The sequence below is a fragment of the Phalacrocorax carbo genome, chromosome 1, assembly GCF_963921805.1.
Source record: "Phalacrocorax carbo chromosome 1, bPhaCar2.1, whole genome shotgun sequence".
NCBI classification, from domain to species: Eukaryota; Metazoa; Chordata; class Aves; order Suliformes; family Phalacrocoracidae; genus Phalacrocorax; species Phalacrocorax carbo.
In genome coordinates, this window is record NC_087513.1 from 68150431 (window position 1) to 69213931 (window position 1063501).

The 1063501-nt window shown below is 42.7% G+C and overlaps 12 protein-coding genes, 3 long non-coding RNA genes and 1 pseudogene across 33 annotated transcripts in view; 10 read left to right on the plus strand and 6 right to left on the minus strand.

Annotated features, from left to right (window-relative positions):
* Positions 1–127942, plus strand: part of ERC1 (ELKS/RAB6-interacting/CAST family member 1) — a 304598-nt gene extending 176656 nt beyond the window's left edge. For 4 of the 7 annotated variants that reach the window (XM_064458288.1, XM_064458316.1, XM_064458298.1 and 1 more), the window contains 6 exons: positions 3197–3328; positions 20982–21142; positions 68783–68927; positions 92381–92482; positions 108958–109146; positions 121132–127942. In XM_064458288.1, coding sequence (XP_064314358.1) covers positions 3197–3328; positions 20982–21142; positions 68783–68927; positions 92381–92482; positions 108958–109146; positions 121132–121269 — 867 coding nt within the window. In that variant the 3' untranslated portion in view covers positions 121270–127942. Of the gene's footprint in view, positions 1–3196; positions 3329–20981; positions 21143–68782; positions 68928–92380; positions 92483–108957; positions 109147–110131; positions 110195–121131 lie in introns of those variants that run through there. The other 3 variants (XM_064458330.1, XM_064458338.1, XM_064458321.1) reach the window with 2 other exon arrangements.
* Positions 127943–139035: 11093 nt separating this feature from the next.
* LOC135314660 (uncharacterized) lies at positions 139036–139930 on the plus strand. The gene is made up of 2 exons (XR_010374160.1): positions 139036–139141; positions 139259–139930. It is a non-coding gene; the product is annotated as an uncharacterized LOC135314660 (long non-coding RNA).
* A 4282-nt stretch (positions 139931–144212) lies between these two features.
* WNT5B (Wnt family member 5B) lies at positions 144213–217167 on the plus strand. 3 transcript variants are annotated; one of them, XM_064458364.1, is made up of 5 exons: positions 144213–144443; positions 200868–201013; positions 201739–201986; positions 208287–208579; positions 216597–217167. In XM_064458364.1, exons 2-5 carry the CDS (start codon positions 200934–200936, stop codon positions 217053–217055), a joined length of 1080 nt encoding a protein of 359 aa, XP_064314434.1. In that variant the 5' UTR covers positions 144213–144443; positions 200868–200933; the 3' UTR covers positions 217056–217167. The 3 variants fall into 3 exon arrangements, with proteins under 3 accessions (XP_064314434.1, XP_064314427.1, XP_064314419.1); XM_064458357.1 differs by having other exon boundaries at positions 144320–144576; XM_064458349.1 differs by lacking the exon at positions 144213–144443 and adding an exon at positions 200106–200597.
* FBXL14 (F-box and leucine rich repeat protein 14) lies at positions 176394–179827 on the minus strand. The gene has a single exon (XM_064458227.1). The coding sequence runs from the start codon at positions 179693–179695 to the stop codon at positions 178493–178495; it is 1203 nt and encodes a 400-aa protein (XP_064314297.1). The 5' UTR covers positions 179696–179827; the 3' UTR covers positions 176394–178492.
* A 7940-nt stretch (positions 217168–225107) lies between the features above and the next one.
* Positions 225108–270395, plus strand: ADIPOR2 (adiponectin receptor 2). Of its 3 annotated transcripts, XM_064458453.1 has the most exons (9): positions 225120–225234; positions 234695–234758; positions 248186–248421; positions 260449–260568; positions 262423–262594; positions 263267–263453; positions 264524–264711; positions 265935–266128; positions 267647–270395. In XM_064458453.1, exons 3-9 carry the CDS (start codon positions 248254–248256, stop codon positions 267776–267778), a joined length of 1161 nt encoding a protein of 386 aa, XP_064314523.1. In that variant the 5' UTR covers positions 225120–225234; positions 234695–234758; positions 248186–248253; the 3' UTR covers positions 267779–270395. The 3 variants fall into 3 exon arrangements, with proteins under 3 accessions (XP_064314531.1, XP_064314539.1, XP_064314523.1); XM_064458461.1 differs by lacking the exon at positions 234695–234758 and having other exon boundaries at positions 225108–225234; XM_064458469.1 differs by lacking the exon at positions 265935–266128 and having other exon boundaries at positions 225119–225234.
* Positions 270396–278565: 8170 nt separating this feature from the next.
* On the minus strand, positions 278566–411492 carry CACNA2D4 (calcium voltage-gated channel auxiliary subunit alpha2delta 4). The gene is made up of 40 exons (XM_064458482.1): positions 411386–411492; positions 406004–406085; positions 398995–399111; positions 397462–397521; positions 395881–396043; positions 393514–393645; positions 392404–392464; positions 391644–391794; positions 389964–390038; positions 388387–388476; positions 380219–380332; positions 379034–379112; positions 377264–377397; positions 374113–374190; positions 372712–372792; positions 370179–370253; positions 368674–368760; positions 365169–365240; positions 361035–361096; positions 360277–360344; positions 360104–360149; positions 358542–358639; positions 356458–356551; positions 355025–355120; positions 352799–352926; positions 349530–349610; positions 305693–305754; positions 304511–304525; positions 302531–302575; positions 301505–301567; positions 301206–301241; positions 295523–295593; positions 294608–294683; positions 292730–292782; positions 291700–291755; positions 290476–290496; positions 285145–285262; positions 281235–281347; positions 280504–280586; positions 278566–279742 (listed from the first exon to the last, which is right to left on the minus strand). The coding sequence occupies exons 1-40, from the start codon at positions 411490–411492 to the stop codon at positions 279656–279658; spliced, it is 3330 nt and encodes a 1109-aa protein (XP_064314552.1). The 3' UTR covers positions 278566–279655.
* Positions 286577–290053, plus strand: LOC135311640 (uncharacterized; annotated as a pseudogene).
* LRTM2 (leucine rich repeats and transmembrane domains 2) lies at positions 310027–332713 on the plus strand. 2 transcript variants are annotated; one of them, XM_064458495.1, is made up of 4 exons: positions 310027–310627; positions 324278–324439; positions 328155–328745; positions 330590–332713. In XM_064458495.1, exons 2-4 carry the CDS (start codon positions 324373–324375, stop codon positions 331042–331044), a joined length of 1113 nt encoding a protein of 370 aa, XP_064314565.1. In that variant the 5' UTR covers positions 310027–310627; positions 324278–324372; the 3' UTR covers positions 331045–332713. The 2 variants fall into 2 exon arrangements, with proteins under 2 accessions (XP_064314565.1, XP_009505777.1); XM_009507482.2 differs by lacking the exon at positions 310027–310627 and adding an exon at positions 322478–322813.
* Positions 382128–392689, plus strand: LOC135314666 (uncharacterized). The gene is made up of 2 exons (XR_010374163.1): positions 382128–382443; positions 392291–392689. It is a non-coding gene; the product is annotated as an uncharacterized LOC135314666 (long non-coding RNA).
* Positions 411493–429389: 17897 nt separating the features above from the next.
* Positions 429390–476434, minus strand: DCP1B (decapping mRNA 1B). Its single transcript, XM_064458521.1, has 9 exons — positions 476189–476434; positions 475179–475219; positions 472515–472642; positions 451217–451283; positions 448895–449030; positions 440427–440555; positions 438855–439694; positions 432160–432408; positions 429390–430343 (listed from the first exon to the last, which is right to left on the minus strand). Exons 1-9 carry the CDS (start codon positions 476339–476341, stop codon positions 430263–430265), a joined length of 1824 nt encoding a protein of 607 aa, XP_064314591.1. The 5' UTR covers positions 476342–476434; the 3' UTR covers positions 429390–430262.
* On the plus strand, positions 462630–951081 carry CACNA1C (calcium voltage-gated channel subunit alpha1 C). Its single transcript, XM_064458535.1, has 50 exons — positions 462630–463009; positions 538771–539094; positions 542761–542864; positions 747131–747270; positions 754952–755091; positions 775252–775413; positions 777273–777469; positions 799273–799376; positions 806969–807141; positions 831159–831249; positions 840410–840436; positions 842566–842726; positions 843527–843752; positions 849701–849908; positions 850743–850863; positions 852803–852917; positions 854026–854146; positions 854274–854343; positions 860764–860896; positions 862650–862779; positions 866411–866470; positions 866607–866666; positions 870190–870296; positions 871805–871892; positions 873044–873151; positions 873847–873899; positions 874007–874153; positions 875062–875263; positions 875719–875877; positions 878758–878868; positions 897323–897406; positions 898036–898119; positions 918275–918307; positions 921340–921468; positions 925132–925197; positions 928387–928478; positions 929297–929462; positions 930360–930487; positions 932074–932170; positions 933944–934046; positions 936184–936285; positions 937724–937851; positions 938988–939122; positions 940111–940463; positions 941347–941373; positions 942770–942898; positions 943382–943491; positions 945483–945586; positions 948288–948611; positions 948879–951081. Exons 1-50 carry the CDS (start codon positions 462880–462882, stop codon positions 949173–949175), a joined length of 6663 nt encoding a protein of 2220 aa, XP_064314605.1. The 5' UTR covers positions 462630–462879; the 3' UTR covers positions 949176–951081.
* Positions 951082–957874: 6793 nt separating this feature from the next.
* Positions 957875–982673, plus strand: IL17RA (interleukin 17 receptor A). Of its 3 annotated transcripts, XM_064458555.1 has the most exons (13): positions 957875–958061; positions 966925–966949; positions 969834–969980; positions 970857–970981; positions 972033–972159; positions 974108–974155; positions 974249–974406; positions 975625–975702; positions 976136–976211; positions 976300–976314; positions 977850–977951; positions 979003–979044; positions 979670–982673. In XM_064458555.1, exons 1-13 carry the CDS (start codon positions 957939–957941, stop codon positions 981181–981183), a joined length of 2580 nt encoding a protein of 859 aa, XP_064314625.1. In that variant the 5' UTR covers positions 957875–957938; the 3' UTR covers positions 981184–982673. The 3 variants fall into 3 exon arrangements, with proteins under 3 accessions (XP_064314625.1, XP_064314617.1, XP_064314634.1); XM_064458547.1 differs by lacking the exon at positions 976300–976314 and having other exon boundaries at positions 976136–976221; positions 977845–977951; XM_064458564.1 differs by lacking the exon at positions 976300–976314.
* An 813-nt stretch (positions 982674–983486) lies between these two features.
* TMEM121B (transmembrane protein 121B) lies at positions 983487–988309 on the minus strand. Its single transcript, XM_064464228.1, has one exon. It carries the CDS (start codon positions 988307–988309, stop codon positions 986792–986794), a length of 1518 nt encoding a protein of 505 aa, XP_064320298.1. The 3' UTR covers positions 983487–986791.
* A 1428-nt stretch (positions 988310–989737) lies between these two features.
* Positions 989738–1004036, minus strand: HDHD5 (haloacid dehalogenase like hydrolase domain containing 5). 5 transcript variants are annotated; one of them, XR_010374166.1, is made up of 9 exons: positions 1003886–1004036; positions 1003517–1003717; positions 1003102–1003214; positions 1001891–1001984; positions 1001371–1001404; positions 1000797–1000971; positions 1000290–1000478; positions 994591–995125; positions 989738–991044 (listed from the first exon to the last, which is right to left on the minus strand). XR_010374166.1 is itself a non-coding variant. In XM_064458584.1 (8 exons), the coding sequence occupies exons 1-8, from the start codon at positions 1003985–1003987 to the stop codon at positions 994996–994998; spliced, it is 1038 nt and encodes a 345-aa protein (XP_064314654.1). In that variant the 5' UTR covers positions 1003988–1004036; the 3' UTR covers positions 991966–994995. The 5 variants fall into 5 exon arrangements, 2 of the variants coding, with proteins under 2 accessions (XP_064314654.1, XP_064314648.1); XR_010374169.1 differs by having other exon boundaries at positions 989745–991044; positions 994910–995125; XR_010374168.1 differs by lacking the exon at positions 989738–991044 and having other exon boundaries at positions 991966–994729; positions 994910–995125.
* On the plus strand, positions 1003892–1005154 carry LOC135314674 (uncharacterized). The gene is made up of 2 exons (XR_010374170.1): positions 1003892–1004258; positions 1004767–1005154. It is a non-coding gene; the product is annotated as an uncharacterized LOC135314674 (long non-coding RNA).
* Positions 1005155–1011709: 6555 nt separating this feature from the next.
* Positions 1011710–1034840, minus strand: ADA2 (adenosine deaminase 2). 2 transcript variants are annotated; one of them, XM_064458623.1, is made up of 10 exons: positions 1034641–1034840; positions 1033272–1033597; positions 1027133–1027358; positions 1020026–1020236; positions 1016791–1016918; positions 1015591–1015681; positions 1015177–1015285; positions 1014064–1014221; positions 1013006–1013208; positions 1011710–1012088 (listed from the first exon to the last, which is right to left on the minus strand). In XM_064458623.1, the coding sequence occupies exons 2-10, from the start codon at positions 1033582–1033584 to the stop codon at positions 1011980–1011982; spliced, it is 1548 nt and encodes a 515-aa protein (XP_064314693.1). In that variant the 5' UTR covers positions 1033585–1033597; positions 1034641–1034840; the 3' UTR covers positions 1011710–1011979. The 2 variants fall into 2 exon arrangements, with proteins under 2 accessions (XP_064314693.1, XP_009510944.1); XM_009512649.2 differs by having other exon boundaries at positions 1034645–1034818.
* Between the last annotated feature and the right edge of the window lie 28661 nt (positions 1034841–1063501).

Consider the following 1063501-nt stretch of genomic DNA (forward strand, 5'->3'; position numbering starts at 1 on the left):
GCTGCCACCGGTGAGCATAAAGGCAGAGCTATCTCCTCTATCCCAGTTTAATTCCATCTCTGCTGTGGAATCTTGTGCATATGGGACTCAGGAGGAGAGGGAGGGGAGGTCACGGAGGTATTTGGGTAGGTAATACATCTTGAAGAATCCAGTTACTTTACAGGTAAGTAATGTCTTTTTTTTTTAATTTCTGAATAGTCATATGTATAAGCTTCATGAAAAGAGACTGCCACTGTATATCATCGTGCAACTTCACCAAAATACAGGAAGATAAATTTTCCCTTGGTGTCATATTCTAATGTATATATGAAGCAACTCAAGTTGCACTCTAGTCCGCTGCTTCAGAGAATCAGTCACTGCAGGAAAGAAGTCATAGCTGTAGTTATAATTAACAGAAGTTTTTCTCTCAGAGTTTAATGCTTATCACAATAAAGATAGAATACTTCATGTAACTAAACAGAGGAAAGCGGCAGCAGCACAGGTTAAGGTCAGCATAAGCCTGTCATATTTCAGAGTTTAGAGCCAAACAAGTGGAAAAACATGCTGCTAAGTTAAAAGGCAAATGCTGGTTCACTTTTATTTACTTTTTCTCTATTAGTATGTTTTGCTTGAAACAGCAGCTTACATTTTAAAAAATAATAATTCAAATGCTGAGCAATTAGTCATGAATCAAAGAGCTAGAAACAAAAGAAAAGTGTCTTAAGAGTATTCTGCACGAGTGGAGGTGCTCTCTGGCTAAGTCTGCTGCCCTCACCGGGCATCGGTGTGGTTCTGTAAGGTGGTTACACATTTTGTGACACTGTTACAAGAGTAAACTTGCATGGCTTTTAACTGGGTTCATCTGGGACAGAAAGTGAAAACTTGTAACTAAGCTGTCCTTACTGGATGAGTATTAGACTGAAGTTAAAAGATAATCGTTTCTAGGCAGTTCTTTGTAAGTCAACGCTGGACGTTTTTAAACTTGCAACCTTTTAGGATATATATAAAAGTTTGTGTATTATTTTAGGGAAAACAATTACATATGACTGCAGACTTTTCAAGTGCAGGTAGTGTGGCACTGTCTTGATCAGTTTTGGTACCATCAATTGCTCTTCTTCCTGTCCCTCAAGAGTTCACCTGTCTGAATAGAGCACTATGTGGTGTCAAGGTTAACAGAGTGTCGAATTCACCGCTTAAACATTTGCCTGGGATGAAGAGTGGGCATACCTTACGTGTTAGAATGTTTTATTCTGCATTCTTGTTTTAAGGCAGTTTCCATTTTACATGCAGCTGTTGAAATGAACTATTCCCATTTCTGTTGTTTGAAAGGGAGAGCTACACTTCCACACTTCCTTGGGTATTCATGAATAACATATCAAGAAGTAGGGTTGATATTTATTGTGGAATACAGATAGACAAATAAATATTTTTAATGTCTGGCACAGTTAATATTCTGTGCTGAGTTTTTTGTAAACTTGTTATTCATCTTTTTGATGAGTCTTTGGTTAGGCTAATCATAACCATAGAGTAGTTTTGGAAGATTATTACCAGTGTTTCAGAAAGATTCAAAAAGTATGAAAACATGTTTTGCAACTCCTATTTTTGAAATTAGGATCTCTCCATTTGTTTCTTTAAAAATCAGCAATTACTTGCTCTATGAATCCACTTTGGAAAGCAACCATCAGCAGAAAGCTCCTCTGCAAAGCCTAACAAATGGTGTTGCCTGTACTAGTGGCTGGATACCAGCCTTTCTCTACACAAGGGCAGTGATGCCAGAGGTCTCACACTGGTCTGATACAAAGCTTTGCATCTCTGCTGGAACGCTCTATTGAAAGTGGCAGTTTTGAGACTGCCAGAAATGGTCTTCATACAAGAAGTATCCTTGGTGATGTATCCCAAGTCCTAGAAAGCAGGAATTCAGGAATAAGTCAGGTTCATTCTTTAAACGTCAATGACTAATTTTTGCATTATGAAGGTTGCAAGGTCAAATTTTTTCCAAGTCAGTCATCTTTTTCCTTATTCTTTATATGGTATGAAACACTTTCAGAGAAACAGTGGAAAATTTCAGTCCTAAATACAAAAGGACAGAAGACAAAGGGGTAAATCTGACAAAAAGCAAAATGCGAAAAAACAAAGGGAAACATTTTTGATTCTTCCACTGCTGCTGAGATGGCTAAAAAGTTCATGTGGTAACTTGAATATATATATTAATATCTCATCTGAACTCTATGATCTAAACCAATCTGCAAGACAAGCGATGCAGAAATCTTCCATCAAGCTGCTCATTTCTGATGGATTTGTTAAGCAGCCATGGTCCAAGACATTCACAGATACCTGTGAGGACAGCCTGCTTTGCAATCTTTTGTCCAAGCTACTACAGCAGAAGCAGGAGATGTACATTTATTTTCCTAGCAATATTAAAGTAAGGAGGGTCTCCTTTACAAATAACAATACCGTTAATTTTTTATATAATTTTTTGAAGTTATAGTGTTTGTATAAACCAATAAACCAGTATATTTTCTGAGGAGCAATACCGTTTTCTTCAATGGTCTTTGAGTATATGTGGGACTTCAGAACTTGCAACTGTGAGGACGCTCTTAATCAGCGAATGAATTTTAAGGGAATCTTGATACTTGAATGTCTGGGATTCAGACAGCCCAGATGAACCCTTCATAATTCTTAGACAGTTTTTGATGAAAACTTCCTTAAAGACTTAATCTGAACAATGGAAAACTCTGTTGGGTTAATGTTTGCTTTTCTCTCCCTTAACCTGGAAATGGCAAGTTTGAAACTGCAGCGCTGTTTCCCTTCTTGCCACACCTGCTGGTGAATGTGTGAGCAAATGGGCAATGCTAAATGCCTGCTACCTTCCCACCAATTCTGCTTCTGTGCTTCTTTGGAACTGCTTACTAATCTTTATTTACCAACAACCCTTGCTTATCTATGCTGTATAATCTGACAAGACTGTGGTATATCCAACACAGAGGGCAAGCACTCTTGCTTTGAGGTCCTGCTTTACTAGCATTCTTCTTCTCTTTACTGTAGTCTTCCTCCTACTCTTGCATCACATCATCCTTCTTTCCTTTGTGTGAAGATGATTTGCCTGCAGTTGCGCCTTGGGAGGGAGAACCACATTTTATTTGGCGTAAAACTTGGTTGGTTAAAAGGATGTAGTTCCAAACAAGTCGTCTTCACCTAGTCTTCCATCATTTTCCAGGACAATCTACGTAAAAAGGATGATCGGATTGAAGAATTGGAAGAGGCACTCAGAGAAAGTGTTCAGATAACTGCAGAGCGGGAAATGGTGCTAGCACAAGAGGAGTCAGCCAGGATCAATGCTGAGAAACAGGTCTGCAATCTTATAAAGTCACTGGTAGTCCTCTTAGGAAAGTAACCAGACAGTAAAGTACTGTTTTCCGTGCTTTACTGTGAGACACAGCTGGTTTTGTTTGATGATCCTGTATCTCTGTTCTAACATAAGTAACAGAACTCAAAGTCTGCAAAGCCTTCATGATAAGTTGTATTTCATAGGTAAGATTTTCATGAAATTAAAGGAAATATAAGGTATCCTGAGCTTTAAAATATTATTTTAAGTAGTAATTCTTCTGATCTGTCTTGCCTGTCAGAGCTATCTTCCTATGTGTAAGCATACTTACGTTCACTATGTTGTTCATTGAATGTATTTTAAAACAATTTTTATTAGCATACTTGTGGTTATAGACCACAGTCTTGTTGTACTTGCAAAACAACTGGATAAAGAGACAAATCCCTTGGCTTGAGCCAAGCATACACACAGAAAATACGCGTATGTGTGTTGAAGCCACAAGTGTGCACTTTTATGCATGAATTGATTCTGTGCCCCTGCTGAGGTACTCTGAAGAATCGTGTATGTGCCTGATTTTAACTCATGTTAAGTAATCATCAAGAAAACATGCCATAAGTAGTGAATAAAATTCCATGAAATTTTGATAGAGCTCTTATTGTGCTTTTTGTGAGCCTCTTCAGTGTTTTTCACTGTGCCTTACTTGACCATAATAAGCAAACAGGAGCGTTTGGTCAGTTGCACTGTAATGTCATGATGTCTTTGTTGTTTATGTAAAAAAATTCTCACTAACTGCACTTCAAAATGTTTTGAGAGGTTTTTTCCAACGTGTATTCTTATATCACATACTTTAACTAAAAAGAAGATATAAATACCTTAGTAATAATCCAAGTTTTCAGGAAGAAAGCAACTGTTTCTCTTTAGGCTAAAGTCAAGCTCAGCTGTTTGATGATAGACATATTGAGGATAATTCTGGTTGCTGTACCATAAAATCCTGGACAATGTTAGAGTGTTCACTTTCAGGAACGCCTTCTTTCCAAACTTCTTGTAGGCTTTAAAAAAATTGGATGAAATAGAAATAGTAACTAGGTAGTGAATACCACATCAAAGATTAGATGCCCTTGAAAAGAAAATCTGTATCTTACAGTGGAGTAGGTTCTATGCTGAGATGCAAAAGTAAACAAAATAGTAGGTGTTTTGATGCCTAGAATGTCACAATGTTTTAATTTTTGTTACAAGATAAAGTGACCATTTTTATATTCTTTGAGCATCTAGAAGCTCGTAGAACTCACCCTTTTGTGATGTCTGTGCTTGAAATGCAGAACAAGCACAGAATGAATTTTTTGAGGGAAGGTTTTGAAGAAGGTAGAGTGTGTTCATTTTGTAGGGGTTAGAAGTACTGAATTAGAGAAGTAAGCACAAAGATGAACACTTACAGATTTCGTGCACGCATAATGTAGGCATGTATTAGAGGATGATCGTAGGTCATTTCGGTATTGAAAGTGAAAGATGGGTAGAGTACAGTTTGCAAAGGATGAGTAGCTTACATTTGATTCACTAGCAAAGGGGCATGCTAGTAGCATTAACATCATCAAAGCTACTGACAAGATTACTGCATAAATGGGCACAACCTGCACAAGAAAGATTTTGCATAGATCCAGACACAGGATAAATCCTACCCATGGACTTTACTTATATAGATGCCGTCAGAAAAGTCTTGTATTAGAGATATTCCATGAAAGAAATTCTGCAAGTTTTTAAAAATAACCTTTTAAAGGAGGTTTGAGTCAAAGATACTATCAAGATTAATAAAAATACAAAAGTTCTGTTTTAGATTAAAAGAAGTGAAGTAGTGAGGAGGTTTTCAGTCACGGGAGGGTTAAGAGGACTCCTTTTAATCCTGTTGAACGTGAGCTCCTCATAAATGTCTGTCCACTGTGAGCTGTTAGCAGCTGGTTTATTATGGAGTCTGGGTATGGAGATGAGTCCAGGTTAGTGAAAGAGGGAACTGTTGTCGTAGAAGTGAAGTTTTATTTATACATGAGGCATCCTAAAACAAGAATACGGAAAGAGAATAGTGCTTTGGGAATATGCACAAATTTCAGGTTTGGCAGTAAGGAGGCTTTTCAGAAGAATTCACCAGGAAAGCCTGGCACAGAGTGAGATCAGATGGTCAGAGCTTGGTGAAAAGGGGGAAATAGCTGGTGTATAATGTGAAAGATGAGGCAAGGCAGGGAAATATGCAGTCTGATGGCCATAAGGATAAGTGAGAGAGAATGAGAGGAGAGGAAGAGAGCCAAGAGAAGTAATATTTGTGGGACAAGATTGGTGGAATATGGTGGGCAACAGCATCGTGAAAAGAAATTAATTTGGATGTAGTAGCATATACAGAAGTGAGGAGGAAAAAGGACGGATTGGAAGCAGCGGGGATCGGAAGAGGGAAGAGTCAACATCTATGCTATCACTGATGGACCGCAGTGTCTTAGTCCAACAGAAGAACTAAACTGCCAGCTGTGACCAATTATAGTTTTTAAAATTTGATCAACAAGATGGCATGAATGAAAAGCAACTGGAGTATCCAGTTCCAGAGAGCTGCTGTGCCCCATTTCGTCCAATAGGATTTTATTTTGGTATCAATTAAATACAGCCAAGTAATAGACTGATGGCAAGTCAATGTTTTTCCGAGGTGAGGAGGAGACTTTCTTTCAAATGTTTTTCACTTCATAATCCTTCAGTTACTTTAAAAGAATGCCTTTTTTGTTTTATTATGTTCTGTGGAGGTTCTTTGTTGAATTGTGAAAGACACCCTTAGATAGCTTTAGAGTTTTAAAATGCAAGGCTCTTTTTTCTATACAATATTAATGGTAAATCCTTAGGTTTTTACAACCTATAATAGGCTAGGATCATTCTTAGACCAAGTATGAATGATAGATGTGGTTTTAAAATGTTACAGTTATCCAAACTGATTATAATTTGTTTTTAATTGCATGCTTTTTCTTTCCTCTTTTCTGTTTATATTGTTTTCTACCCTTCTGCCACTTCACTGCCTGTCTGAAGCTGTTTAATGAGTCAGTGCATGAGGTCAACCATTTTGGCTTTAAGTGGTTCAAGGTATGAGGACATCTCATTTGTGTGTACCTCTGCCCCAATATTTAATGTTGTTTTTGTAGCCCTGTGTTGTGTAATCCTACCCTCCATCATCTCATGATGTATGGTTTCCTGCTATTTTACAGGCTTCAGATTTGAATTACAGTGTCCATGAAGCTACTTGGGATTTCACGGTTCTCAGATAACTCTTTCAGATTAAAATCTTGCTCTCTTTAATCCAGTGTTTGAAAATATCCTGGCAGTGTGTATTAACTGAGGCAGTGGGTTAACTGTGTTAATACACAGTTTATATAAGTCAAGATGTCTCCAGCTGACTAAAGCTTTCTGTTTATTTCAGGTTCTTAGGCCTGTTCTTTCTTTCATCTATCACAAAAATAAAATCAGGCTTTTCCTGCTGGGAACAGTGCACCCATTGGATTTGACATAGTTTGATTAACCTTCTGTGTAACAGAAACCCTGCCATACAGAAAGCAGATGAGGGAGTCTTACGTAGATGGGAAGACTTCAGAGTTCTTCAAGTTCTTTCTTTCTAATTTATTCACCTGGGGTTTTTTTGGTGCACCTGCTGAATCCTCTATGTAAATATTACTGTAAACTCCTTACAGCTGGGGGTTATGTGCTGCTGTGGCTGATCCCACTAATTCAGCACTTTAGCTTGAAGGTCAGAAGGTATATGGAGACTTCTTTTTAGGTACTCTCCATAAGGCTGAAGGTAGGATTTCTCAGATAAATACTTCTGTCAAAAAGTTCTTTCTATTAGAGATGGCAAAACCAAATGTAGATCCAGGCACTTTTTCTGAATTAACCAAATCTGAGTTTACTTTAGTAAAGCTATCATTATGTTCCTCAGGGGAAAAAAAAAAAAAAAAATCCCAGCTCAAAAATACAGTGGTAGTTTTATGTCCCTAGGAAAATCTGATGGAAGTCATCTTTGACAAAAGGGCCTGCCTTGCTCACAAACTTTCTTTCATTGACCTGGTGCATCTTACCATGCCTTCCCCTGCAGTGGGAGGAAAGAGGTTATCAGCTTAGTCATAATCAGCACCATTCCCAGAAAAATGCTGAAAACGTGTTTTGATCTTCACAAAGAATAAGGCCCTTTGTGTGGAACAAAGGTTCAGGTTCTGTGATTCAGCGTCAATCAATAAAACGTAGCGCCAGGTCCTTGGCTCAAGGAGCACAATATAGAATTACTTGCATTTTGAGCCTTGATTATTGGGAGGGCATAGTTCACAAATGTGTACTGACCGAAGATGCTTATGCCTTCCCTCTCTTTGCTCACATTCATCCCCTTACTTCACTGCACATGCCTTCAGTTTTCCCAGCCTGGGTCTTTCTGGGGCCATGCTGTGAAATGGAGCAGTGACCTAATTCATGATAAGAATTATCTTATTTTTTGAAGTTTTTTTTTCATGTGAACCAATTTGCTGATCTTGTTCGTGGATCCCCACACAGCACTTGAGGCAAATCTGAGGAATTATTAAACTGTGGGGACAGGACTGAGAAATGGAGCCAGGAATTGCTTAGTATTATTACTGAAAATATTTTTACCAGAAGCTGTTATTGTGGCGTGTACAGTAGGCTGCTGTTTCTATGCATGAGATGGTACACTGCCTGACCTCAACATATGTTTCTCTATCTTATTTTATTTCCTTCAAATTTGAAAAGCAGTAGGTTTTAGAATTTTAGATGGTATTTCTGCTGATAGTAGTGTGGCTCTGTTCTTTCAAGAATATCAACTACTGCTTAAATGCACTCTCTGTATAGTACCAGCTAACATCTAACTCCTTACCCTAAAATGTTGTGGCAAATAAACGCATCAAATACGGGCCGTTACCTGTTCTTTCCTTCCTCCCTTAAGTAGTTACCTAAACTGAAATTTTGGAGTTGGCAGTCTGATCTTGACACCTTCCATCAACTTTTTTGAATACAGTTCTCAGTATTGAAGATACAGTTCTCAGTGGGAAATTTTAAATAAGGTTAAGTGCATAGACCTATAAATAGGTTTATCTGTGCTCAAACACTGTGTATTTTTATCCTACACAGGGCAGGTTTCTCTGCTTTGCCTTTTGAGAAAAAATAAAATATTTAATATTGTAATAGGAATGTATTGTTTAAATGTATTTTCTTATGCTAATTCTCCTCTCCCATTATCTGTATAAGTTATTTCAGCAGGACTTAATATTCTTTGAGGCACATATTACATGTAAAATATGTTGATAACAAGGCTTCTGAAACTCTCCATCACATATGCCTACCTCAAAATTCATATCTGTTTATTAAGGAAAAATAAACATGGAATAGGTGAATAACTGAGCCAGAACCTCCTTCACAGTTTTCTCCTTTTTCCCCGTTCCCTGTTCACCAGGATTTTCCCGTTGTAAGTACGAGGTCTGCAGAAGTTCAAATATAGAGTGCAGCCTCCAAGAGCTTTTTCTCTCTTACCTATCAGTTACTGTAGAGAAATTCTAGCCAAGTTTTGTATGATACCTCTCATTTGCACTTCCGTCAGACCACCATTCCAGTCCTGTTTTAACCTTCTAGCATATATTACTTAGACTACCTTTTATTACAAGAATAGAAACTACATTTACAAGAGGATTATTATGTATTGGACCCTATGCTATCACATGTCTTCTAAAAATGCAAAATAAATTAACACACATACCCTTCTGGCTGAGTATTCTGTTACTGAAATAGATCTGAAATATTTTCTCAAATATGTTGAGTGTTGGAATTGTTTCACAGCACAAATTCTGACGCATTAAATTACTTCCTACAGGTCACTGTAAATGGAAAATATAAAGTGGAATTTCTCATTAACCACTTGCCTATAGGTGCTTTCTGAGCACCACAGAAACGTCAGAATTCTGACTGCTCTGTAACAGTTGCTGAACAGTTTGCTTTTAATGAATGTTTTTGTCTCTTCTTCTGTCTCTCCTAATGAGAAGTTTGATAAACCAAGTGATTTGAGATCAAGGCATCCAAGGCATGCTTTGGGGGTGAAGGTGCTGGAGCCTCAGTGCTTCCCACTGATTTCTCTAAGCAGTTTACATTCTCTTTGGCTGAACTCCTCTTGAATATTTTCTGCAAAGCTCCTTTCTATAAAAGTCTGCCAAACTCATTTTGGTTTTTGAGTGTATGTATATACATACATTTGTGTATTTAATTCATATTAAGTGTATGTAATTCATATTTGTTTATATATATCATTTATGTATTTAATTCATATTAAGTTAAAAAATCTATGCTAAAACCTTATAGTTTGATTTCTTTTACTGGTATAAGTTGTTTAAAGAGCTTTTCAACTCCATTGTCAACCTGAAGTATAGTCTTGCCATTGTTCTTCATTCTTTTGTCTGATTTTTTTCCTTTTGTTAGAGGAAGCACTTTGGCTAGGTAAAGTTGACTGTGCTCTGTGTCCTTGTCAATGAGTATGTTTGCAGTCTTTTTTCAGAAGCAGTGCTTCTCCCTGAAGTTACTACTTCTCCCCAGGATTTTAAACGGATTGCATAGCCTCTTCCTTTAAAAATACCCAGGTTTTTATTGAGTCACACTCCTTACGTGGGAAGGGTGATTCAGTATGTAATTCCTTCTTATTCAGTAACGTACCTTTTAGGAGGCGTAAGAGACTGAAATTTTTATTCTTTTCTGTCTTAGATGTGTTCAGCTATGCCTAGCTAGGGGTTGGTGGATTTTTTTTTTTCTCCAGTAGGGAAGAATGAATAAGAAAAAAACATTAATACGTAGAAAATCGTGCCCAAAGACTTTGGGACAGAGTTATTTTTCTAACACTGTAGGGGGAAAAAAGGTCTAAATCTTTTGGTTATGTTTAATTTCTTGCACTCATTTAAGGTTACAATGTGGGCAAAGTTTAATGGCTTTTAGGAGACCTGGGGACACTGAAAGGATAATTAACCTCTGTTCAAAATACACATTGAGTGTTGCCCCATATGAGTCACCTTTTTATTTAATGAAATGAGAAATACTGATGGAAACTGTTTGGAAACTGATGGAAATTTGGTGCAAATGCTAATTTTAAGACAATTTGTCTGGATTTTTATGCCTTTTATTGTTTTACATATAAATACTGATTTGACTTTATGCATTTTATCGTAGTCAAGTATTCTAGACAAAGCTTTATCTTGACCTGTTACATGGTTTTCTCATGTACTACCTCTAGGTAGTATTTTATTTCTTGTGGCTCAAGAGAGGATCAAAGTACCTTCAAGTCTGGTTTGACGGAGAAAGTCATGCAGGTTTGATTACATTAATGCTTGCTTGGAATTGTGAGGACCCACGCAAATACTTGTGTTAATATTTGTTTCAAGCTAGTCTTGTGCTTTTTCCATTTGGAATTTCTTTTCCACTTTCCAGTTGTGTTCTTTAACTGTGATCTTAGATGCAAGTGTGATACAATAATATTAGAGCAATATAAAAGTTCATTAGACTTGCACATTAGATTCATAAATATCTTCATATTTTCATCTGTCATATTTTTTGACATAATTGATTTTTCCCCAAAATCCATGAAGTGCAAGAAAAGAAATTGTATTCATTTCCAGATCATTCTCTTATATAGAAAAGCACAGAAGAGTGACAGACCTGAGGTTCATTAAATTGAGGATGTCTCCTCTATTTCAAACATTTCCTACTCACACAAAAGCTTCCAAACTTTGTTATACTGCTCTTTTACCATCAGATTCCTTCGAACCCTTCACTGAATTTCAGCCCAAGTTCAGCTGGCTCAGTATGGGGGGATTACTTTTTAGCTGATGTGTCTAGGTTCTGCTATTTGTTTTCTGTTAACTACAATGCTAAAGATTTGCTTGCACAAGTTAGCAGAAGTGGAAGTTTTCCTGAGCTTGCCAATGAGACTGTACTTCTTCAATTAGCCACGTGTTCAACCTTCATGTGGCAATGCATGTGCTTTCACATAATAACTGATTTTGTGTGTTTATGTTCATGATCCTTAATGTCTTTTGGGAGAAGGGTGTTAAAGTTGTAGGTGGAATTAGCATACCATTTTTTCAATACTTGTAGTGAATTAATACATTATCCCAGAATTTTTCTTTTTGGAGAAGCGACCAATGCTGTATAAAGTAACAATCTATGCTATGTTATGTAGCACAGCATTAAATATTTACTTTGAATATTATTCAGTTATGTCTAAACTGTCTGCCATGGTGACATATCCTAGCTAACCTGAAACTGTCTAAAATGCAGCAAAATGGAAATCAGCATGATCTACAGAAAGCTTGTGAAAAACTGCTGAAATCCTTGGGCAATTAATCTGAGCTGAAAGGCTTCCTTTGGCCCAAATACTACTGCTACCTTAGCAGCAATCACAGAGATGTACTCTAAGAAAGGTCAAGTTATTTTGAAGATGTCCATGTTTGGCGTTGTGGCTGGAGTATCATGAATTAGCCGTATTTCTAGAGATTTTGTTTGGATGTAGGAAATTGTGCCAAATGGGTGTGTGCAAAACTGTGCGGGATGTGCTAAATGTGCTAAATTCTAGTTTCTCTGCCTCTGTAGAGATTTTTAAATGGTGATCAAAATCCAGGTTTTTTGCAAGATTGTTATCCCTTGAATTGTTATCCTTGAAATAGTGATTGCTGTTCTGTTCCCAAGGGGCTGTAGAGATTCATTGCTAGCCACAGAAGGTAAACACAAGACAGTTTCCTAAGACTGTAGAGCCATGTAAAATAAAACAGGATAGCTTCCTTTAGTATGGTTGCAAGGATTAAATGAGAATACTTCATCGGGTAATGGTTCCAGCTGAGGGAAATGCAGAAATAAAATTGTAACTTGTTATAGTTTTGAGATACCAGAGACTACAACAGATTTCTGTCCTCAATAGAAATCAGAATTCAGTCTTCGACTTACTTTTTCCAGGCCTAACTCAAATATTTTGTATGTGTTAAGCAGAGACAATTATTGCTTCCTTCTGAAGAGCTCTTGTCCCAGCAGTAGGCTGTTGCTTATTTATATGGCTTATGGCCCTCATTTAGGAGATACAACTGTCAGAGCTACCTCCAAGCATCCTAACAGGACACAGCTGTGACTTATTCAGGCCTGAAGTCTGGCAGCTCAGAAGTTTTCTCTTTTCCAAACATCTGTGAATTTTGATTCCTCCTTCTTCATACAAGAGCTCAGTGGTCTCAGAATATAAGTAAAAAGCACTCTTGATTGATACTTAAGTAACGTACTCCTTGACAAAGACTCGTCTATTTCTATTTCTGTGGGTTCTGCAGGAGTAACATTGTACTGTCAGATATCGTCTGCTCAGTCTAGTATTAGTGCTCTTCATTGCCTAGAGCCATCAGTGGAGACAGTAAGGAGCAACGCAGAGATTAATTCCATTATCAGATGCTTTTTTTGTAACTAATGTTTTTGTTGAGAGACCAACTCATGGAAACAGGAGACATCAGCTGTCTAAGTGTCTCACTTTCACAGTGATAAGAAAATTTGCATTCAACTACAGTATGCTGAAGCTTTTCAGACTATAGTCTTTTGTCTTCTCTCTTTATCTTTCTTCTCTCCTTTTTCCCAGTTAATAAAGCAGGAATGGGACAGTGGCACCAGTTCTGTTAAGCCACTAACACACTGTATTTTATCAGGGATGCTAAATGAACAAAATCCTAACAAACTAAAAATCAAAGGTACAAAGACTTAAGAAAGTCACACACTAATGTAAAGAAACACAAAGTTCATCTCTAAAATTACTGTTGCATATTACACGTGATCAGAAGATTCTGCCTTGTCTCTGGAGAACTGATAATCCACCAGCAATTTTCACAGCTTTGACACTAACTCCCTTCTTCATCGAGACTAAAACAGGACTCCTCTTCCCCATGTGCAGTCTGCCACAGCCCTCTAATGGTATACACAGTTGACCTTGACAAAAGGGGCGCTGTAAATCTGGCATCCTCTTTGAAATCGAAGCTAATGTGATGTATAGAAACATCTTAATTGTTGCACAATGTTCTGCTGTGTTTATTTCTGAATGGCTTTAGATAGGATCTTCAACTAAGGAATTTCAACTATTGGGGGGGGGAAGAAAAAATTCATTTGTCTGTATAGGATCTTATGGCAATGTTCATTAACAGTGACCACACTTAACTGAAGAAGTTATACAGGGTGATAAGCATAGTGTAGAGAAGAATGCTTTCTTTAGGTGAACATTGGTTCAACTTAGGCTATTTTTATGGTGCCTACAGTTACAGAATAAAAATGAAGGTAAAGGATCTTAGCCCCTTATGTATCTGCTTCAAAAGGATTAGTGGTCTCACACTGTCGTAGTGGAGAAGCCGGTAGCCATGATGCATTCCTCTGTCCACCTACAGGCATATGCATACTCATGCACTGGTGGTGAATAAGAGGGCCTTGATGTGGAGCCAGAGCTCCAGCCTGTGTGGTAGGGCAGAGCCATTCTGTTTTATACCCTCCTGCTATTCTTCTAGTTGAGGGCTGTCCTTACCTTACAAACCAGAAATTACGTCTGAATTTTATCAGGGTGGGGGGAGAGATTTTTCTTGTTATTTCTTACTTATTTCTCTCATTTCCCTCTGATATTTTTAGCTCTCAAAAATCTAAACCTAAGAGCTTTCCCAGTATCTATTAGAATTTGAAAGTTGTTCCCTTAATTCAGAATATCCAAGAATTTAGTTAAGTGTCTTGGATATAGTCTTTAAGAGTACCCAAAGCCACCCTACTGCTTTCACAAAAATGGGGCTCTGATGAAACCATAATTCATTTCCCTCTTATTTTGTGTAAAGGTTTATTAGCTTGTGATTTAAGCAAACCATCTGGTCCTGCTGGCAACCCAAGTTATGTCAGACTTAATGCTTTCTCCCTGTAATATGTTACTTGAGGCAGTTAAATTACATACTTAAGTCCCAAGTCTGGCCTGTGCTTTTTCCATGTCTTAACATCTGTTCTGGGAAATTTTTCTGGGATCCAAACAAGTTTGCAGGGAGCGAGAACTCTTGTCTTTGTCTTTCTTTTCAAGTCTATTTCTTTCCCTTCTCTCTGTCCTGCACTCTAATCAGCTGAACTAAGTAAAAGATAATGCAGAAATTTGCAGTCCCTTTGTCATTTCAGTAATGTACACAGTGAAATGAAAAATAGTTTAAAAACTCGAGCTGTAGAAAAGTAGGAGACTGTCCTCTGAGAGAGTGAGTGACACTTTGAGAAATGTTAATTTTTTTTTTCAGTCCTTGTAGTGTTCTTACTACTGGCTTGCAATTGCAAGACTTTTTGTTTTGCTGGCCTAATTTATTTTGGGCAAAAGTACAGATTTCCAGTACATTTTGTCTTGTAATGCAAATTTCTTGTTTTTACAAGAAAGGTCTATGTTCAGAAAGCCAATAATTTTAAATATACAAGTTAGCCTGCTGAGGTGGTTTTGAAAATAAGATCTCTAGCAATTGATTTATACAATGCTCATGGAAAATTAATTGTTCATGCTGGTATTTGTATCTGTAGTCTCTAAAATTTCATCAGTTTGTATTCTGCCTGGAACTTTTGAGGCACAACAATTAATATAAACAGCTATTTCATAGCCCACTGTGTCTGTCTGTACACTGAAAGAAATATAATTTCTTTCATTCAATCAGAAACATAAAAATGTGTCTGTTTTTAGCTATGTAATTAAACATTAAACTATAAGTTTCCCATCTGTTGCTGCACATAAAGTGCTGTATCTCCAGTATAGGAGTAGGGTTCTTCATGTAATAGTCAAGTCCCTTTCTCATGCCCTTTGAGACTTTTAATTATGGACTGATATGCAGTCTTTTTTGCTGGATCAAAAGAAAAAAAAGGACGAGGAAGGAACAGTAACAGACTGACAGATACCTTGGACCATCTGGATGGTTGAAACTTTAGCTGTATCAGTGAAATACCTCATGAGGTTCAACAAGGCACTAGTGATAGGATGAGAGGAAATGGCCTCAAGCTGGCTCAGGGGAGGTTTAGATTGGATATTAGGAAAAATTTCTTTACTGAAAGAGTGGTCAGACATTGGAACAGGCTGCCCAGAGAGGTGGTGGAGTCACCATCCCTGGAGGTGTTATAAAAATGTGTAGATGTGAAACTTCAGGGCATGTTTTAGGAGGCATGGTGGTGTTGGGTTGACAGTTGGTTTTGATGATGATCTTAGAGGTCTTTTCCAACCATAATGATTATATGATTCTAAGGCTAAGTGCAAGGTCCTGCACCTGGATTGGGGCAATCCCCAATGTCAATACATATGGGGGGATAAAGTGATTGAGAGCAGCCTGTGGAGAAGGACTTGTGGGTCCTGGTGGACGAAAAGCTGGACATGAGGTGGCAATGTGCACTTGAAGCCCAGAAGGGCAACCATATCCTGGGCCGCATCAAAAGAAACATGGCCAGCATGTCAAGGGAAGTCATTCTGCCCCTCTGCTCTGCTCTGGTGAGACTCCCCCTGCTGGAGTACTGCATCCAGCTCAAGAGTCCTCAGCACAGGAAAGACATGGACTTGTTGGAGCAGGTCCAGAGGAGGACTACAAAAATGATCAGAGGGTTGGAGCACTTATCCTGTGAAGAAACGCTGAGAGAGTTGGGGTTGACCAGGCTGGAGAAGAAAAGGCTCCAGAAGACCTTATCGTGCCCTTTCAATGTATAAAGGGGGATTATAAGAAAAACGGAGAGAGATTTTTTTACCAAGCTGTACAGTGGCAGGTCAAGGAGCAGTGTTTTTAAACTCTAAGAGGTTAGATTTAGACTGCACGTAAGGAAATTTTTTATTATGAGGGTGGTGAGACACTGGGACTGAGAAGTTGTGGATATCCCATCATCAGAAGTCTTCAAGGTCAGGTTGGACAGGGATTTGAACAACCTGACTGAGTGGAAGATGTCCCTGCCCACGGCAGTAAGGTTGGACTAGATGATCTTTAAAGGTCCCTTCCAACCCAAGCCATTCCTTGGTTCTATGAAAAAATTAATAACAGAGAGAAATACAGTCTCTTCTGCAAAGAGACAATTGTTAATATATGGGCAGGGAAGAGCCTTGTCTAACATTACATATAGTTTTATTTAAGTTTTATATAAGTTTTATTTAAGCCAATTATATACATTTGAACTATGGATGCATTCATGTCCTGTCCCTTAAGACTGGAAAATTTTCCTTTGGAGTGTCTGTGGAGGGCATTCTTTAACTTTTTCCTCTCTCTTTATATGCACATAGCATATAGAAGTGGATTGCATGGGTCACCATTTCAGAATAGATCCTCTGCCACTGCAGATATTTTTCAAGTGCATAGAATTTTACTCCTTTCTTTGCCATATTGATGACTTTGTCCATTGCCTTTTTATGTTTGCAAAGTATCGCTGTAGTGAATTACATCATGTTACTAGCATTCATGATGCATTTGTTGCTTGGATGCTGGCCCAGAATTGCTCTGCTTCTCTGACAAGGTGTAAGCAGAAAATGAAGCTCCAGAGCTATCTTCCTGAGAGGGCTATAGAGGCCTTTTTCAATTTTCTGTGCAGTAGAAAAGTTCACTTCAGGTGATCCTTTATCACTTAGGACAAAGTTCACAAGGGGAAGAAAAAGTTAGCTGCCTCTGCATTGCAATTTAAACATGCTGAAGGATTTGGGGCCCCTGAGGCTGCTTTAGTTAGCCTGTGTGTCTGGACTGACCTTAGGTATTGGAGCCTTTGGGCTCTGATTTTAAGAGGCAACCAACACCAACCATATCAATTGATGTAGCCTTCTTCCCGGCCTGAAATATCTACTGTGTCTCAAAAATTTTCAGTCATGAATTAGTTCTCCTCATATAACAGGTGGGAATTTGAGCTTGCCTGTCTTGATCATTAGTATTCTTCCCAGGAGCTAGTATGGAGGTTGGTAGGATCCCCAGCCTCATTAATATTTTGTATATCCAGTCCCCTTCTCAAATTTACTGTCTTTTTACTGGTTTTTCAGAACTTGACCAAGCACTTTGGAAGCACGTGGCTTCACATTACCCAATGGCCAAAAAGCTTACCAGAAAACACCTCATATTTGGAGATAATGTGCTAACTGTATGTCTGTGCAACAGCCTGTTTTCTGATTGACAGTTGCATCAGAGGAACCTGAAATTATAGTCTGTAGGAGTAGGGAGGTTAAGATGGTAGGCAGTCTCCTGAAAAGGGCTTGATTTTTTTTTAGTATTACATCATTTCTTCTATTTCTTTACGGGCTGACACTGACATGGTAGATAAACTACTTCTGTTGTACTGCCTTTCTCTCCACCTCGGTTTCATGTTTCTAAGGAGATGTAATACTATGTAAAATATTTGTGCTGTGTTGACATTTCCCTTTTCTGTTACTGTGAATCCCATATTGATCAAATTTACATAGTTTGTCCTCTTTCACATAGTTTGTTCAGTCTCTCAGGAACTCTCTCCTCTAATGGAAACTTCATATTCAGCTTCATGTTCTTCCTTAAATATAAGATGTCAGCTGGTCAGGTCACTTAGGGCCTAAAAGCAATAAAAAAAAAATAGTCTCCATTTAAGTTCTCTGCAGATCCATCCTGCTCAAAATACATGAAGACCTTTCAGGCCTGTCTACAGAAAATTGAATCAGGGGTAAGTCATAGATATTCAAAGATATGCTCTGTTTTACATACTATCATTTGCGCAGAGGGCAAAAAGGAGCAAGTGTGCACTCTTTAACACCTTCTGAAGTGGAAACTTTCTAGTTCTAACTGACAGGGCACAAGCTTACCTACGGTTAAATTGAAAATGTCAACAGCATGTGTCTGAAAATGCCTCAGTGTGCCAAGAACTCTGGTTCTGGGCAAATATTTTTTCTTTATTATATAATTAGCTTCTCTCAGGGAAAGAAAAAACTCAAGGGTAGATTTGAAGTTTTTTGTATAGGCTAAATTAGATGTGCTTTGCAAGCAGTTTGCTTCCAGTGACTATTCCTGTATCATTTCTCACAGGACTGCTTACTGGGACATACAGAGTCAGGTCTGCACTAAGATTCATAAGCTGCCAAATAAAATGTTTCATTTTGTGGAAGTATAATTGAAATGCTTCCATGGAATACCTATAACTTGGTGAATCTGAACAATGAAGTCTTTATTGTGAATACAGTCATCACTATTTTGGTGAATTTTGTCTTTAGTAAATTGCATGACAAATGGTACTTGCTGGAGAGGATGAAAGGTAATGGCAGTTCCGTGAACTAAGTTGTTGGCACAGTTTAAAAGCCGCTTGCATTCCAGCCATTCCTAATACATGATTAGATCAATTTTCTGTTAACCTGCAAAACCAGAATATAACCTTAGAATTAAAAGAATTACCAAATGGAGCAATAAGAAAAAGATTAAGTACCTGCAATAACCATTAGCGCAAAGTACTCCTGCAGAGTTAGATCTTGCCATTGAGCACTAGGAGCCTTGGCCTAGTTATCGACCTCTAGCCTCCTTGTGTCTTCTTACAGCATGGAGTTGTTATGCCAGAGATCTGCATCAAGCAAACCAGCCCTTCAGTGTTAGCATCACTAATCTTGGTGACTGGGAATGGAATGAAGGATGTCAGAAATCTTTCAGTCCTAATTATGGAAAAGATGTTGCTTCAGAGATTGTTTTATCTTGGCAACTGACAGATTGACGTAAGCCGTTTTGATTGTTGCAGTTGGCTGGGGGCTTGTTTATTTGAGGTTGTTTTCTGTTATAAGCAGAGGGTTTTGTACTCAGTGTGCCTCTTTTCTTCTCAGTTTAAAGGAAAATGTTTGTGTAGGTGATTCTGATCCACCCAAAGGAAGTAGAAGCTGATGCACTAGAAGCTGATATACTAGTACACCCTCACTTTCCCAGCATGTTACTATTTTTCTCTTTCTAGGCATCAGTTTCTATCCTAGTAGTACTCTTGCTCTTCATTGTTTCTGCAGTTTTTCTTTGGATTCTTTTCTGATATATTTCTCTTTTTCATTTTATGGGGTTTTCTCTTTGTTTTAAAAATTGACAGTTTCTGATCTTGTTTTGCACTCTGAACACTAATAAGACAGGAAAAGTTGGGCTGTTATATGCATGCTAGCCAGTTTGGACTATGTGCCACTGAAATTATCCTTCAGTCTGTTGATTACTGGATGAATTATTGGCTGTACATCTCAAATAGTTTTTGATAATTACATATTTTAAATTTTTCTTAATTTGCTGGGCAAAAGAAGAATGATTGTTGTCAGCTGCATTTGAGTGGAAGTAGATAGGCTTCCTGCAGCAAGCACTGCACAGTGTCAATGCCAGATTTTTAGAAATCTGCTAATCCTGAATTTCAATGTTTCTTGCTCGACCACTGATTGAGGATGAAGAACAGTCTTGTTAGCCGTGTTTGTCCTGAGGCATTAGCTCTGCCCCTAGGAGTACAGGATTTATTAAAGCAAGGGGTGGTATGTTCCACACCTTCCATCCTCCAGCACCTGTATAGCGTGTGATAAGCCCAACTCTCTTTGTAAAAACATGTAAGTAGAAATTGAGCTTGATGTAATTTCAGTAATTCACTTCCAGGATGGAGCACAAGTTGATTGTTATGCAGGGATATAAATGCAATGCAGTGCTGTATCATCATACTAAATTTATACAAATGTTTCATTATGTGCAACAGTAGCGGCTGAGTTTCCCATTTGAAGCACATTATAAAATCGTTTATGAACACTTGGTTGTGATAGAAAATCGATATGGAAGAAGTCAGTGAAAGTAATGTGTGCCGTCAAGCATTATTATAAAATTATTAAAAGAATATCCAGAGATTTTTGTATGTTACATGTAGCTGTACTTGAGTATTTATTGTGGGTTTGCATATTAATTAGTGATAAATTCTAGCTGAGGCAGAACCTGCTCCAAGTGCAAAATAAAATATGTCTGTGTTCATTTGGTTTAATATCTGTGCTAGATTTTACAATCGTGTTAATTCTGAACCTTTCCCGTTTGCCAAAGTTATGAGCATTGCTCTGCTGTACCTGTCTGCTATCAGCAACTCTTTGAATGTCTTTTATGTTGCTAAATCACAAAACGTGCCTATAAGCATTGAACAACAGGTATTTTGAGGGAAGTAGCCTTACATCTTCATGGAACCCAGTCCTCTCCCTGTTTCAGAAACATTACCTTCGTTCTTGAAGTGGATATGTAGTTTTTCGTTCAGCATCATTTACAGAGAAAGTTTTTTTATACTCTTGGTGTAGTATCAATGTATTCTATTTCACACCTAGCATTTCTGTGGGCTAATTTTAATCTATATCAGATATCCTTTTATCATTGTGGTACGTTTTCTAAAATAGAAATACTGAAGAGTTAAAGATTTGTAATTTGATACTGTAATGGTAACATTCCAGTGACCAGACTGTGTTCATTCACAGACTGTAATGTTGCTTCGGTCAAGTGCAGACATCCTGTCCACAGCACTGGATGATGCATCCAGTCTACAGAAGTGTTATGCAGTGTACATGCACTGGTAACCTTTGTGCTCCAATTTAGTTGTGACGTTTAGTAAGTTCCAGCTGGTCACATTACACTATTTTTCTCTCCTCTTGTCTTCCCAAAAAATGTTTTAGGTAGAAGAGCTGATGATGGCCATGGAGAAGGTTAAGCAGGAGCTGGAGTCAATGAAAGCAAAACTGTCCTCTACACAACAGTCTTTGGCTGAGAAGGAAACCCACTTGACCAACCTACGAGCTGAAAGAAGGAAACATTTGGAGGAGGTCCTGGAGATGAAGTGAGTGTTTCTTTCCATTATTTGTAAGCATGTTTTATTGGTATCTCTGAATTCTCCTCTGATCCCTGGTGTTCTAAAGGCAACCACTGTATGAATATGTCTCTATAGATAGTAGCTATCTGTGTAATCCGTTGAACCTTCAGAAGTGACTTCTGACCAGGGATTACCTACACTACTTTCACACTTTCTTTACAGCTCAAAAATGTTTCTTCCTTCTGATCATTTGCAGTAGACTACTACTATTTGCACAGTAGCATTTTCAAAGGTCCTAAACAATTATTGGAACTCAATTATTTGTGTGTCTTACAAATGTGCCATCTTGCTTTGGATAGCCTAGAATCTACTTTAAGGTAAGACACAAGTCAGTGTGGCAAATGACAAAAAGGACAGAGGGAAGAGATAAACATAGTATCAGGTAGTTGTAATGCTAAAATCAGACTGCAGATGTCTGGTCTGCTGAAGTATTTTTCAGACTCACGCAGATGATTCATTAGCACTGGAACAGAGTTTGAAATTCTCTATCAACCAGACTTCTCTTGTCATCTTTACATAAGGAGGCCTGAATAAAACCAAGCTTGAGGAGGTGGGGAGAAGTGAGGAATTAGACTTCTAAGGCTTAAATACTTCCTAATTTCTGACCGTGCATTATAGATAAATAGCTATCCTTAGTTTAGGGAGACATGAATCCATTTAGTGCAATGATGGATAGTGCTGCCAGCAGTTCATTAGAAACACTTTCAGTTGTTTAGCCAGCCCTGAAGAGAAGGAACATTTTTATTGGCAGGACCAGCAGTGGTTCCTCCACTGTGGTTTTGTGAGCCATTATTTATTTATTTAACTTTTCTACACTAGCCTCTTTCCTTTTTTTTTTTTTTTTAATGAAAGGATAGAAAAACAGCTGTTACAAAATGGAAAGAGAGGTGGCTTAGATCTTGAAACTCTAACATAAGAGCGCTATATAAAGTGGGCCAAGCCTCCCCAGCTTCATATTCAGCTACGACAGTCTGATCGAGACCTGGCATAAGGACATTGGAAGACTGCAGTACTTAAAGCCTCACTTTTTATTTTTAATAAAAAATTTTATTGAGCTATAAATTTGACTGCCTTGAGAGTCAGTGTACTGGGGGATGGGAAGAATAGCTCTTAAGGTGATGTGGGAATCCAGAGCAACTGGAGATGTATCCCATATCCAATCACTTGGCAATACTTCCTTCTGCCAAACTGCTCTGCCAAACCTTCTCATTAAAATATACACAGTGTGCAGTATATCCTGAAATGTATTTGGAATTGTGTAGCTCTAGAGCCTTCAATATAACTACTCCCTTCTTTTAAATGATGACCTCTCTTAGCTGAGTAAGTTATTGTTGGAAAGTTGTTGTACTAAAATGTAGCATCAGGAACTGCATAAACTGGTAGATCCATTGTACCTCAGAAGGAAGAAGAACACTGGAGAGAATGGTAATGCTGTCAGCGCATGGAGAGAAAGATGGAAAAAACATTACGTTTGTATAGTTAACTAGCTGAGCATGTTTTAGTCATAACTGGTCTGTCTTAAAGTTCTATAAAGCTGCCAAAGCTGCTCCAAACTTCAAAAACTTACCCTCACACGAGGCTCTGTTGCAAACAAGTCTCTACTGAGGACTCCCAGTCAATTAAATATCTTATATTTTATATACAGAAACTCCAGTATATTCTTTGTTGCCCTACTTTCCTAGCATATGCCTTTTACGAAAAGCACTATTCTCATCTGGTTTCTAGTTTTGCAAACAGTTTCTAATATTGTTAAAATGTTTCCTATTTCAACTCAAAAATTGAACAAGTCGTCAATTTTGTGAAGCCGTTAGCTGGTTTTGGTATCCTTAATGAAAAACAATAGCTGTTGTGCAGATACCGATCAACAATAGAGTAAAGCAATATTGCTTCCCAAGTTTTAGGACATACTTCAGTGGGGAAATTTGAGGTGCTCGAAAGCAGCACTGATTAAATTTAAGATTTGATAGAGGTGTAAGTAGCAGCCTGGGCCCTGCAGTCAGCTAATGGGGCACGGAAGCAAACATGAAAAATAGCTTAGGAAATGCTGCTTTAGGGGATTCTAGACATGGACTGAAAGAAAGTGTTAAAGCAACAAGAGGACTCCAGAAAGTCACCTCTGGGTTTTAATAGGAAGTTGTTAGATATTATGTTAATGAAAATATATATTTAAAATACTGTTTCTTAGAGTAGAACTTGTGTTTACTACTGACTCTGTAACCCTGAGAAGATCATTTCCACTCCTTAGGGAATACTGCAGCACTAGAATAGCACAAGTGTGAATTATTCCAAGGAAGAAATTTCACTTCTTAAAGAAATACTATGTCTTTTGAAGCCCTCTTCCTTTAAGTCTAATATTTTCATTTTCTTTAAAAAGAACTTTGTTGTAAGTAATTATGAGAGAGGTAGATAACAGTCTCTCTATTTATATCACCAAACATGATCTACTGTAAAAAAATACTAGTGAACTGCTAGGATTTTTGTTTTGTTATGTTTTCTTTAAGAAGTTCTAGTGTTTCCATCATTCACAGCAAATCTTTTAAATTAGGCAGGAATAAAGTGCTGTCTACAGAGAAATCTCTGTTCTTTGTCCCATAAAAACCTGCTTAGGCTGAGCTGAGTTATAAACTGTTGAAAATCACCAGTTTTCTTTTCCCTTTTTTTCTCCTGGTGTTGTCAGCAAATTTTGGCAGTGTGTGAAAATAACCGAGCACAAACAGTCTAATCTGGGGCCGAGCTCATGCAATTGCCAAAACTGTAGCAGCGGACACTGCACTTATAGGAAAGGGGAACAGACACTGTGTCTGCATGTAGGGACGAGGGTTTTTATATTATTTTTTTTTTAAGAGGCAGGCCTTTTGTTATGGTCAGAAGGACCAGAAGATCCTGCGTAGTCATCTGCTTCGGGTTGAAAAGTCCCAGTTGGAGCATTTCTCAATCTGTTCTTTCAGACCTGGAAAACTGTCCAACAGCCCCTTCCCGAATTATGCCTTCTCTTGCTAATTGCAATCCTGCTAGCCCTGTAATTCAAGGGATGGAGACTTAGATAATGTAGTTGGTGCTTCGGAGTTGAATCCTTCATCCTGGTGGCAGGTAACAGGAAGATTATTATCTGTCCAAGAATAATTTACTATTGTCTTTTTTTCTTTAAAAATAATCAAGGATATTACAGACAAATGAGTTGTTAAAATAGACCATAATTTATATTTAAAAATCAAGCTGTCAAAAATGTCTTTTGATTTCTTATGTGACTTTACATGAATGGCCTTTTGCATATTTATCACAGTAGTCTCTAATTACATGAATACATCCCACAGATAGTTTTGTTTGATACAGAGTGTAGGTGGTGATCAGAGATGAACCAGGCCTGTGTAGCTTTATGAAGCCGTTTATTGTATTCCTTCTTTATTTCATCTCAGAGTTGGAAGGCCTGCTGAGAGCTACATGAGGGCTACTATTAAAAATAAGATGCCAACCTAGGCAGTGCTGTGCAGGAAGACTGTTCATCCTTATCTCTGCTACAGTTTTCCTGCATGATATGCGAGTCACTTAAAAATATTTGGTAGATGGTTGATAAGTCTGCGTGTTCATTTTCTGGCTATCAGATAAGAAAAATACACACGCTCACAAACAGATCTGAAAATGAAGTCAGTGGAAGCTGAGGTTGTTTATCTTCTGAAAAGTTCATCCTCTCAGCAATAAAGCAGTATTGTCTGGAGGTATGAGGTTGAAATTGAAAGTAGTCCAAAAGAAACAGATTAATTGGCACATATTGCCAGAAAAGTAATTTCAGTTGATCTGAAATGAGGTGTGAAGTAATTTCAAATGCAACAAACAGTTTAACCAAACAAAAATATTTCAGGTTATGTGCACAAAACCAGAAAAAAAAAAATGTCCATCGTGTGATAACTTGTCAGCTCATCAGAAATTGTCTTCTTGAAAATTAAATATTTTTTTTTTTTTGTCATTAGAGAAATTATGGTTTGTGCTAAGGTTTAACAACAGTTCTTCAGAGGAGAAATGATCCCTAGCTGCAGAAGTACATGTATGTCGTACGTGTATTAACAGTTGTGTCTGTAGTTTGAAGTCACTTCACATCTGTTGTCAGTGCTACAAAGCAGGATTAAGTTAGCCTTGCATCTGCAAGTTATGGCTTTCTAGGCCCAGTGAAAACTCTTCATCTATTGAACTGGACTTATAAGGTCTACGGGCCACTTTGGTGTATCAGGCCATCACGTGATTGCAGCAATGGTACCAAAGCACCTCCTATAATTACTTTGTGTAAAATTAAATAAGGTAAAATCCCACAGGGGGCACTCCATGTCTGTAGGATTTACTGTCTGGGGCAAAGCTGAACAAGTGCATCTGCATCAGTCCCTTTTTTCTTCTACAAGCTTAGATATATTTTTTTTTAAACGCCTTTCTCAGGCCACACAGTGAAAATGAAAGCAACAATATCCTATTACCATTGGTTTGTCCTTTTTAATTTTCAAGCATAAAATATGTAATTATACATGTTTATTTTAATTATATATGGTCACCCAGTTAGATTTTGACATTGAAGTTATAAAAAGTTCAGTTGCAGTAGTCTGAAATGTGAAAAATTATCCATTTCTAATTACTGGAAAATAGAGACGTTACGTTTAAATAATTTGAAATAAACTGACCTTGGAACTGCTGTTAATCTCCAAGTGAATCACACAGAATCCAATATGAAAGCTGAAATACAGCCTGTAGATATATCATGTGTCTTTTAAGGCTAAAGTTTATTGAAAGGACAGAAATTTATTTTTTTTTTTAGCGCCACAGTTCTCCTCACTCTAGTGAAACATTAGGCTTTTCATAAATGTAATTGTAGATCTTGGTTACCTTCAGATTTAGTGGCTTCTGCCATTATTTTTTAATTCAGTTGAACGCTTGAGAGAAAACATGATCTCTTTTGCACTTGTTTGTTTCTTGGTAATCGAGGTATGAATCCTGTTATCCTTTCTGTCCTCCTGTGTTGTCAATGGGCCTTCAAGTGCTCTGAGATGCTCAGTGTCGTGGCAGCATGAGGGACAGCCTGCTGCTTCAGCTTCAGTGCAACTGATACTAGGTGTCCTGAATCATGGAAATAAGCAGAAAAGCTTAACCTGTTTATGGGCAGCAACACAAAACTGGCCAGTCAAATGATTCACCTAAGTGACAGAGCTATTAAACTCGAGTCTCAATGTTTTACAGTAAGAATAAACTGCAAAGCAAAGAAGCGGGACCTTTAGCGAAGCCTTTGTAACTAAGGTGCCCCATATGAGCACGCACAGAATTAGATTGTTGTGGTATGCTGTTTCTTTAAGTATAGGGAAGTTATGTTTATCTTTTGTGTAACTGGTTTGTTTTACTTTTCATCTTCCTGGAAAAACTTTTTCTTCTGTTGCTTTCTCAGATACTACAGTCTTGGCACGATGTGTCACAGTCCTTTACTGTCTTGTGATAGAGCCCCCATATCTCATTTTATCTTGAATTCTGTGGTCCCTGAGAACACTCTTGTAGAGAGAAAGTACTGTACTATCCTAATGAGCCATGACAGGCCTGGAAGCAAGACCAACTGCTGAAAAGTACACCAGGTGGTGTTAAAGGGGTTTGTTCCACTCAGTAATTGCTAAGACTATTAATGTTATAGGGAGGAGTTGGGAAAAGGACGTCCAGTCATTAACTTCTTGAGAATTTAGCTACACTGTGCTCTTGTTTCCATGCCTTTCCATGGGAGATTTTTTTTTTTTTCCTTCTGGATATGTTTTCTGGGGACTGAGTTTAGTGTAAGCGATACCTTCGGTAGTTCTTAGAACATAGTTTTCTAGATGGTGAAAGAAAATTAGATCTCTTTCAAGTGAGAATTGAAAAACATAGCACATAGCCTTAGCATTAAGAAAGCACAGGTTTTATGTTTTGCTTTTCTGTTAATAGATTACAACATTCTTACAGAAATTGCCCTGAAAGATGTCATCAGTAGAGATCTTGGCATACATACACAGAATACTGAAATATATAAATTTTTTTTTAGGCTTACACAATCCTAGCACTAGTAATGAATGTCCTTCTTGTCTTTTCTCAGTTTGCTAGTTCATCACTGCAAACACACTTAGAGAGCAGGTGCTGCACAAGATCATTTCTTGGAAGTCATCAGTGCCCCACTTTCTTCACTGCCCAAAGGGCGTTCCTTTGGGAGAAGTTTGTTTTTATCATAACCTGCATGCAGATCATCTTATCTAAAAGAATAACAAGAACTGTGCTTTATTTCTAAAAATCATTACTCAGCTAACCCAATGTTAAACCGGTAGAGGAATGGAGAGAGTGATGGTTTTGTTTTGAGTAACATATAAAACAGATTGGTTGTAAGATAGCTCTAAGAGCACCCAATATACTGCCTTCTGCTAGCTAATTCAGTATGGTTTTTCCAGTACGAAGCACTGTTCTACTATATTCTAACATGCTGTGTGTAATTAAATATATTCAGAAGTTCTTCAGAAGTAAAGGTTTATCTGTTCAAGACAATCTGTGTAATTTTCCCTTGGGTGCATGAATCCTCCACTCCTCTTATTTCTAGAACAACACTGACAAAAATAGATTTCCAGGTCTTCAGCATGCCTTTTTTTATTGTTTCTGCACACTTAGATACACAACAAACATAAATATGACTGTGATTTTTGTTTTAAGATATGCAGCAATGTTTTGACTCAGGATTGGTAGCAACACTACGTTTCCTGTGCTAGCTGTTTCAGCTGCATCAGTGATTCCTGTCGCCATCCCTAATCCAGCTATAAGATTCTGGGGCTTCCAGGGGTGTTACTGAGCTAAACCAAATCAGGCACTTTTTACTTTCTGTTAAAGTCAAAAGAACCGTGAGTTCCTTAGGGTGCTTTTTCCTCTTTTATAAACGTGCACTGTAAATAGTGATGCATATAAATCAACTCTCTGAGCACTACATATTTCATTAAATACAGTCAAGTTGTGGGTTAATAGAAGTTCCAAGTGAAAATATTATGGTATCTCATTGCATATATTGTAGATTTAATGTAGTGTGAACAATAGTAGCTTTGAGCCATTGTAAATCCCATCCGGACATCGTCAACATAGTTCAAAATACAAGGAGGGAAATCTCAAAGGTTAGATGTGCGCATGTGGCCACTGTGCATACACGAGTCGTTCTTTTGTTGTTTTTAAAATAACAAGGTAGCTTTGCGGGGTGTAGGTAAGGCAGTCTAACTTCAGACTGTAGTCTGGAGTTGAATAGAAATTCCTTTTTTGAAAGTCAGGTCCATTTGCTTTAATTACAGAAATAACCTCTGAAGCAAGTAATTGCTTCCCTACAATTCTGGAGGGCAACAAGTGGGAGTTTTGTAACAAGAGTTGGAGAAATGAGTGAAGTCATTGGCAGTCCCTACAATCTTTGTCTTTATACTGTATCGGAATATTCAGTATATCTTTCTGTTTTTCTCCCTTCCCAAACAATACTTTTGAGTTCTTTTAGACAAAATAAAAAACCCCATCTGCAAGGCAATGGAATTTCTGACTCCATAATGAGAGGATTTGGGAGTTGTTCATCTGGCTGGTGGTATCTTCTGTGCAGTGCAAGTGACTACATATAACAGGACCTAAAAACATGAAAATTGACCAGAAGTGTTAATTTAGAAGTCCTAAAAGATGACACTGAGCACCCTAGAAGTGTCTTTCTTTAAGGTATAATCCTGTCATTGATATTGAGTCACTTCTCGCCAGTGCAGCGTCTAGTGTTATAGTTTGTGCAGGTTACAGGATAGAGAGAACTATCTTTCCTGGTACTAGGAGCTACTATGTATAGGATTATAGGGAAAACTGAAAAATTATTTGACACAATGTCATATTTGGAGTTCCCTACATCCCCTTTTATAGCCCTTCCTCAAGCACTAAGTAGATATGGCTGTAGCTTTCTGTAAACCTATAGTTCTTTTTCAGTCTACTAGCATTTTACAGCTTTAAAATTCATGTCAAGAAAACATTGAAAGCTAAAGGATCACACTAGTTTATTTCCACTATAGAATCTAGGAATCGAGCTTTGCATATGAGGTTAGGTTGCATGGTGTAATTGGTATTTGCTATACAATCTAGGAATCAACTAGTTTGATCTTTTAGTTTAATTTCATTAATAAAGATTTAAGGCCACTGATATTGTTGTGGAAAGATGACTATTGCAAGTAGCTTTGAGCAGCCAAGGATTTCAGCAGCCTACCTTCAGTTCTTAGAAAGTTATTGGAGTAAATGATAAAAGCTATTATTTGTAAATGCTTAGAAAATAATAAAGTGTTAAGTAACAGATAACCTAAATTTGTTGAGACTAAATCATGACAAATCAACCAGCTCTCCCCCTATGCCAAGTTGTAGTTTTGGTAGTAGAGTAGATGTGATATGTTTTGATTTCAGGAGGATTTCTGTCATTGTCTCACAGAACTGTTTCATCAGCAAAGTAGGGGTCATAGTTCTCATTAAACTACTATAAAGTGAATGAGCAGGTAGCTGGAAAATAATTAACAGTTCACTGTCAGAATGGAAACCTGTATCATATTAGAGGTCTCTCCCAAGCCTGCTACTGTTCAAAATGTCCATTGATGAGCAGCTGACCAGCCAAAAGGTATGTATTGCCAAAATGCCACAGTGGGGGTTCAGGGATTTTAGAGGACAAGATGAGAATTCAAAATGATCTTGATGTGAAGTGGGGTTCTAGGGAGGCTGTAGAATACTGTTCCCTGGAGGTTTTAATAGGCAAGTTACATCAACATATCACAAATAGCTTAAATATAGTTGAACGTGCTTTGGGGGTAGTTTAGATTAAATTGAGGATGAAGAGGGTGTTATCTTGCAGGTTTTGTGATTTTTCAGCACAGATCATATACTTCTCTTAATGAATGTCTGTAAGAATCAAATATGTATCTTGTAAAAAGATATGTATTATATGCTATGTGGGCTCATTTCTCTCTTTTAATACTGACTTTGGCTTGCAGATTCAATTCCTAAAGGGAAATTTTGCTCTTGTAGGTAATCTGTTTTGAGTATTTTTCATGCAAAGGAAACCTTTTTTTACTGAAAGAAGTAAACATCATTCAATTTGTTGGTTCAAGGTAACTGCAAAATTCTTGCTGCCTTTCAAGCCCTCAGGAGGCAGGAAGTCTGAAAGGGTTAGGTCTGGTTAGGTTATAAAGAATGCCAAGGATATGTCTGATATTTGGAGAAAGCCTTTATGACCTCAGCTGGGCACATTTTCTTCAAAAATATTAAGAATACAACTATTTTTAATAGTACTTTGCAGTTTAGTTCTTTTCATCTAAGGTTCTTACATGTCAAAGTCTTCCTTTTTATAGAAATGGAGGAATACTATTGCTCTTCCTCAAAGCAGTAAACTCAAAACAAGAACATTAAGTGATTCGTTCACCCATGGCCACAGAACTTCAGTGATGTCAGGAATTAAAATCTGAAGATACTAGGTTTCTAGGTTTTTAAATATCTTTAAAGTTTGAGACACAAATGTTTAATAGGCAATATGTTTGTAAGATGCATACTTCTTCATTTATTTCTCTCATACAGATCCTTTCTACAACCTCATTTTTTCTTTATTATATGTCTACAAATAAAATTGAGTATGCTTACCTTACCACTTTAGTGCTGTAATTGGAGAGAAGCATTCTGTTGTCTTTTGCTAAGCTGACCTTTGGATTTGTCTTCCTTGCTCAATTCCTATTGTTAGTGAGGGCTTCGTTTTGGAGTTTGAAACACTAGATTAGTTTAGCCAGGAGATGTTAATTTAAAACAAAAATGAATACATTTTTGCCTTGCCTTGAAAAATATGAAGCTGGCTTTGGACTACTATTTCATAGGTTTTGTGACAAATGAGGCATGAAACAAATTGGCAAACGCACAATGTCCAAAGTACAGTGGTACAGTGTGCTCTCTAATTCTCAGCCCTAAAGATCTCAGCAAAGGTCGCAAATTAAACAAAGTCAAAATTAATCAACTCTACAATCAAAATACAATCATTAAGGCTTTCGTTTACTACAAAGAAGCCGTTGTGAAAGAGGCACTGGAGCAAGTTCTTTTGTGCAGTAAGGGAAAACCAACAGCAAGGTGTCGAACAGAAAAAATGAAACCCTGCAGGTGAAGCTGTCTTTGGAGCCAAAAGAAACCAGCACTTATGCAGAAATGCAAGTAGACTGTTGGAGAACGGAAAAGGTGTTTGGTGCTGAGCTGCAGAGGGTGTCAGCGTTGCATTCGGCCCAAACAGAAGTAGTCTGTGGACTGGAGCCACGCACTGTAGTCATGCACAAAACCCTTCAAGCAGCCTCTCACCGAGGCTTCACTCCAGTGGTCTCACTGCTGTAGTTTTTGCCTCTTCTACAACAAGGAGCGTGGATGTAGCGCTTCCTTTGTGTGGGAAGTTGAAAAGTACAGTCAGGGATGCCTAGAGACACCATAATTGATAACACCTTTCTTTATACATTTTGTGCCTTTATTCTGGGGAGACTTTGTAATGTGTATGGATACATCTCCGTTGTCTCAAGTACATTATTTATACAAATGCTGAATTTCTTGTCCCATTTTGTAGAGGGATACACTCTCAATGCAACTTAAATACACCTAAGTGTAAGAAGTTCTCCTTTTGTTACCTGTTTTTTGAAACAGAACTTGTATATCTTTCATGGAAGTAGTTTTAGAGAGACAGAAATTACACTGGGCAACTATCTGTTTTTCATCTCAGTGATACGAGTTATGTAAAAGCTTTATTCCCATACATAGGAGATACATTATCTTTTAATAGATCTCTGTTCTGGTTTCAGTTTCTGTTTTAACAACTGATAAAACAACCATGTGGAATGAATATGTAAATTGTGTAGCCAGTTATGCTTTATTCACACCCGAGAATCCTAATAATGAAATACATGCTTTTTAGTGTACACCTACCTTAGCCCAATTGCTGTTATACTTCCTCCTGCTGCAGAAACTCACGTGTGCAATGTGCATGCATCATTTGTGTTTTGTTTGACCTGCCTAGAGTATGGGTCATTTTTATTTTATAAATAAGTATAGTTAATTTTCTCTGGATTCTGATAAGATCTCAAAGTTTCTTAGCAGATGAGTGATTTAATGATAATTTAATGTATTAGCAAGCCAGGGATACTTGTTTAAGAACTTGTCAGGTTATAGTATGAGGCATGGAATAAACCCCTCAATTCTTCTTTCAGAGTTGCACTACTCCTTGTTCCCACTGCCAAGTCATTTTTGAAGCAGTTGTACATAGATGAGCAGACCATCATCAGGAAATGCCTGCTTGGAAAAGATGGAAAATCTGACTCCTCATGACCAACAGTCACAGATTTCAGTTAAACTTTCATCGCCATTCTATATACTGATATGGCAGGTCAGGAGCATGCATTGTGAAGGACAAAATCTACCTTTTTCAGTTGCTCTATTCCCAAGGAAATCCTACAAGTCTTAGAAAAAGTCTTTTAAAAATATTAACTGAAGGAACACACAAAAAATACCCCACATTCCTCTTTGCAATTCATGCACTGCATTTGCACATTTTTCTAGTTTATGTCTTAACTATGTGTTTTGACTTGAGGTAAGAGTTAGGATAGTCTAGTGGAAGTATTTCATTACCTAACTTCTCAGCTCTTCCAGCTGAACTTGGTGGCAGTCTGCTGGGCTTTGGAAATACACACCTATACCTTTAATGAACAAGAGGAGTTTGCTGATCAAAATGGGATACAATAACTTGTCTCCACATGACCTTAAAATACTTCTAGGAATATATTACTTTTTTAATTATGCAGCCTTCTATAATTTCAGTTTATGCTGTGGCATTTAGTTCTCATGATACTTCACATTATCTAGCACTTTCCATCTGTGGATGTTACAAATGCCATGTTAATTCTCAAAATACTCCTCTGAAAAAAAAATATTTATCTTATTTAGGGATAAGAAAAACTCAGCACATAAAAGTTTAAATGGAATGAAAAATCATCTGTGTTGCTTGTAGCAGAGTCATCTCCAGACCACACTGAAGTCATTTAACTGTATCTTGCACCCCAATATAAGATTTCATTTGCTAGGAAATTAGATATTTTTTTTTTTTGCCATAAATACAGTTTATATGCCATTGCAAATGAATAAAGGACAGTTATTAAAGTATTGTTTAAAGGGCAATATTAAAATTAGTTTTCTTGTTCATGGTAGAAAACTGCTTTGAATAGGACAGAGACCAAGAGATACACAGCTAGGTTCTTTCCCATCTTCTGTGTTCCTCAGGTCTTCACTTTCTTGTCTTTATTTATTGTGTGTGACCATTATTCTGAAGTCACCATCTCTGATTTACATTTGAATTCAAGAAACATTTTTCAAGACTTCCACCATTCTACACGCAAGATATACATTTGATAAGAAAGGAGCTCATTTCTAGCTCTGAGACACCTGCTGATCACTTAATTGTTGGTTCTAAGGAGAACAGCACTGCATTGTCTGAACCTAAGAGTCTATTGCCATTACAGGTGCACTAGATTACCCCACTGGACCTCCAAGTGCCTGCTCAGAAAGGCATGGATATTCCATATATTCGGTGTCACATTGCTGGCCTCTTGTCTCTTCTATTGTGGGACAGCTAATGTGGTCTTAGATACCATTATTTGGGCAATGGAATCCCAGAGCAGGCACCAAGAACAACTGAATCATCACAGTTCCCATCAAGACGGCAGTCTGGTCAGACAGCTTCTCAGCACTGACAGGGGTCCTCTTGAAGTGATGCCAAATGTATTAATATCCCCAAATTTGACATCATAAACGTATTCTATGCTGCAAGACCTCATACTTTCAGTTGAACTTCTGACATCTCTTTTGGCCCCTAGAAAGAGTCATGTCCTCTGTCAAGGTCCTCTACCTCTTATTCAGGAACGCAGTGCTTCCCAGGCTCATTGGGATTAGGAGTCATTGTCCTCATTACATTTCAGATCACATACTTTCCTAAAAGCTTTGGAATGATTAGTTCCAAAACACTTGCAGTCAAGCCACCTCCGCGCCATAGGTTAGCCATCATCAGTGAGGCTGACAGTGTCTTTTAATGGAGTTGCTTCTTTTTCATATTGTGGAAGAATAATTTATTCCTAAAATATTGCTAGTAGCTGACTCCTAACTTTCACCTTCTACTTTGAGGATGCTACAGTGTATTTGATAGCTCATTCCATGACTGAACTTTAAACATTACTTTTTAAAAAAATACACATATTTTGTTCTTATGTAATTTAAGTACATTATTCTTTATCAGAGAACAGTAGATTCTCAGTGTCATTCTAACACTCTTTCTGTTTTTGCTAGATGGTTTTGCTGTTCTTGATTGTCTTTTCAATGAAAATTCATAGAATTATAACAGGCACGTGCACAAATATTTTCCCACTGTATTTCACAGTTACAATAAACTCATCTATGTTTTTTGTCTTTTTGACTGGTACTGTAGTCATACTTATGAAAAAGCTAGCTTTGAATGAGTTTTTCTGTCATTACTAAGCTTTGTAGTTGTCCTTAAAGGTGTTTGGGAGTGAGTTCTGGTTTCAATGGCCAATTGCCAAGGCAGTCCTTCTCCTGCTCACAGAAGGTTCACTGTTCCATTATTCCAGAGCCACCTTCTAATTCTGCAAATATTGGTCAGTGTTAGCTAAGGAACAAAATGATGAATTTTAACGAATTATATGTGGAAAGCCAGTTTTGTGAATGAAGAAGTGCACTAAATGCACTGCATTAGTGAATAAATGGGCTGTTATGATATATGTTCCTCACTTATAACTTTTAAAGTTGTAGATTGTAAAAGTAAATGCAAAATCTTACAGAGATTTGGCTTAAAATTGGAGTGCATGGCTTATAATTGAAAAATTAAAATGCTAAAAGAAGGGCACAATTTTCTTCTCAAAGATGCAGGGGCAGGATGGTCTTTATACTGTTTAATCAATAATATTTCTAGAAGTGGTAAAATTTTATGAAGGGGTTTTTTTTAAAAGCTTTGTTTCCTGGGTTCAGGAAACTGGTTTCAGTTAGACCCTCAGGTAAACAGGAGGTAGTGTTTACATGATACAAGGCAAGATCTGACTCTTCAGTCTCTCTTCATCTTGCTCCTCACAACAGGATTTCATATATATGTAGAAAAGGTACAAAAGAGAGAAACTGGGATCACACAAGTGAGGCTTCGGAGATTAAAAAGCAGCCTGACTGAGAAAAGGACAATTAAACTGTGTTGATGCTCCTAATAATTCACACCATGTGCTACTCTGTAGTCAGAGCCACCAGGTAGAGCTGACTTAGCATTTCTCTGTGCTGTGCACCTGTGGGCTGTAAGGGTATGGCCTGGTCCACGGCCAAACTTACTCTGGAATTTTGCCCAGGCTTAGACTTCGGTTTTACAAATGGACTACCATTTTGTTACTGCTCTTTGAATTTGTTCCTGTTTGTCTTTTCTTTTCTTTTGTAAATAAGATGCTCCAGAATGGCAAGACTGAAATGTAGTTGTTCTAAATGGCATTCATAAATTTTTGTAGGTATGCAATTTGACCTCAGCCAAGTCACCTTATAAAGTTTCTGAGCTCTGAAATGAATATACAACTACTTTTTCTCATATATTTTCCTCATAAGTCAGTGAAGGTTTTCTTTAAGCCTTTAAGTATGTAAAACTATTCGAGATGCCAGAGCACTATAATACTGTTTCTTTTTTCATTTCTTCTGCAACAGGTTAAGGAAAGCAAAATCAGAGAATCTTGAAAAAAAAAAATTCTTTCTCTCTGAGTTTCAGTGATTCAGTCTATCTTCATCTTGTAATTAGCCATTTTCTTCACACAGTTGTTTGGGCCTTGTTGAAATATATGAATACGAAAATAAACAGAAGAGTTCCTTCCTGACGTTATGGTCCAGTAAAATCCCCTTTAAGAGGCTTTTTGAACTTCACATACAATTTCTGATGCTACCTTATTGTATGAATGAAGCTGTGCTCTGCAGCGTACAGGCAAAGACTGAAAATACATTCTCAGGAACATGAGACGTTGTGTTCTGACTGCACAGCAGCCTGAGGTACTGACCCATCTGGTCCCGTTCCCCCCTCCCAGTTTTTACTTTACACTGTATCTGGCACTCATGAAACACCACTGAACTAACTGAGGAGGCTAACCTAGCAAAAATATGTTCACATTTTTCTGAAGTTAGTTTTCTGCTGGCTTAGTGCACTGAAAGAGCAATCCATGGCTAGATAAATCTCAGACAACACAAGGCAAGGTTGGAAACTTATGTCTTGTGTCCCAGGAGAGAAAAGAGTGTGACAGCAAGCTGTTAGATTGGCTTGAACTGCAACTACAGTTGCAAAACCAAAAGCTGCCTTTGCACAGAGTAAAAGCCTTCTGGTCTTCATTCATAGCTTGTGTAATGTGATGAGATCTTAAAGTTTAATGATCTTCTCCTGCTTCATAATCCCTTCCTCTACTGCTTTCTCCTCTTCACTGAAAGGTCTGTCCTACTCTTGACCCTAAAGGCCTGCTGCCTTTGTCCAGCTGCCTCCCTTATCAGCAGAGTATTGGAGACGGAGTGGTGTTTTCTGTTAGGATCTGAGCTACAACTGTTTGGTCCCTCTGTCATTCTGCATCTGTCAGTCATTCCTTGTTCTGAGTTGAGTGGGTTGATTAGCCTGATTAAAGTAGGTGTCTGGCTTGAGAGGGTTAAAGAGCATCCATCTGTTCTGGATTTACTGCTGCTTCAGTGGAGGCAGGAAGGCCAGGAATTAGTGAGTGGCTTAGTCCTTTCTCACTGCTGGCAGCTGACAGGAGCACTGATGAGGTGATAATGAACTAAAAAGTCTGCCCTGTTGGCTGGGTGGGAAAGGGACCCAGACAGTGGGCAAGTCTCACCCCCATTCTTGCCAAGATTTTCACGTTTTAATAGAATCCATCTAAAGCAAAATTAACAGGTATATTTCCTGGATGAATTTCAGTAATGTGACTTATCAGCGGCAGATACGAAAGAAATATATATCGTGTTACTTGCAGCATGGCAGCCCTGTAGGGTTCAGGCACCAGACAGCCCAATCAAATAGGAGCAATGGCAGAAACAGGAATCTTTATCAAATGCAAAATAAAATGTAACTCCTTTTGAAATACTACCTGAAGTTCTGCAGAAGGTAGCTCTTCCATTTTAGTTCTGACTTTTGGTGGCACTTACTAACATTTCTTGACCCTAACAACTAATCCTTAAAGTATTCAAATCAAGATTTGCAGATACTTCCTAAAGGTGTTGCTTTGTGTTTTGACTCATTGCTTTAGGTGCTGCAAAGCATTATTTTTGCTTACTTCTTCTTTAAACCTCTGTCTTTCATCAGAATATATTTCAGATTCGCTGTAACCTCAGAATATTTTACTTCTGACGCAAGTCCAGCTGATGCCAAGCTTGAGTGTTCATTATGTGTATATGCTAACAGTGTGAATATACTAGCATATCAAGGTGCGAGAAGCACTTTAAGCCCGTTGGATAGCTGAGGAATACAATGTAGGCACTCAATGGGCCTCTTAAATTAACATATCGTATTCTTCTCAACTTACTTGTTGCTGACAGACTTAATAAAGGTTCAAGATTTTACAGGCCTTTAATTTGTAAAGAGTCTACAGAGAGTATGAATATGAAATCTCATAGTAAGAGTTTGTCTTTCTTAAAAAACTATGCTAAGACTTTTGCAAGCTGGGTTAGAAACTGTTCTGTAGTCAAACTGTTTGGAAGGCAACTTCATTCATAGAAGGTGAACCCCTCTGACCTTTATGCAGAACATGCAGGGGGTTGCGTACAGGGAAGATCATGACCCCAGAGTCTCCGGTGGCTGTTGATTGAAACCTTGTGTTTCAAGAAATAAATGTTTAAAAACACTTCCTTATAAGACCTGGACTGCATATACAGACTTTTTTTACAGCGTTTTAACTATTTTGGTAAAAGGTGTTTCTTCCCCTACCCCCCTTCTGGTCCTAACAGAAAGGGCTAACTCAGCACAATCGTTAGTACAACCCTTACACTGAATGCAATTTTGTCATTATAAATATGGCTTAAATTGATATAGATTCTTTTCCTAAGCCCATAGGCCCAAACCGTCTCTGCATAAGTATGTCTATATGACTATAACAATGTCTGCATTCATGGGATTGCATATGTCAATTGCAGTGATATGTTTTGTAGGTACAAACCAGTCCAAAAAGGAAAAATTAGCACATTCAACCTTGAGAAAAGACAACAATTCTAATGGGCGGGATTGGATGTGAGGGATGTTGGGAAATGTGTAAAGACCTTATAGAAACTTCATTTGCTTGTTTAATTATTAGCAGTCAGACAGATTGAAGCAAATATTTTCGTAGAATTTATTTGATGTCTCTATATGCCCCTCCGTTCACAGGAGGAAATTCAGGAATTTCAGAAATTCTTACTTTATCAGCCTTGTTCACACAGACCTTTAGCAATGTTAGGAAAACATGGAAATGCAAATAGTCCTGCTTATACAGTCGAGCAGCTAACCACTTTCAGGTTAGGTCTGTCCTTTCTTAATTGGTGAACTATTCTGCTTTGTTAGCTGTACCAGTGCACATCATATGGTATACAGACAGGGCTCTAACAACTTTCGTCACTACCAAAGGAATGCCTCTTTTCACGATGCCTCATTTGTAACACAAATGTTGCAATTCAGAAGAGAAAGGAATTGTTTTTAACCTGATATATTTGGAAGAGGTAGCAAGGATTTAGCATCATGGACTGTTATTTATGACTAGCAAAAACAAAAAACCTCAGTAAAAAACTAAAAAGTTTAAAAGCTACACCATTTAGGATAAAATAAGGTTTGGTTGGTGACTGCCCACTAATGAATCTCAAAAAGTAGTCTGTCCGCTTGCAACCCTTTCTCAAGAGTCTCCCTCAAGTACAGCCAGCAGTGGTGTTGAGTGGAATTGCTAATAATCTTCTGGCCATACTATCTATAAATGTTCCTTTTCTTCTGATACAGTGGATGGAAGGTTACCGGATGGCATTCTTGAATCTGTCACAAGAAAGAGTTTTGGTTTTTTGATCAGATTGGTTTTGTCAAAACTTCTCCCAAAATAATTTAGAGCAACACGTTCAAACTTGCTTGTCTGAACAGAAATAAAATTTTTTCATCTGTTCTGTAATTTCGTGGTAAGGGCATGTTACTGCTGTTTTATTTTGTATTATGACTATTCACTCATTTGTGATATGTGTCTATTATTCATGTCTAAAATATAAACCATTTTGATATAGAGAACACAAAAGAAATTTTTGCCATAGAAAAGTAGCTATTCATGGACACTCCAGAATGATACTGATGTCCTCTTGATCACGTTATCTTTGAGAGTCTTGTCTTCTCCTTCCCCTGTCTTTGTGGGGAAGCAGACTCTGGAAACTGGAGTCACTGCATAACAAGTCAAAATTCAGATTTCTTCTATGCAAGACTTGGTCATAAAGGAAATCAGCTTTGTCTTCTATCTAATGTCTCTGTTTTCAGTATTTTGTGTGTTTATAACCTCCAGGTAAGGTCTTCTAACTCTCAGGAGAATTAGTAGAAATTAAGTAGAAAAACAGACGTATCTTGATTAAAAGTATTTCTTAGCTCTCTAGGTAGCAACTTATATTGATGAATATCACTGAACTTTCACAGCCCATTCATATTTAGCTTCCCATATTTTTTCTCTCAAGGAAACCAGAGCACAGTTTTTAAACTTGATTATGGGTTAGAAAATGCCAAGTAATTATCTGCCCAGAAATCATTTGTCATTCACTCCTTTTTGTTGTTGTTGTTGTTGTTGTTGTTGACTATACTCATGAGTCAGGGTGTGACAGAGTTGCTGATCCTGCCCAGTAACCATTCTAATCTGCCCTAGTTTCTTACTGCTGTTTAATGAATGTTTCTGTCCTTCTGGAAGACCGTCCTCAGAAACCAAGGTGGCTGCTTGTCCACAAGAAGTATTTGAATAGTGTGAGGGCATGTTTCATGGCATTGTGTATAGCTAAAGACAAGCACTTTAGCCTAGGAAACATTTCCTTTTGAATAAGGCTGTATAGAAACTTCTTTGGTTTCTTCCAGCACCTTGTTGACATTGCCACCATTGTGATTAAGTTTCTTGGTGTCGCTGATTATAGTGATGGCATAGAGCCAAAATCACTGTTGTTTCTGGCTGAGTAGGAAAAAAGCCAGCAAAAAAAATGTTTTTGGGAAAATGAAAAAAAGAAAATAAAAGGAGTGCTTGTTAAGACTGAGAAGTTGATTGTTGCATCTTTTCTATCATATTAGAGAAGAAGCTAATTTTTTACCACCATAATTTTTAGTATATATCATGGCAGAGGTGCTGGGTGAGGCAGCAGTTAAAGAATAACATTTCCTTGCTGAATACGTAGAGTGGGTAAAAAGTAAACTGACTGAGTGCACTTCCCTGCTGTGGTTCATCACTTCTTGAGAGTTTCATTTTGGAGAGCAGGTGCCCTCATTCTTTCCTACTGGGTCAGCTGCATCTTGCTTGATCCAGCACAGTTTTTCATTTGTGCCAGGGTGTATGGTGGCCGTTCTTTCATTTCTTCACATTCCATGACACCCATGACTGCAACCACCTCTTTTTATAAAAACTGATCTTTTTCTCCTCCAACCTGAAAAGTTAAGCATGTCCACCTCTAAGCCCTGGTTCATAGCTAGAACTTTACAGCTTTAAAAGCCACCTCTAGAAACTGAATGTGCAGGCTTACTTCCAATAAGACTTTTCCTTCTCATGTTAAAAATATGTTTCTAAGCTAGTGTTTGAACATAAAAATGTGTCTGTGGTTGGTTAACTTTGGCTAAGGGCCAAACTCCCACCCAGCCACTTGCTCACTGCCCCTCCTCAACACAACAGGGGGAGAAGGCAGGATGAGAAGGCTTGAGTGTCATGATAAAGGCAGGGAGATTGCTTACTGGTTACTGTCATGGGCAAAACAAACTCAACTTAGGGAAGATTAATTTATTGCTAATTAAAATAGATTTGGGTAGTAAGAAAGACAAATAATAAAACAACACGTTTTCTCCCCCATTTCCCATGCGCAACTTCAATCCATCACTCCAGACTCCTTTATCCACCTCTCTGAGTGGTGCAGGGAGGGATGGGATGGAAATGGTCAGTACATACTTTCTCTCTGATGCTCCTTCCCTCTCACACTTTTCCCCTACTCCAGCATAGGATCTCATCATGGGGCTGCCATCCTTCAGGAGAAAATCTACTGCATGGGCTCTGTGAGGACTTCAGTCGATATCTACTCAAGCATGGGCTGTCCACAGGCTGCAGCCAATACATGCTTCGGCACTTGGAGCACCTCTTCCCCCTTCTCTTTCTCTGACCTTGGTGTTGCACTGCTGTTTCCCACTCTCTCCCCCACCACTACTCCCTTCCGCTGCCTCTGTGGCGAGTTTTGCCCTTTCTAAAACATGTTTTCCCAGAGGTGCCACCAGCTTGGATGAGGGGCTCTGCTGTGCCCTGCAGTGGGTCCACTGGAGCAGCCAGGAACCAGCTGAGTCCAGCCCAGAGCAGCCCCAGTCTCTTCTCACAGAGGCTTCTGCGATCCCCCACCGCCAACACCTTGCCATGGACACCCAATAGACTGTCAAATGATTTTTAAAATCGTATTTAAAGGGGAAGTTATGACAGTATAACAATGCTTACTAATGCAGTGATGTGCCACTTGCTGAGTGAAGAAGAATGTTTTCTTCATGGGAAGAGGGAATTTATTTATCACGTTGGGCTTTAGCTTTTGCACGGGTGTAGACAAGGCTGCTTGTACAGGAGGACAGGGCAACCATGGGGACGCTGTAATCTGCTAAATGGAGGACTGAGGTGAAGGTGAGCATTGTCTGTTCTCCACTCAGATGATCTTTCTCATGGGCTGACACTGCATTTCATTGTAATAGAATTGGGCTTTACTCAGTGAAACAAGAGATCGGGTTTAAAACATGTAAAAGCACTTCGTGACGCAGCAGGTAGTGAGGCTTTGTGGACACAGAGTGCTGTAGAGACAGTGTCAGCAGGATCAGACGTGGCTTAGACAGATTCATAGACAATAGGTCCATAAGTGGATATTAGAATGAGATTAGACAGCGTTGTGCTCTGTAATATCCTTAATACTATAATTCTCAGTGTTGGCAGAATATAGGGTGAATAGACCAACAGACTACGTTATAGATTATATTAGAACTGAAAAAGTGTAACCAAGGAAAAGCATGACAGTGAGGTCTGAAAGGTTGCAATTACAAAAAGTATTCTGGAGAACACTGAGGGATTTTAAAAGACTGTAAAAAAAAAAATCATCATTTCTCTTTTTGGTACCTAGATTAACTAAAGCCAATATAAAGAATGCCAAAAAGGTCTAAAGAGGAATATAGGAAATGGGAAGAGACCCAGAGACAGAGGCAATGAGGGAAGATTAGTCTGTTTAAGGAGCAGGAGCTGAATATTAGTCAGAACAATATTTTTAGACTGTGAAAGAAAAGTTCGTGTTATGTAATATGAAGTTAACAAATAGAAAGAGACCAAATTCATGGGAAAGCTGGAGTAGATCCCTGTAGGCGCTGAAATTAAGGAGACAACACTGAGCCCAAATGACTTTGAAATCAATGTCATGGTTCAAGGAAGATGCTGAGGAAATCATGGGGGTTTGTATGAAAAGACAAGCGGCAGAATGCTGTTTCTCCCGTAGGTGGGTGCGGTATAACACTAAAAATCTGCAGATCTTTTTGTCACATGGCTTTAATCCTGTTTCTCTTAAGAATTCCTCTTTCTACAGTGCTTCTGTGTATTATCAAGTGTCGAAGTGGATCAGATCTAAGTGGTTAGTTGGAGTAGAGATTGCTTCAATTACCCTGATCATTAGTAAAAACAGCAAGACTTGATTGGAGGAAGCAGATTTGGAGTTTGTTTAGAAGTGTCTACAAATAGTTTTTAAGGAGTTTGATCACACAGTGATTATTTTTAACCTACAAATTATGTTTGCTTTAGGTTTCCCTATAATGGAAATATCTATACGATGCCCTTTTGCTACAATTGCAATCACTGTTTTCATTCCTTCTTATTGTAACTTTATCTTGCTTTACCTTGGATTTTTCCATTAATTTCAGGAAATAAGAGCCTGACATGGTAATGCTTGTGAGTGAAGCCTGGTCCTTGGCATCCTGATGTTTGAACTTTATGGATTAGAATTGTTTTCTCACAGCAATCAGGTTCACTTTTGTTGTGTCTGACAGAGAACAGAGGGGACTAAGCCAAAACCAGAGCCCCCAGAGTAAGGGCATTAGACCTGTCTTTTCCAAAGTGAATGGTTTCCCTTCTAAACAGACTCTGGAAAGAAGCTTAGTAATTCCCTAGGGAGGCAAGTTATAAAACCTGAGATGCAGATATTTAAATCCTGTGAGCCAGCCAGCAGTAGTGGAATTGGCCGTCAGAACTTGTAAAAAACTCAACCAGTCTCTTTTATTGTCTTGTGGCTGCAGCAATGAGGCATCTCAGGTTTTGCAGGGTGAACTTTCCCCACCGTATCCCGTTTGCTACTGTTTGTGTGTATGCAAAAAGCAATGTGAGTTGTATCTAAAAAAAGCATCTTTAGGGTGGAAAAGGTTATCACAGAGGTCCTTTCATCCGCTGAAGTGTAAGGACATAACGATGTATATCCATGATAGAGGAGGGGCTACAGAATTGACTGGAGCCCAATCCTGGATTTCTTCGATTTTAGTACTTAAAATTAGCAGTGCTGCAGGCAGTATTTCAGATTCTTGTATGTCTTATTTTGAGCTGTGTAATTTTCACTGGAAGTTGTCAAACATACAGAGGAATTGCCATTTGCATTCCAGTTAAGAGTACTGGAGCGTTTGGGAAGTATTACCTCTCTGCTGGCATATGAATCTAGATTATTCAGGAAACTTCATAAGAAAAATTTTTCCTACCTGCTGTTCCCCTTGTTATATATGATGCTACCACAACCTGCAGTATACATTACTCTACCTAGAAATATCCTTCCTAATCATAAACTGAAACTCGGAGAGAGTAGTTCTGAATGGTACACTCCTCATCTTGTGCATCAAGCCACAGAAAATCTTTCCCATTCAAGCTATGGGCCCCAGTCTGGTTCTAGTTAGAATTCTGTTGTCTTAGACAGTAGACCAATGTCATTTCTGGAGGTCTTCTGATAGCCATCGTGGGTTGAAGAGGAAATTGTACTGCACTTAAAAGTGATTATATGGTATGGTTGTCTGTGATGGCAAGGGATTTAACTTGGTGAACTTACTAAAATAGGAATAGACAGAAAAATCGATGTGGGTGGCAGCCATTTAGATGATAAGACATTAATTCGGTCATTCATGTGGTCTTCCTTTTTATGCACTAACCTGTGATTTAGACAAAGGATATCCAAAGAGAGCCACATGAAGTGTCTGTTATTTATTTCTTTTGAGATATACAAAAATCATGAATACTGTAGCTTCTTAGCATGTAATACTAACATTTTGTCTGTATCACATAAATGTGTTTGATGCTGGAACATTGCTATGTTAAAGCTGTAGTCCTCGGGTCCTGTGCCAGTTCAGGAATCAGTTGTAGACTTTCAGTTTCAGACATATTGATATTATAATTGATTATGCAACTGCAAATTATGCTGCCCTGGTAACTGTGGTTGATTTTGGAACTATATATAAAAGGAGACAGAATGATAAATGTTCATTGGTGTGGTTGCCCCTTGATTCAAAAAGAGAAATGTTTGCATGCAAGTTAGCTGGAAGAAAAACAAATTTGAGAATGGAAATCAGCATGTTAGACTATTGATTGTCAAAACTTGCTAGAATCTATCTGTATTTATAACTGGATTCATTTTTTTTACTGAGTTGCATTTGCAGTACAGAATCTCCTATCCTGTTGCAAAAATGTTCTTTGGCATTTATAAAGTCCACTACATTGCTGTTAACTTAACAGCTCTTCAGGTCTTCTGTTTTTTAGTGGCATTGGCTCCAACTTTTGTCAGTGCTTGGTTTGCCATATGGCAGCAGACCAGACTCACCTATGTGATATTTCAAAAGCCATTCATGATCCTTCCAGAGCGGGTGGAACAGCTCTTGTTATGCAATTGTGGTCACTATGGTTTGAACCAAAGTGGGGAAGTTGAAGGCTTCATCCTGAAGAATTAGTCAATAAAACACTGTTTAATCTAGAAAATAACCCTGAGGAACAAAATATTTCCAGTGGCAGTTCCTTAGATCGGATGCATTTGTTTTCAGAGTGCAGAGGACTAACTTTCAAACTCCACCTTTGGTTGGATGTGCAAAAGAGTCTTTGCAGAGTTCACCTGTGCCTTTACCATTCTGAAATGCAAAACTGTCTTCTACACTTTCTTGAAGAGGACATTCTGTTCACCTGGTATAAGCTTGTTTAACAACATAAAAATCGTAAGTGCAACACCAAAAGAATAAAAAAATGGAATACCATTTAAAGTAGCTTAATGGGAAGTGAGGAACTTTGTTGAGTATTGCCAGTGAAGATCCCCAGTTTTGTATTTCCTTCTGCATAGGAAATGAAAAAATCATCCTAGAATACATTATATAGCCTGGTTACCCCAGTAGCTGTCCTACAGTGTGGGTTTGAACTTTCTGAGACTGAAAAGTTCACAGTTCCTGGCAGTGTTATAAAAAACAGATTGCTGTAGATAAGGTGGTCACTACCGTGTCCTTCCTCTGTCATCATTCAGTTCTCTGCTTACATGCTGTTAAAGAAGTTGATGCAGTCACTTGTATGCAAATGCCTGTTTTAGACGTGTATCCTCAGGAGCACTTGTGGCCTGTGGATCCCACTTTTACACATAGATCCTCTCATGGCAATAGTTTTAATTCCCAAAACTAGGAATGAAACAACTTCTATCTCTCTCTCCTGCTGATTAAAGTGTTCCTTTCTTTCATTGCTCGACATTAATTCCACTATGAGGCGTGTGACTTTCCTCATTAGCTGTGAAGGGAACCTATGCATGTAATTCTGGGTGGTGAATTCAACTTGTGGAGCAAGTGCCTGGTTTGAGGCAATGCTGAGAGTGATAACATAAATAAATGCCATTTTAAGTGAGCCAGAGAGCTTGCTGAAGGCCTTTGGCACGATGTCTGCTTCACAGGTGCACTCCCAGAGTGCTGTATAATGACCATTAGCTTGAGAAAAAATCTAGTAATAATATTAGCTTAGTATTTCTCACAGTGTTGTTAAAAATCATTAAATTAGTTAATTAGTATTAAATCTCAGAAATTGTTACATCAGTCCATTGCATTATTAGAATTTTTATTAATATTACTGCAGTGCCTAAGCACCGTTACCTATTCAATATTTTTTCTAAATAATCATAAAATGTTATTACTTTTTGCTGTAAAATGTTATTATTTATTGCATGTACTATTTGAGCTACCCTTGTAATTACCCATTGTCATACCCTCTGTAGTGTTTAGGTGTATCAACTATTGCTAAAATAAGGAGGTGCCCTCTAGTAGGAACATATGCTGCACTGAATTTAACAAGGTGTTTGGTTTTAATTAAAACTTTTAATGTATATTTTCAGACTTCACAGTTAACCTTTGTCAAATATAATAATAGTAATAACTGAAGGCATTTCTAGTTTGAGAAAAAAAAAGATCTTAAATGCTTGCAGGGTTGTTTTTTTAAAATCCTGATATGAAACTGCCTGGGAAATAAGGAAGAGGCAGAGCCCCACTTTGCCATGTTTTAGCCTGGAGTGAATTTTGATGGCAGAATTCCAAACCCCTATAACCCTGGGACTTTAAGTAAGCGTTGACATTGATGTAACCTGAGCAATACAAATGAAGTTGCTTTAATACTGTGGATGTTCAGGAGCAATGATTACTGATGGAAAATACAGAAGTGCAGATAATGTACAGGAAGAGCCATTATGAATTTGCCTCACCAAGTCCTTCCTAAACAGGTTTGTAAGGGGCTGCTATGGTTGGCAGTGACTTACATCTGCGTTGCCTTTCTTCACCACGCTATAGAGATAGGAAGTTGTAAGTTACAGCCTAAATGCTCAGCTAATGTTTTCTGCCACTTTAAGGGTCTGTGAGAGTTTCTTTAATTGCAAAAGATGGCTGGAGCCTCGCTCTGTTGTATGCTCCTAATTTCCTTCCCTTTTCCTTCTTGCCAAGTCCGCCTGCTATCCCCCTCTCCCAGCCCTGACATTTCTGTGTGCGGCTTCATGCAAGAAGTGTTTTTTATAGAGTTCACATACTCAGGTGTCTGGGACCTGCACAGGCTCAGCCTGTGTACAAATCTGGTAGATGATCTCATGATGTGGTTTGAATAGGCTCTGTGTGGTCAGCGCTGCTGCCAGCACCTGAGGGAACTGGGTCTCTCTTTCCACATTTCCAACACAGAGCAGGCTGGATTTGAAATAGGCTTGCTGTGAAGATGGAGGTTCTCAAAGCTCTTGTGCACTGGAGAAGCCTCAGAAACTCATCGAGAGGGAGACCTCTCGGCACTGGGTGCAGGATATACTGAAAGAGAGTCGTCTCTGTGACATGGGAATAGTTGCGCTGTATGAATAACTATACTCAAGGGGCAGCTGAGCCAGTTTCTGTACTGATGACACCTCTCTGATTCTTGAACTGATTCATGTTTCTTATAGTAGGAATTGGACATTACTGGTAATAACTCCTTCCTACTCCCCGCTTCCCTTCCTTTCCAAGGACAGGAATTCTCTTTTAACTGAGAAATTAAACGCTCTCTGGAGTGTTTTAATGAAATCAAAGTTTTGTTGCCAAGTCATCATTTTTACTCCGTCTCTCAGCCATCATCCTTATACGCACCCCCAGAAAACCCCAGACTAATCAACTTAGCATTGGGCATTCTGAAATGTTTGCTGAGAAAACAGCTCTGTTTTGACAGACAGCAATTATAGCACCTGGGCTATAGGCAGACTTTACAGCTCTTCTGGGGATCTCTTATGAATAGTCACCATGAAGCCAGCACAGCCCTGTGCAAACAAGCTTTGTAACCAAACTGCACTGATAAACCCCCTTCATCTCTGCACACACCCTCCTGTCCCAAAACTACTGAGTAGCATAGATGTTCCTCCGTTACCTGTTCTGGATCTGAAAACGTTCTCAGACTTTGTAAGGAAATGCTGCTTAGAATTAGGGAGAGTTATTGTCTTATTCAGATGTGCTTGTTTGAAGTCCCATATATGTGTGGGAGGGTGTCATACACACTCATTTTACATTGTTGGATTTGAATTTGTTTTTTCACGATTGTGAGAACTCTGCAGAATGTATGAAGGCTTGGAGTGATTCAACTGCATGGAAAATCAAGGAAGGGATGTCAATTAATGTAAACACAGCTTTCGTCTCTGTCCTTTGAGGAGACAAATTGTCCCATCTTGTTTCTCATGGTTAAATTGCTCATTGGTCATAAACTGCTTTTTTTTTTTTTTTTGAGAAGAAGCAATGCACTGTCTGAGGTCACAGTGTCCTCTGCTACCCATTCGAGTTTGTCTTGGAGAATCTGGGACCTCTTCTCAGCTGCCATTTTTTTCTTCCACTGCTTTGGTTTATGCCTACGTCACTCCTTGATCTGAAAGGGTTTAATAGAAACTAAAAATTCTCCTGTAGGTAGCATTCTTTCACTCTTTTCAGTAGTCTCTACTAGAGGAAAAGGAAAGGAAAATGTCTACAATTAGGTAGCTAACACAAGACATCAAAAAATGGTAAAATGCTTATTTAAACAAAATAATAGTAACTAGCCATATTAATGAAAAACTGCCATTAACTTTAATGTTGTAAAGCTGTTACAGTGTGATAGCCTTCTTGTTCTAAAACATTCTTTTTCCCAGAGTCTTTTGGGCCATTACTCTCAGCAGTATTTTCTATAAGCTGGAATAGGTTATATTTAGTGTGTGTACTTTATTTCTGCTTTGAGAGCAGACTCCCTGCTCTATTTTTAAATGAACTACTTCAAAATCCTTTGCAGTGAGGTGTATAAGACCAAAAACGTAAATGACTGACTTTTCTCTGAAGAAGGTGTCTGTTCCAGTCAGGCTGTTATTGCTTTCCTTCCCTCAGAGTGACCTCTGCTGTGAGCATTCACTGGCCTCTGTCAGCGTCTTGACGGGGCAGAGGGGCTTTCATACATCTCTGAGCACACTGTTCCCTTTGCAGCCAGACGAAAAGGCGCTGATCTCTCTGAGGAGTGCAGCAATGGCTCTGGAGCCACATGAAAGTCAGCGGTGTTAATCCCCTCGCTATGGCTTGTGGTAGACTTTGGTCACCACGCTATGGCATGGGTAACACTTTCATAGGACACACTGGTCTAGAGGGAAGGAAAAAAAGTTCCCTTGGTATTTGCTATAGCCTCAAAAATCACCTGGAAGAGCTAGAGTTTGGCACGTTACTGAGCTTTTCAGCATGTTTCCTACTGTTGCACAAATGAGCTCTCACATCTAAAAACTAATAATTGATGTCTTGATTGACACAGATGTGATTTCATTATATTTGAATTAAAGATTATATAGAGTACCGCCATCAAGTGGAGAGGACAGTGGAGATTGTTCTGATTTTTAACATTTATTCTACTTAGTTACCAGTAACTTCCCTTTGTCCCTATCACACCAATAAGTAAAAAAGCAAGATGTGTGAGGGGGGAAAGATAAAGCTTATGTTTCCTGTAGCTTCTTGACTTTGTTTTGCATTGAAATCGTGTTAATAATAAAACATATATCTGTCAGAGTTTTTGACAAGAGGATTGGGGATTACACATTCTAGATAAAACCTAAAAATTAAAACTTGGTTTTTCACTCCACCCTTAAAGCCATTCTGTATGCCACAGTTAAGCACTTTGCTGCAAATGATTAGCTGGAAAATTCTTATGGATCTACTGGTGCTAATTTCTACTTTATCTGAAGATGATTTTGCTAAGCAATTTAAGGTACGTTCCCGCCATAGTCCCTCAATATACCACTATCATGGGCAAATAAACTTTGCAAGATTAAAGGACATATAAGTTCTTTGGTCAAACCTGTATATGTTCATTTAATAAAAGACTAAAACAGCATCAGTCAACCCCACAAGTAGATAGTCTTATGATTACATTTCTCAATCTCTGCAAATTTCACTTTGCAACCTTAAAATGTTTCTTTATTCAGTATGATTTTATGTGTATTTTTAAATAGATGGAATGCTGAAAGTTTTTCAGGAATATTTAATGACTGTTTAAAGCCATTTAGAAGGCAGAGGGAATCCAGTCCCTTAATACAGCTTTTACTATATGAAGTCAATGGGAATTTTGTCTTTGGTTTCAGAGAGAACACCATTCATATTTGCTGTGGTGATGAAATGACCACATTTTTGTCTTAATGCCAGCATTCAAATTATGAAAAATCTGATCAATTATAAAAATTTGCTGGTTTCTGTTGGTAGTAAAATAGGCAGCATAATTAGAATTACTGGAAAAACAAAGTCAGATTTCATTTTTTTTTTTTCTTCAGTTCATTAAGCCATTTAAGTTATTTGCAGTATGTCTAAAATATTATTTTACTGGTTTGTGACATCCTTTATTATTAATTTGGATCGCATGGGAATTGAACAGAAATGGTTTTGCCTCTCGTCTTAGAAAGGCACTGTGGCATTCCATATCTCTTTCTTTTCAATATAAGAAACTGCTGAAGATGTTATGCATGTGTTGGGGGTGGCACGCCAAGATTTCTGGTATCTTAAGAACACTAAGAGAAGTTGGCTGAAGGGAATTTTGGCTCCCTGAAAGTTTAATAAATATTGGAATTCTGGTGAAATTCTAGAAGTTATGGAAATGCTAAAGTTCTGGAAGTGTTGCAGAATAGCAGGCAGGATGACTAACTTGCTGTGAATTGATTAACTGTTACAATTTGTGACCAAAGTAATGAATAAGCTGATAAAAGTTTCTGATATGGTAAAGAATTAAAGAATAGGCTTTTAATTAGTACCAGTCAACTTGATTTGTACAAGATGTGTAATGTTAAAAAAAAGTTATGTGATTCCTTGATTGTCTCCAGTTTAACTTAAATTTAAACTTTTTTTAAAAATTAACTGACTAGAAATAACTTTTTGCATTGAATATAATTATACTTCTGTAAAGGACGAATTCCCAACATTATGTACTAATGCTGTATAGGCAATATGCTTAAAGTAAGCATCCTCTGTCAGCATTTACCAATTATAGTTAAAACTGAACAGTGATATTTATATTTGAGCTTCATAGATTTTAGTACTAGACTTGATGCTAATAATAATTATATCAGTGAGCTGGAAGTAAGTATAAAATGACAGTTAGTGGAACCTGCAGGTGATAAAGAAAATGGCATAGTGTTACCTAATGGTGAAAACAGACATGTAGGGCAATTTAAATAGCTTCTTAATGTGAACTCATTTACACAAAGTGCATCTCAACATTAGGCATATAAATTAGAACAGTATGGGGACTATTGTACACTACTTTGAAAGGAATGACTTGGAAAAGTTGTAGCAGTGTTATGGAAAAAAGCAGTGTGACATTGGTGGCAGAAGGACTTTGGCTACATAAAGTAGCATTGATGAGTACAAATAGAGTGGGGATTTTACTTCTGTTTTATAGAGTAGTTGATACAGTTGTCACAATACTCTCTATAGTTCTAATATCTATAAAATGGAATAATATTAATATTAAAACACTGTTTATTCCAGTAAAGACAGTCTATACAAGGATTGTTATCTAGAAACTGAGGAGAGAAAAACTTGGATCAGAAAGACATATGACTTTCTGACAGCAAAAATTATTAACCACTGAGACAAACTCACAAAAGGATAGCAGCCAGCTCCTCATGGCTATCAGTCACGAGTAGATGTCCTTTTCCTACCCCCCCAGAATAAGTTATTGGCTTCAATGGGAGCAACTGGATATGATGTAAGTATTTTTTCTGTACAGGAGATCAGACTGGATAAAATCAATTAATAAGCCTTGATTCTGCCTGCTGTAAGCGCTGAAACAATCCACAAAAGTGAAGGAGATCCTTTAAGTAGGATAAAACAAAATAAAATAAGCAGGTGGAAGAAGTAGTTTTCCACACAACTGTTATCGCTTGTAGGAAAAGTAATCATGAAACAAATACCTTCAGGAGGGTTCAGTCTTGGACAATTCTGATGGGTTTAGCGTTACTTACATCTGGATTATCAAATCCTTCTCTTTTCCTCTTTCCTTATCCAGATTTTTTTTCTACTTTGACCAGTTAGCCTTCTTAACGTTCAGTGTTTGATGAATTCACCCCTAGATTTCCCCCAAAATTCCCCTCCTCTGTCATCTTCTCATATGTTCTTGTCCTTTGAAAGTCGTTCAGGTGTGTCTCAGTATATGTAAGATGCTTATTCCTAGCTATGTTTTCCATGAAGCAGCTTCCCAGGGACATGTTACTTTGTTATGTCTATAGTTTTAAGATTTGAAAGAACTTTGAAGAGTGAAAATAATCAGGATCTCTTCCGCTATAAGCTTCCTTCCCTTTTCTTATTCATGGTCCTTATTGTTGAATGATGGATACTGAAAAAACGTACCTGAGTGAAACTCTCATTCCGGTGATCCGTTACGGATCTGAAGGAGGCAAAGCAAGTTTTCCTTCTGTCCCACTTCGTGTCAACATGGAAAGCCTCCATTTGAAAAGCATCCTCTTGCTTCCAAGGAGAACAGCAGAAGTGCAGTCAGCACATTCCTCACCTTTATCTGAGAGACAACCAGAATATAAGGCAGTCACAGCAGGTTGCTCCTCTACAGCCCAGAAGGCCTATGTGATTTAAGTGCTTAGAGGTAAGGCTCCCTGCAATATTTAAGGCAGAAGTTACCCACTGCTTTGTTTCATGGCTTAAAATGAGTTTTCTGTTATTGTCTTTCCTCAAAATGTAACCTGTGGCCTAAGAGCAAGATTACTCTTAGCTGAGAATGAGTGTTCAAGAGTCCAACAATACCATCACCTCTGTCACCACCTCAGTTTCTTTTCAGGTGCCAAACCCAAAACTCAGATCACAGTCCTTGATCCCAGTGAGAACATCCATATTACAACCTGAAATGCATGGCGGGTTCTTCAGCTTGCAAAAAAAAAAAAGCCCCTCTCAGTGAAGGGTCTGCTTGCTAGCAGAGTTACCTCTCAATTCCTTTGTTGCCTTAACATTTTGGGTCAAATTCTTACAGTGCAGAAGAGACCTAAAAGCTAAAATGGAAAGAAAAGCAACAGATGGAGAATATCTATTTCTTGGGTGGGGAGCTGTGGCTGAAGAATAGGATTATATCAGTACGTTGACTCCACGGTCTTGTCACCACAGTAATCTGTTGCAGAAGGAGGTCGTTTCTAAAGGTGGTGTTTAGCGTTAAATGCAGCAGGCCTCGGGCAAGCTCGGGCCAGCAAGGAGAGGCAGCGGTGGGGCTGAGACCTATTGTTTCTGTAAGTGGTTGCAGGGCTGTCCAGGTGTCCTGATTTAAAGGCTGCTCCTTGAGACAGGAAATTGTATCTTGTTCTGAGGTTTACTGTAATAAAGTACATAGTCCTGGGGGAATGTGCTGCTGGGCCCATGAATCACTTTATGGGCTGGCTGTTCTGACCTCAGCCCTGTGATTTATTCACACCATACCGCAGCAGGAATGGCAAAAATGTAACCGGCGCATGGTCTTCCCAGCCTCCCCCTGCTCCAACCCAGATGGGCCTGTAACTGGGAGGCTGCCATAAATCCATAAACGCAGGTTTGCTCCGAGCTGGCAGTTTCACTTGTCTTGCCCAAGAGCTTTCTGCTGTGTGTCTGCTCAGGATTTGGTGGTAGAGGAATCCTCTTGCTTCTCAGGTGCTTCCTTCATAGTTTTGTGGCCTTGTAGCTCCTCGAGTTTCTTGTGTGAAGAAGTGAAAGCCTTGGTGCAATCATGGCACTCTTAGGAAAAATAAGGCAGCCTGAAGTGTGCAAGATTTTGGTAATCCTTTTTTTCCTTAAAGATAATAAATAAAAAAAGAGACCTGACTCTTTTCAGCTCAGGATGTCACTGTTTTACAGACATTACCAGATGTACAATTCTTATCTTAAGCAAATAGTAGTATTTGCATTTACAGAGGTAGCTAAATGATGCACTCGCATTCAAACCAGAAGTGACAGGCATGAAGAACAGATCCTGACTCAGTCTCACTAAGCCATGTTTCTATTTCAGTTGATTGTGTCTGTTTACGTTTGCAGTTGGCAGTTGTTAGTTTTCAAAATCTTTGTTGGGGCTGTTTCCATCCCAGTTTTTAAAAGATTTATTCTGTGCAAAGTGTCCTTATATTTTCCTGTAAATTAATTGATTCATACACTTCAGAAAATGTTCCAAATTTTTCCTGATCTTGTGCAAAATACCTGTTTCTTAAGGATCGTTTCAGGATTGAAAAGCTGTCCAGTTCACTCATGTCCACGCTGCCTCTGTTATTTTCTGCCCTGTCCTCTGAGAATCTCCATATAACTAAGTGTAAATCTCTATGGTATATTCTTGCCATGAATTTGTCTGTTATGATCTAATCATTTTAAATAGTTTAGACATTATAGGAAACTGACAGAAAGCCATTTTTCCTCTAATAGTTTGTAAGTAATACTGTAGGATGAAGAAGCAGTAACCTGTAAAGCAGTCCTCTTCCTTGCAACATGCTCAAATGTCTGCCTTAATCTTCTCATCCTGAAATCAACCTTGGAAAATATGCATGATTTTTCTATAAAGTAGGTAAAATTTAAACATCTTGAAATTTAGCAAGAAATTTTGTTTCAGGAAATTAGCCGAATCGCAAGTCTCAGTATGTAAGTAGATGCCAAATCATACTTAGCAATGGTGCAACCAATTAAAGGACAACTATATCAAAACAAGCAAGAGGTTCCTTACAAGAAGGTGTGGGAACTTCCATTTATCTATAGTGTAGAAAGGTTTTCATGAAAGCCAGTCTACCTGTGTGATACAAGCTGGATTAAATTTGTATCTTCTATTTCATATCCTTGAAATCGGCATTTTTTTACTTTTTCTAAGATACTGGCGTTACTTCTGTATATTTGCATGTGATAATCTTTCCTCAACAAGGCAGTTTTCATGGGAGTTTCATTTAAACTACAGGATAAACACAGCTTCAGATTTTTCACTCTAAAAGGTGTTGGTAGCTGGAATGTGCTAAAATGAGGTTTTTCCAGTTCTCTCACATGTGAATTACTTGCTCTCTCACTTTAAACATGGTGCTTAAGTTTCATCTACTTGTGTCTTTTTACAAAACATAGACAATAACAGCTCACTTTGAGATTATTGAGCCTCATTAGTTTGATAATAAAAACTCTTTAAATTTGTACATGAAAAAAGGCTTTGTATAACAGAATTGTATCATTATGTTTAGCAGGGTTCTGATAAAAAAGGGTTGTCAAGGGTATGTTTCCGCGGTTTAGATTAGGCTTAACAGTGCTTGTTCTGGAGCAGAGTACGCATGCTCAGTCTCCTAGACTGTTTTTACAGCATGCAGCTCCAGTTTCTTCTCATTCTTCCCATGAAGAACAGGGACCGGGTAGAGGTAAAAACAGAAGACAGTAGAAACCTTCCTACTTACTATAGAATGCCAGTTGCTTTAAGTGTCTGGAAAGTTGTTTATCTTCAGAGCTCATCAGAATATACTGTAGTGCCAATTCAAACAAATCTTCTGCACTAAAAGACAGCAAGTAGCTACACCTAATTTCAGACATGGATCTGAAAAAGGAAATGAAATGAAACCTCTTGGGCCCCTTCTGCTGCAATTATGGAACTAAATATATCCAAATTTTATCCATAGCCCCTGACACCTGCTCCATTCCTGTCCTCAATCCTTTCAGCAACTTCTGTTTGTTTAGAAACACTTTTTTGGCACTACTTAAGCAGTGGTCATTGAAGCTACCAGGAGCAGGAGGCAGTGATGCCTCGATGCTGAATGGAACTGCTTCTATCCTCTTTTTCCCCTGCTGCTGCTATTCCTGGTCTTATCCAGACACTTGGCATTTCATGTGCTCCCTTTTCAACCCATCTCCTGGGCAGCAGCAGCAGCAACCAGAAAAGACTGAAATCCATTAAAAACATTAAGATTAGGGTGGAACAGATGCCAGCATTAGTGCTGCTGTTGCCACTCCTGCCAAATGGTAAGACATCCTTTGCAGAGTTAATGTAAACAGTCCCATATACTGTGTCTTATCTTACAGGTAACATGTCTTTTTAGAAATCAGAGAAGGTGGTTCTGGAAGAGAGACTTGGACTGTCATAGAGAAGAACCCTCAGAGAAGAGGGAGGAGGAAGTTAGGTGAGACACGTCTAGGTTGGTAGTTAGGCAGACAATAACTGATGAAAGCAATGTGTAACTCTAGCAAGAAAACTTGATGAAATGCAGAGGAAAATTGAGATGTTTGTAAAAAAACAACAAAATGAAGTAGCTGTAAACATCTGGTATGTAACATGAAACCACACGTCACAGGGATAATGGCCATTAATGGGACATAGAATAATATTCACAGCTGCAATGTGGGTACAAGTTGTTCAGGAAAGCTAGAAATCAAGTACAGGTGGCATATATTAATGATATTGGACAATCTGAGGAAATCGAAGAGTGATAGCATGACTGAAGTAACATTACTCTGAGTCAAAATAATGTAAGGACCATAAAAGAAGGTATACAAAGAGAGTGGATGGTAGCCTGCTATGGATTTTGGGTGTAGAGTTGTGGTATATGTAAATAACAATGGAGGAATTTTTTTTTTTTATGGGAGACGTCTATTTATTGGATACAGCAGAGAAACTGCTGGACTTATTAACTCAATATTTACTAGATCCCTAAGAAGTAATGGTTTAAGAGTTCAGGACTGTAATAAATGTTGATCATACTAGAGAAGAAATCATTGTCAAAACCAACTTCAGCTGTAGCTTTTGATATTTTGAACTGATTACATGAATTTAAATAAAAAGCTATGCTAAACAAGTAAAGTTTTCAATTTCAAAGTACTAAACTGAAAAATCAAGAGTATCAGGTAGCAAGTAAATTGGACATAAGGACTCACATTCGAGTGTAGAGGAAGCAGGGAATTTATTTAAATCAAAAATTAAAACTATGAGGTCTTTGCATCCCAAATAAAGGGGGAAAAGTGTAAGGAAGAGTTACAAGCCTTACTGGCTGTGTATCTGCATCCAGAAGGAAATTAGCACAGCCTTAAAAATTGATCAAGACAGAGAGGTATTTCTAGGAGGCAGAAATGACAGGGATAAAGTGAGAGTTGTGAAAACTCATGCTGAATTAGACCTTCCAAAGGAAATCAAAACAAATAGTAAAACATTCTATAGCCAGAGATATAAAAAGATCAGGAAAAGAAGTGGAACCACAATGCACTAAGGACAGGGCTAGGATTAGCGATAGTATGCATGTGGTCCCAGAATTAAATGAATGCCTTTGCCTTGGTTTCCAATGAGCAGACAGATGAAATACAAAGACAAGAAGGTATGGTGACCTGTCAGAATGAGCATGTCAAGCATGGAAACAAGACAGATGCAGAAAGAAGTGAGATGAATTATACTAACCAGAAATAACAGCCATGGTAGTCATTTAATGAGGAGGTGTATTCTTTATCAGTTTGTGTCTTTGATTTGAGTCTAAAGGTTGGATAGTTCTCTTAAAACAACCATGTTATAAATCATGACTTGCCTTTTTCACATGATCAGAAACCACGCTAAGACTGCAGTATTGCTGTCATCGTTTGACTGATACAGCTGAAATGTCTTTCTACTGTCTTTCACCTGGGGTCTGATTCATGAAGACGTAATTGAAGAGCAGTTGATTTCACTCTAGTAATTCTGGTTGTTTGATATGTTATAATCAATGTGAATTCCATTATTCACTCTCCATTCTTACATTTTGGCAGTGCTGGCTTTGGCAACTAAGGGTTTGACCCTGTCACAGAATCTTGAAGAACTGCAGTTCTTCCAGGGATAAGGAACCTGTGATCAGATTTGGGTTCCTCCTGTTTATTCAGGGCTAGTTTTTAACTGGATCTCCAGGCCACAGGGAAAATCAGTGGCGCTTACACCAGGGAGGGAGCGGGAACCTGAAAATGGGAGGGCAGAACCATCTGTCTCAGCAAGAGCCCTGTCTTGTGTCAGCTTAAGCCGATTGTGAAACCACACGCTAAGCTGAAGCTCAACCTGTACTTGACCATGTCATAGGAAAAGAAACAAGAGCTGCTTTTCTTAAACGGTCATTTTTCAAAATCTGGTGGATGTATTCTGGTGGCCTGTATTGCCTGGATGAAAATTACATCTTAAGTTTGTGCTCTGTTTGCACTGCTGCTAAACTGCAAATAAAGAAAGACAAGGCAAGTTTCAGGACTTCCTTCTCTGAAAAGCCAGCTCTGAGGAACTTGGGCACCTTGTGAGTACTTCTGTGCCTCATACAACTTCTGCACCGAAGGCTGGTAAAACAAAGAAAGTTGTGTTAAAAAAAAAAAGCAACCAAACCCTACCCTTTATAGGGACCAATCTCCCATAACATCAGGATTGAAGGTTCCTTCTAAAATGTGCCACCTTTGAGAACTCCCGCTCTTCACAGGCAAGTAGGTGTGGCTCATATACTATCAGTTTAGCAGCTGTGATATACAGCAGCCTCTTCCTCACTGGAGGAATTAATCAATAAAAATAATTCAGGAAATTAGTAGTGGGTTGGAAAGTCCCTCTGAGAAAGCTCTAGATTTTTTTCTGGACATGCTGGCAGACACAGTCTAGAGCTGTACTGCAATTCTGAGTGCTCAGAGCTCAGACACACGCAGGACTAGGAATTGCAAGTCTTTGCCTCAGGTGCCAAAATGGTAAAATTAAGATGGAAAGCTTAAGTAAAAGAAGGGCTAAAACATTGATGGGAAAGGTAATACAAAATATTTATAGCATTACTTGGGACTATATGAAATATTTTGAGAGAAAGAACTTTGAAAAGCATTGCTTATCAATCTAGACGTTTAGGATGTTAGAGAAAATGTATATAGGAAGTCTAAATATGTTATCAGTATCTATTTCTTTTTTTTTTTTTTAAAGAAGGACAGCACAAATGGTAATGCTTCCTGTGTCTAAAATTAAGATTGATTATTATTACACTATTCACACAATGGAAAATTAAAGAGGCATCTCTTTTGTGACTGCACAAGTGTATTCACAAAGAATTTATGATTTTCTCTCTTGTTTTCCAGTTGTGGTCACTTGTATGTAATGACATTGAAAAGAACAGTAAAAAGGTGTAAATTCAAGGCTTCAATTTGCTGATGACTTTTTATGTTCTTCTCACTTGATTTGCTTAAATTTGGAATTCCTTTTCTGATAACTGTGAAAGTGTAGATCGGGGGTGAGAAAGACTGCTGAGGTGCCATCCAGACAAGGCAAAGGTAGGTTGCTGATTCAGGAAACAAGTACAGGAATGGAAGGAGTCGTATTATCCCTTTTTACTGAGGGTGTAAGGCTGTGTTTGGGAAATTGATTTGCAGCTGTTATTAAAAGAGCAGGTAGTACCTATTGCCAAGTTTCAGGTCTTTTCCCCTCCTTCTTGCAGCAAGAGGTTGCTACTGTTTCTTTTGGATAAATGTTTTGCTCAGTTTGGGATACGTTGTGCTTAAATACTGCCTAAACTGTGGCTGATGCAGAATTTGGCAACTTGTGTATTAGGGTACTGGTCTATTAGCATCTTGAAACTATGTTCTCTGGTATGACTGCCAGTATTTTTCAAGATTACTTTTAAGAACCAAATCCGATACCCAGAGCTCTGCAAAGACTGCCTCCTCCCTGTGAGGTACTGCAGGTTCAGTAACCACGCTGACAGGATGGTGGCTGTTATTGCCAGCATTTCAGGGTGTTAGAAACTGGAATTTGCTCTCTGCATGATTCAGAGCAGTTGGAGTTTTGTAATTTTCTGAAGATGTTCTATAACCAGCAAAAAAAAGTAGAAAAAAATGTTGATTTTGGAACTACCAGTGTAGAGGTGTTGACAGAGTTTATGATGAAAAGGGGGACGTGAGCTCCAGGAGAACTGTCCCATTGCATCAGCTGTTTGGTGTGTTGTATTACTAATTACTTTTTAAGAGTTTATCAGGTGTGACCCACCCAAACAGTATCATTCTACCAGACTCATGAAGTTACTACGTACGGTGTCCTAACACCTTTATTTCTAAGCTGACGCCTAAATGTCTGTCTAGCTCTCATGATACTGCAATACTTTATCCAAATCTCTTTGCCTGCTAGTTCTTTATGTAGTTGTCACTTCATGGGAGGTTTTTTAAAATTCATATGCAAATAATACAGTTCTTATTGTAATGATGATTTGCCATGGTAAGTCTTACAGATGCCTGTGATAGAAAAGCATTTTATGTAGGCTTTGAGCAAGTGCAGCAGACAAAAATCAGGCAACTGAAGCGAGTGCTGTACAAGTATCAGCTTTTTCCTTCTGTGACAGCTGATGCCCTTACCGCTGGAGTGAGTAAACAGTTTATGAAAAAGCAGAACCTTTCCAGTTTGAAGCCTTGTGTATTAAAGGCATAACAGCCATAATTGCAATTTATCTTAATATGCCAGGTTGAAAACTCTAGCAGGTCAGCCATTCCTCATGGAAGAGCAACAGCCTCTGTTGAAGGAACTGACTGGATTGCTATGAGCTTGTAGCTACCTGAGCTCTCTGAATTTGTGTCAGGCCCTTAAATATTGTAGTTCAGTGCCAGTTGGAAGGAAAACAGGTTTGATCCCTATAATGAAACTTGGCCTGATGGAATCATCCCAGTTCCTCAGTGACATTAAAATCAAAGCTGCTGATCTTAATATTGCTTTTATATTATCTCATCCACACTTCAAAAATACTCCACATAGGAGGAAATCTCATACTTTGAAACAAAATTATACAGAACAATGTATAACATTTCTGTATGGAATTTGTGTTCTCTCTGACATATGTAAACATATTATTCAAGAACATGTATAGGTTTTGTTTTGAAGCATCATTAATTCAGCACTGTTTGCAGGCTGGTATTCTTTCTAATTATACAGCTGATAAATATTGCAGCATTATGACCCTAAGTACTGTGCTGCATTGTACAAAACTGCTTTTTAAAATTCACTTTCTGTTATATTTAACAAAAAAGATTCATATACTTTACTAGGAAGGAGCTGTGAAGGAATTACATAGTCTCCTGATACCAAGTGCTGTAGAGAACCATTTAAAGACATCTTGATTGTGTTATTATCTGTAAGCCAGAGGACAAACTTGGCTACCCTGGTAGTTAAAGCATTTTTAGTGTTGTGGATGAACCTTTTTATTACTACTTATTGGTCTTACCCTGCTACAGCTTATTATCCAGGAATACAGCATATTAGTCCTGCAGTGCTGAGAGTTACTGAGTAGTTAGAAAGTCTCATCTCCCCATTTGCAAAAATATGCTGTGGTTCACCAAAGAGGAATGAAGCAGACTGGTGTCTGCAGGGAGATGTGTTACAGTTTTGACTACACTGCACACTAAGGTGTTTTGGTGCTAATGGGATTTGGTAACCAAATCTGTACGAGCTGTAGTTCCTTATTTTCTAGGTTAATTCAAGTACTTGGTCACACAAACTACAAAGTCATTTATTTATCCTCACCCAAGCCGATACAAGAACTCTCATCCGTGCTGTGTATGTCTTTTTCTAGGGCCTCTGTAAGCATGTCTATGAGATGCTAGTACCTGCCGTTTTTACTAAAGTCACTGCAGCTGAAGTATTCTCTAAAAAAAATATCGTTCAACATCTGAGGTTAAATGCTGTATAATTCTTTAAGCCCTTTCTTCTCTGTTACAGAAAGATTTAGAACATACTGCTTTGCTGGGTGCCTCTATTCCTACAGTTTCTAGTGTCAGTAATTTGTAGTAGTTTAATAGTACATTGTTCTGATTTTTAAGTTTTCATTCAAAAAGAAGACTGTTTCTGTGGTTGAGGGTCATTCTTAAAGGTTTGCCTTGACTCAAGGCCTGTACAGAAAACTAAGTTGCAATTTAAACTGATGTCACCTTGCTGAGTTATCCTCCCAAAACCAGACATTTCCATTCAAGGTCTGAAGGTGTGCCTTTGCACACTATTTTTTTGTTGTGTGTTGACAAAAGTATTAGGATGGCCAGTAAATGCAACAGGGCAACCTTGTCAGGAATGCTTCAAAGGCTCACAATATTTACCATCAGAAGAATTTAGTCATGGCAATTTCCAGTGGCTTCTCAGTTCTGCAGTCATGACTGCCTTCCATAAGACATTTTGGTCCTATGGATCCATCAGTATCTCAGAGTTGGAATCATTCATTATTGCAATGTCCTTGGCATCAGCTATAAGAACTCTCAGTCCCAGCTGAACTGCAGACAGAGTGGAGACTGTGGATGAATCGGAAGTACTCCAGAGGTAGCTCTATTGCCATATAACTATTCTGTAGCCATCTATTTTAAAAAAGGCAAATCTTTCTTTGCCTTATTTTTTTAAAGACTGCAGAGCAAATAATGTTGATGTTGATCTTCAGATTATATCCACCATTATCTGTTAAGAATTGAACCTACTGGTCTTGGTACCACTCCAGTCTGTGATGATCATGATCCACATTCAGTGAAAGGCTTCAGCATAAATAGAAGAAAAAAAATCCCTCTCTTTTTGTTGAATTCAGAGTTAATCCTAAACCTCTTTTCACTAGATTTTCTACATTACTGCCATTTCTGGTTTCCCTTGGTAATATTCAGTCTGTTTTAAAGTGTGCTTACCTCTTGTGAGCTGCTATACAGCTCAGTTCAGGCTACAGAACCTGCCGGAATGGAGAGGTAAATAGGCATTTTCCCCCTGCTGAGTTGCTGTTGCCACAGCTACGCTACTCCCGCTATCTGAAATACCTGAACTAACTTAAGTGAGCCATGTGTATGTAGTGACTCTGGCATTAGCTAGCATTTTAAAAGACCAGCCATCTTGGGTTATGGCTGCAAGTACATGCTTTGCCTGCCTCTTAGAACATTTCAGGATCTCCAGTGTTGTGAACTGAAGACACACAGTTTGCCAAAGAAGCTAAGCCTGTACCACTGACTGTTACCTAAACTGAAGCTGAGCCTCTATGACTGACTGCAGCACTCCTGACAGAAAGGTCACATTGGTGTGGTACCATTCACAAAGCAGCCCATTTTCTCCTCCTTGCTACCTGACCTGTCTTACAGCATGTTCTTCTGGTCTCCCTGAGGATAACAGCTCTCAAGAAGGGAAACAAGTCAGTTTCATAGCACTTTTCAATCACAAACCTTGTCTTTTGCGTGGCGAGATCTGCTTTTTGTGGTCGTTTAGAATCATTTTAGAAATTCCAAGCTCTGTTGAGAACAGTAGTACACCATTACAGGCATCTCTCCTTTCAGCAGAGCTGGCAGTGACACCTGCACTTCTCCCATACGAAACAGCGTACGTTTAGATTGCAGAATTCAAAAATGTGGCTACAATGCACATATCACATCACAGGATATTTTTCTTACTTTGGTTCAAACTTCATCTTGTTTCAGTTCCAGAAAACAGTCAGAAAGCCACAATGCCTTTCACCCGACTTCTTGACGAGCACCCCTGTCTCACACATGATACAGCACTGAAGTTTTGGCCAGTAGGATGTTTTTTTCTAAGGCATGGTGGCGAAGACTATGTAGCAAAAAATAAGTAATGGACTGTATCTGTATCTCACTGTCGTGGGCCTGGAGTTTTCACTTAAGAAGTAGAGATGGGCAACAAAGGATTTGATTGCAGAAGGTATGCTTTACGTGCTGTTTGAGGCACCTCCAATTTCCATACCAGAGTAATGGCTGTATAGATACTGTTACAGAGATATTCTTGGCTCTGGTCCTGAATCATCAGCGAGGATTGTGGGTTTGCTATTAAAAGAATAAGTGTTTCTTTAGAATCAAAACAGATTACTCTAAAGAAAGTGAAAATTACCAGAGCTCCAAGCCAGTCTGTCTTTCCCAGGATACCAATAGCTAGAAAAAAGCAGAGGTCATGGATCATGTTCTGTCACTTCACTCTATTGATATTTTTCATGTTTCAGGCAGACACCCAAAATTGGATAGTTTTGCATAAAGCAAAAGCAACAGAAACAAAGTGGCAATAATAATGCACACATTAGCAGTCGTTCCCACACCCACAATCTTGACGCTACAACTGGGAATCTGATGTGCACCTTTTTCCTTTCTTTGTCTCCATTAAGCCATCAGAGTGTTTGCATTTCTTCGTAGAATAAATGTATTTACAGTATTTTTCAGTTATCCTAAAGTGTCTAAAAAACCTGCCTCACTTTGTGGTATTATGTCTTGAAAGACAAGAAATAATTTAAGGTGCTAGTTCTTCTAGATATGATCTAGGCAGGATCCACGTACTCTCTAAACTGGATCTGTTAGATTTTTTTATATGCTGGTAGTCCACTTAAAACAAGCTTACTCTCTTAGCGTGTACAAGAAACCCCTGTATAAATCCAGAGCTAAATTCCACCCACAGAAAGTCCATTTTCTAAGTCCATTCTGCTGTCAGATGGTGAACAATTTTGCCTGTTGAAACACACCTTTTCCTCTTGAAATATGTTGGGTTTTCACACTTTTTGATACAGGGTGTATGACTTCAGTTGAGAACATGATATCAGCAGATTTCCATGTAGAGCTTCAGCAAAACTCTAGCAATCATTGGAGTGACTGAGGGGATGAACAGAGATCACTTCTTAGCAGTGGTTTTTTTATGCTGTAGTTTCTTCTGCCGTGCAGTGATAGAGGTCTTAAGCTTTCACTGGCATAAATACTTCTAAGAGCTCAATCACTGACTGGGATCAGAAAGAATCCAGGTCATACATCAGTCACCGTCTTCTCACCTAAACCTGTAATGTGTAAGAAGTTGTTTTTCCATCCCAGCTTTCTGAAAGCACTCAGGAACTTTGTCATCGTTTAGTCAGTTTTCACCCATTGTCTTAGCCACACTTCCCACCTTTCAAGGGAGAGCAGTATATATTTTTTTCCACCTGTAAAAAATAACAAGAGCTTTTTAAATGTGGTGTCTCATCCATACAACTCTCAAAGATAAACAACCTCGGAACCTGGTGGTTTCTGCTATGGAGACAGCGTGCCTTTCACACTACTCTGTGGGCAAAAGTGTGGTGCTGGCTATTGCCAAGCTGCGTTAAAATGTTGTAGCCCTGAGCTGCTTCTCCAAGTCTACCATCTTCTCAGATCTGTCAGCAGGACTGTACCTGTAGTCGCTTCCTGGTCCCATTCAGGGTTTTTTTTAGGAGGCAAAACAGTATTTTTCAGACTTTTTAGAACAAGGTGAAGCAGCAAATATATATGCAATTATTCTTACAGATTGGAGAAGGGATTACTAAGTAAGTATCCAGGACAATAAGTTCTTTGTCCCACTGAGCTGCAACCAATGCAAGCTCTCTGTCTACATTTTACGTACTTAGGTATGCATCTCCCCACGCCCTTGATCTAAGCACTGAAGTACCTGGTGAAGCTATTTCACTGTCCATCTTCAGAAATAATACAATATTAAGTACATCTTTTCATGTTCACCAAGGTCATAAAATTTATAAAGTTTTCAGCATTTTAAACAGGTAAAAATTTCTGTACTCCAGTAGTACCAGCCCTTTCCCTTTTCAAGCCTTCAGTTTAAAAGTCCAGGGTGTTAGATGCATATGTTCAAAACATCAATATTAAATAAACTCATTGTCCCTTTGTCCTGATCTCCTCTAATTTTCTCAGTCATGTATTCGTTCACATGGAGCTCAGTGAATACTTTCTGGAGCAAGTATTTTTGTTTTAGCCACAATTACAAATTCCTAATGAAGATTAAGTTGTTTAGAAAGAAGATACAGAAAAAAAAAGAGAAAGCTGTTTTACTACAAATAATTCTACTCAAGGAGTGGTAACAAGTGAATGAGAAAAAGCAGATTCAGTGTCACTGCTACCATTAACAGTTTGCCAGTGTTATCCTAAGTCGCCAGATTTTGATGGGTCTTTATTAAAGCAGATCTTGACAACAAACAGAAAGGTATCATTGGTATAATTAAAAGCAATCTTAATAGTTTACATTAAGCTTCTATAACTTTTCTTACTTCTTTAATAAAAGACTAAGTATTACAGCAATGTTATTATCATAATAATTGCTATTGACATGATTAGCAGAATAGAGTCATAGAACCGTTAAGGTTGGAAAAGACCCTTAAGATCATTGAGTCCAACCGCTAACCTATCACTGCCAAGTCCACCACTCAACCATATCCTCAAGCACCACGTCTACCCTTCTTTTAAATACCTCCAGGGATGGAGACTCAACCACCTCCCTGGGCAGCCTGTTCCAATGCTTGACAACCCTTTTGGTGAAGAAGTTTTTTCTGATGTCCAACCTAAACTTCCCCTGGCGCAGCTTGGGGCCATTTCCTCTTGTCCTGTCACTTGTTACTAGGGAGAAGAGACCGACCCCCGCCTCGCTACAGCCTCCTTTCAGGTAGTTGTAGAGAGCAATACGGTCTCCCCTCAGCCTCCTCTTCTCCAGACTAAACAACCCCAATTCCCCCGACCGCTCCTCATAAGACTTGTTCTCTAGACCCTTCACCAACTTTGTTGCCCTTCTCTGGACACACTCCAGCACCTCGATGTCCTTCTTGTAGTGAGGGACCCAAAACTGCACACAGTACTCGAGGTGCGGCCTCACCAGTGCCGAGTACAGGGGCACGATCACTGCCCTGCTCCTGCTGGCCACACTATTCCTGATACAAGCCAGGATGCTGTTGGCCTTCTTGGCCACCTGAGCACACTGCCGGCTCATGTTCAGCCGGCTGTCAACCAACACCCCCAGGTCCTTTTCCTCCAGGCAGCTCTCCAGCCACTCCTCCCCAAGCCTGTAGCGTTGCATGGGGTGGTTGTGACCCAAGTGCAGGACCCAGCACTTGGCCTTGTTGAATCTCATACCGTTGGCTCCAACCCAACGATCCAGCCTGTCCAGGTGCCTCTGTAGGGCCTTCCTGCCCTCCAGCAGATGGACACTTCCACCCAGCTTGGTGTCATCTGCAAACTTACTGAGGGTGCACTCAATCCCCTCATCCAGATCATCAATGAAGATATTGAACAGGACAGGCCCCAACACTGAGCCCTGGGGAATAGTTTTAGCACATTATTTTTAAAAAGTCATTCTCTGATATTAGCAATATTAATTATTTTGTTTATAAACTAGAGCCGGTAAAAATTTTGATTGTTTCGGAATCTGGAATTTTTACTACTTTAACCACATTTAGAACTAAATTTTTAGATAAAACGTAGTTAACAAAATTTGTAGTATTCAGAGCTTGTTTTTCATCATCACTCCTGCACAATGCCATCTTTCACACCATCTCAAATGGTTAGGACCTCATTTTATTCCCTCTTTGCAAGGTGATGAGAGGTGGGACAAGCCACCCCTATTGGGCAGTAAGGCCAAAGTTTTATTTTATGACCTGTTGCACATCCTGATTTGGCCACACCAGCTACAGGTGAGAATTAAGTTCAAACGACAGAAAGTTGTTTTCCCTAACATAGAGCAATCTTTTGAGATTATTTGAGAACTGCTGTTTTACAATAAGGGCTTTTGTCTTTGTCTCCTCTCTTCCTAGTATCTATAAATGTTTCTGAACTCTTACAAATAGAGTATTTTGTTATTGGGAAAGAGTATGTCACGGTTGTGTTTCTATATCTAGTTATTATAGTGCTTGACCCTCAAGATCTTGCTACAGAACGTTCTCATTTACACCATTTCTGTGAGTCTACAAAAGGTTTGTGATGAGGGCAGGGCTATCTTTGTCTTAACTACTCAGGACATCCATCCAACAAGCTTATTATATTGGTTACTCACATGAAAAGTCAAAGAATAGCTCAAATATCCTTGAAGGCATCTATTTCAACATCTGTCATGTAGCACAAAAGTATCTGTGTCATCATTTCCTTCTGGGAATACACTGTATTGTTCAAGTGTTTTCAACAAACTTGTCACATGCCACATTCTTCTAAAACAGCTGCATGAATAGGCAGTATAACCTAATATAATTTAACACAGAAGTCTTACGATTAGTCCAGTATTTGTGCACATATTCTCAAAATCTGTTCTGGAAATGTTTAGAAAATTATAAAGAATGAAAATGTTCAGCCAAAGTAATAATAAATGGTAGTTATTAAAAACTGAGAAGCTGAGTGCAGAATAATAACATATTATTATATGTTTTTTCTTATCCTATAAGCAATAATTTGGTATCAGCATAGTCATTTAGGGGGAAGCGGGTGGGTCTTGACTTCCTGCTCCACCAATGGATATATAACCATGACAAACATATTTATTACTGCTCTTCAGAGTTGCACGCTGCTATAGCCTTTATGGGGTATGTTCAACTCTTTGTAGAGAATTCCTCTAAGTTTGCAGGGTAATAATGTATTTATATGTTTTTTTCCAGACAAGAAGCCCTTCTTGCTGCCATTAGTGAAAAAGATGCCAATATTGCTCTGCTAGAACTTTCATCCTCTAAGAAGAAGACCCAAGATGAAGTAGCTGCACTGAAACGAGAGAAAGACCGTCTTGTGCAACAGCTCAAGCAGCAGGTGGGTAGAGAGGGCTAGGAAGGAACACAGTTAATAATCTGGTGTGAGGTTATTATCTTGATTTATTGAACTAATGTATAATCCTGTCGTATGTTGGAATAGAAAGTGCATAAATAACAGTTTCAAACTAGCTACCGGTCATGAAGTCTATAAAACATGGTGGGGAAAGAAGTCTCAGTGCTGAGGGACCTTGTGTCACTGCCCAAGTAGTAAATGTGGTAGAATGTATGGGAAACTGTGAATAAAAAGGACATTGGTTATTATCTTCTACAGGCACAAATAATCACAGATTCAGGGAAATGTAGTGATACTTCTTTTGCTGGTCTATATTTGTTTGGGATTTTGTTTGGAATTTGTCCTTGCTGTAAAGCTCAGATATGAATGTGTTATACCACACAGTCTCTACCATGATTTCTAATCTGTGACAGAAGCACTATATGGGAATGCCAGCTACTAGGGTGGTATTCGGGAGGTCTCATGCTTGTGAGGAGATTGGTCCTTTCCTATTTCTGGCCTTTCCCATTTCTAAGATCTTTTTGTGTTGGCATAATAATCAGAAAAAGTGTGTTTCTATTCAAACCTTTAATATTGTGTTTCAGTATCCAATGCAATGTGAAAAATACATTGGCAGTAAAACACAGGGGAAGCAAAAGGCATCCCTGGCAATAAGAGATTTAGGATCTGACAAATCTGTGTAGATTTTTCACTTCAGCACTTCTGGTGGGTTTTTCTGAGTTATTCCCTTGCCACATTCCCTGTAATAGGACATATGCTGCTGCCAATCCAGTGTCAACTTCTTCAGTGCCACCGATTCCATTTTCATAAACTTTTATATGCAACATTTCATCTGTCAAACAGATGATTTCTATTGCTGTCAAAGACAGCAAGACAAAACCAGGCCTGCTTTCTGATAAGGGATTTCTCTGCTTCTTCCTTAGGAAACACAAGTAGGTTACTGGCACTGTATTTTTAAAATAAAAATGATTGAAGTTTTAATTTAAGAACAGTAATTTCGATGCTTATACCAGCTTCAAAATGAGCAAGAAGTGTAGTTTACAGTCTTGTATTATTTACTTTCAAGCAACAGTCATAATTACTTTTACTTGTCAGCCGGATGACCTCGTACTAGAACAGGATTCAGAAGTGGTCACAGTGATGTAAAGTACTCATTTTCTTTGTGTAATTGTCCGTAGGTGTAGCACCCTTAATATGCATTACCACTCATTCCAAGAGAAATTGGAACTTCATCAGTTCTTGTTGTCCTAAGTTTAAATTCTACCACTTTCACACCCCTTGCCCTTCCCAGTTTCCTCCTGATTATCCTTTGTGGGTAGATGGAACAATCTTTAGTGTTCTCTGGTGGGTTTTTTTCTACTGAATGTTTGTGTATATTTATGTATTAAGGTTATGATTATGTGTAATGACTTAGGTTTCAGTTAGGTGGGTTTTTTTAATGTTGTAGTTCATATCATTAGTTTTCAGTGCTGATAAGTCTTACAATGTCATATGCTGTTCCTAAAAAGACTGGCCATTTCCTTCAACAGTGCTCATTCTAGGTGCTTTTCTGTATAGGTGTGGGATACTTAATTTCCCAGATAAACTAAAACTGCAAAGGAGGTTAATTTGAAATTGTTCTTGCTATGAAGTGAGACCAATTCTGAGCTCATGTTGGAGCAATAGTCCTTTTACAAAACATTCTCTGCAATATCCAGATGCCTTTGAGGTTTCTGGTTCCAAAACTTCCATGAGCTACAAAGACTCATCATTGCTTAAGATTGTATAAGATTGTCATCTTAAAAAAAAAAGAAGCAGAAAATAATATCCTCAACACATCTGTACTATGAGTAGTATAAGTATAAACATAAAATCATAGCTAGTGGGGCTGCAAGGTATTCTCCAGTGCATCCCCAATCCCCAAGGCAGAATATATGTTTATATAAAAACAATCTAAACTATATTTAAACCATGCCTGAGAAATATTTATGTGACCTAATAGAGATATGACACATCCTTCCCAAAATCTATCCTATATCTTAAAGAGGTATCATCTTTTATCCTTTTTTGTGTGCAGCCTTCAATGCACTGAAAGAAAAGCTTCTCAAAGTTGCTTATCATAGTAACAGTATCACAGTAATACCACCTTTATAAGGTGCAGGGGATCTGACATCGCTTTTTTTTTTTTTTTCAGTACCAATAGTTTTGGTATGTACTTTTTCTGCATCAATTCAATTCATACCAACTTTGACAGCTCCACAAATAGGAGATGGGTCAGAAGAGAAGGCTATGAGATTTTACAGGATCCTCATTACTGATATAGTCAAAGCAAATCCAATTTTTCCACGTTTTGCAAATAATCTGTGTACTTGGCCCTTGTGGTCCTCTTCAGTTTTTACAGGTCACCAGCCTCATATTTTCCAACAAAACAACTATGCTGCTTCCTCAATTTAAGCTTTCTCTACATGGACCCTTTTCCACATCTTCAGAACAAAGGTCCATCTGTGTTTGCCAGCTCCACAGGACTATATAGTATTTCAGGAACTTCCTAAAAGTTTAGCTCTAATTTCTAAATTTACAGTAGAAATTGTGAATGAAGAAGATTTCAGACTTGCAAATGTATTAAACACAGCTGTTCAAGAATAGCAAGTGAATCCAGTTAATCAAGATCTCCTAGAAGGCTTTGAAATGCAATTCTGGAGCCTAAAAAGTTTATTCAACCCTTTAGATTCAGAACTGGGATCCTAACCTCAGTAATTCTTTCCTTCTGCCTTTAAGATTGTTTCAGAGCTGTTCAGCTCCCTGATAAGTATTTGGTATTTCAGTCCCATTTCTAAGAAATGCTTAGACTTTGTGGTGGGAAAGCAGCTCTTTCAGTTGGCTGGCAGGCACAGCTGACTAAAAGATTCCCATTTCCACGTACATAGGATGCAAATAGAAATGCTGAGCAATATCAGAAGGGGGTGGTTTGTGTGAAGAGTTATGCATGCTGTGGTAGGTACCACAAGCCTGATTTCTGAATCTCACTGCAAACTGGAAAGAGCCTCTGAGAGAGATAACGCTTTAGGAAAGCAGTTTTCTGCTACACTGCAATAGTGAGTGTGAATGGATCCAAGTGTGTATGATAAGATTCAGATTATGCCTTTTCATTGCCTGTGCTGGTTATCATTGAGTTGCTACGATGGCTACCACTGTTAGCACACTGGCTTACTGTTAATTGACCTTTCTTAGAGTGTAGAAAGATACAACTGTCTCCCAGAACAAAAACTCATTCTACTGATAAGCCTCAATTTACTTCTTGGAAAAAAAAAAAGTTCCAACTTCTTCAACCCCACAATTTCAGGTGATGTTAGTTAATTTAAAAATAGTGGTGAAGGCACATAGATTCATCAAGGAAACGTTGTGCAGATTCTGGAGGGCTCTGCAGATATTTCTTGCATTAAGTCTCCTTTGTCCCTTCCCAACACTGTGTCACGTTCCTAGTCACTCGCAAGGGAAGGGTATTAGTGCAAAAGAGAGGGAAGGAGTCCTGCCAAAGACATTTTGGTTCTTTAATTTCTTTAAGTATGTGTATTAAAGTTTGGATGAAGAGAGGCATTTCGGAAAGAGGATATGGCATCAATGTTGTTTTAATTTAGAGTTTCTAGGCTCTGAATTGCAGGAATGTGCCTCAATATAGAGACCATTTCCTAATGAGGCACTCGGCATTGACCAGGCTTTCCAGTAAATGGAGCTGCCTGTTTCATATTGGTTGTCAGTTTGTATGAGGGATTTCCTCGATCATCGGAAAGGCAGGCCAATTGCAGGGCGAGGGTCACCTGCTAATGTGGTCCCAATTTACTTCCTCCCAGAGTACTTAGTCTCCGTGAGCAGTTCATGGAGAAGCAGTGGTTGGGAGGCTGCTTCACCAGAGGGGGCCAGGGCTGTTGCAAGAAAACAGAGCTGAAAGTTGTCTAACAGAATCCAGATGTAGCGTGGCGAGCGCCAGCCAGCGTGCTCGGATTATGTGCCATACAGAAGCCCCTACGACGTGTGTCATGCTGGAATTGATGGAGACCCAAGGAGCTTTGGCCTGCTTTGTGGCAGCACATCCACCACTCATCTGTTAGAAAGTAGCCTGTTTGCCATTTATTCCTTTCTTTATCAATCAAAGTTTTAACAATCAGGGTATATTTTTTTGTAATGGGATGAAACGCTACTCTGCAGCTCTGAGTTGTAAAGGGAAGGCATATCTGAATGGGCTGAGGTTTTCCTGTCTGTGGGCTTTGAGTCTTAAACACTTGGGGTTTTCTGCTAGGAGCTCTTTGGAACAAAGACTGTCATTTTCTGTGTTTGTACAATGTCTAGCACAGTGGGGGTCCGACTTGACCAGCGTCTCTAGGCACTACTATGCCATAAATGTTAAGTGATAGTGGGGAAATTTTTAGGAGGCTCTGAACTGTATCAGTGTCTCTTCTGAGAGATTGGAATATTATTCAGTTGAATTGTTTGTAAATCACTGTATTCACTTGTATTATTATGTAATGTTTCATAATTATTCCCAATTCTTTTATAATATACTGTAGCAGAAGTTACCAGGAACTAGCTTGATTCAGTGTTATTGATGATGGGATCTCAAAATTTTCATTTTAAGTGGTACGACTCCAGATTAGGTTAATACTGGGTACATTTTTATTAAGCTGCCTTTTTCTAAATAAAAATCATTTTCAGATCAGTTCCTCGGTTTTTTAAGAACATGTTGAGTTTCGATCCTACACTTTCACATGCCCACAGAATCACCCAGCTAAGCTTTCTCCACATATTTCATAAACATATATTTTCTGCTCTCACAGAAGATCACAGATCATTAATGAAAAATACTGAATAGTACTGGGCTCGGGACAGCCAGCTCTGCGTAACCTGCTTAATTTATTCAGTTATACCTGTAATCTGTTCTTAAATACTATTAGTGATGGAGACCTTCAGTCTTGGGAAGTCTTTTCTATGGCTCATCTGTCTTTATCATTATAATGTCATCGTGCATCTGTAATGTCCCTTCATTTACTGCAATCCATTACTACTTTTTCTATCTGTTATGGGCATAGAAAAAACGACTATTTCTTTGCATTTTTTAGCAGCCCTTTTGGTTTACACAGAGATATCTCCTCTGTGTTATTCTCTAAACCAGGCAGTCTCATTTCTTCCAGTTTTCATGTGTCTTGTTTTCTAGATATCTGATCATTCCAGTTGTTCTTTCTTAGATTTTATTTGATGTCTTTTTTCTTTCTCCAAGTGTGGTATCCAAAACTAGACAAAGCTCAAAAGGGGGCCTTTCCTTAGCTGAACTTGTTCATAAGCATGTCATGTGAGACAGTGTCAGAAACCTTAATGGAGTCTTCCAAAACCTCAGCAGTTCCCACAGGTTCTCAAAAGTAACCATTAATAGCTTTCGTTATAGTAGATAAACTCTTTCCTAATATAGTATAGTCAGAACTAGAAAAATTTGAAGGTATCTGATTTTTTTTTTAGTATCATTTGGTTTTTTCCTTTTCTGACCTAAAATGATATTCTCTGAGTACTGAAATGAATTTTGTTAGTCACCTGAGTACAGTATTTAGTGAAGACTGACACAGAAAAGCCATAAGCACTTTGAGCTCCTTGGGTTTCTTTTTTGATGGCTTTCGGTTTTGATTAATTAGAAAATCAACCTTTGTCTTAAGTTTCCTTTTCCTTCTAATGTACATCTCTAAAGTCCACTTTTTCTCCCTTAGTACTTCCCTTGCCTTACCTATCCTTGTTACATACACTGTTGCTGTTCTCTTAACTTAGTGAAAAGAGCTCCCATCTGTTCTAGTGAAGGGAGATAAGAAACCATGTTATTGAAAGTAGGGGTTATGTAGTCAGCTTGCCTGCCATTCAGAGGAATCTTTGATACCTTTTGTTCCCTTCTACTTCTATCTCCTCATCATGAGCTTTCCTTCCTCTGTGGGCCAGCACGAATTGAGGGGCTGTTATTTACCATTCCCATAAATTGAGAGGAATTACTTGGTGATGACTAGTAGTACTAATAGTTAGCATTTATGCAATATTTAATATATATTTCATCTACCCATGCAAGTCCCAAAGCTGTTTTCTCTGTGTTACTTTGTACTTCTTCCCTGCAAAGATTTTGGCTGACTTTCTTTGTGAGGCCAAGGTACTGCACAGATTTGTTTCTCATGTAAATGTGGTTCATGGGATCATGAGGAAAAGGAAAGAATTTTAGATTCCAGGATAGCTTCTCCCTCAGAAAAATGCTAGTTTTCCACTGTTACTTGTTTCTCTGGAAACCCTGCACACTGACACCTGACACTCCGCTGCTGCGAACTTTTCCGAAGTGAAGTTCCACTGGTTGGAGTCATTTCTCTTTGTAACAAGAGAATGTAAAACAGGTCAAAGGAGACTGACAGGCAGGCATTTTCCTCTTACCGCCATGGAGCTGTAGCAGCATGACCACGCTTCTGGCAGTTTTTATTACCACCCTGCCTGATGAAATAATACAGATCCTGCGAGACATGCAGTTAGTCTTTGCATTGCCTCAGCTGCCCTGATTTGAAACCGTGTCTGATGAGAGCGATTACCTTATTAGCAAACAAATTTATTCTTCAGGTGACATGGATACTATCACTGCAGGTAATTGCCAAATGTAGTGTTGTTTCTGTGACAGAACTACCGTTTTTCTCCAAGAGCATCTGAGAGGTCCCGGTGGTGCAATGGTGCCGGTGCAATGGAAGTTTAATGAGTGGCGGTACCTCTCAAACCATCATCAGAAGGGGATTTAGGAAGTCTAGGAAGATGGATTTAAGTTGTCTGAGTGTGGTGGCATTGGCTTCTTTATAGCTGAGAAAACAAACTAAAATTTAATGTTTCAAACAAGTGATGAGATTCAGGGCACTTGGATCCATCTTTCTTTATTGATCTCTTCACCACAGTACCCACATACTTGCACTAGCAAGAGTGGAAATAGATGCAAAAGTGGGGAGAGAAAACCTACGTGATAAAAAAGTTAAGAACAGACAGACAAGTTTGAAGGGGACTTGTATGTCAGAGGGCCCTGCATGTATTGCACAGAACAGAAGGTACTCTGTGAATTCTGGTATTCTCTGAATGCCGGGTTAACCTATTCGAAACAGCAACAGACAGATTAATGTACTTTGCCAGGAAATTTTCAAGGAACAGTGAAGCATTTTGAGAACTACTGTCACTTGTAGTGAACTTGGTACCTATTAGTGCAGTCACAGCCTCTTTTACACACTGCATAGTACATAGAGTTGGTGTAAAGTCGTATTTTCACGTTCTTTTACCAACTCTTATCTGTAGGGCCAAATGCAGCTTTACAGAATTTGCATCTACTGGCTTTAATATACAAGGATGCCAAAATATATAGTTTTTATAGTATATTCTTAGCTGTACTGACAATGTAGCTGGCATACATGTGAGCAGGCAGAAGTGGGGGAAGCACTCTGTACGCTTCCTATTCGGGAAGCTATTGGGCTAGAAACAGAAGAAACTTCTGGCAGAAGTGAATATATAACCACTAATTGGCTTTCATCAAGCATTGCCGGCTGTCAAATTTAAGCATCATGGCTTTTGTCGAAGGCCTATAATCCACCCAAATTATCAATCATAGCACTGCTTGCTTTGCTCCTCAGTAATTGTTTCTGTCAAGGGGGGATCTCTGCCAGGAGCAGACCCCAGCACCCTAACAGCAGCCGAGCAGGCACAGAAAGTAAGGCTTTGTCTTGCCCTTGAACACTGCTTCCTGAAGCACAGTGCAAGAAGCCCTTGCAGATTAAAAGAAAGCACCTTCTCTTTGCCATGTTCTCCAGACTTTTTTCCCATCATTTTTAATCATCGGTTACCACAGCAACAGCACTCAGTGTAGCGTCAGCAGTCTTTTCTGGGTAGCATTTCATCTTCCCGTGGTATTACTTATATTCTCGTTCCCCTCTCCCTCCTCCTTTTACCTTTATCCTCTGCCTCTTGTATTACTAAAGAATAATGTATGTTCAAGTGTGCTCCTTGCTGTCACTGGCCTCACGGTGCTGGAGGAGGGAACTGCCTGTTGGCCCTGCAGTAAACAGCCACGTCTGCTTTCTGTTTGTGCCTTCACTCATGTCTCAGCCGGTAGTTTTTAGGGCATGGCAATGGTGACCACCTAGGTTTGCTCAAAGGGGAAGGTTCTTTGCCTCACTGAGTGATTGAGCTCAAAGATTTATAAGAGTACTTTAAAACTCAGGTGACAATACAGTACTTGCTACCCTTTCTTTCTAGACATTCCTAACATTTAAAAAAATACTGTGGACTAATATTTCCCACGTTTGATATCAGTTTTCAAAAACCTGTTTCATTCTCTTAGAAATATTTCTCCATGTATTGATTATATTGAGTTTCATGTTATGATTTTACAGCTTTTTAATTCACCAAAACTTTGCACAAATAAATGTAAATTAATTGGATAGTTGCTGACAGCATCTACAGACACATTTACAGTATCTGTCATTCAAGGATTATGAATGCCTATACTAAGTTATTTAAGCAACAGTGTCCCTGACTAGAAAATCAGGATTGCTGGACAGGTCTAAGTTAGCAGTTGAGAGACCCTGTATTCCATTTCTGTAAGTGACAACCAGTCAGCTGGTGTTTGATATCAGTTAAAATTGTTAAGCCTCACTGGCTCACCAATAATCACTGTCATTTCATGTCGCAGTTGTACCGTATGGTGGTTTTGTGTAGTTATTGTGGCACAAACCACCTATCTGATAGCCACTGGTTTTCAATTAAATAAAGAGAATATATTAGAACAGGTCTTTTTAATGCAGACATCCAACAGAGCATTTATGTGTTTATTCCTATGAGACTCCTGTGCTCCAAATTTTCTGTTGAGAATAGTTACCCTCCCTGACAGTCTGTGTTAGCTGATGAGTTAATGAGATAGCTGCAAAAGCTCAGAAAGAGCGGTTTAGACTAACTCAAGATTGCGAAATAGTTGTTCATTCAAGAAATAAAATTATGGGTGCATCTTCTTTTGCTTAACTTCTACGATATGTGGGGTAGTTGGGAAGGACCCGTACACGACTACTCCCTGTTTGTTGTCCAGCGGCAGGATGTGCCTCAGGGGTAAAAAATTTGAGCTCTCCGACAATCGGTTCTTGTGGCTGGGTTGGTTTGGCATCACTCTCTTGGTATTTGAATTGACGATGTTTGAAGGCTGACCAGAAAATACAGTAGGTTTATGATTACATTTAAATCTTGTCATTTAGACGCATTGTTTAGGGAACTCTGAAGTTTTGGTGACAAAGAGGCTTCCACTTAAATATGTAAATAATCTTCATGAGATAAACCTGTGAAAGTATTTTTTGTGAAGAAACAGGAATTTCATACTGAAATTTCAGATATAGGAAGATTTTTAATTACTTGCTTGAAATCAGTAAAATTACTGTGATTTTCCAAGATGAGTGTGTAACCATCTTTACTGATATTTCATTGCTTGGATGCAGCTTTTTCTATACTAAATTATTCCTGTTCATTTGGGCTGTTTTACCTGGCATTGGCAATTGTCTAGAAGACACATGTGTCCCTTTACCTCATCTCCATTTAAAACATGCTAACTTGGTACATTATGCTTATCTATTCTTACATTTATTGGCACTATTCCCCAAGGAACACACAACACACTGAAAAGTTTCACACTGAGGCTATAAAGTAAGACTCTATTTGTGGTTACTTCTCTTTGGATGAAAAGCCTAATGAACCTGTGAGTTTAACAACTATCTTCTATAAAAAGCAATTCACGTATTGATAGTCAGTAGAAAGGTAGTGGCAGAAAGCTGAAAAGCATTTTACCAGCTTTAGTACTGATTTTAATTTGTGTAAGATCTGTAGCTGATGAGGTGATAGATGATGCAAGGTGTGTTCTAAAAACATGTAAGGAGAAGGTGAAATCAGAGATATGAGGTGACTGATTGGTTTCATAAACTAAATATGTAGAAGGTTTCAAGTGGATTACACATTAACAGTCGTATGACTTAATATGTCAATGATGTGTTCTTCACTTGAAGGAGGAATGATGGAAAGAATTGTGCATCTCGTAATATGTAATGAAAATTAATGATCTATAAGATAGAATATATTGCATGTTTGGGATTTTATTGCCTTATTTTTGGAGTAACATAATAAATCAGTGCTTTTTTGCCTGAGAAGAGAAAAATACATAGTCTGCAATGGAGAATTTTAATCCCCACCATCTTAAAAATTGATAATGGAAAAATTAAGTCTTAACTGTACAGAATGAACTTCAGCTTTAGTAAATAGCGAGCTGTTGATGAACAGTGGTCTCAGGTATTTTTGAGCTTATGCACTGAAATACCTCTCAGTCTACCGATTCTTTTTTCTCATCCACTGTATTAAGCTCCTTAGAATTTTGAAAATAATTTCCCTTTTTGAAACAATCTGATTGAGCCTAGTCCAGTGCACAATATTCAGGCTAATGAATAGGTAATGCAGGGGAAAATAGAAGTTTCATGTTGCAGTTGGAAATCTAATATAAATGCTGTTGATTAGGACTAGTTTCTTGATACTAACCCTTCACTAATTTACATACCAAGTTGTAGAAATTGTTGGGGTAGTATATCAGGTTTATCAGAAGGAGACATAGATTTATGAAATTAGGCATCAGTTACTTATGCTAGCCTCTGCAAATGGACAGATGCTGATGGCTGCAGATTCCCCTCAGTTCTGTTAAATTCCTGGTGTTATGTTCTGAAGAATCCAAGTCTTAAAAAAATTACTGTTCATGTTTTGGTGCTGAATAAATTATGTGTTTTACTCCTTAATAAGCACATGCTGTTTTCTGCACCCCTTTTCTAAGATGAAAAAATATTCATGACTGAAGAAAAAGTGTGTAGTTTTTCCCTAGAGGTAATGTTTTTGCCATTTGACATTTGTGAATGTGTGTGGGGAGGGGATGGAGGTTTTTCTGCTGGCTGCTTGGGAAGCTGTGAGGATTCTGGTAACAGCTACCAACTCCAAAAGATAAAGATGAGCAAGTTGATGTTGATGGAGATCCTGCTTGCAGTCCCTCCCTTGAATGAGGGTCTGCAGACAATGCTGTCAAATATGAGGTAGTGATTTTGGCAGATCATCTTTGGGGCAGTTGTGTTCTGCTGTCTTTAAGTGGACTTGTACTGAACATAAAAGAAAGGTTTCTGTCTGCCCTTCTTTGCCTTAAATGTGGTACCAAAGGTTTGAACCCTTTCAGAACCAAGAAATGCTTTTATGGATTTGTCCAAGATTGTGCATAAAGACAAAATAAGTCTCAAGCTCAGTTATCAAAAGATTGCTATTGGATTTTACTTGGCATAATCAAACATTTATCATGTGGCTAGAAGATCGATTTGCTGGTCCAGCACCCTTGATTTCAAATATGAGTAAATTTACCTTCGCAATAACATGTTGCACAATTTTTGGTTTTCAGTAGTATAGGTAAATATTAGTCTCTCAACCTCCATAAAGCTCTAGTCTCCAAATATATATTAAACTCTGATTACAGTACTGATGCCTGGGGGAAGTAATGGTCTTTTATCCTGAATACAGCACTGGTTTAAGGGGTAGCCATTTTATTAGGGGTTTTGTTCTCTTTGAGCACAACTTTACAGTCACAGAACTTAGTCTTTTGTTCTCTTTCTTTCTGTTTACCACCAGTTCCTGTCTGTCTTAGTGTGAATACAAATATTTCCTGTAGTTGAGTAAACAAAAAAAAATGGAGCTCTCAGAGCTGATTCCAGCCAAGTTCTTCTTAGGATCTGAACAACCTAGATGTCTCTTGTTTTTTCAGTGGATTTTTATTTGGAAGGGGGAACTTAACTTTTTTAAACATTCAATTTTACTGTTGTACCACACTTAATCCTTTTAATAGTTTAAGAAATTACTCTTCTCACTTTTTTCGCATTAACCTGAAACCTAACTGTAATTTCTGATACCAAGCCAGTGTGCATCTCCAAAACACTAGTAGATATAACCTTGGCTTCGCCTCCTTCATTACAGCTAGCAGCCCAAACTTCTGCCAACTGCTGACATTAATGGTGCTGAAAAAATAGTAAAAGCAATATAGTGATCCTTAAGAACACACACATACATAAGTTGTTTAAAACTTGGAAGACTGCATGGGTTTATTTGCTCTGTGGAAGTAATAAGTACTGTACCTTCTAATTCTAGGGTTTTTTCTACTTTTTTTTTTTACTGGGAAATATGTTTATACATACAGATCTTCATTTTGTGTGAATTTCAAGTCTCTTCCAGATCTCATAGAGAGACAGGCAAGATATCAGTATGTTTCTCTGGACTGGAGGAAGAAGGATTCACAGATCTAGTGGGAAGGATCCACAGATTGGAAAGTGCAGACTAAGACTAATGCCTTAATGTCCTATCACTATCCTTTTCGTCACTCTCAGATGATGAAAAGATTTCTTAGTGTCTCTTCCTCATCTTTCCCCCCTTTCCTGATTTCCAAAACTAGCTAGGCCTTCTCCATTGTCAGCCAGAAATCTGTTCCATGATATAAAGAGGGCTTAAAAAATATGAAGGCTTCCATGTTTCCTCCTAGGTCTTCTAGTTGCAAATAAATCAGTTGTGGTTGCCCCTGTCCTTCTATTCATTCTTCTCTACTTCTTCCCCTGCTGTGTCAGGGCTCTTTAAGATATGGCATCAGCTATCTAAGTTTAATGACTTTGTAGTAAAAGGATTGTTAAGGGAAAAACACAGGAGGTATGACTGGCTGTTTTCACATCTTGTTCCACAAACCTTTTTCTTTTGGTGGTTCTATAGCAGAGATGGAATTTTCTAAGATATTTTTTTTTAAGCTTTACAGTGTGCTCTATGGTGCCCATTGGGTGGGCCTCTACTCATAGGTAATGGCATAATATAATGTAAATCACAGAAAGACAACAGATTAGGAGTAGAGCAAACAATGACGGGAATACTGTCTGAAATGCAGGTACCTTAGAGAAATTCATCTGACCAAACTGGCACATCTCTACACATTGTGTGCTATGAATGTTGTCGAAAGAAAAAGAACTTATTTCCTTGGAAAGGATAATTTTGGCACAAATACAGTAGAAAACTTGAACGTTTCTTCAGTCTTTTCAGCTAGTACTGTTACCTAAGCTTTGATGCAGACTTAATAGGAAAAATCAACCTCTGCAGGAAGAAAAAGACGAAAAAAAGTGTTGGTTTATTGTGATCTTCCTTGCTTGCATACTGCATGCAAGAGCGGGTCAAATGGACAGGAATCATCTGTCCAGCTCTGTACTGCACATGTGCTGCAGTGTGCTCAGGCAGGAATCCTGCCTCTGTGGACCAAACACAGGGACAGCGTGGATGGACAGGAATCCTGTGTCTGCAGACCACACGCACAGATGGTGTGGACAGACAGGAATGTAATGTCTCTGTGTTTCTATGGATTTTAGGAGGCAGGGCTCTTCTACATGGATGTCAACCCTAATAATTGGCCATACAGAGAAAATTCTTAGCTTTAATTTAGTTTGGGGTAGCAAAGCTCTGTTGGTTGTCAAAGGAAATGCCCTTTCAACTCTTCCCTCCAGAAGTTACCATGGAGGATTTTGCCTAGATTCAAAGATGAAAGTAAGGCAGAAAAAGAATAATATTGGTTTTCTTTTTCTTTTATACACAACAGCTTTTAAAATTAATTTCAGAACAAGCATAAATAGTCTTGAGATTTCGTAGTGTGGTTTTTTTTTTAAAGTTACTATCAACACTGTTTATATCATGTAGACACAGACACATTCGTGTATACACCCAGAGCCGGGTTCTGGGCAGTTACAGACAGTCTGTGTTGAGATGATACTGAGCAGCTCACATCGCTTTAGCATCTAGGAATTTGTATCTGTACATAACTAATTCTTTTGCCAAGAACAGCATGTATAGAGGGGGGCTGCTATTCACAACTCTTTGAAGCTGCAGGCAAATTCAATTGAAGTGGTGAATCATATAACAATAAAAATATGTAAGGCTAAAAGAGCTGTGGTAAAAACACTGGTTTATACCTTCCAAAAATAAAAATACCTGAATAAAGGAATGCTTTTACTATATTTATTGTAAAAACATGGTCACAGTAGACAAAGATTTGAATACTTCCAAATTACATTAACTAGGAAAGGGGCATGTAGATATACATGAGCAGGTGGCCTACAAATTATTTTGTCGAAGCAGGGTATCATGACTAGGTTTTAAGATTTTACAGTAGGATTCATTTTGTGTATAAATTCCTAGATGAGATTTTGCCAATCCATTTCACTGGACTGAAAAACTTTCTGATTTCAAACCAGGAGAAGGACTAAGAGACAAAAGCAGAGTGACTAAGGCAGTCGTGTTAGACAGGCAGCTTTGTGAAGTTGAGCATTTGCAAGTCCATTTATTTTGGAAAGGAGAACCAACTAGAAAAACAAAGGAAAGTGGGACAGAGTAAGGTAGACGAGAGTAAGATGAGCAGGGTGTGGAGTGAAGCTGAAGTGAAAAGGGAAGGAGAAATTTCAAGTAAATAGTCATAACAAAACAGAAGGAGTACAGTCAACTGTGTCAAACAAAGCTTGTTCTATTTTGGATAGAAATACTTGCCTGTTCTATGGGATACAATGTAGGTAATTTAGGAGTTTTGCCTTCAGATATTTATAGATTTTGTAAGACTAAACTTATCTCTGGCGTTTAATGTGGTACTTAAATTGCACAAGTTTAAAGTAATCAGAGGATCATTATAATGTTGGAATGCATTTCCAACCTTAGCATAACCTGAGATATCTTTTACATTTTGCTTTGTAAAACACATGTATCACCAACCTATCAAAGCTTTTAGGGAGTGTTTATGCTCCAAAGTACATTTTGGTTTGTTTTTCCTGCTGCTTTTTTGTCTTTGTTTCTCTCTCATTTGATAAAATATAAGATGAAATTTTTAGCTTGGACACACAAACACAGTGTGAGAGGGGAAAAATGAGCAAGGGGAGAAACACAATGAGGAGTATTCAACAGTTTGAGTAATGAGGACCATGGCAAAGGCTGGTATTTCCTTTCATGTTGTTCTAGAAGTAGCATTTCACTTTTTTGTTCAATTGAGTTGTCCTTGGTGGTAGGTATCAAAGTAGGTTAAAGAGACCGAATAAACTGTGTATGTTAAACGTGCAGCAGACACATCAACTAAACATGAGAGGCTTGCTGCTGTTCACTTGAGAATTTGTAGCAGTTCAGCCTCCCAGAATCTTAAAAGACAAACATGGAGCGCAGTAGAAAACTCCACTTCTATGCAACATTTAATGCAAGGTGATATTGAAAGACTACATCCAAACTCTTACAACTTGAGCAGAACATGGTAGTTTGGACCAGCTTTTATCCTAAAGTCCTCCAAAGAAGAGTTTAAATGACAGTACTGTCCATCTCCTTAGCTGAGCTGTAGTTCTCACCAAGTAACTTTTCAATTTATTGACCATTTTCAACCAAATTTGGCAGAGGGAAAGAAATCTCAAAGATTGTGTAACTTACAGGAACTTAATTAACATCCACAGCTGGGTAGAGGTGAAAAAAGCCCGTAGTAGTGCTCCCACACAGGGAAAGGCAAGAAGAACTGAGCCATGATATATTTTGTTTGGCTGTAGCATACACATATGGCTGGCCATTCAGAACATACATACTTTCACACTGGTCCCAGCTGACTCTTGCCTGGAGACACCATGGGGGAGGCAGGCTAGAGAAAGAGATTATTATAGGGTTGAAGGCCATGCTTAGAAGATGTAGAATACAAATCCAAAGCACGCAGATTTCATTAGCCAGCATAAAATGGGTAATAAAGTGGACTCCTATGCTCTTCAAGGGTAGCCATGCTGTCTGCAAAAGAAATCAGTTCTTAACTGATGAAAGAAGCAATGAAGACGGCACAATAGATGGAGAGTGGATGTAGCAGCGTGATTTAGCAAAAAAGAGTTGCTGTTAAGCTAATTTAAATAAATTAGTCTTTTCTGCTTTCAGGGCATGTGGCAGCAAAGGATACTGAGCTTATATTCTCTGGCAGGAAATTCTGCAGTAAGACCCTTCTTCTCTGCCGTGGCATGGAACTGAGATCAGACTTGCCCTAACAAACTGCACCATAGGGCAGGCTCATAACACAAAAACTACTTAACTGCTTACTTTAAAACTGGATCATAGAGGTTTTATATGCTTACTGCTGGAAGGTGAATATAACCAGTTTTCTTATTTCTTCTTAAGAATTAAAACAGCAGCTCATTTCGCTTGCTGTTGATGTCTTCAGATCGGTTTCGGTAAATAATTTTTTTGGTTTTGTGTAGTGTGAGGTATGCAGGATTCTTTGAGGCTGTTGTCACAGGATACCATTTGGCCTTTTGATCCTGCCTGAAAGGTTTTTTTAATGCATAGGCCACCCAGTCAGTATAAATTAGGTTTACAATATGATGGTAAATGTTTTCAGAGTCCAGCCCTTGTTCAGACATCTTTGAGATACAAGAAGACACACCTTACCGAGCTTTCTGCTGAAGACCCTTACATGCGGTGGGAAAGATGCCAAAGAACTAACATACTTGGTTTGCTTCTGAGTAGTTAGCCATGAGAGAAGGAAGGATTTTTTAGTTGGGTTTTTTTTTCCACTTTTAAATCTGGGACTGGGCAAGTTCTAGCTCTTGTGAAAGAAATAAGAGAAAGGCAGTTCTATTACCACTGATCAGTCAGTCTTAAACACAGTTTGACGTATCTCTAAAGAGAGTACAAGAGAGCTAAAGGAATGCATACTATAATATTCATGTGGTATAACACAATAAGGAATCCCAAAGACAAGATCTGATCTGGGTTGTCTTTTGTGTTGCTAGTTTTCTCTATACAGGATTCAGAGCAATAGATTTCAATAAACTTTGTCATCAGGCAATCCCATAGTTAGTTATTTGTTCATGTCCTCGGGAGCTAATAAAGCTCCAAGAGACACATTCCTGTACAGGGAAAATTTCAGTTCAAAGTTAGGTTTTTTAAATCCGTCCACATATATCTACATATGTCAAGCCTCAGGAAATTCCATATCTAAATCATCTGCCTCCTTTAGTTTAGTTCAAAGGTTTTTGAATATGAATTCTCCAGAATGAAGATTTCATTTTTCTGTTCATCTCCCCACATGTGATCATTTGTGGGGAGATGAACAGAAAAATGAAATCATTAAACACAGAAATTAAATGGGCTGATAAAGTCTTTCGCTTTATAATGTAACATTGTTGTAACATTGCCAACAGTTGATGCAGAAGCTGGTATCTCAGGTAGAATCTGTGTTACATCCTGCAGGCTTTGACAAACCCCAGCAGCTGCATGCTGCATGTGTTCTTTGTTGGGTTCACAAAAACACAGGCTCCAGGATGTACAGAACTGTAGTAATGGGAATGGATTTTATATGTAGGCAGCGGAACATTGTGTTTGTTTGCTGCTAATAGAGGAATCTCAGTTGCTAATCGTAAACATAGCCAAAAGGAAAGCCAAACCTAACTAATGATGTGTCTTTTAAACCTACAAACAAAAATAACAACTCAGCATGTACCATCTCTTTACAATTTTGAAAAATGCCTCCGGAATCATTAAATATCATGAATGGGAAGGGGGCGTAGAGTAAAATACTTGAAACAATCTTTCAGAGACCCCATGCTCAAGGTAGACATACACTCAAGGTAGGTGTATATTCAACGTAGGTATAGATACACTCAAGGTAGTTACGCAGGGCATCACAGCCTAATCACAGGCGAGGAGGGATTATTCTCTCCATGTTTCTGACAGCTAAATTCCAGCAGGGAGCTGGTTGGGTATTTACAGAGAGTATGGCTCACTGCATGTTTTCAGCAAATAGAAAAGGACTATCTGAAAGTCTTTACAGGAACATAATTTTCAAAGATACTGAATTTAGCTCATGACTTGAAAAAAAAATCTGCTAAGTTTCTCCATTATATTTCTATTTTATTAGTGGTGAAAAGGTTTCTAAACTGTTCCATTTGCATGTGTGTGCTTCCAGTGAAACATTCAACTCAGATTGAAATGGGATGACTCCTTTAACTCACTGACACACTGACTCTACCACATATCCATTTGTCATGAGTACAGTCATTACATTAATGTTTACTTAATGTGGGGCTTTTTAAACTCTACATTAAAGGATTAATAAAGCATGTTTAGACTGGTTAGCAAAGCCAGAAATTATCCTACTCAAATATTTTACAAAAAATGAGAAAGTAGTCACTGATGTCATGGTTTCCGCTGCGTTTTGCATGGTGGAGAAACAGACTTGATGTGAACTCTTTCAGTAAGTTACTGCAGTGTGAGTATGAAGCAGACTAGATTAATATAATGAACACACAGCTTATGAGCTAGTATCTGCCGTTGATTAGAGGTCATGTCTAGAGATACAGAAATGTGCTATTCTTACAAATGAAATTTGGTTTAAAAAACTTGCCAGGGTAATGGTTACGAGAAGACTAGCTATCCTGCAAAAATACTTAAGAAAGTATGTATTCTTATTATAATGCACAAATTAGTGCAAGCTTTCAAATAAAAACATTCTCTAAAATATATTATAAACAATGTCTGTAGTTAAATCTGTGGGTTTCAAATTTATATGTGGAATTCCACTATAAAGAGCTTGTCAGACCTGGGCAGGACTCCTCTAGCTTTTACCAGCTATGTTCCGGAATATGTCTCTGACTTTCCCCTACACTTTGTGGATCAGCATCAGTTCTATTTTTTCTCACGTAATAATTTAACTATGATAAAATCTATTAGCTTGGTCTTTCAGGTGGGTTGCACAAACAAGCTACCAGCGTAGTCTGCTGTGAACATAAAATAACTTACTCTTAGGAACCTCCAGGTGAGAGTATGCTTTGAAGCAGTACATGCATGAAGGAGGACCTCAGTGATTCTCAAACAAAATTCACCATGGCTACAGTTTTGGCAGCTAAAATATTATACAAGTGCTGTTTGGAATGAAAGTTTTCAGGTGTTGGCTGTGTTAGAAATAGTCTACTCCATGGTAATTTCCTTGTTTAGCCAAATATTTAGTGAGTATAGAATACAGGCAGAAGTAAACTGTACGATAACCAGAAAAGGCATGGTGAAAATATAGTGAAATCCCTGCAGCACCACAAAACAACAAAAGAAAAGAGAGTATGTTTAAAAGAAGTGCTGATGCTGACCGTTCACATTTATGATTAAAACAAGTTTATCTCATATTTTCTGCTGGTGCTTTTTTATTTTAATATAACTGCCTGCTGTACCAAGGGATAGGGTAGAAGCGAGGGTTAAATAATGATGAGAAGCAAGAAAGGCATTAAGAATAAATGTATCAGAGAGGCAGAAGGACAATTGCCGAAGTTCGGGGCGAGGCAGGGGGAAGGGAGGGTGGGCAAGATCTGATAGTACTAGAGTATAGTCTAATATACAACCAGAGGAAGTTGGGGGTCTTTTAGATCTAGTACCCTTTAAAATGTTATGCTTTTGACCTGCAGTTCACAGACTCTGGTCTGCAGACCTCTTGTGGTAAGTTCTCCACAGTCATTCCTGGCTTTCAGTTAGGAGCTTGACAGTGTGCAATGGCTCTTCAGTAAATTTGAGGATTGATACTAGTCTAAAGGGCTTGGGACTGTTCGTTTGCCTGGTGATTATTGGGAGACTAAAGAGCGTTGGTAAGGGCTTTGACAAGGTGTGGGGTTTTTGGGGTGTGTGTGATTGGAGGACAAGGAATAAGGTTATGAAATCTGTTCTGTCAAAAGGAAAAAACAAGAAACGTTCTGGAAGAAAAGCAAGAAACCTACTGAGTTGCAGAGTTTTGCCTGTTTTTTTCATTCTAGCATTTTACCTGCACATCCATGAAGGAGGTACCTGTAATGGCACATGGTATTTTTAAGCAAAATTTGGATCTGACATCCGGTTCTTATCATCACTAGTTCTGCTTACAAGCTCTGGAGGCTTTAGACAAAAGCACTCCTGGCACAAGCAACTTGTCTGCACTGCTCATTTATTTTCTCACAGGACACAGCGGTTAAACCACTTTGTTGTTCATACTTTTTACAGTGATGTAGAAATGTTTGCTCTGCGATCTGAGCCATAACCTCATAAGGTGGGAGCAGATTGTATAAGAGCACCGTGACAAAGCAGTTCAGGACTGCAGGATGTTGGAGTGGTTTCCCACAGCAAAGTAAACAGTTTGTTTTTAAATCATTGCAACAGCCATATGCTCTAGAAATTTCCAGCCTTTTGAATATTCTTTCTGGAGAGGAGCAATAGCAGAGAAACTGAGTTCATGTATTTCCAGTTGTTCTAAAGAATTGCAATTAGAAGTTCATCAGTTAGTATTCCAGTCCTAAGCAAAAGCTTTTTATTTCCGTGTTTGACACAGAGAATTAGAAAAATATTATTTTATATATTTGCAACACTGCTTGGAATTTTAATGTTGTAAAATAATTTTTAGTGGTGTCCATCAGGAAATAAACTGCTTTACTTCCTTCTCTTCATTTTTGCCCAATTCCAATGATATATGTGTAAATTAGTTCCTGTAGTGAAATCACAATACTGATTTTGGTGTTTTCTTGCCAAGAGTTTTATATCACAAGCATGCACTCTTAAATTAAGAGCAGAAGGAGTGGAAGGTCAGGTTGGATTAAAAGGGGACAACAGAAAATGTCTTTCTAGATTAACTGATCCTGTATGATTGTCATCATCGTGATCCTGCAGAGATTGTTCTGGGTTAAAATGTAGAAAGTGCTGTAATGAAGCTAAGCAGCTAAATCATATTTAGCAGCTAGGAGGAATTTTGGACCTTAGCTCCCTCTTCTTTTGAAAACTCCAGCCTTGGTAGCTATAAAATTATCTGAAAATGAAAAGCCCAAATAATAATTGCAGCATATTTTAGATTGGAGTGGACTTCTGTTCCAACAGCCTGCAGAGAGCATCTCTAACTAGAGCAGGTTACTTAAGGCCTTGTCCAGTCGTATTTTCAGTATCTGCAAGGACGAAGATACCGCAGCCTCTTGGCAGCCTGTTCTGGTGTTTGATCAGCCTTGTGATGAAATGAATTTTCCTGATCTCCAACAAGAATTTTCTGTGTTCCAATTTACATCCGTGATCTCTTGTCCTGTCCCTTCCGGGAAGAATGTGGCTTCATCTTCTCTCTTTCCTCTTGTCCAATAATTAAAGAAGCCTTGTCCTTTTCAGGCTAAACCAGCCCACTTCTCTCAGCCTTTTCTCATACCTCCTGCCAAGTATTAGTAGTAGGTTACTCTACCTGAAGTGACAGAAGTTTGCAACCTCTTCAATTCCACTTCAGAATTTTCTGTGAGGGATGCTTAGCTTTAAATGTTTAGATCTTTATATTCTTCTCTTCCTGTGTTAGCGCTAACATAGTTTTTTTTCATGCAGTATCATAAAACACTCTGCCTCTCTCTGGGGAGAGTTACTTTTTCTCTCAGAAATGTTAATGTGCTGTGCTAACATTCTGCTAAACTTCTGCTTTTTAATAGGTTTTTTCCCACATCCATGCTGAAAGTCCTGTAAGAAGTTATTTATTATCAAAACCAAAAATTTCCAAAGACATGTAGAATCATTTAAAATCAGTAGCTCTCATTGCGAAGAAGAAATTGTTAAAGAGCCAACCTTAAATATAATAAAGTAATAAATATGGAGAAAGTGCCTTTACAATAAACTGGTTGTTTAAGTATTAATGTAGTATGTTTCAAGTAGTGATTTATGAATGATGAGTCAGACTTGGAATTCAAGACTTGTTTGACAAAACAGAGCAAACAATATAAAGATTTTTGTATGATTAAATTGCTTATTGCTTAAGCTCAATTTACGATTAGCTTTTGTTAAATTAATCCAAAATAAAATCAAATCCAGATTCAAGCCCTGGACCTTCTCTATAATGATCGGCATACAGTCAAGTAGAATCTGCATTCTCTAGCCTCGAGATGCTCATTAAAATTAGAGTTTTCAGTGAGAAACCATGCAGTCATGAAGGGACTGAATCAATAGCTGGCATTTTTATAGTGAGCTTTGAGCGTTCATTTAAGACATTTAATTTTAGTGCATCTCTGATGATTTAATATGTCTAGCTGTACATAATTTACTGTGTATCATATCTAAAATAGGTCTGGCTAGCTTTTAAATTTTTTTTTTTAATACAAGGATTCCACAAAGCTCAAAATGGGCCTTTGTCTACCTTGTGAGCTGGGAGGAGAAATGCTGTCACTCCAGTTTGGGTCTGCACCAGGTATGAGTGCCCAATGACAGTGGCACCCAGATAACTTGAAGTGAAGCAGCTGACATAGGGATGGCAGTTCACTTTGCAAGACCCTCAATGCAGTTCTTTCTAAGTCCCCTCTAGGCTCTTCCTAGAGTGTCAATGCTGCCTGGACGGTCTTTGTTAGCCCTGAGGTGGAGGTGGGACATTTTGCCCAAATCGATTTCTTTCCTGGTTTGTGTGTGTGTGTTTGTAGGTCCTTTCAGGACAGCATCCTAGAAGGGCTTTATCTCACTAATGCTGTCCTTTGCAGACACAGTCACGTAGTATATTTTAATGTCCATTACAATTGCTTACCTAGAATGGTTGTGTTAAGGTAAAGTATTCCATTTATTCTTACACGATCTATTCTATATTTTGTGTTTTTAAATATTATGTATCCTCTGGAATTTGAAATTTCCTGAGAAGCTGAAGAAAAGCTAAGAAAGTTGTTTCATATTTTGTTAAACCTTTGCTTGACTGTATGCAGTTTTTAATTTTATAAATCTTTAATATGTTACCTTTTCTTCCCAAAGACTTATTTATTAACTTTTTAATTTCCTCACAGAAAGACTTTTCTATAATACACATTTTTTCTGACCAGTCTCAGAATTTTCCTGCTCTTTGGAATATCAACTGGAAACTGATTTGCATATTGAAACTGGATGGACTTCTTAAGTAATAACTTATTTTCAGCTTGATTACTCTTTTTTTTTTTTTTTAACTGACTTATTTTTTGGGTTTTTGGTTTTTTTGACTGACTTAGAGACATCCAACTGATGTTTTCATTGAATTGTTCTCCAAATTGGTGTTTGAACCTTAATCCCAAGGGTTTATAATAAGAAATTAGTTCCTTTGCACACATATGTACAGCACACGTTTTAGTAAGTACAAGTCAGATGAGCCACTTAATTGTAAAACTAATTTAGCCTCTGAAGTGGTTGGAATAGGTCTCCCAGTTTTTACCAATTTTCTACAGTAATACCTACTAATGTTTTATGCATGTGTCTTATTTTTTTCCATGTATGGATTTTGGATATACAGGATAACATAAATACCCTATTTCCTTTAGTCCCTATGATCACATTAGAAGGTAGACTGAGATTCGTCTTCTTTTTTCTTTCAATAGACTCAGAACCGTATGAAGCTGATGGCTGACAACTATGAGGACGACCACCTCAAATCCTCATCCCATTCCAACCAAACCAACCACAAGCCCTCCCCTGACCAGGTAATGTGTCTCTTTTTTCGCTTTTAAAGTAATTTTTACTACGGGGCCTGATTATTTTGAGTCATATGTAATTTTCCCTGACATGCTTGCAGTACCTTGGAACAAAAATAGCATTCCAGAGTGCAGTTATAAACCAGAAATGGATGTTGCTCTTGTGTCGGCTTCATTTAAAACTCCTGAAATGTGAACAAACAGTTCCCAGTACCAAGCTGTTATTAAGTGGGTGGAGAAGAGGGGGTAGACAATGAAAGGGAAGACGTTACTCCCTTAAAATGCAAGACTGGAGTCCTGTCTGGTATATTCAGATTTTAGTAACTCGGGTTTACTGCTTGAGTGTGTGGAGTGTCCAGGACTGTTTCTTGTCTTCAGTAGCAGGAAATCATGCTCCAGGATCAGCTTTCTGATCTATGGATTGCATACGAGCAGTTTCCTTCATTTCCCAAGAGGAAATCCTGGCCTCTGTGCCAAATGAGCACAGGCTGCTCCCTCACAAACTCAATGGGCCGTGAACTGAAGGAAAATCAATTTACCATCTCCAAGGCAGTGAGGAGCCTCCTGTGTCATTTACAAAGCACAGCCGTGTGCTTGATAACTATCAGAGAGATTACCTATCCCTTGGGTAGCACAGAAAATGCCAACATAATTGCATATCCCATGTTGTAATCTCATCCATTCCAGTTTAATTAAAATATTAGTGATCATTAATCACTGCCTTGACAAAATGAAGGAATGTTTGGCAATCCTCTTTGCCCTCTGGCTCATCCAGAAATTGTTGAGATTTGAAGGAAGGCATCTCAATCTACACCTTTAAGCATCAACCTAGTGATATGCAGAAATTATGAGTAAGGTACAAGACGAAAATGTCGAAAAAAAATTTACATATTGATCTTGCAAAAATAATCTTTAAAAATCTCTTTTCATGTCTGTATCAGAAGAAAATAAGGGGTATATGCAAAGCAGAAAACTTTTATTTTCAGAGCAACTTCCTTTTGCATCTTGTTTTAATACCCTCCTCCAGATGATAAATAAAGAACTGTAAAGGGAGTAGCTTGAATTTTGTGCAATGTTTTTAGAAAACATTGGTCTTACCTTCTTTGGGAGAGTGCAATTGTTAATGCTGCAAATTAAATGGCTTTCCTAATCATAATTTGGAGGAAACGTTAGAATATCTGTTGCTTCTACGCTTCATGTTTATAGTGAAATGAAGCCATTTCCAGAATGTAACTGTAGTGCATACGTGCAAATGAGTGCAGTGTAGCGTTCACGGATGAAAAGACAAAATGTAAAGAAAAGTTTACAAAAATTAAACATTTAAGGAAGTTCTTGCAAAGACCTTACAGGGAAGGGCAGTAGGGAGGAGAGGGCAGGAGAAGGGTCTGATTGCACTTTCCCTTTGCGTAGGGGCATTTTAAAAGCTGACAAAGCCTGCAAGAGAGCAAAGCAAGCTGTGCCTCAAAGTGGCTCAGAATGTTACATGAGGAATTAAACACTTTTTACTACTATTTGTACTTGCATATGTGCTTTAAATACTAACCATCTCTTTATTTCATTCCCATGCTGCTCTTGGGGCTTTTCTCCCATTGCCACCTCTGCACCGCTAGGATGAGGAGGAGGGTATTTGGGCATAACCAGTCAGATGCTCTTAGTTCAGCCATTTTGTTCAGAACGGTGAGAATCAACTTTTCTTGCCAATAGAAAAGTTTCTGACAGTCACTCTCACATCTCGCTCCTGTGTGCTTTGTGAAACCTGGGTGTGCTCCTTCCCCCATGCTTGCATAGTCTCTGCATGAGGGTGTTTCTCGTGTGTTTATGTTTAGTTTCTGATTTTCTTCTTCTAATCATCGTGTCATTGTTTCATGATGTTGTGGGGAGAACTTTCCAGGGCATGTAATTGAGTTTCTATGCAAAGCAAACTCTTAACGCGAACGAGAGAACAGGAAATGTCTCTCATATCATTTATCATTGACTTCATGGAGGAAATGTTTTCAGTCGGATTCTTTTTCAAAGCAGTTTGCACTGTAGCCAAATCTATGCATGCTTTTTCAATTCTGGTTAGTAAAGAATTTGCTCAGAGATAATGTTCCTCCTGAAGATAATGTTCCTCCTGAAGGTTTTAAGCATGTTGAGATCTGCTGCTGAGATTGCTGCCATGCATGCTGACCTAACTAGTCACAGATATTTATCAGCTCAGAATAGATGATTCTCAATATGGACTAGGAATATAAATTTTCTGTAAATTGGAAGGCAAAAAGGAACATCCCCTTAACCTTCACCTCTCCCTTCCATCTCCCTCATTCTCTCAAAACAATGGGGGAGAAATCGGTAGCTATTTGTCTTTTAAAGTACATTTTGTTTCTCTATGCCTGCGTCCACAATTTTCTCTTTTCTGCCTTCAAATTGTCTGCCCAACCACCCCCATTTCCAGAAGAGAAGGCAGTACACAGGGCAGAGACCTTCTCACGCCTGTTCTCTAGCAAAGAAGAAAACATCCTTTACTGGCCAGGAGCCTTGATACAGAGCTACAAAGGTCAAATATTGATTCTTTAGCTACAGTACATAGGATTAACTTATGCCTCGTAGTATCAGTTTTAAAGCAGAATAAATTTATTTGAAGTAATTAAAGTACTGAGATGCAATGACATTTCTTCACTCTCTTCACTTATCCTTTTAAGAAAAATTATTGCACATTAGTTTCGTCACAGTTTTTCTCAGCATTTGATTTTTCAATATCAATTATTTGAAAGAAAACTGAAAATTCTGTGGAAATTTTGGACCCTTGCATTTCTGAAAAATATTACTTTATATTACATTTGTAAAACATTCATGAAGAATAAGCTCCTGTCTCACCTTTTCACACTTGCTCAATTAACTGCAGACTTACAGGTCTGTCTGACTGTGTAGACCAGACCCCTCTTTTCAAGTCAACCATCTGAAAAATTTAATCCAACCGTGGCAGTATCAAACTTGAATTCCATGCCTTGGGGTTTGAACTGAGAAAGTCTCTTTAGTGGAAAAATTGATAAAGTGCTTCATTAATTTACACTCACTGTTGATTTCACATTCTTTTTGAATCACGGCTTTTGCAATGGTTGTGCGTTAGTATATGAAGTTTTAGAGACAATGCTTGTAAAGATCTGCTGATGCATGGCAATTAAACAGGAAAGACCAGGTAAGTAAGTGATGAAAAGGAAGACGACACTCACTATGAAGGTAGGAATAATTCTGATTTTCATTCTAGAGCAAACATGGAGGTTGTGTGGAACACACTGTAGAAACATCTTTCTCTTTTCCTCTCCCATCTGCTGATATATTTATGAATGCAACTGTGCTAAGAGTATGGTTTCTCCTAGTTTACCGATTAATGGGTGGTTCACATTAAATACAGCATGTCTCCACTTTGCACTTGAGGCATTTTCCTTAGGAAAGCATGTTACAGAATATCCTAGTCAAAATAATGAGGCAGCCAGCATCCTTGCCTTACATGCGTCTCATCTGAGAAACATGTCAGCCTCAAGATTGTCTTGCATACATTAACAGGGAAAGTATAAAGGTGATTGATGCCTCCCAAGCCAGTTATTCCCAACAAAGTACATGTTTTTGCCATGATATTCCATATGCATGCAAAAATAAAAGTCTTTATTCTCTTTGTAAAAGCAAATATATTGTAAGTCACAGAGTCCCTAACCCACATGTGTTAAATTAAATGTATGTATTATAATGATAAAAAAGTGTCTTGGTGATAACTTCGCTTTTTAAAGTTCCTTTATGTCTGAGGATATGATCACCTCTGGTCAATATTGAAGATAAAATGGAGACCATCAAAATATGTACAATAGCAAACTACATTATTTTTATGTTTTGAGGATTAAGGCTTTTCCTCTCCAGCATTCTGGAATTGACTGAATATTTAATTATGCCAGTTCTGTACATGACAGCATTATCAGATATAGCTCCCCTGAAATGGAGCACTGTTTCTAAACATATGCACCCTTCCTGTAGTTTCAGAGAATGGTAGTTTACATTTCGGTTTACAGGTCAATGTATATACCATCTTCATCCTGAAATAATCTTTCCTAGCCTTTTTCTCTAGGCTTGTTTCCTTGCTGTCTGAATTTCTTATGACTCCTTTTATTCCCCAGATGGAGCTCTATCCTCCTCTATATCCAAGCGTATTCTAGTGAGCTTTCTCATGAAGATGACTCTTTCTCTTTCTCAAATGCTAAAATGGTCTGGTCAATGGCTTAATTAGTTTTTATTCGTTTTTATAAAAAATAATATGAATTTACACTTTATGATGTCTAAACCATATGAAAGGATGTGTGTGTGTGTGTGTGTGTGTGTGTCTCGTAAATATGTACCATGTACGTGCTATATGGGGGAAAGAAGAAGCAAAGCTTCCATACATACATTTTCCAAGCTGCTCAATTAATCTAGTTTTCTTGCAAAGCACAGCCATGCTACCTACAATGTGAGGAAGTGTGGGTGTTGTTCAGAAATCTGCTTGTGTCATCTCTGCCAACCAGAAATGAGGAGGACTGCTCTTGTTGAATGGGTGTAGTGGACAAGGGATCGCAAAAAACTGTTGGAAGAGTGAAAGACAATCAAAGGACACAGGGAAAAGCAGGGACAGAATAAAAGTGCTGAGAGCAAGAACAGAGGCAGAGCAAAACTGAAACTCTGAGAGCTGAGATATTTATTCTGGTATGTAATTTATCCATACTGTATGTGCGTTTTTAAGTATGCATGCTGTGGTAGAGCATTTTTCTTCCCATCTTCCACGGGTCTGGCTTGCAGTAGGAGTTGGAGCCTAGCAGATGCTGTCACTAGACAAGCTTTTTGAACTCATTCTGTGGAAGCATTTTCTATTAACAGCTGCCAGTAAATCCCGAAGTCAGGGATATGCCTGCTAAGGAGCAAAGCATTTGGTTTTGCTGTGCTGGAATTCCAGGGACAAAATCTGAAAATTAATTTTATGCTTATTAGAGTAACAGTGGAATGGTCAAAGAGCTAGAGTTGAACTGGCGTGCATAAAAATGGGGATTTTTCAAGATGATGAAAATATCGACAAGTTCCTGTTACCGTAAAAATATTGAAGGCAAAAAGCCTCTTATTGGTGACAGTTTTCTTTAATACTTGTGTTTGACAAATTTTAACACAGCAGTATTAAGTATTGCAAGTTGACTGATGAAGACACTGTAGCACGATTTAACACATCTCTTAAGATTCCAGAGGTGATGTCTGTGGGGCTAAGTTGTAACGGGAGAATATTTGAATCATTTTTAAGAACTGAAAAACAATCAATTCCAGTAAATTTCATAGACTCCTTGTTAAAACCAGTATAAATTATAATTTACAGCATCACCAGGTTACACATATGCCTTGTGTACCGAAAGGCTACATTTTTAACGTTGTAATTCGACTTTGCCGAGTTTTTCTGTAGACAAGAGTCATCTAAACATAAGAACTGAAACAGGGAAAGTCATCAATATTAAGAATAATTAATTCAGTCTGAAATTTTTAACTATAGTTTTTAATCTAGAGTTCATAATATTCTAAAGGATATCTTTAATGAATATATTGTTTATGAAAGCAGACTCATTCTAAACAGATATTTGTGATTATTAAAGGGTAACGGAGCTTGAATGACATTGCTGTATTCTATTTTTTAGGACAAAGGTTTTAAAAGGATTGAAGTAAGAATGGTAGAAACAGCTAAATCTCACAGAGTAGATACTGTAGTAGACGCGTGCAAAAGCCAGCTCAATGCTCAGGGTTGTAAGCCATGTGTTTCTAACTTGTGTCTGCAGAGCAATTTTGTCTCACCCCTAGGAATGCCCACAATGAGCACTTACAATTTCCTTTTCTCTTGTTTTGGAGGATGCATTTATTCATTTCCATCTTACAGCTAAAAGGAAATGCATGAGTGGACACCTAGAGGAAAGTGGCAGAAGTAAGTGACGGGCAACAGGTCGTAGCCTGAAGAACTGTGACTACTATGATGATAGAGCAAGAGGGTTAGAAATAACGACATTGAGGGAGATAGGGCAGGACATCTTGGGACTTAATTTAACCTTTGCCACAGCTGTCAAACCCCATGAACTTTTCATTGAGATCACTACAGAACTAAAAGTGTCTATACTTTAGGAAGTTTGAGAAGAATATTGATACTTTTTCTACATTATTTGGTGCTTGGATTAATATACTGATCTCTTTTATCAAAGTAAATATCTTATTCATGATGTATTCCATTTTCAGATGATTACACAGGCATTCATTCACTGCATAAATGTGATCTTTCTCTCCATGAGACACATTTTATGCTTCCAGCATGTCAAGAGCTGCTCGTCCTACTGTCACACTTCTTTTAGGTTCTCAGTATTGTCACTTACTACACTGTGGCCTCATAACCCTTTTAAATAAATTTATTTTCAATATGGTCTTTTTAATTGTTAGATCATGCAGAATAGTCAAAAACACCAAGCTTTTGTGCCTGGCTCATATTACAATGTAATTTACTGGACACAGCACTAGACCACAATTCAGAAGATAAATTCTTTCCTGGCATCGTCTCCAACCACTCACTTGTTCTCTTTCTCCCTGTCTCAAATTCTGTAATTGTAAAATGAGCTGAAGGTTTTGTAAAGTGGAAGTTCTGCTTTGGAAAAGTGCTATATAAGTGCTAGGTAATATTATTACACAATATTCTAACTTAGTATTGTTACAGTGAGATGATGGCCATTCTAATACCTCATTTTGAATTTGTTCCCAAAATTATGTTAGATTTGTATTTGACTCCATTTATTAATACTTCTTATTTTTCCTTCCAAAATCCTATTCCGTCCCAAAAAAGGGAAAATAACCCAATGTTAAACATTTCAAGAAGCTGCAGTTCCAGCATGCTGAGCAAAGCTCTTTAGACTGCTGCCTCTTCTTCACTGTCATCTTTTGTCCTCTGAAGGGTCATTTCTTCCCCTCTCTAAAAATCTACAATCTAATTGTGTAGTGTGTAATAATCTGTTACAATATGTCCATTACAGTTCTTCATTCCTATGTGTAAAAACACTGTGAAAGAATGTGTCTTATGCTTGCCTTAGAGATGTACCCTGTGTAAAATTTGAAGGCAGCTACATGGAATAATCCTACTTCACTTAAATATTATCACTTGGCCTGACTGAGAGATAAGGTGCCAGGTTTGTTTTGTCATACTGGTGACAGCCAGGGCTCCTCACTCCCACTTTCCATATGGGCAACTCTTTAGTAAGAACCCCGATGTGATGCACTCAAATAAGATGATGTAACTAATTAATCGTTACGAGGGCAGCACTTTGAATACAGTTGTCCTGGTTAATCACAGGACCTGCCTTCCATCCCTGCTTTTCTGGAGCCGTGCTTATGTGGGTGTTATTAATTATGAAACTGAAAGACTCCTGTGCCGTCAAGCTCAAGCAAGGAGACACAAAGAGTTCATGGACTGACAGTTACTGCTCTGAGAACGTACGATTCAAAATCCTGATTTAGCTATCATACAGGTATCTATTCTTTTCAAGCCTTTTCAAGCTTTATCTTTATTCAGAGATTAACCTTTTCTCCTTTGGCTGTCATAAATCTGAATAATGGAAAGCCTTTTGTAGTGACCTTCTCACTTTAGTGTAAGTAACAATCCTGCTATGGTGAACAACTTCAGTAATGCTGATATCAAACTTAATGTTTTGTTTTATGATTAATCTTCTACCATTCCAATTTGGAAACCATGTCTTTCCACCTTCAGTCTTATTCTATACCCATACTGGCTTGTAATATTTTACCCAGTAAGTAAAGAGTACTGTTAGACTGGGATGGGCCAACCTAGAGAAAAACGCTGTCCTTAAAATGATGGTAACCTCTGCTCCTGGTCCTTTCCCTGTTTCTGGGAAAATTTCTGTTGCTATCTTGTTTTTTTAAAAAAAAAAAAACAACACTCTACTATTTTGCTATTTTAATAACTGTTTTACGTTTGAAGCATATATTCACTGTCCAAGAATGTTATACCTACCCGCACAAAAGAACTGATCTTGATACACTGTTCATCTTCTTTCTGATCCCAGAGTGATAAGACTAAGATTTCCAGATGGAATTTTGTAATCTGCAGCTCTGGGATGAATTAAGCACTCACAACGGAGGTGTAACTGGGTTGTATCACTGTCTTCCTATTATTCTTAAAGATCAAAGAAGTACACAAGTAGATACTTACATTCTAAAACATTCAAAACAGATGGCTGGTTTCTTTTTGTAGAGACTTGTGCTTTTCAGCAAAACAATTGCAAAAAGGCCATCATTCATTTCTACCAAATGAGATTATCCCAGGTCTGTGTCTTATTTTCTTTTTTGACTTGCCGCTGAATATGATCTTCTACTAGTGGCTTGGTCTTTGCAGCAAGTAGCAATTCTGTACTGAAACATTTTTGTTTCTGGCCACTTCCAGGAGAGTTGTCGCTTGTATGATAGTCTGTACTATCTCCCAGTTACTCTGCCATTTGGATTTCCTATAGCACTCAACCACACCCCAGAATACAACAATGCAAGGCCAGCAGCTTCTGCAAACTATGACTATACTGTTGGTGACCTAAAGGAGAGTGGAGCTGAGCTCTGGCACTCAGAGGCAGGATAGAGAGAGAAGCGGAATAGCTGGAGCCAGGCTGGGGGTGTCGCTGCCAGCACCTTTTAGCTGTAAGTTAGGAGGAAAGAAACTGGGGGCAGGGGAATGAACAATATTAGAGCAGAGAAGGAATCAAGCCCAAACCTGCTTTTCAGAATATTAACTATGAAAATAAGCTTGAGAGAAATATGACTACAAAACTGATAAGGGCATGTAGCCAATCTAGACGCTATATTTTCCTGGCTGGTAAAGCTCATAATTACTGATGGAGATGTCAGGATTTACAGTTCCAACTCGTAGTAGGCTCACCATGGGCAATTCAACTACAGCTGTTTGTTTAGTGCAACATATAGATAAGAATTACTCTCTATATATGTATAAATATATATTCTTTTTTAATGGGATTTTGCATTTGAATGTAGGGCAAACAACTCTAAAAAGAATTCCTAAAGACGGATAAACCAGGTGTTTGGTGGCTTTGCTTTGAAAGTGTCGTGTAGCATGTAGAGACTTAGAAGAGCAGAATGGAGCCCCAGTGTTAGCGAGGGACGAGACGAAGATTCCTATCACCCACGGACAGGGAGGTTATAGTTCATCTGAACAGGAAAAGCACTGATTGTGTTCTCTGGTAGACTACTTAAGAAATACCTTCTGTTTTCCATTAGTAATGTAACAGACAGCAGGGAGGCAGAAGAATGCAGTCACTGATACGTAAGCATTCCCATGGACTCTCCAGTGTATGTGCTACAATGTTCTGCTCTCAAACAAAAGCTTATTGCCACTGTTTCCTTTTATCCCTTCTAATAGGAAGAAGCGATAGGCAAAATACAGTACACAAAGGAACGTGTGTGCTTTCTTGTTCACTGTTACATAGATAACAAGTGCTAGAAAGCTCGAATGGATTAAAAATTGTTCTTACGTATTCTCAAGCTGCTATGTTCTTGTAGAGAAGCAATCAGCATGAAATCTAATGGATTCTGTGAAATCAAAACTTGCTTAATTACACCTACAAAAATTTGATCAGGAGGATGCTATTTAAATCCATAGTGTCATGTACAAGCTGCAAACAGTTGCTAAAGTATTCACTTGCTGTGGGAATACTTTTTTTTCTTTATTATATTCTAATTGTCAATATTATTAGTCTGACTACTCAGTTTCACAGCTTTCTATGATTTAATTTATTATTCAAAACTTTAAACTGATAACTAACACAGCTTAGAGGAATGAAATTCTTGAATTAAGGAAATTTTAATATATTAAAGTGGGAGAGCTTAGGTTCTCTGTAGGTCTCACCCTACTTTGCCCATCCTGTTCTGCTCCAGAACTAAGCTGCTGGGTTGCTGGACTCCCAAGAAATCTTGAAGACAAAAGAAAATGTAGACAAATAAAAATAACATTTGAATTTGTATGTTCTGATCTCACCTTGCAATTAAGCCGCAAATTTCTGTCCTCTGCCTCAGCTAGGAAAGAAGCATACAGGCCGTTACAGAAGAAAGAGGTGCGATGCGTGCACAATGCAATTAATTACATTTAGGGGTGAGGGTTTGGGCGAATACTCTTGCTTTTGAAAGTAAGGGATTGTCAAAACAGATAAAATTCAAGCTGAAGGGGTAGACACCCCCTTCAGCTGTGTTGAGGTACCTCATTCCTGAAGGTTCATATTCCCCAGAGGTCGAGTTACAAGCTTCTCACAGTCCTGCCAGCATATTTCAGCTCTGATCTACAGTAGTCCCTGCTATTCCACACATGGTTCCCCACAAGCTTTTGCTCCACAGCCCATGTAAGCAAAAGTTGCCAGTGTCATGAAAAAGTACTTCTGGATTTATGTAGAAAAATATTTTTTAACTACTTGCTCATTTTCAGTGCTTTAGGAATCCTACCAACCCACTGCAATTCTTTGCTTCACCTACATTATGGGGATAAGATTTTATTTAAACAGAGGGAACTAATGGCAAAACTACTTTCCCCATTTTGTTTTTTCTCTGCTCTTTTCTTCTGGTCTGGATTTTTCCCAAGGTGAAGAGGCTGAACTCTGGAAATCATTAATCCGTGGGATTTGTTCATGGTGTATAAAAATTTCGAAAAGAATTTGCTATATAAAAATGATTTCCTAATTGATTCTGTCAGAAATGAACTGACTAAGACAGCTCTGTCAAAATAGCCAGAATCTCTTTCAGCTCCTCACGCATGTTGTTCTGTTTTGGTTTATGAGGAGAAAATGATGAAGGTTAGATTCAAATCCATTTCTTTGTCTTTATAACAAATCTAAAGAAAACTGAGCCTGTCCCTGAGCTTTTGTGTTGTGGTCTTCTGAAGAAAACACGTATCTCTGTGCAGCAGTGAACTGAGCTGAACTGAACTGAGGTCAGGCTGTGTCTCTTTGAGAACTTTCTTCTGTTTCATTTATAATAATGAGGGGAAGACATCAGTGATAAATCGTTCTGAATTTGGGAAGGCTTTGCACTTTTTGAGCCAAATGCATGCCTAATAAAACTCCATTGCATTCAATGGTTATAAGATGATTGTAGTTGAACCCTTGCATTTGTTGCCAAGCTCACAACACAAATGGTCTGAGCCAGAAGGCGTAATTCAATTTGCCATGCAAATACTTCCAGACTATATCATTCGGTATCTTAGTTTATTTCCATATCTCCCAATATAAGATACTTCGCTACACAGGCAAAATTTTCTTGTCTGTTAATATCTATAATAAAACCTAGATAAAGGGAGTCATCTAAGGACCCGCTATGGTCCACTCCATCTTTTGTTGGAGTTGTCAGGTCCTCCTTGAAATAATTTCTTTTTAACAAACATATATATTTACCCAGACTCTGAGCCCATCTTCTCCTGTGTAATGGTAGTTTGGGAAGTAAGTTTTGTCAGGAAGCATAGTTGCATCTGTACGTAACACAGTTTGAAAATAATTTCCCATGCTTACATGAAAAATGTGATTGATAGGAGTTAAAGTGCTACCTCCATTTAACTTGTTTTCCAAGCATATTTGTTATGTTCAGTCTGAAGTTTTGAGGGGGTCTTTGGTGGTATTTTGGGTGGTTTGTTTGGTTTTTGTTTTTCCCCAGAGTTCCTTATTTTTTTGTGCCTTTGCAGGATCTACAAAGGACAGTCAAGGTCCATAGACCAAGCTAGCAAGCTAGAGCGTTTCTCAAATTAGTTAATTCCTTGGAAACTTTCAGATCCATTCCATCTACATTTCGTTGTAACACTTTTGATACAAAAACAGTGAAATTTTGACCTCATGTGATGTACTTTGACCCCAAGATTACTTGTCAATTCTATTTTATTTTCATCTTGATATAGCTGTTCTTCCAGGGATTTTTCTCAAATATTTAAAGGTTTACGGGTAGGCTGAGAAAAAATCTACTTAATTATTTGATTGCAAAATGAAGACCACTTATCTGCATTACTCTGCCTTTTAGCATTCTATGGTGAATGTATACATGCAGCATATGTGCAAGTAGGCTAGTCAAGCTAACAGTGTAGTATGACACCAGTCATGCCAGTGCCAAGTGTATTGGCATGACTGTGTCAAGATGATGCTATTTTCTCCTTCTTTTTCCTTGCTTAGAGACATCATAGGCATCTATCTGTAAGAAAAAGATTACAGCTATTGATCCATGATCAACATGCATGGTGATGCATGATTCTTATGAGTAAGGCAAGCTGTGTAAGGGGATAACTTTTACAAGAACAACTGATGTAGCTGGAAAAACAGACAAGCTTTTAGGGGTGCATTTAAGACTTTCCTCAAAACGGGAGCTGCAGATTTATTGCTAAGTAGAAATTTAGAAGGTATTCTTTGAAATTAACTGAGTAAGGTTAAATTACTTGGTTCTGCAAAAGAAAAGTGGTTACTTGCTTCAGAGAAGAAGGGAATGTTAGCAGGGAGAAAGGTGACCGGGTCATTAGCCCTTCTGGCTGGAGAACCCATTATTTAAAGCTAGTGGTTGTGGTGAATAAGCCATATTACATATTAATTAAAACCATACTTTATTGTACAGACATCTATGGATAGTCAATATCACATTTGTCTCAGGTCATAGAATCATAGAATCCTTTAGCTTGGAAAAGACCTTTAAGATCATCAAGTTAACCCAGCACTGCCAAGTCCACCACTAAACCATGTCCCTAAGCACCACATCTATGTGTCTTTTAAATACCTCCAGGGATGGTGACTCACCCACTTCCCCGGGCAGCCTGTTCCAATGCTTGACAACCCTTTGGGTGAAGAAATTTTTCCTAACATCCAATCTAAACCTCCCCTGGTGCAACTTGAGGCCATTTCCTCTTGCCCTATCACTTGTTTCTTGGGAAACAAGAAACTCTCTTGGGGTCTCTTGGGAGAAGAGACCAACACCCACCTCACTACAACCTCCTTTCAGGTAGATGTAGAGGATGATAAGGGCTCCCTTCAGGCTCCTCTTCTCCATGCTAAACAATCCCAAAAACTGACACTGCTGCACTTATACCACCCACCCACTGGGTTTCTTTTTCTTATTACCACCTATATGGTTTTGTGTATTTACATTAGATGCTGCTCAGACAAACTTTTAGACACCATAGTCTCTGTATGGGAGGTGTATTCAACTTTGACAGTAAAAGCAACTGAACATTGAGATAGGTTTCTCTAACCACATTCAGTTGCAAGTACCTTTTCTTATTTATGCAGCATATATATACGTATTTAAATGCAGACTCTTATCGTAAAAATCTTTTAAATGCAGTTACTCATATTTCATCTGACCATTGTATAGCAACAGCAGGACTACCACTGAAGAAGCAGTATTAACTTCATTCTAAAGCATTTTTTGCCTCAATGACTTGCAAAACTACAATTAGATTCACATTTGGCATGCTCAAAGATAGTAAAAACCAACCTGTGAAATCTAAAAAAAAAAAAACTGAACATGTTGTTTCCAAGTTGAATTTGTTCTAAAATATGTTCCCAAATGTCTTTATGAGCTGGTAGTGATGGTTGGGGTTTGCATCAGATATTTGTCAGGCATTTCATGTTTCTACTTCAACGTTGTAGTGATTGCCTTTTTTAGTGAAACGCATTGTCAAACTTAGCTGGCCATTAACAATACTCTGAACTTGAGGGTACATTAAGCAGACTTCATTCCATGCATTGATGAGGATGACTTAAACCTATCAGGGCAATTAGTGAAGATTGGCTGCTTTAGAAGATATTCAAGGGTTTGGCCTGTTTACCCGTTTTTTTCCTAGAAAGCTCTACAGCTCTGGGCTGATCATGAGAACACGATGAGGTTTATGAATCCAGCACTGCCCTGCCTTTCCACTTAGCAAATGCTCTTACACCCTCTTGAGATAAGGCAGTGGCAGCTCTGCCGTGTGGGAAGCACAGTGCCTCTTGCTATGTGGCTAGTTCAAAATAGATATATCAGGAACGCAGATATAAGGGCATTTCCGAGTTGACTGGCAGGATTTAATGGATCCCAAGTGAGAGGAATGATTGCTCTGCGAACAGCTTTGGGAGGGCCGCTAGTTAAGAATTTTCACACGCCTCATTTGGCCTGTTTCCAGCTCGAGGTAAGGGGGGAAGGGTACAGGAGGAAAGTGCTTCTAGAGGAAACTTGTCCCCAAGCAACCAAATTCAACTGTTGAATGAAAATCTTCCATCGTTACTTGCTAGGTAGTTCTGCTTTCTCTTTGTCGGATAGCGTTTCTGTTCAGAAAGAACGGCGGGGAATGTTGGCAAGTCGTATTCATTTCAAACTGAAATCTGCACATCTGATGGATATTCAGTAGACTGCGGTATCTAAAAAAGAACACAAGGCAGCTACTACATTGTCTGGACAGCTAATTATTAGACATTGACTACTTGATTTTTACATTTTTATAAAACAGTATATTTTTTTAAGGTGTGATATTCCATCACTCCACCCTCTGTGGGAAAACCAAATAATAAGAAAGATAAGAAACACAACAGTGAAATTAGGAGCATCACTTTATTTTTTACCTGCCCAGGCAGTATACTTTCAGATAATAATCTAGGTAAACCAGATTATAAGAAATTGGGCTTAATAGCGCACATTCAGCAAACAACCAAATCTGATGGATATAATTAGCTAAATACAGTTGTGCTTGGTGATGGGAGTGAAATGTAACTGTGTTGATGCTACTAAAATATCTCTTCCTTATTGCCCTGTATACAGGAGAGCAGAGTATTCTGCCCTGCTGCAGTTTGCAGCCTTGACACATCAAACCATTATTTTTATATGTGTGTTTATATCAGCAAAGAGATGTTGCCCCAAGGCTGCAGATAGCAGTAGGGTTTTTAATAAAGCATGTGAGCTCACTCTCTCTGCAGGTTTCTTGTCTGTCTCCTCTACCATGGCTGCCATGTTGCTGTGGCTTTTCATAGCTGCTGCCACCCTGATGTTCTGGTGTAGGCTGCTGAGTGCAGCTACGCCCTGCGGGACAAGGAGCCTGACATTAGTTAGCTGCTTAGCCATGGCTCTCAGATCCTCTCACTCTACAGAAATTAATCCATGTAGAACAGTGTTAGAAGCAAAACAAGTAAGCCCTGACAGCCTTATTAAAAGGGGTCGAAGCCAGAGTCTTTGTTGAAAGTAGTGCCAGCACCCTGTTCCTGTTGACTCAGAGATTATCTCACTCCTTATTCATTAGCAGGGTCAGAGGTGTCCTATTGAAAAGATATCCCCAGCCCGCTAACAAACAGCAGGTGCAGCCCCTGCCTGGGAACACAAAGACAAATTGCCAGTATCGTAGCAAGGATTTCCAGCTCTCCTAGCTGGTGCACATCAGTGCCTGTAGCTTCAGCACCTCATTTTGTGGTGTGGAGGTACAGAGGCCGATTCCTCCTTGATTTTTCATCATCTGTAAACCGTAGAGTTTTGTATTACTGCGGTTTTGAATACATGCCCACAACACCTAGAACAATATGAAATAGTATCCTTATAGGAGGGCATAGTGAGGGATTCCCGGTATGTATTTATGTACTTGAGCTCTATATTTTTGTAAAACAAATGAAAAATGGCTCTTCGCATACTTTTTATGGGAACTGGATGACTCCAGGTTGGATTGCAATAAGAAACAAGGATTAGATTCAGATTGGGTAATTGTATGTTTTTTTATAATGAAATAAAATAGATAATAGTATAAAATAGTACTTACTAAAGTCCTTTGATTTTATTTTTTTAGTCTATTGTATTTGGGGGCTTGCATAATAAATGAAAGTCAGTGCCTTTTCAAAACTACAGAAAGCTATACCTTAACTTTCTGTTTAAGATATGTCTCTATCCAGTTTCTACGGTAGAGAGATACGTTCATTTTGGAAACAAACATCTCGGCATCATTTAAAATTATTCTCTTTAGAACTTGTTTATTGCATACTCAAGTTTCAATAAAACGTTTGTTGGCAAAATGAGTTAAAATCTACATTGCTATTGCCCTAGTTGTGGACAGACACCTTTTATCAGAAAAGTTAGTTTTCCTTAAAGCAGGGAGTTGAAATAGTTGACTAAAGCACTGCTAGATAATCAGTACAGTTAATGCATTCAATTTAATACTGTTTCATTTTTCACCCATATCATCATTATTTCCTGTATTAATCAGACAGCTATCACCACTGCATCCCCTTCTGCTAGTGTACTTGGCTTCCTTCTGCTTCAGCTGGATAGTTGCAGGGTTATGGGATAGGAGTACTGGCGGGGAGGGAGGGTGTTCAGGTTTCTTCCACTATGAAGCTGAACAAGATTGTAACTTAGAGGCTGATCTTTGCCTTCACCACTGCTTCGGTCTCAGGCCATTCCTCACTGTCTCTGTTCTCTTATTTCAGATAATTCAGCCCCTCTTAGAACTTGATCAGAATCGCAGCAAGTTGAAGTTGTACATTGGACATCTGACAGCCCTCTGCCATGACCGTGACCCCCTGATTCTGCGTGGACTCACCCCACCTGCTTCCTACCACCTGGATGATGACCGGGCAGCTTGGGAGAAAGAGCTGCAGAAGATGACCCAGGAGCAGGTGAGTTTGTGATCTGAAGCTCTGAACAAGGGCCTGAACTGTGGATGTAGGTCTTACTGATGTGCCACACCGAAATGTTGGGAAACCATTCTGTAAGTGGTGAAACCAGGTAGCAAAGATCCACTCTTCAGCTGACAGGAGGAGTCAATAATTTTTTGAATCCTTGCCATTTAATACTTATTATGGAATTTCATCTGTTCTTTTATCTGTACTTGAGGCCATGCATCTACACACTCATGGGAGATCAAACTGCAAGATACCACTTTTGCCATGTTCACAAATTTAGGTGCTTTTTATAACTTAATGTAGTCATAGGGATCTTAAATCTTGTTTTAATGACATTAACCATTTATATTTTAATGGGCACATTTTTATGAGTCACTTTATGTAAATGAATACAATATCCTTATCCTCTGTTGCAGTGTGTTCTGCCAGTAATTTTTTCTGCTTACCACCTTACCTGGATACCTAAGTCAAGATTGGGACCCATTGTGCTAGGTGCAATACACCCATGCTTCTGCGCACACAAACACAGTGATTTCAGAAGTCCAACAGTGTATTTCCAGGAGTTTTGGAATACAGAACTGAAAGGGTTTAGTAACAGCTTGTCTGATGAAGTCTCTACAGAGACTGTCAATCTAGCTATAATTCAGCTACTGAAATTATCTTCCTTTCTCACAGCTCTGGGGATGTCTTGCCTTTCTTAATCCCTTCACTGGCAGTTTTTATCTCTTGTTTTCGTACTATAATTCATCATTCCTCACAACCGTTTTTTCTCATTTCTTCCTAGTTCTCTTTTCAACTTTTTAATTTTACTCCTATATTACAGAATGGTTGTGGTTTTTTGTTGTTAGTAAAACTAATATAAGGAACTTGTAGAAATAAATGTGACTAATTTTGTCTTTTTGACCCTGACTTTGGATTATAAGGTCAATTCTTTCACTAAATTACTCACTTTCATATGTCTGTATGAAACTCTGTCCAGGACTGTATAGTTAAAAGTGGATTTGCGGGTCAGCGAACACTATCTTGAGCCTACCCTGAACACTTCAGCTCTGGTTTTCTTCTTTTGTGATGTTTAAGCTCATTTCCTTGCGCTTTCAACTCAAGGCTGAATTTTGATCCAAAAATTGGCAAGAGCAGCTGAGCAGCCAAATTACAGGAAGCCAACAGAAGCACGTCTAAGAATTCAGAAAGAAGAGCAGACCTCTGGAGATAAATATGCCTGTAACAGGACCTAGGTGGTACAGGACAGTTGATCTCTGTCTTTCTACCTGTCTTCATACATTTATTTGATTCAGTGTGTGCTGTGTGCCTTGCTCAATATCTACATTTGCCTCTATAGGCCTGACACATTCCTTTTCCCTGCAGAGCCTGCTAGCCCCTACGCACCCAGAGTCAGCATTTTTTTTACCTCTTGGGTTCTGTAATCGCTGATTCAGGATTAGAAGTTTTTCAGTATAATGCATGCCATACTCATATATTAAGGAGGTATGGCTCCTACGTTATAGATCAAAACACAAGCCATACCATTTTGAACCACCTTGTCTGTCAGATGGGGATGAAGAATTGGATGACAAAACCTGTAGCACGTATGGGAGGCATCTCTGAAAACAAAAGTAAAGGCTGGATGTGGGCAAAGTTTGGATATCTGTGAAATAAATTGACTTGTCTGTTATAGCTATGAAGGTCTTTGAATATAATCAGGATCTGTGGGGATAGGTGGTATCTTCTATTTGATCAAGAGAATGTAGGTAAAGAAAATAGAAAAAGGCTTTCTTTGGCAAGTTCTTCTGAATAGACAGTCAGCCCAAAACAGTTCTTCTTCCAGTTCTGTATACTGGTTTAATAAAAGATAATATTTCTCATTCAAACTCTGCTAGTCAATTAGCAACATTTATGGGTTACACAGTAAAGAAAGCATTTAAGTATAAATTGTGAGAAAAAGAATTACCTAAGTTGTCCCGGAGAAGAGAAAAAAATGTATTTTTCTATCCTCTCACATTATTGTCTTAATTCTGCATTGCTATCATCACAGTTGTTTAAAGTTACTACTCCATTTGTGATTCCCGTGAGTAACTAACATCTGCTAAAATAAAATGTAGCAGTCTCTTTCGCTTTCCCATACTCACTTAGATTGTATTTAACAAGCTTCAGTTGAAAAATACAAACTAATGATATATTTCAATTTACAAAGCACATTTTTCATTTAAGTCATGGAGCTTCTCTGTTTCTAACTGCAGAATTTCCTTTGTGTTCAAAGTATTCCCATGAGGGGTGGGAATCAGTTCTCCAGATTCGCAGAAGCCCATCACAGAATACCCATTTTGCATCTTTGGAATTTTAATGAGTTTTGTAAATTACTTCAAATCCAGTGCATTAAATTCACTCCTGTCCCTTCTAATATGATCTTCTGTAGATAATGCTTCACAAGCCTCAGTGGGAAAAAATTAATCCTCTTGAATGTTAAGAAGTGCTGACATGATTAGGGAGGATACGTTTAACTGAACACCAATAATATTTAAGAATAATGCCAATGTATCCACTTATCACCAATGAGATTATTTAGTTTGTTTGGGTTTTTTTGTAATAAATAGTTGAGAATTCTTTTTCATACTGCTGCTTTTGGAGCTGTGATTTCCCACTGCAGCAGCTCTTATTGGCGAAGGTCGGTCCTGCTGTGTTTCACCATAGCCAATATACCCTGTAGGTCTCTCATACCTGCTGGGGAGGCTTGGGTACAAATAGTGGGAGTTTTCTGTTGCTGCTTCTGGTAGGTAAAACTAGTATATGAAGTAGATGTAAGCTTTTCACTCTTCCAGCACATCCACAGTGACCCACAGAAACTAATGTACAAGTTGTTGTTGGAAGAGCATCTGCCAGCGTCAACACCATGGTTCTAACGGGAATTTGTTGCCACATAAATGATTTTGTGGACTCTGAAAGTTTGATTGATAATTGGTACCTCTCATGTATAATAGTTTCTTTATGCTACCATTAGGTTCAGCTATACTCCTTAGTCACTTCAGTTGATTTTAAACAAAGTATGGAGCCAAGATTCTGTATCATTCTTTGTTGGCATTTTATCAAAGGCATTTTGTAAAGCTGACTTACTGTAGTAAAATTTTGATCCATTTGTAATGAAGGCCTGAAGCCAGTACTTTATGAGTATATGGTATCTCAAAACCTAATCTAAACTAGTACACTAGACTGAGTTGTGGACAATAAAGAATCTACAGTGCTTGGAACCATGTAATTAAGTTATTCATGTGGTGGAAAATATTTCTTTGAGTCAGTTCTGACCCAATGTCCCCAAAGAAGTTAACCAGCACTGTTTCTGCAACTGTCCTCCTTCGACCCGTGCGTGTCCTGTTCAACTTTTCATATTAAAAAATTGAAGTTACCAGAAGGAAAGAAGGATGTTCCAAGTCTTGACACTGAGAAATAAAAATTCCATTCATTCATTATAAATAATTGCATTATCCTAGCAATTTCTATTAAATACAATATTTTCTTTCACTGTGTCCTAAACGTATCATTATGTTAACATTCTTGAGATCTGTAGAACTACTGCTGTTTCACATTTCAGATGGTTGCCTTTAAGTGAGGGATTTATTCCTATATGAAAGGAAATTACATTAAGAACATAATTATGTGGTCCACATTTTTTATTTATAGTTCTGGTTTTGTTTTTCTCTTATCTTTACAAAAGGAAAGAATGGAGTAGAAACAGGAACTTGCTGAAAATCATCATTTAAATATGTTGCTCGTGGCATGCTGCACTCTGGTTGGAAGGCAGCAGTGTGAAAAAGTTTAAAAAAAAAGACAACCAAAGAAAGCAACCAGATATTAGTTAGTAGGCAACAGTGTTTGTTCCATTAGTAGCTTAAGCAGTATTGTAAATGTTTCTTACCTATTCAAATCCAGCTCTAAAACATGCAGGACCTCATATTATGGAGAGTTTCTTATTTTCAATAGGTCCTGCTGTCATTCTGAAAAAATATTTCTTCCAACAGGAGAGGACCTATCCAATCAAAATAATTTGCTTAACCCTAGGAGTAAGAGGAGCACCTTGCCATCAGTGGCTCTTTCCAGCCATGCCTGACGTGCACTGGCTTCATCCAGGCTGCTGGGGGTCCTGCCTATTTTTGCTGGCCCCCAGGCACCATTTTTTTCCCACTAAATCAACCTGTTCCTCTTTCCCCAGAGGTATTTGGCAGCATTTGCGTTGTGAGCTGGGCATAAGCAGCAGCCTGTTGGACCTGGACAGATGTATTTCCATGAGACACTCTCTCAGGACACCTGCTATGGGAGCATGTCTCACCCCGCTACTAACATGGTGTTGCACCTATGACTGCTTCAGCTGTGAGTTACAGGGAGAGGTGCTTTTGAAAAATCTTTATGGTCCTAGAAGAGCCTTTGTAGTGAAGAAAGGTTGTCTTCCCTCTCCCTGTGTACCAGCTTCAGCCAAAGCACAGACCGTCTAGGGATTCCTACTTACTAATCCTCTCCCAGGAAATCGGGAATGTCTTTTCTGCTCAGCTGCTCTAAGCAGAGGAAGGAAAAAAGTGATAATGTTGCTTCACTGTATCAGTCCCAACCTGCTGTATCCACTAAATAGTCATGGCTTGATTCCAAGGAACATAATTTACATGGCGCATAATTTACATTGCACATAATTCACATTTTGCTCTCAGCAAAGTTAACGTCAAGCTTTTTGTAGGAAAGGACACCAGACTGCATGTACGTAGCTTTCAAGTTCCATTTTAAAGTTGCATATATGCTTGCTGAATTTTGAAAGTATTAAACACACATTTTGATTTGTTATACAAACAATATTGTAAGTGGGATAAACTTGACTCTAAATTGCAAATAGCTATTTTATAAACATCCTGTGTACTTCTTTGTTCAAATTCCACTTGTGTTCTTACTTCTGTATCATCTATGAGAAATTACTCAACTTATTTAGTTTCTGCAAAGAAATTACTCTGCCACGTTTTGCATTTAGTCATTCTAAATTGCTCTGTAACTTCAGAGCTTACCCTGTCTTTCTTCTCTGACTGCTCTTCCATTAGCTTGTTATCTTCCCCACCTGATTTATGTCATTTATTTTTAATTTGTAATCTTATGGGAATGTATAATGTGTTTTAAAGTTAAACAGCCCACTTCTGGTCTCTGTTAGAAATTAGAAGTAATAATTGCAACAATTTATATCCTTCTTCATGTGCAAATGTATTTCCTGAGTTTAACTGAGAAAGTAATGGATATAGGAACTCTCTAAAATTATTACATTTTATAGGATTTTAAAGTTTTATATCAAATTAATATTTTGGGTAAGGATGAGAACTTGGGATCAGTGTCATAGTTCTTAAATACTGGTTGAAGTCACAAACATTATTCATAAGTTGACTATATCCATAATGCCATAACACCATCCGTTTTTATTTGTGCATGGAATTGCTAATTTTAATTAAAATATCTACTAGCAATCAGTAACATTAACTATTCCTAACTTGAAAAGAGATATAAAGGATAAAACATTGCTTTCAGGACATGGTCAAGTGTTTCATGTGTGTGTGGTATGTCTAAAATTTACTGTGGTCACATTTCAAGTAGTTCCTATAGGAGATGGTGTACCAGCCTGAGCTATTACCTTATTTTTTTTGAGGGCAGCTCACCTCTCTGTACGTTTTGTTATTAGTAACAAGTCCTGTTACTCTGTGCCTCGCTCAAACACTGTGGTCCTGCGGAAGCTTTTTGCAACATCTCCTGGTATGAGCTACTGCTATGGATTCTGCTTGGCTGTGCAGGGGTCACTGGGGCGGCCTCTGTGAGCACCCTTCCTGGATAAAATGAACCACATGCAGGAGCAGCTGGGTCCTCTGTTGGCTTGTTGAGCTCGCTGGATTGTATGGTCCAAAATATTCCATGGAAATTTTATTCCTGGAATATCTGTCAGAAATTTCAGAGCTAACAGGATTCTTCATGACTTGATCATAAACAAAATTAACTTCCTCTTAAAGAGGAATAAGTAATGTGGAAAGAGTAGGAAGGGCTCCAGCTCTGATCTGGATGCATATAACTTCATCATTTCATTCAAATACTTCCTGCTGTGTCGTTTCTCCTCTGTTTTGCACAGTGTAGGTACAAAACCGTAACTGCTTGCAAACTGTTCTGTCCTAACAGTAACAAGTTCTTCCAAACCTCATTAGCTAGGACATATGAGAGAGGTTTTTAAGGTTTGCCTTGTAGACAGGGGAATTTTCACTGGGTTTATGACTACCAGGTATGCTAAACAGCCAGAGTCCCTGTGGGGACGTAGAGGCCTAATTCATCAGCAGAGAAAGAAAGGGGCAAGGTACAAGCCCAGCATGAAGGGCGCATCGCAGAGCTAGACACAGGCAGTGTCTAGCAACCCGGCTTCAAAAAAGTAAACTGACACCTAAGGTAAGGCATTGCAACTGAAACTAGAAGAAGTAGCAGCCTAACTCTTTTTCACAGTCCCTTTAATGTGCAGAATTGTGAGCTGTTAGGGGTTAGGGTTGGGGGGTTTGGCTGCATTATGCATGCTTAGGTCAGCGGGGCCTGGCCCTAGCAGATAGCCCTGTGGTATGGGCAATAGTTATTATTTGTTCTGTTTAGACAAAGAATAACAAATTTTTGTACACTATAGCAGCATTACTGTTAGTGTATAATGTACACCAGAATTTACATGAACAGAAAATTGTCTGCTGACTGTGAAATGATCGCTGCTCTTGCTGGAGGATAGACAAATTACCTGCAAGTGCAGGATTTGCAGGAAATCTTCTCCAGTCAAATGCAAAATATAACTTATAGGCATTTATTTTATTTCTTCTTCCTGTTTATATAATTTTAAAATTCATTCATTACCAAGGAAATAATAATATTTATGCTATTCACAAAGCTTAGAGATGCTCAGGAATCAGGATAAATACAATGTGCAAAGTTATTTCAAATATATGGTACAAGAGCCCTCAACAAATCTTTTCAGGCTTTCTTGTCAAAAATTGGTTGTAAAATCTCTTGAAATGCATTTAAATGTATTTAAAACATTTTTATAGTTTACATGATTTTAAAAGACAGAATGATTATTTTGAAATCTGACTTCAATTCTTAAAGGCATGTGTTTTAAATATTTTGAAAAAGCTAACATAAAAACAACATTTCCAGATAGAATGAAAATATTTAAGGATCTAAATGAAAAAAATCTTTTTTTCTTTTCCTGTTTTTGTTTTTAAGTTTGACAGACTGTGACTTCCATATTCATAACCCTTTCTTTTGGCCCTTTTATAGGTCTATAGTTGAGAAATAAAGGTTTGTATGTAATTGGCTCTCATTACTTCAAACATACGTATTTACACTGGTTGGTCTGGGAAGAGGCAGAAGCTCTTGACCGTTTGCCTGAGATACAGCGTAGTTTACCTTTTTTTGAGACAAAACAAAGGTTAAGATTAAATCAGTTAAATTTCTTTTTGATGCTTATTTCTGTTACTTTAAGCTTAAACGTATTTTTCAGACTAACCATAGCCTGATCCAGAAACACCTAAACTTCGGAGAAACATAATTCCAGATCCCGGCATTGTAGCCTTATAGAAGCCCTACAGTGAACTTTCTTTGTGCTGCTCTACAAGCACTTCATACTCTGTATTCAGTTTTACTGTCCATAGCCTGAGATGAGATACTACTTTATTTTTCTTTGCCTTTTTTCGTTAGTGATTTTGTGGAATCGTTAACGAGAGGAAAATAACTTTGAGGAGTATGCCTCTTCCATATAAATAGATTTTAAAGGATCTTAGCTTAATGTTGCCTTGTTTACATTATGGGATAAGCAAAGACCACAAAGGTTCTGCGGAGCAGCACCACAGTTCACCTAGTGTGCATATAAAACCATAGCATCCTATTTCTTCATTATGAGGTTGTCTTCCCTCTGAATGTCAATTAATCTTTAAATAAGTTCTGGAATATCTTGGACCAGAGAAGCACAATGCAAGCTAAATTCATGGTGAATTGTTTGGGATTTTTTCACTGATGGAGTTTAACTATAAATGGAAAAGTATTCCTATCATGACTTGCACTAAACCCAGGAAGGAAGGCAGCAGTGGTGGAAAGCATCTGAATCTATTGCAGATTATCTGCAAGCTTGCATTCCCCTGAGGTGCTGAGGGTCCTTTCTGTTCTTCTGTCCAAAGATAAAGAATAAATACTATGAAGCACTTCTGGGGTCCTTGCTACCCTTTTCTTTCTGAGCTGTCTATTTTTACTTGTCATCAACTAGGCAAACGTATCTGGCCTTGCCTTCTCTTTTTTGGTCATTTCTATGAGGCAAGTGTATGAATCTCCTTATATCCTCAGCTGAAAATGCCAACAAAAAAGGACCATTAACACTCCTTTATTTTCACAGAAAAATGGCATGGGGAAGATAACACCATTTCCATTTGTATTCACAAGAAGAAAATCTAGGAAACCGGGAGCAGAACTGGTAGTAATACTTTTAGAGAAACCTCCCTAAAATTGGACTGCCGAACACCTAGGCGAATCAAGTTATACCATGGAGAACTGGATGTTCCCATTAAGGAGCTTGTCTGAATGAGGAGTGACGTATGGTGCTCACAGCTGTTTCTGAAAGGAATGATGTAAATGGAGATGACATACATGATATAGAAATGCTGCAGCAGCCACATAGTCAATTAAGATGTCTTTGTTTAAGTAGAAATCACATTATTAAACCTAGATGTTCTGAAGCTAGCGAACTCAACGCAAGGCTATCATTGCTAGTTTTTTCAAAGATGTTTCATCACAGACATCTGCCAGACAGCTGTGTAGACTTTCTGTCTGCGCTAATTTGCAAAGTATTATTGCTGGCCTTCAGCATTTAGAGCCATCTCCTTTTGGGCTGTCGATGGTCAAAAACTTACTTCTTGGAAATACTTTCTTCTTCTGGATAAGTTAGTTACTTTTGATTGCATTTGCTTTATTTTAGCTTTGGCATGGGCTTATTTTGTTGGGCTTACCTTGATTTTGTAAGGAATCTTATAAGTACATAAATGCTGACTAGGACAGCAAGAAACTTAAGACATCACTGACTTTGCAGTACTGCCCCGCTGAAGACAACATCCTGCAGGATTCTCCCTTGTCCACCAACCTCCTTTCAGTTTTGAAGGTTAATCTCTTTGAGGAGCTTTTATTTTTTATTATTTCATTGCTTTGTCCTTTCCTGGAGGTTAACCTGGAGGATTTGGCTGAAGTGCCTGGAGGAGGGATGCTGGCTGGGCAGGTGGTGCAGGACCCGCAGGGAGCTGGCCCCTGCTTTCCCTGCTAACACTGCCCTCTCCTGGCTCTCCTCCTGTGGACCGAGAGCCGAGGCCCTTTGCAGGAGCCAGATGAAGAAAAGGAGAATTACATTGTTGGCCGCTTCTCCCTTTACTTGCTGTCTCTCCCAACCTCCATGACCTCCCACCCTTCTGATGAATGGCACTGTGAAATCTTTGTCCTGGCCCGAGAAGCCAAGGCACCCCTGTCTCAGAGTTCAACGTCCAAACCAGTCCCATGAATTTACCAGTGGTTGGGTGGTTTGCAGGCTGCTGTAACTGGGGCCGCCTGAATCGCTGGGGTTTCACAAAGCTGAGCAACCTGAGACTCAGAGGTAGTCCCTGAAACTCAGTCTCCTGGCGTTTAATATCCAGCACTGCTCCCAGCTGGCCGTGCTGACTCTTTCAATCCTGCTTGCTGACTGGACCTCTCCTAGGCTTATCCATCCATTGCAAGTTTCTGACTAATAACTCTGCCAGGCTGTTGGAAGCAGGCTAATCGCCTATCCACAGTATGCCGTTTCTGAGCCATTATGGGTTACTGTTGAATTTCCCCCTCCTCCCCTTCTCCCCTGAGAGCCCTTACAGAGCCCGGAGTGCTCCCCTCCCTCTCATTTTCCCCACTTTCCCGGCTCATGTCACTCCGCGGAGCAGGATCAGGTTGCTTTTGCATTGTGATTCTTGGCATGAGCCCCTCTCGGATTCATATAGCTGTTCTGTGAGTACGGCAGCCAGTAGGAACAAAGCACATACGAACACATTAAACTAACATTCAGCACGCAAAGCCCAAATAATTTACTATATGCTACCCTGCCTAGTAAAGGGAATAGTGTAGCGGGCTTACCCTTTTAATTTCCTTTCTCTCAGTTTTGTCTATAGAAGTCTATACCTTAACTTCCTTAAAATGCGTTTGTATTTACTCTGTAATCATTCTTAGTCCATTTGTTTTTATGCTGTATTTCTTGCAATAACAATCTCCTGTCCTTTGCTTGATATCATCACTAAACAGAGATGTACTGTTGTATCTGATTAGAATTTTAATCGTAGAAGTATAACCTTTCCCACTGCATTGTGCTTTTATGGTGGTAAAATGATCCCTGTTGTCCTGCTGCCTACAATGAGCAGTGTTACACAAATACAAATATATAGATCAAGAAATGTGCATACTGATGGCCAGTTATCCCTTCATGCATGAAAAATTCCAATTTGTCATCCTTTCCATGTCACATATGAACACAGGAGAGTTCCAATAACTTAGGAATAAGAAATGTTATGGGACTGCCAGGTAAGATGAGAAAAAAAACCCCAAATTTGAAAGAAGGTTCAAAAATAGATGCTCAAAAAGCTGCTCAAAATGACAAATTTGGATGCAGAAGCTTGCAATAAACTTAAGAATCCATCTAAGTCTATGTACCAAATTTTTGTAACAAATATTTGTAACAAATATGCCTGTGTTATATTAATAGGGAATATAGTTTATTAGAAGAAATCATGTCACTCTAAAAAAACAGATGAATTTTTTGGATATATGCTATGTGAAAAAACTATGTGCTTGAAAGCTTATCCAGTCTATCTATATCATCTGGTCTAGTAAGAGATGCTGTTTCTCCTTGTTCTGTTAGATCCTTAGACCATAGTGAAAACAGTAATCCCTAAGATGCTTGTACAAATTACAGCCTTACTTGGGATCCTGCACAGTTCACAGGCTAGCATGGATTTTATCAGTTGCTGGTCAGACAAACAGATTGCTGAAGGTAGATGTTTTCTGCTCTGCATTAAGACTCTCTGGGCCCCTAATTCTGGCAATGGCATTAGACTTGGAGGCAAAAACTATGTTCACATATACTCCAAGATGCTGTGTGGCATGGTTTGTAACACTGCTTGTTGGAAAAACAGTTTACAGACTGTAGACAGAGTGAATAAGATAAAGTTTTGAAGCTCCATGTCATTCTGAGCCAATTTCAATCTGGACAAAGAATGACCCAACAGGAAATGCAGCGTTTGTAAACAAAAACCCATCTATGCTCCACCACAGTTGTGTATAGACAACTTATGACTCAGTTAGGAAGCATAGTCTCTGAAAATGATTAACCCTGCTGAAAACTTAGAATTCTGGTTAACTCAGAGTGTATTTTGTGTAATTATGTAACATTTCTATTGATTTATTATAGGAGGTAATTCTGAAGTAGTGTCATATGAAACATCCTTTTATTTTATTTTATTATTTATTATGAATAAAAGTCAAACTATTTAAAATAATGTACTAGCATAATGCCATACTGGTTCTGGAACACAGTTGCTTTCAGAAAAACATCATATGGCAGAAGCTTTTCTAATACATGTTGTAAAACAATTTATTCGGGAACAGTTAAGCCAGTTAGTTTTCCCACGTTGACGTGGCCTTAACTGGGAAGGTCACAAGCCTGGTCCTGTGCTTAAAAAGTGAAATAAAGAGAGGGGAGAGCACCCAGGTTCTGGCAAGGGAGTCACCAAGGGAAGATGTCAATCCTGGAAGTGCCCAGCCTATTACGCCTCTGCTAGCTGCCTCTCTAAAAGTGGTGTTTTAGCTGAGAGCTGAGCATGCTGGGCAGGCCTCATTATACAGGGAACACCTTTATCAGCAGAGAATGACCGTGCCTCTGTGTGTTTCTTGCAGCTTCATGACGAGTTAGAAAAGGGCGAGAAGGAAAGCGCAGAGCTGCAGGAGTTTGCCAATGCCATCTTACAGCAGATAGCGGATCACTGCCCTGACATCCTGGAGCAAGTCGTCAATGCACTTGAGGAGTCGTCATGACCTCGGCCACTAGCCCCACCGGAGCAACACACCAGTGGCCAAGCCCAGTCAGTCCAAGGAGCCATGAGAGTGGATAGGACTGTGAAAGACAGAAAATGGAATAGAAACTTCTGGTGCACCTTTTACAAAGAAAACAAAAGCAAAAAAAAAAACGCTAAAAACTACGTGCTCTCTAGGTTCTTCCAGTCTATGATTAATCAGTCATGTTTGCATTCATCTTCTCACTGCCTTTCTACTTTAGAATCCAATTCCTCATTGACTTTGTTGATGGTGACTTTTGGATACAGCTAACCAGAGCTCTTCCAAGTCTACTGAGCAAAGAAGAGGGGAACCACTGAATACAAGCATCCCTAGTTCTCCGTGAGGTTGCAGAAGGATAGCCCTTGCCTTTCAGTCATTTATTGCTTCTTCTTTTTTTTTTTTTTTTTTTTCTTCATAAAAGCTGAAAGCCTGAATTTCATAGTGCTAAAACCAAACCAGAGCGTGCTCTGATTATGGCTCATGACTGGCCAGCATCAGCTAGCTAGCTCAGGTCTCACTGCCTGTCTCAATGTCTCTTAAATAACAGAGAGAGGAAAGGAAGGTTTCCCATTTTGTTTCTTAGTCACTGCATCTATCGGCTGGGAAACAAGGTAGGCATACTGGTACTTTATGTTTACTTAACTTTGATTTTTATTGTTCACTGATCTGACTCTGAAGTGCCGAGTAGGGCATTTTTTCAGGGAACTGTTTTCATCTGTTGATTTCTTGAGTTTTTTAGCTGAGGTTTCTCATCATAGGTCTGTGTCTCCTGAGTTCTTATTTTACAGAGAGCTCTCTCCCTTCAAGCAGGTGTGGTCAACAGGTCAGCTCCCAGCTTTAACTTGTATAGTTTGTCCATTGCCAATTTTTCAGGCCATACATAGCTTTGTGAACGCTAGCTGTCATCAGAATAGCCTTAGGCATTTTGTAAATGAGAAAATTGTGTCATTTTGCTTGAAAGTATAATTTTAAAGCTAAGTTAGGTAAATCGGTAACATAGTTCTTACCATAATTATAATTTAATTTATTTTGGTTTAGCTTAGGTTGACAAGGAATGAGTTTGAGTTCAGAGCAATAACCCAGTCTTATAAAGAGGAGCATCTCTGCTGGAGTTGGCACCCGGCTGAGTAGATAGGTATAAAATCACAGCTTTAGTTAAACCAGTGCAATTCTTATATGTATGTGAGAGGCCTTAGTCTTGCTCCCATCCATCTTTGACACTCACTGAAGCCCCTGCTGATAGGTAATATGACCTGAAAAAGCAGGTCGGTTTGTCATTGTGGTGGCAAGTCAGAATCCTATTTTATGAGTAGGACTTGGGTGTTCATTCTTGGACTATGCATTAATGGGGAGACACGTTTTTTCCTGGCTACCAGTGGTTATGTGTGTCTGGGGGCATCTGCAGGACAGAACCCTTTAACACATCCCCATGTGCTCCTTAAAGGAGTTGTTCCCCTTTAGCTTTCTCATATTACTTAAGAGAATGAGGGGAGGAGGAAAGGAGACCAAATATCAACACAGCAGTGGAAGAAATCTTGGTTTTCTAGTCACTAGCTAATTGTGAATCCTCGCAGTAAACCTCCCATTCAGAGCCTGCAGTTTAATTCCATATGACTCACTATATTCTGAGCTTAATCGCTGAACTGTTGTGCTAAGGAAAACATTCCAAGCCCTTTCAGGAAAACTGCATTTCTTATGTCTTTCAGATACACAGCACAGCTCCCCCGTAGGTCTTTCACACCTTATTTTTATCTTTAGAAGTGACCAATTGCTTCCAATAGAAAGGAGATCAGCAAAAGTTTGAGTAAGGGAAGATGTACCCTGTCTTTTTTTCAAACAAGCACTGAAAATTGGGCAAGACTGAATCCTTATATACCTGTAGAGTCTATTGAAAACTGACTGATTTAAAATAAATCACATCCCAATTCATTCTACTGTAATGATTCGGCAGAAGGAACTGGATCCATAACCATGGTGTCCACTAGGAAGAAATATGTAAGTCTCCGAAGAAGAGGTGATTCGCACCTTTTCCATGTTTTGAACTGCCAGTGCTTTACAAACCAGGAAATGCAGCTTTAGTTCACGCTGTAGTGGCAGCCTGTGTCTGAAGCTTTTTTGTCGTGGATGAGGAGAGTAATGGGAACCTGAATGCGTGCAAGGGGGGAACACCGGAAGGTATGTAGACAGTGACTGTACATACCACTGAGCCGTGCCTCATCCCAGAACCACCCCTTTGGTCCCATTATTTGAGTCAGCACGTTTCGATAGGAGCTGTTGTTTTGAAATCTTTCCTCTTGCTTTTTCTTCATCACCCCTAATTACTCACTCAAGGAATTTAATGCCGCCTGTAAAAGCATCAGAGCCATCAGCCTAACATCATCGCACCACCACCATCACTCCTGACTATCTCATTAACTTATATGGTCAAATCTCCAGCTGCCCTGGTTCCCTGCTGTAAAACAATCCCTCCTCTGTGAGAAGCTGTGGAATTTCCCTTATCGATGGTTCAAATGACTCCTGCTTGTAAACCTCTTACTGAGATGTTCCTTGATAGCGTTTCTGCTGCAGGCAGGAGCAGGGGGAGGGGACGGTGACGAGGGGTGGTCACTTCGGGCTGTTATTTCAATTCCCTTGGTTTACTGCGTTGCCCCTTTGTTGCAGGAAAGCTGCAAGTTTCGGTGCTAGTTCCTCTGCATCTTTAACACAGCTGCCAGCCTGTGGCTGTGTTTCTAGAGTTGAAAGTGCCCCAGCCGAAGGCGCATTGCTGTCATGACAGCGTGTGCAGGATCTCTGCGTTGGCAGCCAGGTGAATCTCCGTGTTTACACATCTCCCAGCCTCTTCCCTGAAAGGATTTGTCAAGCCTGGCTAGTTTTCGCGCTGGCCATTTGGTCTTTTATCTGCCAGCCCCACACCTGCTGTTCCCCCCATCTGGATTGTCAGGCCTTTGCAAATTTTCTCGTTAACGGCTGTTATCTTCAAGGTCTTCTAGGCTTCCCATCTTAAACATTGATCTTAGTCCTCAGAAAAGTGCTTTCAGGGAGAGAGCAGATCTCATTTGGGAACAGACTTGATCCGATTTGATCTCCATTGAACTATTTCAGGTAATCTCTCTGATCCTGTGTCGACAGAGATCTTGTCATGGCGTATAGCTTGAGGAACTATGTGATTCGGGAGGTGCTGCTGGCCACTGTTTAATGCTGAACATGACCAGTGAAAGCTTTTTCTTTTCACCCGCATGGAGTGCCGCACCATTGGCCTTAGGGCAACAAAGGGATTTTGTTATAGTAATCCGTCACAAAATTGCGTATCAGGCACATGGCAGAAGGGCCATATGTGCACATACTGCGATGCTCATCCAGTTGCCTGACCCAGCAATGCTCTTCCAAAATCTTATGCCCAAGAGTCAGCAGCCAGGCAGATGCATACAGTTTCCTAGCACAGCAGTCCTGCAACGCAGCAGCTCTGGGAAATTACGGGGCGCTTCCCAGGGAGCCTGGGGAAACTTGCCTTTTCTTCTCCTTTTGAATGAAGTTCCATTTGCTACTGGAGCTGTGAAAGTTTTAATTGCTCTTCTTTTTTTTTTTTTCTTTCAAGCTGTCATTTGTAGAGAAACTGAGAGATGTAAGGACTTGAGGAGCTGTCTATAGAAAATTGAATAGGTCATTTTAGCTGGGTTTGGGCTAAAAAATAACTTAACTCAAGCTTGAAGCCCACATGCAGTATAAAAGCTGACACCCCAACCACTCTTGTTCATGATATCCACAAGTCCAAGGACATGTTTTCCTCTCAACCCAGCCTCATGTAAAACACTAAAAGGACATTACAACACTAGAATTACAGGGTGAGGACATGAGCAGTTTGCGATTGGAAGAATTGTCTGGCGTGCTCCCAAACGAAGCTCTACGCTTCTAGTATTCTCTCTCGTTTTGACTGCCTTTAACCAGCTTTCCCTCTAGAAAATGCCAAACCTTCTTTGGAGTATCCGATTTTTGCCAAGTCTGGGGGACTGAAGGTGAAGGTCTGATGTGATGCACGAAACTCTGTGTGCCGTTTCTGGTTGCACAGCTGGATTATCCCTTCTCTAGCAAATTTTCTGGTACTTTGGGGCTCTTAGTATTTTGCACAAGGGAGCGTTAATGTCATAAATCTCATAGGCATCACCCTGTTTTTTGAACCAAAGGGGCACCTCTTTTTGTTTGCCCTGTAATTCCCACCCATTGTGCTGCTAACACTCAGTTTGTTGGGAAATTTCTACAACTGGTAGATGGTTGCCAGGGTTGAGTCCCTATGCCTGTACTAATTGCCAATCATTGCCACTGAAGGGGTCTTTGCAAAGGCCATAGAGTCTTGCGCCGATACCATTTTAAAGCAAAAATTTCACTACGTAAGTAATGCACATATTCCTCAAATGACTCCGATGAAATGCAAAAGGGAAATAGTACAATCAAGGCATCTGATATTAAAGGAAGCCTCTACTCAGCTCGGTGCCCACCCTGAAAGAGGGAACAGGAGAGGATGCAGAAGGCTGTGGATAACTAACACTGCCCCAGCGAAGCCGGCGGGGTGGGAGGGTCGGGCGCGGGGCATCATGCCTGGCGAGGCCAGCTCTGCCAACCCATCTTGTCAGCGTGGCGAGGAAAAGGAGTGCGTGGGGGGGGGGTAAAAAAAAATAATGTTTTTAATTGTTTTTTCCACATAAATGGAAGGAACCTTACGCAACAGCAAATCCTTCTGAACAAAATGGCTGTGTCCGCTGACTGTTTTTAAAAAAAAAAAAAAAAAAGAAAAACTGTTTCAAAAATTTTTAGTGTCAAAAGCATAAACACAGAAATCCTGACTTTTTCCAGTGTGTGTGGTGAGTGCTGTAACCCTGTCATCAGTATCTCTCCTGACTTTTTCAGGGGTGTTTTTTCCTGTTTTGTTTTCTGCTTGTCGATATTGTCTGTGTGGTCCTAAGGCTGGGGCAGTTACCAACAATGTGTGTCTGTTGTCGGATTAAAAAAAGATAGTAGTAGAACTGAAAAAGATGTGTTTTAAAAAATATATAAAAATAAATTTCATCAAAAGGAATTCAAGTACAGAAGCAACAAAGCCGTGACTCCTCCTCTTGGGATTGTACAGAAAAGGATTTGTGGGCTTATAATTATAACCAGTTGCCTTTCACGGGCTTTTGAGGTCCAAGGCAGCTTGGCCTCTTAGGAAATGTTACAAACCCTGTATAAATTCCTGCTTTCCCAGGTTTATGCTGTACACGTGTAGTACAGAAATGGGCAGAATGAAACAGTATTTTGGATATCAATCTTTTCTGGTAACGGTTATCAACACCAGGTGTCCCTTAAGATAGGAACCGCTGATATAAATGGGCCAAATGCTTTGGCCAAGTTTTCCCTGTCTTCTCAAGTCGCACCCGTCGGTACCAGGGACACGCGCAAGCGCAGATCGGCTGGTGCAGGCAGTCGCGTGTAGGTCCATCATCAAAGTCGTATTTCTTTGCATCCGGTATTGGCCACGTAGCCACAGGGGGTTATGGTACAGGAAAGGACTAGCAGCCGCCTTCTGCTGCGGTTGCATCAAGGACTTGCACTGCTTGAAAGGAACAACGTGAGGCTAAACCGGCACGTAACGTAAACAAAAAAACCCACGCAAATCGCTTTACCTATGAGGCTGGGTAAAGAATTTCATTAAATGAATGTATTTTTTAATATCAAACTTATCGTATGCTGTTTGGCCCCGTTTTGCACTTCCAGTTAAGATCCTGAAAATCACGTCAATCAGTTTTGGTTTTAGATAGACGTTTCCACTTTAGGTTCTCAGTGCTTTGGTGGGGCTTTCTGTTCAAAACATTGTTTCTCCATTTGGGAACTGGCAAAAAAATTGGTCTATCAGTCACATGTACTCTTCCTTGTTACAAAATGCGGTTATCTAAAAGCCAAGTTTGAAGCCAAATTTTATGACTAGACATCGTTCCTTTAATCTACCCCATCTTCCCAGCTCTCCATGGGCATGGCCGAGTCTCTGTCCTCCCTGCCTGCCCAGGGGCAGCTGCGTTTGGCCCTTGCTCGCACCCTCGTTACAGTGTATGTGGGAAGGCTTTAATGGCAAATGCCTGTATCTGTTCAGATGCTGAAGAAGGATGAATCAAATGGGACCACGAACGGGGGAATAATTTCTTGCTAGCCTAACATGCTGCTCCAAGCCCACTAAAACAGTATATCACTGTTTCCCTCCAAGTCAGTAAATGAGGAGCGCTGCACTCCAGGTTCACAAATCATTTGTGGGGTTAAAAAAACCTCTGTGGGATGCTCCATCCAATCCACAGACACGGATCCCTCATTTGCTTTGGAAGAGACATGTTGCACTTTAGCGGAGGGGGAGACAGGCTTTGGGGATGGGATCTAGTGTACTTGAATTCCTTTTTGAAATAACAGCAGCGGGAGACATAGATGTCTGTGATGCAAGTGCGCACGCTGCCTTCAACTTGTATGTGTTTTATTGCTGGAGTCATGTTACTGACAGGATAATGAAAATTGCAAAGAAAACATGTTATATTCAACTTTGCCTTGATAATATAAACACTTTGTTCATTTTTTTTCTTCTTTTTTTATTCACAGACTAAGTTCATCAGGAAATTATAAAATTATTTAAAAATTCTGTGCCATGTCTTCATTTTGGTGAATTTTGGTGTGTCTTGCTCAGTGCCCCCTCCTGCGTGCCCGGGATTGGAGGGCAGGTAGGAGGGCTGAGTGGCTGTGTGGCTGTTCCCTGAGACCAGGCTTGAGGTCCCATTTGTTGCCACTGGAACAACCCTACAGGGGTCTCGGCTGCACCACGTGCCTGGCAACCATTGTGGGCATAGCTGGGGCTGCCTGCAAGGTGAAGGTGAGGGGCTGTCAGTCACAGGAGTGTCCTGGTTACCCCAGGACCTCACAGGTCAGGTAAGTGGAGATGGAACAACTGCGTTTACAGCCAGCTGTTTCCTTTGTCTCTCTCGTGCCTCTTTTCCAAGTAAATGTGACTTAAACGTTGCTAACGAGTGACTGAATCCCAGATGTGCTTCCAGCGTTGAGTCAATGTCAGGATCACATCTTACAGAGTAATGCGCCTGGAAAGCCTTGCCGTGCAAGGGCTGGTACGGCTGTCCTACAGAGCCTGTTCCTGGTGAGCCCCTGGTGGGTCCTGTCCCCACGAGAGCAGAGAGTCACCGCTTCATGGCATAAGACAAGCCATGCCCCCTGCAACGCTGGAGGAAACGGGCTCTACCCAGCATCCAGTCTCCAGCTGCTTTTTGAGGATCTGGGAAGTTGCCTCAGTAACGTCACTATAAAATCTCATTTTTTCTGGCGTTTTTAACTGTTCTGAAGAGAATAGCATTGCAACACTGGGTCCCACTGGTAGAACAATGTCCATGTTAAACACACTCCACCAGATTCTCCGCAGCTATCCTGAAGCCCTGGCAGAGCAGACCTCCCCAAGTCGGGACACTTTCTAACCAACTTCTCCCTCAAAGCCTCTCCATTTCTCTCTCCTTTTGTCTATCGGTGCAGCCGATTTTTCTCTGGGCTTTCTTGCTGGCCTTGTCCATTCTGCTTTCTGGAGATTTATCATTTCAAGGGACTCTTAAGATCTGGGCTCACTGTTTCCATATGAGTGACTTCATGTGTGACAGAACAGGCATCCTGATCTCAGTGCCTGGATGTTCCCCTCCTGCTAATTGGGTTTCAATCACTTGGGCTTCAATCAGGCATGTAAAGCAGCGTGTGGAAAAAGGATACGTGGGGATTAAGGGTCTCGGGAGCTTTGAAAGGAAGAGTCTATCGGCCTTTTGGTTCCCAGTCTGTTTTATGTTCGCTTGAGCGTCTTTGGCTGAGAAGGGGATTCGTGATTCCCGTCAGGCCAGGGTGTGCCTGGCTTTTGCAGCGCAGTCCAGATCAGCTGAATGAAACCACATGCCACGTAAATTTAACCAATTACTGTACAACGCGGTATCCGCCGGTCTGAAAGTGGTACAAATGCCATTTCTGAATGGCTCGTCCTTCTCAAAGAGGAGGACAAGTGAAAGGCGAGAGTCGCTGCCAGCGGGGGAGCACATCTGCAGGGAGAGCAGCACATCTGCAGGCAGAGCTGAGCCGAGCTGCTGCAGCCCACTCCGGCTCTGGCTGCTTGGTGTGTTGCACCGCCGTATCCCCACAGGCTGACTCATATTTTGGATGGCCCATAACAATAACACTGTTCGCACTACAAAGCGAAGATGCCAAATCCCTTTTGTGCGTTATCAGGTTACATTTTATGCATCGTGCAGTAAAACACAACAAGGCATCGGAATAAAACTGTCCGTGCTGGCTGCTGTTACTGTGACACAAAACAGGCAGGGCAGCAGTGGAAACGGTGAACGGTCAGCCCTGGGATCGAACACGTGCGCGTTTCAAACGTTTTGCTTTGCACATATTGCAAAGGTAGGTTCATTGGGGTGTGCAGAGCCCCTGTGTTACCCAGGCTCCTGATTAAACACAGGCCTTCTGCAGCCTTCTGGCCAGGATGGCTTCGTAAGACCTGCTTTTCTAAATTACACCAGTCAGGGAAACTCTGCTGAAACCACATCAGCAATCCACTGGGAAGAGCAAAGTATTTAGGATCTCCTGTTTCTGACAGGATCTGCCGCACTTCTGCTGCACAGATGCCTTCTTATGTGGACTGGTGCTACAGGGCTGCATCAGCTGTACCACGCAGGATTACCCAAAACAGTAATTACAAACTAATTGCCTGCCCTAATGAAGTGATCTGCATATGGCTAGTGACCTTTAGACGGGGTCTTTGAGATATCAAGTAGCCACTCTTCTCGCTGGGCTTCAGGATGTTCAGAAAGCTTGGGCAAATGGCCAAAGTCCTCTTTTTTTACTGCCTTCAAAAACCCTCAGGAAAAGGCATATGCCTTGGGAAACTAAATGTATTGTAGCTATATATAATAAAATTAATTGCAAACAATTTTTTGCTTGTCAAGAAAACAGAGCCATACGTCTTGTGTTGGTAAACTTTATTTCTGAGTATACTGATGATGTATTATAAAACATAAGTGGAACCGCTGGGACCAGCTTGGGTGTAGCCGTGGGGTTACAGCAAGTGATTTTCTGGGTGTGGGCTTTAAATCCGGCTGGTTTTAAGTATGTGATCAGTAGCTTTTCCCAACAGTTGCAATTGCGAATGTTAAAACTGTTCTAGATGAATGACTAAGAAGTTAAATACTTAGGCCCAAGTTCTGCAGCGCATTTGTGTGAAGGTGTCATTCACATCAACGGAAAGTCAGCTCCAGGAGCGTCTATGGACGCAAACCTTGTGACAAGGCAAGTTGAAAAACATTTGGTTCCTTTATGTATTGGGAAGAAGGATGGGTTGCTGCTGTAGCTCAAAACCCCTCCTAGGAGGATTTTTGTCCAGCTCGAGTAAACCCTTCATTTTCTGTAAGGGCGCACCATCCTGGGGAACCACAAGTCCTGGAATGTATATGAATGCTCTTAACTCTCTTATATAACACATAGAAACTGTTTTTAGCTTTAAACAGTATATCATCTTGTAGCCCCATGTATTGAAGTGCACGTGTGCGTACATCTCTATGTGTCTGTGCCCATCCGTGTGATAATATAGACATACATACAGCTGCACACTGAAAACCATGTTTCAAGAATACTAAGCTTGCAGTGCCAAAAGTCTGGAAATTAGAAAAATCTACATGACTTCATGCCTAATAGATCCATGATGCAATTTTCGGTGATGTACTTATGTAACTATTTTTTTGCCGGACCTTTCCTTCATGAAGTGTGCAGGATGAACTGATTTCATCAAATCAGTAATTGCATAAACCCTGGCATTGTTGCCATCCACACTTCTTCCAAGATGGCCAGTCTCTGTTGCAAGCCTCTCGTTACTTTGATTCTGTAAATTGTCCCTCACGTTAGTGACTACTTAGACATCAAGACGTCTGCTCCTATAAAGAAGGAATTGCCTCAAAGTCCTTCCATATCCTTCAAGAAGCGTGAGCTCATATCTGCTCTAACGTGACTCTAAAATGAACCAAATCCTGACATTTGGGAAGACCCAGACTTCAGATTCCACAAGTGCCCGGAGCAGGGCATTTGGCCTAGCACAGCATCCACATCCAGACCTAAATTGGGGTTCATCTCTTCTATCTGTACATGTGTTCCTTTGTTTAGGTCAACAGGAAAAATTCTTGTTATTCCAGGGATATGTGCATCAAACACCTCTTTGGGTACTTGGCTCAGTTTAGTTTTGCAAGTGTAAAAATGCAGCCTAGTTCCCTTTAACCATACACCTGCATTTGCCCAAACCTTCAGTTTGTTTCTGTGCTCGTCCCTCTCTCTTGACAGAGGTACCTGACCCTTCTTTTACGAAACATCTGCCAAGGGTGCTTAAGGCAGCACCTGCCATTCAATGCTGCTTGTGAGCAGACCTCCGCCTCTATCTCTGCTTCACACCTGTGCCAAACACAGACTGGCACCACAACGACAGCAGCTTGCGCTGTTGCTCCCTGGGCATGCCGGCACTTCCCCATGCGACGCACCTTTGAACTTTAATTGCCCCCACTTATTTCTAATGGGTTTGATCATTGGAATCTTCTTCTAGCAAAGATGATGCCTGTTTCTTCAGACACACAGCTGGACATTAACTGTGATCGGACACCATGCCCAGCAAAGATTGCCTGGGTCTTGCTGGGGAGTCAAAGACTTAGAGGGAGATCTGGTTTGACATTAAAATGGAGGTAGCAATGTGCTTCCTCTGTTCTTCCTTGTAGTCCGCAAAACACATTGCTTTTCTCAGCCAGGTCATTCCTGGCAGCAGCACAAGCGTTCCACAAAGTCCTGTATAAAATATCTGAGACTCTACCTGGCAGCTAGGGTCAGAAGGGGCATGGGTTTGCAGATGCTTGTAGACTGCAGTTGCTAGGAACTTCAAGATGCTTTGGCAGATACGTAATGACTTGCACGTGGGATTTAAAGGCTGAATGAAAAGTGCAGAAGGAGGTAAGCTTGATTTCAGCAAATTGGTTTTTGGTCCCCGAGTGACTTCAATCAACAGTTCATGCTATTCATGTATGAATTAATTAATTTAGCATTAATAATTACTGTAAGTATTTTGGCGGTGGTAGTCATTAAAGTTTGAGAAAGCAAAGGGTGCAATTATTAAGGATATGTTGAACTATTGCCACTTTTGCCGATACCCTTCATCGCTGTAAAGTAGCATATCTTGGCTTCAGCTGTGTTTTCCCAATCCAAGTGGTAACTGTAAGGTTGTTTTCAGAGGGAGCCAGGGCTCAGCAGCAGCCAGGGCAGGAGCAGCCAGGGAGCTCTGCAGGCCCGTGGCATCCGCCAAAGCCAAGGATGGTCAGCTGTTTGCAGGGAAGGCACTTTATGCATCGCTTGCTGGGGAGAAGTTCAGATGCAAGTACCATAAAACTGTCACTTCACCTGGTCCAGGCAGCCTACAACCTAAGTGTTATCAGCAGTTGCTTGATATTAATTGTTAAACCCTCTCAGAGACACTTTGAGCCGAAGCAGAAAACATCATGATTTTTACCAGAGACTGTAAAAACTGCCCTTATTTCTCCTCCTAGGAAATGTGGCTTTGTGTTAGGTTACTGTGGGTGGGATCAATGTGAAGTTCTGGCCAAAGACAGCAGTTGGTGGCTGCCTTTGCCTGCTCTGTACAGAGCATACCCAGTGCAGGCTGGGCTTGTTAAAGGCCAGTGTTCAGTAGAAGATGGGAGTTAGATGGCTTGATTCCCCTGCAGTACCAGAAATGGGTGTCTTCGTTGCTGCTTTCTCACCTGGTCTGATGCAGAGGGAAAAAAAACAGCAGTACTGAGTGGCTTTTTCTGTATTTTTTTTTCTGTATTTTCTGTATTTTTTTCTGTATTTTCTGTTTTTTGACTCTGCTGAGGAGTTTTTCTGGGGGACTAAACTCATATGCGTAAATCCAGGAATGCAGCCAAAGTGGTAACAAAGATATTAACAGGTTCACCTGGAGCTTGGTGCTGTTCGCAAGATGTCCGCTTTACTATGCCTGGTGTGACTGGTGAATACTCACGTTTTTACAGACTCTTGGGGCTCCAGAGACGTAAAATGAACAAGGATAAGTGGGAATTCATGCTGTTACCTTGATTCTCTGCGTAAGAGGAGGGCCTGCAACAGGGGGTTGTATGGAAAAACAAGAATCTCCACTGAGGATGATATATGACCATGGCAAGGTCTTTCTGCTGCTCGGCAAGGAAGGAGAGGACAGTGGTAGCTGGCAGCTACTGCTTCAGCTGACATACATGACTTAGATTTGCATTGGGCTAAGAGCATGCACGCTGCCAATTGCCAAAGCTCAGCTAACTTGCAGCAATTTGTTAAGCAGTAATAACTCAGTGGTTGCATTGTCTCTTCAGATAACAAGCTAGCAAAATGCTTTAAGGCGGTAGTGCCTTATTTTTGAGTACGGTCAGCTTTCCGTCTCAGAAAGCAGCACCCATTTTTGTTATCTTTATTTTTTTAACTCAAAACTGTTAAACACGAGGGGCTTTCTGGTTACTTTGAATGGCCTGCAAAGTTTTACGACAGGCATGACAAATGCAGGAACCGCTGCCCCAGAGCACGTGGTGCTGCTGGTCCTTCAAGAGGAGACAGTAGGAACTAAGTTGCTCAGTCCACTCTGGCTTCTGCAAACTCCATTGGGACCATTTCAATTCACACAGTACTGTAAGGTCTCTATTCTTCCTGCCCCAATAGCATGAGAAATGCAAAACACTCTTTTGAGCATATATAACAGAAACTCTTTTCCCTTAGTATCTTTAGGCCAGGATTCAAAATCCTCCATCACCATGGTGACATTGCACGTCACAAATTGTGCTTCCTACTGTGCCGTCTGAAGGGTCCTCTCATGGCAGCAACATGGCACCTTGAATCCAGCACAGATCCTTTGCCAGACCCAGGGCAGGAGAGGTACAACAGCCTGGAGGAAACCTGAGGAAACGACAGGATCAGGATTTGTCAGCAAAATGTAACGCAAGTTTGCAGCTTCCATTGGGAACCCATGTCCACGGCCACCCTGGGGTGGCAGGGAGGGATTAACGTCTTTGACCACCCGTTCACTGTTTGTAACCCATGGTTCTTCATGGACCTGAGGAGGGGTTTGCCTGCTCACCCAGCCCGTGAGCGTGGTGTGCCAGGGTGAGGCAGCAGCTGCTGGCTTCGCACCGAGCTGCAGGAACGAGCACTTTGCCAAATAGTAGATGTCGGACACGTAGTGCACCTAACGCAACATCAGTCCTTACAATCTCCCAACTTACCCAAGTCAGGCATGATGACTTTAAGGTGACAGTGAAAGGCTGCTCCTCGCCCTTATGGTTGGAGGCTTTAATTTGATCCCTTTGTTAATGAAGTGATGACTCTTGAAAATGAGAGGTAACACAATTATTTATGCTCACCTGTCAGAAGAGTAGATCAAAGCTATCTATAGAGTTGCAGACAAATATCACCACAGATGACCCAGAGGCTTCCTTTGTGAAGTGACAGGCTGGAGCATGACTTCATTGGGAAACCAGTCTTAGATCCATACAGCAAAGTTACCCAGCCTAACGCTGACCCAGAGCTTTTTTCCACATTTGCTTACAGCTGAGTAGCGACAGGGGTTAGAGATGATGACGCCAACTTTCCCTGTTTTTGTTTTTCTGGTAAGAGACCTTATTCAGCACAACAGTATCACTTATGCTCATCATTACATGTGCAATCTTAAGATGGTATCTCGGCAAGTTCAGACGTGACGGAGGCCTTTAGGTTGTGTCTCTGCGGGGTGTGTTGCAGCCTGGCCCTGTGCAGTGAGGGTGTCATGGATCACTTGGGAACCTCTGTGGACGTGTGAGGAGTCAGTGGCATAGCAATCACTTCGAGCCAGGCCTGGCCGGCTCCCTGCCATCCAGGTGTCTCAAAACACATCCTCACCATAGGGCTGACACCATTAACTACTACTGTCTTCTTAATAAGGAGGAGCCAAGGAAGGTTTCCATAACTCACTGACAAAGACTGATCTGGTCACCCCTAAAGCCCAACTGTATATACTCATTAAGTATCAAGAGAGGCAGACCTGGGCCCCCCGCACCACACAGAAGCTCATTTGCTCTCCATAGATCTCTAAGCACAACATTATTCATGCTACTATGAAAGGGATTATATACAAGCCATATCCTGAAGGGTGTTGAAAACAGTGTTACAACCTTCCATGACACTTGGTTCTTCCAAACATGGGCCCTGAAACCCTGCGATGGAAAGAGCATCCCCACCTGCATTTCCAAAAAAAAAAAAAACAGAGAATCCCAGCTCCCATTGGTGGAGGGAAATGAAGGAAAATGTAGCTCCAGTGAACACTAAAGTCTCAAAAACAAGAATCAAACCCACCAAAAAAAAGTCTCCCTGAGTAAAAAACAAGATCTTATACATGCGAGCAAATACATTTTGGGGCGTGAATCATGGTGTCTTCAGGTTTTTTGAGGTTTTTATTTTAATTTGGGTTGGGTGGGGGGTGGGGGTTGGTTTTTGCAAGTGTGTATAATTACAGTCCCAGGATGTGTTGAAGCATTTAGTGATTTGGCTTAACTTCAGATGCCACAAGCAGCGTTAGCAGGTAGGTGTTCTGCGCATCCTGGAAAATCAGAGGCTTAGGCTGAAAATTCAGAGCCATGACTTACTTAAGGTTGTCAACCACAGAAAATATGGAACACATAAACAATTACACTTAAATTTTATGGAGGAACTCTATGTCTTTAATTTTACCTTTGTAAGAGTGCATGGTAGCAATCTGAACTAGGACTCATTGGTTTATACGTCTTTAGTTTCTTGCATGCGTAAAAACACACGCACTTTTTTTTGTGAACAAGCTCTTGAAATGTGCCACCGACTGCTTGTGCCGTGGGAGCATCAGTATCTGCGTGCATCCCCTTGTCTGGTGGCCGAGCGCTGAGCCCATATTCGTCACAGCAGCCGAGTGCCTTAGAAGAAAACCATCTATTGCTATGTGGTTTCTTCCCTCTTCGTATCTTGTGGCTGCACTGGTGCTTCTGTTATTATAGTTTCCTTCCCTGACTACTTTGCGTGCTTTAATGCTGATGTTTGTGTAAGCCTGTATATTACCCATGCTATATATATTTGTTTAGAAGCCACAGTGCTTAAGAAACCTATTTATGTTCCCTTCAGCTTGCACTGTGAAGGTGAGTCTATTAAGCAAAGGCATTTGTCATCAAAGGACACTTTGGAGCCTAGGAAACATGGTGGTTTTCATCCAAAGGCTTTATTGTCGTCAGGTTGGTTTGCAGAATGATTTGTGAGTGGTAAAACCAGGAGCTACAGACCCCATCCTAAGCCTCACTTACATTCTTCAGTTCATCCCTGGGCTTTGTGGGACCCAGAAATAAAAGCAGGAAATGCGCTGTGGTTTCACTAGCTGTAAATAGCGACCGTCCCCAGGCTGTGTGAGATCCATCCCAGGGCAGTGTCTGCCTTCGGGCAGCAGCACTAGCAATCACATGCCTGGCAGACATACATTATATCCCTCCCCACGCACTGCCCTAAGCCTCCCTTTTGCAGCCCTGCAGTCCCGGCAGCTCCGTCCCACCCTCCTGTTCTGCGTGGTGACATTCCTGACCCCATCCAGATTCTGCCCACTGTCCCAACTCACTGGTGGCAAGGTGGCACTGGTTGCACCCTCCTGGCTTGGCATCTCAGCACATTTCAGTCCCTTCCCTCACCACCTGCCAGGCCGCGGAGCGTGTGCCACCCACCCCAGAAGCCAGCTTGCATCACCCGCGTGGCCCTGGGGCAGCCCGAGCAGGGCGTCAGGCCTGGCCCCAGAGCCGGGAGTGCCCAAGCCAGCGGTGACGCGGAGAGGCACGGAGCAAGCCCAGGGAGCAACTCTCACGTCAGGTTTGGGGGGTTGTGTCCCCCATGCCCACCCACAGCGGTGCCTGCGGGGCCAGACAGGGGAGAGGGGGCTCGACCCTGTTAGCCCATCCTTTGTGTCTCCCCATCAGTGTGAGCCCACCTGTCTGCATGGTCCATGGGAAAGCTGGATGTAACATGTGAATTGTGTTTGTTTCTTCTTTTAGCTGAAGTTGCTCTGCGGTATTAATCTTAGTGATTATCAGGAGAATAATCCCCTTTCACCTCATCAGTGCCAGATCCAGCCAGAGGCCTGTCTTGCTTTCGAAGAAAGACATTGCAGAAGAACATTTAAGCAAGTGAAGAAAGAAATTACGAAGGGAGATCAGAAAGAAGGAGAGAAGAATACAGAAAAATAAAAGGAGAAAAAAAGAATGAAAGAGATTAAATAGAGAAATTGGGGAGCATGTAGTGGAGTGAGGTAAACCATTAGCATCGACTGGGATTCCCCTGGTGCCGTTCAGGGGAAGGGCCTCTGCTGCTGCAGTAAAAAGCAGCTCAGCGTGGAGGGGCAAGCATCCCCTCCCACCCAGCTGCACCCCCTGAGCAGCAGCAAGCTGCAAGAGAGGGGGATGCCAGGGCTCATCTGTCTCTGACAGATCCCAGCTAGAGCCTCGCGTGCACTTTCCCAAACAGCACCAGCTGATGCTCAGCTGTTCAGGGACATCTTCTTGCCAGATTTGCAGGACTTCAGCATCACTCCGCTAATCCAGAGGGAGGGGGAGCTGGTGGAGCAATCGCTCCCTTCTGACGGTGCAGGGCAGGAATTTGGGTTTCATCGTTCCCTGACAGTCAGGCGATGGGGGGAGCCCTCTGTCACAGCACCTGGGGTGAACAGCCCCAGCGCTGTGTCCTCAGTGCCCCCATGCCCCAGCCCAGCTGCGCCCTGGGGTTGCTCCTGTCATCACAGGGTGATGCTTGCCCTGCCTGCAAGTGGTCAGGGGTTTGCTGTCACGTCCCGTGCACCCCAGCCTGCACACAGGTGTGTACACAGAGGCACATGCATGCACACCCATGGGCTGCTGCCGCTGGTGAAGCCCATCACATGGTTGCTATCACAGACCGCGTTTAGTTATGCTGTGGAGCTCGTTACCACAGGAAGCAGCTGAGGCCAAGAATTAAGTAAGACTTTAGAATGGGATCGGCCATTCGAACAGACAATAAGAATATCCAGAGTTGTCATAATTCATGCCGATAAAAATTTTGGAAAGGATGTACAACTCTTCGCCTCAGGGTTTAAGCCAAGTAGAAGAGACCGAGAGACTTGGTCTGAGAGGAGGGGCGTCGGGGGGCAGATTACCTCACCGTCTGACTATGGCCGTGGCCCCACACCTCCCCAACCTCGTAGCCCTGGTCCTTACCAGTGGCAGGGCATGGGACTCAGTGCCCTGGGCTGGCCCCGGGGGCATCACCTGTCCGCCTTGCCCAGCAGTGCCATGGGGCCAGGTGATGCCTATCCACCCATGGGAGAGAGGGGTGGGGAAGCTCTCCCAGCTCCATGGGACAAAACCTAACATGGACCTGGTCCACCCCCATGGCCACCATGGGGACCTGGGGCAGCTTCCCCCACACCAGCCCACGGTTGGGGCCAACTCCACATTGCTGCCCAAGCTGGCAGTGAGGGCTGGTAGGACTTGGGTGGGAGGCTGGTCCTGCCCTGGTCACGCCAGCCGGGTCTCCTCACTAGGGGCCGCTGAGGGGGGCAGTTACAGTTTAACTCGCTCAGCCCACAGAGCCTGCTGTTGGGAGCGCCTGTCTAATGATTAAAGCGCTAAACAAGGAGGCATGAACTCTGCATGCTCTCCCCAGCCTTGCTACTGAGTTACATTGAGCCAGGCAAGCCAGGACTTCACCCCACCACAGCCTCCAGGTCTGTCTGGTTACTGCCACATCCTTTAAATCCTTGTGTCTTCTCAAGGGTTTCTCGTTATTTGATTTCTTGGTATTTAAAACCTAGCAAATGGCTTGGTTAACCCCTTTTTTCAAGGATCAGGGAGGAAGAGAAAGGCGTTTCAAGGAGGATGGCTGCAGCCATAGGAGATCTGCTGTAGGAGAGCTGTACCCTGCTCTGCCCTCCACCCTGTGGAGCTCGACATTCAGAAATGCAGCTCCAGACACTGAATCCCTGATGGGCTTCCCAGAACTGCACGTCAGAGGACCAGGAGGGTAGGGGCAAACCGGACAGAGGAAAACATCTGCAGCCACTGAACCTGAAGAGGTAGCCTGCCACCTTGCAAGGCGGCACACATCAGCCTGCAGAGCTGGCTGTCTCTACCTGACCTCTGGAGCAAACCCCCCAACCAGCAGCAAGGCCCAGGGACCCTACTAGTGCATCAACGAGGTGAGGAAAGGCAAACACACATCATACAGTTGCTGCGCTGCCCTTTGTGCCCTCTGCCAGCAGAGGGGAAGAACATGGTGGAGATGTCCACCTCCAAAGGCAGCAGCTTCTGCCTGTCCCGTGGAGACCCTGTCTGGCTCCTGTCTCTTCTCAGCGGGGTGTCCCTGAGTCCAGGACGGATTTTACTTGGTGATGTCAGGCCAGATTAATCTTGGTTTAATTGACCGTGGGTGAAATCGTGCTTTGATGGTTAATGTTATACTTGGGGCTGGGAAAACTACTGCAAGATCATAGCAATTAGAGCTGGAAATGATTCAAGTCATCTAATTTATTTCCTGTCTCCCCCCTCATTGTCTCTCCTGGGGACGGGGGCAATGAGGTTCCCAACAATACGTCTCTCTGTGCGTTGTCTGGTCCTGTCTCCCTGACTCAAGGAGTGGAGCATCCACGTGTCCCTGGGGAGACAATTCCACCGCTTGAAAGACGTCAACATTAGGAAATGTTTCAGAAGTTTAGCCTATATTTCCTTTTGTGGAGTGCCACAAATTCTCAGGTCGTGAGCTTTACGCCTCAAGGAAACTGGCTGCTTCCCACGAGGGCAGCGGCTGGGAATAAGGTGGTGGTTTTCTCCAGTGTTTGCAGGGGCAGGTAGAGACCGTGGGGGTGGGTCAATGAAGGTTTTCACACCTGCGAGGCAGGTCACATCAGGTAAGTCACCTGGAACAAGCCCTCCTTTGGCAGGAGCTCAAAACTATTTTTTTTTCCCATTTCCAGATTTTTATTCCATAAATTCCACCTTGACTCATAAAAATCTCACTGCTGGAAGCTTGTCCAGTTCCTCACAACAAATTCGCTCCCTTTGACTTGCTCCTACTACTGCTACTAATCCCACCACAGGAATGTGGGGTGAGTGGTAATGAAAGGACAAAAAAAAAAAGGTCCAACCTAATGAAAGAAGCGTAGTGAGGAGTAGCAGGTACTCCCTGAAAGCAGTTGCAGAATAGGCATCATCTTGGCCTCGGCTCTGCACTGCATGCAGAGAGGACGCAGGACCAGCTGACTAGGGGGAAGCTTATTGTGCAGATGCAACAGGGATGGAAGAAAATTCCCGAGAGATCAGAGCTTAGGAGCACCACAGAAACGCTACACTGGGCCTACATCTGTGTTAAGAAAAGTTGGAGCCACATGGTTCACTTTCTAGTGATAAGGTCTCCTGCTGTGGAATATATTCTGCAGGGTCATGCCATTAACTGAGAGGGACTCATTTGCCTTATACATTTTAAATCACTCTTCCCTGCTACATGAGCTGAGTATTTCCACATCTCAAACAACTTGAGCACTTCCCCACCCTTCTCCTGCTCACCAGGAGAGGCCAGCCAGGTGAGACACAGGTCATCCATTACTGTAGCAGATGAGAAAGAGGAGTGTGAGAGTGATTGTAGCCATAGGAATGTTTCAGCGAGGTGAAGAGAGGTAAAATGGCTTGTGGTGTCCAGGGGCCTGCATGGGTTAAGCTACTTTTCACAACTTATCAGATGTAACATCTTCTCTGGGTGTGCTGTGACAGTATCTCTCACCCATATTAGTCATGTCTGAGATTCTGGTCATGGAGTTAAGTTCGGTTCCAGCTGTGGATACTGCTCATTATTAAATCAATGAGGCTTAATCATATCGGGACATCTTCTAAAGAACTTCTGGATGACATCTTTGGCGGCTGAGACTAGGCAGGAGGCCCTCCTGCTGGCAGCTGGTGCCCCTGGTACCTAGTGTGTCTCACCCCTGGCCAAGTACATGTGCCCTTTCCTTGTCTGTCATCCTCTGTGGATGGAGGAATAGCTTCAGTGGGCAAAAACTATCATATGATATTCATGGGTCAGTGTTTTGGTGGAGGATAAAGCAAATTTGCAGGGGACACTAGAAGAAAAGTAGTCAACTGAATTTTCTCCTTCCAGGAGAAAAACGTCAAAGGCATTTCAGCAGAAAGGACAAACTGAGGTAAAGCAATAGGTGGTCTCCTGTCCTCACCCACCCATGCCAGCACCATGACCCACTCGTTCTGTGGGTTGGTTTTTTTTTTTGTCCTCAGCGCTGGCGCAAGTGCCAAGTCTTCCCCCTTGTGAGACATACACACACTGCTCTCCAGATGGGCCACACGCCTCGTTACTGCTGCCTCTTGCCTCTCCTCCAGGTCTTCAAGCAGCTAGCCAGGTGCCCACTCCCACCCAACTTTCGAGGTGTGCATCCCCAGCTGCCCCTCCTGCCCTTCCTGGCATCCAGCACCTCCACAGGACTGACACACGCCTACGTGCCTCCCAACAGCTCTTTCTGTCCCACCAAAGCAGGAGTGGAGACAGCAAGGAAGGATTAAAGCTGCATGAAGTCCCATCTTCCTCATGGGCTATGCTGAAGCCAGTGTGATCTTTCAATAAGCTGGGATCTTTTTTGATCCTGCTCATAGCTGCAGGTTTTAAGGAACACGTGCATCCAGTCCTGCCCGTCCGTCTCTGCTGTTGGTCTTACAGTGGCACTGCCTTCCTCTTCTGCCACCTCTCACCCTGACGTAAGACACTGTCTTGGGGTGTGAAGCAGTGCCAGCACTGGGAAGATTCCCGTGAGGACCTCTGGGGATCTCGCCCGCTGTGGGCAGCTCTCCCTTGTAACGCCAAAGTGGAAAAGCGTGTTGCTCGACAGGCCAAGCAATTTCTTACCAAGCCTCAGGTCTGTGATGCTCCCCTTCACACCTCCAGATCCCAGGAGGATCCCTGGCATTTGCCAGGTCCCCAAGGGAGCACCTTGCCCCTGCCCTCCATATCCTGAACATGCAAGTTAGACATTCGACAGACAAGCAGGGAACAGCCCATATGGTAAACCAGCTTTATCTCGGAGCAAGAAAGCTGGCACCTAAAATTTCCTGCAGCCAGCTGCAATTTCAAGACTGCCTTTGGCCTCTAATTAGTTGGTATTTGCTGTACCAACTATTATCTTTCTAGTTACATAGTGCTGAGGACAATGGCTCCTTATTTCCTACCACAAACACTGGGTTACTATTTACCTCCAGCTGTATCTCCTCTATCTCCTATTCCCATTAAAAGAAAGCATCATTAATGACTACGGTGATGGGAAGCACTGGAATAGAGGGTCATAAATTAAGATACTCAGAGCCTTCAATTAGTTGTACCATGGAGCCTGTATTCAAACATTTACCTGATCCTCTAAAAATGCCCACGTGCATATTTCCACCCTGAACCTGAACGGATGCTCAGAGCTGTTTGAAACCGGGCACTCGTGTAGGGGTGCATGCCTCAAACTGCACGAAGTTCCAACCTGGTACAAATCTGAGTAATTCCAGGGGGCCGAATACCTCCCTGATGTACCTCACTTCGAATCCTCATCTGCGTGCAGCTGTGCGGGCGCAGGAGCCGCAAGGCGCTCCTTGCACTGCATGCGGGGGCTCTGCCGCTCCCGCCGCACCGAGGCTTTGGATGCCTGATGCCGTGGGGCCCGGAGATGGGGATCCCGACACAAGTGTAAATCCTGGCTTCGTTGGCTGCTGCAGAGCTGCCACCAAGCTCGGAGGCCCGGCACGTAAATCCCTGCCACCAAGCTCTGAGATGCCCAACGATCCCGAGGGTGAGGCAGCGCTCTCAGTTACTCCGTACAACATAAATTTGCAGCGATCCTGCTAATGCCTGTGCAGCTACTCCCTACTTCTGCCAGGAAAAGTGAGAACAGGATCTGGCCGTGAATCTGTGAAGTTTTATGGGAGGAGAGGCGGGGGAGAGCCCCCGGTGTGATTCCTGGTGTTGCAGGCAAGGGGTGGATGTGCCTGTTGAGGGCCAGCCCCATCAAGAGCTTCACGAAGGCTGCGCGCTGCCTCCTCTGCCAGACTTTGCCAGCTTTTTTAAACAGCGTTCCCCAACTGGGCTTTGCCTCATTCGCACCTTCCCTGCAACCCGCCCCTGCCCGCACTGGGGGACAGATGCCAAAAATCCCCGCTCGGATGAAGCAGCAGGTCACCAGGTCGAAAACACCTCCTTTGGCCAGAGCCAGAAACCCCATCGCCCACGCCGGCGGGGCTTTGGCTTGCAGCACGTTGGCCCCCGGGCGGGGGGCCACAAGGGCACGGTGCCCGTGAGGACCCACGGCGGGAAAGGCACGGCATGCTGTGTCTGCTGCACAAGGCGGTGGCGAGCTGGGAGCGACCCACGAGGGACTGAGAGCCCCCGCGGGGGCTGCCACAGGGCGGGGGGCGGCAGGGACGGGAGGGAGGCAGGGAGGGAGGCAGGGAGGGACGGAGCCCGCCCGGTCCCCGCGGCCACCCCGCAGCGGCACGGCGCTGCCCGCCGGTCCCCTCCGGTCCCCCCCGCCGCACGGGGCCGCGGCGTTTCCCTCCCCGCCCGCCGGCACCGAGCCCCCCCCCCCGACGGCAGCGGGCCCCACCTCTGCCCCCGGCCGGCCCCCGGCCGCCCCACCCCGGGGCCGGCCCGGCGGGGGAGGCCGCCGCGCCCCCTCGACCGAGCCCCATCCCGCCGGCGGCGACGGCGGCGGTGCCCGCGGCGGGGCGGGCGCAGGGCGCGGGGGGCGGGAGCGGGGCGGGGGGAGGCGGGGCGGAGGCGGCCGGAGCCCCCGGGATCCGCCGGCACCTCCCGGGCCCGGCACTCGCCGCCGTCTCCAACTTCGGCCGGGAGTCGTCCTCGGTGCCGCCGTTCCCGGAGCCCAGCGCCGCCGCGGCGACGGGAAGGGCAGCGCCGGCAGCCTCCTCCCGCTCCCCTCTCGCTGCCGGCGGGGGGCTCGGCCCGGCGCGGCGACGGGGCCGCGGCCCCCGGGGCAGGTGCGTCCCCTCGCGGTCTCCGGCCGCCGCGACGCCGCGGAGAGGGGCGCGGAGCTCCGTGACCGCCGCGGCCGCCCGCTCACCTGCCGCTGCCGCCGCCGCCGCCCGGGGACGCGGCGCCCGGGAGATGCAGGTAGGAGGCGGCCCCGGCCCGCGGCGGCGGGAGGGCGGCGGCGGCGGGAGGAGGAGGAGGAGGAGGAGGCGGCGGTGGGGCGGGAGGCGTTTCGCCGTGCCGGGGGCGCGGGTCCCCCGGCCCGTCCCGGGGCCGGACGCCTCCCCGGGCGGCTCCCGAAGGGGCGGGCGGCGGCGCGGGCAGCGCCGGGGGGTCGCTGCTTGCTTTCTGCCGGCCCGGGAGCCACGGCCGCCTTTCGCCGCCCACCCCCGGCAGCGCGGCCCGGGGGCGCCCCCGGCCCGTTGCGGTCGCCGGTCGGGGCAGGGCAGGGGCTGCGGGGGGCCGCGGGGAAGGGGCGGTCCGGGCTGCGCGGAGACCCCGTGGCGGGCGGCTCCGGGCGGGGCAAGGAGCCGTCGGGGGACCGCGGCCGTCGGGGGCCGAGCCGCGGCCGCTGCCGGGGAGCAGCCCCAGAGAGCGTCCCCCCAACACGGGGCAGCGGAGGGGCGAGAGGGGCACGGGGCTAGGGCCGTTTGCGGGGGGCCTTGGCGGTGTTACTGCGGTGGAAGAGATCTGCTCTGGCAGGCGAGGTGCTGTCCGGTCGTGAGGGGGCTGTACTGTGGCGCGAGGGCTGTTGCTGGGGTGCGAGGGATGCTCCTCTGGGGTGGTGGGTGTTGATCTGCTAAAACAGATTTTCCTCGGACGTGACAGACACGAGTTTGGCAAAACAGAAGTTACTCTGGTAAGATGGATGTTACTCTGAGCGGAGGGATGTTACTCCTGGATGAGAGTCCTTTCCCTGAGCGTGAGCACAGCGGCTTTCCAAGAGCACCCGACCCCCTGCCCACGTTGTCCTTCTCAGCCACATGCTTGCGGTGCAGCAGCACGCGCCGTCACCGGCCGTGGCACGTGGCACGGGAGAAGGTGCTCGTGCACATGGAAACGCAGATGAGTAGCAATGGCGTGCCTGGTTTCACGGTACCAGGGTATGAGCATCCCAGTTATGTCTGTAACAAACACGCTGTTTGATGAAATTTGTTTTTTTTCTGGGAATTATGGCGCAATACTTCCCTTAGCGGTATGCATTAAATTACTTCCCCAAACATATTTTCGTGTGCTGTGATGCACTTTGTTGTCCCACGCTTTTCATACTTTTTCTGTGCCACCAGAGCAGCATCCCTGTCAGACTCTCTATCCAACTTTTACCTGCCTCTTGATGCTTTCCTGCCTGCACTCTCCAGCGGGTGTTCATCGTCACCCTTGCTCTGCTGCCTGCACCCACGTACTCGCCTGCTCATCTTTGGGGTTGGTTTTTTGTGAGAGTGGTGCTGTTTCTCACACATGTACCAACATTTATGTTCTCACTTTGTTTTCTTCATAGCCAAAAGCTTGGGTGCATGCACATCATGTTCCTCATGTGCACCTGCACGTTTTGGATATAATCTGCTGTATGACGCTTCACCCGCACGTGCAGATTGGCTTTTCCACTGATGCCTCCTTGTCTGCCTACGCATTGAGGGCTCTTTCCTATTGTCCTTTATTTGGGCTTTTGTGTCTGCACAGACCTTGGGCACACACTTATTAATGGGCACACAAGGCACCTCCTTCCTTTACACTCACCTTTGCCCATCTGTCCCTTCAGAGCCCTTTACCTGCCTGGTAGATGCGTATCTCTAAGGTCTTCCCCACAGGTGGGAGGTTTGCAGTGGGTCACCAACACGTTGCCCTTCCTTCCCACATGCACCGCTGGGTATTGACACACTGCCAAAGCAACTGCTTTTAATGGTGGTGACAGGTCTAACCTGTGGGTGCTTGTCTTCTGTCACACGTGCAGGCGCTGTTTTAAAAGCTGAACCAAGTTTGGTACAGCTCTTCTTCCCAAAAGAGAAAGAAGTGGGCTTTCTCAACGTTGGCAGGAGAGACAGACTCCTCTTAAACCAGTGTCCTGTGCATGGACACCTGGGTTTATCCAAGGTGAAAGTTGGGCACTGCAGGAATTCAGGTGGCATTTTTTTAGCCCAAATGTCCAACCTATGGGATAAGTTACCATGTGTGGCAGCGAGCCTAGCCCAAGTACTCTTTTTTCCTCCTTCTTCAAAGAAATTAGCCAAATATATGAAAGGAAGAGCAAGAGGTTGAACTGCCAGTGCAGGGCAGGAGGCAGAGCTGGAGAGGCGAGTTGGCCCTATTCCAGCTGTGGGTTTCCTCTGCTCTCAGGCTCCATTGCTTGCTCACATTTCAGCGCCCAGGAGTGTCCACGAGAGATTCCTCCCTTTCAGAAAGGAGTCCCTCCCTCCCTCCTTCTGTGCCTTCAGTATTAGCATAGCTCTCCTCTCGGTAGCTGTAAGCAGCCCCTGTGTCCTTTCCCCTGTCTCTAGTGCATGTACAATAAAAATGTCCTTCCATGTGTGACTAACCTCTGCTTAGGGAAAGCTGAAGCTGAAGTCATGGCTGCAAGTTCCCAGCCCTGAGACGTCTTCTCTCTCAGTCTCTTCCCTCCCAATCTGCCAGAAATCATGACATCAGTTGGAAAAAAATGGAAGTTCAGAAAGAGCTGAGTCTAAAAAGTTGGGCATTCTGACTTTTTTTCAGGTAGTAAAGGTATGTCCCAATTGTATTTTCCAGACTTCTTCTGCAAAGAGCAGAAACACACCTTTTTAAAGAGAATTTCACATTCTTTGATAGTGAAGTCTCCAGGAGCTTGGACTTTTAGGAAGAGATCAAATATTGTGAAATAAAAAAAAAAATTAATAAGTCAGTGCAGTCACGTTTAATGCTATTTTTAACTTTCTCTAGCCCAGTGGGCCTCCCTGTTTCTGGTCTGCTTCGGATCTTGAGTCATTTGTCCTGAAGTTGTTGGGTTTGGGTTTCAAGGCGCGCAGGGAAACCAGCTTTCTGAAAACTGCATGATAGCTCGTTTAAATGAATATAAATTGTTTCTATTCATAAGATCTTTTTTCTAATGGCTGATCAAAGTTCAAGTGAAAAACATTTCATCATTTCCAAATTAATTGGACACACACACAATAAGCATTTCAGAGAGACTTTTAAACACAGTACTTTTAAAATCAGGAAGCGGGTAGCCAAGGCATGTTGTCATGTTAGACAGGGCTGTCCATGATTTGCTTCTATTTTTTGCAGAGAAAGGGACCTTCACTTGCTTGGAAAAGGCATACAGACTTCATTAAAACCAAAGGCAGCACAGAGAAGAGCCATGGGAATTTTTCCTGGACTGGAAAAAATCCTTTTCAAATGGGAGATTTAAGGCATGTGGACCTAGGTAGTGTTTCAGAAAGAAAGTTAAGGGGTAGCGTGGTGTGATACCTGAGAGCTTTCAGCAGCACTGAGAGTAGCTGGTACTTGGAGAGCTTTCTAATCCAAGAGGAGAACCTAAAGCGTGTGGCTGGGTGTTTATGCTCTACGCATTCATGTTAGAAGCAGGCAACATTTTTAACAGCAGGGTGATTAACCATTGGAACAAACAACCAAAGGCAACGTTAGCTTCTCCAGCTCTTAAAATCTTCAAATAACGACCGAATGTCTTTGTGGACAGGGTGCTTTACTGGAGCACAAGTTCTTGGACTCACTGCAGAGATAACTGGTTGAGACCGTATGGACAGAATTACAGGCGAGACCAGACCCTGTGATGCGCTGCCCCCTTCCAAACTTTGGCTTAGGCCTTGATAAAGCTTACGCAAGCCTTCCCCTGCTCTGCGTGAGGTAGAGCAATGGGGTCGCTGAAAGCAGATTGTCGCTTTTCAGCACAGCTGTTCCCACAAAGTAGGGATGCTCTTGTACCTTGTAATTGCATGGCCGCTCTCTGCGAAAGCGCTTTGCAGGGGGAGCCCGTTGTGGATGGCAGGCTGTCTGTATGTGGGCATCCTTCAGCTGTCCTTGGGAGCTGTGAAATGGGCAGTGAGGTCTGAGGGCTTGCAGCGGGGCTGCAGGCAGTGTGGGGAAGGGAGTGCTGTGTGTCCCCTGCAGTCCTCGGGCCTGGATGACTCAAGCTAGAGCTTGGCTGAGTTTGCGAAACATTAACTCCTTCTTTCGTTAAGTGTCACAAGCAATTGCCAAGCGTCTTCTTTTACCCCTTTTCCCCTCAGAAAGGGAGCTCCACAGGGCTCCAGCAACTGAATGGCTACTCTGACACTGTGGTCCCTGTGTTTCTGGTTGGGTTTTCCCTGCTACCTTTCCTTTGCACGGTCCCCGTGCACCATGTGCACCTGGCTCGTGGGACTGCGGCTCTCCTTGGGCTGCAGTCTCCTGCACGCTCCTCTCAACAGCTTTCCCACTTCCCAGGGACGCTGCCTGGCAGGAAGGTGCTTCGAGCAAACGATGGGGAAAAAATGTCCATGCGGTTGGGCGCTCCTTGAGCTGCTTGCCCCTGATGGCCCTATTCTGAGATGCCCCAACTCAGGCACAGCTACAACCCCCCAGCAGTTTTCTTGGGGTGTCCTCCCCACGGCCTGGCAGTGGTGGACGATGAGGGCTGTGTGAGCCCTGTCTCTTGCCCTTGGTATGTTTACCTGTCTAAATTTAACTCCCCAGCAGGCTTCATCCATCCTAAGCCGACCTGTTCTCTTGTGGCTGAGCTGTGGGTCTGGCTCCTGCTGCAGCGTTTCCTGGCTGCCTCGGGCTGGTGGTTTGCTGCTTGCTCCCTCTCTCCAGCAGATGCTCTTTCGAGGTCCTGGGCAAGCCAGTTCTCCCCACTTGTAGGTTTTATTTTTAAATCTGGTTGCGCAGAAAGGGACCAGACAGCCTTCAGGACTGGAGGGTCCCTTGTTCTCTCATCCCTGGTTGCTCTGAGTATTTACTCTGCAGTGGGCTTCAGGAAGTCTCCCCTCATCCCACTACAGCCCACAGCTGTTTTTCTTCTGGCTGTGATGGCTCCCAAACGGAGACTAGGCACGCAGAGGAGCACCTCTGACTAAAGGGCTGGTGCCTCTTTCAGCCCCTGTCAGGACACCAGCAGTGGGGTTGGTAGGTGTTTCCCCACTTCTTTTCACTTTGTCCAGAGCTGGGCTTCCCTGAGCTGACTTTTGTCCCAGTTTGTTTGGGAACCAAGTGATGTGCCCCTCAGCTTCAGAGGAGCTAGAGGGAGGGAGAAGCAGGGGAGGGGGAGTGCTCCTGTTTCTGTCAGGCTGGACAGAATTCCCTTTCTTTAGAGTTTCGGAGATTGGGACAGTAAATATGGCCCAACCTGGCAGCCTTCTTCATCTAAATAAAACCGTCAGGATCAAACCGTTCATGTCCTGCATAACCCTGCAGGAGACCCCTAATTGATCTCTGCTTTTCCGGGCATGCCTGCTTGTCCTGTAGCTAATGCTGTGGTCTACCACATGAGAGAGATGGTTTGAATCCTGGCCTCCTCTGTCACTCTTTGAGCTAACCCGGTGGCCTTGTGTTTAATACTCTCATATTCAGAGGAAAGGTAATGAAGGCCAAGGTTTTCAGCAATGACTAGTGATTTGGTGTATCCGACTTGAAACGCTGTCAAAGGTCCCAATTTTTTTCCGAGGTTCAGCTATTTCTGACACTTGGGCGGGCTTTAGTAGTCTGGACTTCATTACTCAAAATGACTAGCCCGTTTTGCAAATCTTCACCTTGGGATCTGGAGCAGCATTAGGCAAAACAAAATGAGATCAAATAATGCACAATGTAGGTCTCTAGCAGGGTTACTCCAATGGAGTGGATCTTCCTAGAGCGGGAGTCGGTTCGTGGCCGGAGAGCTCATGGCACTGTTGCCTGCAGGGGTTTGAAAAAGAGTTCTTGGTTTACCTTAATGTGTGTTTTTTCAATAGCTGATGAGAAAGGCTTGAAGAGTTTGTTAGTTTTATTTTAGAGAAAGAAAAGGAGAGCAACACTGTATCTCTATATGTATCTACATCTCTGTGTGTGTGTATATATACACACACATGAAGTTTAAGTGCTATTTTATTTGAAAAATTTGGGGAAAATATAAGATGATTTCTGTAAACTCTCCCATCTCAGTTGGAGATGGAGACTGAAGTGGTTGGGTGGAGCATGTTTTGTGTTGTTTTTGCCGTCATTAAGGGCAGAGGGTTAACAAAAGTCATACCAATACTAGTATTTCATCAGTCTCCCTAAATTTATCTTCCTTTTCCAGTTGTTCTCTGTTCAGCTTCTTGGCTGGTTTGGTATCATTGTTTCACTGAGTCCTGAAGCATTGTAGCACCTCTATTATGGACGAGTTGGAGTTCTAAAGCAAATTAAATGAGAATCTCCCTTGCTTAGCTGTGAAAATGTTTCTGAGCTTTGTTACACATCAAAGAATGGCGAAGAGAAACATATGAGCCCAAATATGTCTTCGTTAATGGAACATTTTTCAGAAAAAATCATTTTGTGACTCTCGGGTTCATTACTCTCTGAGGTGTTCCTAAGTGCTCCAAAGTTGTCTCTAATCATAAAAAATTGATACTGTACAAAAGAAAATTAAGTTCCCTTTTTTCCCTCCTCTTTTTGCAGATAGAGCAATTCTAGAAATTTCCTTCTTATATTTCATGGCCCAGATTTGTTAATAATTACTGTAAATATTGATCCTGGCAGAATGTCAGCATTTTGTTTAGTAAATATTTTGTCGTTATCATTTCTGTGTCACAGCTGGGAAGGTTCGGAGTATCCTGTGGCTGTCATCACTGTCGATTCTGCCCAGCTTTGCATCTCTGAAAACTAACTGCAGCTTTTCAATCTTGTATCGAGATGCTGCAGATATTGATGGGGTAGCTGTAGTGGAGGCTTCTGGTTTTGGACCAAAATGTCATCTCTTACTCCAGTGCGTGGTGCGTACAAACCAGCTTTCTCACCGACATCTGCAGCTGTTATCCCACCTGTGGAGATTTTGCAGCCTGCCATACAGGTAGGGTGGAGTTAGTGCTCCTGTGAATTACAACCAATTACCTGTCCCAATTTCTTTTCTGTTTTTAGAACTATTCCCCATTTCCACCTAGTCTTAGAAAGCTAATTGGGAATTTTGCCAAAATGAACTTCTATTAATTTTTTATTAATGGCAAGAAAGTTTTCAGCTGGGTAAGCTTGGTAGGCAAAGCACTGTTTATGTTCAGCTTTTACTGTAGTGCTGCACAGGCTCTTTCAGCACCTCTGCCATTTTCCAAGGGCCCCGCGCAATCCTGAAAGGCTTGAGAGCTGGTTGTCTTCTCCGTAGCATCCCGAGATGATCTAAGAGTGGGTCTGTATTTCTGCACAACGGTTGCACTCCAGTTGCATAAAAACCCCACTGCATGTAACAACCAAACTTTTTGACCACTAGACATGTAAAACTTCTGTATCTTCTATGAAAATGGTGATGTTTAGGTCAGACTCACACACCAGGAACAATCCAGTCTGATCAATCTCTGTCTGAATTTGGCTGCTTGTGTTAGGTTGTGTCTATGCCAGAGCAGTGCCGGCATGGCTGGGCAGTGCCAGGCTTTTCTGCCCATGTAACTGTGACACCTTTCCAAAGACCATGAATGAAGGCAACAGTATCTCCTTCTGTGGGCACAGCTGCAGCCACGCAAGCATCTTTGTCAGCACAAGAGCGTTCCCTGTGGTGTTGGGAGGCATGTGGTTTTATTATTTTTTTTTTCACTCCATGAACTAACAAAGTTTTATGGAGTAAACTTGATAGTCTGGACCAGGCCCTACTTACAGATGCCAGGTAACACTTTCAAGTCAAGCATAAAACCAAGCTACAAGCAATAGGAAAAGTGGTTATGTTTAGACAGAGTTAGTTTGTGTTAGCTCAGCCTGACTTTAGCTTATGGACAAGGCTGAACTAGGAAATGTATTTAAAATACTTTAGGGATACGGCTCTGTCAGTTTGTTGCCACGTTTGGTAAACCTGTGTGAGATGTGAGTTGGTGAGCCTTGTGCCTCGTAAAGTCGATCCTGAGCTGAGCAGATGAGCAGATGGAAGGTGACTGTCACAGCGTGCCTCTGAGCCGGCAGGGACAGCTTTGCCTGTGACCTGTACCAATTCCTGCACCTCCCTGAGGCAACTGGGAAGATTGTTCTTGCATTTCCCAACTGGTGCCATAACTCATTCTTCCTCCTGGTAAAAGAGGTGGTGATCTTCACAGAGCCTCAAACCTTTGTCCATAGCCAGGGAAGGATTATCCTGCAGACTCGTGTACAAGAGGACATGTGTAGGCTGGCCTGTAGGGTATGCTGGAGATGGACCAGGGATGGGGGAGGATATGGCCCTGTGGCTCATTCGCATCTTGGGACAGGCATCAGAGGCTGCCATGGGGTAAGCACAGCTTTTTAAACTCAGCCTGGGATTGAAAGATCTCAAGAGCAAGACCCATTCCCAAGTTATGGATTGTCATCCAGAAGGTCCATCAATCTAGCAGGTGCTGGTCTGATGTTGAAAGCCATGGAGTCGCTTGAACATGATCCATCCCGTTTGGGTCTCAGGCAGATGTTGCTGCTCTGCTCAGTCACGGTTGCGACTCCACCTAAATGCATTCTACTTTTCCCTTCGGCTCCTCTGCCTGAAAGTGCAGGAGCCTTTGGCTTTTAATATCGACATCATCACATCAAATTCATCACTTGATCCTGTCACTTTTTCCTTGGTAGGGCTTTCTCTCAGAGTACCTCAGCATGGTGCTGGGTGGATCTTCCAGACCGCCTTGATGACTTGTAATCTGAGGTCCTGCATCTGCGACTACTTGCTGTAATCTGACTTGCTGGGCAGTTTTTGTGCTGCGCAGACTTGCATGTTCATAGCCATGCCCTGTCTGAAGCACCAGACGTTAGTGATGTAGTTGCCTTTTCGGTCAAACTTTACAGCCCTGTATTTGGAATATACTGCTTCCTCTCCTTGTCCCCTCTTCCACAGAAAACTCTGGGTGGTTATTTCTGTACAGGACAGAGCTTGCTGGTAGCCGCACATCTGCCTAAAGATGTCTTCAGAAATTTTGTGGATTCCTGCAGTTGGAGTTAGGCTTTTGTTTGTGTTTTTCTGCAAAGAATTAATATTAAGTAAGTAACAAGTGATTAGAGGTAGTTTTATGTTTCCAGAGGCCCATTTGCCTTTTCCTTTCCAAGGTTTTGCAAAGCAGATGTTTGGAGAGAGGTCTGTAATCTTGTATGCTGATGAATCATAGAATCATTAAGGTTGGAAAAGATAAAGAGATGCTGCTTTGGAGGGCATGTGGGAGTATCCTCAGACCCCACTCCTCATCTGTGTGCAAAGTGGGTTTCTGTTTGTCTAGTACTCATCTGACACCGTGGACCCTTTCCCCTAAATTAAAATCTCTGGTTGCTGTGTAATATTTCAGGTTCCTAAACCTGACTTCCTAAGTCTGGGTGCAGGTATGACAAATTCCTGGACTTGTATAAGGAATCTCTGGTGTGTCCCTGGTGTGGATATGCCCATTGTGGACATCCCTATGTTTGGAGCAAGTGCCCAATCCTCAAGTATCAGAACAAACAACCATGGAGCTGGTAAAATAAAAAGGCTTTCATAAAAAAACATGGTTTGGTCTAAACTGAAATTTTCAGAAGAAAAACATATTTTTCCATAGTGATGTTTCAAAACCTAATGATTTCTGTTTCCAATTGACATTCAGACTTAAATGTCATTTTAAGTTGAAACCTGAAACAAAAGTTTAAATTTCAGGTCAACATCCCAAAATCTCTTGTTTTGGATCAACATTTCATTTTCAATGTTTTGTTTCTATCGTTAATATCTTGGGTTTTTTCCCCCGGCACTTTCAAATCAAAAGCATTTGGAATTGTTCATGGCATGAAATAGTATAATATTTTGACCTTTCATCCTTACTTGGGACTCAGGCAAATGTTGAAATCCCAGCCCTTCTTGGGGAACAGAGATTCCATTCTCCAACCAGATCCACAAAAGTATATTTCCACTGGTTTTGCTGGCCGGCTACTTCAATACTTTGTGTGCGATGTCTTGTAATTCACTGCAGATTGAATCTGTGGCGTGTCCACATGGCTGGTCTGGAGAGGCTGAGGGCAGTTAATCTTTTGTGCTCTGTGTGGTGCTTTCAAATTAATATCCAGATTTCTTTCCCAAGATAAATTTTCCTTCCCAACCAGTGTATGGTAGTGCACTGCGCAGCTGCCTGATACGTATTCCGTGCACGGATGAGGACTCTGGTGCTCTCTCAGTCTACCTACGAGCTCTTATATGAAATCAGGATGTTTCAGAAGTTGAGACAGCTTCTTGGTCGTCTATTGTTTGCAGTCTCGCAGGCTGACATATCTTCCTGCTCAGAAGTTACTTTTTCCCCTTCCCACCATTGCCGGGAACTTTTTCCTGCCGGGCTCTGTGCAGCGTGTCTCTGAAGCAATTTTATGGTGTTCCCCAGAAGCACGCTTTTGTGTAGCTGCCTCAAAGCATAATCCAGAGAAAAGTCTCTAAAGCAAGAAATGTCTTTTTCTGTTTGGCTTTGAGGTGTTATCTCTCCTCTTCCAAAATGCAATTGGCTCCATCTACATCCCTAAGCTGTTTTGTTTGGAGTGAGGAGAGCTCAGAAAATCAAGGGAGGCCACACACATAAACAACTGTGTGTGAAATCAATTAATCTAAATGAGCAGGACACATATTCTTAAAGGAGAAAAGACTGGTTCTCACAGAAACCTCCCTTGTGTACGGCATTGGCGGGACTGTTACAAACATTACATCACTGGAACAGTGATGAGCTAGGTGAGTATTTTAAACTTTTTCAGCTAGTGTTGGCCAATATTTAGACGAAGAGTGGTGTTCGATTGTGTCTGAAGAGCCTTCCACGTTCTTTGTGTTTTAACAAGTGATTTTCATAATGGAAATGCTCACAGGTACAGTGTTAGCATGCTAAAGCAAACACTGTTGAAGGGACCTAAATTCTGGCCTCTTAACTTCAAATATTTGCATCATAAATTTGATTCTAGGAGTTGCACTCATCCAGCCAGGTATAAGGAGCCATGCCTGTCATTCTTGTGTGTTCATGTAGCCGATATTGTCAGCAATGCTACACAAACAACCTATGGGACAGGAATTCTTTGCAGGAGTTTTAATAAACAATTTTTAATCTCAAATTAGAGAAAAAGCTTGTATTGCTTTTTAAAAAAATCTGATAAGAAAAAGAGGTTTCCTCAAGCGGTATGTTACAAAGTATTATTTGTCTCTGCAGTTGCAGGACTGTGAAAGAGGACACTGATGTGTGGGGTTTTCTAAACCTGGTTAGCTCTTGGATCGTGGTCACACACAGCGGCAGTGCCCAACTTTCCCCGCAGGAGGAGGGTAATTCATGTCTCAGCACATTGTGGTCCTGTGCTTTAGGGTACCCAAAGGTCAGTGATTATGATCATAGCCCAGCTTCTCTCTGCACCTCCTAAATAAAAGTCTCCTCTCTTAGCTGGCTGGCCTGGGGCAGCAATAACACACGCTGGGAGCAAAAAGCTGTGCTTGGCCTTTCCTGGCCGAGGGAAGGCCATGGAAGGGAGCCCTTGACAGAGCACTCTTTAGGGGAAAGGAATGAAAGATTGGGAAATCTTGGAGACAGCTACTCCACTCAACCCCCTAAAGTGTCACAGGAGAGGATGAAGCAATGCAACTCTGAGAAATCAGAAGTCTTCGGGCTTGCAGTGTGACTCAGACACTAAAATCTTTTCACGGCCATGAACCTTCCTTGGCCCTACCCTACCTCCCGTTGAGGATGAGGAAAATAATAATAAAAGAAATCGCTTTCTGTTTTGCACTGATGTCTCCCTAATGAATCATACTCTGCTTAGTCCAGCCCTGAACTGAGAGTTCGTCCCATGGAGTGAACGGTTCCCAAAGGCTTGAACTAAAACCAGCCATGGTAGGGAAAGCTGCAGGATAGGGGTCTTGATAGGATACTCTTGTCCGTGCAACCTCATTGTTAGGTTTTGCCCTGATTTCTTGCTTCATTCCAGTACATAATGGATTATTTTCCTGATCGGAGAAGAAAACAAAGACCTTTACAACTAAGACTTTGGTGTGTAATTTTTTTAGTTGAGGCTAGGAGATTGTCCAGCATGGAAGCCAAGGAGATGCCCTCTGTTCCTGTGCTGCAGCTGTGAGCCCTTCTGGAGAAGGCAGAGAGCCCTCCCTGTAGCTTTCTGGGTGGAAGGGAATCACCACCTACCTCCTGCCGGTGCCAAAACCCAACAGGTTGGCAGATGCTTCTGAGCAGCCGATGTCTTTTATCATTCTGATCACCATCATTTGTTTTATTTGCTATCTGATTTGATGGAGTCTGAGAAGGAGATCACTTCCCAGGCACCTCAGGGCAAAATCTGGGCTTCCTAGAGCTATGCTCTCTCTGACCCTCCCACAGCCCTGGGGTGACCCCCAGAGGCATCTCTGCAGGGAGGTGTCTGCTGAAACGCACCAAGTCATTTGCAAGTTAGCTGGCTATACACCACTGAAATTCATCCCTCTCAGGCACTTTTATAGATCCTGAAAGTAACCTAAATCTTCTTCAGCACCTAAATATTGCTGTTAAAGTGGCTTATTGTCCCCTAGTTTCACATCTATGAAAGAGGAGTCACAGTGTGTTCATACTTCCATGATGCTCATGTGGTGCTTACACCATTTTCTCTTGCAATTAGCCTGAGGAGGAAGGGCAGATGCCGTTCTCGTCACCTACATCCCCGTCTGGTCCTTAGATGGAAATGCAAAGAACATTCAACAACACAAATAAATAAACTGTTAATTTCTAGGACTTAATTACATCTCTTGGGTTTGTTGCCGGACCTGAAAATAAAACTCCTCTTGCAAAGTTTCCTTGGTTTTTGTTTGTTTGTTTTGTTTTAAACAAAGCAAGTAAACAAGAGCCACGCTACTGAATAGGAGAGGATGGTTCGCCTGGTTCATTTTCCTGTGTTCCTCCCTGGGTTTTGCTCAGACAGTTGTGCCCCATGCTGCGCTTTGGGAGGGGCGTACTGGGCTAAATATATCTGCACTGCTTGTGAAATGCAGTATGGGGTGCTGCGTCATTTGGTGGAGTTTACTTGGAAACTAAGGTGGGAAGCCAGCTTTTATTTTCAGCCTTGGGTCAGATGCATTGGTCAGTTGTCTCACCCAGAATTTTAGTCTTGATCAGGAGCTTGTCCTTGAAACACAGACATAAAACCTACTCTAAATAAAAAGCCAAGCTAATAGCAGCAACAAAACAACATCGGGGCAACCAAATTTTTCTTGTTCAGCAACCCGATTTACAATCCGAGAGCTTCTTCAGATAGGTCACCTTAAAAAAAGGCAAAAAAACCATACCTCAAATATCATGGCTTATTGAGTAGAGGAGTTGGTGTGATGCTGCGTGATCTAAATATATCAGAAAGAACTCCAGTGCTGGCAGCACGCTGATAACTGGAGTCTTTGGGCTTTCGCTTATGTTGGGACAGAAATGTATACCTCCAAGAAATGTGTGAGGAACAGATGCAACTTGGTGACTAAAAAGGATTTAGATTTTGCAGTGTCTAGTCCTCTTTTTTGGTTTGTCTTCATCTGCTGTTTCTGCTAGTGCAGTGGGAGTGATTTCACTGGAAGGGAACGTATTCCCATAGTGTGGAAATGCTGCAGGGTGGATGCAGCCCGAGGAGGTACACCTGAGCTCGCTTTAGTCTCTGCCTCAGGCAAGTAACAGCAGCAGGGCAAGCGTAGCCACGCTGGTGACACAAACCTGCTGGGGACTCTTGGGGACTCACCCAGGCAAACGGGTGAGTGGAGACCCTTGCTCTTTCTCCATGAGCTCGCCGGGAGCTCCTGCCTGCGTGTGTAACGTGCTGCAGTCACTTCTCTGGCTGCTGAATATGTTTTTCCCTCTTCTTCCTTATGTCACTGCAAGAGGAATGCCAGTGTTGCTATATGGCTGTCTTACTAAAAAAGGAGATGAGAAAACTCTTCAGTATAAGGTTTTATATTTATCTAGGGGGATAATGATGATGCAAAGTAACTTCTGCCTTGCGCTTTATAGCGCCTAGCACATTGGGGCCTCCGAATATTACTGCAGCACAAGCCACACGCTGCGGACCAAAGCTGTACAGCTTTGCTGGATAAAGCTCCTGGCACACTGGGGTCCTGGTCTACACTGAGGTATCCTAGAGCTCCGGGATGTGCGCTTCATGCTAACAACAATAAAATCTTCCAGATTTCTCTCAGAGGATTCAGTTGTGAAGGTGAGGACTGGGTACTGGGATTTCTGCTCTGTGACTTCTGGTAAGCCTGAGTGCCTCCTTTCCTTCATGGACTTCACCTGGACAATGATGGCTCTGAGCAGCAGAGAGTGCAGAGGATTACCATTGCCATTTGAACCTGCCCAGGTGTAGTTTATCCTCTCTGTGACACAGGAGTATTGAGAGAACAGATGGGAATTACTTTTCTTCAGCTTCTGTTGTGGGCTCTGTGTCTGGTCCTGCTTTTTTGACTGTCCATCGGTCCCTAGGAAGGTGGTAGGTAAGTGAATGATTCTGGCAAATACTGTTGTAGAAGTTTGATAGCTTTGTATCTCCTTGTCTTTCCTGTACTTTGTTCCTTGATGCTTTACATCTGTGAAGTGAACTGTTCCCTCCCTCTTCTCATCCATCGGTACTCCAGCCTCAGCCCTGAGGACTCAGAACATCTTCTATTGCTGGGTTTACCTGGTTTCAGTGGTGGGATGGCAGGGCTTGGGGAAGGGGATTTTCCTGGCAGGGGTAGGCAAAATTCACATAGCTGTCCCACAGCAGTTTGCTCCAGCTGCTGTACCATATGCTGTGGCCTATAGTTAACATCAGTGGTTTTTATTCAACCATTACATGGAAAGTAAAGGCTGTCTACACGATATGCCAGAAAGATACTGCTATTACGCAAGGAGGTGCTGGATGGAAGCGTGTGTCTCTCTGTAGTTCAACTCAGATTCTTAATTAAACCATGATAACATGTAATTAACCATTCAAAAATAAGTGTTCCTCCTCTGTGGAGCTTGCCCCCTTCCCTCTTTCCGCCTCAAGCCCTTTTCCCTACCCCTATTATCACGATGGATCGTCTCCTCGCTGGGCACTTCATCCATCTAGTAGCAGCGGGCAGGTTGAAGCCTGATTGTCTGCTTTTTGAAGGGCATCAGAGGCTTTGCCCTGAATCCAGCTGCAGGAGGTGAAATTGCCTGAATCCATTTATGTGCCTGCATGGAGGGCAGGGTGTGTGAAATTGCTGAGTGAAAATGCTGTGCTCTGAGGACAGCACGTGGTTTTGCCTGTTAGTAACACCGCTGATGCTCAAGCTGGAGTTCCTCAGAGTGACTCCAGGAGTGCTGAAGGATTTTGCTCAGTGTTTCAGTGCGTTCATGTTCCCAGTTCCTGTATCCTGGAACTGCAGGTTCCCAGTCCCCTCTGCAAAGGGGTGTGAGGTAGTGCCAGAGGATGCAGTGGGCAGGAAAACCGCGCGCCTCTCCAGCAGTTCTGCTCCCTGTTGCAAGTGTGCACATAAAGCAGTGGCTAGATCTTGGCAGCCCCTGCTCTCCCTTCGGCTTCTGCATGGGCCTCTCATTTTGGTGCCTTTGAGAGAACAGCTGATGGGTTCAGGGCTGCAGTTTTGGGGAGCGGCCTGGCTTTACAGCAGCAATTCGAGCACATGAGAAAGAGGGTGCATGTTTGATCATCCACCTCCCAGTATAGACACTGCACTGGTGTGCTGTGCTGGGGTCACCAGCACAAAATCTCACGCAACCGATGGGCAGTGGCATGTGTGGAAGGAGATGGGGAAGGAGGGGATGTGGTAGCACAGATGATTAACTCCACTGCTGTGAGCTTTCCTCTGTTGGCATCTATGTCCTGTTCTGTATTTTCTCACTGTTGCTTACCTGAGGGCTGTCCTCTCCCAGATAAAACCTGTGTGTTGCTCACATTCTGTGTGGGAAGGCTGCAAAGAAACCCCATAGCTGCAGAAAACAAAGTAGGAGATAACTTTTTTTTTTTTTAAATTCCTCAGTCATTACTGAGGCAATGTTCCAGGAAAAAAGAAAAAAAATCAAGTGTCAAGTCTCGTGGGATATAAAATTTTGTTTCTGACCAGTGAAGGTCTCCTGGAGACCTCTCCCAGGTTTTACTGCGCAGTACGTCATATAAAACACGTGATAATTCCTTATGTAGGTTCAGTAGAAATTTTTCATTTCCTAAACAAGTGTGCTGTGTTCCTATGTCCTATTAAGCCACTGCTGTGTGCCGCTCCAGCAGCCCTACCTTAACAGCTCGTCTGGTTTGCTGGGTGGTTTGGAGCCTTTTGATGGAAGGCGCTATTTAATTATCAGCGGTGTAATGTTCCCGGAGCTCGCTACATGAAAGCGAAATACTGGCAGCCTGTAATTAATCTAAGCTAATGTGCCACTGTTTACACTCCATCTCCCAAACCAGACAGATGTAAGAAGACACCCAGCCTTCATCTGGGATCCTCCCAGGTTATTTCTGAGCTATCTTTGGAGACCTGCAGTGAGCGTATCTACCCACCCCGCAAGTTCCTCAGAAATGAGTACCTTTAACTTTTTGAAGGAATGAGTGGGAGACTTTGTTTCCTAGCAGGGAGCGGGGTTAATGCCTTTTCGTTTGCATTACCGCAGCCGACACTAGCTGGCATGGTACAGGAGCACATAACTCCTCCAGTAGTCATGAATTTTGCAGTGTGAAAGGGTCTGATGTAGTAAGCCTTGCTTCCTCCGTTGCTTCCCTCGCTTTGGATGAGCAGGAGGCGGCTGGCAGTGGGGATGTGCTGGATCTCTCTGGTGGAAAGATGGAGCGATTTTCTGGGACCCCAGTCTTAAAAGTAAAATATCATACACTCATTTCTGATCGCTCTGCTACAAATATTTAGCAGGCAAAGGTGATGAAAATGCTTAGAGCTGTGGAGAGACCAAAAAGATAATGCATCCTTAGAGTGAAGAGTAATAAAAAGCAACATGACAGAAGTATATAAACTTTGAAGTACAGAGAAGTAAACCAGGCATTCCTGTGTATACTTTTACATAATACAAGGTTTTCAACGAAATTGAAATAAGACCTCTGACATAGGTGAAACTTATTTTTCCCTTACAGCATGTAAATAATTGAGACCAAGAACATAGTAGAATGCAGAAAGGATTAGACATTTATAAGGATAAAAATCTTACGCACAGCTTATGAATTTTTCTAGCTGTTTTAGAAGGTATCAAGCCTCTCGCTCCTGGACAGTTAATCAGCTGCAGTGGGTTAAATGCTCTTCCTGGCCTGGTAAACCTCTAATACCTTCCTTTGAAACATCTGACAGTGGCACTGGCTTAGAGGAGTCATTGCCTGAGCCTCGCATTCCTGAACATCTCTGCATTGAATGATTACTATAAATCTGGCTGGGATCAGAGGTGACCACCACTTTCTAATCACCTGCAGGCTGAGATGTAGAATATGAGGATGTTGTTGTCGTCCTCCTGGACTATAGATTCAATTACGGATGGATGACAAAGATGGATGACAATTATCCATCTTGTCAAACCACCAACTCGGTTGTCTCGGTTACCCCTTCGCTAGTCATCCACCCAAGCGTTGCAGTGGATAGGTGACCTCTGCAGGTCTGAGCTGCAGTAGAAAACGTTACAACATCAGAGCTTATATGGTTCCCATCCTCTTGGGAATGATGCATTTTGGGTGTTGCATTGGCATCTTTTTTTCAGCAATATGTTTTCTTCAGACTGAAGTGAGTTGTAAGCAGCTTAGCCATGTGTCAAAGGCTTTTGTTGGGTTTGACTTTGGGCTCTGTTTTCAGTGAACACTGGTTTGTCCTGCTGCAGGTGTGCCAATGCAGAGTAGTCCCTCCACCTAGCGCACTGGGCACGCATGTACGCTGGGCCATCCTAGGGGTACCCGGGACAGGCTCCCTGCTTCCACACCCCAGCATTTTGCTGGTTTAGCAGAGGTAGTCTGCTAGCATCGAGGGCCCGGAGGGAAGAAAAATTTGTAATATCCAGCAGAGGGTGCTCATAAACAGATATCCCAAGTAATTGGGTGCCACTGGTACCTCTGCACTCCAGGTCTCTGGTGGCCGAGCCCCAGTTTTTGGTGGCCGTGGCGGCAGGCAGAGTGGGCCAGGAGGAGAGGGCCTGGAGGGCGAATCAGCTGGTGCTGAAAACCTTGTGTCCGTGCAATAGCACGGTGGGGTGGGGGCTGTTATTTTGGAGTAGCTCCTGTCTGGTCCCATGGATGTGGAGGAGATGTGTGAGGTCTCCTCAAGCACAGTTCCCTGTGCAGTGTCATCTGGAGGGAATCCAGTCTGCAAGCTCTAAGGCTGCTCCAAGTTGCAAACCACTGCACGGGTAGTGGGATTGAGGGGGGATTTGTTTCAGAAGTGAATCCCTATTTGAACTACAATAGTAGCATGCTCATGCCTGTTTTGGTGTTGGTAGCGGTCAGGTCTGCTGTTGAGTCCCTGTCACCTGTGTCAACCCCATCCTTTTTGCAGTGCAGGTGGCTGCAGGTACTTCAGCCGCTTTCTATTCAAGGCAGTTTCCAGCTTCTGAGTTTTGATCTGAGTTTATTCCTGATCTTAACTCAAACTCTCCAAGTGCATCTTGATCAAAGCTTCCAAGTTTGATCAGATTATTTTTTGTCCAAGCCACAAGGTACAACGGAAATCTTGGTCCCAGCTGTGATCAGAAGGGTCACAAACCTTCTGGTGAACCTGGGCTGAGTCTGTGCTAAATCCCAGAACCAGGTGTGTTTTTCATGTGTATTTAGGACTGTGTTATAAATGTCACACGGCTCTGAAATGGAGTCCCCAGTGCAAACGTAGCATGTGATCAGAGCACTGGGATTAGGGAAGAAGAGGAGGAATTTTTCTTCAGATAATTATAGCCAGCTATAGTGGCCTGTGGAACAAAAATCCTGCTAACGCTCAGCACCTTTAGAGTACTTACTGTAGAGCAGGCATCACCTCTGCATCAAAGGGGGAAATACCTGTCTGGTCTGTAATCCAAGGCACTCTTGGATTAAAGAAAGATCATAGGGCACAATTATATCAAATGCAGAAGACTTCACTGCTGTCTTTACAAATGTCTCTTCTTCTCCCTAATGCCTTTCTACTGAAAAAAGGTCCCAAAATGTTTAATCAGCGTACCTAATTAATAGCACCGTCTCACATCACTTGTCTTTATAGTGCTCCCTTGTGTGGAGCTTTCCACCGGTAGCTCTCAAGGCATTTTACAGAAGAGGTTCTTCTCATGAGCCGCCTCTTGCACAGGGGGAATCAAGGGAGAGTGGATGGTAGAAGAGACATTCTTAGGTTATGCGACCAACCAAAGGTGGGGTTAGTGATAAGATTCCAGGTTCTTAATTTTGGGCTCTGCTGGAGCTGCTCCTCCAACCATCGACATGCATTTAGGGCTGGATGAAACACAGCAGCTATTGAAACAATTCAGGACAGAAAGTGGAGGAAGGCAGAAATGTAATTACGCACATAGGGAGTGGTCACGTAGCAAAATGCCAATGTTTGTGTAAAGCGACATGTTGTCTTTAATAACCACAAGTGTGGTCAGGCACCCATTTATTTACACTGAAAGACAACAAGCCGAGCAGGTCAGCGCCCTCCGGCATGATGCTCAAACACTGGGTCAGTGTTGACTCAGAGGAAGGAGCTCTGTGGCCTGAGTCACCCACATCATTTCCCGAGGGACCCTGGTTTCCCTGGGAGTATCAGCAAGACCCAGCGCTGCCATCCTGCTGAGATCAGATGAGATCATGACCTGAAGTGGTCTGGCTGCAGTTAAATATAAAAGATACTGAAAAAAATCACATCTTACTCTAAGGGCTAGAAGGTTGGTTTTTTTGTTTGAATGATTTTGTCTTCAATTACAGATCTCTCCCCCCCCCCAAAAAAAAAAAAAAGACAAAAAAAAAAAAGCCTTCTTTAACTAACTTGGTAATAATAATATGGTTTTAAAAGTACTTGTTTAGCCAATGCTGACTATATGCTTACACAGCTACCTCTGGCCTGGGAAAGATCGAAACCACAATGGCTAAGTATAGAGGCCTCTAAAATATCTTCGTATATACAGTGCCTGAATACACAAACAGAACTGGTCTCTCTTCTGTCTACAGGAGCAATATTTTCCATAGGATTTGTATTGACAGAGGTTTTCCCCTGGAGTTATGCATATTTATTAAAATAAAAATCCTCCAGATCTGCATCCATGTGCTGAACCCCATTCCATGACTACCTTCAACCTGACATATAAAGAAATATGATCTCTTTCTGAAGGAAAGTAAGCACTTTTTCATTCTGTAGTGTAGCAGGCTCCTGACTAGAGGTTGGTTTTTTGGTTTTTCTTTGTTGTTTTGGGTGGTTTTTTTTCTTTGTTTTCAAAGGTGGGGGGGACACGTGACCTGTTGTCAGGATTTCAGCCTTGGCTCTTGTGCACTAGCTGTTCTCGAAGGAGAGTTGCTCCCATCCTTGAAGTGTGGGAGGATCCATGGACTAAGTGACCAGAGCCACACTAGATGCTGGGCATACTGAGATGCCTTTGCCTCTGTAAAGAAAGAACATCTGTATGCAGTGTGAAGCTTGCTGCCGGGATAAACTCCTGTTTGCATGTAGTGCTTTGTAGCCTGTTTTCTGGAGTGCAAATCTCTGTCTCTTTCGGAGCTTGACCTCGAGTTCTCTGTGTGCCTCCCTTTAAGCCTTTAACTTAAGCTGCTGCAGTTGCTTTTGGGCAGTTGTGGGCAAAGCAGTTTTCTGTTTCTCCTCTGTGAGTGCGATACCTCAAATATGTTCCTGCTGATTCCCAGCTGTGGGCTAGTTTTGTACTGACACAGCATATTCTTGGGTAAATGACAGATTTCTCTGAACTGGGGTTGGCGCTACTCGCTTTGCACGTAGCTGTAGGCAGTGCGTGACATTGTTCTGGTGGGAGCCAGGAGGTGGTAGGAGTGGCACGCTGAACGCGTGCCCAAATTATGTGCTCCAGGGAGCAACACCTGGTTTAAGAGACCTGTGCAGATGTTGCGTAGGTGGTCCTCAGGCACTTGTAGATTTTCCTATCGTTTCTACTGTGATTATCTATCCTGGCTCCAGATCGTTTGCTGGCACACCAGCAACCCTGGAAAATCCCCAGCTTTCATAGTAATAAGAACTCGTCCTTCCTTTTTTGGACAAAGCAGCTTCTTTAAATGTTTGTAACAATATGCAGTTGAACACATAGCTCTTTCAACACCAAGCCCCGTCTGACACAATATGTCTGCAGTTACTGCACTCAAGCTGCGTTTTGAAACCCTTCTTTCTACAAGGCCCATTCTTTGGGGAAATGGTATGGAAGGGGGCAGAAATGAACTTGTGCTAAGACCTCCTCTGGCGCTGGGAGCTCTGACAGCTTTGCTGTACTGTGCCCTCAGCACAGGAATATCAATGATTATGTTCAAGACTTCTCTGATGACTTCCATGCAGAGGTCTCGAGTCTTTTTTTTTTGAACTTCCAAAAATAAGCTTTTCTATTCTCATAGGTATGTACTACTCCCAGTTTAAGCATGAAGCAGCTGAGGTGCAGAGGGGTGGCAGGACCTGCCTGCAGTTGTGTGGTTAGCCTGGTACAGAAGCCACTCTGTTTTTCCTGAGAGGTACAAGTCACCAGAAGCTCCTGTGGCACTCTGGGATGCCTGAGAGCCTAGGCTTTTAAAAACCCAAGCCGTAAGCCTCTTCACTTGCCTCACTCTGCCGCTGATGCCCATTGCATTGCATAGCTACACACAAGGACAGTACGCTGTGTAAGACACAAGAGTTGTAACTTCCTGGATGAGCAATGTGACTTCTGTACTGTATGGTAGCTCGGCACTTCTGCTCGGTGATGAGTTTGAAATTCCGTCTCGGAAATAGTAGCGATGGTGCAAGCAGGAAGCAAGTACCTCCCTGTGCACCATACCCTTTCTGAGTACAGTGAGTCAGCACGACTGCTCTGCTGAGAGCCGGAAAGGGATTTTTTCCACTCTGTTTATGATTGTGGGACATCCTATACCGGTGACGGAATTGACAAGAGCCCATGAAGTTCAAAGGTGTGTAATACTCGTGCAAGGACAGTTTTGGTGCAGTGTACATCTCAAACAGGAGTGGTTCCAGTTGTCGTGGCCTGTCAGTCCCCTCTTCTCACTTGCGTCGTAAAGCTACGCTAGAAAAGTAAGATACTTCTACTTTGTGCAGCTGCATGTGAAATGCTGGTTAGCTTTAGCCTTAGTGAACTGAGAACATCCCTCGTGTCTCCATCTGTGGCCCCCGGGTGGGGGGCAGAAATACAGTCCCTCTTGACTCCTGTGGGGAATGCTGCTGTTAGGTCAAGGGGTATGAGAGAATAAAGGAGCAGGGCTGGCAAGTGTCTGTAAAATTAAGTAGTGGAAGTGCTTGGACAGAGGGTAGATAATGAGTTATCGACATGTCTTAGGAAGCTTTAACAATGTACAAGTGGCAAGACGTATCTTTATAATATCTTTATGGTATATATGACAATAATATAAAATCTTTATAACATCCCTGTGAGCCAATCACTTCACATGGGGATTCTGGATTCAAGCCCTGCAGGCCACAGACATTTGGGAGGATCATAATAATAGTTTCTAGATGTGTTTATCTTACATCTAGAAATCCACCTGTATAATGCAGCATGATAATTGGGCTCTTCACAAGGCAAACCCTGCAGAGGTGGAGCTGAAGCATGTTGCATTTGAGGTGCATCTGCAAGGAGCTGAGGGTGAGGACTAAGGGAAAGGAGTTGTGGTCCAGGCCGTAAGAGGTTGCCCTAAACAGAGCAGCATCAACTCTTTTCTGTTGTCAGTTGTGGAGAGCATTAAAAATGCAGCTTAATCTGCAGGAAAAATAGCATATTTAAGGTGGATATGGAGAAAAATTATTCCAGGAGTATATACGCAGAAAAATATATCCAGAAGTAAACTGGAAGTTGTTGGGTAGAGGGGCTGCAGGCTATGCCTTTAGGGAGAGTTTTAGGCATATGTAAGATAAATCCGTGTCAGGAATGATCCAAGTGTACTTGATCCTGCCTCCGTGCAGAATTTGGATGGTGATCTCTGGAAGTCCCCAGTGTTTCAGTGATACTCTAAGTAGGGCTTTTCAAGGTTATCCATGGACAGCAGGCTGTGTATAAATAGAAAGACTCGGGACTCCAAGAGTGAGGCTCTCCTGTGGCGTTGTGCCTGGCACTCAATTTATTAGGGTGAGAAGATGGAGCTGACTCTTTACCTGACCTTACATTTCTAGTGCCGCTAGCGAATCACACAGGTCGCATCCTACACTACTAGTTACTGGTGAGTCTGGGTCCATTATCTTTGGATAGTGAAGTTCTCAAGCTATCTTGGAGAGCAGACTCATCCATCTTCCAGAAGTTAGACATGTACAGAGTATCTTAAAGCACATCAGCCTTAATGAGCAATTATGAACAGGCTAGGCTGTTTGTCTTTTTATCTGGCTGTCTTAAAACTCTGCAGAAACAGTGTCTGTGTAGATGGAGAGAATGAGGCAGAGAGGGACGAAATACCTGATCCAAGAAAAAAAAAAAAAAAAACAAACCACACAAATGACATTTAGGCAGTATTCAAAATTGCAAAATCAAAATCCCCAGCTCAGGCACCACCTAGCTCCTGGAGGCATTTAAATTCCACAGGTGCCTCATTTGCCTTTCTCTCTATTTCTTTGGGGTTTTAAAAACATTTTTATTTTAACACCCTGTGGGTGCTGAGCATTGTACTTATGTGGCTGCCCCAAACTGCTTGAGTCCGGTCACAATCCAAAAAGAAAGCATCCTGGCCCCTCAGCTTCCCCGGGTGTTTTCAGAGCACACCTAGCACGCATGCAACAGTGAGATTGAAAACCCAGTGGCAGCTGCCACTTTCTTTTGAAAGATCTGATATAACAGTTGAAGGGTTGGAAGGCTCAGGGATTAAAACATCCTTCTGCATTTTATCCAACAGCTGCTTTATGCAACACGCCAAGAGGTTTTGGAAGGAGACAGGCCCCCAGAGTAAACACCCGTGGTCTATAGCCATTGCTTCCTTCATCTACTCTGTTTCTTGCACCAAACCTAGAATAATCATCCACACCGTGGTGCAGCTTATAAGGGGATAGAGAAGAGTGGCCCTTTCTCCTGGTCTTTGCTTGAGGACTGATGATTAGTGCCTTTTCTAAGAGGGATAGGTTTGAAGTGCCATAAAGGGATGTAGGAATTAAAGCAGGTCTCCCACTTCCTTAGGCTGTTTAAAGTAGGGCATGCCACTCCTTCCTCCGGGTATGGCTCTCTTGCTTGCATGCGAGCAGGAGTGTGGCAATTTGATGGTAGAGGAGAAGCACCTCATTTTGGTGTGAGCATAGGCAGTTCCCAGTAGCTCTGAGCAAGGAACGGAGCTCCTCAGGCAGGAAAGCCAGCGGCATTTCTCTCCTGGCCAGCCTGTGCTAAGCACGCTGACAGTAAGTGGCTCCGTGCCCAGCAAGAAGTTGTTTTGGAGCCTCAGAGGTGTCTGACTGTTTTCAGAGGCCACAAAAGCACCGAGGACCCTAACCCCAGGATCCACCCTTGGAGCAAGGCCCTTAAAAGCTGGGTGTTGCAGCGTGCACGCGTCTTCGGTGCCAAGACTGTTTTGGAGCTTGTTGCATGTGACTTTTGCAAGACCTCCTGTCCGGTGGACCATATCCCTGCCTGCTCCTTGGTTTGGGTTTTTTTTTTTATCCTTTCAGTTCGGCAAGGCTCGCAGGACTGGAATCGGTTGCTTTTTCTCAAGCTGTTATTAAAAAAAAAAAAAAGCAACCAAACTTCTGGTGTTGCTTCTATGGAAAAGCATTTCTTTGCATGTTCGTTGGATGGTGCTGGAGTAGGACTCATCTAACCTGGAGCCTGGGGTCCATGCAGAACAGAGAGGAGGCGTGCTACCCAGATGAGCCCTGGTCTTGCTGGATCCAGCTGCGGTGGTTTAGGTTTCTGGCTGAGTCTTTCTGAAAGCGGCACAGAGCAAAACACAAAGAGAGGGAGGGTCGTAAGTACCCCCATTCTCTCCTGATAATCCCTTAAAAAATAATTGCAGGCCTAAACCTCTGGCCTCCAGCAAATTTTCCACTCGATTAGAGGCTTTTGTGAAGCCGGGGAAAGGGACACGCAGACTTGCACATTGTGCCGCTGCCCGAAACTTCCAGCTGGGATTTTTTCCATCAAAAGGGGATTTTAGTAAAACCATTATAAGGGGCTTAGTCACAGAAAAGCAGTTGAGCTGAGACAGGGGTAGATTAGCTTTAACATGCTTGTTTTTGGCACTAGGGACAGGGTGGAAGTTACACCCAGCCGCTCACATGCAGCCTTCTCCTGTCTGGCTGAGTCCCTGGCAGGTGTGTGTGGGAGATGTCCCCCCCCCATGTCCTCCCTCTGATGTCCTCAGGGCACGCTGTGTCTGAAACCAGCAGAGGTGAGGGGAAAGGAGCGGGCAGCCCAGGCGCAAGTCCTCACGCCGTGTGGTCTGGCTCTGAAACCAAAAGTCTCTACCGCCAGATCGGTCTTTGGTGTGGTCTGGGTGAGTTTTTGCTGATGGACAGGTGCGTCTTGGGAAGGAAAACCATGAGGGCGATAGCATTTGCAGCCTTAAGGACCGTGTCCTGCCCGCGCCTTTGATCTGCTGGGGTGGTCCCCGAGCATCGCTGCAGGGACAGTCTGGGTGAAGATGTAGATAGAGCAGCTGGAAGAGCTGCAATCTGAGCCATACCTGTTGTAATGGGAGGTCGGCTGTCAGGGCTGTCAAGGCAGCGCTTTTTGTCAGCTCTGCATTTGTTTGAGACTCACTGTTGCCTGAAATAAATGCCATGACGGCTGAAGAGTCTGAACAGAGAGGGATGGCTTGTTGGAGTGGTTCCTGCTGCTGGGAGCTTTTCCAAGCCCACACTTGTACACCAGCATGTCTGGGGCTCTGGGTGGCAGAGCCTGGTGTGGGAAGAGTAGATGATGTCCTCTGCACTTAGTGTTCCTTTGTCCTGATCCTCCCTCTCCAGAGCTATCTTAGGCTGGAAAACTCATTTCAGGTTTTGCTGCTCCAAGTGGCAGAAGCCAGCAGAACTGGAGGTGGGAGAGGTGGACACCAGGTGCTGTTTGGCCAAAGAATAACAATAAAATGAACAAAATTTTCTTAGTGCCAAGCTATAGATGTCAAGAGATGCAGGCTTCTGGCAGAAGTACTAAATCTAGGATTGGTGTTTTCTAGAAGGCAGCCGGTTCAGGCCAGGGCATGCGGGTCTCGCACCATGCTGGGGTCCGTTGACCAGGTCCAGCTGTGCCAGCTGTGGCTTCCCATTTTGGTTCACGGTGCAAACCCTCAGGGTCCTTCACCACCATCAAGTACTGATGGTGATGAGTAGCAGAGTTCGCCATCCCTTTGCAGCTTTGACCTCGGCCATCCCTCACCAGTTTGTGCCCGTGCAGATGTGGTCAGGGGTTGCTGAATGAGCCCTCTTGCTCGTCTGATTTCTCACCCGGTGACCCCTGAGCATTGCATGGGACAGCAAGCCGGTGAGAATTAATTAATTTTAATTAATGTGTGGAGTTTTGAATTAATTCAATGTGTGCAGTGGGGAGCCTTGGCTCGGGATGAGTCGACCAGCATCACACACACCACCACCCCCCCCACACACACACGGTAAGGCGGGGCTCCGCTGGGGCCCGGCTTACCGGGGGGGGGGGGGAGGAGGGGTGGCGGCCGGTTGACCCGGTACCGGGCGGGCGGCAGCACTCGGCGGGCAATGCTGCCGCCTGGCGGAACGGCACCGCGCCTGCAGGACTTTTCTTAAGAGGTCTTTTCCAACCTTACTGATTCTATGCACGTAGGGGATGCAGATAGGGAACGGGGGATGCGGATAAGGATGCTTCACCCAACCCACGCCAAGCAGAAACCCCACCAGTATCACAGGCAGAGTTCACTTTTCTGTCTTACTGTGTTGTCCCCATCTGGTTTTACTGAGTGTTTGGCAGACAAGCGGCCCGAGGGATCTCGTTGTCCCCAGCACCTCTGGCCAACCCACACAGGGATGGGTGGCACTTTGGCCAAGCAGCTGGAGATTTGCCAGAGGCAGGCGTTGCATCCCCGGCGGCTCCACAAGCCTGGAGGAGCAGAGGAAACCAGCTCGCCTGTGGTACGAGCAGCTTCCCAGGACACCTCCCCAACATGTGGCAGGAGGGGTTTATAGCGCCGAAGGATACGCGTGCTTCACGCTGAAGCTGGGGCGCCGGGTGCGCGACTGTCAAGAAAGGAGATAATGGTAGGGTTTTATTGCTGCCAGCTGCTTGGCGTTTTAGCTCACTGAATGAGGAGAGAGGCGGCTGGCCGCAGAGCTGCCATCGGTGCGCCCGTGGGGTGCTGTCTGTACACCTTTGGTGCCAACCTGCCAAGCCCCTTAAGTTGCCCAGGGATTGTAAGGTTTGGACACTGGGGAAGAAAAAGGGGAAGGAGGAGGAGGGAAAAGGATGAGGATGGACCTCAGATATAAATGGTTTTCGTTGTTTGTTTGGTGGAGTTTTTGTTTTGGTTTTTTTGTTTGTTTTTGTTTTTAAAGCTAGGAGGGGAAATTGCTTCATCTTGAAATCACTAAACTGTGCCCAGAGACACAAGACTCAAAGGAAGGAAAATAACTGGGAGGAGTTGCCCATTTCTAGATCTGAGTTAGTTTCTGTAGCAGAAGAGGAGTTTGGTTTATGTCTCAGTAACCCTCTCATGTGGAAATACTTGCTCAGGGCATGTGTCCAGGCCCTGGTATTAAACTTTTGATACCCTTTCCAAAACACACCCCAGAATTTAGGAAATCTTTTAGGAAAATTCCATTTCTGTTCATCTTTCTGTTGCAAGGACAGATCAGATTCGGATCTTTCGAAATCTCCATGATGCTATTTCAGTTTGGGCTGCCATTGAGCTAATGCATTTGGTAGCTTTAATTAAAGAAGGGGGAGAAGCACTAGCATCCCTGCCAAATGTGGCCGGAGTCTAAGTTCTGGCACAAGAGCCCGACGAACCCTCTCCAGCTCTTTCTTCCGTGCAGCTTGGGGCTGGGGAATTGAGCAGGATGGACTCGCTGGCTGGCCGCAGCAGGGAGCGTCAGGCAACCCAGCCAGCAGCTCTGGCGTGGGGCCTCGTCGATGTCCTGAGGGGTCCTCACATCCAGCCCGCACCACCCAGCTGAGTTTATCAATTACCTTTTTCCTCCACAAAAGGCACTATTAAAGAGCTGCTGGCTAAAAGAGTGGGATTTAAGGTAGAGGAAGGAGAGAGAGAGAGAAAACAAAAAAGGGTCCACTTTGTACATACGCAGGACGCTTCTAACATAGCGAGGCTGCCAGCTCCAAGGGACACCAACCCTTGAGCTGTTGATGGCAGCCTGTGCTAACTTCTAGATTTGGTTCCAAAAACTTTGGGTGTCTTGGCCACCCGGCTCTTGTTTTAACTCTTCCCTGACTGCCAAAGGGCAGGTTCAATCATAAGCTCTGTAGTATCTAGCACAGAGACCACCTCTTGTCTTAGCACAGGCCCCAGGTGGTTTGCGTGACAGCTGCCCCGTGACCCCGTTATTTATTAACAGGGAAACAAAGGACCCCAGAATCACCATGACAGACTGATTCAGCCAAACCCACAGTTGGGTGGGAAGGTATAAAATGTCTGAATCTGTCATGCACAGACCTCCTGTATGCTAGTCCAAGGGCAGTAGGACCCAGGTGGAGCCTCCTTTTTCTCCCCGTCTCCTGGGGAGAGGAGCCAGCCACAGCTCTGTCTGGGGGAGCAGTTGCTCCAGCAGACCAGGGACCCCCACGCACGCAGGGACTTTGCTGCAGCTTACAAACCAGTAACCCCCACCACTGCCCCTTGGTCCTTAGCCACCTCCTCTCCTGCTCAGTCCCTTCATCCCCCCCCCCCCTTTGCATTGCTTCTGCTCTGCTTTCTGCCACCATTTCTCAAGTGTGGCCCCTCTGCTCCCCAAAGCCACCAGTCCACAAAGCATGTCCCTGGTTCATCCTCCGTGCCCTGGCTTGTGCGGCTGTAGGCAAGGGACCCTCCTGCCCCAACTGGCACGGCTGGGTGGGTTGGGAGCGCTTTTAGTCGGTGCAGTGGCAAAGGCTGGCACCAAAGCCACTGCTGGGGCACTGCGGGCTTGCTGACACAGATGGGAGACTTCCAGCTCACTTCCAGATAGTGGGAATTTTTTTTTATGGTTTTCTACCCCAATTGCCAACTGAGTCATCTTCAGAAATTCAAGAGTGGCTGGAGAGCAAAAACTTAAGTTTCCTTGTTACCCTGAGGAGTCATATGGTAATTGGTCTATGGTTGCTGGCAATGGCTTATTTATTTTAAGAAGCCCTTCTCTTCACTAGTAAACACATGTGTTCCCCTAGCCCTGGCCTCGTGGGACAGGGAGGACTGCCTCTGTGCCAGAGGAGGTGCTGTCATGCTGGGGCATGAGGAAGCCATCAGGAACGCTTGCTCCATCTACGGGAACAGCCCAGTGTCTAAATGCTGGGCTTTGGGGAGGCTTTGGTTTCGGCAGCTTCCTTAGGGTTGTGTTCCCCTGAAGTAGCATTGTGGGCCATGTGGGCAATATTTTGGCTTGTGTTTTTTTTTTTTTAAGAGGGGAGAGGAAGTTTGGGGTTTTTTTTAGGGGAAAAAGAATCCTGTCCTAGTTTTGATTACAGAACTTATGAGCACACACGTTATATTTAGACATAGGTGCCCCACTGTTATCCATGTGAACACAGGGCTTAATAGGAAGAGCTGCCATTTTCGCTCAAATCCAGCAGAAACAAACCTACCTTATGAGAGACGTATCATTCCCCATCCCTGCTTGGAATGGCTGTCTACCCCGAAACTTATAGTAACAGCAGTAATGGGAACCTGATTTGGAATTCCTGTTGTTTATAATGTTCGTACATACATCCTCTTTTTTCAGTCAAGAAGTTACTGTAACCTTTTTTTCCTTAACGCAGGAAAGGCAGACCTCACACCTCCCTCCAAGGGAAGGAAGATGGATATAGTGTCAGGCTCAATTAGATCCAATTGTGGTGGCTTTCCCTAAGGCGAACAATGCAGCTTTTGTGAGGGACTCCCAGCAGAAAGCTTGGAAGTCTTGGGAAGAGGGGAGGAAAAACCAACGCACACCCCAAAGTCCAAACCTTGAGACAGTCCAGGTCTTTAGGATGCAGAGGAAATAGTGTTTCTTTTTAAGAGCTCCAGAGTCAGGCACTATTTTCCCCTTTGAAATGCGGCACTGACGGAAAAAGGGTGAGGTGGTTAGAGCTGGCAACAAAGAAGTATGCCCAGTCCCGCCTCAACCAAAAGTACCTGTGGAGGCAGAGACTAAGCACCTGGGGCCAGCCGGCCCCGGACGTGGCAGGGACCTCCTTTGGCAGGGCATCCGACCCACCTGGAGCAGCACCCCAGCAAGGGCTGCTGGAGTGGGGGGAACAAAGTGGCCTGCTCAGCCCTGGAAGAGCTTAAAATGCAAATGTACAGGAACTTCAGACCATCCCCCTCCCTCCTCCTCGGCGTGGAGGAAAGCAGCTTAAATACAGCCAGGCCTGGAGAGGAATGTTAAAAAGAGGGGAAGAATCGCCCTCCTCCTTTCCATAGGGACCCGGGCCCGGCCAGATTGAGTATGCATGACTGAGCAAGCAAGCAAGGACAGCTCCTCTTTTAACTTTCCTGAACAATGGCTCCGGCTTCTTCCACCATTTCGTATTCCCCCTCCTTCAAGGCAGGAAGGGGGCATTGGGGCGAGTGAGTCCCGCTGCCGGACTGGGGGGAGACAGGCTTTGTCCCTGCCCTATAAACACTGCTTAAGCTCCAGCTCCAACAACAATAAAAAACCCACATCATGGAAGGCTAAAAAGGGACCCAGTCAGGTTAAAAGTCATACGTTAAGGAGAAAGATTATGGTATAGGACAAAGGACACCTTAGATTAGTCAAACTTTGGTTTTTTTCTTTTACATTCCCACTTTACTTCCTCTTTAATCTTGGAAATCAACCAAGACATTTCAGATTTCCCAGGTCCTCATGTGCTGGCAAGGGCACGGTTTTGGGTGGTTGTCACTGCTGGGAAATGTTTTTATTTGATGGGTCTTCCATCCAGGGTGGGCCTCAATTTAAGTAAATCACAAAAATACCTCTGCCATCTACCTGGAGCTTTTAAAAAATTAAGAGATGCAGCCCTTCTGTCCCCCCTCCCAACTGTCTTCCTCTACCACTGAATACTCAATTCATTTGCTAGCCAGCTTTAGCACTTTCGGTCTGTCTGACCTCAAATTATGCTGACACCTCACACCAATAGGCAGCTGAATTTAGTTTCTCCCCCCAGACACTGCGAGACAAGGCTGGTCCTACCAAACCCCTTCCCTGCAAACTCTTCATGATGATGTTAGTCGACAACCTGCACAGGAGGCACCAGGCTCTCTTCTTTCCTTCTCCGCCTCTGTCACTTGCTGGAACAAGAGCGAGCAGCCCCAAACCCCAGTACACACGGCGTACTTACCAAACCCAATGCACAGATAGATAAATACCTGTCTTTAAAAAGCACAGACAACACAGATACGGCTTTGCTTTTTTTTTTTCTCAAAAACATACTTCATATTTCCTCTTTTATTATATAAATATGTTTAACCTTTTACTGTAAGAATATAAAATGTTTTAAGAGGATCTTTGTTATTTTTTTATACAAATTCACAAACAGTACAATTAATCCATAGGGGTCTCTGGGTTTGCGTTAACTCCGTGGTCTGGCCTGTTACTGTGGAGGATTTGAGATTTTAAACAGTTGAGCACAAAAAAAGCCAAGATATTTTTCTTTTAAAAAAAAAAAATAACAAAACAAAACACAAAAACCCAAACTTCCTCTTTAAAATAATAATAATAAAAAAATCTAAAGACCCAGCTCTATTTTATTGACAGAACAGAGATAAGACAGATGAACTTCAGTCTCCTCCCCCTCACATTGCAGCCTCAGGGCCTGCAGGCCAGCTCTGCTCCTCTCCACCTACAAACAGGAAGCCTCGCACAGTGAGTGACCTTTTGTAGGTGATTTGGGAGGGGAAAGCATTTGCATATATCTTTTTTTTTTTTTTAAAACGAACTTGCATTTTACACATTTCTGTTAACAGTAGCCCAATCCTCAGCGTGGATTCTCACATGTTACACATTTGTGCTAGAAGAGTAAAAATGCAGAAGCACAGTTCAGGTCCCCAGTCCCCAGTGAAGAGGGAGGGAGAGGCACAACTAGAATGTGAAGGTGGGACACAATAGGGTAAGCTTAAAAAACAAAACAAAAATGAGAAGAAAAAAAAAAAGGCGGGGGGGCGGGGCAGGGAGAAAAAGAAGAACAAATCCAAGGGGCGTTATTCCAGTCTAGGCACAAAAATGTTTCAGTCTCAAAATCTCTTTCCTGTAAGAATTCCAGGGCTTTTGAGGAGGGGAGGAAAAAAAAAAAAAGTAACAAATTAAAACGAGGTAGCCAGACATCATATATATATTTATATATATAGAATATATTCAGCAGAAAAAAAATGTACTTAAAAATCCACAAGAACAGCAACTTCAAATGTCTTTAAAAATAAAACCATGTAAGAAAATGAATACTGTAAAGAGGAGAGTGAGTGAGGAAAACTGGGATCAGTTACAGGACGTAAGCAAGGGATAGGTGGGAGAGTAAGAGGCTGTTTTTGTAGCAGTAATTTTTTTTATGCATTTCAAAATAAAAACAGGTCACAGTATCTCAAATGAAGCAGAAATGAAGCTGGAGATTCTTCCTCGAGTCCCCTGGGTAGAAGGGAGCTAGCCACCCCTTCTACCCGCTCACCCCCGACCCAAAGAGGAATGGATATGTAGCTGGATATGTCTATCCCTGTTGCCAAGAAGAAGGAGGGGAGAAAAAGAGAGAATTATGAAAGGGAAGACAAGTCTTGACAGCTCTCGGTGTCCCCCAGCACACAGGAAGGCTTAAGAGACTGGGGTCCCTGTCCAGTCCCCACAGAGACAGAAGGAAGAAATGGTATCTTCATCTGCGCTAGAGAGATGGGGAGAGAGAATGGAGTGCCTAGGCTTTTCCGTTAATCATAGTGCAGGATGACACGGAAACATACTGACAAAAGGAGAGGTTGTAGCTATCCCTAGTCTCAGTGCAGTGGAGAACTGGAATAGTGGGAGGCTGTATCCTCCCACAGCAGAAAATAACATGGAACTGGAGGCTGAAAACAGATTTTTAAAAAAGAAAAATCAATGTACCTAGGGAGCAGTATTTCTGTCACAATTCTCAGTTGACAGGGGAGGGGCAAGCGCAGAGGTGGAATAGGTATTTTACCAAAAGCTGTGTCTGTGCCCAGTGCAGGATGACTGGGCGGCTGGGCATGCAGGCATAGTTAGGTAGCCTTTTTTTTTTTTTTTCCTGTTATTTTTTGTTCCCATCTACATTCCCACTCTCCTTTACAGAAACCAAAAATAATCTATTCTGAGTACATGGCAGAACAGGGTCTTTCTTTATCCATCCTTAGTGCACAAGGGGATGGAATCAGGGAGTGGGGATAAAGAGGGGTGTCTCTAGCCCCAGTGCATAAGAGTGTGGGCTTCTACCTCTTCTGCAGGGAAGGATGCTCTGGGGGAAGGGGGAGCTCTGTCTCCCCAGCATGGAGCTGGAGGCATGACCTGGAAAAAGGATAGGTGCTTTCTCTCTCTCCTGCCCCCCCTTCCTCCTCCTCCTCCTCCTGAGCAAGGGTAGGTAGGCAGCACAGGAGGGTTGAGGATATACTCTCTTTCTCTACGTTCCTCCCTCCGGTGCCAGGGTGCGTGGGTAGCGTGGCTCTGTGCGTGCCCCTCTCTCTCTTTCTCTCCTCCATTGCAGCAGTCAGTCAGTGAGTGAGTCCCTCCAGAGGAGATGGAGGTCTCGGGGCGCCCCCCCTCCTCTCACCTGACTTTCTCACTCTCAGTCATTTCCCAAAGTCCCAGGTTGAGCACCTTCAGGCAGGGCAGCTGGGTGATGCGCTCCAAGCCCCGCTTGGTAATGCGGGTGCAGCCGTAGAGATCGATGCCCGTGAGCTGGCTGAGGTGTTCGGCGATGAGCTCCAGGCCCTTGTCAGTGATGCGGACGCACTGGCCGATGTTGAGGGTGCGGAGCCCGTGCATCTGCCGCACCATGCGGTTGATGCCCTCGTCGCTAATGTGGCAGGAGCACAGGGAGAGGGAGCGCAGCCCGTCCAGGCCCTGCGCGATATAGGCTAGGCTCTGGTCCCCCACCTTGTCGCAGAAGGAGACATCGAGGCCGGACAGCCGCAGGCTGCCCATGGCCAGATGCATGATGCCCGTGTCGCTGATGTTGTCGCAGGAGCGCAGGTTGAGGCTGCGCAGGCTGCTCATGTGCGACAGGTGCAGCAGCCCTGCGTCCGAGATGCCCCCGCAGAAGCTGAGGTTGAGCTGGCGGAGGCGGCCCAGCCCGCGGGCCAGGTGCTTGAGCGAGAGGTCGCTGAGCTTCTGGCAGTCCTGCAGCGTGAGCTGCTCCAGGCCCAGGCAGCCCTCGGCGGCGCTGCGCGTCATGCCCGCCAGGTGCCCGATGCCCACGTCGGAGAGGTGCCGGCAGGAGCGCAGGTTGAGGCTCTTGAGGCGCTGCAGGCCCCAGGCGATGAGGAGGAGGCCGGTGTTGGTGATGTTGCTGCAGCCCCCCAGCTCGAGCACCTCCAGCCCCTTGAGGTACTGGGCGATGCGGCCCAGGCTGCTGTCCGTGATCTGCTTGCAGAGGCTCAGGTTGAGCGAGCGCAGGGAGCTGATCTCCGCCACGAAGGCGTGGCCCAGCCCGTTGTCGGTGAGGTTGTAGCAGCCGCTGAGGTTGAGGCTCTCGATGTCCGCCATGCCCTGGATCACGTAGCTCAGGCTGCGCCGCAGCGACAGGATCTGCACCCGCCGGATGCCCCGCGCCGCCAGGCTGGGGAAGAGCGAGGGGTTGGCGCGGCGCAGGTGCAGCTTGGCCTCCACGCCCCGCCACACCGAGCGGTGGTAGGCGGCGTCCCGCCAGGCCGTGCACACCTGCGCCGCCCGGCCCTTGTCCCGCACCTCCAGGTACCCGAAGATCATGGCCAGCAGCTCGGGGAACAGACACGAGATGTGCGTTTCCATCGCACGCCCGCGCCCGGCCGCCCCCGCCGGCGCCGCGCTCCTCCTCGCCGCCGGGCCCGGCCCGCTTCCGCTCGGGGCCCGCCCGCCTTCCGCTCCGCGCCGCGCCGCGCTCCTCCTCGTCGCCGCCGCCGCCGCCCCTCACATCGCCGCCCCGGGCGGCGCGGCGCGGCCCGGCCCGGCCCGCGGGAGACGCTGCTGCGCGACCGCCGGCCCGGCCCCGCGCCCCTGCGGCCGCCGCCGCCTCCTCTACCGCCGCGCCGGGCGGGCCGCCCCGCTGCTGCCGCCGCGCTGCTGCCGCCGCGCCGCCCCGTGCCGCATCGTGCCGCCTCCCGGCGGGCGGGCGGGTGCGCCCCGGCGGCGGCGGCGGCCCCCGCGCTCCGTCCCTGGTGCCGGGCCGCCGAGCCCCGACGCCTCCCTTTGTCTCCGCGCTGCCGCCGCTCACAGCCCGCGGCCCCGGGCCGCCCGCATCCCCCGGCGGCGGCGGCGAGAAGGCAGCGAGGGCAGGGGGTCGCGCCGGCCCGGCCCGGCCCGCCCCGCCGCCGGTACCGACTCCGCCGCTCCGGGCCCGGCCGCCGCCGGCCGCCTGCTCCGCTCCGCCGCGCGCCGCTCGCTGCTGGGCCCCGGCGCCGCGCTCCGGCCGGGCGGGAGGAGGGAGGGAGGGAGGAGGAGGAGGCGGCGCGGCCAGGCGAGGCGCGGCGCAGGGGGGGGAGGAGGCGGCGCTGGGCCGGGCCTGGCGGCGGCGGCCCCTCGCCTTCCCCCCACCCTCCTTCACTTCTCCCCTTCCCCCCCCCCGCGCCGCTTGCGCAATGGTACGATCCGGAACACTCCGAGCCGTCGCCCTGGAAACAGCGCGGCCCATTCGCTGCGCACCGGCGTTAACCCTTTGTGTGCCGCCGTGGCGCCCCGCTGCCCGCCGGCCCCGCTCCGCCGCCGCCGGGGCCGCTCCTCCGGGACCGCGCAGGCCCCCGCGCCCTGCCCGCCCGGGGCGCCCCGGGCACCCCACGAGCGCCCCCGGCGGCCGTCGCCCCCTGCACCCGCCCTGTCAGCGAGGAGAAGCGGCGGCCCGGCGCTGCGTTGTCACCCTTGGGTCCCCGCCGTGAGGAGGGTTGAACGGCCGGGCGGCACCCCCATTTCCACGCAGCCCCGCACCGCTCCGCGGCCCAGCCAGCCCCCTCGCCCCAGGCCTCCCGGCTCCCCCGGGAGCCCCCGGCCCCGCCACCGGCCCACCTCGGCCTCAGGGTCTGCCGAGGGCCCCGTCGGGCCGGCTGGTGAACAAACCCTCCCCGGGGAGCCCCGGGACCCCGTGGGGACGGACGGGGGGCTCACGCTGCTGCTGCTGCGTGGGGTGGCGAGGGGGAAGCGGGCCAGCGCCTCGCCCTTGCCTGTCGGAGCGCAGGCCACTGCCGCCTGCGGTTTGGCATCAAGGCTGCGTGATGACCTTGAGGACCAAAATTTGGGAACTCTCTGTCTAGACATCCCTGTGGGAGCGATAGGAGCATGGCTGTAAATAGCTCGGAGATCTGGGTAACTGTCAAGGTTGCTACGCTTTGGGAGGACTGTTTTCACAGCCTCTGTGATAGGAAATGGGAAAACTTCTGAAAATGGCTATCAGCTAATGGTCTCCTTGAACCAGCTCTGAAAAACAGTCGAAGTACTCGCATAAACAGCGATTTCCAGTGATTTCCAGCAATGTCAAGAAAGTGTGTTTGAAATCCATGCTTCCTCCGTGTCTGTAGCCTTGTGTAATGGTAACTGAGCATGTTTCAACACCAGGCACTATTGCAGTAGTGCTAAAAATGGGTTAAGTTCTACCAGAGATCAGGTAAGGCCTTTCAAAACAGTTTCAAAAGAGCAGGACTGCCCTTCTGTGCCAAAGGGCTATAAAGAAAAATATAAAGTTCACATTTGTTCAAAAAGACAGGGTGCATTTTTAATACTGCTTGGATTACTCAAATACTACTAAAATCAGCCTAGTTGTTGACGCGTTTGCTGTACCGAGACTTTTCACTAACCTGAAGGAATAGGCTTTATTTTAACCATAATCGAAATTTATCTGCTACAGAAATGCCCATGGCTCCTTCTTCACCTACAGATTCCATATGAGTAGACTCTGTTGACTACTTAAAGCTTAAGTGTTTAGATTTAATTCTGCTTTTTTTCTTTCCTTTGTGCTTTGAGTTGGAGGCAGTGCGAGTTGAAGGACTCTTAGACCCCGATCCTGCCATGAGATCCCCGTGCATATTAGCATCACTATCAATGTAAGGCTGTGGTTTGGCAACGCAGAAAATCCAGCGGTGCAGCTCCTATTATTGGCTCAGAGACAGGGTGGCCACATGATGTGAAGCACTGACCTGGTATTCATTCACTCTGCCTGCTCGAGTTAATTCAAGATGTTTTTGACAGGTTAACTTTTTACCAGCAGACTTTATGCTGGATCAGGTATCGCTGTACACAACTCCAGCCAGATCAGGTATCGTCTGCACCCCTGCGGCTGGCATACAGCCGGCATAAAATTGGCGTTGGCTCCGTATTGTGCGCTCTGGCTCATTCAGCAGCAGTGTGATCATGTGCCTTGGCCCAATCTGGATCAAATTTGTCCTCCTGGGTGATCCAGCAATGTGTAGACCTGGTTTTAATGATCATGGAGCTGCAGTCCCCATACAGCCACTGTACCGGAGTGTCACCCATTACAGATTATCTTTGTAGCATTATTATTTTGCAGTGTCGGGCGGGGAGGGGTGGGGGTGGTTAACCATCGGGTTAATAAGAAAAAGATTCGGGCCGATAGATTTTGCTGAGCAGCCGCACTGCAAATTTACTGTGCTCAGACCAGTTGTAGGGCATCGCAACCCACAAGGAGCATTTCCATGAAGTGAGGAGCAGGTGAAAGGTGCAGTGCCTTGCGGGGCCTGCCTTGGCGAGCATTGCTCAGCCAAAGGCAGGGGGATCACTGACAAGGAGGCTGAGTCCGGCAGGCATCAGAAGGCAACGCATGAAAGAAATGTGGTACAAAGGTGGTGTCGGAGTATCTTGGTGATTGTTGCATTACTCATAACTGGCAAAGCTACAAGCAAGTTATACAAGTAATTCTGAAAGAGTGCTAATGAAGTCTTTTACTGTATTATCCCGAACCCGACTGCAGAATCTTACCATGGAAATAATGCGGTATTTCCTCTCTCTAAGCCTTCACCTTCACATTTGAGGGGGAGCAGGGAAAGGCGTGCTCTTTAGGGCATGAAAGCTTACCTGAAATACTTTTTTCTTTTTATCTTGGCACATTGTGTCTTTAACACCTCTTGTGCGTAACCAGCAAAGGTTAGAAATGGTGCATTTTCTGGAGATCCTGAAGTTCCCTTTCTCACATGTTATATATTTCGAGTGTCTGTGCTTCCATGTGAATGATTAAGATTAAATGTTAAATGGAACAGCCCTGGAATTTGGATTTATAATCCTAATCTACTATGGGGTTGGTTTTTTTTGGGGGGGGGCGGAGGAGCAGGGAAAGTATCTTTCTAGTAGATTTTTATTGCTGCCTTTATCTAAGTGACAGATGTTTGGAAAGGGAGGTTTAGAAAGACAAAGTAAAAGTGCATGAAATGGGCCAATTTATCACATGGTTGTTCAGTTGATTTTGTGTTTCCAGGAGTAATGAAATATGTGCCGTGTTTTTTATGATCTCACATGGTATAAATAGGAGGTGGTAATCACCGTGCGATAAACTGCATTTTATTAAAAATCCCTGCCTGCCTCGTCCACGCTCTGACGGCTGATCCGTGCCCCTGGAACCATCTCCAGCATTCCAGCCCCTTGAGCAGCTCCCAACAGCCACTTTCTCTTTTTTGAAAGCACTTGCCGGATAAATGCTTCATTTTTTTTTCTCTCCAATGACACCGGTGTTCAGCAGAGGCTGGACAGTTTTGCCTGTCAGGGGTCAGGAGGATCCATGTAACTCACCTGGGGCTTCTGAGACTGGAAGTAATTTGTGCTGATCAAGCTGCACCACTGTCTGTCCTGTATCTTTTATTGCATGACCGGGCATAACGTCCACCGGGTCTTCCTGCAGCTCCCATCTCAGTCTGTCCCTATTTGTTGTTTTTACTTCTTAATTTGCAGGCAAACTTTTAGCTCAAATTAATAATTTAAGAGACAACAAATACAGAGTCCTTCCCTACTCTTCTTCCTTTACTTCTGCCATTGTACTCCATGTGCTTTCTACATTTTCATGCCTTCAGCCATGGAATGAAAAACTCATGAATTTACCTACGGGAACCTTCTTGGCCTTTGGCTTTTTCTTACCTTTGGGCGGCGGCCGCTGAGACTGCAAGAGAGAAATGACACAAACTCGCTTGAACAATAAAGCCCATGGTCTGCTAACCCTTCTCCCTCTTTTGATCCATTTAACCTTAAATTAATTCCTAAGGTAATACATTTCCCCGCCTTGCCTAGCTAACCGTGCTCCTTCCCAGGAACCGGCTCCTTGAGGGACTGTGTTCCCCCTTGCCTTCTCTTGTGCCCTGCAGTTGCTAATCCCTCCTGTCGCCCCACCTGACTGCGCTGTCCCACATCCCAGCGCCTGAGAGACGAGAGGCAGCTTCGTTCGAGGGAGCAGAGAAGACTGCAGCGAAGGGGAATACAGGCAGCTCAGATTCATGTGCTCCACTCAGTACAGCTCTGATGATCAAAGGGCTGTTGGGGCGGTAGGAGCCCAGTGGGGTCCTCATTCACACAGACAGCTCTAGAGAGCTAGGCTTTCATTTAAAATGCTGGTGCTTTACTTGAAAAAAAACAAGGCGTGGATGGCCTGAGCCTCCCTCATCTGTTGCAGAGGCTGCAGGCTGGTGCCGTTTGGGGAGTAGCCTGATACAATCTGTTAGCTAATTTCCTGTGACTGGCTGATGTTGAGTTTTTAGTCCTTTTGTCCAGCCCACCACTACATTGCTTCTCAGTTTAAAGCATTTTGCTGCACTCTAAGCTACAGTGGGGGAATTTCTCCTCTCCAAAAAATGCAACTGGCTTAACGAGTAGTTCAGCTGACTCTGGTTTGGGACTGGCTCAAGTTCCAATGTCAGCCATGCTCCAGGGGGGCTACAGTTGTCCTTCACAAACTGGCTTCCAGACCTCCTGCGTCAGATCTAAAGCATGTCCACAAAAATCAACTAAGCCTGATACAGCCAGTGGTCTTAAACTGGGTTATAGGTTGATTTAGTGGAACCTTTTAAAAGTCAGTTTGGGGAATGGTTTTTGTGTACAGGTGAGACCAAAACACTCCTTTTGCACTGTTGATGCCTGAGCCACTGTATTCTGACGTGGCTCAGCAAAACAATGGTGCCAGCTTCTCGTGGAGAGAACGTGGTGCTCATCAGCGTTTCACGCTGAGTGGACTGAGTGGACTCCTGGCTACTACAGTAGAGCTTTTCTGCTCTTAGCAAGGTGTCAGAGAAGCTGCGGTGAGGTGTTTCAGAGGTGCCTTTTCTTTCCTGAACATAAAGATGATCCCCTAGAACTATTCTGTGAATGCAACCAGTAATTACATGACAAAGATCTCTATTAAGATCTGTGCATTTAAGCGTAGGTAGAAGAGATGTGTAATGTGCATATTTTAGATACATAAGCATATATACTTAACTACGAACATGCATACACACATATGTAAATCAGGACAGGGCTGTTAAGTGAATGGATTGCCTTTGGAATTCATGCTGGTCATGATCTTACTTTTGACAGAGATTATAAGGAAAATGTAACTAATCGGTGGGTTATTTGGAAATTTTAACATTAGGATCCTCTTGCACTGCAGAGCTTTGTTGTGAAGCTTGGGTCATTATGAAGCTTTCCTTAAAAATAAAAAAGTGGTGGTTTTTCTGTACTTTGCAGGTAACATGCCTCCAACAGGTGCTACATGAGACTGTGTTTTAGGATTACATCGTTCCTCCTGCATAAAGTAATTCTGATCTGCCATGTATTTCCTGCTGTCACGGGTGGTTTATTCCAGATACAGCGTACTGTGAATATGTGATATGAGGCTGGGGCAAAATTCAGGGCTGATGTCTCAGTGCAGACTCCCGGCTTTAAATCTAAGCTTTTGGGATTTGGATATTTTCTTCAGGTTTTGATTTTACTTGCCAGTCAATAGCTGACAAGAATATCACTATGCTGATATGAGGAGGAATGGTCAGAGGTTGTAAAGCGCGGGAGGTCTGGATTATATTCCCAGTTTTGCCATTAATTGGGCCAGCGACTGTTGCTGTTCTAACAGATTGAACATAAAGAAAAGGATCCCTTGAGGAACCAAAGTAATATCCCATGGTCCAAGTAGGCTGCACTTGAATGGCACGTACCTATTGTGCATGTCTCGTCTGCTCTTGTGGGACAGGACTGTCCGGTGGTTAGAGCAAGCGACCTGGGCCCTTGGCCACAGGCGGTTCTCTGACTCCACCATGCGTGTCACACCCTTCGTGGCTTATATGAAGCTCAGTACTCAATGGCTAAAATCATCAAAGGGAAAGTGTTTCGGGAGGGCAGGATGTAAAATCTCAAACCTCAGCGCTTGCAGTTCGTTGTGTTGGGTGCTATTTTAAGTGTTGGGCTTTGTCATTTCTTTATTAGCAATACCAAAGAACATCGAGGTGGCAGAAAATATCTGATGTAATCATTATTATTAAAAGCAGTGGCACAAAAACAAAGAAGCCTTTCAGGTAGTAATTGCTTTCATAAGCCATTCCTGGGGATTGAACTCTGAGACCTCTACAACTCGATCTAAAAGGGCAGCCCCTGCAGTCACAGCAGAAACGTGTGTCCGACATGCTGCGTGGTACCTGTTACAGCAGCAGGCTTGTGAAATCTTCCTCTGTAACAGCTGTTTAGTCCAAAACCCAGCAGAGATGGCCAGACACTGTCTGTGTGTAACGGCACTGCCAACCAGCACGTCTGCCTGGGATGGAGGAGATCTTCTGGCCTTTGGCTGAGGTTGGAGAAGAGCAGGTACAACCACCCCCGTGCTAAAGGTTTCCATGCCGTCAGGGCAGATGTAGCGATATGGGCCAGCTCGCGAGTAAGGGTTATTTGGCTATCAGGGAAGCTTCTTACTCGCCTCTCTGTCTCTGTCAGAAGCTCCAAGGAAAAAAAGGCATCAGTACCTGGGCTTGTCCCTCTCCAGTCAAGCCTTGCATTGGGCCCCAGGAATGAGGCCCAGGGAGAGGTAATTCATTTACTCTTGCAATAGCGAGAGTTAGAGGTCATCTTGCAAGAAGGTAGGCTTGGCCTAGGGAGGGTATGGATGTAGCTGCGTGGTTCTTAAAACACAGGATTTTTGTACCCATGGATTATTGCAGCGTTACTTTTAACTGTTAACTCCTCCCTCCCTGGGCGGTGGCCACCAGCACATTTTCAGGTAGTAAATAGCATTCTAAAATTGGCAGTTCACTAGAATTGGACAACGTTATGTCACCTGCCCCATCGAGCAATATTAAGTTCTTAGAGTAACATTGAAAAATAGGGCAGTACTGTTTTGGAAGCATGCTGTGAAAATCAGAGTCACAGTTAGAGCCCAGCACAAAGGGCAGGTGAGAACTACAAAATACAGTTTTATAGGGGAGGCAGGGTAAAGATACAAAATACAATTTTATACTTAATGGAGGATTTGCATTAGTTCTGGCCAAAGGAAGGTTACTTTAACATCTTGTTCCTAAAAGTAATAGCACAGAAAGTGTTGGTGCTAAATTCCCCTGATTTTCTGAAAGTTTTCTGCTGCAACTCCGATGGATGCACAGAGAAGTAGTGGCAAAAGGAGGTGCCTTTCAGAAACTGCATTTGTTCTTGCTTCTGTTCTTGGGTACATGTGGATGTTCTAAAACCCCATTCAAAGTGCTAAATTCACCAGCGCATGTTATCTACCTGGGCACAACACAAATCCTCTCTGAAAATGTGGGGGTAAAAATAAGGGCAGGCACAAACAGGGTGGGAAGAAAGCATAGAGTTCACCATGTTGGAGGTGGAAATATAAATGGGTAAAACAGGATCTGTGTTTTAAACAGTTCTTTCAACTTGTTTCTACACCATTCAGAAAAAAACACAATAATCCTTTGCCTACGGTATAATGTAAATTAATCTTCTATGTGACCAGACCTTTTCATGTACAATGAGAACACAACTTTCTTTAATCCAGATGGATCCCAATTTAAAAAAAAAAAATGTGTGTGCACAGGAAAACATAAGCTAGAAACACTGCTTTTACTCCTTTTTTTTTTTCTCCCCCAGCATACATGCTGACTAAATTATGTGGAAAAGCCGCTTTCGTTCCACTATTTCACCCCTGAGATGTACTATTTTCCTAGTCTTGTCGGTGGCGGTGTTCCACACTTTTTGCCAGCAATCGTGGTCTGTATTCTTTATGTTCCTTTTGGAACAGTGATTCCTTTCGTAAGAAGATCATTCCTTGATGCCCTCAAGCAGGAAACATAAACAGAAATCTTCAGAGGTATTGAAAACCTGTGAAAATATTTATAGAATGGCAATGGTTGCCAGGACAGGAGAAACAACAGGGGACTAAATAATACTCCTTTATAGATCCGTAGCACCTCTCCTTCGGCAAAATGAGAGGTCTGTGTAACCATGTAATACCTTCAGCTTCGTTGCATTTTGGGTTGCTCTGCAGGTTTTTGCCCCGTTGCGTCTGTGATGAAACTGAGCCCCAAAACCTACCTTCTTCATGGATGGGAAGTTAGTACCTGCGGCTTAACTCCGTTTGAAATGCAGGGCGTTTGGGCTCACGCTATCTCACGCTTGGTGCCCAGAAGTGTAGGCATGAAATCAGTTTTTTGAAACTTAGGGGTGAATGACTTTCCAGCGTCACATGCTGGGTTTGTTGCCGGGCCAGGAATACAGCCCAGCTCTCCTGGCTCCCGACCCACTGCCTGAATGGCAAGGCCAGTCCTCAGCTCCGTTTCAAGGGATCCTAGAGAGCGCTGGCATTTTAGCAAGTCAGCTGGCAACTTCACTATGTTTTGTTTAGAATGGTTCACATTCTTCCATCTAATTCCCACACTGAAAATTTCCAGCTTCCTATTTTCCCCAAGCTGTCCCAGCAAGATGTATTGAATATGCAGATGTGATGGCACACATTCACACACGTGCTTTTCCTGAAGCAACCCCTCAAAGTTTGTTCTGGATGTTTGTTTTACTCCAGTTCCTCTAATCCCCAAAGTGACATTAAACAGATTTTTTTGTTTAACCTTTGTATGAAACACTCTCCCTTTATTTGTAAGGATATGCGGTTTTAGTTACATTTCGTTATATTCCCTTGTGCGTGGAGGAGACACTGTGTAAATGAAAACATATTATAATTATTACACACCACGCACAAATGTCTTCTCAGACATCTTCCATACGTGCCTTCTCTAGAACATATTTTTCAGCGTGCACGTCACTCTATTTTCAAACCCATTCATGCAATAAATAACTGTTTTCTCTCTCTGTTTAGCAATATAAGGGCTGTCCAGCCAAAATACATTGGAAATACATTCCAAAGGCAACTGAAAGGAGGTAGGAGGCTTGGTACCCTGGTTCTTACTGATGAATCTCTCAGTACAAAACCAGCACTGGGCTTGACCGAAGAACTGCACATTGTCAGCACGAGTGAAGTAAAGACAATGAAAAATCTGGCTTCTGCTTCGGGTGAGGAAGTTATTTTGCTGGAACAGCATAAATCCTTAATAGGATTTCTTGCTTTCCCTGAAATACAGAGACTCAGGCAATTCCTCCTCTCCTCCTACACCCTGCCCACTGCAGGGATGGGCACATATATCCTCATACACCAGCTGTCTGTGGTCCATACCTGCAGACACATGTGCAGGCGTAACCCTTCTGTGCAATGCAGCATGCTTTCCTCACCTGCAAGACACGCAATCCTTACCTTCTCTACAAATACACTATTTTTCTGCAGGACAAACACTTTTTTCAATGCAAGAACTTTGTATTTCTCCAAAAAAGCCAAGATTGCATTCTAGATGCACAGCTGTTCCACCTACAGAAATTCCCTAGTCCTGTCTAGTCAACATATTCAGTAACATATTGCCCAGAGACAATAAATATGTACAAGATAATAGGAAAAAAACCGCCAGGTACTGTAAATGTCCTTTAGCATAGAACAGATCATTATAATTGTCTTTGTTTGAGTGGCAATCGGAAGAACTTAACCCCCTGGATTTCTCCCACTGGGTACATGTTTTCCCTTTAGCTTCAACAGAAGAATAAACACACCTCTTTCTTTGAAAAAAAGGTGTCTCCTATAGACTGTTCTCTTGTGTTTGGTAAGTTCTGCCTGAGGTATTACTATGAATATGGAGTTAATAACTGTATTTACGTGGTTTCACTAAAGGATCTTTAAATGCATTGGAGCCTGTAACATGGCACAGTATCCACAAGCAAGATGACAATACCGGTCCTGAAATAAATTTACCTCCCCTTGGCTGATGGCGAAACTGAATTTCAGAGTCACAGTTAGAACCAAAATGAGATGGCTAAGCAAATCAGCAGCAGTGCTGAGAAGACAAGGTCCCGACCCGGCCCCTTGCTCTAGTCACCAGACGCGGGGTCAGATCCCCACCTTGCCTAGATCAGCAGAGGTCCAGATGAAGTCACCTCAGCGAGGACTGTTCGTGCCAAATCGGCGGCTTTGTACGTGCTCCTCGCTGGGAATGCCAGTGCAGTGCAATTTAAGTGCCACGCATTATATGGCCAGAGAGTACTATTAGCATAAAGGTGCGATGCAGCCTCAGCATGACCGGGGAGGGGAGGCGGGCTGTCCCTGCGGGGGACCTGACCTGATGTCCACCCTGTGCCCAGGGTAAAGTTTGCCCACAGGCGAGGATTTTAGCCTCCGTCTTCCAAGCTCTGGTTGCTTCTGAGGAAAACACCCTTCCCTCTGATAAATTAGCACGATCGCATACATACCTGAATTTTCCCCAGGAATGTGAATTACCCCGTAGTTACTTGTTTCCTTCTTCAAGTGTGATTCCGAGACCTGGTGACAACCTCACGCAATCTGCCGCTGTAGGTGTATGGTCATTCAAAGATGACATCAACCCACATTGCGTCAAAACAAGCAGTCCTGCCCTCCCCCAGCTCCTGAGAGCAAACTGGATTGAAAAACTGGGTGGCGTTAGAAGTCAAAATATCCCAGTGCCTTTCTGAAGTTTGCAGGATCCTAACGATCTGAATCGGGTACCCTTATCCAGCCCAGCTGCACCTGCTGCAGGAACGGTGACTTTTAAATCTGTATTTGAAGAGCTACAAACTGTGAGTACGACTGACTGGACTCTCAGAACGGCTTAGGGCCAAATTCTCCCATGTCCATCATCCACAAGCTTGAACAGCACTTTCTGAGTAGATGAGGTGTTAGATAAGCACCTACATTTTCCAGATAATTTAACCCCTTGGAGTTTTGCTTCTGGTGGTTACAACATTTTTCATGTCAAAAGCAGGAAAAGGAAAGCTCAGTTTTCCACAGGCACTCCTGAAATCTGACGCCTTGTTTTGAAGCGTAGGTGTGGGCTGAGCTCTTAAGAGGATAAAGTCCCCACCGGTAAAGTGCAGGACGGGCTCAGAAACCCTCACGATGGGTGGAAAGCCGGCCTAATGACAACTTGCACCGGCTGTGTTGATGTAAAGCAAGTTTTGACTTTTCATTAGCCCTTCTGGGCCAGCAGAGCTGTAGGAGGAGAAGATGCGTGCTATTCCAGTGTCTGTACCACCAGTAAAAATGTCACATTACAGTTCATGTTGAGGAGGGAAGCAGGAAAAAAGCCTAGCTTTTTTTGGAAAGCTTTTGGATAGCTTTGGCAGTCACAATATCTATATAATATGCTTTGAAAACTGAGACAAATTCAAAGCCATTGAAAAGGAATAAATTTTAGTAAAGCGCGCTAGCAATTTTAGTTACTTTTCCAGTTCTTTTTTCTTTCTGCTCAGGGAAGGATTTAGAAAGCAGCAAATACTAGTTGCTACACTGGAAATCTCATCTGTTCCAAAGCAGGTAATTATACACAAAGGCATCTTTCAAATTAATGCTTTCTTACTAATTTTTTAAGACTTTGATTTAAATTTTTTTTTTTTTACTGCCATGTTCTTGCTCTTCAGGCCTTGCCCCAGTAAGACAGGGGCTTTGGTAGCAATATGGGTTTAAGTAGTTCCTTACCAAGAAGCTGATGTTCACCCTCTGTGCAGTTGTGCCCTCAGCCTGGGGCAGTGTGCTGTGAAATCGGTCAGGGAATGCATTCACAATCCAAAAACCTCCCAGGTATATAACTTTTCGTGAAGTGCTGGTGCGGCTCCGTGCAAATTTAACTCAGGTGAAGGTGGTACTGCTGTGGCTCAGTCCGCTCCAGCCACACGCTCCTGCCCCTCTACCTTGCTTCTGATTCCCACATGAACCAGTCCAGGCTGGTAAATAAGTAAAACCTGGTCTTTTCTTTCTGTAAGGTTAATTTTGACACTTTTTAACTCCTTATATCATCTTTTTAGCTGCTTATATCATCAAAGGGGTGCACCTTGAAAGAACAGTGTCCTGCGGCACAGGGCTGGGATAAGCCCCTGGGGTGGGGGAGAGGGGTCTTTATTACCCTGGTAGTGCTGCCAGCAGAACCACGTTGTCAGGCCTTGGGCTCCGTTTTGGCATCCTGAGCTTTAAGGGACAAGCTAGCACAAGAACAAATGGGCGTGAGCTGACCATGAATAAATTTAGGCTGGAAACTGGAGAAAGAGTCGCAGCTTTTTGCATGGTGAGATGCCAATCAGAGAAGGGCTTTCAGGATGCTCACTGAGTTTATATATGGGATCCTATGATGTGTCACTGAAAAGAGGCACAACCCCTTGTTCCTAATATTAGACTTCATCTACTTAAAAAGAAAAAAAAATGCAATGGTTTAACTGAACGGTCTAGTTACATCAGTACAGATCTTAATTTTGACGGTTTTGCTTTTGGTTTAAAGGGTAACTAACCTACACAACACTCATATACTGATATAAGTCTTCCAGATTAGGTCTGCGTGAAGGCGAATTTTGCTGAAAATTTGTACCTGGAAACTCTTTATTTAAGCAGGTAATAATGTTACAATAGCATTTTACAAACAAGGTCTTAAATAGGATACTTTATTTTCTGCAGTTAGAATTGCGCATATGTGACTGGTGCTAGAATAAAGGTGGTGAGATATAAAATTATCTTCTTTTTGGTACAAATGTATATGCAGTCTATTCCCAAGACAGTCTGAACAGGTTTAGCTTAAATCTGTTGCATCCAGAATTAACAGGAAATTCCTACACTGACATTTCTGAAATTGGTTAAATCAGTGTAATCTTCTGATATAGATAGGGCTTTATTTATAGTGTTTCAACCTTTTTTATATATATATATTTAATACCAAAATATAATAAGTATGCTTGGAAAATGTTCTTTCTTTGGTATGGAAACTGTTTATGATAGCTATGTAGATGATACAGCTGATACACTAGGGCATTATTCCCAAAACGTTTTGTTTAATACTTGCCCTTTGAATGCACTGTATTTGAGCAGGAACAACGTTTAATTGATGGCAGAAGTATTTGGTGGTTGAAAGAATGGAAAAAGAAAGCAGATTTTAATTGTGATGCTGATTCAGCAAAAATGAGTAGGCATATGCTTACTTTCAAGCACCTGGTTTAATGCTTTGCTGAATGGAGGTAAATCTGCACCACGGATTTACTGTTTTGAACCTGTTACTCAGCCCTTCCTGCACCTCTCTTTCCCTTTCTGTAAGGTAAGAGAAAAATAGTGGCTGTTAGAGTTGTGGCGTCTAATGTACGGTGTGTGTGTGCTTGCTTTGCAATTCTAGAGTGGAGGAGGAGCTGATCGTTATTTTCATTAGACTGGACTTCATAAGAACATCTTTGAAGACTCTAACAGGAAGGAGAGAAATTAAATTCAATTTGAATTTTTTCCATGGCTTACTGTTTCCTTTGGAAATGTCTGTATCAAGCTTTGCTGGCAATGATTTAACTGACAGGAGGGTATTGATCCGAGTCAGTCTGACACTGGTCCCTGTGACCTACACCAAGGTGCTGAATGGCCAAGACAGAGCAGTAACCATATATCTCCATAACTGCCCTGGTCATTCACTCCTGGGGAGCTAAGAACCACTGCAGCAGCAGCTTAACTGTATTTTAAATATTTCACTGTCTTTGCCAGTTAATGTAATTATTACAGAGTATGGAACAAACTAAAAGAAATATAGACTCAGAGCAAAAATGCGGCCAGGCCTGTGAGATGCAGAGGCATAAATCTTCTCGATTTGGGATGATGCCAGAGGGACTAGGGGAGCTAGACACCCCTTTCAGTACGATGAAGGGTGCTCTGTGCTCTGCAAGATCATAGTACGGAAGAAAACACTTAGTCATGCAGCTGTTTCCATCCCCTGGCCTGTTCTGAAATCTCTGCAGAGACGTGGCTTTGACTTGGATCGCCTTTCGCTGCCTCCTTGCTCACGCTGTCAGAGAACTTTGTCCTATTATCCTTCCTAATCTTCAAGGAGGGCTGACGTACATGCTCGTAACCACCATAATCTAAGTCCAGAGTTCTTATGCAAATCCTGCAGCCAGCATTAGCTCTCTAGCAGGACGAGGACTGCCCTCCTAGCACTGCTTGAGGGGTCCGTGCTGCAGTCAGTTACGGCAGGTAACAAATCAGCTCCCAGGGCTGGCCCCTTGAAAACAAATAAAGGAGGGATGCGCTTTCTTCTTTTCACTTTCTTCATGCCTTATTCCCCTCTAGGATGGTTAATCCTCCATGTAAACTTAACACTTGGGGAAGGTGTTGGCTAGATGGCCTTAAGGATTGGAGCCTTTCATTCCTAGAAACCTGCGATGTTGATGTTGGGAAGCAGCAGCGTGGGCTTCCTAACCCTGCCTGGGCTTGTGTTTCAACCTGACCTCCCGTGGCTCCTTTGAGGGGGTCTGGGGAACAATTTCTGAGGAAGAAATTGTTAGTGCAAATTAAGAAAATGGGGTGCCTGTTTGGCAAGTAAGCTGTGACACCACGGGCATGTTAAATAAGCCACTGAACAGTCATCAGAGGATAATGCTTGGTACCTTTTTCCAAACACAGGCATTTAGTGATTTATTAGATTATGACTACACATGGTGGAGCTGGTCTAATTTCCTACAGGGCTTGCCCACATAAATAAAGGATGTTAAGAAGGTTTCAGTTTGTGATTAAGGACAATTTGCTGCAGACCCAGAAACCCTGGTATTCTAGTAGTTGTGGGAACAAGAAGTGGAAGATTTGGGCCAGACAAATGTCCTGGTTCGGGTCTCTGGCTCTGGACTGAGGTCACCAACATGCAAAGAGAGTTCCTGTGGAAAAGGGAACTGGATGGCCTGGATCTGGCCCTGGGGATATTGGAAATACGGAAGGTTTCCAGGCAGCCATGCACCTGCAGGGATGGTTCTATGTTGCTTCCTTCCTGATTTCAGAAAATCGAAATTGATTTTGTTTCAGCACACACAGCTTCCGCAGGTGCCCCACAGCTTGCAGCTGAGTTTCTTGCACTTTTCTTTGGGACATCTGGTCTCAGTGGACCAGGCTGGCTCAACACTGGGATTTAATCTGCTGTAAGAGTACAAGTACCATTGAATCACCTGGAGAGGCAGGAGGGTCATGTCCAGGTTTACCCTTAGAGTTTGCTCCTTTCTTTGTAGCGGGTGAGATGGTCTTGCTCCAGATGAGCTCATTGCCTGTCATGTGAAATATTGGGTCATAAATGACACTGTTCATAAGGATTTACATATATTCTGTGTCATTCGCTAATGAGAAGCTGTTTTATTCATAGAATCACTATCCTTCTTACCTATTCTGATTTTAAACGGTGACACTATTTCGTGTCTGGCCTCTTTTGTTGTCTAATACTTCTGCTTCACTGGCAACCTTCCTCCATTCTTGCTCTCCTTGGTGAGGCACTTCAGGGACAGCTGTCACTGGGTCTGCTGAGACTGGCAGGTATATCTTGGCATCTGCTGCACTACATGCCCTGGTGACAGTGAGACTGGATGTCATTGGCCAGGGGAGTCATGGAAAAATGAAAGAGCAAGGTAGTGGTGAAAGGAAATCGGGATCTGTCAGCAGGGGTGACAAGTGATGAGATGCAGAAAAAGGTAGCACATGAGCACATCAGGAGATAAAACTGAGTGTGTAAGTACCAAAAGAAAGAAGCAGGACATAGGCAGGAATAATCTGCCCTTCCAGTGGAGACAGACAGTGTGTAACAATTCAACAAGGCAAGGCAATGTCACGACAAAAGAGGCGGACACGAAGGGCTGATGTGCGGGGATGCTCTGAGAAGGTTTTATTACACCTCCTGTAACACCCCGGCTGGATCTGGACCTACGGAGCTCACTTTAGTTGCTGTTTAAGTAATAAACACTACACAAATAAAATCACGCATTTAGATCTGGGAAGGTTGACACCAGTACAGCAGCATGGTGGTGCAGTGCTGAGAGAGGGACAGGTCGGCAGCAGGGGAGCAGCACAGCACCAAATGTGCAGGGGGTGGGGGATAAAAGATTATTTAGGTTTCTGTGTGATGGCTGCAATTTAGCTTCAGTGGACTTTTTTGTTTGGGTTTATTTTTTAATCTACACTCCCTCTGAAACTGGTTCAGCTGAATGGGCAGGTATGCGACTTTAATGAGATTCCTAAAGACTTAGTAAGAACTGTGGTTAAGACCAAGCCTGGCTGCCAGAAGCAGAGGTATAGCAGGATGTTACGGTGCCTCTCTTGGTGCCGTTAACCAGCAGGTCCATGGCACAGAAACAGAGGGCAGGGATTCCCTTTCAAGCAATACGGGTAAACCCTCCTTCCCAGGAAATGCATCTCTACTGGCTCCTTAAGTGGAAGAGACTCTACTTCAGTGAATATTTTTCCCATCTTGAGTAAGCGTCTTATGTCAGAGAGCACAATATATGTTTCTGGATGCACTGGACATTGCAAACCATTAAAAACAAGCATTGAACCACAGTCAGGTTGCAAGAATAAACAGGAACTTGAAAGAGGCTCTTGGTCAAGAATGTTTTCTGGTCCTCCCCAGTCTGGGAGAAACGGACAAGATGCAGAAATGAGCATCACTGAAGTCACGTGGAAAGAGATTTACATTTTCTTTCAGCACTCCTTACAGCACTTGATAAAGATCTGTGTCACACTTGGGGACATCCCAAATTTTTGGCAAACAGTAAGGGTAGGACAAGGAGTTTGCATGAGTAACTCCTTTTCTAATTTATCAGGGCTGTCTTCCAGCCAGGGTTCAACTTTCTTCATGGTCTGCCAAATCTTTGCGAATGATTTCATGGACATGACCTCCCCTTCTTTCTTGGAGTCTTGCAGCTTCCCTCCAGCAAACGCGGCAGGGGCGGTATTGGGAAAGCAGTCACAGCTCTCCAGCCGCTCTGCTGTGACTTTGGAAACTCAATGTGTAAATTTGTGCTTCGTGCACAGTTGTCACCTCTGAATATCAAACAAAGGCAAACACAGGTACTAATTTTAGGCAGCCAGGCAACACAGCAGACAGTTGCCTAGGGCAGCAGACTGTTGAATGCAGCAGAATGCCAAGGCTTTATGAAGACACAGGCTTGCTGCTGCTGCTTTTCCCTATAAGAAGGGAGCAGCTAGACCTAAGAACGGAGCATTAGACCTTTAATCTTGAGATTCATGTCCCGTTTTCAGGCGACAGCTCCCTTCTTGGCCCAGGTGATCTTCAGTGGTCTGTGTGAAGGCATCAGCAGCACTCAGGGCACAGCATGGGTTCGTCACCACCATTTGAGTGAGCCAGGCCCACTCAAAGGGGTGGGACAGGGCCTCTTCCAGTAGAAGCAAGAACAACCCTGAGTTTTGGAGTTCTTTCTACTGCCCCTTCCTGTAGCAGGAGCGATGTGAGTTGGTGCGAGTGGGCTGCTGCAGGGGAGGGATGGTTTGGGATGAAAGTGGGAGTCACTTGGGTGATGGTGGACAGAGGTGATGGTCAGGAGGGGTGGTCTGCCTGGGGTGAGGTTGGGCTCTGCTGGATTTGAGACAGGGGTTAGCCAGGGAACAGAAGAGTGGATGAGACCAGCTTTCTCCAGGGCCTCCCTGATGCCTGTTAGTGTAGTGACCCCTTCATGTCACTCGTGTGAAGCTATCCCAAAGTCCTGCTCATTCCTTGCCTCCTTGCTCCGAGCCACCCAAATCCTGATGACTCTCCCAGCATCCCAGTTGGTCATTCGGGATTACCTGCCAGCAGCTCCTTGCTCCCCTCTCTCATGTGATGCCTTGCCAGCTCCATTCATCCCAGCCCTGCAGCAGCCCCACTTCACCCCACCTCTCGTCCTCACAACATTTCACTGACTTCTCCCACCCAGCCCTGCTTTGGCAAACAACCTTGCCAAAGCAGCCTGGGCTTAAAAGAATAACCCAAGCTTTTTATTTACAAAATCAAAAGCTCGTTGTCAAGATTTTGGTGGCAAGTAGAAACAGGCACAAGGAAGAAGGGTAGACAGTATTCTTTGGACCACTGGCCAAATGCTTTGCAGCTTTTGCTCTGGAAGTTGCTGGCTGAGGCTAAATCCCTCCAACAACACCTCACCTGCTATTACCACTTTATCTGAAGTCATAAACACAGCCAGTGAAGAAATTATTTCCAGCACCTTAAAAAGGACACACTTCCATAATTCACATGGCAGTCGCTGTTTCCAGCAGCAGATTTTGGGTAGAATGCAGAGTTTCAGACCTTTCCTGCTGAAGCATCTCCTTCAGTTGCCGCCTTTGTCAGGATATTAGGTTGGCTGCATAAGCAATCTTATCTTGTACGGTAATTTTTGTCTCGTGTTTCAAAATAAGATCATTTCCTTGCTGGTGCTTTATGGAGGTTGAGTTACTGCTAGCAGTATTCACAACACTTTGCTCTTGTTAATCATCGCCTGCCTTTGATTATTAGTACTTAAAATGAGATAATTAATGCTGCATGTTTCTGGACCATGTTTTGCATGAGCATCTCCCAGACTTTACCAGCTGGAAAGGTTTTCGTTTCTACCATGACACGCTGCCAGGGATGGACCACCGGTCCAGTGCTGCGTGGTGGTACATCCTGGTTGCCCCGTGCAGCGCTGCGGCTGCGCACACGCGCCCAGAGCTCACACAAACATGGACATTGACATCACCCGTATTTGTAGAAGTGCCTCATTGGCTGGTGCTGTCTCACATTCCTGGCAGGGAGAGGCACTGGGGCGGCTCGCCACGGTTTACTCCTTTCTCAGAATTCGTGAGGAGACTTGGTGAGGGCGAAGCTTGGAGGTACACCTCTCTAATCGTGTCATCTATTTACAATGCACATGCCTTGTGTGCCTGTGTGAGACAGCCAGGGCTTTTTTTTTCCCCCGTCCTAGTTCTTCCTTCTGGCTGTGGTGAGATGGAAAGGTGGGATGCTCTCATCTCTGCCAGTGAGAAGGTTTTCTGTATCTGAGGCTGGCTTGGAAATTCTTTAGGTGACATCACACCATTTCTGTGCAGACTCATTGTTTGTCATGGAAAAGCCATTCATCCATACACAACTTCCTTCCTCACCAGACTCCCAGAGATAAACTTTCCATTCTGTCTATTCCCTATAGAAACAGACCCAAAACATGTATGCGTGGCTACACACACATACACCTCGCCATCCCTCCGTCATGCTCGGGGCTGTGGGAGGAGGAAAAGGGAGGATACAGAAGATGTGAATAAAGTCACCCTGTTTTCTTCAGACATGGATCCTGCTGTGCCCAAGCAGTAAAACTTCCCTCCCGACAAGGTTCTCGGTCAAACAAGGCTTTTTTGTCCTGAGGCTAATTCTGGCACTTGAAGCCCCACATCTGCCTGCCAGGTGAGATGGCCCACCAGCTGCAGGTACAGCACATCTGGATGGGGGAGGAAGCGAAGCGTGCTGCAAACAAACACAGCAAGTCCACCGTGGCGGGCGCAAGGAATTCGATAAAAAATATACTTCAGCGGTCTGAGATGCTGAGTCTGGTGATTCATGTCTCGGGCACTGCTCGTGAGGCAAAGTGAAAGGCTGGGTCTTGGACCACATACGCCGCAGCCGCAACCTGGGAGTTGCTGGAGGGGACCCACGTGTTCAGCCTTGCGTTTGGGGACCCCCCGCCGCAGGGTTGGGGGGATGCTGGGCCCGGCGAGGAGGCTGCGTGGGAGAGAAGGGGGGGCATTTGTTGGTGGCGGAGAGGTGGGGACCATGTGGCACGGGCTAGGTGGGACGCCGTGCAGAGTTGGAGGCAGCAACAGCGGTGCCGATGGTGCAGTTAGGTGGCTGTTTCCCCGCGGCTTGAGGGAGGCAGGGTGCGAGGAGGAGCGTTTGTTGGCAAGTACCCACTCGGGCCCGGGATGCCTGCGTTTGCTTTCTGCTGGTGTCTGGGGGGGAGAGGGCCGTGGAGCCGCCAGATTGCCCCTGTCTTTGAGGTTCCCCGTAGGTCGAAGCGGGAAGGGAGAGGGATGTTTGGACAAGAGGAGCCTTTGAAGCTTCTCTCCTGTCCTCCTCCCCTGCCCATAAAGCCATTAGGCTCTGGTGCCAGCCCTATCTGCGCTCGTCGCCGGCAGCCGAGCCGTGCCTCGCAGACCCCCCGCCCGGGGCGCGGGTCCGTGGCGTGGGGCCCTTCTGGAGGCCGTTTTGGGGAGGGGGCAGCTCATTTCCGAGCCGATCCTGCATTACAAAGGCAGCGGGGCCAGCGCTGCGCTTTGATGTGTCCCGCCGACTCCCCGCACACCTGCGCCCGCCACGCCACGCCACGGCCCCGCGGGGCACCGGCGCCTCCCGACGCCCCTCAGGGCCGGGCCAGCCCCACACGTCTGCTCACCGGGAGGGTCTGTCGGTGGCAGCGGAGCCCCGGCAGCGCGGCCCCTGCCCCGGGGCCGAGGGCGGGAGGGAAGGAGGGCGGGAGGCAGGGAGGCAGGGCCGCCGCCGTAGCCCCCGGGAGGCGGCGGCCGGGGGAGGGTCCTGCGGGGGGCGGCGGGGGGCGGCGGGGCGGGCTGGGAGGGGGCGGCGGCCGCCGCTGCCGCCGCCGGGCTGTGCTGGCCGCGCCCCCACCGCACGCAGGCCCCGCTCCAGGGCTTCACCTCCGCGCTTCTCCGCAGGGCGCCCCGTCCCGGCGGCCGGCTCTGCGGGGGCTGCCCCACCGCCGCCACCGCCCGCAGCCCACCATGACCGGGCCGAGGCTGGCCCTCGCCGCCGCGCTCCTCTGCAGCTGCACCTCGCCGGTGGCCGACGCCAACTCCTGGTGGTGAGTGAGGGCGCGGGGGAGGCGGCGGAGCCTTTGTCCGCCGCTGCCGCCGCCGGGGACCGGGGACCGGCCGGGGGCGGAGCGGTACCGGGAGCGGGAGCCCTGCGCTCCCCGCGGGAACTTCCCTGCCGCCCGGGCTCCTTTGGCAGCAGCTCGCTTCTTTCCAGGCTCCCCCCTCCCGCTGTCCCTGCCCAGTTTCTTGGGACGTGGGACGCGGGACGCAGCCCCTCTCCTCCAGGCGTTTCTGGGCTCCTTTTGTACGGGCTCGCTGAAATCCCGTCCGGGCACTAGGATGCGGGGAAGGCGTAAAGAGAGGATGGGTAGGGTTTCCTACCCACTGCCAAAAGTCCTGGGAGCAGCCGCGGAGCCCCCTTTCCCCTAAAGAGCGGAAAATAGCCTGGCTTGAAGGCAGGCATCGCTGGCTGGCGGGCTGTAAAAAAGCAACTCACTTTCTTCTTTTGCAGAGAAAGTGCTGAGCTTTCCCTCTGCCCCCTCCCCATCCCGGGTGTTCTCTGTGTTTAAACTCAGGTTACAAACGAGCTGTGTTTCTCCCGCTAGAGCCCTGGAAAAGCCTCGCATCTGGCAGAGCCGTAGAGGGAGGCAGCTGACATGAGAAATGCGCCCAGGCTTTGGGAGCGGGGCTGGGCTGGCGGGGAAAGGTGCCGGACATTTCGGGAAGGGGGCCTCTCCCTCCAAACTCCCTTTGGATGTTTTTCTCATCGTAGGTCTTTGGCCATGAACCCCATCCAGAGACCTGAGATGTACATCATCGGCGCTCAGCCGGTGTGCAGCCAGCTGCCGGGGCTCTCCCCTGGGCAGCGCAAGCTCTGCCAGCTCTACCAGGAGCACATGGTGTTCATCGGGGAAGGGGCCCGCAGTGCCATCAAGGAGTGCCAGTACCAGTTTCGGCAGCGGCGGTGGAACTGCAGCACGGTGGACAACACCTCCGTCTTTGGGCGGGTCATGAAAATAGGTAAGGGCACCCGGTACGGGGCAGGTGCTGGGCACAGGCCGGCTGTCCCTGTGCAGCTTTCTCCCTTTCTTCAAATGCATGTGCGGGATGATGAGCCCCATTAGCAGTGCTCCTAAAGCTGCCTTTAACGAGCGTTTCCATCCCTTGGTGTGCTGGTGCTGCCTGGGCCTAAGCGGGTGGCAACAGTGCACCTGAGCCGCAGCAGGAGCTAGCTGGGGCAGCAGGGGGTCGGGCCGGGGCTGGGGGGGGACACACGACTTTCATTTTGGGGCACGGGAAGGTCAGGAAGAAGGGGGCTGCTTTTGTTTTGTGTGCACGTTTAAAGGTAGGGGGGGAAGAAGCTGGAGCCAGGAACAATGGACCCCCGTTATCATTCCCAGCATCTGGAGTGCCCTCAGACAGGGAATGCAGCCCTGAGATGTGGGAAATATGGACTCCCCTGGCATGGGATCTCCCCCCGCCTCCCTCTTCTGCCACTTTCTGCGTAAACCTAAGAGATTTTTATAATTCCTGCCCTGCTGGCTGTAAGGGGCACATTGGCAGGCCATTGCTGCACTTGAATTGAGGTGTGACCGAGCTACATTGTCCCAGCTCCTTTTGAAATGCAATCATTTGATGGCAAGAAACTGAGAAATCCGGGCTTGGTTTGATGTGTCCGACAGCAGGACAATAAAGAAAAGGTGTTAAAACAGCCGCTTACACGCACAGGCACACACGCTCTCTCTTGCCAACCCCTGGTTTTGTTTCTTACCCACAAAGCGCATCGTTTATACTGAAGAATCCAGAACCAGCACTATTTCTCAGTTGTAAGGTCAGGGAAAACACTTTAGCAAGGGATGGAAAAAGACCTCCAGCTCCTGCACCCCCAGCTGCCCCCAGAATTGTTTGCACCTTTTTGGCTGCACTCTCAAAAAAAACCACATAGGCAGCAGGACACCAAGAGATGCATCTTTAATACCTCTGGGGCGTCAAGGCGATAGGGCACCAGGGTAGCCATGTCCTGTGATCCTTTCCATTTGATCCTGAAATTCTTATGTGTCATCCTGGAGAATTATAGGGACTTCATGCGTTACTCAACCTTTCAGAATCCCTAATTCAGCCCACCGGAGCCATTCTAATCCCTCCCTTTCTGCCCTGCTCATACTCCAACAAACTCCTGCTTCCCTGGGGTACTCCCCTGGGAAATGCTGTTTCCTGAAACATACTTTCAGCTCCTGACACACATCCAAGGCATACGCGCATCCTTTATCTCTTGCTTTCTGATAGCGAGGGTGGTGGCCCGATGAGGCTGCATGAAATTGCAGATTGTTAAAACTTGTGCTTCAGGGTATGAAAAAATGAAACTTCAGCCACTAAAGGGAAAGGACAGAAAATAACACCTCCAGCTCTCCCTTCTGGTGTCCCTCCCTCACATGTAACTTATCCCAAAGAACAAGGTAAATTTCAGATGCCCAAGAGATCCTAGTGACTCCACAAGGACACAAGAAAATAGGAATTTGCCCTTCTGGAGCAAACTTCTTCCTGTTTAGTACCTTCCTGCAGCCCCAGGTTGGGCCAGTGGGTGAGTCCACACATGGAGAAAAGGAAGAAGGGTGAACTAAGAGAAAGCAAAGATCAGAGGTGAAGGATGAAAAGCAGTCAGGAAGGATCAGAGGGTGTACGGGATGAAGGGACTAGAGTGGGTAGTAGAAGAGGGAAGGCTTGTCCTCTCTAAAATGAATTTGTTCCTGTTAGTTTAGTTTGGGAGTAGATTTGGGTTTTGATGAGGAATGAGATGGTGTGGGTATGTGATGGGTATGTCCAGTAGTCCCACTGCTGCTGTTTGGTTAGGACTACTGTTGTACCTCCAGTAGGAATCTGCTGATGGTTGTGTCTGCGAGGTGACTGCCTGCAGCTGCCCGCTGTTTAAAACACTATCCTAACAAACAGTTTTGAACCTGGCTTCTTTAGATTCTCTGGTCAGTTAGAGCATGTTCAGATGTTTGAACTCCAGCACAAGACAGCACAGAAGAGGAACAAGAAAAATGTCACCAAAGATGGTTACAGGGTCTGTGATGATTCATCACTGTTGCCTTTGTCATCACTGATAAGCTGCTCTGGAGGGGGACGCTGCCTCTTTTTTCTCTTAGGTCCACCTTCTGCTTTTACTTTTTCTTACTTTGTAATGAGGCATTGCTCATAATTTCAGCAAATCTATTTCCCACGCTGGGGAAGAAAACAAAGTCTTGCAATCTCTCAGGTTGCGTCGACTACAAAGTCATTCTTCCCTGGATTCATGCTGTGTGCCTGTCTCCTGTTTTCAACCTCTGAGCCCCAATTCTGGACCACAGCCCTTTTTCTGTACTCTGTGCCAATGGCACAAGAAAGGTCTGGAGACCAGAGTATCTGCAAGAAAGAGTGCAGAGGCGTGCCAGAATGTTGCGGGGGGGTGGGAGATAAGAGGGACTCAGAAGGTGTATAGTGTGCCAACAACCCTCGGCTGCTGACCCACTGATGCAGGCATGGCATATATTATATGATTTCTTGAGCTGCTCTAGATTCTGAGAGGGGAGGAGAACCAGCCCTGGCCAAGTCCAAAGCGTGGGAGATCCTTGGGAGAGTGTTCACTCAGAAACCTGGAAGATTTGTTTCCTTTCCCCCTCACAGAACTTGGCTGAGCTTGAAAATGGGAGACCTGCTCAGCCTGTGTTTAATCATTACACCTTCATTTTGTGCATTTTGTAGAGGCGAGGTAGTCCAATGATACAAAGCTTTTGTAGAGGCATCCATAGCACTGAAGCAGTCAGCTTTTTAGAGTTTTTTTTTCCTAGTGTTTGTGTTGTCATGAAGATTGCTCTTACCTTTTAAATGTGGTTTATTCAATAATGAAATCTGGTAGCGTACCAAATTACCCTTCTGAAGTTGCTTCTTGTCCTGTTAATACAGATTTTAAACTTCACGTGTGTGTGTGTGTATATAGCTCTGTTTGTTATATACAGACACATTCCTTACTTTTACATTTATGAGGGAGAGGATAGAGCACCCAGAAAGGTCATATTAGAATTTCCTCAGGGGAGGAGAGAATATATCTCCTTCAGTGCAATCTTAAAGACAAGGCTGGGGTTTCCAGGTTAGTCCAGTCTGTTTCTGGAGCCAAAGATCTTATCTCTTCTGCCTTTTCAAATGCAAAAAAGGAGAAAAAAAAAAGACATAGAAGAAAGGGAACGAAGAGAATTATTTTCCCTCGTTTTTATTTGAGATTGGCAAACTTTAGGGACATGTTTTTTAAAAAAATCAGTTGAAACAATCTTTTTCATCAAAAAAGTTGGAGTCACACATTTTTATCATCTTTGTGTCAGTCTCCACACTGGGGTCTGTTCTTCTCTCATTCCCTTCTCGAGCAGCTCCAGGAAAGCACGCCGTGGGGACCCGCACCTCGCCTGGGTACCTTTGCCGGCGCCCCCGAAAGCCGCCGCAGCCCGGGGCTCCCGGTCCCGGTGGCCGGCGGGCACAGGAGGGCAGCAGAGCTCCGCGGAGCTCCACGCTGGCGGGCAGAGCCTCCGGGGGACCGCGGCCCCGGGCACTGTCCCCCGGGCCTGGCCAGGGCACGGCAGCCCGGGGTGACACCGGCCCCCTGCTCGGGAGAGCTGGGCGGAGGGGGGATTACAGCCCGACCATCCCTGTTACCTCTGTTCACGTTTGCACAAAACTGGGGAGTAACACCCCGGTCCGTTTAGATGGTGGTGTGGAACCAGAGTGAATTTTGAGGCGATGAGCAAAACCCCAAATACCTCTCCAAGGCTGGAAGGCGTGGTAGGAGAGCAGAGAAAACTAGAACGTATAAGCCCACAATTGCCAGCCCACAGATTTGCGTTGTGTTAGCGCAGGGTTTCACAGACACATGCGATCCCGCCTCCGAAACCGGGCCGCAGGCTTCTAAACCTGCATCTAGCAAGCACCGTGGTTTGTTCTGCTTTGTGGGCAGCGAGGGAAAAAAACCCACCCACCGTGACTGGCTTCAGCCTCTCCCACCACCATCCTCGGCAGCCTAAAGAACTCATGCAGATCAGGGGGCCGCACACTGACTTGTCGTGCTGCTACATTTGAAACTTGGCAGTGGTTAAAACACGGTCGGTAAAAAGGCAAATCTGGTCTGTGCTTCCAGTACAGGGATCTCCATCAAGCTGTAAGGATGCTAAGCACCTGGAGCCATGCAGGCTCTGTTGCACAAGCTGAAACAGTGGGGGGTCCTTTCCTTGTATGTTTTTTAATCTCGATAGATGCAGGGAGTGCTCCACTTAACAGGACGATGGGTGTGCGTCTGCAGGGCTGTCACCATACAGCCACAGACTCATAGGGGCAAAACTGCGCATTGGACTGTTACCTTAAAATACCCATAACATGCAAAAAAAAGTAAATGAGTAAAAGCTTGTTTTTTGGTTGCTGAGAAGTGACCATAAGACTGTTATGGGCTGGTCTCAGCTGAATTACTTTAACTAGAGGGTTAATTAATTAATTATATATATATAGTTCTATAATATCTAATTAATAACCTTCATTAGAGAGTCATTCCTCTTTACCTCTTGGATCAGGGAGGTTTGGGGGGTATAGTCCTCTCCTTATGACCTGCTAGTAAGGCCCTCCCTTCTGTATTGCGTGTCCTACAGCATTTAATCAGCCTTGTGCTGTACTCCAGAGCAGAAGCCCTTCGTATACAACTCTCATTTAGGGAGAGGGAAAAAAAAAAAAATCACAAGTTGTTCTGCAAGGTGGATGCCATTCACAGCCTTGCCTTTGTCTTGGGTCATTACCGCTAAGCTGGTGATAAGCTGCTATTAATTACAGATTGTCAGCACATGCAAATTGGAACAAGAGCATACCAAAAGCATCAGCTCAGTCCCACCGAGAGAGCTGGCACAGAGAGCTCCCGTGGGTTGGTGGCAAACTCTTCTTGCAGGATCTGCCCTCTGAAGTCATTCAAATTTGCTTGAGAGCATTAGAGGGTCACCTCTTGCTGGGGTTCGGCGTAAGTAGCTCTTCACTCTCAGATTGCTTATTCCAGTGAAGCTTTGGCAGTTGTTCTCTTTATCACCTGAAAGTTTGGCGATCACCAAATGACTCTGAAGGTGTTTAGCTATTTATTACACCGTGTGGTGAGAGTGCAGGTGTGGATTGCCTCCTTCTCCTCATCCCCCTCTCCTCCCCTCCTTCAGACCCACAGCACTCCCTGGTGCAGCGTGCTTGGCCTCATGCAGTGTTCTGGCTGCGTTGGTGCCCCGGTCAAATTGGAGCTGAATCATTGCCAGGAATACATAGCTGGAGACCCGCTCCAGCTGCTTGGCTCAGACTCTGAGCTGTATGGAGCATACACTCCAAGCAGGGCAGTCTCTAGTAAACCGGCTAATGGAAAGTCTTTTCATTTATTACTGTCTACATGGGAAAGTTTTACTTGTTCCAGCACTGCAGTTCTGTAGGCGTTGGGAGAGCCTCTGCCTTGATGCTTTAGTGAAAAAATGGGTTTCCTTCAGTTTGTCTCAAAACAATTCTCAGCTGACCTTATGTAAACCAAAATAAGGTTGATGAACTGAGTGCTTGTCCCAATTAAATGAAAACCATTCCAGACTGATATCTGGCTTAACCAGAATGCTCCTTTTGCACAGACACAACCTTGTTAGTTGTTCTCAATAATTATTGGCAAATTCTGTGTCTGAGGCAGCAGTTTTATTTTCAGCAAGTGAATAACTCTCTTGCTGCTTGAGAGTTTCCTCTGGGTTAAAATGAGAGGATACTGAAGGGTTGATCTGAGAGGAAGGAGGCTGAGCACTCCCTGCCTATGGTGTTGCTGGTTTTTTTGGGCAAGGCCTGGAGTTTCCAGGCCTCTTAAAGGGTCAAACATAAGTATAATAAAAGTAATAACCCTTGAGGAGCAACATGTACAAATTCATGAATAACATGCTCTTTCCAAGAATATTGCTCCAGGCGACACCAGGAACCTCAGTCCCTTCCCTGGTGTGTGTCAGAAAATCTGATTTGGGTTTGATCCTGGTCACACAGAAGCTGCCAGCTCTGGACAGTCAATTGACTGGAGCTGTTACTGTGAACTGAAAACAAAACCAGGATGCGAGCATGTATTATGACAGTTTTGGGGTGGTGGCCTTGTGCTTCACCACCCCATTCATTTGTTCCAGTTAGTTCTGTGCACCTTCTCCAAGCATACCATGTCCTACTGTCCAGAGCCTGTTTGCTTGCTCTTTGCTGTGCATGGCATTTGTTAAATGAGATCTGTCTCTCATTAATTTGCTTCTCGTGTCTCTCTTGCAGGGAGCCGAGAGACTGCTTTCACCTACGCCGTCAGTGCTGCCGGGGTGGTGAACGCGATCAGCCGGGCTTGCCGTGAAGGAGAGCTCTCCAGCTGCGGCTGCAGCCGGACCGCCCGGCCCAAGGACTTGCCCCGAGACTGGCTGTGGGGTGGCTGCGGGGATAACGTGGAGTATGGATATCGTTTTGCCAAGGAGTTTGTGGATGCCAAGGAGAGGGAGAAGAACTACGTGAGAGGTTCAGAGGAGCAGGCTCGAATGCTGATGAACTTGCAGAACAACGAGGCTGGTCGCAGGGTAAGATGAACGCTGACCCTTTCTTCTTTGTCAGAGGCAGATTCAGAAGGCTTGAGATAGCTAGATACCAAACTTGGAGGTTTGATAAGGGGTAGTCCAATGATGCCCCAGTAATGGTGTATGGTCATGTTTTCTTCATTTTTTGTGAATATTACAGATGATATTAACAATATTATATACCAGTTTTAATGGCAGGCTTCCATTGCCAGCGAAAGCCAGTGAGTTTTGGGTCTGTTGAGATACCGTATGGCACACGTGTGCAGACTTGTAGGCCCTTTCCAAATAAACTAGCTGCTGTCATGGCCCACTTTCAAGATTTATGTCTCAGACCCTGGCTCCCCAGAGCTGCCAAATTGACAGGCTGATGGTGAAAAGAAGAATCTGTTGGCATGTGGAGTTCTCTTCTACTGCCATCATTCAAATTTTGGGGAATATAAGGCCAGAAGCAAACACTAAATCAGGCCACCTGGCTATCTCTGAAACTTATGCCTTGCTTAGTTACCTTGGTATTGGGCAAAATAACTTGCATGCTGGTGACAGACATTTTCTGAGAAGATACACAGTTTTAATCTGGAGATCCCTAGGGATGGAGAATCAATCGCTTCCCTTTGTAGTATGCTGCCATCATTAATCACCCTGTTTCAACACTCCACCTCATTATCATTTTAATTTATCTGGCATCAGCTTCCAATCAGTTCTTTTTCTGACTTTTACAGCTAGATCCAAAAGCCTCTTAGTAATCAGAATTTGAATTTCCTCTGCGTAGAAGTATTTATCTGCTGTAATTTATTCACTACTCTTTCTTGACAAACTAGATTGAGCACTGAAGACTCTCTCACTTTCAGATGTTCTCATCAGCCATCAGATAATTTTCATGTCACTTTAGCATACCCTTTCCAGTTTTCCCATATTCTTTAAGAAACTGGATACCAAAATGACATGCTGGGTTCTGGTATTGGTCTCATTGATGCTGTAAACCTAGATGAAGTTTCCCCCTTTGCATGTGTTCAGTGTATGCACATTTGCTTTTTACACAATTTCTCTGCCTGGAAGACGTAGCATCTTTCATATGCGGTACAACTGTGTAATCCTGCCTCTTTCCAAATGTAGAACAGGAATACTTACATGAATATTTGTGACTTTTCCACAAGGTGTTTAAAATTGTTATCATTCTTCCCTAGTAGTGAGCTTTTCTAAGGTCAATTTTATTTCTAATGCATATTTAAAAAATCCTATTAAGTGTACTTAGCCTTGCTCTTTTGCACATTCTTAACCAATATCCTTAGTTTCTTTATCAATTTTCTGCCCTTTCTTCTAATTGTTACTGAATTAATCTTTCCCGTTCCCATTTATGCCTGTCTTTTCTGCATGTAAGTTCAGTTTCATTTTGCCAGCAAAGATGATTTGCTTTTTTTTTTTTGATTGTGAAATCAATGCGTCAGGTTGAAGTGTTCCAAATGCTTCTTTTGCAAAATCAAATTGGGGTAAATTTGCAGTAGGTGGACTTCAAAGCTGTAGAACTGAGTGGGTTTTAGTTTGCGAGTGGGTTTTGGTCTGGGGTTAGGGTTTTTTTGGCTTAGAAGAACAGAGGGTCTGCATTTGCTTAGAAATGGGGGGGGGCATTCCTCCCCAGAGTAGTAGTCTGACAGTGACATTCTTCCCTGCATTATTTGCTTTGAACATCTTACATGTCTGGAGTCATGAACTTGGATTACTACAAATAAATACCATGCCTAAAAATAAGGAGTGAATATGTTATGAGACTTTTTAACAGGCAGTCCTATTGCCTTGAGGGATCCAGAGACAGAATATGGCCAATACTTTGAGGCGCCAGTTGAACTGTAGTAACATCTGTATTAGAAGATCAAGTGAGAAGATACTTGCTCTACAGAATGGGTAAAACACTGCCCTGTCTTGTTATTCTTGTTATATGGGCAAGAATCTCACCGAGCTATGATTTCAGATGATGATGTGGTTTTAGATGGAAGAAAGCTTTGTCTTGCTTTAAGGTCAGAGCTAAGGACAGAGCTAAGAACAGTTACGTCCTGCCTTTACTACAGGCAAGAAGGTTGTTTAAATTGTGCTTGGAATGCTGCAGTTCCCATGCCTCTTTGAGATCCATAGACGAATTCTCAAGGCGATTGCTGTGTCTCCAGTTAACACAAGGACGTGGGCAAAAGCTTTCCAAAGGGACCAGCAATAGACAGTGTTATTTGAAGCTTGTTTTTTGTAGACCCAGTAGAACAGATGGCCATAGAAAATAACCTTAGTTTAAACAAACGCAAGTCATTTTAGATTAAATTAAATGGAAGTATAAACCAGTGTGTAATTAACCTTGTGTATTTCAAAGAACAAACTGATAAACTAAGGGAGCAGGTTAGTAAACTCAGCCGAGGAACTTGATGTGGAGGAGGTCTGGAACTTTTTCAAGTCAAAGATGCTAAAGCCATTACAATTCTGCAGGCCAAGCAAGAGGAAAAAGCTTGTAGGAAAAATATCCAGACTTCACTGAATAACTACCGCAGAGAAGCTGTTAGGAATAGACCGAGAGCCTACTAAGAATGGAAAAAAGAACTGATAGTAAATAAATAACGAAAAGGTCTGTCTTAGAGGTCAAGAAGTGTAAAGATGAAGTGAGAAGAGTAAAAATCACGCTGAGTCAGACCTTGCAAAGGGTAGTAAAATAAGCAGCGGAAGTTTTTTTAACTTTGCAGATTCGAGGAGGTTGGAAGAAAGGAGATTGCTAGTCGATGAGGATGGGGCAGAGTCTAAATACAAAGTCATTTTCATCCCCATAGTAAGCGAGTGCTTTACCTGGGGCTTCAAGTGGAATGGGGGGCAGTGCTCATGTGGAGGGGTGCTGTGTGTCTGCTGCACTATGGAGATGTCTTTTTCTGCCCTCAGCATTCTGCCTAGGGGAATAAGTGCTCATAGTGTAAATTTTTAAAACCCTCTGGGAGTGTGCTTTTTGGGGGAAGCCAGGCAGGGTGCCCTGGGGCAAGCAGGGTCTATCACAGTAGGCAATGGCTGATGGTGCTGGCATCCTGGAAGGCATGAGGAGGCAGCTGTTGTGTTCAGACAGGTAGAGGAAGAGGAGCTGAGCAGCAAGCACTGAAGTTCAGGGCCAGCAGACCTGAGGTGGGTGGGATGGTGCAGAGGGCTGCTGATGGAGGGTAGTTCAGGATTGGATTGCATGACTCAGATGGGAGTCAAGTGGCAGCAAAGGGCTGGAAGAACAGAGGGTTCCCGAGTAAATGAGAGTGAGGCTTTTGGGGTGGATTGAATGGATGAGGATTTGGGGGTAGTGAGGAATGGAGGTGCTGGGATTGGGAAAGGGGATTAATATGCAAGTATCTGGATGGAGATGAGACCTGGGGTGGCTCTGAGATGGCATTGCTACAGATTCCAGGGTTGTCTGGTCAGGATGGTATTTGGCCAGTACAGGGCAGCCTTTCCTCTTGGGTTTTAGAAATATATTAGCATGGGAGCAAAGGGGAAAGGCTGCAAATGGAGATTATCACAACCAAGGTGGAAGCGTAAGCTCTGAAATCAGAAGGAGTGCCCGCTTTCTTTCTTCGCATTCTGAAGGAGCTGGCACCTGGTAGCACCAGCAGTGTGACCTTGGCAGTGTTTACAGGAGGACCTGGGGGAAAAGATATCTCAGAAAAAGAGACAAAATGGGAAATAATTTGAGAAGAATTTCTCAAAGATTGACCACACAATCATTTAGAACACCACTGATTTCCTAAAAAGCGAAATAGATCTGATAGGTCTCATTTATCTGAACTTCTGTGAGACTTTTAATGTATTTCCAACATGGGAAACACTTGGTTAAATTGGGAAAGATAAGGAAAAACGCAGCATCTATGAGGTGAACAAGAAAGTAGTTCAAGGAAAGATGTCAGTTGTGTGAAAGGATGTATGTTGATCTTGACAGAGCTTTATCAGCAGAGTTCTTCAAGGACCTGCCTCAACACAAGAATTAGGAATGGGCTGGAGAAATTTGCTGATGATACAAAGGTGGCAGTTATTAGGAATACAGAGGAGAATCTGAGTTTTGTACAGCAGCTAATGACATCCAATAAAACTACATTAAGACCATTATTTGAGGTCTTGTATGAAAAACCTTTTAGCCATTACGAAACGAGTAGAAAAGAATTGGGTGCAGCAGTCAGCTGCAGATGACTGCAGATGTAATGTGGCTCGGAAGGTGGTAAATGTCCTATAATGTACCAGGGAAAGTCTTTTCATAAAACGTAAGGGAATACTAATGCCATTGTATTAAGCTCTCTTGAGGCCCCAGAATAGTGAATGTTCTCATATTCCCAAGCAAAATGACCTCAGACTAGAAAAGGCTTGTTACAGTTGACCCAAGGGATAGGAATCTTTTCTTTAAAAAGGCAGCTTGGATAGCTTGCCATGTTTAGCCTAGCAAAGTGAAAGTTGAGAGAGGATATGACTGATGTCTGTGTTGGTGGGAGAAATAATAGGGGAGGAAAAGTACTTTTTACGCAAAAAGCCAATTTGGCACAATAGCAAATGGGCATAAAGTGAATACATTTAGGCTGGAAATTAGAAAAAGATACTTTATCATTGGAAGAGTGATCAGAATAATGGTGGCTGAAAACCTAATTGGTTTTAAAAGGGCACTCTATACATTTAAGGAAAATATTATTTGAAGCGGTGCCTACAACAGCAAGAGATCATACTTAATAACTGAGGAGGTCCCGTCTAGTCCTGCATTCCTAAATGTTAAGTTTTCGCTTTTGAGATTCTGGTTTTGGAAGTAGGAAGGTGCATGTGTAACTCCATACTCCCAAAAGTTGGTGCTGAAAGAAAGGAGACATGGCAGTAAGTATTGCTAAGTGGCCACCAGGTGCCATGCCCCATACAGCCTTGTCCTGCTGTCCCAGCCAGTGTTTCAGTTGATGCCTTCTGATTTCTAGGCAGACTTTTGGCATGTCCCCTCACTCAGTTTCCTGTAAGTGAGAAAGTTCTCCTTGAACCCTGAGGAGCTCTGGTAGCAGGAGAGAAGATCGTCTCCACGTTCTCCATGGTTCCCAGAGGGAGCTGAGAGGGATGGGGGGGGACCAGAGGTTTTTTATCTTTCAGGCAGTCCTGACCCCATCACCCCTTCACTCCACATCAGAGTCCTTGTGATGGTGGCTCCTGGCTTTATTGCCCTTGTTTGTTTGTCTTTGGCTGTTATCTCAATATGTCCTTTCCTTCCATCTGTCTTTTTCTTCCAATTGGTCTCCATTATCCTCTCTTATTTCCCCCACCCTGTTCCTTATCTGTTGCCCTGTCTGGCAGACTGTGGCAGTCAGTCCTTCTGCCCTGTTTACCCAGTCAGCATATGGCAGGCCTCAGTCATCAGTCACTCAAGCCACTGCCAGAAGAGCCTGGAAGGGGGTCTGGCTAATTGACCACATAGGAATTCCCCATTAATTCTCTTCCTGTTCCCATTCTTGCAAAAAAAGAATTGGAAGAGAACTTGGGCTTATGGGAAGGGGCTTTAAAACATTAGAGGTGTTTTCAACCTGTTTAAGTGTCATGGCCATCGATCAGACCCTGCCCTCAGAACTGCATGTGGGGTCTGTTATTCTTTACCTTGACCTGAGCCCGGTCAGAGAGGAATTCTCCGATTTCCTCTGCTTTCTCCCACATCTGGGCAGCAAAGGGGGAGAGTGGGAGGGCCATTTAGGAGCTGAATCTATGGTTACCTCCATGGGATGTTGATAGTGGGAGCTGCGGGGGGCTGAGTGGTGCCATGCTTACCTGCGATAACTGGTAGCGTTCACATTCCCCAGCACAGCTACTACCCACATGGGCCAGATGTTTTGAGCATCAGTTGCTTAAAGCCAAGTCGGAGTGAACTCAGTCCCATGACATTAACTGAGAGGGATCGAGTTGCAGTGTTTTTCTAAAGGAACAAAGCCCAGGATTAGGAAGAATCATAATACTTTATAAAAACACATGCAAGGGCAAGGGAGGCACGAGTGGCCTGGGATTTGACAGAACCATAACCAGAAAGTGCTAACACAAGCTTATAACAAGCAGGCTGGCAATGCAGTGAGGATATAGTAAGTGTCTGGGGCTCGGGAAATTCAGCTGTAGCTCTGTCTGGTTATACTACAGCAGGAATCCTTAAGTAACAGTGTGGTTGGTCCGCTGCAGTTGTAGTTCGATCCAAGACAAGTGCTTAACTCGCAGCCTGTAGCTGTTACATTGTGCCGTGAGGGATTGCCTCAGTAAATTGAGCTCTGAGGAGCAGAACTAAAGCTTCTCTGTTTTAAGGACTCACTCCATTGACTTTCTTGGGAGCTGGATTGGCCTCCATGTGATTTAGTCATTAAGCCAAATTGAATCTTCACTAGCTGTCAAAAGCACTGGACGTTAGTTAGACGAGGAGCAACCAGTTGTTGTAAGAGAACTCTGACCTCTTGCTGCTGGTCCAGAATGTAGTCGTAGGCAGAAGGTTTTGCTTGCACTATGCTCAATTGCCTTAATCACCTACTCCTTGGCAAGTGAATGCAGAGAGCTGGGAAGCTTTCTTCTGTGTCAGTGAGTGAGGCAGAAAAGAAAGCTCAGTGTTTGGCTGCTTTCTTCAGCAGAAAACCTGGCTAGAAGACATATTGCCGTCTCCTTCAGAACATCCTAGTTTTTTCTCACATTCTTTGATCTCCCCCACCAGATATGGCTGGCAATGATTTTGCAGCTGGTGCCAAAAAGCTCAGCTTGGCATGTGGGATCTGGCAGAGGCACTGCCCTGCGAACGTGCGGGGTGCAGGATGGTCATGGGAGAGCAGATGTGAGCCTGATGGCGACAGCGTGAAAAGCAAGGGCTGGGGGGGTAAGCTGCTGTAACACACAGTAGCTCTGATGGCGTGGGGATGCCAGCTCTTCCACTTCACAAACTCTTGTCAGTCCCTGTACAAATTTGCAGTTTTGTACCTGTCTCTCAAATGAATGGAAAGAACAAACGCAACCTGCATTTCAGTTTATTTTCCTAGGTTTTGATCTTTGTTATTGTGGAATATTTTTCAGTATTTCGCCTCACAGCTAGTGCAGGGAGGAGGAGGGTAACCACCGTTTTCCTTTACGCCCCATACTTGCTCTGCTGAGGGCTTAACACTCACTGGCCTGAATTTTCAAGACTATTTGCTAATTTTGATGCCGGATCTTCCGGGGTATGATGCATCTGCACCCCCGCAGACTCCTGAAAACGTAGCTGAAAGTATCTCGGAAAAGAGCACTGAAAGCTTGCGTTTGCTGTTTAAAAACCAGGCCCTTCTGCGTGGCGACGGTCCTGTCAGTGCAGGGAAATGTGTGGACGCAAGATGGCGCAGGTTTGCAGTTAGGGCTCGCAAGTCGGCCCTGCTCTTCGAGGGGGCCGCCTGGTTAACACCTCGGGCAGAGGTGGGCTGCTCTGCTCCAGGGTGGAGGTGTTCATCTTTCTCACCACTGCCGCCACCCCTTGCTTGCTCCTCTCTGGAAAGCAACGCCTCCTCTGGAAGCTGCCCCTGAACAAGCTTCTCTCAGCAGAGGGAAAGGGTGTGGGTCTGTGGATTTATTTCAACAGGATGCAGATGGTTCCTGGTGCAGGTGGTAGGAAATGGGCAGGTTCCCAGGTGTTCCCTTTTCACAGCTCTGAAGGGAAAAACATGCAATGCCATGGTGGTCCGTGAGACTCGGGGAATTTCCAGAGCCCATGTGGGTGGGACTCTTTCTCTTCTTTCCTGCTCTTGGTCCTGTTGTCAAGTCAGAGATCTGCCAGGGGAAAAGAAGCTGGGGTAGTCATGTTTCGAGGCAATGTGACCAGAAATAGAAATATTTAGGGAACAGGAACGCAGCAGTTGCAACGGGAGACTTTTGTCTCTTCTGAAGGGCGAAACAATAGAAATCGGGGGATAATCGAAGCAGTTCTGAAAATGTGATGGATTCATTGTCATTAAGCCAGCTGCCAGTGCAGCAGGAATAAATGCAGCTTTGCCTGATTGCACTCCTTTTCCCGCAGGCTGTGTACAAGCTAGCGGACGTGGCCTGCAAGTGCCACGGTGTGTCGGGCTCCTGCAGCCTCAAGACCTGCTGGCTGCAGCTGGCTGACTTCCGCAAGGTGGGCGACCTGCTGAAGGAGAAGTACGACAGCGCCGCTGCCATGAGGATCAGCCGCAAGGGCAAGCTGGAGCTGGTGAACAACCGTTTCAACATGCCGACGCAAGAGGACCTGGTCTACGTTGACCCCAGCCCGGACTATTGCCTGCGCAATGAGACCACTGGCTCGCTGGGCACTCAGGGCCGACTGTGCAACAAGACCTCAGAGGGCATGGATGGGTGTGAGCTGATGTGCTGCGGACGGGGTTATGACCAGTTCAAGAGTGTCCAGGTGGAGCGTTGCCACTGCAAGTTCCATTGGTGCTGTTATGTCAAGTGTAAAAAGTGCACAGAGATCGTCGACCAGTACGTCTGTAAATGAAAAGAGCCACCAAAGCAACAAATCTATATTATATAAATCTATATAAATATATTTTATATTTGTATAAATAAACAGATGATGATAATAATTAAAGAAGCTTATTTAAGAGACATTTTCGTTTTGAAATTTCCCCCATCAGGCCGGCTGGTTTGCCATTCCTGCAGTTCTGCTGGGGAATTTGTCTTTGGGTGCATTTCCCTGTGGATGCGTCAGGGTGAAGAGGCTGAGGAGGTGTTGACAAAGTGAACTCCCCCCTGCACACAAGCACACACTCTTCCATTACAGAAACAAAGCCATTGAGAAGGAGAAGGGTGGCTTCTTTCTGCTCTGATCTGTAAATCTCAGCATTTTGCATAGTTATTGGACATCTGAAATTACAGCCAAACATGGGTGAGTCCTAGTTACCTGCGTTTCAAACCCTGCCACCCCACTAAACCCACTGGTGAATTTAGAACCAATTCTTGGCCCCTCTTAAAGGGCTTTGTCACATTGGAGGGAAGGTTAGCCAAGGATTCTTCTACAAGAATATGGCTTAAAATCCAGAGTCCTGTAAAGCACTCCTGGATGCTGCACAGCCCACAGTGTGGTGGAGGAAGGTTTACAACCTGCTGTTGTAAGGAAGGAAGGTGTGACCTGAGGCTGACCAGGGCACAGCCTGGGAGTTGCCCTGAAGCACCTAGTTCTTCTGCACCGCCTGGGCAAAGGGAAAATCTGTCCCACCCAGACTACGTGGCTCTGTGCATGAGGGAGATTTTGGATTTTTTTTCCTTTTAATCCCATGCTGAAACTTCATTTGTCAATATAGAGGAGAAGCTGCCAGTGCCCAGGGATGTTTGCAAAGGCAATGTACTCCATATTTTGTTAGTAGAAAGAAGCATTGCATACACACATGTGCACATGACTGCATAAGCACTCCTAATACCGCTGCCGGTTTTCCTCTTTGAAGTGGATGCAGGTGGTCACCTTGTTCAGCTCTTAAATCCTCCTCACCACCATCCCAGATGTATAGTTTCTCTTTAACATTAAACACCCCTCAATGACATTTCTTCCCCTGAGCTGCTTGTGTACATGTGTGGTTTTGTTTTATTCTTTTGGTGGGGTGTCTTTTATTTTGCTGCTCTGTATTTCAGAGTGCAGGAGTCATGCTATTCCCCTGTGTAAACTAACCACAGCTACGTTTGCTCTCAGAATGTGGGCAGATTCACCGATGGAAGTCTTTTCTGTGTTTTTCCTTGGTAATAAAAGAGTGTAATAAAATTGTACTAGGGCAGAAGGCATTACCAAAGTCTGCTAATCAGTCTTACCGTGTTGGAATTTTAGTAGAATCTAATTCATAAGGCAGCGAACAAATGCTGTTTCTAGCACAAGACATTTCCTGTGCCTCTCAGCATCTGCAGAGTTCATTTGCAGTCAGAACAATCGAGAGGATCCAGTCCTCAAAATATAAGGGTTTGCTAATATACATCTCCTTTGTTACTGACATTCCATGGGTGTGGGTTTTTTTAACTGTAAATTTTAAAATGCGCAAAATATGCCAATAAGCAAAGAGCCAGTCATGAAGATTATTATTTTTATATTAAACCTCTGTTTCTTATAAGGCATTGCAGTTTTACAGATTCCACCATTTCAACCACCAGAGAAGAATTTATATGTACCTTTCATACTTCAAATATTTGAGGACTCCAGAAAAGCACTAGGAAGAAAAATTATGTTTAATAATTAGGAGCTGTTGTTTTTTTAAACCAATGTGTCCAGTTTTTATTTTATTTTTTTTAATCCAACAGGCAATATATTTGCTGGCATCCCAGAATACAGTTTCTTGGAATATAAACAGTGGCCTAGATTTATTTTATTATATAAAATCCAAAGCCAGTGGTATTGTAATTCAAAGTAACGGAAATAGTTTTCCATGCATGGAAAAAATGTGAGTGCAGTGGCCTGATCCAACTCCCATTAAACTTCAGTGGGAGCTGGACTGAGCCCAAGATCAGATCAAATGTGTGAGCTATTCACTCCCGGGATACTATACGTTTTTAGCCCAGTAATAAAACTTACTCTACCTTGGATACATCTAAAAAAGACCTTTCCTCCCACCACCCTCACCTCATGTTCTTGTCCATCCTTATTGCGTCAGTACTTAAAGGTGTCAGCTATTTGTGTATGACACCCTCAGGCATCGTTAATGTGTCTAATAATTCAAAATCATTTCATCTGGCCCTTCTGATAAAGACCACACATTCAAGGGAGTCACAGCTCTCCTTGCAGTTTGGGACAGCAATTAATTTTATGGGCATAAACAACTTCGGGAGCGGAAAAACTGGCATTGTCAGGGCTACTATTCATCTGGGTATCCCTGGATATGTCCTTCTTTTTCCACCTAAAATGTTGTCTGGGTGGAAAAAAGATTATTTTTGGCCTTTTGTCGCAACAGTCCGGACCTCTGGCAGCCTGGTTGGAGCCAGCAGTTCCTATTGGACTGGGACTATGTAGCGATAGAAGTTACCATTGGATTTCTCCCCCTGCCCTCCCCCCCCAGCCCCTTTTTTAAAATTTTTTTTACAAGTCCTAGGTTTTAGTATTCTTGACTTTCTGGGAGTTTTGTATCCCAAACATTTGATCCCACTAAACTCTAGCTTAAAACTTAATTTCTATGGCACCCCCACAAAAAAGAACCTCCTTAGGGTGGTAGTAAGTATAAATAAGAGCACAGCTGGTTTGGTTTGATGCAAAGCCAGAGAAAGTCAAACAGAAAGCTGTAGCAGAACTGCTTCTTTACCGTGAAAGTTAAAAAAGTGGTGGATTTTAAGTTGTGCCTTGTTAGATGCACAAAGCAGCAGAGGGGTGTGGGGGTGGGGAGCTAAGCTTGACTCTGAGTTCTGCTGATTATCTGCTTTGTAATCATCAACAAGTTACTTAATTTCTTTGCATTTTAATCTCCAGCCTCCTCCTGTATAAAACGAGGAGCGGAATACCTCCTTTTTCTGTGAAGCATTTTGATAAATATGGCTGAAAAAAGGGTAATTGAAGGCCTACCCTCCATGGTCATTAACTCTGGCAGGCAGACAGCCGTACGCCCATTGTGCAGGGACATGCTCGATTCGGGACAAAGAGGCTCAGCGGCACCTCGGCGGGTCAGATGCTTGGAGGTGGTTGCTGGGGCGCTCAGCAGGAGCTTTGGAGAGTCTGTTGCAGCAAAGCCCTCCTCCGGCACAGCACTGGAGGGAAGGCCCTTCTACAGAATAGAGGTGAACTCAGGGCTTGTTTATTTATGGATACTGAATATCTGGTAGCAAGAGCAAGGCTTAGGGAAGTTAGACTGGTTTCTGAATCTAATACCTGCCTGCTCAAATTCTGTTTGCAATTTCATATGGATAAGTTATTCACACAATACTCTATTATATATTGTGTGCTGGTAGCCAGAGCCACATTCCAACCCTGAAGCTGCTGCACTTCAAGGCTGATAGTAATGACCACCCATAAGTCATGTAAAACTAAAATATTTTGGAGTTAAAGGCACTACGCAAATATACAGTTATTACAAGTCAGTGAACATCAGCTCCTAAACGGAGCACAACAGGATGCAAATCTGTCATCATTTTCCAACTGGCTAGTAATATGTAAGTTCTAATGTGAATGAATGAGGCCTTGGTATGTTCTGCTGCAAGGTAAGCTAAGCAATAGCTGATCCCAGAACAAACGGAAACTTCCATTTGATATTGATTATGGTAAAAAGATAGTGGCAGTGTTGTGAGAGAATTTAAATGAACCCTTTACCACCGCTGGACTCTAGGCCATTTGCATGGGTTGGAGATTCCCATTCCTTGTCACCAGGAAGTCTGTGCCTACCCAGAGCTCGTTGTAACGGAGAGCCTGCTGCCTTTTGCAATTCAGGAGGTAGCCAAGTTGAACCCAGACATGCAGCTTGAGTGTAACTGACACTTTCTATATGAAGCCAATTTTTGTAGCCCTGACAAAGCACAAATGAAGCAGATCTTGTTCAGTCATATAAAATGAAACATGCAAGTGGGGGTGTCTCTCTCTCTGCTCACTTGACCCTGTCCAGGGAGAAGCTTAGGTTTAAATTACGCTGTGGGAGACATTCCTAATCACCTGTGGCTACAGAAATATAGACAGTATTTTCATCAGCTGATGAAAATAGAGAACATCCCAAGGAGACCTTGGGAAATACCTTCCAGTGACTAAAGGGCATTTCTCAAGTGTCTGTCGCAAGGTTTTCTAGAACCTACTGCTTATATGGTCATTCACGTTCATTTGGCTTTTGTTTAGCTACAATTCAGGTTAAATAGATTCTAGAAGATACTCTGTGAAATCAAGTTCACTGAATGGCAGGCTCTGAAGGAACTGTCGCATGACAGACAGTGAGCAGATAGGAACATAATACCGGATCCCCTTCTCCTCAAAGGGAGACTCTGGCTATGTCTAACCCTTGGGACGCAGAGATGCGTCCCATCTCCTCGGTCTAGATGTGTATCCTGGCCACACCCTTACTCCCCGCCAGGCTCCAGTACTGGTGTAGGCACCAGTACCCGGTGTGTGAAGGCTGATGGACGCAGAGACCGTCGAGCAGGTGGCCTGTCCCAGCTCCAGCTCCAGTGTAGGTAGCTGGTGGCTTTGGGACTGGGCCACGTTGTTAGCATGCCAGTTCTGAAGTCTAAATATAACCAGCCTTAAAGATAAGCAAAACAGATTCCTGTGGCCAACAGGTCATGTAACAGAAAGGACAAAAAGAATCATGATCAGCCATTGTAGATCCCCAAATAACAATAGTAAAACCCCCAGCATAATACAATGATCACGACATGCTTATGCCTTTCCCCTGTTGTCAATCTTCTGCAGGGCCTGAAGCTGTTACTATACTGTCTTCTTGCTTAGCGCTGTTTAAATGACAGTTGAAATCTTTTTTTTTTTTTGCATTAGGATACAAAAAGGCATGACTTGCAGCATTTCCTCAAAGAGAGACAGAGGGAAAGGGGAACAAACAGTAGGGTCAGGAGTTCTCCGTCCTCTGTGAGCAGGGATAAAATGCAGCAGCCATAAAATGGGAGTACTAAATATTGCCTTGTGACGCTCAGGTTGGACACCTGCCCAGAGTGTCACGGCTACCTCTCCATGCTGCCCGCCCAAAGCAAGCTGGGTCTGACCGCCCTGTGTTTAGTGGCGACAGCTCCGGCTCTTTGGAACATGGTGGCTGCAGCGAGCACCAGCCTTCAGTAACGTGATGGGTCAGGCCTCCGTGCTTTGAGAGAGGAAGACGAGTTTGATAAGGAAGGAAATGCAAAGAGAATGAGTAGGTGCTGCTTTACTGGGAGGCAGGGAGATTATGATACCTCCCCCAGGCCCCTTCCCCATTAGTGCTGCCGCATGGTGCTGTCACATGGTGGCTGCCATCCCGGGGAATTCAGAAGGGAGCCACTCAAGTATGTTTGCCAATAGAGATGAAACAGTTTAAAGGCTTGCAGCAATACGGCATATCCTGAAAAAAAAAAAAAAAAAAAAAAGAAAAGAAAAGAGGTCCAGGCTCTTCCTTCCCCTAGGGCAGTTTTATTCTGAATCATAATTTGTCTTCTGGCTCTTCCTAGAGTGCCACAGAGTTGTGTCAGTCCTTCGCATGACTGCAAGAGCGTGTTGATCACGTGGGATGGGCAGGATGCGGCATTGCTGTGCAAGGACACATTACAGTCCTGCCTTCTGGGGCCGGGGCCGGGGCCGGGGAAGAAAATGATGTGGGATAGAGTCAGTGTCATTTAATGACTGTCACAGTCACTGCACTGGCGCTAACTGCAGCCCTGCCTCATGCGCAGCCCCAAGGAGCTGCACAAGTGCTTAGCCATGACCTTTCTCAGGCTCAGAAAACATCTAGACCAGGTTTTTAGAGAGGCAGCCTTCTGTAATTCACCATGATGAGTCTGGCCAGCCTCCCTTTCATCCACCACAGGCAAATTCATTCTCTCTTGCTCGGGAACAACAACAGAGTTAACTAATGACCTGCCAACTTTCACAAAGTGCAGGGCCGTGTATTTAGGGCAATCAGAGAAGGGAATTGAGGCAATGAACGTTTTCATAGAATTCATAGAATTCTATGAAATCATAGCATTCATAGAATGCTACGATTTCTAGGAATACCTACAAATGCCCAGGAAGTACATAACTCAGTTTTTTAAAATGTGTCTGTCTGAATGGTTTGCCCTGTATGGCAGAGCACAGCTTTCCCTTTTGATTTCCAGGCTCTTGAACCAGAATAAACCACCCTAATTAATTTTATTTAATATTTAATGAAAGTATTCCTATCTCAATTTCCCTCTTAACTGGCTGAGCACATGTTATGGTGGCAGATGAAAGTCAAATGACAGACGAAAATGACATGCAGTTTTTATATATATTTTTTGTCACTAGAGCTCCAAATATTTTTAGATTATTAGTGCCATTTTACAGATGAAATACTGAAAGACAGGGCAGGAAATACTTCATCTGACCAGCATGGGGTGGAGATGGCGTGGGCGTGGCAGCTGCTACCTTCCGTGCTGCTGCCTGATGGCCATCAAAATACATTTTGATTGATGAGAGAAACTGTAAATACATGTAATAGTGCAACTGTGATGTTCAGTAACTACCTTGCTCCCTTCGCAAAAATAAAGATTTTAGCGAATGCATGAGATGGAACATATTTTAAAGGAGAGTACAGGGAATCATAGTTTTATAAACAGAATTTTAAGGAATGGCCAGTATGTCTTCAGTGTTGGTGGGTATTAGGGATCAAAATGTTTCAAATATTGATTTATAGGGAAAATTTTGCTTGCATTAACTATATTGTTACTATCAGCCACCGGTTTGAGCTAAAATTTCGGGGTGTGGGTACCAGTGTATTGGAGTGTGGCTCAGCAAAGCACTGGTGTGCATAGAGCCACACAAACTACACAAGTCCGCCCAGATCAGCCGGTCGTTCTTGGCACTTCAAGATTGTCCTCTATAAGGATAGTGTTTCCATAGTGTTTGACTAGTCTCACTCTACAACATTCAGGCTTAGGATTTCCACCATTTTCCCCAAGGACATGATTTCAGAAGCCAAGATCTCCATGTCACACAGGTTTTCCTGCTGTTCTGCCTATGCTTCCCATTACTCAACAGAGGAACTTTTTTTTCCCTTCAGTGTTGCTTCTCTGTGCCTCTACATCAGACATTGGTTTTTGGGCCCTCTCACAAGAGCCAGGCTTCCCAGATGCCTCCAGCACCACCAGGCTGGGAACACCATCCAGTTTTCATCACTTTTCTGGCGTTGCACTGGCTGTGGCCTGCCTGCTCCATGCCATGCCCTGGAGCGCACAGGTCAGTCCCGATCATTAAACCCTGGTCCAGCGGGACCCCTTCCCCGCTCAGCAGGACCTGTGCCGGCCCCTGGGACACCTCACATCTCCCCTCCCCGGTGAGTTTCACAGTGCCTCTCTCAGCCCGGTCGGCTTTGTGTGGTTCCCACGGGTGACCCCTCTCGGGCCTCTTTCCGCCACGCCCGCGGGAAGAGCCGCGCGCCTTGGGGTTTCCTGTGACACCGCTTTCTGTGGGCAAGGGTGACACTCCGCCGCCAGCGCAGGGCCCAGAGGAACCGGTGTCACCGGAGAACCCCCCGTCACCCTGCTCCCGGTCGCTCGCCGCCCCGCGGGGAGCCAGGGGAGATGCGCCGAGGGGCCCGGCTCTTCCGGAGAGGCTGCCGGGCGCCCCAACCACCACGAACCGCCACCTGCCAACCGCCCCAGACACGCGCCGGCCCACGCCAGCGGCGAATAGAAGTCCGCGCGCCCGTCACTCTTTTCCCTCAGCCAATCAGAGCCGGCTGCTGCCGGCGGGCGCGGCGCGGCGCAGCGCGGGGGTCCGCGCGGCCAGGGGGCGGGGCCTGGCGGTGGCGCCCGCTCCCTGACTACCTCCCCCGAGATGCAGCCGGCCCCGTTCTCCGCCCTTCCTTCCGGCGCGTCTCGCGCAGGCGCGGCGAGGTGTCCCGCATTGGTGGCAGCGGCCTCGTGCGATGATGACGCTTTAGGGCAAGGAGGAGGCGACAGGGCCGGGGCGGCGGCGGCGGCGGGGGTTGCCGCAGGAGGGGGGCGGCGCGGCGGGGCGCGGGGCGGCGGGCAGCACCTCGCAGCACCTCGCGAGCGCCGGCCGTTGCCAGGTGAGTGCCCGCGGGGTCCGCGCGCGCCTCGCCCCTCACCGGAAGGGCTGCGCGGCGCGGCCTGGCCGGGGGTCCCCGGTCGGGGGTCCGCCCGCCCGCTCGGCAGGGGGGAGCCCCGGTGGGTGGTAGGAATTTCTCCCTCCCTCCCACCGCTGCCCCTGGAGGACGGCGGGGCGGGGGTCGAGGCCGCGGCCGCCCCCGGGGCGTTGAGGAAAGGCCGGCGGTGGGCGCTGCCCTCGGCCCCGGCCGGGTTTTGTCGGCGCGGCGGGGAGCGGGCCCTGCGGGCGGGCGGCTCGGGGCTGAAGTGAGCCGGGCTTGTGGTCAGGTTGTTTGCTCAGGGGCACGGAGGAGCGCTTGGAAACGCTCGGCTGGAGGAGGCTTTAGGGCGGTGAAGCACTTTAAGTGGGTCAAGAGCGCTGTAAGTGGGTCTTGTTTGTAGCCTTCTGTACGCTTGTTGCTTGTCAGGACAGGGAGGTCTGCTGCTGCTCCTGAAATCCTTTTACGGAGGCGATAAAAATAATAACTCTTGAGCTTGCACAACACGGGAACGTTGCCTTGCTTGCAGAGTAGGGTGCGTGTTTGGGGGGGTGTGTGTTTGGGGGTGGGGGTTTGTGTGTATCTATAAACACTGGAGTTATCAACAGTAGATAACGTAAATATTTGACACTAGTGTACCTACAATTTGGATAGTCACAAGTGGCAGTTAATAAACTTCCAAAAAAGTTGTGGCTTTTTTTTTTTCCTGAGAGAATCAGGTATTCCTTTCTCATTTAGTTAGGATGAGCAACAAAGACTTTGAAACATATGGTAATTGACTAGAAGACAAAGAAGATAGGACAGCTGTTCTTACTGAGCTTTTCAAGCAGCAGTTGGTTTCTTTTTGTGTCTTAACCTTACAAATCAGTTGATTTAGTGGCTTTCGTGTATGTGTGTGGTGGCATATGTTTAAGAAAACTGTTAACATTAAATTATAACTTATTTGACATATAGGCTTTGTCACTTCATCTGTGTAAACTATTGTATGCACCTGTCATGCAGCAGAAAAGCTTTTCGATACTATTCCTTATTTAAAGATATATTTTGTTCCTAGTGCAGCATTGAAGGTCTATTCTTTTAAAATAGACCAGGTGTTATACAGTTGGCCAGGTCCTCTGGGCAAACCCTTCTGGGCATAATCTAGTTTTCAAGAGTTGAGGTCTTAATGTGTTATTTAAACTCTTGTTTTCACTCCCTTGCTGTAGTCAGTGTCAGGGAGTATTAAATTTCTGGTTGCATCCTGGCTGTGGTCTTTGCAGATCTGGAAGTCAGTGAAGAGCTGTGTACTGCACAGTCCTCTCTGAGTTATATTTTAAGAGCCCCTCAGCTTTCAGAGGCCTTTTTGTAGCATTTAAGTAGTGAGGTGCTTTCTTAATGAAACTACTTCACATTTGGTGGTAGCTGCTGTAACGGAGGAAAATACATTTATGATTGACAGAACTAGATTTTCGTCATGGAATTATGGGTGCAGCATAGTCATAAACCACAGTCTGCTTTCCTTGTTATCTTCAGTTATGAGCTAATATCGTTTATAGAAAAAAGGAAGTGATCATGTAGCGGTATTAGGCAGTCCCAGTTATGAAGATTTTATGCTGTGGCTCTTATGTTATTCAGGTAACTTATGTGCGAACTTCAGCTGTACTATGATACTTGTGAAGTCTGTGAGTTTGTGTTAGTAGGCAACTTGAAAGAAGTTTGTTGTTGTCTTGAAAGTGTAAGCTGAGTTGATTAACACATGGAAATGACTCCCTTGTCTGACCTGATAACCAAATATGGTTCAGTAAGCCTTTGGATGAGGTTTTTGGCAGCTTTGTGGTGAAGAGCATGGAGAATAGTTGCTAACGCGGAAAACTGAATTGGAATTAGTGATGGAGGAGTTAAAAGCTGCATCCCAACTCGGTCCACGTTTTCAAAATGATGCTTTCTGGGTATAAATCAGATATGAAAAAAATAATCTGGTATGAAGGAAGAGTGTATTCTTGGCATACTTCCTGAGCAAAATGTTTCATGGTGAAAATTCCTTCAACAGATTCGTATCTATTATATGTATGTTCTCAAACAGAAATATAAAATGTGATGTGTGTAGGAGCTTAAGTTATATCAGGTCTTCAAGAGAGCCAGACACACGCAAAGGACTCCCCCTTACCCCTGCGAACATGCCCACAGTCTTTACATCGATGGAGTTGCATTGGTGCTATTGAACTGGTGGCATTACTGCGAGTTTGCTCAAGTGACTAGTGAGCAGTGGTTTGGGCAGTTGTGGGTGAGGTTCAGACTTGAAGCCTGACTCCTGGGTACAGCTTAAAAAGGCTGGAATTTGAAAAGCCTGTGCTTGCTCTAGGCAGGAGTTTCCATTGATTTGTCATGAAGGAAAATTAATGGGGATTGGCAGGGCATGTGATGCCAGTGGTTTTAATGTTTGGATCTCTGCTGTTGTCTTATGTCTTCAGTTGCATGTTCAAGTAACTATGTCAAGTGTTCATGTACAAAGACACTCAATATTAGACACTAAAAATTTTGCAAGTTTTGCAGGTTTCCGGTTGTGTAACCGTATTGTCCGAGACACTGCAAAGAAACAAGGCTTGCTTTTGTCAGTGGAGATGCTGTCTGTGCACAAGGAAGATCTTGATAAGGAAACTTCAGGAGATCGTTGGATTACTATGCCATCAGCAATTCAGTTGCTTAAGTAGAAGTAGTTCTGAAATGGAAATAGTGGTTTTGAGTACTTACAATTTGGTAGTGTCTCTGTCTGAGTCATTCAGTGAATTTTCTGGCAGACGATGTTGGTAGATTTGAAAAGATGTTACACAAGATAATGGTAGTGATCATGAAAAAGTATTTGGGACAGTGTTTAAAGGGAAGACTTTAGACTGCATCGTTCTTGAAAAAGCTTGTTTTAAATGCCTGATCCTTTCTATAAGATGTTGTATTTCAGTTGGTTGTACTTAATGTGGTGACTGCCTTTGCTTTTTAAAACTATGCTTGTCAAGACAAGTTCAATAAAGAAATAAAGATTAAGAGTATTGAGACAATCAAGGTACTTTTTCGGCTTCTTCAGAAAACAGATTTCTGAAAACGTTCTTAACTTTCACTTGTTTATTTGAATATGCTCCTACTACCAGAACATATTACTTTTGAAGTAGGCTGCTGAAGATCGGTATGTAAACTAATAAGAAGCAGGAGGTGAGTTGTTTCCACATAGTTCCTGTTCCAGTGCTTTGAAAAGAATGATCTCCTGCCTTCTCTGTGGCAATAGCTTGGAGTGAGAGATTCAGACTTTTATCATCAGGTAACTGTAAAACTGAGCTGGAGTTTAACGTGCCCAGTGATTACATACGTTTTCTGGAAAGTTTGTCTCAATAGTTTGACGTAAAAATAAATTTTTTATCTTAGTCCACGTCGAAGATGAACCTCAAGGTTTCCTTTCAGGGCACAGTGACAATCTTTTTATATACAGAAGACTGCTCACCACATTGCGACATGGCCACTGGTGTGATAAGCAGACAGCCTCTATCAGGAAAGGAGGTGCCACACCTTATGCTGCTGCTGCTTGATAGGAAAAGTAGCAAAGGAGGTGTTAGCAACATTAAGGTGCTCAGAATTTTGAAGAGGAAATATTCTATGTTTAATACCAATTTTCTCTCTGATTTAACATGATTTTCCCTTGTAACTTCTTTTGAATTTTCAGAATCTTATGGAAATATCTGTCCTTCACTGTTTTTTATTAAGTGGCATCTGTTTGCGTTAGGATATGGCCAGGGTAGGAAGAAAACTACTGTCTTGGTATTGGTGTTTGGTTTTTTTTTTAAATTTGTAGCTTAATGGTTTCTGTAGCAGATGAAATATGTTGTAGGGTTGATGGGTATAAAATAAAATTAGATTGCAGTTGTATTTGTTGTTGCATGTAGCCATGATTACTCTTGTATTCTAGAGTTACAGATCTCTGCTGCTGTGTTAGTGGAGGAGAGAGTCTCTTTTTCTGGGCATGCAGGATTCTTTGGCCCCTGTGAACTGTACATGTGTCAGCAAATGTTTCAGGACTTCTTGTGGCTGCCTTATGGTTAAATTGCTTGCAGAAAGTTGTCTTCAAATGTATAGGTAGATATAAGGTTCACAGGCCATGTATTTCTCAGCATAGAAAAATTTGCAGCATGCTTCAGATGGATTTCAGTAGCTATGAAAATGCGATAGAGTCTGTTGGGATGTGCCAGCTGCTGTAGCTCTCTGTGAACAGGACTAATTAAGCCCTTGTGAGAACAGAAAATAGGCACTATTTAGAGGAAGAAAGTGTTGGAACAGGCAGAGCTATAATCGTTGGCTCTAAGGTACCTTTAGGCAGCAGTAAGCAAGAGAGTAGACAATTTACTTGCAGAATGGGCTGAAAGTCAACCCTGAATACTTGAAGTATGGCAGTGTTCTGCCAGCAGATCTACCTACATTGCAAACTTCTGTTGGGGCCTGCTGCAGGAAAGGCTGCTTCCTTTTTTTTGCCCTGTCTTAGTCTTTTCTTTCTGGCAGTATTTTATCTCAAAACGTTTAGCATTCATGTTTCTTCATCTAATGCTGAAAACCAAACTTATACTAGATGTAGGTGTCATAATGTTACAATGTCGCCTGTGTTTGAATAGGTCATGTAAAAGTCTAGCTGTCTTTGCCAATGTGAGTTGTCGTTTTTTCAAATGTAGCTATGTTTATCTGCATATATTCAAAGGTAAGGTGTGGCTAGGCTGATGTATCAGAAGTACACCAAAGCCCTTTTTCATATCTGTGCATCAAATTTTCCACCTTCCCTTCTTAACCAAATTAAACGCTCTTTTCCCCAACCTGTTTCGTTCCATCTACTTAGAGGATTGCAGAGACTGCCATTCCTTGTTTGAAGCCAAGGTCAATTGTGCTGCTCTGTTTAGGTCTAGAGAATGGTAATGTATATGTTACAGATTTCGTTAGGAGACCACTGGGTGTGTTAAGCAGTTCTCCTACAGGTTTTAGGTAAGGGTTGTTTTGTTGGTTGGAACCTTTAGTAAGCTTCACTCTGTTGTAATGACAGCATTCTGGTGAGGTTCCTGTTTTAGCTACTTACTGATGGACATGTTTATTGCTTGACTAGTATGTTTTTTCTCAAAATGTTGTCATGTGTTTTAGCAAATTGGATGTTATGGATATTTGAATAAACAGGCTGTTCTTCTGGAGGGAACATGCCATGGACCTTCTTGCTGTATGAAACATTTTCTTCACATAATTCTGCAGACTTTATTAAAAGGCACTGATTTGTGCTCTTTTGACTTCTTGTGCAAACTACTTGGTGGGTGATACTAGGTTTTGGGACCTGTTACCGTGATAAGGATTTCAAGCAAACATGTGTCTGTACATGGTTTCTGACTAGAACTTCTGGTGAAAATAGAATAGTTGAATTGAGGCTGTAAAAGCTGCCTTTTCAGAACAGATACCACCTCTGGCTTCTTAGGTTAAATCTGAATGGTAAAATTCCTTTAGGTAGTGGTAAAATACCTTTAGCTAATCTTTAACTCCTGCTTGTAGTAGAAATACTTGTACCTCTGTCTGCCATTCTGCAGTGGGAGATCTTTTAAAAAGCCATGCAATGCAAAAATAAGTATAGATGAGATTGGCTATACTCTCAGAACTGAGAGTACTGGCAACCCTTTTACCTTAAGGGAAAGGGATTTTAATATTTTGGACAAGGAAGTGGGTGGTTAGTAGGACTTGAGACAGAGCCACTGCACATGCATTTCAGCCTCTCTCAGCTGACAGTATAGGTATGCTTTTGTTATGAAGAATACTGCCCTGCATTTCTAGTGGGCTGCTTCTGGAATTTAGTGGTTGCCATTCCGTGATATAAGCTGAAGGGTGTACTTTTTCTGTTTTTCCTAATGCTTTAATTTATGTCTTGGTCTCCTCAGCTGGTGAACTTTGTGGGTCTGTATTACTTAAACAAATACTAGTACTGTGGAGAGAAGTTGTTGTTGGTGGAATCTGGTGTTTTCTGACATTGTGGGATGATATAACCAATTTGCTTGTGAAGAACAGTGTGCTTTGCAGATCGCTTTAGTTTAAGCGATTATTTGTGTATTTATGTATTCCCTAGAATGTCTTATAGCCTTGCAAGGCTGATAACAGCAATATTCCACTGTTATCAATATTAATCTTAGACAAATTGGGATGGTGGGTTTTTTTAATGGAACATGACTGTAGAAATAAAAGGAAGAGCCTATTCATAATTCTTATTAAAGTAGCTATGTGACAAAGTGCCAACTATTGGCTTTCTGCCTGCTGTACCTTCAGCAGAAAACAAAATGGATTATTTTCTGAGGTGGGTGGCCTGAGAGTTGAGAAAAGTCAACAGAAGCTTTACTTAGTGGTTTTCTGACCTTTATATTGTCCAAGGTAAGACGAGAATGATGGAAAAAGGCTTGTGTCCTGATGAACTTAATGTTCATGGTTAAGTGCAAGTGCTCTTTGACTTCCAGCTCTGCAACCTTTTAATAATTGGCAACCGTATGAATTCTGCAGCGTTACAGAAATAGTTCAGTAATGGATGTGTTATGAAAATATTCCTTTTTGTGAGCTTCACTAATGCAGTGAAGGAAGTTGCTAGGTATCTTAGACTTGATTGGTAAGGTATTTCTTAAGGGGCAATCTTCAAATACGTTTTCGGTATAGAAGAGGAATACTAAATTTCTCTGACTACCTGATAATTATGAGTTGTTAATTTCACTCCAAGGAAAGACATAAAGGAATAGTTTTTGATGGTGTGTTTGTTTTGTTCTCTTTTTAGGTCATCCTCCAGAAACAGAGAGTGTAATTTGCCAAAGACTTCTTTTCATTTTACTAGGATTTTTCATAAGTGTTCTGGCATTCTTATATCAACTAGGACTGTAGAGAAGGAAGATCAGTAATAAAACATTACAACTTTCTGGGTTACAAAAATCCAATGTGTGACTCAGTAGGAGGTGACTTGTTGCTAAAATAGTTGAGAAGATGTGTATTGGGTTTAGCTACTGTATCTGTAAATCTCTTAATTTGGCCTCGATCCTATACTCTGCTGTTTCGACATAGGATATTTCCTGTCTGCTGCTACGAAGGCAAACTCAGAATTTCAGGTTAAGCTGGTCCTTGATAAGAGAGTAAGAGAGGCTGACCAAATTTCACAGCACTTGCATAAATGTTTCTGTCCAAAACATCAAACTAGCGCGTGATGCTGTTGAAAATGCCAGTTATGTCAACTGATTTGGAAGGACTCCAGTACATGGGTCAGTGTAGGGAAAGGGAGATGATACACAAGACTGTCCGAGAAGGTACTGAAAAATCTCAAATACTCATATAAGGTCAGGGTCGATGTAACAGTACAACTCTGCATGACTGTGGGTAACCTAGGTTTGCTCTGGGTTTTGAGCAGCAGAGTCCTAAAATGCTATTGGAAAAGTGCTACAAGATGTTCTCAGAAGGACATTGGTTTTTCATTCTTATAAGCCCTTTCCAGCTGACTTTTTCTGTATTAGTTAACCGATTCAAATACCCCCTTGTTACACAGCACAGTAAAGTCATTGTGAAAAACAAAGCATGATTGCAGAACCCATGACTGTTTTCCTCAGAAAACTCATGTCTTGGCTCTGTTTCAGTAGCTCATTATTGTTTAAGTGCCTGAGGGCTTATCTGCCTGCAAGACTCACATGAATGTTTTGTGCAGTCTAAGGTCATCCTTGAAAAGGTACAATTCCACATTCCTGTTCTTTTAGCAGTAAGTATGATGTGTCCAGTAGTCCTTGTAGTACCACCTGAAATCTTATGACCTTTTAAGAGGCTTTATCCTATGTAGAGATTAAAACTCCGGTAAAACTCAGTGCCCCCTCCTTGGAGATCCTGTTTTGAGATAACAGAATATTTGAACACTTTCTCATTTCAGGCTGAAGGGACTCCTCAGCTGGGTGGCAATCCGAGTGTCATTGTAATAAATGTACAGTTCATGAGCATATTATTTGTTACAACATTCAAAGTCACAGGTGACAGTGGTGGTATTTGGGGTTGGCCAGAGCATAATGGCATAATTCCTACCGTAGAACGATGTTTAGTCATACTAATGATGGAGTAATTGAGAATTACTGGCACTTAAAATTAATTACTAGGTGGACATAAAAAGGGAAGGTGTAGAATGTATGCATTACTGCTGCTTGCATTGGAGACTGCCTCCTCAGGGGATGTGACAGGTAATGGACCTCTATCAGTATATTGTGCTGATGGTGATCCGGTCGCTAAGCAAACATGCAGGATGTGTATGCTAAACCTGCTGCTCTTCAGTGATTGTCCATCTGTCTTTATTCATCTTTGAACTTTTGATTTGATTGTGCTGAAAATCTTGGATCATCTGGTGAGTGGCCTAGAGAATTGGCTGTACTAGGGGGCAAGTGGTCTGTTAGTGAAAACCAGTTCTGCTTTCTGCTGGAAATATGGGGTAAGGAAGCCATATAACCTGAAGGCTTTAAACTATTGGGTGTAAGACTTTGTATAGAAATATTGCCAGTTGTTATTGAACATGTTGTAGTAGGTGTAGTGTTTGAGCCAGCTTTTCTGTCTTGTGTACTACTTGCAGTATGGATGTAGTAGGTTGTATAACTTACAGACCTTTCCTCCTCCACTGGAGTTCAGTGAATGTCAGTTTGAAGCTGGCATGTGAGTGTGGTATGCTTTACAACTCCAGTGACACAAGGTCCTAAGATAAACTCAGCCTTCATTTAGTGAGATTTTTATGCTCTAACAACATGCCGTGAAGTGAAGCAGAGAAAATGGAAATGTATTACAGGAAGTCTTCTGCATTCCTTGCTGTTTTCGTGCTCTAATATTTGTCATAGAGGATCTCTACCAAGCTCTGCTTTCAAACTCCCATGTGGACCAAAAGCAACATTGCATATGGCTTGACAAAAGTCCTTTCTGACTGACTTTAAGTGACCTGAGACAGATTAACATGCAGATTAATGTATTTGACAGTAATAAATCAGTTTTAACAAGTACTGAGGCAGAGATTTGTTTGGAGAGAGTTTGAATAAAATAAGGTATCTGGAGTTACATTGAACATTTTATTGAGAATTATGTAGCTGAGATTGTTAAAAAATTTCTTGCTTTCCTTGGTTTTGTGCTGATGCATCTTTATAGAATTTAGCCGTAACAATGTGAAGTTTTATTTAAGTCAAAGTTATCTTTGTGAGTAAGCCTACAAAAATCAAAGGATTCTAATTTAAATGGAATGCATGCATTTTGTCATCCACTGTAAATGTTTAATAGCTGCTGTATAGCATGCATACTTTAAGGATTCTGTTGTCCCCACCCCCCCGTCCCCCCAAATGTATATTTATCTAGTTTTAAGCTAGCTTGGAGAAACAGCCTTCGAATTAATTTTACATCCTTCTTGTAGGAATCTTGGACTGTAACCTTCCCAAGCTTGAATACAAACTTCAAGAACCAGTGACAAGATTGAGGTGAGAGAAACTGATCTATGCTTCCTCATAGACATCACAGCTATTTGTCAGAGAGCAGTAATAAATTAGAGGTGAGGAGTACTGGGTGTTTTGGGTAAATGTGTTTTAGTGGTTAAGGTAACTGCTGTGCGTTACTCCAAAGGGAAGGTACAAGATCTGTTTGTTTCATTGTTTCAAGTTGTATTTCTCAGGACTGATGCTTACAAGAAATTTGTAGTTTCTGAAACAAGATGACACTTAGTGTTACAAGCTTGGCTTCCAAATTGGAGTTGATGGTTGAGGTGAGTGCTAGGTACGTGCATGAGAGTATAAACCAGTCAGAGGCAGGACTTGAACTAGTCATTCTTTTTCCCCTTCAGGAGGGAAGCTGTAGCAGTGTGTCAGGTATTTGGCAGGGTGTTTTTTTGGGGTGGGTTGGTTTGGCTTTTTGGGGTCTTTTTAAATTTTTTTCCAGGTTTTTTCATTTGTGGGGATCAGTTGATGGGTAGTGCAGGTTTTGCTATGGGTGTGTTCATCGTATGGGTCGCTTGATGTGTCCTCCTGCTACAGGATGAAATCCTGACATGCGTATGCCAAATGTGCCAGGTTGCAGCATCGCTTACTGAGGTTTTGTGCTTTGTCCCTAACCTTTCTATTTATACCCTTTGAGTCTGAAGCCCAGCCAAGTTGCAGGACTGCTTACTGGTCCCAGGCAAGCTGGCCATTCAGGAGAGAAGGAACAAACTTGGCAAATGAGATTCTGGCCGCTATAGGGTTTTTCTGTTCCCTTGTTGTTGCTGGCCAGAGCATCTCAGGGTAGTGCCTACTGGCTTCTTGGATGTCTTTGGGGAGTTACTGGCATTGTTAGGGTGCTTTGTCTGGCATCCCTGAGAAATCTTCTATTTTGACCCTTATCCTTTCTTCTTTGTGGTTTTCATTTTCTGTCTCATTATCATTTGTCATCTTACCTGTTCTGTTTTATTTTTATTCATTAGGCCCCTTGCTGTCCTTCCTCAGAGGGGACTCTTAGGTTTTAGTGAGAATGCCAATCACCTAAGGAATAAAATAGCTTCTAAGCATGAATATGCAAGCAATGTACTATAGACATGCACTGGTATTTAAGGGCTTCTAGAGCTAGAGGTGGCTTCATGTGCTTAACATCCTTTGATGCATTTGTCTTCTGCATTTGTCCAGTGTCCCTGTGAATACTCATCCTAGTAGCAAGGAGTTCCAAGGTTTAGCTATTTGCTCTGCCAAGAACAACTTCTTTCTGTGTTTGAGGTTGCCATCAGCTAACTTTGATCTTACCTTGGCTGACAGGCAGTGCTTGACATTTCTACTTGTTGTTTTGGATGGTAGTGCTGTTGGAGTAGACATGAAGATTGGGAAACCTTGTTCTATGTTGAAGTCCTATTGCAATTTTGAGTGGTCAGCTCTGGTTTTAAATAAAACTCTTTGCTATTGCAAAGCAAATCCTTTCTCAAATAATTTAGTAAATGTGTAAAATGTGATGTAAAACATCTGAGCTATTACTGATTAAGTAGCCCATGATAAAAATAGACGCCAGATTTTGTATTTCGTAAATGCAAGGCTGGTGTCACTTCATACTTTTGTTTCCTTAGCTACAGCTGCTTGCTTGTCTACATAGGACGGGCTTGCCTGGTTATCTGGGCAGGTCAGTTGCCCTCCAAGATTTTACTTCTGTTCCCTTCTAAACACTAAATTCACAACAGTGACTACTGACTTTTCTTAGGACTTACAAATCTATCAGTGCCTACGTTTTTTCCCAAAAGCATGCATGCCGCTACTGAGCTGTCAATACTGGAAGAACCTTTGCTGCTTTTCATGACAGTATACCTGGGGATTTTGGAAATGGACAACGCAGTGTTTATGCTCTGTTTACACCTGACCCCTGAGTAGAGTTCTTGGCTAGGTTTCCAAGTACATCTTTGGCATACAGATTAGTGGTTGGCTCCTACGTGTAGCACTCCAGTCTCTACTGAGAAGCTTGGCCTGCACTTTCTCAGTATTGATGATAGCTGTCTGTCTGTGCACATTGGATGAGTCTGAAGAGCTGTGTTGCGTCTGTCACAGCCACAGATGTTGTAGCTGGTCTTTGCATCAAAATGACACTAGATAGCTTATCCTCTTACAGAAAGAGAACAAACTTTTACTCGAATGAGATGCCTTATTTGCTAACTCCATTGACAGTAGGTGTTGTGTCAGCATAAGGTATTTTTTTCTTCTTTCCAAAATAGTTTGTCTGAATAGTTCTACATGTATTAACACCCCTTACAGATGCAGTTGGGTTAGAGTAAGAGTACCTTCAGTGGGTATTTGAAAACTAGGACAAATAACTAGTCAGTAGTTTGCTGACCCAGTTCTTGCTTTCTGCTTGTGTTCCTCCTGTCTGGGCCCTCATCCAGGAAATCAACCCAAATTCCTACCCTTCTTACTCTTAAGAGCATGGATGCTTATCAACTTGGCCCTGCTTCCTTCCTCTTCTTAGGGCTTCTTAAAGAAATCAAGTGCCTCCTCTGATGTTTAGAACTTCTTTCTGCAAACAAAGTGCAGACAGTGACTGCTTAGCTCGCTGTTTTTGTGCTGTTGTAGGACTGTGTATATATATGTATGAAAGGCCCTCTGGTACAAAACAACACTGCCTGGGTCACCCTGGCACAAAGGGCTCCCTCTGGGGAAAGAACGCGTTACAAGTTCAGATGGCTCATTTGGTTGCTTTTCCTGGGGCTGTTTCAGGCTTTGTTATTATATTGTAATTTTCCTGTAATACTTTAAAGACTAACAATGCTCTTCAGGCGTGCAAAATGGGAGAAGGAATGGAGGACTCCATCCATATGTTGTAACATTCTTGTTTATGGGCAAGGAGGAAGCACCCCTTGTGTGTGTGTCTGTATGTATATAAAAATAATGTGTGTCTAAGTAAAGCCAATAATTTATCATTGGTATAATGGAATTCTTAATGATCTGACTCAAGAATCATTACTCTAGATTTAATTCTTAAAGAAAAATTAAGAATATTGCAGTTAGAGTACTTACATATGGGAAAGTGTTGCCAAATGCAGCTAAAATTGTAACACAGGCATTTTTTGGTTTCAGTCACTTTTCCTTGAGTGGCTTTCACTCTTCCACTGCTGCTCTGGGTCTTCAAGTCAGCTTTGGACTGCTGAAAGGGATAACAAGGTTGTCAACCTTGGGAGTCATTTGTTGGGATTATGATGTTGATGTTGCCTGTTTCTTTTTCCTCATTCTAGTATCCACTTGGGATTTTTTTTTTCATGTGTTTGCTAACATGCTTTTACACCTCTTCTCATTGGCCTGCAGCTCCAGGTTATGTCTGAATATACTATATATGGTATGCTTTATGTATCTTAGTAACTTTCTTTGTTATCACTAAAGCCAGATTTGTCCTGCTCCAGGTCTGTGTTTTTTTGACTGACCATCAGTGAGTTGTTTATAGCCATGGGGTCTCTGGTGGCAAGACTATGCCTTGTCTCTTATCTTACACCTGTACTCCTCTGCACCATGTCCTGTGTCTCCACTTCTCAGGGCCTTTGTTGTCATATTAGGCCAATATTTCTTGACATCATTGCAAATACTTCTTTCTATGGAGGATAACTGGAGGTTACATCAAAGGTAAACAAAAGTAGAATAAATTAGCCATAGACATCTAGTCAATTAGAGAAGCTGCTGTCACAGCTAAACCGAGTAAAAAGCAGGTCAACAAAAGTTCAGACAGAGCAAGCCTGACAAGCCTCAGTCTTAAGGCCTTGTGGCTCAATAGGGAGCTTATGGCCTGCTGCTAGCACTGTTAGTGCTGGATTACAGGGCTGATGGTTATGATTTCCTGTTCAAAGTCTGCAAATTGCTGCCTGTCACTCATGAGGCCAGGAAGGGTATTGCAAGCAATCCTTTGACTTCATGCTCCTGAGCAGGACTGAGCAAAGGATCCTGGAGGCATCCTCTCTTTTCTATCTTCTCTTGCCTTGTGGTGACCTGTGCAGGTTTGAGGGTAGCCAGTAATGCTTGTTGCATAATCTAGCCGTCATTACTTAACGTAAGTGCTTCACATAAATCTTGTATTTTCTTTTATGAATTTTATAATTACAGTAAATGCTGTATTCTGTGTATGATAAAGGTAACCTGGATGTCTAACTCCAACCTTTCTGTTTTCTGTGAAATTATGGTTTTATTTCTGTTCTGTAACAAGGTATTTTTGTACGTGTTGTTATTGTGTCTATTTCTTTTGAGGATTTTTTGCTTAAACTCCTGTTGTCACTGTCTTCTGTTGTGAGTTATCTACTGCAAATAGTTTGAAGTAATAAAATAATCTTTGCTTTCCTTTCATGGTGCTGATGGTCATCCACCCAATGTTACAGCCAGTCCTCATTTTACTAAACAAGCAGTGTAGCTCTGTTATCAAAGGGTGGATTGCAATTACATGCCTCAAAGTAGGGATAGTATATTTTTCACTGAAAGATGTAGAAGTGAAGTGCTCCTCATTGCCAGAGCTTGCTCACAGCATTTTTTTAGGCAGTTCCAACATGTGTTTGGCAGGCTTTTTTGGTTTGGTTTTTTTTTTTTGAGTTGGAAGAGACATGGATCACTTCCCTGCCCCCGGCTGTCTGAATGCATCAGTAAGTGATATTAAGTCATGCAACATATTATATATATTTTTGGGAAGTATATTCCCAAAATGCTTCCTGGTGATTTGAAAATTAGCACGTTTATGGTCTTAAACTGCTTCAAACTTAAAATTTACACTAGCATAACCGTGCTGATTAGACTGCAGTCTGCAGCTATACTAGCAAAAACTTCTGCAGGGAACACTGTTACACTAGCAAAATTTGTGATGTCAATATGGTAAAATAAACCACAGCAAGATGAATTTTGTGAAAGTGTCTTGGTCTGGGTCCTGTAGTTGTGTTTTGAGTTTAAGCTACATCCGTACTTAAAAGGCTTGCATGTACCCAGAAAATAATTTTGGTTCCTAGAATTCTAGCAATAATTTCAGAGTATCATAAATAGACTGTGGGTGTTTTGCCATCTCTCCTTAGTTATAGGACAGTAGAAAGTAAAAGATTAATGTAACGTTTCTGCTTTTGAATTACATCAGTGATGTGTTGTGATATTGGTGTCCTTGGTCTTGTCTTAGAATTCGAGATGATTTCCAACAATGTTACCAGGAAAGAAATGTGTATCTCAGAGTGGCACTAAATGGTAGAGGAGACTACAAGTTCACTTCAGCTTATTTCTTAACTCTCAACAACGATTGTCTTTTTATAGGCCAAATTATTCTTTGGCTATTACATTAAGGAAGTTAGATATGTAATTAATAAGTAACCCTTACTTAACCTGGTCTAGGTCTGGTCTAGAACTTCACCCATTTGACTAAATCTGCTTCTGACTGACATAAATTAGGTGTAGTCTAGTTACAGTAGATCTTTCTCTTTTACTTGAATTTTAGATGTTAGGAAAGTATCTGAAAAAGATGGTGCACCACTTGTTTGATTTTAGACTGATACAATGCTGTGGGTGTGGATATTGGCTATTCCTACAATGTTCTTGCAACATTTTTGCTACAGAAAAGCACCAGATTTTGAGTTGTCTGACTTGTGGCAAAACAACACTATGGGTTTTGAGGAGAGGAATATATGCTGTTTTCACCTGAAGAAATGCCATTGTTGAACATAAGTAAATGGAGTAAGTTTTCTTTGTTCTTATTTTTTTACAAATGTGAGAATGCAAGCATATTTTGTAGACCAAGCCTGTCAGCCACAAAATAAAACACTGATGAGCAAGCTCACAACCTCCTGAATAAAGCTTATCAAGATTATCAGCAAACTAGAGAGTAGGTGCTTCCAAAAACTGGGAAGAGTGTGATGGTCAGCTTTTTGCAACCAACCTTCCGAGATCCTCACCGCTGTATTAAAATCAGTAATCTTGGTAAGTTGTCTGGTTTGCCATGCCAGGTGTGGTCTGCAGCTGGTCAGCAGGTCATAATAAAGGCTGTGGTATGTACATGTATGACAATTAAAGGCTTGGGCCGAGAGATAACTGTCAGTCCATAACTGGTTAGGAACACACTGCCTATAAAATACATAAAGAATTAAAATCTTTGGTGTGTGGTCCTACCCTTTCTGCCACGTTGTCCATGTGGCTTCTCTGACAGTGCATTGAGCCAATTCAGTTTGCTAGTTTGCTAGAAAACAATTATCTGATTCTGCTCCCTGGCTTAACATCTTTCCAGACTGCCACCTGGAATGGGTTGTGGCAAACATCAGAGTGCCTTTGGTGGGGGTAACAGTGATGAGAAGCAGAGCTGTTTGCCCACCCAGGGAAGAGTGGGGATGCCCCCTCTTGGCACCAGCTAGCCCTTAAACCTGCACAGTGATGACCTCTAAGTAAAGAGGTGTCCAAGCAACCCAGTAAGAAGCACTGAAGGCAACTGTCTTAAATGCTTTTCTGCTTGAAGTTTGAAGCCTAAAGTGTGTGTATTCTTCTTTGGTTTTAAAAGCAAGGTGGTAACGTTTGTTTTTGTACAGACACTCCAGGTGCTGAAGCATTTTCTTGAGTTGCAAAAGGTCTCACGTCTGTTTCTAGAGAAATTCAAACCCACGCTTCCTAGGAGGAGAGTGTTGTATGTACCAGGCTAAAGGAATGTTTGCTCTCTGGATTGATGCTGTTGATCTTGGTGCCATTTACGTTCTCGTGCAAAGATCCTCTGTGTAGAGGAGTTAAATTAATGTAGTTTCAGTTTAGTAGTCTACCTCTGGATTTTAGTGCCTGCTCCAAAGACTTTGGTTTCTTCGTCTTCACCCAACAGTTCTGTGACTCAGATGTCCTTGAGGCAGTAGTTAAAAGGATGTATTCTAAATTTTCACTTAAGAGGAAAGTAATGTCTAATTTCAGTCTTTCACTTTCAGACAGCCTGTGATCCAAAGTGTTACTAACAAAACCCAACTGCATCTTTTCGTTGTTGGCAACTGTGAAGTAAGTTGATGTGAGTTAGCAGCATGCCATAGAAATAAAATCCTAAAAGGGCATAGAGATGGAATGTTTCTCACTTGGAGAGGCTGAGCCATTTAATGCAAAAAATGAACCAAAAGCAAGTTTCTTAGGTCTGTGTTGTAGATTTTTGTGGAATGTGATGTAAAAAGAACTTGAACTTCGGTTCCTTGTTTTGTACAGCTTTTGTGGGAATTCTCTTGGTTTTGGTTTATTGAAGAGTAAAACTAATTTACAGCAGTCATCCAGTCTGTAACAACCGGACATTGTGTGCTGGGCGTGGGCCAACCTCTGACATAACGCTTAACCCAGTTACAAAACCAGGGTCCAATTTGCAGTACAAATTGGACAAATGTTGTAACAATGTAATGGGATCCTCTGAAATGGAAGCATTTCGTTAATGTAGGCAGGCTGCTGGCTTGTTCCCTTTCTTTGGATCCAAATGCATCAGAATGTGCCTGATTGTTTGCCTCTGCAGCCTGCTGTGAAATAGCTTAGGCTGAAGTGTCCAGTGACAGTTTACAAGTTACAAAGGCAGCTTTTTTGCCACTGACCCTCTGCAGGAGTCTAATCTTTGTTTTGTAGATGTCTCTTTATCTAGGGAAATTACATCTAAGAGAAGAGGTGCTGGATTGCTTCCTCATTGTTCCTCATTGTTAAAGATGACCTCCAAAGAATTTTTACAGCTTGATTCATGCTTTTCTTTTAGGGTGCATTGAGAAAACAAGGTTTTCTGTGATTTTTTTCTTTTTTCTTCTTTCCCTGTGCATACATACCCTCGTTTACTTCGGTTTTGTCTGTAGTTTTGGAAAGTATTTGAAATGTTGCTGTGAATGTTTAACTCTTTAATTGAAAAAGTCAGCTCAAACATTGAAAGACTCTAAAAAAAGAAAAAAAAACAAAAACAACCCCAAACATAAAATCCCTTCAAGTTATACTCTTTTATCTTTCAATATTAATTTTCATTAACTTTTTAGGTGTGGCTTTTTAGGTGTAACTTAGGGGCAATTCACAAATCTACTTAAAATATATGGGCTGCTTATCTCTTCTGCTTTCCTTTTACATAATGAAAAAAGCAGCCAACCAGTGGATACCCCATATAGTTAATAAGTGCCCCAGCATGGGTTAGCTAGACCGCGTGTATGTGTGACACTCAGTACCAGTCTTCACTCGTGTGACAAAGCACTTGCTGTCTGACTTCCTTTTCCACTTTCTTTTACCCAAACTGTATACACCTGCCTTCCTTTGGCACTGGTGCTTGCCTAATTTCCCAAGTAAATGGACCAGGATGTTTGTAGGCAGAAAGTCAAAGATGACTGCTTCCCTGCCAAAAAAAAACCCCAAAGCACAAAACCTAACACCTTGCCAAACAGCTCACTGTTGATGAACTCAATTGAGCATCAGTACTGGTGCTAGGGAGGAAGGGAAACAGATGGGTGATAAGATGCCAGTGTCACCTGAGAATAATTTCAGCTTTTTCATGATGTTACTGAATACTGCTTGTGCTACTATACCATTTGGGAGGGGCTACTTGTGACAGAACCTCCCTACCAGAAGATAGTAGTAGATATACAATATGCCAAGAAAGCTACGTTTTGTTTGGTATACCTTATTTCAGGCAAGGTAGCTAGAATCAACTGTTTAAAGGCAAAAAAAATTGCCTCCATCACCCCACATAAGCTGTATTCTTATCACGAACAATCTGCCCATGGATTGTACAGGAAGTGCTTTGCCATTTGTACCTGTACTAACAGTTTTGGAAATGAAGTTTGGCCTGTTTTGTTACTAGTCCCAGTCTAAACAACTTCGGATTTGGTAAAGTTATTCAACCCAAAGGTGGCTTACTGTTCAATTAGCTTTGCTGTTCTACCGGCATGGATGTAGCTAGCCAACTAGTGATGCTGTTGTAGCTGTGATAGTACCTGCACACAGGCAAGGCAAAGTTTGTAGACTGAGCTAGTATCTCTTAAAAGACTTTCCAGGCACTCAAGACCTTCATTAAACATTAGTGAATGTTCTGAGAAATAATGTAGCCTGAAATTTTCATGATGACCTTCTGTTATTCTTAGAACTAAGCTCTGTTACGGAGAATGAGCTAATCTTATGAAGATCTGACCAGTGTGTATACATTGCTTATGCTAGTTTAATGGATGCTTTGTGGAGGATTAGCAAAGAGCGAGCATATAGTAGATGCTATTGCCCTCCGGAACAGGAAGGTTCCTGTCAGAAAGGCTCTTGGATCAATGAGAGGGGAATGGAGGGGTATGTAATTTTCATTCTTCTTCCAAATACCCAGCTACAGACAGAGTGAGATACCTTTGAAGGGATCATTCTTGTGCTGCTTATAGGAGGAACATACTGAGAAGAGTTGAATGCTGGCGAGATTGCTTTGCTTAGGGGTAGTGAGAGGTAGTCTGACCATCTGGGACTGTGGTTTATCCTAAAAACGGAGTGACAGATCTCTTAAATTCAACTACAGACAGTATCCTTAGCGTGCTGTCTTTGTTTTGCTACTGTGTGGCGTTGTTTAGCTTAGGTAGAAAACCAGTCCTTGTGCCAGGTGAATTCTGGGAGGTTAGAAGGGCTGCATCATTTATCCCTGGGAATATCCTGGAAGATTGCACAGCAAATAGTAACATCATCTTGTGGCACTTAAGTTTGTGCAACTCCTCTTTCCTTGTCATATTGAGGAGTGAAGCAATGTCCTAAATATGCTGTAATTGTCGATGTTGACTCCTCTGACATTGCACAATTGCAGTGAACTGCTGAAATAGTATTGCCATCTGATTCTGTTTTCAGAAAGATGATGAGTGTCTGTCAACATCCTGAAACTGGCACTGACTTTGCTTGTTGCAGGGTAAACTTCTGAACTGGGGTAGAGTGAGCAGCTGCGAGTGGTGACCACTTAGGCTATTGTCGGTTGTGTGGTGGCAGCAGCATATTAAGTCAGCTAATGGAGTGCTACATTTTGTCTTTATGGGCTGCATTTGGACTATGATAGTATTGAACTGGTAAGTCCTTTCTAAAAGCTGACTTAGCATTTAGAATTTTTCTATATTAAAAAAAACTAAGCAAACCAATCAGCTCTTCTTGGCTGATTGTAAACACAGCAGGAACTCACTGATTGATCTAGATGCTGATGATATGCCTATTATACATGCAATCATTAAGTAGATTTTAAGTTGTACATGGCAACCTCCTCTCTAAATGGAAGCTAATTTTAATGAAAGCGTTTAGTTTGTTGCATGCTACAAAAAAGTTAAAGGACTTTATATAAGATTTATAATCTCAGTGAAACACAAAACAAACTCTTCAAAACCTCAAGTGTTCTACAGCTTTCCATTTTCTAGTTTTTGTTTTCATGAACTGCCTAGTCTTAGAGAGAGAATGGGGCAATAAATCTCTTCATAATGTTTCAACCATCGTCTTCTGGCTAGATCCTACCGACCATACTCAGACTTCCTATCTTCTTAGGAAAAGGTCATCCTAGTCATTCAAACCCTTCACTGAGCTGTGGAGTCATAGAAACTTTACAATAGAAGTTAAAGACCATCTATGCCTTTTCTGTTCATAGTCTCAGACTGCTTTCTTTCGCTTGTGAACAAACAGTTCTGGCTATTAGCACTTCTCTGTTGGCAACTCCATTTTGCATTCAGGCATGTGTTTTGGCTTTTGTAGTACATTTTTAAAAAGAACTAAAACCCAGTAGCAATGCTTTTGGACTATCTTTTGGCTTACATACTGCTGCGTGCTCAGTAAGGGCAAACTTATTTTACCACTTAAAGGATCCTGCATGAAGGACAACATGGAAGCATCTTAGTTCATTGAGCAATTCCACTGTAATTTCAAGAAACGACGACTTCTATTTATGCAGAGCTCTAAAGTTCAACTCCATTGCTGAATGCAAATCTCACTTGCTGAAGATGAAATGCATCTTTTATTTTTAACCTTAGTGATTGCTTGGCAGCAAGTGCTAGTGAAGTGAATCTTCAAGGCCTGATTTAAGATGTCTCTTGGCATTCTTCTGTCTTACTGTATTAGAAGAACCTTTTGCAAGTGTCTTGGCCAAATGTGGTTAAGCCTGTTGTTTTGGTTGTTACTGTGTCTCTGAGCGCTCTGCTCCTACAGTGTCATAGAGATGATATAAGGACATGCTGTTAGGCAATATAGCAGGTAATGCAGCACACAATGGCAATTATATTGCTTAAAGCTGGTAGAAAGAAGAACTAGTAAAACTTGCTGGTTCAGTGTCCAATGCAAATTGAACAATCTGTGAAACTAACTATGGCTGTTTCAACTAACTTGTTTGAAATGTGTGGAGTATCAGGTAGGGGTGTGTGTGTGTGTAACTGTTATTTACAAACAGCTGCTTTACTTGCATTATTTTGGTTCTAGCTACAGCTTCAAACTGGTACAGCGTACTGTACTGAAATTTATCTCTTAAGTTGCCTTTTAATTAAGATAGCCAATAAGTTTCACTTAAAACTGTAGTTCTTGCTGCATACTCTTTTCTTTCTTCCCAAGATAAGTTTTGCCAAATGGCCATGTGATGTCTTCATGTTTCTTGCATAAAAATAGAAATCTGAATTGGCTGCATGAAATATGACAAAACCAGACAAGATTTCAGTTGTTCTGTGGCTTTCTAAATACTTGTTCTTGGTCTGAAAATCCACTTGCTCAACTTCTTTATTGGGCTTCCTGTGTAATGTTGTTAAACCTTGGCTTAAGTCTCATGGGGTGATAGTCCTGTGGCTCTTCTGTTTACCAAGTAAACAGCTGTGGCCATTTTAAATGTTACTTCTCAGATGGAGGTTGTAGACCCTGTAGTGGAGTTAGCAGGAAGGTGGGCATACCATCTGCTCTGCTGCCATATTGTAAACTTGCCATCTTGGGTGATTAAAGCAGTGTACCATACTGAACTCGGACAGCTGAGGTATCATTTAGTTCTGCAAAGTCTGTTACCTGCTTATTAGTGGCTCTCTCCTCTGGGGATTGCCAGGCAGCTGAGGGGATATATTATTACAAACTGCTGCGGCAAAATTAACTCTAGCACATTTGTCAGAGCTGAGAATTATCTGCAGTGATCGTATGTAAATGAGATTAGTCCCTGAAAAGGAGTACACTATTTATTGGCTTTTTGGAGGTGACATTTTATTACAAGGCTGCCAATATCAATCCCCATCTTATATTTTTAATTTGCCCTCCTACATTGTGACAAAGTTCAGCATCTTTTATTGGGCACTAAAATTCCAGTCTAATTATGCACCCTGGCAAGTTAAAACTTGTTAGATGGTTTATCTTAATGTTATGTGTTAGTCACATCTAAGTACTTAGATGCTATGATAGAATGACATCAAGCGATTAGTACAAAACAAATAAATTCTCATTCAAAGTGATTCTGAAGCCTCAGCTGAGCACTAATTCATTCTGAGGGCTTCTGGCATTCAGATTTCAAAGTGCTCTGGCTTTTGTGCCTCCCAAGGCAACCAGTGTCAAACAGGTATCTCTCATCTGGCTATTGAAGTGACCACCACACAGTGATGACAAGATAAACAGATAACCAGCAATACTCCTGGATGAGGACTCAGATTAACAGGTTGTCATTAGGTAATTTTCTGCAAATTTAATTATTTTTAGCATCTTGAGTTAAATTTACCCCAAATCCTTTTTGCAGTGTTATAAGTGGTAAGAAAAAAAAAAAAAGCTATTTTTGGGTAGGAAGTGTGGGTTATAGTTTTCTGGGGGAGTTATCTATTTCTGATTGCTGGGATGGAATGAATGGTGTTTAAATCTGTCTGGTCTAATTCCTTATACAAGCAAAGGTGCAGACCTATTGCTAGCATAATTGTGAAAATGTTAATTTAAGCAAGGGAAATAATTACTGTGTGTACTACTACCCTCCTTGCAGGCTGTTTAAAGCTAGTTACTGCTTGAGCTCTGCTTGCTTGCTACTACCCGAACAGCTGAACTAGTAATTAGTGTCCTAGTTTTGGTGAAACCTAGTCCAGGTGATTTGAAATGAGCTTCACACGCACAAAAAGCTGATAATACAGAGTGCCTGTGAGAAGTAGTTTATTTGTAAATAGTATTAACAGCCCAGTGTTTCCAACTTTGTAGAAATAAAGATAATACTTTATAAAAACACCACTGTGCTTTTGTGAATTTACTGTTTCATGGAGCTCACTTTCTATCATCTTTCAAAGTTGTGTTCAACTTGTGTTAGGATATGAAAGTATTAGTGGTCACAAGATGAAAATCCATTGTCCAACAATGTAGAAGTCTATATAACTGATCCTTTGGGATCATTGGGCACATTTAAAAGCAGTAGTCATAGTTGTTTAGTAGGTTTTAAGCATGCTCTTCTTCCAGTGAACTCTTATACTTTTCCTTCAGTTTAGTTATACAAACTCTTTGTCTTTCAGAGCCAACACATCATCAGCGACACCAAACCCAGAGGAAGCAGAATATTTGAGAAGGCTCCCAGCATCTCATGAATGAACTAACGGAACTCGATAATGCTGGTTCTCCAGAGCCAGGTCTACGGCTCAGAAAAGGACACATGTCTGACACCACAACACCACAGGCAACCTTTGAAGAGGACAGCTCTGAGCAGAGGCTTCTTCTAGTGGAGCCACCTCTATCTTCTGACCAGGAAAATGTAAGTTATATGATTATCTGTTAGGTTTGCTTATGCCTGCTAAATAATTGTTATAAAACCAGGAAGATGCCATAAATATTCAGTTGAATGTATGAGAACTTGGGTGACAAGACAGGGCATAAGTGTAAGCTTACCAGCTTTGTATTTTTTATTCCCTCCTCAAAGAAATGGGACCTTATACTGGTGGTTCTCTGCTGAGATGCTGCTCATATCAAAATACTTTTGTTCTGTAACTTCCAATTAATTTTAAGTGAAAGGAGAAGATATATTGACTCTGGCTGAATGTAATCTGAACCTTGGCTAATTGCTATCATATTAGAGATTAGGACAGAAATATCTGTTTGCAGGCATTCTCTTTGGAAGAATGGCCATACTGGATCAGACCAGACATTCACAGTACGCAATATCCTATCTCAGACAGTAGCCAATAACAGACTCATGAGGAGGAGTACAAGGATGGGGAAGCATGTTGCATTACTTTCCTAGGACACTCTCCCAGCCTTCAGTAATTGGTGGCTCACAGATTTCCTGTGCCAGTGGCAATGTTTTTGAATTTTTGGTGTATGAGCCTTTGTAAATTTTAGGAGCTACAACATCCTGCGGAAAGGCGTTCCACAGTTTAATGAGGTGTTGTGTGCAGGTAATGTCTCCAAGCATTGGAAGAAAGTACCTTCTGGTTAGAGAGTTTCAGAACTGTAATTAATGCTTTTTCCCAGGATATATATAGATGGATATCAGCACAGTTAAGTGGAAGAGGCATTCAGCTTAGGCTCACTATTAATTTTATCACGGCTTAATGGGTTTACTGTATCAGCTCAGTTACAGCAACTGTGTGGTTTTAGCCAGCAGCAAAAACAAGCTGATGCTACTTAATGTAGCCTTCAATGCAGAAGAGTTGCACTGTTGCTATAATTGCATTTGCCACAGGTTCTGGGCATGCGCATGGACCACTATCATGGTTCAGCTGGCATGAGAACATGTATTAGGCTATTGTAACTTGATTAGTTTGAGCTCTTACTGAATTTAGTTTCAAGCGTCTTTGTAATGAGAAGTCAGAACAGGTATTCATGGCTAATAAGCAAAGCCAATGCACTTTAAGTTGTACACTGCTAAAACTTCTATAGGATATTCTCAGTGTCATGATAACAGGAAATACCCAGAGTCGTCATCTTTTCATTACGTGGAAGGTCATAAAGTGGGTGTATAAGGTGCAAAGTGCTAGCTGATGGCTGAATTTGCTAAGGTTAGAAAAAGGAAACTTTATTGTAGTAGCAGGTATGTTGAATACACATATGTTTATCTGACAGTGTGTTCTGTCTTGAACTGCATCACTTTATCTGCCTTATATGGCTGCCTGCTTTTTTGACTTTTTTTCAGCCTAAACTCTTATTCCTGTCTTCTGTGATTTCTTGTTTTTAATACTGTGATATCTTTCAATTTTTTCTTAAAAGGTTAAACAATTAATGCTTCAGATAGAGCATCCCAAAACACTGTGCTGTCAAAAGTACCAATATTAGCTTGCCAAATGGCCTTTATTATGTGACATACTGCAGTGTTCTAAATAATCTGGAAAACACATTATGCTTTATATCTTCCTCTGTCTTGTATAAGCCTCAGCACAGCTGTTACTCAAACGCCAGCTCGGATTCACTTTTTTGCTCTAATGTACAGTCTGGCTACATGTAGCTGCCTTGGTAGAGACAACTTCCTACTTCAAAAGCATGATTGCCCACTGGTTCTGAAAAGGATCCTGTTTAGATAACAGTAATATAAGGTTATCACTCTTCTGTAGATGGCAATAGTACTCAGGCTCACAAGCTAAATGTAGCATTATGAAAACACTCAAGTGGTGCCCGTTATATTAGTATTATAGCGGCTAAATGCAACCACGTTGAAGCTGACAGTAACAATCAAGGAATTCCTATGTTGGAGAAGGAAAGTGGATGAGGACTACATAGTGTCTTGATGGTAGAGCAACCATGTTTATTTAATACACTTTTAAATGCTTCTACTTATGACAAGCTATTTGTATTGACTTTTAAAATTATTATAATATAGATGTATTCTAATAGATACGGTACTTCCTCAAAAGTTACTGGGTCTAAGACTTGAGGTGTTAGTGTAAAAATATGTGTATCTTTATCCTGTGTTAACATTGCATTGTTTACTTTTCCTGTTGCCTCCTATTATTCTATTTATATCATTGCAGCTCCTTTATTTATATAAAAACTGCCCCAAACTTTCCTATACAAGATTCCTTTCCCTCTGCTTATCTGTACATCCACTTTCTGCTCTACTCACAGGAGGAAGCAGTCTGAGCTCTTAAGAGGTAGTAGTTGCTTTTGATGAATTATTTTAATAGGCTTTTCTAAGGAGGGGTGTGGAACCATACCATTGTATCGTTTGGAATTATTTTCCATCTCCAACACAGCTTGCATTGTTACACTGTTTCTAATGTTGATGGGCCAAAATACTGGTCGTCTTTAGAAATAAAGCATCTTTGTGGGAAAAAAATGGAGGTGGTATTAAGAAATCAAATTTAGTCCTAAAAGTTTTTTCTGAGGCCTTTGTCCCTGGCACCAGTAACCGATCTGGGTGGTTGCATGACTGTGAACTAAAAATTACATTAAAGATCCTACTTTCTGTTAATTGTGGTATGCACAGAATACATATAGCAAAGATTTAATAGCTGTATTGAGCATGCTTATCCATAATAATAATAAAATAGCTGCATCCTTCTGCCAGTGCTGTTAATCTGCCAGTTTTATGATGCTTATAAGAAGATATGGATCATATAAAGTCAATATCCTTTTACACCTGAACCTCTTCATCTGGATTTTATCCCATAACTCTGTGCTGTCTCCTAGAGCGCATACATGTTCATAGATTAGACCGTCTTCCAAGTACCTGTTCCAAAGAATAGATACACACCTTGCTATCTTGTTGAAACATGCAGTTAGTTTAGTGGTAAGTGAGTGGTGTCCCTTCTGTGACTTCGAGGAATAGTGACCATTTATCTCAATGTTAAGGATTTGGTGGCGAGAAAAGGATCGACCAAGCTGCATAATTATTCTCTTTCAGCAGTTTAAACTTTTTTCCTTTCTAGTTTACATGTGCTGTGTATGTGCTGACAAGGCATTTTTTCAGCAGGTGCTTCCCTCCTGTAGCATGCTGGATTGCTTAGCCTTTGGGACATAATGTTTTCTCCTGTCCTATTGTTCCTGTGTGTCAACTGCCTTTGTAAATCCAGCATTGACAGTTCCTGAGGAAATCTCCCTTACGTTGGCTTTGTTGAGCTGACACAATCAAATGCATGGAATTCTTATAACCTGATGAATGGGCTCTTTATGGAGCCTTAAGAACTTGTGCTTGACTCTTCCCTTTTATACCTTAACCTGTTGGTGACAGAAAGCAAACAAAAGAACCATTTTCTTCGCCTTTATTCCAGTCATGAGGCATTTGTGTTCTGGAATGATGATTCCTTTCCTGCAGTTGAGCAGTGTTGTGCTGTTGTCCTGTGTGGCACCAAAATGCCCCCATGAAGTGGAGACCTGTTACTCTGAAGTGTTTGATAACCTATAATTAAGGGGTTGGGAGGAGGTATGCGTGTAACTCTCAAGTCATCTGAATGGACAGAAGAAATGTGGGCAAATACTCATGTGGATTGCTTCTCGGGAAGCCTGTGTTTTGACTTCAAGTGGAACTTACTTGACATCTGACAAATTTCATAGTACCTGCATGTAGCTACAAGAGTCTTTCTAGAGCGTAAATACCAAAGTAACTTGAAGGAGGGAGACAGTAGGATGTAACATATTTTCAGGTAAAAAAAGAAAAGTTTTAGGACAATTGGAAGCCGAGCAAATGACTTGAGGCTTTTAACTTGAATCATAGAACTTACTCAAAGCCTTTTCTGTTACAGAAGTATGTATTATCTACAAAAATAGACTACAAAAATAGTTATGGTATTTACAGAAGGGTGCATGTAAATTCATGGAATTGTCAACTTGTCTTTATGGTGCATGCTATCTGAGTGAGAAAGATTTAGGTGAAGTCTTGGAGGCCAAAAGTAGACATTTGAGTCTTAAGAATAGTCTTTCTGGAGCTGATAATCATAAATTCTCATGGCCTTAAATATTTTCTTTTATAGATCTGCTTGCAAGTTTCTCACTCAGTTTGAAACCATTTGGCTTTCAATCTCGCATTTTACTATTGGTACTTGGAGTTATGATTAAAAATTTGGGCACCTGCTTCTGTGTTTGACTTCTTCCTGCACTGCATTGTAGGTTTTGTTGGTAGTCTTCTGAGTGTGTATGGCAAAGGCCTAGCATAATAGCACTTAAGGTCCCACCAAAACATGTTTGCTTTTTCTTTAAAGCAGATTATGTTCAAAATTTGTTCTGTAGATGACTTTATCACCTTTTCTTCCATTTTTGCAGCCCTTGAGACAGAACATTATTTCTTTGAAAGCATGTGAATTGGCATTTCACTTCAGGTCGAAAGATCTTAGCATCTGAATTTCTCCTTCACTTGCTGTTCTAAGCAGTGGAAGTAATGCATATTTTACTCAGACTGCTGGTCACTGAAGTAAGTGCTTGAATCTAGTATCTTGCCCTACAAATATGCTGGTTTTTGTACAGCAAAGCATTTTTGGATGCACAGAGGATAATAACTCCAAGTATTCCCACTTAAACTGTACAAAGACATGCAATATGTCTATGGAGATAGTTTCCAGGCTCCATAGGCTTGAGTTGGTCAGATGTTGATCCATCCTTCACTGACAGTTGATGTGCCATGTTTGTTAACAGGCTTTTAGAGCTTGAATGTCTGCAGGAAAGACAAAGTGGTGACCCAGTTAACCATGAATAGACAGTATTCTCCCCAGAATGCTGGTAACGTGGGAAATGGCCATGTCGGGGTGTTTGCCCTGTCTCCCAAAAAACTCTCATGTGAATTAACAAGAAAATTGTAATAGGTTATGGCTTCTTGAGTTGCAGCTGGGTTCAACTGTCTCCTATTAGTCTGGAGAGTCTTGGCTCTTTGAGAGGGGAAATGTTGGTACTCTGCTGAGTTTGCTGCCTGCCAGCTGGTTTTGTAACTGTTGCTTGCTGTGCTGGGTGTTGTAACTAGGAGAGGGAGGGAGTGGTTTTGTTTATAATTCACTGGCACAACTGTTTCCCTGGTCAAGGGTTAGATTCCACAGTGTTTGCCTTTGTTCTCCTGGAGATTGTATCTGCCTCATTTGGGCAGCAATGGGGACATGATGGCCTTTCACAGTGATATAAGAGGAAAACAGTGTTGTACATCTTCCTCCAACTGTTTTAGACTGCTGACTGCTCTTATGTTAAGTTCAGCAGTACATTTTCAATCTCTATTTTTTTAACAGAGCATTTTTTTTCCCAATAGGCCCAGCATGCTTGTTTTCTTTTTCTGCTGTCAGGATTAACAATGACAGAGGTGCAGAAAATGGCACATGAGAATCTTCTGCAGTAGAAGCAATTTCTACCAGCTTTTCCCCAAAGTGTACTGATGAGCACATGTGGGCATAGAGGTATTTGGTCCTTGTCAAGTACTGGACATTGACAGAAAATCGGTAATTGCTACTGCTTAGAGATTTGACAAATGCTTTTCAATTGAAGATACTTGATGAGGGAGCTAGTTCTAATTAAGGTGTATTAGCAAGGCTGCTGAGGCCAAAATGTGACTTTGTCTTAGGACTATTTGCTAAACGAGTGTCAAATGTTAGTGCTTGTTTTTAATGAGTGCCAGCAAGCAGTCACCCATGACCAGTTGTATAAAACCGTTTCCAAGTGCTATTTTAAATGGAGTGTAGCTTTTAAAGAAGGTGACCTACAAAGGAAAAATACTAAAGTCCAGGAACCTTCAAGTACTTAACATTTTGACCAGGAGGCTGAAAGGGTCTTTGGCACAGCACTAATGAAAGTCTTTTTTTGGTCCCGTGGCAGCAAAACCAGCTTTGTGCACCCTGCTTAGAGGGTGAATGTAGTTAGCCTTTTGGAAACTGTGGTGTGTCTACATTTACAAGCCTGTCACATTAAGAGAGAACGTAAATGCTAAATGACAAAGCTGTATTTTAAAAAATAACTTGGTATGTGCAGAAGGTAGGGGAAGTCAGGGGAAGTTTTAAGATGTTGTGTTTTTCTTGTTAATTACTTACAGTTCAAAGAACATAAGCTGACAAAATTCTGAAAAAAAATGTGCAACAAGCTTTTAGGAGAAGTGACGTGGCATGGCACCACCTATTGCTGCTTTCCTCTTATGAAAGACTGGTCGATAAAAGGTCAGTTGACAGAATGGGCACAGAGGAGTTGCTGAAAAACAGTCTGGCTAGCTGAAAAGGATGTTATGGGAATGCGATTAGAAAAAACATTTTTATATTATAGCCTTGAAAGTATCTTGGCCGTTATGCTGGATGCTCTCGAGTTACTGAATCTGGAATGCTGCCCCAAGAAACATTAAATGACTTGAATGTCACGTTAGACACTGTTAATCATTCATCTGATGAGATCAAGATAAACAGGAGCAAGAACTCCAAGTTTGTGTCTAGACTTTGTGACTTCAGTTTAATATGGAGGATAAGAGTGGTATTGTAAATGCAGCAACATATGTTTTCTAACTTGCATTTTAAGAGAATTGTATATAAGTACTGAGTCATATAATATCCCACGACTTGGTGTTAATCAAGACGTTTGCTTTTTCTGAACGGTCTTGCCTGTGTTACGATGATGTGTGTGTATCGAGGCAGAGTTCTATCAGGACACAGATCAAGAAGAGTAGGGGGAGCATCTGTCAGCAGCTGGAGGAAGGAACAAGAATATTACGTGTCATGCTTTGGAAATTCCTGTGATGGTAGCTTTAGGGCATTGGTGACATCTTGATGGTGAATCGACATCGCAAACAGTTGAGCTTTGAAGCATGAGGCTTCATTAACTCCAGAGCTTAATACCGTGTAGGTATGCGCACAGTCATCTAGGCCCTCAAGTAACTGAGTGATACCTCTGTCCAAAAAGGAACCCTAACACAGAAGAGTTCTGCCTTTTCCGTGGTTTAGGAGACTTGTATTGCAGCTACTAGCACTACTGGTTTGTGTGTGCACTTCTCATTCTGCATTGAATACCATACATGCAACCAATGAAAACCGTCAAATTTCTGAAAGTGCAGTCTTGAAAGCTTCTGGAATTTTTGAGAATACAGCAGCCTATTGAAATGATCATAAGTTTAACTTTCCTTAATCCATGCCTAGCTAGGTTCTTAAGTTTCTTTCTAACTGATAAACACTACAAAAAGGGGGACTGGAGATCATTTGGCATCCAGCTGATATGTGTCAAAAAGAAACTTGTCCTTGAACATGATCCACACAAAGCATTCTGTAGCGGATCCCAGTAAAGTGGGACCTGATGCTCCCTTGGTTTATGTTGTACTAGCCTGAGCTCCTTAAATCCCTCGGTCATCTGAACCAACTGTATTACCTAATAGGAAGCTCACCTAGCAAAAACGTGAGCAATTTCTGCCAGATTAGTATCGGATCAGCTAATCAACCTAGGGATCAGAGGGGTGCCAGAAGCAGTGTAAAGGAAGATGGGGGTGAGGGAGAAGAGGACTACTTTTGAGAGAGTAAGCTTCTTAGGTGGCTTCATTCAAGTCTGACTTATGTTTCAGTTTGCACACTCTAATGAGCACAGATGGATGACATTTTCTAGCAAAATCACAGTCTGAAGTGATGAACAGAGCTTGCTTGTCACCTGTGCAAGTAGCAGTCATGTGCAAACTCTCAAACTTCCTAGAAATCTTTAAACTGACATCAAGGAACTACACTTACCGCTTGAAGTCCAGAGAACACAACTTTCTCCAAAGTGGTAAGAGGGTTTCCGCAATCTTTTTTCTACCACTGCGACTTGAGTTCTGACAGGCTTTTCCATAGTTAGGGCATTAATAAACAGTGTGTCTGTTAACAGATTCGAGAGCGATAGGATAAAACCTGTTAATCTATGTGAGAAGGATAAGCTGTTGCAGTAGACAAGAGAAGTATATTGCATTTACTAGAGAGTGTTTCACTGCAGTTTTGTCTGTAATAGAGCCTTTGGCTATGCGATCTGACTTTTTTGGACTGTATTCAGGCAACAAATTATTGTACGAAATGTAAACTTTTTCAAACTTCTGTGCCATTGCTATAAAAGTGGGAGATTTTAATGTTAAAATAAACTTACTTAATGATGGGCACTGTGCAATTGGACTCTTAGGTTTCTTACTCTTGTTTGTTCTGGTGCTATGTGTCTTGGTTTTGGCATTAAACCTTTTCTATCCCTACCAAAGCAAACTCTGAAATTCTTGTTTAGAAGAACGATTTCTACCTCTCTCTTCCTTCTTGTCTATTGCTGTTATCACAAAATCTGGAAAACTTCCCAAAATAAACTGCATATGGATAAGCAGTAAAACTATCCTTTCGGCCATTGTCACTAGTCCTTCAGGTTTAAGTTTATTCTCTGGTACCAGTATTCAACTCTGGATTGGTTTATACTTCTGTTGTATAATTTCCATTTCATTAGGTATCTGTACGATATTTGTGGTAGCTGTAACACTGTATGAATTTGCAAAGGGGGTAGGATTAAAATTGGAAGGGTTGTTTGGCATTCACATAGAATTAAGTGTCCAGACACTTTAGAGTATAAGTATACAGAAGCTATGATTTCTGATTTGTATGAAAGACTGGTCCTAAGCATTGCTGCATATGCACAGCAGAATAATGATGGCCGATGATTGCAACAAGCTTGCTTGTTACAAGTGAATGAGGATTTTTATTTCAAGATGCTCTTAAATGCTCTAAAGACTTCACAGAATTATTTAACCAAAATTTGAGACTGCTTTTAAAAGAAAAAGAGTAAATTAGATGACATAGAAGAACACATGAAACGTTAGTTGAGTGAAAAACCTTTTGGCCAATGATCTAGAAAGTAGAAAGGCAAAAATTATTCTGGAAGCACTTGCTTCAGGATATATCGTACTGCATGAAAAGTGGGAGTATCAGAGTGTGGTCCTGGGCTCTCATTTCTTGCATGGTCTTAAGCAAGTAAGATTATTTACCCGTGTTCCCCATTTTAAAATGTAATTCTCTGGGCAGAACTTAGAAACAATCAAAAACAGGTCCTGAAGTGTATGCTTGCTTATGTTGTTACATTCTAGAAGTATTCTTGGCTTTCTGATCCAGTCCGCCAATTAAGAGAGAATATGGGAATCCTAAGATATGAAGCAACTTGGCCCAGTGGAAATTTTAAAACAATATGCCTTCTGAACAGAAAAGTGGTATTTTTCCCTTCAGTCACTGACTGAAGAACTGAGGTCAATAGACTTCAGATTTCCAAATGAAAGCTGGCATTGGTGTTGAGCTGCAACTATAGATTTCCAGCTTCCAATAAGTGCAGTTTACTGTTCTTTCTAATGGGACGTTGCAGGAAGGAGTCAAGAGAAGACGGACGTTCCAGAACAGACCTCATTTTGCCTCCTTAGCAAGAAAAGGACTAAGAAGCTGAGCTTTAGGTTTTTTCCTTGAATGCTAATTTTGCAGTTTAATGGCAGGAAGGAGATAGTAAAATCAGTTCAATTTTCTGGCAGTAATCTGGACTGTGTATATGATATGAATTCTTTTTATCACTAGAAGCAGCTCAGTAATGATTTGTTTGTAGGCACATTGCCAAAATGCAAAGATTTTGGACTAGTTCATAAATAGCTCTGCTCTTTGCGCTTTACAGTCTGTTCAAATTTAAACCTTCCCAGCATTCTAGAAACGGAGGGAGCGTGTGGAGAGGGGGAAATGGAGGTTTTTTCACTTTGAGTCGCTGGGCAGACTGCAGTGAATACAGGCTTTGATTCTGTAAGGGACCTTTTCCCCTCAGTCCACCCAGTTTTGTAAATTGAGGATTACTAACTTGTTCACCCCATTCCAGCTGGTCATTGTGTGGTGCTAGGGGAGGGAATTCTAGGGTAGCTAAAAGGCATAGCAGTGCTTCTTGTATCAAGTACATTGGAACTTTTACACTAGCCTTACTTTTCTGTAAGGCGTGTTCTTGAAAGTTGAGGATTTCTTTGATTTTGTAAGATTTTGTAGACTATCATGAACATTTTATCTGGATTCCTGTGGCAGGGGGCTTGGACTAGATTATCTTTAAAGGTATTTTCCAGCCTAAACCATTCTATGACCTTGAGTTATTTAGAATATTGAAAACTGAGAATCCTAACCAGAGTGATCCATTAGTAGAAAAACCCAGTAAAATTGACAGTGTGGGAAATGACAGACAGTGAATGTTGTTGAGTCAGAATTAAATAAAATTTTTTTTAAATGTTCTTTCTGGTCCAACAGGACATGTGCCTATTTTACAAGGATTTTAAACCTATTTACATCTCTGTGTTGCCTGATGCCTTTCTCAGTAGAATTAATGGGATAATCTAGGCAGTGAGAGTGTATTTAATACTGTCTTATATTGCTGTAGGATCTGCCTAGCGCTGATCAATATTTATATCAATCATCTCCTATAAAATGTGAAATCATTGCCCAGATGTCCACAGAGGGGATGTTGACTGGAATGATAAATGAAGGCGAGTAGGCAGCACAAGGGACATGGATTATGTGCAAAGATGCATTTAGTTAATCAAGTTGTCCTGGTGTGGACAAATGTGAGGACATACATAAAACACAAAGGATGCATACTGTGTACTACATAGCAGAGATCTGCATTCTGGTTAAGCAAAATTGGGTCAAGAACTATGTGGTGGTGGTGGTGACCTCTTCAAAAAATGAGGCTTCAGTGGCTACTTCATTACTGATGATAATTCCCAGACAAAATATGTGAGGTGATATACTAGACTCTCCCTGAGTTTGGATGGCCTTAGTGAAAAGTAATCTCGATTTTAAAGTTGTTAACCTTGAATTGGGAATAGGAGGGAGAAAAAGTATTGTGGCTTGTAATATGGAGGGAGCCAGTCTGCATACAGGCTGTGGGGCTTTCTTGGCGTGGTCATGAGGTGGGTGGTGTCAGGCCTGAAGGGCACAAAAGAGTCATTCTCTCTTTTCTAGCTTTCTCAGACTTGTTTACTTTGGAAGCTGAAGCATTCAATGGAGTCTTTGATGGGCCAAGAGCATTGTATTAACCAAGAAGGAATGTAGAACTTTTGTGGCCCCTCTGCTTTTTTCCGAAATGGAAAGCTAGAACATGCCATAATATGTAGATGATGTGATACGTCAGCACAGGGTAGAAAGCTACCAAACCTCGTTCCTGTAGAGTTATTAGTGATGTGCACCTGCTGAATATCCAGGCTCAGTGGTTTTTTTTTTGTTTTTGTTTGTTTATTTTCAAAATTCTCCTGGTACACCTTGGGGATATATTTATCTTTATTTGAATTTTGCTTAAAACTCTGTCTGTTACTGCTTTTCTTTGATAGCTTGCCTTTGTCTAACTAGCAAAAATTTCATATTGGTTTCTCAAATACCTTGAAAGTCAAACAAAAGAGTAAATGTCCATTACTGGATTATGAGCTGAACAGAAGCATCAGCTAAACAGAATAGATCTTCACCTATAACAAGGTAAATAGATTCGTCTCCTTGGCTTGCCTTCTATTATCCTAAAATGCCAGATATGTTATAGAGGTATTAAGGCAGGCATAGTGACATTGAAACATAAAATAGGAAGTAATTCTTCCCTAGAGGTGGGTAGGCTGCAAGCCTCAGACTCCATATCTAGTCTTTAATGAAGCGTAACTTACAGGAGAACACTGCTTTCTTCTAAACTTGGTGAAAACATGTGCAAAATGGATTAGATGTGAGTTGTTCTCAGATACCTAAGAATGTAATAGTTTTTTTGCTGGTTCTTTTGAATTCTTTCCTCAGTGCGTACAAGAAAAGACGATTTCTTTATTTGCCAAGACCTCAAATCATAGTTTTGTACGGAAAACAATGTCACCTTTCTCTGTTCATCTTTCTACAAAGCATTTTCTGTACTTTTTCTGCCTCCCCCCCAGTGTTCTGAGGAGTCTAAAGACAACGATGAGTCACCTCAAGAAGATGAAGGGTTTATGGGTATGTCACCTCTTCTACAAGCCCACCATGCTATGGAGAGAATGGAAGAATTTGTGTGTAAGGTAAGGGGATGTGGAAACTGCTGAAGTAGCTTCCTTTTTTAGGAAGCTCCAGTGGGGAACAGACTGTACCTGCAGCAACTGCACAACTAATGTGAGGGAGAGCAGGAACACACCATACCTTAACTAGTAACACTACAGCATCTCAGGATCTCATTCTGTCATAAATTAATAAACTGAAAAGCACAGAACAGTAGGGATTACAAATGAGACTTGAGCTGAGCACGGAGCTGAGGAGTCTCTCTTGAGAAACACCTGTGAGTGCAAAGCAGAATAAAAGCCTTCTGTTTCAAGGCACTTTCATTTGCAAGGTCATTTTTTCTTAGGTTTCTTCAGACTTGCAAATATTTTTTTCTCCAGCACAATTTCCATCCATTGTAGAATAAGCTTTATCCCTTACTTGAAAAGAAAACAAGGCTGTATTAAAACTGTATCTGAGTAAATCCATTGTGGATTTTAATTACTGACCTTGGCTCAATTTTTGCTACTTTTTAGAGCCATGGGGCTGTACCAGTCTCCGGCCCTCCTTTTTTGATGAAAGGAGTGCTGCCACTTTATACGCTGGTTCCTGCTGGTTTTAGGAACTCTTCTTTGATGTTTTTGGAGAGGGACCCTAGTTACTTGGTCCTCTTTTGTGTGGGGGTTGTTTTGTTGTTTGGGTTTTGGTTTGGTTTTGGGTTTTTTTTTTGGTTGTTTTTTTACTATGCATCATTTCCCTTTTCAGATGTTCTGTAGGGTGTATTGTGTAAACTGAATTCCCTCCTGCTGATCCTACCTCAATTCAAAATTTTGGTTCATGAAGTAAACTAGTTATTTTCTTGTTTAATGTATTTAAGGATCCAGTCTAACTGGGTTGGTTATTCTGATTAGTTTTGTTTTGCTTCCATGAAGGAGTATGGAGAATTGATTTTAAAAGTCTGGGCTCTTGTTGTTGAAACTGAAATAAGAATGTAGCTTTTTAAACTTAGTGTTTCAGGATTCTTCGGGCTCGCTGCTGTATTACTAGCCAGACGACAAATCCAAGGAACACTACAGAAACAACCCCGGTACATAAAGCAGTGCCCTGATACCCCTCTGCTTGGCAGCGCTGCTTCTGAAGCCAAACTGAAGACTCCATGTATCTTATGTTACTGAAGCAGTGCTGAGAACACCTGTGCACGCATTTTTTTTTTTTTCCTTTGGAACCAGCTGCAATAATAGATGTGCACTTATGCTCTCTCTCCCTTTAAAGAAGAAATCTGATGGAATTGAGAGTCATGGACCTGTTGCCTTAACTGATCTGTCACCATTTGTTTTGAGAGTGTTGGGGCATTATTCTCCAACCTGGATAAGGGATTAGACACTTCTCACAGGACTCTTGCCATTTCATGTTTTCTTGCCCATATTAGTCTGAGTAGCTCTTTGCTAGACTGCCCCAAACGCTGGCAGATATAGTCAGATTGGCTTGTGGTTGGAAGAAGCGGCTTTTACTTACTTCTTGGAGAGAACTAGGTGTAGGTTTCTTCAATTTAATGGAAAGGATGATCCATGAAAATGACAGAACATGGAAATTAATTAAATGCTTTCCCTTCATTAGCAGTAAGAAAAGCCCAATAGCTTATCTGTTCAATGAACTGCTGAAGTGTTTCTCTCTGGTGGTGCAGCTCAACTTTATAGTGATACAATTTTGAATAGGGAGCAGTGACTTAAGCATAGCATTTCAAGTGTAAAGTCTTTTCCCTAAAGATGTCCCATTAACCCTTTTTTGTTTACTGTACTCATAGATTAACACTTTTACCAATACAGGTTTTCAGACTTTTGCCATACATCAGTGGAATACAATTCCTTGCATTTTAACTAAAATCTTCTAACTTCTAGGTATGGGAGGGCAGATGGAGAGTCATTCCCCATGATGTTCTGCCTGACTGGCTAAAGGACAATGACTACCTGTTGCATGGACACAGACCACCCATGCCTTCCTTCCGGGCTTGTTTCAAGAGTATCTTCAGAATACATACAGAGACTGGTAACATCTGGACACATCTTCTAGGTATTTTCAGTTTGCTCTAATGCTAATAGGTTTCATTGCTCTCCTTTGACCTCAAGATAGAAAGGGGTGTAGGGCAGCCAGCATTATGGTTCTATTAGTAACCTGTTAAACTAACAGGTTGGTATCCCTCTCCCAATTTTATCCCACCAGGGTTGGATGGGTCTTCCGTAATTATGGCATTCAATACAAGGGAATGAATTAAAATTTTCCCCATCATTAAGAAATTACTGGTAGATATTCTTTATTCCCAAGTGCGTAGGTGTTAATTGAGATCACATTTCTTGCCACAGGAGCACATTTAAGTTGTACCTTGTATGAGTGGTTTTCAGCTTGCAAGGAGCCTTGAAAGGAAAAGGGTTTCTTTGAGCTGTGCCCTTCTCTTTTTACATTTTGCAACAAACATTCTAGAACAATTTAAAAAATCTGATGTTGTCAGGCATTCTGCAAAACAATTAAAAATACAGAGTCCATACAAGTCTGTATTGCATCAGTCTGAGGCAGAAATTAGGTTAGAATGCGTAACTGAAGTAGGGCAGTACTTTATTCTGCATGTGTGCTCCTGATTGTCATGCAGCACCTGTTTAGTGCTCCTGTACCTTAAAGTCATGCTTTTAGAAAGAAAAGTTTTCAGTATGCGTGAACTTGACACCTTTCTGTCTTACTGTTTTTCAGGATGCGTATTCTTCCTTTGTCTGGGAATCTTCTACATGTTTCGGCCAAACATGTCCTTTGTAGCACCTGTGCAGGAGAAAGTGGTGGTTGGATTGTTCTTCTTGGGAGCCATACTCTGCCTTTCCTTCTCATGGCTCTTCCACACAGTTTATTGCCACTCAGAAGGTGTTTCCCGGCTCTTCTCCAAGTAAGTGCCTAGAGGACAGGGAAGGCCAAATAGGAAACAGGTGGGAAAACAGGGCTGGGATTTATGCCTGGAGCCCCAATGTAGTTGTTGTTCATTGCATGACTGCACGTACTTTGGAACAGAGTTGAGCAGAGATTCAGTGCAGCTTCTTGTAATTACTGTTTGTTTCAGCATGAGTTTTTGTGCTCTTTTAGTCTTAAAACTCCTTTGTTTTCTGCTGCTTGGCAGGCATGTGCATGCATTTTGCTGCTGGAAGTAATATACCTAGAGCTTAGTTGCAGGACTTTGACTTTTTAATGCAGCTGTCACTTCTTGTAATTTCAACTGTTCTGAGTAACTTTGAATCTTAAACTTATGTCAGACAGCTCCACAGTATGTATCACGATGTCTTGGTCTTTTGGTTTTACAAAGTATTCTGGCTGATTAAATATCTCATACTTCCTAAGATCACTCAACCTAGGATCGTGTAATCTGCACGACCACCTCTGAAGTAACCCAGCAATTAAAATCCCCTGCTGAAAAATGAACTCAGTCATATTTTGTAGGAGGATTTTGTCAGGGTGTGGTAAAAAGCAATGGCTGTAGGAACTCCTTTTCTTCGCTGGTGTACAGGAAGACAGTGTGGTTGAAAAATTGCAACATTATTCCCCAGTGGTCGCTTAAGCTGATGCTGAACTAACTCATGCTTGTCAGTCACTAAAGTGTTGGTGTTGGCTGTGCTCTCACAACATACTATGTGCCCTTTTTTGTGTTCAGAGGACGCTTGTGCTGCTTTTTTCCTCATCTGAAGTTTAAATCCGAGTTTCCTTCAAAAAGCTTTAGTCTAAAGGCTGCTGTATGGATAGCTGATGACTGTCCAAAAACTGCCTTACTAGCTGTTTATCAAGGCAATCCGTTACTGTAGGAGGGCACTGGTGGAGGAATTGCCATCAGGAAGTAAGTTTCAATAGTGAGAATAACTTCATTTTGCAGTGAGTAGTCGTCAGTTGGTCTACTGAAGAAGGAAGTGTTGCTATGAGGACTTCCCAAGGTTCGCATTTCTTATCAAACTGATTTTTGTTTCCTTCTAGGCTGGATTATTCTGGCATTGCACTTCTCATAATGGGCAGCTTTGTACCGTGGCTGTACTACTCCTTCTACTGCAACCCTCAGCCTTGCTTCATCTACTTGATTGTGATTTGTGTCCTGGGCATTGCAGCCATAATTGTCTCACAATGGGACATGTTTGCAACCCCTGAATACCGGGGTGTGAGGGCAGGTAAGATCCGAACTTAATTGTTTTGCTTCTTGACTGCCTTTCCTCCTTCCTATTTGCCACTTGGAAAAACTGTCTTGGGAAGACTTAATTGGGAAGAGAACTTAATTTTATAGAGAGCTAATATTCTTGGATTGGGAACTTGATGGGGTTTGTTTCAGCATTGATTATAGCCAACTGGATGCACAGATGAGGGCTGGTGCAAGTCCTGGAAGTGCATTCCTGAAATGGACAGTAACACATGCAGTAAGAAAGGTAGTGCAAAATATTTCATAGCTATAACTAGCGACTTTACGCTCTCAAAAAATGACTGACTGCTTGGTGTGTGTATGTGTACGTTTGTTCTACTGTTTGTTTTTGTAATACTAGGCTCAGACACTAGCAAATCATTGAATGATTTAATTAATCTGAATGATTTGCCTAGGTAAAATACATATTTAAGACAAAGAGCCTAGTTTTCTCTTCATATGATCAAAAGAACAAAAACAGATATGGTTTCACATTCTGAGGTAGGAAGAAATAGAAACCTTTAGGGGGCAGCTATGGAATCTGGACACAGCTGGGCTAAATAGTAATATTTCTTGTTACTTAACCTGCACATGCAGTCTACAGTAAATCTAGATTTCCTGGACAAGCTATGGGTGTACCTTCAGGGAGTTCAGCCTTCCAAACTTAAAAATCTGTGGATGGAAAGTGATTATTCCCCCCACGCATGCTTTTTTTTTTTACAAGGTTTCTGTACTTGCTGCTAAAATCTAAACAATATATGGCAGATCAGATGAGCCTCAGATGCTACTTTTCTGTGTCCTAGGACTACTTGTACAGTATATGATAAATAATCTTTGTTGTGTCTCCTTGTTGTCCTGCTCTTGAGAAGTTATGGTAAAGTGAGATGTAGTTCATGTAGTCTCAGTGCCCTCTACAGTCCAAGATCTGTAACTGGCTCAAGGTACATTAAAGATGGCAGATGCAGTTATTAAATGAAGTATTTCAGTATCTGCTGGAACATATAGCTAAGTAGATTCTGGTATATGAAGGAAGCCTGTACATTCTTTAACTTCCTCTCCAACAAAGCTCTTCTGGGGCCCTCCAGCTTCAAGAGTTGTCACCTCTCTGCTGCTTTGGCAAATACCGAGTTTTCCCTCCATAGCTTTTGTGTTTTCATTGTCTCCCTTTACCACCAGTGTGTCCAAATCTGACTCTCCCACATTTTCTTTACCTCCCAGGAGTATTTCTAGGTCTGGGTCTTAGTGGGGTTATTCCCACCCTGCACTTTGTCATCTCTGAGGGGCTCCTGAAAGCAGCCACAATGGGGCAGATAGGCTGGCTGGCACTCATGGCATGCCTGTACATCACTGGTGCTGCACTATATGCTGCCCGCATCCCGGAGAGATTCTTCCCTGGCAAGTGTGACATCTGGGTGAGTCTACAGAATGACTGGGTGAGGAGAGCAACGTGAAAGCTGGTTCCCCTTGAGGCTGGAGGATGTTGTGTCAGTGTTTTCTTATTGCAAGTATCAAACTGCTGCACCAGAAGCATAGAGTCTTAAGGGGCCAAACAACTGCAGGCTCTCTGAGCCTGGCTTACCTGGTGCCTCTCTTTCTGATTTACTGCAAGCTGGCTGGTCCGAGGTAACTGCTGGCGTGCCAATTCACCCCAACACATCTACCAGATAGCTTTAATAGATGGGTAAGCAGTTTTGCAAACCTTTTTGTGCATTGAGGATCCTGCAGACACACATCTTACCTTCCTTCTGTGCAGAGTAGTGCATGGTTACTTCTCTCATGTTCAGTGCGTTCTCTGGGATCTTCCCCATGTCTGGCTCCTCATCTTATGTAGCCAGTGAAAACGCTGGATAGAGATGGTAGACTTTGGAGGGATCTCTGGCCCAGAGTAGGGGAAGGTAGGGTGAGCGGGTGGGTGGGGGAAACTTGGGATGAGGGAAAGGATCATGAAGACTGTAGAGGGCAAATATGTGGGGAAGACGTAAAGAAAGAAATTGGCTGGAGTAAGAGTAGAGATGAGAGGGAGGCAGCCCTTTGGAAGGCCGCTGTACTTCTGCTAGGATAGTTTAAAGCCCCTAAAGAAGGTAAGACGTGAGGATGAGGCCTGGGTGGTTTGAGTAGCTTTTGCACAGGAGCGGTGTGCTGGACTTGTTTAAATGGCCAAAACAAAGCCTTGTTACGATAATGAGCTAGGCTCCAAAAGCACTGGCGTGCCACCACCCTTTTCCAAGCTTCCCACGGAGCCTGCAAATGCACATTTGTAGAAACTTTTCAAGAGTGTTATCCATATTGGTATGGCTTCCCTCAAACAAGGGCATGTTTTGTCATGTAGCTCCCTCATGGTTTTCATTCTGCTGTACTATAATCAATAGCGTCCTGGGCATTCATTCAGAACATCTGGTTGTTTCTAGGTTTTAATATAATACTTTTTTCTGTTCTGTTTCTCTGTGGCAGAGAAATAAAATAAGTGTTCTGAAAATCCACCTGGTAAAACTTATGCCTGTGACCAGAGCAAAGTTTGTACCTGTTAGCTGTATGAGAATAGCTCTTTTTATTAATGACCCACCAGTGTGTGTTGTGGAGGAACTAATTTTAAGTGTCCTGCATAAGCCTTTTGCCCAAAGCTCTGAAATGATCCTTGTCCCTTCACAAAAATGCCGTATAGCATTTATGTAGCGTATTTGTTGATTGACCAGCTGGTTAAGGTGACTGAAGGAAAGGGTGGGGGGTGTGTGTGTGGAAATTGATTATTCTGCTAATGATAGAAGAGGGATGGGCTTCTAATACACAACCTGGAGAACTTTGCAGCTTGTGGTTTGAGGTACTGCTACGTGTTACTGTGTACTTCAGCTGAATGTGTGGCTTTTTTGGAGACAGGATAGCACTAGAACCCAAAGTACCCCGGCTGAACAGAAGTGTTTTCTCTTCCGCAGTTCCACTCCCATCAGCTGTTTCACGTCTTTGTAGTGGCTGGCGCTTTCGTGCACTTCCACGGGGTTTCGAACCTCCAGGAGTTCCGTTTCACGGTCGGAGGAGGCTGCACAGAGGAAGATGGGATGCAGTAAAACCGGCCTTCAGCCCAAGATAGTAACCAAAACAGTGCCGCAAGTGCGGTTGAAGCATACAGGCTAGCAGAATGAATACCTAAGAAGAATCCAGGTTTCAGCTGGTGGGGCATGGAGCTTCATGGGGATTCTGACTAACCAAGATAAATTCTATACCTCAAGCAATGGAATGAATCAATTTGAAGACCAGGAAATTCTGAAACCCTAATTTATTCTTGGGATCTACAGATTGAGCTACAGAGGACCCTTCCAAATCGGCTTCTGTTCAATGCCATATTTATTTGTAGAAGTGGGGAGGGATAGCTTAGCAGTTTCCTTTTTTTTTTTAAAAAAAAAGACAAAAAAATCAAGGTTAAATTTATATCCTCTTGGAGGGTTTGGGAGTTGATTTTAAATGCTCTTTTGGGAGAAAAACAAATTGTAAATAAGATTTCTAACTTTCTGTTTAAATAAAATTTATATAAATGTTTTAAGAAATGGGTGGGGGGAAAGGGGTTTTTGTAAAGAATGCAACATGCAAGTACCACACACTGTTTCAATTTTGCACAAAATAAATGATTGCAGGAGGACCAGGTAAAATTCCCAGGAGTGAAGCATGTTGGCCCTGCAGATCTTCCTTGCGGCCAGCATGCCCTGGGCAATGTGGGGTCCTTGCCAGCACTTGGAGTAGGTTCAGTACATGTACACGAGGGTTGTGAAGGCTGGATTAATCATGTTGTCATCCAGGTCACAGTGTTAGCAAGTTTATTGACTCGGGTAACTCGAAAGATACACCTGTGCCCTGGCTAAGCGTGTGGGACGGCTGCCTTCCAAGCTTTGCGCGGTCTGTATAGTTTTGGGTAGTGGATCTTACAGTAAGTTGTTTTGGTTCTCATGGTATGAATTGGAGCATGATGGGATAACTGCTCATGAAATGGCAAACAGTCCGAATCCATCAGTGCCTGCCTATACCCAAAGGCCCCCATTGAGTAGGCGGCTGCCATTTGCCGGCCTGCCCTGTTTTGTCTGAATAAGTGATGGTAATGCACTTGTCAAAAGATGGTTGAGCATGTGAGGGGAAACAGAGGTGGGGTTCAGATGGACTGGAAAGGGGAAGCTGTGCTCTCCAGGACTTGGAGTTAACAGTTACTGCAGACCTCAGGCACGTTACCGTCTCATGTGTCAGGCTCCGTATGCCAAGGGAGTTTGCAGTTTTTTCTTTTGAAGAGGAAAAATCCACAATCAGTCCAATGTGGTTCCTTCTTCTTTTCTTCTTAGGTCTGCTTCCCATCTGTGCTTTAGCAATGGGACTGCTGGTATTTCTTAAACCTAAAACTAAGAGTTCAGTTGGATTGCTGTGGAGCAGACACACCTCCTATATAAAGGGAGCTATATACCCTTCTCTTGTGTAATTGATGCAGCTTGATCATTGGAGCCCAGTCAGAAGCTAGGCTGAAGGAGGATCTTAGGAGTCGTAAGACGAAACTTGAACTTTCTGTTTGTTATGGCACAGGTATTGCTTGGAGCGTTCAGTTGGAAATTCAGAGCAATTACCTCTCTCACAGATGAGTTAAACAGCTCATAAAATGCTGTATTTCACAAGGAAGGTAGGTAAAGGGTGGATTTTTTTTTTGTTGTGTTTTTTTTTTTAAGGACTCCTGCAAGTTTGAATTTTCATCCTTCCAAGAGAGAACTGTGGATTGCAAAGATCTTCCCCTCCCCTGGATATCATGGAGTGTGTTTTGGGGAGTTCCTTTGCCTAATGGAGTCAAGTAGAAACAGAATGCCTTCTGAAAGTTGACTGGATATTAAGGCTTCATCCTTCGAATGGAGTCTTTGTAAAGCCTCTGGCTGTGAGGTCAGCTGCAGGAAGAGGTGCCGCAGCAGTCTGCGAGCTTAGAGGGACGTGTTCTCTGTAGGATAACTATGCTGGATGCCTGTAGGGCCAGAAGCTTATCACAGGTCTGTGCGGTACTAAAACAAAGAGCAGTATTAACTTGGATGTAAGGGCTAATAGCACTGGCATCCCTGACAAAGATGTAGAGTTGCCTGGCAGGAAGGATACTGGTGTCTGAGAAAAGCGTGGTGCATATCAGAATCAGAGCTGTCTGTAAGGCGCTTTGGGATACCTCTGTAACAGTACCAGCAGAAGTGGCAGTCTCCATCCTGGATCATCCCACGTTCACTCCTCGAAGGGTGATTGTAACCTGGTCCTATGCAGCACAGAACTATTACAAAAACACAGTACTCCACCTGCTATTCTTAATCCCGTCAGTCTCTCTGTTAGAGAAGTTTGTGTGTTCCAATAAAAACAACCTAGCTGTGCACTTTTCTGTAGCTCTTGCTGAGAACTCTTCCCAGGTTGGCACCTGAATGCCTTACTCTCAGCAGTCAGAGGCTTGCTTGCTCTGTGTGCAGGTTATTGCCATAGAATAGTTAGGACCTACGGCTTCTTTCCTTCCCCATTAAATAGTGGCCTTGTTCAGTATATTTCTTTTTAAAAATTGCTTACTGTTGAAAGCAATGAAGCACATTCTGGGGTTTTGATGGTTGGGGACTCTGGTGATGGTTCCATGTAAGATGGGATCTTACTACTTGCTGTATTCTTAACTTCTGCTAATAAAAGAACCAAATGGAATATTGTCTAGTTTGGGTCTTTCCATGCTGCGTGTGAAGCTTGAAAGAGTCACTCTCCCTTTCTTCCTTCGCCAAGGCTTACAGGCAACGCTTCATAGGTGAAAGACTTCTGCTGGTGCAGAAGCCAAACTGATGCCTTGAGGGTTGTTTATGTACAGTTGGACCGATGCTGGCTGTATGCCTCCTCGAGCAAAAGCCAGGGGGTGGGAGTTCACACGACTGAAACATTAGTTCTGCCTATGTGGCATCCTCTTGATGTCTGTAATTCACGTCAAGTTTGTGCCTGGTCTTGCCGTAAGATTTCAAACCTGTTTAACGTATAGAAGCATCGCAGCAGACAAAGGCGTCCACGGACTGTGCTGCCTCTAAGTTAGTGCTAATCTTGAGGGAAATTTGTGTTTTCCAAAGTCTAGAGTTTCATTTGATGCCCACTGGAGTTGCCAGTTGTACGTGGCAGATGGTGGTGTAGGGTAAGGCGGTGGTGGTAGGTGTGTCTGGTGCCCCCACTTCATGAAGCTGCTTGCCATAAGATTTCCCCTGACATACAATTATTCTGAACTTGGAGAGAATGAAGAGCCTGGGGCAACATTTATCCTGTCCCGGGTCAGCTTGATTTTGACCTCTGCCATATTTTAAACCTAACGAGGACGAAGTGGGACTGGTGTTCCTGCTAAGTTTCATCTTTTGTTTTGGACAGCTGAGGTGAACCCACACTGTACAGTGAGAGCATAAAGCTGTAGGGTAGTCTTGGGGCTGGCGAGTCTTTGTCAGGTCTCTCTCTCCATCCGCACCTAGGCTAGCTGTGATTTCAAAGTTTATCTATTTTTGCATGTTTAGAGATGCTAACTTTCAGGGGCGCAGTCTTCCGGTTCCTGGCCTTGCAGATTTTAGAGCAGAATGCATGTGTACTCTCCCCTTCCTTACTCCAAGGTTTCAAAAGGCTTCTTCTTACCCCTCCTGCTTGGGTGCCGGGGGGTGACAGGCCGACAAGGGAAAGGAACAAACTGGCCAAAAAGTCAGACTGGGGGTAGTGTGGTGGAAGGAGCGGAAGCGGTGATTTGCAGACAGCGTTGGAAAGCCAAAGGTGAGGGACTGGGGGTTGAGAGCTTGTGAGGAGGGAAATGGGCAGGAGGGACCGAAGATGTGAAGAACAAGAGCTGGAGTGGAATGAGGGCAGGTGCTGGAGGCCTTGGTTGTGGGGGCAAATTTTTAGGTGAGTTGAAATTGAAAAGAGATGTTCAGGAGGCCTGGACTGAAGTTCCTGGTGTAGAAGAAATGCCTCCCAGCCTGTGCCCGAGTAAGGGACTGATCATCTTCTGGTATGCAGGCTCAGGGGCTGGCGGGGCCAGGAAGGAGTCAGGTTTGGCTGGGGAGGGAGTGGGGCTGGCGCTGACCAGATCAGCCCTGTGCCTGGAGTGGGGCCTTCTGCTCCTTCGTCGCCGTTCCTCGGCTGTCAGCAAACATCTGCGACCCCCCTGGGCAAGATATGCCTAATCCTCCTCTCAGGTTGGCTCACACTGAGTCTGGGCATCTACAGCGGTGCTGTTTATCAGTACTTGACTCAAGATACGTATTTTGCAGTGCCTTGTAAGAGAGCCAGCTCCAGTAAATGACCTGTGACAGCTTGAGGTCTTGGGATGGATTTTTCTTTTTTCCTTTTTAAAAACACAAAGCAAATCCAAGGAGCATGGGGAACTTCGGTATCAGACAACACACAAATTACCCTAAAAGAAGCTGCCACATTTGAATATGAATTGGGTTTATTTTGTTTTGAGGAAGCGCAGTGATACTTAAAAGTAGCCTGGGCAGGCTAAAGTAGCATGTCCCCCTTCTGCCTTGTGTAGCTGTGGGCACGCTCCACCCTCTCCCAAGGATCGCTTGCTTCGCTCATTGCAAAGGGTGAACCTACCCTGAGAATGGATGGCCTAAAGCGCTGCAGTCAAGGTGAATGTGTAAGGCCATGGCCTAACTTCTTAAGGAGCTGGAAATAAATTAAGTATATGACTAGGATGGAGGAGCTGAGTTTGGTTTAGTTGAAGCTATTAGAGGCTTCCCTGCAAAACTGAGTTCTTTTTCCCGTCTTTTTTTTCCCCTGCCTCCTGTGTGGCATCAAGCAATTTGTTTGAACCAAACTCTGCTGCTGGTCAGTGCTTCTATATTTGCCTGGAGTGCTCAAGCTGAAATTCTCCAGGCTGATTTCCGGAGTGCTGAGCACTGATGTGGTTTGAATGGAGTTTCCAAAAAAAATCAGCTCCTTGGAGAGGACACGTGTTAATTCCTATGTCCCTATTGCTCTTTATGCAGAAGGAATACTGCCCTCAAGCTCATGGCAATGTGGAGTGTGTCACACTGGGTGATCTTCAAGTACTTTAACAATGAGCAATGTAGGAGAAGCGCATGAGGAAACCCCCTGCCCAGCATCACCTGGGCAGTGCTGCGGTTTGGCCGCTGCGGGAGGCCCACACTGTAACTGGTCCCTTATTCACCCCTGGGAAGGGCAGGCTCCCTGGGGAGGGAAGGCGGAACGCGAGCCCGGCACTCCTGCGTGTGTGCAAGGGGCGGTTTGCCTGCTCGGTCTTAATTCTGGCAATTCTGGGAGCTTCACCTTTGGCTCCTCTAATAAAATTCATGTTTGAACATCAAAGCTATTGCTGTTTCTGACATAGGAGGTGTTTGTGCTGAAGCTTCAAGATGACCTTGATTTTTAGCAGCTTCATCTCTGGTAGTGGCACGACTGGGCACAGAGGCTCTTCACAGTTGACATAAAAACGAAACTGGTCTAGTTGTAAACGAGATGGGAAAATCACGGGCCTGGCTGGGTTCCCAGAGCAACGATGTGTTTCCCTAACAGAGGCAAATGATACCCAAACCTGTTCCAGTAGCTGTCTTTTGTTTTTGTCTCTAAACATGCTGAACCTGTGCGGATGGTTTGGGGTCTGCCCTAGCGCTGGCTGGAGCCCAGCTCCCCTAAACCGCAGCAGTTGTTCTCTGCAGCTGATGCCAGGCTGCGGGGCCGGCTGCTGCGGCAGAGGCAGGCTGGGGGCAGCTTCCCCCCTGCTTGCAACAGGAGCAGCCGGGGCTGTGGGGTGGCAGCTGCTGCTGGGAAGGAGAAATGGGAATCCATCCCTCCCGGGAGGGAGCAGCTGCTGCCACCACCTCCCTGCCTGCTCCTGGCTGTGGCAACCAGCCCGGGGCTCTGCCCTGGCTCTGGCCCAGCCCCACTGCTGGCACGGGCGGCCGGGCTGGGTTCGCTGCTTTTGCCAGGGAGCCTCCTGCCAGGTTTGAAAGCGATGCTGTGTCCCTCAGAGCCGAGCAGGAGGGGGTGACAGCAGGCTCCAGCCCCTTCTGCTGGCAGGGCCGGCTGCATGGGCCTGAAGAAAGCCACTGCTGGCTGAAATTTAGACAAGCAAGCACAGCTTGGGTTTTTGGATAGCGTGTAACATACAGCACCAGGGTACTTGCTCTTGCCAGGGTGGGGGCTTCCCTGGCAGCACCTTGTCCCCTTCCCTGCTGCCTGTGACGGACCAGCCCATGGTGTGATGGCTGGGGGGGGGGCGGCAGGGCCTCAGGGAAGGCTGGCAGCCTCCTGCCACCATCCCCACAGCCTTTCCTTGAGGAGGGCAAGGAAGCACCTATGCACACCCCTGCGCAATGCATGCACTGCTCCTTGTAACACTGGTGGGAAAGGTGATGGTGGCTGCCTGGCCCTGGTGGAGCCGAACAGGGGCGTACTGCAAGGGCTGCGTGCACAGCCCTCTGTTGCCACTGGCAGGGGCCTGCTTGGGGAAGGGCGGGGTGCCAGGGCACCCAAAAGGTGAGGCAGCAGCAGGAAGCAAATCAGGAAGAGCTGATGACATCTGTGCCACCCGCAAGGTATTTACTGAAGAAACGTGCTTGGTGGCGTTCAAGCGCGGTTATTACAGTTTGCGTCATGCGCAGATGATGAGCCGCGTTGCTGCGGCTGATGTCATGGGAGGTAATGACAGCAGCGTTTGCTGGCTGAACGGCAGAAGGTGCAAAGGCTCCTTTCAAGTGCAGGCAGGGGTGGCATAAGGGGCCCTGCAGCTGGGGCAGGGCAGGGCAGGGCAGAGGCACGGGGAACAGCCGGTGCTGAGGGATGGGGGAGCTTCCCAGCATCCAGGGGGGACAGGAGCAACAACCCCTTCCAGTAACCGTCCAGCCGGTGACGGAGTCACTCAGTGTGCAGGAGTTTGATGTTCCTTCCCCACATTGGGATTTTGCTTTCAAAAAATTGCTTTGTGCAAAAGTAAGTGCCACATCTGCCTGCCCTCAGCCCCCCTGCTTCCCGGCAAGCAGAGGCCGCTGAGAGCACAGGGTTTCTGTGCAGAAAGTACCAATGGGTTTGTCAGCAGAAAAAGCATCCTGGAAAATACTCTGAGGAGCTTGAGCTTGAGGGGTGTGCATAGAACCAAGCAAGACTGTGGCAGAGAAGGCCACCCCCTGCCTTAATCCACGTGGAGCATGTGGCTCCTTCCTGCGACTGCTGCCATCCCCAGCCCAGGATGTGCCAGACTCTTCATAAGCCGACTTAGGCCAGGCTGCTGAAAAGCTTTTGTGCCCGCTCCCAATTACAAACAGCTGCTGTAAATCCAGGGGTGATTTTCCTACTATTTTGTAGGATGAAGTCATCCCCATCTGGTCATACTCAAAGGTGTAGTCATCGATCTGCTCTGTCCCAAGGTGTGAGTCAAGGGAGGGCATGTGTACGTGATGCTGTGTGAGGTGTGTGTCCCTGCCCACAGCTTGGATGCCCTCAGTGCCCACCACAGCGATTGAGAGGGGACAGGGTTACCTCAGCCTGTAGCGGGGTGTTTCTGAAGCCTGTAAGGAGTGTAACAGAGAGATTTCGGGTCCCTTCCCAGCTGCGTCTCTACCTGCCTGGGAGGAAACTGGCTGCAGGTTTAGGGCTTTTGAAGCTCCGATGTGTGCAGCAGCCAGACATGGCTGGGTGGCTCTGACGGACACCCCTCACTGCAGAGCACCGCGTGTGACTTTTCTCCCATTGAGTCTTGCTTTAATAAGAATAAACCCTGATGCCTGTAGTTTGTGAGCTTACAGGCGTGGATGGCATCTTGCTGGAGGCATAGCTGTGATTTATAGTGCTGTATCAGGATGGCAGCGGGATGCTGCTTGGCTGGAAGTGAGAGATGGCTTCTCTCACAGCTGCTCTGCTGCTGGTTGGATCATCTGGCCTCAGATCTCTGCTTTTTTCTGACCTATTTTCTGTGCCCAGCACATGGCTGAAGTTGGGAGGTGGAGCAGCTGCTCCTCCTGGGGATTTTTAACTCACTGCAAGGCCATGAGTCGCCAGGCGAGCAGAGCAGGGAGTGGAATTTGCTTAACCCCATGTCAGATACAGGAACCAGGTAGGCATGCTTGGGGCCTGCTTTGCTGGAAAAAAAAAGGCAAGCCATACCTGGGCACAGCTTATCCCATCATGGATCAGCAGCACCACGGGAAGAAAAGGGCTGCGTTTGCCTGCTAATAGATGGCAAAGACAAACCTGACGTACAGAAGCAGGAGCTTCTCTCAAAGCTGCACGCCGAGCGTGTGTGCTGCCTCCCCGGGGAACACTGGCACAGGCCCCCTGGGAGCTGCTGGGGTTTCAAGGGCGGCTGTGGCGGGGGGCCCAGGGAGACTCAGCTCCTCCTCACCCCTGCAGCAAGCCCAGCTGCCCCAGCTCCAGCAGCGGGTCTATAAATGATGCCTCTTCCCCAGGCAGCAGGGAGTCCCCTGCAGTGGGGTACCCAGCACCGCCCAAACAGTGCTGCTGGAGCTTCCCAGGGACCCTGGGGTCTCCTCCATCCCCTGTGCAGGACACGGGTAAGGGGGGATGCCTATGGCATCCCCATCAAGCAATGAGTGTAAGTGCGGGGGCACTCTCTGAAGCACAGCAGGAGCAGGTGAAGCTCAGTGAGCAGCACAAGGAGACGTCTCCTCACAGGGCCCTGCAGCCAGAGGTTGGGGAGCTCTGCCGCAGGAGTGGGGCACCCCCAGGGCAGCCCTGGCTTAGGTGGTGGGGGGCTGTGGGGTCATGCCTTACCCTCGCCCCCTCACAGGGGCCACTCTCCTCTGGGAACACACCACACCATCTCCCACCTATTAGCTGCTGCCAGGTTTCACCCCCAATCCCCAGCTCAAGCCCTGCAGCAAGGGTGGGAGGGGAGCTGTTTGCTGCGGGGCGCGGAGGGCACTTGGGGAGCAGCTGGTGAGCGCTGGAGGAGGCGGCATGGGCTGGCGGTTTGGGACGCGATCTGTGGAACTGAGGCCGCACAGGCCGAGGCAAGTGCTTGGCATCCACTGCCAGCCCCGACAGGGCCCAGCTGAAGCGGCCGGCTGCGCCCACAGCCCAGCTCCTGCTGCCTGGCAGGTGCCTGGGGAGGCCCTGGCACGGAGGCACCAGCAGCTCCTGGAGTGGCTCCTTTTGCTTTAGCCGGGTGCGCCCCAGCGCTGGCTGCACGGAGGGAGGCGCCTGTACTGCTGCTCACTGCAGCAGCTCGATGCTGCGGCGTGCAAACGGCGTGAGTGGCTCCGCAGCCTGGCTCTCAGCCTGTGCTCGGGTTTGAAGTCAGAGCAAACCTTCACTCTTATTTTTTTTGGTTTAAGGAATAAGCCAGCTTTTGCCCGTCCTATTGCTTCCAGTTACAACCTATGCACAAACTTGCTGAAGCAACTAAGCTGGGTAGAAGTCACATCTTCGCTCTTTCAGTGCAGATCCCTACAAGACCATGTTTATTGTGGATTAACGCACCTGCCATTGAACATGATTCGTTTGTGGCAGGGCAATGTGTATTTATATATCTTTTGTAAGCTGAGTGGAGATGGGACTGCTAATCCTTTCTGACAGGGAGGTCACCCTTGAGAGCGGTGCCCCAGGAGGGCAGGCACTGAGGGCAGGCGCACGGAGCTGGGGGAGCTGTGCCAGCCGGCGGGGAATGCCCTGAGCCGGTGACTCCTCCATCTGTGAGTGCCTCCCGAGCTCCTTGGCCTTGACAGAGCCCCTCATCCCTCCACACTGCCTTCATCTTCCTTGGCTGCTGCTGGCTCTGATAAGGTCACTGCGTCTGAAGCCTCGAAACCATCTCCACCTCCAGATTCACTGCCAGTACCACAGTTGTTCCTCTCCTCTTTGCCGTTAACTCTGACGAGGCAAAACCTGACACAGCAGGAGCTGTACCCTCCCGAAAGGTCCCCATCAGGACCTGGTTGTGACCAGTACTGTCCCCTTAGTGTCAGATGGCACTGGCGGCAGGAGGGGCAGCATCCATACTGACCCTGGCACACCTGGGGTGCATTTGCAGGCTCATGCGGCGAAGGGGGCAGCCCTTTCCCATAAAGCTGCCCTTTGCAGGCGCTGCACGTGGGTCTGACCCCGGTGGTGGTGGCTGCGGAGCGGGTGGCTTGGTGAGCTGGGTGAGGAGCCCCACAGCTCCACACAGCCAGCACACGAGAGAGCATTGCAGGCAGCACTGCTCGTCGGGCAGCCAGCGAGGAGGGTGCAGCTGCTTGCCCTGTGGGAGGCGGCAGCTCGGTATGAGGAGCCACACAGCTCTCAGCGGGCCTGGAAGGGTGCAGGGGGCTCCTGAACTGGCCCAACTGGCAGAGGAGGCCAGGGCAAGGCACTGCCTTGCTGGCCTGCCAGGCTGCTCCCTTGGTGCCATCGCAGTGTACCCACGGGTGCTGGGGTGGCTACAGACAGGGATGGTGCAGAGCTCAAGGTGAGACCGTTTCCTTCCATAGCCATTGGCTGTGGCATCACGTGCCCCCGCTCAAGCAGCGGGGTTGGACGAGATGATCTCCGGAGGTCCTTTCCAACCCCTACCATTCCATGATTCTGTGATCCCTACCCCAGCATGTACCCCACCGATGCTGGGACCCCTGACCCTGCCTCAGAAGTGACCAGAGAGCCGTGGGCTGTGTGGTGCAGCCAGCGGGTTCACAGTGCTCGATACATGGCCAGAGGCACATCTTCCTGTAGCTGTGGTAGAAACAACGGTGCAGCGACCAGGTGCGCTTCTTGGCATCCCTGTGTGTTGCCAGCACATCTCTGACGGCCTGGCCACCGCAGCTCTGTTTGCAGTCTGTCCACCTGCACCCTGTCCCTGTGGGGTCGGCGGTGCGAGGGGTTTCTGGGATGTAGTGTAGGGCTGTATTTAGCGCCAAACATGACATGCTGAAGCTTAAGTATCTATTTAAAATATGCCATATATTTGTTTTTAATGAGATGGTATGGAGCAGTTCATTTAAAAAAAAAGAAAAAAAAAGGTGCTCCTCACCTGTTGTCCATAAAGATCTGAGAAATGGCCCATGCCCACCAGCCAGGAATGCCAGGCTCAGGACAGGGGACTGCTTGCCCTGGGACAGCCAAGGGCAGCTTCAATGAGCAGGGCAGTGCTGCCCTGAGGGGGAAAGTGACCATTTCTTAGCTGCTTCTGCAGTGAAACTAGCAGGCAGTGGGGAACATACCCCCTCTTTTGGTGCATCATATATAACCCCTTCCCAGAGGTAAGTCCACATGTAGACAAGAATCTGGATGCTGTGCTAGCGGCGTTAGGAGGGGGTGTCCTCGGCAGAGCTGGTGTAGCTGCAGCTAACTAGTCAAGCTGTGCTACTTGCCATCATCTGGTTGTGTGTTACACTAGTGCAGTTCAGGTTAGGTGCTATGTCCTGCCTCTGGGGTCCTGGTCAAGGACCACCCCCAAGACCAGGAGGGGCTGCCTCCCTGCTGGGAACCACTAAGGGCCCTGTTCTGGCAGGGCTGGGCCTGGGCTGCTCAGAATCCCACCAGCTCCTACCAAGGGACAGGCAGACAGCATCCCCTGCCCCTCCTGCTCTCCTAAGGCCAGGTCTGCCCCACCAAGCCCTCTGGTTCCTGGTGCCAACTACCCCAAAGTGGCTCCAAGGGAGGCAGGGTGATGGTGAAATCCAAGCTATGCCAATGACCTCGGCTGTCCCGGCTGGGAGCTGCTGGCTGAGGCCTGGCCCTGCCGGTCCTTGCACAGGCCTTTTGCCACCAGCTTTCGAGGAGGGAGCAGCTTCCACCGTTGGCACCACACTGGACATTGTGGTGAAGGATGTGGGATGTGCTGTGCCGTGTCGTTAACGCCTCATCTCCCCAGGGAGTCACAGCGGGCATCCCAGAACGGCCTGCACCCCCATCTCCTCCCCTCCTGCTGCTCCGGCCACCGGCAGCCCCCGTCCTCCTAGGTCTCTGCCATGTAAGGCGCGTTGTGGGCAGCATCACCGCAGGAGCAGTGCCAGGGGCAGAAGGAGCAGCATTGGTGAGATGGAGATGTCAGCAGCACCACCACAGTCCTGGGCATTTTCCTGGGAGATGGGAGAGAAGGCATCAGCTTGCTTATCGCCAGGGTGGCAGCTGGTAGAGGGATGGGAGCTCACCCCTCGCCTCTGGAAGGGGTAGCAATGCCTGTGGCCGAAAGGAAGGATCAGTGGGGGCAAAGAAGGGGCTGGTCTGATGCCTGTGGGCTGTGGTGGCCACCTGTGAGCTAGGAAGCCATTCACCTCCTCGGTTTTCACCATGCTCTGCCCACACCCATCCCTCAGCCTCGGAGTCTGCAGCAGGAGTGGCTCCTGCCTGCACATCCCTCCTGCAGCTCCTTTCACAGTCCCCGGCCTGCGAGCAGGTCACCATGCCTGCTTCTGGCCCCATGGGGCACGGACAGGCAGCTGGGCTGCTTCGCACCCTGTGCGAAGGTGCCCGGACCAAACTCCTGCCAGCCCTGCAAGTGGGAGAGCTGCCTGCTGCTGCACAAAGCCCAGGTCACAAGGACTGGTTACAAGAATCAGGGCTCTTCCAGCATGTGAGCCCTCCTGAGGAAACCCAGGAACCCTGTGATGGCTGAGCTCAAGCCCTTCCCAGTGTCACTAAGCGTGACCATCTGTCCTCCTGCTGGGAAACCCCCTGGGGAGTCACACGCTGTGTCTGGGTCCAGCCCGTGGGATGGGCACGCGATACATGCAGCGCAGGTGTGCAAGAGGAGACGTGCACATGGGCACAGGCATGCCCATGGTGAGACCCAGCTGTGTGCTCTCCCTCCCTCCCTCCCTCCCGCCCTGCCCCAGGGTACCTCGGGGTGAAATGCGTGGCACGTGTCTGGCCGCCGCCTCAGCTTCTGGGACCGCATCCGTTCACACTTCACTGAAGCATTATGTGGGAGGCAGTTAAGGACCCTGGCGGTGGCAGGCAAGGAAAAGGGAGGTGAGCACCACACAGACCCATGGGGTCCTGATGCAAGTCATCTGGGTGTAACTGCACAGCCTGGGAGACAGAGTGGGGAGGACAAGGGAAGGGCAGGTCACCCTGCATGGGCTGGAGACATCTCCAAGTGCTAGAAGGTGGCAAGGAATGACAGGCAGCTAAAAGTAGCCAAAATGCATGGAGAGGGCTCAGCTTCACAATGACAAGCTGTACCGCATCACCGCCCTTATGAGGAATGATGACCCAGCAGGGCTGGGTTACTGAAGCACCTGGGAGCAGTGTTGGGGAGCCAGCTCAGCTGAGCCCATCCCACCACTGATGCTTTCTCCTGGCCTGTCCCACCCTCATATAGAGCATCTGAGAGCCTAGCTGGTGGAGGCTGGCTTCCTCTTGTGGGGGGCTGGAGGGCAGGACTATTACCTCCTCTCCACCACAACACAACTCTGCCCACTCTGTGTCTCCCTCCCTGACTGTCCCACAGGTCAGGCCATGCTCTCCACCCCCATGGCAGTTGTCCTGGGAGCAGGTTTTCTATCCTAGCAAACATGGTGATAAAAGGCCCTGTGGAGCTGTGTGTCCCTGCTGCATGTGGAAGGATATATTTGACCTCTTTCGCATCCAGCAGGACAGGTGGGAAGATGCTGCAGTCACAGGTGGCATCGGTGACGAGGAGCAGGAGGTTACTGCTGGTGATCTGCTGCGCCACAAACATCCTGTGAAGAAAAGCATGGGTGGGAGAAAACACATCCCTCCTGCTGCAAAGCCAGAGCAGCTGCCCCAGCACCACCTGTCCCACAGCAAAGAAATCCAAAGAAAACAGAGATCATTGGAAATGGGATGTCAGCAGGAAGCGGGAGAGACACAGCGAGCAGCCACACCTTTTTGGCCTCAGGAAGGTCTGAACTGGCTCAGATTTACAACTCCACACTAAGCACAAAAGCCAAAATCAAACCCAAAACCCAACCCAACCAACAAACGAAACCCAACACAAGCCCCACCCCGCCCCTCAAGGGGCAGCATGTGACAGCAGAAGGCCTGTTTTCATCCAGAGATGTGCCGATGTCATTCAACATATATTTATGCGAGTGCTTATACAACACAAGGCTGTGTGTACTATGCAGTCTTGCAAGGGACAGAGTTTTGCTAAATTTCATGTTACTGGAGTGAGACATGGAGGATCCCAGTAGCATCACACATTACGCTGGTGTGATGGGACTGACCAGCTGGTGCTTGGACTTGCATACTGCCACAAAAGAAACCGTGCAGCTTCACTTTGCAGCCACAAGTTTGCCTCTCTCCCCCCCTCCCTGGCAGGCAAGCAGTCTACAGGAAGGCCCGGTGATGAGCACACACGCACACGCCGGTAAGCATGTGTCTAGATGTAAGTGGTTGCCCGAGGACATGCACATGAGGGCTCGCGGAAGCCCCGCTGCCTGGTTGTGCAGGTGGCGGAGGGCTTGCGTGGGCAGAGCAGGATGAGGGCAAGCACGTGTCTCAGTTGTGTGCAGGGGTTTGTGTATGAGTGTGTGCGCACACGCACGTGCGTGGGCAGCTGAGACGCGGCGCTGTGCTCACGAGGCTGCATGCGCCTGTGACGGTGGCGTTGCACACCAGCACGTGCATGTCTGCGGCGCCTCTGGGCGAGTACGGGTGTGGCATGGGGTGCGTGTCCAAGCGTATGCATGCCGGTGTCACCACAAGGCACTGTATGTGTCTGGGCTTCTCACCAGCCTCTGCCACCCCACCCGCCCGATGCCCTGCAGGCATTGCCTGCCTTCTGCCAGCGCAGAGGCTGCAGCCAGCTGAAGCAAGGCTGAGCTGTCCACGCTGCTGCCCTCCACTGCCTGCCTGCAGGCTGCGCTGCCGCCGGGCACCAGGCGGCTGTACAGCCCTGGCAAGGAGCCTGCAGGCTGGGTTGGAGCCACTGGGCACAGGGAAGGCCAGGGACAGTGGGCCTGGCATGCCTGTACTGGTAGCAGGGCTGCAACGCTGCAGCCACTACATGGCTCTGTGCTCTCCCAGTCCTGCTAACCACCTCCCGGCCAAGGCAGAGGGCTTCTGAATTAGAAATACAGGTTTGTGAGGATGTGCCCACTGCACCGACCAACCTGACTGCACCGGAGGACTGCCCTGTCTCCCTGGTTATTTACCACCTAGTCTCACTGCCTTCTAGCCTCCAGGGCTTTCTGTATTCGCTTTTGGAGGTGTTGAATGTCACACACTGCAGCGAGCAAACATTTCATTAGTATTCCTGGCTGATGACTGCTTTGGGAGCTTCAACAAGCAGATTTTAAACCCACGCACAACTTCAGTTACCAGGATAGAGGTCCCCCATACCCTGGTCCACAAGCCAACTTTTTGCCTAGGATGGAGCACCCAGCCTGTCCTTGCTCGTGGGATACAACCCAGGGCTTGTGAAATGTGACGGGGAGAGGCTGCATGCCTCAGCGGGCCACTGGCTAATGCCCCACAGAGCCTGTTTTGGGGTGCTTGTCTCTCCTGAACATAAAAGATATATGAGAGGTGCTCCGGACCCAGAGGCTGCAACTATGAAGGAGCTGAGCAGGACTCAGTGGCTGCTGCTGACAGCGCTGGAGAGGTGCTGCTTCAACCCTTGCACCATAAGGCAGTCAATCAAGCAGGATGGGCAGTAGGAGACATGGGGTTTATCATAGAATAGAATCACCAAATCATTTTAGTTGGAAAAGATGCTTAAGATCATTGAGTCTAACTGTAAACCTAACACTGCCAAGTCTACCACTAGACTATGTCCTCAAGTGCCATGCCTACACATCTTTTAAATACCTCCAGTGATGGTGACTTCACTTCACTGGGCAGCCTATTCCAGTGCTTGATAACCCTTTCAGTAAAGAAACTTTTCAGTAAAGAACTTTTTCCTCATATCCAATCTAAACCTCCCCCAAGTGCAAGTCAAGGCCATTTCCTCTTGTCCTATCACTCATTACCTGGGAGAAGAGACCACCACCCACCTCACTACAACCTCCTTTCAGGTAGTTGTAGAGAGCGACAAGGTCTCCCCTCAGCCTCCTCGTCTCTAGATTAAACCACCCCAGTTCCATCAGATGCTCCTCATAAGACCTGCTCTCTAGACCCTTCACCAGCTTTGTTGCTCTTCCCTGGACACGCTCCAGCACCTCAATGTCTGTCTTGTAGCAAGGGGCCCAAAACTGAACACAGTATTCAATATGAGACCTCACCAGTGCTGAGTACAGGGGTATGAGCACTTCCCTAGTCCTGCTGGCCACGCTGTTTCTGATACAAAGAAAAAAGGCTCATCACCCTGAGATTATTCAGCCCATCCCTGCTCCTACTACTTAGGGGGTTGCTGTAACCACCACAGTACAAAATACCCAGACTGGAAACCTCTGCCAGCTTTCCTGGGGAGGCCAGATGGGTGCCAGGCTCCAGCGAGGAGAAGGCACTGCAGCAAGGAGGGGTCAGTCCCAGGCTGCATCGGTGGCAGACATCTCTGCAGCAACAGTTTAACTCACAAACAAGTCAGTTTGGGGCACTCAGCTCCTCTGGAGCCACCCAGAGCTTACTGCACCTACACAATACCTCGTTATCACCAAATCTGCAATCTCTTCTTCTAAAACAGTGTTTGGCGAGTCTTGGGTCTTCGTTTTCCTAAAGTCACAGTGACTAGTGCAGGCTGTTTCCCTAACCTTTAAGTCTTTCCTGCAGTTGGTCCAAGACTGAAGTCAGCCTAGGTAGGATTGGTTGTGTGGTTTGTTTTTTTTTTTTCAGAGGGATTCCATTCAGATCTGTTTGGATGCCTCATGTGAGGAAAAGCTGAACCAGTGGAAAATCATCCTTCTGTCACCTTTCCACACGTGATTGCTGATGGTGCTATGCAACCACTGAAAATGGCCTCCTTTCACAATGATTTTTTTTGTTGACTGGTCATTGTCTTAAAATGAAAATGGAAAATAAAAAAGTGGACCTGTGTTTTATCTTCTTTCAGTTTAACACTACTGCTTTTTGTTTTTTCCTGCTTTTTGTTTTTTCCTCTGTAGAAAAACAGAATAGATGGAAAATAAAAAAAGGAAAAAGAAAGCCGGAAGCATTGCAAAAAGGAACACTTTCTAAGGAGAAAACTTTTACCAGAAATGTGAAAAAACAGAAAAAGTTCCTTTCTGAAATCTATGGAACGGAAAGATAGATACAGATATAGATATATAAAAAATGCTCCTTCCCTCATTCTACAGCCACCTCTGCTTATTAACGGATGTTTATAATTTTTTTTCTCCTTTATCGATAAGTTGTAACTCGGTCATTTCACCTCCTCATTGTCCAGAGCAGCTGTTCAGCTCTGCTCTGGGGGTGGAAAGCTGAGGATGTGGCGTTGGCTACATGATGGGCACAGCAGCAGGCGTCTTTTCTCAAGTTACTGCCACCGCCGGCAGGCTCTGTGACCAGGCTCGCATGCTGTGACGACCTGGGGGTAGGTGTGCAAGCCCCCAAATGAAAGGGTAGCTGCAATTCTTACTTTTGGCAATCTCCACACTCGATCAGCCCGTTGGTCTCCTTGATGGCTGGCTCGTACACAAAAACTGGGTACTCAGTGTCACAGGGCTGCAGGGTGTCCTGCTTCTTGTGCTTGTGAGCTGCAATGGTAAGGAGACAAGGTGAGAAATGAAGGGCAGAAGGGCATATAGGAGCTGTCTGCACTGAGATGGAAGCATTTAAGACTGGCAGTGTAAGTTGGAGCAGCAACCCGACAGTGGCCAAGAGCAGGTGCCTAACAGAGAAGGGGAAGGAGATGCTGCAGAAAACAGCCAGGCAGTGATCCCTGGTCCCACTAGGTGGTGTGGGAAAACCAGCCTATGTGAGAAATATGCCCAATATTCCTACTCGCCTCCCAGAAGCAAGCCTGGATCCTGCCCTGCTGAAGCCACAGCCATGGGGCTGGAGCAGCCACAGCACACCAGGGACCCCCATGGCCAGTTACACAGGGGCATTTGGGCACCGGTACCCCTGTGTTCAAAAGAGGGGGAGCCTACTGTACCAGCAGCATCAATAAAGTCCTTCCTGCCTAACCTAGCCCTGGTTCATGCACTTTTTTAAACATTCAAAGCTGTGACTGGGCTGGTCCTCAGTCCCTGTGCTGAGGGATCTGCCCCTGAGGGGACCCTGTGTGTCTGTGGTGGGGTTCTCCATCAACTGCTGATCATTCCTGAGCCCTCTGACATTTCAGAGCAAGCCCATGGCAGACAATCTGAGGGGTTGAATACCTGTCACATAAAAAAGAAAACACTGCCAGCAAATAGATCTGGCCTGAGACCACAAGGAAGCAGATGAGGGCTCTCAAGGACCAGCAGAGACCCCGCTAACATGTGGCACTGGCTCCTGGGGGGCACTCATCCACTGCAGTGGCAGGGAGCAGCTACTCCATCACTCATCAGTCACACTCTGTAGGATTCCCAAACTAATTTGGGGATGAGAGGGAGCTGAACGGCCTTACTGACCCTCCCTTGAGATGCAAGGGCATACTTTCTAGGAGTTCAGCAGTCTGCCTTGCCTGAAACTACTGCCTTGGGCCCTTCTGGCAATTATTTTCTGCAGTTGGAGGTAGCAAAGCCAGCTCCTGCCTCTGTGAGACACAGGGGAATGTCACCGATGGAAATGTGAGGCTTTGTTGCTAGGGGAGAGGTGGTTGTGCCTCAGCCAACAACACGTATGAGAAATGGTTTCTACATCAGCTTTCGTTCTGAGCACAAAAGATTCGCTCCACAACCCTCCATGCACACAGCGGCTGCAGAGAGCCCTGCTGGGGGGGACGGACAGCGAAGAGAGTCCTTCTGATGTGGAGGATGACCAGCTTATCCCTTGCAGCAGTGGCACTGAAGATTTAGGGAAAAATGCTGCAACGTGGGTTTTAATCAGTAAATGTATGGTAAGAAGGCACCAAGTGGGCATCCATGATCCTGGTGGGTAATTTGCATCACTGTAAACCCCTCACTGAGAGCTATGGTCTCCTCTCCCCTGACACTGCTGGAGCAGAAAGAGGCAGGCACCACCCCGTGGAGCTTGCTCTCTAAACAATGTGGATTACGTGAGAGAGAAAAGCCGGATGATTTTTCTCTCTTTTTCTCTCTACCACGGCGCTCCGGTGACATAAGACATCCATTTAAGAGCCAGGAGCTGCAACCCAATCTCCCCTTTAATGCCTTCCCCAGGTGAATATGATGGGTACTTAGACACCTCCCTTAAGTCCAGGGTCCCCTGTGCCTTGTGCTTTTCTTCTGAAGTCTCTAAAAATGTCACTCACAAGGTAGCCTTCTCCTTAAACCCTCCCAGATGGTGGGACCCACCTTTTAGTATCATGGTTAGGTTAATTTTGCACAGATCCAAAAGCACGCAAGGCTTGATTTGAGCATGATGCCTTGTCCTGTATTCACCCTGGATTCACACTAAATTAATAAACTAAACTTAACGTTTCAGGGTCCAGCAGCAACTCTGCTGCTAGCCAGGAGCTGCCTGCCTGTGCTCTGTCACCATTCGCCATCCCTCTGTGCAAACCCCACGCTGCAGAAGCATGAAAAAGCCTCTTCCATTTTTGCTAATGGAGAATGCCTCTGACTAGTACCTGTCATGGGGACAACCAGTCCTGAGGATATTTGGGATGAGCAGTAGAAGACCCTGTTACTGAGGTGAATTTAAAACGCTTAGACATTTCTAGTGAAACATGCAGAATGTCCCATTTGTGCTGAATTGACAGAAACTGCAAACGCTTTCCAGCTCAGACCAGCTCCAGGGCTGGTAACCATATTCTGGCTGGTGAAGTCCCTGGTGGACTAAAGGAGTGTGAGGAACAGAGTGGGAGCCCTTCCTTCAGCCTTAATTTGCCGTACTGGTGGCTGGGAAAACAGCTCCAAACTCTGAAACAGGTGGACAGACTATCATAGTCTGGGCCAGGGACAGAACTTCTTAGGGACATGCTTGTGGCAAGTCCATGCATTGGTCCCTCAGCTGTGAACCATCAAGGTCCCGTTGTGATACCCCTGGATTTGAAGCACTGAGTGACCAGGGCTGCCACCACAGCATAACTGTTGGCGATGGACTGTGCTGGTTCTTGCTCAGAAGAACAGCTGTGGTGGCCACAAGGTGACCTGATAGAGTCGGGGCACAACTGCTTGCAAGAATTTAGTGTATTGCTCATGTCAGGAGTGGCAAAGGGTCCTGACATAGCAGAGACTTCATCCATGTCCTCATTTTTCCCCCATCCCTGGCAAAGAATGACATTCTTCACTAGCTCCACCTTCCTGATGTAGTGTCATCAAAGAGGATGGAGTTAAAGCATATAAAAAGCAGTGGTGTGAAGGACAGGGTGCAGGGAGGGGGTGAATCAGAACATTGGCTTGGAAAATATGGGATGGAAGGAGGTTTGAGGCCTCCCAGCTAGTGTTGAATCAGGGCCATTGTGCTGGACTCGGGCTTGTAGAACTGGGCCTCAAGGGGAAAGGCAGCTAAAGAGACTGCATGACCCACACCCAGGATAAACCTACTTCCTCTGCCAGTGCTGACTGGCACTGCTTGCTGGCCTGAACTGCACACTTAAGCAGTAATCCTGGGCCAAACTGCGCCGCGGTGGCACTCACACGAGCAGCCTGTGCATCGGGAGGTAAGCGGTGGGAAATGCACCAGGTTTAGTCACTTCAGAGCCACTTTTGCAGTGCAGTATGGGCTAAGTCACTAACAGAAGCTGAGTTTCTGCTTGCATTCTTTCATGAACATCTGCAATTTGACTTGCTCTGAGTTAACCTCATCACGTGCACCGAGCTGTATTTTTAAACTGTGCTAAATTGGCACAAGTCCCCTGCACAGACCATCTTAAATCAGTTTCTTGGCACAGGCTAAATGAAAAGAAGCCACTTTAAAATCTCCTAACTTCTGCATAGAGACAAGACCTATGACAGAGATTATGCTTAAGCCTACTGCCACTTAATTTGCTTGGAAGCAATGAGGCTGCAGCAGTATTGAGAAGTTCAGAGGAGCCCAGTAGCATGTACATCATCAGCAAACCGCTTGGGTTGAGTCTCTGCATGCACATGCTGGACATCAAAATGTTATCGGCGCTCTGAGAGTCTGGTGGTCAGGGATTAGTAAACAGTCAGAGGAGCTGATAACAAATTGCAAACTTTATAGCAAAGAGTGAGTTAATTCCAGGCTGTCGTTGCTACCATCTGCACTTCCAGAAAGACTTTGTCAGACATTTGGCAAACAGTCCTTCTGAGTAGCAAAGGCAGCCGCCGTGCCTTGTTATGAACTATGCAGCGATTTTGAACCCTTTCCCACCAGCAGAAATCATGGATAACTGCACCCAAGTCAGCGGATTTACTATGGGACACAAGACAAAACCTGCCACTTAGTTACAAATACAAAACACAGAATTTAATCAATTATCCTGTAAAATATCCTCTGTGTACATTACCATGCAGTCAAGAAGAAACTTTTCTGAGCTACAGAATTCTAGAAATGGTCCTTCTAGGCTGCATGCCTTGGCTGGAACTATTTCTGGCTTAGTTAAAGGCTATTAAACCTGTGGTGATGTCCATAAAAGCAGAAGCCTTTACAAACACAGAGAGGAACGAGATGCTGAAAGCAGTGAAAATCTGTGGAAGCAAACGTGTCTTCTCACCACCTCTGAAAAGCAGATTTGCATGATGAGTGCAGTCTGAATACATCGTGCCTATATTCCAACAGCAAGTCTCACCTTCCCAGAAAGCAGGAGAACTTGGGAAGCAGAAACAGGCTCAGTACCGCAGAGCCAGAGGTGCAGAGTCAGGCATTAGATCCCCAACCATTAATTCCTCTGCACATATCCCTGAATACATTTGTGCTCAATTGCTCTCTCACAAAATGTCTCCTTCTCTCCATACTTTTTGCATACACCAGCCTTGGCAAACAGTCAAGAAAACGTTAACATCTCTGGCAAAAATCTACAGCCCCTTCTTAACATGTGCAATCCATTTCTTCCAGCCCCAATAGTATTCTTCCACCCAACTACTCCCAGCCCCCCGCCCCCGGACACTCATTTTTTTCATCCGTAGTCACTCTCTCTTTCTCTTCCTCTTCTTCATACAGTAAGACACATTCCAACTGTCTCTACTTCTCTATCTCTGTCTCACACATACGTCTTGCTGGGCAGAGAGCAAACTGGTGAATACAAGCTAGATATGGAAGCTGGGAGATACAAACACAGCCACAGTCTGGAGTCTGTCTGGAGGGATTTCTAACTAGCCTGTAGGAGCGGATTTATGAGCCAGAGCATATACTTATCAGCTGAGCTGCTTGAAAGTAATTCTGCGTTATCCTGGAGCTGGGCTGGGATTCATCAGAAGGAGCTAAGCCACAGGGTGTGGAAAAGACAACTCAAGTTGCCTTTTAATAGCTAAAGTCTACAAGACCTGTACAGTTTTTCCTGCAAGAAGGCATGGGTTGGTCTTTGGTTTTGGTGAAAAGAACGGGGCAGCTGGGAACCAAAATGCTTTACGATCATGCCATGGTACACAGACTACAGGCCCATCTATACCACAGTAACAAGTTTTCTCTGTGCCTGCAGTCACTGAGGTGGCTGGTGTGTTCCTTCTTTTACTGACTTCTCAGTGACAGACCTTCAAACACCAGCTCAGTCAGCTAAAACAAGTAGCAGCATCACTGGCTTCTTTGCAGAGCAGGGAGGTAGAGCCACGCACTGGCTTGCCCCTGTCACACCTTTCTGCACATTCACCATTGTCCAAAAGGTGGAAAAAATCTTTCCTAGCCTGGGATTTCTAGCTAAATCCTCCTGTTTTTGCTGCTAAGTGGTTCTACTTACAGTGATGGAAGACAGCCTTGGCTGGAAAAGTTGCATGACACACAGTGAAGATGGAGCCATGTGACAGTTTCACATGATGGCAGCAGTGTGAAGAGATGAATTTGCACACAGCAGTCATGGAGGTGATGGAGGACAGAGATGAAGAAAGCACAAAAGGAAATGGTGATGAGTAGGGCAGCACTGAGAACCTTCCTCCCTTTTTCTCACATCTCCTTAAGCAAAGGCTAAATCAAACTGCAGCCATTTAGCATCCACAGCAGGTGCCTGCAGGAACACCAGGTCTGCCTGTCCTCCAGAAAGAGCAGTCCCTCCTGCACCGCCACAAATAATGCTCTTGCGCGTCTGACTTTTCCCCACCGATTTCTGCATGGGGCAACAACTGTTATCTTGATGCGTGCTAAGCAGCAGCCAGGGCCACACAGAGGATACCTGCAACTTCTCTGGTGATCTTTTTTAGAGGAGGTGAGCAGGACCTAAACAATACCCAGACACTGGGCTGGTTCCCTGACTAGAAGGAAATTTTGCTTTCTAAAAATGACCGTTTCCCCATCACACCAGGAAAGTTCAGTGCAGAAGCCTCCACCCCACTGTTACCAGGGAAGGTAACTACTGCCTCCACCAAAAGCACCAGTAGTGCTGAATAATTAGTGAGGATGTAATAACGGCACCTACCTGGCTGTGCAGAGCGCTCCTCACCTTTCCCTTCGGGTCACCTCAGGGCTGTTAACATCCCCCCTGCCTGTGGACTCCCAGGATATTTTTAGCAGGCAGCACTGCAGCTGCTGAGCAGGTCACTGGATTTCAACCCAGACATACCCCTCTGCTGCACTGACCTGCTGTGCAACCATCTGCCATCATCTTCTGTCTTCCAGAGGCGGTCCAGTGGACCAGTGAAGACCCTCCATGTGTTATTGAACCTCACAGGTTTCTGGCTAGCTTCCTGGGACCCCTGCTAGGCTCCAAAGAGCAAGCAGTGTGCTCTGAGCCGCACACACCTCGCCCTGACTGCTCTGGTGCTGTGGCAGCCTGAAACGGGTGTGGGAGTGGGAGGAGATGGGGTGCTGGTGGGACTGGGAAGCTGGATTCCAGGGTGCATGGAGGGAGAGGTGGCGGGGCAGATGGTGGGCTCCTCGCAGGAGGACAGGCTTCCCTGTACAGCTTCTTCTGCCACCAGCGACTGTCACACTCACATGCTATGGGGCGGCTGGACTTTTGTGTACTCACCATCTGCCAAGTTGTCTGAGTGCCAGAAGCTACTCATGTTAAACTCCAAAAGGAAGCTGTCAAAAGAGCAAGAACAGAGGATGCTTTTCCAGCAGCCTGGAAGGATGCAGGTGTCAGGGAGATGGCCCCGTCATGCGGCGAGTATCAGTTCTAAAATGTTTACTATGAATTTGCTGGCAGTGGAAATCTGAGGGTTTTTTTTTTTAATTTTATTTTTTTTTCCTTTCCACATGATAAGAGTGTAGCTCTGTATCATGGGATCTGTACTGTGGAATAACTGAATGGGCTTTTACCTGAAGTGTGCGGGGGGCATTGCCACTGAAGGAAGGACTGAGTATGGCAGCCCCGAGGCTCTCAGGGGATTCAGTCACCATAAGACCCACCTGAGGAGCAGGCACGGACGGCCATCAGGGAGCTCGTACACTGGCTACATGGAGGTAACTGCACATCGCATTGAATTATTCTGAATTACGCTCAAGCCCAAGGAGCTGGATCTTTTCCACACCTTGCCTTCTGCACACCCAGCAAGCTGAGCAGCAACACTTACATCCTAATTTGAACTTGAACTCCAGTTCCCCCCAGCAGTTTGAGGTGAGCCCAAATCCGGAGCTTATTTCATGGTCTCCCCTCTCTGCTCCCTTGCCTGTCACTTAGACCTGAGCTCCTTGGCTTCCTTCAGCCTTTGCCTCCTGTGAAGCGAAGATGTGCATTTGCTCATCACAGGCAAAGGAGACAGGCAAGAGGACTTCACATCAAGGATTTGCATGTGGCCCCGGGAGACCCGAGTCCTATTTCTGACTCTGCCACTTTGTACTGAGTGACTTCAGGTAAATCCCAGACCCGCTCTGGGCCTCTGCCTCTCAAAATGGGAATAGTAATAGCTTTCTGTCTCCCAGGAGCAAGGCGCTGAGCTGAATGTCAGGAGAAGGCTGAGAGCAATGCCCTACGCGGGGGCCTCCGCTTGCAGCTTTCTCAGCTCTTGTCCCCATTGGTCTGAGCCTCCCAAACACCCCCATCTTTTGGTACTCACATGAAGAAATCACTTATCAGCCATTTCACTGCAGCTAGAAAGGCATAAATTGGCTGGAGAACAAAAGAAGAAATTAGAAATACCATAAGGACCTGGTTAGAGAGTTTATAATTGTCATGCAGGACCCCACGTTTCAGACCAATTCCTTCCACTGATCAGAGCTCTTGAAGACAGGCTGGAAACTCAAGGTCTGAGCATCAGTGGAAAATGTTCAAAATACATCAAAAGCCAGTGGAGCTGCCATGCTACTAATAATATCTTCTCAGCCCTCCCATCAGGGTCAGGGAGTTTATCACAAACATATGAAGGACTTTGAAGATGTAATTGCTTGATGATTTCTCTCCAGTATGGATGACCTTGAGAGCTCAGAGCAGAAGAGAAACACAGCTAAATGGGACACCACCAGTTTAGGATGCTTTTATATTCTGAGAGCAAGTGGTGTTTCTGGGACAAGCAACAGCATTGCCCAGGATTTAGTATTATCTGCCATTGATTGCTTATGTTTAACTGTGCTTTCATCCAGCTTTTCCTCAAGATGGCATGACTTCTATCATCTTCCTGCTTTTCAGCTACAAATTGGAAATCCAGCATTGTCCCAGGGACAATTCATCTGCAGAGGATCCTGCTGCTTCTTTTCTTCATGGTAACCATATCTAATTTTCAGCTCTCCCTCTCATAATCATGCCCATATCCTCAAACCCCAAACAGATGCAGCAGCCACAGAACACAAGATAATCTTCCATTACTGCTAACTCACTTTTCTTCAACCAAAATAAGTCAGCAAATAATAAAATGTATAGATGGTTGGGAATTTGACTGATTTTTCCTTTGAATGATGCACACAAAAAATGGACTTTTCTTGATGTCTTTCTTTTCAAGGGTTTTGCTAAGAGGGGAAAGGGAGAGATGAAAGGTGAATGCTCCCCCTGTTATTCTCTTCCCAATTCACATGGTTTTTGGCAGCTCATATTTTGTGATATTTCTTTCAGTAATCAAAACTCTTGAGGATATGATCAAGCAGACATTTTCACTGCAATCACCGTAGTTTATCTATCCAAATGTTGCCCAAACTGATATATTGTTAAAAATGTGACACATTATTAAAAAGTAATATTTTGTGGAAAATTCTTTCACTGGAAAAAAATGACCATGTCATGCTGTAGGATGTACTTCCAGCACACGTATTTTAAAGCATCAGAAAAAAATGATCATAACAGCAATAAACACATCCCCATTTACGGTTGCTTCGACTAGTTGATATGACCTGAGTGTTGTGTAATTACTTAGTTCTGCCTGTTCAAGGCCAGGTTAGGAAGGTAGAGTGGGATTAGATTATTTGTATCAGACTAAAGACAGGTTGCATTTGGGTATTGGCAGAACTATTCACTCTGATAGCTTATTCCCTGGGTTATCAGCATTTCTCGGCAGCTTTAACCCCTCTCTCTGTTGCTCCAAGCCCACTCCCTGAGAGGCCGACAGCTTTCTCCCAGATGCTCTGTTCCCTGACAGTGCAACTCTCCTTTTTGAGCTGCTGAGTAAAACCATGCTCTGTAAAAGCATTTCTCTTCATTTCAGCTGCAAGCTGGTTCTTCAGCTTTCAGGCGAAGCCTGGCATAGTCTTGTTCCTGTCCTCTCCCTGGTCCTTCCGATTTTCAGTGAGATTCTATATGCCAATAGAGAGCCAAATTGAAAACCACTGTCAGTGGCCGTCACTGCCTCAGAAATTTGCCTTAGATGCGTTTGGACATTCCCATCACTTGAAAGCAAGCAGCTACTAAGCTTTTTTGGGGACTGTGCTACATCAAGGTGTTGGAGGCATCCTAGGAGAAAGCCTCTGTAGCCAAACCCAGACAGAGCTGCGTGCTAACAGATACATACGCTGAGCAGAGGCCGGGCACCGCTGTGGTGGTGGTAGGGTACTTTGCACATTGCTTGATAATCATACATGGTCACCCTGCAATCAACACAAAACAAAGCAAACAGTCAAAAGCAAGCAATGCAACTGCCTACGGGACGCACACGTCAGCGTGCGCTACTTTTTCTATAAAAGTTTCTGTATGGAAGAACTAAAGCAGTGGCCTGCTTACACGTCTTTGCTGTTTGGTCAGTGCTGGATTTTGCAAAGTGAGAAATACGGGCCCGGGATTAATGTAACTGGGTCAGTGCAGGAGGAAATATGTCCCTAGTTTCAGATGGTGAAGGAAAGCAGGCTGTGAAGCAGGATAATTATAATTGTAGCTACCTCAGGTCCCCCTAGTTCCTGTTTTCAAGACACTGAAACTGTCAAGTCTCTTTTGACATGGGCTGGGGGAGCAGAGTGAGACAAACAGAGGTATTTTTAGGAGAGAGAGAAATGTGCTCAGCCAACTGCAACGCCACATCTGGGGGGCTCTCAGACAGCTGCTCATAGAAAGGCTTTCCAAGGGGCAAGAGGAACTGAAGCACTTTACCCAAAATGCCAAGAAGTGTTTCCCATAGCATCTTGTCCTGGAAAAGACAGAGGAGCAGCCGTTTTCTGGCAAAATGGAGGTCAGGAGTTACTGTCTCTCTCAGTACTTTGCATCAGGTGGAAGAGCAGGAGATGAGGAGAAACAGGGTGTGTGGTGATGATGGCTGAGAGAGTCAGGGGAGGGAGCAGGTAGCTAAAGGAGCTCTTGTAGCCAAATAAGAGAGCCACATGCACCAGCACATGCATTTTTCCCTGCTCAGTGGTGTTGTTTATGGGGACCAATATGCTCTGACCCACACACCAGCTGAAGAAAGAGAAGTACAGTGCGGAGATACCCCACTTACCGCCTGAACATGCCCATGTTTAGCAGCTGGGTCATTACTGAGCCATCCACTGCACCAAAAAATTTTCCAGTCTGCAAGCACAAGAAAGGAAAAAACCAGAATAAACTGTCAATGGTAAAATTTCCAAATGCTCGATGGCTCCAGCCCATCCAGTCTGTCTGGAGGCCTACTACACATAATGAGTGTTTTATAAGGAGGTAACGCTGAGCTTTGTCCTTTGGCTGGCTGGAAAGCTTGAGGGAGGACTTCCCCCATCACCAGCTGGGCATCCTGCACCATTCCTACCACGCTTGGAAATGATTTAGCCCACGTAAATCCCTGCAGCTTGCGACAGAAAAAGGCAGACTCTCAAGCTGCAGAGACCCAGGCACATTAATTCACTGTGAGCCTGGGCTCTCCTGTGGGTTTTTGTGAATTCACGTTCTCTGGATCTGAACGCCTAAGTCTCTTCTGCTTGAGGCTCTCTGCTAGCCCATGGCCGCAGTGGCTTCAGAAACATTTGCTCCCCTGCTGCCTTAGACAAACTGACTCACCACATGTAAGTGAACCATACACATTTATCTAGGTAGCAAACACAATTTTACCACTCACTGCTGTGCAAGTTCTGAGCAGGCAGTAACTCAAACAACACAACACACACTGACCCATCCCATTAGCTTACACACTATGCACTGACATGGCCACAGCTGTGCTAGCACAGACTCCACACTAGCAAAAGTGGCATTTGGGGGGGCAACAACCCCCAAATCCCACTTGCATGCCTGGACTAAAAGCGGAGGTCGTGGCCCTCTGGTCCCATTTATGTTTTAGAGTCAATAACCTCAAATACAGTCCCAATCCCAAATCTGGGAACTGCTGCTCAAAAGACTCCTTCAAACAAATAACAGTTTTGGCTTTCCTGATTACTACACCATGACAATTCTGTTGCAAAAATACTTCAAATCTGCCAAGTCCACTGCTTTGTTTGCAAGCAAGTAAATAAAACACTCATAAATAATAACAACGCAGATACGAGCTGTCCTCCATCTATTTTCCTGGCTCATGGGTCTTGACACAGTAAATAGCTCCCATATGTTATGGAAACATTCACGCAGTTGGGGGGGGGCATTTTACTTTTCCACTGATAAGGCTAGCGGTCGTTTAGCATGTATTAGCAGATGACAGATGAATTCATTTATTTGAGTGGGGCATTTCCACTAAAAAACCCCCCTTAGGCAGATTTACCTAAGATCGCATGCTAACAATCTAACAGTAGTGTTACATGGTTATGAGCCTCTTCCCAACAGGCTTTAGAAGGCGTTTCACTGTATAAATCGATACATAACATCAACTCCCTTCGAGCATTTAGGCTGTAATCGTCTCAGACATAGTCAAATGAGTCTGAGCGAGTGCTAACTTTTTTTCACCTCCCTTGCTCTTTCAATCTGATTAGGGCGGTGAGGAGGCCAGCTGCTTCCATTTAATACCAGTCTGCAGCCACAGCAGGAGCCAGAGCAGTGGGATTTAATGCAGTGCAAGCTCAGCCAGTGTGGCAAGGGCAGAGGGCCACTGCAGGTCTGTAAATGGGGCCCACCCTGTCCAGAGATGCTGATGTCTGACCGAATTTCTCCAGGTAGGATGTCATTCCTATAGGTACAAGTATGAGGAGCTACTAGCGTAATCAAGAGTAAGGCCCAGGGAATGTGTTCAGAAAAGCATCAGCAAACTGGCCTTTAACACTGAATCAGGCTTTCAAAGCTTGGTGCTCTTTTAGGTATCCTGTGCAGGTAGTAACACAGGAAAGCATCACTTGGCAGAAAACAAAGCAGTCCTGTACCAAAGCGACATTTTGCAAAGCAGCTCTCATTACAGCTTGCTTCCTCCAGTGACTGGCTGCTGCTCTCCCAGACATCCCTCTACTTTGTTTCTCCTAATTCCCAGCTCTGGGCAGGTTTCCACAGCCCTTGCAATTTCAGAGTTTCACAGTACAAAGCATTGCCTCTGACATCCTGCGTGACACATGCTGTACCACATCCCCCTGCAGCTGAGAGTGTACAAGTACATATGCAGGCTATGCACAGGGAAGAGATGCATCTTGGAGCACACATATGGCTTGCAAGATACATCACTGCTCACAGACGTGTACGTGTCCATGCTTTGCTGGATCCCTGAGCAATCTGTACTTTTGGCACACACAAAAGCTGTAGAGAAATAGGATCTACCACATTGGCTGGGCTTCCCTGCATGGCTCAAACAAAGCCAAACCTTACTTCTCCACATCTGCCCATCCTGATGGGATCTTGGCCTTTCAGCTGCCACCCTGCATCTTGTTCTTGCAGTCCCACTTGGGCAGAACTTGAAAATATACCCTGCAAGATGCCTCAGGGGGAAGGCAGCAGTCCTAGAGAAAGAGGTTTAGTGAGCGAGGGAACATCTGCATGCAGTAGGTGGAGTGAGCTCCACACCTGTGATCCACAGCTGTGCCCCCGGCTGGCAACAAAAGGCAGCTAAAAACCCAGAGGTGGTCATGGGGCCGTGGCTTCAAACAGCAGCAGAATGCTTGGAGAAGCCCTTGCTGCATCGTAGCCTGGGCCTGCCACTTGCTTTCCCCTCCTCCCCTGCCCTAGATCGCCTGGTCCTCTCCCTCACCCTCTCCTTCCCCTAGCTCTGGCTATTAACTCTTTGCTCCCTCCATGTTGAGTCTGGATGGGGGATTAGCCTGAATTAAGAGATTACCCATTCTTCCCCAAGTAATCCTTCAGGGAGCTTCCAACACGTCACTCATTAAAATCCTGAGTCCCTCTTTCTTCTGTGGTGGCTTCTGGCTGCCAGTAAGCTTCCTGCTGCCTTCAGGCAGAGGTTATTAGAGCCAATCCCCCATCCTGATCCCCCACGCCAAGGGCAGAGAGGAGCAAAGCCTGAGTCAGGCTGTCCTCAACCCATTCGTGTGTGAAGCTGCTCTGGTGTGCTCACCTAGGGAAGGAGGTGAGGGCATTAGGCAGCCCTGGGCAGGCAGCAGGCTGAGTGCACTGTAAAGCATGGCAGCCCCAAAGGAGCAAGCAGAGAGACAGAGCAAAACATCTCGGAGCCCCAGGAGCAGGTCTCCAGTGCCAGGTGCTTGTCTGGGGTCTATAAGGACATAGGCACTTTGGCACCTCTCCACTATTCTTATCTTGCACTTTGCCCTGGGAAACAGGCATTTTGGATGTGAACGCTCCTCGGGTGCCTTCATCAGGGAAGAAGGATGCACATGGGCCCTGGTTGTGCTGGAGCCGCCACAGCCTACACTTGCCTGTGCACCCTCACTCCTTTGGCATCCGATAAGCTCTCTCTCGTCCCAACCAGTGGGTCAGAACAGCCAGCATGTGGGTGGGCTGCCTTTCTCCCTGCTGCTGGGCTGAAACGCTCACCTGGGCAGCTGAGCTACTCTTTCTGGTCCTGGTGTCAGGTATGAGGTGGGGAGGGAGGGCAGCAAACTAAGTGACTTCCCAGGAAAGCAAAACCCCCACAAAACTCCAGGTACAGGACATTTTTTTTGCATTACGTTAAATAATGCACTGAGGGAAGAGTATGGGATTCGAGAGGGAAGGCCACATAGCAGGAAGTGATCCATGCAGCAACATCCAGGTGGCAAGGCTATGAAACCGAGTACTGCTGCTGCTGCTGTCTTGAATTCCCTGTAAGGTTTAACGGAGTGGACATTCGTGGTGCCACTGGCAAATAAAAGCAGCAACTGGAACAAAATAAAGAAATCAGAAGAAAGGTAGTGATGAATTCTATGAGATCAGGGGAGGTAACAGCTGCAGGAGACGACAGCTCTGGTGCCTGCCAAAATGCCTGATCTTGGAGGCATGTGGATAATGTTTGTAATTCACCCAAAACCAGAATAATGCCATGTTTCTGCTAGTCAGATCTTTCAGAGAAAAGCTTTTTGAAAAACGAATTTTCCGTAAGATGCAGAAAAAATATGGAACCCAGGAGGGCGGTGCTGAGGATGAACAGTAGACATGGTACCTAAAGGGTGTAGCTGCCTTTATCTATGGACACATGCCACAGGACTCAGTAAAGCAGCTTTGAAAATGCCATGGGGGTTAGAGGAGGAAACAGTGACTCCTAAGACTACCAGCCCATCCTGAACACGCAGCAGGACCTGGCCTATTGGAGTAGGGAGCCAATACAACTTTACAGCATTTCCCTCCCTTATTTTTCAAGTTTTCTTTGTCTTTTTTTTTTTTCTTTTTTTTTTTTGACACACCATATCATTGAAGGGGCACTTTTACTGGAATATTCAGTGTGCCAGGTAGGCCACTTTCCCGACAGAAAAGAGGCTGATTATTCCTTGCAATATGCCCCTCTTGATATCTATCTGTATCACCCCCTGGTGCCACTGTGTTGCTGATTCATTTTGCTTTGTGAGTCCCAGCAGTTCTCATCTTGGCCTCTCTGAACTTACCGTGTAGTGCCTGCAAAATTCATGATCTCACCTTTTTCTTTTGCCAGCCTATTCTGAATATGCTAACCAACACAAGTCCAGATGGGAAACCATAGGACTCATATAGCTGACGCTTTCCATCTAAATATCCGTCTAAAAATTCCTCTTCCTTCTTTTCTGTCCCAGCTACTTTAAGATCAATGCCACTACTTCACGCTTCACTCTTTAACCAGAAATTCTCTATAATCCTCTTGTAAGGGACTCTATTCAAGGCTTTTAGAAAAACTGAAATGCAGTAGGTCATCCATTCTCCCTTATCTCCTGATTTACTCACACTTTCAAAGAACTATAGCTGATAAGATAGGTTTTCTTCCTTTATAGAAGCTGTGCTGCTTCTCCCAATCACATCCATAGGGTGTTCTGTTACTTTATTTTTAATTTCGATTTCAACCTGTTTGTCACATCTTGAAGAAAGTGATTTCTGGGATTGGATCTACTGCCTTTTGGAAAGACACATACAGTATTTGTTAACTCCAGTTAGCAATTTTAATGAAACTCTGCACTTCTGTCAGTAACAAAACTCCTTCAATTCTCATTTCTTCTGTAAGCCCACTCTTCCCATTGACTTATTGCTTTGTAGTTTATGAGACTGTTCCAACACATCACTTTCTGACACCCAAATCTATGGCCTTTTATTATTTTGAAACAAATAGCTCTGTGGTAAATATACCAGAGAGCAGAAAAGTATAGCTAAACCATGCAGTAGCTGGTACTGTTGAATTTACCCAGACTTCATGGATGTCACATCACAAACTGTGCCCCTTCAGCTCCCTAGAAATGGTTGTGGAGGGGCTGGCAGCAGGAGGAAAGGAAGCAACTTTTGTTGCTTATATTTTTATTACTATTTTGAGTCTTTTTCCTTACTCCTTTCACCTCTGTGAGTCCAGTAAATCTTCCAGTTCTTCAGGTGTGCTCCTGTTTCCAATTTGCTTAAATGATTTCATCTTCATTTTTGCCTTTGGCGTTTTGCTCTTACCATCCCCTCAGTTTGCTTTCCTGAAGAATGCCTGCTTTGGCTTCAGAGGTGCTCAAAAGCGCTACTTCCCTCCCCTTCCCCTTCCCCTTCCCCTTCCCCTTCCCCTTCCCCTTCCCCTTCCCCTTCCCCTTCCCCTTCCCCTTCCCCTTCCCCTTCCCCTTCCCCTTCCCCTTCCCCTTCCCCTTCCCCTTCCCCTTCCCCTTCCCCTTCCCCTTCCTGCATCAGGGCACACCTGCCTTCTGGGACCGTCTGAGATCATCTCTCAGTAGCATCTGTGCCAAGGGAAAGGAGACTAATTTCCTCACTTCTGATAAAAAGATATTTTGACTAGTTCCTTCCTTATCACTGCAAACTCCTTCCTTACCTAGGATGTACTGTCACTCTGCCGGGAGGCTTCCCCCTCACTGCACAGCTGAATTTAAATATACCTCAGCCACCTTATTACACAATTGAAGTTCATTTGTTTTAACCAGCTCTGGTGGGTTATTTAGGAACAAGCCAAGCACACTCTTCTCCTTCTTTTATGCTCTCTTACCTCTGCAGGTCTTTTGGAAACGAGTATAAAGCCATTATTATCAATGAGGAAGCAATTCAGAATCTGCAGAGATGAAAGAGAAGCAACATTAAAGACAGCTTTTTCCATGGTTGTCTGGTAGGTACCGCTGTGTGCAAGACGGAGTGGTGTGGGCTTGTGCTTACAGCAACAGCCTCGGCATTTCCATGCCTAGCCCCACGGCTCAGCTACCATGGGTTTTACACAATTGACTTTTCCCTCTCTGCCTCCATTTTGAGGTATTTACTTTGTGAGCTGACTGTGACGGAGATTGTCTCTTGCCAGGGCTGTGTGCAGGCCTAGCAGGCTCTGAGCCACATTCAAGAAGACAAGGCATCCTGCAGGAAGCGACAGGATATTTGGAGAGAACTCCTCTTCAATAAAATGGTATCAAATGCCTTCCATCTTCAGATTTCAGAGTTTTATAACCACTCATGAAATAACCCTCTCCTCACCACTGAGTGTCATCAGTACTGGCCTTATTTTTATTTTGCAGAGCAGGAAATGGAACCACATTAGATTAAAATGTTTAGGTCTCACAGCAAAAATTAGGATGCAGAGGAAATCCTGCATGAACATAGAAGGAAAATTCTCTGGTGATCTTCCTCTCCAGGGCAGAGGAACTCCTGTCCCAAATATGCCTGAGACCAAGGTTGAAGCAGTGGTGTAAATGCAAAGGGGGGTGTCCGGCACTAATGCCATGCTGACAGCCACTCTTTTTGGCAGTCCTGGGATGCCACTGAGACAGCTTTAGAGGAGAGGGACTCTCCTTAGAGTCACTGGCTGGAATCCCCATGCCCCTGCCCAGGCTCAGCTGACATCTCACAGCTGAAGGGAATACCTAAACTGCAGGTTTGTCTCAACAGCATGAGGTCCTGCCCCAGCTGTGCAACCTCCTGTGAGGAAATGACAGGCAATACATTTTTTTGGGGGGAGACAGAAATCTCCACAGAGTATGTAGTCAATCATACCCATCACAGGTATAGAGAAGAAATCTGGGCAACTTACATCATCCTGACAGCTTAGCGGACAGGCACCATCCAAGGCACTGCACTGGAAAGGAAAAGCAGGGAATTAACTATGGCATAATCTCATCTTAGCGTCTCCCCGTTGAGACCGCTGAGCTAAAGGTCTCCATACCAGCGTCCCACAGAGCTCTGCAATTTAGCTGGCGTTCCCACCAAGACAAGCTCTACAGCGTGCACAGGTACCATGCCTGAAGTTGGCCACTCAGTGGCTCTACCTACTCCCCACCTCTCTGAGCAACAACCCCTTTGCTGAGGGCTCTGATCCTGCATGTGCCTCCCAGACACGCTTCCAGCAGTACCTACACACTTTGAGCAGAGGTGGCACTTGTAAAGAAAGGGGGCAGCGTCAACGTCCCTGGCTGCGAAAGCAAAGGTTATTGTGCACCAGTGAGAAACCAGCACGCATTTCAGCATCTGCTAGTATCTGGACTAAACACATGGCATGGTATTTTAGATCAGGATTCTTCTCAGGCAGGGATTTTTTTGTTGTTGTTGCTATTGGTTTCTTTATTCTCCAGACAGTTAATGATAAATAGGATGTGAATGGTGCTTGTGTAGCCCAAGGCACCATCCATTTTGTTTCATTTAGGATTTCTGTGTACTGGACTTGACATGTGTTTCACAACACTGAAGTGGGTGGGGACTCGATGGGTTAAGTGGTGAGTAACAAAGCCCTTCAGGTGCTTATTGATTTCATAATTGTTCCAAGTTTGCCATGGCTGCATGTGTCTGTCTCTTTGTGTTATTTTTTAATGCTATTTTCTCTAGCAGCAGAGGAAAGAAAGATGACATGGTGTTGCCATTTCTGTACACGGGGTCCCCTTCCTGCCAGAGGTTTTCTGGGGTCAGGGAAGGACACTGATGTGTTGCGTAGCCTGTCTGCTCTCAGCCAGCTGCCCTTTATTTCTGCAAAACCCTTATACATAAACCCTAGCCCCCTTTCTGGATGATTCTCAGGAACAAGAGGTGAATTTGCCATTTCAAACCACAACAAGACCATGACTTTCAGTTCAAATTTGTTTCTTCTCTTGAGTTTTGCAGAACAAACCCAATATTTTCAGGTTTCCATCCCTCTGCTCAGCTTCAGGGGAGGCTTGGAGATGCCTGATTTTGTTTCAAGCCCTGTGGCTTTGCAATACCGCGTGCTCATGCTCCAACCCTGACTGGCTTTTTGAGGCTCTAGGGATGACAGTTTAAAAACATGCCTTTACCCACAGTTGCAAGCATTGTCTCAGCCTTGCCTCACCACAAAACAGCATCGGGTTGTTTTGCCACCTTGGATGTATGCACAGAGGTGGCCCTATACTTCACCCCTGGTGGGTTCCTTCCTTTGGTCAGCAGAGAAATACAGTCATGACGAACCACTATTATGGCCTTGGGGGATAAAAATACATAGCCCAGAGCTCGGAAATCAGAACAGAACCCAGGTGAACCAGAGTGGTTTCCCACAAGAAGGGCCTGTGTCTTCCTCAGCAGCATTAGGACTGAGTCTTGCTGCTGCTGCTCTTCCAGACCTGGAGAAGGTCCAGCAGTGCCCGGTGCTGGGCTGGACATGCAGCAGTGGGACTGTGGTGAGGAGACTGATGCGAAAGCACCAGCAGCTTGCAGGGAGCCCCTGGGGGTGGGGCAGAGCTGAACCTGAGCTCCCTGGTTGTTCTGAGACCACATCTACTGCCTTATGGGCACAGCTCCCTCCTCAGAGACCAGCCTACCTCATAGCATTGTCCTGCTGTTGGTGAGGTCTCTGGAATGCTGTGACCCAGAGCACTTTCAGCTTTGCCAAAGACACTTAATTACTGTGAAGACAAACACAGCCTATGACAGACTTGGACGGTCTCCAGTGACTACAGACAAGGGACAGTGCCTATAATATGCTGGCACACAAACGACACAATTACAAAGCTGAGCTGTGGTGAGGCACGCCGGGATGCCTCCCCATCCCCAGCTTTTGTCTACTTACATCACTGTCATTGGGCTGGGAGGCGGGAGGCACAGCGTGGACATCCAAAGCAGCACAGCATGCAGTGAAGCAGGAGAGAGAGAGAAAACAAAATCTGTTAGTCATTCCTCTGTCAAACAGTGGTCATGTCCTGGGAAACCATATGCAGGTTTTTTTCATACCAGCACCTACCAGGGTGGTGGCATGCAGGCACTTGGCACACAGGCCTCCTTTCAGCTTCTTTAATAAGCCTTCCCAGTTTCACTTAACACCGATGAGGGCTTATTTGTGTAAGAACTGGCTGGGTATGGCTCTCAGGAGATTTTTAAAAATGAAGCTCTCTGCTGATGCTTCAGGATGTGCTCACATGCTCTGCATAAGTCTTTTTAGCTCAGGTTAGGTTTATGTGATCTCCCACATGGGAGGATGCTCCTGCCACTGCAGCCAACTCTGGGCTTTTCTGTTCCCCACGTGTGCTTGCTCCCAGTGAGCAGCCTCCTGCCCTCCTCCTATCTTCTCTGTCATCCCCCTCTGATGACAGTTCCCTCTCCTGACAGTGGAGCCACTTCTGCTGTGTGCTGCTTCAGTCCCATCAGTCTCATCCCTCCAGTATACCTCCCTGAAAGCAAAGCCTGGGGGGAAAGACCCTGGGTGGTAAGTGAAAGGTGTTTCTCTTTTCCTGCCTCTCAGACCGGGGGGATGTTCTAATTATTCCACTTCTCTCAGTCCAGCAAGAGTGCCCAAAATTAGGACAACACTAAAAGCTTATCCCTGGAGCAAATTATTTTTATTTTGGCAAGCTGGTAGCATTTTATTACCATTATCAAGATGATAGGAGAGGGCAGTAGATTTTTTTTCCATGTGCCCAAAATCGTAGATTTCCACAAGGTTTCTGAAAGGCTGAATGAGCACAAAACATATTTCCACAATTAAATGTGTCATATGCAGCAGAGCTAATGCCAGGCCAGGATGCTGACACTGTCAACACATCATTTGCGGAACAGACTCACGGCTCACACAGCATTAGTGCCGTCAAAGGATTACAGAAATGTGTGACTTCAAACTAATCTACTTCCTAAATCTTTTAATATGAATTTCACAAAAGCCCTCACCAAAATGCCATCGTACGCGATGCAGCATAGCATCGACCTAGCTGACAAAGAGCATTGAATTGTCTCTCTGCACGACTGCTGATGCTCCTACCTGTTGCATGGCCATCCAAAACTTGCGTTGGAGCAACTCCAGCTTAATTTGCACACCCACCGCTATGGGAAACAAAAAGGGGGGAGGATGAAAAGAGGAACGTGCGAGAGAGAGAAAGACAAACACAAGTTAGGAAAAGAGGGGTAAATATTTGCCTGAAGTGATGGGATGGAAATTGCAATTGCAACCTGCTTCCAAGCGTGAATGATAAGCACAGGGGGATCAGCGCTGAGTCAGACTGCCAAGTGAAAGTCAGAGGTTTAACAAGGTAGAGGAAAAGGGGACACTGACTGCTGTACCGAGGTACTGACACCTCCCTCCCACTAAACACTATGGAGCTACAGATGAATTAACAACAACAAAATCCCACCAAAAAAAAACCCCAAAAAACCAAAACAAAAAACAACCAGGAGAGTGAGCATGTGAGCTTTCATCTTTGTCTTTTCTAGAATTGCCTGGCCAGAGCGGATATTTCTGATCACCCCAGCCTCATATGCACCACACAGCATCAATCAGAAATAATGTAGGTCAGTGTGAGGAAGGGTTTCATTTGAAAACCCACCTGTCTCAAGGAGAGACCACAGTGATTTAGATTGGTCCTAAGCTACTACGAAAGCAGAAAAATACGAATGGCACTTGATGGAAAAGTGTCGATTAGAAGTAATGCTTTGTTACCTGGTCCCAGCCTAGTGCATGCTCTGCTAAGCAAAAGTGTGTGTGTTTCTTAATGAAGTGCGTCCTAATTTCTTGGCTTAATTTCTCTTCTATTCCCAGCATCATGTTCCTGAAGTAAGGCATAGCTCCACAGGAGAAGAAACGGTGCAGGGTCTCCCCGACAGAATAACCTATCTGTCCCTGGGTAGGTTGCCTACAAGCACACATAATAACCAGCGCAGTCGTGTGCAGCCTGGCACGGTGACGGAGAACAATGGGGCTGTGTGTCAACTAGTTGAATCTAAGAGCTCTGCAGGAATTACAGCCTCAAGCAGGACCTTGAAATAGAATATAAAGTGCAAGTGAGGGAGAAAAAGAAGTACAGAGAGGGAGATTTGAGCCTTTTTTCGCAACCACCAATATCGGGTGGATGAAGTGTTGCTTTTTCTACAGATTTCCTCTGAATTAGCAGGAGCTTCAAAGAGGGAAACAGATCCTTTAAATCTGAATCATGCCGTGTGGGTGCTTTTAAGTTAACAGTATGATCTGATGCTCTAATTCAGATGGGTATGAATTAAAAGTGGAGTATGCAATGGTATATCTTCTTGCAGCACATACAGAGACCCTGGCACCTGGCATCGGCTCTGCCTTTTATACCAGTGTCCTCATCACATTCCCACTGCTGCTACATCTTACAAAATCCCATTCACAGGCCCCTTTCTTATCCAGCTCTCCCTGCTGTAGACTGAATCTGACTGCCTGTACATGGGGGAAAGGAATGATTATGTAGAGCTGCCTTGCCCTAAGCCTAGCAGAGCACAAACCAGACAAGACAAAGAATGCAGACAGAGGAGGAAGGATGGGGCTGAGTCCAGCCTGGGTGAAGATTCATCAGCTTCAGCGGGGCTACTGCAGGCATGGTTTGGCTTGGTGCCCCTGCTGGGAAATCAGCAGTCCATGACAGAAGGCAAACAGTGCTGTTGCTGCTGAGTCCGACGAGGCCCACGCATCCGATTTGGTATGTAGTTTTAAATAAATTCATCGTTATCCTTTAAAATCATCTCAGGAAAGAGTTATTCCCCTTATCACAGCAGATCACATCAACAGGACTGAGCATTACCCAGGACATACAGTTTTTATGAGACTTGAAGAGGAGTCGATACCTACAGAACTAACCTTGCAATGCAGAGACTTATTCAGTGGCTTGTGTTTTTGCAAGCAGGAACACCTAGCCTCAAATTGTTCTTCAAAGGGAGCTTAGCCACTGGTTGTGAATTCTTGCCTCTGCCCTGAAGGCATGAGTAACATGTACTAAACTCAGACAGAGTAGCCTGCAACATGAGGAAGGAGAGTACCTGGGGGCTCGCACTGGTGGCTGGCAGCAGGGACAGAAAGCAGAGTCTCCCAAATTTCTTCTTCCTCTTTCCACATCACTCACAGCCATGTCTAATCCGTCTGTGCCATCTGTCAGCAAGCCTTGTCTTTTGGATGCAATCTTTGCAGCCCTAACATCTCTGTAGGGCTTGCACTTACTCATCTTCTCTGCACCAGCCCTTTCATTCCTTCCCAGTGGTCCAGCACCCATTTCTAGCTATTCCCCATGAAGCTGTGGTGAGCACCACTCTCCTCCTCACATCGTGCCACAGTCTGAAGAGTTAGTTCACTGAAAGCAAAGCTAGGGACTATTCTGCCTTGCAGCTAAATTTGTCTGTCTGGATGGTCCCCATCACAGGGAACCATACTAGAAGAATTGCTCCATACTCCTGCCGGGCAGCACCACTCCTCACCAGTCGGTGTGGATTGGCAGCTCCCAGCAAGAACTGTGAGAAACTTCCATGCATTCAGGTGACCTGAGGAAGACATGGGAGATGAGGAGAAACAGGCCACAACCACCTTCACAGTGCTAGTAACAAATAGTCAGCCAGGTGCCTTCAGGCTGCTGGTGAGGCTGGGGAGAAAGGAGGAAAGCAGTGGTTCAGTCTGAGGTAGGGATGATGCTACAGCTCAGGTGAGAGGGAGAAAACTGGAATTAACCCCTCTCTGCTTGTTCCAAAGTATAACTGATCATTAATGACTCTTTTTACTCTGGTGGCAAAGAGTATGCTGCAGGAGCGGGAAGATCTGAGGTCCGTGAAATGATGAGTGGCCCTGGTGTGCAGCACAGCAACAACCATGGAGACCTCGGAGACACTGCGGCTAATAGTTTTATTCCCACTAACATGCAAGCGGCCTGTGCAACTGTAGCATCCCAGCAGTGAAATAAAACACAAGGACAAGCAATGCTGCACACCTTGCATGGCTGCAGCTGGCTTTCTCCAGAGTCGTGTGCTGCTATTCACCGTGGAGATAAGAGCCTTCCCCTACACCTGTTCTTTCCTCCATTGAGCATGTCTGCCTCATTAGCTCATCCTCTGCTTGTCTCTCATTCTCTCTGCCTTCCCTGGCTTCTCTCTTTGATTTTCCATATGCTGTTCTCATAAGGAGCTTTCCCCAACATTTAATTCTCAGGCCTGCTGCATAACAAGAAGGTGTAACAAAGAGTCACAAGACTGCAACCTGTAGACTGCTTATCAAGATGTACGTTGCCATTCACAACCTGTTTTCATGGCAGCCAGTCCAACGGTTAAATAAAACCCATGATTCCAATGACAGAAGGTGCCAGAGCAGCAGGGCAGCCGTGTCCATATTGTCCATTTGCACTCCTTATTTCTGAAATATTCTCATTTTCCCTCTCGAGCCAGCAGTGGAGCTGCCCCACTCAAAATTTTACTTGAAGTCCACTAAAAATTTGACTTAAAAAATAACTTCCAGACAAGTTTAAAAGAACAAAAAGCCCAAACCAAGGGCAGCCTGCCTATGCTACTGGACCAGACAAGAGGCAGTTCAAGTGAATCAGCACAACAGGAGTTCTTGCAAGCAGGGCTACTGAGGTCCTCAGCAAACTGGAAGAAGGCAGGCGAAGGGTCTGATTTTGGTGGGGTACATGCTGCAAGAGCCCGCAGGAGAGCACATAGGGAAGCCTGACAGAGGCAGTGGGTTGGGTTCAGGTGCTTGCCGCACCCCTGGACCAGCAGGCTGTGTCAGGGAGCGCAGGGGATGCTTCTGCATGGTGTGGGTGTAATGGCACCTGACACTTGTGCTGGACGTACGGGCTGAGCACTCTTTCCCTGCTGCACACCAAATCCAGGGGAGAAAACTATATCTGTGAATGCTCCTTTCTTTCACCCATTTCCCTCGTCCTCACTACCCCTACCAGTACTCAAGTTTTGCCCTAATCCCCAAGGAAGCAGACACCTTGTTGTGCTGCATCCAAGCAGGGAATCATTACAGCAGCCCGTGTACTCAGCCTCTGGGGATGCCCGCTGTGGCTGGGCAGGATGCGGCCAGCCTGATGCAGGCACCTCTAGGTTAAGTCTCTCTGTTGGAAGCACTGCCTCCCCCCAGCACCTCTGGAGCACCAGCAGGAAGGGGGTGCCTTGCTCCCAAGCCCTCTGGTTTCTCCCCTGCTGCATCCTCTTTGCTGCAGCCTTTTGCCTCACCCCTATACAAAACCCAGGGCTCATCCCTTCTCTTTCTCATGCCTTTCTCTCTGGGTTTATTGTCATCAGCCATACCAGGCGGGGAGGGATGGAGGGAGGGGAGGAGGCGTTCGGCTCGGTGCCTCCTCTCATAACCTGTGCCTGACCAGTCTGCCTCCCGAGGGGCTGCGGGGAGCTCCCCCTGCTCTGGCATCTCCTCACCCCTCCTCAAGCCCTTCAGCTCCCAGCACCCGGAGACGGATGGTGGCAAGGGGGGGAGGAGGGAGAGAGAGGGACTGACAGCAACAGCCCTTTCTCCGGGATGGGTTGAGAGAAATGAAAACCTCCCGACCTCCTTCCTCTGGGTGTTTCGGAGCAGATCCTGCCTGCCTGGCGGGGTGACTCCTCTGCACTGTCTGTGCGCGCTCCTGTGCGTGTGCTGCTGCCATCGCAGATGTACCCCCAGCTGTCACTTTGCCGCGTGCAGTCGCTCCCTCTCCCGCTTCTCTCTGTCTTTCCCTCTCCCCCTATTTATCATTTACGGAGAATTACAGTCCCTTTCCCACGCTGCCATCTCGCTGTGTGGCTCCTCTGCCCTCTGTGCAGGGCGAGTGGCTGGCTAGGAGGGGGTCCTGCCGACTAGGGTCCACTGAAAGCCCGGCCGAGAACAGAGGGACTTTATGCTGGATTTGCTTTGGGATTGTACCAGCTTCACTGGAAGAGCTGCCGTTCTCACAGGAGGGTCCATCCCAGCCTGAGAGAGGTAAGTGAAGACATCTCTCTTTTGCATTTCCCTCTCCCCTATGCGAGATCAGTGGGGCTGCCCCCCAGGAACCAGCTTCCCTGGGGAGGAGAGTGGTGGTTGGGGGCAGCGCTGTCTGCCAGACAGCACGGCGGAGAAGTCCCGGTTGTGTGAGGCTGACGGGCAGCGATCTTCCCGATAGGGCAGAACGACAACCCTGCCGCAGAGGCTGCTGGTACTGGTTCCAGTCCAGTTTCAGTGCAGGCAGCTGGGAGCAACTTGTCCCAGCTGTGAATGGCATCAGCATCTTTCGCTGCAGCACGGGCAGCTCAGGTGCAGCTTTGAGGCTGAGCACTTGGTGCTGTGTTCACTGGGTACCAGGCAGCTCCTGGTGAGCCCTGGCTTTTGCCCCTCCTCAGGGCTGCGGAGAGGGGCCAGCATGCAAGCTGCCATGCACCTGACCCGTGGTGGCTTTGCTGGCTATCATTTTGGTCTCAGCTGTCTTTGTAAGAACAATCTAAAATGGAGAAGCGATGACCAAAACCAGACAGGTCCAGCATTCGGTAAGCAGGCTTTAGGGTGAAGGGTGTGTATATGTATGTGTGTATGTATTTGTGTACAGTTCTACACACAAAGCTCACAGACCACAGGGCATGAAGTGAAGGATGCCACGTCACAAGTAGAGCCAAAAATATGTCCCAGGTTGCTGCCAGCATCCCTGCCAGCTGAGCCTGTGATTTCTGAACTTTTCGGCAGAAGGCACAGCACTGAGGGTGGGGGTGAAACACAGCAAAGAGAAACTTCACAGCCTATTCCAGCCCTGCCAGGGAGGAAAGGGAGAGAATAAGGTCCTGAATGAGCTGATGTGAAGCTGCCTATAGATGGGGGTATATATGTGAGCGTTAGTGTGTGTGTATGTGTGTATGCATATATACACATGCACAGACACGTGCACAACATACATCCCACTCAGGGTATTCTGCCCCCCTTCTCCCGCTGCCTGCCCAGTTTATTACTGCCACTGCATCTCATGCTAATTAAGAGAGACAAGTAAAATTGGAACTCTCCCTGTTTGGGGAGAGAGAATGTTTGGAGATGTTGCGCCAGCCAAGTCATGACCAAGCCAGGCCCCAGGCCTGCCATGTGGACCATCAGGTAGCTTGAATGTGCCACGTCCAGCACATCCCTGATGGCAACGGTAGTGAGCAGGGAACAGCACTGCTCTGCTGCTGGTGCCTGATCTGCCACCCAAGGATGAAGGGAGAAATGAAGATCTAATTTGGGGAAGGACTGGAGCAGCTGCTACTGCAAGGTTTAAAGAAGGAAACCCTTAAAAGACAGGGGGACACAGGGACTTGTCACAAAGCATGAGACATTTCTAGCAGTGAGGAGGAGAGGGTGCCTTTCCAGAATTGCAGTCCATTTTTTTTCTGAGCTTTGTTGCCTGGGTCTGTTGGGGGTGGGTCTTCCTCTAACTGCTGTGGGCAAACAACATTTGCAAGGGAATTATTCCACATGAGCAAAAGGCTTGCGGGAGTTGTCTCTCTGTCAGACATCAGTGTATTCTCTGTTAGTGTGTCTTTCCTACTTGGAGGAATTATGGTAAATCCTGAGCAAAGGGGCTGTTTGCAATGAGAAAGGGGGGAAGCCCTCTTATGTAATTTTTATACCAGATCATAGCTTTACCCTTGCCTCCAGCAAAGTGAATGCCACATGCTAGCAAGGTGCACTCCCAGCTCAGATATCTTCATGACCTACTCCAGCTTTCTGCCCTTCCTCTGGCTTTTCTAAGCCTGATGCAGAAAGGATTTTCTAGGGTCTTCAGCCCCACAGAAGCCTGATGAAGGCAGAGCAGCAGCTCAGTGTGGCAGGGAGGGCCAGCAGCAGCATAGGGTCGTCGAGGATACCTGGATTGGAGGATGCAGGGAGTGGCAGAGGTTGGAGCTGTGCATGGAACAGGACAGGGACAGGCTCAAGCCTGTGGAAGAGCATTTCTGGGCAGTTCTTTGGTGACTCTTCAGCACTTGCCTGTTGCTGATTCGAAACAGAGACCAAGCAGTTTCTGTCACTTGCCATGTTTGGTTACATGCAGCTGCTTACACTGCCTGACATCTGTCTCAGCCCTGGGTGACTCAAGCCATAATTCAAATGACCATACTGGGACACTCCTGCCAGCTGGGTAATGCCCCAGAGTGCTACACCATGACACACACTCCAGTTCTCAGTGGGAAGGAGCTGGAGTTGGAGTCCTTGGCTGTTTCTGTCCCTACTGCATGGAAATACCTTGTGACACATACCTTATTCCTGCTGTGGCTTTACCAAAGTGCTGGCTCACAAAAATGCTTTGCGTGGCTGAGGGCATCCTAATAGCAAGAAGAAATTTTTTTTTCTATAAACCAGTTCAATTCCAGGCTGGAGAGATGGAAGAAAAAGTTGCTTCACCTGTGAGTGGTGGGATTACATGAAATACGTTTTTATTCAGAATTGCAAAAACAAGCGGTTGAAAGTTAGGAAATGTCGGCATTCGGGGCACCGTGCCATCTGCACTGCGTTGCAGTCCTGACTGGTAGGATCACACACTGCCTTTTCATAAGCTGCCTCATTCAGAGCACCAGCTACATGGTGCTCAGGGAGTGAAGCAGGGGGCTGTTATTTTTTTTTGGTACTGCAAAGTGTGTGCCTTTTTTATTTATTTACTGCCTGCCATCCAAGCCCTGCAGGCAATACATCATTATTCATTGTCTTGTGGTGTTCTGAAGATGTTCACTGCTACAGTTGCCTTGTAGCTGATGACAGAGAATTTATGCTCCTGATGAGGCAAGAGAGAGTGGTTATTTTCCTTGCTTTTGAAGGGAAAAGAGAGTTCCCCTTTAGCCACACAGGGAAGGAGCAGCAGGTGCAGGACTGGAGCCTGGGGCCTCTTGGCTCTCAGTGCCACTGAGTCCTCAAGACTGTACCAGTTTACTGGCTAAGCTGCCAGCATTTTGGAAAACAGCTGTGAGCGCTCAGCAGTTCTGCAAAATGGCCCCTAGGGTCTCGTGTTGGGTACCCGCAAAATTAGGAACGTACAGACTGTGGCCGCCTGCCAAACCTGTGGTTTAATATTTAATGCTGACCATATAAAAATAGCCTTATTTATTACAACATCCTTATTGTTAGCTTGAGTATCGTGTGTCCTTTGCACTGAGTATGGGATAGGGTCCTGTGTAAAAAAGAAATAGTACTTCCTTGGATAAGCAAAGGTTTTGTTGTAATGCATGTATGCAAGTGGCTGAATTAAGGTTGTGAGGGTACTAACTCACATTTAAGTGCTTGGCTTTGCAAGCCAAATGGCATATTTTATCATATGTCAATTTTTTAAAAAGATGAAAATGACACTTTATTGATTCTTTTTTTTATGAATGGGAAAACAAAAGACTTGCTATTATTTATACACTGCAACGCCTCACACCTATCACAGGAAGGATTGAGACCTAAATTTACAACAGGGCCATACAAGTCTGAACTTCATGACTGACTGCAAGCAAAGGCTGTTACTTTGAAGACAGGCCCTGCTACCATGGTCCTCCTCACTCCCAAGGAGGCTGGGAACCTGGGAAGCTTCCTTCCCCGTGGACCATGCCCTCACACGAGGAATAAAAAAGTAGGCCCACATTCAGAGTCTGGAGAGGAGCTATTAGTGGCAACTTGCCTTAGCACTCATCACTTGGGCTCTCCTTCCACTCCTGGTGAGGCTCACTGCTCCTGGTGCTCCCCATAGCGGGGCATGCTGCTGCTGCGATTCTGCTCTGAGATACCTGTGTGGGGGCAGAGGGCCTGAAGGTGGGCCCTGCTCTCCATATCACTTGCATCTAGTCATTTTGATGGGATGTGAATGTTGCCACGCACGTATCTTTTCTGCGGCTGAAAACCCTCCAGAAAAGTAAAGTCACAGCAAATTTTAAGGCCTTCCCCAGCTTCAGCAAGCTCTGCAGCATGGGGCTGTGACGCGTGTGCTAGCCCAGATGCATCCAAGGATCCTGTCTGGAGCTCTGGGTTGTGAGAGCTGTCACATCTTGTTGAGCAATGGGCAATGTTCTCAGTTTGTAAATACTTGTTTAAGTGTGTCCCAGAGATCCTCAGGCACCCCTGGAGCTGCAGGCAGCAGCCTGAACCCCATGCAGTTTGTGTGGACTTTGTGGGGTCACCCCTCTTGGATGCTCTGGGAAGGTGATGTGGCCATGGGGAAGGGGAAGAAGAGCTCTCTCTAACAGGCAGCACCGCCAACCTCATGCCACAGTGGCAACTAAGTGAAACAGATCTATACAACTCACTAAGGCAGAAAAAGGTCTCCTTCAGAGTTCAGTATAAATGCATCGTGTGAGAACAATGAGAGCCAGCCTTTCCTTGGGAGGTTTGCCAGGAGCTGTGTGCGTGCTGGGTCACTGATCCCCTTATGATAAGAGCAGAGAGGATTTTTACTGCTGGCTTCTTGTGCTCTGCCCCACTGCTGCACATGCATGGATGATCCCTGCCCCTGTGACCACATCTGGGGCACAGGCTTGTGAAGTGATATGGTAGTGAAGTTCTTTCCTCATCCCACTGTGTTTTGTACCTCCTCTCCCTCTTCCTGCTCCTACTGCCGAAGTGGCAAGCCACTACCCTTGCAGCCGGTGGTCTGATTCTGAGAGGCTGGCAGCCAGGGAAGGGAAGCCAGGGTGCTTGGTGAGGAAGAGGGGGAGGGACTCTTTCACTCAGCAGCTTAGATGGTAGCAGTTCTCCATCATGTTGCCTTCTCCACCAGAAGCAAAGGTAACAAGACTCAAGCAGTAGGAAGACTAGTGATCCTGGGGTCCTGGTGTATTTCAGAATACAGACTATAAAAAAAAAAGCAAAACCAGTCTAGGCTAATGCAGAAATGAATGGTGGCAAATAAGCAGGTGTGGGGCACTTCGTGTGCACAGGATCACCCAGGCTTGCAGAAGCTCACCTGATTCTAGGAATGAGGAAGCACAAGGAGAAAGCCTTATGGCTGAAATGCCTTGACCCCCATAAGATATAACAGGGGTTTCTTGGTATTGATCTGGAAGCCCCTTGCTTTGTCAGTCTGGTTCGACAGACATCTGGCCTAGCACTCCAGGGACAGAACTGTGAACCAAGAGCTTATATTGATAAAAACCCTTATATTTTCCTACCTTGTTGCTAAATTGATGCACCTCCATCTACTACTCTGTGGATGTAAATGTATCTCTCATCTCAGACAGGTTGGCACCTTCCCTGTTATGGATCTGCTGCATCCTTTGCCTCTAATAAGAGACCCAGGGAAGGTACTGGGTCATCTCAAGAATTCTGAGCCCTCAGACAATCCTTCACAAATGTGGGCCCATAGATACCTTTCTTGAACACCACCCAAATAAAAACAAGAAAGAGATTACTTTGGGATCTGGAGCACCACCCAGCTAAGAAGTGCAGAAAATACCTGCGTGGGGTGGGGAAGAGGATGAGGACCACAGGACCAGATCCTCCCATCAAGCTGCTTTCTCTGCCTGGACCCTCTCCCTCGGGTGTGCCACCCATACAACCTCCCTGGGGTAGGCTTGGCAGGAAGTTGGGGAGCAGCACTTTAAATGCCAGCAAGGTGGAAGATGCTCGCAGGGTGCAGAGGAGGAGCTGGGAGCAGAAGGGTCCCTCCCTCAGACCTGCTGGGTTGGGAGCAGCTGCAGTCCTTCTGTCAAGGGGCTGAGTGCAAGCACACTGCACCAGTACAGGTTGGGGGTTGACCTACTGGAAAGCAGCTCTGCTGAGAAGGACCTGGGAGTGCTGGTGGACAGCAAGCTGACCATGAGCCAGCAATGTGCCCTTGTGGCCTAGAAGGCCAACAGTGTCCTGGGCTGCATTAAAGAGAGTGTGGCCAGCAGATTGAGAAAGGTTATCCTCCCGCTCTACTGCACCCTAATGAGGCCACATTTGGAGTGCTGCGTCCAGTTCTGGGCTCCCCAGTTTGAGAAAGACAGGGAACTGCTGGAGATAGTCCAGCGGAGAGCTATGAAGATGATAAGGAGACTGGAGCATCTCTCTTATGAGCAAAGGCTGAGAGACCTGGGTTTGTTCAGCCTGGAGAGAAGACCAAGGGGGGGGGGGATCTTATCAATCCTTTTAAGTATCTAAAGGGTGGGTGCCAAAAGGATGGGGCCAGACTCTTTTCAGCGGTGCCCAATGACAGGACAAGGGGCAACGGGTATGAGCTGGAACACAGGACGTTCCACCTGAATATGAGGAAAAGCTTCTTTACTGTGAGGGTGACAGAGCAGTGGAACAGGGTGCCCAGAAATGTGGAGTCTCCTTCCCTGGAGACATTCAAAACCCTCCTGGATGCAGTCCTGTGCACACTGCTCTAAGGGTACCTGCTCAAGCAGGGGGGTTGGATGAGATGATCTCCAGAGGTCCCTTCCAACCCCTGCCATTCTGTGATTCTGTGTGATTCTGCGATTAAGGGCTAGAGCTGCTACTGACCACGGGATTAACCCCTGCAGGAAATTAAAGTTGTAGAGAAGGCTCTTCATTCCACAGCGGAGAGAAACAGAAAAACTGGGATCTGGATTAGAATTGGCAGGGCTGGTGACAAGCCGCCACCCACAGCCAACTGTTCCCGGCTGGATCAGAAAATGTTATCTCAGTCTTCATGTAGAGGCCCCCTCCACATCTCACTCGGTTACCAATTTTTGCCAACAGTGTGAGAAGAGCAAAAACATCACTCAGTGGCAAGAAAAAGAGGAGGAAACTGGGTAGCCAGCTCACGTGTCCCTCCTCTGAGCCCCACTCCCACTCCCTAACCCACTTCCCTTCTCAGCTGCCTCCGTTTTGCACGGAGGAAACTTGCACGTGGTCTGTCGCGTTCAATAATACTCGGAGAAGATACTGGCACACACACGGCTGGATTTCTTCCTGTCAACTGCCCCCTCAGCTCTCCTTCTGCTGCTGCTCTGGGCCTCCTCCATATGCCACACTCTCGCTGTGCTGGGACTTTCCTGTCACTCCCATGTTGGATATCCCAGTCTCCCCACCTGCTTCCACAGCCTCCCAAGGAATCCCACTTCACAGACATCTGGGTCTTTCCCATCAGTGCTACCCACCCTGGCTCCCCTTTGGATGCTCTGTGCTTTCTCAGAGGGTTCAAGAAGGCCTGATGCCCTTGGCATTTCCAGCCCCTCCAGCATCTCCTGGTCCTGTTTTTGTGCATTGGTCAGGGAGACCTGGGATGCAGACAATGTGTTCTGGTTAAGGTACAGGATGAGGAATCAAGTAAACTAACTTCTCTCCTGATATTGCCACAGACCCATCAGGAAACCTTGGGAAAGCCCAGCCAAAACTCTTTTATTCTGTGTAACTGATAAGCCCTACAAATCATCTCTGCAGGACAGGACAGCATTTACAAGCCCAAGTGATCCAGTGCAAGCACAGCACTTGGCAGCTTTGAAAATCTTGAATGGGGAACTGATGTGGGCTCATGGTGAGGTAGCAAGAGCTGGGCAGCTGAAATTTCAGCCAACCAAACTCAGCAGCCATTTTTACCTCTCATATTTTACCTCTCCATAAAAAGTGGATAAAGTCGATCCTTCTTGGAGGAACTTGGGGAGAAAACATTTTTTAACACCAATCACATTTGCATTTCAGAGGTGTCTAGCATTGTCCTTGCAAAGACCAGAAGCTTTTTGAACACTTCACATCCCAAAGAATAGGGCGAGGACTTTTTTTCACACCAAGTCAGGAATGTGGCAGAGTCCCTTACAATACTGAGTGAGTTCTGCACGCTTTCTACTTGCTTTACTACTTTCTGTGTGAGGTGTTTTACTTATCTGTGATTGATCACTGCAAGTCAGATGACACCATTTCTTCTGCACCTGGGATTCTAGTGTGAATTTAAAATGTGCTTTCCATTGATTGCGACAGCACAACACTAATGAACCTTGAACACGTGTTAATAAATCAGAAAATGCTGGCAATGAAGCCCCCAGATATTTAGCTTTGAAGCTCACCAGGGCAGTGACACACCCCGTATGTTTCTACAGTGCTGCTGAGCCTGGCTGCCACCTCTGGGTGCTTTTGTCCAGACAAGAAACGAGGAGCTGCTGCAGAGACAAGGTGACCTCTTGTGGTCAATAATTTGCTCGACTAACCTAGGTCTGTTGGGGGACAAAGAATAGGCACCGTCTCCATGCTATCTAAACCCACTTGTGGTACTGTCAGGAGCACGATTCCCCACTAGAAGTCATCAGCCACTTCATGGGCTTCCAGTTGCTGTAATCATAGAATAGTTTGGGTTGGAAGGGACCTTTAGAGGTTATCTAGACCAACACCCCTGCAGTGAGCAGGGACATCTTCGACTAGATCAGGTTGCTCAGAGCCCCGTCCAACCTCACCTTGAACGTTTCTGGGGATGGGGCATCTACCACCTCTCTGGGCAACCTGTACCAGTGTTTCACCACCCCCATTGTAAAAAATTTCTTCCTTATACCCAGTCTAAATGTACCCTCCTTTAGTTTAAAACCATCACCCCTTGTCCTGTCACATCAGGCCTTGCTAAAGAGGTTGCCCCCATCCTTTTTATAGTCCCCCTTTAAGTACTGGAAGGCTACAATGAGGTCTCCCTGCAGCCTTCTCTTCTCCAGGCTGAACAACCCCAGCTCACTCAGCCTGTCTTCATGGGAGAGGTGTTCCAGCCCTTGGATCATTTTTGTGGCCCTCCTCTGGACCCGCTCCAACAGGTCCATGTCCTTGCTGTGTTGGGGGCTCCAGAGCTGGACACAGTACTCCAGGTGGGGTCTCATCAGAGTGGAGTTAGAGGGGCAGAATCACCTCCCTCGAACTGCTGGCCATGCTGCTTTTGATGCAGCCCAGGTTATGGTTGGCCTTCTGGGTTGCGAGCGCATATTGTTGGCTTATGCACAGCTTTTCATTCACCAGTATCCCCAAGCCCTTCTCTGCAGGGCTGCTCTCAATCTCTTCATCCTCCAGCCTGTACTGTTATTGGGTAATCAGAGCCCATGGCTGCCATGTTCCCCTGCCCAATGTGTACCAACCCTTCTCCCCCAAGGGATGATGAAGGGACAAACATAGAACAACGTGCTTTAATCACTGAACCCTGGGGTACCACTGTCCCCCTACATTATGGGTGATGGGAGTCCTAAAAGCAACAAGGAAAGGGGAGGAGAAAAAGATAATCTCCTTAAGGTGTCCTCCACGCCCTCCCTCACCCTGTTGCTTTTCTGATAAAGGCTAAAGCAATTCAGCATTGGAAAGGGGAAAGGAACGTTGCCATCACTTGTCAAGGAGAGTGTGGGGGAAGGATGAATGTCAGTGAGTACTTCCTGGTAATTTATCGCTGGCATCTGTTGCAGCCTCTGTTACCTACCCTTTGTAATATAGGTCACCCACATGCCCTGCCAGTGCTCGTAAGCCAGGCTGTTAACGGAGTCTGATCCCTGAGCCATGATCCATGGGTTAGTGCAAAGGACTATGAAAGACAATCAGAGGTTGCTGGGCTCTGTTTCTGACTGCAACTCATCCTAGTGACACAGTCACCTGTCCCTCCGGCCTCAGTGTCCCTGTCTGGAAAATGGGATAACTTCATCCACCTACCTAGAGCAGAGGCACTACTGGCTACAACCTCAGCCTTACTTCTAGGGGTCATGAAATACAAATAACAACACCTACAACCATGGTAAGAGCCATTCATAAAGCAGATGGAAAGCTTTGGATAGAAGGTGTCACAGAATTGTGAAGTGTTACTAAAACAGTATGTGGATGCTGAAACCCCCCTCACCCTCACAGTATGCTCCTTGGGACCTGACTTATGAAAGCTAAGGGTTTAGAGTGATACTGCAAACGTTACTGGTGTCTGTGCAGGGAGAAGGGAAGCACAAGACAGTGATAGTGCCTGCTGTAACTTTTATGCCCTGGCAAGTGCTGCAGAGCCATTACAATCTCTTCAGCATCCTCCCCCAGCAGTAAAGTTCCCTGTTCAAGCTAATTAGGGGAATCCTCATTAGAGAGTCCTCTAGAGTCTGACAGCAGGCCAAATGTCCAAGTGGCACTTCAGCTCAGTGTATTTTTGGCCACTGGAGCCCATGGGCCAGAAATGGATGATTTCATTCTGTTGCTTTGAGCTGAAGCTAAAAAAGTTGTCTTTCTGTCCTATATCAAACGGCAAGAAGAAAAGGCCATCACCAGCCCCACAGGCTACTCTGTTCATTTCTCCAGAATCTGGAAAAGAGACTCAACTCCAAGCATGTGGAAGAAAGTTCTGGACACCATGTCCCATGGATCACAGGGCATTCAGCTGACATGTTGCTCCAGGGAGAAGGAGCCATCTAGTAAGCCTGGAAGAAAGACTAATTCCTGGTTTGTAGAGCCCTTGGGTGATTTCAGAGCATTCAGAGCTCCAGCAATGCTGATCAGCCTTGAGCCCCCAAACCCAGGCAATGCCACACTAGTTCAGAACAGAGGGCCCAGTGCCTCTCCTCTTGGGCTGGGGGTGTATGGGGGGCACTTGTAGGTCTGGCAGAGTCCTAGCTGCTGGAAAAGTCCCTGGCTGTCAGGCTGAAAGCAGCCAGACAGATTCTCTGGTGCTCTGGAGAGCCTTGAGGTATGGGCAGGTGCCAGTTGCCCCAAGACTGTGGGATTCCCAGTGCTGTGTTGGCAGTGAGTGCAGCTGGCCTGGTGCTCTGCAGAGCAGAAGGCATCTCTTGCACCGCAGTAAAACAAGCTAATTAAGTCAGAATTCAAGACAAATCAGAGAAAACCTTTATAAAAGAAACTCTCAAAAATCCTCTCTGCCTCCTTGCTCTCTCCTGGATGCAGAATATTAATCACTAAGGATCTAACATGCTTATGGGCAATAAATGTGTGGGAGAAACTGCTTCTTTCCAGATCCTTGAAATTAAAATTTCTCCATAAACATAGTACTTCAAGGTATAAATGCAGAAGCTCATTGGCCATTTCACTTCAGCAGTCAGGAACCTCTACCTATTCCACATCTACGGCTCTGCCACCTGAGCATATGTTACGCTTGGAGAAGCAGGCAGTTTTGTGCAAGACATGGATGATGATAAATATGGGTCACAGAAGAGTCCCCAGTATGTGTGCAAGCCCAACTCTGCACACATTTGTAAATGTAAGCCAGATTGGCAACTATCTCTGCATAAGTGCATGCAGATAGCTGCTTTTAAGTCTTAGAAATGTGTATGAGTGCACAAAGGGTGGCTGCTACCTATGGGGTGGGGAGTGCTGTGTTTATGTGACATGCTTTTAATAATCTTGGGTTTATCAAGGCACCTCCATCTTTGTGCGTGTTGCAGTGCAGGAGACAGCATTAAAGCCTGAACAGGTGTTAATCACTATGCACTGTAATAAATTCTAAACATAGGGAAAGGGCTTATTTATACACGGCTGCTCCTCCTACCCTGCACTCTGTGCTTAAGCCTTGGTGCTGCCTGAGAGGAAGAGGCGCCCGTGAGGTACCAGAAACCAGTGCAAGAGCTGGATTTGCCCTGGCAGATCAGAAGGACCTGGGGGTAGAAACCCTGACCCTGTAACTGTCCACACACCTGGGTATGCTAGTCCTGCTCCAGCGCCCCGCTGTCACCTGGGGATGGTGTGGCTGAATTGCACTGAGCAGCAAGCGGGGTGGGGGATACACTAGCCCACAGCCTGAGCTGGGGGCCTGGGCTGAGGGGAGACCACAGAGGGAAGCCGTGTCACGAAGCACCCAAGGAAGCTGGTTTGTTGGTTTCTTTTTTTTTTTAAAGCTTAGCCCCCCTGATTGGAGCCGAGCCAGCTGATACAGATGGGGTGTTACAAAACAGAGCCAAAAGGCAAGAGCGCAAGGAACAGAGCTATCTATAACCCTGACAAAGTTAGATGGAGTGAAGGTGGGGAAGAGGGAAAGACAGAGCATGGCAGGCAGCCCCTGATGCTGAGAGCAAGGATGCAATCGTTCGGCAATGGGATTTGGAGCTGATTGACTCCCGCTATCCAGCAGGCAGATAAGGCTCCGTGGCTGTCAGCTTAACTCTGCCATTTATTCCTGTGCTGTAGGGAGTTAAATAGAGCACACCGAAAGCCTGCTGCCGGGGAGTGAAAGTCAAGGAGGGAGAGGGAAGGAAGAGACTGTAATTGGGCAGTGCCAAGGGAGTCGGGTAGAAGTGGCTGTGGGCAGAGCCCCTCCAGGTAAGTGCTTGCGTCTTTTCATCCTCCTTGTCCACTCTGACAGCTGAGGACAGGAGACTTCAGGGGTGGCATTTAGGACAGAAACATTGATATGGTGGAGGCTGAAAGTCTCCTTCTCAGCCAGGGCAAGCGCAAGCACTGAATGGGGACAGCTATTTGTTGCAGCTTCTCCTTTGGCGGGGACTGCAGGGAAGGGGCTCCAGCTCGGTTTGGGGAGTGGGGGGGGCTGCACCAGGTGAAGGTTGGATTGGTTTCAGTGCTGTGAGAGTTATTAATCTACTTGGTGTATTGGCATTTGGGTAAATGGTCTAAATAGCCTAGCAAAATGTACTAGTCCAGGCATCGAACCTGCTTGTCTTTCTCACCAAGATGCTAATTTAAATATTTCCTGGTGGTTTACACTGCTGTATAAAATCAATCAGTCATGGGAGCCTGGGGGAGGGGGAGCAGCTGGCATGTGTGTGGGGAGAGTGTCCCAGTGGGAGTGCAGCGCCCAGCTAAAATAAGGGCTGTGGATGTTGTCAGAGCCCCTCAGAGAGGAGGGAGCATGGTTTATTTCTGTACCCTGGTTGAAATGTGTCCATCTAACTGCTGCTGTGCCTGTGGGCGGCACATCAGAGAGCAAGCAGGGGGACACAGGAGGGTCCATGGTGTTTCCTCTTTTCGTGCTTGCCTGTATCCAAAAGGGAAGCAGGAAGGAAGGAAGAACCTGTTGTCAGTCACTTATTGTCAGGGGAGAGTTTATGTTCTTTGGGTTTCTAATTAGACTGAGCATTTTTCCTTCTTCTAATTAAGATGTAATTCCTCTCTCTTCAACACTCCCACTCAGTCTCCCCCGCCCCAGGTCCTCCCTTCTCCTCCGAGGCTTGCTCGCTCTTCAGCTCCTGCAGTTGCTGCAGTGTGAAATCCCCAAGCTGAAGCTGTGCTCTCCTCAGCCCCACTCTAGGCACCACATCCATTTTACCTTAAAACAGAAAGGAAGCACTAGTGGGGAATATGGGGAGGAGGAGAGAAGCGGCTTGGCAGCCGCTGGTGTCCAGATCTCAGTGAGCCTCAGCGTGCATCAGGGAGAGGATGCACAGGTGGTAGCAGCCTGTGTGGCAGTGAAAGGGAATGAGCTGGAGTCTGCTGCCCTGGCAGGGTCACCTCAGCAATTCATCAGGTTAACCTTGAGCATGAGGCTAATGTAGCTACCGTAGCAGGCTCTTCAAGCATGGGCTTGTCTCTTTGGCACTTAGGTGAATCAGGCCTTATTTCTGCACTGCAAGGTTCAAAGTGAATTAATGTTGCACCTTCATCATGCTATGCTTTCTAAAATATCCTCCATCTCTCCTCAAAAACAGAGCTGATGCCTCAAAGGCAAAACTCTAGTTGGGGAGGGGAAAGGATGACACCGAGCACAGCCCCATGCCCTGTGCCCAGGGAACTGAATCCCACCCACTCTGCTCTGCTCTTCCCCTCCAGGGCCTGGCAGGCAAGCTACAAGGTCACTCCTCCTCCTTTTGGGGCTGTGTGCCAGGCTGGCTGGTGGATGTGAAGACACGCTGGAGAAGACAACAATGCTGCCTACAACTGCTGGCCACCGGTGGAGGAGCAGGTTCCTCATGAGGTGGCAAGAGGCTTGTCGTAAGTAATGCCTACTCAGGTACTGAGTATGATGATCCTGTCTGTCAAGGGAGTGGAAAGAAAATAGGTCACATCAGGGTTAAGAATAGGGGAGAGGGACAGCTAAGAATGGAGATGTTTGAACTAATTCCTGATTCCTTTAGAGGCCAGGCTAGCTGGGAGGGAGAGCGAGACTCTAAAGCTGAAGATGGGCTTAAAGTGGGACAGTGAGTGATGATTGCTTCTGAATTCCAGTGGGCCTGGCAGGTGAGAAACAGCGAGATAGATACCACCGCACAAAGATCCACTCTGAACATTTCTCAGATAAGCATGCTGTAAGATGCAGACTCCTCTCTGTGGTAGGGGTTTATACGTAGGCTGCTAAGCAAGGCTCCTAGCTCTTCATGGCAGAAGTCATGACAGATTTTAGAAGGGAATGCAGGATGCAAATACAGAATTATCCTACTGGGCACTGCCACACAGTGAAAATCAAGGAGTAAATAAAGATGATCTCTTTTAAATTAAATTGTAAAAGTTCAGCCTGTGCACCTTCCCAGTGGACCAGGGCATCTGCTACAGTATCCCTGAGTGCAGAGCAGACACTGCTAGGGTGATGTGGGGCTTCAGGGTATGTACCTGCACTTCAGAGAAACATCTGAGGACTGCAGCAGAGAAAAGGGAACACCTGGAGAGTGTCCATCACTACTGAATGCCCAGGGAGCCAACTGGGTCTGTGGTTTCCCTTGTTCTTGTCCTCCTGATCAAATGTAGGGGTACCACCGTAAGAAGCTGGGGGAATGATTTCCTTTTCCAGAAAACAGGCATCTTTGTAATCCATCCTCACAGACTAGACTGCTGTATAAATTATTTACAATGAATGCTACTGAGTCTTGACTTAATCGGATATTCCTGGATCAGCTTTCTGCCACCTACTAGAGTCACCAAACACCCCACAAAGTAACTTCATCTTCCCCTAACACAAAACCACATACTACTCATCCTTCTGTAGGGCTGGAAGACAGCTTACAGTTTCTTCTGTTGCCTCTCTACCTCTATTCCCTGTAAAGCTGCATCCTAATCAGTGTGACGAATTCCTTGGTCTCATCTCACATCATAGTGGGTACATCTCTTGTAAGGACTGAAAATGAAATCAGGTCTTCTCCTCTCTATGATTTTAGTAAAATATTTCCAAGAGCACAAAGCAATATATGGGTAACAACAAGACATTTTTGGCACATCCTACATGGCTGCAGAAACTTGGCATAAATCCAGTTCCTGAACATAACCACAGCCAGCTGCCTGAGGCTTTGTTCTTACCAGCCACCGCCAGCATACATACTGGTGGAACCCCACAGCTGCCCAGTTGGGGCTGGTGGCAGGTAGGTATTTTGAGAGATAAGCCCTGAACAGAATGCCACCTGTATAGCATTACACACAGTCTGCGCTTGCCTTTCTTGGTGTACAAAGCAGCTAAGTGTTATCTCATTATCACAGCTGTCAATCTATTATTAATACTGTACTTTTGTTAAGCATCCAGGAAAAGACGGGGTCACTTGAGTGACTCACAGCTCTTTCCCTTCCCCACTCTAGCTCCCATTCTTTTAATTTTCTCCCTACAACAAGAGCACTATGTATTCTGAATGGAATTAAATATCAGCCAGCCAGGCAGTATCTGCACTGCGCCAGTCTATGATCCGCTTTCATGGCAATCTCTGCTGGTGACCCCAACCTTTGCATGATAAGAAAGCACAGACATATTCAGGGTAAAGATCTCTCCTGTATTTCACCATAAGGATCCATAATTATAATTAAAGGAGGGCGCAGATTTGCATGGCCTGGACTGGTGTGCACCTGTGATCTCAACTGTATGACAGAAAAAAAATTCTTGAAGGAATTGTGAAAGATGGATGAAATAAAAAAGAGCAGAGACACTTTCTCTGAACACTTATTCCTTGGTCCTTAATAAAGTCATATAGCTTAGGATCCAAGCTGTGGAGTCTCCTTAGGCTGCCAGTCCAGAAATCTACCCATTTTCACAAGGATTGCTGGGAACACAAAAAGACCTGACACAGGATGACAGGGTTTGAGTATGAAGGCAGCACCACTGACATAAACCAAGTCAATATGAAAAAAATGGGCTATGGGGCAGACTAAACTCTAGAGAGAGTGCTGCCAGGGAAGAGAGGAAGAGCATGGCTGACTGCAGAGCTGTTCCAGGTGGAGCTTCTCCATAAGCATGGGCCTCCACAAGCTCCCTCTCCAATGCTGTCTTCACAATTTCCTTGGGGTTAAGAAACAAAACACGTGCTTGTTGGTTCTTCAGAAGAAAACAGGACAGAAGATTCTGGTTTCAAGTCCAGGAAAGAAAAGCAACACAATAAAGGCATCCACCCCTAAAAAGACTCTACCAACTCCAAGTGACTGCCTTCTCTGAAGAAATGTGAGAAATGGAGAGGACAGGGCATGACACAGAGACAAACCTGCTTCGGTTTTAGTCAAATGCTCAAACTTGTCACCTTACAAAACAGCGAGGGAGCTGAATTTGCTTCCCACATTGAAGAAATTATTCTCAGTTCCACAAAAGGAATTAAGATGAAGGATGCAAATGTTTTACATAGTCTGCTTAAACATAACTCCCACTCCTTTAATGACAGGAGGCACAAAGCTTACTTTCCTTTTGCTGATGCTTCTTTGCCATAGAAATGAGATTTTAAAAAGTCACTGGCTCCCAGGGAGGGTTGGCAACTAGTGCCTTGACACCACTCACAGGATCTGGACCCATGTCTGTAATGGTGATCCATGACAGCCCTAAAAATGCTCATTTGTGGATTGTCCAACCTTATCTTTGAGACACTGCAGGAGAAAGGGGGGTATGGGCTAATCTCTTTCCTAACACCCCTTTCTTCAACTACCTATCTGCAATTTTCTTCCTGATCTCCACTGCAATTTTGGTCAGAGGAGATGCTTGTGGGGGTATTGCTGTAGGATTCAGAAACTATTTTGGGAGCAATGGCCACTAGCAGGTGCCCAGTGGTTTAGGGTCTCCTTGCTGTTTTTTAATAGCTTTCTTGGTCATCCTTTTGTAATGTAATCTAATTCATAAAAAAGTCTCTTGCCACAAGGCCTACACAACACACTGTGGATATGGAGAGCAAATGATACCCTGATTCAGAGCCTAATTTAGACCTGAGTCTGATCTATCACAAAGATTAGGATTCAAACTGCAGGAGCACGGCTGAGATGTAGGTTGTTTTGTTTTAATTTTTCTTACAAGGTTTTCAATAACATGTCTATTTCTGAAAAAACAGAGCTGCTTAAATATATACCATTCCCTTCTCTCTCAACCCTGACTGTTTAGAAAGAGCTGTCCTTTATCAGAGGTGACACGTCCCACCGCTCTCTGCTCCATTCTCCTCTGACAGGTTCCAGTGCTCTAGTATCTGGCAGCAAAGTCCTCTGGGATGCACTGTTCTTACTTCTCTGTGAAACTGGAAGGATATTTACTTGCTTGCTCATGAGAAAAAGGCTAAGGGGAAAATCGTGCTGCCAGGGAGCAGGCCAGCAGCAAAGGGATGCATCTGTGAGGAAGCTCATTATACTGCAGGGTGTTGCAGAGAAGAATCCTGCTGTGAGGGTCATATTGTAGCTGTGGTTGTGCTCAAGGTGGCAGTGGGTGAGGATGGGAAAGCACTGCTCTAATACATGCACTCTCTCTCCCCTGCTTTTCACCTACCAGTGCTTGGCTGTTGGCTGTCGCTATGTGCTGCCGAGTCCTTCTTTGCTTGCCCTTCCTCCTGCAAGTGTAACAGTGGCAAACTGGAAGTGGACTGCAGTGGCTTGGGCCTCTCTTCCATCCCCTCAGACATCCCTACAAACACCAGGACCTTCCTCTTTCTCAACAACAAACTCAGCATCCTGCCAGGAGCAGTGTTTTCCAACCTCTCTGCCCTACAGAGGCTGGATCTATCCAACAACTTCTTAGACCAGCTCCCTCAGAACATCTTCAGCGACCTGGGGAACCTCACGGAGCTCCAGCTGAGGAACAACAGCATCCGGGCCTTGGACAAGGACCTGCTACAACACACGGCCCTCCTGCGCCAGCTGGATCTCTCCATCAATGGCCTGGCCCAGATACCCTCAGGCATCTTTGACGACCTGCCTGCTCTCCGATCCCTCTCTCTCAGGTCCAATCGCCTACAGAGCCTGGACAGGGTGACCTTCGAACCGCTAACCAGCCTGCAGCAACTCCAAGTTGGGGATAACCCCTGGGAATGCGACTGCAACCTCCGAGACTTCAAGCACTGGATGGAGTGGTTCTCCTACAGAGGTAGGTGCTCGTGCAGCAGGAGCCAAGGGCAAAAGCACTGGTTTTCCATGGAAAGGCAGACAAAGACAGGCATGGAAGAAGCATGGGCAGATACATCTGTCAGGTCAGGCTGACTCAAATGCCAGATCTTAGCCAAGGAGCATGAGGACCATGCTACAATGCTAAGAGAGTTTAGTGCCACTGCATCTTCATATAGCAACACTGCTAGGCTGAGAAGTCCCCAGATCTATTTCCTTATTTTGTTTCCAACCTGAAAGATCACTTTTTTTGAGAGAGAGGAAAGAACTTTCTTCAAATAACATAAAAATTTTAGGATTATGAATTCCCCTCTTTCTGCCTAAAGAAGAGAAATGCTTTTCATGCTTGAAAATAACCATCCCATTCTCTTCCTTAAGCCAGCAGAAGCAAAAGCCAGATTTGTCTGTAAACCATCAGGTTTGCTTTCAAAAAAAGAACCATAGGAAACAGTGCCACTTAGGAAAATACTGCAACTAATATTGGCAAACCCAAACTAAGCCCAAATTAACAAGCCAGGCCCCAAGTCAGACTGGGTATAAAATCATAATTTCAAAACAAGCAGTTTTTGACAAGTTTGTATTTCCAGCTTTTCCTTGAAATATAGAAGGCTGGAAAGGTACGTATCACTTAGCATGAATGCTGATGGGGTGACATACTTTGAGGAGCTGCGACTCAAAGAAAGATGGCACATTTTAGAGGAACAACGATTGAAGGCCTGACCTTCTGTTGTTGGAGCCGATGACTTGGAAAGGGTTTCAAATCATGCAGATACCAACAGTCAGCTGTCACATCCCTGCTGATCACAGCCATGCTACAGAGAGATTATCTACGCCTATGGCTAAACTGCAGTCTGAAATATGCATTTGTGTGAGCGGAATCAAACAAGCATATGAGTGCCACTTTTCTCTTTTTTTTTGTTTTGCTTTGTTTTCTTTCTTGACTCTCATATCACAGAGTCGATGGAAAGCACACAGAGTTAATTTTGTGTTTTTTCCCCTTCCAAAGAAATTGCCCAAACTCGCTCAGCATTTGTTTCAACATCTGTCACTATTTTCACAGAGGGGGGATGGATTAGTTGTTAGAAGATGGGACTGTGTGTCTGTTGTTATTTTGAGAAGACACAGCCTGGTCCTAGCTTTTTGCTTTAATTTCTCCTTTTCTAAAATGGTTCTACTAACACTTACATACTCACTAAACAGTATGAGGCTGACTTAATAGAGAGCTTCAGAGGGCTTTCATGTCTTGGCCTGAAAGGTATCTGTGCAGATATCATGCACCATGACTCTACTGTCATATCCAACCTAGGCAGAAGCAACCCAGCCATTTGCCATGGTTGAAGATGTTCCAGCTGTGGAGGGCTAAGGCATGCAAAATGTCTCCAAGTTATACAAAACAATAATTTTAAAGGATATTGTGTGTGCTTCTGCCTGGGGATGTGTACTCCCTCCCTCCACCTTTGACATGCACTGTGGATCTGGCAGGATATGGCGGTCTGCAGTACCTCCTGACTTCAGTGTCATCCTTAAGCTCCAGAAACATCTTGCACTAGATCATGGCTGCCTTTTGGGGATGGGAGAAGGTCTCTGAGTACCCTCTCTAGTCAGCAATGCATTCACACATGAGGGACTGGATTTTATAGCCCGACTGCTATAATAAAGCAGTTCCCCGCTTGGTAACCGCAATGCTGTTATGCCTGACTTCTGTAGGGTAAATCCTTTGAAGGTGTGAACGGAGTCATAGGAACTTACCCCACCTGAGGATCTAGCTCTGCTGTCACTGTACTGGGATGAAGCTGTGGTTCACTCCTATTATCTCTATTGGGACAGGTGGGAAAATCGACCAACTGGCATGTACCCTGCCCAAGGAGCTGAAAGGGAAGGATATGCGAATGGTGCCCATGGAGATGTTTAACTACTGCTCCCAGCTGGATGATGAGAACAGCTCTACAGTGCTGGACAATACCGGTCCACCCTGCACTAAAGGAAACCCAACTCCTTCCAAATCTAAATCAGGCCCAGAAACAGAAGTGGAACCCAGTGTGGGATGCCCTCAAAAACAGCGATATAGGCCTGTGAGTGTGCGCCGGGCTATTGGTACTGTGATCATCGCAGGGGTGGTTTGCGGCATTGTTTGCATCATGATGGTGGTGGCAGCTGCTTATGGTTGCATCTATGCCTCCCTTATGGCCAAGTACCACCGGGAGCTGAAGAAGAGGCAGCCACTCATGGGTGACACAGAAGGTGAACATGAAGAGCAAAAACAAATCTCTTCTGTGGCATGAAACTCTTCTAGGAAGGAAGGGACAGCAATGAACAAAGGTACCTGAGAGCAGTCAAGCATGGGGTCCTCCCAAAATGCATCTTCCCAGACAGACAGACTGTGCTATTGCTCCACTCACCCAAGTAGTGCAACATGCTTTTGGGGGGGGTCAGGGCACCTGGCTTGATTTCTGTTCCTCTGCCCGAGGCCCATTTTATGCCCTTTCACCCTTGGGCCCTCCCAGACAAATAAAGTAGAGTCAGACCTCGAGTGCTTGCTGTGCCTCATGCCCTTGCACAGAGCTTCCCTCACATGCCTGCTGTGGAGGCAGCCGGCACCTTTTGGGAACCTGTGTCATCCTCTCAGCTTCAGTCCTGAGTTGTCCTGTATCCTGTCAAGAGCTCTCTGCAAACAGAGAGAGCAGCTCTGTGAAAGCTGGTGTGAGGAACGGGCCACCAGAAGTGGCCATGCCTCACTGTTAGGGTCACTGCTGTTGTGTGACAGTAAGTTGCTGCCCACCCTACAAGTCAGTGCTGCCGAGAGCACATCACGAAGGGAGGGAACGTCCCTAGGCGATGACAACAGTCAGGGGCAGATTTCTCTTCTCACTTTTAAAGATGGAAAGATACCTGTATTATTCTAACATGCTGCCAGAGACCATAGCGTTCCTCTTTTTGCTCCTGGCCAAGTCCAAATCTGTGAGCTGACACACATACGTCATTCATTATAGGTGCACAGATATAGAGCCATCCTCCTGTACACACACATGCTTACTGACGCATTCTGATCCAAACACACACACACAGTCAGCCCCAACTCCAGACGTCCAGGCACCCCACCTGTGCATGCAGAGACACATATGCCCATGCTGATCTGCCCTCTGCATGCAGCCATGAATACATTCAGCCACTTCACCTTACTCTCATCATAACAGTGCATAGCACCTTCTGCTTCAGACAAAATACATGCACCCTGTCACTGAGGAGCTAACAACATCATCTCGGCCATAGTGCAGAGCCAGTAGAAACAGGCAGGATTGAATAGAGAGAGGCAAAGTTATTAACTTTACAGCATGAGTCTGTGGAAATGAGTACACAGCGCACACACACACAAAAAAAGGTGTGTTCTTGTTATCTGTTTTATGCTTTCTATGATAAATGGAAAGGGTAAGGATATGAAGCCTCCATTTAGAAATGTTTGATTGGCAGACCAGAAATGGGTCATCAGGAAAGACCAGAGGAGGAGGTGGCTTACCAGCCTCAGCAGTGTAAACCATGCTGAGGAGTAGCATGAGCCAAAGGGAAGGTGGCGGGAGAAGATGATGCACAACCCATGAGCTGGCATGGCTGGCAGAGGGGCACGCACAGTGTATGGAGTAGGGTTTTGCAGCAAGGGCAACTGAAGAGAGGGGGCACAATTCTGGAGGGTCTTGAGGTGAAGGCTGAAACCTGAACCATAGCGTGGCACAGGTGGAAGAGCCCAGGAAGGGGCCAACACCGTACACAGCACAGCCCACATATGCCCCCCTCACCATCACTGCTGTGTTCACTGCCATCCACAGCTACACAGGAGTGTGCCCACCCACACAACTCTGCACACTGCCACTGTCACGTAGGGTGACATCCCCCAACCAGATTTTAAAGCCCTCAGACTGCAGTGCCTCCTATTAGTCTTAGCTCTTTCTGACCTTACGGGGGGGGGGGGGGGGGGAGGGGGGGAGGGAAGTGAGAGGTAAAAGAAAGAAAGGAACTCAACATAAGGACTCATTTTGTATCACTGGAAGTGGGATAAAATGCTGTCTCCAGGGGAGAGTGCACATTGCCATGGTAACCTGCTCTAACCCGTCACAGTGGGTATTCCTGGGTGAGGAAGATGACATCGAAGGTCGTGCATCCGCAGTGCCTGTGGATGGTGTGATCCCTGCCATCAGGAAACAAGCTGGCAGCCAGCCCAGCTTTGCAGGGTGTTTCACTAGCAACTTGTGTTCAGAGCCCAGCATGCACTGCAGGTGGACCCTGCCAGGGCACGTTACCTCTTCACCTTGCTCCAGCTGGATCCCAATGCCTTCGGACATCTCACAACCCTCCCGCTCGCTGCTGCTGGATCCCTGTGGAAGCGATGCACGCTCTGGTCCCAGACAGGTGGTTGTACTGACCCACAGGAACACAATGACAAGTCTTTAACCAAAGCCTGGAGTGGCAAAATCCCTTCTGGCCTACCCAGGGCCACCAGAGGCAAAGAGACAAGATGCTTTGGGCTGTTTTATTATGACTTCCCTTTGACACAGGGATGCATGGGGCAGAGGAGAATGTTCTTCAGGAAGCAGAAGACCAGGCTGCCCTGAAAGAAGGACTGGGAGAAGCAGTCCACTCACAGCTGTGTGCACACATTGTACCCCCACTCCAAGCACACTGCTTGTAGTGAAGAGGAGGAGGAGGAGGAGGAGGGGGGCTGGCAAGATGTGAAGAGGAAGGACTCTTCCCCCATGCACTGTATAGCCACTCTAACCATCCCATCTGCTGCAACCATAGCCCACTCTGAAAGGCAGAACTGGTGCACTGCAGACTCCTTATGCGTGTTATTCCTGTTCCACATTCCCAGCAAGCCAGGACTAGACTCTGCCTGCTGGATCCAAACCTCTCCCCAACCTCCCTCTCAGGGGAACTTCTCCCTTTACCATCCTGGACTCCGCAATCATACTTGAAATAGGACTTGAGTCAGAGTGGTATATTTATAGATCTATATTTTACTTGCATCAAATAATGGTGAAAATATTGCACAAAACAAATGGGATCTATATATGTGTGTGTGTGTATGTGTGTGCGTGTGTGTGAGTGAGCAAGAGAGTGAGAGAGAGATTGTTTTTAAGGGGATAGGCTAGAGGAGAAATGAATGGGAGGGAGGTGGAGGACAATGCAGGGGTTGGGGGGTGAAATCCTCCTTTCCCTGCACCTTCCCTGTGACCTCCTCCTGCCCTGACCAATTTTTCTTTGTTGCTAATAATATTTTCTATATCTTGTGTTGTGGGGCTGATGATGACCTTGCCCATCCTTTCCTTTTTGTTTTCATTTATAAGGCAGAAAGTCTGGATTCATCTCAACCCTAGACAAGGGACAGCTATGTTTAGAAACCCACCCAGGAAAGAAGACAAGAAAGGGGAGAAAAGAGAGTTGCTGAGACACATGGAAGCTGGCTGCTATGGGGAGTCCTACTGGAAAGCAAATACTGTGCTTGGAAGGACAAAGACCTGTCCTCTTCCATGCAGAGCAGAATATCAGGGTTCACTGGGAAATACCCTCTTTATACCACATTTTTTTTGGCAAAATTGCCTTGTTTGCAAACAGGCTCTCACTCTGTTCCCTAGCACACCTGGAACACAGGCTGCCCCAGTGTGACCGAGCTGCTGCACTGTCCACAGGCACTCTAGGGAATATGGTACCCAGCATGGTCAGAAATGAAGCTCTCCTGTGGGATGCTGGATACAGAACAAGACCTACTACTCCTTGTGTGCCCAGGCAATGGGTTTCTCTGGTGTGTGGGGACAGGGGCTCTGCAGGCATGGCTAGGCATGGGGGGAATCCCCCTGAACACACCCTTTGCTGCAGGCAGGTGTACCAATGCCACACGCAGGTGCCTGCCCTCAGGAAATGGTCTTCCAGGGCAGGCGGTTCCAACACGTGCCAGGGTGAGGTAGGGGCTGGCAGGGCCGCCAGAAACACCCCTTCTGCTCCCCCCACTCCCCCTCCCCACACACCCACCTGTGGTACAGGCAGGCGCATTTCTTGCAGGGAACAGATGGCACTTGTAATTTCTTTTCTTTTTGTTACTGTTTGAGGGAGAGCAACGAGATTTTCTAAAATGATTGAATGGAGGTTTCTTTGGCATGAGACAGAAAATTTTTAAAGGTATATTATATTTCTGGCTTGTTGTTACAGAAGAATAATAAAGAATGTATTTTCCTATGCTCCTTCTTGTTGAAATGAGGTCTCTGATAGTAACCTTCTCTCTCTCCCCTACTCCCTGCAAAAGCAAATGCTGCAGGGATACAGCCAGCCAAACAAAAAAGCCCCTGAATTTCCACATACGTGTACGCTTGTCTGTACAGAGTGTCTGAACTTGAAATGAACATGCACATATATATACACACACACTATAACAGTGTAATTCCTAGGCAAGCATGTACCTGTAGTCGGGGTAAGGCTGTAGGACTAAATACACCATCAGTCAAGGTGAAACCCTAGATCTGGAAACACACACACACACAGTGCTCCAGGGACACAGCCAGACAAGGGCGATTGTGTAACAAGGATAAGATACTGTGGCAATCAGCTCATTACATAAAAGTGGAAAGGGCCAAATTAATCCCTAGCGTAAGAACACAGAAGCCAATGGAGTAATATTCAGGTCAAATTTGATTCTAAAAGCCTTTTTTTTTTTTTTTAAATTAGAGCATAATGTTCAATAAAACCTACAGTAACAGATAGTGAGCTATGGGTTCCCACACCTCCAGATTCCTGACCCTCCTGAGCAAGGTTATTTTGAAATGAATGGAAATTGCTATCTAATCCTATTGCACCCCCAAGTACATAAACTGTCACCCCTAGAGCTAAAAGAGTCTCTCCACCAGCTGTTCACTGGCTAGGCCTATCACACACAGCTAAGAAGTTTAAATTCCCCACTTCTCCACTTCCAGTGCTAAGCATACACAATTCATCACATACTCTTGCTGTGAGAAAAATCTCATCCTGACGCGTGTGGAACCACGAAAGATGTTAAACCCCGCCACAAGCAAACCCTTATGCCACCATACTTGCACTGTTATACTCGGCCACCCTGTTATATTCAGTCTGGTCTTCAGAGAGAAACTAGGAGCAGAACCCAGATATTCTTAATTCAATAACAGCTGAGGCATCTGTTCTGCTGAAACGGTATGTGCTGCAAGAGAATCACCATTATTGTTTAACAGTATGGTGTCTATGACACATAGTTTAATCTAATTTTGCCATGTAGGTAGAGGAGCACACACAGATACTACTAAGCAGTTCATATATTACCAGAAATGTAGAGCAGAAACAACACCAAAGCCAACACACTCATCTGATGACTCTACGCTTTTTCAGTTCATGAATTACCTGGAAGCAGGTTGTGATTTTCTGCAATTTGATTATCTTTTGCTTAGCAAATGTATTTGCCCTGCATACGTATCTACTCACACACACCTAACACCATACATATAAACATGTAATTATGTATATGTATATATAATACACATAAAATATATAAAATAGAATTCCTCCTCAGTATCTTATCCATCAGCAGCTTGCTGTGCTGGCTGGAACAGTGTTTGCTAGCACTGATTGGAAGCACAGGTCAGAGGGTCAGCTTCTATCCTCTGATTAGATAAGTGCAAGCCCTTGCATGGGATTTCTGAGGACCAAAAAGCCTTCCCTCTGAGAATACTGTGCAATACAGACAAAAGAATAAGCATTCCCTGATGAGTACGGTTACAGAATGGAGTGCAAGTAAATAAAGATTTCCTGTGTCATTTTGGGGAGTTCTCCACATCAATAGCAGCCCTGAAAATCTGGGGACAAGGCAGCATCCTCACAGCTCTTCTCCCTTTAGAGGGTGGGGGAGAAGCAACCGAGAGGGGCTAGACCTCTTCTTCCCACAGGGGCACTGTGCTGCGGCCAGGCAGAGGCCATATGCAGGGCACCTGGAGCCAAGGAGAAAGCAAAGCATGATGCTAAGAATAACTCTGCCTTGTCTAGAGCTTCTGGGCCAGGACAACAACGTGCCTCTCTTTGCTTGGGGCTCCAAGTTGAGATTTGGCCTTTCACATTTGCTTTTTCTCTGTCCTAACTTGGAAATAAACTTGTTTGTTAGAACAGCTGCAGAAAATCAACCCATAAAGGGCACCAAACAAGCGACAAATGCAGGTATTTCATTTGAGGAAATATGCACAGACGATACACTAAGATATTCAACCAACTCTGCATAAAGCTCAAGGGAAATATCCAGAGTAACAATGCTTTGCATTTCTATAGTGCTTGCCTTTGGCAGCTCTCTGGGAGCTTGCAAACATTAATGAATTCACAGAGGCAGAGATTCAGAGAGTATAAAGGCCAGAAGGGACTTTAGATCATCCAGTCTGACCTTCTGTGTATCACACGCTACTTGGAAAGTGTGTGGAAAAGAACCAGAAACTTTATTTGAGGGTGGCAGAAAATGCCTTGCTGTGAAAGCCTTAAAGAGCTCAATCTGTTTAGCTTATGAAACAGAAAACAGAGAAGTTATCCTGTAGAAAGTCCAACAGTGAGTGTTTACATGCAGCTAAGGCAAACCTTCCAGAAAGGCATCTACCTTTGATTTAAAAAACAGTCAAGAGATGAAAAAACCTCTTTTCCCTTGGTACGTTAATACAATAACTATTCATGCTTACTGTTAGCATTCATGCTTAATATCTCATTTGAATCTGTTTGGTTTCCTGTCACAGGTTTTTGTTATGCTTTTCTCCCCTAGATTAAAAAAACAAATGTTTAGTAACCAGCATCTCTCCCTATGAAGGTACTTCAATCAAATAATCTCTCAGTCTTCTTTTTGGTGAGGTAAGCAGATTGAATCCGTTAAGCTTTTTGCTGTAAAGCATTTCCTCACCTCTGGAACAACACCGTAGCCTTTTGTCCCTTTCTTTACAATTTTTCCTCATCCTCTTAGAAGTATGCTCCTCATCCATCAAAATCTGTGCTCTGTATTGTAGATACTACCTGATGATTTCCATACAATATCACCTTTTCCTACTCCTCCCCACCAAACAATGTCTCACAGCACACTCACTAGGCTGCATTGTTCCTCCTTTAAAGATGGAGGAATATGGAAATGCTAGGGCAAAACCCTAACAAGTCATTTTGAGGGAGCCAGATTATGGGAAACTGGTTCTGATCCCACCCATAATCACATTTATAGTAGTATCAATTCACTGGATTTTAAACAATAGACTCCAGATTTATGCAATTCTTGGCAAGAGAAAAATCTAGCCCTTTCTTTAAACTGACGGTCCCCTTCTAGCAGTCTCCACTTTCTCATTCACTCATGGTCTCATATGGTTATCTTTCCTATTTCTCCCACTGGACTTAAATGTCTGATTCCCCAGTTATTCTTTCTTTCTCTCTCCCCCTTATTTTCATCCTCTTGTGACTGATCATCCCCTTTTCAGCGACTGCCTCTGACCAGCTGCTTTTCAGATTCTCCCTTCTCTGATCTCCTCAACTGTCACTTCTCAGCTGCCACAAAACACTCCAGCCCCCACATCCCCATCTGCTTTTTAAAGGCTTGTTATCATAAGCAGGGGCTTCTCCGCTCACTCTTCTTTACTTCACAAAACCCAAATCAATCAAGACAAACCACCATGCTGTCAGAGAGGGGCCCTAACTTCTGGCCTTCCAGGTGCTCTGCTGGAGCTTTCAGCTGCATTAACAAGCATATTTTTATTCAGTCACGACTAAAATGATGGAGTGTGTGAATTATATGGTAAAAAGGCCCAGGCTTGTACCCAAAGGGAATGCTGTGGTGAACGGAGAGTGCCCTGAGTGACTGCCCCATGGCTCGCTTGCTTGCTGGTAGTTGTATTATGGCACAGTGAGACAAGGGACTTCAGCTGTTCCCTGCTGATGGAGAAGGGACCGCAGGCTAGCAGAGTCTCATCTCTTTGATTCAAGGCACCACCACCTTCTTACAGAGTTTTCAAGCTCCAGCTTAAATGTATTTGTCTTTTTACCTCAGATTCTGGCTAAAGCTGCATTACCCTAACAGCTAGAAACCCTCTATTAGTTTTCCACCCTAAATACTTTCATGGCCTATCTATACTACCCCGTCCTCATACAAGCCGTGTACTTCAGTTTAAATGTTTCCTCCAAGATCATTTATTACAGCAATCCTATCTGCTTCAGCCTTGGCTGCATGTGGTTAAACAAGCTGGGTTCTCCCAGGCTCCTCTCATGAAGTCAGGCTTCCCTTTCCTCTCATCATCTTTCTGTCCTGTCTGTACCTGTCTCAGCCTGTATTCCTTTGGCCAAAACTGTAACACAAACTAGAGGAGAGGTCTCACAGGGCTTTGGGTAGGAGCACCAATGCACCCCCATCCCCACTGGGAACACCTCGCCAGGTATGTTCTAGGACAACGTTTGCTTTGTCCACAACTGCATCACCCTACCACTTGCTGTCATCCTACCATCACCTAATACTGAAGTTCTCAGTGTTTTTCTCCTGAGCTTTCTCAGGATATGTTTACCGGAGTCTACCCAGCTGCTTTTTGGCAAGGATCTCAGGATGGAACTTGGCAGACAACAAAGGATACCTGAATTTTATGTGGGCATCAGGGGCCAATACAGCTTACACTGAGGATCCTTACTGAGACTTGGCAAAATGGGCCCAGGAGTTCCCAGATGACACGGGCTGCCTCTAGTCCTGCTTGCTGTGCTCTCTGCCAGATCTCACAGAGTTCCCAGCTTACAGAAGATTTCTAATATTAGTTCTCAAGCATATGACCTTGTCTGTCGTATTACTGAAATTCATTCTGTTTCTGGTACTCCTGCCAAGGTCAAATAAGGCTTTCTCTACAATATCCTGGTCCTTCCCTGTACTATCAATGCCTTCTAGTGTTGAATCATCAGGACGCTTCCTCACTAACTATTGCTGTCTGAGTCAGGGTCTCAGGTTAATGTCAGCAAGGACTAATCCCATGTCTGACCATGGGGGAGTGCTACAAGTAACATTTTGCTAGACTTTGATAGGTGATCTTTCTGCTGCCATCTTCCCAGACTGGCTTCTACCTCCCCACCCCTTACAACTCCTCTGCTTTTCCTGATCTCCTCCAGTTTAACTAATTGTTTTTTATGTGGCACTGTATCAAGTGCTTTACTGAAATACAAAGATGAGACCTTTGAAATGTCTTTTGCCTTCTAGGAAAACAATAATCTTAAAGAAAGATATTGTGTTAGTCTGGTACGATCTAGCATTGATAAACTCATATTACCTGACTCCCTTTCCCCCTAACAGCTTGGTAATAATCATACTTCCCTTCAAGATCTCCTCTAAAGTGCTACAAACATTACAGAGGTCACATTTACAGGTCTGACACTGACAAACTTATTTCTCCCCCTTCCTTAACCCTAACTGCTGAATTTTCACTTTTCCAGCCTGCATGGAGTCACCACTGTGGGTAGAGTTGAAAAAAAATCCTTGCTATAAGCCTGCGTTTCCACATGCCAGCTCTCCCAGGGCTGGAGAGCACCCAGGCCCAGCACTGTGGGTGCTCTAAGCAGCTTGAGCTGCTTATTCCAGTAGTCAGCTTGTTTCTTTCCCCAAGGACAATACTGCTGTCCTCACCAATAACTTGGGCACAGAGTCATCTTTGGTTTTGGCTCAGACTATCGTCTCCTTGATCTTGACTTCACTCTTAATGCCCAGTAGTGGCCTCCCTTCTTATACTCTTTTTTTTTTTCAAATAGCTAAAGAATCTTTTGCTGTTTGTTTTAATATCCTTTAAAAGGTCTAACTCAGCTTGATTTGTAAGCAATCCTCACTTTATCCCTACATTTCCTGACCTCTAAGACACAGCTTTCTTTGCTGCCTGTTCATTTTCCATTCCGCGTAGGCTCTCTGCAGAACCAGCTTAAGGAGCCTAAGCAGTTGCCTGTGGCGGCAGACAGATGGAGGGCAACAGAATCAGGCACTGCCATTTACTGAGTCCTCCCAGAAAAGTGAGTTGCACAGCGTCCCTGAAAGCTGAACTGCTCCCTCCCCACACTCCAGACTTTGCACTGACACCTGTGAAACTAATGCCAAGAGCCAGCAGCAGACACCCCTCCACACACCCGGGGCAAGCAGTGTTGTCCACATCTTGCCTACCTCCTGTACACACAACAACTCTCCCCTGCCTTCCCACTGCCTTGGGAAAGCCCGGCCCTTCCCAGGGCTTCCAGGCAAGGGCTCCGAGCCAAGCTCTCCCGCAGGCAGAAGCAGGACGGCCACCTTCCAACTCTCCTTTCCTCTCACACCCTCCATGCCTCACCATCCAACAGTGGGCCCATGCCCACTGCAAACTACCCTGCACCCAGCACCTCCGCATGAAGATTGGCTGACAGTCCTTGTACAGGCCAAGGGTAGGGAGACAAAAAGAGAATGGCTATCAGTACAACCTCTGCATGGTACAGACGGTGAGCGCACAGCATATGAACATCAGGGAGGAAAAAGGAATATTTCTGGGAATATTATTGCAATAAAGCTCTACGCAAACTGGTCTGATCTCATAGTTGACCCTGTGTTGAATAGAAGGTTGTCTGGAGACCTCCTGAGGCTTCTTCCAACCTGAGTTATCCTGTGGTCCTATGAATGGACTTCTGTATCCCACTGAGGAAAAGAAGGAGAATCAAGATGTCTTACGAGGGAAAAGGGCTGGTAGTAGGAGTCCCATTACATAGCCTTATGATAAGGATATTTGTGCCTTAAGTGGATAGGTAGGGCAGGAGAAGAGGAATTCGGGAAGGCTGAGTTTGGTGGTAAAGGGAATGTGTCTTAGGAGCTGTCCTCAGACCTCCTAAGTTTCTGTGGTTCTCACCCTGCTAAACTCAACTGCTTGTGCCTTGGCTGAATTTAAGCCAAACCATCTCACAAGACATTTCCTATAACTCCTGCTGTAGTATTTATCCCCTTCATCCCTACATCTACAGACTGCTTCTGTGATCCCTTGCAGCATCTTCTCACATGACTTGTGGAGTCTCCTTCCCTGGAGACATTCAAACCCGGCCTGGACGTGGCCCTGTGCCCCCTGCTCTAGGTGCACCTGCTCAAGCAGAGGGGTTGGGCGAGAAGATCTCCAGAGGTCCCTTTCAACCCCTACCACTCTGTACCACTCTGTGATTCTGTGACTTTGCTCCTCTGCTGAACACAGGTCATGACATCAGTTATACCTGTCCTAAGGCTATGGTCCTTGCATGGACAATCCTACTTTCCTCCATGTACTTTAGATGCATAGAATCATAGAACTGTTTAGGTTGGAGAAGACCTTTAAGATCAAGTCCAACTGTTAAATAGATGTGGGCTGTTGTGGGGGGACACATGTGAGTGAGGCAATGCACTGGCCTTGCAATCACACAAGATTTAGGTTTGCACCCTACTTGGTCAGAGGTGTTAACGCCACTTGCTTGGCAGTGTGTAGATCTTCACACACTTACAAATGGAAGGTCCTGGTTCATTCATGACCCTCACAGTTTGTCAGTCCCCCTGAATACTCAGTGCATACTGACAGATTCCACACACTGGGTACGCTTCCATGTCCACACAGATTACTCACGTACATACCTGTGGGCATACACGGTGAACGCGTGCAAGTATGTAGGACCACCAGAGGCAGAAATAAGGGCAAACTTCTCTGTGAGTAGATGCATCTGTGCACACCTGTAGTTACACACACAGATAGGTACCACAGCCACACGATGCACCGCAGAGAAACCATGTATGCAAATACACGCACGCACAAATCCCCTCACACATTGTGCATCTACATGTACTCTACATGCAATGTGCTCCCATGGGCCCACATGGCCCTGGGCAGAGATACAGGTCCCTGCTGATGCTGGCTAGGTAGGAGTTAATGCAAGAGAGGCTGGAAAGGAAATTAAAAGCAAAAAAAAGTTGAAAGCCCAGCACATGATTCTTCTCCTATCACATCTGTGAATCCTGGAGCGCGAGAGTAATTGTCTGCAATGAGTCAGACCAAAAGGCACAAGGAAATGGTTGCCATGACAACTCGCGCACTGCTCTAATTCGGCTCAGAATTAAAATGATTTCAAATAATTTGCAAGCAAAGGGAACATGGCAAAGGCGCCGGGTGCCAATCTAAAAAATCCAGCTATATGCAAGCCTCTCCTGATCTAGTGTCAAGGGCTCTTCTCCCTTCAAGCGTGACAGCCATGGCAATCAGAGGAGCTATAGAAGCGGCAGTGATGGATAACCTTAGGCTAGAAGATTTCTTCTATGCACAGGCAAGAACAGGCTCCTGGGCTGGAGCTCCAGCCTGGAACAGGCTCCGGGACTAGGGATGTCCCAGAGAAATGCCTCACCAGACCCCACAAGAGAAATCACATTGCTCACAGGTTTTTATGGTGTCCTATTGAGAAAATACCTTGAAACAGCTGGTGAGGGCAGGGTCTGGGCACAGGCACGCACCCACAGGGGGGCATTTGCTCTGTACTAGGCAAAGTGCTGCTTGCATGGGCTGAGGAAAAGGGAGTTAGTTCACTTAATTTTTTTTTTTTCCTGGCAAGTGGTGTAGTGTGCAAACTCCAGCACTCAGCTGAAGCTACAAGGAAATATTTGAATTTCTACAGAATTGGCTATTTTCTTTGCTTTTCCCCCAGCCAAGGGCTCATACCCAAGGCAATAGGCAATGTCCACAGGCACAGGGAGGAGGCACAATCCCTGTGCTGAAGATCTTAGAGCCTATGCAGACAGCATAGGCTGTCTTTTCCTTGGAAGAAAAGGAAATTGCTGATGTCCAGCCAGAGTGGGCAGAATGCTATGGAAGATGTCTCACCTATTTTTAGCATTCTTTTGAGGATAAAATAAACTCGTTTGACCCCATTGTCACCAGTTACCATCTATGCATGGAGACATCTATATGGAGTTTTGCAGGCAGATGTTTTCTCTTCCTGCCTGTTCACTGACCTGGCTGGAGGATAACCAGCTCTGAACAGGGAACCATGTGGCCCCAGCACCGATACCAAACCTTGGCGAAAGGCAGAGTTTGTAAGATCAGAGCCAGTACAAAATAAGGCAACTACCTCACTTTTGTCGGGCTCATAAAACAGACTGCATCTGCCCCACAAACACCTCAAAAAACAGCCTTTATGCTTACAGGTCTCTCCCCCAGGACTCAGTATGTAAAGTAGAATGCAATGGATAGCAGGCAGGCAGGCAGGCAGATGGATGAAGGATGCAAGAGACACTGGTTTTGGCACACCAGTGACACCATGTAACGTTGATACCCTGGCCCATGAAGTATTGCCTCAACCCTCAGGCCAGCCAAACGTGTACCGGCTGATAATGGCCTCCAGACAGACGTCCTGAGAGGTGGAGAAGGCATGGCTGCTGTTAGTACTAAAATCATCAGCATTTCTGCCTTACTGAGTGCCCCTAATACATACTATGACTGAGCACCAAGGCACAGCCCCTTTGGATGTCTCTCATTTTGTCAGATCAAAGGGATGCCTAAGAAACTGCTTGGGCTTTGGGGATTGCCAGGAGGTAATGCATGAGGCAGAAACCACGTGGCAGATGATGGGCTGAAAATTGAGTTGAGGCTTTCTTATTTTTACCCATGCTACCACTGGATGCAGGGGAGACCATGATTTCTATAAAGGTACCCGGGTGATGCCTTGGGAGCTCACAGAAGTCCCTGCACTGGGACAATATTGGCACAACCTCCGGCATTAAAAGAGGGACAGCATTCCTTCTGAATATCTCAGCACACATTCAAGAGATCAGCTGCTCTCAGGTTTTGTATGGGTAATGTTATGCTGGTTTCCAAGCCAGCCTAGTAAAATAATTTTAATTCTCCAGCTTGGATGCAGCTATTCCCACGTAAAAGGTGTTTATGCTATTGTAGCTTATTCCCATGCATTTCAACAGCTTCTACAGGTGCAAAAGTCACTTTCTAGAGAGAAGGTTGAAATGTTTTATCCACCCAAGCAACAAAACTGTAGGAATACAGAATTGTGTGTAGATTAGTTTGAAAAGATGCCACAGCAACAGAACTGCTGAAAGAGCCACCTGCACCTCCTCTCTGCACGGTGGTAACAGACAGCAGGTAGCCAAAACTGGGGACAAAGGAAGAAGATGGAGAGGCATCAAGCTGGCCAGTAATCACTTTTCAAATGAAGAGCTTTCATTGGACTGATAGAGACTGGATTTTAACCAGTGGTATAACAGCAAAATTACTTCCCATTATCTATTTTTCAGACTGAATTGATTTCAAATACTTTTGAAAAAAAATCTAAGCTTTTTTGAAAATTTGGTCCTGCTGTGGATACCGATGTTTTTTGAAAATACTGGCCTATAATAACTCAGTGTCCCACAACTCTCTATAGAATAAAGACAATATTTCTCTTCTCTCACCCTTGTTTGAGCTTGCCTAGGTCTCTCCCCAGTTACATCTGTATACACTGTTGGTGTCACGGGATAATGATTGCACTGTAGTCCAATCACTGCAGACAAGAACTAACAGTAACTTTCAATATAAACAGAGGAGAGAGCTATCGTATAAAATAAACCTGCATCTCCCAAGTGCCTGTTTGGATTTTTTTAAACAGGCAGCATGGAGCCTCTGCATGCCCTGCGGTTTGCTGGTATCAGCTGTTTCCCATCCCTGAGACACGACAATCTTGGCAAGGAACCTAATGGAAAGAAACCCCTACCTGCCCCTGTTGGGACTGGCAGCCAACCGACAGCCATGTAAGTCGAACGGCTAGAAGGTCAGGCAATGAAAGAGACGTCATACACAGCCCAAAGTGACAGTTAAACTCCTCCACAGATTCCAGCAGCTTCACTGGGGCTTTAAATCACTAAAAGCTTCTGTCAGCAGCTACATGTGATTTCTGCCGTGCAGCCCCTGAGGACCAGAAGGCCCCAGGCTACTGACTCACGGGAGGGAGCAGATGATGGTGCTATCTAGGGCAGGACTTGGCTTGGGGAGAGTGCCATCACAATGCCTTATTTTTCATTTCCAACAAAGTTAGTGTGCATGAGATGTACTGGACTGACATCCCAGGAGAATAGCTGCCTTTAATTAATTATAATTAATCATCCAGGCTTTACTTAATGTTTGCATAGTGCTTTGAAGTGCCAAAGCACCATATAGCAGGTAGATGTTATTAATTCAAAGAAACAGGTATAGCCAAGACAGGGGTAGGTTCGCCTGTGTGGCTTCCCACCAAAGAGACCACATCAACTCAGCTTGCACAGGCGAACCCTGCCTTCACTCCACCATGTCCTCTGAGACCTGCAGGTACCTTGAACCCTTTGTCTGTCCCCCTTGTGCCCCAGGTACAGGCGCTTGGCCCACAGGGGAAGAAGAGGGATGGGTGAAAAGGGCAAAGGGTAGGCTAGGGCAGAGGATACTGCTTTTTCCTCCTGAATTTAGCCACCTCCCCACCTGTCCTTGCATGGACTAGCCACTCTAACAGCGAGAAGAGCATCTCGGTCTCCCCCCAAACCTATTCTGGGGTTCCCTACCGAGTCAAGCCAGACCTCAGCCCTTCACCCTGCTCTCTAATCACAGCTGACTGCTCCCTCACACCCTGACAGTGTCCAGGCCTGTGTCATCTTCCTGGACATTTGATTTTACCAGTTTGCCTTTCTCCGCCTTGGCTGGAGACTGACATTCAGCTGCCAGAAGAAAAGGGGCCCAATGCTCCCTGTCACTGGCATCTTCCCCATGGGGGTACTGGGGGTGCTCCCCCCGCCCCTGGCACGGCTGTAAATCCTAGAGCTTAATTTTTCATTGCATGCGTAGTGAACATTTCAGAGTGCTTACAAATCCCCCCAAGCACCATCAAGTCAAACAAGTGACAGTAACAATCAGTGGCAGAATGACAGGCCAGTTCATACCACTTGCACTTTTATAGGGGCACATAAAAAGCATCTGTTGTTCCCCTTTTACAGAATTGTAACAGCATCTACCCACAAACTACAAGCCTACCCAGATATTTGGCTTTCCGGGAAACAATGCTGGGTACCAAACTGACTTCTGGTAGTATCCTAACTCTAAATGAACACAGTATCAAACCCACTGAGAGCTTATGCCATCAGAATAATAACAACAACAATCTGCATCCCATTCTGCTCTGATTGCCTCTTGCTGTGTCTCCACTCACTCCCCTCCCTTCATCTCTCTCCTGTACCCAGGATGGTATTACAGCACTGCCCAGCATAATTTGTGCTGCAGCCTCTGCTGTGGGGTGAAGCCCCCTAGAATCAGGTCCTAGCCACTCAGGATGATTATATTAGTGTGAGGGGAAATGAAGAGAATCCTACATCCTATTCACAAAGCTGCTATCCTCAAGATCAAACAGTAGTGCAAGAGGTAGTGTAACCAGAATTCTTTTTTTATTTTTCCCCACCCCTACTGGCATTATGAGAGATTCAGACAATGAAACTAGTCACTACTGGAAACAAAGATGGTAATATAGTACCTTTTTGCTCCCTGAAACCCACCAAATGTATTGTAAACCTGTGTCCAAGCCAGCATATGGGACAGACATGCACTCCCACTGAAGTAAATGGGGGCTACAGCTGGGGACCTGAAGGATTTTGGACCCTTTGAGAGACATTATTTCCCTTGGTGCTGCCCTGCAGCCCATATTTTGGATGAAATATGGGTAGTTTTCCTCAAGGCATAAGAAACAGGGAATAAAGAACACCTAGCAGAATGTACCATGCGTGGAAGTAAGAAGAAGATGCTTGTGGTCAGGTGACCCAACGTGCTTGCAAGCAACAGGGACCATGGTACCTCTAAGGAAGGAAAGCAACTGAGGATTAATTGCTATCTTTCAACTTCTGTGGTTATCAGTGAGGAAACTAGTTTGTTCTGTATCATTTCCACAATGACAGAAATTTTACCTTATTGTTACTGTTTAAACATGATTTCTTTCCCTATCCTCTGTTGCTTCCTGTACCCTCCTCTTCCTTCTGCAGAGGATCCTGCCCCTTCACAGCATGTCCACACCGTTGATTCAGCACTCAGCATAACTGAGGGGGTGGAAACTCCACAGGGGTTGTGAAAAACACTGCTGGCAGAAGAGAAATGGCTCTGTCAGGGACAGATCCTCCTGCCACTTGTTCTTGCTCCAGTTCTTCCACCCAGAAGTTTCCTCCCTTGTGTTTATGCCGAGTGCCATATGAACTGCTTGTGTGCCACTGCTCCAACTTACAGGTGAGGAAAGGGAAGGAAAAGAATCAAGCAAAACAATCTTTTTCTTTTTAATGTTTTTTATCCTCCCAAATTCATGCTTAGAAAAATGCTCCAGTGCTGCATAGAGACCCTTGGTATAGTTTCAATGCTATTTCATCCTCTGCTGGGTATATACTCATAACAATGCCAGCTAGTATCAGTTTTGAGAACAGCTTCTATGACCCAAGCATGTACTTTACATGAACTTTACTGAAACAACCTCTATTTCACAGGGGTCTTGGGACAAACTTCATGATAATTTTCTGTCTTTGGGCTAGAAATGGTGGCATATCAGTGAAAAATGCTATTTCGTAACACCCCTCCTTCCTCAGTTGAGTACTCCTTACTCATTGAGTACTTCCTCAATGCTCAGGTGATACTTAGAGAGTACCATTCTCAAATAGAACTTACTGAAAGCCTGGAAATGAAGGAATGCTTCATCAGATGATGGTGTTAAACTGTCATAGTTTTACTGATTAGTAGTATTAGAGACCATTCATTGTATCGTACCCCAGCCTAGGCAAATGCAATGGCTTACTCTCAATCTGAAGGCATCTGCTACATGGCCTTCTCTCAGCTGGATACTCCTACAACAAAGTCATTTGGTCTGATCTACTCAGTCTTTCCTTCCACCATACAGGACTCCATTAACACTAACCATTCTTTCACAAGCAGCTTTGCATCTTGGCATGTTTCTGGTGATAATTATTCCATTACCTGTTCCAGCAACCTCTTCCTGAGTCAATGCTTCCAGGTCTCAAAAAAATTCCACTAACCTACATCTTCTCTTACCCCAATAGTCCTACACAGAGCATCTAAGTTGGATATGATGCCAGCATTACTCATTAATGTTGCTTTGTTTCATTAAATGGCTGCTCTGTTTCACTTCTGAATTTACTGTACTTCTGTAAAGGCTGAAGCATTTGCTGCAGAAAATGGTAAAGCTTCAAAAGCTTTGGGGTTCTGTTGAAATAACATGCTTTATGAATTTCCCAAAAGTAGACACACAGTCTAGTGGAAGGTCTGACAAAAGGGGTTTAAAGATCAGATACAAAGGTAAGTTTGGCAATCTATATGTCTGAGTTGGAAATCTAACAACAAGCCCATTCCACCAGCAAAAGTTATTTTTCAGCTGAGATAATGATGGAGATGCATGAACATGCTGTTTTTCCAAAACCAAAATTGTCTCCAGCAAAGAGTTCAAAACATGCACCGACTTCTCAGCCTACTTATGTTCCAGAGAAATAGGCTCAATCCACGAATTCACCAGCATTGATGATGGGAAGCTTCCATTCAAACAGCCAGTTTCCCTTTCAAAAGGCTATCAATCATTTAGTACCTGTTCTAATATTCTCTGTTTAGCCTCGTTTTCAACATCACAAGCTATTGCAGCGCCCATCATCTCCCTTGAATGACAAGCTAACAGCTCTCAGCTCCCACTCTCAATATAAGATGCAACCATTTCATTCAAGATAAAAAGAAAAACCAGAATGTCCTACCTGCAGCAATACCCTTCTTCCCATCCACAGCCACAGCTACAGCTGTGCTCACTGTCACCACTTTTGGCAGGTCACCTCCCTCTGTCAAGACACAAATACAGCAGGGTTGGTTAGCTTACCACCAGAGTAGTAAAATGCAGCAGGAGCAGCTTGCTCACGCTGTTTCACATCCAGGCCGTTGCGTACATATGCCTCAACCCTGAAACATCGAAGAGTTTGGAGGACTGCATCTTTCAAGACATATAAGCAACCTAAAGGGCTATGAGTAGATTTTTTTTTTTCTTCTAGATAATGACCCATGATAAAAGTAGCATCCTCAGCATAAAATGTAAAGGACTGACCTCCTCAGTTTTGGGCATATAGAGCTTCTCTTAGGACAGAAAGCTGCTTTGCTTTATGCACCAGCTAAACTCTGTAGACAGAGGAGAAGCAGGACAGGTAGCTCTGACCTCAACTCTTGCACAGCAAAAGGCCGGGCTTATGCCTAGCTCTGTTACCCAAGCCAGGCCAGCACTACAAACTAGAGAGACAGACACAGCACCTCCATTTTAGAAACAAAGTGTTTTGGGACTTCGCTGCCTAAACTCTTTTATGCCCCAGGGTCTTCTGATTATCCTTTATCTGCTGCTTTAAGCGCCCTGTAGGTCCTGAGACACATCCACCAGCCCCGTGAAGATTTCTTAGCTCCCACAGGGCAGGATAGGTTTAAGCAACTGAAACCCACCTCCCCTCTCTTTGTTCAGCCTGTAATTGTCTATGCAACAGATTCCATTTCTGCATTTTCTTAAAGCGATTAGATTAACTTCAGATGGGGCACCTCTTTTGGAACTGCCAGGGAACATCTCGAAGGTCAGCACGATCGATTTATGCTGCAACTGATTCCCTTCTCACATGCTGTATGGAAATCTCTTGCTCAGACAGACGCATCAAGGATTCTTTCATTCCCAAAAGCTCCAGCATTTGTTACTGCTTTCATCATTCTTGTTGGTACCCAGTGTGTCCTGAGCACGATTCTGTGTCTACCACAGTTTAGCCTGAAATATCTCACTTATGTTTTTTTTGGACTGAAACCAGATTAACTTGCTCAAGTATGTCAGAAATAGTAAAGCCCTGGTGAAACTAATATCCAGCCAACTTATGCTCACATCCCTTGAGCCTAATCCTGCCTTTATGGTGAACCCCAAATTTCTTGCTCTCCCTAAGATGGGACAAATAAGCAAAATACACTAAGCAGAAAAGGTACCTAGAAAAAAGTGACAGACAAAAAACACCCCAAACACCCAACACATGGGAGATCTGGGCTGTAAGAACAGTTCTACTTGACCTGGAGAGCCTTCCCTGCTGTTGTCTGCTCTCTGGGACACTGGAAGGAGCAGCCTGGATAAATTATTCTGATGACCTGCAGCCATTCCTGTGAGCTTCCTCCCCAACAGGGAGGTCTCCAGGCTCTTCTCTCTTATGTGATGAGAAGTATATCTGACATGAAAACCCCTTGCCACAGGGTGGCATGTACCGAGTCATGTGGAAACCATGAAAGGGATACTTCAGCATCTAATCATCAAGAATTTCAAAATAAAGTGGGTGCTTTGCTCTGGCCAAAAGGTGGGGCACCCCCGCTTCACTGGATGTCAAGGAAGGGCCCAGACTCTGCTCTAACAGTGAAGCACTGTGGCTCAGAAGCACTAGGTATTATTTCCTAGCTCTTCACAGGCACCTTGTGTGATCTCATGGATCACAGTCTCTCTAAGCCCAGCTGCTCGTCTCTAAAGAGACTGATAACCTCCCTTACAGTTTTCAGCATAAGGTCTTCAGGGCCAGGTACTACTTCTTACAATGTGCCTGCAGGGTTTCCCGGTGAATGGGATCCTGGACTTCGTTGAAACTTCTGGCCAATAGAGATGTAATACAAAAAAATAGTGGCAGCTGCTTGTCCTCTCTCTTTATCCACACAAAACTACCTATGACTACTAAGAAAGCCACATCAAGTCACAACCCCAGTGTTTAGCCAGCAGTGACTACTGTGGCCAGGGTCATGGCTGCCCTAGGAAGCCCCACAGGGTGTCACTACCTGGTTTTCTAACCCATCCACTATTCCAAAGAGCAAATGCCGTGGCATGCAGAGAAGTAAAAGGTTCCTCCTGCCATGCCTCCCCCTCACTCCGCGCTTGCTTTTTAAGTGAGATCTAAGGGGGCTGGGCAGAAGGAGGCTTTCGTGGAAGGTTTCAAGCATTTTCTCTTTCCATTCCTCTTCCTTTACATCCTGGTTCATCTCTTGCCTCCCAGTCTGGTTTTCTCCTCTTTGCTACTTGCTTTCCCACCCACCAGCCTCCCACCACTGCGCCACAAAAAGCTTTAACAGCTAAAGTGCTGAGCTCCGTGACAGAGATGGAGAGCTAAGGGCCAGGGAGGAGCACAGAGGGGATTTCTGCCTTCTGTGTAGGAGTCTCACATAAGTACTTTGTTTTGAGTGTTTGTTTCTAGGCTCTTCTGCTCTCTTCCAGCCTTTGAGGAGGTCCTGGCCAGCCCCACAAACTCACAGGAGCCAACACCCTATGCAAGAGACACTGAAAAGCCACCCCTTGTTTTCTTCTCTTGTTTGAGCTCCTTAGCTGGGCAAGAGGTGCCATAGTCTAGTACTAAGATGGGAAGGGCACAGGGTACCAATGAGACACCCTCATCAACAGGGAACTATGGAAAAGCCTTCTCCCCTTTTCCTCCACCATCTTCTATAACAAACTCACTCTTTCCTGTCATGGAAAGTGGCGATGGAAAAAATTACACCCTCTAAACTTACACTTCCTGACTGAGAGCTTGCTGATCCCTCATCAGTCCCAGCTCTTACTGCTGCCCAATATGCCTGATGATGCCTCCTCCCAGGCCTGGTCATACCTATGTGTCTAATTCCTTCTGCAATACCTTTACCTTCCACTTTCCCTTGCCACAGTTCACGTGTCCTTTAGCCCCACGAGGTCCTCCACCCCGCCACATCCCTAAATCCTTTGGTCTACCTAGGCCCTGCGTTTCCACGTGTCCTTCATCTCCTCTGCTACTTGATGTTACGCAGCCTTCCCTACTGCTCGTAGCTGTCTTTCCACTGTGTGCAGTCCCCATATCTTGGCCATGACCCGTCTGCCCCTACGCCGAGAGGCTGGGTCTCAGCACTTCCCACTCTGCAGGAGGCGTCAATAAAGAGACAGGCATGGCATGGGACACAAGATGTGAAAAGCTTTCTCTTTGCTTCTCTGCTCTGGTGTTCAGGCTGGGATTACCTGCATCGTCTTCTGAAACAATGCTGTAGATGAAGCTCCCGGGGGGATGCTCGGCCGCCCTGCGGTACCACAGAGGGAAGTGGTCCATGGTGAAGATACTTTCCTTGTCCTTCCCTGTCAGGAATTTCCTGCCGGGAGAAAACCCAGGGCAGCCTTTTGTACATGGCGCAGAGGAGCGGCAGCCCTCCTCGGGGTGACGCCGTGGGACCCCAGGGCTGGGCACATCACCCGCCTTTCATCACCTGGGGCTTCTCCTGCGGCGGCGGGAGCCCGGGGACCCCCGGCTGACCCGGCCGCGCCAGAGCAAGGCTGCCCGGGGAGCACCCCTCGCCTCGGGGACTCCGGGGCGGTTTGTGCGGGCTCCCTCCCTACCGAAACGCGGGTACCCTGCCGCCCTGTGCCTCGCACCCCCCCCGGCGGGTGCTGCTCAGCGACCGACCCCCGGGACGGGCTCAGCGTAACCGCCGCCATTTTCTCTCAGTGCCCGGGGGCCCGGCGGCGGCGGCGGCGGCTCCCCCACCCCGCTCCGAGCCGCTCCCCGCCGCACCGGGGCCGGCGCCGCCGCCGCGCCTCTGCCGGCCGCCCGCCAGGTGCCGCTGTTGCCCCGGCCGAGGCCGCCGGCGCCGCCGCCACCGGCCCCGAGGGCGGGCCGCAGGCTCCCGCCGGCGGCAGGGCGGTGGCTGCCTCCGGGGCCCGGCGGGTGGCTGGGGAGGGCGGGAGGGAAGATGTGGCCCTTCCCCGCGGGAGGCCTGGCCGGTTCCGCCGTGAGGAGCGAGGGGCGCGGCGGGGGTGAGTAGGCAGGAGAATGGGGAGCGGATGAGAAAAGGAAATTAGGCAGTCTCCTAAAAGGAAAAAGAAAACAAAACCAAACCCCAGAAAACCAAACAAACAAAAAAAAACCCAAACAAAAAAAACCCAAAACCACAAACAAAAAAATCCTCCCAAACCCCACCCAAAAAACTGAAGGTCATGACGCTGTGGCTAAATACTGAATGAACTCCCAGAGATGTCTGGACTGAAGTACTTGAGGCACTGGGTGCTCCTGAAAGCAAGAGGGTGGGTCCTGAGGGCATGGCAGCGGGTGCGCAGGAGACACCTCATGAAAAATCAGGTCATTGGCTTCCCTGGAGGTCCCTATGTCTTGCCTGACAAATCCCCTTTGTTTTCAGGCTCTCATTTTGCTGTATATTTTGATGTGATGATAATTACTCATTTATACGGTTCCCTCCTTTCAGGGGATTCCAGAAGCGCCTCTCGTGTGATGTGCAGGGGTCTGTCACTGCAGTGTGGTGACTGCGGCTGTTTAAAAGCACGGAACGACACTCCTGATGAGCAGCGGGGAATAGGGAATCATTGCATTAACCTCCTGCAGCACATGTTGTTTTTGCCCTTGTTGCCAGAGCCTGACTATCTGGAGGCTTATCCAGACTGCCTCAAAAACATGAAGAGCGTCACCTATAAGGCACAGCAGAGCTCTCTGCCGTGAACTTGCGACTTGTGTTTTGGGGGAACTCAGAGGCAGTGAACAGCTGCCAAGAAGCTAAGGACCACGACCGACACTGTCCCCTTCTGTTCTATCTGCTGTTCTGCCTCTGTGACCTGTCCTTTCTTACAGCAGCGTGCACTAGCCTGCGTATTCAAATGCAACAGAAATGCAAACTATACCCTTTCCATGTCAAAACCCTCCACTGAATGCACACTCCTGCCTTGAGGGAGAGGACAAGAGAATGAATCGTATATGACAGATGTCAGTCATATCACTTAATGCCTCACTGGAAGGCACTGTGTTACTACTGCGACGTGGGGAATGCAAGAGGCAGAGCAGAACAAACCTGGAAGAGGAATTGAGACAGAAAGATCAAACCTAGCCAAGCTGCAATGTCACCGGGCCAGTGGAGTGCAGAACCTCTGCACTGCAAAATGGTCCTGGGGATATATAGTAGCTGCAGACATTTCCTATTAGCTGACTGAAGTCAGGGAATGATTGAAGTTTTTCACTGAAATAAATGCACTTTGGGACAGTGTTTTAAGAAAAGCCCAAAAGGACCAGAGGAAGACAAAGGACCCCTACCCTGACTCTCTAAATCAGCACCAATGCCCATCAAGGTGATGCTCCTTTCCTTTCTGTTTCTTTCTCCCCCTGTACATTTCTAAGGCTGGTGGTGACTTCATGCTGCTCCTTCAGAGACATAGAGAGAAACCCTTTAATGCAGTTCAGGGACTCACCTGTTGGAAATTTTCTCGGAACCCACGTACAGGGCACTCCTCATGAGTCCAGCCCGAGTGCCCAGAAATGCCATCTCAACACCTGCCTCAGTGTCCCTGTGGAATAGAAACACATAAGCAGAAGCAAACAGTTCTCAGAAGAACATCCATCTCCCTGCCCCAGGGTGAGGGCCTTCCAAACTAGAAGCCACACCTGGAGACGTGGTCCCAGGTTCATTTGCAATATAACCCGTTTACACCAGGAGTGACACTGGCTCCTCCCTGTTAATGGCAAGAGGTTGCTACTGGTTAACAATTGGCAGGCCTATGCCAGACCTGTGCCTAGATTCACACCTTTGAAATTTGCTCATCTGGTTTTCTTCTAAGCAGACCATAAGCTCCTTTTGCCCTGCTCCAGACTGCCTGCATGAGGTTGAAGTGAGGGAGAGGGACGGCAGAGAGAGAACAGCTGTCTCAGGCACACACAGGATGGGCCGGGTAGCAGACTGGCTCTGAAGCAGTAGACTGATTTGGAGGTATCAAGGGCACAGATGGAACAGCTACATGGTGGAGAGCCTGCTGCAGCGTGGTGGCCTCAAAATGAGGAGTGTGTGTGGTATAGCCATTTAAAGGTGTGCTGATAATTGGGTGTCCTATCATGATTGCTGCTGGCACAAGCTCTGTTAGTGGTAGGGGTACTGGTAACTGAAACAGGGGCAGGAGTCCCATGGCCACACATCTGTGTAAGTAGCATGTTTTCTGCTGAGCATCTGTGTGACATGATGCTAGATACTACAAGCAACAGGTGCCTCACTGCAAATAGTAAAGTAGAAAGTTGTTTACTGAAGGCAGCCTGTCCACTCCCTTCCTGAGGCTCAGTCTGAAGCCATCACCAGCAGTGATCAAACTCCCTTTCCTTCACTGCAGGAAAGGGAGCACATTTCTTGCCACCTGGGATGGAACTTCTGCTACAGCCATATGGGAAGTTGAGCCAAACCATGCTGCTGCTGTTCAAAGGGATAACTGAAGCATGGGGAAATAACTTATAACAACTTTAAACTGAAGTGGTCTCAGGTGCCCTGAGATATCAAACTCTTACCAGCTGAAGAGGCAAATGCAGTGCGTCTGAGCTAGGTGCCACAAAGAACTTGTGCTGAATAGCTCTGGCAGTGATGCATCTGAATCACTGCTGTCCTCCAGTGATATTCAGACAAACTCACCAAACTGAAGGCTCCCCTGAGAAGGCCTAACTTGCTGGAGTCCGCTCCCAAGAGACACTTTTTGAGTTATTTCTAAAGCTATTGAGCTATTTCTATCACCTTTTTGAGCTATTTCTAAAATTTGTTATATGCTGTGCAAGGATCTGTGGCTGTTTCAGGCACTGCATAAGCCCATAGCATCTAGAGATGCATCTTCAATGGTGTTTTATTCATATTTATTTCTCATACACTTACAAGGACATATTGAGTGCTAGTGTTGTCCAGTAGGCCTCCATGGGTGCAGTGACCACTGCATCAAACAGCACTTCCTGGACCAACTCCTCATCGCCTAAGAAGAAGAGAGAACAAGAATGAGGAGAGAAAGACATGTCCATCCCTAGATGTCTAGAGAGTTCCTTATTATGGAGCATCCGCCTGGCCCAGGGCAGCGAAACAACATGGCACAAAAAGAAGCCTCCCCTTGCAGGGCTAAGAACAGGACCTACCACCCTGGATGGCGGACAGCACAAGAATGGATGTTACACAAAGATCATCAGACTGATTCCCCTGCAAACTCAGTGGAAGGGTTTGGGTTTGAAAGTGTGGGCAAGCGAGAGGTTTTCAAATGAAGTTATTTGTCAGGCCTTCACTCCAACCTTCTCCTTGATCACACAGGCTGTCCACAGCCATTGCCTCAAATCCTTGCTTTGACCTTTCCTCTAGGTGCCCTTTGGAAGGACACCAGACACCCCATTTCACTTAGGAAGCTTCTTCAAAGCCCCTAGTGACTTCTTCATGGCTTCTACCCTGACCTTGGGTTCATTGGCTTCTGTGTTACACCTCTGTCCTTCCTGTAAATCTCACAAAATTCTGTCCTGTCCTGGTTTCCCCCAGATGCTCGAGCCAGTCTAGTTTACCAGTCTAGTCCAGCTTGGATTGGGACCGCGAGGTGTTTAGGTAGGTTCAAATATGCCGTGTGCTAAATGGCATACTCTAAGATCTCATTTATTTGACCTGCCTCATTTGTGTATTGCCCTGCCTGCATTCATTTTGTGCTGTGAGAATGCGATGGCTATCGTATTGCAGATATGCCCCTTTCAGTGCTGTTCTAGATGGAGCCATGCCCCGCTATTTCAGTGCTTCTGCCTCCACTTACTGGGTTGAGGTCCAAGGTCTCCCCTAATATTTTCTCCCAAGTTCTTCCAACTTTTTGTCCTTTATTTGTCACAGTTGTCAGAATCAATTTCTCTATCCTTGCTGTCATTCAGACCTCAAAACCAGAGCTCACCAGCAGATCTTTCCCATCCCAGGCCCTACATATCTAGGTTGTGTCCAAATCATATTTGGTTTTCCTCCACAGCACTTCCAAGTCTGCGTGTTTCTCATAGTGACCTCTCCTGAAACTTTCCTCCTCCTTTTCCCTAGCCTTTTCAACTCCTACATCTCCTCTTTTCGGCTTCCTCCAAAGACAGCCGGAAGGGCTCTGCTCACACTGTGCAAGAGAGGATTACATTTGTTTTTAGTTTTAAGAAATTCCTATCCTCATGCCAAGGGTTTGTGTCTTTCAGGTGGTGCATTACATGTAAAAGCTTGTACTTGGCACAATTAAGGGGGCTGAAGCTGTGAAAGTGGCTGAAGGACACCCTAAAGCTAAATTGCTCTAGGGACTTCCGATGCACAGCTGCCCACCTCTGCCCCCTGACAGAGATGGCACTTTGTAGTGGTGCTGCATCAGCTGCTTGTACGGCTACACCTTGCCTGGAGAATGGGACCTGGTGCAAGCGATGAGCAGCAGGGGGAGCAGGAAAGATAATAATTCTGTGACAACTTTTCCCCCAAATCAGTTACCCAAGTCAGTTTTGAAAGCAAAATTAATAAACCTTGTTCTGAAAGAACCCATCTGTCTAGATGGCACCATGCAGCCCTCAGAGGATGCTGGCTGGTGCCCTGGGGAGCAGAGTAGTCACAGCAGCTTTCCTGGCTCCTGCTGCCATTACCCTCTCTGGCCCAACTGGTCAGTCTGTCTTAAGCATGGTGTGCAGCCCCCACCAAGCTCCACTCAAGCCTTTCACTTTTCAGTATTTCCTGTGCTGAGACCGTCAATAAGGCTGAGTAATGTGACAGCTTTGAATTGGAAAAAAGGTCCTCTGATGGAGACAAGGAAGTGGATCCTAAGCTCATTTCCACGTGTGAATTAAGCTGGGCTTGAGTTCAGTCCTGCCAGTGTGAGCAGGTGCCGCAGGAGATCGGTCTGACACCAATCAGTTTGTTACAGTCCCCTCTCCCCCGTGATGAGTACAGGAAAATCCCAGCAGAGCCCTTTGGTGCCTGAGACTCACATTCCAGGTCAGGTTCCTCTCCAGTGAGGAAGCGAATCACAGCCTCCAGCTGGCTGAGCTTCCGGTGGTCTGGATCTATGTCGGTGATGCAGTAAATCCTGGTAGGGAGGGGAGAAGAAGCCCACAAGGGCAAAAAGAAACCACAGTCAAGCAAATGCTCCTGGAAAATAATAACTGCAAACAAAAATTTAATGAGAAAGCTTGGGCTGCAAAGATTTTGCTGCTGCTGCTTGCTGTGCCCACTCAAAATCTAACAACGTGTTTGTAAGTCAAACCCTACCAATAAACAGAACACCAATAAATCTGACTGCTGTGCTTAGTAGAGCTGCTGTTATGTTCTCCAGCATAAACTCACAATGCAACATAGCAGTCCCAAATACTTCCAGCAGTTATCTGTATTATATGTTAAGATGTTCATATAGACACAGGTGCACAATAACGATGTGATGGAGAGACATGAAAAGCAGAGGGTCACGTGCAATGTGAGTAAAACTGGTTTGGGAGCAGATAAACCAAGAGACATAGAAACAAAATATGAGATGAGGAATGAACTCGCAGTATGATATGGTGGCAAAAAAAGCTGTCCCAAAGAGACACAGCTGCAGGATCCTCTGGACACAGTTTGGGGAGAAGTGGGAGAACATACTACAAATGTACTATGAAAAAAACCCAGTCTTCTAATCCTGCTTCCAATTTTGACTGCTTCATTGTCAGGACAACGGAGAGGAAGGGGTTATAAGAGAGTTACAACTCATAAAGGGGCTGAAAGGAGTTATTTATGAGAAGAGTCTGAGAGAAATGAATATGTAAAGTGTGGTAAACTGACACCCCAAGTTAGGAGTAGAAGAAGAAGAAGTCACTGCTTGTGTCTCAAATGCACTGCCTGTGAAACTTGACAGTGTAAGGAGAAGTGTGAAGGGCTGCAGGGTTTCTTGAATATAGTTATTTTGGCTTTGAAACAGGCTGGGTTCATGTGCCTGGGTGTAACTGAATGTTGGGTTCATGAAAATCCCAAACCTCACAGCAATAAATGGAAAGTGCCATGCTTCCACCCTGTTTCATATCCAAACAAAGCAAAACCATAAATTATGCCTGCTATTGAAACAGGGGTCATAAATCAGCTCCACGTTCACTAGAAATTAGGTCTAGGCTCAGTTCGGAAGAATGCCAACCAAAAATAAGCTAGGATTTAAAAAAGCACTTCAATCTCTTGCCAAGCTTGCAACAAAATTTCCTGACAGGTCTGACATACTGTAGGTTTTGTAGCACAATTCTGAGCAACACAAGGAGGAACAAAATAAGTCTGAGCACAGAAATCTGAGCATAAGTCTCAGGAGATGTTTCCTAGCAAAGGGGTGTGCGAGGCCTCGGTGGGATCTCCCAAAGGAAGAGGTGGAACTGAATTGCCTGGAGACAATCAGGTCTTTGCAGGTACAGCCCATGAACAACACTGCTTTTTTCCCTAGGCCACAGAGGGCGGTGAACTCAAGCCAAATTGCCAGGAACTTTGCCAAAATGTCACGACAAAGTCCTGTGTCATTAACAGGATTTCCTCCACTTACCATTCGTTCGCTAAAGACAAGTCTGGCTGGAGCAGGTCATGCAAACCTGAAACCAGATAATACATAGTGTATTTGGTTAGGTTGTGAATCCAGGCTGTGAAAAAGTGAAGCAGTGAAGTTCAGAGTAGCTACCTTGTCCCTTAGGACAGCATGGCTGTTCCAGACTAACCTACCTTCTTCCACTGAAGTGTTCCCCAGAAGAATGTACTCCCCATGTCCCCTGGACAGCACAACACCCAGGCTGCAGGCAGGAAGGAAAACAGAGGGCCTGTCAGCAAGGAGAGGTGTAATCCCCAAACATGACACTATGTTCCCTGCAATTACAACCCTTAAAGACATTAACTAACTCCCACAGCTATTAAAGAAAAGAGCATCATCAAAAGAGGATTAAATGAGATCTGGTTCCAGCACAAGAGGCCAAGGAATCTGTCTGTACAGCCATGAGGCATTTTTGGTGACAGTCTTTTTGGCCAACATTGTAGGTTCAGGTCAGCAATAACATTTCTCAAATTTGTGCCAATTTCAAACCATTTCAGCTGGGAAAAAAAAGACCACAAAAAATTTTTTGCTTGATTTCTTATGTGATGTTTTATAATTTTTAGTTTATAACAATGTTTTGTTTAGAGCCATATACCAGAATATAAAACATATTCAGTGGAACTGAAAATTGAAGATGTCTCATTTCTCTGAAATGAAACAACATGCTTCACCTAATGTATAGCTTTTGAACTCTGAACTTCAGATAAATCTTAATATTCCTGTTGAGTTGACCCCAAAAATAGTTTAATGGCTATAGGAACAAAGTAGTCAGTTATTCACACTGTTCTACTCATGAGTCATAACCAGTTTTGTGAAGAAAAGGAACTGATTTACTGTCGCTGGTGGCAGACTTCTGATACACCGTATTGGTGTCATGTGAGTCCTTGCTCACCTGAAGGGTGTGCCACTGATGTCCGTGAAGAAATAATCATTGGTGAGGAAGAGAACTCGTTTCTGGAATAAGAGCATGAAAATAAAGTGAGAGACCATCTGACACACCACGGCATAGTGATGATGAGGTCCTGGGATACATGTCCCCAAGGCTAAGCAAAAGCAGTTGATCGTTACTAACACTTCACACCCTGCTAGGGCTGGCTGGAGGCAGGGATGAATGTGCAGTATTCAGCAACTTGAGACTTTCAGGATCCAGGCAGCCACTCTGTCTTTCCATCTAGGGCTTCAGTTAAACCTTTCTTTGCTGTAGGGCTCCTGCACAGGCTGCAGGAAGGGGTAGGGGGAAAGCTGCCCTCTCTCTCACACCCTCCGAGCCAGCGCACTGGGGCCCTGCTGCTCTTCTGCTATACAGAGCAAGCTTGATGGCTTTGCACATCATCATCATCTCAAGCAGGAGGGGGGACTCCGTGGGGCAGGTAGGAAGGAGAGGTGGGGTTGGAGGAAAGGCAGGATGGCAAACCTACCACTGTGTGGGTGGGCAGCCAGGGCCAAGTCTCCCCACTCCTGTGGGAAATGCTGAGATTCCTGACATTTGCTTTCATGCCAAACTGGGACAAAACATTAACATATTCCAATTTCGTTAAAAAACATTAGTAAAAAAATATATATTTTCAAACTGAAAAAAAGTGCTGATTCAAATCCAAGCCATTTTGATTCACACGAAAATATTTTTTTCAGACTGACATTTCAACTGAAGACATTTCAGATTATTGAAAGCTGCTTCAGAACTTCAGCTGTTTGCCAGACTGGCCTTTTCCTGTAGGAAAGTGTTGATTTCAGTGGAACTATTTCCAAAGGAGAAAAGTTTTTGGAAAGTTTCTATCCAACCCTTATGCCAGTATATGAACCCTAATATGTTTAAAATCCCAGCCCCAGTCTGAAAACGAGGTGAGAGGATGTGTGTGGGAGACAGGGAGTGAACACAGAAAACTCTGTGTTCCCCAGGGAAAGAAAGTCGCGCCTGCTCTAACCTGCTCAAGCCGTGCAGCAGTGGAAGTGGAGTGAGGCAGCGCCAGCTCCACAGCCTGCCCTGAGTCTGTGCACACAGTGGATGGGCTGATAGAGATGGGGGTTATTGTTAGGTGAGGAAGTGGCAGACGGCTCAATCCCTTTCCTCCCCTCTCTTTCTGTGCATGGCAATTGTGCACTGCTGAGCAACAGCGTCCCAGTCTTTTGCTGAGCCGAGATGTTCCAAAAGTGCTGTGATAACCCCAAGGAACATGGGATGGTGGTGTTTTGGTGACTGTGGAGATGGTACAAGAGGTATTAAGCCTCCCTTTCCTTACCAGTCTGATCTGATGGTGGAGCGAGGTAAGTGTGGGGAAGAAGGAGATCTGGGGCTGTAGGCCTGCCGCTGGGGGAAAGGATGCAGTAGAAAATGGCCTTTCCTTCAGCAGGGCTTGGTCTGCTCATTCTTTGTTCCCCGACGTGCCTCTCTTCTGCACATGCAGCCACTCGGCACTTGCGCCTTGTGGGAGGGAGGGCAAACCTCTGTTGGGGCAGGGGATGGGTGGCCAGCTCTCCCCAAGACAGCTGGAGGTATCACCACTTATCCATGGGAAGGAAGAGAAGCAGAGGCACCCTTGAGCCAAGTGGGGCTGAGGATGGTCAGGCAGGACTTTGCTCCATAGCGCAGAGCAAAGACGACAAGGACGTGGGCATGTTGGCATGGTGGCACAGGTGCGTACCAGCACCTGTGGTCTGGGAACACATGCATTTCCAGTTTTGATATTGCCACTATACTAGGCAGTCAGTCCCGGCTAATGCCATCATAAGTGGTTTGTTACAGCTCCTACCTAGGTCCTCACTCTTTTGCTTTCAGTCACAACCCTTTTGTACCCTAACTGCAAGCAAAGGCATTTTTTGCCACTAGATCTCTCTAATAACCGTCCCTTGTCTTCCGTCCTTATTTTCACTCTTTATCTCACTCCACTCTCAATACCTTCCTGAGATCAACCTGGGGAATCAATGTTTACTTGGCTGACAGAATAATTTCTATCCCTTTCACTCAGCCCTTCTCTCTGCCATCTCTTTGTTTCAAGGCTTTGTCAGCACTTTGTTTCAATGCTTTGCTTCATCAGCTAGCAGAGTACAACTGGGAATTGCTAAGTTTCATTTCTGGTTCTCTCTCCATGCATATTCTGATAATAGTAAAACTGTCACATACTCAGCTTCAGTCTCCTACTATGCTTCGTAACGCTTGCAGAGTTGCAGAATAAGGCAGGTAATATCTCTTACGAAAGCTACCTTTTGTTACCTTTTTTCCATGAGTAGGGGAGCCGAAAGATGTCCCTAAAACATTGATCTCAAAAGGTATCTTTGGATGACTCAGAAGAAAAGTTATTGAGGGTGCACAGAGACAGAGAAAGAGGTTAAGCTGGCAAAATAAGCAATCTAGACTTATAAAGAATAGATCTTGCTGGAAAACTCTGATTGCTTTCCTGACAGAATAACAAAGGTAATGGATGAAGGGAATAAAGGACATGCAATGTATCTGCATTTATATAAAACACTTGAAACAGCTTATCATGAAATTTTATTTTAAAGAATCAGTTCAAGTGGGCTTAAGTAAGATTTGGAGTGAGAACCAGATGCAGTACTGTAAACAAAAAGAAACAGTAAACAACAGGGCATTGAGGGAAAAAGATGCAATGAGAGGAGCAGACAGACTCTGTCTTAGGAGCCCTTATGTACAGTGATCTGTAAGACAAAATAAAACGTTTCTCCTCATACTGAGAAAAAGTCCCAATGGCCCTAAAAATTAGAAAGACTGGACAAGAAGGAGTGGCAACTGGAACAAATGGAAACCAAGGCAGCTTTTCCAGCGCAGCTGTGGGAGGGAGAAAAATATGAAGGGACAGCAGAAAGGAGATTTGGGGCTCCCTGTTCAGGAATATCCTATTGCAGAGAATAGATGCTCTCTACAGAGCAACAGGGAAACAGTGCTGAAATAATTCAGTGAAGCCCTGGTACCTGTGTACCAGAAATGATACAGGAGACAAAGGGAACAAAAATAATTGCTGAACTGCTTCGACTGAAAACTGTGCAAGTATTTCAAATGCAGATGTTGGCAGTGCCCAAGAGAAGAAGGGAAAAGCCATTGACAGGTACCTGATAGTTGCAAACACCAAGAATAGAGAAGGACAATTTAGTTACAAAATCTAGTAGTAGAACCATTGAGAGGAAACGGAGGGGGTGTCTTCATTAGGAAATGGCATCATTTCAGCAGTGGCTGTCAGCAGGCGGTTTATTAGAATTGCTGCTGACTGTGGCTTAGCATGGGAGCAGTTCAACCAGCCTCATCGCTGGAAAAAATGCTCTCTATAAAAGATGGAAAATTTTCCTGAAATATGGAAGACTTCTGGGCAGTGTAACTTGCAGGACTCTGGAATACTTCCTAACAGCAGATGATGAAAGCCAAAATCTTTAGGAGAGTTAAATAAACCTGAATGAAAAAGTATCAGTGAACATAAATGTACAAGACAATTTTACACTGGTTCCAAAGTAAGATGTATAACCCTACATTAGAGCTGGTAGGGAACATTCAAAAGTCTCCATTTCATTATGACTTTTCATAAAACGTCTGTAAATATTTGCATAGAAATTTAATCTTGGACCTGGATAAAGGAAATCTCATTCCGACAGGGTGACAGACAAAGTTTTCATGAGTGTTTTTGGGTAGGGAAAAGGAGTTGCAAAAATAATCTCCAAACCTCTTTCTGTCTAGGTCAGCTCAGCAAAGCCTTTCCCTATTCTAAACTCTTGAAGATCTCCAATTCATGTCACAGCCCTGTAAACAACAATCAACATGGGTTTTGGCTTCGCCTGGACAAAGTAGGGATCTGTGAGGCATTTCCAAGGCCTTTGTAAGAGCAGAATGTCGGTAGGTATAAAGAGCACTTCTAATGATGCTCTATTTTATGTCTTTAGCACATGTGTTATATATGTAGTGAAACAATAAAATCCTCACACTCAGAAAGGCTGAGCATTAAAACCACAACCTCCATGGTCCTTTAGCATCCATTTCGCATCCCCTCTCTCATGTGACCTGAAAAGAAGGATAACTTCTTACCCCTTTATCCACAGGGACCTTCACATCCATAGAGAGGTAGCCTGTTTCCCCATTTATCATGGCAGTTCTCAGCTGCAGAGGTGAACAAGATTAGTATTAGCGTCTCCAGGCAGGGCAGGCAGGAATTAATAGAGCCACTTATCATTAATGAACAGGGGCTGGCAGAAAAGAGTGACTGTTTCCCCCACACACACCCCCCAAATCTCACTCTTGCTTCTTTTAAACTGAGAACCTGTTCTCAGTGGTCACGTTCCTTGTGTAGTCAAGCTGGTAAGTGACACAGAATAATAACGGCTTATGCTGAAAGCTTGTTGATGTGCCTTTTTAGCGAAAGGAAAGGATCTGGAAGCTATGTAATTGCCAGTCCAAGTTTCAGACTTCACCATTTGGCAGCCAGAAAGCCATTGGCACGGTGCTTTGAGAGCCTGGAAGAGGAGACTCCTGAGAAACCCACTAACTCCCCCAGACTGATTCCAAAGATCTTGAGCATTTTTTAAACTGATTTATAAATTATAGGCTGCATTCAGCACCACTTCTGAGGTGCAGCAAAGCAGCTGTTTAACACAGCAAAGCAAGACTGTATGACAGCAGGGTAGGCAGTAAGAAGACTGCTCTATTCAATCCAAGCTCCAAAGGCAAAATGTAATTTTCACAGTGACTCTCAGCCTCTTGCAAGAAAGAGCCAGGGAATTTTTCCACAAGTGCAGCGGCTTTAACTTTATATCCAGCCTGCCAGAGCATATCAGCTTATTGCTTCAACCTGGACAGAAAAAAAGGTGGGAAGTAACTTATTCATTCACACAAATTGCTTCCTTACTTCCAGAGACAGGCCTCCATTCAGGTGCTGGCCAGTCTCAACTGCGTTTGCTTTACAAGGCCACAGTTCTGTTCATTATGGCTGTTTGATGTGGATTATTTACAGACCTAGAATATAAAGCTTGTGTTTCCCAAGGCCCATGTCTTGGAAATCAAAACACTGACTGGTACTGTTACTCCTTTTTGGCTAAAAGCATTTGACCTCCTGCCACAGCCACAGCATGGTCTCGTTCTATTCTGACAGCCTGCAGCATTTTCTATGGGATCTGGGTTTAGTTCAGATATTGCTGCTTTATCCATATCTCCTTGAATGTCAGGCATCTCTCATTGCCCCACAAGGCAACTGCCAATAAGGCAGTGGAGAAGTAAATCAGTGGATATGTGAGATCTCCTTGGATGTCCTCAGCTCCAGTTAGTCTGCACGCAGGCTACTTGTCTTGTGCCCGGCCCCCCAGGTGACAGCAGCTGTAGGTTGGTGCCACACTCCTGCCTTGCTGCATTTTCCTCAGTAGCTTTTCCTGCACTGAAAATTCAGTTACAGTCCTGGTCTCAGGGAGCCCCCATAATGCTCAGCACTTTTTAGGCAGGACAATTCTGGCAACAGCTGGCCTCCACTTTGAAAAATGTGTTGGACATGAGTCTATGTACCTCTTCTCTCTTATAGAAGAAAGTCTACCAAGAAAAAGTGAGTTGGACAGAGGGATGGTCTGGCACATGCTGAAGCACTGGTTCCTGACACCCCAAACAGCAAACTCTGCTGCTCCAGGGCAATGAGTCTGTGCCATCCCCATCACTGGCAGTGAGTGCTGTCGATCCCTTTTCCCTGTCCTCTTGTGTAGTTTCAAACCAACGCGGACATACTGTTTACCTGAGGAGTCTCACAACATCTAGGTGTTTGCCTCTCAGTTTCAACATCCTTGCAGGCTAATCTCTTCCTGAGTGGTTCTGTCAAGGCTGAAGAAAATATTTGGGTGACAGCTGCTGGAGAGGATCCCTCAAGTGAGAATCCCTTTCCCTTCACACTGAGAAGATCCCTGTGTTGCTTTACAAACAAGCCCAAACTTCCTTGCTGCCCAGCTGCAGATAGTACTATTGTGCATCACTTGGTATTTCCCAGACAGTGCCACCTTCCCTCCCCTAGATTTCTTTTTAGCAGCTGGCTGTATTACACATCATTAGCACTTGGGCATATTTTTCCAGTCTGAATTTGCTGCTTATCAGTGTTGCTGAGATTATACTGCAACTGATGTTGAGTCTGTCATTGATCTAATACCATAGCTGCAAATCTGAGTGTTGAAATGTTGGCAGCTTTCTGCTGCAGTGGGTGTATCTTGAGAGTCTCTAGACTTGCTGAAGTCACACTGCAGATATCGTCCGCGTCACTGAATGTCTCCGTACCCTCATTGACTGCAACCTACCTTTCTTCTGCAGTACAGGAACACAAAGTGGCTTTATTTTTCATGCCTCTTTTGACATTTTTTTTCTGATGGATAGATTTACTCTGATTGCCTATGGACAGAAACCTTACACTTTGCATCATATTTGCATTCAGGTATCAATGCTATTTGGTCAGACAGAAAGCTGCTATCCAAATAAATATGACAGTAAAACGAAGTCCTCTCATTTCCTTGATTTTTTTTTTAAATAGCAAAGTGGGTAAAGAGGACCACCTCTAAAAGTGGATCCAGTGAGAGAGAAAACTACAGTGGGAGCAGAGCCCTTTGTACTTGGCCTGCACTAGCGACAGTAGCTACTTTGACCCTCTTGCTGGGCAGTTTGGTTGTCCCACCTGTTTAAGTGGATATCTATAGCATCAGATCAGTTTATCTCAGCAGTCTCCCCTGTAATCCAGAAGCATGTGTCCCACAGCTAATTCTATCTTACTCCAATTCAGTTCTTATCTTAGTAACTTAAGTATCTGTTCTCTCCTAATTCTTCTGAGTAAAAGAAAACCAGTGACAGAGGAACCTCTCTACCTTCTCATGTTATCTGGGTTCCTAGTTGTGCAATGTGGCAATGTGCAGCTGTTAAGGTGCATGCTGTTTCTTGTTTATAACTTTTTAATAATTTTGTTCAAAAGACAGTAGAAAAGGTATTTTCTAATCTTTTCCCTCTTGTTAGCTATTGTTTTTTCAGTGCCTCCACACCGGTGCAATAAAGTAGTTTCTGGAAACTTGTTTTTCTCAAGTGTCTAAGTCTCTTACCCTTTTAGTCTATTATTAATAGTGTCTGTAAGCTTTAGTCTCTTTTTGAATGCACTTTCTTCCTTATTGCAGGTCTCATTAGTTGAGTGGCTTCAGCCAGATCTCACATGCTACGTGTATGGGTAACATCATGGGACACCACCATACTCCTAAGCTGTCTTGGCTTGGTATTAAGGCAGCATTTGGGTCTGTGTACACACAGACTGGCTCCTTGGAGAACCCTCCAAAGGGCTTCCTTCCACCTGCCAGCGCTTTCCATCCCTGTTCCATGAGAAGGAACACTCATACTGGGAAGGAAGGCAGTCACTTTGCAGGAGAGCATCATTCTTGTCCTCTTGTAGACCACCAGCCTCTCTTAGTCAGGACCAGTCCAGCACAGAAAAAACCAGGAGTGCCTGCCGCTCCCCCACCCCTTCCATACAGACACACAAAGTCATAGAAAGAAGAAGGTACGAAAAAGGCTAAATTCACTTTCTGATACTCACTATTTCATCCTGGTCTTCCCATTCCACTTCTGAGAGATCTACACTGTTGTAGTTTGGCTTAGGCTTCAGTTTCTTTCCTTCTTTATACTGGTGTTTATTTGAAAAAAAATCAAAAAAAGGAAAAATACCCAAGTAAGTGCTAGATAACTTCCTAAACTAACCCTTTAAGAACTGATATCTAATTTGAAAAGATAGGGTTGTCTTATTTATTCTCTGACTGGGAAGGCAGCATTTGGGTGCAAGTGCCTTCTCAGTCCCATGCCATGTATTTCTTTATGCAGGCAGTGGGGGCTAGGGCAGTTCAAGTGGGAGAGGCTGCTCCAGGAGCAAGGACCAAGCAGGAACATAGGTCAACTTGCAGGTAAAGGCTATAGCCTCTTTTGTGAAAATATTCTTCTAAATAGATCAGTACAATGCACTTGCCTCCAGGAAATCAGTATTTTCCCACAGCTGAGAGTGTAATCCCATTAACACTAGAATACCAGCAAGAATCTTTTCTGATGGGAATTAGACTTTGGCTCCACTGACAGCAAGGTAGGCTTTCCACCTAGGGCTAACTGATGCAAAAGAGCTATTTCCCTGTAATCTTCTGGGTGAAGGAAAGGGTGTGGAGCAGACTAAGAGAGGCCAATTTCAGGTGGAGGATAAAGCAGTGCCCTTGCCTAGCTTTGCCTTGCCCCATCCTGGAATCACGATGTGTTTCTTCACCTAGTGAAGTAACTACCTATGCCTGTGGTCTCCCTGAGCAAAGCTGTCTTTTTGAAGACAGCTGCTGTGAAGCCTTGTGGTGGCACTTGCCGGTAACCTCGCTAATGCTAATAGCTGTGCACAGGTGGATTTGTGCCAACAGGCATGTGTATGAAATGTAAAATCATTGTGTGCCTGGGTATCTGAGTAACAAGGCCAACTGTGTTTTTGCAGACAGATGTGCAGTCTGGATCTCCAGGTGGCACTGTGAGGGAGGAACATGTCCTTGTGTCTACTCCCTCAAGTCTCAGAAGGTCCTTGCAGCCTACTGGTCTCTAAATTGTCTCTGACTTACCACGTTACTAAGATTTGTGGTACTAGAACCTGCTAGCCTCAGATTCTGAAAATGTCCAACACTACAGCTGCTGGGTAGCTATTACTGGGGTGCTACTCATGCTGAATCTTCTTGTAGGAAATATGCCTGAGCGAGGGGAATTGTTTCTTCAGCCTGGCGGTGAAACCTTGTGTGGACACAGATACACATGTACCCACAGTACAGCAAGTGCACACAAATACAGCCCTCACGTGCACTGTTATAGAGAACAGACAGGCAGTGTACCTTACACTTCATACACATGTGTGTGCGTATATACCTCTGTGCAAGTGGAATTGATTTCTCTGGCCCTCATGCTCCTGGGTGCCTATATATCACAGCCTGGTAGCCTTCACAACTCAATAAAATATGAGAAATCAGGAGCATCCCTGAAAGCCACTGTTTCCAAGTAAGCAAAGGTTCCCATATTCACAGCTATACATACCAAAGGACGGAGGTCTGGATGTGAAAGGATGTAGCCGTTGTTGGTGTTCAGAAAGGCGTATCCATGGACACCCAGCTGGAGAAAAAGGGATTAAAATAATTAGTGCTTTAGGTAGAGACACTGCTGTGCAATGGGTGCCACTGATACCTTGGCACCGCTAATATTCAGAAATATTTTCCTTTTATAGGTATTGACCAGTAGAAATGGGGTCCGTCCCAAACCATTTATCTCCAGATCATTGGCCACTCTGTCCGAGCAGGCTGACTATGCTCGGATGCGCAAGAGGATGGGCAGGTAGTCTATTTGTGTACACATTCAGAAAAAGATGCCCTCCTAGAGTCAGATTGTCCTCATGGATAATTACCACCTAGAGGCAGAATAAGCTCTCCACAACAGGCACCAGCAGTGCTTCACATAAAATGGGCAACAATGGGGAATGTTGTAAACAGTACAGAAACCGTGGTGACAGTTCTGTATGGCCATCACTACATATGCACAGCAGTGAATGAACAAGTGAGTATGAATCACACAGATGGCTTCCCTGGAAACCCGGTCAGTCTTCAGAGGAGTTCTGCATTATGTTTCAGTGTTGGCAAGACCAGACCTAGTCTAAGCCAGTTGTACAAGCCTGTAGTCTTAAAATGCTTTTTAAGAAATAACATAATCTAAAAAGAGCAGACACTGGCTGACCTGATCTGCAAGAGATTTCCGAGAGAGTAATTACTCAGATCAAGCCCATATATAATACAAATTCCAGCTAAACCCTGAGTTGCTAAAAACCAACTGATAACCTGCGCTTGCCAAACCAAGAGGTTTCTCAAGAAAAACAAGAATAGCTAAGGTTTCTATCTTCAAAAAAAAATGTTGCAACTCTATATTCCTGTAGAGACAATCCTGGAGGGATAACAATACGGAAGTGGGGAGGTAAGTAATTTACAATCCATCTGTGCTTTTTTCGGAGAGAATGAATTCTGTATTTCACACATCCCAGATCAAAACTCTGGACTCTTTCTACCTGAAACAGTTTTTTGCAAAGCACACTGAGCTCAGCTCAGCGTGGCAAGAATGAATCCAAGACATTGGATCAGGACTACAGCGAACTTCCTTGTTGGCCTATTAAAGCTGAAATTTCCCAGCCCAGTAAGTGCGATCATAAATGTATGAGCTCTCAGGGGCTGTAACTCTGGAACTGGTCCTTTGTAACCCATATGCCAGGGGATTCAAGTCGAAGATCCTAGGTTTCCAAACTGGTCTGTAGTTGGAAGAGGTTCTGGGAAGTCATGTCCTGCCTCTGATGTAAAGAAATCTTTCAGATAATTTTCTCTCCTTTCCTGGCACTGCTTGGAGGAAAGACTGGTGGCCCTCCTTGGCCCAGAAGAAAGATTATTGTGACACGTGGCATTTGAGTCACATGGAGGGGGGAAGATGAAAAGGTATTAGTCTTATAGAGAAAATAAACATGTACAAAAGATTGAAGCTCCTAGACAAGGTTCCCCCAGACCCAAATCAGCTAGCTTTTGCATGTGGCGTACATGCACCCTGACACTTATAGTTCCTGGGTTGTCATTTCCTACAGCTGCATGCAAATGCTCTGCTCTGCATCCATGTCTGAAAGTGCCACACAAATTCATAGCTTCTGACAGCACTTTCTGTCCTTTGAGGCTGCAGCAATCAGATTTTGGACAACTGCCTAATTGCTAGTAGTTGTCTGATAGTTATTTAAGAGAAACTGAAAACTCGAAATGATGACTCAAGTTGCTTGATTTCGTGGTGATTCTCAGATGTGCTTGCTGCCTGCTGGTGTGCAGACTCGTTGAACAAAAGGTCATTGCACAGAATTTACAGCAGAAACCAAACTAAACAGTGCATTTGGATTTGGGGGGGATATGATGTTCCTATGGGTGAGCACATTTTTTTAGATATACTGAACATAGAGCTAATGAAAAGTATGAAAAGTTGTTGGACTAACAATTCTGGAGGGCAAACAGTCTATCTAGGTACAGAACAAGCAAGTAAGAGCCAACTCCCTGTACACTGTCCTGCCAAGAAGTCTTCATGCTGATCTGGAGAAAGGAACCTCTAGGCAAGAAAGAAAAGTTGGCTCTCCATACTCCATTCAGTCCTCAGTTTTTCTGCTAAGAATATTGACAGTGAAACTGGTTTCTTTTTGCCAGCTGGCGTGGCAGCTTTTGTCCACTGGAAACTGGATATAAAACTTCAATTCTTCTGAGATAGGCTGTCAGATCTGTGTCATCTCTGAGGGATCTAGATTGGGGACCATCAAGATGCAAAGACTCCATGACCTGTTGCCAGTCTACTGGATCACCCAGTCCTTGTGTTTCTGAAACAGCCTAAGAGCTTCTAGTATTTCCCATGTACTATAGAGGAACCACACATCACCACATCCAGCATCTCTTGCTTTATGCTCATAGTTCTTCCTACAGGCAGAGGAATGATTTTTCAGTCATGCCCATGGCAGAACGACTAGTGACTTTGCTGTGCAAAATAACAAATTGCATTTTCTCAGTCTTACCTTATACCGTGGAGCAAGTTTTAACAACTCCCTCAGTGGTACATCAGAGCCCACTACACCCAGGAGAATGCCATGAGATCGCTTAAAAACAAAGGAGAATCCATTTTCAGAAGAAAAGCTTTGGTAGCTCTCTACCCGAATACACATTATTGCCTTCCTACTAGTGTCTCATATGTTCTCTCTGGGCTTGTATGAATATATTAATTCAAAACCTACTGATATATTTCAAAAAGTCTCGAGTTGCTGCAGTGTTTATGGAGAGGAGCATTTCTACCCAATACTAGGCAGCATTTCTGACTATGATTCAGAAGTAACGTAAAATTGTGACAACAAGTTTTGAGGACAAACCCTTGCATTCAGTAGGTGTAAATAAGTAAGGGCAAAGCAATCATGCAGAACAGCATACATCAGTTGATAACTTGGGCCGACTAAACCAAATGTCAAATAAAAGTGTTAACCTAGGAAGAAGAAATGCAGGAAATCCCCACGCAATGGGGAACTGGCTGTTTAATAAGCACCTGGGGAGCACGATGGAAAAATGACCCACAGACTCCCACTGCAGCACTATGCTAATACAGGTTAGGGCCAGCCTCAGGTGGAGAAGGCAGACGATTCTTTGTAGGACCTGGATAAAGAGTTTATCCCTTGTGCAGCAATGGTAAGGTACAGTCCACTGTTTTAAAAGGATGTTGAGACACTAGAAATGGTATGGAAAATAGCATTTAAAGGTGTCAAAACCCAGAGGAAGTACTTTTATCAAAGAAACCTAAATTGTTCAACCTTTTTATCTTATCAAAACATGGGCAGATTTGACTTCACGGCAGTGTAGAAGATGCTTCCCCAGAGGAGATACCAAAGGGCACAGGCTTTTTAATCTAGCAGGGAAGGCCATTATGACAGGAAGGTGAGGCCAAACAAATTGAAAGCGGAATTTATACAGCAGTTTTTAACAGAGAGTGGGAAACCACAATGGAGACCTCAGGGCTGGATGCCTTTCTTCAATGACACTTTTGCCAAACACAGGTTATTGGGCTCATGAAGGACCATCTACATGAAATGTAAAGGTCTGCAATAAAATGCACAGACCAGACAAGGTAATGATCTCTTCCAGCCTGAAACTTTATGGGTCTGTGAATTAGGCTAGGTTTGAAAATGGAAGGGATAAACCAAGGAGAAGTGTCATATTTAAGGGGTGTTTTGAAGAAATAGCATTCAGAGGAAATGACAGACTATCATTTTGTCAGATAATTTATCAGCCACACATCCTGCCAGAGGTCTACCGCAGTCCTTAATGGCCAGCTCTTCTTTCAGAGACCCATTGGCTTTAAAACCCCGCAAAGGTCCACTGCATCCTTTCACCTCTGCTGGCTGGAAGGAGAGCGAAGCCCGCATTGCACTCACCGTCTCGTTCTTTTTGCTGAAGACTGGCATAGCCACTGTTGTCATGAGCAACAGACTTTGAGCCTGAGATGCAAAGAGCTGCCACAGAACAACGAGCTGCGTGTTAGCAAATGTAATACTGCAGATATTGCCGAATGAAGCCTAACGAAAGGCACTGGAATTCCCAAGGACCCCAGATGTTGATTACAATTAACCACCTCCTTGCCTCCCACGCCCCTCTAAAAACAGATGGCAGCACTTTTCAATACTCTGTATCCAAGAGGATCGTGGGATGGATGCTGGCTCGTGTTGGGTGATGAGGATGGGATGAAAGCCAGTGAAATGTGTTGAAGCAGGAGAAATTAAAGAGCTGTTTTAATGAAGAGACAGGAACCTGTAGAAGTGGTGGCGCAATATATACCCACCACGCATTGGGAATGTAGACATGAGCACTTATGCAACAAGTGTAAAAACCATCAACAGAAGGAGCACAGAATAGAGGAAAGCAACACAAATATGAGCAAAATCACAAACAAGATATCATCTATATCACAAACACATGAGTACCATGAATGAGAAACACCACAGACAATATTTAAAAGGCACAAATACACACAGAGCCTGCTTATATATACTTGCTACTCAAGCGTCTAAGCTTAGGGAAAACAGAGGCAAAATCATGATCCAAGCAGATACAATGTGATGAGCTATCTCTACAGGGGACACAGGACATGTACGTGTAATGGGGTAACAGATGCTCCCAGTACTGCAGAAGACATATGCTCTAAAACACACACACACAAGAGGAGGTAAAACAGGCAAGACACATGTAAAGGAGTCTCCCAAACATGACTAGCTATCCAAAGAACCCAATCCCTCGATGCCAGTATCATCCCCCTTCCATCTCTCATTTGGTCAAGTAAGTAGCAAGGCAAGAAATGATGTCATGTCTCCATTACTGTACATGTTAGGAGCCATAAAGGATCCAGTCAATAATCTATGCAGTTGCCTGATGGAGATTTCAGTCTGGTATCTTGAGTTACTGGCCTGGGTGATTCTGTGTGGAAACTTCCCATTCACACAGCAACACTCACACCAACACACAGCAAGTAAACTTCTCTGGCGCTTACTGGACATATGGAAAAAGAGATCCGGTGAACTAAGCTACAGCACAACACAGACACCCCTACCTACTCTGAACCAACAGCACAGCACAGCTTTCCAGTACATCCAGCATTTTCTCGTTTCTTGCCAGTGTAAGAGGGCTCCTTCAGTGCTGCAGCCCCCACCCGTCTACAGATGTACAGGCCAGCTGTGGCTGTGAGTGCTGGCACTGACACACCAACTGGCACAAGGGAAACCGCACGCTCACAAAACACAGGGGTGCATTTACCTCCTCAGACTGTGGCAGCTAGTGAGAGACATGGATGAACAGATGAATGAATACACGAATGGAAGAATAAATAAAAGATGGGAGAGGTTGGGGCAGAGGACGTGAATGGCAAGCCACGCCAAGAGGAAAGAAGAGAGATGCAGCAAAAAAAGTGCAGCAAACAAATCCCTGTGGCTGCCTTGGGAAGCACGACACCATACACCAGTGCCAGGGGTGGCATGCCTGCTATTTGAATAAACTTGTTGGGTAGCTAGTAGCATTTCTGGAGGTTTTGCTTGGCATACTCAAGTACCATGGCCCCAGCTTTCACTTGGCACAGCTCCTGCAACAGAAGACATTCCCATGTCACCATCACAGAGCTTATGTGCCACAGCTGCAGCCTCAATGGTCAGCCACAGCACAGAGGTGAGGGGCAGTCTCTTTCCATGAGAGCATAGCACCTATGCACAGCACATATGCACCACGATGGTGCAAGCCTGGCTGCCTTGGAAGCATTTCTTGGGGTTTGTATGGTCTTGACTCTGAACACAGCATCAAGCACGTCCATGTGTGACCTGGACTTCCATGTTTCCTGCTACAAAGTTAAGGACAGTACCCGTAGTTTTACTCCAACTCAGAGAGTTCAGGTTTCTCACCATGGATATTAAACCCTAAAACTGTGGGTTCTCCCCAGGGCTGTGACAGACACCCTAATGCTGCTGCTGGCCGTGCCTGGGCTAATAACTTCAGTCCCACAGTGGGACTGTGTATGAGAACATTCTCAGTTTTCAGAAGGTTTTTCCCCTCAGATGGTATAAACAGTCCTGAGAACCCAGGTTTGTTTCTGGAAGACGGGAATCTGACTACTGGTCAGCTCTAACTGTCATGCTTATGCAGACACTTCTCTGGGATGAAAAGTCCAGTGTAGGAAAAAGCTTTATCTTCCTGAAAGCACAGAGAGCCCCAGAAGAACTGCTATTTTCTGCAATGTAGAAAAGGATGGAGAGCAAGGTTGAGGAACATCTGTTTGTGGAAGTGCAGGGGAAGGCTCCTTCAGTGGCGATCTACTCCTTTGTCCTTCCCTTCACTCCTTTGAATTTCAAAGCTTCTTCAGCAATACAACACCATAATAGCACCTGCTCGTGGTCCAAATGTCTTAAGTCTTCCTGTAGGGCAGGCCTGAGACAAAGTAAGGGGCATTGGGAGTGCTGACTGGTCCTTTGCGATATGTCCTTTAGACCTCAGGGCTAAGCACAGGGCCACTGTCATGACGTTAGGTCTTGCTAACCCAAGGAACGAAAGAGTGAGCCTGCTTTCCAAACTGAGATCTGTATATCTGAGTGGCAAGCAGTATGCAGTTAGCTACTGGGCTGGAGGAAATAAATCTCTGCGACCCGTATCCTGAGCTGTAAATAATCTTTCCTGTGAATAATCCTTTAGAAGGTAACCTGCTTTCACAGAAGCACTACTTCAGTCATGCTGTGCCTGTGTTCCTGGGCTCCTGGGCCACTGCAGATTCAGACCTGAGTCTACACACACATCTCAACTCCAGGAGTGAGCAGAAAAGAAATATTGTCTGTCTCAGCAGAGGCAGAGACTGGTAATTTCTATTAATCAACCAACTCCTGGTTTAACATAAGTTTCAGGACTTTATTTGGTTCTGATACACATCAGATATTTAGACGGGAAGCTGGGACAAGTTGTACACCTAACATACTAGCTGGGTGTCTAACACGTTTGCCAGTTTGGCCCATAGGCCCAGCTGTTTGCTGACTAAAGACTTGTGCTGTAGATCCTTACCGCACTGTCCATGTAGGCTTCAGTCCAAATAATATCATGGTCGTGGTTGATGACCATGGGGCGGCTGAGCACGTGCAAGTACTCCATCACATTCTCCTGGACATCCGCCAGCGTGGAGATCTGAGTGTAGTAGCCTTTGAGGAGAAACAGAGGTATGAGTCACTCTGCTAACCACCTTCCATATTTTTAAATAAGTGTCTGTGCAAAGCTGGAAAACTGGATGTCAAAGACTGTATCTAAGTTACCTGTTTCCAGAGCTTTCTCCCTGCAGATGGACCCATAACATTCTAACACTACAACACGGAGTACAGGGGAAGAATGTCCTCAGGATATCAAAAGATCCTCTAAACTAGCAGCTTAACTGGTGAGAAATGCTAACACAGTGTCATGTCACGAGGACTCTTGTCCTGCTTCTCACCACATGGAACTGATTGGTTGTACATGGTACAGGACGGAGTATGTCAGATAGATCAAAAACTATTGTTATCACTGAGAAAATACTGCCATGTAAAAGGGTTCATGATCTGATAAACTTTCTGGTGTGGAAACATATTTAATGTTCTTGAAAACAAGGACTACAAGAGCTATACAATGTGTTGAAACAGAAGAACCAAAATCAGTGAGCCTTCCACAAAGCTCAAGCCTGCTAAGTGAGAATTCAAGTGCAAAGAGCATATTTTTGTTCTCTGTTTGGTTATGCAGGAGAATCCTTCTCACATTTTATGATGAACCAACAACACCATGAATTCCCTGTCACTAACCTTACGGCTGAATATGCAATCTGAAATCCAGGTTTTCCTTTCATTTAACAGAAACTAAAAATGTTTTGTGTGATTCATAGTGCTAATAAATGAATGTTTGAGCCTTGAACATCCCCAGCTCACATTCTGCAGGCCAACAACTCTTGTCTGTCAATTATTTTGAGTAGCAAATGCACCCACGCGTTTCATAGTCTGCTGGAGCCACTGCTCAGACAGGAAAAGACTCACTATATGTAGCTAGTCAGCCCCCAACTTCAGTCTTCCCTTCCTTTCCCTGTTTATGAAGGATACTGCTGTAGCAAGCATTGCTGATTGCCTCCGGACACACTGAGGCCAAGTCATGCCCAAACAGGGAAGGCTTCTTTTTTTTCCCCTCTCTTCCTTTACCCTTGCAGACTCTTATAGGGCTAACTGGACTTTTTAACTGGCCCCAAATGCACGGGGGTGACACACCTACTCTGAATGGATTTTCCCATTCATGCCATTTCATGACAGCTAGAGAGAATATTGGGTTTGTGGTGGGATTAACAAGGTATTCTGGTACCTCAGTGAAACCACTGGCACACAAAGAATTTGGCCAGGATATAGGGCCACAGATCTTGTGAAAACTGCTGTAAAATCTTTAAAGCAGAGATGTTCATTTTACATCTCAGCCAAAAGATGTCAGACTTTCTGACAGAGTTTTGGACAGATTGTCAAAGCCAGCAACTGGGACACGATAAGCACAGGAACTTAGGGGGACTACAGCCAGCATGAATCTTGGTCATAGTGTCCCTTGGTATCGTGACAGAAAAATGAAGTGGCTCAGCACAGAGGACTTGCATTAGTGGGACACAGTCACGCTTCATGTGGAGTAGCAGGGTCTGCTTTTTCCTTAGGTGGTTGTCCAGCCGAGGGCTCATGGGCCCCAGCTGTAGTGGGGAAGCCTTAGAGGGGTCCAGGCCCCCGTGGCTGTAAGCCCACATGTGATGTGTGTGACTGGGGATGGGGAACCATTCCCATACAGCACCTTTGTTGTTGCAGGCGATCCATTTCACATTGGGGGCAAAAGTGACCTCCCGTCCAATGAGGTAAGTGAAAACCCGGACCTGGGAACAAGAACGGACACATAGAAGAATTAGGCTGTAATGTGCTACCAAATCTAAATGGCTGAGGTTTTGCATCCTGCTGTACACTGGTGTGAATGCCTGTTTATGGTGCATAGTAATAGCTCTGCCTTCACACAGAGACAGGAGCCTCTCGCTCCATTTGTTTTGTATTTTGTGGGATGGAACTTCAATTACAATAAGCCCAGAAAGCCGAGTAGCACCCGGGATCATCTGAATAACAAGGCAGAAGTGCAAATTCTATTTGATTTTATGATAGCAGCTCTGCCAGGCACTCAGCAACCACATGCAGAGAGGTTTATAGCTCACAGGAATCCTTTACCCAGGGGAACAGCTGGCCGCATGAATCATTTAGAGAAAGCTTCACCATTTCTCTTGTGTTTGACCAACAACAAAAGAGCCAGTCCTGAAATAAACTGCTTTAACAGCCCCATGCTCTGGTCTCTCAGTAGCCTGTTTCTCTCCCTTTGTGCATTGCTGCTAGCTGGGATGAGGAAAACAAATAAATCAGGAGGGTTTAGGATGAGCCGTGGTCTATTCCACTTTCACAGTCTGCTCTGTTAGTACAAGCCTCAAAGTAAATAGGGCTGGAAGGCACCTAGGGAGGTAGTCTGGGCCATTCCCCTGTGCACCGTAAGAACTGGTAATAGCCAAACCTTTCCCAAACAGGACCAATTATAAACAGTCCTGGATGGGATTAAAATTCTTTGCAAAAGTTTTTTTGTTTTGGTTTGTTGTGGGTTCTTTTTTTTTTTTTTTTTTTTTTTAAATTTTAAAAAACTCAGCTCAGTCTTTATCTTCTTACCAGGGGAATGTTTTGACTGCCCATACCTTTAGAAAACAAAGTGTATGAAAAAAAAAATCTTCACTGACCTACAGTTATCCATTTGTGATCCTACCACCTCTAAAATCACCACAGCAGGCTCCTGCCCGGCTGCTTTGTTTTGTGTTTATAGCCGGATGCACGTGGGTATTGGAGGATGTGAATTCTCTCCTCTGCCTGTTGTCCTGGCTCATGCTTTTCTATTCCCACCGTAGCAGGATAGCACGTTTCCTCCCCCTTTCTATTTATCACTTCCCAGACAAACCTTCCGATCTGGCCAGTTGTATTTTTCAAACACAGCTTCATAATCCTCCACTGCTCCATCTGTGATCAGCATGATAGCTTGGTTACACAAGCCTCCTTGACCAGCATCTCTGAACTACAAACAGAGAGGAAGAGCATTGGTTATCTCAGCACAAGCCATTTCTGTGTAATTGCAGCGTATTTATTCATGATGGGCCAGATCCTGACTTCTTGCAAATATCACGCTATGCTTAGAAAGAGCTCTGCTTAAATAAGGACTGTGTTTGTATAATGCATTTAATTTTTTTATTTATACAGCCCTTCCTAGCACATGTGGTCACAGGAGGCTTTGCAGAAGTGAAATAATACGGAGAAAATAAGCACTGTGGAGGAAGGGTGTGGTTCACTGCTGCCTCATATATTGCACAGTTGCATTTATTTATGCAAAATGACTATAGACTGACCATAAACACTGCAATTCTGATTTGACAGCAATAACTGTCACTTTTTATGGCAGAAATTGTGAGAGGAAAGGGAAACCAGGCTCATTATTTCAGGGTAAATCCATCAATCTGCCAAAAAAGAGCAGAGAAAGGCAGGAGCACATGAAAAGAGAAGGCTACCGCCATCAGAGCTGAAATAGGTTATGAATGTGCCAGAAAGAAAGGCCATACACTGTAATGACAGGTGATCTGTTAAGTGATATTTAAAGTAGAGTGGAAGTATGCTGGGACTCCGGTGTTGAACAGGCGCGCTCTTACAGGCAAGCCAGACCCTGCCTGTTCAGCCAGGAAGCCCAGCCTTCAAATGCTGCTTAACTAGTGCCCGTGCGTGCAGGGCCATTTGCCTCTCGTGCCCTCAGCTACACCGGCTCTAGAGAACCAAGTGCCTTATGCGGCACCAGCACAGCTGTTGAATTAGCAGTCACCAGAGGAGGTAGCAGAGGACATCAAGGCACAAAAATGAGCAGCTACTTTGCTGCGGCTCCTAGCTCAGTGTCAGTATGCACTCTTTGCATAGCGTCTCACCGCGTCTGTGCTCTGAGCAAGGAAAGTTCTAATCCACGAAGGAGGATGCAGAAACTGATGCAAAGTTAAAAAATATGGGAAGAGGAAGATGTGACAACTCTGCACAAGAGATTAATGAGAGGCAATGCCATGAAATGGAGAGCGTACAGGAGACTAACTGAAGGATGACTAAAGTTATATCAACCACAGCAGCAATTTTAAACTGGAGAGGGTAGTTGTAAATGAGGAAAAGGGTAACCAAATGGCAAGACCAATTGCATAAAATAAAAGCAAGCACTGGGTGGGAGAACAAGAGCACAGGGTGTGAGCTGGGGCTTTTTAGAAGTTTTAGGGTTCAATTCATAAGTCCCTTCTGGTTGGTAATGCTATGTTAGGACAGAAGGCAAATGTCTTTACCAACACGGATGGTACTGTGGTTCCACTGCAGATTAACATCATGACTGTTGATACCTGGAAGCCAGCTCCAAGTCCAGATTTCCCCAGTCGTTTCACCACTCCTACAATTACCTCTGTGATTGCCTCTGTGATTCCCCTGAAATTACCAGGTTCAGTGCTAATATCACAATATCACCATTTATGTTATCAGTCCTGCCTCCTTCACCATTACTCTTAATATAACTGAAGTACCTGTTACTCGACTGCAGTAAGCATGGATTCGACAGCTTCTGAATGACTACATGTATGAACTCATCTCTCCCTGTTTCATGATAATCCCATTACTTGCATCACTGACCAGAATCAGTACAGATGATCATGAGAGGGAAAGGTGGTGTACTATGGTCATTTCTAACTCTCTGTTCTCAGGCAAAACATCTGTGTGAATTACTGAGTCAGGATGAGGTGGTTGAGCATGCTCCTCCTTTTTCGTATCAGCAGAGCAGCCCATTCAGAGGGGAGACAGACTGCACCTCTGCTGCTGTGGTCATGCTAACTCAGCAGTGGGTATCTCCTGTGTCTTTCTCTACAGGGTCCCCCAAGGTCTGACATTTCCAGTGGTCCAAAAAACTTCTCCACCTTGTGCATTGGAAAAAACCCAACAGTGCCAGCTACAGAGTAATTGCAGCTCCAGGAGAGGTCACAGCACACATGCACCCTGCTCAGAAAGGAGACCCAGGACAAAGGCTGAGGAACAACAGGAACAAGCGCAGGATGCTCTTAGGTGCAAACGGAAAGGCAAAAGCAGTTGACAGCCGCATGGGATTCTGCTGCAGACCATCAGGTAGGAAAAAGACAAGGAGTCTCGAGTGAACTATTCCTAGGGCAGAGAGAAACTGCGTGCAGATCAGCAGAGAGAAAGGCTACTGTGAGCACCCATTAGGGAGGCATAGGGTTATGACGGTGCGGGAGATGCTGTCAGAATGAGGTTCAGATCATGGATATACGAACCTTGTAGTTACAAATCCCATTTATTCCAGACTGTTGCCATCTACAACGTTTTGTTTAGATGATTATTAAATTAACACTTAATTAAGGTCACCCACCATTTCATCAAACTACTTAAGATATCTCTTATGTAGCTTACTTCAGACCTCATAATACTGAGATACTGAGAAATTAGATGCTGTACCAGAACCAGCAATCTCCTAATTACAGGAGTAGATGATATTTTCAACAGGGAAAATGAGATCATCAGTGTCATAGAAATAGAGATTAAAAAGACAGATTTAGAAAACAAATGAACAAGAGGTAATCCCTGATTTTTAGGTCCTTTTGTGCCTGGCTGCAGCTGTAGCAAATGATCTGACAGCATTCACATCAAGCTCTGAGCATAATTCCCTGCTCTGACTGAAGTCTCAGGAGCATGAAAGAAGGGGAGATGAGGAACAAGATGTCCACAGAACAGATGTCTGAAGACATGTGGGCTAGAGCTGCAGTCAGTGATTGAGGCGTGGAGCTATGCACTCCTGTATAACTTTGGTCATGTTGCCAGGAGTAACAGGCATGATCTAATTAATTCAGGGTCATAGTCCGTTGTACTCCCTTGTTTGCTCATTGCCATTTACTTTGCAGTTATAGCCTGGCACAGAGTTACTAGTGAAGCAATAGGAACATCAGCATAGCTCAGTGATGCGCAGGCATACATGCTGATTATATACACATCTGGCCAGATGACTGAGCATCTCCTCTCCGTCCCCTCCTACCCTGTTCTTATGCAGACCTCCTTCCAGATTGGCCTCCAGAATTACTGAAAATTCAAACTTAGTGGAAAGTGTCTCATGGGTAGAAAATTAGCAGTAGAGAAGGAAACAGAAAGCCAGTGAAGAAGAAATTAAAGGTCTGGCATTAAGCAAAATGACATAAACTGGTAAACAGGAAATCCTGATCTTTGCATATCCTGAAAAATATGCTGCAGAATCCAGGTCCATAAAAATGCTAGTGGAATCAGGAAAAGATTTATAAATGTTCAGAGAAGCAGCAAGAAAGGGAGTAAAAAGCTATACTGCAGATGATAAAAAGGGAAATGGTCAGAGGTGCTTTGCAGCCTCCATACTTAATCAAAAGGACAATATTCTAATGGCTGGGTACATGCTGAAGTGATAAGAAACAAAAGAAAAGTATTAATGGATTACAGGCAGTGTCACAAAGTGGTAGGGCTGAGGAAAAAGTTAATTGAAAGCATTAGAGTAATCTGTGCTCAGCAGGAAGGGAAAGAATTGCAGAAGGTGTTGCTGAACTACTTGCCTCGTGGGCTGAGACCTGACTGGGAATGCATAAGATCCCAAAGGGTGAAGAGGGAATCAACAGAAAATGTGTTACAAGAAGGGAGGAAACTAGATGGGTAAATTGTCCTTAAACATCTAGCACATTGCTAGAAAAATTAGTAACACGGTCCTCTTGTCAGTGCACAAATGAAATACTTCCCCACACAGGTGGGCCTAAGAGGCCACAAACTCCTTCAATTACTCACACCAGCAGATGGGTTAATTCTTTTTATGACACCAGCTTGCTCAAGTTACACAGAATTTTACATCTCACTGAAATCAGTTTGTTACAAGTTTCACCATTTTTTCCACTCATAGCCATTTTGGAGTGACCTACTCATAATTAACCTCAAAATTTATGTAATTTCTGAGTTCAGCAGCGAGTCAAGGCTCCATTAAACCAGCTGGGTGTTAAAAGGAGACATCATTCTAAGGTGGCCTCAGAGAGCAGAAATTGGAGCTTCTTTTCCTCCACAGGGTCAGAAAAACAGCTTTCAAAATACCTGCTTACTCTGAGCAGATCCTGAGAAATGAGGACCCATACAAGTCACAGATTTTGTACTAATCCTAAAAGATTCATCTATAACAAATATATGAACATATGTATGACTCAGGATTGGGGGGGATGTTTGCATATGTATGGACACACATATATTTGGCATGTCTATTAAAATGTATAAATATGTAAATATCTCTACAATTAATGTACATTGGATAGTCAGAGGCTCAAATACCGGACAGGAGGCTGAATACTGGCTGGAGAGGAAAACCGCAGAGGCTGATCAGCTGGATAGGAATTAACAATGTGACAGTGTCTGAAGAAACATAGCTGTTGTCTTAGGTTGTGTTAAGAGGACTATGGTGTGTAAAACAAGGAAGGTAATTATTCTGCTCTGCTTAGCACTTGATAGCTCTCAGCTGCAGCACTTACATACTGTTGGGAGGATGGTGTTTCAGGGAGGGCAGGCAGCTTGGAAACAGCCGTGAGCAGAGCAGCAGCCGGAACAAAGGGGTATAAATCCTACAGGAAAAGGGCGAGAGGACAAGACGTGCCAAGCTTGTTGAAACAAAGAAGAGAAGATAGCAGTGAGATAGACTAAAATTTGATAAATGAGAAAGGAGCTTAAAAGTCAACACTTGACGCCTGAGAATTTTGAAGCACTTTATAAATGTGTGCTTAAGACCATGGTTTCCCTGGGATGCGTATGTTATTGAAACCATTTGGTGTGTGGCTAAATTGAGAGTTTAAGTGGTTTATTGAGCATGGCAGAGAGGGGCAGGGGAGGCTCTGGCTAGCTGTTCTTCTGAAGCTGTTCTGCAAATTGCGTCATGGATTAAAATATGCCCTGTTTACCCCAGAACATAATGGAGGAAAACAAAGATGGTGAGAGATCGTGCTCTTCTTCAACCTCTCTCTGCTACTCATACCTCATTGAATAAGTCTCTACTGGGCTATTAATTCTATGAGCAATTGGACTGAGGAAAATTACCAGGGAAATTTTGCAGTCACTTTCATTACAGATATTATTACTGGTTGTCTATTGTAATCAGCAAAGCCTGTTTCATCAGTGTGATGTAGCAATTTTCATTTTCATTGTCTTGCGTATGCTCCCGTGAACAATAACAGGACAGTCTGTGAGAAATGGCTACAATTACAAGCCGAGAATATGAATTTTGTCTGATGGGAAGGGGCTAGCCAATTCCATCAAAGTTCCCCCTTCTACCGCCTGCATGACTGCAGCAGCATAGATTTGTTTCAGGGCACACAGATGGAAACCCTTTTCCTCCCCTATCACTGATACAGATCTATGAAGTTCAAAGAGAAGATTTCAGAGAGTCCTTAAAGCATACGAGCACTTGGCAGGTGGTACCCTTTTGCCTTAAGCTGTGATACTTGCAGAGCCTGGCATCCTTCAGCTGGTGATATCAAGGCACTCTCTACATGAGCCCTTACCAGGGAAGCTACAGTTTGGGGAAGGCTGCTTGCAGGGGTGCTTCTACACTTGCACACCTACATGTGTGCAGCCTCTGATGCTGCCACGTGTGCACTCAGACACAATCTCTGTCTCTTCCGAACGTCACCAGGCAGACAGAAATCCTGGGATGAAGCTGCAAAGTGGCTTGCAGGAGGTCCTGCAGGCCTCCTGCTGCTTGTACAGCTGTCCCACAGCTGGCTGTGAACAAGGCTCCCAGCTGATGATTCAGCAACTTTGGACTGAGGTCCCATTTTGCTAAAGAGGAGGCAGTCATGGTCCATGCTACAGGGAATGATGCTATGAGAAAGCTGCGACCAGTGTCACTGGGAAATGAAAGGTGGGTGGAAGAGATATGTAGCCGTTTCACATCTTTCTTTGACAACAAAGTTTCCAAGATGCAAAGAAGTGTAACACCAGCATCACTGAGACAGCAGCCACCTTTCCTCATCTGCAGACGCTCAAATGCCTGAGTCAGTTGCCCTCTCCCCAGACCTGAGGTGATAACGAAAGGCTTGAGGGAAACAGCACCTCACCTTGTGAATGAGTAATATCAGAAGGTTTTATCAGCACTGGATGCTGTGCTGTCTAAGAGCAGTCTCAGAGCTGTTTTAAGCTCATTAGCCAAGGGAGAATCAACAAGGATCAAGATAAATGATGACTACTTAAATTGTTGAGTGCATTTTTGATGCCAAATAAAGAGGAAAAATATTTTCTCTACCTGCCAAAGAGTTTCTTCTCTATTACTGCAGTGGAGTTAGATTAGTCCACTGGGCTGCATGGACATCGTTCTCTCTCTGGAGGTATTTTTGGCCCAGCTATGTTAGTGGAGGCCATTTTTTTTCTGTCTCAGCTGTTACACCGTGTACCTTTTATTTCCTGTAGGCATGTGTGGCTCAAAGTATGCAGGGCTTTATAAAAGGTCCTGCCCCATGGAGGCTTGAGGATTGACTAGTCTAGTGGGTGAGCCAGGCCTGCCAGAATGAAGGTGCGAGGTCTCCTCCTTAGTGGAACCAGACCAGTTTTGGTCTGTGTCTGGCATGACTGGCTGCTATTTCAGCTGGGGCAAGCAGCCTTTCTTTCGGGTTATGCTCTGTTATTCTCCATTGAGACCTTCAAAGTTGTGCTGGTTGAGAGAGTCTGCCGTTGCACTGCACTGGGCTTCTTTAATCTGTTGTCACTGTACATAGCCAGTGCTACATTAGGTATTAAGAAATTATTTGTCCTCTGGTGGAAAAATTATTTAAATATTCTGATTTATGCAACACAGGCCTATATAGGTTCTGGATCTCTGGTTTTACAGAAAAAGTTATTCTTGTCATAAAGTGCAAGGATAAATCTAGCAGGCATCTAGTCCATGTAATTGTTCTATGTTTGTATCATTACTGCTTCCCTGGTCATCTCAGTAACTATCTTCCTCAAAGGTGTTGACCCATTACCACTGGGAGTGCTGCCAGACTATTACCGCAATACCAAGGCTGCACCACAGTCTTCTCTGGTTGCCTTTAAAACCATTATGCTTCTATTACCACTGACAAGTCAGCTCAGCTACCACCATCCCTGGGTTCAACTCTGATCATGCTTGCACTGGCATAAATTAGGAACAGCATCACCATAGCCAACAAACTCAAACTTCCAGTTTGTAAGATAAGTAAGAGTGGAGAATCCTTTCCAGGGTGTCAATACCTCTAGCACACTACCTTTAACATCAACACCATCATTATGGCCACTTGCATTGTACCGCATACACATTTTTGTCAGCACCAAAGGCATTGGTGTCTTTAGGCCAACCCCACTATAGACAGTGCCATGAGGAGGTGGGAGTGTTCAGCAGGTTCTTGGTCCTTTTTGTGTTAACTCTGTTTCTTAAGGAATGTTAAGTCATATGTTTACCTCCAGGCTACTGAAGTCACAATTGTTCACATAAGGCAATAAATCTTTTATGATTCTTAACGGAGAACATGCTCAGACTGATTGATTAATTCTCCTGTACCTGTGATTTCTTCCCCAAGCACTGATACTCAGCAAAGTGACACTGAAATAAATCTGATGCCTGAGAATAATCTTTCACTTCATCATCATCATCATCATCATCTGTATACCAAGGCTCACTAATAACATTGTTTATGACCACAATTGTTGCCCTCAACTTATCAGTTATATTTTATTGCCACCATCTATACCAAGGTGCCTGGGCAATGCCCAGCTGTGGGGCTCAAAAAGGAAACACTCATGATGCCACATCCTTGCCAGCTCCTCATCCCTCCTGGGGAGGGATCGGCAGCCCCAGGGCATCACACACAAACCGTCACCTCCCCAAAGCTGGATCACCCCTGCACACTGCTTGTTGCACATTTGAGATCAGCTCATACCACCTCCCCACTGCAGCACTGTGAGGGATGTGCCAAGTCATTAGATGTAGAGGGAAAAGTAGAGGTGGGCAGGGACACTTCTGCTGGACACAAGTATCAGCACAGACTCTCTTACCTCCCTCAGGATTTTGAAGGATTCTGTCAAAGCCTTGTTCACAGTCCCCACTCCTTTTGCCTGTAGTTCATCCACCAGCTGCTTGAAGTGCTGGCAACAAGAAAGGGGAAAAAGGCAGCAATGAGTTGCAGGCAGGGTGCTCCCTTTGATCGGGGTGGGGAAAGGGTAGCCTGAAAAATCTGTGCTGTTGGGCTCCTGATCCTTCACCATTGCTGGCAGGGCAGTGCAGCACCGTTATCGATGGAGGTGGGCAAGACAAGTAGCCGCTCCATTGGCAGTACTATCATGTTGCACCTTTGCCCACACAGCCACAGCAGGAGTGCATTTCATAGAATCATAGAATCGTTAAGGTTGGAAAAAGACCGTTAAGATCATTGAGTCCAACCGCTAACTTGTTACTGCCAAGTCCACCACTATCCATATCCCCAAGCACCATGTCTACCCTTCTTTTAAATACCTCCAGGGATGGAGACTCAACCACTTTCCTGGGCAGCCTGTTCCAGTGCCTGACAACCCTTTCAGTGAAGAAGTTTTTTCTAATGTCCAACCTAAACTTCCCCTGGGGCAGCTTGAGGCCATTTCCTCTTGTCCTCAGCCTGTGGGCTGTGATCCATTGGCAGTCCATGAAACATCATGCAAGGGACAAAACTATTAGAAATCAGACTTTCCTTTATCTACCCCTTCAGGGTGGATAAAGTTCCTGTGCGTGAAAGAGCAACAGGATTAAGAAAAAGAAAAAAATCTGAATGCTTGTCTACTACTTAAGAGGCATTGATCTGATTGTAAATGAAAGCCTCAGAGAGTGCTCTCTGCATGATAGCGTCCAAAAGGTTTGGGGATCCTTTGGGAAACACTGCAGGAGACATCACCCTCTGGAGTCATATTCTGTGACCCAGGGCTAAGCTGGGAAAGAAATTTGGAGAGAAACCTGGCTGTTGAAGACATGGAGGGATGTGCTACCTCTGTGGTATTAATACAGAGAGAAGAAGGAAGAAAAAAAAAAAACAGTAAGAAGAGTTACAATACAAGTCAGCCCAGAGGGTGGTGGAGCAGCTAGACGCAGGCTGAGCACCTCAGAGCTGCTGAGTCCTCCTGGATCAGAGAAGCAGAATCCCTCATCAGAGAAAGCTTGCTGGCAGCCCACCTTGGCAAAGGATCAGGCCAGGCTGAGAACACATTCACTAGGAAAGGGATGGCTTTTCTCCTTTCTGAGGGCTGAAGACGTGGGGTTTCAGAAACGGAGGACCTTTGCCTTCTGCACGGTGTTTTTCCACAGCAGTCTGGGCCAGGTCCACTCATGCTCTGGCAGCGGTGGTGCCGAGTCTGCTGTGACACAGGGAAGCTGTTTGCTGGGGTTTAGCTAGCCAGCTGACCCCATGTTAGAGCGGCTTCGTGTAAGCAAATGTGAACCATGGAGCCAGCACACACCACTGAACTGGCGCTTGTTTCTGAAATGCAAACCCACGTGCTTCTGGGAGATGGCTGTTTCTTGTCCCTGAGTTTCATGTCACAGTGTCTTAACCCTTCTTACATTAAGCAAACTACCTGAATAACATCAGTAGGAGTCTGGTACTCACCTCTCTGTTATCTCTGTCTGCTTGGACCAGGATACCCTTAAAACAGGGTTCGATAAAATGAACATAATCATTGTACTGCAAAGAGAACATGAAAAGAAAGGGGTTGTAATGGGAAAAAATTCACACAGTGGGTTCATTTCCTAGGTGGATGTTCAAAAAATGGTATGGAGCATTATGCCATTTTACATGTATTTCCCTTAAGTATTGTTTGTAGTGATCATGGCAAATTGTAATTTTGATAGATTTTATATTTGTTCAAATAATGTGTTAATTATGGTGTTTTGCTGAGTTCTATCTGGACATATCTATGCATACAAAGTTGCTTTTTTTTCGTCTTCACTCACACTGTAGAGATTTTCTTCACACTCTATTAGCTGGTGCCCCTGGCCTTGCTTCTAGCACTATTTGCACATATTTTTGACTTCTGGAGACTTTGTGAGTCCCCAGTCACACCTTGCAAGTGATTTTGTAGCCTAATGTCTGATGCCTCTGGCACACGACTGAACAGTAACATATCAAGTTACCACACATCCACCAAACTGTGATAATTAGTGGGGTGTGTGCTTCTAGCCTGATACATGCATGAGGTAAAACATGCCAGTGTAAACCTTTTCCTGCAAGGTTCCGAGGAGCATAATTCATGACAGCATGGCTAAGGGGCCACTGATGCTCAGCTGATCCATAAAAGCTTAGGTCAGGCTATAATGTATCTGAGCCAGTAGGTTCTTGGTGTGAGTACAGTAAAGGAATATATATTATATGCTCTTTCTGGGATTGTTTTTGAAGAACAGATGATATTTCAAACTCCTTAATGACCTCCCTCCATTTTTCTGCCAACACTGTTCACTTTTCCATCTATCCAGCCATATAAAGACAGAGCTGTCACCACTGGAGTTTCTGACTATCTTACACAATAAGAAGCTATCAACAAAAAATAGACTTCAAATCATGGTGATCGTGCCCTGGCAAACTTTTAGAGAAAGGAGCCTGGGGAAAGAGATCGTGCTTGAATTAGCTTTGAAAATTAGAGGGTGAGCAGCCATTTGCCTTTATCCCGGTACCAAATCCCCCAGTCTTGGTGTGGATCATGGAAAAGTTTTACTTTCTGTGGTCAGTGGTGCTGCCTCTGTTTGGGTAAGCGGCCCATCCTCATGCTGGCCAGGGCTTAAAAAGGGAGAGTAACACCAAGACACCCTGGCCAAACTCCATGCAGGCCTGTGGAGATTGACTCTGAACTGGATTGCAGCCTTGCAGAATGCTGGTGCACAAAAAGGCGTATGGTAGTAATTTTCTAGCCTGGAAACATTACCCCGAGGATTCTAATGCTACTGGACCCAAAGACAGTATTATGCTATTCTACGCTAGGTAAATTTATTAGCTCAGGTCCCTGTTAGCTCAGGTGTCTCTCTACGGCACTTTGTTATCTGTTGCAGTCACATCCCTAAGTAAGCAAAAAGATGCAGCTGACGCCCACCATAGGGGGGTGAGATGACTTAGCAGCCATCCTGCTGACCGCACGAAGCTGACATCCCAGAGGTAATCGGTTTTAGTCCCCCATCCAACAAAGGTACTAAATGTTGTCGTTACATCACTGTAATGCCTGTAGTTTGCTAAGGGGACTGAAGGGTTGATATGAGGCACAAAGAAGACAACTCAGCACTGGAAATGGGACATACTTACTGCAATGATGTTGACAAAGTCATTTTCTCCCAGAGTATCTAAAATGGTGACGATGGTGTGTTTGGCAATGGTCATCCGCAGGCCCTTCATGCTCCCGCTGACATCCACAATGATGACAATGTCCTTGGGAGACGTGGCTGCTTGGATGTACCTTTATAAAAAGAAGAGTACAAGGAAGGAGGGTGAGTGCACAGGGAGGAGGAATGCCGTGCGTGCTGCCGTCACGTGAGGCGAGAGGCAGCATCACATGCACCACGAGCACAGCTATCCAGCAGGGTCAGGCTGGGCATCCGATGGGTCCCTTCCTACCAACCTGCCTTTCTTGCTGTCCTCAGCATCTCACTTCCCACACTGGCAAGTGCTGGGCCTGCTGCAAACGTATGTCCAGATTCAGCTGAGAGTGGCAATTGCTAAAGCCTCCTTTAGCCATGCTGAGTAAACTGAGTAAAAGCCCTGCATTTCTGGAGTCTGAACAGCCCTGTCACTCCAGTCACAGAATTATAATGAGGATGGAACAGAGGAAGGATACACTGGTGGTGATTTCCATGTGGCACATGTTAGATGCCATATGGAAAGCTGGTGTTGGCAGGTAGCAGGGCTTCCTAACCTGCTGTTACCTTTGTTTATGTACCCCTCATCTCTTCCAGGAGCAGCATGGGACAGTAACTGCTAATCTGCAAATCACCACGGTGTCGCCTTGGAAAAGAGGGAGAAAGGAAGAATGAAAGGTGCTTTGGCCAATTCTCTCCAAAACTCTTACCAGCCACGGTTCCTGCAGTCAAAGGAGATGACTCCATTCTCATCTGGTAACCACTTTATTCCTGAAGGGAGCAGCAAAAGGCGCAATCAACACACAGACAGGCAGGCATCTGTTCCCCGCTCCCCAGGCACCCGCACTTCTGCTGTTCACTGCTGAGACCCAGCTACACCACAGGGGCATGCAAATCTGGGCAGCAATAGCAGCGGCCATTCTGCAGAAATACAAGCAGACCTGCATGGTCTTTGGCAGTTCTCAGTAAATTGTTTATTAAATTTCTATTAAAAAATGTACCTAGGTGTAGTCTGTTCAAATTTGGGGAGCAATTGCATTTATGTTGAACTTTCTACCACTTTGATGTAGTTCTCGACAACATCTTTTTCTCCCCAAGGGTGGCTGAGAGTATGAAAAAACAGCAGCAGCGACAGGGACGCGTCCCAGATTCCCTGCTAAAGGCTCTGTTCACAGTCATCTCTGCCTTCCCCTTCCACAACACGTGACAGGTCACAGAACAAGGGCATGCAGCCATCTGACGAAGGGGCCACCAGGCCAAACTACAGCTGCGGAGGATCTCGTGGGTTCCTCTGAGCACGGGGCCTCCCTCTTGTGCTGTGACCTTATGTGCTGCTCACAGCTGGTGAGTAGATAACAAGTCAGGCTGACCAGCTGCATCTGCCATGTGTGGCCTCAGAGATGGAGAGAGGCTGTGGCCGCCACTAAAAACCACAGGGGAGCATGAGGCAGGGAGCCCTCCTGTAGCCTCTGCACCCTGCCTGCAAGATTTGCAGGTCCTGCCATGGTGTTTTGTGAGCTTTCTGAAGGGCAGGCTGCCTGAGGCACACCCCTGCAAGCAGACTCTCTGGGGTTGCAAGGACAACATGTGTGGGGGGCTGGTCCACATGGGAAAAAGGGGTTTATGCCTGCCATGGACATTATTCCTTCAGCCTAAGCAGCAGCAGCCCATACAATGAGTATTTTGCTCATTTCACCCTGCCCGTCATGGAGCCACGCTGACCCCAGCCTTCTCAGATTGGGCTCTTCCATGGCATGGACCCTGTCCTGCAAGACTATTGCATTGTGATCAAAAAGTCAAGCCGATCTCTGCTTTTTTACCAGGGTAGAGCCTGAAGAAGCCAGTGGAGCTACCAAAGTACTGCCAGGTCAGCGTGGGATCCCTTTCGAAGTTGTCCACAAAAATAGGATTCAAGGCTTCTGACATGTAAACACCATTCAGGATGTCAGGGTCTGTAGGGAAAAAATAGAAAAATGGAGAAAAAAGTGTGCAAAAGAGGGGAGAATATCCACTACCCCTGATGGAGGAGGGGGATGGGAACAAAGGTAACCCCAGGAGGAATGCAGCCTTGTCCAAAGCTTTGACGTTGGGCAGGGAATTGGATACATCATTCAAGTAAATCCTGAAGGTCAGGTCACCACTGGCCACTACAGGTGATCTCAGCTTGGTCATATGCTATTACCCCCATTTCTCTTCCCAGCCTTGTCTGCCCTTGGGTGTTAATTTGGTTGGAAGAGGGCTCTGAGAGATCAAGGAAAACCAGCACTGTGCTGGACACAGCTGGCACACCACACAGGCAGGACTCTGCTGCTACCTAAGCGGGGATGTGTGGCTGTTGTAAGGCAACTGCCTAATGTACCACTAAGTGGAACAGCCTTTCTACAAAGAGTGTTTAAATTTATGCTGCATGTAATTACCTAAGACAGAAGAGCTCCAGGACTTACATGCCGTTTCTCTCTCTCTCTCTTTTTTTTTGCACAACAATTCTTTTGTTCTTTGCCTGCCCTTTCTTTCACAAAGCCTGAGCTGTCCTCCCTTGCCCCTGATCTCATCAGAATCAATAGGAAGTTGCAGACTTGCAAGAACTCGTAAAAGGCAGCGTATATTTGGTGTCTGTGTTGACTCATTGCCTCAGGAGACCAAACAGAGCAGCAGCAATAGAAACAGGGAATTATAAGAAACTGGTCATTGTAGGATTAACTGCATTAATGTTGAAAGGGATGGAGCTTTGACCTACCACTTCCTGTTTAGTCACTTTACTAAAGGCTGTTTTGGTCAAAATAGGGGAAATATTCAACTGTGACTCTCCAGTGATGAGGCCGAAGTAACTCATGCAGGAAGGGAGCCAGAAGAGCTGTGGAGAGCCAGACTTGCTGTTGTTTGCAAGAGAGGGAAAGAGTACTGCCAGGCACTGCTCCCAGGCGGAGCCCTGGGCATGGAAGCAGCCTTCCTCCTTCTCCTTCTCCATCTCCTGCTTGTCCTCCAGACATAGCCAGAGCAGCTGGATGATTTATGTCAAGCTGTACAGGCAAGAAATCAGCTAGCTGGGCAGTGCCTCTCTGCTGTTTCTGACAGCGGCCATTTGGCTACTTCTTTCTGTATGCTGCTGTAGGCAGCAGCCTACTCTGTGTAGCTCTGCTGTAGTTACCCACAGCCAACTCTGCTGGTGGCTCTATTGTGAGCAAGATTTTAGTGTCTGGGGCTGTCAGACCAGATGGAATTAATTTAAAACCATGGGAGAAATAGAACTCCCTCTATTGTCCCTCTAAATAACACAGCAGTTGGGAGCACAGTCACCAGCGCCTGCCCCGTCTGGTCCTGAAGATTGTAAATGAGCTCCTTCTATGAGACAAGTAATGGCACTTTTTTTTTCTTGCCAAAACATATGCAAGGGAAAGAGCTGATGGGGAAGCAGGGAAGAAGCCAGTTCAGGCAGCTTTGAATGTTGGCCAAAAAGAGCAGTAAACCTAGGACAATCACAACTGGTGTCTCAGCCTGCAGATTTGGTAGTGTGCTGACCAACCTGGAGGCTGACCAATTTCTGGTGTGTAGCTGGAGTGGTGTGAATGTGCAGGGGGAGAGGACATAGTCTGGGCACAGATAAGGCCATATGAGCCTCGGTAGCTCCCTGGGCTCCTGCAGCTGCCAAAGTGCAAAGGCTTGCTGAGTATGGAAAATAGCCCAGAACAGTCATGTCCTAATAGCAGTTGTGAATTACCACCAGTCCGCTACAGATATGGTCACTGGGAGTTAAGGGTGTCCCCTCATAACACAAAGGTACTTGGGGTCTAAATTCTCAGCTGAAATCAAAGAGATCCTTGACACCTAAAAACCTTGATATATCTGGCCCTTTGTAGAGAGTAACAATTGCCAATAAAGTCACATCACACTTTGTTTCACAGCATCTTTGGTTGGGTAGATGAACCCTGGGAGACTATACTGCCTGCCTAAGATGGAGGACTGTCCATCATTAGAGCTCTTCCAAGCATAGATTATACCTAAGCCCTGTCACAGTGACAGACTACAGCACAGACATGATCATGCCTTGGGACAGTGCCTTTCCAGCCCTGTTTTCTTTTCTGTCAGTTGTTTCTTTCTATTCCCATCCTTTCTTTCAGTATTACTACTGGTATTTTTCACAGCAGCCTACTAGTAGCGAGAAAGTAGAGGCCAGCAGAGGCCATTACCTTTATTGTAGACATTGGTGGGCAGCTGGATATCACTGTATGTTGTGTTCACCAGCAGGTTATTGAAATGCTCATTTGGCTCCAAAATGAATTCGTCTCCAAGCTCCACATAATTGTCATTTTCATCCTTCTCATTAATCAGGACAGAGTTGTAGTAATCAAACTGTTGATGAAGAAAATGGGAAAGAGAAAGGCAACAAGAGAGAATAAGAAAAGTACCAGTACTGCCTGAAAAAAATACTCTTTAAAAGATAAAAAGGGACATCTGGAGAATTGGGCTTCAAATAGGATCAAGATGAACAGCAAACAAGAGCCTTTACCAACTGAAATGTGCCAAGCTGCTCCAATAATGCTTTCTGCCCAGTTTCTTATCGTCAGGTGCCCGCGTGACTTAAAGCATGGTCATAACCAGCAGCAGAAGAGCCACCTGAGAGCAAAGGGACGTAGTAGCAGACTCCTGTAGTCCCTCAGAGGTATTTAAGTGACTAGTGGGAGAGGTGGAGAGTCTCACTGGGTCTGGCTGCCAGGTTTGCTACAGGGCATGCCAATGCTGACCTTACTTGCCCTGTCTCTACAGCTGTCATTTACTAGAGTTAACTCCTGATGTACATCCAGCCAGGATTATCCCCTCACTCTGTCGCTCCATGCAGCAGGCACTCGTCAAGAGCAAAGGATGGAGTAGAAGGTGCTCAAAGACAACACTGTCTTTCCCCTGTGAAGGCCACTGGGGATTTAGCATCTATAGTCACTTTAGTATCTTCAGGACATTCTTCACACTTGGACAACAAATGTTTTTAAGATGTTTTTGATTATCTGAGGGCAGAGATTATTTAAAATTTTTTGTTCAAGCACTAACAATACCCAGGGGATACGAATTGTGTGTGCAAATACAGAGTCATGTACCTCAACTTGCCCATGACCCTTACTGTGAATGCAGCTGACACAAATACCGTGTTCAGTTTTGGGGCCCTCATTACAAGACAGACATTGAGGCATTCACTTCACCAGAAGTAATCCCATAGCTTGGCTACAACCAGCAGTTATTAACAGAAGGACAATTAATCAAATTGCTTGAACAGCACCCAACTTTCACCTAATGGGAAGTCCTGACAAGTGGGCGTCTGCAGGGTAGAGAAAAGACAATGGGAGCTGTTGAGAAAGATGGTGAGAAACTCAGCTCAGCTGTGGGTATTTGTAACAGCATCCTCCTCATTGCTCATACACACTCAATTTTTAGCTCATTTTCCAGTCAAGTAACCCACAAAGCACCAGCTAATTTACACTAACACATCACATAATGACAACGTTTATGTGCAGTAAATGTAATACCATAACACCACACATCTTCCCAAATCCTTCCCCTCCCAGAGCCAAAGGGACTAATCTCCTTGGTGTTACTAGGTTTGGGATCTGCCAAAGGAGTCTCTTACACTATTTTCTAGACAAGCTGCATGTCATGAAGACAAGGAAAATCCTAGCCTGTCCAGGAACCTGAGGTAGCTGGGTGCTGCTAAGTCTGCCTTTTGGCTAGTCTCTCTGAGGATGCGTGTCATATTTTGTCACTGACCAGGACAAACTTACCTCCAGGGAGGAGTTGTACTCATGGTTCAGATCTGCGTCTTCTGCTGCTTCCACCAATCTCTAATAGAAGCACACAGAAAGAAAGATGAGGGTGTGCTGTGTAAAGCCCTCCAGAAGCTCTTCCAGCTGTATCAACCATTCACACAGTTTGTGAAAAGACACACAACTGCCTCCTTCACCACAACACCGTCTTTCCCTCCTTTTCTGCTGACCTGTCATTCTGTGCTGCAACTTTACAGCTTGGAAGGTATATTCACAACTATTTATTTCCAAGTATATTCACTCCTACTTACTCCAGAGTCCCTGCTAAACCCCTGAGCAATCTTAGATATCACAGGACATATACAAAGAGAAACATGTCCATTTAGAGAAACAACAGCCAGAGATTTCATTTCATTTTCCATGAACCCTTCCAAAAAGCCATGGGAAAGGCATTTCAGACCCAGCTTGATGTCAGTATCTCGTCAAAGGAAAAGATGTTGTGGGAGTCTCATCTGGTATTGTTACTGAGACAAAAACCATGACTCGATTTCGTAAAGGGCTCAGCAGTGCTGTGGCCATTTATAAGCTCTTACCATTTATGGAAAGCAATATAATCAACTAGTATTCTCCAATATGATGCTTCAGGGCACTAATTCTCAATTGGTAAAGACTGGGGAGGAATACAGCTGAACATGAACATGTTTTCAGAGACAATCTCAGCAAAACTACTTTTTGGTCCTTCACAAAGGATAAGGCAATCCAAACACTGGAAAGATCTGGCTATGAATCTAATGTTATAGGCCAAAGCTCTGGGTCTAAATATGCCCACATTTCACTTTGAGATTCAAATGATGTGTTTCTGGATGACTTTTCCACATTAGGTGCCTTAAACAGTCAAGGCTCTGTGACTACAGAAATGCGCTTTTCATAGTGAGTAAATGTAAGGGAATATGACAGATCCTTAGATGCAAGAAGTAAGAGGGGCCATAAGGATTACCTGCTCTGATTTCCAACACAGCAACAGCTAAAGACCTCTTGCCACCCTCTCCATGCTTTCCCATGTACACAGCTTGAAATCCAAGCACCTTCCCATCAGCTCATGTTCAGGGGCTGCAGGAACTTCCCTTGAGCCACACACACAGCTGAAACAAGCTACCAGTCTTCAATGGCCCAGAGGTCATTATGCAAGGATGAACTTTATTTTCACTTGCGGAAGGTTTTTTTCTCTTTAAACAGCTATAGAATCAAACCTCTTTTCTCCTAAAACGGTGTTCATTCCCTCATATTTATTCCTAGACTTTGTTTTTATCTTATTTCCTACTTCGGGCTGAAGGAGAAGCCAGCATTCCCTTGTCTGAACGCCCACATCCTCCCACCAGTGTCTACTTAAAGCTCAGAGCAAGCCAGCTGCATCAGCAGGCATTTGGTTGGGCAAGGAAGTCCTCATGCAACCTCTGCGCCCACACACTCCTGGTACAGGCGGGAGGCCTGAGTCTACTGCTCTGGGGCTGATGGGAGAGGACTTTCTTCCCATAGCCCCTGTGGTCATACCTCAACGGCTTCAACCTTCCTGCGGAGCATGCTTTCCATCTGCTCCGAGAACTTCTTCACCAGCTCCAAGCCGTCCACCTCTTCGATCTTCAGAGTTGGCTCCACATCTTTGTACTTCTACCCAAGGGAAAGCAGGAAATCCTGCTGAGCAGGAGGCTCATAGGGAGAGGGACGAATCTATTATTTATAGCTGGGTATTGTCTTTGGTGGAGAAAGGTTTGTTGAAGGCATTGGTCTAATTTACCACCTTCTCCCATCTTTGCCTTTCTTCCCTTTCACCCCATAATTTGGGCACGTGCAGATCACTGGCCATAACACAAACCATTTTGACTAAGTAAAAGCAACTTATATAATTGTGAGCTTGTGGCTGTTGAAAACAGCAACGTACCTGAAGCTGTTGGTGCTTGAAAATAAGGGAGAGAAGAAGGCCGACTTCTGAAAACCTAAAATACACATTGTGCTTATATCCATAATAGCATATGAGAAAAAACTTCTTTACTGTGAGGGTGACAGAGCAGTGGCACAGGGAGGCTGTGGAGTCTCCTTCCCTGGAGACATTCAAAACCCGCCTGGATGCGTTTCTGTGCCCCCTGCTCTGGGTGTCCCTGCTCAAGCAGGGGGGTTGGACAAGATGATCTCCAGAGATCTCTTCCAACCCTACCATTCTGTGATTCTGTGCATCACATACCTGAAATTTACTTAAGACACAGGGATGGGCAGGGCAACGGAGCTGTATGCTGTCATTACGTTGCCTCCTATGCCATATGTGCTCTGGGGCACTAGTGGGAGAGATGTCATTCTAGTGCATGTCCTGTCCTCCCACAGCACCATCATATCTGTAGGGTAACTTGTCAGGTCTGCAGGGAGAAGGGTCTGCTCAGTGCTTAGGCGGGAGACTGCCAAGGAAAGGTCAGCAAGACATTTATGATGCTACTTATTCAGCACGCACGAGCAGCCTTTGGGCCAAGAGCTGCACAGAGGCAATTCCCAGAAACTAGGAATTACGAGCATGGCTACTTAGTGCTGCCTCCACTGGGAGAGATGCTGTAATGAGGAGGATCTGGGTCTGACAGCTTTAGAGATAACCAGTTTCTTCTGTCCATGTTTCATACAATCTAGGCATTAAAAACCCGAGAGTACTCTCAAACTGGGTAATTGTAATCTGTCTCCCTAAATCTGCCCTTTCAAGACTGGATACAATGGCCTTTATTTCTCCTTTTCAAAAAAATCCCAAAGCTAACAGAGATAGGCAGAAAGAAAGAGTTAAAAAAAAAAAACTTGTAAAAGGACAAAATATGAGTAACCTATTTCAGAAAAAACAGAGCCTTATCTCCACAGCAGTGAGAGTGTTTTGTGGAAGTGCGAAGGCAACAGATTGAATTTTCTTTGTCCCTCATCATAATTTCTCTCTGCAGTGTACTCACATCCCCTCCATCTTCACATTGCATTAGCACCAGAGCAGCATTCTCAGCCAGGGCTGGACTTCTTGCACTGGTACGAAATGATGTGGTGAAAATGGTAAGGGGATGGCAGGAGCTTTAAGTGACACTTTTGATTTAGAAGAAAGTATAGGCAGGAGGACTTCACATGTGTTTAGGGTGAGCAAGTAGAGCTCCTTTTGTTCAAGAAGTCATTGACCATCCGGGAGAGTGGCTGAGCACAGGCAGAGTAAGAAATGCCTTGAGGATGGGGCAGGCTGAGGAGGTCAGACAGAAATAGCAGCAGCATCCAGCCTGCAGCAGGCATGGCGGGGAAGCTGCTTGCTCTGCCTGACGTGATTAACAGCAAGGGTTTTACTGGATTAAAAATGCCAGGCCTCGCATCCCCTCTGCTGCGGTTGGGTAGCAGGGACGGGTGGGGGAGGCGGAGGACGGGTTGAGCACGAAGGTTAGTGTAACCATGCTGCCAAAAGAGGGATGTGCAACAACAACCCCCTGACTGAGATCCTTGGCTGCTGACGAGACCGCAGCACACATCCCAGCTGGTGCCTCTCCCATTTAGCTCCATGTCATGGTTTCATCAGGAGGGAAGTGATCTCTGCCAGGCTAGGCTTTAATCAGGCCCTCCTCGGGGGGAGGAGGGTAATCTCTCCTGGGAAAGCTAGCAAAGGGGGGGACCACACCAGCACAGGCAAGCACGCGCTTTGGAAAGTGACCTGCCGTCGGTTACCTTGGGTCATATCTTGAATTAAAAAGAATAGGGCTCTTTATCTCTCAATTATTTTTTAATGTGCTTTTGACACATTGACAAGTAGATGTCATTAGGGTAAAAGAAATCTTGAGCAGTCAAGAGAAGTCTGCTAACACCATACATACACATATCTCAGTCCTGGGAACTAGCCAGAGCTTGGAAGACAAAGAAAAAAAACCAAAAATCTTTCTGCAAAGATTCAGTTGGCTGTGAGGAATACACCAGGTTTGAGCTCAGATCCCCTTTGAGCTTTTTTTCTACAGATGATCCAGCAAACCATTTTGCATCTGTAATTCCTGTTACTAAAATCTCCTGCTATTAATGTATATTCACTGCAAGAATTCCCAAAGGTGGGCAACAGAGCAGTACCTATGATTTCAATACTGTTACCAGATACCATGGCTGAAAGTACGCAGCGGATGTCAACACAGGTGCTTGTAGCTGACCCATATAAACCTGCACAACCCGAGTTTAGGGTTCAAGTTATCAGATCATTATAATTTATGGAACAGGAATCAGCTACAGGCTTGGGAGAACGGGCTGAAAGGATCTGACATTGAAAAAGGGCCAAAAAGTTAACTCTGATCTAACAGAAAATCTTTCCATATTCATCTAGTACTTAGTATTCCCTTAAAGCAGCAGGAGCAATTCATTAAGATTCTCCTTCTGCAGCGATGGGGGTGGTGATTTAGAAGTGGAAAATCTAGGATTCAGTATCCCAAGCTTTATCTGTGAACAGAGAGATGTCACCAAATATACTTTCTTGTTCCCACCTCCATGAAATTTAGCCCACTGAAGTACACAGCATTGCGTTACTCACTGCTAGTGAAACTATACTAAAATGCCTTGACTGAACTTCTTTAATTTGTCTGTTCTTTGCCATGTAGGTATTTGTAGTGCTTTCTAGTAATCACGTAGCTGGAGCCAAGCCCTGCTGTCCTTTCTCAGTTCTATCCACCAGGAAGCAGAAGGTAATTCTCAGAAATGCTTATAATACATCATTAACATAGTAGAAGAAAAATTAGGTTTTGGGTCTGCTGAAGCTGATGGTGTTTCTGTCACTCAGAGGCAAGCCCCGAGAAGGCCAGAACCACCATGGTGTGCTCCTGGGGTGGCTGCAGTCAGTGACCCCAGGCCACTGGTCACTGCCTGGCCAACTACAGCAGCAGCGCTGGGGCAAGCAGACCTAATGAGCCACGGGTTCAAGCTTTCTGTTCCTTAGCTCTGGGAGATGGTACTGCCCCCCTCCTCCTAAGCCTTTCACTTTGCCTCTTTGCTCTGGCTGTATCAACCTCAGCTGTCCTAGAGCCTGACCAGCATTTTAATAGATCCATCATCCCTGAGCGAGGCTGATATGCCAGACAAATGCACAAGCTTATCTTAACCTCCACTGCATAACGGTCAAGAGAATCAATGAATGCTTCAGCCATCAAACCAAAGCCACTTTTCAGCTTTTGCTACCTCTGTAAGGTTTAATTTGATGATATCTCGATTGCTGGGGGCAGAGAGTGACCTAGGAGCTTTCTCAGAGCTCCCTGATCCAGGGTAAAATCCTGCCTTTCTGGATTCACAAGATGTCACTGGTTCACCAGGTCTCTGGGAAGAGTAAAGCCTGGTAAGAAATTGACCATTTGGGTCAACAACGTGATATTAGGGTTCTTATGAGGGAAACAAACAAGCAAACAAAAAACCCCAAATAAATCCAAACTCAAAGCCACAAAAGGAAGTTTATGCTAAATATTAAAGAGAATGTTTACACGCAAAACATTCCGTAACTGAAAAGTTAAGGCTCTCAAAGCAACAGTAAGCTAGTTACTTCAAGCCTATTTGGCACAAGGGAGACATGAAGTCAAATTTTAAAGGTGCTGTTATCTCTCAGTTTGTATCTCCTCAAAGGTAAAACGCCCATCGACTTAAACAAGCACTAAGGAAAGAATTGCCTGGGCCTCTACACTGTGCTCCCACCCTTCTGCTGGTTTGTGTATACTTACGCACACAGAGAAATATTTCAAGTGAAAAAGAGCCAATGGCCCAAAAAAAGAAAGGTGCCTGGGGAGCACATGTGTTTGGATTTCCAGACTTGGTATATTTGGCTCCCCAGGCCTGACTTGCCCACGGTCTGGACCTGTGCGGTGATCTACATGAAGCCATTCAGGGTCTGCCAAGGTGCATCTCACGGGGCATGAAAATGTTGCCTAGCAGTAAAAGATTTGTCTGCATCTGCCTGAAGCTGTCCTCCTGCAGTGCTGTGTCAGCGATGCAGAGGGAGACCTCCAGGATGCTCCCTGCGTTGAAATGCTGATTTGTGAGAAGGTGTTTGAACCAGTGCTTGCTAAAGAAATGAAGGCTGAAAGAAGGACTGAAGAAGTGGGTGCTGGCCGGTAATGAAGGAGCTCAAGGAGTGAGACTTGAGGGGTGAAAGGTAAGCCTGAGCTGTTTAAACTGCTTAAGTAAAATTAGGGTAGGGCAGGGCAGGACATGCATTTAGGAGATGACTCTGCTGAAGTGTTAACCAGAGCAAGGCTGGATCAAGCTCATCTGTACCCGCTGCTGGAAGCAGTGGCAGTGACTCACCGAAGGATGTTTTCCTTCTGACTCATGGGTGACAGTGAGTCCTGCTCAGGGGTGTCCAGAGACTCTGCAAGGCACAATCTGTCTGTGCTGCATCCAGGCCCCAATATATGCAAGAGCAAACCAGACACCTTCCTCTCTCAAAGAACAAAACCATGTGGATGTGGACTGGGGCAGGCATGTAAGATCATTTTATAAGGTGGTCTGAGAGAACACAAGGGAAATATAGCTCTGCCTTGACTTCCCTTGACATGAATGCTAGGTTGGATTTGGTTACATTCATGCTTCTTTGTCATCAGAAATTAGTTTTCTTTGCTTCCAGTGAATTACACCAAAACCTCATAGAGTTGTGAATTTTTGTTCACAGTCTGGTTGCCATGACTATAATTTTCAGTGCCGCTATAGTAGCATCTAGAGGTCTCATATAACCCCTACCTGAAAAAGATAAAGATCCCAAGAGTCAAAACATATAGTGTGGACAGAGGGAGGTGAAATGACCTGGTGCAACATCTCCAGAGAGCCAACACAGCACAGCTGTCTTGATACCCACCTGAGTGCTGCATCTGCCATCCTTGGCCTCCACTATTAGCTTTTGTGACACTGCTCTTTTCAAGCTAAACCCTGTTCTGCTTAGCCCTACCAATTTTTGGACCTTAAGGAGTGTGAATCCCCTTGATCTGTTAGCAGAAATAGCCACAGGAGCGGCACACATTGGCTGTGTTGAAGCAGTAAGAAGACAAAACTGCTGCAGTATTTCTTCAGACAATAAGGTGACACCCTTAGCATCTTACAGAAAAAGCTGGTAGCTGCAGATTTCCTGTTGGACAGCAGACACCTATACAGCATTGGACACATACCTGACTATCAAATAACCCCAATCTGTATCTCCTGACCACTGGAGCCCCAGCAGCCACCAGAGATGCTCTAGCATGTCACTTTACCTCTGGCATTACCATCTGGGGACCCCATAGAAGAACAGGCAATGCAGAAGCATCATCAAAACTGCTAAAAGCCTGCATTAATATCACGCCACAGCTGCCTCATGATTAGGGCATGAGGTACCTATACCAGTGCTGACACTTCATTGCATGGGGGCACATTCCTCCTAAGAACAGCTGATGGTCAGTATAGACTTTGTCATGGACGCTAAAGGCCTTTCTTGGCCAAGCCTAGCAAAGGTGATGCTGCAGGAGATGCTCTTTCCAGACAGAAAGCAGCACTATGGGGACAGAGGAACCGAAGGCAAGTCAAATGATATCCAGATCCCTTTTTGCGCTGGGATGTGGGTGTTATTACTAGTCAGAAGACAGAGATTAGACACCTAAGAGGCAATGTACGGCTTGCGTTGAAGATGAGAATCAGAGAAAGAGTAAAGAAAAGGAACTGGACAGCCACATGAGGTGGAGATGGGACTGCACCCCCCTTAGCAGCCACCAGGAGCCCTGAGCAGCACTTGGGAGGTGCTGACCCATACAGCCCTGCTGCTGCTGCAATGCAGAGTTCACCAAGCCTGAAAGAGGAGCAGCCTTTCACCCCTGACTTCAGGAATCAAAGGTAACATGGCAACTTCTCTACAGCTGGGAACATTTATTTAAAGCCCCTGGAGCTACACCTTTTAATGCTGCAGGGTTTAGTGCAGCTGTGCCTGTTGTTCGGTGACTGAGCCAGGCATGCGGCAGAGCTCTGTACCCCTGGAAGATCATGGCTTCCAGGGCACCTGCCTCAGAGACCCTGTCCAAAGCAGAGTTTTAAAGGCACAATTCAAAGAATTGATAAATGACTAGAGGAAGACAGATGAGGAAGCAGAAATAAACAAGAGTGCCAGCTGGAGAGCTGCAGGAGGGGACGATGGGGTGATGATGAGCAGGTGATTGATGAACAGGAGGAGAGGAATTGATATGCATTTAGGAAGGGAGGAGTGAAGTGCTGCTATAGAAGGTCATGAAATGACCATCAGAAGGAAAACATGAGGAATACTGTTAAAAAGTGTTTTTAAAAAATGGGGCAATTTAGGTGGTGTTTGGCCATGGCTAATGAAAGCAGGAAAGGTATTAGTTGGATTCCCCTCTCTGGTTCATGGAGAACAGCCACAGGGCATCGCTCTGTTCATATGGATATGAACCTGCATGGTTTTGAAAGTTAGCTGGAGACCTCTCTGTTTTGCTTTCTTCCATGTCGGGGGAAAACCTTGGAGGGCTACATGAGGAGTTAATGTGAAGCCAAGTAAAGATTTACAGCTTTTGCTTACCTTCTGCAACAGGAGGGAGCCTGAATACTTAGTTGCAATGGAGTACAGCTCCCCACCAAAGGCATCTGCCCAAGACTTCACCCTAAAAAGAAGAAAAAGGGAAAATCAGTGTTACTAATTCAAAGTCAGTAGAACTGCTTACTTCTTCAAACAAGGAAAACTCCATCTTTGTGAGTACAAGAACCCCACCCCCCCGCCCCCATATTTCTCTAAGCCCCTATAGTGACAATGACAATGCTTTCTCCCCAGAGCACTAGCCAGACAAGCAGTGAGGCAGGAGACAAGCACTGCTTTTGGACATTATACCCAGGACATCACTCAGAAAGGAGAAACGCTGAATTCTGCTGGCCTTGGTCACTACGTTTTGACTGAGAGTGGAACTTGTCTTGCCTAATTTTAGAGGTATGAAAGTTGTACATTTGGTCTTATGTGTTATCTGGTTTCCTCTGTTGTTAGTAAAGTGAAATAAAGAGCTCTGCAGACACCTATTTGTCTTCACTGATTGCAGACGGAGCCTGGGGTGAAGGGCTAGACACCTAATGTCAAGACTGCTGAAGAGAAATAAGTGTCAGACCTGAAAGAAGCTGTCAAGATTCACCCCTTGGATTCAGTTCCTAGAGCTGCGTGGGGGCAGAGACTAGCAAGCCAGATGAATTCACCACTCTCAGTGGAGATAGTACGGCTTGATAATGCCAGAGTAGATTATGCACCTCATCATTGTAAAACAGTACTCGCATTTGTGCCATCCTGTAAATAACTGACGATAGCAATACCACATGGAGAACATAAGGATGTTGAAGAGCAGCCTGCACGCCGAGCCATCCAAATCAAAATAGATAGCTCTTGTAATTGACAGAGCACTTCATCAGAAATCTGTTACATGAATCACATTAGGCAGTTCCACCTACATGCAGTTCCTTCAACAAGGATTCACTTAGGAGAGATTTATTTAATGGAATAAATGGCTTTCTCCACTTACCAGAATACACTACTTATTTATGGGTTATAGAGTGTTATCTATGGCATCCAGTAAATTTCTTCTAGTCCTAAGCTGACTTTAACCTCAGGGCCTGATTTCCTTGTGCATTGCACCACTTCCATGGCAGAATAATATGCCAACATAGTGATGAGCTCTGGAGTAAAGCCAATGCAGCAATGGTAGAATAATCATAAGAGCTAACTTTAGCCTAGGAAAGCCTGTTTAGGCTTCCCTCTTCCAAATAGAGGCAGATAGGCAGCTATAAGGGATGGTAGGGAGCATACATAAGGCTCCTGCTCTGAACTACACCTCTCTCCACTGCCTATAAAAGGAATATAATGAGAGAGTGGGTGCCTTTTTTAATCACTCCTTAATTGGCAATGAAGTGTTCCTTTCTAATCACTATGATCTAGCACCAGCTGAAGTCAATAAGAACAAGACTTCTTTTTTTCCCTTTTTTTTTTTTTGACATTTTGCTCTGCATCTTATTTTGACAGCCAGAGCTTTTATCTCTTCCTTTCATTCTTAGAGAAAAAAGAATATGAGTATTTCCTAGGAGACCTGGATTTATTGCCCCATATCAGAGTTATTCTAGCAAGCCTAGAATAAAAGAGGAAACCAGAAACAGGGACCCCTTGCATGCATTCCTGTCTGTTGTAGTGACTAACACATTGCCTGAGGTATGAGGATCTCTGAATCAACATTTAAGTCGACGCCCATCTGCTGCTGCTGGTTTTTTAACTTTTATGTATGAGATGTTTTGTGCTGATATTAACCAATATTCTCCAGTCTCCTTATCTTTTACTGTGGAAAGAGAGAACCTAAACATGAAGTTTGGGATGATAGTAATTTTAACAGGGAGGTTTATTTTCACCCTGTTTCCTCCCTAAAAAATGAGGTGCATGTCACCCTAGTCTTTGTTTTGTGTTGTGTCTGTGGCCACGCGTCTGCCCCTGTTCCTTCCAGCCCTCATCATTTTTCAACCCAGCAGGGTGGAAGAGTCTGGGATTTTAACTTCTGACTAGTGGCTGTGGTTGGGCAGCTTCAGCAAAAAGATAATATTATTGAGGTAAAAGTTCTGCAGTATGAGCTTAGCAATGGTCAGCCACAGACACAATTTCACAGCAGACCAGGCCTGTTGCTCATGGATCTGCTTGTTTGTGAAGCCCTGAAGACCATCGTGACTTGGGATTCTCCGCTTTCATAAAAACAGGAAAAGGGAAGGTCAGTTTTCAGCCATTGAGGATGTGGCAAAAGAAGCCTTCCAGTAACAGCAGAACTCGAGGTTAAAAAGGTCAGGATTTGTGTAATTTCATTATTTCTATGTAGGTGCCCTAAGTGTCAGATGCTTAGCCGGGGAGGGTTCTCCCAGCCTGCCCGAGACAGCAGCCCCACAGCCACTTCTGAGCTCCAATTTGGGGACTCCTATTTCTGCTGATCTCAAAGTAGCTCCCCAAGGCACCACGCTGCAAAACCTACTTGCCCTGGGAGAGGTAAAGGGCAGCAGGAGAAGAGGAAGGAGGCACAAAGGCAGGGGCGAGCAGAGAAAGGGCCAGAGACCAGCAGCTTTGGAGGGCTGGTTGGAAGATTAGGAGGCACAGAGGAATAAGAGAGCATAGAGGTCCCAAATCCCTGTGTGACAGGGCTGAAGAGTGGGTAATTAAAAATATATGGTGGCATTTCATGGAAGTTGAAAAGGAGGCAAGTGAAGAGGCAGAAATACACTGGCATTTACGTATTTAAAAGACAATTATTTGTCAGGGAAGGGAGTGACCTTGGAGTACTAAGAAATTAAGAGCAGCCTGCTGAATTTAAATAGGTTTCTTTATTTTTTTCATAAATAAGTGAGAGAAAAGGTCACTCTAAAATTCATCAGGTTGCAGAGAAATCTAAGGCTGCTGGCTCTGTGAACTCGGTAGCAGATATACAGAGGTGGTAGAGGCAGCCTAAAGAGGCCATAACAGGTTGATCTTCACCTCTGCCACCAGCATTTCCTGATGTTTCTGTCACCCCAAGAAGCAAAGGCTGAGTAGCCATCCCCAAATCCTCACCATCCTCACAGCTACAAGCACTCCTGATGAGCAGAGTGGTGGCCAGGAGGAAAGAGGACACGGTTTCCATGCTGAGCTGCACCCCAGACACATTGCTAGCAACTGACGGAGCAGATCTTTTGCACCGCTGGAGTTAAAGCTGAGTGAGCTTTACAAAGATGTGACTAAGCTGGCAATGAACCGAGCACGGTGCCAGAAAGCCAGGCATGTCTTGGGGAGCAGCACAGGCTGACTTAGCCTTGTAATTGAAGCCAGCTGGTGTTTAAAAGCCCCTGGTTTTGTGTCCCCAAAATGTCCCTGTGTAATCTATGGAGCAGGTCCATTTTCTGCTGATTTACTCCCTTTGGTCCTCTGGCCAATTTTTCTTCCACTAAAATTCCATTTGAAAAGGGCAACTTTTTTGTTTTAGCTGAATTCCTGAGTGGATTTGAAACAACAGGGATTAATTCAGCTGTTGTTCTGGTTTCAGTACCAGAGAAGAAACGCTCCTTTTCTATTGTTTATTCTTTATTCTTGTAGATAAATAAGTTCCAAATTGTGCAAAGTGATGTAACTCTTTTCTCAATAGTAAAGGGCTATCACATTATAACCAAACACATCAGAAAAGGATTTGATCAGAGATTGTCTGCCTGTAATCCCTGCACTTGTATTCTGTGGAGAAAACAGCAGAAAGGGTGGGCTGGCTTCTTAATGCCACAGATTTCAAGGCCAAAAAGTATTTCTATGCAGCATTTACCCTGGGCATGGAAAATCGATTTTTATTTTGAACAGTTTGAAATTACCAGAAGTTGGATTTTATTCTGTGTAACCTCTGCATCCTTTTTGTGAAACCCAAGTCAGAAGCACTTTACTGAGGAAGGGCTTGATAGTGCAGCTGAGAATAAAGCTGGTGACAAAGTTTCCTGAGACTCCCTCAGATAAATTTGGTGCAAGTCTTGGGAATCACATGGGCTGTATTGAGCACACCTGTGACCATCTTATTGGCAATTTTTGAATACAAAAAAATTTCTCAATCTCAGGAAAGGGCTTGAGCTGACTTCGGTCAGTTTATTGGACATATCTCCTCCTGAAACCGGATGGCAGTGTTGTCTTCTCTCCAGACTAGTCCACTGTCCTGCACAGACAGATCCACCCCAGCTCCAGAGAAGCTGCCTCACAACAACTTTTACCAACCGCGGTGCCGACATTTTCAATCCTTGAAGGATTTAACTTGCCTAAATCAGCTTAACAAGGTGAAATTTTTATAAACTGGGTTTGCTGAGAGCTGTTAGCCTCCTGGTGGGCTGCTGGGGCAGGCTGCACTGCTGGCGAGGAGCCTTCCAGCGGCGACTGTGCCAGTGTTACCTCTTGGGCCCACCAACAAGCACGTGGGTGTGGGTGCTCTGCAAACCCACATCCAAAAAGGCACATCAAGATTCCCTGCATGTGCACTAGCACCCAGACCCAACAGGAAGCATGGCTGTTTATGCTTTGTATTGCAGCTCAGCTTTTCATTCCTATGCTCCAGAGCTCTGGGAAGGGCTATTATGCCCTTTGTGGTAAGGTGGAGCAGGAACAAGCAAGAAAAGGTGCTGTGGCTTATTTAGCCTCCCCCCCACTGACACCCTCTGACATCCACACACATAAACAAACATGCATGTGTGTATTACCCAGGCTGCATATGTGTGCATGAAGGCTTTCTTCATCCATCAGTGTACCAGACCAGCACAAGGAATCAGAGCTTTGGAGCTGCAAACCTTGCATTGCGCGATCTGGATCTCGTGTGTGTTGAAGACACGCATCTTTGCTCAAACACCCCATGCGTATGCCTCCCACGCCAGATCCTGACCAGTGGTATGCATCCCCAGGGTGTTCCCAGTGGGGTACAAACCAGCAGCGTCTGCTGGAACCGCTTTGCTAAACTGGGGAGCTGCTAAACTGGGGTCACTGATGTCTGCCTCCATGACTGAATCTCCACAAGCTGCAAAAATGGTGGGATTTTATGAATGTGTCTTTAAACTGGTCTTGCCTTCTGCTGCCCAGTGCATTAAGCAGAGCATTAATAAATGTCAAAATGCTTAACTAAAGCAGATGAGTGTCATTGCTCTGATTGGCAAACAGGGAAAATGAGGCATTGCGTCCGCACTAGATCTGGGAGCTCAATTTATGGCTCCCATGCCCATGCCCTCTCCCAGAAGCCATCACCACCATCAAAAGGAAACGGCACCCCCCTGCAGTGGTGTGCCCTGCCAGAGGAACCCGCGCTCACAGTGCCGGCCACCGTGGGGAGGCACTCCCACCCGCTGCCTGTGCCCATGGCATTGTCCACTCCATGCCAGAAACGCCCCACGCCAGAAAAAGGGAAACACTTACGTCTCCAGCGGGATCTTTGTCTGGGCCCTGGCGGGGGGCAGGAGGCAGAAGAGCCAGAGCGTCATCCACGGGATGGCCCAGGGCCCCATCCTCCACACGCCAACCATCAGCAAGGGGACTGGCTGGCGGGATGCAGGGGTTCCCCGCCCTTCCTGCTGCCCCGAGGGGGGTCCCACACGGCCCCCGCCATGCTGCCAGGCTGGGTGCCCTGCTGCTGCGGGGCCGAGCCCCGGGGTGACCCTGGCTGCCTCCTCCTGGGGGACGTTGCTCCTGCTGCCGGGTGCTGTTAGGGATCTCTGGTGCCAGGTGGGTGGCCAAAAACCCACTGGGGACCCTCGTTGGCAGGCACCCGTGGGTACGATGTATCTCCGTGCCCTGGGGTGCAGCCGCGCCGGGAGGGAGCTCCACACCAGGAGCCGCAGTAGCTACGTAATCCCCTGCCAGCCCCTTAATCCCCTCGCTGAGCAGCAGCAGCCACAGATTTAGGGAAGTGGAGTGGCATAAAATCACGCAGGATTACTCTGATTCCTGAAGACGGGTCTCGGCTTCTCCAGCTGGAGGTCAGGCTGTGCCTGCTTTAAAGGGGTCACACCCACACCTCCCCAGAAAACCCTGACCTTTGATCTCTGTCCCTCAGGCCTCCCTGTTGCACTGCAGGATGCTGGCAGGTCACCCTGGCATCATCTCTTCCCCCCAGGGTTGGGACTGGGAGCATGAGGCACGTGGCAGGTTCCTGCAGGCACCAGTGGGTTCATGCCGTGCCACCACCTGGGGCTGAGGTTTGCAGAGGTCTAATGAGGCCGGGCAGAGATGGCACCTTGGCAGCATCCAGTGCAGGTTCTGCTGAGGTCCTCCTCCTCCAAGCCATGTCCGATGCCCTCACACAGGCGAGGGGAGAGAAAATGGGCAGTGGGAAGCTAAAATGGCATGAAAAAAAGGACTCTGCTGGCTAACTGATCACCTCCTAATGTGAGAGATTATTTATTAATAGTCAAACCCCTCTGTTGGGGCAACATTCAATTGAGATTGCCATCCCCTCATCTGTGTCTGGAGACTGATGAATCCAAGGAACCCAATGGCTGAACTTGATGAATAGCAGCAAGCAGCAAACTGCATGCTCAGATGAGGGGCATGCTATATAAGCTCATTATTGTTATGAGAAGTATGAATTATAAATAACTATAGATAATGGCAGCAGAACGATTATAAATGACTGGAGTGACCTGTTGAACAGCTTGACTCTATGGCTATGGATTAACCCGTTTATTAGAGTACCTTCCAATGATCCTTTGTACCTTTACAAATGGCTTATTTAATATAAACTACAAAGCCACGCTAGATCGTTAGGTTACTTGTAAGGATGTGGAGGGGGGAAACTGGCTGTCAGAGCACTGAAGTAAAACTAAGGCATGTATTACAGATGTGCTACTGGGCGCAGCACTGGTGCAGCACATTAAATGGGATAATAGAAACGGCAGAGGAAATATAGAGAAGGGAATAAAACCGTGAAACGTGGGATAGAGGTTAAATTGTATGATGAAGAGGCTGAAAGTCCAGTGTGAGCAATTAAGTAATTACAGAAATAACTCACCTCAGGAAAGGATGGTTTCATCATTTATTATAATCCTTACTCCACACTGAGCATCTTTTTTAAAGTTACCATCTTCTTCAAGCAGAGTTTGTGGGCCTGGAGGGCAGAAATTCCCAGATGGTATTTTTAAGTCTGTGCAAAGGGTTACATGGGAAGGTTGAAGTGGTTCTTTCTGATCTTAAAATCTACAAAAAATCAATTTACGCACACACAAACACTCTAGAGACAGTGCCTTCAAGGTACCACGGCTGTATAACGAATGCCATAGTCAGCTTATGAAAACATCAGGCAGAGCAGATCTGGATCTTAGTAATGTGTTTTTCAAGAGGTCAAAATGTGGTGTGGGGGCTCTTGCCCTGAAAAGGGGTATGTACAGACCTGGATGGCCCCAGGGGGAATCTGGAGGTGAGGACAGTAGAGAGAAATGTCTTCCTCCCAGAAATGCTCACTGCAGGCAGAGGGTGCAGCGTGTTGCCCATGAGAACAGAAGGAGCTGATTGTCCTTCCCCTGCCTCTGGCCTCATGCTGCTGGGACTGGGGACCACGGGGCTGGGCTTCTGCTGCCTCCTCCTTCCTTCACAGCATGAAAAGAGCAGACGAGTGCTCTTAGAGAGGCTAGGGAGGCTGACCATCAAGGTCTTATTTCTCAGTGTTTACCAGGATTAAAAATGAATGGTAGCTTCCAGGGTGGCAGGCTTCCCTGTCTGGATATTTCATCAAAGAGTCGATAAAAATTCATGTTCCAAAAAAAATCCGAAATGAGATCTGAAGGCAGGATAATCAACATTTTAGATATAATTTTCTTTCCTCTTTGCAAGAGGCCATAAGCAAACAGTTATTGTGAGTGATTTTCGCAGGATCTTTTCACTACCCCTTCCAGTCACTGTGTGCTATTTGCAGCTGGGACCCAGTTTAATCCAGACGGGTTCTGGCAAGAGCCCTTGTCTGGGTGTGTTTGGAAAACCATGAAGCACTGATAGAAAGTGCAATGAGACACAGCAACATGCTGAACTGGGAGATCCAAATCCCTTTATTTGGATTTATCTCATTTACTGGATATATCTCACTTAACCCCTTAATGATCTAAAGTTGCAAGGAAGTGGGATTTGAAGACGAAATGAAAATAGCACGGAAAACTGAAAAACCCCAGGTGACTGGACAGCCCTAATGGGATTAGCATGCATCCAGTTACTTCTGCAGAGCTGAGCCACCACAGTGTGTGAGCGCAGTTGGAGCATGGGAAGGAGAAAAATGACGGCAGGGTCTAATTGGGGAAAAAGAAACTGAATCCTATAAGAATGAAAGCAAACACATAACAAGGAGTGAGAATTTAAAGCTGCAAGAGATACGGGGTGAGTAAGTACAGCAAATTAGAGCTAAATTTGCAAAACCATGGGGCAATAAAAAAATGCCAATGTGATTTTGTACTGTATTCACCGGCAGGGGAATATTTACTAGCTCTATCCATTTCTGGTTTGACTAGAATCTGAGTTCCGTTGGGATTATCTTGTTTTGAGAAGATATGGGCAAATGTCAAGACCAGCCAAAGAACAAATACCGTCAAAACACTAGTGTAAGCAGTGTACGAGGAGAGTTTATGAAAGACAGCAGAAATCCTCATTTGTTTAATGCATTCATGTGGTAACCCTGACCTGGAAATGCCTGAGCAGCCTAACATGTAGTCTTACAGTGGGATAAACATAAGGAGAATGGGGCAAAATGAAGAAAGGGGAACTCTATGCTTAGCATCAGAGAAAGCGAATTCGAAAGGTGTGCTGGGCATGGCACAACCTCTTCAGGCAGCCTGTCTCGACGCAGTACTGGTCAATAAGGCCCATTTTGTAGCAGCCAAGTGGCTGTTAGAAAGTCGGCTGGAACAGGGACTGTAGGAACAACCATGAACGCAGCAAAAAGAAGAGTATGCAGCTTTGTGAAGAGGAGCAGCTGGGACAGTGTCCCAGCCTCCTTAGGCATCAAGCTCATTGTGATGCTACTCCTGTTGCCAGGAGGTTTATCGGGCTGTAGCTGGTCACCAGAGACACTTCTTCCCCATGGCATCTGTGGTACTGATCTCCCAGTTGGCCCATGCAGTGAGGTAGGGGGGCTCCCTCCTATTTTCTGGGTGCTCTGGAGCAGTGTCTCAGCACCCACATGGAGCAAGCATCAGGGCACTTTTAGCACCGTAGATACCAGGACTGGGGAAGAGGTTGTAAAAGATCAGCACCGACTTATTTTTCACTATGGAGACACTGGCATCTTGCTGTGTGCCTGCCACCACTCCCTACCTCAAAGCAAGTCTTTACTCCATCATGATCCTGAACTTGAAACATCTGGGACATAATCACTTAATAAGAGTAATTTGCTTTGATTTTGAATAACTTAAAACAAGGCATGATGGGAATAAACTATGCGATCTTGTTCACAGCAGATGCACTTATCTGAGATCATAATCTTGTGCCTCTCATTATGTCTTGGCAGGACTCCTTAGGTAAGTATCTGGGTACAAAAGCTCCTTTTTACCCCGGTCAAACATTCTGCTTGTGAAACTTGCCTCTCAACAGTGTTTGAGCTTGTGTCCCATTCGGGGGATATGAGGAAGACGTCTCTGGCCCGCCTGAGTAGGTTTAGCTGTTCCTCGCGGTGGTTTGGAAAGCAGTTGTGCAGTGTTTTGCCAGTACTAGAGAATCCGATCTCCCTGTCCCAGCAGCTGCCAGGAGGAGGGGGCCCTTGCCAGAAACAGTGATGGAAAAGCACTTTTAGACATGGTTTTACTGGCTGGTCATGCAAATCTCTTCTGATCAGGTTTCAGTGCTGTGGAGAGTTAGCACTCGCAAACTGAGTTTGCAGAGGTGTGGATTTAATAGCTGAGCAGGGCTGGGGAAGAGAGCTGCAGACTCACTTCTGCATGAGTGCTGATGCTGCTGGCAGGCCTCGGGGCTGGGGGCTGGGGAGGTGTCCCTGCAGCTGAGCACTGCCCTCCCTCTTGGCACGGTTGCATCAGGGCCTCTACATTCTCAGCTGAGCTCTGGGAAGCTGCAATGCAATGGGGAGATGCTCTTTGCTCTAGGACTGGGTCAGCTGCGTGACTGGGACCTGGGAAGTTTGGGTTGGTGAGACCTGAAAGATGTGCAGTGCTGGGTGAGCACAGACTCTCTGAGTACCCCTTTCTCCCTGCAGCCTTTGTGGGAAAATGATAAATGATACCTCCCTCACTCCCAGGTGTGTTTTGGTTTAAATGAATTGCTTTTAACACCACCTGGGTGCAGGGGCAATGCTTTATCCAGTCTGAAGCTGTGCATGGAAGGGTTCCTCTGCCATTGGAGACCAGGCTGATGAGTGCTGATGGTCACAAGGAGACCATGATATGGCTCCTTAGAGCAGGTACACAAAAGCCTGTTTACTATAGGAATGCAGCTAACACCTGGATACCTGCTACCTCAATAGGATCTCTGCAGAGCAGGGCAGATTCACCCCTAGTGTAACACAGGGAGGATATACAGGCAGTTGTACCCCAACTCACAGGTAGGCAGGTATCATACCACTGACTTTCTTCACTTCAGGTTGCCTCAGGAGCAGTGAATAATGGATGACTGTCTGGCTTGCAGAGCATTATTGGACATCAGCAGGATGATTCGGACCAAATGTGTCCTTTTAGACCCCACATTCCACCCGGGTGCCCTGTAAATATCTGCCTGCAGACTCATTCATCTGCAAGCCACACGCTCTCCCCACTGTTTATAGAAACAACCACATAGGTGTCATATTAATTAATGCCTTCGGCTGGTTACTTTGCCTTTTTTCCTTTTCATTTTTTTTTTCCACAGGTCTGATCTAAATTTAGACTTGTTTAAATACTCCAAGATGAAATGAGCCTTTTTTTTTTTTTTTTTTTGCTAACAGCATTTTCAACTCTCATCAGGCACAGTGTTCTGAGCAGCAGGAAATTTAGGGCATAAAGGGAGACACCAAGGGAGTGCAGAATGCACAGGAAACAAAGAGCACTGAAGCGTCTTCCCACCATCTCTGAAGGCAAGTAAAAAAACAAAGAATAAAGAAAAAGGAAAAGTAAATGAAAGCAGATGCTCGGTCTGGGGAGAGCTGTGAGCAGAGAGCAGCTTTCCTGGGTGCTGTCACAAAGGCACCCAGAGTGAAAATCAAGTTTATCCTTATCTCTCTACTACCAAAGGGTTAAACTTAATCGTTTCCATTTCAAGTCCACATGACCTGAAGGAACTTGATTAGGAGGAAGGGAAACCCCATTTTAAAAGAGATTAAAGCCTTTTGTGATAAAGTGGCTGCAGTAGAACAGCTTTTATGAGGGAGGAGGCTTTGCTTTGTGGGGAGCCCCAGGAACTGCAGTGCCTCAAGTGACTAAATAAATGATGCCACTGATTCTGCTAATCTCCACGGCTGCAAAGACACTTGACTCAGTGCGTGTCTAGCAACATCGTTTATATTGCCAAATCCTTCGTATTAAATGCATGATGCAATGACCCTGTTCAGAGGACGTGCTACAGCTACCTCCTGCTTCCTACTCGGTGTGTTAATAAGGATACAGGATTTTGCAAAGTTGTCAGGATAGCGGTATTTGGGCCAAATTTTAGGGTTGCTTCAGCCTGCCTGAGCTAGAAGGAAGGAGGGTCCCTCCTCCCATGTGTTCCCCTGTCAGGGTCAGCAGGTGTGAAGGATGCAGAGATGAGTTACGTGCCTTCATAGTCTGATGTTATGTCCTCACCCATTTCCTGTGGTCCCAATGAGGATTTGTTAGGGAAAGGCTGTAGGGTGCTTTGGAAATACAGGGTGCTCTCTAATTGCAAAGGGAGACAGCGTAACCACCAGGGCCGGGGACTGTCGTCTTGTTTGACAAGTGATCTATAGGGGCAAAGCAGCAAATCACTCCACTTCCCTCCCCTCCCCTGATTTATTTGGATCACATTGTCAGTGGTCCAGGGGTTGGACTGAGCCCATAGGGCGGTTTTGTCTGTTCCCTGGCAATGGAGGTGGGCCGGGGAGCCAGCGGAGCTGGGCTGCAGCACTCCACAGACCTCTCTGTAGTGATCAGGGCATTAAACATCTGCCTGTCAGGAAAAATGGCATCAATACAGATGAGCTGACTATCCCTAGTGTAGCGTCTGTGGGCCATGGGCTCTGCAGCTGTGGGTTTGCACAATATACACAGCAGCCATGCCTGATCCCTGGGGAAGCTACTGCATGTGACCATAGAATAAATAAAGGGCAATATCTAGGCAGAAAGCCTTTTTCAGTCTTTTTTTTTCTCTTGTTTATTTTTTTTCTGCTGATACCAAGTGTCCAGGCAAGAGCTACTGTAGAAATGCATGTCAGCATTGCTAGAATATTAAGAACTCATTAAAAATCTTAAAAGTTTGACTTTTTTTCCCCTTCCTTTTGATTTCACGGAAGGGAGCAGCTTTGCCAAAATTCTAGGTCACAAATGATAACATTTCATGCTTTCATCCTTTGAAAACAAGGGTATTTTTTTCCCCACAAAAATCAGAGGCGATCAGTTTCAGTGTGATTAAAGATAAAAGCTGGGCTTTGGATACATTTTACCACATATTGATGTAGGTGTAGATAAAAACAGTCCATTCTTTCATGAATATTAATGAAAACATGTTTTGTGATTTTAGGCAACCATCAATTGTTATTAAAAATACCCTGACAGTTTTGAAGAAGAGAAAAGGGTGGGGGAAGGGGCTGCAACGCTTCCCACATCCGATTAACGGCATTTTGCAGCAGCTTGTGTTTTGCTCTGCGATTACGCTCTAGCGAGTGTGAAAGGTGTTTCCCTGACCTTCGGCTGCTCACCAGGCTGACGGGGAATGGTCTTCAGCCCATCCGAGCACGGCAGCACCAACACTGTCTCCTTTTAAACTCTTTTAACCTCTGGTTACAATTCAAGTCACTTCCCGTCACCCTAAATTGCCTCCGAGTCTGTAATTAGCTCAGTCACCTGCCAACTTTCATAACACACGCTCACTCTTCCTCCCTTCAACATCTGACAGCATCTCGCTCAGTGAGCGGCTTTCAAAGAGGTTTCCCCTCCACCCCAGGGGTTTTCGTGCTGTGAGCCTGCCCCCAAAGGATGAAGATACAAATCACGTTGTGCCCGGAAGGATCATTAAATGCCTTCTTTGATTTCCTTCAAGGAGCACAAATTAGCTGAGGAAGCAAACCAGTGCATTTCTTGCTAGCAGTTTTTGTTCGTGTTTTTAACCCCCATCAGCATGGGATGATAGAGCCGCGAGCCCCCCACCGTGGGTGAGGTCTCTCCAGGTTGCAGCCATCTCCTCCCGACATGGGTGCCAGCCAAGGAGAACGTCAATCCCCCAGGAAAGAGTGGCTCATGAGGATTTAGCCTGGTCTAGGCACATATGCTCTGAGAGCAAATAATCTCTCTCACTGCTGGAAGATGTAACAGCATGCAAAGTATCTGTCTGAAAAAATCAGTTTCTAGCAGCCTCACTTATTCTGCTTCCTCCTGCTATTGTCAGCATCTGGGCACCATGTGGGGCAGTCAGCAGAGAGATAGGGACAGCCTGGCAAACCATTTGCTTGGGTTGGGGACAGAGCAGTCTGCAGCACGCTTGAATTAAAACTAAGAACAGCATTCACTGTCCGTGACAAATAGTGGAATTTAGGATTACCAGAGCTATAGATAAATAAATAATGCATGGATGTGTTGAAAAAAAAAAAAAAAAGAAAATTCGAATTTCAGGTTGTGATGTCTGTCTAAAATCATCTGCTGTTTGCTAAAGAAGCACTCCAACTGCCTGCCTTCTGGTTAGCGCAGCATTGAGGTTGAAGTTAACATCTTTCTGAGCCAGAGGCTCCTGAAGTTTCAGACAGAAGCCAAACAGTTGTGCCCCGAGGGATTCCTCTGCAGGAAATCTGATGTTCATAAAGTAGGCAGAGCGGCACTGAAATCTCATTAGCAATGGTTGCTTGCTGCAGCTCTGATGTTAGCTTAATTCGTTCAAGTGATGCTGGAGTTAATTGGCATTCTGAGTTTGGAGTGATTCCCTTTTCTAGCTGCAGTTTATACATGGATCTACTCTCCTCACCAGGCCTATAAATCCCCTAGAAAGAAAAAGCATTACCTGGCTCTTCTTGTACTCTAATGTACAGTCTCACACTCTGACAGCCACTAAGCTACTTTATGTCTGTGTAGGGGCCAAAATTTCATAGCAGGCAGGGGTGAAATGGGTGTTGCAGCTTGCATGCTGGTAATTCTGGTAAAGTACTTCTGCTCTGAACACTTAAAACAGCCATTAGACCGTGATGTCTTTGTCCGTTCCAATGCACCACGTTGCAAGAAACGAAGACCTCATCTGAGACCGTGATGGGTAGAGTCGGCAAAGCTGCTCCAGCAGTGCCAACCCAGGAGCACTGGCAAAGGGTGGTTTGAGGGGGCAGGTCCCTGTGGTGGATCTTGCAGGGTGTGTGAGAGCTGCACCTAGCTGGGATGGAGAGGGACGGCAGCCTCTGCAGCATGGGGGACCCATCACACCCTTGGTGTTGAATCTCAGGAGAGCTCTGGGCAGGGATAGGTGATGTTTCCATTGCAGACCAGTACAGAAGCGCTCTCAGCTGAGCAGCTGTGGCTGTGTGGAGGTGGCTGCAACCTGGCAGCAGCGGCACGCCGTGCTGCACAGCGATCTGCCTTTTCAGCATTAGTGGTGTATGTAGTGTAAATTTTTATATCAGGTTCTTCACATTCAAGTTTGTCCCTGCACTTCCCAGCTATATAAGACCCTAGCAACTGCTGAGTGTCACCTACCCATGTGGAGCCCAGTGCTGGAGGGAAACCATGACCAAACACACAGCTGGGTTTTACAGCATACGCTGTTATGCAGCCTTATGGTTATCTGCTCTCTGTTGCCGAGGCGCAGGGCCAGCCACCTCTGCCAGGTCACTCGACTTGCTCTCCTCTTCCAGCAAACTCCCCTTACTCAACTTGCACCTCCACTCTGCAAACTCCAGCTCATTTAGGAGGTGAATTCCTGAGACTGGTTGCAGCAGGATGGTACGCAAGGCCAGAGACTGAACACTCCTCATCACACCCTGGAGATGCAAACAGCGCCTGGGACTTCACAAGTCCTTTGCTGGGGCACCTCCAAACTGTGCTGTGTCTATTGCCACAGTCCTCAATTTCTCATCAGCTTTGTAACATCTTTAAAGTGTCACAAGCTCCCCCTTGTCTTCTCTGCTGATTTTTCTTCCCTGTGTGCTGATGTCTGGCTTCACATCTACCAAAAGCTACTTCCTCCTCATCTACACAGGCAGAAACAGAAAATGCAAAGGTTATTCAGTTCCAAAGCCTTCCCTCCAAGAATGGTCTCCAGCAGCAAAGGGCAAGCTGTTCTTTCGCATCTCACTGACAGGAACATCTGCTGAAGGTGATCAGGAAAGTAAGGGGCTCACTGCTTTCACATTCCTCCCACAGTGCTGGGGGGAGGCCAGCGTGCTTTTAAATACTACACACTGCTGGCCAGACCTAGGCTAAAATAATAAAAAAACCCCAAACCTAACACATCTAATATGGAATAAGACGGAAACAGAGGAGGTTGGTGTAACTAAAAATTCCTTAGAACTGATTACTTAGGAGGGCTAGGGAAGCTGACAGGCTAGAATAGACATGGAGCCCTTTTCCTGCTTTTTGGCAGAGAGGACACCGATTAGCTGGATTTAGTATGGTGCTACGCGTGTTAACCAAGTAGAAAATTGTTATTAGCACTAGAAAATTCCAAGTTGCGTGTATGGCAGTTCAGGGCCAGTAAAGTGTAGAAACAAATGCAGGTAGTGTGCTTGAAAGCACACAGCGAGCTCAATCTCTGTACAGGGGCTCTATGTAGGTGAAGTGAAAAGTCGCTGCGTTCAGGAGTCAGGAAGATGTTTTATCATCCACAGTGGTTTTACGGCATTGCTGAAATGATGATGGGCCGTGGGCTTTCTCTGGAGCATGAAGGCTGGGGTGCCAAAGGGCAGGGGTGGAAACAGATCTCGATAGCTCAATAGTCCAACATCTTCTGGCAAACTCATGTTTTGGGGAAGTCGCTAATACGAGAGGTTTTTCCTTTTCCTCTCACACTGAAAATGGACTTCTTGTTAATTCTACTCTTTTCTGAAATTCCAGTAGCAATCACCCGCCTCTGGACAGCCCATCAAAAAACCTTCAAGACTCCCATTAAGCTGATGTAGTCATCTGGCAGAAGAAAAACATTTCAAAGGAGGAAGCACAACAGCAGCTTTGTCAGCACCATGTCGCAAATCACATCAGAGACTCTGAGCAAAGAACCGAGGGAAGAGCAGACGCTAATGGGACAGGAAGGATGACGGGAAACCTGCACCGGCTGGCCTCTTCAGCGTGGTCTCTATTACACAGCTGGAGAGGGTACCTTTTGGAGCAACAGTAATTTATTTTTTGATCAATACAGGAATTGCATATGAAAAGACTGTTGTTGTTCCATTCATTCCTGCTGGCTTTGTTCACTCGCGTGGCCTAAGACAGGCACAGGGCACACTGGGCTGTCACATGCCAGCCTGCAGGGTGCTGCACAGGAAAGGCGAGGGGAAGGGACTCCTGCTGGGTCATATAGCACCTGCAAAGGGCAAAAATATAACATCATAAATCCTGCATTTGTCAGGACTCATTTTTGGTCACTACGCTGCTGCTGTTGCCTCTATCCATTCATTGCTTTTTCCAGTTCCCCCACCTACGCAACATGCCGATCTCTTATGAAGTGCTGCATCTGGGAAACAGAGCAGTTTGGGCTGGACTGTGGGATTCTTCTGTTTGCCGCAAACAAAAATGAAGTGACGGAGAAACGAGCGAAGCCCCAGTGAGGCGCAGCTGAGCATCAGTCTCTGCCTTTGCCTCTTGACTTCTGTGACCTCCATAAATCTATTACTGAACCACTCTTCATGTCCATTTTAAATGGAGATTATATTTCTTTCTCTCTCCTTTGCAAGGGTAGTTCGTATAAAAAGCACTTCTAGATACTTTGTATCTGTCTAGCTATTTGTGTAAAAGCACTTTTAGCGTAATGCTGAAGATATAGAAAATATATGTAAGAAATAGAAATCCTTTAAAATCGTAGAAGACTTCTCATTCAAAGATGTTTAAGTGCATTATGAAATCAACACCTTTGTCATCCTTCCAAAAAAAGAGCAGACCACTTTGGGTTAAATATTGACCACATTATTTGCGTCCCTCCATTCTGTACGTGAACCTGCCCATCCCATCATCTGTATGTTCAGACCTGCCCCCTCAGCACCAGTGTAATTAAACATGTCGTTATGGTGAGACAAGAAAAGCCCCCAACTTTTCTCTATCACTTCCTAAGCTGGTATTTTATCTCTGAAATCTTCCCATTTAATGAACTGATTTCTTTTGGGTATGCACAGTAGCACTTGCAGAGTGCTCTGCTTTCCAAAGCTGGCTCTGGTTTGACTGCCTGCCGATGGCTCAGAAATGAGTGCTTACGGTCTACATCTTTGGTCAGCTGGCTGGTTCAATGCACTTGACACTGAAGAGCGCTTGCCTGCTGGATATAGCAGCCCCACACAGTCGGGGATTAGTTTAGTGTTTCTTCTGAACTTTAATGCTCTCTCAATTTCTGCTTTTATACAAGGAAGTGAAAGTTTTCCTGAACAAAATTGTGGTTTATTTGTGCTTTTTCATCTTCCTGCTTCCTCTTCCAATTGCCACACCTTCACTTCTGTCCCTACAAGTCAGCTGAAAACTCCCAGCTTTCAATTTTGTTTATAATTATTCACTATCCTTTCTTTTCTTGTAGACCTAGCCAGGGTTTCTTCATACCTCCCAGTCAAAGGAGTTAGCTGGATGTTCTTCATCTTCTTTATGTTTCTACTCATCCCTTCTACCATTCCCTTGACAAAGCGTGTGTTGTACGACTCCTGCAGGGACTTTTCTCAAGATAACAAAGCTTTTATTTGTTTTACGAGTCATCATCATCATCATCTTTGGTGTTGTTGCAATCGTCCAGACATTCCTAAGTTGCAGCACGCATTTTTGGTGGGATGCGGTCCACTTGAAAGTAGTGACAGCTTGTGTGTGCATGGCAGGCATAGGCAAACATCTCCCTGGGAGCAGCTGCTTTGGAGGAACTGGAGGTGGGGATTATAGGAATTGAGGCAGTGGGAGGAAAGAGGACACAGATTATCTGGAAGCACTAGGTCTGGGCCTTCAGGTATAGTAACAGGGGAAGGAAAAGGCGTATCGCAAGACGGTGAGACAGCAGGGACAAACGGTTGATCCTGCTTGCAAGCATAGCTCTTAAAGAGATGGGAATTATACCTCTCTTGCCAAACAGCAAGATCCCTGAATTATGTTATGATACTACAGCCTGACGGATCCTCTAATTCAAACTCTTAGCCACAGCTTGCTGCATCCATGGGAGAAGCCAGGTGAGGCAGGACTTCCCTGATAAGAACCCGAGAAGGGAGCCTCAGGCATAAAACTCCCTTTTCTTAGATGGATGAGAAATGAAGGCACTTTTGCTAAGTGGTAGGTCTGGGGCTACTGCTCTGAGTGGAAAGAAGGCGGCTGTTAGTGAGCCAGGCTGCTAAGCCCCACTGAAAATGAAGGAAAACAGAGCTTTTGTTCCCAGCCTGAGTAGCCCTGCTCTGGGAGTGCTGCCAAAAGCCTGCATGCTCCTCTCCTCTCTCCCTCAAAACGTTTATTTATACACAAGTGCTGAAGAAAAACACACAGGTGGGTAGGTTTTTGAAGTAGCATAATAATAATCTATTTTAGTACATTTCAGAAGTAGATTTCAGGTGTTAGGTGAAGAACCACAGTACCAGTGGCTGTACCCCGAGCTACGTGGTGTAACAGAGATGTGCAGCGGCTCTGCATTCAGCGCATGGGCCGATGTAGCAGGCTGCCAGCGCTTGGGCAAGAAAAGCATTGGTATTTATGTCTGATATAACCATGGGATTAGCATCCCTCTGTGTACGTGGTAGCAGCTGTAGGACGTTTTGCCATCATTTCCCATCGTTCCCTCATGGCTTGGAAAGCATGCTCCAGCTGAAATAGTGTATGCTATTCTATTCTCTTGCTGATAGTAAGATGTCATCCTTTGTATTTCTTGACTTTCGTTTAGTCACCACATGCCAGAGGGTTTCTTCTGCCTTTATTGGCTGGTGGTGTTCATGCAGACACATTGTTCTGAACTCAGAGTTCACTTTGCTTTTTGTGGAATTTGTGTCCAAATATAGTAAAAAAGGCTTTTAATTAATACGCCCCAAATGGTTTAAAAAAATGTTGGGTTTTTATTACATGTAAGACTGAAGCCGTTACTCTTAAAAAATGTGTGGTGACTTCCTATTGTGGACACCAGATGTTTATTCTAAACTCATTCCTTGGAAGCTTTTACAAAGTTGCTTACCTTTTAAAAGGAAGAAGCACGGAAATTACTTGCAACTATTCCTTTCCATAACAGCTCTCTTTTTTCTTTCTGTAACAGCTATGAAATAAAGGTGTTCATATACTGGTTACACTTTCTCCAAAAGCTGTTCTTCAAAATGACCTAAAAAATATCTTCCCCCCCCCACCCCCCCTTAATCTTTCCGGTGCTTATTTCCTGCTTGTTTCAGTATTTTTCTCAGCTACACATAAAAAAGCAATCTGGTTCCTGCATTCCACGTTCACTTCCATGCTGGGCAGATTTATATCTGAACAGTCTGTTCAGGTTTGATGGTACAGCCTCCATTAAATTAAAAAAAAAAAATTGGAAGGGGAAATTCACTCAAACATCTGCTGTATTGTGAGGAAAGGTCGGGGCTGGTGCTGATGTCAGTACTGGTTCAGTACAAGATGGTGGTGGCGGGGAAGGTGTCTGCAAAGACTAACTTTAGCCCAGTCAATCTAATCTCCCAGGCTAAATTAGGTTTGTACTGAGACTTGCCCCCAAGAGGATCCTCCTGTCTTTCCACTGGCTCTGCTGAGAGCCTGGAGAGATTAGGCTCATGAACATTAGTTACCCTTTGTGGAGGTATCTGCAAACACTTTCACGGACTTGCACACAGAGCCAAGGTAGGGGATACCAACGAAGTCACATTTTCATCTTTGTGGCATCTTCCGAGTCTTAATGTCAGCGAGGAGGCAAGGGCCTTTAGATCAGAGTTTCACAAAAGCTGCAAGTCAGGATACGGCAGTGCTGCAGCTCAAGTCTCCTGCCTCGCTTTCCTCTCCCCACATCCCCCCCATGGACCCCCGTGGCTGCCCGCCCCTGTCCATACACTTAGAGGTACCTGAGCTGCTGCCCACCGAACTCCTCTAGGTTAAAACCAGCCTTGGCATGGAGGGAGTCTTAACCTGGACTATTTCTGCTGCAATACATTTTACCATGTAGCCATCTTAACCAAAATAAAAAAAGGAGAAAAACCAAGGAAAAAGGAAGGAAAGACTGGTGTGGGAGCAGGGATGAGCAGCTAGGAGTGGGTGGCTGGGATGGGCTGCCTCTTCAGCAGCACAGCCAGCTTAAAGTGTTTATAAAGCTACAGCCTTTGTTTCCTCAGTGTCTCGCAGAACCACATTTTCCTCCTCCTGTTCGTTTATGCCAAGCTCCTTCCTCCGAAATTCCCAACTCCACCGCGCACAGATTTACATCTAGAGGCCAGATGTAGAGATACCTGTAGCAGTTTGGAAAAGGCAAGGACTTGCAAGACTCTCTTAGAAGTCCTTAAGATTAGCAGTAAAGTTTAATGTAGGTTAACTGTGGATTAATTTTTTAGTGAATTATTCATCTCCAGGTCTAGAATTTTGCCTTTTTCTAGGTTTCTGGAATACCTCTGGGTAAAGCTGCCATCTCATAATGTTTTCTTCAGTACAGCCTCAACTGCTTACTGAAAAATGTCTTTTAATTTTGCCTTTTCCTCAGCATAGATCTCCAAGTTTGCCAAAATACATACGATGATTTTAATATCCTAAAGGGACTAAGATATCTCAAATACTGACCGCTTTTATGGCTGAAATTAAAAGCTCAAGATGTTCTAAATAGGCTGTCAGCGGAGAAAAAGCATCCTGCGTATTCATCTCCATCCTGCCCCTGGAAAATTATATTTTTCTGTACAATTTTAATTTTCCCCATTGCAGCTACAACAAGGAGGGGTAAATAGAGGACCAACAGAGAGCTAATGAACAAAAACCAAATTAAGGATTTGAATTTTCTGTGAGAAGGGCCTGAATTATAGATTTCCATGATTAACACTGACAGAGACTATGCTTCAGTATTTCACGGACTTTCTACTCCTCGTCTTCTCACTCTAATAGGTGTGGAATTTTGTAAGGAAGTGGGCAGAGGTTAAGCGGAAACACACTAAAAACTAATATCAATTCAATGCTGAGACTGGGACTAATGCATAAAGCATTGCTGCAACTTCTGGAATTCTTGCTTAGTCCCAGTTTACAAGGTATTTATTAAACTGAAATAAAAAAAAAAACCACCAACCCAAACTGAGCAGCATATTAAGGAATACACAGACAATTAAAAAATATGCATACTGTAAAAGCATCTAAAGCAGAGTTAATGTGATCCTTACATATCTTCTAATTTTATACTTGCTACCTTTTTTCCTTTTTCAGATAAAAAAAACCCGAAGCTCAAAGAAATGCCATCCTAACTGCTGTGGCCTTTTCCTCTCCAAGGCCTTGCTAGATTAAGGGTTCCCTAGATCTAACAGTGTCTTAAAAAAAATAATAATAGAAGAACCTGAGTGTTCAGAACCACTCTAGTTCAGAGGTGATCTATCAAACCTGAAATAAATGTTTTGGTATCATGCAAAGACAGTCCCAGCTGATAAACAGGCTATTAAACAAAAACACAACACCAAAAGGCAGAGATGCAGTTTTCACTATTACACGAGGATCCTCCAGCTTTTCCATGGCACTGGAAGTCTCCAACTATACTTCTGGAAAAAGTGTTTTTCTGAGACAGATACTTCAGTTTGCAGAAGAAAGGGGCACTGCAGTTTTACAGACCAGAATGACTCTGAAGAAGTGGGTCCTGCCATCTCAAATGGAAACCTAGACAAGAAGTTTGGTTTCATTTCTCAGTAGAATTCTCTCACTTCTCCTCTTCTGTTTGTTTCTTTCTGAGTCTGTTTCTTTTATCCCGAATCAGCTCTGTCCGTGTCTATCTTAAAGACAAGCCTCAGCTTGTCAAGCGTAGTGCCAATACTACTGTTGCCGTAAACATCAGAGGTTAACAACAGGTTTTAAAAATATGCCTTTAATTTTTGTGAACGATACGTTGCTCTGAAAAGCAATAAATAAGGATTAAAAAAAAATTTATACTTGCCTTTTTTGTAAATAAAAATGTTTCCCCCCATGACTGAAAAACCTATCAGAAGCACAGCTTGAGGTGCTTAAGGATTATTTTTACTCACCAATTACAGAAGTTCTATATGTCAAATGAGGTCTTAACTATGTGTCCCCATCATCTTTCAACTGCACTCTCAGATAATCCAGCATCACAGACACCAATTGCACATGTATTTAGTCTTATACAAACTCCTTTGTGCAGGTTCCAATTTCTTCCACACCAGTTCATTCAGAAATAATACCAATTAACTCAGTAGAATCCCATAAATTATAATGGCTACATGAATTATTATGGCTACAGGATTAGAATTAGGACTTGCTATCTTTGAAATTTGCGCTTCCTGGTATCTGCTCAACATGTTCTTTTCACTGAATCTGCAAGAACCGTAAGCAATTTGGTAACAAAATGGAAGCAGAATACAACTTGCTCTCTACGAGCTACTTAGTGTAGGAAAAGTCTAGCAGCTCCGTAGGTGTGAGCCTCTTGGGGTTATTCACTTGTGTATAAAGAAAGTAGCTCTTGACTTTTTTCTTTTAATATTGATTTAGAGCCTTTCCCAAGGAATGTGAGCAAATCCCCCCACCCCTTGCCCCTACAAATCACACTCTTACAGTAGAGAAAGGCCAGATGTACGGGGGTGGGGGCAACTGTTCGAATCATTACAACCATACGAATTGAAACCTGTATCCTAATTTACACTGAAGGACCATCACAGATGAGGCTCCTGAGTTGTGCCTGCATCCATGCACATAGTAAAGAAGAGTATATACTCATTTATGGATTACGGATCGGGTTCTCTGCGCCCTCAACAGACATGCCTCCTCAGCAACAACTTTGGTCTCCTAAACTGTAGTAAACTGGCACTTCAGCAGCAGATGCTAATAAAAATATACATAAAATTTCTTCCAGTCATTTATTGTAATTGATTTAAAACCTCATGTGTCTTCTGCCAAATGCGAAAACATTTTGAAGTCATACAAACACAAGTGACCCAACAATTCTAAATACATAGTCCATGGTGCAATAAAATGAAATCCGCACATAGTAGGGATCATCCATTTTATTTTCTTTAGAAATGGATCAATGAAATCATTCTGCTCCAGGAATGCACTAAAAAAATTTAATAGGACTTGTACACCAGGTAGCCTCCCCCTTAACAAAGTTGTACATTGCTTAGAATAATGCAGTTTGGATCTGAATAATGGAAACATGAATCCAGTGCCACCCCAGAGCTACACTGATAGCAAACATTCACAAACAAACCCTCCCCCGCGATTCTTCAAAACACCTGCAAAGTCCCATTCCTACAGCTAGCTAAAAATATTCTTGTTAAAATAGAAAAAGCTTTCTCTACAAAAATTTTGGGGAAAGTCGTGACATTTCATCTAAATTGCTTTGCAGTCAACGATGTACGATGATAGATCAGTCTTCCCAAGACCTTTACCTTCCAAGATTTCACCCGCATTTTCACGTTCCTAAAAATAGTCCAACATTGCCACCATGTGGTCAGAGATGGGCATGTTCACCGTGACAGTTGCATATGACACGTCTCCGAGAAAATCCATGACAAATACCTAGTCAATGGATGACCACGCTGCGAGTGAAAAAGGAAACTGAATTTTGAGAACTGAGTCCGTATGCAGGGAAACCAATGCTAAGTATGGACCAATATAAGAAAAATAATTTAAGATATTTTGTGATTAAATCTTCAGTATTGTGACACTCCCCTCCCTAAAGGCACAATCCTTTTCCTCTCACTTCTTTCTCAGTACAGCATGTACTTACCAACAAGCAAAATCTATGTGTATGCAAAATGCCTAAGACCATTTGTTTCTTTAAACATAAATGTACTTGCAAAAATTGAAACCTTTTTCCTGGAGTTCAGGAAGCAATAGAAATTGAATTTTAAAATAATCTTTCACATGGACTTTTTCATTGCCGCCTTTCTCACACTGAAGAGATATGCTTCATAAATAATATTTAAGAAGTTGTCATCATTCTGAAAAACAAAACAGGTAATTGTTAGTGGACGATAGGTGTTCTTGAGTAAAGAGATTAGAAGTTTCTTCCATTTCATGGATGAAATACTTTTCAATCTTATTCTATTTTAAAAAGGGAGCAATAGGAAGGCTATTTCCTTTACCAAATACATGCATTATTTCCAAGCCTTGCTAACAGCCTTAGAAGAACTGGATGTGAATATAAACCGTACTGCAACAGACATGACTGTATCTCTAGAAGATGTAACGAGTACACAGAAAGAAGATTTTCCAAACTCACAGTGGATTTACCTTGAGTCCACTATTCTTGAATGATATCACAGTGACGACACAATTGTGTAATTTCTTCCCTCTGCCCTCATTTACCTAGGGATTTCCTTAAGTAGTCTTCTCCACTAGGTCAGTGATAATTCTAAGCATGTCTGACGGGAGAGTGAAACACCGTGGGTTTTGATCCTACACTAAATCCTACCTGGGCAAATCCTTGTACCTTGTTTAGCTCTTTGGGCTTAATGCTCCTAAACTGGTGCTGCTCCTTTTGCTCTGATGCTTGTTTAACTTTTTCATTCTGAAGATCGTTTTGCAAGAATGGGTCAACACGCGTTAAGGAACAATGTCCTAAGTAGGTCACATAAATTCATGAAGATAATTAAGATACTATTTGAGGAAAATCAGGAGTATAAAATGGTAGTTTTATATATTGTACAGTAACAGGTAAGAAACTGGCAGTAATTTCCAGGTAACTGTTAATCCTAACTACCACCAATGACAGCAGGGTCAAATATACAAGTACAATTTCAGAGGGTAAAATGCAACTTTCCTTGAGTAGTTTCCTTTTTAACTTCATATATGCTTTTCCTACTACGCAGATACTCAAAGTGTGTAAAGATAGGATAATGTGATACTTTTATTTTTTAACCCCAAACTAAAAATACAGGGAAAAATGAGAATTTGTTAAAGATAGTACTTTCTTTCTGGGTCTCTAATTTCAATAATGTTTTAAGTGAGTAACTTCAAAATTCCAATAATTACTTTTATTTTTATTCCAAAGCCATACAGGCACATAGTTTTGGCCTACAAATTGGACCCTTAAACCTGTGTCTCTTTTCCTTATGCTTTATAGCCAGGTCTTTAGTTATAAACCTCTCCTCAACCTCTACTCTTCAGATATTCATCACAAGACAAGTTAAGGAAAAAAATAATTCATAATCACTCACATCATCCCAGAGCAGTAAACAATCATCTCATACATAATGTTGCTAATGCTTTGTCTCATTTAAACCTGATTAACTGCAGCAAGAGGGATTTTAGCATTTGAACCACAGTATTACATTGAATAGAGTGAACTAGCATATTTTTAGGCTATCTAACCCGTATTTTGAAGTTGTTTACACCCATCCTGCAATTTTAATTGCCCATCTGCATTCCTCTTACTGCTAACATGCATCTCTGAAATATATGACAGCTAGGACAATCACCTATTCTTCATCCTTAGCTAAAAATATAATAGATATCTCTCTGGCTCATAGGCCAACCTTATGAAGCCTTCGGTCATATTTGTTCCTCTCCATCAAATTTATCTTTCCTGAATCCAAAACCAGATGCATTATTCAAAATGCAGTTAAGCCAGCAGTGTGTGAGGCAGGGCCATGCCATAGTGCTCTGTTAACATTCAACTATAAGTAGCACAACTTCCATCATGTATTCTAACTACTCATTTAGCCTCTAGACCGATGGATGCAACTGATTATAGGCTGTTTATATCAAAATGGGAATCAGATTTTAAACAAAGTAGGAGAATCCTTGGTGCTTTACCTGGATCAGGTGTAGAAGTGTTTCCTGCAGCTGCATCTTTGTCATTGAGCTGCTGTTGACCGCAGGTGGCTCTGGGGTTTGCAATGGCAGGAGAAGGCTAGCTGAGCTAGCAGCAGGTTCTTGGCTTGCTGCTGTTAACCGCCCACTTTCGCTTGCTTTTGGTGGAGCAGGTGTGGACTGAGTGAACACCATTGGGGACATCAACAAAGTAGGAGTCACAGTGGCAGGAATACGTTGAGGTGAGATTACCTGTCCATATAAAAATAAAGTCATCAATTAAACCTATCTACTGATTTCTATGGGAATAAAGATGGTGAAGACTGCAGGCTGATTGGCAACAGGTACAGAGAGTACTGGAAATTGATACAGTTATGTGAAACTTCAGTTCAGGACCACCTATATGATCTATTTCCAGATTAAAAGGTCTTCCATGCAATTTGATATTGCACCAATGGATTCAAGTGAGATTAAGTCTATCTGATCAGCAAATGATCTTAGGACAAGAGCATTTTACTACAGAAATCAGACTACTATTAAATATCACCATTCAGAGAATGCAGCTGTAAAGCCTTCTTCACAGAGACAGTAAGTCATCTCTGACAATATACTTATATGCAAATATCACTATTAAAGACTACTGTATCTAATTGAAGAATATTCTACCTAACACTAGAAAGTATTTTCCAGTTATAACTTTCTAATTGCTTTATAAATATATATATGTACATATTTTTCTCATTTTACTTAAGGAGAAGGGAAAGAAAACAGATTAAGTGATTTATCTAAAGAGCCACAGTGAGCTGGTGGCACTGTCAGAAACACAGCTGACTCCTAACCAACACCCAGCTGACAAAACCAAAAAGGCCCTCAAAGAGGAGGAAAACCTTGTTGCTGCAGTAGTTCTGCAAGTTCCCTCAGTATCATATCCATGCCAACCTGCAAAGACAGGTGTCAAAGAATTTTTACGGTTAAATTTCACAACGCATCTTGGAACCGTAGAACATGCAGGACTAGCAAATAATATCAAATATAATATACAACATAATGGAAAGTTTATTTACTCAGTTTGCAGATATTAGCACTCTCTCCAGGTAATTCTAGTAATAAAACTGAATCCTAATCAGCCATTTCCTCGCTATTCAAGTATCTGATCTTTTTTTTGAAGAACAGAACATACAAAGGAATTTATATGAGCTCACCAAAGCTCCTCTCTTTCGGAATGGAGTGTGATTTATTGCTCCTGTACAAAGGTGAAAAGCTACCGAATCACTTCACTCTGTGTCCTGGGTTACACTTCAGTTTTGAAGAAAGATTAAAATTAAGAAAATAAAACTGAAGTTTATCTCCTAGGTATGCAAAATAATGGAGTTTAATATTAAAGAACATTTATGTTTTTGTAGCTTGTCTTACTCCTAGATTTGATTGTTCTGCCCAAGAGATTTCTGAACAATGTTAGATAGGCTACAATACAAAGAGAGGTAGAAAGAAATGAGGAGGACTGATATCTCATGCTATTTTACACAAAACGTAAGGAAGCAGGAAGACTAGGGCTCAGGAGAGACTCATGGACATGAAAAAGCATGAAATAAGCACCCAATGCAAAAATCTCCCAGTTCACATTTTAGGTAAATACTGTTTGTGTTTCTCAGATGTAGAGTACTACTTAAAAATGAAACTCTTGACCTACAGCTTCTTTCCTGCCCCATGACACGTAATCATAGCAACAATCATTAAGGTCTGTGTTACAAGCTCCTGAATGAGTTAAAGTATTCCCATCTCATTGTAGGTTTGCTTCAAACAATAAGGGAGTGCATATGTTTGTGCACCTATGCTTGAAGAACAATCTTAATTTCTGAAGAAAACCAATGTAATTCCAGAGTTACATCCTTATGTGGAGTGAGACCTTCAGACTGTGCACAGATGTTCTCCTGTGAGAAGATTGTTCTCCTGCCTGTGGAAGATTTACTACCTCCAAACGCTTATCACAACGCTTCTCCTCTACTCATCCATGCAGCTGAAGTGACTTCTCTTTAATTTACCTCAAGCAAAATTGGCGGGGTTTGCTTAAACCAGATGATTGTTCCTAATGTGGTTTACACAACACATACACAAACTGCTTTCCAAGGGCCGGAACCTCCAGCAAAGGGATGGCAGTGAGCAGCTGGAGGAGATAAAACTGTCCCACTAATATAGCTGAATCTACGACAGACCATGTCAAAGACCTAGTTGACACATCCTTCAAAATCAAAAGACATTTCTCTCTAGAGTCCAAGGCAAATAAAAAAACCTGAGACAAACTGTGCTCTTAATAATATAGAGTTACTACTGTCAAACATGTATAATGTTGTGGTTCAAAAGACATATGAAAAATTATTTGTTTTCCCTGGATGGAAACGGCTTTTTGGTAGGACTTGCCAGGCATATGGAAGCTATACGGAATAAGCAATATTGCCATCTACTGGTGACACAGCTAATATCTACAGGTTACTGCAAAACTTAAAACATTTTTGTCAGAAGAAGAGAAAATACAAGTATAATTTTTTTCAGTGTGTAGCATTTGTTTCTGTATGCAAACATTAAAATGTATTTTTGCTAACAGTGCATGCTCAAAGACTCTGCCATTTAACAAAGTTTTACATAAACAATGGGGTTTTTTAAAAACATAAAGGCAAACTTCCATTTTAGATTTAGTTCAGATCACCTTCAGTGTTTGGGACAACTGACACCCATCAGAAAATGGGAAGCCTGATCTTGGCATTACTAGTGCAATTCCTAAAGCACCAAACCTTTGCTGAAAGCACTGAAAATGCTCTGTAGGCACATAACAGCCTTTGGGCCAATCTTTTAGCTTTGAGTAATTTCTCAGAAGACATAACAGTCCTTCCAAAATGCTCTTGATCAACTTCTTTCCCACAGAATCTAACCTGAGTTGCTTGTTCATCCACCCTCTACTGAATTATCTCCACCTTTATCAGGTCAACGCTTACATCTCTGAGTCACTAATTGTGGAGTAGGAGCCTACTGTCAGTTGTGCAACAATGAAAAATGTGCAAAATAATTATTGCAGCATATAGTGTTCCTTCTCTGAAGCACAAACGCTAAGATATCTGTTTGATATTTTGCATGGCTGCTGGCAGCTAGATGACATGATAGCTGGCAAATTCACATAACGCCATAAACTACGGAATGAATTGGATCTCCTCTAATGCAAACTGGCACCCTCTGTTGCTTCCTACGCGTGCAGAATCCCACGTGCATCAAGTGCTCCTCCGGAGCATCAGCACCCAGTGGGTGCTGTGGGCCTCTAACTGTTTTTAGTGGCATTACTTAAAATTGAGACTATTTGATCTAAGAATGGTTCAGGAACTTTAAAGACAGTTACTACTAAAATAAAGCTGGCTACAATGCTAACACTGCTTTGTCTTTCAAGTTTAATTAATAATTTTTTAGTTGATGTTTAACTACAGAATCTTAAATTACTTTTCAAAACAAGTTTAATGTACCTACTGCATTCCTCCTGTGCATGTTTACAATCTCATGCTGAAACTGCAGTCAGGACAATTGAGAGGTAACAGTGTGATGCTCACACCAAAGATACTAGGTACCATGCACACATTCAGAAGATGGAACACTACGTACAAAATACATTCTTGATGAAAATGCTCCAAGAAATGAGAAAAATGGGCTGCAAGATAAGTGGCCTTCTGAAGAAAATATAGATTTGTGTCAAGGTTTTATAAGCACTTTTAAAACCGTAATTCTGATTAACATAAACACTTAAGCATGCATGTATCTATGATGAGGATAACTCATGCCTAACACTAAGCATATGCTTAAAAGCCCACTGCAGATTAATGCTTTTTTATTGCATCTTAAGCACACGTTACTCACTGTCTGCATAAGGAATACTTCACAGAATAGGGCTGGCACCAGACCAGACTGAATGCTTCCGAGTATTATTCTTCAGCTTTTGCCTTTTTTTTTTTTTTTTTGGTAACCGGTCTCTTCCTTTCCATGTGGGAGATCACAGTTCTTACACCATATGGAGATGCAGCAGAAGCCAATTTAAACTTGGACTTGTAATGTGTCAATTGTGGAAAAGACTATTGCTTTCATTTTCTCAGTGCTGCTGATAGATCTAGTGTGCTCCTTTAATACGATTTTTCCAACAACAGACACTGTCCAGATACCTTTCTATTCCTGTCAGACTTCTTAGAATTAGCTTTTTTTTGTATACTGAATTGTTGTAAGAGGCAATACCAAAAGATAAATAATTACAGAGAACAAACATTTTGCTGCATTTGTTGTCAGAGTCTGCTTTGATCAATTTTGCATGAGCATGTGCAGATATATTTGTGCCAATTCAATTTCACTCAAATGCCTGTCTGCAGGCATGGCAGCACTTAAAGCCTTTGGTCTACAGCAAGGATGATATTATAAAAAGATTAATGTTGGTTTAAAAGTTGTTTCAAATTTTTATCTTACAATTTTTTTTTCAAGTAGGACTACTTCATGGGGCTAATTCATGGCATTCTGCAGGAATACAGACTTGTGCCTTCATTTTTAGCCCCCACTCCCTTTTGGTTTGGTTTTTTTTTTTTTTTTTTGGCAATCTGCCGCATGTAAAGGAGGCCATTCCTTCCAGATTGCAGAGCTTTAGGTGTCCTAAACAATAATCAGTCTTATTTCATCACCAGTTTTATTCTCTATATTAAGTATCATAACAATACTAAATGTGTCAGAAGAACTGCAACTAATACTGTTTTGATAGCAGCTGTGGCTGTGTCAGTCCGTAAAGCCACTTCTAGGCAGTCTCAAGCTACCCGGTCTGCTCACAGCAATGCAAAGTGAGACTGAGAGTCTCCTTAGTTGCTTTTTTTTTTTAAAGGCAAACCTGCAGCAATAATCACAGTGAATGGCACTTGTTCCAGTGAAGATCCTTCTCTTCTCTCAAGCTATTGTTCTATTTGTACTCAAGCATAAAATTACTGAAATTGCATTATGTCAGACCTCAGTAATTCCCTTTCCATATTGCAACTAATGCTGGCATAATTTTCTTTTTCAAATATGCACAAAGTCACTAGCCATATCAGCATCAATATGGATTGTTCTTTCGAAAATGTATCAGCCTATTTGCCATTTTTTATTTATGCATACTGGCTTATAATGTATAGCCTGGCACTTGCCTCATTTCACTTTTACCTTTTAAGGAGGAATGTCTTATGTCTCATGCTATCAGTACATTTACCAGTGAATCAGGCAATTTCTTTCATTTATAGCAGGCAAGTTCCATTCCCAGTGAAAACAGGAGTAAGTTTTTGTGACTCTGGGCCCTCTTTTTATTCATTAGTACTCCACTGGAACGTCAGATTACGTTCTTACATCAGTAAGCAACTGATCCTGAATAATTTCAATGACTAATCCCCCCAAAACTCTTTCACACACATTCAAAGTCATGCTGCTTTAATTAAAAGAATACAAATAATGATGACTATTTGCTATATCAAATTTATCTTCCTCTGACCTCTCTCACAGAATTAGAAATCTTGACCTGTCACAGTGTTAGTGACAGATGTAGCCCTTAATTGTGAAATGACTGTTTCAGCCTCATCATAAGTAGGATAACTTTCCTTGGAGCATGCTGCAGTATTCTGTAGTCTTTCATTCAGCTTTTTAAGAAGTTGCAACAGAAAACCAGCTTTTGAACTTTCCACTGAAAAGGTAAACACTTTATCATTTGGATAAGTAACTTCTAGACTCCAATACAATACAAGTCAGACTCTGCAAGTCTTGTGGACACTGTCCACAACAAAGGAAGTTAAATGGAGCTTAGATGCTTGCTTATCCCCAAACGGGACATTTAAAGACATTCAAGTGGAGAAGAACCTACAGAGAACGAAGCTGTCAACAAACACAGTAGTTGTCCAGGATTAGAGATTTTGTAATTTCACACGATGTTTTTCTGAAGAACAGAAAAATGCACTCGTGACAGGCACACAGTCTCCTGACATCTCTTGAATTTTTTAAGACACCACTCAGACTTTTAGGGTCGCAATCACCAGAATTAAGGGTTTTGGGTTTTTTGAAGGCATTCAGGCACACCACTTCTTTTTCAAAATAATACAGAGCAAATAAAAAAATAACTAATGAATAGCTAGAAGTAGCAGTTATGGTACAAGATAAGTAATTCAGCAATACAGAAATACTTTAAAAAATTGCTGTTAGAAAATAAGTGACCTTTTAAGCACCTTTAACACTTTTAGCAACTGGGATACAAAGGAATGCACTCCTGCACAGAGAAAGCTATGACTATTTTAGTATGAAAAAATAATTTAACCCAAAATAGTACACTCAATAACCAGTAATTACAACAGCCTGAGACTAAGTATGTCAACTGAAAACTCGGTGACTTTTCAAAGTGCCTCTGGAAAAACCCAAGACTGCAATATTTTTGGTCATTATTGATGTGCAAGAGATGCAGCCTTCAGTATTTACATTATCACAGCTTGATAAATCATAACTTACTTATGTTGTTAAATTATCACCTGCAAAATGAATGATGTGCAACATGTAATAAGACAGGAACAAGAATATACTGGCCAAAACAAAAAAAAGACTAACCTTACAAAACTCCAAGTTCAAGAGATTGCTCTATTTTTATTTATTTATTTTAAATTCTGAAGTTGCCCATTTACCTGAAAGAGAGAGCTCTGTTTTTCTGTACCCGGTGCCTTTTCCATCCAGGAATCCAGTGGTTTCAGTGTATTGGTATTCTGAGTAACAACAGGAAACTTAGCTGCCAAAGTTGGTCTGCTGGATACATGTAACTGTTGTTCTTGTTGCACTATCTGGAGCTTTTTCAGTAACTCTTGAGGTGAAATCACCCCAGAATTGGCTGCTTGATTGCCAGAGAGAGAAAGCGGCTGTCTAGGAAGTTTGGATTGTTCTTTACCAAGTGTCTGAGACTCTAAAGTCTGGCCTGGTAGGGAGCCATTGAAATATACCAAAGGTGGCTGGCTCATACTGTTTACTGGTGCTGCTGGTGCTCCAACAGCAGCAGGAGTCCTGCCAAACACAGAAGCTGTTGAGTGCACAGATCCTGTTGCACTGGGGTCCATTTTCGTCACTGACCCTGACTGACCCTGTAATTTCTGTAATAAGCTCTGAGTGCTGGCAGTATCCTGAACTACACGAGATGTTGCAATACCATGAGAAGTCACAGGTTGGAAGAGTCCTGTGAAAGTCTCCCCCACAGGGTGGATATTGCCATTTTCACAGAGTCGGTTCTCAGGAAACTCAGCAAGCGGGTGAAGGTCTGTCCCACGCACCATCAGCTTCTGAATGGCAGGGCAAAGCTGCTTCTCTGCAGAGGGCGAATGCCTGCTAGGTTCTTCGTAGGACAGGGAACGTACCACACCCTGCCTAACAGGAAGATTTTCTTGATGCTGTTTATTAAGTGGTTCTGAGACATCTGGCTTTTCTTGTTTTCCAAACAGTGCTGTCAAAGACAAGTGCTGTGGTTCAGGATCCACGTTCTGTGAGGGGACAAAGGAAAAAAGTAAACATAGTTCCCTCATGCATAAGTTACATTAAGCGGTGACAATATTTAGCCAGCAGTATTCAAGGAAAAGCCGAGAAAACTGCTATGCTCTTTTCTCCCCAGAGAATTTTTAATAGTTTTGTCACATAGGAAGGGCAAGACGACAGTTGTCAAGCTGCTAATGTGAGAGAAACCGGTGAATCTGAGATAGCAGTGGCTGCACTTTAAATACCGTGAAAGAGCATCTTCCCTTTCAGCCATCAGTACAATATTAGTAAGAGGCAGAAATCTCCCCTTGTGTGAGCAGGGCCACTTCTTGTGCATCTCCCTGTCTCAGCTGAATTCACAGTTTTTAGGATTTTGCAGTGTGATTTAGCTTGAAGATATATCAAGAGGCTTTTCTTTATTTAGATTAACTGAATTCACCTAAAGAAAAAGGACATAAAAAATGTGGTTCAGCAATTGACTAGATCAGCTTGCAATCAAAGCAGCATCTGAAAACTGAAAGACTAGTATTTCTTCGTTGCATCAGGATAGTATGCCTGTGACTTACATACTTCCACATCATATGGTGGGGGTTGGGGGCTTTTAATAAAACAGATTAGTTTTCATTAAAATAATTCCTTACTGTGGTTCCACCTCAAATTCTTGCGCTGACCTTCTGACTCAAATATTCCTACATGGCTACTCAAATACCACTATGCAGAAAACACACGAAACATTTTACCTTGCTTTGCTGAGACATTCGTTGATGCTGATTTTCACTAGGCTTCACTGGAATTGGTTTGATTAGGTTGGGGTTGTTATAGATTGCAGAGGAACTGGTTATTTGTTTTGGCTCTGAGCAGGTCTTACACTGCAACAGAAAAGAAGTATATTAAGTAAGTGGGACAGTATCTTTCCCCATAGTTCTCCACTATAGTAAAATCCAGACATGGCCAAGTACTCAATAACCAAAAATATTAGTCGCAGCACTGATGGTGAAATGTTATGCTACTGAAAGAACTATAACAACTGCAATTTAGTTTTCTAAAACCACAAAGCATATGTAAAAATAAACACTCGATTCCAAGATTCCCTGTGTATGAGGCTTCCCTCTAATTTAAATCTCAATTCTCATTCTTACCTTCTTTTTTTCCCAGCACTGAAAAAAAGAAAATTGAAAAAAAAAAGCACCTTAGAAACCTAGGAATAGGCATCCTTTTCCTGCATCAGTAGGCAGCTAAAAGTAGTTTAGATACATGAAGGATTAATGTGCCCATAAAGAACATTTAAAATCCTTTTTGTTAAAAACTGGAATTGTAACTCAAACTCCTTTACATAAATATTCCACATTGTGGGAACTTGGAGGATGCATACACCCACAGAGGAAAATAATTAAAGATTTAATCAATTTGTAGAATCAGTATGTTTTCTTATTAAATATGACGGGATTAAGAACAATATTTATTAAAAAATGGGCAGAAACATGACAAAGTGATCAGGGACACGGAATGACTGACATATGAAGAAAGAAGGGCATGATTTAACTGAGAAAAAAAACTCACAGAAAACACTGCATGAAAGAGAAATAATAAATGGAATAGGAAAAGGTGAACAAGACGGTCTTATTTACATTGTACCAAAAATAAATATATAGTAAATGAAACTACAAAAGCATTGGGTATACAAGGAATGCTGTTGTCAGTAGAAAAGAAAACGGTGTACTGGAAGTCACTGTCGCTTGATACAATTGAAACCAAGAAATTGGACTTTTAAAAGAATTATCTAACAAAAAGTTAATCCTATCTAAAAGGAATATTCATAGTTAATTACCTGAATTTGATGGGCTCTAAATTTTATGCCACAGGACTAATGGTTGGGTAAGGAATGATCAGATTCGGTTTCTCATTATTTCCTCCAAAGAGCCCAGCCTTGTGCATCACTCGGGACATAGCTCTAGACTGGACAGACTGCCATAGGGACACACAGTGCTGTGTGATTATGAAAATATAAGTGTCCTTTCCAGAACTTTCCTAGATGAACTCCTTATGATGTAAATGTGTTAGGTGAGAAAATAACCCCCTCTCTCAAATACACAAAACTCATCATTTAATCCATTTCTGACACCTACCGCTACAGTAATTGGTTCCAGACCTGCTCAGTAAAACAGAACTTCAATTTTCAAGCGGACTCAAGGGGCTCTAAGGGGTACTCAGTGCCTTCTTTGCAACATTTGTCCTCAGGAACCCCAGCCCCCTGAGGCTGGTGGGAAAGTCTGGAGCGATGAACACTTACCCTCAGTAGGGGAGGATCAGGTTAGATAGCGTGTAAGCCAAACAGGCACACACAAGTCCATGGGACCAGATGGGGTGCACTCCTAAGAGCGCTCCTCATTGTGAAACCACTTTTTATTTTTGAAAGGTAAAGGCAACTGGGGGAGGTTCCCAAGGACCGGCAAAAATCAAATATCAATACTGTCATCAAGAAGGGCAAGAAGGAGAATTTGGGGAACTTCAGGCTGATTTGCCTCACCTTGATCCCTGGGAAGGTGATGAAACACATGGCTTCCAATTGGAAACAATTTCTAAACATATTAAGGACAAGGAAGTGATTGGGAGTAGCCAGCATGGATTTACGAAGGGGAGATCATGCTTCTTCAACCCTTTTACAGTGAGATGACTGGCTCAGTGAATTATGAGAAAGCAGTGTATATATTTTACCTTGACTCCTGCAAAGCTTTTGACACTGTCTCCCACAACATCCTCAAAGACAAACTGGTAAGTGGACAGTGAGGTGGACAGAAAACTGTCTGACCTGCTGGACTCAAAATGCTGTTGGCATGAAGTCCAGCTGGAGGCCAGTCACTAGTGGGGCACCCTGGGGTTTGACATTGCAGTCAATACTGTTTAACATCTTCATTAATGACCTGAATGATGGGGCAGAGCAGGCTTGCAGACAATATAAAACAGATATGTGTAGTTAATTGACCAGATGGTTGTCCTGCCATTGAGAGGAATCTTGATGGGCTGGAGAAATGGGCTGATGGGAATATGAAGTTCAACAACGAGAAACTGAGGAAGAATAATCCCATGCAGTACAGGTTGGTGCTGACCAACTGAAAAACAGCTTTGCAGAAATGGACCTGGGTGGACAAGAAGTCGAATACAAATTGGCAACACGCCCTTGTGGCAAGAGAAGGCCAACAGCGCCCTAGATTGCATTAGGCAGAGCATTCCCAGTCGATCAAGAGAGGTTCACCTTTACTGAGTACTGGTGAGACCACTGGTTAGACCCCTCTATTAAGCACTGCAGTGCTACATCCAGTTCTGGGCTTCCCAGGACAAGGAAGATGCAGATACATGAAGCCTATGAAGTTGATTTAAGCACCTGTCAAGCAAGGAGAGGCTTAGTTTCTAGAAGAGAAGGCTCAGGATATAGTATCAATGTGTGTAAATACCTGATGAGAGGAAGTAAAGACGACCAACCTAGACTCTTCTCAGCTGTGCCCAGTGAAGACAAGAGGCAAAAGGCAAAATAACAGAATATACAAAATCTGGTTTAAACTTAAGAAGAAAACATTTTTTACTTTAAGGATACTGGAACAGGTAGCCCAGAGAGGTTGTGGAGACTCCATCCATAGAGACATTTAAAACCTGACTTAACATGGCCCTGAGCAATCCACTTTAGCTGATACTGCTGTAAAAAAGAAGGTTGGACTAGACTATCTCCAGAGGTCCCTTCCAATCTCAATTATTTTGAGAGCCTCTGCTGAAAAACCATCTTGTGGCTGTTTGGACACTTAAGGACTTCTGCAATGAATTCCTGAAGATGTGATCTTGCAAAGTAGAAATGTGGTTTCACCTGTGCACCTGGCTTTCTTCTATTGTATGACAATTTTTGGTTCAAACGTTACTCTTAGAAGTATCTTTAAACATGCACAGAGAATCATGCCATAGGGTGGTTAACTATTCGGTCTGGAGACAGAACAAGCACCTGCCTCTTCTTTCCTGCTATACCCATGCTGCATAAAGTGAGACACTTCCTCAAGCACTAGATTGGAAAAAACATGAAGAATGAAGTACTGACTTTGGCAATAACGCAGAGCTTCACAGCAAAATTGAATTTCAGTTAAATATAAAACCACATAGTAGGTGCCTCATGGCTAATCTGAGCAGGCCACATTCAACAAGTAAACATATTTAAACTCAGCTACATTTTTTTGCCTTCTCTGGGTAAAAAAAACCCCACACAAACAAACAAAAAAAATCAAAGAAATAATTTTACTAGAATGTGGTATCTCATTCACCCAGAGCCCTTCTACCCATCTCACCGTGCAGTGCAAGTCTGATGACTAAAGATGTCCCAAAATTCAAATACAGAGCTAAGTCCAAAGACTATTCATGGTAAGCAAATCAGTCAAATCAGTTTTCTTTTAAAGCTAGTCCATGCTTACCTCCCTTCTCTATGATTCAAAGCTGGATTAATGGAAGCATTTGACAGAAATCTACACTTAACTGAAGTTTCAGTTTTGCTTTGAAATTTGTATTTAAAATAGTTGTGAATGGATTGCTATGAAAAATCATAACAGAAAGAAGCCATGAAAAAAGGTGTAAAAGCCAAGCCTACAGCACTAACATAACTATTAAAGTCAAGCCTACAAGGCTAACGTAACTATTAAAGCTTTTATACTAAGGAAAAGTTTCCTTTCCATTTAGTAGCTCTGATTTAAATTTACCAATGCACTGCTCAAACAAATTGCTTTCTTAGGGTCTTCTGAGCTTATATGTCATTATTATTTAATCTGAGTAACTTTATTTTTATTTATTATATTTATTTATTGTTATACTTTCCAGAGTGTTCATATGGACCTGCAACAACGTCCTAGGACACAGCCTTCTGCAACCTCATCAACTTTTTTAAAATTTTAAATATACTGGGAGAAATGGCTGAATTATTCTTAAATCACTTTCCCCACTCAGTCTCTGACTGGTGACTTACATTATCTCTCATTCACTTAATGACTATTAGGCATCTTACCTAGTTAATTCTCAGATGAAAGATTTTTTCATAGTCCAAATAAGTGCTTCCTGTAGCCCCAATTTGATCTATACTAAAACAAGTGAAGATAATTTTCTTTTTTAGATTGGACAGATCCTAACCTGTTATGATACTATATAGACCCAAACTGCACTCCAGTAGGATTAAATAGCTTTTTTTTTCTCCCAAACTGTTCTCTTTCTACAGGATGCTGCCTTTTCTTCAGTATTTCTCCTTTTTTTCCCCCTGCTATTTTTCAGCATATCTTTTGGGGCAAAAAAACATAAAAGCATGTCTTTAAACTTTAACACGATGGATAACATACTCTTGCATATTTCACAATGAGTTCTGCTGAATTTAAATAAAACCATTTGGTCCTTATTTTTCCAGGATATTTTAATAGGCTGACTTCTTCAGAAACCGTGGGTACCTTAGATTCCACTGCCATACTCTGCATGATCACAGAACTAAGCATATACAAATGAGGTGAGAAGCAGTAGAGTTTAACAGAGTTATCACTGAGCATTTTTCAGACCAAATTCCTCAGTAAAATGAAGAGCAGTATACACAAAGGCCTATAGAGAACGACATTGACCTGAGTTGGTATCATTCCCATGATTTGGAAACATGGCAACTAGGCTGATGTGAAACACAGGGAAGTATGCTGAAGAAAATAAAAAGCCTGTGATGATTTCAAAGGAATCTGTAACTACTGGAGCTCAAAACGTAAAGTCATTTTGGCAAATGGGTAGCATGGCCTTCCTGATGAGTAAATGAGGAGCACCAGCATGACATTTTAGGCAACCGTCAGGTGGACAGGTAAAGAAGATATCAGATGCCATCATCATTAAACAGCAAAAAGGAGCATGAAAGAAATGTCACCATGCTCTTTAGTGGTAGAGCCAGAACAGTACTCATCAGCTACGACATCTGACGATTACTACATCTTGCTTCACAGGTCTGTCCTTTAGTCACGTGTCTTGTTCAAAGCTATGCTCCACCAAATGACACGTAAGAAATCAAAAGGTTCTAAGATCAAGTCAAAGAAATGCTAAGCAACATTGGAAAAAACCCAGACGTATGTGGTGATCATCAATCAAAAAGAACAACACCACCACTTAGAATGTTTTAGGCAAGTTTGGTGTAGTCAGAGAAATCTGAGGCAAACAGCTGCTCTTTGTTTTGAGATTTCATAGTCTACCTGTACAAGATATAGCTCAAGCTGAACAGAACATTGTCAAAGGAAACCAACAATGGACAAGCATGGTACCTCAGTATTGCAGTTCTCCTGAAGCAAACACCATGTCACATCTCAGTCTCATGCTCTGCAGCAAAAACCTGATTTTGAGACATGAGCTGCAAAGACCTACCAAGTACAAGAAGGAGATGCTAGAAGATCTGATACAAGGAGAGAAGGCCAGCCAAGACGTGATGGAACTTAGAAGAGCTTTGTAGATAGATGGCTATGCTGAAAGCAACAAATTTTTGAAGCTGTCAGAGCTCGAATGCAGAGCCAAAAAGCCCTGGAAACTGGGAATTTCTGCTTAGCTGATGTAAAACAGCCACAAGACGACATTAATGAGCAGTCACGTGACGTTGTACAAGGTGCTCTGCAGAAAAGACGGGCTAAGGAGGACAAGAACTGCCTCAAAGAAGAGAAGTTGCAGAAACGATTTCCATTCAGAGCCCTGCTTAAATGAGACATACAGAACCAATTCAGACTATGTAAGAACATTAGCACTGACCCTGCATCATCCACGCTGAGTAAGGCAGGTGCCCTCAGGAAAGCTAGACTTTCTGGGTCCTACTGTCAAGTCTTTCATGCAGTTAACAGATCAAAAACTGAAGCACCTGAAAACTTAGAAACTATATTCCTGTTTGGGCAGGGCAATACCATTGGAATATTTTGCTGAGACAGTGAAGCAGCAGTCAAAGAACCGAAATAGAAGCCAAGAGGCCACCCTTGCTCACTACCAGGAATGACATTCTTATCAAATGGTTATGTGTAATGAATAAGGAAGATTCAGTTCTTTGCAGCACATCAGGCAGACAAAGGATGTCTACCTAATCTGAACTTTAATAGATCAAAGATGGTGTAGTAAATGGGTGGATGCTGTAGAAGAACAGTGCAGCACTTGTAGTACAAGACAAGGCACAGTGGTTAAAGAGAAAAACATTTTGTCATGCTTTGTTCTGTACCCTAGCGACTCTTCAACTGTTTATCTCCCTAGCTATCATTATGAGACCTGCTAATAGCACTTCTTACCAGAGATCAAGAAAAGGCAAGCGTGCATTAGAATTATATTTTTCAAAAAATACTTCAGTGGTTTAGCAACTTAAAGCTCCATTAACAAAAAAAGGAGGGGAGAGACTATGTATTTTATTTTTCATGTAACCTCTAAATGTGTAACTTAATTTGGGAATAAGATATACCTTTCTAAGTTAGTTACACTCTTAAAAAAAATAATCATCATAGGACTTAAAAATTGAGCAAAATTCCTTAGATGCTTTGAAAAGTGATGTTCTTATTCTACAGCTCCCAACACTTTAAAACACCCTCTTCTCTAAACACACGCAGAATTAAAAAAAGAGAACAGCATATTTCATAACTGATTTCAGCACATCAGCATTGTAAGTCACAAGACATACACTGACAAGGATGTAGATGTCATAAAGCAGCCAAAAAAGCATGACTGCTGTGAAATATACTGACATTAAATGCAAAAAATGGTTGCCATTGCCTTTATTTATCACACCCTTCCTAATTTAATATTACCAACAAAACAAGAAAAAACCCAAATATCAAGAGGTCAGATACTCCTAGTACTCATGTCCCAGATGAAGAGGAAATTTTCATGTTATTTCCTTAGCAATCACTTAAATGATGCAGATCTTATCTGCAGGAAAAAAAATTCAAAAACCTATTATTTAAACAACAGATCTTCTAGAATTTTCTCCTTGATCTTGATTTTCTGTGTGCTCATGTCAAAATGGAAGGTAATTTTAAAAAGATTTATTACCGCCTTCTCACAGAATCTGAAGACAGCCTAATATTTTTCCAGTTTTCCATTTACAGTATTTTTAAGGTTATTTATTGAAAACTGCTTAAACATTTCAGAATATCTCAAATCATACTCATGTCAAGACCAGATTCTGATTCAGTATTAAAAAGCATAGAAAAGATACCAGGTTTTGGGGTGTTTGTCCACTATAATACATTAAATCCCTATTACAGAAAATATGAAGGTCCCGAGCTTCAAAAGAAGCTATACCACAACAAAAAGGGCTACATTTCACCATAACTCAAATAGTTGGTTATTATCTTCCTGAGTATCTTATTGTAGCCACATTTCAGAAAAAGAACTTTTTTAATTGCTTGTGCCTAAGATATATATTTCTAGACTCTGAATACTTACAAGCTTTATTATTGTATGACAACACATATGAAATACAGGGAACAGCAGTAGGAACCTGCTGGCTTTGTAACAATTTGCAGCATATATATAAATAGTTAAAATTATTAGATTTTTATTCCCCAAAGTAAAACGTTTTTGATTGCTCAATAATGCAGGACATTATTAGTCCATTAGTTATTTCTTTATTTAGAAATCTCAGAAGACCAAAGCAGCACATGGGCTGAAATCATACTACACTTCACCCTCTTCATTTCCTTCCATTAGTGTCTGAAAGTAGCTAACAACTACAATTAAAAGCAGTAACTTCACTGTTAATGGTTTTCTCTGAAGGAAGTTATTTGTACAAACCACAGAAACTATTAGCACGTTCGAATACTCCACCTAGAAAGAGGGCACAACTTCGAGGCACTACTCAATAAGCACAAGACCTCTAAGGGTCAAAATGAAAGCCAATTTATACTTGTTCTTACCTCCTACCATTCAACAAATAATCAGTCATATATGTTCTCCTTTCAGAAGTTTTTACTGATGGCATTCATTTCTTTTGAATTTTTAGCAAATTTCGATGAAACTTTTCTACCAGCCACTTCTACACAAAATGAGAGAGCACACTGTCCAACATCCGTTTCACTTTGAGTGAAACTATTTAAAAACAAAATAAAACCAAACCTTTTATATTTTAAAATGTAAAGTGTGAGCAAGTTGGCATCATAGTGTCACCAAAAAGAAGTGTCCTCTTTTTATAGACAGCAAGTCTCACCTTGGTATACTCATCTTTGGCCTTGGTAAGCATCCGTAAGATATCCACTTCTTTGTTATTAGCAGAATTCATGATCATTGGGGACACTCCTGTTCCTGTGCCCTGCTGTGCTTTGAATTGTTCCTGCTGAGTTAGGCTGAAAGTTGAAGGTGAGAGGAGAATATACAAGACAAAAAACAGATAAAATATAAAAAGTTTAACTACTTTACAATAATCAAAACTAAAATATTTTCATTATCCCCATCTACATTAAAACATGTGTAAAAAATCTCTATTAAAATATCTACATTAAAGCATAATTTGACCAGGCATGAGATTCATTTTCTCCAGTCTTGAATATGCTAGGCTATAGAATAATATTTCCGGAACTCAGTCACAATTTCTATACCCAGAAGGAGCAGGGAATTTATAGTGTTATTCAGTTCTGCTCATGGTGAAGAATGGCAAACACAACAAATCAGTCATTAACTACTAGCAAATGACCAATTTCCTGCCCCAGCTGTTTTATTATTATTGTAGAATGCTGAGAATTAAAACACGCAGCCAATTGGCTGAGCGACAGGGTATTTTTTATCTATATGCAACACTGCTATTATACACCACTACACGTGGTTTACAATTGCATGAATCCTCCGAAAACTAGTTTTTATTGTAGTAAATTACCAGTTTGAGAGTACCTAATCACCACCAACTGAAACTTGAGCTAGTTAACTAAAATTAGCTGTCAAAAACCTGGTTTCCTAGGGTTTATTGCTTATTTCTGTAAATTCATCCCCATCAATTATTTCTTGGGTCACAACCGACTCATTTTAGAGCTGTAGGATATACAGCAAAACCAACAAAAACCCCTAAACAAACCCCCACCATTGTCACAGTCTGTGTTTCACAACGTTTTGTCACTGCAAAATGAAAAGCAGCAGGTATTACTTTAAAAAGAGATATAGAGAAAACATGACTACCTTCCTATCCAGAGTTTTATAACAAATACTATCTGGAACATAGTGGTAGAAGAATTAAAGCACTTTGCTATGGATTGAGATGTGCGAGGATGAGCCTTGTTTGGACTTGTACTGCAGGGCACATAAAAGGGCTTTTGGGCACTTGGTAGCTTTGGCAATCAAAATTGATGTCACCTCCTCAGCATGCTTCTGGCTACAGAAGCTGTTAAGACTGGGACAGATGACCTGAAAAGGAGAGATTCACAGGTCTGACAGCGCCTTTGCATCGCGCTGTTAGTACCCAATGCTGTCAGCCTGACTGTAACCGCCTCCCATGGCTTTTCTTGGGATGACAAAGACCTGGCTCTACATCATCTCTCCACCTGTTCCTTAAAAGAATTGTGACACAATGATATGCCCAACCCTATATACCACAGGCAACCGGTATATCCAATCTCTGTCCGTTCCTATGGGGCCCCTTTACTATATCCTCCCCTTTATACCTCTAAAAAATGTAGATCGTATATGTTGATAAAAATCTATAAGACTTCAGCTCCTTCCTCCTCCAAAGAAACATGAAAAAACCCACAGAATATAGTGATAAGAACGGGATCATTGCAAACAAGCCCCTCACTAGGCCTACCAGAGGGTAGAGCAGAAGAATAAGCCCTGTCCACCCTGGACATGCGAAGAGACCAGTGACAGTGAAAAAACCATCCATGATACTGTTAGATTAAAATACAGCTGAGAATACAGTTCTGTGTGAAATTTTAATCTCCAACTTGACTGCAAAATTAAAGATGGTATAACATATATAAAATAATATTATGTATATAAAAGTACTAAATTCAAAACTAATTAAAATCTTGCTTTATATTCCTAAAACAAAGTGAATTTTGTACATATTGTTAAGAAATGAGGAAGCAGAAATTCAACCGTGATGTAGAAACAGGATAAAAACCACACAAATTTTATTATTACAGTATACCTTCATGATAGCCCACATTTACACTGATAGGGGGAAAAAAAGAGGTAACAGCAACATTAAAAATGAAAATCTCCCCAAACTGAAAAATATATTAAAACCCCAAAGAATACAATTCTTGAAAACAGATCTCTGAGTCATCAGGAAATAAATCAGATGAACTGTTACACTCTGATGTATCTGGAATGCTGCGCAGTAAATTATGAAACAGTATTGCAATACAGGGACTTATTTCTGATTATTCAAAATGCAGGTGTGTGACAATTTTACTCGACACAAAGTCTATAAAAATAGGTGTAAAGTAGAAAGGTATGACCATCCTAGTAATATAATGTGCATGTATGTACAGAAATACATACATAAAAAAAGCACAAAAAGTCTTGTTTACCCATCACTTACTTTTTCATGAGCTCTGCAATTCTTTGGCATTCTTCCTTATCATAAAACCAAATCCCATATATGGACACTGTAAATGCACATCAAACACAAACTATGAGCATCTTCTCAAACAGCAATTCTACCTGGTAGATATTTAAAAGTGACCTGTAAAGGAATTTTTCAATTTATTTGTTTTATGTTTTCCCCATCTATAGACACAAAAATGACACCTCAGATCCTCCAAAATCAAAAAAGATCAAAGTCATATATCTAAGGATGTAAATTACAAGCTGCTGAACTGTCAATAAAGGCAGAGGTATTTGATCGTTTTCTCCAGAACACTAAACCAGAGTTGGTTTTTTTCTTTGAAATCTTTTCCTCTGTCAATTTTTGCAGTTTTCTTATCATATCCATTAGGCTCGAGTGGCTAGTGTACTGTAGGTAGTATTGCATACATACATAAGCAAGAGAGATTTGTGTAGTTTTCAACAACCTTCAGGCCTACCTTATATATCCTCAAAATTGTTACAGTAGTACTAACATACCTCCACCTTCCTGCAGATTTCCTGTAATTATTTTCACCACCAAAGAAGTAATTATCTGTAGCCAACCCCAGGATTAGAAAATCTATATCTTAAGTTCAGACCTCCACTAACGAAAGTTCCTGCAGCTTTGCACAGCAAAAACAGATTTAAATTTACTAGTAGTTGAAGATTCTCAAACACACACCCCCTGCTAATGAAACCATCACGATGGCAATAGCCATAAGGGAACTGTAGTTAATGCAGCTTCCCCCATAACAAACAGGGAGCTTTTTCCACTCGCGACCATGTTATATAGCTCTTGTAAGATAGCCCAGGAATAAATCTACAATACTGTCTCCAAACAACCTGTTCACATTTGCCAGGGTAACTGTCCTAGTTTTAACCTCAGGCACAAATTTGCTGTGAGAAGAGGAAGGGAGAACCACTTTAGGGGTTAACATGGATCTTCCCCCTCTATCACCACAATCTTGTGTAACATCCGTGTTCCCGTTACATGATACAGTAGCAAATAGGCAACCACTGTGTTTCTTCTCCCGTCCCCTTCCTACCATAATGGAGGCAAGAGTTTTCCCTTAATCTTACTAAGAAATGGCAATTCCTAACGTGTTTTCAAACTTAATAGGGGCTAGATTTTATTTGAGAGGGGCATAAATGGATTGAGTACCTGCTTAAAAACAGCTGCAACATTGACCCTGATAATGTGATATTTCCTTATATCGGCAGAATCCAAAAGCAATCACTTCTTCAATTCCATAGAACCAAAACCATGGCATATGAAGTGTAAGCTGGCTTTGTTAATGTTTGGAAAGAAAACGAATGTGCAGCTGTTTGTAAGACACAAGTGCAATACTCATCTCCATTCCCCCTCAGATTTTCAGCCATGTGTTGTCTTTTATATAGCTAAAAATGGTTCAACTGTTTAATACAGCACACTGGTGAAAAGATTAAAAACCCCCACAAACCAACAGCCGTCCTGTAGACACACAATAAATAACTTTTAAAAGATGTACAGTCTTTTTCACTATTGACTTTTGAAAAGTGTGATGATTTCTATTATTCACCTAAAAAAAGGCAAGTAACATAATATGCACCAGTGGTTCTACAAATGTGTAGCGTAAGAGCTGATATGAACTGCACAAATAATCTCCTTTTTGTAACATAGATGTTAATGTTAAAATATGCATTTTAAACAGACAGTAATATTCTAACACATACCAGTAAGCATCCAACAATAAACTGCAACCTGTAGAAAACTGTGAAGGATTCGCAAGGTTCCAAAATACTGACCTATTATGCAAAACCACACATCCTTCTGACAAAACATAACTGAAAACTTCTTGTCCGTATTACAACAGAGCAAGCAGACTGAAAACTCCAGACAAGTCAAATTTGTTTTAATCAAGATTCTTCTTTGTTATAAAAGAATCTCCAATGCAGATGAGTATTGATGAAACTTTGGCCATCTGCTCCATCCTCTCAATTTTGTTTTTATGTCTGCCACAGCTGGTGGCATCAACAATATGCAAGACAGTTTGAACAGCTTTACCTCTTTGGCCCATTGATCAAATATGTCATAGGCTATTTATAAATATCTGAAAAAATTTGAAAGCTGACAGTCCCATGGAAATACTGCAGTGCTTCTGGCCATTAAAAGTTAAAAGACTGGAACAACAGCAGAACCAAGCTAGTTTACCTCAACTCAAAGACAAACACAAGTAAGCTGTCTGATTACCATTATAAAAGACCAATTCAGATTTTACAGAACTACAACTAAGATTTTGAAATACAATGCAAACAAATGCACACTCATTTCAGGTCACAGAATAAGGACACTCATTGTCTGTCCCACCAAACCACCACCCCAACAATATGACATCTTAACTGAAGCTTTATGTCATGATATCGCAGATCTAGATACCTTTAGCCTAGATGTTAGCCAAGCTTCAAACCCACACCCCCATACTTACTTTCTTACCTCAGTCATATGATACTTTCAACCCAGACTAGGAAGCACAGCTGAAAGCAAGCTAAACCCAAAACCCAAGATCCTCTGAGCTTACAGCTCACCCATTCAGTAGTGAAATCTTTCAGAAGTGGACAGTCCTTCCCTTCTTTCTTCCACACTTTCCGTCTCTACTCTGTTCATCTGAAGATGAACACTTCAGAAATACATGGAGAAATAATCACACAGCCGCTCCATTTGTTGTGGCACAACGTACTCCAAGCTCTTTCATGCGTGGGAGAACGATGTACCAGTGAGAAGGCAATAACTTGGTGGAAATCTGAGATACCGGGTATCCAAAGTACACTAATGCATGTTTCCGTATTAGGTGCTCATCACCTGGAGTAGCCATGGTGTAAATTCATACTACAGTAGTATATTCTGCTCTAATCTACATTTAAGGAAGCAAAAGTATAAACAATAGTACTAAAAATGTGCATTAACAGCCATCCTCTTGATTAACAATAAGCACAAAATGGGAAAGGAAATTTTTTTGTGTACGACAACACATAAAAACCCAAAACCAGCAAAAGAACCTAAGATGATTAGAAACTGTAACTGCCAAGCTAGGAACCTAGCATGCTCTCTGCTAATAAAAACTAAATACACATATAATACAAATTTCACTACAGGCTTTCTACCAGCATGAAAACACTGCGTGTCTTATCGGGATTAAATCTAAACAGATTACTTTTATCCGCCCTCCATCTCTATCAGACTGTTCGACAAAAAGGAAATCCTGACCTAAGTGTCATCTGTAAAGTGGTAATTTCACTAAAATGTTCACGTTAAAAATGAATCATTAAACAGCGGAGGCACAACTGAATCACTAAACAGCAGATGCACAAAGCAAATTCTTCTACTGCAGCACAAAAGAGGAAATATTAAGTCACTTTTAGGCCCAGCTTCAGCTATAAAGTTATCCAAGAGAGATTATTGTAAAAAACAAATCAAAGTCAAGTATCTTCTGCTAACCAAGTGAGCCAGTTAAATGAGAAGTAGCTAACAAAATCTCAATAAGCAGAGCTAGTTTATACTGACAAGATGATACACATCTATTCATCCACTTTCAACAGTTCCAGTCATTTAACAAAAGAAATAAGATTTAGTAATGAATTGACCACATTAAAGAAGAAAAAAAAAGGCACCAAAGTTATGATGTTGTTAACAAGATTACACAAAACTATAAGGATATAATGCAGCTATTGAATCAAGATGCAATTAATATTGAACAGGAATAAGCTAAATAAACTACTTAAAGCATCTAATTGAAGTAATTAACTATTAAGAGGTATCAGTCTTTAGAATTTTTAGAATTTGAAAAAGATAGGTTACTCATAAAACTGAAAAATTGTAACAAAATCTGTGAAGCTCATTTAATATAGCTCAGTGATTGAATTTCAGCAAGTATATTAGTTAATTTTTAGATCACAACTTCAGAGCCAATTCTACGGCTTCTGCCTTACAGTTTTCATTTTTTGGCTACGGATTTCTCCTGTCCTCACAAACACTAGAGCACTAGATACTATTTATAAGCAGAAGCTGACAGCTGCTATCTACCAGAATTATAGATGACAATTTCTAACCTCTCAAAATCTGAAACATTTTTTAATCTATTATGATGAAGAATTTCTTATCAATTTTCATAATTCATGCTAAGTATCCTATTAAAAAGGAAGGCATTCTCTCTAGGATTATTTATTTTCCTCTTTATTTGTCTAGCTTCAATTTTCAGCTATTAGATTTTTGTCTTCTGCATAGATATTTCCATTATCAAAGTTTTGGTTTCAGTGTACCTGCAACACATTATTTTTAAGCTATTGGTCCTCAGACTGGATACAGTATTTAAGTTTGGCAAAAATAAATATAGAAATATCATAGTACCTAGAAACTGGTTTACACTTGCTGGTATTAAAAATAAATAAATAATTCTTCAACCTTCATGTTTTGCTCCTGGTATCATGCTTCTTAAGGTACTTTATTCCCTATATATGGCCCAGACTCTTGCTCCTGAATATGTAAATCCATACTTGGCTACATAAAAATGCAGTTTCTCTACGCACATCTTACAAGTCAGCCAGGCTCCTTTATGCTGGTCATCTTTTCTCTTTGCTATCTACCATTCATGTAATATTTGACTATTCAGCAAACTATCAATGCTTGCATTTCTTTTTCTAGTACCTTTTAGAATATGGCAACCTCCATTTTGCAGGACATACTGAAAAAAGAACTGAAGTAGGTTATATCCACAATGATAATTTTTAACCTCCGAGTTCTTAACTTAAAACATGAATTAAAGCATGCTGTGTTCATTTGTGCTCTTCTACTCCAATACAAATGTGATCCCTTTGTCCACGATAACGTCTTTACAGTTACGATACAAGCACATGATGTTCCTTCCACTTTGCTCAGGCTCAAGTAGTGAAGGATACTTGCCCGTTGAAGCTCTACATCCTGCTCTGCAGCATAAAGCAAGAGAGCACTGCAACAAAGGAAAGAAGATATAAAAAACCTGCAGCTAAGGCAGCTGCATGCTATCTTGGAAAGCTGAATTCCATCTCCGACGCTGCCCCGGAGATATTATGCAATGATACGCAAGTTGGGAAATGTCACCTTAAGTGGCTGACGCTGACTGTGTGTGTTTCATTCCCCAGTGTTTGACTGGAGGTCCTAGGCCTGGGTGTAAGATTTGCATGCATGACCTGCAAAAGCATCAGCTACTCAAAATCGCAATAGAAGTCTGTAAGAAGTGGTTTTGAACATATGAATGATAAATATATTTGAAAAATTACTCTAATATATTTGAGTAATTTGAAGTCAGACGCCCTGAGTTTAATTGATCTCTGTAAATGTAACTACTCTGCCCTAGGATGCCAATTTGTAAAATAGGGAAGAATAATACTTTTGATCTGAGCAACGTACAACGGTTCAGCTTATTTACGAGTTATCCACTATTATACTGATTAGTATCACAGAAAACATCAACAAGAAAAGCTATTAACAGTCCTGTCCCTAGTGCGGAACATCAACAGTATGTAACAGTCAAAGCAAGGGCCCACATACCAGTAGTAAGGAAAAACCACAATACTGAGTAACTGCTTTTTACATGAACTACATTCAGACTATTTGACAAAGGAAGCAAAGTCCTTTTTGCAAAAGAAAACAATCACATAATTTAAAATTCCATACAAAAAAAAAAGAGAGATTGCAGAAGCAACTTTAATTTTGGTATTTGTAAGTTTAGGAGCCTTAAAGTTCTTTCAAATGCAACACTTCGCTTAGCTATTTAGGTTTTAAAAACAAAACACTACAGAAAATTTAATTTTCATCCTGTTATACCATATTGATAGTGATGTGGCTCATCAACAGGACTGGAAGTTTTAGGTCTCTTGCTTCTCTACATTGTGTAAAGCAGCACAATACAAAATAGATATAGAACAAAAGTATTTGTTTCTAAATAATGGAAATTCAGCTTAGATATGTTATTTCTGGATGTTCTTAGAGAGGAACCCCTCTAAGATGTGATGTCTCAGGCACAAAAAAGCCAAGAAAATGAAGTAAGGTAAGAGTTTTTTAAACAACAAACCCCTGTATTTTGATATGAGTTTAACTTAAATTCCTAAAAAGCTGCTGAAAAAAACCCAAAACTGTGAAATCATCAGACGCTTGTTCTTTAATTTAAAGGTTGATAAAGCTCCTGATCCACTTACCTGGGGAACTTTTATTAGAGACAGGGAAAAACATGCATTAGTAATTCCATTATTTCAAATGTTTAAAACATGATATATGAAAAAAAGCCAGTTATTAAAAGGAAAAGAATACTGCTCAGAGACATCTTAATGCAAACTGATGATCACATGCTGAGAGCAAAAAAGCTGTTTTTCAGCTTGACCAGTCAAATTCAAGTGAGGGAACTGTTCAAACAACCTTCTTAAAAAAACACCCACCCCAAAGTAACATGAACAAATACAACAACAAAAACCCAAACAAAATGCAAAAGCCCCTCAAAACCCTTTTCCCTAAAAGCAGGTGGCTTGAGAGTGGGCAATGACTGGCAACACTACCGAAGTCAAGAATAAGTTCCTTGACACCATCTGTTTAATTGTGCCTGGAACTATGCCTTAAAAATCAACACAAGAAACAATTTTTTAATATGATGGACCCTGAAATACCCCTGCCATCTTCTACCAGTCATGAAAGTTGGGTGACCAGTTTGCAGACTTCCAGACAGAGCCAGCAAATGCTTCTGATTTCATGAGGCAGAAAAGGGACAACTCTGAGATGGTGAATTGTTTATTAAATCATGTCTGGGACTCTGCTGTGATAGCCTGACTTCAGACAGATTTTTAATCAAAATTTATCAGAAATTCTTTATGAAAAAAACCATCAACTCTGTAGCAGACAAGAAGATTGGCTCACTAGAATTCCCTTTAAATAGTGTTGTAAGTAAAGTTATGTTAGTATCATAGGAAACTTTAAAGCCCATTGATCCATTTATTTCCATAAAGCTCAGTGGATACAAGAGTCCATCAGCACGTTCTTTACTTTTTGGAAAAGAGCCCAAATGCAAACTGAATTTGCAAGCTTGCCCTTAAAATCGCATTCTGTTGATGCTACAAGAGATTTTTAGTCACGACACAGGAATAGCATCTACGTTACGATCCATCTGGCTTAGTGCATTTATTTTTTTTCCCCCACCACTGGTCTTCCACTCACATCCCCTGTCATTGCATCATCAGTTCCAAGTAATTTTTAAATCATGATGACGCGTGATACTGAAATTAAGGCAGGAAGCCTGTAGATGCCAGACTATCAATTTCTTAAAGAACAAGTTGTTCTTAATAAACCCTTTATTGTTCTTATTTATAAGTTGTTCTGAAATTACAAGTGGTTCTCATTACTATTTCACAACAGACTTCTGAAATGTCCACACCAGACTGGAGCTCCACTGCCTTTTGTAATGGAAATGACTAAACAGTCTCACTCAAGGAGTGTAAAAGCTAAGTATAGAGGTATTAAGATAAACAAATGGTGGGTGAAAGCACGGTTCCACTTTTGATACAGAAAAATGATAGACACTGACTTTAGAAAGGTAAGTGAAAAAGTTTGCAGCAAGGCTAAAAAGTAAATCCAAATATCTTGAGTCAACAAAAGCATCCTTCCTGTGAAAAAAATTCCAACAGAGAATGGCTCAGTGGAAAAGAAACGTAACCCCTTAACATCTGCAACTATAACCTGTATTAGCTTACCAGTGCTCTACATTCTCTGCTAACTTTCAACAGCAAGCCATAAAAAACTCTTCAATGCACTGAAACGACGCTAGGCCCTGATCTACAAGAATTATCTGAACATAACACAAAAATGCCATTACCCAAATCTAGGCTAACTATATACCCGTAGCTTCTATTAGCAGAAAAGCTTACACTTACCTAAGTGGAAGAGGTTAAACTAGAAATGTTTCTTGATTCTGTGCACATCACATCATATCTGGTAGGTAAAAGCAATGAGAACTCTTCTCGATCAAGGAGAAGGGGACAACACTGCCTCTGCCAACCCGGAGGCAAAAAACTGTTTGCTTTTATTTTAAAGAATAGGCAGGAGAGCTGCCTTCACCGTCTCAATTTCCAGTCTTTTTATTTCCATCCTGCCTTCCACTAGGTTAAGAAAGCAGCAGCTTCTGTTATGTTTCTTGGGGAGCATCTGGGCTTCTAGTCCTGTGTGGATAGTGTGTGCTCTACTGTATGTGACATACATGGTTGGTAGAGGATTCATCAGGATTCAAACATCACGGTTTTAATTTATAATTTAGTCAAATCTAAGACTATGCTCCCAATGATTTTGAAAGTGCATCTCTGAGGTACCTGCCAAAGGTCAAAGTACATCTCTAATTCCAAAGCTACAGTCAAGTTCAAGGTCAAGTTCTTTTCCAAACTCTGCTGATGCCATTTTTTCAGTAAAACAGAAAAAAAAGGAAAAAAAGAAGGAAGAACATTTTAACCTCAAATAGGTGTCCAATAGCACGTTATTTTACTTTTTCCTGAAACCCGAATTTTTACTATGATCAGTCTGATGAGCTGTCACTCCAAACGGTTTAACTCCCACAAAATTATGAACAACTTCAAAAAGGGCTTCATGAGAAAAATAGATGATGTTTCTAATTCTGACTCCTGTGATCTCATCTCTTACTTCTTCATTGCATACCTTCAGATCCTAAGTAATGGAAAGACATTCGCACAGCTGCAGACTAAGTTCCTTACCTGCAACAACGAGTCTAAGTTGCTTGTATATATATACATGCTTGCTCTTGTAACTAGTAACACTCCAGAAAAAATAGAAGATTAACAGAATTTAAAAAAAACAAACCACCACAGCTTTGTGTTTTTCCATTTGTATACTCTGCACACACCATCATTTTGGAGGCAGGCAATTTCTTCATTTTTCCTACACCATCTCTATTTCTGAAATGGTTAGAAAAAGAATTTTAAAAATCTACATGGAAATAGACAAAGGTAATGTCCACTACTCTTCCTGAAATTTCAAACATTTCGTTCATATTTAAAGCATATCTTATGCAATTGCTTTTATTGATTTGCCACAGCCTGTTACCAGGTTATATTCAACACATTAAGAAGTTCTTCTCTACTCCTCTGTAGCCATTCCTTCTCCTACAGTTACAATGACTTCAGTAACATCTGCTTATCTGTACAGTTGCCACTGGAAATTTTTAAGTATGTACGATTTTTAGTGACATGATACAATTTCACAGGCACAGAAAGGACTTTCACTGTTCTCACATCATGACAGGCAAACAGTAACAGGTTTACTCCAGTTGTGGGTAGCTTCACGCTGTGCTCACAAGCTGAATTTCAGTAGATAGCTGCACCTTGGACCCTTCATCATGCACATATGGCCACTGCATTTTTACATGCTTGAAATCTTTTACAAATTTATTTTAACTATTGAAGTTAATGTTCAGATTACTATGAACATTAGCAGTTTACTGACATTTCTACCTTCTTGCACACAAGACATTCTGTGTGGGTATATGCACAGAGGGAGAAATAGAATGAACCCCTGAGGTCAAGTTTGTCACCAAGAAAATGCCAGTTAAGCAGTAAGCATTTCCTTGTTTTAAACCTGTAATCCAACAGAAAACCCCACATTTATCAAATTAATTTTATATTAGCAGCTAGACTTCTCACAGTAGGAGTACTGGGAGGTACCTTGCAATTTTGAATCCCTGAATACAGAAGAGAGATACATTTAAATTCAAATAAAAATTTGGAATTCTGCATTGGCTGATTTTCATTACAGCATCTGTATTATTTTCACACAGAAAGTAAAAGTGCATATTTCATTTTGCTTCAGAAGTCAGCAGTATTTTACTAGCTCATGCATAATCCTTTAGGAATAAACCATATCAGTAATCATCATCTGCTTCCTCAGCCTCCTTCAGCTTTTAACTCAGTGCAAATTTGAACCTCTACTTTGTTTTCTGTTTGAGAGATGTACAAAATATTCATGTGAGAGAAACCAGAGTAAAAACAGAAGAGGGATGATAACAACAAAAAGAAGCAAAGCACTGCATCATGGCATATGATACCTTACATAAAAATCCAATGCTATTTCTCTCCTTTTCTAATTATGAAATTTCATTAACCTCTTCATTGAGAGATGCTACGCATTCCTGTGTAGAGGATTTAACACTGTATGTTGTTAAGCAAGTAATACTGAAATTTTACAGAAAGACTGTTTGACAGAGACAGAAGAATTGGTGGAGCTCATCAAACTGAAAGACCATACCCTGTCTAAGACAATGCCCAGCACCAGGTGATTCACAGGTAGAATCTTCCTAGTCCCTCTTTTGTTGACTTCTGACCTGAAACACGTGTCTTACATCACATACATTTTTTTTTCCCGTGGCCACAGGATCTCTGGTTGTTTTTATTCATATAAATAATATCTCTGCTATGCAAAAGGATTACTGAAAGAGGCTCCAAAAGACCTTGGAGCGTGTATGTTCAAAATAATGAAGCCAGCAGGTAAAACCCACATATTTTTTTAAAGATTGATTTTTAAGCAAGACATTATGATATGAAAACTTCATCTTTTATTACATGTTATTAAAGCAAGCTCTGCATTGCAAAACCAACAACTGGGCTGCAGCTGCAACCACTGAAGCACAGCAGATAGCAAATAAGCAGCCCAATGCTGTTACCAGTTTGTACACCAGTTGAGACAAAAAAGCAACACTGCACTTGCAGCCTTAGTGTAATTCCACTGGAACAGTTGCACCGTGTTTCTGTATAGAACACATTCCTTGTCCTTTAAAGGGTATGCTATCTTATACTTGAGAAGGGTTTCTTTCTTTTTTCCTCCTGTAATTGAAAAGTATTGTTTACTGCCGATTTAAGGCTTGTTTTGACAAACAGAGAGCTGATGAGGCACTCAAGAGCTTGTATTAAATCAATAGTAGACAGAAGCGAGCAGCTTGTGTATGTGCAGTGGGATATACTTGCTCACATATTTATCTTCCATGTTTTGAGAGAAGGTTACAAATATTTTTTTTATATATACACACACATATAAAAGAGTGCGAGTGAGCAAGCTCGCATTCCAAGAGAACTTTTCTGGCTATGTCAGGAGTGAAGTCCACCCACTATTAGACAAACCTATTCTTTTTTTCAAACACAAGAGGATATTATCAGAGAAGTCCGTGCTGATATACAGAAACCAGAGATCGTCATGGCTTGGTGAGGTGATGAGCTGACGGGTGGATGGCGCCCGTTATCTTCACTTCTCAATCCAAGTTTTCCTGAAAAATCACAGGGGGAGGAGAAGGCTCCAACCGAGCATAAGGCACAGAGGACAAGAAAAGGATTAGGAGTGAAGAGCAAGGAAAGGAAGGATAATGCAAAAGATATTGCAGAGGATTCAAAGAGCTGGAAAATAGTTTCTAGATTAAAACACCAAGTTGTCAGTAGTTTAAAGCAACATTTCAGGTTTTAGCTTCTATACAAGGCTATTACATAAAATAACTCTGAAGTAAGAAAAAATTGACCAAAAGGAATTTACCTTTACTACATACAGAAAATATACTCAGGTTCAGCTGTTTCAACACTCCTTGGAATTTAAAAATGTTTCAAGCCTTTGTTCGGCAAGCGTATCACCCGCTACCCAGCCACCAGCCAGGGGAACCTGAAATGAAGTATAAGGGGAAGCTGGTGCATGAAACTCAGCTTAACTGCTTCTACATCAAACCTGGAGGTAAGACAAAATTACCCAGTTGTGGGCACACAAACTGTACTGTTATCTACCTACTGGGATAAGTATTCCCTTTCTATTTAAACAAAACAGTCTGGATAATGTATGAAACTACACTAACAACTTATAGTAACAGTTGGGGATAACGTACTCTGAAGTCCTGTATGTGTGAGCACACTACCACAGTATTTGGATAATTCTGTAATTCTCAAATCTATGCGTTAAGTAGATGGATGGCTTCTCTTGGTAATATATTGTCTTTTGAGCGTCTAATGAACATCGCTTTCCCACTTCCACTTTGACACGAGAGGGAAAAAAAGGCATGTAAGTATAAGGAACAAGAAAGAAAAGGGTTTTTTTGTAGACAAAGAGGCTAAGACGTTTAAAGCACACAAAAGCTTGAAATATTAAATGCATATGTGTGCGTGTGAAGGGACTAATCTGAAAATGGGGTTATGCAAGAGATTTCTAAAAAGCAGCTAGCTCTGTAATATTTTCATTTGCAGAAGAAATATGTAGGTATTGATGTACATATTTACACTGATCTGGAAACATCTACCGTTTTATGCTATACAAGGAGGTGTGTCTATGAAGTAGAGGGTATGCAGGTAGTCACATGAAAATAACCTCTTAAAAAAAATTTATCTGTTCCTACTTGAACTCTTGAGATTTACTGCATCATATGCCTATCTTATCTTGAAAAGATGTCCGGAATGCCCAGCGCTGGCAGTACGCTCTCAGCAGTAAACGCCCATACAAGCTAATATGTTGCTTATATGCTGACATCCATAAATGGGAAACAAAGACTGTGTCTAGCAGATATGTGCAGTATTATACTCCTTCCATTCCATAGAGAAACTCATCCACAACTGCAGGGTGCTTGATACATATTTCTAATTCTATTCCATATACTCTTCCTACCAATTTGTTTTCTCAGGCAGGGATACAGTTCCACCACACACAAAATAATTCCCAGCTACCAAAAAACTACATAGCTTTGTTATCTCAGCTCCTTAGCCTGTTTCTTCTCACACGACATATAGATTCTCTGACTTTCAGATTGGACTCCATCATCCCACATAACTGAAAACCTGTGTTACGATTACTGCACTTTGCCTTATACTTCTTTTTTTTTTTACCACCTTCATCACACAACAGAAACACATCATTAGAGCAAATATGACTGCAGCTGTCATCTTACAGTTGCAAAAAGCCACTTTACAAATGCAAAGCATTCTAAATTGTTTGCTTTGCTCAAAGACTTCCACAACTGGTACCAAATCCTCAGGGTTGGAAGGGTGAGGAAGAAACAATAAAAATATCCTTTTAGGAAAGTCTGAGTAGAAATATCTGTCCTGAATAGAGCAGGGTGACAAGGGACATGGTTTTACGCATGAAAACTTACATCTTAATCTTAAGGCCTTAACAACTAGCATGTACAATTTCCACTGAAAAACATATATTGTATTTAGTGTAAAGGAAAATATGAATAATAAGGCAGCCCTAGAAAAAAATAAATTTAGAAATACTTACTCGTACAATCAACAGACAAAAAAGGGGTATTACAGGTCCTCCTCTGGGTTTTTGTGTGTTTTTTTTTAAATTTTTTTTATTTGAATCCTAAAAACCTAAATCACAGAACTACATTTACCCTCCACAGTAAGCAGAAAAAAGTCCCAAACATCCTAAAGTAGATTTTACCAATACCTGCTAATCCTAGAATCACATTAGTAATTTAGTTTGGATGGGGCCTCTGCACGTCATTTAGTCCAGCCTTCTACTTAAAACAGGGCTAGCTTCAGTAAGACAGAGTATTAGGAAAAGAAGAAATTATGATCAACTACAAGTTACCACAGAGGAAGTATATTCTATGGCATTTTTCAGACAATTTATTTTTTTAAAGTAATTTGCATATATGCATACTACTTTACAACAAATTATCCTGCCCCCTTCACTACAGTAAAAATCCACTTCTGCTTCCACAGACTCAGGCAGAGCTTAGTTACAGATTTCAAAAACAGGCGTAGCAGGTTGTATATGCTAGAACAGGCAGGCCAAACTAACCACTGGACAGCAAGGTCATGATTCTTGATCTTAAAAATCACCTGCCTTGAGCCAGCACTGCTGCATGTCCATCCACACCTGATTGCAAAATAGTGTTTAGTTATGCCATTGAGTTACAATAATATTTTTATATCTCAACAGGTGAGCATTAAAGAATTTTAGGCGTCCTTGAAAATTAAAATGTGAGACAGAAAGCACAAAAATCCAATATATAAATGTACATCTTCTATGTTTTTCTTTATAAAAATTTAAATCAATATCTACCCCAATTCCAAGGGGCAATTTATTATTTTTCTTGATATTCCGAAGCAACTTTTATCATCTTCTAATCACATTAAAATCATTAGTAGATTGAAGTATAGACCACAAAGGGAGGAACTAGATGGGAAATGTAGTAGGAAATTGGTAATGCTTTTATAAACTGGTCTGAGAACAGATAATTTCTGGGACTAAGTACAAGGAAGTCAGTAAACTGAGTGCTAGAGATCATCTCACACAAGAAAAAAAATGACTGTCACTACGCAACTGATAAGCAAGTTTCTTCCTGCTCTCATTTATTTGCTTCTGTCAAGAAAACTTGCATGACAAGCTATAAAATAGTTAAGGTGGACATAAACTATCAAATAGGTTTTTTAAAAAAGTTGCATGCAACATGACAAAGCTCATGCTGCAACTTTAATTTTCTGGGTTTATAACCAACTCTTACTGCAACATTAATGTACTTTCAGTATGTGTATTTTCTTTTAAATTTAAAATGGAGAAATATATCTATGCTTAACAGTGTTAGCATTCCAACACTCTCAGCAAAACTGAGGTTTCACTTTAAGGTCAAATGCATCCAGGGAAGATAACAGTGACCTCTGATGCTGTTCTGTCTTGCTGGATGCATGATGAATTTTTATAATGCTGATCAAAGGAGAGAAAGTGGAATGGGAAGAAGGAGGACTATTTTGTTTATTTCTCTGAGACAAAAATGTCTCCAAGGACAGAACCTCAGGTAAACCACAAGCATTTGTATTCTGAACAAATGGCAGTAGTCAGTCCAGGCAGGCTTTTAGAAACAAGAAGGAATGCTTCAGCCAAATCTGTTTAGCAAACAACAGGCTGAGAACATACCTCTAATGAGGGCAAGGCCCTTCTGCCAAAATCACTTTGAATTTCTATAGTTTGAACTTTCACTTTTCAAACACTTCTGTTCCAAACTGACAAACATCTTTCAGAGACTTTTAAACTACAGAAGTATCTTCTTCAGCAAAACATGCCGGTTCTAGCAGGCCAGAAAAATAATTTTGCAATCAAACTTAACCTGAAAAAAAAATGTTTTTCAGTTATTCAGCTGTGACAAAAACATTGCATTTTGCTTAATGATGCAGCAACTGAAAGCTGTGTAGTATTTCTAAATCAGCAGACCACTGAATTTAGAGAAAATATTACAAATTGAATGAAGTTAAAAACATTTAAAGGTATTTGTTTCAAAATTCAAAAAGACCAATGAGCATTTGGGGAATAATCAATTGAATACACATTGCAATTTACTGTGTTCATCCTGTTGGGTTTTTTTGTTATTGGACCACATACTGGTTGTTGGCAAGTAGGAGGCTCATAAATAAGGCTCTCCATTTTAAAGTGACATTTTTACCAAAACCAAAAACCAAACAGAATCTCTATTACATCATAGAAACAAAGCCTGGAATATCTATTTTTATAGATATATGTCTCAATGGAAACAATTGAGCAAGTAATTGTTTATTGGTCAATATGCAGAAGGCGGAATCTAAATATAAACACAAGTAAATTTAACCACAAAATGCTGGTTTCATTCTCAAAGAAAAACACATTTCAGAAGAAAGAAGAGATTTAAAATATCAAATTACAGAATATATAATGTAGTATAGACTAAGAACGTATTTCAGGGTAAAAAAAAAAAAAAAAGACGCGAGACTACCCGAACGAAGGTTGTTTTTCATGACACATTCATTTTTACATATCAATCATTCTATTACTATTGTCTCTTGCTTTCTCTTTCGAAGCAAATTTCTAATAATCTTCAAACTAAGATGTTCCTTACAAAAGAAATGCTACTTGCAGGGTCAATGGGTCTTCCGAAATGCCTACAGAAGTGGGACACTTGTTATCCATTTAGTATTTTTTACCAGGATGTATTACGTAGAAGGATGAATGGAAATGAGCCACAATCAGTCTCCAAGATGATGTGGTTCTATCTGAGACAGCTTTAGGATGTAAGATAAAATTTAGGAATGAAAAACAAGAGTTTGATAAAAGTATACACCACTATCTTTTCCTAAACATTTTTCAATCACTTGTCCCCAAGTATTTATTTGGAAAAATTTTCATGCAAAAACAATTATGACCTACAGGCGAAAAAAAGCCCCACAAAAAACCCCCAAAAATCTATGTTACTACTTTGCACAAACTTTCCTCTCCCTCCCATCCCATCTTATCTACTGGATGTCTTTGCAGTGTGGGAATCCGGGAAAATAATACTAAATTTTCAGAGTTCTGGTAGACACATGGTGACAGGTTAAACTAGATGACTGAAAGTAGTTGAGGTTATGTACGTATCATGTGTGTCTAGACAGTTTTACCAAATCAGGCATGTCTGGTTTGCTTTTGTAGCACTTCCTGAAGAACCTCAGTAAAAGCTCACATTCAGTAGACCATGCCACAACTGACTAGGAAGCTACATTCAGTTTCAATCCTATGATATGACACAATCAAAGGCCTTGCTACAAACGTGACACAGAAATGAAAAGTAACTTCTGTGCCCAAACAGGTATAGAATCTAGTCAGATACAGAATATTTATTCATCTGTCACACAATTTCTTTCTCCAGTTGCTATAGCACAAAAGCACACAATTAACCTGTATCAGATCACTTTCATAATTAGCATACTAACAATTATAAGGTAGGATCTTTCATTTTTTTGTCAGCTGAAATGCTGAAGGTGAAGCTAGCTCTAAGATATAAAACTTAATATTCACCAAATTCTCTGAGCCCTGTAAACATGAGAAACAGTATTCAGTAATGAAATGATAAATTGGTCAACTCAAGAAATAATTCAGTTACCCAGCATACACCCATATACATCTGGTACAATGTACAGTTGGGGCTATTTGTGAGTAAATTATTATATAGCTGATCAGTGCTAAAAGGAGAAGATGAAGTTATTTTAATTAATAATTTACAGTTATGCATTCCTTCTGAATTATCTCATATTAATCAGCATCAAGTCTTAAGCAACAGGCTCTAAACATTGGTTTTCACAATAAATGTCACCAAAGATTAAGGGAAAAAAAGTAGTAATTATGTAGTTAAGATTACCCAAATATAGAACCCAAGAACTTTTTAAACACCCTTAAAATCGTTGGAGGATCTAAACAAAACCAGGACTACTGTCTTGCTCTCAGAAAGAAAGCGTATAAAATTGCAGTTAACCACGCAAGTTTAAAAGTCACATTGAAAATACCTATTTGATCCATAAACCTTCTGTTTCTTGGTGGACAAGGACTTCTTCTAGCATTAAAAACTGTAATTTGAGCTTCCTGGCTTAGAAATGAATAACCCTAGCTCTAACCCAACAGAGTTCCCAAACTAAACTTTTCTGTGAAATAGTGCATCAGTGCAAACATTAACTGGCATGGATCCCAAATCCAGCCTGAAAAGTCCTGGGATTAGACTGTAGGTGTCTGCAACACAGTGTTTAGACAGTATTTCAACTTTAGATGACCAAGATCGTATGGAACAATAGAAGAAATACAAAAACCAATGAAGTAGAAAGTAAGATCAAAATATTCCTTTTCTTAAGTATTCATAAAACTATATTTATTGAATATAATTTTGGAAAGCTGCTTCTATTGTAATCATACATTGCATGCAAAGCAATCATTACAAAATGATAGCTATACCATGACAAAACCTTGGCAGACTTGTCCAGTACACAAGTACCACGTTTTGCTGCCAAGGGCATTTTTTTTAGACTCTGAGATACAACCAGCCATAGATATTCAGCTGTACTGAAATGAAGTTGGGTTCAACAAACATTCAGAATTTTGGAAGAAACAAAACACTGGTCAGGACTTCTTTACTCATCCAAATGCTTGCTTTTGTATTTTTCTGAAATTTACATTGTCACAAAACCCCAATTTAAGTCCTGTTATATAGGAAGGCAACTATACTAATTAGAAAAACAGAGGAAACTCAGCTAGTTTTGTTAGATCTAATAAGAAGATATGTATGAAAAATAAAATAAGAAGTAACCAAGTCAAACAGGAGGTTAGAAAAAGATAACTTGTTTCCAGATCCTGTTAGGTATTACAGCCAAACCGTCCACTGTTCTGCCAAGTAAACAGCTATTACAGAGTACTCCTTGTCAGTATCTGGAAGCAGGATATAAAATATTATTACAACATTAGGTCCTAAAACCCCCAGTTTTGGATTAAATTTCCATTTAATAAGGAAGAAGCCTGAAGCCTTGGCTTTGGAAAAATTATAAAGCTAAGTTGTATAATAAAGCAAAACACAAGGAAAATATTCATATAGAAAACTCAAGAAGGATATTCAGAATCATGTTTGGATGAAATCCTAGTGAAAAGAGATACATAAGGTTGAGGAGGTTCCTCTATTTTATGTAGCAAAGGCTTTGAAATACACAGTAAAGAAGGAAGGGCTAGAATTATCTGCATCTTATGAGAGAAATCATCATGTGAACAACCTGTAGGGACCTAAAGAAAACCTGGAAAAGTCAAATGAGTTGGTAAATAACTTTTCTTCTATGGGTCTGTGATGCCAGTTTGCTCTGGAAACAGATGTTTCCATGAAAATCTGAAAAAACCCAAAAGTTCTTCCTCCAAAGTACCAAGACCTTCAGTTTTCTTGAAGAACTAATGATTGAGCCTTTGTAAGAGTATTTCAGAAAGATAAATAACTAGGGGTAACATATCCCTGTGCCTGGAACACATCTGATACTAACTGAAATCCTAAACTAGTGGATTTTTCTTAGTAAGGCAGACATGAATCTTCTCTCAGACAACAAAATCCTCAAATTAAATAACAGATATAGATCAAACAGCTAACTAGTAAAAATCAGACCTGCAGACCCAGGCTGAAGATGACTTTATAAAACCAGGAGCACGCTGGCTAGGGAACTTGTTATTTCTTTTTTTCATAGTTGCACTCAAGGGAATGATACAGTAATAAGTGCCACAAGGTCAAGAAACTATTAGATCTTGTGGCTAAGAGATCCTAAACTGAAAGAAACACATTGTTATTTTCATGTTGCCACTGCCAAATTGACAGTGGAGGTGTTGTGGGTTCACCCCAGCTGGCAGCTCAGCCCCGCACAGCCGCTCGCTTCCTTCCCTCAGTGGGATGGGGAGAGAATCAGAAGGGCAACAGAAAGAAAACTCATGGGTTGAGAATAAAGACAGTTTAATAGGTAAAGCAAAGCTGTGAGGGCAATCAAAGCAAATAAGGAATTAATTAGCTGCTTTTCATCATCAGGCAGATATTTTAGCCATTGCCAGGAAAGCAGGGCTTCATCATGTATAACGGTTACTTGGGAAGACAAATGTTGTAAGTCCAAACATTGCTCCTTCCTCCTTCTTCCCCCAGCTTTTATTGCTGACAACACCATGTAGTCTGGGATATCCCTTTGGTCAGTTGGGGTCAGCTGTCCCACCTGCATCCTCTCCCAAATTCTTGTGCACCCCCAGCCCACTTGCTGGCAGGGCTACATGAGAAACAGAGAAGGCCTTGATGCTGTGCAAACACAGCTCAGCAGTAACTAAAAGAACCATTGCTCTGACAGAAGGACCCAGAAAAGGAGCCTTCTGCTTTTTGCTGTTGCACAATTAGCCAAAAAGCCCTGGGGACAAGTTACTTGAACATAGGCCCACTGCTCAGAAGCATAGGTTGGTACTTATATTTGAGACCCTGCAAATCTGAAATTCTGACATGTCTTAGTGAACAAATAGCTTACACCCCCCCAAACCCCCCAATTTTTCTCCTAATAGAAAACCACATGAATCACACTTTCCATGTAGTAGTCAGACTAAAGACTTTCTTCATGTCAGCAGTTATGACAACTTCTAATTACTTTTTACACCAATTGTCTCAAAAAAAGAGAAATATTAATACATTATATTTCAAAAGGTAGATGTTAGTACATACATACAGAAACTCCTAATTGAATTTCAAAATGAGATTAAAAAAGATTACATATACATAGGAAAGACTTCAAAATCAGACGGTATAAATAGGTCTCATGGTACTAATGTTTGGTCTAGTCTAGGTTAGCCTAGAGATGTCTACATTTCTTTTCAGTTTCTTTGGGAATTTCAATTCTTTGTCAGCCTGTCAAATACTCTCAAAAATAGAAGTTTCATTTAGGTTATTAAAAATGTTACTTCTCTATTGCTTCTACCACACAGTGCGTGTGAACAACAGGATTCCCTCTTATACTTCCCAACTCCAAATGAAGTTTATGAAGCAAAAACGTCTAGCAGATTGTCAAATGGGGCTGCTTTGCATACCACAAATTTCCTCTGCTTTTACTTCATCCAGAGGGGAAACTTCTGCATCACAGTTTACATAAAACATTTTTGCAATCTGTTTTTATGCATTAAGCACAAAGTATATATCATACTATGGCTCTGCTTCCAAGTACAGATATAAACTGTATATTTATAACTGCTCATTCTCATATAATTGCACATTATAACAGTCTGTATATCTGCATGCAAAAGCACAGCTTTCTCATGTCTTCCACTTATTTCTGAGTTTGCCTGACACTTGCTAATTCTTGTACAAAGATAATAATGCAAGATAAACACAGAGCCCAAAGTAATAACTTTGTCTTCCATCAGAGTTTAAATTAGGCTGAACACTATGTTGTCAAGAGTTACCCCTAACAGTTTAGAAGTAGCCTCCCTTCCAGCTTGCTGTAAGGACCGTATTTTGGAGCGGGAGCAGAAGACGGGGTTTCAATTGGATTCATTTGTCTATTCTCATGCAGAAAACCAAGACTACAAATATTACTCCAACCCTCAGCAGATCTGCTTTATGGCGAGACTTCCCAGCACTGACTGGGGCATATTCAGAACACACACAGTATCTCTGTGAGTCTCTATGCCCATCACATGCACATGAACATGAAAATCTACCATTTGTCAGTTAAATGAAGATACTACTGTTAAGCACATCCTAATATTTTCTTTAGAAGAGTGGCATGTTCAGAAGCACTGAGCGACTCTTCGCTTTCAGCACACCAAAAAGCAAAACGTATTCCTTTCAGTGGTAAGTGTTAACCAGCTAGTAGGAGCCCTTGAAAGCTGCAGTCTAATCATTTGGACTGCCTTAACCAAGAACAGACTCTGAAAAGGAGGTCACTTCTTCAGTATTTACCCCAACATATCACATACTTACATCTGGCATTTCTGTACAGTAGAAAAGGGTCCTGCAGCTGGAAATCAAGGTCTTTAGTAATAGGTTCTGTTCGATTTTCCATGCTCAGTCTGTTCATAATTGTGAAGCCATGCCTTGGAGAAGCTGATCTGAAAATTATAAATTAGAAATCACATCAAGTCAAGGAAAAACCAAAATTACTAGAATTTCTTTGTTGTATGTTTCTCCAAAATTGTTCTTTTATTTCTAAGAGATACTACAAAAGTCTAATTTTGTTGCCAAAGAAATAACAATTGACTCTTGCAGTGTTTCACACCATCCTTTTAATTAGGTCAAAACCCTACATTATGTATGAGAAATACCAGAAGCACCATTGGTCTCACAGTAGCTACAGAGAGTATGCCACATTTGTGATACTACCACGTGAGGTCCAACAATTTAGTCACAGCACAATCCTATCTGCATGTCCACTTTTCACTTCAAGTTATAAGGCCTACAACTTCTGAACGGGCAAGATGTTACGAAACACCAGTTCGACCCAGACCGCTAGCATCACGTTATCCAACCACCACTCTCTACCCTACAGCTTCTTGCTGGAGTAGGAAACAGCAATTAGAATGATTCAGTCATGGGCCAGAGCAAGCATATTTTTTAACACTCAGGTTAACAACTGCAGTAACAGTCATCCTAGATAGGATTTTCCATACCATCTAAAGCATAAGAACAAAAGTGGGGGTGATGGGACACTGGAACAGGTTGCCCAGAGAGGCTGTGGATGCACCATCATTAGAAGTGTTCAAGCTTAGGCTGGACAGGGCTTTGAGCAACCTGATGTAGTGAAAGATGTCCTTGCCCGTGGCAGGGGGGGTTGGACTAAGTGATCTTTAAAGGTCCCTTCCAACCCAAACCATTCTAGGACTATAAATCATTATGCTCATTCATGGGGGTTACACTTCAAGTCAGATAATTTTTATTAATGTGAGCCGTTAAGCCTATCACAATCCTGGCAGGAGATAGTACTTCCAAGCCAAGTATGACAATAAAGGAAAAGATGATGGCTAAACGTTTGGGAAAAGTGCCATCTCTGGTAATTGCTGGTGGGTGGACTTCTCTATGCAGTCCAAAGCACAGGAACCTGCAGTACAGGATTGGAGTCAACAGAAAATTAAACCAAAGTGGAACCCTTAACAAGAATCTTTGTTTACAACAGTCAGTACTCCACTTAAAAAAAAAAAAACCCCACACACACAAAAACCCAGAAAACAGTCTACTTCCACTGGTGTTAACCCAGTTGGAAGTCTGACTTTTTCAAAGTTCCTTAGAATTTGCAAAATGAGATAGGCGATACGTAAGTCAGCTCAAGTAAAATGGTCATGTTACTTTACATTGTCACAACAGCAATTTGAAGCAGCAGAAACACCACCAGCAGTCTCCAACCTTCAGTCTGTTGGCAATGTTTTTTCCACAAGATTTTATGACTTTGCTCAAAGCCACAGGGAATTAAAGTTAAAACTGATGGGGAGGGCAATGTATGATGTTACAGCTCACAACCTGTTCTATACTGTTGCATACAGGGCAGCAAGGGCAGCAATCTCTGTTGTAAATACAAACTTCCCTAGTCAACAGAAAGAACAGTGAAATATCACAGATGTTGGAAGTGCCAGGTTACATGTGGTCAGTTTTGGAGTTTTCAAACATACCCGAGAAATACTACTTCTGTTTTGCATTACACAGCTAGCCACCTCCACCTACTGCTAGCACAACTAAGGGCCAGTTCTTTCCTCTTGTGGTGGTAATCATAACAGCATCTTTTCTCCACTTACCTGAAAGCAGCTTAGAAAAATTGCTGCTGCTGATTTCTATTGCTGCTACAAAAGAGCTCAAAAGATTAAAACCAGCATTCCCACTTCACACACAGCTCACAGTCTCTTGGGCCTCCCCGTCACTTCACACATACATCTCTCGCCTTCTCAAAACAATCTTTTGCTTTCTCAGTTCTCCTACCAGATCCTCATCAACATAATGTTGAAGGAGAAAGGTTCTGCTTTGGTGTCCCATCCAGCAGCTACTGCAAGATCTGCTTACTGTATTATTTTCTTATTTTAACAATAGTCACAGGGAAATGCTGGGGCACTAACCCAAACGTAGAGCCGGCTTCACAACAGATCTAAGGTACATGCTAGAATAAATGATGTAACCAGTGCTCTGAAAAGGCACAATCTGAACTGCTGCTAAAACAAAGTATTAAAAACATCCAAAATGTTGGATGAAATATGCATGAACACAGACACAAGTAGCATGAAAGTTCCCTAAGTAGGAAACATGATACTTCATAAGTTCTACCATTCCTTTACTTTAAGGAATATAATTATTTATTTCAATATTTGTTTTTTTTTGTTTAGATACCTTTTAAACTGCAAATACTACATCCTATTTAAAACAACATAAACAGATCTCTACGGTTTACCCATATTGAGATTTAAATCACGTTTGGAAGTCTTATCCAAATACAAGGTGATGTGTCCTTCCCAGTGTTTTCTTCCCTGCGTTTGCCTCTGCCAATTTCAGTTTCTTTTCAGCCTTCTGAAGGAAGAGCATTTTACTTCTTTCAGCCGTGCTCCATCCCAGCTAGCTTTTCCATATCCACAGGTTTCACCTGCAGATATTAAAAAGTTACATCCTCACCTCGTGTAAACAAACAGGGTTCCCTCCACGTCAGTCTTCTCCTGAGGAAAAGGAAAATTAAGAAAGTTGAAATCAGGGCAGCGTTTTGCTAGCTGTCAGTGAGCCCCCTCTTTATCTCTGTTTCACCATTACCATAAATTACACACCTCTCACCTAAACCATGAAAAAATAACTAAACCCAACTTCATTGGCTGGTGGAAAGGGGCTAGAGCCAGCACAGGTCACCGTGCAGCTGACCCAAGTTTTACGACATGATACGAAAAGGCTAAAGGCTGGACGCCATGGAACTAAACACTGCTACACCTGAGGGCCATACGCAGGGCAGACGCAGGGAGAGGATTTTCCAAACGGCGCCTGCCCTCAGGAGCAATGCCCAGGACGGGTAAGGGGTAAATCACACAAAAGGCAGACTGTGCAGGTTCTTCAAACACAGGCCCTGAGGCCCACCATTATAGCAAACCAAGAATCACCCACAAACAGCCAGAACATTAAATTACCAAAAGATTCACCAAGGTAATGACTTTTTAAAATACTAAATAGCCTTTTTAGTATTTGTAACCCCAATACACTTTTGTACACACTTTGTTTCCCTGACAGGTGTTCAGATAGGAGAGGAGCGCCTGAGGCTGAGGCCCAGGCCCAGGTTTAAGCCCCCATCTCCTGCAGCCCCACCCTACAGAATAAAACTTTTGCAGCCTTTCAAAACTCGCTTCCCCGGCACCATGGGGCTTCTCAGGCTGCCCGGAGGGGCTGAGCCAGGCACAACCTCTCACCCTGCCCAGCAAGGGCAGGGAGCCTCAAGGACCAAGGGAGCCCCTCTGCACAGCCCTCACAGGCACCCTCACACCTCAGCCATGGAGGTGCACACCCCTTCCTCCGCCTTCCCGCCACACGGGGAGGGGCGGGGCGTCGGGGAGGCCCCGCCCCCCGCGCCCGGGGTGGGCGTGACCGGATCTGGCCCCTCCCCGCCCGTCCCGGCGGAGGGGGCGGGGAGGGGCGGCCTGACGTACCCACTCGTTGGCGCGGTGCCCGAAGGTGTAGAGCGCCACCTGGCTGGCCACGTCCACGATGCTGCTGATGTAGGGGTCGTGCTGCTGCAGCGCCGCCAGGCTGATGTCCAGCCCCTTGCCCAGCAGGGCGGCCCCGGCCACCGCCGCCGCCATTTTGCCTCCGACAACAACACAGGGTTCCTAGTAGGCGCAACTAATCCAACGCCGAGAGGAAGGGTGGTGACTCCCGCCCCAGTCGGAGCGAGAGCGGGCGGGAGAGTCGGAGCCCAGCCCGCCGCAATCGAGCGCCGAGTGCCGCCGGCTCAGGATTGTTGCCGTTGGCAACGGGACAAGCCGCGGGGAGGGACGGCTGGCGTCGCAGCGCCTCCCCCGGTAGCCGCCCGCCTCGGCTGGCCGGTTTTCCCTCGGTGCTGGCACCCTACGCTTTCAGGCCACTCCCTGCCGCTGCGGTGGCCGCTGACTGCCTTCCTTTCCGGGGTGGCAGCTGCGCGCCCGAGGAACAACATGGCTCCCGCCGAGCTGGGCGGGAATCGCTGGCAGGGCTCCCTGCGCGCCCACCGTGCGCCCGTTAGCCTACGCGGGAGGAGGTGTGGTGCGCGCCACGCCGTGCAGAGCCTCAGGAGGGCGGGCAGCCGCGCGCCAAGTGGAGCTGCAGCCACGTGGGCTCGGCCTCGCATATGCGTGGCGGCATTTTGGGCTCACCGGTGCGCCTGCGGCGAGGCTGTACATGTGAGACGGCGTGAGGCTGGCTCGTGTATCCGTAAGGCTGTGTGTGCTTGCTGTGTGCCCACACGTGCACCAAGGCGATGCACGCGCGGCACTGGAACAGGAAGAGAAGTTGGTTCAGATTGACGAATATACACGGTATTTGCTAGCGTACACTCACAGACTTCTGCATAGAACTTAAGGGGAAAAAAACATGAGTGCAAACTAAGCCATCAAACATCCGTCTCATATATATATACACACACATACATATGACAAGCAGCTGAAACATAAACAGCATACTATGATATGGAGATACGCAAACAGCAGAGGAACAGATGGACAAGACCATGAATTTAGCTGCCATATTTTCCTGTCAGACACGCATATTTATTATTAATCTATTGATACCAACAGTTTACAGCAAATACATGAGCTAAAGCTCATCTGTGGCATGCAGATCAACTCAATACATACTTATATTTAAAAGATTTGCTTAACCATCCAGCCTGAACCCCCTGTTGATATCCAAAGAAAATGGAATTTTTTGCTAAGCCGTAACAATGAACTATGCGAGCTTGGCAAAACAGAATTTGACAGCCAGAGAAGGCAACTGAGAGACAGGGAAGCACTTATTTTATGACTATATCCTTGAAGAGAGCTGAGAGACTGATAAAAGCAAACATCCCGCCTCAGAAGACGCTGAGGACGTGGTGATAAAGTGTAGAGTCAAGGAGAACAGCTAACTGGGATGTTGATAAGAACTAAAACAAAATGTCCTTTAGGTGAACTATCCTCATTATAATACTAAAAATCATGACCATAGGCCAGGAACTCTCCCCTCAAATAAGCAGCCCCTTACTCTCTGAGCATGCATGGTAAATTTAAAGGGAGTTGTACCTTAAAGTTGAACCAAGAAAGAAATTAACCAATTATTGGCTGAGGGGTGTGATTATTAGCTGTGACTGACACATTTAACTATAAATACCTTGCAGTTTCTTGGGGTGGTGTGCTAGCTTTGTGGAGTTATCACCTAGTACCCATCTTTGTGCAAAAATGAAATTAATAAAATACCTCTGCTCTGTGTGTAGTTTGGTGTTTTGCACACACTGGGCGAACGAACCTGCTTTTTGGGATAACACTGTGAGAGGAAATTGTTTTGACTTCATCACCTCAGACTGACATAGCGATTTTGGAAGGAGTTACCACCTTCTGTATATAGAAGCAGTAGGGCAATATATTTCCTTCCAGAGAATGGGATACCCTGGAAGAACTAAAGGCAAAGGTAATGAATGCTATTTTGTTGGTTTGCAATATCCCCGACAAAACAGTTTTTAAAAGGGCAGTAGCTGGACGTAGGGAACGAAGACTGCCGTTTTGTTTTCTTCCCTCCTTTTCACTCCAGGACAGATGGAGCCTGTGGGATAGAGTGGGCAGTAGCATCTGCTCCAAGGACAAATGGGCAAGCCCAGATGAAAAAGCTTCCATACTGAGAAGTGGGGGTAGGAGACAACTGAGAGACAACAAGCTGGGAATTCATAGTATTAAATGTAGGGACAGTGGGTCTCTTGAGTGGAGTAAGGAATGGGCCTGCTCTCACAAACAACAGAAAGAGAGACTGATCTTTGGGACTCAGGAGAGAATATGCCGGTTTTGTTGTAGCCCAGAAGGCCACTAAAAATTGCATTACTAAAAAGAAAGACCTACAGCTTGCTCTGCAAGTGTATAGTGAAAGAGGAAATCTTTATATGTACCCTTTTATTATAATCTGTCTCACTCTTTGTTTCTCTTTTTCTAAAGCCGCCTTGTTTCAGTTGGAGCTGTAATGAAACACAGCTTTAGAATTTAAAAGGTTTTTAAGTTCTTGATATACTCATGGTAGGAAAATGGCTCTAAGGAGTTCCATTCCAAAGCTCCGTCTGACTTACAGATCCTGTAACAGCAAGGAAGGTATACGGGCTCATGATGGACAAGGGAAACTGCTGTCCTCGATCTGGAAGTGACCAGAGTAGAATGGTAAAAAACCCAAAAAGTAGTAACAGGGAAAGAGAATTCATGTTGCTCAAATAGTGAACAGATGCACAATAATTTCTTTTTGCTGATTAGATAGTCCTCAATTCCCAGTTTCCAGGCACACCTAACCACATTCTTCCTCATGTGCTGGAGTTTCTCATTACCATCTCATCTCCAATTCTTTGCCAATTCTCCTGCTTACAAAAAGTCCCAACTTGTCACCAAGGCATAGAAGTGTCAAACTCTTGGATTCCCACTCCTGGAGTTTCCCTTTCCAGATGCCTTTGCGCCCTCCAACGATAAGGCTTACAAAAAAGGTGCCCTGCTTTTTTTTTTTTTTTTTTGGGTGGTGGTGGGGAGGGGAATGAGGGAATAAGTCCCATAAGGAATAATGGGTTATAGAAACTGTATTTCAAAAGCTATTAATTTGAACTGAAAATAGTTAGTCATAACTGTCATTGGGTAGGAGAAAGCAGTGTACAGAATTTTGAAGATATATTGCAGCCCTGTTCCAACTGAAAAAAAAATGTTTGAAGCAGAAATAAGGTGTCGTTCAACTTTTACAACTTACCTTGTTTCTGTTATTGCCCCTTTTGTCAGGCCAAGTAGTACCTGAAGCTTTGCACATTTGTTATGTTAGAGAGACAGACTGACTGCTCAAGTGTGTCTCCTGTGCCCTTCTGTTGACATACAAAGATTGTAGAGTGTCCTGTTTCCTTGAGCTCCATGGAAGAAAACCCAACTGTGATGTTAAATATCTTGAAGTAGGCCTGTCAAAAACTTTGCCTGTCTGTTTTTGGTGCCCTGTTTGTGGATGCTTCTTTAGAACTACCTCCCTCCTGAATTACTGCGTCCCTTTCTATCACAGGGGGACAGACAGTTCCTTAGCCCTGTGTTTTGAGTCAGCGAACCTGCCAAGCTTCTGATCAGGCCCTTTTATATTTTCTGTTGCACTGTGAGGTAGCTTCTGCTGGTTCCAGCTGTTTTGCTACGTAAGTGGGATGTAATTGCTCCTTCCATTTAGCCTGAAGTAAAGGTACTTAATAAAGCCATTAGTTCTGCCCTGCTTTATGGAATCACTTGATAGTAGACTAAAAATTTTCCAGTGAAACAAGATCTTGATAAGAAGAGAAACACTGTGAATTCTCACTGCATCTTAGAAGTTAAGGACGTTTTAGCAAAAATGTGACAGCTTAAAAAGGTTGATTCCTTAAACTGCAGTTATTTGCTTACAGTCAGTAATCCAGTAGTCCATAATAACTATCAAATCGAGTTAGAATGATTTTGCTATAATTTGTTTATGAAACAAAGTAATTTTCTAGCTTTCAAAATGTCATAATTTCATGAAGTATACAATTAGAATGTCACATTTTTGTCTTTCACCCACTTGGATATTATTCTGTTAAAAACCCCCACACCTATGCTTTTGACACGGTATGAAAGGCATTTTGTGTAGGTAATATCCAGACTGATTTTAGGCAAAATCCACACAGCATGATGTTCTTAAGGTCTCCATTAATAATAACCATTAAGAAGGCCAAACCTTTTCACAAGGATTATTCAAACAGTTATTAAGTCTTTGCTTCATATTCAAGAATCTATGGCATTTGTAAAGACTAAGCTGTGCCTCCTAGAGCAAATTATCGACACCAAGGATATGATTTTATGTGGATATATTTGGTGGCACTGCTGGGCGTATGTAACCCCCATCCCAGGTCCCAGACGTGCAGTCCTGCCGTTCTGGCACCTTCGTACTCTACTGGCACAAGTGCATGTGTGGCCACAGTGTGAGCCAGTCAGACTGGGGAAATGAACTGATTGAAAAACAAGTGTTCATACTGCTGCTGAGATCACAGCCTTGGCTGGCTGCTTTTCTGCCTGTTCACATTCAGTCCTTTCTCTAAGCAGTAGTTTTTTAATAAGCAGCAGGAATCCCTTGATAAAATGTAGTGTTGAGCACCTCATTTTCTTCACTTCCTCATCTCCAGCCCCTTTGGAGTTTTTATTACACTGTAGTTGCCTTTTCCTTTTATTCCTTCTCCAAGGCTGCCAGAATTTTCTGCTCACTCTGACCGGTGGCACAACTGCTCTCCCTGCTAGTGGAAAGGGTGCTGAGGCACGATTAATAAGCTTCTCTTACCCGATCCAGGGCCACTTGAATATCTTTGCGTGGTGCTTTCCAGCATGCCAGCTTCCTGGGGAACAGTGGGTTGCTCTTGTGGAGCCAGGATGATCCCACAAGGCTTGGTTACCCATGCTCCACATATTTCTGGGGATGTGCTCACAACTCTGTAGCATGGTATCTCTCACCACTTGGGAACCAGTGCCCCTGTGGTTTGTGCTGGAGGCTAGCTGCATCCCTTCCCAGACACTGTTGAAATGGACAGCCTTTTCAGACCACATTTATTACAGGCTCTCAGTAGCTAGCTTTAGAGTGCTTTCCTCATGCTCAAAAGTTGAAACAGTTTGTTGTACTGTTGAGCCACTTCTTAACTCCAGTCCTAATGGTTAAAGCGATTTTAGTCTTTTGGTTAGTAATGTGTTACCTGCTGAATGTTCCTTACGAACCATAGGGTCAGACTGCATGGTTTCATCGGGTGCAGCTATTAAAAAAATATATCTCTGCACTAAAATTAAATCTGGTTACTTTAACTCCAGTTCAGAACAACCCTTCCCCCCACCCCCAAATAAACTGCAGCCCATTAAGTTATTAGCATGCATGTTTGTGTCTGTAACATTGCTCCCTGGCGAAGTTTATGAGACCGTTTTGAGATTTTCTGCAAACGTTAGTCCACACAAGAATGGAATAGTATTCTTTGGCATTGTTGGTTTTGAAATTCTTGTATTATACGTACTGTGTATGAAATAATTAACTATAATTTACTCTGATTTTCAGTTGAAGGTTGGGTTTTTTTTCTGTGTGTAAGAGCCTGGGTTTTTACCAAAAGACTGTTTCTTTCATTGACTTATATTTTGCTAAGTGATTCTGGTAGTAAGTAACTCTACACCTTTTCTTTTGCTATACCTTTATTTGCAAGGTACTGAGCTTTACCTTTTTTCAAAGGCCCAGCTTCTGCCAATGGCCTAGCTGGAGGAGAGCTAAAGGAACGTTCCCTACTGTCATTAATTGAACAACAGTTTCTTTCTTTCTAACTTCCTAGGTAGACATTCTTCTTCTGGAGTGAAGAATTCTTTTTGATTTAGCTTTAATCACTTTTCTGAGGGCATAATCTGAGCTGAAAAAAAATTTTAATACCAGGAAAAGACTATTTCAGGAGGAAGAAGGGGGAATTATAGTGAATTTGCATTGAATTGTAGTGTAATACAGAAAAAAAATCTTTCTTGTGTACACTTAATCAGTAAAAATTCTGATTTTTATCAGTGTTAGATTTTCAATGTTTTAAGTGACTATATGATTTCAGGGTCTTATCTTTCAGTAGAGCAGAAATTAGAAAATGATAAACCTAAAACAATTTTTGTGTATGGATTTTTTTTCCCCAGTTGTACTAGTTGATAAAATAAAAGGTGTTAACTTTATCCATTAACTTTGCCTGACTGCTGTAACTATACAAGTGTGAATATGATTCTGTCAGATCTCTCCTTAATGCTGACAGTATTCTAAGCATAGATTGTTGATTTTCCTGTTAGAACAAAGGAAAAATACTGTCAAAACTTGTTGGTTTTTTTTCACCTTGTTTATTTAATGTAGCAGAAATTGCTTACTTTCTTCAGTAATATTTCTCATAGGGTTTAACTTTACAAGTTCCTTTACACTCACCCCCATACTACTTTAATTACAGCGAAAAAAACAATGGACACTGCATTGTATTATGAGAAGGCAACCATTTTGGGCCAGTATTTGAGTTCTTCAGTAATTTTGTTACCACAACTGTATGTGCTTAGAATCAATAACACATTGTTGATAGCCACCAGCTTATTTCTATCCTGATAAACTGCCATAGACTGTTTTAATCCATCAGCTTTATTCTTTACACAGATGATTGGCTTGACAAGCCACCAAAATGCTGATGAGGGTAGGGCATTCCTTCTATTTCCCATAGGTTAATACGATATAATAGCAATTACATCTTACCTAAGATAATACCTTTCCAACCACGTTTTTCTGGTAATCACCATTTAATTTGGCTGAGTCAAACACCTGTAGCTCTAAAAGAGCTATTTTCCAACTAGTTACAGAGAAGATGGCCTCATTTAATTAATTCCTAATATGAAAAGTTCCATTAGGTAATTACACTAAGTCAGGACCTCATTTTTACACCTCACCTGGCATAGGGGCTCTTGCCATATTAAGGAAATGGAGTCATCCCAAAGATGTGCTACTGTTGCTGCTGTAAAGAAGCTGGTAGCAAGGCTGGGAGAGTGCTTGAGGTGTCTGGTTAGGGGCTAGGATAGGGAGTTCTGCCTGTGGTGGTAAAGTATATTTTTATGAAAATGAGTTCTGTACATTCAAATCAGCTTTGTTGTTGTTAATTGATGAAGTAAGGAGAAGCTCTGAATAACTGTTATACCTGCAACTGTTACAGTGTTACTTTATGAAAAACATTTGCATTATGGCCTTCTCAACTGACAGAAGTATCTTCCTGAGTTTTTGGCTATTTTTTGTTTGTTTGGTCTTTTTAATGAAGAATGTTGGTGTTTAATAAAGAGTGATAAAGGAGTTCATAGCTTTAGATATAGCATAAGTGAATGAAGTTAGAGCGTTGTAACAATACTGAATTCTAGAAAGCTACAACAGATAAATGATAATATAAGGAAGGGTTCTTAAAGTTGAAATAACCGAGTAAGTCAAGTGGAGTTTCTGCCTCAAATATTCCTCCAATCTTTTATATTTTTGAAAGCTGCTTTTGAGAATTGCTATGGGGAAATTCTTGTGATGCTAATGGATATTTCATATCTGCTCCTGCAGGTGGTAAGAGCTTGTGAATGTTCTCACAAATGTATGTATCTTCTGTAGTTACAATAGCTTTTAAGCCTAACTTTACATGTCTTTTAATGTGAGATCACCTAACTTATAATAGCATGATCTTTACATTTTGGTATAATGCTTTGGGTGATCATTTTCATTTGTTACTGGATTTATTTGGCTAGCAAACATCAATGAGATATTTGGTTTAAAGCAAACTTCCTTTCAAACTGAAAACTGAATTTTTTTTTCTTTTGTTATGCAGCATGTTGCAATAAGGATCCACAATTACCTCTATGCTTTAAATGCAATTACTTGCTTCTTCCTGAAACTTAAGAATGCTTCATTTTGATTTTATTTCTTCATTTTGATTATTACTTGTGTTGCTCTAGGGTTTGTGGATATGGGAAGAAAGGCCTGAGTAGAAAAAGGAGCTCAGATTTGTGTAACTGTACTAGAAGATAAAACTTGGTAACATTTGAAGAGTTGCCCTTGGAAACAATGAATGCAATCTATCCCTGCTTTTTACGAGGGATGGATTTGGGCAAAGGCACCTTCCAGCAGGCAGCCAATAGAAGATTTAAGCACTTTGAATGGGATTTTGAAGTGGAAACTAAAGGTATTAGCACCAGTAACCTCCAGTGGGTATCTGAGTCTGGGTTTATTATGGTTGTGTGAATTTGTTTCCCCGGGTGAATTCTGAGAGCTGTGGAGGCGTTTGGCAGTCCCTCTCCTACAATCTGATTTTGTCATTTTTCTGGGATGCTCTGCTATGCCTTGTGCCAGATTAAATTTACAGATGTATTACCTTGTTTGACAGAAACATGAGCTACATGGAATTTTCAAAGAAAAACTTCTATGAGCAGTAACAGGCCAAGGTTTCTTTCTTCCTCTTATTTTTCCTGCTGGCTTGCCCAAATCTGTTAATTTTATTGTAATCCTACGTTAATCTTATAAATATAATTTTCAGCTGAAATCGCTTTGTGATTTACAATGAAATTGCTGTGTCATTTAAGCACTAGTAAACCTAACAAGACCGTGTGAAACTAAAACAGGTTCAGGACATTTTTGTTAAGTGCTTCTGCTGTTTACTCCTGACTTACTACTCAACTTTAAGGAAAGATCTTTCTGAAACATCTTTACCTGGCTTCTGAGGGAGTTCAGTTATTAACAGATCAGATAATACAATGTATTTCATGGTACACTCAGAATCACAGAATGGTTGAGGTTGGAAGGGACCTCTGGAGGTCATGTTGTTGTCCAACCCCCTCAAGCAAGGCCACTTAGAGCCCAAGGAGGTTGCAGTATCTCCCTCATTGGAGTATTGGAGGTCCTGGGCAACCTGTGCCTGTGCTTGGTCACCCTCACAGTAAAAAAAAAAAATGTAAAAAGTGTCTCCTGATGTTCAGTGGGAACTTCCTGTGTTTCAGTTCAGTTTCCTGTGCCTATTGCTCTTCTCCTGTCATGGAACACCACAGAAAAGGGCTGGCTCTGCCTTCTTTGCACCTTCCCTTCAGGTATTTATATATATATATATATATATATATATATATATTGATCTTCATGAACCTTTTCTTCCCTAGGCTGAACAGTCCCAGATCTCTTAGCTTTCCCTCATGGGAGAGATGCTTCAGACCCTTAATCATCTCTGTGGCCCTTTGCTGGACTCTCTCCAGTACGTCCATGTTTCCTTTGTGATGAGGAGTCCAGAACTGGACATAGTACTCCAGGTTTGGCCTCACCAGTTCTGACTAGAGGGGAAGGATCACCTACCTTGACCTGCTGGCAATACTTTGCCTAATGCAGCCCAGGATACCATTTGCCTTCTTTGCAGTGAAGGCACAGGGCTGTCTCATGCTCAATTTGGTGTCCCCCAGGACTCCCACATCTGTTTTTGAAAAGCTGCTTTCCAGCTGGGTGGCCCCCAGCATATGTTGGTGAACGGGGTTGTTCCTCCCCAGGTGCAGGACTTTGCCCTTCCCCTTGTTGAACTTCATGAGGTTCCTGTTGGATCACTCCAGCCTGTTGAGGTTGCTCTGGATGGCAGCATGACTCTGGTGTATCAGCCACTCCTCCCAGTTTGTGTCATTTGCAAACTTGCTGAGGATGCACTCTGTTAAACAGGAGTTTGACATCTTAAAGAACTCCTTTAGTCCTTATTTTAATCACATGTGTTTTGGTTTTTTTTTCCCCCCTTTCTGATGCAAGAGCTGGTATGTTAGGTTTCATCTCTGAATCAAAAAGAAAATGGGGGGTGTGTGTGAAAAATGCATGCAACAACTTGGTAGATTGGATTGTAAAGGAGAGAGAATGATTGGAAAAGAACTAGTGGTAGTACAGTGGTATTGATGATAAAATACATGAGCATACAGACTGGAGAAGCAGGAAGCATTTAGCGTCAGAGCTGATGAGATGAGCAGACAGAGGAACATGGAAGAGTAGGGTAGAGTACAGGAGACAGAGCTGAAACAAGACTTGCCATGGTGAAGGCGAAAGCAGGATTAGCATGGGGGCAAAACTGAAGGAGGCTTGTAGCCAGAATGAGACACCGGCCAGGAAAAAAGTGAAATGGAAAGGACAGAGTTGCGTAGATCTTGGGGCAGAAAAATTCAGGTAGATTTTATAACTGGAAGTAGAGTAAGAAGAGTGTTTTGAGGTTTTGATGGAATGAAATGCTGAGCACAAGGACTGGTAAACCATGTGCTGTCATTACTGGAAACTGCTCTTCTGCCGTGACTATTTTTTAGGTCATTTTAATTACTGCTTGTGACATGACCTAGTTGGAAGTGGTTGCTGTAATGAAACACAACGTATGGAGAGTCTCTCCTCATGCAGCACTGAGCAATTAGGAAGCAAATACAGCATCATGTGCATTTTCCATCTCTTTGTCTCTGAATGGTTTCTGAGGGATACAGAACAACAGACGTTTTCTCTGCCTGCTTGAGGAAGAAGGGGATGTAGACTTAAGGGACATAGGAGAAGCTGGTTGACTATCAAGAGAAATGTTGTAATGACTGAGGAAGCATTTATGAAAGGATAAAGCCTGCTAGAAAGCATCTCTGTTTTCCTTACTACGTGGCAACAGTTGCCACAAGATGTAAAAGCCCCTGTACAGTTCCAAGAGAGATGATACAGTCTAACATTTTCAAATGTCTGAGTATCATTAATTCTAACTGATAAATAGCAGTTACATTTTATCCTAAAAGTAACTCTATGTCAATAGAGACCGCTATTTGAAATGCGGTTTCGCTATAGAGGGAGGAAAAGGCGTGGGGTACTATTTTTAATGTTCTATCTTGGGTATTCCTGTTTGCAAAAATTATATAAACCAAGCTGTTTAGCCTGAGTGTTAGGTAGTGTATGTATGTGTGTTTGTATTAAAAAACAAACAAACAACCCCAGGCCTAAAAGAGGAGAGGGCCTCATTTTATTTGTCACTAAAAATTTCAAGCAATTAAATGATGTAAAGCTTTTCTGAAGTTTGAATTCCTAGCATTTGGTTATCTGCATTAACTCCATCAATGATGACTCCATTTCATTCAGTGTAAGGGAATAAAATGGCTTGGCTTGTGGGTTTTTCTTTCACATGGCAAATCCATCTTGCTATGCTACAAGAGAACTATAACCATGTAATTTCATTGATTCTCAGGTGTCCTAAGGTACTGAGGAATATGATCTTTGATCTGTGAATGAGAATACTGTACTTAAACTGTGACAGTAACAGAAAAAAGATCCCAAATTTGCCTTTTCCATAAAAGTGACTCTGAACAGATCTTCGATTTAAACCAAAAGTAGTAGCAACAGGAATGGAAATTCCACAGTGTTTCTGGGCAACTTGTTCCAGTGTTTTACCACTCTCATAATGAAAATATTTTCCTTATGCCTAATTGGAATTTCCTCCTTTGACTTGCCTGCTGCCTCTCATCCTTTCGTTATGTACCTCAGACGAGATGCTGCCACCAACTTCTCTACATCCTCTCCTTGAATTGCTAAAGATATCAACAAGGTCTACCTTAGTCATCTCCTTCATGCTTAACAAGCCCAGTTCTCTCAGCCTGTCCTCATATGCCATGTACTTCTAATTTTCTTAGAGGCTCTGGACTTCCTCCAGTATGCCATTTTTTTTATACTGGGTAGGTCAAAACTAGATGAGATACTCCAGTTATCGTATCACAGAATGACTTCTGTGAGACCTGCTAGCCACATTCTTGCTAGTTAGGTCCAGGATGTGGTGGGCCGCCTTCACAGCCAGGGCATGCTACTTGCTCGTGTTCAGCTTATTGTCTACCAGGACACTGGGTCCTTTTCTGCAAAGCTGCTTTCCAGCCTCTACTGGTGCATGGGATTATTCCACCCCAGGTGCAGGATTTTTCATGTACAACTGTGGAGCTTCATGTGATTCCTGTCAGTCCATTTCTCCAGCCTGCTGAGGTCCCTCTGGATGGCAGCTCTGCCTTCCAGCCTATTGACTTCTCCCCCAATTTGGTATCATCCACAAGTTAGCTGAGAGTGCACTCCCTCTGATAATCATGACTGTTAATAAAGTTGTTACACTGTGTTGCCCCAATTTCAATACCTGAGGGACATATGCCACTAGTAGTTGACCGCCAGTAGGACTTTACACTGCTGATCACAGCCCTTTGAACATGGCAGACTGGGGAAATCTTAATCCTTCCCAGGAATTGAAGTTAGGTTGACTGCCCTACAGTTGCCTCCGTTCTCCTTCTTGGAGATGGATGTGCTATTTGTCTTTCCACTCATCAAAAACTTCCCTGATAGTTATGACCTTCAAAAATGGGAGTGTGACCTTGCAGTGACATTGGCCACCTCTTTCCACACCTTCAGATACAGCTCATGTCATTCCAAGGAACTGCATGTATCCAACTGGCCTAAGTGTTCTACTCCCACAGGTTGCAAGTGGGCTTGGAGACATGCAAGGCCTAAAGACACACCTTACTAGGAAGAAACAAAAATCAAACAAAAATGTAAGGCAAAACTGAGTACCTGAGACTTGTCCATCTCTTTTGTCACCAGTTTCCCTGCTGGACTGAGCTGTGGGTCCACATTCTTCTCAGCCTTCTGCTTGCTGCTGCTGTGCTTACAGAAGCCCTTCTTGCCTTTCATCTCTCTCACTATTTCCAACTCTCTCTGAGGTTTGGCTTTCCTGACTCCATTCCTGTGTTCTTTGGCCTTGTCTGCATATTCCTCGTGGGTACTCTGTTGCTGATTCCACCCTCTGCTTATTTTCTTTTTCACATTTGAGCTCAGATGGGAGTTCCCTCTTCATCCATGCTCAATTTTTGCCACACTGGCTTCACTCCTGCCTATCAGAATGGCCTGTTCCTGTGCACTGAAAAGGGGGTCCATGAGGACCAACCACCTGTCCTGGGCCACTTTGCCCTGCAGGGCAGTCTTCTGTGGGATCCCACACAGCACATTCCAAAACAAGCTGAAATATATCCTGAGTTCCAGAGCTGTGATTCCAATATTTTCCTAGCTCACTTCTTTCAGGATGTTGAACTGCAGAATATCATGTTTGCTGTGGCCTAGGCTGCCCTTGACTTTCAGATTGCCCAACTCTTCATCCTTTTTCATGAGTAACAGGTTGAATGCCTCTCCTAGTCATCTCATTGATAATCTGCATCAAGAGATTGTCATCAACATCTTAACATGATTATTCATGAGAAAGATTTCATTTTATGAAATGTCTAGTTCAAAATTACAGATTGAAGAAGTTTGAATAAGTTTCCAAAACTATGGGTAATTATCCAGACAGAACCATTTAAAGCTCTCCTACTCCTTATATTAGTAGGAGCCACAGTATTCCCATGCTGACTATGAGGGGAAAAATCAATATCAGCAAACGTACATCCATATTGATTTATCTTCCCTTTTGGTTTTCTAATTTAGTAAAGGCTACTAATGCAACATTACATAAAGATTCTCAGGAGAGTAAAAAAGGCTAATAAGATCAGGTATCACTGTTTATTCTGTGGAAGTGAATTGACTTTAGTGTACATAGTCAACCGTTGAGCTGCCCAGTACAGGAAGGCCAGTGTATACTTTTGAGCCATGTATCAGAGGGCATTATTCCAGGGAAGAGGCCTAAAAGGAGCCACCAAGATGACTTTTTGGAGCGTAGGTCCAACATGCTATTAGGATACGCATGTTAGAGCGGAGAAGTCCAAGGAACCAAATACTAAGATTTTTTTTTTCCCCCCACATAGTATTCCAAGACTCATTGTATGTGTATTTGAATATCATACATGTGTTCAGAGCAGTTAATAACCTTTGTCAAAGTAGGTTAGAATAGGGTTTTCCAATGATGTGCAAGTTCTTATGCAAATATTTGATTTTTAAGATATTTCATGTGTTGTATGGGGGGAAAGCATTATGAAAATGATCAGTTTGCTTCACTTACTCATTCTAAACAAAGTGAATGGAAGCAAATGGGGGAGGGGGAAATGTTTTTATGATTCAAAAACTGAAGTTTATGACTGTCCAGAACACCAGACACTTGTCTTCTGGGAAATAAATCAACCATATACATACACGTTATATACTTAAAGATAAAATTAGGACATGATAGAGTACAAGCTATTGTGTGTTTGAAAGGATATAAAGCTTCAGAAATAACACCTGTTAATTTCACAAACAGTGTACACACAATACAGCCATATCGATCCTGTAACACTATTTCTTTCAGTATCAAGAGCATTTTGGTATTTTGCTGTTTTATTATTTTTTTCTCTTCTATTTTTAAATTATACTTCAGATAAAGGTGAGTTACTGAACTCTACAACTACCTGAAAAGGAGGTTGTAGCGAGGTGAGGGTTGGTCTCTTCTCCCAAGTAATGAGTGATATGACAAGACAAAATGGCCTCAAGTTGCACCAAAGCAGGTTTAGATTGGATATTTGTCAAGCATTGGAACAGGCTGCCCAGGGAAGTGGTTGAGTCACCATCCCTGAAGGTATTAAAAGACATGTAGATGTGGTGCTTAGGGACATGGTTTAGTGGTGGACTTGGCAGTGCTAGGTTAATGGTTGGACTTGATGATCATAAGGGTCTTTTCCAACTTAAATGATTCTATGATTCTTGCACTGAATATTAAATCTCAAGATATTCAACCTTATAATGAAAATACATGCTCCTTGTTATGTTGCAAACATGAAAGTGCAACAAGTTATAAAATAGGAACAGCATTATCTGTATTCTTACTGTACATCTTCTATATGGACACATCCACTGTTGGAAGTATTTCCTGCATTCCACATAGTCGGGTGTCGTCGTCCCGCCTTACCCCCACCCCTGTTTTTGAGGATAGGACATTCATGAGGGCACTGTCAAAAAGTAGGACATTTCCTTATCCTACAAAAGGACAGGGAAAACAGCAGACGACGGAAAAATAAGGCTGAATAATTAGGTAATTGAAGGCCCAGGCTCATAGAGGTATTTAGCATCCCAGAAGAACTGATAATCTGCAGCTGAAAAATCACATTTTCAATATGATTGTAAAAGTTGAGATCTGTCTCCCAAGCCCCAAATCCCTAATTTTTTTCAACTTTTAATGAATTTGGCCATCAAAGCTTTCTACTAGAGATGTAAATGCAAGAACAGTCTTTATCTCACTATAATTGATGGAAAAATAATTTTCATTAATCATTTCATTGGACCATCAACAAGTTTTTGCTTATGAAGAAGGATTACGTCTTGATTTGGAGTACCAAATCATAAAGTGGTTATGTCCAAATGGCCATGACATCATAGCTTAAAAACAACTGTGTTCAGACTGCTCTTTCCCAGTTGTCCCTCAGCAAAGACTGTGACTCTAGCATGGACCTACAGTAAAACTAGTTTGGTTCAGTAGAGAGATATGCATTTTTACTAGGGGCAGAGATTTTACTGTAAATATGACCTCTTTATTCAGTCCTTTGGTTCCAAAGGTAGAGAAGATAAATCAATATCACAGAAGGTATTCCAGTCAGACAGTAGTACTTGAACATAACTTAAATATTATAAGACATAACTCTATGGAAACAGAATTACAACGTTACTCAGCCAGGATTAATTCTTGTTTCTTTCACATAGTCTTTTGGATATAATTTTCTTGTTGTGCATCTCCTGAAACACACTTTCACCCACCCCCAAATTTAAATATATAGCATGTTATTACTGCAGTTTATTAAAACAGCGGAAACAATTCTATTCATAGCCCTTATTTTGCCATTTGGAAAACAGGAGTAACTGATAACAAGAGTAGGTGACCATACTCTTATGTCAGCCCTGGAGAGAAAATGGGGGCTATACCTGCAGAAGATGTGGAAGCTACTCTTTCTGAGCAGAGAGTGCTAGAGATCCAGGCATGGAGTTCTAGTCTAGTGTCTGAGGTCAGTGACTCTTGTGGTCTGAGATATTTCCTTGTGGTCTGGGATGTTTCCGGCCCTATAGCTTGATCTTTTTCCATACTGAGCACACGGAAGCCACAATTCTTTTATGCAACTCTAATCTGACAAGGTTCAAGTCACGTACATGACAGAAGGCCTTGAAATCTGGGCAATTTTGCTTGTCAGATTGCAAGTCCTAGTTCTGAAGCATTTATTACCTGTTTTCATTGGGAATTTCTAGTATATGAATTTTTGAATATTGTCAGAAAAAGCACTTCTTACCCTTCTCTTAGAAATGACTGGTGGTTTTTTTTTCCCAGAAACTTGCAGAATAAATTCAACCTGCAACCTGAGAAAATTAAATCCAAACATCTAAAGCTTTGCTACCAAAAACTGAAAAGAATGTCTTGTAGTAATGTTGCCCTGTACTTATGTTGTGTAAAAGAGGGTTATTTTAAAATGAAAATCAAATTACAGTGTACCATTTAGTAACACCATAGTTCATGTGTACTAATATGGATTTTTAGTTCTTTCATTACAAGATCCTAAATAACTTCACAAATATTATCTCAGTGAGATGCAGAAATACTATATTCATCTTATTTTTAAGTAAAAATAGGGGGGAAGGGCTGCAGTTGGTCAGTATGAGTGAAGAAGCAAGATACATTTGAGGCTGCTTTGAAATGGCACCCCTTCCTTCTGAAAGGATCTTTTGGAAAAAACTTAGTAGTTCCATCTTTGTTTAGGATGGCTGCATTATTCACTGAAGTCACTGTGACTCTTTGACTTCACTAGGTTTTGAATTAGGTCTCTTATGGTTGCTTCTACAGTCACAAAATCTTGCTTAGTGATAAGAATCTTTCTTTATTTTTTTAACCTGCCATGTCCCTTTGTAAGTAATGCTCTGCATGTCCTGCCTAGGTGCCTGGTCAGTGAACCAACAAGTATTTTAGATATTTACTTCCATCATTCTGGCCTGATTAGTGCAAAACCATGTACACCTGTGACATCTTGTTGTGTAGAAAAATGCTTGTCAACACACAGAATAACTTGGAAATAATTCTGGATAGCTCTTAATAGCAGACCCTCTTGGTGCCCTTTCCTTAAATAAAATCTATTGACTGTAAGTTAAATGGAGACTATCAAGCAAAAATTTGTTTGGGGAAAATTTTTAGTGTATTTTAGCCATAGGCCTGCATCTTTTAGAAATAATTTTAAAAGGTCAACACTGATACTGTTTATCTTTGGCTTTTCATTCTTATTATAACGATCAGTGACATTCTTAATTTGTAATCACTTCCACCTTTTATTTCTAGTCACTAGTTCCTCATCTCATGCAGATTGGTGAAGTTATTAACCTCTTTACAACCAAGGATTTGCCCATATTAATGAAATACTTCTGAAGATACCTAATACATCATCTGTCTGGACAGTTTTCTGCTGGTAATAAAATAATGAGAAAAGTTTTCAAAAATATTTCCAGTATTCAGAAAGTTTGCCAGTAGAAATATTGTCAGTATTGCACGTAAATGATGCAGTTTACCTCACTGAGATGTCAGTGAATTATTAGGGTCTGCAGGGACACTATTTTTCCCCAAGTCATCCTCAGGCTTCTTCAGAGGTTTTTAGGATGTATGTTACTTTCCTGAAAAACCTATTTTCTGATCATAAGTTTCATAATCAGAGGAAGGGAGGCCTACTTGTATGTAGCTTTCCCCTGCCACTGTTTATTCAAATGCCTGGGTGATATTAGCAATATATATGAAACAGACAAGTCAAAATTCAGTCTCAGAGTGTAAGATGATTTGATGGATGGATGGGAAAAGTAATACAAAGAAATCACGACGCACACTGCATCCTGTCATGAGGAAATCTGCCTGAAGATTAAAAGTGTTTACAGCCTTGCATTTTCCTAGATCTTTCATTACTTCCAAAAATCGATAAAACTTTTACTGCAAACCAAATCTTTTCCACCTGAGGTTAGCAGGAAGACTGCATGTCCTCATGTGAAACTTAGGCTTAGTCATAGAAAGCCACGTGCATGCCGTGATCAGGTTTCATTCTTGTAACAGTGTCTTCCTGGTGTTATCCTTCCCTGTGAAATGTGGAGACCAGAGTCTTTGGGGAGAAGAACACAGCACAGAGGAGAGAGAAAGATCGATTTGATTTGTAATGTTACAAGAGGCTAAAAATCTTGGGGGTATACTTAGGCAGAGATACAACTAGACGTTAGCAAGGAGATGTCAAGTGTTTCTTTCCATTTCTGCAAGTTTCAATAATAAATTACCCTGCACTTACAAATCTGCTCCTCCCACCCCCAGCTGGGAACACACTAGCTTCCACAGTGCCTCACAGATGGAGGGGAAAGACGGGAAGATGTCAGTACAAACATCCTTACTAACTGTATGTGGTGGCTGGGAAGTAAAGGGTGGAGGACATGACAGTTTGGCTAAGTCAAGATATGTCTTGAAGCCAGTATTAAGAAAGAAATTGTCTTTCTCCCTTTACGGTACTTTAAATGTGATCTGAATCCAGAAAGGAAAGTGTAGGTAAGAATGAAAAACTAAGAAGAAAGTATGCAGAAGATGCAATGCGTTACGATACCTCAAATAGCGCCAACTACTGAAGAAAAGAAAATAAAATACGTTGCACATTCTTTTTTCCTTTTTTTTTTTTTGTGGGGGGGCAGGTGGGGGAAGGAGGGACAGCTGGTACATCTCTTTTATTCAAATACACTATATTTTAAGATATAGTCTGGCTTATCCTTTGGAACTTGAACAATTTTCCTGTGTTTAGTAAGCTACTGAATAAGAGGAAGTATCTGTAAGAGCAAAGTTCTTGAGTAATTCAGAGGTCATTGATCTTTCTCTGGTTATTCAGCAGTCATTGTCATCTGAGTATTAAGGATGACAACACTTTCTTCCTCAATGCGTTGTTATTATGAGAGTAAATGGTTCAGGAGCACCTTTATGTACCACTTGTAGTAACTTCTGTGTGATGGCCCTCCATAGGCTGACATTCTGCTCAGTGAGTTCATGATTACCCAGTATTTTTCCCCCCATCTTATAACTCATGGCTCAGTTCACTTAGTGGGTGTTTTTTCCTTTCAGAGCTGAAGTTAGAGAGGGGAGTGCAGAGTGCTTTTTGCTTTGTCAGGTAGCTGCAGGTAAGTGGTCCACTAGCATAAAGATCACATTTTACATTCCAAAGAAGAAATAAGGTGGTAGCAAACATCTTTGTTCCCACCCTGCTGCATGCATGTTTTCTGGTGGGAGATGATAATTCAATTGGTGACGCATTCATGATGTGTGTTCTAGTTTTTCAGGTCCAGCTCTGCCAGATGTGCAGACCATAACAGGCCAAAGGCAGGCTTTTACTTTTGTCTACAAAGAGCTGAATTTGGCTCTGGCATTAGTTCTAATTATTTAAAGTTACAAAACAACTTCTTTTTTCCTTTCTTTTAACCCTATACAAAGGAGAGGGCTGCTAGTGTTGCAAAATAATTGAGTTGGAGCCTGTTGCAATCAAAAGATGATTAGTTTCTTGTGTTTATGTGTGTTCTGATGTGAACCAATCTATTATGTCTGTTTTGTGTTCCTAGGGATGCACTATTTTTATGTGGAACTTGTAAAAGCAGACAAAGTTCACTGATGTTTATTAGTGACCTTGTCTTATCCTCTGAATTATGGACAGTCTGCTTTGAACATAGGGAAATGCTACTAGCAGTCATTATGTAGATGTTCAGGTCTTTTGTAGTTGTTTAACCTCTCCAAGGCCCTGCTGCAGTTCTAGATATAAAAAAGAGAAACTGAATTATGGGTGTTTAAAGCTGAAATATTTATAGAAGCAGTTTTTTATTTAAAAATAGCATTTGTGCCTGAGAAGATCAGATGTACCACTTCAGTATGAAAAACAAAACCAGATTTTAGTTGATATTATTAATAGAAATTGCATGAAATTTGATAATGTAATTTAGCTGAAAATATTTTCTTCCAGTCTAGGTTTTGGAGTGTTTTTGTGTTACTAAATGTTATAAAAAGAAAAACCTTTTTTTTTTCATTATGTATGTTGTATAGTTAAAGGTTATAAAGACAAATAGTTGAATTACTGTTTATTAAAGAGGAGTATATACCAAGTATCAGAACATACGCCATAGAAACTAGATCTTTTGAATTAAAAGAGGCAAGCAATATTAGAAAAAATAATTTTGCTTACTATGGGAAGATGAGATTCCTATCTATCACCAACAAAGTGCTATAAATTAACATGAAAATGTGTTCTAGAAATAGATTAAAGTTAAAGACTGGATTATTTAGGATCAAAAGTTTCTTCAATTGCCTGTGAGGGAAGCTTACATGGACTTTCAAAATCCATCCTTATTAAAAATGAAAAGCAACAATACATGGAATCCTGAAGTCATCATTGATTTGAAGTTACTATTTAGGTTGATTAACATGTTACCTGAACGAATGTCAAGTACTGCAGGATGTGGCACAATTGATTTTTAAGGTGGTGGCAATCATAGCTGCTCCAGTATCAAAAATGCATCCAAATTTGGGTCATTTGGAAATGTTTCCTGATTTGAGAAATCATATACTGATAGGATTGAAAGAGTAAAAATGTATCCTGTGCTTCTCTTTTAAGGCTCAGGCAAAGAATGTAACATGCTGTGGTGTTTTTCAGCTCAGTGAAAGAAACTCTTCCCTGTTCTTTGCAAACTACTGAATTGTGATAGGGAGTAAAATAAATGACTGTTGTGAGTTACTGTTTTGACTTTTCAAACACTATCTTAAAGCACACTTTTGGGGTAAGAGAATTGCCCTTGGAGCAGTGATTCACAAGACCAAATCAAAAATGTCAATCTGAATGCATTTTGAAGAGGGGTTTTGCTCCATTTTCTTCAATATTTGAAAATATTCCCGGAACTGTTAGAAGTCTCTTAAATAAAAATTTGAAGAAAAAAGTCTGCCTAAAACTTTGGGTACCAACTATAGCAACCAAAGCCTGTCCAAACAAAGAGAAATTCCTTATTCATGTTTCCACAGAATAACAGACCTCCTTGGCTTTGCAGCCTTCTCCCCGAAACCAGCGTGTAGCAGCACTCTTGATTAGACAAGAGAAGGCAGCATGCAACCATTAATAATAACTGTATCACATCACACCATCTGGCTCCACCAGCTTGAAAATGATGGGCTGTATTCTTTAGTCACAGCTGACAGGAAACAGCAAATTAATTGGAAGTACAATTGTGATTTACCTTCTACCCCTTACTCTTGACTCCCCATGGTCTAGCATTCATTTTGCAATTGAAAGACCTAATACTTCTAACTGTATTGGTTGATCTATTAAGAAGACAACATTTATTGTATACTAGACCACTAAGTATATGAAGAAAAACAGAAATAAGTGGAAGCTGGTGTAGAACTTGAGTTTTCTTTTAAAAAACACATAAACCTCCTTTTTTTAACTACAGAGCTGAAGGAGTATACTCTTCTGTGAGGGTCCATTTAATGTTATTCTCAGAGGTATTTATGGACAGAGAGAGGAACATTAGGATGTAAGAATATTGCTACGCAGCCACCTACTCAACTTTTTATTTCCTAACACATAATTGACCTGTTACCCTTACTTTATTTGAAAATATATTTGATCTTACTGCCATAAGTATGGTTTTGCTACAAAGTTTCCAAGATCCCTGCAATTTAGTCTGGTTGAATCTGAGCGTAAAGAACAAGATCTTATTCGCTGTCTTCATACACGCTCTAAAAATTAATTAGCCCATGCTTTGCAATGCTTTAAAGAGTTAAAAATGCTATGTAAGCATTAAAATCTGATTCTTCACTCTAGTGTAGTCCAGCTTTTAATTGCTCTGCTTGCCATATTACTGGGAATTGAACTCTTGCAAAATAAGCAAAATCAGTCATAGTTATTAATCGAATAAGACTTCAAGCAGAATTTAGGGTGACACCAGATGCAGTAAAGCTAGTGAGCAGATTGCATTCTTCTAGAATAAGTACTGAGCCAACAAAACTATATGCTATGGGTTTCACTGTGCTGCCTAATATGCTACCTTTAGCTCAAAAATTTCTGGCCATTATAGATCTCACTGAACCTTTTCGTAAATTTTAGAGGACCAAGCTAATTTCCTGTTCTTATAATTATATTCTGACCAGATTCTTACAATAGCTAAATAATTTCACGTGGCATTTTTCAATTTCAGTTTCAAAGTATGGTGTGGTGTTAATTCAAAATGAAGCTTTAATTCAAATGTCAATTCTATCTTTGTGACTAGTAAAATTATTTTTAAACCATTTTTGTGTGCTCTGAAGGTTTTTGGATGCAAGGTGCTCTGAATATCATCAGTGACTGTATTTGATGCTGCTGCAGACTATGGGAGCTTCATCTCAAGGACTGAGAAACTTAGAACATGGGGAGTCACGAGTATGTCCTTAACTAGTGCCAGAACATCAGCTCAAGCTGATTGCTCCTTTGTGTCACTCTTAGGGCAAGAGTGTGATTCATCACTTCCATTTAGCTGAATACTGAAGTGCAGATGCATCTTTATGGGTTAGATTTTACTTCCATTGAAGACTAAATGGCATCCTGATCCCATTTGTTATAATATAAGTTGGGAGTAATTTGGTAAAACTGATTGACCCACATCTGTATCATTCTTGTGTGAGATACTGTCAGCTCCAACGGCTTCACTGGAAATAGGTTTGGTCTTAGTAAATACATATATTTAGTTCCCTTGAAAAGCATGTGGATTTCCCATGCACTGGGGAGCATGTCTGGATTCTGATTGTTATTCACCAGTAGAATATTTGTAAAATAAATTCACCAAAGAACATGTTTGAGCCATGTGCTCTTCCTGTGTGAAAGTTCAGGCATGATGTAGCTTTCAATGAATGATTAGACTTGACCACCAGCCCACTTCCATTTTGACAATAATACCATCTGCCATTCTTTCATAGTGTGCTTGTTCCTCTGTCTTTCTAACTCTCTCGATGACTACATTGTTTTGATATGCTAGGCCAGTTAATCTGCAAGAATCTAGTTTAAAAATAGCTGTATCATTTAAAAATGATTTTTAAAAACTGGAGGAGCATAGAAGAAAAAATTGTTTATATACGGTTATAGATCTATTTCTGTAGTTCTATTTCTAGTAAACTGAAGCTATCTGGTATGCTAGAGTACCACGAAAAGGAAGGTTTATGTAAGTATAGATATGGAGTCATTTCAGGCTGTGGTCAGGATGTTCTTACTGGCATGTCTTTGGGTCACTGGGCCAAGCAGGGTTTGTTTTAGGGTTTTCTTTGTTTGTTTTTCTCTGTAGCATTCTTCTTCTATCAACTGATTTTATTTTGAGAATAGAATGTCCTTTCTAGTTTCTTCCTTCTTCAATTAATTGATGTCTTTCACTTCTAGACATCAGTCAGGCTGCAAAACAGCAGTGTAGTAATGTACAGCTAAATACAGATGTTCAAAAGGTGAAAACTGTCAGTCCATCCCTGGGCACAAGTCTTCGCCTATTCATGTTAGAACAACAGTCACATGTCTTATTAAATGAGGTACTTCTTGTGCAGTCTATGTACTATGGATTCACTTTGTTATATACTGCATAAACGCCACTGTTGGTCTTGTGCTGACAAGTCCCTTCCTCAGGCTGCAGTGAAAATCAACAGCCCCTGTTGTATGTGGTAGCAGTTGCCATAAACACTACAGACTTGAATGGAAGAGAAATGGAATCAGAAGGATGTAATAGTCCCATATTATTTAAACATTCATTTTCTACATTCTCAAACTCTACCAACCTGGAACTTGCAGGCCACACTTTTCCTTTGGGATTGACAGGCAGCACAGACCTGTCAATAGAAGGCTCAGAATATTGATACCTCCATTTTCCTGATTACCTCCAAAGTTCAAGCTGTGTTTCTGCAGGAGATGGCAGCAGATGACACAGTAATTGTAAAAGTCAAAGATTCTCCTACAAGATTGAAAAGGGGAAAAAGAAATCCTTATTTCTGCCCAACAGTTACTCAGTTAAATAACAGAATGATCAATCCTTTTGCGTTAGGATGATACAGATAGAATTGAGTAAGATTTTGAGTCTTTTGTCTTCCTTTGATGCAAGAGAAGTACTCTTCAGACTAAAGGAAGATGGTAAAGTACAGTTGAAAGTGAATGAATAATTGTTTCCCATGGTCTTGTTTCATAAATGCAGTGTATCAATAGACATTTTATGCTGATTACAATACAAGAAACACCAGTGAAATTTCATAAAAGTTTTAGCACTTTTACCTCTTTCAGTCTTAGAAACAGAACAATTCATGTTGGAAGGGACCTTGGGAGGTCACCTGCTCCAACCTCCATGCTGCTTGAAGCAGGGACAGCTTGCTTGGGCTTTTGTCCAGCTGACTTTGAAAACCCCCAAGAGATACCACAGTCCTCATGAGAAACCTGGTCCAGTGCCTGACTGCTTTCAGGGTGAAAAAAGTTTTCTTTATGTCAAGTTGGACCATCCTGTGTTTTAGTTTATGACCATTGCCACTTGTATCTGTTGTAAAGAGCCTGGTTCTGTCTTGCTTTGGAAGTCTGGAAGAAGAAACTAAGGAACTAGAGAGGGAGACTTCTTCAGGGATATAGTTGTTAAGGAGCTAGGTCTGAAATATCCATATTCCTTTCACTTACCCAATCTTCTGAAGTCAGAAGACTCAAACTGTCTCATGGAAACACATGTAAATGAGATATAAATGACACCTCCTGAAAAGACAATTGGAGAACAAAGTGTGACCTCTTATGTTCTCTTTATGTCTTGTTGCTGTGCAACATTGAGTCAGACATATATTGGTTTTTTTTCTTTTTCCCCCAATTTGTAAGACTACTTATGATAAGTATTATTATATTTCAACAATTTATTGGTTTAGAGTCCAAAATTCTGGATCAGGATCAAGGCCTGAGTTCTTTACAAAGAATATTATATGCAACTCCTTTTTTTTGCAGTTTAAGAAAACATTGTAGAAAGGTGAGGCAGACAGGACAGGAAGAAGGTATAAAAGCAAGAAATGAGGTGATGCAATTGTATATGCTTGCTCTATATGTAATTGGCTTGAGCTTTCCATTCTCTTTTGATTTCTTTTTCTTATTTAAAAATTATTAGTTTTTCTTCCCATAGTGTAAAACGGGAAATTAAATAAGGAGTGCAAAATTCCATGGTGCTCTGAAAAAGGGTGAGTTATGAGTAACAGCTCAAGCAGCTTTAGCTGGTGCTGTAACCTATTCTGAAACCTACCCGTTTCGTTACTTTGCAGAATAGTGCAGTCTTGATTAGCAGGTGAGAAGGCAACAAGTTTTCCCCTCAGTGTAAATCTCTGTTATTAAGTTCCAGCCAAAGGTGGTGTTCCTCTAGTTCTCACTTACTCTCACCTTAAATCAAAGAGAATATTAAACCTGATCTGGAAAGCTTACTTCCTGTGATGCATTCTTGTAGATAAATCTGCTTCTTGTTGGTTTTGTTTTGTTTTTGTTTGTGTGTGTTTGTGTATGTTAGGAGCTTAGCTTGGTCATTCTCGGTCTCATGGAGTTCTTGAGAGGCAACTCTTATAAACTAGTGTACACATCAATGGCATTATAGAATAACTGAACTCTTAACTATTTATGTTAAGGAAATATAACTATTTCCTTCAGAACATGTGGAACTAATGAGTAAAGATTTTAGAGTTATTTGTTTAATTTTTCTTGTCTGCATATTTAAGCAAAGATGGGAAGAAATTAAAGGGGAGACATAAATTGTTCTGATTGCATGCTGGAGGGGTAGTTTGAATAACAGTGTAACATTCTTCTCAGCTTCTAAAGTTACAGAATTTTTTGAGAAACTGCAAAGATAATGACCATCTCTTACACTATGTTGATTCAAAACCTCCCTTACTGTATTATCCCTCAAATCAAATAATGCTGTCAGCTTTGCTGCCTGTCACTTCACTTATTTTACCACACTGTCCTGAGTTGGAAGGGACCCACAAGGATCATTGAGTCCAGCTCCTGTCCCTGCACAGGGCAACCCCAAAATTCACACCATGTGTCTGAGGGCGATGTCCAAGTGCTTCTTGAATAGTGTCAGGCTTGGTGCTGTGACTGCCTCCCTGGGGAGCCTGTTCCAGTGCTCCACCACCCTCTGGGTGAAGAAACTTTTCCTAATATCCAACCTAAACCTCCCCTGGCACGTCTTCCTGCCATCCCCTTGGGTCCTATCACTGGTTACCAGAGAGAAGAGATCGGTGCCTGCCCCTCCTACTCCCCTTGTGAGGAAGCTGCAGACTGCAATGAGGTCTCCCCTCAGTTTCCTCTTCTCCAGCCTGAACAAACCAAGTGACTTTCGCTGCTCCTCATACAGCTTCCCCTCTAAACCCTTCACCAACTTTGTGGCCCTCCTCTGGACACTCTCTAGTAGCTTTGTATCATTAATGTACTGTGGCACTCAAAACTGCACATAGTACTCAAGGTGAGGACACACCAACACAGAGTAGAGCGGGACAATCACCTCCCTCGACTGGCTAGCAATGCAGTGCTTGATGCACCCCAGGACACGGTTGGCCCAGAATATTGGGAGTATTCTGCAGCAGTTGTGGAGTTTACAAACAGTGACAGCCACACAACATTTTTAAATTAAAGCTATTTGAATAACTGTTGTGTGCAAGCCCAAATCCATGCAGTTGGAGCAGACTGAAATTATACAGTATTCAGGAACCTTTCCAGGATGCTTTTAATATCTCTCCAGCAAAATAGACTTTGAAACACTTTGTTTCACACTTCCAGAGCTTCTGTAATACTTAAATAAAGTCCCACTAAATGAGCTTTTGGATGTCCTAGGAGAACAATTAGTCAAGATGGAACCATAATGAAAGGTACAGTTGTAAAGTTGATGTTTTAACCAATTCAGTTAGGGTCTGTGTAGCATTTGCTTGTGCTGCTTTGATGATGATTTTTATGGACATAAAGGGAGCTATTTTGAGCAATCTATTGGAACTAATTTTGTTTTAAAGGACAGTTTGCAAAGAAGGGCTTTAGATCACTTGAATGCAAGGTTTAGGTGGTACTGAGATAACCCTGGACTGACTGTAGTCTGTAACCATACAATTCTGGGAACTGGGGTTGAAATCAAACATTGCTACATGTCACAGTTGTCTTTAATTTAGCACCCATTTGAATGGACCACAAATCATTATTCGGCTAAACACAACTGCCAGTCATTTTAACAGAAGGCAGTGGGAGAAATGCAAGTTGTAAAGTAGATTTTAAGATTACATGAATTAAAGGTGCTGCAGTGGAAACAGAGGCTGATTGTGGGTGGATTTTGAATTTCTCCATTTTGGAAAAAAAAAAAATCATGAAAAAAGCCAGGAGAACACTACAAAGATTACATTATAACCAGATATACTTACTAAGCAAATTCAGTCCTTCAGTATAGAAAGACCCATTGTGCAAAATGGAACTCTTGACATTGTATGTAAGGCCAATATCACAGTAGCTGACTATACAAATTAATCTAATCATCTTCCTTGTGGCTGATACATAGGACCATGTATTTTTAGACCATTTTATCTCATTAGTGATTATTGTAGATCCCCCAAAATCTGTCAGAATTCCAAATTGTTGGCTTTCTTGAGTTTGTCAATAATTTTCTGTGTTGACAAAGCAGATTTAGAAATTCTGAGACTTTAGATGCCAAAAGAGAATGAAGGAACTTGGTCTCGTAGCCCACCCCTACATTTAATTTGGTTTTCTTTTTTGAGCTCGGTTTATGACTTTTATACTTGAAATTCGTTGTACTGGCTAAATATATTTTTTTACATTGCCTTCTTATTTTGACTTTATGTAGTTTTCATTGTTTAATAATTAGATCCACTGATGTTTCCAAATGCCAACATCCTATAATCCTTCTAGTCACTATAAAGTCTTCCTCAACAGCTTGCAAAAACTTAATCTTTGAAAAATCTATCCCTTCCAAAAAAAGGTCCTTCTTCATACTTGCCCTAAATCTCAATTTACTCATGGTACTTACTCATGCACAAGATACAAACTACATATTCCTAAGTATTTTGTAGAACTATATTAGAAGATTAAAATGGTAATAGTTTGTTCATTTTTGTTGTGTAAGCAGTGGCAAGCATCTGAGGCACCCTCAACAGTTTGCATGATGATTTTTTTTTTTTTCTTTGCCAAACCGTAGGCTGATTGGATTAGACGTTAGTTTTTCATTGTAGAACTCCTTGGTGACATTATTAGGTCATGTCTTTTGTTCAACTGATGATTTTAGACTGTTATTAACAGTAATTATTTTGCTTTTTTCTGTTTTTTTTTTTTTAATTGGCAGTAACTAATGATGATCTGCTGAGTTTAAATCTCTTTGTATCAGTCCATATCCTGATCTAGATATGCCCAATTCTTTCTTATCTAAAATAGAAACAATGCAACACTTCTTAAGTTAAAGTCTTTCCCTTAAGCTTTTGTGGCAGAGTCAACAATTGACTTCTTCGCTTTTTGAGGAACAGAGACTAGTTCTGTTTTCAAATTCTGTAAAGGTGTTAGACCTTCCTCACTGCACTAATTAGCACTGCGGCCAGGTGGCCATGATGGCAATGACATAGTGAAAACTGCCACAAGTTCTCTTCAAGTCTGATAAGCATACCTGCATTTATATTTTACTTGGGATAGATTGTGTTGTTTCAGTGTGTTCAAGTATTTGCTGCTACACTTCAAATTTGCGTACCAATTTATACAATGCTATATAGTAATCATTAAACACTAATCACCTATTTACAAGGATAAATGGTGAGCTCTTTCATTTCGGCAGTTTGAATTAAAAAATCGCCACTGCCACCACCCATTGAAATCACAGGTCAGAGCTGAAAGCTAAGATAGCTAGCAAGATTTGAATAAAATAACATTTTCAGATATCCAGCCTACTTTCTGGAAGCTTCTGCAGTCTAGAAAATCAAACCTACTTAACGGCTATGAATTTCATCTGCTTACTTCTCTGTCTAATCCCAGTTTATTCTAATTACTAGCTGCTGTCCTACCCAGATGCCAATTATTTCATTCATTCCTTTTTCCCCTTGATTCTACTATTTTCTATTGTTTACCAATACCAGGCCTTAATATGCTTTAGTAGACCATACAAATATCCTGATATATCTTATAACTTTCTTTCTAACTTTTTGTAGTTGCTTGTTGGCATTTGAATGCAGATGTAAAACCTAATGACTGAAATTTCAAAACAAAGTAACCTCTCCTATTAATTTCAGTGTGAAAAATATGGCCAAATTTTCCAAGTTGACTTTGAAAATCAATCTTCCTGACTGTATAAAATTTCAAAAGTTCCTGTGCCTCTGGCGCTGTTCCAGATTTTAAGAAATGAAATCAGCTAGAAATCTTTATCATCAAACTTCCTTTTCTCTTCCAGCCCAGATTTCTTTTTTCTTGAGAAAGTCTCCTGTGTTCTAGCTAGTTGATAGTTTTGAAAGGTCTGCAGTTTCCTGACCACACTTTGAACAGCTTTAGATAGGACTATCAATTGCTTTCATCCCAATTAAAATTAAGCAACCAAAACCAAAATGTCAAATAAAGAACATTTTCAGAAATCCATGCTCATAAATGTGAACAGCTTTTTTTTTTCAGGAACAGCTGAGAAGTTCAAATGGAGAGGATGATACATTTTCAGACGATATGTAGTTCAGAAGAATCAAAAATAACTTTGAGAACAATTCTAAACAGAGCAGTCCTGAAATATGAGAAAAAATTGCTATCATCAATATTTGATTTAAAAACCCCACATTGTAGTGATGCAACACCAGCAAATACCCAACGTTTCTGTTATACTGTATATGGACCAACAACGCAGTATTGTCAGAAATTACAGAAGTTGTTAAGAGTATTATGTTATTCGTGCACGATAATTCTTTTAGTGTACCCAGGACTAATCAGGCTTTCGCTTTAGGTTTGAATGCTCTGAAGGAAACAGACACTAGACAGAAACCAGAATTATTGACATGCTAACCTTTGAAAAAAGGAAGGTCAAAGTCTTCATGCAAAGATTGCACTGTGTTTAGATCCCACTTATTTAAACCAGTGACAAAAAAAAAAAATCTCATAGTTTTCGGTGCGACAAAGTGCTGATTCTTACAAGAAGCCTTCTCTGTTTGTTGGCGGAGGTGCAAAACCTTAAATCTGTGGGGAAAAAAATACCTTTCAGCAAAGTAATAAAGAGCTCTGGCACTGTTTCTCTGAGCTGGCCTTGGAAAGAATCACATTTGTATTGTGAGCCTTAATACTATTTATAGGGAAAAATAAATTTCTTTTCTACTTTTGAATAATTTACCTTCTTATTTTATAGTAAAAGGTATTACTGATGAAAAAGCGTGAACATAATCTACTGCAATTAGATAGCTAGATAACTTACGCAGTAGGCCCAATGGAAACCCTAGATCATTTAAAAAGTACTGAGATTGCTTAAAAGGGCCTTTCAAACAATTTTATAAGTTATAAAAGTACTTCAGTGTAGAGTTATTGTATGCTCTTGTCTGTTTCCATCCCATTGCTTTCTAGCTCCATCTTTAAATACAGCACGACAGTAACTCTTCCTGGTTGAATCAAGGCAACATTCTCCTGCACAACCTATTTGGGTGATTTCTGTTCTGAAGATAGATGTGGGTTCTGATACTGGATTTTGAAGAAGCTCTTGTGCCCAGTGCACTCTATATATGGCTGGGTAAGAGGAAAGGAGCACTACATTGTACACAGAACAAAAAAATTCCTGACATGCAGAATGGACTGTTGCATGTTCATATTATGCACCCTACAAATCATCTTTGGCACTTTGTAACTTTAAATAGCTGTTTCTCAGAAATCTCTGTCTTGGTGCTTTATATGGCCCTCATAACTATTGTTCTCAGAGCAATTGCAGAACATTTTTCTCTCTTTGGAGCATTTCTGTGGGGTAGAAAACTAGTATCTCCACTTTAGAGCTGGCCTAAGGCGGAACATACATTGGATCATTTGTCCAATCTGTAGTCATCTGCTTAGAGGAAGTCTACAAGCACGGATTCAGCCTGGTGCGAGATACCCTTGTGTCTGATCATTACACTGTCCATCTCACCTCTAAATCTGCTGGCTGTCAAATCAGGCAGGGGCTAAGAATTTTCTAATTGTTTTTGTATTGAAAGAATGATTCTTTCATAAGTCTTTTAAGATCTTTCACTTGTTTATTTATCTTTGGGCTGCATGCGTGGGGATCAAACTCTGAAGAAGGCTGAGTGTGCTCCCCCTTCAGAAGGCCTTAAAGCTTTTCAGGGCATTGGTCGTTCAAAAATAATAGAAAGCCTTCTAATTCACTTAGGCTGTATGCTTCGCCTTCAGAGTCCTGGTCCAGAACGTACCTGATCGGAAAGCTCAGGATTCAGAGGCTGTGCAGGGAAGTCTGCGAGCTCCTGCTCTGGAATCCCTAATAAAATCCCTTCTGCACCACTTCTATGAAAAACTGAAAGAAAGTGTAAAGAATGGAAAGAAACAAATTTCAGGCCAACTGAATTTTCCTGGTCTCTGTGGAGGGTAACACTTTGGGTTCTTTCCTGTGAGAATTATTATTAAATGTGAATTTCCATAATCACATTATTAAGAAAACGTCTTACAAGCACCTTTATTTCAAATGCCGCCTCTTTGCCAGACCTGTTTTCATGGGCTACATCTTCTTAGTGCACTTTGACAGAACAAATGCTTTAGGGGAAGGCATGATGTTCTCTCTTATGTCCCCTGAATCTCCTCCATTAGCGGGATCCTTTCGTCTTACCCCTACAACCAGTTTCTTTCCACTTCCCTGTATAGAAAATTATTTGCATCAGAATTGCTGAGTAAGGAATATCAAGTTACAGTAGAATTTTATTTATGCTGAAGAAATTAATGCCAGCTAGCATTCTTGTTCCTTGTTATATTTTTCTCTTTATTTGATTTTTGGTAATTGGCCCAGCTTGTGTCCCACTGTGGGAGCTTGGCAGAGAGAGAGGGATAAAGAACAGAGAAGAAGATTTGTAGGTGGCAGAGACAGCTTGTGTGTGTGGCTGCATTCGTATGCGAGCTGGCATAAAGCAAGGCTATGTGGATGTTAACCGTTTAGCTAATACCGTATCTAAATCCTTATCTAGCTGCGAATGTGACCCAAGAAGGGCAAAAGAAATATTTACAGGTGCCCCGCTGGTGTTTGATTTCTGCACAAGAGTGATCAGCGTGCACTTAATTACTTCCCCAGAGATTATGTCCATGCAAGGGTGAATCATGCAACTCTTGGTTGACTCACGGCTGGAAAAAATGGAGTTAGCACCATCCAAAATGGCAAGGATTTGTGGTCACAAGGAGAAAAATAATAGGTGTGTTTACACAACAAATGTAGGCAGTGAAGGATTTGCTGTTCAGTCCTTCTTCTAATGGTGAAGGGAGGACATTTTTTTTTAAAGAAAAAGGCAACTCAGATTGAAAATGAAAGCTAATATATTGCCATTCCACCGCTAGCTGTGATCTTGCTTGATCTGGTAAGTTAAACGGGGTAAGTGCATGTGACATAATTAGAGAAAAACTAGGCAATAGAGGACAGAGCATTTTAATTGCTCAGAGGAACTCTTCCTCTTGAGTCAGAAATAAAGCTGCGTCTCTACATGCTGTCAATGGCAATATGTTGTTGGTGAATTACCCTTTGAATAGCATCTAACGCAGAAGTTGTAATGATCAGTGGTTATTAGGAACCAAAATGACCCTTTTTTAGGACAAGTGCTTTGGCTGCATCCAGTCTTCGGTAAGTGCTTTACATCTATTCCAGTTTTTCATGTAGTTCCAAGTGGATGTGTTGTATTCTTGCTTCTTTGCCTAATCTATTAAGTGGTGGTGTTTTCTACTGTATTTGGAGTTCCATCCGAGACACAGCTAGTTTAAAGCGTGTGTGTGTGTGTGTGTGGGAAAGCCTCAAATGAGACATACTTGATACATCCCTCTGAAATCCATTTGTAGGGAAGGCGCTAAGTTTGTTGGAAAGTAATTCCTTTATAGGGGTACTACCGACTTTAAAATACTCTTTTTCTAGTTGAAATGGAAAACCGCTTGACAAGAGACAACTGACTGCTGTGTTTTAAGTTCCACAAAGAGCATTGCATACATGTGGTGTTAAACGGATACCCTGTTATCATGAGGATTTACAGCCACGGGTTTTGCGCGTAGGACGCAGTATTCTGGGCATTCACCTCCACGCAAGGCAGAGCGGTGTAGTTGCTCAGGTTGTGGCAGTTTCTGCAGGGGTTCCCGAGGGGCGTTTTTGAACTCTGCGTCTCTTGTTTAACATGGCAGCTCGGAGAGTCCAGATACATTCAACGCGTACTGCATTCAGTTCACATTTCGTTTTAAAGAAGTCATTTTTGCTCTCTGCGGACGCTTCAATTATAGAGGGCCAAATGACAGGCGTAATTACGGCAAGTGGTGGGATACCAGCGGAGCGCTTTGGTTTTTCCACCGAGGCTTTTGCAAATCCTAGCTTGATTAATCTGTTTAAACATCTGTGCATCCTCTCGCCTGTGCAACTTATCCCTGGGTAGCTCGCTCTCTTCCGCTGCCTGCCTGCCTGCGGGAACGGATCAAACGCAACCGCAGCGCGGTCTGCCCTTTCGTTAAACGCTTGCACGCGATGCCGCCTGTCACGCCTCAGCAAAGCGACACTGTCCTCCTCGAAATGCAAGCTCACGGTCGCATTCCGTAGCGGAACCGCAGGGCAGAGCCCACAGTATTGAGAAACCGGATCGAAGCGGGGCCGGAGGAGGACGGCGGCGCCGGCTCTGCCGCGGGGTGCTGGGCGCTGGCGGGCGGCGAGCGCGGCGCCGTGCTGCTCTGCCGCCGTGCCGCCCCCCGGCCCGGCCCGGCCCGGCCCCGCCGCCGCTCCCCTCGCCTGTCCCCCCACTTCTCCCGGCAGCCGGCTCCAGCTCGCCTCCTTGACGTCATGTCTGTAGCAAGGCTTCGGCAGGCGCAGTGAAGGCGGGCGGGCGGGCAGCGCGTTAAACTTTCAGATCAAGTCCGGCGGCTCCCTCACGCCGTGCGCGGGGGGCTGCGTGCAGCCGCCGCAGCTGGAACATCTGGAAGCGTTCAGTGTGTCTGTCTGTCGGCGAGAGGGAGAGAGCGGGGAGCGAGCGCGCTGAGGGAGGGGAGGGAGTAAGGGGCTGGGACTGTGCTCTCTTCCTCTGCAGAAACAGCTCCCTGCCAACACAACGCGCTCAGAATGGCTTTGAAGAGGAGGAGCAGCGGCGTTTGAACATCTCTCTCTTTCCACCACCCCCCCTCCATTCTTACTGTTGTAGTTGGTGGATTTTAAAAAGACATTTAACCCTCAGAGGTTTGTCCTGGATGCTTTTGCTTCCCCCCCCCCCCTTTTTTTTTTCTCTCCCCCCTCTCTCTCGTTTCCCCCCTTCCTGTTCTTTTTTATGGTTTAACAGCCAGAGGTGCTGTGCTAAATTCTTGGAAGGGGCCCGGATGTACTGAGGATGCATTGCAATTTCACTAAAGGAGGCAGTAGTGGAAAGGATCAGTTTTTGGTGTTTGATGCAATAATGGGAATCAGGTAATAATAAAAGGAGAAAATCTGCAGCTCCATTCTTCCTTGAATTTTACCAAGCCGATTTTCGGAGGGATTAATCTGGACTCGTTTTAAATGGTCAATGAAAACAAGAGGATGTACATTCCAGAAGAAAACCATCAAGGTAAGCCTGAGATTCACCTCCGAGGATCTAGCGACCATTCTCCCCCCTAGCCTTTGTCCGTAATCCCCCGGCTCCGTTCAGCCGCCGCCGCCGCCGGAGCCAGCGGCAGCCGGAGGGGCCGGGGCAGAGGGACAGCCTTTGACACCGGTTTCCATTGGGAGCACACAGCTCCCCTCAGCCGGGTGTGCTGCAGGGAGACCCTCGCAGCCCCTCGGGGAACGGGTGTTTCATAGGAAAGCCCGGGGCAAAGAAAAGTTGCTTTAAGTCGCCGTCGTCGCCTCCTGAAGCGGAGGGGCGCCGGGGTGCGCGCCGCGGCCGGGGGCGAGGCGAAGGCGCGGGGCAGCCGCTCGCCCCTGTCAGGGGGAGATTAACTCGCCGTGCGGCCGGGATTAGGGGACCTCTCCCAAATAACGTCGTCCCGCTCCCCCTAACCCCCATCTGGGTACGGCTTCCGAAGACACCGGGAGAGGAGCCCTTCCCTTACACTATTCCTAGCCTCTCACACGATATGGGAGGGGAAGGGGGAATTATCTATTTACACACGCACATAGTGAGAGCATGAGGGACACCGGGGAGTGCCTGTATTAAAATTAAAGTTGGGTTTTACTTGGGCCAATGATTTCTCGCCGAGCTCATCTCAGGCTCGCCCGCATCATGGATACCAACCCGTGCTGCTGCTCCTCGGCATTAGCAAACGTCGCCAGCTATTCCCTGTAGTAAAACTTTGTTTGTCCAAACTCCAGCAGCTTCCCCCCCCGCCCCACCCCGATCTGCCGTTCCTGAAGTTATTTTTATCCCGTTACCTGCATGTTGTCACCCCCTCCGTCCCCTCCCCTCCCCACCAGCCCCGGCCGCACACACACGTCGGTATTGCAGAGCAGGCAGAGCCATTTCCTCCCCTCGGCGAGAGAGGAGCCGCGCTCCAGCGGGAGCGGGCGGCCGGGCTGCCTCTCCCTTCCCAGCAGAAACCCCCCAGCCCCGGCCAACTTCTGCCTTGTCCTCGCCCCCCCCCCCCCAGCATCCCACCCCTCCGGTGGCCCGCGGCCGGGGCCAACTTGCCTGCCGGCCAACGTGCCCCGCCCGCTGGGATTGAGCGCCTGGTCTGGGTGCAATGGTACCCGGGTGGGGGCGGAAGGGGGTGGAGGCCCTCGTCGGCCCCCGGCGAGCTCCCCAGGTGCCCCCTACCCCGGAGCCCCTCGCAGCGGCGGCCAAGGTTGTACTGGGGAGGTGTATTAGCACTGTGGCAGCTCTTAATGATGGAGGGGCAGTGGCTTTCACAGATAACATCGCCCTGCTTCCAATTAAATACAGATTAAAAAGGAAAAAAATCCCCAAACCTAGCACCCCTAGCCACTCCATCGACATGAGGTGGGAGGGGAAAGGAAGCAGCCCCTGATCCAGAGTGCTCCTTCCAAGTGTGAGCAAGTCCACAGCACATGCATTCAGCAGGCATAATTGGGCTGGTCTTCCTGGACCAGAGCTGACAAAGTGGACGAAGAGCTCAGCCTCCATAGCAATATGCCAACACTATGGCAACCTAAATCCAGCTCCCTCCTTATCAGCTGCAGTGATTATATAATTGGAGGAACAGTTTTGCATCTGTCTCTTGATGCGGATTGTCATTACTCCCAGGTGAAAGAGCAACTTCTAAAGCAAACAGAAAAGCACCCAGGTGGAAGAAAGTTCTGTTCCCTGGTAGTGCTCGGTCTGTCATTTATTTACAATCTATTTTTATTTTTCTGCAAACAGTGCCTGAAAGGTTAAATTGATCAGTAGTCGAGAAAACCTGGTGGCAAGGAGATGGGAGCAAACTAATCACAATGTGGAATGAGGTAGTTAAAGCAACCACAGATTCCCAGTTGCAAGGTAGAGCTCAAAAAGATAAGTAGTTAGGCCTGTGATCCTAGTCTGTTCCTTGTTTGTTAGAGGGAAGACCAATCTGGATAAGTCCTTGCTCTTGCACCCTTCTCAGTTGCTGGCAGCAAGGTGAACATTCCAGGTACTACCAATGCAAGACAAATTTTTATGTCTGTTCTTGGAATGTGACTGACACGACTAGGCCTCTGCCAGCAGTTGCCATCTGGAGGTCTGTTTGCAGTTAGCCCCTTATCAGCCTACCTGAACAGCCTTACGCTCAGGAGCCTGGGCAGCAGGGGAGCTGGCGTAATAGCGGCTCACTTAAATAAATAAAGTATGCTGGAGGCTATTAGTTAGATTGTGAGGACTGTGGGGAAGAGGAATTGTGTTTGAAAGTGCTTTGTTGACTTCTTAACTGCTAATTTGGGTAGGCTTGTAATATACTACTTTTATACTCATGAATGTGACTTGTACACTGAAAATCTTTTACCCTAAAGTAAGAATTTCCTCTTTTTTTTTTTAATGTAAAAATGTAAGTCTACTATGTTTTCATTGCAGTCTCCTATTGCATAAAGAAAGGAAAGCTGATAGGTTTATTTGTTGATGCTGAGACAGTCTTCAATGTGTATTTTGCTACACAATGGAATATATTTTTATAACAATTAATTATTCATTATTACCACCAAGCATGTGTTTATCTAGAAAATTTTAAAACCTCACCCGACAAGCACCAGAAAAAGCTTTTAAAACTAACTACATCACATTTAAAGCACATGCGGGACTGGGTGGACTCCTAGATGGGCATCTTTAATGCATTCTCTCATAATATTTTGAAAACTTGCTCTCATAACATAAAATGGAAAATCAGTTTGCAAACCCATGTTTTACAGCCCTCTCAAGGGAGGGACCAGAATGAGTCAACCTGGCCTCTGGTGTTGCACGTTTTCATCTCAAGCGCAGTTTAACCATCTAGTTAAGTTTTGCTGCTTGCGATGCTGGTGTTCGGCAGGACCTTTCTTGGTGAGATCTGGTGACCGGCCAAGAAACGAAACAAAACCAGTAGTTTTGCTGTGTTTTTCAGTTGCAGGGATTAGGTGGGGAGGTGGAGGTGGGAGGGAGAGAGAGCGGGTCGGGGTCCCGGGTACTGCCTCTCCCAGGAGGTGGCACTACAGGGCTGCGGAGCCAGGAGTCCTGGCGGCACTCCAGAAGGGTTTGGCAGAAGATGCTTCTAGGTCTGCTTCATCCATTCCCTGCTTTTCAGGAGGAAAGGCCAGATGTAGCACTGATAGATACCTATCTATCCCGGAATAAAATTCATTAGGATTGAAAAGCCCCTGGTAGGTCACTTATTCCATATAGTAATGATCCTCTGAGTGAAAAGCCATTTCTGATACCATGTCTGAACTACCCTTCCTTCAATTTCAGATAATGCCTTTGGGCTTTGTCCTTATTGCATATTTTGAACAGATTTCTACCTGCTGCCTGTAAAAAAGAACCCCCTCAGGTATTTGTCAACCATAATTAGGTCTTCTTGCAACCTCCTTTCCTAACCTGCACGTATTCTGTTCTTGAAGTTTTTCCCTCTAAGACACTCTTTTCATAGTCCTTGTATCTTTTGTATCTGTTAAATTAGGAACTAATTAGTATTCCCTTTATTTCTCAGAAATCTATTGATAGTGAGAGGGTCAAGTCACAAGCGTAGTCCCTAATGCATTTTCTGACCTGAAGAGAGGGTCAAACCCACAAATATTCCCCATAACTTTGCAGGTATTAATACACAGATGTTTGTGCATACTTCACAGCTGATTTCAGCTGAAGGGTTGAAATCTGTCTCATGCTGTGCTACAAGACAAAACGGTTGGAGATACCGACTAGAATTTATTAGAGCTGTTTGCTTTAGTTTTCTGCTCTACTTCCAGAATGCCAATTTTATTTCCTGTAATTTCGGGGGGCAACACTCCTACATGTAGGAGAAACTGTGCTCTTTCCAGGGTGAGAAAGTGATCAGAACAGCAAACTGACTCTTCATTTTTGAGTATCTGTTTTTGTGTTCTCATTTTTTGGGGGAAGAGTCTGAATCACTGTTTTAAAATGGAGAATTCTAACCCCCACTGATTTAACAATAATTGCATGTATTTATAAAGTACAGTCTCCTACCTCAAAGTACTTGGAATGTTCAGTAAGTGTTAAGTTTTTAATTCAACATCATATGAAATAGCTGTGTAATAAAAAAATATTTTAAATAATGTTAAATAACAGTACTTAAACATTTTGCATAATACAGTGCACTGCATGCACTTGTGAGAGTTGCCAGGAGAGTCTTCAGGAAAGTATTTAAGTGCTTTCAACCATTTCCTGTCCTTAAAAGGAGTATTTAAGTATCCTGCTGAAGGCATGGAATTTAAAGTATATACTTTTGAAAGATTAGCTTTTGAATCATCTTCAGTCATAGAGACCAGTTTGGGTTAGGTCACCGTCAGTATTACTGCTGACTGGCTCTTCGTGAAGTTTGTGAGTTTCTGCCATCACAAGCGGTTTTGAAGACCTAGCTGGTGCGCCCTCTGCAACCAGGACACCCTTATGAACCCCCTCTTGGCTGCATCTCTGCTCTGCAATCAGATACGTTTTTGGGGTTACATCTTGTAATTCACTGCAGTGGATGTGACACACCCTTGCTGCGTGGAATTAATTTATCCTACTGTTTACTTTGAATTATTTGTCCTCATCTTTTTGTTTTGTTTCCTCAAAACACTTTACTTTAGCGAACATGTCATATAACTGCAATATTACCACGTACGCTTAGGTTTGGCTTACTCTCAGTTTTGTGGAAAATGGGTCTGTATCCATACTTAAAATAGGATTCATCTGAATGGCAGTCACCCTTAAATTTACTTTTTGTGGGGGTGTGTGTGTGCGAATTGTCATTGTGGCCGTTTGACTTGTTAGGAACTGTCTTGTTTAACCCTTTCTGGGAATTAATTCAAGGTACAGACTCACTGAAGTTCAGGAACAGCAAATATGAGGTCTCTTCTGAGCAAATATGCTCTCTAAATTTATTGTCTATCAACCAACATAACAGATGTGACTATGTGCAGTAAAAGTCCCCCTTAAATTATTGAAAACAACAAATCAGATCAACACTGAAGAAAGCTTTTACCAATGGCAGATATATGCTTTACAAAACATAATGTTATGAAATGGTTCAATTGCCTATTTTTTTAAGACTGGAGGCAAGCCCCATATATTTTTTGAGTCAATCATTTATCTGAAACACTATTTTTTATTTAGATAGTGTGGATGAGATGAATTAGAGAGAAAATTTATTAAAACATTTATTACTGGATTTCAGCATTAATTTTAAGAAAAGACACCAATATTAAGTGTTCAGACATATTGGTTAACACTGAATACGTTTTCTTTTGACATAGTTTATCTGTCACGTAACATAAAATTGGCTTTTTTTTCTGATAACTTTTACCAATGAAAGTTTTTTAAAAAATTAATATTTACCACTATTAGATAACTTATACTTCAGAGTAAAAAAATTATTGTTCGTTTAAACTACTTGAGGAATTTTTTTTTTCCCCTCACCCTTCCCTTTCTTTTCTTATGAGAGAGGAGGTCATGGTCAGTCTTCTGTGCAGAGAAAAGGGGGCACAGCAATGGGCTTACGGTACTTCTCCCAGAGAGCCAGTGCAGTTATAGGTGGTAGGGTGGTCCTGCTGGGAGCTCTGAAATACAGTGATGAAGTTATATGATCAGAAGGGAACCTGTTGCTATCGCAAGGTTGTAGTGGAATAAATCTGGGTGTAGTTGATAGCGTATGTATAAATCTTTGTCTGAAACAGACTTTGAAATGGTTTTTGTCAGTTTCCATGGATGGGGTATAATGATGAAAGTAATATAAACTTCATTAAGAAATTGAGAGGGATTGAGGGTGGCTCCCTTTCAGCTGGAAGAATCATAGGTGTCTCTGTACAGAGATTTCAGGAATGGAAGGCCTTGCTGAATTTCTCACAGAAACCTAAATGTAACATTAATAGATTGTATGGTTTGGATTGTTGAATTTGACAGTCTGGGGGGTGGGGGGTGGGGTGGGAGAAGGAAGGAGAAAAGGTTAATATATGTATTTGTAGAAGGTGATGTAAGATTTGATGGAATCACATTTTGTCTTTATTTTGTTATATGGCAGTTGTCCTGAGATCAAGGTGAATTATTGTGATCTACAGCTGAGAAATTATTAGCACAGTTCATCTCAAGAGAAGCTTAGGTTGAGGGGAACCCACTGATAATGGCTGTGAGGCTGGTCTGCTCTGTACATCATCTTCCCAGGCATCTTCCTCAGAAAGGGTAGTTCTGAGACACTGCTCTCACTGGTACACGTTTCACTGAAAAGAAATTGCATTTCCAAGGAGCGAGGATTAAATAAAATCATAATGTAGGATCGAAGGGACCTGCAGACGCCAGGTAGTTCAACACCCTGCTCAAAACAGGTCTAATTAGATGAGGTTGCTCAGGGCCACATCCAGTCAAATCTTGAATGTCTCTGAGGACAGAGCTTCCACAAACTCACTGGGCAGCCCGTTGCAAGATTTAACTCCACTCGAGGTAAAAACCAACCAAACAAAAGAACTAACATACTTTTCCTAGTATATACTCTGTATATTTTAAGATGGAGAGGTGATTTACATATGTCAGGCAATAGCTAAAGTGCAACAACATTTCTGTGTTTAATCAGTCGTAGTGGCTGTTTGTTGAAACTTTGAGATGGAGGGACTTTTGCCTCAATGCCTCACAGCAATTTGAGTAGTTTGCTTGTTTTTCTGGAACTCTTATCATAGTTTATAGGTGAGATGAGACAACCCTGGAGTCTCAATTGCTCTGATAGACACACTGAGTTTGTGAGTGAGTTGTTTTCCTGCACTGGGCTAAAACAGCTTTCATGCAGAATTGTGGCTAGAGAGAGACACCGGCGCATATAATGATGAGGTAGTAGAAATTTCTGAGTGGTTCACTTTAATGTTGCAATACATGTTAACGTATCAGGTCAATAGATGAATCCTGCTACAATTTATGAACATGGATCTAATTACTTACTGTTGGGATATATATACCCACACATAAAATCACCATGGAAGTGATGACTATAGTGCTTGAATCCAAACAGGACTGGGGGCCTAACTTCCATTTAGATTCCTTTTTCCCTACTGACTAAAGAAATTTGAGATAACTGTTAATGGATGTTTTATGGGATGTTTGAAACTTATAGGGGAATACTAAGACTATATGTTTGTAGAGGATTTCTGCAATTTTCCGTTTTATTCTGTGCGTGTCTGGATTTTTAGTCCCAGATATTAAATTCTAAATCTCAGTGGCTGTCTCAGCAGGCAAAACATTGAGAATCCATGAAAAGAGATCAGCAAGTTGAATCTCCTTCAACAGCTGGGAGTAGTTATCAGAGTACCAGTTAAAGCCTTGTTGGGGAGGGGAGCGTGTGTGTGTGTGTTGTTTAACCAAGTTATTTAACCTGGCACCTGTAAGGAAATAGAAGAATTCCATGAGATTCATCAGTCTCCTGAGCTAGGCACCAACAAACTTAGCACAGATAAGAGGGAGGGAAAATTTGCTTCTTTTATAAAAGCAGAAGGTTAAAATAAAGTAATTTTTAAGGGCGACTGGAGGCTTAGTGGTTTTCAAACCAGACCCAGAAATGAGACCAAAAGATCTGACTAATCCCATGGGAACTCTCTTTGCATCTTGTACACAAATCTTGAGTTAATTGTCCTAAGGAAAATATTGTCTGAGAGCCATCTAACCTTAAAGGATGCTTTGTCATCTGTTTAAAATATGATTCTCTAAATGGTATTGTTATTTATCTTAAATTTTTCAGGTTTTCAGCCCATGATGTGGACGGTTGCCTTTTGGGTGTTTTGGAAAAAACAGTTAAATATGACTGAACATGGCATTATAATTACAAAGTAAATATGCTCTAATTGAGTAATTAACTCAACATTTCTTCCTAAAGGCATTGTAGGAACTAGTTCATGTTACTGATCAGATTTCAGATTCTTTATTCCAAAGGAGAAAAAACTACTTCTATTCTTCATTATGGCTGTAAGACTTCTTAAGCTTCCTCAGTTTTTAAAATTTAATATGTTTTTGATACACAGATGTTCCTCTAACACTTTTTGTCAGTTGAAATAATCTTTAAAATGTACAAAAAGTATCTGTGTCTCTGCTTGCAAGTCAGTCCAGCTCTGTTATGTACTAGCTATATTCTGCTTCATACATTATTGACAAAAATAATAACTCAGAAATTGAAACTTGTATGATTTAGCTGTTAGCAGTAGAGTTCATGAATTTTAGATACAGAAATGCTACAATGGACTGTGTGAGAAGCAATGGAATCCAGATGAATTCAGGAATTAAAATTGATGTTTGTTGAAGATAGTGGAAAAATGAATTATTGCACTTAAATACACTGCATAGTGTATTTATGTTGAATCTATGTTTAAGTCTGATATGGATTGACAAATAGGAAGCTGAAAGTTAAGACTGATACACAATGCCAAATTTTGCTGTGCTTTCGGATAGGTCACAAAAGAACATTTTCAATGCAGACCCTATATATAAATATATATAAATATTAGAAATTTGGATTTGGTTAAGTATCAAGGAGTCTGATTTCCTTGGGATGAATTTAACCTATTGACAGCAAAGTTAGCAAATTAAGTCGGATAAGCCCAAGTGCCATTAAGAAAACAGGAAATCCACAGTATTCATTACTTTCTTGAGTTGTAAACAAATAGACTTATGTGTAGGGAGGAAAGCCTCACCTGTGTGCTGAAATTCCCACATGATACTTAAGTCACCTATTATTGCTGATTTATAAATTGTATAGATGCACAGAGTGTTTTCAGGTGTAATTTAAATTTGAATTGTTGTCTTTAGAGAGAAGTAAAATGCATTTATAGAGTGAAAACTGAAAGTGATCAGGTTTAATTGTGGTTTGAACGGAACTTTTGCATGACTGTGTTCAAGAACAACAGGTAGGATTGGATTATATGAAATTCTTACATCACTTTTGTCTAAATGAAAACTTTAAGTGAAAAACCTGAGATTTGCAGACATAAGTTAGATTTGGTGCAGGCAGTGTCAAAGATGCATTCTTAAATAAGTGAATGGCTTGAGTGAAATAACTAGTATCTTTTGTCTGCCAGATTCTCACCGGCTTTGGCTCAAGTGTAAAAATCCTGTGTGTGTTTGTTCGGCAGGTGTTTGGGATGTTGTAGTCCTGTACACAGCAGTAGACTCTCTGCTGAGCTCTGAAACACATTTCTCTACAGTTTTCTTTGAAGGGGGTTGTTTGTTATTTGCTAAATGTAATGAAGTTTATTGCTTAAGTCAGAAATAGAGGAATCCCAAATTGCTGGGAAGTTTGTGAGGGACTACATGGAAGCATAACTCTTAATTTTTTAAAAATTTTTTTTTAATTTACTTTATGACCAAAAGAGTTATAGTTTAATTTTAATTTTGGATATGAAAGCAAATGCAATGGCATATTGGTGATTGGAATAAAGAGAGTATCTCTTGTCAGTTTGGCCATTATATCAAAAGTCAGAAATAAAAGCAGAATGTGAAAGATTAAGATAAACATGGCTTGAAGGCTTTTATCTGCTTTAAGGCAAAGGGTGTCAAGAAAGATCCTAACAGATGAAAACTTGTGTCCTAATTTGCATGCAGTGATAAAAGCTGTTATGCATGCCAGGAAGTCAGTCAAAAAATAACTAGAGGTACTTGCTCTGGCAGTTCCTAAAAACAACTACTTAAGTGTTTTAAAATAAAATAAAAAAGTCAGATATCACGCTTCAGAAAATTTGAGCATGGAGCTATACAGGTGCTTGGCAGAATCTCCAGGAAAGTTTCTTAGCACATGCTCAAACCTGAATTGCTTTAAAAAGGATCACATCTTAAAACACAGAGAGTTCAATGAAACATTGCAAAAAGTTTTTCACACCAACAAGGTAACTTCTGTTACTTCCTATAAAACATTAAGCTTAGACATCTTAAGTGCTTTTAATTTGCAATGTGAGTTACACAACTTAGACTATTTCTGTTAATAGATATGTATTTGACTAGAACATACATTCTGCTGTCTTAATGCAAAGCTTGTATTGGAATAAGTTTTTGTTCGAATTTTACGGTTCATATGGGTCGGTTCTCTATCTGTTTTTCATGTACTTGGCATTCTTGTTAAGAACTTTGTCGTTATTTTGCTTTGCCTTGATTTTGCTCTTATTTCACTAGGACACTTCTACTTTTATTTTGGGGTATGCATTTTGAGATTCTGTCTGTTGTGCTTTAAGGTGGTTTCTCATGGATGATATTAGTGCATAGAGTACTGAGCTAGGTTTGACTGAGTGTTGCTAAGGATCTTGGTATGCGTGCTGTAGAGCCAGAGGATGCATTATTTATGAGAAATATAGATGGGGAAACCCTCTGTGGAGTCAATTCTACAAATATCAGAGGGCAGGAAATTTATTCTTATAGCACTTATCATTGGTGTTTTGGTATTTCAAAAGGAATGTGATGCAAGCTCATCCAGATGGCTTAATATATTGGTGAATTTTATTACTTGTCTCCCTATGTCAGTGTTGAAATATGATTTTAAAATACTATTTAAAGATAGAATTACTGTAGAAGATGGAAAACCCCACTTCTCATCTTAGAATTTAAATCTCCAGTTCATGTAGCTAGTTGTTTTAATAACAGCAATAGAAAGTATATAAACCTGATGCTACAGCTACAAAACACTGAACAGAGAGATTTGACAGATTGTCAGGTGCTATTTGGGAGATTAATATAAAGACTAGAAAGCAGACATTTAGAGGATCAGACTGTATTTTAATTTATTTCTGTGTTACGATATGGACTTCCAGAAAGCCTGTCATGCCTCCGCAAAGGCTGCGTTTCTTTCCTTTTGGAAGGTTGGCAAAGAAGTGTTTTCTCTGAAGTTTTCTACCTATGTTCTTATATATTTACATGGTCATGATGCCTGTAGTATGAACATCCCCCAGTGTTAAACACTCTACTGCTCTTCCCAACATGCCAGGTCAATACGCTTGGAAAATTGATTTTATTTTTCTTCATTAACTATGTTGGGTGTGCTTCTGTTAAGATATTACTCTGGGAGGTGCAGGCAAATAAATCAATATGGCATTTAATTTTAATGAGTGTTATTAAAAGGTGTGTAGTTACTGATGTCATCAAGCCTGCAACAGACACAGACATGGCAATACTGGGATGCTTGATCCACCTGTCTGCGTGCAAGCCAGGGACAGCAACCCTTGCCCTGGTCCTCCTGACTGCACAAGCAAGTTTGAATCTTATGGTATGGTTGGAACAACAGGTTGGTTTGTAGTACTGGTCTAGCTGTGGTGATCAAGTGCAGGTCTCCCAATGTGTACCCCCATAAAACTGTTGTCCCATGGTTCACTTTGTCCCTTTTCAGATCTGCTGACTCTCCTTTTCTCTGCCTTTGGACCTCCCTTCTCTGTTTAGTCTTCTCCAGAATAAACAACCCACCCTTAGTTACTTTTTTCCCCAACTAGTCCCAGCTTTTCTACGTCTATATGCAAATTTGGCCTTTCTGATATCGGTACTTAGTATTCCTGGCCTTATTTGGCATTACTGACACAGTTACCTGTGCACTGTTGGCCTTGCAATACTCCCCAACAGGACTCCGCTGCTTCCCTTCAACTAACTGTGAAGTTTGTCTGTCTCTGACTCAACTCCATCTTAACCACGTGTGAAATCTGGTCATTCCTCACAATGCTCCCTGTAACTGTTGTCAGCTTCTCACTCGGTTGTCACGTCCGGTAATTTCTCACGTCATACTGGTAATTTTCCGTGCCCTGTTCGGTTACCTAGGCCAGGGCTCAGTCATCTGCCTGCAGCCCTAATACCAAGTATTCTGAGTAGTCTTACCTTTGGCAAATGAGTGCTGCATATTAACAATTAAAGAGGATTTTCTTCTTTGTACTTAAAATCTTTCCCTGGTGATCAGCAGTTTTATAGTTAGGAGATGAGTAATGGTCATGGAAGGAGACTGGTATCTTAGGTAACTGGGAAGAAGTGATCAGGCAGGTTTGGTCAGAGATCAGGGGTCAGTGTAGAGATCTTGGTATGAATTCTGAACCAGATACTTTACCATCAGAGTGTGTGTGGTTTCACTCTTGGATGTAAGTTGCAGAGATAAAGTGTGCTTCTCCTGAATGTAGGTATTACCATGATCAAATGTGAATCTGATAGAAGAGGGGACTGCTGTCTGGTCTCTCTCTGGGAACTGCACGTAGTAGTAAATGGTGTGCACACATTGTACTCGATGCTAATGGATGAGAGGAATTACACCTCTCTCTTCCTCCCAGCTCTACACATACTTATCAGCAGGTACCACCAGGGCTTGAATAGCAACCCAGATATACAGGCATTTCTGGTTTTATCTGCCATCTTTCCAGTGTGTGTATTATGGGGAATTTTTATTTTGGTTTTCAAATAGTTGGAAAAAAAATTATCTACATTCTGGAACCATTAGAATCTCTCAGATGTCTGCAGTTGCACTCTGCCTACACAGTTGTGTATATATATAGGCAGAAGTATAATTTGCTTAGTGGTCCAGAATGAATAAGTGGATGTGATTGGAAGGATCTAGCTGTGTTATGAAAGATTTTGAAAGAAATAGAATAGTATGAAATGAGAGAAATGGTCTAAATTTTCAAATTGTCATTCTTAGTATAGTGAAATCTACGCCAAACGCATAGTTTCATTTTACCCCACTGCAGTTTTTAAAATTGTCTAGTTGGAGCTAATAATCTAAAGTCCATGTGTAGTCAGTGGAGATGAAGTCAGCTGTGGCCACAAAACATTATAGATGTCTAAAATAGGTGGGGTGGACTGCTTTTTTGGAGGTACTTAACTGTGCCTTGACTGTATGGATAAAACTTCAATGACTAAGTTAGGCTAAATACGAGATTTTAGATTGCTAGAACTAGTGAAATGAATTCCACCTTCTGCATTTGTATTGGTTTCTAATTTTGGTTGTCAACAACAAAAGTGTAGTGTGAAGAAAGGAGTTATGTACCTATAACAGGTATTAATGTCACCTGTCTTTCAGGTGACCTGTGTGAATGCAGACAGACCAAATGTATACTTCCTGCCTGAATACATGCCAATAAATAAAAGGGATTGTTAAAGAAAAGCATGACAAGAAAAATAATAACTCAGGAAAAATCCGTGTGGGAAATTCAGGGAAGCTGCTTCTTGAGGAATATCCCTGCCTCCATCTGGGGTGAGAACAATTAATTTTTCCCAAGAGTATGTTTAGGAGTAGAGAACATTGTGAATGCAAAATAGGTAGCTTTCAGGAAGGAGAGGGGGCTTTCCAGGCAGTGTCAGCAAGGGATGGCAAGCATGCCAGAAGACACAACACCAGAGAAACCATGCAGTAATCAGTTTAATCCACTTCTAGCTAGCGAGTGTGGTTAGCTGGGCTTGCTGGAATGTACAAAATTTGCAGGGAAGTTTAATATTTAGGTAACTCTTTGGTTTGTGTGTGTTATGCTTTCGGGTGAACAAATACAGCATGCTTAATTTTGAAAGTGCCATTTTTTGAATCATTGCAAACTTATACAGTAACAGGGTCCCAAAAAGAAGATAAACTGAGGTGCAAAATTAATTTGGTCTTGTTAACTTGGCAACTTTGTCCAACTTTGGACGTGCTGGCAGACAGGCTTCTGCATGCCAGAGCCTGGAGTACCAGGTGGAGTGTATGGGGTCTGTGATTTCAATGAGAGGGAGAGCCCTTGTCCCTCCCGGATGCAGCCAGAGGAGGAATAGAAAGGTATTTCATTCTGGTGACATCAGGAGAAAAGGTTAACCCATCTTGGCAGGGCAGGTTTTTATCGTTGTAAATAAAGGGTGGCACGCGTACTTTCTTTACATCTTTATAATACTGTATTATCTCAAAGAACATATATCTTTTCGAAATTTCTTCCTCTCACTGCCACAAGCAGGGATATGAAATCTTTATGTATCATCCTATTATCTCTTCAGAGCCTCTTTTCCCAGAATTTATAGCCTTGACTCTATCATGCTGCCCTTTGCATAAGCTATATAGTGACCCAACACCTGCCGTGCCCTGGAAGAAAGGCTGTGCTGTGGCAGCTACGATATGTGAAGCAACAATTATATCTTCCTGAAGAGCATCAACAGGAAATTCTGCTCAGAGAAATTGTCGTCTGCGATGGGGTAGACCTGTTCAAAGTGATACTTGGCCTTCTTGAAATAAACTCTTTCTTGTGAGGTGCTTATAAAATAACGGAACTTTTTGGATTCAAATTTGAAAACTGAATTTTGAAAATAGGAAGTAAGGGGGATTTTTGATGAATAATAACAATTTTAAAAATGTCATCTCTCCCATCAGTGGCTTTCACTTTAAATTTTCTGTAGAAAACACAAACATATGCTATGCCTCTATGGGTAGCTATTCTATAATTTTGCATAGGGTTGTCTATGATGCTTTCTGTCAGCATGTCAGCATTTCACCATTTGCTTTTGCATGTGCTTTTACTGCCTGTGCCTGGTAATGATACAATGACTCAAAACTTGAGACAAGAGAATGTTTCAGGAAATGTATAGATTTAAGTGGGAGTAATTTACTTAAAACTACATAACTGTTTTTGTAACACTACTTTCCTGATTAAGCCATTGTGCTGCAAATAACTTGAAATAAGGACAACAATGGGGTTCCCCAGTCTATGTGTGAAAATGTTGCATTTATCCCACTACAGGCCTCAATATGTTATAAAAGATACCATTTTACGGAGAAATTTCCAATTGATGTGTTTTAAATATCATCGTAATAACTTTGTGTTTCCTACTGTCCTTGGGCTGTCTGTGGGTAACAGATTTTTAAGGACATCTGCCAAGCTGAATAATCTCACCCAGCAGTTTCTGAATCCTTCTGTTTGTGCACCTACAGGGACTTCAGAAAAATACCCAGGCCTGACCGGGGGAGGCAAAGTGGAAGTGACCCCTGACATTTCACAGTTAGGTTTTCCACTGGTTAGGCCTCCTCATTAGTAATGTATACATTATGAGTCATCCGAGTTTGTTTAGTTACTGTTCCCAAATATTTAATCTCAAAGGCTTTTTCCAGTTAGTTGAAAGGGTCATGTGGTGTCAAAAATCTTTGGCATGCTCATGCTGATAAATTCTGATCAATTTTTTTTGAACTGTCTCTTATATAAGACTAAATGGTTCAGGTGTCTTTAGTCTCTCATTGTAAGATATTATAGCATTCTACATTTTCTTGTACCTCTTTTTCTCAGTTCTTTAAACTATTGTATTCTTTTTGAGGTATGGATTCTAGGACAGGGGCTTGCAATGTTGTGTTCTATAGTAATGCCCTGTACAGCCACATTACCTGGGCTTTTAGGCTCGCACACAGGTTGAAACTCATTGAGGTCCACGTTGGCTGTGTGTTGGTTCACTCTAACCATTAGTTAGCATCAGTCAACTGGCTCTCAGGACAAAGCAGCTCAGTCATGAAAGAGGAGCTAACTTGCATGCATGCTCTGTCTCCAGACAGGACACAATACAGATGCCAAACTCCAGAGGAAGAAACATGCCTGCTTTTTCTAAATAGGGTAGATTTTTTTTTGTTGTTGTGGTTTTTTTTTGTTGTTGTTGTTTTGCTAATGAGCAGTAGAAATGTTGAAACTCTTGACCAGTGTTCAGATGCTATTAAATGGTTTGTGGGAAATGTCTTGCCTCTTCTGTGATGCTGATCCTACAAAGTGCAAAGTGCCCCAAGAAAAGAAACGCAAAAGCCTCAGCTTTCACCACCTTCGGTGTGATCTGAAAACTACCAGGAAGCTGGAGCTAGAGAAGTGGCTGGAGCATTAACTCAATGGCAGTGCATAAGTATTGCCCACTGGCTTGTAAGCAAGTGCTCTACAAACCTAGTATGCATCTGCTCTTGCCACCTTTGCTCTGGTATGTGTAAATTCAGTAATGATCAATGAATCTGCTTTTATATAAGCAGGGGTCTTTTATTTTTAGAAAGAATCTATAAAGACTGTCTCAAACATTTGTCTGCGTCTAATGCAGAAAAGGTCACAGAGAAGCTGGTTAACAATGTTTGTATAGACAACGGGTGACATAAGAACTATTTCAGGGTTACATGTCACAGTGTTCAATCTAAGATGTAAGCCAGATGCTGTTTTTTCTCATACAGGTGCTTAAACAAATTGTCTCTTGCTAATTTTTCCCACCTCTTATAATACCCCCCTCACCCCCCTGCCTCTTTTGTGACAGTTGCAATCTTCTGATTTAGTACCTTATTTAGTTTGGAAATGCTCTTCAGTAGCAGAGCAAGTTAAGACTGCTTGTTTCTGCATCTGGATATTACACATGCTTAACATTCAGACTTGGAACATTCTCCAAGAGGATACCAGTAAATAAAAAATGTTAGAGAAAAGTCTGCATGTTAGAGGTAGATCATACTACTTTAGATACCAAACAACTCAGTAAAATTATTTTCTTCTGTGTAAAGTGACTATAAAAACATGATTCTAAATCTGTTAATGCTGCAATGCCTCTAGATCACAAAGGACTAGTTTGAATAAAGCATTATTTGTTTGGTTTTTTTTTTTTTCTTTTTCAAATTGCCTTTTAATACCACCCTGAAATCGAAACAAGCCCATTTTCCTTCATTGTATAGCATGATTTATATTCTTGGGGTTAGTAATTTTTGGTGGGTTTGTTTTAATGGAGGTTTGCAAGTGCAAGGACTTCCTTTTCTTGCTTTGCAGAGCATGTTGCTTATGGAACATCCTCTTAAGATTCTGTACATGAGAGGATACAGAAGGATAGGACTGAGGCAGCATATTTTTTTTTTCTTCCCTCAGTTAAAATTTAGCCATTTTGCATGATCTCTTTCTAGGACCTTAACAGTGCCAAGTTAAAGCGAGCCCTCCTGTTTTAATATACTTATTTTGTCTAAAATAGTTAAAAAATAAGATAATATTAATTAGATGACTGAAATTAGAAGAAACCCAAAACTTATCTATTTTTACTTGCTTAATTCTTAGGATTTGGTAGAACTTTTTGTATAGTCTGTTTCAAAACTTTCCTCTACAGTTGCTTTTTCTGATGTTTGCTGATCTTACTCCAAACAGCAGGGGAAAAAAAATTACATTTTAAAAATAGAAGAATGTGGTTTTTAGAACACTAAGATTAATAGCTGAAATCAAAGTCAGTTTTGACACTTGAAACATCTTTTAATGCCTTTTCCTTTGAAACTGCTTGCATTTCAAGGAGGGAGTGAATCTTTAATTTATTAGATATTGTATGCATAATATAAAATTATGTAAATGCAGTTTAAAATAAATCCTAAGCTTTGACTTTCTGAAAAGCAACAAATAGTTTTTAGGTGACTCTGTTTTGTGTGGGTGCTAATATAATTTACAGATGTCTGGTTTTCACAAAGTTATAATGTAGTAAGTACCTCTCAAAATTAGGTATATACCATTCTCTTAAGTTGTGCGCCCAATACCTGAATGAACCTTTTATTTGGGTACCTGCTGTGATCAGTCCTTGCAGCCCTACCCATAGACTCAGAGACAGTAGTAGTGGTGGTGCCAGCTATGGTGCCAGCTAGCCAAAAGGGTTGATCAAATTTGACCGCTTTGAATGAGGGGGCTAAAAGGGAGGTGGTGTGTGGACCAGATGGCTTCAGAGGTCCCTTTTAACCTAAGTTATTGTATGATAATGTAGATTAATGGCTTCCTGATCATCACTGGGAGGGAGGGTTGGCAGGGAGTATTTATGGCTTGTATAGGAAGGCTAGATATACACTCTCCTTTTATACACTTGCTAAACTCTTCCCAGAAAACTCTGCCTGATGTCTGGATTTGTGCAGCTGAACACTGACCACATAAACAGCAAGAGGAAGCAAAAATCCTCAGCCTGTAAGAATTTGCACTGTGTATTGTTTATCAGGGCTGATCTCCGTCTAGATCTGGATGCTAAAGGGTTTTTTGTTTGTTTTTCTTTTTTTTTTTGGTTTGTTGGTTTGCATGTGTGTGTTTGTCTTTATTGAAATTCATATTGTCTGTAACTCAGATACAGACCTATATAGAGATCTCTGTGTGCTTTTTAGTCATCATCTACCTGATGTAATTGGGAGCAGGCTGCTATTTCTGGACTGAGAATACTATGAGTTGTGAAACAATTGTGATTGATTTTTCTAGGTTGAAGAATCATTGAAACTACAGGCTTTGAATTATTTAGATATCATACATTTGTACATATTTTCTAAATTTTGTCACAAGGTTTGGGCCAAAAGCAGCTACAGAATTTCTCTGTACCTTGTGCACAAACACACGTGCGTGCATGTATTCCCTACACACAAGCAGGAGTCACTTCATCTCATTTAATGCACTTAAATTTGATGTGCAATTGAACTTATGTTTTAGATTACTTGTGTACAATCTGAAGATAGATTGGCACTTCCAGCAGCTGTTTTCACTTGTATTTCATGCATCTGTCTTAAGAATGGAAGAGATGGTTCTCTGCACGGACTATAGAGGGAGCTCAGACAAGTTGTCTTTTTTTTTTTTAAATTATTTGGGTAGGGTGAGGCAAATTACATTAACAGGTTGTGTATTGATTTCTATCCCACCTTGCATTCTCAGAAGACCATCTAAGGCAATAAAGATTATTTTAAACCTGTAAGAGCTTCTTGTCTGTAAAGAAGTTATATTTTGATTGCTCACTAAGTGAAGAGTAATCATTCATCAACAAGAAAATGATGAGCAGTAAGTTGACAAGTTTGTCAGAAGAATCCAATCTATTGAGTTTCAGTTAATCTCCACAGGAATTTACTGAAGTCAAGTCAAAGTTATGCTCAATCCCAGTATCCTTAATGGTGGTAACATTAATTTAGATGAATGGTGCAAAAATATACATTTAAGCAAGAAAGCTCTCTTTTGGTGTCTCCATTTGAGGATCTGTGCCTGGAGTTTGTCCAAGTAGCATGTTGTTATTCCAATACACTCACCACCATATGTATGCACGTTACTGCAAAGAATTTGTACTGATAGGTACCCTAAAATACTTTAAAAATATGTAACAATGCACTATACCACGAGGTGTGCATAAAGTGAGGAACCTTGGTTTTTAATTTATATACTGTTTGGCACCAGAAATGCCTTTGTGCTCTGCGTTTTGGGGGAGATTGCATTATTACAGCAGAACTACGGTTTTACGTAAAAGTCCTTGCTAGCCATTCCTTCAAATACGTGGCTAATTGGGTTCTCTCAGGCTTATTTGAGATGAATACAAATTCTGTTATTAGTAAAAAGGATCTCTGCATCACTAGTCCTCTGCTGCTATTTTTGAGTGTTATGAATGTTTCAGTGGGCTATGTTTGAAGGAAAGGAAGGTGTTCCCTGGCTCAATTTTTGAGAGGTTAATCTGGGTGCCACAAGAAAAATGTCTCAAGAAACTAAAAAGGATTCTTTGTGTTTCTTTGTGTTTTCTTGTAGCTTGAAAGCAACAAGAAAATGCAAATGCTTCAAAGGAAATTGGCCTCTTAACACCCCTCTACCACCCAGCCTAATAAATTTGTCTCCTGACAGAACCTGTAGTCTGGCTAAGTTGTATTACAGACTTCTCTGGCTCTCCTGATATCTACATAAATTATCAAACTTTTCATATTGGACACTTGCCTTGGGGCTTAACATTTAGTAGGCTCCACGATTTTTTCCCCCTCTTCTTCCTCTCTAAAAAAGAGACCTTACCTCCCAGTCTAGTTCTTTTGAATCCATAGTTACAGAAGAGAAAATCAGAAGCTAGATGGATTTTTGTGACTGCTGAAGATTTTCAAACTTGTGGCTTTCTAGATTCATCTGGGCAAGATTTGACAAGATGTGTCTTTGGTGAAGGAGGCACAACAGACTTGCTGTACTATGTTTTGTTTCAGAATGGAAAGACAGAACTAGAGAAGTAAAAGAAGGAACACTCAAGTGATGAAATCTTAGATGAAAACTTGTTATCACCTGCTGATTAGAAGGGGGGAGGGATTCTATAATTTGTGTTATTGGAGACCAAGAGGTAAAACCCCCAATTTGTCGGTAAATAAGAATATAATTTGCTTTTACTAAAAGTAGAGGATCACGTTGTCCCAATGCAACTTAATGCCTTCCCCTGAATGCCTACTCAGAACACCTGAATTGTGGTCATTGAAAACCATAACATTTTCAAACAGAAAACTATGGGAAATGTGACAAAATTTGTATCTTGGTGCCTAGATCTTTTGCATGTCTAAGATAGCATGTGTAGATGAAAGGTCTTATCAGGAAGCAATGGGTTTTAAACACACTCTGAAACAAGGTATTTTTGCATGGAGAGGATGGAGAGAACTATATAAGTGGTGATAAGGGAAGAGTTGTCCCATAATTTATTCCAATGTTGATAGGGAATTATTATTGCTTGTGCTCTTGATGTGCCTTATTCAACGAGCCAGGAATCTGTTGTGCTGGATGTTCTACCAATATAGAATAAAGATCTGTCCCTTTCTCAAAATTCAAAATCTAAATAGTGTTGGCAAAGTTACAATAACTTACCATGCAGTGTCTGTAGTTAATTTTCAAACATAAATATTTAACTTGGAGGAATTCAATACTTGGAAGTGAGAGGAGCTTGTGCACTTACACTCTTCCTTGAAATGGACTTGTTTTTTCACATTGCTAGTAGCATATTGCATCTTCTTATGTTAATGGCATGCAGAAAAAACCCCCTCTGTTTGGAGGGGGGAGGTAAAGGAAAACAAAGATCTAGTTGCAAATGAAGCATGGTTCTTGAATAAGATTTTTTTGTTTAGGTTTTAAAAAATGTTTAGTCTCAACTATGGCAAGTGAACTGTCTTAAATCATGTATCTTTTATGTGTGTGTTCTGAAGCCCCAAAACAATTTACAGGAAAAATTCTTTAACTCTCTTATCTGGGCTAACAACTACACACTGAGTTTTAGTCTGACATGATGTTTAAAAGTGTATGTGTATATTATAAATTTTGTTATAGAAAAAAAGCCATAGTTCAGGTTGCAATCCAGCTTTCATTATAACTCCTATCTCTGCTTACAAATTACCTCCAAAAAAACCTTCTTTTTGGAAAAAACTAGTGTCACTTTAGCAGTTAGCTCTCAGAATTAACGTCATCAAATTTTTTTTTTTTTTTTTTAAAAAGGACAGATAAGGGAAAACATCCAAATCATGCTTTCAAGAAAGTGAGTTTTATGTGTGTGCAGCCCTGCATTCACTAGGGGAAATTTCCAGGGATGACAACTGAAAATTTAATCAAGATTTCCAGAAAATACTATTTTCTCATACAAGTGAGTGGGTTATTTCATGTCAAGGTTTTAAACTTTGTGTATAGCTAGCTGTTATTGTCCTGAGATACTGAAAGACTTTTAGAAAAATAATTTGCAAAGTGAGGTTTTAAAACCAAAGTAATAGGGTTCTGAGTCAATCAGACTGAGGACTCTCACCTTTCCCACTGCAGAGTGACGAGCATGCATGTAGAAGTCTTAAAATGTGCTGATGTAGCTGTGATGATCTAAAGGTTTGAGTGAAGCAGGGTTTATTCAGAGGGTTCTTTTTTGATTAACTGATGGAAGAAATACATAATATTTCTGTGCAAAGAACTTCCTTTGGGTCAAATTTTCTTTAGACTAATGAAAGAAACTACCTCTCGCTGTAAGTGTTGCCTCATGTATGTGATTCCAGAGAAACGTTTTTCTTACCTGGTCTAAAAGACCTAGGGTGTGGGAGGTACTGCCACCAGTCCAGGAAGTCAATAGGTGTGCTTCATGGTCACTACATTTAGAAAGTGTTTTTTTTCCAAGGTAAATCCTGGATTGTTCTTATGGCAAAAGCCATCGCTTCTGCTTATTCACTGTGAGCATTGTGATCAATATTCCCTTTCTGTTCTTTGAAATAATATACACACATGTATATCTATAAATATATATTAAAAATATATATGTGTATATGTAAATATATAGATACACACGCTTAAATACTATTATCGTACCCTCCTCCCCCTCACATCCTCAGGAGCAGCAGTCCAAGTTCTGGAACTCCCATTTTTGTCACTTTGCCCCATAGCTCATGTTCTCTAGGCCTTTGGTTGGTCTCCTTGTTCTCTTCTGGGCAGCCTGAACTGAACCATATCTTTCCTGGAGTGTGGAACCTGAAACTGCCCACTGTATTTCAGTTGAAGCCTTGCCAATGCTGAGCTGAGGAGAAGTATTACTTGCAGTGTTGCATAGGTTTTATCCCTGTTTATATGCTACGTTGTGATGATTGCATTTGGTGGGAAGAAGGCAGTGTGACAATATCAACTTCTGTTTTGTTGGGGATCCAATATAATCCCTAAGGCTTTTCTGAAAATAGTTTGGGCAGATGATTCATTTTGCTTAAATACTTTGCATTTGTCCCTGCTGAACTCCATTCTATTTTTAAGACTTTTTCTCCAATTCATAAAGTTCATTTTGAATTCAAGTCCTGTCCTATAGTGCATTTGCTTTACCTCTCAGCTTCATAGTTACCTGCTCATTTAATAACACCATTCACCATTTCATCATCCAGATCATTAATGAAAACATTGAACAGAATCAGATCCAGGGCAGGCACTTAGGTACCTCCATGTGACACGTCCTCCAATTTAGACTGTACCAGTAATAACTGCTCTCAAGTGTCCACTGGTTTCGTACGCATGTTATAGCAAATGTTTCTTGCTCGTATGTCCCTAGCATCCTTGTGAAGTTTTCATACAAGACCTAACCAAGCTATTAATAAAATCAGGGGACATGGCACCTACTGCTTCCATCTTGCCTGTGAATTCTGTTACCCAGTTCTGGAAGGAGTCAGTTTTCTTTGACACAATATATTCGTGGCAGATCCATGTCTGCTGCTTTTTTTCTCCTTTTCCTCCAAGTACTTGCTGACACTTATTTTACTTATTTCAAATTTTTTTTTTCTGGAGTTTGAAGTTCAACTGGATTTAAATTTCTTCCCTTCCACTCTTTAACTGGGGACTCCATTCACCTTTGCTCAGTCCCCTGAGACCTCTCCTGTCTTTCATGAGTTCAAGCCAGGAGCTAACATCTTTGAGATTACTTCAGAAAGCCCTTTTAATATTCTAGGATATTCTAGGGTACGGGGCCTAGGTAGCTGAAACCATGATCGTTATCTAAGTACTTTCTAACATGCTGCTTCACTTTCACAGTTGGAAATTATACCTGTTTTTATTTGGGAATTAGTTGTGCTAGTCACTTGCTCTTGATGGATTTTTCTTTAGTAAAGATTGATGCAAAAAGGTCATGTAACACTTAAGCCTTATTACAATCATCTATGAAATGCTCTCCTTTTTCCATTGGTTAATGGATCAATGTTTTCCACATTCTTCCTCTTATTAACAGATGGTCTCATACGCTGACCTTCTCTTCTGTGTTATTCTTTGTGTTTCTTGTAAGGCACCTCTCACTTCAGTCTTCTATAACTTTTTTGCTGTGTGCTTGAATTGGTCTTATGCATGATCTTACCAGTGTGACCAGTTTCCTACTTTGCTTGCTTTCGGTGTTCAGTTAAGACATTATGACTTAACCAGTTTTGTCTTTTACTGTACCCATCTCTCCTCTGCTTTGGGGAAAAAATACAGTTGTGCAACAGTTTCAAGGTTTGCATTTTTAGGATTCTGATGTTTTTGAAGTGATGTGAAAAGGAACGGTGACACTCCACATCAGTATAGCTCTATTTTCATTTAAATAATTAAGCTAAGCACAAATTCCTCTAAAATGAATGTGTGGCTAATCAGATAAAGTCAAGAAGCTAAAAAGTTGCAGTTCCTTGTGTCAATAAGTTTTTCCCTTCTTGTCTATAATGGTAACTGCTTAAGTTTTTTTTTTAATGATGCTGTTGAGATAGTTAACATCTGTCGTGCCAGCTATTATTAGAGAGCAAATAGCACTTATACAGATATTAATGGTCATCACTGTATATTTTAATAGTAATTTTGGTGATGACCATTTTGGTGATTTATTTGTAGGCTTACAGTGTCAGGTATGTTGTGCAACATGGCTCATTTCCTGTCGTATAGCAACTTTATCTATTACTTTTCTGACTTAACTCTGATTTTTGATACCTGTATTTCTGTTGTGTCTGCGTTTGAAGTAGTTCTGCAACTTTGCCTTTCTGCAGAAAGGAAAGCCTCTCCCAAAGACTTTTTAATCTAATTTGTTCACTTATATGGACTTTTATGTTTAATTATTATTCAAATGCTTGAACTCATAATCTGTAGCACAGAAGTGCTTGAGAGAGAAGAGTTTTGTGCACCAGCTGGACATAGTCAACAGTACAAATTCTTGCTAAGGGGTGGTAGGGATTAGCAGGGGGATGGATCACAGTGCTCAGTGAGTTATTGCATTTGGGTGGGGGCTGAATCTACATTTCCCACTTCTGGTCAACTTCCAGCTTAATAAAAGTATAAACAAACATGATTAAAGTGATTTAGGTATCATGAAACTTTGTGTAGTGGGGAAACAGAGTGAAGTATTTTAACTGCTACATTGCAAAATGAAAATAGCAAATCCAGTAACCTTGGCTCTCGGGTTACAGCAAAGTTTTGTGGTGGGGGAGAAATGAGTGCTGTAGGTGAAATTTAGCATGGTGCCTCTTAATTCCTAGGAAGTAAGCAGAACACAATTCACATTGAACTTAACACTGAGCATTTAGATTATAGGGTAGCATTTCATTCTGCCTGAAAGTTTGGCTATGCTGTCTTTGAAAATATTTTGTTCAGTTCTTGAATGTGCTTTCTGTGAAGCTGTGTGAGCTTCGCTTTTTAATTTAAGCTATTTCTATAAACTGACTGTAGATCAAGTCATTTGTCACTGCCATTAGTTCAGTGCAGATAGTCTGCAGTCTCTCAGCTTCATAAAACAGACAGATCCTTATCAATAATCAATATTTTTAATATTTGTTAATGCAAATCTGTCATGACTGACTCTTCTTTTGAAATTAACTTGAGACAAAGCACTTTATTATGGGACCGGTGATTATGGTAGAAGCAAAAGCATGAAGCCAACAGAAGTTGTATCCTTAACTTTGCTGGCACATCGAAGTCAAAATGCATAGGCTTGAATCCTCATGTGAAACCTAACTAATAGGCAATAATAATGGAGAAGCTTGACACATTTCCCAAATTGCAGAAAAGTCTTCATTAAGATGCAGCAGCTGTTTATTTTCAGGACCACATGGTCTAGTCAGCATGATAAGAACACAGTGGCGATGGATCAGCAAGTTTGCTTTTACTGGAAAACACACACATCTTTCTTATCCACTCTAATGGGTCAGTATTAAAGAAGAGCTGGAGCTGGAGAATAATTAGAGTAATTTTCCATTTATTTTTCTTTCCAGCATGCCTCAGGCTAGGGAGGTTAAATAGATGCTAAAGAGAAAAACTGCATCTGGAACTAGTCTGAAAATAAATATGTATCCCATGAGTAGTGCTGTGTACAATTTGCTTAGTCTTAGAAAACTAACTAAGTTTGTCTGCCCGTTGATTACCCGCTTCATCGAGGAAATCTGCTTAGCCTTTGTGATTCTGAAAGCTCTTTTTCTTCCATTTCAAAATCTGAGGGATGTGACTTAACTATTTCCCATTTCTTGTTTCTTTCAGCTTTCCCTTTCACATATCAGTCATATTACTCACCAGCTTCCTTTGGCTGGTTTGCAACTAGGAGGTTTTTCAGTGAGCAGAGACAAGCTCTAGATTTTCCTGCTAGTCAATGAAGCTATAACAGCCTGGAAATCTTATGGCAATGCCTGACATAAAATAACATCTGACTCTATCATGTCTTCCCTTGCAGTTCAGTGAGATGAATCTAAAAATCTTGCATGCTTTCTAGATATAGGCATATCCTCTTGCACCCTGTGTGTCAGTGTGACTGTATGTATTTTACCTGCTTTAATTCATCTGTAGTGCAGTCATTGCTGTGATATCTTGGCACTGCACATCCAGCTGTGAAATATGCATCTTGGGTAATTGTTTCTGTTCAAGAACTGTTTGCCAGTTCCCTGGTTTTGAACATCTTTCAACTGATATTTTAAGGAAAACAGTGTGTCACATGGCCTTCTGTAGTCTATAGGAGCCCATCTGATCTATTTAGTAACACCATATTTCTATTGACCGTGTTCCACTTCAATATAGCAGACTTCAAGCTTGCTTTGAAATAAAAGGTAATCTAACTCCTTTACTGGGTTTCCACTATCGGCATCTTGCATGTACACTTCTTCTGAAGCGTAGTCTCTGCTGATCAGATGTAAGGGGAAACACAGTCTCTTGAGTGTGCAGTGTTTCGAAACTGAACTCTGGTTTCATAGCCTGTGAAGGAATAAGATCTGTAGACCATTTGGGCTTCCTTTTACTTGTGTCTCAACATATGGGCCATGGGCAAACTTTTAAGTCCACAAAAAGATAGGTAATGTCTTAAATCTTATATAGGACATATCTAAACAAGATGTTCTTCCTAGCCAAAGTTTGCTGGTGTGACTTTGTGTAGATTTTACGTTGCACTTTTCTAACATGGTTTCTGTTTTCTTCGATGAAGTGTCTGTGGCAAAATTCAGTTAATCTTTCACAAGTTTTCCCATATCTCAATTGAAGTGTACTTCAAAGAGTAAGGGAATCTGTTTTGAAGTTTCAAAATTCACTAATTTTTAAGTGATTTAAGTTTTAATTTGAGTCACTGAGAAAGCCTTATTGAACCGCATAGGTGACATAACTAACTGTCTTTACTGAAACGATGGAACAATTGCACTAGATTGAAAGGGTGACTTTTTTCTTTCTTTTTTTTTTTTTTACTGCTACGACCTTCTAAATGTCAGCCACATGTCACCTGACCTATACTGTTATTATGATTGGGCAAAAGCGTACACTGCCTCTATTTTGGCTAAAGAGATGCAAAACCTGGGACTGATAGGTCTTAGCATTCTTGTTAATACGCACTTTTAAAATAAGTGTTATTTCATTGATTTCAATAGTTCATTTACCTTAAAATCAGCTTATCAGGATAAGGAATCAGTTCCAGTTTCTAAATACATGTCAGTTGGTCTAAACTAACTGCACAGCATCCTATAGAACACAAAAGCCCTGAACCCTGCCTCCATGTTCCAGTTTCTTCTTTAGTGTATCTTCGAGTCAAGTTGTTCTTAGGCTTATACATATGTACCGTTTGCAGAATTAAGCTCATTGTTAAAATCTCACTTTACCTTGAGTTAATCTAATCTTGAAAATATAAGAACTTTTGATAGGACTTGAGAATCTTGTTTGGATGCTTTGCCATGTACTAAGTAGCATAGTGCTGCATGTCTAGTGTGATAAAGTGATGAGAGCTAGCCTCACCTTTTGAGCTTTCAAAAAATCCAAGTTGCAAAATGTGTGGGTAAAAATAAAAGAAAAGGACAGTTTTGTTTCTGTGAATCTCTGGATATTGCATTGATTGGAGGCACTTCTAACAGCTCAGTGTCTGTTGGGTCTTGTTGGGAGACTGTTGCAAGATGAATGATTGCATAGTAGTATTAATTTAAAATGAGGAGTTCGATCTGGAGGAACAAGCTGGTAGTAAGTGGGTACCCTACACTTATCTCCAACCTTAGCTCTTGATTTTACTGATATTTAAGATTTTTTAAATCACTGTTTCTCTTTTCTGCTGTTTAAAAAATGACTTCACAAATTTCTGTTGTGTTGTTTTGTTTTGTTTGTTTTTTTTTTTTTTTCCCTTTCACAGGTTCCAACTATGGGAGTCCCCGTCCAGCTCATGCCAACATGAATGCCAATGCAGCTGCAGGGCTTGCCCCAGAGCATATCCCTACTCCAGGAGCAGCTCTGTCCTGGCAAGCTGCGATTGATGCTGCCAGGCAAGCCAAACTGATGGGTAGTGCTGGCAATGCAACAATATCCACAGCTAGCTCCACGCAGAGAAAACGGCAGCAGTATGGGAAACAGAAAAAACAGGGTACCACCACAGCTACGCGTCCTCCCCGGGCACTGCTGTGTTTAACACTGAAAAACCCCATCCGGAGGGCATGCATCAGCATCGTCGAATGGAAATATCCTTTTTTGATATTCTCATGTGGAAAAGAGCAGATTGTTTGTGTGCATCAGGTGCTATTCGTAAGTGTGAAGAAATCAATACATTAGGTTGAAAGGCACCACTGGGAACATAAGGTACGCAAATAGTTTTTGAAGTCTTAACTGAGATCATTTACGCCGGGGGGGGGAAAAAGTTTAGGACTGATGCCTTAACTATATCCTTGTGTAAGAAACCACTGGAAGTTTTAATCATAAAGGTTAGGAGTTGAATTCTGCTCTCTTAAAAACACGTGGCCCAGGCTGAAATTGATGGGAGATATGCAAGATACCTGGCGACAGAATTGAACTGACTCTATGGGATTGATAGCAGCTGCTGGCTTTCCCTTCTTTTCTTTTTTTGCAGGCACTTAGAGGTGCCATTCAGTTAAACAGCTCTGGTACTTGGAATCATATGCTTTTTTGTTAAACATGTGGCATCACACTTTCCACAGTATGGAGAAAAGAATGGGACAAAAGGAAAAGGAAAAAGACCCCAAATGTATGTGATAAGACCCTGAAACAGGGCTAAGGTCTGTTAATTATATTGGAATTCCACTTAAACTAATAAGGCTCACTAATGCATGGTAAGAGATACTGGTTATCTGGAAGCAGGGAAAAAGACAGACAGTTAAAGTAATCCTGCAACATGTACAAATGCATTACAGGGCTACACCTAGTAGTCTGACCAAGCGGTGGACTGTGTCACAATGATGGATGATAACCACTGACACAAAACTGCAGAATGTAAGGGTCAGCACTGCTTCCCTGAAAAGTCACTGAGATTTTGGCCATTGGCTTCATCATGTAAAATGACCAAAGCCTTTCTGGTCACCCGAGTCCGATCAGCACAAGCTGGAATTGGATAATTTGGTGTGAAATGCAAACTGAAATAAAATATACCTCCCTTGCCTCTTCAAAGAGAACCAAGACTAACCCTGAACAGTAATTGTCAGTAAATCACAAGCTAATGGGGTTCTTCAGTGAATACAAAAGAAAAAACATGTTGTTAGGGATAGATAAGGATGTCAAGGGAAGGCAGTACAGAACTTGGCAGTAGTTAATATGATAAAAAATGAATGATGGCATTTAAGACAATGTGATAATATTGTTCCTTTGGGGGTCTGGTGGGATGTTAGAAAGATGAAAACAGAATACAAGTATAATAGGTCTTGCTGACATGGACATATTTTTCAGATGAACAACTTGCTAAAAATGCTCCTGTCAATTCTTAGATGTCCTTAAACTACCTGCCTGCCTATTTGTTTCTTCTTCAGATGCTAATTTTTAATCCCCCTTATTAAGTTTGCTACTTTATCCCTTCTGGCATAGCTCTGATACTTTAAGCTTAAGACGATGGATGATGACTAACAGGATGAAGCTGAATATTGGTTTACTTGCCAGCACCCCAGTAACCACATGTCTTTAGAGAAAAAGCACAGAGTGACATTTGATAAATGAATAAGATCAGCAATGAATGATGGGAATGATGTGTTGTAAAACAGGATACAGCACTGCTGAGATCAAGAGAGGGCGAAACAATGCAATTAAAGCAATGCAAGGATGCTGATGCTTGCATTTTTTGGTTTTGTTTGGGTTTAAGTCAGTTGGTGGAAGTATTTTTTTTCCTTCAGAACCTCTCATTGGACACTTAGTGTTTATAAACATGAAACACTTCAATGACAAATAACAATATCAAAGGGTTGTGATAAGGTTTAATTTTATTCTGTACTCTGACTTTTCCTAATTGCTAAAAACTACTGAGAAAAGCTTAGTTTAATTTGCTGAACCACTAAAGTCTAAGCATAATAGGTATTAAACAAATATCAAATGGTACTTCTGTGGTGTTTCTTACCTAAATGTTATACCGTTAAGAGCCTGAAAGTGCAATTACATGTAAAGAAAAAGTGAAATGAAGTAATTACCTTATTTTGCAAAGGTTTAGCTGTGTATTTAACTTTCTGCTACATGTGTAGTGTATTTGTAGATTTTATACCATTTTATTTCTTCAGTGCAAAAAGAATAGAAGTAAAAAACCTACACAAATGGTGACAAATTAATAGATAATAATCCTGTCAAAACCAAAACACCTGGGGAAAAAAGTGAGTAAGAAAGGGAAAGCCTATGGAAATGCAGGTCTTAATGCAGTAAACACTGTATATGCAGCCTGAGGTATCTGAGAAGTCCCACTGATTTCACATGTGATCTGCCTACCCTGGTCTGCTCTTCTTCCTCCATATTATCATATATGTCCTATTATTCATAGGTTTAAGCACGATAGTCCAGCAAGTTCGGAACCCTTTGACTCATCCACATGTGAAATGTAGAACATACCTGAGCATATGCAGTGGTCAGGTGCCTGGGATTTGTGTACACCTTGCAGTTCAAGCTGCTGCACATCCTGATCTCCAGTTCTTTCCTGCCAAAACCTACCGAGAACAGTAGTCTGCCGATGAAAATCATACCTGCTGTGTTCATATTTGGCAATGCTGCAAAGCCAGTCCCAGTGGCAGATAAATTCATATTCAAATGCACTCTGTGGCACAGGTTACGCTTGGCATTCTCCCTGTCCTATCCTGCTCTTCATTCCCCTGCAGGCTACTGGTGAGTTATCCCAGAGCTGCCCTCGACGATATTCTTGCAGGCAGGTAAATGTAAAGAGACTGTAAATCTGGTCTCTAGTCTGAGTTTGGAGGCACTTCACAGCAATTAAGGTTAAGGAGTCCACTGAAGTAGATAAAATACAGTGCCAGCAAATTGTTCGGTAGGAAAATGTCCTTTGATTCCAATGGACAGTCAGTTGGGACATCAAGATTGTGCAGGATTTGTTTGCTGAACATCACAAATGTTTGGGGTTTTTTCCCCTAAAAAATTTGATGTGGGGCTGAAACGCCCCTGAACTGGCACCAGTTTCTCTGTCATGAGGAACTCTTCGCTTCCTGGTATCCCTCATATACTGTGTAGGGAAAACAAATGTGCCTATGATGCCAAATGAAATGCAAATAAAAGAAAAGAAATACTCCCTCAAAGAATTTCTAAGTAAAACAAGTACACATGGCAATGGGCAGTATAAGCACATTTTGGACAAAGCCTTTTTTGCCTTAACCAACTTTGTCATTATTTAAGTCTTCTAACTGACTGTATGTGTGTATTTCTTGGGCCCTTACATTTAACTTTGAGATATGAGAGAGCAATTGAGAAACGGGGGAAAAAAATACAAGAACAAATAAAAGCCCCCAAACTTTTGTTAAAATTATTTCAGGTTGTGTAAATGCAGATGGGAAAAGACAGAGAGAAACTAGTTGTAAGAGGAAAGATGACAGTCCTTCTAGAACAGGCTTCTGTTATTAAAAATAGTACAGTCGCACTTGAAGGAAAATAGGGAAAATGCACTCCAAATAAATGAAAGAAGAAAAAACTTTTAAGAAATCTGTGTTTACTCTGGCACGCGACTGGCCTACACTGCCTTTGACATATTAGGAAGATTCTTGGCTGGGAGCTCCTAAAAGCACTTAAAAAGGCATATGTTTCTTTTCAGAATATAAGGGGCTTGGAATGTTTTCTTTAAACAGAATTCTTATAAATCTTTTTTTTTTTTTATTTGTGTGTGCACATTTTGGAAAAATTTCCTTAACTCCATTCCTCAGACCATTTGAAATAATTATTTTACTGACTATTTTTGCCAATTGTGTGGCCTTAGCTATCTATATCCCCTTTCCAGAAGATGATTCCAATGCCACCAATTCCAATCTGGTAAGTCCTTGATGGTGTTTAGTCTTACTATTTTGAAAGTCCTTTTAAAAAGTGACTAGAGAGACTGCTGAAGCTAGGGAACATAAATATATCCACCAAAGATGAGAACATAATCAAGTAAAATTTGCTTTTGAGTGCTATGTCTCCTATCCATATCCATGTTAGCACCTGTTTCATCTGAGCTGGCTTTAGAAAAGAACGTTCCAAAAATTGCACGGGTGCTGTATGTGATGTTTTGGTTAACAAATTTCTGCATGCTGCAAAAGTGCTTGGTAAGTTTTAAACTGCAAGTATTTGTGGAAGAAAGCTGTTGATCATGGATTATATGGTGATTTTTCTTACGAAGTGTGAGTGTGAAACTGATGCTGTCCTCTCAGGTGATACACGAGAGCACAGCTTGATGAGTAATTTCTAGGAAGTACATTACTGCTTGCATTTCACAGACATGTTTGTTTGAACAATGTCTTGTGGGTTTGTTTTTTTTTTTTTCTTGTGGGTGTTTTTGTGGTGTGGGATTTTTTGTTTCTTCCCTCTTGTTGGGGGAATATAGCTCTTCCTCTGTCACCACTGATGCTAATGTTGGTACTTTGGGTTAGAGCTGTCTGTATAAAAAGGCGAGAGTGTTTACTTTTGGCTTAGCATGAAATCATAGCAAAGAATTCTGTTCAGTAAGGGCACAACACAAAACAGCTCTGGAACACAATTCACTGAATTAGCAGAAAACGTTTTTCTTCCTCTCAAATATGTGAACAAATCTCCTACTTGTCTGGTTGGATCAGGATGAAAACTTGCTCCCAGAGTTTAAGAGTTGGGATGCTATTTCCTGATTAAAATTTACTCAGACATAAGAAATTTTAGAGCAACAGAGGAGGGAAACAAAAGCTGTACTTCCAAAGTAAGGATAATCGGGATGGCTGACAGACATTGTAATTAAAACGATGCATGCTGTTCTTGGAAGTACGTCATTTGACTAAATATCTCTTGAAGTTGTAAAAAACAAATTGCAAACTTCAGGACCTTGTTGGAACAGTACTTCTGTGTTTAAAAAACCAACCAACCAACAAAAAAACCCCACCCAAGCCCAAAAAACCAAACAAAACCAGAAAACAAACAAGCAAACAAACAAAAAAAAAACCAAACCAAAAATTATAGTGTTGTGCTTTTCCACTGTAACTCCTTAGAGAAATTCAAAAGTAGGAGCAGGAGGAGATAAGTGATTGCTAACTTTTAACTATTCTCTGTGTTTACCAAATATGTAAGTTGGTCTTGTTTTTCTTTTGCTGCTATCTCTTTGTTAGTTTGAATTAGTATTTAACAAGGATGAATAGTGGTGTTTGTTTAAAACACTTCAGTATGGCACCTTTCAAAAATGAATGTCTTTTATTTAAAAAGAAAAGCAGATTCAATTGACCCTCTGGCTATAAAAGACAGTATGTTTTTTTACTGAACATTCTGACTTGCAAGATTGAAACAGGAAAACAAAGCAGAGCTGAAGGTTAGAGGACTTGTAATTTGTCTTGAGTTTAATTGGGTGTGGGTATTTGCCTTATTTCAGTGAGGAGTTTGCTGGCTAATACTAGGTTGGGAGTATATTTGTAACTGAATAACGTATATTGAAACTGTTCTACTATCGGAAAATAGCGCTTTGTGAGGTGAGTTTCTATTCTGCATCTGTTTTCCAAGACATCTTTTGCGTCATTTGGTCAAGCTATCAAAACACTCATTTTATTTGTGAGTAGGATTTAAAAAACCCCAGCCAAGCATGAATTATCATGTCAGGAAAGTTTAGAAATGTAATAGCCTTGAGGATGAGGAGGCATTATTAATTTGTCTAAATAGCTGTTTCACAGAAGTAAAAGGAGAAGAAAGTAAAATGGGGAGTCTGTTCGACTACACTTTGTTCTTTGGCTCTCAATGGAAAAAGTAATTAAAACCAGAAAACGGGATACTTAGTACCCGATGAGGGGCTTGCACAAGTGGAATTAAGACTCTGTTCTACACTACAGATCAAACCCAGGATCTCAGACTGCTCAGTAGCCTTTGGTCCTGTGATCTCTTAGTCCCTGCTTGTGGTTGTGGTTGTTTGGTTTTGTGTGTTTTGGGGTTTTTTTGTTTATTTGTCTGGGTTTGCTTTGTTTTATTTTCTCAGGGTGCTATGCATATATCTTGGCATGTATATAGTGCTGTTGGGAAATAAACTTTTTGAGTGTATATTTTATGCTGTGTTCTGAAACTTTTCATGGAAATGTTGGGGGTTGTATGTTGTGATCAATGAGTAAAGTACTGAGCAACAGGGAGGGGGAAATTGAGGAAAATGAGTGAGATAAGGGTGAAAAAAATGTGTTAGTTGTGTTTTGGAATGGGATGAAAGAATAGATGAAACTTGGAGTTAAAGGAAAGCTATTCCAGATGGCAGGAACTGCACAAGAGTGGGATCTTACTCTCAAAGAGCCATAATTTACATGGAAGTGACTAGAAAGAAGCTGGGGTTAATAATATGTTTCCGTAAAAGCTCATGTACTCACTTGATTATTTTTTTTTTCCTCCTACCTGTGAGCATGTATTTTGCAATCAGATTTATTTTGTAGCCAAGAAGTCTAGAGCTCCGAAGGCTATAATCTGAAGCAGGAAAGGAGTGTACGTCTGTAATGTGTGCACATAGGTTAATAGCATGCACAGATGTGTGTACTCCGCAGAAGTGAGTCTGAAAGTACACAGAATCTTCCTAGCTGTCCAGAAGAAATTTTCACCTGTGTAAGAACTCTCGATTTGCTTCCATTCTGCAAATTATTTTTTGGGGGGTAAAGCTACCACAGAAACTCCCACATCCCTGGTTTCCTGTGCTATCCCTAACTCCCTGAGACATAGTGAAACTATTTAGAGAAAAAATATGATGGGATAGTAACTGTTCTACAAGGTCTGAAAGTGACATAAAAGTTTACCAATAACCTGCCACTTTCACCTTGGGGTCTGAGTATTCCTTCTCTAAGGTTTCATTATAACTTCTCAAACAATGTTTTCTTTGGGGGCTGAGGTAAAAATTCAATCAGTTGTTTTTAACAAGCTAATGGAGGGTGGTGAGAGAAGAAAAAGGAATTCTGAATTTTGTGAGTGGCTTCTTTCTTTCTCTCTGTAAAAGCAGAAAAATGTTAGCTAAGTAATATTTTGGTAAATAATTGCTCTGTAAGAATTTCACAGGTGTGATAAGCCATTGGCCAAATAGGGCATACTTATTGCTATATGCCTTCCACACAAGTCTTGAAGAGACACATGCCTCATTTGCCTGCACAAAGCCAGTGACCTAATAATAGTCATATCTCCATTTCAATAACTCTTGCCTTTAGGTGCAAGACCTATTTGATATGATGCCACAGTAATTAGTATGAGCATTGTAACTAAATACAGAAGAGTCCAGTAAATAATTATTTTGTATTAGTGAGGAATTGTGATTAGCTGTTATATATTAAAAATTTAGGCCAAATACCACATGGATGTTCTGACTGATTTTCTGCAATCTGGCTTCCTATAATTATAATTCCTATAAATCCTGAAGCCATTTTTATCAAGTCTAGGGATGGTAACTTGGACTGTGAAGCACTTTCATTTTTTGAAAGGCACATTTATATTAAACACTAGATTTTGTATTTATATGCTCACTGCATATGTTACTGGCTTTAAGGAAAAAAATGTAGTAATGTAGTAATTAAATGTAGTAATTAAAATGTAGCAATGACAAATGCTTGAAATTGGCTTTAGCAGTTTTTATTTTACTTCTCCAGTGTGTTCACTGGAAAACTACTGAACTTGTAAAAATGGAGTGGGATTGTATTGGGTGGAAAATTTTTCTGGTATTAATGAACTCTGCTGAGACTTTGCTTAAATTTACAAGTAAGGAAAGCTCGTGCATGACCCTGTGCAAAGAACAGTAATGTATTCTCTTGATGCAGTTAGGAAAATTGAAGCTAGTTTGAAGAGAATTAAAGTCAGCCTGCATGAGAGACTGTAACTGATATGGAGGCTTTCTGCTTGTTATCCCTGCAATTATGCATTAGAACAGAGATAATGTACATTTAGGACTAAAACTATAGACTGCCTAAGATACGAAGCTGAGAGGAAAATGCTTCTGTCACTTTACTGGCAATTGCAAATGGCACAAGCCTGGTCAGTGTCACAGCATGGTGATAACATAATGAGGTTAAGACCAAGGTTTACAGCACGTTTTGTGGAAGGTGCCTCAGTGACTTGTTTATGCTGTGGATAAATAGGAGAAGATTCCTTGTGCTTTCCCTCCCTTGTCCTTATTTCAGGAAGGAAATCCTGTTGCACACTAGTTAAATTTGAAAAAAGATCTCTTGTGTTTATATGTGAGCTTATAATGTGATGTCATCTTCAGACTAATTTGTTAAACCTGAAATAGGACACTCTGAAAGGAAAGATGGGATTTCTGCTTGCTTGGCAGTGCTTGTGCCAGCCGGTGTTTGTGGGCATGCCTGTCTATGGAAAGGGGGCTTGCCCTTCAGGAAGGTATGGCTGCTTTATTAACTGGTCATTATGGTAGTATCCAGTTGAGCAGGTGATTCCTGTGCAAAAAAGAAGAAAGTGTTTTAATCTTCTTGCATTTGCAGCAGACTGACACAATAGGTGAGGATGTGGCTATATATATTACATTTTTAGATACTGGAATAACAAATTTCAGCACTTTTTTATATCAGAGAATTCTGGAGTCAGCATATTGAGCAGCATCTTAATTTTTCTTGTGCAAAGTCAGAAGTGTTAGAGAGTAAAGTGAGGGTGAGTGGGTCAGGAAAAGAAAGGGTGGCTTTTCTGGGTAATGATAAGGAAGAGTACTGCACAAAGGCACAAAGGTTTTGGTTCTCTTGTGTCATTGCTATTGTCTTCCTGGGTGATAGTTCCCAATTAATAAGTAAATACAGTAATGAGATGCTAACATTAGGGGTGAGGTCCTGGGTGGGATAGAGTGGATACCAAACTAATAACCTGTGATAGGTTTATTAGCTTGGGCCTCATGCCAGCCCTGCTGCAGCTGGGGAAAGTTACAGAATTTGAAAAGGGAGGAGTAAGCAACAGAATCTGGAAGAAAGGAGTTGAGGAGGCTAGAAAGGGAATGGAAGCAGGATGAGGAGAAGAAGAAAGGATATTGTTCCAAAAAATCCTGAGGACTTCTTCCAGGAAGACAGTGAATCACTGATCTGTTTGAAGCTAAGGAAGTTGAATACGATGGAAATTAGGCTCAACGTTTCCTTGTGGCAGGGAGAGGCTGATATTCAGCATCTCTATCAGTAGCACAAGGTAGAAGAATAAACATTGGTTTTGAGATCAAGACATTCAAGCTTGTCTGCTGGTTTTGGTATTGGCAAACTGCGTGGCCTTGGGTAAACTGCTATCTCAGTTTTCCCATCTAGTGTGTTGGTTACAGCTTTCATGGTGAAGATAATTAGTCAGTGCCTTACATCATGCAGAGGAATGCTGTAAAAAAGACTGTCAGGAAAAGAATAAAGTCTCTAGCAATAAATTCCAAGCCAGTGGTCACTAACTGAACAAGAAGGGTAAAAAGTAGGACAGAGACCTCATTTCTCTGCATTGGTGGGGGCAGAATTTAATTTCTGTGCAGAAGCATGTAGGACTGCATCGTCACAATTTGCTCACATGTGTTGAATTAATTTGAGGGAGACTCTTAACTTTTGATGCTTAAATTGGCAGCCTTTGTATCTTTCTTTTAACATAGCGGCATCATTTCCTAGGCTTTGTGAAGATGAAACTAGTAAAGCAGAGATTAACGCCTGCATGTGCTATTAGCAGGACCAAAGCTGTTGGGTTGCCTGGGCAGGCCTCTGCCACTTCAGTAGTCCAGGTAAAAGGCATTGGTAAGAGGTAGTTCTCTGTGTGGACCAGGTAAAGAGGATTGGGAAAGTTTGGCAGAGGGATTCAGAGGAATTCCACAACAGAGGAATGCCAGGTTCTGTTCCAGGCTTTGGAAAGGAATATATTCGAAGGGCTCTTCTGTATCTTTGGAAAAAGGGGCTTTTTCTGGCTTTTTTCCAATAAGGCCTCCTTCTGAACCTCCCCCCATCTCAGCTATAGTTGTCTTCCTCAGTTCTGCCACTTCCGTTCTTTTTCTGGACTTAGAGTCCATACTTCAGGTTTCCTACCTTTCCACCATTTCATTAGCAGTCTTCTGTCCTGCACAGGGATTGCTGTTGAGTCCCAATCAAATCACATCCTTCTGCTTCTTTTTATACCAGTGGTCCCAGTGTCCTCACCCAGTCTGTGCTTGTTGTTTACCATCTCTTGATCTGCTCTGAAGTCTCTCATGTCTGTGTGTCTCCATTTGTTGCCGCATTTTTTAATTCATTATTAAATGAATTCTCTGCTTTGCCAAGTAATATTTCTCCTTCCAGTCCAGCTTCCACCAGACTTGTCCCTTTTGCTTTCCCTTTTCCTCCTAACTGTATTCTCCCCTTCATAGTGGTTTCATATATTACTCACCTGTTTTCTCATTTGATCTCAGTGCTACCCTCACTCAGCTTCAGCTCCCTGACTACTTCTCTTGTTAATTCTAGTCTTAAATTCCTTTCTGTTCCTAAACCTGGTCTCTGTAACCAAGCAATCCCAGTGCTCCTTCTACCTTCTTCTTTCTTATTTTCCAAATCCATTCTCAATACATTGGTCTCCCAGTCTGAGCCTGTTCCTGGTTTGGCCTTAGGCCTTTTGCTTTAGAAAGCTGCTTTTGAAAGCAGTAGTGTCCTTCCTAATGATGTCTGGACTCCAGTGGTAGAAATACTGAGAAAGCAGCCCCAACTCAAAGTTCAGTTGCTTTATTCTAGCTTAATTCAGACCAGTTGAGAACAGTTATTACATGGGTCCTTGAAAGCCTTTGTAGCCCTTGCTCAGCTCTGTGGATGTGACACACACATTCTGGTATGCAGAAGCTGTAAGATGCCTGATTAGTATTTGTAATGACAGTTTGGGTGTTAAGTATTAGCAAGTCTCTGTGGAGCCTGTACAGATGGAGGTTTTTAAAAGCCAATCTGGCTAAACTTAAGTGGGGTAGGCAAGGCAAAAGATGCAGCCCTGAAACAAAGGCCATTAATTTGACAGTTCATATGACCTTGTTGCAAAGAATATGGTCATTAAAGAAAATAGTTGTTGAGAATTTTTTTTAAACTGGGATAAATCAATGGATATCATTAAACTCTTTTGTCTGAAATAGTACACAAATATTCAGCCCGAGATATAAACCAGCCTGGAACACTGTAAAATCACAATTAACTAGCAAAATCACAATTAATAGCAGGTGAAAACAGTATCTTAATGGAAAGTGTTGGGTAGCTTTAATGGAAGTAGTGCTAGAGATGCACCTCCATTAATATCTTAAATATTAAAATGTAACAGTGCTTCAGTGAATCAGTGAGATATCGAAAAGTGGCATAATAAGCTTTCAGAACTAAATAATGAATTATATATAATGTTGTAATGATATCAAGTACATTTATATTATGCAGTACGTAATGTAGTAAAGAGAAGAAGTTTAAGAGATACAGACCAAGGGGGGAAAAAAGTAGGTTTCAGATAGGATTTGAAAGTGAAATATATGCCTTTTGAGGCAAAATTCAACTATTCAGGAAGGGCTGTCCTGGTTTGGAGGAGCTGCAGAGGAAAGGCCTTTGTACAAACACCTACAAGCTTGGTAGGAGAAATGGATACTCGTATTCACTTACAATAGGATGTAAGTGCAAGTTGTGGTGGAAAAAAATTTATACAAATTAGTGCAAGTGCATGGAAATAGTAACTTGCAGATTGCATATTTCTGTGTAAGTGATCTTGAAATTTTAACTATATATTTTGGTTCTGATTGATGGCAAGTTTATTAGTTTAGTCCAAACATTAAGCCATTTTTCCTTCCTTTATGTGTAAGCTTTCTAAATATCTGACTTATCAAGAATGTTTTAGATATTTTTTTTCAGGTGTTAATTATTCTTGTTTATCAAACCTGAAATTCACTCTAGGATGCCTTTTTTAGTCTTTTTTTTTTTCCTGTTAAGGAAAGGTAAGAAAAATGAGGAAGCAGGCTAAATAAGAGATTTTAAGTACTGTTGTTTTCACTGTAGTCAGATTCCTGCCCTTGCAAAAGACAGACAGTCTTTTAAAATCAGTGGAAATCTCAAAAATGGCAGATACTTTTTGTGTTGTGTTTTTGGTACAAGTATCCTTATCCCTCGTAAGTCTGTGTGACGTTAGACTTCTGTTCATGAGTTCATCAGAATCCTTCTAATGATGTTAGGAAATAAGCATCTCTATCTAGAAATTCAATAGATGGTTTTACATGTGATCTTTACATTCCTTTATGTATAGTTTGTGTTATACCACATTCCTGGGTCTTTATTTGGGCAAACTTCCCATTGACTTCACTGGAGTTTACTTTTCTAAGTCACTCAAATCTATCCACTAATTTAGTGCATGGTATTGATAAACACTTGTTGGAACATTGGGCTGTGCTGACATCTACATAGTCATTGACTCTATATTCCTTGTACTTGTGCAAACTAGAAAAAGACCCAGAAACTTTTCATAATTCCCTTAGAAATAAAAGAATGGATGTGCTGCTTGCCAAGGGGCAGAACTGGCAGAAGGGAAGAATGTTTTGTATGTTTGTCAAAGTTTTGACTGGATCTTCCTCCTGGGGACAATTCCTATTTTTTTGCATGTTTTCTAACTCCTAAAACATGAGGGTCCATATGTCATAGCAGCTCTTCAGTCCTCCTGGCTGAAAGACAGACAGCCTGTACTTCAAAGCAAGCTAAGGCCAACCTTGAATTTAACTTTTGAGAAATGCTGGGCAATTTATAAAAAGTTTGTCTACAACTGCATAGAACAATCTCTTTTCTTATTGTACAATAACCATGAAGAGCCTATACTTATCAGTTATATTTTTTCTATTAAGAATATGATGTTGGATGTTCAGCGGTTAGGGGAAGACTTCCAGTAAGCAGTGGGAAATATTCATTTACATTTCTTCAGTATGTTGCATTTCTGGCAGATGCTGGGGAGTTGGCACAGCAGGTTATCTCCTTAAGGCATCCTTAGCAAGTTCTGTCGCACCTAAGCCCAGGCAAGGGGTCTGGACCATCTTTGGACTGCAGTGTTTTTCTAACCTTTTGCTATAACCGTAATAACCTGTGATGGTCTGTGGGACACTAAGGAATGCATAATTTACTCGGCTGAGACCCTTTAATGATCTTTATCTGTGAAGTTTTATACATGCATGATGTAAATTGATGTCTTGATGCTAATAGTGAGCTTACCCATGCAGACCTTAGGGTCTAATGCAGAAGACCTGGCCAAAGGAGCATACCTGCTCTTTGAAAGCTGTTACTCTCCTGTTGTAGTACAGTTTCTTTTCACAGTCTCTCTAACAGTGGTGTCCACGCCTTTAGCCCCATGTACTAAATTTGGCAATGGCAGGAGCAGATGCCCAACTCCCACAGTATAAGCCTTCCAGAAGCAGCATGCATGCAGTTCCCCAGCTAGCTGTCTTGGCAAGTGTGCAGCTGTTTTTCAGGCTGTCCTGATAAACTTACACTGATGGAGAGTCTGGGCTTTTGGAATTCTTCCTCTTCTGCTGGCTTGCTATTGTCTGTTGCTTGTAAAATTTTTATTTAGATAGCTTATATTAGAAACTGAAGGAATCATCTTTTGCATATGATTATTTTAATCTCGTATGTTGAAATGTTTTTTTCTAGTTAACAATAAATGTGCTTAATCTCTTAGTACTAATCTTTGATCTGAAGCATGGTGAATGCTTTTTATGTGGACATTTTAAAATATTTTAGTTCTATTACCCTCAAATATAAAACTTCACACAAGAGTGGAACTTGCATGTTATTTTATTATTATTATTTTTATCCATTGTAGACCACATACAGTGCTGTTATCCTTGTGGGGCCTTGTTGTTTGTTAGAGTCACTTTAAAACAAGAATCCATGTTTAAATGAGATTATGCGGCCAAATGTGGTTACAAAAATTTTTTAAAAGATCTAGTTGCATAGTTGTTTCACAATGTATTGGGTTTGCATGGCAAGGTTTTGGTAGCAGGGGGGCTACAGGGCTGACTTCTGTGAGAAGCTGCTAAAAGCTTCCCCCATGTCCGATAGATCCAGTGATCTATCGTGGGAGGGACCTATGCTGGAGCAGTTCGTGAAGAACTGTAGCCATTGGGAAGGAGTCATGTTGGAGAAGTTTGTGGAGGACTGCCTCCCGTGGGAGGGACCCCACGATGGAGCAGGGGAAGAGTGTGAGGAGTCCTCCCCCGAGGAGGAAGGAGCGGCAGAAATAACATGTGATGAACTGACCGCAATCCCCATTCGCTGTTCCCCTGCACCACTCTGGGGGAGGAGGCAGAGGAAATCGGGAGTGACGTTAAGCCCAGGAAGAAGGGAGGGGTGGGGAGGAAGGTGTTTTTTAAGATTTATTTTTGTTTTTCATTACCCTACTCTGATTTAATTGGTAATAAATTAAGCTAATTTCCCCAAATTGAGTCTGTTTTGCCCATACTGGTAATTGGTGAATGATCTCTCCCTGTCTTTATCTTGACCTGTGATCCTTTCATTATGTTTTCTCTTCCCTTTCCAGTTAAGGAGGGGGAGTGACAGAGTAGCTTTTGTGGGCACCTGATGTCCAGCCAGGGTCAACCCACCACACACAATCTAAACTTGTATTTAAAAACAAACAAACAGAAATCTTCTCCTCACTATGGTCACCAAGATAATGTCTGAATCTGAACAAAAGGCACATCAATGCCCTTCAGGATTAGCTGGCTGAAATGAAAAACTGCAAGATGAAGCAACATCGAAGAGAATGAACAGCCCCTATTGACCTCCTTTAGCTGTTAACGCTGTCATAACCATGGCAAGCTAAGGTCTCAAACACCCATAAGATATTTGTACCACCGTAGTGACATTTTGGGGCATTTAACTGTGTTAGGGATTGTTTTTCTGTAGAAAAAGGAAATCTGCTGCCTCTGTTCTTTAAAGCCACTGCTGTTCCTGCAACAGAGAAGGAAATAGAGGATTTCCAGCTTCCCACTTCTATTAAATGCCTCAGGTGCCTCCTGAGTCCAAGATGCTAACTAAGTATTTGCTTGTGCAAATATTGAATAATCATGTGCAACTATAGTAACAGAGCAGTACTATATTTTCATCTGGGGTTTTCTATAAAATCCAGTGCTGTATGTCAGAGTAAGGAGAACAGTAGGTAAAAGCTGGTATCTGTAAGTAGATATCTGGTCTGGATGTGCAGCTGTGGGGTACACCTGGAGTTTCATTAATTTCTACCAGCAAGAAACTGATAAATCTCCTTTAAACCAAACAACTTGTATCCTGATTTTTATAATTCATTAACTATGATTTAATCTTCCCCTGTTCAACCTGAATAAAGTTTTAGTTGTGAATCAAGTAACTGACTTTTTTTTAACAGCCCTTATCTTATTGAATGTTTTTACTGTATCCTACTTCTCATTTGAGAATTATATAATTTTTATTCATCTCAGGGGTGTGATGCTTGCATCCTGACATAAATAAGTTCTTGTTTATAGCAGTTCGAACTGTAGCATTATCTTTTACTTACTGAAATTAAATGTTTAACACATTTTACAACACACTTAAATTACATTCCAGTTTCAGCCTCGTATTTTTTTATATTGGATATAAATATTAATGTCCAAATCTATTTTCTCTCCAACTTTCATTGTCCATGTGATAAAACCAGCACTGCTGCTACTTTGTTTTCCTTTTGAAGCATTAGGCTTTTGCGTGTATGTATTTGTCAATCCATAGGGGAAAACAGAAGAAGCAGACGAAGCAAAGTTTAATGGCCTTTCAGAGGCCATGAAATATGATAACATGTTTGACTCTTTCGGATGATCTTTCTGTACTGAAATCATGGAGTGAAAGAAACGGGAGGAAAAAATTACATGCTGAAATGTATTTGTAACTCTCAGAAGGTCTATTCTGCTAAGTTTTGAGCATGCACATAGTCACTTTACAGAGGATATGGCTATATGAGGGATATAGCATTTTATTTGAAGAGCAGGAGCTAATCTACGGAAATGCAATGTGGTATTTGAGAGGAGTAACTGCTGATACAGCTATGGAAATATTTCTGATAAACATCCCTTGAAATAAATTCAGTCCTGGCTGACAGCTCCTTTTGGAAATGTTTACCTTTGCTTTCACGTTTCAATACTGTATTGAAAAAGGATACCACAGAGATATTGATTCCCCTTTCAGAGGAAGAGAGATCACAGCTTGTGTTCAAGCTGTTGCTCATGTGCTTCTTTGCTCTATTCATCTTGGTTACTCAAGTCATTTTCCATAGTAGGTAGGTAACATTGTTGGGCTCTTGTATGGATCTAAAGGAGTGTGTTTAAAACAGTGTTATTTTGTAGTCCATTACCCCTCTCCACCATCCAGACCTGAACTAACATGGCTCCCAGCCTGTGTGCCTGCTGCTGCTCTTCAATAAAATACAAAGAATGGATTTTTGAATCACTGGTTCTTCAGTATGTCATGGCCTTTTTAAAAAACCTCTGAACTAACACACTGAAGCAGAACTTATGAAGAGCATGGTCCTACTTTTGCTAGGATCCACTTCTGAGATCTTCTTGGGGGCTTGGGTTATGGATGTTTCCAGGTGGCGCTCGTAGTGATTTGCACTACCAAGAGGCTGTGTAACTGTCAGAGGTAAGCCTTGTCCCTGTCATTCCCTGTCTTTAACAAAAGCATACACACATACTGACACAGACGTTCAGGGTAACAGGCACCAGTCTGGAGGCTTCTCCCTGGTCTCTGCACGCAGACACAGCAGCAGCTGTGTGCGTAGGAGGAGTGCCTCTTCCTCTTCCTTGCACCTTCCCTCTTGTCTCACTGGGGTGGGTCCATTTGACAGCCTGTGCAGGAAAGGAGGCTATTCCACTTTTTCAAAAGTGGCAGAGCAGGTAAGGCCTCTCACTGTTCTCCCATGGGTGACTTTAAGCTTTGATCAGGAGAGTGGTGAAAATTGCTTCTCATCGATGCATCTGCATATAGGGATAGAGGGCTGAATGCAGCTAAATACAGTGAAAACCACATTGCTCTGTGTGCCTCTGCCTATAGAAACTGATGTGCCTTTACTCTTCCAGCCCAGAAGGCAAACTGGGCTCAGCAGAGCCTTTGACCTTTTGAAGGCATGAAAATCCATAGGGAGTTGAAAATGATTCCTTTTTTTGTTGAACTGCTTAAAATAAAAGTGGCCTATGACCTCTTGAAAGTACGTCTGACCTGTGGGACTAGGGAGAGACCAAATGAACCAGACCATAGCAGGACCCAGAGGTGAGCACAAACTCAGATTTGGAGGCAAACTCCATAGATCAGACTGTATTGTAAAGTGGGAGGTGGTGATTTTGAGCATCTAGTCTTGCTTTCCACCGGTTGTATAAATTAATTAATCTATCAAGAAAAGGGAAGAGGTGTATAGTATTTTTGTAAGTACAACCTCAATTCTAATTTAAAGCTGCTTAAGAATAATATAACCTGAAAGAAAGGAGAGATTTCTTTTATTCCTCCATTCATTCTTCTTCTACTCCACAAATTTATACCAAGGATGAAAATGTCTTTCCTAACTTCATGTAAATTCTGATAGGTTATGCTTGAGTAATGGCTTAATTGTTCCTATCATAAGGACCATAACTTTTTCAACATTTTCACTATTTCCTGATAATAATTATGGTTTTTTTTTCTCCTGAAAATACTCATCAGCATAATCTTTGAAGGATGGACTTTGGAGGTAGGTAAAGTTTTCAAGAACTCTTTCACTAGCACAGCATAGAAAGGTAATAACTCTTCTCTGGTTCAGTTTTTCTCCTTGGGCATCCTAGAGCCTTATTAGCTATCTTATCCAAAAGCTTTGCCCTGATGCTTGGGTTCAGTTGACCTTGGACATGATCTGGAAGCAACCCCTAGAACTGTTGCTTTTCAATATATAATGATAGTTTGATAAGTTTAGCCTACATTCCTTGATCCCAGACATATGCCTTTGGTTTTGGCTATGCTGAAACGCATTGTTCAATAGTTCCCAATTCTCTGATAAACTTTTAAGCTTGCACTGCTTTAGCAAAATCAGAAAAGTTCAAACTGATCTTAGCTGGCAAGTGAGTCTCACTCAAACAGCTTGCAAACAACACGTGTTTCTTCTGCTGTTTGGCTACTCCTGTTGTGTCTCTACATCTTCTCTCCATGTTACCTGCTGGAACCCCACAAATAATTATGTAGTTATTCTGTTCTGCTGTCAGCAAATATGTTTTAATTGGACTAGAGAGTGAGAGACTGGATGTGGTCTTTGAGTCTGTTGTATTTACTTCCCATATTAAAACCTGTTATTTTAGATCCCCTAGTCTGAATCAGAAAAGCAAGAACTGAAAGCTTGTAAACAAATCCAGATCTTGCTTCCTAAGACACAGATGAGAACATATTCTCCATCGTCATACATAAGTGAGAAAAGCGGTGATGGTTGCAAAGCAAACACTGAGGGGAAAATGGCTCATAGAATAATGTACAGGAAAAAAAGCACCAGGTGAATTTTGAAAGCCTTCATGTTATGCCTGGCCACAAGGTTTGTACAACAATTTATTCAGACACTTAATGTCAGAAGAAGAAATCGTTCCTGCTTCAGGATATTTGCTATTTTCTTTACAATAGTGAAATACTGTATACGGCTCTAAATGTTTTGGAATCTAATCTCGTCATGTCCATCAAATGACCATGCTAGAGGTATTTATTGATGAGGCTGGATAAATCCTAGTTGAAGAGAACACCACTTGTCATGGAGTGAGTAAAATCCTGGGCATGATGCCAGACTCTCAGGGACAATTTTGCCATGATGGCATATAGTGATTTATACTTGTCTTTGCTTCCATCACTGAGTGCTAGAAGAGGGAGAAGGGAGGAAGGAGGAAAGCAAAAGCACTGTCTTCTCACAGGGATGTTATTTACTTAAAAATTAACATCTTCTCATTGCCTCACCATTTCTGGGGGGGAAGTAGACTCCTAACTTCATTTGAAATTATATAGTCTGTGCTAAACGAATTGAATATGATGGTTGTGATGATGCTTTCTCACCCTAAATTATTTTTTTTCATGCTGAAATACTCATAATCCTGTGACAACAGGAGCTAGTTTATGTTAAATAATCTTAGACTGGACTGCTGATAAATAGGCTGAGTTCTTGGTAGAATTTTTCTTGCTACTCAGGGATGTTTTGTCACAGTGAGTAAAAGTTCATTTTCTAGTCTGCTTTCAGTGAATCATAGAGAAGTCTATACACTTCAAAGACCGAAAATGACCAACACATAGAAGCCTTTTATGACTTTCAATAAAGATTTTTGTTTTGCTAGCTTATTAAAATGAATTTTTGCACTTGGGAGCTGACTGACTTGTGCAAGGAGCAGTAGTTTCCACCTATTCCCTATAGCCTTACAGAAATAATAGCATTCCCGGACAAAAGTTGAGTCAGGAGAGAGATATGACTCATTCTTTGTACTGTTCCCCTCTGACATTACTTCATGAAAAATCAAGAGGTTTACTCTGAAGTATGACTGTTGTATAAGAATGCAGAAAGTTTACATAAACTCTAGGGGAGAATGGAACAAGAATTTAGGAGAGGTCCATTGATGGTTAATAAATAGACAAACTGCATCAGGCTGAGGAAATCGCCTGAGCTGAAAACAGTTGAAGGCTGGGAGAGTATGCAGGAGAGGTATATGCCTGTCCTGTCATCGATCTTCCTTTGGCTTTTGATTATGGTCACTCTTCGAGGCACGGACTGAGTTAGGTGAACCCTTTTTTAGAGGGGTGGGGAAGCATGAAACCCAGAACTCTAGAATTTGAGATCCAGAAAAGGTCTAAGGCTTTTTGTTTTATGGCCAACCTTCTGCTGGTGTGGAGGGGAAGGAAAGAAAAGGAACCAATGTATTTTGAATACCTGAGACTCACAATGCTGAAACTGTCTTTTAAGGACAGTAGGGCTTTGCCTTTTAGTGAATTTGGTTTAACAGAACATAATTGTAAGTGAAGCTGAAGATTTGTGGCTTGTTATTGTCATTAAATCTGAGGAGAGAGGAAGGTTCAAGGTTGTCAGCTGAGAAGCCTATCCTGAGACAGTAATATAGGAGCCGCCAAACTCAGGTAGACATCTGAAAATGCACCTTTACCTCAAATTGCTAATTTTGTTGGTAATAAGCTTTGGCTTCGTACATTTTGTGGACTTAGATCTGAAAGAATTTGGCAAATGAAATCTGAATGTGACTGGTAAAACTATTCTTAGGGTATTTTCTTGTTTCACATCCCTTCACACGGGAGGACTATTCCCAAGAACAACACTTTAATTCCCTCTTATTGGTTTCTTACTTAGGCTGGTCATCAAAGCTGTGGCTTGTAAACCAAAACCACCAGTGATTCCTGCCATGAGATAATACTGTCCAGACATATTTAAGCTGGCATTGCTATCAGCAAAGCTATATTCTGTGCTTTCCTGAGTCTTTCAGGACGCTGTCATGGATTGTCCAAAGCACTGAAGAGGAAAGTGGTCTTCCTGTTACATAACGAAGTCTTCTTTTGGGGAGTTCAGTAATTGTGAAAGAGTATTCAGCAAAAATTCTTCATCTCAGGTTGGTACAGAGAGTTGGAAGAGTGGTATTAAGCTGAGATGGCAGACTCAGCTAGAAATTGTGAGAGAGGGAGGCAGATAATATCACAACATTGGTTTGTTCATTTGTGATATCAAAACATATCTTTCTAAATCTAATTTTGTTTTCACACTGCAGTTAAGCAAGAGAAATTGGAAATCTGTGAAGTGACACCAAGATTCTTGCTTAGAGTCTTGGCAATGTAGTGTCACAAAGAAGCTGACAACTCACCATCAGACTTGTGACACTTTTTTTCTATTCATGATGTCCTTCAGTAGCTTTCTTTCAAGGAGTTTTCAGTGGAGAGTCACATACAAGGACTATAAAGGAGATGGCAGGACCCAGGACATTTCAGCCTCTCCAAGGAAAACAGACCTAGCAGCGTGGTCTAGATACTGTCCCTATTTTCATCAATTCCCTAGCAAGTTTGAGTCCAGATATAAGTGTCCCAGATATCAGAAAAATGGATCTCTCTAAGGCCTCAGAAACCTTACCTGAACAGAATCCTCTCAGTCTTTCCAATAAAGTTCCTGACCAGGGAACTTCCTTAGAAGACAGATTACGGGAAGAGGCTATACTTATTACTTGCACACAGTATCAATAAGTGCCAGCTCTAATCACATAGGCATATTCTACCTATTTTTAACAAGGTGTCTGCTTCCCAGTTAGTCTTTTCACTTTCAATGTAGAGGAACCACAGCACTAGTTTGATGTTTTTCCAAGGTGGCTTAGCCAGTTTACCAACTGTGCAGAGGTCATACTGTAACATATTAAAAACTGGGTATGTAAGAACTTTGAGGCAACTGTGTTCACCCTATATTAATAATGAAAGGGAATTTCTCTGGGCTCAGGAACCTAGCCTGGGATGAGCTTTGTGGCATCTAGGTCTGTCTCTAGTGTTGTCTGAATAGAAGGTCTGGATGCTGACTCTTTATGTTGGAAAATATCCTGCTGGTTTTACATTTGGTTTTGGCATTTTTCTGATTCTCTAAGAAGATGGTTCAGCAAAATTATTCTGAAAGCCAATAAAAAGAAGCTGAAAATGTTTTTTTTAGCACACTAATATATCACTAGGATCCCATTAGAATCCAGACATTGATGCATTTCCAAATTGAGATCCTTTTCTCTATACACAGGCTTCTGTTAAATTTTGCTGTTAAATTTGTCTTTTGTTGATAAGTTTTCTTTTATGGACCACTAGTGGTTGCTGCTGATCTCCTGAGGATGTTAACCTAGTCAAACTTGGAATTGCTGTTCTGAATTCCTAAAGACAGGCAAAGCAAAACTGCTGAGTTACATAATCTGTGGCTGGATCTACTTGACTTCTAATTAGCCCTTGTTCTCTATGTCAGCAGATGTGGAGGGTGATTAGTATGGATCACTTTCTGGAGCACTGAACTTCTGGGAAGCTCAGATTCAAAACAGGACAGAAATGTAGGAACACATCACATAGGATCAAGAGGGTCCTATAATGGCTCTTCAGGTCACCACATCCTCTTTCTGGACTTACCCTAGGTTCAATCCCTATGTGAAAATGTTGATGAAGCTGCTTTTTTTTTTTTTTTTTTTTTTTTTTTTTAAATGGCCTAGAATTCTGACCAGAACCTTGTTATTTCATTCCCGTTTTCACAAATTTTTCAAGTATAGAACTGTAATGAAAAAGTAGTCATCCAGTCACAACTCGTAAGGAAATGAGCCATACGCTAATTGTTTTACTCCATTTGCTTTCACTTCCAGCATTTGAGTTAGGTACCTGGATTTAGGGCAGGCTGCAGCCCGTTTGACACTTACTTCTTCAAGAGAGTAATTTTAACAATGTCAAGAGAAGGTCACAGAGCCCATAAAAGTATCATCTGTGAGGTGTTACAGTATTTTCCACTTGTCGTGATACATACACTTATAATCTACAATGCCTTTGTAATTTTAATAATAGTTAATATAGTGATTTGAAGAAAGCAGTTCAGTTCTATTAGGCACACTAATTACATGCTTTTGAAAAGACTCTGGTAGTGCATAGGACAAAGGAGTTATGAAATGGTTATAAAAATCCTTCGGTCGAAACTTTCTGGTAAGTGATTCAAACCGATAGTCCTAATTCAACCGGCATAAATCCAGTAAAAATACATATGACCTAAATTATGTGAATAACACTTCCTATAGTCTCTGAGAATGCTCTGAGTATAAACACTGATAATCACTTTTTAAAAGACTCATTTAAAATTGCAGAAGAAAATGTTTTTATTTTTCTCTCCCTAACAATATAAATTTTGTTTATTTATTGAAAGAACTTTATTGGAAAAAATAAGGAAGCTGCATTTATTAATATTAATCTGGTTTTTTTTAAGCAATGTGGAACTGTATCAAATAACACAAGAAAGATAATGTGTAAATACTGATTTTTGAATTGTTACCATCTGTGAGTTGGCTTGTTGTTTGTAAGTGATATTGATGCTCTGAGAGGTGCTATGTCCCTTCCATTACTGATACAAACATTGGTGGTATGGTTGGCACAATATTAGTTCTGAACGTATATCAGTGCTTGCTGTTTAGGACAGCATGTCTCTGTGTGTGTGGGAGGGAGAGTGGAGGAGAATCTGTGGTCATCACTGTACAGGTGAAAGCAGTGTAGTAGCAGTCTGCTTCTGATGGGGGTTTCAGAACTGGAGGAATAGGTTGAATTTCAATAGGCTGGAGCTGGTTCTAGAAGCATTTTTTGTATCCGTATGAAAATATCTTCATTACAGATTTAGGTGAAGCTGTCTTCTTGGGTTTGCTATCTTGAGTGAGTGCAGCCACATAGCGAAATAACACTTGAGTAGCACATAGCATTTGCATTAGCAGCACAGAGTAGTGCACAGATTGATCTGTGCCATCTATGCCATTAGACTGCAGTAAAATTATTTAAAGAATCAAAGCTGCTAGGAGCCTTAGTGGTAGGCCAGACCCCATTGTGCTAGGCATTATAGAGAATAAAAGATGATCTCTGCCCCAAATCTTTCAGCGTAGTGCTTGGAAGAAGCAATCCTTTGTAACTCAGTTTTCTCAAAGTGCTAGGTTCTTTTTCCTGAATGTGAACAGAGAATGTGTGTTTCAATACAAGCTGATATCTGAGTGAGTTAATCTGAGTATCAAGAGCTGTCTCAAAGCAAGAGACATGTATCATAGCAAGTGGCACATATCATAGTGAATTACTGCTTTACATGTCTACATTTAAGAATGTGCGAGTTTACATAGCGTTTTCAGTTTCTTACGCTGTGCAAAGTTACCAAAACAGGAGGAGGGTGTTGAGGACTACTCTGTCATAGCACTACATCTGTCAGTGTAATATTGATTATTTTTTTTTAAGCTGTGCTTTCTTAAATGGTACAATTGGAAGAAGAGGTGTCTGTTGGCTCTTGCACGTGTAGAAGTACATAAAATACCATTGCCTCAAAACAAAATATATGAGGGTATAAGAATATCATTGGAATTTTTTTGTGCTTTATAAAATTAGTTCTTAATTGTGATAGCTATGTTTTCATGTGCGTCTAATGAATGTAAGACAGAACATATGGGGAAGAAATTTCTAATAAAAAATACGCAACATTATTCCAATGATCTTATAGTATTCTCAGTAGAATAGCTTGTAGGCCATGTCAGATTCTCTTTGCTTTGTGGAGAGGAAAAAAAAAAAGATGTTAGTGTTATCTTTAGGCTCTGTTTAGTATTGCTTTGCTTATTTATTTTTTTTTAACCAGTAGATGAATCCTTTATAGTTGCAATATCTGATAGTCCACAGTAAAAGTTTTGTGCCACCTTTACTGCATGTTGCATTTAAATTTAAGGCAGCAGGCTGAGATTCGACAGGTGGTATTGCTTCCATGCAATGCTAGGCTTGTTGCTCCTGAGGTTCCAGCCAGTGGCACATGTAGGTGTTCCTTCCTGTTGTACGGCGAATAAAGCTATTTAGGACTTTGAAATTGCTGATATATACTCGCGTGCTTTCTATAATGTTTAATATTCCAATTTTCAACCATTCTGAAAGGCTAGCTAGCATGACACACGTGACTACTGGCTTGAAGTAAGTTTTGGCAGAGGTGGGCATGCTTTCATTTTAGAATTTCCTTGATGTACTTTATGTACTTATTCAGCTTGTGTATGGGTAGGACAACATAGTAGGACTATGGAAGAAAAAATGTAATTTACTTTTCGGAAGAGGACAACGTAAATTTTAAAACAAACTAAATAAAACAAAAAAAAACCATAAAGTGGGATTTTGCCCAGGTTTTACTGACCCTTTCCCTTTGCCTGGAATAAATGTCATGAGACTCCACTAGGTTACATTGCTGGCAAGTGTTCAGAACCTGTGTATCTAGCCCTGTACTGGCTCACTGAGGATTACAAGAGAGAAGCATTCCTGCTATAATTACCCAGTCCACTCCTTACAAAATTTCTGCTTAAATTTTATTTTCAGGTTCTGCTTGTGCCTAAACCTCCTTAACTTTTTGTGATTCAGTATTTGAGAACTGTCACAACTTGAACTGATTAAGCACCAAGAATCATGGATATAGCCACAGTATTTTGAAATTAATTTGAGAGTGGTTGGTTTGAAACTGTGGCTAAAGGGTTCAGTTTTTTAAATTACCAAAAGTTTCTAGTCTTGTGGTGCCGGAATTAAAAATAAATCAGGGAATTGGGCTAGGTGGAAAGAAGGAACAGTAGGCATGAGGACAGTAGTCTCTCATTGCCTTCAGACACTTTACAGGTGGATAACAATTCCAGATTGGATGAAGCACAGTTTCTTATGAACGATGGGTTAAGATAACTTTGTTAAAAAATAGTAATAGTGGCTGTTAAGAAAAAAAAAAGGTTATAAATAGTAATTTGGAATAAAGTTATCAAGGTAAGCTGCATCCTTATTTTGTGGCCCTTGCAGTTCTGCTTTCTCCTCCCTTCCTCAGCCTCTTGCAGCCAGTGGGATATATATACTTTAGACTTCAGGAGTTGGATGCAGAATTTAAAACTTAAAGGGAGATTTGTTGTTACATGTTTACGTGGTTCAAAATGTTGGTGTAGGACCAGGACAGAGAACGAGAGCTTTCTGCTAGATACGAAGTGATTAAAATCAAATGAAATATGTAATAATTCTACTTCAGTCATTGTAGTGAGTCACTGTCCTGAAGACTTTATGTTCTGACACAGTAGTGGATTAAAGCAGACTCTTCCATCTTTTCTTCATGCACGACAAGTCATTTGGAAGAACTGTGCAGCTGGCAGAGAAGAGGTGTGAGCATGTCTATCTCCTTGACAGGCCTGACACTCTTCCAGTTACATTAGGTAAAATTAACTGATTGACTAGGGGCAACTTCTCGTTTGTTCCAAGATAAGGAAGAACACTTTGAGCATGATTTACCTTCATTTTGTTTTCCATAGACTTAATAGTATGTAATTAAGGGTAAACATATTTGCTGGCAACACGAGTATTTTTATTTGCTTCACATGTAACTGTATGCAGAAATTTGTGAAACACTTATAAAGATGTTAAACTGTAGGATTTGCTGTAAAAACAATGTAGTAGCTGGACTTCAATACAATAATATAATGACTATCACAGTTTAATTATGTCACATACTTTGACATAAGAGATTTGCCTGTGGGAATCAGCGAAGTTCCTTGCATCTCTATACTTCCCACATGTTCACAAGTTTCTAATCTCATCCAAGGGTATGATGGAGATTTTTTTGTTTTCCTATGAAATTTCAGAAACTGGCCACTACCCCGTATAGGTTATCAGACTAGATTTGACTATATTGGATATTACATGGGTTCTTAGAATGAGTTTATTATTCTCTTCTCTGACTTCCTTCGCGTCAGGGTGGTGGAGCTTTCATCCTGTAATTGTGCTTGAAATTCAGTAGTCTGAATATCGTTGACCTTGATCTGGAATGACAAAATTTGTATTCTCGAAAAACTCTTGGCTGCACATTGGTGTTAAGAGCAAAAAGCAAGAATATAACTATTTTTGTGTTCCTATATGGTGCAATCTAAGAGGGAATTTTGAACTCCAGAATGGAAACACGGGATTTTTAAAATGAGCATGGAGTAGTGTTGCAGTGCTTCATGAGAACACTGCAACTACCACATTACAAAAGGTACTGGCTTTCTTGTCACTGTCCTTCCTTTGGTAGAGGATTGTAATGGTGTCTGAATAGAAGAGTGGAAGAGGAAAAGCCATTATAATGTGCTTATCTTATAAAAGCTTATCTGAGAAGGAAAATATTCTTCCTCATACCAGTTGGCTTAGGCTCTAGAAGACATTTTATTCATGTGCATTCCTTCTAAAACCTCACTGAAGTTCTGGACTCTATTGTTTCTTGTGGCAATGAGTTCCAGTATCGGTATAAAAGCTTTTATTTATTTAGTCGGGCTTTTCTGTTTCACCTGTCCAATTTCCTAGCTGTATCAAAAACAATAGAAGCAAAACATGTCAAATAAACTTTGAAAAACACACTTTCTGAAAAAAAAAAAAAAAAAAAGAAAAAGAAAATCCAAATTTCAGTGGCCTTTATTCTTTATCCTGAAAGTTAAAGTAGGAGCTTTATGCTCAACACTTTTGAAAATTAAACCACTGCTTTAGATGCCTAAGTATAGACGTAGAATGCTAACTTCAAGCAGTCACTTCACAAATGCTTGGCTTTGGTTACAAATACCAGTGATTATAGGTAATAGTGGAAGTATACCATATCATGCCAGAATCTAAATAACGAGAAGACCTGTATGATAATAGATTAATATCTATTACAAAAGCATGGATGAATTATTATAATTAATCCAATATTAAATAACTGAATACCACATGAGGGCATATTTAAATTGAATACTTTTTTACAACATAATAAATATTTGGCTTTGGAGCACATAGAGGAAGAGGGACGACCTAGAACTTTCTTATTGGGACTGACAGAGGCAGATGGGGCATCACAGAAGTTACCAAATGGTGGCAATAATGTGCCATTCCCTTGGCTACCTGTTTGTTTGGAATGTTTTACTAGATGGTGAAATGTGGCTGCCGAATTGCTGGCGGATGCTCTGCACGCTGCTGCCCAAGCTCCGGGGACAGTTATCTGTGAAATGGCAGAGCAGATCGCTTGGTGCAGCAATGTCTTTTACTCTGGATGAATCCAAATTATTGCCATATTCAGCTGTAACCAGGTTTGCCTATGAAATCAAACTCTTCTTCCTACCCACCTGGGGCAGAAGTGAGCACAATGCACCTGCCTTCCAGTTGCTCCAGTCCATGCAGGTCCCCAGGCATGCCTGCCCCTCTGCTCCTCTCAACTGCCCCATTACCTCTTTCTTTTCCCTGTGATAATACTGCTGCTGTCAGGATCACAATCAAAGGATTGGTTGAAGACCTGGAGATAGTAGGGCCGTAATTATTTCTTATAACGGTGGTAATTTTTACCAGTTTATAATGCCAGGAAGTCATAGATCAACCCTCTCTATAGAGAGCTAGGAGTAATTCAGCTATGAAGTGAGGGAATTCTAATTTATTAGCAGAGGTGTTTCGATGGCAATTTACATGGTTTCGTTATTGTGAGGTTTGAAGAAAAATAGTTAAAATGCGGCTGAAAGCTAGATGGAAAACCAAGAGAAATCTTAAACTATAGAATCAACCTGGAGAAGGCCATTTGAATGCATTTTGCTGCAAGGGTAAACTGAATAAGAAAATAAAGGTACTAAGCTTGATGAAATAAATCACAGAAGAGAACTAATTCATTAGAGCCTAAAAAAAAGCTCTTAAAAAATGGAAATTCTGTCGAAGCACCATTAGTAGATTGGAGCACAAGCTATGACACAACCTGAAAATAATATTTGTTAAAAGATAGAAAGGTAAATACAAACAATAAAGTGCTCTGAAGATATGATGTAAGGTAACTGAATACATAAACAGAAGCTTCTGCCCTAGTAGCAGACGACCTAAAAAATTCTCTGTATTGCAGAAAATATTGAGGAAATTGCTCATTTAAAAGCATTTTTTAAATAGAGGAGCTTAGTATGGCCTGAACTGAAGATAAAACTTTTGGAATAGAGTTCACATCTTTTTTTATATTTGCAGTTTGATCCACTCCTTGACTGGCTCAGGATTTCTTGGAGCTTTTTGGATTGGGGTGATGGTATTTCTCTGATTTTTAATTTTATTTAAGTACCTACAGTAATAATCAGAATATGGGGGGGGGAAATGAAAGCACCAGAATCATATCACATTCATAGATGCATTTTGAATTGGTGGAAAACAACTGAGAAGTTTGGATCTATATTCCAAAATCTGGTATGATTTAGGATATTATTTTATTTCCAGTCAGCCCCTAGATCTAAAGCGTGAAAAGAAATGGCAGGTATGGGTGAGGAAACGTCACGCATCCACAAAAACAACTGTGATCAAAGACCTGAACTTGTCAAAAAAAAAAAAAAAAAAAATCCCCAAACTGTTCAGACTCTGAGACTGAATCTATTTCAGGACAGAATTGTTTAAAGACCTGAAGTCTGCTTTGAGCCCAGAGCCCATCTTTGAGTGGGAGGTTGGACTGGATTGACCTCCAGAGGTCCCTTCCAACCTAGTTTATTTTATGATTCTTTGATTCCCTCCGGTCTGTTTTACAGCAGGCACAGAGAGGTACATTTTACCCTGGACTTGTGCCAGATGAAATCAAAAGCACCTCTTAGTATGGTACAACTTGCCACACGCGAGTGTCCCTCTCAGGGAGCATGCTGACTGGCATGTATGTCAGCAGAGGGCCCGATCCCCCCCCAGCAAGGCAGCACAAGGCGGGGAGGGTCCCAAGGTGGTTGGATGTACAGCCAAGAGCTGCAAACATGTAAATGCTTCCAGGAGCAAAGTGAGGATGGGTGGGTTAGGATTTGGATTCCCATCCTGCAGCAGATGCTTCGCAAGTGAACCACCGAGCTTGTGCTCAGTAGGAGTCTTGAATGTTGTTGAATCTTCCTTTATTTGGGAATTAAGTATGATGAGTTGTATGTTTGTAACTGTCCGTGTGTTCAGCTACGTGGGTATTGTATCTGTTTTTGAAAAGTAAGCCAAGATGAAATAATTTTCCTTTTTCAATAGTTTCAGCAGCATTGTTTAAACCAACCCTTCATTTTTAATGACACTCTATGTTCATTAGGACAATATCTAAATCTGCATGAAATTTGGCTTGTTGTAGTCCTCTTTCCTTTGCTTGGTGCCTAGCAACCATCATCAGGGCCAGTATTTTCATCCACTTTTCCTTTGAAGTGTTTTCCAGTTTCTTCTAGCTAGGGTAGGAAATAAAAACAGCCTGAGAGACACTTACCTCTGTATGTAATGGCAATAGCTGATTTTATGTACTTCAGGGCAAACTTACCATGGTAGGAAGCCCTCCAAATCATTCTTTATTATTCTAATATTATGATTTGGAATCCTTGAATTTAATCTCTTGAAAAAGCTGGCCATGCATGTGGTAGGAAGATGCAAGAATTTGTGTGTTCTGTCCCCCTTAAAAAAAAAACAACAAAACCACAGGTCATCTGCAGGGAGAAAGAGAAATCAAAAAATAGTCCAAAAGGTTAATTTCCCAAAGTTGTTCTTCAAATGTGCTATCAAGAGAAACAGTCTTGAATGCTTTCTAAATAAGCAGACAGCTTGCAGATACAAACAGTTTTTCATCTCTGTGCTGTTCAGACAATAATCCTATTTTCTCAATATTAATAACTGCAGGGGCTTTAGGGGAAAATCTACTCTTGCAGCAGATGTTAAACCAAAACTGCATAGCCTAGACCTTATGTGGAAACTACTAGCTTTCTTTGCCAGGTTTCAGCTGGAAGGTATGTTGCTCAAGTATCATCTTTATTTTTTTTTTCTCCTCTATTAGGAAGGTTTTGTGCCTGCATTACATGAAACTTGTGTATGTATTTGCAAGTGCCATTTGTCTATTGCATAAGGCTGTTTTTCTCAGTAGCGGCTTAACATGATTATTTTGCTTGGCCGTAAAGTAAAAGAAGGAAATAAAAACTATGTTTGCTGCTTTTGTTTAAATCAAGTAGCTTTAACATTGACCATCTACGTTGCTTGCTGTAGCATTTAATTTCTTTACAGTATAAAAACTCAGCTAGGATATACTGGAGCTTGTAGTTCATGTAGGTTCTGCAGAGGCAGTTCAGGCCGCGCTGCAGAACTTGCAGTTTGCTTGGACAATAGCAATGCTTGCTGTAATGAAAACACAATTAAAACCAGGCAGGAGCCTCTGGGCTCCTACTATAAGTTATTTAATTACCGTTCATGGAAAGCTAGTGAGATGAGATCATTTCTGCCCATATGAAACTCTTATGGTGATGAGCTATTTGTGAGGATGAAATGGTTTACAATGGAAAAAAAAAAAAGGCACCAGTCTTGGAGCTACATCCTCAGACTGTGTAGACTCATGTAACCCCACAGATTTCATTGGGACTAGGTTATGACCATTTGAAAACATGGCTGTCATGTTAAAAACAAACTTAACTGTGGCTAGGGTGGGGAACAACCTACCTATAAGCTCTTCTTCCCTGGGCCTTTCCTTATTTTACTACTTTCCTGCAGTCTTCCCACCTACCTAGTCATCTTTTTTCCTTTAACAGTCATACCAAGAAACAAAATCTATTTGTGCAGTTACAATGCATTTCAGGAGACTGTCCTCAGAGACTGGTTGATGTAGCACAAACATAAACTAAGGGTGTACTACCTGAGTCATATGAAGTATGCTGTTTGAGTGAGAAAATATCTGCAAATATTCTTTCAGATAGTGACTGAACTCTGCCTAGTGGAGGTTTGGGGTTTCTTATCTGATTACCTCACTTTCTTGAAACACTGTACTCCAAACTGGGGTTCAGAGTTTTTTAAAGCAAATTTAATGCTTACAGCTGTGAAATTAAATATTATGGATTAAAGTCTGGCTGTTTTATCCAGTGAGAAATACATGTACGTTATGGCTTCCTGAGCCAATGTTTGCCCTGTCTCATACGCACAGTACGCATACTGTAGTGCCAGTATGTGTCTGTAATTCATTTAGTAGTTACTGCTGCTAGTCGCACCCCAGGTAAAATTTTAAAATATTAAGCTTATATATATGGCAGTAAAAGGTCATCTGGGACATTGCTGTGCTTTTTTAAATTTCCTTTGAATTACCACTTACCTTCTGATGTTAAAAACTGTTTATGTATATTGCAAATTATATAACATAAGTACTGATATTCCTTGACTTGCTTGCAAACTTTAGTTTTGGAATAGCCTACTATCCCAGTTTTGGCTGTAGGGGAGAAATAATTTAGCGATAGAGGGATACGAGATTATTCCTTTTGGCAGTACCATAGTCTGTGTGTTCCTCAGTGCATGAGGAGCAAAGAGATCAGGAACATGATCATCAGAGTGTGCTTGTTAAAAACGATGAGCGGAAGGAAAGTGACTGAGTTCGCCTGAGATGGCATCATCATGTTTGCCATCATATTTCTCGTATGTGCCAGCTTTTTACTTGGAATGCCTAGATTCTTGTAGTAGCCTGTTAATACAAAGATGGAAAAACCAAGGCAGCAGGTTAGAATTTTTTTATAGAAACCTAATTTTTAAGACAGAGAACAACCAGCAATCGTGTCCTCTAACTTGGATCCAGCCTGGAGAAACATGTGTTCCCAACATATAGGTTGCATGAATGTCAGACTGGAATTTTCTGATTAGTGCATGTGTCATAATAGGCAACTTTTTATAGCAGTGTACATTACCAGTTTCTGCAGGAAAAGGTTTTCAGGTTTAGAGTGGAATTTATAGTTAAGATGGGAAAACACACAATGTGAAACAGCTGCTGAGAGCTCCGTGTCCAAGGCACTCACTCGATGGGGTTGATTCAAATTCAAGTCTTCAAACAGCTTAGCAACTTACGTGGTGGCTCCTCTACCCAGCAAATGCCCGAACTACCAGGTTACAGAATCATTTTTGGCCTTTAACCTGTCAGAGATATTCTTGGTGAACATAATTAAATACAGTGTGGAAAAAGTGAGGGGGACTGAATCCATGATCACAGTTAGGAAAAACACTAGAGATGTGCAAAAGAGATTCAAGCCTGGTCTGCAATGAGTCAATCATTTATACATAATGAGGTATCTCCAACAGGAAACCTTGGGAGAGAGTAATTCTGTAATCTGGTTGCTAAGACATTCTTTTAAAAACATTAAGATTCACATCCTTAAATAAGCAAAGTAAAGTTCTGTATTGGGATTTCCCAAACCCAAGATGAATCCTGTAATCAGCTGCAGAGCTACTGGTTATGCAGTGAGTAAGGGCTGTTTTTTTCTTGTAGACTTCAGAACACCATCATCTGTAAGAAGAATATGTTTCACTTAATTTAAAACTCTTGCATTAGGAAACTAGGGACCTTTTCATGCTTAGATTCGGTTGTTTGGGTCTAGATGGAGCATTACATGGTGTCTCAGTGTTAAAGATAATAGGTGGCTCCGCTCCATTTTATATGTATGTTCTGTTGCTGCTGTTTCATTATGACCCTCTGTGGACAAAGGATGTGCATCTATGTACCACACTACTTGTAGCTGGCTTCTCTTGGCAGTTTCCCATATAAATGGCCAGAAAGAATGATGAAAGGCCATAATAACAGCAATACCGTTTGCATTATTAAACTGCCTTCGTTGTTTTGAAATGCCTCAAGTGTATATGAACAGGAAAAACTTTTGCAAAAGGCCTGTGTACGTTTCAATGGGATGTTTCAATTACTTTAACCCTTATGTAATGAACTACGCTAAACTAAGTGCTTAAAAGCCTTATAAATAGTCACAAAGATTGTAAGCAGCCTTTCTGAACCCAAAGGAGGCTAATGAGAAACATTGATTTAAAGGAACCGAATAACTTTGTCTCAAATTAGTAACGAGGCAAGAGAACATTTTACTGCTTCAATAGCTTGTGTGAACTGAATTGGTGGCCCCAGTCCAGTTTCTAGTAAATGTTTCGCTGCTACAGTAATAGTCTCTCTATAAATCATCAGTAGTGCCCACATCAGAAAAGTCACCACTAATATTTGACCATAATTGGCTGAGTGAACATGTTCATGCAGGATTGTCTTCAATGCCTTTCAAAGGAGTTTCTCTTTGCTAATGTTAAAAAGCACTGGCAAGGAATATGGGGGGTTTTGGTGAGTGTTGCTGCAGATGTTCTTTGGGTAAAACCCCTTGATTCTAATTCTGTAAAAGTTTCAATTTTTTTGTCCAAATTAAAATTCAATGAAAATGAAGTGGAGGAATGTAAAGAAAGGCATTGGACTATACAGTCCTGACTTTTTGCTGTTCTAATGGCTGATGCTTCGATTATTTTTGTGCTGCTGCCTTTTCAGTAGTATGGACAAATAGTATCAGTACTAATTCTATATCTGGGTGTTCACAGAAAATGTATTGTGCAATTCTTTATTTTGTTCTAACACCTGCTGGTGTTTTCTTTACCTTTAATACAGTAAACCTGTTGTATACTCTAAGAGTTGTTCTGAGCTGGCTGCTATTTTAAGGTTTCCTTATGAGACATACTGTCTTGTCTGCTGTCCTATTACTTGCCCTAGGGAATCTCCACAATATGTTCCCCGTAATGGGAGCTAGGAGGATATGCTTGGTCAAGCTGCCAGTTTGTCAGTGAAAAAAAAATCTTCAGGTTCTTAAAAATCTGGTATCTGTGTAACAGTGCAGGTATAAGATCCACAGGACTGTGTTATTAGAGCACGTAGGACAGCCATTACAAATAGGTGAATCAGTCCAGATAAAATTAGAACTGACTCTGTTCTTTACCAAGTCCTTGAAGTAAACCTAAACCAGATTACTTTTCAAGTACCTGTCAAATCTCTCACAGGTTTTTAACTGGAACCACTCATTCAGGACTCTGATCTTTCCACTTCATAAAGCTCTTAAAGTTAATCCACTTTTGTTCATTTTCATGCACCCTGCACTTCCTTGTTCTAGTGATGACTCTGTGCAAAAACTGCATCATAGAAGGGTAGTTATTTTGGCCAGACCAGACTTGGGAGGGTCAGGAAACTTCTCCATGATAAAATAAAATCAAACTAACCAAATACAACAAAGCAAGAAACATAAATTCACACATCTGCTCTTGAAAGACTTCCTTCTGTGTTAAAAGACCGAAGAGGTTTGGTAAAGGTTTGGGTAATCAACTGTTTGTTGTACTTAAGAGAACCTCAAGCCTCCAGAAGTTTGACTGTCACTGTTCAGAGTTAAAAAAGCTTTCCTTGCTTGAGTGTACTATGTATATCTAAGAGCCAGTCTCTTTTTTTAGTGTGCTTCAGATGCAGTAGTATGCTACTAGCATTAGCAGACAATTCTTTAAAGGTCAGATGAAGTCAGAGAATTGTATTCCTCAGCGATAATAAAATAAAGCCAGAGCCGACACTTCAACGGTGCCACGGAAAATGCATGTGCATGCATGTGCATGTACCTGAAACAGAAAGCCAGGCTCTTCATTCTTTCAGAACACCATAATAACTTCATAAAGAGTAAGTTCCACAGAGAAACATAATACTGACTCTTGAAATGAGAATTTTATTTGGTTTTCTTGAAACACTAATTAATAAGCATCAGTGATCCACATGCTGTGGCTAGGAAAATGGAGCAGCAAAGCTCATGCCGGTTGCATTTGTATAATCTTTTTGCTTACGGCAGATTAAAAGAATAAAATCATTGCAGATATCTGAAGACTAATTCATTAGGAAGGAGCTGGATAAAATCAGGGTACTTTTTGTTTTGCCTCATGCTACTTTATCTTGAACAGCATATGGAAATAATTAGTAAGACTTTGGAGTGGTATGACAGACGATGTTAGGAGTGGTACTCTGATTAAGTTATTTCAGTATTTACTCTACAAACATATTTAGTCTAATTGTGGCAGTCAGGTAAAAATCAGAACAAGCACGGGAAAAAAGAAAAAAAAGTATGGCCCGAAGATGCTCCTTCCACAGCAAATACTTAAAGGCTGGATTTTGGAAGGTTGTTTTCTCATTCAACACTACTGATCATGAAGTCCTAACCGGAGTAAACCACAGTGATCTAACTCAGTCACATCTATTGGTTTACGCTGCCCATAATCTGGCTATGAGTTAAAAACCACGGGAGTCTCCTGCAATGTAGAAGAATGAAGCCTAGGAGGTGAACAGAACTGGGCATGAATTGCACACCAACAGCACAGAAGCACCAGTGGAGCAGAAGTAATCCTGTGGTGGTTCTCACACTGGAGGTAGGTTAGCAGTTGTGTGCCCATTGACTGCTTTAAAAAAAAAAGAAAACCCATTCTAAAGTTTGTTTACATTCCCTGGAGCAATAGTTAATATTATCTGCATTATGATTATGATGATGATGGTAGCGTGCACCTTGAGTACTGTTCTCCCTTCCCACTCCCATCTAACATATTGGCAGATAATTCTCTTTAGAAATTAAAGCTGCTTCCTAATGATGCTAATCTTTGGAAACTAATGGAGTTTCTAGAATATTGATGGTAAAATAAATTATCTGTAGGAAGGTAACTGTCACATCATGTTCATTGGTCATTTTCAAAGTAAACAATAAACTGTCTTATTACTTATAATGAGACCTTCAACACTAAAAAGAAAATAAAAATTCTAGCAAAGCTGAAGAGAGCATTGGCACAAGTCGTATGAATGTATATCATTCCTACCTCTTGACGCAGAGGTCTCTTATCTCACATACTTGCTTGTGACTTCCTCGGCCAATTTCAAAGTCATGATCCTCTGACTTCTGCACCTACATATCACCCATCTGAACCACAACACAGACATCTGTTCTGCGCCCAATTCTGGTGCAGATGCAGTTGGCTGAATGGGACAGAAGCTCCCCCTTCAGGCAAAATGCCATCAGGGTCCTTCCTCCTTCAGGACTCGAAGGTATGTGAGGTGATGGATGATCACAGGAAAAGTTAGAGGTGTTGGAAATACGTGCAAACCTGGATGGTGACTGGCCAGGGGGAGGTGGTCATGCAACTTAAGGTGTACTTTGAAAGCAGGCCTTGCAAAAGAACAGCTGGTGGAACTCAGTGAAGAATCATCGTAGTAGGATAACTGCAGCCTGTACTCATGAGAGTTGTAAAATGCTTCTGGTCTTAACCTGGAAAGCTTGACCTTGAAAATAGACTCACAGAATAAATTAGGTTAGTAGGGACTTCTTAAGGTCATCTGGTCTAAGCCTCCTCTCAAAGCAGAGCCAACTTTGAGGTTAGACTGAACTTCATAGTTGCATCAGATTGCTCAGTGCCACATCCAGGTGAGTTTTGATCATCTTCAAGGATGGAGATTCCACAACCTGTCAGTCTGACCACATTTGTGATGAAGGGTTTTCCCTCATATCTTATCAGAAATGCTGTGGTAAGGTTTTCTGTAGATGTGAAGTCTGGTCTGAGTTATATCTTGCTGTGACAGAAAGGCTATATATGTAGTTTGAAACTGTTTGCAATTTATTCTAATCATTTAGAACATTTCACTGCAAATTTCTTTTTATTCCATTCCATTTCATTCTGGCAAACTGTAGTTACAAAAGCAGAGGCAATATTTACATTCTAAATAATTTTTAGGCACATAACATTTGGAGAGAAAGCAAATAAGGTGTCTGAACTCTTAGGAACTAGATAACTTTTTCTTTCACTCTTAGTCTTCAACATCTGTATGTTTCTTTGGAGAACCAAAATGGAAGGTATTATTTCTTAAAGAAAAGTTTGGTTCTTTTTCATTAGCATCAGTTTTTTATGAGTATATAAGGTCATGTGATCCCAAAATTGCACTAAAAAGATGAACAAGATCCAAAACACTTGCATTTAATATTTCTGTGCTAATATATATGTGTGAAAATCATACTGTTCTTTGCAGCAGCAAAGCCTATATGTAGAGGAAATCATTACCTAAATATCTTTTCAATGTGCCAGGAATTAAGTACCTGTATGTTTAACTCCCTTATGTAGGCAGTGAAGGACTAGAAATCAAATTTTCCATTTTTATTTCAGATATTTCCTATTTAATGGTTTTTATACCAAAGGTTTAAGAGTTATGTTTTCAGTTACAATCACATATAGGTAAGAAGTGCTAGAAACATGTATTTTTTGTGTACTTTGGATGGCTTCTAATAATGTTTCGTGGTATTTACCATTTTCTGTGGGGTAAATATATTTTTACATGTATATATAGATATTTCTTCTGCGTTTTTGCTTTGTTGTGTAAGACTCTTCTGGCCATACAGCTTTCCTTCCTACATAGGCATCTTTTGTACTAGCTGCTTGATTTGCCCTTGGTTCACCTGTACTGCTGCTTAATCTGACTTAAATTTGCTAAGATGTGCCTGCTCACTTTGCCCTTCCTTTAGGGAATTAAGCATTCACTTCTTGTTAGTTTTATTTCAGTCATAGCCACTATTGTTCTTGGATGATGTCCATGTCCAGAACATGTTGGACTCCTCCCTTCTGTAAACCTTGAGAGCAGCAATAATTTTCCATTTTTTTTCTCAAAGTGGAACTGATGTGAGTTAAGGTTTGACTGATCCTGGAAGGGACTCTATTATGATGCTAAGTGTCATTGCTTTAGGAATGAAGATGGAACAAATAGTGTGAGAAATAGAGTATCTGAGATGATAGCATTCTAATCATGTGAGGAAAGCCATTTCATAGTTAGAAACCGACTCATTATCTTCAGCATAAATACATACACAGCTTGAATATTCCCATATCTTCCATCATCTATGTCAGATCCTTAAATCTCATCCAAGTCTGTTTTAGATGTGCCCTGGAAATGTAGAGAACATGTATATCCCATCTAGATCTGATGAAATAGCAAGCATAATGAGAATGTTTTAACATGTTTGTTGTTGCCAGTACCTCTTTAATCAAAGATTTAGCAGGAGTTTGTGGCCAGTAGATTTGGATGTGTGTAAGAGACCCAACAAAATATTTTAATGATTTTGTCTTTTGTGAATTCTTTTTTTTGGAGTAGGCCATGAAGAAAACCTGCAGAGATCTTAAAAATCTGATCTGGGAATCTAAATTTTATCTTCCTTTGGGATCTGACACTTAGTTAGGGAGCAGGCCTATTTCCATGGTAAAACACCCACAAAACAGGAAAGCACTTGCAAGATGGATGTATCCATTAATCCTTTCTTCCTGTCAGACTCTAACATAATTGTTTGGTTTGTAGAGCTCTACTGGCCTTAGACATCTGTTTCACCCTGGAAACTGATCATTATATCCCTACAGCTTTTTTTACATAATTTTATTTCCAAATCAGGTGTTCTTTGCTGGAAATACCTCTTGTCTTTATGTGGAATTTGTACATCTGTTATGATTTTATACTTAAACACACTTCTGTTTAGAAACTGGCAGGGATACTGTTTCCTTTGCTCTTGAGAGTGCATAACGTACCCTGGCTTGTATATAATGATTTGCATCATCCACGTGTGAGGCACAAGTTAGTAACTGGCTGTGGGACTGTGCCTAGGAGATATGTGGCAGGTTTAGCAAGCTCACGTCGTGCAGATGGAAACTAAAGGCACGTTGTCACTACATGAAGCGGTAAAGCAACAAGCTTTTATTTTCAGGACGATTAGGATAAACATTTCTCACTAGGTGTGCATACAGATATGGATATCGATATAAGTACACAGAGCTACTCAGAACCCTAGGTTTCTACAACAAATTTTGATTAAACTACGAAATGAATGATTTCACTTTGTTCTCCAGATTACCATGCAACCAGAGGAGGGTTCTGGGGGGGTTGGTGTTTTTTTTTGGTTTGTTTTCCATGGTGGAAATTGCCTGAAAACTAACATGTTTTATTAAATATTTTCTTTACCGTTACTGACTTTCAATTTTTTAAAAAAGTGTACTGAGGGAAGTTGCTGGTCTCTGAAGTTATGAGGCATTATCACTACCGGAGAAGATCTGATATATGAGAACAACTTCATGATTAGATTAAAGTAGTAAAAATCAGATGTAGTCTAGCAGCACAAAATGCAAGGTATCATCTGGAAAAGCATTTTTTGGTAAAAGCTAAGGCAGCTACGGTTTGACCAGAGGTTGAACACGATTTTCCAGTGTATCTTATCTGTGGAGGAGGTGAATGTGTTATGTGTGTCAACAGAAGTCCAATAGATTGAAAGAGGTATTAACCCTATCATACATGGTACTGCACAGATGGCGATCGTTAATGTTAGATGTGAATGAAACAGAAGGTGGGGAAAGGTGTGATAGGAGGAGCAAGAGAATGGAAACCATTATCTGTCAAGTTGATTGCAGTAGTTTCACTAGTCCTGCTTAACAAAACAAAGCTAGAGAGAAGGTACAGTTAATGCCTACAAGTTCTCAGGAAATAAGTACAATGGAGAAAAATACTTTGTTTAAAGGATAATTTAATGGTTTATAACATTCCTGGAGAAACAGTTTATCACACTGTTAAGCCTTATCTTGAATTTGTACATAATTTTATGTAGACAAATAGACAAGTTTTTCATTCCTCATGAACACCCAACCAACCACCACTTATTTTGAAGCAGAGAAGGTAGTGACTCAAACAGGCATGAATAGCAATGTCTTCTATGTAGAACCATAGGATTTGTAGTGACTGTAAATACCCGAGTGCTTGAGCTGTAAAATGATGCCTATGTTAGCAGCAGCACAGCACCCTCTGAGTTTGTCAGATCAGTCATTCAGTTACTGATTTATCAATAGTGGCTTCTGTGATCTTTAAGTTCCCTTCCAATCCAAACCATTCTACAATTCTATGATTATATAAAAGAAAGCCATGTAGTGAATCATCAGTGAGGCTTTCTGCAAAGACCCTGTAGAGATTCTGCTGTGTGCTTCCCCACATCTCTCTTTAACAGCCAGGATAACCCCTGACAAACTCAGGAACAGAATTTTCCCCAGATGCATGTTTCAAGCTACCCTATTGTGCAAGGTCCTTGCTACAAGCCCCAGTGCTAGGGGAATGGTGGAGGCTTGGCTGAGCAGAGGGTGAGCATCTTGGGGAAGTGAAAGGACCTCAGGTCTATGAGTACTGAGGAATGTTCTGCTGTTATGTGCAATTGGTGACAAATTTACCTCCTTTTCTCAGTCTATCCCAGTTAAATTGATGTCCATATTTCTCCTTAGAGCAGCAGAAAGACTAATATTATAACATCATACACTTGGAGTGTCCCATTCAAATGTTGTGGACAGCACAACTGCTTTGTTTTTATACCCTAATAGAGTCCAAAATCCGTTGCATCTGCAACTGTGACTTGAGTAAGGTTTGTTGGTTTCTCAGGGGGTGGAGTAAGTTGAATATTGGTCACAACTGAAGTGAGGTCAGCTAATAGATACTGTAGAACTCTAGATTTCCCCAAACCCAGGTTGAATATGTTCTCCAGTATCCCCTTCCCTGCAAGCAATGATAGCATCCCTGAGGTGCTAATATCTCAAGGCCACTTTGAAATTTTATTAGGCTTTCCTGGTCTTCTCATTTTATGAACAAATATGGCCAGTGTTAAAGGAGCACCAAAGGAAATCAGAACTTAGCAAAGTGCTGATAAATGCTTGTTTTTGGACTCTGTTTTTTTCACAAGAGTCTGCAAATCCCTTAAAAGTTATTGCGTAGGGCTGGTCAGGATTTTTTTTCAGCTAAATCTTTTCATCCAAAAATATGAGTTCACTTAAAAGAAAGCTTTTGTAGGAACCAAGCTCTTTAGATGAAACTTACACCAGAAGGGGTTCTGAAATATTGGATGGGATTCCTGGCTGAAAGCACTTCTAGCATGGCCAGTGTTCTGGTGGATGAAGCACTGATTTGGGACTCAAGTTCTCTCCTGTTTCCTACTGGGAATCTGAGAAGACTTAAGGTGGAATGGTTCAACTGCTGGAAAAGTGCATCCCTGTTTGCTGCAGTGAGCAGGTGAAACTTGGTTATCCTCATCCCACAAGACACACTTAAACACTGAGGATTATATTTTTCTGTCCCTGTTATAACTTTTACGAAACAGGACTATTACAATAGGAAACACTAGAAAGGAACAGCTGTGGCTAAGTCCTCAGCTGAGTTTAGACTAGCTAGGATTAGAACCTTTATCGTCCTGACTGTGGGTAGGGGTGTTAGTTCTTGCTTTCTATGTCAGAAGTGTTCTCTGCCCAGTACCTAGGTGGATCTTACAGTTTAGTACTCTGATTCTTTTTAAATGAAAAAAATCTGAAATGTTTTACATTTTTAAGGCAAACAGTTTTCCAAATCTTAAAAATCATATGTGGCACTCCTTTACGAACTACCTTAATAACTAGAACGAAAGATCTTTCAGGCAAGTTTGTCCTGATTTTTCCTACATACTCTTAGTTACCTTTGTTCTAGTAAAAGGGTGAAATACACATCCTCTTAGAAGGACCAATGCAGGGCCACACCTTGTGTTTTCCAGTGTTGAAAAAAAGCAAATAGAGGATTTTTTGTATAGGAGGGAAGGAGGAAAAAATGGGGAGAGAAACTGAATAGAGAAATAGAAACTATAATTCCACTTGTGTGAGTGACACATTGTATGACCTTGTGCAAAACACTTTTCAATTTCTTGTAACTCTGTGTATGTTCTAGCTGATTTGGTCAAGAAAAGATATATAATATAACAAGAAAGGTTATACTGAATGTGAGATATGTTTTGCGGCAAAAGAAAGAATAACACCATGAGTGACAGCTCTTTGAATTGTGGTTTGTTGGGTTTTTTTGCATAGGTTCTTCAAGAATAAAGCATAAGTGATAGCACTTTCTGTCAGTCTTCTGCTAATAAGTTTTGAGTTCGTTGGCAAATTTTAATCAAAATTAACATATAGACAGAGATCTCAAAGGTGTTAAGTTCCTAAAACAATTCTCAAAAGGGATGGCTGATTAAAAGAGACAAACCCTGTTAATGGCCCTACTGAGAGAATGGCTGAGAAAACTCAGCCGTTAGCCATTGAGTCTGGCAACAGCCAGTCAGGCTGTCAGCACAAGCATACAAGTCAAGCAACCAGCACGTGAATAGTACATCGGCAAAGAGCATGTGTGGCTCCAGACAAACTCATGCTATGCCTTGCCAAAACAAGAAAGGTTAATGATATTTGGAGCAAATGAGGAATATTGCTTCTAGGAGATGGGGTAGAGGAACATTGAGAATAGTATGGAGAAATAATGCTAATATGGGGAGGAACAGAAGGTCTTTTGTGGGTAGCTGATATTGCAGGTATCTGCAGAAGTGCGGACGATCTAATGGAAGTACAATAGGAAACATGGGGTGAGTTGAGCTTCTTGTCATGGAAGTGGAGGAGGCAGAAGACATCAGGTATAAATTTGTTGGAACCCTGATTTTATCAGTTCTGCCTCAGGAGCCATTTGTTCCCTTTTATTTTGGGTGGGGTGGTTGAGCACTATTCCTCCTTTTAGGTAGAGCTTAATATGGTAGAAGTTTAGTGCTTGTATCTCTGCATAAGGGTCCTCAGTCCAAAGATCTATTTGAATTGTACAAGTTTTATTTTAAATATTGTGCGTATTTGCAGACTCCATTGTTGAGAAGGAAGATAATTTTCAGGTTTAATTTGACTCTGTTTTCCTTGTCACATTCAAATTTTCTTTGAAGATTGTAAATTAGAGATTTGTGCTATGTCAGAGACCTTTCAAAAGAATCAGAAATATCCATATTCAAGAACCTCATGTTCTTTGGAGGCTGATCAACATCTCTGTTTTTTCCTTTGTGCTTCTTATTAGTTGAAGTAAAAGGATGTGTCATGCTACCTTTATTTTCCTTTTTTTTTTTTTTTTTTAATCTTTGAGGCTGAGCTTGGAAGTCAGTGTTTAATTTATCATTTCATGTTGGTTTATTACTCACTTAAAGTCATAACTAAAGCTGATTATATCTTTCCTCTTCTCCCCAAGAAGTAAGATATTTCAGTTTTGATAACAATTACATAAAATCTTGAATAAAATTTCAGCAAAACAGGTACGGATTAGTGTAAATTAGTCCATACACAAGTTGTGGGAGATATGTGATCAAGTCCTTCATCGGCTCATCAAAACCCAAAAGAAATCAAAACTGCAAACATTTTCAATATGTAAATTTGTTGTTTTCCTGCCAGCCTTACCAATATTCCATATGGATAACACAGTTTGTTGTTTGAAGGTGATGAGCCTGTTTCAAATAGTCTACAATAATTAAAAAATAATAAACAGTAGAAAACATAGATCTCTATGTGATCTTGTGATCTTAGCCTTTCAAAATGGTGCCTCTGGTTTTCAAAACGCATTCATCCCTACGTAGTAGCACCCTGAATCATTTTGAGGAAAAAAACCCCAACCAAACAAAAACAAACGGTGGAAGACTGTAGGTGTTGTAAAATAATTCAGCTAAAGCAGCAGGGTGGAGAGACAGGAAGGAGGCTGGCTGGAGGCTGGCGGGTCTCCTGGCCTCTCTTATGAAGTAATTCTCGGAAGGAAAATGGTGCAGAGCTACTACAATAGATCAACAGGCTGATTTCTAGCCTGTTTTTGAGAGCTTCCCAGGAAGTGGGAGGTGGTGATCACTCCTGAAGGACAAAGTTCTGCTCAGGTCTCCTGTATATCTCTGAGGGAAAGCTACTTTTCCAAGGGGCATATGAAATGAGTGACTTGAATCTAAAGATACCTGCTGGAGTTTTGCATGTTCATTATGCCCACTGTCTGCTTTCATAACTGACTCAGACCTCAAAACTTGAAAGACTCCTTAAATTGCAGTTCTCAGAAATGTGACTTTGTTTAAAAAGAAAAAAAAGATGTGATAGGTTGTCATGTTTCTCTCTATATAACTTCAGATCAAATATATTTAGATTACAGATATTTTTGCTGTCAGCCTTGCAGACTTATCAAAGAAAGACAAGCCTGATTCTTTCCTGCTTGAGCATCATCATCAGTAATATTCTGCGGCATAGATTTGACTCTCAGTTAAACTTATACAAGGCCATTGTTTCAATGTAGTTTTACAGGTGCCATAAACTTCTAGGTCTGGCACCCCGATGGAAACTTATAAACTAATATGTAAGCCAAAAATGAACTTGTCTGATAGACACATTTCTTCCTCGTTGATAGAAAGAAGAAAATAAATTTAAAGCAGCACCTAAGGCAATTAGTTATAACAGTGTTCTATAGCTAGTATTCATGTTGGTAGAATTATTTTTATGGATTGCTTTGTAGAGGAGAAACCATAAAGAGATTTGTGAATCTTTACAGTATATTTGAGTCAATTACAAGTTTTCAGTAGAAATTAGCTGCAATTAAATGCTTCTAGGGAGGATTTTACTCTAAGTTTTAGGTTTAATTAGAGTTTAACTGGCTAAAAAATTGTTTACACCGAAACATATACACGTTCATGTAAAAACCATTTTAGGTGTACTTTTGGGTCAGAAATTCTGCAATTCTTAAGCAGTCAAAGGACAAGAGTAGAGTATCCTGTAACTTACTGAATTAGTGACAGCTGAGCAAAACCACAGAAGAGTCCAGTGAAGGAAAAGGATAAATATGTCCTTGTGGGAAGGTATTCCAGAATACCAGTTTTATTTTAAATTGATACTTTGCTGCTGTACTCTACATAACTTGTGTACGTAGATAAATGGTGACATTTTAAAGACATTTGCCCTTCTAAGTGCTCCTTCCTTCCTAACTAAGGGTGTAAGAGGTGGTCATGTCACTTAATTATTCAAAACAGAAAAAGTGGTGCAGGAGGCAATTCCAGCATATTTAGAACAAAAATTACTTCCTCAGATGACACAACACTTTTACGGTGCATTCAAGGTGAAGTTTTCTCAAACTGAACAATGGTCTAGTAGAATTTGAGAGATGAGATCAGTGCAACCTCGTTCTAGTGCTGCACAAGAATGAGATCTAAGTTCTGTTTTGTCTACAGGTCTCATCAGCCATTCTTCCTCCAGTATGCAGTCTCTAAATTTTGGATTAATAGAGAGACGTTTGTTTTATTTTGCATGCTTCCTGGTGTGGGACTCCAACTACATGCTTTCCCTTGCTCCTCTCATTTGTTATCTGAACACAAAGCTTTTATTTCTATCTTGCAGTGAAATAGGTTAATGTTATGGCAGGCTTTTTTCATGTAGTTCCTGGGGTAGCTGTTGTTTTAACCATCAAATATAATGTAGATTTTTTTAAAAAAAAAAAAAAAGTAGAAAACACTTCTTGAGGCTTAGAAGAAGGATATGTACAGAATTGTTTGAATCTAAATGATATAATAATGCTAATATTCTGGAGGTAAACTGATAATAACTTTTTAAATTTGATTCAGCTAATGCTTCTGGGCTGCAACTGTATTATCCAGAAGATTCATGTGAATGTGTGATAGCTATTTGTGTCTAAAATACCAGGTTTTCTCTTCCATGGGAAATTCCAAAATTTGAGTAGAAACTAATTTCAATTTTGAATATACATCCAACATTTTTTAAAATGAAGACTCAAAATATAGCAATCATTTTAATGGTATCAAAACATTTTGATTAATTTAATTTCCACTTTATATTGTACTACCTCAGTAAGTGTAGTATATGTTATTTTTACCTATACAAGTACAATTAATAGCTTAATATGAGGAGTAGATTAATTGCTGTGTTCAACATCTGAAGTGGAAAGCTTTGACAATTTCCTGTCAAAAATTTAGTTGATATCAACATGTCTGCAAAACATTGCAATTTTGATAAAATTATTTTTATGCAAAAGAGAAGTTTTCTGCCATTGTGTTTTGGGATTTTTTTTTTTGTGATTTTTTGGTTTGAGTGGGTTTTTCTAAGCTTTTAAAAGATACCAGAAGACTTCTGTTACTTTAGGTAACAGAAATGCCAGGGAAAGAAAATAAGAAAGACATAATAAGATGACTTGACGATGGCTGTTCCCTTATTTGCCCTTAGTACTGTACGTGTTAAAACCAGAAATAAGAACTCACCTCTCCCTTCTGCCTCCCTGCCCCCCACAACCCCCCCAACCGCCTCTGTGACACCAAGTAAGGAAGCTGCGCTCCAGTGTAACTGGTAGCCACTGCTGGGCTTTGCTCTGGGTACCTAAGGCAGCGGTTGGGCCCCCGTTTGGGTGTTGCTGAGGGATTTGCCATGGAAGAGTCATGGGGGAAGCACTTCCCCCTAACTAGTTAAGCTCTGTGAAGACAAATGGAGTCGTGTGCGTGGAACAGAGAACAGAATGTCTTTATAAAGTCATGCCACTTCGTGCTCCTCTTCAGGGGAGCTGCTAACTGGCACCGCCATATATTCAAGAACTTGGCTCAGGCTAAGGAATCCCTAATTATATTTTAGAAACAATACTAAGAAACTCAGAGTTCAGAATAACTCTTTTGAACTTCAGAAGACATTGTGTGTCTGGAAACCATCCCTGGATGGATTATTTGTGTTTCCCAAGGGGATGTAGCAAAAGGGAAAATTCAAGTCAGATTTTTTCAGTATTAGAGTTTGTGGCTTCCTTAAAAGTTATCACCATATTCACAATTGCTTTGTCTTTTTATGGCAGCTGAAGCCCACCCAGACAAAAATCAAATTCAATGTGAAATCAACAGAGTTAAGATACAGTTATATTAAGTATTCTGTGTGTCTGGCTATGTTTGTATAAATTAATCTTATCTGATACTCAGCAAGTCAAAATGTACAAAATTCAGTGATGGATGGCAGAACAAAGGGAAGAGGATAAGTATGATTCTTCTAACTAGAAAAGACATTTTAAGTCCTTTCTGAAAACAGTCACTAGTAAGAAATCCAGCTCTCATTGTTTTAGCCTTCTTTGTATTGTTCTTGTTCATTTTTGGAAGTAATTTTCCACTCAAATTTGGCCTTTTTAATTTAGTGCTTTTGTAGGGTGTCTAAAAGTATATTTTTAGAATATTCTCAGTAAATCCACTGCTTTTTTGTGTCCCTGTTTCAAAGGTCCTTGTGCACAAGGATGTTACTTCAATTTCTCAAATCCACCATGCCACTATTAAGTGTTTATGGTGACATTTTCCCCTTGCCATTGATTCCTAATATACGCTGAAGAATATATGTTATTTATTGAAACATGGTGGGGGAAAAGGAAAAATGAGAGATTAATTTTCATCATAGTGCAACCAATGTACTGTGTCTTTCTAAACACTGGTTCACGGACAGCATAGAATTTAGAGGGAAAATATTGTCTGGGCTGGGTGCCTGAGGTAGAAGAGGACTGAATATTTTGATCAGATTTTACTGGTACTGAAACATACAGATTTTGCAACATCAAGATGTTTTAGAAATGCCTTGTTTGTTGCCAAGTTATTCATCTGAAGCAACAATGTTCAAAAGCCACCAAATGTTTCATTTTAGTATCTTAAAGTTTATATTATTTTAATCTGAAATTACTTTTAATTTCATAATTCCTTTTTGGTTTATGTCATTACATTTTGTTTTCAGTTTACAAAAAAGAAGAAAAAATGTTTCCTAGTAGAAAGAATTAATGTTTCTTCAGATTTTCCTTACTTGAATTAAAAAAAGTAAAATTCATTTTTAGTTAACCCAAAGCAATTGTTTATTTTGTACATTGAAATGGACTCAGACTTGATATTTCATCCTTTGCCCAACTTTTGCTGTGAAAGAAGTCAGCTGGACAAGCAGTTTGGCCCAAGCCCGCTGTATTTCTGCCATGGGCTTTCCCTTGAAACCTCCGAGGAATGGTTCCTGGGAATCCAGTAGCACAAACCCATGCAGATCTTGGAGTCAATAACTGTAAAACACTACTGGTTAGGATCAGACTCGATTCTGATATTTTAGTTTACAGGGACTCTTACAGCTTTCTCTCCTCTAAAATACTTTCTCCTGGGAGGAAAGGTGCTGCAGATCTGTCTTTCCATGTGACCTTGGGGTGAGTTGTGGTTGGGTTTGGGGATTTTTTTCATGTGTCCATGTAGTGACCAGGAAGAAGCAGTGAAGACCACCTTTTGTTTTCTTAGTTGTAACTTCTATTAACTTCTGCTGAAGAATTTTTTGCTTCAGCAGCCTCTCCTTCTTCAGGGATGAGCCTTTGCAACATTTGCTTTCATAAACCCTGTTGTAGTTAGACGTGGCATATCTTGTATTCCCATCATGTTTTCAATCTGAGAATACCATAGCCCTTGATATATTCAGTTGTGCAATTTTCTAAGTTGCATTTTCTCTTATTTTATAGGGTCCATATGCCTAGGGAATGTTTAGGGATGGAAATGAAATCCAGATTTTTCTCATCCCTTAACTACAGGACAGTTTCTACACAGACGACATAAACCAGCAGAGCTGCCATGCTTTCTGACTCTGCTGATGTAGAGGTTTAGAAGATTTTTAGTCTTTTATCTGTCAGTTTCTTTGAATATTCAGAACAGTTCGTCTTCTCTCCTGCTTTTTAGTCTCATGTTTTCATTGATTTGGAAAATCTTCCCACTGGCATATTTTGGTTGCTTTTGTGGCTTAGAAAAATGTGCTAATTTTAAAAGGTGATCAAAGCCTGCAGAATATAAACACCCCGTAACTGCCGAGATCTTGAGGGAGTTTTATTATTATTTTGCCTGTTACACATGAACATCTAGGAAAAAAACCCCGACATCTTTATTTTTAGGCCTTGCTAATTCTCAGTCTTCTCTTAGTTGCGGGCTACCTGGCAACAGCTGATTGCCATGGCAACGCCGTGCTGATGAGTGAGGCTCAGCCTGTCTGTTCTGTCTGGGTCGTTCTGACAGATAGAGTGCTGCAGTAGCTTTATGGCCACTGAAGGGCATAAACCGACAGACTGCTTGCCCACTCGAGATGCTACGGTGTTGCCGGGGACCTCTTGCGTGCTGAAAAGGTGGAAGGAGAGCAAAGGAGGAAACTTGTTGCCCAGGGTTCAGATTTTTATTGGGAAATAGAGAGTGATTCCTATCGAATTAATCTCCTGTTTTGAGTAATTATCCTGACTTTTGATGCAGTCATTGTCTTTGTTCAGTTCACAACTGCAGTTGCACTGGTACCTCTGTGTGTTCTTTACTCCGCTTAATGATAATGCTTTCCCTTTTACTGTTTCTGAATCCTTCTGTCAGCCAGAGGCACCCAGCCCATGATGCTAGAACATGTCCTGATTACATTTAGATGGTTCATGCCTGGCATTGCACCTTCTGCAAGACACCGGAGGTAGTTTTGTCACTGATGCTAGAGTTCACCTGAGGCTTTAGTGCTGAGGTTGTAGGCCAGAGCAGAATTTTGACCGTTAGCTACTCATGCTCTTGTAAATTAATATAATACTTAATGTTAGTTCAGAGGTCAGATTTCATATTATTGTTTGCATCTATTCCACTGAACTCTGTAAACATAAAATTTATGGTTTTCTGATTTCTGGGACCTTGGCATGGAAGCTTGCTAGAGAAAATTGTTAGATGTCTCCCCTGGATGTTAGGCACATTGCTAACTTTGCTACCAGCTTTGGATTGCTCCAACTTCCACATCCTGATTTTAACTCAGTGGAATATGACTCAGGCCTGACGGCTCTTCTTTGCAAGGTTGATGCAAATTAGAAGTGATTAGCATCTTTGCATTAGGAAACGTTTCTATTGAAATTCTCCTCAATGTAGCTTGAGGAGGAGTGGGCGGATGCTGCAGGTGAACAACTGGTTGCACAGCTGGTTTCAACAACAGAGATTCTGCTTTTATGACCATGGGATCCTCCTTGAATATTGGCTGCTAAGGGTAGGGAGAGATGGGATCCACCTTACCAGCTGGGTCAAAAGCATCTTTGCCAACAGGCTGGCCAACTGGGTAAGAACTTTTAAGCTAGGAGCGATGGGGGAAAGGAATGATGACCCACAATCTAGTGCTGAAGGGATGGACTGAGTTTGTAAGCAAAAGGTGCAGGGTTTTGGAGACAGGAGAGAGCTCTTAATCCACAACACTGAAGGGGGCCCACATCAAGCCTATGCATGCTGTAAGGAAGTGCTTACGGGACAGCATTACAGGGAAAGCTTTCATACCTTTTCTGGGAAATCAGCATGACCAAGTGCCTCTCTGAAGAGTTTGTCTGCTAATGCACATAGTATAGGGAAGAGACAGGAGGAGCTAGGGCTCTGTGTGCAGTTCTAGCCTATAATCTCAACTGAATTGCAGACATGGTGGCATAGCTCACACAAAAGCAGCTCCACAATGGATATGTACAAGCTTTTTAGGAAGAATGGGCCAGGACAATATGGGGGGAGTTACTTTTGGTGTGAGAGAGCAGTGGGAGTGCATGGAGCCCTGCCTAGGACCTCTGCCTCTGATGAGCCAACTGAGAGCTTATAGGTTAGGGCTATAGCGAAGCCCCAAGTGGTCCAACTTGCAATAGGGGTCTGCTGCAGACCCTCTGTTAAAGACTAAGGCGTTGATGAGGTGGTCTTCAGAAAACTGAAACAAGCCTCATGTTCTGGTCCTCATGTGGGACTTAAACCACCCCAATACCTTCTGGAAGGACAATACAGGAGGCCACAAGCAATCCAGGAATTTTCTGAGGGCATTGGTGGTAACTTATTGCCAGAGGTGATCAAGGAGCTGACAAGAGGAAGACACTCTGCACCTCATACTTGCAAAGCAGGAAGAACTGGTTAGGGACGTTAATGTTGGGGGCCACCTCGGCTGCAACAACCATGAGGTGGTAGAGTTCAGGATTATGAGAAGAAGCAAGGCAAATAGCAGGATCACAGCCTTGGATATTAGGACAGCAGACTTTGGTCTGGTCAGGGACCTGCTTGGAAGAGTCCTATGGGATACAGTCCTGGGGAGCCAGGGGGTCCAGGAGAGCTGGTTCTTTTTTTTCCTGAGAATTGCCTCCTCAAATCTCAAGAACAGTTGATCTCAACATGCAGGAAAGAGAAGGTGCCTGGAGGCCTGATGGATGAACACAGAGCCCCTGACAAAACTCAGATTTTAAAAAAGAAGCGTACAATAGGTGGAAACATGATCAAATGACCCAGGAAGGCTACAGAGGCACTGTCCAAGCATGAAGTGTTGAGGTTAGGAAAACCAAAGTCCACCTCCAGTTGAATCCCGAAAGGGATGTGAAAGGCAACAAGAAGGGCTTCTACAGGTATATCAAGTGTAAAAGGAAGAGGAGGGTGAATGTGGGCCTGAATATGGTGGGTGACCTAGTTACAAAGGACAGGGAAAGACCAAGGTACTTGATGTCATCTTTGCCTTTATCTTTACTGGTAAGACTGTCCTTCAGAAATCCCAGGCCCCTGAGGCTGGTGGGAAAGTCTGGAGTGATGGAGACTTACCCTTGGTAGGGGAGGATCAGTTTAGGGAGCATGTAAACAAAACAGATGTACGCAAGTCCATGGGACCTGATGGGATGCACTCACGAGAGCTGAGGGAGTTGCCTCTGCCATTGTGAGACAGCTTTTGATTATTTTTGAAAGGTAATAGTAATAGGGTGTGTTCCTGAGGACTGGAGCATGCTGTGTTTTTTTCCTCTATCGTGTGAAAACCGAGGGGCATACTAATCACAACAACAGAAGAAAAAGTAAATTCAAGAATGCTCTCAAAATGGTAATCAGAAGCTGGTTTTCTTTTGGCTTTCCAAAAATCTGAACCTACTAAACATTGTACATCAAAACTAAATCAATGCTACCTACAGAAAATCAGTCTTTTTTTCCTGGAAGGTTTGCTGATTGCAAAACTTGATTTTCCTCACAGAAGTTTCCACAGGAACCAAAAAGCTAGTCTAAACAGCCCTCATTTAAATACGGTACCTGCTGGTTTGCCATTCCTTTTGGGTTGATGTCTATGTAACCAAACTGATCAATAAACAATGAGTCATGAAGTTCTTTGTTGTCATGTCTTTTTGAATGTGTAAGGGAGTTATGAAGCAAGTTCCCTTAGAGCAAAGGGAGCAGCCTATGGCAGGTGTGCTAATGGTTGAACACAGCAGCTACTAAGTGGCACAGAGCAGAGCCAACACAAAGGCAGATCTAGGACACCAGGTACTCTCCAAAAACATTTGTGAGGGCAAATGCCTCCCAGGGCCTGCTTTCAGAACGCAGTGGGAGCTTTTGCCTTGTACTCATGAAGTGAGTGATAGCAATGTCTCTTGGGTCCTGCTGAATTTCCACCAGCATATTCAAATATTCAACATCTTACCTGGGAAAGAAGCATGCCATTTGATATGCTATTCTTGGCAGGCAGAACATGGATGTTTGCCTCAAAATTTCTCATCTTGAATCTGGATTGGTAGTTTTGGGATTTTTTATCCTTATTTTTTTTGTCTTTTTTATAATTTGCACTTTCATGTCTTAAATTTTCTAAATGTTACTATTTGATAGGTTCATTAATGCCACTTTGAGGGTTTTGATAGTGTAGCAGTGAAATGTTTTTCATTTTTACCCAACAATACCCAAATACATGCTTTTAAACCCCAGATATCCTTCCTGATGTGTCACTTTGAAGGTCTGTAGCTGCGTCTAAGAGCACTGATTGATATGCTCATTTCCCTTATTGGTTAGTGGAATAGAATACTCCGTTCCTGGTCCAGTAGTTTAGTAACTGTCATCTCATACCTCTGTTAGCTGTAGTAAAATACCAAGTGCTAATGCTTAATTCTGTACTTGAGCTTGACTGAAATTCCTGGGTTGGTATAAACTAGAGAGGTAATGAATTTTCAGAATACACGTCTTGATTTAGAAAAAACTTGGGGTTATCTCATTTTGACATTTTGGGTGGAATTTGAATATACATGTGTATATATATATTACAATAAGTGATGAGATCTAATATTTTTACCATTTACTTTCCTTTCTATATAATTCATAATTCATGGGTAAAATGCTGTATTATGTTACATGTGAAATATGTTGATGATTATATGCATCTTAGAAGCAGCTGCAGTTACTAATTTGGGTTGAATTTAAAAAAAAAGATTTGCTATAAAGCTACAGAAAAATTCTGATTTATACTCACTGATTGAGAGTATTATGTTTAACATCAGTGAGAGTAAAACCAGTTTCTTGGTTTTGGTGGGCTCTGCATTGTTGAACCCCGTGTATGAAACAATTCCCTAAATCAAGATAGAGACATACTTATGAGACATTACTTTTTAAATAAAACCTGAGAAAGCATGGAGTTATTGCAAATTCCTTAGCTGTGTGATATAGCAGTCATTACATTGTCATTCCGTCAGTAACTGATCTTTACTCTGAGTCTAGATTTCACTGGTAGATTGCTGAGGTTCTCATGTAATGATTTGTGGAAGTCATAATAAATAGGATTTTTAAAAGAATTGAATTAGTAGAAAAGAATTAGAAAGGTTCAATCAAATATTTATGAAAAGATTCCTTTCCTTTATGATCCAAAAATTATGGTACAATTTGGAACTACTGGGTAGCCTTTGCAATCCTCAGTAATAATTTTATGGTTTGTTGATCCTATTCAGGCCACTGGAAATGTTAAGGTTATCTTATGTTAAAGACATATTTTACTCATTAGATACCTTCAAGAGTCTTATTTTAACACTTAAAAGCTGAAGTTATGATTTTTGTTGCTTCGACTTCAGTTTCAGGGCTCCAGAAGTCAATTTAAGCCCTGAACGCAAGGCCTGGGTACATTGGGAGTTTTTCTTGTATCAGTAGAAGTTGTCACCGGAAGCCTTAGACAAACTTTGTAGTGGTAAAAATATGTCTCTCTTACTATTAAGAGTGAGGGAGCTATTGGAAAGAATGCATAAACAAAAGAGAAACAAAAGAGAAACCTCTAATCACTCAAATGCTCTTTGAGGATAAGAAGTTGGCAGCGCTGGGCTGCTTTGTGTTCATAGTGATAAGATAGCAGATGACTGACACCTTCGGAATATAGGGAGGAAGGGATACGTTGCTGTGAGCTTTGGAAAAGAAACTTCTTTTAAAGTTGAGATTATTCATACAGCCATCATTCTTTATTTTAGCACATAACTCAGTTTTGGGGAGAGACTTTGTGAATGTTCATGTGCGGCTTTTTTTTCCCAGATATAATTACCCTGCTGACATAGTAAACGCTTTATTCTCTCAAAAACATAATCTGTCCAACAAGCTGTTGGCAGGATGGAAAATGCGTTAGAATACATCCAAGATACAACTCTTTTTGCAGTCATAGCATTGTTGCAGGTGGCTGCTTATAGTTTATCATTCCTTTGGGAACAAAAGCCTTAAAAATTTATAGAAAAATACAGCTATTACAAATGTGTTGTCTCGGGGAAGGACTGTTGTCCAGGTAGGCTTTTAGAAATATATTCAGAATTGTAATTATGGCTGAGCCACAGTTTGTTCTTTCTTGGCACCCCAGTTCTTGAAACTGGATGCTTGAAAAATAAGAAATGTTGCTTCTCTCTCATTGCTGTAGCCCTGGCAGTACCTTTCTGTTAGGAGGTTCCCCTGCCAGCCACATGCAGCTTCCTACCAGTTCTTTCTGAATTCTTCTTTGTCCCACTCTGCCTCTCTTGTCCTGAAGCCACTCACCATAGCTGGGATATAAATACACCTTGCAAATATACAGCACTTTGAAACTGTGGGGAGCACTTAGGAGAGGAGAAGGGTATGGGAAAGTTCTGGGCAGAAACAGAACCTGAGGTGCCTTCCAACAGTAGCTTTGAGGGGTGTACCGACAGTTGTCTTTAACTTCCCATCAAATGCCCTTAAACAACAAAAGCAGAAAACAAGGATACCTTGGGATTGATCTTTTTTATTCCTAATTCAATAAAGTCCCTGGGTGTGTAACTTGCCTAAAGAGAGAGCCAGTGAGCCTTTATGTTTCACAGTGCTAAAAAGAGGAATAAATACTGAAATTCTTTAGGAAAATGCATCTATGCAACTCTTCATTGTAATTTACAATTATGGAGGAGAGCCTGAATCCTTTTATTTTTAACTGTGAAGGGTTGACAGTGTGTTACGTAACTTCAAAATACTGCCCTCACGCTTTCCTTGAACATCTTTCTTAATCCAGGAACAAAAGCCTATGGAAAAAAAAAAAAGTGCTTTGCTGTATTTTATCATCTGCACTCTGTGCTCTGTAAGCATGATCAGGCTGGACTGAATATGCAATGCTGTATGCTGTCGCTATCGCAGATGCATTTTTGCAATAAAAAATTTCCCCTTTCACAGGATGAAAAGATATTTTCTTAATGTTCATTACTGTGTATTAAGACATTAGTGCTCAGATCCTTTCAGTGCATTAGACAGAGCATTGTCATTCTTTTTTCTCATCAGATGAAATAATCGGCTATCTGAAATTGCATTATCTTCAGATAAAACAGGGAAGAATATGGGCTCAAGCTTTGACAATCAAGGCTTACTTTAGATAATGCAGTTAACCACTTGAAATAGCAGAGTGAGACATCTGAGCCCTTGCCACGTAGCAAACCAGCAGAAGACAGGGCAATGCTTTTTACTTGTTTTACAACACTGCATGCCTATTCTAAGACAAAACCCAAGGCAAAGGTCAGTCCACTTGTGACAAACTTTCAAGTTGACTTTGCTTTAATAGGTGAAAGAGAGGTGAGAAGCTCTTAAGAAAAAATAAGAACATTGTATTTTAATGAATTTTTAGATTTTATACAAAGCCACAGAAGTTTGTGGCACTCTACAGGCAAAAAAAAAAAAAAAAAAAAAAGGAAAAAAAAAGAAAAAAAAGGTCCTGACATTGAGGAAAACACTACAGTGAAATGTTACATAGTAAGGGATGACAGTATTCACAGGGAAATTAGAAGAAAATATTTTCACAGGAATGAAGTATCTTGAAATGTGTTTATTACACCCATTTTGATGTCTATCTAATAAAATATCAAAGCAAAGCTATACTTAATACTCTAAGAATGTAACTGGTGTCCCGGAATAAGGGTTGAGCTGAAGGTCATTGATGGAAAGATGCCTGAAAAATTTAGAGCCATCAAGGGTCTGAAGATGGAAAGATGAAGGACAGGATCTGGAAGAAAGCTGCAAGCAATGGGGAGGGTATGGTAGGAAAAAAAAAAAAAAGTAAGTAAGATTCAGACTAACTATAAGTCCCTCAGATTTTAATTCTAGTTGCTGTCCCAACATAAGGAAAATGTGTCTTCGTGCATAGTCCAAGGCTATTCAAAGAACCCATTCACTTCCACTCCTGCGGGTGCAGGGATAGTCTGCGGCAAAGTGGTGGAAGTGACAAAGTAGTCAATGGAGGGAAGTAAAGAGCAGGAGGCAGCGGTGATCTGGATTCAAGCAATGGACTGAGGGAACATTTAGACCATTTAGGCTCTACGGAAATAAGCAAATTAAGCAAAGTGGAAGAACTTTCTGGTAACGGCCTACTCGGCTAATTGAATCATACAAACTTCAGAAAGCACTGGTTTGGGGAAAATGTCCATTTTCTTTCAGGCAACTTGTAATGGGGCTTTTCTTTATGTGCTACGGAGGTACACGTGCAGAATTTGGTTGTAGATGTTCAGCTGAGCCTTCTGTGAGTTTTATGACTAAAATGAACTTGCTACATTTCCTTGTGAAACAGGCCGACAGAGAATATTTTCCAAGAAACTTTGAATTTTACCTGTTATCCAGGAACTGAAACAAACTCTGTTCATAGAAAAGAAAATCTGCGGAGATATGCTTTTTCTTAAGACATACTGCTTCCTGTTTGATAATTGCAGTGTTGAATGTCTTAAAAGAGACTTCATGGTGATGTGTAGTATGCTTAATTTTTTTTTATTGAAATGCACAAATATCAAAGATTGAATTCAAGGCATTTCTGCATGACTTGTAGAGTATTTGGACTTGGACAAAAGAGTGGGATTATCAGCCGGCAGAATTTGATGTACCACAAAATTGTTAGTATTTGTCATCTGCTTAGCAGAACCTTTATATTGAAGTGAAAGATGGGGAATGGAGTAATGATTGTATATTGCAAATAAAATTCTGAATTTAAGTGGACTTTGAAAGGCATTGGGGGCTGGCTATCAGATGTAGTTTAGTCAAAATAAAGACATTCATCAGCTTTAGGGGGCTGTGGTTAAGATATGTGATTTTTCAGAGAGGAGTGCTGAACTGGAACAAAATAAAAACATTGTCATGGATGTGCTTCGTCCAAATGCATTTTGAACTCGGAATCTTTTAATCTTCATTTTTAAAAAAATCAATCTACCTAGAGATTCTCCTGAAGATCTCAGAAATAAAACCAAGGGGGTTTTTTTGTTTGATAAGCTTTATTTTCTCAGTTAATCAATTTAGCTATTTTAAAGCCTATCTAAATACATTTGGCATGTAAAATAACAGCTGGAATGCATATTGTGTGCTGCTGAGAGGGGTATTTCTTAACTAAGAGTAACCAAAATCTACCAAATCCATTTTATTGTATGATAACAAAACTAATCTATAAGGAAGATCAATCTTTTCCCCTTCCCACATGCACAGGACAATGTTACTTTCCTGGCTCAATCCAGATCTCCTTCATTGGTTTTGACTTGGTCATTATTTAAACAGACATTTTACTAACTTCACATTGACTAGAGAAGGAACAAATAAAAATGTGGGAACTTTGTGGGAACTTTGTGGGAACTTGCCCCTGGAGGCTTCTTCATGGTAATTTAGTATAATGAAAGTATATTTTGGGATCAGGAGAGAATTCCATTGGAAGAGATTATGTGTTTTTGAAGTGAAGAAAGTACAGTTAGCTGTCACAGAATGATTCTCAACAACAGTTTGTGTATTAATAAATAGTTTACACTTCTATAGGTCCTTTCAGTCCAGAATTGTGAAGTGCTTTATGAAAAAGGGTACATATTATCCACATATTAACCACTCTTTGCAGATAAGAAACTGAACTAAACAATATTTGAAGTGTAGGTCGAAGGTCTCAAATGAAGCAGGCATATCCAAGTTCACAAACAAACTTCCTTTTTAAACCATGAGACCATCCTGCCAATCCTTATGACACTTCTTTTTAGCACACAAAGTTTAGCAGATTGCAGTGAGATTTTTCTAAACTGACAAGCATTTGGGCTTTATGGTGGCTGTTCTTAATTATGCAAATTTGCAATCATTGCCCAAACTGAGATTTAGGACTAGCTAGTAATTACATCTTTTTGAAGTGCTGCCGGGCAGTCATCAATGCTTTCGGATGACTGAACAGATTCACAGTTGGGTGATTGCTTGACCTCTATATGTGAGCTGCCTTTTTTTTTTTTTTTTTTTTAATCTAAGATCCCTGATAGCCCTTGGTTCTCAGGAGTTTTTAAATGCATCTTTTACGAGTTTGGTATCTTCATGTAACAATTTAATCTAGCCAAATAATTAAGTCCCTAATTTCCACACAAGAAAAATTCCATAATTTATACTTTGCCTAAGAATGGCTGAAGCTGAATCTGTCAAGAAAAGTTAACTTCTTGCTGCCCACTTCCGCTGTCCTTCTAAGCAATTACACACCACTGCATTTGAATGGACATTTTCAGATTCAAGTTCATGGCTCAATATTAAAGACAGCAGATCTAAATTCCCAAACCAGCAAAAGTTAGAAGCCAAAATTTAAGTCTAAACTCCCTGATACACCTTATTTGAAGTCAATGGGAGTGCAAGAGAGCAGATTAGCCTTCTGTTTCCATTATTAGCATCCTTCAGCTCTCATCTCTTCTTGCAGCTGAAAGCATATTATATATCTTTGGTTTACATCCTCCCAGTTCTCTTTCTGTTGATGGTTACTTTCTGTTTTATTGCCCTCAGTTCTCTCGCATTTGTCTTCCTTGTCCATTTAACATCATAATATCTTTGAGACAGGCACTGTCTCAGCTGATGTAGAAATATGATCTCTGAAGTGATGGGAACTGAACTTCCATAAGCACTCTCAGTAGAAAAAAGACGAAGCTTCAGGAAATATAATAATTCCTGCATTTTAGGTGATATGGAAAAATATTATGCAGACTAAAACTTCTACAAAACTTACTCAGAAAGTACTTAAACTTTTGCTTCAGTCCCTTTGTAGAACAGCTGCACAGGCCTAAAGTGAATCAGATGCTTAAGCACTCTTCTGTAGCCAGAGCCTGAATTATATTCTGCTGCTGTGTGATTATTTTTAAAAGAGAAAACCTGCATTAAAATGGAAGTTTTCATTACTATTATCTTTGTTATTTGGCAAATTGCATAAAGAAGTCACTGGAGAAATAAAAGCCAAAAGGACAGGTAAAGTGGCATAATTGACAAACATTGGCACACCAAGAGAGCCCCACTGAGACTAAATCTCATTAACATTGTTGTAGAACTGAACCAGGTAGTCTCTTTCCTGATTTCCATTTTGCATAGGAAGATAGTCACCACATACATTAGCAGCAGAGAAGAATCCCAGCCACGCAGTTTAAGCATTTTCTTTATTAACCTTTGAGGAGGCCTATTTATGCCCTGTATTGTTCACTTGGACCCAGCAAAGTAACAATGAGGAAATCGTTCCTTAAAAACACAACAAACTTCAAGCAAGAATCCTTCCACATTGCTGGGGAGGTTTTTGAAGTTGGGAAAAACTTTGTTCTGAAGCCAAACTGAACTGCATTTGACCTATGCATCAGTAATGCCTCTTCGCTATTCCTTTGCTATTACTCTGTTAGTTTTATTAACTTAAAAAATGAAATTATTTTATTGGCTAGAGGCAGGCTGCAGGACCCAACATCTTGATGTGACCATGGTGAGCTAATCTGGATTCGTTAATCTGATGGATGACAATCTACAATGATATGATAGTGATTTGTTAGTTTTACCATCCAGCTGAATTGTGCCCTGTAAACAAGGCCCCAGTAGTTTGCAATATTAAAACAAAATAGATCAGTGTATAAAAGATCAGTGACACATCTGAATATCATCTGGATATACAGTTTAATCACGTAGATTTCAATTCTGTATATGCATGAATGTAAAATATAAGACATGTATGAGGTATCCTCCCACGCTTGTAAACACAAATCACATTGTTTGTCATTAGGTAAGCATTAACAGTCTGCATTCAATAAATAGAGCAACCTGATCTCACATAAGATTAGGTTATTCCTAGTGAGTTGATAGCATCTGGGATTAGGCATTCTTTTTCATTCATGGAAAACTGAAAAAAAAAACCCCTCATTTGTCATCAGAGAGGATGGCGTCTGTGGAGCTGTATTATTATATAAACTGACCAGAAATTAATTCACAAAGGATGCCTGCAGAATACTGCCACAGGAAATGAGGACCAAGGAGACCTTCTGCATGGTTCTGTTGTGTTAGGAGTGCAAGGAATCAAAACAACACACGTGTCTTCTTGTTTTTATGGGTACAAATAGAGAATCTGCCAAACAGACCTTTAGATTTTAATATGATCTCTCCTAGCTTTTATTTATCTGTTGTTCTTTAGTCTACAGGTAGTGTGTTGAATATGCTGCTAGAGTAATTTAACACCTAAAGCCAACAGAAATATTTCTATTTTAAAGATTTCCTTTTGCCATTACCATTCTCTCCGTACTTTTGTCAGAGTCATATTCTGGAATTATATTAGCAAATAAATAAAAACAACCTAAAATTGTGTTTTTTCAAGTGAGAATTAACTAGGCCAAGAAACAGCTGGATAAATGATTCTAGACTGAGGAAGCTGAGCTACTGAGGCTATGTATCTCCAGTGATGTGTTGTTTTGACATGATCGGAAAGCAATTCAAGCAAGGTCCTTTCAAAGGTCTGCAGGGAAAGGATGATACTAAGAATCATAGCTGGAGATCACAAGGATGTTAGTAGGAGCTGTAAGACACATGTACCAAAAGGCAGTGCTTACAGGATTGATTTGGACCGACCTTTATTAACACTATGAGCTTAAAAGCAACTGTTAGCATCTCCTCCTTTGGTTCCCCCTCCTGAGAAAACAAGTGAGCACAGTTCAGAGATTCCATTGTGAAATATTTTCAATTTCAATCTAAAAAAAAAAGAAAACGTATAGGAGGTGGAAGAAGGTCCTACTCTCTATTTTAACCTAATTCATCCGCAGATAAAACCACTTCTAAAAACATATGTATATATAATGATTCCCTGGAAGATGAAAAGATGAGGGATAAAATAAAACATAAGCAAAAACATACAAAATTGTACTAAAACACGTTCCCTAAACGATTATATTTTAGGGGAGAACTGATCAAGAAGAATAATTTAAAAATAGATGCTGATAAATTTAAACCTGCAATTTTCAGTACAGTATGCTCACATTAGCATGAAATTGAATCAGTCTTTTTCCTGCCTCTATTCTGTCTGTATACTCTACAACTAGATTCTCTTAGTCAGAAATAATCCGTGGCTCATAATGCTTTCCTTGCTGTTGTACAAATCCTATCCCATCGCACAGTGAGAGAATTTTCTCTAATTCTGATCTGGTGCTGGAATACTTGCTGGAGGAAATAAGCCAATTTTATTTTGCCTTTCTTTTCTTAATAAGCTTCCTAAATATAAGTTTCACATCAATACAACTGCTGCCCAATCATAACAGCTTTGTTTATCCTTCTGCAAATCTTTATGGATATTATTTGATCTGGTCATCAGAAGCAATTAGTAGAAATGGGCAGAAAAGATTGTCTCCTGTCCTGTGATATGTTGCAGCATTTCAAATATTGACTCATTCTGTAGATAGACAAGTCTTTCGAAGTAAAGAAAGATGTTCCTTCCAGAGCAGTAGGCGAGACACTCACTTTCCGTATTAAGGTCTATACTTGCTTGGAGCAAAGTTTTAAATCTCCCTCTCCCATTAGAATATGACAAGTTATTTTCTTCTTATCTAGATTTCTTTTAATGCCAAATTGAGCTTGGTTGATCCATTTTCCTTTTTTTGGATCTGAAAATCCATCTTTGTTGATAGAGGCATAGATATTAATTAGAAGTTTTGACTTGAATTTATCAATATCTTTCTGGAAAAAAATAACAAACATTTAATTTCAAAATTTTTAGCTAGCTTTCACACATACTATGGTTGAAATGCCTTCTCTCTGGTGACTGGAGTCAGACTTTTGACAGGAGACACTGTCTCTCAGAAGATGAGGTTTTCCCTGTGTAATGGAGATCATAACACCTGCCTGCCTCATAGAAATGGTGAGGGTGAATGAATTTATGTTCATGCCGTTGCAGGTGTTCTTCTTAAAGCTAGATGCTGCCTGAGAATGAGAGTCCTGACCTTGAAATTGGATGTAGTACTGTTATAGGCAAAGTTTACCACCGAGCAAATGTGCCAACCCTCTATTTATCACTTACCCAGCTGTTTTGCTAAATTGCAGCTCCTTTAAAATTACACTCCAATTCATCAATAATTCAGCAGTGAAGTCTTGTGAAGAAAACACTAGATGCCATTTTGAATAGCTCCACTATCAAATGATAAGCTATTTGGAGAAGAGAGTGGGAATACTGCTGAGATACTCTGTTACCACGGGAAATTCAGTTAATGTTAGAGAAAGCTACAACACAACAGGGCTCAGGAGATTGTTTCACAACAGACCTTTGGTAGACACATAACAGAATGACGGGAAGAGAGAGGGAAGCCTGTGGGGTAAATATATCGATGTGATCTTCTTGCAGCTTTGCAGGCTTATCTGGGTATTTAAAACCCACACAAGAAAAGCAGATCAATGCATAAACCAGCATACTGCGCATGAGCGCAGGGGCTGGCAACCAGCCACGCTCTGCCAACGCTGCAATTAGTCAGTGTGTGCTAAACAGCTGCGTGTGTGGTATCCCTTCAGATCAATGCTAGGCTTAACTCTTTCGCGATGGCTGGCACAGCACAGGGCCTGAGCGCCGGGTGCTGGTTCTCTGCATTTGTATGCATGTCTGTCCTATCTACTGAGGGCATCTGCTCATCTCGCAAAATGCTGTAGAGGGATGGTTGCAGCAGTGTGTTTACTTTTTCAGTATTGCTATGGCAGAGTCATTTCAGTAGGACTTATTGGCATCTTGGAAGTCTGTCCTCTCTCCTACTCCCTTTTTTACGCATGTTTTATTGTGTGACAAAACATTTGTAATTATGTATCTGGATACAGCCACTGATATGCTATATGTATGCATTAATTCTGTAGTTAAATCGTGGCTACATCAAATGTTTTAAATCATTGCAAATGGTTTAAATTGTACAGTAATTCACCTGCCTTCATTTTTAGTTTGCACTGAAGTTCTGATGGGCTTCTAAGCATAAGTACACTTTTGAAAAACCTCCCAAAGCATTGTATATTTTCTTCTAAGGAAAACACGTTGATGAAATTATGAGAGGATTTTGTTCAAGATACTGCATGTTTGTAGCTTCAGCCTTTTGGGTGACAGAAGATGAAGAAACCTTCTTGCAAAACAGTTTTCATGCAAAATATCTGAACCCTGGAACTCACAATTCCCTGCAATGCTGCAAAATCAGCCCCAAGAAGGAAGCTGCGCTGTCTGTGGCCTGTACAGGCCTGGGCACTCACATACAAAATTTGAGGTACTACAGAAGAAAGTCGTCTTCTTTTTCAGTTCTGCTTGCTCTTGCTTGTCCCCTTGGTCCTGGTGATGCTGGTCTTTTGTCAGACATATTTCTCTCCATGCCTTCCCCTTAAGTCCCTGAATTGTTTATATTTATCTACATCTTCTTCCCTTAGGCTTCCCGGGGGATTTGCTTTTTGTTCCATACCTTAAAGAGAACAGCCCTTAGAGTCCCTGGATTGGGTAACAGCTGGATTTCTTTTTCAGGGACCACCTCGTAGCTATGAAATGAGCCTCTCTGTGCAGGTGCTCTTTAGCTTTTGATGGGAATAACTCACCTTTGCCTCAGAGTCTTGGGGCCACTACCAGTGTTAACTACTGTGGTTGTTTATATATGGTAACACCTAGGAACAGCAGCCCCATCTGCCTAGACTATAATTTTATGCCAGCAGAATATAGAATAGTGCTGTTATTTATAAAGCACTCTCCATTTCTTGTTTTATTCTGTTTGTTTAAACAAAGAATTGTTAATTTAAACATAAAAATTCAGTAATACTAAATAAATAACATAGTACTAAAATGCAAACAGATTAAAAACAAAGGCAGCGTCCTACTATTCCCCTCTCTCCTACGCATTCACAGGCTCAGAAGGGAGGCTGGGAAAGACATAGCATTAATAAACATAAAGCCAGCAGCAATCATTAAATAAATATCATTTAAAAAATCCCCTTGATATTTAAAAAATGCTGAAGGATTTTGTTTAATAAAAAATGGGCAGGAATATAAAATGAAATGGGTGCTGGAGAGTAGTGAATTCCACTGTCTGTCAAGAAATCAGCCATGATAAAGTACAAAGACCTACCAATTCAACAGGCAGCAGTGGGATCCCTGGAACGATGATGTCAAGTCAGTACAGAGGTTTCTGTGTTATGAAGGGTCTTTCCAGTTGGGGTTTTAAAACTTAATGAGAGAGATCACCTTCAAGTCAAAATATCACTCTGAGCAGCCCACAGAAAGCACTCAGGGCAGACTAAATTTGATGGCTCTTTGCTGAACAGAAGAACAGATGGGCTAATCCGTTCTGAACAAGCTGCATGCTTCGGAGCTGCTCTGCAAAGACAGAATTGCAGCTCCTCCAGCCACATGGTGACCAAGGCACGTGTTGCTACTGTGAGGTTGCAACGGTATAAGGGCACAGCATATACAAACAACGCAACAGTAAAAAACATTTTCAATTGTGTATTCACATCTCTCTCCAGAGAGGGTTAAAATTGACGTCAGAATTCAGCTCACTTACCTTCAGCTTCTGTGAAATGTTGGAAGACCACAAAAGAGGGAGCCAGGAAGGGAAGTGGTAAATTCTTGAGTTCCAAACTGAAGAACTGGCCTGATATGTTCAAATCACCAGCAGCTTTAAAGAAAAGAATACCTGTTTCTACACATACTGAGGGTTGTAGAGTAGGAAGTATTTTCCAAATACACACAATGTGAGGACTCTTGGGAGTTATAAGACTGAGAAGCAGCTTCTTATTTAATCTAAATAGCTGACAGATCTCTGAACAATGACGTATATAACAGCACCTTGTGCAAAAGTAGTGGAACTAGCTTTAAAACTTAATAGCTTGGCTAGCAATAGCTCTTTAACTCAGCAGCACAGAATTCAGCTCAAGCTAACTGCCCAAGTATTTTCTGAGCTTCTCAGGAAAGCTTTGCAGCTTCTTTGGCATTCTGGGATTCCACAGCCATGCTGGTAACAGAACATCTGTAAGTTAGGTTCAGGCATAACAGTGAACATGGCTTTGTGTATATCCACATACATGGAAGATAGTGTGGACATATGTATTTTATCTACTTCTGAAAATGTAGTTCATAGATCTAGCACCACTTTGGAGTGGGATCTCTGTATATGCATTCATGCTCTACAGCAAAACCAAAGTAGTTGATATTCGTTCTCCTCCTGTGAAAGATAAGTCAGAATATTTTGCAGTTACTGTGAGCTCATATGTAGTGGAAACTCAAAGTTCTTCCAAATGGATGTGTTGGTGGTATTCCTGGCATCATATAGGCAATATTTGATAATGAAGAACATTTTTGCTCATAGATGGTGTGAATCCAGACCATTCATTTATTATAAACCTTTTACATCTAATTGACTATTATTGTACCTACAAAATGGAAATGTATTAAAGAGCAACTTATAAAAACTGTAAAGAGCAATTTATAGAACCAATAGCCAAGTTTCTGTTCTATGTCTTTTGAGAATTCTTAATTGTCTTCCATAAGTAGATATTGGGAGTGTAAACAATTATATGAGATTATAAGAGGGTGTGTTTTTTTAATGCAAGGTATGGTGTAAACATCTAGGAGTTAGGTGCTGCAGCAGTGTTTCCTATTTTTCCTTTTGCATTGAATTTTATTTTTGTAATTCCTGTTTCTTTTTCAGTTCTGTATAATTTCTTAAAAAGTGAAATATTAACAAATGTAACAATTTCTAACATTTGCAAATTATGTAGTTCCCAGTTTTTAATGAGTCAGTAAGGTATCAAGACGCTCCAAAGGGAGATCACAGTTTTTAATGTAGAATAGTTGGTGTTCTGTAGCATCTGGAGACACCATGACCCATAGTTTTCCTGTTTTTTGTCTTTTTGTCTTCCCCCACAAAAATTCCACTAACAAGATTGCACTGCTATGCTTTGCAAAAAAACCTCAGTTACTTGAACTATTCTGCAAGTCAAGGAACATTTATTTTACCTTCCAGAGGGAAACCAGGTAAAAGCAGAACTATCCTAAGGTATTTTTATTGAAATGCAGACTTCATGCTATTTGGTCTATCTGGATGCATGCAACGTTTGAACTCCACAGTGGTTTGTCTTCAGTATTTCATTTGGAGTGACAGTGGCTCTCACTTCTATCTGAGACTCATTACACAACTGCTGGGAATCATCATATTATACCCAACCTTACACATACTCCTTAGATGAACTATACACCGAAAGGCTTGGATATGAGTCTTATATTCACATTCATTCATCTCTGCTGGTTTTGAGGGAATAGTAATCCATTGGTCCATCTGGTCTCTCCCAGTGAATGGATCACCCAAGCTTTGGAGCTGTAGAAAAGTTACTCAAGTAGAAGATCAGATAATATTTGGACAGCCACAGCATATCACTTTGCTCTGAAGGGCATACTCAGTTCTAGGAAGGAACAAATCAGTTCAAATAAGCCTTATATTGGACTTGATGGGCCATAGAGACAGATCTTTCCCATGGTACTTCACGTTGTTGCTGTTGCTTTATAACATATGCTGAAGTGTGCGTTTTTGTCACACTTCCCCTTCTCCCATTCTCCTCTTCGCCCCTGTGAACAGCAGCTGATTTCCATAGAAGTCATTAAGGCATGAACAGGGAAGAATTTGTGTCCCATAATGGATGGGCCAGTGCAGCATGCAAAGCACATGCTATATATCATACTTCCTCTCTTTCGCTTACCCCCAAGTTCCTTGCCGCTGCAACAGTTTGGCCATATTTCACTACAGTTAATAGTATGCCTTAAATACAGCTGGCCCTGCGTGTATCAGCAATAAGACCTCTTTTTTTTTTTTTTTTTTTATTTGAAAGGGCAGTTTTAATATTAGCAAGTGGCTGCTCCTGTGATGTTGTCAATATGTTGCTAATATGTAAGTACCTGCTCCCGTCAGTGACTGAGGGCCTCCTGTGTCGTGGGTAGCGTGCTCGGCTTTCAATGATTTCAGTGGAAGCTGAGGATAATCAGTACCCTGCAGGACAGGCCATAAGTGAACGCTCCAGGCAATGGGAGCACAGAAGGGTAATCACAGCGCTAATGAAAGCAATAGGTGGCTGTCTGTGAAATACAATTTTTGTATTGAGTGTGTCTTGAGAGATTAAGAAAAGTTTTTCTTGAATTGTGTATAACAAAAAAAAAAAGGCAAAGCAGGAGAGAAGATTATTCATAATTTCAGTTTCTGTTCTCACACAGGCATGCTAGGGCTGCTCAAAGGAAAAGTAACTGGAATTCTTCGACACAGATGAAAGAATATTTTCCCATTGGCTCACAGCACAATTATTTTGACTGAAATAAAAAAAAAAACAAACAAACACAAACTCAGCTGGAGGCAGGATGAAAATTTTCTAGCAAGACAGTTACATGTCAGTAATAAGCAGTGGAAAAGACTGTCTTTTAATATGGGGTGTTTAACAACCTCAGACTAGATGTTGCTGACAAGGGTACTGCCACCTCTGGTAGCTTGTTTGTCCAATAGCAGAGAGCGAGTGGGGACACAGAAGACTGATGTAAATCTAACACTGAAGAGAACATTTTTAGGATGCAACTAGAGGGTCAAATAGAGATAATGACAGGAAATTATTACAGGGTAATTTTAGACCTGAGGGAAATAGATTGTGGAACAGAGAAATGGTGGGAACCCTATTGTTGACACATTTAAATATAGACTGGACAAAATGTTAATAAATGTACAATAGGGAACAATTTGACATTGTGCTCAAGGAGATGGAAAGGATGCAGTAATGAGTCTTTTAAAAAGGACTGTCAGGTTCTCTAATATACTTTGCTGTGAACTTTATTTCACTTTAAATATGTTTATATTTAATATAAATACAACATAATTTGTCCTATTTATTAAAGGGAGTTTTACTGTCCCCTTTATTTTTCCTCCATTCAAACATTACACTTTTGATTTCAGTCCACTGTCCTTGGTTGTCTTGTAGGGCATAGGGCTCTCTGCTGACTTGCACCTAGTGAGTGCATAGGCAGTGGTAATTTATCTTTTTGTACCTTAAAGGCACTAACTTGTTCAGTTTTAGTAAGTCACTCAACAAGTAGATTCAGAGAAGGGAATGGCATTCAGATATGTCCCTCTGAACCTGAAAACCCACTGAAACTGTGGAAAGAGGGAATGTTTATATGGCAGCAGTCAGCAGGATCTGTTAGATACTGGTCTTGGTATTTTCTGAACCTCCTGTCAATATCCCAGAGTCATGAATCACCAATACTGAACTGTTGAAAACAATCAGCACTATCAAAAAGGTAATGTTTAATTTGCAGGCAAGACAGTGTGAGAGTGGTGGAGCTGCCACCTAAGGAAAAGATACATTCACATGAATACATTTTTTTATATGATTGAGTTGTGCCAATATAGCTTATCCTTTAAACTCAAGCAAATCTTCAGAAAATTGTGTTTGCTTTAGTATAACATGTTGAAAGATAATTAATGGTCCTTGACATTGAAGTTGTAGGTCAAGTGTAAGAACTTAGTGCAAATCTAGGGAAAAGTACCTTTCCAATGACATATAAAAGTAATTTATATTTGGTACTGGTTTTCATCCAGGAGGAGGTCCAGATATTTTGCAGCTGCCATATATGTGGTAAGGTCTTCACTTCTCACAAACAGGAATTTATTATTTACAAATTGTTGGTATACAAAACGTCTTCGACATTCTGTAGATGTAGAAGTCAGTCACTGTCCAGAGAGTTTGTATACTAGTAACAAACATGGTGCAGCAAGGGAGACGTGCTAAAATGAGGTTGACCAGTCTTAATGTTATAATGTAGCTGAGTAAAAGTGAAAGTCTTTAATGTAAAAGTCTAGTAAGAAAATATTTCTCTCTACTATATTTGCCTCAGCTTGCTAAAATGACTTTAACTTGAGGATTTCCTTCTTACTAATTCTCACTACTCAGACGTTTCACTCTCAACACATTCTTTCTGCTACTCCTCTCCCTCCTGCTCGCCACCGAGCTGGCTGCTTCCTTTGGGACGCTACCACAGGCCTTCTTGAGTGAGGAACATTACAGATCATAGGTGAAATCCAAAAATGAGGAGTTCAAAAGAGATTATAAGGTACCCTCATTATTTTAACATACACCAGAATTCTGCAGCCTTTCTGAAAATATACAGCTTGGCTTTATAGTCAGATGGGTTCCTGAGAGAGCTATAAATCATGTATAATTATATATAAATTATATATATTTGAGAACTTTATAGTAAATCAAAGGGAGTTATCTTTCTGTGGTATTGTATGTTTTGAGGTTTATAGCCACAGTGCTTAGGAGGAAAATGTGTTTTCCTGTTCGTATGTAATGTTCAGTATTTCATTAATCTCTTCTTTTTCTTAAAATTTTTGACTGGATTACATGGTAGGAAACCTCCTTGAAGTTTTGATACTTATTAACAAGAGGTGACAAAGTCATTCTTATCAGACGTGTGATAGCATGTTTTTAACCCAAGAAGCAAAATAAAGAAACATACTATGCCACTAAGCGCATTTTTAAAGAAACCAAGCACTGACATAGTTTGGTGTTATAGTTCCAATAATAGACAATGCCTTGGAAGCAGCTGTGTGGAAACCTAATACTCTGTCTCATATTTAAATTTTTCTTTACAGTGCTCCTTACTTTTCTTATGGTTGTACCATTCCATGAGAGAATATTAGATGAGATCCTGTGATTTTTTAAAAAATGGTATTGAAGAGTTTTTCCTTCTTTTAAACTGAGTTGAGCATTAAGACATGAGTTGATCATCCTAAATGTAAAGTAGTGAATATTCAGCTTTTCTCACTTCTCAGAAAGCGAGGATCCCATGCCTTAGTTCTGAAGTGGAAGGAACATTTTTTGTGTTGGAAGGGCTTTGGATCTATAAACATTTAATCCATGGTCTCTTAAACAGTTGAGGTTTGAGATAGTGACTCTTTTAGGTATGTTTTCACCTAGGACTTTTCAGTATTGAGGGCTGAAGGAGGATCTGCCTCATCAATGTCATGCTTACATGGTATGATTTGATGCACTGAAGTGCACATTACCTCTGCAGCTATAAAGGTTTTTGGGTTTTTTTTGTAGGGTTTATGAGGATTTCTGCCGTGGCAAGCATGGATGGAGAGGGTCTAGGGCAGGCAGTTTAACTTGCTCTTCAGCAAGTCCCATGGAGCTGAAAGTGAATCTGTGAGCATGTGCTTCAATGCTTTCAATTCTTTTCTAGATTCACATACAGAGAAGGAGAAAGGTTTGAGAATGCCTCTAAGCTCAGGAGCAGTGACTGTCAATTATGAAAGATATGCAGGAGGGAAAAAAACTGAGTGGTGAAGAGCACTTTTGCTCTGTGGAGGCATTATGCAGGAAGAGGGAAAATGTTTGGGATGTGTGAGTGTTGGGAACTGTAGTTAAGGAAGGGCAGGAAATGGGGGACATCCTGAGTTCACAGGACACTCTATCAAACAGGGCAAGACTGAATAAAAGGCTGTCCATTGCTCATTAGTGATTTCTGCAGCAGGGACAGAAGCAGGTTGAAAAAAGAGTAGAAAAGATCTAACATTTATTGTGTTCCATACTTTACATTAATTCTAAAAATGTGTGAAAGCAACTGTGTAGCAGCCAATTCTTTGTGTCACCTCCTGTTCACCTGCCCTAGAAATGTTTTTATTAAATGACCTAGATATATTAATAATATCAATTAAAAGTAAAGGTGGGGGAGCATAACTGTACGTATGAATTCCTGAGCTGACAGGAGGAGAGGGATAAAAGAACCTACAATGGATACTCAGTTTTGTTTTCCTTTTTGATAGCATAATTGCCATTTGTACAATCTTGTTTGAAAGAACTTCTGCTGCTCTTGAGAACCTTGTGATAACAGGCTTTTTGTAGCACAGTGGTTAGGCACAGCTTTGTTGCGTTCATGTTTGCATGCTGGTCGACACTCAGTTGAAGGAGACAACCTCAGTCTGTCAGAGCAAAGCCACCATACCTCACTCTCATTTGCATTCTACATGCCATGTTTCAATTTTCCATCATTAAATAATAATTTGTAGCTATGTAGAATCTTTTATTAGGGATCTCAGAAAGCATTATGAATATTGTATGAATGAATGGAGCCTCACAACATGCCTGTGAAGTAGCACTATGTAAGAGTCATTATCTCTGTTTTATGCAGGAGCAAGATAGGACATTAAAGCACAGGCAGATTAAAGCTCTGAATTTCACCCCCAAATTGTGAAAGCGCTATCTCATAACAAAGCAGTCAACTGTTGAACATGTATATTTGCAAAAGGCTGATATATGTATATGCAGGTAACTCGAGTGGAGTTTCAAATGAAAATCTTTTTTCTTCAAGGTCACATAATGAGTTTAATCAGAGCGAGGAAGAGAACTGATATCTTAAGTCTCCCTGTACTGTGTTTTAAACGTAGAGCTATTCATCCTCCTTGAAAGACTGAAATTAACAGGGAAGTTGATATGTCCCGGTGAGGATTAATCCCACTGAGAGCTTCATGTAGGCTTCTCTGATTTGTTTTTTGTGTTTGCTAAATGTTTTTTTTCTCACATTGTCTTTTCAGTTGGATTGTTCCCCATTGAGTTAAAGATAAATATCAAACAATATGACTTAAAGAAAAATCTGTGTGTTTCAGAACTGTCTGCTTTCCCCAGGAAATACTAGCCAATTAATAAAGCAGAATGAGGGATTTTGCCTAGGGAGCCATCATGAAATAAGAAGTGTGCATAAATACACGCATGGAGAGACACATACAAACCCATTAAAAAAGCATTTTATTTGGACAGGATCTACTTATCAGTGTGGAAATTTATGAGGCACTGTAGAACATAGACAAACACAAATCATGGGGAGGAAGCTATTTTGAAGGGCTGATGAAGTTTTCCTTGTATATTTTTTTTTTTGCTACTGCACCAGGAAGCATCATGAAGACCATGAAGCTCTTATTGGTTAAATCTGTGCTGCAGAAGTTCCCAAGCAGTCTTTTTCCCCCCCCAAACACTTAGGAGGATGTTATAATTCATTTATCTACTACTATTGCCATACTAGAAGTTTCCCTGTGTCATACAGCTTGAGCATCTCTCTCTGACCACCTTCAGTAAGAGTTTTAACTTCCCCTGTAGAGATCTGCTCTGGTATCTGATTACGCTTAATATCAAGGTATTTTCTTATAGCTAAAGAGATTTCTGGCTGAGATTCAAAACCAGATTCTAGGTATTGACTTTGTACAAGTTGCCTGTGTTGTTTCTACGTGATCTGTGCATGTTATACGCAATGCACATGCATCTTGAGATTATCCATCCTTGTCTTAATCTTCTCCACCTAAATGCTGGTAAGTATTCCAAGACGGAGTTATCACAGCCATGCCAGGTGGGAAAAAAGGCTTCTTAAAAGAAAGACTCACCATTACACATGGCAAACTGTTAAAAGGAATATCTCGCTTTCTGAAATCTTAGGGATTATTAGTAGCAGAGGCAATAAAAATCATCTTTAAAGCAATTTGTGAATTATTAAATAAATTTCTTTCAAACTGCTTTATTACTCATAGGGATTGTATCAATCAACAGTGAGAGCTAAATTACTAGATCAGTCAGAAAATATTGTTGCAGCTGAAGAATCAATGCTAATTGAATCATTAAGGCATTATTACATGAAACACAAATAGCTATGGATGATAACTCTTTACTCTGCTTGATCTATAGTCTGCAAAGAAGACACAATACCAACAATTGTAATGCTTGATTGTTCTCCTCCTAAGCAGCATATTTTTTCAATATGGTGTTTTTCTCTATCGGTGTCATTTTGCTCGTTAATCTCCAACTAGTGAATAAAAAAAAATTTAAAAAAATTATATGACTTTAGATTAATGTAATGCACATTTTCTCTAGCTCAAAGGTCAAACATTCTACAGCCAGACTCCCAATGATTGCAACGAAGTTCAGACCTGGGGGCATTTTTTGCTTGAAATATTTTTGCGCTTTTGAGGAGCCTTGTCAGCACTGGCCTTACTATGTTGGCTGAAGCAAGGTTGGATCTGATGGCAACTTTTGACAACCTGTAGTAAGACTGACATTGATTAAGGGAACTCAGTGCCTTGGGTCTTCTCTATGTTTAGGTTTTGCCCTGACAGACAGAAAAGTTTTCTATTAATGCAGGAGATGAAGGATGTGAGTGCTGCCAGTATCCTTGAATTTATGTGGCTGTGATCACATAGAATGAACAAGGATGGTGTGGTATTTTCTGATTGCTGCCCAAGCACTCTAACACATGAATAACTACAGTCAATTTGCTAGACTCCGATTTTTTTGCTGTGAGATTCAGTAAATGTTTCTCTGTCTTCTAGCTGTTGTAATATCATTGTATCATGGCTAAAGTATAGTGACAGTTAGACCAACAGCCCATGGATTACATGCATATATGTGGGGAGAGAAAGTGAGTATATCTGAAGATGGGTGCATATGTGCTTGTAGTTATGATGAGGATAGTATTTAGGTAGGTAGATGGAGGCTTGCTGGGGTAGATGGGAATAAGAGCATCTATGTGAGAAAGAAAGCGTGTGAATATGTAGGTTAGAGTAGCTTTGAGATGGTGTTTTTGTTTTGATCTTCCTACTCCTTTTTCCCTTGAACAAAACAACTTTGTGTTCAACATATGTGCTTGCAGTCATAGCAGGATTTTGATATATGGGATATGCTCTTTTCCTACCTTTTCCCAACAGTAAAACCTGCATCTTGTGCGCCAAAGAAACCTAGGGTATTTCCAGCCTCTTGATTTCTCATTCTTCTGGATCAGGAACATAATTTTAGTGTGTTAAGATAATTAATTTATTTAGCAAATCGACATCTTCTGCACTCATCAAAGATTTGGAGTAGTGGAAGTGCATATGTATGTGTGTATATACAGTGAACAGCTAAAGAGCTGTATGAAGCTGGAAAAAATAAGTCAAGGTATCACAGAACCCGTGACATTCTTCAATTCTAAAGTTCATTGGCTGCATTAAGAAGATTGATGACTAAAAGAGTTTGGTGCCAGCAAAGGCCTGGAGTGCACCTTTTGAATCTGTGTTAATGTAATTTAATGGGTAGAACAACACAGCTGCGTCACTTCTCTTTTCTTTTTTTTTGCTTTTAAAGTAAACATTCTGTTTTGTATTCATGCTGATGGCTCTGCCACAGCCTTTCCAGGTGGTTTGCCTGCCAGTCCAACGTATCAGTTGGGAAATTTATGAAGTGGTTTTTTCTTTCTCCACCTTTTCCACATTTCTGCTCCTCATCTGCAGATGCTCCTCATCCCAGGCTGGCATAATATGGCACAAGATGCAGTGGGGAGGCAGCAAATTATCATGCATTTTCATTCAAGCCAAAAGATATCTGAAGGTTTTTTTCTTTCTTTTCTTTTTTTCTCCCTTCCCCCACCCCAGTTCCAAGGCCTGTGTAATCCAAGAAAATGAAGCATGATAGGCATACATTCATATTTTACCCAACAAAGTTCTTAACCACTGTTTGCAAAAGCTGGGTTTGTCTGTTTGACAAACAAACAAATCCATGTGAACTCACCTCCATAATAAAATAGAGCAATTGTTTTAAAGTACCCACAGTTACATAATAATTTTAGAGGAGACATTTCCAGGCATATCAGAGAGTTAAGAAATAATTCCGTGGACTGAAATTTAGCTGGGGTACCAGGCCAACACACTCTGTGAATATGTGGGGCTTCTTAGGAGAGACAGAGATCTGATACAAGGGCTTCCGCTGCTTTGAAAAGTGGTCCCTACCTACAACCACAAAATGATTTAAATATAGCCAAGTTCTAGTACTAATTCACTAACTATTCTTTATATTTTCTTTCTGTAGTCTTGTTAGTCACTTGTTCCCACCTCATTCGGCTAGAGGTACTGCTAGCCAATACAGTGAAAACAGTATGACTGAATTGAAAGACTCACAGCCGTTTGGGGTATTTAACGGTGATTTTCTAGCTCATCTGCCTTGTGCATTTCTTTTTTGGCTTTCCAGTAAGGGCCTGTCAGCGTTTCTTCAGACCTCTGAAGTTTATTTCATGGGGTCTGTGGCTAATCCTACTGACATTATTGTGATTTATTCCATGTTTTCAGTAGGAACAGGATTTGATCTATAAAGAGATTAAAATATTTTTAAAAGGAAAAGACGGTATACTAAGATCTCTTTCAGGTTAGTTACAGGTGAAAAGCTCTCATATACAGAAAAGTTTATCCTTGGCCTCAATGGATATAAGGTCCTGCTCATGAATACGGAAGAGTCTGAAAATACCATAAACAACATCTAAAGATAAAGACACAGAAGTCAACAAAGTCTTTTCCGTCATTGGTGATTGTGACAAATATCAAATCCCATGTTCTTTCTACAGTTATGATTCAAGACCTTCCTGGTTCTAAAGCTTATTAATTTCTCTTACTAAAATAATTATTTTTCCCAGTTGATTTTAAGAGGTTTTATTCCCTCCTGCAGTGCTCCATGTTTGAATAGCAAGGCTCAGAAATATTTTCCATGTTTGTGCATGAAAAAGGGAAAAACTAAGAGGAGTGAGATGTGCTTACCAAGAACAATGAAACTAAGTCCTGTTTTGGAGCTGCACCTTCAGAAAGTCACTCCTTGCTCATAGTCCATCATTCACATGAGAGCTGCTGGGAGGATTCAGTCCTCACACTCAGGTAAAGCTAGAGATGGTCTTGCCTCTTAATGAAGTCTAACTTTGTGAACTTCAAAATTTTCCATTCTCCTTGCTGCCTAGTTTCTGTTCAAACAATACATTGTCTGCTGATTCCTGCCTCTAGAGGTGCACACTCTACTAGAATTGGGTTTGACACATATCTGGATGATGGCTAGCAGAGGACGTAAGAATCTAAGAAATGTTCAGAACAGAAGAAGGCCACGTATCTCTATTTCTCTTTTTACATGGCTTTCCAGATTTTTCAGTCTGTGTTTCTTCAGTTTCTGAAATGCTTTGATTTTAAAGGCTTCTTCCAGCAAGTAAAGTTAGCTCCCTATAGTAAATTCTGAAGAAATTCTTAAAGAAAACTGGTGATTAAATTTGTCAGTGTCAGATTCTCAGAATCTCTTAGACTGCAAACAGATCATCTAGGCCATTCAAACCAAATCCGGCCTGAATCCAATCCAAGTTCCTCGGTAGTTTGAAAATAGTTGTTGAATTCTCCCACCCTTTTTTTTCAGTGGGCAGCTCCTGGGCAGCCATTCCATATGACCTTGTGTGTCATCCTTCCCTGCAAAATTTCTCCAATTGTTAAGAAAGCCGTTGACTGGGATCAGTGGCAGCAGCAGGCTTTCTGCTCAGTCTGATGCCAGTAATCAGATGTGTTGGGATCTGATGAAGCTAAGTTGAGCATAATGAGTTCCGTCTGGAAAGTGCCCTTTGGATCAGAGGTGTGCAACTTGATGATGGTTTGAGAGGAATGTTTTGAATGGATCATGAATGAAAAATAAATTTACTGACCTGGGCCTGATGATTTGGTAATGAAATATTCAGATCAGCTTCACTGTTATGGAGAGGTAGTAGGACGCACTGACTCTATTTGTTTCCCATGACTGTGTTCTGTAAGCTGTGAGTGATCTGTGCAGCTTTGTCCCTTCCTCGCTCCAGCTATATTACAGCAGTGAAAGAGGACAATTTAATTGCTTTCCGTTCTGCCCCCTACTTCCTTCCCAGGCTGTGGAAGTCAAAGGGAGAGCATCACCTACATCTTCCTTGGGGCAGCAGTGCCTCTGCCAAAATTCAGTCCCCCTTCTCCTCCGGAGACACCTGGAACAGCTAACGACAGGGGAAAAAAGAACAGGCTGATAATAGAAAATATGAGGTATTGGAAGCAGTTCAGTTTGCTTTAGTCAGACCAATGGCTGAAAACATAACTGGTCTGCAAGCCATATCCTTCTGTCCTACCTTCTGCTGCTGCTGGCCCCTGTCCGCAGGGGTCTGCCCAAGTGCTCAGGTTAGTAGGGAACTCCTCTGTCCTCCACACTTCAAGCCCAGCCCTCTGTGTGTGTTTGTCTTTGCGGGCTCCTTCTCTCTGCCCCTGCTCCTTGCATCCTTTTCCCAAGCAGGGTGATACTGTGATATACTCTCTATGCCCCTTAATCTTGGTGTCAATCTTGGTAGAGAGTATAGCAACACTCAGGCTGCTCTAACTTGACTCTGTTAGCTGTTGATTTATAAGGGCTCACAGACTATGTGGCATACAGTGTGCTGCAATTATTTTCTTCCCCTCGGCTTGCTGCAGCCAAGACCCCTGGCTGGCTGGACACTGGCCAGGGCAATTCTCTACCTGCTGGTGGCTTCCTTGTTTAAACACTGTTCTCGGCAGAAGAACAGTTTGGTGGTAGAGAATCTGTCCCAAAGCATTTACCCCTGAGTTCCAAATCAGTTCTTTTAATACTCACTGTGAATTGACTAGCTTCTGTTTTTTTACAGGACGGTATGACAGTGCATCATATTGATGTTGGGATATTGAGATGCTTCATTATGCAGAGCTGCATTTGCTGTCTTTGTTGCTGAGTGAATACGTGGTTGGATATTGGTCACAATCCTCAAACTCTCCAATAGTTTTTGCTTTGCTTGAAAATGGATCCTATGGCAGTATTAATTAAAACTTAAAGGTTTCAATAATTTAGGTACAGATTCTGCCTTCAGCTATCTGTGTACTTTTCACAAACAAGTAAGAGCTCTGTGTTTATTTTAGATCCATCTGTCCTCATCTTCCTTTGATTTTTCAGAAAGGCAACCGCTACTGAAATTCAGTGCAAAAATAAGGAAGAGAAAAATATAGAAAGCTTCTTTAAAATTCAGTTCTGGATAGGACCCTGAGTTTTCCCCTTCTCAGATTTTACCGGGGCATCCCTTACTCGCAGAGGCTTAGCTCCTACAATCCAGTCTCAGGAAAGATTCAGATTTAGACTTTAACACTCCTGAGCTATTTTGAAATCTAAAAGCACCTAAAATGGCTCAGGCAGAGTCTCCATTTCAGGATAATCATCCACGCATTTTGCATTCCTCCTCAGATTGTTTATGCTGAACATTCTCTTAATCTCACTCACTGTAGTACCATCTTCTTTGTAAGAAATAATAAATCAAGCTTGTGGCATTCTCTCCTCTGCCCCCACCTTTAGTCCAAGGCCTGTGCAAGAGTGAGCAGACACAGCTGCGGTGATGGTGCTGGAATGCCTGGAATCTTTCTGATCTGTTTCCAAGGAACATTTCCCCATGGCATGGCCAATGAGCAAGAAAAGTTTCCTTTCCTTTGTAACAAAGCTGAAGCCCTTCCTCCACTCACACTCCTCAATATATTTAGCTTCTAGCTGCAAGCAAAGAGTTGGGTCCTTGGTACCATAGAAACTGACAGGCGATATATGTTGCTAGTTGGCATCCTACATAGGAAATAGATCATAACGGAAAGATGGTGGCACTACCTGATGAATGAGAGTTGTTTTCTTTTACTGGCACAAGTTCTGTTATCTGCATGGAGGCTTTACTCTGTCCGATGAGAGTTACCAGTGATGCTCAGGCTGTGCCTTTGATCTCTGAACATTCACGAAAGGGGAGTGTGAGGCAAGACGATACCGCATTAAAGTTTGGAAGTTAATGCTGTGTTATGCCTACAGAGGAGGAAAAGACTGATTTTTGAATATCCATCTGTACTTCTATGGAAGTGAAATATTTGAGACACTCAGACGATGGAAATTTTAACTGATATGATTAGAAGAAAATCTAGGTCCAGACCTTAAGTAAAGTTTAAAGGTGTGATGAAAATTAGACTTCTACATCTTTCATCATCCCAGGTGGGGAGCTACTGAGATCAATGCTTTAGTGCTTTTTAAAACCACACTGCCTTTCTAAATATTTAAATAAGAGTTAGAAACTTATTTTCAGAAACCTGGTTATTGAAACATGTAGTGCAGTGATACAAACATTTTTCTTAGTCCTCCTTTTAATATAGATGCCACTTCTTTGCAGTTCTTCAAATTATCTATGATGTCCAGCAGTTTGACTTCAAAACAAACCACCTCAAGTACTTCACTGTCTTTAATACATAAAGCTGTATCACATCCTTGTTAGGCAATCTAATATTATTACTTCTGTTTTAAGAATGAGGAACAGAATGATTAAGATGATTGGCCAAAGCTGCTGAGAACGTCTGTGGTAATGCTGCAAAGAAGAGGGAGTCTTGGCTATCAATTTTATTTTTTTTAAGTGTTTTTTTTTTGTCTTCTGGCTTTAGAGTATTCTAAATGGTTGAAAAACTGTTACTTGTTTTATTTGAAAGAACTACAAGTGAAATTATTTTATTCCTTTGTTTCAAATCAAAATTTTAATTGTATTTAGAAGTATAAAAAAACCAGGACTATTTTAGGGTTTTCTCCTTTTTCTTGTTAGCCACTGAACACTCTCTTTGACTAAGAAACAGAGAAAATAAAAGGAAATTGAAAACTAAGGTTAGGAATTTGGTGGCAGGGATGGGTAACTTCCCATAATCAGGCAATGGAAAAATTCTAGGGGAAAATTTAAAGCTTAGAAAATGGATTACTTTCTCTTATTCAGTTTGCATTCTTCTGATTATGAAAGTAAGTTTGAAAGTTTCTTCTGTTGTGGTGTGGTTTTTTTGTTTGTTCTGTTTTGTTTTTTAATATTAAACTTTCTTTTCCTTACAGGGGAGTTAATTGATTAAAAATAGTGAAAAGGTATTTAAATTCCCTCTTTCCAAAAGTGAAAAATATAATAGGAAAGAAAATGTTTTCTAAAAACAAGCACAGTGAATAAAATTGGGTTTTCAACCAAAATAATGGATTCATTTTTTATATTAAAATTTTTTTAAGCTAAAGTCTGAAGCCTTTGTCTAAAGCAAGTCAGGAATTTGATTTTAAAGTTACAACTTTTGCTTCCGAGAATTAAGATTTTTCACTAAGCATTGCTTTTCTATCAATATTTTGTACAAGATGAAGCAGACATGTTGTTGGGTCGTAGCTTTGGTGGATAAATGTTCACACAATGAAAAACCAAAAAAGTTTCATTTAAAAGTTTTAATTTAGCTGCATTGAAAGTGGTGTCATATGCATGGATTTCTTTTTGCAATGGATCTTTGAAATCAAGCAGTTTTCAAGGGAATGAGGGACCAGAGAGTTCTATACAGGGAACTAGTAGAGAGTCTTTGCACTATATCCACAGACATCTACCTGCTACATATGTGCGCCCTAGTAGTGAGCTTTCCATATCTGAGCTCACCTGAGGAAACAGTTAATGAAATAAATTATTGAAATTTGGGGCAATATTAGCCCAAAACCATCTAGATTCATACTACTGAAAAATATACTTCTAATTGTGCTGAATTTGGTAGTTCACTTCAATTTTAAGAAATGCAAAAAAATTAAAGACAAAATATTTTATTATCTTCAAAACAGATTATATGTATTTTTATATCTAAAATGATAATAAACATTTCAACCAACCTGAAATAAGTTTTCAGCTTTTAATTTTGCTGGGGGGGGAATAAGAAAAAAATTGTTTCTCATCAACATGAATAAAAATTTTTTCAGCTAATGTCTAAGCCAAAAAAAGCTGGTAAACATTTGTTTAGCTCTAAGGAGAAGCCTGCTTTCTATATATTAGAAAAAACCCCTGTATTAGAATGGAAGATTCATAGTGTAACTTCACTGTCTCCTGATACCTCTCTTCTCCAATCTTATTGAGACTACCTTCCTTGTATACCTATCCATGCTTTCCGCTTCCCTGCGTAACTCTACAGAGTTACGCATACAAGCAGCAGGGCAGATGCTGGCGGGGGACCTGAAGGCATTAAAAAAAGTTTTTTACCACATCAGATCCTCACCATCTTCATTTTGTTCCCTGTTGTGGCCAGTCAGAACTTCATGGTAATGGCTGAGAACATCTTGCGGTAAAACCGACTGCTGTTCCAACAGCACAAACCGTGAGTTAAATGAGACTCTGTTTCATTTTGGTGGAAGTGGAAGGGCTATTGCACACCCATAAAAAATTTGGGTTCTATTCAACAGAAAGCAATGGTGTAACGTACACATTAAGAGCCAATTAAAGACAGGGTCATTATAAGCAATTTTCTTGTTGGATAGCTAACACAGCTCTGTGACCGTGTCTTATCCTCTTATGTTATGTTGAAAACCTGATTATTCTGCTGCCAAAGGATAAAATACTCTGGAATTCAGTCCATTTTATCGTATGTCTGAAGTGCCAGGGCCTGGCTGCCACCTCTTTTGTGATATTTGGAGTTCGGCATATACGGACTGTTTCAGAATCAAAAGCATATGCCTCTCAATAGTGATAAAATAGTTCCTTGGGCTAGGTAGTCTAAGTGCTCTCCCAACTTTAAGGGTTGCATTTTACACACATAAGAAAATGGTGTTAAATGAGAATTTGTGAAAAAGGACTCACAATCATTTCTAAGAATCCGTGTGCTCACGCCACTGAAGTAGTGGAACACACAGCTTTGTACCTGGTTGTGCATTTATAGAGCTAGCTGAGCAGGAACTCATCTTCTCCCAGTTTGCTTAGGTGTAAAACCAAAACTTGACGTGGGGAATGTAGGAGCCATTTGTTCCCTTGTCATACATTTTGTTTTACTTTTGTCTGTCTTAATTTACATCTTTATTGGAAGAGGTTTCTGGGGGCTTGCATGGAGTTTCCAGGTGGAAGAAGGTGGAAGCCACGGATTCAGGTTCTAGCTCTGTCCTCTAAGGATTATGAACTCAAACCCGGGTCTCTAACAGGCATGTGACTGCTATAATCACAAAAATTACTGCAGGAAGGGGCTGTCTTTTGTTCTAATGTGGGCCAAAAAAAAGTGAAGAACTATGAGAAGTCTCCATGAAATAGCATTTATACTTTCTAGCTACCCTAGTTAGAAGATGGAAGAGAATGTCTTATGGTGTTAGAAAAGTTTACTTATATTTGAACGTGACACAGGAATGATGTGGAGGGAGCGTGAACAATAGCTCATGTAAGTGTCATGGACTCTATAGCTGGTTTTGTTACTCCGAACTGTGAAAGTTTCTAAGAAATTTCAAAACTTTTTTAGTTCAGTAAGAATATTCCACTGTTTCTCTCAGGAGAAAGGAAAATGGTCATGAAACAGAAAAATATGGAGGGATGTGGGATAACAGCCCTTTAAGAGTCCAACATTTCTGTTCACTCTGCTCTCAAAAGGCATGTGCTCACACAACCTAACAAGCACATCTTTGGGATAGTTAGCAAATGAGGATATTTTTGTGGCAAGCTTATATTTTTTGGCCCAGCTTCTGCTTTGGCACCTGTTTGACCTGGCATTTTCAGCTCCTTTCTGAAAAATGGGGTTTGTCCATTAGCTATATTGGAATTTGTGATCCCAGCCACTTGTAAACAGCCTTTGCCCTTCCATGTATGTCCTCCTAACCCCTGTAGAATTTTAAGAGGTACAGAAGCCTCCTAAGCAATGACTCGTGCCATTTCACTGACTTTTCTTCTATCACCACAAGTAACTATAAAAACAGTGAAATGAAAGCTGTAACAAGCTGCTGCTTTGGCATAATAGCTTGGAAGTACTTTACCCATAGTTAGTATGCACCTGGTACACTCTCAGATAAACACCTCAAGCAGGAACCAGAATAAAAAAATATGTCCAAATACTTGTCTGAAAACACCACAAATAATCTTTGAGGTTTATAAGATCCTGGCTACACTGTATGTGTGTTCCCCACGTCATAAACATCTTGGCTGTTGGTCATATTGCTTTGAATCTCATCTTTCTTAGAGATTTAAAAAAAAAAAAAAGTCTTCCTACAGCTCTGGGAAAGGTAAAGAAAAGAAGGGATAATTGTCTCTAGATGAACAGATAATGACTGAATTCAGTGCCAGGGATCTGGATCTCATATCTCCTTTACGTTTCAATTTTCAGTTACTTTGTAAGAATTAGGAGAAATTTCTGAAGCACATTGGGAGGGCATGGCTGGATATGTCACCCTGAATCAAGTTGTTAGTTCCTCAAGTCTCATACCTTTACCTGGGAGTGGCCATCATTTGAGGCATTCAAGAGATGAGGTGATCTTTCTGGGGTGGGGAATGAGACCCCTGTTCCCACAGAAGTGCATTTTGGACACTGATAATAGCTTGCACTGCTACAGATGTTACCGATTAAGTTATCCAACTCTATCTTTTGGCCTCCTCTTGTGATGAATTAATTTCTAAAGTTTAACATAGAAAGGGTAAGAGAAAATACTTTAAAGTTTCTTTTAAATTTATGGAATTTAATTTTAAAATAGTGTTAGGAGTTTTATAGTGCCTTCTAATTTTTCTCATGTCTGCAGTAAATAATACATTTTTTTGCATCCTCTACTTCAGAATATAATAAGTTAGACTATGGATCTGGATCAGCTTGGATCAGAACTATGGATTTGGATTAGTAGGCTTTCTTCCTTGTAGACTTGCATACTTAGTTCCACGCTTCTGCTTTCAGTGCCCTTCCTGACTGCAGTTTTTAACTGGTTTGGCTGCCTTAAATTATTATTAAATCTCTGTATTTCAGTTTATAGTTCTAATTTAGGTACCAGATAGATTATTTAACATCTAGAGACATTTAAGCTCCTGTAGATGTTTATTAGCATTTGGTGTAGACCAGACACCTTGGAATAAGAAAACCTCAGCTGGAATCAGTGTAGCATAGTCTTTTACAGTTTGGTACCCTGTTGTTTCACCTCTCTTTCTTCCTTCTTGGAAGGGCATGTTACAGTGTTAAGTACAAAATGCAATGTAGTCTTTCTGCAGTAGTGGTTTTCAAGCTGTTATATTTTCCATATTGTTCTTTGCTTACTGATTTGGTTGTGCCCTATAAACAGAATGACTCAGATGCGTTGTATTGAAAATAGACTTGACTGTGGCAAAACTGTCTATCTCAGACAAAGTTAAGCCCTTTTTGAAAACATTTTTTCAGGCTTCTGCAGGTTATTCGATGAGTCAAACAGAAGTGGCTAGCTGACTTACAGAATCTCCTCAGCCAATGTTCACAGCCAGCCTAAGGCCTACATATCACACCCACCCCACTTATAATGCTCATAACAGAGCTAAAGAAGTGCAAGGGCTCAAGCTTGATGCTAGGCTTCCACATAGGGAATTCATCTCATCATCCCACTCAAAAGGAAACTTGCATTAGCACTTCCAGTAGCCTCTTTAATGACATGACTACACATAAGTTAATTTTACAAGGTTTTAAAACTGTCTAATTTGCTGTTGAAGTCTATGTATCTATGGAAGGATGTGTTAACCACTGTATCATCTGAATTACATTTTCCCCATCCTGCAGAATCACTGTCAGTCTTTTGAGAGTATAAGAATACCATTTACATAAGCTTTTGTCCATTCATAAAACCTGATAACAGGAGTCTTGACTAACATTTTAATATACAAATAAAGGGCCAGCTTGACCTCAGGGTAAAAAAAAATCCCGTGTTGAATTTATTGCTGTAATTATTTCTAAAAAGAAATAATTTAATATCTCTAAAGGTAAAAAGACTTTTTCAAACAAGAAGGTTTTTGATAGATACTCTTTTTTTGTACAGACATCTCTTTTAAAATATTTTGGCAGTTAGTAATTCCCAGGACCACAAATCACTTCCAAAACTCAGCCAAATAATTTAGCTCTTACATACCACAGTGTCTTAGTCCATCAGGGTTCAATGCCCTTAGGAAATATTACAGCTTTGTTGGATTGAAAAAAATGAACAAGTTGGAAAACCATCAGGGTTGAAAACTGCTGGATCCCAGACTGGGAAAATAATATTCCCATCAGCATATTCAGGTGACTACAACGGTTGGGTAGACTTTAAGGTCATAGAAGTGTCTCTTTGCTGATCATAAAATGATTCAGGACATGTATTTGTGAAATTTTGTATGCATCTCCTCAGGTAGTACTTTTTCAGCTGAAACAATGGGACAAAAAAAAAAAAAATCTGAGTTGACTGTCTACATTGTGACAGGCAAAATAAATGAGCCATACCTTACAATTAAGTGATGGGCCCCAGGTTTCCCATGTGATATGAATAAATCCATGCAGTCATCACAGCAATCAGGTGTAAGTCCCTCTTTTCACAGCCCTAGCACCTTTCTATGTTCCATATCCAAATCCAGTCTTATTCCCATTATTCAACTATTTTTTTCAGTGCTATTTGTTTATTTTTAATTATCTCGTTAGAGCTGAAATGAAAGGTGGATTTATGTTAGCATTTTGATATGGAGAAGCAGTTTTGAAACAAATCCTCCGACTGTCCCCACTTACCACCTCTTGATACATTTTTCTTTTTGGTTTTGGTTCATGTTAAATAAAGTCTTCTCAAAAGAACTGCAACCAAAACTCTGATCTGGGTATGTATCCAGAGGACTTACAATCCTAAAGGAAGCAAGAGGGTCTGAACGAAAGATCAATCTGCTAGAGAGCTTTACACCACATACGTAGCGAGGATGTTTTGATCCAGGAAAACAGATTAAATTTAATCTGAAGTAACAGTGGAACTCCATACAGTGGAGATTTAGGGGCCTGAATACCAACTGCTCTGACCTACTGATCTTCTTCTGTTGTGTTAGAAAACTTTCTCATGTAGAGGTAGTCAAAGAAAGCAGTTTTTGAACCACTGGGTTTTCAGTTTTGTTGTAAGACTGTCATCAGCCGTTCTCTTTCTAATTCTTTCTACCTCCACCTGATGGTATATTGTACTGGATTCTAGAGCCACACTTGAGGGTTGAAAATAATGTAAGCCACAGAAGATCAAAATGGGAAATATTGTCATAGGACAATAGTCTTTCAAGCTTCCAGCTCTGCAGGCAAAGAACAGATATTAGCTGCCACTATGAAACAAAATTAAATGACATATAAAATGCTAACCTGTCTTTCCTAGTGGGAGTGCTCACAGTGGTAACGTGTAATTGCTACTACTCCTGCTCTGGAAGGTCATTCAGGATTGAAACACAGATGCTCCCATCTTGTCCTTGGTGTGAGTACAGTTACAGCATGAAGAACAGGCAGCCTGGTTTAATGGGAGCCCGCTGCTACTGAACACCTGCTAAAGGAAATTCAGGATAGTATGTTTCTGAGTGTTCTGCTACTATGAAAAGAAGATTAAAGGATAAGTGGCTTATATTGTTACATTGACTTGAGCCTACAAAACAAAGTGGCAGATATTATTTTTCCTGTGGCAGTTTTGATATGCTGTTTATCAGTAGCATGTGGCTTCCATTTGAGAATTACAGTATTAAAGATATAGATGGGAAAATGTATTTTGCCCTGTAGGGAGGAATGTATTCCAGTGCAAGACGTGTGAGAAATGTAGGAATCAGTATTCCAACTAACGTGCTCCATGACTTCAGATAAGTCATACTTTCCAGATTTTTCAAAATAAAGTGCCTGAAATTAGGTAGTTGTAATATTGAAGCTTGGCTAACCAAATGAAAGAAATGAAGAAGGGTCAGAGCCCTGTGCATGGATGGAACATTTCTCTGCTTGCCAGCTTCAGTTGTGGGGAATCCACACCATTAGGGAGAATTTGCTGCTTTCAGAAAAATCAGTGGGTTTCTGCTGTTGTCTGCTAAGGGATGCCTTTTGAATCAGCTGTTTGAAAATCCTATTATAAAAATGCAGGATCTTTCATATGTAAGAGAAATACTAACTTCCTAAATCTATGGCTTAATTTTCATTAAATCTAAATGCTAGGGAGCACTTCTAATCCCATTCTGTCACCTAAAATTAATAGAGCTCTCATCATCCAGAGAGTGGAGGCACACCTAATGCCCCAAATCACTGATGATTTACTACATAGGTAAGGGGCAGCATGCACAAATGACCTGTAAATGACATTGCTAAAAAGCACTTTTTTGATGTGCAACATCAGCTTCCTCTTGTTAGGATACAGGCATGTGATTTCTGTTGCTGTCTGCCTAGCTCTGCTCTGCTGGAATCCACTTACAAATCCCTTGCTGTTTTCCTTCCAGGGCCAAGGTAGATTCTTTCTGCTAAAACCCATACATGGACTCTCGAGATCTCATTCTTTGAGATCCAAGCATGCTTTTATGTTTCTCCCAAAGATCTGAGTATAACTTTCCTGTCTTCCCTTCTCTCACCAGGAATATAAACATAGATTTAATTCTTAAAAGGCACACAAACTCTTTTCTTTTTCCCCTTTGTTATTGATAAGGCTAAGTACAGTTCTGTGAAACTAGACCTAAAGCTTCAAGCAAAAGTCTTATGGAAGCTACAGTTTTGTGTCTCTGTGGACAGCAATGCTTTGACAAAGTGGAAAGAGGCCCTTCCAGACCGTGTTCATGTAGTAAAGTGAACTGGAACGTTCTTTCTACCTGGACTTTTTGATCCATTTATCCCTTGCTGTCCTGATAAGTCCTTGGCCAATGTGCTGTAGGGTAGCGAGAAGTTTAATCTCTAGGGTAAGGACAGCATATAATTAAATGCTCATACACTGTCAAAATATTGACAGTTACAAAATGCTCCAGCCAGTAGCTTGTTGGAGAGCAAGCAATGAGCAAAATGACTTCAATATGCAGAAGAAATTTAGATGCCCTGAGGGATTGCTAATTCAGAGAGATAGTAATAGGGATTACTACTTGATTTATAATGTGGCTTGAAAGGAATCAACAAGACCAGACCTGCTGCTTCTGTGTGTGCTTAGCCATACAGTCACAATTCAGAAAGAAGATATTAACTGTCCATCTAGCCTTAATGCTACCTTCTCCTCCTCTGACCTCTTCAGCTCAAAGTCCAGGCGGATTCCTTTCTGTCTCTAATTAAACAACTTCTCTGTGACTTCATCTGTCCATCCATTTTTCCCCTTGTACCTTCTTTTGCTTCACCTGAATACTTACTGTGTTAATAATTTGCAGCTGTTGCCCGAGGTGCCACCTCCTCCTGTCTGATAATGCATATAACCCACTTCAGTCCATCTTCTTCCTTTGTTGTTCTGTAGTAGCTGCACTCATTAAGGTCTAGAAAAGTTTCTTTGCAGACAAATCTCCTGTCCTCTTTGCTACCCTGATCTCTATCACGTGGATGTATCATTCATAAATAAGATTTTCACTAGTCTCCTTTCCGTTTCCTCCTTTGCATCTCCCAGTTACTGTGGAGTTTCTTCTGGCCCACTTAACCTCCGATTTGGAAAAGGAAATTGCACTTTGGCATGTCAGCCTGGAAATACTACTGACCCCTCATTTAATTTCAGCTGTCTGACATGCTCCATGCTCAGCCCTCCGCTCTTTTGCTTTGCAATGTTTCTTCTGTCACATTTTATGGAAAAGAGTCAGAAGATGGAAGGATAATCTGTGAGTCACTTGTGCAATGATGACTTGCAGATTTCCTTCTTTCCTTCCTCATTTTTTCCATCCTGCCAATTTTTTATTTCAGTTTCTTCTTTAAGAAGAGGAGAATTCATTTGTAAAGTACATTGAATGCCCCAGCTCTTATTGTAAAGCATTTCTAAAATACTGTCAATACTTAGAGCAGAATTTCTCAACTTTCAGCTGCAGGGTGTATCTAAAGGGTTTTTTCTATTTGTCAGAAAACATAATCTTATCACAGAGATTTTAGAGCCCTATTCATGACAGCTCAGGGAGATTATATACCATTTGAACTCTGGTTCTCTTATTAGAAGCTAACAGGAACTTTTTGCTTGTTTTCCTTTTTTGCTTTTGCCTGTCCTTTGCTTTTGTCTTTTTTTTTGTTTTGGTGTCGTCCCTCCCCTTGTTGTTTAAACTATGTTAGACCGTGGAGATACTGTAGCCTGATGATTTAGGATACTGAAAAATATTAGATTTGTTATCTGGGACCTGGGATATCTTATTGTGTAAGTGGGTGGTTGAGTGGGGAGGTATGATTTAGTATTGATCTGGACATTTTTGTACTGAAATGACTAAGTATTCTGGAAGTCGTGTTAAGTTTCTGACTGGGGTATTACAGTTGCCTCGCTGTGTGTATTTATCAGTGGCTGACTAGGTGGAGAAGAGAAACTCACAAAGGAGAAATGAGAGAGAATATTATATAGTTTTATTTTAATTTATTTGCTGATAGCTTTGTTTTGAATATATCTTTTGTTTTGATTTATTTTGATCTGCCGATGAATTAGTTATTGCCATATGTTCTATAAGTAGAAATTGTGTCGCTGTTCAACAGCCATCATTTGACTATGAGACCTAACAACATTTTCAGTTTTTCCTCTTTGACATTTTTAGGGTAAATATGTTTTTGCAATGGCTTGAGTCATTAGGTAGTCAAAGCTGCTGTCAGAGCTGCCCAGTCATCTCATCCATGGACTGCAACCTCTCATTGCTTCAGGCCTGTGACCTTTACCCAGCTCTGTGAACGTGTCTCATGTTCTGATTCCAACCTTCCTCATTTCTGCCACTCCATGTATGTGTGTTACCTCTACCATATGTGATCTCTAAGAGCCTTTTCTGTTCCTTTCAGAGTTTCTCACATAGTTTGCCTAATGCGTTTCACTTCTGACCTGTGTAATAGCTCTGCTATTTGAATCACAGGCCATACTTGAAGAGACATTGTCACTCCTGTCGAGTCCTGCCAAACCTGATAACAGTCTAAAGTCATAAAGAATGCATCCCAAACCACACTTTCTTAACAGAGCAATTCCTGTCATGAACCTGGCTTTGAGGCCATCTCTAAAACATTGAGTTTGTAAAATTAATAAATGGAGACTAAGATGACACCATCCCAGTCTCTTTCCCTTTCAGATATGCTACATGCAAGGTCTCAGTAGGGAAACTAACTCTTTAGGCCTTGTGATGTTTAAGCAGAAAAAAAAATGCAAATTGTTTTTATCCTGATAAATATTTTAAAACATTGAGAGAAAGCTATAATCTTCTTCCAGTTTCCTGGGATGGTATGACAGTTTCATGGTACATGGGTTCTGACTTTTCTTAAGGAATGCAGGAGCAGATCTATGGACCTACAAATAATTGAAAACTGTGATTTAAAAAAAAGGTCAAGAAATTAATGTAGTTACTAAAATAAAGGGGCTTATTTGCAGATAATCCCAGAATTTAACATGTAAAGGATCCTGGTTTTAATAAGGTTAAAAAAAATGGGAAAGATCTTAGAAATATGGATTGGGAGTTAAAAATTGTTAGATGACTGATCTACCGACATTTTATCATTCTTCAAGAGAATACTGGAGCTTTCACAGCTCAGAACATAAATCTGAAAGGCTGCATAAGTCTTTAATATTTCTTTAAGAAAGCTACAAATAATAAAGGACACATTCAACTTCCTATTTTGATTTATTTCTGAAATGTAATATATTTTATGAAATTCCATAATACATTTTGCAGTTCAAGTGAGTTACTTTTTTTTTTTTTTTTTTTTTTCCAGGCTAGGAGTATTAGTCATTATCATAAAAATGAAATGTGTGACTTCTAATGAAAGACGCTTAGCATGTTTATGTTGCTAGCAACATGTGTTTGCACGGAAAAAGTTGCTGAAAGCTGACCCCATACAGGGAAAATTGCTGATCTCCAAACTGAATCCTAAACAACTTAAAACAAACATTTTACCACATGCATTTTTAAGGTAGTCTCACACATTCCGAGACAGTATTTCATTGCACATTGGCAATGTGAGTGGGCTTGTACCTCCAAAACTTTGTTGGCTTTTTTCCCAAGGAATCTTCTTGTCCGTATACGATGCCACATTTGCCCTGTTTAATACTTTCTCAAATGGAACACATCAACTCCAACCTTGCTTTTTGGGTTTCTTTGGTGATTTTTTCATTTATTATTCAGCAAAGACATCTTGTCAGCTGTCATTTACTTTGTGAAATTTGTTTTTGGTACAGCTTCGAAAGGATTCCCTCATTTAGAGTTTCTTACTATAATCAAGTTATAAATAGATTATTATACTATACCCTTAAATAGGTTATATGGATATATATGCACACACACACTTTCAGAAGTAGTGAACTACACTTTATATCTCTCTCTCGTGTCAGAACGACGAGTATGATCTGCAGCCTCACAATATTATTGGAAAAGATGTCCATCTGAAAGTCCATGGTAAAAACCAGCAGGGCCCGAATTGGGAATATCTCTCCATTTCAGTCACTTGGGTGCAGACAAATAAAAGAATCAAGCTGAGGGCCAGATGTGATACCTGTGGGTGCCCCTCAAGCAGGAGCCAAACTCCAGTGAGAGATTTCCTACAGAGAGAAGAGAATAAAAAACCAAGTGTCAGCAAGCCAACGGCAGTGAGAAGCCTCTAGCTTAGAAACAAAACAAAACACTGTTTGTTGCTTCAGTAATATGATTATCCCAAAGTCATGCTGATTTGCAACTCATCATAATGTCTTTGGGAAAAATGTGCTTCAGTTCATCCACAAGGACAGATCTGATTATCGTAAAAGTCTCCTCTAGCCTCACAGTACTGAGTGAAATCCTAGCTTTGATTGAAATTGCTGTCAGAATTACTGAGTTCAACACAGCCATGGCTTCTTCATCTGAATCCCTTGTTTTTACACACATTAACTATTCTAAAAACAATAACGATTTCTTATGTCTCAAAGGTGGGATGAAGGGTACTTTGTAGATGTGAAGCATTATTCTTAAGTGCACATCTTAAAAATATGTCTCAATTCCTTTTGTATTTACATAAATGAGTGTGATGCTGAAGTCTCCTTACAGCTGTGGTGAGCCTTCACTTGTCACATCTTCCCACAGCATTCTCCTGGAGAAACTGGCTGCTTATGGCTTGGATGGGTGCACTCTTCACTGGGTAAAAAATTGGCTGGGTGGCCGGGCCTGAAGAGTTGTAGTGTATGGACTTAAATCCAGTTGGCGGCCAGTCACAAGTGGTGTTCCCCAGGGCTCAGTGTTGGGGCCAGTTCTGTTTTATCTCTTTATCAATGATCTGGGTGAGGGAATGAGTGCACCCTCAGTAAGTCTGCAGACAACACCAAGCTGGGCAGGAGTGTTGATTTGCTGGAGGGTAGGAATGCTCTGCAGATGGATCTGGACAGGCTGGATCGATGGGCTGAGGCCAACTGTATGAGGTTTAACAAGGCCAAGTGCCAGGTCTTGCACTTGGGTCACAACAACCCCATGCAACTCTACAGGCTTGGGGAAGAGTGGCTGAAAAGCTACCCAGCGGAAAAGGACCTGGGGGTGCTGGCCAATAGTGGTACCCAGGTGACCAAGAAGGCCAAGAGCACCCTGGCTCATATCAGGAATAGTGTGGCCAGCAGGACTAGGGAAGTGATCATGGCACTGGTGAGGCTGCACCTTGAATACTGCGTTCAGTTTTGGGCCCCTCAGTACAAGAAAGACATTGAGGTGCTGGAGTGTGTCCAAAGAAGGGTCATCAAAGCTGGTGAAGGGTCTAGAGAGCAAGTCTTATGAGAGCAGCTGAGGGAGCTGGGGTTGTTTAGTCTGGAGAAAAGGAGGCTGAGGGGAGACCTTACTGCTCTCTACAACTACCTGAAAGGAGGTTATAGTGAGATGGGTGTCAGTCTCTTCTCCCAAGTAATGAGTGATAGGACAAGAGGGAAATGGCCTCAAGTTGCACCAGGGGAGGTTTAGATTGGATATTAGGAAAAATTTCTTCACTGAAAGGGTTGTCAAACACTGGAGCAGGCTGCCTGGGGAACTGGTCAAGTCACCATCCCTGGAGGTATTTAAATGACGTGTAGATGTGGTTCTCAGGGACATAGTTTAGTGGTGGACTTGGCAGTGCTAGGTTAATGGTTGGCCTTGATGATCTTAAGGATCTTTTCCAATCTAACTGATTCTATGATTCCCCTTCCTTTCTGTATCCACTTGTTTTCATATTTTTGTGAACTGTATTTTTTGTAAAGAAACTGTATTCTGTGGTGTGTTGTGAAGTGCCTTGCCTTGTGAAGGTCTGAACCCAGGTGAGACCTCTGGATGTTACTGTACTATTAATAATAAATAGGAATACCATGTTTTACCAAAAGTTTTAGTCATGTACTAACAACATTTAACACTCACATTACATCATTGACACATTATTTCTATGAAATAAGCTAGAAAATACCTTTAGTTCTACAGCATGAATACAGAATTGAGCCAGAGAAATAAAAAGATGTGGCTGGCGAGAGGATGGGACTTGGTGATAGAGCTGCATTCTCAAATCCTGCTCCTGCTTCCAGGCTTATGTTGATTTGCCCGGGCAGCCTCCAGCAGGAGCTGTACCACTAGAGTTTTCCTTTTAAATGGGGAGCACTCAGTTTATAAAATAATACTCTACTGGCCTGATGATCTGCATCTGGATATTAAGCTAATTAGGTTTGCCCATCCAGCATTCAGGTTACAGCGAGTCTGGAGTTTGGACTGTGGCTTATCGCCTCTCTTGTTAGCACATTAAGACTGGCTTTAGATTTCTCACGCTTTAATTGTATTTGAAGAGAGCTGTTTATATGAAACCCCAAAATGGATTTGTTTTCCAGTGCTTCTCCTTTGTTGCATATTAGCGTTTAATTAGCAAAGAGATCCTATTACCTCAGCAGTAAAAGTGAGAATAGCTAAGGGACCTGCTAAATATAAAATTAGATGCACAGGCAACCTTTAATCTGGTCATAATGCTGTTTCCTAAATATTGTTATAACTCCTATCATAAACTATGATTTGATTGATTTTGAAATGTTTGTACCCAGAGTGTCTGGCACAACTTGTTTTTGTGAGTATGCTAAAGTCAAAATGTCTGAACTAAAGAGACAGCTACTCCTAACAAGCTTTATTTGGGGTTTTCTTCTGTTCAAGTGATTGGTCTGTAATGTCCTTCCTTCAGAATGGGAACTGAGCTGGAATCCAAGTTGAATTTAAACCAAGAAAAACAATTCTCTAAGCATACTTTAATCACCCGTAAATGTTCTCATGGCTCTGAGGACCATCTTTCAGTGGAATCTGTTTTTGAAGGAATAGCAGGATTTTCCCTTATGGAACTGGAAATTGTCAATGCATAACTGAAAGACAGATGTAACACATAAATATATAGGAAAATATATTCTTTTGTTCAGTTTTTGTTTTGGGGTGAGAGGCATGAAGCCAAAGATTAGATGGAAGTTTTTACAATGGGATACAAAAGGAATGGCAAACGAAAGGGCTCCTGGTATGCCTGTCCTCCTGCGGCTCTAAGGAGAGCTTTGCTATTTATTACAACCATTACGACAACAGTTAAAAAGGATTTTGGTAACATGCCCTCTGCAAAATCTCTTGACTATTTTTTCCACTTAGTTTTTGTTGCTAAGTTCTGTTTCTATACATGACATCTTTGTGTTTTGTTTTGCATTATGATGTCTCAGAAGCAATATTTCATCATGGAGAGTTATTTTGATACTCATGTATTAATACAGCAATGGGCATCTCACACATCCCTCTATTTTAAATTCGGGCCTGCTGTTAAAAATCATGGTTTGAGAACACATAGTGAGGTTGCTGAGATGTTATGTGATAAGACACGTATCTGAAATTTTCTATCAGCATATAAAATATGTTTGATCCAGCTTAGAAAAGAGTAAAAATTGAGGTATTGCTTAACTAAAATTTTGATTATGCTTGCTCTTACAGCTTCCAATTTGGAAACTATCTTTGTTATTCTGGTTTGAACTTGGAAGCTAAAATAGCTTGAAAATCACACAAGTGATTCTTCTTTTTTGGTAGTTTAGGAACAGGCTATCTCCTGAGAGGATTAGGTTTTGTGACATTTTCAAATAGGTTGCAAATGAAAGAGGATTTATTTAGTTTACATTACTATTTATTACAACATTTTCTGCAAACATAATTTTAACAAAAAAACTTGTCTTTTGAAAAATTGATGTTTTCCTTCAAAAAATTGTTACCAGTTTTTTCTTTTTCTTGGAAGAAAAAAGCAAACAAAGTATTTAATTTAAAGTCTGGTTAATCTGAAACAAAGTTTTTAATCATGTAGAACTGAATAGGAACATCTTCCCTTTAAGTTTATTTGCTGTTAATTTCCTGAGCTGGTTTAATGCCTCACAAGAGAGGTAGTTGAGGTAGCTGCTGCCTCCTTCCTCCTGTAGGAATCAGCCTTGGTCTACAACACTAAGCGTCCATCATGGGAGATGTAATCGCTAGAGCGTGGTCTGTCATGTGTGACTGACGTGAAACACCAGAAACACATCTAAGAAGCAATAAAACAGGTTGCAAGAGTGCACACTAGTATTAAAGCAAACTTGAAGAGTTTTCTTTTCAATGAATGGTGTCAAACAATTCCAAACATTTTTTTAACATCTTCCAAGTAATTTGAAACAACTCCTAGAAGTATTTATTGATTACTGCCTTATCCTTCAGCACGTTTTAGGTACTAAAATGCCTGAGAGGTGGTTCTTGGTTGTCATTCAGAGTGGACAAGTATGAAAAAATAAATGCAAGAGGAACCACATTTACTGGTATGAAATCTTGCAACACATACTAGAACACCTATTAGAAGTCTATAAATATAATTCAAACTCCTTTGACCACCATGCCTTGGCAAGTAGGCTGCAATTTCTGAAGCACACAATTGCTGTTAGTATATTGATTTTTGTGGTTAGTTCAATGACTAGCTACTCTTCTCTTTCCTCAGATATTTGCCAACATTATTTTTATTGTATATTAATTAAGTTCTCCCATTTATTCGACTCTTCAACTTTGTTTCTGGGATAGATCTAAAGCTTTTCCACTGTGCAAGAAAAAGAAGGCCAGATGAAGCTCCTAATTCCCTGACAATACATTTTCCTCTGCATTTTAAGAGTTGCTTTGAGTTCTGGCCTAAAGTTAAAACTGCTGGCCAAACATCAGAAATGCATTCAAGATTTGCTTAGGGGTGAACCCACTTGATATCCAAGGGGGAAAATACTGATGGTGGCTTGCCATGCATTTGCCTGCCGTGTGCATTAACAATTATGACAAGCTCACTGTTCAACTCCACGTTTTCCATCTGTCATTGTCATGCCATAGCACCACTGGTGTTAGTCATAGAAGATGTCCTGTGGTCCTCCATAAAAAGACCAAACTCACCTCTGCAATGACAGATGAGATTATCAGGTAGCCTTGCCTGGACACAGGGAGGCTGATGTAAGGAGAATACTTGACAGCTTCCAGCTGATCCCAACACCAGCTCAGGTACAGCTATGCACAGCCTTCATGTTAAAACGCCAATGATTGTAAATAGGATGGTTCCCTTTCTAAAGCATATGAACCAGCTTAAATGACTTTTGCATGCTACAGTATTCCTAAGTTGGTTATATATTAATCAAATTTCCCTAGCTTCCTTCAGTCTTCTATGCCTTTCACTACTATTTTTAAATTTGTTATGTCTGGGTTAGCTGTCATGATTCCTGATAGTACAAAGTGTATTCTATACATTTTATTTTTTCTGTTTTAGTGCAATATGGACAGTGATTCTGTGCATATTATTTTAATTTTCCAGTTCTCTTGCATGAGTTGTTATTGAACAGTTTTCACCATGATGGTGACCTAATTCCACCCTCAGTGAACTAGACTCATTTGCAAAACTAGAATTTTGGGTCCAGGACCATATTCCTTTCCAGCTAGGTTAGTTGGAAAACAAGAACTTTGTCTGCCTCCCTAAAGATTTAAGAAAAAGGGAACCAACTGAGAAACTTCAACCCACAGACAAGTGCTTTATATACGTTACGTAAAGATGAGGTTTAATTCAGGTGTTTGGAATGAGAACATCATTCTTCAGGCTAGTTTAGAAACAATGTCCTCTTCGATATTACAGCTCTACAAATGTTCAAGTTGAGCAGAAACACCTGAGAGTGGACCACAGCTTTTCAGTCACTTTAACTGAGCAAAAGAGTTGAGTTATTAGACCTCCTTCTGAGTGATACAATTGAAATGCCTGCTAAAGTAAACAAAGCACATAGCAAGGTGGAGATTTTCAAAGTTATCTAAAGGATTTGGAGTCCCAGAAAAGTGGCTTTGAAAATCCTATCTTAAAAGTTAAAAAAAAAAAAAAAAAAAAGAAATAGTTGTGTGAGAATCTGAGTAGACCTAGTCCTTCAGGCTTCACCTTTGTATTCCTGGCTCCCCTAACAGATCTTTTCTCCACTCAGATCAGTGCTGCAGCAGGAGAGTTGGTGTTGGAGGTGAAGCAGGATCCAGTGTGCCTCCTTCAGTCCCCTCCTGCTGTTGGGCCTCTTCTGGCGCATCATCTCCCCCCTCACTGTGTTTCCTAGCTGAGACCTGAGCTGTTGCATTGCAGGAGCTCCCTCACCGTTCTATTACTAATTTGTGTGCTGAGTCCTAATACAATTTACCAAAATGTTTTTCCATTTTCTATCTATCATGTTCTAAGTCTATAAAAGCGTGGGTGAGAAGACTTGTCAGTAAGTTACACCTCTTCCATTTTTTAAGCTGTATTTTTAGTTGACTGACTCAGATGGACTTTTGCTGTCAGAACATCAAAAAAGCCTTACCCAGCATGTGTATCTCTTTCCATGATCAGTTATTTTGAATTCAGGATTTGAGTTCATGAGGGGATGTATTTGTATCCTCAATTTACCGATTAATTTCAACTAATATGTTTCAGTCTCCTGGAGATTGAGGGTACATTTCATGAAGCTGTGAATATGACATAATGCAATCTTACCAGTTGCTTCCTCCAAATAGTTTTAGCAGTAGAGCATTTGCAGTATGCGGCCTGATTGCTGTTGATACGTAACCTGAAATTTAACTCTAATTACTATGTAATACATGTACTGATGAGTCTGCGGTCCCTGCAACAACAGTGAACATTTTCATTGATCAGCTGATTCATCTAGGGGAGTAAAAGAACTTGGACATGCAATAGGATATGGAAGAGAGATCAGCTGCTCTGCTTGTTTAATTGCTGTCATCATTCCTCCATGTTTATCATTTGTAGTATTATGTGGCATTCTTTAATAATGCTCTATGTTATTGACAAACATCTATAAATGATTTTCTTTAGTAATAAGAAAAAATTGTTATCTTTTACTTGCCTGCTTGCATGTACCCACAGTCACCCCTGCATTGTTACACATACCCGCGTACAGCAAATGCACCTGCATGAGCACCCACGGTTCTTTTTGTGGAAGATGAAACTGCTAGAAAGACTTCCTTATCTTTACATGCCAATCATTCTGCATAATCGTGTACCATCTTTTTCCAAGATGTATTCTAAAGAGCTGCTTCAAGTTGAAAGCCCAGCTCTGAACACCCTGAAGCTGGAAAAACTCAGTTTCTGATCAACTTTGCAGCTTATGTGGTCTTCAACGCACAGGCTCAGAGTGAGGCTCTGGTGTGAGGAACTGCTGCTTCCCAAAGTGTCTGTCAGTCTTAATTTAAGTCACTTCCATTATGGTCAGAGTGCCTTAAATATTTCATGCTGTAAACATCCCTAACAGGAAACAATTCATTCCTCATTGATCTTTTCTGGCAGCTTGCTTCCTCCCTCCAGTGGAGAAGAGCACCTTTGGGTTCGCCTGCCATATAGCTGGCTATTTCAAAACCAGTATTGACATTACTGAAGCTTTATGATGCCTATCTACCAAGGGGATTTAAGGCCTAAGTGTTTCATGTCTCCTTAGCAGTTGTCACAAGGAGGAACAAAATGCTGATTGAGTGATTGCAGGGACAGGCCTGACCCCAGCTGTCCCAGACACAGTAATAGGAACTATGTAATATCACGATACTGTCTGTTTCTTTGATCTAATATTTTCACAACCTGTTACAGCAACCAGTGAAATTCCCCTTTTCCTCTTGTTCTGTTTTTGGTACCAAAGTTGTAATAAATTTCTGCCCAAGTCTGTATTCTCCCTCCTGTGCTTACTTTTTTTCTTGTGTTCATATGCATTAAGAAATGCCTGTTACCAGAGTCTTTGTGGCCATCTTTGTTTCACAAGGTTTCTACAAGTACATCGCTAGCTTTGATGACCAGTAAAATATGAAAGTGCAAGTCCGCTTACTACCTTCCGTGGCACAGTACGGAAAGTAGCAAAAGGACTGAAAACCATAGTGAAGAACCTCTGTCTTCATTTCTCTGGTTCTAGAAATCACAGGTCACTGGGGTGACCTTTAGAGGGGTGTGTTCCCTGAAAAACCTGACTTAGAAATAAGTTGAAATGGACACAGGAGTTTGTCCTGATTTGGCCAACACAGGTGACTCTTGTTAGAGCAAATCACCCCTGAGAAAGGGCTCCTGCTGCAGGTCCCTCCCAGGTGGGGGCAGGGGTAACTCAGGCTGTTGTGCTGAGGATCAGAGGGCTGCCTAGGTATCCTCCCCCCATTAGAGGCATGAAAGAGTCAGTCCTTCCTAGGGCAGTGTGGGAGATAGGGGTGGCTTCTCCTCCCCTCCCCACACAGAGATGACTTTTTTTTTTCTCCCCACCTCCCCCTGTAAAGCCGAGCAGTGCTCCTAGCCCTTCCTGGCCCCTCTGCAGGAGCACCTATGTGAGCATAGCATTTGACTGGTAATCTATGAGCTAGGATGTTTTCTGCAGCTTGTATTCCTCCTATTGAGATTGCTGATTCTTTGCCTGTTAGAAGCCTTTGGTTGTTATCTGATATATGTATTACTGGTGTTTATTTTGTTTATGGAAAGCTTATATTTTTCCTGTGTTATGTTCCATTTACAAGTATTTCTTTGTACAGGCTGCATTGTGAATGTTAACAGCCGCTTGTGTATGTAACAAACAGGTGGGGGAGAGGATATCATACATAATAATGAACATACTGCTTGATTTGCTGCTATCTAGTGGCTCTCACAGCCTTTGTTGAGTAATATTTAGAATAGTTGGTTAGAAGAACTGTGACTGTAAAAAGGTAGTGCTAATAGGTACACCTGACCTGAAAATCAGGGCAGTGTATGTAATATAGACAATTTTAATTAAACTCTATTCAAAAGCTATGTAGCTCATTAAAATGAGGGGATGCCAAGTTGTCAACTTGGCAGTCAAACTAAAAGGGTTTCCATCTAACAAAGCGGTTCTATTTGAAAAATATGGTTTATTGAAATTCAGTACCTTTAAATAATTATGCACTGAATTTCACTGCCCTGTAGAGCAACACTGCAATGGACTGAGTTGTGCCTGGCAGGCTGAAGCTTCCTGAGTAATAAAGAGTCTGTGAGACAAGTGCAGTTTGTGCATTAGGAGTGCTTGAGGGCAAAGGGTGAGGCGGGAGATACACCTCCAGCCCACTGTGTAAGATCACCATTATGTGGATCTCTTCTGATTTAAAATAAGTCTTTTCAGCCTACAAATTTTATGATTTCTCATAGACATCAGGGACCTTGTGCAGGCATGACTAGGCCATTTGGGATTATGGCTACTTAATGTTGTATCTGTGTTTCTTGCTAAGTCATTCACATGAGTATGTGCTCATGTAAGGATTTAAGATAATGCAAGAGAGGTGTCTGTAGTAGATGTAGTTTAATTGTCTGAAAATGCAGGTTTAACCCATTAACAATTATTTTCACTTTGCTAATTGGGCTCTATGCAAAATAGCATTAAAGCTGATTTACAAAATAAGTCTAAGCAGTTCAACACCATCATTTCTGAATTTAATTAATTCATCGGTAACTGAAAACACACTCTTTGTTCTGTCTTGCTCTCCTAATGTCAAGGTTATTCATAGGTCCCCTGTTAACAGTGATAGCCAGAATTCTGACCATTTTGATATATCTTATCTTTACCACATAACTCTGAGGAAAAGCAATACTGTATGTTCTGATAATCTCAAGAGGAAGGGGCTCTGGAAAACTGTTGTTACCAATAACTTGGAAGAAAAATAAAAAAGCAAAATGCCCATTGTACTATGGTAACATCTTTTGTTGCTGGTGTTTCATGTGAAGGATATTCTCAGGTTTGCACGATTCTACTGTTCATTTTACAGACAGCAGGGAAAGCGAATGAGCAGAGTTGCATAGGAAGGCTCTGGTGTAGTACACAGGTGTCTTCGATGTCCTTGACTTCTGACTAGCGCTGTAGCTGCTGGACCTTCCTTCTTTCCCAGTGATACAAATACCAGCCCGTTTCCAGGGCTTTGGTCTGAAAATGCTGCTGGGACAGTCTCAGGCTATCAAGAACATCTGAAAGATGTCAGCCTGCTCAGCATAAGCTAGCTAGAGACATTACAGCTGTGCAAAGAATGAAGTATGGAGCAAGCCCTGCGCAGTATGTGTTCAACATATCTTGGCAGGTCTTGTATCCATTGTCCTCCTACCTATGTCAAGTAGGGTGAATTATTTTTTTCTATTTAAAAAAAAAATTACCACTGGTATCTTTCAAATCCCAAAGGAAATTATTGGAAATGTTTTTTGAGGCTGTTTCCATAACTTTGCAGCATTTCCACCAGCATGCAACTTTGTCAAGTAATATTGTGGGGTCGTAATTCCTGTATTTATAAGCAGATTGTTGTATGACCTGTAGTCCATGGCTATAGGGAAGATGGTGGTTCTGCTTCCCATGGTGTTGGAGAGTTGTTACTGTCTCCGAGAAGGGCCCAGGAGTCCCCATGTAGGTACACAACAGCTGGGGAGTGTAGCAGAGGTCAAGCCACATGTTCTCCTGGAACAGTGGTGCATGGTCACAGCATGTTGCAAACGTGAAGAAACACTGAACAAAAAAAAATGTTCCGGATGTTGGGGGTATGGAGACATTGAATGTCACAGGGCTTTTGCTGGAGGATAACAGAAAAATAAAAGCAAAACCTTGGTTCATTGGTTGTTTGTGGTCCTCCCCAAAGAGGTACGCCTGCCCTTTTCTTGCCTCTGACTATATATTTCTGCCACATCTCTTGCAAAAGCAGTAAGTTCTGTTGCAACTCTGGTGAGTTGGATCAGAGTGAAAGCTAAACTTGTAGGAGAGCTATGACTGGTTTTCAGCAGAGCTGATTCCCACTCAGGTGAATGGGAAGAGTCTGGGGATGTGTGGCTGACCCTTTGGCTATCAGCCTGTGCGTATACATTGGCATTAAGCTTCATGAACAGCAGCTTGAAAGCTACAGTATAACCTGTTTATGGCCATGAATTGCACTTCTTTGTAAGATCTGGGATGTTAACCACTCTAACATTAGGAAATGCATTCCCCTTTCCTAAATCACTCTCTTGGCTGGATACAATAAGCTTCATATATTGTCTTTCAGTGCTGTCACAGATACTATCTTCTCCCTAAATTTGGGTGGGGAGGGATTCAGCAATGGGTGAAATAATTGTTGGTTGGTTGGGGTTTTTTATCTCCTCTCTGCTTCTTGGAAGGTGTTGTGATTCTGATGATTCAAGGATACACAGAAACTGTTGAGTCTAAAGCACTGTTAGGAAGCCAGAGTGATCTTAGAAGATGCAAGGAACCTCACTAATACACATTTTGCTAATTTGCCCACAGAATAAACGATGGTTTCCCTGACACTTCTAGCAAAATTGTGATAACAGAATGCTGCAGTGAGGATTTTCTTATTACTTAAGACTTCATTACCTTTAGAAATAGGTCAAAGGACATTTACTATTACATTATGAAATATTATCATAACTAACACCATAAACGACATTTGAAAAATAATTTAATGAAGTACTTTGAGACACGTTATGTTTCTTTTAGTGTTGTTCATTTACTTAGTACCTAAAAAAATTCAGGAATTTTCCATGTGTTTCATAATGGAAGATCTGAGAAATGACGTTATAGTGGACAGATTTAGAGACTGAAGTCTATAATTTGGTCACGCACAAATATATCCACTGACCTCTAAAATTCTACTTAGGTGTCAAACTGATGTTGGAAAAATTATGAAAACAAGCATAAACATGAAGAATGTAGTTTTGTGTACGGTTAATAACAACTAGGTGAAAGCAACAAAAATATTACACTTCTGGCTTCTTCCAAATGGAATCTTCTTATTCTAAAATATTGCATTATATGTATTGTAGGCTTGGGGGTTTTGATTTTTTTAAAAAATTTAATGGCAAGCTGAAATATTCTATTCTGAGCACATATATTGACACTGTAGGGTTTTTTTATTCTTTCAAATATCAAGGTGTTGTAGTTTGGGGGGTTTCATTTGTTTTAATCTAGTCATTCGCAGAGTATTTTGCCACAAAATTGATTCTACATCTAACTTCTGTCACTGTAATTGTTTCGCTCCTCTTTCTCATTTTATGCGAATCGGAGGTAGTTTTTTTCACTTGTACACGGCTTATGTGAAGATGTGCCTTAGTCTTGGCCTCATATCTAAATAAATATGTACCTTCTGTTTCTTAGAGGGAATATGAACAAAGACAGACATCTAAAAATCAGTGAATTGGATATTAGTTTTCACCATTTCATGCATTCCTCAAGAAGCCAGTTCCTGTTTCAATAATGTGTTACAATTGGAGGATTAGAAAAAATCTGGTTACTTGAAAGAGAGAATATAATATCATTTTAGCAGGCTGGAGATCAAATTTTGTAATAGTATCAAATTCCCTTTCAGTTTAAGGAATGATGGGCATATGAAATAGCAGCAGAAATTTGAAAGTAGAATAGCTGTTCACTGGAACATATGCATGCGGCCACACACAAGCTGATCTTATCAGAAATATTTTTGCTGAAAATGTTGGAGAAACTTTTCAATGAAAGAAACTCAATCATTTCAAAGGAAAGTAACAACTCTAACATATTAAATATAAGCATAGTTTAGAAACCTGGTATTGGCAGAATATTTGGTTTGGTTCTGCTTAGTGGGTTTTCTTTTTTTTTTTTTCTTCTCCTCTCCACCCCCCAAAATACTCCAGCTATCTAAATAGCTGGTATAAGAACTTGCTAGCACCACCTAATGGATGAGGAATCCTTCCAGAATCTAAAATGCTCTTCTTAATTTCTGTATAAAAAAGGTGTGTATTCATTTGAAGCTGAAATATCTCTAAACAGATGGCTTTCAACAGGCCATTTAATTTAGTCTGTCTTTCAAGAAATATAGTAATTTAATAATTAGTTGCAAGAACTGAGAAAGATTAGCGTTTCATTGCTGCAGCATGGGGGCTTTCATATGCTGGGAGTATACCTAAAGCTGCTGATCGTTTAGAAAATCCTCAGCCTGAGCACACTAATACTATAGCTGTCACTTTTCAGGGACATGAGAAAGTACTCAGGTCTCCGTGCATCCATTATTTCTGCCAAAAATGGCTTGTTGTTAAACTATTTGTACTCATTTTCTCATAAATAAAAGGTATTCGGGGGGTGGGGGGGATGAAAACCACCCCTCCTGCCTGAGTTGATTTCTCTGAAAAACCCTTATGCTGAGCTAAAGCTTTAGGTCTTCAGTAGCTATATTTAAAATACAGCTATGCTTGTCATTTCTTTTTTAAAATAGATTATTTATCCTTCCATATACACAATCACAATTGACATGAAAGGCATAAAGAATAGTTATTTATTTCCACTCCTACTCTCTCGCTTCTTCCCTGTTAACATTATCTCCTTGGTAACACATCCCATGAATTGTGTCTATGACATGCCAGTTACTGCAGTTCGTTTAGTGTCTTCCTACTTAAATGTATTTGAATTTTGTCTGTGAGGTTCTACCCTAAATGGTGAACTTGAGGGGAAAAAAAATTTTTTCCCCTCCAGTCTTTCCTTAGTGTGTGCTTTTTTTTTAATTATTTTTTGTCTTCATTGTAACATGACCCCTGGTTCTGAAATGAATGACACTGAACTTAATTGAGCCAGAATTTCTGAAGAGATTTTTTTCTCTTTCAATCCTATTTTAATACCTAAAAATATTTAGATGCATCTTTTTAGTATATTAATACCTCATCCAAATGTATGCTTATGCATAAAGTTACCAAAAAAGACCATAATGCCTGCCTTTCTCTACAGTAGTCTTGTGAAAGAGCCTTCTGACTTTTGTTTTAAATATTTGATAATGTGTAATCTAAATCCATATGAGCCTAAAGCATTACCACTTTTAATATAAATTAGAGCTGATAAGGCTTTTTTCTTTTGCAGGGGGCTGATAGATGTATTTATTTTTTTGAAAACTATGGAGGTCTGCTGTATTTCTGTAATGTGTACATGATGTAAAGGGGTCCTCACAACTGTTGAAAAGCTAGTTAATTATTTGTGATGGGATAATATTAATCTCTGAATTTCTCAATTGACTTTGATACAGGCTACTTGAGCTTGTTAGTTTTGGCACCGAAGAGAGAAGCCCTTTAAATTCCTTGTCAAAATGAAATTAAATTTCATCCTAGAGATCTTTCTCTTTCATGTATTAAAAAGTTATTAAATGGCTTCCCAAATAAATACAAGGATGTAGAAATTGCATCCAGGCCCTTAAAAACCATCCGTTTAGAACCAGTCCTCTTCCATGAAAAATTTTGGCTTTGTTGATTCAGAATTTCCTAGTAATAAGGAACACTACATTGGCTAGTTAAAAATTGTCTCAGCTCTGCTAAACATCTCAGTGGCTCCCTTCCTTTTATAGTAATGCACACAGGCAGAGAAGTGAAGATACTTTATTCCTGGTTCTGAGAGTTCTGCTTCCTGTGGCAGACACCTCCTGCCATGCAAAGCAGAGATCTCAGAAATGGCTTTGGATACCTTGGCAATATAGTCCAAATGAGCTCACAAAATTACTGGTCGCTAGCAGCAGTGCTGTCTTCATTATAATATGTTTTATAATAGAAAACTGAGCTAATGATGGAAGTAATCTTTGTAAAATACATAAATGTTATTATTCACAGAGTGAAACTCTAGCCTGTGCAGACTTCAGAAAGGCAAAGTGTCAAAAAAATGCAGCAGTGAGCTGGAGATGTTGCAGAGGACAACTTCCGTAATTTAATGCAGAGATAATCCTGGTGAGATAACCGAGTATCGGCTGCGTTAGGGGAAAGAAAGCTTGGCATGAATAACCCGCTAATAGGACTTGTCGGTCTCAGGTGCTAAAAGCAGCTCAGCAACCTGCAACTGCATGTGTGGCTGCGCCTCTGTGTGGGAGCATATACAAATGTGTGTGGCCTGGTGACAGCTAAGGCATCGCAAATACAAATGAATAGGCAAACTCCTTTTTTTGTCGTCAAGATGAGATTATGTTGAGCTACTCCATTTTGTCTCACCTGATTTATTTATTAGTGATAAAACTGGTAGCTGTCTGAAGCATCAAAAAAAAATAAATGGCTATAGTTTCTTGGCAAAGAGATGAAGAAATCACTCCAATGTTAAAAGGCTGGGAGTAGTGCTGTCAGTCTCAGGTGTCTGAGATGTTAGGTACCTGTCCGTGTAGAAGTAAAGACATCATACTTAAAGGTAAAGTTTTGACAATGTAAAGGCTTAAGCATTTGCTTGCTTTGTCATTGTCAATGCTCCCTATGCCAAGTGGTGATGAGATCCTTTACTCCAGTAACTTGTGCGATGAACCCTGTGGATGCTTTTCACCAAGTAAACTAGGGGTCTGCTTCCAAGTTAGCTAAAGCATTTGCCCAAAATATAGGTGCTTCATTACGCAAATAAAATATTCAATTATCTTTATCCTTTGTGACTGGCATGGTGGTCTATGTGCACGGGAAGCAGAGAAAGTGGAAAGACCAGGATTGACAAAGAGAAGAAATAATTTTTAGGCCTTTTAATTATTGTTCTGCCACATAGCTTAGAGAGGGTGAATAAACCAATCTGAGGAGACATATTTAAGTAAGTTGGCAACCCATGAATCTGCCCTTCTAAATAGCTAGGGAGACCAATATTTTTGCTGCAGCAAAGCTGGGAAGAGGAATGTCAGACTCTTTAGTTCTCAGAAGACTTTTGAGATGTATAAACTAGGCTCATGCAACCTGGCTGCTCTGAACTTAGAGGAAAGAGCATGAGTTTTTAAAGTTTCAAGTAGGATGCCCAAAAATCTGTGCCAATACTTCTCAGGAGTGACTTGTGAATGGCACGGTGATCTTGCAACTAGGAAAGGAATGGGAGTGGAAAGAGACATGTTAGTTGCTGGGAGAAAAAAAAATGTTGGTAATGTAGGCAAGATGAATTTTGATTGTATTTGCAAATTTTCTGAACTCACTTATTTCCTCTTGGTTGACATGTCTAAATTCTTAATGTCAATTACCCACAATGACGAGGAAGGCAAGAAGGGGAAATTACCCTAGCTGTCAGCACAGAGAACTGCGCTATTGACAAGGAGCATTTACCAGGCGTGTTTAAAGGTTGTTTGCTTTATCAGCCACATTGGCTGTGTTATAAAAGAGATACAGTAATCTTTCACACAAGCTAAAACTGACAAATACAAAGCCTTTGATGGAAACAGACACTGTTATTAGGTTACACATTCATAGCAGGATTTTCGTATTATCATATCACCTATTTCAAGAGCATAAAGACTGCCCAGACGGCAGACTTAGATTATAGGCTTTACTCCCTTTCCCCTGCCAGGGCAGGAAGGTGGTGTGAAGAACAAACCCTGAGAAGCTGGGGTTTGGCTAAGGAGGAGCACTGATGTAATGTGTTACTTCAGTACACCTTCTGGGTATGAGAGAAATCTGACCCATGTCTCTGTAGGAGCCTTTATTGGGTTTTATTTTTCTCTCTCTCTTTTTTTTTTTTTTTTTATTCCCCCCAAGAATAAATTACCCTCAAATTTCAGGAAAGCCTTTTTGTACAAGATAGTTTTGTTTTTTTATGATTAGTTGCAAATCTGGCCTTCTGACTTCACACATGCAGAAGACTTGCAGTGTACTGAGCTGTGATACTTTCAGAATTCTCACCAGACTTCGTATGTTTTATGCTGGGCTTAATTTCAAACCTCGGCACAACACTTCAAGTTGAGCTGTTGAGTATTATCATTGATACCATAAGTTTGACCTGTCATAATTTGTCAAAGTCCAATAGGAAATGTCTATGGACTTGGGTGTCATGACTTGGGCAAACAGCATTAGACCTATACCTGAAAGATTTAGCATGAAAGCACACCTAAATTTGACAAGCAGGGTGTGTGTGTGTGTGTGTTATCCATGTGGATTTTGCATGTGTTTTTGTATTACTCTGGAGGTGTTTGGGTGAGTGAAAAAGCCTGAGAGGATGAGCTCACAGGGATACCATAAGATTATAGTTTGCGTGAGTGGCAAGTGAAAGGGATCATCCAGGTGTCAGGGAGGATTTGAAGAGCATTAATGGGAATGAAGAAATTGGGTCAGACAATCTGCAGCCCCAGCAACAAGGACAAGACATTTTACTGCCTTCTAGCTTCAGAAACTATACTGAAGGTAGTGCTTTTAGAACCAGGGGTTTAATCCAGGCAATATAGTTACTGGTTTCCATCAGGAGTCCCATCAACATGCATGTACAAACATGTTTCCCTGCAGAAATTGCACTAATGCTATGCAAGAAAATACTTGGGTGATAATGGAAGCTTCACAGGACCCTGCTTACAAGACTGCTCAAGGGACAATTTGGGTCAAGTTGAGAGTTGTGTTTGTAAAAGTATATAAAAGAAATACTAGTGTAATTTAGTGTAAACCAAAATATGTACGTTTTTCTTTTTCAGCTTTAAGCTATTTCTAGCCATGTACAGTAAAGCAGTCCTAATTCCTGTTCTGTTCAATTCCCTGTTTAGAGGAATTCCCCTGTTACCTAGCTACGGCTGGACACAACTTGTCCAAGTTCGCATCCTTAGTGGACTAAAATTAAATTATTTTTGTGAATATTTTAAATACAAGCAGAAAGTGCCCTTTGGTTTACAAATTGTCCTCACGTCAACATCAGGACATGTCAAATAAGAGTTGAAAATGTTCAGAAATTGTCACAAATAGTTAAGGTACATCACGAAGGTAGGCAAAGTAGAGCCATGTGGCTTGTGTATGGCAGGGGATGCAGGGAGGCAATCAGCCATCTTAAACAGAGTAAGAAGCTATATAAGAACTTCCAAATTTTTCACTAGGGATAGCAAAATAAAATATTACACTGTTCAACTCAGTGCATTGCCTACAGCTGTGTCAGTGACAGCTTTCTTGTTAGCTTTTGAGTTGATAGTAAATTAGTGTGTCTCTTCTGTTTGGACATCCTGAATTGCTGGAGACCTAATAGTATGTAGAGCTGCATTTCTGGCCATCAGTGATGCCTCAGAATGGTTCACAAGGATAGGAGCTTTGTACATATGTCAATCGCATTCTAATTCAGTAAGTTCCCCTGCTTGATTTTTCATGAAGTTACAGCTGCATACTGTATTCACATCTAGTCCTAAAATGCTATGCAGCATTCATTCCTGGTGATGGTTTTGTGGGTCAGGACCTCTCTTCTGAGTGCATACCCTTCCTGGGAAGGGCCTGGACCTCTTTTAGCAGAGAACCTTGCAGTTCCCTTCTCCCCATACTTAGCACAATAGAGCTTTTGTTGCTCCATTTCCTGAATTTACCACTCTTCGATTCCCACTGTTCATAATATGTTTCTAAAATGAAGACATTTAAGAAGAAAAAAATGAAGTATAATGTAAGAGAAAGATGTTTTTAATAAATTAAGGTATTCCTATGTATTGAAATTTCCTAAGCTTCTTAAAGCCTTTTTACCCTTAGGAAGGGCATGTTTTTCAAGAATCCTCATGAAATGTCTGGGAGCATCAGCCTGTTCCCTGTGAACGTGTCCTGGAAATTGCTCTCTGCTGAGATCAAGTGCTTTGCATTAAAACCTTACCATAGCCTTTGTTGCCTCTTGCCGTGTCTTTTGATAGCTGAGTAGTATACAGGTTAGCTCCATACAGGGTTAAACCATGACCACGGCCTTTGCATTATCTCAGGTATTTTTGGAGATAATGTTAATGAGGTTATTGGCCTCCTTCCTGCTGATGTGCAGCTTTGTTTTGAACAAACTCCTTGTGTATGTACGCTTAATCCGCTTTACTACAGTTACTTTGCACCCCAGAGGTGATCTACTTCAAGGAAGAAGGTAAAGATTTCTAGAAGTATGCTTTGTAAGGTAATTTAAAATCTTCTGAAGTAAAAGCTGCTGTTTGCAGCAAGTGTTACTACTAACAAAAGGTATTTGAAAGAGAAGAAAGGATATTTTCTAAAACCACTGGTAGCCCTTTTGTCTAGGCATTACATCACAGCAATTCTTATCCAATACTGTTTTATTAAGGGAAACATGAATCCTTCCTATTATGGTTTTTTTTTTCCCTCTTTTGGCTATGCTGCAAATCAATTCTGTATGAACAGTACTTACCTGAAAGTATGCAAGGTCTTCTGAGAATATTTGCAAATCCTCCACTTCCCAGAATTGCTGGTGGGGCTAGAAATAGAAACTGAGATTAGGACTGTGGTCTACTAATGTCTTTGTCACTTCAAGAGAAGGCTGCTTTGATGAACTCTAGGTGAGGCTACCTGTTAAGGCTGTTTAGGGATTGCTGTGATTTGCAGGCAGGAAAGGCTTTTATTATTTCTTTAACGAACATATTAGCCCTGTCCTCTTCAGTCCAAGACTTCTTGTGGGTTTTCAGATATATTTGTAGATGTTTTTTGTGAAACTTTCTCTAGTTTGGGTCTACTGTCGAAGAAGCTTAGTCTCATCGTAATGTTTTGTTGTTATAGGTAGCAATGGTATAAAGGGGGAGGGAGCAAGTAGGTAAAGGAGCTTGGCTGGCTGGACTTTCTTAGGTTTCTTATTCTTCAGTGTGTGGAGGAAAACCCCCTTTTTTTACCCCTTGCTGGCGAGGTAATACATGCAGGTCTGTCACAGATGTTCAGAACTCTGGCAGTTGTATGAGGGGACATTAGTCCATTATATTTATATTCACAGATGAAAGATCAAGATCTATTGAGAATGCTTACTCTGACCTCTGCAATTGCATGGGCTGCAGAACTTTGCTAAGTGATTTCCTCTATCAAATCGGGCTTAAACTAGAACACACCACCTAGGAAAGGAGCCTGTGCTTGATGTATGACATCAAGGCACAGAGAATGTTGTGCCTCAGTAGTTTGTGTTTTTTTCAGCATTTTACTTTTTTTTTTTTTCTTCTTCTCCTTGGTTATTTGAGTTGTGGCACAGGGATTGGTGAAAAGACCAGAAAGATGGTCCAGGGCAGTGGTTGAATCCTCCACTGAAATTTGTACCCATCTAAAGTGATAGTTATTTCTTGCAGTTTCTGGTCATTGTTCAGATTTTCATCTAAATAAGATGTATTGATGCCTGTAAGAATACTTGTAATATAATTCCTTTTCTTGACTAATAACAACGTAACTGGAAACAACGGCTCCCAACTACACCCAGAATTTTACATTGCTTTGTGTGTCACTTGTCTGGATTTTGGCAGCTTTTTTTACTTCTGATCTTGCTTCTCTTTTGAGTTTTCATATGGTGACACCTGTTTCTTTGGGCAAGAAACATTATTTTATATCCAGTGGTATCCTCTTAATCTATCTTGCTGCATCTGTAAAGCGCATTAATTTGCTCAAACAATACATTAATGAGAGAATAAGTAGAAGATAATGTATATCTTTTCTTTTTCCAAGTACAAAATGCCCCCTTAGGGGTCTTATTTGGCTTCTTTATGGTATGGTTTGGGGTTTTGGGCTTTTTTTTAAGTAAATGGAAATAATCCCATATTTATATATCAGGCACCGACATGTTGATCTCCACCTAGGATCCTGCTTAAAATCCTTATAAATATTGGCATTTTCCAGACTGCTAGAAAGAGGCAAATAAAAGCTGCAGAAAGTAGGCAAAACATATAAAGTTTTTAATGGGTTAAAGACTAAAACTCCAAAGAAATATTGTGAATTTGCTCACCAAATTTTTTCAGACCTATTTTTACTTGTTTGAACATGTTGACTATTACATAAGATTCATTTAGAATATATAAACTATTCAGTAAATATTCCCAAATGTGAAAGAATCATATTTTCACCCATTTTGTTTGTCTTTCACATTCTAAAACAGGCCACAGGAGCATTTCAGATATATTTCTGTAATAGTTGCATGAAGTTCTAGCACTGATTCATAAGCATACATCATATATTAATAACATTGCAGGGAAGTCAGGACTTGGGAAAAGAGATATACTATTTGGTACATGTCTATATATTTAAGCTCTGTAACATGATAAATGAATGTATTTATTTTTTTGTTGTCATGTCTGTTGCAGTGCAAAACTATGTGCTGGTGAACTCTGCAATACAGCTACTTGATCACTGAGTTACTTCGTGATGTATTTAACCATGGGTATATCTATATTGTTTTTGGTAGCTGTGCTGGAGTTCAGGTTTGGCTACATATAGCAAAGTTGACTTCTATCCAGCTGTCCAGAGAGGCAGAGGTTGCATTTGAATGCAACGTTACATTCCTGAGTTTCTCTGCTAGTAGAGGAAAAACCAGGACCTGATTAAAACCTGTTGACGAACTCTGGTCTCAAGTGCAAGACTGAGCTTTCTGTTAACATAAGATAACCATCTTATCTCTTTGCTATTACAAGATGCTGAGTGTGCAGCAATGGTACTCGACTTTGCACAAGTGTAGCTCAGTGTTGTGGTTTAGCCCCAGTCAGCAACCAAGCACCATGCAGCCGCTTGCTCACTCCCCCCTGGTGGGATGGAGGAGAGAATTGGAAGAATATAAGTGAGGCAACTCATGGTTTGAGATAAAGACAGTTTAACAGGTAAAGCAAAAGCTGTATGTGGAAGCAAAGCAAACCAAGGAATTAATTCACTCCTTCCCATGGGCAGGCAGGTGCTCAGCCATCTCCAGGAAAGCAGGGCTCCATCACGCTTAACGGTTACTTGGGAAGACAAACGCCATCACTCTGAACGTCCCCCCCTCCCTTCTTCTTCCCCCAGCTTTATATGCTGAGCATGATGTCATACAGTGTGGAATATCCCTTTGGTCAGTTGGGGTCAGCTGTCCCAGCCGTGTCCCCTCCCAGCTTCTTGTGCACCCGGTAGACCATGGGGAGCCGAAAAAGTCCTTGACCAGTGTAAGCGCTACTTAGCAACAACTAAAACATCTCTGCATTATCATCACTGTTTCCAGCACAAATCCAAAACACAGCCCCATACTGGCTACTACAAAGAAATTTAACTCTATCCCAGCTGAAACCAGGACGCTCTGTCTCCTTACATGGGCAAAGTTATAGCTTCCAAAACATCAACTTCTTTCTCTGACCACTGAAAGATACTAAACACTTAAAAGGATATATTATGTTTTATTCAATCTGATACTTCTTAGCTTCTACTAATTTTAGGTATAATGGCAGTATGATTATGCATACTGTTGAAGACCAAGACTCCAAGAGAACCAAGGGATTTGATCTGAGGCGGTATGCTGTTGGGGCAACAGGTTTCGCTCGAATGGCATTTTATGTCTGAAAAGCTTCAGTGTAATTAGGATTAGCCTGGTCTATTTAGATTAAATAAATATCTTTTCCTACACTTTATGTAGCACTTTAAAGTGAATAGAAAAATATATTAACATATCTCCCTCTTGTTTATGAAAAAAATCTTCAGCTATTTGGTGATAACCCTGAAGAAGGGTAAAAGAAATGCTCTGGCACCCATAGCTTCAATTTGACCACTGTCTTCCCTAAATTCCCCTGGTCTGGAGTACTGTGTGAGAACTGCTGCTGTTTCCAGTAAGAGAAGTGGGGGAGATCTCAAATCCTGTACTACTTGTCTCATGTGCTGCTTTCTCCAGGCCGAATTAAGAGCCAGTCTGACATAAGTGTTTCCAGGCATACACAGAATAAATAATAGGGAAAGGGAAGTGTTGGAGAGATTTAAAACAAAACAAAAAAAGCTTTCCAGCCTTGCCAAGTTAAATAATTTTAAATAATTTTCCTTTCAAGAAACTGTGTTAAAGACTGGCATTGCAAATGAGCAAATGCTTCCTGAATATTAATCCCTGTTCCTATTCCTCTCTACCTAGGAGAGGGAGGGGGGAAATTACTTCTGCTGCTGCTCCCCCTGCCCGCCCACTCTGGAAGTGGTTGCAACTCAATGAATAAATCCTGTTCTTTGACATCTGCATGCCTCCTCACCTGGTTCTGCAGGGCACTGTAGGGTATGGAAGAACCCAAAACATAATTCCCCTTTCCTAAAGGAAGTTTCTTTAGCTGACAGCAGATGTCCTTGGCTAGCTCACAATGCCTCCCAGCTGGTGCCAGTGGTGGTCAGTGGGACTGTATTGCCCCCAAACATTCCCATACCATAACTGGACTTGGGGCTGCATGTGCCCAACTTGAAGGTGATTTGCAATGTGATCACTATAGGGCATGTACAGAATTTAATTAGTGCCACCACTACCAGGCCTGTAAGCCTGCAATTAATTGTTGGTATTAATACCAAGCAAGGTAAATCAACTGTTATAAGTACAAACAGAATTGAGTGACTTTTTCCTTTACCTGCAAGCGGGAGGGAAATGAGTGATGATCTGCTAGCATGGCTTTTAACAAAAATCATCTTAATCTTGTTGCCACAATAATTTTGGCTGTTGCACACTGGGGATGGAGCGCTGCATGAAAAAAGCTGAATGCCAAGATGTTTCATTTCTATTATGGAATCAAGACATGTTCAGTTTGTGGGCTGATATGATCTGAGATTACTTAAGGGGGTTACAACTGGGCAAAAACCACTAAAGCTAATTCGACTTTAACATTAGAGAGCGAGGGCTCATGACCTCCTGTTATGTATCCTAGAGATGAAAGAACCTAGCTAGGCACCCACACAATCCCAACAAGCAGTGTGTTGTACAAAGGAAGCAAAATACAGGGTTTCTACATAAAGAAACACATCAAATTCTCTAGGAAAAAAAAAGGTTAAAAGTCTTAAGATGCAGGGTAAAATAGCTTCTAGTGAAAACAATGGAAAACAAATGTTGACAAAACCCAGAGCGTAGCACTAATTAACAAACATCAGCCTGCTTCTGAAAGTCTACATGAGGAAACATAAGCTGCTGTGTGACTCACAATATGCATCAGATGAAGCAAATTCTAAACCCATTTTGCTGGTGCCTGGAGATAAACTATTTCAAAGTGACAATTTTGGCAACAGCAATTTTAGTGTCACACCCAGCATAAAGAAGGTGCTCCAGACAGCAGCCACCTTTTGGAGAAGATGCTGTGCCTTGGAGCTGGCAGCAGCTGTGGTTTGGGTTAAGCCTGCACGGTGATGCTGCCGCCCCACTGTAAGGTGAGCAGTTGGGCACCTCCACGGGTGGTGTCATAGGGACGGAGGAAGCAACAGCCCCCTTAATATCACTGCTGGCCCTGCCTAACCATTCTCTGCCACCTACTTCCATTGTAATCAGAAAACTGTTCTGCTTTGTAGATTTTGGGGAAAATGAGAGATTATATAGGGAGATTATATTCTAAAATGCATATTATATATGTGTGTGTATATATATGCACATTTCTTTTTCCTGAGGCATCAGCAGTTTTCTACTAACATGTCTTCTCATGGGGAAATCTACAATTTTGCCCATACCCCTTTATTTTTCTTTTTGGAATTCAAAATGACATTTCACTTTACAGATCCAAGCTATTGAACCAACGTGTTTCAGGTCAGTTTGGTGTTAGTCTTTGTTCACCTCAATTTCTGTGATTCCTTATAAGAGTTCCAATTCAGGTGGTCTGTGTCCCTGTTTTATTCCTGGGCTAGGCCTTTTCATGGTGTGCTCTCTGCTGTGATACCCCTTGTTTGACCATTGCATCATTTTGAGACACTCATAAACCATGCAAAACAAAATGTTTTTATTCAAAATATAGCATTGAATTTCAATTTGACATTAATGTCTAAATGAAAAATATTGGCATTTCTAGTTGAAATTTTCTGGTACTTCGTGTTCTACAAAATATGCATGATGTTTTGGCTTTTTGATTGAGTTTTGGCACACTACTACAATAAAAAACAGCGCTGAAATAACAAGTGACAGTACTGAACTTCCCATTTTTGACTAGTTCTAGCCTTTGTTTACACTATTCCAGCCTTAGTATACTCAGTCTGCTCTGCAGCATTACGGAAACCCATATTTCATACCAATCAACTTCATCAAGATTTCAATATGTGAATAATAATTCATATATACTCCTACCAATCCTACCGAAACAGAAGGAAACGTGCATTGCCCAACTAGTAGTAAGCAGATAGTAGCAGATAGTAGCAGATAGCAAGTGCTGATAGTAATGGCATGACAGCACCCCCAGTGCAATGTTCTATCAGTAGTGTGCCCATGTGAGTGACTTATACTACATGTGGTCTCTTAAAATGAAAAAGAACATTCCATAAATGTTCAAGTAGCTCTATCTACATCGTCTCTCAACTCTTAAACCAGGCTGCTGCTGTTTTATGTTTTCTTCTTCCTCTCTCCCCCACCTTTGGTAGCAATTGCATTGTATATTCTCTTAACCTCTGTGACTGTCGCTGTATGTGTATTTATGAACAAAAGGCCCAAAGATACACCTTCCATGCTGGAGTCATACATTTTCCTGAATGTATTTTCCTGAACATTTGCATGTTGTCAAATATTTCAGCCAAGGTCACCAATCTCTGCTTTAATTGCCACCGCTTTTCTTGAGAAATGAGAGTTCTGCTCAGATGGTGCTATTTTCTGTGACTAGTACATTTTCTACCTTCCTAATTAGACTTGTACCAAAATAACATTCAGCTTCTAGGTCCCATGCAAAATACCCACAAGATACTGCTGCACATGCAGTAAAATGAGAAATACATGTTGCATTCTCAGTTTCTACTGCATCTTTTTTATATACAGTCAGTTTGACTGCAGCAGAGTTGTAAAATTGAGGTCTGCTCCTGTGGTCTTCATGCCATTTTATGAGTTTTAATTAAAATGTAACTTTTCCTGAAAATCCAAACTGTCTTTTGATGCTAGTTCATAATTCAGTTAATCTAGCTGGCGTGTAATAATACTGGTTTAAAAAAAAAAACAAAAAAACCCCACCAAAATCCAAGGTAATATCTTTAAAATGTTTTAATCCTGTTTTTCTAGAAAATTGCCTTACACAGAACACTTTCCAATAAGCTAAGACACAAAAATTCATCTGTTCTACTATCCACTTAGGGTTTTTTCTGAATGATTACTGAAATCCCAATCTTTCAGCAGCCTCATCTAAACAAACAGCAGAGCTAAACACGGTTGCCTCTGTAAACCAGTGTTTCCATTTGTACTTCCTTGGTCAACTTGTGTAGGGTAGGATTTGGCAGTCCATGTCTAAATTGAGATTCATCTACTTGAAGGTAGATGCCTCAAATAATTGGTTGAATCTTAGCCTAGAAATGATTCCTACTTACCACCAACTTTAAAAAAAAAATAATCCAGTTGTCTATCTTGGATACAGACATGTAATAAAGATCCTCTCTCTTATCTACCAAAAGGCTGGGAATCTCATGATGCATTTCATGTAATCCCTTATGAGAAAATGGAAGAATACTTTCTCCCAGAATAAAATAGCTATGATCACATATGCCAGCAGGCCTGATTGCTGGTTGAAAATGCTTCCATTCAACTTATTAAATTTTACTCAAAGGAGTCAGGGAATAGCCATTTGAGCAGAATCTGTTATGTGAGCACTTCAACACCTCTCTGCCTGCCTGAGCATGCTGTCTGCTACTGCTCTTGCCATTTCTGCTGTAGCTTGGCAAGAGACTAAAAAAGAAAGGTCATATGCCACTAGGGGAAATGGCAGCTCATAGCATCAGCAAGTATCCCTGATGTCCTCAGAAGTGGCAGAGCTCTGCAATGTTGTGGGAAGGGATATGTTTGGCAGCTGATTCTGATCGACACAGGTGGAAATAGGCTTGGGAAGGATGGATTAGATGCTATGGGGAGGGACTGTGGATGGAGCAGGTGTGAGTAGGGGGAAAGGAAGGGTCTTTAGATCTGCCCTCATGTGGCTGGAGGACCCTGCTGTACATGGCAAATGGCAGTTGTGGTGGTCATTGCCTGGCCACCTTCTCCATGTAGAAAAAACACGGTACATTTGGGGAAAAGAGGTGGCTGGATGACTGCCAATAGGTCAAGTATGAGCTTATCTCTCCATTAAGTGAAATACAGAAAATATTGACAGCTTCCTACAGATTGCTTCTGCCCGTTTTTGTGCTGCAGCAGGCTTGTGTTTGGAAGAGCAGGGCTGCTTCAATTCAAATGACCTTTGATGAGCGAGTGACTCAGTTTGCAGCCGTATGGATTGCTACAACAATCGGACCACTTGATGAAACTATCCTCTTCAGCTGCTGTTAAAAGGAATAGGCAAAAGCTTTCTTCTCTGTTTAAGCATTGTTTCCCTTAAGCTGGTCGTGGATTTCTGGCTTGTTTAGCAGTTTGTACTGTATTTTCTTAAAATATGCTGGCTCTTTTTTTAGTTCTGGGGGGTTTTTAGAAATAGTTAAGGGGTATTGTTCAGCTACAGGAGGATATGAAGCCATAAAATGTTTTTGTGGGTGATGAAACAATAAAAAAAGAAGTTGAGAGTATGTAGACATGAACAGTCTTTCAACTACGTGCCAAGACTAAGAAACAGCCAGCACAGCAAAGAATGAGAGAAGAATTCTTGAGAAAATGAACCTTTTTTTTCTTACGCTGTGTATTTGTGCAGCTACTCTTATAGAATTTTGTCTTGTTTCAGGATTGAGATTATAGTTCTGACTTGAATGTTATTTTCCCTGCAATATTATTTTTTAAAAATCTAAGAACTCTATTCTATAACAGAACAGAGAAATTCCTTACCTACAGGCAAAATCATAACAAAACAAGACCATATGGACCCAGTCTTGAATGATAATTTTTTCTTGAAAGAAAATTATTACTCTGAGGTCTTGGATGTTAGCAGCCTAATTCCACTGACTGAAGTCAGTTGGGGTTTTTGTCCACTAAATTCTGTGCAAGAGGAGCTAGGCTCCAGGTGAATGACAGTCTGAGGATGGAGAGAAAAGGAGGAGTGTTTTTCTTTGGTGTGAATTCCTGAGAGTTTTCTATGCTTGTCTTAGTGTTGTGGGGGGTTTTGGCAAAACTAAACTGTCTGTTGACTAACATAGTGTCACATTTTTTTTTCAAAGAAGTGCATCATAGAAATAAATTGGTTTGTCATTTAATGTCAATGTGACAGCATAAGCCTTTCATATGTGTTGGGTTTTGTGTTTTGTGTTTTTTTTTTTTCCCAAGTGTAGGTTAGTTTTTCTAAAGGGTTTAAATAGTAGACAAGATAATAGGCATTCTAACAGCATAACTTTGAAATTCATTTTTTTACTAAAAATGATGGTTATTTCTGGAGACTGGGTAAAACTTAAGGTTTTAATGTAGCAAATACTTTATCTAACCACTCAAAAGAATTATTTCACGTAGATGAAGTATCTGAAGTGTTTAGTTTTTGAGTAGCTTTGTTATCCATACAATTAGTATATACTGTACCATTTATAGGTAATGTCTATAATATTACTGTCATGTTAATTACAAGCAGTAAAACCACTAATACCTTCAGTACCTTCTCTTTCCCTTCTGCATATGAGAGAAATGCAGGTGTGTGTAGGTAAAATCAAAAAGTTTGGGAATCAAGGGGTGTTTTGGATTAGCGAGCTGGAAATGCATTCTTTCAGTTTAAAATCAACATAGTTAAAAGGTATACTTGCCCTTGTACTCTGAAGTCAGTGAATGCTGAAACTCATAACCCTACCTTCTTATGTAAGTAATAGGATATCAGGAAGCTGCTTGCACACTATTTAAATGTAGCTAGCTGTCTGGGGTGCAATGGAAGAGGAATGTGAAAGCTCCATAACAGCACAAAGCAATGTTACCAGAGTTTGGCATGGAGGGGTAAGGCTGAATACCACTTACAGCTGAAACTGCAGTGAGGGTTTCAAAAGGCACCCTCTAATCAACTGAGTGGGAATGGTGACCACGCTGCCATATACAGAAAATACCGTCACCTCCTGAATTGCCAATGCTAAACACATTCTTTGGAAGACTTCAGTTAAGCAGCTGACCTAATATGACTTTCTTCAGCTCCTAAGACCTCATGATACAGCAGTGTCAGGTGGGATGGCTGTAGGCTGTCAGCAGTACGCTGAGATACTGGAGTCCCTGTAGTATGGGAGGTGCATATAGCTTTGCAATAAAAATCCTTTGCAGTAGGATGATACAGGAGACGTAGCAGTTGCCAGGGCCCATGCACGCATCGGAGGGGGACAACAGATAAGAACCCCTTGATCAGTAAACTCTGCACACGTTCCCACTGGGTCCGTTTTGCTTGTAGGCTTCATAATTTGGTATTGTTGTTTTTGCAATTCATACCCACACAATCAAATGTAGTTTCTTTAATGCTGTAGAACATAATTATAGGCCTGACAGGCTCTGACAAGTTAGTAGAGACATTTATTCTTGCAACCAGCAGATGCTTAAATGATTTTGTATTGGAAAATGCTGCCTGTGAATTCTGTCTTAGACTCTGTTACTAAACCCAGATTCGTAATGAAGCCTAGCATCAAATATTTATGTAAAATTACTTTAATCTGTAAATAGTTTTATCTATAAAAGATAAAAACAGCTGAGAAAATTAGTCGGGGGGGTGGTGGGGGTGGGGGTTGTTCAGAAGTTTGTGTTACAAAACAGTGATGTGTTTCTTTTCTGGTCTCTTAAAATTGTTACCCAGCTGGCACTTTACAGAGAGAGAGGTCCATAATATCCATTGCTACATGAAAGATGTTCATGTTCTGATGTATTAATAGCACTGTAACCTATTCCTCTTGGGGTCACTATGTATTATTAAAATCCTCTCACAAGACCCATTTGGAAAAGCAGAAGGCTTTATATAATAACCATGAATCGGTCATAAATAAAACACTTTCCCACAGTGTTGTCCCAAAACTGCATTGGTTCTCATCAAGAAAGGCAAAAAATGTATACACTGACTTGTACCTTTATAGTCCTCTCTACCTCCTAGTTTAAGCCGTGTTACCTTTGAAAACAAAACCAAGCAAGAAAGCCCTCCTTTGCCATGAACTGACTTCAAGTACTTGGAAAGCCACAAGGAAGAGAAGGATGTCCTCTGCTATTTGAGCTCTTACTCAGAGGTTTTGACAGTAACTGAGTTTGTTTTAATGGGTTGAGTCATTATTTGGAAGCTTCAATAGCTGGCGGTTCATCCACAGCATAGTTGAATCTGAAAGTGATTGCAGCCTGATCCTATGGAATTGCACATTCCCTAAGCATTTTAATAACAGCAGATCTTCTTGGGTCCATTTTTTCTAGCTTACGCACTCTGATGAAGGGCACTACAGAGCCTCCGCTTATCCCTACCACGAAGGATGCATAAATCTCAACCACTGACCCTGCTTACAACTTTGTTTTTTTGTAAGGCTTCTAAAAGTAATCCTTTCCTAGCCACTAATCTGACCTAGTTACTATAAACTGATTTCCCTAGGATGAAAGGGCCAGTCTTTCCTCTGGGACTACTGCAGTAGGACTCACACTGATTACTTCATGGGTTTTTATACTCTCATCTATGACTGCATAATTTGGAGACTATCCACTGAAGTGTTTGTATAGTCTATGTGACTGTGATATCTGTATATCTCAAAAATATTTAAAAATTAATGGTCTTGGTCAATTCCTTTCCAGTTTGGAGAAAGAAACTGCTTGTTTCAGTCACAGGATTTTGTTGTTATTTGCTCATTTGTTTGTGCTTGTGGGTGGGTAGAAATTTGTCAAGGGAAAGCTCAACAGAAGGAAAAAAAAAATTGAATTTGTTTCTGAAACTAATGAGACTGTGATCAGTTTTCTCTCTTTGAAGTGTAATCTTACAAGATGGGCTTAGCTGCTCTGAAAGTTGTGACATCATTAATTGGTGTTTGACTGTGTCAGTGAAAAGTAGGTGTTGCAGAAAGCTTGGACGCAAGGGAAAAGGGTAGTTCTACAGCAGCTAAGAATATCTTCAAGAAGATTTGTGGGGTGTTTTTTTTTTTCTGAACAGGAACCTTCACCTCTATATCCAGCAGACTATTGGAATAGGAAGGAGAGTATTGCAGGGAAGTGCCTCTGTCATTTGTGCTTCCAGCTGCATAAGGCCCCAAGATAAGCATGTCAGTGTCTACAGATACTTAAGAGATATCCTCCTCTCTGGTCCTGTTTCTTTCTAGACATGCATGCAAGTGGGCTTTCTTGTTACAATGGCTATTTGGGTGATGTATTACAGAATCCAGATGAGACTAAATAAACCCCAGTTAGAAAACCTGAGGACAAATGTCTTTGAGGGGAGAGAGAAAAGCTGTTTCTTACCGATGTTACTCAGTCCTGTGTAGGTTGTTCAGCTGTAGGTAGATACCATGCCTCCACATGCTGTTTTCATAGAGGCACTGAGAAAGCTGAAGGATGGTGCTGTTTACATGTGATAAAAAGGAGCCTTAAAGCTGTGGGTTGGCTCACAGACTGCCAGCACGACAGTGTGTGTTATATTACTGGCTCTCCCAGCAGCTTTGCACAGACAGTGGGTAACATGGAGGAAAGATCTGATTCTTAAGGACTCTGGAAGTGAAAGAGCAATTTCCCAGACCTCTGCTGCTCAAGTGAAGCAAAACAATATTGCTATTGACCATTGTTCTCTCCAGTAAAGGTCATGGAGTAAGCATGAAATGTAGGGCTTTGATTTCTTTATTGAAATCTTGGAAGGATTAAAGCTATCAGGCTCTTCTCTACTGATGAAAGCATTAAAAGGAAGCCCAAACCTTTCTTCCAGAACAGTAATTATTTTGACTTTGGGATCCTCCATCTAGTGTTTATTCATACAAGTCTCAGAGCTTTTGGTAGAAAATAAATTTTGCCCAAACTCAGTTAATGGAATCAATGCTAGCATTTTCCTGCATGTTGGAAGTTACCAGTAAAGAGGAAATAATCCCTTGGATTGTATAGGAGAAGGCGTTGGCTTTCTTTTTCTTTTTTAGAAATTAAAAAAAAAGAGACTTGAAAGGAGAACTGCAGAATATCACTTTTTGCAGACAGGAATAAAATGTGTACCTGCCAGATTTACTTTAGATTACACGCACATTGTAGAAAGGTGTTTCTTATGCTTTATTGCTATATCTGTTGGGTATCTTGGAGTTCTTACATCTCTGTAAGCACCTGTGAATTAGCTTGTAAAGAACTTTTTCAGGTGTCTGCCTTTAGTGGCTGTGAAAGTCACTGACAAGAACAGGACCAGACAGCTTAAGAAGGAATTGCAGAATTATTGTCATGTTTGCTTATAAAATGCACAGTTCCAATTCCTATCAGTACTTGCAATATGCAGACACTCTTGGTCCTCATGCACTGTACACTAACCTCCCATGAGAATGTTTGCTTACCATGCAACTCCTTATTTCCTTTCAGAAACTGAAAAATAATGATGTGGTCATTTCACTGAATGCATGCTGTATGAAAATTATTCCAGAGTCTGACAACAATCACCCCAAAGGCTTGCTTAGGGCTATTGAAATGTTTCCATTTCTGATGGAGGATGATGCTAAATCCCTTAATGTGATATGAGGCATTAAGAATATAAAAAGGCTCCAGTAGGTATTTAAAGCATTGGAAAGGTCTGATTTTATAGCCTGTAGCACGTATTTACAGTGCTTCATTGCTCTAAAGTAAAAGTGTGGTAAGCAAAGCAACAGCCACTTGCCATAGAAGTCAAGAGAGGGCTCCATGCCTTGGCTGAGCACGTGGCTATACTGTTCAGAACAAGAAGCCAGAAAAGACCTATTTGTTCCAGCTTCTGGGAAGAAATACAGGGGAAGAATTGAGGAGAGAGGAAAGGAAGGCAGGGAGCAAGGTAGGGAAAAGGAGGAGGAGAATATGAATGTCTTACCAAAGCTCATGTTATGATTTCATAATTGAATATAGCAGGTGAGGAACTGTAGAAGTTTTCTATTATAACATCAGGCTCCCTGCACAGCACAGACTGTATACTAACTTACATCTTTCACTTTATTACCAGTTATCCAAAACAAGACACGTAGCTAAGGTCAAACTACCTTACTATGGTTAACATCTCTATTTCCTAGGAAATGAATGTTTAATATTGAAAAATAAGATTATAGCATCCTAGATTTTTGTATTTAATTTCCCAAAAGCAAATTTAAAGGGATTAGGTGCAGAAAATAATTTTAAAAGTCTTGCAGCATTACGCCTGGAAAGTTACACAATCATTCTTTTGGCAGATCTGTAGGCTGTATGCACGTGCCCTCTGCAGACATGAGAAGAATACAACCAACCCAGAGCTGTGTGACTTATTTGCCTTGCAGCTAAAGAAATGCATTAGGGATTAATGTACCTAGAAACCTGTTTATGCTTTTTTGCTGCTGATTGCGGCTACCCATTCAGGATTAGGTCCTCCTCTGCATTCTAGGCTGTGCTTGCTCAGTGCTCTTGGAGGACGTAGCTACACTGTGGTGAAGGCTGGGAACTGCTCTAGTTCCAAGTGTAAGAAGCTCACAGCAGGAGTAAATTATATCCCTGATGGCAAGTGACCCAAACAGCTGTCCTGGCATCCAGATGTTGTTGAGGCAAAGGCAAGATGCATCTTTGCCAAGAAAAACAAGGAAGCTGATATCAGGAAACCAACACAGAGCTATATAGTCCATTATGCTATTGTAAAGAGAGTAGATGCAATCTTGGGATGCATGAGCAGGAGAACAGGCTGCAGAAGAAACGACATAGCCCTCCAATCTTACTCAGCATTGATACGACTTCAGATGAAGCACTGAGGCTAGTCCTAGGTAGTACATGTGAAGAAAGGTGTGAACCGAGTGCAGAGGAAGAATGATCAAAGCGTGGCTTGCAGCTCAGGAATATTGTCTAGAGATAGGAAGTGCAGACTTAGATATTAGGAAAGAAATTTTAACAATTAGGATGGTGAACCTTTGAAATACATTGTCAAAGGCGGCTGTAGGGTGTCTTTCATTGGAAGTGTTCCAAAAGACTAAGCAAATGTCTGTTAAAAATGATGTAAGTATATTTGATTCTCTCTTGGAACATGGAGAAGGAGTAAATTATCCTTAAAGGGATGAAATAAACTTGCGATTTTCAAACTCTGGGTCATGCTACTCTTGAATTCAAAGGAGTCTTAAAGTGTTAGCAGTGGCTACATCTATTAGCATTTGACCTTGGAGTTTTTGGCCCCTATTCACGTAACTGTTGTGAGAAGATATCTAACCCAGAAGGGAATTGTGCTTTTCAGAAGATGAAAATCATTGTAATAAATGGCTTTTGAAGGTTTCTCCTGGCCTTCTGGCTCTGTGATCTCACAGAACTGCCACTAGAGCAATGCAAAGCAAAGTGGGCAGAGGAGATCTGAAATTCAGATTTCAATTTAGGTTAATCTCTAGCATTCATTTTTAATGGAGAACAATATATAATGGCCATTGCTGTCAAAACTTAAGCCAAATGGCCATTGGTGTTTAAAGCTGTAGTAATGTTTTTTAGTAGCTACTCAAAATGTTTCTGCAGAAAGACATGCAAAAAGATTGTATTTTTTTTTCCTCATGTGATTTATAAATGGCCAGAAATATTAGCTCACTCCTGTGGACAAAGAATAATTATGAAATGTTCTACCCTACAGACATTTCTTTAAAAAGACATTTGTGTAAGAACATGGCAAAACACAGGAACTTTTGAAAGTCTACCATGAACAAATCTCCAGTTTAGTCTCAGAATAGAACGCTGCTAATTCTGGAACTTGGACACAAATGAAGACACCTCTAGAGTGCATGAGTGAACCATGAACTAGTCAGTCCATTTAGTGGAACAATGCCTGAATGAGAATCATTGCCCATACCTTAGGAAGTGACCATGTATTTGTCTCATTTAAACCTGGGTTTTACAGTAATGGCTTATCTCTGTTATTGAAGAAGAAATATTCTTTTCTGAGTAAAAAATATAAAAACAAAAAGGAAAACTAAGAAATTATACAGTATAACAAAAACATAGAATAACTTAGATTGGAAGGTTCCTCTGGAGGTCATCTTGCCCAACCACATGCTAAAAGCAGTGCTGACTTCAAAGTTAGATCAACTTGCTTAGAGGTTTCTTTCATTTGAAGTTTGATTATATTCAGTGATGGAGGTCCCACAGCCTCTCCAGATGTCTGCTTCATTGTTTAATCACCCTTATTGTGTTGAAAAAAAACCCCCAAATATCCTTATATCAGAATTTTTCTTGCTATGATTTGTGTCCATTGCCTCTTGTCCTCTTGCGTAGCTTTGAGTAGAGTCTGGCTCCACTGCCTGGCCACCCTCCCATTCGACAGTTGCAGTTGAAGTTGAAGGCAGCACTAGTTCCCTCCTGCCCAACTTCGGCTTTCTCCAGGGTAAGCAAACCCAGTTCTCTCTGTCTCACCTCATACATCATCTGCTTCAGCCCCCTAATCATCTTGGTAGGTCAGGATCTTCCTTGTATCTTTGGTGGGGAGCCTGATGTAGCCTCACACTTGCTGAATAGAAAGAAATGACCGCTTTCCTCTAATTTTCAGCATCATTCCTACAAATGTCACATCTAGATCACTTTGGTGTTAGCAAGGTGATGAATATTGCTAGTTAAACACCTGCCGTACCTGCTTGTGTATTCAGGTGATGAGTAGCAGGAGGCTTCTAATTCTCTAACGTTGTCAAGGTAATTGAGCAGTGGTCAGGGCTCCTTGTAAAGAGTTGCCTGTTTTTAGCACCAGACATCAATGTCTAGTTGTCTCATTTTACCACGTAAAAAATATATTGATGTTGAGAATCACTACACCCTGATCTCATGCTTAACTGTGTACAACTCATGTTTTACATAAGGTGAATGGGTGCAGCCTTTGGTGTAGTCAGAGATTTGGAGTTTAAGAGGATGTACTGACAAGTGTCTTTAAAAAAAAAAAAATGAAAAAGCCCCAGCAATGGAGGAGTTGTTCTCTCAATTCATAGAGTTATTTCTGAATATGGGACTTACTATTCCTTTACCTCTCCTCTGCCTACTAAGATCAGAAAACTCTATATATGCCTAAGCACAAAGATCAGGTTCATGTTTATTTTTAGCATTTGAGGTGTTTGGATCCACCATTACTATTTAGGCCTGTATATTATATTTTCAAATGGGACGTGGATAATTTTTTTCCCTTTTTCCAAGTTTTTAAATTTTCTCTTTTTAAGAAGTCTCTTGATTTTATACCCTTCCCCCGCCTTCTCTAAGCTTATCCCTTCTTTCCACAGAAAAGGATTGCTGTGGCCTGGTATCTTAGATGCATTCGTCGAACATTGCTGTAGTCATTAAAGACAGTCATGGCTTCTTTATATGTATTGATACACAAAATATCACTGAGAAACCAGGAGAGATTTTTGTATAGAGCTACTGATGAAATTTTCCTCTAGAGGAAAAAATACTTTCTAAAAAAAGCTGACACAGATAAAACTGATTAATGAGTTCTTTCTTCTTTTCTGCTTTTTTCTGCATACCTACCATAAGGTATTTCTGCTTAGCATCTGTGTAAGGTATTTATATAAGCTCAGACCCTAGGAATGCCTATTTCAGACTTATCCTAGGCAGAGAAAGAAAAATGTTTAGTTCTAGTTGAATCAAAATTTTTAAAAACCCCTCTGTTATATTGCAGGATGCTTTCATATCTGTTCAGAAGGCGGGGAAAATGCCTTAAAAAAAAAAAGTATACTTTCATTAATCTTTTGTCACTGTTCTGTTACATGAATAACAGGGAAATAGAACAGGCAACGCATTACTGCGCTGCATGGCTAGGCTTGCTCCCTTTGCATGCTCCCATGTGCACATGTATATAGGCAAATCCAATAATTAATCGCAGCTGGAACTTTGCCCAGGATAATTATGGGTCAAAGTTTCTAATAGATGTGCTGAAAAGGAGTTCAAGCAGGTGTAGAAGCTACACAGGGCTTGTCCCAGGTGGAAGTACTCATTGATGTGTGGCACATTGCTGATGACTAGATCAGTGCTGCTTTATATGCAAGATGCATGGGTTTTTTTTCCTCTGAAACAGAAAAAAAAAATCCTAATGAAGTAAGGTGGCAAAAAAACCCCACAAACTATTATCACTTCAGTGCTATAAAACTCTGGTCCCAGTGAAGATGGCAGAAGCTGTTTTAAATGTCTTGGGGTGCAGGAAAGTCTTAATTGTTGAATATGGAAGTTCTGGTGTGCGGACTATAAACTGATTGCATTTTATATAGAACCTAGTTATAGCTATCAAAACATGAACCCCTTTAGCTGCATTTGATTCTTGTCAAAAAGAGGTTCATAATTTCATAGATACATCTTTGAATCTATATTACTAAGGGTGTGCTTGGCATAATCGTATCTGGTTTGATTCTTTTACAAAGAGGGTCTCTGGAAAATCTTGTCTGCACAATGGTCTGATTCTGTCATTATTTGGATTTTTACTTTAATACAATGATAAATACAGTGAAGGCTTCATTCTTAAGTGATTTTTTTTAAAGTAAGATTTCTCAAAGATTAAAATATATTTGAAAAATATATTCTGAAGTATGTTTAGTACTAGTGCTCAACATGACTTTTTCACACTGAACATATGCTTTTGATAAAACGAAGGGCCCAGGGAAGTATGCAGTAGTACAAACTGCCTTAGCATAAATCACAAAGAAACTATGGTTACTGGCCTAGTAAGCCTGTCTCTTGATAAGACTGCTAGGAAGAAGGCCACTTGGCAATAATGGTGACTGATATATGGATAACAGTGTGGTAGGAACTGAAATGAGACCAAGAATTCAACTTATTTCTTAAGGTAATACCTCTTTAGACAAATCCTTTGTAACAGATTAGATCTCTTCAATACATGATCCAGACATAGCTGATGATAGGAAGTAGCTCAAGTTTTTTCTTCCAATGCATAAATCATGTTGGCAGAATGATGGTGCTTCTTGCTGTTTCCAGCCATCAGTTTGTTTTCTGTGAATGACCAAGTAAGGATTTTCAGTGGACATCTGCACCTGTTGCTTTCGTATCATCCTACTGCTTCATTTGACCAATGTAAAATGTTTCAATTTGACACTACCTTGTAATTTCGACAAGTGTGTCGTCTTGTTTTCTTGGTTGTAACTTCTGAGTTTTCTCAGAAAACAAAAACTGGAGGGAAAGGAGGGGAAAAGAAGAAAAGAAGAAGGGATACTTCAAGGTCATTTGGATACCAGGCCCCCTGGAAGTTTCAAAACCTGAGAGGCATGCTCTCAAGTGTTAAGAAGGACTGTGCCAGAATAAGCAAGCTTCAATTCCTGTATTTAATTCCTTGAGTTTCTGAAAAAATTGTGGGTTAATTCAGAAGGATTATAGTTTCAACCTAAATTCCATCTAAAGATGATGGAAAGCTGATGTTCTAATCAACTATGAATGCCCTTTACAAATGTGACATTCTTGTCTGGGGTAGACCAACACTTTAAGAAAGAGCACCTCATTTTTGTTACTTGTGACATAAATACAATAACTTCTGCTGTTGCCAAAGGTTCTGTGTCCAAATAGCTGTCTACTTACATCTCTCAAGAGCCAGTTCAATGGTGCACTGAATAGAAGCAATTTCAGTCTGTTAGTCAATCTTTGATAATTTTTGGCAGCCACATGGACTTTTCGGCACTCTTTTGCAAAGCATTGTTGCCTAGACTTGACAGGAGTTAAGAAAGCAGTCAAAGGCTGGACTATTTGGGTTGCAGAACTCTTTTCTGGCATTGAATCACCTTAATCCCTGCCAATCTTATTTCATTTTTCAGATTTCTATGGATTTTTTTCCACCTTTTCTTCAATATCTGTTTTCCAGCTTGCCGGCTGTGCATGATCACATTCTTTCTCTTTCTCTCTAGCCTAGCCTCCTTTAAAATGCTACTCCAGGGACCAGCAAAAATGGGTTGCCAGATAGACCATTAGCTCTAATTACAGCCAAAAAATACTCCTTCAGACAACGTAGAATAACTATTTTAAAAAGAAGGCTGCCCAATTGAGGCAGTCATGAGCACAAGCACAAGTACTTAGGATAAGAATAAATTTAAATATGTTTGGAGAATGTTTTTTCTGGTCTACAGGTTTTTTGGTGGTGTTGTTTGGTGGTTTTTTTTTTATTATTTATTATTTTTTTTTATTTTTTTAAAGATTACATCTTAAAATACTGGAAATTTTGTAGGATTGTGTTCCAGGTTATGATTTAAATTGTTTTTATAACTTATATCACAATAATCACACCACTTGAAGTTAACAGCATGATACGGAAGTTTTATAGACAGATCGTCTTTTTCAGTGTATCTTTCCAATAATCTGTCCTTGTGCTGAATTTAAGAATGGCTAACTTACCAGCAGAAAGCAAAGCCAAAAAAAAAAAGTAAGCAAAGATATTTCTAATATGTTCGAGCATTGGAATGTGTATTCTGAAACCTGTAAAAAGCACTTAGGTTTAGGTGGCAGGAATAAGGTATCAATTCATTACCAGTTCAGGCATTCATTCTTAAACATAATCAGATTAATTCCAGGTTTACCAGTCAGAAAGATATGTGGTCATTGTTTCTTGAGATGTCTCTTCTACTGATGTTTTGAAACAATTGCAAAGGCAGTTTGAGATCTGGTTTTCTAATAAAATTAATGAAGTACAAGTGAAGAAGCATAATGCAAATTCTTTTGTGCATGTTTCACTGATTGCACATATTCAGAGAAAATGTGTTTATTTCTGCCTGCGTTCAGTTCCAGGGTCTACATTTCCTATTTTTAGCAGTCACGCACTATTGTTAATCTGAGATTTTTTGACTATCCAATGAGTCAGAAGGTCTGACTGCCCAGAGATACATGAGTCAGACAGGCAGGAATAGTCTGTTCTTCTTCAAGACACCAGGAGACATAGATTTTAAAAAAGAGGTTTCATACTTAGTGAACAATACAAATGGAAATATAATGTATAAATAGAAATCCTTTTACCCTTCACATTGGATTCTTTTCCCAGGAAACTCTTGTCCCAAAATTGTTAGTTACTACACTGTCTATTTGTATATGAAAAGGGATAGCTTGTCACCCTCCTTACTCTTTCCATATCCCCTGCCTATTGGTTAGTTAATGTATTTCTAGGACACACAATCCTCTCACTGTGACATAGCTATTCCCACAATAGAAGATGGAGTACGTAAGGAGACTAAAGAAGGGGTGTAGATCAGGGAGGAGAATTTCATAATCATTTAAATTTATCTTTTGAAATTGTCTCTGGGGAGGGCAAATTCCATTAAAACAGCAAAGACACGGGTGTATGTGGTCCTGAAGTTTCCTTCTGCAATGTATTTTGGTTTTTATTTTCAAATGCTAGCATGTGAACATTTCTGACTCTACTCATGACAGTGGAAAACTGCTAATAGCTATAGGGCTACATATAACATGCAATCTAGGTATGTAATACTAGTCTGTAAAAGGATGAATGTTACAAATTGATGTTCAGCCCCAACCTCTGCAGAGTTTGTTTCCCCGAGGAAGGCAGAAACATCCAACAAACTACAAAATTTTGTGGGTTCTGCCTGGGGATCAAGTTTAATAAGTAAATGCAAGACTCAGATCCACACTGGAATGTCTATTAATGGAAGAACAGTTCTTTGGCAGCTCAACAGTTCAGGAACGAAACAAGGATATTATTACTCAAAGGTTATTGGTTTAAAAGCTATCTAAATCGCAAGAGAATAAAAGGCATGGTGGTATTCAGAGGAACAGACATTGGTGATCTTAGGCCTTATTAGACCAGCTGGGAACATAAAGAGCACCAGCTGGCTGCCTTTTGGTCAATTTTAGGAGAAAGCCATAGAATAAAGATTAAAGTTAGCTACTCTTTGGGTGAAGAAAGCACATCAATCTCTAAGAATCCAGAAACTTTTTTCCAGAATGAGTTACTAAGTGATGCAAAGGAAATGCATTTTCTAATATCTGTATATTTAGAGAGAAGTTCTGAAGACCTCCATGGGCTTCCAGGTTGAGTGAGAGCATAGCATGCTCAGAGTCCCCTTCAGATTTTGTTCAAGACAAAGAAGTCTCATGAAGTGATTTGGACAGCCAACTCATGGAGCGGTTTCTCTAAATAGTGGCCTGTAAATGAAGCAGAACTGAATTAAACATGTAGTAAAATAGTTCCAAGTATTTTAAAAAAATAAAAGCAATTGGCCTCTTATTTAGTCTTTAGTTTGATGTCTGTAATAGTTGTATGGTCTGTTAAACTCTCCTAGGACTTGAAGTGGTACATGGTTTCTTTTGAGCCAAATATCTTCCACGTGACTAGGAGATTAGAGTAGAATAGAATCGTTCGGTTGGAAGGGACCTACAAGGATGATCTGCTCCAACTGCCTGACCACTTCAGGGCTGACCAAAAGTTAAAGCCTATTACTAGCAAGAAAACCTATTTGAACTACCTGTGTTCCTGGAGCTGTCTGGTGTTCAAGATATATGTGTCTTCAAGAGCCACTTCTTTTTCTGCCCCATGCTCACTTGGGTGTTATTTCCAACAGCATAGTTAGCTCTGCAATTGACAATGCAAAAACGTCCAAACTGAAAGGCTGCCTGAATAAGGATATTGTCTTGTAAACCGTAATGAGTACATCAGTTTTTCATTGCTGGAGGCATCAAGATGTATGACAAAATTCATCCAAGTTTAGTATTTTCCTGCATAACAATAGGGAACATGCATCCATACTTCACTGGATATGGCTCATCTGAATATCAATTGTCTCTTCCCCCTCAACAAAAGTTCTAGAAAGCATTGCCTTTGTCAAGAAGACTAATCGGAGCCAGAATTTTCGCAAATATGCTGCTGAGTGTGCGAAGTCAAATAGAAGTCTGTGCAGCAGTTTACTGATGGATGTCTGTATTGTTCCCAAAAATGGACCGTTTGTGCATTGTAATACATACATGTTTTGGCACATACTGGTTTCATGAAAATGGCCTTTAAAGATGGTAGTCATTTCAGTTCTTTGATCCAAGGGATGCCAATTTTTGATGACTGATCAACAAATGATATGCAGAGATTAATAAAAGGAAATTAACTTTGCATAATGGAAATGTCATTTCTTCAAGTGAGTGGTCACCCAACCAATCATTTCACCACAAATGTCATCTGACTTCACATTCCATTGACATGAAATTGATGAAAGGAATATTAAAAGTTCCCCATGGCTTTTACACCAAGGCCAGTTATGTGCTTGTTTTGCTTCATATTTAATTATCTGGACAATTTCAAAATTGTTGCATTCATGTGACTTCCCTGTTGATCTGTCATTCAATCTCAAGCCAAAGCTACTTAAATCATAACAATGCTAATGTTTTTGCCTAAGCTTGGCTTTGACAATCATTAAATCTAGGAAAATTATAAGAAATATTCTTTCAAAGTTTTTTTTCAGACTCTGTATTTAATTTTGATTGCTAATATTCACTTATAAACTGTACCCCATCATTAATCCATTAAAAAAAATTAATGACTCTTAATAGTGAAATATTTTTCATGAGAACATTTGAAAAAACTAATTTTGGATCCAGAGCTAAAACTAATTTCAAATGTCATTTTCAGATGGAAGCAGAAACAATAGATTCATCTACCCTTGCGTATGTGGTTGTAATACTAATCCAGGTGATCTGGGAATAGAAACAACACAAATTGGTTTATATTAGATATCAGGAAAACTTTGAGTTTAATTATCATGCAGATCAGCAAAAATAGTTAACCAGCAATCCATAGATTTAGGATATACTAAGCCTTTATGGAAAGTGTAAATATTGTGATCTGTGTGGCACACAATTCATAACAATGGCTCAGTTTGAATAACTTGACTGTAATAATTCTGTGCACTGCTGTAGATTTGCAAAAGCAGTCAGACGGATATCACTGTGCTTTGAAATAAGTGGGTGATTCCAAGCTATGTTGCTTTACATCTAGGGGTAATATTGATTTTGTTAGTAGTTAAATAGAGAAACTTTTCGCACCTTTTGAAAAGAGCTGTATACTTCAGTCGGCAGAGCAGTACTGAACAAGGGCTGGGGAAGTAGCGATAGTTCAGGACTATGGTATTTTGGAAGAACTGTATGAGTGGGGGGTTGGAGGTGCAAGGGTGCTGTTTATATCCCTGCATAAATTTTAACACTAGTATGATATGGCATAGCAAAACATGTTAGAGGAATATCGTCTAGAAGGCAAGAAGATCTTGCATGTTGTGATTGGACTGTTCAGAGAGAAAAAGTTTATGAAAATGAGTTATCACTAGCCTGCACTACACCCAGGTCAAGGCAACAACATGGCCCCTTTGTTTTCATGGTGGAAAAAAAATAATCCCCAAAACAACCAAAAAACCCCCCAAACCAAAACCAGGGAAGGAGGACATACAGGAGAGGTGAAAAGGAGAATGGCAGTGTTCAGACCAGGTCTGGAAAAATGAAAAATGAGGGCATGGGCTCCAACTCAAGAAATGGAAGGAGGACCCCTGGTTAGGCCAGAGGACTCCTCTTTCTTTGGAACCCCATCAGCTGGGTCCTTTGGTCTGCCTAGTCCAGTGCATGTATGCTGCCTACACCTTCAGTAGCAAGCAGTCTGAATCCATTCTAACACCCCCATGTTCCGTGGACAAAACTATTCTCCATCCAAAGGGAAGAAATTTGAATAGTGATAATAAAAGGAACCAATATGTCTGCTAAATAAAAGACAACCTAATAGATTATTTTCAAATATTAGACAAGTAGAGGATTCCTTGCTATTAAATATTATCGCTTATGTCTTTTCTGTCCATCAAGCGTTACATTGTGACAATCTGTAGCTCAGAGATAATTAAGTTTTATTCAAGTTACATTACTAACCCTGTAACTCATACTGTGCGTAATCTTAGATATCTAAAATGATTCTGTGGGAGGGATGGTTTTCAATTCAAGCCAAAAATTTAAGCCTTTTTTCCCCCCCTCCATTGTGCAACATTTAGCATCATGTCCTAACAAATATATCAATGATTTGAGATAATAAAAATTCTTGCTAAAAATATTTCATACTTTTCCTCTTGAATATGCTGTGCTAGTGTTCTTTAGAAATTGTTAACTAATCTGATTTGGCAAAAGCATCTTCTGGAAGTTTCATTATCACTCAACTGATGTCAATTTAATCTTTAACTAAAAAAGCATCTACTTTCCATAATTTTATCAGGATGTGTAATTTCTTTTCCATGCTAAAAGAGATGAAAGACTTTAGAATTTACAGTTATGACCATCAATACTATTTCCTTTTTCTGGAGCTACAGTCTGTTACATGAGCAAAAGGAATTGTTGCTAAATTTCTCTCACTATCTGCTTGTCAAAGAATTGTAGTCTCCAACTGGAGTTACTCCAGGTTTTCACTAATATAGACAGAATTAGAGTGAATTGCAAATATTTCAAGATGGAAAAAGATCTTCAAACTTTAAAGCTGAAATATAAGGTTTTGATTTTTATCTACAATGATGAAGATTAGAAACACCACTAACAAAACTAGCAGAATTAACCCTGGTGAAAAGTCAATGCAAATGAGATTAGAATCAGGTGGAATGGAAATGATCCTTTCCTGTCAGATCCAAAATCTAGTTTAGGCTTAATTTATGCCTGGGCTGGGAGCCAAGAAGGTCTTTCTCATTAATAAAGAGGCATTGGTTATGGGTTAAGGAACGTAGAGGGTTTGTTGTTGACTGTTTGGCAGCAGCTACCTTGACTGTGAGTTGTTGTCAGTTTATTTTGTAAATTTGTCCAAATAGGGCAGTTTATATTGTGAATGATAATGTATATCAGTTAATAAAATTATTATTCATTTTCTAATCTGGAAAGAATAAGGTGGAAGCTGCAGGCAGTAGAGAGAGATGTGAAAGAAGCACGTTCATATTCAGCCTCTCCCAGAGAGGGAGTCAACACAATCAACCAATATATAAGATGTCTGATGAAAGGAACAGGATGAAAGCTTTCAGCTCACAAAACTGGATTGATTCTTGTTACTGAGGTTGGCTTTACCGCTGATGTAAAAATCAGAGTGGAATTTTATCCTCTGTTTTCTTCTATTCCCACTGTACAAAGGTAAATCAAGCATTGTTTTAAAAGTGAAATTTTGTTGTAAGACTTCCTAAACCTCAGTATGAAACCGTGTCTAGAACATTAAAATAATTTTATAGCAAAACCACTTAGGATAATTTGATAAGGTGCTCTGACTATAGAAGGGTAAAAGTCCTCTCTACATTGATTCTTAGCAGAGCTTGAATAAAAATTTCAGAAAAAGAAGCAGCCTGGGGAAGAATTCGTATGGGATCTACTTATCTACCATACTTTATTTCAGGATCTACTTCAGTGATCTGACAGCTTACACACATTGTTCATAAATCCTCATAGCCACGTGGTTTGTATTTGTAGAGGGATTGGTAGTATATGAAGAAGATTTAAAAATGTGTGCTAAATGCATGATCTCATATGGTATTTCATAACAAAAAAGATAAATTTGTTTCAGGTAGGGGACGAAAAGCATTACCCAAAGGTCTCTTAAAATATAACTTCTTTTATTCCCATCAGCAACTGGAGGCAACATTGATAGAAGTCCTTTACTTGGGCATTTTCAGACAGACTCCTCCTGAGGGCAAAAATTGGGAAGAACTCAAAGATTCTATGTAGCTTTCCTTCTTATTTTTCTTACTAATAAGAATAATTTAATCAAATGTCTAATTTTAATTAATATATTTTGGCTTTTGCTTCCATATCTGAAATTTGCAATGTATTTATTGTATGCTTTTGAAATGAATGAGGTGTCCCAGAAGTTTCTGATGGTAGTGAGGGTAAATATGATTAAAGGAGCTTCTAAAGAGGTAAAAGATAATTTTTTTCAACAAATGAATTAGATACAGATCTCTTAGTCAAGCACTTTTTAGGTGTCTAAAAATTTGATTTAAAGAGTAAATTTAAAATTGTATTACAACCAGGAAAGTCTAGTTGACAATTCTATAATTAATGCACTAGATCATGCCACCACTTAGCTCTGCTCTGAAGAAACGTATGTCTACGTAGCCACTCTGAAATAGGGCCTCCTGATGAGATAATGTATTAGGGAACAACGGCAGGTTGTTATATAATGAAACCAAACTCCCTATAATCTATGGCTGTGCTGGTTAAACAGGAAAAAAAATCTGCTGTTCAAGCTATTCTTTAGAGAGGGGTTATTCTGTGCTTAGTCCCTCCTTTAAAAAGCACAGGATCCCTCTTCAAAAGTCAAAGGCCTACTGCATCTTGCTGTAGAAGCCTAGATATATAATCAAGACTAGGCAACAAGTAGATAAAAGGTTGAACTGTCAGAGAAAAGACACTGGAGTTTCAAAACTTACAGGTATCTGAAGATAGAGATATGTGTCTACTGAGATTTTTCTAAAGTGCCTAAGCTAAGATTATGGCCTGGGAGATGTATGCCTTAGATAGTTGTGTCTGAAAATCTCACTTGGCTCTATTAGCCCTTTGAGTCTTCTCAGTAGCTTTGAAAATTTGGCTAAGGGAGCTGAAAATCTGTTTTCTCTGTTCTAGAAATCTGGCAAGTCCTGTATGCCCTGGGTGTTTGGGAAGTTCCAGTGATTTCCAATAGGCAGATTTAGTTATCTGTCCTCTCAGTTTTTAGGCATGTGTTACAGTCAGTGCAGGCCATTGCAATAGCCAAGAATTCCTCTTTCTTTTCTGTTTTCATAGTATCTGCTCGATGTGGTAAACTGTTCTGTGAGGTACGTATGCTGCCATTATGAACCAATATGCAGACAAGAGAAAATAAGATATGCTATTGGTTCGGGAATACTCAGTTAGCAAGTGTGATACATATATGCGTTTGCTTTCACTTGATCTGCGCCTCAGCAATTCACAGGGAGTCTAAAACCCAGACCTGTCCAAGTTGTTTTTGCATTTTCCCCTCAGTCTAGGAAGCAAAAGCAATCATATTCCTCTGTTTGACTTCTTCCATTGTGAGGTTGCTACCTGATATAAATTAGTTCTTTTCCCTGTTTTTGTCAACCATGTATTCAATTCTGTCTTCCATTCTTATCACAGTCTTCTGGTTGTCACTATCTCCTTATAACTGAAGGAGATCATGAGACTTTTTTTTCTCTATTCTACTCATTAATAAGCCTACATACTGCACGCTTCTGTTCCAGGAGAACTGGTCAGGTATACCCTTTAATAAAAGGGAATTTACATGGATGACACGAGTGCTTAATCGTTAAAAATAAAAGCCACTAAATAGCCAAGGAAAATTCGAAAATGAAATAAAAATCACTTTTTCTTGGCCTTTCCATGTGTTTGCAAGTCATCAAAACTTATATTCTAACTGTAGAAGGCCTAGCGATAAGACAGGCCTTCAAATCTCCCTTGCTGTTTCATTGTGCTACATTTCTCTAATGCCAAGTGTATGCTTTTTCAATAAAATGTAACTGATCAAAGGAGGCAGAGGGGAAGAGACAGAAAGTAATCCAAAGCCAACCCTGCTTTATATAGGAATTTCTAGCTGATTTGATTCATGGTGAAGAGGACTAGAGAGAGAAAAAGAAAACATTTTAGTAGCAATTATTTTTAAACATTGTTTTACAGTGGGGTGGAGACTAGGAAGGCAATAACTTATAAAATTCAAATGGGGGAAAAAACCAACTCACCAAACACATGAAAGGGTGCTTGATTTCTGAGGGTTGAATGTAATTATAAAAATTCTGATCAGTTTGAGTCCTGAGATGGTAATTGTATTACTATAGATACATAAGCCTGAAGCAAGAAGGTAAGAAGAATGTCTGTTCTTTTACCCTATTTTTTTTAAATCAAAGCATGTGGCTTAAATGGGTCCTTGGGTTGTTTATAATTAAATTTTCCTGAACAATGCAGGAGTTGGACATTTCTCAACCGTCTGGGGCATCTGTTTTCACATACTTCAAATACAATAAAGATTTTTGTTCTGTGTTATTTGGTTTTTTCTTTTTGGACTTCCTGTACAACAAAAGTAGGAATGATGTGAATTTATAATTGGATACACCTTTTGGGTACAGATAGCTGGAATTAAAACTGCATGAACCAAATTTTGCTGTTAGTTATTCTTAGATAATCTCATGGAGCTTAAATTCTACAAGTGTAGAGAAGAGACAAAGCTATTCTTAATCATTCTATGTAGAGCAGCTGTGTCTTCTAAGGAAACACTGGTTTAGCAATTCTTAGTCAAAATAACCTGAATTTAGTGTTTTCTTTCAGTCTGTCTTGCAGGCAAGCTCTGCCTCTGCCATTTGTCATAGAGTTGGTGTCAAAATATTTGATTTGCATGTTTTTTCATCCCTCTACCGGAACTTGAATTTTTTTAACTTTTCAGTAAACTACAAGTTGCTTTGGCAACATGAAAAATACCTGTGAAATTGGGACATTAGACCATTAACTATTCAAGGAACTATAAGCTCTTAAACTTGTGTTACACAGAAACTTATGCTGGCTTGATGTCACAGACTCTTTGGGTTTTTCCCTGCTGTTTTCCATAAACTTCTCCTTGTGTTTGGAAACAAAGGCTGGTCATTCTTTTCTCAGTAAAGGCATTTAGTATCAAGATCTTTATCTTCATTTTGCCAATTAAATAGGCCCAGATTTGTTGTACATTTTACAATAACTTTGTTTGATCTTCGCGTGTTAAATCAAAGTGAGGAAAAACTGTACCATTGTATTTGAAGCATTTCAGCAGTATTGCAGCCTGCTTTTTCTCTTTCTGCTTCTGTAAAAGGCTGTAGTGAGTGTTATATCTTTATTTGTCATGTGATTCAGAAAAGTTATGTTCTGAATGAAGCAACTCTGTGACCATTTGAGAAAAACGCACAATAACAGCATGACACTCCCACACACTTTGGTTTTTTTCTGTTTGGTTTTCTACATATCAGAAATGGTACTATTTATTATGGTAAAGACAAATCATGTCTTCAAAGGTACTTTTAAGCTTTAAAGTACTTGGGTTTGTGGTTTTCTGGAATTTCTCTCTTTTTAAACTTGTGCCATTATCTGGACTATAGTTTCAAAAAGTAAATTTTAGACTCTAAAGAGAGAATCTTTTTACTTGGATAATAGTGATAAACCACAAGGATTTGGGTTGTACCTGCAACACTTCACACAGCCTGTCTTACCAGTAGAACTACACAGCAGATTGCATTGTCTGTATTTCAGATATTGTTTTTCTTTACTCTTCTGACTTCCCCATGTAAAATTCTGTCATATTAGGCAGCTTCTAGACAAAGAATCATTTAGAACCTTTTGGGTTTGGGGTGGTTTTTGTTTGTTGGTTTTTTGGGGGGTGTTGTGTTTTTTTACAATCACACCCCTCCCTTCCCACCAAAAAAAAAAAGCAAGAGGCCACTTTTCAAAGACAGATTATTTTCAGAAAAGCTTGGCAGATCTTTTACAGGAAACAAATGGAGTGTGCAGAGAAGATACCAAACTAGATGAGCAAGTATATTTAGTACTGGGCTAGTGCAAGGAGTTAAATACTGCTTATATAAAATTTTGTGGCTCCACATACAATTAGTTCTTCTTCCACTGTGAATTCATAGAGGGATTGTCTTTAGAAACACAGTAACAGAATAATTTCTTGTTTTCAGGAGAACTGTTCTTTCCATTGTGTGGAGCAAAAAATAGATCGTAATTTTTATATGAGAAACTTTTGTAGAAGAATGTGATTGGGACTGGTATGATGGCCCTTTTCTCTCTTCTTTGCTTCAATTTCCTATTCCTTTTATTCCCCTGTTAATGTATAGTATTGCACCAGCTCTGGTTTGAAATTCTTCTTCAAAATATGGAATGCCCCTAGGAACATACCCATCAATATCTCTGTCTAGGAGAGCGATCTATCAGGATTAGAGACTTTTTTTCAACACTTAAGTATTTTTCTGAACTGGTGGTTGTCCCTTCATATTTTGTATAATGTTTTAGTTCATTTTTCAGATCCATGAGCACCGCTACAGTTTTGATAAGCTATGGAAAAATATGCCCATGTTATATGTTTCTATGAAGCTTATTTTGCCTGAGTAATGTTTTGAATATAGTCCAGTGGGTGAAATTTAGTATTTGAATGGCATAATAAGAATGGTTACTACTATATTCACTTTCATGTCTCTGTGCACTGGGCTGCAGGCTCTAGAAATCTTTCTGGCTATTTCTCATTTTTCTCATAATCAGGTGTTGTAGTGCATTGCACACAGCAGTGATTTTTTTCTCCTGATTCACTGCTATAAATGCTAAGATTTATTATTTCACTGTACTTTTATTCCCAAGTCAAAAGCAAAGAAAAGCTAATGATTGTTTGTGACCATTTTTCCCCATCTTTCTTCCAAATCAGTGAAATCTCTCTGTCAGCACACAGAAAAAAATAATATGCAATTTTTTGTTTGTTTCCCTGTATTAAAAAATGGTACTTCAGAGTTTTGAGAGATCAGGTTAGAATCTGATTAAGGTAGTGTATGTGGCTTAAAGGGTTGTAAGAGTTCCAAATAGTCCTGACATGAGAGCAGTTTAGGATATATAAGCCAGTTTATCTAAAGAAAGAGCTAACTGCAGTCCTCTCATAAAACCCAGATGGAGCTCTTTTTATAATTCAAAAATGTTCAACCAGTTTTTGCCTTAAATTTTCATATTTTTCATATCTCTGTGCTTTGTGCAGAAGCATCAAGAAACCACAATAAAGATTACTGCAGACTCAGGGGATTATGATAAGTATCAGGCATTCTGAATACCTGTCTGGACCTTCAAGGTATTTGCAGTTCGCCCATTACTAATTTCCAGCTGGCTCTGGAGGAAGCAGCTCAGGATGACAATTTTTTTCCATAGTAATGTACCTGGAGGTACTATTTTTTCATCAAACAGGCCTTTAAGAAAGTTTTCTTGCCCTTTCTGGGATGTCAGTTTGTGGAGTGTTCCTTTGATTTTTCTACCACAAGATGAAGGGGTGGGGGGAACCCTCCACAATCTCTGTGATTTCCTTTCTTTTAGCTGATGCTGCTCATTTGCTTGCTTAAAGTGATGGTAGGGATCAGTAATACAGGGTCTGCCAGTTGCCCTTCTGCTCTTGGTGCACCTCTTAACATGCATTTAGTGTAAACAGGTAAAATGTCAGGGTAGCTGAAAAGAAAAGAGCAGTAAAGTCAGTTAGTTTGGTGAAACACTACAAGGGAAATTCTACCTAGTCATACCTGACTAAGCTCCCAAGTATCAGTGGGACTTTGGGTGTAAATGGTGGCAGACCGTACCTGGATGTATTTTGCTGAAAAGCCGAACGGTAATAGTGTCCTCTCAGAGGTGGCTATAGTTACAGGCTTCTGTCATTGGCATTGTGCTTGAAATCTCAAGGGAACATGCTTCCCTGTAATAACCTGGGAAATCACCTCTCTCTAAGGAGGCTAGAGTGTTTTGACAGTAGCGTTTTTCATGGTGTTTTGAGGATTATTACGGAAGTGTAGAAACTTGCCCGTAGCATAAATGTGGACTGATCAAAAAGTAGCTGGGGAAGTTTTGAGATTTGTTTTAGATGAGAACAAAAGTGCAGATAATTTCTTTTTGGTTATGACAACATTTGCCTATGCCAAAATGACAGCTCTTTAAAAAGACATTTCTTTGCCTTCAAAGTGAGTAATATTTTCATCCAGCTGTTTCTGACCATCAATTAACATTGTATTTAGTCAGGAGAGGAGGAAATGGGGATGTGAATATTTTTTATTATTATTAATATCCTTGTTGGTTATTTCTCTTACATCTGGAAAGCTTCCACTTCTAGAACATTCATAGTACACAAAGAACTTGCAGGCAATTCCCCACATAGCTACAGCAATTCATGACGCAGGGTATTTTCAGAAGAGTATGTTTGACTTTATAATACGATAAAGAAGAATGAGTAGCTATTTTCAGGGACAGGCATACTTCATCTCTCTCCGTCTGTTATTTAATTCTGAATCTCAAGAAATATAATCTATGGTACAAAATAAGACTTGGTTTCTGTAGGTTCATTAATGAAGCACAGATCCATCCTCCCAGCCAATATTTCAATCTGTACTTCAGTCTGACATGTGTTTAAATCTCTTATTAATCATTTGGTTTAAGACAAACTTAACTAGCATCCTAGACAGATAAAAGGAAAGCCACCCAGATTGAGAATTTACTATTTTTATAGAATTGAGGGTGTAGTTACACGTAACAGAGGGTAACTACTCAAAGTTGTCCCTGGGGTAACAGTGTACAAATCATTGAGATAAGGCTATGTTTAAGTGTACGTGGGCCTTTTGGCTAAACCCTGTGTTTAGGCCACTTGTCTCTGCAATGTGGAACCTCTTTGAAGAATCTGTTCTAACGCCAAACACCTATTTCACAGTTTTACTTTCAGTGAAGGGTTTAGAAGACCTTTTCTAAGTAAATTGCACCACAAATATAAGGCAAAACAGAATATCAGCTGGAGATGGGAGTGTATTCTCACTTAGTTCACTTTTTCTCCTGGCTTCTCCTTTATAAGTCGCCTCTGTAACATGTTGGGACTTTTCCTCTTTTGTTCTTGCTTCTCCTCAACTAGCTAGCTGGTTTGGCATCTTATACTCCTGAGTATTTTTAGCACCTCTTGAAAAACTCTGAGATGGATTCCTGCTGCTGATCAGCCAGTGCTGTGTTCTCCAGTAGTTGCCATCAAAATATACTCTATCTGCTTCCTTGGCACTCTGCTCACCTATTTTTTCTATTCAATGTCTGTAATATTAATCTCCTAGCAAGTGTTCCCTCCTTTGGGGGAAGAAGGCCTATGAATTCTGGCCTGTACTCTGGATGTCTTTTGCCCAGACTCCTGACTTGCTGTTTAAATACATTTCAAAAAATGTAGGGGTGTATTTCCATGGTGATTGCAACATATTTACTGTAGTACCTGGCTTGTATTTTCCTTGTGTAAGAGGTCCCTTTCTCTCTTTGTTTGGGTTTTTGTGATACTGCAGGAATGTGCCTTGCATTAATTCTGACAAAATAACCTTTCTGTGTATTTAATGCAATGGGATCTTTTTTTTTTTTATTGCAGAATAACTAAAACTAAGAGAGGAGTTGTCTTCTGAACAAAGACAGACTGTAGGGGTGTTTTTTTTAGATTTACCCAGTACATCATCTCCTGATGCAATAGCTGCCTTATATAGAAACCTGAGTTTGCTCACTCACTTTAAACTCAGAGAAAATGTTTTTAGTTATTACAGGCTGTTTATTAGCAATGTCAGTTTTCATATCAAAAATTCCAGAGTCGGTATCCTTCTGCCTAGCCTCTCTCATGACACTTGCTGGGAGCCTCGAGTGGCTGTGCAGTATTTACTGCTGTGTTCCAGGGACATTTCTTGCTGAAGCTTTTGCTAAGGTAAAAATGAGTTTGAAGCACAGGCAAACAAGTAAAAGGCAAACCTCATAGTGAGGCAAGACTGGGTTCACCTCTCCCACTCCCTGGAGTGCTGTGTGACTGCTACTGCACCTGCCCAGTCTTCAGTCCACAGCACAAATGACCAGATATCCATTTACAACTGGGTCAAATGAGGACAGTCTTCTACACAATTTCAGTAGGAGAGCTCTGCCACCTACATCCCTGAAATGAACATGTTATTTATTTCTTCATAACTCTTCTCACTTTCGAGGGCCAGATTTCCGACCCCCAAAATACATGAACTGGATTCAAACCAAATTTCTGAATTAGCATACTTTTCTGAGAAGCACTCTAGGAACCATGGGAACATGGCTGTTGACATGAGCTCTCTTCATCTCAGCTTATGGACACAGTATTGTAAACAGTGCATGTGGCACTGGCAGGTATTCCCCAGGTGTTGCTTAGCCTTTTCAGCATTACTCTGGAGAGTGTATTATTGCAGATTCATTACTTCTCCTGTGCCTGTCCACTTTCACTATTTCCTAGTCATGTGGGAAAGATTAAGCCATGTTATATTCCTTGCTGACTAACCTGAAGCAACAGCACCTACACACTGCACGTTTGTCGTCAGAGGATGGAACAGCATCTTGGAAACTCCTGGTTTATCAGCAGTAGCCTCATCCGCCGAAAACTCTGGATATCAGGTTTCACAGTAAAGAGCATATGTTTGTGATGCATGTGCTTAAAACGGGGAGGAGAAAAGGAAAGAATTGAAATGCCTACAGATGATATATGGGAGTTTTCAGTCCACTGATATTGCAGCATACTGTAAAGAGAGGGAAGAATCACTGCTCACTGAAGTGAGGAAACAGAGGCACAGAGAAGTCAAAGGGCTGACTGAGAATTTCCATTCTCACTGACCTGGGTCTGCATGTAGCTGATGCTTGCTGTATCATGTACAGCTGCTGTCACAGCTTTCTCACGTTTATTTGAAATATTTTACTGAAACCTTATTGATTTGCCTCTAGAAGCTTATTTCTTGTCCATTCAAAACTTCCAGTGATGTCAGAGACTTGGATGTGCAAGGACTACAGCATTGTGCCCTAATGGGGAAGCTGGTTTAGAGCTGCTTGACCCTTTCCTTCTTCTAATTCAGTATAAATATATAAAAATGGAATTTCTTGCATGAAAAGATAAGGCTTTTGATTTTCAAAAACAAGCAAATGGACCTCGGTAATATCCCAAAGGTTTTGTTTTCTTCTGTTTTGCTAAGGAAGAAAATACCAACTAATATAGCTTACATTTTGACAGTGCCTTTCTTTAAACAGAAACCTATTTAACTGAACTCTCAGTTAATTGGTTTAAAAATATGAAAAAGCTCAACTAGGGTGTGCAGTCAGCTTTTCATAGCACATCCCAGAGTCAGTTACCATGGCACTGCGAAAGATTTTTGGTCTCCATGGCAACCTCAGGTTGGCTTGTCGCACCTTTTATCTTATGCAGACTGAAAGCAGCAGCTTGTGGTATCTGGAGTTAATATGTCGAGGAGGAGGCAGATACATTACCAGAGAGGTGTTTGGTTTGTTGGGTTGGTTTTATCTTTTTTTTTTCCTGCTTTAAACTCAATTGTTCTCTTAATTGAATTGTTGCTAATCAGGCTAATGGCAGGAGCTGGCAATAAGGGGCGAGTGGAAGTGTCACTGCCTGGTGGGTGCGTGGGGAGGCAGGGTGCTCCAGGAGTCCTGCAGCAGGGGGAAATCTCTCCCTTTCCCTCCCGGTGAGCAGCCAGCAGAGCTGGAAAGCCATGGCTCCACATGCTTTTTGAGATCCCTTTGCAGCTTGTTGCTCCGGGTGGCTCTTTGCTAAGCCTGCAGTGAGATGGGCTGTCCATACGGTCCCTTGTACAAAGCATGTTTAGCGAGGCTGCTTTGGCTAAATGCTGGCTCTGGCCACGGTTAGTGATGCTCTTGACCCTGCCATTAGCGTCCCTGGTGCGCAGCTGTGTCTCCTGGCCATCAGTCCTTCCTCTCGCTGGTGGTTTCAGCTCTTGCTGCGTCTGCAATACAGCGCCGGCAGGGCGTTTTCCTGCTGCCTGGGCGCAGCGAGAGAAGCAGGCCAGCCCAGCTCGGGGAGGGATGGGGGTGGCTTTAACGTATGAGGGAGAGCAGCACAGAGAGTACACATCAACTGGGCAACTGGGAAATTGTGCTTCAAGTACGCACTTTCTAATCACTCATTGTGTAAGTGCCAGGAAACTTACTCGGGGTGGTAGAGCAGGCGGTAGCCTTTAGCTTTCTGGTCCAGCTGTCCAGGCTGTGGTGTATGCTTATACAGGAATTATTTTTTTTGCTAATGTTTGCCTATCCCTGTTGGGGCAAAGCAGGATATACCTTTAGGTGCAGTTATTACTGTTACAATTGGCCCTCTGTAGCTGTGATATCTGGGGCTGGAGGGAGAAGCTGCCTCCTTGCTCTACTGGCCCAAGGACTGCCTGGCAAAGCAGAGCACAGGAACATGCAGTCTCAGCACTCTTCCCTCACTCTCCCTGCCTTCACACATGCTTCACAAGCATTGCTGCATTGCTCTGGTAGATTGCCATGCGCAGGAGGCTGTTGTTACAGGAGTTAGGGTGATGTAGGAAGGCCCTAGGAACACCACAGCTGTTCATTCATTGGGCTTGTCTTGCAAAACCTTTCTGGTAGTCTTCAGGCTCTGTTGCTGGAAAGCATGGAAGAGTTCACGTAACTGCAAAAAAGGAAGTGTAACTCTGGCAACCTGGTACTCAGAGCTTCTTTAAATGGGGTTTCATATACTCCCTACTTGTTTACCTTGAAAATGTAATGGCTGTGAAGAGTAGTCTGGTAAAAAAGGCTGGCAATGCAGGCAAGAATTAGGGAAATAATTTCTAATCCCAGAACAGATTGAAAACGCTTTCTGTTGATCTTTCAGGGTTTTTGTGTGCTCTCAGGGCAGAGTGGCACATGTAACCAGAAGATAGTTGTTTAGCAGTGCGTGTATGTGGTACAAGGTGAAGCTTCTCTAGTTACACTGTTGACTAAAAATGGCCAATGGCTAACCCAGGTTAATAGTGATTTCTGAATGCTTTGTCTACCAGGAACTTCCTTCTTAAAAGTCTAACATAGAGCTTTCTGACTGCCTGTTTTTAAAGCAGAACATACTACAAACTGTAGAAGCAAATAAGTTTTGCGTTCAATGATGAGCAGACTGTCTGCATATGAACTGGCAGCCCTGAAAACCTTAGGTAGCTGGTAGACAAATGAGCATTACAATACATTTAAAATGCACTACATTTTTCATACATATTGTCTTTGATTCACACAGATGCATCTGAGATGCATTTATTCTTCCCCTCCCTCTGTCTGACCGAGTGACGAAAAAACCTCAAGAGGCCCATAGATTTATCCAGCCTTTTTTTTGTTAAACCTCATTTGGGCTATAGAGTTTTCTGCCCCCTTAATGTGGAAGGAAAAACTTTCCCCCCCCAAATCAAATCTTTTCTCAATTTTGCTTCTAGTTCAAGACCAACGGAATGAAAATCAAGGCATATGGAATATTTTCAGGCCTCAAAATAGATTTATATTTCATATGGACACAGACTTTAGCTGAGTCTTATTTTATCATCTGTTCTTAACCTAATGATGAGGCCAAGGAGCAAAGTTTGGAACCAGTTTTGGAGGAGGAAAGTATGTGTTGCAATGAAGACTGTATTTGTGATGGTGTTAAGCTTTCTGACTAAATTTAGAAAGTCTGTTTTAAGATTCAGAAATGACATTTTTGTATAAAGCATTGATACATAAATCTGTATGCTTTTAAATATATGGATTTCATTTAGAAATTTGACAGCCAGAATTGAAAACACTTAGCTATGACAGAATATTACCCTGTTAAATATCAGGGAGAAAAGAGAGAAGAATTAACAAAGATGAGAACCAGATGTAAAGGCATGTTTTAGATTGATCCCAGCATTAGAGGGGAGTGCTTCCTTTCTCGCCCGTGCTCTCGCCGTTCTGTGCTGGAGTCAAGTGGCTTTCCTGCAACTTTCCCAGCAGGCAGCTGCCCTGACAGCATCGCATGCCTGCTGCCTTGAGAAGGCAGAGCTGTAAGGATAAAGCTCTTGTTTACATTTCAAACGTTGCTCTGCCCAATACGTTGAAAGACAGAAATATATACACTTGTAAAAATCTGACAGCTTTTCAGGTTGGTCCTAACGTTGGAAGCTTCCTTGTTTATTTTCCAGTAGCACTTGTGTTCAAGAGAAACCTGTGACTGCTGTAAGGGGCAATTACTTGCTCTGACTGCGGTACTTTTCAGTGCTTAAAACAATGCTTAACAAGTGCATAACGTCCCTGGTACAGTGTTTTCAGGAATTGTAGTGACAGAGGGAAGGAACAAGCAAAGGCAGAGCATGCTCTGCCTTCTGCCTGACTTGAGATAAATGACAGTAATCACATAGACAGTAATCTGGCCTTTTCTGCTCTGCCCACCTGCTGCTGCTGTTGTCATGCTCTGCACTCTGCTGCCATCCTCCGTGACAGCGGTGCCTCCAGCTTGGCACTGCTGGGAATAATTAGGGGTGGCACAACGCTGCAGCTGCTGCGGTGGTAAAGGGGGGGGAGGGGGGTGCAGGGAGAGAGGGGGTAAAGGGAGAGAGCCCAGAGAGGTGGGCTGGAGCCAACACAGCAGGAAACTAGCTGAGCTGTCATTCTTGTGAACAGCGAATGTTTTAGCTCTAGTATTAGCTGAGGGCGTGAAAGGGAATAATTTTTTTTTTTTTTTTAACCTGGAAGTCTGACTATGTCGCAGGGGAGAGGAAGGGGCATCTTGGGAAGTCCAGCCATAGTCAGAAGCATGGATTGCCATAATATAGCTCAGAGGCCAGGCCTTGGCATCTCTCAATACAGTTGTGATCCTTTAAAGTTTCTCCTGCCCTTCACAAGGGGACCCCTTCACAGGGCAGCTCTGGGCTTCAGTGGAATTATCCAGGGCATAAATTCTCCTGTGGACAACAGGCTGTTTGAAAGGGCAGGCACTGTCTAGCTTTCAACACAGAAAGGGCACATGTTAGCACTTCAGCACATCCCAGCTGTAATTACCGGGGAAAGAAAAAAAGTCTTTAAATGTGTATTTTTTTTAAACAACTGTTAATGGTGAATTTAAGAATATCAAACCTCCTGGATGTAGCTAATAGAAAAGACTGTGGGATTATGGAGACTGGGTAATAAGCAAGCTGGTGAAGAGAGAAGGGTAAAAAGTAGTAAGTTGTTAGGACATGGAGGTCTCCCTTAGCTCTAAGTTCACAACTGAATGTTGGTGTTAGGGCTAAGCAGTGGCTTTTAACCATGCAGAGGTCAGGGAACAGGGGAGAACCTGTTGCTAGAGATTTGAGGCATTCCTATTAACGGGAAGTGTTAGCTCTTGTACTGGGCTGCAGCGTGTGGGGTAATTATTTTATCTGACCTACCTATTTTAGGCTGACCCTCTATAGTTCAGCATAAATAAGGACAGTTCTAGGAAATATAAAAGCATAAGGTTTGTTCTAAGGACATACCTACATTGTTTTGTGTGTACATATGCATATATTTATATGTCTGTGTATATATACATATATATACACACATATGTATATATATGTATATATACATACATATATGTATATATATGTACATACATATATATGTATTGTATATATACATATATATATACACGTACATATATAATGTAAAATTGTAAATTGCCATGACACATCATTTTGGGCTGATTGACTGACACACATGTAATACAAAAGGTTAGTTTTCCAATATAGATAAGCTAGAATTAATCTTAAAATTTGAAATAGATATAGTTACTGCTTTTCTGTATCTTTAATGAAAGGGTGAACTTGTTTCTATTAGGAGACTTCTGATATGGAAGATGCTTGGAATCTAGCATCACTGTCAGTGCCTTTGGCAGGCCTCTGTGGATGGTGTTTTTGAGTCCTCGTATAGCTTACATTGTTCTCTTTGGACTTTCTTTAATTGGACCCTATGTGGTACTGAGAAGTGGGCACCCAGACCCGAAGCCTTCCAGTTCTTCAGTAGAACAGAAGGATACTTTGCACGCTAACTGTTTTTGTACATATCAATATTTCACTGTCAGTGACAAATATTGTTTATATATTAGGAAGTAATCTCTAAAATAGTTCCTACCAGTTTGCACCTATTTTCATCTAAGTCTAGTTTTCTACATTTATGGCACATAAATGCACATTACATACATTACTGAAGTCAAGCTGTACAGCATCTAACATCTTTCTTCTCTGCAAGGCCTGTTACCAGGTCCTAAAAAGAAATTGGATTGGTGTGACATGATTTTTTTTACCCCCACAACCAATCCCTGCTGGCTGTTAGTAATTACCTTCCATATAGTTAAAAATGTTTCATAATTTGTTCCAGAAATTGAAGTTAAACTGACTGTTTCTAATTCCCTTGCTTCTTCTTTCATGTCTTTTGAAAAAGAAAAGACTAGAGAAAGGTAAATGTGATGCTGAATACCTTACCCAGTATTGATGAGTTCTCAAAATAAGTGCTAAAAGCTCTAGGTATTATCACCCAAACCTTTAGGTCTAGGCTGGGATGAAGCTTATTAGGTCTGGGCAATCTGAAGACAATTGTATTTAACTAATACTTGTAATCTGTGGAGGCTTTTTTCTATTCAAAGACTTAGATCTTGCTCTTTTGTGACTGGAATTAGATATGATAGCTGTCTGATGAAAGCTTATCTTTTGTGACCATCAACACACAAAAAAAGCATTAAACAATCTGACCTCTTTGACATCCATCAATAACTTTCACTCTCTGTTTCACGGCACACTACTCTTGAGCTACCTTTATTGTTAATGTCTTTGTTGAATGGTTTCTCGATGTTTCTTGCTGGCTACATCCATCTCTGTACCCTGGACACACTTAGTGAATAACACTGAAATCTAATGTAATCTTGTTGGGCTTTTGTACTTCTGCTTGGTAATCTGACTTGGTTTTCACTGCTGTTTTGCTTCCCTTTCATGCTTCAGGTCAATGAAGAGCTCACAGTCTAGTCAAGTTTACTATGCAATTTGTTTTTTCTCCACAGTGAAACAGCTGGCACTTAAGGCCATAAGAATTATTTCATTAAAGAGCTTCCATCTCTCCTTAATGCCTTTTTACTTAGACCATTCCCTGGAGGTCTTTCCTGATGATCTTCCGGGATTACTGAATTGTGCTCCCTTGAGATCCACTCCTTTCACTTTCCTGTTGCGCTGCTTTCCCACCCTAAACTGTGAAGAGTGGAAAAATAAAGAACTCTGAATATTTAGCTGTTCACTTTACGTAATGTCACCTGATTTTCCCGTCTGTGTCTTTGTTTGTACAAGCCCCCTCCAGTTGTCCCAAACTTTACACGCAAGATGGTATTTATTCACATCACCTACCTCACTCAGGTGCCCAAATTCAGAAGTTAGTCTCTGGAGACTCTCAGAAAAGTTGATGGAAAGAGGTGGGGTGTGTATGTGTGTGTTTTACCAGAGTGTGATTCACAGACCGCTTCAACTCTCGCTTTGAGTTACCGTCTAGCTGGGCCCCCTTATTTTCTAGGGAATGTAAAGAGAAAGTGAATCCCTAATTTAGGCATCTAAGTCTGATGCTCAAAATTAGGTACTTTTGCATGTGGTGCCTTTCTTTGCTTTCCCTCCCAAACTCCCTTTTAGCCTTCTGCTGCATCGCAATGTCTCTTTAAGACAGAAATGGAGGACCTGCAGGGAAGAAATGTGATCTGGAAAGTCACCATGCACTATACAATTTTCTGCATTCTGACTGATAAATTATTATGTCTTCAGTGTGCTCTGGCATGCAGTGCAATTTGTCCATGTAGCAGTGATGATAGGTTGTCCTGAGCTAATAATCAAGACCCCTTTGTTTAGAATCCTCAGCCTTTTAAGGAAGTCTTAAAAAAGAGTTCTTATCTCTTTGTCAGTATTTATTCACATTTTATCACAAATGGAGCAAGCTTTTAGCCTTGAGAGTTTTACTGTGATCATGTTAAGAGGCAATCTAAGAAAAGAAAAATAATCAGCACCGTTTGCAGTGACAGATTGTCTTTGTGCATAGCAAGAGAATATGGATAAATGAATGTTGCAAAACGCTTGGAAAAGGAAAGCTGCCTTTACTGTCGTAGATCTGAGATCTTTGTGCCATCACAAAGCAACAGTCTGGCTTTGCCATGGAGTTCTCTCAGCCTTTCAGCAAAGGCATATGATTTCACACTCTGTGTTGGTACCTGTACCTAGTCATCTTCCTTTCACCTTGCAATCAGAGTGCCACCCAGAACAGTATTCCAGCATGTGCACCACAGCCTGGTACCCTGTCTCTCACTCTCCATCTTCTATAACACTTCCTCACCATGCAAGCTGAAAGGTTTCTCTCAAATTAAAAATTGGCTGGCAGGGTCACACGGCCAGTGCAATTAACTGGCAGAAAAATGTTGAAGATAATTAACTTAGCTCTTTGGCTTTAAGCCTGCATTATTAGCTACTTAAATTTGATCATTTGCACCAAAACTATTAATGGGTAGTCTCTCATTCTTGAGGGACCAGGACTGTTTCCTCATAGCAGAGGGACTGTTGATGGAGCAGAAATTGTTCCATGGCTATCTGGTGGCAAAATTAAGAGGTTGAAGGTGGGTTGCCTCCTCTTGAATGTTTGTAATGATAGAATGCTTTCCTTTTTTCAGTACAATGTGCAGCTCAGCTGTGTCATCTTTCATTACAAAATGTAATACTCCCTTATTTATATTTTAATAGGTATATTCTGTTTTCTTGAATTTGTGTAACAGTAGAGATGTCTGGGCTTCAAGATTCCCTTGTTCTTGCTTTGGGGATTTGCTTGGTCATCTTCATCCAACTTAATGACTATGTTTTGAGATCAGTTTTGAGTAACCAAATTAATATAGAGGCAATCCAACTTCTCACCTACCTAGTACTTTTAAAGAGGTTTTGCAACTGATTTAAATGTAGCCTTTCAGTTTATTGGGAGAGACCAATTCAGAAAAAACATTTTTATTTTCCAATATCTTAATCCTTTTTTCCTATGTCAACAACCTATAGCCCACCAAGACTGACTCCGGCTCTGTGAGACATTATAGCATGTACTGTATTACTAGTGACACCATGGAGCTAGTCATTAATATCTATTAAAATGATAGTTTTTCAGAGCAAGTGGATTCATCAAAGCTGAACCAGTTTACAGTCACAAGTTAGTTTGATTAATTTTTCAAGGCAAATATTTTTGGGGGAGCGGAAATTTTTCAAATTTGCAGTACATTTCGAAGTTTTTAAGATTCAAAAATAGTGCTTTTTCATTTCCAAATGACCTTTCTTTTAGAAAGCTAAGCTAATTATCATTTAAAAAATTTCAAAACAAAAAAGTTTAGTACTAAATATTTTAAGCAATCTGAACTAATTTTTTTTTTTATTTCCCTAGTTCTTCTGGGACAGAAAATTATATTTCTGCACAGCTGCAGATGTTACTTGCCGCTGACCAGCATGGAAGCCTCTATTGAAGTAGAATACATGTTTTGGTGGGGGTTTCATAGAGAGCCCACAGTCTTTGTCTATTCACTTACATAATCTGGAAAAAAGAACAAGTCGTTGCACAACAAGATAACTACTGTGTCCTTTTTTTATAGCTACACAGCTAGCAACTTCTTCAGAAATAATTCTGCCCCTTAAATGGGGAATTACACTTGCCATGACTGCAGCACACACATTCAAGGACCTTTTTACTCTTCTCCCCAACTTCCTCATGGGATTTAATGTGTGTTTTGTGAGTGCTTATCAGGCTGTGGGCTGAGGTGGTGTGCTATTACAGTAAAGTTTTGAAAAATTCCTATGGGAGATCCAAAAGAAGAGCTTAGAGTCTGTAGAGTAAATAAGTATCAGAAAGATGTGCAAATGTTTATTACAGAAAGAGCTTTTCTAAATGAACTCAGCTATCTTGCAGCAAGCACCACAGCTATTTTTGTTATGCTCTCCAAAATCCTGTACTTCTCAAGTAACATCTGCCAGAGTGAAGACTGACTTGAGTTTTTCCGAGCACTATGCCTAGAAGATATAAAACTTCTTTAGCCCATCAGACTGTGATTAGTCAGTCCTGTATTTTCTTACCAGGGTAGGATACCCACATCTTGTTTAAGGCCTCAGATAGTGCTGACCACTTATACCCTACCATGAGCCCAGGGGTTTTGTCTCATGCTTATTTATGCCCTTTTCTGTAGATCCACATTTGATATATCTGCAGGTTCATAAGGGGCTCTTTGAGTGTCATACAATAACTGAAGCTTAGAGACTCCCAAGGCACGTATGGATTCTTCACTGTATTTATCTGACCTCTTTCCATTCGAACTAGCCAGACGCCTCCTTTCTCAGTGGGTTTCTTAGCTCCATGAGAGCTCTGAGTGACGAAGTCGGGTCCAGGCCTGCTCAGCAGTCTTTGTGAGTCTTTTTATGTTTCTTGTCTATCTGTCAGGCTCCATGACATTTAAGATAAAGGCCCAATTTCTGAGCTCTGCCGCCTTGTGCGGATGTTCATCACCCTTAGTGTCCCAGCATTCTGCACACAGTTTGGAGGAAGCTGCTTTCAGCCATCCCACCAAGGGAGACATCAAGGTTTAATGAGTGCCCACTTTCCTTGGCCTGGGAGGTAGTCAACAGTATACTTGTTTCTGTGTGCTGAAGTATCCCACCAATTACAAATTACAGAGTTAGTAAACTGTACATTGATAGATTCTTTAAAGAATCTTAAGCCTGAAGGAGCCAAGATTGCTAATTATATAGATAAGTGTCTAAATCTGTGTTCTGGGATCATCAGCAGGATCCTGGAAGTAGGGTGGAAGAGATGGGGGTGCTGAGGAGCGACAATAATGGTCAGAACTGGCAAAAAAAAAAAAGGTGGGGGGAGAAAGAAGAGAAAGCAACAGCTGTGAAGTCCCCTTTCCAACGTATAGCTGGAAATTATGGCTATAGATTCTAGCTTCTTGTTCCCTCACCTATGCCAGATAAATTTGATTTATGGTGTTTAGTCTGCATTTTCTTATCAGCTGTAGCATATTTGCACTGATCTTATGAACTTAAGACAAAATCACAACATCAGTGGCAGGTAAAAAATAGGACAGACAAAGATCCTGACTCAATGTTTTCTGTATTGCATTTTTTTTGCATGTGGTATGATATAGAGGTTCATACTGTCCCACCAGCTGCTCTTCATTTCCACAGCGTAGTGCCTTCAGTGATAACCTTGACATACTGTCTCTGTTATGTAAAAAACCTGAAATCTCATACAATGTCTTTTTCCTGTCTAATCCTTGCTAGTAGTTCTGTTTAGCTCTCCATTCAGCTTTGTACGAGATGCTATGCACAGTGAGAATCTTTGTGATAGGGACAACAGCAGATAAGGCTTTAAGTGTTCATAAAGTTAAAGGAGCTATGGAAGTGGTTGGGGTGCTGAATAGATGAAGTCAGAGTAAGAGGAAGTCCAAGGCAGAATATGTTTAAAGCAGGGACATGGAATAATCCAGTAGAAGTAAATTTTATCTTATTGGGGAAGATACTCATTCTGAAGTCATGTGGGAGAAGACTTAGGAAATTAGGTAGAGGAAGACCTGCTGCAGTTGTACACCTTAATACACAACAGCATGTCTGTCAACAGTGCTACTTGTGACAGATTCCTGCATTACTGAGGGGATCACACAACTTAGCATGTCCAAAAATGATTTGTCACAGCACTATTATTTCCAAGTACCATAAGATTAATTTATTGGCAAGAGTTTGGTACTGAAAAATCAGTCCCAGGTTGCAGTTGGTTGGTTTTGTCTTCTAGGATAAGCCATCTAACTTCCCTGAACCTATGTTTAACCATCCATAAATGAGAAAAATTCTTACTCATCTTCCAGGCTGCTGAAATGTTTAATTAATTAGTGTTTCAGAACTGTTCTGGACCAGGCAGATATGAGGCAGAGTAAAGCACTGCTATTATTTCTTAACACTACATACATACCTTCCTTACTTCTATTTTTTTTGTAACTGTAAAAAAACCTTCTGCTGCAAGCAACTGAACCTGCATGGTGTTTTAGTCTGTCGTCCTATACTAACCTTCCAGCCAGAAAAGAGAACTGAGCCAGACATTGAAACGTTTACAGACACTCTTTGGTAATTGCTGCAGTTAATAGAAACTCCAGTTTCTTTAAGAAAAGTCTCAGTTTATGGCTGCGTTTGAATTTAATGTGCCATGAAACCATTCTGACATGCACAGAGCCCGAAGCTTTTGCTGCTCAAACCTTCCTCCATGAGGCTGAGAATCCTAATGAGAAATGAAGGCCCCAAGCTAAGGATCTCACAACAGGCTGTTGCTGTAAACAGAGCAGAAAATGCACCCCAAGGTGAGAAATCCTCTTTAAAAGATTACTCTGCTGTGGAGGTGGAGGAATGCCAGAGCTTCCTTTAATGACCAAATCATTTGGAGCCAGGTAGATGTTTTGGCAGCCGCTATTTCATGAAAAAGGAAAATCTCACAGCACCTTGGAATATTTCTGGAGCAGTGCTCTGTGGCTGCTGCAAGAGCTCCAAAGAAAAACCACTGTCAGAGTTTCTCTTTCCTGACAATTTATTTAATCTTCCCACCCACCAACCCTTTTTCCTTCCTAAGTACACATCAACTCAAAGGTTGTTGGATGTACTAGTTAACAACGCTTTGCAGAAGTGAGCCAGGTCAGTATTAACTATGGCATACTTCTGATATCTACCCCGATTAAGGTCTGGACTCCATTTCACCAGACATGTTGTGAGAGCCAACTCAAACAGAGGGCAACATGGGCAGCAGCACGGCGGTGCTCTTCCTCTGTCTTCTCAGCAGGCAGGTGAATCCTGCCACCAGTATCAAATTCAGATCAACCAAGTTGCACCCAGTCAATTTCTGGTATTTGGGTTATTTACAAAGATCCAGTGCAATGCAGCAAATCTAGCCTAAATTCCTGGTTTGTTAAGTTCCTAGACAAAGCTGGCTCTGCTTTGTGGTAGGCCATTTTTAGAGGGATGGCTGCTGCCAACCAAGTATGCTGGTGTGGTCATGAGCTACCTATCTCGGCAACACCCACTCCCTGTTTTCCAGAAATTATTAGTGTGAGGTTTTCTGACAGATGAAGGGGGAGAAGGTTATATGCAAAAAGCTAGTTTATCATAATCCCCATTACTCTGCACAATATAATCTTGAAACAGATCTACGTAGTAATATTGTGGAATTAAAAAAGTCGCATATAGTTAGATTGTGTTGCTTCTCAAGGCAGTAGCAAAAGCTGTGGACTGGGTGCAGGTCTGGTTAGTGCCAATTTAGTGAGGGTGCAGATCTTCTAACTTACCCCAGGTGCTTGCTACTTTACATCAGAAACATTAGGAATGATTCTATCTTTGCTATAAATGAAAATGTTTAACAAACCGGAATGCGTATAAAATACACATAATTACGCACACACACAAATATATAAATTAATGTCTACTAAATACAAGCAAAAGATCTGGAGAAAGAGAATTATTTCATATTTGTATTAATGTTGTTGCCAAAACTGAATGAACACTGTAAATTCAACAATGCTCTCTGATCATTGTTGTAATCAAATTGAGTGTAAATATTTTGGCAGAGACTCTGATTTCTGTCAACAATTATTAGTCAAAAATATATTTGCTCTTTGACTGAAAAACAATTTTCATGTGTATCACCAAATTTAGCTACTTCAGGGCGTATTTTCAGTGTTAGGTGTGTTCGTGCATTATCCTAGCTGCAGAACTCCCCATTCTCATTAATAAATGAATGTGAATTATTTAACAGTTGCTTGAATCTTTGTACCTCTCCTGTCTGGTTGCTCAGTGTGGAAATGGCCTTCTTGTTCTGTAATCTTTTTCATTTCTCACCATGTAGTGGTAGATTTGGGAGAAGAGAGCGCCAATTGTAATTGTGTCTGTCTGGAAGAGGATTTACAATTTATTCTGATCACTTTATTTTGGGATTTATTTGTCCCATACACTCGTGTGTTTACTTCCAATGCAGATGGCACAAGTAACAGAAAAACTGCTTACTGATATTTTGGCTGATAAAAATTAAAATTATTAATGGTCACCTGCAGCCAAAGAGTGTCCCCATAACCTGGGCCTTGATCTCCCATTTTAGCACACTGCCCATTCCAGACTGCCTCTCTACAGTCTGCACTAAGAATTCCCTCAGTCTGGCATTGACTGTTTTCAGTATTTAGATGATTTAATTCAACTGACCCACAACATATAATCTCCTTTTACAACCTCCTTCCCTGGTTGTCTCAGTTGCTTGGCAGAGCAAAAGAGCTCATCAAAGACACTTGAATTCTTGCTGTCTGGTATAGCTGGCTTATTGTAGAGAAAACAAATGTTCTCTCAAAAGTAAACGTTTTTCAGATATTTTTTACAAAAGTGTTCTCAAAAAGAACACATTGCAAGAATAAATTCAAATCCCTTTAATTTTGTGGGTTATTTCTAGTCCACAAGGAAAGTTTTCAGTTTCACACCAGACGCCATGGGGACACTAGTAATGTTTTTGCAGTTCTGAGGAGAAAGGAATAAGTTCAGTAAATCAGATTATGAATTAGTTGGGTGGAAGATCAGTTTTAGAAATTGGGGTTTTTTTCAGCCTTTCTCTCATAAAGGGAGAATGGCGTTTGGGAGGTGGTAGCTTTGAATACCTAAGAAAGGAGTTATGAATCACCTCGTCATTGCTCCTGAACAGGGTGGTTTGGGTGGTTCAGGCATGTAGCTTGGCTATCAGGAATGATCATCTTTTGTCAAGACTGTTTTAGTAGCAGGGCTTTATTCTGGATTTAGCAACACTAAGTGACAACTTGCCACAAATTCCCTGTAATCCAGAGGATCCTTTTAGCTTGGTTACAAGATTTGATAGAATCTGTAGGAATTCCTTAGGAGAATCTCTGAGTTCATATGCAACACAGCTTCAGAGACTTGGCAGGGGGATGGTCTGTTGAGAAACCTTAAAGTGAATAACATGACAACCAAAAGGGAATGAAAATGCCCTTTTTCTGTTCAGCCATATAAGTTTCTTAACAGGCATGGCAGAGCAGTACCGTAATTGAAGCCTGAAAATTGCAGCAGTTTTTACAGGCAGAGCATTTATTTTTTGCCAGCTTTTGTAATGTGAACAAGCATTACCCTGTAGATGTGGAACGGACATTGTAAACAATATTGGTGAATCATTTGGTAGGACATCTCCAAGAGAAAATAAACCAAACAACTTGATTACCCATCACTTGTCAATGGGAATGAAGACTGCTGATTTGGAATACTGTATGGAAAAATTGCTGCGCTGTAGTAGCCCATTGGCTTTGTTAGCAACAAACACATAGCAGATGCCATGTTGTTTGTTATTGGTGACACCTCCAGAAAGCAGAGAATAGAGAACAGATTTTCTCTGTACTAGTGGGATTCAAAATCAGTCTTTTGCAAGGTTTATGATAGCAAAGTGTGTATTTGGCACATACGAGAAGAAAAAGGAGTGTTCTTTATGTGCAATCACCGCTACCTCATTGAGAAACGCTGACAGGCATAGTGGGGAGTCTGCAGTGTAAGCTGAAATGGAGGAGAGCACGTGAGCCTGGGTTGCATGAAGGAAGTAGTCGAATAATTGTAAGACAACTGCAGGAAAAGGGGCTTCTGGTTCAAAGCTGTAAGAGAACGAAGCAGAAGAAGATGAACAGCTAGGAGAGATAAGATGCTGGGCTGAAAAATGTCGGGGGGAATTAGAAAGGTTGGGGTATCCTTAACTGTTTGTGTGACAGACTGTAGGCTTCATTAGTAGTTTTGCTTATTATATTTCTTGGAGGGAGGTTAAGATATGTCATTGTTAAAAAAAAAGTGCTGGGTTAATCATGCGATCAAGTGTCCTGTGCAGATACATGTTACATAGAGCTGTCCTACTTCTTTTTAAGAAACTACCTGCTTGTCTGTGTGAGACTTGTTTTCCAGAGTATCCTGAAAAGGGTAGGCAGGTAGGGTTTGCTTTGGGTTCCTTTCTGGTTTGATTAAGCTTAACCCATTCTCTGGGACTTTTCTCTCCATTGCATGTGGCATCACATGGCGGCAGCATCACTGCCAGCCTGAATTAAAAAATACTTGGTTTGATATCAGAGAGGCTTAAGCGTGGATGTCCTGAAACTAAACAAATTTAATATACTAAAGCAAGATACTTTTCTGTGCAACGTGCAATTTGACCTGTTACAAATAGGCCAACAGGTTACTAAGAGAAGATTGGACTTGTATTTGAATAAAAACAGTGATTAATCTGGTTGGAATAAGATTACAAGCATGTCAGCTCCCTGAGTTTTAAGGAACTTTCAGCCGGCATCAGAAATCATGCATGCATGTAGCTGGTTTACAGTACTGAGATATTCAAGACTTTGTGTAGGTCAGGTACTTAGGTTTGGATTTTCTATAGCTCTTTTACTACATTTGCCTATGGAGTACCTTACCTTGTTGTTGGAAGGTTTCAGTCTTCATTCATTTAATTGTTATTCTTAGGAAAGAAAGAAAGAAAGCAAAATTTGGGAATGTCACAGACCTCCATGTTTACTGAAGCCAAGTCCTAGTGCTGCAGGGAAACCATGGAATAATCCCTTTTATAAACTGATCAAACCCCATTTTATAACTGTTTTCTCTTGATGACTCTTACTTGAGAGGCTGTCCTAGAACCTTGTTTCTTTTCTGGTTAGATATCTTTTTCTAATTCCTGCTTGAAACATAGGCATGTGCTGTTTCTTGGGCCACTGTGTCCTTTTGGCTAAATAGGTCTTCTTCCTCCTTAGCATTTACGATGATTTGTGTATAGACAGCAATTACATCCCCTCAGTATAATGTTGTTACTGGCTAGTCTCAGGTGAAGAGGTTACCTACCAAACTCACCCTGGCATTAGTGGAAATGCATTCCCTTACAAGAGAAAATAATGTAGCCCTATAATTTGGAACTGCCTGTTAAGGAATTTGAAGTGGTAAAACTTTCAGTGTTGATAAAGCCCATGTTTATTTCATTCCTCTAATCAGAAGTGATGAGTCATTCTTCTGTGCAAACCCAGTCCTGTGGCCTGTCAGCAGCTTCTAGGAGAGAATAATTTCTGAAGAAATATTGTCACTTCTGTGGTGCTGCTTGTCTTGGCGAATCCAAAAGCAGTTTGCGAAATAATGTTTAAACTAGATAGGAAGATTATTTGTCCACTCCTGAACTGAAGCTCTGCCTCTGTGGTGGGATACAGTGGTTTCTTAGAACATTTTATTACCACCATGAGAAAAAAAATGAGGTGAAGATCAAATTTACTTAAAACTGCAGGGTAGACTTAAGGGTTTTGGAGGAGATGCTGGGACAGTGTACCTGCTTCTGCATTGAAGTCTGCGAGGTTTCCTCTTCCTTTTTGTTGTCATTTTTGTCTCATAATTTTGCAGCTCCTTCAGTCATGTCTTTCATCCCTGGTGGAGCAGGAAAATGGTAGTGCCGGGTCTGCTTTCCTTTCCTTTTGATTAAATTAGGCTTTTTGATTAAGTGACAGCTTTCATCACTTTCAGCAGTGATTCTCTGACAAGGCAATTTATAGCAGCATTGGCATTATATGATTAGGACAAGCACAGTAAATAACAAATGAGAGTGATTTATTTTGAAATTTAAACAGATCTTCCTCAAATTCAATGTTCATGCTGTTTTCATATACGGAAATATATTTTATTTGTTTACTGAGCAATCTAATACTCAGTGCACCTCTCTAGGATAACTGCTGCCATGCAACGATGAACACAAAAGACAAGATATTTAATATTACTGTGAAATTCAGTCTGTGCTTCTGCGAAATCTGAGCTAGATAGACATAAAGAAGGAAAAGTTAGAGTCCAGGCATCTTTTTGGTGTTTCCATTTTGTGCCAAATCAGCTGATAATTAAATGCTATGCTCTGGTTAATTGACAGCAGTTAATTTCCAGCTCCAGTGTAACTATCTCAAACTCACGACTTACAGCCTCTCACTGGGTGTCTTAACCCAACTGTGTAGACACAGACAAGTACTAGTGATTGACACAGCTGCTGGAATTGGTTAGACATTTTCTGGAAGTATTTCACTTCTAAAAAAGCAATTTCAGCAAACTTGAAATGCTTGAAAGATGTGTGTTAACTTAGACAAAATAAATAAAACACAGAAAGAACAGAGGCAGAACATTCTAACATTTTATTTCCAGATCTTTTGGAGCAGAATATTTTGATTTTTCATTTTGAAATGTTTGGTTTGTTTTCAACAGCTACATTGATGTTGTACAATATAAAACAAAGATGAAATTGGAATTAAAGCTTGTAACCGCTCTGAAGAGAAAATTATTTGTTTCACTTTTGTGTGGGAAGATTCAAGAGTTTTGGGATTCCTTGCTTCTGTTGAGGATGTGGTTAAGTGTGATGGACTAGGACATCTCTGGGAGCTGCAAGTAATACCAGCGCTAGCTGCAGTGTAGTCATGTACAGTCCCTGGGGACAAGCTGAAGGATGACCAAGAGGAGCAAGGACATTTCTGGGGTTATGTGACACTACAGTCACAAAATTGTATTTCGATGTGATACCTCCTCCAGAGCAGCAGTAACATGAAGTGCACAGGTCCCAGAGTGCTATGTTTTGACAGGTATATTTTCAACCAAATGTTGAGGAGAAGGGAGGACAAAAGAATCACTTCAGTAGTAGATGATGTGGGTGAGCATAACAGGGCGTGATCAGTGAATTGTCACATACTGGTGCCTGATAATGGACTAGTTGCAGCTCTTGATAGTCTCTAGCAGATGCTGCTCCAGCTCTCAGACTACCAGCCCAGGACGAATAATAAGATTTAGAAGCTCATGAAGTTCTCAAGGCTGAAGCCAAAACATGCTCACCTAGCTTATTACCTTCTCTGTGAATGTTCTGAGCAGATCTTCTCCTTGTCCTTACTGAAGTGACTTCCTCAAATGTTTGGTTTCTTTACAGTTTGATATTCATTTTGCTTTTCCAGAGGCGAATGTTAGAGCAGCACATAGTTCTCATTTGGTAGTTGGTTATAAGAACAAATCTTGGGTCTTCTCATGCCTCATGAGAGACTCCTAGAGGGAGTTTCATTTCTGTTCTCACTTTTGTTTTACACGCCATAATAATTGCCTTCATTTTGAAAAGGCTGTTCAGTCTATTAGTCTTCTGTTGGTTTGTTTGTCTCAGGACTTTAAGCCTGAGATAAAAAAGCAGGTTTTCTTATTTAATTTGATAAATGGTTGTGAATTTGAATAGGAGCTTGAACAGAAATAAAAGATTAATGGAAGACTACTACCAATTCAAAAAAATGAGGGGTTTGGGTTGGTTGGTTTTGGTGTGGGGTTTTTTGTTTGTTTGTTTCTTAAGATATGGTAGTAGAACACTGAAATAACACAGAAGGACTGGCTAAGACATCGCACCCAGATGGCTGTACATATTTGTCTGCAGACATCTACAAAGGTTACCTAAGCTGCCATGCATAGATCCCGCGTTCTGCCATTCCAATGCATTTACGTTGATTCATGAATTAGATAAATTTCTTTTGTGAAATTCCTTCAGATCCCTGCTAATGATAAGTTCCTCTTAAAAACCTCTTTTCCTCTTAGCTCCAGCTGATACAAGACACTCTCTCAGACTGAGTAATGTTGTTTTAGATCTTGTTCAGAATATCTTTAGACCTCTCCTGTTCAATCCTGTTAATAATCTGCCCTCAATTTGCAGCAGGAGAATGGGGCAGCAGAATTAATCTCCTTGTTACCAGGAAGTACGTGGTGCAGCCAGGAGTTACTTAAATGAATATGTGGAATCTCTGTTGACTGAGAAATAGTACGTTCTGTGCACTGGGGTGGGAAGTCATGGTATGGAAGATTACAGTTCACTGTGGGCTTTAAATCTGATTCACTGAAGGTGAAGGGAGGGACAAAGCTTTGCCAAGTTAAAAAGACCCCTGTTAGAAAAGAGGTGGATTTGGATAAGTAACCTAAACCACAGATGTCAGGATTCAATAGTGCTGTTACAGACAAAATGCCGTGGATGTCAGTAGCTGGCTTTCCCAGAGTTTAAATGCAAGGTATGGTGTTGAAACTTGTCCCTTTTTTTGTCACTTGATATTTTGTATGCAGACCTTTTAATCGTCAAACATAAATTCCTGACCAAAGCTCCCTGCCAGATGTGGTGATTTCTAGCGAAGATCTATGTAGAGGCTTCCCTACGGTACGCAGGGGAGGGACAAGTCCACCCGCTGCCAGAAGTCAGCGATGCCCTGCAGTGTTCTCGCAGCTTCTGACTCAACAGCTCAGCCGGATAATCCTTCCTCCCTGCTGATGTGAGGCTGTACCTAGGCTCAGAGCTCTGGCTGTGGCTGGAGCTCAGCTAGGCTGCGTGTCCCCGGGATTGCTTTTTCCTCTAGCACACACTTCACCAACCAACTTTGTGAGCTCTAAGACACTTTGCAGACATAATATGCTGAACCTCAGGTTAGCCACGATGGCCAGAAGCCAAGTGAGCCCTTCAGTTCTTCCTGGTGGGCTGCAGCCCCCTGTAAGAGCTGGCATAGCCCTCCTACTTGGAAATGTAAACACCTCTAGGTTAAGCATATGTTTATTCTAATTCTCAGGAAGCTGTGAGTTGAAGGATGCATTTTTGTCCTGGATTCTGTCTGCCTGTCTTCAGGTTTTTTCTTCCATGTTGCTGCTCCTGCCGAATGTGTTGGTTAGAGGCGCTCAGACACTGGGACATCCGTGCTTGAGAGGAGGGTGTGGGTGTATTGACAGAAGTACCAGGAGGTACTATGCATGCTAAATCCCAAGAGGCTGGAATTAAAACAAAATTGCCACATGAGAGCAAATGAGTGGAAATGGGTGTGCTTTCCAGAAGGGTATGCTACTTACAGTGCAGGCATAAGGTTTTCTTTAACCCTTTTCGCATTTCATATTCCAATGAGCCTTTTTTCTTTGTGAAGAGAGGAATTCGTTACAATGGTAAACATTAAATTTATAGTGGGCATAAATTGCAATCAAATTCATGGGCTTAAATATCTGTGTACTTTTGGAGTTCTGGATATATTGGTAGCAGATAATTCTTTTTGCTTTAATATATAATCATCCCCCAGATTTAGACAAGCCAGGACATAAAATAAGAACATATGCAAATCTGGACCTTTCGATCCAAGCTCATTTTTGCTTTTCGCACTGACTTTTTAAAGTCAGATTTGCAGGTAGTTGCCAAAACTGTGCAGAATGTCAGTGGATGAACATGCTTATAGAGAAACGCATTAATGCATTCAAGTACACGTTTGCACATGAAGAGGCTATAACTGTCTTTCCAATATTAGGTAGGTGTAAACAAGTGACAATTTATGCACAGGTTAACTGAGAGTGTGTACAGATAGTGGAAAAAGTGGATTTTGTCTGGAGGCTCTTAGGAAATGTGATCTCGTAAACCTTGTTAAGGCAGCATCATCTCTAAGTTGAGTTTACATCTTCTGTCTCTATGAAAGCTTATTAGGAATTAACTTACTCTAGATTTCTGGATCTTTTTGCTTCTGCTTATGAGGTTGTATTGAAAATCTTTTTCTCTGTTATTCTCTGTATTAAGTATCCTTGAGTATTGTAGTGTCAGCCACAGCAAGTGTGCCTCACACCTCCCTGGTTCCCAAGCAAAAGTACATCCCAGAGCAGGTGTGTGCAGGTGAGAAGAGAGGAGAGGCAAAATTTGACTTGGCTGATCCAAGAGCCAAAACCAGTTCTTACTTTTGCTTTCAGTGCATCCATTACTAATTAATAATCCTGTGCACCTCATTTTCCCTACCACTGACTAATTTTAAAATATGCTGTCATTTAAGAAAAGAGCTTGGGTTCTTGGGGAGCTGCTTTCCAACTCTAGCTCTGCTGCGAACTTCCTAGGGCAGGCTGCAATTGAAATTCTAATGGGGAAACTCAAGGGATTCAAGTTATGTTGTGAGTTTACCACTGCTGCCTTCTTCTGGCACAGTTTTTGTGTACGTCATGTTTCTTAGGTTTGAGAACTGACTTGGGCCCAGTATGTGCAAGTAGCAGTTTCTCCCAGTCATTAGGAATCATTGGTTCTCAGTAACTAATACTCAGACCCTGTTCTACTGATGCTTTGTACTGTATTTTGAAGAGGAACAGCATTGGGTACTAGTTGCATATTAAATGAAAAGGATTAAAAGTTGTATTGTATAGGTTCTATACTATCCCTACACAAGACCTATTCTTCTGATTTATAAGTGGAGAAACACGTGTGTTTGTTTCAGAAATAACAGCCAGTTCTGAAAATATGATCTGACAGCCAAGCCAGGCTCTTCTTGGTTCAAGTAGAATATATTGTTCTGAGACACAATTAGACCTGATTAACAGTTTAATTGCTATTGCTTAAGAGTCAAAGGAATGCAGTTTCTTTTCAGGAAATAATAAAAATAAATTATAAAAATAAATAGTAAAAATAATAAATAATATTTCTAATAAATATAATAAATATAAATGATAAATATAAATAACAAATATAAATAATATTTATAAAATAAATAATAATAAAAATAATTCATTCAGAGTCATCAATATTTTATTATTATTATTTTTACTGCATTTCATTTTTAGGCAGCTGCTTTTCAAAGTACTTAGCTAGTCCAAGGAATCTGAGGTATGGAGTGAACCTCTCTACAAACAGCTGCTATTACCGAAGACCTGATCACCTACAGCTTTGTTAATGTCAAATGAGATTTATAAGTGCTTAGGGACCTTGCAATCAGGTCAGGGATATCACTTTTTCTATTTTCTACCTGAGGTGGTAGGCAGACTTGAACAAGCTGTCTCTGTTGTGGTCCTTAATTAGGCAGAGTTCCTACCATGGCTAGGAAGTGGTCTAACCACCAAAGCCTCTGGACCTGAGGCTCGGTTTTAGGACCTAGCTGCAGGTTGCAGCCTCCTTCCCTATATAAGGAGCTGCTTGCCTCCTCCCCTCACATAGCAACAGCATGCTCCCACAAGAAAAAATGGATTTCCCAGTTGCGGGGCCCCCTCATGTCTAGGGCCATTGCCTGGCTTTTTATATTGGTGCAAAAGGAGGTAATCTGTAATTTGGGTAGCCAGCTGCATTCAATCACAGCTGAACTGTGTTTCTGAGAGTTGTGCTGCGTAAGCTGCCGTGAGATTTCATAGATTCTGCAGGCAACTGAGTGGAAAATATAGTGGTTTGTGTGTGGTTTTTTTACTGCTTCTAGGTAGGTTTGGCCCTGTGTGTTGGCACTCTTATACACAGCACACAGCAGTTTATTGCCCATCAGGAAATGAATAGGTGCCACTTGGGTTGATACACATATCCAGGAAGAGCTCTGACACGGTTTACTACCAAAATAATGTTCAAAGATGATGTGAGTTGGAATGGTGCGATATATAGGAATAAACATTGCCCAAGAGAGCTGTGTAGGAACACTGCCTTAGAGCGGAGAGAATCCTTTTCATTCTTATTCTTCTTGGGGTGAAACACCATCCTATAGTCACATGTCATATGTTGTAGGTTCATTTTTACTTCTTGTCCCAGCTATTTCAAATGAGGAATACTTTGAGCAAGCAGATGTAAGTGCAGATGGGACATACAGGTGTCTAATGATAACGTCTGTGGAACTGACATGCTGTTTTAGCCCCAACAAAAAGACTCAAATGTGAGTAGCTGTAGGTTAAGGATTTAAATGATAAAAATAATATCTTCATATACTTTCCTTAATCATTTGTGTCTTCAACAAATATATTGGGTATTTATACAAGGTCAGCAGCTTTACAGAAAGCCAATAAGCCACATCTTGCCACAACCACGTTTCTTGTTTTCTGTGCAGTCAAAATCTAAACTTTATGCCCACATGGATTTTTAAACTCTTAAATGATTTTCAAACTGTGTAATGATTTTTCAAAGGTCTCCCACAGAGCGTTTGATGTTTGTTTGGGTTTTGTTTATATTAGTAGTAGTAGTAGCTGACTAAATGTATATCAGTGTCTTCTGGGGAGGTTTGTCCTTTATGCACATATGTGTTTGTGCATTCATAACAATATACATTTGTCTTATTTTATAACTCTGAGTCTATTGATGTTGCTGCGTGTTCACACCCAGCCTTGGTCTAAAAGCATTAAAAATTATTTCCTACTATAATTCTCCAAACTTTGAATATAGGCATTGAACAATACTCCTGATGGATGTTTTTAAAGTGATTTAAAAATTGTGGATTTCTTTTCTTAGTAGTGCAAAAAAACCCCAATCAACTTTCCTAATCCCAAGAAAATCCAGATTCAGTTACCAAATCAGCAGCTGTAACTTCAGCTCCAATATGCTGCATAGTTTGCCTCAGTAAGAGATTGTTTTGCAGATGGAAATCATTAGCAATAAAATGTATTATAAGAAGGGAGCGTGCTAAGGTTACGTAAGTTCAAAAATACACAGTGAAACCAGACTGTCATTTGCCTTCTCATACAGCTGACCCAATTAAAAATGCTTGCTGTGCTGCGTCACATGAGCAGTCATCCTTTCAGTTCTCTTCACTTCTCTCCTTTTCTTCAGTCTCCTTCCACTTCCATTCTTTTTTCTCTCCTCCCTTCATCTATCAGTTCTTCCCAATTAATGTTTGCATGTCCCATCTTAGCCTCTGCTCTTCTGTTTCCACCTGAAATAGATTCCTTCTCTACGGTACTCAGAGAAGGGATGTGCAGAAAAGACAAATGCCTGGTATGATTCACCCCAAAGGGCAATCTGTGCTGACCAAGGGAGCAGTGCTGCTGTACGGAGCTGGCAATACATGTATGTTGATGTGGTGACAGGCATGAAGGTTGCCCTTTGTATTGCCTCCAGGAATGTCCAGGCAGCAAATGAATCTGTGCAGAGAGCAGGCTCCATTAATGATATATCATACTTTTCCCTTCCCACCCAAGAAGTAGGAAAAGAACATTTCTTCCACAGCAGGAAAAAGGCAGGTGCAAATGCTGGAGCTAAGGAAGACCTCCTTTGCCTGGCAGTGCTAGTAGCAACTGTTCCTTTATCCTCTGTTCAGGATAGCTGCTGGAGACAAGAGTACACACGTACCACAGACAGTGTATTGCATTACAGTAAGCCTGAAAAAGCCATTTTGAATTCGGTTGCATTAGTGAAGGAGATAAAAGTCTGTGAAGCTGCTCTAAAGAAGTTTGTAGTTAATAGAAAGGATCAGTCCACTGAGGAGAGGGAAGGTGTAAGAAAATACATGTAAATTGCCTTCCCCCAGCTTGCTTTATCAAGTGTGATTTTCTAACTACAATAATGATGGTACAGAAGAAAAAGATAAGCTAGCTTTCTCATTCAGGGAAGCATGAGTAGGATAAACACCAGACCTTCCCAAGAAATTGCTGTGCTTTGTCTTTAACATGACAACTGGCACCAGGTGGGTATATAGGGAAATAACTGCCCACCGTCTTTTCCTCTCTATGAACTGCAGAAGACGAAGTATTATGTGAAACCAGGAAGTGATAGAGCAGGTTCAAAGCAGTTCAGAGAACTTGGCTTTTAACATGTCCTGGGATTCATCTGTGTGGCTCCTTCATGCATGGTGTTGTGGGTATCGAGAGTTCACAGAGGTTCAAGAAGAGACCTGGCTCATTCACAGAACAGAAAGCCACAAAGGCCATTATATGCAAAGGTTCTACTTGTGGCTCAGAAAGACCCTCAGCTAAGACTGTAGGTGCTACAAGAAGTGTTCTGCAGAAGGACCACTGGAGGCTTGCCTTCACCCTGGACGCTTAGCTGAGCAGCTGCTGTTGGCCACCATGACAGCCAGGATAAGGGGCTAGGCAGATCTTTCATTGAACTGCAGCCTAAGGTGGTTGTTGTATTTTTATGCTATATTTTATTTACTAAGCTCTCCTTATTGCTCTCAAGTATTACTCCTGGTATAAGCAATATAGGCCTATATTTAAAATGTGATAGTTGCTCCTGACTCGAGCTAACATTTTTTTATAGTGCACCCAACCTCATGTGGCAGTTAATTGATCCAAGTATGTGTTTCTTCGTGTTTTCAGTGACTCTCATCTTTCTGGCCCACCCTTTGATGGCTTGCCCACCTTCTTACAGTAGTAGCTACCAATTTCCACGCAGTTCAGGCTCTTTTAGCTCACAAGATTGCTGGAGAATGAGAAGATTTGACTCTGCCACTGTTTCTCATTTTCCTGGTTCTTTCCTTTTCTCCTTGGAGGTCCAGGTCTACCTTGTGGTCTTTGACATTTAGAGTGCAATTCAGCTGCCTAAGCTTGGGCATGTTGTGCTGTTTAGGTACCCCAGAGTATCCTGCCTGGCCTCCAGGAGAGCTTGGCTCTCCATTAGGTTCTGTGTCAGATCTGCCAGCCCAACATGGGTGCCTCAGAAAATTTAAGTTCTTCGAAATGTGTCTGTTCAGAAAACTGAAACCTGTCCTTAAAACACATGTGTTTCACTTTAGCAGATTTGGTACATCTGCATTGCCTGTATGCTTTGAATTTTGTATTTTCTTCCTTCCTTAATGTCTTTCTCTCTCCTTTTCTGTTATTCTTCATACTGCTTCCTTTTACACTTTGCCCTCCTTCCCTTGGTTTTCCTTCATTCTCCTCTTTTTCTGAATTCCTCTTCACGTCCTACCAATGTCACCTTCTCTTCATACCCTTCCACTTCCCAACTTTGTTAATGTGATTGTCCTCCCTTTTCCATCCATGTTGTCATCTTCCCATCAGAAAGGCATTTTGGAGTATGGGAGACACCTTCAGTTTGTGTGCTGAAATTAGCATGTGGATTTTATAGAGAGCTCCATATGTATGTGTGTGACTAGAAACTCTTGGGAGACTGACACATCCCAAGGAACTAAGTTACAGAACAAAAGAAAATCACTTCGGCTTTAACCGATGCCTTTGGGCTTCTCACATGCCCACTAGCTAAGCTGCAATTGGGATAATTCATTAATGAAATCATCTTCCAGTAATAGCTGTTTGTATTGAATCAACTGCATCTCTGTACCTCTTCCTTCCGTCTGCCTTTTGTTTAGAGTATGACTCAAATGCTGTAGTGCTGGGGCTCTTCTGAGTACGAAGCCAAGTGTATAGGCTCTGTTACACGGTGGAGGGTGTGTGGGGTGGCTGTGTCAAATGTGCCACCTCTTCAGCCCTACTGCAAGCAAGGTGAAGACAGCCTGGTCATTGAGCAGGCAGGAGCCCAGCGCTTCCTGTGAGGCATTCCCAGCAGCAACCCCTTCCTCACTCGCTTCCCTCCCCTGCCTCCTCAACCCTGGGAACCACAATAGCAAAGCAGTTTCTAACCCACGTCACCAAGGAATGGGTTAAAATGTTGTTGAACTGTGACAGTGAGCGTGTGTGTGTAATGCCTCCACAGCCACCCACTGCCTGAGCCCCAAAGGGAAAGTCTTAGATCTCCTTATAAGGGGATCTTCTTTTCAGAAGAAAGTGGTCAGAAATTGAACGGTGTCTGTGTTCAGTCTCTGTGTGCGCACAGTGCTGTCACCTACTGTGTTATGGCTCTGTGGAGCTCAGTATAGACTTTCTACAAGGCGTGTGGAGGTGGGAGGGGGAGTCAGGGGCAGCTCAAATACTACTGCTATTAGTACAGTGCAGTTTCAAAGAAACCTGGTGGGTATGATCTTTTGCAGATTTTTTTCAAGACCAGTAGATGACTTCCCTGTTTGAATATAGTGGTATTATAGATTTGCTGCTCTGGCATTACTGCCCAAAATTATTCCTTTCTTCTTCTCTGACTTTTTTTTTCTTTGTACTTTCCAGGAATGGGCACATGTGTGTGTATGTATACTCACGCATACACTCAGCTCGGTAAAGTTGGCCCGCTCTCTAGCACAAGGGTATCTGAATGTGCAGGGGGCTTGGGATGATTATTTAAATTTCCTTATATGGGTATCTTTGTAAGGGTAGTTTTATGGATGATTCATGTTTTTGCCAAGGCTTGGCCTTGAGCCTTTTTCAGCTTTTTCGTTAAAAAGTCTGTTGCATTCAGGTGGTACAACTACTAAATGAAAAGTGATACTTTGCATTTTTCCTCTTCTGCCTGCCTTGACCTGTGCAGCGGTGCATGATTCCCTGGTGGGGAGGAAAGGAGGAAAAGCAAGCCAGGACATGGGGGTGGCTGGCAAGTGCAATTAGGACTGTGGACCAAAGACCTGCCCAGTCATTTCCCATCATTCCACAGAGTGACAAAGGCAGCGGCTTCCATCTCCTGAGCTGGTCAGTCAGAGCCCCCAGCCTCTTCTTTAATTTCACCACTGTTCCTGGGGGGAGAGGGGCTGTGCTCCACACACAGGCTCATCTCAGGGCCACAGCCACTCTCAGCTCTTTCTTCCATGACCCTGCTCCCCCTCCTGCTGCCTGGGGTGGCCCTTGGGTACGTCCTGGTGGGCAGCCATGAGCTGTGCTGGAGTTTGGCTATCGCAGTCAGGTCTGCACCGGAGGGGGGTTCCTGCAGCTGCTCATTTTCAGTGTGTTCCTCTGGTTCTGCATTTTCAGTATGTTCACCTTGGAGTAGCTGCATGGAATAAAAGCAATGATGCAGTTTCTTCTACAGGCTCAGCGTGGCAGCTGCCTGGCCCCATGGCACTGTAAGGAATATATGAGTGCATGTGCCATGGAGGGGAAAATTCAGGATAAGCAGAAAATAAGAAGGAATCAAAAGGGAGCTGGCAAGCTGTGTAGCACACCCATTGCCAGCCCTGGGCTCTGATGTGTCAATGACTCTGACAGCTCAGATGCTTCCTTTTCTGTTTGTTGTATGTTTTATAATGTAAATAATGCTGCTTCCTCCACACCCACACCCCCACCCCTCATCCTCTCAGCTTCCCTGTGAAAAGGCAGGTTTTGCAGAGGCTAGGAAACCTTAAAGTTCAAGGCCAGAGCTTCTTTCCCTGGGACACCTCATTTCTCAAAGCAGAGAGAGCAGTGTGAGGATGGGCTCATGGGTTCAGCCAACAGGCAGTGCGACCACACTCCCCTGGAACCTTAGTCTCATGCCTGGACAAGGAGGGTCAGGGAGCTATGTCTTCCCATCAAATGCCAGTGCATTCCCTTCTCTCAGGTGTGAAGGAGAGACACTGCCCCCATGCTGGTGGTTTGACTGGAGAAGCCATCACAGAAAGCCTCATCCTGTGGAAATGTATATACCACCCTGTGGGCTGGCAGTCATATGGTCACTGTGCCAGGTATCCACCAGCAATACAAGCTCAGCACCAATTTGCCATTAGAGATACAGTCACTAAGTTTTATTTCCTAGGTGAGATTACAATTGGATCCTGTCCACTCTGCCTCCCCTTTCCTTAGGATCCTGCATTAATTTTCTGCTGCCTTAAGCTGCCATGGCTTCAATAGTGTCCAGCAGTAGTACTTGCACAGCATCACCTTTCCCCTGGAGACTTAAACACACAGCATGAGAGCTGCAGGCAACCAGAAAGTGACCCAGTGGGATCAGCTGCTGCCCTTCATTTTCATCAGTGAGCCGTGACTTCCAGCTGGTGCTTTCCTTTTCTATTGGTGATGGAATTGCTTCATCCCTTTAGAAGGACTTGAATTAATTTTTGAGGGATTGGGCTCTTCTCATCAGCCTGCCTGTGACCCCAGACAGTACTAATACTGCAAAACCAGACTTGATTAATCATTAGGCTTTTACAGAAGATTTCCAAGTCTAGCTGCCTGGATTATCTGCAGCTGTTGCCAACATTGGCAGGAGCACCTTTGGCAGAACGGGACATGCACATGCAAGCATGGTATCCCTTCTCTAGGAGATCAAGGTTTGGGAAGTGCTTTTTACCTACACTGAGTCTGGTTTTGATAGTACAAAGAAGAAACTATCTCATTTAAGGTCAGAAAGGTCTCTGTTGGATACTCCAGCAGGTATAAAAATTGCCCAAATATTTTCAATACCTGAATGAGACCATGCTTCATGGATTCAGGTTTGGCCATGCGTAACAGGTACAATTCTTTTACTTTTGACCCTTCGGGCTATAAAGGTCCTGTTCATTTGAAAGGTGCTGTTATTACCTTTTAATATAAAAATGTTTGTACTTCAGCTGTCACATTGCATTAATACAGCTAAATATGCCTGTTCCACCACGTGACTGGTTTGGAGTTGAACATGTCCTTTATTTTTTGTGATTGCTAGCACGCTTCTCAGTACCTCTTACAGCTTAGATTTACCTGAAGTACATTTCTTTAGAGGGAATGAACTCTGAGTCGTGACATGAGCAGATATATGTCCCATTGATTTAAGAAGGGAATCCAGAGTGCCCAGCTTCTCAAGATACCCTTGGGATCAATTCTTGGTTTCACCATTGCCTAGTTCTGCACTCTGAGGAAGTCATTTAAGCTGCCATTGCTTGAGTGTGTTTTTGTCTCTGATTCATTGTGGTTTATATCCTTCAGATATGAAAGAGATATTTCTGTTGAGTTCTCCTTCTTTGTTGTCTCTTTGCCAGGGTCTGCACATTTAACTTTTTCTTAGTCTTTCCTTTTAAATTGGTTACACTGAGTTTAGATGCAGTGATGTCAGAGTATCCAATAAGCAATGTATAATACTTTTATTATTTGTCAGACCATTTTAGCAAGAGAAGGCAAATTAACTTTCACCATCTTCGTAAGTTAGAAAATCTCATTTGAATGTTTTGTTTCAAAATAGATATTCAGAGTAGTCACCATAAGGAGAGGTTTTAAAAAAAACCAAACCCACACCCAAAACAAACAAAAACAACACAAAACACACACACACAAAAAAAAAAACAAACACAAAAAACCCCAAACCAACTTACTAAATCATGCAACTTCTCTGGCTCTCAGTATGGAATATTTTTCCTACAGATCACTTTCAATTATTTGTCCAAAATCCTCCTAAATACCCAAAGCAGTGGATCTTCTGAACTTTCTGTTGGAAGACTGCTTGATATCATACTAGAACTACTTGTAAAGACAAACTGATGTTTCAGTTTATCTTTTCTTAATTTAATGTCATTACTCATAGGTTTACTACTTCTTGCACAATGCAAAATTCCTCTCCTTTCTTGGTGTTTATAGCCTTCAAGTATTTGTCATTTCTTGTTATATTATTTTTCTTCATTGTCTCCAAGCCAAGGTCTATGTACTTCGTTTTCTTAGTGCCTCCTTTTAAATCAGCCCCCGGATGTTCTTGTTTGTCCTCTGCTTCTGCTTTAGCTAGATTTTTGTTTTAGTTAATGAGATGTCTCAAAGTGAATGAAATATCCCTGAGCGTTCTAGAAATAGAGACTGAGTTTCCCTGTTCTCTGGTGAGCTGGCCTGAAATGCATAACCATCCTAATGTGTGGAGTTGTGAGAAGGTCAAAAGATCCCTGAACCAGTGTGAGAATTTCCAGATATCCCTTTTATTACAGGATTTCCCATATACATAAAATATCTTGTGTAATAAGGGACTCAATATAATTTTTCGTCTATTTCTGGGGAAGCCAGCACTCACAGCTTGCAAAGGCTGCTAATGTACCTGTGCAAATAAACTGTGCATGCAGAGAAAATCTGGTGTGTTGAATTTAGTGTGGAGGCTTATCTGAACTCTGTCACATGCTGTATGAATGTAGTCAGACTTGCTGTCTGCACATGTCTGCCTGGAGTTGTAGGAATGTTTAATCATAGTTTAGTCTTGGGCCACCAAAATCCTTAAGGCAGCCCTACCTTATCCTCAGTTATGCTGGGGTTACTTTGCGCATCTTGAGCCCTGAAGCTATTTTTCAAGGTTATTAGAGGGTCATTGACATTCTTGACAGGTATGTGGAAGAGAACCTGGCAGGGACATTTCTGCAGCCTTGCAATCCACAGCACCAGATATGATCCTCACAGCCAGTCTGTGATAGTGGTTGATGCCTCTATACAGAGCTCGTTTCAGTCCCATTTCTTCCAGTCATGGTTCCAGCATTTAAAGCTACCTTTCCTTTCTTTTTTCTGAGTTGACTAATGTTTTGAACCCTTTTTTTAGTTTATAACCATGCCATTCTTTATTAATAGACTTTTTTTTTTTCTGGAACAATTATGAAAATTCTAGGTAAATAGCAGATTAACATATTTCCTTATAATATTCCAGTAAGATAAGTGTGCAAACTTGACGTAGTGCCAAAAACTGGATTTTGTTTACTGCCATTCAGTCTAGTTTTGCTTTGGATTATTTTTTCCCATCAAGATTGAAGTGAATTAATTCCATGAGTAATATTTCCTGAGATGCTGTCAAATGCTTGTAACTCAGATACATCATGTGTACTATATTCCCTACAGCCACTGATTTTACAATTCTGTAAGATACTCAGGTTTTTCTGGCAGTCTTTATTCTTTAGGAACTAGTGCAGCTGAAAAAGTTGTTCTATTATTCTGTAGATTAGAGATGACTGACTACGGTCTGCAAACCCTAGTTTTGTGTTTCATGTGGTCTGCAAAGCATTGTCTGGTCACAAAGTGTAGTCTCTTCCCCTAGACACTAAATTTCATCACAGGGAGTTAAGAGTACATTATATGCATTTCTTAATATTAGTCATGTATATAGGCTGTTCTATTTGCTACAGGACAGTGATCGCCAATAAAAAGGAAAGTATTCTCTATAATAGTAAGTGGAAAGGGTGCTGTGTCTTAATTAGTTTGCATTAAACTGTTGACCTGCAGAACATGCAGAACAGAATATACACGCTGATAAGAACAGCATTTTTTTGGCCTTTGAAGTTGTACACAGGAAGCTACAAAGCACTTCTCCGCACCTTTTATACCCACTGCTTTTGCTGGGAGTCATTGCAGTTGCAGTCCTCTTGTTCATCGAGACTAGAGAGTAGAAAAGACTGTAACAGAGACCACTGTACTGGCCTCCCGCTGGTTCGTCTGGAGATACCTCCCTCCTTGAGTTCTCCTTTCCGCATGTTGCCTGTTGTTCCCTGGTAAGATGCAGTCCTTGCCCTTGTGATTCTTGTTTCCTCTTTTATTTTAGACTTCCTGTTTTTATCTGTTCCAGTTTGTTGCTATACCGAACAAAGCAGAGTAATCACCAGTGCAGCTACACAGCTTGTGCTTTATAGGTGCGTAAGCAAATTGCACGCTCAGAGGTGTTCTTGCATTCATGTGTGTTCTTGGCCTGCTGAGCAACTTGTGCTTCTTGCCCATCTCTTTTCAGTCCTGCAACTTCATTCCCTTCTTGCCACAGGCTCTGTGCATCTTTCTGTATGTACCCTTTCTTTCTGTGTCTGTAGTTTTGCACCCCCAGTTTCCCTCAGAGGCCAGGTTGTTCATTTAGTGGCTCCAGGCATTCATTCCCTCTGTGCAGAGGTCCACAGCTCGTTTCTTCCCGTTCTGAGCCCACTATTCTTTAGCATAGGGAGGATCCTCCCAGATACTTACTTGCCTCATACCATCTTCCTCTCTCCCTGGATCCTGTTTTATTGTGGAGACAAGAGTGAAGCCTTGCAGAGGGTCCAAGTTATGATCCCTAAATGGGAGACAGGTAAAGGGAAGGATATATTGACTTTGGTGGTTCTGTGTTTTTCTGATCTGGAGACAATTACTGAGGCTCTAATATGGAGGCTCAGCTAAGCTGTAGGTATTCTTCACTACCCATTTTTGGCTTTGACTCATTCTCCTTTTTTTTTTTTCTCTTCTCTCCTGGACCAATACATTTCTTCCAAAAATGCTTCCTGAAACTGGAATCACATTGCTCCCTCGCTCAAAAGTTCCCTTACTAAAGCCAGGCAGCTTGAGTATGAAATTTCAGACATCGGAAGTTTTGCTTTCTTATACCTTTCTACGTGGTCTGCAATTTCTTAAATGTGTTTATTTTTTTCTCTCATTTTGACAAAAATGTTTCTCTTTGAGTTCTCACATTAGAGAACATAAATATACTTTCTTTTTTCCCTTCACCCCTAATATTCATACTTACAGTAGATATTTTATTCCATTTCATCCAACTGGGACACGGTTGGGTATTTTGTTTGGGTTTTTGCATGGTCTGTCTCCTGCAAATGAATAAAGTAAGATTTGTCTTACTTTGTAATTCCCCGTTTTCTTCATTAAATATCCTCACAAGAACCGTCAGTGAAACTCACTGTTAACACTAGTTCTTTAAATCTGTGTTTAGGACAAATATCAGTAAATTATTGACATAGGAAAGTAAAAAAAAAAAAAAAAATCTTAGACCATGATGATAACTTTTAGGACACGGAGAAAACTATTTCTTAGCATATCTTTGTGTTCTGTTAATACCAGTAATGCACAAATTCTTTCACAAGTGAAGGCAGATAAGATAGCCACATAAAGGATATCTTTATATGGCTCTGACCCAGTTAGCTGTCCTCAGCTGGGAACCAGAATGCCTTTGTCTTATTTTTTGCCAGCCTGTGTTTTTCTAAGTAAATTTTTCACCTGCTGGTATCTCTAATTTTATATTATTGCTCCTTTTACTGCAATCCTGAGAGATTTATCTAGTGCACATTAGCATCCTCTCTTGTTGAACTTTTAAACCCTGCTGAGTTCCCACTGATGGAAAGAGCCATACTTCTCCAGCTTGCATTTAGCTAGCAGCTGCCCCCTTTGCTTAAGCTCTATGATAGAAAGAAATTGTCCTTGTCTGCTGTTTCTGCGCTGGCATGCAGGTTCTCTAGTTGTTTATACACCATTTTCCCATTCTCCCCAACTTTCACTGTTTCATGCACGTATTTCACTGAGCTGTGACGTTCAAGGAGTCAATAAAGTAGGGGGATACTCGATAGCTCTTCCCAGTTGCAGAGAAGGATATTGTAAAGATAAGGGTGTGATATTATGGGAAGGACAGAAAGGGGGCCTTTTGTGAGACAAGAGGGAGTAAAAAAGAAACAGATCAATAAGATGATCTCAAAGCTGAGGTTTAAAAAGGACCTTGATTTTGCTTATATGCTATCTTGTGTCCTTCTACCAGCTGGTTTTCCATCACACCAATCAGGATTTGGGGGGGAAGGGATAACTGATGCTTTCCAAAGTGTACATGAGTCTGGTCAGGCAGCTGTTTGGTCTCTACTATCTAAAGACTTATCTGAAACCTTCCAACATCAGACATGGCTGAGTTGTCTCAGGTTAATTGTGAAGGAGAAGGTCACACACTGGCTTGAGATCAGGCAAGTGGGAGTTAAACTACTTGGCTCATGAAATGTCCTAGATCTGTTTGAATGGTCCTGAGAAAATTCCCTGTTACAAGATTGACTGCATTCACCCAGCCACCTTGGGCCAGCAGAAGGAGAACAACATGCCAGCATGTCCTGCCAGTGCAGCTGCTGGGGCATGCTCTCTCTTGCGAGGCCTGGCTTGGAGCTTTCCCAGGATTAAATTGCTGGCACTCGCTGCATTAGCAATGAGCCAGAGGAAACGTCCAGGTTGTCTCTGCTTTGCTCTGCTTTGTTTACATCACCTGAGTTCCCTCCCTCCAGGCTGCACCTTTTTGGTCTGAAGTTAAAGACTCTGCATATTGTATTTTGCTGTCCCTGCACTTGGTTATTTTGTCCTTCCTACTGTTGATGTAGGTGAAGGTCGCAGATGAACATGCTATCCTCTGTGTGGGCCATTTTATGTCGTCAGAAGCGGTGATGATAAGCTAAGATATTAGAAATAACCTTCCTGCCTGTCAGCTGCCTATTAAGAAAATGTTGATGTGAGTGCGCATGTGTATAATGGTAGAGAGAACAGACGTGTGCTTGTAGCCAGGCCACCCTGGGGACTGAGCTCATCAGCTGTGACAGCCCAGAGGCTCCAGATCCCCCTACACCCAGTTTTGCCAGTGAGTGCCACCAAACCATCTACTGAAGTTGGTGAGACAGTTAATGTTGATGCCTACTTGCAGGGAAGGCATTTCAGAAAACGTGACCACAGAGCGGGAGACCAGCAGTTTCCAGCCTCCCTGGTAGTCCTTAGGTTAAGTGAGACCTCACATGTGGGACTCCACAGAGTTTCTTCTTTTAACCTTGAAAAACCACTAGCAGTGTTTCAGCTCAAAACAAAGTAAACTTTAACCCCAAGGCAAAACCCATTTTCAGAGTTGCATACAAGATGCCTCAGCTTGTCATGGGAAACTGCACTCCTTTTGACAAACGCACCAAATTTTGTGTCACTGCAAATACTCCCCCTTTAGTGTGCATATGATACATAATGACCTCTTTGGTTCATTTTTACCCCCATCTGGAAGCCATAATGACATTAAATTCAGCTTCTTCCTTCCTTTGATGCCTGAGTGTCCAGAATAGTCCAGCATGGACAGGCTAATGACAAACCAAATAACCGAGCCCTGTCCCATTTCAGTCTCCTTCCAAACCAGTAGTAGCAGTCCCCAAATCACTGCGGCTAGTTGTATGACTTTCTTCAATCCCATAATCTTCAAGTCCCAGATTAAATGGATTTAATATATATTTATGATGGATGGCTGCATGGAAAAGTATTCTTTTATGGGCTGAGTATCTTCTGGGGTTTTGTTTTGTACAAGCTGTGAGGTGCATGTACATGAGACTGATTAAAATTTTTAAATGCTTGTGTTGCCCACATCAGAGAATGCCATTTGTGTCCTCCAGGCCCAGGCTCCCGGAGTCTTTGAGGAGGAGGGATTGGCTTCAGAATGAAAAGGCTGATACACTTATCTATAAACTACTGTTTTCATCTGTACATAAGAAAAAAACAACATGTAAATTGTACATAGCAGTCTGCATCTGCAGATTCATGTATTTTCCACTTAAGAATAACCCAAAATAACAAGTTCTTAGCACGCAAATATACAGAGAAATACTTTCTAGCATAACCATCGCTCCAGACTGCACAATGAGCCTTGATCCAAAGGACTCTTTCTTCTTTTGGGAATGGGAGGGAGAGGGGAAGTGTGCTGGGCAGAATCCCAGTCCTCGGGGCATTGCTTAATGCACATCCGTCTTTGTGTTCACTCCAGCTATAAACAAACAGTGAGGTCCAAATGTGCTTTGCACTGTTTGGGTCTAAATGTGTTTCCTGGCTGCTTCCAAACCCTGTGCCTGGAGGCATGTGGTCTTTCCCTGAGAAGGAAATCCAGGCTCCAGGACTGAGAGAGTGCTTGTGGTATGCTCTGATGTGGACAACAGGGACCAGAGAACTGAGGCGTGCTGCATAGTGCATCGCAATTTAGTTAGAGCCCAGTGATCAAGCCTTGTGTGCTCAATCCAGGCTGTTCTTCCATCCTGTCTTGATTGCAGCCCTGTGGTTGGAGGGTGCTTGGCTTCCTCCAGCTGCAGCAGCAAAACCACTTGTGTTTGGGTCTTGCTTATCCTGTCACTGATTTCATCCTTACACAAGCGGATGAACCTTGAGCCAAGACGCAATCCTGCAGCCCCACTGCTTGGGAAAAACAGAGGTTTTTCCTTGACATTCTCCTCGCCATTCACCTCTCTGAGACACTCACCAATCTGAGCGACCTGGGGTCAGCTGCAGTGTTTGCTGTAACCTATCAGGCTGATAGCACTTGGGCTGGCCTACATAGCTTCTAGTGCTCTGTGGGTTGCAGTTTGTCTGTATGGACACTAATTTGGGGATGTTATTACATCCAATATAATATCAATTTCTGATCATAGGCTTATTTTGCAGGCAAGCATGATATGTTTGTAAGTGGATGGTGACTTCTGGTTAGATATCCCAGGGCCACACCTCTAATGTTGCTGCAGCGTGTGATTGTGTAATTTGAATCAAGGTGACTTTATCTGAGCCTAATTCACTTTTCAATCTCATTTCTATTTTGCATACTCTGGGGATGCATCTGTTCTCCCTTTCCCGCCCCGGTTTAAAAAATCTCTGATCCTATTTTGGTAGACTTCTTTTTGCTACTAAGCATGGAATAAAAAAATCAGGTTGATTTCTTTACACAGAAAAAAATGCCGCACTTCTGAAGATTTTGGTTAGTGCTTTTTTCCCAAAAGACTAAAAAGAGGACTCATTGGGTTTAGAAACTCATTTGGAGGAAGGAAATGGAGTAAAACCTATCAGCATTTGACAAATAAAATGATGACTCCAGTATAAGGAAACATTCTAACTGTGAGGCTGCCTGGCTTGTAGGAGAGGTTTGGAAAAGAAATAGTGGAAGCTCCATTCATATAATATAAGCATCATAAAAGTAGACTGGATGTTGCAGGGGAGAATATGCTGTAGTGCTCAGTCCTATTTCTTCATCTGTGATTTAAATTTTTTTCTAACTTTCCTTTCTATGCTCTTAGCTTAGCTTCTGCCAAGATAAGTAGTGTGTGTCTGTGTGTGGTGTTAACCGTCAAATGAGAAAAATAGGGTTCCTTCAAGGCTAGAGGTGAAAAAATTGAAAATATATCTTTCTTTTGTCTGTTCATTTCTGAAGGCATTCCACCTCCCCTTGCTCCCTCATTCGCCCTTACTCTTTGTCAACAATGGGAACCAAAATGAAAGTTTTATATATAGCATTTGTGGGGCCTCTGTGCTCAGCAGCACATTCTCTTGTGGTTTTGAGGCTGGAAAACAATGGTTAATGGGGCATTGTGGAAAATTCTCTGTCCTTGTCTGCCGGTGTTAATATTTGTAAGAAATCTACAAATCTCGGGTCATGATGACTGTAACACCTGAGCTGAAACGTGACTATGCTGATTAGGCAGAAAAAGAAACTTTCCTAATGAAGGTGAAGCTTTTAAAAGTTTATATCATGAAACATAAGAGTCTTCCTGACTCTTGATCACATACATATGTTGTGAGAGAGAAGTTACAATATTGTTTCTCCTGCTCCAAAGTGATTTTTTCAAACATACAAGTAGCGTTACTGACTTAGAATGCAATAAGCCTGTATACACAGGGGGCTCTGCACAAGGAAAGTGCCATTATTTATTCCAAGAAATCCTAAATTTTGGTGGGTTTTTCCCCAAATGTGAACGAAACTCCATCTGTACACTTGGAGCAGTCTTCTGTGGCTCTGCAATCTGGCCAACTCTTCAATGAACATACCTCCAAGTTATTGGATGTACGCCTGTGTACTTTGCATACTTCAGAAGCTATTGCAGTGCTGCAGATCTTGATGATATATGGCCTCAAGATGTTTGATAAAGTATTAGCCTTTAATATTCATTAGTCAGTTCAGATGTTCGTACAACTGAGGGAAGGCCAATTATTGATAATTAGATTATGAAAATGTGTATAAACTAGACTTTAAAACCATTTAAGCAATAAAATCTTGTGTATGTGGCCAAGATATTAATTAACTATGTGATGCTGGAATGGACTCTGCTCTCAATTTGTAACTCCACTCCAGGTTAAAAAAAAATAAAATTGTGAGGAAGTGGTGTAAGGATGCAGAGGCTTGAGGATCATACATTTAAGTTCACCGCACATATGTCATTAACAAACTGTGAAGCTGTGAATTGCAGTGATATGAATAATAACTGAGAGAACTTTCTTCTGACATGATACCAAGACACTTGAAATTCACTGGAATGCTTTGATAATAGCCCCAAGGTTAAGGCAGGATGAGGCTGATGGCAGGTTATATTTAGCCCAGGTCCTTGACTCCAGGACTCACTCCGCTGCTGGTGCAGCTGGACCCATGTTGAATGACCTTCAGTTCACATTGCAAAATGGATTTAATTTTTTGGGACCTTTGGAAATAGAATAGGGTATGGATGAATTCTGGTGGGCTACCGTGGATGTTGCTCATGTGCTTAGGCTAATCTGCGTATCTTGCTAAATCTCACAGTTTTAACTAGAGTTTCATAGTAGTTGATTATTTTATGATAGCCCAGTCTTTTGCAGTTAAGTTGCTCTCAGCTTTGGTCTGGAAAACAGTAAAATTCTAGTCTGCGTAGCTTTTGTAGTGAAGTTTGAAAATATGCAGTAAAGTCTCAGAAACTATAAATCAAAGAAAAAGAACTACAAACACACTACTGCTGTTCTTAATAGGTCCTTTTAAGGCAAATTCAGGATTTGCGTATTTATTTGCTGTTAGTTAAGTATGTACTAGTTTGAAATAGATACAAAGTTCATAGGAAAAATACATTTGGAAAGAGGAATGAGCGGTATACAAGGAAGTGCAAAATGGAGTATGGAAGAGGTGATTTATAATCTCCTCTAAAATACACTTGAAAAGGAACAAAATAGGGCACACATTACAGGGCAGTTTTGTGTTGTTTTGGGGTTTTGGTTGGTTTTTTTGATTGGTGATTTTTGTTTGGCTTTTTTTTAAAAAAAAAAAAGAAATTATCCTTCTTATGCGTTAATGAAGCTGGAAGTAGTGCTACTGGAAACTATAGGATCTGTGCTGGTTTTCTTACCATTGGGAGCAGAAGTCAGCCTTTGGGAGGGAGCTGAACTTGTAGGTATCCTGCAGGCACCTCTTCTTTCTAGGTGTTCTCTCATAAAGCACACTGGAAAGGACGTGTTGTTTCTCTCACCCTGACTCAATGTACTAAATGTTTTGCTCCTTGTTTTGTATTATCAAAGACTTAATACTTCTCCTGTCATTGTTTTCTAAGTGCTTTCATGGTGTAAGCTATGGGGTACAGATGATGAAAAGGGCTTCACCTATGACAGAAGCCTTTCTCTGCTGTCCCTGCAACTGGCGAATGGAGGTCTTAAAATCATGCTCAGTTAAGCTAGAGTGAGTAATGTATGTTTCTCAGATTGAGAGGTTGAGAAACAGAGTAAAAGTCTGAGGAGGCCAGAGTCTGCATACTGTGTTGTTTCTGTGTCATTCGTCTCATTCCATGCTGTCCCCCACTGGAAAGGAAGCATGAGTGCTACAAGTAGGACCTGGTCCTGGGAAACTAATAGCAATATTCAGAGGTTCATCATGACCGGGTTCATGTGGTTTTCTTTAGTCCTGCTTCATAGCCTGTGCATTTTAAAAAATATCTTACTGAGGCTGCTGAAATCTGATCACCTGCCATTTGTGGCAGAGCAGAATTGCAGTGGATGCACTCGTGTCTCCCTCTCTCAGGATCATGCAGAAAGGTCAGAGCTGAGTGTCAGTGTCTATGCCTCTACTGCTCTTGCTGATTCCTCCTCCTCAGGCCTGCTGCTGTTTTCTGGTAACCTGTTTTGTTTGTTAGTGTCAAGAGGATCAAGCAGAGCCTTCCTGTACATAGAGCTTCTCTTGGACTCATAAGATGAATGTTGACTTTAAAGTACAGCTGTTGTATACAGATCACAAGGACTGTAGAAGGCCCACTTAGATGCTTGATTTTACCTACACCCTTGAAGGGGGAGGAAGGAGTTGGAAGCTGTTTGCTGGTGTTGATGGCAGACGGGTGAACTGAGCATTCTGCAAAGCCTTCAAAATGCAACGAGGCTTTCTGTCTGTAACTGGTGTCCTTTTCTTGACTGCTTTTTCTATATCCTAATAAGTATAACCAGGTCAGTTATACTAATGATAATCCACCAGAAGCCCAAAGCCTACAGTCATGGAAATTTACTTCCCCATTCAATGTACCAAGATATAAGCAAATAATTATGTTTTTAATATTTGGTACTGTCACCCAGAAAAATAATACTCATAAATTTCCTGACACCGAAATCAAATGCAACCCACTTAATTACTAGCAAGTAAACAATGATTCTTCCTCCTTAAAATACCCAAACATGTTCATAATTAGCTAATTAAACTACAATATAAATGATTATTCAATATAAAAGAGCGATCGAGAGGCGGGCAGAGGAGGAAAAGCAGTGAAATCATTACCCACAGACATGCATCTTTCTCCAAGGAAGCTAGTGAATCGTCACAGGAGAGATGATGGGTGGAAAATAATAAGAACAGCAGCAAAAATTAATTTGACAGCAGTAATTAACTTGAAAATATCTGCAGTTTGAAGCCAACCAGTATGTTTGTTTTGCTGAGAGAAGACCACATGTGAGAAGATGTTTACCTCCTTCTCAGCACTTTTGCAGTGCGTGTTGCAGATGGTGTTGGCAGAACAGGGGACTGACAGGGGAGTTCTGGGCTGTGCCCTCTGATAACCTCAGCTCACTGTGTACGACCGGGTAAGTCACACAGGCCAGAGTTTTCATTGTTGAATGCCCATTTTTAAGCAACAAATTTCATGTTTGTGCAGAGCTTCTGAGTGGGCCTGAAAAACTGCAGAGGAGCTATTCACAAAACCAGCCTTGCAGTGCTATTTTTCTGCTGTAGACAGAGTAGCTGCCCTAATTCAGTGCTGCTGTGGGCTGAGTGGCCCATTGAAAACTTCACTGTGCCTGATAAGCCTTCACTCATCTGTAGCCTAGACTGAAGAAATCCCCATATTCCCCTCCTTCCTTTTTAATGTAACTTGAGAAATCTTTGAGAATAAGGTAAACATTAAGATCTTCCATAAAGTGGCCATTAGAGTGGAACTACAATTTGGGGTGTCTTCTGCAAATTGGTAAGGTCTGGTTAAAAAATGGTCAGCTCTCCCTGGTGACTGGGTGTCAGGGCTGAGGTTTTAATGACACCACTTCTAATATCCAGGCAAACCAACAAACTTCTGCTGACATGTAGTTTCATGTAGACAAATTTGTTCATTGAGGTACTCTTGACATACAAGTGTTTTGTTGTAAGGAGCTCCATTGGCTTCAAAACATATGTAGGCTTAAGTTGTATTTCCACAGGTGTACCAAAGACAAGTGACATCCATTAATTTCTGCATCTTTTCTGTTTCCACAGCCCTTGCCACTCATGTACCTGAATACTGCCTTTCAGCTTCAAGATAGTAGTGTTTCTCTCCTCTTTCTCTGCAGGAACCAGGCTGAGGGAATTTCAGTGTCTTCTCTCCATCATCTATCCCATGTAGCAAATACCCTACATAGATGTTCTGGTTGTTTCATGCTTCTTTTCTTTTAGTTGAATAACTTTGTTGAAAAGTCATATTCAACAAATCCAATATTTAACTTTAGCTGTATAACTAGTGAAAAAGCAGCAAGACTGAAAGGGCTATTTGTTGACAAGGTAAAGAAAACAAAAGTTGGAAATACTGTTCATCAGGATGAAAAATGTCTGCTGGGTTATAGAGTCAAATATCCTTTAGTAATTTTATGAGTCAGATTAATTATTTTCCAATGTTGTAAACCAGTCTGCTTTACTCTTTTTCCTTTAGCAGATTGGCGGAGGACATAGATCTGTTGGTTGTCTTTCCTCCCTTAAATCTAATAAATTTTTATAAGGCCCTTCTGTATTATGGTATTGGAGATGCTCCTAGTTTTATGATCACTTGTGATGTCCTAAAGTGGTAACATTTCTGGATAAGCATTGCAGAGATGAGGTATGAGTTTTGTGCCCTTCAGATTCTGTTTTCTGAGAGAACTGTCTCAAGCGTGTGGGCCTTGATATCTTGAATTGGGCAATGAAAGTGATATCTAAATCGCTGTGTGTTTTTAGCTCTTCTGCCATGTCACTGAGATTTTTGTAATGTTGGAAGGGTAAATGCACATTTTGTTTAGAGACTGCTTAAAGGAAAAATGGCTTGGTGGCTGAGGGAAAAAAACAGGAAAAAATGGAAATGAAGCCTAGGGATGGGGAGCAGACAGGAGGGATGCCTGCAGAATTGATCGGTCTTTCCCAGAGAAACCAGCAAGCAGCTTTTTCTGGGCAGCCAGGTGAACAACTAGGTTGAAGACCAAATAGACCTATTTGAGATTGGTGCTGGAAATTAGGCATGAGAGGAAATTGAAAAGAATAAGATGTGTATCTGGTACAAACACAATAGCTGTAAAACAAAGTGCAAAATACTCTGCTTACATGGAAAAGCAACCCTGTTATTTTTCCTGCTGCAGACAGTCAGAGCTACTGAACAGCTCAGGAAATGTTGGTAGGTTCTTTGGTAGAGACAGAGAAGCCAGAATTTGGACAGGTGGCTTTTAAAATACAGGCTCTGATTCACTGCTATGCCCATTGCAGGACTAGTAATAACACAGGGAAATGTGGCTGTGGGACTGCAGGGTCTTCTGTTTTCCAGGAATTGCTAGGGAGTAATTTCATCCATAACACAACTTAGAATTTTAACAGCTGTTGCCTCCAAAGGTCTGGACCAGCATTTGGGAATACTTTGCCTGTTCATGTACCCTCTGTTCAAAAGGCTTGACGAATATTAGCATGTTATCATCACAGCATTTCTTTACAAGTCAGGGGAAAAGAGCTAGAAATGAGCCATTGGGCCAGCACCGGTGGTCCCTGTGTTCTCTTGAAGAAAAGCCAGAGCATCACTGATCCTCAGACCACTTGTTTTTCCCCAAGCTGAGTGCTGAGTCTGGATTTGTACCTTACGTTTTCCTGGTCCTGTCTTGTTGGGATTTTTCATGCCTCCTTTTCAGCTTCTGGTGACTCCTAAGGAATATATTTTTCTTGTAGGCTTCCATTATACAAAACTAGTCTAGGGGTTACAAATATCGTTACCATAGATAGGGTGCTTGTAGTGTTTTATCAGTGGCTTGGGAATGCTGACTGTGTGACAGAAGAAGAAAAAAAAGAATTCAGATGGAGTGATAAAGTGGGATGAAAATGGGAGAACTCACAAGAAGGAGGACAAGAGACAAAAGCCTTCAAATGTGAGGAAGAAAAACAAAGAATTGAAGTAACAAATAATTAATTTGTAAAACAGTTTCCAAGCTAAGCTCTGTTTCTATGACTACTTTTGCTGCAGTCCTCCATGTTGCCTTGTATCCACATCAAGGGTCTCTGGAGACAGCAAACTGCCTCCTTAAAATAGTCATCTACCCTCTGTGTGTTGCAGAATGCCATCATCCTCTCTCATGCAAAGCTGTCTTGACTCAGTCCCTGCGGTAAACTGCCTTCAGGCCTTTCAAAACCATGTTCAGCTGTCAAGTGCTTCCAGGAGAAGTTAGCCAAATAGCATTTGCTTGCTTCCACATATTCTATACCTTCCTTAAGTATTCTGGGTTCAGATACCCTTGCATAAATTAGATGTATCATATTTCTCTTCTTCCATCTTGTTTATGTAGCTTTGTCATTCATGGATATGTTTCACAGCCAAGTAATCTTATTTAGATTTTTATTGGGTTTACCCATAAAAAAGTTAGCGATTCTTTAGAACAGAACCCTCAGGCTAAACTGTGTGTTCATCTACGTGAACGCACCACCACTGAATACAATGCTGCAAGCATCTGCTTCACCTTGAGACAGCTTGACTTCCGTGTGTTCTTTCAAAAGCTGTGTCTGCTGTGCTGACTGAGAGCTAACTGCTGGAATAAAAGGGGGAGGAGAGAAAAAATTATTTTTTTTTTCATGTAAGATGTCTCTCTCCTTATGCAATTGGAGGCACATGTCAACACTTTATAACAAATGTCATGATCTGGTGCATAGATGGCTGTCCTCGTATCCTGAAGCAGTTTTAGGGGCATTTGGGAGCTATGATTTTTTGAGAAAAATCTGAGGTGTAGAAAGGTTGTCTACTTTAGGGAAAACTAGACAAGCACCATGAAAAGGAAGTTACTCTGATCTTAAATTGGTATAACTGAGATGAGCCATACAGGTGCCCCACCAGAAAAATCTGAATGTGAGTTCTTCACTGGGAGTGTGTTTCTCATTGTGCTTTGGTTTACCTTTTCTTTCTTCCTCCTCATTTGCCTGTATCATTTTTGTTTATCATTCTCTGGCCCTTCTAGCATTAACATCCCAAATTAATATAGCACAATGTAAATATCATGCCCAGCTCTATTACCTAATAAACAAGTGTAGATGTTAAATATTAGAACATGATTAGGCAACTCTGAACACATCCTGTGTCCTAGAACTTGCATGACTCATATGTCATGGCAGTTAATAACCAATCAAGTATAATTGAGTAAAGAAGGAAAAAAGATAATATGGAAAAGGAGGGGGCTTGTTTGTTATTTGTTGGGGGTTTTTTGTTTTTTTTTTTTTTTTTTTTTTTAAATGGTACAGGAATTCTTTTCTGTTAATAAAAGAAAATAGATTTTTGTGTCACCTCCATTTAAAGATCTGGGAATGCTCTGCATTCCTTGCAGGCAGATTGGGAGTATACAGAGGGATTAAGCAATTCTCTGCAGGAATGCAGGCATGCTGGGCAGAGATACAGCTTTTAAACGAGGCAAAACTAGTTAAGAGCTCAGGGCAGAAAGTAAAGAAAGCCTCACCAGTCACAAAAATGCAGAACGTGGGAATTTCTCTGATCGAGGTAGGCTGTATTTATCTAGCATAAATTAGTCAAAACAGAGAGAGTGAGACTTCTAACTCATGAGGGAAAAGCCATTGGGATGTTATTATCACACCTTATTAAATTGTTCTAAAAGGGAGGTTTCCTAAGGAGACTTGGGGTTTTGGGTTACGAAGCAGTACAGATCATAAGGATATGTTTTTAGGTCTTGCTCAGAGGTGGAAAAACTCAGAGGCTACGTATAAAAGAAAAATGTGTCCGTTAAAATATATTGATGTTCAGAGGCTTGTGTGTGACAAAGCATATTTTTTTTCCTTCCTAACTGGGCTGAATTTCAAAGATAGTGAAAAATCAGAAATTGATAGTACCTCTTACTCTTGGGTTCTTTTTTCCTTAACGCTAGCATATTCTTAAACAGTTAAGAATAACTGCTAAAACTGCAGTATTCCTCTCAGAAATTACTGCCTGGTAAAACACAGCCCCATAAAGATTATTTTAGAAAGCTGTAAAGCTCCCCTTGGGAGAGTACAAAGTTGGAGTCCTGGTGAGGGAAGGGCATTGCGGACACAGCTAAGGCTGGAACGATGCCACATCTCTCTGTCTGGGGACCCACCAGTCTCTGGTGCACCTACTGCTGCTTATTAGTGGCCCTGATTTCCCTCCTTGTGAAGGTCTTCCTTGTTCACATTGCAATGCCCCAGAACACCAGCCTTACCAAAGGCTTACTGGTACAGATTTGTAAGGAGTGTGGTGAGTTTAGGTTAGTCAGGAATGCTTACTGTCCATAAAAAGCCAATATTACCTCCTTTTGTTTATGATCTCCTCTGAATTTTATCTTGAATTTCTGTTCTCATCAACCTACCCACAGCATGAATTCTTCTGATTTTCTTTAGGGAAGAGTGCTGTAGCTTTAGCAGTGAGCTATACTGTGTCTATTTTACAAGACAGACCTAGAGACGTACACCTTGTTGTGCACTCAGCAGGTCCACTGTCTTTTTATATAACAGGTTCTGTGTTCTAAAGAGCAGAAGCGTACCACATTACTTTGTTACAGCCCTGGAGAGTGCATCCTATCAGATACTGTTTTAGTTGAACTGAATCACATTTTTTCAAGTGGTGTTTTGGTTTTGCAGAGGAATAAAAAAACATAGCAACAAGTAGGAGGAGCAGCAGGTTGATGCTCAGGGTCTAACTCAACTCATATAATGGTAATCAGGTAGGTCCAATTTCCAAACTCATCCCTTGGTTTTGGATACTCCGTGTTTTAGAGACCCAGACACCTGCAGTTTCAGCTGAATCTCTGAAAATCCTTGTATACAAGGAGAAGAAAAGTGGAGTGCAAAACAAAGCAATAAAAAAGTGACAAAAGGATAGAAAGATGGCAGAAACAGGAGGCTGGAATTGGGGTGGAAGCAACCGAGTGGGACAAAGAGGGGCAGAGACAGCAACATCTCAGTTTTCATCCACCAGGAATTAATCAAAGATTTCTAAACATTTAGACAAGTTCTTTTCATGCTTGTCAGAGGCTCATCTTCCCTAAATTGCTATTAGCTCGTTAGCTGGTTAAGTCAGCCAAGTCAGTGTGCCAAGCTTCTATCCCTAGAGGCATCATTGCTCCAATTAGTCAACAAACCACTTGGTGTCTCTGACAAAAAAAAAAGTTGGACTGTTATTGGCCTAAAATGAGTACTTAGAAACTGGAAGACCTCAGATCTTTAAATACCTTTATCCTATGTATTTCTCAATTTTCCCAGCAGTGAAATGGAGGCGGTTTCTCTTTTGCCCATGTGGTATGATTTATTTTAATTCATTCATTACTGTCTGTGAAGTATATTGCAACCCTTGGATGAAGGAGTCTATATTTATTCAAGCTAGTAGTATTGCTACTTTGAAGACTTCTGTGATCTATAGAAATCGGTAGGTTCAGTGGCCTAAGCCAAATTCTCAACAAATGCTGGCTCTTTCTCTACTCCCTGTAACAAGGAAACTCCAGCATTGCTCCAGAGACATAAGGAGTTCAGCAATCCACTAATCCCCAAATTTCTCTAAGTCCAGGATTAATCAAAAATATGCTCAGTAAAGCTCATAGATTTCTGCTACAGGGGCTCTGTGGACCCACAGCAAAAGAGATCAAAAGACAACTAAACATTCACAAGGTCATGTTCCCAGATGCCCTTCAGAAGGCAGATCCACTGAGGAAGAGAAACTTCTGTCATAAACGTCACCAGCCCAGATGAGAATTGGTCAGAATAATGCTTGAGAGTCTTCTCAGAGAGGGGAAAATACCTCCGCTTAACTCGGCCTCTACAACATAATCTTAGAAAACCCTGAAACCACATCATAAGAACAGAAAAACTTACTCCATTTCAGTGTGATCGCAATGGCGTTTCTAAACTGATCAGCCTTGGGGAGAAGCTTGAATTCTGTTTTCCCCAAGAGAGCTATTGAGCTCCTTTTTCAAATGATGACATACGGAGGCATTCCTTGAAATCCCAAACGACTAACAGATTTCTTTCATAGATCTGCTTTAGCTGCATGGGTGTCAAAGACATTTTGAAAGACTATTCATTCATGAATCAGAAGGACCATCTCCTGGTGTCTTTCTGTCCAAACCAATAGACAGCTGCCTCCCTGATGAGAGAAATCTGGCTGGAACTTTTGGCCATGGACATCTATTAGAACCTCAGGAATACAAAACTAGGGCTAGAAGATACCTTGGGAGGCCATTTAGTCATTCTGCCATACAAGAGGATTTACCCTGTAGTGATTTAGAGTCTGTAACTTCCTAGGCAGTAGACTCTGGCACAGCCCTATCATCAATACCAGCATCCCATGGAGAGGTTTCCTTGTTGTCCGTCCTAAACCTTCCTTGTGCCAGTGTAAAGCCATTACTTCCTGCCATATCCAGTGGGGATGCAGGCAAATGGGTTATTCACTGTCTCTCAGCAGCAGCCTGTAGCCTTAATCGTCTTGCTTTCTCTGTGCTGATCAGTGTTTCATCTCAGGTAATTTTCCTAAGGTTCAGAAGATCCTTGTTGCTCTCCCCTGGTCCCTGTTCAGTCCATCCATGTATTCCCTCATTCACAGAATTTCAGCAGAACTTTTACCCCTTCTGTGTGTAGCATAAGGACTTTTTCTTGCATCTTGTGGTTTGTACATTTGTTTACACATCCCAGCATGTTGTTTTCCTTTTTCTTCTTTTGCGTTTTGCAATAACATGACATTGAGTTATATTCAGCTTGTGATTGACTATAAGTCCTGGTGCCTTTTCTGAAGATCTAAAGCATTAAAGGTGATGAGACAAACTTATCCCTGGCAATCTTATCCTTTCAGTCACCTCTAGAAGACTTGTGGGATAATTTAGCTCTACTAGTTTAACATCTGGCAAGTTACACAAGAGGTTTCACTGTCTTTTCCTTTTTTCTGTGTAACAGCCCAACTAAACATAATATAGTACAGTGAATCTAATAGCACTGGTTCTTGGTATTTGAACTTTTCATGAAGGGAATCACTGCAGAAAGGAAGCTAATTAAAAATAAAGAATTTCTCTTAATTATTTTATTTTATGACCTTTGCCATAGGCCAGTAGATTCATAGTCCTCCTTGCTTATTTTATTTCATCTCCTTGTGAAAACAAATTGAGTTTGAAATAAAACAGAATGAGACAGCATGGGAGAGTGAAACAGAGGATATGCAAGTGACAGACGTGACTGGAAGATAAGTCGTGGAAAGTAGCTTGTGGAGTCACCCTGGAGTCCTTGTGACATGCTATCTTACTAATGTTTTTGTACATCTTCACGAATGCTAATGGATCCTAGAAGAGGGAAATGGTTATGAGAGAGAAAAAAAAAAAGACTGGAAAATTTCAATTTAGACTGATAGGAAGATTTTAGCAAAACATAAAAACGTTTGCAAAAATCTCATCACAAGGTCCTTTTCCATCTGTAAAATATTCTCTGAAAAAAAAAACTTTAGGTTGCTGTTTGTCTTTGCAGTCTTTCAAGGGATCAGAAGAAACTATGGACTGAGCAATGCTTGTTACCTGCATAACTTGTTCTCTTTCCATCTGTGTGTTACTAGTGGTACCAAAGATGGTCAAAACAGAACGAAAGTGTAACACTGAAATTATTTTTCACCATTTCTATGTTTGTCCCTTTTACACCCTTTTTGCTGTTCCGTAAATAATAGCAGCTTATTCCATTTAATTATAGTTTTTAATCAGTTCCACCATTGAGCTCAAACATTAGCACAACACTGCCTTAGCACAGTTCATAGACAATTAAAAGAAAACACCAAAATCCCCCAAGTCTGCAATTTGATTTAATGTTACTATAGGATAATATTTCTGGTATTACTGGACCAAAGCTTATGTACTTATTCAGTTTTTACTCAGTTCTTTCTCAGGCAGACCTTCTAGAATTGGTGGAAATTATGTCCAAATAAGGAATTAATTTAAAATCTATTCCATGGGAGATTTTTTGTTTGTAAAAATCTGTATTTTACCCGCTTCTTTTTATTATTTTTTTTAAAGAATCTAAGATTATTAGACAATGTATCTTAAAAGTTTTACCTGCAATACCATACCATACCATTCATTTTAAGGTATTACTTTTTGCTATATTAAATATGTAGTTTGATTTTATGTTTCTGAATTTAATGTGGTAGTCTTCAGTTAAACACAGTAATCATTGCAAGTTTGACTGGGAGATAACCGTATGATAAGAGAATAACTATCTTAAAACAGCATCCAGGAGTTCATCCAGCTCCTGCCACCTTTCATTGGCAGCAATGAGCCCAACTTTTTACTATGCTTGACCTAAAATGTACAGAAAGCAGAGCGGGGGAATGGAGGAGTAAAAAGCCAGAAAATGTCACGAGCTGACACTATGCAGAGTCTGCAAGGCTGTGAGGAGTATACTGAGCACAGTAAAACACTTAAGCCTCGCTGAAGTTCAAGTACAGGCATTGGCTGTCTTCCTTCTGTGGTATGAGCTGGGTCTTGGCCAGCAGCAAGGTGAAAGTGTAGGGTTTAGCGTACTACAGATCAGTCAGAACAACTGGCCAGGATGAAAAAGTTGGAAGACATCCAGCACAGCAGCCTATAACATTAATAGCATTAAAAATAATTTTCAGGCAGATCAATATGAATCCTGTTTGCTTAGAGCCTGAGGGTGATTGAAGAGAGAGGGAGCCTTGGGAACAGAGTAAGTGAAAACACAGTGTGTGCAACATCTTATTTTCATCAAGTGAACACAAAATCTTTGAAATCCAAGTCCATTTGGCAAAACGCTTGCCAGCCCCGAGCGGTAGTCTGTCTGACGTAGAGGAAATCTGGCTGAGTTCTTAAAGATCACTTCACCGGGAGTGACCTCCCAAGCAATGGGCGTCCATAAGGATTTGACTGTAACTGATGAAAGGGAATTCTGATTGCGGGTGGGATTTAGATTTTTTTCAGACAGGCCAGCTGAAACCTAATTTTCCCTTTAGACAGAGATCCTGCAGCCTACAATGCTTGCAGGAGATAAAGCCACCCGTGAAACCAGGGAATGTAAGAAGAGTACGCCTTTTTGCAAACTAGCCAGAAGCTAATCAAGCTGAGTTGAATTAAAGAGCATTATAGGATATTAGTAACATTCCTGACCTTTCACTGCCCAGAGTCTACTACTTTTCTTAGTTTTTATTTTAAGTTTATCTACATGAGAATAAATATTGTCTTAAGGGTTTATCACAGTAAGAGAAAACACAGGTATGCTGGCTGCCTCTCCTCCCCTCTGGCATGGAAATTAGCAGCTCACTACAGCTCTTTACAGATTTTTCACTTGCCAAAAGTGGCATGGGTGCAATGTTCATTCCTTATGAATGCCTGAACTTCATTAGAAGTCCTTCTTCCTTGTTTTTAATGAATTAAATGCAATAACATGCATTAACCTATTTCAGAGCTGTTTCTCTTCTTTCCCTCCTGCTGGTTTGCCAGTCAGGCTGGTGGAAATCTAGGAGTTGTCTGGGGAATTCCAATATTTTGAAACTTGGTTTTGTTGACTATCAGAATGAAAAGTTGAAGTATTCTGTATGTGATATATCCCCTCTCTACTGTCCCTAAAGGAAAGTTCTCAGAGCGTTTTGGAGCAGAAATAACAGAGCATTATGTTTAAACATTTTTATTGAACAAAAATGTTTTAACATTCCCAGATCTGTGTGTTTGGCTTGCTTGAAGCAAATGCAAATATTTTGTTATGACGTGACCTTGCATTACTTTGCACCCACCCAAGTGCTGCTGTGGGCTTTTTGAGAGTGATCTAGTGTCCTGCAGGCTGAGGTTACACCAACTTGACACCTAGCCCCAACATAACTGGATGGAAGGTGGTGGTATTCGGCAAGATTATTAGTTCGCCCCTTTATCCCTGCAATATGCACACGTAGGAGGATGAAACACATGCTTGTCTTGCAAGAAATGAAAATACATGCCCCAGTCTAACTGGGGAGGGGCAAGAATACAAATTCCATTTTCCAGCTTCTTGTCCCTGGGTCTGTTTCAATATCAGCAGCGAGGGTCAGTGGAGTGGCTGGTGGGAGTCAATCAAGGGACAGAAAAACTGGCAAAGAATATCAGCTGTTTGGGGTTTTTTGGTTAGCCTAAATTAGCAAAACCTGCTAAAAACTAAAGCATTTTCACTTCTCCTTGCCCAGAAGAAATCTTGCTATTCTGCAGAGCTGCGGCCTTGTGAGTTTTATCTGTTTAAAATGACAGTCCATTTCTATTCTCTGGGTACTGCCCAGGTCACAGACATGTTTTTAATTACCAATTAGACTTCCATTAAGGAAATAAAATGAGTTTTATGTGCTGGTTGTCAAAGGTCCTTATAGCTGCCTCGTTTCATGTGCCCTGTCTGTTCAAGCAGCAAGCGAACGCATAGAAACTTTCTCAGGGGTAGCATACAAAAACTGAAAATCTTTGCCCCACTACAGCAAAGACAGAGGCTGAGATGGAGAAGCTGCAAGGACTTTTCATTTTTCATTCCCTTCAGTTGTGTTTTTCCTGTCTGCCATGAGCAGTGTGAACAGAATGTTAAATATGCCCTTAAGTTACTCACGGAAAGAAAAGGTCACACACACGTATACACGCTCCATCCCTCCCTCCCTCTCTCTCTCTTTCTCTTTTTCTCATGCACGTGTGTATATCGTGTGTTTGTATGAATGTGTACAGAAATACCCCAACCCTAGAACACTGACCTGTGTGACCAATTTATTTGCTTAGAGATTTCAAGAGGGAGAGGTTATAAATAGTCATAAATTCAATTTATTTATAAAGCATTCCCTGCCAGGCGTCACTGCCCTGCACAAACAATTATAAAAGAATTGTAGTAGATTAAAAACATAAATTAGAGCATCATAAAATGCACAAGAGTGATCAGATTAAAATGCATTTAACAGAAATGTTTTAAAAGTGGGATTTGATGAGTTCTTCTGGGTGGTCAGTCAGAGAAAAGTCTGTGCTCAGTGGCCTATTAAAACAAAGATTCAGAGCCAGATTTCTGCAGGGGGTCTTTTGTGGCTCTTTAGTTCTTAGCTTAGTAGTTGAGAGAAATTCACAGAGGGTCTAAATTGTGCTGGATGTGACTACGGTTTCTTGAGGAGCCCATGTTTGCTCACATCTGATCCCATGCTAGCTGCCCAAATATTTCTTTCTTTGGCTCTTCTTGTCTTTGCCCTGCTAGCCCTGTCCTCTTCTAAAAACATGCCCTATGTCAAGGGCTTGCACGAGACAGGCAATGACAGTCATTCTGTCAGCTCAGTACATGGTGGTGCCCCTTCAAATTGGGGTTTCTGCAAGGCAATTTAAGGAAGGTTTCTAATTCTTTAGTGTTACCTGAGAAGTTATAAAGATGATGAAGAAAAAAGGGGAATTCAGCCTATAGACAATTACTGATTTACCTAGTAAGAGGATAATATTTTCCAGGTTAAGATTAGTAGCAAAATTCTCCCTGATTTAGACTGTATTTTAGTCTAACCTGGCAGGTACTAGAATTGTTCAAAACCTTGTAGGATCAGATAATTTTTACAAAGAAAGAAATTTTTTAAAAAAAAAACAAACATAAAAAGCTTTCTGAGAGAAAAGATGCTTCATTAAATTAAGGATATGGATCGCAACTCCTCCACACCCCTTATCCATGAGGGGATTGTAAAAACCCTTGGAACATAGAAAGTCTCTTTATGGGCATATTTCCAAAGGAACTCGTTATCCACATGTTGTGCTCTGTTGGATATTCAGCCCTTCATTTTGGGGCCTGAATTTTGGTGATCTCTTAGAAAAGATGACTGGATATGAACATGACTGTTCCTCAGCCTGCCTGTCCATATGACAACAGTCTAAACTTATAAGGCAGACAAACTGCAGTTGTGATAATGTTGATTCCAAGCAGTTAAAAATCATCGGCTCCTGAATTCATGTGATTGACTTGAAATTAATAAATTGCATGGGGACAGGGCTACTTCTTTTCAGCATTCAGATGCTTGGGATTCACCTTTGTTAAGCTTTTTCCTACCACTAAGAATTTTAGAGACTTGCTGAAAATTAATGTACTGAAAGCACTGATTGTGTAATGATGATCAGATTAAAATTATATAATGAGAAAAACTCCAGACCTGTGACTTTAAGAACCAGCCCATAGAGGTGCAAAACAATAAAATCATTTGAACAGTTATTGCTGAGGTTATGTAGTTTGTTTCCAGAAACAAGCGTGCTCATGTATCCTGCTTAGATGACGTGCTGTAAAGAAGACCTTTTAGAAATTGTCTTAATGAGTCATTATTTCATCAGATAGTTTTGTTAGAATTTCTCCTAAAGTGGGGGATATATATATATATTTACTGTTCTGTCTGGCAACTAAATGCTCAATATTTACCACTAACATTGTTTTGAGCACAGAAAGGTTAGGTTATGCTAGAGGGGACTGTTTCTTAATATTAATAATTTAAAAAATAATAAAATGAAGCACTGAAATGCTTTATGGCTTATAGACTTGTATATCTCATTGCACACATGATCGAGTTCAAACACCTGAACATGGTGAGCAGCCAGTTTCTAACTTATCTGAGCCACTTTAGGAGCTGGTTGAGATGCAATATGCCTTGTGCTGATCTGTGAGATGTAGCTGTCATACTGGGGCTGCTCTGATTTAAATGGATGCTTCTGGTACCCTGTCCTTAATCAGTCATTGGTAGATGGACAATTGACTGTGGTGTTTCAAATGGCTGTGTTAACCTTGGGAGAAGACACTGGACTGCCTCACTGCCTCTGAAACTGCATAAAGGAAACTACTAAAAGCATTCTTCTATGGGTGAATTTAATTCCTAGGCATGGTAACAGCACAACACCTAGCCAGCTTTTAATTTCTATCCAGAGATCCTAAATGAGGCTCTCACAGTCATAAACCTTATGCTGCCTGCTCTAATGTTGCTTCCTCCTAGAAGGGTAATCTCTTATTGGTCTGATCAGAATATAAAGTGGCAGTTCATTTCAATTTAATCAGAGTAGTGGACCAAAACAAGAAACTGGGATACAACATTTTCTGCCTTTTCAGAACTGTTCAGGTTGGAATGTTTGTACATGGCCTGTTTGGATGGCTTCAGCTCTTGGTCATGGCAAAGAAAACTAAGCCCATAAAGAACATATTCTCTGGATTTAATTAATAAATAGGCAAGATCCTTTTGTTCAGTTTCAGTCCAAAAAAGAAGAAATCTTGAGCAAAAACACCCAAGAGATTTCTGCTACTGATAGCCAAAGACCATAAAGAAAAATCTTATATAGGTTAGACATTATCTAATCAGCACCCGAGTCCAAATTTTAAGTCCAAATGGATGCATAATACTTTATATGAATCCAGAAGAGTGTATTCTTGACCATCTCTATTGTGGAGAATGAGGTATCCCATTGGGAAACATTGACGTGGAACGGAAAGGAAATAGCAAGTTTGTTAGATTACTCTGAGAACTAGAGGTGCATTTAGAATGACAAAATAAGCATAGAGAGTCTCAGAAAAAATAAAAGTTGAAAGGGACTTCTGTGGATTGTCTAGCCCAAATTCCAACTCAAAGCAGGGCTGTCTTCAAAATTAAATCAAGTTCCTCAGAATCCCCTTTAGTAGAAAGACTTCAGAGTAATATTCCTTTCATACTGTGGTCCAAATGATATTGGCATGTCAACCCCTTCTGAAACATAGGATTCCCAATAATTATTTTATTCTGTATAACTGGAGATGGTTTCTCTGCCTAATGTTAGTAAAAAATGTAGGTGAAATGGTGGTAAATTGGAACAGTAACAGTGTTCATAATCTGTATTTTGGTTTGAGTGAATAAGGAACATATGGCTCACTGAAAGGGAAAGTATGTTTGTATAAGGTACATCACACAGGGGATTGACCCCCTTGTACCTTGGCTTTGTATTACATTTGGACGCTGACACAAAATGTAATTCCACTGAACGCATAAATTCAACTTGATCCTTGCCAAAGCGCTGTAAAAAAAATAAGGAGCTTAGACTAGATCCCGTAAGAGCTATGCATGAAGTATTCATTGATTTGCTAAGGAACTCTTGAATATAGGGCATGTGTATCAGGTCTGCAATCATTCAAAACTATTAATGTCCTCTCCTTCTATTAATTTCAGTGGAAGTTCTTTAAATGGATCGTGGGCACATTATGAATTACCATAAAGTTCTGAAGGCTGGCTTGCACTATATTCTTGTTTTATAATTACTCATTTCAGATTAGTAGATAATTCTGCCTTTGTCTGGTTTATTCTTCTAATGTTGGACACCATTAAAGTAGCTGCACGTGAGAGTATCTCCTATTTTCAGGTGTTAGTTAAAAGGTGGTATTTCTGCAGTGCTTGGTGTGAATTTAATTCTGTTCATTGTAAAACCTGATGTTATATAGGAGCTGCCTTTAATGGGAATGGAGAGAAGGTAATGCTGATCATGTTTGGAAATCTAACCTTTCAGAAGCTGTTCTGACTTCTGTATACCAACACAGTGGGTTATGTTTAGTTGAATGCTAATCACCCGCTTCCTTCTTTGGGCTTATTTTATCCTTGTCAGGTAAAATCAGACAGTGTTCTTTTGCTCGATTTTCTAGGAATATTCTTTTTGAGGAACAGGTAGAAGAAGAGGAACTGTGTTTTAGGACCAGCACTAACAGCAAACGGAGTTACACTCAGCAGTATGCTATCTTATCCCTTTCTCTATATCAAATGGGTATGGCCACTTGTTTCTGCAGTGGCAGTAATTTTAAGAAAGAAAGAAAAAGGTCCAAACATGTTCTCTTCTTTAAGTTTTATTCCCTCATGTGCTTATGTACTATTCTCACATATACTTATCAGAAAATGTCTCCTGAGTAACTGAGTACATTCAGAAGTAACTCAGTATCAACAAACCTGTCTTAACATCTGCTTTATTGAATTGATCCTTTAAGTGCACACATGTGGGTCTTCCTTACCAAAGGTCAAAGTTGTTAATGCTAACAGTAGCCTTCAGATCAGCATATTCACACAGTGAGGCTATCCATATCTGGGACGTGATGATAACTTGTAATCCAAAAACATGGAACCTTTTTCCATAAAGTCGCTGGGTCGTCTTTCCCAGCACCACAGTTTAGTCTCCCTACTGCCCATCAGAAAGGATTGTTTTCCCTACTAGGAAAAAGTCTGAGCGCTTCCACTCTGACTTGCATCTTTCATAACCTATTTATGCAATTAATGCCAAAATATCCTATATGACAGAGGCCCTTAAAATATTGCTGTTTTCTTTGGACTACTGAGTATTTGCATTACTGAAGAAATATATTCTCTTATGTTTAAGGAAGCACTAGGGAATAATAATGCAGACACTGATGTAACTTGGTCTAAGGTCAAACAGGCACCTTCATAAAGGCTCTAGCTGTGCAGAACTTGCTGCTGCACATTACTTCAAACATAGAAGATCTAGTTTTTGAAATGTGGTTTGTAACAAGCTGAGCAAAGTGCAAGCAAAGAGAGACAGCAAAGTTTGAGAAAACCTGCAGTTGACTGAATTTTAGATAGTAAACTCTTTAGACTGGGGAGTATGAGATGTGAGGACCTGATTGTGATCTGAGCCTTGAGTAACTCTTGCAAAGAAAATGCTATAACCTAGTAGTGCTGCTGGGTGGATGGGGTTTGGAGAGCTATGATCAAGATACAGTGAATCATTGAGGACCATTTCTCAGAAACAGCACTGGTCTACTCACTCCTCTCCTGATGGGAGAAAATCCTTATGGCACCTTCCAGTAATTTACTTGGATTTCCTGTTTTCAGACTCCTTTTATGAACCCAGGATGTCATTAGGTACAGTTTAAGAATTATAAACAAAAAAAAGGCCTATGAAGTCTTTGGAAGGCACATGGGATTAGAGGGGCTTCATACTTAATACAGTAATCCTCTTTTGGAAATAAATTGTAGAGCCTTAACAGTAAGTTAATGTTTGTTTGTTAATAGTAAGACGATGTACAATTTGTTTCTTGGTAATCTAGTGCTGGCTAATTTATCAGCTAGGGTGGCTGATGCTCATGTCCTGTATCTATAAAAAACAAAACAAACTCCAAAGAAACAGTGGTAGAGCCAGGCCCAGAACATCTGTGTATGTTCCAGAGATGGGCCAGTTTTCTAAAACTTTTGTCCTGTCTCTTCTTCCACTCACGTATTGTTGATGTTATGGATACTTTGCAGTGCTATGCCTCTTGCAAGCTTGAAACACTGGGGCCCAGTCTGCCTGACCTGTCAGATCAGAGCTTCAAATGAGCAGCCAGAGGTGCAGAATCCCAAATTAATCACTCTGTGGCTGTCAAGAGCAGCAGGACCTTCTCTCACTTCTAACCTGACTACCTCAGGTTAAAGGCTGGTTGAGTCATGTCTGTAAGTTCACCAGGCAAGGTGGCATCAGAACTGCGACTGCAACCCAGGTTCCTGGGAGTCCGGTTATGCTATGTTATTACTGAGTTACGCTGTGTTCATATAGGCTTTTGAGTTTTCTAGTACAAGGAGAGAAGGGAACAGAAATTAATAAATAGGCTTTTCAAATTCTTCTGAAGTCTAAGCAAGAGTAAGTCTTGGAGTAGCTGCACTGTTTAATCTCGGCAGTATTTTTCATTCCATTTTAGATCCTGAAATTATTCATTTAAGTGTGGAGGATCATAAAATCTCTCTTCTCTGCTCAGCGTTCTGTATCTTATGTTTATTTCAGAGACTTTTACAGAATTTTATTTTTTATGGATCTTTCCACCTTAAGCAGAGTATTGTAAGGAATTTATTCAAACAGCTTGTAGTTGTATATGTGTATATGTATATATTTATGTATAGGTGTATATATCCATGCGTGTGTAATATTTTGTCACATTATTACCTCAATAACATGGTTCAACAAACAGCATTATTACAAAAACAAAACAGGAGCCTGCAGTCTCCTAGGCTTCTTTAGAGGCAAAAAGGTATGAGGGTCCTAAACTCAAACAAATGGCACCTGTTAGTTTTTGAAATACTAGCTGCTCTGTGCAGCATTAAATATTATATTTTTTTTAAATTGTTCCAGAATTTTCTTAAGTGTTTGCTTTCTTGGACTTTTCATTGCATTAGTACAGATATTTTAATGCAATTCAGAGTGGAAAGGCTCTTCTGGATGGGCACAGCATTGCAGCCACAGAACCAGCACAAAGCCAGACATAGAGCTGGCAGCAGCATTTGTCCCCAGGTGCCTGGAGGTCAAGGACAGCATTTGCTGTAAAATCACTGGGCATGGGGGCAGTTTTAGGCCTTTCTCTTCAATTGTTCTGCCAGTCTGCTTCAAATTGGACCCAGAATAATCAAACAAGAGGGCAGGCTCCTCAACACCCCCTTGGTATCAGTCTTGTCTGTGACTGCCAAGAGAAGTTTTTGCAAAATTCTGGTTTTTAGGGCCTACAGCATTTCTTCATGAGCCCATGTCTCTGTTTACAGGGTTGGATGTCAGATAAGTTGAGTGCACAGGGCAATCTCAAATGCAGTCTGAATGAGAGAGTGGTCTCAGACCTACCGTGGTCCTTTTTACGGGAGGGAAAGAGAGCTTGCCCACAACTGTGAAAAGCTGTTGGCTGAAACAGGGAGTGAGACCCATTATTGGACTGGATTGCAGCAAAAGAAGACTTTGTTTCCATCCTAAGAGGTGTTCATTCATCCCTAGTGAGGCCACGTCCACCCCAGGCACAACACTCCCTACGCCCATCCTCAGTGCAGGGCATGTTCGTCCCCCGCAGAGCCCATTGAGTGGTGAGGCACTGGTACAGGCTGCCCACAGAGGTGGCAGAGTCACCATCCCTGGAGGTGGTCAAAAAACCATGTAAACGTGGCACTTTAGGGCATGGTTTAGGAGACATGGTGGTGTTGGGTTGATGGTTGGACTTGATGATCTTAAAGATCTTTTCCAACTTTAATGATTCTATGATTTCCATCTTCCTCCAGTCTCCATGCAGTCTTTACCTTGTCCTTTCAGAGGTAGGGTATGGTCTCCCAGGCAGAGCTACCGCAGGCTATCTGCCTGCTGCATGGGTTGGCATCTGGCCTTGCACCATGCTGGTACAGGTATGTGGCAGCACAAAGGTGCAGGACAATCAGAAAGACACTGTGTAAAGACTTGCCATCGCACAATGATTTTATTGTGGGTTTTTTTAAGAAGTTTTGTGACAGCTCATCTTTCTTTACAAATGTGTGCATACAGCTCGAGCATTTGGGTCTGTTTTACTATGATTTGTACATCAATTAGTACCTATTTAGTTATTAGCGGCAATGGAGGGAGAAGGGCTGCCAGGTTAGTCCCTTCTAGGAGTGTATGAGCAGTTATGGAGCTCTTCTGTGGCCAAGCCCATGGCTGGGCCTGGGCTCCTGGTTGTTAGCACTGATGTGCCAATTCCTATGCTAAATAAAATAATTCACTTACTATTTGTAGAGCTGGTGACATAGTCACTAATATTTTATGCTGTTGTTTCCTTATCTGAGTTCAAGGGGAAGAATATCCTTAGTGTGTTGATCTCTCTCCATCTGGGACAACAATGGGCAAATTCTGTGCTGTCGGCACATTAAAACTTTTATAACTGGATCAGATAACTACAGAATGATGCTACTTTTTTAGGTATTCCCAACACTAAGCACTGGGGAATAATACTGCAGGCATTTTGAAGCATTGTCTGAGTGAAAACTGCAATATTTTAAAGCACAAACCTGTGCCTGCTACTGTCAGATGGAATTTCTCAGTCATGTAAAGTAACATGTTAATGTAAACATGCAGATGAACTGAAAATTGCCTTCTTTGATCATGGATTCTAGTGAGTTGTTAATTACCTGGAGCTGGATGGAAGAGGTTCAAATGGGCATGAATTTAATTAAGTTAAATGATGGAATGATTTTTTTTGTAATCCTGCACACTTCGTATCATGTGAAAGTGTCATACGTGCGTTCAGCTGGACAGAGGAAGAGGGCGACTGCAGTTTGGAGCTGAAAAGAAAAATAAAGTAGTGACCTGCCTGATTGTCTTCCTGGGTAGCTTATAAGACAACTAGGAACGCCTAGGATGTTTTATTTTTTATTTATCTCAGATTTTTATTTCTTTAATGTGAGCTTTTAATAACTTTGTAGTTTAACCCTGTAGGCACCTAGTCTTCCTTTGCTGTCATCTATTTTTCATGTACTTATTTCCCGCTCAGCTTGCCACGCAACATTTCTGAAGTGATTACCTAACGCTGTAGTTTCCCTCCTACTTAGGTGGAGGTCCCTACCATTTCTGCAACACTCCTACTCTTATTCCACAATGGGGCTAAAATGCCAGGGATGGGAGACAGTGAGCCTGTGTACTGACTCCAAAAGCCTGTTGATTGTCCTGAATCAGTCTGTACAGTCATTGGAAGCGACTTTGTTTGGATATGCTTAATTGCAACCTGAATTTCACAGGGACATGTCCGTTTCTGATGTAATGACTAAAAGCCTCTAGCATTAGTCAGCCTGATCTGTAAATAATTTTTCACCAATATTCAGCCTACCTTTTCCCCAGCAACAGAAAACGGAATCCCAAAGAAGGCAGTTACACATATGCATCAGCCTCAGGTAGACCCTTCACTTTATTTCTCCCCATCTCTCTCCACAGCATTGCATCCAGCAACGTTTCCTCTCCAGAGGTAGAAAAGGACTGGATGTAGTTCATTCTGATGGCTGAAAATATTTTGCAATGTACTTTGTAGAAAGCCAAGTGCTAGAACACGCCTGTTGACCCTCTCTCCCTCTCCTTTGCACAGGCCTGTGCAGTGGTCAGTCCCTGCCAAGGGAAGGGCAGCAAATTTCAGAGCCTAACCAAATTTACTGCCACCATTCTGTCAGACTGGCTGCAGAGATGATGCAAGCATGAGGGGAAAACCCCTCTGGCAAGCTATGCACATTAGATGTGCCCATGTGGCAAGTCAGTGAGTTGGAGGCTGCATGGGTGGACTGTGACAGAAGAAAACGTCCTTATCCATGGTTTGTTACTCATGCTAACTGTTGTCTCCCTTGTTCTCTTATCTTCCCCAGGAACGAGTGGAATATCTCTTTCTCATAATTTTTACAGTGGAAGCATTTTTAAAAGTAATAGCATATGGACTTCTCTTTCACCCCAACGCTTACCTCCGCAATGGCTGGAATTTACTAGATTTTATAATTGTGGTAGTAGGGTGAGTACCAACATTTTGTCTTTGAACACACTGCGCACATGGGGATGCTGGTAAACTTTGGGAGCATGAGGGTGGGTGAATGCTTAGTACATTACCTATGGGTGATGTTAGAGGTTGCTATCCATCATGTTTCTCCTACCACCGCCATTTGCCCCTCCTGTGTTAGCCTCCCTACAAACTCCATGTATTTTTTCAAGTATTACTGTGTAATCTAAAAATACAGTTAACTCACTGGTCTTCTGCAGATATAACTTGAATGCATGCTTGATTCATTCAGTGTGTTGCAATGATTTATCCTGAGGTACATATTAAGGACTGACAATCAGCTGTTGCATGTTTTCTGGCTGGTCTCCCTTGCTACTTAGCCTTTTCCAAGGCTTTTAAAGGTTTGCAAGACATGGAAATTAAACTGCTCTTTGAGAACAGGGATGAAAAAAGGAAGCAGTGCAAAGCTGTTGGACGAAGTCAAATGCCTGAACATGCTTAACTGGACGAAAATATCTTTCTAAATCTGTATGAATATTAAAAAAGAACATCTAGGTGGGATCCTTTAATTGAGATTAGAGCTGGATGACAAATTCTGCCATCTTCTGAACTTTTACTGTTTTTTCTCATTCTCAAAGATGGATGAAAAATTTAAATCCCAGGTTTTCGTACTTACAAATAAAAGTAAGTTCTTCAGTTCAATTGCACTTGTCTGCTGGTGATTTAAGCATTCTTTCTTTTGACCCTTTTAATGTTTTAACCTTTTAAAGACTAATTTTACTATTGTAGATCAAATTGCTACTTAGAGCTGCAGCCTTCTAATCCTGTTATTCCTCTCTGTATTTTTCAAGCTTGGCATTTAATTTATTTGAATAAAAGCAAAATAAAACACCTTCTGCTTTTTCTACCTGAGGGTAAGAGATAAGCAAGGGGTTTGAATTGTGGTTGTTGGAGGGAAGAGGTGAAGGATAAATGACTCCTGAAGACAAAGGGAACAAGTATTTCTTTGCCTGAGTAATTTGTGCCATCCTCCCACCACTCCACTGTTAGAGTTTCTTCGCCCACGAAAACTTGCAATCTTATTACCTCTTTACCAAGGAAATCCTGTACCAGCTCCTAGGGAAAACATCATAAGGGACACTTTCAGTCATCAACCGACTCATAATTTCTGCCCCAAAACAAAGCCTAGCTAGTTTCCTGACTGTTTTTGTGGTGGCCCCAAAAAATTACATCAACATACTGCTGTGTGCTACCCAATCCCTCCCACTTACCATCATCATGGGAAAAAAGTGGGTGGAAGGAGAATCCCCAGTGAGGGGGAGGGAGGACAAGCTGGAACCTATTCTTAGTCCTAAGACCTCTCTGCTTCCACGTGGGCATAACACTTCTCCTTATGGCAGTGACCGGTTGTCTTCCTCCTCTTTCTTTCTACCTGCAGCCAGAGGATCCCATAGCAAATTATTAACTGGAAATTGGCAAATCCCCAACCTCTCCCCTGGCATTGATGTCCAATTCTGTGGCTGGTTCTGCCTTTGAATGCCCTCAGATATCTCATTTGCTTCGGCGTTGCTGCTGAAGTTGAAGAAAACTCGGAGAACAAAAGTCCTGTGAATGTGATTATTCCCTTTTCATTTTTATAAGGAAGGGACTTTTTAAAGAGACTATACATTACCTCTTCTTCTTCCATTGGAATATGAAACAGCAGGTCTCCAGAAATCACTGGGCAGCATTATATCTAGTTTAAGTACAGTCCTTTTTAATTTTCCTACTAGGGCAGTTAATCAGCAAGCTGATATTCAGACTGAAATTAATTCCCTTGCCATCGAGAGAAGCTGCAGCTCTTGGCTCTTCTGTCTGCTCTTGCCTCTAGCAGTTCTCAGTCACTAGATGGGGAACAAAAAATGTAACTGGGGAGGGATTACAGGAATATCATAAACATGGCCAAGACCCCAAGGTCTCTGTTAAATAGTAACAATCTCAAGTGACAGATTCCACTTCAAGGCCAGACGTGTTCCTTTGATGTCTCTCTGTTTAAACTCACTCGTACAGTGCCACAGCCTAGGCTGGTGCACTGCTTTTTCTCTTCGCAACCCCTCTGCAAATTCTGTGTGGTGATACCATCTATTCCTGTTCTGCCCTGTCTACTTTTCCTAGGGGCTGTCTGAAACCCCTCAAAGACATGATGTTTAAATTTCAGCATATTTGAATATTTTGACAGGGAGGAAGTCCCATGGAAAAGGTTTAAAATAAATTTTAAAGAGAGAGAGGAGGAAGAAAGCAAGTGCTGGTAACATTTCCTTGTGGTGCCTTTTTCTGCCTATTGATGGAGCTATCGGAGAACACAGCTATAGCACTGGGAAGAGGGAATTTTTTACTATGTGGGGCAAAGGATGGTGTGGGTCTCATACTGGAAGCATTAAGTCTCAAAACGACTGTGGTAATTGCCATTCCTGCTTGTTCTGCCTTAGGAATCATCTTCATTTTCAATGATGATTGTCCTTGCTACAAAAAATACAAAGGCAAGGTGGGAAGTATTTCTTCAAGTACTCTTGGAAGTTAAAGGAGAAAAAAAAAAAAGAAAGGTTTTAGAGTCTTTGTTTGTCTCTAAATCCACCTAGTATACACTGCTTACCACATATATCTTGAAGAGACAATACAGCACAACTGGCTTCCTTTATGTTAAAACATGTAAGTCTAGAGAAAGAGGAAAATGGACATGTGTAGGAGCAAGCATAAATTCTAGAGGGAAGTCTCAGTTTTTATACAATTTATTTTACTAAAATGTGCCTGTATACTTTCCCCTGCCTTCTGAAGATAGGTCCTCTGGTATCCAAAAGGATCGTAGAGTCAGTGGTTCTAACACGGCCACAGGAATATGCAGCAGCAGCAGAGGGGAGCAACTGCTACATTTTCTGGAGAGGGGATGCACTTTAGACCTCTAAGCCTGTAACAGTTTATTGTTCTTGCCCTGTGGAAGATCTGCTTATTCATCAGCTAAGTCTTTTTAAAAAAGCTTGATCCTAGCTTATCTTTAAATAGCTTTTGACCCTGCTATAGTAGCCACCATTAAATGCTGCTTTGAAGAAAAATGTCTGTTTGTGGGTATCAATCAGAAGATCTGTGGATAAGAACATTATTAGTTAAGAGTAGAGATCACACCCCTAAGCTGCCTAATGAGGCACAACCCATAAACACTAATGATGAGTCAAATCGTTTTCTGCTTCCTTCAGTTCTACTGTTCCTCTTTTGGAAAACATTAAGCTTTCAGATATAACAGTGATGTCCTCAACATTAGGCTGTTGGAGGAAATTTCTCTTGGGAAAGGACTAACTTGACAATGTTGTGCTAGAATATCTATCTTTCCTGGCAATGCTGTGGTCTGTCTGCCAAGCAAAATCATTCTCCAAGGACCCGTAGCTTCTGCCAGAAAAAAAGGTGTCGTAATTTGAAAGGCAGTATTACTTGGGAAGGTAAGCAGTGAAGATATTTGGAAAAGATCTGAAATTTAGAACAGACTGGAAAATGTGGTCACAGTGTTTGTCTTTCTGAACACCTGTGGGGAGTTTCTAAAGGGCAGACCCAAACACTTTCACACTCACAAGTCACAGGTGAACTGTAAAACATTGTGAAAAAAATCATTGTACTTTACTATTTCATTATACCTATGAGGATTCATTCAGCTGTGTTTTTCTGCTGATTTTTGAGCTTAGAAATACCAAACCCTCTGTTTTCTCTTTATATTCTGGAGATCCTTGACAAGTTCTTTTTTGATGTTATAAAAATCAGTCTGCCCTCCCCACAGAGAAAGAGATGAAAAGCTGTAGAGCAGGTTACAGCCTTATCATGCTGCTGTTGGGGTCACTTGGCAAAGCTAAAACCTTTTTGATATTTCAGATGTCAAAAGGGAAACAAAAATATAGGAAAGAAAAACACCAAGGCTAGCTTCATACCTCGCAAGAAAATGTGGGGAAAAAAATAATGGAGTGTTTCCATATATGCATATGTGTGATAGGTATTTATTTTCTGCTTAATAGTTCATGTGTGTCAAATGAGTTTAGTTTAGGTGTAGTCATGTCGCAACTGAAATTCAGAAATCAAGATGCTCATAATTGTGCTTTATCAGTGGAAAATACTGTATCCAAATGAAAATGGGGCATGAGTTTAGGCTGGCACAAAGTAGTTAGCTGGAAGGAAATAAGATTGATTTCTGTATTCTTTTCTTTTAAAAAAAAATTGTGAGGTTTTCAGTAGCCACAAGAGATTAGTCCTCTTGCGTTTTTATACCATCCAAACTTTCATTTCTCTGTCAGCACAGTGTGTTCTCACACCAGGCTTGGAGGGTGCGTTTCAGCTAACTCACCTACCAAGAAGAGAAGGAAAGAGCTGCACCTTGCTCCACCGTACCTGCTGAAAGCTTTTCCCAGAAGTTTTCCTCAAAGAACAGGTTTTCCCATGTAAATATAGAAGGTAGAAGGACTCTGGCCTCCTGTTTTACATCAGTAGCTTAACATCTGTCTACCTCTTTTAGGACTGGGAAGCAATTAGCTAAAAAATTAAAAAGAGTCTATAGACCTTATAGAAACTACAAATTGTATATGCGTTGTGGGGTTTTTTATTAATAGAGGATAATGGAAGGGACCATCAGAAGCCTTACCTTTCTTCTGTGTTCTATCATGGTGCTGTTTCTGAACAGGACATTTTTTTTTTTTCTTTTCATCACCTCTGGGTCATAACGAGTTACAGCCAAAATAGTATGTGGTAGTTGTAGCCTCTGAGTCGTAGATGTCTGCCCACGCCCTAACTCAGGAGGTGATTGGGACAATGAAGTAGGATTGGCAAAATGTACTATAAATCTGAAAGGTGGAATAGAGATTCAGTAGGCCAGATTGGGCACAGTCTAGACCCCAATACAAATGGGAAATAGAGTGAAATAAATGAGAGAAATAAAAAGCTTTATTGCATTAGTAAAAAGCAGGATTAGTACAGGGGGAGATATTAAGCATGGAGTAAATACGTTAAAGCAGGATTATCAGGAGTAATGCAATTTAAGTTTACATGTAGGTTTTTTAAATGAGCAGGGAATTTTTCCTGAAGTACAGTAGGCAGATGATGGTCGGTACCTCAAGACAACATGTTTAGCATTTCAACGCTGGAGTATACAAACATGGGGCAGGACGAATGTCCTGCAGTGGAGCTGCATTAGTCTGGGAAGGCGGGTTCTATCTCCAGTGGAGTTAGCTGTCCTACTGCTTGTTTTTCTGCTTCTCCTGAATTAATTGAGGACATGTATAGCTTTTCTTTTAGGATGTAGAATTCTAGAGCAGCCCACAGTTTGCTCGTTACATGAGTAGCAGGAGAAACGCCCTTGGTGCCAGCTGCCAAAGGCTGCTGTTTGGTAAAACATGGGGCCAGTGATGATGGGGACCAGGAGGACAGGCCCTCAGTTTTGCGCAATTGCTGACTCAGAGTTCCTTGAGATTTCTTATTTTCACTCTTGCAAAAGAGCTGAAAAACAGCATAAGAATCCTTTTGCAGTTAATTCTTTTTCCTCCAGAGGATCCCAGGAAACTGGGACTGTTGTGTAGGTATGTCACTCATCATCTGCTACAGGAATTCTGTTGACTAGGAAGATAGAAATATTTGAATAAGAAATAGGACACATTTCTAAAGCTTAATCACTAGCTTACTGGAAATACACTACACCAAATCTGACCTACCGTGTTTCTATTATGAAGACCAGCAGAAAATTGCAACTGTATAATTTGTGTACACAGCTCAAGAAATACATTCCAATAACTCATGTTCTTTGCATCAGCCCTTGTTTATCTTTCCCTGTGGTATCTGTAGTCAATGCAGTATTTCTCATAGGCTCTGTTTTTGTCTTCTCTGCATCCTGCTGCTCCGTCTGCAACACCTACAAACTCAGCATCTAACCTCCCCACACACACGTTTTCCCACGCTTGTTACCTAGTTGTTAAATCTTTCTGCAGCGCTTGAAGTGGAGGCTTTGAATAGATCCAGTTAGGAGTTCCTCAGAGCTGACAAGTTTTATAAGACTCTTTATATGAAATTTAAAAGGAAAAAAAAAAACCCAACTGCTTAAGAAACTAATTTTGCATTTGCACTCCCCTAATCCACATTTCTGTGTGGATTTAGTGCTGGGGAAAACTTGTTGGCTTAGATGCTTCAGTAAATGAACCCTCCTTCTTCTATCCAGGGCAAGGTCCCTATGTTTGTGGCCCTATCAGAAAGTTTTAACCGCTGACTGCAGGGACTGGAGGTCATTGTAAAGCAATCAGGCAACTCAGTCTCTGGTTGATATGCAGCTTGGGGGCTCTCTGTGGCATACGCCAGTGAGGTGTATAGATCAGATCCTGATAGAGGTACACCAGACTGAGAAGCCTGAGAGAGAAAGCAGTCAGTGCTGAATCCAAGCCACTCCAACTGGGCTGTTTCTGGCATCCCAGGCAGGTTCTTTAAAGTTATCTCTGGTATCTCCCTGGCATGTTATGGGCCACAGGGTCTCTGCTGCTCACAGGCAAGCTTTTTCTACAGAGCACCAAACATCCATTTAGACTGGAACAGCTTTTAACCTCTACTGAATTTGGCTGGGTTCAGGCTGATGACTTCAAGGCTGAAATTGATGTAATTAGCATTTTCACGAGGAATCCGTCCTCCCCCGAAGGTACTGATGTTTTACCAGAAAAATGGAAGCTGACTCCTGAAAGCTAATTCATTAAATCAAGTTTTTCTTAACACATAGGGTGAGCTTTCAGATCTTTCGCAGAAGAACATTGTCTTTTCTGCCTTTTCAGATGTGTTCTGAGTGAGACATCTTCTCTTTAAAGCAGCTACTCCTACTAGCCAAGACAAAACATTAAGACTGGTATAATAAAACATTCCAGTAATAAGACTCCTACAGTTTTATGCTTTCCCTAGCCAATGCATCAGGGGATTTACAAATGGATACACAAGGACATAATCTGAGTGTACTCCCTTATCTAAATATTTGCACCTTGAAGGATCCCTGAGTTTTACTCCAAGTTCTACCTGCAGTGACCTTGGTGAATCTTAGTTCCCTGTAAAATGGGTGACACATAATTAATGATTAGATTAATTATGGATAAGGACTTTTTCCCCAAGGTGGATTGTTGGTTAGTAAATATAGTAAAGTATTGGAAGCAGAAAGAGCAAAAGCTAAAATTTGTGCTTTCTTGCCACTATGTCCAGACTGTCTGGTAAAGACAGCCTGGAGACTGCCTTCAAAATCTGACCCATGTGCTCTGCTGTCGGTGACCCTTTAAATTCAGCACAAGGCATTAGCAGAATGGCCATTTTGATGCACCCGGCACGCCAGGGCAGGGAGCACACCTCCACATGCCACCAGGCAGGCTGGTCCCTGGGGCAGTCTGTCTATAGTTGCCTGCAAGGAGCCATTAGGCTGAAGGAGGAGCATGTCGTGTTTATGTCTGCTCCAGAAACAAGTGTTTTGCAAATGGTATAGACATCACCATTGGGCTACTGCATATGGGAAGAGTCTGTCTCTCCTCCACCATATGCGAATGTCGACTGAGATGTGTGACACTCTTCACAGGTCTGTGAGATAGTTTGGGTGATATGATGATGATGATCTCTGTTCCTGTTTAGCCCAAGCCTTGCTGTCTGCCTACAGATTGTTTCCTCTTTCCTTTTGCAGGCTTTTTAGTGCAATTTTAGAACAAGCAACCAAAGCAGATGGGGGGAATTCAATAGGAGGAAAAGGTGCCGGATTTGATGTTAAAGCACTGCGGGCTTTCAGAGTATTACGTCCGTTACGGCTGGTGTCTGGAGTTCCTAGTAAGTAATGTCATTGTTTTTCTCTTATGTATGCTGTAGTGTGGTATGGGGCAGGAGTAATTTGTGCAACAATTTTGAAGATGGAGCGTGCTGCAGATTATTTCTGATGTGTGGGGGAGGACTTTTTTTCAAATTAATGTAGATTCATGACAAAAGTTATATTAATCAAAGGATGACCAAGCCAGAGCTGAAGGGGAGTGGAATTTTGTTGGTATGTCTATCTGATTGTGCAACCTTTGTAAACAATTAAAGTGGGAGAGCCAAGATTTTTATTATTTTAAGCAAAAGATCCTTTAAATGTGAAGTCATAGTGCGTTGTTGGTATTATAATTACTTGACCTTGATGGTAATGCTGTATGGTCATTTGTGTTGATTTTGGAGGGAAAGGAGCTTTTTCATTAAAACTGTATTTTCTTCTTTGCACGTGATGTTCTGATCAAGAGCTCTGGGAACAATTTAGAACCAACAGGACATAGGTCAATAACACAGTCATGTTCTGATAGTCTTATTTCCTTAACTTACTTGGAATGCCTCTGAGAAAGTCCTCAAGCAGCTTTTGATAATCTACCATCCATTTTCTTATTTACAATGAAGTAACAATGAAGTACAATGAGTAACTGGAAGTCTGGTAATTCTATTGTGGAGGTGGAATATGGGCACTGCAGTGGGAGGATTAAATCATTTGACTTGACAGTTTGTAATAGATGGGACCTATTGGCCTTTTGGAGAGAGGGTTAGTTGAAAGCTGTCATTGCTTTCCATGTTTATAGTAATGAGAAATGTAGTTAGCAGGAAAGGAGTTAATCTCCTCCAGAATAGCTGTAGAGAGAGCTTTGTTTATTTTTATTTGAGGAGCTTGCTAGTTTGATATCTTGAAGTACTTCTAACCTTAGTCATTCAAAAACCTTGGGTCAAGTTGCCATAAACTCTATGAGATCAGCTTAAAAATCATGATTTATTTGTTAGGAAGAAAGTGTGAGACACTTTTTCTTTGGCTTGTTTTCTGACCCACTAGGTTATATTAGAGCCATGTTTGCAGGCTTTTCTCCACAACCATAAAGGGTAGAAAGTTTTTAAATGAATGGTAAGAATCTTCGTGGGAGGAGCTGATGAAAGCAAAAAACTACTGAGACAATTGACAGGACTACTATTTGGTCTCACAAAAAGCCATGCTTGTCTGCAAGGCCTCAGCTTGTGTCCAACTTGGGGTTACTTTGGGCACCAGTGGGGGAGTAGAAAATATTGAAAAGTAAATGCTTTCTATTAGGCAGCTAAGGACCTTCCCCTCTGATACAGAACTAACATCCACTATTTATCCCACCTCTGTTAGGGATTACTGCAGTGGCTTAATTCATGCAGACAAACAAGTACCATGCAATACCTTCAGTCCATGCAGAATGCAGCTCTTATTTCGGCCAGGTTTGTCTCATGAAGTGTATTTTGTCTGTAGTCTTCAGTCTGCACTGGCACCCACTTAATTCCTGACTGTAAATTAAGGTTTTGTTGTTCTTTCCTAGTCCTTCTCCAGTCTAAGTCTTTCAGTGGTTTCTAGTTGTGTGCCCATTGTATGGTAAGGGGAAGGTTCTTGAATTCAAACATCTATGAACTGGGGCATTCTTGGGGAGATGTACTCTGTGTTCTGAGAGCTGTTCTGACATAGGCTGAGCTTAACTGTGCTTGAAGTTCTTGCCCTTTTGGAGAACAACATGTGTTCCCCAAGACAAAGGGGTTTTGTTACTACTGTTCAAGTCTCTTGACTAGTGCTCTTAGAGGACTAGAGGAAGCTGAGGCAGCCAAATCTGACAGAGTTCATACCCATATGCATATACGGTCTTGATCCCAGTGCAGACTATCTAATAGTTCATTTGTGGATTTTCTCATCAAAAGAACTATTTAATTTGCACCAGAACAGAGCAAGGGGGCCTAGTGCATGCTAGAAATATTTGGTCTAGACAATGAAATGCCAGTCCAGTGTCAAGCAGGTAAACCATCAACTTGACCTCATGGACATTCTCTATTAGTCTTTATGGTTCTGACTAGGGACATACTTATTGAACCAGGCTTCTTTAGGGCTGGTGTGGCTTTTAGAAAACCTGCTGAGGTCTGTAGCTAGTACATCCTCAATCTTCACTGTGGATTTTTGAATTGTACAAATGCCTGTTGATTAGCCTAGATAGATGTTATCACGTCCATATGTATTAGAGCATAACTTTTCTCATGAGGTCTTTTAGATAAGATTGCCTAAGCTAACCATAAATAGTACATTACAGGATTACATTATTACATAACAAATTAGTGTAGGGGTTTAGAAGTCAAATCTCTGGGTCTCATTCAAGTTCTGTCCCTGAGACATTATGAACACCGGTGGGTGAGTTACCAACATTGCACTTGCTGTGTTTTGCCATCCATTAAAAAAAATGCCTTTTGCTTCCTTCCCTTTCTAAAGTGTAGTAGACTTTTCCACTATGAGGAGATGACCCACACAGATTTGTCCAAAAATTACAGGAATGTAATATGCACTTCAGTTTCTTCTCACTTAACAGACTCTGTAAGTGTATGGAAGCAGCATCTCATTAGAAACGGGATCCTCTGGGTCATTGGCAGCTGCCTTCTGTATGGAAAGCCCAGCATCTGCTGCTTGGCTTGAGGTCCAGCTCTAACTGCCACTATCTGGGGAGGGGCAGCAGGCGGGAAGTGTAAAGCACAATGATTCTTATAAACCAAATTTATGTAGCGTGTGGTAAATCTCTGCATGTAAATCTTAAACTCCTCAGGATTGGGGCTGAGAAATAGGTTGTCTGAGGTGGAGAGGTTGGCTTGCAGCATGGAATAATTTTTTCTGAGTCAAAAGGAGTTTGTATGGATTTTTTTCTCTCTGGCTCAGTCCATAGAAAATAATCCAATTTAAGAGGGGCCTTTTTTGTATTCAGGTTCGAACATTTAAAGACCTATTTTATAATACGGAGAGTTTCAATGTAAGTATGATTAGAAGTAGGGGAAAAACATATTAATTGCCCTCTAAAGTAAATTACTAGTGTCTGCATTTTGCAGATGGAGAGACTGAAGCTGAAGTTCAAGGTTTAATGCTTTCAGAAGTATCTTCTAATTCTCTGTGTCTCATATTGGCTATCAAGTGCTAGACACCTGGGTCAGCATAGGTACCTGAAAGCTTCGGGTAGATGGATAGAGGACATTGGCCTCAGAGCTACGAATGCCTTTTCTCTAAGTCGCATCCATGCTTAGTTCCTGGGACCTGGCTGTCTCTTGCCAGAAGAAGTCTCAGCTATGTAGTGAAAATTCAGGGACTGTTCAGCACAGTAAGTAATTCATCTGCAAGCAAAGTTGGTTCACCCACAGACAGACAAGCAAAGGTACGTCCAACAATCTTTGGTAAGATTGAACTGTCCCAGACCCCAAATTACTTCAGTGCATATTAAAACCAGAAGGGTTTGAGGTCATGAATTCAACAAAGCCTGAAGACTACATCTGGATGACAGTAGTGGACACATAAATATTTCATAATCTTTAAGAAAACAGATGATGTTCTTTATGGTTATATGGGCATTCACAAGACCACTTCTCATGAGGAAGGAGATTGACATTTTGTTTGAAAGATGAGGCAGTTGGTTTTTTTTTTTAACCGATGTCACAAAACCAATTGCAGCATCATCAGATAAGCCTTCAAAGGCACTGAATTTAATGTCTTTGGGTTCCCATTACACCTTCAAAAATTGGTGTTAAGTATTTACGCATTTCCAAGCAGTGCAATAGGGATTGATTGGGGTTTGATTTGTTTAAAAAAAAAAAAAGAAAAAATAACAAAAGGTAGTTTGTGTTCCTTCCTTGAAAACTTTTTGGAGTGAGAAATAGTTTTTGTTGTGACTGTGTGAGGCACATGGCAGAGCAGTAGGTTAGATACTTCCCACAACTCTTACCCAAGTGCTGACAGTTACTTTGTGAACAAAATAAAACTTAAAAGGGATAATTAAGAAAACTTTATTATTACTATTATTTCTAACTTCTTTTAAAATCATGCTGCTTCTGGAAAAATTATCCACTCCCAGTTTAGCCTGGCATTAACTTTAAATTAATGGTGAATATTTTCAAAAGCACATGGATGATTTAGGTTTCACAGTGGTAAGCACTTTTCAAAAATTAGGCATAAGCACTTTATATCATTGAAACACAGGCCAGACTTCACTGTTCAACTACTCTGTTACTGTTGTACTAACATAATTCTTGTAGTGTATACTTTATTTCATTGCTGAAATAACTTCACTGCCGGTGTACCAAACCAGTCTCCTTGTAAAGATAAATAAATAAATAAATAAAACCCAAACTTAAAGACCCACAAACAAACCAAACTTCACATGTGCATTACAGCACCCATCTTAATGTAGCATTATGATCAATATATTGGTTTGAGAAAGGAGAGAAGAAGGAATACAGTTCCTTTGACGGACATAAGTAGACAAGTGCAAAATCAGCATGTATACCAAAACTTAACCACTTCAGTGTCTTGGAAACTCCTACCCAGTATCTCCTTTGGCAGGAGTAAAGCATTGCAAAGTTTTCTAGAGACAGAATCAAGTCAGCCCTTTTGTGTCAGGAGTTTTCTGTTCATTACTCTTCTATCTCCATTTTATATTATTAAATATGTTAAACCTTTTTTCAAATATTTTGTGCCTGAGGGAGGCAAAAAGAAGCATCCAATTCAGCAATGAAGAAGCGTGATCCAATTAAAAAAGAAAATCACTCCTGACTGTTGGAAAGGGCAATCAGTTACTCCTACACATGCTAACTCACACCCATTTAACTCACTAAATTCCATTTCTATCATCTTTATTCATGCTGCTTAAGTATACCACCTCATACATTCTGTTCATCCTCTTTATGTTGTACTTTCCCTTCATGTACTTGTGTTGTTGCCGCTAGTTATTGCCTGTCTGATATTTGGTGAACTTAATTTATAAGCTCTTCTAGAGAACTGGAAAGCCATATAATTTGAGTAGATGATGTGCTCCATACTTGTATTTTCAATGAGATCCTCTGCTGACCACCCAGATTTATTTCTGCTACCAGATTTGTGGTAGCAGAGGACCATGATATCCTTACCAAAGCTAGAGAGGAAACTTGACTGTTCTAGAACAAAAAGTTTCCATAGTTTCGTTTTTGTTTTTTTTTTAAAAAGAACCACAAAAAGCTAAGCCTGTCATGTGTTCAAGCTTCACTGGAGTCTCCTAGCAGGAGAGGGTTACTCTAAGGCAGTGTAGGTAGGTCTCTAGCACCAGTACTTACATGGTCTACTGGAGATGAAATAATCGCATAACTGGAAAACTGAGAGTATGAACAAAGGAACCTAAGCGGGACCCTCCTCATGACAGTGAAGTGTCTTTCTGTCAGTGAAACAACAGCATGTGACTAGCTGAGTATATTTTTTAGTTAAAATTAAATAAGACCAAAATTTTCATGCTTTAGTGCCTAGAGATGACTACATGTATTTAAATAACTAACTAAAGCAACTGATTTTTTGGAAGGATGCTGCTGTTGAAGTCTATTACTCAGAGCTTTGGTGAAAATTGGGCACCTTCAGCCAAGGTGAATGAAAAATTTAGATGTTTTTAGATTTTGGTCTGTCTTGTTACAATTAGTCCTCATTTGGCCTGAAATGCTCTTTTCCATTAAAATTTACAATGCTTTCTCAGTCCCAGCAATGTTCTCTACCCCATTTCATTGCAGTGTTTTCTCATTACCACAGTCATCTTCCATCCTTATCCCAAACTCTCTGGCACTAATCAGATTGTGTTTCTGAACTTTGAACTATGTAGGGAAGTATCCTATTTTCACTTGCAATGTCCTGATAACTCTGAGCCCTTCAGGTGTTTATCTGATGCCACGTACACCACATACAGCAACGAAGATGAGAAGTAAAAAAGCCTCTGAGGACTCTGTGAGAAGAGTAGTGCATGAGGAAACTTTTGCCCATTTGTGAGAGGTGCTGGATTGGCAAAGTCATCCAGCTGGGTTTGTTAATTTGCCATATTGTTGCAGGTAGGTGAAGCAAAGAAATCCCAGGGGTAATTGGGCTGGATTTTTTTCTGTCTAGGCTTTGTCTGGTGGGACACTGCCTAGGTACATTGTGCATACTGTTACAGTTGGTTTTTTGGGAGAAGTAAGAGAAAGAGGCTTACAGATCCTTACAGGATGTTTAGGTTATAGCCTGCATTTTCCAGTGAAGATTGTTCTTAATTCTGAAACTGGCATTATTTCTTTTTTTCCCCCCTTTTTAAGAAATATGATCTAACCTCATAATTCAGAGATAAACCTCAAGGAAAGAAAAATATGAGAGGAGTTTTGTAGCAAAATATAGAGCAACTTTTACAGAGTTTGAGACAGTAGGGACATGTCAGACTCACTATGGTAATCCTCCTAATGTAAGACTAAGCAAATAGTTTATCTCATGTTTGATTCCAGGACTCTGAATTTGCTTTTGAATGATTTATCAAAAATGGGGATTTCGTGCTTGTTGCCGATCAGAAGGCCTTTTAGTGCTGTGAGCCAGAAACTGTTACTATACTGAAGACTTAGTCTTCAGGTACACCTGATTTAGAGGTAGTGTACCTAACCAGGGGGGAACAGACATAATGTTTTCTCTCTTGTGTAATCCTTGTAAAGCTGAATTTGTCTAGAGGCTAATTTGTACTCAGTTTGTAATTGAAGCATCCTCAAAGCCACTCTACATGGTGTGTGGAGAAGGCTAGGTCAGTAAATAAGGATCAAGCACTATGCAGAGAGCCCAGTTCCTGCTGCAGTCACACTGGTCCTGAAGCCTTAACGTTCTGTCTGTACTGTATAAAGCAGGGAGAATGAAATGGTCATTAACTACCCTCACATGCCCTCTCCCAGGGGAAATTTACTATTCATATTTGCAGCATCATGTCAACTTGGGTGTGCCAAGCCACTTTACCGGAGGGTAAGGAGGGGACCTAGAGCAGCTCTACAAGTTGTTAGCTCCTTCTGTACCTCAGTGTGCAGCAGTGATATTTGCCTTATTCCATTCCCAGCACCTGACTGGCCTGTGATTTTCCTCCTGCTTGGGTCGCTGAGACAATGCAGCTCAATCTATTGCAATGATTCCATTTTGCAGCCATTGTAATAAACACACCCAGTGCAGTTATTTGGCTTGCATTTGGGATTTATTTTTTTTAGTGCGCAATCAAAATTTTCAGCTGTAATTTCTCATTGTTTTCTGCACAGCCCGAAAAAATTAACACCACTTTATATTGTTGAGGAAATAATGTAATTGAGGTAATAAACTCAGAGAATTCAAGAAATCCAAAATGACATGTCTTTTGAGAACCATGCATTTTTGGAATACGGCAAAGAAATGTAAGCCATTCTGTTTCTATATGTTGAATAGCACATATTAAGTCATAAGTTTTAAGCAGATGATAACTGGAAGTTAGGAAGGCAAATTTTTTTCAAAATGTGTATGTTTCTGGCAGAGTAGAGTTCACAGTCATCTGTTTTACACATGGTTTGTGTTTATACACTGTCACTGGTGGAGCTGGGGGCTTAAATTCACCCTCCTGATGCATGAGAGGTTATGGTATAAACAGCATACTAGTGGAGAATTCTGGCTTGCCTTCAATGCGAGGAGATAGGAGAAGTGGCCTGATCAAAGCTTCCAAAGTGTGAAAGGTTTGTATGTAGGTATGGAAGAGTGGAGTAAGCTGGAGGACTATATAATTGGCAGTTTACTGCCACCAAACCTATGTGATAAAGGTCATTGACAACAGAGGGAATTGCTGCAAATACATTTGGGCAAAATTTGGCTTCCAGATTTTAATTCTGCCTTAAATTTTGTTGTTGCTGCATTTAACAATGTCAGCTCTTGCCAAGTCCAGTTCCTTTCATTTCTCCTGGGCTCTAAAAGCTGTTGGAAACGTGTTTTCAAGCAGATTTCTTACATTCTCCTTCATTCTTGAACAAGACTTCTCAACCATCTGTACCATCTCTCCAGTACATACAGCACCGTGTGAGGACAAGTTGCACCACCTTTCCCATGTCATTGCCTAGCTGTTTTTAATCTCAAGTGGCCAATTTTTTTTGCTTTCATTACAAATGGAAGGAGAGTGGAAAAAAAAGGATAGAACAGTCTGAACCAAATGTCCTCATTAAGCTTATTTCTTCATAGTTATCTTAAAACTCTACACATGCTTGCAAGTCCTTTATTTACCTAGGTCACTGTTACTCAAGGGAGTAATTTGATTCCAGTGTAGCATCTCCCATAGGTAAAGATCAATCCTGAGTAGGGCTTACACAATCAGCACCTAAAGCATGTTTCCTTGAGTGGTACAACCTGCAGAATGATGTAATTTATGGCAGAAGAGGTTAACTCAGTGTAGCAAAAAAGGGGTTGTCTTAGTAAAGATGATGACTCAAAGGCACAGACTTCTTGTTGTAATAAAGATTTCTCTCATATTTAAGAACGCCAAAGAAAACAGAGAAATATTTATTATTTGATCTTGGCTAGGTAGCTCTCTTAAAAATAGCACTAACTACGAATGTACCCAATAACTGTGTCAGCCTTTATCCTACCAATTACTGTGCGTGTTGGCATGATTATTCAACATGTCTTCACAACAGAACAAAACAAAAAATCCCAATACCATAATGTGGGAGCACATCAGGGTGTAGGCAGTCCCTTCCAGATGAAGAAAATAAAACCCACGCTGACATTAAAGAGCAGACGTGGAGATAGTCAAAAAATCCCAGCTTGCCTTAGTAAGGGTTTTTTTCCAGAAGTGCTCTGGACGAATCAGACTTACTTTCTAGCACCTTTTTTGCATTCTTCAAGTAACGTGCAGAGTTCTCATTCAGAATGGGCATAGGGCTTGGCTTTCAGAGAGGGCCCATGCCATCAAGACACTTGTCCTACAGCATCTGAAAATCTAAGAAAGCCATCTGCTGTCTCCCAAGAACAGTCTTCATTGTTGTTTAGACATGCTTTTGTCTGGACCATAAAGGAGAAGTAGTATACATACAGATTGTAGCTAGCTGGTATCAGCGGGAGTGTGTTGTGTTCCCCCTTGCTCACTTGTAATTGGTCGCCATTGCTGTCTCCGTGGTGGGTGAGGGAGGATATTGCTGTTCCAGGTCAAAATAGTAAGGCTATGATCTACTCTGTTTTCTTCTTACATCGTCTCCCAAATGACACCTCTACTGCATCTGATGTTGTCCCAAGCTTACATCAAATGTAATTTCATACTTTCACTCCAAGTGGCTAAATTTTCCATTGCTTATTTATTTATGGTTTTGTACGGAATGATTTGAAGTCCTTTGTTCATTTTCTCTAAAGTGAATGTACGTCTATTATATTTGTTACTGAACTGTTGGGACTTTTTAACATGCCTGGAGCTTTCTCATCCTCTCTTGAAGACATGACTACACACTGGATAGCATTTGTCTTGGAAGTGGGACTTAAGAGAGTTCATAGAAGAGAATGTTTTGCTTAGGACACAAGGCAGTACATGGATGTTCCATGACTAGCATTATTTGAATTAACTTTGTTTGTCCCGGCCTTCCAAAAGCATTGCTAGATGACTGCGGTCATTGTTGTGATCTTCACAAAACATCAAAATATCAGCAAAGCACAGATCAGTGGACCTGTCAGACAGTTGTCTCAACCAATGAATATATTTTGAGTCTCCTGTTTAGTCTCCAAATAAATTTTTTCAGTGATGATCTGAATTTGTAATAATATTGCATTTTGTACAAGTGCTATAGGAGGGAAAAAACCAAACCACACTCAACTGAGAGGAGGCAAATCTGAGGAAATTTCAGTGGCTACATAAATCTATTGGAGACCTTTCCTCTTTTTAATCTAGCTTCCCCAAAATCAGCTGCTGCCTTCTGAGTCACATCTGCTTGATATTACTGTGCTAGTTGAGAACATGGGAATATTGGCTGGTATGAACAACTAATAAACTTTTCTATGCTTAAGATGTTCACTAATGGAACAAATAATTTGTTGTTCTGATCATGGGGAAGTATTGACCAAAGGCAAACTACAGCCCACCTAACCTGCCCAGCCTCTTAACATTTAACCAAAATTTTCCTTCTGCCTGGGAAAAGGCAAGGAGATCAGGCATCTTTCTTAATCTCTCTTTTTCCCAGAAGCAAATCCAATTCCTGTTTAACACATGTAAAAATAACCTATCCCATATGTGTTTTGCCCTTTGTTGCAACTATTTTTTCAGAGTTGTCTAAATAGCTATGCCTCTTATTTTTTCAGTTTTAGATTATCTTCTCCTGGTTTGCCCTGCCACATCAATCACAATTCAGAAAACATCTGCTAGCCCTCTGCAAAGAATCTTTTTTTTTTTTCAACTTCAGTAATGCTAAAGCTGCTCAACATGTTTACATTAGAAACATTTTTGACAGAAAGTAGCTCATGGAATAAAAGAAATAGAAGAAATTATAAAAATTCTGGTTTTGTCACTTTTTTCATAAGGCTTACCAAATTTTATTTTCTTTAGGAGTGGAAAGATCTATAGAAATTCAATTTCATTATCAGGTTACAAAACCTCCTCTCTAAATTTTCTTCAAGTGTCTCATCTTTCAATCAGATAGCATTCTGCAGAGACCTCCTCTTTTCGAAGGCAGTAGTACACACCTGGTATGAGGACTGGGACATAGCAAATGCTATATGTCTTAGAAGTATAATTTGCTTGTTTGTTTTCTATTACTGTTAACACATTAAACTAGCAGACTGGCTGACATTTCTGTCTTGTTTTGCACTGGCTGTTGGGGTTTTTTCTGCAATAACTGCTGTTCCTTATTGTTCAGCACGTTTCTGCAATTGATGTGTTCTCATAGGCAGTTGCTGCACGTTGGTTTTTAATATGTATTGGAAGTTGCCAAAAGATAAAGTTCCTTTTAATCAGGGTTGATGTCTTGGTCAGAAATCAAACCAATATGTCCATGTATCTATACACACAAGCTTTACAAAGGCCTGTTTTAAATATAATGGTTCTGTTGTTTAGTATAAACAGTGCCCAATGAAAGAATTTGAGTTTGAGTCCCCCCTTGCCATCACAGCATAGATGAAAATTTAAACTCAAGCTTTAGCCCATCTTTTGCTTTTCATATTCCAGTGTTGAGATCGTTATTTCACTTAAAATATTTACTTTGGAGGGGGCCAAATTCCACTCAGATTTATATTTGTAGATTTCTGTCTCTGTAAAGGATTTAATTTAGGTGTTCTGTTTGTAGCAGGAGAGCCTTATGATACCCTCTTGACAGCTTATTATATGTGAAAGGAAATTCAAAATAAATAAATGTTTAGTTCCAGTGCATTCCAGCAATACATATACAGTCTGTACAAAAGTCTTTTGAATTGTGCAACTCATAAAGAAAGTTACAAAGAAAGTAAATATCAATAAAGAACCATTCTTTCAACTGACAAATACATCTCTTGCAAAAACTGCAACCATTAATTTTCCTGTCCAAACATACTGGAGCTACCTAGTGAGCTAAAGGAGGTCTTGCTTATTATATCAGAAGGCATTTTTTCCCCTAAAGCTGTTTTATTATCTGATGCCTGCAAGCAGAGTTTTAAGTCTAATCAGATGTATAAAAACCAAAAGCAACAGTCCTTACTAGTGTAGAAAAGAAAAAAAAAAGCTGGAGTTTTAGGGATTCTGAGATAGGACTGATTAACTACAGAATAAGTGAAACCCTAAATCCAAACTCTCAAATCTAAGAGGCAAAGTTGTTCAGATTTGATTGGCCACGACTTCTCAAGGATTTTGGCATTCTACCATGCGTTTTCATTAATAGCATTTTTAGTAAAACAAATCCCACGTGTGCATCAAGACAGTAACACAGCAGTGATCACATGTCACATGGTTTGCATTAATTCTTTCATTACCTGATCAGGAAACTTTCTATTTTTAGGTTCTCAAAACACTCCTGAAAACCCTGTATAACAGTAATTTTGAAAATGCCATGCTATGTCTCTCTGGAACTTAGTTCCAACTATGCCCATTAAGCTCTACCCAAGGTTAAGAGGTGGAGTGGGTTTTCTTCTCCAGGGCTATATAGCCACCTAAAGAGAAAGTTTTAGGGTTTATCCAGTATTTTGTTGCACTTTTTCCATCACAAGAGGGTAAAAACTTAGTGTAGCTCCTGGTATGCCAGTTATGATAGACTTGGAGCATTTAACCCTCAAGAAGATCAATTTTTGTCATCAATATATTTTTCTCCAAGTACTACAAAATGGTAGTAAAATCATCCCTCGATGCACTTTTACATTGGCAGGATCCCTGTTAACATTTGTTACCTTGTTAGCTTTTACCTTTTCTAAACCTGTTAACAAGTGATAAGTTAGAGCATCAGGAGAAGGATCTCAGACAACTAAGACTCCTCATTTGTAAGACATGATTATTTATCAATGGACAAAAGGGGCTAACATCCACTTACCTGGGGAGCTATGAGAATAAACAGTTAAAAATAACACTGTTCATGACCCTCAGATTTTGGCAACTTTACAAAGGCATTTGTAACCCAACAGTCATTAGTCCTCCATTCAAATGCTGGTACACTCACAATTAAGACCCAAGTGCTTTGACCCCATTTCTGTTACCATGATGCTTTAGCAGTTACAGGTGTCCATAGCTCCTTATTTTATAGACCTACATCCTTAGGACACAGTAATGTGTGTCGTCATTCCTCAGAGCTGTATACAAATAGCATTTGGCATTCTGAAACAAAGCTCTTTCATCATTATCTCAGTTCCAAGGTTACTTTATTGTTTTGGGAGGTTTAATCTCACTTGACCATACTAACAGCAGTACAGCATTTTGACACATTCCTGTACAAGTTTTCTGACTGAATCTGGTGGCACAGGACTAGACCAAAATTTGCTCCTGTACTTGAGCTTGAAAGACTGTTCTCTGTCACAGATGTGCTTGAGCAAGAAGGAATTTAAAAAGATAATAAAATAAAAATAAATAAAATAAAAATAAAATATTAATTAAATAAATAATAAATAAAATAATAATAATAAAATAATAATAAATAAAATTTTAAAATGCTATAGATCATCTCACCAAGAACTGGTGCAGTCTTCTGGCCAGACTGTCTTTGGTTTTGCATAGTTCTGTAGGGAGAGGCGTGAATAAAAGATATTCCTATTTGTGGTCCTTCACAGTGGTTAAGTATAGATAAAACCTTCACAATGAGCCAAAACCCATTTTCTCAGAGAGTCCATGGTCTTTCTGTTAGCAGAAAATCAAAGCTATTTCCTGGGAAAGGGTGACAGCTGATCCTTGCCGGCCTAGGAACTAGGAACATGCCCTTTACCTGCCTTAATTTCAGTCCATGTCTGGCAGTGTATACTTCACCTCACACACCCCCCTCAGCATAAGACTACTTTACAGATCACTGTGGTCCTTGCTCAAAACAGCCTCAAAGTTAACTTACCAAACTTTACTTGTGTTTTTGATCAAAATGGTATTTTTTTCTGTAATGTGCAATTTTCAGTAGGCAGTTAGTTGCTGCTTTTCTCTGCGTGCTCCTTCTCTATACACAGGTGGCTGCATGGGGGGGACACTACACCTTTTGGTTTTTTTCCTTTCTTCATTAAAAGCCTGTAGATCTTGCCTGGACCTCATCATCAGCTGAACTGAGCTAGGATCAAATGGCTGAAGAATAAAGTTGAGCTTGTAAGGGCTACCTAATGTGTTGATCTGGAAAGACGAGCGAGATCTTCTGATCATCAAATAACCTTATAAGAAAGTGAACAGTTATGTACTTTGATTAAAAAGCTGTTGCAAAAGGCTAAAGCCCCCCAGGAGGGGACAGAGATGCTGTCATGAGTGGTGGTAGAGGTTTCTTCCAGCAGAGAGGCAAAAAGCTTAAGGCAGTGTGTACATTTATCCAACCATCCTCCTCCAACCAAAAGCTGGGGCTGTGTGGCTGCCATGCTGAGGGCAAGTTATATTGTCTAAGTTAGGTCACTCTGACAAACAGAGGATACTGAAGATGAATTGTGTTCCAAGAGAAAAGGATCCAGAAGGAAGAACAGGGGTTTGTTGTGGCTTTTGGTTTTGTTCTGCTGTTCCTTTCTCACCTCAAATGATAAGGCAAGGGTGGTATTGCAAGATTTGACAAATATCAAACAATTGTGTTCGTGTACACATGCCCATTTGTATGAATCTCCTTTTGTGTGTGTGTGTGCATGTATTTCAGTCTGAAAACTCAATGAAAACATGGTTTGAAAATAGAGGAATGAGAACATTGGGAGCAGATGCCAGAACTTTCTTTTTCTATTCATTCCAGCACATGGTTTTGAATATTATGTTCTTATATGTTTAAATGGCATTGCCTACTCCAAAATAGTCACTGTTCAGCTTGAAAAGGGTCTTTCCTAGTTTTTATTTGTTTTCACTTTGGCCAGTTTTCTGCCTTGTGTTGTGTCTTTCCTCCCTATTCCGAGACCTTGTCTATTATTCTTGAAATAGAAATTATATCTGCAGCCCCAAGAACATTGCAATACACCCACAGAATTTGCTTTATCTGGTAATCTGCCACTGATACTTTGAGATTCCAGCAAGACAGTAAAGGACTACCTTCCCAAATTGTAGCTGTACAGCTGTCCTTAACTGAACTGTACCATGTGAGTTCCCTTTACAACAGTGGTGAAGAAAGTTCTCAGTGTTTTCCTCACAAATCTTTGCAGATGTACTTATCTAAGGTATCTTGCCATGACTGTGGACCTTTTTGTGATAAAAATGTCTGTCGTTTTCCAGGCTTACTTTAAAATTAGTATAAAACCTTTCATATTTATGAATATTTAATGTTCTTCAATTTTCTTAGCCAATGCCTATGTTTATCAACTGAGAAATGTACTTTGGGGAATATTAGGGGTTATATTGCTTGTGCTTTGGAAATAAAGTTAACTGTAGTGTTAGTCTCTTAGTGTGCCATCATAAATAACTGTGATTTGCGGGTAGGCCTAGCTTGTGGCTGGGGATGGGGCATAAACTCTATCACTTAAGAGTGGATCCCAGAAGTGATCTGATTCAGGCACTGTGCTGAGTCACAAATCCTCCCCTGCTTCCTCCTTGCTTGCAGAAAGCAGTAGTTTTCTTCTGAACTATATTAACAAAAAAAATAATTACCTCCTACACCCTTGGCACTGGCTTAAGTACGAAAATGTGTGTGTGTGTGTGTGTGTGTGTGTGTGTGTGTATGTATGTATCAGAAGGTGGGGGAGGTATGGGTGGAATTGAAAGTCCTCACCTTTCCCTTTCATTCCTGATCGTACCCAGAAGGTCATTTGTATGGGATTGTGCCTGCTCATACTCCTGGTTAAGGCAATGCCATGGTCTAGGCAAAAAATAGTCCTGCAAAACCTATGAAGGAGTAGACTCAGGATACGCTTTCTCTGAAGGTCTGGACTACTAATATGATTAGAAGAGGAAACAGCCCTGTCCAGCAAACCAAGTTTGATCCATAATTGAAGACAGGTTGAAATGTGTGATAGAGCTGTTCTTGGAAAGGCCCAAATGTTCTTCCTGAGACCAACCTACCATTAGTTTCCTTGGATATGTTCCACAGTGCAACAATGCCAAGTGCATTTTAGCAGCTGGGTCTGGTGCATGGCAGTTTTTTATGCCATCTTGCTGAGTGTTGGTCAAAATCCAAAAAAGCTTGTAAGTACACGATGGGGTATGTAGGTAATCCCATTGCTTCAGGTGCAGACACTTACATGCTTAGAGATAAGCACGTTCTTCAATAACTGCCTGAACTGATGAGACAGCAACCAGCCCCTCTCCTGATTGTGTTCCTAAGAGAAAAATATAGCATCATATAATAGCTCTAAAACACCTGCAGCATCCCTAACAGTGTATAAGCTTTTTTCCTGCTCTCTTCCCTGTTCCCTCTGCTCCCCAGTTGTGCCCTAAAACTTTGGCTCGACACAGTCCTCTAGAGGCTGAAAAGGGCTTGACCTGGTATAAAAAGCAATGTTGTTCACATGTAATGAATATTTAAAACATTTTATCAGTGTAAATAAATGTTAAATTCTGTGAGCCTAGAGAATGGCATTAACGTGTTTTGCTTACTGAAATATTTATGGAGTCAATGTCAGCCAACAGAATGGAGCCAAGGGTTTTTTGGGGTTTTGGTGTTGTTTTTTTTTGTTTAGTTTTTTTCTTTTTTTAAGTAAACTGAAGTGCTTTTAAAATAAATACTAAGAGCTGTTTAAGATCTTCAATTATTAACAGAAGAAAAATGTGGGCTGAAAAACTGCAAATAATCCCTTTTGTGGCACTTTCCCTAACCTCTGTGCAGTTATCTCTTTGCCTAGCCTGGAGTGAGCTCCTCAAGGCAGATGCTGTGCCTTCACAGATGTCTGTAGAGTGTCTAGCACATGGCAAGAGCTTCCACGAATGAATAAGTACATTTAGAATGCCAAATATTTGAAAATCATTTATTTTTATATTTACTTGCCAGGACATAAGTTCAGGACTCTGCGTTTACGGTTGGCCAAAGATGGCATTGCCAGCCTCTGTAAGGCGGTGTTAAAACACAGATTTTCACTTTGCTGTGGGAAGGCAGTTACTGGCATCACCTACTTGAAACCCAGAGGCCAGCTTTGCAGTCTGATCAGGTCACCAGGCGTTCTGTTTTAATAATGAGTATGAGCTGCACAGCTCATGGCTAGGAGTACAAGCCTACCTCCACAAGGGAGAAACCGTCAAAGTTGTACAATGGTGTGTTAGAGAGAGTATCAGGCCAAGTGGGACTATTGTGAGCACCCATGGTGGGTGATATCTGTGTGTCTCAGTGCGCAAAGATTAACATCATGCATGAGTTGGGAGAGAAGTAATTTCTTTTTATAACGTCAACTGTGGTTTTTTCCTCTGCACAGGGAAAGAGCATGTAAAAGTATGTAGAATTTCTCACCACTAGTTAGAAAAACCTTTCTGTCTACATGTAAAGGGATGATTTGCCTTGGTTTACCCCGATCAGAAATACATCTGATCATCCACAGACACTGATCTGCACCTCTCAGATTTCAGAACACAGATCTGTGCTTTGAAGTATGTGGGGTTTTTACTAAAAAAGTGTGTCTGTCTCTTCTACCTACCCATGGCTCTCCCTCAGTCCTTTAATCCTTCTTTATCTGCTCTCCCTGTTCTCCATCTTGCTACTACACCCACTTTTCTGATTGTCCAGGCCTGATTCCTCACACAATTCCTTGCAACAGCTATTCTTGTTGCAAGTGGCTGCCTGAACTGAGAATGATGAAGTAATTTACTGGCAGCAGCTATATCGCACCAATAAGCTTGACAGCAATGCGGGGTTCGTGATGATGTCCATATATCCCTTGCCATTCTACAAGTAGCATTTGTTACATGTTCCGAGAGGACATTTCTAAAGTTGCTGCATAGTTATCAGTTTTAAACTTTTAGCGACTCTCTGAATACTTTGATGGTAATGCATGTAAGTTCGCTAATTAGCGGAATCATCCGGATTTAAAAACAGACTGCCCTAACGGGGTACTGCACAGCACATGTATCAATTCATGCTAACAGTATTCAGTAGCCCACCTCTTCTCCAAAGCTGGTTTATTATCTTTGAGAAGCTTTTCTCTGATTAAGCTAGCTGAAGCCCCTGTACATCTTCTGGTGGTACATGCTCCCCTTGAATGTCTAAATACCTTGTCATCTCATGTTTATGGTGCAAGCCGTTGATTTCACAAGCACTGCTTTGTTAAAACAAAGGGCATTGGTATGTTTATTGTATTATCTTCTCTGGACATCTGTAGTACACTGAAGCACTTTCATGGCGTGGGTGATAATGAAGATATATCTAAAATGAGAGAGCTTTTTATTCAACATTGTGTCCTCACTACTCTCTCAAGAGCACTTGGTATATCCTATTATGAATATTAAATCAATTAATAATAATAATAATTAAGGGTAAATTACATAAGACTTAGTGTTAGAACTCTTGACCTTGTAATCTTGGCTACATTTTGAATAACAAGGCTCCTGATATCGCTAAAAATTATGGAGGCCTTTATTTGCTTTTGTGTAGATGTATTTGAAGCTACAGATATTTCAATCTGCAAAGTTTGTGGGATTCTTCAGGTTCATATCCATCTGTAGTCTTTTAACTTTCTTCTATTGCTGTTTGGGAGAAGGTGCGACATTGTTTTCATTTCCTGGTGAGTGTTACATTCTTGACTGCCGTTAAGTATTGGAGTGATTCTGATATAGACTGCAATTAATTTTTTTATATATATTTAGAATTAGTAGACTGAATGAAGTGAGCATCTAGGGGAAAAGATTGAGTGCCTCATGTAATCATGGCAATATTTTTTCTCCAGAGACATTGGTTATCCAGAGTACGTACCTAGAGGTAACTGAGTGAGCAGAACATCCCACTCTTGTATAGGATGAGTTTTGCTCCTGTCAGTATTGTACTTCATGTGAGGATCTCTCTGTGAAAGACACTGTTTCATGCTGAATATCACTCCCTTTTGATAGTAGCATGAACCATTAACAGATAACTGAACTGACTGCAGACACCTGAAAAACTGTTCTGACTAGAGGGGTGCTAGTAGCTAGCTTTGCATTACTAGCAGGCAGTGAATGATCTTGCTGGCCTGCAGCTGATGCCACCTTTGATTGCTTCTGCTGCATTCCATCACAGCTGAGGAGCAAACACAAAGTCTCAGTCTTAGCTTTGAATTGACAAGTGGATTACCTACAAGTGAAAGGGCTTGTCAAGAGATGTGTCATCCTTATTAGAAAGTATTTAAATTAGTAAAAAAAAAAAGTAATAAAAATGAAAATCTAAGATCTTAGATGATAGATTTTAAACATTAATAGTTATCACAAATTCTCTTGGCAGATGTATAACAGACATTTACAACTCATGAATCACATTTTTCAAAAATCACAGCTAATATAAACTTTTCTGAGGAGATGACAGCATTTGCAGGAGGCATTAATGGCTTCTGGCTCTCAGTCATTGTAAAATCATGAGCTTGTAATTGTTCTGATCTGGCTATTTGTAGACTGTAGAGTTCTAGAAGTCTCTCAATACTTCCACGATTAATAACTTGCTACTGACAGTGGTTGCCATCACTGCCACCAGTGATAACAAGTTTAAGACCTTTGTAAATGCAAATTCTTACTAAAGGCTTATGAGGCTGGCTTTGTTATTCTATTTTTACAAATGAGGAGAAGGAGACAGAGAGAGGTCCATGAATCTGCAGCTTGAATTAACTGCATCTGAAGGTACAGCTGCTTAGCACTTTAGCAAACTTGGCTACAAGTCACCTTCCCTGGGCCATTCTGGAAACGTGTGGCTCACTCATAATTAGGACTTATACCCGTCTCAGGCCTTAATAACAGATGTGTAATAATATTTTGTTTATACCCCTTTCTGGGGACCTGGACAACCTCTGTTATAGGGTGATCCCTAAATTTTGGGGCAAAACCAACACTGCTGGTCCCAACTCTCCCTCTGTTCAGACAGAAGTAAGGTGAGTTGGATGTGAAGTGCAGGGAGATCCTAAATGGGCTGGGAGCTCTCAGTTAGTATGGGTTTGGTGGTCCTTCAGCAGTTCAGGCTCTGCCTGAGACTGGCTTGACCTCTAGAAGAACTCGGAATGAGTTTTGCCATCTCTCCCCATGCTCTGGGGTGCAACTCTGGGGTACCCCAGCATTTGCTCTCTTGCGTGTCTCACTGTTCTTCTTGTCTTGCCTCCGTTCTGGTTGTTCTTTGTTTTTTCTATGCTTTAGTTCTCCTCAGTACTATCTATGGATCAGCTCAGGTCTGGTTTGCAAGAACAGGTGAAATAGTTAATGCATTCCCTCCCCAGGTTGTTGGTATTTCAGTGACAGGTGAGGTAATACCTGTTTTACTTTAGTCTGTGATCCAGGCTGCGATGGTAAATTTGTGAAATGTTGGGGATCTTCTGGAGGGAGGTGATCTCTAAATGTCTTTACATCATCAAGATAATAAGTTCAGGTGAGGGGGGATGAAATGAAAATGACATGTTATTTTGCAATTTATAGCCTCTCTAAATTTTGTTCTCTTGCTGATAAGTGCTTCCGTCTGTTCTCTCTACAGGTCTCCAGGTGGTTTTAAATTCAATCATCAAGGCCATGGTCCCTTTGTTGCATATTGCCCTGCTGGTGCTGTTTGTCATTATTATCTATGCCATCATTGGCCTGGAGTTATTTATGGGGAAGATGCATAAGACCTGCTACCATGTGCAAGGGGGACTTACAGGTAAGGGGAACACTATATCATACATAGAAAGATTTTCTGAGGGAAGCTTTCTCCTTATGTAAAGGGACATTTGTACTGGCACAGGAAACGGGTGGCTGTTGCTCCCTGCTGTGTACATGTCTGGGGTTTCACAGTAGTGATTCCTTTGTTCTGCTTCTTGGATATGAATCACCTTTGATGTAGAGAGACTGTCTCTAAAGGTGAGAGTTTAGCTTGCTCATCTTGGGCACTCAGTTGTTGGCCTCTCTGTAAGGGCTACAAACAAAACTGTCAATTCCTGCTGAACGCAGTAGTGGACTTTTTATTGTGACCTTTGGCACTACAAGCCAGCTTGAGTTCTTTAACAAATCTTCCAGAGGCTCAAGCAACCCTAAAATAGTGATGATTTCCTCAGTAGCAGGCTGAGCTTGCAAATGAGATGGCATCATAGAAATGGACATCTCTTATATTTTGTTTTGTTAATAATCTTGTAAAGGAATATCTAAATGAGGCCTAGGAGCCTTTGGGATTTTTTTTTCTAGATCACAGGCTGTGGCTGGGGTTAGAAGTGCAGCTCATAAGAAACCAGAAGTATATTAATGGGAAGAAACTTTTTGCACCAAATCTATCAGGAAAGAACTTTCACATTATTTACAGAAAGAAATATTCACATTTCAAAGTAATTAAATTGTTTTGTCACTCACTCACTGACCTATCTGCTCTTTTTCATTTGTTTTACCCAACTTGAGCAGCAGTGATTCCCCATGTGGTGGTGGGTGCCGATGTCTAGGACACAGTTCAGCTGCTAGCCAAGAAAATATTATACAGCAGGACATTGTTTCAGAAGTTCTATATTTTCTACTTTTATAACATTCACAGATTTCATTTTCTGGAAATGATGCTAGAACCATAATGAATTGTCAGTCTGGTTTACATCTTCAAAGTGTATATATCTTTCTCCATGCTGTCTGTAATTATTATACATTACAGCATCTAATTCTAATATTGCTATTTCTGGCATGCTTTAATGATCAGAATGTGACCAGAACTTTTGGAAAATTACATTTTTTTGCCATGTAAGATAAGAAACAAACATAATTACCTGCTCCCACACACATGCATACCTGCACCTGTTATAAATGTAGCAATAGGCGCTGAAATCCATATATTAAAAAAAAAAAAACCTATTGCAAGAATTTTTGTGCTTAAAAAAATGTTTTCTGTAGCATTTTGCATATACCAAAGCATCTAGGCAGGCTCGTTGTATGGGTTCTTAGATCTTTGGAAACACCTGTATAGAATAAGGGGTGGATAATCAATTAGTAGATTCTTACAGAGCCTCTGAGTGCCCTTGGCTATTGCTAAAATGCCACACAGCTTCTGAACTCCAAAAGAGCAGAGCTCCAGAGACTCTCTGCAGTAATTTAGCAGTGGCCCAGCACCATATCAACCTATCTCTAGAGCACTAAAGCCTGTCTGCTGCAGGCGTTCGGCCTCCTTCAACAGAGTGCAAATCAGTGCTGCAGTTCCCTTCCAAGATTAACCCAGATGCCAGGCGACTGCAGTATGAAAACACTGGTCATAATACGCAGCCTAAAGAAATGAAATAGACTTGATCTAATACTCCCTCTCATGTTGAAAGACATTTCAGTTTTGACTGTAAAATTTGACAGCTTGGCCATTGTTTTTACAAAACAAAAGTGAAGCACAACAAAACGTCCTTTGGCCCTTTAAAATTGTTTCTTGTGTATTCCTGGAGAAATCTGTCAAGTTCACTGCGAAATGTATTTATTAAAGTCAGATACTCTTCAGTCGCTTATCAGTGTGTCAAATAGCAATTAGTTCTCTTCATATCCGTTTTCTCCTTCCTCTCCTTTAAGATACACCTGCAGAAGATGATCCGTCGCCCTGTGCCCCCCAGTCTGCACATGGGCGGCAGTGTCAGAACGGCACGGAGTGCAAGCCAGGCTGGGAGGGTCCTAAGCACGGCATTACGAACTTTGACAATTTTGCTTTTGCCATGCTGACAGTGTTTCAGTGCATCACGATGGAGGGCTGGACAGATGTGCTGTACTGGGTACGTATCCGAAAATGACAAGCTGAAAGGCCTGTTTATATGCTCTGGCTATGTTGAAACTTTGGGGCTTTAGCTTTCTTGCTTGTTCTATATAGTGAAGGCATGGTTGCTAGCATGGAGCTTTACTTATCTCAGAATATCAGTGGGTAGAATAGGAGGGTTTATCTGGTGCCATTAAATCAAATGTAACTGTTGACTTTTCATTGATATTTTAATGTTGAAAGATGGCATGTGGCTTATTGGTTTGAAGATTTGCAATGTACCTTTGCTGAGCAGAATGTCATGTAAAGACACTCTCTGCAGGAGTGAGAGATCTCGTACATCTCCAGATTAATGATGTAGAAGTATTTGTGGCAGATAACTCTGTGCTCTACCCACGGCATTAATGTTACAAAGGCACTACACTGATCAGCTCATAGGTTTTTTAAGAAAGGCCTCACAAATCCCTTTTCATGCCAGCACTACTCCTGATTATGACTTTCATCATAACAGTACTAAAAGAAATTCTCCTATCTTTGATATTGGTATCGATCATGGTTACATGTTTAGCCGAAACCTGATATTACCTGTAATCTAAATGCAGTCTCGTCTTTTACTCTAAATTTGGAAGTTTTAATATCTTCAGTTTCTACCTTGTAATTCCTAATATGTTGGGAAATTCAGTGGCAATACAATTACACTGTAGGAGTTAAAACCATATTTAGCCTTCACCTGTAAACCAGGTATAAACATGTTTCTGGATTCAGCTCTTGCCATCAACTTTTGCAACAATATATTATGGTCCAGGAATGTAATTCACACACAGGTCACTTGTGTCTGTATAAGGCTAACCTAGAGTCTAACTAACTTTGAAGACTGGCATATTATGACATCTGGTTCTCCAAGGTGGTAGGATGTGCTATAATCCATGATGGAATTTAACTCAAGAAGACCCAAAGCACACAAAAGGATAACCTGGACTGAGGCAGCTTGCATTGTTAATCAACATCAGCTTCTCTCTTAAAGATGAGCCTGAATCTGCATTCTACACACCAGTGAGTTAGAGTTACAAGATTTTCCTTTGAAGATTTAGCTTATCTGCAATAGATATTCTCTATGTGGAACAGCTAGCAGTTGTCTCTTTATCCTCGTAAATTTAGATTGGAGTTGTGACTCTAGCTTCCTTCTGATGCCTGAGAAAAAGGACAGAGGTCAAACCGCAATGGGAGTCTGGGTCTCAGAGCACAAAAATTGCCTTTACTTGAAAAGAGAATACAGATTAATAAAATAATGAAGAAGAACAAAAGTTAAGTCAGAAAAGGAACTGGGCAAAATGACTCCACTGCTTAACTATGGCTATATACAATATACCTGTCCTTTTATCACATTTAGCCAACATTCCTCCAGTCTTTGTGCGATTGAGACGATATATAGGTAGTTCAGGTGAAATAGGAGAGAGTAAAAGATATCAGAAATAAACATGAAAATAGCTTTGGCAGTGTATACCTTTTAGTATTTTGAAACCTATCCACAAGTTATCATCATTTTCTCCAAAGGCACGTGTTATAAAAGACCCTGCCAATCCCCACAATTTTGGGTCCATGTGTCGTTTGCATGACTGGATGTGAATCATTGAGAACTCGGTTATCAGTTATCTCAAAACCATACTCACTGCTAAATGATTTTCTACCATGACTTCTGCAGATGGTCTGATTTTTTTACGGCATCCCTGCAGCAACCTAGATTTTAGCTGTTGGCTTTTGTTTGGTATTTAGCCACCTTTTTTCACTGATTTCCAGAGCTGTTCTTTTTGCTTCAGAGACAGTATAGTGAACTGAGACCTGAAATTAATACAGATTGATGCTCATTATTTTGGGGGCATCCATATAGTTAGCCTTTTAGATTATGGCTTTGATAGAATGCTTGCTTTGGAAATGCAAGAAATATTTGTTATTGCCAGTTCCCAGTTATTCCTAGACAAGACTACAAAAGATAAGAGCACTGCAGATAAAATTTCAGTAATTGAGGAGAAGGAAATTTAGTTTGTAGAGAAAATAATATAACACCAATGTTTGAAGGCTCTGAAATACAAAGTCTGAGTAAATACCTGAACACCTGAGATGACAAACATCCTCGGTTAAGCTGCTGTAAAAAATCCTAAGAGTATTATTGTCCCATATGACTTTTTGCTGCTTTGTATTAGGCTGACAAAGTGGATAGAAGCCAGCACTGATCAGTGTTTGCCATATGGTAGAGAAGATATCGGAGATGTGATGGGTATTTCCTTCTGCAGAGAGGTCTGTGCTACTCGGGGCAGATGTTGTTTGGGCAATTACTAGAGAGCACACCTAGGAGGAGGATTGTGGCTTTAATATTTATATGTAGAAAGAGTATTTAAATATTCACACTGTAATTTCATATGTGGAAGTTTCAAACCATGTCTACTTTGGTTTATACACTAAGTTTTATAATCCATGCAAAGGGCATTCCGGCTTAAGCTAGCCAGATCAAAAGGAAGAATATTTATGGATAGTAAAGAATAGAAAAGATGCAACATTTCAATTTCTGAGAGTGAAGGTAGATTTTAGTAAGTGGGGTAGGATATAAATAAATATTTTAAACTTCCTGTGAGACACTTTCTTCAGTGAAGTCTGACTCATATATAACTCTACTCCCTGGCCTTTGCCTTTTCAGCCAAGGAAGAGTGGACTTGTAGCCCCCCATGAGTTGTCGATAACATTTCCACACAAGTGCAGAGGTAGAAGGCTATTCTCTTCTCAAGTACATAGCATCTCGAAAGATCTCCTGGATCCACAGTGAGATCATGGAAATTAAAATTTGCTTTATTAGGAAATAAATCTGCACAGTAAATTAAATTAGAAATCCAGACTTAAAGATCCCCTTTCTCTAAGTACATCCTGAGACAGAGAATTGGTTGTCTATTTTATGCTGAAAGGAAAGTACAGATTAAAGAATGGTACAAGAAAATATTATCTGAAAATCAGATAATTTTGCAGCTACAAATTTTAGGCAATGATTTTCAGAAGTCATTGCTTAGACTTAATGAAGTAAGCTAATAGGTTAATATTAAAAATGCTGAGTATTGAAAGTTCAAGCAGACTGTTAGGTTCTTAGCTCCTCTGCAATTCAGGGTAGATACCAAGATTTGAATCTGGTCCTGCTGTTGTCAATGGCAGAATTCCAATTAATTTCGAAAGGTCAGGTTCTCACCTTCTATTTTGTAAAATCTTGATCATGCTGTTAAGATTTTCCACGTGCAGTTGTGTACAACACAAGAAGACTTAGAGATGCCTAATCAGGACCTTGGTATCTGTTGTGGTAGTTTTCCAAGGACATACATGTGGATGTAGGGAGTTGTCTTTGCTCCCTCCTTAAATTTGAAAAAAAGAGCCTGACCTAAAATTCAGCAGAACAACAGATAAAGCTCTGGGCTGAATTACGTAGCTGGACAGGCCTAGCCAATGGAGCAATTCCCTTGGTTTGAACTTTTCTATGAGTGCTTTTCAATTATATCTTCCTCTCTTCTGAAAAATAGCTTTTGAAAGGTACCTAGATGTCTGCATTCCTCTCAGTGGGAATGGACGGAGCTTAGCACATTTCCACATGTTGTTTTGTGAAACCTAAGTCTGTCTTGTGCCACACTTTGCAAGGTTAAACCTGCACGTTTAAAAGTTAGAAGGCTATATTACCTTCCACAAGCCCTGGACTCCTAATCCACTCAGTAGCTCTTCAAATTTTACCTTCAGTTTCCTGCTTCCTTCTTCATGCTTCCCTCATGCCTCCTTCAGCTTTTCACATCTGTAGTGAAGCCTGTCTCCTCTCTGATGGACTACTGTTTCCTAGCCTGTGATCCACATCCTTCACAAAAAGATAATCAGAGGCAGGAAAGTAATAAACTTTCATTCCCTAGAAGGACTTGACATCAACAAGATCGATACACTTTCCAATCTCCTCTTTCACTCAGCAGATAAAACTTGTGAATAGATTGGCCTCTTCTGAAATGTGAAAGAAAAGTGTTAGGGAAAACAATTTGACACTGCTATAGTGGGAGGTAAGGTAATTACTTACAAGGAGCCAAATTTTAATGTAAAATAATTATATTGGACAGAATGAAAATCTGTGCAAAACAACCTTGTTGACTCTTTGCTGCAGAATTGATCTTCATTGAAGGGAGCATTAAATGTTCATAGGAGCACATCTCCTGTAATGCTTCAGTCTTACAAGGTTTACTTTGTCCCAGTATAACTGCCAGGTGGCTTTGTCTCACATGCAGTCAGTTCATAGAATCATTTGAGTTGACAGGCACTTCTTACGATGTCACATCATAATTTTTCTGATGCATTGTAGAAATATTGGGCTTATTATTCTCAAAATTCATCTTAATGTATGATCAGCCAGCATGAGCAGCTAACTCCCTTGTGCAGGCACCAAGGCCATTTTCTGAAGACCCCTCAGTCTTGGGAACTTCCAGCAGCAGATGCAAATCCAAATATTACAAATTGAGTAATTTGGTATTTTGTAATCAGTCTCTGCTGCAGTCTGTTATTTCTTATTGTCTTGTTGACTAAGGAGGAAAATTAATCCCTGTGCAGTTTGTGACATCCTGTTCAAGTATTTGTAGGCATTTGTTGTCTTCCCTTAATCTTTTTCTAATCTGAGCAGATTCAGTTCTTTCAACCTTCCCTAATGGGGCTTCATTTTAATTATTTTTAATCAGTTTGTTACTGTCCTTCAGGGGAAGCTTCGCTTCTGAGTTAAATACAATTTGGACAATTCCTTGTCTCTGGAAAAGCTGTCATCTTTGTGTGAAATCTGCTTTCTGCAGCTGGAGCCCTGTGACACTGCATGCAAAACTGCCTACTGCAGCCTCAGTTTTACATGCCTGGTCTCTCCACTCCCCTGCATCTAAGCAAGCATATATATAAATGAAAATAGAGTGCGGAGCAAGTGCAAAACACAACCATAAATGGTTGCATTGGGCTATTCATACTGCTGGATAGTGGAGAACCTGGCCCTGAGATGTTCTGCGTACAGCTTTCCCATTACAGCTCGAATTCTAGGATCAAGTAAATCTACTTGATCTGCTTGATGGTTGTTAATAATGAGCAGCCTTGAGCCTGCCATCATTTTTGGAGTATTGGCTTTGTCCCATGTCATTTGGACAACACTTCAGAATACTTGGTTGAGTCTCTGAAAATAACATGCTGTGCCTCCAGGGACAGTTTACCTCAAGGCTTTAACTGTAAACTAGAGAGTGTGGTATTATTCTAGATGGACTCAAGCCAGGTCTGGATGAGTTCCAGGGCACTAACCTGTCCCTGGAAGAGATGCCTAGGCTGGCACAATTTATTAGTTGACTCCCTGAAGTTTAACTGAACAGTCCTTGGTAGGCTTGCCCAGCCCTTAGGCAAGAAAGGGTTTTAGTACTCTAAAACAGTGCAGTTAGAGCCACCACAGTGCAGTAACATTGCATCAGTGGAAACATTCAGAAGCATCACATCCCCAAGGACGGCATAGAGTAGCATATATAGATGCAGTAGGTTAAACAGGCTGTTTGGAAAGATCCTTCCAGCTCTGAATCTGTGACTTCCAAGTCTTCCGTACTTCCAAGAGTCCCTAATGAGCTTGAAACCAGAGCTCACAATCACCCCTACAATTCCCACCAGGAAATCAGAACAGAACAAACTGGACGACAGATATAATTCACTTTGCTGACAGCATTGACGTATCTTGTGAGCTTTTCTCATCCCCCCACAGCCTGTTGCAGCCAATGAGGAAGATGTTGTGAGGAATACAGAGATATTGCCACGAAGTGGAAGGCATTAAATGCAGAGCTGCAACCCCCAATTTACACCAGCTGTGTTTTTCCTTCTAACCCTTTATTCTTGCAGCACTTAGGCTTGAATTAGTAAGACAAGAGAATGATCTGATTCTAAGAATATATCTGTCTACATGTTTCCATGGTGTTTATTCCCTATCCGCCCCCACTCCTCCAAGAAAATGTTGGGCTTTTATTGTTGTGGGGTTGAGGTTTTTTAATCATCTTTTTGGCAGGCTTTTGCATGGATGTGAAAAATTTACAAAGAATAAGCATGCAAGTATGAGCAGCCCATCTCTGTGACTGCAGAGGTTATTTCATCTCCATCTGCTGTAACAGTGATGGGTAAGGGGAGAGGGCCTGTAGTTCAAAGCACTGAAGGGCCACAGAATTAATGCATTGAAAAAGCAGTGTCCGCACCGAATTTGCATAAGTGTTGACCTAAATCTATTTTCCTTTTTGTCATTAACAACTTTACATGCAACTGTCACGGTTGCCTGTACTGCTGCCTTGAAAGTGAGTAACAACAGTGACTTGCTGGTTGCCACCTGTCACAAAAACCTGCTGCTGAGCGTTTGTTCAATGCAAAATAGGTACTTATTGTGTGAAATGAAGTTTTCATGGGCCCTTCAGAACTCAGCTTTGGACCTCTCAGCCCTCTTCCTCTATATGAAAAGAAACTCTCCATTAAAAATAAGCTGCTTTGGGTTGGTTATGGGGAGGTGTTAGTGGAGACCCTCTGCCCAGTGCTCCTGCGTGGGAAGGACCTCTTTAATAGCCCTGTCTTTCTGTTGCCCTTTCTCTATTCTTTCTTCTTTTGTTCTTCCTTAGACTTTTTCCTAACTGCTGCTGTCTAATCACCACAGAGACCTTTCTTGTCTTTAATCTTTAATCATCTATATTAGAGCTATAAAATTAAGAACTAAGCTACTGGGACACTTCTATATGACTTAGGATTTTGAGTGCCTCTCTTTGTGGGTGCACTGCTTGGGCCCTACTACCAGTTTTTCAAGAACTGAAGATCATTGCCTTCTGAAACAGTCATCTTCAGAGCTTTTAAGTTTGGACCCATATCCACTAGACAGATTTGCAAACAACAGACTTTGGTTCAGTATCTAGACCCTGGGAAAGAAAAAGCCCGGGGAATATGCCCAAGGTCAGAACACAAGTGGTGGCTCTAGAACTGATTACTTATAAAACTCATGTTTATTTTGAGTTTAATTTGTTTTAGCATCTTTTTTTTTTCAAGACGAAGGGCAATACAACTAATCCCTCACCAATCTTGCTGTGAGTAATAAGTCTTTCCTGCCTGCAAAGAGAATTGGTCCGCTAGTATTGGCTTTATTCATTGATTTCAGTGGAATTTATGCCCGAGGAGGACTTGGGTGCTCAGTATGATGGGTGGTCCTATCATCATAAGCATATAGTTTAGCTGCACCCATGGCCTCCTCTAGAGCTGTCTCCTCCTAACTCCAATTCTCTGAACTGTGCCCAAATTGGGGGCCTAAAACCAAAATTAGGCACATCTCCCTAAAGATGTAAAGTCACTAGAAGTAGAAAATGAAGGGTTTAGGACTCAATCACAGGAATATTTACCACAGAACATCCACATTGTGGATTTTTAAAGCATATCTAGAAGAAATCTGTCCTGGATATTGTGCTGATCTTTCCCACTTGGTGTTGCTGATAAGACTCACAAGAAATAGTGAAAGGGCAGTCTTGTCTGCTGACAATGCGGTTGCAACTCATTCAGGCCCCTTAACAGTAGTTTCTCCAGTGAACCTCTAGCACATATACAATATCTGAGAGTGGCTAGTACGCCTGTAAGATGAAGGTTTATTAGCTGTGTGCTCTGAGTTCTAGATATGGTACATTTTTTTGAGACTTTGGGTGTGATTTCACAACCAAAAGTGGGATTCATAATCTAAAATGTAAAATGGATTTCCGGAAATATCACAGATTGTGAACTGGCTACGAAGGCAAATGGTATCTACTGATCAAGTGAGAAAAAAGAATTGACAGTCATGCCTCCACTTAGTAAAGAAGGTAGTGATTATCATCTACAGCCTAGAGTACTGGTTTTCATTATTTTCATTTTTAAGGACTTAATTGACTGTGTAAATCTATAAACGGTATGTGCTTGTGTATTCCTGTGCATGCAGCAATCAGTGCTGTTCTGGTACACTTGTGGTAGACTTTGCTATCAGTCTGCACTGAGATAAACAGAAGCAGTTATAAATCAGCAATACAGTAAAACAGGCAGAAAATCCTTTATGGATAATCACCCGTGCAAATGTAAATACAGCATAAACAGAGACAGGAAAGGAAAGCCCAGAATTCTAAGATTAAATGATATCTTTGGATTTGGAAACCCACCATCCTAGGGGGTATTTTCATGCTTGATATCAGCATTTTATTCTTTTGGAGTGAATTTCCAAAGATTTTAAAAGATGAAAGGTTTTTAAATAACTGAGCAGCAGTAAGAGATGGAACTACTGCAGTAGCTGTAATGAAAGAACTATCAGCCCTGTGGCTAAATAGCCTTTGGGCTTTTGTGTGGCCTCTTCAAAGATGAACCGTTCCCTTTTCAAGGGTGGTGGGGGGGCTGGAATCTATACACACTTACATGGGAACAAGGCAACTCATGTAATGCTCTGTGACTTTTGCCTCTGGAGACCTGAATTCAAATCCTGATTAAGTCACACAAGTCCAAATAATTTTTGGAGGTCACTACATGACATTTCTACAAATTGCAAATTCACCCAACAAGCTAATCCACTCATGTAGTCAGTCACGTGAGAGGATGGAGAGATTTAATGGGTGCTGTTACCTGTGTAGGGGCCTGACTTTGGGAGAACACTGCAGATGGATCAATGACATGAACCTCCTCTAAGTAGATCTACTGTTCAGGAACTAAGAGTAGTAGTATAATAAGAAACAAAAATAATGCCACTGTTGATGTTAGCTGTTGAGTAGGGAAGAGGTAGGGAGAATGGTCCGTCAGCCATCTATATCAACAAGCAGAGTGGATCAAGAGCAAGGGCTTGGCATACCAGACTCCACGCTATATTTGTGGAAATTTCTGAAGACCTGCTCAGTCTGGGCCCAGTGTCTTCAAGAGCTCTGCCTGGGTCAGTGTATGACCTGTTCTTTTCCAGCTAGTCTGTATGACACAGTCAGCCTCACTGCAGACAGAGTGTGACCCGAGCCACCACTGAAACCCAAACAAATCAAACAAAACCAAAACCAAACAAAACCCCACAACTTTTGAGGGAACAGTTTAAAAGGAATTATTTACACCTCCAAAGTGCAACAGTTCCAGCACACTCTAGAATGTGAGTTGCTTTATCACTTGGCAATAAATGAATTTCAGTATTTCACTTTTGGGTAACATGTTCTATGCTAAACTGAAATGAAATAAATTTTTTTTCTCTTTTACATATTAAACCTGGAGAAAGAGTGTGAGATGGCAAAGGAGGAGGCTTATTGGAGCTCAGAATTTGTCTTTGATATAGGGAATTCTCACTGTGTAACTGACATTTTCAGTGGGAGTTCAGAATCCCTGTATTGCCAAACATGCTGTAGAGGTATGTAGCCCCCTCCAGTTTTCACAGAAAAATAGAGAAGTCCCACAGGAAAGCACAAACAGTACAGGTGGGATGGGAGGAAGTGTAAATGGTAGCTTCCTGATTATTTCTGGTTTCCCTCCCATACTATAGTTGGCTACAGGAATTTCCCAGTGGTACTTGCACTAACAAAATTTAACATGCTGAGATTTTGTCAGCAAAATCTACTTTTCAGATGGTTGATTTGCTATGGTAATCCATGTCCATTTGGAACATTACTAGTGCTAATAAGTGTTGCAACTTTGTGAGAACAAAACCCAGCAATACTGTTGTTTTCTTTAAGTCAAGGCAGAGCCTAACCTTTTTCCTCTATTTTGAAGTAGAAAGTGTGAATTCAAATGCCAGTGGCCTTTGCCATCAGTTGAAGTTTTACAGTAAACTTGTGTGAAGGACCTTTAAAATTACAGCTTTAATTAAGACAGTAGTAAACACAACTAAGTCAGTATTGCCCCCCCTACATCTCCAGCAGGCACAAAATACCATGCCATAGAAGTATGGGATCAGTAAGCATTTTCAACAGAAATAACCTGCAGTGGAAATACACTTCAGCTCAATCATTGTGTGCCACAGACATTCTGACCTGCTGGTATTTGAATGCAAGTTTTAATTCTTTTCCCACTCTCAGACAGAGACCTTACGTTTCCCATAATAGCTCAGTCTGCTAAAGAACAGCTAGCTGCAAAAACCATTGTGCATGTAAACCAAAAACTGCTAAAATATGAATGTAGAACTTTACTAATGGATGAAATAATGTTCAGGAGTCCAGCGGTTATATACTGGGGGCTAAAAAACACAGTGGAAAGATTCGGTGTCAGCATCAGTAATCAGGGACTAGGTGGTTGAAAGTTGGGGGGTTTATATGTATCTCCGACTTTATGCAGTCTTTTCCAGCTGAGAAAGAGTGTATACTTGAAAAGGCGGGCCCAGTGTTTAACGAGTGATGAAAATATAACTCAGTGCTGTTAGAAATAAGTTGGGCATATTCTGCTTGTATCAATGTACTTCCTGCATATGGTATGCAACAAAAAGCAAATACAGTTTGCCTCACATCTTTTATGTGTTCTTCACTGAAGGGAGTTCATACAACAGCAAAATGGCATTCCGCTGTGATTGTATCATTTCAGAGAAGCTCAAACAGCTATTTTACTTTGCCATCAAACAGCTGACAAGGTTATAAGGCAATGCTGCTAGATCTCCACACTAACCTTGTTCTTGCACAGGTTTCAGCAGCCTGGTAGGGCTCTTCTGCAGGACTCCTGCCTTTACACAGTCTCCCTGAGAAGTTCAAGCCAGTCAGGGTCTGTCTTTTGCAGGAGTGTGTGCTCTCATGACTCTAAGGTTGAGCCTTGCACTGCTTTCACTTGTCTTCTCTGTAGCGCTGTGTGGGAAGCTTGGTCAGTTCTGGAGACTTCACCCTCTTGTCAGGGAGATCAGGCAGCATAGCACTGAGTTATAGCTATATCCAAAGTTTTTCTAAACTAAACCAGGAATTATGGTTCACCTGGAGCAGAGCAGGTGTACTTGGGTGAGGACATCTACAGCAGGTTCAACTTAGTCTTTGTTAGCAGGGTTGAAGAAGCAACCTCTGCAGACTCCATCTTCTCAGATCTGTCTCCCCCTTCCCCTGCTCTCTTCTGGACTCATCTTCCATTGCTGCAGTTTCTTTGATTTTTTTCTGAAGGGTTCTCCGTTGCAAATTAATATCTTCCCTTGATGTTTCTGTTGTCCTCATCGAGGCAGTCCTTTCTCAGTTAATGGCTCCATTTAGCTCCTGCAGAGAGTTCTGTACAAATTGCCAATATTTCTAGCTCAGACTGGAATTTTAATTTGCTCTTTCCATCACTACAGAGCATACAGAACAATTGGGCAGCCAAGGTACACATAGGAATCTTATTATTCTTCCCAATGCCCATGTATGGTGAATCTCGCCTACATTATGTGCTTTTATCCTACAGTGACCTTACAGCGGACCTATCTGGAACATTCTCTGCCCTGATTCATGATCCCTGTGCATTTGTCTTCTGTCAGCTCTGTCTTGACTTTCTCCTGAAGACAATCTAAAAAAACGGTATAGATGTCTATATGTACATATAAAATACACACATGGAATGTGTAAAATTCCATAAATGAGGTAACACAGTAAGAAAAGCCTTAAAAACATGTGCTTGAGGAGAACAATTGAGCTTAAAATTTACCTTCTCCTTCAGTACTTCAGAATAAATGGGATTGTCAAAACAATTAATTTTTGACATGAACAACTGATCAAGTACTGCCTCTGAGTGTCATCAGTTCAGACTGAAGCTGGGTTGAACTCTCCAGTCTCTCCTTCGCATCCATCTCAGTGCCAGCTACAAAATGTGGGGTATTTCAGAACAGTCATAAGGAGCAACTGTGACTTAGAGTCCCTTTAAGACTTTTAGGAAGTTGATGCTTAGAAAGAAATTCTACCCAGAATAAGACCAAAGGCATCTGGAGTCCGTTGTTTATATTTTAAGCCGTTCAGAAGCAATTTTATTTCATTGTGCCTAAGTTCATAAGCATACGACTAGTTTATTTTAGTTTCTCTAGTTTTGCTTATTACAAGGTTTGAAGTTTTGGATTTTTTCCCTCCATCTCCATCTTTTTGCCTTGAGTCAGCTCCGAGACCTTAAATTCCCACTCCTGCCTACCTGTCTTAAAGACTCAGGAAGGCTGAAAGAGTATTTCAGGTTGACAAGATAAATGATACTTCTCATGGTGCACTACAGAATCACAGAATGGTAGGTGTTGGAAGGGACTTCTGGAGATCATCTCGTCCAACCCCCCTGCTTGAGCAGGGGGCACAGGAACACATCCAGGCAGGTTTTGATTGTCTCCAGGGAACAAGACTCCACAGCCTCCCTGGGCAGCCTGTTCCACTGCTCTGTCACCCTCACAGGAAAGAATTTTTTTCTCACACTGAGGTGGAACTTCCTGGGTTCCAGCTTGTGCCCATTGCCCCTTGTCCTGTCATTGGGCACAATTGAAAAGAGCCTAGTCCCACTATCCTGACACCCACCCTTTAGATATTTATAGGTATTGATGAAATCCCCCCTCAGTCTTCTCTTCTCCAAGCTAAACAAACCCAAGTCTCTCAGCCTTTCCTCATAAGGGAGATGCTCCAGCCCCCTGATCATCTTGGTAGCTCTCCATTGGACTTGCTCAAGCAGTTCCACGTGCTTCTTAAACTGGGGGGCCCAAAACTGGACACAGTACTCCAAATGTGGCCTCGCTAGGACAGAGTAGAGGGGGAGGATAACCTCTCTTGACCTGCTGGCCACACTTCTTTTAATGCACCCCAGGATACCATTGGGCTTCTTAGCCACAAGGGCAAATTGCTGGCTCATGGTCACCTTGTCCACCAGCACTCCAGGGTCCTTCTCAACAGAGACGCTTTCCAGTAGTTCAGCCCTCAGCCTGCACTGGTGCATGGGGTTGTTCCTCCCCAGGTGCAGGACCTTGAACTTGCTCTTGTTGAATTTCATGAGGTTCCCCTTGGCCCAGCTCTCCAGCCTGTCCAGGTCTCGTTGGATGGCAGCACAGCCTTCTGGTGTATCAGCCACTCCTCCCAGCTTGGTGTCATCAGCAAACTTGCTGAGATTACACTCTACCCCATCATCCAGGTCATTGATGAATATGTTGAACAGGACTGGCCCAGCACAGAACCCTGGGGAACAGCACTAGTTACAGGCCTCCAGCCAGACTCTGCTCCATTGATCACGACCCTCTGAGTTCTGTTGTTCAGCCAGTTCTCTATCCACCTCACTGTCCACTCATCCAACCCACACATCCTTAGCTTGCCTGTGAGGATGCTATGGGAGACAGTGTCGAATGTCTTACTGAAGTCAAGATAGACAACATCCAGTGCTCTCCCTTCATCGACCCAGCCAGTCACAGCACCATAGAAGGCTATCAGGTTGGTCAAGCATGACCTTCCGTTGGTGAATCCATGCTGACTGTTTCTGATAACCTTCTCGTCCTCTACATGCCTGGAGATGACCTCCAGGATGAACTGCTCCATCACCTTTCCAGGGATGGAGGTGAGGCTGACTGGCCTATAGTTCCCCAGGTCCTCCTTCTTGCCCTTTTTGAAGATTGGAGTGACATTTGCTTTCCTCCAGTCCTTGGGCACCTCTCCTGTCCTCCAAGACCTTTCAAAGATGATGGAGAGTGGCTCAGCAGGAACATCCGCCAGCTCCCTCAGCACTCGCCGGTGCATGTGATCAGGGCCCATGGATTTGTGAGGATCCAGTTTACACAGGTGATCTCTGACCCAACCCTTCTCAACCGATGGTAAGTCTTCCTTTCTCCAGATTTGTCCTTTCTTCTCTGGGGGCTGAGATGCCTGGGGGCCAGCCTCAGCAGTAAAGACCGAGGCAAAGGCGGCATTCAGTAATTCTGCCTTCTCTGCATCCTGCGTGGCCAGGGCCCCTTCCTTGTTCAGCTGTGGGCCCACTGTATCCCCAGTCTCCCTTTTACTGCTGATGTATTTAAAGAAGTCCTTCTTGTTATCCTTGACATCCCTTGCCAGATTTAATTCCAAGTGGGCCTTAGCCTTCCTCGTCTCATCTCTGCATACCCTGACAATGCTCCTATATTCCTCCCAAGTCGCCAGTCTCTTTTTCCACATACTGTGAACTAGAATGTATAGACTGAAATGCTTAAATCCTTTTGTCATTTTTTAGTCACTATGTACATTAAACTTCTAATTTTTCTCAGGGAATTTCAGAAAATTAGCTCCGTAACATATATTACTCCCAATCCTGTGCCCCATCCCATTGAAGCAAAACACTTATGCATATCAGTTCATTTCTGCTGGTAACAATAATATTGACCATTGACTTCAGTGGAATTATTCACATGCCTTAAATTATGCACATACATGAGTATGGGATTAAAAATCAACCAAGCAAAGACAACTAATTATATTCTAAATATTGAAGGATCTGCAAGGTGGAATCTTCATCCTTAGGGTAATAATGACTAAGTCTAAATCCAGCTTTAAGGATATATGATGGGTAATAGGAAATATGATCCTTTTCTTGTTCCTTCTGTGAATGAAGTCAGATGGGTACATGCTGCGTATAGACTTATTGAGGTGTACGTGGAGACTAGCCAGGAATTTCTCAAGTAGAAAAAAAATTTTTTCTTGTCTTTATTGACATGACATAGAGCAGCCTCACACCTTTCAGGCTCCAAACAAGTCAGCAGACTCAGGATGTGTAGGATTCCAGTGCTAAAAAATAAATCCCGTAGTTTGCCCCACAGGTGGGAGAAAGTGCTTATGGAGCATAACACATATAGAAGGTCAATTTTAGACTGTGTCCCTTTTCAGTGTACCTTTTGTTCTGTGTCACCTCACTGAAATAAGTTGCAAAATGCATAATTAATATATTTACCACAAATAATACATTAAAAAAAACAGAATAACATAAGCACTGTACTGTTTAGAGATCAGAGAAAAATGCAATGTGCAGGATTTGTTACCAGAGCTAACCAACAATACTAAGTTTTTGCATATTTCAGGGTTGGTTTATTTGTGCCACAGTCTCAATAGTTACAGTCCAATTACCTACCACCAAGCTGTTTAACAGCATGACTGCTAAAGAGACAGTTGTCAGATGTCTTAGATCTCTAAGGAGGAGAAGTTGAGAGAAAGGAAGGAGTCAAATCTGCACATCACAGGTCCTCTGCCTGCTCTGACTACTAGCAAGAGCTTTCAAGACAAAGACTGCAAGTACTGCAGAGCCAAGGTGTTCTTAAGCCCAAATCAGCTCTGCAGTTGAGAAGTTAACCAGAAGAGAATGATTCATTGAACAAATAGCTTCTTTTTTGTTTGCAGAACAGCCTCAAAAATCATGATGTCACCAGTTACAGTAGTTAGTTGGATGTTCTTAGGAACTGGCAGCAATATCCTTTTTCTCATTTGGGATGAATATTTTGTTCCTCAGCTATTTCTGCTGAAGTAATATATCAAGTGTGAGGAAAGGTAGAAAAATTAATCTTTCAAAGTTTTGTGTCTTCACTGGACAAATTTATCTGGACACTTTCTGGGAAGTTCACCCTATCTTAGTTACTTCTGAAAGGTTACATTGGTTTTATGAGACCTTTTTTGTTCCCTGACTGTATCAATGCAAAGCACTTTAGTCAGTCTGTGAAGTTTCAGCAACAAAGTAAAGCTTTAACTATCATGAAATCAGCATAAGGATATAGTGGAAGCTAAAGAAATAATAGAAGCATAGGAGTACTTTCCTTTCTAGGCCACATAGCCCTTGCCTGAGGTGTAGGATTTATTCACTGGCTATAACGTACTTTTTTTTTTTTTCCTTTAATATTGTCAACAAAGCCATAGCCGTGAAGTGTGAAATTCCATCCTCTGTTTAATTGTTTTTGTACCTGAGTTCTGACCAAAAAATCTGGGGGAAAACGTCTTTCCCTTACAGTGCAAAAAGGTGTGTCATCCTATTAAAAAAGTTTCTAGTGTAGTGTAAGCAGAATTTAAAGTTGTAGTTCCATGAGCATATGTGTGAATGAAATGCAGTCACCCAAATATTCATGGGAAGAGAAGGAAAGAGAGAGTGGAAAAGGAAAATTTATGGTTTAGTCCAAACTTTTTAACTTTATAATTGATCAATGATAAATATCTAAATCTCACATTAGCATATGAATGGATGGCCCTTTATGTATCACCTGAGCCATGCCTGCCAGTAGGCTACCATTTGATCTTTGATCTAAGCTGAGGAAATCACTTCTACGCATCCTTAAAGGTATGAAGGTGCTTAAGTACTTTTCCTGGAAAAGATGGTTTTCAAAATGAAGGCTTCAAGCGGGAGGATATATTCAGTGACAATTGTTACCTCTTCTTTCTGCTGTCTCCTGCTCCCAATATTCTCCAATTTTATATTGCTATAAGAAAGACTTGGAACTAGAGATCTTGCTACTGGCCATAACCATTACATTTGGCTAGATCATTTCCTGAGGCAGCGAATTCCACAGATAGGCTGCATAAAATAGTATTTCTACACAAAATTTCCAAATTTCCAATTTACTGCCCTTTAATTTTATTAAGTACTCTGCTCCTCTTGATTAATGTTACTCTGTGAAAGGTTATACACTTCATTATAGAATACTTGAAGCACTTGACTTGTATTTTAAAAAGGCTATCATAACATTCTATAGTAATTAGATATCAATTAACAATTTATTCAAGAAATAGAAGCCTAGCCCTGGTGTCCTAGCTAACTTCCTTTCCATTAAGCTGCAGCTCTCCAGTATTGCGCACTGAGCAAGACAGACTTCATTTTTTTTTTTCAGGTTGCTGCTTTTCGGTGACAGCTGCCCTTCTATGATGGATTAAACATTTCCTGTAACTTTCAGTTATTTCTGAAATACGTTTGGCACAAAGTGTCAGGGTGTGGATTGTAAATGTGAATTGTAAAGTCAGCAGAATTTAGTGAATTGTGTCTACCCCTCCCATTAAGTGACTGAAAGACCTCCACTGTTTGCTTGGTGATGCTCAACCATTATGCTAATAGATAATATGCCTCTAACATTATCTTTGAACTATGATGCCTGTGTGATGAATGACATACTTGCAAAATGTGCCAGACTATTATCCCTGGGGAAATAAAAAAGAAAAAACCTCTGAACAAGTAAAACATGCATATCTCCTGTGGCTTTTCTAATATGTCTTCACCTATGTCTTCTGAAGAACCAGAAGACATAGGCACAAAGGTCTATTTACAGAGATGAATAGACTTTTTTTCCTTGGCCCCTACTGAAACTCCTGATTGTAATTGTGATCAGCAAGCTACAGAATTAAAAATCCTGGTGCTGTTTCTAGGAGATTATCTGTATCAGTGAGAGAAAAGCCTTCAACCTGATGTTGAAATGCTATGGTCATGACAGCAATTAAGGATGTTTGGCAAAGGAAGAGCTCTTCCCCAGTACCCAAGGTCCATCAGACCTCAAATATGCTGAAATACCTCCTTTTCATCTTGATGCTAAGTGGTTTCTTTGACAGTACCCAGCGAGGCAAGGTAGTATCCTGCTCTGCAGGTTGGAAAGCTGAAGCACAGTGGGCCAAAATTATGTCCCCATAGTGCCAGAGGGGGTATGTAGCAAATCATGAGAAGGAATCTAAGATCCTTGTCTCTGAGAGATGATGCATTAATGTGCAGAAATGCACCAGCTTTCTCACCGTTGAGAGTAGTGGGATGTGAGCGTTGAGGTGTGAACTGTGAAAGGTCAGGCAATTTGACTCAGGAAGCCGAATTATTTCTAGAAATGACAATCTGCAGATTCCCATCAATGCTGGCCTAACAATTGTCCCATACATGCTTACCTTGACATCAGGTTGCAATCACTTTGACTACTATAACTGGAATATTATAATTCAGACCTATACTGGCTGATAGTCTTTGTTCAGAACTCTAAATTTAGAAGATGATCCACCTTTTCTGTTGAAATTCATATGATTAATAGTAAACACTGGGGGAGTAGTGGTGCACTCAGTGACCAGAGAGCTGAACTGTGTATCAGGAGTTGTACTGTCCATCCTAGAGACGTAACCTATAACTGAACCTTTTTCTGTTCACTGCAGACAACAGTACATAATATATTTTGAAGACCTTGTTTTCTGCACTCAGTAGTGTGCAAATGGTAACACTCCTGATCTTGTCATGACCCTCTGCAGCTTCTCCATTTCAATAACACAATTAGGAAAAATCAGCTCTAGCACCTAAGTTACGATTGCAGTGAAAGCCTCCAGCTGCAGTCAACAGGACATGTGTATGCATACACATGTGATTAATAGCTACGTATTCACAGAATGATTATAAGTTTCCAGGAAGCTGTTTCAAGCACAGGTGCAAGGTTTTTAATGATAACTGTATGGGATCATTGTTCAGTTGAGGACAGCCCATCCTGGACTTATAGGATACTTCCATTTTGGAGGAAGCATTTCCAGATGTTTGGAAGGATACTAATCTTACCCAATAATTTAATGTTTCTTAAATATTGATACATTGCTGTTACTGTTTTGAGTAAGTCTATATCTTTATTTTCCCTGCAACTTCTGCCAAGCAACCTATATCTCTGCATTTCTCCTGCAGTAATTTTTCAAGAGCAAATAGCAAGCTCGCAACGTACTGTGTCCTTATCAAAGGGTTTTTTAAAACATAATTAAACAAACCCCTGATGTTACATCAACATATACATTCCTGTCACCTCTGGCAGTCCAACAATGTATGGAATAATTTCTACTAAACCAAATCAGATGGGAAAGCACCAAACAAAGGGAATCCAGCAACAGAGAGACAGCAAGTACTCAGCTGTCTGCCAAGTACTGATAGTTTCTCTACGCTTGAGAGGCTATCACTATCTCTGCCTCTCAGCTTTTCTGTTACGTATATGATGGGGCAATAAAAAGGAGACGACAAGCTGACCTCCTAAATGTTCAGTCTGAGAAGTCCCAAATGCTCTGCTGTACCAGAATGCAGGTCTATTTTTTGGGGACTAATTTGTGCTGATGCTAGCTGGTATAATCATTATGCAATCATGCAGGCATTGGGAATAGTGAGAGTACACTATACTCCAGTTATATACTTTACCAGGCCGTGATGGAAGCTTCTTGCCGTCTGAAAATTTCTTCATGCCAGACTAGTACGAAAGGACAGGCACCTGAATTCTGTGCCTGGCACCCTGGCATTTGCTATTTAGGATTCACTTGTATCACAGCTTTGAGAAGTTCTACTTTTCCAACTGACTTTCCCAGCTGACAAAAAAAGCCCTGTTGATAGATAAATACTGTACAGGATGAGGCTTTTTTATCGCCATCTATCATAATTAGAGAGAAGTTGAATCATCATTGTGCCTATGCTGGTAAAGTTGTACAGCAGTTTTTCAAAGTCATCCATACTTATTGTTTGTGTGGATTGCTTTATATAGATAGTGGTGTTCTTTGTAGAAGAGAGAGGATGTTAAGTCTCATTTCTTTACTTAATTCCAGCTTGGGTAGTTACATTTAGCCTGCCTGATTTCTCCACTGTGATTTCGGGTGAATATTTGTTTCCATCTTTATATACCATGATGTTTTATTATCTTTAAAGCACTGATGTGTTTCATACCAGAGGTGTCTACTTTTTGGTCATGTGGGATGAAATGTGTCTTGCGAACATAAAGAATAATTAATATTATTTATAAACTAACTGAACAATTCTACAAGAGTATTCAAAGAGAAACTGGATAATGTGCTTAGGGAATGTTAGAGGGACTCCTGGGTTCCTGAAGAGAGGTGTTCAGTCACTTTCTTCTGACCACCAAATGTCTTAATCCTGTGATGAAGAACCTGATGAACTGTTTTCACAGAGGCAGATTTTGAGCTTTTTTTTTAATGAGTCTACTTCTGTTCAGTCACAGATGAAGGAGCCTTGAGATAGAGTTCTGGGTCAGCCCATTGACTGTGGGCTATTGACAGACAAGGACTTTAGTGACTGTACTTTGAAAAAAAAAATGGGTAATGGACTTCCATCCACAAAGAACTGATCATATTAGTGTTACTCTCCTGCCTTGTCTTACCGAAGGTCTGAAATTCCTTTCCTGAGTTGTTATGAATCTTGAGTCAGATTGCCTCCCCTGAAATATGTCTCAGTGCCCATGTATGGAAGACTATTTCTTCTGTGATCACAACAAATGCTTAGGCTGCAAAGGAGAGAGTGCTTTCCTGGAAGGAGAGGACAACATATGATAAAATTTTCAAAAGCATGGAAAGCAAAGGAACCTCAGCTGCTTTATGCCTTTAGGTACTTTTAAGTCTGCAATTTATGTTCATAAATCATTTTAGTGCTCCTGAAAATGTTAACCACCATCTGTTTCTTTAATGATGCTATGTCTGGCTCAGGAGATAAATGTTTATGAAAAGTAAAGAAGAAGGGACGATGTTATTTTTTATACCATCAGGAAAGAGAGATTCTATTAAATTATCAAGCACTTTTCCAAAATTTTGAACTTTGAGGAGATTTCAAGATTAAAATGGTATTTATGTACTAGATGTTTTTAGAATATATACAGTATGTTATGATGTGCTAGAGTTCCTCTACACATAATACAGGTTCTGGTGCTAAAACAATAGTCTGCCTGCTTCATTTGCAGATTCATATTGTAGTGTGAAAGCCAGCTCTATCCTCATGTCATTCAGTTTATAGTCTCAAAGACTCTGAGTATTCAGTTGTGTAGAAAACACATTTTGAAGGAGAGATTAATCCTTCAGGGAGAGAAAGGAAGTTTGTGAGAAAGCTTTAGAAAACACTTGACCAGGTCAGAACATGGTGGGCCTTGAAAAGGCATTCCTCAAAAGCATCCAGCTACTGCCCTCACTGTGGTGAACTGTGAAGATTACCAATGCATTGCCAAGGAAAGATCAGTATTTGCCCACAGTTACCACATGCTTCTCTCTGAGGTATATGTAGGAAGTAAAAGTGATCTGACAACACACTCTGGCAATGCTTAACAAAAACTAGCAATATTTTCACTGGCAGCAGAGAGTCATACGTATGTACAGTGGTTAGAATAGAAGTCTAGAAGTCACTGGCTGGACCACTTGTGGTCCTGTGAGTAAACTCCATAAAGTGACATTCCGCAACTCTGAGCATCCAAGCAAGTGCTTAATCACTGCCTCTAAGGAAACAGCTAGAGGAAAAAAGCAATCAAAGAGTGGTCACATCAGAAAGAACATACAGAAACACTTGCTATGATTATGTGTAAACCAACCACAGGCTCTGTTTACAAACCTTTCCATCTGTTCCTTTGCCTAATCATTTCTGCTTTCCCTCTCTGTCTTCTAACTTTCCTTCGTCTTTCCAGATGCAGGACGCTATGGGCTATGAGTTACCATGGGTGTATTTTGTCAGTCTGGTCATCTTTGGATCCTTTTTCGTTCTAAATCTGGTTCTTGGTGTGTTGAGCGGGTAAGCTGACAGTTTTGGTGTCCTTTTTCCAATGCTACAGGGCAAGACTCCATAATAAGGGTTCTTCCCTGTCACCAGGATTCTTTCAGAGGGATTAAAAATCTGAATCCAAGGAAGCTTCCCATCAGCTCTCAAATATCTTGACAAAATGTTCAAATATTGCAAATAACAATACAGGTAACAAAAGAGGTGTTATTCTCTGACAAAGAATTTCAACCTCAGGGCATTCAAAATCGCTAATGTTAACCTGTCGTAAATTTTCAACAAACTGGCTATTGAAAATCCTACTGCTGGTGACTTGGGATCTCTTTGGCTGGAGCCTTGCAGTGCTCAGAATCTGAGCTTGTCTCACTAATTATCATTCCACTCTTCCAGGTCAATGATGCCATAGGAAGGGACTGGCCCTGGATCTATTTTGTTACACTAATCATCATAGGGTCATTTTTTGTACTTAACTTGGTTCTCGGTGTACTTAGCGGGTAAGCAGTACCAGGAAAATGTTTTATTATTGTTTATTTTTTAAAATTTGTATTTCTATTCCTACTCTCTGGTTACCAAAACAACGGGCAGTGGCGGGTTGATTTCAGGAACCTTAATAGAAGGCCTAGGCTATTGCTGTGTCAGTAGCAAAATATGGGATTCCTAATGGCATGGAAGGAGTTTTTTGACTAAATCAAAGGAATACAAGACAACTCTTTGGCTGTAACTTGTTCCTCTACCTAAAACCTCTACCTGTACTCTATGCGAAGAGGACAACACTATTCTCCCCTGTGGGCGAAGCATACCATTCACCATAGAAGAAGGGGATTATAGTAAAATCTCTGGAAGAGTCAGTGGGATTGATGGAGGAATGAGAGCATGAGGCAAATCCCTTCACATTTGTGGGATGAGATTCCTGCCAAATTATGTCTTCTTACATGAGAAATTTTCACTTTGCTTGGTATCTCAAAAGCACAAACTAATGGAAGATTATTTTCCCTGGAGAGTGTCTTGGGCACGTTTCTTCTTCAATAAGCACATCTCCTCTGTTGTGCGGATTACAAGCCTAGCATGATGCAGGGAGAAAAGATCATTTCCCTCTGACCTTTTCTAAGGATGAACAGAGAAGCAGGAGAATTCCTTCTAGTGTTTAAGCACCCCTAAGACATTGAGACATTTAGCTGTATTTCAGTCCTGCAGTATAACCCTCACTGCAAAGCATCATTTTAGTAGCTTTGATTAAAACAATTGATATTGTCCCCAGTAGTTAAAAACTTTACTGCCCCTAGGCAGCCACATAATTAGAGGAACCAAGCCAGCAAACATTCCTCGCAAGATTTTTAAAAGAAGTTCTAGAATTAGGCTACTAATTCCATACTTGGGCATGACTGGGTGCCTACAGCCATTCTAGGTACCTGGATAAATATGGTATGAGGATTTTTATGCATCCCCTTTTCCTTTGTTTCTAACATCCTGCCTCCTTTAATGAGCTCTAAATGAATTTGGTCAGAGCCTGCACCTGTTGCCTGAGTAGGCAGCCCTGAAATCCCCGTCTTTTAATCATAAGAAAAATGATCTCTGAGCAGGAGAGAGGACTTGATGCCTCACAGAAATTATGTCCTCAGTACTTGGGCCAACAACATAGGAAGGGGCAGTAGTAGGACTAGAGAAGAGGATCCACCATTGGCCATCCTGCAAAGAGCCGGGTAATACCAGATCAACAGGAGGTGTTACTACTATCTTCATTATTCCATTGAAGGAGACATGCAGCTAGAACAGCTGCTGCAAAGAGAAGGGCTTCCAAGCAGTAACTGGAGAAGGAAAAATCCCCAGTAATGAAGTGTGAGGCAATGGTCTATGTTTGGATATCTGGAGAGTGATACTCGGTACAATTTCAAAATGTAAGCTCCTCATTTCTCCAGGTGGATACTCCAGTCAGCAGGTACAGATGTCAGCAGTAGTGGAGGATAATGCCAAGCCAACAGAGGGAAAGTGATGTGTTGTATCAGAGGTGCACTCAAGATATAAGATATTGGTTAATGATTATCTAGTATCTGGTTGGATAAAGAGTGCCTGTGAGCCCAGCCCTGAGGAGTGCATACTGTTGAAGCAGTGCTGATTCAATTTACCCACACTTGGATTTGGGTCTGTACATAATAAAAAATCAAATTTCCTCTCTCTTTCATTTTTCAACACAAGAAAGTGTTTTGGGGCCTAGATCTTCCACCTCCTGACATACTGCAGCTAGACCACCACAGCTAGTGGTAAGGAAATGGAAACAATCTGTAGAGAGAACTGAAATCAAAGATGAAGTTCACCTTGTTTAAGCTGTGAGTCACTCTTTCTGGCTGTGTTCACAGTGTTATGACAACTGCACTGTTTCTGCAAAATTTTTCCCAACTGGAGAAAGTAAAAAGAAACTTAAGAATTTGCATCCATTAAAAAACACAGAAATGATGGGGGAAATGTTCCACATTTTCTCTGGGTTAAACAAGCAGTTCTTAAACAATTAAATTCCTAAAGCAGTTCTAAATTGTGCTGAGTTGCAAAGTGTCATCACTTTGCAGATTCAGCTTTTTTTCTAGACACTTGCTATTGCTATTAGTCTGATCTATGTAGATGATCCACCTGTCTGTTCTGTGTAGATACAAAGCAGAATTCCTGGGAATCTTTGTACATCCATTCTGGAAATCTCCAATTTCTTCTTATTTATTTATCTCAGGAACTTCACCAAGCATGTCGTGTAGGTAGACTTTGTCAATGATAGATTAGCTTAGGTTTTTTAATCACTTCTGAATACGTAAGTGTAATTAATTGTACTCACAAAGACACTTTGATTGCACCTGCAAAATCAAATGCTGAGTTCTGCTCTGCCTAAAGAGCTCATTTGTAATTTGTTTTTGCTAAGGTATGTCATCCACTCATGGTCCTCCTGGTGAATTTACTAGTCACATGCTAAACTAAATAGTATGACAGAGTATTCATGTTTAGAGCTATAATCCTCTTCCTGTCTTGACTGAGCACAATATAAAATTCCTGTATTCCAAAGGAAATATCCAGTCAACATATCACACAGTAGATCTCCTGAAGCCCAGGCAAAAGGATTCCACATCTTTACTGTGAGCAGTGAAGTCCCTCTTAGAGGTCTCTTGAGATCAGAGATGTTCCACATCTGCATTATCTGTTTCAGTCAGTTAGTGAGGAAAAAAAAATTCGGCAATGTGGGTTCAACTTTCAGACATGCATGCCTAAGGGTATAAATTCACATTTCTTTTATATTTTGCTTAGCAGTGATCCAAATTGCAGGGCACAGGCCAAGCAAGCAGTTGCCTAGGGCACATGGAGGGCAGGAGAAGAGCCTTTTCTTCTGCTTTGAGAGGATCCTGGAAAACCCAGGTGGCTCCTTTTGATGTTGTTACTGTCAAGGAAGGCAAATGGAAGGCTAGCTATGGTCATAGCTCCTCCTGGAGCAGTCTGTGACCTTTCAGGACTTCTTCCTGGTCTTCTGTCCCCTCTTCCAACCCTTCCCATTCCTTGGTGTATTTGTCAGGGTGGATGATATTTGAAGCCTTGTGCTGTACTTCTAGTACTAAGCAAGAGTTCTGAACTGCCAGAATTCTGCAGGTTTGCTCACTTTCCATCACTCCTTTAAATGTGAGAAATCATATTGAGATCAGACATAGACAAAATTACCTCTATTCCATCATCAGGGTGGACATGAAAAATTTTCTTCTGGAACAGCACAGGATACAGAGCTGGGTGTTTATGATCTTGACCCACTCTAACCTCACACAGAGAAAAAATGTCTCCAGAATACTCTGCTTTTTGGTATCCCCACTGTCAGATATATCTCATAATTTTCTGGTAGAAACAAAGTGTTACAAACTGAATTCTGGTAAAAACAACCAGATTCACTGACTCTTAAACTGATGTTCTTTTGTTCACTGACAAGAGACAGATTGTTTGGTAGTTCTGGAAGCCTTTGTCAATCCTAATCTGATGTGATACTGCAGTCTTTTTTGAGAAGGCCACCTCCAGACTCAAGATGGCACTTCCATCAGAAATCTTATTAGGTCCTTGGCCTCCCTGCTGAAACTGCAAACAATGACCATTTATTGCCAACTGCGATAGAGGCAGAGGTAATGTGCACAGCTGCCTGCAGTAGGACCTGGACTGAGATCACCAACTCATTTCACATGGGATGGTAAATGACCAGTGGTAGCAATTATTGATTGAGAACAACATTTGCCTGAGTACAGCCTGGCATTCCACAAGGGAAGTGGTTCGAACTGCATTAGCAATTTCCTGAGCCACCTGTTCTCAATGTTTTAATGTTAGTAGGGCATAGAAATTAAGATAATTTAAATAAGTTGTCATCTTTGGAGAGTCATCATGTGGAATATCATACATTGTACAAAGGAGAAAGACATGCATTTGCAGATCATTTGGACTAGGCAATCACAGTATTTTCAGTTGTGCCATTAAAAAGTTAGGTAATAAATTCACTCCTATGCAGATGGGTAGTGTAAAGACATCATACTAAAATCTCACCTTGGTTTAGTCAGCTCTCCCCCCAGCCCAAGTCCCATTTGAGAGAGGCAATAAGCAGGGACTGAAAAGACCTAACTAGATATGCAACTTAGGTGCGTCTAATATAAATGAGCCATTTCAGTGCACAGCAGGAGTTCCACTTTTGCTGTGCTGGGCTGTTTCATAGAATCATAGAACAGAATCATAGAATGGTTTGGGTTGGAAGGGACCTTTACAGGTCATCTGGTCCAACTCCCCTGCAGTGAACAGGGACATCTTCAACTAATCAGGTTGCTCAGAGCCCCGTCCAACCTGACCCTGAATGTTTCTAGGGATGGGGCCTCCACTACCTCTTTGGGCAACCTGTGCCAGTGTTTCACCACCCTCATTGTAAAGAATTTTTTCCTTAAATCCAGTCTAAATGTACCTTCCTTTAGTTTAAAACCATCACCCCTTGTCCTGTCACAACAGGCCTTGCTAAAGAGGTTGCCCCTACCCTTCCTATAGTCCCCCTTTAAGTACTGGAAGGCCACAATGAGGTCTCCCCACTGCCTTCTCTTCTCCAGGCTGAACAACCCCAGCTCGCTCAGCCTGTCCTCATACAAGAGTGCTCCAGCCCTTGGATCATTTTTGTGGCCTCCTCTGGACCCGCTCCAACAGTTCCATGTCCTTCTTGTGTTGAGGGCTCCAGACCTGGATGCAGTACTCCAGAAGGGGTTTCACCAGAGTGGAGTTGAGGAGCAGAATCAGTTCCCTCGACCTGCCGGCCATGCTTCTTTTGATGCAGCCCTGGATACGGTTGGTCTTCTGGGCTATGAGCGCACCTGGTTGGCTCATGTCCAGCTTTTCGTCCACCAGTACTGCTCTCCATCTCTTCATCTCCCTGCCTGTACTGATATTGGGGCTTGCCCCAGCCCAGGTGCAGGACCTTGCACTTGGCCTTGTTGAACCTCATGAGGTTCTCACAGGCCCACCTCTCCAGCTCGTCCAGGTCTCTTTGGATGACACCCCGTCCTTCTGTTGTGTCAACTGCACCACTCAGCTTGGTGTCATCTGCAAACTTGCTGAGGGTGCACTCAATCCCACTATGTCATTAATGAAGATATTAAACAGTACTGGTCCCAGTACGGACCCTTGAGGGACACCACTCATCACCGGTCTCCATCTGGACATTGAGCCATTGACCACCACCCTCTGGATGCAACCATCCAGCCAGTTCCTTATCTACTGAACAGTCCACCCATCAAATCCGTATCTCCCCAATTTAGAGAGAAGGATGCTGTGGGGGACCGTGTCAAATGCACTGCAGAAGTCCAGATAGGTGACATCCATAGGTCTTCCCTTGTCCACTGATGTAGTCACGCCATCATAGAAGGCCACCAGGTTGGTCAGGCAGGACTTACCCTTGGTGAAGCCAAGTTCATGATGTTTTCCACTTTGGTTTCTAAAACAGTTCCTTGCAAGTTATATCCATGCAAATATAAATTGTTCTCACTTGGAGTTGAGGGCTCGGTCTTTTTCAAAATTTTACCTATTTGTCCTAGATTCTTAAAAAAACCAGTCTAGGAGCCAACTATTGAAATATTGGGATTTGATTTATCAAACAGGTGTAATAATTTATAACTTCATTCAGTAATTTTATTTTTCTTTGAGAGTTACTTTATTATTTTGGATAAGGCATTATGTGAGACCCAGAGGAGAGATGTTATTGAAGCAGAAAATATAAATAGTATTGATTGGATTTTTTAAAAAATTCTTTGTACAGCTTTTATTATTGTTGTTGGGGGGTTGTTTTTTGTTTTACATTTTAAATAGCAAAATATCACTCCCAGCATGAGAAAACTTGTTTTTTTCATTCTTGCTGTGCTTGCAGTAGCTGTTTCTGCCTTGTGGTTAAGTTTGGTCCCAGGGTTGATCAGGGACCTTCGAGCCTGAGAAACCAATGATTCTCTTCTTCATTTCCACCTTCATTATTACAGTCCCATAGGGTGGGCTGAACCCTCAGCAATGTGACAGGGGCGAAGATCACGCAAACATACTTTGTCACATACTTTGGTTTGAAATGAAGGCATCATCCTACTTTCATTCTGCAGCAGAGCTGGTTTTGAGCACAGCTCATAATATTAAAAGTCTGATCCAAAGCCTGTGAAGCCAACCGAAATCTTTCAGTGGGTCTTGGACCAGACTGGAGGGAAGTACTTCACCATCACTGTTAGAAACTCACCTCCATCTCAGTTGCTTGAGAACACTTCACATGGCAGAAATTAATATTTTGGATAGGATTTTCATAATCCTGATATTATCCCACCAAAGTTAGTGTTAGGTTTCCTATCAGGTTTTGCAGGAGCAAACCTAAGACAAATATTAGGTGAAGTTTGTTGTTTTCTATTTAATCCACTCATTGCTTACAGTCATCAGCAAGGGTAATGAATAATGCACTGGAGGGAATCTCTTTATCTCTCATTTCTAGACAGAAGGGCTATATTATCTGCTCTGTGTGCCTTATATAGTGAACTGCTTCAGCAGATATAAGACAATACTTAAGTACTCTTGGTCCAGCACTTTTCTCAATCATTAAGCTTACTTTTTGAAATACAAGCGTTAAAACCTGGTTTAGAAGCACAGAGGAGTCTCTAAATGGAGGTAGGTCAGCATTTCTAGAAAAAAAAATGCAGTATAGGCATCTCCAAAAGAGAGGAAGAAATGGCATCGTAGCCAAAAAGAAGGCAAAGCAAGCACCCAGGTTCATAACTAAGCAACATTAAATTCTTATTGCTATGCCCTCTGTTTTAAGCCTATATTCCCAACAGTGGTCTTCCATAGAACTATCAAATGCCAACACTAGTTCACTTTCTGGCAGAACCTATCAGTTTTGTCTACCCATAATCTATTGTGATTTTCTACCCAGCTTGAGATTTGAAAAATATTTTAATGTCCTGAATACTGAAAGTCTGCAGTAAGACATCAAGACCTGAATTTTCAAATATATTGTGCCGTACGGCGGGTGAAATTGCCCATAATTAAGAGTGTACAGGATTGTGAGTACCATTATTTACACTTACAATTAACCCAATTTAGTTGCGATTACACACGTAATCTTAAGGACAGATTGAAACCTGGCTAAAAATTAGAGCCACCAGCTCACTCTCCAGATGTCAGATTATTGTCAAACAGTTCATCATTTAATAAAACTAACTATTATTCCTATAGATATTTAGGGATAACTGCCAGAAAATATTAAGTGGTAAAGAATATTAGAAATTATATGGTATTGTACATCAGTGTTACGTATGTGCTTTATTTGAATTGTCAAATGTTGAGAATGAAAGGATTAAAAAAAGGTATTTTTTCCTAAGCATTGGTAAAAATGTGGACACTCCAGCTGTTTCACATGTGTATCTAGCAAGGATAATCCATTCATGTGTCTGTCTTGAAAGAATAGAGAAAGCTGGGTGTGCTACACTGGATGTGGAGACTTTCTAGTGGAAATCAATCTAACCCATTGTTTTTCAATCTCTTCCTTCCCTCCGCCCATGTCCTCTCCCTCCCTCCCTCTTGCTAGGGAGTTTTCCAAAGAAAGAGAGAAGGCTAAGGCTCGGGGTGATTTCCAGAAGTTACGGGAAAAACAACAGCTAGAGGAGGATTTGAAGGGATACTTAGACTGGATAACTCAAGCAGAAGATATTGACCCAGAAAATGAAGATGAAGGCATGGATGAGGAGAAGCCTCGGAACAGTAAGCAATTTTTTTTTCCTATGTGTGTTTCTCTCTTTCTGTGTTTTTAGCAAGGGAGCCCGTGCTCACCTGCTCTAGTGCTGAGACTGCTTATAGGGAAGAATAAGTTCTTCCTGAGACTCTCACTATGCTTATACATGATTCCAGTTTAATTCCTGTAGGAAACTCTTAGAGGGAGGAATACATGTACATTAATTTGTATTGTTCTGCAGATCCTCAATTTCTTGCTTGTGGTGCTGACATAAAATCCTGTTATGAAACAGAAAAAAGATCAATACTTTCTGTTAGAAGTCCACTACTGGGATAAGTTTTAAAATATACATCTGTCTCCTATTCATTTATTTAATTGTAGTTCAGTGTTGCGGGCTGTTGACACATGGTTAATTACTTTGAAAGCAAAGGTTTCTAGGCAAAGCAGTGCTACAGTATGGGAGAAGGGCCAAATCAGCCCTGCTGTACATTAAGTGGTCCATCTGTAACTCTGTTGAAATCAGTGGCATTGTGTTTGCTTCTGCCAGGCTGGAATTAAGCTCTCAGACATTTCTTGTAAGGGGATTAGCTCTCACTCTTCTATTCTGGAGTTAAGAAGAAGTTTGCGCAAAGTGAGAATTCACCAACTATCTCTTCTTATTAGAAATCCTGAAGAAGGAAGGGCTTGAAGAATGCAGTGATTCCCTACATTTTATTAGCTTCTTTGAATCTTCTCCTTCCAGCTCCTTTTTTACCAATACATGCTGTGTAACACTTCAGAAACCCCTAGCAGTTATCAATGCAGGTGATGCACTTGGGGAATGTCAGAGTCTGAACCTTTAGACAGTTACACAGCTGTTAATGGACACTGGCTCTACTCTTAACTTTCATTATAGAAACCTGCATTTCCCTAGTTTGGTTTTAGAAGACGTGAACCATTTCCCTGGAGATCACCCTTTCTACCAAACAAGCAAAGTCCATGGGATGATCCAATCAGAAACATGTTCTAGTAATAGGAAGATTGGAAAAGTTGTGCCTACAGAGTAAAACAAGATTTGTATCAGATGCTCATTATATTCTGGGGAGTAAGTAGTACTCCCTGTTGCTGCCAGAACATTTAAGTTCTTTTAGACAAAAAAGTGGGGTCAATAGCATCAGGTCATACCCATGATATTTGGGTATCTGGACTTGAAGGAGTCACTAGAGTGACCTGCTCAGACTTTCCCAAACTGAGTTATTTTTATTTTTGTGTTGGTGCTTCATAGGGCATGTAGCCTAATTTCACAATTTATCCTCAGTAATCACTCAGAAATTAATTTATTATTCATGGCCAAAATTTGCTGCTCTGAAGCACATAATATATGGAAGGTGATGTCTGGTGATCCAAATTATTTTCTTTGTAGATAGAATTTCCCATTTAAAAAAAAAAAAAACAAACCAACCCAAACATTACTGCAGTGGTCTCTGGTTGGTATACTTATATGACATCTGAGTAGGGAGGCCAAGGACTGGGTTGACACACAATTCCACTGAAGTCACCAGGAGGCTTTCCCTTGACTTCAGTAGGAATTGAGTCATGTTTATCACATTTTCTTTTAGGGCCATGCCTGCTAAAGAAAAGTGTGGCCATACTGGTAAGGTAGTATGATGAGAACCTGCCTTGGTTACTAGCAGATTTGAAGTTTTTCCTTTTTAATTTAACATAATGCTGCCTTCGTAAAAGAGTTGTGGACTATGTCAGATATAGATTCATTGCATGTGCTGCAGGGTGGTATCGATCCACATTTGAACTAACAAGCTCCTTTTATGGGTGGTGATGATAAGAGCTGAAATATAACGTATCTTCAGCTTGCTTTCAGTTCTTCCTGTCCAGTTTAATAAGGTGAGTTTTGTAGGACAAGGATTATAAAATCAGTCCTCTTACATCTCACAAGTTCTCAAGAGTTTCTCAGAGTTGGCTGTTAATGACAGAATGACGTACTATTAGCAAACTAACTTGTTACCCATTTCTTTTCCAAACTAATAATGAATACAGTGTCCCTCTTTATAAGGAGTCGCATAGGAAAGACAAAGGCTAATGGGTCCAGTTACTCCTGGGAACATTCCCGTTGGTTACGAGAGGAAAAATTTTCACAATGAGAACAATCAGACATTGGAATAATCTCCCCAGGGAAGTGGTGGATTCCCCAACACTGGTCACTTCTAAGATTTGGCTGGACAGGGTGCTGGGCCATTTTGTCTAGACCGTGTTTTTGCTAAGAAATACTGGGCTAGATGAGCCTTGAGGTCCCCTCCAACCTGGTATTCTGTGATTCTATGATTCAATGCCGTTTTTTCCAAGTGTCAGGTCTAAGGGCAGTGGTTTCTAACCAGTCCCTACTACACAGTACATCATTCTCTGTGACATTGTGGCTTTGAGTCACATTATCTGTTTTTGTTACATGACAGACCAGGCTTGGGAACAGATGTCTGCAGTGCTTATTTCTATACAGTAGAATTGCGCCTCTGTGGAGGTGAATTGCCCAGGATGTGAAGGAAGGCTGTGGATTGATTTTGGCCAGGTAGTGGGGACGATGGTCATGCTAACAAAAGTGTCTGCACCAGAGAATAGCAGAGGCCAAGCAAACAGGTCACTCCATGAAGTTTATTTACCTATTCTTCTGACATATGTGCCCCATCTAGAGCAGGCTGTTGATAGCAAGATTCTTCTTAGCACCTGTAGCCTGTATCTATGAATGCTAAATAATTAACCTGTCTTCTAGTTTTGGTGTACTATCCAGTGAGGTACCTTGGCCTTCTTCCAGCCATAGGCTTTTTTGAGTAGGGAAGTAAAGGGTCTCTGTGCTGCCATCCTCTGGTGAGGAAGCAAATAGCCTCTGGATACAGAGACTGCCCCATCCCGAAGCCAATAAAACACCTATACACATGCCCCTACCTTGCAGAGCTGTGGAGCTTACATTCTGGCCTTTTGTATTGTATACCTCGCCTCTTTTTTTTTTTTTTTCCAGTAGGCTGTTGTATTTACTTTTGCACAGTTCCAGGTACTGTATCGTTTAAGTTCTGTATTATTTCTTGATACTTCCGAATTTCAATCTTTGTTCATGTGACAAGTGACAATGTATTTGCAAAGCCAAATAGCTTGCAGGTATCCTCTCCTAAGATGTCATACTCCCTTCAATGATTGACATACTTATCTGTCATGTATGTCACATGGAAAGAAACTGGTGGTTTACTTACTGTACCTACCTATGTGGTTCTACATCTGTCTTATCCTACTGCCTACGAACATACCTTCTGCAGAACCATCTCAACCCACTCAGGTGCTGGGGACTAGTTTACTAACCAGCTCTGATAAGGCCTGTCTGCTCTCCTGAAGCTGTCACATTGCAGCTGTACTGCTCCTAGGGCTTGACAGATATCTGCTAGAAAACAGGTTCAATGGACACTGTGTAACAAAATCAAACAGAGAAGTAGAGACCCTGTCCTTAATGGCTTCAGCTTAAGGTAATACCATAGAAAAGGTACCATGAGTAAGTGACAGGGTGTTTTATTTGGGTTTTGTCTGTTTGTTTGTTTCTTTGTATTATCTACTGTGTTGAATGTTTTGGCATTCATGCCAGCAGCCAATCACCAGTAGGGTTAAACTGAGGGAGAAAGATAGTATTAATTTTCTTTCAAAAACCATCTACAAAATAAGCTCCAACTATAAGGGACAGGTAGCACAGCAGTTCAGGCACAGCTGTAAATGCCCTCAGGAATCCCTTTGGCTTGATTGCCCCCAAGACATTTGAGTCCCACCTACTAGCTGTGCTGAGCTTGCATTGCTGGTGGTCCAATGTCTTCCTCGTCTTCTTGTGTTTAGCTCTTGCTGAAAGAGCTCAGATGCCTCATATGAGGCTTCAGAGTGCTTCTCTCAAGTCCTCTTCAAAGCTCACTGCCTCCTGTCTCTAGTACAATGTCCTGAACTACACAGAAGAGTGTTACTGCCCCTTTCCAGAACACTTTGTTCAGTAATGAATTAATTAATAATGCTGACTTTTAAGGTATCAGCCCTGACCCTTTCAGATAACAATTCACTGAAGTGCACAGGGCAGTTCAGACCTCCCAAAGCTGTTGGTTTAGCTTGACAAACTTTGGGGGATGCCTTTGCATCACTCATATTGCACAGATACTCGAGAGCTGTGGGCTCCTGCCTGAACTCTGATAGTGAATCACACCATCACTTTTTGTTTCAGTTTCCCCTTGGAGGTAGTTTGGAGGTTTAGGGATTATTTTATTTTTTTTTTTATAAAGAGTATCACAGGACTTCAGAAGTTTAATTAAAATATACTTCTTAAGCTAGAGTCTCAGCTAATGTAAACTCTGAGATTCAGCAGTTTACACCATCTGGGCTCTGACCCAGGTAGTCTACCTAAACTGAATCATCCCAAACACAGAGAACATATGTTTCCAGTCTCTTCTCTGTCCTTGGCTGCAGAGGCAGGTTTTGCTGTCATCTTACTCTGTATAGAGGGCTGCCTGTCTGTCAGCGTGGGAATTGCTTCCTTAAAACAAAGAACACAAGGTGAAAGGGAAGAGAAATTCACTTGCATCCCCATTTAGTTTGACTGCCTGTGCCTGTTCTTAGGGCACCATCGGTCATATTTTGTATATGCCACTGCTTTCCTGAAGCTGTCAAACCTTACCCTAAGTCTCATTGGGACTCTACAGCCCTTAATGAAACGGTCAACAAGTCCAAGGACTACAATGAGACTCTTAGTGGAGGAAAGGGTGAGAAAGAAAGATAAATGCAGCCAGAGTCTGCCAATCTATGCAGCCTTTAGCTGATGGTCTCCACAGTAGAGGTCTTGGCATTCTTCTGAGGCAGTTTATTATCAGTCATCTCTCACATGCGTTGAGGGGCATTCACCCAGCAGGCTGAATTCATTCTCTGTGTTCTGGAAAGTGCATGCTTAAGGTGGTTTTTCCTTGTTATTTGCAAACATGATTTTGCCATTATGGCAGATGTAAGGTGGAAAATGTGAATGGGCTTCTGGGGGCTGTTTGTGTTGATGGCTTTCTTCTATGCACTTCCCTTGATGGGGCTTCCACACAGGAAGAAAACGTTAATTTGACAGAAGAGAGAAACACATGTCATGGCACAAAACAGCTACTCAAATTCAAAATTACATGATAGCAAAGAGAACCATCCCTCCTGTTGCCACAGTAACTGGGAATTTGCCCTTTTTTTCTTTTTACTTCCTGAGAGTGGTCTGGAATACATCTGTGCTGCTGTGGGCAGAGGCAGGAAACCTCAATCCAACCCAGATTTTCTTCCTATTGAAATTAGTTGGCAAAATTCCCATTGACTGCACTGGGATCAAGCAAAAGCTGTGAATGGGCAGGGAGAAGTAATTTGATGTTTCTGCCTGCTCAGATTTTGCCCTCCCTATGTTTCCCTCTATTTCAGTTCTATTTGATGCTGCTGTCCGCAATGTGAGTATGACCACATTTATGTCAATAGGGTCCCTAAGAGTAACAGAGCCAACTGCTTGGTCTGGGATCTAGTAACAAAGGCATTCTGTGATTCAAGGCAACTCATTCTTCTAGTTAAGTCATATCCAAGATAGTAGTGTAAATTCAAGGGCTGATCTGCAAGTAGCTCACCCTACAAAAATGTAATCTCTGTTTAGTTTGACTGCCTGTGGCAGTCCTTAGGGCACCATCGGTCATATTTTGTATATGCCACTGCTTTACTGAAGCTCTCAAACCTTACCCTAAGTCTCATTGGGACTCTACAGCCCTTAATGAAATGGTCAACAAGTCCAAGGACTACAACGAGTATGATTAGATATCATACTCCAGACCTCTATTGTAATGGGACTGATGGCTGTAGATAATCAGGTTTTCATGTAACACAGCAGAAAAAGCAATAGAAATCAATGTGTTGCCTTTCAAAATAATATAACAATTCTTCAGACAGTACATTAAATAATGAAAGGTATGGGAGCGGAGTTGACTGTACGTGCAGATTTATACCTCTGTTAAAGTGGGAATTGAAAGTGCCCTACTGAAGACAGAAAGTACAGAAGTACAGGCAAGTTCTAAAATAGGTAAAAAAACCAAAGTGTTTAAAAAGAAATAGTCTTGAATCTTCACCTTCAGAGCAATTATTGTAGTGCCTTAGTGACCTGTGGAAATGTTTGTTAACATTTGTGTTCACTGCCTCTAAGGAATCAACTGCAATCTAACTTTTCTGTGGACCATAGATTTTGTCTCACTCCTACAAGCAGTGTTCCTTGTGAACAGCACTAGTCATGACTAGGCAGTAGAGTATATTTAATCACTTATGAGAGCCTTCCCTAGAAGAAAATTATTTTGAGACAGGGAAGAAGTTTTGAGCTGCAAAAGTAAAACTTCTAGAAGATATTGGGACCTCTTGGACCACTAGAACTTTTGGAAGATCTGTGTCTTTCATGGAAACACCTTGTGCTTCTGAACATCAGGACAGAAATGAGAACAGGAGGACTGATGGTTCGAACAGGAGGACTGATGGTTCAAACAGGAAAAGACAAGAATTTGAGATCACTAGAAATAGAAGCCTCAGTTATTTCAACCCAAACAGGGTTTTGTTTCGAAGAGATCCAATAGTATTTTGACTCCATTACATAACAGGAACAAAAGCATGACCACCTTTCTCTAAAAGTTCAGGCTTTTTAGGATTTATCTATTCAATTCCTGTTGATTTGACTTTTTTTTTTGCAAAGTCAGCTTTTATATCATAAGGACACTCCGTTGATTTCAGTGAGACTATGTACCAAATACTTTCAATTGACTTTAATGAAAGTTGTCACTAAATCCTGTGCAACCCTTTGGAAAAGTTAGCCGTTTGAAGCTGTTGGCTAGAGAGAGTTTTGTGTACAGATCTAATCAAGATACCAAGATAAAAGAACACTAACCTGCTCAAATTTTACATTTAGTCATTTCGTATGTCAGCTTGCTCTGTGGCTTCTGAATCATGTGCTTAGTGTACTGACAAGGAAGTAGCTTACTACTTTCAGCCTGAAAAAATAGCATGGCACTATGAGGTAATGTCTAAGGCAAAGTACATAACAGGGTTTTCAAAGGCTTGGTTATAGGCTAAAATTTCAGAGTCGCCTAAAAAACTCTTGGTCCATTTCTGTGATGAAATTTAATGGGAATGCACAGCTAGGGAATTAACATGGAAGATGCAGAGGGGAAAATGAGAAAGAGAGTTTATTTACAAGATGTCTGTTTTAAATGCAGTCTTGACCATCACTTCCTTAAAACTCATGTCTTCTTAGTCTACAAGCAAAAAGATTGTGTACTGAGTTAATTTGTGCTTCCTATTTAACAGACCACATTTAAAGCAGACTTGAACTTGTTCATTGACAGCAAGTCAGTTCACCCTGATTTATTCTAGTTTCATCCGCAGAATTCATCCAAATGTATTTCACATACACATGGAAGAACATGAGCAACCACCCCTTGACAGGCATGTACAGCTCAAAATTTTAGAGGATTTCTGCCTATTGTCAAAAAGCAATTAGAAAAAACACAGGGTGCTTGCATGTGATTTAAGATCGTCTAAGCAAAAGCTGTAAGAGGCACAAGCTGAAAAATGAAACCTTTATCAGTTTACTTCCTCCAACACTAGTTGGTGATTTAGGAATTGACCATATAACCTGGTTGTATTTTGCTTTCCATGCTTTAAGGAAATAAAAGTCACTGTTGTAAAATGATTTATTATCTGTTCAAACCTCATCTAAAGAGGAAGAAAGCACAATGTCATCTGCTTTTATCATTGTCCACTGGTGTGGAAAATAATCATCTGGTAAATCAGAAAAGAGTAGCTGCAGTGCCAACGATTGTAGGCATTTCACAAGGGCACCTGATAGGTGTTTCACGAGGAGTTTAGTTGCTGTGAGAGATTTATTCTCTTTCACCTGGAGACAAAAGAAGTGCTTTTTGGCGTACACTGCACCACCAGTTTCTTTTAGGGGAAAAAAATTCCATGTACTCAGCTGCAGAGGTTCCAAAACATGGTTTGCTTGGACAGGAATGACAGCAACTCCCAGCCATGTGCTGTGCCCAGTGAATGTACTGTAGAAAACAGTCCCACTGGATTTTTTTCTGCCTTGCCATCTTTTGAAGTAGCTCATACACTGCTCTTAATATAAATACTGTAGTTTAAAGGTGCTTACTAAAAGGCCTTTGTAAATGTTAAGTCAACTTTTGTTTTGTTGTGTGGTTGTTTTCTTTACAGAGACACTCAGGTTGCAAAATGCTGCATGGGTTTGTGCTACAGATGTCAAGCTGGAGTCTATAATTAGCATGCTGCCTAGAAAAAAATTCTGGGACATTAGTTCTCACATTGGGCTGAATCACTCCTGCAATCCTTAGGCAAAAATCCTACTGAAGTTGCTGGGTATTTTGCCTGGGAAAGGGCTTGGGGCCCAATCTCTTTCATCTGAGGTCAGTAACAAAACATGCAAGTGTCAGCACTTGAAAATATTGCCCAATGTGAGGCCTTCATGCGCCAGAGGCTTCTCTGTGCTCACGCATGACTTCAATATTGTGTAACTGTCGTCCGCCAAAGGGAGAACATGAGGTATTCGAGATCTGAAATCGCTTACGGGACTGAATAGTCCAGATAGTACTGTTTGCTCAGTGCATAATTCCGCTGGCTGAAATACAGTTATATCTGGCATGAATCTGATCCACTGTCATTACTAGCATTTTGCTTCCATAACTGTACTTAATGAAATGTGGGATCAGACCCAGATAAACTTTTATAACCTAAAAAGGAAAAACAACATATATCAGAAAAGAATGAGAGGCTTCATAGTGCCCCTTTATGTAGCTGCAGTAGCACAGTACCTAGGGCAATGATATTCAGCGCTGCAGGTGAGAGAAAGTAGAGCTGCCACTTTAAAGTGTCGCTTTCATTGTGTAACTTTCTGTGCAGCTGAAGTAGCAAAAGATCATTTAGGGTGATTCTCCTTCCACTTTTGCTCCGTGTTCCATCAATGTCATCAAAACTATGATGCCAACATTTGACTTTTTCCTATTGGAATGAAAACGAAACTAAGAGTAGACTCCCTCCTGACTCTCTTCACATGTTGCTTTCTTTTCTTATTGTGAGTTTATTGTGAGTGAAAAAGCAAGGAAGCAGTAGGGCCTTACCCTTGATTGTTTTGTCTCCCACCCACCTTTCCAAGAGGAGGAAAGAGGAAATACTTACAGAGGAAAAAATTTGTTTTCTCAATAAAGTGAAATTAAAAACTTTGGAGGTTAAGTGATGCTTAGAAATGTTTCATATACAACATTGATTCTTTAAAATATGTGTGCCGGTTAATATTTGGAGAGGGGAGGAATGCTGTTCTGGGTTCTTTTGTCTAATTTAAAGAAAATGGCACAGAAAGGCTAAACTGTGTTCTCAAGGTCGCCCACCCTCTCAGTGCCAGAGTCTCTTACACCATACCCCAACCTCTAGAACAGATTTTTGACCTTGGATTATATCACATAAGGCATTTACTGGTTTGATCAGGGTGGGTTTGAACTATTTTCCTTCTCCAGGAATTCATCACAATGATCTTAATCACTTTAATAGGTACAATTTTCTTGTTCCCCTGAATGTATAGATGGTTCACTCTGTGTAAGTTAATCAACAGGTTTGGGTTTTATTAGTAATATAATTTAACAACCCAGCTTTTATCAAAAAGCAGCATTTGGGCTCACTATTCTGTAGATTTCACAACCTCCCAGTTTCTCTTTCTGTCTTTCTGGCTAAAAGGAAGCGTTGATCATAAAACAAAAAGCAAGGAAACATTTCAAAACCTTCTTCCCCTTCCATCTCTGCTGATAGTTACTGCTGAGGGTAGGTAAATCCCATCTAACCAAATGTGATGTAGAAGCTGGTTAGCTCAAGCCTGCGTTTTATGTCAAAGACATAAATTTATAATTATGGAGGAAACTATTTCTTTCCTTTGTTTGAATGGAGAGCAAGAGAAGAGATTGCTGCTGGTATTCAGGAAGCCTCAGGACAAAGCTCTGGCCAATGTTACAAACTGTAATTCCGAAGTAATTTATTCCAACGTAGCATCAGAAAGCCTGATATTGTTTGGTGAAGTGGGAAAAACATTTCTAGAAAGTAGAGCAGAGTAACTTCCAGCTTGGGGAAGGTGGGCCAAATTCAAGCATGTGTCTGACTTCAGCAGCCAGCTTCTGGAGTGAGTGCCGGTGAATAGTGACAGCTCTGAGATAATTAACTGTCCCTGAAAGGGTCACTGCAATGAGTATCTATCAAAGCTCTGTGACGCTGCTGCCACTTTTGTGTGGAAAAAGGGAGGGAAGTGTAGAAAGCAAACTCCAAAACTGTGCTAATTTCTGCCACAGGCTCAATTTTTCTTCTTACTCCCTTGCAGGCATCAAAATCTACATATATTAGGTAAGCTCCCAGGCCTCTGTAGTTCACATCTGACAAAAACCTCTTCCTGTAAGATCCTCAGTGACTGAAAAAGTTTTTTCATGATCTACACGTGTTTTTGTTCTCTTGCTACTGAGGATCTGGCTTGTGTTGTTCAACTTACAGTTTTTCCAGCTTCTCCCTTCCCTGACTCTTGTAATCTCGAGCGCAAACATTACACTGAGAGCTGCTAGAGCAGTGATGTGTGACTAGCTACAGCATATAGAGGATGACATTAATGTTGATAGGGCATTAAGTTTATCTCCTATAAAAGCTATTTCCCTAGCAAAGACCGTCTGGTGAGATAACACCTCTATTTTGCCTGCTGGAAAAGAGACTTGCGTTGATGTAGGAATCCTCTTATAATAATGATATATTACAGAGAAATATCTTTGAAGGAAAGGCTTTAGAAAGAATCCATTGTTTATATAGCTGGGGAAGACACCTTTGTGTAAATAAATTCATCTCCACCTGCCCTGTTGGGAAGTACTTCTTGAAGCTGTCAAGATTTATCCACTGACACTGTGATTCCACTTCTCAAGAAAGGACATTATAGGAAACAGTCTGTGAGAAAACTGTCATTGCCATACTTTCCAACAAATTGAACATGCTTTATTTCCCATGGTTAGAGAGGCATAGAAGGCATTCAATACCAGGATCTGCACAGAAAATTTTAGGAAGAAATGCCACAAACCCCCAAGCTGGGTATCTATATGGCAAGGCAGTTTTTTTAGATGCCTAACATTTGCTGTTAAATCTTTATAAGGGCACTTATAAAGTGGTTTTAAAAAATGTGGAATATTCAGCAGTTCCTGCTGAAATCGGTGAGTATTGACCCATGATCAGTGTTTGAAAATCAGTTGTCATTGTGAATGTAGCCTTAAAAGTCTCTTCATTAAGAAGAAAGCATTGTTGAGCAGGACTGATAGCAGCTGAAACCCCGAGGATCTTTTAATGTGGTATATAGAACTGTCAGGAGAGAGGTTGTGGTGTACGGTAATGGTAGCTGAGGGACATAGAGCATGTGTTTGAAGTTAAAAACAACTCTTGGGGGTGAAAATTAGTTGTATTACAGTAATTCCAGCCAAGATCAAAGCCATGGTGTGCCTGGCACTGTATATACACAAATTAAAAGTACATGTATGTGCTTCCTTTTTACAGGAGACCAAAGCTGGTATAGATGAGGTTCAGCTGCCTAAACATACTAATCTAATGACAATTTAGATGCTTCATGGTACCCAAGACCTTCATTGTGAACTGACAGATAAAATGTATCAGCTGGGGGTTGTATTCTTGTGGTGTGATAGTTGGAAGGGCATATCCCAGGTGGGATGTCAAAAATCCCATTCACTGCCTCAGAGGAGACAACTGAGTGTGGTCCAAAGACACGTAGGAAAAATTTAGTACAACTAGAACCTTCAATCCAGATCTTGTAAGCTGAATGTTTTAAAAACATTCTTGGTAGGCAGAAGAATGTGATAGGACCAACTGTTACAGAAATTGTATTAATATGAGCTTTTTTCCCTCTTGGTCTAAGCATGTATTCATCGTGACCTATCTACCTATCTCTTTTTCTTCCCTTGTGTATTTTATAATATTACTTGAAGTTTCATGTACAGAAAGATAAATACTGAGGTCCAGACCTTGTATTCCTTGGCCTAGACCAAGAGCTCTGTGTGAGATGGAGTCAAACTGGGAAACCTCTAGGAGACCAGGACAAGCTGAGGCAAGTAAGAGGTACATTAGCAGAGCTCTTCTGGGGAAACTGTCATATCCTCTGCCTTCCATGCCCCTGACTGCAAGGGATCTTGAGTAGTCCATCGCTTTCTTAAATGGATTCACAAGCAAGCACACAAGAAGGCAAAGGTAAAAGTATTTTGTTTTAAATGCAAGTGGGGTTAGAAAGCTGACCCTGCTGTTGTGAAGGCAGTGCAGTGGAACAGGACGATGAGCTGTAGTTGACAGGAGGTCTGCGACGTTGTGATGCTCCTGTGGCAGAGCTCAGAGACAAGGAGTGTAGGCGACATTACACAGCTGAACTAGTATGTATATTACCGCATTGACACCCAGTGCTGGTGCAGCTGAGAAGAACTGACAGTTGTGAATGGCACCCAGCCCTTCTCAGCACTTTGGTCGGAAGCCTGGGAAGCTTGCAGCAGGACCCCAGTACAGGCACAGCTCTGATGGAGCGGCAGTCACATTCTCACTTTGTGCCTGCTTATTTCTGCTTATTGGGTGAGAAACTTCCCATTCACTCCAGTACCATCTGCTAATAGGATAAAAATCTCTGGTTGTATTTGTTTCTAGGAAGAAAAGCAGGTCTCTCCATCCCAGTTATCTCATAAACAACATCAAGCTTGGAGAGGTGGCGGAGGAAAGAAAGTGTTTCCAACTGGGAAACCAAACTGAAAATAGCTGTGGCGCTGAATCTGCCTGCTGATTACAGCAGCTCTTCAGTTAGCAGGACTGTATAGTTAAATCAACAGATTAGAGAATTGGCCTTTCAGATCTTGAGGTCTAAATTCAAATTCAGCTTTAGGGCCTATGGGTGTTTGTAGTGCTGCTCACATCCTTGTTTCCATTTACAAAGTTCACAAGCCACAGCGTCATGCATCTAACTTCTTGTCCACTTGAGGAAGGACTGCAGCCAGACGTGTCCCTCTAAGTGCAAACTATAGAGGTCTTGTAGTGGACCCAAAGATAGGTAACGTGGGGATCAGGATGAAGGTGTTACCAACTCCATTAAAATCCATAGGCTGAAGTAGCAGAAGGGTTAAATGTCAGAACAAGGATGCAGTGGCAGAGCTGCATGCACCCTCACAGATGTGAAAATAAAAATTTAAGTGTATTATTTAGCTGTTTGAAGAACCACGAGCAGAATAACAGGGCTATGCCAGGTCACGAATAACTTGCTTTAACACAGCTGTGTGAGGGAAGCTTGCATAACACCTGCCCACACTAAGCTTAGCTCAAGCTGTTGTTATCAGTCCCTCACTTTCCTGCATGCTAGAAGTGTTTGCAAACTAGGAATCTCTTATTTCAAGGCCACTATAAAATGCCTGTTCCTTTGGCTCAGGGTAATTGACCTATTCTCAATGCCATACTCAAGAGGTGTAAAAGCTTTAATTACAGGTTTGACAAGCTGACTTTAAGGGCAAAACTCTTTAACTTCAATTCCTTGCTTTTCTCCTGGCTGTACAGTAACACACAGCCTGCCCAGCTAGCATGTCTCATGCTTCTGACTCATATGATATTGTGATAATAGTGTCTAGTATCAGGCTAGTCATTATGTTAGCAAAAGTGTCTGAAAGAACACCACATGCAGGAGCAGCACACAAAATTACAAACATTTTATTTACTAGGCACAGATGAAATGTAGCAGACTAGGGTTTCAAAACAGAATTTTATGCACATTCCAGAATAGGAGAGTTGATTTCCATTTCAGATCATGAAGCTGAATAGAATCTGTTCAGTATGATCCATGAATGCAACTACAGGGGTCCAGTGCTTTCACACGGCCCTGCTTCCATAGTGACCTAGATCTGATGTGTGTGTTGCTGTACCTGTTGATCAGTGAATTGAATTGCTTGATTGTTTACCATCAAGGAAGACATCATCCAGAAGCCTTCTCACACATCCCACACGAGTACTGCTATTAGAAAATGTCTGCACTTGCTGAGAATTAATCTCTGTCAGGCACTGCCTATGCAATGGGACTGCTCAGATGGACAGGACCTTGCTGCTCTCTTTTCTTGATAATATTAATGCTTAAATATTTTAAGCAAGTCTCTCCTGAAGTAAATCTTCCCAGATGCAGGAAGCATACACTACTCTTCCAGCTTGCAGAGTGGTATTTAAGATTAAAATATTCGGTCACTTGTTCTTTCCCACAGTCCCTTCACTTGTAGCCCAGCCTCCATCCAGTTGCACCGTCTGTCCTTTCAAATAATACAGCCCAATTTCTCCCTCACATTCAGGTTTTTGTTTTTGTTTGTGTTTGTTGTTTGGTTTTTTTTTGTTGGGTTGTTGGGGTTTTTTCCAACCTTCTGCCAACAGGGGCCAGCCACCAGGAGAATAGTTTCCTCCTCCTATACTAGACATAGTCCTCGGAGAGACCTACCTTCTCATTGGCACAATTCCTGCCTAAGCTCCCTGGCTGCAGGGTTGTGCAAGCTCCCTTTGGGAAAGATTTCCATTGTGAGCTACTAGGGCATGATTCTCCACACCTTCACCATCCAAACAGTCCCTGCTGTCCTGATGTATCCTCTTACATGCTCTAGCTCACAGACTGTAGACCACTCACTGAGTTTTCAGGCATCACCCACCTTGAAATGGCTTGTGACAGGCAGGAATGTCATAAGACAGCCAGATCTTCATCTCAGTCACTTTGAAGCTTAGCAATCTAGGTGCTGAGCAGCACTCCCCAGAGAGTTTCTGATGACCTAAGCAGATTGAGTTGGAACTAGCTTCTGTAATATTTATATTTTTTTTGCTTCTCCTGGACTCTGCAGGGAAGATGGATTCACAGGGCTGTGAACTGCAAGAACAAAGGTGCTTTTCCTGAACTAGAGATCCTCATCAAAGTTACTGATTCACCACCCAGGTGTATATTTGTATGGGTGGGCAGATGCAGAAGTTACCCCATGCACAGGAATTTCAGGAAACACATGGCCTGCTTTAAAACCACATTTGTGCTTGAAACTTATGTGCTGGTTATTTTCATTAATAATAATGCCAGTGAGCAAAATAAAATTAGCATCATGATTATTAGAGGGACAAAAGCAATCAAAGCAGGGAGGATTTTTTCTTTTAGTTGTCAATTTTACTGTCTTGAGGGCACTTTCTCTGTGGTTAGTTATTTTGTTCATGATCAATGTTTGTATCGCTTCCCAACATATTATCTGTAGTGTTTCCAGCTCTCATGCCCCCATTTCTAAGGTGCGTGCCAGACCAGCCTGCAATAATAAAATCCTTCTGGTTTTCAAGTGAGATGCTCCTGCTTGTTGTGCCCATGTATCATTTTGCGGGATAGGTTTAGGTCCATTTGATGGTGCTGCTGCTTGTCTAACCTTCCTCTACTAAAAAACATGAAGAAGGAGAGAGAAATCTTGCAGAACAATTCAGAATGTGATTTGTTCACCATCAGAAAATACTGTTGAAAAAATCATAGAACCTAAATTTTTTTCGCTTACCTATTTTTTTTTTAGTGAATCATTTCAGAATTATGTGGGGAACCAAAGGGGTTGCTAAAAAATATTAGACTTACACCAGAAACTTGCTCTATAAACCATGTCCAGACAAGTAAATGTCTCGCACTTTGGCAAATTAGCTGTTGCTGCTAGCAAGGCAAACAATGCAAGTCATTTATCAGACAAGAAAAACAGTTTAGGATGTCATAGGAGGCTCCAGATTCAGGAGAGAGGCATCCTTCAAGATCTGTTCTTGTAGCAGCTCTGTCACCCTGTGACCCAGCCCATCTGTCCTTCTTCAGCCACAGGGATTAAGAGAGTCACTTTCATTGCACTTGGAGGCAGATACTCTGCAGTGAATGGACTCCTATCGCAGACTTAGATGTTTGCTCAGCAGTACAACCAGTTACCCAGGGAGACTGCTCAGTTTGCCCTTTTTAGCAGAGAGTTAGACTCATTACTGTAAAGTCTGCTTTTGGGTGAGTCTGTGTTTTCACACATCCTGTGTTTACAAGACATTTGAGATACCACAGGTTACGCAAAGAATACCTTTGCCCTTCAGGCAGGGAAGTGCGAAGAGGATTTTAAGTTCTTCCTTTCAAATACAGAAGAATGTGCATGAGGCTTGCAAAGGCCATCCCTTGGCAGGGCCAGGAGTTTGCCCCTTATGTGGTCCTCTGTGCAATGTGCATTCCATTCACCAGCTGAAATGAACAAATATTTGTGGAATGCTGGGTATTACTGTCAACATTGCTATAAAAAGAAGAAAAATGGCAACTGTTTAAAGTAGCTGAGGAGTTTGTTATCCTAAAGTAAGTCCCAGGAAGATTAATTGGTGGCAAGGTAATGCACTCATAGGTGCACAGTAACCTGCATGTGGTAATGACATATCTGTTAATCACAAGCCTGCACAACTGATACACATTTCTATCTCTCTTATTCCTCCTCTTTGCGGTTGGTGTAAATTCACTTAGCCCAAGGCTATGTCCCCTCAACATCATAAGATGTGTATGTGCATATGGTGACACTCCAGAAAAGGATGACATGTAAAAGCAAGTCTTTTTATATAAAAAATAAATATTGCCATTTAGATTGTAAACTATATAATTTATCTGTGAATGAAATATTTGACCATACAATACTCCATCTCAGTGTTGGCAATGTTCCTACTTTCTACTGCTCCATTCAGTAAACTATGCTACACTGCATCAGTCTTCTCTGATGCAGTCCAACGCCCAGCCTGGTTTTACTGTCATGACAAGCCTTGCTACTACATACTGGCTGCAATATTTTTGCTGCTGGTTCACTGGTATAAAGATCTTTTTACCAAAAGCCTTCTTCTGTTTGACTGAAGTGGATACAATTGGCGATTGCTTTATGGCTCTTTATCACGATCCTAGATTCTGTGGTTGACCTTGAGTGAAAGTGTGAGTCAAGCGCTCTCCTTGCGACTGCAGTCATTTGTACATAATCCAAAACTAGATTATGCAAAGTGTATGTATTACATGTATTTAATGTAATGTTGTATGTACAATACTGTCTGTATGAGCATTGGCCTCTTAGCCCTTGGTAAGCATTTTCCAAGTATTTTCATAATTCTTCTGGATTTTTTTTTTACTGTGCTAGATTTATTGATGCATTCTGTCTAACTTTGGGAGGTATGTAACAGCCAAGATCCTACATATAGTTCAAGTTTCCTTTTCTCTTCTCCTGTAGCTTTCCTATTGTAGAAGTCCTTTTCAAAACAGAAAAACTGAACAAGTTCCCCGGTCATATCTGGTATATTTTCCTGACAAAAGCAGGAGATCTAGAGAAATAATTTACCTCTGCAGTTTACTTTCTGCATGCTGCTTGCCTTTAAGAGCATACTCATTGATTGTTCCCCAGACACTGTATGCACATAGCAAAAGGAAAGCTGTATCTTATTTAAATTAATGAATAAGATGAATGAGTGCAGCATTTCCAAAACAGGCAATAAGAAGAGGAAAGCTAGGCAATATTCATGTATTAATTAAAATGAGAGCTCTCCATTGAAAAAAATATGAGTCAGTTGATATACTGACAGCTGCCCATAGACTCATTCATGAAATGATGGCCATGATAGGCACCACGGGAAGCAAGGTTTTTACTGGAGACAAAGCCATTCACTTGATGCACGTTCTGTTAAAGGAAGCGGCCTGCATATTGCAATTTATTCTTGTTGTGCTTGATGGAAAAAGAAATCTTAAATCCCAGCTGGAGAATTCACAGGACTTCTTTGCTCTTTAGATTTGCTTTATAGTTCTGCAGAGTCCCGCCTGGGAGACATTAGCATCAGTGATAACTATAGTACTTAGCGCTTATTGTAATGTGTTTCATCTGCAGATCTCAGAGAGATTTGCAAGGTGAGTGCAGAATTATAAAACCCTTTTTAGAGAAGCTGAACAGATATATAGAAAGGCTTGTTCATATGGCCAAGGTGACACAGTAAGGTGAAATGGTGGTGGGGTGATGTCAGGACTGTCTGACTCAAATGCCAGTGTGGGCAAAAGGAGTGATTTAGACCCATATTTTGCAAAGTAATTCAATACCAGTAGAAATTGGACTGTTGCAGGAACTGGAGTCTAAGTGAGCATATTAGAAAACGCAGTCAAGTGTATTGTTGGTTTTCTTAATCAGAAAACCCACTACGGGTCTTTTTCAGTATGAATGGACATACTGTTGGATAGTCACAGTTTCAAGTCAGGTAGCAACCCAAGGGCATAAGGTAAATGCCCAGCCTGTCCATACAGTTGAGGGAGACATAAATATGGCATTCAGAAAACCTGTGATAGGAATCTATCTACCTCTGTAGCCTAACTCAAACAGCTAAATCTGAGATGTAAAATCAGGCAATATGAATAGCCTCTGACATATCCAGTTCTAAAACTAATGCCCAGATCTGCAAAGTCATGTAGTATCATGTCCCATTAAAATCTGTGACAAATTAATGCTTCATCTATGTTTGTGGAACCGGGCACCCTTTCCCCAGGCACAATCTTCTCTGGGTCTTAAGTTGCCACAGTATTAAAGTGAGATTCAGCAACAAGTGTGGCAGCATTATTATAATCTATGGAGATAAATCTGAATATTAGAATTACTTCCACTGCCAAGATGACAAACATGTCATAAATGCAAGATGCAACAGTGGTAATGATGTTTCTGAACTGGGAGCAAATATTATTCTCCAAGTGTGTGAAGGAAAACTTATCTAAGGACTACACAGAAGGGTATTTGCTTGTGCCAGCTTTCTGCTTCAGTGGCTGGCTGTCTTTTGGCAACCTGCCATCTAATAATCACTGCATGTCCATGGGGCATTTCGTTGGAGGAGGGACATATGTTAGTGCAAGAGTAGAGCTGGTATCAATGCTTGATGCCAGTGACATGGAACAGAGGCTCTCAAAGGGTCTTGCACATCTGTCTGTCTAGCCAGTCACAGACTGCAGACTCTTTGTCCTTACTTCTGTCTGTTGGGTCTCAGAGATAGAATTAATATAACATGAAGAATTTCTCAGATTTATTAAGGAAGCTGCTACATAGAGAGCTATGTTCTCACTTTAGTTGCTGCAGGAATGCTATGTAAGTAATGTAATGTTGGAGTTCAGTTAGTCCAAGACAAAAGGTCTACGTTCAGAGCATGACCCACACTGTGGTAAGATATAAGGAGTGCAAAGGCTTCAGAAGCAGCTGCAGAGAGAGCATAAACTTACCGGTCCTTATGTTTTGCACTCGGTTGAAACCATGAGACACTTGCATGCCTTTAAAAAGTTGTTTCATTTCCCTTTTAAAAAATTGCTATGCTATGCTACCTAGAGAATATGTAACTAATGGGAGATTTCATAAACCAGAGTGAATTACGAATGTGGTCATAAATCCAGAAAAAGAGATTGCTATGTAAGCAAAGCCACTGTGATTTGCCCAGGTCACAGGTACACTGGAACAGGGCCCAGAGAAGTTGTGGATGCCCCATCACTGGAAGTATTCAAGGTCGGGTTGGACGGGGCTTTGACCCAGCTGATCTAGTGGCAGATGACCCTGCCCATGGCAGAAGGGGTGCACTAGATCATCTTTAAAGGTCCCTCCCAACCCAAACCATTCTATGATTCTGTAAAATATGTAATATATTCTACAGGACCTGGACCTGTATTGTTGTCAGTGTTTCATTGTATTGGTTTGGTTGAAGTGAGCTGCCAATTCTGTGTACTCATCGCTGTGCTGCTGCTCCTGATGTAGTCTGGCAAAGGTAAACTGCCTGACGGAAATGCCTTCTCACCCCTTTAACAACCTGCTGTCACTTACAGTGGAGGGGTGAGGGGGCACAGTTGTTCTCTACTGTCAAGAAGTCACCTGTATCCAACATCAGCATTTAGTTGCTTGACCCTAATACCTTAGGGTGTTAGCTGACCAGTTGAATAGTATGCACAGGGATCAATCACTGCCTTGCCCATGCTGTGGTTGGGACACTGAAATACCTTCAGTGCAAAGTATGTGGTAGATAGAAGATTTAATGGTCTGCTTGAAGGCCAGGAAGTGGGGAGGTGAGGGTACCCACGGAAAGACAACGTGCCCTCTACGTCTGGCAGAACCAAGCCCCCTGGGAATATCTGATTTAGTTACAAGCAGTGGATTTCTTGAAGTTGATGGAGAACCACTCCTGTAAAAGTGCCCAAGTTACTCAACAAACATGGCACAGGAGGAGAGGCACCAGGATTTCCACTGCTAAGTTGCTCCGTGCCCAGGTGGGAGGAAATCTGCATTTGCCTCTTTTTTGATTTTGTCTCAGCTCCCAAAATTACAAGGAAGTGGCCAGTGAGATGGCATAGTCTGTGTACCATGGTCCTAAACATAACTCTGGTCTGGACTAGAGCCCACCATTTAGAAAAAACATCTCTTCCTGATTAAAACATTCTTGTGGTGGATTTACCACCAGCATTCTTGGTACGTGGTTCCAGTAATTAATTACCCGGACTGCAAAAAATGCCTGCCTTGTTTCTAGGCTGGAGCCAGGGTGTGGGCACAATGTCTGTGTCTCTGAGAACTGAGTCAGATAAGAAAGCCATCTGGGCAGTATTTGATTTACTTCCTCTCATATTTAGGTCCAGTTTGTACACACCTCTCCTGCAGGAATTTTTGTTTTCAGGATTTGTTAACCGGCCTGAACGAACCTCACAGCATCTGCACACCTGATTATCCCTTGATATTGAAGGTGACGTGAGGTGCCACATAAAATAAGTGATTGCCCCACTGAGAGCATACCACATTGGGGAATACAGTCCTAATCTCCTGTCTGTCCTGACATTTAACTTCTAGGCCATCATTCCTCTTATATTTGATACCATCTTAATACTTTCTATTGTCCATAACATTTTCTATCAGTGCAGTGTAATGAATGCCTGTGAGCTAGTGCCAGCAAGCTAGCCTGAACCACAGGAGTCTCTTCAGCCAGTGTGCCACTGCACCTGCATCCCTCACTTTAATTTGGCTTTCTGCAGCAGTAAGATTAGGGAAGTGTGAAGTACACTCTAAGAATTTTCTGTGCATGCACATCTGATCTGTGTGGGCTGAGGACCTTGGTGCATAATAGGCAGAGGATCAACATTAACCGATGCCATGAAAAGCCATGCAGCAGGAGGACATCAGAGGGCAAATGCCAGATGTAAACCTGAATGGAAATCATGAGACACAGTCTACTGGTATCCTAGTTTGGGTAAGGTAGTGTACATCTGAGTGCTTTATGAAGGTCGTTAATCTCTAAAGATGGAGAAAGGCAGAGAAATGTCATTACCCCAACAACTTTCCTTTAGCAGCTCTGACAGTTTTGAAAGAGTTTCTAGACATAGGAGCAGTTTAGGAAGAAAGCCAAAGAACCTCATTCAAAAATTGGCTAGTTCAGATTCTGAGCCTACAGGTCGGGAGATAACCTGGGGACAAATTGTGATTGCATTAGTCTCATCAATTTCAATACGTCACACAATCAAACAAGATTAATTTTGCCATTGATGTCACTGGAGAAAAGATTTTACCCATAAACTTAGAACCAACAGCTTTCTGTTCTCAGAAGTCAGACATAAAAAAGAGCAGAGAGCAAGGAAGAATTATCCTCTGATGACCTGTTATAATATTTCATACTTCCATATACCTTTGTCTTTAATTTTGTACTTTTAATTCACATGATGAAGTTTTCAGACAGAAGTGGATATCATGTGTAAGCTGAGTTCCTTGTTTTTTTCTTTTGCCTGTCACTGGCTGCATGTTCTCTATTGATGTCTTGTTCCTGGTACTTGACACTGACCATCTTGTCTGTGAAAGGAAGCACTCCAGCTGGCTTGCCTGATAAGAAGAGAGGAAAATTTGCTTGGTTTAGTCACTCCACAGAAACCCATGGTAATGTTCCACTGCACTCTGTGTCCACACTGCGTATATCTCTGTGTGTGTGTCTATATATCTCTATACAGACTGACATATAATATAGCTTTGTGTACTTCTGCATGCGTGTGCCTTGCTTTTTCTATTGCTTGTGCAGTGTCCTCTTCATGCACTCAAGATAATAAGCTGCTCTGCAAATCAATCTCTTGCTAATGTCTTCAGAATTGTTTTCCATTTGCAAATAAGCTCAAATATGTCTTGAAAGTGCTTTACCTCATCTTCAAAGATGACTTTCAAAATATCAGCGTTTTGGGTTTTTTCCTGAAGGGCTTAGTCTGGACTGAAAATTTGAATTATGAATGTTGTTTTTTCTTACAGCTTACTTGACCATTTCATGTGCATCAAAATATGAATTCAGTTGATTCCTTAATTTGTCTTTCCAAACAGACAAGGTTATTAAAACATTTAGTCTTCATAAAGGAACAGTACAATATTTCATAGTTATTTCAAGAGTACTAGAGAGTCCATTGTTTCATATGGTCCTAAGAACACAGCACAAGAACTTTAGATTTCCCAAGACATATGTTGTAGGCCTGTGAATTGTTGGGATGGGATGAAGGAAAGATAGTTCATTTTGAGGGACATTTCTATCATAACACTTTCAAAGCAGGAACCCAGAACCTCTTTGGAAGAACCTTCTTATATCTTTCTAGTCTCTGGAAGAAGACCTGGTCCCATGGCCCGTTAAACACCTGCTCAACTGAAATGCAGAACCTATTTATTCTACATTGCCTCCTTTGCACCAGGGACCCACAAATAGATATGTTCTTAGTACTGACTAACGTATTCTTACAGGCTGTTAGAAGCCTCTCCAACAGCTAATAGTACACGCTCTCAAGTCTCATCCAAGATACATATCCAATTGCCAATACAGGTCATGTTCTGAAGTTCTACCAGGCACCTGAGAGATCTGTTTAACTCCTCTGTCTTTCAGTTTTAAGTATCATTTTTTCATTTGTTTTGTGTGTTTGAAAAGTAGGGAGAAGGGAAGAGGACACATATTGAATCCTATCCATTGTGCTAACTTACGTTGAATGATTATATATAAGGAGTTAAGGAGTATTAGAGCTCATATCAGAGCTGGGAGCAACTGGTGGAATGGAAATTGTTGGGGTTTTTTTTCATGATCTATAGAAGCAAACAAAATATTGAGAAGATGTGACAGGTCCTTGAATCCAGATGAGATAGGTTCACACCTAAGATTGCTTTCATTTGATGTTTGTTCCATGATACTTCTGTAAAAGCCTAGGAGATTCTGTCCAGTTCTTTGTTGGTGGGTGTCAACATAAAATCTCTACCTTAGTCCATATTCATTAGGTCCTTTGTTGGTAATATCTAAATGGGTTAGAGAGTCTGAATTCCCCTCTTTTCCCTATAGGTCTAGTTTGTAAGTGTAAGGTTGAAACACATTAATGGTTAGTATATGACAGATGGGCACTCAGTATTTTTTATGTGGTACTTGTTATCAGGCTAACAGCATCCATTTCTCTGAATACCTGTCAATCCTATACCTTTTATCTGCACTCTACTCATCACACAAGAGACTGGGGAGGGCAGTGAGATGGTTGGGCTGGTTCAAGTAATGGGGGATTTTTTTAAGTGTTCCATTGAATCAAGCAAAAGCTTCTTTGTTGGCTTTGCCAAGTTCTCTAATTTTCAATGGTTCTCATTCACAAAATCTCCAGGAACTGACTCTGAAAGAAAGAGAGCAGCTGCTTCTTCCCTTTTCTTTAGCATTTGAGTAACCTGTGTATGTTCCTGAAGCCTACCTGCCCAGCCTGGCCTGTGCAGGGAGGCACTAGACTTGCTCAGCAAACTGCTTAATTCTCAGAAGCTGCAGTTGAGGGTCTTTTCATTAAGCCAGTACCTTCAATCATGTGATTCATTAATAGATGTGCCAGGTTCTAATGGCCAACCTTCTCTTTTCTTCCCTTTGACTCTTACAGTGAGCATGCCCACCAGTGAGACTGAGTCCGTGAACACAGACAACGTCCCTGGAGCAGATATTGAAGGCGAAAACTGCGGTGCTAGGCTAGCGTGAGTACATATACACAGGTATATGTATGTAGGGGTTGGATTAAGCTTGGTGGGTTAAAGCCAGGGCTTTTTAAGGAGAAGAAAACCCCACAACGGGTGAAAGGAGAGGGTGCAGAAGATCTATTGATCCCAGTTCTTATTTTAATTGCAACGTAAACTCACTCTGGACATTAGAGGAGAGTCTCTGGGTTTACTTATATGTAAATAAAGCACAGGATGCCCAGGATAAGCAGATCTGGTTTTGCATAATAGCTAAAAGAACTGATGGATAACAGTGTTCTTATTTTAAAATTACACTTTGGTGATAGATAATCAAATCCAGTATATGTAGACCAAAGAGTGGAAATAACTAGTCTATTTTAATTACTTTAATAATTCTTGTACACTTTACAGTGTCTTGTAATAGTAAGACATGGATGATAACTCCCATCCTTCAGCCTGAATTACAACCTTCAAATGCTGAACACAATACTGTAGTGACAAAGAAATGCATCAGTTAGGAGGGAGTAATGTCTCCTTGAAATTGCACCATTGTATTAATGGAGATGCTCAAGAATATATGAGATAGCACCATATTAATACAGTATATTTTTTAGTGTCACAGAGAGCAAGAATAGGCAAGAGGGGGGCCTTTCTTCCCTTTTGCATGACCTGAACAAGAAATGGACTTTATGCTGTGGAGGAATACATTAGTCCCTCCAAATTTCACTGAAAAATGAGCTAAGCATATCAGTATTACAGATTGTACCATGCTGGAGTATTTTGAGGCTCTCTTCTGTCCCTGGGCATACCTTGAGCCCTTCCGTGTTGCACAAACGGTGATTATATGTACACAAGGAATGCTCTATTTTGTCAGATCTGTGGTCCACCTGGCACAGTACTCAAGTCCTGACAGTGACAGGAGGGCAAGTGTGTAATCCTGGCCATTTCCCACTTTCCAGTCCCCTTTTACTGCCCCCAAATTTATGCTTATTTGATTAGAGATGCTAGAGGTAACACTTCAGCTTTTTGGCTTTAATGCCCATATATGGACCTGCCATCCATGGATTTATCTGAACCCACTGAGGCTGTCTGCCTTCACAATCTCCTGTAGCAACGGGTTTCAGAATTTTGCTACCTGCTGTGTAGACAAGTACTTTCTCGTATCTGTTTTAAGCTGATCTACTACTAGTTTCAGTCAATGTCCTCTCCTTCTAATACTGTGAGATTTGGTGATCAACAGTTCCATATTCATCTTATCTATCACTTTCATGACTTTGCAAACCTTGATTGTATCTCCCACACACACTTTTGGTCATCTCCTCTGCAAACTGAAGAGGAGGAGATCTTATCTGCATTACGAGATGTGATATGTGGAATATGTTGTAAATTTAATCGGCTTTCCTGTAAGTGTCAGCCAGTGACTTACAAACTCCAGGAGAAATTATTTTTGAAAGTTTTCCTTCACCTGCCTGCTGTTGCCTACCTGATGAGTCTTGCCTTTTAGTTTAGATTATGAACTTCTTTCTGAAGGAATCAGTCTAGATCGATTCACAGCACTGAGGCAGTTGTAGCCCTCCCTTGAGCACCCCACCAAGTTGCTTCTGCTCTTGTTGTATTACAGGAAGCAGCAGCTGGGTATGTGACCAGTCCTTCCAGCTGAATCCGATTTTGAGAGCCATCTCTATTCTGCAGTTATGGTTCCCAACACATTGGGTCCCCTGGTGCTACACAGTGCCAACAACAACGGCAGCTGTTACTATAAAGTTGCATATATTTTTAATATTACAGCTTGCATTCATTTAATGTCCTTAATCCCGAAGGATCCTAAAGCACTTTATGAACCATAAATGCAGGGTTGTTTTCACAGCATTAACGTTCAACCACCTTCAGGGTAAAATGTGACAGGCGTTTAAAAACAAAGGGCACAAGTGTATAAGGAGATGTATGAGGGATAGCTTATTTTGCGCTGAAACTGCATGAGGAATTTTGGCAAGCAACACATAATTATCTTATCTGGAATGTGGCCAGGAGAGCCGAAGTTAAACCCAACTCTAAATGTAATCATGACTTAGAATGGAGTTTACTTAAAATAGCTCAATGTGCCCACAGGACAATGGGAGTATTGTGGTCTGACACTGCAATCACTATACTGCTGGCATTAGGAGAAAGAATGGCTGCATACAACACATTTTAGGAAAATGGCAGAAAAATAGAGTTTCGTTTCTTCTTCCCGTGCTGTAAATGTTAAAACAGGGCCCTAAGTTTCACCAGAGCAGCACATGTAAGATTCACAGAGATAAACAGTTTCCTTGCCACTCTCCACTTCATTTGAAAATGAATGATGTATAGTAGGGGAATTGAAGTCTGTTCTTGAGATAGTTTTTTTTACCCCTTACCCAAGGACAGTTAAGATCCTCAAGGCCTCACTCAGACTGCTTTTCATCTCTAAGAGATGGATAGGCTCCTTACAGCCATTCATTTTCCTGGTTGGTAGTTGTATTTTAAATTCTAGAGTGAGACACAAATTCTGCCAATGCTTTCTACTTTTGTAAAAAGTTTGCTTCAAACTTGTAGATCTGCAAATTGCTCAGTTATATGTAAATTGAGATCTGCCTTTAATTCTGAGGTTTGGACTCCTTCCTGGTTTGTTTTGTAAATGTATCACATACTCAGGCAGAGAGAGAAACCAGCTTTCCTGGTTTCAAGAAGTATTAAGTCCTCTTCTTCTCACTGAGCCTTTGTTTAAACCTCCCATAGGCCAATGTTCCTGCTGGAACACATAAAATGTAAGCAAGAATTTATTTGAATGAGTATTTTCCTTTATTGGAACCTGACTAAAAGCATCAGAATGTGGCCCAATATTCAAGAATAAAGATAATTCATACGGGAAGTCAGCTGAGCTTTTCAAGTAAGTTCCTCATCTAGAACAAGTGATTTTTAGTAAGCATTAATTATTATAGTCATGGTATCCTGATTTACTCTAGTTGAAGATCAGGCCCAGGCTTTTGAGCTGTCGGCTGCCCTCTAGATTTTGTTTTTACAGTTGAAATGGCTAGACAACTTTTTGTTTGATTGTTGAGTTCCATCTATTGCAGATGAGACTTCATTTTTACCAGCCTGCTAAAATCATCTAGTGACCATGAGTCCCCATTGCCTTGCTATAAATACATTTTTTCCCAGAGGGCAGAGACTGCACTGGGCAAGCTGCAACCAGACATGACTGATGCAACAGGGAGATTTCAAGTTAAAGGTAATACATTTATTTATTTAGTGGCATCAGGATGCTAGGGCATTTAACAACCCCAGCACCACCACCATGGTTACAGGATAACCTTGCCGGCAAAATGTGCTCATGATAAAAGGAAAAAAGTACCCAGGAGACTGAAAGAAAAAGCACTTTTATTGAAGATAACTTAGAATTACTGGCTGTTCTTTCTGTTCTTATAAAAAGCTGTAAAGCTTTGAAAGGCCAGGCCTGTGAATGATATAAAGATCTGCTTGAGAAGCCAGGCTCAAGCATGCCTTTTGGAAAAGGAGATCTTCCCTGACAGCCTTTCTCGACTCCACAGAGACATATGCTATGCGAGATCAGGAGAGTACCTCTCAAACACAAGCTATATCCTACTGATGAATTGTCTGAAAGAAGCTTTTATTTCTATAGTATCCATACCATAGAAATTGCCTTCATCAGCTGTGCTGTCTGGAGCAATGCCAGTCCTGAAACAAGGAAAAGGAGTTTCTGGAGGAATCTCACATCTAATATCTCTTTGCTTATTGTGTAAATCCAGTTTCTTACAACTAAAACAAAAAAGCCCTCATTCATATTCATCCCTGGTACAATTCTGTTGCCATCAGGAGAGCTGTGGCAGTGAGTAGTTCCCTTCCTAACATGGGTGTTAACTTTACCAGGCATCTGAATTTTAAAAAGGTTTTGTAGGGTTCCACAGGACATTGAAAAGCATCCTACAACTTCCACAGTCTATCATCCATGTCATGATTTTGCTTTGTACTGCGCTGACATGTGCCCTGCAGTAGAAACACAACAACTTTTATCCTCAAGGGCAGCATTTGGAAGTGGAACTTATCTTACTTCTGATGTGTCACTGTTTTAATAACCTGTTGCCTCTGTGTACAAAGAAACGTGTGTCCTCTGCACAAGCATCAGTAGGATAAACCCAGAAGGAGGAGCAATGGGTTTCTATTTACAGGATAGCCTTATACCCAGGACTTCCCAATAGTGAGTAACTTCCATGAGCCTCTGTGGTTACTGCTGTGCAGGGCTTAGATTCCTGAGGACAAGCTATTGCTCATAATCAGTAGTAATCTGTTCTGTGAGGGATGTCAGCATATATAATCTTCCAATACAGCCAGAATGTTAATTTTCTAACACAACCATACAGATCTGGAGTGCCACAATAGAGCTTGCTTTTATACATATGTATTAGCTAATAAAAAGACCTTTGTGGAAACTAATGTTCCATAGAGCCTCAATAGAAAAGTGAAGCACTTGAGCTCAAAGGGGTAGAGAGCTTAAAATTATCTGCTTTCATTGAAACAGTAAGCCACTTGGCATTTTCACCTTGGCTGGGATTTCCATACATTTGGGGGACAGTTCAATTGCTTTTCCATCAAAGAGGGTTAAAACAATAAAACAGGATAAACCAAAATGAACATCCTACACTGGCTCTCCAACTGAAAACTGTGTGTCCTGAAAATATTATGAACAATGGAAGCTTTCCCTGGCAACTGAACCATCAGTGGTCTTCCTTTGGTGCTTTTCTGGCTGGGAAAATAAATCCTATGCAGTTCTTGCAATAATCAGCATAGGAGCCTGTGGTAAAGGCTTGCAGGCTTGCTATAGCTGCTGCTGGTTTTCAACTAATATGAAGATAGCCTCCTTCTGTGAGGACCAAAGTCCCCATCACTTCAGGAGCAGTGGTAAGAAAAGTATGCCAAAAGCTCTGAAACCACTGCTGACTCCAGCAGGAAGACACACAGCATCAACCCTTATGTGTCAGCCTCAGCTACTGCTCTCCAATTTATTACGAGCAAGGTGTTTTTGATATTCACAGTCAGCTCTAGATATGTGTCTAAAGGCCAGTAACACACCCTTGTGGAGGAGGAATTATCTTCCTACTTTGGATTCTGTGACAGGACTTGCATGTGACTTGCCACAGGGAGAGCAAGATTATTCACTGTATGCTGAAGAGCTGGCCATGTTTTTCCAGCATTTAAGAAAGCCTGTTGAATAGCAAACCAGCTCAATTTTAAGCTGGGTGGATCCAGAGTTCTTAAGGACGTTCTGTAGATTGTTACTGCTGCTGGCCAACAACCACCTCTCTCTCAAAACCAGCATCAGTCCTGTCAGGTCTGCATGCTCTCCAGTGCTTCTGCAAGAAGAGCAAGAATGTAAAAAAAAAAGACAAGAGGCATCATTGTGTGAACTCTGCTGAAATTCAGCCATTGTCTCAGCAGGAGGATCTCAGTCCACATCAGAACACAAGTTCTGCAGGGCCAGTCATCTCTTCTGTTTTGCCAGAAGCTTTTAATTAATGGTCAGATATGAGAAATGGTCATTGCATGTCCCTGTACATCTCCCAGTGTTAATTCCTTTGTACAGAGGATAACAGGCAGAAGGATGGAGGATCATTGCTTCACTGTGAATCGCAGAGGCATAGCAGAGGGTGGAACTTAGCCCTAACACTTTATTAGGCTGAGAGTTTATCAGGTATGCAGTATGCATTCCTGAAAAATGTCATGTCACTATATGCTCTCATCCCAGTAATAGGTGGTAAAAGGGCCCTAGGGTGGACATCGTCTCTTCAGGGAGGTCAGCATCCTGACTAGAAGCAAAGAAATGACATCAGCAGGAATAGAGCGGGGAAAATGTTGTGCTGCTTGACCAGTAACTGCATGAATGACCGTATTACACCAAAACAGAATCAGTATCACACCAGGACTGCATTCTCAGAGTTCTAAAATCTGTAAGATATGCACAGTGCAGCTCTTTGGATGTTCCCCGAAGTTGCATATAACCTAGAGGCATAGTAAGTAAATTTCTGTTCAACTGCTTTTCTGAGAGCTGTAACTATTATCCAAAGGCTTTTGTAAGTCCTCATGAAGATAGTTGCCTCTAGGCTGGATCATATACTGTAAAAGTAGTTGTGACCAGCATGCCGCAAAATTTCATGGTCATGTTTAGTAATTTCTACACCCAGAAAACAACTGTAACATGGCTTTTGTGTCACGCTTGGAGACCTACAAGATTCTTCCAGAATTGTCTGTGTGTACAATTACACACACAAGTCCTCAAACCCTGTTATACACAAGTGTCACATCCTTCACAAGTGCATAGTTTCTCTTCTCTGGTGTCCACCATGAACGTGAAAATGAAGACTTTATCTCTCAGAATGTGGGATATCTCGCTACATTTGAATTATGCTGATTATCCTGAGTTCGTGTTGATAAAAATCTTCAAATTTCACTGTCTTATCTGTATGTGGTACATAATCATGTAAGGCTGAAAGACTTTTAGAGAATTTAAATGATAGCTAGTCAAAGAGTAGAGGGCTGATTTTTGTGTTTGCCTTTCTAAAAGGTAATCTGAGGTACAATATTTCTATGATAAAAACACTCATTAGGAATCTGAAATGGTTTTCGTACAGGCTCCTATACCATGATTCTAACCAATAGTTTCTCAAGATATTCCAGATCTGGACACAAATGGGGACACTCACTTTCTATCAATGCCATGCAGCTCCCAGGGTACCAGGGATGCAAGAGATCCATGTTTAAACTCAGCAGAGAATCTGGTTCACCCTGAACTACTGGCACATGCCAGTTTGGAGTGTCACAAAGAGGCCATGGCAAGGACCCAGGTCCAGACTATTTGACAGCCCCTAGTGATGCCATGAAATCATGTTTTTATATGACATAGTTAACCCTGGTTCTGAAAGATAAAATGTTCTTCATCATAAGGGTTATTTGAAAAATGTGTTTCAGATTTGGGCGTAATGTTTTCAGAATCAGTTATTGTACAGTTCATGTTTCCAAAATTCCATTTCACTCTTGGATTCTGCCTCTAAATATAAATCTCTTCCTCCTTCCTTGTCCTGTTCTATATATATATCACACCCACATGTGATAAAGCCTTCTGCCATAGCAGTACGGCAATGGGGGGGGGGGGCTGTAGCCAACCTGTGGGAGCACTGAATGCACTTGGCTGCTGCTCATAATGCTCCAAAGATATAATTATCACATGCATGATAAGTACTACACCTGCCACATCTCTTTTGCTTAAATAACTAAAAGATTCCTTAAATGCCACACAGCTCCCTTACTGGGAAACCATTAGCCAGAGAGGTCACCAGAGGACTTCAGACTCCCTGTCCTTCAACTTCCACCAGGCAGGTTCCCCATGACATCTCTCTTTTCCTCCCCCCGCCCCAGCCTTTTCCTATGAAAGTCCTCACCATCTCCTTTTCAGTGCCCAGCTTTCTTCTTCATTGTGATGTTTTTATTCTTTTCCTTGCTTCTGTCTTTTTCCAACCCTTCTTTCCTGTTGTCTGTACATCTGATCCGTTATAGTTTGTATGCAGTGCTTATCAAGCAAGAATTCTCAGTGAAAGCTGGGATAGCTTTAACATTAAGGATGTGCTTTGTAGGTGCTTCACTTGTCATCCTTGTTAAAGCTCACTTTTTCTCTGCAGCATAATTTAGCATTCTGTTCAGCCACTGCATTATTTCTTCTTTATCAGAAGAGTTCTTGCATGTGTCTGTAGCCACACTACTGCCTAGTATGTGGCCTAGACAAGCTGCCTGTGACACAGCAGGAATGATGTATTCAGTGCAAAGGCTCTTTTTTTTTTTTTTTAGCTTGGACCATCTGCTGGTGAAATGTTCCTATCACTAAAATCTCTTCCACATAAGGAAACTGACCCATCACTGATTACTTGTCAGTGACTGATGTCCTCAAACAGGGACACGACCATTTTTAAGACTGCTACAGAAAGTAGTGTTAGATGCTTTGAGAATTACTTTGTCCCATGTCTACTAACAGGGAATTAATTTTTAAGCCAGTACAGTAAGACCTTTGCTGACTGTTGTCAACAATTAATTGCTTTCCCATCACAGGGAGAACCTTAAGAAATGCTTCAAATGCTTCAGCCCAGCAGAAATACCTTGTTTGTAGTCACTCCCCAGATCTCATTTCTTCTGTTATTGGTAGTGGATTTTGCAGCATCCTATATATATATATATCTATATCTATATATATATATATAGATATATATATATATATAAAATGTGCAGCATTATCCGTGTGCCAAAATGCAGCCCAAGAGTTCAAAGGCCATATAGGACATGTGTCAAGCACAGCAAGGTAGCGGTTAGAGAATTGGGGTCTATCTCTAGCTTTGCCTGTGACTTCTCATAAAAGGCTAATGAAATTATTTAGGTGAATAAATCCAGGTGCATGGAATTAGGTTTTTAAACACATATATAGTGGGAACATGGCCAAATTTTCAGGAATGCTTAATTCCCAAAATTTCATTGATAGCAACAGAATCCGTTATTGTTCAGACCCTTTCAAATTCAAACCGATTTACATAGATAACAAAGACAAATAAGTGTTAGTATCTAAGTTTGAATATATCCACTATGCACTGTTTTTCCTTCAATTGCTGGAAAAAAAGAAAGCATTATTTTCCCCATGGTTTCATAATGAGCTTATATATCCTGAAGTGACAGGTGATGTGTGAAAGCAACAAGTCTGTCTGTATAAAGTCATACATATTTTAATATGAGAAAAAAACCTAGTGACTAAAAAAAAAAAAAAGTCATACTTGAAAATAAATTTGGTAGCAGATGTAGAGTGCTCCTAGCATTGGGCCAGCCTTTTACCCAAGAGAAAGGCTAGTTCACTGATGTTTGTAGGTAGTAGAATCCTGTCATGACACAACTCCTGCTTTATGACTCCCGCCAAAAAACAAGCTTTGTATATCAGGGAATTCTAGCCATGCCCAGTGCCTACATTCACTTATAGGGGATTCAAGAAGAAAACAGCATCCATTAAAAAATTAATTAAGCTTAACTTTATTTGTTTCTATTGTAATTTTCATAAAAGCCTGGGAGGTATGGGACAGCTTCAGAGACTTTAATGGCAATATTTATCTTTCAGGCATCGGATCTCAAAATCAAAGTTTAGGTAAGTAAAACTGACTTTTGCTTTTCCTCCTTTCCACTGACTTTGTTCCTTACTTTGTGAAGTGGTTTAATCCTGTATCTGTGGGACACAGTCGTGATTCCAGGAGATACTGCCAAACTTGTCGGATTTTAGTTGGTCATCTACCAGAAATCAAGACCCTTTCTCTTAGTTTCGTACTGAAATAAGGCATAGGAACTACCGACAGTTTTTCATTTAGAAGTACCTATCTGATTGCTATGTACATATCTTGAGCCATAAAATATGAAAGCAGAATAAAAAAAAGTTCAACCACATCCATCACATACTACATCCATCAGCATCAACCCTGTCAGCTCAAGGTTCTCGTTCCTACAATTTGTTGTACTACTCTGCTTTGCTTGATTGTAAATATTTCAACTGATGAGGTTTGCACTCCATTTGTGAAATGCTCCCTGACACCATGGGACGTGTGGAGTTTTTCTGGTGGTATTTGTTTTTCTCTTGACTTAAAGCTTTTGAAAATGTGAAGCGGTTCCCAGCTGGTCATCTGTGGGTTTCCACTGGAAAGGCTGACTGAAATCATGGAACTTGGTTGTTGAGGTCCCAGTCCATTTCTCTCTCTTCAGTAGGAGCCCAGCTGCCTGTATACTTCCAAATTGAAAATCAATTTTATAAAAAACTAAATTAATTTTCAGAGTGACTAGAACAAGTGAGCAACTCTGTCCTTCAGCTTACCTAAATAATGAATAGTAATGTAAATTCAGGAATGCACATATGCGTACATACTGCCTATATGCATCTCTGTGCAAGGGTTGCATACATGAACACATTCCTACAATCCATGGATTTATTTGTATGTAGGTGCAAGCACCAAAAAAACACCTGTATCATTACATGGTCATATGCACGTACATTTGTGCACAAGTACACACAAAAGTGTGTGGGACTGCTAATGATTTCATGACAACAGGAATGTCTAAGTGTTGTGCCCATTTTAAAAGTTGGGAAGATCATTTCTTGTCCCAAATCCACTGCAAAACACACAACCCTTATTACATATTTGTGCTAACTAGGCTGGGTGCCTTTATAAATTGCATAGTTAAAACAGCCTGGATTTGATTACCCGTTAAAATGTTGTTGCAAAATTCTTGGCCAGTGTGCAATGTTCACATTGCCTGGCTTTAGTTCATATAGATGCTCGAGTCCGACTTCAAGCATGGCCATAGTTTATCACTGGAAATAATAGATAAGCGAAGACTAGCCAAGAAAAGTTCTCTCTTCTTGTAATGTTGTGTATGTGTGTGTGTGTCGCTAAAGAGAGACACACACGCACGCACACACACATATATGTATATAATACCTATATAAAACTATTAGATTTATTTTACAGTGACAAGTGTTGCCTGGAAACTGGTTGCTATGCAAGTTAAATTCTGAAGAGTAGGAGGTGTGTAATTAGCTTTAAATATCTCTGTGGTTAGTAATTACCCTCAGAAATCAGTGACACAAGGGGATGTGTTCATGGAAGGCAAACTTTAAAAGGTCTGTTGATTAGCAAATGGTATCCTTAGTTTCAGGCATGAAGGTGAGATGTTGAGGACCCTAAGTTTTGTTTTTCTGTTCAGAGTTAGCCCTCGTATTGGGCTTGCTCCTGAACATTACTGAATGTTGGAAATGTTCCACAGATTCTATTTGACCTCATCTCCTCAAGGACTTAATCCAAAGGTCCATGGTATATAGCAGGCATCTTTTCATTGACTATCCTGAGGCTGGGTAAGGTCCCATTGCAGGCCACAAACATTAAATACAAGAAGAATAATTATTTTTGTGGAAACTGGGCTAAAAAACCTCTCAGGGTAGCTGTGATGGATGTCGTAACCAGATTAAGACATTGCTTGAAGAGGTTTATTCACTCCTAAATGTTGCAAATCGGGCTTAGGACTTTAGGACTTTATTCCTATAGCTAAAAGAAGGATGATCACAACTGTCGAGTCATATGAGAATGAGAGAATTTTTCTCAGGGTGAACTTTAAAGTTATTCTCTACCACTCTTGAACAATAAATCAAGACTAGAGCCTCTCTTCATAGAGATTTGCAGTAGCCTAAGGATCCCTATCTGAAAAGAACTTTTCCTTTTCCAATTTTTCAAGTCGCTACTGGCGCCGATGGAATCGATTCTGCAGAAGGAAGTGCCGTGCTGCTGTCAAGTCCAATGTTTTCTACTGGTTGGTGATATTCCTTGTGTTTCTCAACACCCTTACCATTGCCTCTGAACACTACAACCAGCCAGACTGGCTCACGGAGGTCCAAGGTGAGGAGAGGCTGATGGTTCTGTTTACTGTGGTCAGTGTCAAAAAAGGGGCTGAGGGAAGAGCTGATGCATCAAACCGCACAATGTAAAAGGAGCATACACAGCTCCAAATAGTCCTCTGTCTGTGGAGGATCTTAAATAATTTAAAAAATCTGTCTACGATGGCAGAAGTTTCAGGGGAAACACAAGTTCTTTGTTTCTAGCCAAAGCAGTGTTCCACTGGGTGTAGGTGAAATTAGGAGTTTATGCTAAATATGTTTGCAGCAACTGGATTTCCAATTTATGGATAGCTACTGGGAGCCACAGGTTCTCCAAGGTTTTCCCTGAAATGGCATTTATGATAAATTCTAGTTACCAGGGAAGTGAGGAAGGAAGAGTGCTTTGTAAAGTTCTTGTCTGCAGAACAGTTGAATCCTCACTGGAGGTGAGAGCAGCTGAAAGGCTTAATTAAGCAACAGTAGGTAGCACAGCAGCTCTTCTATTCCCACTCTCACCTGCAGATGACAAGTGTGATGGGAGGTCGTGCACAGGAAGGCATGTCCCTGCCGTGGAGGTTGTGTGGTTGTGTAATACATCACAGCTGTATGTGCAATACATAAGAATTGCTGTAAGCATCTTTGTAAAACATTTCTGTGAATGAGATGCCCAGGCTTTTGAAGTCCATTTTTCACCCAAGCTTATATGAAGTTAACCTTTCAGACTGATCCCAGAAGAGGTTTCTTATAGGCAAGGGCTGATGGTTAGATGTGATGATCTTTTGACTAAGTTTCATTAAACTGTTTCTGTTTGTTTTCCATGAGACACTGCCAATAAGGTACTGCTAGCTCTTTTCACGGCAGAGATGCTACTGAAGATGTACAGCCTTGGTCTCCAGGCCTATTTTGTGTCCCTCTTCAACCGCTTTGACTGTTTCATTGTATGTGGAGGAATCCTGGAAACAATTCTGGTTGAAACAAAGATCATGTCGCCACTGGGCATTTCGGTGTTGAGATGTGTTCGACTCCTAAGAATATTTAAAATCACAAGGTACTTTTGTGCTTCTTTGGGAATGAAGGAGGGCTACTGTAAATGCACAACATATGTAGGTACAAGTCACTCACATCCCTGTTTTTACACTTTTCCTACCACTAATTGGATAGCGAGAGTGCTAGGTTGACAGTCCTCATCTTCTGAAGTCTGTGGCAGGATGGGGAGGGCTGTACAGACTGAATATCCCTGATGTGAGTGGAAAGGATTGCTGAGGAGTCTGGCATAGGGGGCTGGAGACCCTTGATACCATGCAGAGTGCTAAACTGAAATCTGGAAGGATAATGTGAGCTGTGCTTGGGCTCTTAGGATTCCCTGCAAAAGGGAAAGCAAAACCAAAATAGCAGATAGGCTTGTGACCTTTTCTATTGCTTTATGGTGACAGAGATGAGCCTGAAAGACTGCTTTAAGCCAAAACAACATTTGACTGAGGAGCCCAGGCCAGCTCCAGCAGACTCAACAATGGCCTGAGTGGTAGATAGTGTCAACACCAGCAGCTATAGGCAAAGGATGTTGCCAGCCCTTCTCCTTCAGAGGTGTCCAACATGAGGCAGCAGCTTTATGAAGAATCCAGACTTTTCCAGACCCCAGTCTCTCTTCTTTTTCCTTTTTCGTCTTTCTCCTTTCCCTCTGCATAGAGGCACAGTGGTGTCTATTAAACAGTTACTGCTTCCTGCAGTCAGGTACCTCCAAAACACCAGCTTGGTTTGGCAGGAGTTTTTCAGCTTAAGGCGAGGTTGTAGGAGAGATCAGCTCCCAACTTACCCAGATGGGAGCTTTTGGAACAAATCTATCCAAGTTCTCACCTGAAGCAGCGCAAGGTCTGCCTTTTCCCGTGTGGGCACCAGCCAGCACCTTATAAAAAGTTTGAAGTGGTGGAAGAGTGTGTTTTCTGCAAGCTCAGCTATGAAAATGGCCCTAGAATTGCTCTAAACTCCCCCAAAGGAAATTTATGACAGATTTGAGATAAAAAGCACAGCCCATGAGAAAAACAAGACCAAAACTGGAAGACAGTCAAGATGGCAGAGCTGCGAGGCAGAAAAAAAAACAGACTTGGACTTGTGCATCATACAAGATTTACCCTTAAAGCTTCTGAGCCTCAACTCTCTGGCAGGGTGGATGGTTTTCAAGGTCACATGGCAGAGACAGAAAATCAGTTTACAGTCTCAGAGAAAAAGGCCAAAGCAAGCCCGCAACTTTTAAAAAAGAAAAAAAGGTGGTCTGTTTAGATGTGTGATCATAGAAGAGGGAAAAATGTTCCAGCTAACAAGAGCTTCTAGCAAGAAAGGCATCTTTGCCCTTTAAGAAATACTGGGGATGTCTCATCTGGTGACTGTTTTTCCTGGATCTTTGGGTCTGAAAGCTATCATCACTGAGTCCCAGGCCTGGTTTCTGAGGAAACCAGTAGCTGTTTCAGGCATTGGGTAATCAGATACACTCAGGGCAACATACCAATAGCTATAAAAGCATAAGCTTCAACATAGCATCCTGAAGAGGTCATTGTTTTTTCAAGACATTTCTCCACTCCTACACAAAATATATAGTCTAGCTAAGAGAATTTTGTTATAGAAAGGCAAATGCTGAGAGAATTACATTAGTACTTTAGGAAGCTTGAGCTATTGGAGTACTCAAATATTCCTAAAGCTTCTGGCAGAGACTTAATGTTGGAACCAACCAGCAGTAGGACTAGTTATATTTACCTTCATTCTGCAGCAGAACTAAAATACAATTATGCGTGGAAACAAATGTTACCTGGAATAAGTCTCCTGCAATTTGTACAGGGGTCTGCATGTGAAGTACAGAGCTGAGGAGTAACTTGTAATGAATAATGTATTAATCAGATTTTGTGGTCTTTCCTGTTCCTAAAATATTGGCAAGTACATTGCAGTAGTCTCAGATTTATCTGTGTTTTTTAATTATTCATAATTTTCTTCATGATTTTTCCCCTCCATGAGTGAAGTTCACCCTCATGTGGAAGGCCCTAGCACAAGCCTCCAAAGCAGTATTTTAGGCCTACTCATGTCTTACTGCAGGAGAGAATATTCTGGCATTAAAACAGAATTTTTACTTCTGATGTGCTCCAGTAAAATATAATTTTTTTCATTATTCACTCAGGTCTAAATACAGTGATGATTTATTGACAATGTTATCAATACTGGTGGAATACTCCACCTGAGTGCAATAATACAGAAAGATACGATCCCAGAAAGCTGGGAAGGGTAGGAGGGTTGATAGTGTAATGTTTTATGTCAAATATATATTCATGAGCAGTGACGTGGGGACATAGAGTGGAGATGGAAATAGCGATAATCAAGGACTTTAAAAAGTTACAAAGCAGGAAAATTACTCTGGTGTGAGTGTATCAGTAGATAGCCTAATCTTTATATATTTGTATGGATTTTCCATGGTAAACACCAAGCACACAAATTCTGGGTGCGTCAAGATGATGCACTTCTAGGAAAGACACAGATACAGTTCCCTAATACAATAGAAACAAATAAAGACACCATCAGATAAACAATACATCATTTTAGAAACCACATTTATAATTTCAAGAGCAAATATTTCTTCCAAAATTATAAATACTCTTCTGAATCATTTAATCTTTACATTAGACAAGCAGGCAATATAATCTGTTCAGTTTATTCTCCCTCGTTTTTACAGGGTTGTGCAGAAAATCTCCCTTTGCTATGAGAAGACAAATTATTTTCTCTTTATAAAGTAATTTACTTGCTTTATAAATCCCTATATTTAGTCCTTTATACTTAAAAAATAAATCAATTTATTTGCAACAGCATACTGAAGTTTGATATTTTGTACCTAATCCTGCCACTAGATACGTCACTGTTAACTGTAGGGAGGAGACATAGGGCGCTTTTTTTTTTCAGTACCTGCTTTCAGAGTGGTTTTGTATTAGATGAACAGTGTGGGAAGCTTTCCTACAATGAGACTGCCAGCTGTTGCTACTCTTTTAAGCTCTGCATCTGTGATTGCCACTATCATAATAACATAGTGGAAGGCAATGGAGAGGAGAGGGAAGAGAATAAAAAAACACATGAAGTTCTAATCCAGTTCTGCAATTGATTGTCGTGTGAGATGTTGAACGAACCATTTAACTTCTCTGCCTCATTCCTCCGTTTTGAAACAGGGATCATAATTACATCCTACTCACTGGGGTTTTGCAGTGCCTCATTCACTGGCATCCCCAAGGGTCTGAGATCTGCAAGTAGGAGATGTTAAGAAGCACATTCACTTCCCTATAAGTCTGAGGAAGGTGCAGGGCTTTCTCTCGTACCTCCCATTATATGCTGCCTGGTCCAAAACTTCCGATTCTGCCCAGCAGTGCCACGAGATTTATTGTAACTGTTTTTTCTTTGTAGTATACTAACCAAAGGGGATGAAGTAGTGAGAGAGACTTTTTCTTTGTCTAGTCTTCATCCATTCCTAACTTAAAAGCCTTGTGTTTCATTGAGTAACCCCAGACCTCACTTTGAGGGGGCGTTCATGTTATTTCTGCAACCACCTAATGTGATAGATGGTAAGCTCAGTTCAGGCTCCTAGGACACTAAGATAAGACAATTGTGATTTTCACATCCCAGTCAAGTCTGCCTTATCCTATCCTTTTTCCTTTTTTCTTTCCCCCAGATTGGTTTCTTTATTTTTCTAATGGCACTGCATTTCTAGCTACCACTCAGTGCACAGATAAAACAGCACTAATCTTATCACCAGGTCATCTTACTTAATTGCTTTAAGTTTGATAGTTACATAAGAAACTGAATTTCAGGTATTGAGCCATTTGTAAGAAATGAAGAGCTGATAAAATTTTGTGCAGTTGCACCCTGAGATAACAAGGCATTTAAGCTTAAAGTGAGTCACTGAGACTATTCAGATGGGTAACAGCTCTACTGTATGCCTCTTAAGGGCACTGCTAAAAAGACCTAGAAAAAGTGTGTCCTGTCTGACATTGGAGGGCTTGGAGAGGTATTCTGGACCCCATCAGTTTATGGTTTAAGAATGCTGAAGTCAGTCAAGTTTCACCAGAAATTAATTTTTCCCTTTTCCTGTGTCACTTTCTCTTCCTCCCAAAGTGTGAAAGTATGTGAGCTGTAAGCACAAATGCAAATACAGTGAGCTGTTACATTGCATATTCAGTGTGGACATTTGGTGGCACTGAGCCCATAGCTTCCATGCCCTTACCTTTGCTCGGTAGTTTTTCATTGCTCATCTCTTTAATTGCAGTTAAACTTTAAAGCATTCTGGTTTTCTCTGAAGTGCTGAAGCTGGGCTGGAGGGAAAACGTCACAGTTCTCTTTGAAGCTCATCCCTTGGAGATGAACCAGTTGCTGAATTTCAGAGGACACGGCGGTGTCCCTCTGCAGATCAGATTGCTAACCTTCATAAAGTGATGGGGCTGCTCAAACATTCCTGTCTTCCATGGGACAAGGAAAGTTGTCTTTTTACACTGACATTTTAAAAATACTTATTTAACTGGGATTTCAAGAACCCTTGTCTCCAGTGACTACACTACCTTCAGAACAGATTTGTATGTTGAAGGATCAGGCTCCCTCAAAGGAGCGAGAGCACTAGGCATGTCTGCCATCCTTCTCAAGTGGAACTTTTTTCTCCAAGGAAAATATGGCTAGAAATTCAGAGTCCTCTAAGGAAAGAAATGTTCAATGTTAGGGGCTTTGGGAGGAGGTAGTGGAGGATATTGGCCATAGCAGAATCTCAAAGCATGGTAGTGGACCACAAGAGATGGTGTTAGAAGGAAGACTTAAAGATCACAAACAAACGTTACTAGCTTGCTGACTAATGAAAGCTGTTGAAGCTTGCTAGTAATATGCATTCAAAATGAGGTGACTGGAAGATGACAGCTAATCTTCAGCCCGGTCTGAAAAATCTGTTAGATTCAAAACTCCATAAAAGAGAAGAGGTCATGACCAGCTAAGCAGTAGGCTAGGATTGTTTGAGCAGATGCAAGATCAAAGTGGAAGTTACTTCATGGGTTATGTGGTAGATCCTTTAGAAATGTTTTCTAAAGCCTTTTTCCAACACATGGCTACTCTGCAGGCGGGCAAAGAATGCAAGCAAACTGACACGTTGCAGCAGAGCATGCTGCTGGCATCTTTTTGAACCCTAAAGTGGGATCACAAGGGCAAGAAGATTGTTTCTCTGCATCATGCATCAGTCTGATCTGGGCACAAGCCTGAATACACCAGGAGAACAGGACTTAGCCATCCTCTCTCTTGAATGAAGCCCTTCCAAAATGTTCTGCAGCCTGCTTGAGGAAGTATAGCAGGTTTGATATCCAAAAAAGCAGTTATGTTGTGCAAAGGAAACACTGGGCTTCATGGGTGTAGATCTGGAGTCTCTTTTAGGGGCCATGTAAAAGGACCTTTAATATCTTTCTCATTCCTCTCAATCCCAGAAAGCTTAGCAACCTCTGTCTGTGAGTGAGCCCAAGCACATACTCACATACACCAGATTTTGGACAAGTTTGTATTTGCATCCAAACTGTTTCCCCATCTGCTCTTGTTAGTTATTACAGGCCATTCTCTGGAGTGAGGTATTCTGGCTGCCATAACATCTGTGACTGTTGTAATGAGGTTGGTTAGAATGTAACTCACTGAAGCAGCAAGAACTAATCACTGTATATTGATATAAGATTTGCAGAGCCTTAGATGGAGAGTGCTGCAATAATCTTCTGGATGTGCATATGGGGTAGGGGGTGGAGGGAATTGTGTATGTACACGTGTGGTAGTAAAATTACTCATTAGCTGCAGTAGGTCTCATTATCTTAGGGAAGCACATCAATGATTCACTGCTTAACAGGGTGTTTGGAAATGCCTGCTTATATGCAGAAGGCAGCCTGAATCAATATCCTGTGCAGTCCATAAGCACCTGTCTTGGATTGAAGGAATTTTAGCTGCCTTTATTTTCTCTTCCAGATACTGGAACTCCCTGAGCAACCTCGTGGCTTCACTCCTGAATTCAGTCCGCTCCATTGCTTCCCTGTTGCTGCTTCTCTTCCTCTTCATTATCATATTCTCACTCCTGGGGATGCAGCTTTTTGGCGGAAAGTTTAACTTTGATGAGATGCAGACAAGAAGAAGTACATTTGACAACTTCCCCCAGTCCCTCCTTACTGTGTTTCAGGTAAGGGCAAGAGGGGTCCCAATGGGGCCAACATATTGTGTTTACGTGGCGCAAAACAGAGAGCAGGTCCTGCACCCTTCCCTTACAGCCTGGCAGTCCCCAAGGCTGGTCATCAGGCTAACAGCTCCAGGAGCAAGGTGCCACGCTGTGTTGCCAGCACAGGGATATTCCCTCCCAAGGTGGGGAACCAAAGATAAAGCCCTTGTGTGGAGCAAGGCCATCAGGTCTTAGCAGGGTAGGACAAGAGAGTGGCCATCACCATGTCCCAGGGCAGCAGCTGCATGCCAAAGCTCACCTTGCAGCCATCCTCCCCCCTCCCACAGTACTGGGGAACAAATATTTGTTCACAGCACTAGAGAAGTAATCAAATGGCTGACTGCGGTTTTTGGGAGTGATCAACGAAGAGCATGAGGATCTTGATTTTATATTCAAGGAGAAGGGAAGTGGCAGGGAGGGCTGTGCTGAGGGCTGTCTTCAATGCTATAGGTTGCACAGCCTGTCTGAAACAGCAGATACATGGGAGGGAAATGCCTGTGAGAGGTGGGGAGACTTGAGCAGAGTTTTCTGGGAGAGCCATTTGGCTTCAGCCATCACCTTCAAGGGGGCATCTGGGTTTATTTTATACTTTGAGCACACGCCCTCTTTGCATTCTCCTTGTTCTGGTTTGGGGTTTTTTTATTTATTTATTTTCCAGATGGACACAGCCAGAGTCTCCAACCATCCTGGGGAGGGGGTGTTCTCTAGGTTTAGTAGATATCTTTGTATTAATGGGGTTTTCAAATTCTCTGTGTGGTCTAACACTGTATCCCTTATTGGTGGGAATGTGTCATTTAGATCCTGACTGGGGAGGACTGGAATTCGGTGATGTATGATGGGATCATGGCTTATGGCGGCCCCTCTTTTCCAGGAATGTTGGTCTGTATTTACTTCATCATCCTCTTCATCTGTGGAAACTGTATCCTTTGATGCTACTCTTTTTCTCCAAGTGGGGCTGAATTTAAAGCCACCCTTTAGTACTTTGTTATGTCAAAAAATAATGAATTTCATACCTTACTTTTTTACCTTTTCCCTAGGTCTGAATTTTGGCTTTGCACTGGCAAAAGTTAAACAAGTTGGTTTAATTTTAGCTAGTGCTAAGGCATATAAACAGTTGTAAGAGCCAACTACCTGCCAGTTCCACATGCTACCTTTTATTTAGTATCTTTACGTTTAGTGTTTTTATTTTTCATTCCCCTTAATTCTCTCATAGGTTTTTCTTTCCTGCCTTCTCCAGAAACTAATCTCTGTGTGTACCTACTGTACTTACAGCATATTTTTGCTTTAATTACCTTTTCAGTAATATATTGCACATGCTTTCATCCAAGCCTTATGTGGAATAAAAATATGTATAATCTACAATATGCTATATACAAATTCTGTAATAGGAGTAACATATGTTTGACATAATTGATTTATGTGAGATCATATATTAACTCATGTATAAACTAACAGGAACTGTGTCCCATTTCAGTTACTGCAATCTGTGTGTTCTTCAAACAGAAAATCTTGTGCTCTGTTATCTTCCAGCCTGTGTTGGTGTTAAGTAACTTCAGTTCTCTCTGGCTTCAGGGTGAAGTGAGGGCACTGTACGTATCTCAGAAGGTACAAAGCTCATTGCATGATTAGGCCGTGTCTTTTCACAGGAATTTGCATAGAGCATAGAGCTATGGTTCTATTCCATATCTCAGTTTGCTCCAAATTTGTTCATGTTTAGTTTCTGCTTCCCTAATAAATGGCCCTCCTGTGTCAGAGGTGATATTTCTTTTTATACTGATTCCTCTATAAAGCCACCTTGTCGTCTCAGTCCAGCTCTTCTGGCCTTTCTGCATAATTCAGATCTCTCAAACCCCATTATATGACATTTCAGTTGACCTGCATGCCCTCTCTTCAAAGCGAGATGGTGCAATCCCACTTATCTGAAGGTTGAGGTAGGCAGTCTGCCTGACAGCTTAAAAAAGCTACAATTTGGATCTCCTTGTGAACCACAGAGGAAAATGTGAGCCAGCTCTACATGCTGGCTGACTTTGGAGCCATTAGACCTTGGAACCCAGGGAGCAGGGGTGGCTGTATTTCCAGACTAAGCCTTGAACTGGGGTTTACTTAAAAGTTATCATAGTATAATAAGGCCCACTCTCAAGAAATATATAAAAGAAGCTGATGTTCAGATTTGTAACACGAGATCTGAACAGTGACTGGCAAGGCAAGAGAACAGTTGTGATTCCTTGCCCTTCAGCTACATGGGCATGACTAGCTGTGCACGGGCTCTCTGCTAGGAGATGGCAGAGTTGTCAGCTCAACCTTTCAATGCCCAGAGTAAATTAATTCCTTTGTGGTTGCCTCAGAAATGTTAATAAGAGTGCTGTGCTTGCTGTCCATAAAATCCATTCATGTCTGTGGGAATACCTATAATGAGGGTGTCCAACTCAAAAGTGGAAAGCACTGGAGCCTTATGGTATGAGGCTCTTGAATATAGGAGTGCTGTAATAAAGGTGGCCTAAGTTGTCAAAGACGCAAAGAATCCAGCGCTCCCCTTATCTTCAGTGGGATTTGTTGCACAAGTGAGACTCTCTTGGGAAATCAAAAACTAAAATAGTTTTAGTGGACTTAGATGTTTTATATCAGTCATTCTGTTGCGAAATTTTGGAAACCCCACAGAGTGTGTTAGCCATTTGGATGGGAAGTGTAGGTTTGTGCACGCTGGATATGCACATCCTGACCATTTGTGTAAAATGGAAGTTTGGAAAAATATAAGCGATCTGATGACAGGTTGCTAAAAAATTTCAATTAAGAAATCTTTGGTATAATATTGTTCAGCTGTTTTCAAAGCCTCTTTTCTTTAAGTAGCACACAAACAGATATCCTTCTGAATGTATTTTTGGCCATTGCTGTGGACAACCTTGCTGATGCTGAGAGTTTAACATCTGCACAGAAAGAGGAGGAAGAGGAAAAAGAAAGGAAAAAGCTAGCTAGGTAAACCCATTTGCATACACCTATCTATGTTCATATGCATGCATTCCTGTGAGTATAACCACACATTATGTACATATATATGTGCAAGTAAGAATGTGTGTATATGTAATATATGTGTCACTTCCCTGTGGGTGCGTATAGATTATATATATGTGATTAATGTAATTATATATGGAATTATGTATATATAAATTTTTATGTAAAAGAATTCAAACTAAAGGACAAGAAGGTGGCATGAGCTGGGAGTGCCCACAGTTGCAATGATGTGAGCAGAGGAAAGGAAGCCTGGGTGACTGATGAGCTCTCAGGGCATCAGCAGAGAATGAGTGTGAAATGGTGTCAATGTTACAATCCCAGTTGCATCTCCCTGTTACCTTCTGATTGCTTTGGACCACAAGGCACATTTTCAGACTGTCGTTCCCCCAACAAGATTCAACAGCTTCCTTATCTTTTGATGCCACATTCTGTTTTTCTCTTGCCTGTTCTTTTAGTGTTTCTGCAGACTCTTAGGAGGCACGAGCTGGTTGTAAAGTTTCTCTGTCATTCCCAGCTGCCCACAATGGGGAAGCCTCTCCTTACTCATTATTTCCATTCACTGTCTTCCAGGCTGCTTGGAGGAGATCTTTTGTGCAGATCTTTCTGCTTCATCCAGCATGCTAGTCAACAGTCTGGGAGTGCAGTGAGGGGCAAAAATTTGTAGGCAACCTAGTGGAAGCCCACAGGATATGGGTTGAAAATGGTTCATACTTTTGCCATTGGGTGAACAAAGAGATCTCCGCTGACAGACCTAGAAATACGCATGTGCACAAACACACAGGCACATACTTCACACACACACACATGCATCCCCCCACACACACAGAGACAAACATGTGGCATTGAGAAAGCTATAAAATAGAAGGATGCTATATAGAATTAGAGCAGAGTCTCTGCCTTGGCCTGCAGATAAAGACAAGGTGGAGCCACTGGTATGTAAGCTGGACTCAGAATGGAGGTGCCAACCAGCCAATTGTTCTCATGGTGTGTGCTGTAGTACATGAAGTTCCTGAAAGTGAAACAGTTTCTCATCTTTGTAACTTGCTGCTTTTTTATCTTGTAAAATTGTTAGGACTGCTAGTCCTGAAAAGAAACAGGAGATAGAAAAAACAGCTGTGGAGGAGGAGACAAAAGAGGAGAAAATTGAGCTGAAATCGATCACTGCTGATGGAGAATCTCCGCCCGCTACCAAGGTAAGGTCTGCTGCCAGCCAGCACCCTCTGTGCGGTGATGGCATGAACAGCTTGGGCTTCTGAGGGAATGAAAACCCTCTGCCTATTCTGACAAAGGCTTTGCTGCTTCTCCTTCCATTTCTGCCAGATCAACGTGGATGATTATCAGCCCAATGAAAATGAAGAAAAGAGCCCATATCCCACAACAGAAGCACCAGGTACATATCTTCTTCCTTTTATCCCTGGTTTGACAAGGACAAGTTCCAGTTGCTAATGCATGTAAAGCCAAACTGTGGTAGCAGGTATGCTGAACATGTAATGCTTTCACGACTGGACAGGGTGATGTGCTGGCCTGTGTTTGCACAGCTGTGGACTTGGTCCTTTGTAGTCCCTCTACTGATTAGTCATAATTCTGTATTTCCAAATACGGAGCTTTACAGAGAACCAAATCAAATCATATACAAATCTCTTTATATGAAAATCTACATATGACTTTGCTTTCAGTCTATTTTTTTAGAACTCACTGGTCGGGGAGACTCACTACAGATACTCATGAAAGACAAAGTGCTGAATGCCTTTTTGCACTTTTTTCTAAACAAAAAAGACAGTGTGACTTATTAACATAATTCCAAAGGCATAAGATCTCAGCCCAGAATTGGAAAAAACAGGCTAGAGCATTAGTTAGGCTAGTTTTCAAGTCAGTTGGACCTAATTAACTTCATCCTCAGATACTTAAAAATTGGTTGAAGAAAACTCAGAACTTCAAGCAGTTTTTTTTTTTCAAGAGAACCTGAATGGGTGGTAGGGTTGGAGCAGAAAAATTATAAGCTAGTCAGTTCAACTTCCGCTCTTGGAAAAGTGCTGGAACAAACGATTAAATAAACTACATGACTGCAAGATAAGGAAATTATAAACAGCCAACACAGATTTGCCAAGAGTGAATCACCTCAAACCACCCTTATTTTCTTCTAAAAGGGACCGACAAGACTATTAGACAGGAGAAAAGAAGTGGATGTCATATTCTTTAGCTTTCCTAAGGATTCTGACTGTCTCTCATAGCATTCTCATAAGTTGGCTAGAAATTGGTCAGAGCCTTTGTGTGGAGAGTAGTGATGGCCCCAGTGAGGTTCTACAACCCAAGGGCCTGGCGAGAGTTCAGTTCAGTTCATTGTGAATGACCTGAATGATGGAAGAGGAAATATGCTTATTACATTTGCAGATGACATGAAGCTAGGAAGGACAAAAAGCATGCTGGAGGGAAGCATTAAAATTCAAAGAGCTTTTGAGGAACTGGATAAATGGTCTAAATAAAATTGAAAGTGCCAGGCTCTACATGTAGACAGGAGTAAACCACTCACAAATAAAGGATCTTAGGTGACAGCTAGTTAGGTAACAGTCCTTGAGAAAAGAATCTGAATCTTGTGATCACAAGCTCAACAGGTGAAAGACGGCATTTTGCTGTCTTTCAAAAGGCAAGCAAGTAATGAGAGTTATAAACAGTGAAAACATGACCCTTTAGCCTAGTTATGGGTTTCTTCTAACTGGCCAGTGAAAGCTAACTAGGGCAAAACAATTGTTTTATTCTGTTCACCGTTGATAAGACCTCAGCTAGGATATTGTGTCTTATTTTGGGTGCTCTGCTTAGGAGAAGTGGGGCTGAATTGGATAGAGTGTAGAACAGCATGGTGAAAACAATGCTAGTACAAAGTGAGAACTAAGATTGAAAGAACTGTGGTCATTTGAGCTAGGAAAGGCAGGAGAAACATCTTCAAATGCATAAAAGCATGTTAGAGGTAGGAGGGGAATTATCTCCATTACGAAGATGTAAAAAATTTAAGCTTTACACCCAGGGGATAATTTTCTAATGATGAGGCTAGAAAAGACTGTGAAGGTGGTTGTGGAAGCCCAGCATCACTGAATGCTGTTGAGAACAGGTCAGAAAAATATCTGCTGGAAAAAGCTTCGATATAATAATTAGTTGATCCTGGCTTAGTAGAGGCATGAACCAGAGGGCTTTTTGAGATCCTTGCCTGCTTTGCTCTTCTGCATTTCTATGATTATATACCAGGCTGTAATTGGTAATAAAACATGTTTGCTTCCATTCCGTGATTCCTAATAAATGCCTGATAATAGGTTGATGTGATAGGGTAAAAAAAGACACAAAAGTTCATTTTAAATAGATGGACAAGGGTTTCAGACAAGCAAAAAGGAAAACTGTTTATTGCATTTGATTTTCAGTAAAAAAAAATCCCTGCATTTGCTATACTTGTATTCATCCATTTTTATAGCCCATTTATCAGGAATAAGTGTGGTTCCAACACCACCCAATACTCTTTTAGCTTTGCCTGGGGCAGATCACTCTGGCTTTAATCTTCCCAGCACTTCTATAGGCATAGACACTTACTGGAAACACATCCCCAGTTACTAATGGGTTTTTGGGTGTCTTTAGTCAGAAGCACAAATTAAAACAGCTTGATACAGTTCTGTTTTTGTTTGTCAGCTGGTTTGGACTTGCAGACAATTACATATTTTTTTTTTCAAGTGAAGGTACAGTCATCTGTATATCAAATTTAAGCCTACTGATAATAGAATAATGTTTTAGTTACCTTCTGTGAATAGCTTAGAAAAAGTCCAGCATGTGAACTATATGACAAAAACTACATCTACAGTTTGTGTCATGGACATTTTAGGATTAAAGTGCAGAAAATTAAGTAAAACCACTTTTAACTCCTGCCGTGGGACCGCTCCCTGGCTTGGCATACTTTTGAACAGAACCTAAAATTTGATTGAATGGTCAGGTTTTCTCCTGTCTCCTATTAGAAATGCAAAGGAGCAGCATCTTGGTTATTTGCCATTGTATGATGCCATTTCTAAACAGGCCTATTCCATTAATTGTTTATCAGTTCTTTGTGAAGAGTGAAGTTGATCTCTAACAGCTCACAAAATTACCTGATCACTTCTTTCAGAGTTCATGGAAGTCAACCGTAAGGCTTAGATACAGTAAAGTTTTGTAAATCCCTTGTTAGATCAGATTTACCACAGTCATCTCTTCCATTGTGCTGTATAAAACTCAGAAAAACCAAGGTCCTCTCAGAGTTGATGTGCCGTGTCACATCTGCCTTGTGAGGTTAGTTCTGGGCAACAAGGCTCCAAGGCTTCCCCCAGCATTAGCAAGCAAGAATTTCCCAATCCCCACATGTACTCCTGTCCATTTCCCTTGTGGCCATCTGATCAGTCCAGAATCCTTCTGCTGACTGCTGGTCAGTCCATCTGTGGTACAGGAGGTGCTGTGCAGCCATATACAGCCCATCTGAGAACACATCTTTTCTTGCCCACTTGCATGTGGATCCGTATCAGCTGCGTTTTGAGTGAAGCATTCGTATTGCTTTTTAGATGCAGTCAGCTGATTCTACCTATTTTCTATTTATGATTTAAGCTGTTAAATGATTTAAGCCTGTGACCTTTCCGTGGCTGTGCACCATCCCATCCTCTGAAAACATCCTTCACCCTAACCCAGTGTTCAGAAACAATTTGAAATGGTCACTTCATTTCTTTTCCATTTATTCTTTCAGCCTGCCTTCCTCAATCTCCTGTTTGTTTCCGCTGCCTCAACCAGTTTTCTCAATAATCTTTTCTGACTCTATTTGCTACACAGTGTTTCTCTTAGCCCCCAGAATACTCTGTGTCCTTGCAGCTCGTCAGATCAGCTATCCTCATTGTTGGAAGGAGAGACTAGTTCTTCCAGAGATTTGTGTACACTAGAAGGATTATCATGATAATATGTTTATTATAGAAAGACAGGGAGCTAGTCTTGCAGTGTAGTACAGAAACAGACAAGGAATTCGGAACGTCAGATAAAGGTAAAAGCCTGGGACGATTCATGGGAGCTTGAAGCAAAGCAATGTCCTTACACAAGAGTTCTGCTCTTTGTACAGTTAAAAAAAAAGAAATCCTCATCATCGAATTTTTCACTGATGCCACCCTGTAGCTTGTGTGTGGTTATGGCTTCACAACCAAAAGACATCACCATTCTAATGAAGCAAAATTCAAGATGACAATCCCAGATTTGAATTTTCTTGAACTTTATGAGAGTTCAAACCTAGATACGAACTTGGCAGCTCTGAGTCATGTTTCTTTATGATTTCATGGCAAGCTTGGCTAGAAGGGTCTCTTTTTAAAACAAATATGTTATAGAAAACAGTCAAAGAACAAGTGTCGGATTGCAGTTGAAGTGCTGCCCAACCCATCTGTGAATACCATGTTGACCTTTGCTTCTGTGAATGCTGGCAACTGTGCAAAATACTGTTTCGCTATGCAGGTAGATAGCTTAGGTAGTGACCTGAGCTGGGGCTGTAATCATGTTATTCTTTGTGTATTTGGGCCTCAGCATTTCCTTTCTTCTACATCCTAGACCCTACTTTAAATGAAAAATATTTATAACATTATTCTTAATCTATGGCCAAGGAACTGAATGTGTTTTCCAGCCTGAAGGTATGTGATTGCCAGAATCATTAATGTATTTCTTGCTGTATGGCAGACACAAGAAAAAGAGGAGAGGAGCAATGTCCTTTATGGTCTTCATGGGGTTGATCCTTCTGTTAAGGGTCCATTTTCCTGAGGTGTTTTTCCATACATGTTTGAAAGTGTTTTTGTAAGCATTCCTCCAAGTAAAAGAAAAAGAATGATCTAATAGCAAAGGCAAAGAAGAGGGACTCAGAATACTAGTCTTTTTAAGTAAGAGCTCTCATCTACGTATCCTACGTAATCATGGGCATCGGTATTCTGGACTGTTACAGAAGAAAAATAATTTCCTTACCGTGCTCATTGTCAGCCCACTCTGAAATCTGTAGCTAAAAGGTGCAAGTGCAAAGTATTGTAATATTATATAAATATGGGCATTAGCATTAACAGCATTTTTACAAGTACTATGCACAAAAGTACTTCTGAAAGAATGTTTCATTTAACTAATAGAGCCTGTAGAAAAAGTATTATAAAGTATATTACTATATAAAACTGAGCTATTAAAAAATAGACCAGCTTAAAAAGTACAAACTCTATGTACCAGCTCAAACATCTCTCAAAGAATCTATCAAGTGAATTCGGGCTGAACTCTTGCTACTAGAAGTGTAAAGAAAGAATCCTATTTGCATGCAATAATGGCATGCATTGAAAAGGCCACTTTTCTCCTGTCTCCCAACATCTAGATTAAGATCTGTGCTGATTCATCTGTTCTTTCTGATGTGTCCATTTCCAGATCAAGTACAGTACCTGACCCTAAAGGAACAGGCTCTTCCTGGAATTTTTCTCACTTTATGGACTCAAGATAAACCTTTTTAACTAGAGTTTCCTCCTTCGCATTGGCTGGAAGATGAATCACTTGCATCTAACCTGTCAGGCTCCTTTCTTAAAATATTTTTTCCCATCTTGCTGATAAAGTGAAAGGATTGGGATCTTTAAAATAGCAAAATCCTATCATGTCATTTGCAAAACAGCATCTGACTTCAGCAGGTAGAAGAAAGCCTCAAAGGTGGAATGTTCTCTTTCACATACTGCTCAGCCCACATCTCTGTGTTTTTATCCTTAAGGGTGCTCACAGTGCCTGGAGATCTGCTCAATAGGCATCAGGTTCAAGAGTCTCAGCCTTGTTCCCACCCTTTCAATCCTCCCCGCCACTGAATTATGAAAGGGCACAATTTTAAGAATTTCTGGTTGGTGTAAGTCAAAGTGCCCATGCTCCATGTTTGCTCTGGGGCATACATGTGCTCATCCAGATGCAATCCGAGATATGGCAGAGGCTCCATGGAGAGCCTTACAAAGAGATCTTGATAAACTGGAGGAATGGTCTGAAGAAAATAATGTGCAGTTCAATAGGGATGAGGTTGAATTGCCACTCTTGGGAACTGTCAGCAGCACATATGCAACGCGGGAAGTGACAGGCTAGGCAGCCATTCTGTGGTAAATAATCTGTACTTTGTGCAAACCAGTAAGTGATGGTAAATTATTGCCAGAGTGTAATGAAAAGAAGTGCCTATGAAGGACATCTAAACAGGAAGGTAGTAATATAAGATAAAAGAAGTAATCCAGCTCTCCACTGCACCAGTAGAACCTCAACAGCAAGTTAATCCTGCAGATAATCTGGAGGAAAGTAGGAGGAATGATCAGAAACCAAAGAAACACAGCATCTCAGGAAAGACGCTTGTTTTGCTCTAGGAACCAGAAATCCTCACAGAGGCATAATAATGATCCTCAAGTATGTAAAAGCCTTCTGCAAGAGGAAGGGATTTCTCTATTTTATGTGTCCATGGAAAATAAGAGAATAGATAATGATTTAGACAATAGCAAGAAAGATTCAAGTCAGTCATTAGAAGAAGGTTTTTTTGCAGAAGGGTCAGTGAAGCATCTGAGGAGACTGCTGTGAGAATATTGTGGCTTCACCAGAATTAATGGTTTTACAGACAGAATAGATCAATGTCTGCCAGGGCAAGCACTGGGCAGCAGATGCTGCTTTGGAGAAAGGAATTGGACAAGGAACCTCAAGCTTTCATCATCCTGTTTCAATAAGTCTTAATTTGCAGCTCTGGTTGTGACAGAGACAAATGCTGGTATTTTGCATTAAAAGACAAAAATGCTTCTTGCAGCAGAGGAAGATGAGGAGGAACCTGAGATGCCTGTCGGCCCTCGGCCTCGCCCAATGTCTGAGCTGCACCTCAAGGAAAAGGCTGTCCCTATGCCTGATGCCAGTGCTTTTTTCATCTTCAGTCCAAACAACAGGTATTTAAGAGATCGCTTAGCTGGAACAAGGAGGTAGAGAGCAGGTACTCCTTCCATGCTGAACCCCAAAGGTTATGTGGTGCAGAGCTCCCTTCCGGCAGTTCATATCAGAGACCTCCTTTGACCAGTCTGTCTTTTAAAGGCCCTGGCATGAAATTCTCATGAAATCACAACTGCAGGGAACCCCCTGACAATATTCGATGGGAGTTCATGGCACCTGCAAAGCTGATTGAAGACACAAATCATGAAAGCTTCAGAAATAAGGGCCTTGGAGGCAAGTCAGTAATTGGAATTCCCCAACATATTCAGGTCCAAATTGCAAGCAAGCCATCATGCAATCAGTCAAGTGTGAGACAGGAGCTTCCTGTCCTAATGGCTGCTCTAAATCCACTCCCAGTAGGGGTTCATGTCTCTGCTCATTCCTACGTGTCAGGAACGAGCATACAAGAAAAGGGTGGAGGAGGATGAGAGTCCCTAGCTCTGAGGGGAGGCTGAGAAGAATAATTCTTCTCTCACACTCTTCCCTTTGGCTCCTGCAATGTGGCTTCACATTGCCCCACCTGTCTTTCCAACACAGATGTGTGAGACCAGTTCTCTGTGTGTGGGCTGAGCTGTGACACAGGGCAATATATTTTTCCAAGGGTGCAGAAAAGAGCTCACTGCCCAGTGGTCTGTGCAGTACCATGTATCCCATCTCCCTTCGGGACTTGGTCGCCAAACACAGTCCTATAGTAAGGCAGGTCTATAAAAGCACAGCTGAATTCAGAGCAGGTCTTTCCACAGCAGGGCTTGTACCACTTCTCCTTGGGTATGTGCAATAAGGAGGGACTGATGATAAGTGGGACTCATGGGCTTTAATGCCAGCTTTGCCACCTACCCACTGGCGCTTGTTGAAGAAGTAAATTAACCTCTGCAATCATCTGTAAAATTGCTATAATACTGGCTTGGAGGCTTAACAGCCAAAAGTAGAGCTAAATAGATTAATGAAGTGCCTCTAGAATTATGCATAGGACTGTTATGAGGTTTAACTCCTCGTATCCTGATACCAACATATGGAAGGTGCTGTAATGGTCTCCAGTAAAGATGCTGCTGTTTGATGGGAGACTGCTACTTCTTTACTTGATATTTTCCCACTAAAAGCACCTAGCACTTTGCATTAGGGTGATGTTTAGCAGATGCCCTGCATGGCATGATGTCCTCCCAGAAGCCCTTTGCAAATGCCAGCCTGCCCTATATCCATTTGGCCAGATCTGTGCCCTGTTAGCAAGGTAGATCCCCCATAGCTCCTGCTTAGTGACACGCCAGCCCCAGCTCAGAAAGACATTGGCCACCCCAAAGCCCATTTCCACTGCTTTTCCCCCTAAATGAATAGGGTATGGTTCTGTGAATGAAAGAAAGGGATATAATTTTGGGTTGGCAGGTTTCAGACCACATCTAAATCACAAAAAGCTGTTGTCAGGAGGGAGTGACTGTTCTCCATTCAAATGCACCAAGCATGAGCCCTGCAGGCAGCCAACTATTTGACCATTCCATGTGCATCACTGTGATGTGGAGAGCCAAGGCTGCCCAGCATCCAGCAGGGCCAAGCACAGCTGCCTGGGCCCATCATTCTCCCTGCTGCTGGGGCAGAGGGAAGGTGCTCTGCAGAACAATCCTCCAGGGCCAGCTCTGCTGGCAAAAGAGAAGAGGGGAATGTTTCCCAGGTCTTGCTGTTCTCTGAGAGATAAAGCTGTGCCTCTCCTCTCTCTTGCAGGTTTCGTGTCCACTGCCATCGAATCGTTAACGATAACATTTTCACCAACCTGATCCTATTTTTCATCTTGCTCAGCAGCATCTCCCTGGCAGCTGAGGACCCCGTCCGACACCTCTCCTTTAGGAACCAAGTATGCTTCCCATCCTCCTTCCCTCACTGTGTATTAAAAGTGTGGTACAAGCAGATCATGAGTTGAAGCCAGGGAAGTCAGAATAGACTGCATCAGAGGCTTTGGGAGTGACTCTCTTCCCTGATTTGTGCCTTTTGTAGGCTGTGTGTGAAATCATTGGGTTTTGCAGGAAACAGGAGTCAGTGCATAATGTGGCCTCTAGTCCATTTCAGAAGTATTTGCAGGGGAAGGAAGGACAGGAGGCTGAAGCAAAATCATTGCTCCCTGAGTTTAATGCATTAGAAATGGTCTGTAGCAACATTGGTTAGGATACAGATAATTCTATTTTGGGGGATTTGCAGGTTCCCTTTGGAACATTCGTTCTCATGCTTTCCTTTGAACTAAAACTCCCAGGGCCTGATTTTCAGTTTGTTCACGCTGGAGTAAACCAGAAGTAACATTCTTGAGTTTGATGCAGTCAGTCTGGGGGAAACTGGTGTTATCAAGGTTAGACTCACGCTATTTGAGCACAAGCTGCAAAGTTATCATTAAATTTGAGATAATCTTCGGAAAAATATGCTGTGCTCCTCACAGCCTGGGGGAAGGAGAGGAAGGCATTCAGCATGGAGATACATTCTCACCTTCTTTTCTGACCATTCTATTAGCCTTTTGAAATGTCCAGTGCTCCCTTAACTTTGCCAGCGGTTGTTTCCATTGATCTGGGGTCATTGCAGAAATCAGAAGAGTCAATAGTCATATGTGAGACTTCTGATCTCTGCTGTCTGCAGTGGCATTCTGGTGCCCTTATGCTGGAAGAGCATGCTAGGCTTGAAGAGTGGGACAGGGTTTTTTGTTATTTAATAATAAAACCTCAATTTAACACGCAGTATTCTACCTCCCTTAAATATCCTGGCCTGACCATGCATTTATACACATATGTGCATGCAGAGAAGGTGTTAACAGAGGTTTATTCCTGAGCTTATCTCAGAGCTGCTTTGCATTTTTTTCTGAAGGAGGGTACTAAATAATACAGTCAAACCTCTGCCATCAATGACCCACTTGTGCACGGCTGAGTGTGCCCCCCGTGTAGGGATAAATGTATGTCAATATGTATTAGCACAGCAGCATGATGTCAGCTGGCATATGGGCTTCTGACATGCCACAGAAGCTGCTGCAGAATCTGTAGCTGAGAGATTTAAATGAGAAAAGAAGTAGTCAAATCTGGTTGTCCTGGATAAAAGAGCTGGAGGTTTGGGGAAATTGTTGTCTTGTATATTTGAAGCCACTGATGTTGCATGAAAAACTGTGTTTAATTTTTGCAGGTACAGATGTTTAAAATATATCATACAAGGGGACACTGACAAGATGTTTGGGTTGCAAATGTGATCTGCCTTTACACTTTGACAGTAGAACAGTAAGGTTGTGTCCTCCCCTGTGCTCACACAGAGGCCTGGGAGGGAAAGAAAGCAAGCAGGCTGAAAGCAAACTAATTGCCTCTACCTTCATTCTGGGACAATACAATCAGGCATTAACCTTGCAGAAGGACTCATGCAGACCAGTGCTGCTGTTGACACCAACTGTCCCAGGGCAGAAAGACAGGAACAGAAAGAATATCCTCCAGCATGGGCTAGCAAAGAGTCTTGGACACTGCTTCTGTCCCAGGGTGGGCTAGTGGCTATGTCTTTCTTGTGTCACACAGGGCTCTGGCAGCAAGTTTTTGGAAGTGCCTCCCCAGTCCCAAGCAAGTCCTAAAACTTTATGTGCTCACAATATTCTCCTGTTTGCATCTTGGCAAGGTGCTTGTTCATTTTAATATATTCTAGCGTAAATTCATATTTTGATGCCTGCTGATAAATGGTACTGCCTGCACAGGTGGAGCAGGGATCATTTTCATTAGGCATGATTTCATCTATAAGGGATGTCTCTACTAGCTGCGGCTCTGGGGCCAGATTCACCAGTATGCCCTGGATGCTTTGCAGTGCTCTGGGTGATGTAAAGCAGCTGCAGGTACAGCTTAATCATCCATTTTAATCAAGTTTATGGCTGCTTTATGTTGATGGAGTCATGCAAAGCAGCCTGAGAGTACCCATGAATCTGGCCCATTGATTATAAAATTATTCCATTGATATAATAACCAAATGTCAGGACCTATGAAGCAGCAATTGAAGGGGACATTTCCAGTTATAATGTGTGTAAATTAATATAGGATGCAATTGAGATCTGTCCATCCTTTAAATGGCCCTTTTTTAATTCTCTAAGTTACAAAAATTGATAGAGCCCAAGACAGCCTTGAAGTGAGAAGAGCAAGGGGTCAGAAATTGAGCAGTGACCCAAAGAATTTTAAGTTACACAGTAGCAATAGGTGATACATTCCCCCATTTGACATTCAGTGTCTGCAGATTAATCCAGATTTGGATCGTGCTTAAATAGTGCAATCTAAAATAACCCTGTAGTGTGCAGTAGCTGCCCCACTGCTTATGGCATACCAGGCTGTAAGAATCTAGCCACCTATAAATCTGAGTTAGGGTACAGGCATTGAGATACAATAAACACCTGTGTGGTTGGAGAGAACAGTTTACTCCTGTATGTTTATTAGTGTTTTAGCAGTAAAGGTTTAAATTTCACAAATGATCAGTATTCTACAGCTCCCGTATATTGGCCTTCCAGTTTAGAATTTGGTTAAGCTAAAACAACAGTAATCCAAGAGCATGTTACTTTTAATTTTCACTGTTTGTAGTGCAGATAACACTAAAATGGCTTGGGATATTGGAATACATTGGAAATAAAGAGAGTTCAGTTCTGGTCCCATTAGTCAATGAGAAAGTCCCCATTTGCTTTTGTGGGATGTCAATTGACATTGAAAGACGTTTCTGTCATTGCTGCTGTTACTTTGAAAACCACTTTACACTTCCAGACTTGCTGTTGCCTTCTGTGATACTCTAGAGTCACTTTTTGTGGTCTGTTATACATGCCACCAGTATCACCGTCACCAGGTCTAAGTTCATGGGAATGATGAGTGTTTCAGCTTGCCTGTTATCCAGAATGCCAATAGAAAGATGCAAGATTTAAGTTAGGCACCTTTAGCACACAACCAAATTATGGTTGCAATACAAGAGATGGGATTCTGTTCAATTGGCAGAGTCTTTGTTATTCATCCTAATCCAGGCCAAATAAGGATAGAGAAAAAAAAGAGCTAGAGCATGAATTTGCAGTTTTCTTCTCTTCCTTTGTGAGAGGCACAGAACAAGCCTGAATGGAAGTTAATAAGAAGGAATCTCATGTTTTCCACTGAGAGACCAGGCATCCTTGTATTCTCAATTTTGAAGTCTATTCAGGAAAACCCTTGAATTGCCTGGTCTTTATCAGATTTAAAAAAAAAAAAACTCCTGCAGCAACAACAAAAAAGTTATTTTCCCTCTAGAACCTTCATGGGATTGTAACTCAGAAAAGTTTTCACGTGACATGCTTCTTGTCCTCTGTGCCAGGACCTTCACTGTATTCAACAGAACGTCATTACAAAACCATTTCCTATATAGGCCTCCTTGTTCCCTTGTTAAAAGGCTTATATATTTGATTTTGAACCGTGATTTCCCATTCAAGTGATCAGTCACTGATCTACCCTCCCTGCTCCTATTCCCTTTTGTTTTTACAGATTCTCTTTTATTTTGATATAGTTTTTACTGTCATTTTCACCATTGAAATTGCTCTGAAGGTAAAGTTCCCATCTTCTCTACCATTACTTGTTCACAAGCTTACTAGTTTTCTGCCACTATCTGTTGCTAACACACACGCCTGTTTGTTCCTGGGTCACGCTCAGTACCACTAACCCAATTGTGCTTATTTTTCAGATCCTAGGCAATGCAGACTATGTCTTCACTAGTATCTTTACATTAGAAATTATTCTTAAGGTAACCAATCTGAGCAATACACTCGTTTTCTTTCTTCCTTTCTTCCTTTCTTCCTTTCTTCCTTTCTCTCTCTCTTTCTCGCTCTCTTTCTCGCTCTCTTTCTCTCTCTCTTTCTCTCTCTCTTTCTCTCTCTTTCACTCTCTTTCTATCTATCACTCTTTCTATCACTCTTTTTTTTTAACCTTATTGTAATCTCTACACAAAGGATTGTTTATCTTTTGATTTTGTCATTTTGATAGTTGCTTAAAAAGTCTTCTGTGAAATTTTGATATTCAAACTTGTAATTCAGGGCCTTTATCAAAACAATGCTTTTTAGGGGAATTGCAATAAAAGGATGATCCTGTTGGGAAAAGTAAGAGGGGACCAAGAAAAAGGCTGTGACCCCATAAATTTCTCTCTCTACCCTGGCCAGTCTTTCCAAAACAGGATTTGTTTGCTGTGCAAGGAACCCTGAGCACATAGACCTCCTCTTACACATGCTAAAACCCAAAGAGAAGGTCTCCATTCTGCACAAGTCATGAGGACAGGCCGGAGGACAGATGAATTCTGTGAGGTTACAGGGTGCACAGTCAAGTAGGAGACAGGGATTACAGTGCAGAAGCTTACTTTGTAGGTGTGGAGATGTAACCAAGAGTACAAATCACCGAAACAACAAGGACTGTAGCTGCAAATTAAAATTGCTGCATCGCCTGTTTGAAACCTGGCTTCCCGTTTCCCAGGAACATGCCCTATACCAAGGGAAATGTGCAAGGGAATGGTTTAGCTTTGAAGAAAATAAATATAGGCTGCCTTGTTCTTAACTCTAATTTTCCCAAATTGGTAGGCTAATAATTTAAATAACAGTAATTGAGCAAAGTTCTGGCTTTCTAAATGCTAGGTTCACTTGGCATCTTGAGTTTTTTTCTCAGCAAGCTAGTTCTAAGTGCTGGCAGGCAGTACCTTAGAGTTGCTCAAATCTCGCAGCTCAAGCCCCTAATAACAGTATCCATACTGAAGACAGGCAAGCAGGGTGGCCCCTGCATATTTTTGTAGAGAAACATGCTTTTTGATATGAATTAAAATCACCAAAGCCATAATGTTCTCCAAAGAGGTGTACATATTATGTTTGTGTGCAGTGTGCATCTGTCTTTACACAGTAAATCTGAACATGCACATAGCAAATGGCTAACCAAAAAGGCCTGTCAAAAAGGAACACCTCTCAACAGCAACATTTAAAAGTAAAACCAGAGTTCAAGGCACCTGTTTGAACTTAAAATTACTAATTCTGGTCCCACTGAAGCAAATGATAACACTCCTAATGACTTCAGTGGAAGCAGAACCTAACCCTGGTGTATTGCTCTGTTTACATCAGGGGATTGTTCTGCATAGTACCTGAGCCTTCCCAGTGTCCTGCTAACTGCAGTGAATTTACGTCAACACCCCTAGATATTCTCTGGGTTCAAGCGGGAGAGGATTGCAAGGACTAAAAATGTTTAAGAAATTCTGCTGTTCTTGTCAGTTCCTGCCTCACAAATTGCTTTGTTTCTCAGGGTGTGTTTCTCTGTTGCCTTGCATTGAGCACAATGTTTTGCACAACAGCAAAGTTAGTGTAAATGGTAAGAAACAACAGAACAAATGGCCACAGGATGCTCAAGGCTGTAGAGAAACAAGCTCCATCTGCCCTCATGCTGCCAATGAGACCTGCAAGCCTCACGCTGCCATGGTAGAGTCTGGTGAATGTTAGCAAGGTGGCCACCAGTTTTTTTTAATTGGCATCCTAAAAGCTTGTTCAATGCCCCAGGTGGGAGGCAGACATAGATTACACACTCCTTGAGAGTCTTCTGAGATAATAAAATTCTCAACAGGCTTGAAAGAACCACAGTTTGTATAGAACTTAAACTCAGCAGAGCTTCCCCTCCTGATTTCAATGGTGTCTCCTTTCTTTCAAGATTGCCATACAAAATCTAACCAGTAAAGGGAATCTTTACCACCTTTGTTATGGCAAGAATCCTTCCCCCCTTCCCCAATTGATTGTGTCTATAAGTATAAATTCTAAGCCAAGACCAGAGTTTATACTTCCTCCCCTTCTAAGTTCTGTCTGACTGATTGATAAGTCAGTTCCCTGATGTCATGGATGTTTGGTGAAAAAAATAATCTGGTATACCATGTGCCCTTTCACCCTCCTCTGAATAAAGTTGCCCCAGATAGGCAGGGCTGGAAACCACTAGCAGGTGTGCCACCCTGAGCTATTAGCGGGAGCTAGAAGACTCCAATTTGAATTTCTAGTTCACACTTCTCACCTGGGAGTCTGGCTAGAGCTCATCACTGAGGAACAGTCTTATGGTGTCTGATTCAAGCTACTTTAGATGTTTAACTTCGATGAGATTCAGAGAACCAAATTTAGAAACCTGTGTTCCTAACCCAGGTAATGGAGGGAGATAAGCAGTTCTGGGGATGGGGTTTCTTCAAAGCAGCTACATTAGATTGTTCACCAAATCTAAGGCAGGTGGTACAAATACCCCCATCACCTCACCTCTTTAACTGTGCCAGACTCATTTAATCACGTTCTGTAACTGAGCTTGGTCTAAAATCCAAATTCTGATCTCAGAAATGCTTAGGTCTGACATCGTGACGGAGACCCATTTCTGTTTCCACTGTCACTTAATCCAGTTCTGGAGCTGTGACATCCTTCCCAATACCAGCAGGTATTCAGTAGTCCTTCATACCCAGAAGGGGCTGAAAGCCCCTTGAGAAATATATAAAACCTTTCCCTTCCTCTATGCGGTGATGTTCATAACAATTACCTTCACAAAGAAACCACTCTGTCATGAGGAATCTTACCATAGGCTTTGTGAGGAAAACCAAGGGGAAAATCCAACTGCTTCTAGAATAAAAATGGAGGAAGTTGGATAGTGGTAGAAAAAGGGATACAGAATTGAGCTGAACACAAGGAGCAAACTGAAGAGAGTAGAAATTCTTCCTGTTGCTTCAGTTCAGCTCTAAACCATCAAATCCCAGAGGAATTCTGGTTTTTTCTTCATGGAGGGAAGAAAGCTCAACTGTCCACTGCAGCTGGTCTAAGCATTGAAAAACATTACAGAAGAGCCCTTTATATTTTGGATTTTTAATTCAATTTAGCTAAAGAGGCCTTTATATAATAACAGCATCATATTCACAAGTGCTTTCTGTCACTGAAGAAAAAGGGAAAAGCATGATTGCAAAGAGTAGTTTTTACAAGCAGTTATTTTGCTGCTTTGCTGATTCAAAATATGATGTACTCTATGCACTCAAAGTTTATATTTTCCTCACTGAACCTAGTATTGCCTTTCCCTAATCAGGTCTTTCATAGTTATCTTACTGTCTTCTTCACTCTCTTTTCTTTCAATGGGGACTCAGCTTCTTTGGAGTCTGGGGTTAAATTGCCTGCTATGTTAGAAATACTGCCCCTCCCCAATTGTAGACTCTGAGCACAACCAGAAGGGTTTGGTTTCTGAACAGATGCTAATGGCAAAGTGTCTTTGTGTCTTCATGTGCCTTCCTGCAGATGACCGCATACGGGGCTTTCCTCCATAAGGGCTCCTTCTGCAGAAACTATTTCAACATCTTAGACCTGCTGGTGGTCAGCGTTTCTCTCATCTCTTTTGGGATCCAGTGAGTGACCTATTTTCAACTGGCATGTTTTTTTTGGATTGTAGGGTTAGCTTGGGTGGTGATACCTCAGTCTCATTGTCTTATCTGGGTAAGATTCTTCTCATGAGCCTGAAGGTATTTTTCTCAGATGATTCAAGACTATTAAAATGCATCCTCGAGAGGGGAAGTAATAATTGGGAAATGGTACACTAGAGACCTGGAGGGGGGATCTTCCAGGAAGAGCAAGTGAGAACAAGAAACTTAGTCCATTGGGAATCATGACACTTAGCTTTGTTCCAAGTTCTCTGATTCGCTGTATAAGTTCAGGACAGTTAAGTGACTTACGGTTCCCTCCTAGAGGTCTCATAATGTATTTGGAAAAAGGGGTGATAATGTTTTGCTACTTCCTAAGGTGTTGTGAGTCTTGGTCAATGGAAGACCGTCAAGTGCTTGAAGAGCTGTGTGAGAATCTGCAGAGTACCAGTGGCAGTGACGGCTGATCCTACTTCTCCCATGCCACTTTGAGTTGGTTCATCTGTTAATTTGCTTAAAAAGTTTATAGATTTGCTTGACTATGTGGAACTCTATATGTTGGATGGGGAGTTTCCTAACTAGTATCACATCGGATAAGAAATAAGGTCCCAACTGTTACCATTACAGGTTAGCAGCTCACTTATGTTACGTTCCAGACCTAGGTCAAGCAGGATTTGTCAGGTCCATTGTATTTTCAGTCAAGGTCTTAAGAATGGCACAGTGCTCATTTTGACCTGCTGTTTCTTTCTTACAGAACTAACCAGTCTCTTAATATGTTAGCAAGAAAACTGTTCCCAAAATCAGTGGGAGGGCCTGATGTCATACAGCATGGAGAAGATTCTCTGCCAGGGTTTTAGTCTTGGAAGACTGTTGTAAGGGAACTCTGTTGTAATAGATAGTTGTGTTCAGTACTTAATTTTAAGTACATAAGTCATTCTAATCAATTCAGTGGGAGTTTCCACATGCTTAAATTTATGTACCCACATAAATGCTTTGTGGGATCAAAGGCCAAACACATTGCAGGATCAAACTCCAGGTGGACAGTATACCTTTAATGCTGGAGTCACCTGTAGTTTCTACTCTCCTATGAATACTTCAGTGGAGTGCTTCTTTGAGCCTTATCTGAAAATGTCTTGTGGTGACTACATCTTGGCAGAATTTCCATTAGATATCTACAGAGTATTTGGCAGCTTGCCCTGCTCAAAAAAATGCCCGGCCCGTGTTCCATTCCCTTCGTTAATACAGCAGAGATGGTGAAAGCCAGGAGGAGTATACTGATCCTGCCCAGAGCAGGAAGCAAGACCTATGAAGATAACATCAGAGAGTAGTTTCCTTACCCTTGAAGTGCCATAGCGAAGAGTTGACTCTCCAACTGCCCAAAGCAGTCTAAGGCTATGTAGGATTTCAAACAAGAAAGAGTGGGTGAAATCCATCTGCCCTTGCATCGCACCCACTATATTGCCATATCTCTCTAGCCTTCCAATACTTTCTTTCAGGTCCAGCGCCATCAATGTGGTGAAGATCCTGCGTGTTCTGCGAGTGCTTAGACCACTGAGGGCCATCAACAGAGCCAAAGGACTAAAGGTTAGAAGAGTCCCAATGCATTCTGTAAACTATAAATTCAAGATGTTTCAAACTACAAGGACTTTTGCAATGGTTCAAGTAGTGTTTCAGCAGAATCACAGAATGATTGAGGTTGGAAGGGACCTCTGGAGGTTCCCTTGTCCAACAACCTTGCTCCAGCAGGGCCACCGAGACCAGGTTGCCCAGGACCATGCCCAGACGGCTTTTGAATATCTCCAAGGAGGGAGACACCACAACCTTTGTGGGCAACCTGTTGCAATGCTCAGCCCCCCGCACAGTAAAAAAGTGTCTCCCAGCATTCAGATGAACCTTCTGTGTTTCAGTTTGTGCCCGCTGCCTCTTGTCCTGTCAGTGGGCACCACTGAAAAGAGCCTGGCTCTATCTTCTTTGCGCCCTCCCTTCAGGTATTTATATACATTGACAAGATTCCCTTGAGCCTTCTCTTCGCTAGACTAAACAGTCCTAGCTCTCAGCTTTACCTCATGTGAGGGATGCTCCTGTGCCTTAAGCACCTGTGTGGACCTTTGCTGGACTCTCTCCAGTACATCCATGTCTCTTTTATACTGAGGAGCCCAAAACTGGACACAGCACTCCAGGTGTGGCCTCACCAATGCTGAGTAGAGGGGAAGGGTCACCTCCCTCAGCCTGCTGGAAGTACTTTGCCTAGTGCACCCCAGGATACCATTCACCTCTTTGCAGCAAGGGCTCATGCTTAACTTGGTGTCCACCCAGATACCCCAGGTCCTTTTTTGCCAAGCTTCTTTCCAACTGGGTGGCCCAGCATCACCACTGAGGTTAAATTATGTAGTTTGCTAGGGCTACAGATGGGCTTACAAGCCTATTTTAACATAACCTTGCTGTATTAGATAAACTTCTTCCTGTGGGCTGGTGGGTGCCCAGCTATGTACGTTGGTGCTGCTGGAAGTTTCAGAGAGCAGAGCTATGGATTCTCCTACCCCTTTCTGCCTGCTTCTAAGAGTACAGTGAGGAGCATAACAAGTTGGTCTTCTCTCCCCTTTCATGACATGACTTATTGGGCAATAGTTAAATGAAATTATTTTATTTGTACTTTTAGTCTTGGGCTTCTCCCTTAGCCAGAGCAGCTCAGAACAATTCTGCAAGTTACTTCTGTTCCTATCTTCCATTTGCAGCATGTGGTCCAGTGTGTGTTTGTCGCCATCCGAACCATCGGAAACATTGTGATTGTCACCACTTTGCTGCAGTTCATGTTTGCCTGCATTGGAGTTCAGTTGTTTAAGGTAAAACCATTGAGCTCATTCATTCATCCATTACACTGAGCTGTATACCAGGGTGGGAAGAAAAATAGCATGAAGAAGCCTAAGGAAGGGGAGATGGAGTCTTCTGTATGAAAGGCAAAATATTTGGGTCACGCTACCTGAGGTCCTGCTATCAGGAGTTCCCCAAAACTGGACCAGGCATATTCCTAACTCCTGCCCTTCATCTGTAATCGTAAGAAATCCTCAGTGACATCAGTAACTGCCCTCCTCCCTAAATAGTTTGTGGCATGAGTTAGTGCCAGGGAGGTGAAGGGGTCTGTACTAAAGGATTGGTACTTGCAGGCTGTCTACTCCCCATCTTGAAAGGGGCATGCCAGGTAATCATGGGAGGTTATTAATTCACTTTTTTATGTCTGCTTTTATTTCTTTGCTCTTCACCACCCTTCTGGCAACTAGTGTTCTGCAGCACTCAGTAGTCATGAACCTCAGGACATACATGTAAAAGTACTGTGCAAGCAGATGAAAGCCTGTGCTCTAAACTACCCAGATGCAGGCAACTCTTGATCCAGTTTGCTCACATCTGCCTACAAAAGAGCATGTAAACATACTCATAGTTGGTTAAGCAAGTAGTAAATGCAGTATCCTTCCTACATGATCAGCCCTAACCTTTGCACTATCAGGAAAGGAAGCTTCATTCCTCTTTCTTCCTTTTCAAGGGCAAGCTGTACAGCTGCACTGATAGCTCCAAGCAGACAGCAGCAGAATGCAGGTGAGTCTGACCTTTCCCAGTTAGCCCCCTTCACTGGCCACCCACTCTCATAGCCTCGTACAGGAAGTGCAGTTCTGCCATGTTCTCTCTCTGCTCTCCATCCACAGAGGGTACTACATTACATACAAGGATGGTGAGGTCAACCAGCCGATGATACAGCCCCGGAGCTGGGAGAACAGCAAGTTTGACTTTGACAACGTCTTGACTGCCATGATGGCCCTCTTCACTGTCTCAACCTTTGAGGGATGGCCAGAGTGAGTGCCTCTTGGGCAGGTGCAACACTAGCAATGCCCTCATTCATTTCAAAAGAGAAAATCCAAACACAGAGCATAGCCTTTCCCATTCTAAGTATTTCAATAAGTCTAAAGCATTAAATGTAGCAATAGTAGCAGCAGTCATTGTAGTATTATGCACTTTGTAATTCCTCAGGATCTGCAGGAATTGCTGTTCCTGTACTTGCTAACAGTGCACAGCACCATCTCTAGCTTTTGAAAAATGATTGCGAGTAGTAGCAGTGATAGCAGTATTTGTTACAAACATTATGTGTATAAATGGATACAAAATGCCTGTGAGGAACTTAACAATATTGCTAGGTGTTGCACGTTTCGTGTTGGAGCCAGCAGGGCAGTATGAAACACAGCAGTGCTATCTCTGCAGTGCAGGCAGACATGGGATGTCCTACCAGGCTGCACTGTCTGTGCCATAGGGGCCAAGGACTCTCACAGCTCGGCTCTGTCAGAGTGACATGGGCATGCAGGCTATCAGCAGGCTGACCCTGAACTGTGTCACCAGGTGATGCCAACAGCAGTGTTAACAAATGCTAGAAGTGCTGAGATCCCCTTTTCTCACAAAACTCAGTTCCCAACAACACAGACTGTCCTGTCTTTTGTTAACTGAAGGGCATGCTTTTGTTTTAAATTTTAATTGTTCGACTGTGAAATCATTCCACCCCTGAACAGGTTCAAATGTGTAAAGTTAGTCAGAGCAATGTATTCTTTTTTGCAAGAGTTTACACTCAGATCAGTGCAAGTCTGTGCATCTGTGAGTGAAGTAATTTTGATATAAGTAGAAGAAAATCACAAAGTTAAGCTTTATAACATCAGCTATAAGGCCTCAAGGCAGTTGCAGATTTTCTCTGCATTGGGGTCCTGTTTGCTTTCAGGTTGCTGTATAGGTCCATTGATTCCCACATGGAGGATGTGGGACCCATCTATAATCACAGGGTTGAGATCTCCATCTTCTTTATTATCTACATCATCATCATTGCTTTCTTCATGATGAACATCTTCGTTGGTTTCGTCATCGTCACATTTCAGGAACAAGGCGAACAAGAGTACAAGAACTGTGAGCTGGACAAGAACCAGGTAATTTACAACAACTTGTTGCCACTAAAGGTAGAAAATACATTGAGAATAATCATTTAAGAGAGAAATACGTACAGAGAGGAACATGTAAAGATTGTCAACAAGGTAAAACACTAGGCTGGCTTCACTGCCATCTTTCAGGAGTCAGGTAAAAAAAAAACTTTCTTTAAGATTTGCTCAAAAGACAACATTTACTTAAAAACATGTGCTGTACCATTTGGTTCACTGAGATTAGATGAGCATGATAGCATTGTCTGGCCAAACTAAATGCACATGAATCTCTTCAACAGATTGAATATACACATTCAGTTTATGACCTAAAAGAAATTTTTCTACCAAGCATTTTCATTTCAGTAAAAAACTTGAAACACAATGTGTTTTTATTATATTTGGAGGTAGCTGAACAACCTTGTATTTTGTGTTTGATTTTTAAATCTACCCTGCCTCTTTCACAGCGCCAGTGTGTAGAATATGCCCTGAAGGCCCGGCCCCTGCGAAGATATATCCCTAAAAACCAGTACCAGTACAAAGTTTGGTATGTGGTCAACTCCACCTATTTTGAATACCTGATGTTCGTTCTGATCCTGCTGAACACCATCTGCTTGGCCATGCAAGTAAGTAAGCAAGCAGAAAACCGTACAGGTGATGAATTATTAGACTCTGTTGGGGAAAATGTAGGAATGGCAGAGGTTGAGACCTGCTTTCACTTTCACACCATGTGAGGGAGAGGGGCAGGGGCAAGATAAAAGCCATTGTATCACATTCACTCCTGATGACATTTAGTTAAACTGAGGAATCTGCCTCTCCTTTTCTTCCTGCTAATATCTGACACTTTCAATGATTCTGTTTTAGCTCTTTAAAAGCAAACAAATGGGAAAAAAACAAGTTACATCACAGACAAACTCGGTGGCTACTATAACAAGAAGTGTCTTCTCAATTCTGACTTGTCTTCTATGAATTGCAAGAATAGGCCCAGAACTGCTACTCACCTGAGATCTGAATTTTCTATTTTGTGCTTTTCTGTGTTAAAAAGTAGAGAGCAAATATTTTGGCAAACAAGGTGACCAAAGAAACTGGGGATAGAGGGTAGGAAGGCACTAGTGTCTCCTTTATTCTGTGTTAAGAACCATAGAAACTCTCTAGAAAGAACCTCTAGAGGCCATGTTGTCCATCCCATCACCTAAAGGCTGGATCAAGTCCACCTAAAGCATTTCTTGATAGGTGTTTGCATAACTTGCTTCACTGATGATGCTACTGACTGACTTACTACCCACTATGCTGTGCATTCATTTTCCTTACTGTGTGAAGGTTTTCCAAACATCTAATGTGAATTCACCAAAGAAATATTTGCAGCTGGATCTACAAGGATAGCAAATAGAGGTAGTAGATTAACATGTGCAGGCGGAACAGCAGTAAAGGGGAAGAAGTCAAAAGCTTTACTAAGTAGGTTACAAAAAAGAAGTCTTACGTTCCTTTCATTCAGGAAATGAGTCCTCATAGACACAAACTGTTCTGTACATTTCCCCAAGTCTGTACTGTCCTGGCTTGTTCCTTCCAGTCCGTATGCCCAAGGCCTCCCTCACCTCCCTTTCATTTTCTGCTAGTTCCAGACTCCATCTGCTAACCTATCTCTGCAGTCCCAGTTTCCTTGGCCACTTGAGCCCCATTCTCTTCTACTCTCTGTCTGCTTAAGAGCTAGTCTTCTCATCACTCTCCTCCCTGAAACCCATCCTTCCTCCTCATCCAGTCATTCTCTGAATTCCCTTCCCTGGTCTGTAGCCCGGACAGTCCAGATCCCCACTCCTCAACCAGTCCTTCTCTTCTGCTCACTACATGGACTCCCAGCTGCAGTTATGCCTCCAAGGACATCCTTTCCAGTCTCTCTCTGCTCTTTCCATTTGATTGTCTGCAGAACTTTGTTCCCTTCTCTTCTTTGTCCCTTACTGTGAGTCCAACTCTCCATGCACTCCTATACTAACTTCCCTTTTGACCTTAGCATCCCAGCACTACATTTTCCACTGGATCAATCCCAGTCTGCCCCACTCCCAGCCTCAGTTTCCTATCACTCACAGTCTAAGTCTATATTCACAGTCAGTTTTCACCTTATTTTCTCTCACTGCCTCCAGTCCGATCTAACCAGATTTCATGACCCCCCCAAATTTTTCTTCACCTGGTCTAGCTCTTTACCATCCCCATTGAAAAGGCTTCCTCTGCTGTCTTGCCTAAAGATACCAACAAAGGAGTGAGGCAGCATGAGCACAAGAAAGTGCTCTCCTCTCAGCTGAAGTATTTACTGCCCTGCTATCACTAAGTGATAGAGAGGGACTATTGTGTTCACTCTGAAGCCTTGAAGCATGCTTAGTTGCTGTGACAATTGTGCACACCCAGGGCAGGTAGAGGTAGAAGCTGTGAGATGTTTGTTAGCCCACAGGCAGCACGGCTTCTCTGGAGATTCTAGGAAGTCAATGTCCATCTTGAGAAAAGTACAGTTTTTCAAAGGCTTATACTGTGACCAGATTTGGGTCTAACAGTGTAAGGGACAGGAAACACAAAAGCCCCATCCCAGTAAAATTCCAAGTTTTTAAGTAGAGTCCTGAAGGTACTTGAGTCTTTGAAGGAAAATGATAGAAGGAATTTTGAAAACACCTCGACAATGTATTTTTTCCCTGGCCTGGCTTTCAGCTGCAGCTGAATTGTTTTAACTGAAACTCCTTTAAATAAATTACCCTGAGCTGGTTAAAGTTTTTCAAAGCTAAGCAACTACAAATGGGATCTTATAACATGAACTGGAAGACGACCTTAGAATAAGGTGGTGCAACGAGTCCCAAGTATAATGATCTGGAAATAGGGATATGAAGAGTGAGGTGGCAACATTTGCAGAGGACACTATTTGAATTAATCAATATAAGACAGAGAGTAACTTCATAAGATCTTAATAAAGTTAAGTGAATGGGCAGCATGATTGCAAATTTAATTCAGAGTTGATAAATGCAAGATAATGCATATTGGAAAGATACGATTTGAGCTGCTCATGTACTTTGCAGAATCCTGAATTAAGTGTAATTACTTGGGGAATGGTTTGGTATCATTATGAACAGCTCAATGAAACCCCTGTTCACTGTGCGGTAGCAATCAAACAAAAACGTAATCCAAGTGTTATGGAAGGGTGAGATAACAAACACAATTGGAGACGTCTTGTACCATTATGCAAATTTATAATGAGCCCTCCACTGAAATGATAAGTGTAATTTTGGTAACCCCCACTCAAAAAGATTTTTTTAAAAAGATAGGAGATCCAGATCCAGATGGCAAAAATGGCTGGAGGTATGGAAATGCTTACGTGTGAAGGGAGATGGGAATTCTAAATTGTAAAAATGGTGCTGGGGTTTTCTTTAGAGAACCTCAACATGAAGGGACATCAGGAGGAGCCCTGTGAATTCCTAACTAGCTGGTATGTCTGTTCCTCATGGTCCTGCCGGCATGCTATTTTTCAGCACTACGGTCAGAGCTGCATGTTCAAGGAAGCCATGAATATCCTCAACATGCTCTTCACTGGTCTCTTCACTGTTGAGATGGTCCTGAAATTAATCGCCTTCAAACCCAAGGTAGGTGCTATAGGCATAGAGTTTCCTGGCCTCTGTGTGTGTGTGCATGTGTGTGGGGCAGCTGTGAGGAGAAGGAGGAGGTGAAACTTTCTGATCTATTACCCCACCAATAACTGAGCTGGACAGTTGCTCTCTGGATTGGAGTCTCACATATATTTAATAACTTTCCTCTGAGGAGTAGACACCCTAAAAAAAAAAAAAAAAAGAAAAGAAAAGAAAAGAAAAGAAAAGAAAAGAAAAAAAGGAACACCTGCTATGGAGGAGGTTCCTAGTTCTTTGTTTACATTAAGTTACAAGAGTGACACTGCGTTAATGCTATGATGTTTTCCATCCTCAATGTTACTTTAATGTTCTGTCTGACTTTTCTTAAATAAAATATAAATAGCATCCTATGATTAGTCTCCTGGCTCAAGTGAAGTTAATCAAGCATGATGCATTTTGAGTATTGAGCTTTGGAAAAAAGCCTTTTGGGATGGCTACATCTCAACGATAGTTTGAATTACTTTAGTTTTGAATGTAAGACTTCTTTGATAATATTCAGTAGCCGAGCAGGTCCTGTCTGAAAGTATTGTCCTGTGCATTGGGTCATGGCATTCTGCTAGTGTAGCTGTACCACGGGGTATGATTATAACCTACCAGCTCTTCCAACTAAGTTGCTATAGCTGCTGCAGGACAAGGACAAAGATTCTAACCTCACATAATTTAAGATTTCACAAGGCTTTCTTCTTTGGGGTTTAAATTCAGTGATGTGTCATAAGGAGTGGAATCCAGGTACCTAAACACAGGTACCTTGTGCCATTTCATATCTTCAATGATACCTTGATACATGGGGTGGTATCTTGATACACTGAGGTTGGCAAATACTGTCTGAAGCATCAGTTATGAGAACGGTAAAGATGAGAATAATAATGTCTGACGGTCATGCTTGTCCTTCATGTTAAACGTTTAGGGGATCACTGAAATTAAGAGCTCCTCCCAGCTCTAACCTACCATCTTCCTCATCCTCAACTCAGAAACTTTGCTCTGCAATTCTACTGAATTTGGTCTTACTTTTTCTTGTTAATTTTGTGTTGACTTTACTCCCACCCAGCCCCTCCCTCCTTCTTCTACACTTCCTAGGACTTCTTAGAAGAGTCACAATTTTATATTTTTCCTTAGCCCAATATCACTATCCTTTCTCAGATATAGTTCTTCTGAAAGTTAAGAGCATCTTGTACAGTCCTGGTGAAGGACTGATTTTTTTTGTTTTGGTTTGGTTTTTTGGTGACATCTCAAAAACTGTCTTTGGAAATTTAGAAGTATCATAATCTACTTCCTGTGTCTTACTTTCCCTTGTACAATCTCCTTTTCAAGTTTTGCTCCACAACAAATTATTAAACAAAATCAACTGAGGTTAAACATGTATCCTCCAGCAAAGCATTGGAACAGACTGCCTAAAGAGATTGTGGATTCTCTATAATCTGAGGGTTTAGTTAGGGGAACCTTTTGTTAGAAACAGTTTAGGAATGTATGATCTGCCTTGGGACAGACCATCTCACAAGGTCCCTCTCAGCCCAATTTTTCATGATTCTGTAATTTCCAGACTAAATCTCCAGCTACTACACTGTAGTAAAAGTGAGAATAGAAAAGAAGTTTACCTCATGACAGAAGTGTAGATTATTAATAAAGTCTTCTCAACTAAGGATCAGACAACCACCTCAGGTTGAAAGAATAGCCAGTGAAAAGAATAAACCTCTTTCAAATCCTAGTCTGGCCTCTATGCCAAAAATAGTGCTAACTCTTAAACTGCTATTTTAATTAAATAACTCAGGAAAAAAACCAACATTTTAAAAAATGGAACCACAGGATTTACAGACAAGAAGAACAGGAATGAACTTGTGAAAACAACTAATATGGCAAAAAGGCTTGCCTCCAGCAGTATATACACACAGGATTATGTTGAGTACCAGTTCAGTGACTCAGGTTTGGAAACACAAAAATGCCGTGTGAACCTTGCCATTGTCTGTTCAGTACCATTTGGACTGATGTGGGCCAACACTGGGAGGCACAATCTGCTTCTCTTTAGGTTGCACATTTGGGACTGAAGCTGAATTTGCCTAGAATATGTTCTGATGTGGGGGCCTCACAGCATGGAGAAAGTTGTTACTTCAGCACTCTGCTTGGCCAGACCTTGTGCCATCCTATCATGCAATGCAAATCATACATTTGCAGATGGAGGTCATCCCCAGGAACACCAGCTGAAAAATTCCAAAAGGATTTCATTGTCACTTGGGTGAACATCACTACAACTCAGTCATCATCCTCTGCCCTCTAACTAATCAAGTCACTCAGGCAAAGAAATGAGATGCTAAGTGATATTAGTGTTTCCCGGATGTAAAATGGCAAGCTTAAATTCTCATAAGATCTCTGCTGAAGACAGATTTGGCTGCCATTTCCAGATCAATAAAACACAAACCAGCCTTTGTTTAAGCTGTTTGTCTCATTTTGATTTTGTGCCCAAGCATCTCTCACTTCTATCTGAAGAGTAATCTAAAATGAGGGAGCTGTAAACTTTATGACTGACAAGTCAGCAGGAAACTTGGGTAGCTGAAGGTGTTGTGTCCTCACCTTAGTGACAAGACCCAGGAGAATGTGGCAGAACAGAACCAAGCACAGAACTGAAAGTGCTAAAATTTGCTCTGTTTTCCCCTTTGTGGTGGTTAACCCAGCAGTGGGTGCTGCAGCTAACCTTCAGCAACAGCAAGCAGTGCAGTAACTGAGTTGTAACTGAAGCTGCCGCCGCAGAGCTCTTCCTTGCGCAGTCGTTTCCTAAAGGCACCTTGGAATGAATGGTCTGCAGCAGCAACAGAGGATTACTGTTTTCTCCATCTGTGCAAGGTAGAGCAAGCTGCTGTTTATTCATACCTTTACCAGAGAGAATTGTTAAAGGAACTGGGACAGATCTCTGAGGTACTCAGAGTTGCTGTCGCCCTAGCATCTTACAGATGTCACCACAGGGACGTGCCCATGCAAAACAGCTTTGGGGAATCCTGAAGTTCCTAATATGCAGAGCTCCTGCAGCAGGCAGTCGTGTGGCAATCTCTATTATATTATATAATATAATGCACTACAGTGCTACCTGCGCATTATATGTGTAACGACAGAAAAGGTGGCAGTCTATTTTTACTATATCAAATTTTTATTTCTTCACTCCTATTCTGTCCTTATTTGCTAGTCTTGATGGTAAAGGTAAAAAAAGCAAACCCAGTCAGTTGCACAGACATTAAGCAGGATCACTTATGTGTCTGACTGCAAAGAATCAACATGGATAATCCAGCCGTACAACTAGTTCTTGTGGTAAGAGCAGAGATTTACTCATTGAAAGGTCAGCTGTAGGAATAAGGAGCCAAGTCTGACTCAGGGCTCATCTCCTAACACTTGCAGAAAATATGTTGAAGGGGGTAGAAATACAAAGGCTTTCCTAACTAAACATATTGTTACTGTTGAGATCAGTTGTTCTAGTTAGCAAGTCCCTTTGATACCTATCCTTTTTATTGGCCATCTTCTGAGAACAGAGTTTTGGGTTGTTTAGTCTCCAGGGAAGCTATAAAGAAGAGGGGTGCATTAGCTGGAGCAGCTGCTGCTGGTATAGATAGTGCGTGCCAGGCAGGGACAAGGCCAGCCTCTGAGATCCCCCATGTTTGAGTGTGGCACATTTTCTGGAGGAGAGGATCAGCTGTCCCAGGTTTTTTGCAGGATAAATCTAAGCATTGTGTAAGACAGCTTGTCTATGTCTGATGCAGTCTTGACAGGAGGGTGTGCTAACAGTGAGTAAGAGAGATTCGGGATGATTAGGGCTGCTGATAGAGAAAACATCCACTACATGCCCTGCATCTCCTTACAGAGTATTAATATGCTGCTCTGAAGCAAAACTCCCAAATGGACCTGAGTGTTTGTCTTGGCTGATGCTCATAAACTGATTCAAGACTAGTTACTTCAAAGAGACAGACAGTCTAAAAGTAATGCTGTTGAGCCAAGGCCTTTTGCTGCTTTGTTTTTCTAATTTTATAAATTCTCCAGCCAGTCTGGTGAGCTGTTTTCCAGTTCCTGCATGGAGCAAGCTGCTGCTACTTCCTGCTTTTTCCAGAGAAAACTGCTAAAGGGAATGAGAGGTGCTGTGCTCTTTGGAGTGTTCACAGCTACCACTGTCCAAGCTTCTTAAAGAAGAAATCACCACAAGCACCAGTCCATGAAAGATCAGCTGCTCTACAAAACCTGCCTAGGGTTTATCTTTTCAACTCAAAGACAACAACTTAAAATTCGTATTCATATGAAGCTGTGCCACCTGTCAATGTATGTGCTAATATGGGGATGGATATTACTCCAGGAATTTCAGAATTTTCCAGCTTACTGGAATGGGCTGTTTTACTGGTGAACCACATCTACTTTTTCTTTCAGGAAATATTTTATCTATCCTCTTATTAGCTAGGGTAGAACTAGTAATCACAGAGCTATGAATTTTCTACTGCTGTCCCTGGCATCTCAAAGTAGGCAAGACATATCAGTGGAACGACTACCATGCATAAAGTAAAGCACATGTTCATATAGATTGTCAGATCCAGGTCTACGTGTGGAAAGGGAATCAGGGATTTCCTCTGTGGAATTATGACTATCAGAGAAACTAGAGATCACAAGTCTATTCTATTTACCAGACACTGTCAGCACCTTTCTTCCCTGGGTGTTTATGGATGTTACTTGTAAAGCAGCCTGTAACAATGCCATCTGTCCTGCCTCAGTTAGTTAGGTCGGTCCCTCATTTATCACTGCTACTTTACTCTGAATTCTTGCCATTCTTTAATGTCATTTTCATGTAGCATAGTTCAGACTTCTGTGCAATGTTTCAAACACGTTTCACATTCAGTACAAGGCATATAATCCCATGTGATCCCAGGAAGAGCTATGAGCCTCTGCGTAGTGGAAGTCATGAGTGCTGCCCATGGTTTTTTCTTAGTCTCCATTTACTGTTGGATCTATGTGTCTTTAGTTTTCTTTCTCCCCTGATGTATTTGTCCTTCTTTATTCCTCTTCAAGCTCCTCTCAGTCAGCGTTTATCATGCATTTGACGCACTGATATCTCTTCTCAAAACTGCAAAATGACTCATCTGTTTTTGTTCCCTTTTTGCTACTCCGTTTCTAGTACATTTATGCCTATAAACAGATCTTTGAGCAGTCTCTCCTAAAGTGACACTGGCTGCTTCGTACTACTTGGATTCTTCTTTCTCACCATAACTATAATCTGTCATTCTTTGGGCAGGACAGAGGCTTCAGGATTTTCACAAACAACTGACATTTATATCCAGTCTATCCCCTTGCACTACAGAAACGATGGTGGTTAATTTTGGAAATCTAATGCTTTTGGTACTTCTTCATTCTAGTACCTTTAGAAATATCCCTCAAGCTTAGGATGCTGCCTGGCATTGTTCATCAGAGTGTTTTATTTCTCCAGCTTATACAGAGAAACTAAAGACATTCTGCACTGATACAAAAATGTCAAGAAAACTAGTTACAATTGAGTGGTCTTCTGTCCAGTGCTGAAAAATACACCAAGTCCATCCAAAAGATATAGGAATCATATTTAGTTAAAAATCACATGGTCTGGGATGAATTATGGTGGTATAAATTAGTAGTTTAGGTTGTGTAAATGTATACGTGAGCCCATGGTGCAGGCAGCTGCCTCCCTCTCATGTAGTTTGGCCACACAATTCTGGTTGTAAAATGGCTCTTACTTTACTGATGTTCTCTGCTGGTTTTGGCAAGTTCTTAACACAGGTAGTCATCTAATGGTTTCCTCTCCTCAGCGTCATTAATACATTTTCTGTTTTGGAGGGACAGCATCTAGACATGGAGCATTTGCTGACTGAGTCATCTACTCGGTGCACTAGGAAGGGCAGTTTCCAACCACCACCCTGCCTTTGGTTGGAACAACTGTTTTAAAAGGCAAAAGATGGGGTGAGAAAGCAAGTATGTTTCAGAATCTAAGGGTGGGGAAAAATATACTTCATTCAACAAAAAGGAAAAGTGAGCTCCGCTTGATGTTGAGTAAGAAATAGTGAGCATGGAGAGAACTAGGGGTAGTCAGGTAAGAGAGTGTGTGAACTGAAGAAAGCAAGAGAACTAAACAAACAAGAAGGACCATGTCTGGGGGTGAAAGAGAGAGAAACCAAGCCTGGAGGGGAGGAAAAGCCATACACAGATAATGGAGAGTGTGAACAGGCAGAATATCCTTAAAAGCAGAAAGAGAAAAAAATAAACCAAAGGCCCTAAAAGAGGAAAGTATTAATAAAATGGAGAAAGAAATTTTTAGGCAAAAATGGTGCAAGGAAAAGAAAACCGGAAACAGGGCTGAAAGGAAAAGTAAACCTGGAAAAGGATTTTTAGAAAATTGCCTGGGAAGATCATGGAACAGATCCTCCTAGAAGGTATGCTAAGGCACAAGGAGGACAGGGAGGTGATTCGAGGCAGCCAGCATGGTTTCACCAAGGGCAAGTCCTGCCTGACCAGCCTGGTGGCCTTCTATGATGGCGTGACTACATCAGTGGACAAGGGAAGACCTATGGATGTCACCTATCTGGACTTCTGCAGTGCATTTGACACGGTCCCCCACAGCATCCTTCTCTCTAAATTGGGGAGATGCGGATTTGATGGGTGGACTGTTCAGTAGATAAGGAACTGGCTGGATGGTTGCATCCAGAGGGTGGTGGTCAATGGCTCAATGTCCAGATGGAGACCGGTGATGAGTGGTGTCCCTCAAGGGTCCGTACTGGGACCAGTACTGTTTAATATCTTCATTAATGACATAGTGGGATCGAGTGCACCCTCAGCAAGTTTGCAGATGACACCAAGCTGAGTGGTGCAGTTGACACAACAGAAGGACGGGGTGTCATCCAAAGAGACCTGGACGAGCTGGAGAGGTGGGCCTGTGAGAACCTCATGAGGTTCAACAAGGCCAAGTGCAAGGTCCTGCACCTGGGCTGGGGCAAGCCCCAATATCAGTACAGGCAGGGAGATGAAGAGATGGAGAGCAGCCCTGCAGAGAAGGACTTGGGAGTACTGATGGATGAAAAGCTGGACATGAGCCAACCAGGTGCGCTCATAGCCCAGAAGACCAACCGTATCCAGGGCTGCATCAAAAGAAGCATGGCCGGCAGGTCGAGGGAGCTGATTCTGCTCCTCAACTCCACTCTGGTGAAACCCCTTCTGGAGTACTGCATCCAGGTCTGGAGCCCTCAACACAAGAAGGACATGGAACTGTTGGAGCGGGTCCAGAGGAGGGCCACAAAAATGATCCAAGGGCTGGAGCACTCTCGTACAAGGACAGGCTGAGCGAGCCGGGGTTGTTCAGCCTGGAGAAGAGAAGGCTGTGGGGAAACCTCATTGCAGCCTTCCAGTACTTAAAGGGGGACTGTAGGAAGGGTGGGAGCAACCTCTTTAGCAAGGCTCGTTGTGACAGGACAAGGGGTGATGGTTTTAAACTACAGGAAGGTAGATTTAGACTGGTGTCGTGGTTTAGCAAAGCAAAACAAGGAATATATTCACTCCTTCCCATGGGCAGGCAGGTATTCAGCCATCTCCAGGAAAGCAGGGCTCCATCAAGTGTAACGGTTACTTGGTAAGACAAACACCATCACTCCGAATGTTCCCCCCTTCCTCCTTCTTCCCCCCAGCTTTATATACTGAGCATGATGTCATACAGTGTGGAATATCCCTTTAGTCAATTTGGGTCAGCTGTCCCAGCTGTGTCCCCTCCCAGCTTCTTGTGCACCCGGCAGACCATGGGGAGCTGAAAAAGTCCTTGACTAGTGTGAGCACTGCTTAGCAACAACTAAAACATCTCCGCATTATCATCACTGTTTCCAGCACAAATCTAAAACATAGCCCCATACTAGCTACTACAAAGAAAATTAAATCTATCCCAGCTGAAACCAGGACAACTGGATATAAGGAAAAAATTCTTTACAATGCAGGTGGTGAAACACTGGAACAGGTTGCCCAGAGAGGTAGTGGAGGCCCCATCCCTAGAAACATTCAAGGTGAGGTTGGACGGGGCTCTGAGCCCCGTTGAAGATGTCCCTGCTCACTGCAGGGGGGTTGGACTAGGTGATCTCTAAAGGTCCCTTCCAACCCAAACCATTCTATGACTCTATGAAAATTAAAACCTGAATTAAAACCCATAGCTTTTAAGCTAATTAACATCTCTTTGTGCTTCTACATTTTATTGAAGTTCCCTGGCAGACATCCCAGGTCTCCATGTTCAAACACACTAGTATCTCAGCCACAGAGCCTCCCTGTGTACTGTCTCAGCAGAATAATCTGCAATAAAAGTTGGGTGCCATGTAGTTCCCTATTTCTGTGGATTAATCTGAGCTCTGTTGCAAAGTGCATCAGCATGTTACCCCAGAAATTATTTCCTTTTTCACCCCAGTGTTTCTTTTATGGGTGAAGTCTGGACATATTGTGTATTCCTCTGGATCTTCTGTACAGCCAGTAGCCCAGCTGGAATTTATCTCAGCTGGTTCAACAAGCCCAGCAGCCACACGACTAGAAATCCCTGACATCTCTGTAGTACATGACCAGACATTGCACTGTACATGTACAGTCAGTCTGAGGCTCTCAAGGAAGGCTCAAGTATTTTGGAAATACACTAGAAAAGTGAAAAAATCTTAACCCCTCATTAATCACTCTTCTGCTCTCTCTTTACTGTGATTACATGTCTGCCAGGAGTTCCATGCATTTTTCACAGCATACCTGTCATGTGAAGATTTGACCATGTTCACAGGTCTGGGAGGAAAAATGAGCCTCTTTTCTAAGATCTTCCTGCAAAAGTAAATACTAAAAGTACTCTATGTCAGAGCAGCATGTTTAGGTGACTTTGAAGTGAAGAAATACTTGGGGTAATTATCTGGGACATGGATGATCAGGTCACCCCAATCCTTTATACCTATCAGTGAGTTGGAAGACAGGGTCATCAGGTAGACTTGCTCCTGGATGCTGCTTGGTTGGCAGAGTTTCTATCTGCCCATATGTCCAGGAAAAGAAGATAAAAGAGAGGCTAAGAAGGTAACTGGGCCTCTTGCAGCACAGTCTGTGCCACAACACTCTCACAGCAGCTCAGTGTTGAGACTTTCTCACAGAATATGGAAGGGCATCCCACCAGCAAAGGGCCAAAGCAGCTGCTTTTGTTATTCCAGGCCTTAAAGCAAAACTACTTGGGAGCCTGTACTGCCAACATATTACAAGGAAGTGACACTGAAAGAAGGAACCACATTCTGGTGTTTTAGAGTGCTGGCCCATCTAGTTAAACAGTATACCTGATGTAACTATAGAGCCTCAAACAACAAATCCTCCAGTTAGTACAGAAAAACAAAATTCACAACTGAACATCCTAACGTTGATGAAGTTGATTTAGCAACAATTTCCACAAATTGTAATCAAGCAAATAACTGCCTTCTCTGGCATGTGAAAGTACAAGGAACCGTCTTTGATACTTCTAGATTTCACTGAGTTCCTCACCAGTTCCTGAGTGTGCGTGGGAGGGGAAGTCTGGCCATTCCCAACACTTTGAAGGAGAAGAAAATAGTGCCAGACTAAAGTTTTTCTATTGTGCATATGCTTATATTCTGAGATGGTATAGGCGTGACTCCACCTAAACAAGTCATGCAGTGTGAAAAACATTCGGTAGGTGAATGTAACAGAAGGAACTAGACGGATGATGAGAAATGGAATTTTGCAGTAAATCCTAGTTCATCCCTCTAGTGGAATCTGGGTCAGGAAGCTTCAAAGCCTTCCTTCTAAACACTGTTTGGCATGCTGTATGAAATATACTGATCTCTTTCTCATTTCCTCATGGAAAATGTATGTTGCAGAAGGGCATCAGCAGAGCCAATCCCAACTGGTTTCTTTGTTGGTGCCCGCAAAGAAAAGACCAAGAATGAAACAAGTATACAGAACAAACTTCTCTCTTTGTGCAAAAAATTTGTCCTTTCATGTTGTGGTGGAAGCAATTGGTGAGGGAAAAAAAGACTGTTTGATCTGCTGCTTCCCATCTTAACACTCATTGCTTAAATGCAGGATGTTCTCCTTCCTGGAGGATGAGGCCAGCGATTTTCCGCACACAAATAGATCCTCTAATTACTATACAGAATGTGTGAAATTTCTAACACTGGTCAGCCAGAGCTATGCAATCCTCCAGTTTTCTGAAGGATCAATGGAGAATTCAGTAGGCAGAAAAAAACTGTTAAGGGAGCTGTATAAGAGCTGCAATGAGAGAGGACCTTTTCCTTCACAGCAAACGTACCTAGAGAATTTGCATATTGCTGCAACATTGTGACAGATTTATTTCCAGTCTGGCACTTGGGGGTTTTAATGTCATTATAAATGATCAAAAATAACTATATGACTGCACAATGCAACAGTGTGGGAAGTACTGTATTAGCTATTACACTTAATTATTTAATATTGAAAATTATTCACACAGTGTTAAAAGCCCAGTGGGATGGTGAACTGGGGTCTCATTCACAACAGCATCGACAGCGTCAGCAGCAACATGTAAAGGGAACAGTTCCAGGGAAAAGTGACTTGCTCTCACTCTCAGAAGAAAAATCCCAACCTTCTATCGCTTCATGTGAGATTGTTTTAAAGGGTCTCACAGATGTGAATCTTCTCTTCACATAAGAATGATACCAGATAACAGACTGTGATACAGCCCCTGTTAAGAACTGTTCATCATGATAGGAAATGACATTTTCCACTGCCAGATGGTCACCTGGCTGAGGTCTAAGAGAGTTTATTTCTCTTCTCTATTATGCATCTGGCTTTTGAAGGACCTTGGAAACTTTAGTTTTCTACATTTCTGCTTCCCCAAGTGTAAAATGAGAGTAACCATCCTCTTTTGGGAAGTTATGGTTGATGGATTACATGAAAGTAAACATTATTTTATTAACTACTCTAATCCATATAAAATTAAGCCTTTTTTCTGGAAATGGAGATAACTTACAAAAGAAGAACCTATTCAAAAGCCTATTGCTTATACCTACTGGTCTGTTTCTAGAATATTGTGCCTCTGTTGCAGTGAGTATCCACTATCCACTCAGCAACCATGTCAGAGCAGTCCATAGCCTTTTCTCATGGTGCATACAGAGAGAGAGAAGCTATTCCATGTCTAGCCCCATATTCAGAATGATTCTTCACCCATTGCTTGCCACTGTCCTCTCCTCCCCCAACAGTAAGTGGCTCTTCACGCTGAAAGATGTGTCACTTCTGTTCTTACAGGTTGAGTTTGACTTCTTTTGAATCATTCTTCCCTGAGCTGGGATGTCAGTCCAACTTTAGAAAACAGACTATCTTAAACGGCAAAGCCTTTTGCTCTTTTCATAAGACTGTTTCATGTTGCTGGTTTGGTTTATTGCCTCCAAGAGTTATTTTTTGGCTCTCATCACGACCTGCTTTTTCTAGACCTTGCAAAGTCTTTAAGCATTTACAGCTTCTTCCTAATGGAATTTGACAGCAAATTCTCACGGAATGCATTTTGTGATAAATGATCTGTTCAGGCGTAGCAAGCCATCATATTCACTCTTCAGTCTTTCCGGTAAGACTGGTGTTGATTTTGTTTCTCCTTGCTCAGAACAAGTCTGGTTTCTAACTGCAGGGCAGTAATTGTTAAACGATGGCAATGTAATTAGTGTTCATGAGGAAAAGGGCCCAACTCCTCACAGCATATCACTGTGCCACAACATACCTGTAGAAAAGTCAAGAATGTTTATCTTCTTTTTCTAGGTGTACAGCAAAGTTTACGAGCGAGCTTTCTGTTGCTCTGCCTCCATTTTCATGCATTTATATCAAGGAGGCCTTAGGCATCACTATTCTGAGGCATTACTATTCTGAGGCATTACTCACCCTTCCTTCAAAGGCAGCTAAGAGCAATCCAGGCCAAAAATGACATGAGGTTCAACTAGTTGAATCATACAGTTTCAGCATGTTTTACTGTTCTCATTTCCTCAGGCCTTCCTAGCATGTTGCCTTGAAATAGAATCTTTGCCACCTCTAAGAGATGCTTCCATAATAAATGCTTCCATATTGCCTTTACCATGCTTCTTTCCCAGTCTTTGGAGGACCTGGGACCATAACATTGCAATTCAGGCCTTCCGTATGGCTGAGTGCTTGTGTACTCCTACCCACTTTACAGTAAATGAAATACAGAGAGATGTGAGATAACTATATTACCATGTAGGTGGGCATGGAGGGACTCGGGGGACCATCCAGAAAATACAGTTCTGGTGGAATGAACTGGTGCCACAATCCGGAAATGGGAATTCTCAGTTCACAGAACAGGTTTGATAAAGTCTTTCCTAGGCATGTCCCCCTGACATCGTCAATTATCAGTAGGTGTGGCGAGCATAAAAAAGGGTCTGTTGTGACACAACAGATTATATAGTTCCAGACTTTGAAAACATTTGTCAAATAGTGGCTTGGGAACCTTGGTTCAGGCAATGGGTTTTTTTCTTTTTTTCCTGTGATGGAGATTTTTGTGAAACACAAAAGCACAGAAGAAGTACAGGTGACACCCATAGTTTATTTAAGACCTACATGCTCTCAAACAACAAGCAGAAGGTGGCCACTTTTAAACAGTAACAAGCTATCCCAGTTTTATACCAGTGACCTAGAAATAAACATTTGGGGTCTTTTTCCAGACCACAGAGCCGTTCCATTCAAGTCCTCCAACTCCTTTGTTTCTGTCAAGCAGAGTGTCCAGTATGTCCAATCAGGCCCTCAGACCCCAAGGGACACCTGTCTGCTTTCACCCATGTACAGAGGATAAAGGAAAAAGTTATTGAATACCTATCTTGGTCTACAAGTTGGTTTTGTTTTTCTTATGGAATAAGCAGAGAGAGGCAGGAGACTTCTTTAGAACCAACCAGACCTTTGGGATAGTCTGGGGAGTTGAAAAGCTCCTCTTCTTACTCCCTGTCTATTGAAAGATTTGACAGAATACAGGGGGACCTTGTGCAATTCCCTGCAGCAGTGACTCACTACAGTGACTGGTAGGTGAACTGCAGGGAGTCTGTGTCTCAGAATTAATCCATCAATGGATGAGAGCTGATAGATAGTATGCAAATAAATGCTGTTTTCCTGCAGCCTGACAGGAGCTCCAAGCAGCTGCATCCTCCACTTTATTCCTTCTCTATTAGGTTCTGTTAATTTCCCTGATTGCTCTTATAGCTAAATTGTATCTTAGCATAACAGAATTTGCATCTGACACAAATCTCCCTTTGGTGTCAGGAGCTATTGTAGCTTTGTAAGATTGTTCAGGATACATGCAAATCACTCAAACCTTCTCTGAGAAGGTATGCCAAGAGTCACAGTCCTGTGTAAATGTCATTTGATTTGATACTGTTTTCCAGTGAAACTGTCCCTTTTGCAAAAATGCTTTCAGGGAAATCCTCTTTTAATGAAGTCTGAGAACTGACTTTCACAGCTCCAAATAGCCTGCAGCATTTTCAGAAGCAAGTTCACATACTAAGTGACCATCAACCAAACTAGCAGTTCATCTCATTTTGCAAATCCCCAGCAAAGTCTGTTTTGGTGTCCTTTACAATGAGCAGGAAATTTTTGCTAAGAAATCACACTGAATATCAGGATATCAGCCCCTTTTTCTCCTTTCTATATACTCTTTCCAGCTGATTAAGACTGATGCTTCTTTTTTGTTGGTTTAATATTGAGGTTTATTTCAGATAAGTGGTAGGAAGGTTCTCCTGTAGTTTGATTTCCTTTTAGGCTGTGTAGTTGTCTACATGTCTTCATTTCTCCTTGATGCTTCATTTCTGAATTGATACGTACATGCATGCATGCCTTCCCCTTTTTTCCTATGACATTGCAGCATCTTCTTCCACTGGGGACCATCTGACCTACATTCAGATCCCACCCAGTGAACAGCCTTGACCCTTGCTGTGCTCTTCATCTTTAGAGGCTTTTCTCTCAGAAGGGTTTTTTAATTTTTGCCAGCCACCTCATCAGAGATGGAAATGAAAACCTGGGACTAAGCAGATAAATAATAACCGCACATCAATTAACACACAAGTGACCCTGCAGCTCCCACAGGGCTGGATGCTCAAAAACCAGCTGGTACCATGACTCAACAGCACCCTTCCCCTGAGGATTTCTGTGCTTCAGTGTAGGTGCATAGCTCTCTGGCCGCTACACATTCTTATTATGAGCCCCCGGTGACTTTGAGCTCAGACCTTCAGAGGGCGATTTTCCCTGCTGTTAATAAGGTGTCTTAGATACTGCATTTAGGATCTCATATTCACAAAAAGTAAAAGAAATGGTCTCCAGAGATTTTAATGGCTCCGTGAGTACCAAAACAAACCCCAGCTTCTTTGATAGCTAATCTCAGCAACTAGGAAACCTAAAAATGATTGGCATACTCATTCTGAAATGCCACAATGTCTGCTCCCCTTGCACAAATGAGATTCCATTCCAGTCAGCTACTGCATATTTATGCTCAGCTTTTCATTTACTTATTGACCATGTGATGATACACTATCCTTTGCTACCTTCTGGGGAAATAAAAAAATGGGGGAAAAAATGTGCTCTGATGGTGGGGCTATTTCATGCTTCCTGAATATTCAGTCCAATCCTCCTGGTCTCTTTCTGTCCTCCTTTCTCCCCAAAAGCTTCATGGATCTCCAAAGACATCCCACAAGAGAGGGTGACTACCATTCCCCAGTAAGCCCCTGAGGTTGCCATTATGTGACATGTAATTATACAGCTAAATCAGGGTCAAGCGTCTCCCTTTAAGGGTAAAATATGGTATTACACTCTAAATTCCTGTACTGCAAAAACAAACAGTGCCATCAATTCATTTCCAGTCAGACCTCTACCCCCTTGGGAAAAGTATACATAACTTTCTGGTGGGAAAAATAGTTTGGAAATACAACCTCTTTATTAGAGGCTCTTCCTTCATTCAGCTTGTCTTTCATTAGCGACCCTGGTACACTCCAGTGAGGAATGTGGCTTGAAGAGGTACTTTGAGGTCACAACACACAATTCCCCAAGGGGTGTATTTCACTCTCGATATGTACTCATAACTCCTGATAAGATTATGAGGTCTGATGCAAAGCTAAGTAACCACATGGCTGTTTGTAGGTAAATGTCTCTAAAAGGGTGGCTTTTTAAGGAAGGATTCCATTACCTTGCACACAAATGAAGCGTCTATGTTCTCTGTTTTCCTTGAGCTCTCTTACTGTGAATAATATCTTCCTATTTTTCACACTTCTGTTTGAAACACAGAGGGAGCAGGTGAGGAGGAAAGGAAGGTTTTTAAATTCATATGTTTCCTTAATTCAACACTGGTATATTGGATGTAGGGTTGAGTAAAACCGCATTCATATCCATGGTTCCTCTCTATCATTCATCTAAGAGGTACAGGAAGAAGAGAAGAGCTCTCTGAGTCCACCTGACAGGCACAAAATAACATACCATGGTAATGCTCTTTCTGTGATCCCAGAGCAGACCAGCCCATGACTTCTGAGGAAGGAACTGGCTGATGAGACTCAGAGGAGCATTCCAGGAGAAAGAGCTCACATCGTAAATCTGGGGCAACTCCACAGAAGTTAGCAGAGTGACTCCAGATACGCTGTGGTGTCACAAAGGTCCAAAGCAGCTATTTATGATAGCAATGAAAAAGGGACCTTTTCTTTCCAGGCCTAAGCCTCTCCTGACATGTGCCAACTGTGTCAGTGCAGTGTCATTGCTTCCAGTGAGGTTACATTACTACAATTGGGAGCAAAATTTAATTCACTGGCTTCAGTGGTCATCTAAGGGCAGGATTTGATGCTCTTTGTCACCTGGGTTTTGTACCAACAGCAAATGCTCTTATATCAGCAGCAATGGCTATTGGGCTTTATGTCTGGAGCTGCTCAGTAGAAAGAAATTGTGAAATCGTGAATTTGGTTACACCAAAAACATTCTTGCAATAATATGCTAGTCATAGTAAACATAACCACCTATCCATCACCACAGATTTAAAAATAGATAGTCATCATTTTCATATGCAAAACCTGAACAACATATTTTAGATCCTCACCCCTGCAGGAGCCCAAAAGCAAACTCTGACTTTTTGGAGTTGTTTGGGTTCCTCCTGAAATCCTTAATAGTCCCTAAACTATGCAATTTGAGAAGGAAATGGAAGATAGCCATTGAATGCATGTATTCATTTGGCATGTGAGCAGTGCCATTGCCTTCAGCAGGACCGTGCACATGAACAGGGGCAGGAGGATTGGGTCTGTTGTCTTCTACTCTGTTCTCTTTGATCCTGCAAGTGTACTCTCTGCCCAGGCCACATCAGGCTGCAAAGGCACTTTTTGCAACTCTGTTTGATCTGTGTCTGCCCTTTATTCAAAATGCATTTGCCTTTACAATTTAATCTGCTGTTCTCTCCTTCCCCTTTCTCTTGGTGAAGTCTAATTACAGTTTTATTCCAGGTCCATCTGGTTGCTAACGATGCTGGACATCACTGCTGAAATCATTCTAATATTTGTTGTGTATTTTCTAGGCTGGACGCTGAATAATAATATTCTCTGAATTTGCTTTTGCTCCTGTTTCCTTCCTCCCTGTTATAGCTAATTGAATAGCAATGTGTACCCACGGCGTGATTACTCCTCCCAGTGTAGGTCTGCTAAGACTTGCCTATTTCAGGCTGTAAAGGGGTATTTTTCTGGTTTTGAGGAGAAGATTTCCAAGTTCACCCTACGCACTCCCTTCACTGGTGTGGAACCTGTTGGGCAGTGGCTTTCTCTGCTTCTTTTTTTTTTTTTTCCTGCCCCAAACATAATGCAGTTTATAACTGAGTCTCAAAGTGCCCTGGATGCAGTGTTTCAGCATTTAGAAAGACACTCTTTGCCAGTGCCTGCTCCATGTGCTGGTTCAATCCACAGTAATTTCAAGTTCCCAAGCCTGGCTTGTGCAGTGCCAGTGCTAAGATTTTTACTTTTTTTTTTTTCTTTTCTCCTTTTTGCTCTCTGCAATGCTGCCTGGGAACACAGACTCACACTTTACCCATGACCTGACTCTCTGGCTAAGAATAGCGGTCGCAGTGCAACTTGGGTTCAGTCTCACTGGAGACAGGCTGCAGCTGGGAAATAGGGAGGTCAGATTAGCCCATGCTCACAAAACCAAACGTTTAAAAGGAATATGGAGCAGTTTTTATGTTTGCCTCCTTTTAGGCATGCAGAACAAGTGGAAGAGGTTGGCACAGGTGTTCAGTGAGCCAAGATAAGTTTTCTTTGCTCGTGACATTGGCTCAGGGAGGAAGTTTACATACAGAAGCTCACCTGGGCTGAACAGGACCTTTTCCAAAAGGGTCCTGTATCCTTATGGCCCATCCAGCCGACAATCATGCAGGATGAGGGTGGCAAGCAGGGTCGATTAGCATCTCCTAAGCCCTGCTTATGACAATGAGATGTTTGAGATAGCCCCCAAAGTAATTCTGCCCAGCAAAGTGAAGGTATGAGTTTAGCACATGCTAGCGGATGTACCATAGCTTGTCCTAGACAGCTGATGTTGCAGTGATGCTGTGGCACTATCTTTTAGCATGAGTGAACAACAGGTCTCACTCTGAGCACATGCTAAAGCTGACTTTGCTCTCTTTCTTACCCCTTCCTGGTGGGATGCACCAGCACAGGCTACTTTCACACCTTCGTTTTGTGATGCAGATGTGCTTTCAGAGTACCAAAAACACTAGTCCTGTTCTGTAGTTTTAAGACAGGAGCTAAAACATTAGTAATGGAAACTGTTAGGCTAATCACTGTTGTAATACTCACTGTGGCTGGGTAAAGATAAAGGAAACAACCAGAGAGGTTTAAATAGCACATGCCCAGCTTGACTATGCCCTCTGCTCCATCGTGATGTGGCAACCGGCCATTCTCAGTGCCAGCACAGAGCGTTACATCTGGAACATGGACTGGTGGATCGATATTCATGCTGGCAGAAGGGGAGCTTCTTGTTTTTTAAGAGAACCATATGATACCATTCCTATACTCTTCCCCCAGCCAAATCTAAGCTAAACGGGGAAGGGCACTGTGTTGCTTGGAATTAGAGATGTCTGAAGGAGCTGGTCCTGCAAGCCCTACTCCTGCGAGCAGCCATGCTCAAAGCGCTCTATGTGGCTTCCCTTTGCCCCAACCCCACCCCACAGTCAGAGAGGAGGGGTGGCTGCTCTGGGGTCGCATAGGCTGGACAGGAGCTGCTTACGTAAATCAGGGATCCCAGGACTGGGCTACAGCTTGAGACACAACAAGTAGACTTAAGAGGAAAACCCCTTGAGGTATCAGGGCAGTAATTCTGATGGTAATGTTGAACTGTTCTTGTCTGTCTAACATTCCTTTTTAATCCCCATCCTGCCTGCCCCTTCCTTATGTAGGGTTACTTTAGTGATCCTTGGAATGTTTTTGACTTCCTCATCGTAATTGGCAGCATTATAGACGTCATTCTCAGTGAAACTAATGTGAGTATTACTCTACCCTCCCCAGGATACCACCACCACCTCCTCCTCCTCTGCTGTTCCTTCTCTCTCTCTCTTTCTTTCTCTCTCTTTGTTTTTTTTTTTTCTGGTTTTCTTCCCTCTAGTCATGCTTTTCTTGAACTTGCCGTCGTCCTTCTCCTTCTCCCAGGGAAAAAAAAAGGAGGGGGGGAAATGCCTCCTTCTTTTTCACTTGTCATAGCTCGCCCCAAGGCTGTGACTGGTGAAAGCGCACAGAGTCTGGGGTGTGTGTGCTTTTTTTCCCTCCAAAAGGTAGACATGCTTGAGTGTAACTTTCTGACTAACCAGGCTTTTGTTGATACCCTCCATCATGTGAAACGTTACAGAGGTTTGAGCAACCAATACTGTAGAGTGGTAAGAGACTATTTAATATGCCCACGTAACCTCTTTCTTTTCTTATTTTTTCCTCTTCTCTCCCTCTTTCATGCCTTTTTTTGTTTTGGTTTGGTTTTTTGTTTTATTTTATTTTACTTTTTACTTTTTTTCCCTCTTTTCTCCCTTTCCCCCTCTCTCTCCCCCTCCTCTCTCTCTCATTCTTTCTTTCTCTTCCTTTCTCTCTCTCTCTCTTTTCTTGGCTTCCCTGCCACATGCAGCACTATTTCTGTGATGCATGGAATACATTTGACGCCTTGATTGTTGTGGGTAGCATTGTTGATATAGCAATCACCGAGGTGAACGTAAGTAGCTGGCGTCTGTCCATGATCGTGCCTGCTCTAACATTCATTCGTCTTTCCCGGGTTCCTTTTTTTTTTTCCTCCCCCTTCTTTCTTTTGAGTTTGTTTTCAGAGTTTTTTTGTTTAGTTTGAAGCTCTCTTTCTTGTTTTGTTTTGGTTTTATTTTGTTTTAATTTTTGGAACGACTTAAAGGACTTTTTGATTGTTGCATCATTTTCTTCCCTTCATAATCCGCCTGGCATGAATTAAACTGTATAGCAGGAAAAGTGATGGAAAATGTGGAGTGTAAGTGAAAAAGCTATTTGTGCCATGGGAAGATGCTAGAGTAGTCCCAGGCCAGCACTTTGGTCTACCCACTGTTATGCTTTGCTTCCCATGGCAGTTCAATTCTCTCCACCCCACAGAGATCTAAAGGTCAGTTCTTTCGAGGTGGAACTGTGGGAACCAAACCAGGAATCCTCCCTGTGCCTCCTCACCCAGGCTTCCTCCAAAAGAAATAAAGACCAAATCATCTCTGTTTAGAGGAACCTGCTCCTAATATTCACTTTCTAATTTGAAAAAAGGTAGATAAAATAAAAACAAAACAGAAAGCCCAAAGAAAAGCGAAGTACGAGGGGTTCAGTACAGTTTTTTGGGTCTGCAGCCCCATTTGCTCCATCTCACAAATTATACCAGCACAATGGACACTGATTGCCCCACTGGTGCCCGTCTCAGCAGACAGGTGAAGGACTGAATGAGCCATGGAGACTGAAATGAGCAGCTGGCGTTCAAGGAATAAATTGCATCAGGCAAACTTTTTCCTCTCTTTTTTTGGAGGTGGACAGATATAGAATTACAGGATAAATAGACAAAGGACAGGCAGGAAGCACACACATTCCCAAAAGAAAGACTACAAAGGACCCACTGGGTTTATGAGCATGGACAAAAAATGGCACTGCAAATCCAGCTTAGCAAGGCCAGGGAAATAGAAAGATTGAAAGGAAACTGCAATAAATATGTTAATGAAAAGCAAATCAATCATGAATTTGCAAAACGATGTGGCTGTTGAATAAACATTCCAGCTTGGAATTGTTGTGTACTGTAGAGGCAATGCATCGCAAGCAGAAAAGCACAGTTTTCACTTAGTGCTGTGTTTAGGGAAAAATGTAGGCAACATTTTGAAAAAATCAAAATGCCTTACTTTGAATTTCCCAAACAAAATGTTTTTATATCTTGGTTCTAGTTTAATTTCTGTTCAACTTCATTTTTCAAAATTCTGAAACAGGGACATTTATCGAAGTTGCAATATTTTGATTTAAAATACATGAAGCATTTCATTTTACACTAGTCTCTCTGTCTTTTGAGAGAATGGAAAACAGTTGCTAACTGAAAATGAACTTTTATTTTATATCTCTTAAAATGTCCTACTTTCTGGACACAAAAAATAGTTTGCAACATTTCCCCCAGAATGTTGTAAACAATTTTGGCTACCCTTTTGCTACAGAGATATTAGGGTTGGGCTGATTTTGTAGACGGAAGTTACAATGATCAGCAGGCTGAAGTTGTTAATTTTAAAAAATGGAATGAAAGCCTTTTCTATGCCACACTTGTCACAAGAAAACTAAATGGGGAATTATCTGGCAATAGCCTTCAGATTGTGGAAAAGGTCAGTTCTCATCCATAGAAGCAGAACTGTACATGCTAATTGAGGAAATTAGTACAGTTAACTGGGGACGTATTACGGTAAACATCAACAAGACTTTTCTGACTGATGTACTTGAATCCATAGAAAAGCCTCCAAGCAGAAAGGAGGGAAATCCTTGTGTTTTGATAAATAAATGGAGATCTATCATAGTCAGAAACCCTAAACTGGAGGGAAAATCCAATGGCTCCTTTTGAAGAAATTCACAGTAATTTCCTATAAATTAAAGAACTTTTTATGTCATAGTTTAAGACACTTTGATATACATTTCATTAAACTTTAGTCATCTGAGAGGAAGACAGGTAGTCACCCAGGCTTCCTCTTAGAGATAGTGGAGAGAAATGCACACTTCCCCAGGCCAGCTGGTGTCCCCCCATTCATGTCTATGACAGGGGAAATGAATTGCTCTTTGGAGGTGCCCATCCAGTGACTGGAGAGTGTCTAGGTTTGTTTGGTTTGCCTAGACACCCCGCTGTCAGACACTGAATTTAAGCAGGATAAATCGTGTTCATTCTCAGCACGTTGTCGAGAAGGTCACGAAGCTGCTAACTGTGCTGGGTTCAAATCTTCAGTCTCCAGGGCTATCCATACCAGTGTGTTTAATTACCACTGACAAAGGTCCCTCTCTTTTCCACTCCCTATCTAAATTCAAGCTCACGTCAGCTAAGACCCAGGATCCAGTTTTCGGCTGCAGGAGTCTATGAAAAATGAGGGTGTGCCTCTGTCCAAACAGCCATCACCTGTCTTAGTTGAGGAGGCAGCAGGAGTGGCCCTGACTCTTAGTTAGGGTTATGAACAGCATTTCATGATGGTCCCTCTGTTTCCTCTAAAGAATCCTTTCCTTCTATACAGTTTTTACAGATTTTTGCACACGTATTTTTGTTACCTGGCATGTTTAAATCTTCTCTTTTTATCTAGGCAAGTCCTTTGCTACTGGTTTCTAATGTTTGTTACTAAAAACTTGCACAATCTTTTGATGCACTGATAAATGAGCAGCAGCTATGGATGGAGTTTGTTCTGAAATGTTCTGAAATCCCTTTGCACTTATAACCCTTATTGAATAAGAGAATGTTTTGTATGTCGGTTTGTCCTGTCGGATTCCCTTCCTGCTAGCAGCACTTGATACATTACGTCTGTAGCAGATGGGCTTTGGAAGTAGCAGCCTGTCTTGGATGGACAGTTGTCACCTTCCCAAGCAGTGTGAGGCAGTTTATCAGATACAATTCTCCCCTTCTTCTCAGAAGCTTGTTGCTTTCTTGCTGTTTGTGGGTTTAAGCAAACCCTGCCTTGTGTTTCTGTACGCTGTCTTGTCTTGTTCCAAGAGACCTGGAGTCTGAAAAAGAAAGAAAAAATAAACCCTAAAATGCCAATAAACACCACTAATTGGAGATGTTTAGCCTGGTCAGGTGCAGGTAAGATGTTTCTGCCCAACTCCTTAGAAGCTGAAGTGGTATGGTCTTGGAAAGTGCTGCTTTTGGAGCCAAGGGACAGTTTTCATTGTGGTCAGTTAGAGAAGATGGAGAAGCCTGGAACAGGTCAGTTTGATGTGTGGCCATAGATGTGTAAGCCTGAAATCTCTGTGAGGCTCACCAGACGTTTGCACTCAGGGGAAGCATACCCAGCAGGTGCTGAGCTGCAATAGCTGTAGCTGTGGTGGGAACCCTGACTGACAAGCTCCACCATTGGCGTGTAGGTATGCACTTGCATCTATTTGTGTGGTTCCCCATGCTCTGTTTTTTCCTTTTGACAATTATTTTTGTTTCTTGAAAAGGAATTTCCCAGACCAAAACCTTCGTTAAGATATATGTGAGTGTGCATGGGTGGGTCTTTGTGCGTGCATTCCAGTGGTTGTAGTATATGTTCCTGAATGTGTTTGGATGCCTGAGTATGGGCTACAGATCCATGGGAGAGTGTACAGACACAAATCCGTGCGTGGGGGAAAGAGAGTGTGTATGCAAGCATACGTAGTTTATACATATTTGTGTTGCGAATGGTTGTTGATGGAGACACATGGGTTGCTGTGTATGTAACTGAGTCTATGAACATGTTTTCTGAGCCAATGTGGCTATCTTACTGTGCAAGTTTGACCTGCTTATGGGTGGGTGTTTATACCTGAGAGTTTTTTGTATGTAGGCATGTTCATCTGCATGCCTGTGGGTGAGTGTACACTTGCATGTCAAGTTCAGTGTATTTTTGTTAGCATGGCTGTGCATTCAAAGAGTGAAAAGGCATGTACTCATGAGGTAGGCCCCCAGGTTGCCTTCAGCATTTCTGAGTGCTTTAGGAAGCAACTGCTTAAAACACTTCCATGGTGTGGAGATATGTCAAGTGATAAGACCAGTTGCACTACCTTAGGCCCACTAGCTTACTGCAACTTGGGAACATCTCCTAAGTCCCCCCAACCAGCTCCACAGGCACATGGAGATGTATCTCACACACTGAGTAACTGCAAAGGGCAGGTTAAAATCTGGTGGGTTTGAAAACTTCAGAGTGGCACAGTTTCTGCCAAATTCACTTTTAAATTGCTTTACTTTCAAGCTGCTTTTTAAGAGCTTTGCTTCTCAGTTAGTGTTACACAACTAACTTCCTAACCACAAAATAAAGATTTTTTCAAAATTTTATGGAAACGTTCAGTGACCCTATTTTGGGCCACACTCAAGCCACTTCTTAAGTAACTAGAGAGGGAGGGGAGGACTTTCCAATCTGCTATTAAAAAAAGAATTTCCAAGGCAGAGACCACATCTACCATGTATGAACTCTCTTTAAGTGCTAAGACCAAGAATGGCTTTTGGGGAATAAGATGAAAGATTATGTAATATACAGGGCCTGGGAGGTAGGACCTGTGGGTTGTCTTCCTTGGACTTTGACTAGATCCCTACACGTCAGCCTCCCCATCAATAAACTGGAGATTGTTATTATTCCCTGCGTTAAGAAAGCACTGCTATCAGTGTTTACAAAACACTTTAAGTTCCTTAAAAGAAACCATTAAGGTGGTAAAAATTTTTACTATCTATTATAATAACAGGAAAGCAAATGTTATAGGAATTGAAAAAAAGCCATCAAATTTGGAATATGTCATCCCTAGGCACAGGCTTGCATTTCCTGCCTTTCTACATCAGCAGACACAGCCTGGAGTCGAGTGCTGTGAAGCTGACTGACAGCCTGCTGTCCCCTCCTCCAGGCAAAGAAAGTTGCTCATTACTATTTGTTGTGCTGTATCAAAGGGGGAAATCAAGTTTGATTTTTGCTCTGTGCTATGGTGACCAAAGTGATGAAAGAAAAACAGTCAGACCCTGAGTCATTGGGAAAGCTGTCAATGCAATATCCTTCCTCTCAGTCTGAAAGAAAAGCCGACACCTCTGTCGTCCACAGGGTCCTTTTCCTTCATCCTTTCCTCTGCCAGTGTCAGACCAAAGATTCCCTGCGGCCAAGCCTTCGTTTGCCACCAAAGCGATGCTCATAGTAGTGCCCACTGAGCTGGATGAGTCCCTGTGGGCAGCTGAGAGGCTGGCCCATCCAGCTGCAGTGGGCAAATGTGCGAGAGTTACAGAAGCGTGTTCAGGAGGGAGCATGTGTGTCTCCAGAGCACCAGCGTAGGTACAGTAGGGATGTCGTGTGTTTGATTCTGTCTGTCTGTCCTGAGAGAATGTCAGGGAGGGAGGGTTTGTACCTATCTCTGAGCCTGTCACCAAGGGCTTCTGCCAGAGCCTCTGAGTGTGTCTGTATGTACTTGTGTGTTTGTCAGCCGTGTCTGGGAGTGCATGAGGATGACTGAGCAAAACCATCTGGACTGGTATCCCTCCCGCCCATTCTACTCAGTGGCCATACTAGAGTGCCTGAGTGTGTCTGTGAACACTGCAGGAGGTATAAAGGAGGTGGAGGAGGTCGCCATGACAAGTGTGCAACATGATACAGCAGATGCGACGAGCCAGCGGGGTGTGCATGGATACGAGAAGAGATCTATTAGGGATAGGGAATTGGTGACTTGCAGGCTTTTGCAAAATAATGGAATACTTCCCTGCGTAAGTTGCCCTCCTGTTGTAGCAGTACATGTATTTCTAAGAGTGAGTGTTGAGACTGGTCTGAGGGTTGATGGAAATGGTGGGTTTTTTAATGGGCAAAGTGTCAGAAGGAGAAACAGGAATGTGCAACATTGTGTGTGATCTGATCTCTGGTCGCATCTGGAAGGCATAGGAGCTGGATTCTTCAGGAAGTAGCACCCCATGAAGGTTAGAGAAATCCAAAAGCTATACTGCTGTATTCCTTCCCCTAGAAAATGTTGGTCAGGTCTGTTGTGCCCAGGCCTGCTGGGTAGTGGTTTTTCACTTGTCTATCAGATATTCAGGAGAGCTGACTGCTTTGTGTCTTGCAGTTCTGAAAAGTTTTCCAAATTCCGGTAGGAAGTCAGCAGAGGGTTGCATCTTGGTTGATTCCTGAGGATGGGTGCAGTAAGGCCAGGGAGATACCAAAGCATTCAGCTCCAAGAGTACTTGGAGACCTGTGCAATGATTTCTCCTTTAGTCTTTTTTTATTTCTGAAGTAGCTCAGGCTTAAACCAGGCGCATGGGGCCTTTCCCTGCAGTCATCTTGCTTTTGGTGTCAAGAGGCTTCATATGATTTGTCATGGGCTCCTGCTCCCATTCTTTGGAATAGCTGACAGCTTATACTCAAGTCCCCCTCTCACCTTCTCCTGCACTTCTCCCTTTTAACCCACCCCCTGCCTTTCTTCCTTTTCTCCCTTGCTTTCCTCCCCCTCGTCTCCAGCCACACTAAACCTCACAAGTTCATTTTCACCCTCAGTCAATGTGTCTGAAGGCAGAGAACCAGTGGCTTAAGTCCTGGAGTCCTTATTCAGGGAGAACTGCCCCAGGGCATTTTGCCTGCGCAAGGACTAGAGGTCGGCCCCGGCGACACAGTCCTATACACACACACCCCCCTCAATGGGAGCAAGGATCGGTGGAAGGACGACATACATCTAGCCTGCACCTCAGTTGGGACTGGCATTCATCTCTGTCGCTGCGTCTGTCTGTCTGTCTTTCTGTCTCTGCCTGTCTGGTTCTCTCTGCTTCCATGCCCTTTGCTGCTCAGATTTTGGCCACCAGCTGCCACTGGACACAAATCTTTGCAATTCCTAGAACTTGCAAGTTCATTTACCCAAACCTGCTGGAAGATGCAGAAAATGTCTCCCTCCCTCTCTCCTTCTCCCCCTCTCTCTTTCTCAAATGCCATCTGGGTAGCAGAGGCCTCCAAATTAGGTAGCAAAGGGCTGGAGAAGCACAGTGGCTTCCTTTGACATCTTGTGTTGTCATACCCTTACTGCTGCCATCCTAGAAGTTGTATGTAGTCCTGAGCTATCCATGTGTGTGTGTATATGTATGTATATACGATTTGTTTTCTTTTTGGAAAAGCTACTGATAAAATTGATGTGGGGGTGGATTTAGTTTGCTTTTTTAAATATCTGGTGGTGTTTTATTGCTAGAATAATTCATGTAACACACCACGGTGGCCCCAGCTTCACTATGTAGGAAGCCACGTTGAAGCATGGTTGTGAGCTGTAGCAGTGGCAAATGCTAGTAAACAAGTGCTTTATTTTGCCTTTGGTGAACATCAGGAGAGCTGCCTTCAACTCTTCCCCAAATTAGGCTTAGATCAATTTGAATTTGATCGGTCCCATGCTTAATCAACAACTCTAGTGCATGTTTTTTACCGTGTTGGTGAGAAAGAAATATGGTAAGACTATCTGACCACAACCATGTTTGAACAGGGTTCTTTTTATTTTATTTATGTATATTTTTGTCATGAAGATGGGGCTTCTTTTTCTTCTCTTTTGGCTTAAAAATGTTGGTATTCTGAGTGCATTTCCAGAGTTCATAATATGATTTGCCCATTCAAAGAGGTGATTTTGGCAACTGCACAACTGTCTCTGTAAGGAAGTCTACGTAAAACATGGGCAAACAGGAATAAAAAAAGTATGTGTTTTTTTGCAGAAAAGGGGATAGTAAATGTAAGTTACTCTTTCCTCAGTTTACCTGAGTAGAGCTGTTACTGATGACTAGCTATGTTAGCATTGTAAGAAGAAAACATGAGGTTCTATGGGCAAAAAGACGTTGAAAGACTCTCCATAGTACCCATTTTTGAGGAAATACCTCAATATTGTGATTTCCACAAAACTACTTGTTATACTTGGCTTCTAACATTATTCCAGGTGCATGGAATAATCAGAACATATTTTAATGCAGGGGGAGATTTAAGAGCAGCATAAAAATAAATTTGCCGTACTGGGTAAATATAGCAAACATGCTAGTCAATTAAAATCTGAGAAACTGAAGATAAAGATTCCAGGAGAACAAATAATTAAAAACTAGTTGTAAAAGTAGTAAAAAGAAAGTTAGACAGCCCTATAGCTGTAAGACTCCATGCACAAACCTGTCTGGAGTCCTTCTGGGTGAAAATGTTTAGAGCTCTCTTTAAAATGGTGGAGCACAGCATCTCATCAACTGCACTGAGAATTGGATCATGCTTTTAATTACTGAGGCTTTCACATACCCAAAACCTCATTGGGTTTTAAGGTTTTTAGGGAAGGAGTCCTGATTTCTTATTTGACCGTAAATTATTGTTACAGTAACAATAATAGCTAATAGTAGGGAAAAAAAAGTACCACAGGCCTTGTCCTGTGTTGGTTCAATGGTAAAACAAGTGTGTGGCAAGTACATTTCAGTACAAAGAGCTCTTTAAAAAGCTACGTCCAAATTTTCTGACCAGTATTTAACTTTTCTTGTCATTTTTCTATCACATCACTTTTAAAAAAAAAAAAAGCTACAATATTCTGGCATCAGCATTTGCAATACAGTTATATTTTATTTTCCTTTTAATGCCAATATGTTTTTCCACAAAGGCAGTTAAAACACTCAAAAGAAAAAATAATAAAAAACGTTAGAACTACCCTAAGCTGGTTATATTTTCCATTGGCTTACTATGCAGGACAAATCATTCCTTTTGCCTAGCAAAATATTCTTTTCACTTTCTCTGTGGTAGAGATTGTATGTTTATATGAGTCCATAAAAAAATCTCTGATTCCTTAGATCATCTCTTAATATATTAATTGTAATTAATGATAGCTCCCCGAGCATCATAAGTTAGATGGTGAAAAAAGTGCTTGGGTGAGTTCAAATCCAGCTCGTTCTGTCATCTAAGGCAATTCTGTGAAGCAGTGAAAAATGTTTTGTGGCATTTAATTCTTCTTTTTTCTAAGACCTACTTTATTTAGAAAGCCCAAGGAATTTTCCAACGTAGCTTTTCTCCACATGCAGATTGCAGTAATAAAGGGTGCCCAATCCCCTGTATTTCACTCATCCAGTTTTGCTGTAAAAGCTTCTCTTCTTCCAAATTACAGGAGCTTTTAACATCGGTCCTTCAAGACCTCATTGCGTGCACCCTCTTACTATTATGCAGATTTAGAGATCTGCTAACTGGTTCCAGATTGCACTGCCAGTTGCAATGAAAGCAATAAAGGTGATGGAAGAAAGGAAAACACACACAAGGATTTTACTTGTTTTCCTCTTTAACTTTGTCTTCTCCCTTATCTTCTCATCCCCAGACACTTTCTCCAAATTTTGCTGAAATCTTGGGTAGCAGAGATCATGTTTCCCATTCCTGGGCGCATTAGGAGTAGTTTTCAGCAAGGCAATAATTAGTTCCCCTCTACCTATTGTATCAGTGATTTTTGCTGTCTGTCTTCAGCCAAGATACCATCAGTCCAGGGGAAAGGCTGCTCCCTGTTGTGAAGGTTTCTATGCCAGGCACTCGGCAGCAGTTCAGCATGGTGATGGTTACCATTTTGCAAACCCAAATGCACAGCCTAACAGGAATTTTTGAGGTTCCCATTAAATAAAGACCTGATTGTGGGGGGTTTTTACTGGTAGGCAAAAGAATTTAGCCTCCCAGCCAGATTTGTATAAATTAATTTTACCCTTTCTAATACAGTCAATATAGCACCCTCATTTAGCTCCTGCCCCTCTACCCTCATATGTACCAGCCAGGCAAACATAAGGTGGGGGGGTTTTTTATTTCTCATTGGACAACTGTTTTTAAAATGGCTGTGCTCTTACCTTCCCTCACTGGTCTGTTCTTTGTGGAGACTGTCTAGCACAACATGCCAACAAAATGACTTCTGCTTCATATATCTTCCTAGACTTCTGCTAAATGGGACCCATTCCCAGCTGCATCCAGATGACCTAGCTGTAGAGACTGGATTGCTGCTTAAGGTCAGCTGATGGATAGCCTAAATGTGGCTCTGACCCCAATTGGTTGTAAAATTGACAATGTTGTAGAGTACTGGGACATCCCAGCTGGTCACATCCCGGTTGTTCTCTCAAAATCCACTTTTAAACTCAGAGATACCAGTCAGCAGTGCTGTCTGCTGAGCTTTGTCTGAGTGACTGGGAGAAAATCTGCTTCACCCAAAGCCAGTTCAAGTGACACCTTTTCTTAAGCTGAACAGACATGAAGGCAAAGATGCCTTAGCAGTAAAGAAACACTTGCTAATAGAAAGGCACTAAAACAAATTGGAATTTAGAGCTAGGGATTTTGAGGCTCAACTGTTTGCCCAGACTTGAACATAGTATGTCACACACAGTGAGCATTACTTATCATCCAAACTATCCATACTATTTTTTTTTAACCAAAGTATCCATCAAATCAATAATCATTTATTCTTGGAAAGAGGTGTAGAGCAAAAATCCATTGCTCAGTAGCATTGTAACAGCTAACTACAGTCTCCATATAACTACCTCTCACATGCTCTGATAATGCCTGTGACTGGCATTTCCAATCCCAGAATGGCTCTCAGGCTTTATTGTATCCCATATGAACATAGAGAAATGTAGTATGACTCCGTAGACTGTTTTATTCTAGGAAACAGTCTGCATCAACATTAAATAACTTTCTAATTTAAAAGGCAATGAAAAGACATAGCCTGGGAATTAAACAGTAACTGCTACAAATCTCAAATTAAAATGGTCCATAACAAACTCTCTCTTTGGGCTGCTGGTATCTCTGGCTATCCTCCCTTGAGCAGACATTCATTACCCGAAAGTAAGAGGGGCTGCTAATTTACCTGTATCTACTGCCTTTTGCAGTCTGCAGTTCTGTTGCATTTGGATGAAGGCAGATTGGGTTTTCTCCCATTTTCAATGGCATGTGTAGTTTCTTTCAGTACCTTAATCAAAGCATAAGATGGCTCATTCACCTTCACCCTGTTCCATAGCCTCTGGGCTTGCAGAAGGAAGAATCCTGGCAATGCTGTATGCAGATTCTTTGAGCTGGTAGGCTGCCTGCCTTCCTACCCGGAAAACCCTGCTCATGATCTAGTCTCCATCTGCCTCCATTAGTCCCCAGAAGAGCTATCATACTGAGGAGTGGGTATTTTGCTGCATACCACAGGCCTGTTTCTGACTTTAACACCACCAGTGTAATTCCCCATCAGTTATACAGGAGTTGCAGAGATCTTCCTTCTGGATTCACATGCTCCTGCCAACCACCTCACAGTAAGCCCTTCATAGTGAGCTCCCAGCAAACCTCTTCACAGATGGAGCCCTACAAAGTCCAAAGGTCTCCAGCATCCTTTCTGCCCTAGGCAGGTGAGGCTGCCCAGAGAAACTCCAGTAACACCAATACATAGAGGGCACCAAATTTCAATCGGTTCTTCATTTTTCCTTCTTCCTTATCCTTTTCCCACACCATTGAATCCTATCAGTTAATTAATAGGTAATAAACAAATAGCTGGAGAAATGGTCAAACACTCAGTGCACTGAAGACAAGCACAGCCATGACAGAAGAAGGACATGTTCTGGGATTTTGCTTAATGCCTTAAATCGTCAGTCTGCAGGGAAGATGAAGCCAGTAGATGTTACTTACCCTCTCAGTACTAACAATGTATTGCAAGGTGTTAGAGACAAGGAAAGCCTCCGCCTACCTATGGCTCAGGAAATGCATCTTAAAGAACTCTGCTGCCATTATCCTTTCCAAAACAGGCTGTGGGATGGTACAAGAAATAGAAATATCTACACTTTATACAGCACACCACAGCATGTCTTTAAAGTAACTGAGACTGGTATGAATGCTTTGAACAGTCTCTTTCTTCTGTTTCATTTCAAGATCAAAATCAGTGGCATGGTCTTAGTACACAAGAACTTCAGCAGGCCAAGGTGTGTCAGAAACCATCTCTCTACTTACAGCCTTCCAGAGCAGCTGTGTTTTCACAACACTGCTACAGATAAGAAGTGAAGATGATGGATTCATTTGGGTGTTTGGGATAGGTGAACCTGGATACAAAAAGAACTGTCATTTGGAATAAGTCAAAACAAGACATGGGCTGTTGCTCCTTCTGGAAAACTATCCCCACAGATTTCTCTTCCTCTCTTCCTCCATCCCTCCCAGGCAATTAAAAAAAAAAAAAAAAAAAAAAGACCAATGTAAGAGAGAACATACATCTTAAAGTGGTGGATGAAAAGAAGACCGCCCTTTTCAGCACAGTGACAAATACACTGCTGGATTTGGTGTTTAAAAGCCATATTAATTTTGCCATAGGAAAGGCTGTGTGACGCATTGGACAACTTAGGAACAGCAATGAGGAAACCATTGGCATGGATGGTAATAAAGCTGAGGAAAGCTGGATACCTGGGAACACTAAATTTTCATGCTTGCTCTCTCTCTGTCATGCTCAGTGGTCTGGTCTGTTCCCAGGGTCATCCCCCTCAGTCTACTCAGGCTGGGACAGCCTGATTACCTCCTGTGGGAGCCATTGTCCTGTGGATCAAGAATTGGTCAAGTGAAAAGGCAAGTGAATGAAAAAAGTGCACTCTGTCACAGATGGCCTCTAGCAGAGGTGTTCAAATCAGCAACACCTCTCCTCAGCTGATACTCAAACCAGAAAATCCTTTAAGCCACTCCACCTGTCAAACAAAAGTTAAAGGTCCTGCACACAGGTAGCCTTTCAACATTTATTTTCATGGCTTGTTTTATCTTCAGAGCCTTCCCATCCAGATGTTCTAGGGCTTTTTTTGGCTACCTGTCCCACAAAACACAAACAATCAAACACAGGCAAGCTGCACCTGCCTCTCTGACTCAGACCAGTACTTGTTCCTGAAGATGAGCACTACATCTCTGACAGTCTTTAATATCTGCTTGTTTCTCAGGAGCCGCCCAGGCTTGATTACCATAAGACTTGAACTCATCATTTACCCAGAGCTAATGAGAAGGATTATTAAAGCATCCTGAAAATTAAGAAAAATTTGCATAGACATACTTTACCAATTGTTCTGCTTTTCTGAAAGTCATGAAAAAAAATTGAGCTTTCAGCTGTGTAAAAAGTGACTCTTTCTTTAACTGTCCAGTAATTGTCAATCAAGGGTAATCTGCATAACCAAATTAAAGCAATTGACTTTCCTTATATTTACCTTAAGCACTTGGAACCATAAGATTACTGTCTGACAATTTCATGGTTATATATATGAAATTAATTAATAAGCTATTCAAATTGGTATGATTTGCATATTTGAAGCTAATTAGAAAAGCAAGTCCTAGAATTTCACAATCTTAGAATACATAGGAAATGAAGGAAAAAACTGATAGCTGCAAGACTCATTTGCTTTAAAAGTTACCTTGACCTTATTGCCTGTATTCGAAATCGGCTTTTGTTGCATATGGATATGCTAATATTTCCCCCGAGATCTGAGATCACGTGGAATCTATGTGAAGTATAAATGCGCATATGTATATTGCATTTGTATGAGCTGGCGTTTTATGTCTATTGACCCACATGAGTTAGTGCAGGCAGAAATGTAATGGTGTAACTTCGTTGCAGGTGTCACATTTTTCCTAATTCCCCTTATTGCACCAAATACAATTTTAATTCCCCAGTGCAAGAGATTTCAGTCTCTTCTGCAGAGATGTCTGTGGATTAGCATATTACATTGCACTAGAACAACTCAGGGCTTTTTCCAGGGAAGTCAGCAAGGTGTTCACCATTTGCCCCCCGTAAAGGCAGCATCATGCATGTTTAGTCCCTCTCTTCCTGTAAGATGGTGCCTTTTTCTAATAGGCACTAAAAACAAGCCTCAATTTATGAAAACTATCCAAAAAACCTCTGGTGCTTCACCCAGGTTAGTGTTATAGGAAGGTTTGATTTTTTGTTTCACAAAATCTCCTTGTAATTGCAACATGTTTTTCTGTTTTAAAATAGAATAAAAAATAAAAATTGCAAAATTTTCAGCAAAAGGTCATTCCAACAGAAATAATTGAGGAAAATCAAAACATTTGCTTAAGTAAAGTAAAACCAGTTTATTCTAGGATTGATTTTTTTCATAGTTAAATAACATTTCTAATTGTAATGAAAACTTGAAATGTGTGAGAAGAGAAAATGTGAGATTTCAATCTTATATTCCTTAAATGCTTTTTTCAAAATTTACATGTTTCTACAGAATATTGCGCTTTCAGCATCAGTGTTCTTCTAGTGGAAAATATTTTTGTAGAAAAAACTAATTCTGGCTAGTTTTATTCAAAATATTCCCAGAAATTCTCAAAGAACTGCACACTTAAGAGAATAATGCAGTTTGCCTGGCTTTTTTTTTCCTGCTAATAATTTGATTTCACCGTAAAGTTGTGGGAATTGAGAATTATGCCATCTGCAATCCAGCAGTATTCCCTGTCAGAGAAATAACAGATACATTTCTGCCTGGTCTACATAAAATTTCACAGACTCTGGTGGAAGGTGGATTATCTCTCGAGTTCTTGTGATTAAAACCACACACAGCAGTGGCAGACAGATGACTCTGGAGGGGTTTGTGGTAACTCCCCAGTGTAATGGCAGGCTATTACCTGCCAGCAGCGAGGCCCTGACTTTTTCCAGCTCTCCAGAAAGACTTGTGTTACTCAGACAGCCTCCTGAGGTCACTTCAGACTTTTGACACTACAAACACCAGAAAAAGTCTAGTGGCTTTTCTTTTATCACGTCTCCATGGCTCTGATAAATTCTAAATCTCTTTCTTCCCAGTAAACTTTTCCTAGTAAATTCTTGTTCTTCTTGAAGCTCATGCACTTGCAGAGCCCATCTCAGCTTGTGTATGACCCACATGTGTGAAAGAACAATCTCCAGAACAGTAGTGCTGTTGGCTTGCAGTTGCCCTATTTGTGCCCTTTATATCCAGTCAAGATGAAGGTGGATAAGCAACTGAAACAGCCCTTCAGTTCTTTCTCACCCCCTGTAGCAACAAAACTAAATCACTGTTGCTTGTCAGGTATCCCTTAATGAAACTGCTTTTAATTCCCCTCAAAATCTTATCTATGTTTGTACAATGAATTAATTTCCCCAGAATGTCTCTTTGCGCCCTTCCTTTTGTTCCAAGAATGTCACGGATGCAGTATGGCTAAAGTAGGCAGGACTCTTGGAGAACCTCTAGATGCAAAGAATTTGAGTTAGAAAAGACTGATATCCTAGAACTGCAAATGAGCTACACAGCACTGCAGCCTCCTCAGGTAAACTCTACAGTGTGATTATCAGAGGCATCGTTCCTGCAACAAGTAGAAAAAAGTAGGAAGTGAGCGTCTATCACCCCCTTCCTCATGGGAGAAGGCTAACAGACCAGTGGACAGGTTTCCAACAGATACAGCATCTTCATGGGTAACTTTTCTTTCTCCAAATGTCAACAACAATCAAGGAAACATCTTAGCATGCTGACATCCATCACCAACAACCAACTACTGCAAGTGGTCTCCTACGGGCTTCATCCACAAGCCTTAGCGGAGAAATGCTATTATACATTGTTTGTCACAAAAGGCAACACAAGCATCTGACTATTTGTTTTCTTGAGAAATATGAAGATACTCTGTCATATCATGGTGCCAAAGTCTCAAACACAAATTTCCTCTCATCTCTTCAAACCTAGGACTCCCAGGCAAAATTAGAAGTCTGTCGTTGTCCCGCAGCATTGACTGAGACAACTCTCACTAACAAAGCAACAATAACACTGTGCATTCGTCTGCTTAAATGTTCTCCAGATCAAGCCAGGCCAAAGTCCTCCACAACATAAAGGTTGGATTCTGTCTTGCCAAAAGAGATTCCTCCCTGTGAATGGAAGAAGTCTTGTTAGAAAGTAAAAAACTATCAGCAAGAAAGTTTTACTCCTCAAACATCAGGAAAAAATCCGTTTGGACTTCCTAGCAAAGACTGGATCCCCTGAAAAGGCTGAACACATCATCTTCAGTGTGTCCTGTGGTGTAGAAAAAATTACTACCATCAAGAGTGCTGGTAATGGGAATGCCGCCTGCCTGTACCATCATCTCAGCAGCAGTCAGGGTTCTACAACTACTGAAACATACTTACCCAGCAGTCAAGGAGCCTCCTTGGATATATTGATTAAATAAACGCTCTGCAAATTTCATGGAGCTCCCCTTCAGGCATTTCTAGGTGCTGCTTCTCTGGATAGCCATTATAGTTGTCAGCAAACCAGCCAAAAATGCCAGGGACCTCCAACCTCTCAGCATGGTCCTCCATCTCCAGTGTTCCGCAGGGATGAAGTGGGATTGATTTCTCTTCTCAGGATTTTTCTACTGAAACTTTCATTTGAAACTATTTATTAACACACCGTGTTGTTTTCTTCCAAATCTTTATTGATCCAGAATATATTCTAAGCCATGCATATTTCAAGGGGCTTTGATACTACTATGACAGTACAAAGTCTTTAGCCTTTTGGCTCATATTTTTGCTCCTGTCTTTACAGCTTTGACAAGCCAAGTCATCCGTTCTCAGACTTTCAGAATGGATTACATTACAGCACAAACATTGTATGATATTGACTGTTGCGTATTGCCCTTCAAACATTGAAACTGGTTATTCTGGAGAGCAAATTTTATCCTCTCCTAGCTTCCAAAGAATTCATGCTATAATCAGGATTTGGAAACCCATAGACACAACCTGTTGAAAACTGTTTCCTTGACTTGATGGCAAGATCAGACACCAAGTTTGATATGTGAGTCAGTATGAAGGTTCAGGAGACTTTGATGCTCCCTGTACCCATCTGGAGGGGATACATTCTTTGCAAATAGCCACCAGTAAGCCTCACTCCCACCTACCCACGTGGAGCACAGTTAGCAGGAACACAGTACTATCAGTTACCTTATTCAGTCCTGCGGCCTCTGAGATTTTAAGTATTTCTCCATTGAATAAAACTGTCTTCTTTCCCAGAGACCTACTTACCTGGGATCCTGAATTCATGATGGGCGTAAGCCATGCCTTTCACTTTTGTGCCTGTAGGGGCTTTAAGGACGCACACAGTTTAGCAGCAGCCCAAGCAATGTGTCTTGTTTAAAATGTTGGTGCACACTGAACATAGTTAAAATGAGATATATGCATGCAATAATATTCTGAGGAGCTTTTCAGACATGCTTCAGGGATCACAATCTCCACCCTACTGAATCTTCACTTTGGCTTCTAGAACCTGCTTTTCTGTTTCTTGACTTCTTCTGCTCCTCAGCATTGCTATTAGCTTTTTTAATATGGTGACACCAACAGAAGAGATTAAAAAAAATATAAATGACCCCAGCAGTTTCATTGCACTCATCCCCATTGAGTGTCTTTACACACACACATCCTGCCTCAGATACTTCTCTTTCCATTCTTAGCCTGCAGGATCTCCTCTACATCACTCTTAATATGCCCCCAGACTTGTTTGTGATTTACACTTCAGGTTCCTTTTCTCTACGATGGAAATTGCGCAGAGCATCATGTCTTGACTGATATCACTCTTACTGTTGTTGCCCTTTCTCATTCAGTTACGTGAGTGCTACTTGTGCCCCAAATGACATGAGCAGGGTAGAATACTTGAAGTTCTTTGCAGGTTAGACCACATGCAGGGGAAAAGATGACTACAAGTAAAACAGAATACAGCCAAAGCTGCCTTCCGTTAAGTGGTGTAACTTCTCCAAACGCTCTTTGAAAGACGTTAAACAGATGAGGATTTGCTTTTATACATTGTTCTCAGATTTGTAGAAACGAAATCCTGTCCATTTCAGATGGGCATTAGACACTGGCTTTAATTCCAAGTACTTATCACCATGCCTCCACTACTGTGAACTGATGTGCCTACTACATTCTCAGGTGCCGGGTGCCTGTCCTTGTCCTAAAATTGGCATACCCACATCACCTGCAAGGTTGAAGATTCTCAGAAAATCTAGCAATAGCTGTCTCAGCTTTATAGTAAGGAATGACCACATTTGAAAGACCCAGTAACGGGTTCTCAGATATCTGTGCTCAGGTCTATGCAGTGGCTTTTTGGCACAGGTGGAAAATGGTAGGATTTGGCTCATCTCTGAAGCATTTGTGGACACCAGAAAATGTATTCAGCAACCTGCAGCTGGGAGTTGGTTTACCCCTCATATACTCATGCACAAAATACTCTATGCACAAGCATATCAGGAACTTCAGACCACAGTGCTAGAGTTTGTACAGATACAACTTGCCAGGGTTAACAGAAACTTCCCTGTGCTGCTTTTGAGCCTTTACTCTAAGTAGAGACATAATTTGCTACATATTTGACCCCATCTTAAAACACAGGCCAGTTAGCTCAGGGAATGAGAGAGGAGTAAATCAGCCTCTACTTACTTTCTTAGCAGTGCCAAAGATACTCAGAACCTTTGGTTTCTAGTTTTTCAACATGATGTCAGCTCCTCTGAGTTGAGCATCTCAGACCAACGGTGCCTTATATATTCATATCCATTTATACAGGTTTTTTTTTTTAACTGTTACATTACTATTGTCTGCACTTTCTGATTAAATACTAACAATATCAAAATGAAAATTAAGGTATAATATTCCACAGTAACTTACAAGGTTTCGTCATCCAGTCAGTCACAGATGCACCAACACTGTCCACCCGGAAGGATAGAGAATCCTGAAAGGTGCTGAAAATTTTTGGGCTTCCTTCAGTTAGTTTGAAGGGGCTTTGTACCTTATACCAGAATGCAGGAACTAGCAGAATAGAAAAGATGATTGTTAGAAAAGATGATTTGCAAAACTAGAAAGAGGAAGGGGGATGGGACAGAGAAACTCTTTGCTGGAAAGGAGATGTTTGCCCAGCAACACAAAATCAAAATCTATGCCTGTCTGTAAGAGGTGTCTCTATGGGCACCGCTCCTTTATTTGGTATTCAAGCCAACTTTTGCCTGTGCGTGATCTGAAAACACAAGAGCAAACATGTGAGAGAGGAGGATAAAAGCAACGAAAAACTGACACTACCAAAGCAATGAGTTAACCCAAAAGACTATTTTATGACTAGGCGTACCTTGGGTTTTTAATTGTTCTCATTTGCCTATATCACCAAATAGGCTGTGCATCCAAACAATGGATTTTATTTAGGTAATGCAATGCCAGTTTGGTTACTGCAGTGTCCTTGGAGAGCAGGAGCACACTGCAGGAATCTCCATGGCACTAGAGGTGAATTCTGTCGTTGGCAGAAATAGAAATTCATCAGTTTCAGCTTTGCTAATGTAGTCACAGGAAGTAATGACAGACATATGGCGTATGGGGCATATGGTAGAGGTTAGGCCTGAAGGATTATGTTACTATTGAACTGAATAAAGCTGGCTTTATTTAATTTTCAATTCTGCTTCTTACACCTACGGGTATTTGCAGCCTTGGGTGTTTTTTAGAATTGCTCTCAGTATTGGAAATGGCCCCAGAAGTTAATCAAGGAATACCAAGGAGAGTGTTTGCAGCAACTAGACTCTTCCAGGCATGTCCAGGGCTCAGCTCAGCCCAGCTCAGTCTCCAAGGTCACATCCATTGGGTCCCTGGATCTTTGCTGGGAGGTGGGTGAAGGTACAGCAAGATAACCAGCTTTACCAATCCACTTTGCACAGCTGGTGGGGGGTGTTGTAGGGTTGCAAAGAGCTAATTAGACTGTCCCAACCCATAGTATTAGTAACAACGTTACCACCACAACTGTCTGTAAGGGAATGGGGATATATAAATAGAAAGTGTTGCTTTAGCACCAGGATACTATGGGTTTACAAATCAGACTGATGCACTAGAAGCTGGCTGGTCCCTGTGCAGTCATGGCCTGGATCCAAGTTGGGGAGCTAAATTAGCACCTGTATTGAACTTGATAGTAGTGATACAATAAACATTTTAATAATATCAGTACCTCCACTGCCTGGATGCCAGGAGATACTGGGTGCAATTCACATATGGTGGTAGTGGATTGAGCCTACATCAAATTCAATGGAAGTTGTATCTACTTCTGCCATGGCCAGCTTTGATCCTGGGCATCCTAGGGAATAAGCCCAGCCCCTTGTGCATTTCTTTCAAACTTCCTTTTGCCCTCTTCTGCCATTTTGTTGCTCCTGTGTTAGCCAAGACCTAGTTTACTAGGGCTCTTGATTGGAGACTTATTACAGCTTATTTCTGTCTGCCTTTCTTTAAAGCCAGCTGAACATACCCAATGCTCTTCCTCTATGGTAAGACCGAAAATACAGACCACCTTCCCAGCTTCTGTGACACTCTTTCTAACACACTCCTTTATTCTCTTCTCCGTGATCACAAGTTCTCTCTCCAAGCCCAGCCTAGTTATTTGTGCATGAAGCTGCCATGTTGTGTATTGGTGTGAGTCTGGTGTTCACATGAGCTGTGAATATGCTGCACATGTGTATTTCTTGTGCATCCTGAGCTTTCCTTTGGTCAAGTTAACTGTCGTTCTGCCTTCTAATGACTCACCAAGAGAGAACTAGACCTGGTAAGATTTCTTGTTAGCAACAAACTATGTCACTATCAGTGTGATGCTGAATGAGTTTGCAATGTGACTTCGTGTCCAAGCCTCCAGACTAGAAAAGACTGGGTCTCTGAAGTCCTCTTCAATAAGGTGATTCACTGTAACATTTGAGTTCGTACTTTTCACAAAAAAGAAGCTGTGCAGTGGTGTCTATAAATTGCTGCCTTGATGTACAAGGCAGTTCCCACACCACCCCAACAAAGTTGCAGTAACTCCAGTGTCTCGACTGCAGCTTTGCAGAACCTCCCTCCTCTGGCAAGGATATACCTCGAAAAAGCTGGATGAAAACCAGGAGAAAGCAAGCAAGGCTACTCAAGCACCGGCTAATCTGTAGGCACCTAGTCTTAAAATGACCGTAATCTCCTGAGGCATCACTGAGTGTTTGTGGCTAAGTGGTTTGATGCCCATAAATTGCAGATTTGCGTCAGGGAAGAATTTGTTCTATTTTATATGCTGCTTAGACTTTGCCTACTCCCAGACCCTAGGAGGACAGGGATAATTTTCTGTCTGCAGCAGCTGCCTCCTCTCAGCAAGGAAAGACAAAGGAATGCTAAAACTTCTGCCTAGACCCATGTGCCAACTTGCTGCCATCCAAAGGGCCAAGCTGATGAGCAGCAGCAGGTAGAATAAGAAAACATTTAATTATTTTTTAGCCACAACCGCAGCAGTACTGCTGTCCACACAACTTTTAACTTTGGGCCTCAGATCTCTTATAGGTGGTATTGGAGTTTAGCTTCTTAGAGAAAGTGGAAAGGAGGCCATAGGACTTCTGTAGGATTGAGAGAGGTGCGTGACCTTATAGTTAGCCCTCTGGGACTGTAGAGCTGAGAGAATTGAATGCCATGATTTTTTATTTCTTGGAGGCCACATTCCCTCCTTCACCTCAGAGCAATTCCATCTGATTCACTGAAGCCCCCAGCCTGTTATCTAACTTAAAGTAGAATGACGTGAGATGTAGGGAGCACTCAGGCTTTTCCTTGACACGGCCCATTCCTCTAATCTTTTTCACCTGGTTACTGCACAGGCAGCAAGTGTCAGCCTTTGCTGCAGATTGGAGGAAGCTACCCAAAATATCCACCAGTGATTCACCACAGATAGACAGACAAACTACAGCTGAGGTGCAATCCTGAACTATTACACATAGCGCTGTGCTTTCTGTGCAAGTGGGGTTCACACACACTAGCAAGCAGCTATGGTCCCTGTGTCCCCCCACGGCTGCACAGCAGGAGCTGGGGCACCGACCCAGCTGGGGGCCAACAGAGCTGAGCACCAATCTGCTCGTGCTGGGTTGGAAACAGGAGCACACACAACGCACAGGTACGTTTCCTCATCTGGACTCTTATTCCCAGAAACATAGATCCAGGCAGTTCCTGTGCCTTGGGTTTTATCAGGAGCAGACAGACAAGCAGCTGCTGTTTTCACTGCCTGGTGACAGGAAATCCAAAGGGTCTGTTCTCTCTTGGTTTACACAGTGGTGAGTAGTTAACAGCAGGGGTGATCTGCACTGTTTCTTCCTCCTAAATGTTGCTCTTTCGGTGGTGTTCGGATTCAAACTGCAGTCTTTGCAGCCTGGGTGGGGACAGAGAGGGGGCTTCTGTGCACTTCTTTGCTCCACAGAAGGTCAAGTGGCAGGGTGACAGCGCTATCTCCTCCTGTGACAGGAGGTCACATTCCCACAGTGCTGCTAGTGGAAGCCACCAACTCCGCAGGCTTCGGACAGTATTTTAGGGGTTCAATGAACATGGAAACATGGCATTTTCTGTGCCTCGCCTCCCCTCAAGCTAGGCAGCGGGTCCTCTACCAAGGCCCAGGTGAGCCTACCACTGTGGCAGCACTCCGATGGATGTGCCCTTCACACGTGTGAAGGCTGAGGAACGTCAGAGCTGGTTACAGGCCCAGGGGAAAACGCTTAGGGACAAAGCAGATGCTGTGAGAAAAAAACAGGCCAGAAGAAAGACTATTTTAAAATATTGCATGCTTGAACAGTAGCAGTGAAGCCAAAATAAAACTTTAAAAAAATATATCAGTGTGCAGACTGTGGGAAGTACAAAGGGGTCATGAGAAATGCAAAAGGCCCAAAGGCAGAGCAGCGGGAGCGAGCGACCACGGCCCAGCCCCCAGAAGCAAGGCCACAGCAGTGCAGGGACAGCAGGGCTGCCAGCGGTGCCAGTGACGCAAGCAGCTGGGCAGGGGCAGAGGACACCATGCCCCCATGGGGTTTCGCACCCCAGAGCAGACCTGGGACCTGCTACTGTTTCCCAGCAGAGCAAGCAGCATGTGGCTGATGCCCAACACCAGATTCACCAGAACTGCTGGCTGAGGTTCTTGTTGGAGTAAAACATCCCAGACAGGTCAAAAGAGAATGTATCTTTCTCCTCCAGTACAATGTCAAAGGAGAATTGTATCTTTCCAATGTGAGAAGGAGATGTAATGGAGGGATTTATAGCATAACACATGCCTAATCCCCAAAAGCCCAGGCAACCTGAAGGGAGAGGCCAATGGCCTCAAGAGCCCCCACAGAGTAGCCTCACCACTGTGGGAGATAGGGCAGGCTTGTTGGGCCTCAGCCTGCCCCTGGGGTGCTGGGGCAGCGCAAGCCCAGGGAGGGGTACCAGGACAAGGAACAGTGCAGTGAGCTCTCGCCGTAGCGTCCTCTGTGGCCCAGGGCCCCTGTTCCTCCTGTGCTGTTGTAACTCCTGCCTCTGTGCCAATGGCTTCCAGAACACAGAGGAAAACTCTCGCATCTCAATCACCTTCTTCCGACTCTTCCGTGTGATGCGTCTCGTGAAGCTCCTGAGCCGAGGGGAGGGCATCCGGACGCTGCTTTGGACCTTCATCAAGTCCTTCCAGGTATTCTTTCACTTATCTCTAAGTAAGAGCTAACTCTTTTTTTATTTCCCCTTGGTGGCCCCTCGGGGAGTGGTTTCACCCAAGTGCCTGACCTCAAAGGCTACTGGTCAGAACTGTGTGCACCAGTGACCCGTGGCACGAATGAGAGTCAAGTAAATGGGGCTCACAGAGGATGACTGCCTGGGTATGAGTTTCATCTTTAAAGCATGAGCAATTGCTTGAGAGCTTCCTGAACAGCCTTGATAGCTTAATTCAGTTCAATTACTACCTGTCTGTAACCCTTCAATCTCCTTTTTTTTTTTTTTCCCTTTTTTAGCTGTATTTTATATCTGTTGCTTTAAGAGAAATACACAGCTATGGGGAAGGCGTGGGTCTCAAGTTTCCCTTAAGCTTTGTTTTAAGGATTTCCAGTGAGTGTTAGAGATATAGGGCTCCCATGCTTCCATCCAAGAAGAATCTCACCTTTTTGGCCCCACACCTTTGGCCCTGGTAACAATGTCAAGTTATTAAATTGCTGCTGCTTTTGCCCTAGAGGCAGGTTGCATTTCAGTGGTAGGTGAAGTACCAGAGTAGCCAGGGGAAGGCAAAGGAGACCAGTCTGGATAAGTATCATCACCTCTGGGGGAAAACAAACACCAAGAGATAGCTATTTCCTAAAAAAAACCTGCTTCCAAACCAGCCCCTAACTTAGCCATGTATAGAAAAAAATGGTTGTTAGAGAGGAAGCATAGGATATTCCTGCATTTTACAAGTACTTGGCCTGGATTTACTGGGCCAGCACAACCTGGATGCTAGCTGAGGCAGGTCCAGAGGAAGCGTGAGGGAAAGACAGCACAGGAATACAAATGGTGGTCTAAACATGAGAAAAGATGCAGGACACACCATTGGACAAAAGCATGGATAAGTATATTGTGTAACACACAAATCTTGAAACAGCAACTGTATATCCTTCAGACTGAGGCTTTAAATGGTCGACAGCATTTGTATTGACTCAAATGGGAAAGGAGCTGATCCACGCTTTAAAACATAAACCTCACCAGCTACAACACAAGCTGGGACCAAAGCTTGCAGTGCTGTGGATCACAATGACTTCTGTCTCTGTCAGCAGAGGCAGCACATGTGTACACCAGGAATCAGTCTGGACCTTTTCCAGAGCATCTCTTAGGTGGCCTCAGTAGCCACCAGGCTCATGCGAAGGACTCTCATTTTGCACACTCCTGACAGTCAGAGGGTCTAATATTGCACAGCATTTTTCTGACACATCTGTACCACAAGTGACTTTTTCCATTGCTTACACGGTTGCTAACTTCCAGGTTGTTATTTGAGTGTGTCCAGTGGGAACCATTTTGTCTGCATGCATAGGAATGAGATTCCCTTGGCACAGCTCAGCCATCCCTGATGCAGGGGACAGAGTCACACTTTCCAGTTCCTGCTTCTCCTCCCCTTGCCCCTGTGCCCCTCCAGCCTCTTTAGCAATAGCTCGCTCTTATCCTGAGCTCAGCTTGCCACAGCTTTTGGCTGGAGGGGATGAGATGGATGGGAAAGGGAGTGCCTGGTACTTCCCTCCAGTGACCTTCAGACCTCTTTGATTGGAGAGTGACTTTTAGGCAGGGTTGTAGGGTGATGGGAGAAAGTATCAAGGGAGGTATCTTCCACAGTGGGGGGGGGGGCAAGCACTGCCAGCGAGTGCCTTTTCCCTTGAAAGCCTTTAGCCATTTATAACTTAGTATTCTCTGCTGAGAGCTCCACCTCTTGCAACTATTGTGAGGCTCCTTTGGTAGCTAAGAATAGACACTGTGCAGAGCTCTTAACCCAGCCACTCCTACTGTCAAAATCTGTGATCCCTGCAGACTTTGTCTGACATGGGCTGTTCTCCGTGTCCCCACATGCTTCCAGGAAGCGTCTCTGCTCACACAGGGCAGCCTAATAAGCAACAAACTTCTGCCGGAGCTCAGAGCCCATAATAACTCTCATGTGCCCTGCGCATGGTGCGCAATGCTTACATACAAGTTGGGGCACCGGTCAGAGGAGTGTGTGGTGGGAAAATGCTCGGTGGGGTTTCTGCCTGCAGAGATAGCAACAGAGCCCAGGCTGGTGAGTGGGAGGAGTAGGAAGTGAGAGTGGTGCTGAGGGCAAGGCAAGGCCGTGGGAATCCCAGGGACAAAGTGGTAAAGCCAGGGAAGGACAGAGACAGAGGAGGACAGAGCCAGAAGAGTAGAATAGGGGAGGTGGGGAGCTGAAGGAGCCATGGGGAGTAGGGGGCAGAGGTGAGTAGGAAGATGCATCAGTGGAGAGGAGTGGACTGAGCAGAAGAAAATGGAAAGAAAGCGGAGGGTCAGATGGCCAGGAGAGATGACACTTTTCCCACCCCCATTTGAAAGACAGAAGAACTGGTAAGGTTAGGCACCTCATGTCCTGTCTGGACACTATCCCAGGAGCCTTTCTCAGTTCTCATGTGTATCGAGTCCCAACTAGATCATCACAAAATGTTTGGAGCCCAATTCTGAGCTGGTGTATCTCCACTGACAGTGTGGAATAATCACACAGATTTGTCTGACCCCATAAAACACAGAGAAATCTGCCCCTGAGCCTCAAGATGATGATTACAGACATTTTTTAAAGGTTTAAATTTTTGCCATTTTAGTATTCAGATCTCTTTGAGATTATTTCTGCAGGTCTTAGCCAAATCTCCGTAGCTGTGAGTGAAAATTTTTCCTTAATTCTTCCCGTAGGATTTAGGCCTTTTGAATTTAGGCATAAACTTAAAATGTATAAATAATCTTATATTTAAAAAAATAATAATGTTGTAGGCTTTTTATACTTTGTGAAATGGGGTGTTCAAAATCCAGATCAGGGCCTGTACTCCTATTTTCAGGATGAACATGTCTGCTCATTGCCTCTGAAGCAATGTCTGGATGTCTCTGGTCTGAGCTCTGCATATTTCAAAAGCAACAGAGTAGAAAAGTCCTCCTCAAAAGCCTGAGCCTGTGAGGTCCCAAGCTATGCCCTTGATTCCTGCTAGTGGCAGAGGAAACCAATAGCACTCAACACTTTGCTGATTGCACTGGCCTCTTCCTTATGAGGCAGCTCTGGATATCAGGGCTCTGCATTTCCTCTTCAGCAGCTGATCACAAGCACTTAGTGCATTGCAGACACCATCACAGACACCTAACACTGAACAGGGACCAAAGCTGATGCGGCTTTAGGTACTTAGGATGGTACCAACCATTGTAGCAGAAGCCTTGATTGTGGATCTCGGCAGCTGTTGTGTTTTTGATTTCACCAGACTGGATCCAGGAAAAAATAATACTCGTTATGAGAGTTTTTTCCTCTCTGTAAGCAGCTGTAGACACTGGTTTTGCCCTTGCTTTCCTCACTCCGTCAAGGGAAGGACTGACTTGAAGGCAGCAGAACTACACCATCACGGGTGGGAGCAGAGTCAGAGCCTGCCTGAGCTGGGTGGCAGAAGGGTGGTGCCGGGGAGGGCAAGCAAATGCAGGCCTGTAGAGGCATCTAGTGGCCACCTGGCCAAATTACAGACCCCACGTTTGGAGCCAGACTCTATGCAGTTACCCAAAGCCGGGAGCATGAACCAGGCCCCAGCGTGCCAGGCTCGGCGGAGACACAGTGCTCTCTCTCTTTTTTTTTTTCTTTCATTTCTAGGCTCTCCCCTATGTGGCTCTTTTAATAGTGATGTTGTTCTTCATCTATGCCGTGATCGGGATGCAGGTAAGTGATGCTGAAGAGCTCAGCTGTGTCTGCCTTCTCCTGTTAGTTTTGGGAACTGACTTACAAAGTAACTAGATCAATGTGTGGTTGTAGGGGCTTACAAGAATGCTTTTGCCCAGTAAGGTAAGATGGCAGCTAACCTTGGTTAGAAAACATTGTCTGCTTAGGCACTTCCAACAGGAGCACAAAGCGCTCCAGAAAAAAAACCACCAAAAACTATCCATTTAATGGCAGAATGCAGCATGCAAACAGTAAAAGGACCATGCCTGGCCTCCACACTCCCAAAGGAATACCCAGCAGCAGTGGCAAAGGAGATTTACTGCCTCGCTCATTGGTTCAAAATAGTTGTTTCAGTGGGCTTATAGCCATACTGCAGTGAACATCCCAAATTTTTCTCACACATCACACTCACACTGGTGTAACTTCCACTGAGTTGTAAAGAGCAGCTTTTGATTTACATCTGTGAAGGTAAATATGGGATCAGACCCAATGTACAACGCTTTGTGTTTGTGCCAGTTCTTCAGGAAGTTGCATCAATACAATTTCCTATTCAGTTTGCAAAATGAACTTGGAACCGGCCTGAGTATTCATCTGTGAAAGAAACTGATGTTGCCTACAGACCATGGAAGAAAGCATGTGATATATGCACAGGCTGTGACAGTCCCAGCCTCATTTGCTCTGCTGCTTTTCAAACTAAGCTTCACTTCAGTGTTAATCAAAGATCTCAGACAAGTCAGCCATCTGGGACCAGAGACCAAAGTATAGAAAGGCATGACATAATTGCTTCCAGAGGTCTTCAGACATGACAGGTTTCTTGGTTTCACAATGCTGACAGAACTTGTAACAGAATTCAACTGACCTCTGTGAGCTTGTTTTAATTTGTTCCCTGTTATTATTATGACATCTTTTCACAGACTCCATCTACCCTTCCCCAGTTTGAAAAATAAAACTAATCTTCTCTTGAACTATCATAGGTTATCTCAACTGCCCCAAGTAATTACAGCTGTCATTTAGTCTACTAGGCTTATACTGTAAACTTGCCAGTTTTGCCTTTAATACCTAACTAGCTCAAATGGCCAAGATCTTACAGGATTACCTGTGCCATACAGAAAACAAAATCACTTGAGAGTATTACAGTAGTGTTATGTAGCTACACAAAGCATTAAAAATGCCTTCAAAGCACCCATGCAGATGGGGTCTACAATGATCGAGGCACTGCCAGGGCTAGATATTTTATTCTGTAATTCTATTCTCTTTTCTGTCAGCTAGTTCTAAGTTGTCTATTTAATCCTTGGCTTAAATTCAAGCCTCTGTTTTAATCATCTCAGCAGCCTGAAGATCATACATCTGTCTTTCACATTGATCTAGATTACTAGATTGCTTCCTGCCCTCCTGTCTTCCAATGAGAAAACCAGCTTTTCTCATCTTCCCTCTTTGCCCACAGACCTGTTATCATCACTTTTTGTCCAAATGGCATCTCAGTTTTGTGTGCTCCTCTCTTGAACCTGCTGACACATAGCGAGTTCCCTTGCACATAGGGACACATAGGAAGGAAAATCCTTCCTCACTCTATTAAGCAGCTACCTTGACAGACTAGATATACCAGTTCTGATGAAAATATAAGAATTTCCCACACAAAGGAGACCTACCACTTTATCTCAGCTACTGCCCTGACTTGGAGTGTAACAGCATTCAAGCCTCGCTACCTAATGTGCCCAACTGGAAAAATCCAAATTGATGCTGATGGATGAAGCCACTCATATCTTGGCCCGGGGGGCATGGACTGGAAAGGCCATGAGAGAGGAACCACTACCTGCAGCTCCTCATAGGTGCCTAATGCAAAGCACCCGTGGTAGCTGCCACCAGTGCATCATGTGTGAAGGAAGCCACAGGGTCAAAACAAAAATCAGACTTCCAGCATGGGAAGTTCCCTTGCCTATGCTTGCCTTAAATGAAAAATATGGGCTGCCTCAGCTCAAACTGCATCTGAGCATTTAATCTGTGCTTCTGCCTCTCCTTGGTGCAGCTGGGGCTGTCACTGCTACCCACAGTGTGGGGGCAGTTGGGACCGGGGAAGGCCCACACATCCATGAGGAACCCCTGCAGAAACCTGCCATGTACAGACCCTCCCTCCCATCTGGCATGGCCTCCCTGCCATTGTCCCTGTGCTTCTCTCCACATTGTTGTTTCTTTCGGGGTATTAATTATTGGTGACATTTGCTTGAAAAGAAGCTCTGTGATCTCTCAGAGCTGCTCTGTTTCTGCTGCTCATTTCGGCTACAAGATTACAGCTCTCAGTCCTTGAGATCTCTGTCACATTTCTATCAATGGGGAATAAATAGTCTTGATCAACTATGCTGTGTAGAGACCTTTCTGCCAGGTGAAGTTTGTTAAGCCCTCAGTCACAGTGCCCAAAAGCACCACAGCTATATGACTTTTTCAAAGACAACTGAACTCTCCTGCACTGGAAACTTCACATCCGAGGGCAGGCCCTTCAGAAGGTTTGCTGATGGTTGCAGGCTCCATGCTGTGGCTGGATGAACTAGTTGGTGCAGTGACAGTCGGTTGGGCATGTAAGAAAGCTGTATGCCATCTTTGTCTGGGCAAATCTAGTCATCATCTTCACACTGCTGCATTGTGGGGCAGGGGCCTGAAACACCTGCTGGTGACAAGCATGGCTACTAGAAGGGCAAGCCTTTGGACAATCTCCAGATCCAAGGCAACATACTTTACATTGTTTTGGGAAGATCCAAGGTACCCCACAGAGTTGGAAGCTTAAGGCTTTGCAGCTGCTGGTCTTCTGCTATCATTTCCTCCTGGCAAAGACAGGTAAGAAATGAAGGAAGGAGCCTTTTCTTTCTGTGTTATTGATTTCTTTCAGCTGGACCCCCTCCCTATATGAGTGCCTGTTAAAATAAGGCCCCATATCATGTATTCACAGTGTATGAAATAAGGAAGGATGTCTTGCTTTAACAAACAATGCATCTTGTTACAAAATAAGTGCTTTTCTGGTGATAAAACACAAGCAAGGGAAGCAGCAGCAAATATGAAAGACCCATGGAAATTATTTTTTAAGAGAAAGGCAGATTCTGTTAAATATCAGAGTCAGGGTGAGGCCAAGAGCTACAGTTGACAAGAGGTTCGGGGATTTTGCAGGGCTAACCTGAAAAGACCTCTGCTCTCTGCCAGGTGTTTGGTAAAATTGCGCTGAATGATACCACAGAAATCAACCGCAACAACAACTTCCAGACCTTCCCCCAGGCAGTGCTGCTGCTTTTCAGGTGGGTGTCTGACAGCTCTGGAGTGTGTCAGTCTGGGAGCACGATTCCTCTGCTCTTGGGCACAGCTTATCTCCTTCTACCGTGTCATGCTCACGAGGTGAGTAGAAACATGTTGGCCCTCAGCAGGGGAGCCTCAGAGTCACATCAGATGAAACGACCAGTCTGTTAAGCCATGTACCCTGCCAGCTGACACTGGCCAACACTCAGGGCTGGGGAGGGAGGCAAGTCCTCCTACTCAGAATGAAGGTAGCCAGTTTTCAGTGCTCTCAAATGCTGATACTCATCACAAACTCCTCCTTTTGTACAAATTGAGTCAGTATGATTTTCAGCTTATTTTAGCAGGGTAAGGGACAGGAACTCCCACTCATGCTTTGGCATGGCCATGCCCAGCTCAGCTTAGCACATCATCTTGCTCCAGCTGTGGCCAGGTGTGCTGGGGCCAGGGAGGGTGCTGAAGGGGTGGGGAGTTGGCACAAATTTAACGCTCTTTCCTCGTTTTCAAGGAGGTTTTTTTGTGCAATCTGTAGCCATGTCACACACATCTCGATGACTCTGGCTGGTTGGAGCATGACAGCCCCGTACCCAGACTAGGCAAAGCCAGTCAGGAACAGCACACTGATGATGGCAACAAAGCCAAAAAGAGGAGCAGGGTATGCCAGTGTATGTCAAAGCCCAGCCATCAGCCTACCTTGCTTTTAATTGATCTCAGTGGCAAAATTCCCATTAATGTTCATGAAAGCAGGACCAGGTTGCCAGTGTGCTAGTCTGTCTCATGTGGAAGGTCACTGCTGTCTTCCCTTGCCCTTTGCCATGCCCAGGTGTGCCACCGGTGAGGCCTGGCAGGAAATCATGCTGGCATGTCTCCCAGACAAGAAGTGTGACCCAGAGTCAGAGCCGGCCAACTCCACCGAAGCAGATCACTCCTGTGGCAGCAGCTTCGCTGTCTTCTATTTCATCAGCTTCTACATGCTCTGTGCCTTCCTGGTGAGTCCACCCCAGCAACCAACACGTGCCCTCTGTCAGACTGAGCCCCTGCTTCCCCCGATATCAGCGCTGCACAGAAGAACAATCTCAGAGAGGGGAAATCTCCCCATGGGATCTTTCCCAGCAGCACCCTTTCAGTGACAACACCCCTTTGGTCACTGCCATTCCTGCCTCCCTCCAGCTCTGAGGGATGCTCTGCCTCCAATCCCAATCCTTTGTGCACAGCAAAGGAGTGTTCTTCTCCCCTCCCCCTCAATGAGAAAACCAAATTAGTGAGTTGTGGGCTGTGCTGAGGCTAGCAACGCCTCAGCCACACTTCCCACCTTCCCTCCTACCTTCCTTCTGGGTGCTGAGCAGGTTTTTCCTCCCCTGCCAGCAGCAATGACTGTGAGAATACACATATCCCACTTGCATCTGCTCTGTGTTGGCAATGCGGCATTGCTCAGAGCGACAGCACATGCTCTGCAGCTGGCATCAGTGCGCAAAACTCTCCCAGTGAACAGCAGCAACATTTTAAAAGTTTTGGTCTTGAGCCAGAAGAAAAGCTTTTTATCTCAGCCCCACTGCCTCTAGAGCATAAATCTCAGGTTCTCCCACCACTCCCCCATTCTGCTGGACAAAGACAAAGGTAAATAAAAAGCCATCACAGCATGTCTAAGCATTCAGCAAACTTGGGCCCCATCCATTCAGTAGGGAAGAGAAAAATGTGACCAGCTGAGAATATCCCGCCTCTGGGATCTTCCCATTTAAACTGGGGGGCTGGCATGGGGGAAGAGGGAATCCACCCCCAATGGCTTCCTAGTTCTATGAGTCCAAATCCAGACCTTAAATGGCGAATCCATTGAAGTTTACTTTTACCTGCCTCATCCATCAAGTCATCTCTGTCCTTGTTTGCAGATCATCAATCTTTTTGTAGCTGTTATAATGGATAACTTTGATTACCTGACACGGGACTGGTCCATTTTAGGACCACACCACCTGGATGAGTTTAAAAGGATCTGGGCAGAGTATGACCCTGAAGCCAAGTAAGTAACCCAGCCTGGATATCAGAGGTCCTCAGGAAAATAGGCCCATTATATTCTGTTCTCTAGACCCAGTGTAGTAAGTGCCATGTTCCTCCTGAGGAACACTTTTTTCCTGCAAAAATCCTAAAATAGATACCTCCGCAAGGTACTGCGCAAAGGACTCCACAAGGTCGAAGGGGGGACATATAGACTCTTTAGGAACAGGGAGCAGAAGATTGAGCAAAGGTTAGAGGGTTGGTTTATTGTTGCATGTGTTTGCGATATTGAGCTGTGACTCTTCTATTTGTCTTTCTACTCACAGTAGAGCTGCTGTGCTCAAATCCCCATTTTGCCATATGTCATATAGGCCCATCGCAACCTGTACCTTCACAAGGCTGCGTTATGTCATCTGCAGGGTTATTCACATCAGCAGACTTGCAGGCATTTAAAGTTACACAAGAACAACTCACAAAAGGGCTTAATTGACATTCAGTATTATATGCTCTGTTTGACACATGCTTAAGCTTAAAGTGCATTTAGATCCCTGTGGCATTACAGTACAGTTGACAATTGTAATTGCAAAGCCCCTTCATATTTCAAAAACTGTGGAAAGAGATCTTGGCATAAACTAAAAGCATATCTCTTTAGGAGACATAGTGTCAAGATTAATTTGGGCTCGGGTTCTGCAATATGTGAGGCCACATCACATTATCAGAGTGATACATAAATTGAAACCCTTCTTCCCATCCCTGACTGCCCAGAAAGACTTTTAATATGGGTAGGGCTTAAGCACAGAATTCTAATAAATACACTGTTTGTTAACAAAACAGATGCTACTGTTTGTGCTTGTTTGAAGGCAAGACTGCAGTGGCTGAAGGCATCTAATAGATAGCCATTCGGCCCAGATGACACCCTGCTCCTTCCCATCTATAAATGGGAAGCTCTTTTTTCCCTCTTCCCCATCCATGTCCCATGCTTGAAGCCCCACCTCTGGCTCCGGTAGCTCTCCTCCCTCCATGAGAGAATTCTTCTTTTGAGATGCCATTTACAGAACTTAAAAGAAACCAAACTGCTCCTGTGGAGGAAATTCTGCACTTTGTTTTGCACTGGCTCCAGTGGCAGCCCAAAGCATAAACAAGTATCAAAAGACAGTGGCTTGGGGCTATTTACATGGGAGGTAAAGCACCAGGAAAAAAGAGACCCTTTGCACCTCTGTGCCTGCTATAGACCTAAGATGGTCAGGTAAACAAGCAGCCCTAGATTTTGAGCAGGTCAGTGGTAGGGGGACAACCCCAAATTGTCCGTTCATGCACTGAGGAACTGCGGCACTGAAAACACTGAAATCAATTCTTGCAAGTATTGACTCGTGTGTGACTGGCAGCTGGGTTTTCCGTACCAGTAGGAGTGATATGAGCGCTGGGCAAATCCTCAGGAATGCACCGCATGAAAGAGGCCTGAAATATCTTCAGCTATGCCCAGGCAACAGGGAGTAGCAGCACGGGGCTGGAAAGATCTCAGTGATATTTGTAGCTGCACCTGCAATGCAGGCGGCTCGGCAGGTCACCCCGTGGTAAGGATGCGATCCCTCACTGTCCTTTCTTCTTTAGGGGACGGATCAAACACTTGGACGTGGTGACACTGCTCCGGCGGATTCAGCCCCCGCTGGGCTTCGGGAAGCTCTGCCCTCACCGGGTGGCTTGCAAAGTAAGGCACGCTGCGGCTCGGGGAAGGCTGCGAGTCACAAGCAGCTAAATACCCCGGCGATGGCATTTTCTAGCTGAGCTTGGGCGCCTGCTGGTCCGCTGCCTGCCGGGCGGGCGCTGCCGGGGGTCCCGGCCGGAGCGGGTCCCGGCGGCAGCGGGTCCCGGCGGCAGCGGGTCCCGGCGGCAGCGGCCGCCGGTGCTGCCCCGCCGCGGCGGAGCCGGCAACAGCAAGTGTTTGAACCGTCCCCCCCGGCCGTCCTGCGGCGCTCCCCGGCTCCTCGGGGCGGCGACAACCTGGGCGAGCGCTGGAGGATCACCAGCAGGCGGGTGGTCCCCTAGTTAGGGACATCAGCGCATCGCCAGCCCTCTCTCTCTAGCTAGGGGAGAGCATCCTTGGTAACTACAGCTCCCAGACATCGAGCACTGTATCAATCACACGTGTGTTTGCGCTAGCAAATGTACGTCCCAAGACAGTTAGGACAGACGGAAATAACAGGGCAAGTAAAAATATCTCTGAGCTTTTCTTTGGACTAAGCAGTGCACCAAAAAGCTAGTTTTATCCGTAATTCTTGCTTAAATAACGGACAGATATTAAACAGCAAGGTGAATGTGGTATTAAAATACAAGAAGGGCAAAGACAGATATTCTGTGAAAATGTCTCACTCGTTTGTTTGGTTGTGAGACTCCAGCTACAAAAAAGGACTCTCTAGTGAATAATGACATGTTTATAACCTTTATGCTTCCTTCACTTGAGGTTCTTTGTTCACCTCTCACAAGTCCCAGAGTTTGTATGTGACACTTGTAGTTGTTTTTTATCTCAGTCTCAGAGCAAAATACAAAGCCTGGGCCTGTACACAGAAATATATGACTGGCCTACTGCCAACCCCTCGCAGACTGCTCTCTAGCAATTGTTTGTCCCAATCTGGTTCAAACCCCTCCATCTACAATTGCAGTGGTAGTGATGGGGATGACACCCTTTCCTCCAATTTGGTACTGAACCAGGCCTGGTGCATGGAAATGTCAGAAGACAGAGCTCGAGCAAATCAACCTCTTAAAGCATAAGAGTTCAAACCAAGTCCCTGGTGCCTCTCCTCCGGAGACAAGAGTAAGGACGTAAGATCTGGGGGCTCTGCTACATCTGCCTCAGGTATATGTTATTGGTCTCACTGAAATTCACCCTGCAGCTGCAACAGGACTCAGCACTCACTCTGTCCTACATGGCTTTACAGAATTCCTGCAGGGCAGACACAGTCTCATTTTAAAAGGGAGAGGGGGAATAGTTGAATAAAGCAGACTGGCTTTCAGGTTCAGTTAATCCCCTTTCTTCAAGCCTTTTACCTAAAAGAAAGATTCTGGCTCTGTTTATATACATTTGCAACAGGCACAGCTTTAGTGCAGGCGAATTTTCAAATGCCCCATGAGGTATGAAGAAAACAGTTTGCTCCTGATAAGAAAAAAAGGTGTCATTTAGGGTTTGGGTCTGGGACAAATGCCCACTGGCCACTGGGGAAAACGAAGGTTAGAAAGTGATAGCCATATTGAAGAAAACAGTATCTAGCAATGGGAGAGAGGCCGCAGGGCAAACACACCATGCTTGGGACCATCAGTGGATATTTCAAGTACATTTATAATTGTGTAACTAAATCTACAGGCCATGGATGCTCATGTAAAAGGAGTGGAAGGTCTGGAGGGCATCGTGAGGGCTTAAAGAAGAGCGTACTTCAGTCCATGTGTTGGCAGTATGATTGTTCTCTTTCTTCTCCTTACTCCACAGCGCCTTGTCTCCATGAATATGCCACTGAACAGTGATGGGACTGTCATGTTCAATGCCACCCTTTTTGCATTGGTCAGAACTGCACTGAGGATCAAGACAGAAGGTAAGAAGCTTGCTGACTGCAAGGGTACAAAGGTAGCTGAGCGGTGTTCACACCAAAGTGTGCTGAGCTGGAATACAACAATAAGGATATCTTGTGTAAAATGATCTCAGTTACTCATATGCAGCACATGGTACCAAAAGCAATGTAAAGATGTTTGGGGGAATAATATCTTCTAGGGAGAGAACAGTGTTTCCGGTTACCTAGAAAGCTGGTGCTTACCATGGTATCATCTCAGATTATTGATCATGTTCTTTACAATGGTCTCAAAGTTAAAAGTTTTAGATCAATATCTGCTCAAACAGCAATCAGGGGAAGGAAGAAGGGCAAAGAAGCCTCCCCACGTACAAACTGGCTGCAGAACTGGGCCGCTTTTTGACTGATCTTCCAATCCAAGGGAGGCAAAAAAGCTTGGACTTAAGAATCTCACGTCATTAAAACTCCTCCTGTGCTTCCATTAGCATAAGTTAACATCACATTGTACTGACAGCGGTGATGTAGGCCTAAAGACAAATGAGAAGCAGAGGGCCTGTTAATAGTTTTGCATAGACCAGCGGGTATAGTTGGGGAAAGCAGGCACGGTTTTGGGCTCAGCTTGTCCCCTTTTTTGCACTCTGTCACCTGCTGAAATAAAAGACATTGGTCCTGAGTCAAAACGTGGCTTCATGTATTAATGAGATAATCTAAAAGAGCATGTAGGTCTGTGATTCACAGCTAAACTCCTCTGCCTCAGGAGTGGCTGCATTATATTTCAGGCATGGGAAAGCAGAGACTAGCAGAACCCTAGCTTACTGTGCCAAGATTATACTGACAGCTGAGAAAAAAAAAGTGATAAAATTAAAAAATTGTATTAAGGCCTTGAATGTTGTGCTAAACAGAATTTGACTGTAGCCAAATAGGGTCTCTTGAGGAAAAAGCCAGCTGCCAGCGAAGTCAGTGAAGTGAAAAGTCATTGCCAGTGAACTGCTGGGAAACCACCTAAAGCCTCAAACCGCTTGCTTTCTTGCCTTAGAAGGATCTTGTAAGTGGTTAGGGCAGGAGTTTGGAATCAGCCCTCCCGAGTCAGATTTCTGCCTTTGATGCTGCCCACCTGTTTCATCCTCACCAAGTTACTTAGTGTCCCTATTTTCACTGCATCCTATTAAGAGAGCTACTGCCAGGCAGAGCCCTGTGCAGCACGCTGAGGAGCCTTAATGCTGGAGAGCAACAAGAAAAGCTGCAGGAATAGCACCTTTAGGAGCACAAGATAGTGGTTTCACACACCTAGAGAGAGAAGAGGTCTTCAATTATAGGGGGTTTGAATGTACATAAATCAAGATATTAAATTGAAGGTGAGTCATTTGGGTGGAAATGGGTATCTAGAAGGGAAGAATATAAACTGAATCAGCTTCAATCACTCTCAAAGGGATAGAGTGGCTTGATTAATGCCTCATTTAGCTCAAAGCCCCTTGGAGGAACATATAAAGTCTAAGTTCAGACAGTTAAATAAAGGGCTTATTATAGCCTATGCTGTTCTTCAGATGATAAGCACAAATAACCTGGGACGGTCCTGTGAGTTGGATAGTGAAAGCCTTGCACATGCCTGGAGTGCCCTGTCAGAGCACTGTGGAGACTCTCCAAGGCAGACTCTTGGCACCATGTGAAGAGCTTGATATCTGCTGGAAGGGAGGGATTGCAACTTATAATTCTTGGGAAGTGCTGCAAGCAGGCCCAGGTCTTCAGATTTCTAGGTGCATTTTTACTACCAATTATTTGTGTTCCCCAAGCTGTAGTTTCCCATTAACTGTCCTCTGTTGTCATCACTTTTAACCTTCACTGGGTCTCAATTAAAATTTGAAGTGTTAGGTGAGATTGTTGGGTTTTGGGATGAAGTAGCACCATGGTTCTGTTGTTTCTGGCTGTTGCAGACTATCAGTCAGTAACACTGTCACCTTCCTACCCTGAGATGACCATGCATATTTAGGAAGAAGACCTCTTGCTGTGAGGGGGCTTTAGCAACAGTTGGAGCATCTTTTTGCCCAAAACTTTCCACTATTGAAAAAACTCTGATATTTTCTTCCTAAGATTGCCATGCCAGACGTGAAATTGCTCCTCTGCAGGGTCTGCTTAATTCCCGTCTCTGATGATTTTCACCCTGCAGGTAACCTGGAGCAAGCCAACGAAGAGCTGAGAGCAATAATTAAGAAAATCTGGAAGCGCACCAGTATGAAGCTGCTGGACCAGGTGGTGCCCCCCGCAGGTGGTGAGTGCAGGATCTTGTCCCGGTCTCTGAATCTGTCTTTTTCCCCACCTGACATGTCCTACTGCACCTCATGATCATCAGGTGGAATATAGGGGACAAGCTTTCTTCTACAAGCTGTTACCTGTATTTCATCAGGCTGAGATCTGTTTTTGCCTGTACTAACATGAATAACATGTTCTTACTGCTGAGAAATCAGGGAAGGAAGAAAGGGTGTATAAATAGGAGTTAGAAACCTTTATTGCTAGATCTTGCCCCAGTTTGATCATAGGCATTTGCTCCCCTGGACATCACCTGGTGCCTGTTGGGTGCAAAGGAAGCAGGCAGAGCTAAGTAGCTCCACAAAGGATGATGTGGACTTTATCCAACTGCATAAGGGCTATGGCCTTACACTCAAGCTAAGGATGCAGCCCCATCTCATAACCCCTTCATTTTTAGCAAAACTACCTTTACTATGGCATATAACTTTTTTTTATTCACATATCTGCTTTCTACTATGATACCTGTCAAAGACTCGTGTACCTGGGGACATTCTTTAGCCAGTCTGAACTGGTGTAACAGATTGCTGTGGGTTCCTATGGTCCCTGGGAATTGCCAGGCTTCTGGGCAAATCCTTTGCTAGGCTTCTTGTGACTCCAGTTGCATGGGCATCCAGCATGGCCTTCACTGATCTTCCAGGTGACTCCAAGGATTATAGCACAAAACAGCCCTTCATTTAGTTAATGGTTGCAGCCAGATCCTGAACCTGGCTCACCCTGCTCTGAAGTCAGTAGACCATGTCTCAGAACACTTCCACTGGGTTTGGAGAAGGAGGGAAGTTACCTGGATAAAAACTTATTGCGCATTTTGGCTCATTGACAGTTTGTATTGAGCGAGAATACAGCAATGACTGCATTTCTGGGGACAGGTGATCATTTTGATTTGTTCACACCCAAGCTAGGCACAAGCAGACAGAATTTCAAGACAGAAAAAGGCGAGACCTGGTCTGGGATGGATGGTCAGTCAGATGCTGTTGGTGAACCCAGACTCTGCGTATGTATTACCCCAGGCTATCACAAGACAGAGCAGCATCTGTTGACCCAGATTGGGAGGCTGCTGCTATAGCAAGATCCTATGTGGTTAACCAATAGCAGGGACTGCAAAGGTTAGAGGCACTTCACCGTAAACACATACATCCAGAGGTGCATAGCTATAAGGGTTCTTTTCCAGCAGAGCCAGTCTACCCAAATGCCATGTGCACCTCTCCTCCTGACTACTTAGAGCAAGCTCTGGCTGTGGAGCAATCCCTTCCTTCAGCCCTGCATCCTGATGCCATAAAAAGCAGAGATGTACTACGGTGCCTAGTGTTGCTGCTATGAATTGCAATGCTCACATTAACAAATACACTTTTTAAAATCAGTTGCTTATTTAATTTAATATTTCTTTTTATACCCCTTTGCAGATGATGAGGTGACCGTCGGGAAGTTCTATGCCACTTTCCTGATCCAGGAATATTTCCGGAAGTTCAAGAAACGTAAAGAACAGGGACTGGTTGGCAAGCCCTCCCAGCGCAATGCACTCTCCTTGCAGGTGACAAACGGGCACAGGACAGACAGGGCGGGTACAGTAGAGGCATTTGACCCCACTTCCCTCTCAACCATTCTGGGGGCTGCAATGGGCCATCCTCACTGGAAAGAAGCTTGTAGACCTCTTGAATTACCAAATCAGTCCTTTTGGATAAACATGTATGTACCATGGGCCATATCCCTTAGCTCTGGAGGTGGAAGGCACAAGTGGGCTATATCCAGAGTTTATCAATCTGCTGGTAATATTTGAAATTTGGGTTCCTTTCAGAGAACTGGTATAAAGTGTCCAGCAGACATTTGATTATTACCACAGTCATTCTACCCTTTCTGAGGGGAGTTACTATAACAGGGTCAGGGGGAGCGTGTTGCCAGGAGGCAAAAACAGTTAACAAGCAAAAAGCATACCTGGATGCCAAATGGAGCATCAGGCTCTGAGACCTGGGATCTGTTCACCACTGTGCTACATGTTCACTGGGTGGACTACCAGGCTATGTGAAAGAATGATAAAGCCCCATTGACTGTACAAGCAGTACCATTTATGTCCCTCAAGCATACAGTAAGGAAGAAGGGTGACTCTGGAGTTCCAGCAAGCTAAAAAATGCTGTGATGCAGGCACAGATACAGACTGAGGTCTCAGCATACCTGCAGCTTACCTCCCTGCATGGACTCCCTGGAACAGATTCCAGTCGGTGAGGGGTTTGAGGACTGTCCAGGTTCAGATGCCAGAAGTTTAGCTATTAAATCCATATTTAAGCTGCTGATTAAAAAGAAGAGATTTTCAGAGATGCCAAGGAGAAGGTTCATCCGGAACTGTGGCTGCTCTAGGGCTTCTGGTTGTGGATCTGAGAACCCAAAGTTGAAAGCATGCAGACTTGCTAAGTCAAGCCTGTGGATTTATGTCTATGTCCTGTTGTGATGAAGCCAGGGGACTAGCAACAAACATTCCTGCATTAAATTGCTAAGAGTTTTTCCCTTTCTAAGCTGGAGATGAAAGAACAGAATTTGTTGGTGTTTTTTCTAGAAGCTGGGGATGCTATATTAAGCGAAAGGGCTTTACAGTGCTTAGGAAAAAATAGCATTGCTTTTATTTCTCATATACCCACTCGGAGATATGAAGCTCTATAGTTTGCTGTTTTGCAGGCTGGTTTGCGCACGCTTCATGACATTGGGCCAGAGATCCGACGAGCAATTTCTGGAGACCTGACAGCTGAAGAAGAGCTAGATAAGGCCATGAAAGAAGCTGTTTCTGCTGCCTCCGAAGATGATATCTTCCGGGTAGGTGCTGAACAAGTTTACAAGCTGAGGCTAGACCAGTAGCTGAGCTCAAAGAATGCTACATTCTCTTTGATGCACTCTGTATTTCAGCTGGGCCCCCCTTCTTGTTTTCTAGACCCTAGAGTGGTGGACTCAGGGTGCCAGGGCCTGAGGTCTTTGCACAGTTTTTATCCCATTTTCTTCTTAATGGAAGTTTACCTCATAAAACCTAAATCAAATCAGAATGAGAATGACCAGAGAGTCTGAAGAACAGATCAGTTCAGCCATCCTACAGTCTGCAGAGTAGCAGCCAGTCATGCTCTGCTGGTTTGTTCACTCCTCCTTTCAGTGGCACAAGTAGCATCCTTCCAAAAAGTACACCAGAACCCGAGAGCTCCTATGGAAGGAGGGAATTTTCTGAGCAAATTACGTAGATCTTCTCTTTCTTATTTCATTCCTCTTTCTTGTAATTGTCTTCTCTGGTAAAATCTCCTCTCCTTTGGCATTTTCTTCCTTTTCTTACAGAAAGATGCTCTCAGTCCCTTTCATTACTCATCATCTAAACAGTACATAACTAGCTCATTAAATCTTTCTTCATTTGTTCCTCCAGGTGATTAATAGTTTCTGGTGTTCTTCTCAAATTCCTTGTCACGTTTAAATATTGCTTTGTAACTGCACTGTGAAAACCAGAGAGCAGTTACCTGGTCCTTGCATCCCTACCCAGTCCTGCACTCACAGGACTGGTGGGAGGTGTAGAGACACCTTTGCCTCACCTATGCACCTGGCCAGTCCTCTGAAATATCATTGAAAGCTAAAGCTTTCACAGCCTGCATGTGCCTAGTCTCTCTGACAGAGAAGTCCATGCACTATCCTCTGGCAGAGAGAGCACCAGAACCATCAGGCACACTTTGGTCCTCACATTTCTTTTTCTCAAAACCAGCTAGGCAGGAAACACCAGGGCCCTCGCGCATCCCACTCAAAGAGGAAATAATTTCTGTTTCTCTGACAGAGAGCTGGAGGCTTGTTCGGAAACCATGTCAGCTATTACCAAAGTGATGGCAGGAGTGCATTCCCCCAGACATTCACCACCCAGCGCCCTCTGCACATCAATAAGTCTGGCAACAACCAGGGAGATACTGAGTCTCCATCTCATGAGAAGCTGGTGGACTCCACATTCACTCCCAGCAGCTACTCATCTTCAGGCTCCAATGCCAACATCAACAATGCCAACAACACCGCCCTGTGCCGCTTCCCCAGCCCACCCAGCTACCCCAGTACTGTCAGCACAGTGGAAGGCCATGGGACCCCCTTGTCACCCACCATACGTGTGCAGGAAGTTCCTTGGAAACTACCTTCCAAAAGGTAAGCTCCACAGAGCAGAGAGTAGGTCAAGGGACCAAGGAGAGGAGCATGCATGCGAACACCAGAGCACTGCTGCCTAGCTGAACTCACCCACCAGACATCACCCAGCCTGCAGCCTGGATTGAGCCTTCTGGTTCTCCACTTGTGCCAAAGCCCATGGTGCAACAGATATGCATCAGTTGACCACTGCAAAGAAGCAGCATTGTCACTGACCAACACACTTCATTTCTTCGGGCTTTGTGGTGAAGAAAGCTTTGTAGGAACAAAAAAAGAGCCTTATTTATCCCTCCTTCACCACAAGGAGGTGTTTTATCAACTGCTAACTGAAAGACAAAGGGACTGCAATTCACCTCTGAAGCGCCCAATAGGGAGCTTTGTGGAAGTCTGGTTTTCCATTCAGTGGGTCACATCCCTACTTAGGTCACCAAAGGCGTCCTGTGAGGAGGGAAGCAAGGTTTTCAGAAATGCAATACTGTGCAAAGCAAAGAAAATCCCCTCTTTGGACAGCTTTCAGGCTATCTACACACAGATGACTAATAAAAAATTAGTATCATTTTTATCAGTGGGGGATTTTTTTTCTTAACTACTTCAGTAACAGCAGGAAGGAGCTGGAAATTTTTTTTTCAGTGCAGAGAATGGGCAATGTGGAAAGGTGGAGAAATGCTGCCCCAGCAAAGGACAGAATAGGATGATAAAACAGAGGAAATTCAGTGGGTGCAGAATCCAGTGTTTTTTCTATATTGTGTCTTCCTGAGGGAGGCCACATGAGTTGCACAACATGTGTTACAATCTGCCCTCCCCCTTGCTGACTTGTGCTGATGTGACACTGCTAACATGGTATTCTTTTCTCTCCTTGCTTCCTTGGGTACCTTCCTTGAATTAGGACGCATTACTACGAAACACTGGGACGGTACGTGTTCTCCCTCATGCTCTAATGCTCTCTGGGTGTAAGAACCATTGTTTGTCCCATTGAAAGTCCAAATCCTCGTTAAAGCTGAATATGAGCTCTTCTTTTTGGTGTCAGTAGGGCTGAGAAAGGGATAATGGTCACCATGATATCTCCAGAAAATACTCCCAACTCAGGATTTTTCTGCCCACAGGCAGGTAGCGATGCATGGACCGTTTCTAGTTGGTTTCTAGATCTGGGTTTTTTTTAGAGTTTCTAGCTGGGTTGACACATCTAGGCACTCTTTGATCACAGCACAGCGAAGTACACCCTGGCATGTTCATACGAAGAAATCTGTATGGTTTTGGCTAAACACAGACTGTTGAATGGGGGGAGCTGCCATGTACTGATTTCTCCCCTCTGCACGTTACGAGTTTTACTTGCCTCCCATCTCAGTGGGAAGGTCACTCCAGCACTGTCCTACAGACGGTCCTATACCGTGCATATGCACATTTCTCCTAGTGCTTTTTGCTCAAATCAGATGATAAAATAATGTTTCCTATCCAGTCCCTGAAAGATGAAAAAAAACCCTGCCACACTGCTCTCGTGCTAGTAACAGACTGACATTGGCTCCAATACCTCCATGTTGGTATCTTGAAGATTCACACTACCTTCAGATTTTACTTTACTCCTCAGAAAACACAAACTCAGAATTAAGTGAAATATGAAGGCTGAGGTGTGAAACAGAGGGACAAGGAGGAGGCAAGCAGCGAATTAAGGGCTGTCACACTTAAGGGTTTGAACAGATCCTACTGAATTCAGTAGAAACACTTTGCAGTCAGTAGTGAGAAAAAAGGGACCAAAGATGGAAAAGACAGCAAGGAACAAGAGCATGAACAGGAAGCAGAGGGGAGAGATGATGCAGAGTAAGGGATTTGGGAGGCAGGCACCATACACCCCAGAACTGAGAGGGTTACTGTCAGTGTCTAGGAGGCTTCTCTGAAATTCATAACCAAGGCTTTTGCAATGAGGGGAAAAAGCTGTATTTCCAAGAGCCCATCTCAGATTTTACTTCAGTAAGTACTTCAGTAAGTAAACACCTTACTGAAGTAAGGTGTATCTTTGGAAATGTGGTCAGTGCGATGTGCACATTTATAGAGTACATGTAGTCACAAATGACAATAATACATTTACAGTATTGTTCAGTATTGATTTCAGAAACTCTTCCTCTGAAAGAGGACACAGACAAAGGTTGTTGCTTTGTGTTTGTGAACTCTAAAGCTCTGCTCTGTCATTGATTTTTCTATGATAGCTCTTCAACGTTATAATAAACTGAGACAGATGGAGCCTGTCATTCTTGTCTTTATAACAGGTTGACTTTACCATCTCCATATCTTGACTTGTCTTTTTTGCTCATTAGCTCCAGTTCCAGAGACAGCCAGCTGGCAATTGTTTGCCAAGAGGAAGTGTCTCAGGATGAGACTTATGATGAAAATTTGAATGAAGACATTGAGTACTGTAGTGAACCAAGTCTGCTCTCTACTGAAATGTGAGCTTTGCAGCTTTAGTCAAGGTGTTTGGGTGGTTCTTTAATTAAGGGGGAGAAGTGGGAAGAGGTGACATTTTTCTACAAAAAAATTCAGTTTATGGGATAAGGCCAGAAGACTTTAGTCAGACAACTCAAATATTGGAAAATAATTTTTAAAAAATGCAGTTCGGCCCTGAGACGTAACATTGAAAAGGATATCTTTTGACTAGGATTTTCCTTCTCCTCTGAATGAGACATCTGTACCTGCAGGGCCTCCCTCTCCCCACCCCCATTCGCTTTTACCATCTGATGTTCCCAGATCACATCTTTAGAGCACTCTCTGTCTTATGGTCTGTCTTACTGCTCCTGGACCAGTTACAGCTCAAAGTTAGCTCACTACTGCATCCATTTGATAGCATGATCTTCCTGGCTTCCCTGCTGGAAAAGGGGTTATTCTGTCCAATAGCAGTTGCTCTTCTAAAATCCCTCTGTTCTCCTTTCCAGGCTTGCATACCAAGATGATGAAAACAGACAACTTACTCCACCAGAAACCAACAAAGGAGAGGACACCCGGCACTCTCCGAAGAAAGGGTTTCTGTGCTCCTCAGCACTAGGTAACACCCCAGCGTGACACGTGGGCTGTGTTCTCCTCTGCCTCGACTCAGTTCTCACATCTTGCTGGAGGAATCCCAGCGTGTGTGGGCATGGGTGTTGCTGTTTGCTGCATTTAGCTCGTGAGACCAGGAATCCCACGGCATGCATATGATCCTGATCACGCACGTGACTCTATGGACTTTATCCTCAGGCAGTAGATAAATCCGTGGCTGTTTGGATAGTCCATGTGATCTGTTTGATTAAGCCCACCTGTGAATTAGGGCAGTTTATTAGAGCACTGTAGACTCTGCAAACAATCACCAGGGAGTCACCAAATGGGCTAACCTTGAGTATATGGTGTTCTGTTCTATGTGTATTCAATGGAGAGAAAGGAGAGGTTGTCTCTCTTGTCCACCACACGTCAAACAGTGACTTTCAGATTAGGTTAATACAATAAAAATTTGCTTTCTTCTCTAATTGTACCTGGAGATTTTCAAGTGCTTGAACATGCACACTATGGCCAGGTGAAATCTATGAATCACAAGATTTCATGAAAGTATCAGGACAAATGTGACACTCTGGAAGAAAAAGAGCTCTTTCATGTAGATATTTTTCAGCCTTTTTCTTGAGTACTGGTGTGGAGAAAAAGGACATTTGGGGGAGAAACTAAAAAGAATTCTGAATATAAAATATATTCTTACAAAATAAAAGTGACAGACTAAGTAGTGTAATGTTTAAGGTGAGGCTACTAAGACTTCACTCAAATCCTTCAGGATGCTTGTAGAATTGAGTATTTTAAAACTGTTTACTTTATTTCAAAATTTTAAATACTAGGCAATGGCAATTCCTATATCTATCTGTAAGGCCAAATTTGCATTCAGTCCTTGATACAATTCATTAACTACATTCCAGTGAATATTTATACAGTGCTGTCATACTCATTTTACTAGGGTTTTTTTTTCTCTAGAAAGAGGAATAACTTTTAATCTGTATTGTAGCATTCATTCTCTGGGTTATAGCACATGTTTTCTCCAATCCCTGAGAGGGCCTTTTTCAAGAAATCAATATTATAAATACTTACTATTTTCAGAATTCTAATTTTCTTTCCTTCTTTAGAAAAATGTCAACAGGATCAAGAAGTCCACAAAATACTTTAGTGTGCCATGCCACTCTATCTTTAATACTGGATTTATTTGCCATTCTTCAGAAGTAAAGCCTGTGCACTTGTTCACAAACATACTTGGCAGTACTTTTAAATTCCTGCATAGGGACTACCTCTCACATATTTACAGAAGTAAAGTTTAATTTTATAGCAAGTAAAAAATGCAACTGTTTCAATAGTTCCTCTTAAAATCTTTTTTTTTTCAAGGGGAAAAAAAGCTTTTTTTCTCTTCCCTTCTTTCCAAATTTTGAAAATGCTTCATATCTATATAAGCAGCCTTCCACTCACCAGTGAATTCAACCCCATTGATTAATTCACTTCCACTTGACCTTGTTATAGACACAGCATCATAAACTGTGGTATGTCTGGCAGCTAAGGGATACAGATCACATGAAAGCAGGAGGCCAATGTCACCTGAACAGCCTGATGTCCCCTCCTGCACTTTGTATACAGCCAGGCACAGCACCAGAGCCTCAGCTGCCATCATCAGTCCTGCTGAGGGCTTTACCTGAACCAGAGAGGTTTGACAACACTTCCACTGCTTAGGAGGGAAATCAGCTGCATGGTAACTACTAGGACAGTATTTTAAAAGAGGAAAAATAAAAATCATCATCCAGAATTTTATCTTGCAGCTCGCTTGGAAGGTGTGCTGGTTGGTCCATGATGCTTGACTGGTTTTTGTAAATACGAATGCTTTGGAAAGGGCAAGGTTTTGAGGGAAAGTGGACAGAGCCTAAAATGTAGGTCTTTGCTGAATCTCCAATGGAACTGCGCTAAAAGAAATTGAAATCAGATTACCTGTACTATAGTATGAGTGATGGACACAGTTGTGTGTGATTGCTATTTCAGGTCGAAGGGCGTCTTTTCACTTAGAGTGCCTGAAAAGACAGAAGAACCAGGGCGTAGACGTCTCACAGAAGACAGTTCTGCCTTTTCATCTGGTACATCATCAGGTAAGCATGAATAACCACAAAGGGCCCAGCAATGTAACTGAGACGCTATCATCTGCAGCACTCCCCCACTGTATGCCAACCAACTTTTTAAAAACCGTTTGGGATAGTTTCTGACCCATATCCAAGGTCCAACTTTTAGACACCTTATTTGCCATTATGCTCATTCCTGCCTTCAGGATTTTTATCATTCCCAGAAGAATGTTACAGGAACATCTCATTTGGATGGTAGTATGCATATGAATAAAATGTACAGGGTCTACTTTCATAAGGTAACCAGTAACTGCAATTAATAATTTTAAAACATAAACTGATTACAGGTAATTAATCAGCTTCTTAAGCCCTTTGTCACTGCATTCAGCAGCCTAGCAAATGTATGCTTAGGCACGTACCTAGATGATTAGCCAGCTGTCATAGTCCAAAGTAGATTTGTGTCTTTTAGTTTGATGATGCCCACTTCTTGTCACCATAAAAGAAACAGGTGCAGATGGTAGTGCCAGCTGTGCAAGTGAGGCATCCTGCTCTGTGAGATTCCCCAGGGCAGAGCAGAACAGCCTTACCACCTCGTTAGGCTACCACAGGGGGAGAAAATGCTATGCAGCAGGGGCAAGAGGAATGAGAAATGAAGTGCACCTGAGGCTCCCTGGCTTTTCTCACCTCCACTCCCAGCCAGTTATCCTTTAAGGATCAAGCTCCAGAAAGCAGTGGTCTGCAGAGAGTTACAGCTGTGGCTGGGACAATCAGAAAATGTGTTGGCGCTGGGAGGGGTGGGCAGGAAACAGCTTCCCACCTTCCCCTCAGCAGCAACAGCCCTTCTGAGAGTTCCTGCCCTCCCACAGCAGGCAGGCAGAGGGGACACGTGCCTCCCACTCCCTCAGCCCACCCAGCTGGCAGAATCACCTCCCTCCAACCTGCACAAAGAGGATGGAGCTACTTCACCCTTCCTCATCCCATCATGCAGCTCCAAACCTAGAGCAATGGGGCTCTACCCACCCCAGTGTCACTCAGCCAGACTGAAGGGTTACCCTGAAACAGGCATCTGGCCTCCAGCTGACAACACCCAGCAGTGTTCATATGTTAACAAAAATGTTAGCCTACAGCAGTGCTTAAAACAAGAACATAAAGGTTGCCTCTGCAAAGTGCAGTGCAATGGATTCGGCTGCTCATGAATGCTTGAAGGGGTATTCTTGTGAAATACTCATACATCATGATATGTAAATATATGCAGATGAAACTCAAAGCAATCCCTAAGAGCATCTTTCAACCTCCTCAGTACCTTACATTTTGGATAAAACATCTTGTATATGTTTCTGCCAACAAGCTGAAAAACTGGTTCAGTCGTCCTGCCTGACAGATCTAGGGCTCTCCTTGAAGCCCCAGCAGTTTAAGGGATGTGCTGAGACCATCATAGCCTGCAGGCCGTGACTTACAGATGAATTTTTAAGGGCTTGCTTCCTCACTGAAATTTGGTAGGAGTCTAACATCTAATTCCTGAGAAAAATCTTGGTGAAGCTTGTAGGTGACTAATAATTGATTCTTTTGTTCATCTGTCACTGAAATCATCAACACAGCATGGTTCTCTGTTCCCAAGGATTTCAGTGGTAGATGGACTAAGCTTCACTTAACTATAGATACCTCAAACTTAGCTGTCTAGTTTAAACCACTCTTTTAAACCACTTTTAAACCACTCTAGTTTAAACTGTTCAGTCTCACTGTGGCCAGCAGAGGGAAAAAGCATTTCCAAAGGGCAAGTATAAGTCTTGTCTAAGTCTTGTCTTCCAGACAGCGTTTTTAGGCAGATATCCAAAAGAGGCAGGAGGCTTGCTGGTATCTTTCTACACAGTTAGCTTACACTAAACACACAGCCTTCAGATAGCTGAAGTTGGCTGAGACTAACCCCAGCCTGAACAAGAGGATTCTCTGCAACACAGTCCACATGCTTTTCTATTTTCTATGCATTTATTTATTTGCTCGTACTAGGCAGTAGTGAACTCTGTGAGATGAGCTTATGACTCTGGCAGCATCGCTTATGGAACAAGGCAGCAGTCACCATAAATAAGGCATCAGATCAGCTCTATGCAACAAGGCGCTTCTTGAGAAATGTGTTATAAAAGGAAGCTGGATGACTCAGAGTTTGTGTACATGATTACAGGAAGGACAGGAAGGCTCAAAGTACAATCATCAGCTATTGATCCTTCCACCAACAGCAGATGCCTTAAAATCCAGTGGTGGGTTTATAGTTGTTGCCAACTGCAGACACATCTAAAATTCACATCTGGTATCTGTTCAGGTTCCACAGTAGATACTTAGAGAAAACACAGCAATTGGCAGTAAAAACTAGCAGTATGGGTGGTGGGAAAATGAATTGCTGTCTCACCCACTGGAGAAGAGGTGGTGTTTCTGGCAAGGCTGTGGGGAGTGGGGCTGCATCCCTCCTGTCAGTGCAGTGGCTCCAAGGCTGAAGAACTGCAGCCATGAGAATTTTCGGTCCGGTGCTTGGCGCTAGCACAGGATACACCATTTAAAGGGAAGCTTTCAGAATTAGTTCACAGGAAACATCCAAACCGTACCAGCAGATGGCTGCTGTTTTCACAAGCCTCGTGACCCTCCAGGCCTTTCTCGGGTAGTTTCTCCAGAACCTCCTCCTTCCAGCCCTGCTGCTAAGAGCAGGCTCTCACTTGTTTTGTTTCTTTTCTGTCCGCAGGCATTAGCAGTGGCTGGCCTGAGTCCCCTGCTCCAGCGAAGCCATTCCCCCACCATGTTCTCTCGGCTGTGTGCTACGCCCCCCGCTACACCCTGCAGCCGTGGCTGGCCGCAACAGACCATCCCGACTCTGCGCCTCGATGGGGTAGAGTCCAGTGAGAAGCTCAACAGCAGCTTCCCGTCAGTACACTGCAGCTCTCGGTATGCTGACAACACCAGCTGCAGCAGCCCGAGGAGAGCCAGGCCGGTCTCCCTCACTGTCCCGAGCCAGACCGGAGGGAGCAGCAGGCAGTTTCACGGCAGCGCTGGCAGCCTAGTCGAAGCGGTAAGACTGCAGAGTCACGAAGGACACGAGCAGTGTCAAGGCCAACTAGAAATGCGGCCCTTGGAAGAGCAGGGCAACAGATACTTTGCTGCCCGTGATGCCAACAGTAGGAGAGCCCATCTCCAAATAGGGGTTAGCGGCATGAATGGGAGAAGGACCGCTGGGGAAAAGGCAGTGGTGAAGAAGGTTGTGATGGGGTGAAATAGGGTTGATGATGCAGCTTACTAACATATGTCTCTGTCTCTGGTTCCCTACCTGCTTTTGAAGGTCTTGATTTCGGAAGGACTGATGCAGTTTGCTCAAGATCCAAAGTTCATTGAGGTCACAACCCAGGAGCTCGCAGACGCCTGTGACATGACGATAGAAGAGATGGAAAATGCAGCAGACAACATTCTCAATGGTAACAGCAAGCAGAGCCCCAATGGCAACCTCTTGCCTTTTGTTAACTGCAGGGACCCAGGGCAGGACAGTGCAGGAGAGGAAGAGGAAGAGGTGCAGAACCCGGATTGTAGAAAAAGTCAGGAGGAGCTCGAGGACAGCAGGATTTATATCAGCAGCCTGTAGTTGCCAGGGCTGGAAGCGATGCTGGTTTTTTATTTGTTTCAATGTTCCTAATGGGTTTGTTTCAGAAGTGCCTCACTGTTCTCGTGACCTGGAGTAACCGGAACAGCGTTCTTCATTCATTTCTGTTGGGACGAGTCGCAGAGTTGGGTGGTGTAAGAAAGCTTTTCAGGAGCGGATATAACCCCAGCACGTGTCCATGAAGGAAGAGTGAGGAGGAGGAGGAGGAAGAGGAGGAGAGCCAGCTCCCTCTTTTTTTCAGTCCCTGCACAAGGAACAACGACTGCCTCCCGAGCGCGAAGGAGAACCTCAGCTTCCTGTGGATGGCCCTAGCCAAAAGGACCCTGCGCCAAACGGGTGTCTTTCAACTTTGCTTGTAAAAATCATTTTGCACATATTCTGTATGAGCCTCACCGTCTCCATAAAGCCAAGGCCCTTTGATTCGGAAGGAGAGGAGGACCACTTCTGCTGTGGATTCCCGTACCGCGAAGGGGAGGAGGAAGCAGAAGAGGCCCGAGGCCGCCCAAGGGGCAGGTGGCAACGCCGCCCAACCCTGCCGAGACTCCCAGGCAGCGGTCTCTGCCAACCAATCCGAGCTCAGGCAGTCTCCTGCCGACCAGTCAGAGCTCAGACAGCCAGCCGTGCCAGCCAGTGGGAGAGCGGGGAGCACGCTCTGCAGCGGGGCTGAGCCGACCTGCCCCGCACTTGCTGAGGTGGTGGTGGTGGGCTTGTGTAGATCTCTCCTTTTTTTGCAGTTTGATATTTTCTTGAAAGCATGTTGCGGTTTTTATTTTGACTTTTCTTTTTTTTTTTTTTTTTTTGGAGGGAGAAGGGAGTGTTTACAATGTTTTGTAATCACCTACCTTTTTGTTTTGGTTTATTTTCACCTTTGCAAATGTTAAATTGGTTTGATCATGTTGTATTATTTAAGCTGGGTTTTTTCTCCATTGAAATTTGGTAGAAGTATAACGATAGACGAGTTTTACCAACCATTATGTACACCAAGAATTTGTAATTTTATTTGCTAGTAATTGAAACCTCCTTTTTTTGTTGTTGTTTTATAATTTAAAGATAGTAGGCAATGCACTTGATATAGTCTTGCACATTTGAGTGATTGATTTGGGTTCTTTTTAGTGCTAAGTATATCTGTGAGTGTGGGAGCAATACAGAGCGAGTGTGAGTGCGCGTGCATGTGTGTGTAAGTGCATGCAGTTCTCCACATCCTGGTTTGAGCTGCAGGAGATCTGTATCTGGGGCCATTTGAATGCAAAAACAAACCACTGTCTCTGCTTTTGAAAGGGGAATCAGTAACTCTTTGCATTTTCTGTTCCACAAGATATGCAAAAACAATGCAATAATATTAATTTTAAAATACAGTTGTAAGTTGTGTTGGCATTAAAACTGTATAGAAAAAAATTGTGGGGGTGGGGGTGGGGAACAAAAAAACAGAAGGCGTTACGCTTCGATATATTCCGTGTGATGTTTTACTGCATTGATAATGTTTCTGCTGAAGAAACCGTTATACTTGAATTCAGGTCAGTTTCAGTATTTTTCAAATATTTTTTTAAAATGAATTGCAATTGTGCCAAGCAAAGATAATGAATTGAATTAAGTTTGTTTAAAAAAAAAAAGAAAAAAAATAATCACTTCTTGTATATTTTGCTGCATGTCAAGTGAATCATTTCGTATTTGGAATGTGCCAAGCTTTACCTTTGAACTTTTAAGTGCTTTTCTACGTGTGGTTGGGGAAAGGGGTACTATTTTTTTCCTTTTTTAATTTGTACAATGAACAAAGTGTACCTGGTGTAAGTAACTATTCTGCAATCCACTGACAGGTTGAACGTTACTGATTTTGCATATCTTGTGTTCATTTTCCTTCTTCCTCACTCCCTTTAAACATGCACGATGACTCTTGGTAGAGAATCTTTCTTCCCGAGATCGGGACATTTTATTCAGGCTTTGTTCTCTTTCCTTTCGCTCAGTTTCTCTAAAGGTCTTGTCCCACTCTAGGGTAGCAAGACCCACAAGCCCATTTGGCAGATCCATCCTATGTATTCAGCTGGCACCAGCAATTCAAGGAGCGGGGAAATAAAAATATGCTTTCAAATTTCTTTCATTAAATAGATGACCCTGATCAATTATAATAGGATCCTGGGATAAGCAAATGCAAGAGGCAGAATCGTTAGCAAAGTAAAATAACCTAACTCTGGTCTGGACTGAAAGCAGAGGATAAGCGAGGGAGAGAGCCTTGCTTAGGAGAATTGCTCCAGTCTGGTCAAGATGCACATGTTAAGTGACTTTTTTTGTGTTCTTATGCATGGTCTCGTTCCTCTTTCCAGACTTTAGTGGGCGGGTCAGATTCTAAGTCACAAAGCATCTGACAGCACAGCATGTCCCAGTCATATTTCCTTACTAGTGAGCGTGAACCTCTCTTGACTTTCCTCACACCGACGCTTGGCCCTAACCCCTGAGAGAGGCTGAAAAACCAGGCAGGTACGGTTAGATTTTATGCAACTGATTTTTGTCTAGACTACTGCTGTTTTTTCCTCCCTTCTCAAGATGGTTCACAAACTTGCAGATCAGTGCTGAGCTAGGAGGTGTGATCTGACTCAGAGCTAAACTTTCATTCAAATCTTGGTCTTCTGCAGATGTCTGAGAACATCATCCATTGCATATATTGATTACATTATTTTTGTAATGCTCTTGTTTTTCTTCTTGATTCTATGGGACATAAAGCAGAAATAGCAAAGGGTATTTTTGACAGTGCACTTTTTTCAGTGTCATTTTGAAAGGGCCGGTAGCAGCTCAAGATACCTTGAAAAAACCAAAATCCTTTTAAACTAGAGAAATATGGATCCATTTATACAACCATCTAGCATCAAAGTCCTAATTCAAGACTTCCCTGGAGAAAATAACCAGGTGATGTCCGTTAGTCTCATCCTTTCCATCCCTCATGCATGTATCGAGATGGGCACGCAAGCATGTCTCCCTTTGAGAGTTCGCTGCTGCTGGTGCGGAAGTGCTCCAAAGCTACTTGAAAGGAAATAATGCTGTGCCTGGCTGTTTCTGAAAATGAAATTGGTATAAGGACTCCCTATCTCATTTTATTCCACTAGAAAATCCATCTGACCCTCTCAGTGGGAGGCAGAGGCGTTCTCTGCTCCTGAGAAACAACGTACCGATCTAAATTAGTGGTGACAATGGGTGTTTTGGGTGCTTCACAGTGCATGTAATCTTTTAGGGTTTTTCTTGATGGGAAAGAAAAAAGTGGAAAGGATTATGCCTCACATATTCCCGGTGAAAGCTGCTACTCCCTCAGAGGTCAGAGCCTACAACGGCCAAGGGAAACCCCGCTCTCTGCTGGAAGACCCCTCAGGTCCTGCAGAGTGGAAAACACGTGGCTGGCGGATGACTTTTGCGCTTTGAGGGGCAGGTGTTAAATTTAGTAATTGCTGGTGCCGGCTGTGCAAATTTGTCTTTCTGGGGAGGGTGGCTTTTTTTTTTTTCTTCATTTGAGGTACTTCCAATGTGCACATTGTGACAGGCCTGAGCAAAGAGCTACTGCCTCCTTCAGGTGAGGTAGAGTCTGGGGGACGGTGGGAAGGCGAGGGCAGATTTAGCTCCTGGAGTGCCCTTCTTTCCCTGTGTATGGGAGTAGATGGCGGGTACAATCACTGTGCTGTGGATGGAAGTTTTGAAGGAACCGATGGCTGAGGAGTGGCGTGGAAGGAAAGATGGGGGAAACGATCTGCTGTTTGCCACTGAGCATCTCTGACTTGCGAGAGTACACTGCAGACTAAAGACATTTCTTACAAAACAACAAACCTCTTCCCTGTATCACTCCTGCTCATTATTCCAGGCAGTACTGGGCCAGCCACACCGGGTGCATTTCTTTTTTTCTTCCTTATTTCTGTGTGGCAGACGTGACGGGGAAGAAAGTGGAACTCATGATCCAGAGCTGGAGTTTCGTTACCCACAGACCTTTTCTGCATCATCTGCCTCTTCAGCTGGACACGTGAACGATGATGGTGTAGATGCTGCTGCTACTGCAGGGGTCCCGCCTGTTTTATTGCCCTGCCCACCACACCCCAGCGCAGAGGGACAGCCAGAGAGGCACCATGTACAGAATCACATCTATTTCTGCTTTGTTTTCTGACTCAGAACCCTGCCCCCGATGACTACAACAATGACAACAACAACAAAAAAAGGGCAAATGCATTTTTTACATTTCTTGATAATTTCCAAAGCAATGTATCATTGCTTTCTTTAGACTGACGCCAATATAACAGTTGTATGGGTCTCAGCCAGGCTCCTGTGTCTTTTCTGCCTGATAGTTTCAGATTGCTGTATGAAAAGTATGCGTGTTTGCACACAGACACAACCGTACGAGGTGACGGCACCATCAGCCCATGGGGTTGTTCACCTGTGTCATAGAGAAGTTGAAGGACTTGCTTCATACGTGTAGATGAGAAACCCCAACCCGTTGGTCCAGTGAGCTGAAGTGAAGCAGCCCTACTGAGACAGAACTGAGTATCCGAAGATATATGCACGATCCCATTGTGACTGTCCCCGTGGCAGGGGCAGGGTGGGGGAGAGGAACACTGAATGGGGAATTTGGAGCACAACAATGTTGATAAAATAAGTAAATCCAGTCAGGGGCTTCTGGTAGTAGTGAGATTTTCAGTTCCCATAATGAAAAATGTAGTGCATATAAAGAAAGTATTCCAGGCTGTCAGAAGCCCCAGTTCCCATCTTGCTAACATGAGGATGGCAGGCACTAGAGGCCAAGGAGATTGTATTGATACAAAGAATGTAGAAAACAGAACCGGGCCCAGAAAAAGTTTATTATATCTTTCCTCCATTTGTTTTCTTCTCCAAAGAAGTCTAAGAAATATAAATTTCAATAGCTGCACAGGGTTTCATTTCTTCTTCTTTTGAATGTTGTAAAGTTTTTAAAGTTTTATTCTGGGTTGGCAAGCCCAGGGATCCAAAAGGTTTCCAATGGGGTCTCAGTCCATGGAGCTTTGCTCTCTGTTGCTGCTTTGTTTCTGGACAGCTGAAACCACTATGGCTTTGCCAGTACAGCGCCCTGAGACGGGGCGGGTGAGGGCAGAAGCACAGGCGAGAGAGATGTCCTGTACTGAAGAAAGACTGGGCTCCAGCTGCTTTCGGAGAAGTCAGTAGCATCACACCGGAATGGAAAAAAAAAAACCCTCTTCTAATATAAACTCTAGTGTTCTAGTCAAATCCTCCATTCTTCCCTTGCCCCTTACAGGGGACTTAACGCTTGAGCATAAAAAACAGGCCTTCTTTAGGGGCACAGGGCTCGACTCAGTTGCCTGAATGTGGGCATCTACTGCCACTTGAGATACCCTGCATTACTCTGCCCGGCCTGCAGAAGCTGGTCCAGAAAGACACAACCCTTTGCCAGGGCTGGTGTCACAGCTACCAGCCCACTTGGATGGCAGACATCACAGGTGGCAGGAGACAATTAGGCAACTTAATCAAGTCCCTTTCTAAAGGGCTAATTGAGATGAGCAGCACCAATGACTGATGTAATAAGGGAATCTTCATTAGCATTACCAAGGGCTTAGTTAGGCCAATCAGGAGCGCACTTCCACACTCCCATGCCATTGTTTTTTTACCCCACCTACACCACGCAGACGGCCTCCACTCCTGCAGCCTGAAGTTCATGGCGCTCTGCCCAGCCCTTACCTTAGGCCAGGGTTAGCGGCTGCATCCCAGGCCCAGCAGAGCGGGGGCAAGCCCAGGCGAGAGCAGGCATCACTCCACCCAACAACAGACTTTTTCCTGCCAGCATTCGAACAGTCCCTTTCCAAAGCATTTTCCTATTCAAGACAGACCCACAAACTTAGATGCCATTCATTAGCCTCATCATTCAGATTGTGAAATACCCGTGGTTTTCTGTTGCATTTTTCATTTTGCCTGACTGGGCAAGCTCTTTCCCAAACAGGCTGTAATGCTTTTACTATTTTAAGCACCCTAAGCCAGTCTGCTCCCATCTCAAGCACCTAGGTAGACTGGCAGCCAATACTACCTAAACATCATCAACCTTATGATCACTCATAGAAGTGATTGGTTCAGGCTTATTCAGTCTTGACAGTTTGAATGTGGGAGGATTTCAGAGGAGGAGTAGTGAGATTGTAAATAACTCTTTGACAAACATTGCTGCATCACACACACAAAAAAAGGGGGAGATACTTTTTAAACTGCCTTAAAAACCAATTCCGAATGACGGAATCTCCCTCCAAACAATTGCCGCTTGGTAGAGCAGGGGATAAGACGCTTTGGGTGAATTCTGGCAAGAAGTGGTTGGAATCTAGTCCAGCTTCAAGAGTGAAAGGGTGATTTAGGAGCTGATCTCTCACTCAGTCTGAATTCACATCAGCGCCAATGACTGAGCACTGCAGGATCAAAACCGTTTAAGGTCTGGGGGTATTCTATCTGGCCTGCATCTGCATGGTTTGGGTCTGGCCCAGCAAGGTACTGCATACCTGTGTTTCCCAGTGACTTCAGGGAAGATGGGGGTTCTTCAGCACCTCTTAAGTTCAGGCCCTGGAGCACCATTTCCTGCTCTGATCATCAGCTATAAATGTCAATAAATATAAGTGTTTTGGCTTCATTTGAATTGCCCAGAGCTGTAAAATGACCTCTCTCAAGTATAAACCAGTCCAGATATAAACCTCCTCTCCCACTCTTCCCTGCACCCCCTGCCCACCCACCCAGCCCTCCCTTGCACCTCCACCCGAGCCCTTCCCCATCTCAATTCTTTACCTCCTTCCACAATTTTATATCTAGTTTTCATGAACCCACGGAAATGCTTTTGTAAATAATGCTGTACAGTTTGTAACCGTCATGTAAGCCTGTCATCAGTGCCAGAGTCCGTCTTGCCCTCTCGCACGTTTTAAAATCAACAGAGGAAAGTTAGAGCGAATGGCCCGCCAGTGAGCTATAGGGTCATCTCTGTGTGGGACAAATGTATATTCCTGTAAGATTGCATTTTTATCTAAGGAATGATGTTATTTTAAAATTGCTAATAAATTTCTAAACAATGTCCAGATTTGTTTAATATTGTAAATGTTATCAGAACTCCTTTGACATTGCTCCCTTCACCCAGCAGTAGATGAAAATAAGACAGCTTCCTGCAGCCCCTTATTTCCTATCACCAGTCCCGCTGCCATTCACGGGCTCTCATCTGTATTTAAGGGCCTGCAGAACAGTCTTGGACAGCCACAGCCTGCCCCGTTAAACAGTAACTTAGGAAATCTAACCGCTCTTTGTACTGCTGTCACTACAGAAATTCTGCCACATCATGATGTCCAAAGTGTGACTCATACATAACCACACACTTAACATTTTCTCCACAGGATTCTTTTCTACCAAGCGTACGCATCAAAAAATGAATGCTCGCAGACTAAATAGAGTGTAATTAGTATATACATAAGCCATGAAGCTAATGGGATGACAATAAGCAACACACCACGCGTTTATTTTTTGATTGAACAAATTATTTCTACCATGGTTATCAAGCAGTTATGCTGCAACGCCAGCTGAGCACTGTATTTCCTGTCACAGCCCTCTAAGTTATAGCATACTCAGTCCAAGTGCATTGGTATAATAAGATCAAGCAAAATAATGTCTAAAGAAAAAAAAAATGTTTTTCTTCAATTACATGTATATATTTTTTTTCCCTGACTTGCACACAATTGTCAGAACTGCAGGCTTTGCTGCTACTATTAATTAGTGGCGTCACAAAACGATAAAACCCAGGAGGTGATTAAAACCTGTAGATGTCATCAGCGTGAGGTGTTGGAAAGGCAGAATGATTACAGAAACCTCATTCTCTCCAGGCTCAGACCAGCCCTCAGTTAGACGGTTGCCACCACAAAACCATACGAAACCACCATGCTCTCAGCTGTCAGTCGAAGTCCAGCAAACCGGCAAGCTTTGCTGAAAAGCTTGCTGAGCTGGAAATCCGGCTGAGCTCCCCAGGGCCGGGCTACGGCTTTGTGCGAAAACGACGAGGTGAAAACCATGGCAAAAACCCAGGTGAAAGCTGGCTGTGGGTGTCCTGCAGTGTGAAGAACGATGCAAAACCCCGAGTGAAACCTGTGAGACAGCTGAAATGCGGTGAGCATCGTGATCAAGTAAAAGGTTTGCACGGCCCCCTGGGAATTGGGTGCATTTAGAATAGTCCCAGGACAGGAAAATAGAACATACACCTGTAATGCTTTTTATTGGGTAGTTGCAGAGCACTGCTGATGTCGGTTTTTAACGCTGACGGTATTTACCCGACGCCAAAGGTGTGAACCAGGGAGGACGAGTGCGCTGACCCCTCCATTTACCCGTGAACGCGAAGACAAAACCCGGGCAAAACCACGTTTGGCTCCGCGGCGGCGACCGCTGCCCACGGAACTGCCACCCGTCGGGAGTCACTCGAGGCTCACGGCAACCCGAAGCAGGCCGGGGACGCCAGGAAACCCGCCGCCACCGCCGCCCGCCCGCCTCGGGCGCAGGCCCGGGAGGCTGCATCGATCCCCCGGCCCGCTCCGCTCCTCAGGCCTCGCCCTCCCCGGGAAGCAACCGGCCCAACGGCTCCTTGCGGCGGACGGGTTCCCGGGACGGTGCCGTTACCCCGCCCCGACGCCGCCTTAGCACCGCCCCGGCCCCGCCTCAGGTGAGGGCCGGCACCGCCCCGCGCCCAGGTCGGAGCCCGGAAGCCCCGAGGCCGTTGGCGGCGGGGCCATGGCGGGTGCGGGGCCGCGGCGGCTGCCCCTGCTGTTCTTTCTCCTCCTCCTCATCTCGCCCACCGGCGCGGCCCTGCGGCTTCTGCTGGGTGCTGCGCCGCCCTTCACCTGCTCGCAGCCGGTAAGCGCGGTGGGGCGGGGAGTGCCGGGAAGCCGGAGGCGCCGGTAGGCAGGCAAGCAGGCGGCGGGGCCAGGCGGGGCGCAGGGCTGGTGGCACCCCCGCGGCCCGGCGGCAGGGCCGGGGAGGCGGGGGCTTCCCGCTTCCTGCCGTGTCTCCCGCCGCCAGTGGCCGGTGTGCCGGGGTGGCCGGGATGTGGGGGTGCGGGAGCAGTTTCCCCGCCGGATGGGCTGGGGGGGGGGGGGGGGGTGCGGGACTCAGGGTGGTCTCGCCCGCCCGGGGCAGGGCTTGTCGGGCGGGGGGCGCGGTGCCCGCCGGCCGGGGCCGGGCCCCGTCCCTAGCGGGGCGCAGCAAGCGGCTCCCTTGCCCCGGAGCCGCCGCGGCCCCGCGTCCGCGGGCGGGCAGAGCGGGAGGGGAGCGCTTCCCGGCGGGGCGGCGGGAGCGCGCAGGGTGGGGGGTGCGCGGCTACCCCAGCTGGTGGTGGGTGCTCTCGGCCCACCCCTGTCGGTGGCGGTTGTGGTCCTGCTGCTGACCTCATGTTTGTGTCACGCTGCGTTGTTCGGTTAAGACACGGGGGTTGTTTTTGTACGGTTTGGGGCGGGGGGGGTGGTTGGTTGTGGTTGATGTGGTCTGTATGTATCAGAGCCAACTGTACGTAGTGCGCAGCTGCGTTCATTTAATGTTAAACCAGAATTATAAATACCGTGGAATTAGCCTGGCCATGCATTGGCTGCCAGGAAACGCCTGTCACTAAACTCTGTGAGGGGCCGTAGCTGGGGCTGAGATTTGCCAAAACTGCCTGAAGTTACTGAGCAGGATGTGAGTCTTTGCTAATAGCTGAGGTTGCCTAACGTCGTAAATGTTTTAACCTGTTCCTTGCGGCTGAGGGGTTTTTAGGAGGAAGCAGGGAATCCCTGCTGAAGGAGGAGGTAAACAAGCATTGTATGTACTTGAAATTTTGAAAAGGCAGATTTTGGTTGCCTTTTCTCCCTGTGAAACCAGCCAGAGAGGATATAGGTTGACAGGTGCAGATGTGGTGTCTATGAAAAAAGTGAACTAATCAACCTGAGCTAACTTTGGCTCCCCACAGTATGAACTCCTAGCTGGTTTTTCTCTCTCTGAAGGTTTTTGGGGTTGGGTTTTTTTTTTTCCTTTGGTCTAAGATACATGTAAAGAGAAAGTAGGAGTGGAAAGAGATCTGGTTTTGCTTTTTATTTCTGTTAACAATAGCACTGCATGCATAAACAGGATAATGGTCAGCTATCTTGTAAGCTAGAAAGTTTTATATGTTGTGATGCACTTTCAGCAGTCTAAAGAAGGCAGCTAGTCAGATGTAGCTGTAGACATATGTAAATCAAAATGTGTCCTTTGGGATGAAAGCTTCTGTAATCTCTTCCTGTACGTGTTTCCTATCCTTTGTCTATTCTGCCTCTTTTCCTAATGTTTGACCATATACTTAAATGTTGTTTTACCTGATGTCTGCTCTGCTGCCTTCACTCCTATTTAAAAATACCTGAAGAAAACAGTCCACTTCTGGAATTCTGCTCTAGGCTGGGTGTTGTGGAGTTACAAGATGTAAAAACTTAGAAAAGGGGAGAGGACATTACAATATTGCTTAAGCGTCACTACTATGGGTAACATTACTATGGGTATCCCAAACATTGTTAGTCACACAGACCTTGAGTAATGTGTTATAGAGTTTCTGTGAGTCCTTGGATGACTGGGCTTTGACTGACTTTGTCTTCCCGGCTGTACCTCTGTACCACAGGAACTTGATGACGGGTTCACCCAGTATATCACCAGCTTTCACTGAGGAAATGTGTTGCTCTGCGTGTGCTCATAGATCAGTGAATGTGTAAGCCTGCTACTTTGGCCTTTTCTTTCAATAAGCCATTTTCTAAAATGCAGACAGACTTAAGAAAAATGAGTTGGCTTAAGCTGATGAGCAGCCTCTTTAGAAGCAATTGTGAAGCTGTTGACACATATAGGAAAAAGTACCATCTGCTGAAGTTATGATAGTTGAAAACAATTTCCCCTTCCGTCGGTTGCACTGTTTTCAGAGGGTGATTCAGTAACCCAGTGAGTGACTGCAGTGTGTCTCAAAAGAGAAGCTGTTGCTGGGCAAGATTGGTGAGACCCACTTCCTTTTTATAACCCACTACGCTCACGCTGCTGTTGCTAAACTCCAGAGTAGGTCAGGGCGAGCAACAGTGCTTTTGTCAGCAAGACTTTCATGTGACAGAGGCTGTTTTGGTGATGGAGTGGTGGAGGGAAAGTGTTGTATCAGTAGGCACCTGCAAATTGTGAAAGTAAAACTAAATGCTCGTTAACAGCTCATCTTATTAAAATGCCAACAAATGCACTCAATGGGCCTTATTCACTGCCACTCCATCAAACCTGCTCAGCTGTAAGGCTGAATAGCACAGCTGCAAATCCAGTTCCTTCTAGTAACTACTATTTGAACATGTCATCTGCAGGAAGGTGGGGTTCAGGTTTTTTTTCTATGCACAGGGGAAGAACGTCCCACAGCTTAAATACCCATCTGGTTGCTCACCATCAAGTCTTTAATCACTGTGTTCGCACAGTGAGCCATAACCATTTCACGATACAGCATGCCTCATGTCCTGGAGGAATGCAGTGTTTATAACCCTGCCATCTTTAAGGGGCTGGATAGTTGTATGCAATTTGGTCTTTGAAATCCATCTTGCCAGCTTGATGGATATTCACTAAAAGTCTCCGGAGAAGAATTCTCTCGTGAAGATTAACAATGATGGCGCATACGAGGAAGGCTATTCCCGGTCCTCCCTTACAAATGTGTTCGTTTTGCCTTTGCTATTGACTGACTTCTCTCATTCCCCTCTGTGGTATCTTTTTGCTGGGTAGGATGTTACCGTAAACCATGGTCACGCTTAGTGCTGTTAAAATATTTCTGGCCTCCTTGGCACAAAAAGGGTTAGTGATCAAAACTACCAAAATATAATAAAGAAGACTTGAAAACTTATTTTTGTGAAGAAGCTTCAACTTTTTGAGTTTGGTTTTGATTTTTGCCAAGAATTTATATGAGGGCAAGAGAAAAACTTAGAAACAGTAGAGAAAAATTCTTTAAAAATAAAAACAATTTTGTAGAAGATAATTGTTTCCTATCAGCCTTAAATAATCTTTCAGCAGTTATTCTGGTAACATGTTCATGTCCTATTGATCTCTGCTTCTTTTAACTAAGGGCTCAGGAAAGGGAAACTGCACTAAACTTCAAATTGGCCATGCCTCAGAAGATAGGTGGAATGGCTCATAGGTGCAAGGCAGATTTTGGGAAGCTGGAGTCCTTTCTATTCAGCAGCTTCTCTTCAAAGGAAAATTGGATGCTTGCCCAGCTCCTGGCAGTTTCTTGCTAGTTATGGCAGCATCCTGTGGGGAAATCTTGGCCTCCTATTAATTTAATTGAATTGATATGGCATGGTGCTGTTAATCAGTTCCCCATTTTTTTCAGATTCATATGATTCTCACAGCATATGGTCTGTTCTTTTTTGATATCAAAAGCAAGAAAAATCTTGGAAGAAAGAGTGAAAGAAACAGTTGCTTAGCTTTCTGTGAAAACATGGCAAGTAAACATGAAAAACTGACTCTGCCTATCCTCTTCTGCCGGTAATAGTTTCGGGCATCACCCAAAACTGCTTCCCATGTCTGTAGATTTGCTTGTTGGGCCTGCAAGGCAACAGAAGGCTGATGAGAACATCTCGATTTAAGCCCCTTCTTCTAGAATAACATGCAGAGAATGTTGCTTGACTGTGGGCTCCATCTTTAGCTTTTCTGCAGAGCTCTTAATTTTTGTTCCTTCTCTTCCCACTTGTCTGTTGTGTGCAGGCTGACACATGTCTCAATTCTGTCAATGCTTCTTACATGCTTCTAGCTTTATGTGGGTGATCAGAAACCATCATTGCTGTAATTTTATTTTCATTTTATCACCTAAACTTGTGCTTGCTGAAGTAGGGATACTAGGCTAAGTACTTCTGCTGACCACAGCTTTGTTAATGCACTCTGAGAGCCAATGTATCAGATAAGTTTTTGGTTTGGTTGAACCTCTACAAGGGAAAACAAGCAGGGTATTCCCCCTGGTGCTGACAAGGTAGCCAGTGCAAATCTGGAAGTAGTTGATTTTACTGCAAAACTGACTTGTGTTTTTCTTTAATTGCTTTTTGACTTTTGGATGTCATTCTCTGGAGTTATACTTTCTTGGTATAAAAGTGTGCCCTCAGCTGCAGCCCGGTCCAGTTCACCTGGGCAGTATCCAAAAAGGAGATGAGGGTTGTCATGGTGATTGCTTTCTAGGTACTCTTTCGGGTGGTTATATCTCCGCCTGCATTGTGGCTTTGTCTTCTCCTTCTGTTATCTTTGCTTCCTTATGCCAACAGCAAGGATGAATGGTTCTTCTGGGTGTATGGGGCTGTTAGGTCATCCCTGTAGTGCTTTGGGGACTGGGAAGGGTGCGGACTGACAATTGAGTTGGCACAGGCTGCTGTGTGGTGGGAGAATCCTTCCCCGCCCTCTTGTGGTAAACCTACTAAATTCTTGACTAACTGGTGCCAGCTTAAAATACTCCAGCATAGTCAGCTACACATAAAGTGTTACTGGCACAGAAGGTAAACAGGCTGGTGTGGGATAGGAAAAAAACATATGTAAGTAGCCCTTCGAAAATCCTGAGTAGGGTTGGGGAATGGTGGCACACCAGAAGAACTATTGTTGTTTGTCTCTGTAGAAACTAAGTGTTGAAAGGTAAGAGATCTTAATTGTCAAGCCTCAATTCTGAATCCTTATCAACTGACTGATTGTTCCTGATTAAGCTTGTGGCTTTTTAATGAATGTCAGAAAGGGCACAGCCTCATTGATGCTGGGAACATCATTGCTAACATTTTACCTGGGACAGTAGACCTGGAGGTAGAGAGAACCCATTTATGTGCTGTGCTGGTTCAATATTCATATTGATCCTAAAACAAAAAAGGGAAAATGCAACACTTCCTCATTTAACCATGTCTTATCTGCTGATAAACAGAAACACTGACACTCAAATGAAAGCAGATGTTGCTGCTCTTCAGGCAAATAATGCCTTATAATTTATATAAGGGCTTTATCATGATGCAATTTACAGTGATTACTGATAACTGCAACAGTACAAGGACAAAATGACTGAATATTAAGTGATAGGTTTTAATAGAAGTCATTACATTACAAATGAAAGACCATGATTAGGAGCCAGTTATTTTTGTTGTCTGTTGCGGGTTCACCCCAGCTGGCAGCTCAACCCCACACAGCTGCTCATTCTCTCCCCTCAGTGGGATGCGCAGAGAATTGGAAGGGCAAGAGCAAGAAAACTTGTTGATTGAGATAGACAGTTTAATAGGTAAAGCAAAAGCTGTGCATGCAAGCAAAAAGCAGAATAAGGAACTGGCTTCCATCAGCAGGCAGATGTTTAGTCATCCCCAGGAAAGCAGGGCTTCATCATATGTGAAGGTTACTTGGGAAGACAAATGCCGTAACTCTGAATGTCCTCCCTTCCTCCTCCTTCCCCCAGCTTTAATTGCTGAGCACAGTGTCATATGGTCTGGGGTATCCCTTTGGTCAGTTGGGCCAGCTGTCCTGGCTGTGTCCCCTCCCAGATTCTGTGCACCGCCAGCCTACCTGCTTGGTGAGAGCAGTGTGAGAAACATAAAAGGCCTTGATGCTGTGTAAGCACTATTCAGTAATAACTACAACAACCCTGTGTTATCAATACTGTTTTGGTCACAAATCCAAAACATAGCCCCATACCAGCTGCTGTGAAGAAAATTAACTGCATCCCAGCCAAAACCACTGCACCTATTCGTGCAAGGAGCATTGTCAGGCTAAATAATTTACATAAGAAAGTCTGATTAAGCATTTAAAGTGTTAGGAGTAGGGGTTTTTTTTCCATAGCTTAATCTGCTTTTCCATACTGGTAGTTACAAACTATATTTTTCTCTTTTTCAGCAATTGTAGTTTAGCTAGTTTTGGTTTGGTTTAATCAGCATTTGCTTGCTTGCTTTCTAGGTTTGTTCCATTATCAAAGGATTTAGGTTGCAGATGCTATGTGGGAGTGTTCCGGGGCCGGGGGGGGAGGAAACCTGATTTGGGAGGTACAAAGTCGCAGTAACATTTCTATTAACTATACTTGCAACCAGTTTTTCTTAAGCCTGACAGGATCTAAATACTCAATGGAGGATTTGTCTGTACATTTGTCTGCAATAATTAAGTGCAGTGTAATTGTGAAAGTACAGTTCAGATTAAATTGTATTTATATTCAAATTTATCAAGTTGATTACCCTACTTGTGGCTGGTTTGACCTTTTGAGCACAATAAATGTAGTGAAAAGTCTTACATGCTGTTACACATTGCTGTTAAGTTCATACATTTAATTTGCTCTTGGTTATGTTAGAGCTCCTCTGCCCCAGGCAGGGCACAGCTACACAGCTTTTGGGGCCATTTGTCCCAAGACTCCCTTCTAGCAAAACCCTGTTTGGGTGTTTCCAGAGTTGTTAGTGCTGCAACCTAGAAGTGAGGCTGGGAATCCGACAGTGAGTTGAAAACTTCAAGAAGATCCAGAGTGAAGATAAGGGAGAAAGCAGGTGGTTTCTGCAGGTGAGCTTCTGGGGAGGAAGGAAGAGAACAGCAAGGAAAGGTTGTGTCACTGTTTATCTCCCTTGCCTCCTGATTTATAAAAGAAGTGTTGCTTACAGTGTGAAGTAATCAGAATATTTATTCTGCCTCTGGGATGTTGCCTTAGTCCTAATTTAGTGCAGCAAAGATGATTTCACTTTCAAAAATGCAACGTTGCTAGCTGGCTGGTAGGAAAATTGTTCTTCACCAAAGTTCAGTTCTCAGGCAAACTGTTATATAGACATGTATATATTTAGAATTCAGAGTGGCCAATTAGGCAGAGTCTTTCCTTGAACTGATTGAAATATTTCCTAAACGATAATAAGGTTGGCCAATGTTACACAACTTGGGTGTTATGCTGAATCTTCTTCAATATACCACATCTTGGGTATGTTTGTAGTACTGCCTATTGGAGTGTGGATGTGTTATTTTGAAGGGTGTCTGAAGGCTGGATTTATACCTGTGTATTGTTTTGACTTGTGTAACGTGAGCCTGGAAGATATTTTCAGGTTTTATTTTTCATATTTGCATGAGGAGCTTAATGCTAACTCTGTCTGCTTTCTCTCAGGGAAACACAGTTACATTAGCTGAAATGTGTTAATGTCGGCATTATTTTTTCATAGTCAGTAGAACTCGGCTCATGTTTGACATGTTGCTCAGCACAGCTTGTATGATACCTGATTTAATTAATTGCTTATACTTTGTATTTCCTTGAAATAATAAAAAGTTTATTAACTGATGTGATGTTTTGCTTTCACTTGGACTTTTTCAAAGGCAGGATGTAGTTCTAGCTTGTTACAAACAGACAAAAGCCAGCACACCCATGAAAGAGCAGTGCTCGCCTTCCTCCTCTGGCCTGGTGGCTTGTTCCCAGCGTCTCCTCTACAAGCAGGAGCAGAGGTGCAGCAGAGCAGAAGGGCAGAAGATCTGGTTCACAGCTGACCTCCCTTCCTCCCCTTGAGTGGGTTTCAGGCTGTAGCCAGGCACCTGTGTGGTTGCACACATGCTTGTGCCAGCACAGGGCAAGCTGCAGTGCTGGGGTGTAAGTGAATGGAGGTTTAGGGCTGCATCTCTGGCGGTGATGGTGTCTAATGCCAGCTTAGTGTCTCTGAAATATTAGCTTTCCATGCCACACTGGAGGAGGGCATGTTCACTCCCAAAAAGGCACAGCTGGCTTTTTCAGGCATCCATCCCTGAAAATGTAAAGACAACCTTGGATAGCCATGGCTACACTGCATTAATAAGCTGAGCCCCCAATACACTTGGAGTTGACCTTAACAAGTTGCAGAGAGGTTAAAAACCCCACTGCCTTGCCTTCTGCACTGGAATGGATTGTATTGTGGCAGCAGTGTGACAATAATATCCACCTTTATATGTTAAGGCATAGGAAACAAGTGTGAGGAAACCTAGCCCTCTTCCTGATTTATTAAGTTAGTGAAAACTTCAGAGTTCCTTATTGCTAGGATTTTGCATCACATTAACCAAGCAAGTTTACGTGCTTTTTCCTGGTGACCATGTGGTAAAATCACCATATTCTACTTAAGACTGGCACTTGCCAGAAGTTTTCTTTTATCTTCCCTGCTTCTTGTAAGGCATCAGGAAAAAGACCTGCAACCTTTCTGTTCAGGCAATGCAGGACTGTTCATCACTGTGTGCTAGTAGTCATTTACCAAATTTAAGTGTTTAGAGTGTCATTGCATAGTGGCTTTGAACCCAAATGTAAGATGAAAGGGGTGCCCTGCACTAGGTAACCCCATACTTCAGTGCAAGCCTAGCTGCAGAGAGCTCATTCTCTCAGTCAGATGGGCTTAGACCTTGCAAGCATTAACAGCAGGATCAGTGCTGTGTAGCAGTGCCTTAAAGCAATTGTGTTTCAAGCAGTCTTTCATGTCACGGTGGTTTCAATTTTCACAGTCCTGTTTTTGAAAGGTTTTTACTCTCATCATCTTGCATTTTTGCCTCTCCAATTTCTTTCCATTAATGTAACTACTACCGTCACAGGTTTCATGCCGTGTCCTTCGGTTTACTGTTTAACAACTTTGTGCAATGTTTCTTGATGGTTAATTCTTCCAGTTTGTATGTGTCACTATTTACCGAATTGTTTTCTTCCTGCCCCTCTTCTGCCACCAAGCAGAAGCAAATTACTGTCAATCCAGTTCCTATTCTGAGAGTAATATTCTTGTTTCTTTCCCCCCCACAGGATTTAAACTGCCTCGTAAGAAATAGTAAGTAATTTTTTTTTCTTCATTGCAGTTTTCTTGTCAGATCAGGCATTTTGGTTTTTTTTTAACTGGGCTCATACAGCAAGTTCTTCCTGCTAGAATCAGAGAGATGCAAAGTGAAACTCTGCTATCATGCCTTGCTTTGGGATTTTTTCGGTTTGATCCATAATCAGCTCCAGCTAAAAGAGGAATGGGAAGTTAAGTCGTCTTCAAGATGGAGATTTGGGGGTGGAGGGTGGGGTGGGTGGAACACAACACAACTTGTTTAGCTTCTATTTAAAGATGGGATGGTCAGTTTTTTAAAGAAATGGGAATTTTAGGATGTTTGTCAGTAAATGTTCACTACAAGCTATTATATCTATGGCAGTACTAGATGAAAAATTAATGTCTGAACTAGCTTTCAAAAAGGGGTTTGAAGGGGTGCCGCTGAGAGCAATTAGTGTAAATTATTGGTCATGAAGTCCAATGAATTAACTCAATGTTCTTAAAGGTCTTTTCTAACCTGAATCATTTGGATTTGGAAAAGGAGACTAGAGTTACTTTAAGTACCACTGAACAAATATATTGGACATATCAGGTGTAAGGGGTCAAGTCTTAGCAATGGCACACATCTGAAACACTTCAGTATAGTTATGGGTAATGTTCTTAAAAAAGGGAGAATGTTCTGCGTTTTTTCTTTTGGTACACGGATGTGTCTGGGTGGTGCTGCCGAGCTCCTTGGCCTTTCTTCACAATCATTGTTCTAAGCAGACCCATTTCTGCCTCAGTGCCCAACCCTGTATTGTACGGGCACAAATATTTTTGTAGCCATGCTTGCATGCCAGATCAGGGAGATGCCTCTGCTGCAAATAACCAAATTTTAAACTTTTTTCGCAGAAGAGGGATTGGGTGGGATCGGATTGCATCATTTTTCCCACTGGCAGATGGCCATTGGAGTACAGCTTGACAGCATGGCTCAGCCAAACTGCAGCTCCACCATTAAAATGCGGCCTTATTTCAATATTTGGTTTAAATTCTGCCCTATGGTTCTTGTTATGTTTTTCTGCTCTAAGGGAAAGATTTGGGGTTTTTTAGTGCTTAGTACACCCTTTTCTGAAAGGTACTTCAGTCATATCAGGTTTTCTGTAGATATTTTTTAGTAGAATGAGTATTTGAGGATTGTCTAATTACTTCCCAAGCTGTCATAAGAAGGGATAGCACCCACTTTCCACTGTTCCCATCACTGAAAATGTACTTTCGCAGGGGGCTGACTGTGCACTGTGTAATGGCAAACTGCTGGAGGGGAAAGTGGTGCTCTTAGCCATGTCCCTGCCAGCATCTGGCTGCGTGCTCCCACTGCTTCCTCTGGGACAGTGCCAATGGTGCTGGGCCTGCAGGCTGAGCCGCTTCCTTGAGCTCTGCTGGACAGAGTAGCCCACCAAGGAAACGGGGAAATCTTTGTTTGGTAGATCATTTTTATGAATCAAATCATCACACAGCCCCATCATTGTTTGAGCTCATGCAAGGGAATAAGTGGAAAATATATCCAAGAGAGCAACCTTTCATTAGCAGCATGGATTTCTGTCAGCTGAAACTGTTAGCAAAACATGTTTTGCTTTTGAGGATTCAAGCTACAAATTTATTTTCTTGTTCTTTGTTGTTCTCTTTTCAATATTACAGTGGTTTAGTGTGGATGCAACAAGTAGTGAAAGAATATCGAACTGATCTCTCCCCAACCTGTATAATCGTTTTACCTTTATACTTTTTTGATATATTCAGTGATCACACTAGCCTGTTCATATGATTCATAGATTGCACGACACAGCTCATGTTCAGTAGTTTTTCTGTTAGTTTTTCAGCAGTGCTTTTGTAAATAAATACTGTTACAAATTCTCATTAGGTAGATACGGCCTGCACTACATGTGCTTAGATGTATATTACAGTGTGTCAAGAAGTGTTTTGTCTGAATGGGTCCAGTATACAAAGTGGCTCAGATTTGTTTTTATTGGCAGTTCTGCCTTCCCCTGCCCCCAAGTTATCATATGATCTATCATCGGTGATTTTATATTTACTTTTAGATTGTTGATATTTTTTAGAAAAATGCATATCATTGGGCCTACACCCACCCCCGCAGAGCTATTTAAAACACTCGAACGGTAATGATTTCCCACTTGCAACTCCTCCTTGATTTGTCAGCCTAGCTCTTCCTGTGTTTGTGCTTCACTGATATTCATCAAAGCTATTTTTAATATGCTCTAAGTCAAATGTCTTACAAAAGTCAAAGTATATCATGTCTGTCTAATTCCTGTCATATCTGACTTCATTTTCTGATGAGATTACAGGACCAGTTTTCCCTCACACTGTACTAACATAAATGATTTTTTTTGTGTCCAGAGAGCTCATTAGTTTAGGAAAGGCATAACAAGCAGCTTTTGGAAGCTAAATTCAGATGTGTATTCAAATTAGAAGTAAGGCAGTCTTTCAACAGAAAGTAATTAACTATTGGAATAATTTCCCTGGGCATCTGACAGCCTTCGTATCATTGGAAGGCTGCAAATTAGTACTAGTCTTCTAACATAGGTCTGTTTCAGCAGTGAGGTATAGACTTGCTGCAGGAGATATTGAGTAAACTTACTTGACCTGTTTAACCTGACTACATTGATATGTGGTAAGTACTAATGGATTTTAAGGAAAAGAGGAAGTTAAGTTACTAGAGTGAGTGAGTTCAGAATATTACAGGCAATTTATAAAGTATTTGCATGCTGAAAACTGCCTTTCTGAACTGTGAAGCAGTCTGCCACCCAGTTTTGCCCTCTCAGTAACCCTGACCCAAAGGGCAGACCATAACTGCAATTAAGCAGAGTTTCCTTGGCCCTGCTCTACGTGGTGGCTTGCATTTGCTGGACAGGTACCTGCATGGAGGCGAGCTGGCTGCAGGTTCCCACATGGACTCCTTCTGCTCCAAGCAGTCTGCAAGTCTCTTCTGACGTTTTCCGTCAGATGGATGGAAACCTGCTTCCTGTGCTTCGGATAGAATGGAAAGTGGCCACTGATGGTAAGTGGTGGTTGTTTAATGTGGATGTGGAGCAGAGGAATTAGGTGTGATCTAGTAAGGACAGGGAGGAGAATTATGACTTGAAATCTTTTAGTGATCTAGTCATGAAAGCAGAGTTGGGGGTTTGGCTGCTTAATTTTTTCGTTTTGGGGGATGATTTTTTTTCTTGGTGACTGAGTTGGGACTTTGTGTGTGCTGGGCATTCAAGAATCTAAAATGTTTCCTCTAGTATGAAATAATGATATTTAAAATGGGAAAAGCAGACAAAAAAGGAATCAAGTGACCCACAGCTCTACCATGGCAGTGAGGGGAGAAAGGAGGTTCACACTTCAAGCATTGCTTTTTCAAGGCATAATAATGACTGCAGCAGTCTCCTGCAGAGGAATTACATCTGTGAACTGAGCGAATGAGAATTGAGTATAGCTATAGTAGTATAGAAGCAGGTGTGACTTGGGTAACCCAGTCATTTTGTGTAGCTACAGTTATAAACTTCCTCATTGGTGTTGTCTGTACCAAAATAAAAGCATATTTGCTTTGGTGCCCAAACTGCATGAGGCAGCCTTGAGAGATGAATCTATGCACAACACTGAACCTGTGGAACTGCCAGGGTGTCTGGAAGAATGAAGTTGCCTTGTATTCTGCCCCTTTGTTTGCACAGAGGGAGCTCTTGTCATGCAGGACAACCTTTAAGCTGAAACTGCTGTTAGTCAACCCTGCATGCTCACTTTTTCATAGCCAGTTATCTTTGCATTGGGATCCCCGGCACTTCAAAGGAGTAAGGCTGTGACAAGACTAGGCACAGTTGTAATCTCTGTGGGGGCTGCAACCTCTACATGTGCAGATGACAGGAAAAGGCATCTCTGTCCCTCTCTGCAGCTAGCATCCGGTGCCTCCGAGGGGCAGAGCTGGCTGTGATGCAAGTGAACAGCAATCAACAGATCTGTGCCCAGTTTGACTTTCAGAACAACTTGCCACTTCAGGTCCGTCCAGATGGAGGCCGGGTGAGTGCAAAGGGCTCTAAACTACTTTCTCTAGTCTGTGGGTTTGTTTCTGCTTTCGCTGTCATGCAGCAAGGTTATCGATTAAAAAGTGCAGACTGGTTAGAAGAGTTGATGAAATAATCAAGACACTGGGCTTGAGACCTGCTGCTGTTTCCAGTTTGTTTTACACTTGTGTGTAACTGTGTACAAGATGTTTGCTTATCTTGGTTTCTTTTTCACTCTTCCCATCCTTCAGGTTTTAAGAACTGTTGCTTTTGGTGCCTAGAACATATCGTTCTGGATGCTGCTTAAAGCAAATAATTGTAGGGGTTTTCATATTCTGCTTGACAGCTGTGACACAGCCTTCTTTAACTCAACCCTTCCTTTTACTTCCACTTCTTTCTTGTACTCTCTTTCTGTGGAGGAAAGCACCGACTTTGGGGGTGGTCCTTCAGCTTACACAGTGTAGGAAAGTTGTTGGAAAAATGCTGAGCATCCACAGCTCCCTCTAAGAACAATAGGAATCTGGAGTTCATTATCACGCAGAATTGGGCCATAGTTGGCTTACCATCTGGAACCAGTGCCTCTCCCAGAATTTGTATGGCACTGTTGATATGTTGAACGGTATAGATTTAAGGAAACATCTGTGGAATGGCCAGGTAGAGAACTATATAGGTACAGGGGCAATTCTAAGTGCTTAGCACTTGCACAGCAAGATTCATACTAGGCTAGAATTTCAGTCTCACAACTGCATGTTTTAGCCTCATTTCCTTTCAGTTCAGAATGTAATTAAGTGGAAACTCCATGCAGTTGTTTGGCATGAGACTGTTGTATCAGTTCAGAGATCCCAAGAAATAACTATTTTTCTCATTCTAAATAGAAAATTTGAGATGGACCAAGGGACTGGTTATTTAATACACCTGAGTTCCATGGTTCTGAGTCAAGCTTCAGAAAAAGGGTCATATGGGATGAGGGAATGCAGTGGAACAGGACCAAGTCAGCTGTTAAGTTCAGTGTCTTTATAGGACAACATTCTTATTTTAAGTCCTTGTGAATGTGTTTTGGTTTTCAGTGGAATTTCACTTTTGACCGTTTTGAAGTGGAACCTGGGCAGACTTACCAAGTGACTGTCTACCACCTGCCCAAAGTGGGCTTAAATGGAGACTACAATTACAAGTCCACATCTCTCACAATGCCTGGTAAGAGAAGCTTTAGTTCATCTAGGCCTTGAGCTTAGGACTGTGATGGTTTGTGGACCTGTGTTTGCTTTTTTGATGTTTTTTCTTTTTTTCCAGACCAATGAACTGTGAACAAGTTCGGCAATAGGGTGACAGTATTATAAAAACATGGTTTTCTTTCTGAGTATTGCTGTTTAGAAAGTCCATCGTGTTAGCCTTATCTACAACACCCCTGTGGTATATATCCAAACTGTGTGTGCTACAAGTCACCGTCCTTATTTCTGGGATGCTGTGTCCAGAAGCTTGTCAAATTTCTGCTTGGAATAAAGTGCCTGTGGAGAGACTATTCTGTGAAGGCCAGACCCTTTGAATCTGGTTGGCTGTCATTCCTACATGGAAGAAACTGCTACAAATATTTTAGATGCTCATGAGAAAGCTGGACAAAACCTTGGACTTGGGCCTCTGATTTCCGAGAAAATGCATTTGTAGCTTGTCAAGAATTCTGCTACAGCTATGGCGAAGGAGAAATCCGTAATGAAACCTGAAAAACAGTATAGGTGCCCCTCTGAGGGGTGTTTGAAGAGAAGTTACATCTCCTGGATTTTGTTGCAGTGGGGCAGGCACAAAGATATTTCATCTACATAAATGGGGCTGTAGAGTGATCTTTTGTGCTCTTTGCAGGCTATTGCTGCAGCTTTTACTTAATTGTACATATGTCAAAGTTGCCCCTCTGCTTGTGGAAGCTGGAAGTACAGGCCAGAATTTCCAAATCAGGAGTAAAGTTTGGCTTCTAATGTTAAATTCAGATGGGTGAAGCTTGATTTCAAAGGCACAGTTAGGCATAATTTACAAAAAAAACTTGACAGAGCTGAGTGCCTGACCTTTTCTCATTTATATGAAAATTTTCCTGTAACTAAAAAGAACTATTGTTTTCCTTGAAGGTGCTGAGCATCTGCAGTGCCCTCTGGCTGCACTGAATGGTTTATAAATTTTTGGCACTCAAACTGGTTCATATTCTTAACTTGCTTATAGCTGTCAACATGACTTTGTAGTTATAAAATGGCAAAGTATGTGGTCTGTCAGTCAATGTGAGCTGGAAAAGGAAAGGGTTTCAGCTTGGTTTTCAGCTGACTTATCCTTTCTTGTAGCTGGTCATACTGAGAACTTCCTGGCTTTTGTCTTCCACTCTTCTTGAAAAACCTAGTGCATTGTGTCAAACTCAGCAGTTGCAGGGAGCTTTGCTGATTAGAGCTTACATGTGAATTGCAGATGCACTAGATATATTTTCCAACTTTGAAAGTTGGAAATTTAAGACGTGCAATATTTTCTTTCAGCTGTTTTAAGCAAGTTGTTGTTCCTTTTCCTTTGTGTCCAAACCCTGGAGGAGACACATAGTTCAGGCTGAGACTTCTAAGTCCCACATTGCTAAATGTTAAATCTGTAACTCTGGATTTGACTCTGAAGAAAGTCCCAAAGAGCAGGGCCATTCTGCTAAATGAAGCAAGGAAAATTATAAATGTGGAAGAGTGTTTTGGGATCAAGATTGATTCCAGCCTCCTAGTTTTCCTGGGGCAGAATGCTTTTGGATTAATCTATAGCTGTGGCGCTCTCAAGGTCCAGAGGTCAATATGAAGTGTTAATTCCACTATGACCCTCTCTGCACCAGTCTTATATTTGATAACCCTTGCTTATGTTACAATTATAAGTGTGTTGTATATTTTCAGTATTTTCTTAATTATCTCTGTTCTGGGGAGGCGGGAAACAAACCCTAAAATCAGTGGAGGGGCTAGTTTATACCTTGGAGGAACCAATACTATTCTGCTGCAGAATTTTGCTGCTGCATTGGAACAAAGGTCTCTACTCATCAAGGAGGGCTTAATTAGGTGTCTGGCTTCTGATAAGAAAATGGGTAATTTTCCTAAATGGAAGTACAATGTTTCTGACTAGTCATTGACGGTCTTTCTTGCAGACTGCAAGGACTCTCTAATGAAAAGAACCATCCCATGTATAAAGACAGGTAAAAATTTTTCTGTTTGAGTCATGTAGACACGGGTGCCCTGATAAAATATTTCTGACAGTTGCAAAACTTGAATATCTGCACTACTTCCAGGCAGCTTGTGGGAGCCCAGGATCCAAGGCAGAAGTCTAGACGATACAACTCTGCTTGTGAGCTTTAACCCTTGGATGGAGTCAACCCGATACCAAATTCATGTGGCCAGTTTCCTGAATGAGAAGAAGTGTAAAATGATCACACATGACTTCACCGAGGTAATTACCTTCTTAAATTATCCTCTGTGGAAATCTAGACAAACAGTTCTTTAATGGTTGGTAAACAAGGAGTTGAAGCCATGATGTAGGAGATGTAACAAATACACTTGTATGCAATTTTCAATTAATTATTTTCACAAATTTTAAATACCTGTGGAAAGGGGAACTTTATTTCAGGAATTTGGTGGATAAAAGATCAAAAGAGGTTTTATAATGCACGGAGCAGTCTGCAAATGTCTGTAAAGAACATGGAAATTCGATATTTGACTATCTAGGCTTTTACCTTTGTCAAGCCAAAGCATGGGGGATAAAATTAAATCAGCCAAAATTGAGGTGCAGATTTTCAATACATCTTTGAAATAGTTTATCAAATGTGATGGTGGGGAGGTGTTAATTCAATTTTTTAGATCAAGAATGAGTGGTCATTTAACAGATGTTTCAATCAAACTGAAAATCAGTTTCTATAGGTCTTACAGCCTGCATTTTTGAGAAGCTCGGAGTAGATCCAGAGTGTCTTCTGACATAAGAAATGCTCCCCTTCAGGCATCTGAGGGAGGGAGGAGAAATGCTGAATATTTGGTACCAGTCTGCACCTGTCCTTTGGGGAGGGCAGATATATTGGCGTTTAGTTTGCTTATTCTTTCCATTCATTCCACACTTAAAACTCTTCATACTGCATGCACTAATATGTGCATTTTTCCTAGAAGAGGGGAATATACCTTATTTTGGGGTATATATTAGTTATTGTAAAGAATATATTTAGATGGTCATGATATTGATTGTATACAGCAGGTAACAAGGGCAATTTGTCTGTTCTAGTGTCAGACAGAAGCAGCAGCGTTGACAGCTTTTTTAATTAAATGAGGAAGCTTGGTAATGTTTGTGCATTAAATAACTGAAGACATTAACATTGTTAAGAATCTGTAAGTTTAAGTTAACACATTTGAAGTTACACAGTGTACATCCTTCATTGTTTCCTGTTACCTGTGCAACCTTAGCCTGCTGTCTTAATCATTCTTAATTGTATTACCATGTCTGTCACACAGGACACCTGCAGTGGTGGTGGCCAGACCATTTATTTGTTCTGTTCTCTGTGGGCTTGTTGTTAAAAAAACAAAAAATTCTGCTGCCTTGGATGACTCCATAGGCTCATGTCAACATTTTTTCTGTTTTCCTGCTTTCATTCCATTTTTCTTCCTTCCATTATAACTTCTGCAGGGTGGACTACAACAGCAAGTGAACGTCACAATCAAAATAGAGAAGAACATAAGAGCTTGCTGCAACTACAAAATACAGGTAGGATTTCAATGTTGTCCTTGTGTCCTTCCTTCACCAACAAGGCAATGAACAGCTTAGGAATATTATGATTTTTGCACAGTGTTTTGCTCTGAGATTGCCTAATCCCTAATTACCTGTATCAGGGAAATTATGGTTATGGCTGAAAGAGCAATTTCTTTGTACAGTTCTCTGTAGGCAGTGGCTTTTCCTTAGTGTATAGGGTTGCCAAGTAGACTGTGGAGTGGGAATGGCAAGCGTGCAACCCCAGGAGCTCATTGCTGTCTTAATATGTAGTGTAAGAATTCTTCACTGATCTTGTTTTCTGAAGGGAAATGGGAATTCTGTGTCCCTGTGCTAAAATACAGGGACTGTAGAGGCGGGGGGAAGTAAAGTGAGGAACAGAATTGCTTTTAAGAATAACTTCTGTTTTCTGAATTTATTTCAACTGCAGATTCAGCCATTCTTCGCAAACTGTGGCACAGACTGTCTGAGACACTCTGTTTTCATCCCATGTTCACCAGCTCCAAGTGAGAACTGCTTTTCTGTAAATTAGATTCCCATTGTCTTACAGATGAGAGCTGAATTTTTAATATAACTAACTCTCGTCTTTTGCAGGTACAGACCCATCAGGTAAGAAGTTCTTCCAATACTCTGAAACCTTTCTTGCTGCTCTTTTCCTGTCATATATAACAAATGATCCTCCCTGGGAATGACCCGATGGCAGGAAATGTCCCCTTGTAACACTGAATTCAGAGTGAATTGTGTTAAGAGTTACTTCTCCATGATTTAACAAGGCAAGTATTTGTATGCAGTGTGAACCTTAAAGAGCAATTTTTTTAGAGATACTTCACTTGCCTAAAAATCTTTGAGAAACAGTTTTGACAAGAAGAGTCTTAATATAAAATACTTTCTGTCACTTTGCTCAGTGTTAAAAAATTTGCATAATATAAAGCAGCTTTTGGAGAGAATAGCTTGCATATATTCATTTTTATGAATGTCAAGATAAATCATGTGCATAATGATTTGACATCTTTTTTTGGCTGCAACAACACCTGTAAGGAGCTGGTTTGCCCAAGATTATAAAAGAGAAAAACACCTGTAGTGCAGAAGTCACTTTCTGGCTCAAATGGAATCCAGTACATAGCATTAGTAGCAAGGCTTGCTTAAAGCCTTAGGCTACAAGTTGTGAGATTTCACCTAGATAGGCTGACTGTATACCAAACTTTTACTTAGTTACATAAAGGAAGGCCTCGAAACTGGTGCAAACCAGACAGATAAGGTAGCCACAACTATCAGCAGAAGCTGCATTCATTAAGATAAGAAAAGGAATGTCCTGCCTGGAGGCAGAGAAAGGATCCAATAAGGAACAAGAAGACCCCAGACCCAAATATTGCTGTTGGGCCGAACCATTGTGTTGAGGGGAAAGGAAGTCAGATTGTAAGGGTAAAATTGCCCAGGGGTTCCTTTGTTCAGGGTCCCTCTCTGGAGGCACCCAGCTTGAGCTGTTCTGTATCGCTGTACCACTCAGTAAATTAATCTGGCATATGTGGTGTTGCAGCACTGCTTCATGCAAACCTAGGGTCAAGCCTGAGGGGAGAGAAAGCACCTGAGAGTGAGCGTGTGTGTGAGTGAGCAGTTGAAAAGGGGCACCCATCGGCTCAGTGGAGCTGCCTGCTTCGAAGGGACTCTGGTCCTAGCAGTTAATGTCTCAGGTGGGGGGTGTGTGTGTGACTCCTGTAATGGTGCGTGAATGCTCAGGCTGTGGCTTCTCCTTAAACCGTAGACTGAAAAATGACACCACCCAGAATGGTGATTTTTTTTTTTTTTAAGATAGGTTACATGAACAGCCAGGACACGGGTGGCATGCATGTCAAAGCTGGGTAAACACTGCTGCTTAGAGGAAGGTTATTGATTTGTATTTTCCATGTCTTGCACATATGGTTCTTTGTGGAGCAAAAGCATCTTTTATGATGATTCGAGAAAGCAGGAAAATTTTTTGAGAAGTGACTGTGGTATGTTGTAAGGGGGGGAGGGCTGGGCTACATGTGGTTTTGGGCAGAGCTGGAGTCCTTCTCTCTTCGCCCCTGCTGCTCAAGAAACTTCTGTTCTTTAGTGAAACTCTTGTTTGTATAAAGCAATGTCTGAGCGCTGTTTTTATACTGCAGGTGATATGATTATATGGCTCTACTGGTGTATCACTGGGATCTCTGTGTTACTGGTGGGATCAGTTATAGCAGGTGTGATTTGTATGACCAAAAAACGAGCAGGTAAGACTCATACCAGCTAGGAAGAAAAGAGTCAATGCTAATACTGTATTTTTCCTACTTCTGTACCTACTTCTACTGCTGTTTTCTTCCTTGCTGTTCTGATGTCTTGCCACTAAGATACTGCCTATGTAAACATCTTCTGTTTTACATCATAGGACTTGTACCTATACATCCTAATACCATGCACCCAGTTAGGTAGACTTCCATGGGTTATGCTGTCTGATACTCCATAGTGATTCAGAGCTTGGGGGGGCGGGGGGAGGAACTTCATAGTTCAGCCTTTTGTTTCCTGCAGATTGCTACCGATATCTTTTCCATTTATTTTTCTCCTGCACTGCATGAGAGTTTTGCAGGACAGAAGCTTCCTGTTTGTCCAGACTGTAGTCTTTCCCCTGTCCCCCAGAGTCTCTACAAAATTCACTTTTGTAGTATTTTGAGCTTAAATATTGTTTTTCAATTTTGATGGAAGAAGAAAAACAGGATGCAGAGGTTGACATTGAGCGGGTCAGAAAATTGGGTACCGAAGGACTAATTCCTAGTCTTTTGTGCTGCAACCATAAGGCAGTTATCACAGGGAAACTGCATCTCACTGTCTTTTGGGGGTTTTTTGGGGGGTTGGGGGAGGGGTTTGAAAACTTCTTGGAAAATTTCTTAACATCAAACTTATCTATAAGATGTAGCTAGGGACATTTTAGTAGCCTCTTAAGAAAAAACTATCTTTAAAAAAGCTTCTTCTCCTTAAGGAGAGGTAACAGAACAGTTGGGGGTCCTGTACCACTTGAGGCTGGCCAGATCTGGGGAAGATGGAGAAAATTTGTTTTGAGTGCATTCCTTCTCCTCTCAAAGAAAAAATGAGGCAAAGTACCTAGCAAAATTGGCTGTAGAAGAGTCTTTATTCATTTAGTATAACTTCTATTAGGCTTTTCTCTCCCCATGGTTTTATCACTGCGCAGTTAATTTTTTTTAACCTAATCTTTGGAAGGTGCTGTTATTTTAAGGGTTTAATCTTATTTTGTGTTTTCAGAACTGACAGTGACTTTCTCTCTTCCAGGACACTGGCGAGGGAAATGCAATGACAAAGATTTGCAAACTGGTAAGGTGTTCTGCCTGTGTTCTATCAGGCGCATGTAATGTATTCTGGAAGTCTCATACAATTGTCCCAAAGGGGCCCTTATAGGCTCTACTACTCTATAGGTGCTTCCCAAAACCAAAACGTAGGCTTAGGATCTTCCTGTTCTAAAAGAAACTTTGTAATATCCAATAGCCTTGGACAGAGAATGTGGAAATTGAAATGCTCTGTTTGGCACATGGGAGAATTGATTTGTAAGGTGGTGAGCCTTTTGACCCAGCTGAGGCTGTACTGGCAAAATAACCTTTGCTAATCATCTAAGCCATAGCAATAGAAGATTTTATTTTGGGGGGGGGGGAGGTGGAGGCACTCAGCGCTCCAGCAGAAAATATAGCTACATTTGCAAGCCTCTTGAAGCTGGTGTATTACTTGTGTGGTGAAATTCCATGAACCGTCCAGGCATTATTATAAAGCACTTCTCCACCGCCTGGACTTCCATATTAAATTTCTGCAATGAGATGTTGTCTACATAGATTGCCAAAATTGGGTAGTTGCTAGGACTTTTTGTTAATATTCTATGTTGATTGCTGCTGGCTTGCACCATGACAATTTTGGGAATGTGGCTGGGATGAATATTTTTGTCTTTCAGCATCACCGTATATCTACCTTCCTCTGCCACCCTTGAAGCCCCGAAAGGTTTGGATTGTGTACTCTGCTGATCACCTGCTCTATGTGGATGTGGTGCTGAAGTTTGCCGAATTTCTGATGACAGTCTGTGGCACTGCTGTAGCCTTGGATCTGCTAGAAGATCAGCAGATCTCAGAGTTAGGGCCATTACCCTGGCTTACTCGACAGAAGAAGGAAATGGAAGACCTGTCTTCAAAGATCATCATCTTATGTTCACGGGGCACCCAGGCCAAATGGCAAGCCATGCTTGGGAGTGAGCCTGTATGTCTCAAGCAAGATCAGCAAAAGCCAATGGGAGACCTGTTCACCCCAGCCTTGAATTTGATCCTGCCAGATTTCAAGAAGCCAGCCTGTTTTGGAATGTATATAGTCTGCTATTTTGAGGGGATAAGTAGTGAGAAAGATATACCTGATCTGTTCAATGTCACATCCAGGTACCGACTGATGGACAAGTTTGAGGATATTTATTTTCGGATTCAGGATTTGGAGAAGTTTGAACCTGGGCGCATCCATCAAATCCGGGAAATCACAGCTGAAAACTACACTGATACCCCTAGTGGGAGGAAGTTGAAAGAGGCAGTACAGAAGTTCAAGAACTGGCAGATGGAGCACCCAGACTGGTTTGAGAGTGAAACCGTTTGCTTGGATAATGATGAAGAGTTGCCGTCCCTAAACAGAGAGAGCCAGGTGGATTCATTGCTAAGTGAACCAGGTGGAATTGTGAAACACCAGCTGCACCTACGGGAGCCTGACCCTAACTGCTGTTATGTCATCAACCTCCACATGCACGAAGGTGAAAGTAGAGGCTGTAAACTGCAGCCTCAGCTTAACCCTTGTGGGGATCTGACTACTCAGACTGTAGTCCTTCCTGTGGATGAGGCTCCTCTAGTTCAGGTAGTGGAGCCAGTCTCTTCCATAGAAGAGAGAAATATACTTGGTCATCATGTAGTGAGTAATGAGGACTGTACGGAAGGAGCTCCTCTTGTGGAAACAAGCTTTCCAATGAGGAATAATATCATCCTCCACAATGACTCTCAAGTTTCAGCGATAGATGACGAGAGTCCTGCAAACCTCTCGGGTGAACTGAGACACCATCTGGATGGACTTATGGTGTCTCTTTATCAGCAGAGTGTGGTTCCTTCAGAGCCATCTCTCTGCCAAGAGGAGGCTGATGAGCAACACCAGTTGGTCTTTGATGACCAATGCAAAGACCAAAGACAGTCAGTGCAGTCAGACCAGGGCTACATCTCTAGATGTTCTCCTCTGCCCCCTGATGACCTTGTGGAGGAGGAGGAGGAGGAAGAAGAGGTAGAGGATCAGGAAAAGCAGGTGGTCTTCCATGAACTCTCTCCAGAGGTCTTGAACAGTCTAAAGAGCCTCCAGCAGCAGCTGTTTTTCCAGGACATTCAACGGAGCTCTGACTGGGGGTATCCCGCTGATGTGATGGACATTGGCCAGTCTTTGGAGGACTGTTAGGCTCTATCTGGGACCTGCTTCATTTGAAATACAGGGATGGAAGGTGGTACTGTGCACAGTGCTGAAATTGCATTTCCGACACCATTTTTGTCCTTGTATTGTAAATGACTTACTGGTGGGATCTTCCTGTCTGTTGCTAGGAGGTAGGATTTCCCAGCAGACCGGTAACATTGCTTCCAATCTCTGTGGAGAAGAATCAGGGAGTATTAACCACCCCTGTGAAAGAACAGGCAGTAGTTTTGTTCCTTGGGGAAATGCATTACATTGAGTCCTCACCGATGGATGGCAGAAAGATTATTGTGGCTCATCCACTTGTGCCTTCAAATGCTCTCCAGCCATACTGGTTGTATTGCACTGGATAATAGTCATGGCCAGGGTTCGGAAAATGGCAACATATGCATTGCCATTTGAATACACATTTTAAATATTGTGTTGTAAATACTGTGTTAAAGATGTGTGCCTTAAACTTCAGCTAGGTTAGGGCTGTGTCTACCTGGTTGATAATGTGTATCTGGAGATTTCTTTTCTTTTGCTCCTCCTTCATTCATTTGCAACTGCAATTCCATGGCCATTCAGAAATCTGCGCAGTAAGTGAGATAAACTTTTAATTAGGAGTCTCCATAACTCTCCCTACCTCCCTACTGGGAGGCATGCTCTTGAAAAAACAGCCATGGGAGGAACGGGAAAAAGGGAATAATGGATCAAAAATTGGGGTTTGGGCTTACTAAACAATCATAAGGAGAATCTGGGACTGAATACAGAATTACTGAATGAGGGGAGTCTGGTGTATTTGACAACTCACTGCTGTTTGCTTTTAGACATGTTAGCACTAGTAAGACTTGAGCTGAAGACGCAGATAGTGACACACAGTTATGAAAATGAAAGACTATTTCAGAGGGGAAAAAAGTGTCCCTTCAGCAGATGCTGTTTTACAGTGGAGATCATAACTCAGGGGAGGCTGAGCTAAAATGAGTGTAAGATGTACTTATGAGGGTATAAACTCAAGTGCAGGTAATTCAGGCTAATCATTGTGAAACACTTAATAGACTAATGAGTTTGTCTTCCAGGAGCAGTGAATGGTAACTGTATCTATTCCAGTGTTTTTAAAATATTGGGCTCCATGCAATAGAATTAATTGTTCCCTGTGAGTGGTTGCATGTTGGCCCATGTAGCACTGACTGGGTAGCAGACTAGTCGAGGCTGGGGTTTACCATATTTATCACAGTTTCTGCAGTCCAGCCCACTGGATAACAGCTTGTGAGATGTAAATACATCCAGGCCTTTCTACTTTGTGTTCAGATAAGCTTGTCATCTTCCTGTCCTCCTGAGTTCACTTGCCAAAAAAAAATCTTCAGGGAATTTTACTTCAACTTTTTAAAAATGTGATATCTTGGAAGATAATATGCTCTTTTGACTTGTAACCAATATTGTATTGTATATATTTTGTAATTTTGTTTATAACTTGTTTTATCCTTAAATTAAAAAACAATATTTTTGGATATATTTACTTATGTCCTCAATTCTGCAAAATTCTTTATGGTAGTATTTCTTATAGAAATCTGAGGCAAAACCAAGAACCAGAACTGAACTGGTTGGCAAATACCAAAACATTCCTGCAAAGCACTCTGCTGCTGGATACAGGTGAGGGCCCTCAGGTGTGGGGAGCTCATGTTCCTTCACAATGGGCGTTAAATGTTTGTAATTCCTGTGCGGGGCTGGCCAGTGAGGAAGGACTGTGAGGGAAAACTTGCTTTCTCTGCAGCCAGATGCCTAGAAAGACTAACAAAGGGACAATCCCTGCATAGATCCAAACTTAAGACTGGGTGCCACCTTTGTTTCCTTTCCGTGCAGGACCTAACTCTGTGGGAGCTAAGCAAGAGGCAGCTGTGATCTCAAGGCTTCTCCAGTGAGAACCAATTTCTCAGGTTATGTGAATAATTGTCATCTCGATGATTCCACTTCTTAAAGTTTCTTTTATCTTACAGCAATTAACATGTAAATGTGCAATTTTTTCCCCCATGAGCCTTTTTCAAGTGGTATGAATTCCTGTAAATCACTTAAATAGGAAGCTCACAAGTGTCATATGGATTTTCTTGCCTTAGTCACTCCCTCTCAGATAACTCCCTTGGTGTTACAGCTTTTAGAATTCACTTTCGCTTACAAGCAGATTGTTTGAGGGAGAAATCCAGATGCTATTTCAGCAATCGAACATGAGGAAATCAAGTCATTTTTAATGCATCTGTTGGTCCCTGAATGCAAAATTGAATAGCCCAGCAAGACTCAAAGGAGGGGAAAAAAGCAAAATCAGTCACAAGTTTCTAATTTTATTTTAACAATCTTGCTTTTTAAAAAATACAAGTTCTGATTAATGCCGGGGGATGCCAAGTGTCTGCTAGCCGCTGGCCTTATCTCTCACTTCAGTTCCCCTCCTGGGAGTAGTCATCTCTCTTGTCAGGATAGCAAACAGAACAATAAAATGCTAAACAACTGAGTTGTGTTAGAAGGCTTGTACAGAATCCCAAGGGATGTATGTCTTAGTATAGCACAACTTCATTTAGCAAAGTGTTACTGACCTGGGCTGGTAATTTAATGTTGGCAGAATATGCAGTAGGTGTGCAAGGTGCATCAGGTGAGGTATTGTTTGCACTTTAATGGTACCTCTATCTCTTTTGCAAACAGATCTATTATGGAGTGGAAGGGTTTAAATGGAAGTGAGAGCTCAACTACCAAAGAGCAGGGAATTCAAAAGGTGGAGCAGACAAGGCATTAAAGAGCTTTAAATGTTTCTCTGTAGTAACTAACAGAAGTGGCAGCAGAGCTGCCTTTTTAGTTGCAAGGGGGCTTCTGTGCAGCCAACTACAATGAGAGCTTTACGTTCTCCAAACAGCACGCCTACTAGAAACCAAGCCATTACAAAGAACCACTTTTTCTCCAAAGGAATTTTATGCAACAGAAGCATTATTTTGCAGGGTCATCTGTCCCAGGCATCCACAGACAAATTTGAACTGTGATTTTGATGTTAATGGTTTAAATATGCCATGGCTAGATAAATTTCAAATATGCCATTTTCTCAGTTATGTCTTAAATGGAAAAAGGCACTCACTGTTGAAACAGCAACTTGGTTACGTGCTGCGAAGGGGTACTGAAGTAAGACTTGTTAATAATTCTGCTGTGATTCTTACAGTGTCTCAACTATGCTTACGCTTCAGTGTAATAGGGGTGATGTTCTGTGTGCTTCAGTGCTGTCATGAGCTTGGCCATAGGAGCAGCAAAACATAGTTGGGGTAAACAGCTTTAGCTTGATTTCTTCACCTTGATTTTGGCAAAGTAGTTTGGTGTTGGGTTTTTGGGTTGGGTTTTTTTTTTTTCCTTCAGCTTTTACTGAATTGTGGCTATTTCTAGGTACAGGTATCATCTCATTCTCTCAAATAGTACTGTAGTTCTTTCTGAGCTTTTACTATCTGTTTAATGCTGAAAAAAAGGAAGGTGCAAGGAAACAAATATCTGTACAAGCACAATATACCTGTAATTACACCTCCTTTGGCCAGGAACTTAGCATCCCCTCGACACATCTCACATCACATAGGAAAAGTTCACAGTACCAAGTTTTACAATCACGGTCACTCACAGCACCAAGATTGTCCAGACAAAAAGAAGTTACTGAAGAGAAAGGCCACTGGCCGAAATTCACACAATTGCCCATATAAGGGCTCAGGTTAAAAATAAAGCACTGGTGGGAAAGTTAAGCCTAGCCTTTGCTGACTCTCCATTTGGCGTGGGGAGAGCAGCAAGTCACCCGTCCCAGCTGCACCTCTGAACGGGGCAATAGTGCTGTTCTATCTTCTCTAGGGGTCTTTTAAGCCCCTCAAAGCTCATCAGCCACCCGAGAGCTGGGGGAGAAGAGCCCCATGCACCCCTATGTCTGTCTGTGGGAGCTGGAGGTTACCAGACTGTAAACATTTTGTTGTAGCAGTCCTCTGGAGCAGGCAGTTGATCCCACTCTGTGAAAAGGGAGGTGGGATGTAGGCTCGGTCCCACTGAAGCCCAAGCCCTGAAGGAGAGAATGGATGTGCGTGCAGAAGTCTGGGCTGCGCCTGTGGTCCTGCTGTCGGCTCTGGGTAGCAGTTGGTTGTGCTTTATTTCTCCTTCCCATCAGGACAGCTTGAAAAAAGGCTTGGGACCAGGAAACTGGCGTTTTCCCAACGAATGCAGCCTTGCCCAGATAACAAAATATAAGCCTGGGAGGGGCAAAGTCCTTCCTCCAAACATGGCCTCTGTGCTCCTGCTTCCATTTGGGTGGTTTCAGGAGCAGCTGTAGCCAGGCGGAAGAGCAGGCCTTAACCCCCACTGAACATTCATGGGGCTTAAAACTAAAGATAACTGTGTTTCTATGAGAGGTTAATAACAATTAACTTTTTTCCCACCCACCCTTAACCACACGCACATGGAGGACAGGATGCTGGTGTGTGGGCTTTCATCAAAGCTCAGGAGCTCTGTGCTGCAGAGGGGGGCTCGCCGCGCACGGGGCCCACCCTGAGCAGCGCTGACGTCCTCTGCTCTGCTGTTTGAGAGGGGGTGGTTTGCAGGCTTAGCCCCGTGTCTGCTTTCACAAACAGACATGGAGGGGGGCCAGAGGAAATCTTTCCAGCCTTCCCGGCCTGTGTAAAGGGAGTCCCTACGCTCTGCGTAAAAAAAAAAAAAAACAACACTGATCCCATAAACATGCATATTCACAGAGAAATGAGAGCCCCAGCGTGTGGGTGCTGCTGTCTGAAGCAAGCAGTAGGCTGCTGTAAACCCTGTTCTCACCAGAAATAAATGTCTCAGTGGTAGTGAAATGGGGTCTAAGCCCCTGGATTATGTCCATGCTGGATTCGCGTGTTTCTTTAGCGTGTGAAGTCAACATAAGATGCAAAAGGTTGAAGCACAGAGGTAGACATTTTCAGCTTGGAGAAAGTGGCTCCTAGGCTTGAAAAGACCAGATGGCCGGCATGTTCCCAGAGGTTCCCCAGCTGGCACGCAAAGACCCCTGCAGCTCTGCTGCTGGGACACAGAGGTGGCAGCTTTGCAAGACCCAGTGAAACCAAAGCGTGCTTCCTTTTGTCCTGCCCGCACCCCGAAGGCACGTCTCTGCTGGTCAGACCCCTCTCGCATCTCGTCGTGGTGGTCGGCAGGAATTCTTAAAGGACCGGACAAAATCCACTGGTCCCTGTTGCTTAGGGGGAAAGGGAAAAAAACTAAACCTGTAAGGTCACAAAGCAACACGATGTCTTGGCGGGGAGTGGGAGGGGAAGAGTGGGACCCTCCAAACCGTGCGGAGGGGCAGAAGCACTAGAAGAAGCCTCGTCGTGAAAGGCAGGTGCGTCTTCCAGGGGCAAGGGCCAGCCGTCGGCTCCTGCAGGCGGTCAGGTCTGTGCTGAGCGTCCGCCGACGGATTTGTCCGGGGGGAAGGGAGGAGGAGAGCGAGAGTCCGACAGGGGGGCCCGCGTCCCCTTCCCCTGCTCGGCCACGGCGGCGGGAACCTGAGCAGAAACGCAGAGAGACTCTGCGGGGAGCGGGCCCGGGGGCGGCGGGAGCCCCTCCGGGGGCGGCGGCCGGGGTCGGTGGCTCAGCCCTGCGCGGTGACCGCCAAGGCGTTCACATACCCGTGGGGGCCCACGTCGGCGTCGGAGAGCCCGTGGGCCAGCGGGGCGGCGGCGGGGGCGGCAGCGGCGGGGCCGTACTTGGCGGGCGGTGGGGCGGCGGCGGGGCGGAGGAGGCAGCAGGTCTCCAGGGCCTCCAGACCGCGGCAGGCCAGGAAGAAAAGGTTCTTCAGCATGAAAAGGGAGAGCGGCTGCTGGTAGCGCAGGAGCAGGAGGCAGCGGAGCGCCAGGAGCGGGGCGTCCAGCAGCCCGGCGGGCAGCAGGAGGTGGAGGGCGAGGCGGGCGGCGCCGGGGGGGCGGGCGGCGCTGAGCTCGTAGAGCCACAGCACCGGCGAGGCCAGGCAGAGGAAGTAGACGGCGATGAGGAGGTAGCGCAGCGGGGGGGGCAGCGGCGCCGGCCGGCCGGGCTGCAGCACCAGCTCCAGCAAGGAGAAGCTGTCGAGCAGGTCGAGGCAGGTGGCGAGGAAGGCGGCGGCGGCGCGGTGCTGCGGCGGGGGCTGCGGCGGCAGGAGCAGCTGCCCGGAGCCCTCGGTGCCGATGGCCCGCAGCAGGCAGTACAGCAGCGGGGCGGAGAGCGCCAGGGTGATGCGGAAGCCGGTGGTGCCCAGCGGCAGGCGCAGCTCGATCAGCTCCAGGATGGAGGTGCCCAGGATCAGCGCCGCCTTGGGCGTGAAGGCGATGGAGTAGATGAGCCAGGCGAGGTGCGCGTAGGCGAAGTCGCCGCCGCGGGGGGGGCCCCCGGCCCCGCGGCCCCCGGCCCCGCGGCCGCCGGGGGGGCCGTGCAGCAGCAGCGGGTGCGGCGGGGGCGGCCCGGGGGGCGGCGGGGGCCGCTCCCGGCGGCGCGCCCGACTGTTGCGGCAGAAGAAGATGCCCCAGCCGGCCGCCAGCACCAGGTCGGTGGCGATCCAGCTGCACCAGTACAGGTCGGTGACGGCGATCAGGTAGAGGTCCAGCAGCGCGCCCTGGCCCAGCAGCAGCACCAGGGACAGCGCCTGGAAGCCCCAGCGCCGCCCGCCCGCCGCCCCGCCGGGCCCCAGCAGCGCCCCCGCCGCCGCCCCGCCGCCCGCCGCCCCGCCGCCCGCCGCCGCCACCCCGTACAGCTCCGCCGCCGTCATGCTGCGGCCCGGGCTCCCGCCGCCGCCGCCGCCGCCGCTGCTGCTGCTGCTGCTGGGGAGCGGCGAGGCGGCGGCGGGCAGCGGGGCGGCGGGCGGCGGCACCAGGGGCTTGCTGATGCTGATGCTGTCCTCCTCCTCCTCCTCTTCCTCCTCCTCCTCCTCCTCCTCCTCGGTGCTGCTGCGGGGGCGGCGGGGCCGCGCCGAGCCCGAGCTCGACCCCGAGCCCCGCCGGCTGCCGCCGCTGCTGGAGCCCCCCGGGAAGAGGGGCTGCCGGTCGGCGGCGTGCGGCAGCGGCGGCGGCGGCGGCGGCGGCTGGAAGGAGCCCGAGGAGGAGGAGACCGAGCGCTGGTTGGAGGCAGCGCGGTGCATGGTCCTCCCCGGCCCCCGAGCCGGCGCGCCGGGCCCGACGGCCGCGCCGCGGCCCCCGGCCCGCCCCCGGCCCGCCCCCCGCGCCGCCGCACCGGCAGCGGCACCGGCGGCGGCGGTGCGGGGAGCCCGAGCGGCGGGAGGCGGCGGGGCGCGGTGGGGGAGGCCGGGGGCGGCGCCGAGCCGCAACCGCAGCAGCTGCCGGGGCCGGGGCGGGCGTCTCGGCTGGCGGCGGTGGGTGGGCTGGGGGTGGGGGGGCGGAGAGCGGCTGTGCGGCCGGGGAGGTGGGAGAAAGGAGGGGGGAGGAAGGCGTCCCCCGTCCCCGGCGCTGTGACAGAGCCAGATGTCAGGAGGCATGACCCGGCTGCCTCCTGCCCCCCAGACCCCCGTGAATGGGGCCAGCCAGGCCTAGGTGAGTCACCCATGGGCACGCCATGGTCCCCTGGCACCCACCCCAGAAAATTATTAATACTTCAGTCTCCCCCAGTCTCTCTAGGCTAACCAAGATGAGGACTAGCGGCCTGGCACAGAGCCGACAGCGAAGCACTCAGTTGTGGCTCCGCATCTGTGGCACTGGACATTTGGCTGCCCGTAATTTCAGTCTGTTGTAAGTAATTGTACATCAAAGTAAGTGGCTTTTACCCCACCGATTTCCTGAGCTGAGCCAACCCACATACTGAGGGTTCTGCCCAGCTTGCCATGATGGGCCAGTGGCTTTAAATTTATGTGAATAGCCCTGAAGTTCCTACTTCTACCGAAAGCACCAGTCAGGGCCTTTATTGACCCGCTAACAATGGCCTGGAATTGAGCATGGCTGGTTGGATCTGTCACAGCACCAGCACTAATGACTTGGCACATCATGTTTCAAAGCAGCTGGTCCTCGGCATCACTGGCCTTTCATTCCTACCTGTGCCCACCGGTGATGAGCCAGGTGCTGCCTGTCGATGATGTGAAGCACACTGAATAAGCTGTACCCACAAACGTCTGTATTAACTACACTTTGTGATAAAGACCCCAAATTGCTTGGTTTTTGAGGGTGTTGCTAAACACATGGGGTTGAGCAAAACCCAGCTGCTTAGTACTGGGAAAGGACATCCAGGACAGCAGTGACAACTGTCTAATACATGTTGGTGCAGGCTCCCTGAGGAGCCCTACTCCAGTAAATGTCACTGGCTGCTCTTGACAACGACGAGAAAGTGGTCTGGGGTATGCCAGGCGAACTCATGCTTAAACCTGAAACAAAGAAATAACTGAGAAAGGGAAGGGGAGAACTTGAGGTGGGTTGCCACAAAGATTTCTTTAGACACACAGCAATAATCAAGAGGAAAAGCAAGGGAAGGAGACGAAGAATCACAGCAAAAGCATTACTGTCAGTGGAGACTGGAGAGAGGGGGAACAGATAAATTAGTTCTCTGAAAGCGTGGTCAAAACAGAGGGGGAGAAAAAACTGATGATTGGAGGCTATGCAAGTTTTAATGTAATTACTTGGGCAGCACAGTACTGAAGTGGTGCAGCCTCTAAACTGGGATAGTAACACACAGGCATTCTCATGGTCTCCCACGCTGGTTGCTATGCTGCTATAAAGTCCATGGTACTGTATCTCTGTTGCCACTACCTGCATGGCTGGGTCACAGCTAGGATGAGGGGGATACCTATTTTCTTCTCCACTCACATTGTGTTTTCAATCCTGGGATACACTTGCCAAACTTCAACCTTGCATCAGTGATACTTGTGTTCATTGCCTTCCTCTAACACACCTTGTCGTGGTACGTAGCATCAGATGAGACTGAACACACATGCATGCCCTTTCTGTCTAAGGGGCCTTTCCCCCTAATTTCACATTTCAATTAGCAAATAAAAATACTTAATTTAAAGACAGTCAGTAATTACAGCATATCATAAGCAACATGAGTGTTCAAAAGAAGAGTCCAGCCTGGAGGGTGGTGAATGGGGTGGCATATCCTAGACTGGTGCCAGGATGAAGGATGTGAGAGTCCACTCCAGGGGCAAAACAGGCAGGGCACCTGTGCAGGTGCTCACAGAAGGACCAGGATGCAGCAGGCAGCGCCGCTAGCCTCGTAACTGTGACAAGTGTCACTGGCATTCACAAGTCTAAGATCAGGTGAATCCAAAGAGGGCAATCACCATTTAATTTCCAGCAGGTGACTGCATGGCAGCCTGAGGCTGAGGACCTCTCATGGTAGACTCCTGACAGCCCTGTACAGTGCTGCCTGCATTTAGTCCGGGCAGCTTGTGGGCCTCTGCTGAGGCACTTGACCCGGGGGGGTCACAGCTCCGGCATCCCCACACAGAGCCATGCGGCTGCCCTTCCCCAGGGGCTGCGCCTCATGATCCGCATCCCATGTCAGTGCCTTGGAGGCACTGCCACATTGCTCCCTCCACGGTGATGCAGGGGATACTCTTCTCTCTGCATTGCTGGGTGTGGTGCCAGCCCACAGCCACCCGGCATGGGAAAATGCTGAGCTTTTGTGTGACAGGAGCAAGGCAGCACCATGCTCAGCCAAGCAGCTTAGTCTGAGGTCATTCAGGATGCAATAAGGCAGCGAGCAGGAAGCTGCCTCTCCTTTCCTTGCCAGATACGGTCCCATCGTGTTTGCTTTGTGCTCCAGCCTCGCAAGGTGTGTGGCCTTTGTCAGAGATGAAAGCGCTGTGCCTGGGCTCTGCCACGGAGCGCTGCCTGTTTCACCGGCAAGGCTTTCTCTCTTTGACAGTCTTGCCTGCCAAGGGCAAAAAACCAACATGGCCAAACAATTCCTTTGACTACAATTTTTGTACAACCCCATGAACACCTTGCTTAGGGCTCTGGATGGTCTCTGTTATACAGGGAGCGTGAGGCTCGAGGCCATGGCCAAGGAGGATGGTTGCTGTCTGCATTGCTCATCCAGGTTTGAGCAGGGCCCATGCTATTTTTCTTTGGCTGGTGTTGGGGGTTGCCCAGTTCAGGATGGCTCAAGGGCGACAGCGAGGGTTTGTGAGTGACACTGGCTGTGTCTCCTAATTTGGTTTCCACAGAAAGGCTGGGTTAGATGGCAGTGTAAGCATGTGTGATCAAGGGTAGAGGGTGAAGCCACATTCTTACCTACTGGATCCTGGCCTTTATCTAAGGTGGGTACATTCACCCAACCCTTCTCAGGGTAAGCCAACGCTTGTATCACTGGCATGCTTAATGTGTGGTCAGTCCTGAGGATTAGCTAAATCAGTCTTGCTCCTACCATGGTCACCTATTCCACTGCAAGTTTTCCACTTCTATGAGAGGACGTGGAGTGAAAGCCAAGCATCCATCTGGGCTGCTCAAGGCAACAGCCCTCATGCAGAGAGTGGTGCTCCTGCCCCACCTGGGCAGCAGATGGTGACGGCTTTGCCTCGTTGGCTCATGTGCCCCAGGTTTTCTGGGCAATGCACTTCCCTGGGTGCTGTAGGCTGGACACGCTTACTTAGCTGCCCTGGCAGTCTGCCCACAGGCACTCGCATCTCCACTGCTTTCTGTCCAGAGGCTCATTTAACAAAGAAGCCTAATTTCACAAAGGTTTGGGTCTGTTTCTTGCCGGACTGGCATCTGTCCCACCTACTGGGGTAAGTGCAATTGAATGGTGGTCCCTGGGCTTTGGGAGGGATGGGCTGTCACCCATGGATGGCCTGTCACCCATGGATGGCCTGCTCACCTGAGGAAATGGGCTCTGACACACCAGCCAGGTGATGTGGTGAGCTCGGCCCAGGGGAATGGGGTGGGAGGCAAGGCACCTGGGGGGGGAAGCTGGGTGCTAACTGGGCCTGCCTGGGTTAGCACCTGTCTGGCAAAGGGGCTTGCACCTTGTATACCCTGGGGAGCATGGCGCTGTTTGGCTGAGGCTGTGTGATCAAGGTAAGAGGAACCTTATGGAAATGGATCTCCAGCGCCCAAAGGATCCCTGCTGAGGCTGGGAAGGTCCCTGCATCCAAGGTAGGCAGGTGGGAAGCTATAGGGCAAGAGGATCTGTAAGCAGGGATGGGGGAGCACTGGGAAAGAGGGTGGGAGCTCAAGCCCTTTGAGGGCTGAGCATGGGCTCCAGCAGGGCCAACACAACTCAAACAAACAGGTGAGAATATGAAAAGAGCTTATTTGTGACGAAGGAAGCAGAAATTGTGCCTGTACCTTAAAATGGGAGTGAGGGGAGAAATGTCTTCTACTTGAGAAAGCACTGAAGAGCTTTTTGTAGCGCACTGTAGGATGAGATATGACAAGCTGCTGCTTCCTGTGTGATCCAGTTATTTAATGCAATGTGCAGTCCTTGGAAGTGTGAGTGCTTAACCATTACTGTTAAAGCATTAAAAGGTTAAACTATAAATAGCTTCTACTCTTCAGCAGCTCCAAAGCTATGTCTCTGGCTTCTTCATGTATTTATGTGTATGTATAGATATGTGTGTGTATACACATATTTAAAGGCAAGCGGCAGACAACAGAGTTCTGTGAAATAGTCATACTGAGTATCTAAAATGCTACCATTTCTGGTTTAGACTACTAGTGGAAACAGTAGTGTGCCCTCGAAAATACCCCTGCTGGGGGAAAGGCAAAACTTTCTTGAGGGCAGAACTCAAGAGAAAACAAAATAATTACTCCATTTCTTGGGGGAAGAAAAAAAAATAGGCAAATATATGCCTGAAAGAAAGCCCAGAGACTAAATCCCTAATTATACCCTGCAGTAAGCTGTCAGAAACCAGCAGCAGTGGGAGGGAAGGAGGCAAAGCTGATCTCGGTGAGTTTGAGCATAATCTGCTCTAACCATACTTAAAATGCCTTTTGTGTGGGAAAGGAAGGTTCTGGGATTCTCTGACATGCTTTGTACTGCACTTATCTAATCCATTCAAATGGTCAGGGTTGAAGTTACAGGCAAGCGTAGAAGAGTTTCACCTGGCCAGCACCAGCATTCAAAGACACCTTGGTTTGTCTGCCTCTGAATGCAGAGTCTTTGTAATGAAACTGCTGACCCAGTATTATGGTTTGGGGAATACAGATACTCTTCAAAAGGGTATAAAAGTGTAAAAATCTATTGCTTGTAATTATATTTCAGTTCAAAGAGCTGTTGATACCAGGTTAAAAAGCAGAGAGAATTTTTCTTCATGCTTGTAGTGGGGTAGGGGTTTGGAGAGTGAAGAGGATTTGGGGGCTGCTCTTAGTATTTTGTACTTACTCAGTCTTAGCACACAGTGTGTAATGGAACTGACCTCGAGGAGAAAGTGAAAGATCTTAGCAGTTGAACTGACTGAAAGGGAAAATCAGGTTTATCACAGTGAATTAGAGACAAGTGATTTCTTGATGGAATCATCTGATTCCTAGAGAACATGTAGCTGCCTTGCTGTGTGGGGTTTTAAACTGTTGCAGACTGGATCCATAAGTAAGTGCATAATCTTAATCAAATTGCCTGCATGGCTGCAAAAATCCATAAAGACTTGTGCTTTTATAATTGAGGTTTGGTAGATTCAGTAAAGGAAGGGTTTGGGCACACCCCTAAAGGGCCAATATTTCTACCAGGGTGAGCAAGTAACAGCATCCACCTGGGAGCAAGCTCTAACCTGTGTAGGGCTCTCAGTCCTTCTTGTTCTTCTTCAGTGTTTCACAATACCAATGTTTAACTCTGCTCCTTGTGTTGGTTAAGGATTTCTATGGGACTCAAGCTTCCAGTTAAGGCTGTCTCCTACAAGGAACACCTTCACCCTAGGCTGCCTTTTTGCTTTAACAATACTATAGTGACTAAAAGTATTCAAGAAGTTCAGGTTTTGATCTCTTTCTGCGTGACTAAACCTTGGTCTGCCTTATCTTGGGCAAGTGCTCCAACTACCCGAGTACTAGATAAAAGAAGAGGGCTGGTTAATGCCTTTTATTGTTACTTATTAAAGGTTGGGACCATAGGTCATTTCTTCAGGATGTAGAATACAACTCAATTCCTTTCTCTGACGAGAATGGAAATCCTTGTCCTGTCTCTCCAAAACTGCCTTTACTGCTTTATCAATTGCTCCTTTCAACATCAAGACATTCTCAGGACTCTGAATCGTGCTTGATTTGCTGTCTAATGTGCCTCCTATGAACTGTGAACTTTGTAGATGGAAAACCTTCTGGTGGAATATCTTGTAAGAACAATGCAAGTGAATTGGCTGTTTCTAGATTGTTAAAGCTGATGGTTTTCACCTACTGGAATCTTTAATTTTCCACCTGCTGGAATCACCAAAGGCTTTGGCTTTATTCTGAAAGTTTGCCAGTTAGCATATGTCTCCCTAACTCCCCTCACCTTCCTCAGATGGTACCGGAGCGCAGCTCTTGTCAAACAGCTTGGGTTTCTTCTATGATCACCCAGGGTTTAACACCGTGCTGAGTAAACTTCTAATGGTAAGGATGGCTTTCCACATTCCCTTACGCTTGTTCTTCATCTGCAACAGCAGATTAAGTTGGTGGTATCTATCTTGTGGCTTCCCCATCCAGTATCAGTAATCATTACAAACAACTGTTTAGGTCAGGTTACAACTAAATGCCTTCCCTGCAAGCATCTCGTATGCAGATGGCATCCCAAAACTAGTCTTGACTGTGAACAGTCAGTCAGGGCATCATACCTTGTGATGTGTCCTTTTTTTCTCCGCTTCAGAGTAGGAATGGTCAAAGTTGCACCCATCTCACCTGACTATGGCAGATGTAGAGCTTACAGGGAATCATGGGTTAGCCCAATCAAAAGAATCACTGGAGGGTTATCTTTCAGGGTGGTTCTCACAAGAAAACCTGAAAATGGCTTGATGAACAGAACAAAAGACAGAATTTGTCCTGGTAATCTCCTAGGGCAAAGACATGAGAGAGATCAGGGCAATACTCATGAAATGTACACACAAGACCTTAAAATGTCTTTCAAAGAAAACATCTGTTTATTATTTTTTTATATGTGCTAGATCAAAGAAACAACTCTGGAACTGGGTTGAAATTAGTATGAAATTAGTATGAAATCTAAACCAATCACAGCTTGTGATTTCTCTGTACAATATGTAATCACTCTGCTACAGTGTACATGACATAATCTGAAACACTATCCACTATTGGAGGGAAAAAGACACACCAGGATTAAGGTTGGAAAAAAGGGGACAGTAGTGTTGTATGACTCCCTGAACACCAGACTAGTAGTTGCATGCATCCTGTGGAATAAAGGAACCGAACTCTCTGGCCACCATGTTATTGCATGACATAAAAGTTTTCTGCTTCAGATTGAAACCAAGGTCTATCCCTCCTCTGGTTTCTCCCTGCTATTCTCTGTTGCCTCACCTCACCACATACTGCCTTTAGGCTTGACTAAAACCATCCATCTGTGGAAGAGTTGTTAGGATCGGCTCTTCACCATGTCTTCACCACGCACCATATAAATATTAAGGTATTAGGTCAGTGTGTGAAGTCCCCTCTCCCACTTGGTCCCATAATCTGCACAGAAGTGTGCTTGCTCCAAAGGGGAGAAATACAGCTTCAGAAATACCACTTCCGTGCAATATGAGACAAAGGAAAGGTTTTGTTTCAGCCACACTTGAAGCTAATTCCAGGAAGCTGCAGTTCCAAGGAAAAAGGATTTCACTGAATTCTAGGAATAACAGATGTCCATAAACGAACTGCAGACAAGTTAGAAGCCTGCACAGCACTCCAGCAGAAAATGCTTGGAGCAGAGGGGACTTGGCAAGTGCTTTCCTCTGTAGAAATCTTCCGCAATCCAGTACCCAGCAGCAGCTGGAGAACCCAGATTTCCTACTTCATCCACTGTGCCCGTGCAGTTCCTGGGCAGTGACTCGGACAAAGTGCACTGTTTCAAGGAGCTGAGCAAGGGAAGAGGGGAAAGGTCTCAGTGTCACTCATACCAAGGGCAGCCCATCTGACTAATTAGCACTCAGACCAAAAAGCAGAGCCTTTTATGCAACCCTACTTGGTAAGAATTGGGGAAAGGGTGCAAGATTCTTCTAGATTTATTCTCCTCCCCTCTGTCCAATTTCAACTCGCAAGTGAATCATTTCTTGAATTCCTTATCACTGAAGTTCCTCCTACGCATTTTTAAGACTCCCAGAGCACTGTTTCACCACAAATAACATGGTAAAAAAAAAAAAGAAAAATCTGGACCTAAAAGCAGACTTGGAATCTGAAGCAGATTCACATCAGTCAGCTTACCTCCACTGCTCCCTCCAAAGACAGAGGTGCCTGGCTCACTCTCTATGCAAATTAAAAACCTCTTACTTTCTTGAACAGGGTGCTACCTCCTTCCTCTTGCTACCTACCTCACTTCTGGCTGAGATGTGCCACGCATGGTGATGTGAAATCACAAACTGCTTGTGATTTCTCAAAGTTCTTCTACACGTTCCTTCCACAAAGCTACTGCCATCATCCGAGCAGCAGCCAGTGCACCTGGCTCCATTTGGGATAGCAGATTCAGCAGTGCTACTCCCCTCAGGGAACACTGGTTCAGTAGCACCTTGTCTTTGAGCAACTAGCACCACAATCTTAACAAGTAACAAGAAAGAGCTCTGCCTAAGGTTACTGCACGCAGATGGACAACCTTAGTATTTCTGCAGATAAGCACCTACCGAATTGAGGGTATTTTTGCCAGCAGCCAGGTGTCTGAGGTCTATGTAATCACAGCCTAGAAGACAGTTCCCAATTAATCCTATAAAAGTTTTCACCCAAGTTAGCACCTATTGCAAGAAAAGGGAGTGTTCCTCTTTCTGCACTGGATGCCACCTCTGAGAAGTGAGGCTGAGGGACACTGCAGCTAGCTTATGAATAAATGGGCCTCCCACTTCAGGCCTTGCACGCTGGGTCCACAGTGCAATTGTGACTGTGGAGATATCCTGAAAGCTAAAAGACCTTCCCTATGTTATATGGAAAGTCCTTCCCTTTACTTATCCTTCTGGGAACTGGAGACAAGTCCTTGTCTTGTGTAGGTAGATGAAATGGTAATCTCTTTTTCTCTCCAGTGAAAGGCAAAAGATTAGATTGTGTTCCTCACACTACACCTGTTTTTAGAAGCAGACAAGCGATCCTTGTCTTGATAAGACAAAGGTGAAGAACCCCAGCTAGTATCGAGAGGAAGAGACTGCTTCCCACTATGGATTTCATAGGAGAGAATTAATCCAAAGAGGTATTTTTCTGCTTCTATTCAGAAAATAAGGTATAAAGAAAGAAGACACGGAGAAGGACCTCTTTGCCTGGGTCACTGACATAGCACCCAATCCCCTTCAGACAGAAAGCCTGGCATAACATAAGAAAAGAGCCTGTTCTGCAGTGTGACATCCCTAGGAAGATACATCAGAATCAGAGGATGGAGAGCTGCTGAAGCAGAATGTCAGTGCACATGGGTGCTGAGATTTTAATTAAGAACAACCCAAATGTCTGCAGAGAACATCTTGTTTGTACCCTGTGTATGGAGCTGCCTGGTAAAGCAGGAAGGAAGAGGAGGCAGAGCAAACCTATTTCTGGTCTCAGAGTGGCGTGAGCTGAGCATAACTAGGAACATAAACTCACTTGTGCTGGCTCCAAAGGCTTTCAGTCACATACGCAGGCTGATTTAGGCTTCTAAAATCACAATGCTCCTCTGGAATTATGACACTCCTTGCTGAGCCAAACTTTCACATGGAGTTTCTCAAGCAATACTTGCTTAACTTCTTTGGACTGTCTAAGGAGACACAGGACTTGATCTTTCTCTGGATAGCCCAAGCTAGGAAAACAGAGGCAAGGGGAAGTGCAGGTCATTAGAGATATGGAAATGTTCCTGGGCAGGCAAGTCCCAGCTGCTAATTCATGTTAGGGGAACTCTACCCACATGCTCAAGGAAGAGAAGGGACCAGGGATCAGACCATATGGGGTATCCCTGAGTTGCAAACCACACAAGGGCAGAGAGGAAAGAAGGAAGTAAAGGACAGATATATTCGTACCCTTAAAGATGAAAATTGGGGGCTCGGGTATCATCCTGGCTTGATGATCTCCCTTTTTAATCCCTACATGCAAAGAAGAAGCAAAAGTGGGCTGTGACTCTTTCTGGTTGGCCCTGTTCCAAAGAGGGGCCCTTCTTTGGAAGCTGTGCCAGTTGGAGCAGGTGGATGTCCCTTGCGACATTTGGGGTCAGGATGCATGCCAAAACAGCCTCTTGCTGCAACACTGAGTTCTGGGAAAAGACACTTCTGGAAATTCAGACTCTCTGGTGGCTTCCTCTGCTATTGAGAGCAGGCTGCTGGCTCCCTAGTGGGATGCGAAAAGGCAGAAGTGTTCACAGAATGCTAAATAGCGGGGCGGGGAGGGAATAATGTAACTTTCCCCTCAGCCCTGCAGCAAGTTGCTCTGGCTACTGCAGCTTCTTCTGAGGGGCCCTGCCTCTCGTAGCTGATGGAGGACTGCAAAATGGGATTTTGTTTCAGACTGGCAGTGACGCAGTGGAAAATCCCCAAGCAAACAGAATTTGTTAAAGTCCATAGGCACTTATTTTTTAGAAGGAGGCTGTTAAGACTTAAAGCCTTCCCTTGGCAGTGTGTCACCACAACACAGCTTATGGTGTGCTCACGTCACGGACCAGCCTAATAGTCCATTGTATTAATCGTACATTGGCCGATAGTGGCTCCTTGCCCAGGGAAGAGCTTCATCCTCACATCACGAGGAGGAGGGTGGGCTTACCTGATCTTCATGCACAGAGGGTGGAAAAGAAAGAATTCTGAAGGCTGAACAAAACTGGGATTGCTGGGACAACCCTTATTCTTATACCCTGTTTCCATTATGGCTCAATTATTGATAGTAGCAATATATGTTCACAGTTGAAAGCCCGCCGGCAGCTGTCAGGATTGCAGGTAAGTGTCAATAAAAGCAAGGGGTTTTTAGTGCTGAGACAGGGAGTTTTCTTTCACATTGGCTAGATTAGAAGATCATGCCAGGTCTCTCCCTGTTCTTCCCCTCTTCCCTTTCCAGTACATAAAATCCCTGATGGTAGATCTTTAGACACACCTGTTTTAACCCTAGCTCCAGTTCTCCTTCTTGAAAGCAAGTTGCACAGCGTCATTCACATCCTGTACTATGTAAGATGCCTCCACCAGGCTGGGGTCAAAGCAGAAGTCCCGATGCCCATGGAATACTGTCTCCGTCATGCACTCCTCCATGTTACTGTGATCATCTGCATTGTGGCGGTAGACCCCAGTGCAGACCAGAATTGACTCACAACTCTCCACTGAATTGTTGCAGTCCTTCCTCAGCCCAAGGCGATCCTCAGTTTTGGGACTGGCTGCCTCCAGGCTCCTCTTCACCCCATCCTGGACCTGGTTCTGATGAGCTGACTTGAGGTAGTTGTTGTAGAGGTTCGCCCCATAGATATCAGACATAGGGTTATCCCTGGAGAAGGTCACAGTGTGAAACAGAAATGAGAAACTAGCTCATGCATCAATTTCTGGCCTGGCAGACTGGGATTAAGGCAGTACTGAGGGAGGAAGAGGCACAAGACATCTGCTAACATCAAGAGAACGACCCCAACTGGGCCAGCAAGTTCACCTGCTGGTGAGTCCTGTTAGCTGTGGTGAAGGCCACATGCTTCACAAACATCTTTCAAAGCGGAAAAGACAGGTCCAAAGTACCCATAGCAGTTTCAGCCATTGCTGTAATATATTCCCTACAATCCCAAACTGTTCAGCCTAACTGGTATTGGTACCTAACGGTGCTACATCTGGGTCTCTTAACTTTTTCTTTAGTCCAGTCATGCTACACGTGCTCTGCATTCCACAGTTAACAGCTTTGCTAGGCTGACAGTGCCCCTCAAATTATTAAAAGCATAAGATGCAAGAAAGATAGCAAGACTCTGTTCTGGGATGTGAGGCTCCAGAGACACCATGGGGATTTAGGTATTCACTTCAGAAATCTCTATTTTAAAAAAAAAACAACCAAACAAAACTTAAGTCAGTATGCAACTCCCTAAGGAAATCAGAAGGAGAAACAATATCTTACCCAACTGCATAGAGGCGTCGGATGGGAGACTTCCAGCCCTGTTTCTCTGCCTGCTGTTTTATCAAGTATTCAGCATAGCGGTAGGTGACTGTGCTGGGTTTGCCAATCAAGGCCTCATACTTCAGCTCCCGGCCTGTCACTTTCTTGTAGATGTTCTCCAAGCAGAGAAGGAAAGTGCCATGGCCAAACCTGCTCCAGAAAAGAGGTCATCAGTATCTCCAGTCACACTACTCGAGTAGCAAACACTCCTCAGTGAGGAGGACCATCTGCTATAGCCAGGGTACTGCCTAGTTTGGACACGGTATCTACCCAAACACACCTCCAAGGCAGTGGTCTAGCTTCTGCTTCTTGAAAGTTTTAGTCTTTCTCATGCAGTTTTCATGTCTCTGCTGCTAATTAAGCCATACAGGCAGACTCTAATGCTAAAAAATGTGGTATGTAAGAAAAGCGCATCTGCAGGGGAGATGTACGAAATAGGCTAAAGCAAATACCACACATGCTTTTCACCTGGGCATCTTGGCTTCGGCCATCCACAGGAGATCCATGTTGCAGGCAAGGACAGGCAGATGGGGGTATGGTATATCTTGCAGCTCTGCCCCAGGGTTCCCGTTGCTCAAGAGTACGTCAATAATAAGCTGCAGGCTTGTCTCCCACCTCACTGGCTCGCCGAACAGAATCACCCCTGCAGATTTCAAGAGATGCTTGGAAACTCACAGCGTGCAAGTACAGGACCTGCTACCAAAAGCCACCCACTAGCAAAAGCACCCCTCTGCTGGGACACCACGGCTTCTACAGGTATCATCCGAACACAGCTTCTGCCAGCGCTCCAGCCTGCGCATCACTGTACCATGTGCACCGCTGCTTCTAGATGTTGAAGCATGGCACAGAGAAAAGTTGGCTTTGCTCTTATCAGCTTGTGCTTCACACTGCACGAGGGCAGCGAGGCTGCCTACTGACTGTATCCTCTGAATAAGCTGCCTGTGGATACCAATGAGCCAACAGCACATCGTTAGCTCCCAGCTGGCTTGCCTGACTGTTGTTTCTGCTTGCTGTTCATATGTAAACAAAGGCTACTGCTTACCTTCTATAGTGGGGAAGCCAGTGGTTGGAGGAGGCTGCCAGTAAAAAATGAAGGGTTGGTTAGTAATGCAAAACCTAATGCCGTCTCCAAAACAAAACTAAAAATGCTTCCTTCAAGTGTGCCAAGGCAGTCCCATAAAGAGGCAGGACAAGGCCACCTGGAATCCCGAAGAAAGATTTCTCCCACCACCCCCACCCCAGATGGGATTTCACAGATTTTGCATTTCTGTCTCAGAGCTAGAGATGTCAACCAAACCATCTTATCCTTCACTGCAAGGAGTAGCATGGAAAGACAGGCATGGCATGAGAAAGGATATGGGAAAGTCACTGCCATTCCAGCAGGAGTCAATGCTGGAAAGAGCAGAGAGATGCTGTCTGCTCAGGGCCAGCCCTAGGCTCTCGCTGAGGAAAGTCACTAGTAGCCATCTGCTCTGTGCCTCCGCAGCTTCTCCACCCTATGCTGTATGCTGTAAGCACCACCATGGCCAACCACCCGTTCTACTGATGCATCAGGAAATTACCAGCTCCTTTGGCCTCCGGCTCTGATCCACCATGTCTAACAGGGGATATGCCTTCCTCAGTGCCTCAATGGTGACCACATGCTTGAAACCCAAGCTATTTCAGACCATCAAGGAAAGCTGTGGAGACTGTTTTAAGTGACTGCTTTTTTAAGTTACTTGCAAAAGCATCTAAAGGATTAAGTCCTAGTAGCAAAGCAGTTATTAAATGCATAACCTTGTGGCTTCCAGTCAAACTGTACGCTGTGCTTCAACCTAAAGATTACAAAAAAACCCAGACTGGGGTAATTTAGTTTGTGATCAGCAATCCCTGGAATTAGGCAAAGAGCAGAGGTCACTGCAAGACAGAATGGATGTGCTTTGCAAGACCTTTAGGGCCAGGGTTCTCATACTGGTGCAGCACAGGGGCCTGGTCAGGCTTTTCAGCTAGAATCAGAACCAGTGAAGCTCTGGTCAGCTTAGTTAGTGAAAAGAAAATGGTCTGTGCTGATAAAACAACGCAAGTGAAGGATGAGTTGCATTTCCACTCAGAACACCTTGTCCTTAGTTCGCCCTGCTGGCCTTGGGGAAAGAGACACAGGCCAAGGTTTTGTACCAAATGAAGTCAAATGTAAAGTGCAAGGCATGACTGTGCATCCAGGCTGAGGTGCCACAAACCCTGCAGGCGGTTCTCACCTCCTTGCAGACACGGGATATGTCAGACCTGCTGTGCCCTCACCTCAGCCAGGCAATATGCATGTGGGTTTGTTGTTTAGACCAAGTCCCCAAACTGGGACGCTCTGGTTCTAATGATATTTGAGTTCCTTCAATTGGTGTCAGATTCCTGTGGAAAACCTTTGCATTAGGAAGAATGAGAAGGAGCACAATTTTGTCTCAAAAGTGAGAGAGGCGGAAAGCCGATGGAGTCACCTCACGGCAACATCTGACCAGCAGGAACAGCAACGCAGCTCACAGGAGAGGTAATCTGTGTTTTGATGCCAAACACAGACCAAGGACAGCCAGGAGGTGACCAAGATGGAGATCAACAGTAAATGCCTGCCTTTGAGCCTCTCCGTGAGGGTGCCTGCCCATAGGATGAGACCATGGGCCTTTCCGTTTCCTACGAGCCGACCGGGCGAGCACCAGGGGCACGGGCAGGGCTGGAGCATCAGCATTAGCTGGGAAGCCGCAGCGGGGCGCGCAGAGCCCCATGGGGCAGGGGCAGCAAAGGATACTTGTGGGCGTTCTCCTCCGCGGGCCCCTGCCCGGCCACCAGCATGCACTTCTGGTGGAACTGGCTGAAGAGCCGCAGCGGGCTGTGGGACAGGATCACCTGCTCCGGAGAGACCTGCGGGAGGGAGGAGAAGCTGCCGGGGGGATCCGGGGGGGATGATTTCCCCCCTTCTTCCCGCGGTCGAGTCGCATCCCTTCCCGGCGCTGCCGCCTGCCACCCTCTATCCCCTCGGGCCCGGGCAGAGCCGGTCACCCCGTGGCGCTGTCGCCCCAAGACCTCCACCCCTCCCGGGGAAGTCGCGCTGGGTGGGCTTCCTCCTCCTCCTCCCGATGCCCCCTCCAAGGCCCGGAGCCCTGAACGGGGGGCCGCCGTCGGGCCGTGTAGAGCCCTCCGGGGCGGGGGCCGGCCGCCCTTACCTCCAGCCCCAGCGCCTGGGAGAGCTCCCGGGCCTTGGCCGACCTCAGGCAGTTGCCGGCGTTGGTCAGGAAGACGACGGGCACCCGGAGCCGCCCGCCGCCGTCCGCCAGCCTCCGGAAGGCCTGGCGGGCGGCGGGCACCGCCTGGCTGCCCCGCACCAGCACCCCGTCCACGTCGAAGAGGAACCCGAAGGCCGGCGGCTGCAAGGCGAGCGGAGGGGACGGTCACCCGCCGCCGGGAGCCCTGCCCTCTCACCCCGCACCCGGCCCCGGCCCGCCGCGCCCTTCCGGACCCGCGACAAGGACGCGGCCGGCGGGCCCGGTCACCCCCCACTCCCCCGCCCCGGCCCCCTGTCCGCCACCGCTCACCCGGTCCCCGGCGCGGCCCCCGCGGGCGGGCGGCCCCCGCGGCGCCGCGGCGCGCAGCAGCAGCCGCCCCCGGCCGGCCCGCAGGCAGCCGCCCAGCGCCATGCCGCGCCGCTCCCGCCCGGCCCGGCCCGGCCCGGCCCCGGGGCCGCCGGCGGGGCACGCCGGGGCTCGTAGTTCCCGGACTACAGCTCCCAGCGAGGCGTGGGGCCCGGTGGGGCGGGCCCGGGGGCGCAGCCTGCCTTCGTCCCGAGCTGGGCGGGGAGGGTGGTGCCGGCTCCGGAGAGGGCGGTGTCCTGTCTGCTTCGGAGCGAAGGGGCACAGGTTTGGGGAGAGCTGGCAGAGAAACTGGGGACGGCGAGTGGTTGCAAAGCAGGTGTCGGGAGCAGCACGGAGGCTGGCGGGGCTCGGCAGGGCAGGGGACAAGGGGGCGCGCCCGGGAAACGGGTACGAGCAGCCCCGCCGTGGGAGAAGCCTGCCAAATCACGAACGAGGAGTGACAAGGGCAGGAGGGGAACGAGAGGCGTAGAGCCTTCCAAATCAGTTACACCAGGCCTGACGGGGGTTTATCACGCAAACCCGTTACCGCTCCAGTGATGGGAGGCTCTCGGTTTCGTGGGTGAGGCTGCTCCGGTGCCGTACAGTCCCGTCCTTGCGGCTACAAAGGCATCTCCCAGGATATAGCCTGGTTCAATCCAAGGTGGTTGCAACTCACTCTGCTCGCAGTGCGCATGCAAAGTACCTTCACTGCGACTGTTTACCTGTGTGAACTGCTGCCCTGCCTTTGCTCAGTCTTTTCTACACAAACGCAAGCCTTCTGGGCTTTTTCCTACAGATCATCAAGTTTTTCTAAAACTCTGGTCATTATTTTTGCTCTCTGACAGACCGTGTCCCGGTGGCTCCCTCTTCCCTGCAGCGTGGGAGAGAAATCTTGGCGCTAAATTCAGCTGAGGCCCTTCCAGACCTGAGGAAAGCAAAAAGTTCGCTTCAGGTCCATGGAGATGAAGCAATGTTTGTTTGCTTTCTGGCTAGGCTTAAGATCTCCTGACTGCCACGATGCGGCAGGTTTAACATGAATGACTTTAGGCATCAGTTACACAAACAGTGTAATTGTTTGTTTTTTATGCTTCCATTGCCATGAACACCAGCATTAATTCGTTTTTGACTTGCTTTAACACCCAGAGCCCTTTCTGCAGAGCTGTTAAAGCACTGGTAGCGCAGGGTTATACGTTTGTACAGACGGTTATTCCTCCTTAAGCGCCTTTGCCTTAACTGAATTGCCTACTGTTTATTTTACATATTTTCCTCAACTTGCCAGGACCACTTTTATTTCTCAGAAGCGTTTGCAGCTCCTTCTGCTCTGCCAAAATTTATGCGGGTCTTGGAGACATTACTGAAAGTATTTAGCTACAGCGGGCCCTGCAGAACCAGGCTTCAAACCTTCTTCCACTAGCACACGGGAGCTGGTTGCAGGGACTTTGAAGCATTTCTTCTCAACTACCTCTACACCTGCTTCCAAACTAGGGACAGCCATCCCAAAGACTTTTTTCCATCAGCTGCCAACGAAAAATATAGTCAGAGAACGAGGCAAAGGCTTTCTAAAGTTAATGATAAACACAAGATCCTTGTCTCAAGCATTTCTCAGCTATCCACTAAGGTGGTTACTCCTGGCAGATAAAAAAAATGCTTGATTTAATGTGATTTATGCTGAAGTATTGGCTAACGTGGGTTTCTGGCCTTTTAACGATACAACCACTTGCAAGCGAGATGGGTTGTTTTGGTTACTGGCCGCTAGACACTAAAATCAGGCTGACGGGACCAGATTGCTGAGGTCTGTCAGTCCTTTCTTTGTAACTATAAGGACACTTTTGCTCTTTTCCTATTCCTGAGACTTGAGAAATAGCTGTGGCAGGCATCTAGCCAGTTCCCTGTTGTGGAATTTAATTTTTAAAATGTTTAGCTTATCTAAATATCCTTGAGTTTGGGGTTTGGGGTCATTTCCCCCCCCACGTTACGTTCGATGGCGGGGGCTGGGGAGAAGCACGGCTTAGAGGCACTGCCGCTTGCCCTCTCGCCCCTCACCCCCCCAACACCCCCCCCCATCCCCCCCCCCGTCCACGGCGCAGCGGATCCGACGGGGGATTTTTTTCCATTTTTCCACCTCATTTTGCTCGCGGCGCGTGGGGTTGCGGGGGAGCGGCGCGCGGCGGCGGGTCCGGCAGGGGGCGCCTCTGCTCCACGGCGCGCGGGCGGGGCGGGGCGATGGGCGATAGGCGGGGCCGCAGCCGCCCACCTGCAGCGGCGGCCTCCCCCGCCCCCCCCCCCGCTATAAGGGTCGCCGCCCCTCAGGGGAGGGGTGTGTGCGTGGGCCCGCAGTGCCTTGCGGGAAGGAGGGAGTTGTTCTTCTCCGAAAGTGGACTTTGGAGGCGCGGGGCGATGGAGAGGCGGTTTCTAACCTTCCCCCCCCCCCCCCCCCCCCCACGCCCCACCGTGAGGTGCTGTGCCTGCTTGCGTGTTTTGCAGCATCTTCCTCCCGTGGATCAGCCGTATCTGAAAGCATTGGTGTGGTTCGGGCTGCCACAGCACACGGAGGGATGTTGGAGGTAGGGACTGGGGTCGGCGAGGGATGTTGTGCCCACCGTGCCCCTGGCACACAAGGTTCCCCGTGCAGTGGAGGCCAGGTTGGCAGAGAGGGCCGTGTGTCCAGCCAGGGTACCCACCCTTGAAGAGGTGCCCCCGAAGAGCATGTATGCCCCAGCGAGCGTTCCCAGCAGGCTGGCAGAGCTGCTGTATTTATTTTTACAAGGCAGACTGTCCAACAGGCTGAAGTGCTTATTTTTAAACCGACACGGAGGGAATTTGCCAGCGGTCGAGCGCAGGCTGAGCCTGGCACGCGCAGCAGGGACCGACAGTGGCGTGGCCGCCAGGCACTGCGCCCTGCGGCGCCTGCTTTGGCTGCTGAACCCCCGTCCTCCCAGCACCAGCAGGCACGCTTTAACCCGTCATCCCTGTGCTAGATGCCTGGTCGTGTCATTTTCCCTTCAAGAGTTGAGATTTTTCTCTGTGGCTCCACTAGGAACTTCTTGTTCTGCACATTGTACATGGATGGGCCTTATGATTTCTTCTGCAGGCACATCTGGCAATAGCCATATCCCCAGATACCCCTAGAGATGTTCTGTCTGCCCTTCTCACACCAGCCCACAGGAGACTCCCTCTTCTTCCCCTGTCTACACTATACTTTGATGTTTCCCCCACCCCCTTTCATAGCTGCTTTTAAAGGCAAGGAAAACAGGCAGTTGCTCACAGCCTTCTCATGTGGGTTGCTATGTAAACTTTGCAGCTCTGTTTTCCCTGGGCTCATAGCCCTGTCACCACCCACTGCCCCCCCGGTCCTGACCTCCTAACATCCCCCTCAAAAGCAGCTGTACCTTCAGTCTCTTTTCTTACTGCAGAGGGTCTAATGGCCTGAACCAACCCTTCCCCCCCCCCATTTATCTCTTCTCTTTCTCTGCTGCAGCCTGCTCGTGGAATGATGGACAAGCTAAAGGTTGAGAAAATACAGTAAAATGCCTTTCTTATCCTGTAATGACCAAGGGGGAGGACAGCTTGATAAAAATGACAAACCAGAAGAATTGAAAGCCAGACCCTTCACCTGCCTGTCCCTCAGCAGACAGAAAACACTTGATAGACCTGCCATGATTGCAACTGCTGCAAGCCTGGAAAGAAAGGAATTAAGTACTGAGCCAGTTAGAGCTACAAGTTTCTGGCCAAAGAAATGTTCTTCTGCTACCTGTGAAGAGACCTGTAGGAAAAAAACTTGAAGTGGGCTGAGTGTCAGGAGCTAGTGGAAAACACTTCTATAGCCTTGTGTTTTATGGCCAGAGGGCTTTGCTTAGCATCTGGCATCTGCATAGTCCCACTGCAGTGATGGAGGCTCACACGACATATAGGTCCAGCTGCTCACTTGGGCTTATCTCTATTTTCAACCAGCTACTTTAACTCCTCTGTTTTTATTGGCATGATTTTTGACAGCAACGACTAGTGCTGGATCAGCCATTTCCTGCCGGTGACTGACCAGGAGGCAAACATTTCATTTGCTAAAGCGCCCCAAAGGTGGACTAAGCTGCTCTGCAACAAAGCACCACTAGATCTGCGACATGGTGTGCTGAGAACAAAGCTCTATCCACCTCCCATTTAAATAAATCGAACCTGAAGAGGCCACAGGGAGAGACGGATGGGAGAGAGAACAGGCATAAGGCTTGCCGCATTCCTACAGCTGCTTGAAGTAAGCAGCACAGAAACTTCCATGGATTTTCTGCTCTCCTTCCGTGCTCCTGAGACCAGATGGAGACCGAAGGAGGGCACTTTCTGCCCCTTTATGTCTGTCCTGCTCAGCCTCTTGCCACCCTTGTGGCTGCCTCTAGCACTGCTTGTCCAAATACCTCTTTCATCTCAGGTCTTTGGGTTCTCTAACTAGTAGGAGAGGCAGCACGAGCAAATCATGTCCATCAGGCAGTCTCTGTATGAAAACGCAGCCCACAGCTGGATGCAGCTACTGTGTGGTTTGGGGAAGGAGGGGGCTCGGGGACCTGTGTCATGTCTCTGCCAGGTGGCTCGGGCTTGACTCCACAGTGTGTTGGCCCCCTGGATCAAATTGCCCTTTGCACCATGCTGTGAAGACATTTCAAACCCCCCTCATATTTGTACTCCAGGATGAGTGACGCGAAACATCCCCTCTCCACATTCCAGATTAAAACCTCACATGAAACACAGGTATCCCCAGTTCTTTTTAAGGGGGAAAAAAGTGAGAAAAAACCCCACGATTAAAACAGGTTTTAAAATGTAAATATATACTATGTTCAGAAAGAGACAGGCAAGGAAGTACATGTGCAGTGTATTTGCCAACAAATGCAAGCACAGAGCCAAGGAACTGAGGGTAAAGGAATGGACTGGAACCAAAATCCTGGAAACGTTACTGCAAGTGCTAACAACTGAGTCTCAGTGAAGCCTGGTGGCCAAATTTACCTGAAGCTTTGGGGATATCTTAACAGATTGATCTTTGTTAATGTCTGTGATTCAGCCTAAACCCCACCTTCTTTGCATGACTAGAGTTAGAGAGGTGGGGATGCAGTCTGGGTTTGTCAATTTGCACCTTTCTCCAAAATAAGGCACACTCTAAGGAAGAGTTGATCCCCAGCAGTAAAGCAGGCTGGCCCTCCTCCAGTCGCTAGGGCCCTAAAAATGGTTAAAGCCCATTTACTGCCAGAGGACGCTTGGGAAACCACAGTGACCACACATGGCAGTGCCCTGTTCAAGCAGGGATCCACAGAAGGTTACACCAATGGAGTCGGGCATCTCCATGCAGTTCAGGTTCACACTTAAACGTATGTGATCAGGATGGGAAAGTTTCTGCTACCCGACCGACCTTAAGATGGATACCTTCAGCAGAAGTGGAGTCACTAGGCTAGTCACAACTGCAAACATAGCCCTGTTTGGGGCAAGTTTCACCTCTCTGAGGGCTTCATCTGAAGATCACCTCAGACCTGTACAGTTTTAACCCCCCAGTGATTTCTGTGCTGTAATCCCAAACAGCATCACCCACTGGTGGCTCCAGACACTTGGTCACATCACATCACTGTTCCTGATGCAAGGTAGGTAAATGGCCAACTGCACAACAGGTTCTTCCTAGGAAGGCAAGAACAAGCTGGACACAGCAGGTAAACTGGTCCCAGCAAGTGTACGGCAAACAGAAGACCTAGCCCTCCTGCTAATGCAGATAACAAGGAAGGAGGGCTACAGGTAACCAGAAGGCCATCGGTGGTTCAAGCCCTCAAGAGACCATGTGCAGGAAGAGCTGAAACCCTTCCACTGTGGCAGAAGAGGAAGGGACATGGGTGAACCTGTGTTGAGGACCTCAGCTCCTCCCACACTGGCTTTGTAATGATTGGCTCCACCTTGGCAGCAATGAGGCTCACTCATGGCATACTAAAGATCTTCCTCCATCCACGCATAGCAAAGCTGAAAGATCAGAGGGCTCAGAGAAACATGGCTTTGGGTCACTGGTTAGCAACCATGCCACCTATTTGCAGCAGTTTTCCTCAGCAGCATTACAAATAAGGTGTTTCCCAAGTCAGTATTTATAATCTGACCATGACCAGAGCCTACCTTAGGGACTTTAGACTGAGGCCTGTATGCAACAACCATGGCAGAGGAGGGAAGGTGGTTCTACCCTAGCTCCTCCTCCAGTATAAAGCTTGTCCCAGGACCAAATTTGCATCAAGGCCCAGGGAAGCCCAGCCAGCAAAGAGCAGCTGTAGGTGCTTCAGAGGAAGGTCTGGGGTGTGTGGGCAGAGGGAGCTGGAGTGGAGGCAGCTGTGGCTGAAAAAGACCAGGGTCTGAGACACTCAACCCCCTCGGTTGGTGGGGAGTATGACTGGATTCTCACTTTTTGCTTTCTGTGGTTTGTGTTTCTGGCTTCTGCAACGTAGATACCTTTGTTTTGTTGTGGTTTTATTTGGTTTTCGTTATGGGGTTTGTAGTGTGGGATTTCTTTTACACTGGGAAAACTAGAGATGAACTTGCAGCCTGTAAAATGTGGGCAATTTAATATGGGAAGCACGGGCTGCACAGCTTGATCCACTTCTGTAGTAAGTATATTTGCCTCCTGCTAAGGTGTTTTAACCAAGGTTGGTGGAAATAAACACTATGGCCAGGCAGCTTGAGACAATTAGCAGAAAACATAAAGAGAGCCAATTTGTCCAAGCTGGTTAGATCAGGAAATGACAATTCTTGCAAGTCTGTTGCTCAGAGGAGGGAGATGTCTTTCAGCAGGAACTTTTGTAAATTCTCCCTTGGCTGATGCAAACTGGCATAATTGCACTGAAGTGAGGAAGAGACGCTGGTTGAAATGAAGTCAGGAAGAGATGCTGCTTGATCCTGGCTGTGTGCTTGGGTTATGTGTGCTGAAGGATTTTGCTGAATTTATTTAGCATCCTGATTAAGATTTATTTTTTAAAAATCTCCCCGCAACTAGTTCTCCTGATATTTGTGATGACCTTAAGAAAGGTAATCTGCTTGTCCAGGTGCTATTTATTGTGTAGCTGCTGCAGTACCTTTTTGCCAAAGAGCTGGAAACCACAAAGGTCCAAGTGAACACTGTGGATATCCACAATGTGAGAGTAGTTCTCCACCAAGGTGAAAATCTGTCTGACAGGCTGAATAAGGGCGCATTTGCGCTCCGAGTTAGGTGACAAAGGCTGGTAGTGGAACACCCTGAAATCAAAAGGTGTTTTCTATAAATGCAGAGGCCTGTGTTAACATGGGCCAGTGCAGGGGGACAATTTTAATTAAGCTTCAGCTGGGAAGCCAGGGTGTTTTTTCTCAGCTGTAAAGTGTTTTGGCTTCCTTGTGACCAGAGGACAGGAAAAGATTTTGCAGTAAAAAAACCCCAAACGGTCAGCAACTGAGGCACTTCTTTCTGGCTTTATGATCACTGTGCAACCAGGCTTAAATGTTCTGGGAGCAACTTCCATCAGCTTGTTTCCAGCCATGGTAGATCCTGAAATAGCAGACATCAGACCTATGACTGGTTCTTCGACCTAGCAGTGCTATTTTGGCAGCAGGCCCAGGGTTAAACATAACAAGAGTAATTTTCAGTCCTTGCTCTCCTGAAGGTCAGTGGCCCAAATGGTTGGATGTTTGTCTTAGCGGTTTCCGGACAAGGTCTGCATTTTGTAATGATAAGGACAAATTCAGAGATCCTCATGTTGGCAATCTCCCGCTAACTCTAATTAGAAATCATGTTTTTCCTGAATAAGGATGTCGGGATTTGGTGAATGGCAATTTTTAATTGTTTTTACTATTTTAAGTGAGGGTGTTCTTTTGTTGTTGCTGTGAAGGCTCACTGTACCCTCTTACCTCCAGTCCGTGACTTTCACAGGATAGTGCAGCTCATTCTTAGCGTTAAGCCTAGCTTACCGGAATCACCTATTGCCAGGTAAGGCTTTGAGGTCACATGGAAGAAGCAGTCTCGCTCTTAGCAATAAACCTGACTTGCTCTGGCTAGCTAAATGCCTTCTGAGATGAGTCTCCTCCCCTCTAAAGCTCCCTCAAAAAGCTATCAGAAAGGTCAGCCACAAATTGGTCCCATTTTTTCTGCCAGACCTCTTTGGCCTTGGATTTCTCATCCGGTAGCATGGCACTGTATCTGTGAGGAGGAGAAAAAGCAGTATGAGGCAGGAGACAAAGGGGCAGCTGTTTCAAGATCAGTGGCCAAAATGAAAAGGCAGGAAGCAGCAACAGATTAACCCTTGCAGGACATGCCTACACCACACAAACTAACAGTGTAAAGAGCCTTGAGCTCCTACTGGCTGGGCTTATGCTGGGATGAGAAGCATCATGGCCATGTCAACATCTTCCAAGTCCTGCATCATGAGGACAAACAGCTCAGTCTGCATAAGCTGGAGATTTGCTGGGTGACACCCAGTGACTAGTACAGAAGAGACAATGCTGCTGTTGCTTTCAGATGGCCCCTGGGCTTGGTCCAAATCAGTAGGAAATAAGAGTATTTGTTGTCTCCCTGGCCATGCGGGGACTTGGGATTGGCATGAGGATTGGCATGGGATATGGCAAACAGACAAGAGTCTAGGAATGTACAGAAAGACCCTGGGCACCATATCCAAACTATTTTGGGACATTCAGAGCTGTCCAGATAAAAAGTACAAGTGGTTAAACGTACCAAAACTACATGCTGGTAGATCGTTTTTCTGTGTTTCCCCAGTGGGCCATGACAAACACCACAGCGAGTAAGATTTTGGCAGAAACAGACAACTGAAACAAAGACACGACGTTTCTCCTATACCCAGAACCAGGTGCTGGAGGCAAGGATGGAAAAGGAGGAATAAACTGAGACACTGAGTTAGAGAAGGGCATGGGGCCAGGACCCTCTGGGGTCCCTGTTTCCTGCCCTTGGAAGAGACACGCAGAGACTTTGGATTAACGGAAGTCCAGTTCATGTGGCAGAGGAGGCTCTGGGCCCAAACCCAAATACAGCAGGTTTCCAGGGAGCAGGCTGATAGTTGCCATAGCATCACTATGGCTAGATGAGAGAGGTGAGGAACTTACTTTATGGAGTTGAGTGCAAGTTGTTTTAACGTCCTCAGGTCAGCATTCATCCCTCCGATGGCCATGAACACCTCATAGAAGTCATAGGAGACACCCTTTGCCCCAAAGATGGGGGGATCGTCAGGGCTGATCACAATGGGGTGCCCTTCTGCCATGAGGCTGGCTGCAGGGTGGTTCTGTAAGTCAGCTACCAACAGCAGGACCTTGGTGGGGAAGGGTGGGAGACAACATGATGTCGGGTTATTGCTGTAGCTGTGCTTTCATTGCAGCACCTGTCATACCATGTACCTGCTATAGCTGACTGTGTCAGCAGGTAGTCATCAGGGAGAAAGAACCTCCAGAGGGCTGTTCAGAGCATGTTAGGCGTTCTGCTCTGCCCTCCTGCAGGAAGAGCCTACTTGTCTCCACTAACTACAAGAAGATTGGTTTCTTAAATTAATCACCTAAATCAAGTCCAGTGGGGTGAATGACTTCTGCTTGTTTATAACAATTTGACTGTGAACGTTTCAGGAACAGTCTTTTTGTTACACATTTGCCATGATGCTTAGCCCAGGGCATTTGGAGCTGGTATTAGGGTTCTCTCCTTCAAGGCTCCATCAGTACATCTCTACCTCAGAGCATCCTTCTGCTGCGCCCAGGGGACGATGCATACCACACTAACATGTTGCAAAAGAGTTTCCCCTGGTTATGAATTTACGAAACAAAAAGGCTTTCAGTTACAATCCCAGCTTTTCAGCCTCTGATCCTCCTGGCTTTGAAGTATTTTCCATTATGTCTCTTTAGACACCTCCCTGGCTCTGGGCCTCATCTCCACTAGGGAGGACTGCCTTCCCAGGTTCCTCTGGATAGGAAATTAAATGATTTTGAGCTGACTGGTGTTACAAGCCTTATACGTACACAGCGTATGTCTACATAGCAGACTGCAGTGTAATGTAGTACAAAGGACACTGAGCCAGCCTGGGTGCAACAAAACATCTAGCTGTACTGCTGCTCCTAGCTGCTATGGTAAATCCCATTCTAGTGTCCCAGCCCCAAGACGTAAGCTTTTACCAACATACCTGGTTGGAGATGGGACAGACTTCTACAGGAATATCCCTCTTCAGAGACAAACTTTTGGCTACTGGATGTTTAATGAGGGCAAGTCCATGGCCAATCCGGCTCGTATTCAGCAGCAATGCATCCAGCACATTAATGTCTACGGAGGTGCCCTGCCAGTCTGAGCAAAGACAGGTAAGAATCACGGCAGTGCTGTGAGGAAATACATCTTCTCAAAAAGCTAGATGATTTTGTTAATAAATGTCCCAGTTGCCAGGTGAGAGGGTTGCCCATGCTCTGAGTTCCCACTTTGCATTTTCAGTGAAACAGGGATCCAAATCTGCCCACGGTGTTGCCCAGCATAGGGATACTCGCTCATCTCACCTGGCTTTAGATGTCCACAGTATTGGTCTTACAGCTAAGGTAATCATGCTTGTCTCCATTCATAGTCAATGGAGAGAACTAATAATTTCTGGGGAGTAGCCTGTGCATTAGGATGAGATGTGCCTTAGAAGTGCTTGTTATTGTTCATGGCTATAAAGGGAGCCTTGGGTAGCTAGTTCAGACGTAAACATCTCTGTAGATATCAACATGCAATAAGTATAACACAGAAGTTAGAACTGTCATGCATGGTTAGGATAAATCCCACCCATATGGACCGAATAATATATTGCCAATAATAATACATTGCCCCAGGAATGAAGGGTATTGATCAGTTACTTTGAGTGTATTCAGTTAAGACTTGAGGCTGGCTCAGACATTCCTTCACCTTAAAATGTAAAATAATGGTTGAGGAATTCTGCTGCCACTGTGGATGGGAGATGAGCACTGCTCCAAGGAGGAAACGGCTACCAGCAATAACTCTTGCAGCGTGACTCCATGTCATGCACAGGGCAAAGAGCCTGAGCAACCTGATGCCTACAGCCAAGAGCAATTAGGGGAGGTGCCATGTAGGAATGCTACAGCAACAAGCTGATATCGGGAGAAGCATAGGGAAAACCGATTACATACACGTGTATACACACACACACAAACACACTTCATCTTGATACAGCCAGGCTTGCTGTTTCTGTGCTTTGCAAGGCATCACCTCTTGCCTCTGCAAGCAATAACAGGCCTTGAGTCCTCATGCTTACTAGTCTCCCCAGCATGGAAAAAGTACGGCAAGTTGACCCCCAGGGAATATGGGATGGTCAGGACATCCTTCAGGTCCCATAAAGAATGACCTTCATCCTCATTACCAACCTGGGGGAAAGAGGAAAGGTATTTTTGAACATGCTCTGAAAGATGGTGGGACTTAAAGCTATATATCACTGAGGTGCTAACTGTACTGAAATTACAGTGCTGTGGGGTAGGGAGCAGATTCTTTCAGGGGATTTTGTCAATTACCCTCAAAAAAAACCTTAGCTGGAGTATTTGCAATTCTTTTACACTGATTTCAGTACAGCAGCAGAGGATCTGGCTCTGTTATAAAACATATGCCATATTATACACCTAGTTACATCACACCTCTAGGGGTTAATGCAAAACCACGGAAGAAATAAGGTTACCAGGTCAAAACCTGCCAGGGTGTCTGGGAAGTGGGTTCTGAGTGCCATGGCAGTGACGATGGCTTCTTTAATCTGGGAATCATTCAGCATCCTAAAAAGCAAGAGAGAGAAAGCAGTGCAGAGGCTCACTCACACAGACCTGCCTTCTTTGGGTTTAAGTTGTGAAACGGGGCCCCCAGGGGTATTTCCAAAATGCAAGTTGCTCCTGAATCTGACAACCAGCCTCAGATCTCCAGAGTGACAGCAGTAGAAAATTGATATTATGAAAGGAAGCCCCTGAATGACCAGGAAATGCCTGGCTAGACCCTGCTGTCACTGGAGTTGAGGCATGCTCATCTAAGACTCACTGGCTTTCCCATCTACCAAGCAGGGAACACAACAGCATGGAGAGAAAATGTTTAAAAGTGTTTTTTTTTTCTCTCAACTGTTTTGCTGGGAGGTGGGACCATAGCTGCATTTCAAGAGAGTTTTAAATTTAGATTTCTTCCAGCCCTATCAGACACAGTGCATTTTGCAGACCAACTCTGTCCATACCCAAGCTGGCCAGAGGCAAGCCAGCTCTGAACTGGAAAGGCATCGTGCCAAGCCGGAGTAAACGCTGCTGAGAGGTCTATTATATTTGCAGAGGATCACCTCACATGAGTTCATGGCATCTGGCTGACTTGGAGAACAGCCTTGTGCCCGCCTGTGAACAGCAGCACGAACATACCGTAAAAAGACTGCTGGGAGAACAGTGTTTGCAGGGTCCCACAAGGACCTTTGCAATACCGAGTGCCCATACTCGGGCACTGCTCTCACTGCTTCAGCTTCTGCAGAGATGAGGACTATGTCCAGGCTCAGGAAGAAAGCATGCATGGCTTGAACATGCCCACGTGCGAGCAGCCCTCCCCTTGCTCATTCCTGCACCCAGGGCTCACAGATGCTTGTCTCTCTGGCCAATGCCATGAGCTAACTCTGGTCATTTCACACATACACAGGTTTATATAGATGATTTCTCATCATCAGCCTTTTACACATGCCAGGGAATGCTTCAGGAGTCAGCACCCCAGGTCTGACGACGCACGTAGGCGTTGCTAACCAACTGTGGCACTCCAGCCCAGCCCTCAGCATCGCTTCTGCTGGCCTGGACCCCTCTCTTCCCACCTCCGCTGTAGCACGACCAGCCACACAGAGCCGATCTTAGCCCTGCTTAGCCTTTACCTGTGTGCTGCAAATATAATCTTGGCTCCAAGAAAGTCAGGGTGCTCCTTCACAAACTGCCTGGTCACTTCCTGATAGGTTGCCACAGACCATGATTTATTGTGCTGGGTGCCATCCAGTTCATACACCTGCAGAACGAAAAGCACATGGCAAACAGAAGTCAGAAGAGGTGTTTTATTGGAAGGTGGGAGAAATTAACTGAAAAAAAAATTGGGAGAAGCAATGTGCTGCGATCCTGGCAAGAGGGCAGAAAAAAGCAGTTAAATATGTGCAGAACATTTTCTTCTTGAAGCCTTTACCAGAGCTGGCAAGAACCAAGGAGTAGTTTTCCTCCCTTGTATGTGATACAAGAAACAAGTTTCTTCATGTTCAGACATGGTAAGCAAGTGCCCTTGAGTGCCCAGAGGAGACCATGACCTCATACTCATGTCTATATCAAATGCTGGAGCGTTTTGTCCAGCCGTCTGGCGGCTCACACATGCTATGTACCTTGCGGTGGCACTCTGTCAGCCAAGGCAGCCCCAAGGCATGCAAGGACTGAGCTCCATAAGCTACCAGCTGGGCTGGGCTTCTGCTCCCTTCTGCCAGAGGTTTGCTCCGTGACTTTGAATCAGTCATTTAGTCTTGCTATGGTTTCCCAGTTCTCTGGCTGCAAACTGTCAAAAATAATCCTTTTGGCATGCTTGGTCTCATCAACTACTTTGTGAGTTCCTCACTACCAGGGATATATGCAGGTCTTTTGCCCTGATTTCAGCAGGGACATAGACCCTACATTCCCTGGTTGATATTAATCTACAAAGGCCCTGCCTGGAGTCACTCACAAACAGTGGCTGAAATCACTCCATCTGTTCTGTTCTTATCCTTCTCACCTCACCTTTCTCTTTTCCTTCATCCTTCTCCTCTACCCTTTAACTGGCCCTCTCCACCTTCTTACTTCCTCTCCGGTGCTGCCCCTTGCAGTTATGCCCCTCGCTAAGCCCCTGCACCCTGTCACGCTGCGGCATCTCCCTTGCAGGCACCAGGAGTTGCGGAGAGGCTGCAGATGCTCAGAGGGAATTTTCCCCTGCTTCAGCCCATGGGAATGTGAGACTTTACACAGCTAAATTTGCAAACACAGCTGGGTTTGGGGGGCTTTTCCACAATGTTTGCTAGTTCACACTAAATCCCGACTTTCATTTACTTTGCTTCAGGGGCCACTTCTGGTGGGCTTTGCTGCAAGGAGAGCTTTTTCAGAGTGTCAGCGCTGTTGTCCAAGCCTTGTAGGGGATCTCCAGGCACACAAGCATCTCGCTATTCCCGTTACACCCTGCTCAACTCGACTTTCACAGCAAAGCATTTCCCTTCCCTCTTGTCCCTGCTCCAGCCTAGCTGGCACTTCCCTGCCTGTGCTGCCCATCAGGGTCGGCAGCCCCATGTGCCCCCAGCTCCTCGCAGCCCTTGCAGCGCTACCCAGGCTGCAGGCAGCCCGCCTGCTTGTACCTTGCAGCACACCGAGCTGCCGGGTGTGAGCAAGCCCAGGGGCTTGGGAGGCTCCCACGCCTGGAGCCAGCATTAGGGGCTGGATGGGAAGCCAATCTTCCCTGCCAAGCCTTTCTTCAAAAGACATTGCAACCATGTCTAAGGGCTGCTGGTAAATGCAGGGTATTTTCCAGTCAGGCCCACGCACTCGTATCATTGGAGATACTCTTGGCCCGGAAACCTGTGCAACCGGGGGGGATGCCAGCACTCACATTGTCTCACAGCACAGGAATTTTGATTTTGCTGTTGTTTGCCCTTTCCAGGTACCCCAAAGACAGATGGTGACTGAGTTCAGAGCAACTGGCTCATGACCAACCCTCAGCAAAGTAAGATACATATAAGCTCTGTGGTCTTCTCCCCCTCCTTTTTTTTTTCTTTTCAATACAACCTCCTCATCTTAGGCATGATAGAGTGCCAGCCTGCAGCCCTGACACTGAGCCCTATTTCGCTATGGGGCCAGCCCAAGACACAAGGGCAGAGTGAGCAGCCCCGCGCCCAGCTGTTTGGGGAGAGAAATGTGCAAAGCCAGAGCAGTCTCCAAATTTGTCACAGCACCTGCCTGTCTGCTGACAGGGTGGCTGCGGAGGCCTGCCCAGCAGAAGCGGTGGTTGCTGGGGTGCAGACATTCATCTGCAGCTGGCTGGAGCCCACCAGCCCTTACTTGGAAGGGCAATGTTTTAAGGGAGTTGCTGGCAGGCCACTGGCGGGACCTCAGCATGGCTGCTCCATCCACTGGATGCCATGGTGCCAGCAGCAAGCTGCTACCTGCACTCCCACGCACAACCCACCACCATCACCTGGTCCTTCAGGTGCTGCTGGATTGACTTTGCACAGTAGCTTCATTCCCATTGCAATGGACTGTTAAGAACATGGAGGTAGGTGGTGTAGTGAGGGGCAGTGGCCCCAGTTTGTTTTGGTAAGGCATCTGCATCTCTGACAGAGCTCCCACCCCACACCGTCCTGCTTGGAGCTGGTCTGGAGAACTGTATGGAAAAGGTGTGCCTGCAGTGATGAAATTGCCACCAGGAAAGTGGGAACTGTAATCACTGAGGAACAGTGGTGGCGCCTGCTGGTGCTTGGGAAGGTGTTGGAGCAGCCTGGGACTGTAGGACAATCTGACCAGCTCTGGGTGACATACAGGGAGAAAGGCCTAAACTAGCACCAACAAATTTTAGTGTTAGTGGCAATTAAAGGAGAAGTTCGTACTTCACATACATAGACAAAATTTTAGGTTGAGTGCAAACTGTTGAAGGCTCTGCTTTACCAATCAGTTTATGAGCATGTTCAGAGAAATCATTCTGAAATAAGCTGTGGATTTAAAATAACATAACTACTCCAGAATAAGTCTCTATTCCAGATGGGAAATTATTCCAGAAGAGCTGCCACAGAACAGGTGATTCTGGTGCAGACAAAGCTGAGATACGTATTCCCAACCAGCAAGATTTCAACACAGCTCCCAGTCAGACTGTACAATGCAGTTTTGTGCTGCTGCCACAGTGGGTATCTTCCTCAACCATTAAGAACAAAGCATCTCCCACTTTCAAGCCCTTGCTTATGCAAATCTTCAACAAAGACCTTTGAATATGATCAAGATTTTCCAGCATCCTTAGAGGGCAAGTATGCAAACATCCAAAAACTAAATTCAAGATAGGGCTTGAGAAAAGTTATGGAGAAATAAGGATTTAAAAGAATACTAGAGAAGCCAAAAAATACGTACCGGAGGCAGGATAGCTCTTATCTCGACATACTGTATGTTATCTTCATAGAGCTCCAGCAGCCCCTGGTAGAAATAGGCCTTGAACACAGGTGCGTAACAGATAAGTCCAGAGGCAATGAGAAAGACTTCTTCAAATCTTTTCCAAATGAAGGCCTTAGAAGGGTAGGCCAGCTCAGGGGCATCTGTCACCAGGGTCAAGTTTTTCAGCAAGCTGTAGAAAAGGGTAAAGGGAAGAGGAAGAATGAGAAGAACAAACAAGTCTACTGGCTTTCAGCATGCAAAAAGCTGCTGGCTGGCAGCTGGGTGTTGGGTACAGGAGGAAATGGGAGTCCTCCAAGATAGGTATGAGTTTTATTGGTCAGACACCAAGCTTTGTGGACACAACACTCTCAAACCCACATGCTCTGGGGTGCAGCAGCGCCCAGCTGTGCTGAAGGAGGCATGTGTTCTTTGGGCAGGACCAAGAAAAGGTGCAAAGCCGTTCCTGCCACAGTAGGGGCACTGTGATACGTATGAGCATAACAATGACTGGTGCAACTAGAAAACATTCAGGTAATTTCTCTGCCACTTATATTTACTCCCCTAATGGCTGATACAGATAATAGTGGACAGGTAAAAAGTCATATGCTCCACATTGAGCTACAAGCAGGGTAAGACTAGGTGTTCAAAACCTGCCCCTTCCTTTTTTGTGGGCAAAATCTTGGGGAGTAAGAGTTACAAAAGGAAGTATGATGTTTTTATATCATAAGAGTTGTGCTCTGCCACCCAGGAGTATCCTTAATCTGAAAGTAGGCTAGTACATTACCCCCTGTGGACAATATATTCTCCCAAACATCTTCAATGCATGTAAAAATTTATGACACCCGGTCCTCTCTTCACCACCTAAAGGCAGACAGAGTCTCCAGGAGATGCCACGGACTGGGCCACCATCAACCTGCTTACTAAGCCTGTAACTTGCCCTGGTACCTTTGTGCTGTCAAAGTATGTCACCTAATATAAACAGGAAAAATTATTGTGAATCAGAAATCCTTTCCCCCACAGTGGAACAAACCTGCTATCCTGCCTGCCTTGCTGATAACTTCTTCAGATTTGTCTGCTGGGAAACAGCTGATAAGAATCGCAGGTCCTGGCTTTTCCTTAGTGGGACAGAAACTTATTTATTTCCTCCATAGGCTCAGCTGGCATATAAGCCTCTTTCAGAAATCCAGAGAGGTGGTGGGTAGTTTCATCAAGCAGAGTTTAAGGGAGCCAGTAATTGCAAGGTTATCTAGTTTTGGGTGACAGCTTGCATTTAGGAGAGGGAAAGTGGCGAGTGTCTGTGCTGCAGTGCTGTCCCTGAGAAGCTGATAGCCTTCATCCCGCCTGAAGCCTTGCCTGTGGCAACAGCTCTCCTCCCTCTGCTGGCAGTCACCTGAAGAAGAGTTTGTAATACATTTCTCAGGCTGGTAGGCAAAGTTTGAATGGTAATATGAGGGTGATTAATTTCATTCCTGAGTGGACAAACTGAAGCCATCGCAGCAAGCTACAGAGCTGGGTACTTGCAGGCGGGTGGGCTTACTAGTCCAGCCAGGCCTGATGTTTATCTAGTGTAAGGGCCTAAGCAGGTTCAGATAGAATTACCTTCAGCCATGCTTCATCTTTCATCCGAGTATATTGTTTCCCCTCAATAACAACTACTGATCTTTAATAACATTTTGTGTTTGATGCCTTGTCCCCTATCCTTGTGCAGCACTCTGCTCTGTTGTATGGGAGATGTAGGTTTGATTTGTAATCTTATTATCTTCTTCCAGGAGGCTTCTGTGGATGGAATTAAAAACCTCCCTTCTGCAGATGTAAAATGTGATCTGGTCCAAACTCATAAACTAAGATCCCGGGCAGGGACATTCCTTTCGAGTCCCTCCATCCTGCTCATAAAGTGGAGCCCATTCCCCCAGAATCTGCCTGCTGTTCATTCTCTAAGGACCCTCTTCCAGCGGCTGGAGTTTTATTTCTTTTTCACTCTGTTAATTTCTTTGCCAGGAACAATTTTAGAAGCAAAACTGTGCATAAAGAGATGATCGTACCACATTAAGGATGAGATTTTAAATGCTCAACAGTCAGGAAAATTCAGAGTTAAGGTTTCCACAGCAACTTTGTCTCTGCCCTTCCGCGCATTACAATAGGGACTTTGGTGCCATTATCATAGGACGCTGGGCAACCCCAGCTACTGTTCAGTAATCCATGCAACCAAACAGAGCGAGCTGGACCACGGCTGGGGCAGGCAGTGTTTCAGGCAGGCAGTGGTGAGCGTGCAGCAGTGGGAGACACTGTAGCATCACCCTAGAAACCAGGAATGTGGGAGCCAGGGGCATCTTGAAGGCACTGATCCAGCTGCCGGAGCGGAAAGGGTGTGCTGCAGCTCAGTGGGAAGGGAAGAGGAGGTTTTGTGTGGGAAGAGCTGGGGAAAGCAGACTTGTCCGCTCCCCTCCTGGCCTCAGCCCTGGCCGAAGGGCAGCTCCCCACCATCCCCGCACGCTGGCAGAAAGCACCTGCCTGGAGCCGAGAGCTGAGCGGGGCCGTTCCCACCAGCCAGGCAAGCACCAAGGGAAAAACCTCCTCGTTGATCAAAAGGCCGTGCAAGCCTGTTCTCGCCACCCTGCACAGGTTCATTTCAGATAAGGATGGGCGGTTAGTCGGGCTCCCACCGCTTTCTCCCCTTGTCCTGTGAGAACTCGGCTTCTCCAACAACGAGAGTGCGCAGGGCTCCCCTCCCTGCCTTTAAATCTAGCTGTACAAACTTGTGGTTGTTTACTTAGCCTGTGCTCTTGGGCTACAAACAGCAATAAATCCCCACACCACCCTGCTCCTAAAAGCACATAAATCAAATCATGCTTTTTTTATAATCCCCTTTGCTTTGAGACTGATTATTGATCTCTATAACTGTTGAAGATTTATTGCGTAATAGTGATCCATCCTTGATAACTGGATAATCTCCTAAGGGTTCCGGGGCTTTTGCCATCAGTAGTTCATGCAGATGAAGCAAAGCTTCATAAATACATTTTTTCCTTCTTTTCTGGAATGGGCCCTTGCCAGTGATCAGGTGCAGACTACAAATAGCCTTCCATGTCATGTCATATATGCACTGAACAACGCTGTTGCAATGCATATGCCCAAAGGGGCACAGCTAAAACGACCAGCTAAGGATTATTTATTTTCAACTGTGGTTTTGCTTTCTCTTTTCCTGTTTTTTTCCCCTCTAACTGTTCTGCTTTCTTGCACTATATAATGCAGAAGCAAATGGTTTTGTTGCCTTGTTTTAAAGGGATTCTTTTTCCTGCTTCTTCTTCTGTTCACGAATAGTAATTATACCCCTCTCCTCACCGTGGTATCTGAATGTCTTCCAGTGGTGCATTAAATAGTGTGACTAACATCTGTCACATGTGGTTCATTCGCTTTCTCTCTCTCTCTCTCGTCCCCTCTTCTTCTCCCCAAGGGGAGACTTGTGGAGGGAGTAGAGTGCTTTGTTTCTGTAGTGGATTTTTATTCTTTTTTTTCCCTTGTGATGCACACACTGCCCTATTTTTCTGTGAGATAAGGCAGTTGGAGGACACAGAGGGGAAGGTGATGGTGGTCTGGGCAGCCGTTAGTGCCCAGGGGAGTTGTCCCCGCAGCCTCGGCCATGGTGTCAGCTCCCTCACAGATGACTTCATCCTGGTGATAGAGAGCTCCGCTGGGCCGTCGGAGCTTCGCTGCTGGGCACGGCCTTAATCCTTGGGCTGCTGGCGGGGGGGTGTGCAGTGGTATTTTGCAAATATCTGGAATGTCAGCACTGTTTCCCTAAATATCTAGGGGCATGCTCTTGGTTTAGAAACAGTGGCCATTACATTGCATCTTGAGGGAAAAAAATTACATTCTCCTATATCATAATTGATTGTGAAGTAAATAAGTGAGGATTATTTTTTTCTTTTAAATCTCAAAGCAATATTCCCTTCCTTTCTCTGTCTCCTGGCCCGCAGTCTCCTGACTCTTGTAATAGCATCCTTTTGGAAGCTTACCAGTAACAGAATACTCCAGGGTCTTGGCCCATAAGATGTGTGTTTTGAATAGAATGATTAAACCTTCTTTTGAGGGAAACAAACTAAAAGACTTCCTTCCAAAACACACACATATGTATATGTGTGCATGTGTACCTAAAAATGCAAACAGTGAAAATGTAATGCAGATACCCCTTTCTCTCACCACTTTCTGTTCAGGAATGCAGTAAGGTGAAAGAGGTGCAGCCTCTCGGAAACATTTCCATTGTTCCCTTCACATTTGCTGATCCACCCTTTCTTGCATGAGAGCCCTTCCCTGCTGCCATATTCCCTTGATACTTCCTTGAAACCACCCAACTATCCATCCATTCCTTCCTCTGACATCTGCTTTCTCTCAGCTTGTCAGTGCTCAAGGGCAAAGAGGAGTGCAGGAAAGAGGTAGCCTGGGATGCACATGTTCAAGAGACTGGGAGAGTTTCCAGAAACTGAGAAGCAGAACAGATTGGGGCCTATTCCTGGCTAGAGACCTATTTCCAGGCGGCCAAAAAACATTCTTAACCCCTAGACTAGTACCTGGGGATTAGATGAAAATAGGAGGGGAAGCGCCTCAATGTGGCTGTTGTTCATGCATTTGCACATTATGTGCAATGACTCCTCTGCGATTTTGTGGTGATGAGCACAGAAGGGCAAGACATGAAGGACAACATACTCAAATGAGTACGTCTGAGTACCCAGGATGCGAGAGATCTAAGTTTGTACTTGGCACTGGTATGCATTTGCTGAGGAAAATCACTTCATTGGTCTCTGCCTCAGTTCTCCTCTGCCCTTGAGGAGACCCTTGCAGTGGGGTCTGTCTTGTTTCCCTATGCAGTGCCTTCCACTCTGAAGTCCTGCTCTGACTTGTGTCTACTAGAGTTGTTGAACCACTAATACAAAAGAAGAGGAATGTGATAACACTGCCACTGAAAAGAAGCCTTATTCCCAAACAGGACCACAGGAAATCAAACAATGCACAGCTCCACCCTCCTGGGTGTGTAGGATGCCATGGCCTCTAGCCTCAGCCAGAAATGAACATTACGCTATGGAAATAAAACCGAAAACGAATACAGTGAAGGGTTGCTCCTGAGATAGTTCTGAAATACCCAGTGCAATTGCTTGGTCTTTAAGGAAGTGAAGCTGTTTCAAAATCCAATCTCCTGCCCATTATTTATGGGTCTTCTGGTGGGACTGAAGAGGGCTGGTGCCATGTTCTTTCCCTCATCATCACTCCCAGTAGAAATGGAAAGGAGCTAGCAGGGAACCAGTTTTCTCTCTGGAAATGTAGATAAGTCACTTCTCACTGGATCTTATTTCTTCCATCACATGTCAGGGCAATTGAGCCTCAGGGTATAAAAGGTCAAGAGCCCTCGGTCTGGCACAACCTTCTCCGTCCCTTCTGGAAATGCTCAGACCTCTGCAGGAAAGGGATAGTGGATGCCCCAGAGAATAAGCTCCCTCTGCCCTGCCCCTTGCCATTGTTGGGGAGGGAGGGCAATACCATGCCAAAGGTCTGGCAGCTCCTCAGCTTCCCAGCCTGACCTCTTTCCCAGATCTGTAGGGCTCAGAGCCCAGACAGCTTCCATGTGGAGGGGATAGCAGATCCCTAAGTGTTAATAGGCTTCTATTTAAGAGTGCACACCCTCACTGAAGAGCACTACAGTAAAACCCATGAAGTTTCACTTAGGAAATGCTGTTATTAGGGACACCCACGTCACCTAATCCAGCCTTCTCCTTGTGTGTCGGCATGGCAATACTGTCTTTAATTACATGACATCACACACTATTTTCTTCCACAGGACCCCAGTCCCCTGGAGTGCCACAGACGGCAGTGCCCTCTGAGTGGATCGCTACTCAATATTTTCCTTTGTCCTCATCACTCAGTGTCTGACTTCATGCATTATTTAGCATGCTCTCTCCAGCCCCCTGCATGCCACACAGAACTACACACTTCCTCCTGGCCTTTTTGGCAGAGCTTTGTCCCAGGATCAGTGGCCCCTGGATGGGGAGATAGGGCTCCCTCTTCCTGCCACTACTGACTGGAGGGGGAACTAGGCTATTCCTACCCACCTGTAACTGATTAATGGTAGATGGCTGCTGAGCAGCCAGCTAACACCTGGTCCTGATAAAAGGCTGCCAGCAGTTAAAGTAGGGGCTGCCTGTAGGGAGGGGAGCTCCTGTAAGAGAGCAGGTGATGCTTTGGGGAGCCATCTGAGGTGTGAGCTCCTAGACAGCTATAGGAAGCCTTGCCTGTAAGGGGACATGCTTTATTAGCAGAAGGGTATTGAAAGGGGAGTGCTACCAGGCAGATGACCTGTGTGTAGGGGTTTATTAGCTCAGCTAGTACCCAGGCTGAGACCTAACCCCTTGTCTGAGACTAGGAGAGCAAGTCACAGCTTCTAGTGCCTGAAGGTCCCTGTTGAGAATGAGTATGCCATGCTTCAGCGTGGTGGGTACTAGTGGGGTTTCAAAGAGAGCCCTCAGACAAGGATGGTGTTTGGAAGGGAAGAATGGGTTGTTTTCTTTTGGGTTGCTTTGGGTTTTTTGCTAGTGCAGTAACTGGCATAAGTAGTTTGCCCAACTTCTTGCTCTGAATCAAAATTATGACTTCACAAATTACTTCTCTGCTGTTGCAAAGAGCCTATTTCTCAGCTACCTGATGTTCTCATCCTGTTCCTGGGTACCTCAATGGGTGAGGCAAGGTCTTTCACCATGCAGCCCTGTCCCATGCTGGGAGAACATCCAGCCTGGGTGCTGAGGAGAGGTGGGGGCAGGTCACATAAATCTACTTAAATCACAGTCTTCCAACACATTTGTGCAAAGGACCAGAGTGAGGGTGTACAGAAAACTTCAGTTTTGATGGTCTTTTAACTCGTGTATTTAGTGCTGAAACCTTGTAATTCTGATATTGCTATTTCCTTGTTCTGTGTAGGCAGTCCTAAACAGAGTTCCCCCCTTTCAGAGCAGCAAGCAAATGGGAAAGCTGGACCAGAACAATCTGTCAGCTACACAATGTCCTCATGAAGCACTGGCAGGCTTGCAACACCTCTTCACTCACCTGCTATCGAACTCGGTCACATTGTGCAGCTGTTTCCGGTAAGTCTCCAGCAAAACCCACTGGGAGCACTTGGCTGGAACTGGGTGAGGAGGATGAGGCTTTGAAAAGCGAAACCGAACAGTGCCTGTATGGGTGAAGCAGATGTAGCAGTCGGGGAGGTAGGTGGCATTGTATACCAGCCAGTCCACACTCAGGATGGCGTAGTCATGCAGGTGTAAAACAGCACCTGGGGAGAAGAAAAGTATATCCTAATGGGGCAAGGCAGCTGAAAAGAAGGAACAGAGGTTTCATGTGATGATAGTTTGCATTTGCCCATCCAGGGGCATCTGGAAATGCTTCTAGATGACTGTGAGTGACCTCTCGCAGCAGAGATGAAGCAGCTGCTTTGCCTCCTCCGTGCTGGGGGATGTATGCCCCTCCACATCAAACGCAGGGCAGGCAGACCGTGACAGCTCTCTGGGAGTGGAGGGAGGGGGGAAATCAATAGGGAGCTCTGCTTCTCCACTGGGATGGAAAATGCTCTGAGTTATTAAAGGTCTTTCAGGCAGACTTTGCTGTGAGCTGGCTCAGGCCCCACTGATTTAAAGAGGAACTCGCACAGTAGGCAGCAGCTTACAAGGCATACTAGCTGACCGGCATACCTAGAGCAAACCTCTGTATCTAAGCTGTTTGAATTCTAGTCTCAATTTTTGCATCAAGTCTGTGTCTCTTCTTTCATCTCTTTAAAACTCTGGTGCACACGAACGTTCCAGGCCATGACACACCAAGGAATTGCACTCAGGTGCAGAAATACCATCTACTACTAGCCCTTATCAAAAGCATGCTTACTTACATTGTACATCTGTTGCTGGCCAGCACAAAGGGCCTTTGGGATGCTCTGTTATTGTACAGTATGTTGGCAACTGCCAGTCTTCTGGCATAGGAAGTGCCCTCTGTATGCTCAGCCCATACTTTAATTTTGCTAAAATCTCTCCTTTTGCAGACACTGGTGCTTGAACTAAACTTCACCTTTGTTAAGGGAAGATACTGTGAGAGCTAGAGTCTTACAGATACATGTTTTATTAACCTAGGGGAGACCTCATGGCCAAAATAGCTTTGATGACCTTAGGGGTAAAAGGAGAACATGAGTAGGAAGAACAAAACAAAATACTGGTAGCATGTGACATTAGACAAACTTCAAGCTCATAATCTATAGTGGACTAATCCAATATAGACTGTAATGTCTATGATCGCTCACTACAGAGGGTCTGACTGTTAAGATGCTGAGCAACTGTGGTTACTGGTCTCACCAGAGCTAGCGTGACAGAATGGGCCTGACACAGCTGTCTAGATCTGACCTTCTTCTCACTGGCAATGCCACCCTTATTCCTATGTGAGCAGCAATAGAAATTACAATAGCGCTTGAAACAACAGTAATTCACCAGTAGCTTTGATCAAGACTGAGGCCTCAAAGACTAGGTCCTAATCAAGCAGTTACAAGGATGTGATCTTGGCCCTAAAAGCTTACAGCTCTTGCAAAGCTTCTGTGAACACATTTTAGCATCTCCTGGATTGAAAAGTTAATTTTTGGTTTTAATTCCTTCTTGGTATCAGATACCCCACTGAAGAGGGGGGTACTTCTAAGTTCCTTACTATTCAATTCAACAATGAAAGGGTAATGGCAACTCTAACATCCCAGTCACTTGTGGTAACAGATTAGGACGCTGTAAGACAGGAATCCTTATCTCAGAGGGGGAAAAGGGTTTTTACTCAGGAGCTAGCAGGGCTGATTGACAGAGCTTTAAACTAGATTTTAAGGGGGAAAGGGACAATACTAAGCTAGTCAGTGACAAGCAATGGGGTGGCATGCCAAAGTTCGAAGAGCTGTGTGTTAGTGAGATTCTTCAGACTGCTACATGTGGGGATGGGCACAATGCACCGCACCCAAAGTGTTTCTACACGAATGCATGCAGCATGAGGAGCTAGCAAGAGGAGCTAGAAGCTTTGGCCCAGTCCCAGTCGTATGACATCATTGGCATAAGTGAAACCTGGTGGGATGAGCCCTGTGACTGGTGTGCCATGATGGATAGTTACAGGCTCTTTAGGAGGGATAGGCAGGGCAGGTGAGGCCAAGGGGTGGCATTGTGTGTAGTGGAGGAGCTGGAATGCATGGAGCTTGCAGCTGCTGATGGCACAGTGGACAGCCTCTGGGTAAGAATTAAGGGACAGACAAATAAAAAGGATCTTGTTGTGGGAGTCTACTATAGGCCACCCAGCCAGGATGATGATGCTGAGTTATTCTTTAAGGAACCTAAGGGATGCCTTTAAGTCATCTGCCCTTGTCCTTATGGGGGACTTCAACTTGCCAGATGTCAACTGGGAATACCGCACAGCTGGTACAACAGGTCCAGAAGACTTCTAAGCCATCTGGACAACAACTTCTTGGTACAGGTACTAAGGGAACTGACCAGGAAAGGTGCCTTCCTCAATTTGTTGTTTAATAACAGAGAGGGTCTTGTGGGTGAAGTGGTGATTGGTGGCTGCCTTGGCCACAGCAACCATGAAGCAGTCAAGTTTAAAATCTATGGTAACAGGAGGAAAACTGCCAGCAAGATCTCAACTCTGGATATGAAGAGAGCAGACTTCAGGTTGATAAGGGAACTTAGTAAGGTCCTGTGGGGAAAAGCTTTTGAAGGTGCTGGGGTCCATCAAGTACCACCTCCTAAGAGCACAGAAGCAGGCAATTCCAAAATGTAGGAAGTCACACAGGCAAGGCAGAAGACTTGGCCGAGCTGGGATCTTCTAGAAATTAGGTGGAAAAAGAAAGTACGTGGCCAGTGGAAGCAAGGTCAGAAGACATGTGAGGACTACAGAAACTCTGTTGACCACTGCAGAGAGGAAATTCATAAGGGCAAAGCTCAATTAGAGTTGAAGCTGGTCAGACTGTGAGGGTCAATAAAAAGGGCTTTTTAAAATATGTTAATGGCAAAAGGCAGACTAGAAATAACATTGGCCTGTTACGTGGTGAGCATGGTTACCTCAAAAACAGGAACATAGACAAAGCAGAGATGTTTAATGCTTTCTTTGCCTTTGTCTTCAACGCCGATGGTGGGCTCAGGGACCCCCAGAGCCCTGGGCTAGAGAACCATGACTGTGGGAATGATAAATTACCAGTCAACCCTGGACTTGTGCAGGACTTGCTGTTCCAGCAAGCAAGCTGGATCCCTATAAGTGGATGGGGCCTGATGAGATTTATCCAAGGGTACTTAAAAAGCTGGCTGATGTCATAATGAGACCTCTCAATTATTTTTTCAATGATCTTGGGAATCTGGAGAGGTCCCAGTTGACTGGAAGCTGGCAAATGTTGTCCCAGTCTTCAAGAAGGACAACAGGGATGACCCTGGTAACTACAGGCCTGTCAGTCTCACTTCTGTGCCTGGCAAAATTATGGAGACTTTTCTGGAAGTGACTGAAAAACACCTGAAAGACAATGCAGTCATTGGTCCTAGCCAGCATGGGTTCATGAGGGGAAAGTCCTACTTAACAAAAGTAACTTCTTCCTATGACAAGGTTACCCACCTAGTTGACCAAGGGAAGCCAGTCAATGTAATCTTTTTGGAGTTCAGTAAAGCTTTTGATACTGCCTCTCACAGTATCCTCCTGGACAAAATGCCCAGCACACAGCTGGATAAACGCATAATGCAGTGGGTGAGCAATTGGCTGACAGGTTGCGCTCAAAGGGTAATAGTAAATCGGGTTACATTGAGCTAGTGGCCAGTCACCAGCTGGGTTCTGCAGGGATCCATCTTAGGGCCAGTACTCTTTAATGTCTTCATAAATGACTTGCATGCAGGTTTTGAAGGAATAATTATTAAGTTTGCTGATGACACAGAATTGGGAGGAGCTGTTAATACTCTCGAGGGCAGAGAGACCCTGCAGAGAGATCTGGACAGACTGGAGAGCTGGGCAATCACCAACCGTATGAAGTTTAACAAGGGCGAGTGCTGAATTTCACATGTGGGACATGGCAGCCCTGGATATAGACTGGGGAACAAGAGGCTGGAGAGTAGCTTTGCAGAGAGGGACCTGGTTCTGGTTGACAGCAAGTTGAACATGAGCCTACAGTGTGCCCTGGCAGCCAAGAGGGCCAACTGTGTCCTGGGGTGCATCAAGCACTGTATTGCTAGTCCATCGAGAGAGGTGATTGTCCTGCGCTACTCTGCACTGGTGTGTTCTCACCTTGAGTACTGGGTGGAGTTTTGGGCACCACAGTATATTAGGGATACAAAGACACTAGACAGTGTCCAGAGAAGGGCCACAAAGTTGGTGAAGGGTTTAGAGGGCAGGCTGTATGGGGAGCGGCTAAAGTCACTTGGTTTGTTCAGCCTGAGGAGACACCTCAACATGGTCTACAACTTCCTTACAAGGGGAGCAGGAGGGGCAGGTGCCAATCTCTTATCTCTGGTGACCAATGATAGGACCCGAGGGAATGGCAGGAATATGTGCCAGAGGAGGGTTAGGTTGGATATTAGGAAGAGGTTCTTCACCCAGAGGGTGGAACAGGCTCCCCAGGGATGTAGTCACGGCACCAAAACTGACAATATTCAAGAAGCATTTGGACAATGCTCTCAAAGATACAAATTTTGTCTGTGTGTGAACTTTTGGGTCATCTTATGCAGGGACAGGAGTTGGACTCGATGATCCTTGTGGGTCCCTCCCAATTCAGGACATTCTGTGATTCTGTGATACCACAGCAGAGACTGGGAGGAAAAAGCTGGGAAGTGAGGAGGATGACTCTTATCCACATGTCAGTGTCACAGTCTTTCAAGTGAAAAATGCTTCTGAGGAGAAACTGACTCCCAAATCTTTCAAAGCAGGCCACCAACCTGATTCCAAGCAGCCATGTATGCAAGGCTGTGGGACTCTGCATCTAAAGAGAGACTGCTTGGAAGGGCGGACAGAGTGTTCAGAGTCACAAGAGTATTGGCAATGTCCACTGCAACTGGCTCATATCTTTAGTTAAAGAAGGTACCTTGTTCAGATGCTTATTTAATGAACCAGAGATGCAGACGGAGAAACCAGTCAGGAGTTAAGTCCTGGTTCTCTGCTGAACTGTCAGCAGCTCAGGGACATGAAGAAACCATGCTTCCTGCTACACAACCTAGGTTTTGTGTGGTCTGGATTTCCACTTGGCTAAAAAAACCCCTTGCCTCCTTTCCATCATAACCCAGAGTACTGAGCTTTCAAATGCTGCTGTGTCGCAGCTGCTCATCAGAGGATGCACAGGGTGATGTGGTGAAGGTATCGGTCAATCTCATGCCATTATCTAACCTAGAATGTTCCAAATGCCTGAAATTATGTGTGTGCTGCAGAGTGCAGAAGCTCCTTTTGGTATAGGGCATGGCAGCCCATTAGCACATAGCTTGCTGCACAACGGGAGAAATGACATCTCTGAAGACAAGAGGAGAAATTCCTGCCCTTATAAGCAGAGATCTCCTACAAGTGCACAGAACAGAACCTGATTAAGAAACACTAAGTGAGAGAATACAATAGTTTCTATATTGTATTCTGCAGGTCACATCAGCGCAGGCTTTGACTTCCATTCTCTAAGTAAAAACACTTGTGGTGTTGGAGGTAGCACCTTCCTCCTCTAGTGTCCCCAGACTTTCCAGTAGACTTCCAGGCCTGTTACAGAACTACCTGCACAAAAACTTCTTGGGGGATACACCACTTCTGGCTAAGAAGTGGGCAAAGGCAAGGTTAGTAGCATGTCTGTGGTGTGTGTGGAAAAAGGAAAGGCCCTGGCTGGAACATGCTGAACAAAAATTAGTCTGTGATGTCATGTTGTCTTCACTTCCTCTGCCCTTTCTCCACACTTGAAAGGCTGAAGGATCCATATTGTAAGTTATAACAAATGCTACAATTGCTGGAAACATGTATACATCCAATCCATCCCCCTCTTCCTCTCTCCCCCTGCCCTGTCCCCAAGCTCAGAGGCAGGGCTCTTCCTGGAAGCCAGCAAGCATAATCTATGGCTCTCGTAAGCTTGCCTGCAACTAAAGGTCTGCCACATCTCCTCATGCTTTGTCCTAGCTCTGGCATAGAAAGTAAAAGGCAAGAGGAGGATGACTCAGATGAGCAACCCTTAGGCCAAGCCTACCTTTTGGCATGCGCTTTAAGATGCTGAACACCGTGCTCTGATCAATGAGGCTTTTTGCCCGAAAGAAGTGCATGCTTGGAGGAAACTGTCCTGTAGTTATGGCTGTTGCAACCTCCTCCTTCTTGAGGTTTACGAGCTTTGTACTGATCTGCTGTTCCTGTCTACTCAGCACCAAATTGCCACCTGTCTGATGGGCTTTTTCCTCTTGCATTAGGGAGTCCCGGTCCTTCCAGAGTGGGGTGGGAAAGCAGAGGGAAGCCAAATTCAGGAAAAGGTATGCCAGCCTTATGCCTTGCCCAGACAGAGGCTTCATCTTAGTGTTGCACCTGAGGGGGAATAAAAAAAAATAATTGGAGCAGTAGCACAGGTTAGAAAGTGACATCTTAGCAATGACCCTTTGGGATAGTAAACTGCTGGCCAGTCATGCAGAAGTAGTGGGTTAATTTAATGTTCAGTACTGGGGCAGCATCAGGTATCCATGTCCTCTGTATTTATGGCTATTCGTTCATGCGCTCCCCGTGATGGTCTCTGCATGCAGCAAGACTGTGGGCAGGGTGGAAAGGAGAGGTTCCTTCCTGGATCAAGTTGGCAGTACATCACACAGACCTGCAACCTGGCAAAGGCCCCATCCTGGAATGGGGGAGTGGTGAGATCAGGACTCTGGCTTGGAAGCTGGGATGGAGCCCCTCAGAATAACGGGGGCTGGTTACAAGGTGCTGGCCATGCTGCCAGCGTCCCAGGGAGGGAGGCAGGGGGCCATAGCACTTGAGATGCTTTTGTTTTTTGCTTGAGCTAATCAGATCCTGATTCCCTGCAGTCAAGTCCTTGTTGCACCACTATAGTATATGCCAGCTATCAGAGGGGTTAATTCACGGGCAGAAAACCCCTGGCTTCCACTGCAGTGACAGAGGCGTGTCCCTTCCTTGCAATCCCAGAAGAAAGAGGACGGAAGGGAGACCATGAGAGTAATAAGAGATCACAGGGGACAGGCATATGTGAACTCAGAGAACTCTGCCCTTCCAAAAAAACAAAAAAAGCACAGCTGCAATATAATCCTTCAACACCAGGTTTTAGTGACCCTCTGCACCAATCCCTTCAAACCAAAGCAGGCTGGAGAAAGGCTCAACATTTTGAAATGGTCCCCTGTGAATTAATAGTGAGTCCCTGTTTGTACACATTTTCTGCTTCAACCCGTGGTGCCTCTAGCCCCTCAGCCTCTGCTCTGTCAGCATCCCAGGAGACGTGCTGGGGGAGCAATCTGCTGGGAAAAAAGCAGGGGTAGATGCAGCCCCATGACAGGCCCAGCTCTGAACTTGGCAAAAGAATCATCCTAGAAGGAGATATCTTATCCCTGGTGCAACTGACTCACTTACTGTTAACTTTCTTCCTCCTTGCATCCAGATTTCATCCAGCTGCTGCCCAAAAGAGCAGGGAACAGTTATCTCTCTTGCAAGCCGGCACTGTCCCAGCAAAGATAAAGAGGCAGGATCTGTCCTGGTGGTGCAGAGTGAGGCACGGGCCAGCACAGACAGTTCCTCTTCCTGTGCTGTCGCTCCAGTTTGCTCAGCTTTTATTTATCCCCTCCCCACTGCTTCATGAATATATAAATAGGAGGAGGAGGAGGAGGCAGCAAGGGGGATTATGAGAAAGCAGGACACAGGCCCCAGGGCAGGTGGCTGAAGGGAGCTGGGCTGGGAACTGGTAGTGGGGGCCAAAGCAGCAGGGTCACCTATGGGAACCCCTCCACCTCCCACACAGAACAGAGGTGGACTTTTTAACCCATCCTTGCCTGCCTGCAAGGTGATGAGGGGCTTGTGTGTGCAGCCCTCCTGCATACCCTGGTACACATATGCAACTTTTAAATATCCTGGAAGAAACACCTGAGCACATGTTCCTGGTATGGAGAAACTCTTAAGCCCTGCTCAGGCTGTCCCAGGAGCACATGTGACCTTACATATCTAATCTCATGTAGAACACTGTGTATTTAATGCCAACAGTGCTGCAAACTCTACTTACTAATGGGCTTTTAACTGAGAAAACAGTAGCTTTAAATATTTTGCCCAGCCTTTGCCAGCTGTGCAAATCAGGCAGACATCAATCCAACTGGCTGCACTGGGGCTGCATTGGGTACACAGAGCTAAACTTGTTTGTGGGGACTAAATCAAGTGGAGGTGGGTATGGTCTGTTTTTAAAATAAAAAACCCAAACCAACAAATATTGTAATTTCAACATTTTATTTTGCAAAGTTGAATGGACTGAGTTTTAAAGTTATTTAAAGCAGATGTTACATAAACAGCTTCCAGTGGAGAACAAAGTCCATTTGGTTTAATTTAATCAAAATTTTAATGATTTTAATTTTTTAAATTAAAAAAAAAAATCTCATAAGACAAGAGCTATTGAGAACAACCCACAGCATTCACAAAGACTGTTTTTGAGGCAGAGAAAGTAGAATCTGACCAATAATACATTAAATTTCATTAGCTGGCACCACTGCAACAGATTGAAAGCAGGGTGGACAGGCCCCCCTGAATATCCTAGCTGGACACTCGCCAGCTTTCCCTCTTCTCTTCATCCCTTCATGCTTTGATGTCACCATGATTAGTCCCAGCATCAATGCAGGGATCAGCCAGGATCCCCTAATGCTCTCCAAGTCCCAGCTGGGGCAGCGTGTCCAGGAGGTGGCTGTGGCCCTTTGGCCACCCTCAGCAGGATGGTTTTTTTTTCTGGAGTCCCAAGATGATCCTGTTCCCAAAGGGAGATCAGAGGAGTGGAAAGATAACCCAACTACGCAACCATCTGCAGAATTGATAAAAGCAATTCAAGGAGGTATGGGGAGAGGCCTCAGAGGGAAGTGCATGGAGTGGAAAAGGGACGGTTTAGCAAGGACAAGCATTCTGCCTGCAAATACCTTCAAGGGAACAATATAAGCGAAGGAAGATATTTGCTCTAATTATCTTGGAGTAGTAAAGCCTGGCGTTAGGACCATAAAACCCAATTTAGGCTAGGCAGTTAGAAAACAGTCTCTGCAGCGAGCAGTTGGGTGCTAAAGAAAGGTTCCTAGGGAGGAGCATTGAGAGGGGTTAAAATGCTTGGGCAAAGGACCTCAAATAGCAGCTCAGAGCAGACAGGGGTCTTGGAAATGCCTGCAAGAGCACCTGGTTCATCCCATCAGATTGAGCTTGAAAAACAAAACCTAAGTCCAGTGCTAAAACACTTCTTTGATAGGACTCTTCCATGTAAGCAATCACAGCCATTGCCAGGAGAATGCTGTACAGATGTTGCAAGGGTTGTGGTAGGAAATAAGGTGTCTGAGATGCTTTGCTCTCTATTAAAATGTGGTCCATGCTCTTAAAACAAAAATCATGGGAGGCCAGCACTGGTGAAATAAAACTGCAGCTGTTTTTAGGCAGGATCTCTCTGGGCACGGAGGGTGGAATGAGGAAGAACAGGACAACCCAAATCAGGGTATGGTTGCCACCAGCCAGGAGCCCTATTGTGGGAGGACCTGGGTTCCTCTAGTGCGTGCAGGCATTCACAGCTCCGGCTTCAGACCTCTCTGGGAACCAAGGCATGGTATAGGAAGATTTGCCCTATGTAAGGGGCCAACAAGGAATGTTACAGGGGTCATTATGATGCCAGTATATCTTAGCTAGTTTGAATTCTTGCTGAGAAGTGGGTAGCCTGGCTGGAGGTTGTGTAATAGCTCTGTGTCTGTCTGTGAGACTGTGATTGCAGTTCCTGTCCAGCGTTGACTGGCTTCTGAAATAATCTTAAACTTTCTGGCTCTGGTACCACTTGCTGTTTAGCCAGGGCTGATAGGAGCACCAGTCATGCCTGCTCGGTCCTCAAATGTCCCAGCTATTCCTTGGTTTCTTGGGTGGTTTCTAGCCTGTGCTGGCCTCTCGGCTGCTGCAGCTGTACCTAGCAGTGTTCAAAAGCCCTGTTTCAAAGCTGTCATGGATACGTCTGTGCAAGCTGCAGGCACACCCTTTCTTTATGCCCAGCTGCACATCAGATGCATAAGAAGCTTTAAATAGCTGGTGGCCACCACTTCAGTGCTCTCAGTGAGTTCCCCTTGGTTCAGTTTCAGTTCCATATGTGAACCAGTTTTTTTTCAAACCTTACAAGCTTCTTGGAGGCAACAGCTACCATCTCCTCCAGCACGTTTTCCCACCTCTCCCTCCCACATCATTCCTGATGCCACCACAGCTGGCTGTCTGCTTCTACCGTTCAGTCCCTTGCAGCAGCCGCAGTGCAAAGGGGAGCATGGACACCGTCCCCAACAGCACGGTGCAGGAAGTGGGGAAGGACCGCAGAGGCAGCAGCAGCAACATCAGGCTTGTGGATGTGTGTTTTTCACTTCATCTTCAGCTACGCATATCACACAGTGCTTACAACATCCTGCAAAGTCCATCTTTCTGCTGCAGCCTCTGCATGGAGGATCAGCTTGCTGTGTGTCACTGCAGATCCCAGCCCCAGATTAAACCTCTGCAGCCTGTGTAGGTGACAGCAAAAGCTACAGTGATAACAAATCCGCAGAAGCTAGACCTAGTGTTGATGCAGACCTGGCTGTATTTCCTGTGTGGGCAACCCATTTTGTAAGCCAAATCCAAACCAAGGAGCATTTCTGATAGTACAGAGGGTTGGGGTGTCTTTTAGCTTCCTAGCCTTTCTGAACATGCTGAAGTCTAAGCTATGCTCTGGAAATATCACTGTAAGGCCAGGGAGAGAAAGCACTCTCAGCTCTACCAGTTAGCTATCCTTTCTGTGCCAGCTGCCTCATTTGTGAAATGGGACCAATTCCCTACTTAGCTGCCCTCCTTGACAGTGGTGATTATTTACTCTGTCTGCTGGTGAAATAGCAATGCTCCCCAGGCCAGCAGCTAAATTACTGCAGTTTTAAAGCAAGTCTGCCTAAAAGACACGCTATGGTTTTAAGAGGAAAGCTGTGAGGTGGGACAAGGGGCTGGAAGAGAGCTGTATGTGGGCAGATATGGCAGTGAATGAGGGCAGGCTGTGGAAAGCCTGCCCCTTGAAGCCCTACCTGTCTGCTAGGCCTGGGCCAGACCGAAGTGCCAGTCCTTGCTCCAAAGCAGTCCCAGCCCATGGTTAATGCCTGTGAAATGATTAGAACGTATAAAAGTGCTAAGTGCTATAAATTATTATTAAGAATAGACTGGCCCAGGATGTTTTTGATGATTAAAACCTCTGCACTGGCCTGCTAAATAACCTCTGCTTTGGTCTGGCTGGGCACAGGTTGGCATTTTTTTTTTCCTGTTTCACCACCATCACTACTTTGTGCCCAGCCAGGCAAAAATATGGGCCATCTACCAGCCAGGCAAGGAGGTCAGTGGGAGCCCTGCAGCGGAGAAGACACCAGTCTGCAGTGGGTCATGCTGGCAGCATTGCTCCCCAGCCTACAGCCAAGCTCTGCTGACCCTCAAAGATGCTCTGTCCACCACTCAGAAACCCTCCCCCGCCTTAGCTGTCCAACCATGCCTCTGTCCATCTGTCCTTCCACTCCTCCTCAGCTACATTGGTGGCTCTCTGATGATTTAAAAATAAATAAGATACCTGAGTTGCTACAAGAACTGGGGCTGGGAATGGAGAAAGCCAGGGAAAGAACTAAACTCCCAAGTTAACGATGAATCACTCAGGGAGTGGAGTCATTGATTTGTAATCATTGCCTGGCTCCCAAATATAATAGCTGTGAATTCCTATGACCAGCCACTGAGACGAAGAGCTTTGGGCTATTCCCATCACACCTCCAAAAATTCAAATCGGTCTTGCTCATGAGTGGGGCTCATAGCTCTGGGAGCCCAGCAGCTTCATCGGCACTCACCCTCTGGAGCGGAGCCAGCAGCGTTCACTGGCAGCAGCCTGCACACATGCCAGGCTGCTGCTGCTGCTGAGCTGAGCTTGCGAATAAATAAGTCAAACTGCATCATTTCCTTCAACACCTCCCCCGCTAGGGTTGTTCCCCGCTGCTGTCACCCCACAGCAGAGGGCTGGGAAGGAGAAGGACAAACCAAAGCGAGGCAGTGTGTATTAGTACCCTGTCGCTTTGGGAGCAAACGGCAGGGAGCCAAGGGCTCCCAGGGCAGGAGCTGAGAGCCCTGGGTATTCAGGAAAGAGGCTCAGCACCATCCAGGGTAGGTCCCAAGCTGTCTCTGAGGTTTCTGTGCAAAGGCTCCCAAAGAATATGAACAGAGTCTTGAGTTTATTATTTGTATTCTCAGCCTTGCCTACCTACTAGGGGCAAAAATGAGAGCAAACTAGGTAACCGAAACATCCTGGATTAGCAAGAGTACCTGACTCACTCTCTCTAGGGAATGACTTTAAGGAGGGAAGAAGGCCAGTGCTACTGTGGGAAGTGTTTTCTTGCTTTTTGCATTAGTCACATCAGATTTCCTGCCCGCCCTGGGGTGTCTATCCATCACCAGGCTGTGGTGGCTCCCACGGATCAGCGTGGTTTTGAGGGCGTTGGCCCTAGTATAATAAGCAGGGCAAAATTCCTGTTCCTAAAAGCTATATTCCATCTAAACATCCCCCTCACTCCCTGACTCCTGCTCCACCCACCTAGTTTCCCCAACCAGAACCTAAAGCAAACTACATCTCTGCCTAGACTCCTAAGTCCCCCACCTCTGTCCCTGGAGTCCATCACACCTTGATACAGAGGATGTGAGTTCGTCCCTGGTCACTCTGCAGCTGTGAGCATCCCCATGACACCCTGTGTCTCTACTATGTCAACTGTCTCCTCTCACTTTCTCTCCATTTCTCTCTATCGATGTCACCCAGGTTGCTCCACTGTCACATAGCCTTCAAGCCTGGTCAGTGAGAAGTATGAGGCCTTGCAGTGGCACAGCACCATCATTTCTCTCTCTTTCAACACAGGCTCTCATAGAAGTCCACCAGAATACATATATGCTATGCTGTATCCCAAAACTATGGCTCTATCATACATGCTAAGACTCCAGAAATGCTTTGGGAGAAAGGACAGCAAAGGCTGAGGAGCACGTTGGCAGCTACACCCAATGTTCAGCTGCTCAGAAGTCATCCCACTTTCTTTTCCTCTTCTGCATGAGGCAAGCAAGTTGGCATTTAGAAAGGGTTTACGCTACAAAATTAACAGCAGTAAGGAGCATTTGAGTTAAAACCTGACTGCTCACCCCAAAAGTGTCCATATTGTAGCCAAGCTTCATCCTGCCTAGGCAAACCTCCAACCTTTGTTAAAGCCTAGAGATGTCAAAACAAGGCTGCTGCCTTGTTCCCTTTACAGGTACCTCCTCTACACCATGACTGCAAATGCAGACACTGGCCTCAAGCCAATTAGAGCTACCAACACTGCCAGCAAAACATCATTCTCCCCAAGCATTACCCAGCTTCTTAGGCAGGATTGCACTCTGTGGGGATTTATATTGCTATCAGCTGTAGCAGCACCTGATCAACAGAGCTTAAAGCAAGGTGAAGGGTGCTCATCACAACAACAGTCACCTGCCCAGGGTACACACTCTATAGCAGAGCCCAGCCACTTGGGATCATTACAGAAAACAACTCAGGGCATTTCTGGCATGCCTAGACTTGTTCATCCTGTTCTTCAGAGCATTTAAGCCCAGCCCATAACACTTTGCCTCTTGTCCCCTGGCACCTCCCAGCCCTGTCCTGAGGTAGCTATAGGTGCAGCATTACCTTCACCTAAATAATTTCATTGCCCCAAGAGATGCACTTTCCCTACAGCACTACCTGCATCACCACAGCAAGCAGAGAAGTCCTCAATGCACCCATCCCAACCTGGGTGACGAGAGGCATGAAGCACACAGTGTCACTTTTGCAAGCCCTTCAGCAACAAGCTGCAATATGATCACTGACCTCACAAAGTGAGGCACAGACAGAGGCTTCAGGGATACGGCTTGTAGGGTCTTCAAGCCAAACAGCCCATGTCTTTTTGTAGTTATGGGCATACAATCACTTCTCAGTCCATCCTGGGAACAGATAGCTCAAGCCCACCTTCTTTCAATCACTGGCAAACAAGCCTTGGCTCTTGAACCTCATTGTGAGCTCTGAGGACGGCTGCTGTGTGAGTAATACACTGTGAGAGAGGATGAATGTGCTGTGATGAGGTCTGCTGTGTAACCTGGATCATCAGCTATGGGAAGAAGCATGGCTGCAGGGACCAATCCCTCTGGCTTACCCTGGGATCCCACTCCACATCTAGCATAGACCCCCACCTCCAGAGCAGCATGTTAGGAGTCCTGGGGAGCCATTATCACCATCTGCCTAAAATTGCTTGTTCCCATGGCCTTCTTCAGTTTGAGAGACAGCCCTCATGGCTATAGCACACATTAAGATTTTTGGTATGTGGCACATATGTGCGGGAATGCTGCCCATCACTGCTTTGCATTATAATATGTGAGAGCTGCTTCCTTTGTATTCTGCCTGATCGATATGTCTTCTGCAGACGGACAACTCTATTTCCCACTGTGGTTTCATTCCATTGGTGACAGCCAAGACAAAATCACACGTAATGTCAGGGATGTAGATGTCAATCATGTCAGCTGCGAGGAAGCAGCAAGGGCTGGCTGCTCTATGAGGGAAGGTGAGCCTGGAGCTGAGGGCAACAGTGAGGCAGGCATGGGGCAGTGGCCACCCTGGCAAAGGCACAGTCCCATAATACCTGAGCAAGAAGAGCAGAGCAGGTCTGGTGATGGTAACCAGGTTCAGCCAAGAGTCCAGAAATTGCTGGGCAAGTCTGTGATGATGAGACAGATCCGAGGTCAAGACAGGGACCTAAGTCCACAGGCCAAGGTCCACATAAACAGGGTACATGGCACAGGCGTGGCTGCAACACAGCTGCAAGGTAGCCTAGGTGGGGACCAAGTGCAAGAGCCTCAGCTTACAAGTGGACAGCAGAGCAGGCACTCACTGAAGCTTTTTTAGCAGAGCTTACTTGAAGAGCTCTTTTCAACATCAGACACCTGCACAATTATCTAAGTCAGCCCTGAACCCAGGGAGCCAAACCCTGAGGGGATGTGCCTAGGGCCCTGACACTAGCTACCATGCTGTGCAAGCCTTCTCAAGGCAGGTATAGACACCAAGGATTAATATAATCTGCCGCCAATCTCCAGACTCAAGCACCACACAACCACAAATGCCCATGGTAACAGCAGTGGGTGTCTTAAAGGAAAAGACCCTTACCAGACACCCCTCACCTGTATCCCAAGCTCTCTGCCTGGCTGAAAGGAGCCGGTGTTATAACCAGTGTTCGTACAGCAGTCTAATCCTCAGTTCCGCTTCCTTGAACCCCCCAAGCCCTGCCATAATACAACCTGAGGCAAACCATGGAGTAGCATCTGTGTACAATGGTTTCACCGAATCCTGCCTCTGGCTTTTTTACCCTCTTGCTTTTGATCTGACAGCAAATGTCACTTAAGGCTGGCTGCCATTTCTTTTCCATCGCTGTGGGTTGTCTACAACTTTGAGCCCTAGTTTCCTTGCCCATCTGTGTAAGGCACTCTTTGCAGAGATAAAGGCTGGGTACCACCTATGCCATTTCCCTGGCTTTTCAGGAAGATACAGAGCAGTGGAGAGAGGGGATGGTTTGTAGCGTTACAGCCAAGCAGTGTTTTGGCACCCCTGTGCCCTCTGCAGCAGTGAGGTTCTCTGCTTTTATAAAGATCTTGCTTGCATGGAAAGGATATGGAAAGTTGCTGTTAAAATAAGAGAGCAAACAGAGAAATTGCCAACCACATTTTGTTTTTGAAATGGTGCTGGGGACAGAAAGCAGTGCAGTGCATAGGAGGGAACTCTGCCTTGGGTAATACATGCATGCACACACCTTCTTGTGCTAAAAGTGTGTTCATTATTTCACTCTGGAGAGGGAGAACTATAAGCCAAGCTAAATGCCCAGCTGACTCCAGTGATTCTAGTAATTTCTGGTTATTCACCCTGTTGTGAGTTGGACCTGAACCAGATCCTATCTGCACCTCTCTCGAGGGTGTTCAAAGCCCACCTCTGGGAGATGACAGGAAAGATGAAATGCTCAGCATTCATGCCATCCTCACCAGTCCCTGAGGAGAAGAGGGGGATAGCAGCCACCAGCACCCTTTCTGGACCAAGACAAAGATGTATCAAGGTACAGCAGTGTGCTAGGTTCAAAGATTTTGGCCTAAACTCTGCATCCAGCCTCTGCCTCGGTGAGGCCCTACTGCAATACAAGAAATCAGGCTTCATAAAACACACAGGGGACTGTACCAGAGGCACTGAGACGCAGCCAGGCTGCAGCTTGTTGGAAGGGACAGCCTCCATTAGTGTGAAGAAAGAAGATCCAACAACTGCATTTAGTCTGTGGATCTCTTAACGTCTCTGACACCGCCAGCCCACCTCCTCCCGCTGCAGTCCCAGCCCAGCATGCATCGCCAATCTCAGCGCTGACGTAAAGCTGTAATTGCCAGCACGGGGACTGGGGCCAAGGGGAATTCACTGAGACAGTCAGGCTCTCCGGCAGCCTGTCAGCTCCTAGGTCCGCAATGGAAATTAATCACCGAAGCTCAAGGAAGTGCACCTTAAACAAAAACCCCACCGGCTACACTGAGGAGGCAGGGCATGTCCAGCCTGTTGAAATGACATTGTAATTAAAACTTAATAAAAAGTGGCATTTATCAATGAGTTATATTAACCTTGTCTAAAACCATTTGGACAAATTAAAACCCCTCTCAGTATTTTCCTGCCGTGTTAAAAGCAGCAAGGCATGAAACAGATCAGTAACACTAGCCACATTGGCTCTTTGTTTGGGGCAGAAGAAAGCCTTGCTGTTGGAAAGCTTCAGCTGGCATGGCTTCAGCCACCGAGACGCTGCCTCCTGGCCTCTGCCAGGGCCCCTGCTGGCGAGCCCCAAAAGAGATTGCCAGGGTACTTACATGGGCACATAAAGAATGCTCCCAAAAACGCTGCCGGGGACCAGCTGTCCCACTCCGGGGGACACTTCCAGGTTATTTGCATGAGCAGATATAAATGTATGCCCTGGAGAGCGCTGCCAGGGCCCCTGCTGGCACACAGCAGGGACTGCTGCCAGGGTACTTGCCTGGGTACAAAGCAGCACAGGCGTCAGGGTGAGGCTGTCACAGCCCCCTGTGTGCACATCGCACCCATGTGAAGGTGCTTCATGGCACAGCCCCTTGAAGGAGCATAAGCACCCAGGGCCCCATGTCCCAGCTGGATCACTCTCCACTTCTTCTATGCTGGCTACAGACCTGTAAAGCAGAAAGACTGCCAGACCTTGAGCTCTTTCCTTCCCTCGCCCAGCTGCGTCCGTCTCTCTTCAGCCACACAACAGCTGAGCAGCTCAGCACCGCGCCACCTGCTCCCCACCTTCAATCCCCCCCTCCAAATCCCATGTGCGGCCACCCTGGGGACGCTCAGTGCTCTGCCCCTTTGGCTGCACCCTCCTTCCGTGGGGCTCCAGCCCCCAAGGCAGCTATGGGGCCAATCAAGCAGTGTGCAGCGGCTGGGAAAGAAGTAGGCACCTTAGCAGGAAACTCTAAATACACCCAGCCAAGGCAGAGTGGGCAAGTCAGCCCCACACGTGCCTCTTCCCTGTGCAGCCAGGCAGAGCAGGCAGCAATGGGCAGGAGAAAGGCACAGGGATAAACGGGATGCCTCTGTCTTCTATCCACTGTTGAGGATGCTCACAGTCACAATCTGTTTGTGACGAGCAGTTACTGTGGCTTCTGCTAAGAACTGCTCCGAAGTGCATGCTCATGTTTGCTGTCGGGTTTGCCTAGGCTGTGACCCTGGTGCTTTCCCCCATGGTTCTGCCATGGCTGGGGCACTGCTCTTCTCCCCTATCACTCATCTGCTATACTTTGGCAGCCGCTGGCTTGCCACAGGCCATCGCATATGTGAACACCACTAGGTGTGTGGATATGGTGGTTTATCTCTGATTGTTCGCAAATGGTCAAGTAGGCTCCAAGCTTGTCCCTTTCTTGGATGCTGGTAAGTCCTTGGTCTCCGTTACAGCTCACAGCAGCCAGTGACACAGAGGAATCATGCTCTGGCTGCCAGCAGCCCTTCAGCAACTGCAGTTGGTACACGCACACTGCTGGCGTGGTGCAGGCACCCTTCAGGGATGCTCAAAATGGGCAAAACACTTCTAGAGAGAAAACATTTAGGAACTTCGTGTTTGGAAATGCCAATGCTGCAGCACGGCCAGTGAAACCAACTTCTGGGAGAAATAAATCTGATAACAACCAAGCTTGTTCGTTTGCTTCCCACTCAGGAAGCTAGTAGAGAAATAAAACTGATTAAAAGAAACTTTGCTTGTTTGCTTCCCACTCGATCAGGTAATTAAGCCATGGAACTTGCTGCCCCAGGGCATTTGTTTAAGGCAAATGAGTTTTTTGCGCCTTTTCACGAGCCCTTAGCACAAGTCCTTACTGGAGTAAGAACCCTGCAGGCATCACCCTCGAGCCATCCCTTTAACCTTGCATCACCCTCAGGACTGTTCAGGATTACAACAGGGCTTATTCAGTACTTATCATTTAAAGTAGAAATAGAGGAACTGGTTTCTGTTGGATCAGACTAATTCTTCTCTTCTAGAGCTCTGGTTTTGCCAGGGGTCAGCATCACAGGCAGGGTCACACAAACCTTCAGTAGCTAGGAGCAGGAAAATACCCCTACTGATGAGACTCTTCCCAAACTCCACAAGCAAAGGTTGAATTCAGCTTTAGTAAGCAGCGATTACATCACTAGAAGCTTTTGTTGCTTTAATTATAGCTTTTAATATCATCTGTAAAACTGTTTGAGACCTGCTGAACTCTTCTCTGACTCATGCTAAGACCCCTGGGCTCCGTTACAAATGGCAGAAGCAAGTTCCACAGGTAATATGTGAATGGTGTGCAAAGATATGGCCTTTAATTGTCCTGATACTGTTTCTAATGTAATTTAATATCTCTGGATTTCACACAATGAAACAGGCAGATCAGTTCCCAGTGAATCTTTTCAAACTGTTCATTCTTTTATGGCATTTTATCAAGCTGCAACCACAAAGGAGGGGAAAAAAAGACTTTGACTCAACCCTGGCTGGGGAGGAAAATGCCTTTGTTTTTACTGTGCGGTTCTGCTTCCCATTTGCATTCAGAATTAAAAGTACTCCGTCTAGTGACAAAAGTGAGTTCTTGATGCTTTTCCCCTTCCTGCACGTCAGTTTTGCCTGGTCTCCTTGCAAAAGCAATGCCAGCGTAGGAAATTAATATAAAGGGTTAGTGAGCAAAATCTGCCACGTTGATAAAGGCATATGAAGACGAAAACCCCGCTAAAGCCTCAGGCCTCCTGTTTAGTTTGCAGGGTTGCAAAACATAAAAAATTCCCTTTTTAGTACATTGGGGAAACGTGGTCCAGAGCAACTGAGAGACAGATGTGGAACCCCATGATGCCAGTGCTACAGACTTGCTTTTCAAGCTAGAACAATACTTTAAAATGAAAAATTCATTACCCGGATCTGTGAAAAGCAAATGAAGCTCAGCCTTTCCTAACCTTGACATTTTCCAGACTGCTGGCCAAATCCACGGGTAGGACACACGCATGCACATCCACCCCCACCCTTCAAAGGGCTAGCTGGTCCACCAGAGAATGCCTTTCAGATGTGACTTATCTTCTCTGAATGAGCTGTGACACCACTGAGTCCCAGCATACGAGGAGCTGCACGTCTATACTTCTAATTACTAAAACTGGCGGTGGTAAAGGCTTTACGGCTCTGACCCTGCACTGTTCTGGTGTAGTCCCTAAAGACACAAACCAGAGAAAGAGTGGGTGGAAGCAAAATGCAACAATTAGCTAAGTTCATTCAATGGAAGACCATTTGCATGTGTTGTTGCCAATTGCCGCTCCACTTAGCCATCGTGAGCAATTTTGGCAGCTAGGGTCTGCTCATTGACGTGAAGCTACACTAATGCCACCCTCCTTGCCGTGTGTTTTGTCCCTGTCCTCCCCCAGCTCTCTCTATAATGTGACAGTTTCTGCCAAACAATGTTAGTGCATTAGCCACTTTTCAAACGATCGCTTCCCCACTGGGTAGGGTCTCTTCAGAATGAGAGGATGGAGACTGCAAGCCTCTCAGCTCCAAAGAGATTTTCCCCTCTTGGGTTAGTGGTATTCCCTGAGCCCTGCTGATGAAAGACACAGATGTGTCTGCAGAGGAGCAGCTCTCAGTGCCTGCCTCATTCCCCAGAGCCCTCTTCAGCCAGTTTGATGTCTAAGTGGAAGGGAAGAAAATAAGCTGACAGTGGGGTTACCACCCAGATGATTTTCTGAATTGATTAGCTGCTTTTTCATAGGTCTCACAGCCATACAAACAGCAACCTCGTTGGATCTCACAAGCTAAGTAATGACCTCGGCTAGGAGAGCTCTAGAGAAAGCCCAGCCGTAATGATGTGCTGCTTCCCCAGGAAAGAAACAAAGGAAAAGCCAGGGGGAAACAACATGAAGGGAACTAAATAACAGCTAGAAAGAGGCAAGGGAAATGCAGCTTGCAAGTGTGAGAGGAAAAATAAGCACCTTTCAGAAGCGGCTGGCTTTCGACTCCAATTTGTATGTAAAGGGCTAGGCTGGCAAGGAAAACAAAGCTCAGACCACAACTTTTTCAGATCAAGCCTGTAAGTGCGGGGCAGGCTCGTCAGCAGCCGAGGGCCTTCTTTGGGTGTGTTATGACAGAGGTGACACTGTAATAAAATCCAGATCCCCTTTAGCTGTCATTTGCTGGCCAGCCCACTGCCACACGTGGGACAGCCAGGATCTACATTCGCAGCTCTCTGGCCATGACCTCCCTGTCAAGTGAATTCGAGCCATGTGGGGCAACCATCCTCCAGTATGCAAGGCTCCTGCACCCCAAACCCTCCTGGCCACAATGCTTTCAGCTCAAGTGAGTGCCATCCCTACTGCTGACCTCCTGTCAACCCCAACCTCACCATCTGCAGGCAGGGGCAGTGAGCAGCAGTGCTTTTTGTGGTGCATGTTGTCCATCTCCCTGTCCAGGGCCTTGCACCCCAGCAACAAAACCTCTGGGGGCTGCAAATGGGAGGGGTTGGGGCAGGGCTGCTGAATCAGGGCTTCCTCAGTTTCTCCCACCGTTTCTGAGAGGGAAGGTTCTTCTTCAGCATCCTTGGACCACCCCACTCTTGGGGAAGCTGCATCTCAGGCAGGGAGGGTGGGTGAAGGCCTCTCTGGCTGGCCTGCAGAGCACTTCGGGGTCCATAAGTGCCCCATGCAAAGCATGAGCTTCATGTGCCTCTGGGCAGAGACAGGCTTCAGCAAGGGCTGCCACCCACCAGGCTGCAAGTGCCACCAGGGCACGGTCTGCTAGACACTGCAGAGATGATGGGTGGCATAAAAGGGGCGAGTTTTGGAAGTAGAGAGACTTAGGCTGTCCTGCAAAGGACTATGATAATTTGGATCAGATACTAAATCTAACTTTGAAGGGGATCAAATGGCCTAGCCTTCCTAATCTTTTGCTCCTGCCTCCTCTTGAAACCCCAGAATAACACAGATTAGAAAAGGAAGGGTGCTATGGAGCCTCATCTCATTGCTCTTTCCCATCTGTGCTGTGCTAATCTTGCCAGAGGTTTTTATTTGACAAAAAAAAAAAAAAAAAAAAAAAAACAAACCAAAAACCCACAAACTGGAAATAAAACCCACACACTATATTCCCTCTGCAAGTGCCCCACGCCTAGAACTGCAGTCTGCTGCTCTCAGTGCCTCTAATTAGCTAAGCAAGGCAAGCACTCATTAGCCCCACCTGGGTCACTCTGCAACTGGGAAAGAGAAGCATTAACCCCCACGTGGCTCCAGAATAAATAGGTGAGAGGCAGATTCATTCCCTGTGGCTGCCTGTCCCATCAGCAGGGCCCCAGGTGGCCTGGCTTGGGAGCAGGGTGCCTTTGGGTGGTTGTGCCAGGGGCAGTGTCAGCGCAAGGTGGCTGGGCGTGCTGACAGTGCTGCTTCTTCTCCTCTGCAGAGTCCAATCTCCCTTCAAGGTGCTATTAGCTGCAGATTTGGAGGGAAACTTTGGGAGGGGGAGAGGTTTGTTATAGCACAGCAAAGCACAGTGCTGCAATTTTAGCTGGTTTTGTGCCATAAGTGCTTTGCTGGTGGCGTCTCCTGGAGTATATCTACATGGGAATAGAGGGAGGCTCTGGCACGATGGGTACAACTGCAGTGACAGAGTTTGTCTTGGCTCTGATCTGATGTTTCATAGCCATAACTTCAGAGAGCTAAGCAAAGCCAGCTGCCAGCTTAATAAAAAAAAAACAATTCTTAGATGTGGTTTTTGTTAAAGTTAGGGCACAAGGGGTAAGTGCGTACCAAAACTATTCCCTGTGCTATCATACAAGTATTTCTCTCTTATGTCAAGGCTTTTCTCAGATCAGGTATTTTTTTTCAGCTGTGGTAGTGCATCATGCCTCAACCTAGAGCCTATGGTGCTGGGTACAACACACACATTTGGGAGAAATCATTCACTGCCTCAGGCTGTTTGTAGCCTTTAAGTAAGGGCACTTATACACTGGATTTACCCAAAATGGGCAGGCAGAGTAAGTCAGAGAATAGAAATAAGTGTGTGGTTCCTCATTCAGTAGAGTTTATTATTATTTTTAGGAAACTGGTGTGAAACCATAGAAGGCATCTGTCTGGGAAAGGACAAGAGAGGAATAGGAGCAACTGTTCTGCTTGCAGACAGGAGATGGTGAAGAACACTGAGCAGCAGTAAGTGCTGAAAAGAAAATATGCCTCTGTCCTTCTCTCTCTGGTACAAAGAAACAGCATGGGGCACAGCAGCTGCAGCAGCCAGCAGCAGGAAAAGGACGGAGAGTGTTTAAAATACTTCATGACTCTGATTGAATGTTGGGGCTGCAGAGAAGTTCTGCCTTCCTCTGTGTCCCCGACCCCACAGGTGGGAGGAAATTTGGGGCAGAGAAGGCCAGTGGTGGAGCCTGGCATGAGAGACACCCCATTCCAGGACTGGGAATTATACTGGATGTACCAAAACCATGCTATCCTACCTCTCATTCACCCTCTGCAGTCAGGGCAGAACAGTTAGGGAGACCCCCCCCTGAGTTTCCCAGGGCAGGCTACACACATGGTAGTACAGCAACGAGCCACTAATCAGGAAGTAGCCAGTGACTTAAAGTCACCCCCCAGCTACTGCTCACAGTCCTCTTTTCCTGAGGACCATTTCTCACCAGGCACTGATAACTAACATGGAGATGCTGGGAATAGATGTAATGGGCTGACAGCCATCGATCTGAGCTACCTAGCAGCCTCCTGGGTACAGCCTGCAATAAAGCATTCTTCCCCAAACCCTGCCCTCTCCCATGCTGCTTCAGATGAAGGGCCAAACAGTTGGCCTGCGCTGCTAGATAGCTCCTCGCTCAGCACCATGGAATTTCCTAAGCTGAAAGGTTAAAAAGGGATAGTCTATATAGGCTACGTGTGTACATACACAGATATGTGTTCATGCACACACTGGTCTCCTCACATTAATAACACTGTAGAATTTCCTGCCTATCCTAACCGTGCAGGCTACTAACACAGGCGATAAAGCCAAAGCATGGCTACTAGTGGTATGGTGTCTGTAACACACAGTTAAGCAGATCCTGTAGCGAACAGTGACGTTATTTGGCAGTTCATTACAATGCTTGTTGCCTCCCTGTATAGTCTTCCACCTATGGCATCTAAGGGCATTTAACAAAGACCTGTTAATAACATTGCATATAGCTACAATATCTTAATTTCACAGACAACGATCTTGAGAAATAGTGATCACTTATACTCAGAGCAGTTTGGACTACTAAAACTGATAGTATTAAAAAAAAAAAAGGTTACTATTTATGCTAGTTCTTTCCCTCCTGTATTTTTAATCAGCTGGATCAAATGAATTGGTTTGGCTGGTTTCTCCTTTATTTCAAGACATCTTCACTTCTCTTTCTGTTTGTTAATCTTCCCCAGCACTGTCTTCAAAGTTGGGGTTGAGAAGACTGCAGGGGAATTTTGACTGTCAGTTTGGTTTGTATTTAATACTATGGTTGTAATGGTATCTGAATGTTTTGCTAAATTAATTTTTGCTTGGTTTTGCTTTCAACTTTAGTCCTATGATGCTACTTCAGAACAGTGGGAAAGAAAAATCAGTTGAGAAAAGCGCTTGCTTTGGAAAGGTGAGAGTAGAATTGTGATGGGTATTTAGAGACTCTATTTACATCAGAAAGAGAGGGGAGGGAAAGAAAAGCAAAAGTAGTGAAGTTTTGCCTCTCTAAGCAAAGAGACTCCCCAGGAAACAGTGGCCTTATGCGGGGCCCCTTTCTGAGGCCTTAGAAAGCTGGGAACACAAAATCAGAAATCATTTAGGTGGTTGTCTCAGCCTAGAGCTCACGGGAAACCTGTTACTCGCAGCCACAGGGCTGACAGGAGAGTACAAGCTAAAGTGGAATGCTGTATGCCAGCAGACGGACTAGGGGAGGAATGAGCTGGAAAGAGGGTTCACTCCTGCGAGATGCAGTGGCTGCTTAGAAGCTTAAATTAGAGAACACCCAAAAGATCGTATATTGTCATCCCAACCAAAAAGTTCATTGAGAAGGTTCCACAAAAATTCAGTTCTTCAGGTGTTTGCAATGAGCAATGTTTTATCCTCTGTTAGCATCACTCCTGCTTCCAACAAAGCACAGTGTTGCCTGCAGTATGCTATTGCTTGTGCCCTTGGGCCAGTGAAGACTGGAGGCCGCTGACGTCAAGTGTGCCTACACAGTCACATGAGAGTGATGGTGGCAAGGGCAGGCACGCCCACACTAGCTGCCAGCTCGCCAGCCGAGTAATAACAGGAGTGAGGATACTTGTCACTGATAAACCAAATTCATACTTGAGTGGGCTGGTCCAGTTCGTGCCGAAGCCTACGCTGCTGGCTCTTCACCGCAGCTCTCCACATGCTGGCTCAGAGACAGGCTTTCCATCCCACTTCACTCCAAACACACACGGGCGTTTGGCAGGAGGTGCCCAAGCTGCCTGAACAGGGTACAGCTCAATATGTGCACCCAAAAAACCTGCCTGCCCAGCTCCTGCCCCTTCACAACCCCCAGATGAAAGAGCAGCGGACTTAAACATAAAGTATGGCTGGCAGCAAGGCAATGCTTCTTGACAGAAGACCTCTACAAAAAGAAGGGTGGCTTTTGTTTCTCTGCTCTTTGTAGAGTCTCGCCCAGAGGAACAGCAGCGTGGGCATGATCTTGTGGTGTGTGAACTGTGTGCCATAAATCTCCCAGCTGTGGTAGGCAAGACAATGCTGCTTTGCCACATCTCCCTCGCTCTGGCAAGGGTTTTCTCCCACCTTACTGCTTCACAGAGAGCACATGTGCCCAAGCAGTGCATTTGGTGGAGAGCAGGTATAAGGATAAGGTGATCTGCCCTGCCTACACATCTCAAGAGATCTGAGCTGTGCACTGCCATTTGCCTGAATGGGGGCTGCAGGACCTGTCTTCTCTCCAGAGACTTTCCCCTGTCCACTCTGGCTGCTGATCAAATGTACAAAACATGTCTCACCCAGAAACATCTCCGCAGTATGTACTAGCAAGCCATTTCTCCTCCTCCCAGCAGTCCAGCTGCCTCTAACATAGACCATGCACAGCAGGGCACATTTCACCAGGGAAGGGGAAGATTAATTTCTCCTCCAGCCAAAGCTGTCTGGAATTCCTTTAAGACCAGTAAAATGCAATTGCTCAGGTTTCAATGTGCCCAGTGCACATGTGCCCCCAGAAATGCCAGGGGATTTTTAACCACCAGGACTCCCTCGGACCTATATACAATATTAAATATTTAAACACAGGATCTCTGTAAACTCTGTCCCACTTCCCTCCCCAAATACACACATGCCCCCCAAACTGTGCTGCAGTTGGTTCAGCAGTGACCAGAGGGAAGACTGCTGACTCTGGACATGCTTCCTATGCTCTCCTCGGTCTCCCTCAGAGACCTTCTGCCCCATACGGAGCCTGCCCACCTTACGAGAGCTCACAAAAACCCAGCTTTCCCCCTGTGGTGTCCACGTGAGGTAGCACATGTCGTGTCACTGATTGGGAGAGCCTAGCTGGGTGTTCGAGGTGACAGGAGGCAGTGGGAGGATTTGCTATTTGCCTGACATGCTGGCTCTCTGATTTAAGTTCCTTAACCCCCTTAGGCTCAGCTGTGACTCACTGCCGGTATTTGATCATATTTTCAGAGCAGAATTAATTATGCTTTATTGCGTGTTTAAGTAACAGACCAGTATCATCTTTAAAGGCCCATTCTTTGGAGGAGGAGGAGGAGGAGGAGGAAGGAGACATGCCCCATAATTTAGTGACCATTGCTTCTAAATTGGAAGGTTAATAGCTTGACCACTTCATATTTTAACCCTCCAAGTCTTTTCCCCTCTCTAATTGTAAAGCATAATGTTTTTTATTTCCATACAGCAGTTCCCCGTGGGGCTTTGTCTAGATGTATAAATCAAAGCCTTGCTGCTGCCTTTTGGGGCTCGGGGGCAGATTCTGCCCTCACCCAGGGCATAAAGTGGGGTGAACTCCATCGCTGCCAGCAAAACTACCCCATTTTGTCTGCATATCACTGGGAGTGGCCCCTGGGAACAGGCAAGGGAAAGATGGCCACTCAAATAACCAGCAGGATGGTTGGGTGCCAAGTACTTTTGCAAATCAGTCTGTTTTTCTAGGTGATTACATACAGCATTAACTTCAAGCAGTTGATTTTTTTTATGTCATAGTCTAGCAGGGCAGATGGCATCTTGGGGGCTGAGGTGGACAGACAGAGCTGCCAGCATATATCCCTCTCTTCCCAGCAGGAAAATGAGGCTTAGAGGCGAGGGTGAACTAGGAAGGCTGGGAACCCAAAACTTGAAAGCTGTTAAGTGCAGAAGAAATAATAAATCAGCTGTCCCTTCTCCCTGCCTGTCTTCTTTACATATCTACTCATAATTTCATCAAGCCACAGGTTTAAAACAATTCAGGTGCTTCCATGGCAGCAACCATTCCGCCACAGCCAGGTCATTTGTGGCAGCACCCTCATCTTGAATTCAGGGCAAGGCGGAGGTGCATTTGCACAGCTGTTTGGGGAGCTGGGAACAGAAGCCTTAGAGGTTCCTCTGGCCAAGTCTCTGATATACTTATCAGATCTCTGTTCAGGAGCCTACGGCATTCCTCCTGCCTACTGCCTGACTGTAAGGAGTGCTAGCAGCTTGTATTGACTTCCTATTAGCATGGGAAACCCTGGAGCTGAGCCTCAAGTGTTTGATGAGAAGAAGTAAATGTAAACCAGCTGGAGGATTCAATGGATGACAGTGTCATAAATGGTGCAAGCAGGTCTTTTCTTTCTACTTCTACACTGCTGGTTTAAACTGGACTACTGACCAAGAGAGGCGACCAGCTGCTGTCATTGTATGGCCTGTCTTTAATATATCGCATGGCCTAAGTCCACACTTCTGAAAGCCTCTGAACAGTAGAGCTGTCGTGGACGACACAAGGAGTCCATGAGACAGGCAGGGATACTTCCGAGCAGACAGTTATTTCATCAATAAGGGGACCACTGCCATGGAAATCATGTCTAGGAAGCAATCCTTTGGGCAGCTTCAGAACAGTGATTTTCATGGTGATTGGAGCCAAAACCTCGCACAAACACACACAAAACCATACCAGTGGCCCAGGCTTCCTGGATTTACTATTAAACGCATGTACAAAGCAGTATGTTGAGAGGAAGGGAGAACCAGGAGGTCTAAGAAGGCAATAGCACCCCACATTGCTCTTAGTACTGCTCAGTGCACCCCATGCGCTGCAGCTCGTGTAATGGAAATAGTCACGCTGCCTTGCAGCCCTCCTGCCCCAATTCACAGTGTGGCACTCAGGCTGTGTCAGACCCTCAGGAGGACAGTTTCTGGGCTGGTTATCAGGCTGAGGTACAGGAATGTGCTGCTGATGCCTTGGAAGAATGAAGCTGGTGTCTGCAAAAAGCAAAGTATAAAACATTTCCCAGCCCCTGTGGACATGCAGTAGAAAGAGCAGCCTGATTGTCACCCCTTGGCTAGTCAGGCACCCTCCCCTTCACTAGACACAGCTACTGGAGAGGCTGGGGCAAGAAGGGGTGAAGGCAGCTCCTTGGCCCCACTGCCAGCTTCTCAGGTCTGTCTGATGCACATTTGGCCCTATGGGAAAGAGCCCTTAAGGTCAAGACTGTGCTTCTGTGGAGAGTCAGGCTTTCTCTTAACTGGTCAACAGAAAAAGCTGAGTATCTTAAAACTCCCTGGTTACGAGCAGGAGTGTTCTCAGAAGGGTCTGGAGATGACTAACTGGATTAGTCACTAGCTCTTTCTCTTTGAGGCTGGGCACTTAAAATCCCTTAGCTCCACGAATCTTCCAGCCATCCCCCACTCCAGGCTGTCTACGATCACTTTTCTCTGAGCAGTTTGACATCCAAACAGGTTTCGAAAGTCTTTTATGTCCCTTGTTCTGATTGAGCCCTGCCTGGATTATTTATGCCAGTGGAAGTAATCCTAGCTGTTTTCCTTGCACTGGAAGCAAAGGTGAGTCAAAACCAGTTTAAATTGTGTTTATGATGGGTGAGTTTAATTACATGTGCTGAACTAAGTAAATGAGTAAAAGTGCAGCTTAAACTGGTTCAAGAGCAGCTACATTAGGGGTCTGTAAATAAATAAATTTTGTTATATGTGTCAGAAACTTTTCTCCGTGTAGGCCAGACCTCATACTGAAGCTTTTACCAGGAATGTCAACTCCCTGCCTTTGGTTTTTACAAAGAAAATGGATTAAGTCTCTCCATCTCACCTAGAATAATAATGTTTAGCATGTACATAGCATTTTACAATTCCAAAGCAATAAACACTGAGATACCATGGTAATGAGAGCTGACAAGACACTAGCATTAATTAATTAAGCCTCGCAACTTCCCTGAGGTATCTAAATATCACTGTTCCCATTTTATAGATGAGGAAAATGTATATCGTTGATTTACTCAAAGGCACAGAGCAATTCAGTGAAAGAGCTGGAACCACAACTCAGTCCTGTTAACGTTCGGACGATCTCTCAGCCCTCCATGAGGCTCTGCCTTATTTCTAGACCTGTGAGTCAGTGTAACCTAGTATCCCATTCTTAGCAGGATTCAGAAATAAATTACTTTTAATTTCTGTTGACTGCTATGGAAGGAATGGGATTTGAGTATCTCCCCAGCCACATGCAGCAGCAACAAGCAGGGGTATCGGTGAGGTTGAAAATGAATGCTGGTGAAGTCACAACAAGTTAGCGTTCAGGAGCTGCACTCACCACAGAAGTAGCATAGCAGGAAAAGCAACTAACAGGTGGGAGTTAAATGAAGTGTTGGAAAGGACTGCACTAGCTTAAACCGTCCCAGGTCTTGCCTTTCCAACCCCCACAACGGCTGCAGTAATTGCTATGCATGCAACCATCCCATTTTTTAATTTGTATGGACTTAGTGGTTTACATCAACACTGAATGTGGCCCAGAAACCTCCATGGAGAGCACATCTTTGGCACCAGTTCAGAACAGGAACTCTCTAGCTCCGCACAGGTAGGTACCCAGCAAAACTTCTCATAGCTGTATGAGGGCTGCAGCTTCAGACAAGAAATCAAGCTTTCCCTCATATCATGTCTTTAGGTCCAGACTATGGAAGGCTGGTAAGAACAAAGAAAATTTCAGCCGCACTGCCAGAGCTGCTTTGATACCCCATCTAAGAAGGTGTTGAGCAGAAAACTGAATTGTTATGGGTTGTAAGCAAAATGGTCTTTTAATTCCCCTAAAGGAACGTAGTTTTTCTCTCCTGGAGTGACTGATGGGGACCTCCTCTAGGCATGGAGCACCGCCCTGCTGTGAAGCATCCTCTGCATTTCATCTGGGGCTGTTCTCTTTGCCTGTGAGTGCCTTGCCGCCACAGCACACTGCACCTGAGCCAAACAAGCTCAGGCTGCGGCGGTGAATCCCAATGAGCGTCTCACTGGGTGTTCAGAGGCAGTCTATAGGAACCCATACTGGAGTGCACAATATGCGTATCTGCACCATTGCTAACCACTGGTCTGGAAACAATTAAAATATCTCTTTGTTTACACCGCAGTACTGCTGCCTATGGAATAGCTGCGGACGGCAGAAGTAGAGACAGCAGACCTGGAGAGACATGAAAGCGTTTGGGTTTGCGTGTGTCTCTGCTCTGCTTTCCGCCAAGGTTTCCAGGGCAGATCACTAGCTCCCATCTTGTTTTGTGGCCATCCAAGCCAGCCTGCGTCTGACTCGTCTCTCTGCCGGATGCATGGACCAGTGCTCAGCAGCAGCTGTGTGCACAGCTGACCACAAAAGAACGCGTATGTGGTGGCCCCCACTCAGTGCTACCTTTTGGGGAAGATTTGGAAAGCTCCAGAATCCCTGGCTTTAAATCCATTGCCACAAATTATCATTTGCCTGTTGATTGCTCTCTAGGGGACAAAACATCAAGTTACAACCTGTGGTTTTCAGCCCCAATGGATTAAGAGCAGAAAATCTGTTGAGACCTAAGGCTTAGATCTCTTGGTGTGATATGTAGTTCAGTAAAACACACAGGAGAGGAGCCATGATGGAGGATGCTTTGCCACATCAGTACTAGCCAAATTCCCAATAGGTAGATGCTTTTTGACTAAGAGAGCTGATGCAAGCTAAAAATGGCATGAAGTTGCTAATTTTCTGCCTAAACTGATGGTGATGTGTATGACTGCTGTTATACTTCATGGAAAGAGTGGATACACTTCAGTAACATTAAATTGCTCCTACTTTCCCGTGGTTTGCTCAGCTGAAAATAGCGTTGTGAAGTAAATATCTGGGATGTTACAAAGAGCATCGATCAGAATTTCAGATGCTAGGTCAGGTTCGCTGGAGTGACTGCTCTCACGTTAACTTGCACATTGAACAAACTGAATGTGAATGTCCAGGAGACGAAACAAATAGTGCACTGCACTTTTGCAATTGCACCCTCCGCGGCATAACAGCTCAGATATGTGCACGAGAAGTTGGAGTGTATGTTCTGACCAAGCAATGGGTTCTTGAGCAGACGAGCCCCAAATCCATGTTGCCCATGACGCAGGCTGGGGGAATCATGGAAAACCTCCTGGTTACTCAAAGCAAAGAAATGTTTGCATCCCAGCTAAATCTGCAGCTCAGTTTATGTTAGCTGAAGTTTAAATGTAGCTGTATTGATACCATATACCTGGCTTCAGACCACGTGCAAGCTGATTCACCGCAGCACAGTGCCAAATAAGTGAGAATACCAGTTTTTTCCTTGTGCTACTCCTGTTGCCAACTCCTGTCTCCCACACTTCAAGCATTGTCCAGGCAAGACCCTGATCTCTCTCGTGCCTCTACTCGGCAGCTGTCGTCTGCGTCCACCCATCTTTTCCCCATTCATTCTCTGCCTTAACATCTGGCTCTCCTTTTTATTAACTCCCTCATCTTTTCTCTTGATAACTTAAATTTTCACATTGTTAGGCTGCTCAGACCTCACATTTTGTACCTTCCTCATCTCACCTTCTTATTCAGCCCTGCAGCATCCCACTCAGCAGCCCAGTCTCTTGCTTGACCTTGCCTTCACTACGCATTTCTTCCTTTTTCTGTGTTCAGTTTCTCCCTCCCTGACTTTACCATCTCTTTCAGTCACTACCTGCTCTTTCCCTTTCTTCCTCACAGCATTCCTGCTCCTTCTACTCCATGAGTGTTTGTGACTACAGACTTTTCCGTACTCCCTCCTAATTAGAAAGCAGATGTATAGACTCCTTAACTTCTTGCCTCTCACAGTCTTTCCCTGTTTCTCTCATCCCCTTCTTCCCTTGTGTCTCTCTCATCCTATGCAGTCTCTTGACCGCACCAATGTCCCATGTTCCAAATCTGTTTTCCTCTCCTTCAGCACTTTCTGGTCAAAGAAACAGGACTTTTCCTGTTTTTTCACTTCTGTTGGTTTCATGCATCTTATTTCAGCCCCTTGTGCACCACTGCTGTCCCTACTTATAAAATCACAACTAGTGGTTAAAAATAAGTAATTATCAAAATCCAACAAGGCTTTCTTCTCTCGACTCTCCAGGTTTAGTTACAGGAAGAAAAGTTTCTCACCTGCTTTCATACCTCTTCTGTGATCCCTCCAGCTGTCTCCCTGACCCCAGCCCCATCACTACCCAGAAAAACCTGCACCCTCATTTTCACCGTATCTGCCTCTGTTTCCTTGACTTGTTGTCCGAGTCAGAAAGGCAGATCAAGGGATTAAAGTCAGCTCCCCCCCGCCCAACCCCAATGCTAAGTACTCCGCTTCAGTCTTTGGTCTGTTCAGGAAGGCTTTTCAGCCATGCTTTGTAAAGCACAAAATCTCTTCACTCAGAAGGCGTTGAAAAGGGAACAAGGAACTTGAAGATGGATCAAAATGCAAAGAGTCCTAGAAGGTAGAAGTGGCTTGGAGTGAAAGTAAAAGGCTAAATCCCAACTGTCTTATACTTCATAACTCAGAGAACAAGAAGCAGCAAAGACAGTGAGATGTGCTGGTATTAGACTATTGAGGGAGGTCAACACAACCAAGGGAGCACTAAACTCAGACATGCTAGGGAAGGGAGCTGAGGCAATTCACACAGCGAAATGCAAAAGATCTGTTTTGAAGAAATGTTGGGTTTAATCTATTCTTAAATTGTTTCCCCTGAATTAGGAAAACCTGAACCTCCCAAAGCCCTGTGCTTCTGAGAATGTGCTGACAGTAAGGACAGAGTCTGAGGTTTGGCTGGTCCTTCTACAAGTGCTTTGGCGTCCTTACACAGGTCCTCCAGTACCTAGTTTATAGAAACCTAGTCAGTGGGGCTTTGGGTTAAAGCCATGAAGTGGAAATGCAAGGATGTCAAGAGCTTTTTTTAAAAGAGATCCTTATGGTAATAATATCACTTCAGGTGGTGAGGAACTGACCTGTACCTAGCAGTAATCCATTCTCTTTCAGAGGTGGGCTACAAGAGATCTACCTGTCATTAAGCTTTGCCAAACGGGGCACATACTGCAGGTCCTTCTGGAGAAAGCGGAAAGTATTCCTCCCTTCTTTTTGCTTCCAGCTGAAAGATTTTGTCATACAGGAATGGGGACATTCAGTCCTTGTACCTCCAGCAACCTTTTTATTTGGTTTTGGCACTTTGAATTTGCCATTTTTTTCTGAAGGAAATGAGCTCAGAAATCCAGAGATGACCACAAACAACAAAAACATGAGGCTTTGATTTGGTCCATCAGCCTCAGAGTTCTTTCTCAGTATGGGTCTACAAGGTACAAGCACTCAACTTACAGACAGTTTGGGAAGACAGCAAAAGAAAAAGCACAGAAGACAGGGGAGAAGTGTAAGTGTGGAGGGAAGCGAGCAGCCAAGATTGGATATTGAGCTGAAAAATCAGAAGGTAGGTGAAATCTTCCCGATAGCCTAGAAAAAATAATGATCAAGAGGAAGAACATACCATACTGGGAAGGGACACTGGTCAGAGCAGGCTTTGGGTTTGTTATGAACAGGAAACTCGTAACCAAAGGTGGCCTGGAAGGGGAGAAGCACACAAATTTGTGAACAGAGTTGTTTATCAAAGAAGAAGAAATGCCATATTGTACTCAACAAGTCGTTGCCTAATAGCGGGAAAGCAGAGATTTTTGAGCTTGAATAACAAATCTAAAGAAGTGATTTAAGAAACAGCGTAAGGATCTGGCAAAGTGAAACAACTTTAGGTGATCATGGGCAGCCCCCGGCATCCTTGCATAAAAAGAACAATACAAGAGAAAACACAGACCGACAGAAATAATGGGGACGATAGAGGGAGCCAAATTAATTCAAAAAAACACTAGGCAAAATTGGGACCATAGCTCTTCTGACAAAAAGAGATATTAGGAGTCTTCATTAATGTTCACAAAATTCTTAGTGGGATAGAGATTGGGGATACTACAAAGCTATTTAACCTAGTGTCAAGAACAAGCAAAGATGCAGCAGTAAGATAAGCCATGGCTGGACATTACAGGAATTCAGGGAGGAATGTTGGGATAGAGCAAGAAAGAAATACAACATAAACTCCCCTTACATGGCCAGAGGACGGAAAGTGCTTCAGGGAAGAACTGGGCATTAATACTGTAGAGTTCTGTAACTGGCCCACAGGAAACGGTGTCTGAGGATTTGTCACCCCAAGATTTCTCATGCAGAGCTATTGGTATTTTATAGTGATCCTGTATGTTGACAAAGAACTGACAAATTGTTGATAAGTTAGCCTGCACTCTCCTTTTTGGCGGTTACTGTATTGTAGCTGGAGCTGGTTTAATCCAGTCCAGACTGATAGAATACAGGACAGATCAGATACTGCCTTGCTCAAGATCAAGTCTTGGAGTCATTGTGCCTTGAAACAGTCAGGGTTTCCGTATAACATACTGGTCCCCTATAAATAATAAATTAACTCAGTCAAAAGGTTTTGGGGGAAAACAGATGCAAACACTGTACTTAGAAAGGTAACTAATAAATCAATTAAACAGTGCACATTTTGGCATACACCTTGGTGAGGAAGACCTGGGAAATCTATGCTGTGGGTGTGACATTTACAGCAAAGGAGAGTGAGGTCTGCATGTGAGGAATGGTATGAGATGCCTGAAGCTACCTCTTATGGTGTATGTATGTAACATTTTTTTATCCCCCTTGCTGTTCCATGGTTCAGGCGACCCTCACAGCCCCTACCGCCTAAAGAGCACAGCAGTTGCCATACCAGATCAGCCCAGTACTTCTCCTAATCCAGTCTTCTCACTCCAACAGTTGCCACTCTCTGATACTTCAAAGAAAGGTGCAAGAAACCCTGTAGTGGACAATTATAGAATAGCCTGCCCACAAGGGAAGTTTCTCCCTAATCCCTTGCCATCAGTTAGTGGCTGTGTTGTGCCTTGAAGCCTGATGGTTTATATCCCTTCTAAAATTTATTTATATCCTGTCTAATGTGGCCATGAATGTTCTCAGCATCAATATAAATGTCTAATCATTTCTGAATCCTGCTAATCTCCTGGCCTCAATGAAACCTCATGGTAACAAATGCCATGTGTTAATTACACATAGTACAAGTATTTCCTTGCACCATTTTAAATTTGCTTCCTTCCAATTTCACTGGGTATCCCTTGATCCTGCAATATGAAAAAGGGCAACAAAATTAGAGCTTATTCATTCTTGCTGAGCCACACTGCTGTCTCTTGATTTGTTTCTTCTCTAAACTAGCTATTCCCTGCCTTGGCCCTAGTTTTCCTGGGTCAGGCTGTTAGGCAGTGGCCTAAGGGACAGCACAGAACTTCTGCCTTCACCTCATTCTTCACCTTATTATGCCTTCTCCTTGTTGCCAAGTTCATTTTGAAGGGAAACAGGGAGAGGAGATGCTGGAAGTCTCAGAAGTACATAACTTGAGGTTGCAGACTCTGAAATCAGACTGTTCTTTGTCATCTGGTAGTAGCTCAGGAGCAGTACCATGCCGCGGACTGATGCCAACGGCCTTTCTCTCTCAGGTACGTCCATGTCAGAGGCAGGGCAGGACATCTGCAGTGTGCTTTCCCCTTAGCCTGTTGCAGCCACTCTTCAGGCTGCTCCTGAAAGGGGAAGTCCTACTTCCTACCCCATCTCAGGCATTTCACTGCTTCCTTGCATCCACACTGGTGATCACCAGGCCATGGGATTTGCCCAGTCAGTTCTGGACTAATCACCCTCAGCCCCAGCCTGAGCTCTGCATGTCCCCGCTCTGCTGTCCTGCGCTCTGCCATCCTGTGCTGAGCCCCCACAGTTGCGAGCAGCAGCCCGTCACCCTTGTCTGGTCGGAGGTGGCATAGGAAACAGCAAGGGAATGTAAGTTGTGAAGGGGAGAAGCTAACAATGAGAAAGTAAATGGAATAAAGGAAAGGCTAGGAAAAGCAGGACTGGTATACAAATGGCCCCTGCTAGGTAGGAGGGAGCGGGAGGAAGGAAGTCCTAAACTGTGGTTAAACACCAGCTTTGCAATGGTTTCACTGGAGGTAAGAGCCTAAGGTGGTGTGGCTGTGCAGTGGTACTTTGCAACTGTTTTGGAGCTGGATGAGGGAGGCAAACTGAGGGGTTGTGAAGTGATGCAGTGGCAGCACGCAAAGTTGTAGCAGCTTGGTGTTTCGCTGAACCTCTGTTAGGGC

Excerpts from the sequence above, each read along its gene's own strand:
- TMEM121B (XM_064464228.1), bottom strand. The coding sequence starts at position 988,309 with ATGCACCGCGCTGCCTCCAACCAGCGCTCGGTCTCCTCCTCCTCGGGC.
- ADA2 (XM_064458623.1), bottom strand. The coding sequence starts at position 1,033,584 with ATGAAGCCTCTGTCTGGGCAAGGCATAAGGCTGGCATACCTTTTCCTG. Across the intron at positions 1,027,359-1,033,271 it reads CTTAAAGCGCATGCCAAAAG|GTGCTGTTTTACACCTGCAT; the intron begins GTAGGCTTGGCC and ends TCTTCTCCCCAG. Across the intron at positions 1,020,237-1,027,132 it reads GTGACCGAGTTCGATAGCAG|CTTGCTGAAAAACTTGACCC; the intron begins GTGAGTGAAGAG and ends CCTTTTCTACAG.
- CACNA1C (XM_064458535.1), top strand. The coding sequence starts at position 462,880 with ATGTTTCAAGCCTTTGTTCGGCAAGCGTATCACCCGCTACCCAGCCAC. Across the intron at positions 843,753-849,700 it reads AGAATATTTAAAATCACAAG|ATACTGGAACTCCCTGAGCA; the intron begins GTACTTTTGTGC and ends TTTCTCTTCCAG. Across the intron at positions 862,780-866,410 it reads ACCTCTCCTTTAGGAACCAA|ATTCTCTTTTATTTTGATAT; the intron begins GTATGCTTCCCA and ends TTGTTTTTACAG.
- ADIPOR2 (XM_064458461.1), top strand. The coding sequence starts at position 248,254 with ATGAATGAACTAACGGAACTCGATAATGCTGGTTCTCCAGAGCCAGGT. Across the intron at positions 248,422-260,448 it reads TATCTTCTGACCAGGAAAAT|TGTTCTGAGGAGTCTAAAGA; the intron begins GTAAGTTATATG and ends CCTCCCCCCCAG. Across the intron at positions 262,595-263,266 it reads CATCTGGACACATCTTCTAG|GATGCGTATTCTTCCTTTGT; the intron begins GTATTTTCAGTT and ends ACTGTTTTTCAG.
- HDHD5 (XM_064458578.1), bottom strand. The coding sequence starts at position 1,003,987 with ATGGCGCTGGGCGGCTGCCTGCGGGCCGGCCGGGGGCGGCTGCTGCTG. Across the intron at positions 1,003,718-1,003,885 it reads GGGGCCGCGCCGGGGACCGG|CCGCCGGCCTTCGGGTTCCT; the intron begins GTGAGCGGTGGC and ends CTCGCCTTGCAG. Across the intron at positions 1,000,479-1,000,796 it reads GCCGAAGCCAAGATGCCCAG|GTTTGGCCATGGCACTTTCC; the intron begins GTGAAAAGCATG and ends TTTCTGGAGCAG.
- WNT5B (XM_064458349.1), top strand. The coding sequence starts at position 200,121 with ATGCCTGCGTTTGCTTTCTGCTGGTGTCTGGGGGGGAGAGGGCCGTGG. Across the intron at positions 201,014-201,738 it reads GCCGACGCCAACTCCTGGTG|GTCTTTGGCCATGAACCCCA; the intron begins GTGAGTGAGGGC and ends TTCTCATCGTAG. Across the intron at positions 208,580-216,596 it reads ACAACGAGGCTGGTCGCAGG|GCTGTGTACAAGCTAGCGGA; the intron begins GTAAGATGAACG and ends CTTTTCCCGCAG.
- DCP1B (XM_064458521.1), bottom strand. The coding sequence starts at position 476,341 with ATGGCGGCGGCGGTGGCCGGGGCCGCCCTGCTGGGCAAGGGGCTGGAC. Across the intron at positions 475,220-476,188 it reads GGCACCGCGCCAACGAGTGG|GAGAAGACTGACGTGGAGGG; the intron begins GTACGTCAGGCC and ends CCTTTTCCTCAG. Across the intron at positions 430,344-432,159 it reads CACTTCTACACCTGATCCAG|AATGATGACAACTTCTTAAA; the intron begins GTAAAGCACCAA and ends TTTGTTTTTCAG.
- IL17RA (XM_064458547.1), top strand. The coding sequence starts at position 957,939 with ATGGCGGGTGCGGGGCCGCGGCGGCTGCCCCTGCTGTTCTTTCTCCTC. Across the intron at positions 969,981-970,856 it reads ATGGAAAGTGGCCACTGATG|CTAGCATCCGGTGCCTCCGA; the intron begins GTAAGTGGTGGT and ends CCCTCTCTGCAG. Across the intron at positions 976,222-977,844 it reads CCAGCTCCAAGTGAGAACTG|TGCAGGTGATATGATTATAT; the intron begins CTTTTCTGTAAA and ends CTGTTTTTATAC.
- CACNA2D4 (XM_064458482.1), bottom strand. The coding sequence starts at position 411,492 with ATGGTTGGCGTGTGGAGGATGGGGCCCTGGGCCATCCCGTGGATGACG. Across the intron at positions 393,646-395,880 it reads CACCAATGTCTACAATAAAG|ACCCTGACATCCTGAATGGT; the intron begins GTAATGGCCTCT and ends TTTTCCCTACAG. Across the intron at positions 372,793-374,112 it reads TCAGCAAAAAGAACGAGACG|CGATCTCATGGCATTCTCCT; the intron begins GTGAGTGCAATG and ends TTTGTTTTTAAG.
- LRTM2 (XM_064458495.1), top strand. The coding sequence starts at position 324,373 with ATGCTGCCTACAACTGCTGGCCACCGGTGGAGGAGCAGGTTCCTCATG. Across the intron at positions 324,440-328,154 it reads GAGGTGGCAAGAGGCTTGTC|TGCTTGGCTGTTGGCTGTCG; the intron begins GTAAGTAATGCC and ends TTCACCTACCAG. Across the intron at positions 328,746-330,589 it reads GGAGTGGTTCTCCTACAGAG|GTGGGAAAATCGACCAACTG; the intron begins GTAGGTGCTCGT and ends CTATTGGGACAG.
- FBXL14 (XM_064458227.1), bottom strand. The coding sequence starts at position 179,695 with ATGGAAACGCACATCTCGTGTCTGTTCCCCGAGCTGCTGGCCATGATC.